Genomic DNA, 1,013,133 nt, shown 5'->3' on the forward strand with positions numbered 1-1,013,133 from the left:
GCTGAAGAATCAGGTTGGTAATGCAACAGAACCAAGGGCAGCCTGGAGTGCTGGGGTGCAGGAATCACAGCATGGTTAGGACCTTGATGGTTGTCAGGAGGGGACCCACCAGGGCCAGTGTCTTCGGCCTTCTGCTCATGAATAAGTTCCTAGGGAAGGAATGCCTAACTGCTGCAGTATTTGGTCACAGGAATACACTGTGAGTGGCAAAGGGTCAAGCTCAGATTATATCTTACAGAGAAGAGGCAAGTTCTCAAAAGGAAGGAGGGTGCTTTGAGAAGACGGAAGAGCATTCTTATAGTCAGAAGGCAGCAAATACCTAAATATATTGCTTTTCAGATCTGGGGGAAAACTTATGTCCCTTACTGATAAGTAGAATAATTGTGGGATGAAATGAAATTGAATTTTACCACAAGGAATCAAGTTGGCCATATTTGCCCTTTAGCCATTTATGAGAAAGAACTGTCTGTTTATCTTGAAATGGTCTTGTATCTCCATATTACCTGACTGTATCAATTCAGTTTCTGCATCTAATGAGGAGGATCATTTACTTAGTTTACATTTTGTCTCTCTGTTCAATGCTAACATAAGCAACATGTGTGTAGATACATACACACAGAATTGTGGGATTTAATGAATAGAATATTCATCTCAGAATTACAGCTCTTTCATTGAGTAACTTGTGAGAGCTTTCGTGACATGCTTTCTAGGTACCTTCTCTGTGTTCTGAGGCCAAGACAAACTTCCCACTATCTCTTCTGAGTTGGTGGCACCCAGATTGGTATTCTAAGGTAGAAGGACCCTCTAAAAGCCCTCTCACTTCATAAGCAGTTGTACTGAAACCTGAAAATGAGCCAAGATTTAAATATAACTCCCCAATTATCAGTTTGTCCAACAAAAATACTTCAGTTGATTATTTAGCATCAAGCAGATAAAGTTTCAGATGTTTAACTCTATTTTTAACTTAATTTTTGATATTTGGAGTGCTAGCTTAAGCTCCTGGAGGTGAGTTTGCTGGGCCACCGGAGCTGCTTTATGCATTGTGGGTAGGCCAGGAGAAGTGGCATGTGGAACCAGAGGGAGACACCAAATGTCAGTGAAGCCAGAAATAGTTTTAGTGGATTTTTCTAAAGAAAAATGATCTAATGGGTCACTGGTATCCAAGGTTAGGTCATATGAGATGTAGTGAAATGAAACCTCACAACCCACACATTGACACGCATCCATATATACCTCAGACAACGGCAAGAGCAAGATAGAACAAAAGTTTCATGAAATAACACTCATGCTGACTATATACAAAACACTCTGCACTTTGTTCCATTGTTTTTTAGTTTATTTAAATTCTGGCCACAACACTCTAGACCCACAGTTTAAAAACACTAACATTGGGGCTGGGGTTGTAGCTCAGTGGTAGAGCACTCGCCTAGCACCGGTGAAGCACTGGGTTCCATCCTCAGCACCACATAAAGATAAATAAATAAATGTATTGTGTACATCCACAACTAAAAACTATTAAAACAACAACAACAACACTAACGTTGATAGTCCAAATTCAAAGCCAGCTTTTTATGCGACATTTGCTATCTATGGAACTGTCCACAGTGCTGATTTCTGCCCACTGAATTGACACATGTATAAGAAAAAGTATCCTAAGGCCTCTTGAATTTGCCAATAGATGATATGTTCTTATATTGCTTTTTTTTTCTTTTTCCCATCCTGAAAAATATTCTCTGATTATAGTGCAGGATTTGTTGATGTGGAATTATGTATAACTAAAGTGGCCCTTGCTAGCTATTAGCCACTTTGAATATATTATCTCTTGATCCTTACAATAACTCTATTCACCAGAGGTAGACAACATTTTTTACTGCTGCACCATAGTTTTATTTGATGAATACAAATGCAAATTCATGAAGTTCACCAGTCTTGCTACAACTATAGAAGTGAAGATGTATTGACAACTTGGTTTTGTGCACATCTCAAGTGAATGTTTAGTGGATTGCTGAACATTAGCTGAAATTGATCTCTTCCTGCAACAGTGCTTTTCACACTAGGTTCCAAAGAGTCCTGTCCTGTCCTTGAAGAGTGGTAAGCAGCATTCTTAACCCCCAGCTTTCTAGATAAGTAATTTGATGCTCAAGGAAATTGTGTTACTTGCTCAAGATGATACAATTGCATAGAGGTGGTTGAGATTTACATCCAGATCTCTTCTGACTTCAAAAACTTTTAATAAAAAATTATCCATCAATGTGTAAGTTTGGGGATTGAATAATTTAGATCAATTCCAGAGCTGTGGGTGGATCATCACAGTACTCAAAATGTGATATTCAGTGCAGATGACTGGGCAACACTGACAGCTAAGTCTTGCTGACAGCCAAACACACATTCCTCTGAACCCCAAGGGCTCTGCCATCTGGAGAAATGCTCCTCTTATGTTTTGAGGTATTGCTAAACCCAACAGACCCTCTACAGCAGCAAACAGACCTTCTGTATCACATAGGTCGGCTTAGAAAAAATCCAGCTAACTCAAGAGAGCAGGAGGAGAGCCCATGTCCGATTGCACCTAAATTCGCAATACCCATAAATACACTCTCTAGTTTAAATCAGAGTTTAACACATCTGCATAATAGTCTATATTATATCAGTGTAAGCATTTGCAAGGTCACTTGGACATTGCGATATTTTACAACCCAGACAACTGACAGGGACTAAATGGCCCCCTTCTTCTTTCATAATAATGTGTTTACTTCTTCTCGTCCTCCATCTGACATTTATGGAGTACCTGGTTATAAGAGCAAAGAAAAACGAGACAAGGCTCATCTGCTATTGAAGCTAACGCAATCTCCTCCTTTCCAGAACTGCCTTGCATAGGCCTTGATGTGTAGGGGGGGGGGGTTCACTTTTCTCTTTCTGTCCTTCTATTTTCTTTCTGTAAACTCCTCCTTGCTCTCCCCAGGGCTAAACCCAAATTAATATGTACAGTGGAGATCAGAGCCTGTTGACATCAGGATTTTAAGGGAGCCAGTGTTCTCTGTGTAGAAATGATAGGTTCAGCTCCCCATGGTTCCTTGACTTCTAATCAAACATGCTAATTAGAGCCTCATAAACAAGTGAAGGCTCAGAAGAGGGTGGTTTCAAGCAGGATAAGTGCTGAATGCTGCTCTGAACTCCACTTGTATTATTGCTTGACATTTCTTATCTTTCCTCATCAATAAGCATTGTTCTGCTCTCCCAACCTGCATTCCCTTACCTACGACATGGGCTAATAATCTACACTTTTTTTTTCCCCTGAGAATATCTGGGCATCTATTAGAGTTGATAATTAACACATCATTTTGGTGTTTGGCCGATTGATACTCCACAAGAGTAAGTATTGACATCTCTATTGATCATCCTTTGACTTTTCCTGGTAGGGGCTAAGTACATGTTTGTTGAATTAGTTTATCTAAAAAAGATTCTGTGGGTAAGTACCCAAGTGATGCCCGGATGTTGAGCAAATCTCAAGTCCATCTAGAAAACTTTCAGTGTTACTAGGTGATATGAGATGGAACATTCTCAAGAGAAAATATTTATGATACCTCTTAGAGCCAACCAACATCTATGGACCAGGGCAAAGTCATATCAGCCAGTTGATCACCACTATCTTTTCTGATAATGCCCTTCTTTATGTCCGGGTTTGTGATCCTGGGGAAAGCTAAACCTAAGAAAGAGCTGAAGATGTTACAGTGAGAGAAGTTTTGGGGACATTTGGGCAAAAATGCATTCTTTTTAGTTATATGGAAGATGATTACAGTCTTGTTGCTATGATCTGGAAAATATTAATTATCAATAACATGTCCTGGAGTTTTACAATTCAGAGCTCTCTCTCATCTCTACATTGGCTCAGGATTCCAAGATGTCCCAAGATTCTTAGAATTGTATAGGTGGAAAAGTTTTTATTTCACCGAATCCAGATTACAATTTAATAAACACATCTTGGGCTAATTGAATTCCTTTGTTTTATTAATTAATTCAACATGTGTGAGTTGAAGATCTATTAGATACCTGGTGCTGAACTCATGTACTACAATACCATGCCTATAAGTCCTCCTAACTATACTCTTTGGTCTCATGAAGTTTGGATTCTGCTTGGATGACCTACAAGATTAAACCAGCCTATAGATGAATGAATGAGACAGTTTCAGATAGTGGTAAATACTGTGAAAAGGAGGTGACAGTGACTGGAGGGGATGGACCCAGAAGCAAGGAAATAAACCTCTATAAAGAATGATATTGGAGTTAAGCTCTGATAAGAGGGAGTCGGTATTGCAAGTTCAAGGTGAAAAACTTTCTGGCTGTTTCTCTAGTAAATACCACAAGGTGGGAATAAGTTGTTACATTGGAGAACAGGAAGAAGGTCAATGTGACTGGATCACAAGGAGGTTGAGTAAGGAGGAAGAGAAAGGTAGGGTGAGAAGGATGAGCAGCCTGATATCAAATGCAGTTTTGTAAGTCATAACAAGTGTTTTGGGCTTCACTTTTTGTGCAATAGGAAACCATTGGAAACATTTAAGGAGGGGAATAAAGTGATATGTTTATTTGTAAAGGACTACTCAAGCTGTCTAAGTAAAAGAGCCTATTGGAGAGTAGCAAGGAGTAAAGGAAATAAAGATTATATGATGATCCAAATTACAGAGAAATCCTCAGACATGTAGTGAGTTAATGGCAGATCCAGGGGCAAAACATCAGGTTTCTTCTAACAACAAGATTCAGTACAGTTGAAAAAAAAAAGTAAAAGTAGTTATCATGTATTAAGCATATTTATTAATATACTACATGCTACATTATTTATAGGCATCATTTCATTTTGTCATCATTATCTGAGATAAGTTCTACTATTCTTTCTGTTTTGCAGATGAGGAAATTGAAGCTTTCAGAATTTAAGTATATTACCTACTTTCACACAGATAGCAAGTGAGAGAGTGGCAGAGTGGCAGAGTTGAGATTAAAACCCAAACTAGACCAACTCCCAGAGCACATAATCTGCAAAAATCAGTCTTGTTACTTGTAGTGAGGGACTGTGTAAGTGGGTTACTTGTAGCTCAGTAGCTGTAAGTGGGTGTTGGAGCCAGGAAGCCTACGTTCAAATCCTAGTTCCCTTGCTTATGGACACTGTGACTTTTGACAAGTCATTCTGTTAATTTCTCATTACCTCCATTTCCTTATCTGTAAAGTGAGAATAATAATAATAGATTCTATTTCATAGGGTTACTGACTTAATGTATGCACCGAGTTTAGAACGGTGCCTGGCATATAGTCAGGCATTTAGATATTATCATTATTATTAGAAACGCCGTGTGAATGTGAACCACATTTTGAACAATACAAAGGCAGGCTCCTGTTTTCGCCTTTTTGAGCCGTGCTCAAGAGGGGCTTGCTGGAAGGTAGACTTTACTCAAAGCCAGATGAACTCTTACTCATTTTAATTCCAAATGAGCCGATAGGCAGAACCCACAGTCAGGCGGGGTTCCCGAGGCATGAGCCTGTCTTCCTGGGAACCTCTGGTTCAGCTAGAAGGCAACTTAGTACCTGCCAGTTTCATTAGAGCAAATGCTGGGGAAAGGAGCCACAAAGGAACAAGTGAGTCCCAGGAAAATGGGCCAAGAGATGGTGGCGGTGGGAGTAGTTTGAAGGGAAAATATTAAAGCACTTTGACTTCCAGGTAATATTTCAGGAGAGTCAGACCTGAGAACCAAGATAAAGACCCAAGGAGTTGAGATTATGTGGCTGCAGTGGTTTTTCGTGTTGTGCACGTTCCCCACCCACATTCCCCCATGGTGATTAGTAATAAAACCCTGAAAAACGTACTTTGGACTTTGTCTTTATAAAGAACATAGAAGCTGGGAGGACGGGACGTGTTACAGCCACGGTTTACAGAATGGATGGTAGCGGTGCCTGAGGGAAAGGAGAAGATGCTAATTATTCTATGGATCCCTGGGAAAAAAGGAAAGGTAACAGGGTGGTGTTGCTGAACTAGGTCTAATAAGCCGTCTTGGGACTGGGCAGGCAGAAAATGCTCACAAAGTCTCTGAAACCCAAGTTCTTTTTACTGGCTCTGCAGCCTCTGTGCTCTTGCACATGACGGTCAGCAGGGGGCAGTGTGGCCAACGTATTACTTAATGAGTGAGGGGCTGTCTGCTTTTCCTGTAAGGGTCTGGGGAAGAGTTTATGCACTGAAAACTGCACCTCTCTGCACAGCTTCTGGGTAGATTACTCCAACTTTTTACTTTTCTCCAGGCTCTTATTCTCTTTCCTCCTGTCTCTTGTTCTAAGTCTGCTTCCTTGCCTCCTCTGCTCTGCCTTGCATCTGCACGTCTCTCACCCATGGGTCCTCTGTGGGTCCTCTCAAATATTTTATGAGAGAGGCAGAGTCAGGTTAAATATCGATAATTTTGCAGATAAAAAAGCAGGGTCCTAGAGAGGTGCCTGGCTCCCCAGCCGCTTTTCTTTCCTCCCACCTGCATACAGTATATACAAGCCAATAGCTGAGGCTTACATTGTTTATCACTGCAGAGGTTAGTACTCCACCAGGGTCCCCACACCCTTTGGAATTACAGCAAAAGCTGTCAAAGCAATAAACCCAGAAGAGGCTGTTCAGAGACCTGGACTCTGGGGTCCCCTCAATTTCATTAGGCCCTCCACTGCAAGAATGAAAAGTCAAAGGGTGAAACCTTTTGAATACACGCCGGGGACCTGGTGGAGATGGATCTTTCTGAATGCTTTTTAAGAGCAGCAGACACCAGTGCTCTGGGCCCAGTTGCCTGAGCCAGAAAAAGGTAAGATGACATTCTTTATTCAAAATTGTCTGATTATGAGCAAGTTTTTTCATCTCATTAAACCTGTTTCCTCTCATGCAAGGGTTGACTGTGACAGCCTGTACCCAATTAAAGCAATCTGTACACAACTAAAACAGACCTTGTTCCAAATTCCTGTCCCACCTTTGGCCACAGCATATTCTGAATTCGAACAATATATTGCTATTGGCATCAAAATAGGAAAATTACTATTTTCATAGCTACTCCTTAGGGAAGACTAATTACACTCGTGGTCCCAATTAATAACACCTTATAGCCACAGCCTTGGTGACAGGAAGTTCTAGTCCCTGCCCACTCTGATTCCAGGCTGATCTTGGATCTTGCTTTAGACAATAAAATGTGGCCAAAGGCTTCTAGGGCTTTGAACTCTTTTGCTCTGACTTTCTTTTGAAATGCTGCAACCATTGTATGGTAAAGCTTGGGTTAGCCTGCCAGAGGATGAGACTCACGTGGAGCAGAGCCCCAGTTTCCTCACTGAGGCCACCAGACCAGGGTCAGCAAGCAGACTCCTGATCATGTGGGAGAGCCCAGCTAAGATCAGCAGAACTTTGAACCTGACCTAGCTGACCTCAGTCCATGAGTAAGTCCATCTAGGACTAGAAGAACTGCTCAGCTGACCCTTAGAGACTCAAGGGCAATTGCAAATACTTATTGTTCAACGTATCTGAGTTTGGCGAGAGTCTATTATGCATCAATAGCTGGCTGCTGCACTACTTCAAGTTTTAGATAGGCTAACTGAGGGAGGGTAGAATAATTTGGAAGGCTACTAATTGTATCACCAAATATTAAGGCAGTAGTGATATTTTTAGAGGCTCAAATTTAGCAATTTGTATGTACATGGTGGTTCATAGTAAACACAACTAAAACAGACCTTGTTCCAAATTCCTGTCCCACCTTTGGCCAAATTCCTTAACTTTTCTATGCATCAACTTCAGTTTCTGTAAAATGGAAATAATAACAGTTGATGGGAGAGGTGTTGTGAGAATAAATGGGATCATATATAGAGAGTATTTAGTATGTTTACACCTCAGGATTGCAAACGGCTGGTGGGAGCACATAGTGAGTGCTCAATAAATGTTAAGCATTCATACTAATAATGATGAATCAAATCTCTGTGTTTGCTACAGTTCTAGTTGGTAATCCAGGACAGCAGTTTGCAGTTAATTAATCCAAAATTTGAAAAGCTAATTACAACAACATATATATTTTCCCTTCTTTCTTTAAATAAAAAAGTAGTATAAATGAATACATTATATCTCAAAGTCTCTCCTATGGCAAAATTCTTCCTTAAAAAGAAAATTGGGGTTTTGAATCATGACTTCTGAGTATTGAACTCTGCTTTGGTGCCTTGGTTTGGCATCATTTCCTAAGAAAGGAAACGTGCACACTGTGCACTCTTGTGATACAGGGGCATAAATCTTTTGTTATGAGTCTTAACAACTTCCCTATATTTTGTTGAACCAGGAAGCAGTGTAGTTGTCCACAATATCTGAGAAAAAAAATAATCTACATAGTTCTCATGCAAAGGTTTAATTCAATAGAAGATCTCAAAAGGAAACCAGGTGCAAGTTCTGTGTTCAGGGGGAAACTTCAAGAATCAGGTCCTCTGGGGCTTCTGGAGTGCACGTACAGGTGTCTGTTTCTAATGGAGGAGTGTTGTGACACAGACTGGAACTCAGGTGGAAACTGTGCCCAGTTTAGAGGGGAATGCTGTATCAGCTCTCTGTTCCCAGATAGAATTGGGCTGTGTGAGCATTCCCTTATTTTGTTGATTCTCAGTTGATTGATTTAAAAAGTAACAAAAATAAACCCGACCCTTTCCCCAAGCAGTGACTTGTAAGCTTTTTGTTTTATCTTGACCACATCATTGGACTATGTGGTGTCAGCTTTATACCTGTTGATGCCCCTAAATCTCTGAACATAATGCCAAATGATTCTCAGGCCACAGGTTCTGCTTTAGAGGAAGTAGCAAGTTTCCCAAATCCCATTACCCAGAAGTGGACTTTCCCAGCCCCTTCTCATGCAGGTTAGATGAAGACTTTTCATCTTTTTCTAGGGTACTGTGTGTGTTCTTCCAGGGATCACAGTGAATGAGCCAGGAAAACCCTGGATGATATCACAAAAACCTCACCTGTGGGTCATCTGCCAGAGATACTGTTCCCCAGTGAACTACAGAAAAAACATCTGTGATGACCTGTGATCATGTAGAGGTGTTTGTGCTAGGCTGCTGCCTTGACCACTCTCACTCTGCGTTCTGAGGTTCTGAGGCCCAGCCCTCTCCCAACCTTACTGCTGGAGGGTAGCAGCATGGTCCAGGACAGTTTGCACACATCTCAGGATTGCAAACATCTGGTGGGAGCCCAGCGTCCTGCAATGGGGCTGCCCCAGCTTTTTATGGGTGGTTCCCTCCGGATTGGTTGGTGTTTTGATCATAGAAGTTGTTAAATATTATTATGAATTTCACTCCTGGTGGCAAGTGACAGAATCCTAATATTTTTATTGTTCCTCTCCAGCCTAGAAGAGGAGCCATAACCAATCTCTGACTCTTTGTTTCTGTCAGTCTCTCTTTCATATCTGACTCTCTCTACTTATCATAGCATAGCAGAAGATGACTCCAATTAATAAATTTCATTTCATTTCAAGCCTAGAGCAGAAATAGACTAGGTTCTCTGAATTGCAATTAAGAATTCTTGAGGGAGAGAATCTATTTGGCCTTGGGTGGATCAGTGTCCATCAGTGTCCAGTTAGCTGTGGCTAGTGGGTGACAGTCACATAATACAAGCATACCATTCAGCCTGCTCTGTGAGTGAGGGGGTGGACAGTTATCTGAGAACAGTATGATGGCAGGTGGCTTCTGAAGTGGCCCTAATGTCCCCTGCTTCCTGATGTTTACACCTCTGTGCCGCCCCCTTCCCTTGCGTAAGGCTGGACCTGTGATTCACTTCCAGTGAACAGACTGTGCCCAAAGTGATGAACTGCCACTTCCAAAATTATCAGACTGTGACTTCCATCCTGCTCAAACTCTTCTTGACTCCCCTTCTTTACTCGGTGTGATAAAGCAAGTTGCCTTGCACGTGAGGTCTGCAGGGCAAGAGGGTGTCCACTGGTCAAGTGCCAGCGAGGAACTAAGTCCTGCCAATAGTCACAGGAGAGAGCTTGGAGTTGAACCCTTCCCTAGTAGAGAGCTGAGATGATGGCAGCCATGGCTGGTACCTTGACTGTAGCCTTGTGAGGGACCTGGAGGTAGAGGCACCCTGCTAAGCTATACGCAGATTCCTGACCCACAGAAACTGCCAGACAGCCAGACAGCAGATACTGTGGTTTTTTTTTTAATATTCTTGTCAATGGACCTTTATTTTATTTATTTATATGTGGTGCTGAGAATCAAACCCAGTGCCTCACACATGCTAGGCAAGCACTCTACCACTGAGCCACAACCCCAGACCAGCAGATGGTGTTTTAAGACACATTTGCTCCATCATTCCCGATAGTCCCACCCCTAACCTACTGAATTTTGGGGTAGTTATGCACCCAGAGAGAGAAAATATAGGCATTTCATGACCAGGGAGGCTGTGCTGATGGATCCCATGTCTTATCTTTATTTTACCATATTCCAGCTGTGTAGTTTTGTGCAAGTTATGGATATTATGCCAGCCACATTCTCATCTGTAAAATAGAAATAATATCTAATACAGTTTTGTGAGGACTAAATGAGTTAATATAAACCCAGTGTCTGCAGTGTTTAGCTTTAAAATTAATCAACTAATTAGCTAATATTAATAAACAAATATTAATATTAACAATATCAATAAGAATTAGGCAGTGTGACTGAGTTTTCCACACCTGTGAACCCTGCCTACTTGGGTAATTGGTATCTCAGTTTCTTCTTGAAAGAAGTCTTGAGAATCTTATACTCTTTGCAGAACTGATATAGAAAGGAACATAAAGTATCAAGAAATCTCCTTGAAATAAATGGCTTCTTAACTACAAAGGAGAGAACTCTTTTCATTTACCTCATTTTGGTCATATAGTAAAGAACAATTTCATATCAAGAAGAAGTCAAATAAAAACAGAATCAGAGCTTTCAGTCAAAAATTTCAAACAATATTTGCATTGACAGAATAGAATTTGTTTTTGCAGTTCTCTTCCACAGACAGGCATCTAACAACCTTCTGCAGCCAATTATTTCGTGCTTGGAAATGCCAGGGCCCTACGCAGGTGGCAATCCATCACAGAGCCTGAAGATGAAGCACACAGGGATAATCATTGATGCTTAAAAGGTGTCTGCCTTCTGAGACCAAAGCCCATGATGTGAAAGGTTTGATGGGATTTGCTTATTAATTCCAAGCACAAATGCTCACTGACTGTCTTCGTTCCTGCCTGGGATGTTTTCCTCCCTCCAGGAGCTGTGGATCAGTGCGGTAATAGGAGATGTTAGATTTGCAGATCTCATATCCCACCTCCTCTCCATCTTTCCTTCTTCCATCCCAAGGCCATAGCTCAAGCCCAGATTTCCTGCCTGTCATTGCTGTGTCTTTATTTCAGGTGCCAGGGGCTCAGCGTATCCACCTTGCTTCTCCATTAATTTGTACCATTGAGTATCATTGTACCATTTGTATCATTTCTCCCTTTCTGCAGACGGGGTGGAGGGGAGAACATCTTCCTGAGCTCCCCCACTTTCACTGTCCTAAAGTCAAGCACAACAGAAGCCCTTTCTGGGGTAACGACACTTACTCCTTGCTGAGGAAACAAACAGCAACAGAAAGAGTAGATGAAAGTTATGGTGTCTGGGTATCATGAAAAAATTCTGGGCATGTTGAGTAAGGCCAGCCACAGTGTGAGGCTGGAGTCATCTGGGGTCACCAAACTTCATCTCCTTCCCAACCCAACTCGCATCCCAAAGAAGAGTAGGGGAAACTACCAATTTCCACATATATATGTGTATATATATTTATGTTATATATATGCATACATATAATATACACATATTATGTATATTAATATAGGGTTATTTGATTTCAAATGCATCCTTTGATGATTTCATCATTGTGTGACCATCATAGAAGTATTTACATAAAGTAAGACAGCTACAACAGTACTAGGCAATATAGCCTTATGTGATCACCATCATATATGTGGTCCAGCACTGTCTGAAGGCTTGTTATGTGGAACCTGACGTGTGTGTGTGTGTGTGTGTGTGTGTGTTGGCTTCCAATCATTCTACTTTCCCAATCCTCAATAAAATAAACCAGACAAAAGAAAATCACTGGTAATAATCAAACAAGAAAAAGAGGTTGTGCCTGTACTGAAAACTACAAAGTATTCAAGAAGAAAACCAAAAGATGTGATTCACTGCAGCTCCTACAACACCTCTTTCCCCAGAAGTGACTCCAAGAAGGAAATGAGTTGTAAAACCTTTAGAATTTTCACCTGTACCCTTGATTTGGATAGAAACAGTTGAGAACTTAGAGAAAAGTCAAGGAAATCTCTCCAAGAGCAGAGCTCCCTACCTATGATTTGAATATCACAGCGGAATCAAGAAAAGCCACCAGGACTCCATGCTGAGTCTGGGGACTGATTTGAAGCCTGTGTACACTCCCCTTAGGAAGAGGAAGTACTGCAAGCAGGATCTTAACAAAATCTTAGAAGCCTATCTCATACCAAAGGCTTCAGGGTGTTTGCAAAGCTTTTTTCTAAGTTCCTGCCTTCAGGTTGTTAGGAAAATGGATGGAATAGAATCACCTGGTCTCAAAATGTAGGGAGAAAAGGTCTTAGGTAAGGTAGGGAAGGTGTCAATACGAACTCATTTCTTTCTGTCAGGGCAAAAAGCACTGAGTGCATCTGTCCAGTCGAAGCAGGAGCAAGATGAAAAGAAGCAACGTGGTAAACAAGTAAGCATTCTGCGGGAGAAGAAAAAGAAAGGGAAGACTTAAACAAGCATCGCAGGCATAAAAGAGATGAAAGACTGTAAGAAAAAATAACCCAAGGAATCTGTGAAGAGCTCCCTGCAATTGCTTCCAGCTACAGAGGAAATTACTAAGAACATGAATGCAGCTAGACAAAACCAAAAGCAAAATGAAACAAACACAAAATACTTCAGTGATAAAATTGAACCAGCCAAAAGATGGATGAAGAGGTCAAGGAAAGATCTCTAATGCAGTATTCACTTCCAGCTGATCATGGAACAGCTCCTATAAACCTATGAGGGAAAGAATGCACTTAATTTTTTGAAAAAAAATTTCAACTAATTATATTAATTGTATTTATTAATGGGGTTTGGTATGATATTTATGATACCATGTATCATAAATACATACCATGGTATGTATTTATACATACCATGTATTATGATACATGCATGCAGTGTGTACTGATCAAATGCACATTTTTGAGCTTGTACAAACTTGGTAACTTTTGAAACAAACAAACAAAAAGTCTTGAAACCATGGTTAAAGAAAAGGCATAAATGGGGAAACTATAATAAAAGGACCCAAAATGTATCCACTTGTGTATAACGATGACAAGGTGTGAGCTATGAAACTGGGAGAGCCAGTTGTCATCTCTTTCTAGTCCCCAGTAGTTGACATGTTGGAGGCTGTGGGTGGAAGAGGTGTGTGTGGCTAACATTTAATTTTAGTTCAATTTGAGATGCCTTGCTAGAATTGGAATATGGTTTGTTTCTACCCAAACTCAAGTTGAGACTCAGTTTTTCTATGCTTCAGTGTCAGGAGATGAGGGCCAAGTGGGAGTTTTGTGGATCACGGGGGTAGAGCCCTTGCAAATGGATTAATGTTTTTCTTTCATGAAGGATTTCTCACTCTTGAGTGGGTTGTTATAAAGCAAGGCTGTCGCTCATGTGCTCTCTTTCTCATTTCCTACCTGCCCTCCTGCTTTCTACCATCAATTGAAGAAATACAAGGCCTCACTAAAAGAAGATCTGGTACTTATGCCATGCTCTTGGAATTCCCACCCTCCAGAATCATGATTTTCAAATTAAACCTCCATTCTTTATAAATTACATGAACTCAGGTATTCTGTTATAGCAGCACAAAACAGAGACAGCATCCTAGAGAAGATACTGAGTAACTGAGTAAACAATTGGGTACTAGATGTTGGAGGACATCTGGAATGAAGATATACATTTTGGGGTCATAGGTGTAAATGTTGTATTTTAGATGAGATCAGTCAGGGAATGAGCATAGAGAAGAAGAGCAGAAAATGAGCCCTCATTTACACCAATATTTAAAAATCAGGGAGAAAAGGCAGACTAAGAAAGTCAGCAAGGCAGGAAGAAAACCAGGAGAAGGTGCTATCTGGGAATCCAGGGGAAAGACTGGTATCTAGAACAACTAAGAGATCAGTGTGTCTAATGTGGCTGAAAGATCTAAATAAGATTAACCCTGAGGATCATCTGCTGTCTTTGGCAGTGCAGACGTCATGGGTACCCTTGTCAAGAACTGTTCAAAGTCTGAGAGGAGGAGGTTTAAGGAAGACAGTTGGAGAGCAAATGTAATAGCAAGAACAAAACTTTCTGGGGTGGTAGCTGGCTGGAGTGGTGGGGTCAAGATTTTGTTTTTAAGATGGGGCTGCATTTGATGAGTAAAGGAGAAGATAGGTGAGTTCTATTTTTGGTGATTTCTAATTCTTCTTCTCTTCCTCCTCCTCTTGCTCCTCCTTATTCAGCCAGTTCTAGGGATTGAACCCAGGGGTGAGCTTCCACTGAGTACATCCCCAGCCCTTTTAATTTTATTTCGAGACAGAGTTTTGCTAAGTTACTCAGGCTGACCTCAAATTTGCAATCCTCCTGCCTCCACCTCCCAAGTAGCTGGGATTATGAGTGTGCAGCACCATGGCTGACTTGATTTTCTAATTCTATCAGGCAATCATCTGGGCTGCTCTAGCCATAGTAGTAAGCTCTGGCTTGGAGAAGTAAATATGGGAATTATCAGTGTATCTTAGCCTAGAGATTAAACAAGATCAGGGGAGCTAGGAGAGTAAGAGTAGGCAGCGTAGTAGAGAACTCCAACGATGCTGATTCTTAATAGAGAGAAGTATTGGAGTCTAAGGAAGCATGGCCATGGGAGGAAAATCAGAGATCACACTGTCACCAAAGCCATGGGAAGAACATGTTGCAAGGAGAATGATCCCAGAGTTGAAAAGTACCAGGGATTCAATGAGGAAATGAGCAAAGAATTAGGTTGGATGATGGAATAAGGAAGGTTACTTTAGGGAATCTTCAGTGAGAGAATTTCAGGGACATAAGGGAGGAGAAATAGATTCATGATTAGTTGAGGAATTACTGGGAGATGATGAAAAGACAGCACACAACCCTTCCAAGAGTATGGGCTGGGCAGGAGGTATAGGGGAGTCAGGGCAACAACTGAGTGAAGATGCTGGTTTAAAAGTCTTATTTTCAAGATCAGGACATACATGTCTAAGTGTTGATGGAACATTTATAAGAAAGAATGAGAGAGAAGAATAGACATATGAAGGATACGGGAGAGATTGACCATTGATACAATCAGGCTCTCTAAGAAGATGAAAACACAGACCTGGAACCCAAATAACAAAAAGTGGGATTAGTCCAAAGCACCTATTCCATTAAGAAAGGAAGAAAAAGGAACAGGTAGAGACACAGTAAGTTGGTGGTGGGTGGAGGAATTCTGAACCCTTCTGATGACGTATTCCTTTATGAAATAAGAGGTGAGGTCATCTCCTGAGAGCAAGTGATAGAATGATGGGACAAGAAACTACCTAGAAGAGTTTCAGATTGTCCTTGTGAAGGAAAATGAAACCAATCATTTGGAGACAGAGGGTTTAGTTATTCTACTTTCTTCTTTATCCATTGCACCCAGGAAATGGACCTTTTTTTTTTTTTTTAATCATTAAGAGGATTCAAAATGAGTGATGGAGGGGGTGTGGATAAACTGGACTTGAATTTTTCTAGACCTCTTAAAAGTCATTGTCGGGGGCTGTGGTTGTGGCTCAGTGGTAGAGCGCTTGCCTAGCATGCATGAGGCCCTGGGTTCGATCCTCAGCACCACATAAATATAAAGGTATTGTGTCCACCTAAAAACCTAGAAAATAAATATTTTTTATAAAAGTCATTGTCAACAAGCTGGTCTTATTTTACAGGCCAGTTCTTTTGTGGCCCCTCAACTCCTGGGCTTCGTGTTATGAAGAAATTTTTTAATTTTAAAATAACAAAGACTAGGGCTGGGGATGTGGCTCAAGCGGTAGCGCGCTCGCCTGGCATGAGTGCGGCCCAGGTTCGATCCTCAGCACCACATACAAACAAAGATGTTGTGTCCGCCGAAAACTGAAAAATAAATATTAAAAATTAAAAAAAAAATAACAAAGACTGTGGAAATATTGGACTCAGGTTCCTCGGGGTTTGGATCAAGGCAGAGAAGATAGTCAATGAAGAAACTGGACATGCAGGAGTGTCTCTTTACCATTCTCTGCTTCAAGAATTAACAAGCTGTGGCCTACAGGCCAAATCCGGCTCACCGCACATTTTCATAGTGATGTTTTATTGTGTTACATCTATACCCCCTTGTTTGTATATTGTCTTTGGCTACTTTCCAGAAAGATCAGAGTTTAAGTGACTGTGACAGAGACTTTATGGCCTGAAAAACTGGAAATATTTACTTTCTTATAATGAAATACCTAAGGCTGGATATTTATAAAGAAAAAACATTATTTAGATCACACTTTAGGAGGCAGAAAGCCTAAACAGGATAGCACTGGTTCTTGCAGGGGCCCCCTGGGCTGCATCCCATCGTGGTGGAAATGCATATGAGAAGGTGAGATCATATGGGGAGGCAGGAAGCCAGAGCAGGAGTCAGGGATTGGACTTGCTATTATAATAAACTAACTCAGGGTCCCATGAGAACTACTGTAATCCCCTCTGATGGCACTTTCCCCAGTGATCTAACGAGCTCCCACTAGCCCTCATCTCTAATATCACCACATTGGGTACCAAGATTCCTACACATCTTGGGGGACAAACCACATCCAAACCATAGCATGGCCCTTTACAAAAAATGCCAAAGGAAAAAAGGAAGGTTTTTGGAGGAAGAGTAGCCTCGAGAACTTCTGGGTCTGTTTCCCTTTCTGCAAGTCAAGGACACCATTTATTCAATCATTCTTTCATTTAACAAACATTTATTGATTGCTTACGATGTGCCAGAATCTGAGAGTGTGAAGATCAATATCATCTAGCCTTGTCCTTTCAAAGCCCACAGTCCAATAGCAGAGATAGATGGATAAACAAATTGTTGGAGTACTTAGAGATAAATGCTATGTCTATGTCCCTGTAGTGGGGATGAAGGGGAGGCATTGCACCTGGCTTGAATGGGGGTGGATGCTCATTAGCATGTCTGAGAGTGAAATCAGTCAGTGATAAGTGAAGGGAGATAGAAAACAAGCAGCAAGAGAGGTAGAAGACTCAGGAACGTGTTGGGAATATTTTTGTGGAACACAGCGGGGGGTACCACTTTACCACCCTGCCTTTGACACTCTTCTGTAGGCAGTCATGGTCCTCCTGCTGAGTCAAGATGTGGTTTTACAATCTGTCTCAGCATTCATCAGCTAGAGTTGGCCCCTGAGATGAAACCTATTGGTTATCCCCTATTTTAATATGTATTCCAGCAATTTATTAACCACAAAGTTCCCCCCAAAGTGTAATATGGTGTTACTAATTGATCATTAATCAGATAATATGAATTGAAACCTAGTAATTCACTCCAGAAGTTTCAAAGTTTTGAAATATATTTTGGTAATGTAAATATAATACAAGTATATAACCCATTTTAAATAGATGCATTATACTTTATTCAAATTGAATCTGAAGCACGTGCTCATTCCTGAAGAGCAGGGGTATGATTTTTAGCTGAGCAAATAAGGAATTTCAAAAATGTGTGGGTGTTTGGATGGATTTAGGACTCCTTTTTTGTTTAAAAATTTTAGGAAATATTTCAAACATTCAGTAAAGAGAAAAATATAACATGTATATCCACCACCTACATTTTAAAAGTACTAACTTTTTTTTCCATTGCTGTAGAGCATAATAAAAAGAATAAAAGCATTATAGATGGAAGTGATGTCCCTTTGTGCCTCTTCCCCATCCCTAATTCCCTCGACTTCCCCAGAGATACACTCTAATATTCTATGTTTGTATCAATGCACATTAAGTAGAACTGTTCCATGGTTTTAAACATTGCATAAATGATAAGGCAGTGGAAAACTGCTCTGCAACTTGCCTTTATCGTTTTGAACTGTTTTTGAAATGTATCCCTTGCCTGTGTTCATTCATTTTTGAAGCCTGTCTAAATTCTACTCTTTGCAACTGGCCCAAATTATTGAAGATATCAGAATCATCTGACAGCTTCTCAGTGCAGATACGAAATCACTGGGCCTCACTTGTCTTTTCCCCCCACTGTCTTCTCCTTTGTCTCCTTTCCTCTGTTCCTTTCTTGCTCTATTAAGAATCTTGATTATAAACAGAGACAGCAGTAGAGAGAAAACCCTGCATGGAAGGTATGAAGTTAGCATGCTATTTTCCAACAAAATGAAAAAAATACTCCCCCAAAATCAAAATCCAAACATTTTTTCAGGAGCAGAAAACATCAGATACCAGTGAAGTATAAAGCAATTGAGAAGCCATTATCCGTCCCAACAGGGCACAGCGTTAAGTGAGCTCTTAAGGGTTAAGAGTCCCTGGGCTAGTGCTTTAACAACTTGGGTGTTGATTTCACTTTGAAATTAAGTATCATAATGGTAGCTAATAATAAGTAATAATAAAGCAGGTATTTAAAAATTCACAGGGTTGAATACTACTTTGGTTTTCTCACCTGATTTTAGCCACCCATTGATTTCCAACTCCCTCCCAGATGTTTCTGTTAGACTACTCCATTGTTGTCCCTAGCTCTGTAAGAACCAAACTTGGCTATGTCTTTCCCTCTTGACCATTTCCTATTGCAGCAGATCTGGTGCCAAAGTCTGGTTTCCATGATCCTACTTACTCCAGCTCCTCACTACCTGCTATGGATTGAATTTTTTCTCTTCACCCCCAAGTTTATATGTGATGGTATTTGAAGATGGAGCCATTTGGAAATTATTCAGGCTTAGATGATTAGACCTCTGTCCTGATGGTGGGATCTTCATGATGGGATTAGTGCCCTTCTAAGAAGAGATCAGAGAGTTTTCTCTCTCTGCCATGTGAAGACACAGTAGAAGATAACCATCTGAAAGCCAGGAAGAGAGTGCTGATCTTGGACTTCTTAACCTTTGGAAGTGTGAGAAAATAAATCTCTGTTGTTAAACCATACTCTACAGTGTTTTGTTATAGCAGCCCAAGCTGACTGAGCATTACACACACACACACACACACAGCATTTTGATCTTGTTAACTTTCCATCCCTTTTGTGAAATCTACCTTAACCTTTCTCTTGCCTGTTTTCTTTTACCCATGTTATTTTCCTGAGCTAAGCTGGTACTTACCCTTCTAAGGTAATAGTATTTTTTTCATATATATATATATATATATATATATATATATATATATGTCAGCAGAATGCATTACAATTAATATTATACATATAGAGCACAATTTTTCATATCTCTGGTTATATGCAAAGTATATTCATACCAATTCGTGTCTTCATACATGTACTTTGGATAATCATGTCTATCACATTCTACCATCATTTCTAACCCCATGCCTCCTCCCTTCCCCTCCCATGCCTCTGCCCTATCTAGAGTTGTCTATTCCTCCCATGCTCTCTCTCCCTACCCCACGATGAGTCAGCCTCCTTATATCAAAGAAAATACTCCACATTGGTTTTTTTGGGGATTGGCTAACATCACTTAGCATTACCTTTTCCAACTTCATCCATTTACCTGAAAATGCCATGATATCATTCTTTTTTATTGCTGAGTAATATTCCATTGCCACATTTATTTTTATTGATTCATCTACTGAAGGGCATCTAGATTGGTTCCACAGTTTAGCTATTGTGAATTGTGCTGCTGGTAATAGCAACCTGTAAGGCAAAATTTAACATTCCCTTTTCCCCTAGTCCTTTTCCATATTTTTCCTACTAATTTTATCTTTGGACTTATATAATACTTAATCTGTACCACACAATATAGAATCAATTGTATGATGTTATTTATTTTTAAACATCTTGCAATGACATGATTAACTCTTTGGAGGTGGGCCGTATCTTGTTTGGAGTTTCCCAGTGTGAGGTTGGAGATAGAGGGCATGGGGAAGGGAACATTCCTTGGGGCTCTCAGCTCCACCCAGGGTCCTCACAAGACTCCACCTGAAGCCACTTCCTGTGAGGAGACACTGGGCCATCTTGCAGTTAAAGGGAAGAAGCTAGAAGACAAGGGGATTTAAGACCATGAAAGGAAAAGCCCCCTTAGGCATGTGCAATAGCTCAAGAGACTGCACTGGGGCTAGGGTTATAGCTCAGTTTGTAGAGCACTCGCCTAGCATGTGTGAGGCACTGGGTTCGATCCTCAGCACCACGTAAAAATGAAATAAAATAAAGGTATTATTTTAAAAAAAGAGACCTGGAGTTATCTTGTTACTAGTTAACATATTATTAGCTTTATGGTTTGCTCCCACTCTGGATTTTTGCGGGGTGGAGGAACTTATGTATAGGTAGTAGAAAAGATATTATTAATATTCAGCTGTCAATCAAGGTGCCAGTCAACTTCAGATCCACCCAGGGGAGAAGGGGGAAAGCTAGCATAGCTCATTTAAAACAAGCTCCACTGTGTAGATGGGCCTTGAGCTACTTCGCAGCTCAGGCCATTCTCCTATCCCAGAGTGTTAAGTTCGTTTTTAATAAACCTCTACCTTGCCTTCCAACCTCTAGAGACTAGCTCAATTCTTTGCTCAGGACAACAAGAACCTGGACCTGGGACCCCCTGGGGACCCTGCCCTTGTGCTAGTAACACCAATATTTTGTTTTTAAACTCCTGAGTCCATCACAGTAACATATATTCTTGTAGTCTTTTATGATTTTTTAGTCACGTTGGTTATTTTTACAAGGAAGAAACTAAAGTAGTGTGTATATAGTAGGCTGCTATAACAACATACAGCAGACTGGGTGGCTTAAATAACAGGACTTTACTGTCACATTTCTGGAGGCTAGAAATCCATGATCAAGGTGCTGGCAGAGTGAGTCCTCTCTTTCTGGCTTGCAGACAGTCGCCATCTCACTGTGTCCTGAAAGGATTTGTGTGTACTGAAAGGATTTATGGTGTCTCTTCCTCTTCTTATAAGAATGTCAGTCCTTTCAGGTTAGAGCCCCAACCTTATGACTTCATTTAACCTTAATTGCTCCCATAAAAGCCAGTCTCCAAATACAGTCACACTGAGGGGACTTCAGCATATGAATTTGGGTGAACACAATTCAGTCCATGACAAAGTTATTTTAATTAAAAGCATTAATTAGATCAGGGAGCTGGGGTTGTGGCTCAGCAGTAAAGCGCTTGCCTAGCAAGTGCGAGGCCCTGGATTCGATCCAGCACCACATAAAAATAAATAAATAAAATAAAGGGATTGTGTCCAACTACAACTAAAAAATAAATATTTAAAAAAATTAGGTTAGCATATTAATGATTATTATAAATCTTATTTTAGGTTAATTTAAAATATAATTTCTAATGATATAACATACAAAACTCATCCTGATTTCTTTCCATTTATTAAGTTACACTATTTAATTAACTTTAAATAACTATGTAGAAAACCATGGATTCCCAAGAAATAAATTTTAAGAAAGCTATTTCATACTGAGTTTTAGTCCCAAATGTTTATTAAAATGCAGAATGAAGTTTAACTAATATTTTATAGCATCAAAATTGACAAAACTGGTTTCATGACCTCATGAAATTCTTAACATTTACGTATCAAACTCAACTTTTGCAATTTTTGTTTCCAAAACAACATGCAAAAAGATTCAGGCTATTGTTTGCAAGCATCACAAACACTTCAACATAAATATTCTACCCAATAATGTAATAGCCAAATTGGTTCTAATCTTAACTATATTCCCTCTTTTTCACACTGTATTTTGACATCATAAAGTGCTGCTTGAATTTTGAAAAGAATGCCATTTAAAAATCTAGTGAAGCTCTTGAGAGAAAATGGAAGAATTATTATCAGGCTTAAAATCCTTGTCAACTTGTGGAATTTTAACATCAGTATTTCCTCAGGTTGCTGCCTTTAAACAAAGATCCTTTCCATATGGAAAAAGGAAAGTAAATGGAACATAGATGACAAAAGAGTAGGAATAGCTTAAGATTGTGTGGTGGTCAAAACCAAGAATAATCAGTGGAACCACTGAATCAGATAAATAGATCTGAAGGGCTGAGCCATGAGAACATTTGCCTTGTCCCCACCAATTCCAATGCTGTTCACTCAAAGCTCACTCAGAGGAGAAATCCTAGATACTCATTGTATGTAGAAATTATATTTTAAATAAAAAATAAATATTTAAGAAAATATGTATTTGTATGTATTCATTATTTTTTTTTAATGGAAGGAGATGCCATTCCCATCTTTCATGGTGTGAATCTGTTTCTTTTCTCCAAAATTTAATTATGAAAAAATGTCAACATGGTGAAAAGCTGAAAGAGATGCACAGTAAACAGTTACATGTCCACACCTAGTGTCTACAATCATGAACGTTTTGCTATTCCTGCTTTACCATAGAAGAATTGATCCATCTTATGTGTGGTGCACATATCCATGTCTTCTAACACTTCAGTGTGCATATCATTATCTAGAGTTCAGTACTAGTTCATGGTTCTTTTTTAGGGGGAAAAGATAATTTATGTAGAGTGAAACATTCAAATCTAAGTTACTATTTCATGAGTTTTAATGAATACATATATAGTACCTGTTAACTCAAATCCCATCAAGATATATATTATATATCTTGTGATATTTGCATCACTCCAGAAAACTATTGGATTTTAGATCCTCAATTTATACAATGCCACCTTAGAATATGTGTCTCAGATGTAACTAAAGATTCAGCAAGGTAATCGATGGTAACTGCAGAAGCAGTTTAGTTTGTTTGCTAATAGAGAAATAGAATCAGAGCAGAGGCTGGGAGCTAGTTGTTTTAATTCTTGTATGCTGTTTATATTCTCATTGTCATACCAGCAAAGCTTAAGGCTTTGTAGCTAGCTGCCAATCAGACACTATCAGTGTATGCTCATTAAAATGTTTGTTAAAATATGTATTTAAGGGGCTGGGGTTGTGGCTCAGTGGTAGAGTGCTCACCTAGTATGTGTGAGGACTGGGTTCAATCCTCAGCACCACATAAATATAAAAAAAAGATATTGTATCAACCTAAAAATATATATTTAAAAATATATTTAATAGTTGATACTAAATGCATTCACCTAACTGTGTATGTTCATCTGAATTTGCGAATCTGTTAGTGTAATGCTTGGTTATTTTCTTCGACTTTTGAAAGTATTGGGTACTAGTGTCATGCATTCATACATTCATCTTTTCCAAAAACATTTTAACAACTTACCCTCTTACTTGTGTGGGGAGAAAAAGAATGAAATTCATCCTTTTTTTGGAAAATTATTGTTGTACTATACACTTTTTGGGCCATGGATATGACATTTTTTAAAATTATTGGAAGTAATTTCTAGGAATTCTCTGCATAATAGATGGACCTTGGTGTCATGCAGACCCGAGTCTACTATGGACTAGATGAACTTCAGGCATTGTTTAGTCACCTTGATCCTTAATTTCTCTTAACAAAATGGGGCAATAAATATATCTGCTAAATGGAATGAAAGAAACTAAAAGTTTTAAAAAGAAGTACAGTTCCCAGCACATATTTTATACCCACTAAATGTTGTGATTATTTTAGTTAGGGCAGACTCACTAAAAGGTTAACTGTTTGCAATATTCACGATAGTATTTATAAACCTCAGGGAACACAACAATTTTAGAACATTACATATCCTTCACCTACTCCTTAGTTCCACAAAAGAACAATATTCACATACTTACCTTTTTATTAATATTTATTAAGAAGCACATTTAAAAAGCAACTGATTCCCACTAATGTCTAAAAGGCCAAAAGTTAACAAGAATGTGAAAGAACCAGAATTGCTTTTTATGCTTTTATCAGTGCATTATAGTTAATACATAACAGCGGGTTCATAATACATGAAATTTAATTTGATCCATTTCAGTCCCCAGTGCTGCTTCATTCCCTTTCCTCCTCCCTCTCACTATTCCCCTTCCTCTTCTTTACTGGTTTTCCTCTGTAAATATTAAATTGGTGCTTTATAGATATCCATGCAGGTAGAATCCACTGTGGTCTATTTATACTTGTACATGGAATAATTTTGTCAAATTTATTCTGCATGTCTCCCCTTTTTCTATCTCTCCTTCCACCTCCCCAATCTCCTTCCTCTACTCCACTGACCTTCCCTCTAATTTCCTGAGCTCCAACCCCCACCCCATTTTTTCCTCTTAATTGGTCTAGCTACCGCATATGAGAGAAAACACTTCTCTGAGTGTGATTATTTAACTTACATGATATTATATATTTCCATCCATTTAACTGAAAATACCATAATTTCATTCTTCTTTATGACTGAGTAAAACTCCATTGTGTAATATACCAAACCTTCTTTATCCATTCATCCATTGATGATGAACCAGCACATTGGCTGGTTCTGTAACTTGGCTATTGTGAGTTGGACTGCTATAAACATTGGTGTGCCTGTATCACTAGAGTATGCTGATTTTAGTTCTTTTGGATATATGCTGAGGAGTGGCAGTGCCATTCCTATTCCTTTTTATTTTTTGGTACTGGGAATTGAACTCAGGGGCACTCAAATACTGAGCCACATCCCCAGCCCTATTTTGTATTTTATTTAGAGACAGGGTCTTACTGAGTTGCTTAGCCCCTCGCCATTGCTGAGGCCGGCATTAACTTGAGATTCTCCTGTCTCAGCCTCCTGAGCTACAGGGATTACAGGTATACCACACGGCGTGTGGCCCATTCCTAATGTTTTGAGGAATCTGCATATTGCTTTCCAAAGTGGTTGTACTAATTTGTAGTCCCATCAACAATGTATGAGTGTACCTTTTCCCCCATATCTTCACTAGCATTTTTAAATATTTGTACTCTTGATAATTGCCATTCTGACTGGAGTTAGATGAAATCTCAGTGTAGTTTTGATTTGCATTTCCCTGCTTGTTAGCAAAGCTGAACATTTTTTTCATGTATTGGTTGGTCATTTGTATTTGTTGGTCATTTCTTCTTTTGAGAAATGTCTGTTCTTCTGCCCATTTAATGATTGGTTATCTGGGGTTTTTTGGTGTTTCTTTGAGTTCTTCTTATATTCTGGACATTAATCCTGTTGGAGGAGTAGCTAGTAAAAATCTTCTCCCATTTCACAGGCTCTCTCTTCATGCTCTCTATCATTTTCTTTGATGTGCCAAAGGTTTTTGATTTGATGCCATCCCACTTACAGATTCTTGGTTTTATTTCTTGAGCTTTAGGAAGTCTTGTTAAGGATGTTAGTGCTTGCACCATTATGTTGGAGTGTTGACCCTATATTTTCTTCTAGCATTTGCAAGGTTTCTGGTCTAATTTCTAAGTCTTTAGTCCACTTTGATTTGTCTTTTGGACAGGGTGAGAGAGAGGGATCTAGTTTTATTCTTGTACATATAGATATCCAATTTCTCTAGTACCATTTGTTAAAAAGGCTATCTTTTCTCCAACGTATATTTTTGGCACCTTTGTCCAGTATCAGATGACTATAAGTATGTGGGTTTGTCTCTGTGTCTACTATTACATTGATCTTCTTGTCTATTTGATGAGCAACCAGATTTAATTTTGTACCATGATATTATCTCATTCCTTGAAAATAATATCTTGGTTGGTGAACAACCAAGTTGAACAATCAGACTTCACTGTGGCTGGGGATGTAAAATCAGTGCAACCATTTTGGAAAACTGGTGGTTTCTTAAAAACTTACACACACCTCTGTCTCACTGATCCTAAAAGTGTTAATTAGGGTTGAGGTTGAGAAACTTTTTAATCTACTCAATGACCTGGCCTCTTCACATCTAGGTTATTTACCCAAGAGTAAAGAAAACAAATGCTTACAAAGATGCATTATACTGGCATGTTCACAGCCAGGATTACTCATAATACACAGCAGGTTTACTCATAATATCACCAAACTGGAAACAACATAGAAATCCATCTACAGGAGAATGGTTAAAGTCCATCCATATAATGTCATACCACTTAGCAATAAAAAGGAACAAACTACAGATACATAAAGCAACATGGTTTTATATATTCTTAAAAATCACATTGAATGGAAAGGGGCTGAAAATAAAAAAAAGTATACACTTTTATATTTTTTAGTTCTGCCTATCCTAGTAGGCCATAAATATGGTGTTAGAAAATAGATCAGTAGTTCAGGTGTGGTAGTATGCATCTGTAGCCCCAGCTACTCAGAGGATCCCTTGGGCTTACCAATTTGAAAGCAGCCAGATTATGTTTGTTTCTTGAGGGTGGGAAACTGGGAAGGAGCTGGATGGCACTTCCTAAAATATTCCATAGGCATTTTGGCAGAAGGGATTGGATAGAACACTTATGATGTGAGCATTTCACTGGACTTAAAAAAACTGAAATACAAAGAAAAAGAAAGGACATAAGGAAGGAGCCACCTGGTAAGTTTGGAAGATCATTTTCTTTCAGTTTTCCATTGACCCATTCTCTCCAACATCTATGTTTTCAGTCTTTTTATTTTACCCATTCTAGTGGATGGGCAATGGTATCTTTTTTTTTTTTGGGGGGGGGGTAATGGTATATTTTTATGGTTTTAATTTGCATTTCCCCCAAAGGTTAATGAAATTGAGCACTTTTTCATATGTTTATTGGCCTCTTAGATATTCTGTTTTGGAATTGTCTGTCAGTTTTTATATTGGGATATCTTGTCCTTATTTATTTGTGGGAGTTTTATATTCTGAAATATCTATCTTTATCTCTATATGTATATAACTTCCCCCACTTTATAGGTTGCTTTTTCACATTGGTGGTATATTTTGATAAACACATTCTTAATTTTTATAGAGTTCAATTTATACATTTTCCCCTGATAGTTGATGCTTTTTGTGTCCTGTTACAAAGTTTTAGTCTACTTCAAGGTCACAAACATGTTCTCATATGCTTTCTTATTCTTTGATTTTTTGATATATATTTTTTATAACTTTATTTTTTTTTAATATGGTGCAAAGGATCAAACCCAGTGCTTTACCCGTGCTAGGAAAGCACTCTACCACTAAGCTACAGCCCCAGCCCCTTATTCTTTGACATTTAAAATATAGATTGATAATCCAAATGAGATGTGTTTTTGTTTATAATGTGAAGAGTCCAAATAAATTTCTTTCCATACTAATATTCAAATGACCTAGCATTGTTTCTTTTTTTTTCAGTGCTAAGGATAGAATCCAGGGCCTCTGCAAGTATTAAATAAAATATATATAGGCAAGTATTATATTAAAAAAGTGCATTTCATATTTATTATGTTTGGCTATATTTATATAAACGGTTCAAACTTTACAAACATTTCTATCCCATTCTATTTTCATGCATACTGTTGTCACATATATAATGGCTGTATGTAATGCACATGGACATTATATGGGTGTATCATAAATAATTTAATTAATTCCCTTAGGCAGAGTGTTTTGTTTTTTATTATTAAAGTGCTGAAATCAACATTCTGTCCAAATTGAGTGTCAACTGTTGTGTTTTTCTTAATGGCAAATTGCTAGAAGTGGTAATTGCTGTGTTAAAGTGCATACTCATTTTAAAAGTCTGCCTTCTGTAAGGTTACTACTAAAAATACTAATTTTTAGTCCCACCCACAGATGTGAACCTATTTCTTCATATTGTCACCGACAGTGGCCACTATCAATCTTTTAAATCTTTGCTAAATGTAGAGTTTTCAATATTTTAATTCCTAATTTTTAATAATAGGTTATACAACTTTGTATGTTTTTACTGGCTATTTGTTTATTGCTTATTAGAATCTTCATACTTTTTTTTTTCTGAGGTTTTTATTTTTCTTACTGGCTTATAAATACACACACACACACACACACTCACACACAATAACAGTATTGTCTAGCAGTTTTCCTAGTTTGGCATTTAAACTCTTGTCTTTCAAGCTCCAGTTATTAAGATCTGTTCTAGGAACTAACATCACAGCGCTAGGAAACCTACGGTCCAGCACGTGGGTGGGCGGAGCCAGAGCGATCTGGGTAAGTCGGCCCCGCCCCATCCCACCCCTTCACTCCTTAGGGGCGGAGCCAAGGGACGCTCCTGCGCGCGCAGCTTCAGTTGCCATAGCGGCCAGAGGGCGGGAGACTGGCCCTTTCCAGTTCAGTACCTCTCGGAGAAACAAAACCTAGGGGGCCCGGGCCTCAGCATTGCCAAAGTCAACGGCGTGCGTAGCATTTACGCACGTGACGCAAGCCTAGCCGAGAAGGCGCGTGCGCAACGTGACTGTCAGGGCCCTCTAGCCGGCCCCGGCCCGTGATTGCCGGGGGCGCGGCCTGGAGGAGAGTTCTGGCTCCCTGTGCCGCGAGGGCGGATCCCGGCCGCCTTCTTGGCCTCAGGGCGCTCTGCCTTGCTGCCCTGTGGCTGAAGGTGTGGCGGATCCAAGGAGTGACCACCCCAGGAAGCAGTCCCTGGAGCGGAAGTGAGAATGGCTCCCACGAGTGAGGAGTGGGAGTGAAGAAGAGCAGCTTCTCCATACCCTGGGGGCCCAGGTGGGCGGTGCGAAGGTAATGCAGGCCGGGTTAGGAGCCTGATCCTCCTTGGACTTTCAGTGGGCGAGGCAGGGGCGGGAACTGCTCGGGAGGGCTTGGGACTCCCTTCCACTAGGCGAAGTGAGATCCTGGGTGCCCCAGACCCAAAGTAAGCGCTGGGTACACCCTTCTGTTTTCACAGTTCCTGGCCAGAGGAGTTGGAGGAAAACACTTGTAAAACTCCCTTGTATCAATTGGAGAGGCAACAGCTGTTGAGATCTTGTGGGGTCTGAGTTAGGTTCACTAGTTTTACGAATTGTGCAAGTGTTCCCTTTGTGATTTTGGGCAGGAAACTACAAATTTTCGTACTCGAGTCTGCAATATAAGAATAGTAATACAGACCCACCTAGCAGAATTATGATGCCACAAAGCTTTATGAAGTGCTTAATGAAAGTGATTGAGGATCACATACTGGAAAATTTTTCCATGCACTCTGGAAACTGCAGAGGTTTTTTTCTTCTCTTTTTTTGGTTGTGCATGGAAGTGCTGGAGTGAAGTTAAAATGCATTATTATGATTCGTAATAAAACGTGATTAGAGCAGTGATTCTTTTGCAAACTGTGTTATCCATTCATTCATTCAGTAATACTTGTTGCTGCTTTACTGTGCCCTAGTTGGCACTGTTCTAATCTCTTGGGATGATATGTAAGTAAACAAAACAAAGATCCTGACCTGTGGAGCTTACATTCTAGTTTGAGAAGGACACACAATAATCAGTAAACATGAATAAGTTAGAGGGAAATAAATGCCATGGAAAAAAGAAAGTAAGGTAAGGGAAATTGGGAATGCAAGGTGCAATTTTAAATAAGTATGTCAAGGGTAGCCTTCATAGAGAAAATTACACTTGAGCAAATAGGAAGGGAAGTAAGGAAATTAGCTGTGCAGATATCTGGGGAAGACCATTCCAGGTAGAGGGACCAGCCACTGCAAAGGTTTTTGGCTTGGAATGTGTCTGTGTCTTCTGTGAACAGCAGGAAGATTTGTGTGGGTGGAGTGGAATGAGTAAGGGGAGGACTAATAAAAATTAGGTGGCCACACCAATAAAGTATAGTCAGAACCGTGGAGGTGTTTGAACTCCTTTACTCCTTCTCAGGCAATTTAATGTAGGTAAGATTTCACACCTTAATTGCAGCTATTAATTAATATTCGAAGTTAATGACTAAAATAAGACTTTTTCTAAAATAGAATACATTTGGTTGTAATTGCCAGTAAGTGCTGTGTGAATTAAGAGAGAAGAGAAGAGCTTGCTGTAATAAAGTTGTATTTGCCCACCTTAGGATTTTAGTAAATGCAGAAATGCCTTCTTTCAGAAAACTGTCTAAATACAATTTAACAGTATAACACGATTGATCTAAGGTAAGTAAAAAATGTTGGTGTGTATTTGTGACTTATTAACCTGTATTTCCATGTGATTTGTGAATACAGTATGGTAAATAAATGACTATGAAGGTTCTTGTTACTTTAAGGCGTTTACAGACTGATGGATTAACTTGTAAAACAAATAAAAAAGAATGAGGGCTGGGGTTATGGCTCAGTGAAGAGCACTTGCCTAGCATGTGTGAGGCCCTGGGTTCAATTCTCAGCACTGCATATAAATAAAGTCCATTGACAACTAAGAAAATAGTGGGAAAAAAAGAGAGAACAATGTAAGAACAAATAGAACAATACAAAACAAATAGAATGAAGCCAACTGGATATTGTATTTATTATGACAGTTCACCTTTATTTCCCATTGTAATCCTTGAACCAGCAGTGTCTTTTGGGATGGTGATTTGGTTGTCAGTTTTTTTTTTTTTTTACGTCTAACAAATTGAGATTAAAAAAAATTGAGATAAAAAAGTTGTAGAATACATTGAATATGCTAAGTAAGTGCAGACTTCAAAAACTAATGTACCTATTAAATTGCACTGACAGGTGCCATATAATACTCATTGTCCTATATATTAAAATTTAGAACTTTTCTAAAACTGCCAATTAAGTCATGCTTCTTTCTCTCATATCCTTTTCCTTCCCTAGAGGCAGACAGTTTTGGTTTCTTAGTGTTATAACACAGGCTATAGATGGACTGTAATTATATTCAGTAAGGATATTTTACAAATTTAAATTTGATGATTTAAAATTCTGCTAAGAAAGTATGTTAAGTTTTATAATGAAATTTTATAATGTAAGTGTGGAGTTGTCTGACTGATCATATGATAGGCAGGAATGTATAATTTATAGAGACATGTCAGAGGGATTATTGGTCATTTCAACATGAAGCGAAGGAAACTAACCATTCAAGTACAACCTAGTTTACAAGCAGTATAATGAGTGTATAGTCAGCTTTCCATTGCTGTGGCAAAATACCTGAGATAAACAACTTAGAAAAGGTTTATTTTGGCTCACAGTTTCAGAGGTTTCTGGCCACAGACCGATGACCCATTGCCTTTGGATCTGTGGTGAGGCAGAATATCATGGCTGGGAGTGCATGGAGAAAAAGAACTTTATAGCTCGTACCCAGGATACAAAATGAGAGGAAGGGACTGGGGTTCCAATAACCCTTCAAGGGCATGCCCTAATAACCTAACTTTCTTCTACATGGCCCCACCTCTTAGAGGTTCCACCGTATTCCATTAGCAGCATGGGCTGGGAAACAAGTCTTTAACACATGTGCCTTTGGGGGACATTTCAGAGTCAAACTAGAGCAATGAATTTTTGTTGTGAATTGTAGAAATGATTGGTGCCACCAAAGTGCATGCGTCGTTGAAATCTGGGCAGAGGATGTATTTAGCAGTAGTAGTTGGTGGTGGCAGAAAGGCTTGATAGAGGGACCAGTACCGGATTCACATGCAGCATCACCTCCTAGGAGGAGGTAAAGTATAATGGGAACTAAAAAAGTCTAAAAGACCCTTGTTAGAGCTTGATCCAAAGTCATGTCCATGGATAAATCTCTTAAGTGTGTGTGTTTGAGGCCATGTGGATGGTGTCACAACCATGGTAGAGAACTCTGGGAAGAAGCTAGATGGCTTATTATGATAATAAGAGTTGACATTCACTGACAAATATTCTTTGGTATATTCTTTTTATATGTTAGTGTGTTTTATTCTCTAAAACAATGATAAGTCCATTTTTTTTGATAAGAAGAAACTGAATCCCAAGAGGTGAAGTACTTTTCCCAGGCCATTTATTAAGCAGTAAATAGCAGAGCAGGAATTTGGACTCTGGTCTGGTGGATAAAGCTTTTATTTATTCCATATTGCCTTGTTTTATAACAGAGTGTTCTGACATTAGCCTTTCCTTATGGGGTTTGTTATAGGTGTGATCAGATTTACTACTGATGAAATTTAACTCACTAATAAATGTGATTGATTTAATTTTGTGTTTCTCTTTCTAGATTTGACTTGAAAATGAGTAAGTGCAGAAAGCCACCAGTTCAGCAGTTAGCAAGTCCTGAGACATTCAGCCCAGATGTTCTTGCTGACATTTTTGAACTCTTTGCCAAGAACTTTTCTTATTGTAAGCCAGTTAATAATGAATGGCAGTTACCAGATCCCAGTGAGATTTTCACCTGTGACCATGCAGAATTAAATGCATTTCTTGATTTGAAGAACTCCCTAAATGAAGTAAAAAACCTCCTAAGTGATAAGAAACTGGATGAGTGGCATGAGCACACTGCTTTCACTAATAAAGCAGGAAAAATAATTTCTCATGTAAGAAAATCTGTGAATGCTGAACTTTGCACTCAAGCATGGTGTAAATTTCATGAGATTTTGTGCAGCTTTCCACTTATTCCACAGGAAGCTTTTCAGAATGGAAAACTGAATTCTCTACACCTTTGTGAAGCTCCCGGAGCTTTTATAGCTAGTCTTAACCATTACTTAAAATCCCATCGGTTCCCTTGTGATTGGAGTTGGGTGGCTAATACCCTGAATCCATACCATGAAGCAAATGACAATCTTATGATGATTATGGATGACCGGCTCATTGCAAATACCTTGAATTGGTGGTACTTTGGTCCAGATAACACTGGTGATATCATGACCATGAAATATCTGACTGGACTTCAGAATTTCGTAAGCAGCATGGCAACCATTCACTTGATCACTGCCGATGGGAGTTTTGATTGCCAAGGAAACCCAGGTGAACAAGAAGCTTTAGTCTCTTCTTTACATTACTGTGAAGTTGTCACTGCTCTGACCACTCTTGGAAATGGTGGCTCTTTTGTTCTGAAAATGTTTACTTTGTTTGAACATTGTTCCATAAACCTGATGTACCTGCTAAACTGTTCCTTTGACCAAGTCCATGTTTTCAAACCTGCTACTAGCAAGGCAGGCAACTCAGAAGTCTATGTGGTGTGTCTCCGCTATAAAGGAAGAGAGGCTATCAATCCCCTGTTATCTAAGATGGTGCTGAATTTTGGGACTGAAATGACCAGAAAAGCACTCTTTCCCCATAATTTGATTCCAGAATCATTTCTTAAAAGACATGAAGAATGTTGTGCATTTTTTCATAAATATCAGCTAGAGACAATTTCTGAGAACATTCGTCTGTTTGAGTGCATGGGAGAAGAGGAACAGGCAAAGCTGAATAATTTAAGGGATTGTGCTGTACAATATTTTATGCAAAAATTTCAACTGAAGCCTCTTTCCAGAAATAACTGGCTAGTAAAAAAATCTAACATTGGTTGTAGTACAAATACAAAATGGTTTGGGCAGAGGAACAGATATTTTAAAACCTATAATGAAAGGAAGATGTTGGAAACCCTTTCATGGAAAGATAAAATAGCCAAAGGATACTTTAATAGTTGGGCTGAAGAACATGCTGTATATCATCCTGGGCAAAATTCTATTTTAGAAGGACCAGCTTCCAATCTTGAGTGTCACTTATGGCAAATTTTAGAAGGAAAGAAATTGCCAAAAGTTAAGTGTTCTCCATTTTGTGATGGTGAAATATTAAAGACTCTGAACGAAGCAATTGAAAAGTCCCTAGGAGAAGCTTTAAATTTGGATTCCAGGCCAACACAGCAATGTTATTGTTCTTGTCACATTTTTTCAGAAGAACTAATATTTTCTGAGTTGTTTAGCCTCACCAAGTGCCTTCAGGATGAACAGGTTTTAGAACCCAGCAACCAGATAAAGTGCCTGCTTGTGGGTTTACCAACACTCCATGATGTAAAAATGAACATACCAGTGGAAGTTCAACTCCTAGAATCAGCTGAACTCATGACTTTTAACTGTTCCTTGCTTCATGATGGAGACCCAACTTACCAGCATTTGTTTTTGAACTGCCTTCTACATTCATTACAGCAGCTTCATGCAGGAGATATGATGATTTTGCCTGTACTTTCTTGCTTAACAAGATTTATGGCTGGCTTGATCTTTGTACTCCACAGTTGTTTTAGATTCATCACGTTTTCTTGTCCCACATCCTCTGAGCCCCTGAGAACCTGTGCAGTCTTGCTATGTGTTGGTTATCAGAATCTTCCAAATCCAGTTTTCCAGTATCTGCAGAATATGAATGAATTGTTGAGTACTTTGCTTAACTCTGATGCACCCCAGCAGGTTTTACAGTTTGTGCCAATGGAGCTGCTCCTTAATGGGTCACTACTTGATTTTTTGTGGGATTTAAATGCTGCTATTGCCAAAAGACATTTACATTTGATTATTCAGGGAGAGAGAGAAGAAATCAGCAGCAGCCTTCATTTATGAAATTGAATTTGTTCTTTCTGAGATTCAATTTTGTGACATTTTCCAATGTTATTGCATCTGTTTGCTCTATCAATTTAATATTTTTCATTTTGGGGAAAGACCAACTTTTACATCATCCAAGGTTTTAATTCTAGAAAAGCATCAGCTAGTTCTGATTTCTAGGATAGATGCATCCATGTAGAGTTGTTCCTTGGCAAAAATCTATTCAGTGATGGTATTCAGCCTCTAAACATGAGGATGTGTGCATTTGGAGAGGATATGCCCATGCTTACACAATGCAATTGATTTGATCTTACTTATCTGCTTAAGATCTGCACCTATGTGCCTTCATTCAGAGTTTTTTCCAACTAACTTCTCATTGGCTAATGATATTAATGAGTTGATAGCAGTCAAAGGAGGAGGCACTCCTCAGCAACAGGACTTCATTTAGCTCTTGACAGTTTCGGATATCAGGGAACTCACTGTGCCAGATTTCTTGGTATATGCCATTCATTGCTTTTAGACCATGGACTGGATTTTCTTTTATGTTTCAAATGAAACTAGTGTGCTATTTTACAAATATTTTACTAAGTACAACCATGCAACTAATAATAAGACAGCTTCAAACCAAAGATCATGTTTAAAACAATGAATAATTGTGTCTAGTACACTCCTGTATCATGAAAACTTCATTTAACAATTTTTAAATGAATTTAAAATTTAAAAATTAGTAGTAATTTTTAACTTCCAGGAAATTATCAGTGAATGAAAAGATTTTTATTTAATTTTAAGGTAATCATTTATAATCTTACAGTCTTATTATATTGGGAATATATGAGTGTTATGAACACAGTACTGAAGAAAAATTTAATACTTTCAGAATGAAGTCTCAATATTTAAATTTATAAAATCTTTACTAGGTTTTTTTTTCAGTCTGAAAATAGCACTTTATGAAAAGATTAGCCATGAAATGGTTATTTCATCAGTTACATTTGATTCTTTTGAATTGTATGTCTTTAACAGCGTGATGAACTTTTTTGGCAAACTGCTTTAAGCAATTCTTCATTATCTTAAAGTTCTACAAACTAGACAATATTTATATTCTCATGTGCATTTTTAGGCATTTTCCGTTATATGAAAAATAGAAGTATTCTCTGATGTATTTGGTTGATAAATACTGATGTGAAAATTTTCTTGTTCTTTGCTATTTTGAGTTCCATTATAGATTCATAAATAAAGTCTTTAGCAGACAGATTTTGTGTTCATCTTTTTTAAAGAGAATCATGGGAAAGTTAAAAATATAATTGGAAACAGACTAAAAGAAGGTTTGAATGAGAGTTAATGTTCCTTCATTTCCTTTGATTTGTATTCATTAAAATTTATTCCTTAATTTTGTAGTATTTATGGAAACTATTGCATGAGAAAGATCGAGTACTTAAGGGGTGGTGGTGAGAAAAGGGAGCATGGAGGCCTGGAAGTAGATTTTTGAAAGAAATCTCATTTCCTACAGGTGGCCTTTTGGAAGCAGTTCAAGTTATATGATTCTGGAAGTCAAATGGAAAATTGGTTACCAAGGGAAAACCCTCTTGGAAAATCATTTTGCACTTAATAGTCTTGATGCCCTGCTTGTAATCAATTTATTTTGCTTATTTTAACCATTTGTTAGAATAAGTTGAAAGCCTGGGTCCAGATTTTGATAATAGAACTTCTAAGCCCTTCAGATAAGTCTTGAATGTTTAGTTGTTTTTTTTTTTTAAACACATTTACCTGTATTGGAATCTAACATTGGAATATATTAGAATATATTTTGTTTCTTAGGGCTTTTGGATCAGTTGTTCATCTGATTTATTCGAGTGAAATTCCTTTAGAGGTGAGTTAATAACTTGAGGGAGGTTCACGTTGAATTGAATATAGATGACAGGTACCAATATTTATAGGAATTTCTTTTGACCAAAGGGGAGAAATAATGCTATCCAAAAAAGGAATGAAAAAGTCTAGTGGATAGTAAGATGTGAGAGATAGTTTATAAAGTATATCAGAGTAATCACAGTTTATTAAAAAATATTTTTCATAGGTCTTGAGATTTCCAATTTAATTGTGATGTTTTTTGAAAAGATTTTTAGCATTCAGAAATTTTTAACTTCACAAATGTGTTTCCTAAAAGCTTGGATGAAAAAAGCTGTTACAAGTTTGATTTTTTCAGTATTTTGTTATCCCTAAGAAAAAAGGTTTTATGTTAGTGGGGGCTTTTAGTGTAATGCCATTTAAATATTTAAATGCATTGAAAATACCTTTTCTGAAGGAAACTTAAAATCCAAATTTGTGGATTTAACTTCTATCTTTAAAACTGTTTTTGAGAGATTTATGTTAAATGCTTTTTTTTCCTTTTAATTTTTTTTTTTTTAGTTGTAGATGGACACAATATCTTTATTTATTTATTTCTATGTGGTGTTGAGGATCGAACCTGGTGCCTCCCACGTTCGAGGCAGGCGTTGTATCACTGAGCTATAGCCCCAGCCCAAATGCTTCTTTTTCTATTCCAAAGACTTGAATGAAAGAAGCAAGGTTAAAATATTAGAAGAGATAAAAAGAAGTGTTTATTCATGATTTGTTATTTTACTTATCTTTGATTAGAGTACCAGGTCTTTAAAATATAGTCATGTGTTGCTTAACAATAGGGATACATTCTGATAAATATAGTTGGGAATTTGTCATGTTAATGTCAGAGGTACTTACATAAAATTATATCGCATGAGTATATGAAATCAGTTAATCCTTACATTTTTGGCAATGAAAGTTGTGATTATAAACTCAAATAAAATTCATGTTCATTGACTTTAGAAAAAGGGTAATACTGAAATTAAGTGTTCATTTTTGCTCTCTAAGATGAAAGTGAGAAATAAAATATTTTAGTTTTGTTTCAGTTTTGAAATTGTTTTAAACAATAAATGATTATAATTTCCCCCCAAACAGTGCATGCTTATAAAGATTTTAAGAAAGCATAAACAGTTTTCTGTTCATTTTTATGTTCTAAAAATAAAGATATGTTTAGGTCTTATTTAAATTTGCTTGGTAATCTTTAATTTGAACAAATTGTAGACAATTAAATACTTCTTATTAAAATGATGACAAATTATTATGTACAAATGATACAGATATACTTAGCTAAAAAATTGTTTATTACATAATTATTGAAAAGAGATGCAATTATTTGGTAACAAGCCTCACCCCTATTGGAGAAAACTCATTTCAGAGGGATCTTAGGAGTGGAACTAAATACAAAATAATTTTATGATATGGAAATGAAATAAAATTACTTTGTATTTAATATTGAAATTGAAGATGAATTTCTATTTGGATGGAAGGCTTTTTTCTTTTGTTTAAAGGGTTGACCTAGTGGAACAAGTAATAAAGTAAAAGCTGGACACCACATATTGTAATTCGTGGTATATAGGTATGTTTTGAAAAGTGATTAAAACAATGATTATATAGTGAGGTATTTCATATTTTGAGTTTCTAATGAATGCATTCTTTTCCCCGCATTCTCTTGTTATTAGGTCTCTTTAATATTTTCCTTTTCTTATTTTTGGCCAATATGAAAAAAGAAGGTAACTTATCTTTGGATAAGTTCAGTTTCATACTGAAAGAGTGGGGAGAGGTGGAGCTCCTTTTTTTAAATTTATTTTTTAGTTGTAGTTGGGCACAACATCTTTATTTGTTTATTTTTATGTGGTGCTGAGGATTGAGCCCAGGGCCTTGTGCATGCTAGGTGAGCACTCTACCACTGAGCCACAACCCCAGCCCCAGGGTGAAGCTTCTTAATGACTATAGATGTGAAGGTGACACCTGTTCTTTACTAGTGAAAAGGTTTAGAAATTATCTGTCACTAAGTATGCTTAGTACTTAATTTTACTCCTTTGAGAATTTTATGTAAAAGTCAACATCTGTTTGTGTTTACATATAGGTTGTATACTCACAAATTGTACCTACAATAATGGGTCTGTAATTTTCTTGAGAATCTTAATCATTCTGTCTTCCACAGTATCTTAATAGGTCAGCCAGGTGTAATTATTCTGTGTTCCTTTAAACCAAGTGCAGCAGCATTAGTTTTGCTTGTTATAGACAAAATAGTTAACTGTAGCCATATTTTTTGATTTATGGCTTTGATTATAGTTTAAGGAAAACATTTGTAAAGATTGTTCTTTTTGTGTTCATCTGTGGAAAAGATTCTACAGGTCTTTGTGGAAAAGGCTATATTTCATGTGCTTCTGTATCTTTTTGCTATTTAAGATTATATTTTAACACCAAGTTATTTTACTGGGGAGGACAGATGCGTTTTTCTGTCTGTACTTTCAAGAACTTATATTTTTAGTGACTCCCAGAATTGGAATATCAGTTTGCATATTAGATTAGCTTAGAAAATTCAAGGTAAGTATAAATATTTCTTTGTATGTTTCTTTTATATAAGAGTAACCATCATCCCTGCATCCCCTATATGATAACTAGTAATATTAATCTCTTCCTTAGCTCTTGTACTTAACTGCTTGAGCAATACTTGAAGTGATCTTACACAGTTTTTTTTTTTTTTTCATTCTTCTGTTTTCTTCCCAGGATTATGAACTCATCAAGAACATGACATATTTATTTTTTTAATTGATTTTATTTTAAAAATACATGACAGTGGAATGCATTACAATTCTTATTACACATATAGAGCACAATTTTTCGTATCTCTGTATATAAAGTATGTTTACACCAATTCATGTCTTCATACATGTACTTTGGATGGTGATGTCAATCACATTCCACCATCATTGCTAACCCCCTGCCCCCCCTCCTTTCCCCTCCCCCCACCCTGCCCTACTAGAGTTTGTCTATTCCTCCCATGTTCCCCCTCCCTACTCCATTATGGGTCAGTCACCTTATATCAGAGAAAACATTTGGCATTTGTTTTTTTGGGATTGGCTAACTTCACTTAGCATTATCTTTTCTAACTCCATCCATTTACCTGCAAATGCCATGATTTTGTTCTCTTTTATTGCTGAGTAATATTCCATTGTGTATATATGCCACATTTTTTTAATCGATTCATCTACTGAAGGGCATCTAGGTTGGTTCCACAGTTTAGCTATTGTGAATTGGGCTGCTGTAAACATTGATGTGGCTATGTCCCTACAGGGATGTAGTATGCTGTTTTTAAGTCCTTTTGGGTATAGACCGAGGAGAGGGATGGCTGGGTCAAATGGTGGTTCCATTTCCATTCCAAGGAATCTACATACTGCTTTCCATATTGGCTGCACCAATTTGCAGTCCTACCAGCAATGTATGAGTGTGCCTTTTCCCCCACATCTTACCAACATTTATTGTTGTTTGTATTCTTAATAGCTGCCATTCTGACTGGAGTGAGATGAAATCATAGAGTAGTTTTGATTTGCATTTCTCTAATTTCAAGAGACAATGAACATTTTTTCATATATTTGTTAATTGATTGTATATCCTCTTCTGAGAAGTGTCTGTTCAAGTCCTTGGCCCATTTATTGATTGGGTTATTTTTTTATTTTTTTTTTTTTTGGTGCTTAGCTTTTTGAGTTCTTTATATACCCTAGAGATTAGTGCTCTATCTGATATGTCAGGTAATAATTTGCTCCCACGATGTAGGCTCTCTATTCACAGATAGTTTGTTTTGCTGAGAAGAAACTTTAGTTTGAATCCATCCCACTTATTGATTCTTGGTTTTAATTCTTGTGCTATAGGAGTCTTATTAAAGAAGTTGAGGTGTAATCCCACATGATGAAGATTAGGGCCTACTTTTTCTTCTATTAGATGCAGAGTCTCTGGTTTAATTCGTAACAGACTGGTAGACCAATGGTAAAGAACAGAGGACACAGAGACTAACCCACAAAATTACAATCATCTTAGACAAAGGCACCAAAAACATGCATTGGAGCAAAGATAGCCTCTTCAACAAATGGTGCTGGGAAAACTGGAAATCCATATGCAACAAAATGAAATTAAACCCCTATCTCTCACCATGCACTAAACTCAACTCAAAGTGGATCAAGGACCATGTATTTATTTTATATGCTATATCATCACTATAAGTTTTACAGGAAGCTACTTGATAATTTTTTTTAGAAAACTTTTAAACATGCCCAAAATAAAGTGATGTAACAAACTCCCATGTATCCTCACTTGGGTTTCATAACTACCAGTGTTTAGCTGAATTTATCTTCCTGTACTTTTTTTCCTCAGAGTATTTTCAATTCATGAAATGCATACCTTAGAGAACAAATAAGGCCTTTATCGCACCTCACAAAATCACTCAGTTATCATTCAGTACCCAGTCCATGTTCAAATTTTCCATGCTGTCTCAAAAAGTGCCTTTTTACAGTTGTTTGGTTCAAATAAGGACTCAGGAAAATTGTATACATTGCATTTACTTGATGTGTTTCTAAGTGAAGAGTTCCCTTCCTCCTGCCCCCCAACACTTTCCATGACGTTTTAGCTGCTGAAGAACTGGCTATTTGACTTCTAGCCTTTTCTACATTGTATATTTGGCTGGTTATTTACTTAGGCTTACTTAAAAAAATTTTTTTGGTACCAGAGATTGAACCCAGGGGTGCTTAACTACTGAGCCACATCCCCAGTACCCCACCACATCACATACCTTCTTTTTAAAATTTTGTGACAGGGTCTCAAAAAGTTGCTTAGGGTCTCACTAAGTTGCTGAGGCTGGCTTTGAACTTGCAATCCTCCTGACTCAGCCTCCTAAATTTCTGGGATTATAGGTGTGTGCTACTGAGCTTGGCCTAGGATTACTTTATAATTGTAACTCTATGCCCCAGATTTTCTATAAATTTGTAGTTGGACCTAGAGAGTTAAGTACTTTTTATCACTTTGAAAAGCACAAAATGGCTAGTGTGGCCCTTTCTAAGTGTCAACTGGATCCACCAATTATTAAGTTTTTTTTCAGTCTTTGATTTAATAGGTATCATATCCATTGAATATTGATAACTAGCTCCATTATTAGGGTTTGCAGAGTAGTGTTTTTCTAAGCATTTTTTTTTTACTGCAGTAACTGACTTTTATGGAGATGTGCTGAAAGTATCAATTATTAGTTTGGGGAAAGCTGGACCGATGTTTATCAATTTCTGGAAAAGTAAATTGGTATATTAGCAACTTTGAAAGGTGACCAATGAGGTTTTTTTGTTTGTTTGTTTGTTTGTTTGTTTGTTTTGATTCCCAGTCAATGAGGTTTTGTGGTTGTGGTTGTTTTAAACTTATCTAGGAACTTCTGGGTTGCTATATATTTGTATTTTAATCCATTACAACTATTGTTCTTGATGCTCAAATTATTCAGTTTTGGCTTAGGTGGGTAGAGGAACGGCTCTTTCATATTGATGACTGTTATTTTTAAAGTATTATTCAGTTTTTGATAACTCCCATACATGCTACCACTTTTTTAAATTTATTTTTTAGTTGTAGGTGGACACAATATCTTTATTTCAGTTTTATGTGGTGCTGAGGATTGAACCCAGGGCCTCACGTGTGCTAGGCAAGCACTATACCACTGAGCTACAACTCCAGTCCCATGCTACCACTTTATATGCTGGTTTCATATTGTATATTTTCTGCCCAGAGCCACCATCATCCTGGCTTTACTGGGAATGTCTGTAGTGCAGTATATCTCAAAACTTTTGGTCTTGGGTTACTTTCACTCTCATAAACTTTGAGGAACCCACAGAGCTTTTGCTTATAGGAACTGATATTTTTCATGTCAGAAATTAACAGAATAATTTTGTTTTATTAGTTAAAAATGATAATGTCAAACCATTACATTATCATAATTAATATTTTTAATGAAAAATAGCTTAAAGATTTTTAGTAAGAAGTGTGGCACTGTTTACATCTTTGCAAATCTTTTTTATGTCTTGATAAAAGCAGATAGCTGGACTCTCATCTGATTTCACACTCAATCTGTGGCATACATTGTTTTGGTTGAAGGGCTTAATAAGATCTGTCCTCACATAGTAAGTAATTGGAAAAGGGAAGAGTAATTTTAATAACCTTTTAAGATAATATGGGTATTCTCTGATACTGTGTCAAAACATGACAGATGATAGCTTCCAAAAAATTGGTTGCAATGAAGAATCTTTATATAAATGAACTTTTTCTGCTCTGCTACACTAAAATCCATTGGTCTGTCTTACACTTTGGATGGGCCGGTCGTTTGTCCAGGCAATTTTTTAATACTACAAATTTGTCATTTTGGAGGTATTGGTTCACTGAGTAATATAGATCTTGCCAATGTTGATTTGCAAATATTTGATTATGCAGTATTAAAAACTCAGATTTTAAACATCACCACCAATCTCAGCAGAAAAACTCTATTGTTCAGGGTGGTGAACACAAGTTTTTTAAAATTTTAATTTTCACTTGAATGCTTAAATTTTATCATGACAACAAGTGCTGACAGTAGGTTTCTTTGACGTGACAGCTCACTTTATTTGTTTTTGAGAAAATGTCTGCCAAATACTCAAGTCTGAATAAATTTGTCTGCCAGTTGTTCTTTTAAGCAGAAATAGTGTTCCATGAAAAATGCACAACTTGAGTTTGGGACTCAGATCACACAACTGCTTTTCCTGGAGGCAGCTGTTTTACTTCAGTATGCAGCAGAAGCTATAGGTGTACTTTCCACTTCTCTCCCAAGAATATTAAAGACATGTCCTAAGGTCAAGACTAGTTGGGGCTCAGGTTGCAACTCAGTTTAGAGTGCTTGCCTAATGTGCACACAGCCCTGGGTTTGATCCCCAGCACTGCAAAATGAAAGACAACAAAAATAAGATTTTTTAAACAAATTCATCAAGCACCTTTTCAAGTAAAAATGCTTATCCCTCATCATGAGTGTGTGTGATGAAACACAGCACACCTACCAGTATAGTTTGGTGCCATGGCTTTGCTTGGACTAAGATATCAGCAGTTTTACCCACCACTGCTTTTGTGTCATTGGTGTTAACCATTAACAAAAGAGGGCTAGGAAGTCCTCAGTGGTAGAACACTTGCCTAGCACACGTGAGACTCTGCGTTAGATTCCCGGCTAGTGGGTGGGAGCGGGAGGGGGAAAATAAAGCACTGTGAAAAAGGAACGAATGATGTCTTGCTTTTATGATGAAAATATTCAGACCCTTGAAAGAATCCATGGGCCATACTCCTAAGAACTGCTGCTTTAGTGTTTTCCCATTACAGCAGCTGCTGATTTTGTTTAAAAGTTTACTTATTTTTTTTTTATTATATTAAAGGGGTATTAATCCTTTGGTTTTTAAAAAGATTTTAAAAATATAAATGGGTATTTAAATTTTTCTATTTTTTTTAGATCTGTAGAGATGAACCTATTTTTCTTTTTATTTCTATTATATTTAATTGTATTAATGGATGTCCTAATATTAAATAAGTAGTACTTGATTGTGATGGGTTATTAGATTCTGTTTGTTAATTTGTGTGTGTGTTACTGGGAATTGAACCTAGGGGGCTCTATCACTTAGTTGTATCCTCAGCCCCTCTTAATTTTGAGATAGGGTCTTGCTAAATTGCTGAGGTTGGACTTGAACTTGGTGAGCCTCCTGCCTCAGCCTCCTGTGTAGCTGGGATTATAATTATACACCACTATACCCAGCCGTGTGCTAATATTTTGTTTACAACTTTTATACCAGTGTTTGTGAGATTGATCTATGTTTTTCATGTATATGTGTGTGCAACCTTTGAGTTTAGAATCAATGTTAAATTTAGAATCAATGTTAAAAAATAATTTTGACTTTTTTTTCCAGTATCCTAAAATAGTTTAGTATTTGCATCATCTGATTTTTAAAGGTTTAGTAGAATTCTATGTGAAAATAGTCTAGCCTGGTTTCTTGTTGGCAAGAGAGCATTTTTGTGATTTCCTGTTATTTCCTTCTATAAAATTCGTCTATTTAGAGATTTTGTCCTTGTTAGTGTCAGTTTTGGCATATATTCTTGGAATATTATTTGTTTAATCTAGATTTTCTTTTCTTTTTGTTTTTTTTCATAGAGTTTTATGAAGTCATCTCATGATTTTAAAAGTAATTTTTCTGTTTGGAGCTTATTTCTTTCGCTTACTGTGTTTGAATTAAGCTTCATTGCTTAATTTTCACAGGATCAGCATTTTGGTTTATTTATTAGTTTTTCTGTTTTCTAACTCACTAATTTTTGCTTTTATTTTATTTATTTTATTCTACTACTTTTAGTTTGCTTGGCTCTCTTTTTCTAGAATTTCCAAGTGAGATACTTAATTCAATTATTTTTACTTTTTGTTAATAAAGTATTTGAACTGCTCCTACAGATTATGATTCATCTTGTATTTATTATTATTTCCAAAGTATTTTGCACCTTTGTCTGGTCAAAGAGGAAAATCCTTGGACCCAAGAATTAGTTTACTCTATTGGAGTGGGGAGAGTGCATGCCATCTGCCCACCTGTAATCCTGGTGACTCTGGAGGATGAGACCGGGGGATTGCAAGTTTGAGGCCAGCCTTAGCAACTTAGGGAGACCTTCTCTAAACATTAAAAATAAAAAGGGTTGGTGATGTTGCTTAGTGGTAAAGTGACCTTTGGGTTCAATCCCAGGTTAAAAATTTTTTTTAAACTTCTTGGTGGGAGGGTCTTTGATTTTTTTTTTTTTATCATCTTGGTTTTGTTGTATGGTGACCTGAGAATCCAGTTTGTAATATCTTTTTCAAGAAGTTCGTAACATTTTTCTTTTGGCATAATAATTTATCTTTTTTTCCTCTGGCCAATGTTCCATGAACATTTGTAATTATACATCTTTAAAATCTATATTGTTTATGTTGCTTTGATCTCCTGTATTTTTTAACCTTTTTTTTTAATCTATTTGACTTGTCTTAGACTGAGAGAGGTGGGTTAAATTCTCATATTTTCACATATGTAGGTCTATTTCTCCTTGCATTAAAGTTCTGCTTTTGAAAGTTATTGGTATAATACTGGATGCATAGATGCTAGTAGCTGTTATTCTTAATCATGAATTATAGTCTTTGGGTGGGGGGCTGTATTGGGGATTGAACTCAGGGGCACTCGATCACTGAGCCATATTCTTAGCCCTATTTTGTATTTTTATTTAGAGGCAGAGCATTCTTTCCAGCTCTTCAGCTCCCGAGTGGAATACAGAAGGCTGATCCTTCTTTTTACCCGTATAATATTGTAATATAGGGTGAGTATTGTCCTGTTTCACACGTAATTATTAATGGCATCCCCTTTGACTCAGTAGTTTTTGTGTTTGAATGGTAGGTCATTTGATCACCCTGTCTACTGATCATTTGTCCTTGAAAATATTGTATAATGAGGTTTAACCAGGAACATTTATCAAATTTGGACAGTTATTTATCTTAGATAAAAAATCAAACATTGGAGATCATTTTTGTAATTTTAAAAGGACATGGGGAGGAAAAGTGTATGTGAAAGACACACCAACCAAATTTAATGTGTAGATTTGGGATCTTTTTTCAATCTGAAAGATTTTGGGGGGGTAACTCAGAACTGATCTCAGGGGTGCTCTACTACTGAACTATATCCCCTTTTTAGTTTTTAATTTGAGACAGACAACTTAATTCTAAGTTGTCTCACTAAATTGCTGAGGCTAGCCTTGAACTTGTGATCTTCCTGCCTCAGCTTCCAAGTTGCTGGAATAACAGGTATGCACCCCCATGACTATATCAAAAGAATGTTTTTAGAATGTCAGAGACATTTGAACATGGGCTAGGAATTAGAAGATATTTAAGAATCATTGTTATTTTGTTAGATATTACAATGGTATTTATTTTAGACACTTTATTTGTTGGAGGTAGTTTTATGTATTTGTAAGTAAAGTGGTATGATGACAGGGATTTATTTTGAAATACTAAAAAGGTGAGGAGAGAGTTGTAATAGATAAAAACAAGAACAGCAAAATGTTGATAATCACTGGAGCAAGATGACAGGTACATGGGGTTTGTTATTTATCATTTTTGTGTGTTTGACAATTTCTATAATAAAGGCATAGAAGATAAGGATATGATCAGAAACCTATGTTTTAAAAAGTAGGTTGATTATTTTATAATCCAAACTGATCAAGTGACTTTTTGTTGTGGCAGAGCAGAAGACAGGCAGCCATGTCTACAAAATTCACTTGAAAACTTCCTGTTTCAGTGATTGTTGGGTAACCCAGATGATCTTTGATATGACAGGACATATCAGGAAGGAAACAAAGAGGTAAAATACCATGGTTTCAATGCAGTTCAGTCCTACAGAGGCACCCTGGATGAGGTTGGGGTACCGCACTTGCAGATGACCCATTCAGCCTGCCTCAGCTTAATGTCTATTTTGTGCAAACATCTTAGAAGGAAGGCACTGTTCTCTTTTCCCTTTGACCCAGGCCCTCACTGTCTCTTCATTTTCTCCTGTTTATAATATGGGAGACAAATGCCTTGAGAAAAAACAAGGTTATAAACCCCCTGGAGAGAGGACTGTTTACTCTTTTGACCTAATACCATTACTGGCACACAAAAGACATTAAATGAATATTGTATGAAGAAATGAATGAAAGCATTCACATTTGTTGCTTGGCAGATAGAAGGAACCTAATGAATGCTCTTTGTTGAATTGAATTATAACAGAATTGAGAAGAGCATTTTATAGTTCATATCCATTTAATGTTGGAGCTCTTCAAAATCTTTGGAAGCCATCCAGATGAACAGAATCAGCAGTGTGAAATCTATGACCAGGAAAGGGAAACCAAAATGAAGTTCAGTTTCATTTAAAGCTGATAGAACAAGACAGAATGACATGCATGTCACCTTTCTTTCAACTATGTCCATGGAAATGATTAGGCCTCTAGAAGTCCTCATCCTATACTTCTGCAAAGAAATTGGAAAATTTTGTAACATCCTGTCTACAAAAAATCTGGGATGACAGGTACCCTTAAATAAACAGGAGTAATTAATCATGGTGCTGCTTGTTTTGATGAGCATGCAAGAGTGACAAGTTCATAATAAATCTCCAGCTTGTACCAGGAAGGTGGTTAAGGAGGTGCTGTGGTTTAATTTACATCTTTGGAAGGCACCAAAGATTTAATAATCTCCCTGCCTCATACATCAAACTAATACCTGTGAGGCAAAATAGCAAAACATTTTAAGCTGTTAATCTGAGAAGTAATAAAATCCTCTCTCAGATCACAAATAAATTGACTTTCTGGTGGTCTCGATAGAACTCTAGTATGTGTGATTTATTCAGATTCTAAAGCCGTTCAGGACCACTGGGAGCCTTTGCTGCCGAGCTGGTCAAACTGGGAATGCCATGGTAATTGCCAATCTAATCAGAGGTCCACTGAGGGCAGTGACTGAGCTTGGATCTACTCAATAATTTATTTTGCCTTTGTGGTCAGCTACAAATAGATTATAGAACACAAACATATGAACCTGAGACTCAGATCTAAATAGTTGGTTTTGGTTGGATTTTAATTATCTTTCTGCTTGTTTTTAAGAGATCTGACGCTGTTTTGAAGTTTCTAATTTTTAAGTTGGGTATGTTAACTACTTAGATAAAGTAGAATACCAGAAGGGGAAATCACCCTTCATGGTATGATGAGCCATTTGTGAAATTTAAACAATGTTCAGATTTCCAGCTCTTTACTTTTTTAAGCAGCTGAGCTTTGGGGTTCATTGTCTTTATTAATTTAGAAAACATTCTCCTTATTAATGCTGATATGAAAAATACCATCTTCCTCATTTAAAGAATGGGCCATGATGATTTCAGAAAAGGAGGCAAATAGAGTTATGTGTATTCACAGTGTGTATATGTGTATTTATTGCTTCAGTTTGTCATGAAATAATTTATATAAGGAAATAGATTGTAAAATGTGGTCTGTGCTCATCTTTTTACTAATGCTACTTATAATTTCAACTGGATCATTAGTGATGCTTAATTTACTTAAATGGTCAAAGATCCTAAGTGGTTGACATAAAAATAGCCAGTTTCCCTTGCCCCATCCCTCCAGCCCCCATGGCTCTGATTCACAGCTGTAAGTTAGGATTGCATTTGGTCATGTCTTCCAGAGGTGTACTGACTGGCCTAGAATAAACCTTAAACCATAACTAGCTCATCCAGCCAATTTAACATTAAGGAAAATACATGTCATTCCAGATTTAACATGGCTGCTTCTGTCTGCTTGCCTTCGTCTGAGGTAGGCTAGATTCTCTTGGTCAAAGGAATTCAAATGGAGCCAAGTGACGGAAGCTCAGAGGAAAATCTCCTCCTTCAGTAATTCATCTAGCAAACATCGCCTGAGTGCTCTGTGTGTCAGGCACTGCCTTAGGTTCCAGGATGTAAAGACTCAGTGTAAACACCATGAAGGATGGAGGCAGCACTGCATAGTTTTCCATTGCTACTGCAACAAATTCCCACTGACTCAATAGCTGAAAAAATACAAATTGAGTATCTTACTGTTCTGAAGACCAGAAATCTGAGGTCAAGGGTTGCCAGGGCTGTCTGTGTTCCCTTCTGGAGGTCTAGGGAGAATCTGCTTCCTTATCCTTTCCAAACTTTAGAAACCATCTGCCTGTCTTGGCTCAGGGCCCTGTTACCATCACTTCAACTCTTGTGTCTTTTGTCATATATCCTCCTACTCAATCTGATCTGCCTCCCTCTTGTACAGATCCACGTGATGATATTGAGCCCACTTGGATAATCCAGAATAATCTTCCCACCTCAAAATCATTAATCTAATTGCATTTTCAAAGATCCATTTTCATATAAGGTAACATTCAGAGGTTCCAGGAATGAGGATGTGGACATTTTTTGGCAGTGAGGGGGGTGGATTTTTATTCACAGATTTAGGCATTGGATTGCTCTAAAACTCTCTAACTTAATATGAATGTTTAAATAAATGTCTTAACCTTTTTGAGTCTTACTCAATCTTATCTGCAATAGAGTAAATAATGCCCATCTCTTAGGGTTGTATAAAGATTAAATGTCTGAAAGCAATTAGCACCATGTCTGACACATGGGACAAGTTCAATGGATGGGAAATTTTTGAATTATTGTTTTTATGATCCAGTGATGAAAGGGTACAATCTCACCTTTTGAGGACTTCTAAATCTAGGGGTGAAGATGAACAGGTAAACAAATAACTAAGTCAGTGGGAGGCAGTGTGATCAGGGCTATATTTGTCTCAGACTACAGCAGTTCTCTTCTTATGACTTCAGTCTTTTATAGATGATTACCTAACTCTTGAGTTTTGAAGGGAAAGAAAGTGACATAAAAGTTTGTCTGAAGCTATGATTGGCATGAAATGCCAAGTACCAGAAGGTTGTGTATTTTAATTTTAATGTCTTCTTTAAGAAACAACAATTTCCTGGGCATGAGATATTAAGTTAACACTCTTGTACTTAAAGCATATGTCATTGAACAAGTTAGGGCCTTGGAGGGCTAAGACAGTACTGATGGTAAAAGGAAAAACAATAATGTAAGAGGGAAGTTGAGAGTTCATCCTGTTCCTCTGTCTTCCTCCTCCTTTCCTCCTTTCTTGACTTACATTCTCTACCTCCTCCCAAGGGAAAAGAGGGCCAATCTGATGGGAAGCATTCCAGGATGTTAGCTGGGCCACATTTACTCATGTCCAGTCTTCCTGTGTATGCAAAAGTCAGCACTTTGGGTGTCATGCAGTGTCTCTCCTGTCCATGTGGCTTGAGAGTTGAGGGGCAGGGTCCACTTTTTCTTTCTGTCAGCAGCTGGCCTGAGCACACATGTTCTCCCTGTTCTTTCTGTCTTTTTTTGCTAATTTGATCCTCACCCTACCTAATTGTAGCAGCATATAACACAGATTCCTCACTTGATGTCTATAACACCACTTTCTCCTCACATCTACTGCTTTGTTATGGCATGGATATGAGGCATCCCTCAAAATCTCCTGTGTTAATGCAGGAATGTTCAGAGGTGAAGTTAGATTATGAGAGCTGTTACCTAATCAGTCCATCCTAGTTTGAACGGACTAACTGGGTGATAACTGTAAGCAGGTGGGGGCCTGGCTAGAGAAAGTAGGTCACTGGGGGTATCTCCTAGAAGAGTTCATCTTCCCTGAAGCCTCTTAGTCCCTCTCTCTTTCTCTCTCTGCCTCTTGGCTACTATGATTGGAGCAGCATGCCTGTACCATGCCCTCCCTCCATGATGTTCTACCTCACCTTGGGCCCAGAGCAATGGAATTGGCTCACCGTGGTCTAAGTCTCTGAAACTATGAGCTCAAAATAAAATCCTCACCTTCCCTAAATTGTTCTTTTTAGGAATATTGGTCACAGTGACAAAGAACTGATTGACATATGCTTCTGAGTTAATTTTGCTGGGTCTTCCCATTTCCCTGACTTAATATTCAAATACCTCAAGCTCCAGTCCCAAGACTTCTGCTGTCTCAAATTTTTATGGATTTAAATATCTCCTATATATTGATGATGCCAGGATTTGTCGTCTTTTGCTGCTGTAACAGATTATTGCAACCTTTAATCACTTAAGAAAATACAACTTTATGACTGAAAGAATGATCAAGGCTTGTCATTGGAGAAAATGCCCGTTTATTGAGGAACAGCTCTGCATATTTATAGAGCTGGGGTGGTTTGACAGTTATGACACAATGGTTTGACAGTTGGCATGGGGTGCTTTCTGATTGGGTGGATAAGGATCATGTGAGCCAGCAGGGCTAGTCTGATTGGTGGCTAAGAATCATGTGAGCCAGCAGGGCTCACCATTGGATGGCTCTTCTCGGGGGAATGGGGAAGTTCTGATTGGTGGGTAAGGATCATGTGAGTTAACAGGGCTCACCATTGGATGGTTCTTCTTGGAGGATGGGGAGGTTAGTCTTTGGAGCTGGGGCTCCAAAGTTCTATAGGTCAGAGGTCCAGCACATATCTCAGTGGGCTAAAATCAACCTGTCAACAGGGCTTTATTTCTTTCTGAATGCTGCTGGGGAAAATAGATTTCCCTGCCTTTTCCAGCTTCTAGAATCAGCCTGCATTCCCCAGCTTGTTACCCCTTCCTCTGTTTTCCAAGCCAGAAAAATCTTCCTCTCTGACCTTCCCTTGACCACAGCTGGGAAAAGTTCTTTGCTTTTAAGGACCCTTCTGATGAGGTTAGGTCCACTCTGACAATCCAGAATAATCTCCCTGTCTCAAATTTCAGACCTTAATCACATCTACAAAGTCCTTCACGTCTGTAATTAATGTATTCACAGGTTCCGAGGATCAGAACACATATATCTTAGGGGACATTATACTACCTATCACAATGCATAAGTATACATCTCCTGCTTAGACCATTCTCCTATATATATTTAACCACATAATTAGCATCTCCATTTGAATGTTTAATAGATATCTCAACCTTTATGGTCCAAAACTGAGGTCCTGAGCAACTTCTCCAAAACGTACTTCTCTCAGAATTCTTTATTATGTCAGTTGATGGAATCTCTGCCCTTAAAGTGGCTCAAAGCCAAACTCTAAGGATTACTCTTGGTTTTTCTCTGATTTTTGCACCTATATCTGAGGAGAGATACCTACTTCTCCATCCTTTGCACCTTTAGCATATCCTGTTGGCACTACTTTTAAATGATACCCATAACCTGATGGCTTTTCATGTGTCACTGCTATCGCCTTGTCAGTAGCTTTCATTACAGTAGCTTTCTAACAGTGCTTGCTCCCTTCATTCTGTATTCACAAAGCATCCAGAACAATTTTGTTAAAATATAAGTTGGATAAAGTAATTTCTCTGTCCCAAACCCAGAAATTATTTACCATATCATCTCAAAGTAAAGTACTGAAAATGTCCTACAAGGCCCTGGGTACTTTGTCTTGAAGGCATTCACCTTATGTCTTTGATCTTCTTTCCTCCCTTCACCTTGCTGATTTTGCTCAGCCACAGTAGCCTTACAATTTCACAAATACTCAAAGCATATTCTCACCTCAGGATCTTCATACAAGCTGTTTCCTCTGCCCAGAAATCTACTCCCCACACCCACCAGAAAACCACATGGCTTCCTCTCTTACCTCCTCCCAAAGTGTTTGCTCAAACAATATCATCTGGCTCTAATTTTATGGTTAAGAGGATTCTGGAAATTGACTCACTTGCCACTTGTAAATGTTTCTACTAGAACAAGTAAACTCACATATCTGTCACTCAGTGCCTACAATAAAAAATATTTGAAATAAAGTTTAATCATTTTCTCATTTCTGATTCAAGGAAGTTAATAAAAGGATTAGATTATCCCTCTTCAACCACCTTGTCCCTACACTAATAAGTGAGCTGTTGTAATGCCAGCAATGTAACTTGGGGTATGCTATATTTGTTTTGCCATTTTTAGGAGTCCATGGATGAGGAGAAGAGACAAATTTCAACAAGAGAGTTGAGGAAACAAGGTATCCTGAATTTTGTTCTGTCTATTTTTAAAAGGAATTAATTTAGTGAGCTGGGAAGGAAAGACTTTTCCTCTGAATTTTTCTTTTTTTTTTTTTTTTTGCTTGCATTCTTTTTTTTTTATTTTTTTATTGTTGGTTGTTCAAAACATTACATAGTTCTTGATATATCATATTTCACACTTTGATTCAAGTGGGTTATGAGCTCCCATTTTTACCCCATATACAGATTGCAGAATCACAACAGTTACACATCCATTGATTTACATATTGCCATACTAGTGTCTGTTGTGTTCTGTTGCCTTTCCTATCCTCTACTATCCCCCCTCCCCTCCCCTCCCCTCCTCTCTTCTCTCTCTGCCCCCTCTACTGACATTCATTTGTCCCCCTTGTATTATTTTCCCTTTCCCCTCACTTCCTCTTGTATGTACTTTTGTATAACTCTGAGGGTCTCCTTCCATTTCCATGCAATTTCCCTTCTCTCTCCCTTTCCCTCCCACCTCTCATCCCTGTTTAATGTTAATCTTCTTCTCATGCTCTTTGACCCTACTCTGTTCTTAGTTACTCTCCTTATATCAAAGAAGACATTTGGCATTTGTTTTTTAGGGATTGGCTAGCTTCACTTAGCATAATCTGCTCTAATGCCATCCATTTCCCTGTAAATTCTATGATTTTGTCATTTTTTAATGCAGAGTAATACTCCATTGTGTATAAATGCCACATTTTTTTTATCCATTCATCTATTGAAGGGCATCTAGGTTGGTTCCACAGTCTTGCTATTGTGAATTGTGCTGCTATGAACATCGATGTAGCAGTGTCCCTGTAGCATGCTCTTTTTAGGTCTTTAGGGAATAGACCGAGAAGGGGAATAGCTGGGTCAAATGGTGGCTCCATTCCCAGCTTTCCAAGAAATCTCCATACTGCTTTCCAAATTGGCTGCACCAATTTGCAGTCCCACCAGCAATGTACAAGTGTACCCTTTTCCCCACATCCTCGCCAGCACTTGTTGTTGTTTGACTTCATAATGGCTGCCAATCTAACTGGAGTGAGATGGTATCTTAGGGTGGTTTTGATTTGCATTTCTCTGACTGCTAGAGATGGTGAGCATTTTTTCATGTACTTGTTGATTGATTGTATGTCCTCCTCTGAGAAGTGTCTGTTCAGGTCCTTGGCCCATTTGTTGATTGGGTTGTTTGTTCTCTTATTGTCTAATTTTTTGAGTTCTTTGTATACTCTGGATATTAGGGCTCTATCTGAAGTGTGAGGAGTAAGATTTGTTCCCAGGATGTAGGCTCTCTATTTACCTCTCTTATTGTTTCTTTTGCTGAGAAAAAACTTTTTAGTTTGAGTAAGTCCCATTTGTTGATTGTAGTTATTAACTTTTGTGCTATGGGTGTCCTACTGAGGAATTTGGAGCCCGACCCCACAGTATGTAGATCGTAGCCAACTTTTTCTTCTATCAGACGGCGTGTCTCTGATTTGATATCAAGCTCCTTGATCCATTTTGAATTAACTTTTGTGCATGGCGAGAGAAAGGGATTCAGTTTCATTTTGTTGCATATGGATTTCCAGTTTTCCCAGCACCATTTGTTGAAGATGCTATCCTTCCTCCATTGCATGCTTTTAGCCGCTTTATCAAATATAAATAGTTGTAGTTTTGTGGATTGGTTTCTGTGTCCTCTATTCTGTACCATTGGTCCACCCGCCTGTTTTGGTACCAGTACCGTGCTGTTTTTGTTACTATTGCTCTGTAGTATAGTTTGAAGTCTGGTATCGCTATACCGCCTGATTCACACTTCCTGCTTAGCATTGTTTTTGCTATTCTGGGTCGTTTATTTTTCCATATGAATTTCATGATTGCTTTCTCTATTTCTACAAGAAATGCCGTTGGGATTTTGATTGGCATTGCATTAAACCTATAGAGAACTTTTGGTAATATCGCCATTTTGATGATGTTAGTTCTGCCTATCCATGAACAGGGTATATTTTTCCATCTTCTAAGATCTTCTTCTATTTCTCTCGTTAGGGTTCTGTAGTTTTCATTGTATAAGTCTTTCACCTCTTTTGTTAGGTTGATTCCCAAGTATTTTATTTTTTTTTGAAGATATTGTGAATGGAGTGGTTGTCCTCATTTCCATATCAGAGGATTTGTTGCTGATATACAGGAATGCCTTTGATTTATGCATGTTGATTTTATATCCTGCCACTTTGCTGAATTCATTTATTAGCTCTAATAGTTTCTTCGTAGACCCTTTTGGGTCTGCTAGGTATAGAATCATGTCATCTGCAAATAATGATAATTTAAGTTCTTCTTTTCCTATTTTGATGCCTTTAATTTCTTTCGTCTAATTGCTCTGGCCAGTGTTTCGAGAACTATTTTGAACAGAAGTGGTGAGAGAGGGCATCCCTGTCTTGTTCCAGATTTTAGAGGGAATGCGTTCAATTTTTCTCCATTCCGAATGATGCTAGCCTGAGGCTTAGCATAGATTGCTTTTACAATTTTGAGGTATGTTCCTGTTATCCCTAGTTTTTCTAGAGTTTTGAACATATTGGGATGCTGTACTTTGTCGAATGCTTTTTCCGCATCTATCGAGATGATCATATGGTTCTTATTTTTAAGTCTATTGATGTGGTGAATAACATTTATTGATTTCCGTATATTGAACCAGCCTTGCATCCCAGGGATGAATCCTACTTGATCATGGTGCACAATTTTTTTGATAAGTTTTTGTATCCGAGTGGCCAGAATTTTATTGAGGATTTTTGCATCTAGGTTCATTAGAGATATTGGTCTGTAGTTTTCTTTCTTTGAAGTGTCTTTGTCTGGTTTAGGTATCAGGGTGATGTTGGCCTCGTAGAATGAATTTGGAAGTTCTCCCTCTTTTTCTATTTCCTGAAGTAGCTTGAAAAGTATTGGTATTAGTTCCTCTTCAAAGGTTTTGTAAAACTCTGCTGTATACCCATCCGGTCCTGGGCTTTTCTTAGTTGGTAGTCTTTTGATGGTTTCTTCAATTTCCTCAATTGATATTGGTCTGTTTAGGTTGTCTATGTCCTCCTGACTCAATCTGGGCAGATCATATGACTTAAGAAATTTATCGATGCCTTCACTATCTTCTAATTTATTGGAGTATAAGGATTCAAAATAATTTTTGATTATCTTCTGTATATCTGAAGTGTCTGTTGTGATATTGCCTTTTTCATCCCGTATGCTAGTAATTTGAGTTCTCTCTCTTCTTCTCTTCGATAGCTTGGCTAAGGGTCTGTTGATTTTGTTTATTTTTTCAAAGAACCAACTTTTAGTTTTGTCAATTTTTTCAATTGTTTCTTTTGTTTCGATTTCATTAATTTCATCTCTGATTTTAATTATTTCTTGCCTTCTACTTCTTTTGCTGTTGTTTTGCTCTTCTTTTTCAAGGATTTTGAGATGAAGTATGAGATCATTTATTTGTTGGTTTTTTCTTTTTTTAAGGAATGAACTCCAAGCAATGAATTTTCCTCTTAGAACTGCTTTCAATGTGTCCCATAGATTCTGATATGTTGTGTCTGTGTTTTCATTAATCTCTAAGAATTTTTTAATTTCCTCCTTGATGTCTTCTATAACCCATTGATCATTCAGTAACCTATTGTTCATTCTCCAAGTGATGTATGCTTTTTCCTTCCTTCTTTTATCGTTGATTTTCAGTTCCATTCCATTATGATCAGATAGGATGCATGGTATTATCTCTACTCCGTTATATTGTCTAAGAGTTGCCCTGTGACATAATATATGATCTATTTTTGAGAAGGATCCATGTGCTGCTGAGAAATAAGTGTAACTGCTTGATGTTGGGTGGTATATTCTATATATGTCAATTAAGTCTAGGTTATTAATTGTGTTATTGAGTTCTATAGTTTCCTTATTCAACTTTTGTTTGGAAGATCTGTCCAGTGGCGAGAGAGGTGTGTTGAAGTCTCCCATGATTATTGTATGGTGGTCTATTAGACTCTTGAACTTGAGAAGAGTTTGTTTGATGAACATAGCTGCACCATTGTTTGGGGCATATATATTTATGATTGTTATGTCTTGTTGGTGTATGGTTCCCTTAAGCAGTATGTAGTGTCCCTCTTTATCCCTTTTGATTAACTTTGGCTTGAAATCTATTTTATTTGATATGAGTATGGACACTCCTGCTTGTTTCCGAAGTCCATATGAGTGATATGATTTTTCCCAACCTTTCACCTTCAGCCTATGTATGTCTTTTCCTATCAAATGTGTCTCCTGTAGGCAGCATATTGTTGGGTCTTGTTTTGTGATCCATTCTACTAGCCTGTGTCTCTTAATTGGTGAGTTTAAGCCATTAACATTTAGGGTTATTATTGAGATATGGGTTGTTCTTCCAGCCATATTTGTTTATTTATGTTACTAAACATGGTTTGTTTTCCTCTTTGATTATTTTTCCCCCCTTTACTGTCCTACCTCCCACTGTTGGTTTTCATTGTTATTTTCCATTTCCTCTTCCTGTAATGTTTTGCCAAGGATGTTTTGAAGAGATGGTTTTCTAGCTGCAAATTCTTTTAACTTTTGTTTATCGTGGAAGGTTTTAATTTCATCTTCCATCCTGAAGCTTAATTTCGCTGGATACACAATTCTTGGTTGGAACCCATTTTCTTTCAGTGTTTGAAGTACGTTATTCCAGGATCTTCTAGCTTTCAGAGTCTGTGTTGAAAGATCAGCTGTTATCCTGATTGGCTTACCCCTAAATGTGATCTGCTTCCTTTCTCTTGTAGCTTTTAAAATTCTCTCCTTATTCTGTATGTTGGGCATCTTCATTATAATGTGTCTAGGTGTGGGTCTCTTATGATTTTGCACATTCGGCGTCCTGTAGGCTTCTAGGATTTGGGATTCTGTCTCGTTCTTCAAGTCTGGGAAGTTTTCTCGTATTATTTCATTGAATAGATTGCTCATTCCTTTGGTTTGAAACTCTGTCCCTTCCTGTATCCCAATGACTCTTAAATTTGGTCTCTTGATGTTATCCCATATTTCTTGGATGTTCTGCTCATGGTTTCTTAACAGTCTTGCTGAGCTGTCTATGTTCTTTAAAGTTGAAATACTTTATCTTCATTGTCTGATGTTCTATCTTCTAAGTGTTCTACTCTGCTGGTAGTATTCTCAATTGAGTTTTTAAGTTGGTTTATTGCTTCCTGCATTTCTAGGATTTCTGTTTGTTTGTTTTTTTATAACCTCTATCTACCTGTATAGTTGATCTTTTGCTTCTTGGATTTGTTTATGTAATTCATTGTTGAAGTGATCTTTCATTGTCTGATTTTGCTGTCTGATGTCTTCCTTGAGACTCCAGATCATCTGAAGCATGTATATCCTGAATTCTTTATCTGACGTTCCATCTGCTGCAGCTATTACCTCTTCTAACGTTGAGTTGACCTGCATTGCTTGTGGTCCTTTCTTTCCTTGTCTCTTCATACTGTTCGCGTTTCTTTCTGCTTGGTGAAACTGTTGCGCTATTGAATTTTCCCCCTATATATTTATATTGGTCTTGTATAGTTGCAAAGTCTCCCTCGCAGGCGCGGGCGGCGGCTCTGCCCCTCCTCCAATTGGGGCAATGTGCCTACCACGCCGGCAGGCCACTGGGCCTGCTCTGCTGGTCGGTAGCAGGTCCGCCTACCTTGCAGGCGCGGGTGGCGGCTCTGTCCCTCTGCGGGCCGCTAGGCTTGTTCTGTCGGTGGTCGCAGTTCTGCCTACTTTGCAGGCGCAGGCAGCGGCACTGCCCCTCTGCAGGCCTCTGGGGCTGTTCTGCCAGTGGGTCGCAGGTCTGCCTACCTTGCAGGCGTGGGGGGGGGCAGCTCTACCCTTCCTCAGGCCACTGGGCCTGTTCTGTCTGTCGGTTGCAGGTCTGGCCTGTTCTGTTGGTGGTCACAGTTCCTTTTACCTTGCAGGCGCGGGGGGAGGGGGCGGCTCTGCCTCTCAGCAGGCTGCTGCGCCTGTTCTGCCGTGGGTCGCAGGCCCGCCTACCTTGCAGGAGTGGTTGGCAGCTCTGCCCCTCCGCGGGCCACTGGGCCTTTTCTGTCGGTGGTCACGGTTCCGACTACCTGGAAGGTGCGGGGGGTGGGGGGCGGCTCTGCCCCTCAGCAGGCTGCTGGGCCTGTTCTGTGGGTGGTCACAGTTCCGTCTACCTTGCCGGCGCAGGGGGAGGGGGCGGCTCTGCCTCTCAGCAGGCCGCTGCTCCTCTTCTGCCGGTGGGACGCAGGCCCACCTTCCTTGCAGGAGTGATTGGAAGCTCTGCCCCTCCGCGGGCCACTGGGCCTTTTCTGTCGGTGGTCACAGTTCCCTCCTCTGAATTTTTCAAGATCCAAAAATTGGTTACAGGTTTTGGAAAAGAAATATAAATAATGAACATGGATCTTTTTTTGTGTGTGTGCAAAGAAAAGGAGGAAGAAAGGAAAGGGGGAAGGGGAGAGAAAAAGAAGGGAAGAAAATTACTGATTACCAGAATTGTGCCAAATGGACACAGAAACAGTGTGGAAATCAAGAGGAAAAAGTCACAACAATTGATTGAAGCACATCAAATATAAAAGTATCTGATATATAATTTCACCATTGGAAATTTCTGTGGCTTCAACTGTTATTCTGAAAATTAATAGCGATTCAGAAGCAAGCTGTTCTTCTCTTTCCTATATAAACTATATAGCAGATGAAGAAAGTTATTCTTTTTATTGTATTTTTTCTTATTTTGAAACAACCTCAAACTTATTGAATGTATCAGGTATAGCAACAGAAACTATATCGCCCCTCCTCTTGAGCCATTGAGAATAAGTTTCCAATCTGAGGTCCCATTGACCTCTATAGACTTTAATGTTAATTTCCTACAAATAAGGAGACTCTCTTAGATAGCCTCAGCAACCATCAAAATTAGGAAATTAACATGGATACTCCAGTTTTACTAATAAATAACATCCTTTATAGTGAAAGGATATTGTTTAGAATTATGTATTTCATTTAGTTAATGTCACAGAACTGAGCTGAGGCCTTTTGCTTCTTATTGTCAAGTGGAACATCATTTCGATGAATCTCATGATGTTCACTTTGATCACTTGATTAAGGTGGTGTCTGCCAGCCTTCTTCATTGTGAAGTTACTTTTTTCTCTTTGTAATTAGTATATCATGAGGAGTTGTTTGAAAATATTCGAATATCCTATTCCTCATCAAACATTCATTTATATCAGTTGGATTCATGGATTCTCATTTTATTCAATGAATTATATATAAACTACTACTATAATTATTTATTTTGGTGCTCAAATTTCTCTGAGCTTCAAAACCTGGGAGCCCTATCAGTCTGGCTTCTGAGTCCATTTGGCATATCCATCTTTTTTTTTGAGTACTTCCTTGCTTTCTGGCTCAATGTTTCAAACACATCTGGTACTCTTCTTTCCCCAACACCTTTTCTTTAAATTTTAAATTTCTTTTTAAATATTTTTTTAGTTGTCAATAGATCCTTATTTTAATTAAGTAATTTATTTATTTATATGTGGTGCTGAGGATTGAACCCAGGGCTCACATGCCAAGCAACTCCAGCCCCTTATCCTGACTCTTGCATAAGCCATTTCTTCAAGGATCCCTGGTTCCTTTTAGTGGAAAAGAGGATTTGGAAATCAAACATGTTTTACCACCATTGGAGTATTATTGTTCCTAGCCCTTTGATGCTCTCAAAGGATAGAAGTAGAGAAAATATGTATGTGTGTGTGTGTCTGCCTATGTATATGTGTAATGCAATATGTGGATCTTATTTGTATTCTGGTTCAAATGAACCAATTATGAAAACACACTTTGAGATAATTGGGAAAAATTGATATGAACTGAGGATTAGATGACATCAAGGACTTGTTAATTTTGTTATGTGTAATAAAGACATTACAGTTATATTTTAGAAACTCCTTTCTGAGAGAGGCAATTGACATATTTATAAATGAATTCTGTCTGCCTAATTTGAAATGAGACTCAAGGTTGGTATCTGGAATGCCAGTTGCCTGCATGCAGTGTTTAGAGCTCATTTAATCCAAAAGCTGCCTTGTTAAGGTTAGCTTCTATCATAAGCCCCCTTTTATAAGACACAAAGATTTTTTTTTTATCACATTTGGAGCATATTTGTCTCCTGACCTTCAGTTTGGTGCCTGGTATACATCTTACCCCAAAGGTAGATCTGATAATTGGGACATTGTAATGTATTCTTGCCATTGGCTCAGTTCATGTGACATCAAAGGGTTATTTAGAACCAAATGCAAAACCTATCCTTCATGGTCCTGTCTATGAACTGCTGCTGGTGTGACTAGAGAAGTTGATACAGACATAAGGCAACCTGTCCCTGACTGGGTAGGGGCCTGGGCCTGCAGTCTCTACAGCTGTTCCCTCCTGGGGCAGACATAGTTCATTGGTGCTTGTTAATATCCTGAGCAGATGCATGGCAAGCTATTTAGTGCAAAATAATCCATCAGTTAATCCCTTTGTTATTGGTCTTTCAGATGCTTTTCTTTGATTGATGCTATAAAGGGATTGGAAAATGGCATGGCACTTGTTACAAAGATCTCTTAACATTATGGCTGTCCTGCCTATCCCTCCAGGGAGCCACAGGAAGCTCCAGAATCCAGAGAAGAGTGACAACATTCGGAGTTGGTGAGACAAATAGTCTGCTGATTACACACAGTTCCTTTAACATCGGCAGTGACTTCGTTTCCCACTCCAGGAAACATACCAGAATGCCAGTGAGGCTAACGTCATGTCCTCTAACTATAAAGAAAAGTAAAATGATTTGAAACCTTCAAAACTTGGAACATTGCTAACAAACCAGTGTCAGGATATCATGGTTCAGAGCTGTTGCTCTAGTGGAATACTTTTAATAAAGAAAAGAAGTGAAAAACAGTATCTGTACACTTCCACGGAATTGTCCAGAGGCTGACTCTTTCCTGACTCTTGCCAAAGCTGAAAAATCCCCTGGAAATCTTCAGCTTTGCACTTAATTACCACCTCCTTTGGCTGTTTCTCTTTTGCTGCTTTTCTCTCTTTCCCCTGTGATTCCTTTCTTGTTGCCAAACACACTTTCTCTTCCAGACACCATCTGCTTTCAGAACATATTTGCATTTTCTTTTTCCTTCCCAAAGTGGCCCTTCTTTGGGGGCTATGTTTCCCCTCACCAGGCTGCTGCTAAGTTACTCCCTGGATTGGTAGGAAGGCAGCCATGGCTTGCAGAATCAAAATAGAGCTGGAACTCAACAGAGACATCTTTCTGAACTTTGATGTATCCTTTGTGTTCTGGTGCATCTGCTCCCTTAAGAACCTCGGAGCCCAGGGATTGGTGTGTAACTGGCCTTTAAAATATCTTTTGTTTGTTATTAAACTTCAGAGAATTCCAAAGTGTATATAAGAGAAACTGATTATCATTCTCCAACACCAATTGCATTCCCCAGAGGTAAGTGAATTCTGCAGCCACACATAGTGACCTGGTGACTACACTCATCAGTGTGGAGTATATTATTCTTATCTTTTTGCTATACCTGTATAAAAATATGTTTATGAATATATAGAAAATTTTAGATAAATTGAATATAAACACACACACACACACACACACACAGTCTGCACCTTGTTTATTATTTAAAGTGAATATCCTGGGCAACAGGACGTCAGTAGGCACACGTTTTATCATTACATTTAGTAACTGGTGGTCCACAGTATGAATGCACCACATGGTTTATTTACCTAATCTGTTACTGGTATATATTACCAATATTTAACATATTTATCTTTTTACTTGTGGGAAGGTTGAAACTGCTGCTTCAAAGGGTATGGTGAGTACATTTTAAACATTGATAGATACTGTGCTAAACTTTATACCTAATAACTAATAGAAACACATGTTTTCTTCCTGCAATTATCATAGAGTATAATGAGATAGAAATGATAATTATGTATAAAGTATTTTATGAAGTATTTTTATTCAACCCACTTAACACTCATAGGTATTCTGTAAGGCAGTGTTATGATCTGAATGTTTGTGCACCCCATTCATATCTGGAGATCCTCAGCCCCAGTGTGATGGTATTAAAAAGTGAAACTTGGAGGGAGGTGAGCAGTGATTAGTCTACGAGGATGAAGCTGTCATAAACTCAACTATGCCTTTATAAAAGGGACTCCAGAGAGCTTCCTTGCTCCAGTTCTGTGAGGATACAATGAGAAAATGGACATCTGTGAACCAGGATGTGTGGGTCCCCACCAGACACTGAATCTGCTGGAGCTTGATCTTCGACTTCCTAGTCTGCATACTGTGGGAAGTAAATGTATGTACCCAGTCCATCGCATTTTTATTTTAACAGCCCAAATAAGCTCAGATAGAGAGGCCGTGTTATCTCTAATACAGATGGAGAAAACTTAGCCTCTTTGAGATTAAATGATCTGTCCAGAGTAACACAGCTTGGAAATGGCACAGCTCAGCCCCCGTCCCTCTTCTGTCTCTGAGTCTGAATTTTTTTGTCCTGTATCTACCACCTCCTCTTGAAGGTGTGCCAAGCCTGCTTCTGTGACAGAGTGATTGAACGTAGGTAGGGGAGGGAACGTTAGCCAGCCAGCTAGCATAGCACTCCTATGGTTATACAGATGATTCTCTCTCTGCTGTCACTCCCCTCGTCATCTCATCTTTACACACCAGCTGTGTGCAGTGACCCCAAACATGTCCCATTGAGAAGACACTCCTTAATATACTGTATACTCAACTGTTGACCTTTTCCCCTAATCCTGTTCTACCTACAACTTTCATCATCTTAGTTGGTTTCTATATCTTCTTAGTTCTTCAGGTCCAATTCTCAGTTCCTTTCTCTCTCATAACCCTCACTCACAGGGAAGATGCCCAAGCCCATATTGCCAATTTCTCCCTAGTGAGGAATTAAAATCTGAGCACATCATGCTCTGAAACACACCTAGATTATACTGCCTTATTCTAAACCTGTTAGCTTGAAAATGTAATTCTGACCTGATCCTTGGAGTGTGTACTCTAATTTAGTAAGGACTGAATGTTTAGAGATGACATCATATTCTTTCCCCCCACTGTGCTGGGGATTGAACTCAGGGCCTTGTGCATGCTTCACAAGTGCTCTACCATTGAGCTAGACCCCCAGCCCATGATCTTTTTTTTTGTTGTTGTTGTTGTTTTGTTTTTTGGACACAACACCTTTACTTTATTCATGTATTTTTATGTGGTGGTGAGGACTGAACCCAGTGCCACACATGTGCTAGGTGAGTGCTGTGCTGCTGAGCCACAACCCCAGCGCGCCATGATCACATTCTTAATACATTTGAAAATTTAATAAATATGAAAATTTATTTTTTCTAAGATATAAAAAAAGTTTGAGATAAATTTATTGAAAACATAATTCAATTCTAGCTGAGGTCAGTGGATCCAGATTCATGATCCAAGTCTTCTTTAGATAGTTCTCCCATGTGACAAGCAAACGGAGGTGGGTTAGGCATCTCAGAGGGAGCCTCTTGATCTGGTGCTTACTCTCTCCCTCTTCAAGGCCCAGGATCAGATTGTGTGTCTTCCAGTGCACAGGCTTCTGAGCTTGGGGGTTTATGTAGCAATTGGCAATGTTGTGGTTTTTCCTCAGTGTGCAAAGGAAAGCAAATTTCAAGTAAACCATGGTGAAAAGCTGAAATTCTTGATGAAGAGGGGGGTTTAACCTGTCAGGAAGCACATAACATTTTAGCATTTGCTTGGGTATGTCTGTGTCTGTGTGTTTGTTTGTGTACGGGAAGCTGAATCGTGTATGTGCTATTTTAATTATAATTTGTATGTCACCTGGGAACTTGCTGGTCCTAGGTAATTTGGGTAAATGTAACTGAAACTCTCCATTGCACAGCCTGGCTGGGGTTTGCCTGGGACAGGGGTTTCCTGAGATGCAAGACTTTGAATACTAACACTGGAAGGTCCAGGACAAGCCATGACAAGTTGATCACCTTGAATTATAGCTGAGTCTAGAGCTCTCAACCACAATTTTTGCTAAATCCAAGAAGCTTGTTTTTTTTCTTTCCCATCTTTTGTATCTCCTGTATTCAGGCATTCTCAGTTCTACTCCAGGAAGACCTGCCTTCAAAGCTTAGATCCATCACAGGTTTTTGGTTTTGTTTTGCCAAAGATGTATTTACATTATGCATTTAATAAGCAGCTTTCTCAAACTCTTAAGGGGTTGCATATTGCAGTGAACAGCCTTTAACCAGCTATTCAGCTTTTAGCACATCCTCACCTGCATTTCTTTCCCCTTCCTTCAATCTCTGTTGCAATAGGCACAATTGTTTCCAAGTCTTATCCAGAGTATTTGTACCCCTCCATGTCCCTGAGGGCAGGGGTCCCATGTGAATATACCAAGAAATTTTCTCAATAGAGTTAGATCTCATCTAAGAATTTCTAACCCAGCTACTTAGAGAATAAAATTATGTCTGTTACATTACATAATGAAAACTATTTTTTTATAAACACAGATGGATACAAATGTTTGACCTGGTTAAGTAATTATTAAACTGCTTCCTTTCCTTCCTTTCCCAAGAAAACCTGTAAGATGCAACTCCAGCCCCAACTATACAATGCCATTTTTTTTCCTCCCCCTGGAGCTAACCTGTAAGAGCCAAACTGGGGTGGAGGGTAGAGCTTAACTGTCTTCTTATTTTGGGGACATCATGGAATTTTCCTCAGAGCTCTGTGGCTTGATGCATTAACAACCCCCTCAGGATACTGGCTTTGCAAGGGGAATGGTGTGTGCATCTTAAAAAAACAAGCAATGCATCTTTCCTAACGGAAGGCATTAAAGATTCAAGTTGGACTCGGACCAGAGGCCGTAATAATGAGAAAATTGTCAAAGCCATTCATCAGGAACAAACCACAGGGAGATGGGGTCAAATGGACGAGACTTAGCGTGATTTAGTACCAGAGTCTAGAGTCTCTGGGAAGTGACACATCTGAGCAGGGGTGGAAACCTGTTTGCGGTGAAGGTCAGAAGTCTCACTTGACTTTCAGTCCCTCTTAATCAGCATGTCTGGACTGTGGGAGACAGAAGCCATGCTATCTATAGGGAAGGTGGCCAAGGGAAGAAGTGGGCTTGGAGAAAAGTACATGTGGAGAGTCTAAAATTTTAGGACTTGGGGTGTAGTTCAATGGTAGAATGCTTTTTAGCATGCTCAAACCTGGGTTTGAACCTAAGCACCACAAAAAATATAAAATCTTGAAAACTCCAAGAATTCTCTGCCTGTGTCCCTACTTGAAAATCATATTTCAGTGACCAGAGAATAATAATGATGATGGCTAACACTTTTTGGAGTGCTTATTACATGCCAGACATTATGTTTAGTACATGTATGGAAAGGTGCTCAACTTTGTTAGACACCAGGGAAATGGAAATGGAAAGCACACTATGATAGTGCTTCTTAGACACTAGAATGGCTAAAAGGAGAACATCAGAAAATACCCAGGACTGGTAAAGATGTGGAGCAACTGAATCCTCCTACACTGCTAGTAGGGGTTTCAATTGGAGCAACCATTTTGGTTAACAGTTATCTATTAAAGTTTTCCCAGAAATTCCACTTGACCCAGAAAATGTGTATATATGTGTTCGCCAAAAGAGATAAGAATTTTTCATAGCAGCACTCTTTGTAATAGCTCCAAATGGAAAAAACCCAACTTTCTATAAACAGTAGAATGGATAAATAAATCATAGTGTATTTGTAACATTGGCTATTATCCAGCATCAAGAATGAATGGACTCCAACTATGGGCAACCCTATTGATAAATCTCATTCACTCCTCACAGTAACCCTCTGAGATAGTTTCTGTTATTACTTCCATTTTACTAATGAGGAAACCAAGCCTAAAGAGGATAAGTTACTTCCCCCAAACCATAAAACAAGGAAGCTCTGAAGCTGGGATTCAAACCTTGACAGTTGAGTTCCAGCACTTGACCACTATGGGTCCCTGTTCCTAACCTCTAGTCATAGGAACAACAGTGTTTGGGGGTGATGTTGTTTTGCTATGATTAAAACTCCCAGAGGCACAGGGTGGAGGCGGTGAAGAAGGCCAGCAAGACAGGCCTACTGGCTAACTTTGATTCCCATGTGCATGTTAACATTACATAAAGTATAATGTTTAATCATCACAGAAGCCCTTTGCAATAGCTACTGTCATTATGCCTGTTTTTACAAATGGGGAAACAGAGAGGCAAAGTCACTTTACCTCCTGTATTATGTGGAGCTAGAATTCAGTCAGTTCTGGGTGCTCCAGAGTCTGTGCCCTTCACCTGCCTCTTCTCCATGCCAACCAAACAAAGCAGCAAAGCCACAGAAGAACTGCTCCTGGTTGCAGAGCCTGCATTCATTTAGTTATGTACCTTGTCAAGAGCAATGAAACTTCAAGACCAAATCCCCTGGGTTTCATGTGGCCAATTGGCTTCTGAGCAAACTATCTGCCATAAGTTGTCTTCACCATTTTCAAAGGAAGAGGGAGCCTATGTGTCCATGGCCTTGACACATCTTCCTGGAAACAAAAAAAGGATAATTAATCAGTAGTATCTGCAGCTTCTCAATTTCAATGTCAGAAACTATGTCACGTTGCTCCCAGAGAGGCTGTGAGCATAGTCTCCTTATAGCAGCTGGAATTGAGTGGACTTGTACTGGGGGAAGAGAGAAAGAGTGTGTGTGTGTGTGTCTGTGTCCTAGTAGATGGTGGATGTGCATGTGGAATTCCCAGTGAGCTCTGAAATGGGCATAAACCAGGACATTAAGGCTGTCTCAGGACAGGAGGCCTCGGCTCTGCCATCCTTTGGCTGCTGTTGCTTCCTGCATTGCTAAGGGCAGAGGACCATGGAAATCCAGTGTTTTGGGTATGAATGTTTTGGTAGAGGAATGAGAAGGTGGGAGACTTGGGGCAGTGCTTAATATTCCCTCATGATTATAGAGCTTCATCATCTACAGCCTGAACCATTACAGCAGCCTCTACCAGCTCCAGCCCTTCTCCTCTTCCATGGACCTTTCTTACAGGTCCCAGGGAATAAGTTCTTGCCTGATCCTCTGGCTGCCAATGCCCCAAGAGCATGGTGCTGCTGAATGTTGCCATATTTTTGCAATTGTTAAATCATCTGCCTGGAGAATCTCTTTCCCACTTAACCGTGGCAAGAAATTACTTATCTTCCATTGGCCAGTTCAAAAAGCTCTTGGCTTGGTGCTACCCTCTCTGACCACCTCCCTAATTGATTGTTCCCTTTCCACTGCTCCCCAAACACTTTTATTCTGTTTTACACTTAATATCCCTGTTGTTACAATGTAATTATTTGCCATTCTGTTTTCAGAGTAGACTGCAAGCTCCTTTATGGGTAGGAGCTGTGACACATTCATTTTCATGTCCCTTGTGTCTAGCCATGCCCAGTCTGTTCAGGTGTTGAGTAAATGTTTTGGGGATGAAATGCAAGAAGCACAGAGGTCTGAGCTCACAGTGTTTTTGCAGTCTCGATATAGTCATTGAAAAGATCATGCTGCCCTTGGGCCAGCCTTCTCTTCCATTGTCCCTTTACTGTCTCACCGATATGTGCCCCTTCTCTGCATCAACATCGGCACCAGAAACTTTAGCTTTTGAGGGTAGGCAATGAGACGCTTTTCTACATATCAGCTTTCTCCTCCAGAAAGGTGGTGGAGAGGAGATGGCATTATCAGTGATGTGCTCTAAGATACAATGGAGTAATTCTGGGGAGGGAACAACAGCTTATTTGTTCTCTGTGCCCTGGTACTTGATCAGTCAGTACATATTAAAAACTTTAGTAAGCAAACTTTTAAAAAACAAGCTTAATTTTTCTGAATAGTTTTAGTTTGCAGAGAAATTGAACAGATAGTACAGAGTTCCCTCTTCCTCTATCTCTACTCCTACCATTTCTCCAATTACTACCATCTTACTTTACTGTGGTACCTTTGTGGTAATTAATGAAACAATATTGATACATTAGTATGCAATTAGTATTAATTAGTATCAATACAATACAATTGTATTAGTATACAATTTCCTTGCTTTTACACAATGTGCATCCTTTTCTATCCTAGGATCTCACATGACAGTTGGTGGTTATGTCTCCTCAGGCTCCTCCTTGATGTGACAGTTTCTCAGACTTTCCTAGTTGACCTTGGCAGTTTTGAGATACAAGTACTAGTCAGGAATATTACAGGATGCCCCTCTCTTGGAATTTGTTTGTTGTCTTTCTCATGATTAGAATGGGGTTATGGGTTTGTGGGAGGAAGATCACATTTTTATCACATTCTATCAGGAGAATAAGCAACTTTTTTTTTTTTTTAATGTAAGAGTGTGACCACTCCTCCATCTTCCTCAAATTTGTGTTTTCTTTTAATTTCATCTCTGGATTAGAGGCTGAAATCACATATACTTTCTTCCCCATCATTCATCCAACTAGTCATCAGTTTCTAAGATGCCATTGCCCTAGCTGCTTTGGTATTTTCTCCCTCTCTCATCTGCACTGCCCCTCGTTAACCTTAGATTATTTTTTCCATAAATAATTATCTTACTCTTCTATCTGGTGTTCCTGATTCTACTTCCCTACCTCTCCTCCTTGTTCTTTCAGTACTATCAGCTAACTATTGGTTTAACGTCAGTTCCATCTTCAAGAATGGCTCCTCATCACCTCCAAAATAAAGTTCAAATTTCTGAGTGTGGAATTCAAGGCTTCTCTGGTGATAACTCCAAATGCCCTCATTTACTGTGGTCAATACTAGTTTCCTTACTCTACATTTAATAGTTTATGGGAATTTGTTTATTTCAAGAATAAATTAGAATTTTCTTACAGAAAACTTTTTTTTTTTCTCCAGAAGTTTCAATGAAACTGTGCATGTGAGTGATGTGAAAACCTCATTAGGATTGTATATCTCTCTGCAGGTAGTGAATTTTGATGGGAAAAAAAGCTACCTATGGCCCAGAGTCTAATGACTAGACCCTGTCTATGTGCTGCAAAGTTTGTGTCAAGTTAGAAAAGAGGAAGAAAGAAGGTAAGGAGAAAATGTACTTGCCTAGAAGTATATGTGGGTGTTCAATAAAATATCTATTCATTTTTCTGTTTTTAGTGGCTTAACACAAGAACATCTTTTATCTCATTGTTTCTGTGGGTCAGGAAACCTGGTGCAGCTTACCTGGTTCCTCCTTATCAAGATGTGGGCTTCTCCATTCATTTATTTTTTAATTTTGATCACAAGTACTTTCAAAAATTTGCCAGCTAAACCTCACCTTCTTTAAACTTTCATAACACCGAGAGCCCCTGTCATACTCCAGGGATGGCATTTAAATGTAAAATTGAATTCTTTCTTGCATGAAGTAGCCAGTTGCCTATTTCATTAGATGTGAAAAGCATCCCTTGTGCTTGATTGTGTAATATGGATGTCCTAAATTTCAATGAACAAAATAAATTGGCTTTCAAATTCCATCTGCCACTTGTTCACATAAGTCCACAATCTTCATTATTAAAGTTTAAAAGTACATGAGAAATTCGTGAAATTCCCGTAGGTAGTCTGCTGAGGAATGCAGGAGCAGTCTACACCAGGGGCCCCTTGTGTTATCTGCTGCTCAATGCTGAACAGAGAAGGGGTAACAGAGGTGGGGAAACAGGAACCGTGGGTTCAAGAGTGCTCACGGGCAAGAGTTTGGATAAGTCACTGGATTAATCAGGAAGTTAATGCTACTTTGCAAATTTATGAATATGGAGCCATTATCTCAGTGAAGCTGGGCTACCATGGGAAAAAGCAGAGACTTCAGAGATAGTCACCACTGATTTTGAAACTTTGTTCTTCCTCTTAGGCTGCCAGTTTTGCCCTGGTTCACAGAACAGCTAAATATTTTGAAATGCTTCTTTTTGGTGTATTATCCATGTCATGACTAGCTAGCTGTATTAGTGCAGGTAGACAATGATTGATTTAAAAGTCTGAAATGTTGCTACTAATTTTAATTTTTTTCTTCCCTATTCCTATAAAGAGGAGTTATTTTTCTTAAATCCAAACATAGTTTTAGATTTACTTTGTTGTTCATGCCCTATCAAAAGTCAGTCCTTCTGTTTTCAAAGTCATAACCATCTCCAGAGGGTCAGCAGCTGGGACCAAATCATATCAGGGTCATCACTGGCTGCCATTAACCCCTCTGATATGTCCATCTGCTTTTCTAATTAGGTCAGGGGCTGAGGACTCTCCAAGGCCTCGGTATTGGTCCAATGGCAAGATGAGGGAAACAGGATGCTTTAAAACTTGACTTTCTGGTTTCCTCATGGTACTCAGCCCAGTCAGCTATGGAAGACTCTTGGCTCAGCTCATCTTCTGGCCCCCTTCCTCTTAAAGTCTTGGCTCCTGCACCATTGTTATCACATTAGATAATGAATCTGTGGACATTCCTCCCCACTTGGTATCAGCATGGGCAAGAGTGCTGGGTGGGAACTCTATAGTTTACAAAGTACTTTCATGCCATGACTTCCCTTCAACTCAAAGGATTTTTGGAATAGGAAAGGTGGGCATTATTAGACCCATTTTATAGATTTCAGAGCACATGGTCAAAGAGGAGAGATGCCTTCTCCAGAATGATTTGGTTAGTAAAGGAGTAGAACAGGGCTTCAAGGTCTAGGGCGGATTCCATTACATCATAGCCCTTGGGGCAGGGCCTCTGTCTTGTTAATCTTTGTGTTTCCAGCACCTTGTATAGTGCTGGGGACTTATAGATACTCCTACAATATTGGGGGAATATGAGTGAATGAACAAAACTTCTGATAACTCAGGGCTCTTCCAGTGCCCTTAACAAAGACTTACAGTTATCAGAACCTACCTTTGTAAACCATAAAGCACCACAGAAAGGCAGTTATGACCACTGATCCTTTTCCTCCAGGCTGAAGGGAGAACAGGCCCTCAGAACACCTCAGAGCACACCCTCCGCAGCAGAATGTGCCCCTCACCATTGTATTTGCCCTGTCAGAGCAGGTTTGGATCCTTTAACTCAGTTGTGGAGAGCAGCTCAGGCACGAGCCTTTCTCTAGAATGCTTTTTGTTCATTGTTTCATCTCAATTCTTGATGACTTTCTCCCTGGGGACTATTTTTGATTCTGTCAATGAGGGAAGGCCATAATTCTTGGGACTCCCATTAGATTCCACTGAGAAGACAGATCTGGTGCTGAACCGCATGTGCAGCAGGGCTGTGTTCAATAAGTTATAAGCAGCTCCATTAATCAGGCTGTTAGAGTCCTCTTGTGGCCTCAAGGCCTTCCTGGACATGAAGTGTTATTTAAAGATAAGGGAACAAGGAGGAGGCTGGTCCTCTGACCCATAGACATCAAATTCCATCCTGAACTCTCTTATTAAATAATGCTGGAATTTGGGCAAATCCATGATCCTCAGTTTCTCCACCTTTACACTGGAACTATCCACACTCACTCTGCATTACTTCTCAAGTGGATTGTAAGGATGACCTACTTTGTGACAGCTATAAATGAGATGAACTTCTCAGGAACCATGGTTACAACCCTGTTACATAGACATTTAGTCTGGCTGGAAAATATATAACTGAGAAATTTCTTCTCTGTTCCTGGCATTTGACACAGTTGATACCATCTTGAATGCCTGGGTGTCTGAGAGGGCTGTGCTTAAATGAACACACAAGTGTTTTCTTACGTATTTCCCTCCATCGCCATGACAGGCATTGAAATCAACAGAGAAAAAAATTGTGCGGACTCAAATCAATCATTTCCTTAATTTTAAGGTCTTCTGGTCTGTGTATTTCACAAATCATTCTTCATTTTTTCCAGAAAAAGAAAAAAGAAGCAGATCCACTGCACCTCTGAACTTAAAGTTGTAGCCCATTTCCATTTTCTCCTTGATGTTCTTAACTTTGTCACCGACTGGTCTTTTATCCCCCAATATCTAAACTTAATTTTTATCTCAGAAATCATCATCTTCATCGTGAGTAAACCAAGATGAGCTGTGTACAGGTATGTTGTGCCCCAAGCTGGAGGCCTGGCCTCTCCTTTTCCTCTCCCTTCTGGAGCTCTAGCGTGCTCACAGGGTCGGCCAAGGAGTAAGTGCTCACTCATTACCTGCTGAATAGGCCAAATAAATAAATGAAGGGGATTGAGGGCTTTCAGTGGCCAGGCAGTGGCTGGCACAATCTTTTCTAGAGGAAGGTTTGAATATAACATTTAATGACTCAGTCAGAGGATTGGAATGTTACTTGTCCTTCATCAATCGCTTTGAGGTCCACTTCCCTAGAAGTCTACCTGATGATTCCAGCCCACCACGTTCTTTCCCTTCCTAACTTCTCCTGTGTTTGTCATATGTTTTTGTGGTTATTGCAGCATTATTTGTTCTATGATATATCACATCAATATTTACATGTGTGTGAATAATTGTAAGCTCTATCTAGTGGCTAAATCTCTATCAAGATTTCATGGGGTTTGAAGCTTATAAGATTTGGGGAAAGAAACCATAGTGTATCTGTAGTTGTTATTCTGCACCATCAAGTATTTTCTTTACAGGAGACAACTTTGCTTTGCCTGGGCACTGACAAAAACCAAATCCTCTTGCTACAGTTGTACGTACTTGATGATTGATTGGGAAGATTTTTCACAGACTAGCCTCTAACTCCACCCACTCTCAGCCTTAGGTCTTTTCTACAACATGCTTCCAGTCCCAGTGCCCTGTGACACCTTCGTGAATCAATCCCTGACCCTGGGTGTTTATGTCTATTGCTCTTTAAATTACACCCACAGCTGTCAGACACAGCAAGCGCCTGGTGTCTCCTCTTGACAAGTGTTTCTCCCTCCTGACAGTTAATCACTGGCAGTGTAGTTCTGTTGGAAGTCCCTGGGTTTGCATTTTTAGGAAGTCTAAAACAGAATAAAATCCACTTTTCAATTCTCTTCCAACCAGGCATATGTAAAGACATATTGATTGATCCTTAGGGTATAAAGTAAGATATATTTTCTCACTACAAGCAAGACATCGGGTAGCTAAACATCATGCCCACAGCTTTTGCTCCTAGGCCCCATAAACGCTTTATAATTGGTCTTTTCATTGTTGGGCTTAAGTCTGATGTCCAGTTGCACAAATTTAGTGGATATAAGTAACTGATAGCGGGGCAGGTGTAGAAGATAGAATGTTGTAAAGAACTAGATGTTGCTGGGGGAAACCGGGAGCAGTGTCATCTTGGTAATGACCTTAGACGCCAGTCAGACCTAAGCCCTGCTGTTTTCTACCTGCATGGTTTTGGGCAAGCCATTTGTGTTTTCTGTGTCTTTGTTCCTCAGTTGTGAAATGAAGAGAGCAGCCCCAAGAGGTTATGAGGATTAATTAACATAAATCTCTTAGCACAGAAACAACGGGGAAGCACTTCAGAAATGCTAGGCATCATTTCTTTTAACATTTTCCTCTCTTCTAGATCTATCTAAATATCTAATACCTTTGACTGTGTTAATCTTTCCCAGAATTCAGTCTCTTTAGCTGTTTTCCAAAGACAATTCTGTTTCATACATGGGACCAGAGCTTCGGCACTTTCTGCTCCATGCCTAAAAGGAGCATTTTGCATATAACAATCCCTCTCAATTATTGAGACTATTTATAAGGTGTTTTTCTATGCTATGTTATTCTTCAAAATGTCCTACAATGGCAGTGTCACTTCATACTGGACTCTGCTTTTATGTCCTTTTCCCCAAGCTCTTGCCCAGCAAGTAACCTCCCCATTGAGGGCTTCCTTGTCTGCAAGCCTTCCCCTTCATAGATGCACAGCTGACCTCTGGCCTCTGGACTTCACCATCGGGGTCACATTAGAGAGGCTTCAGTCTCATCCTTATTATCCTTCTCCATAACAGTATGCTATCTTATGATTTCACAGCACTTCCACTGTCTGATATTTTACTTTATTTACTCACTATACAGATTCTTACTCTAGAATGGAAGCTTTGTCAAGGCAGAGATGCTGTCTACTTTGTCTCCTGTGGGGAGGAGGGAATTGGGTCTTGAGGGTATAAGAACATCTTATAAAAAGCACAGATGGTACATGAACAGGCATAGAATGTATACATGGTAATAAAATTTGGGGGACATGAGAGGATCAAGAATCTCTAAAATGTCTCCTTAGGGAGTGACATTGGAAATACAAAAGGTCAAAACCCTGCCTTGCACTATGAAACAGTACTAAGCATGTAGTAGGCTCACAAATAACGTCTTCTAATGACTGCAGCATACCTTTTAATAGCTACAGAATCTAAAGTTCAGAGAGGTGAAGTAGCTGGCATCAGGGCATAAAGTTAATAAATAGTGAAATAGAATCTCCAGACTGTTCCTTGGGTCTTGTGTTTTTTATCCTAATGCTATCCGTCAAATAAATGCTCAGCACGTGCTTTTTGTATTGACTTGAACATGTTAGACATTTCCACAAGAAGCATCAAAGAACTTATTATCTGTGCAACACAGCAAATTATCTCAGAAAGTCATTCTATTCAGAAGAATCCAGCAAATCTTCCCCAGAGGGCACTAGAGATGTGTTACACATGGCTCCTTTTAAAAGTAAGAGTCAGCTCCATCTCCTACTCTTGGTAAAAATAAGGGTGAAAGGTGAGCAATATTTTTAGTGTCTTAGTAATTGTTTCACAGCATATGAAGGCCAAACAAAATAACAACAGTTCCATTTATTAAATATTCAGTTTCAAATAGCTTATTAATATTTATGTACAATTGTGAACACAGTGGTCATTGCACACCTGCTTGAGCCTTGGACTTTTGTTGGACACCACCACTCTCATTTCTTGTTCTATATTGATTTTTCTTGGGGTACCTCCTTTCATCATAGCAATTGGCAAAATCCCAGTTTTGAACAGAGTTAATGCTGTTGGTAAAAGCATAATAATCTAATATGAACTGTCTTGAGCTAGTGGTTTGAATGGTATCTGACAAATGTTGCTGTGATTCTCTCAGAAATTTGAAAAGTCCTGAGACATACCCGTGAATTCTCTGTAGCACCCTGGGGTGTCTCAGTACACAGTTTGGGAACAGTGATGGTACACCAAGGCAAGAGGCAGTGCTGGCTGGAGGAAGAGCTGTGGCAGGGGAGGTGGAAAGAAGCCGTGCATTTTGAAAAGCATTAGAGTGGAAAATCGGAGATGGAATTGTTCCAAAAATGTTGAAAGAACAGGATATGGATATGGAGGAAAGAGGTTTGGAGAAAAAGAGGTCTGGTCATTTGGGACCTGGGTGATGAGAACTCCTGAATGGTAGCTGGCTTTTGGGGGTCCCTGCCTAGCTCACCTCTACTTTCTTGAGAATAACAAACATCTCCTCTGTAGAAAGAGGACCTGGCAGCATGTCCATCCCACATGACTCATCTCTTTTGCAAAAGATAAGACTAGATGGACCCAGATTACCATTGAACCTGGATTAGCTTAAACCAACCAGATTCTTTCCAAATTATTTGGAATTAAGCCTTGTATGAGTTCTCTGTGGCTGCTGCAATAAATGGCCATAAACTGGTGGCTTAAAACAACAGAAATTAATTCTGTCATGGTTCTGGAGGCCAGAAGTTCAGACTGCAGGTGCCAGTGGGGTTCATTCCTTCCAGAAGCTCCGGGGAATAGCGCTTCCTTGCTGATCCAGCTTCGGGTGGTTGTTTGTGCTCCTCGGCTTCTTTGACTATACCATTCCAATTTTGCCTCCCTAGTCACATTGTCTCCTTCTCTTTACATGACAGTGTCCTCTCCTGTTTCTTACAAGGTCATTGGATTTAAGGTTAACCTTATAGGTAATTCAGGATGATCTCATCTAAGACTCTTAGTTGAATTTCGTCTGCAAATAAGGTAACATTCACAGAGTCTAGATATTAAAACATAGAGGTATGTTTTTTAGAGCCTCTGTTCAACCCTCTGTACGAGACACAGATGCACATAACAGGATGGGTGTGTGAGGGACTGGGATGACTCTTTTGGAGATTCAGGTAGAGAAATAGAGAAAGACAGGTCTAAAGTGAAGGAGAAAAGTGAAGTAGATGTAGAGGGAGACGCAGAAATGAAAGGACATGTGAACCCTTAGAGAGACAGAGATGCACTCTGTTTAGTTTTCTGGTTCTTGATATCCTTCTCCCAAGGAACCTGGCTGCCTTCAGTTTCTACCATTTAGTTTAATTCTTCAGCAGATTCTCATATGTTAGTGTGAACCAGCTTCTCTAATTTGAAGCCAAGAGCCTTGGTTAACATAAAATAGAACAGTTGGAAAAGTAGGGATGTTAGTCTCAATTTTGACAAACTTTGTCTTCTTCAACAATCTTTTATGATAGTTGGCCCTGTTTTAACAGAAGTAGAAACTTCAGCACAAAGAAGTTAAGTTGCAAACGCTACATAGGGAGTAAGTGACAGAACTTGAATCACTTCCTAGCAGTAAGAAAATCAAGGTTGGGAATGTAGCTCAATGGTACAATGCTTGCCTAGCTTGTGCAAGGACCTCTGAGTTCCATCCCCAGCACTGAAAAAAAAAGGTCATTGCTTATGTATTGTGCAACTACTATGTTCTAAGAGTTTTATACACATTGATCTGTAAGATCCTATATAATGATGTGTCTACAATGTCATAATTTCTGGATATTTGCTTCCCTTGTCCTTGCCCAGGACTCTCCTCTGCTTTGGTTAGGTTCAGTGGCATGGGGCTCTCCTAGTAATCAGCCTACTTAACCACTCGGAAGCCATCAAAGATGACTCAGTATTTGTGGTTTCCACTGCTCATTGGTTCAATTATTCACTCACATCTTAGAAAGAACAAGGCCCTGACCTCATGTTTCCTGTCCAATCCAAGTGTGACTTTCCTTAGGAGTCAGGCAGCTCTGGTTAAGAATGGAGAAGTCTTCATCCTTTCCCTTAGGCTCTGGGCTTTAGGGAAAATGCAAGTTAACATAAATGATCCCCATATTTCATCCATTTTTTGGTTCTGTAGTTGGTCTTCAGTGAGCTGTTCCAGCTGAGTGGATTTCTTGTTTCTGTTGTTTTCCCTGGGAAGACCTGCCTGCCTGCTTGCTGTCTGTTGGCACCAAGAACATCACTGTGTTCAGGTTTCCATCCTAGTGCAGCAGCTCAGATGAGCCCTGAGGAGTAGCGGCTGTCATCACCGACTGCTGCTCCCATGAGGGTGGGGGATCTCAGGTCTGAGGCTGAGGTGCTGTGGGACTTTAGATAACCTTAACCCACTTTCTCACCATGATAACGTGCACTTTCGTCTTTAATATTATGCCTCATCGAGGTTCTGTATGCTTCAGGATTAACACCTTTCTGCCCATATTTACAGCCTATCTCATATTTCTTATTTCATCCTTAAGTCAGGCAACTTACTTTTTGTTTTCTCGTTTCTTTAAACTTTCTCTGTGGGGTAATTTTTTTCCCCTGCCCTTGAGTAAACTCAGTCAAATGCCAAGACTTTTATGTGCCCTCTTAATTGTTAAAATGCAGTATCAATGTAGTTATCAAATGTCCTATCCAATCGATATTTTTTATTTAATTTAAAGCTGCAGCTTCTCTCCTCTTTTAGCTGAGCCTACTTCAGGCAGGAGCTCTATTGTTGGGGAATGGAAACATAGTCACCTTCTTCTATTTTTTTCTGTGGTTTCTTCTATTTCTGTGGTTTCTTCAATTTCTCTACACCTGAACCCTCAGCTGGAGAATTGTTTTCTGATCCTTCTGGATTTGGGACATGAGAAGGAGGAGAGGAAAAAGATAGTAAGAAAATTGTTACTGGTCTGATTCTTCTGTGATTAAGTGATGTGTCCTCTCATGGGACACTTTCAAAGAGTCAGAGAACTTACCTTCATCACTGGGACTCTATTCCTCCATGAAAAAACATGGGAGTCAAATATACCTCTCTTTTGGCTGTTCTTTGCTTTTCCTTTGTTCTTGGGACTCTAACAATACCCTCAATGTCTTAGGCTGTTTGTGCTGCTATAACAAAATTCCTGACACTAGGTAATTTACAAAGAACAGAAATTTATTTCTCTCAGTTCCAGTGGCTGGTAAGTCCAAGATCAAGGTGCTGGCAGGTTCGCTGTCTAGGGAGGACCAGAGGGCACCTATGGTTCAGGGGGCAGGTTGGGCTTGTGTCTGAATCCCCACCTGCAAATCCCTTACCAAAGAGGACAAGAAATGAGCCCACTTAATGGCAGCTTGAGTGCTACTTACTATGGAGTAGGGAATACTGTGTCCTCTTGTGATAGAAGACAGAAGGGCAAGCAGGTGACCTCTCTTGGTCAAGCCCTTTAGGAGGGCACCTAATCCCTCTCAGGAGGGAGGAGCTCTCATGACCTAATTACCTCAAACAGGCCTCACGCTGGCCCTTAAGTTTCAACACATGAATCTTGGAGGGGACACGTTTAAACCACAGAGCTTGGCTTCCCGTTGCTGAGCTCTTTGTCTCATCTGTTTTTCCCTCCTAGAAAGGACCTAAGTGATCCTGCAACCTCTCTTGCTTGGCCCACATCTGTGCCACGTAGAACATTCACATGTTTTTTACCTTGATAAATTCTGGGGGAGGAAGGTTCCTAACGAAGAAGTTCAGCCAAGTAATGATTAGTGGACTTATCTCTTGCCCTTATGGGTAAGGGATTTCCCAATGGAGATCGAGACACAAGCCCACTGAACCACTGGTGTCACATTTTAAACTCACCCATTGGCTTCCTCAAAGCCTCTTTCTTTTGTCTGGAAATTTGAGGGAGAGATTCACAGCTTAGCTCTCCTTGAAGAAATCCTCCCTAATCACCCTTTTATACCTTCATTGTGTGAAAGGTTTAAGAGTTGCCTGACTTATTTTCTTGGTAAATTTACTTCTTCTATATAATATGTGCTGTTAAGTACACTAAAACCAAAATGTCTATTTTAGCATCTATAACAAGATTTCATTTGTTTATTCAACTAGCATTAAGCTCCCAGTAGATCAGCACTGTCTAATAGAAATATAAATCATGCCTCATATGTAATTGAACATTTTATCAAAGTCAGGTTAGAAAGAAGGGAAAATTAATTTAAACAATAGATCTTATTTAACAATATGTGTGAAACATTATCATTTCAATATAAAATCAATATTTAAAAATTAGTAATGAGATTTTTTTTCATTCTTCTTTTGCTCTAAGGCTTTGAAGTTCACATTGCAGTTAGGACCAGCTGTGTATCAAGAACTCAAGGGTCACGAGTGACTAGAGGCAACTGTGATGGACAGCTTGGCAGTTGACTAAGTTCCACAGGTAGTTTGTGTCTGTCTTGATTGCTATACATCATTGGTCTACGTAATAGCTTGGCATGTATATATATTAATACTTGTTTCAATACTTGTGAAACTGAACTGAAATATAAATGCAAGATTAAAGAAATGATCAAGGGAATTGTTGAATGGTTCCTTGCAGCACATGCTGTATAAATCATTCAATTCTGCACAGTTTGCCCACATAGCTTGTAATTCACTTTTTCCACAGACATTAAAGCTCCCTAAAGACACCAGTGTTTTGATCTTGTTTGCCAGTGTAACCATTTAGTCTCCTACATGGTTGGTATTGTGATGAATAGATTCATATAGCTCACACATATTTATTTAGTTTCCATCCAGGGTCAGTTATTGTTTTAGCTGCTGGGATACAAATAACATAGTCTCTGTTGTCATAATAAAAAGTAGCAAGGGCTATGAAGGAAATACACTGGGCAACATGATAGGGCATGACAGGGAATAATAGAGAAGCGAGGGAGTATGGAGGAGAAGGAGCCAGTCCTGGAAGGTCCAGGGAAGAACCCTCTGACTGTGTCTTACCATAGTCCTTCCTGCCCTCTCTGTGGCAACCACCCTGGGCTTTCATTTTCTTGAACATACCAAACTCATTTCTGTTTTAAACTTTGTTTGCTTTTCCTGTTGCCCTCTCTAACTGGTGTCTTATCATATCTCAGCTCATAGGCCATCTCCTCAGAGGCCACCCTTGACCACCATGTCTCCAGCTCAGCACCTTGCTACTCTCTGTCATACTGCCACTTTTTACTTATTATCACAATCTGTGGTCTTATGGTCTCTGTTGTTTCCCATACCAGAAGTTAAGCTCTAAGATGTGAAACTGTCTTCACTGTTGCAATCTTCTAGTGCCTTGAAAAATGCTTTTAGGACAAATATATGACCCATACTTACCAAGTAATAGACATGTGTTAAATAAACACACGAAGGAAGATGTCTAAAGGTATGACTTAAATAAAGCCTGGGAAGAACTGGTATTTGTTTTCTGTCTCTGAAAAAGAAGTTGGGATTCACCCATGTGGAACTTATTCTTTTTGGACAGTCTGGGGCACCAGGCCACCTGGGTTTTCTTCCAGCTTCTCTGAGAATCTTCAGGTATGGGACCATCTTACTGGTGAATGGACATAACTTTTGTATCTAACTTGAAAGTGTGCATGGGCCTCCAGAAGAGGTCAAAGGGCCCAAGGTTAAACGTTCCTGTGGAAATGGGGGTCCTTGCAGCAACACAGAGGGCAGGTGTCCAAGGAGATAATACACAAAGTTCCTTTAATGAACTGGGACAGGTTCCTGGTCAAGGGTGGCGTTGGGGTGAGCCGGTGTCACAAGGATCCCTGGAAACTAAATTCCCCTGCTTCTCGCAGCTCTGCCTGGCGGTTGCTAAGGACGCTCGTTTCTCCAATCACCGCTTGGCTTGCTAGGCTGTGCAGCCATCCGCGGTTGCTGTGGCAACGGATAGCAACAGCTCCAGACCCTGCGGTGCCAGAAGAAATCTGGCGGCTTGGAGGGTAGGCAGCCCCTTTGCTGAAGTGTCTGTGAGTTGGATGCTGGTCTCGTCAGGGAATGGGGGTGTGGACTTGACCTGGGATCCAGGGTGCACGGGGGTCGGAGGTCCCGCAGTGACCCTGGGGTCAAAGTGCGCAGGGCATGGGGACTACCTAAGTTGTCACTTCTCGTGCCTGCCCTGCATCCGCATCCGAGGGGCTCCCCAGCCTTTTCAGACCCCTCTCCACCCCTCCTGTGGCCCCTTCTCCTCACCTCCATTAAAGTTACGGGATCTTGGATTTCCATTCCTGGGACTCCCCAGCCAGGAATGTAGCAAGGGGCAGGTTTTTTTTGCACGAGGGACATAAGACCTGGGGGGTTACCATGCTTATAACTTCAAATTGGCTCCGAGACCTTGGGCAAATTGTTTTCTGCTTTTCCTCACACCAGGAAAAATGGGGTGCCACGTCCCCAACCCTCCTTCACCTCCCTCCCAGGTTTCCTTCTGAAAATGAGTGTTAGGATCAGCTGCGTGCCTAGTACATCCTCAGTCGGTCGTACTTTGCCGCAGATGCATAGTCTCCTTTCATAGGCCAGTGGTCCTGTGAAGTGACTAATGATTAACCAACCTATCCAGTTGTGCGGTTTGGGCTCAGCAAACTCCCCATGGTCCGGGCTAGTGAGTGGCCCTTTGCAGGATGGGCTGTGCTCCCTGCAGTGTCCTGTCTTGTATGTGAGCTCTCCTGTTTGTCTTGGGTATCTTGCTCTCTGCTTCTGTGAAGGCTTGTCCTTCTCATTTCAGGATTCTACAGTGTGTAATTTACCTAGATGATTCTTTCCAATTCTTCTTTTAATTACTCCTTAAAGCAACTGAGGTTCTACTTCATGTCGAGTACTAACCTAGGTGTTTTTCAGGAAAAAAAATTACTGTAAGACAAACTCTGTGTCTTTGATGAGCTTATACACTGGATTCATGTTTTACTCTGTGTTAGGTTTAGAAGTCAGAGCTTGATTAAAGTCAAAGATGAATACAGTAGAAAAATTCTGGAAATTAGTAATAATGGTCTTGAAGCTGAACCATTGAAAAATTTTAATCCTGGGAGTATTTCAGCAAATTCTATAAAGTTCTAATGTATAGACTTTCCCCATTTGTCACCATAAATTAGTAGAAGGATATATTGATCAGTTCTATTATATCTTTGTTCTTCTAAGTTTTGCTTTGGTCTTGACCTCACATTTGAGTTTCTTCCCTGAGAATGTTGAGGAGGCTCTACTATTGATGTGGCTGGACATCACTTTTTGCTTGGTGGTGGTTAATCCTTAGAATCATTCCTGTACACCTTCTGAGGAGTCTCCAGTCTGCACAATTGTTCCCATACTAAATTCACCAGCAGGTAAAATGAGGACCATCTTACCTCATTCTATGCCATAGGCCCACCAATTGGAATAGTAACCACCCAACTGTGAAAAGATTATTTTTCTGTCTTCTGATCAAGTCAAGTGGGGAGGTAGTTCAAATTCCATCATCCCCATTTGGGCAACTCATTTGGGTGTTAGTGTAGAGGTGGAGTTTGCCCTGTACACTCATCAATGCTTGATATAAAAGTTTTGTCTTTTTGATGGAAAATGATGGTTATCACTTTGTCATAGTTTGTATTTTCCTGATTACATGTCAGATTGAGCAGTTTGTGATTGTTGACTATTGATAATTGCTATAATGTGAATTGCCTATCTTTATCTTTGCACAATTTTAACTTGGCTGCCCTTTTTGTGTTATTTGTAGGAGTACTGTACACATTATAAAATACAGTTAGTATTTTATAATGAGGTATGATTAATTTTTATATTTTCTTCTAGTAATTTCTTATCTCTTTTTAAAGTCAGGTCTATTGATATATAATTTACATATAATAAAATTCACACCTTTTAGGTGTACAGATATATGCATTGGTTTTAAAAATACAAAGTCGTGTGATTATCACCACAATAAGTACATGATTCTACTGGCTCAAGAAGTTCTCCAATTCCTGATGTCTATTTCCTTACCTCTCACCCATAGCAATCAATGATCTGAATTTTTATTTTATCTTTTCCAGAATGTCATGTAAAGGGAGTCATAAAATACATAAAATATATTGTCTGGCATGTTTTCGTTAGCATTTCCTCTGAGGGGAAATGTTATCGTGTGTAACAGTACTTCATTCCTTTTGATTGCTGAGAAGTATTCCATTGAATAGCTGCATCCCCAGATGATGGACATCAGGGTTGCTACCAGGATTTGGTGGTTATGAATAAATAGGTTTGCTACATTCATGCACAGGTTTTTATATTGACATGTTATCATTTTTTGATAAATAATTGGAAATAGGATTATTAGGTTATATGATAAATATACATTTACTTTTACAAGAAACTGCCATACTGATTTTCAAAGTGATTTGGTGGACTGTGCATTTCTGCCCACATAGTATGAGGGTTTCACTGGCTACAACTTGCCAGTAGATAATAATTTGGTTAATTTTATCTATCCTTGTAGGTGTGTAGTAGTGGTATCAGATTTCTGATCTTAATTTGCATTTCTCTAATGATAAATGACATTAAACAACCTTTGCTTCTTGTATCTTTGGTGAAGAAGTTTGGTGAACTTTTTGATAAAGTTTTGTTTGTATCTATGGCCCATGTTTTATTAAGTTATTTAGTTTTCTTTTTACTAAGTTGTAGATCTAGAATTATCTATTCTAATTATCTATATACATGTATTTTTTTAAAGAGAGAGAGAATTTTTAATATTTATTTTTTAGTTTTTCGGTGGACACAACATCTTTATTTTTTTATTTGTATGTGGTGCTGAGGATCGAACCCAGCACCCCGTGCACGCCAGGTGAGCGTGCTACTGCTTGAGCCACATCCCCAGCCCAATAAATGTAATTTTTATCTAGAATATTTGTGTAGAAAAAATATGTATATATATTTCTGTAACTTTACAGTGAATTTTGAAATCAGGTTGTTCAAGCCCTGTTTTATTCTTATATTTTAAAATTGATTTCGCTCTTCTTGGTTGCTGTACCTTTTCATATAAGTTTTGGAAATACATTATTGATGTCTGTAAAAGGTCCTGTTGGGACATTGATTGGATTTCATCCATCAATAGGTTGTGGATAATTGATGTCTTTAGCAATAGTGAATCTTCCAACACAGTATATCTACTTTTATTCAAGTGTTCTTTAATTATTTTCAACATGTTTTTAGCATACAAATTTGTATATATTTTATTAGCTCTCTACCTATTTCATGTTTTTTGAGGCTTTTGTTTGTGCTATTTTTCAATTTTTGGTTTCTGATTGTTTGTTGCTAGTATATAGAAATGCAGTGTCTTTTGTGTTTTAATATTGTATGTTGAAACCTTGTTCCTTGTTTTATTAGTTTTATTCACTTTTTTCCCAGTGAAATTAAATGATTTTTTTATTCTTACATATAGTCTAGTGTAGGGGTGTATCTTGGTTATTTACATTGGGTACTCAGTTGTTCAGCATTCTTAACCAAAAGGCCTATTCTTTTTTAAAATTTTTTTTTTAGTTGTAGATGGACAAAATATCTTTATTTGTTTATTTGTATGTGGTGCTGAGGATCGAACCCAGGGCCTCACACCTGCAAGGCAAACGTTCTACCACCGAGCTACAGCCCCAGCCCCAAGGTCTATTCTTTCTCCAATGCTTTTTAAAAAATTTTGTTCTAGTTAGTTATACATGACAGCAGAATGCATTTCAACTCATTGTACACAATTGGAGCACAACTTTTTGTTTTTCTGGTTGTCCATGATTTAGAGTCACACCATTCGTGCAATCATACCCATACATAGGGTAATAATAATGTCCATCTCATTTAACCATCTTTTTCACCCCCATACCCTTCCCCTTTCCCTCCCTCCTCTCTGCCCAATCCAAAGTTCCTCCATTCTTTCCTTGCTTCAGGGCTATTACTGTCATGAATCAAATGTCTCCAAATGCATGGCCATGTTTCATGAATTGAATTTTTAATTTATGTGAAAGTAATACATTTGGTTCAGCATAGTCATTGTTGGTAGTACCCTCATATACCTTTCATTTCCCAAGCTCTGCATTCGCTCTTGTAACTTAGTCTTTCCACCTGGCATCACATTTCTTCTATCTGAAATGAATTTTACTAGTTTCATGTTGAGGCATCAGCAAACTAATGATTTCTTTTTCCTTCCATTTTTGTCTTTAAGAAAGCTGCTGAAGGGAGATCAGTAGAAGAAAGAGGGACCAAGGGAAGGGAGGAAGAGAAGGAAAGGGAAATGCTGGGGAATGATAATACTGGCCTAACTCTGTGGTTATTGGGTGTAGGTATGAATATGTGACAACAAATCACACTATTATGTACAAATACAATGCACCAATTAAAAATATATGGGAATAAAATAAGTCTACTGTTGAGCCTAACTCTTCCTACTTTGAAAATAATCAATCTTTTTCTTCCTACTCCCACCTCTCAGTTCTTTTAGGGCTTGTTTTTGATATTCTACAATCTTACTATGATGCATTTAGATGTGTTTCTTTTTATATATTCTGCTTGGTGCTAGATTTTTTCTTTATCTGTGTTTTCTATCAAATCTGGAAAACATAAAGCTGTTATTTCTTTGAGCATTTCAGTGATATATATTTCCCTATAAGCACTGCTTTAACTGTACCCCATAAATTTTAATATGTTGGTTTTTACATTCCTTCAATTCTATAAATTTTCTAATTTCCACGGTAACATCCTTTCTTACAAATGAGTTATTTAGAGATGTATTTTGAAATTCCAAGTTATTTGTGAGTTTCCCAGACATCTTTTGTTTTTGCTATCCAGTTTAATTCTGTATAGCCAGTTGAAAATACTTTGTATGATTTCAGTTCTCTTATGGAAAGAAATGTATATTTTTTTTTCTGTCTGACTTTAGGATTTTTTTTCTTTTTGTTGTTTTTTTTTTTCCGGAGTTTCCCTGGGATGTGGCTAGATGTACCCTGCTTGGAATTCTTGGAGCTTCTTAGATCACTTATTATTCTGTCTTATCTTCCTTATTAATTTATTTTTATATCTATTTTGAATAGTTCTCATTGGAGTTATCCTAAGCTTGGGCTGGTGTCTTTTGTTAGTTTTGGAAAACTCTGCTATTATTTTTCAAATACTGCTTCTGTCACATGGTCTTTCCCCATTCTTTCTGGGATATCAGACCGTTTTGCTGTGTCCTACCCATCTCCTAAGAACCATTTTTTTTTTTTAAATTTTCATCTGCTTCCCCCTTTTGTTTTATTTTAAAACATTTTCTATTGATTTATCTTTAAGTTATCTAACTTTTTTTTTTTGGTCTTCTGTGCCCAATCTGCAAGTAAAACCCATCCAATGTATTCTTCATTTCAGATATTGTATTTTTTGGTTCTAGAATGCTCTAGAATGTTCAGTTCTAGAATCTTTTTCGTAGATTTCATGTCTCTGTTGAAATTATCCATTTTTTCACTTACTTTGTCTATCTTTTCCTATTGCCACATTTAAAATAGCATATTTGAAGACCTACCTCCAGAACTCGCATCATCTATGTGTCCTCTTTTCTTTGATTATCAGTCAGATTTTCTTCTTCTGCTCATCATGTAGATTTTCATTGTGTGCCAGACATTTCACAGGGCCTCTTCAGAGAGGTTTGCCCCTTGCCTGGCCGGACAAATGGGGTACAGAGCTGATACCTGAATTCCTTAGGAATCAACCTCTGTAATTGCTGAGTGATAGTTCTAGTTAGATGGAGTTCACCTCTAGTTGTTCTGGTCCTTAGTTATGGCCTTCTTGGCTTTTTGTTATCAGCTTAGCAAGCCTTTGTCTGCAGAGCCCTTAAATATCACAGAGAGGCTGTTCTTCCCTTGAGTTCCCAGTTTAGTTTAGCTTCCCATTCCATGCTGCTTCAAAAACTGGCAAATATCATTGGAGGCTTCCTCCCTCTCTCCAGCAGGTCTTTGTTTCCTAAGCATGCAAGGTGGATGGCAATCTCACCCACTTTTCCCACCCATTTTTTTGCCTTGGGACTCGCTCTCTCAAGGTTTTCAACTCAGAGTTTTCCAGCTTCATCTCCTTAGCCTTGAAAGTTCTGTTCCTTGAAGTTTTTGAGGTCAGCTCTTTGGCTGCATAGCCTGTCAGTTGTGGAGCGTCTTTCTACTGTTTTGTGGGAGAAAACTGGGTGGTTGTTGCAGATCTCTCCTTCTAGCTGGATCTCAAGTTCTCTGTATCTAGGGATTAGCACATTTGCTTTCCTCATCCAGCTCCAAGGCTTGCATGCTGCCTCACTTCTCAGATAATCACCCATTTGGAAATCTGGCCATAGTTTTCAAGTAAACTTCAATCAGCCAGTCTCACAACCATCAGGTATTTTGTTGGTTCCCTTCTGAACTTAAGAATCTTTCTGATAATGCCAAGCTAGATCCTTTGTCTGTGCCCAGAAATAGCAAATGTCCCAGACAAAAGCAAGGGCAATGACTTCAATTCACTGCTGATGGGCCATTCCTCTTCTGGAACTGTAGTTCTTCTAGTCCGTGCTTGTTCTATAGCTCTCCAACATCTTTAAAAATGGGACTTTTGCTGGAAAATGAGACTATCGTGCTAAGTGAAGTAAACAAGTCCCCCAAAACAAAGGTAGAATGGAATCTCTGATACATGGAAGCTGACCCATAATAAGGTAAGGGGATGAGGGGAAGAATAGAAGTTCAGTAGGCTAGATAATGGGGAATGGAGGGAAGGGAGGTGGGGGATAGGCAAAGGAAAGACAATGAAATGAATCTGACATAATTTGTCCATGTACATATATGAAAACAACACAGTGAATCCCACCATCATGTACATTCATAAGCATGGGACTCTAACTAGAATAAGATATAGTCCAGAGGGAGGGAAGATGGCGGCGAGGGGAGTGCATTACCCCCGTGTGCTGCTTCACTGTGTGGGAGTATGACAAGTCAGGACGGCTAAAGGATATCTTGTTAGGAATTTCCAGCAATAGTGGGGTGCGCCGGAACCTGGAGGAAGGATTTCCATCGCATGAGGATCGGCTACGGGGACTCAAACGCGAGAGGTTTGTCGCACGGAGGGTAACACTGCTTATTCAGCGAATCGCCCCGCGGCTGGAGTCTGCAAGGCGCGCTGGGATAGAGACGCAGGGTTACAGCGCTGCAGTTTCTGCCAGACGCGCAAGCACCGCACTCAGGGCTGAATTCTGGGTTCGAGACGGGGAAGGAAGCGGTCCATCTCGGTTCTCCACACCGGTCAGACCACAGAGGAGGCCAGCAGCCACCATGTTGGTAAACTGACGTCACCACACCTGTTTTTGACTGACCGCAGCTCATTCAGCCATAGAACAGGTAATTTCAGGCTGCAATTCGCCTGCGGCTTGCAGACAGATTGCTAGGGTTCAGCGCCTGGGGGCTTCTTAAAATCTGATCTTATCGGAGTGAACACGGAGCGCGGGGCGGCCAAGTCCCGGCTCCCGGAACCGTCCCGGAACCGCCCTGGCTCCGGGCTGCGGAGCCTGCGGAGGCTGCTTCTTGGACCCTGCTAATATCAGAGCAAACACGAAACACCAAGAAGCCGAATTCCAGCTCCCGGAACTGAGCCCGCGGGGACTGCTTCTTGGAGCTTACACTTATAGGAGCTTACACCGAGCACAGAGCGGCCGAGTTCCGGCTCCCGGAACCGTCCCGGAACCGCCCTGGCTCAGGGCTGCGGAGCCCGCGGAGGCTGCTTCTTGGACCCTGCTACTATCAGAGCATACACCAAACACTAAGCGGCCGAATTCCGGCTCCCGGAACTGAGCCCGCGGGGGTTGCTTCTTGGAGCCTACACTTATAGGAGCTTACACCGAGCACGGAGCGGCCGAGTTCCGGCTCCCGGAACTTCCCTGGACCGGGGCTAGGAGCCCGCGGAAACTGTGTCTCGGTCCGGGTCCTGCTGAGGGCAGGTCAGGACTCACCCATTGCTTGGGTTGCCTGGCAAGGGGAACGAAATGCTGCCATTCGCATAGGATACCAACATGGCAGAGATCTGATGTCAGCAGAAAGCGGTGGAGGAGAGATCTTCATCAATACCAGTGGTGACATAAGCAGTTGGTCTCCTGGTAAGGGGGGTGAGGCTCAGTCACCCGAGTCTCCTCAATTTGTCCTCGAGCCAGAGGGAAGGAGCCAGGCCGCCGCCAGCCCCCGGAGCAGGCCCAGCGGCTCGCCAGCGTGGTGACCGCGTGACCCCAATTGGAGAGGGGGCGGAGCGGAGCCGCCACCCACACCCGACAGGTGGGCAGACCCACGACCCAGTAGTACATGGGCGTGGTAGGAGGGGCAGGGCAGAGCCGCCCTTCGCGCTTGCAAGGTAAACAGACCTGTGACAGCCTGGCGGGTCAGGCCCAGTGGCCTGCCAGTGTGGTACACACGTCACCCCAACTCGAGTAGGGGCAGAGCAGATCCTTATCCCACGCCCGGATCAGGCCCTGCCGGTGTGGTGGTCACGTGACCCCAATTGGAGTGGGGGTGGAGCGGAACCGCCACCCGTGCCCGCAGGGTGAGCAGACCAGTGATCAACCTGCAGATCAGGCCCAGGGGTCCGCAGGCGTGGTAGGAGGGGCAGGGCAGATCCGCCGCCAGCGCCTTCAAGGTAGGCAGACCTACAACAGACCGGCGGATCAGGCCCAGGAGCCTGCCGGCGGGGTACAAACACCACCCTAATTGGAGTAGTGACAGAGCAGAGTCGCCTCCCTTGCCAGGAACAGACCCAGCATCCTGCAGGCGGGGTAGTCACGACACCCCAATTGGAGTAGGGGCAAAGCAGAGCCTCCACTCGTGCCCGAAAGGTGGGCAGATCTGCGACCGACCAGCAGGACAGGCCCAGTGGCCTGCTGGTACGACAGACACGTCACCCCAATTGGAGTAGGGGCAGAACAGAGCCGCCACCAGCTCCCAGAACAGGCCCAGTGACCTGCCGGCGTGGTAGCCACGACACCCCAATTGGAATAAGGAGAGAGCAGAGCCGCCGCCCGCACCTGCAGGAAAGATACGCAAGCAGTATGAAAAGACAAGGAAAGAAAGGACCACAAGCAATGCAGGTCAACGCAACTTTAGAAGAGGTAACAGCTGCAGCAGATGGAATGTCAGATAAAGAATTCAGGATATACATGCTTCAGATGATCTGGAGTATCAAGGAAGACATTAAACAGCAAAATCAGACAATGAAAGATCACTTCGACAACGAATTACGCAAACAAATCCAGGAAGCAAAGGATCAACTATACAGGGAGATAGAGGTTATAAAAAACAAGCAATCAGAAATCCTAGAAATGCAGGAAGCAATAAACCAACTTAAAAACTCAATGGAGAATACTACCAACAGAGTAGAACACTTAGAAGATAGAACATCAGACAATGAAGACAAAGTATTTCAACTGGAAAAGAACATAGACAGCTCAGCAAGACTGTTAAGAAACCATGAGCAGAACATCCAAGAAATATGGGATAACATTAAGAGACCAAACTTAAGAGTCATTGGGATACAGGAAGGTACAGAGCTCCAAACCAAAGGAATGAGCAGTCTATTCAATGAAATAATACAAGAAAACTTCCCAGACTTGAAGAATGAGACAGAATCCCAAATCCTAGAAGCCTACAGGACGCCGAATGTGCAAAATCATAAGAGATCCACACCTAGACACATTATAATGAAGATGCCCAACATACAGAATAAGGAGAGAATTTTAAAAGCTACAAGAGAAAGGAAGCAGATTACATTTAGGGGCAAGCCAATCAGGATAACAGCTGATCTTTCAACACAGACTCTGAAAGCTAGAAGATCCTGGAATAACATATTTCAAACACTGAAAGATAATGGGTTCCAACCAAGAATTGTGTATCCAGCGAAATTAAGCTTCAGGATGGAGAATGAAATTAAAACCTTCCACGATAAACAAAAGTTTAAAGAATTCGCAGCTAGAAAACCATCTCTTCAAAACATCCTATCCAAAGTATTACAGGAAGAGGAAATGGAAAATAACAATGAAAACCAACAGTGGGAGGTAGGACAGTAAAGGGGGGGGGGGAAACAATCAAAGAGGAAAACAAACAATGTTTAGTAACAGAAATAAACAAATATGGCTGGAAGAACAACCCATATCTCAATAATAACCCTAAATGTTAATGGCTTAAACTCACCAATTAAGAGACACAGGCTAGTAGAATGGATCACAAAACAAGACCCAACAATATGCTGCCTACAGGAGACGCATTTGATAGGAAAAGACATACATAGGCTGAAGGTGAAAGGTTGGGAAAAATCATATCACTCATATGGACTTCGGAAACAAGCAGGCGTGTCCATACTCATATCAAATAAAATAGATTTCAAGCCAAAGTTAATCAAAAGAGATAAAGAGGGACACTACATACTGCTTAAGGGAACCATACACCAACAAGACATAACAATCATAAATATTTATGCCCCAAACAATGGTGCAGCTATGTTCGTCAAACAAACTCTTCTCAAGTTCAAGAGTCTAATAGACCACCACACCATAATCATGGGAGACTTCAACACACCTCTCTCGCCACTGGACAGATCTTCCAAACAAAAGTTGAATAAGGAAACTATAGAACTCAATAACACTATTAATAACCTAGACCTAATTGACATATATAGAGTATACCACCCAACATCAAGCAGTTACACTTTTTTCTCAGCAGCACATGGATCCTTCTCAAAAATAGATCATATATTATGTCACAGGGCAACTCTTAGACAATATAAAGGAGTAGAGATATTACCATGCATCTTATCTGATCATAATGGAATGAAACTGAAAATCAACGATAAAAGAAGGAAGGAAAAAGCATACATCAATTGGAGAATGAACAATAGGTTACTGAATGATCAATGGGTTATAGAAGACATCAAGGAGGAAATTAAAAAATTCTTAGAGATAAATGAAAACACAGACACAACATATCGGAATCTATGGGACACATTGAAAGCAGTTCTAAGAGGAAAATTCATTGCTTGGAGTTCATTCCTTAAAAAAAGAAAAAACCAACAAATAAATGATCTCATACTTCATCTCAAAATCCTTGAAAAAGAAGAGCAAAACAACAGCAAAAGAAGTAGAAGGCAAGAAATAATTAAAATCAGAGCTGAAATTAATGAAATCGAAACAAAAGAAACAATTGAAAAAATTGACAAAACTAAAAGTTGGTTCTTTGAAAAAATAAACAAAATCGACAGACCCTTAGCGATGCTAGTGAAGAGAAGAAGAGAGAGAACTCAAATTACTAGCATACGGGATGAAAAAGGCAATATCACAACAGACACTTCAGAAATACAGAAGATAATCAAAAACTATTTTGAATCCTTATACTCCAATAAATTAGAAGATAGTGAAGGCATAGATAAATTTCTTAAGTCATATGATCTGCCCAGATTGAGTCAGGAGGATATAGAAAACCTAAACAGACCAATATCAATTGAGGAGATAGAAGAAACCATCAAAAGACTACCAACTAAGAAAAGCCCAGGTCCCGATGGGTATACAGCAGAATTTTACAAAACCTTTAAAGAAAAACTAATACCAATACTTTTCAAGCTACTTCAGGAAATAGAAAAGGAGGGAGAACTTCCAAATTCATTCTATGAGGCCAACATCACCCTGATACCTAAACCAGACAAAGACACTTCAAAGAAAGAAAACTACAGACCAATATCTCTAATGAACCTAGATGCAAAAATCCTCAATAAAATTCTGGCGAATCGGATACAAAAACATATAAAAAAAATTGTACACCATGATCAAGTAGGATTCATCCCTGGGATGCAAGGCTGGTTCAATATACGGAAATCAATAAATGTTATTCACCACATCAATAGACTTAAAAATAAGAACCATATGATCATCTCGATAGATGCGGAAAAAGCATTTGACAAAGTACAGCATCCCTTTATGTTCAAAACTCTAGAAAAACTAGGGATAACAGGAACATACCTCAATATTGTAAAAGCAATCTATGCTAAGCCTCAGGCTAGCATTATTCTGAATGGAGAAAAACTGAAGGCATTCCCTCTAAAATCTGGAACAAGACAGGGATGCCCTCTCTCTCCACTTCTCTTCAACATAGTTCTCGAAACACTGGCCAGAGCAATTAGACAGACGAAAGAAATTAAAGGCATAAAAATAGGAAAAGAAGAAATTAAATTATCACTATTTGCAGATGATATGATTCTATATCTAGCAGACCCAAAAGGCTCTACAAAGAAACTATTAGAGCTAATAAATGAATTCAGCAAAGTGGCAGGATTTAAAATCAACACGCATAAATCAAAGGCATTCCTGTATATCAGCGACAAATCCTCTGAAATGGAAATGAGGACAACCACTCCATTCAAAATATCTTCAAAAAAAATAAAATACTTGGGAATCAACCTAACAAAAGAGGTGAAAGACTTATACAATGAAAACTACAGAACCCTAAAGAGAGAAATAGAAGAAGATCTTAGAAGATGGAAAAATATACCCTGTTCATGGATAGGCAGAACTAACATCATCAAAATGGCGATATTACCAAAAGTTCTCTATAGGTTTAATGCAATGCCAATCAAAATCCCAATGGCATTTCTTGTAGAAATAGAGAAAGCAATCATGAAATTCATATGGAAAAATAAAAGACCCAGAATAGCAAAAACAATGCTAAGCAAGAAGTGTGAATCAGGCGGTATAGCGATACCAGACTTCAAACTATACTACAGAGCAATAGTAACAAAAACAGCATGGTACTGGTACCAAAACAGGCGTGTGGACCAATGGTACAGAATAGAGGACACAGAAACCAATCCACAAAACTACAACTATCTTATATTTGATAAAGGGGCTAAAAGCATGCAATGGAGGAAGGATAGCATCTTCAACAAATGGTGCTGGGAAAACTGGAAATCCATATGCAACAAAATGAAACTGAATCCCTTTCTCTCGCCATGCACAAAAGTGAATTCAAAATGGATCAAGGAACTTGATATCAAATCAGAGACGCGCCGTCTGATAGAAGAAAAAGTTGGCTACGATCTACAGTCGGTGGGGTCGGGCTCCAAATTCCTCAATAGGACACCCATAGCACAAAAGTTAATAACTACAATCAACAAATGGGACTTACTCAAACTAAGAAGTTTTTTCTCAGCAAAAGAAACAATAAGAGAGGTAAATAGGGAGCCTACATCCTGGGAACAAATCTTTACTCCTCACACTTCAGATAGAGCCCTAATATCCAGAGTATACAAAGAACTCAAAAAATTAGACAATAAGAGAACAAACAACCCAATCAACAAATGGGCCAAGGACCTGAACAGACACTTCACAGAGGAGGACATACAGTCAATCAACAAGTACATGAAAAAATGCTCAACATCTCTAGCTGTCAGAGAAATGCAAATCAAAACCACCCTAAGATACCATCTCACTCCAGTAAGATTGGCAGCCATTAGGAAGTCAAACAACAACAAGTGCTGGCGAGGATGTGGGGAAAAGGGTACACTTGTACATTGCTGGTGGGACTGCAGATTGGTGCAGCCAATTTGGAAAGCAGTATGGAGATTTCTTGGAAAGCTGGGAATGGAGCCACCATTTGACCCAGCTATTCCCCTTCTTGGTCTATTCCCTAAAGACCTAAAAAGAGCATGCTGCAGGGACACTGCTACATCGATGTTCATAGCAGCACAGTTCACAATAGCAAGACTGTGGAACCAACCTAGATGCCCTTCAATAGACGAATGGATAAAAAAAATGTGGCATTTATACACAATGGAGTATTACTCTGCATTAAAAAATGACAAAATCATAGAATTTACAGGGAAATGGATGGCATTAGAGCAGATTATGCTAAGTGAAGCTAGCCAATCCCTAAAGAACAAATGCCAAATGTCTTCTTTGATATAAGGAAAGTAACTAAGAACAGAGTAGGGACGAAGAACAGGAGAAGAAGATTAACATTTAACAGGGATGAGAGGTGGGAGGGAAAGGGAGAGAGAAGGGAAATTGCATGGTAATGGAAGGAGACCCTCAGGGTTATACAGTGGAGGGGGTAGAGAGAGAGGAGGGGAGGGGAGGGGAGAGGTGGGGAGGGGGGAGGGTGGATGATGGGAAGGCAGCGGAGCACAACAGACACTAGTATGGCAATTTGTAAATCAATGGATGTGTAACTGATGTGAATCTGCAATCTGTGTATGGGGTGAAGGTGGGAGTTCATAACCCACTAGAATCAAAGTGTGGAATATGATATGTCAAGAAATTTGTAATGTTTTGAACAACCCACAATAAAAAATTAAAAAAAAAAAAAAAAAAAAAAAAGATATAGTCCATGCTTATATAATTATATCCAAATGGATTCAGTACCAAGTACCTCCAGCCTCAGCTCCTTTCCCTCTACTCTACTGATCTTTCTGCAATTTACCCATAGTTTTTTTTTAAATAAACTAATTCATTGGGGATGTACATGATGGTGAGATTCATTTATTCATATATGTACAGAGGAATGTTATGTCAGATTCATTCTACTGTCTTTCCTTATCCCATATCTCCTCAATTCCCTTTTGTCTACTCCACTTAACTTCTATTCTTTTTTGTTCTCAACTACATCCCATTCATCATGGATTAATTTCCACATATCAGAGAAAACATTTGACCTTTGGCTTTTGGTAACTGGCTGATTTCACTTAGCATGATAGTCTCCAGATCCATCCATTTACTGGCAAATGTCATAAAGTCATTCTTTTTAATGACTGAGTAACAAGTAGGCTGATTTAAATCCTTTGAATATATACCAAGGAGTGGGATAACTCCTTGATCAAATGGTAGTTCCATTCCTAGTTTTTTTAAAAAAAATTTTATTCTAATTTGTTATATATGACAGAAGAATATATTACAATTCATATTACACATATAGAGCACAATTTTTCATCTCTCTGGTTGTATACAAAGTATATTCACACCATTTGTGTCTTCATACATGTACTTTGGATAATAATGTCCATCTCATTCCACCATCATTTCTAACTCCATGCCCGCTTCCTTCCCTTCCCACCCTTTTGCCTTATCTAGAGTTTGTCTATTCCTCCCATGCTCCCCCTCCCTACCCAGTTTGAATCAGCCTCTTTATATCAGAGAAAACATTCGGCATTTGGTTTTGAAGGATTGGCTAACATCACTTAGCATTATCTTTTCCAACTCCATTTATTTACCTGCAAATGCCATGATTTTGTTCTCTTTTATTGCTAAGTGATATTCCATTGTGTATATATGCCACATTTTTTATCCATTCATCTATTGAAGGACATCTAGGTTGGTTCCACAGCTTAGCTATTGTGAATTGTGCTGCTATAAACATTGATGTGGCTGTGTCCCTGTAGTATGCTGTTTTTAAGTCCTTTGGGTATAGACTGAGGAGAGGGATAGCTGAGTCATTCCTAGTTTTTTAGGAAATCTCTATACTACTTTCTAGAATGGTTGTACTGATTTGCAGTCCCATCAACAATGTATGCCTGTACCCTTTCCTCACATCCTTGCCAACATTTATTGTTACTTTAATTGCCATTCTGACTGGAGTGATATAAAATCTCAGTTTAGTTTTAATTTGCATTTTTCTAATAGCTAGAGATGCTGAATATTTTTGCATATATTTGTTGACTGATCATATTTCTTTGTGAAGTATCTGTCTGGTTCCTTTGCCCACTTATTATTTGGGTTACTTGGTTTTTTGATGTCAAGTTTTTGAGTTCTTTGTATATCCTGGATTAATGCCCTATCTGAGGAGCAGATGGCAAAGATTTTCTCCTATTTTGTAGGCTCTCCTATTCATGCTCTTGATTATTTTCTTTGCTGTGAAGAAGTTTTTTAGTTGATGCCATCCCATTTATTGATTTTTAATTTTATTTCTTGCACTGAAGGAATCTTGTTATGGAAGTCATTTCCTGAGCTGATACGTTAAGGTATTGGGCCTACATTTTCTTCTAGCAGGTGCAGGGTTGCTGGTCTAACTAAGTCCTAGGTCTTTGATCTTGAGTTAAGTTTCATGCAGGGTGAGAGATAGGGGTTAAATTTTATTCTACTACATATGAATTTCCAGTTTTCCCAGCATCATTTGTTAAAAAGGCCACCTTTTCTCTAATGTATGTTTTGGCACCTTTGTCAGGTGTGAGATAACTGTACTTATGTGGGTTTGTCTCTGTGTCTTCTATTCTATTCCACTGGTGTTCGTGCCTGTTTTAGTGTCAATACCTTGCTGTTCTTGTCACTGTATCTATGTAGTGTAATTTAAAGTCTGGTATTATGATGCCTCCTGCTTTGCTTTTCTTACTAAGGGTTGCTTTGGCTATTCTGAGTCTCTTTTTTCCAAATGAATTTCATGACTGCATTTTCTATTTCTATGAAGAACATCATTGGAATTTTGATGGAAATTGTATTGAATATTTATAGCACTTTTGGTATATGGCCATTTTGACAATATTAATTCTGTTTATCCAAGAACATGGGAGATCTTTCCATCATCTAAGGTTTTCTTCAGTTTCTTCCTTTAGTGTTCTATAGTTTTTACCGTAGAGTCTCTTTGCCTCTTTTGTTAGATCAGTTCCCAAGTATTTTACTTTTTTAGAGGCTATTGTAAATGGGATAATTTTGCTAATGTCTTTTTCAGCAGTTTCATCATTGGAATATAGAAACATGATTGATTTATGGGTATTGATTTTATATCCTGCTACTTTGCTAAATTCATTTATAAGTTCTAGAAATCTTCTGGTGAAAATTTTTTGGGGTCTTCTAAATATAGGATCATGTCATTTACAAACAGAGATAACTTGAGCTCTTCTTTTCCTATTCATATCCTTTTAATTTCCTTCTTTTGCCTAATTGCTGTTGTTAGAGTTTCAAGGACTACATGGAATAGGAGTGGTGAAAGTTAATTTTCATTTCATGAATTTCTTTTTCTGTAGGAAGTTTTTGCTACTTCTTTTCAAGTTTTTTCCCCCATTCTCTTAGTGTGCATGTTTATTTTGAATTTGAACTGCCTATCTTCCTTGGACAGTTAGTTTTTAGAGGTTCTTTGATGACTAAGATGAACGAGCACCCTTCCCGAGAGGATCTGCCTTTGCCTCTACCTGTCCAGCTTCATTTAAAATAAAATCACACTTAGAGACATTTGGAGCTCACAGATGATGTGAATTTGGGCTGCAAATCTATTAGAGAGTTCGCTTGTGACTTCAATTTTCCAAGTACTCTTTGTTATTTATTTATTTATTTCCCCCAAATCTTTCTTCCCTGTTCAATGCCAAGAAAACTTCTTTTGCATTCAGGTGGAGATAATGGGGTGTAGGAAGGAGCTTTTTTTGGTCAAATATTCATCTTTGGACTGAGGTCTCCTACCAGCCTTCCCATCTTGGGTGGGCCTTGGGCTTTGAAACCTTTCCCTCAACCCCTACAAGGAAGCCACAAGCAGAGCTCACTGTACTCATGTCTAGCTAATTATCTCATAGCAAAATCTATTTCAGTGGCCCACTAACCTGTCTTGGTTATTGTTTTTAGCTTGATGTTGGTTAGTAGTTCCTTATGGTCTTGTTAGCTCTTTGATGATTTTGAGAATATTTTAACCAGTATTTTTAATTGTTTTAGAAAGCAGTGTATTACTTTTAATTTTGATTTCTTTTGCACAGTATCTTACAGATCCCTCTTAAAAAAAAAAACAAAACACAAAAAGATAAAACATGCTTCCTTACTCCACTATCCTCTCTCACTTCCATTCCTCAGAAGTAAACACTTCTAATCATTTTTTTGATGAAAATATTTAAAGTGAAATCATTTATTTTGTTTTATTTTGGAATAAATTTTTAAAAAATATTTATTGGTGTTTTATAGTTAAACATAATAGTGGAATCCATTGCTGTGTATTGCCTTATTTATTGAGAGCTTCAGAATAAATCTTATATGAAATTTGGATGTATTGACTGCTTATATGTGTGACAAAGATGGAAAAATTCAGGTTTAGCAAATGCCAACTGGAGAATGTAGACATTCACAGTAGGAATTTAAATAATTTTTTATGCAATATGGGTATAATAATTTTATTCTGTATGACGTTTGGATATAGGAATATAAATGCTCTTCAATTGCACTTGGACAGTTTTATTTTATTTCACGTCTCATGTATGAGACAAAGGTAGAGTTATTTGGGGGGAAGCACAATAATACCTCCAGCCTGAGTGTGAGAAAATTTTAGGCAGCCACCAAGCAAAGGGAAGTCACCTGGCATTAATGAGTGGTACAGTTTCTCAAGTTTCAGGAACAGTTTTGAGAACATTTCTCTACTTTAGGAGCAAAAACACATAGAACCTGAAAACCCTCCTCAAGTTTGAAAGAAACCCACTTAGCCTGCTGGTATAAAAAGGTGATTTTAACGGATATGCACTTGGGAGGTGTTGAGATTCTGCACCCTGGGTATGTGGATCTTCAGATTCTAACTTTAGGTTCATCTTTGGAGAGCAGGGACATCTTCATGAGATTCCCAGTGGAACTCAGTCTACAGAGGTTAGAGGTCATCAGCTGGGGATAAGCACATTTAGAACACCATAATAAGACCATAATAAGCCCATCGAAGTTACCATCGTGAAGAGTGAAGAAGCAGCAGCCCTTTCCTTTGAGCACTCTTCCTCTCAAACAACACCCTCCAAGACCTGTTTCCTCATTATCACTGCAGAAGCACTTAGCATTTGGCTGTTCTTCATACAAAATGTCTCTCTATGGGGATTGGGGCTTGAAATAAGGCAAAAATAATTGTAAGATCATGGCTGGAAGAATTTCAGTTTGGGCAGAGAAGATAAGTGAGGAATTGATAATTGCAGAATGCCTGTAGTGCACTTTAATTTGAAAAAACTGCTGTCTTTTCATTTCTTTTAGTATATAAAGTGCTTTAGTCCTGTAATTTTTTTTAAAAAAGGTTCATATTTAACAACAACAATAAAAGGTCATATTTATCCTTTTAGGTGGTAGGGAGGAAAGGTGCACTTAAAAAAAAACATTCTGCACTTAATTGAAAAACTTGTCAGAAAGTGTATAATTGTTGACGTGGTGATCTTCACCTTAAAGCAGTACCAAAGTCAACTTGGTTGACTTTAAAGAAAAGTTAGTGTAAAATGATTAAGGAAATCTCTTGTAATTTTACTTGAAGTTCATAAATCCCCCATATTTTATTTTAAAATGGCATCTCCTTGCTTTAATAAGCTACCTAAAATGTCCTGAATGTAAGGTTGCTTTAATGGCATTATAATCTGGCTGCATCTGTGTCTGTTTTTATTTATTTAAACTGTTATTGTAAGCTCAAGTTAAACAACTTTGCTTAATTCCATGTTCTGTACAACTATGTTGTTGATGCTTGTTTTTATTATAAACAATCCACCCAAATTTGCAGTGGTGGCTCTGAAAAAAATCGCTAATTAAAATAGATTTCAAGGTTAAGCTATTTTTATTCATGCCTGAAAACACTTACCAATACTTGTAGCTTTTAAAATAATAACAGTGTGGTAAGCATATTTCAAAACCAGGAAGGCAGAAATTTGTGTTTATGAGAGCCAAAAAATTAGTCTTGCAATGCTTTGGAGTGTGCCTGGTAATTAATTATAGGTGATGGGCATTATATGAAACCTCAAATATTTTGGTGGGAAGTGGAGAGAAAAGGGCCCTTACATATTTCATTTCTAACATAATCCCTTTCACTCCCAGGAGGAATTAAGTTTTAATAAAAAGGCATAACAGGAGGATGTAATCTAAGAATACTAATTAATAATTTTAGCTCTAACAGAATGAGAGTCTGTAATAAATGTTAGGTTGTCAGTTGCTAAATCATGAAATATTGCAGAGAGAGAAATGGCAACATACTCTTTCACAATATGGCTTGCTATGTTAAAGCTGTTGGTGGTAGGGAATTTTGTACTTGTTAATCATCCTGTTTTTACATCGCTGTTTGTAATTACAATTAAACAGATGGTCCCGAAAAAGATAGTGTGTTCTCAGCAATTAAAACCACGGCAAGCAGCTTTTTCTCCTCCCCAACATACAATTAAACTGAACAGAATCACATAACCCAGGGGGTTCTTCAGAAGAAAGGATCTGTGTAGATTTCAATAGATTGGTATTCCGTTTGTCAGCCCTATCATCTTGACCCCTTGCCAAACTGAGAGTTTTGCAGCTGGCAGAGGGCTTCTAAACAAACATGGGTTTTATAAAGTAGTTACCCCTTCTCTGCTTTCTCCCAGAATTCTATTTTTGCCATACAGGGATTAACAGGATATGTTTTAAAATGTGATCTTTGGAAGAGTCTCTCAAAATCATTGAGTATGTTGTATCTAATATGGCTGTCTGAATTATGGGAGTTCAACTAGTAGTGCATTACATTCCTCTCAGGAAAATTGTCTTTTTTTTTTTTTTTTGTCTTATCTTACTCAGAAAACTAATGTTGACAGATTTTCTTGTGAAAAAAGTTCTTTCATTTCAGGGTATGTGAGTCAGCTTTTCATAACTGTATTAAATACCTGAGATAAATCAACTTATAAAGAGGAAAGGTTTGTTTTGGCTCACAGTTTTGGAGTTTTCAGTGCATGACTGGCTGGCCCCATTGCTTTGGGTCTGTGGTGGCACAGTACATCATAGCTGAAACATGTGACAGAGGAGGCCTGATTGCCTCATGGCAAAATGTGCAAGAGAGAAGAGGATACCTGTGTTCCATAATCCCCTTCAAGTGCATATCCCCCACCAGAGTGGGCTCCACCTCCTGAAGCTTCTACCGCCTCCCAGTAGAAGCTTCCATGGGCCGGGGGCTAAGCCTTTATTTAACACATGGGTCTTTGGGAGACATTCAAAAACCCAAACTTTAACCCAGGGTTTTCATTAAAAATATATAGAATTTACTTTGGGTTTTAGGGAAACCAAACCCTCACCTTATTTATTGATTCCTATTGTAACAAATTAGGGTATTATTTTTCAACCAAGATTCAGCACCCTAAGAAGTATTTCACCAGTTGAAAAGTGACTTTGTGACCCATAGTTCCCTTTTTTGAACCAGAGGTCCCTTCCTGACCTCAGCAGTGTGAAGGGCTGTCCCCAGAGCACTGGAGTTGGAGCCTGCTGTGGCCGGCTCACACATGCAACCTTGGAGATGTGTTTTGTTTGCATGAATGTAAACAGGCCCAAGTATACTTTCAATGATTTTAGGTACAGGCTTTTGTGCCCACAAGTAAGCAGTTATTTGCTAGTGCAATTAACCATCTGCACCTTATTATGAGAGTGCAGCTGGCTAATTATGCTCAGTGCCATAGGGCAGGTTCAACTCCTCATCTGCATAGGAACTGTATTTGTAGTAGAGGACACTGATCTTTCAAAATGAGTCTTTAAATTTAACCAGTTCATTTTGAGGTCACCATTTACAGACTTTTGTTTTATTCATAAGAGAAATTCATAGGAGGGTAGTGATATTTCTATGTGGGTAAAGCAATCAATACACAACTGTAGGGCAGACATATTATTATTGGCCAGGAACAAAGGCAGTCCCTGCTTCATTCAAATTATTTTGTTTCCTCATTTTGGAGAGCGGTACATCAATATGGGAGTATGTGTGTTCATGAACTTTTCTGAATGACAACTTAGAGTATCAATGAGACTTAAACTGGGGGGAATGTGTGTATTAACCAGTTTAAAATCATTTTCAGCAATTGTGTATGTATGTGTGTGTGTGTATATATATATACATACATATATATATATATATATATATATATATATATATATATATATATATACACCTGGGACTCAGGGGCACTCGACCACTGAGCCACATCCCCAGCCCTATTTTGTATTTTATTTAGAGACAAGGTCTCACTGAGTTGCTTAGCGCCTTGCCATTGCTGAGGCTGGCTTTGAATTGGTGATCCTCCTGCCTCAGCCTCCCAAGCCCCTGGGATTACAGGCGTGCGCCACTGCATGTAGCAGTTGTGTATTATTCTTGTGCTTTATTCAATGGATTGAGAGAATAACAGAAAATCTTAAATTTTAGTGTGGGTCAAATTAAGGGTCAAGGCTAATCCACTGGACATAAGCATCATCTAACTAGAGATTTACATAAGCCTGTCCAATTAGGTACCTATTGCTATCACTTCATGTGTAAGCCTGATGCCTATAAAACTTTGTAGGACAATAGCTGAGACAAAAGGCAAGGGATATCCAGTCCCAATGGACGTAGGGGAGAGGCCATGGGCTAGGGTTTGAGGAAGCCATGAGCTGGTTCTAGTCCTATCACAGCACACTCCCAGGGAAAATGCCGTAATCTTCCATGAAGTCTAGACTCCAGAGCTTTCCAAACCAGCATACCTATTTGAAAATTGTACTACCTGGGATCTACTAAATTAGGGTGCTCCCGAGGTAAGTCTACTTTGGGAAAAACTGAGTTTCGTAGTTACTAACATGCTTTCTCAGTTTTAAGAAATGTTTTATCTTTAAAATTAACACTCCTTAGAATTTTAATTGTAAAATAAAGCATACATATAAATATATGTCTCTGTCTCATGTGTTCTCTCTCTCTCTCTCTCTCTCTCACACACACACACACACACACAAACACATTCATACCTTTATATATACACCATTTAATAAATAATTACAAATGGAGGTATAACCTATATCTGGGCCAAAATTAAAATGGAAGTATCCCAGAAATCTTTTCCCCTCCTTTCTCAGCCTCAAGAGAAATTGCTATCCTGACTTTTAGTAGTTTTAGCATTTTACTGTTTTGTATGCATTCCTAAAAATATAGTTCAATGTTTCTTGAGTTTGAGGTTTGTACAAATTGAGCCACACTGTATGCACTCATGTTTTGTGTTGCCCATTTCTTCCAACTTAATGTAAAATACTTCCATTGGTTGGTCTGGCTGTACATCATCTTTATTGATTTGTGATTTTCTATATAGGAATACACAATCTATATGTGTTGATGAAAACACAAGATGTTTCTAATATTTCACTATCATGAGTAACACTGGACAAATTTGCTCATGCATCTGTAGCACAAGCATGCTTACATTTCTTTAAACTGTATACAGGGGCAAAACTGCTGACCACAGGACATGCATATCTTTAGGTTGACTAGATAATGAAAAATTGCTTTCTGATATGGTTTTACTCAGGTGCAGCTGTTGTGATTTCTTTTCATAACACAGAAGAGCCTATATTCAGAATTACCAGACTTAGATTTTGCCCATATAGTAGATGTGTGGTTTTCTTCTGATTTTAATTACGTTTTCCCAATTTTTGACAAGTTTTAGCATGTTTCATGTATTTTCTGGCCATTTAGATTATCTCTAGTAAACAGCCTGTTCCTTGTTTACTGTTGTTCCTGTTGTATTTTCTGCTTTTTCACATAGATTTAAGGGAATTCTTTAAACCTATGATGGGTTCTAGAGTTTTGTTACAAAATACTTTCTCCCATTTGAAGCTTTACTTTCATTTTTTTATATCTCATTTGATAAAATGTAATTTTAGTTTTAATACTAATTTCTAATTGAATGTAATCAGAGCTCACTTTTTCTCTGTGGTTAATACTTCTTGTGTTTAAGAGATCCTTTCTTTAATGAATAGATCTTCTTCCAAATCACCTTCTGGTCACTGTTTTGCCTGGAATTATGTGTCTTATGTAAGATAGGACCCTGCCTTTTTCTCTTTTTTTAATAACTTTATTTTGTTTATTTATTTTTATGTGGTGCTGAGGATGGAACCCAGGGTTCCCCGCACAAGCTAGGCAAGCACATGCCACTGAGCCACAAGCTCAGCCCCCTTCTTTTTCTTATATGAATACCTAGTTATCCCAGCATTATTTACTGAAAAGTATATTATTTTCTTACTGTTCTAGTTCCCCTTAATCAAAAACCAAGTATTTATAAATTTTGGGTGTCATTTTCTTTTCATTATTTGTGCATACCTGTGCTGACAGTACACATATATGTATATAGGCCCACACCTGTAATTAGGGAATTGATATTAACAAAAACAGGGAGTGAGGGAGAGAGAATAATGAATGCCCACATAGCCTTGTCATCAATTTGACATTGTGGTTTCATCCTATCCTGCCCTCATCCCTCACCTCTTTTGAAATTTTGCTCAGGCATTTTATGGAAAGTTCCAGATCACCTATTTTATAAGAAAGGATTTTCTAATAATTAAAGTTTCATTTGTACCCTTTCAAAATGAAAAGTAATTTCTTAATAACATCTAATATAACCACATACCATTTTCCTTGATTGTCTCTGAAATTTTTGCCTTTTAAAATTAGTCTTGTTTTGTTCAAAGCAGTATTCAAAAAAGGTCTAAAAATTATTTGGTTGGTATTTCCCTAAAGTTTTCTGTCTTTTCTTTAACTTATGGAAAATGTTAACAATATACTGAGGTAGAAGAGTGTCATAATGTGTTCATATGTCCTGTCACACAACTTTAAAGGTTAAAACAGCTGAAGATCATTTTAAAACACAACCACAAGACCATGAGTACAACTAAAAATGAAAAAATAATTCCTGAGTACTGTCAAATTTCTAGTCACTATTTACATTTCTCAAATTTTGTCTCATATTTTTTCAACAGTTGGTGCTATACAAAGAATGGTCTAAAATAAGGTTGGCATATCTCTTGGTTCATTGGCTTCCGCCCCCCTTTCATTTTTTTTTGTGGTTTTTTTTTCAATTGTAGAAGAAATCAGGTCATTTATCTTGTAGAGTTTCCACATTCTGATTTATATCCTTGTGGTATAATTGGTAATTTAACATTTCTCCATATTTCTTGTAAATTTGAATTATATCTGAAGGCTTTATCAGATTTCAAGTTTGACCTTTTTTCAAAACAATAATTCATAGTGGGTGTGCCTCCTATTCCATCACATGAGGAGGAAGACAATGTCTTGTTTTTCTTTTAGTAATATTAAGATTGTATAGGGTTCAGGTGTTGTCAGCCTCATTGATTGATTATAATTTTCTTCATCAAGGCTTCACCTCATAGTTTTGGCACAGGGCTTTAAATCCTTCTGGTTGTGACCATATGATGATTTCCCAATGCTATCATTTCTTGTGTAATCATCAACTAGACTTTCTCTATATTGAAGCATTTTTTCCTAATATACTATTTTCCTGCTGTTAAATACATTCACACAGGGCCAGAATGATGAATTCCTGGCTTTTCTTTCTTTCTTTCTTCCTTCCTTCCTTCCTTCCTTCCTTCCTTCCTTCGTTTCTTTCTTTCTTTCTTTCTCGCTTTCTCGATTTCTCTCTTTCTTTCTTTCTTATAATGCTTCAATGCTCTACTGACCTAAAAGATGACTAATAAGTTTAGTTTCATTATGAATTAATGGATTTGTATATATTTGATGTTCCTGCCTTTGGTCAATGGCAGAGCTCTTGAAGTTGGTCTCTATGCCTTTTTGTTTTTGCACAGCCTTTGGTAGTTTCCTTATTTTAAGGTCTGACCAGGCATTTCTGGCTTATCTTGCCTATTCCTGACTCACACTTGGCTTTTGTTGATGTCTGAATAGAGCAGGTCTCTCTAATATCTCATCCTGGTTTTTCTAAAGAGACAGAACCCAAGACTAGGACTTGGATGTTGATAATTTATTTTGGGCAATGATTGCAGGGACAAGAATGAGGGACCACAAGAACAAGGAAGGGAAAGAAGAAGACCAATGTAAGGCTATGTTTTTTAGTTGGCTCCCACTGTGGGCCACAGAGGCTTTGTCCCAGTGAAACCCCTGCAGAGGCTATAAGATGTACCTCAAAATTGCCTGAAGAATGGAAGAGTGGGACTTTTATGCACCAGTATCAATCTGTCTCCCACTGGGCAAGAGCTGTGGTCTCCATACTTCTAGGCTGTGGGTATGGGAATATTGGAAGAGTGTAATCCGAGAAACTCCAGAACAGAGAAGTGAAATAATACGGTGTAGCTGAGCTGAGATGCTTCCAGGTTACACTGTAGGAAGCTATGGGCAGACCTGGAGGATGTGAGGTTGGTCATGAAGAGTGCCCAATATTCTTCATTGGTTCTTCAATATAATCTTGGTTTCTTTAGGCCCTTTTTATTCTCTTCAGAATCTTAGACTCAGCTCATCAAATTCCATTAAAAATTTTAGTTTTGGGGGGATCAAGGGGTTTTTATTTTAATTTTTATTTGTTTGAATCTACAGATAAATTTGGGGAAAATTGATATCTTTATAATATCAAATTTTCTAACTAATGAATATGGTATATTTCTCTACCTAGACCATTATTGATCTCTCAGTAATGTATTATCATTTTATCTGCAGCGATTTTGAACACTCTTTATTACAGATAGCCCTGGGAATCTGAATTTTTATGGTATAAAAATGAATTTTTAGGTTGAACTTCTAACTTATTTTATGAGTACAAAGAATGTAATACTGTAGTCCTTTTTCTCTACTAATCTCCCTTCAATTTTCATGAGACCTGGCCCCTCTTCCTTTTTCCTTTCTAGCTTCCACATATGAAATGTTCCTCAAAAGACTAGGAATGGAACCACAATCCAACCTAGCTTACCACTCCTCAGTATTTATCCTAAAGAATTCAAGTCATCATACTATAGCAATATGTGCATACCCATGTTTATAGCAGCACAGTTCACAATAGGCAAACTATGGGCAACCTAGGTGTCTATTAGTGGATAAATGGATAAAGAAAATAAGGTATAGATATACAATGAAATTATGTCATTTGCATGAAATTTGATAGAACATGAGAATATTATTAGGGAAAATAAGCCAAACTCAGAAGGTCATCTACTGATGGACATGTAGGCTGGTTCTATACTGTGGCTATTGTGAATTATGGTGTTATAAACATGGGTATACAGGTATCACTGTAATATGATGTCTTTAATTCTTCAAGATATATACTGAGGAGTGGTATAGCTCAGTTAAATGGTGGTTCCATGCCTAGTCTTTGAGTAGCCTCCATACTAATTTTCATAGTGATGTACTAATTTACAGTCCCATCAACTTGGTAAAAGTTCTCATTATTCTCCATATCCACTGCAGCATTTATTAATATTTGTATTCTTGGTGATTGCCATTCTGACTGGTGTGTGATGAAATCTCAGTGTGGTTTTAATTTGCATCTTTCTAATTGTTAATGAGTTTGAACATTTTTCCTATATTTGTTGACCATTTGTATTTCTTCTTTTGAGAAGTGTCTGCTTAGTTCATTTGCCCATTCATTAACTGGGGATTTCTTTTTAAATTTTTTGAGTTCTTTATATATTCTGGATATTAATCATTTGTCAGAGGAATACCTCATAAAGATTTCCTCCCATTCTGTAGGTTCTCTCTTTATGCTGTTTCCTTTGCTGTGCATAAGCTTTTTAATTTGATACCACTCCATTTATTAATAATATAATTATAAATATATTATAAATATTATAGGGGTCCCATTGAGAAAGTCTTTCCCTGTGCCTATATCTTGATTAATTTGAGGTGACTTTTGTGCGGGGTGAGAGAGAAGGGTCTAGTCTCATTCTTTTATATATGAATAACCAGTTTTCCCAGCACCATTGATTAAAAAGGCTGTTGTTCTTCCCATGTACGTTTTTGGCACCTTTGTCAAGGATTCGAAGACTGTAGATACCCATTTTTAGATTGAACAAGTTACTTCAATTTTTAATTTGCTAAAAGGTTTAAAAACCATGAATGACTATTGAGTTATACTTTTTTATTAATATTTTTATGTGTAATAATCTTTTATTATTAATATGATTTTATTATTAATATGATTTTCCTCCTTCAATATGTCCATGTTGTATACTACATTCAGGAATTTGATGATATAAATCCAACTTTACATTTTTGGGTTGAACCCAACATAGTTCAATATATTTTTATTGTATTAACTATTCCTTTTATTTTTCAATTTTTCCCCTCTTCTAATTTGGTCATTCCTATTCCCATCCTGTTCATTTAGTACTTCCTTATGGATCTAATCTGTATGTACACTTAGCTAAAACTAAAATTAATAAATATTTTTATGCTCTTCCTAGATGAGATTTAATACAAGAGTATATATTATTGAGCAGGCTCTAATCATTGGCATTTACCTCTTTGCCTAGTAAAACCACCAAACCAAAGCCCCGTTTTTTCTGGATTGGCAAGTGCCCCTAAGGCAGAAGCAGCTGTGCTGTTCTAGAGCTTTGCTTACTTATCTGGTGCTTGGTTGCCTTAAGGATTTAATATGGCAATTTCTCACTATCTTGACAGCCCTTTAATGCTTTTAAGATTGGATTTTCTCACTTAGGACTTTTGGTTGCATTCTTATGGATGGTTGGTACAGTGGACTGTTACTTTCCATTCTTGGGGATGGAAGTCATTTAATTTTAGAAGAGTATCTTATTGTCGTGCTTATTAGAGAAGTAGGCTGGACACAGATATTTTTCATGTTTTTAATCATAATCTGTCTAGCTAAACCCTGTGAAAGTGACAAACTAAGAATTTCCTAGTCAGTATTTATCAATATGATAACTGAAAGAAGAAAAATGACCCTGTTATGTGCCAGACAGCTCAAATACAGTGTTATAGTATGTAACCAATCTCTGTCCCTAGCTTTCATTACTGAATTCTGTTATGACAGCCATCCAATACGAATTAAAGGAACTGCATTTGACATTTTAATAAAAGATAGACATGCAGCACTTAACAAGTAGCACTTAACCAGTGATCAGGGTTGAAACCCTTGATTGACGAGGGTCACACGAGCTCGCTGTTCACTTGCTTTGAGGAACTGCCACATCCCTAATGACTTGGTGAAGCAGATAAAAGCACTGGTCCCTTCTTTCTGACGTCAGTGGGCACCATGACAGGGTCAGTGAGTAAATCCAACTTTGCTTTCATGTATACAGCCATCTTTATTAAAGGGATTCTAGATATTTTCTGTGAAAGGAAACCTGATTCCCAGGCACTGTTTTTTTAAATATTTATTTTTTAGTTTTAGGTGGATACAATATCTTTATTTTATGTTGTGCTGAGAATCGAACCCAGTGCCTCACACATGCTAGGTGAGCGTGCTACCACTTGAGCCACATCCCCAGCCCCCACTATTTTTTGATTAACAAATAAGATCACCTTTTAATAATGTTTGCAAATGAAGTTGTTAGTACTTTGAGAAGATGCTTGTAAAATGTATCCATTTCCTGATCTTTGGAATCTGAAAATGAAATATTTCCTTCTAGACACAGATTCTGTGAGTTTGGATTCACACATCCAAATACCAGGAATCTTTGGATCTCTGTGAGCTTCTGCAAAGACTTCCATGTGTTAGTTACATTCAAATATGGGCTTGATAAGAGCTGAATACTTTATGTATGGAATTAACTATCCTGAGTTACCTATTTCAGATATCCAGTGATTTTTTTTTCATAATTTTCAGATTTCAAGGCATTGTGAAACACTCTTGCCATCCTTGGCACAGATTAATTGGTCTGTACATTATTGATTGGTCTGTATACAGGTGCAAAAGCTATAATCTTATTCTCTCTTAATAGAAATGAAGTATTTTCAGTTTGCTTGGAAATAGCAGCTTAACTATTGCATAGTGGTTTTCTGTGATTACATTTCAGATAAATGTGTGCTACCTATAAATATAGTATTTGTTTTATGAAGCACTTGATTGAAAGTGATAACTTACTTCAAAACAGCTTAGTCAAAATAAGGAATTTATTAGTCTATTTAGTTAGGACACCACAATGGCTTGTGGTATCAAGAGGTAAGCCATGGACCCCAGGACCTTAAAGTGGAGAACTGCTCTCAGTGCCTACTATAGTTCACTCATATTAGTCTTTCTTTTGTGGATGTGTCCATTCTGCTTTTGTCTGCTTGACTTTATTCTACAGAGGGCTTCTCCATACATTGGGGAAGATGGCTGACAGTGGCTTTAAATTCACTTTTAGCCCAGCAAGTCTAATGAGAGAACTCTTCCCCAAAGTCCAGCTATCACTCAAGAGAAAGATTCTGACTGGCATTATTAGGGTCATATGTGTGCCTCCAAGGTCATTAGCACAGGGGAGAATAGGACTTCCTGACTGGTCATGTGTGCTTACCTTTCTGGACAGGGCAGTAGTTCTTATCAGAAGGAGAAGGAGGAGAAGGGATTTACACTGGATGGCTTCCAGAAGTCCTTCCCAGGTGTACACTGTTAAATGAGATTAAAAACTGTTAATTGTATTTCTGATTGAGAAGACAGTCTTGCATCCAAGCAGGATAAATAAAGTTGAGAGAATGAGCTACTAACTTTATTCTGGCATAGGAGAAGATATTTCATCATGTAAAAAAAATTCCAAAGATTAGAAGAATTGACACAGCAACTGGATGAAAGAACACTGGAATTGGGCGTTGTTTCAAGTGTTAGGAGAAGAGATGAATATGCCCAAGATTTCTTTTATTTAGACTTCTTGCACAAAGAAGTCAGTAAGAAACAGTAGGCTACAGCTTATTTACTTTTTACTTACTTATTATTACCCTAGCAGGAAAGGGTCATTATATCTTTTGTTTATATAAAATATGAATAAGCCATCATTGATTTGATGGTTGGATCCAAGGTGAGAAATTGTAGTTATCAATGAATGGTGTTTTCAGGATCCCTTCTTTATTGCAGATTTCATTTTCAGTGAAAATAATATGAATTGCCTAGCATTCATAAGAAGCTTATAAAATGGGTTAACCTTAAGTTTTGTGTGTGCGTGTGCGTGTGTGTGTATAAACTGAAGCAAGTACTCCAAATGAGCATTCATAATGTGCAATAGCTGTAGAAACCAGAGCTATTCTCACTGCATGTTTCTGAAAGCCTACCAGTCTTTTAGACTCTGCTGGTGACAGAATCAATAGCATATAAAATAGAAGTTATTATACTTTCGTAAGGCAAACATGGCTTTAAAATAGCCTGTCTACCATGTTTAAATTAGCATATTTGACAAATAGCACAAGAATATCAAAAACTGCTTTTGCAAGTATGGTCTGGATGCCTATTCAAGTTATTCATGCCATGGTAATACACTGCAAATAATAGAAGGACCATAATTATTTATAAAGAATTCATTTTGTCTAGAGACTGTGGTCACAGTAGACAGCTCAGATAACACTTGTGTCAAAAGAACCTTAATTGGCTCAGACAACTCAAAAGTTCATGGCTAGATGTAAGGATTCAGGTGATGTCATCAGAACTCAGTCTCTCAACTCTGCTTGCATTTGTGTACCTTCTTCTTGGACAGGCTTGTCCCTCCTGGGGCAAAAAGGCTGCCCGCAGGTTCAAGTCAAAGACCACATCTCAGCACCCACGTAGAAAGAAAGCATGACTCTTTTACAGCAGTTCCAGTTGAATCTGGATTAAGCTTAATTGGTTTTGACTGGTTTGACTTGGGTCATGTGCTCTGAACCAATCACTGTGGCTAGAATGGGATAGGCCCCTACTGGATTGAAATAAGGGGTGAGATGTTTTCTTAATGAAAATCATAGCATCATTCCCAAAGAGGGGTGGGAAGATGGATGCAGAGCAATGAAAAACAATGAATACCTGCCAAATGGCCTTTTAAAAATAGAAATATCTTTGAGAAGTAAAATGTAATGAAGAGTAATTCAGCTGCCATTTTAATCATTCAACAAACATTTGCTGACTCTGTGCCAATCACTATGCTAGTGATAAACAAGATGGTTGAGATCTGTGACCTCATGAGCTTGCCTTCTATTAAGGAAGGCAGATATAAAATCTACTTGCACACAGAAAAGGAGTAAGTATGTGAAAAGAACATTCTGTGAGAACATGCAGTAATGAAATTTCAGGGATGTCATGAAAGACTTTCTAGATTAAGTGATGTTTCAGCTGAGACCCATCTAAGATCAGGGCCTGCTGAGGACAGAGAGAGCCTGCTGAGGACAGAGAGAGCCTGATGAGTCCCAAAGATTTGAACGTAAAGGGATTGCTCAAAGAAGTAGGGACAAACTGAAATGCAAAAATCAGCTATAAAATAAGCAAAGATATTTACAAAAACACATAACTGACAAGAGGTTTCTACCCAGAATATATAAAGGACTTCTACAAATCAATAAGAAAAGACAATCTAATAGAAAAAAGTCTAGAGAGTTGAACATTTCATAAGAGGAGATATCCAAATAGAAATGTGAAAAATATACCTGGTCTCATTATTAATTAAAGAAATGCAATTAAAAGCATAATTAGTGAGCACAGCTTAGCCCCCAGCTAGCTAAAATTAGGCACTAACAGCCAAGTGTTTGCAAGAGTGAGAGGCAGCTAAATCTCTTAAATACTGCTGGTGGGATTATAAACAGATACAACCACCTTGGAAAACTATTTGATATCATCTATCATAATTTGAGATATGCATACTGTGAAGCAGTTTCTCTGTGTACTGGTTACTAACTGAGCAAGTTATAAGAAGTGAGTTTATTACTTACAGATAGGCATCAAGGTTCAGCAGAAGCCTAGGATTCATAGCAAACCAATTCCTCTAGGCTCAGGAAAACTGCCTGGAGTAGATGAAATCTAATCTTGCATCACAGATGAGGGGCCTGTACAGCAGCCTACCCTGGGTTTTATACACATGATCACACAAGTCTCTGGGCTAAAGCATTGAAGGACATCCTGTTTTAGGAGGTACTAGAACAGAGTGCAGGCTGTTCCAGCCACTCCCTCCCCATCTCAGGACTTCTTTCCCAGCATATACTTCATGGTTATTCTTGAGGACTACAAGTGAAAAAGTGGAGAACTGAGTCAGTCCTAGGCCACCCAGAGAACTGTCCTGCACATATCCTCTGATCTGTCAGTTCCTTTCCAAGATATATGGTCTGCTTGCCTTTGTGCATGGAGAGAGGTACAAAAATGTTTATGGCACCATTATCCAGGATATCCTCAAGTTGGCAACCATCTAAATGTTAATCAATGGTAGAATGGATAAATAAATTGTAGTATGTTCAAACAGTGGACTATTATTCATAATTTGAAATGAACAGATTACAGCTGCATTCAACAAAATAGATGCATAGAGTAATAGAATCTAGACACAGAAGAATATGGACTGTGTGATTTCAGCCTTCTAAATATTAAATACCAGGCAAAACTATAATGTTCAGGGATGCATACTTACATCATGAAAGGGAATCAAGGAAGTGACTTCTATGAAAGTGAGGATAGTGGTTCCCTTCAGTGGGGAGAAAGGGCAGAGTGATAAGAGAGGGCATGAGGGGCTCTCTAGGGTGCTGGCATGTTCTGTTTCTTACCTTGGGCAATTATTATACAGGGGTACACTTTGTAATATTTCATTAAACTATATATTTGTTAGGTACTTTCTGTATGCATATTATATTTCACAGTAAAATCTTTTAAATGTTGTTATTTTATCTTTTATCCATCTCATTGAAATTAGAATCAGAATTTATCACTTGCTCAATCACATTGTAGCAGTGCTTTTTCATTTACATATATGAGCCAAGCCTGAATGTGGGCACATAAGGTCAAAATCCAGTTAAATTTCTGGGTGATTATTACCAATAGTAGTAGCCATATCATCAAGTTTCAACTTCACTTTTCAAAAACAGTATGATTTATGTATAATTAATATAGTGCTTCACATATAGTAAATACCCTACAGTATTAGGGTTGTGTAGGGTGACAGAAACAACAGCATATTTATGTAGCTATACTTATATCTTTATCTAGGAAGAGATTTACTCTAAGGTGTTAACTTATGGGATTATGGAGGCTGAGAAGTCCCACAATCTGTCATCTGCAAGCTAGAGACCCAGGAGGGCTGCATATTGGAAAGTCAATGGTGTAGATCCCAACCCACATCGGAAGGCCTGAAAACCAGGAACACCTATGTATGGCAGGAGAAGACTGAGCAGCTTAGCAGAGAGGGCAAATTATCTCTTCTTCCATCGTTTTACTCTATTCAGGTCCTCAATAAATCAGATGTTGCCCACTCACATTGAGGAGGGCAACACACTCTACATAGTTTACCAGTTCAAATGCTAATCTCGTCCAGAAATATCCACAGACACACTCAGAAATAACATTAAGCCATATATCTGGGCATCCTGTGATCCAGTCAAGTTGACACATAAAATTAACTATGGCATCTATTCTTTATTAAATTGAAAGATAAGATCATAGAATTCCCATGTGAGAAAGTCTGCTTTGGAACTATAATACTGTAATTCTTGATATCTGTCATAAAAGTGATGTGAATTGGGGCTCGCAAACCATAATAAGCACCTTTTGCAGCTGTAGCTCTTGCTGTTCCTGTTGTCACCTTCATCCTACGTGACTCTTAGTTGACTCTCTGTCTTCCCTGTGTCTGTGCCAGGCCCAGAAGTTCCTACAGTTTCAACAAGTTTCTATCACTTGATATTTCCTACAGAGAAGCAGTTCTTTTTTTTAATTTAAGACCTTGGGAAAGTTACTTTTCCTTGTACATCTGAATTTCCTTTTCTTCAACATGGGTCTTCGCTGGGTAGAAAGAGGATTCTTTCTGAAACATGTCCCTTTTTGATCTACCTCAGATATAAGAAGCCACACATCCTGTAGAGACTCATTGTTTCTGAGAAGTGTTTCAAGGGGAAGAGAGCAGAGGCCAATGTGAAACCTATGAAATCTGAAGTAATCCAATACAAAAGAGATCAAACAAATAGAAAGCAAAGGATCATAACAGCTTTAGAGATCATAGTAGAAAGCCAAGAGATGAAGCAGGATTATAAGATGAAAATTAATCTTTTTACTCAGAAAGTGCCTGGAGAATCCTACCATCACCACCGTTGACAACAAAAGTCACATTGCACTGACTTGAGTATTTCCTTATTTTTATTTTGACATTTTCTTGATAAAATGCTGTTCAACATCCCACAGTATAATAGTCCCTGTCCCCACCATAGCAGTAACAGAAGTTGAAGATGTGTGAAGGTTTACATAGTCAACGGTTACTTCCAGCAAGCAAGGATAATTGAGTGGAATTCCCTTCTCTTAATTTCTGTTGTTGTTGGTTGTGGTGGTTTGAACCAGATTTTGTGTTAATGCTAACACCAAAAACAATTTAATACAGATACTATGCAAAGTGAAGTACTTTATAAACGTTGTTTCATTCACTCTTCATGATAAAGGTGTAAGGTCCATGTGGTAGAAGGTTTCCAAAGTGGTCCCCAGTTACCCTCACCTATGGCACTTATGTCCTTATGTGGCCTCTCCCACATTGGATTGGGATGATCTGTGTGACCAATCCATGTTGTGTAAATGACAGTGTGTGATTACTGTGACAAAGGGGACATTGCAACTTCCCCTGTGGTCTCTTGGCTTGCTTACTCTGGAGGTAGCCAGTCTTTATGTTTTGAGGACACTCAAGTAATCCTGTTGAGAGGTTCCTGAGGGGAAGAACTGAGGCCTCCCACCAACAGCCAGGACTAACTTGCTAGCCTTGTGAGTGAGCCACCTTAGAAGTGGATTCTCCAACCCTAGTCAAGCCTTCAGAAACTGCAGCCCTCGCTGCCACCTTTGACTGCAGCCTCATGAGACCCCAAGGCAGAATCACCCAGTCAAGCTTCTTCCAAAGTTTTGAATAACATTTTTTATTATTGTTTAAACATTGCAGTTTTTAGCAAGTAAGTGTTGGGTTAATTTTTTTGTATGGAAATTGGTAACTATTTAGGTAGGCTCTCTATTATTATTACCATCATTCAGATGTGGAAACCAAAGCCCAGGAAGATTAAACCAGGTCTTATGATTCCAAAATCTTTGGTCCCACTTGAAACAAGATGCTTTCTCAGGGTTTTGGTTTATTATTGCTGACAGTTCTTTCTGAAAATAAAAAATTTTTTAAACTGGAGAATAGCATTTCATCAATCAAATTTATATATATATAAGTTAAACGTATTAAAGGTCTATAGGCTCCTGAAATTCATGTGTAATATGAAATACCGTGTTTGGTATTGAAGTTCTCTGAGATTAGTTTACATTTTATATACATTGTTCACTGGGTAGAAAGAATTTTCACTTTTCTGAGCTTTAACTGAAAGCAAATATGCCATTTTGTGTGTGGGGGATGTTGTCTTGGCTTTTCTGCAAAGAAGGGGAGGATTGGGAATGGAAGATAGAAGAAGAAAAATACAAGAAAATAAGTTTAGAGATACTTAGAATGAAAGGAAAGAGTAGAGACATGAATAGGGATATGATTATGGTGCTTATGATAGTTATTACTGTGACATGTGCACATCCCCCTGGCAACATGAAATTTTGCTATAACAGGCATCAGTCCCACTTTGAATTTTAACTCTTTTAGACCCAGTTTTCCCTAATGAGTTCCTAGAGGTGAACAGAATACAACTTCCTACTGACAATGAATTTGTGCCTAAGAGTATGTATTCCCAAACATTCTTTAAAAATTCAGTGGTGCAAATATGTAAAGGCAGAGATTTAATGGAAAATCCCATCCTACCTGGTTATTGTGATTAAGGATTAGTTGATATTTTCCCATCTTTTTAGTGTTCTCTGAAATAATATATTAGGCCATAGATACTTGAGACACTAGAAAATGTTGGAGGTTGACATTTAATATTTGAAAAACAAAGCAAAACAAGGAAACAGTTCCTCTGAGAAATGTTTTGGCCCAGTAAAAATTCTCTTTAATAAGTACAATTTAATAATCATCCAATTCAACAGTTGTTTACTGAGCCCCTTCTGTATGCCAGTGACACATGGTTCCTATTGTCAAGAAGCTTACATTCTGGAGGTAGTGATAGATTCATCAGCAAATAATTGCAACACAGTACAAAATTTAGTGCACTCAATAGAGGTATATGCTGAGGAGTAATTGGTACTCCTTAAATGCACCAGAGAAAATCTTGCTTCTGGAGACTCTTGAAGTGGGTCTTACAGGATGAGAAGAAAGCTTGCTAGGGATATGGGGACAGGCATGTGAGAAAGGAAGAGCCTGTATAGAGATATAAAAGAGCCTGGCACACCTGGGTACCTTGGAAAGTCATTTTATGGATGAAGTAATAAAACACATTTATTAAAGCAGCATATGTATGAGGTCTTACACAGGGTGCTGGGAACACAACAATGGGAAAAACAAAGTTCCTGTCCTCAAGCCACTTCCAGCCTAGTGGGGAGGAGATGAATAAAGAACCACAACAGAGGTAAGAAGATCCCAAAGAAGGGGCAGCTTTGGGGACTTAGGGTAGGCTTTCCACTAGAGGTGACTTCTGAGTCCAGAAATGTTATAGCGGACTTCAGAAAGGCAAGTGAGAATCCGCTGGGGTGTGGTGGGGAGGAGGACTGGTAAAACCTCCCAATTATGTGAGCACATGACACATTCTAGACTCCAGGCTGGGCATAAAGTGCAAGAAGCACAGGTTCCTGAGATAAATGCCATGGTTAGGAGCTCTAAGAAAATTCTGGATTCTAGATATGAGACATGGAAATGACCCCACCAGAGTTGCCCTTTAGAAAGGTCACTGTGGCTGTAGTGTAGAGAATGGGGAGGGTGTTCAGGCTGAGCTGGGAATGGAGGTGCTATTCTGGAGTCAGGGAGGTCAGTTAGGAAGTTGTCACAGTCATCCAGAAAAGGTGTGATAGTGATATCACCAAGGATATCAAGGAGCTAGTATTACAAGGAAGAGAAAAATAATGGGATAAGAGTGTAGACTCTGGAACCAGCTCTTCCCTATCCTAATGTGTGAACTGGGGCACGTTTCTTAACTTCTCTGTGCCACAGTTTCCTTTTAAGTGTCATGGGGGAAAATAATAGCATCTTCATCTAGGACGATGTGGAGATTAATTAACACATATAGTGCTTAGAATGCAACAGGGGTCCCTTTTATGTAAAGGGGGATCCACTTCATGCTTTGAATATAAAACCTGCTGCTCAGCTACTGGTTGACATCTTTTTCCTTCCTCTCCTTCCTCTTCTCCTCCCCAACCTTGGGGGAAGCAAGGTGAATATTCTTCGTGTCCTAAATCTGGTTTTCTGTCCTTCTACTCACTATCTACAAGAATAAAGAAACTCTGGACCTGGAAACTGCAACAGCAGCTCTTGCAAGGATATAATTAATCAGATCTACTTATAATGATCTTGGAACATACCCCTTGTATGCCCTTTCTACATTCCCTGGTTCCCTCTGGCAGCAGGAATGGCATTGTCTGTGATGTCAGTCTATTGATTTTCTCCTCTCCTAGCAAAGCAATAAAAAGTCCTTATTTCCTTTTTCTAAAACAGTTGTCCTCTCTATTGGATTGGCAATAGGGACAAGGACCAAGCTTTTGCTATCAGGAACACTGGTATATTGCAAGTGTTAATGAACATTTAGTCGTTATATGATTAATTGGAGGGGCAAAGTCAGAGAGTCACTAGAGCTCAGGACTGGGCAACTGTGTGGCTCATGATTCCCATTTACAGAGGGAATAGGCTGGGCCACAAAATGGCTGTATGCTGGAGAGGTAAGAGCATGAAGACACCAGAGGGTCGAGAGAGGCAAGACTGGCCAGCAGATGAAGGGGCACCAGGAGGCTGAAGTCAGGTTTGGGAAAGTCCTAGAGAGAAAGTGCTGGGATGTGGAGAGAGGGGAGTGCCCTCCCCAGTCCTCACCACAGTGTGTAATTATGAGCATTTTTAAGTTTAAAAAGTACCACTGATTTTAGTAAAAACTTTAAATGTTTTAGGAAAATCAAATTCACTTTGGAAGTAAAAGTCCCTTGTAATTTTAAGGATTTTATTATTATTTTAAATGTACTGCTAGTAGTTTGGTATATATTCTTCCATATTTTTCTATGCATTATTTCTTAGTACTGCTCAAAAATGAAATCATATCATACATGCTGTTCTGCAATTTGCTTTTTTTCCCCTAATACATATTGGGTCTAAAAATTTCCTGTTACCTTTAAACCTTTGAGAGTAGGATATTTAAAGTAAAGCCTTGATTTATATCCAGAGCAGCATCTGGTGATGCTGAGGCCTAGCAGGCATTGGTGGGTATGCAGGCTGAATTATAATGGTGGTTGAAGTGTTTCAAAGGGATTTCAGCTCCCCAGATGCTGCGGTCACCAGGAGGACTGCAGGAGCTAGAAAGGAAGAGAGCTCTGTGAGCCAGGGGCAGAACCATCCTAAACGTGGGAATGCGAGTGACAGGAGAGAGGAGGGCAGGGAAGAGGGTGGCAAAGGTGGATGGGGAGCCACCTGGAGCAGCATAGCATGTATGAAGCAGATAGGGGAGGGGGCCTGCTGCATCACCAGAAGTGTGACCTTCATCCTACTGGAGGAGGGCATTAAAATAGGAACTTTATCTCACCACCCAGACCTGGGGATTTAACCCAGGGGTGCTTTACCAGTGAGCCACATCCCCAGCCCTTTTTATTTTACATTTTGAGACAGTGTCTAGTTGCTTAGGGCTTCACTAAATTGCTGAGGCTGGCCTTAGAACTAGTGATCCTTCTGCTTCAGCCTCCCAAGTAAGTAGCTGGGATCATAGGTGTGGGCCACCACACTGGCTGAAATTTATGGCTTTTGAAGACTCTTCAGGTAAGAATGTGAAGGACTGGAGGCAGGCAGCCCAGTTGGGAGGCTGTTGTACTAGCTTTAGAAAATCGAGAGAACACTAAGAGGGGTGTTCAAGAGGCCAGCTGGACAGCAGCTCAGGGCTGATGGGGTGAGGTGAGGGAGCAGGAGTGGCTGAGGGTGATTCTCTGGGACTTCTGGCTTGAGAAATGATGGTGTATGAGATGACGAAAAACAGGAAGAGGGAGAGCAAGGAGTGTGTGTGCGCACATGTGTATGTTCAGGTGTGCACAGCGGGAAAGGGACCAGAAAGAATCAGATGGCTATTTAATGAAAACAGAATTCTAGGAATTTGTGGAATTAAGAAAATCAGTAATACAAATGAGTTTTGATCAAAATCATCAGATTTTACTAAGGTAACTGTACTTTGGCTTGATAAAAGGGCATTTTATTGAATTAGACTGTCAATTTAAATTTCAGCATAGCTTGTGAATACACGTTTTCATACTTGGAATGAATACTAGCAAATAATATCTGTGTGTCAAAGGATGTTCAGTTTTAAAAAATTGCCACAAAGTTACTTATTTACATTCTGCCTATTAGTGTATAAGCATGCCTACCTTCACAACATCCTCATCAAAACTTCTAGAACTAATAAATGAATTCAGCAAAGTAGCAGGATATAAAATCAACACCCATAAATCAAAGGCATTTCTGAATATCAGTGAAAAATCCTCTGTAAGAGAAACTAGGAAAACTACCCCATTACAATAGCCTCAAAAACAAACAAACTTGGGAACCAACGAAAGAGGTGAAAGACCTCTATAATGAAAACTACAGAACACTAAAGAAAGAAATTTAAAAAGACCTTAGAAGATGGAAAGATCTCCCTTGTTCTTGGATGGGCAGAATTAATATTGTCAAAATGACCATACTACCCAAAGCACTATACAGATTTAATGCAATTCCAATCAAAATCCCAATGACATTCCTCATAGAAATAGAAAAAGCAGTCATGAGATTCATCTGGAAAAATAAGAGACCCAGAATACACAAAGCAATCCGTAGCAAGAAGAGTGAAGCAGGTGACATCACAATACCAGACTTTGTATTTCAGAACAATAGTAACAAAAACAGCATAGTATTGGCACCAAAATAGACTTGTAGACCAATGGTACAGAAGACACAGAGACAAACCCACATAAATATAGTTATCTCATATTAGACAAAGGCACCAAAAACATATATTGTAGAAAAGATAGCCTCTTTAACAAATGGTGCTGGGAAAATTGGAAATCCATATGCAGCAAAGTGAAATTAAGCCTCTATCTCTCACCATGCACAAAACTCAAAGTGGATCAAGGACCTAGAAATTAGACCAGAGACCTTGCATCTAACAGAGGAAAAAGTAGGCCCAAATCTTCATCATATCGGATTAGGACCTGACTTCCTTAATAAGACTCCTAAATTCAAGAATCAAAAAATGGGATGGATTCAAACTAAAAAGCTTCTTCTTAGCAAAAGAAACAATCAGTGAGGTGAATAGAGAACCTACAAAATGGGAGCAAATTTTTACCACACGCATATCAGATAGAGCACTAATCACTAGGGTATATAAAGAACTCAAAAAACTTAACACCAAAACAAACAAACAAACAAAACCCCCAAATAACCCAATCAGTAAATGGGCCAAGGAACTGAACAGACACTTCTCAGAAGAGGACATACAATCGATCAGCAAATATGTGAAAATGTTCAATATCTCGCTAGCAACAGTCAGAATGGCAGCTATTAAGAATACAAACAACAATAAGTGTTGGCAAGGATGTGGGGAAAAAGATACTCGAACTTTGCTGGTGGGGCTGTAAATTGGTGCAACCAATCTGTAAAGCAGTATGGAAATTCCTTGGAAAACTGGGAATGGAACCACCATTTGACCCAGCTATCCCACTCCTCAGTTTATACTCAAAGGACTTCAAAACAGCACACTCTCAGGGCCACAGTCACATCAATGTTTATAGCAGCACAATTCACAATAGGTAAACTGTGGAACCAACCTAGATGCCCTTCAGTAGTTGAATGGATAAAGAAACTGTGGTATATATACACAATGGAATACTATTCAGCATTAAAAGAGAATAAAATCATGGCATTTGCAGGTAAATGGATAGAATTGGAGAATATTATGCTAAATGAAATTAGCCAGTCCCAAAAAAACAAATGCTTAATGTTTTCTCTAATATAAGGAGGCTGATTCATAATGGGATTAGGGGGGTAGTATGGGAGGAATGGAGGAACTTAAGATAGGGCAAAGGGGAGGGTAGGGAAAGGAGGGGGCAGGGGAGTAGGAAAGATGGTGGAATGAGATGGACATCGTTACCCCAAGTACATGTATGAGGACATGAATGGTGTGACTCTACTTTGTGAACAACCAGAGATATGAAAAATTGTGCTCTATGTGTGTATTGTGAATAAATGCATTCTGCTGTCATGCATAAAAAATTAGAATAAATTAAAAAAATAATGATTTTGCTAATCTTTCTCGAAAAACTGAAAAATTACTTTGAAACAATTATTGCTGCACAGGAAGCAGCAAAGAAAAGTACTGAGAGGTCCCTCATACCTTTGAGCTCCCAATTCTTCCAGTGGTTACATTTTGTATAACTGTAGTACAGTATCAAAACCAGAAAACTGTCATTGGTACAATGTGTGTATATGGTTCTATGTCATTTTATCACAAATATAGATTTGCATAACTACCACCACAATCAAGATATAGGAAATTCCTTTATAAGCTTCAATGATATTACTGGATATGAACTCACGGCTTATAAGAAGTGAAAAACTTAGTATTACTAAAATTTCTCTTATTCACTTCAACTCTGAAGTGAATAAGAGGAATAAGCCTGAAGATTTTGTCTACTATTATATTTCTTTTTTATGCTTCTATTCCATCACCATATATCTACTTGTTGCTACCCCTCTATAATAATGGTCTCCTCTCCTCGCCCATTGTCATCTGTAGCTCCTGGCAACCACTGATTTGTCCTTCATCTCCACACTTTTAATAAATGGAATCACAATATGTGACCTTTTGAGATTGGTCTTTTCATGTTTCAATTGTTTGTTTGTTTGTCCCTGAGAGCCGTTCAACTGGTTGGAGTACTTCATTACAACCTGGGGAGGGTGAAAGTCTAGGTCTTCATTTTGTCTCTGCTGGTGGGGCTGGTGGTGGGGCTGCAATTTTTCTCTGGTGTGTGGCTGGAATAGAGTAGTTTTGTCTAAAGATTTTTCTGAACTGCTCCTTTACTATTCTTTGCTTGTTTTTGCTAGAGAGAGCATGCCTTTCTTGGGACTCCTTTTGGTCATGCATGTCAGCCTTTAATTGCTGGTTTTCCCAGAACCTAGCCTAAGGCCTATGAGGCAAAAGAAAGCTGAGGGAAGTCACTACTCTGGTTCCCTGAGTGAGGTCCCTAGCTGCTCTGCCATCTTACCTGACCTTTCAATCTTCCTTTGGTTATTATATGTATAATGTTCAGAATTGTTAGCTATATTTAGTGGAAGGAATCTGGGGAAGTATTTCTACTCTATTTTTATCAGTAGTGAAAATACCTTTCCAGAATAATAAATAGATTTAGTGTTTAATTTTTAGTTATGAAAATTTTAAAACATACAAAACTCAGAAATATTATAATACAGCTTTGACAGTTCCCAGCATTCTCCCATTCTTATTATTCTGTCTCTTACACACACACACACACACACACACACACACACACATTTTCCTGAAGTATTTTAAAGTAAATCTCAGACATGGTTTTTCATTACCTGTAAATAAATACTCCCCTAAATATCTAACAGATAAGAACTTCCTTTAAAAAAATCATACTTACCATCCCATTTTCCTACTCTACAAAGTGAACAATAGTTTTTGAAGTATTTTAAGTTTATGACATATTTAGCAGAATAATAACAGCACTACTAATCTTTTGGAAGGGATATATATATATATATATATATATATATATATATATATATATATATATATATATATATTTTTTTTTTTTTTTTCCCTAGAGAGAGAGAACAGATTTTATCAACTTCCCACTAGAGCAGGGAGATATAAGGCACGTTTGAACTTGGAAGTCAATCCATGTGCAGCCACATAATTACAGGCAGCCTGCGTCAGGATAGAAGGTGCTGGAGCATGGGCCTGATGGGGGGGTCTTCATAATTCACCCAGCTTCAAGGTGCCCGTGGGCCCAAGGCCTCACTAGACAGGAAATTTTGGAGCAACAGTTGGAATTATGTCAGCATCAGCGAGGCCATGGAGGGAATGAATCACATTTCCCATGATTAAAGCAGATGAGCTATAGGTTTAGCTCCTCTCCATTAAATTACTGTTAAACTTGAGATCTCCCATAGGTATTATCTTATTAATAGGCAGGCCAGTCATTGAGACGTGATGGAAGGAAGAAAGAAATGACTGTAAAAGTCTGAAAATTCAAAAGATTTTGCCTCACGCACAATTGAAAAAGAAACTAAGATTCAACACTTCTTATCAGGGATGGAATGGATATAGTTTGATGATAGTTTAACTTAATGAGTTAAAAAAATAAAAAAAATATTTAATTCAATGAACAATAATTACTTTTATTATTTATTATTCATTTTTTGAATCATAATCTGAACAAGATCCACCCTTGAATTGTTGGGTTAAAGACCATCAATTCATTATTGTTCTCTCTCTCTCACACTGTTGTTAGTTGAATAAACCAGATCATTTTCCTGCAACATTTCCCATATTCTGGATTTGGCTGAATTGTGTTCTTGTAGAATGTACACGTTTTGCCCTTCTGTCTGTCTCCTGCAGCCTGGCTGGTAAGTCCAGAAGCTTAGGTCTAGATTTTTGCTAATAGTACTTCACAGGTGGTGGTGTGTACTGCATTGTGTGAGGAAGCACATTATGTTTGTTTTTTACTCTTGTAATGTTAAGATTGATTTAGAGGGCTCAGGTGTTGTCAGCCTGATTGAGCCATTATAAAGTTCTTCAGCAACATCTTCCCTAATTGTTTTAGCAATGATAATCCTCTGTTTCATTAAAGACTGCAAAATGGTGCTTATTTTTCTGTCATTTTTTCCATGAATTTATTAACTGGAATTCTTTTATGAAGAAAAATTTTTCTTCATCAACTATATGGTTAACTTATAATGCAATTTATACAAAAAAAGTGCAGAATAAATGGTTTCTCTCTGTTATTTCCAAGATATTTAGTTTGATGTCTTAGATTTCCAAAGATAATGTTATTTTGTAGTATCAATTGAGCTAAGATTAAAAAAAAAAAACCTAATTCATTTTAGACTTTTTTTTTTTTTTAAATGATCAGATTGTCTCATTCTGGTGAATGGGAATACTTTCAAGTTGCTTTTGGGTCCTTGACCAGTCCCAATAGCCTTTGATAACTTCCTTATTTTATGATGATAGACTGTTTTCAGTTCATTTTACATATTTTGTGCCCTTGACCTTGAATTACCCATTTCTCCAAGTAACTTGATTTCTTCTAGTGCTAAATGGTATTTGGAGTCCACAGTGGTCTCTGGACTGTCATTGCTACTCTACTAGGCTCCCATTGCTTCTAGGCATTATTTTTTTTTCCCAGTAGGAAGGTTATTTTAAAAGAAAACTGTCATGAACTTGCACTCCTATACTCAATTTAAATTTAAGATTATGGGAATTCCAGAGCTGGGGGTATAGCTCAGTGATACAGCGCACGTTTAGCATGTATAAGACTCTTGAATTGATCCTCAGCAGCAAAGAGAAAAAAGAAAATAAAAAAGATAATAGGGCTGCTTATTTTAAGAAACTCCTCAATTTTATATATATTTTTAAATGCTGAAATGCTTAGTTCCTAACTATTGCTATGACTATTTATTTAAAATATTATTACTAATATTATAACCAACAGCAAAAGACTATTGGGTAAATGACCAGATTTCTCTGCTGTTCCCTGTATCCCACGGAGGATATGCAATTACAATACTGTTCTAAGGTCAGTTGGGATAATTGTTTTCTCTCTGCGGTTATAATACCAACTTGATATAGCAAGGTTCATTTGTTTCAGTTCGTTTTCAATTTTCAAGAATCGATTTTTCCCCCTCTTGGTTCTTTTTGGGTCTTAATATATAAAACATTTACATGGTTCAGAAGTCAACACTATAGTGAGGTACATTCAGAGAAATCTTTCTTTCACTTCTATTTCCTCTCCCTCATTCCTTTACTCCCCCAGTAGATAACCAGTTGTATTGGTTTCTGGATCATCTCATATTTTAGGCAGGATATCACTTGGATAGCTATCCTAAGATAGGGATTCTGAGTCCAATGTACTTTTATATGTAACTTTACTAGATGTTTATACCACGTGGTTATACTTTTAGCTCTTTGTAACTATAATCACATAAGTAGAAATGATCCTTTTTCTTCTTTTCATGGATTTCCCCCCACCCCCACCCCGGTACTGGGAATCAAATCCAAGGCCTTACAAAAGGTAGGCAAACCCTCTGCCACTGAGCTACATCCCCAACTCTTTTATTTTTTATTTTAAGTCTGGGTCTTGCTAAATTGTCCAGGCTGGCCTCAAAATTTACAATCCTTCTGCCTCAGCTTCTTTAGTAGCTGGGGTCACAGTTTACACCACCACACCTGGTCCTTTCATGGATTTTTTAAACTCACGTTTTTCATTAATACAAGGTTGAAGTTTTTCAAGTGAATAGGGCTTTCCAGTTTTTGTTTTGTTTTTAGCTTCTACTTTTAGTGTATTGTGTGTGATGATAAGAATTGTTCGTGATATTTCTAGATCACAGAACCTATAGTACTTTCTTAATTTCCTAACATACGTCCAAATTTTGTGACTGTTCCATTTGCTCTTGAGGAGGTATATTTTACATGATAAGTATTTGAATATATTCCCTAACCCTATTTAATGCATTATATTGCTTTAGTCTTTTGTCCACCTGATGTAATTCTTACTGAGTAGCATATTAAAGCCTCCATTCATTTGTGCATCTATATCTCCACATATCTCCTGTGATTTCTGCTGCATATTAATAAGTTTTATGCTATTTGATGAATAATTATTACTATCCATTACTTCTTTATTTTGAATTATTACTTTTAGCACTATAAAATATTCCTTGTCTCATTTAATCCTTTTTTTTTTTAAAAAAAGTCTGTTTTTAAATCAGGATCTGAATTTCTGCTTTTTGATTATTTCTGTTGTTGTCACCACTCAAAGATAGAACTAGCCCCCTAACCAAAATTTGGCTTCCAGATGTGAAGACTGATGATGCCACTTGTGTACCTGGAAGACAGGGACAGGTCATTACTCACCCCATGGTGCCTTCTAGGAGAGCAGGGCAGCCTTAGGCAGGCTCTAAACTAGTTCCAGACAGCAGGAGAAGATGCTGCTTTGGCCTTTATGGCATTAAAAGAAGCTATAATGAGGGTCCTGTGTAGTCTGAGCCTTGTGTTGTTTGAACTTCCCACAGAGGCCAAAGGAGGAAGCACCCAGGCCACCTTATCAGCTTGCCCAGAGTAGAGCAGAAGGGGAGGGTAGTGGGACTTGAAGCTCTAAGCACTCAAACATCAAAAATGGAATCAGACACTTAGCATTATCTTCTCCAACGCCATCTACTTACCTACAAATGCCATGATTTTATTTTCTTTTATTGCTGAGTAACATTACATTGTGTAATTAATATATATCACTTTTTTTTTATCCATTCATCTACCGAAGGACATCTAGGTTGGTTCCACAGTTTAGCTATTGAGAATTGTGCTGCTATAAACATTGATCCAAATCAAAATGAACAGGAACAGCTAAGATGCTCTCATACAAAACCCTCCATTTACAATGCCATACAACTGTGAAAGAATCCTCAATTCCGACCTTATGGCGTAAGAGTGAATTAGTTGCTTTGCCACCTGTACCTTGGATAAAGCATTAATCTCCAGGATATATAAAGAACTCAAAAAACTTAATACCCCCCCCCCCAAAAAAAAATAACCCAATCAACAAACAGGAAAAGGAACTGAACAGACACTTCACAGAAGAAATAAGATTGGTCAACAAATATGTGAAAAAATGTTCAATATCACTAGCCATTAGAGAAATGCAAATTAAATCTACACCAAGATTTCATCTCAATCCAGTCAGAATGGCAATTATCAAGAATACTAGTAACAATAAATGTTGGCGAGGATGTGGAGGAAATGGTACACTTATACATTGTTGATGGGACTGCAAATTGGTGCAAACACTCTGGAAAGCATTATGGAGATTTCTCAGAAAACTTGAAATGTGATTTCATTTGACCCAGTTATCCCACTCCTCAGCCTATTCCCCAAAGATTTAAAATCAGCATACTATAGTGATGTGGCCACATCAATGTTTATGGCAGCTCAAATCACAATAGCTAAGCTATGGAACCAACCTAGGTGCCCTTCAACAGATGAATGGATAAAGAAAATTTGGTATATATACACTCAGCCATAAAGAAGAATGAAATTATGGCATTTGGTGGTAAATGGATGCAACTGGAGACTATCATGCTAAGTGAAATAAGCCAATCCCCAAAACCAAAGGCAGAATTTTCTCTCTGATATATGGATGTTGACTCACAATAGGTGGGGGTGGGTGGGGTGGTTACCGGATTGGACGGAGCCAAGTGGGGAGAAGGTAGGGGGGATGGGAATGGGAAAAACAGTATAATGTATTGGACATAACCTTCCTGTGTTCCTATATGAATACATAACCAGTGTAACTCCACATCATGTACGACTACAAAAATGGGAAGTTATACTCCATGTATGTGTGATATATCAAAATACATTCTACTTAATGTATAACTAAAAAGAACAAATAAAAAAGAAAAATCAAAGATTTAAAATTAAAAAAATAAAAGAGTAGCTTTTTCTAGAAAGAAAAAAAAATGGAATCAGACACTTCACTTCTGATCACTGTAATTTTTGTGTTTCTATTGTGTATATGATAAAGCTGTATTTTTCTTTATGACTCAATTTGAAATATTTTCCAGCAGACAAGCTCATTTACTTCTGCTGTTGACATGCTTGATATAGTTGATCTCAACTCCATCATGGTATTTTATAATTTTTGTATTACATTTAACCTGTTGTTTGTTTTTCTCTACTTAGTGTGTCTTCTTTGATTTTTCAAGATTTATTTTGGCATTTAGAAAGGTTTCTCTCTCTGTTTCAGTAGTTTTCTTTGTGTATAAGCCCTTTACAATGCCCATATTAGTTATCTCTTGCTGTGTAACCAAGTACCTAAAACAATAGTCTAAAACAATTATTTTCTCACCATTTCTGTGGATCAGGAATTTGGGTGTGATGTAGCTGGGTGCTTCCTACCTAGAGAGTCTCTAATGAAGCTCCAGTCAACTGTTAGCCAGGGTTTAAGTCATTTCAAGGCTCAGCTGGGGCTGGAAAATCTGCATTAAACCCATTTATGTGGCTGTTGGCAGGCCTCAGAAGATTCACTTGCAGACTTGCTCACATTGCTGCTGGCAGGCCTTGGTTCCTCATGACATGCTAGAGGTTTCCTGTGGACCTTCACAATGTGGCAGCTGGAGATCCAAGAGAGAGCAAGAGGATGCCCAAGATGGAAAACTATAGTTTTCAAATAGTGTCTTTAGAACCTAATCTCAGAATAACATCTTAACACTTAACACTGTGTTATATTTGATAGAAGTGAATATTTAAGTGCAGCCCATACTCAAAGGGAGTAGTTTACACAAATACATGAACGCCAGGAAACAGGAATTATCGGCTGCCTCTTTAGAGGCTTCCTATAATAATCCCCTAAATCCTTTGACTCCCAAGGTCTTATTCTACTTTTTGTTTTATTTCTCTGCTTTCCTTTCATTTTAAAATGGCATTCATTCTACTTTCTCAGAAAATATGATGCTTAAATACTATTATCTTCATGTCCTCAACTTCGTTTTATTCTTAGCTATACAATTAAACTCAAGAAATGTTCATTGTCAGTTCTTTGGATGAAATTCCACAGGCATCTTTTGATTGGATGACATCCACCTTCTAATAGATTCCTCAGGAAGGGAACATATTCATAAAATCCCTACACTTTATGCATATCCAACCCTTTTTCTATAGCCCTGATAATTGAAGAAGAGCTTACTATGCATAAAATCCTTGGCTTACATTTTTAAAGTTTTTGGAATGTGCTGCTGTATTATTGTCCCACTTAATAGGTTGCTTTTTAAAAATCCACCTAATTCTTTTTGCCTTTGTAAATAATTTTACCTTTTTGCCTGAAGACTATGAGAATTTTAAAACTTTAAAGTCTGTAAATTCTACTAAGATATGACTCATATTTGATCAGCCTGAGTCAGTTTTCCTGGGAAGTTTCTGGGCCCTTTTGTGTTTTGTTCTATTTCTGGAAAATTTTTCTTGGATTATACTTTAAATATCAATTCTATTCCATTACCTTTCTTCTTCATAAGCTCCTGTTATAGCGCATTGGACCTTCTTTGACTGCCTTTTAGAGTCATGTTTTGCTTCACAACAGGAATACATTTTGAGAAATGCATTGTCTGACAATTGTGTCATTGTGTAAGTGTCATACATACACGAATTAAGATGGCTGCCATATCACTAGGTTTTAGTCTTATAAGACCACCTTTGTAAATGTGGTGCATCATTGACCAAAATATTATACAGTGGATATCTGTGTTGGCATTGGCTGCCACTTAAGAGGCTTTCTACTGAAATTAACCATTTTCCCTTTTGAAAGTTTTATATTCATTTTCTTGGGAGTTTTACTGCTTTATTTCAACATAACTTATTATATTTTTATTCATATGTATTTTCCTTTATGTATCTCTTTCCTCTGTGTTTTGGTCTGGGAATGCCTTATGGTATTATGAGCTTTTTAGTGGTTTTAAGGTTGGTTGTTTCTTTTAAATTTGATATTTTACTAAGAATTTTTAGGGTTTTTGTTTGTTTGTTTAGCCTGCTGTTAATAAAAACAGAAACCTGACCCAATCTGAGATGTGTTCCTAAAGTTGCAAATGTCTTGTCAAAAGTGTGAGGAAGGTTATACAAAAAGGAGATGTCATATCTCTTTAATTTGAAGAGACTGAGTGAGTGCTTAATAGCTTATTTGTGACTATAAACTTTAACTTTGAAATTTACTCTTCCATGTTTATCTCATGCTGATGTTTTTGAATCTCTGCAAAGCTACCAAGGCATATAGACTTGTGTTTGCCTGTTTGAGGGCTTATTGTCATGAAAAATAACTTTAAAATAAGCAGATAAATAGGAAATGATTTAGTATATTTATTGGGCAATATCTGTTTATCTCACTGGGAAGATAAAAGTGGCAACATATAGGAGCAGCTTGTATTTCCGTGTCTGCCTGAGCTTAGTTTAGAATCCCTAAGTCAGCCTAAAATGGATTCTAGACTTTGGGACAAGAATAAATCTAGACCAGCCAAGTGGAGTAAAAACCTTTAGTTAAAATATTTGGTTCAAGCATTGGATGTATTTTTTGAAGATCAGTATTTTCTAAAACCTTCCTGTATTTGAAAATGCTTAAAAAAATTATGACCTACATTCAGGAATTAACTGTATTTTTTTAATAAAATTTCTGTTTTTTGCTCTTAGGTGATCAAAGAAAAGATCTGAAAATGACAAGTAGAAGACTTGAGGAATCGATGGGGGCTGTTCAGATGGGCTTAGTCAAAATGTTAAAAGGGTTCCAAAGCAAGGTTTTGCCACCCCTGAGTCCCAGGGTGGTCACAGAAGAGGAAGTAAACCGCATGGTAATGTATCAGAGAAATTGTATATAAAATACTATTTTTATTGTTAAGTATTTTTTTATTAGTTGCTCATGACACTACAGTGATCTTGACATATCATACATTTGAATCAAATAGGGTATAATTTCTCATTTTTCCAAGTGTACAGGTTGCAGAATCACTTGCCTCTTCAGGTCATGACATCCCTAGAATATCAAACAGAGTTACTGACTGACTAGTATGAATTTAGTTAGAATAGTAGCTTGCTGCGAGCCTAATTACCTGTTAAAATTCAAGAAGTTTTGAAATTGCCTGCACACTTGAAAGTACAGGCTTGAATTGCTTAAATTAATCAGTTGGGGTTAAGACTCTGTGTCTTAGTCCATTTTCTGTTGCTCTAACAGAATATTAGAAAAGGCGTTTATTTCAGCTCATGGTTCTGGAGCCTAGGAAGTCCAAGATTAAGTGGCTGTATCTGGTAAGGGCCTGTGCTACACCCTAGCATGTCAAGAAATTGGAAAAACAGGGCTGGGATGTAGCTCAATGGCAAAGCGTCTGCCTTGCATTGGCAAAGCTCTGGGTTCGACCCCCAGTTCCAAAAAAGACAAAAAAAAAAATAAAAGAACCCCACCAAAAAAAAAAATAATAAGATAAAAAAAAAAGAAATTAGAAAACAGGCAGGCATGTGCAGAAGCAAGAAGAGGGGGCTAGACTCTGAGAAAAGGGTTATTTTATTCATGAGGGCTCTAACACAACAAATTAAGGTTCCAACACATGAATTTGTATTGGAACCATAGCTCGTATATACAAACTTAAGGTTTTCTTAATGTCAGGTATAACTGGATTAAATTGTCTTTTGTTTAGTTCAGAAACAGTCAAATATAAGGATTTCACAGGATTTAAACTAATAATTTATTATTTCTACATTGGCAAGAGTTATTTGGTTTATATATTTGTAGAACACTGCACATTAAAAAATGACTAGTAGATGGTATCTAGGAAAAATGCATGATTTTTCTTTTAAAATAAAAAATAATTATATCTTTAATTATCTGTAATGATATGTTGAGAACTAATTATGAACTACATGGTATAGGAAGTATTAATAAAGACTTAGAGTGCTAGGAATAGCATTCACTGTATTTTAGTTAATTTAATGGGGCTGGGATTGTGGCTCAGCAGTAGAGCTCTCGCCTAGCATGGGTGGGACCTGGGTTTGATCCTCAGCACCACATAAAAATAAAGGCATTGTGTTGTATCCATCTACACCTAAAATAAAATAAAATAAAACAAAGCAAAAAAAAGTTAATTTCAAGTTGTATTCCAATTAGACATGCAAAGTCAACCATTGTCCTTGGTGGTGGCAGTTGGTGCATATTTATAGAAAATTCTGACTTTGCTTTTAAGACTTCATTATTTTAATTTGAATCACAATGTAGCTGAGACCTCAACACTGTATTACTCTAATCTGTGTTCCAATCAAAAAGAATTTTAAAACCAAGTCAAAACCTACATTAGAAATATGCCTTCATTTAAATGGATTCAATCAGAGAATTTAAATTTATAGGAACACAAGCACTCCTGAAGAGCACTGACTTTAACCCAGGGAAAAATTAATCAGCTAAATTATATTCTCCTGAGTGTTTTCAAAACCCTTGGCATATACTTTGGCATTAGGTTGCTGCCAGGGATTGTAAATCTCCTTGCATATCAAGTGGGCCCTGGAACCATGTGAACATTCTAGAACAAAACAACTGAGTAATATTGGTTGGTTCTGAATAACTAATCCTTTGATAAGTTAGTTTTATTAAATGGCAGGTTACTCTTCATTCTCACAATATTAGTATTGTTTTTGGGGTGTGTGAATGTGCCTGGTGTTGGATCTGATGATCAGCTCAGAGCTCTTTCTAATCAGTCCAAATGTGCTCTTGTGATTTCTAAAAAGTTTAAACTCGTTTCTAAGTAGTGGAACCACACTTCAAAATTCTTTTCGTTTTATAAAGTTTCCCTTTATTATGATATAATATGATAGTTAAACACCCCAAAAAAGCTTTGTTTACATGTATCTTCAGTTGAGAAATAGAAGTATTTTAAACTCTTTATCTCTGAAGCCTGTAAGTGATTTTATGCTCAGATGCTTTTTTCTGAGCATAAAATGTTAAGCTCTTTGGACAGGTTCCTGTACAATTTCTTGACTTTTTTTTTCTCGAGGGTTCCTCTGTGCGATTCCTTCAAAATTATAAGAGAAGGGCAACCACATGTCACTTTAAATTATTGTGCAAAGACCTCAAAAGTGCATGGGGCACTCTCTTGTATTATTTAGTTATTTTAAATATTTTATAAGGCAACTTAGTGGCATTCCAGAATTATCCTGAGAGCTGCAAATACAAATTATTCATTGCTGGCACTTATGCAAACATTTCTCCACTGTAACCACTTATGACTCTTTGGCTCTTGTTGTTTTGAATCCTAGCTGACACCCTCGGAGTTCCTGAAGGAGATGTCCCTCACCACAGAGCAGAGACTGGCAAATACCCATGTGATGTACCGGCCACAGATCGTTGAACTCTTAGATATGGGGGAGACCACTCATCAAAAGGTAGATGAGCCTGAAGCTAGATCATGGGAACTTTCCGGAACAGTAACTAAATGAAAATGATCATCTCTGGCTACCCAGTCCTTCCTTGAGTTTGCTTTGTGTGCTCCTTTTCTGCCTCCATTATCCTGAGTTCTATGATTTGGTGTGGTGAGGGCCGCAAGTAATAAGTGAAATAACAAATATCTAAAACTTTTTGACTAGTCTTCTTTAGGTACTTCTAGACACTGTTTGAAACTATTGCTTCCAGGTTAGGAGTTATTCCAAGAACTATATTAGCTAAGCCCAATTAAGTTATCCTTTTAGGATAACAAACAATCCCTTCCTAATGAGCTGTCTAGTAAGAAAGAAGAAGTTGGCCTTGTTTACTGAAGTAGGCATTCATTGTCTATTTTGGCTTATTTCCAAAAACAATTATATCATTTTAGTCTAAAAAGAACAATTTAACTTGTTTTTATATTCTAAGGTAAACCATATGCTCTAGGTTTTAGGAGTTTATGATTATAAAAGAAGGTCTCATTCCCTACTTTTTAATTAATTTCCTAAGCTTAATGCTTCATTTTAAGCATAATTTATGCATGAATTATGGTTGAACTCTATCAGTTGGAGTGCTGCAGATCAGCCTCTTTTGGAAGGATTCCCTAGCTCTTCCTGAGAGTTTTGAGTTATATCCCACATGGGAAGGAGTCCCTGAAGTTCCTTTGCTCTTGCTGCCCCAAGGACTTTGCACATCATCGACTCCCTGTCTAGGATTCACATACAATTTGCTGCTCTGAACTTCACTAGCTTTAATTATTAATTGTGTCATCTCTTCCCTACAACCAGCCTCCACATCTGAGGGGAGGGGAACATGGCCTTGCCCATCTTACAGTTTAGTAGCAAGTGGTATAAACTTTGCCTTTGCAAATATATCTTTAATCAAACCACTTCTCCCTGACTCCTCCACCACCATCATCTAGACCACATAAACACCCTCCCTGCTTATACCCTCCCTGCTTCTAGCCAACACTCCTTTGTCAATTCTCCATGAACAGTCAGAGCGATTTCTAAACATTAAACCAGAACATGTCTAAAAACACCTTGTAACTTCCCATTACTGTCATAAGAAAAATAGTTAAACTTGACTCTCAGGTGCTGTGTCACATAGCCCTGCCTCCTACGTGGGACTCTTTTCCTTCCACTGTTATGTCTGGTTTTTTCTCTACTAACTGTGCTTGCCTCTTGCTGCTCCTTAGACATGGGAAGATAATTACCCTAAGTGAAGGAGAGATGGTTGCTGTTTTAGACAGGTAGCCAAGGGAAGGCCTGCCTCAGGGGTTGACACCTAGCAGAGATCTGAGGGAAGAGCATTGCAGTCAGAAGGAAGAGCAAGTGCAAAGTCCTTGGAGTGAGGACATCAACTCCAGGAGGGTGGGAGCTTTGTTGGCATCGTTCCTAACTTTATGTTTAATTTGGAAAGGAACCTGGCACGTATTGCAAATTCGGTATTTATTGAACGAAAATACGAACTTTCTCTTCTAACTGCTTATATCCTTCCTATATTCTTGAATGTTTGTTTTGTGTTCTTTGATTTTTTTCCCTGTTATGTTCTTTGAATTTATGGTGAAATGGTGCAGTTAAAATTTTCATTGCTTTGTTGCAACAATTTTCTGGCAAATATTCATTTTTCCCCCTTTACCTAGTGCATTATATTTGTACATAATATTTGGGTTCATTTTGACAGCGTCATATGTGCATGGAATTTGTTTGACTACATTTCTGTCCTTGGTGCCACTGCTCCCCCAACCCTACATTCTCCCTCTCCCCCATTCTTCCTCTACTGGTTTTTGGTTCGTTTGTTTGTTTGTTTATTTATTTATTTATTGGTACCAGGGATTGAACTCAGGGGCACTCAAGCACTGAGCCACATCCCCGGCCTTATTTTGTATTCTACTTAGAGACAGGGTCTCACTGGGTTGCTTAGTGCATCACTTTTTGCTGAAGCTGGCTTTGAACTTGTGATCCTCCTACTTTGGCCTCCTGAGCTGCTGGGATTACGGGCTTGTGCCACCACACCCGGCTATTTGTTTATTTTTGATTGACACTTTTTACAAATACATAACAGTGGAATCCACTTTGGTACATTTATACATTCACGTAGTGTGATTTTTATAAATTCATTACACAGTTCCTCCCCATTCCTGTCCTTCCTCCCACCCCTCCACTGATCTTCATTATATATATCTATGATATTCAGTCCCCACTTCATCCCTTGATTTTCTGAATCTGGCTTATTTCACATTTGTGTATATATACCACTTTTCTTTATCCATTTGTCTGTTGAAGGGCACCAACTCTGATTCCATAGTTTGCCTATTGTGAGTTGTGCTGCTTTAAACAATGATGGCTATAACACTGTAGTGTGCTGTTTTTAGTTATTTTGGATAAATACTGAGGAGTGGAATAGCTGGGTCACATGGTGGATCTGTTCCTATTCTTTTTTTTCCAATTTTTTTTAAATTCATAGATGAACACAATATCTTTATTTTATTTATTTATTTTTATGTGGTGCTGAGGAACCCAGTGCTTCACACGTGTGAGGCAAGCACTCTGCCACTGAGCCACAACCCCAGTCCTGTTCCTATTCTTTTGAGGAATCTCAGCATTGCTTTCCAAAGTGGTTGTACTAATTTGCCGTCCCACCAACAGTATATGATTGTCCCATTCCCCCGACATCCTCACTAGCATTTATTATAGTTTGTTTTCTTGGTCATTGCTATTTTGACTGGAGTGAGATGAAATATTAATGTAGTTTTGATTTGCATTTCTCTGAATGCTAGAGAGGTTGAACATTTTTTCATTTACTTATTGATCATTGGGCTGCTTTTTGTGACCTACAATATAGTCTATTTTGGAAAAGGTTCCATGAGCTGCTGAAAAGAAAGAAAATTCAGCTGATTGGGGATGAAATATTATGTAGATGTCTATTAGGTCCATTCGATTTTTACCATAAATCTTTATGTTATAATCTTCATTGTTTTTATATTTAAATGACTGTTGTTGTTTGGAGTGTGTTGAGATTACCCAGTATTATTGTACTGAGGTCTGTCTGGGATTCGATATCAAGAAGTATTTTTTTAATGTAATTAGGTGCACTGGCATTTAGAGCATATATATTTACTATTGTTATATTTTCTTGTTGGATTGGGCATGAGAATAGCTACTCCTGCTTATTTTCAGACTCCTTTTACGTGGAATATTTTTCCATCCTTTTACTCTTAGCCTATAAGTGTTTTGCCTGTTAGATATCTGGGTCTTTTTTAAACAGCATATAGTTGGATATTAATTTTTTTATTGGTTATTCAAAACATTACAAAGCTCATGACATATCATCTTTCATACATTTGATTCAAGTGAGTTATGAATTCCCATTTTTACCCCAAATACAAATTGCAGAATCACATCAGTTACACAATCACAATTTTTACATAATGCCATATTAGTGACTGTTGTATTTTGCTGCCTTTCCTGTTGGATATTATTTTTTAATCCATTCTGCCAATCTGTATCTTTTAGTTGGGGAGTTGAGACCACTTACATTCAGTGTTATCATGGATATATATTTTGTTGTTTCCTGTCATCTTGGTTTGTTTGCTATGCTTAATTCTGTCTTAATTTTCATTTTGTTTGTTGATCTTCTAGTGATCTCCTCTTTGTGTACTTGGGAGTTTGTTTTTAGGTTCCTCTGTGTGCAGTATATATATATGACTATATTCTGTAATGCTGGCTTAGTGGTCATGAATTCTTTTAGTTTATTATTGTCATGGAAAGTTTTGTTCCTTCTTCAATTTTGCAAGATAGCTTTGATGGATATAGCAATCTTGGCTTGCAATTGTTTTCTCTTGGAACATTGAATATCTCATTGTAGAGTCTCCTTGATTTTAGGATCTGGTTTGAGAAGTCAGAAATGAGCCTTATTGGTTTGTCTTTTCTTCTTATTTTTCTTAAGTATTTTAATATATCTTGGCTTTATTTATCATGGTTATTACTATCATTATAATTATTATTACTATTAATACTGCTATTTTTTGAAAGAAGGGAATTCTTCCTGGACTTGCTGGTTCAAAGGCATTTAATGTTGAGTACTGTCCCAGACCAGCAGGGATTCTCCATGATTCATGTAACTCTTTATGAAAGAGGATTGAGTGTATATGTATTTTTTGTGAGGAGGATGACTTTATTTTTTAAAAAATTATTGCATTTGTGTGTAATTGATCAATTTAATAAAATAAATGTGATCGTATATCTATTTTCCAGATTAAGAAAAGTAACATAACATTACTGGCCTACTCATGCATTTCTCTCCCTATTTTCCAAAAGGAGTGCTGATTTATTTATTTTATGAGTTAGTTTTTTCTTTATATAAGGAAAATAATGCTATATATTCTCCTTAATTTTTGGTTCACTTCACCAGATACATGGTTTTGAGATTTATTTATTGTGTTTAGCAGTGATTTGTTCATTCTTTGTTATAAAATATTTCCATGTATGAGAATAACACAACTTGTTTATACATTTTACTTCTGATAAACATTTGGTTGTTTACACCTTTTGACTATTATAAATGATGATGTTATGAGCAGTCTTGTATATACATTTTAATGCACATATACATATTTACATTGGACATATATATAGAAGTGGAGTTTCTAGATCTCAGGTGAAGCATGTTTTGGTTTTTGTAGGTAATTTCCAATTTTCCAAAGTGTGCCAATTTGCACTCTAGCTGTGTTTGAGAATTCCAGTTGCACTAATTCCTTGGTAAAACTTGGTACTGTCAGTCTCTTTACTTTGAATCATTTTATTAGGTCTGTGGTGCTGTTACACTGTGGTTTAATTTGCAGTTTCTTTATAATGAGGTTGAGTATCTTTTCATATGTTTTTAGCCATTTAGATATCATATTTTATAAATTTCTTAATTATGTTTTTTGTACATTTATTACTGATTCATGGAAGTTCTTTATATGTTCTAAAGACTAATCCTATATATGTATTCTAAATAATTTCCCACTTCTTGATTTTCTTTTATTTCCCAGATGGTAACTTTTGATGAACATAAGTTTTATATTTCAATATAACTTAATGTAACAGTCTTTTAGTTTATGTTTTTTATTTTTTGTGCCCCATTAGAGGAAACTTTGTATTCTCCAAGATCATGAGGGTATTCTTCTAGATCTTCTTTAACAATTTTGTTTTTCCTTTTCCTTTTGGGTGCTTTGGTAAACACAGTGCTTTGGTACCCTGGGATGGTGTGAAATAGGAGTTAATTTTTTCATAGGGGTTGTCTAGTTAACACCACTTATTGAAGAGAACATTCCCTTTCCTGATACTTTTTAGTGTTGTTTTTGTCATTAATCAAGTGACCATATATTTAGTAATTGACTTATGAGCTTTTAAATCTATTATATTTGCTTTTATAGTCAATCTGGTCCTAATATCTTATTATCTTAATTACTGTGGTAAGAAATAGTATATGATTTATAGTAACATAATTATAATGTCCTTCTACCTGATGTATTAAGTCCTCCTCTATTGTTCTTTAAATGTATCTCATCTATTTTGATCCTTTTCATTTCTACATAAATTTTGTAATCAGGTTTTCAAAAAGCTCCCCAAAAATTCTTCTGGGGCTTTCTTTTATTGGGTAGCATTGAGTTTTGGGGTTAATTTGGGGAGTATTGGACATCTTGAATAAATTGAGTCTCTTAATTCATAAATATATTATAGTCCTGTATTCTTGTAGGTGTTTTTTAATTTCAATAATATTTTGTCATTCCTTGCACATCTTTTATTGGATTTATTCCTATGTGTTTTGCAGTTTGGAATGCTATTTTAAATGGTACTGTTTATAAATTTTATTTTCTAAATGTTCATTGCTGGTACATAGAAATATAATTGAGTTTTGTATGTTGAATCTTATCACATAAAGAATACATTTTGGTAGTTCCTTTAGAAGTTTTTGACAATAGTTTGCAATTTTTATCTCTTTAAAAATGTCCCTGTTTGAACTTCATTCTTGAAGGAAATTTTTCAGGGTAGACAATAATATTATGTCTGTAGGGTTTCTCCCCCCCACCACCAGGATTTATTTACTCATTTGTTTGTTTGCTTTACAGTTCTAGAAATCAAATTCAGGATCTCATGTATGCCAAGAAGCGCTCTACCACTGAGCTCCACCCTCAGTCCCTTAGAATTTAAAAGATATTCGTCTTCTGATTTGAGTTAATTAAGTTGAAAAGTCAACATTTTATTGGGAATTCTTGTTGTTGTTGTTGTTGTTTGATTTTGTCCTTGAAAGTAAAATGTTTTTTCCTTTAGTTTCTTTTGCACATTTTTGGCCTCTGTTTTCAGTGGTGTAAAAATTATGTACCTGGGTATGCACTTTTTTCTTAATGCTGCTTGAGTTTAGAAGGATCCTGACTCTTTTTTCTCAATCACAGTGAATTCGCTATCATTATTTTATCAATATTGCTCTGCCTTATTCTCTCTTTCTGGGATTCCAATTACACCTCTTTCATGCTTTTTTGCTACATTAAGTCTATATTTTACTCTATCTTCTGGATTTTCTATCATTTAAATCAGTCTTCTTGGTTCTGAATAATCTTCTAACCTATCTCCCCTTTTAGTCTTTCTTGCTTCAGTTGTCCCTGACCTCATAAAACACTTACATTGAAGTCTTACTTTCAGTTGTTATGACTTTAAGTTGTATAATTTACATTTGATTCTTTTTTATCATGTCAAATTCTCTGCCATTTAAAAAAATGTTCTTGTAGCGAATAATCATGAATCATATCTTGTTTCTGTTGTCTCTTATTTCTGCTGGTATTCATTAATGACATCTTACTTCCTCATATTTTTGGTCATTTTATAAGTTGCATTTTTTTGAAGCTGTAAAACATTTCTTTTAAAAATGGAAGCTTTCATAATTGGAAAATTATGGAAATGATTTACTCCCTGTGATAATGTTCTCTTCTTCAGAAAGGACATGTTTGCTTCTTCTAGACAGATACAGCACCAGCAATCCAGAATCACTTCCTTCTGTTTGAGGACTGAGAGACCATAGTTCCCCCTTATTTTATGTTGCATCTCAATGAAGGGAAAGACTATCAGGGTTTCTATCTTGACAAGCCTTAGAATTCTTATCTCTTTCTCTCTAGCCCTGCTACATGTTCTGAAGTGCTGTGCATATATCAGCTGCCCATTCTAATGCAGGAGGAAAAACATAGCCAGATGTTCCCTATTACTCCAATCATTATTTATTTGTTTTCTCCTAGAATATGACCAGTAAATCTTTACTATCTTGTTAGCTGTCCAGTGCCTCTAAATAAATATTTGTTGATATAACTTTTCGGATTATTCTCATAGGGCTGTTCGTTCAAATGATCTCATTCACCACTACTGGACATGGAAATCTAATTCTTAATAGCCTGTTTTTTTTTTTTTTTAACTTTCTTTTGTATCACAGAAGTTGATAACAATAACCTCACAAATTATAACCATGAATGTTTATGGTGGTTACCCCTTTTTTAGTGTTCAGTATGTTATTAGTTTTAGTATCCAAAGGTCTATTTGGTATTTTCTTAACTTTCCCAGTAATTTTTGCCACTATGTGACGATATGAATAATTTATTCTTTCAACTGCAGTTTTCAGGAGTTGATTTGGATCAGACATTATTCCAGCCCTTTCCATCAGAGATTGTATTCCAGAACTATACTCCCTGTGAAGTCTATGAGGTTCCACTGGTACTGAGGAACAATGACAAAGTGAGTATATTTGCTGGGGTACATGAACTTCTCTAGATATATGAATAAGGTTTGAGTAAACTTGGATCCTGTAGGATCTTAGATAAGTTCTTTCATTGGATAGACTTAGGAAAATGTGCCCTTTGGCTTTAGGCTTAACGAAGACACGGCTAGGTCTGTTCAAGTGTTGCTCTACTTTCAGTTCCAGTGCAATGCCAAAAAAGTAGTGAACTCCCAGCGTGTGAACTAACTTGTTAAAAAAAGGATTGATTTGGTGAATGGCTTGGAGTTTTCACATTTGAGAACTCAGTTGGGCTATATTTTTATTTAAGGCAGAGCAGGTACTGTTAGTGTTTATATGTACTCCACATGACAGAACACCATTTTCTCAGTTCAATGTATAGACTCTATGCATAGACACATATGGATGGCAATTATTGAGCGTTTATATTTGTATTCTGTAATGCATTTTTATTCTTTGATTTATACTTCTAAAAAATTTCTTGTATTCTCCCTTCTATTTCAAATAGCCTTCAGAGTTTTGTCTACAGGTAATTTAGGAAGGCTTCTCTTGCTGTCTAGGCCTCATCTCTGTGTGATTATGATGGAGGATTTCTTCTCCAGTCTTATGTCTTTGTCCTCAGAGATACCTTAGGGGTTTATTGCAAGAAAAGGTATGAAATGCCTGGGAATTTCCTTGACATCTGACAATAGTGCAAGAAGGGAGAATGTGGAAGTTCAGCATGAAGCACGGTGAAATGTGAAACAGGATTAGAACAGGAAGAAGGCATCTGAGAGGTGGTTTACTTCAAGTGCAAAGTAGAAACACGTACAGGAGCCCAAGAATATGGAGACCAAAACATTTGAGCAATAAGAAAAAAAGAGAAAATAAGTCTATGTAGGAATCCAAATCAAGTGGGAAGACTTGCAGTTATATTCGATACAGTAGCTCATTAAAGGAATCAGTGATGCCTTTCAGAGCTCAATAGGGTGATTTATCGACAGCAAAGTCAGACTTGGAAGAGAATGGTATATTTAGTTCTTTGCTGCAAGTATTGTTAGCAAGAAAAGCTCATGGGACAGAAACTAAACGTAGGCAAAGAGATGAAAAAGAATCTGAGGTACTTGGGGTTTAGTCCCTAGACCTCAAGAAGAGGCACATTACATAGACACTGAGAATTTTCTTTTCATGTAGGGCTTCCAACCAATTCGGTTTCTCACTTTGACTTTTCTTTTTCCTTTATTACTTTTTAAAATTCTCTGTCAGTTATTCTGAGGCTATTAAAGGCAGAGAGGAGCTAGTTCAAAGGGTCTTTTGGGCAATCCTCCTTGGCCCTAAACAAGAAATGATTATCATGGGGGTATATATAAGCAAGTCAAGGGGAAGGGACTGGGTTAAGTTTTGTCAGCACTCAGTTCTCGTGGATAGTCCAATACTGCTTGGTAAGGTTCAGCGAATGTAGGCCCCATAGAAAGAGGGAAAGTCCAGCTGCCAACAAGCAGCCTTCTCCAGGCTGGGCAGGCTACCTCAGAGCCTTTGTACAGAGTGGCTGATGTTAGCCAGTTTCTCTGCTCCTTCAGTTCATGGTTTTATAAGGAGCCACTGGGAGAGACTTAGGACTCAGAGAAATATGCCCCATTTACCCTTTGCTTTCTCATTGACAGGGAGTATAAAAAACAGAACCTGTTTTACATTATCTCTTTGTTCCATACACATCTGGGTGAGAGTAAGCTGTGAGCACTCTATAAACCACACATGATTATATTTTAGATACAGTTATAAGCACCCAGACTCCAGAGTTGGACGAATCTGAGTTCACATTCCAGCTGTGCACTCTCTAGCTAGAGACCAAGGGCACATCCCCTCACTTCTCCAGGCCACGGGGATGATAACAGTACCCATTTCAGTAGAGTGTTTTGAATATGAAATGAGATAATGAATGCATTTGGCTAAGTGGTTGTCACATAGTTGGTACTAACCCAGTATGGGAATTATTATTGCTAGTGCTGCCGTTGATTGCCTTTCTGATTTTTAACAGGTAATTATGCTCTCACTGAATACACTCTCAGAGAGCTTATCCAGCACCACTCAGCACAGCACAGTGACTGCACGTTCCCATGACTAGCAAAGCCTGTTCTGCTCCTATCAGATATGCACACCTCGTCCTTGTCTTCACACTCTCTGGGCTTATCATCTGAGTTCTTTCTGCATTTCTTCTTGTCTTCCCTGCCTGGATTATAGCTCTGGGAGGTTTTTCACTTGAGACTTACGTCATCCTTTAACTAGTTAACTGAGTTATAGTTAACTGTCTTCTGCCCTTTTGGTCATTTCTTAACAACTCCTCCTCCTTTTTTTTTTTTTTTGTATGTACACACTTCTCACCCTTGACCACCCCATTCTCCTAGGATTGCATTTCTTTTATTGCTGGGCTGCTGAGGTAGAGATGTAGCCCTGGGCCAGGCTGATCAAGTGGAGGAGCAAGCCTCTGAAGAGGCCAGCTGTTTGGAGCTGCTGCACGGGTCTGGGGGCACCACTGTGTTTTCTGCTCTTGCTTCCTAGCAGTGCCTTCCTTGGGACAGTCCCACAGGGAGTCAGGCGAGGACTTGCCCCCCAGCACCGCTGCTTGGTGAAGCTTCATCTGTAGAACGGGAACCATGGGGAAGTGCAAAGGCTATTGTGAGGATGGAGTGGCTGGTCATGTCCCTTGGATGGTCCACAGAAGGAACCCATTAAGGTGGTTTCCTCTGGAGTTGTTCTGCAGTGCTGGGAGATCCAGCTTCCCTCTGCTGTGTGGTGAGGTCTTAACTGATGAAGCACTTTAAATAATCAAGTGAACACAGACTTGCAATAATAATAAAAACAAGTAATGGTAATGTTAATAAAAATTAAAGTTGAAATGTATCAAGGCCTGCTTTGTGGGAGGTATTGGGATAAAGAAGGTACTGTCATCAATCTGTAGTTGAGGAAACAGAAGTTCAGACCTGACCAAGGTCACCTGCCTCGTAAGTAGTGGAGGGAAATTTCAGTCTCAGCTTGACTCCAGGTTTTGTGCCTTTTCTTGTTTTTCACATGCACAATGTCTTTCATCATGTGTTTTTTTTTCTTCAGATTCCAAGGATGGTGAAAATTATTGAGGAAAGTTCACCTTACTTTAAAGTAGTCAGTCCCAAAGATATTTGCCACAAAGTAGCTCCGGGAGTGCCATCTGTATTCCGAATCCTCTTCATTCCAGAGGAGAACAAGGTAAATAGCAATGCTGGCAAGAAAACAGAATTGTCACTAGAAGTTTACAATTCAATTCCAAACACTCATGGAGGTGAGTGCTTGTGTTATTGGTGGACTTGGTAGGACTGGTGTTGGTGTTGGTGGGCATTGGTATAGAGATCTTAGTGTTTGGTGGTGGCCGGTGTTGGTGGTAGTATTTTTGTCATTGATGGTAGTTGCATTAGTCTGTTTTTTGTTACTATAATAAAATACCAGAGGGTGGGTCATATAAGGAAAAGAGGCTTCTTTAGTTCACAGTTTTGGAATTCTAAACAGCATAGCTTTAGCTCTGGTAAGAGCCTCCTTAGCTGAGTTACTTCATGGTGGATGACATTATGGTGAGAGCATGTATGGAAGCTAGAGATGGAATGATGAGATGGGAAGCCAGAGCTTAGGGAGGGTCTACCTCTTGAAGGTCCACACTCTCCCAATGTATGGCAGACCATGCTCCACATGAACTCAGGGGACAAACCACATCCAAACCATCGCAGTGGAGTTAGTGTTGGCAATGGTGGCGTGGATGGAACTGTTGATGGTGGTGATGGTGAGAGGAGGGTGTCTAGTAGCACTGGGAATGAGAAATAATTGTCAATCTCTCATATTCTCTTATACCATTCAATTTATACAATATCACACATGCATTGGGAATCCCCTAATTAAAACATTAATAATTGTGGAATCTGAGTGATGGGTACATTGGGGTTTCTTCCACTCTTCTGTTTTCTTTGTGTATGTTATAAAATTTCCATCTTCACAAAGTTTGAGACCCTAGTTGGTGATAGCTTTCCTCTCCAGATTCTAACTTGACTCAAATGTCAATCACGGTATTGACTTGGCAAAGAATGTGACCGAGAGAGTATTTTCTGCTCCCCAATAACTAGTAGATAACTGATACTCAGTAAAAAGATGATCTACATTTATTCCCACCAAAACACAAACAGACAACCTGCAGCTAAGAGCAGAGACCTGGTCTACTTACCCCTGTTGGCCCATAGGCAGGCTAGAAAGGGTCTGCTTTCAATAGGAGGAGAACCCTACCCCCAGCTGCCAGGAATCAGCTCATGATCAGACTCTCTTCTGGGGTCAGCCTTTCCCCAGTCACAGAAACTCTAGTTCCTCCTAGGAGGGAAGGAGCAGGTAGGCAGGACTGAGCGCATGGGCCTCCTCTTCAGCCCTTCTCCAAAAGCACAGAATTGTTGGCCAAGTTTTCTTTCCTGTGAGTCTAAGTGGAGACTCTTGGGGAGGAGGAAAGGGGTTTTACCAGCACGACTGAAGGAACAAGGACTGAAAACAAGACTTAAGTAGGTGTAACAAAATGTTGGGTTATATGTAATGTTAGCAGCATGCGTGCTTATCTGTATGGCACCACTGTGTTTGGAAATTAATGGAGCCCAGCAGAGTCAGGCAGAACTAGCTCTGAGCCTCTGCTTCTCTACCACTAATACTTATTGTAAATTGCTAATGTCGTTACCAGTATTCCTGCTGCTACTAGGATTATTTCTACTTTTCTGTAGAGGAGGGATAGAAAATTTCATGTGGCCTACCAAGCATTTGCTAGCTGTAGTGAATGGGTCAGAATTCCCCTATGGTAATTGTGCTGTCGCTACTTCACTGCTTTGTAGTGTTACTATTTATTTCATGCATTTTGTTTATGGAGCTATAATTTTTATTTGGGGTGCTATTAAGATAAATGAAAAGAGGACTCCAGATGTAGGACTTTTTGCTATATATTACTGATGTTTGTTTGTTTTTGCTCTGTCTGAATGCTGTCTGTGAAGAGAAGAGAGCCTGGGTTTAGTTTAGTGTCAGCTTCCTGCTCTGGTCACTTCTGCAGGAAGCTGGTTGTAAAAGCCTTTGTGTGGCTTGAAATACAAAGCTTTTCTTAATGGTTTTCATGTTAGATAATGTATGTCTTCTGTTGGGCAAGTGGTATTCCACCTGCATGTTGCTGAGAAGGTGGAATATTCTGTACTGTGTTGGGCATGTGAATTACATGATGATTTCTGTGTCAAATCTGTATATTTGATATTTGTTCTTTCAAAAAAATCTGTGGATTTTACCTTGGAAGCTATATTATAATAATAGAGGGAGTTAGTGGGAGTATGGGTGAAACCAGAGTAACAGAATGTTAATAATCGTGGAATCTGAGTGATGGGTACATTGGGGTTTCCTACACTCTTCTGTTTTCTTTGTGTACATTTAAAAATTTCCATCTTCAGAAACTAAAAGAAATTTTTTTATTGGTTATACTATTTATCTATACAGTAGATAACAGTTGAAACATTTTAGGTTTACTGGTTCTTTATAAATATTGAATGCTAACATTCTCATTGAGTATTAATACACTTGGCTGCATTTGGTTGCTACTTATCTTACTCCTAGCTTTCATATTCTCTTATACCATTTAATTTATCCAATATTACACATGTATTGGGAAACCCCTAATTAAAAAAATCAACAAGTTGAATATTGTTATGCATTTTTTCTTCTAAATATTTAGAAGTTGTCAAGGGCTACGTGCATGCATGAGAAGACATAGTGAGACTAATGGTTACCTGTGAGACATTTAACTATCTACTTTTGGATCCATTGAGATTTTGTGTTGGACTTGGACTCTATGCAATAATATAGTTTACAGAACTCATTTTTCTAAAGACAGAGTTGTTCTCTCCTGTTGCTGGGGCTCAGACTGATGATGTGAATTTAGTACCTCCATCCACCCTCACGGCTGGAAAGCTGACAGGCAGGCGTGCATGGAATGACTGACTAGGTTTAGGGGCACTGTCTTCTAGGCTGTTCCAGAATGCAGCCAAAGAGTAACTAGAGCCAGATTTATTTTAGGAGAGAGTCAGTCATTTCACGAAATGGCACTGTTTCTTCAGCTGGCCACATTGATAGCCAACGTGCATATGTATTTTTCCTCCTTATCCCCTGCTGATCTGCGGCCTCTCCATTCTCATTTGCCCTCCTCACATCTGGAGTGTGAGATATGTAAATTGCAGCATGCCACAGTTAATAAGCCAGTCCCCTTTCAATTGGATTTTCAGTATCCATGTATATTAGCACTTGAAGATGATAATGCAATTTACATTTTTTTCCCTGTCATCTATTAATCTGACTTCCTGGGGATGGAACTTGTTAAGAATGCCAAAAGTCCAGATGACAGGTGCAGCACATTCACTTTGACTTTCCTTGTCTCTTCCCACACAGACTTTAAAAAGCAACAACAACAACAACAACAACAACAAAAAAAAACATTGAATTTGTTATTAGTCTAATATAGAGTATATATCATGTACTGTTAAAATATAATAGTCAATGTTATCATATAATAACACTAAAAAATTCCGGACACTGGCATTTTTTGACCTCTTAAATTTGAATCTTCAGTATTAAAAAAGGTATGAAAAATATTAAGCTTTTGTCAGAAAGCAAAACAGTACTTCCTCAAACTTAAAAAAAAGCATCTTGTTTATACACATGTTATCACGTGGAAATGGCAGCGGTGTTTGAAGAGAATATCCAGTGACACAATTTTCTTATTCAGTTAAATTTTGAGAAAATGTCTAATTTGTTGTCCAAATGGTTTTCCTACTTTGTTATTACGAAATATAAAAACCTTGTCCCGAGGAGAATAGAAATGTTAACATATTTTATGTGTTCTAGGTGTATAATAATCATAAACTATGTTGCCAGCATTTCAAATCAAAGTGTAGTTGTCATCAAATTTTCCACAGCCAATAATTCTTGTTGGCAAAAATAATGGTAGGGAGTCTGTTTCCTTTCTGGGTGGAATGAGCCCTCCCCGGTTCTGTCGGGATCTCCTTATAATCCCAGGGCCTAGCACAGTGCCCAACGCATAGGAAATACACAGTAAGTATTTGTTGAGTGAGATAAGTAAATAAAAAGTTATTCCCAATAAAATATAATGAAACTTCTTCAACTTGGAAGACGGCCTACAGATGATAAAAGCAAAGTATAGGAAAGGACTCATTTTCTTTTTGTGTCCTAAATGTTTTCAAAGTTAACTTTCCCATCATTGCAACAGGAGAAAGACGTCTAAGAAGTCTTCTCTAGGAGGGATGTTTCTATTTTCTTTCATGTCTCAATGAGTCGACTCACTACTTTTTAGCTTTCTGGACTTGATAAATATAATTGGATAATCAGGCTAATGAGGAATTCTCTTTATGAAGAACCCTTGATAGTTTTGTACCCCGATGAAGATATTATGGTTGACTAATGTTCTTTGGCTCACTGTGTGCATTATTTGAGCTACAATCCAACAGTTTGGCCCTCATAGAGCTTATGTTACCTAGTGAGTTGACAAATATATAATTAAATGTCAGTTAGTGACATGATAAATGATACTCTTTGATAAAATGAAGAGTATGATAAATAAAGCTCTTTCCCTGAAATAGGAGGGTCAGGGAAGACTTCTCTGTTGGAGTAGCATCTGGGCAAAAAACTAACTTAAGCCATGCAAACATCTGAGGAAAAAGCTTTCTGGGAGAGGGAACAGCAAGTACAAAGGCCCTGTGGCAGAAACATGCTTGGCTACAGGCTCAGGGGGGTACAAAATGACCAATGGGGCTGAAGCAGAGGAAGCCTCTGGGAAGAGGCAGAGGATAAGGTTGCAGAAGGTAAGATCATGAAGAGTTAGGAGTCATTCAGAGTAGGGGAGGAAGTCACTATAAAGCACTTAAAATATTTTTATTATGAAAGCTTTCACTGATATGTAAAAGTTGAGAGTTTAGTGTGGTGGACTGTCATTGCCCAACCCTTCCCACTATCAGTGCCCAATCAGTCTGGCTTTGTCCACCCTGCAACTATCCTCAAAGGGTTTGGAACCCATACATCAGATTTTTTTCAATTGTAAATACTTCATTATTTGTCTCAAAATCATAAGGAACTTTTTAAAAGTTAACCACAATACCAAAAGTATACCTAAAAAATGACCATTATTCCTTAATAACATCAAATATTCCGTTAGTATTTAGTATTTCACCAATTGAGTCATAATTTTTTTTAAGTTGATTTGTTTAAATTGGGATGCAGGTCAGGTTTGCTAGTTGATCCTCAATGGATTGCTTGCAATCTTTTGACTCCTGTTGCTTATATACTGGTGGCCAGGTATAGAGCCTTGGTTAGATAACTGTTTAATTATTATTATTTTTTTTGGCAAGAATCTTTCATAAGTGATGTGCTACTTCCTATTGTATCACATCAAGAGACACAAAATGTCTGTTATGTTTTGTTTTGGTAATGATACAGTGAAGATCATTACTTAGATCATTGAAGTTTCAGTTCCTAATTCCATAATTGGTTTGCATTTACTGATTGGAATTCTTCTAAAAACAACAACAACAAAACTTTCCCTCATCAAATTTTTAGCTGAAGTGGAGTTGGAGAATATTGTGCTAAGTGAAGTAAGCCAATCCCCAAAACCAAAAGGCTGAATATTCTCTCTCATAAGTTGATGCTGGTCTATAATTGGGAAGGGGGAGGCATGGAAAAATGGAGGAACTTTGATTGAGCAAAGAGGAGGGAGGGTAAAGCAGTGAGAGCAGGAAAGACGGTGGAATGAGATGGACATCATTACCCTGGGTACACGTATAACTGCACAAAGAGTTTGATGCTACATCTTATACAACCAGAGAAATGAAAAATTGTGCTGCAATTGTTTACAATGAATCAAAATGCATACTTCTGTCATATATACCTAATTTAAATAAATAAATAAATAAGTTTCTGAATCTATATGGAACAGAGACAAATCAAAAAAATTCAAAAAAGATATACCATCAATGTATCAATGTTAGTTTTAAACTGATTGGGACTTCAGAAGTGATCATTCTGTTTTGAGGGGTGAATTTCAGATTGAGAAGATACCATATAATAATGACTTGTAACCAACTAATGAATGTAGAACATTTTCCAGGGACACAGCATGTGAAATCCACCAAGACCTGATCAGATCTGGGTCTGCCATGTTGCTATTCCTCTGTTGAGTTTCAGAGTAAAGGCAGAAAGAGGATGAGGGGGCTTAACATGCTGGTCCTGATCTTCACACAGAGAGACATTCACTGTAGTAGAAAATGCCATTTCCCTTTGCTGAAACTTTGAAAGAATTATTGCCACGTTTGCATCCTGTCATGGCACTAATGTAAAATCATGACTCATTTTTTTCACTTCTTGAAAAGTTGTATCTGCCATTTTCGTATTCGGATTTTTTTTTTTTTTTTTAAGTTTGGAGGCTGGGCATGTTGGAAGGAAGACTAACAACAAAAAGTGATTTGGAAGTTTCATCTGGAGAGCATTGACATATAGGATAACACTTTAAGATATAGAGTAATTGTGGCTAAGTCTCTCATAGTAGAGGGGAAAGAGCTCAGAATAAATATTTCTGGCTTTGAATGGTGGCCTGATTGCTCTGGATCTAAGTACAGTGAAAGGGAGTACATCAACTGAAGTAATTGCTTAGCTTGCAGGATGACAGAGCTGCCCAACTCATCATGTCTGAATTAATTCTAAACCAGCAAAGCAATATATAATAGTATATTATGTAATTTAATACAGTCATATTAAATGCACAACTTCAATATTGAAATGTGTTGTAAAGAATTTCTTAAAGAATTTTCTCCATATTCTCTTATGGATATGTGAATTGATTATGAAAAAATAAATAATTCTGATCCAATTTCAAACATTCCTCATTTAGGAACTTGAAAAGATTTAAAAACATTCCCCTTAATATCTCAACCAGCTTCCTAAACCTTTTCCCACTGTCTTTAATTCCTTATGGAATGAGGAAGAAGATACGTGGATATAGAATAAAATAAGACAAAATGCTTTGGGATTTCCTTGAATCCTGCCTTCCACAGCATCTTTTGTTTTTGTTTTTTCGTTTTCTCTCAAAGCCTCAATTAATATTAAAGTTTCCACATGTGCCAGCTGCTCTCCAGTTTATAATTCCCCACAAAACCTTTGCTGGCTGTGGTTTGATCTCCTCAGAAAAAAAAATGAAAACAGTGCTTATCTCTTCAGGATTCTGTTGTAATCAGACTAGACTGTAGCGTTGAATTCCGTGGGGTTTTCTAAAATCAAATATCTTGGTGTAATTTGTACTTCCTTTTATTTGCATGCCATAAATTCCTGGCATTATCATTTAGAAACCAGAATCAATTGTAAAGCAAAGAGTCCAACAACTCAAATTTAATAAATTTCATGAGTCCTGTTCATTAATTTTTATTACTTGCTCCTACCATAGGGCTTTTATGTTTCCAGTTCCCATTGCCAGGAACACTCTGTTCCTGGGTCTCTCCAGGCTGGCTCCATCTCTTCTTCATGTCTCCGTGCAGAGGTTGCCTCCTGAGGAAGGTCATCTTGGTTGTTCTAACCTAAAGCCCCTTCCCGTATGGTCACTTGACCATGTGTTATTTTCCTCAGAGCCCCTTTTCTGAACTCATCTTGTCCTATTATTCCAAGGTTTTAAATACAGGCCACTGGAAGGACAAAGATGCCAGTGTTGAGACCAGGAGGCTGTTCAGGAATGGGTTTGGCATGGAGAGAAGGTCAGAAGATGACCTTGAATGGCTTTGTGGAGCCTTTTGGGTGCTAGACAGAGGTTCCCCCTCTGGGCTGGTACAGTTGGGGTCAGCAGAATGGGCTGGATGTCAGCCTCCAATTCTGCCCCTCAGCAGGACAACTTTATGCACAGTTGCAGACAGAAGCATTAATCGGGAGCTTCGGTTTGAGATATGATATGTTCACAGCCAATGAGATACCTCTGGGTAGCCGGGTATGAGTTTGAAGTCTGGGTTTGCAGAGAGAACATCATGTGTTAGGGTTACAGAGGCTTCACAGGAGACTTTTCTTTACACATATTTATATATGGATTGCATTGGATATAATGTATCCTTTTTTCCCCTACTTGTTCATTGTCTCATCCATCTTCATGTAAGAGGAAGTGGGCTGTGACCATGTCTGTTTCCTAATCAACTATATTCCTCAGCCTGGCAGAGTGGCTGGCACCGGGCACTTAATAAACATAATTAACTGAATAAATTAATTGGGAATACCACTATTTCCTACTGTTCTGTGGCTTCATGAAGCTGTATGTCCATCCATGTCACTTGTTTCCATTTCTACTCTTCTCCCAAAGCCCAAAGAGAATTTCAATTTTGTTTGTCCAGGCTGAGTACATAGCTCAGTGGTACAGTAGTTGCCTAGTGTGCACAAATCCCTGGGTTTAATTCCCAGCACCACAAAACAAACAAACCAGAAAACCCTCCACCAGTTAACACCATTTACACATGATTACTGAAAGGAAATTTAAGTTCAAAATGATTTTACATTTATTAAGATTGCCTTGCTGCTAAAACACACCAACATGATTGGAAAACTGAAAATGAAGAAAAATAAACTTGATTTAGATAATATATTCCTTTCATGATGGACTTCTAAGCTTCTGGCCAATTCTTGGAGGGACTGTTAGTTTTCCTCTTACATTTAGTCTTGCTTATTGCTGAGGGTTCACTTTTAACATTGCTATGTTGCCAACAAGCATTCTGTTTCTAGCTAGTGAGATGACTGAAGAGTTCAGTGTTTCTGTTGCATTTAGACCCAAGACTGGAAGAGATGGGTGCTTAGAGCCTCAGAGTTTTTGTTTGGCTTTGCACTAGAGGGGAGGCTCACACCTGGGTATGCACCAGTTAGTCATTGCTGCATAACAATAGAGCAACCCAAAATTTAGTTGCTTAAGTAATAAGCATTTATTGTTGACCACAAAACTATGGTTAAGCTGGGCGGTTCTTCTTGTACTGATTGGGCATTCTTTTATCTTGGGGCAGCAGCTCTGCTCAACTTGGCTGGGCTTTCTCTGATATCTGGGGATCATCTGGCTGAAGCTAGTCTGGCATGGCCCTCGCTGGAATATCTGGGATTTCCTCCTGCAGTAGGTTATACCAAGCTTGTTCACATGGCAGTGGCAGGGTTTCAGAGCAAGACTAGAAATACCAAAGCCTTTTGAGGCCTCACCTTGAACTTAGTATAGTACAACTTGTGTCTCTGTCTATTGCTCAAAACAGGGAGCAGAGAAATGAACTCCATATCTGGAGGAGAATCTGCAAAGGCACAATGCAGAGTGTGGGTATGAAGAGACCACTCATTAGAATCATCAATCCAACACATGGGCCAGAAGGATATATGGGGGTGAGGGAATTGGTGTGAATCTCCTTTGATTAAAGAAAAATGTGCCGTGAAACCTGAGCTTCTCTACTGGCTTGTAGGCTATAAGGCTTAAACTATACTCCTCTCAGAAAAGAGAATCTCATTGAAAGTCCACCTGTAATTGTCAGGGAGACATTTCTAAGGTAATACACCAAGATGCTCTTTGCACATGACCTGGCATAACCACTGTTTTCCTTGATCATGTTGGTTTTTCCACAAATGATGAATGTTCTCTTCCCTTGTAGGATTATTCCCATATGTTGACCTGTGTTACTGAAAGAGAGAAGTTTATCGTACCCATCAAAGCTATAGGTGCACGGGCCATCCTGGATTTTCCCGATGAGCTGAATTTTTCCAATTGTCCTGTCAAATACAGCACTCAGAAGATTCTACTGGTACGAAACATTGGCAACAAGGATGCTGTGTTTCACATCGTAACTCATAGGTATGCATCCCTTTGGCTCTTGTTTCTGAGCATAGATAAATCAGGTCAGCACAAGTAATTTGCTAGAATAACATTCGGGATGGAATGACTTGTTATAATCTCCAACTGCAAAGCTGGGAAACCTCACTGATACAGATTAGACTTCCTCTTCATCCTACGAGGAACCTAAAGTTCTTATTTTATATCCATTTCTAACCAAATCTCTCACCTGTTGGTTATGAATTTATAAATAAGTTGTTTTGATCGAGAAGTTTTGTAATTGGCTGGATTGTTTCTATTGCTGTTTTAATAAACATCACAAACTTAAAGCAACACAAGATCATTATCTTACATTTCAATAGGGCATATCCCCCATTGGGCTAAAACTAAAATGTCAGCAGGGCTATGATCTTTTGGGCAGTATGGGAGAATCTATTTTCCAGCTTCTAGGGACTGTCCACCTTCCTCAGCTCATGGCCCTCAGTTGTCTCATCTGAAAAATAAGGGAAAGTATAGAGGCCTCATAACATAGGGCTGTTATGAGGACAAAAGTGAGTTAATGAACATAAACTACTGCTACATAGACAGTACTAAATAATAAGTGTTTGCTCTTTATTTATTTTTCTTAAAATGAGCCAAAGCCATTTGGCAGGCAGAATAATAGTTTTCCAACTATGTCAGTGTCCTAATCCCCAGAACCTGTGAGTGTGTAATGTTACATGGTAAAGAGGGGTTAAGGTTACTAATCTGCTGACCTTAGAATGGGGAGATTATACTGGATTTTCTGAGTGATCCCAAAGTAATCACAAGGTTTCTTAAAAACAGAACAAGGAAGAAGAGGATTTCAGAGGGATGAGATTTGAGAAGGATTCAGCCTGCTATTGCTGACTTTGACGATGAGAATACTGTGGGATTGAGAGGGTGTATCAAGAGCACAGGGGTAGTAAGTGATGGACTTGAATAGAGTAGCTGTAGTGTAGACATCTTGGGACAATATAAAGGATGGTGAGGAAATCCCTAATGTAAAGGAACTCTCTTATAAGATGGGAAAGAACCATTTTTCTGGGGTATGAGAATGGTGACTGAATGGTGGGGCCTTAAAAGAGCAACCAGCTTGAGAAAACAGGAGGCAGGGCTCAAATTGTTTTCTTCATCTTTAAAAAAAATAGTGTGTATATTGATCTAGACTATGAGCTCATTTTACAGAAGGTTCTTTTTTGGGGGAAGCCTTTGCTGCTTAAGGACACATTTCTCTAGAAAGGATTAGCATTGTCTTCTTCTGGTTCCCAGAGGTGAGACCCTATAGTGGTCTTTTGGTAATTTCTTGCCTGAGACTTTCCTGGACTGATGGAGTATATTTGAACCTCAAACCTGCATAAGATGCAAAGTCCAAAGTTAAAAATTTCCTAGATAAATTTTGTTTCTCACACCCAAAAGCAAGATAGACATTTTTCTCCTTACTGATAGGAGGATATTTGTGGGTCTTCCTTTCCCAGGTTTATACAAGGATTTGGTACCAGTCCTCTGACTTGAGCATCTCAAAACCTTGTCTCCTGTTCCAGCAGGGCTGTTAAAAACCTAGGCTTTTATGCTTTGGAGAGCCCAGGGCTGACCTCGATTTAGCTTGGTGGCTCCCTGCTCTGATTCTTAGTTTCCTCTTTGTTTTGGAATACTGTGAGTTTTCCTTAATTTTTTGTGCATGTCCAGCTCTACATTTGTATTTTATTTTATCCAATCTTCCTATGTATTTTCTGGTAGAAGAGTTTTCAGGCTAGCCAGTCTGCACATTTAGGTAGTACTGTTGCCATATTGCAGGTCGAGGGCATATCCTTTGGGAGGAAATTTGTATTTATTCTTCCAAGTATCCCAAGAGAATCACTGTCACTGAATCATTTCATGTAAGATATATGTTTCTGCCTGGTATTCCATTTCTCCTGCAATAAAAGCTATCTTTACTATTTCTTGTAGAATAAGTTTACTATGAATTCAGTTTATGTCTATCTGGAAAAAAATCCTATTTTTTCCTTTATTTCTATAAGACATTTTCTCTACTGTATAGAATTTTGGGCCAACATTTATATATACACATATTTTCCCAGTATTTTAAAGATGTCACTCAATTGTCATTTGGCTTACATTTTCCTAATGAGAAGTCTATTGCCATTCTTACCTTTGTTCCTCCTCTTATTGTTATATCTTTCCCTTGGGCTGTTTTCATGATTTTGTCTTTATATTTGGTTTTTAGCAGGGTGAATATGATGTATCTAGGTATAAATTTTGATTTCTTTTGGCTTGTTGTTTTAAGGATTTTGTTTTGCTTTTGTTTTGTTTTACTTTAATCCTCTTGAGGTTCTATGAATTTCCTAGATCTTTCATTATTTTTTGGAAAATCTCATCCATTACCTCTTCAAATATTTCTTCTGCTTCATTGCATCTTACCTTTTCTTCCACATGGAGGCAAGTTCTGTCAGCCACAGGTAAAAGCCACTGGTAAAACCATTTGTACATGTCCCATCTCCCTGGGAGAAGGGGGATTGCCTGTCTTTAGATTTCAGGCAGTTTGCTCTGAAACCTCAGCTCTCTGATAGGTTCAAGAAAAGTTGTGATTTTGTTGTTCTGCCAGTTTTGTTTTGTTTTTTTCATTGTTAGGATGAGAGAAACACTTTTCTCCTTTCTGTATCCTAAAGGGAGGCAAGACTCTCTGAACTACTTTAAATAAATCAAAGCCAAAGTTCTTTTGGAAATTAGTGTCTCCTGACATCATTCATCAACCTAGTAAAGCCTTTGCCATCTCATGGTGTGAGCCTCACATATTTTGATTTAGAAGGAAGGAAGTGGATGTTCAATTGGCTCACCATGACTTAGGAAGAACCCATCTTTTTTCATTAAACAAAATACAACTACCATGCATAATACACATTAAAATTTTCCTATTACATTGATATTTTTATATATGAAAAAGATAATCTACCTAATTTGAAAGAAAAGTGCAGGAAGTATATCTTCCTTAACTGCTTATCTGAATCTTAAAAATTACCCATAGATGGGAATTTCCTGCCTATTAGATTCATGTAAATGTGAAGCAAAATTATATTTAATAATTTGCAGTTGCAAGAAGAGATCTAAAACTGTTCTATCCATTTGACAATGTAAATCATATTTTCTTTTTAAAATTTTTAATTTGTTACATATGACAACAGAATGCATTATAATTCATATTACACATATAGAGCACAATTTTTCATTTCTCTGGTTGTACACATAGTAGAGTCACATTCTTCATGTCTTCATACATGTACTTAGGAGAATGATAACCATCAAATTCCACTGTCTTTCCTACCACTATACTCCTTACCTTCCCCTCCCTCCCCTTTCCCCCTTTTCCCTATCTAGAGTTCATTTAATCCTCCCCCCTACCCTGCATCATGTTATGAATCAGCATCCTTAAATCAGATGAATCAGTCAGCATTTGGTTTTGGGGAACTGGCTAACTTCACTTAGTATTATATTTCTCCAGCTTCATCCATTTGCCTGCAAATGCCATGATTTTATTCTCTTTTAATGCTGAATAGTATTCCATTGTGTGTATGTACCACATTTTCTTTATCCATTCATCTACTGAAGGGCATCTAGGTTGGTTCCACAGTTTAGCAATTGTGAATTGTGCTGCTATTGTGAATTGTGCTGCTAAACATTGATGTGGCTGTGTCCCTGTAGTATGCTGTTGTTAAATCCTTTGGGTATAAACTGAGGAGTGGAATAGCTGGGTCAAATGGTGGTTTCATTCCCAGTTTTCCAAGGATCTTCCATACTGCTTTCCAGATTGGTTGCACCAATTTGCAGTCCCAACCAGCAATGTATGAGTTTGCCTTTTTCCCCACATCCTCACCAACATTTCTTGTTTGTTTTCTTAATAGCTGCCATTCTGACTGGAGTGAGATGAAATCTTAGAGTAGTTTTGATTTGCTTTCTCTAATTGCTAGAGATGTTGAACATGTTTTCATATATTTGTTGATTGATTGTATATCTTCTTCTGAGAAGTGTCTGTGCAGTTTCTTGGCCCATTTATTAATTGGATTATTTGGGCTTTTTTGGTGTTAAGATTTTTGAGTTCTTTATATATTCTAAAGATTAGTGCTCTATCTGACATGTGTGTGGCAAGAATTTGTTCCCAATTAGTAGGCTCTCTATTCACTTCACTGATTATTTCTTTTGCTGAGAAGAAGCTTTTTAGTTTGAATCCATCCCATTTATTGATTCTTGATATTAATTCTTGTGTTTAGGAGTCTTATTAAGGAAGTTGGGGCCTAATCTGACATGATGGAGATTTGGGCCTATTTTTTCTTCTAATAGATGCAGTGTCTCTGGTTTAATTCCTAGGTCCTTGATCGATCCACTTTGAGCTGAATTTTGTGTATGGTGACAGAGAGGGGTTTAATTTCATTTTGTTGCATATGGTCAGTCATATTTTCTTAATATGGGAATAATTCTAAGGTAAATTGGGGAACCAACTCAAGGACTAGCCAGAAACCATGAGGACATCCAAATTTCCATTTTACAGGTGAAGGAAGGAAGGAAGGCAGGAGGACAGAAATGACCTACCCAAGTCTCTCCAAGAAACTAATCTCAAAACCTGGATTAGAACAAACATGGGTCAGTTCTGGGTTCGTTTGTTCTCAGATCCGTTTTTTGTCCTGTCCCTACTTTGGCCCAGTATCATTGTGGGACTGAGTTAGCCTTCCACTACCTCCTGAGGCTGGCTGGATTCCAGCTGAGTTGGATCCGTGGGGGCACTGGAAGGAGATTGGAGAGTAGGAGGAAAGAAGGAAGGAAGGAGCTAAGATATTCTTCTTCTTCCTCCTCCCCCTCCCCCTCCCCCTCCTCTTCCTCCTCCATCTTTAGCAGAGTCCCCAGCAGCAGCTGCAACTTCTCTGTGGTCTTAGATGCTGTCAGACTGGCCTTCCCAGGTTCCAAGTTCTTCCAGGTAACCCTAGAACCCCAGGATGTATAATGCTTCATCCTTTCCTTTCATCTCCAACCTAGGGGTGAAAATGGCTCACTGCAGTTAACTGTCCAAGTGTTACTTCACCATCTTAGGTTAGGCTTCTCATCTCCCCCATTTTCTATGCAACTAAGTCTCTCAAATTGCCTCTTTGCAAATTTTTTTTTTTTTGTTTTCCTGCTTAGATTTTTCATGAAATGGTTTTTTATGCTTTTTCCACAAAATGCATATTTTCCAACCATTTTGTTAGTTCCATGAGCTGCCTCAAACCCTTCCAATCAATTCTTATTCTGAATTAGCCTGTTGTTTGCAACTGAAATCTCTGATAGCTACAATGAGGAAGAATGTGACTGAATTTGTGGTCAGATCATATTGAATCAGAATCTTTGGGAGATCCCCAGGTAATGTTCTAAAAACTGCAGAGGTGATTCTGTTTCCTAGGGAGGGTTCTTGGATTAATGTGATTATTAATACACTTGATAGAGCAGTGGTTGTACTTTGGGAATTTGGAGTCAAAAGCTCAGTTCACTCTTAGTCCTAGCTCTTTTAAGGCTGATATATGACTAGAAGTTTATATATGTATACATATTGTTATTGAAATTATGTTATTTTATGTATATGTTAAATACATATTATTTTGATACATATTCTTATATATATTGTTAATGAAATATTTAATTGATGATTAAGTTTATATGATGGTTAGTTTTATATAAATTGTAAAAGTAAAACTTTCTTTGTACATCTGTTTTCCCCATTAGAATGTGAGCTTCTCAAATGCAAGGATTGTATACCTTTTCATTTGTATTCCCCAACATCTAGCAAAATGTCAAGAATAAATAAGTGTTCAATAAATGTTTATAGGATTCCCATCCAACAATATATCACAAGGGCAAAGTACAACTATAAACCTCTACAATAATTTAAAATAAAAAAGACATGTACTATAAAATGGGCATGATGTTTTTTACACTAATAAAAGGAGCTGCAGTGTTCTATAAAATATACAGAGAACATAAACAATTACCATTCAACTTTATTACAAATTTGACCTAAAACTCTAGTAGGTCCCAGAATAACTTTGACTATTAAAGTAGGATTAATATTGGAAGGTAAGAGAGACAGTGATTATTAAGAAGCAATTTTGAAGCCTAAAGCCTCAAGTTAGAAATTAAAGAAGAAAGGTTACCTGAAGAAAAATACTAATATTTAATATTTAATATAGTAGGACCAATATTTAGACTTCTGTTATAGTATTGAATCATTTGGGTGGAATAGTTTCAGTTCTTAAGAATAACTCATGATGGAACAAAACATATTTCTTGTGACTCATGGTTTTTCACAAAACTGAATTCTGCCATAATTAGGTAATGAAGGCTGATATCAAGACCAAACATTTTGATAGAGCCAGCCTTATGCCCTTGAGGAACGATACTTTTTTTTTTATTGGATACTTTTGACTTCTTTGTAAGAGCCTTTTCTGATACTTGATATTTTCAAGCTGGTTCAGCTCGTCTCTAATAAAAAAAAGTACAAAATCAAATTACAGACAGCGGTTAGGCACGAGAACATAACACACTCCACCAATTAACACTGATTTATTGAGAAAGCTTAGGTAGCTCCAAGTGGCAAAGGGGATCCCAGGTGATTTCCTAACCACTGAAGAAGTGGAGTGTAATCTAAACCTAACAATTAGCACGAAGGAAAGGATCCATTCCTACTCTTCAGAATTTGGACTCCTGCAGGTCCTAGAGGCGTGATATCAAGTGTCACTTTCTTTGTGGAAAATTCACAGAGAATTTTGTGTTCTGCTATGTAATAATATCCAATTCACTTCAAATCTGCTCTTCTGCTACCAAGAAATATTTGAAAAGGAGGTATAATCACAGTGCAGAAAGAAAAGTCCTGGGAAGGAGTGGCAAAGAGAGAGGAAGGGACTGCCATGTTTTCCCCAAGCCAGAAACCGGGCCTGCTCTCAGCTCTTCAGGTTCTCACTGAGGCCAGAGGAAGGACAGAACTTTGACAGTGGAAGACTCACGAGTTCCATGAAGCAGGGATTCTGGAGCTACTAAGAGTTTAGTCCTTTTCTGTTTCACCAAGATGTTATAAAAGTTAAAGAATGAATGAAAATATTTTTATTCCCCTTTAGGATTTGACTGTAATGCAATTCAACAACCTCTCCGAGAGGCTCCTGGGAGTAGAGAACTGTGTGTGGGGTACAATGATGGCTTCCATGTTCAGGGGTGGCTTGGGGCAGAGGGACAGAGCAGGGGACCTGAGGCAGCTTCCCTCCCAGCTCTCCCACCATCTGGCTGGGCAACCTTGGGCATGTTGCCTACCTCTTGGGGTCATCTATATTTTCATATCTAAAACACAAATACCAATACGTACTTTTTAAAGGTATTTTGGAGGATTACAAGAATTGACATATGTAAAATACTCTCCAGAATGGAGTCTGTGCCCATGGATCTGCTCTCCTTCAGAGGCTGTTTCTTTAAACTTCTTTCTGTGTTAGTTTCTTTCTTTTTTTTTTTAATATTTATTTTTCAGTTGCAGTTGGATACAATATCTTAACTAATTAATTTATTTTTATGTGGTGCTGAGGATCGAACCCAGGGCCTCGCGCGTGCTAGGTGAGTGCTCTAGGGCTGAGCCACAACCCCAGCCCTCTGTGTTAGTTTCTAACATTACTTTCCATACCTGCTTCTTGCAATGGCTAGAAACTATTGACAGAAGAGGAGAGAAAACCCAAATTCCATGGGAAGGAACTCTATTGTGTGTACCACACCAGGAGCTTTGCATAAGCAGGTTCTGTTTGAAAAGGGGACTGAGTGTGGAATGTGGTCGGCCACTTTGGAAGGAGGAGGCACCAGGGAAGGGCTGGGTGTTCTGATACGACCCTAGCGGTTCTGGATTGTTACAAGGGGCACAATCTACTTGGAAGGCAGAACAGGTGTAGTGCTGAGGGAGCTTGTGGACGAAGAGACCATGGTTTCCCACTCACCCCACCTGGGAATGTGACAGGTGCAAGGGATATTTGGGCAGAGGTATGTATTCTCAAAATGTGAAACCTGGTTGGGAGCAGATTGTGTGAGACCGTGGATGCCTAGGATTTGAACTTTATTACACTGACCCTGAGGACTACCGAAGGTGTTTGAACACATTGATGTGTTGTGGAAATGTTTTACAGTGTCTCTGGAGCTGTGGGAAGGACGGAGGGGAGAATGATAACAAGGTTGAACTTGTCTTAACACCCAAACTCATCCTCAGGTTTGTCTTCCAGTACCTCAGAACTGCCAGTGAGGGAGATAAAAACAGCAATAACAAACATAATAATAAGCCCTTACACAGCATCTCCTACGTGCCAGCCACTATTCCAAGCACTTTACCTGTCCTGATCCCTTTAGTCTGCAATATAACTCTACGAAGTAGGTGCATCATGGCCCTTGCTCTGTAGATAAGGAAACTGAAGGTCATGGCAGAGCAGGGTTGTGGACTCGCTGCATTGGGACTCGCTCCCACCTGGCCTCTGGAACCTCCATTCCAAGAGGCCTCTACGGCAATGCCTGGTGCTTGCAATAGAATAGGTACAAGGAGTAGAGGGAAGGACAGAAAAAAGAAGGGGGATGTCAAGAAGTGAAAGGAAGGGACATCAGAGTAGAGAGCACCAGAGAAAATTAAAAACTGTCCCCGAGGCACCAGTGCCAAGAGGCTCGAGGGGTCCCGAAGGAAGAATCTTAGGTACCACCCAGCCTTAGCCTGGCCAGAAGCTCTGTACCCTCATAACAGAAAGCTTAGGTTTTCTGGAACTGAGTTCATTATCTAAAGCAAATATTTAAGGAATGATGACTCTGAAAACTGTTGTGATCGAAGTAAATAATCAGAAACAGCTTTGCTGCCAGATAGATTGTACAACACATTACTTTGAAAAACTAGCAATTTAAAGAAGTGAAATGGACCGTGAAAATAATTAAATGGCCCGAGTTTCCTATTTAGAAGGAAGAACTCTGTAAGTTATTTAAGGTACTTCATGATCAGATCCGGCTTCTCTTTTGATAGTACCTCCCAGGACAATTAGGCAAAACCGTTTGCTGTTCCCCAAACCACACTCACTCCCCACAATGCACCCCCATATTCTATTATGAAAGCATAGACCTTATCCTGCTTGTCTTTCCAAATGCACTCTCTGCCTTCCTGCTGCCTCTTCTTGTCCAGGAAGCTGACCTCTGTGCCTGGGTCAACAGGCCCAAGTGCCTTCTGGCTTCTGGATGGCCTCAGCCAAGGACAGTCCCCACAGGCACTTGGGCAGGCTGATTTTACCCCACTGTGTTCACTGTGGGCCCACCTAGGCTGGCCATCTCCTTTGACTAAGGTTCCTTTCCCCTCACAAGGGGGCTTCTCTTAAGGACTCTCATGTGGGTTTCAAAATCATTCCTTCCTCATGGTCCTTTGGGCCTAGAGATGGTGACAGCTCAACTGCTACTAACCCTGGGCTATTGCATCATTTCTGGTAGTTCCCTATACTCCTCCCACCACCCCCTTAAAATAGATCTTTGTTAAACTGTCTTTGGAATTTCTTATACCATCACTTTCCTTTTGGGTATGTTTTTCTACTATGGTACCCTCTGTCCACAGGACTTCATGAAATTTGATGTTTTACCCCTTGGAAGCCACAGCTTTGCATATACGTTTTAAGTCTGTCCCTTAATGAAATCTTAGTCTGGAGGACACAGACTGGACTTTATTTGTTTGCTGTCACCCTAACCCAATGCAAGAGCCCAGCAGGAATACTGCATGAATGTTAAAAGAAGGGATGAACGGCAAGGACACAAACAAGAATATTATCCCATCATTTAAGTTTCTCTCATGTTTGCTGATCTGTTACTGTTATTTTAACATTAAAGCTGAAGTTCTTTCACATTAGGGAGAAGGGCATACTTTCCTACTGGACCCTGAAGCTGCTGTGTCCGACCTGACGTGCGTCTCCTCTCCTCCTCTCACACGGGTTCAAAGTGTGCTCTGATGCTGTATCTCCATACCTGTTGCAGGCCTTTCTCTGTGAAGCCCACGGATGGAATTCTTAACGTGGGGGAGTCCACGCAACTGGAAGTAGAGTTTGAGCCGCAGACCATTGGCAATCACAGTGGGAGGCTTGTCGTGTGTTATGACACAGGTATGGGCTATTCTCCGTTTAGAATTCAACACATTAAGAAAGGTCAGGTGGGAGATGTAATGAAGATCAACTAGAAACAGTGTTTGACTGTATCAGAGTAAGCTAAGATCCACGAGGTAAAGAACAGAAGAACAAATGTCTTCATTGGAAAAGATGTTGAGCCAGATATAAATCTCATCTATTCCCCAGCGCTTGAAAGCCTGAGGAATACTGTGCTCAGGAAAGAAATTAGACCCAAAGTTATACAGGTGGGTGAGGCTAGATCCATGTGAATGAAAACTTGAATTAATGGATACCCCCATGGGTTTTCCATTTGACTTACTGTTGTATTTGTGTAACATTTTTAAAATATATGTCCAAGCTCAAAACGTTTTGTATGTGCCCATTAGTCACCTAGGTAAGATCCAGTTACTTCAGTCTTTAGAACATGCAGACATCTTACTTAATAACTATAGGAATGTAGGATGGTAACCATCACCACTAGCATTTTCTTGGCCACACCTATGTAATCATGAAATCACATTATTTTTGCAATTGTTTAACTTATAAACAGTAGCCTGCATGGGCATTATGCCATCTCAAAAGCTCATTTTCAAATTAATATTTTATCATTCCCTTTTCTTACTTTATGATTTTTCTCATTTGTTTCTCATTTCGTTTTTTAAAATTTGTTTTAATTAGTTATACATGACAGTAGAATGCATTTATGCACTTTGATATATCATACAGAGATGGGTATAATTTCTCATTTTTCTGATTATATATGTTATAGAATCACATGGGTCATGTAGTTATATATATATATACATACATACATACATACATATACATATATACATACATACATAAAATAATAATGTCTGTTTCGTTCTACTATCCTTCCTATCCCAATGTCCCCTCCCCTCCTTTCACTCCCCTCTAACTAATCTAAGGTAACTCTATTTTTCTCTAGTACTCACCCCCTTATTATGAATTAGCATCCACATATTAGATAAAAATCAGACTTTGGTTATTTGGGATTGGCTTATTCCACTTAGCATGATATTCTCCAACTCCATCCATTTACTGGCAAATGCCATAATTTCATTCTTCTTTAAAGCTGAGTAATATTCCATTTAATGAAAAAAAAATATATATATATATATAATCACATTTCCTTATCCATTCATCTATTGAAGTTTTACCCATTTGTTGTTGATTTAACCAGAGAATCTGCTTGTAGGGAGAAAACAGAAGTACACAGCAAAGGAAAGAGTTATAAATGACATCTAGGTGACAGTTCAGAGTTGCTGGCTCTGTGAGTATGCATCTGAACAGGACAACTCAAGCCCCTGCCTCATGATCTGTAGTTTAGTGGTCCTGGCTCCATGTGGCCCAGCATTACAACACATAACCTGTTTTTACCTGTTAGTGTTCGCCATGGTTCATTGGCTACTGGCAAGAGAAGCCCAATTTGAACTAGCTTAGATGAAATAGGACACTTTTGACCCTTGTAGACATATAAAAGCAGAGCTCAGTTTTCCAAGGTACTCGTGTCATTTTGCATTTCCACCAATGAAGTGTGAGCATTCCAATTGCTTCTCATTCTTGCCAATAAATATTGTTTTGGTTTTAATTTTTGTTTTCCTAATGATTAATGATGTTGAATACCTTTCTGCGTGCTTTTGAGCTATTTTGATATCTAAGTGTCCATTTAAGACTTCTGCTCCTTTTTCCCTTCTGTTATTAATTTTTAAGTATCTGGTATAACTGGATACTCTAAATACTAGTCATTTGGTAGATCTATGTATTATTCATCTTTTCCCCCAGTCTATAACTTGCCTTTTCATTTCCTTGGTGATATTTCTTGATGAGCAATAACTTTTTAATTTTGGTGAAATCCACGTTGACTATTTTTTTTTCTTTTCAGAATAATGCTTTTTGCTTCCTTGTTAAAAGGGGTTTGCCTTCTCCACGATCATGAATAGATTCTCTTGTCTTTACTTCTTCAAAGGTTATATATAGTTTTAGTGTCGGTATTTAAGTCAGTGATCCATCTCTGATTGAGCTGTGTGCATGCATGAGGAGGGGCCGTGTGTCTCTTTTTCTTTTCCCTTACACATGTTACTGGCTCTTCTCAGTTCTCACTGTCTTGTTCTGGAAAACTGACTAGAGTTTATTCCAGTTTGATGTTTGATGTTGGGGTTTTTAGTAGATTCAGTGTCAGATTAAGAGCATTCCCTTCACTCCCTAGATTTCAGAATCTTTTAATCTTGAATGGGTAGTAAAAGATGCCCAATACTTTTTGTGTATTTATGACATTGGCATCTATTATTGCACTTCTATTCTTCCAATGCAGTGACTGATTTGAAATGCTAAATTCTTGGATGAACTCAATGTTTTAATACTATTATTTTAATAAATTGCTGGATTATTTGCTAACATTTTGTTTGAGAATGTGACATCCATGAGAAAACTTGGCCTGTAATTTTCTTTTCTTGTAATGACCTTATCAGGTTTTGGTATGACAAAACAAATTGGTCTTATAAAACAAGAAGCTCAGAATTATTATCTGATTTTATTCTCTGGAAAAGCTTGTGTGTGTGTGTGTGTTATTACTTTTTTAAATGATTGAAAAATTCATTGTTCAAATCATCTTTTTTCTTAAGAAGTGCAGGACTTTAGTAATTGATTCAAATTCTTAAACTGTTTTCCCAAAGAAATTTCCATATAATGTGAAATCTTAAATTCATCAGCATAAAATTATTTCAGAATAGCCATTCATAATCTTTGTAATGTAACTGGGATCTTTGAGTCTTTCCACTTTCCATTATATGAGTAATTTGTATCTCCACTTGTCTTTTTTTTATCTTGATCTGTATTGTTATGACTCTATTAGTTTTATTAGTTTATTAAAGAACCAACTTTTAGTTGATTTTTATCTTTTATTTATTTTCAATTTTATTGTTGTCTCTTCTTTGTTATCTCATTCCCTCTATTTTCTTCAGGATTCATTTCTTGTATTTTTTTCTCAACTTGGAAGGGATGATCAGAGCATTGATTTTTAACATTCTTTCTTTTATAATAAGTCAAATTTTTTTTCCTCTTAAGCTAAATTAGTCTTCAACTCATGTACTTTTACATGTTTCATTTTCCTTAACACTTACTTGAAAGTACTTTAGAATTTCTATTTTAATTTTTCTTTGACTCATGGGCTAGTTAGCAATATGTTGATTAAGATTAAAACACTAGGAAACTCTGTAGTTATCTTTTTGTTACTGATTTCTAGTTTATTTCCTCCTGTGTCAGAAGGCAAATTCAATAGGATTTCAGGCCTTGAAGTTAATTAGGACTTACATTATAGCCCAGAATGTGTTCCATTTCGGTCGATATTGTCATGTACTTGAAAAAGGTACAAGTTCTATAAATGTCAATTAGGTCAAGGTTGTTTACAATCATGTCATTTAGTCTATATCTGTACTAAATTTTTGTGTCCGTATTTTACCTGTTATTGTGAGATGCTATTAAAATCTGCACCTATGATTAAGGATCTAGTGTTATTAATTTCCACTTAACATACTTGGAGGCTATGATAATTGTTATGTACACATTTAGGATTAGTAGAACTTCCTGTTGAATTAGCCATTTAACCATTGTGAAATATCTCTTCATCTTCAGTAAGATTTCTGACAGTAAAGTCTACTTGATCTGACATTTATGTAGTGTAGAACTCTCTTTTGATTAGTGTGGACATAGTATATTCTGTTCATCATCTCACTTTCAACTCTTCTATGTCTTCATGTTTAAAATGTGACATTTGGAAGTGTCACCAGGTGGTTTTTTTTTTTTAATCCAGTCTGAAAAATCTTTATCTTATAATTGCACCATTCAAACAATCCTTTTATGTTGAATGAAATTATTTGAGTTTGAAGTTTCTAACAGACTATTAAGGGATTGTTACCTCTCTGGGAACAGTATTAGGTGAGTTCTAACTACAGGCTTTGTGTTATTAGTGTTGATAGTGTATGAAGTTGAAAAATAATGAGTGTTAATAAACTAAGTGATGAAATTTTTCCATCTGGATTTCCACATCTTTGTGAGGGAAAAGTTTTGTTTATGTCAGTCCCTAAAACTAAGTATCAGAAAAAAATGTGAACTTTGAATTACCTCGGGTCATTATATCACAGGTTTTAAACCAGGAGTTTGAAAAAGAATAGTCAATCCTTTTAGAAAATAATTAATTGTTGGCAAATAATGTTAAATCACCTTTAAAATATTATTTATTTCCTCTTTATATCATCCTTTTTAATATTTTCAGTGTGTTTTTAATACATTTGACATAGGGAAAAAAACTCTAGTATATGGATATAATTTATAAATCAATAAATCTTTGTATGCTGGGGATATAATCTCAAAAAAATTATTTGGTTAGGTTTTGAGACCAAATAAATTAGAGCTTAACTTATAAAAACTTGAAAGAGGACTTCAATGATAATTGAATCCAGTCCTTAGATTTTTAGAGATGAAAAACTAAATCCCTATGAAATTGAGTGGCTTGCCCAGGTCTCATGACTAGTAAAAGCACAGTTCGAAATCAGACTCACTCTTAACTCCTGGGCACTGCCTTTTGTACCATCTTGGATGTCTCCCTTGTCTACACTTTTACTCCCTCAATCTGTTATCTTTGAAAAACAGCTGCATTCTCCCGAAGGCCCTGGATCCATACTTTACTTTTAAATAAGTATATGGAATTATGCTCATATTTTTAGTCTTCTGCTAAAGGAGAGGTAGGTTAATGAATATACAATGAATATTTGTATATTAAAGTTTAATTGCTTGCAGAAATTGGTCTCCACACCCTGAGGTTCTTATATTAAGTTTGGTAAATGAATGAAGTTTTTTTTTCTCTGAATATTGAAAACAGAGGTGAAATGTCCTGTAGCATTTTTCCTTACATAAAATTAACTGCTGATAAGAACATACTTTCATCTGTATTGTGGTCATCAATGACCAGAACCTATAACCTTCTATTAATGAAAAACAGTAATGAATGCCTTTACATCATTAATTATGGAGCTTTTCTAAGCAGCTGTGATAATGGGCTTCCCATTTCATTAAATAAGCATTTATTGAACTTTCTGCAGCTATTGGAAGTATGAATTGATTGGAGGAGGGAAATTTAATATGGATTATTGTTAAAAGTCTCTTCTTCACACTTTCTTGATGGTCTCACCAGTGGGAAGTACTCAGTCAAGTCTCAAACAGCTGTGTTTGTTCCATCATGTCCTTTACTGACTATATTCTTGATAAAATCAGCTGGGAGATTACTTTGCTTTTTCTGATAAAGAGTTCAAACCAGTGCCCTAGAACTTAAGGAGTTCACGTATAATGCTTCACTAATATCTGATATTTCTTTCTTTTTTATTGATTTTTCAAAAAGATAAAATGACAGTGGAATGCATTACAATTCTTATTACATGTATATGGCAAAGTTTTTCATATCTCTGGTTGTATATAAAGTATGTTGACACCAATTCGTGTCCTCATACATGGAATTTGGATGATGATGTCTATCATATTCCACCATCCTTAACTTTTCCTGAACTAGAATTCTTCCCTCCTCCTTCCTTCTTTCTCCCTGTGGGGTATTATCAAGTTTATTTAGGCAACTGAGTTTGCCACAGAAATGATTCTATTGCCTTTTAATTATAATTTAAAACCGCGAAAGCACTGAAGGAATGTGGTACCTTTTATAAACCCACCCCTCTCCAAAAGAGATTAAAGATAGGACGACTCCAGGCTACGTTGGTGCCAACACAGTGAAAACAAAAACAGAACTAGTGCACAGCTCTGTCATTCAGAAGGGAAGGTAATTTGACTCTTAAGAAACAAATGGTTAATCGCTTAAATCTTTCAATTTTCAACTGAGTAGTGAGAAACTTTACATAATCTGAAGGATTCATGCAGATATCAGTATTCAGAGCAAGCTTTGAAAATGGCATTCTTCCTGAACATTTGGTGACTTGAATGAGTACTAGAAATAGGAGTGCAGCAGTTTTTTCTTCTTAAGTGCCTGGTGAGGTTACTGTCACCTTAGAGGACATTAACTATTGGCATAGTCAGGAAATAGCGCTGATATGCTTATTCAGCACTTTAAAAAGTGTTATGCCTCTTAATGAAAAGGAGATATTTGAGTTTAGGAGTCAGAAGTTGGCTGGTAGGCTTTTCCCCCCAAAGGTGTGATGATGTTCTATTATTAAATATATAAGCAATCATAATATTAGTACTTCACAGGGCAGTTTTATGGTCATTTATGTATTTTATTTTAGTATACTTTCTAAAACCATAAAGAATTTCTTTTTTTCCTAGTAAAGGCCAATAAAAGGAATAATGAAGTATGATATAGTAAGTAATGGAGTGTGATATACTTTGCAAGTTAAAACTACTAAATAATATCTAAATATATCTGTGCAAAATTGCCTGCACGAACTTTGTTTCAGTTATGTGGTTATCACAATTAAGTATGAATGTGTGCCATTATAATTAGAAAATCTAGCAAAACATAGTTGTTGCAAAAGAAACAAATGTTTTGAGGTGGTTTTAGAGACTATGGAAACCTTCCTTGACCTAGTTTTCTTTTCTTCATTCCTTATTCCATGTCTTAGGGTAGGGACTAGTAGAAGTTAGGACAATCCCTGATTGTCAGACATTGTTTAGGGGGTGGGATGAGGTTTCTCTCAATTGCCTAACAAGGCAAGACTGTCTAATCATTAGGTGTTAGTATTTAGAGGGAAATTAGAGGACAGTTTTTAAACTTCATTTTTTGAGATGAGTATACTGAGTTTAATGACTTTACACCTAAGTAAAGCTGGAATTTGAACCCAGCTTTGGGATTTGGGATCTGCTAAAGTTAATGTACTCCCTACAGATCTATGTTGCCTCTGCAGATTAATAATACCAATTTTGGCTTTGCTGTGTAAGCTCAGTCAAGTTGCTTAATTTCAGTTTCCTGAACAAGGAAAAGGGTATTTCCAAAGAAATTTGGTTCAGCAGTACACTATGGTGGTGAATTTGACCCTGCTGCAACCAAGAGATGGGAAACACTCTTTCCATGAACCTATTCCCTGGAGAATCTATGGCTCCACTCATATATTTTATTTAGTGTCCTCTGTTGTCTGAAAGTCCTGAGACTACAGTATGAGATGTATTGTGTATATAGCTAGCTTCACATTTATTGTTGTAAAATTAGTTTTGTTCATATTTGTTTCTGCTTGATTGATAGTAGCGAAACTGGCAAAAAGGTAATGAGACCTTCCACAAAATATATCTTTACTGGGACATAATAAATGATGCGGCTAACCCCATCTACAATGATTGCAGCATTCAACTCCAGAAACCAAACCAGAGTGGGAACAGCTCTCCAAGGGCACAAAAAATGATCATACTGAGACATGGCAGCCCTCTCTGTTCCCACAGGGGCAACTAAGCCTCCATCCTATTAGTCTTCTAAGTAGCTGGGTGCCCTTCGTAAGGTTGTCTTTATGCAAGTAGGTGTAAAAATCGAGTACCTCAACAGCTTTGAGGACAGAAGAAGAGTTATTGCTTCCTTATCTTGGTGGATCTGATGATTGGGAGGAGAGGAAATAGCAGTGAACAAAAATTAATATTAGATGGTTCTTGAAAAAAATATAATAGCTCTTGCTGTATTTCTGGGAAGGAACATTTTTGCTGTAACCAACTCAAATTGATGATATTAGTCCCCTACCCCTTAGATTTGTGTGAAATAAGCCCTTGGATCTTTTTTGATTAAATTTTAAACAATGAAATATTTCAAATAACCACAAAAGCATAGAGAATAATGAAATCAACACCTGTTTTATTTAGTTCATTTCAACATTTTGCCATATGCAGTTCTTTCAGGGCTTTCATTTTTGGGGGATAATTCAACTGATTATTGGGTTAAAGCTACTGCATTACTCTTTTCTGATCCAATCCCCAAATCTTACTCCTTAGAAGAGCTGCGTTGGGTGCATTTTTATGCTATTCCTACAAATTTACTTATCCATAAACAATGTATAGTGATATCTTGATCGTTTTTAAACTTCACATAAATTGTATTACACTGCAGATACCATTCTCTGATTTGCTTCTTTTATTTTCCACTGAACATGGTGTTTTAAAGATTTAAATACATAGATACACATTGTTCTGATTTAGTTTGATTAAGTGCCACATTTCAGGATGTGAAAGTAATATAATTTATCTGTCTGTTCTCCCTTAAATATTTAGGCTGTTCCTATTTTTGTTTTTGTTTTGTTGTTGTTGTTATGTTTTGTTTTGTTCTCTTACAGACAATGCTGCATTGAGCATCTTTGTACATTAGCCTTCTGCAGTTGTGTGAGAGTTTTTCTTGGGGTAAATACCTACAAGGGCAATTGTTGAGTTATAAGGATAATTTATCCTGAGATACACTGAATACTAAGTTGGTTTGTCAAGTGACTATACCAATTCATGCTTTTATCAGCAGTATATGAAAATTCTTATTTTTACATATCCTTGCTGATATATTGCCAAAACTGTATTGTCAAATTGCTTGATTTTTTGTTTGTTTGTTAAATTGATGGTTATGAGACAGCATATTATTTTATTTTATATTTCTTGCACTGCTAGTGCCATTTAGCAATTTTACATATTTATTGAGGGGTCTTTAAATCCTTTTTCACTTTAGTTTTTTGATGGGTGATGCTCAAACTTAAAGCAATGTTTAAAATTACATGTTGAAAGATCTTGTTTCCACACTGGTACATTCACCAAATCCCACTCTGGTTTCATTAGTTTCGTGGATGTCCTTTCAATGGATTATGCAAATACATGCAAACCTGAATACACACACTTATTTTCCTGATACAAAATAACATTCTATATAAATTGTTCTACACATTGCCTTTTCCACTTAATCATGAGTCCTGGAGATCTTTCCTTACTGTATACCTTTCACACTTGGACAGTATCTGCTTTTAGATGAAGCACAAATTATTTAACCACCTTTTCTTGGTGGATACTTTAGCTTTTTCCATTCTCCTGTTATTAAGAATAATGCTATTCAAAATAATGCTGTTTAAAACTGTGTTTTGAATTTTGTGAAATTCTTTTCCAGCATCAATGAAGATAAATTTTCTAATAGTGAGCCATCATTGCATTCCTAAATAAACTCCACTTGGTTATGAAGTATTATTCTTTTAATGTGGTGATGGATTATGATATCTAACTTTATTTAGAATTTTTACATTGATATTCAGAAGAACAGTTAGCCTTCAGATTGGCCTGCTTGTTTTCTCTTCCTCAGAATTTAATAACAGTGTTATACTGGAAAATATATTGTTGAAAATTAACAGTTAATTGCCGCGTCCGGCCAAGGGAGCCGAGTCCGGCGAGGGACGGCGAGGTTAAAAGACACACAGGACACCAAGGTTCTTCATCCAGGAGTCAATAATCTTTATTGCTAACACACCTTTTTTTATACCCCAAGCAGCAGAAGTGGAAAACTACCCAAAAGCAGGAGGGAGGGGGGAGAAATTTAGTTTCAACATCTATTATTGTCAGGTACCGAAACCTCCCTTAACAATAAGTCCATCAGACCAGAAAAGGTCAAGGCATTCCCGTGGGATACATATGTCTCAGACGGATAAGCAGGAACAGAAAAACCGCAAGTTCGCCATGGCCTTGTGAGCTGGCCACACTGGCATGCAGAACAAACTAGTGGAGGTAGGGCTCCAGGGGCCAAGGTGGACCTGTTGCCAACAAGTCCCCCTCTTTTGTTTTTTGCATGCCAGTGGGAATCAAGTAGCCCCTGTCTTAGGTCGTTCACAGCCCTTGCGATGCTTACCCGTCTCTGGGAAGGCCCCGATTCCCTGTCTTAGGTCGCACAGCAAGCGTGAAAGTTGCCCGTCACTGGGTACTACAAGATCAGCTCAAGGTGTTATGACCTATCAAGACATTATTGCGGTAAACGCTTAACCGTCTCCACCTATGGGACCCACGACCGTCACCGCCGAATGGCAGATGTGATTGGACCGAGAGATTAGACAGCAAAGATCCTAGTACAGGAAAGCAAGAGGGAGAGGTATGCATAGAGAAAAGATATGGCAGGAGTTCTTCTTTTAAGGAGGACACTCATCTTTGGATAGGTCTGAAGTATATCTCAGAGAGGCGATCATCCATCTTCAAGCGTTGATAGTGAACCTGTATTGGCTTAGAGGCTAAGATATTAATTTGATCCTTAATGAATTGTACTATCTTATTTACAATGCAGGGTCCTATTGCCACTACTAGAAGGAGGCCTAACAATGGTCCCAATAAGGGAAGAAGATAAGGCAAAAATCCATTAAGTCCAGTCCAGAGAGGGTTCTCAAATAATTCCCTCCTCCTTTTTTCTAGGTCTTCTTGGAGTTGTTTAATTTTTGTGCGAACTATGCCAGATTTGTTAGCATAAAAACAGCACCTCTCCCCAAGGGCTAAACAAATTCCCCCTTGATTGGCAGTAAGCAAGTCTAAACCCCGCCTGTTCTGAAGAACTACTTCTGCTAGGGAGTCTATCTGGTCTTGTAAGTCTTTAATGGTTCCCGACAGGGTTTGCACATCATCTATAAGCTGTTGAGATAGGCGGCGGTAAGAATGTATAGCCGTACCCAATCCTGCCGTGCCTGTACCCACAGCAGCGGTTATTCCAAGGCCAACAAGGAGTGGTAAGGCCTGCACAGCTCTCTTGTGTCTTCTAACTAAGATGTCTAGGCTAGGAATGGGTAGGGGTTCATCTCCTGAGATAATTGTGATATCAGGAAGCAGTAATGCCAGAACGCAACCACCAGTCCAATTTGCTGGGAGCCTGGGAAAAGCTAAATTTCCACCACACATAAAAACTGTACCATTAGGGGGACAAATGGGCGGAGTAGGTGAGGAGTAATTCTTTACTAATGAGCAGTTTCCAAAGGAAGAGATTCCAACATCAACATCATAGGTATTATTTTGCATCATGCCCAGAAGGCATGACATAAAACCACCTAGAGGCTGCACCTTAAAGGGTAGCCCAGATTGACATGTGTTGTCATCATCAATGGTGTAATTGATGGGAACCGCCAATGGCATGACTGCACCTGCCGTCATGCAGAGCCAGCAATCACCAGCAAGGGTAGGGTTGGAACTGTTAAGTAAAGAAAAGGTAGTTTCTAGGATATCTAATGTATTGGCATCTAAATCAGGAAACTGGGATTTGGGCAATATCAAGGGGTGGTATGTAGGCTTAGGGATCTCCGGCTTTAAAAGCTTAATCACCTGAAGGTGTTTGATAGCATCAGTGGGTCCCCCTCCATCAGAGATTCCAATGGGGGCCTGCATGGGCCAGCAGGAGGGTTTACCCACGACGCCCTCACATCCCGCCTCAGTTAACCGAGTCGTGATGCCTTCCCCTCCCCGGTTACCAAGAAAAGGAATATAATTATAAGTGGTCCCCCATTCTCCACGGGTGTTAGTTAGGATGGCCTCAAAATACTGTTTTCCTTGATTATTAACACAAATTGAGGCCGATGTATAACAGGAGATGTGCATTGCCGGGGTGTAATGACAAGTGGCGGGACAGCTTCCAAGAGTCTCGGTCGGATTAGGGACAACAAGTCCGGGCTTATTAACACATACCCATTTTGGTTGCTTAAATCCTCTGATGTTTTCATTGAGTTCAGCCACCATGTAGGCTACTTTAGTCCCACAATCAATGCTCTGGATATAACCAGAGGGGGCCGAGTGCCGGGGCCCTCCCTTACACTCACAAGGGGCTCCAAAAAGATATTCATGAATATTCCCAGGTGGGGGGTCAAGCCCTCCTTCAGCAAACCTGTCCAGAAGGAATGCCACAAGCGGGGTCCAGCTCATGAGGTGTGTCTCGGCACTCACTTGAAGGGGTGAGAACAACAACGGCAGGATCAGCCATCTTGGGAACTTCATTTTGTCTTGAATTTTCATTCACCGGTCTGGTGCAGCGCTCCGGGATCCAAATGGGCTTCTCAGTTCCTGGGGGAAAAACACATACAGCTCCCCTCACTCTAGCTAAGAGTGGAGCCGGGGGTTGCCACTTTCCGGTGGATAAATCTTTCCACCTTATTTGAGCATCTTGTACAGTGGGAGGGGAAAAGTGGCGTTGTGCAGCCGTGCGCCCTCCAGTGTCAGTGAGTAAAAAATTTAAAGTAAATAAGGTTATGCTTAGAAGTGCTTGTGGTCCCTGACAATTCCGGTATATCTCCCCCTCTTTTGTTTTTTGTAAATAAGTTTTTAAATGTTGATGGGCTCGTTCCACGATAGCTTGTCCCTGTGGATTATAAGGGATTCCAGTCTTATGATTAATTTCCCATTGGGTGCAAAACCGTTGAACCGCCTGGCTTACATATGCGGGACCATTATCGGTTTTGAGGCATCGTGGGGTGCCCATGGAGGAAAAGGCTTTTAGAAGATGACTGATTACGTCCTTAGCCTTCTCTCCAGTATGTAAGGTGGCAAAAATGAAGCCAGAATATGTGTCAGTGGAAACATGTATAAAGGAGAGCTTACCAAAGCTAGGGAAGTGTGTAACATCAGTTTGCCAGACATCATTAGGTTGTAGTCCTCTTGGATTAACCCCAAGGGAAGGAGAATGAATAAATGGTGCACAGGTTGGACATAATGAGACAATCTGTAAAGCTTGGTCTCGTGAACATCCTGTGTGGAAGCGTAAAGACTGTGCATTTAAATGAAATTTGTTATGGAATTGTAAGGCCTTATCATATTCGGTCGTCACACAGGAAAGGCCAACAGCATGAGTAGCAGCGTCTGCTTTTGCGTTGCCCTCTGACAAAGGTCCAGGGAGCCCTGAATGGCTTCGGATGTGGCCAATGTATAAAGGATCTCGTCTAGCCCAAATGAGAAGCTGAACTACCTGTAGTTGTTCTGTGATGGTGGATTGCTTTCCAATATATGATGCTGTTTCTATGACTAGAGCCAGATTGGCTACATACAAGCTGTCAGTATATACATTAAGAGGAATAGAACTATAGACTTTGAGAGCTATGATTAAAGCTTCAACTTCTGCCTTTTGGGCCGACTGACCTGACACAGGTTGTCGGAGAATTTGAGATCCATCAAAAACGACGGCAAATCCATTTTTGGCCCCATCTGTATATACAGTTTGGGCCTTTGGAATAGGTTCCCTTTTCATAATCTTTGGGAAGATAATGGGACACCTTTTAAAGCCCTCCAAAAGTCTATGCTTAGGGAAGTGATTATCAATCTGACCCTTGAAGCTGCACAGGAAAAGACACCAAAGGTCATGTTCTTGTTGTAACTTGTGTATCATATCTTGAGTGTAAGGTTGAATAAGTATGTCAAAGGTTTTTCCAAACAATGCATCACCCAAATATTTAGCCTTCCAAATTAAGTTAATAACTAGCTCATAAAAGGGAGTCAGTACCCAGGGGTTAGAAGCCGGCAAGTGGACCCAATAAATGGGACCCGTTTGCCAGAACACTCCCGTGGGAGTAATTTTAGAAGGTAGAACTATAAATGACAAGGGCAGAGAATAATCTATCTGCGTAATCTGCATGTCCTGCAGAGCCTCTTCTATTAGCCTCAGTGCTCATAAGGCTTCTGGTGTAGGTACTCTACACGACGTAGGAGAAGGATCTCCTCGCAAGAGGTCATACAGGGGTTTGAGCTCTCCAGTTGGAATATGAAAGGATGGGCACAGCCACTGTATTTCTCTGAGGAATGTCTGCCACTGATGTAAAGTTTTGAGCTGATTTATCTGGAACTGGGGTCTCTGGGGAAAGATTCCTATGTTATTAATGATGTATCCCAAATAATTGTAAGGGTGTTGAAACTGCACCTTTTCGGGTGCTATGACCAGCCCTGCCCCTTTTAGAAGGGATTGGAGGACTTCATAAGATTGAAGAAGACTTTTTTTCTTGGGCCCTGCCAGTAAGATGTCATCCATATAATGAATGAGGTAGAGCTGTGGGAACTGCTGTCGAAAGGGTCGCAAAACCTCAGCTACAAAATATTGGCACATTGTAGGACTATTAGTCATCCCTTGAGGTAGGACAGTCCATTCATACCGTTGGTAAGGTTCCCTAAAGTTTGTGGAAGGCAAGGAAAAAGCGAAACGCTTTCGGTCTCGTGGGTCTAAGGGGATAGAGAAGAAACAATCTTTTAAATCTATAACAATAAGATGCCAATCCTTTGGGATCGCAGTATGAAAGGGTAGCCCTGGTTGTAAGGGTCCCATGGGTTGCATAGTTTTATTAATAGCTCGTAGGTCCTGAAGAAGTCTCCACTTCCCAGACCCCTTTTGTATAACAAAAATAGGGGTATTCCAAGGGGAGGTAGAGGGCACCACGTGTCCTAACTCAAGCTGGTCTTGAACTAATAGGGAAGCGGCCTGTAATTTGTCCTTAGTTAGGGGCCACTGTTCTACCCACACAGGGTCATCTGATAACCAAGTAATGGACAGTGGAGGTGGCCGCACTTCAGTGGCCCCTAGGATAAATTTCCCAGTCCTCTCCGGTCTCTTCCCCGCCGGGTAACCTCTTCTGCTGGATCCACGGGTGATATTCTGCCCTCATGTCTCTTTCCTAGTCCCCTTCCAGGGATCCATCCCATGTCTAGCATTGCATCATTAACAAAGTCATTATTTCCTTTCAAAGTCTGGGTAGTGAGAATAGCCCCCATTTGATGAAGCAAGTCCCTCCCCCAAAGGTTTGTGGGGAGTCCAGTCACTACATAGGGCTGGAAATGGCCACTATGTCCTTCGCCATCTCTCCATTTTAAAAAGGAGGTACTTCTTTTTGGTCGGGTCTGTCCTATCCCCTGTAATATGGCCGAGGGACTCTGGAGGGGCCAGGCAGGTGGCCATTGTTTTTCAGAAATGACAGAGACATCCGCCCCCGTATCTAGTATTCCCTTGAAAGCCTTGTCCTGTATCTCAATGGTCAGGTTGGGACGCGAATCCAAATGAGCTACCCAAAAGGCCTGGGGAGTTCCAGTGGAGCCAAAGCTGCCGTCGCCCCGGAACCCACGGAGGGTGTGCCCAGGAATGGAAGCTAAAGGTAGCAGCAGCAATTGAGCTATACGCTCCCCGGGGGGAAGAATAACAATTCCTTGGGTAGCTTCTACTACTATTTTTATTTCTCCCTGATAATCAGCATCAACAACCCCCGTAAGAATCTTCAAGCCCCACTGAGTTGCGCTACCTCGTCCCAACACTAGTCCCACCGTCCTCTCTGGCAGGGGTCCAAAAACCCCAGTAGGCAGCGTCTGAGGTCCCATTTGGGGAGTTAATACCGCTCGGGAGGTGGAACTGAGGTCCAGTCCTGTGCTTCCTGGTGTTCCCCTGGGGAGTTCCCAGATAGAAAGGGGTTGGTCAGTGGGAGGCGGCGGAGACGCCCACTCCCTGGGGCACTGTTCTGTCCCTGCACTGCCCCATACACTTTGGCTTCCGGGGCCCGGGGCGGGCCCCTGCTCCCGTTTCCCGACGGTATTGGGTTACCCTGGATGTCAAATTTTGACCTGCACTCACTGCTCCAATGATTTCCTTTATGACATCTAGGACAAATTCTAGGCATCCCTCTGCCAGCACCCTCGCTCCTTTCCGGGCAGTTTCTCCTTATATGTCCCTCTTTCCCACACTTAAAACACCCCTTAGAGCGGGTTCCCCTGTTATCAGATTTTTGCATTCCAGTCTTAAGGGCAGCAGCCAAAACCTGACTAGTAATATGAGGCCCATCTATATCTTTGCATGCTCGAATCATGTCATCTATACTTTTGGCCCGGGAGGACTTAATAGCATTTTGGCAGTAAGTGTTGGCGTTTTCATATGCCAGTTGTCTAATAAGTGGCATAGCCTGTTCTAGATTAGGGAATATTTTTCCAGCAGCCTGCATTAGGCCGGCTATAAAGTCCGAATAAGGTTCAGAGGGTCCTTGAGAGATCTTGGAAATTTTTGCTTCAGTCTTAGAAATGGGCAGGGCTTTCCAGGCATGGACTGCAGCTGAGGCTATTTGAGCATAAACACCTGGGTCGTAATTAATTTGTTGGCCTATGGTGGCATACTGCCCAGTTCCTGTCAACATTTCAGCATTTCGCCGTTGATGGCCCGCATTCAGGTTAATCTGAGCCAGCTCGCGGCACCTTTCATGATATTCACTTTTCCACAATAAGAAATCCCCTCCAGATAACACAGCCCTGCAAAGTTGCTGCCAATCATTAGGTATCAGTTGACTGGCTGAGAAAGACTCGAAGAGGGTCAATGTGAAAGGGGCATGAGGTCCATAATTAATGACCGCCTCCTTAAGCTGTTTTGTGTCCTTGAAGGCTAGGGGGACATGGGCTCTGGCCGGCTGTCCATCAGCATCGGCGTTTTCAATCATTGGAAAAACCTGAGCCGCTCTAGAACCCCAGTGGACCCCCGCCCGTCTAGTAGGGGCGTCCTCATTCCAATCAGGATTATAGGGAGGAGGTGCGGCAACTGAGGGGGCCCTAGGCACCCTCACATTTGCCCTTTTAAGGCGATGTTCTAATTCCTCTATCTCCCTTTCTAATCCCTCCTCTTCCTCAGAGAGAGAACTGAGGTCCTCAGGATCATTTTTGGGCTTAGAAATCTGGAGGTGTTTCTTACCCCCTGAGCCCGAGTCCTCAAGAGGACCCTCATCCTTTAAGGATTCTGCCATTTGCTCCTCCTGCACCTGATTAAGGGCCTGTTCACATTCAGCAAGCTGATCCTTGATTTTTACTTTATCTGTTAATAAAGCATCCTTTACCAACCTCCATAAGGAAAAGGTGGCAACTGGGACACTGTCCGAGCCCCGGTCCCTCAATAATTTCTGAAGGTCATGCCTCACCAGGTCCCAGTCACTATTATTAAGAAATCCTCCTGTCAGAAACCAAGGACAAGCCTGGGCAATAATTTCAACGAATTCGGTTGCAGTCTTAGTTTTTATTCCTGTTCCTTGTGTATTTAACAGCTCTTTCAGTTCGTTGGCCAGACGAACCTTCGCTGTTGAGTTACCCATGGTACGTACCCTGTCTCTTTAAAATATCTTTAAACCAATCCTCCCCCTTCTTTCTTAGAAGGTGAGCCCCGTCCGCTTACCCCTGCTTTCCGGATCTCGGTGAGAACCTCCAATTGCCGCGTCCGGCCAAGGGAGCCGAGTCCGGCGAGGGACGGCGAGGTTAAAAGACACACAGGACACCAAGGTTCTTCATCCAGGAGTCAATAATCTTTATTGCTAACACACCTTTTTTTATACCCCAAGCAGCAGAAGTGGAAAACTACCCAAAAGCAGGAGGGAGGGGGGAGAAATTTAGTTTCAACATCTATTATTGTCAGGTACTGAAACCTCCCTTAACAATAAGTCCATCAGACCAGAAAAGGTCAAGGCATTCCCGTGGGATACATATGTCTCAGACGGATAAGCAGGAACAGAAAAACCGCAAGTTCGCCATGGCCTTGTGAGCTGGCCACACTGGCATGCAGAACAAACTAGTGGAGGTAGGGCTCCAGGGGCCAAGGTGGACCTGTTGCCAACAGTTAATTATATACATTTAACAGAAGAATAGCTACAGAAGGAAATGATTAGTGAACCTGAAGACAGGTAAATAAATATCCCCAAACTGCAACACACAGAGAGAAACAAATATGAATGGGAAAAAAAAAACAAACAGAAAGCAAAAGCCCCGTGGGACATAGTTAGAGTCAATGTACATATCACTAGTCTCAGAAGTGGAGGAGAGGATGAATGGAACTAAAAGAATATTTTGAGATATTGACTGAGAATTTTCCCCCAAACAACAATGACATTGTTGCACATGTTCACAAAACTGAGCAAACTTGTGATAGTACAAAAACAAAGGAAACCAAACTTCATGTTAATGCTGAAAACTAATGGCAAACTTTTCAGCTGAAATTAGGAAAATCAGAGAACAACAAAATGGAGTTATTCAATGCTGGAAGAAAACAATGCTAATTTAGAATCTTTTATCATTGAAAATATCCTTAAAAAGTGAAGACAAAACCAAGACAATTGTAGACAATAAGGATAGAAATTTTTGTAGAATGGTAGGTTGTCATTGTTTCACCTTCATCAAAGTTAATACAATGTTATTCTGTTGTTTTTGTTTTCATTAAGTTAAAAAGTCAGAAGTAATTCCAACTGTGGATCCTTTCAAGATGATTTGTCTCTTTTCTCTCGCTTTTTTCAAGATTTTCTTTGTCTTTGCTTTTATCTAGTTTTACTGCAGTGTATTTAGGTATGAATTAATTTTTTTTATCTTTTATTTATTTTTTTAAATACCCAACAGCAGTGGAATGCATTACGATTCTTATTACACATATAGAGCACAATTTTTCATATCTCTGTATATAAAATATGTTCATGCCATTTTATGTCTTCATACATGTACTTTTTTGCATTACAATTCTTAATACACATATATACCACAGTTTTTCTTATCTCTGTATATAAAGTATGTTGAGATCCAATTCTAGTCTTCATACATGTACTTTGTATAATGATGTCCATCACATTCTACCATCTGATAGACCCAACCTGATCTTTTCTTAAAATTGGGCATCTCGCCACAAAGCCGTGAAAAGATAATTTCAGCTTTACTATAAATTACTGCAAATTCTGAACCTTCTTGGAATGCCTGCCCATGCCTTGAATTCACCCATGCCTGGCTCTCTGACCAGATAGCAGCCCTCTCTGAAACTTTAGTGACACCTCATAAATATTGGCCTTCCCTGGCCAGACAACGACCCTCTCAGAGGCTCTAATGGTCCTCATAAATTCTGATGTTGGGGCCAGCAAAAAATGTAAACTACCATTAGTGTGATGCTTGTCAGAGTTCTGTTATCTGTAACCCCCCTTTGTGTAACTTTCTGGGCTATAAAGCTGGGCTTCAGGAAAGCTGGGGTGCTGTCTTGTTCCCGCCGTTTTGGGAGGGAGAGGCAGCCCGGCCGGTCAAAATAATAAGCTTGCTTTAATTTGATTTTAATAGGAGTCAGTGGTCTTTCCTTGCGTCCTGGTCTAACACATCCTTGCTAATCCTCTCCCCCTTCCTTTCCCTCCCACCCCTCTTCCCTCTCTAGAATTCATCTAATCCTCCCATGCTCTCCTACTCCACTATACTCTAATTCATCTATTCCTCCCGTGCTCTCCCTCTCTACCCCATTATGAGTCAACCTCCTTATATCAGAGAAAACATTCGGCATTTGTTTTTTGGGGATTGGCTAACTTCACTTAGCATTTTCTCCAATGCCATCATTTAACTGAAAATGCCATGATTGTGTTCTTTATGAATTAAAAATGTATCCCATTGACTTTCATTTGGCCTCTTGAATTCTGGACTGATGTTTTTAGTTGATTCTAAAAAATTCTTAGTCATCTGAAATATTGCCTTTGCTTCCTTCTTAGTTTCCCCCCTCCTTCTTAGTTTCCACTTAAGTACTTTTTAGACATTCTTATGTCATCTTCCTTATCTCTTATCCATTCATGTGTATTTTCCATGTTTTTATTTCTTCATATTTCCTTTTATGTTTTCTGAACCATTTTCCATTTCACTATTTTTTCATTAAGACTAATAAAATTCTCATATTAAGTATGCCTTTGAGTTTTTTCCTTTGTAGTTTTTCCTTTTTTAAGTCTAGAATTTTTTTGTTTTTTTCCTATAAGTCCTGGTTCTCTAAGAATTTTTTAGTTTTTGATTTCCTGTTCTCTGGATATAGCTTCAAGTGCATCCAATTGTTTGTTTAAACACATTCAGCATAACAACAAGTGCATGGTCTATAGCTGATGACTTTGGGTATCTGGTTCTTTGTGAGCCTATTTCTGTTCTTCTTGTGTCACTGATTCTAACACATGTTGTTTTAATTCTTTGCATGTCTCATTATGTTTGGCTGGCTGATTTAAAAAAGAATGTTGATGATTTTGAAACATAGGGTGCAAATATTGCCCTCTGAAGAGAAATTGGTTTCTTCTTCCAAGTATTTTGGGTTAAAAACTAGTCAATTACTGCCAAACTCAGAGCTTGAAGTTCTCTGCAATATATAGGCAATTCCTGCATGATAGTTAACTCTGATATTTAGGGCTAATCTACTTCCAATTCACTCTTTTTTTTTTTCAAAGAGCTATATAAGTTTATTTTTATAAAATCGAAGAAAAATAGAAACAACTTTAATATAAATCAATAAGGAATTGGTGTGATAAATTGTGTATGCAATAGAGTATTATGTAGTCATTAAAAATAACAGTTGAAAATTATAGGGGCTGAGGGTGTACTGCAATGGTAGTGTTTACTTAATTTGTACAATATCCTGGGTTCAATTTTCAATCCCCCCACAAAAAAGGAAAAAAAAATACACTAACAAGGAAAGAAGAGTTCTACGCCAACTACATAATAGCACATGTAATATCTCATTTATGCCACATTGCATATTTTATACATTTCTGCGCATATAAATGTATTATGTGTGGTAGCACTGGGTATTTTTCTTAGTTTTTTTTTTTTTTTGCACTCTAGCCTAAGTTGCTTTTATTTTATTTTATTTTTTTTAAATTTTTTATTGTGGATTGTTCAAAACATTACAAATTTCTTGACATATCATATTCCACACTTTGATTCAAGTGGGTTATGAACTCCCACCTTCACCCCATACACAGATTGCAGAATCACATCAGTTACACATCCATTGATTTACATATTGCCATACTAGTGTCTGTTGTGCTCCGATGCCTTTCCCATCCTCCACCCTCCCCCCTCCCCACCTCTCCCCTCCCCTCCCCTCCTCTCTCTCTACCCCCTCCACTGTATAACCCTGAGGGTCTCCTTCCATTACCATGCAATTTCCCTTCTCTCTCCCTTTCCCTCCCACCTCTCATCCCTGTTAAATGTTAATCTTCTTCTTCTGCTCTTCGTCCCTACTCTGATCTTAGTTACTCTCCTTATATCAAAGAAGACATTTGGCATTTGTTTTTTAGGGATTGGCTAGCTTCACTTAGCATAATCTGCTCTAATGCCATCCATTTCCCTGTAAATTCTATGATTTTGTCATTTTTTAATGCAGAGTAATACTCCATTGTGTATAAATGCCACATTTTTTTTATCCATTCGTCTATTGAAAGGCATCTAGGTTGGTTCCACAGTCTTGCTATTGTGAACTGTGCTGCTATGAACATCGATGTAGCAGTGTCCCTGTAGCATGCTCTTTTTAGGTCTTTAGGGAATAGACCAAGAAGGGGAATAGCTGGGTCAAATGGTGGCTCCATTCCCAGCTTTCCAAGAAATCTCCATACTGCTTTCCAAATTGGCTGCACCAATCTGCAGTCCCACCAGCAATGTACAAGTGTACCCTTTTCCCCACATCCTCGCCAGCACTTGTTGTTGTTTGACTTCATAATGGCTGCCAATCTTACTGGAGTGAGATGGTATCTTAGGGTGGTTTTGATTTGCATTTCTCTGACAGCTAGAGATGTTGAGCATTTTTTCATGTACTTGTTGATTGACTGTATGTCCTCCTCTTCGAAGTGTCTGTTCAGGTCCTTGGCCCATTTGTTGATTGGGTTGTTTGTTCTCTTATTGTCTAATGTTTTGAGTTCTTTGTATACTCTGGATATTAGGGCTCTATCTGAAGTGTGAGGAGTAAAGATTTGTTCCCAGGGTGTAGGCTCCCTATTTACCTCTCTTATTGTTTCTTTTGCTGAGAAAAAACTTTTTAGTTTGAGTAAGTCCCATTTGTTGATTCTCGTTATTAACTTTTGTGCTATGGGTGTCCTATTGAGGAATTTGGAGCCCGACCCCACTGACTGTAGATCGTAGCCAACTTTTTCTTCTATCAGATGGCGTGTCTCTGATTTGATATCAAGCTCCTTGATCCATTTTGAATTAACTTTTGTGCATGGTGAGAGAAAGGGATTCAGTTTCATTTTGTTGCATATGGATTTCCAGTTTTCCCAGCACCATTTGTTGAAGATGCTATCCTTCCTCCATTGCATGCTTTTAGCCCCTTTATCAAATATAAGATAGTTGTAGTTTTGTGGATTGGTTTCTGTGTCCTCTATTCTGTACCATTGGTCCACCTGCCTGTTTTGGTACCAGTACCATGCTGTTTTTGTTACTAATGCTCTGTAGTATAGTTTGAAGTCTGGTATCGCTATACCGCCTGATTCACACTTCCTGCTTAGCATTGTTTTTGCTATTCTGGGTCTTTTATTTTTCCATATGAATTTCATGATTGCTTTCTCTATTTCTACAAGAAATGCCGTTGGGATTTTGATTGGCATTGCATTAAACCTATAGAGAACTTTTGGTAATATCACCATTTTGATGATGTTAGTTCTGCCTATCCATGAACAGGGTATATTTTTCCATCTTCTAAGATCTTCTTCTATTTCTCTCTTTAGGGTTCTGTAGTTTTCATTGTATAAGTCTTTCACCTCTTTTGTTAGGTTGATTCCCAAGTATTTTATTTTTTTTGAAGATATTGTGAATGGAGTGGTTGTCCTCATTTCCATTTCAGAGGATTTGTTGCTGATATACAGGAATGCCTTTGATTTATGCGTGTTGATTTTATATCCTGCCACTTTGCTGAATTCATTTATTAGCTCTAATAGTTTCTTTGTAGAGCCTTTTGGGTCTGCTAGGTATAGAATCATATCATCTGCAAATAGTGATAATTTAAGTTCTTCTTTTCCTATTTTTATGCCTTTAATTTCTTTTGTCTGTCTAATTGCTCTTGCCAGTGTTTCGAGAACTATGTTGAACAGAAGTGGAGAGAGAGGGCATCCTTGTCTTGTTCCAGATTTTAGAGGGAATGCCTTCAGTTTTTCTCCATTCAGAATGATGCTAGCCTGAGGCTTAGCATAGATTGCTTTTACAATATTGAGGTATGTTCCTGTTATCCCTAGTTTTTCTAGAGTTTTGAACATAAAGGGATGCTGTACTTTGTCGAATGCTTTTTCCGCATCTATCGAGATGATCATATGGTTCTTATTTTTAAGTCTATTGATGTGGTGAATAATATTTATTGATTTCCATATATTGAACCAGCCTTGCATCCCAGGGATGAATCCTACTTGATCATGGTGTACAATTTTTTTGATATGTTTTTGTATCTGATTCGCCAGAATTTTGTTGAGGATTTTTGCATCTAGGTTCATTAGAGATATTGGTCTGTAGTTTTCTTTCTTTGAAGTGTCTTTGTCTGGTTTAGGTATCAGGGTGATGTTGGCCTCATAGAATGAATTTGGAAGTTCTCCCTCTTTTTCTATTTCCTGAAGTAGCTTGAAAAGTATTGGTATTAGTTCTTCTTCAAAGGTTTTGTAAAATTCTGCTGTATACCCATCTGGTCCTGGGCTTTTCTTAGTTGGTAGTCTTTTGATGGTTTCTTCTATTTCCTCAATTGATATTGGTCTGTTTAGGTTGTCTATATCCTCCTGACTCAATCTGGGCAGATCATATGACTTAAGAAATTTATCTATGCCTTCACTATCTTCTAATTTATTGGAGTATAAGGATTCAAAATAATTTTTGATTATCTTCTGTATTTCTGAAGTGTCTGTTGTGATATTGCCTTTTTCATCCCGTATGCTAGTAATTTGAGTTCTCTCTCTTCTTCTCTTCGCTAGCATCGCTAAGGGTCTGTCGATTTTGTTTATTTTTTCAAAGAACCAACTTTTAGTTTTGTCAATTTTTTCAATTGTTTCTTTTGTTTCAATTTCATTAATTTCATCTCTGATTTTAATTATTTCTTGCCTTCTACTTCTTTTGCTGTTGTTTTGCTCTTCTTCTTCAAGGATTTTGAGATGAAGTATGAGATCATTTATTTGTTGGTTTTTTCTTTTTTTAAGGAATGAACTCCAAGCAATGAATTTTCCTCTTAGAACTGCTTTCAATGTGTCCCATAGATTCCGATATGTTGTGTCTGTGTTTTCATTTATCTCTAAGAATTTTTTAATTTCCTCCTTGATGTCTTCTATAACCCATTGATCATTCAGTAACCTATTGTTCATTCTCCAAGTGATGTATGCTTTTTCCTTCCTTCTTTTATCGTTGATTTTCAGTTTCATTCCATTATGATCAGATAAGATGCATGATATTATCTCTACTCCTTTATATTGTCTAAGAGTTGCCCTGTGACATAATATATGATCTATTTTTGAGAAGGATCCATGTGCTGCTGAGAAAAAAGTGTAACTGCTTGATGTTGGGTGGTATATTCTATATATGTCAATTAGGTCTAGGTTATTTATAGTGTTATTGAGTTCTATAGTTTCCTTATTCAACTTTTGTTTGGAAGATCTGTCCAGTGGCGAGAGAGGTGTGTTGAAGTCTCCCATGATTATTGTATGGTGGTCTATTAGACTCTTGAACTTGAGAAGAGTTTGTTTGACGAACATAGCTGCACCATTGTTTGGGGCATAAATATTTATGATTGTTATGTCTTGTTGGTGTATGGTTCCCTTAAGCAGTATGTAGTGTCCCTCTTTATCCCTTTTGATTAACTTTGGCTTGAAATCTATTTTATTTGATATGAGTATGGACACTCCTGCTTGTTTCTGAAGTCCATATGAGTGATATGATTTTTCCCAACCTTTCACCTTCAGCCTATGTATGTCTTTTCCTATCAAATGCGTCTCCTGTAGGCAGCATATTGTTGGGTCTTGTTTTGTGATCCATTCTACTAGCCTGTGTCTCTTAATTGGTGAGTTGAAGCCATTAACATTTAGGGTTATTATTGAGATATGGGTTGTTCTTCCAGCCATATTTGTTTATTTCTGTTACTAAACATGGTTTGTTTTCCTCTTTGATTTTTCCCCCCCTTTACTGTCCTACCTCCCACTGTTGATTTTCATTGTTATTTTCCATTTCCTCATCCTGTAATGCTTTGGGGAGGATGTTTTGAAGAGATGGTTTTCTAGCTGCGAATTCTTTAAACTTTTGTTTATCGTGGAAGGTTTTAATTTCATCTTCCATCCTGAAGCTTAATTTCGCTGGATACACAATTCTTGGTTGGAACCCATTTTCTTTCAGTGTTTGAAATATGTTATTCCAGGATCTTCTAGCTTTCAGAGTCTGTGTTGAAAGATCAGCTGTTATCCTGATTGGCTTACCCCTAAATGTAATCTGCTTCCTTTCTCTTGTAGCTTTTAAAATTCTCTCCTTATTCTGTATGTTGGGCATCTTCATTATAATGTGTCTAGGTGTGGATCTCTTATGATTTTGCACATTCGGCGTCCTGTAGGCTTCTAGGATTTGGGATTCTGTCTCATTCTTCAAGTCTGGGAAGTTTTCTTGTATTATTTCATTGAATAGACTGCTCATTCCTTTGGTTTGGAGCTCTGTACCTTCCTGTATCCCAATGACTCTTAAGTTTGGTCTCTTAATGTTATCCCATATTTCTTGGATGTTCTGCTCATGGTTTCTTAACAGTCTTGCTGAGCTGTCTATGTTCTTTTCCAGTTGAAATACTTTGTCTTCATTGTCTTCTAAGTGTTCTACTCTGCTGGTAGTATTCTCCATTGAGTTTTTAAGTTGGTTTATTGCTTCCTGCATTTCTAGGATTTCTGTTTGTTTGTTTTTTATAACCTCTATCTCCCTGTATAGTTGATCCTTTGCTTCCTGAATTTGTTTGCGTAATTCATTGTTGAAGTGATCTTTCATTGTCTGATTTTGCTGTCTAATGTCTTCTTTGATACTCCAGATCATCTGAAGCATGTATATCCTGAATTCTTTATCTGACATTCCATCTGCTGCAGCTGTTACCTCTTCTAAAGTTGCGTTGACCTGCATTGCTTGTGGTCCTTTCTTTCCTTGTCTTTTCATACTGCTTGCGTATCTTTCCTGCAGGAGCGGGCGGTGGCTCTGCTCTCTCCTTATTCCAATTGGGGTGTCGTGGCTACCACGCCAGCAGGTCACTGGGCCTGTTCTGGGCGCTGGCGGCGGCTCTGTTCTGCCCCTACTCCAATTGGGGTGACGAGTGTACCACGCCGGCAGGCCACCGGGCCTGATCCGCCGGTCGGTTGCAGGTTTACCTACACTGCAGGCGCGGGCGGCGGCTCTACTCTGCCCCTACTCCAAATGGGGTGACGTGTCTGTCGTACTGGCAGGCCACTGGGCCTGTCCCGCTGGTCGGTCGCAGATCTGCCCACCTTTCGGGCACGGGTGGAGGCTCTGCTCTGCCCCTACTCCAATTAGGGTGGTGTGTGTACCATGCCGGCAGGCTCCTGGGCCTGATCCGCCGGTCTGTCGCAGGTCTGCCTACCTTGGAGGTGCGGGCGGCGGATCTGCCCTGCCCCTCCTACCACGCCTGCGGACCCCTGGGCCTGATCTGCAGGTTGGTCACAGGTCTGCTCACCCTGCGGGCACGGGTGGCGGTTCCGCTCCGCCCCCACTCCAATTGGGGTCACGTGGCCACCACACCGGCAGGGCCTGATCCGGGCGTGGGAGAAGGATCTGCTCTGCCCCTACTCCAATTGGGGTGACGTGTGTACCACACTGGCAGGCCACTGGGCCTGACCCGCCAGGCTGTCACAGGTCTGTTTACCTTGCAAGCGCGAACGGCGGCTCTGCCCTGCCCCTCCTACCACGCCCATGTACCACTGGGTCGCGGGTCTGCCCACCTTGCGGGTGCGGGTGGCGGCTCCGCTCCGCCCCCTCTCCAATTGGGGTCACGCAGTCACCATGCTGGCGAGCTGCTGGGCCTGCTCCGGGCGCTGGCGGCGGCCCGGCTCCTCCCCTCTGGCTCGACGACAAATTGAGGAGACTCGGGTGTCTGTGCCTCACCCCCCCTACCAGGAGACCAACTGTTTCTGTCGTCGCTGGTATTGATGAAGTTCTCTCCTCCGCCGCTTTCTGATGACATCAGATCTCTGCCATGTTGGTATCCTATGCGAATGGCAGCATTTCGTTCCCCTTGCCGGGCAACCAAAGCAACGGGTGAGTCCTGACCGGCCCTCAGCAGGACCCGGACCGAGAACTCCAATTCACTCTTATCTTTAAGGCATAGCCCTTTGAGTGTCCCTTCATTTGGGGAGGGTCTTTTTTCAGCTCAAGTCATTTATTTTATGAAAAAGGTGTTCAATAACATCCATAATTAAGAGTATGCAAATTAAAGTAACAATGAGTTTTCAGTTATAAGATCATTAAATTTTACTCATTAAAAAGTTTAAAAATTTGTGGGGGAAGGATGTGCATGAAATATTGAGAGCTTTTACCTCTAAACAGTATACCTGAGGTTGAATAAAGGGGAAAAAAGCATTTTTGTCTCACTGTCTGTGCTCTGTAGTATCTGAAATTTAGAATTCATGTATACATTTTTAGAAATAAAAATTTTAAATAATAATAGAAATAGAAATTTAAAAAAATTTTAGCATCAAAGCCTTGATGCTTTCTTTTTCTTTAAACCTTGGGGTAAGTTTTGCCATATCCAAAGTGATAGAATCTAAAGAACTTTAGAATGCACAAAGGGCCACTAAACGGGCATTTGGTTTATACCATAATAAACAAAGCAGAAATGTTTGCTGAAAGTGAAGGTCCAAGTGATTATGCTTTCTAGTTTGAATTAAAACTTTAGCAGCAGAGACCAACAGAACACCCACAGTATTTTATTCCTTTTTCTATTTGACATAGAGTGATGTACTTGCTATCACATTGCAGAGGTCAAACAGAGTGTAGTTTATAGGTTAGTACCTTTTTGAAAGCCCAGGGGTCTGTCTTGTATACTTAGAATCCAGGTGAATGAAGTCAGAGACTTACTGCTGTGCTGAATAAAGGTGATATAATACCTAAAATTTAATAATTTTAAATGTAGCTGTTAATTTTTATTTTCTACATAACCAGTACCAGATATGGCAAGGGTATGTGTATGTTTTTTTATGCATGTATTTAGTTTTCATTGTTGTTGCTTAGGGAGGAGATTCCTCTTAAATATTCGATTTTTTTGTTTCTGAAGTTACGAAATATTCTCTCCTGACCCTGTTTTTGACTGCATTTTAAACCTCTCATGCAGAGTAGTTCTTCCCAGGTGTGCTTGGTGTGATCCCTTTAGAGTCAGAAAGCCAGCTCACACTTGAGCTAAAGATGAGGCATCTGATTATAATTCTGGAACCCAGTTGCCCTCCTGGTCAGGTTGAAAGATTGAAAACCATTTATGAAAAAGAAAATGTCTTGGAACACCCAGGGCAACAATTCATGTTTTATCTATTTCTTACAATAACCAAGAATGATGGTTCGATTTTCTCTAACTGCACCAAGCACAGGTTTGCATTTTCTGATCACGTCTGTTCTCTGGGCTGATGGAGTTGGGTGGGGGTGTATGAGCAGTGTCTAGTGCTTGTGCTATGTCTCCTGACTTTAGCTTCAAAAAAAGGTAAAGGCTAGTAGGGTTATTCTAGAATAAATCTTAGAGTGTGTTTGTGCTTTGTTAATCCTAGGTGAAAGGATATACGTGTCTCTCTATGGAGCTGCTGTAGACATGAATATAAGGCTGGACAAAAACTCCTTGATCATTGAGAAAACCTACATATCTCTGGCCAATCAGAGGACTGTGACCATCCACAACCGCAGTAACATTATTGCCCATTTCCAGTGGAAGGCGTTTGCCACCCAGGAAGAGGAGGACAAAGAAAAGTATAGGTGTGTAGCAAAACTCACCTGTAAGCAGCAGGTGGGGGTGGGGGATGGGTGTAAAACTCAGTCCTGAAAAATCAGTGACTTTTGTAGAAAGTTCCTCACCAACTCAAGCAATGCCAAGTTTTATAAATTGGTTCCAGAGTAAGATGATGTTTTGGAGCTGCTCATTTAAAGAATCTGAGCTGAGCTATGTGGAACAGAACGTTGTCCATTCTCAACTAACCTTCACCTAGTTATAGTTCAGTGGTGATGAAATGCATAGATTTTATAGACCAAATATATCATTCTTCACTCTTTTTTCAAAACTATTGCACTTGGTCTGAATTCCTCTTAAAAACCCTAAGCAGCTGATCAGTTTCCATTAAAGAGTTTCTAAAAATGATGTATTATGTGTTGACATCGATGTCAACTTCTGTTTTCAATGAAAAGATATTTCCAGGAATTGGGAAGATTGAGGAAGAAGAAGGGCTTAGATATAGTAGCTTTGATATTCTTTGTTTTAGTATCATTGCTCAATCCCTGCAAATCATATCATTTAATAATGGTTTCTCGTTGGTCTCCTTAATATTCTGCTTTTAAAAAATGATACTTTGTGTGGCAGAGAATGTTAATACAGTGTACAACCACACTGCTTTGACTAATCTCATCACTGCTAAATTTTGAATATTCCTTTTTTCCTGAATGCATCTTTGCCTCTTTGAGACTGCATTTTCATTTTTATCTCCTTCCAGCCTCTCAGAATTAACACTTTTGCAGCTTTCATCAGAATTTATTTCAGCCTTTTTTTATTTGCCTCTCCATTTTCATTAGAGATTAGCCCTGGGAAGCTCCAAAGCTTTGTTTAAAACCAAGTTAGTATAGGATAAAAATAAAAGTCTTAGGTCCATGGAAACCAGGCAGTAATCCCCCAGTGTGCTGTCCCTAATTGAATCAGAGGAGCTGTGACAATGACAGGACACAGTGGGCCAAAAGCTTTGTCATTCAAACAAAGAACTTTAATCACAGAATCGCCACTGTGCCATCTTTAAAATATGAGAAAAGAAAACTGCCTTTCCTGCCTAAAAACTTCATTTGGCTTAATGGTGTAGAAATGTCAGTGGTTTAAAAATCAAGAGGAAACTGCTCATTTGCTGCTTTCATCAGCAATCAGAATGGCCCAAACATATTTAAAGATGAAGTGGGACAGTGGGTACAAATCAAGAAAGAGACAGAGAGGTGTGAGGGGAAGGGAGGGGGCATGGGGCTTGGAAAGATGGTGGAACGAGACGGACATTGTCACCCTGGGTACACATATGACTGCACAAACGGTGTGACTCTACATCGTGTTCAACCAGAGAAATGAAAAGTCGTGCTCTATTTTTATATGATGAATTGAAATGCATCCTGCTGTCATGCATAACTAATTAGAACAAATTAAAATAAAGAAAAAGAAAACAAAAAAAAAGAAGAAGCAGTAAAAGTAGTGTTTTAATAGCATGCTTGTCCTGTGGCCATAGGCTTCTGGGGAGAATGAGTGTACCTTTTAAGAAAGAAAGCCGGCTTTAATGTCAACCACATTTGACTGTGTGTATAGTATGTGACTGATGCCATGCCAAGGTCTAAGAAGTATTTTTAATGCTTTTATCAGTACATTATAGTTGTACATAATAATTGGATTCATTTTGACATAATAATACGTAATAATAATTTAATTTGCTCCCTTTCAGTCCCTGGTGCCCTCCCTCTTTCCCTCTCCTTCTCCCTTTCCCTATTTCCCTTCCTCTACTCTACTGGTTTCCCTTCTCTTTATTTATCTATTTATTTTTAGAAAAAAAAAAAAAAAAAAAAATATATATATATATATATATATATATGTAAAATTCACTGTGGCATATTTATACATGTACCTAGTGTAATTTTGTCAAATTCATTTCTCATTTCCTCCCCTTTCCCATTTATTGCCCATTTATCTGCTAAATTTTGAATATTCCTTTTTCCTCATCAATCTCCTTCTACTCCACTGATCTTTCCTCTGTCCTTATAATATTCAATTCCCCCTCCACCTTTGCCCCCCTTACTTTGCTCTAGCTTCCACATATGAGAGGAAATATTTGACCTTTGATTTTCTGAGTCTGCCTTATTTTACTTAGCGTGATGTTCTCCATTTTCATCCATTTATCAACATATGCCATTATTTCATTCTTCTTTATGGCTGAGTCAAACTCCTTTATGTATATAGACCACTTTTTCTTTACCTATTCATCTGTTGATGGACACCAAGTCTGGTTTAAAAGTTTGGCTATTGTGAGTCGTGCTGCTATAAACATTGCTATAAACGTGTGGCTGTGTCACTGTAGTGTGCTGTTTTTAGTTCTTTTAGATAAATACTGAGGAGTGGAATAGCTGGGTCATATGGTGGATATGGTCCTATTCTTTTGAGGAATCTCAGCATTGCTTTCCAAAGTGGTTGTACTAATTTGCAGTCCCACCAACAATGTATAAATGTCCCTTCTCCCCTACATCCTCACCAGCATTTATTATAGTTTGTTTTCTTGATCATTGCTATTCTGACTGGAGTGAGATGAAATATTAATGTAGTTTTGATTTGCATTTCTCTGAATGCTAGAGAGGTTGAACATTTTTTCATTTACTTATTGATCATTGGGCTGCTTTTTTAAAAAAAAAATTCTGTTTAATTCTTTTGCCTGTTTATTGATTGGGTTGTTCTTTGGTATTAAGTTTTTTGAGTTCTTTATATATTCTGGATATTAATTCCCTTTCAGAGGACTGGTAAAGATTTTCTCCCTTCTGGTAGGCTCTCTCCCTTTCCTGCACCCCAGTGACCTAAGATCTAACTTTGGTGTAGATGTTCAGAGGAGACTCAAGAGTCTTTCCACTGCTCTACATGTGGCTTAAATATTGTCCTGAGGTATTCATATACAGGTACCAAAACTTGCTCTAAGGTCACTTGGAGCATGCTAGTGGTTTTAATGGACACCCTCAACTTCTTTTCTAACCAGTATAGTTTCTTGTCCATGGGCATCTTGGTGAGCAAAGATTTGGATATCACTTCCTCCAATGGAAGAATTTCAGCCCAAAGAAGCCTGTTCTTTTCTGTCATTTCCATCCTAGCAAGAGTGACCTTCCTCTCTACCCACCTCATTGTGTTGGTACAAACTTTAGGACACGTGTCCAGACTTGGGGGCATGGGACTCTTCTTAGGCTCTAGACTCTGGCAGTGGAGATGTCCCTTCTCTGTAAAGAAGTTCTGGGCTTTAAAATTGCCTTTATTTTTTTCTTAAACTTTGGAGTCAGAAATAGGGACCTTTAAAAATTACCTTTTTGTCCTCTTTCTTTCTCAATGTTTTTCTGGCACTGGCAAAGAAATTAATCTCTTCAGAAATGGAGGCTGCATTCATTCTTCCTTTCTTTTTCAACCTTGTCCTGAGGGATTTTAAAACACTCTGCAAGATTCTTTCACACTCATTCTCATCATTGCTGTATTTCACGACTCAGCATGGGGTTTTTGCTCCCCATTTCTGCAGCAAGGTCACAGCCATTGTTTCAAGAGCAGGTGGCTCTAATTCTAGATTTGTTCTGTACAAGATCCCTGAGAATGAAACCCCCACAAAGTGGTCAGCATGGATTTATTCCACAATATCCAGGAATAGGGAATGGCATTTTTCTCTAATCAGTTTTAATTGGGCTTTGTCTGTTTCCTGGTTCATAGTAAATTCAATCTCAGTTGTGTTTGGAGGCCCTTTCACTTCCCTAGGATTATACAAAAATGTAAAGATCTAACTGATATGTAAATGTAAATAGGAAGGGGAGCTCCAGGCCTGTTTATAACAGTCATCATAGAGTTATTCTTGGTCCAGGCTCACGTCATCCGTTTGAAGGTGAATGGCTTCATTTTTTCCATGCCAAGTATAGACTATTGAGAATATTCTTCCTAGCTCTCACATCTATGGCTCTTAGTTTATAATTGCCTTGACATCCAGTTATCACCTCTTGTGGGTGCTGCAAGGAAGCAGGGTGCATATCTCAAGCACATCCAGGTGAGGGAATACTATTGGTTCAACCCTACTGCACCCAAGACACAAGCATTCTCCATTGATTAGAGTCCAAGGATAAGCCTCTCCTCGATACCTGAAGCTATGGGTATTGGTGGCCACCAAACTTTTTGCAAAATAGTTAAGTTTATGGCTTCACTGCAACATAAGGCTGGTATTTTTAATGCTCTTGATGAGAATTGTCTTCATCAATACCACACGTGAGTGCAAGAAACCATGATTATCAGCCAGACAAGATGGCAAAACCATAGACAGAGGTATGTGGCAACCCTTGTTGGAGTCAAGCCAGTTGAAGGTGTTGCTGCACATCCCCTCTCTACACTCTAGTTGTGGCTCTAATTCTCCATCAGAGGGCAAAGAGGAAGCCATCTTGCATTCCCCTGCCCTCCCTGTCACCTTATACTGGCTGCTCCGGATCCAGTGTTCCAATAGCATGAGAAGAGCAGCAATCATGGAGATGTCTAGTGCTTCAATCTGAAAAGGGGTTAACATTTAATTTTAGAAATAACTTTTGTATTTTAAAAAGAAATACATTGTGAACTGATAAAATATAAAAAATAAAGATAAGCAATATGAAGGTAAAAGTCAATTCTAATCTTACAACCCTATGAATATTTTAGTGTCTCTAACTCTATTCTTTTGCAATATGTCCCTATTTTCTATTATTTGGCTTTTTTATTACAAAATTGGAATTACTTTGTACATTACATTTTATAACCTGCTTTTCATTTTTAATATATTTCCAGCCTATGACATTGCTATTAAAAGTCTTCTTTTTTAAAATTCTTTTTAGTTGTAGATGGACGCAATATCTTTATTTTATTTATTTATTTTTATGTGGTGCTGAGGATCGAACCCCAGTGCCTCACACATGCTAGGCAAGCGCTCTATCACTGAGCCCCAATCCCAGCCCCTAAATAATCTTCTTTAATACTATTTTAACAGTGGCTTACTATTCCATTGATAAAAATGCAGCCCAGGAGGCAGTATAGCTATTGACTAACACAAGGGGATTCAAACTACTAAAGAGTCAGTTTGAACTTCAGGCTCCATCTTTCAGCTGTGTGATGTGAGGCAAAATTCTTAACCTTTCTGAGCCCCAGATTCAACATCTGGGGAATTCTTAACCTTTCTGAGCCCCAGATTCAACAATGGGAATGGTGATTATTGTAGTAATTATCTCATATGGTAATTATGAGTACTAAATTACATGAAATATGTGAAGAGTTTGGCATGTATTCAGTAACAATAATGTTTATGATTCCCATTATTTCTGTTTAACCAATATTTCAGTATCTTACATCAAATTTGTTCATTTTGCTTGGCATTATTCCGGCACTTTAATGAACACCTTTATAGCTATATCCTTGTCTACAGTCATGATTGTTTCTTTGGAATTTATTCCTGAAAGTGGAATTTATTGTTTCAAAGGGTATGTAAATTATGTCTCTTAGATAGGTATCAAATAGCAAAATAAAAGGGAATGGATTCCTGTCTTTGTGAGCTGTCCTTAATTTGCCCTGCTGTGTCCAGCATATGGAAGGACTGCTGCTGGTTGCCCTGGACACTGCTTCCCACCTGGCTCTACAGAGGAAGCACAGAATAGTTTCTTGATTGGAATCAGAACACACTGAACCCATTTCTTTGACTTCTTTATGCTATGCAACCACTCTGAATGCTGAAGTTATTAAACAGGGCTGTTTGACAATACTGGACCTATAGTTTTTATGAATTCATTTAGAAAATGAGTTGGGACTGGGACAGGACTTCAGTGACCCCAGGGACCCACTCAACACTCACGTGCTAAGTATCTGTCTCTGCCACTGGTCGTAGCAGTGCAGTTCTGGGAATATGGTTTCTGTTCTGCAGAATTCTACAGTCTATAGAATTCAGGTGACAGGTGAGGGTGAGTGGAAGGTTGGGGTTGCTTTTCTGACTGACCATGATGGATACTAAGAGCTAGAAGGAAAGAAAAGGAGCTGGCTACAGGTGTAGCTTGAGCATTTTCTAAGCTGAGCAGTGTGGTTTGCCTATGGTGGAGCCAAGGAGAAAACTAAAATTGATGGAGCCCCATCTGCTTTGCCCCAGGAGCCGCACCAGACCCTGCGTTGCATTTAACCCTCATTTCTTTGACAAAAGAGCTCTGCTCTTATTATCTGTAATTTACAGGGGCAGACACCAAGGCTTAGAAAAATTGGATAAATCCCAAAGTCACAGAACTGGTAAATAGATCATAAAATCAGTATCCAAACCTGGTCCTGGCTGGCTCCAGAATTTATTCCCAAGGTAACTAGTAGCTAAGAAGTAAGTAAAGCTAAACAAGTTTAACAGAAACAAAATCATCCTTGCAGTGTGAGAGGCAGGATAGATGTTAAATATTTTAAAAGCAGCTTAGAAAAGAGTTACCTAAAGGAAAGTATTTGTCCAGACATGTGAGGGCTCAGAAGTAAACAAATGGGCACTGGGAAGGAGAGAAATCCCAGGAGGACTTCTTGAAGGAAGTGACTAAAGGCGAGCCAAGTGAGCCTCTGAAAGGTCTGAGGACTGAGAAAAAGGTCATCCAGCCAGTATCTTACAGCCACTATCTTACCCTGGGATGGAGGGACCATCCCAGGGTGACAGATGAGGGACTGGAGGGGAGCCCCATATAAAGTTCTTCCTGGGAGGACCAAATTGCAGCTCGCATTTTCTGTATTTTCTTTAGGGTCTGTGATGACCTGGCCAAAGAGGAAAAGGATGAGACTGACGCATTTATGGAAGAGTTCATCCTCGACCCTTCACTCCGACAGCGTCTTTCCATCATCTCCCACACCTTCAAGCACCAGAGGAGGGCGGTTCAAGTAGACCACATGCTCAATTTTAACAGTGTTTTCACCATCGAGCCCCTGGTGAGTGCATAAATAAAACCTGACTGTCCAGTAAATCTAAATGGGAATCCAGGGCCCATTTTGATGAGGGTCCTCCTGTCATGAGTTCCGAGAAAGTAAACATTCTGCCTGAAGGGACTTTTGAACAGTATGAGACATTGGATGAAGGCTATGGCAAGAATGTTCCTAAGTCTCACCTTCTAGGCACCAGTCACTGCTAAATGTTTCATATGGATTACACAGTTTATCTCATGTGTATGCATGTTATCTTACAACAACCCTACAGTATATCATTGAAACCTCAGTCTACAGACAAGGAAATTAAGACTTGGAGAAATCCCAAAGCTTGTTTAAGGCCAAGCAGCTAGTGTCAACAGTTATAAATTCATCCCAGATTAGCCTGATCATAGAGCAGGAGTTCTCAGCCTCAGCACTATTGACATTTGTGGGTGGATAATTCTTTATCCTATACCTTGGAGAATGTTTAATCACACTCCTTACTTTTACCCGCTAGATGCTAGCGGATAGCCCGAACTGGCTCCAGACCTGTCAAATGTCTCCTGGAGGGCAAAGTCACCAGAATCGAGAATGATATCGTCCTTAATTCACTCAATAAAGGCTTATTGACTGCATGGTCTGTACCAGGCACTTTGTGTGCTGAGAACTAAACATCTTAGAGTAACAAAGTCATCTGTGGGAAATGTCACTGACTTGTTCAGACTCATTTTCCTTACATCCGCATTTCCAAATTGTTATTAAAATATATGATGGGAAAAAGAGGTTCTCTGGCTAAATAAGTTTGAGAAACACTAAGTTCAATATTGTTTAAAAGGTCTCTTTGTTATAAGACTTCAAAAAAGTCTCAAGGATGGTAATGTGTGCTATAAATCTTCAAAAGGGAGCTTTCGCCTCAAAGATGTCATCTAAATCTGATGTTTTATGGAACCCACTGTGTGAATCACTGGTGATGAGAATAAGAATAGTACAGTAGTTCAATGGCTGCAGTCCCTGTTATTGGCTAAGACATTAGAGAAGGCTTCTTGAGAGAAGAACCTTGAACTGGGTCTTGCAGGGCAGGGCAGTACTTTTGGGAGAACAACATTGTAAGTGTGCATCTGAGGCTCTAAGGGTAGATAGGTTTGCTCAAACAAAGGGTTCAAGTAGAGAAATAAGGTTGGAGATGTGGATTGAGGCTGAATCTTTTGTCATGTTGAAGACTCTCCAGGGCTCAGCTGAACAAAGGGATCTCCCAATATAATGAGTCAGTCCAGCAAGAAGTTAAATCAAAATGAGGACTAAAAGTAAAAGTAGGTCAAGTACAAAGATATGGAAAAGATCAGGAAGGAATTACTGGAGCAATCAAGCAAAACGCTGAGCTGGGCAGAGCCTGGGAAGAGCAGCCAGTCATGATAATCTCAGACATGCCAAGGTCCACATAGTCCAAGATTCCTCCCAGCCACTGGTGGAGAGCCAGGCTGACGATTGCTCATCCTGTTTCTTGTTGCCTTCTGGGAGTGGATGGCTGTGTCAGGAGGTCTGCACGTGGGTTCTGTCCCTTTCCAAGTCAGAAGTAGAAAGTCTTGAATCATCTCAGTTTTCTCTCCTCATGCTTCCTCCCATAACCCAAAGCTTTGTGATGGAGATGCATACATATTAAAGCCTGGTCTTCAGTGTGCTTTTGAATTCCACATAGGAACTGAACTGGGCACCCTTATCATAAGGCATCTTTTCCCCATTAGGAAGAAAAACATTTTTTTTTAGTAGTAATACATAGAAATGGTAATTTTTAAATGAATGAAGCTAACTTGTTTATTTTGGGTAGAATAAAGCTTGCCAGAAACAGGAAGGGGTAAGATTCACTTTGAATATTCATAAGTGGTCATTATAGTGTCTATAATGATTTTTGTCTCTTCTCTACATTATTCAGTTTTTTATTCTTGTAATAGTATTTATTCATTCGCTGTTTTTTTTTATCAATTTTTACTAAATGAAAATGAAAATATGAAATTTTCCTACTGTCTTCCTCCTATTATTCTGAAGATTTCAATGTCAGATGTAATGAATTAGTTATTGATGTTAAATCTCCCTTTTTTCCCAACTTAAAGATCCTGATCATTTTATATAAATACCAGTTCTGATTCATGAGTGTTATATAATCTTACCTCATAAATTACTTTTGAAGATGTTTGATGGGGAAATTCTGCTATTTCTCTGGTTTCTCAGCACAATGTATTTTTTTTTATTGTGGAGAGATCTTTTTTTGATAGAGGTAAATAAAAGCTACAGTAGTCTCAGATGAGAGATTTGGGAAAGGATTTATAGGAGGGAGATCTGAACTGAATATTGGAGGAAGGGTAAGATTTAATTAAATGGAAGTGGAAGAGAATGCTTCCAGTAGGGTAAATTATGAAAACAAAGACGACAGGAACTCTTAGGTTTATGTCAGGTTAAATAACAATGAGGAGAACAGTTTTTCTGGCTGGGAAGGAGAGGAGAGGAAGTGCTGGCCACCAGACTCAGTCTACATCTCATCTCCTCCGACCATGTTTTTCTGGAGACACTGGATCTGAGAGGTGGTACAAAAGGGAGTATTTTGGCCAAATAAATTTTGGGAAAAGTATTTCAAGGGAAGGTGACTTTCCCCGTGGCAGAGTACAAGCATTGTTTTGCTATGGCCACAGACCTCTCCTCCACAAAGCATCCATTGGTGTTGGTGTTCTAGATTGGTTGATGATGCTGAGGGTACCTGAGACTCACTGTAGGGTTCAGAACAGGAGCACGATGGGCTCAGGGGATTCTTGAAAGTTTACCTTGGTACTCATGTGTGGATTGAATTGGAGGATGGTGGACAGAGAGTGAGGTGGGTGGTGCCGGTCAAGCAGGGGAAACGCCCAGTACAGGAGGGGCCGTGGAGACTGAACATCTCTGCAGCCAAGATCAGGGGTATATGGGAGGGTGACACTGATCTGGAATGGTCTGAGAGGGGTCCAGAAGGAAAGGAAGTGACAGGTGTAAGAGACATTCAGAAGGAAGACACTGAGCGCTTTTCCCTGACTGGCCATGGAGGATGAGATATAGTGAGGAATTACAACTCCTCAGATGGCAACTCAACAGACTGGGAGAAATCTTGATGTCTTTGGTAGAAATTGGCAAGTCAGGATCCTGGGCTTACCATAGCAAATAAGTCTTAAACCAGCTATTTGAGCTTCCTTGACTTGAAGGAGTCAAAAGTATTGGGAGGAGGTCACTCTTATCTTCCTGGAATAATAAATTCTGATTATTCAATTTGGGTTCAGGTCTAAACTCCTTACAATCAAGGAATGCCTTGTTCTCAACTGTGCCAGTATCTAGCCCAGTGTTAATAAGCAAATGAATGAATGAATGAATGAATAAACAAATATCAATCAATTAATTTTGATGAGCTTGGCTCTGAACATGTTGAATTTGAAATGACTAAAGATGCCCACAAAGCTTTGGAATTGCAGGACTAAAATTTGCAGGAGGGGATTGAAGACCAGAGGCAAGATTTAAGAGTGTCCTACAAAGGTCTTTACTAGAGTCATGAAAAATAGATTGAATTAAAGAGCAGAGCAAGAATGGAAGAGTGTGGAGGGTTGCAAGAGGGCCTCTCAGCACCCACCTTTGGATGCCCAAGGAAAAGAAAAGAGCCTGGTACTTGACCAGAGAGCATGCCGGCTGAGACTCTTCTACGCCTGTGGTGCCTGGTTCTGCACCATTTTGTCCTGAAGGTTTTTTCTGCATCTTGCTCACATATCAGGCTACTTAAGTCAAAATTCAATTCCTTTGAATCAGCTTCTTGCTATGAGTCGAGTTCACAGGAAAAGCAGGGAAGATTACAAGGAAGAAGTGTCACCAACTGGTCAAATAGTCAACTGCAAGTTGAACTCCTCCTCCTAATTGATGCAGAGGCTTAGAGACCACCTTGCTCTCAAATCTCTGCATCTACTGAGGAAGAACATTGTTTTCAAATGAGGTAAACCTAAAAAGAGATACCAACTATTACCTGAGGGTCTGAAAACAAAAAAAGAAATATGTGCTTATTTTCTCAGACCACATCTATGCAGCTCCATTCTTCAAATGCATCAGCTAAAACAAAAAGTTTAGCCTTGGCTATGTTCTCTGAATATTAAGTATTTTATGGGAACATTGTTTCTATGTTAGAGGCCCTTCCAATTTAAAGTAAGGAGATTCAAGATCAAGAGACTAATCCTTTCCCTAAATTACCCAGAGGTAGTGATGGGTTTGAATTTAAATCACATTTTATTGATATTATCCTGTGAGAAGTAATTGGACTCCGTGCTGTAGGAATGACAGACCCCAAGCCCCGAGCTGCAGGTTTTTACTCTGTTTTACCACTGTTTACCACTTGACCACAGGTGACTTCCATTGTCTTAGAGAACTTTCTTAGTACTTCATCATGGAGTGTGGCCATTAAGGTGACCGTTGGGTCTATTGCACACTGGGTGTCTTGAGTACTGATGTGGTCAGTGCCCCGGGGCCTGCTTCTTTCCTCACTTCCTCGTGATCTGAACAGAGGGCAGCTGTCAGCTCTCCACAGGCACAGAGGTGGGAGTTTGTCTTTTGAGAGACCCCAGAAGTGCTCATTGGCAGAGAAGGAAGGAAGCAGGGACCCAGAGTGACCACAGGACACTATAGCTAGAGGGCTGGAAGGAATGTATTTTTCAGATTTACTTAGCAATTTATTGGTATTCTAGAAGGAACACGAATTGTTGTTTAGTCATTAGAGCAGACTATTATATACTATTTATATAAAGTTTCTTTTGTCAATTCTTCTGATAATATCATAGAGTATTAATGTTGTTAGCCTAGGTTTTTCCGTGTACTCCTTACCTAGGGAAGACACTGAATTCTGTAGACTGATCATTTGTCAAGCCACCTGCTTCCGTGCAGGGTTTTCCCCTTTGGGAAAAAACTACAAAATTGAGTCTATTTATGCATGTTTTTGCCTTCCAGAAAAGCAAGTAGAATTGGTGACTTGCAAAAACATAATATTCTATTGTACTAGATGGACCCTGGCTGTACAGAATTTTGACAGTTTCATTCTGTTATTTCCTCTGCTCAGATCTCTTGGGTACCCTGAAAGAAAGAGATTCAAAGACCAAAACATAGTTCTGAAAATTGCCAGGCCAACGAATATCACGGGGCAAAAAGAGAAAATCAAGCTTTTGCTTTCCATGGGCATCTAGGAGCCCTCTGAGAAATCGCAGCACGGATGTACCTGCCTTGTCTCTGAACTCGGGTCCTGCTGGCTCAGGTCACACTTTTAAGATGCAGCAGGTTTCTGAATATTGAACACTTGATGTTTTTCAAAAAGAAAGGTCTGAAAATGTGAAGGCTCAAACTGGCCCTTGCTGATTGGCTAACATCAGTGAGCTGGGAACATATTTCTATTTCTCTTAGGAAGCATCTCCTCCATCAAAGAAAACTTCCTCCACCTTCCCCAGGGAAGCTTAAGCTTCATTTAACTGAGCCTTAGAAAGGGAAGGAAACTTGATCATCTTTTCATTCCCTCGTAAGTAATAGTAAACCATGCTTTGCTGTCATCTAAACCTGCTGGAAACGTGCTGTTATAGCAATTCAGACTTGAACAGCACAGCTCAAATTTAGTTGACTTTATTTTTCCCCAATTGGCACAGCAGGTGAGCTCAGCAGAACCAGGTTGGGTGGAAGCCCAGGCGGCTACCAAAGAAGAAAGATGCAGCTTTTGACTGCAGAGTCCTTCCCCTTGTGGTCCTGAGAGCATGAGTCACGTTGCAAACACATGGGAGCTGACGCTTTGGAAATGGATACCAGGAGGGAGCACGGAGGACATGGATCTGCTGAGACGCAGACTGTCCTTGACAAGTCACAGCCCCTCTATCATCCTCCAGCCTCTGATCGTTAGGACTGTCCTTTCCGGTTTCTGTGCTCAGCCACACTCTTTACAGTTGTGCTGGAACATTCTCCATTGTGAACTGGAGAACAGGTGGAGGTGGAGGGAGGCCTAGAGAAATCTTAGAAATCCCAGGTTCCTCGTGGCTCATTAGATAAGGTCACACCTTTCCTGACTGGTGAAGACACAATTCTCTTGTCCCTAGAGAAAAGCAGGGGCATCAGACACACTGCTACCACTCTATAAAAAACGCCCCGTGGAATTATCCTGTTTGGGTTGGAGAGAGATCAAGATAGAATGTGCCTTTTGTGAGGCTTCCTCTGACAGATGGCCAAAGCTGGGCCCCTTCTGAGAAACTTTATGGTCATTATGTTGAGAATTGTACTTTAATTGACTCACAGTTTCTTCTCCCAGCAGAAGTGTGGAGCAGAAAAATCTCTTTGCATGTCATGGTCAGTTTGATCTCTTATCTCATTCAGTACTGGAGATTGAACCCAGGGCCTTACGCATGCTAGGCAGGCACTCTACCACTGAGCTATACCCCAGCCCAGCTATAGCTTCTTATGTATGGTTCTTTTCTTTTATTAGTAGTAGTAGTACTAGTAGTATATACAAATTTGAGTTTAAGAGCATGTTTCTACTTCCTAAGACAAATTGTCTTTATTTTTCTAATACGTTAAGATAAATAATAAGTTACCTGAAATTTTTGTTTATGTCATCAAGAACATTTCCATTTGGGTGAAACATGATGTAATTTATCAAATACTGTAGCTGCTATTGACATCATTATTCCCCTACCCTGTTCTAAACTGACTGAACCCTGACCTTCACCCCAAAAGGGATAGCTTGGTACAGATCCATCAGTATATTTCTCAGGACCTGCAATTTAGTAATGTTGAGTTTGTTGTCCCAAGGAAGCCCCTGTGAGTTGCCTTCCAGAGGTCCCTGAACATGTGGGCAAGCAGGGACAGGTGTGTCATCAGATCATGCTGGTGTTATCTAAGCCTGAATCTCAGTTGTAGTGATTCTAAATTTCTTCTGGCATTTTTCATGACCTTGTAAGAAAGGTGAGGCCTAATCCATTGCTATAATTGCAATGAGGGAAGAGAAGTTAGATGAAAAACATTTTATAGAATCTTAGCTTTGCCATTGGTTTGGCCTTGGATAAAATATTTAACTTCTTTTTATAAATGATTTTATCATTTATAAAGTGGAGATAATACTACTTCATAAGGTTGTCAAGATGGAATAGTTAATATATATATATATATATATATATATATATATATATATATATACACAACACAATAGTAAGAAAATGAACTTTCAGTAAATACTTGCAGAATTATGATTTGGAACTAGATGCACTAGTCCCTTAGATTAGAAATATAATTGGAAATCATAATATTTGAGAAAAATTTGGATTACTGTTTAAGTGGGAAATTAAAATGTAAGTATTCTATTTTTCAGAGGTAGATATTGAGTCATATTGTAAACTTTAAGCCATATTACTTTCTAGATAAACCAAGTAAATTAAATACATACGTAACTTTCTGTTTTTGCACTCTGGGTGTTGGCAAAATATTCAAGAAATAATCCTTCAAGGGAGAGAAGAAGGGAAGGAAAAGAAATGAAAAATAAGAAAGGAAGAAGACAATTTTTTAAAGAATTCTTTTTATTTAAGAGTTTTTGAAGGAGTTTTTGTAAGCCCCTTGAATTGTTGCCCATATAATTCTTTAAATGCCATTACTTTTAAAAGATATTTTCCCCATGGTTGTATTTATCACCTGTCATGATCCAGTGTCTGTGTATTCATAGGTGGCTTTCAGAAAGCCTCAACTGTGGCCATCAAGCCACACAGTTGATTGTTCTTGTTCAGAAGGGAAAATGAAATTCCAAATCTAGAAGTGTTTGATATTCTGGCAAAAAACATAGAATGGAAATTAGCTTCATGTCTAAAAATTCAAAGTTGAGTCCTTCTAGCAGGTCACTTGATTGATGAGTAAAATGCCATCCTGTTATTCCCTAAAAAATCTGAGGGAAAAGCAAAACATAAATGACATAAGAATCAGCAGGAAGATAATGTAACTGAAGGCCATTTTGACAGTTATTTTGACATCAAGATACTAGTCACAGATTAAATCCTGTACACTCAGGCTCTGGTTGGTAGCAGGAAGTGGGCAGTGATGGGAGAGGGGTCATGCATAGGAGGAGAGCAGGACAGCAGGGAGCTCTGAGTGATGTGGCAGCTTCCCTTCCACAAGGAAGAAGGATATTGATGTCAGAGCCTGTAGGAAAATTTCTGAATGTTTTGATTTTCAGAAACTTTAGAACTGAGCAATAAGGGAAGTAATTTTTTTTCAGAGACATAAATGACAGGGAAGTTAATTTCAACAGGGTTGGAGAAGTAATATGAAATGTTCCAAAGACATATAAATAAAAATGGGGTCATTTTAGGCTTATTGCCTTTTTCTAAGGTTTGTTCTCTCATTTGCTAGAAAATGCTCTATTGAGTTTTTTGATATTGAACTTCTGCTATAAAGAGGTAGAAATTCTCTAACTTTATTTGAATCCCAACTGAAAAGTAGAAGTATCCTCCTACAAGTTCCTAACTCCTTCCAGGGACAACATTGACAGCATCCCTCTGAGAAAGGCAACAGACCCTGCTTCTGTTTTTACAGATACATACAGCCCTCTTAATACACATTACCTCCTCCAACCCTGGAGAGAGCTTTAGAATATCTACCGTTTGTCCTTGAATTAATTATCTCCTGAGCTCAGAAAAGGCTGCAAGTTGCTCATGGACGCCTCAGACATAATAAAACAGCTGCAGCCCTGGGTAAGACAGCACCAAGCTTTCAGCTATGTTCATTCCGTCTGCACCCTGTGGACTCAGATTTCCTGGTGCTGCTCTTCCCTCACCAAGCAGAAGGGCTTCCCTGTCCTGCCTCTGATCCCATCTGAACACCAGTACCCTCGCTCTGGGGAGAGCCCTCTCTTCTGTCTGGAGTGTGTGTCATTTTCCCAGCCCACCAGTTCTGATACTCCTTTAATGATGGCAGGTCCAAGAGCGCTGCAGGGGTAGAACTGATGTGTGTACTGCCTTCTTGCCCACACATTCTCTTGTTCAGATGATGGACTGAAAGGGATCTGGCCCACCCAAGCATAAGCCCCTTGACTTGCTCCCGTGTACTAGGCTTATCTGACTCCCAGTATATCTTTGGGGGCGCTACCTCATTCTATTCTGGTGAGACCTCTCTAGCATGGGCTCTCTCAGAATCCAAGATGGTCACTGGCCATTTGGGTAGCAGCAGCTTAGTTCCATCCCCTTTATACACCTAAGTGGAACAGTCTGTGCCCTCCAGGTTTATAATTGTCTTGTGTATTAGGAAGAAACCCAGACCTTAAGTCGTTTTGAGATGGAAAACCCACAGATGTTCCATTAATTGGTTGATAACCTGAGTGGATGAGCCACCTTATCTGTCTGACCCTTCAGACTGTTTCAGCCATGAGTATATCTAACACTCCATATCATTAAAACTCCACCAATCAAAAGGGTCCTGGTATTTGCCATTTATCAAGAGGGAAAAGATACTTGCTTCAAGGTTTATAAAAGCACCACAGTGAAATGCTTAAATTTATCAGAGTACTTAAAACTTCTCTATTCCTTATCTCAAAGGTCTCTTTTGGCTCTAAGATTTATGATGTTGAGGGTTCCAGAAGAAAATGGAACAGAAGAAATAGGTTGCAGAGAAGAACAGGTGTCTGATAATAACTACACAGTGTACAAACTCAGTACACACAGTTGGCTTAACAAATATCTAACAAACACCTCCCAAGAGCCACCTCTGGTTTAGGGGAAACAGGAGCACCTACCCCAGGGAGCTGTCATTCTCTGGGACCGATCTGGGGATGATAGAGCCCCCAAGACCCACATGACCTTCACAGACCTCACCCAGCTTCTTGGAGCCTCTGTGTCCTTCCTCATTCTAAAGTCAGGACAGATGCTGCCTAGAAGTATACACCAATTGAACTGGTTGTTCTCATAAATAAACTGAAATCAGTTCTAGTTTTCTGTCTTTCCCTCTTGTTTGATATCTTGACTTTTAAACCACTTTATTTTCTTCTCAACTCTTTATTCTAGAAATATGTTCATATAGCCAGACTAAAGAGAGTATGCACTAGGGACAGTCTGAAACTGAAGCCTAATTATTTCTCAACTTGTTTTGACTTGGTTTCTATTGAGCTAGTGGAACTGTTTGTGGATTCGGGGATGTCTTTATCACTTGTGCTCATTCATCCCTATTTATAAAAACCACAGGAAAGCGTTCACACATCTCCCCCATTTTTCAATACTTCATCTTAGTCTTTCTAAGAGGCATACTAATGGCATGGTAATTGATTCTAATAAATGATTGTTTGGGATTCTCTTATTATACACTGAGTGTGGGGCAAAGCATTTGCCTGCAGGACTCCCTCAGACCTTGGGAAACCCTTGGAGGCAGGTGCTATGAACATCTCCTTTTACAGTCCTTAGAAGTTAATGAAGAGTCCCCAGGTTATATGGTTAGTACTAACGTTTTTTAAGCTAATTATACCTAACAGGGAAATTTTGAAATGCAGCTTGTTGCATTACAGTATTGAAACTTGGCTTCCTCATTATGACTAGAGATAAAGAGAGCATATCATACTGGGTCAGAAGCAGGGTATGACCTTGCCATTGTTCTGCCTCAGGCCATTGTTCTGTTCTTGGAAGAAGAGTGTTTCTTTCCTTTTGCTGTCACTTCAGAAGAGGGAGGTGATGCCCCACCAAGGGAGTCTGGTACTTCTTCTCTGTGGCCCCTTAATTTTCATAGGCACTGCACTTGTCAAATATATTATGAACCATTTTTATTCATATTTATCATCATGCCACGTTTATTTTTTCTTTGAAGCCCTGGAGCTGAGCGCTTATGGGGCAGAAACCAAAAATGTTCACTGAATATACATATTTTGAAAATGCTCTGTCCATCCTCATTTCCTTTAGTAGCTCATTATGTATTCATGAACCACTGAAATTATCCTTGAGGCTTGTTCCAAACTTGTACCACATCATAAGTTAACAAAGAGTATAAGTTTACTCCGTGCGAGGTAAAATAGTGCTTTCTTCTATTTGCTCCAAAAGTAGTTCCTACAAGTTACCTGGAATTGAACCTTTGTATGCAGTCAGTGGGAATGTAAATTGGTACAGCCATTATGGAAAACAGCAAACAAGCTTCTCAAAAAGTTACAAATAGAACTGCCATATATTCCAGCAACCCCTCTTATGGGTGTATCCCTAAAGGAAGTGAGATCAGTACCTTGAAGACATATGTGTGCTTCCAAGTTCATTTGCACCACTTTTGAAATAGCCGAGCTACAGAAACAGCCTAGATGTCTGTAAACAGATAAACAGACAAAGAAATCGTAATATGTGCATGCAGTGGAATGTTATCAGCCTAAAAAAGGGTATCCTTGTATTTGCAAAAACTTGGATGAATCTGGAACACATTTAGTGAAATAAAACAGACACAGAAAAAACAATTACTAACCTGCACAACCCCACTTAAATGCAGAATTTAGGAAAGTGAGAAAAAGGTGAGTAGAATGTTGTTTCTCAGGGGACAGGTGCTAAGGGAAACGAGATATTGGTCAAGGGGTGTAAACTTGAAGTTATAAGTTGTGGAGACCTAATGTACAGCACGGGGACTGTAATGACTATTGAATACTGGAAATACGGTAAGGGAGTAGACTTGAGGTGCTCTCATGACACACACAAAAGGGAAACTGTGAGGAGATGGATACGTCCATTTGTTTGACAGTAATAGTCATTTCAATGTCCACATGTTGTGCTCAAGTACAATTTTTATTAAAAAATTTCACAGAATTCTAACATAACAACACTATTAGCCTATCTTTTGTTGTATTGTGGTGTTTTTTTTTGTTGTTGTTGTTTTTTTAATGATTCTTTCATGTTTTTCAGGAAGGTGATGTCTGGCCCAACACATCAGCTGAAATCACTGTGTACTTCAACCCTGTGGAGGCCAAGTGCTATCAACAGACCATTTATTGTGAAATTTCAGGTACAGACTTTCTCTGTATGGAAAACTCATTACCAGGTGCCTGAAGCATGAAGTACTGCAGCTGAATGTGTGTGTGTGTAGGCACGCACACAGGCTGTGAGCACCACACAATATCTATGGAGAAATATTGGAGTCAAGATGTGCCCTGTTCACTTCCTCCTAGAAAAGATCAAACTTTAAAGGGTCTTACAATTGTGGTGGTGGGAGAGGGGAATAGGAAACCCATGGATTTAAGTTTCCCCTTGATACAGTAAGATTATTACTTATGACAGATTCTCACAGTTTTTTTTTTTATTGTTGTTGTTGTTCTTTTCATAGTACCTTGTTACTAATTTTCATCTTTTCAAGTTTTGTGCTAAGTGGGATGAGAGGCAGTCTGGCAGAGGCCAAAGGCCACAAGGAGAGTATTACAAGAAAGGTGGCCATCTGATAGCATCAGTAAATTGGAAAAATGCAGAAGAATTAAGCAGAAGAGTAAATATATGGAGAATGATGGGTGCAATAATTTTCACTCAGGGATACACGGAAAAGAAAGCTAAGATAAATACTTTGCTATTGGGATGGAGGTGGATTTGTCATGTTGTTGATGAGTTTAGACAGATACAGAGTAAGTTCATATGGAAACACATCTTTGCATATGTTCATACATATAGATATTTCCTAGAAATGTCCATTGACTGGTCCTAAAAGTTGCTTGGTTTCAAAATACCACTCTCCACTAATGGAACAGGCTGATTCCAGAACTGGTACAGGGAAAGAACAAGGTGAGCCTGGAACATCCTCTTGTGCCAGAAAGTAAGGAAGTGCTCGAAGAATGTTGGGGACTTGTCAAAATGACACAGAAACCAGCAAAGGGTCCCCACTGCTAAAGCTGGAACAAGTTGAGAATCAAAATAAATGATGCTACTAATAGATCATAGTCCACTGAGTGAATAGGAATCTGGGAATCAATTTAATTAAAATGTACCATTTGGCAACTGTCACAGTAATGACCAATACAGGTGAAACACATGAGTGGACCTTAATGTAGGGGGTGAAATTGGGGTGTGTAAAAGGAATCTATGTAAGCTCAAAATATCTTTCCTTGAAATACTTACCAATTATGGAGAGAGAAAACTCACTTTACAATGAAGAAACCTGGTAGATGTTATCTTAATTAATACCAGTGGTAACAGAACCAATCAATACAATAATATTAGGGCCAAACTACCTAATTTGGATTTGATCAAGAGGAAACCTAGGCTAATCAAATTGACAAACAAAATTAAATGACCAGTCTGTAATCTTCACAAATACCAAGTACATGAAAGTTAAGAAAGGACGGAAGACCTGTTCTAGACTGAGAGAAGCTCAAGGTGGTAACTGGGTGCCACAGACCATCCTGGATTGGATCTTTTGCTATGATGGAAATTAACTGGGCAAAGAATGTAGGAAGTACAATTCCTATTGTACTTCTCTGGAAGTATTTTAAAACTCTTTCTTCTGTATTTAAAAAATGTTTGAGAATTTTTTTTAAAAAGCCAATATCAACAAATAAGTGAAATATGTAGAGGGTAAAATTATTAAGCTAAATAGCAGGCTATTTCTCAGTACTGCTTCCAAGAAGAAACACTTTTAGCTATTTATTGTGATGGTAATTTTCATTATTAACCCTATGCTATTTTATTGATTTATTAACTTCACTCATTTCATTTTAACCTCCAGTATGAAAGATGAGCATTTAGTATACTTATCTCTTCTCTTTCCTGGGTTATTGAGTTATAACTTACATGCAGTGAAATGCACCCTTTCTTGGAGTACAGTTCTATGAATTTTGACAAATCCAAATAGTCATGTAACTGCTGTTAAATTTGAGACACAGAAAATCCCCATCACCCCATAACATTCCCTCAGGCCTCTTTGCAGGCATCCCAATCCCTGGCAACCCAATTATTTTTATCATATTTTCTTTTATAAATTGTTTGCAGCCTTCAATAACATGCTTACACCCCAATTTTTTGTTCTCTCAACTTTGTAGCATCTCTTGATGTATAAGGACGTTAGCACAGCTAACCTGCCGGCCACCATTCCACTACCCTTTTCCCCACTGTCTTCTGTGAGTTGTTCCACTTTTACAATATCATTATTGATACCCATAGCTGCGTCTTCTATATACTGTACTTACACCTTCTGTTTGCTCTACGTAAATATTATTCACTGATGGGCCAAGTTATCTGGTTACATTTTATCCTGTTAGTCCAAAGTTCTGACCCTTCCTCACACAAAGCATATTCCTAAGGTCTGTATCAAACAGATGTTCTTTCTCTTCAATCCTTCAGTTATTCATAATTATGCCTCTTGGTAGTTTGCTTCATAATTGACCTGGCTCTTTTGTACAGCTTTTTGGTTCTTCCCCCATGGGTTTCTAATTCCTTATTTATTTATTTGTTTTTCCTCCTATCTAATTTAGAATCCATTCTCTTCTCTTTGGAGACATTTTTCTCAGAGCCTACCAGCTTCTTATTCTAATTCAGATTCATCATCTCCCAAGTAGTCATTACCGGGAATTAAAAAAAATTCTTTGTATATGTGTTCCATCACATCTTTTGATGCTCACTCTGGTCTAGTAGCTTCCTCAAGGAAGGTTTGTAGAAGTAGGAACTGATCCTCAAATGCCTGAAAATGTCTTCTGTGGTCTTCCTACTTGCCTGAGAGTTCAGCTGATGACAGAGTCCTGAGTTCAAAATAATTTCTCTTTGGAACACCAAAGAAATTGTGCTGTGTTAATTGTAAAAATGCAAAAGCACAAATATCATCTAATTCTCATTTTTGTTAGGTGCCCTGTAATTTCCCTCAGGATGTTTTTAGGTTTCTTTTTGTACTTGGGCCCTGAAATGTGACGAAGCCCTTGCCAGGAGTGGGTTGTTCTCATCCATCCTCCTCTGCTTTCTATGAGCCACGTGAGTCTAATGACTCATGTGTCACTTCAGCTCTGGGGAATTCTATTTCATTTATTTAATATTCTTTCTTCCATTTATTTTTCATTTTTATTTTTTATTGGTACATTTTAATTATACATAATAGTGGCATTCATTGTTATATATTCATACATACATCCAATGTAACAATGTAATTTGGTTAATTTAGTTCCCCAGTACCTCCCATTTTCTCTTTCCTCCTCCCTGCATAAATCCCCTTCCTCTAATCTATTGGTCTCCCTTTTACTTTTTTTTCCATATGTGATTATTTATTTTTTATTCTTTGTACATAAACATGACAGTAGAGTATATTTTGACATATTATACATACATGGAGTATAATTACTCTAATTAGGATCTCATTCTTGTGGTTGAACATGATGTGGAATTTCACTGGTTGTGTATTTATACATGAACACAGGAAAGTGATATCTGTCTGATTCATTCTGCTGTCATTCCTATTCCCATCCCCTCTGCCTTCCCTTCATCCCCTTTGTCTAATAAGGGGGTGGTGGATAGAAGTTCCTTCTATTTTTATGAGATCATTTTTTTCTTCTGAAAAACTTATAATTCAAAGAACAAGATTTTAACTACCAACATTACTGATAAGTGACATTAAATATAATTCAAAGCTGTTTAGAAAGGATGCCTAGAGAGATGCTGATATTCACTAGTCAGGAAATTCCAGGATGGCAGGATACACTGCGTAGCTGTAGCTCTCCTCAGCCCCCAGCAGACCTGCGGCCAGCTCTTGGGTGGAGTCAGTTGTCCAGAGCTTCTTCCCCTAGCTTAAATAGTCCATTTGGTATATTGATTTTCTTTGATTATTCACACTGGCAATTTTTCCCTTTCATACAGATAATACAAACCCATGTTATTCTTCAACTTGATTTTTTTCTCTTTACAGTTGAGGATTTCCTTGCCTGTCTTGAACAGGTTCAAGAAAACATTAAGCCATAGCAGTTTCAGGGCATCTTTCATTTTTTGCAAAAGTACAAGCTTGTGTTACTCAAAACCTTGGAATAGTTCTGGTTTTCTTTTTCTTTATTCCTCAGTCAGATAAAGCAGGGTGTCGAGTGCTAAACTATAGTATTTGCCAATTGCTTTGCAAGAAACTGAGCTCTTATTTTTCTGACATATATCCTAGCCATCTTTTATTTCTGCAGTCATATTGTTAACTCTGTAGATCCCCTTTTGTTCTCTGCTCCTTTTTGAATGCAAAGTATCCTCATTTATCAGAGGATAATAATTTGAACTTTCATTTATCATAAAAAGAATGTTGTATGTTCTGTGGATTGCCTATAATATCAGTTATGTTTGCCCTTTATGCATGCATGGGGTTTCTTCCAATGCCTTCTGGTCTATGGTTGTCAATTTGTATATAAGAATAAGAAAATGAGGTTAATTTCACAAGTAGTACAATGATTCTTACATGTAGGTCTCCCAGTAAAGTATGTGTGCTGTGGTTATTTTAAACCTGGAGGTTGAGTACTAAGAGTGCACAATCACTGAAGTCCCTTCAGTTGCAAAAATTCCACTATTCTTCCATATCATGCATGTTTTTCCAAATTTTTATTGGTGTGTTACAGTTGTACATAGTGGTAGGATTTGTTACATATTCATACATATACACAATATAACAATATAGTTTGATCAATATCATTCCCCAGTATTTCCCCGTTCTCTCTCCTCTTCCTTCCCCCTAATCCCTTCTTCTACGATCTCCCTTTGATTTTCATAAGATTCCTACACTACTTCCTTTTATTTTTTTTTCTGTCTTCGACATATCAGTGAAAACATACCATCCTTTACCTCAGTTTGACTTATTTTTCTTGGATGGTCTCAAGTTCCATACATTTTCCTGCAAATGACATAGTTTAATTTTTCTTTATGGCTGAATAAGACTCCATTGTTTATTTATGCCACATTTTCTTTATCTATTCATTCATTGATGGATATAGGCTGGTTCCATAGTTTGGTTATTGCGAATTGTGCTGCTATAAACATGAGTATGCACATATCACTGTAGTATGATGACTTTAATTCTTTAGGATACCAAGGAGTGATATAGCTGGATCATATGGTGGTTCCATTCCTAGTCTTTTGAGGAACCTCCATACACTGATTTCCATAGCAGTTGTACTAATTTACAGTCTCACCAACAGTGGAACAGTGTTCTTTTTCCCCACATCCTCTCTAGCATTTATTATTGTTTGTGCTCTTCATGACTGCCATTCTATCTGGAGTGAAATGAAATCTCTGTGTAGTTTTTATTTGCATTTCCCTAATTGCTAATAATGTTGAATATTTTTTCATGTATTTGATGGCCATTTGCATTTCTTTCATTGAGAAATGTCTACTTAGTTCTTTTTCCCACTTATTCATTGGGTTATTTGTTTTCTTGGTGTTTTTGATATTCTTAATATATTCTGAATATTAATCCTTTGTCCAAAGAGTAGCTGGCAAAGATTTTCCCATTCTATAGGCTCTCTCTTCACACTCTTGTTTCTTTTGCTGTGTATCAACTCTTGGTATTTTTCCTGAGCTTCAAGGGTCCTATTGACAAAGTTATTGCCTATGCCTACATGTTGGAGTATTGATCCTATTTTTTTCTAGGGCTTGCATATTTTTGGTCTAATTTCTATGTATTTGATTCATGTTGAGTTGATTTTTGTGCAGGGTGAGAGAGAAGGATCTAGTCTCATTCTTCTATATGTGGATAACCAGTTTTCTCAGCCCCATTTGTTAAAAAAGACTGTCTTTTCTCCAGTGTATGTTAGCACCTTTGTCAAGGATTGGATGACTGTATCTGTGTGGCTTTATCTCTGTGTCTTCTATTCTGTACCATTGGTCTATGTATCTCTTTTTATGCCAGTACAATGTCCTGCATTTTTTAATCAATATCTATGTAGTAACTTTTCTCTGTGTAAAAAGGGTCAGGTAGTCTAAGAATGTGCAGAAGGAAGCTGCCTGACCTGAGACTGTGCTACCCTCCCCATCCCAGTATATGTCCCTTCCTATGATGTTTCTCTCACTTTCTCTGGATGTAACTACCATCTTTGGTTTTACAAAAATTATTTTCTTGCTTTCATATATAGTTTTACCACCTATGCATTAATCTTTAAGCAAAGTAGTATAGTTTTTCCTGTTTTTGAAATTTGTCATATAGTATATCTGATATTGTTACCGCCAAGAAAATGAAGCTATTCAGTGATTGATTAAATGAATGAGCAGATAATTGGACAACATGAATAAATGAATCCTAGTTTGATTTTATCTATTGCTTAGCATTAATGTAGGATTCTTAAGACAGCTCCAGGGTGAATGCAAAGTGGACTAGAAGTTTCTGGATTGACATGAGTCTGTACCCATACTTCAGACCAGCGTCCCCTATACCAGACTCCTTAATGGATCTGGAGGAAATGTTGGCACAGTAGTGTTTAGACAGGGGCTGGAAGTGTGCCAGTGGCCCCCATGCTACAGGTGGCAGGACCTGCCTCCCATCTGCAGCTCCCCCAGGGACATCAAGCTTGGCTGTACTCCAGGGGGTTGGCTGCTCTCCAGGAGGTTCCCAAACATTGCTCAACCAGTGCTATTCATCTATTGTGTCCTTTGCAATTCTGAATTCTGCCACACAATTCACATCCTGGGTAAACTGAATAGTGTAATTTTCCATCTGCATGACATTTTTCTTTATTTCATTGGTGGTTTATTAAAAGATACAATTGCCAAAAAAGGGCTTTGTTCACCTAGTAATTCCATATTATCTTTCCTGTAAATTCCATGCAATTCTGCTCATCTTTTCAAGAGCTGGTGATGATTCCTTACTGTTATCTTCAGTGAGTTGGCAAAACCTTCTGTTAAGTCACTAAGAAATACTTCTTAGGCAGATAAAGACCCTCTTTCCCTTCCTTTGTTTCACTCTGCTTTTTGCTTTTTTATATATGGTGTATAGAAGCAAATTCATAGAGATTTGCTTCTCCCTTACAGCATTTTATATAAACGATAGCATATTTTACATAATTGTAACATTGCTTTTTAAGTATTACTTGGAGATTATTTCATAACACTCAATAAAAAGTGTCATTTTTTTTTCTTTTTCATAGTTGTATAGAAATTCTTTGTTTTGATACCAAAATTTAGTTTTTAACCTTATATCATGAAATAGAAGAAAGATTCAGAAATTTTCATAATATATATTGTGAGCCTCCTAAAAATGTCCATGTCCTAATGCTCAGAACCTGTTGATATGTAACTGTGGACATGTTACGTTACATGGCAAAGAGGAATGATGGCAGCAGATGAATTAAGGTTACTAATGGGCTACCCTTAAGGTAGGAGAATTATCCTGGATTGTGTGGGTCACTCCATAAAATCACAAGGGTCCTTAAATAGCCATCACAGAGTCCAAGTGATGTTATATCAGAAAATCTCAACCAGCTATTTCTGTCTTTGAAGAAGAAAGGGACAAGGAGTTTAGCCTGTAGTAACTGAAAAAGACAAGAAAATGGATTTTTCCTTCAAAACATCCAGAAAGAAAGGCAGCCCTGACAATAACTTAATTTTAGCCCAGTGAGACCCACTTTGGACATCCAGAACTTCAGAAAAGTGAATTTGTACAATAAGCCACTACATTTATGGCAACTTGTAGTAGCAACAGTAGGAAACTAATATATATATTAATTACAACAAATCACAGCAGGCACACTGTATGTAATTTCCATACAGATCAATAATAGAATAGTTTTGGTCCTCTAGAAGCCCCTGTGTCCCTTCCCAGTTGCACTGTACACAAACATACCCCAGGTTAATCACTATCCTGTTCTTAAGGACCATAATTTCCTTGGTCTCATGTATGTTTTTATCCATAGGTAGGCACCTCTAAATAATATATTGCATTGCCTGTTTTGAAATGAAATCATTCTACACATCTCATCCCCGTTGTTGCTTTTGCTCTGGGTTGTGTGACATTTTCACTATTGGGCAATGTTCCATTTTTGTGAATATCTTCTGAGACCTGGGAATAGCAGGGAAGGCCCTGGTGTTGAGGGAGTCCTCTTGGGATGCATGAGACTTACCCCACCTCTCCAAATGCAACTCTTTTCTTTCGATAACTTTTTATATCTAGGCATCCTGAGTATAGAGATGTATAGAAGGATAATTCCTGCCCTCAGAAAGCATAAAAATGAGTGGGAGAAACACACCTAAACCAAAAGCTACATTGCAATGCTACATGGCAATTGAATGAATAATAGAAGAACATCCACGGCTGTCTTGGGTGTCAAGGAAGGCTCCCAGAGAGAGTGACCCTTGGAGTATTGACTGACAGTCAAGTGGAAAAGAAACAAACAAAACCCCAAAAGGCATGTCAGGCAGGGAAATAGTATGTGAAACATGAGAGAAACACTTTGAACATAAAATGGCAAAGAATTACAAGTTCTTAGGGGTGTGGCTGCTAGGGAGACCAAGAGGGACCCACCTGGCAGAGGGCTGCCCTTGAACACCAGACCGAACTGCAGGCTTAATGCTGCATGAGGTGCTCAAAGCTGGGGGGTGGCCTGCTGGGCTCTGACCATGGCAAATGTAACATCATTAAAATCTTGTCAGTTCATCTGAAACTGAACAATTTTCTACATTTTAAATCATCAGATTTTCTCAGAAGTTGTTAAATCTGGTCATTAGATATTTCTAAAGACTTGCTCATGGCTTGATCTGAGTCTTGAAACTAATCATTATCTATCCTGACTTTCCAGTGGAAAATCGAAACTCTTAACTTAAACATAATGATCACCACTTTTATGAATCACAAAGGGAGACAACACTTTCTGGGTTTGGATCAGCATATGGGAACTGCAACAGGAAGCAGCACTGTCTGATTTGAACTGTGAAATATTTTGCTAGGTAGTAGGGTCCCTGGTGTTACAGAGTCCAATGCAGAAGACACTGCCTGGCGAGAATAAGTCCAGAAGCACCCACGTCCTTTAAAGACTCAGGCGAGATAAAGCCTCATCATCCACTTTCATTTTGTACATTATAAGAGGGAGGAATGTCTCAATTCAGAGCTTTTGATTGTTATTTTACTTGAAATAAAGAATAGAGATTGAGCTAGATTTAGGAAAGAGAAAACTGAATAACCCCAATCATTCAAAAAAATGGGGTTTTTCAGAGCAATATGTAAGTGACACTGTACATATTGGTAGACTTTCTCAAAACTCATCAGACTTCATAATAAGATGAAGTTTCTCGGTCCTATGAGTAACAAATTGTTTCATCATTATTTACTCTTTTTTTTTAAAGAGAGAGAGAGAGAATTTTTAATATTTATTTTTTTAGTTTTCGGCAGACACAACATCTTTGTTTGTATGTGGTGCTGAGGATCGAACCCGGGCCGCACGCATGCCAGGCGAGCGCGCTACCGCTTGAGCCACATCCCCAGCCCCATTATTTACTCTTTAAGTGGTATTTTTAGCTGCCAAATATTTCAAACAAAGAGAATAAAATTAAAATAGCTATGTATACATAAGCCAGATTTAAGAAGACTTGAACAAATGGAAAGTATGCCTATGTTTTTGGTCAGGAAAATGAACATCATAAATAGGTCAGTTCCCCCCTATAAAGATAATGTATTCTCAGTGATAATATCAATGTTTATTATTTTTAATTAGTCAAGTTGATCTAAAAATATTTTATGAGGGAGATCAATGAACTAGGAAGGCCTAAAAAATTCATAAAACAAGAATAATGTGGAAGGACTAGCCCACCCTGTATTAAAGGTTATTAAAAAGCTGCAGTAAATACAATTGTGTTCATCTTTGTTTTTACCAAATCAGCAGCATCATCATGCCCTAAACCGTATATCCCAATGTCCTTGATATGTGAGTGAAATAAAAACCCTGATTTGTTTGTCACCTTGTTCCATTTATCTAGTGCTGCACAATAAGGCACCCTAAATTTAGTGGCTTAAACCAATCAACAGTCATTGATTTGGATCAAAGCTCTGCAATTTGGTCAGGACTCAGCAAGCGTCCTTCCTCTTGTTCCCTGTGGTGTCATCTGGAGCACGCTAAAGGGAGGTTGACAGTATTGTATAGCTGACCTACTGTGTATCTAGCAATCAATGCTGGCTATTGGCAGGGGCTTCCCCTGGAGCTGTTTGCCAGAACCTTACCGGTGGTCTCTCCTGTGTTTGCTTGCTTCTCACAGTGTGGACAATGGACTGTATTATTGACACGAGCAGTTTACTGCAATCTAATTGTCATTTCTGTGCATTATCTGTCTGTTCTCTCAATTTGATTGTTACTAAGAATATTATTGGGGCTGGGCACAGTGGCACATGCCTGTAATCCCAGCGATTTAGGAGGCAGAAGCAGGAGGATCACAAGTTCAAAGCCAACCTTAGCAATTTAGTGAGGTGCTAAGCAACTCAGTGAGACCCTCTCTCTAAATAAAATAAAAATAGGCTGGGAACATGGCTCAGTGTTCGAGTGCCCTTGAGTCCAATCCCCGGTACACCCCCTAACCCCCCCCCCCACTCCCGGGGCCAAAAGAATATCATTAGGATGGATTCGCCTTTATTTATCCCACTTGGTACTTGACATGCTTCTTCAGACCAAGAATTTTTCATCAAAGTATTTTATTTCCTTAGTTATTTTCTTCTCATTATCTCCATCTTCTCATTTTGGAGTTATCATGTCTCTTAATCTCTTCTTTACCTTTCCAGTCTCCTTGTCTCTCTGTGATACATTCTGGGTATTTTCCAAAGACCTTTTTTCTAGTTGACTAATTAGTTCTTCAGCCATCTCTACTCTTTGATGTATTCATCTATTCAGCTTTTCATTTTATTGACTTCACATTTCATTTTTAGAAATTGCATGTAGTTTGAATATTTCCATATTTTCTTCCTTCATTATGTTTTCTATTTCTTCATTCATTTCCTCAAAGATTTTGAGAATGCTTTGTTAAGAGTTTCTGTAGAAGTTTTCTAATATCTCAAATTCCTGGGGTGCTAACTCACATTTTTGTGGTAATGACTGATTTTCCTCATGCTACATTGTTTCTTCAGATGGTTTAAGATATTCATATTATGAGCTGTTTTTAGCATGGGGATGGATTATGAAAACAGTCCCTCAGAGGGTTTTTTTTTTTTAATGTCATCTGCCACAGGTTCTATGATTTTTATTTTCTCACCTTCTGATTCTTTACACCTATCACATAGTGCAAATTTGAGTTGCAAACCTGTACATAGGAATTTGATTTCCCTAGGAGCCTCTTTTCCCTATTCAGAGTGCTAGCTAGAAGTCAAGCTTTACTTTTGCTTCCCTAGGCCAGTAGTAGAATTTTTATAGTTTCCTTTTTTGGAAATAGATAGCTTTTTCAGGGTCCTGAATTTCTGCTTAGATCTCAGTTCAATTCTCCATTCCCAGGTAGGAACAAGACCACATGTCCTCTCTGTGAGGGAAAGCTGAATCCACTAGACCACTAGATAGGCCTGTATCTACTCTACAAGCCTGGGCCTTCTTTGGGTCACCTGGCTCATTGATTATGCTAGCCAAATTTCCTTTTTATTTCTAACACCTGGTATTTTCCTTCCTTTATTTTGAGCTTGGATAAGCATTAAAAATATATATCATGTTTTAATCAGCATTTTTTTTCTTTTTGTATTGGAGTGGAAGAAGGATTGAGTCAGCTAACCTCTGCCATGTTGTCAGAAGTTAATGTAGTTAACAATTTTAATATGTCTTCAAAGTAATGTCCTTAGAGAATCTGCACCACAATCACCCTGACTGTTCATTAAAAATGTAGGTGCTTGGGTTTCATCTATGTTTTCTTGAATTAAAATCTGTGGAAATGGCGCTGGAGAATATTCATTTTAAATAAGGACTTTAAAAAAGCAAATGTAGCAAAGTTGCAGGATACAAGATCCATATAGAGGAAATCTATTTCTACACACTAACAATGAACACTGGGAAATTGGAATTTTATATATATATATATATATATATATATATATATATATATATATTTATATTTATATATATATTTTTATATTTATATATAATTCCAAATATGTATATTTGATATATGTACATATATATAATTTATATGTATATATTTATATATATAAAATTTTCAATAGCATTAGAAGTATGAAGTGCTTAGAGATAAATGTGACGAGATGTATGCAAAACATACAACACAAAAACTTCAAAGTATTGGTGAGAAAAATTAAAGACCTAAACAGAAAACAGAACGTTGGCCGTTGGTTGGTAAATTCAATATTTCTAAAATGTTGTTTTTTCCCCAAATTTATTATATATTTAATGTGATTAAAATTAAAATCCCAGATGTTTTTTAAAATAGAACATTGTCAAGCTAATTCTAAAATTCCTGTGGAAATGCAGAGAACCTAGATTAGCTAAACAATGTTTGAAAAAAAATGATAAAATTGGAGAGTTACTATTACCTGATTTCAAGACAGTTTTTAAGATACAGCTAATCCAGGATGATATCCCCATCCAAAATTTTTAACTTAATCACCCCTCTTGCTATATAAAGTGGTATTTGCAGATTCAGGTATTAGGATGTACATATCTTTGGGTACCATGATTCAGTCTTTTAAGATCCCATTGAAGAGTTCCAGTTGTTTCACCTCCTTGAATACATACACCACCTTTCCTCATGATATTTAGCATCTGCTGTCATATGTCAAATTCACACATATGAGTACATCTATTCTAAGTTTTCTGTTCTGTTCCCTTTGCCATTTTGCCCTTTCTTCCCCCAAACTATACTACCTTATTGCAATAGCTTTATACTAGACTTTAGCGTATGAAGGGCAAGTCTCCAATGTTTTCTTCTTCAGAAGAGTCTTTATTATTTGACCTTTGATTTTACATTTAAATTTTAGAATGTCCTGGGCTTTTGTCTAGCAGAATAGTGAATTTAAAGATATAGATCATTTGGGAAAAAAATCAGCATCATTATGATATTGAGTCTTCCTTTTCAATGCTGTAAATCTAGTTTTTCATTTATTTAAGTTTTGTGAACATCTTTCTATAAAGTTTTACAATTTTCTTATTAAGGGTCTTAGGTATATTTTGTTGATTTATTCCTAGGTACTTTCTATTTTTGTTGCTATTATAAATAGTATCTTGAAAATTAAATTTTTCTAACTGTTGCTGAGTGTAGAAATGCAGTTGACTTTTGTACACTAATTTGGTAACTCTCAATGTTATTCTGTCTTATTTTTTTTTGAGAGAGAGAGAGAGAGAGAATTTTTTAATATTTATTTTTTAGTTTTTGGTGGACACAACATCTTTTTTTTATTTTTTTTATGTGGTGCTAAGGATCGCACCCAGTGCCCCGCGCATGCCAGGTGAGTGCGCTACCACTTGAGCTATGTCCCAAGCCCAGTCTTATTAATTTTTAAAAAGTGTTTACAGAGTCTTTTGGATTTTTCAAGTAGTCAGTATTAATCTGTGTAAATAATGGCAGTTTGTTCTTCCTGTTGCTACTCTTCACCCCCATTTTTCTTATCTCACTACTCAGGAATAAGTATAATATGGAATAGCTAAGACATCTGTTCAGGCTGCTGTAACAAAATACCATAGACCAGGTGCTTTATGAACAACAGAAATTTGTTTCTCATAGTCCAGGAGGCTGGAAAGTCCAAGATAAGGTGCTACCAGATTTAGCACCTGGTGAGGGTCCATTCCTCATATCACTTGCTATAGTTTGGATTTTAAATGTTCCCCCAAAGGCCTATGTGTTAAAGGCTTGGTTACCAACCTGTGATACCATTAAGAGGTGGTCGAATCTTTAGAAGGCAGGGTCTAGTGAAAGGAAGATTGCCTCTGGCTTGCTCTTAAAGAAGATATTGGGACTCCCACTCCTCTTCCTCCTCCTTTTCCTCCTCCTCCTCCTTCTTTTTCTCCCCCCTCTCTCTGCTTCCCAGACACCATGAGGTAACAGGTGTCCTCTGCCATGTGCTCCACCACACTGTACTGTGCTGCCACAGGCCCAAGCAACAGGGCCAAGCAACCATGGACCAAAACCATCAGCCAAATAAACCCTTTCTCTCTTAAAAGTTGCTTCTGTTCAGATTTGTTACACACCTACTTACTGGTTTCTCTTCGGAGGCCTGATGGAGGGGTTTGGACAAGCTCCTTCCTGTCTCCTTTAGAAGGCTCTAATCCTCCTGTTCATGAGGGCTCCACCCTCATTATAATCACTTTCCAACACCCCGCTTCTTAACACCATCACTTGGAGATGAGGGTTTGAATATGAGAATTCAGCAAGGGGTAGTGGGTAGAACACAAATAGACCACAGCAGACGGCAAATTTTCAAAAGCCCATGGTTTTCATTTTCTGGTATTTACTGCATTAATCTCTATTGCATTCAGCAATTTCAGGCTTATTAAAGGGGTTCTGTAGTGCATTGCTCTCCTTCTCATGTGTGAAACCAGGACACTGTAATCATAGATGAGAAATTGCTTTATTTTAAAAAATACTTTAATATTTGGCTCCTTTAATAAGGAATCTGTCCTTGAAGCCTACTAGCTCCTTCATGTTTATCTCTCTTGCTGCCTTTTGCCAAGACCAAAAAAAAATCTGCTTAAAAAATCTTGTGGAAAAGTAACATTTATAATATGACCCTAAGTTCAGATAAACTTTTAGAAATGCAAGACTGGTTCTTACTTGTACTCCCGTTCCGTGCTGGCTGAGGGAAGAAGCTAGCTACAAATAAGACAAGCTCCTTTGAAGTAATTAATAATTCCCAAAGAAACATTGGCCCACTGCTTTATTATAACACATCTCCACTTTTTAAAGAAAGGCAGTCAAGGTAACAGATGGAGAAGGTTTTGGGCCTGACAGTTATAAATAGTCCTGCAGTTGATTCCATGATATATTTGCAATTTTCTTTCTTTGCCATTCTGAAAGCTGGAGATCTCTCTCTCTCTCTCTCTCTCTCTCTCTCTCTCTCTCTCTCTCCCCCTCTCTCCCTCTCTCGCTCTCGCTCCCACTCTCTCGCTCTCTCATAGTGTTCTTTGTTATTTATTTATTTATTCTCATTTCTTTTTTAAAATTTATTGATTTTTTAAAAAAATAAATGATAGCGGAACACATTACAATTCTTATTACATCTATACAGCACAATTTTTCATATCTCTGGTTGATCTCAACCAAGGAGTACACATTATTGCCATTAGATTAGAACTCTAGCACAGTGGAGTAGGTGACAGTGTTTGGGTCCTCTGGAAACTTTGTTTTTATTCTAGAGTATTGTCACTAACACCAGGAATCTCTTTTCCAGGGAACCCTGTGACTAAGTCAGCTATCCCAAATATTGCTAGGATTCCTCTTGTTTCTTATAATCAAAGCAATACTCACTTAATGACACTATGTTGCCAAGGGACAAAAGGACACTATTCCTGTCTTGGATGTCATGGGTAGAAGATAAACCAGCTAAATAGCAACAGAAGATAGTAGGAGATAAAACACCACCCAGCATTATAATGTTGATAATAAATTAGAAACACCACTTGGTGTTTCTAAGTGTATTTCCCATAATACTGAAAATTATACCTAAGAGAGCATCAAAAGAATTTTGAATGTTCAGAAATTATATACAGAGCAAATATACTCCTTTTCCTTAAATAACTTGAAACTTAAATGGTAGAAATTTAAGGAAAACCATCAAACTATCAAGTATTTTCAAGAAGACTGTTATCTCCACTGCTGGGAAGGATATGGAGACAGGAACCCCTGATGTTGGTGGGCACTTAGTACAACCATTCAGGAGGGCAATACGGCTGTAACTGTCAAAATGTCAAGCATGCATCCCTTTGTTCTAGAAATCCTTTTTCTAATAATGGTGGGCTGGGTTGTTTGGATTAACTGTCTTGCTAAGAACAATGAGGAAATCAAAGCCAAATATTTAAAATCTGTTTTAAAGGCAAAGGATGATAACAAGAATCTTGGGGCCAAGATCCAGAAGAAAATCAAGACAATCAGACTTTGAGGACTTTATTATTAAAGACACTGGGGTAGAAACTTAGAGAGACTGAAAAGTTGGCTTAAGGGAGAAAGTTTAGACATCCAAGGGATGGCCAAGGAGGAAGGACCCTGGGACCCACCCAGTAGGAGCTGAAAATGGTCCAGCCCTCATCAAGACTGAAGCTTGGTTTTGAACCATTTTTCACCTACTGACTTGGTTGATTGAGACAATTCTTCATTGAGCTTCCAAAAAAATAATAAATCCCTAATGTTCTAAGGCATCTACTATTTGTATGGAATTAGGTCCTGTCTTTATATCAAGGATCATATTTGCTATATACCTTTCTTTGGAGAATTAAAAGTCACTCAAATGATATGCTGCATGGATTAATTCTCTAGTAAAATCTTAGTTGAGAACAGTTAAATTAGATTTTCTGGGATTGTAAATGTTTCCTAGTCACCAGTCAGAAACTAGAGGGAGATAGATATCTTGTCAGAGCTTCAAATTATTTCTATAATTTTTATAGACCCTAATTAGCATTCAGTCAATAAATAGACAAGCATATGAGGAGGTAAGATAATGTGATACAAAACTAAGATAAACAATAGGCACAAACCTACAAAGAATAAGATAATATAATTACATATACAGATTTTTAAAAAAAATTATCAGACAAAAGTAGGCACAGACCTGAAAACCATTTTTAAAATCTAATGGAAAGCCTAGAACTAATAAGTTATAATAACAAAATAAGAACTTAGTGGATGAATCTGACAGCCTATTAGGTATAGCCAGAGATAGCTTTCTTTATAAAATAGAAGTCAGAGAAATCAAAAGAAAATATCTAAAATACTAAAGCACGTTGAGACAAAATGCATAAAAGAGAATAAGAGTCTACAGGAATGTGGCCAAAAGGGTGCATGTGTCAGGTGGGATAAGGCAGAGGCAATATTCAAAGAGATAAAGACCAGAAAGTTTCCAAAACTGATGGCAGGCACTTGTCACACAGTCAGGAAGTGCTACAAAGCCTGAGAAGGATGAGTACAACCATACCTGAAAACACGGAAAAACTGCTGAAAACCAAAACCAAAAGTGAGTCACAGGATAGGACACGTTACCCTGGATGAACAATGAAACTATGAGCTGACTTCTCAGCAGAAACAGTAAATGACAGGGTATTTTCAAAATGATTAAAGAAAATGTAGGAAAGGTATTCACAGAGATATGTTCAGGGATGGTAATTACACTGCTGGAAACTATTTATACATCAAATTTTTGCAATCCTGTAGTCAATCGTGTAACTATTAAGAAGGGTAAGATAAGTCTTTAGATAATAGAATATTAAGATGTTCCGAATATATGGTGAGACTGCAAATTGGTGCAGCCAATATGGAAAACAGTATGGAGAGTCCTTAGAAAACTGGGAATGGAATCACCTTTTGACCCAGCTATCCCTCTCCTCAGTCTATACCCAAAGGACTTAAAAACTGCATACTACAGGGACACAGCCAAATCAATGTTCATAGCAGCACAATTCATAATAGCTAAACTGTGGAACAAACCAAGATGCCCTTTAGTAGATGAATGGATAAAGAAAGTGTGATATATATATATATATATATATATATATATATATATATATAAACACACACACACACACACATACATACATACACATACACACACACACACACAATGGAATACTATTCAGCATTAAAAGAGAATAAAATCATAGCATTTTCAGGTAAATGAATGGAGTTGGAGAATGTAATGCCAATCCCCAAAAAACAAATGCTGAATGTTTTCTCTGATATAAGGAGGCTGATTCATAATGGGATTGGGGCGGGGAAGCATGAGAAGATTAGACAATAGAGCAAAGGGGCGGGGAGGGGAAGGGAGGGTGCATGGGGGTAGGAAAGATGGTGGAATGAGATGGACATCGTTACTCTAAGTACATGTATGAAGATATGAATGGTGTGACTCTACTCTGTGTATGACCAAAGACATGAAAAATTGTGCTCTATATGTGTAATATGAATTGTAATGCATTCTGCTGTCATACATAACAAATTAGAATTTAAAAATTTTTAAAAAGAAATAAAATTAGAAATATGTTCCAAATATATATATTTAAGTGAAAAAATCAGGTTATTATTATAATAACCTTTTTATTATTTAAATGTATTTCAAAATATCATACTCTCTATCCTAATTAAACATTTATTTTTTAATTGATAAATATTTAGCCCTTAACAAATATATTTATAAATATATAAAAATTTACAAATATCGAAAAAATTAAAAAGCAGGTTACCAGATAATATATACATAGCATATGCTCTTTTTATTTTGTGTTTTTATTTGATAGAAAGTTTGTTCGGTCACATCCTTTTCCCACCACTTATATAGTACTTTTATATAATTAAGCATAGTAAGCATAGAAGTATAGGCACCAAGATGTTAGTAGTGGTTCTCTTTAGAGGATAGAATTATGAGAAGATTTCCATATACTCTATAATTTGTATAAATAATGAACATGTATTATCTAATCATAAAGTTATTTCCATTTAAAAAAAAAAAGAAAACAAAAATCCACTCAGTTATATGCTTTCTGTTGACCCTGGCTCCATTACAGATGTGTTATAATAGATACTGTTAAGTGCATTCCATTACCTTTGTGTAGAAGAAACTTTGCAAAGTAAGGGTCCAGATGAGACCCTCAGACTCGAGTACCTTGCTTCCAAAATCTAAGGAAGACCAATGTGAGCAGTGTCCCTGGGAGCCCCTTGATGGCTCTCGTTTTATGAGAAGCATTAGTCTGTGGCCACCCTTCTCTGATTTGAACAAATTGCATCTTTTATAAGAAACTTCAGAATCATGTTAAGAATTGGGTTAATTTTTTTAAATTTCATTTTTAATTGACATAATAATTATTCATATGTATGGTTGACAGTGTGACATTTTGGTATGCGTGTACAAGGTGTCGTGATCAAATCTGGGTAATTAGTATATCCATCATTTCAAACATTTATCATTTTTTTGTGTGTTGAGAACATTCAAAATCCTCTCTTCTAGCTATTTTTAAATATACCATAAATTATTGTCAGTTCTAGTCACCCTACTGTGCTACAGAACACTACAATTTAATCCTCCTGCCAAGCTGTATTTTTGTACTGTTAACCAGTCCTTCCCTATCCTCTTCCCCCTGCCTTCTCAGCTTCTGATAATCATTATTCTACTCTCTACTTTTATGAGATCCACTTTTTCTGCTTCTGCACGTGAGTGAAAACCTGTGGTATTTGTCTTGCTGTGCCTGGAGATTAAATTTTTTTAATTGTCTTTTTCCTTCTAAAATGTCAGCCTAAATTGCAATATACGCCGTTCCCTAAAGGTGAGACGCCAGCAGTACTCCTGTTTCCTAAAGATAAACCTTCTGTATTGGTTCAATTTCAGTTCCCTCAATGTAGTGCAGGGAGTCAGGACATGTGATTTTTTTTACCCCAGGTGAGATGTCAAGGGGTAATTTGGGGTGATAAAGCACCATTTGGGGTACCAAGTCTGAATTATTTTTATAGGCCGAGAGATCCGTCTGCCTCTGCGAATCAAAGGGGAAGGAATGGGCCCTAAAATTCACTTCAACTTTGAACTGCTGGATATTGGGAAAGTCTTCATTGGATCTGTACATTGCTATGAGGTGAGCACTACAATCTTTAATGAGACTTCAAATGATACTTAGTTTTAAAAATTTTTTTATTTTGTGTTTTTATTTGATAGAAAGTTTGTTTGGTCACGTCCTTTTCCCACTACTTATTCTCATCCAGACCCCAAAATGCAGACTCCTCTCGCCTCACCCTGTTGAGAGAAGCAACTTTCTCAGCCTCAGCCCCCTTGAACTTCACTAAAAGCTAAAAAGCATCAAGCCATCATTTAATTGGTTTTATCCTCTTCGTTTTGTAGATTTCAAAGGGGGAAACCATAAATACATCTTCCCATCTGTTTAATGCTTGTTCCCTGACAACATAAATCCTCCAGATCAGAGGAGAGAGAACTTTTTACATTTTCTAGAATGTCTTAATGAGGCTAGCTGTTTTCTCAGACAGAATTTTCTCTGAATGCCCTAGTCTCCAATCCATGTTTTAAAAAATAGTCATCATGGTTACTAGAGGAGACCTTCCCTGCTTTGTCTTCCCAACGGAATAGAAAATGGAATTTTATAAGGTGTCGGACTCATGGGTACTTCAGGGTCAAAGTCACTCCAATGTCACCTTATCTTTAAATTTATTTCTAAAGCACATTTTTACACTATATCAAACTATAACCATTGAAATTTCTTTTAGAAATTTCCGAAATCATGTATATTTGTATTTAAAGAGGTTATAAATGTAGTTATTTAATGAATGGCAAGTCATGTTCTGTGTGTGTGTGTGTGTGTGTGTGTGAGATTTCTAAATTTTCCTGACAAAGCTGTGGAAGACAGGCTTTATTCTGCCTATTTTACACTGAGAAATATAAGGCATAAGGTTATGCCCTCAACAACATGGCTAATAATGTGTGTTGAGATAGTTCTAGTGCTTTGACATTTAGTTAGTCCTCAAAAACCCTACAGAGTGGGTTCAATTAGTTCCCACTTTATAGCTGAGTAAGCTGAGGCTTAGGGGGAAGATTTACTAGTTAAGGTAAAGCTGAGTAGATCCAAAACGATGGTTCAGTAGGTGCTCCTCTCCAGTGGATAATCTGGAACCGAGGTTCCTTCCATCTCCTGCTCAGCCATCCCTACTGTGGGCCTACAAGATTCTGGCCTCACCTGTATCGTATCATGCTGGCAGGAGGGGAAAGAGCATACAGGAATGTACATGAGATTTTTATAGGAGGCGACACATGGGACTTTCATTCACATTCCATTATCCATATGTGACTGTAAAGAGGCTGGGGAATGTGGCCAGGCTGTCAGCAAAAACAAGGAAAGGGGATCAGGAAACAGCAAACCTTGCTGCCAGAGGTCTTAAGTAAGTTGGCCAGTCACACCGCTTGTAAATGTTGTGACCCCCATGTTACCAGTGCCCTCAGTCCTGCTCTGGGAATAGAACGCCCTTTGCTGGCCTTTCAATCTATCAGGATCTCAGCCTCCCACTCTCTACCCTGGGCAAAATCCAGCCTACAGCCAGCTCAGCTCTAAACCCTGCCTAACCTGGTGTGGGCACAGTGTCCTTCATCTCTACATTCTCTAGGGTAATTACAGCCTAAATGGGGTGATGCAAAAGGTAAGCAGAGATGTTAATGTCATGAGGAAATGGAGCATACATAAGAATACGATTTGAATGAAGAAGTCGGTCACAGGAGTGTCAAAAAATGAAAAGTGGTACAGCTATATTCTGCATTGTTCTATGTTGCACTTGAGGGAAGAGTCCCTTAGGTAGAGGGAAAAGGGCAATAGTTCTTATTAATTGGTATTCCTCCTGTAACTCATGCAGTGTGATTTTCCCTTTCATCTTTACAGAAGCCACTCCAAAAAAGGACCTTTAGTTTTGATGCAAAATAGTTAGGGTTTCCCTGAGTGTAATAATAATTTCTTACAAATTTAACAGAAGTGTACTTTAGGCCACTTCTCTCCCCTGAGCCCGCCTCCCCACCCCCACCCCCACCCCCACCCACCCTGCCAGATTTTAGCAGTAAAGCAAGTCACAGCCAGCTAAAGTGCTAGGTGAGGAGATGCATCAGATCAGACAGCTCGGAGAGTGGAGCAGTGGCAGGAAAGGACATGGTGAGGTGCGTCTCATGGGAGTGTTTTGCACTCTCTGCGCATTTAATGCTGATGCCTCATTGCGTCTCTCTTTCAATTTATTACATTACCTGCAAGAGACGAATTTGAATAAGTATTGCCCTTAGTCATTGCTGAGCTTAGCAGATATATAAAGAATAAACCGTAACCCCAAGAGAATACACTCTTCCCCAGCGTAATTAAGAAGGAAAACAAATGGGAGATGAAGTTTTATTATAAATGTTCCCTTCTCCCAGGAGTTGGACCCCAAAGGTAAGAGTATCACCAGTAATCAAAAGGCCCCAGAATCATGTTCCAAACTATTTCCTGGATTCTGTGTTTATAAATAGGACCTCCTTTATCAAGAGGTAGGAGAATGACATGCAGATTTTTGAAAATGGAGGAATTGTAAACTGTGACTATATAGAAAATCTGGGTAAAAATAGTACTTTTTTAAAAGCTTTTAACCAAAAAAATAATAATAATAATAATAAAGTAAAAAGAAAAGAAACAAAAAGGCAATTTGTACATTTTCTCAGAGAGAACAGGGAGCCTTCAAGTTACCACTAGCATGTGTCTGTCACTTCTTAAGCACAGGTAAATTCTGTATCCATTCTGCTTAGCACTGGGGACACAAATAATAGCCACTATCACTTGCAAGCATTATTTGTCCGGCACTATTCTACAAATTATGCAAATTAATAAATTTAATTTTCTAGCAGTATGAGAAGTTAATAGCACAGATGCAGAAACTGAGGCTCATAGAAGGTAAGGAGATTGTCCAAAGTTACACAGCCAGTAAGTTAATGGCAAGGTTGGGATTTGAACTCGGGCAGTTTGGCTCCAGAGTCTCTGGCCATAATCACTTTTCTATGTGGTCTCATTAAAAGAGCTAAAGGGTGAAGCACCATCCAGGCTACCAGGGAACTTGGAACAAGGGAGATAGAAAACAAACATAAAAAGATGAGTCAAACAGCAAGCAGCCTTTGTTTATGGATTGCTTTAGTGAACTGGCCATCTTTTCTTGGCAGAAGTGGCCATCTCTCTCTGCAGAGGCCACTGACTTTTTTTCTTTTTTTGGTACCAGGGATTGAACCCAGGGGTACTTAATGACTGAGCCACATCCCCAGCCCTTTTTTATATTTTATTTAGAGACAGGGTCTTACAGAGTTGCTTAGGACCTTGATAAATTGCTGAGGCCAGCTTTGAACTCACAATCCTCCTGCCTCAGCCTCCTGAGCTGCTGGGATTACACGCATGCACCACTGACTCTTTCTAAACTACCACTCTTATTGACACAGCTTGATCCCTGAACTCTTTCTCCTCAGTTTACATCCTTGGTCACATAGCCCCTTTCTCTGCCTTGGTCACATAGCTCCCTTCTCTGCTGACAACAATAGGCCTTACTTGATGGGGGCTTTTTCTGGACTGGTCACTGAGTGTGCATTATCTCATTTAATACAAAAGCATTCCAGCTCCTCTAAAAATATTTTCTCACCACTTTGCCACTCCCATCCTCACTTTTCACCACTCATCTTTCCAAGTAGTAATCCAAACTAGTCAACCACTATTTCCTCTGTCCCTACTCAGTCCATTGCAAATATTGTCTTCTTCAAGATCAGCTTATATTGCTGACCTCTGTCTACATCTGAGAATCCTCCTCCCTGGATTCCAGGTTCCTGACATGCCTCACACTTTCCTGCTAACCTTATTAATGTCTCTGTGCCCTTTGTCCTCCAATGCCTTAAGTGCAGGTTGAGAAGCAGTTCCTGTATAAATCAAGAGAGCATGCTGTTCACCCTTGTAGTTATAAAGACAGCATTGATGTGGTGTCTTTGGAGGCTGAGAATATAATGCTGCAGCTGTAATGAATGGCAGGAGATGAAGGCAAGATGCAGAGGACTCAAAATACCTGGCCTGAGCTCTGGCCACACAAAACCTAGTGTGCAGACAACTATGGGTGGCAGCCTGGTTCCAAGAACAGTATCATAGAAAGATAAAACTTTTCTATAGCAAAGCCATTGTTTGCCTAGGAGTCCAAAACAGTTACTGATGGTGCTACAAAGAGAATCCCTGTCATCTGGAATCCACAAGGTCTAGTGTATGTTCTTAAAGCTACATGATAAGCATAGGCTCAGGTATTTCCTGCCCCTCCATTCTGAGTTGCTTTTGTTCTTCAGTATGCCATTTAACTTCAGCCTTCGCACTTAATGGAAAGTAGCTACCTTCCCTTGATTACTTTGTAGATAATATCAACCAAAAAGTGTATTTTAAGACTCTTCATCAATAAAAGGGATTGTGATCAGACTTGATAGCATGAGTATAAGTGAATAACTTCATTTTAAAGAGGAACTAAAAACATCAAATTACTTTCTGGCCTAAGAATTCTATTTTCAAACATTCGAAACATCAAACTGTTCTTGTCCCCCGAGAGCTTTCTTTTGGTTATAACTCCTGCAACTTTCCCTGTGTAGGTGTTAAATAAATACAGCCACGTTTCTTCCTTGAAAGTTGATCTCAGGTCCCTTGACCTTTTCATCCTTGCCTTTTATTGACACAGGCGATACTGTCCAACAAAGGCAGCATCGATGCCCTCTTCAACGTGACCCCTTCAACTACGCCGTTGGGGGCCTGCTTTGTTTTCTGTCCCAAAGAGGGCATCATTCAACCAAGAGGAGTCCAAGCTATCCAGATAAGCTTCAGTTCTGCCATCCTGGGGCACTTTGAAGAGGAGTTCCTGATCAATGTCCATGGGTCACCAGAGCCTGTGAAACTGACCATTAGGTAAGCTACATTTATAACTAATATGGAAACTAACCAAAGTTTTCACTTACTACCTTCTTGAACTTAAAAACTAGATCACATCTTAGATGCCCATAAATGTCCTTGCCAATGTAAATGCCTCAGCATAATGGAGTGTGTCAGATTTACCCTGATGCTTCTCTAATGAACAAGTGTGATCTATTATACTAGGGATAGAGATCCTATTTGGAGATCTAGTTTTTATGTAAATTTTAACCTTTTAGAATAAGGATTTAAACACTAGTTTCTAGTTACTCTTTGCTTTGGGATGTTTAGATAAAATGAATTATTACAGTAACACCTGATAAAATCATCTTCTCTCCTAAGCTTTAGATGTAATAACAGGTTCTCTAAACCTTCATCTTCATTTTTACTTTAAGGGAAATCTTTAAATGATCTTACCTAGAATGCCTTCAAGCAATGTAAGAGAATCCACTTATAATGTCCTTCAGCCCAGCCTAGACTCTTGCACCTTTTATGCTAGAAGTCTTTTGATGGCTTTCTCAGCTGCTTGTGATAATTGAAAGTCATTAATAGCAGAATTTGTCCTCAGGGGTTTTGAAAAGAAGTTCTCTGTTACCAACCCATTAGGCAGATATACAACTTTGATTCCTGGTACTTTAAAAGGCCATATCTTTCAAATAGAAAGATCATATCTTGGAGACATATTGCTCTGACTCCATTTCAAATCTCCCGGCAACAGGTTGTTAATTACCATGACAGTCTCTTTATTATGGTTGCTGCTAGTCATTTCCTCCACCCCTATGTGCAAACTGAGATCCTTCTTGAAGTGTAACATAGAAAAGAAACAGACACTTGTGGCCTGAAGGATCCTAGGAAAATTTACTGATTTCATGATACCTACTAGTAATTCAGAATCTCAAGATCAGTTCAAAGATGATTTTCATTTATTCTAAAAGTCTACCTAAGTGTCCCTGTTATGGACTGAATTGTGTCCCCTCAAAGTTCAAATATTGAAGTCCTACCATCCAGTATCTTAGACTATGGTGGTTCTTGGAGATAGAGCCTGAAAGTAGGTAATTAAGTGAATATGAGGTCATAAGGTTGGGCTCTGCTCAGGTGACTGATGTCCTTTTGAGATGAGGAAATTGGGACACAGACACACATAGAAAAAGGCCAGATGAGGGGCTGGGGCTGTAGCTCAGTGGTAGAGCACCTGCCTCACATGTGAAAGGCACTGGGTTCGATTCTCAGCATCGTATATAAATAAAAAATAAAGGTCCATTGACAACTAAAGAAAAAAAAGATTTAAAAACAAAAAAAGAGAAAGGCCAGATAAGGACACAAGAGAAGACCTCCACCTACAAGTTCTGTTGTTTAAGCTGCAAGTCTGTGGTATTGTATTATGGCAGCCCTAGTTAACTAATAATGACCCCAATACCCAAGGAGAGTGAATGGATATGTTTCAAGGCTTCTGTAGCATGGCCCAGGCAGCCTGTCACAATCATAATCTGATTTTTCTTTTAAGTCTGAAGTTTTATTTGAAATATCCATAAGACTTTTATAGGCTCTTCTATAAAATACGTTTGTTATTATATTAAAAATTGTTATTATATTAAAAACAGTAGCAAACAAAAATCCAGCAACATATAAAAAGGATTGTACATCATGACCAAGTGGGATTCATCCTAGGAATGCAAGGATGGCTCAACTTATGAAAATCAATCAATGTATTACAACATTAATGTCATGCAGTATTAATGGAATGAAGTAAAAGACTACCTGATTATCTCAATAAATACAAAAACATCATTCCCCCAGATTCAGCAACCATCATGATTTTAAAATATAAAAAGTCCAACAAAGTAGGAATAGGAGGGAATTTCCTCAGCATCAAAGACCTAAATGTAAAAAAACCAAAAAAACTAAACCCTATAAAGTTGTTAGAAGAAAATTTAGGCATACATATGTCTGATTTTGATTTTGAATTAGGCAGTAATTTCTCAAAGCAGGCAAAGTAAAATAGATTAGACTTCATCAAAATATAAAAAGATGTATGCTTCAAAGGTCACTATCAAGAAAGTAAAAAGACAACCTACAGAATGGGAGAAGGATAGCACAGTTCACTAGCAACAGTAATTCCATCTGCCACCTTGATTCCCCTTTGCCACGTAACCTAACATACTCACAGGTTCTGGGGATTTGAACAAAGACATTTTGGGGAACTATTATTCTACCTACCACCTGAAGTAAGCTAGAAATTGCAGGATGTCTCTATTACTAACTTTAGGATAGAACATCTCTCCAAGATGATGAAGCCCTGCTTCTTCATAACTGTGCTATCCTTCTCCCATTCTGTAGGTTGTCTTTTTACTTTCTTAATAGTGACCTTTGACGCACATATCTTTTTATATTTTGATGAAGTCTAATCTATTTTACTTTGGCTGCTTTGAGAAAAAGATCAGCATTTGGAATAAAAGGTCCTTCAAGGTCACCCAGTCTAGTCCTTTCTTTTCTCTGGAGTCAGAGAAACTGAGGCTAATAGAGGTGAAGTGACTGGCCAAGGTCACAGTGAAGTGGTGGTAAGATGGAACTGAAACAGTTTTATGAAGCCTTGGACAGGGATCATGGTCTCCTTGATGTTTACTATATGATGAACCTATAATTTGTATTTCTTGATGAGTTAATCACCTTACATGATATGTGTCTCATCCAGATTAACTTCATTCTGGGCAAGGTTGGGCGATCTGTCTGCTCTGCCTCTGCCCCATTCCCTGTTAGGAATGGGGTTATAAATTAACCCAGCATCATCATAAACCCGTGGTTTGAGTCTTGAAAATAATTTTAGGGCCACTGTGAAAGACTACCATCTCATAGTTTCCTGGATTCCGTAATTGATTTAATGCCTAGTTATGGTTTTGTCTTTGCCCTCTCTGTGGTTCCTCATCATTACTTTGAATTCATTGGATTCCCTCCCTACTCCCCACTTTCAGAGGCTGTGTCATTGGACCCACCTTTCATTTTAATGTTCCTGCTCTGCACTTTGGGGATATTTCCTATGGTGAGTAATTTTCCATTTTAAGTTTAGAAATTAGATAGAATTTCTGTTGTCTCTACACAGGAGGAGGAAGGCTTGCAAATCATCTCTCTTACCATTTTTTTCACTAGGCAATAGTCAAGAAGTTGTAGAATTGATCCTTTCTTCCTCCATGGCAGTGGTATTTTGGTGCCATTTCCCAGCTTATGTGAAAGTAGTAGCTGTGTCCTGGGCACTAAGAGCCTTCAGGCCGCTACTGTCTCCCCTCCTCTAGCAGTGAGACTAGTCCGGCACTAGTGCTCTCCTTATCTGAACACTCTGTGCTCTATTTAAATGCAGATTCTGACTTGCCAGCTGTCCAGCAGCCTTTTTGCGGAGTTGCTTGCAGGTTCAAGGTGAACTCAAGTGTGTTTTGATTCTCGTGTCCTATCACTCCAAGTTGAAGGCTCTGCTGTGTTTTTATGTTATGTCTCACTCAGTTGCCTCGCTGAGCTGTTTCTTCCTAAGCTTCCCTGCTAATAAAAATGATGATAACAGCAGCAGCAGAAGCTCCTCTTACTGGCTGTCTTGAGCTTTAGTCACTGCTAAGTGGATTACATGCGGCAAGGCATTTAAACCTTTTAGCAACCCTGCACAGAGTTACTATTTAATCTCTCTAATTAAGAGGAGGAAGCACTGAGCCTTGAAACAAATAACTTCCTGAGGTCACACAGCAGGAGCAGAATTTGTATTTTAATTGTGATGTGTCTAAATGCATGCACCATCAATAAAAATGAGGCAATTATTGAGCCAAAAATTGGTTCTTTGGTGGTGAAATTTTTAAAAACCCCAAAACTTACATTTAACAATGGTGAAGGATCTTTCAAAGTTCAATTCTATGTCCCCCAAAATTTTATTCCTTAGTGCTTAATTGTTCTTATTGGGGAGAACTTAAATCTAATTCAAATCAAATTTAATTAATTGATTTTCTTTGATTTAGCGATTAATTTACCCTTTTTTTAGGAAGTGATAATTTTAAAAAAGATTGAGCAATGATAGTTTAAGTACAGATCGTAATCTGCCCTGTTTTGCTTTGGTGCCTGCCACTTTGTCTTGCTTCATTTTGAGTGGACCCATCTACTGTGAGAAAAATATATTAAATATTAAAGTTCTATAGAAAAACTTTAATAATAATATCTTTGTCAGTTATTTTACCATTTGAGGGTCATGACAGTTTTCTTTACTCCGAACACATTTATTTATGTATATTATGTACAATGCCCCATGTACATTATATTGCATAAGCTATAGTCTATAGGAAAATCTGTATAAATGAAATAGTATGCCTATTACTATACCATAAAATGGCCAGGTGATTTTTATGAATGTTTATGGTATATTTGAGTGACAGGCTCTTCTGAAGGAAAATGAAAATGATATTCAATTTGAAAATCATCTAGTGGCCAATTAATAGAGGTACAGTCTCTCAGAGGTGACTGTCTGGTACACAGTGTGAGGCATATTCACATTCCCGAAGGCCTGTGCAGCCAGATGAACCCCAAACAGTGCACCCTGTGTTCAGGGAGAGGGCTGGGCAATTGGAGCATGATGCAGCACACCCTTCATAGCACCACGACACCAAGTCCCACGCTAGGACAAGTGGACAACGTGTTCCTATCATGTCACCCTAGTGGAAGAAACAAACCTAAACAAGCAGTTGAAGCCAGTTACTCCAAGAAATCTCACACTGATTCTTTCTCTGCAATCTAGTCTATTGTGCAGCTCTAAAATGTTAGTGTAAGTGCTATATACCAATGGCAAGCCAATTATTGAGCCAAAAGAATATGTGAAGTTCTTTTATCTAGACTTCAAGTACTTAAAAATACCAAGGTCCCTTACCTATTGCATTTCAACAGAAAATGACAAAGTGGAAATATGTGCATATATATATGTATATACACATACATAAACATATATAGGCTCAGCAGGATTATTTTATGGTTAACTGATAAAAATTTTAGCTGTATTTCCTCACTTCTGCTTCTCCAGTGAGGTCTAACAGTATTGATAAAATACAAACACGCACACACACGCGCGCTCACACACACACACACACACAAACACACTGATTTCCTCAAAATGCTACATTTTGCTTCCAAGTCTTTACAATTTCAAGTGAGTATCAAAAACCTTAAATACATCATAAAATAAGTGATTTTTAAAATATATTTTTAGTTGTAGATGGACACAATACCTTTATTTTATTTATTTATTTTTATGTGTTACTGAGGATCAAACCCAGGGCCTCACAAGTGCTAGGCAAGCACTCTACCACTGAGCTACATCCCCAGCCCCAATATAGGTGATTTTTAATGGAGCTACTTCTAACACGAATAGTTAGAATTCTTGTTAGTGTGTTCCAAGTTGAGTGGAGGCCACTAGTGAGTCCCAGGAACAGGTAGCTACAGAAGCTAGACTATCATTGGATAAAGAATGGTAAGGATACGTGAAGCAATATGTTTCTAGCAGAGTGCAGGCATTTTCTTAAATATACCCATGAGACAGATTTTATTTACAAGAAATTATCATCACTGGACAAAAGCTTTTATGGTAGCTTTTTAATTTAAAAATAAATGCATTTATTCAAGACATTCAATAATGTTTCTTTTATTTGAATTCTTAATGCAACATGAGTTGTAGATTCTAGATGCAGCAATTAAACCCCCACCTATCACTTAACTGCATCCACACAGCTTGGAAGCTGGCATGAGAATTACCTGTGAAGTAGATGAACAAAAGAATTTATGGGCTTGTGAACATCAGGTGCAGCTAAGAATAGGAGTATTATATAGATATCTAGGAATTAAGCACAACTCAACTCATTGAATTGTGAGAATCCTCCACCTTTTTCCTTTGCCCTCCACTTGAACTCCTCAAACTCTGGCAGTCAGATGTAAAACTTGTCTATTAACAATTCACTAGTGTTGAGAAATTCATGCAGAATATAGCACTTAAAGCAAAAGAGTTAACATATATGAAAGGGAAACAAGAAAAATAGATTAAAAATTTCCAACATGAATCTAATAGGAGTTTTAGGAAAAGGAATGAAAATAGCCCAAAAGAACTATTTGGAGAAATGATAGCTGAGAAATTTTAAAAACAAATATTTGTACTTATAGTGTATAGCCAGATACAGTAATCCAAACATAGAAACATCATAGTGAAACTAAAGAACATTAAAAATAAAGATAAAAATCTTAAAAACTACTGGAGAGAAAAATTACATATCAAAAAAAAAATCATTTGACAAACAGTGGATATCTTAAAACAGTAATGGTACTGGAAGATAGGGCAATGAGGTTTCCTAGTTATTGAGAGAAACTGAGGGTTGGCCTAGAATTCTGTGCTAATAATTGAGCTTCCCTGAGCAACCTTTTACTCAGAAGGCCACTTCGGACTGCAGGGTCAGTTGTTTGAAAGCTCTAAAGACTTTCATCAGTGTAATGATGTACTGAGCACTTGTTCTTCAGATTGAAAGGGGGAGAGATTCTGAGGGTGGGTGTTTTGGGGGGAAAGCTTCTTGAACTGATAGATGAGTTTGGTGTTTTACAATATTAGTTATGTCTACATGAAGCAAGGTTGCCTCAGATCAATGAAAGATTTGCATTCGAATGGGTCTTGTTATTATTTCATAAAGTGAATAGACCATGAGTTCCAGAGGAGGCTCACTTGATCCAAGGCCCATAGAAGCAAAGGCAGCACTCTTCACCAAGGAGCTCCAAGAGCCTCAGAGGTCCTGGCTAATTTAAAATCCATAATACTATTTTTGTGCTCTACATTTCTCAAAGATTATAGATTCTGAAATGTGGGATCAAATGGTTAGCAAATGGTAAGATTCTTTGCAATTCTAGTACCAGGTGATATTTCTAAGCAGAAAAATTATAACCTACAATTTCTCAGTCACAGTTGTAGCAGTCACGTTTCTGTATAGGAAGGTTCAAATCCATATAAAGTATTTGCAGACACTCAAAAGTGCATATTCTGAACTTTGTGGTTTGGGCACTGTCCATCTCCATTCTCAAAACCCATGTCTCTCTTGCACAGTTTCATAGGGTTCAAGGTAGGAGCTGGTCATTGCCAAGCTTTGTCCCCAGCTACAAAGGAGAAAGTTTCCCATTGATTCTTTTTTAAAATTATGTATATATATATATATATAGATATAGATATATATATAGATATATATATAGATATATATAGCCTATGGAGACTTCTTGAATATATAGACATTCTTTTTTATTTTTTATTTTAGTTATAGATGGACACAATGGCTTTATTTTGTTTATTTGTTTTTATGTAGTATTGAGGATCCAACCCAGTATCTCACTTGTGCCAGGCAAGCACTCTACCAACTGAGCCACAACCTCAGGCCTCCCACTGATTCTTAGTCAGAGATTCTCTCTTTTATGCTGGGATGTTTGATACAACATTTTGACCAAAGACCATCTCAGATTTGGTGGCATAGTTAGTATGCCAGAGACCACAGGAGTAGACAGAAGATCCCCATCATATGCAATGCTGGTTTTCTAAACCCAAGGGTACATCTTATGTGTCCAAAGTGGATTGTGTAGATGTGTTTATTGATTTCTGAAATTCTGAATTATTTCTGTGAACAACTACAAAGTGCCACCTGATTTGCATAATGATCTAACCACACATTTTTCTTTGCTTTGTGGAGATTTTTATTTTGCTAGAAAAATTAGGAATCGTTATCTAAAATACTCCACAGATCCCAAAAGTCTCTACACTGTGATTTAATTTTTCATCTCACAGGTTGCTGCATCAGTTAAATACTCTATTTCAGATAGGGTCCATTCTTCAGTACAAGGCCATATTCCAAATCATTTATTATCTTTTTAAATAATTATTTTTTGTTCTTTTGTGTGTATGTGTGCAGCCTTACAATTTCCATCTGATAAGTTTTTTTAAATTTTATTGCCAGTGGACCTTTATTTTATTTATGTACTTATATGTGGTGCTGAGAATCCAACCCAGTGCCTCATACGTGCTCTGCTGCTGAGCTACAACCCCAGCCCTGCTAGTTTCTTTCAAGAAGTCTTCATAGGGGCCTTTTTAGGTTAGGTAAAATATGTCTGTGGAAGGAGAATTGAACCTCCTGAGAATGCTACCCTCTAATTTATTATTTAAATACTGGGAGGAGTATTTAAATAATACTCCTCTGTGAATCCCTAAATCAGTCATGTTGTTAATTACTCCAAGAAAAGGCAAATACATATTGACTCTTTGTCTACTAGACACTAACTGAAGGGAACATAGATGTCGACAACTGAGGTAGAACTAGAGGTGGAATGGTGTTAGGATTGGGTATAATCAGAAACCTAGAACAGCATTCTTATTAGCAACAATTCAGTCCTTGACAACTAATAGACCCTTTCTTTAGGATTCTTGACAAGTGGGGTATTCCAGATCCTAGTACCAGGAATTATTTTAACTAGGAAGTTATAACTGACTTTATTCTATGAAAAACTTCTGGCTCTAGGGAAATAGTCTGGGTAGTGGTTTGAAGACCCATCTGACTCCTGATAGGACCTTCTTTTCCTAGTCCACCCTATATTTGTAGAACATTTAACCTCTAGCTGGTCAAGTAGCATAGAGTAAGATGTCTAGTTTCAAGAGTCATTACTGGGCATGTTCAGAAAAGTCATATGATAATTACCACTGTGAAACTGACTTCCTATCAGTTCCTCTGGAAGTTCCAAGAGAAGACTCTTCAAGAGACCCATTGTGTGTGTGTGTGTGTATTATATATATAACATATATAATATATATATGTGTGTGTGTGTTTGTGTGTGTGTGTATATATATATATATATATATATTTTTTTTTTTTTTTTTTTTTTTTTTCAGCCAGGTTCAAGGTAGAAGAGCAGGGTTTATATCTGGTAGAGACAAGCACTGTGTTTTCCTGTGATTATAGAAAATTTGTATTGTTCTGAAAGTGATCCACAGATACAGTGGCCACCCAGGGAATCCAAAATCAGAGCTCACTTTATTGCCTGCTGAAAGGAAGATCCATATCTTTTAGGAAAGGAGCATGAGTCTCTGCTAAAAATATATATTCATGCAAAATACACGTCTGCAGCACAACTCAGAAAACAAATAATAGAGGTTGCTTCTTTGGAGAGGCGTGCCAGTCAAGGGGTTTGTTTTGTATCTACTGTTTAACCGGCTACATAGTAAATGCATAATAAATATTCATTGAATGAATGAATGAGTAAATAATGAATGAATGAAATCTGTTGATTATGTGACTGAAAACAATATTTAGGGCAAGGTAGAGGTAAGTAGCTGTGAATTGTGAACAATTCATTGTAGAAGTTGAGCTGCTAGGGGAGGTTGATGGCCAAAGGAGGCTACGAGGGGGTTTTATTTGGCACCTCGTATTTTGTTTTCCAGGATTTCCTCATACTTTGACTTGTTCCCTCAATAACACGTCTTTGATCCCCATGACCTTCAAACTGCGTGTCCCTGGAGATGGCCTTGGCCCCAAAAGTACCGCATTTTCTGAGAAGGATTTAATCAACAGACCATCTAGGGCTGATGAAGAGATACTCACAATGAAACCAAAAGAATTCACCATCACCCCCAACTGTGGCACCATTCGCTCCCAGGGATTTGCTGCTATCAAGGTAAAGTGCACAGCCTTCCAGCACACAGAGCCCAGCAGCCAAACTTCAGCAGCCATCAGGACCTTGCTGAGGGCTCTCTATTGTATCCAGTGGCAGTGGGAGGGTGCATCTGTGAAGTCATATGGAAATCCGGCCCACCGGAAGTAAACCACTGTGGCATGAGAAGCCAGAAACAAACACCCTGGGCAAAGAAATGGGCTTGGCCCAAGTGGATCCGGATTAATCTAGATGCCTCCCCTAGAACAGTGACTTCTAGGTATTTCTAGTGAAACCATTGCTCTAAATAGGTAATATACCATCAGTACTAATGAAAACCTTTGAAGAATTCATCAATAGCTACATTCTCCTTTCCTTCAGACTTGGGTCCTTCCTACCAATAAATATCCAGACTTATGGCATAGATGGTAGCTAGCTTATTCAGATTTGTAATAGGAATCTGGACCTCACAGTGAACGTGGGTGTGATGTTGCTGTCAGTGCTAAAGAAGTAGACCCATGGAGAGCAGTGAGGAGGCTGCTCATTCACCCCTAACTTCCCCTTGAAATCAGGATAGTGCAGTGCCTTGGTTGTGGTCTCACCGTGCCAACAGCAGAATTAATTCACGATCACTGAGAAAGGTTTTAGCTATCTTGACTCACTTTGGCTTCTCCGGTGAGGTCTAGAAATATTGAAGGTGTTAAACTGAAACAATTTTATACTTGCTAGGGAAGAAAAAGATCAAGACTTCACAGCTAAAGATGGTAATTTTCACTTTAGTTCCTACCATTGAATATTTAATCCAGCTATCATTTTATTCCCCAAACTTGTTTTTTAATGCTTCTCAAATATCTCACCTCACATCCACTCATCCTGAATCTTTTCTGGGAGTTTTCAGTTCTTTCATGCGCTTCTCCAGAGGTCGAGTGAGTTTTGACGGTATCACCCATCATTGCAATTTATCAGGATTGCTAACTATGACGCTCCTGGTTTAAAAAAAAAAAAGTACTACTGCAATGGATTGATTTATTTGTTACTTAGTAATGCTCATCCCTCATATTACCTATCTTTCCTTTTGCCTCTGCCAGATGGCACAGGAAGCTTTTTAACTATGCAGCATGTCTCTTGCAGCCTCTGCCACAAGCCCTTGCTCTTCTTCCTTCTCACCCACAGCCTGGAAGTATAAACAAGGGATCACAGCCACCCCCAAGATGCTCTGCTGCTCTCCAAATCCAGCGGGTTCTCTTTGCAAACCATTGACTTCATCTTCACTCTATTTCTCCTTTATGTCCAGAAAAGCTTTCTCTAAGCTTCAATTTTCCTTTCTGATCTGCACTTCAGCCAGCTCTGTGTGGACTCAAATTTGCATCCAGTGATTCCCTCTGCAAGCAAAAGTTTTAATTAACACTCAATACATAATTTATAGATGGAAAAGCCTTTAACCCATGCAAGAAGCTGTCTTCTAGACTTACAAGGATCTCTTCCAGCAAAAATCATTTTAAAGCAATTAGAAGTTGTAACAAGGCTTTCAAAAGCCTAAATATAAAGTTTGATAGCAGCAAATAAGTTTATAGGATAACATGTTCTGGTTAGATACCGTCCTCACATGGACTTTTCTTTGGAGCTTCCCAATTTCTGCTCTGGTAGTGAATATTGCCAGGGGAAAGGGGTTGATTTCTTATGCCAGTTTCTGCAACCCATATGATGATTTTCATTGATTACAATGTAAGAGAAATTTCATTGTATTTTTTTAATCAATGTATTTAATTGTCATAATCCATATAATCGAGAGGTATAAGGAACACTTTTAATTTCTGTGATCAGTTTGTTTGGCATTTCTCATGCTTCATGGTCATCATTTCCCTTGCATGGACAAGTAGTTTCTTTGATAAAACCAGCTCAGAAATGAACAGACCTATTGTACTGAAAGTAAGTTTGGTTTCTAACCTGGCCTTTGAACATAGCCAGGGTCCCCTGACCCAGCAATATTACATTTTCAGCTAAAAATATATAGTTCTATACAGCTATAAAGCACTTAGAATCCCCTCCCACCCTGGTGATGAGCATTGTCCTCCCCCAGCTCCTGTCCCCACTGTGGAGGTCAGCAACTTTTCACCTTTCCTTTCCAGGTGACCTTATGCTCCAACACTGTGAAGAAATATGAGCTGGCGCTGGTGGTGGATGTGGAGGGCATTGGAGAAGAAGTGCTGGCGCTCTTAATTACAGCCAGGTATCACTTACCTGCTTCCTCTCTTCCAGAGAGCCCTCTGAGCTCAGCAAGGGGCTGCCTCCCAGAAGGCAGCTCACCTGCCAGCTAGTGAGCACTGGACTTGTTCTGCCTTCCCAGGAAGGGAAACTGAATCCAAATGACAAAACTTTAGAACAGCAAATGTTTCTAAAGCACCTTTGGTGGGGATGCAAAGGGTTGCATGTGTTCCGCCCTGTTTAACAAAAAAAAAAAAAGTGCTCTCCAATGGTTCTAACTGTCAAAAGAGTGTAAGCAAAAAGGGGTTAGCAGGAAGGGAAGATGAGTTGCTGGTTTCATTGTCACCTTCCAATGAAGTGCTCCAGAATCAGGCAGCTGGAAGGCACTGCTCTCTATCCTGCAGTGGAAGATACCTTTAGCCAACATGTTCCTGCTCCTGGACATCCATAAGCATGACTTGACCTGCAGGCTGTGAGGGAGCCCCACAAATAAGGCTCATCTCTTAGACTCAGAACTCCTCAGGACCATCACCAACTTCTCTCTCTTTTGAGGGAGGCAGCAAGGAGCTCTGGAGTCAGGTTAAAACCCTGGCTCTGCCATTTGTTGACTGTGTCTTCCTGACCCAGCTCCAAGCAGGTAGTGTCACCTACTGATGGTGACATGGTCCTAAATAAACTCATGAGACCTCACTTTACCCAAAGCAAAAGTGTCCAGATTAGGGACTTTTAAAGTATATGGATGAAATGCTGTGTATGCAGAAGAGAGAAATTGACTTAGTAAAACCAATAATGCTAATCTGTCAATCTCTAGAATTTAGGTCTCTCATAAATCTTAGGAAGATATACCATAAAGAAGGTACAGATGACTGGTCGGTGGGGAGAGAATAAGTGGCACCATTTTGTGTGTCTTGGACATAACTGAAGGCAAATTCCAACCCTGAAAGAACTAGAATGAGACTTCCCTCTGGGTAGAAGAAGGAACCCACTGAGGTGCCTTGGCTTACTTGGTATTCTTTCAAGACCTAAACTTTTTTGTTTGATTGATTGAAAACAGCCAAAACCCTTTGATGTGGTCCTTTCTGTATTTGAGTTTGCCTTTTAATCTAGCTTGCACTGGTTTTCTGTGTGGGCTTTTTCTTATACTCTCCAGATCCTTTTCCCTACAGCTCTCAATAGGAAGTCCTGACTTAAAAAAAAAAAAAAAAGCCTAAAGAGGCTATGAATTTCCTACTAACATATACTCTGTGACCCCAGTGAAATATTATCAACCCTCTGAGTCACAGCATTAGGTGCAAAGGATTAGCTTTAAGAGAGTCATTGGGTCAACTGACAACTTCCATTCTAGCTAAAAATGAACACTCGTTTCATGCTAAATCACAAGCTTCGAGGTTAAAGAAAGGCACTTTCATGTCGTTACTTTTGGTGTAATCTGCAGGAACTGCTCTCTGACTCCACCAGAAGAGTTGCTTTTAGAACTCGTTCCCCAAAGTGACTCTCTCAGAGAGCCAGCAGTGGCAGCTTGCCATGCTGTCACCACGGGTGCCCTTCCTCTCACTGTGCACTTACCTGGCACGAGGCTCTGCCCTCCACTCACATGTCCTCCTGTGCTCCCCACGACACCAAAGAAGAGTTAGTAATGCCAGTGTCAGTCCCCAGAATGACCTTCATTTTACCTGTGAGAGAAGTGGGACTCCATGAGAGAGAGCTCCTGGCCCAGAGTGACACAGGTTGCGTTTAGTGAGGTCAGCACTGAACCTGGCTCTGTCTAGTTGAAAAGCCAGTACTCTTCACCATTGCACCATACGTTACAATAATGACATAAGGCATGTCAGACACCGAGAGCTACAGACACAAAATAAACCCAAGTCAACTAATAATAGACCAACTCCAAACACAGGGCTTCGTTTCCTCTCTCTGCTACACACAGCTCTCCCTTCCTCTCCCCCTGCCCAACCCCTCCACATCAGAACCACTGTCACAGAGCCAGTTCTGGGCCAAGCAGCTGCCTGAGCCTACACACCCCAGACAGCTGTTCTGCTAGGAATTAGAATTATCACCATTATTTAGATGATGTGAACTGTTGCTAGTCCTTGGGAGACTTTCTGGCTGGTCCAAAGTTCACAGCTAGTTAGGACCCCATGCTGGTGGCTTTAGTCCTGCTCAACATGGGAACAGACCCTAAGGAACTTGTAGCATGGGGCCCTTTACTAAAGGAAAGCCAGGTCGAAAAGCAATGGAAGCTTGAGTCATTACCCATCAAAGACAGCAGTCTAAGGAGTTCTGCTTCTATTCCTTTTTTGATTAAAAAAAAAAAAATAGTGACTGGGAGCTAGGAGAGAGGGGTGACAGGAGAGAAAATCTGAAAATGATTAATGTATTTATTAAAGAAAAACTTCTATATGACAGTGACAAATGCATTTAACTTAGGACTCTGCATTCTCTGTATGTAAACAAGCTATTTTTGAATTGTTTAATGTGTTTCTTCGAGCAGATGTGTTGTACCTGCGCTCCAATTGGTGAATGCAGAGGTGGACTTTGGGCGCTGCTTCCTGAATTATCCCTACGAGAAAATGATCCAACTTGTCAATCCTGATGACCTTCCAGGATACTATGAGATCCTGCCTCAGGTGAATTATTTTATTCTTCCTTGGTATTCATTTTTCTCTCATTGGATTTCTGGGATGAGAAAACACATCCTTCTGAAGAGCCATCATCCTGAACACATGCCCTTATGTAATTCTGATTTTTAACCCTCGGATAAGTTGGGGATGGGGTTATAAAGCCACAGCTGGATTGCCATCTGCATGAGTGAGCAGCTGCAGGTGTAAACAGTTGTTAATTTCCCAAGGAAATTGCCCTTGATAAAGAAGGGAAAGTGTCAATTAAGCCAACATGCAGAAGTGCACCTGCAAATAATTGCCTTTAAACTAACCAAGCATGGGAAATGAGCTAGAAGTTTTCATTTATGCCCAGGGATGTGGTTTGAACATCATCCCCAAGATAAAGCAATGCAATATTTATAAATGGACTTGTTGAACCAGAAGAACAGAAGTGGAAGAAGAGGAAGGAGGAGGTATTGTCTCTTAATGTCTTAGGAAACATGTCTGTCCATATGCCACTCTACCTGGCCAGGTGAGAGACGAAACAGTTCACATATTGATGAAAGATCTGTACAGATTAGAGTAATGGAAGGTTACTAATGACATACAATTTACCAAGAATGCATTTGGCTTTAAAATTCAGTAGTGTAGCCAGATGCGATGGCACACACCTGCAATTTCATTGGCCTTGGAAGCTGAGGCAGGAGGATCACAAGTTCAAACCCAGCCTCAACAACTTAGCAAGGCCCTAAGCAACTTAGTGAGACCCTGTCTCAAAATAAAAAATAAAAAGGCTGGAGATGTGGCTTAGTGGTTAAGCACCCCTGGGTTCAATTCCTGGCACCCACCTGCCCCTCCCCCCAAAAACTTCATTAATATAAGTACAGTACTCAAATATAAATTCATGCAAAAAGGTCAAGTGGGCTTAATGGCTACAGTTCAATATGAATTAAAAGAGCAGTAGGGGAGCCACAGAACCAGTACAGGTTTGGGCTACAGCTGAAGGAGGCCAGTGGCCCCTGGCCAAACCACAACCAAGAATTTGCCTTTGATCTTATCATTGTATTTTTAATGGGAGATTGAAAAAAAATGTGTCATGTTTGGAGTAACCAAATGTGACCCATATCCTCTGCAAATCTAAGTCATGAGAGGAGCCAACTCAAGTGTTTAGTCTGGAACAGGGAGGATAGGAAGGCTACCTCTCCGTAGTCCTTGGGCTATTATGCAAAAGAGGGAATTAGAATTCTCTTCTGGGCTTCTCTGAGACAAAAACTGAAACCAAAGGGTGGAGTTATAGGACATATCAAAACTGAGATTCTCGACAGCAGAACAGCTGGCCCTGTGCAGTGCAGTCATCTCAAGAACTCAGTACAGCTTGGACCTGAGGTCAAGGGATGCAGTCTCTGCACAGCCGGGCTGAGAATAGGGTAGAACACTGGCTTGGGGATAAAATTTAAGGGGAGCCAAACAGACATCATGTAGATACATCATGTTTTTATGCCATATTCTAAGAAATCAAAATTAATTAAAAAAAAAACCATAAGTGAGCAAAATATCAACATTTGGACCAGTATTGCTGAATTTGCCTTTTGCCCTGGGATCAGTGGGGCTTAGCAGAGGACAGCTACACAGGGAGGTGGGCTGTGATTAGGCTGTGCTAGGCCAGACCAGAGGCAGAAGGACTATGGGAAGCTTCAGAAGATGAAACTGTGCCCCCTCTCCCAGGGAGCTGAAGCCCTCAGAAGTGTTTCTCAGAATCACTCAAACTTGCCTGAGTGTAGGATTTTTAGAGCTTTCTTGTTACATACAAGCTAGTACTTGCTGTTAAAAAGGGCTGTAAGGAATGCATATGGGTGAATATTGGGTGACAGTTATTCATTCCTCATTTTAAAAACACATGCTGAGTATATACTTGGGGTCAGAAAGTATCGAGGCAGAGAGGTCAGGGCCCAGGCCTGCACTAAGAGGTCTCTAGCCCAGGAAGAAGATGGATGTGCAGATGAGGACTGCTGTCCAGTGTAGGCTGTGGAAAAGGACTTTATAGGATGCTCCCTGGAGGCACTCCCACCCTTGAGTGTGGGGGGCACCTGGGGAAATTCAAGAAGAGTATGCCAGATAGGTCAAAGGGTTAGAGGAGGGAAGCAGCATCATGTGTTCAGGAAGTGCCAGAGGTGTGGCCTCAACCACTGGAATGCAGCTGGGAAAGGTTGGGGGGATGAAGCAGGAAAGCCTAGGGAGCCAGGTTAAGGACTTGGCCATGGAAGGCCGCTGTCCTGAGCTCATCCACATTGTGGATGGTTTCTGCATCTCCCTGTGCTGGACACTTTGGATTTGGGGCCGTATTCACACTGCACTCAGCCAAACTTCCTTTTGGCCTGTTTGGGGTGCTTGTGCCCATTGACTTGCCTGAGCAATGAGACATTTCTAAAGAACCTCCATAGACTCAGGACAACATTTGTTTCAAAATAAATTGTTATGCTCTTTGTTCCACGTCCTGCGTGGCTTGCTTATCTCCCTGGCTTGTCTCCCCAGGTGTGTGAGGACCAGCCTCCTGTGCTGCTTTGCAGCCCCACCCCCTATGGGATCATCCCCCCCCACAGCACTGTGCACTTGCCTTTGGGCCTGAGGACCCAGGTCATCGGAGAACACAGGTCCACAGTCTACATCTCTGTCTTTGGGAGCCTGAACCCTCCTATGGTGAGCACCAATTTTCAAAACCAAAATTATCATTCCTGTGCTTCTTGTCAAATATTTCAAGCTTCTTTATTTAGGGCTCACACCACATTTGCATACCCTCTAGGCATTTGTAGTTAGAGTTTTACGTTTTCACTCCACAATGGTACAACACAAACATGGCGTTACTTAGATGCATCAAAAAGAAGCAGTGTTACTTAGATGCATCAAAAAGAAGCAGTGTTCGCTGGGTGTGATGGTGCATGCCTGTAATCCCCGTGACTCAGGAGGCTGAGGAAGAAGCATTGCAAATTCAAGGACAGCCTCAGCATCTTGGCAAGACCCTCAGCCACTTAGTGAGACCCTGTCTCAAAAAAAAAAAAAAAAAAAAAGGACTGGGGATGTAGCTCAGTGTAAAGTATCCTGGGTTTAACCCCCTGTATCCCATACCTCTTACCACACCCAAAGCAGTAGTGTTTCATAGCAGTTGTTTTTAAGCTCCTGAAGTTTTACATAATATGCACACATACACATATGACCCTGCTCTGGGCCAGCACATCTGTGTATTTAACAAGCTCCTCGGTTGTTCCTGGTGAAAAGCTGAGTTCTAGCCTTACGAGTTTGTCACACGTGAGCTGAGAGATCAGTTTCATTCACTGCTCACCAGATCTTTTTCTATATATTGACCGTATGAACCGTAGCCCAGATCAACCTACTGAAGCTGTTAAGAGATGAAGTAGTCTTACCAGGCACAGTGGCACATGCCTGTAATCCCAGCAACTCAGCAGGCTGAGGCAGGAAGATCGCAAATTCAAGACCAGTCTCAGACCCTGTATCAAAATAAATAAAAACAAATACATAAATTTAAAAGAACTGGAGGGAAAAAAAGGACTGGAGACATAGCTCAGTTTAGTGGTAAAGTTCCCTTGGGTTCAAACCCCAGTACAAAAAAGAAATAAGTATTGTGTCTCCAGGGGAGGTAAGAGGGAGACATGGAAATCTCTCTGCTGCTTGGGCTGAACTGAAGGATAAACCTTGAAGAAAGTTGCTCAGGCTCTGTGTCCCTAGGCATTTGGAGTACCTGGGTGCTGGGCAATGTCAGCTTACATTTGCTTGAAGTGGTTCTGATTGCTTCGAGAGTATAATAAGGTAGGATTTTGCTTTTATCTCTTCCATATAAGATGCTGAAAGCAACCTGAGTCATGAAATGGCATTGCAAAGGCAGCCACTCCCAAAACACCAGTCTACGTCCCCTGCTGGGCTCATTGGGACACCCCATCCCTGCACAGATGCAACTCATGAGAGGGCAGCCAGTGCTTTATGAAAGAAAAAGGCACGCCTTCTCTGGCAGACATAGTACAAGTGGATTTCAGCCACTAACCTGCACAGCTGTGTGCAGTGGCCCTTCCCTGTCACTCTGCTACTGATGTGACAGAATTGGACTCAATTAGAGCCACCCCTAGCTCTAAAGAGCCATCCCTGAGCCCCATGCTAAGTGTTTTCGAGGCTGGAGTGCTGCATGGGTCTTAGAGGCCCAAGATTCTGGTTTCCCCTCAGTGCATAGGAATTCTAGGCTGGGACCCACAGGTCCCAGCATGACCATCCCTGTGGCCAGTAGGATGTCAGCTCCCACTAGCACCTTATTATGCTCTCCATTTTATAAAAAGGGGCAGCTGTGAGCTTCCGCTGGCACTGATTTTTAAAGCTAGCCGTTTCAGCTGGCCCTGTTCTTTCTCTCACATGAACACAGGTATGTCATATAAAGAGTATCGGGGAAGGCCCTGTGATCTACGTGCACCCCACTCAAGTTGATTTTGGCAATATCTACGTCCTAAAGGACTCTTCCAGAATTCTCACCCTAGCTAACCAGTCCTTCATTCCTGCATTGTTTCGGGCACGAATGGTGAGTAGGCCCTGGGCCACCGTGTGATGAAAACCCAGCTCTGGCTCGTAGGCAGTGGCCTGGTTTTTGCAACACATCTTTGAAAATGAGCACAGAAACAGATTTGCATGCTTAAGCTGTTTGAACCGTGTCATCCCCATCCCCAATTCCTCTTGGTTATAACCTTTCTGTTGATGAAGAAATACAATATGCAAGTCATTTGGCAAATAAACAAGTACATTTCATATGGTCCTAGCTCAGGAAGATGCTTCAGAGTTCCCAGCTCTCCTAGTGAAGATTCCTAAGCCTGGCTCCAGTTCTAGAAAAACACTTCCGAAAATGTCTCTGTAACTGGAAGCCCTTCCTTTAATTTGAATCCTTTGCTACAAATTTGTTAGTGTGTTTATTCTATTTTTATTCTCCCTTCCTTCTGAGAGTATTTTAAGGTAGTTTATAAGCATGTATGAAATACAAGATGTTATTTCCAAAAATGGAAATTAAAGAAAACAGCAAGACCAAGATGGATACAAAGACAGATATATTTTTAAAATGAGTATATTGTTTCTGTGTATGTCACAATGACATTTTGACCTGCTGGTCTCTTATAAGCTGATTTTTATTTTTTGTACAAGAACAGACATAATATAGTGGGACAGCTTTAGGGGTTTTTTGTTTGTTTGTTTGTTTTGTAGAATTTAGGAATTCTGAACCTAATAATTGAAAGTTTTCTTAGTTTTAGAAATAGTTTTCTCAATTAATTTTTTTCTGGGATAGCCCTCCTCCTACCCCCACATCATTGTCATTTGAATAACCTTTAGTTTCAGCATTTGTCAGATATTTCTTAAGGATCTAATATTACTAATTTTCTAAAAACCACTGTCAGAAGGAATGGGATCATAGTTTGCTGCTGACTCATGACAGACACTGGTCCCCAGTTGGCAGCCACTATCATTACCATTGTTTGTTTTTATTATTATTTTTCCTTACTTCGTGGAGAGGTAGCCATTTCCACCTCCAGTCACTGATCCGTTCAATTTGACATTCTGACACGACCCCAGCCTTGCGCCACAGCCTTATGGAGCTTGTGCAGAGGATATTGCTTAATAAAGGTTAGAGAAAAATCCTGCAGAGAAGACATTTTCTCTGGACTTTATCCAATTGGCTGACTGACGCATTTGGGAGCCATCACAAGTGTTGCTTAGGAAGTGCTGGTTCCTGGTCCAGTACCGAGTGAACAGTGGGAGAGAACCACGAGGGGGAGCAGAGCAGGGCCTGTGTGGGTTGGGGAGGAAGGAGATGGCAACTCCCGAAGCACATACAGCACCATTCCCTCTCATTCTCAAATATCTCCAGATCTCAGTTTTTATGGCAATTTTTGGTACATTTCAAAAAACAAAAAGCTCCATTGTATATATTGAATGGCCCAGTTGGCTTGTATAGGACTTTTTTTCATTTCCTGATGCCATCTTTCAATTCCTTAATGTTTCCTTAAATCAGCGAGCTCTAGTTCCAAGGAGCCAGTCCTATGACACTAATGATCTACTGTAGGATATGTTTCTCCCTCCATTGCTTTGGGAAACTGATGTTTATTGAGTTATAGAACAAAAGTAGTTTCAACTGTAGTTCTCATAGGTGGAAATTACACTCTTCATATTTCAACTGGAAGTTTTGTTGGATTTTCTAATAAATATGTATTAACGTTATAGAAACTGAATTATGCTAACTTAGAAATTAGAGTGGAAAGAAACTGAAATACCATTTATTGAGTTTCGACTTGATGTACAGTAACAATTCTTTCTTTTTTTTTTAAAGAGAGAGAGAGAGAGAGAATCTTTTTTTTTTTTTTTTTGGTAGATGGACACAACACAATGTCTTTATTTTTATGTGGTTCTGAGAATCGAACCCAGGTCCTGCTCGTGCGAGGCAAGCACTCTACTGCTGAGCCACAATCCCAGCCCCTACAGTACCAATTCTTACAGAAACTATTAAGCATTAGGAAAAAGTTTCAGCAGGTAGATGCTTGTTCCCTAAATAAGCCTACCACTGATTCAGATGCTGGATGCTCTTCTCTTTTCTTGCTGGCTACCCTGACATGAGGAGGCTTCCTTTCTCCTCTCTTGGCCATCCGTGCATGTCATGCCTCCTCATACATTAGCAGTCTGCCCTACAGAGCCTCATATGTGCCCACACATCATGGCAACCACTGTGATTAACTTCTCCCTTAGCAAGAAACATCTCTGTGTTATCATCCAGAGGTCAGGAGATGAGACACTGGATGCTTACCTTTAGTGACACAGATCTATTTTGAATTTCTCTGAAATAAATGCTATACCAATAAGAAAAAGATTTTCTTTTAAAAAAAAAGTCCTCTTCATATAGTATGAAGTGAGGAAATAGTGAAAACTATATATAGATATATAATCTATACATATGATTATATAAAAACATTATAAATTTAGATAGAGATTAGGAATGATTATATATAGCTTTTGTATACATTATAAAATCTATCTATATAAGTTAAATATTATATATATTTGTTCCATTAAAGCCTAACTTATCCTTAGTGTAAAAAAATAAAATTGATTAGCACAGGAAAAGAGTTTGGGAATGCCTAGAATACCAGCACATCCTGACTACTCCTAGGGAGAAGTTTAGTAAGTGGGACAGCAGCCTAAATTCCCTCTGGTTTGGAGGGGTAAAAACTCTCACATCCAAACATGGGGTCAGGGCGTGGAGAAGCCCTGTGGTAGAGAGTGGTTTCTGCTTGCACACAGAGGGCTATCTCAGGAAGAGAGATTTCCCTGTCTCTGGTGAGCAGCAGAAATGAGGGTGAGAACATGGCAGGGGCCCTGAGGTCCTTAGTGCTGGGCTGGAAGATGGATCCCTTCTTCTCCTGGGTGTCCCTGGGTAGGCAGAGCACGTGCACCTCTCAGGACCTGTTTGGAAGCATCTGCAGTCCTTTTCCTTGTGCTATTAGTTTGGACTTGGCTTCAGTTAGCTCAAAGCCTTGTGTTCAGATGCCAGTGACACCTTGGGTGTCAGCTGGCACTAAAGCATCTTTGCAGTGGCCTCTGCCTCCGTGATCTCAGCAAGAGGTCATTACAGTTTGGTATGTAGAATCCCTGGACTCTAGAAACAGGAATTCTGATGCCTCAATTAAGTGCTCTTCTTTTAAAACATTGATTTTTCTTGGCCTCTTACCATAACCATACAGTGATGTGGCAGCAAGGGAAACACGGCGCTTCCACATCATCTTCAGACCCTCAGGCAACTGAGTCGTCTCCTCACCTCAGTAGGGACCCTCTTTCTGTATTTATTTGTTTCAATATCTGTTTCCTTTTAATGACAAGAGCTCTGCACTTAATTCTTAGCACCTTTCAGCAAGCTTGGCAATTATGATAATGACAATATGATGAATTGAATTAATTATTACTAACATTTAGTTTTATTGGCCACTTTATATATAGCATTGCATTTAATAAAACTCCATGAGAAAAATACTGTTGTAATCCCATTGTAAGGAGATAGAAACAGGGAGAGACAGATTAAGTAAATTGTAATTTCCAATAGTGTGATGTTGTTCTGGTCCTTCTGGTCTAACCTTAGACTTTAACCTTTTCCACTGAGTTTCTGTACTGCCTGGCTTTACCTAATGAGTGCTTATGAGAATGGACCTGGAAATGGCAAGAAGATTTTGGTTTCATGTTTCTTCCTTTAACAACCTTAGATTTAGAAGTACAGGATTTGCTAAAAAGGGCAGAACAAAAAGTTAAGGATCATCTGAAATAGACAAAAGAACTGGATAAGCTTTGTTTTCATCAGAGATAAGTAGAGATGTCTATATGCAAAGCACTGCCATTATGTCATTCTCCAACCAGCCATAATTCTTCATTATATATCTGAAATGAAGATACATAATCTATCTTTTTCCTTTCATTTTTTTATCCTTTGCAATGTATAATGAAAAACTAGATTCACATATGTAGATGTGTATAAAAATTCTTCACTGTTGTAGTTCTTAAATGAGGTTTAAAATTCAAATTGAGGCCCCTGTTTTAACAAAATAAATAAACAAACCCAGAAGAATGGCAGTTAGGCATTTCAGATCCAGTGAGATCTTTGGTGCGAGACTTTATCCATTTTAAGAGATGGTGAAAATTGTCGATGTTGCCAGAGGGCTTGTTTTAAACTGGTCTATAGAAAACTGTGGCTATGCATGATACACTCCCCCATTGCTGCACACCTGAGCTTGCTCTCTAGACCCAGGACTTAGACCTCTGTGGAACTTACTAGATTAAGAGATTCATGCTAGAGAGATTTTAATGGGCAAACAGCCTTTTGACAGATGATGTCATTAAGATGTTACACCCCATAATGTGTAGAACGAGCTATTTCTCAGCCTTTTAAGAGGTAGATGAGCTTTGCCCTCAACTTGTCTATGGAAGGAAATGGCTCAAGGAAACCAAAAAGAAATCTGTATATGGAAAAAAAAAAGAAAGAAATGTGCATGAATCAGGACCAACCACAGTTATTACACCTCTAAATATCTTTTTTTTTTGTTACAGATGGGTTTTGCAAGATAATAACTTTGTTTACTAAGATTCATATTTTCAATAAAATATGTGTTTTTCAGCTCAGAACTACACTTTTGCATTGTACATGATTTATGCCCTAGATAGCATTTTTCTTTAGTCTCGATACATACCACTGCCTTTAGTTTTTTCGGTGTCCCCATTTAGAAGATCAGACAACTTGAATTCCTCTTGGTTAGGAGATCTGTCCAAGGTTACATGAGGGCTTGTATTTTATGAATTTTAGTCTAGTTTATTTTCACCACAGAATTATTTGATTTTAGAAGGTCAAGAACTATATTCTCAATGCAGAAAAATCCAAGAATTATACTTGACACTAGAACCTCACACATTAGCCTTTTCCCCATTTATCCCCTATTCTTAATAGAAATTAAATATTTATATTAAAGTCCATATATTCCCCTAGTCAGTTCCATTATCTTCCTTTCTGCCCAGAAGCAAACATATCATGAATTTGAGGTATGTCAAAGCCATGTTTTTGTATTTTATTATATAATATGTATTCATAAATACTGTGTTGTAGCATTTTGTTGTTTTAAAGTGTATCTGAATCATAGCACCTCGTTTGACACCTTGAAACTTGCTTTTTAGACTCATGTTGTGTTTCCAGCATCCACCCATGTTAATGCATATAAACTATCCTTTAGCTGCCACATATACTCAGTTTACCAGTATTGTGTTTATTTATTTGCCTACTATTTCACAATTGGGTTATTAAAACAATGCTGCAATGAACAGAATATTTGTCTCTAGAGTAGGCAAATATCAAGAAGTAGAATTGTTGGGTCTTAAGACAAGAAACAAGTAGATTTTTCAGCTTCGTTAGATATGTCCAAATTGCTCTCCAAAGTCATTATATCAGTATGCCCTTTTAGGAGTATTTGAGCTGTTTCTCTAATGGCAAAACTTAGTATGGTCAGATTCTTTAAGTTCTTGCCATTATGAACATGAAATAGTAACTCACTCTGGATTTAATTTGTGTTTCCCTTATTACAATTGAGGTTCAGAATGGTTCATTTGGATATCCTCTCCTGTAATAATTATCTATTATCAATTATGTATTTATAGATGTTCTTTATATATTGAGAATACTAATCTTTTGTTCATAATGATGCTTTGGATATTTCTTAAATATGCTTTTAATCTTGATGCCAGTTTTATGAGTCTTTTCCTTTCCTGTTTCCTATGTATAATTGAAGAAATCTATCCTAATTCTTCTATTTAAATACTTTAGACTCCTGTTTTTCACACATCTTTAGTCCAACTAAATTTGTTTTTATATACAATGCAAATAATGTCTGCTTTTTCCCAGAAAGAAAGTCAGTTGTCCTATAGCAGTTATTGAACAGTCCTTTCTTTTTCTTTTAATGCCTCCCCTGTTAATCCAGATTAGATTCTACAGATCTAACATGTACCTAGGTGTGTTCCTGAGCTTTCTGTTTTATTCAGTTTATCCACCTCAGTGTTGCTACCCCTACTGTCTTAAATGCTAGGACTTAATAATAACAACTAGCCCTTGTTATGTACAAGGCACAAAGTCCTTTATGTGTATTACTTTATGTACTCATCAATAACTTGATTAAATGTGTTTATTTTTACCTCTATTTTACTGAAGAAAATGAGGTACAAGAATAATGAAAAGTAGCCCAAATTTACGCATCTAGAAAATGAACACTGGAGCTAACTGTGAATATGTATTAGGATTTATTTTATGCTCTGTAATAAAATATTATAATTGTTTTCATAAAACATCCTTTTTCATCTCTCCTAAGTTCCTTTGTGTGAAGGGAACCTTTTTTTGCATTGTATTCTCTAATATCATATTAATAACATTAATATTATTAATAACTATTGAATTTTCTTCTATCAGCTTTAAGTCTTGCCACACATCTCTTAATTAGTTCTAATTTTTTGTAGACTCTCAATTGTAGGTTTCCTTTCAAATTCTTATAGCTTGCTGTTTTTTCTCAATTCACTGCATTGGATAGGATTCATATACAGTGTTGAATAAAAGAGGTTAGAATGGATATCTCTGCCTTATTCCCTACCTCAATAAAAAAAAACATTCCAAATGTTTTCATTCTAAGCATAATATCTCCTACAGGAGGTTTTGGTAGCTATTTATGTGACGTTACAGAAGTTTCTATCACCTCCTATTCTATTATCATGGACATGTGCTAAAATATAATGCATTTCTTGCATACATTCAGATGATTATGATTTTTTCATTTAATCTCTTCATATGTTGAATTAAATTAATAGATTTTCTGGTTGTGAGTCACCTGGATTCTTGGGATTAATCCAATCAGTTGTAATGTTATTCAAGCACATTGCTGATAAAATAACCATCGTTTTATTTTAGTTTTGCATCTGTTGTTTTATAATTTTTAGCATTACACTTTTCTGATTTTGATATTAAGAATATTAATTGCAATCTTTTTGTGGGGGGCAGTTATCAAGGATTAAACTCAGGGGCACTCAAGCACTGAGCCACATTGCCAGCCCTATTTTGTATTTTATTTAGAGATAGGGTCTCACTGAGTTGCTTAGCATCTCACTTTTGCTGAGGCTGGTTTTAAATGCATGATCCTCCTCCCTCAGGCTCCTCAGCAACTGGGATTACAGTCATGTACAACCATGCCTGGCTGATTTTCATTCTTATAATGAGTCAGTTTTTACCTTTTTTCTAATTTTTGGAAAAGACCTTTATGTAATCTTTATAGATAGTAGGATCCACTTCTTGATGACAAAATCATTTAATCACAAGTCTGGTGTGTTTATTTTTTGTTGTTGTTCTTTCTAGATATACATAACAGTGAAGTATATTTTAACACACATACATAGAATAAATATAACTTGTTCTAGTTAGGATACCATTATTGTGGTTGTACATGATATGGCATTACATTGTCATATATTCATATATAAGGATAGGAAATATGTGTCTGATTCATTCCACTGTCTTTTTTTTCTATTCCCATCCCCCTCCCTTCCTTTCATTCCCCTTTATCTAGTCCAATGAACTTCTAATCTTCCTCTCCCTTGTTGTGGGTTAGTATCCACATATCATCCACATATTAGAGAGAACATTCTGCCTTTGGTTTTGGGGGACTGGCTTATTTCATGTAGCATGATATTCTCCAGTACCATCCATTTACTGGCAAATGCCATCATTTCATAATTTGTTATGGCTTAATAATATTTCATTGTGTATATATGCCACATTTTCTCTATCCATTCATCTGCTGTAGGGCACCTAGGTTGGTTCCATAGTTTGGCTATTGTGAATTGAGCTGTAAACGTTGAAGTGGCTGTATCACTGTAGTATGCCGATTCTAAGTCATTTGGTGAGTTTTTTGGTAATGGGAGACGATAGTTGTAAGAAAAATTTAAGTATTGATTTGTTTTCTATAATGATTATTCAGAATTATTTTATGTAAGTTTACAAACTATTGACATAAAATTATTTAAAATATTTTCTTATGATTTTAAAATGCCAAAAGACATAGATGAAGCTTGAGTGCATATTAACTATGTGACTGCCTACTGTATGATTCCAACTATATTACATTCTGGAGTAGGCAAAACTATGCAGTCAGTAAAATATAAAAAAAATCAGTGGTTGCCATGGGTGCAGGGGAGGAAAGGGAGACAGAGAATTTTTAGGTCAGTGAAATTATTCTTCATGATATTATAGTGATGGATACATGTCATTTTGCATTTATCAAAACCACAGAATTGTACAACACAAAGAGTAAGCCTTAAGGTTTATGTGACATTACCGAAGTTTTCATCTATTCTTTTTTCTGTTATCATGAACATGTGCTTAAATATAATGCATTTCTTGCATATATTCAGATAATTGTGATTTTTCCTTTAATCTGTTAATATTGTTAATATTGGGCAATAATGACAGCCATTAACATAGGTTCACTGAATGTAGCATATGCATCACTCTGGTGGGGGATGGCAATGACGGGGGAGGTTGAACATGTGTGGCATACAGTATTATATCCAAACACTCCAGACTTTACACTCAATTTTCCTGTGAATCTAAACTATCCTAAAAACAGAGTTGGTGGATCTAAAAAATTTATCTACTAATTTCTGCTTAGTCTTATATTTTTTCTATTTTTTATAACTGTTTTGTTCTTTTTCAAGCACCTTTGTAGTGGCACCCCCTTTCTCCACAGAAAATCTTAACTGGGCTTCTCCAGAAATTTTCACCATGGCTGATTTTAGGACTGACAGCAAAAGAGTCTCTAAGAAAGAATTCAATGTAGATAAGCTTCCTATTTTACTTGGCCACTGGCCGAGAAGATACCAGCACTCCATGTGCTGGACACCCCCTTACTAGTTTTTCACAAACATATCCAGTAGAGTTCTTTGAAGAAGTGTGCAAACAAGGCCTCTGGCCTTGAGCTGGGCTTCACAGAGATGTCTATATTTTTAAGATAAGTTACAGTTGGGCTCCATGGCAACAGCTGGCAAGGGGAGGGAAGAAGGGGAGAAGAAGGTCTTCCTTTCTCAGGTGTTGTCGTTGAAGGGTTAGCTTGCCCAGAACAGTGAAAGAAAAAGCTGCTTTTATGTGAACTTTTGCAGATTGTGAACCTCTGAGCCCCTCCCCTTACATGCTGGGTATAAAACTCTGAAACTCCCTGAACTCAGGGTTCAGGGGATTAATTGATTACAGCAAAAAACTGTGCCCTCTGAACCTGGCTGCAGCCAAATAAAACTGTTTCCTGCTATCTTCAGTGCCTTGCCTTGTCTGTCCCTACAACACCTTCATTAGAACTAACATACTTTCAATCTTAGTTTAGTAGTGCATTCAGTTTATAATTCTTTTCTTTTGAAACACACATTGCACATGCACACATAATGTGTGTAAACCCCCACACATTGTTATTTGCAGTAATTCTGTCTGTATTGTTATAAATATGAGACTATCATGATTTTCTTTTTAATATGTGAATTAAATATGTGTATATAGTTTGATGTATACCATTTTTTGCTTTTATAGCTTTGTAACAAAACTTTTAATCATATTGAAGTTGGAGCACATGATGTGTATGATACATGTTCTGAATTTGGTTTTGGAGAAACACAGCATATGATTGGTTTTTATAAATATTCTACATGACCATAAAAAGATATGTATTCTCTAGCTATGTGGTATAACAGATTAGTCATCTGTATATTGGTATTAAATCAGTCTTATTAATTATATTGTTCAAACTTCTATAACCTAATTACTTCTTGGTATATTATTCCCTTTTTCATAAGATATTATTTATTTTAATCCCTATTTGTGGTTCCTGACTTAGATTCTGTTTTGCCTGACAGTAATATTGCCACATCTGCTTTTTTTTTTTTATTAACATCAACTTGGTATTTTTCATTCCTTTATTTTCAATGTTTTGTGATTTGTTTAGATAAATCTATCTTAAATAGCATAGGGTGAATTTTCCAAAGCTAATGATAAAGTCCATCTTTTAATAAGCAGATTTCCTGATGCTGCTGTGATGAGTTTCTTCACTTATGTTCTGAAGGTCAGAAGTGGAAAGTGTCTAGAAGGCTGCACGAGACTCTGGGGAAGAGCCTGCTTCCCTGCCTTCCCAGCTTTGGGAGGCCACCCGCATTCCTTTCCTATGGCCATTTTCTCTATGCTCAAAGCCAGCAGCATCTTCTCCCTCTCTGACCTTGACTTTCATCTGTGCCTCTTTCATCTTTCTCTGTCTTACTCTTCTGCCTCCCTCTTAAAAGGACCTTTGTGATTACCCTGGGCCCAGACCCATAATCCAGAACAATCTCTTCATCTCAAGATCCTTAATCATGTCTGAAAATCTCTTTGACATGTAAGGCAACATGTTCATGGATATCAGGGATTAAGACATAATTTGTGGAGGGCCATCATTCACCTATCACATCAAAATTTAGCTTTCTAACCCTATTGTGGTTGTGGTGCATGTTGGATTATTTCTGCCATATCATTTTATTTCTCCTGTATACTTTACTGTTTCTCCCCCTTGTTTTTCTTTTTGTATTTCTCTACTTCCTTTTCTTTTATATTTGAGACAGAGTCCCTGTTGCCTAGGCTGGTATGAAACTCATGGCCTTAAATGATCCTCCTGCCTCAGCCTCCTGAGCATGTGCCACCATACCTGGCTTGGTTTGTATTTGTTTGTTTGCTAAATTATATCCTTCTAAGTTCTTTGATAAAGGTCTCATTTCAGTTCAGCGGAATATAAGATCCCACTATTTGAAAGCTACCACTATTTGAAAGGTTGCCTTTTCCTTCCAATTTTCAATTGTTGCTGGTAAATATGCCACTGTGACCTGATTATTGTTCCTACATGGGTAACTTGTCTTTTCTCACTAGTTGCTTTTAAGATTATGTTTTTATCCTTTATTTTCTTAAATTTCTCTTCAATGTATCAGAGGATTTGTGTCTTAAATTCTGGAAAGTGTTTTAGCCATTATCTCTTCAAATGTTTCCTCTTTGCTATCTCTCCTGTTTGCTACATTGGTCCAGCTTCTACATATGATAGAAAACATTTGACCCTTAACTTTCTGAGTCTGGCTTATTTCACTTACCTGATGTTCCCCAGTTCCATCTATTTACTACAAATGCCATAATTTCATTCTTCTTTATGACTGAGTAAAACTTCATTGTGTATATGTACCAGGTTTTCTTTATCCATTGGTCTGTTGACAGACACCAAGGCTGATTCCATGATCTGGCTATTGTGAGTTGCACTTCTATAAACATTGATGTGGTTGTATCACTGTAGTGAGCTGATTTTAGATCTTTTGGATAAATACCAAGGAGTGGGATAGCTGGGTCATATAGTGGTTTTATTCCTATACCGAGGAATCTCCATACTGCTTTTCAGAGTGGTTGTACTAATTGGTAGTCTCACAAACAAAATAAGAGTATTCCCCACGTCTTCCCCAACATTTATTGTTATTTGTGTTCTTGACAATTGCCATTCAGGCTGGAGTAGGATTTTGATTCTTAACTGTCATTGTTTCACAATCTTTGTTTTATATATATTATCCTCTTCTGCATCACTTCAAGGATCTCAGATGGGCTTTCTAATCAACTTCAGTTTGAGCTATTGATTGCTCAAGAAAAAAATCTATTACCTGGTTGTCTGCAGCTTCTGAGCATTTGAAATTTTAAATGATAAATCAGTCTAGCACAGAGTATGTTTTTTTCTCTCATTCTCAGTGTCCACATCTCCCTTTCTATAATTCTAACGTTTGCCTTCACCCTAGACACAATCACTAGTCCAGAATCAAGTCTTAAACCTCCTTGCTCATGGGGATATTGGAGACTCAGGTTTGGTCATTGGAAAGCCCGAGGCTTGGCCTATGGTCTGTCTATCTGACAGTCACTATTTCCCGACCACCATGCCCACCTCGCTGGCATGAGTGCATTTGTCGGAACATTCCGGCTTCCGTAGGTCTTATTCCACATATATAGGAAAGCTGCCTTGGCTCGGGACTGGCCCTCATCCATTGCTTCCTGCAGGATCTTTTGGTTTCCATTTTTATTCCTCAAAACACTTCTACTGATTCAAGAACCTGGCACCTCCTAGATGGTAGCTTCAGTCAGTCCTGTTCTGTTTCACTTATGGGCCGTGTGATACTCATCTTGTTTTTGAATGTAGCCATACCCAGCTCTTCATGTTTTCTGAAATCTTTCTTAATTTTCTGTGTGTCAGAAAAACATGTTCCAAAGCTTAAGCTCGTTGACTTATAGTCTTCTTAACTACTTTATAGTCTTTTATGTATTAATATACAGTCTTTTTGTATTAATATCCTCCTTACAGAAGGAGGGTGTAATGTATTTTCAATTGGCATAAAAGCAGAGTTCTTTTCTCTTTGCCTTCATTGTGAAAAATCTGTAAAAGAAATAGTAATAAGGGAATAAGAACAAAATTCTACTGTGCCATGATGGACATCTTTTGTCACATAAAATTCATGGCCATTCCAAAATGGTTTAGGCTCTTCCTGAGCCATCCCAAAGTGACCTATTTAGTGACAAGAGGATGCCAGTGGCAATAACATCAAGAACCTTCCAGAAGCAAATATTTGTGCTTAACAAAGAACTGAGAGTCTCTCGCCCCCACCTAAGACCTCTTTCACTTTGGAAAATCTAAATATGAAACCCAGAGGATAGATTCTAGCAGGTCGTATTGATTATAAACTATACAGAGAGAAGGAAAGCTATTGATTGAATGTTAGTTAACACGATGGGTCAGCATCTTCCCTGAATTTAGAATGACAGCTCTACCGGTCGAATATGATTAGTTTGAATTTAAGCTAAAGCCAAAATGAAAGGAGGGGGGTTTGGTTCAAATGTCACTAGGGAGCTGTCAAAAACAAAACAAAAAAACGGGAAGTATCTTGGTTTCTTGCATACTTTGCAAGCCTGTCCATCTTTATTCTGTCTCTGATCTTAATTAGTTTTAGAAAATTGGGTTTCTTCTTTTTTTTTTTTTTTTTTTTTTTTTTTTTCACATAAGAGTTTATTTGTCAGAGCTGACAAATAAAGGCCTTCTGTCTATAGGAGAGAGAGGCAAAATGGGCTTGAGTTCTGGGACTTTTATGGGAGAGGCTCAGGAATCAGAGCCAGGAGGGTCCTCACGCAGGCAGTTAAGGGTTGGGTTGTAAGTGGTGAGGCTTTCTCAGAAATGCCCTTGGACCGGGAAAGTGAAACTTTTTCCTTAAAATGGCGGCTGTCACTTAAAATGGCCATCCAGATGCCAAGCAGGGACCTTGTAGCCTGTGATTCAGGAGTCCAGCATTTTCAGGTTTCTTTTTTTTTTTTTTTTTTTTTTTTTTATTGTTGGTTGTTCAAAACATTAGGTTTCTTCTAATTAACTATTATTCAAGTGTACAGTTAATACCTGTCAACACAGAAGGGGTTTAGATAAAACTTCCTCGCTATGGGTCAGATAAGTCTTTTTCCTCAAATCTCATCTTCCTACTTCCATAAAAATGTGTATCTTCTTCCCCACAACCAGCACCATCACCAGCCCAACTCATGTCACTTTTAAGAGTCATTGTCTTTGTCACTGTCAACTAAAGCATGTACTGTGCCCATTTTGTGCACTGACAATAAAAGTCATAATTCAACATTAAACCAGTACAAAACAGAATAACCACTGTTATATAATGAACAAAAGCAAGAAATGCATTAAAGTAGCATGGTACAGAGGTTTTTAAAGGTATGAAACCCCTAACATATATTCATCAATCTTATATGATGCTCACCAGGGAGAAAATCATATTCTTCCTCAGTTCCATTTCCCCTTCTCTATACAAGTAAAATGGCAGAGACATTCATTGCACAGTAGAACTTTCCATAGGATGGCACTTAGGTGTTTCTTTCTTTTCTTTTTAATGTTAGTTGCAATGAAATTTTTGTGTACAACATAAAGTTTTGTGCTTTGGAAGAAAAAAAAATCTCTCTTAGATGTTAGGATATTAAATTGGGATGAATGATCAGGGAGGGAAGGGTAACATCATCTGAGAGAAGACATGGTCTAGGAGTTGTTAAGTATGAGTGTGAAGTAGGGCGCTGTTCCATCAAGAGTACAGGTGTTGTATTCCAGCAGATCTGGGATCAAGTTCTAATTCTGCAAATACTAACAAGTTTCTTAACCTTTGTGGGCCTTGGATTCCTTCTCTTTAAATGTAACTAAAATGGTATCTAGAAGATTAAACATGATGATAATGTAGAAAGTGTCTGTTGAAAATCTAAGCACTCAATAAATTTAAATTATTAATGTTAACAAATAAAAACAACCAGGTCAAATGGCTTATGGAAAGGCATAAATATTTGTGGATCTGTAGCTGAAGGAAAAGAAATGAGGGACCTTGAGAGGGGCCCTAAGCTTCTGAACTAATACATATAGTACAGAGTTCTGTGAAATGGGCTCTCGAACACTCTTTTTTTCACCCTTCACTTGTTTCCCTAAATTTTAGGCAGTGAAGCCATTTTATAAAATACAAAAAAAAAAAAAAAAATCAAAACCGAAACTGTTGATGAATGCCTATGTGTCTTTTAATATGAAAGAAAATAGGTTTTTAAGTTCATTATCTTTTTGATTCTCTTCTTGGAGCTTATTTGCTTGTACAGATCCCCCAACCCCACCCGCCCACCAGGCATTGTGTCCCTCATGCCCACATGCTTAGGTACTTTCCTGTTTCCCTTTATTTAACCATATCTGTGCCTTGTAAACATAAGTGACACCTTTCACTAAATCTGAGAAGGCAGTGACTTTCAGAAAGAACATTATGGTCTTTGTTTGGGGATGGTAACCTATTAACCTAAAAAGACTATTGATATGCATTATTTGAGAGCAACATGAATTACGTATACCAGCTTCCCTGGCGCACAGTCAGTTAGTTGGCTTTACAGTTCTTACAGACTTTTTTCCTCCATAGATAGTAAAATCAAGAAGTGGATCATGTTTGACCAGCAGGGACTCTCAACATATCAGTGACCAACTCTTGCTACTCAATCTATCATTTCAAACTATTTCCTTTTGGGAACAAGGGGAGACTGGGCAAAATGTGAAAATCATGAGTCTGAGGGAATCAGGGAGCAACCAGTCTAGTGAGAAGTCAAGAGCAAAAAGAAACCAAGAGACTTTTGCTCAATATTTGGGACAACTTTTCCTGTGTCACCCCAGAAAAGGTTAAAAAGAAGAAAAGAGCTTTCAAAATACTTAAAGATCTAGAGAGATTTTTAAAAATGAGGCAGGATGAGCTAAGGATATAAAATCGAGAGGAGGATGTGGGGTAAAACTCCCAGACTTTGAGTGAGGACTCCAGAAGGCCACGCACTAAGAACAAGGGTAAACTAGAATAGACCCTCAATTCAAATCATTTCAATCTCTGCCTAGATGCAGGAAATTCAGTATGGCCATTCCTTCACAGCTTTCCCAGAAGCAAACATACATCAACCCTGGAGGAAGAAAACATTCTGGGCCTGAATGTGTCTCCAGAATATGTATGTACAGTGTCCAACAGTAAATCCAACAAACATAAATCAGTTCATATAATTTACCACATAAATAGAGTTAAGGAAAAGAATCACATGGTTATCTCAATAGATACAGAAAAAAATCTTTGACAAAATATAGTACCTATTCATGTTAAAAACACAGGAGAAACTAGGGATAGAAAGAACTTAAGATTATAAAAGCTATATACAACAAACTCAAGACCAATATCATATTGAACAAAGAAAAACTGAAAACATTTTCTCTAAAAATGCTTTCACCTGTCACTTTTCCTATTCAACATAGTTCTTAAAACTCTGGCCAGAATAATTGGGCAAGAAAAAGGAAATTAAAAGGATAATAATAGGAATAAAAGGCCAAAATACCTATTTGCTGATTATATGATCCTGCATCTAGAAGACCCAAAAACTCTACCAGAATATTTCTAGAGTTGATATTAAAAATTTAGGAAAGCAGCAGGATTCAAGAACAACATACATAAATCAATTGCTTTCCTATACTGAAGAACTCTATCCCAGTTTCAATAATCTCAAAAAAATTACTTGGGAATAAATCTAACCAAGGAGGTGAAAGACAACTGTAATGAAAACTATAGAATACTGAAGAAAGAAATTGAAGAAGTCATTAGAATATGGAAAGGCCTCCTATGTTTTTGAATAGGCAGAATTAATATTATAAAAAATGCCATATTATCAAAAGTGTTGCACATATTCAATATAATCCCTATCAAAATACCAATGACATTCTTCACAGAACTAGAAAAATAGCAGTTCTACAATTCATTTGAAAGAATAAAAGATATAGACTAGCCAAAGCAATAATGAGCAAGAAGAATTATACTGAAGACATCATAATACCTGATCTCAAATTATACTACAGAGCTACAGTAACAAAAATAGTGTTGTATTGATATCAAAACAGATATGAAGACCAGTGAAATAGAGTAGAAGACACATAGACAAATCCACAAAAATATTCAACAAAGGTGGCATGTGATATTCAACAAAGGTGGCAAAATGAAAGGTTGATTATTCTCTCTTATATCTGGATGCTAACACATACCCATGGAGGAAAAAGAAATATTCAGTGTATTAGACAAAGAGTAAAGAAAGGAATAGAGGGGTAATAGGAATAGGAAAGACAGTGGAATGAACCTGACACATCTTTCCTATGTACATATATGAATACACCACAGTGAATCTTCACATTATGTATATCCACAAGCCCGGGATCCTAATTAGAATAAGCTATACCCTATGTTTATATAAATATGTCAAAATTGACTCTACTATCATGTATAAATAAAAATACAAAAAAATATGATACTTAAAGGAAGTGCCAAAACTATACATCTGAGAAAAATAGCCTTTTTTAACAAACGGTGCTGGGAAAACTGGATATTCATATGTAGAGGAATGAAACTAGATCCCTATCTTTCACACTGCACAAAAATCAACTCAAAGTGGATCAAAGATGTAAGAATTAACTTTGCAACTATTTGAAGAAAACATGGGTTCAACACTCCAATATTATTGGCTCAGTAATTACTGGCTTCCTTAACAAGATCCCTAAAACTCAAGAAATAAAACCAAGAATCAATAAGTGGGAAGGCATTAAATTTAAAAATACTTCTGCACAGCAAAAGAAACAATTGAGAGTGTAGAGAGAGAGCCTACAGAATGGTAGAAAATATTTGTCAGCAACTCCTCCAACAGGGAATTATTAGCCACAATATATAAAGAACTCAGAAAACTTAACACCAAAGAAAAACAAATAACTCAATCGAAAAATTTAAAGAACTAAACAGACCTTTCTCAAAAGAAGAAATACAAATGGCCAACAAATACATGAAAAATGTTCATCATTCCTATCAATCAGGCAAATGCAAATCACATAGTTAGAATAGCAATCAACAAGAACATAAATACTCATAAATGCTGGTGAGAATGTGAGGAAAAAGGTGTATGCAAACATTATTGGTGGGACTGCCAATTAGTAGAACCACAATAGAAAAGCAATATGGAGATTCCTCATAAAACTAAGAATGGAACCACCATATGACCCAGTTATATCTCATTCCTCAGTATTTATCCCAACAATCTAAAGTCAGCATTCTATAGGAATGCAGCCACATCAATGTTTATAGCAATTCACAATAACCAAACTATGGCTTAGTGCCCTACAACAGAGGAATGGATAAAGAATATTTGGTATATGCACACAATGGAGAGTTTTACTCAGCAATCAACAAAAATGAAATTATAGCATTGACCAACTGGAGAACATCCAGCCGGACTCAGAAGGTCAAGAGTCGAATGATTTTACTCATAGGTGGAAGCTAGAGCAAAATAGGGGGAAATGGGGGAAGACTCCATGAAAATAGAAGGAAGATCAGTGGAATAAAGAGGGGAGGGAACGGGATGGGAAAAGGGAGGAACTACAAAATGAAATGGACAAGATTATGTTATGTACATATATGAATATACCACAGTGAATTTCACCTTTATGTGAATCTATAAAGCACCAATTATAAAACTATAAATAAACGGAAGGAAGATTGGTAGAATAGAGACAGAGAACAGATCGAGGGAAGTGGGCAGGGAAAGAGAAAGTACTGGGGACAAAAGTGGAACAAACTATACTCTGTGCATATGTGATTATGTCAAAATGAGCTCCAATATTATATGTAATTAGAAGGAACTGATAAAAAGCATTTTTAAAAGGAAGACATTTTATTTTATTTTATTTTTTACCCTTAACATTATTTTTATTAAGTCATTTTTATTTTATTTATTTATTTATTTTTGAGCAAGCAATCCTGAAGAAATTCAGTACTGTACAATTATGGTTAAACAACAACTGTTATTTTGAAATATTATAATATGTTATTTTCTTAAGAGCTAAACTTAATTAAAATAAAGATATCAATGAAATTAAGGAAGACATTTTAGACAGGCAAGTTCTCAAGAAAGTTACCATCTACATGTCCTTTCTCAGAAGGCTACTGAAGAAAACTCTACCGCACTGAAAAAGGCACGGGGTACAGGAAACGGGAGTCCCAAGGAGGCAACCCAGAGGAACCCACAGGATGGCCCTGTGTGGCATTCCTGGGTTGCCAGCCATGTCACAGGCCAGAGCGCAGCCTGTCCAGAGGAATTGAGACTCACGGCTCCAGGATAGATTAGTCTCCAAGGAAATGGAACTGATAGAAAGTCTGTATTCCTGAAAATATCAGGAGGAAGTTTGTCCCTTTGGTGGAGTCTCTGGGACTGAGACCACGATAGATTGAAGACCAAGTAAAGATAATAATTGCCGGGAGCATATAAGTTGTGGCGGGAAAAACAGGAAATGTAGCCACAGAACACTTTTTATGGCTCATCCATGAATAGTATTTGCATACTCATAATAATATAAATGCAAATATTTATCTCACCAAAAAGTAAGTTTTAGCTATATTAGGAGAACAGGGAGAAGAAAGTAGAGGAGAAAGAAAGAAAACAGAGAGATATAGAATAGAATTATTATTATCTTCCAAAGATAATGTCCAAACTAAAAAAATTAAAGAATAGAAGCAAGTTAGCTAGCGCAGCCGGTACTAAAAGAAAATGCTCAAAGAGCTGGCAGTGGCTGGCTGTGTTCAGGCCCAAGAATTTGAGTCTTGGCAAGATGGTAGAGTGGGTTCAAAAGACTACTGTTTTCCACAGTGTGCCTTTTCTAGAATTTGACATATTGAATTATGTGTGTATATATACATTTGATAAAGAGTAAAACAAAAAAATTAAAGTCTACCTACTATGCCCCCATTAATGGAGGGACAGGTAAATATGCAGATATCCTTTTTTTTCTTGTAGTCATAAACTGTATCTAGAAAATGACATAGAAAACCATTAACAGTAGCTACCTCTGGGAATGGTGACTAGTGACCATTCACAGGCATGAGAAAGACTCTTCACTCTTGGAATCCACCTGAGTTTCACACCCATGTACATGCATTCTTTACTTTAAAAAGGGCTTCTAAGAAAGACAGAAATTGAATGCTACTGAGGCATGAAGGCAGAGTTAAAATTAAATGGGCTCTAAAGAGACAATATCCTTTTAGGGAGAGTCCTTCATTTGCTAAATTTAAGTGTGTGTATCTTCTTACTACACCAATAATATTATCCTAAACAGTAAATAGGCAAAGAAAAGAGAAATCACTTAGTCAAATTTTGGTGTGCAACTTCTGAAAATTTTCCTGTGAATGAAGTCTCTCTGTGTATTCCTACCCTTTGCTAGCTATTTTCACTCAAGATGTATATTCATCACTTTTAATATGAATTATTAAGGAATGTTCCTCTACAGATCATCTTTACTGACTGATTTTATTGCCTCATATTACTTCAGCACCATTGATTTAACTAACTCTATCTCAGTGTTTCACTGCTATAAACAATGCTTGTCTTAATTACAGCTCACATCCTTAACTGTTTCCTTTGACTAAATTCCTAGAAACACAATTGCTGTTGTCGAACAACACAAACATAACTAAAAGTCTTAGTACATCTTGTGAATTATCTCCCAGAAAATTTGTACCAATTTATATCCTGTCCCACCCCCAGTGTCCCAGTGTTGGGGAACACACCTTTCTCTCTCTCACTCTCCTCTCTGCCCCTTCTCCCTCTCTCCCAGACTGTTGCCAACATTTTTGTTTTTGCCAAATCTAGTAAAAAAATTTTTAAAATTTTATTATTTAAATTTGTGTTTCTTTAGCTTTCTAGTAAAGCTGGGCATTTGCATATATTTGTTGGCCAACAAGTATTATTTTTGAGCCTTGTCCCCATTCCCGGTCCTGTCCTGACCAAGGGGAGAGAAAACCAGTAAATAGAATGGTTTCTTTCTCTGGAGTTCACAATCTCACAAAAGAAATGAGTACATAGACAGGTTGAAATGTGTAAGCACCGAGGAGGAAGTGATTCATTCTTCTGTCAAATGCAAGTTCATCATAGGTGAGAACATTTGAGTGGTGACTTGAAGACTAAGGAGGTCAGAGAAATGGGATACATTCCTGAGAGTAGCATCTTTAGATGCAGTGATGATGTTTGGCACATTTGGGAAGGGTAAATGACCTGGTATCCTAGGAAGCAAGTCTAGAAAAAGCATTGGGGCCCTTTTATGAAGACTGGTACTATATCCTCCAGATCAAGCATATCTGGTATACCAGTCCTGATTGCAGGCTTCCATGTTTGCAGAGGGTCTGAGTGACTTCTCAAAAGGAAGTGAGATCCTCTCCTACCAAGATTCACACAAAATGATGTTTACCTCGACCATTGAATGTGAGCTTATAGATGGATCAAGCAGGAAAAAAATTGTGACAAACGTCCACCACTTTGGGATCCATGAACTGTGGAACTAGTATATAAAGTCTGGAGTGAGTATGTGTGTGCATGCACATAGATGTATGTGTATTTTCCTGTAGAAAGGTTTGTGGCTTTCTCAAAGGGGGTAAAAGATTCAACCACTGATCCGATCTGTGATGCAGGTTGGGGAGGGTGCCAGCAGGAAGTTTGGAAGATACCATGAATGTGCTAAACACCGTGCTAGATGCTTGGTACCTACTTTTTTCATCTTCAAGTAGCACATTTAACAGATAAGGAAACTGAAACCTAGCTCTTTCAGATTAGCTCAAAGTTACTGGACTACAAATGGCAGAGTCCAGAACTGACCACCAAGTCATGTGACTCTAAGACCCACAATTTTAATCGTGACCCTGAACTGCCTCCTTTATTAAGCTCTAGCACCAATTGCTCTGCACCTCAATCTCTGAATTATCAGTTAATTCTTTTAAGCCGTAAAGTGACTCACTTAGAGAACTATATGACAGAAAGGAGACAGGCCTTAGTGACTCTTCATTGTTCTCATTTCACACACAAAAAGTCGATCATCTGCTGAGTTAATAGTATAAATCTGAAGAAATCCCTCACCCTGCATGTTGGTTCCTGTTATTATTTGCTTCCTCTCATTCCATGGGAGGAAATTCTCGCAGATTTCAATTGGCAAATGAATTATTTTGAAGAAAAGTGCACAGTACTACTTTTTCCAGGCTTCATAGCTGCTAGCAATACAGAATAACAGGTCCGTCTGAGGATATTCACACTCTCAGTTATTGTTGATGTGACATGTGCAAACAATAGCCCTCACGTCTACCTTTCATGGTAAATATTAAATACACAATAAGGAAACTCATAAAAGCTCTGGCCTATTTATCTTGGGAGCTGAGCACTGCCTAAGCTGTGCGCTGATGCCCTATTGACAAACAAAAAGCAAATGTTATCTTCAGATACATGAAACCTCAGAGAGAAAGGCTCAGCACTAATCATCAGTGGGCACGAAATTCTAAATTGCCAAAGAACACGAATATTCCATCTTCACAGCATCATGCACCTGCATGCACACGCTTCCTGATGTGTTATTCGTGGTCTGCTGAAATGGTTGGTTTTCCAGCCCCAGTCCACAGAAAAGGCAGAGGCAGCTATTGCTGAATCTTTGATGAAAGACTTGTTTTATCATCTGCCCCAAAAAAATATATAGATAGATAGATAGATAGATAGATAGATAGATAGATAGATATAGTTTTCGATTGCTGGACAACAAATCACCACAAATTTAGGGGCTTGAAACAATCCTAATAATCTGTCTGTATGAGTCAGGAATCCAGGCTTGGGCTGGCTGGATCTTCTCCTTAGGATTATAAAAGGCTCAAATAAGTATGTTGACAAGCTGAATTTCTTACAAGAGGCTTGACTAGGGAAAGGCCGGTGACTAGGCTCTTCAGATTCCTGGAAGAATCCCTTTTCTTGTAGTTGAATGATGGAAACCCCTTTTCTTGATGGCTATCAGCAAGGACTGTTGTCAACTGCTTTGGAGCCACCCACTGCTCCCTGTGTCGTGGCCCCTCCCAAAAGCCCTCTTATGCTTGGCTTAGCCTCACTAGGAAGAGCCCAGTCTGATTAAAGTCAGCATGTTAAAGTCAACTGATTTGGGATCATAACTACGTCTGCAAAATCCCTTCATGGCAGTGCCTAGATTTATGTTTCTGACTGGAAGTCAGTTGTCCTCCCGAGAGATGGACATCTTCAGAGCCATTTTAGAATTCTGCCTACCACAAGCCCCAACATGGTTCTCTTCTGGAGAGTATTGTAATCTTTTATTTTTTAGCAAACACTGTTGAGCCCATCATGAGGTATATGTGGGGCCTTTTGGACTTCGGTGAAATGGTGACAATGCTGTCATTTGTGAGGACCAGATACTATGCCGAATTTCACAAGCCTGACCTCCTTTAGCCATCACCACAACTCACGCAGAAGATACCATCTATATCCTGAGCTACACAGGAAAAAACTGAGACTGGACATGGCTGAGTGACACAGTCCAATCTGGGAAATGGCAGAGCAGGGATCAAACCCACATCCCTTTTCTTTCAGAGCTCTCTCTCCTAAGCTAATTCCATTCGTTGTTATCTTGCTGTACTGTGGTTTTTAAAAGGTTACAAAATGTCCTCCAACACTATGATGACAACCATCTATCTATGTCTTCTTTAGCCTAAAATTTCCTCTGAATAACAGAAAATGTCACGTAGACTAAGTCCTCCCTAAAAGTGAAGGGCACACCTAAAAGTCAAATACCAAATAGACAAATAGATGCTAGAAGTTTATAGTCTGACTTGTAGGGCTGGCCCAAGGCCTTAGCATCGGCATCGTAATGTGCCTTGTTCTTTGGATTCTGTGATGTATTTTTCCGTCTGATTTTGTGCCAATTATTGATTAATAAGCTTCATCAAAAAGGAAACTCACCAATTCAGCCCTGGAAAGCAGCTTCATGTCTTCTTTCCAAAGCGGCTAACCTGTATCAGCATGAACCAGAATAGCAACGGCGCACATCCCCCAAGTTGACATGACACTCATGCCATGACATCCTCAAAGCATCACAAATAGAGGACTGACCTGTGTGACTGGCTGGAGAAAGAAAACAAATGGTTGGAGTGGGGGAAATGACATTGGCAGTACCCTCTTTTAAATGCATCTCACTGTTTGATGTAAAAAAGGACGAAAATGACATTGATTTATGTCTTTTTAAAATTTGTCCTTTTTAGATATAAACAACAGTAGAGTGTATTTTGACATGCTATACGTATGTGGAGTGTAACTTATCCTAATTAGGATCCCATTCTTGTGGTTGTACATGATGTGGAGTTTCACATGAACATAGGAGAGTTATGTCTTAATTGTAAGCTGAATCTTAAAAATGAGCAAAATGTAGAACACTCTAAGGCCACAAATTTGAGGAGAAAGCCCAACGGATTGAACTCTTTTTGCCTAGAACATTCTTATTTGTTCTCCTAGCTATCCTTCCATTTGTCCTAACAACAGATGGATGTGAACTCTGGGCCCAGGACTATCACAAGATTTGAAACACCAAGTTATTCTCCCACTTGAGTCCTTTCGCTTTTCAAAAGCTGATATTTAGGAAAGTTGGAATTGGGAGAATGCCCGAGTTTGTAGTGGTGGACTGAACCAACAAGGTAGTTTTAGCAGAGAGCCAGCTAGCAGCTAACCATGCCCATTTCCCTTTTCTCTGGACCCAGAGTTAGACTACATTTCCCAGCCTCCTTTGAGGTTAGGTGTGGCTACATGACTGAGTTCTGGCCAGTGAAAATGGACACAAGTGATATGCTCCACTTCAAGGTCTGGTCCTTAAAATCCTAGCACATCACCCTCCTTTCTCCTTCTCCACCTGTTGGCCAGCAATGAACCAATGTCCAGAGTATCCTGGAAAGCCACAGAATCTTTTTAGCTGAGGTCCTTGAGTGACTGACTGACTGGAACAGAGGCCCCTCCTCACCCACCAATTGGAATTCATTTTAATGGGCCTTGTTCTTTGGATTCTGTGATTTATTTTACTGTCTGCTTTTGTGCCAAGCTTGAGTAATAAATTACATCAAGAAGGAAATTCACCCACTCAGCCCTGGAAAGCAGCTTCAGGTCTTCTTTCCACAGAAGCTATAAGAAATAAGCTTCCATTATATTAAGCCATTGAGTATCAGAGGTCTTTCTGTTATAGCAGCTATCATTACCTTATCTAAAATAGCTGCTTGGAATATAAAAACTGCAAGTAAGACAGACAAGTAATTCTAAAAAAGGAGAAGGGCTGATTACTCGGGCATGAAAAATCTATTTCCCTGTATTGCTTTGATTGTGTAGGTCAGACTGAATATGTTATAAGTCAAGGACTCCTATCTACTGCAATAAAAAGTTTAGATGAAATGAAGCTAACTTGATCCATTCAAAAATATCAATAGAAGATTGAATTTGCATTTATAGCTCTTTTAGAACTCATTTTAGTGCTTTCACTTTGAGAATGTTAAAAAAAATTGCGGGGAATAAATTAAGAAAACACATTAGAAATTATTTCTTTGAACCTAAATATGAATAGAATATTGTAGCATCAATTCTTGTAGTTTTTTTCCTGCCAATAATAATTGACCTACACACGTGAAAATCAAACTTATAAGGATTATTATCTTTTACTAATATATTAACAAACAGTTATAACAAGAGCATTTTAATGTTCTGAAAGACAGGATTTGCTTACTTCTTAATATTTTAATATTCTGCTAGAGCTAAGTTTGAGTAGGAAAGTTACAGGAGAAATTTTTGAAAAACACATTGAGTCATGCAAGAATTAGCATACTTTCCACAAGTGCCCTTCAAACATGGACAATTATCATACAAGTATCTCCATCTAAATCCTAGTTTATTTAGTGTAGTATTTGATGTTTAATTGTTTCCTTCTATTTTTATATCCCAAAAGATTCAAAGATCATGAGTAATAATAGACTCTTGACTTAAAGTTAAATCTATAATTTCCATTATTATTGAAGTTAAAATAAAATTTCCTCCCATCATTCATCTACATCCTCATTATATACAATTTATAATCTTGAAAATATTCTTCTTTGCTTTACTTAATTCACTTAAATTTTAAAATGCAATTTACTTATTTCCCATGTAGACTTTCAAACCAGGAGGAAATTTAACTAGCATTCTGGCCTAATACAATTTATCCTCCTTTGCAAATTGGAAAATTGGTATTTTGATTTAAGTATTAGATTCTCCTCGAATAAGTACCTGTGAGCCAGTTCCTAAAAGAACGATCCTTGATTGGGCCTCCCTGACCAGATTCAGTTTCTGAATCTGCACTTAAGCCAGATCTGGATTTTGATAATGTTCCAAGGCACTTACTGAATGTCACCCTGTGAGATTCTGCCTGCCTGCAGTCTCTAATACTTAACTGCAATATGCAATGTACATTCACATCAGGTACAGAGATCACTATGCAGCTCTATTCCAACTCCAACCCAAGCCTATCAGGAAGTTTCTGATTTACAGCCTCCGGTGCACCTGAGCCCCATCCAGTTACATGTCGTCTCATGTTTCTCCTTTCGTTCTTTTCAGTAGACATACACCATCGGAATTAAATGGAAGAAAGATGTTTTTAGCCTGGGATGTCCTCCAAAGTCCAGCTTAGAAGTAAATTTTACATTTGGTTTTAAATATGCCATTTTCCTCCATATGCTTTATTTTGAAGGGCTTCTTCTGAGTCACTATGCTTGGGAAAGTATGGGAAGCCAAGGAAGATATACCAGGGAACCATTGAGCTCTTCTCCACTGAACTGGACAGTTTGGCTTTTCCCCTGAGTCATTATCCTGGAAATTTTTAGATGATCTCCACAGCTCCTCTTCTTTAGATTTTTTCCTGATGCAAATTGGAAATCACTAAATATTTTCTATGACGATTAATCCACACATTACTTCTGAGTGGTGTGTTCCCCAAAATAAACAGAACTGTCAGAACTGATTTAGAGGAAACAGCAATCAAAACAGGGAAAGGATGTTTCTTATTAATTTTGAGATAATTGTTTATATATACAATTAGAGTAGAGTAAATTAGAGTTTTTAATCAATAGCATAATGTAATTAGGAACACACCACTTGATAATTAAGTCTAATTTCACATTTGGTGGAAAAATTGAAAATGTGTGTGATATATTTGTCTCAATCCAAGGGTTCCAGCATCCTCTGCTCTGAAAAGCACTGTCGCCCCAGCTCCTTCTGACTTGTATTTTTATTGTCTAGGTGTTGGTCTCCCCGAATGCCATCACTGTCAGCTCCTTAGGGAAAGATAATATGCTTTGGGCATTTTTGTGTTGTGGGAAATACAAAAATGGACCACAGGGTCATTGAATATATATTTGTTATATTTACTTGAAAAGTCCTAAAAACAATTTGCTCATCAAGTTTGCAGAAACCTAGAGGGACTAGGAAGAGCAGCTAGAATGGTGAATATCATAATCATGATTGCAAAATCTCCCAAGGGGATAAAAACCTTAGAAGAAGAAATATAAAATACCAAGACCTGAACCCTAAAATGCAGAAACCAAAATTCAGAACATAATGTGTGTGTTTAACAGCATATTATACACAGCTGAAAAAGGAATTAGTGAACTGGAAAATAGATCAGAAGAAACCATCCAAGATGAAGCACAGAGAGCAAAATGCAGATAGGAGGATAGGAGAGTGTGTAACAGGAAGTCACATGCGTGTATAAATGGAGTCCTCAGGATTGAAGGAAGAGAATGAGTCAGAAGCAATATTTAAACAGACAATGGTTGAGATAATATTTCAGAAATAAAAGATATCAAACCAAAGACTCTGGAAAGATAGCAAATTCCAAGCAGAATATTAAAGTATATTCAGACCTGGATATATTACAGTGAACCTCCACTGTAAGCATTCAAAGACAAGGAAAACGTCCTCAAAACAATCTAAGAGATCATCATCAATGAAGCAGAAATTATGTTTTAAACTTGAATAAACTGCTTCTTTTTGAGAGGACGCTGTTGTGGGTGCAGCGGAGCACTGTCCTGCCCGCTTCTGCTCCTGACTCACCGATCTTCTCTTTTGCCGAGGAACAAGTCAGTCAGGAAGCCATGCTGCAGCCCTGGCATTTAAAGACACTGGAAAGACACCCATGGAACCAGAGGTAGCGATTCCTCAAATTAGAATTACCCTTACCAGCCGTAACATGAAGTCACTTGAAAAAGCGTGTGCTGACTTGATCAGAGGCGCAAAAGGAAAAGAATCTCAAAGTGAAAGGACCTGTTCGCATGCCGACCAAGATTTTGAGAATCACCACAAGAAAAACACCTTGTGATGAAGGTTCCAAGACATGGGATCTTTTCCAGATGAGAATCCACAATCGACTCGTTGACTTGCATAGCCCTTCTGAGATCGTTAAGCAGATTACTTCCTATAGTATTGAGCCAGGAGTGGAGGTTGAAGTCACCATTGCAGATGTCTAAGACCACTGTTTTATTTATTTATTTTTTTTTTTTAAGAATTTTTTTTAATATTTATTTTTTAGTTTTCGGCGGACACAACATCTTTGTTTGTATGTGGTGCTGAGGATCGAACCCGGGCCGCACGCATGCCAGGCGAGCGCGCTACCGCTTGAGCCACATCCCCAGCCCAAGACCACTGTTTTAATAAATTGATTTTCAGTTGTTAAAAAAAATGCTTATGGCATGAGCCATTTTTTTCTGATTTGATACTGTACCTTACTTTGGAGCCTTATTTATGATGTAGAAGGTTTTCTTCCAAAGAGGTAGATTCAACCTACCGTCCAAAGAAGTGCACTAAAACCCAGTGTGTAAAAGGTCCAAAGAAGCACATCTCTACATCATATAAAAAAGATATGTCTAATAATTTGAGTTGTTAGACAAATTAGGAAAGAAGTAAGTTATCTGTCATCAAAGAATTTGATTAAAAAGCTAATATATTATTTCTTTGTCAAATATTTATTAAATACCTACTATATACTTGGCATAGCTATAGATGCTGGGGACATATCTGTGAGCAAGCAAATGCAAACAAAATTCCAAGTTCTTTCTATGTTTGGATTATATTGAAGTGCAAGGAGACAGACAATGCCCATGGTAACTAATTCTCGTTAGAAGATGGTAAGTAAAAAGGAGAAAAACAGAGCGAGGTAAAAGTGGCCAGATTTTCTGAGGGTGGGTGTACACTTTGAAAGGTGATGGTCAGAGTCAGCATTATTGAGAGGAATTGTTTTAACAAAGAGGAGTGAGCTTGGAAGATTTAAGCAGTTAAAGGGAATGAGTTGGTAGAAGTCACTTCCAACTGCATAATTCAGTCACACCATATACTTCAAATTCTTTGGGATTTTAGTCATTGACATTCTATTAAATTATTATGAAGTAGAAGAAATCAAAGTGACTTCCTATATCCTGCTTATTAATAAAAGCTGTCCATCTTCACTATAATACTAGAAGCTTTGCATTTGAAAACATTTCTTTTAAAATTCCAAATTCCATAAAAATCTGTTACTATCCCAGAATTTGGAGATTAGAGCAGATAATTAGTGTAAGCTTGTTAGTGAACTGGGTTGTCATCATGGGAAAGAGATGTAAAGAATCTTCACAGAGCATTCAAAAGTAGAATCGGAGGTTTACTCCTCAGAATCAGATTGCTTTTTGAAAAAAGAAAAGCCAACAAACATACAGCTGCTTTGATTTCAGAAAAAAAAAAATAATGTTTGTCTCTGATGTTGAATTCTGTGGTACCAGCCATTTGAAGTACAGAGGGCTTTGACATGTGCAGAATGAAAAGCCAAGAATATCTTCCCTGTTAACTTGTAGTCTTGTGTTGCAGGCACACGAAAAGTCCCTTTGGACCATTGAACCCAATGAAGGCACAGTTCCTGCAGAAGGAGATTTTCCACTGACATTGACTGCCAACCTGAATGACATTCTGACGTTCAAAGACACAGTCATTTTGGAAGTTGAAAATAGCAACACGTTTCGGATTCCTGTCCAGGCTTCAGGAATTGGTTCTACCATTGTTTCAGATAAGCCCTTTGCTCCAGAACTCGACCTGGGAGCGCACTTTAGGTAGGGAGATATCATGGACCGGTTTTTATAGATATCACATATGTTACGGAAGCTGGACATCACCCCTGCTTTAGAAAACTGGCAAATAGAACTGGCCTCCTCAGTCCCTCTTGTGTACCATCCTCACTTTCCCCCATCCTGTAGGCTACCTCGGCCACAAGAAGGTGTTTCCTAGTCATAGGTTGGTTACACTCTCTAAGCTATGTCACTCTACCCCAGAGAAGGGGATCATTTGGAGGAAGTGCACTTTCTCTCAAACTTACAGGGAACTTCTCTGTGATGAATTGGACTCTCAACCATGATTTCTCCTCTTTGATTCCAATATATCACTAATTCTTCTCCATACAGATGCATCTTAGTGGTAACCTAAATAGAGTATATCTAGGATCTAGGAAGTAAAAAAAAAAGTTATTACAAATATATTGTATCAGGTCTTACAAAGCTAGTAGTTTTTTGGCATTATTTCTACTTGCCTCCCCACTATAGTGCCAACAATTGAGATGGCTACAATTGACTTGAAAAGCTAGAGGGTCTAAATATCTAGATAAAAGATGGTAAAGTGTAGATACCTTCAAGTGTACAATCTAGTATGGGCATAAAAAGTATGAGTTTGAATGCTTAGGACAGAGGGTATGTGTGGGGATTTATTCCTGGTTCCTTGAGGGAAGCATGCGTTTATCAGTACTTGACTCCTGGGGCTGGCACCTGTCTGTTGTATTACTGAGAACACTTTACTGTGAACAGTTATATTTTTTGAGTCAAGTAGATATAAAAATCTCCCTCTCTGCTTATTGTCCATAAGCTAGGGAATTTTGTCACTGCAATCTCGTGCTTCTGTTTTTAAATTCCTTCAAGTACACCCAAATCTAATTACAGAAAACAATGTATTGCAAACTAGATCTAATTACATGTTCTTCTTAATCTACAAATAGTGTCGAATAGCCCCCAAAGGATATTCCAACACTTGCCTGGAATTGGAGGGTTAGCTAACCATTCACTATGAATATACAAGCAAACTGTAGTTGTTAGCTGCTGATTTCCCCTCTGCCCAAACACTATTGTTATTCTTTTTTGACATAAAATCATGCCAGCAATTGCCAAAAGAATCCTCAAAAATAAGAAGGGTAAACTGCAGCCCACTGCCTGCTTCTATAAATAAAGTATATTTATATTTATTGGCACAACCACTATGTCCCTGGCTTTTACACTATAGGAGTTGAGTAGTTGTGACAGAGACCATGTGGTCTCAAAAGCCTAAAATATTATGATTATTATTCAGCCCTTTACAGAAAATGTTGGCCAACCCCTGATCTAATAACATACTCATATGCTCCCCTTTCTAATTGCAATTTTGGGGGAAATTCTCTCAAATTTTCAGATGTTCTATTTCTTTATAAAATAAGAGCTAACATACTTATGAGTCTGTGTTTCTATGATTATTGAAAGATATATTGTAAAAACTAACAGATGCCCTATCTAGTTTATAAACAGTATATATTACATATTATACCATTGTCCACAAAGTTAAACTTCCAGGAAAAGATATTCCATTGGGCATATCCTGTAGATACATATTGAGAGAGAAGTGTTTTTACCTGACAACTGGTAAATATTTCTTCTGATTATTTATTTGCTGCTTCAACTTACTAATTAGACATGATGTCATTCCCTAGGAGCAGACAGGATGAAATCTCCAAGCCTAATAAAAATGTAAAGAATAAAAGCAGTCTTGAGATAAGATTTTTTCCCTGAAAAAAAGAAAAGAAGCCTATACATCAGTTTTTAAAAATCTCAAACAAAACACGTTTGAATCACCACTAAGATTTTAGAAATCCCAGTCTCTACATAGAGCCAGGCAGTCAGGAGATCCTTAAAAAGTATTTGTGGAATAGATAAAGGAAGGAAGGGAGGGAGGGAGGGAGGGAGGGAGGAGAAAGAAGCTTATTGAAAGTGAATTAGTCTGAGGAGAATGCCCAGTCTAGAGGGTGTGCTGGCCCACTTTCATCCATTTCCCCCTGACCTCTGCTAAGGCCTAAGGAATATGCGTTGCTCCTCCTCAAAGTGCTCTCAACATGAGCCACCAGCACAAGACTCTTCACTCACTCAGTGGAAATTTCCCCAGCACATTTTGAAATATGCTTCTCCTTCAGTCAGTATTTCACTTTCCTTTACTCCTCATAACCATTTCTCGTTATTTAGAGTGCTTTCCACATGAACTGTGTCCGCGTGCCCTGTGGTTTGCTTGGCTTGCTATGGAAGACTGGGGGTGGATGGGGCCACTTCCCCACAGCCCCACACCTAATGGTTGCAACTCTGGGACCAGATAAGGTTCCCAACTCGAAATCCGGGGGCCTTTTAGTACATACCACCTTGCTCCATCACTGTGATCGCTCCTAGTAGTGTCCTATATTTAATTTAAAAGGGAGGTCTTATTTTCTTCTTACTTTTTAAGTACTTCTGGAGGAGTTAATCCCAAGGGTATAGAACTGAGCATAAGGTCCCTAAATGGAACCTTCTCAACACCTACCTCTTTTCCAGCCTGGATACCCACTATTACCACTTCAAGTTGACTAATAAGGGACGTCGGATCCAACAGTTGTTCTGGATGAGTGATGATTTCCGTCCCCAGGAGAAGCTGTACAAGAAGGCACAGATTAAGAAGAGACATGCTGGTGGTCGTCCCCAGCCCAAGGACTCCCAGGAGCCCAGGGATCTAGGAAGCCCCGTGTTTCAGATCCACCCTGTCCGGATGGAGCTCTACCCAGGCCAGACAATAGATGTGATACTTGAAGGCTATTCTGCTACTCCCAGGGTAAGGGGACAGAACATTCAGAAGCTATTTTTTCTCCTAAATAAACCTTTGCTGTATTGTATCTATTTCTTAGGAGAGTCCCTTGACATTTATCTGAAAAAGGACATGGTTTCTCAAGGATCGTATATAGCACTGAGTTGCTTACCAAGGCAGCATCCACTGCTTTCAAGGTTTAGCTCTGCTCCATTTTCTGCTTGTTTCTATAGCTACCATGAACCTAAACTCAAAGGACCATTTAAAGCAGGTTCTCCTTCCCAGGTAAACAGTGAAGAGCCAGCAAATCTTTGATACAGGAACATCAGTTTTCAGTCAAGGCAGTTTTTTCCTATTAACACAGCAGTATTAATTTAACATTTATTCAAAAAAGAATATTTTTATAGCTACTCTGGGATGCCTCTTCTATCCAGGTATGACAACACCCCTGGCTTTTTCCCTTCCTGTCTGACTGTAACAGCATCACATTTGAAACATAATAGTTTATATGTCAATGAAACAGCCATGTTTATTTTCAGCAGCTCAGGTGTTTTTACTCTTATTTACATTATCACCATACATTCAGCTTAAAACATTTAAGCAATTCCAAACCATGTGTCTTTTTATTACGTCCCCTCAGGGAGTTTAGAAACCACCAAAAACTTAAAAGAAAGGATTTTGAAGTCACATTAGTGTTTCTCCCAGGCTGGAGATGTAGCTCAATAATAGAGCACTTGCCCAGGATTCACAAGGCCCTGGGTTCATTCCCCAACACTGGGAAAAAAGGTTCTCCTGTCCTACAAATGCAGATTTTATGAGTGAGAAACTATGCTTGCTTAAGTTCCTGCTTGTGTCACCATAGTAGGAGGTGATACTGAATTTTCTCCTAATGAAATAGGAAGCAATAAGAAATTTGTCTCCCAGAGACAAGATGACAAAGCTGGTCTGTGATTGGTCCATTGCTGGGGTCACATGTTTCATTTTATTGCATTTACATTATTTTTTCAGAGAGCATTTTCAGGTAGAATACATCCTCAATGCAAAAAGAAAAAAAAGTTATCTTTCATTACAGAGTCTATAATGTACTCCCTTTCTCTGTCACTTGGGATTCCTGCCAACTTTTAGAATATGTGCCATGTGGCAAACACTGTGCGGGGCACTGAGGATGCAAAACATGAGTAGAACACAGCCGCTTATCTCAAGACACTCACTGTCTATAGCAGGAGCACATTTATAACGGGACTATCAAGAGTTTTTATGCTTTTAAAGGGATTACATCTGAGCTACTGGAGGACTAAATTCAGTTTAAGATTTACTAAGAACTTCCAAATCATGCCATGTAGTTGAATTCACTCTTTGGTACAAACTATTCATGATAGAAATTCAATTTTGTTCCCTTTTACTTTATAAAAATTGGGACACCTTGGTTCCAAAGAAATGTTCATTTCTAAATACATAATTTTTAAATACGTAAGTCTGAAAGGCAAAATTAATCCAACCACAGTTTCCAACTAGTTTGATAAGAAATCTTATAACTACCATTGAACTATAAGCTCTATGAGGGATTTTAATATTTTTTTATTTTTTATTTTTTTGGTACTGGGGATTGAACCCAGAGGTGCTTAACCACTGAGTCACATCCCCAGCCTTTTTAATATTTTTTTTTAGAGATAAGGTCTCACTGAGTTTCTTAGGGCTTCACTAAGTTGCTGCCTATGAAGTATTTTTTTATCTGTTTTAGACACACAGCCCATAAAACATCTCCTGTTGCATAATAATAATATGTATGTATGTAAATTGTGTCCTAAGGGGTAGTCAAAAATAAACAACTCATCAAAGCCATATTTAACCAACCAGAACATAATTGTGTGACAGAGAGCAATCCCTAAAATGCACTATTCAAGGAAATGTGCTCTTCCCTCATGTCCTTGGGCAAGTAATTTGGAATCAGTTTGCTCCTGATGGGTCATTAAGTTTTCTGAGTTAACAGTTCTTTTGAAAATGCTGGTGTATCTCGTCTGCAGATAGTCAAAGAAAAGCTGGTGTGCCATGCCATCATTGGGGCCCAGAAGGGCAAGAGCTTGGTGATGACCGTGACTGTCATCTGTGAATTTATAGCACCTCTTATCCAGCTCTCCACCAAGCAGCTCCTATACCGACTAGAGAAGGTCAGTTGGGCTGTGCTAGGGAGGGTCAGATGCTCTGACTGGGGCATCAACATGTTCACATTTTCATTTTGGAAGCTAAATTAACTGGAATCCTGTCACAGCCATTACCCAGCCAATATTTTTTAAGCTTCAGAAGCCAGTATGTCTTCAACTAAAAATTCTGAATCTAAACCTGCAATGCAATCCTTTGCAATGAAAATTCTATTTCCTTCATTCCTGATGTGGAAGACTAGAGTGAAGGGGCATTCCGGTGCACTGAGAATGCTTTTCTATTGAATGAATGTTCATTTTACTTTAGGTAAAATGAATATCACAGTCGAGAAAGGGTTGGAATATAATTATCCATAATTATAATAATCAGTAAGAATAGATACCACTTATTGATTAGAATGGCTGGGCCTTGAGTCATGTTCATTATTTGCATTTTCCAAATTATCTCTCACAAAACCCCTATGCAGTAGACTCTGTTATTATTCTCATAAAAATTAAACTATGTAGACTACCTAACACTGCTGAAGAACAATCAAATTATATGATTCAGTCTCTTCAATTTATATGGCTATGTGTGTCTGTGACTTTGTATAGCCATTAAGGTCAGGCAATAAATGGGAGAGTCAGGGGCCAGGTGTGTGAGGGGAATGGCTGCTGCCCAGGGCAGGGGTCCAGTTGGTGAAGGAGTGGATGAGTCATCACAGTAGACTTGATCTACTCCTAGATAAGTTTCCATTCTAGAATTATTTACTACTGAAAACAGGCATGTATGAAATGTCGCTTCTGAGTCAGGGACTGCGCTAGTGCTGAAAGTCTGGTGAACAAGACAACATCATCAAAGCTAAGAGACTTGTCAAGGTCATAGACTGTAAATGAATTAGCAAAATGTAATTGTTATAAACATTTCGATGAAGAAGAGTTGTGTGGTGCCATGAGAATAGAGTGGGAGACATGGGCTTATCTGTCCATTATTTGTCCATGTGGGCACAGTGCCTCAAGTTGAGACTTGAAGTAAAACTAGAAGTTCATCTGGTGACGAGGAAGGGGGAAAGAGTTATAGGCAGAGGGGACAAGTCATGAAAAGGGCCTGAGCTAGGAAAAGGCCTGGTGAGATGAGGAACTGAAAGGCCCCCCCATGGACAGAGAAGATGCCAAGAATGGTGGGAGATCTCTGGAGGGAAGGCAGGGGCCAAGTGTGTGTGGCACCTGAGAGGCATGCCATGGGAGGGCTTCGGGGAGGAGAGTGACACGGTGATATTTATTCATTGAGATAGTCATGCTGTCAGCTGAGCAGAATTGTTAACAGGTCTTTCATGTATTGGACTCTTTGTCAGGAGCTAGATAGACAGCAATGAGAATCGTCCTTCCCTTGTGATGCTCACAGACTACTGGGAAGACCAGGCATTAAGGAAGCCATCGACCCCCTGAGTGTCTACACTATCATACAAAAGTGCTGGGGATGGCAGTGCCTAACCAGTCAGTGCCTAACCAAGGTGGAGGAATGCACCTTGGGTTCCTTTCATTACCTGGAGAATTGCAGGAGGGTGTTCAAGACCAGCTATTCTGATAATGGATATATTGTTCATTAAAATAAAAATCTATTGAGCACCACCATGGATAAGGTGCTGTGTTAGGAGATGAAAAGGGGAGCTCATGGTCCAGTAGGAGAGTTGAGATGTAGTAAATCAGTTCAAATCAACAATAGTTTGAGAGTGTACTAGACACTTTCAATGTACAGGGCAGGAAAGACCCAGCAAAGACCCTGGCTTAGCAGACTTGGGAGAAGGTGGGCATTGAGGAAGCAAAATAAGGCTTTCGGTGACAGCCCAGCTACACATGAAGCTAACAATCTCCATGAGCCACGCAGAAAGAAATACTAGGAGAATTCCTACTGCAGTTATTAAGTTTCACTGCTCTGTGTTAAATTCTTCCTTTGTAAATAATCAAGAAAGATATTCATTGGCCACAGCTGCCCTGAATTTGATGGCATCAAATTCTCTCTGAATGCAGCTATTCAGAGAGAATTCAGGGAATATTTATTGAATAACTATTCTGCGTAAGACATTATATGTTAAATATTCAGCTTAGTTTCTTATGAGGTTTTTCTCAGCCCATAAACATAAAAAATGTGAGTAATGCTCCTTTTCTTGATATCCTTATGCCTTTTGGCAGGGGGAAGGGTAGCATATTTTGCTTCATTGTCTATTGTTTGAGTTTTATATTAAAATATGCAAATATTCGGAATACTGCAGTAACTTCTTGTTGAATTAAAAAGGGAATTGAGCCACAGCCCCCTGCTGTTTGTTTTCATCCTTCTCTCCTTCCCCCAACATCAGAAGCTTGAAATTTTTTCCTACCACCATATTTTTCATCGTTCATTTCCTGCTCAGATTTAATCCATATCAGGAATGGGGAAGAAATGCGGCTTCATTACCAGAGTGTGCAAGGGGACCGGTTAGGTCTTGGTATTCTGATTTAATTGTCTAACACCCAATTATCTGTTCTGCCTCTGTGTTGTCAGCTCCAGGCAGGGCATCTGATTTAGAATATAATAATACGTGCCCCGTCTCTGGAAAGGGCTTTTCTGTGACTGCTTCCTCAGGTCTGATCTACTTTATAATGACTGTACCATTCACAAGCCACGGAGACGAGACCACATCTCTGTGGAATTGAAAAGGTCAATTGAAACTTTCAGCCCCGTTTGCTTCATGAAGTTCTAGCAGCAGACTCTGTCGGCTGATCTTCGGGGAGACAAACAGCCCAGAGAGAAGGGGTCATTTTAAAATAGACCAGCTTCTCATGGCTTCAGCTCCTTCTCATCACTAACCTCTGAATGGCCCCTTGCCAAAACCAACCAAGTGTGGCTTCTTCACTTCAAAGCCATCTGCAGTGACACAGCAGCCTTCAGGGAAGGTCACTGGGTAGACAGTTCTCCATGCCGCCTGTTACCTAGTAGGCCCAAATGTGTGGCTTCGTACCCCCTCTAAATGGTGATACACAACCTGCAAATGCAAAGGCAGTCAATGTGCTACCCATGTTACCACCAAAGGGGGAGGAATCAATAGCTGGCCTCACATGGTAAATGCCAGACCGTACTCCTGAAATAACCTGGGGCATACACGAGGAGGTAATGGGGTACTATTGAGAAAGGAGACTTGAGGCAGAATATGCTGGCCACCCAGGCTCACCCAAGGCTGGAGGACCCAAGAACCACAGTGGAAGGAAGACTTTTCTGGACAAACACTGGAAAAGGGAGTCAGATCCCAGCATGAAAACAGGACTTAACTAAAATTAGAACAAGGAGAAAAGGTAAGTCAAATCACAGAGGCCTGGCAAAACAGGCTAGAGTGACAGGAAGAGCCAGGAATGGTTGGAAGCAAGTTCTCTTTGGAGGCCAGATGTTCAGGTTTCTGGTCTCCTCCAGCTGATACTAAAGGACCCCCTTTCCAGTGCACAAGAGAAATAATGTGACCCTAACATCTGAATGAACCAATCCAGTCTGACCAGAAATTTCTAGCTTAAGAACCAGTTCAGATGCTTTCTCTGGCTTAAAATAAAATATCTTATAGACTAACAAAGTGAGGAGATGTTTCTAAATCAACTGTCCTGTTGGTATCAGGAAAAATTTACAGGAAATAGTTATAAGCATTTGTCAATGTAACAAGATAAGTATGTTTGCAGATTGGGTATTTTAAGTATAGAAAAAGTGTTACATAAGGGAAAAATGTTTAGCTGCTACAGTGATATCTAGATTCACAAGATATCACTTGTGTGTTAGACTACTTTATGACGCTATGGAAAGTTCTATGTAATAGTTATATCTGAAGCATAGCTTCTCCAGGTATTTTCAGGTGGGCAGTAAGAGTCAGAAATCTCATTCCTGTTTTCTGGGTTATGCAGGTTCTCTCTTTCAGGAGTCCACTGTGTAACATTCCACATGATTTATCTAAATTTCTGCCAGGGGAAACATAAATACATAAGGGGAGAGCACTAAGCTTGTTAACAATGAATGTGTAACTTTTGTTGCCAAAGGCTTGTTATACTAACCACAACTTGGTTTGCTTCTTTTTTCCTTTTCCAGAAACCTAACAGTGCCTTGGAAGCTGATTACCAGCCCTTGGCCATAAAGAACATTTCCACTCTGCCTGTGAACATGATGCTCTCAATAACTAGACCCTTCTTTATATGTGAGACTGATAAATCCCCGTTGCCCACAACGTCTGAGGTAACGATGGGGTGGGGATGGGGGCTGTGTGTGTGTGAAAAGGAAGAGAATAATAATGATACACTGCCTGACTTGTTCAGAAAAAAATAATTTAAAAGATCTGGGAAACCAATAGGAAAAAAATATGGAAAACAAAATAAATAAATAAACTACAACAGCAGTCAGCAGGAGCGCCATCATTAATGGTGTGAGAACTTCCCCACCTCCCAGAATGAAGCCATTCTACAGAAAGCCATGACTTCCTACTAGTGGTAATAAAGAGCTTTTAGTTCTCCTTCAAATCCAACCAAAACCCCATACTCAAGAAAATGAGGAAACAGCGAGGCCCAGTCTCCAGTCCAGCAAGCCTGTGTCCATACACTGAGAAATCCAAACCAGGCTGATGGAGGAGGCTGTGAGCTCACTGCTGCCACCTCTGGGACAAGAGGTAGCATTCTCTAAACAGCCCTTCAAGACAGTCCCCAGGGTCCTTTGCTGGACAGGGGGACACCAGTGAGAAGGGTTGGCCATGGCCAAGTGACACTGCAGAGCTGTAGGAAAGGAGGACCCAAGGGGAAACAGCCCCCACGCACCATTTTGCTCCACTCTCCCTTCCCAGGAGACAGCTGGTGGAGAATGGACGGGGGGCGGGGGAACAAGGCAGAGCAGGCGGCACTCTGGAGCTCTCAGAAGAGGGAGTTTGAGAGTTTGGGAGATTTTGCAGCAGCCACTCTCAGAGAGATGGATCTTCAGGGAGAGTGAGGACAGGCATTTGGTGAGAGGGTGCTCCAGACAGTGCTCGTGCCAGGCTGTGAGCTGTGCTGCTCTGCACCCTCCTCTGCTCCTCCCCAGGGATTCTTTGAATAAGTGGGTCTTGTTCAAGTATGAGGGGGGAAGCCAGCGAACATCTCTGAAGGAGACAGAAAAGAGGAAATAGTCCTAAGCAAGAGGAGAAGAAAACAACACTTGTGCAGAAACGTGAGGGATTCTGTGTGTACCAGAACCACCCAGAAAGTATGGACAGCTGGCGTTTACTCAAAAGATGAAAATAGTTATTGTTTTGTTTTGTTTTTTTAAGAAATTGATGGGGCTGTGTCCCTGTATTATGCTGTTTTTAAGTCCTGGATAGCTGGGTCAAATGGTGGTTCCATTCCCAGATTTCCAAGGAATCTCCATCCTGCTTTCCGTATTGGCTGCACCAATTTGCAGTCCCACCAGCAGTGTATGAGTGTGCCTTTTCCCCACATCCTTGCCAACACTTATTGTTTGTCTTCATAATAGCTGCCATTCTGACTGGAGTGAGATGATATCTTAGAGTAGTTTTGATTTGCATTTCTCTAATTTTAAGAGATTATGAACATTTTTTCATATATTTGTTGATTGATTGTATATCCTCTTCTGAGAAATGTCTGTTTAAGTCCTTGTCCCATTTATTGATTGGGTTATTTGTTTTTTTTGGTGCTTAGCTTTTTGAGTTCTTTATATACCCTAGAGATTAGTGCTCTATCTGATTGTGAGGGGTAAAAATTTGCTCCTAAGATATTGGCTCTCTATTCACCTCACAGATTGTTTCTTTTGCTGAGAAGAAACTTTTTAGTTTGAGTCCATCCCATTTATTGATTCTTGGTTCAAGCAGCACAATTCACAATAGCTAAACTGTAAGACCAACCTAAATGCCCTTCAGTGGATGAATGGATAAAAAAAAATGTGGAATATATACACAATGGAATATTACTCAGCAATAAAAGAGAATAAAATCATGGCATTTGCAGGTAAATAGTTGGAGTTAGAGAAGATAATGCTAAGTGAAGTAAGCCAATCCCAAAAGACAAATGCCGAATATTTTCTCTGATATAAGGTGACTGACTCATAGTGGGGTAGGGAGGGGGAGCATGGAAGGAACAGACAAACTCTAGATAGGGCAGAGGAGTGGGAGGGGAAGAGAGGGGGCAGGGGGTTAGCAATGATGGTGGAATGTGATGGACTTTATTATCCAAAGTACATGTATGAAGACACAAATTGGTGTAAACCATATTTTAAACAGAGATATGAAAAATTGTGCTCTATATGTGTAATAAGAATTAAAATGCATTCTGCTGTCATGTTTTTAAAAAATAAATCAATTAAGAATGAAATTTTAAAAAAAGAAATTGATGGAAATGTTTGAGGAAGTCTCATGCCTCTGGTGTTGTCAGTGTTGGTACCCCAGAGGAAGACCCCTCATTCCCCATTTTGGTATCCGGGGTATATACCCACAGCCTGATCATCTCCTCTCTGTCCAAGGAAACTGTTCAGGAGACCAACTTGATGACATAATTAATAAGTTGGAGCCTCTGGCTTGTTGAGATGTCAGGGTGGATCAGGACCTAGTTTCTTATAATACAATTTCACCTTTTATATTATTTGTACATATAACCTTAATAAAAGCACATGTGTACTTTAAAAAAAAAGAGCTTTCACAAATCAATAAGAAAAAAAAAACATCAATTCATCAGAAAAATAGGCAAAGGAAATGAGCATAGGATTCACAGAAAGAAAAATAAAGTGGCTTTTTTTTTTCTTTTTGGCACTAGAGATTGAACCCCAGGGTGTTTAACAAATGAGCCACATCCCTAGCCCTTTTTTATTTTTTTAATTTGAGATAAGGTCTCACAAAGTTGATTAGAGCCTCACTAAGTTGCTAAGGCTGGCTTTAACTTTCAATCCTCCTGCCTTGGCCTACTGAGTTGCTGGGATTACAGACATGCACTACTGTGCTCAGCTCTAAAAAGACTTTTCTAAAAAAATATTTTTTAATAATGTTGTTGTATTTTTTATACCTTTATTTGTTTGTATGTGGTGCTGAGGATTGAACTCAGGGCCTTAAACATGCTAGGCAAGCACTCTACCACTGAACTACAGCCCTAGTCCCCTAGTCCCTCTAAAATGACTTTTAAGCATGTAAAATATGCTCAAATTTATTCATATTTGAGGAAATATAAATTAAAATTCCATAAATACATTTATAACCCATCAGATTGGCAAAGAACAAAACTTGGGTAGTACTCAGTGTTAGGGAAAGCATGTGGAAACAGACGTTCTCATACAGTGTGGGGCAGTGTACCCTGGACGGTAATATGGCAGTAGGTATCAAGATTTTAAATGTCCATGCCTTTGATCTGGTAATTCCACACTTAGGAATGTACACTACAGACACTACATATGAGATGACATGTATTTATTTATTGCAACATTGATCATAAAGGTAAAAGATTAGGAGCCAACATCCTTCAGTGGGAGATTAGCTAACTAAGTGACAGCAGAATTATGTGATGGAATTAAATGCAGCTACTAGAAAGAATGAAGCAGCTCCCTTCTCTCCCAGTGAGAGAAGTAAAATACAGAACAATGTATCTAATATATTCTCATATGTGTAAAAGATAAGAGGAAACATGTAAATGTGATTTTTATGTCCCTAGAATATGTCTACAAAGATAGACAAGACATTTGTAAGCTTGGTAACCTCACAGGAGGGTAAAGGTAGAGTAATGATTTGCTTTTCATTGTTCTTATTCAAAATATAACTGAAATGTGTTTTAAAGATTTTTAAAACCAATGCCTGGGGCAAAATAACATAGAACATTCAAGAGTGAAAAATATCTTAATAGAGTCACAGGACTCATTGGTAACCAAGGAATTCTGTGGCATCAAAACAGAAAACAACACATCAAAGAGATGTTTTATACTAACCTCAGACTTCAATAACTCAATGCAAAATGACAATGAAGCAATGACTGAAGAATTTTGAGGGAAAGTTTGGCCCATGAGTTAAGAGAATCCTTTAAGAATACTCAACAAACAGGCACTCTCAGGATGCAAGGAATCATCGAACAAGCATTCATATTGAGGAATAGCCAATTTGATGAAGAAACAATTTGCCAATGAAACACAATCATCCAGAAGAATTAAATAAGGTCTTGAGGGATGATTTAAAAAAAAAAAAAAAAAAAAAACTATGAGGAAGACTGATAGGAAGCTCTCAGTCCATTTAACTGAAATTACACAACTTGGGCAGCTGGCATTTGAGGGCAGAAGGTTTTCAACCCCAGCTTTTTAAAACTCACTGTAACAACAACAAAAAAAATTGAGTTAGACAAAGCATAAGTGTGCTGATTCCCTCCCCTTTTATAGCCAGGAGTCAATAAAAACTACTTAACATTGAGCCATCTTTTTCTTGATTGTAAAAGGATAATAGTAATAACTAAAAGTTACGTATCATTTGCACTGTAGCTGAATCACCTCACATCTATATTGACTCCTCCTATCCTCTTAAAAAGTGGTGGGTACTATTGTTACCCCCGTCTTACAGACAGAGAAACTAAGACCCAATACTTTGCCTACACAGCTAGTAAGTAGCAGGATCTGGATTTGGATGCAAGCAGTTTGGTTCTGGAGTCCTTGATCTTGGAAATTAATATTCCTTGAATAAGAAAAAGATATTTCGTTTTTTTAAAATTCAAACATATATTTTTAATAAAAATATCACAGTATAATGCCATTTGTATAAAATTCTATTATTCATATGTCATGTATGGATTAACGTTTTACAAATATTAACTCTGAGAAACAATATATGGTGAACTTTTGGATGAATTTCTAATTTAATTTTTGTTTTTTTATATATAAAATGTAAATTTTACAGATGTTTCTATAAAACAACAAAATCATTCCATTGGGTAAAAAATTTTAGTTTCCATCTTCCAAAGATATTTAAACACTGAACATTATTACATTACCAAGTGTATAGATGTCACAGTTTACAAGGATGGGTTCAAAAGTGTGCCCAGCCATGTATGTCAGTGGTAAAATCAAAGGACAGGTGTCCAGTGTGACTTTCATTTGGGATTGGGCCTCTCTCTCATTGTTGGATCAGGTGATTGACTTTATCAATTGGAAACCATCTAATCATGTCACTAAAGTGCACAGTTAAGTACCTGAACCATTTGAGCCCAGTGGAGAGGTGAGGGGTACTGGACACGTTCATTCTTCCCAATGCCTTGGGCCCTTGATGCCCAATCATGAGGTGGTTCTTGTGACAATTAAATGTGGAAATTGAGCAATACCTTGAAAAAGCCAACTCTGGGCCAGCCTTTCTGTGGGAAAGTGTTACTGCAGACAGGAACATTAAGGAACACTTGGGGATCTGAATCAAAAAGAGAAAAGAAAAATAAAACCTACCAAACAAACTCTGTGCTTCTCCAATACAGAATAGAAAACTAGTATTGAATAGAAAACATCGGACAGTGGATAACACTGTGCTTAAGAGTCAGGATTGCACACATTGGAAAGGAATTAAATTAGCTAATCTGACAGTTTCTGGGTCACTCTGTACAGAACCTCCACTCAAGTCCTTTCAAAGGCCTTTTTAAAATTTCTTAAGAGAAGAACTTTCCCACTTGTCTAGGAAGAGCATTTCACAATTGAATTTATTTTCAGTTAAGAATATTTCACAATAGTTATTCTTTGCAGACTTGGCCCTTTACAATCCCTCAATTCTTATAATCCCACAACTCTTATCAAAATCTTTTCCTCCAAATAATCCCTCTCCAAATTTTCTCTGCTTTCATTTTTAACTGATGTGTATGTGCAGGTATGTAACTCTACTAGCTGTCTTAGTCTGTGTTCCGTTGGTATAACAGAATTAGGTGAAAGTGGGTGATTGATAAAGAATAAAGATTCATTGCATTTATTTGGGCACACTGCTCTGGAATCTGGGGAGTCCAAATGCAAGATACCCGTGAGGGCCCTGTGTTGCTTCAATTCGTGGTGCTAAGCAGAAGGGCAAGAAGGTGTGTATGGAAGAGAGGATTCAAGAGGCAATCTCACTTTATCACAGTGCACTCTCCCAGTAATGGATCCAATCCTGGGACAGCAGGACTCTCTCTTGCAAGAAAGGTATTAATCTATACTGAGTGCTCCACTCCCAGGAACTGAACTCCACCCCCTAGGTACCACCTCCTGGCACTGCCCCAATGGCAATCAAACCTCAACATGAGTTTTGGAGGGAACCATAGAACTGGCTATTTAATTACATACTGAGTGTGTGTGTGTAAATACACTAATATGTATGTATGTGTATATCTGTGTAAATATATAAATGACCTTGGTTGTTCTGTTTCATGTATTATATTGGAAATTCATAGTACAAAAGTTGGTCATTCCCCATTATCTTGATTTTAGCCTATTACACTGGACATTGATGAAGAAAAACATCTGCTGGTCAAATTCGATCCCACCTACAGAAATGATTTCAACAACTGGGTTGCAGAAGAAGTGCTGGCAATTAGGTATCTGGAACACCCTCAGGTGGACAGCCTGAACCTGCGTGGAGAAGTGCATTACCCCAACCTCAGCTTCGAGACCATGGAGGTGGATTTTGGCTGTATCCTGAATGACACTGAGGTCATCCGCTACATTACAGTCACCAACTACAGCCCCTTGGTTGTGAAGTTCCGCTGGTTCTTCCTTGTGGACGATGAGGAAAATAAGATAAGGTACAGAAATCCCAGAGCTCTACTGTCGGTTCATTTTCTCTTTCAGGCTCCTCACTGGGTTTCCTGTGTTCTTCAAACTGGTCTTTCATGGATATTTTTAGCTCTGACAACTGATTACTGAAAGAAGTGTCAAAGAGTCTGAAGTCAGGGTCCATCCTAGATTTCCAAACAGGAAAAGCAGACACAACATCTTTGAAGGCCCCAGTCACCACCATATTAGCAAAGCAATATCCATATGCCTGTTTTCATTTTGAGTCTAGTGGTTAGATCATGAGAAATTTATCACTAAAAATAAAGTCTGTATAGAGTTTTTTAAACTTATTATTTGGTTGGGATAAGAACACTTAACATGAGATATACCCCTTAACATATTTTAAGTGTACAATACAGTTTTATTTACTTATAGGTACAACGTTATGCAGAAGATCTGTAGAACTTATTTCTCTTGCTTAACTGAAGCCTTCTGCTTATTGAGGCCCATTTTCCTCTCCCCTCAGCCTCTGCAACCATCATTCTTCCACTCTTTCATTTATGGATTTGACTATTTTAAATAACTCAAATAAGTAGAATCATTCAATATCTGCCTTTGTGGAACTGGCTTATTTCTCCGAACATGGCATCCTCTAGGTTTACCCCTATTGCCATATATTGCAGAAATTCCTTCACTTTAAAGACTGAATGATATTCTATCCTATTGTATCTAAATGCCACATTTCATGTGGCCATGTGTTTGTTGATGGGCATTTAGGTTGTTTCAACATCTTGGCTATTGTGAATATTGCTATAATAAACAGGCGAGTGTGAATATCCCTTTGAGATCCTGATTTCTGTTCTTTTGCATAAATATCCAGAGGGGAGTTGCAGGATCTTATGTTATATTTTTATTTTTTTGAGAAAGCTCTATACCACTTTCCCTAGTGACTTCCCTCTTTTGCCTCCCAGCAATAGTATACACTAGTATACAAGTATGTTCTCTTTTTTTCCCAGTGGATAATACCACTCTAACAGGTATGAGGTATAGCTCATCCTGTTTTTGATTTGCATTTTCCTGATGATTAGTGACACTGCATTTCTTAATATATACCTATTGTCTAATATATTCCTATTGTCTGTGTACGTATCTTCCTAAAGAAATGTCTATTTCAGTTCTTAGGTTTTTTTTAATTGGGTAATTAGTTTTTTAGATTTGGGTTTGGATTTGAGTTGCCTATTGAGTTGTAGGAGTTCCTTACATATTTTTTGGAGATTAACCCCTTGCCAGGTTTATAGTTTGTAAATGTTTGTTTCCACTCTATAGGTTGCCTTTTCGCTCTGTAGATATTTTCCTTTGCTTTAAAGAATCTTTTTCATTTGATATAGTTCTGATTGTGTGTTTGTTTGTTTGCCTTTAGAATTGTCATAAGCATTTCAAACACAAAATACAGATTGAGTAGGACCATACATTAAGTATGTGCCCCACTGAGCTCCATATGGCCTGTTCTGAATATTTCAGTGGATTTCTGTTCTGGTTCCTAGTTGTTATATGTGTAGACACATAAGGGTCATAAAATAATGGGAGGTGGTGAGTCTTGCTTTTCTTCTTAGTTGGGAACCAGGACTGATGGGCTTCATATATTTCCATACTGCATTTTTTTGACAGCTCACTGTTTTGCATGTGGATGTTGCTTGGCTATTACTGAGGAGACCCTGTACTGTTTCCTTGGTGGCTTGTCAGTGTTTCCTGTACATAATCCTCATCTCATATATGACAGTCTCCCTTTTCTTTCCTGTGCTTGTTACCACGGTAACGCCGGCTTACTCTGAATATCTTCCGTAGACATCTAATGATGACCCACTGTAGCATTGAAGCTGGCAGCCAGTCCTGGGCCTGAGCATCTGAGCCTGCTCATTAAATGCCATGGACTGTTTAGGGTTGGAATGAAATTCTGTAGACGGCAAACATTTTAAATAATTATGGAAAAAAAATCAGCCAACCTGACCTAATGCACTTCAAATATCAGATTTCATGAAATTATTCTGATGTAACACTGCTAAATGAGTTTATTACATCTGGGAGCAAGAAGATCCTTTATTTATTTTTTTCATTTTTTGAGAGACCATTTCCATAATTAAAATAATGATATTTTGAAGTTTACTTGGCCAGTACTGAAGATGATATACTTGTTTTTTTCATCGATTTAAGGAACTATTTTTTCTTTTCTTCAGTATCTTCCTATCTCTTAATATTGAGTCTCTGCTTATAATTCACTTGTTCATTCACTCAGAGAGTCACTTAGAAAATATTTGATAAGTAGCTCTTATGGACTAATATTGTGTGAGGCATCAGGGATGTAAAAGGTGAACAACACATGATCCCTGTCCTGAGGCTAGTGAGGGAAGCAGATGTGGAGACCATGGTAGACCCATTGCAATGCCAGGCTCTGAGGAAGGTGGTGACCCTGCCAAGCAGAGTCAGTAAAGGGTGTGCTTAGGAGTCATGGTCACATATTTCAGAGGGGAAGGAAAGCATTCTAAGGAACAGAACTGCAGGTGCATGTTATATAGAATTCATGGATTCATTTTGTTTCAAATCACAGAAAACCTGACCCTAAGTGAAAATTAAAAGGAGAGAGTCATTGATTCCCAAACTCAAAAGCCCAGCTTCATCCTGGCTTCTGGCCTGGCCTAAAACACATTCTGACAATATCATCATCAGAGCCAGGTTCTCTGTCTCTCAGCTCTACTTGCTTTGGTGGGTGGTTGATCTCATTCTCAGACTCGCTTTCCTCTCATAGACACCAAATGACTGCTGGCACTCTTAGGGCCATGTCTTTCCAAACCCTGAACCACTAGAAAGAACATAAGTAATTTGTCCCAGAACTTCTAGGCGATTCACTTTGATCAGACCAACTTAATCACATTTCCTGTCCCCACCCCTAATTGGAAGGGTGATGCACTAATCCTTGTTGTCCTGGCCACGTGCTCCACACCAGGGGCTACAGATGATGACCCCTGGAGCTCTGAGACTGCAGCAGGTGTGAGGGAGTAGATCTCTAACCAACACTGACAGACAAGAGAATGGATGCTAGAGAGCAAATTCCAGGTACCTAACCACAATGCCACAAGCACCATTCACATGGTGGGACCTCAGACTCCCTTGTCTGGAAGACATCGTGGGAGAGGAGTGTGGAAAGGAGGTGTGTTAGCAGTACTGTGTGAGAGCCCTGGAATTCCAAGAGGAACTTAGATTGTTCATTGGAGGCAGTGGTGAGTCTTGTAATCAAGAGAATAAGAGTCAGGTTTTGGGGGGGGGTGGGTTTCAACAAGATAACTCTCAGCAGCATTCAGCACAGTTGACCCACAGATTCCTTTCTTGACTTGTAGAATGCCATCTTCTCTGCTTTTCCTCTTATCCATTTGACTTCTCCCTCTCAGCTCTCTGTCAGTAACAACTGCACCGAAGTCACAGGACTAGGCCTCTTCTCTTCCAAGTGATTGACTGGCCCCCGTAGCTTTAGTCAGTCTCTTCCTGAGGCTTCCAAATGTGTATCTAACCTCCACCCCATGCTAGAGTTCCAAGTCCACTACATTCCCAAAGTCTTCTGTTGGATGCCTCCCAGGTGATTCATGGCCAATGTGTTCCACATAAACATCAAGTGACAAGCATGTGGCTGCCCTGATTTAAGTCTTTAATGAGTACCCAGGCTTCTTAGAATCGGGTACAGAACAGCATGCTATTCCACCAGGCTTTGCAGGTGCTGGTGCCTGAGTTCCTCTCGGGTTCCTTCCCACTTGGCTCTCTCCTCACCACATGCCACATTCGTCTTCTTTCTGTTCATCTAACATGCCACCTCTGTCCCACCCAGTGTTGTTTCTGTCCAACTGCGCCTTCTGGAAGAAGCTCTTCCCCACTCCCACCCAGACACCTCCTGCTTCCCCCTCAAGTCTCAGCTTCCACATCCTTCCCCCAGGGAAGCCTCTCTGAGGCCTTGCCCAGGCCAGACCCCGGCCTTGGCAGCCTCACCTCCTTGGAGATGTGCGTCACTCACACCTGTATTTACTGCTCAATGTCCATCTTCCCAGAGGGCTCTTAACTCCTGTAAGGACAGGAGCACATCTGTCCTGTCACCCCTGGAGTTCCAGAGCCCCAGAGCCTACCACCATCATTAGAAAGACTAGATCCTCCCAGAGTATTTTTTAGTTCATCAACTGCTCCTTTCTGGGAATTTATAAAAAGAAAAGAAAGGGATGACTTCATAACCAGTTTAAGATTCTTTTCTGTCAGTTTTCTGGCACCTGCCAATAGGAAAGGCTCCAAGGGATAAATGTCACCCAGAACAGACACCTGCCCTCCAGACTCCTCCTGTGTGGACTATTAGAAAAACACTGGCAGAAGGTCACTTTTATCAGCTATATCAACACTAACTTTTTTTTTTCCAGTTAGAAATCTTCTAAGCCTTACAGTCAGTTAAAAAAAAAAAAAAAAGCATGAGAGGTTTATTTTTCTTCTATTAGGCAGGTGAAAGGATGCCTAGGCATTTTGAGTACTCCTGTCACAACATATATACCTGTCATGCGTATGTGTGTGTGTGTGCATGTGTGCACATCTGTGCACGTGTGTATGTGATTTTGCAGGCCATTCTGACTCATTTAAAGCATCTTTGAGTACATTTTTCCCATTGGCCCTCATATCACATATAAGAGCAGAGAACGTAGTAAAATGGACAAGCATGCTAAGTAAGTACTCAGAAGGGGGAGAGCCTTAAAGACGTGCTGATCCATGTTGGTTCACATCCAAGATAAGATTCTAGACTGGCTGTGCTCGGATGACTGTCAGTCCCCCTCACACATGCACATGTGATGAGGACACTGGCGTGAACAGTGAGGGTTGGCTGTGCCTGCAGCTGGAGCTGTCACTATAGGACTGAGCCCCCATGGGGTTGATCTCTTCAGTGTAGCTGGGAAGCTTGACCAGAACATGATGCTTCACGGCACCTTTGTAAGAGAGGAGCACAAGGAAATGCCTGGACTTGAACCAGCCTTTACCTTTAAGAGGCCAGACGGGAGGCCCAGCCCTCGGGGAGCCCTAGCTGGGCTGGCTTCTCTACCTAGTCTCAGAGCCGCAAGGCCAAGAAGGTGCTACAACTCAGAACACGGGGCCCAAAAAATCCCCACAGACTGCTTCAGCTCCTCATTTCCAAATCAAAGTATAAATAAATTAAATATGAAGGCCTAAGGGAGCCAAAGCCTGCAACAAAGGAACTTGCTTTCACATTGATTTTTCTATGATGAGCACCAGTTGCCTGTGTTGATTGGGAGAAGAGGTGGCAGGGCTGCGGGGAGGGTGGAGGGACCCTCATTCTCTGGTGCTTCAGTCAGTATCTTCATCATCCCTAGGTCTGTTGCTCTGCTAGTGGAACTTTTCTAACAGGTGATATGTTCGTGGGAATTGAGATCCAGGGCTGTGGAGTCGGACCTAGAAAGTTGAAATCCGAGCTCTGTCCTCCTAGCCACGTGACCTTGTGCCCATGGTTTACTCACCTCCATTCTCTGTGGACACTGGAAACCTAAGAGTTGTCAGGGTTAGGTGAGGTGTGACTAGAAGTTCAGCTGTCCCCAGGATATGCTGAACAGTCCCAAATTGGAAGCTCTTTCTAAGTTCTCCAGGGGGCCTGTCCTCTCCTTCATTCCAAAAATGAGAATGAGAGTTGCAGAATCCTAAAGTATTGGAACTACAGAGTGTTTGGACACCAAGATGAGCAACCCAGACTCCCCTTCCTTCTGACAAAATATAGAAAATCCCTTTCTTATACTAGGCCAAAGGCTGGCCAAGGCCAGGAAGATGGATTTCACAGCCCAAAGAATGAGCCCATTAGGAACAGGAACTACCGCATCTCCCATCTCTTCCATTTCTGTAGGTCAGAAGTACGGACCCGGTCTTACTGGACTGCTGCCAGGGTATTCACAGGGCCACCACCAGTGCTCCCTCCGAAGCTCTAGGGAAAATCCCTCTTCTTGCCTTTTCCAATTCCTAGAGCTACTACATTCCTTGGCCCATGGCCTCTTCTCCGTCTTCAAAGCCCAAAGCCTGAAGTCTTCTGATCTTACATTGTCTCTCCTCCATTCTCTGGAGTGTTGTCATCCTCTGCTTCTTTCTGTTAAGGACATCTGTTATTTTTATCAGTGGGCTCACCCAGAGAGTCCAGGACAATCTCCACTTCTCTGGAGCTTTCCTGTAGTCTCGTCTATAATGTCCCTTCTGCCATACAAGGTCACATTCACAGGTCCCAGAGATTATAACTAGGTTCACTTTATAACTGTAAAATAAGGAATCTTTTCATTGTAAGCAATTATGAGCCTGATTCTAACAGAAAAGCAGAATTGTTGATTCATGTAACTAAGAAGTCTGGGTTTCCACTTCAGGCACAGCTTAATCCAGGGCTAGGACAATGTCTCCTGCACGTGGTGTCTCCTCCACTGCCTCTTGGCTCTGTCCTCTGCCATGCTGGCTCTATTCTCAGCCAGGTCCTGCACACATAGTTCAGGGTGACTCAGCAGCCCCAGCTCTCCATATGCTAAGTCTAGAGAAGAGGTAGAGACTCTTTTCAGAAGTGCTGGTGAACGGTTTGCTGTAGCTCATTGGCTCTGATGGACTCCTGTGCCTCTCAGCTTTGACCTGGGGAAATCACTGTTAGCCCTAAGCCAGGGTGAAAGTTAGAGACAGACTGGCTCCTGGTGGGACATGGAAGGTACCTGACCAGAGAAAGAGAGGATGGATGCCAGGCAGCAAAGAACAAAGATGCCCACCATAGTGACTGATAAGGCCCATGGTATCTCCCTCTCTAGTCTTAAGCCAAAGAGTTGGGCCTCTCATTATGAAATGGGTTTAAGCTGCTTAGAAGGTTATTTGAGGGGCAAGACCCCCTTAGCAGTATCCCAGAGACTTGACAAACCTGCTCTATCCCTCAGACACTGGAGAAGCATCCCATGATGAGACTTCACTCCCAGCACAGCCCTGTCACCATGGAGCCCTGAGCACCAGCTGTGCAGGTGCCTTTACATTTCCTGGTTCTGCAGTTTTGATCTTTGGTATGAAAGGTAGCATGCCTGCCTTTGAGGCCTTAGGCCAAGACCACCAGTACAGTACGAACAAATTCACATCTTTATTATGAGAAAAGCTCTTTTAACTGCTTTCCAGAGCACAAAGAAAAATCTCTCAAGCAGGAAGTCTTTTCTGTAGATAGCTGGGCAATGCCAAATCCTCAATATGGAGATACTGGGAGCAATGAGAGGAAAGCTCTGCAGTTGACCATCAGCAATAACAATAACTGAGTGCATACCACGTGCCCAGCACCACTCTAACTCTAGAGAGTGAGGGTGAGCAGCATCCCCCTTTGAAACTGAGGTCCCGATGCCTGAGCCCACACAATGGCTCCCACACCATTTCTGCACTGACTGCAGAGCCTCCACCTTAACCATTGCCTTCTGACAGATCATAGCACATTTGTCTGTTTTATTACTATATGCCCATTTTTTGCTTAAATGAACCTTCTGTGAATACAGACCTTGTGCTTGGTGCTGTGGTGTTGACAGAGACAATTGAGACCCATCCTGGTCTATTGGAGTTGAGGAACCAACAGAGATAAGCATGGAAACTATTCATGGGGCACAAGGTAGACAGATAAGCCCTTGGTATACACTAGGCATTTCCGAAGATGGCCTTGTTTCATCTTCCCCAGGCCTTGTACACAGCAATTATTTAGAAAACTATTATTGTTGTGACTTTACAAGTAGGGGAAGGGAGACAGAGAAATATCCAGAATAAGCCCAAAGGACAGGAAGAAAAGAGGGAAGGAGAGGGAGGGAAGAAGAGAGAGTTTAAGTAGGAAGCAGTCTTTGCCCATGAAGAACTTCTGAACTAGATGGGAAACAACAGACTCATAAAAACCCACGGCTAGTTCACGACACAATTTAAAAACATGCTGCCCTCTGCTTCTCCATATTTCAAATATTGCACCGTGGAGAAATCTGGAGGGAATGCTCACAGTGTCTCCTGGGGTGGGGAAGAAGTTGGTCAGTTGGCGCTAGCAGGGTAAGGAGACCCCTGCTGCCCCTGGCAGGCCAAGTGCCCAGTGGAGAGAAGGAGCCCCTGGATGAAGGTTCCCAGACTGATCCTGAGCCCCTGGCTCAGTGGCTGAGAGCTCCAAGTGCTAAGAGTGTGTCACTTTTTAGTGACAACCACACCCCAACTGACTGTGAAAGGCAGGTGGTTCCTTCAGGCAGGAACTGAGGATTTCCTTGACCTGACTGTGCAGAGTCAGAAACCTTGGGTGTCCCTTCAGCTCTTGTACCACATTGGGCCCCCAGGGAGCACGTTGGCAGCAGAGCCAGCTTCCTGATCCCCTTGGCTCTCTCCTCACTATGATGCCATCACAGGAAGGCCACGGGTTCTAGAGTTGCAGCCATGGCCTGGGTAGAGCGTCACCGTGGGGCTATAGTCTTGCCTTGCATCCTGCCCGCAGTACCACTGCCCCATCCTTGGAAGTGGGTGGGAGGAGCTCTAGGGAAAGCCACCTTGTACCCACTCAGAAGGGCATGAATCTCTGGCACCATCCTGCTCTTAACAGGTTTAGAAATTCAAGTTTTGCCTCACGCCACAGAGGCTGAATTGCTTTTCCTCTGGGTATCATTCCTACAGCTTGGTTCCTTGCCACAAGGGAAGTAACAATGTCTAACTGAAGGGAGGGGCGACACACAAGACCTAAGATCTAAGGGGTTATTTTGCTTCTCAAGAGCACCATTTATTTAATTAGGCTTGAAGTGCATGTAGAATATAACTATAATTAAATATAATATTTGTGACATGATTTATTAAAGTTTGTTATATAGTAAATGTCTTTAAATAAGTATAATTTATACACCTGCATATTATTTCACTTGGCGTGTTCAGACTCTACAGCAGAACCCTTCTTTATGTAAATCACCTGAGAGCAGAGATGCTGAGTGAAAGAGGGGACAGAGGAGTCCTCCCCCCTCCTCTCTTCCTCCCCGCAGTTCCTGGGCTTTCTCTGGGAACCCATGGGGGTGGGGCTGAGTTGGCTAATCCTGAATTACCATTTGAGTTACATTAAGTCTGTTTAAGCTTACAAAGCAGTGTTGAAAGAAATTCCTACACTAGCACACACTATGTTAGTCAGCACCAGCACAAGCTGCCATAACAAAATATCATAGACAGGGTGGCTTAAACAATAGGCATTTATTTTCTCATTTCTGAAGGCTGCAAGTCTGGGGTCTGGGCATCAGCATGATTGGGTTCTGGCGAGGGCTGTCTGCTTCTCACCTTGTGCTCACATAGCAAAGAAAGAGAAAGCACACTGTTGTCTTTTCTCCTAAGGGCACCCTCATGACCTCATCTAAACCCAATTATCTCCCAAAGCCCCACCTGGGAAGACCAGGGTACTGGGGATTAGGGCTTCAACATATGAATGGAGGGCTGGGGCACACACTAAATTAAAAATTGTGTCGGTAAGTCTTTGCCTGACTCTCAATTCCCAGGAAAAGTCTTGTCATTATTTCATCTACCACACTCTGGGCACTGACAATCCTGGGCTCCTACATCATCTTATAGTTCTCAAGGTAGGAAGTCCAGAATGAGCTTCACTGGGCCGAGATCAGGGTGTAGCCAGGGTTTGCCTTCCTTTCTGAAGACTTGAGAGAATCCTTTCTCTTGCCGGCATTTGGGGGGCTATCAACATTCCTCAGCCTCAGAGCCAGCAACATAGCATCTGTCTGACCCTGCTTCTGTCATCCTGTCTTTCTCTGACTCTCTTCTTCTGCCTGCCTTTGCCACTTTTAAGGACCCTTTGATTACACTGGGCCTCCCTGAACAGTCCAGGATAATGTCCCCATCCAAATTCTCTTAACTTAATCACATCTGTCAAAAACTCCGCCACATAAGTTAACATAGTCACAGGTTCTGGGCATGTGGACATGGACATCTTTGGAGTGCCATTTTCTGCCCACCATGGTTATTAATGCAGGTTGTTGGAGTTGTTGGAAACACAGACACCAGAACATGTGTGCTTTTCACAGAGTTGTCAAATTAAATGCCCATTACATAATAAATAGTCAAAGATGGTACTAAAGCTTGTGGTGATGGTGGTGGCCTAAGTATTTCTCCAGTTATCTTGTGTATTCTCATCCCTATTCACCATCAAAGGCTCTGAAAGAACATGTATGAATAAAACATGTTCTGTGAGCTGAGAAATAGAGAGGCAGACTACATGGCCCCGCTACTTCCCTGAGCTTGGAAAGTGAGGCCCCACACAGAGGTGGGAGGTACCTTGAATTCCTTCTGTAATTTCATGTGGGTCAACCACAGTGTTGACCAGAGAATTACTGCAGAACCTCACTTTTAATCCCGTCATTTTGAACTTCCCAACACTGGAAGAAAACCATATTGGCCTCGTTAAGAATCATGTGAGCCTGAGCAAGAACAAGCAAGCTGGCCTAGCCCTTGAGCTCACTTCAGGAAGACTGTGAAGGAGAAATCAACAAGTAATGATGATCCTGAAGTTGGGCTGAATTTACAAGGCTCTGGACCACCGAGGACCTTGTTAACTTAAGAAAATTGTTGTGGTTTATGGCCAGCTGGGAGGTATTGTAGAGGAGGAATGGGTGGGACTTCTCGAGGAGCTGGAGGTGGGTTAGGAATGGGTGCATCAAGGTTGGTGCCTGTGTTTTGGTGGAAAGAACTAGGTAGGTGATGGTTGAGGGGGGGGCAGTCTAAGACTGGTGGTAGATGGAGAACAAGGGTCTGTGACTGGAAAAGATCACGCTAAAGCACCACAAATAGCTGCCACTCCCCCTCCCCAGAGTAAGAATCAATGTAGAAAATAGAAACTTGGGCTCCTTCGGCATGAGGCATGGTGTGTAGGAAGGTGCCGTGTGACACCAGATTAACAATAGAAATCGTCCCCAGCAAACAGGACTTCAGGGATGCATTCGATTATTTTTTACATAGATCTTCAAGTCCCCATTGTACAACTTAGCTCCTCCTGTCACATTATAGCCCATGGCCCTGAGCCCCACCTGTTCATTTAAGATCTTCTGAAAGGTTCAGAAAGTGACAACAATGAGGATGAAGATCTGAGTCCTGCTTGGTCCAGTGAGGACATGGGAGACGTTGAGTGGCTGTGAGGTCTTGGCTTCTTCGGTCCCGGTCCTTTTCACTTTGCAGAGGAGGAGTTAGGGGTGTCAGGATACTGTGGTTTCTCGTGTTAACATTCTGTGATTCTAAGAAGAGGATTAAGAATGGAACTTCTATTTAAAGGGTAGGCAAAATTAGAGGACTCAGCCAAGGAGGCCAAGAAAAAAGACATGGTAAGAGAATCAGAAGAAAGCAGCCACATAACTGAGAAGAAAGAATTTTTCAAGAGAGGGAGCATCATTTCCAGTAATATGATGGTCCAAAATACAAAAAAAAAAAAAAAAAAAATATATATATATATATATATATATATATATTTTTTTTTTTCACATTTTAAGGCATGGATGGGCTGCCAGATTTCTCACAGAAAAGTTCCTAAGGAGTCTGAGTGTTTGGATTCATTTGCTCAGGATGCCATGACAAGGCATCACAGATTCAATGGCTTAAACCACAGAATTTTGTTTTCTCACAGCTCAGGAGGCTGGGAGCCTGAGTCCAAGGTGTGGCAGGGCTGGCATCTTCCAAGGGCTAGGCAGCAGGATCTGTTCCAGGCCCATATCTTGGCTGTAGAGAAGCATCTTCTCCCTGGATCCACACATACTGGATTAGGGTCCACTCTGATGGCCTCATTGGAACTTAATTACCTCTTAATATTAACTACCACCAAATATAGTTGGATTCTGAGTTACTGAGGGTTGGAACTGAAGCTATCATATCATGATTATCTACATAGAAAACCCCAAATGATCTACAAATTATTAGAACTAGTAAAATGATTCAGTAAGGAGGATGGATTGATATTAAGTTTTTAAAAATCAGGGTTGGGGAGGATCCAGCACAGTAGCAGAGTGCTTGCCTAGCATGTGCAAAGCCCTGGAGTTGATCCTCAGCACCAAAAAATTAAAGTTATAAAAATCTATTGCATTTCTGTATAGCAAAAAATAAGAGATATAATGCAATAAAAAAAGGAGTACTTAGGAATATATCTGACCAAAAAACATTCATATGTAAAATAATTTCATCAAGCCACTAAAGAACTCCTTAATAAATAGTGGGACATACTTTTTCACTGATTTTAAAAGACTCAATTTAGTAAAAATGTCATTTCTTCCCAAAATGATTTATAGCTTCAATGTAATTCCAATCAAAATCCTGACAGGTTGATCCTGAAATTTATATGAAAGAAGAAAGGGATGAGATGAGCTGAATCCCTCCAAAATGTAAAACCATAATGTTAAAAGTGCATTTGTGCACAGGTAGGCAAACAAAACAAAAGAACAGAACCAAGAACCCAGAAACAGACCCGTAATGTATAGAAACCTGACAAAAATTGAAAATGTTAAAAGAAGGAGATAGAATTGCCAATTCAGTAAGTAATCTTAGGAATAGTCCATTTTCTATATAGAGCAGGGCCTGAATGGATCCCTAAACTTGAACTATACAAAATAATTAATTCCATATGGGTTAAAGATATAAATGTGAAAGTCAAATTTTTTTTTAATTTGGAGAAAATGTAGGATAACTCGCTGACAATTTCTGAGTAAGGAAGAATCTCTTAAATAAGACACAAAAAAGCACAAAAGCACAATGAAACTATTCATAACTTCTGCATTAAATCAGAGAGCTTTTATTCATCAAAAGATACCGGAAAGAGGGTGAAAAGACGAGTCACAAACCAAGAGAAATTTTTAGCATATTCATTATCTTCAAATGATTAGTGTGCATAGTATATAAAGAGCTCCTTTGAAAGAAAAGACATAATTGAATTTAAAAATGAGAGAACATGATGCACAGTTATGTCACAGAAGAAGAAATATGAGTGACCAATAAAGAATAAAGAGATGTTCCACCTCATTAGTAATCTTGAAAGTGGAAATTAAAACAACCACCAGACACGATTACATACCCACCAGATGGGATAAAATTAGATGATGGTACCAAGTGCTGTTAGGCACAGGAGGAATAGCAGCTCTGACGCTGCTGATGGGAGTTCAGACACAGTGGCTCTGGAAAGCAACTGGCAAAGCTGATGGGGACATTCCCCTGGCCCAGCCCCGCCTCCCAGCCTTTCTGGGTTCTGGCTTCCCTCCTCCAGCAGCTCTTCCTGGATTGACCCTTCCTCCCGGCTCTCCCCACCCTTGTCCTGCCCGGGAACCTCCCTGCAGGGTTCCTCCCACACTGAGCTGGGCTGCTCTTCCCCCGGGCCTCCCTGGGGGGCTGCAGCCCAGGCCAGAGATGGCTTCTTTCCGCTGGGCTTTCATCAGCTCATTTCTTTCCCTCTGACTCAAGAGGAAGATGAGCCCTTCACTTTTTTTTTTTTTTTTTGTAAAATGTATGAATGTTTTGACAGAAAATAGCATCTTACTAGTTTGCAAACTTCCTGTCTGCTTCTCTCTATCAGTATCTCCTCTCTCTCCTGATAGGGTCATGCTGCCTGTCCTTATAACTTCAGCACAAATGCACCGTCTCAGTCCTCTTGCTCTGTTAATCACAGCTCTGTAGCAGGCAACTCTTAAGAAAACCTCTGCTAACTCCCCAACCCAATTTGAGCTGGCTTTTGACCCGACTTAACTGGAACTGCTTCTCCTCAAGGTCAGTGATGATTTCATTGACCTAGGAGGCGCCTTTCTTACTCCACATGTTCCTTGACCCCACTCCCATTTTAGTGAGAAATCTCATGATGAATGCAGAAGTTCCCGTAACAGGTGTTTAGTTTAATAATAAAATGAATGTTGATACCTCATCACCCCTGTTACAAATATGCAGTGATTATTAGTAAGTTGAAGTCCCCTGTGAGAACAGTAGGCTGTCTGAGGGAGCCTCCTCAGGTACCTCCAGGCCTCCTATAGCCCAACCACCAAGAATCTCCGCTCTTGCTGTGATAGATTTGCTAGTTTATCTGACCAGGAGGTCAGATCAGCCTCAGAGGCTAATGAGAGAGCTGTAAGCCACCTCTCAAACAGAACTTCATGGTCCACCTGTAAGTGACTCAAGGCAAAGCACAGGGGGACCTACAGAGTAGATAGGACTTTAGACCCTTTATATTGAACTTGAAAATCATCATCATATTGTGGTCTATGTGGTCCGATTCTATTTGCAATTCAGTTTAGTCCAGTTTCCTGAGATAGCACATCAGTTATTCCATAGATAAATGAGGTAACTCATTTCAATTTTGAGTGTTATGAAAATTTTTGTTCTGCTTTTATAGAAGAAATCTAGTCACTTTATTACAGATTATTTCTCTTTAAAGCATTCCCCCCACTGTCTTTAACATCAGTGGAGGACATAAGCCATTTAGAGACTCACCAGGAGCTAAACTGGCTTCTGAGGAAAGCATCCGTGCCCATCGGAACCCTTTGAGTCAGGGTTGTCTGCTGGGTTCGCTTAGTGATGTGATTCGTAAAGAATCTGTTGGATTTATCTACAAGTTCATATTAATTAAAATTCCCTCAAAGCAAACTACATCTATGGGAGGCCAGACATTAAAAGAAATTGACTTTTTAACCCACCCTGTTTTGAAAGTATTTCTCAAGAGCTTTGAAGCTGATCAGATTAGAAGGGCGATTTCACAGCCTACCTGCTTGGTGGCCTCTCCAAGAGCATGTAGCAGTGGGGACACCTTCTGGAGCTTTGTAGAAGTGGCCATTTCACACAGAAATCCCACCTGAGAGCCTTGAGGTAGATTCTGGCCACAGTCCTCTGCCTCACAGCAGCGCTCCTGGGAAATCCCTTCAAGGCAAGGGTGACAGTGTCTTGTCACATCTGGACTCTGCAACCGGGATGGGTCCCTCTTCAAGGAAAGGCTCTAGAGGATGCATCGCACATTCCTTGTGTTGTGGGTCCCAGGTGCTTTTGCTATGAAGTGGCCTGATTTATGAGTTGCTGCCATGTGCACGAAGCAACCCAGGAGAGCCGCCACCAGGTAGAGTCCAGGTAGAGTTGACCAGTAGAGTCCAGCACATTTGCTAAGAGTGTGAGCTTTGGTGTCAGTCTAACTTGGCTCAGCCACTGATTTGCTCTCTGAGCCCCAGATTTGTCACTGGAGATGTGGATTGTTAAGGTGATAATGTGCTTACAAAGTGCCTGGGTGGTACCTGCTGAGGAGTGATTGATGAATACATTGGCTGCAGGCACTTAATGAGCACTCCTACTCGGCACACTTGCTTATCACCGTTTTCCTTGTGGCCTTCTCACCACCATCTTCTGGCCACTGCTTCTCAGGCTTGAGGGCACCTTGGAATCATGTCATATTTGAAACAGATGGATGCCGTGTAAATCAGGACCTCTGTAGTTGGGTCCCAGGCACCCATCTTTCTTGAGGTTCCACTCATGATCCCAGTGGACAGCCAACAGCAAGGACCACTGTTCTAGAAGCTTCAATTGCAGTTTTTTTCTGAGAACCTTCAGAAATGTGGTTTTCATCCCCTCAGTTCTGAGTAACTTGAATTTCAGCTACTCAGCTGTCTTTCACCAACTCCACCTTAGCACAGGTGGCCAACAAAGAGTTGTGCTCATAGGAATTGGAAAGCTTATTGAACTTCCCTTCCCCTTGTTTGAATTCCAAAAATGACTGTAATCCTTACCAACCCCAAGGACAAGAACAGCTCACCTTCATTTGACATTGGCCATGACCTAGGCACCACCATGCTGAGTTTTTTTTACATGAACTAAGTCTTGCAACAAGCAGATGAGGAAGGATGTATCACTAACATGGTACCCAGGTCACATAGGGTACAAGTGGAGAAACCAGAACTCAAACCCAGGCCCCGTGAGCCCTCGCCTTGCTCTGGCCCACCATGCAATCTGCATGTCTCACTATTAGAGTACTTGAACCCTGAATTATAAGCTTCTGAGTCCCTCATCTTTGGAGTCATATAGTGCTATAATGGAGTCCCTCAAGGCAGGGCCTGAGCTGATGGCCCTCCAGGAGCCTTGTCAAGGGAGGGCTCTCAGGAGAAACTGTAGGAGAGTAAGGGAAGCAAGAGAGGGCAGGGGGAGCTGGAGGAGACGTGATTTCCTCACAAGTCCAACCTCTGCCTGATCCCGTGGGGAGCTCTGAAGAGTGGATTGCCTCACAGAGTTCCTCCACTTGGACAAGGAGGCTGGACCCTCAGGAGCACCACCCCCACCTGCCAGTCCTTTGCTCACAAGGCAGGCCTTAACGGGAGGAAGATGTAACCTGCCAGGCAGCTCAGGGCAGGTGAAGCCAGCTCCCATCAGGACGGGGTGATGCTCCAGATACAGGTGCAGCCAACACCCACAGCACCCAGGTGAGGGCGTGTCCTCCTAGTAAAGATGATTTAGACACCACACTAATAGCATCTGCTGCACTTATTAATTTGAAAAATAGGAATGTAGATCCTCTTTATTCAGCCAAACAAAGCATATCTGCAAGCTGTTTTTATACAGCCAGTAACCATTTTCACCCTTGGTAGGGGACATTCGTAATATCCACGTCTAAGGAATCAGGCAACCAGCATGTCCCCCTACAAGGCTGCCCATCCCCTGCCACCATTTATTCCCAAAACCTGGACCATTCTGCACAGACTTCATTAGATGTCCCACATATACTTTCCATCTGCAAACTTCATGTGACACTGACCCAGAATATTAACTGAAACACAAGCTTGTTCTTTGGGGTTTTATTTTGGTACAATACTGATTGCAGCAAAGGAAGAACAAGAAATAAGTGTGGCAGTTGTTTGGGGGTTTTTTTGCTTTTTTTTTTTTTTTTAGTTTGCAACACAAAAAGATTACATTGATCCTTACCCAAGAGCTCAAAATAAAACATGAAGAGGGAAACTGCTGAGCCCAAACCAGTGTTGCTGATCAGCATATGTTTGACATTCACGCGATTCTGTCGCAGCCAAAGTGACAAAGGAAAGGTGTTCCTTTCCTGTTCCATTCCCAGCTCCTCCACTGATTCTGATAGGCGTAGCTGTGGAATTGGAGCAATATTGATTTTCCTTGTTTACTACACTCTCTCTTTTAAAAATAACTGAATCTACCCCTGTTGGGTCAGCATAGTGGGGCCCAATCATTTATATCTTAGGGTAAAGTGAAATCCTATCCAAAAAACTCTATCAATGTTTTGTTTCAATTTTTTTGGAGCAAGTTTTCTGATTTTAATAAGTTAAAGGATTCATTCTGTTAAAGGTTTCACTGTCTCCTGTGGCTCAGCCTACCAGCAAGAAGAGCTGTGTTAGCTCTCTTCTGTTTCCAAAGAGACCTCTCACTTCCCACTCGTCTAGGTATCATTGTCAAATGAAGTGTTGTTTTTCCTCAGGTATGCAGACTCTATAGTTTCATACTTTTTCCTTTACAGGTATTCCCACACATTCTCTTTTCATTGAGCTCAACATCCCAGGGGTTGCAAATGTTGGATGAAAGAGTGCTATTATGTGCACAACAATCTGGCAAAGGGTCCCTCCTCAGGTACCTCTGCTGACCTGACCTGGGGTGATTTAATAAGTGCTCAGAATTGTCCTTGCTGATTTGCACTGTCCCTAGCTGTTAAGGCTACAGTGCTAACCCCACATTAATTATCAGCTACATCCTGAGCTGTCATGTTGCTGTTCCCACCTATGGTGGCTCTTCAATCTGGCTGTCCATTAGGAGAACCTGGGGAGACTCAAAAATGTAACTCTTGAGCCCCACCGAGACCTATCAAATCAGAATAGAATCTACCCAAGGATGAGGCACAAGAATATTGTAACAAGTTTCCCAGGAGATTTTCCAGCACCAAGGCTACATGGGTCCTCTGCCCAGGATGATACATCAGCTTAAGGTAAAGTCAACTAGAGACATCTGGTCTACAGCAAGCCAAATGGAAGCTCATGAAAGGAGATGAAAAGACCTTTACCACGCTTCTCCAAGGCCATCCCAGATGGAGGAGTGGGTGCGCAATAGCCAAATGACCCCACATGCTGTTCAGCTGCTCTCATGCAACCACCCACCCACCCTTCCATCCATCCATTCTATCAAACATCTGTTGAGCTCAGGCAGTGTGTACCAGACCATGTGCAATGGGTCTGTAAAAAGGAAACACCCCAGATCCTGCCTTTCAAGAGCTCATAGTTCTGCAGAGTAAGAAGCCCAGCCATTGATGGTGCTAGCCCCATGTTTTCCCAAAGGGAGAGTAAACTAATCATCCTTCTTAAACGAGTAAGCAAGGCTCAGCTCAGAGCCTTCACCAGGCAAGAAAATAGCATGGATTTTTTTTCCCCATTGATTTTTCAATGGGAGGTTATTCTAGGGTTTCATTTACAGTAATTAAATAAAATTTTCCTTTAAAATAAGCCTATTTTTAAGGTGATTAAATAAAATAAGCCTATTAATGAGCATGATAGTGTGCTATCACTATACAGTCATTGGATGGCTAAAATTAAGAAGACTGAATACCAAGTATGGATGAGGATGTGGACTAAGCAGAACTCTCAGACACTATGCATAGTAGTATAAAATGTTACATCCTCTTTGGAAAACCATTTGGCAGTTTTCTCTAATGTTAAACGTGCATATATCATACAATTCAGCAATGCTCTCTCCCTATGAGTTTAACCAAGAAGAATGGGTTAGTCATCTTTCCATTACATAACAAATGCCTGACATAGTCAACTTATAAAAAGAAAAGGTTTATTTGACTCACTTTAGAGATTTTAGTCCAGGATCCATTGTCCCCTTTTTTGGGTTGATCTGGTGATGAGACAGCACATGGCAGGGGTGTGTTGCAGAGGAAAACCACTCATCTCTAGATATAGAAGGGTTCTAGCACAACATAATAAAGACTGTATATAACAAACTTACAGCCAATATCATACTGAATGAGAAAAACATGAAAGCCTTTTCCCTAAAATGAGAAATAAGTCAGGGTTTCCACTCATATCATTTTTATTCAATCTATACTTCAAAATTTTAGCCACAGCAATCAGACAGGAAAAATAAAAGTGATATAAACAAGGAAGGAAGAAATAAGATTATCTGTTTACAGATTATATCATTCTATACTAGAAGACTCTAAAGACTCCACAAAAAGACTCTTAGAACTCATAAACAAATTCAGCAAAGGAGCAATATACAAAATCAACATACAAAAATTAGTATTTTTTCTACACATCAGTAACAAATTTGCTGAGAAAGAAATCAGAAAAACAATCTCATTCACAATATCCTCAGAAAAGGAGACCTAGAAATAGTCCTAGCCAAGGAAGTAAAAGATCTCTACAGTAAAAATTATAGAACACTAAGGAAAGAAATTGAAGATTGTTCATGGATTGGGAGAACCACACTGTTAAAATGGCCATGCTGCCAAATGTGATCTACAGATTCAATGCAATCTCCATCAAAATACCATTGTCCATTTTTCACAGAACTAGAAAGAAACAATTCTAAAATTTTATTTGGAGCCACAAAGGACCCCAGATAGCTAAAGCAATCCTGAGCCAAAAGAGCAATGTTAGAGGCATTCCAATACCTGATTTCAAAATATACTGTGGAGCCATAATAACAAAAATAGCATGGTATTGACATAAAAACAGACACAACCAGAGGAATAGAATAGAAGACCCAGATATAAATCCATGCATTTACAGCCATCTGATTCCTGACAAAGGTGCCAAAAACATACATTGGAGAAAAGACAGCCTCTTCAACAAATGGTGCTTCAAAAGCTGAACATCTGCCTGTAGAAGATTGAAACTACATCCTTATCTCTCACCCTGAATAAAAATTAACTAAACTGGATCATTTAATATAAGAACTGAAACTTTGAAACTATTAGAGGAAAAGATAGGGATAACACTTTAAGATATAGACACAGGCAACAATTTCCCAAATAGAATTACAGTAGCTCAGGAAATAAAAGCAAGAACTGACAAATGGGATTACCACTAAGTAGAAAGTTTCTGTACCAGAAAGAAAACAATTAACAAAGTGAAGAGACAATCTACAGAATGGGAAGGAGAGAATCTTTGCTAATAATTCATCTGGCTGAGGATTAAATTCCAGAATATATAAAGAACTCAAAAAAACTTAACATCCAAAGAGGAAGTAATCCAATCAAAAAATGCACAAGTGATCTGAATATCCACTTCTCAAAAGAAGAAGTACAAATGGTCAATAAACACATGAGCAAGTGCACAACATTTTAGCCATCAGGGAAATGCAAATTAAAACTACATTGAGCTTCTTTCTCATCACAGTCATAAAGGCTGCTATAAGGAAAAAAAATTCAAATGCTGGCTGGTGAGGATATGGAGAAAAAGGAACCCTTATAGACTGTTAATAGGAATGTAAAATTGTATAGCCACTATGGAAAGCAGTATGGAGGTTCCTCAGAAAACTTCAACTAGAACTACCAAATGATCCAACCATACCCAAAGGAAATGAAGGCAGCATACAGAAGAGATACCTGCATATTGCAGCATTGTTCACAATAGCCAGTTAATGGAATTGGTCCAGGTGCCTACCAACAGATGAATGGATAGATGTAGTTTATATACACAATGGAATGTTCTCCAGCCAGAAAGATTGAAATCATATCACTTGCAGAAAAAATGGATGGAACTTGGGATCATCATGTTAGACGAAATAAGTCAGACATGGAAAAACAAGTATCACATGTTTTCTCTCATATGTAGAAACTAAAAAAACATGGTGGGGAGAGAGAGAACTTAAAAGTAAAATAGGAGCTATTAGGGAAGGGGAAGGGAGTGGGATCAGGTGGGAGGAGGGAAAGAAGTAAAAGCAAGAGAGGGAAGGTGGATATGATTAAAACACAATATATGCATTATGGAAATGTCACAATGAAACCCATTAATATGCACAATTAATATGAGTTAATATTTGTAATGAAAAATAAGTAAATAGTTTTTTAAAAACCACTCACTTCATCATGAGCCAGGATGCAGAGAGGAAGAAGGAGGAGCCAGGGTCCCAGGATCCCTTTTGAGGACATACCTACCATAACCTTAAGACCTCCCACTTAGGTCCCACCTCCCAAAAGTTTAATCACCTCCCATAGCAACAACCTGGAATCCAAGTCTTTAACCCATGGATCTTTGAGGGACATTCCAGATCCCAATTGTAGCAAAAAAAATGAAAACATATGTCCACATTTTAGACTTATACATAAATATCTATAGCAGCTTCACTAATAGTATCCAAAGCTGGAAACAGTCTAGGTGTCCATCAACAAGATGGACAAGAATCCATATTCCAGAATGCTATTCAGTTGGAGAAAAACTGTTGCTTCATGTGACGTGATGATTCTGGTAAACATTATGCTGAACAAAAGAAGTCAGGCATGGAAGAATGCATTTTGGCTCCATTTCTCTGAAACTGTAGGCAAAGCTAATCCACAGAGAATATAAAGTTGATGAGTTTACACCAGGGTACTTTCTAGGATGATTGGCATTTTTTCTGTTGATGTGGCAGTAGTTACTCAGGTACATATCTTTGTAAAAAAAAAAAAAAAAAAAAGTTCATCAAACTGTGTGCTTGTGAGCGTAATTTGTGTGTAAGTTTTCTTCAATAAATTGCTTTATTAGGTAATAACCCATATGGCAAAAATTATGAAGGTGGCATAGAGTGCCTGAAAATTTGGAAATGGTACTCCAGGACATGGTAGACAGTGGACAGCACCCTACAAGAAGTGACAATGAAATGCTGTGGCACTTCCAAGGCAAAATGGGACAGTGTTGGGAGCTTCAGATATTAAATGACATCTCTACTGAACCTCTGAGTGCACATGAGGCCAAAATGAACATATAAGTGAAATTGGGTTGAAATTAATATTAAGGGCTTGAGATGGGTGAGGAAGGAGAAGGGAAGAGTCCAGAAAAAGTCACATGCACCCTGAGAGGAAGGAAGAATAGGGGTGGTCCCACCACCGTGGCTTTTGTGACATCTAAAGGTCTTTCTAATCAGTGGAACCTAGACATACAGGTGCAGCACCAGCTGAGTAGCCACCAATTTGCCCCTTACTCAGACAATTTGAATGGCCGCAAAGCTCACCAGTGGGACCAGGACTGGGGTGTGGCAAGCAAGGCACCAGAGACACCACATTATAGGAAGCAAGGTCATGCAAAAAGGCTGAGCCTGCACTTCCAGGACCCTGAAGAGGAGTTCCTTGCATGCCTCACCCTAGTCCTACCCTGCTTTCTAGTTATCTGGGAGCAGATACCCCACTCATTCACAGCCAGACCTGCCTGTGTACTCCAGGCCAGGCACTGTATCAGGTACCCTGTTTGAGACAAGTCCTCAGAAAGCTAAAGGCAAGTATGAGAGCAGAAGCCCAGAGGCCTGTGGACACTTCGAGTAGAGATACTGGACTGAGATTGGAATAGAAGGTCAGAAGACTTTAGGAGCAAATGAAACCTTAGCCAAGACTTGAAGAAGGCAAGTCCATGGGAGGGTACAGGGTGGTCCTTCTAGATCTGCCTGGTCTAGGATTTGGCCACAGGGCACCAATTTTCAAAAGCCCTCCCACTCCTATGCCTTTGTAGGTTTGTGACATGGGCAAAGAAGCCCAATAGTACCCCTGTGTCCCAGATGGAGTCTATTCCAGCAACCTCAGCATCTGCCAGCTCACCAGCAGTCCCTCCTACTGTAGAGTCACCCGAGGTGGAAAATAGTGATTCCATTAGGTAAGTACAAATGCAAAACCAGCATGGACTGGTCTTTAACAGCATTCTTATCTCTAATCTGACTTTCATTCTCTATACTCATTCCTTATTCATTCAGTCATTCACTAATCAACAGTTTAGTGAGTGCCTTCTGTGTGCTAGACCCTGGATTAGACCTCTAGAATCAGGAGCTGAGAGTTATCTCTGCTCTCAGACATCCATTAAGTCCTGAGCCCTGGGAGACTGAGTCCTTCTATAGGACCAAGGCTTGCAGCCAGGATTGGGTCCAGGATAGCAAAAGGATATGAGACTATACCAAACATTATATCCTCATAATAAAATGCTCCAACAATTATGAAGTTGAACATTGAATACTCAGGACACATTCATATTGTCTGAAGAATTGCTACAGCTTCCTAGGACTTTCCATAAGGCATGGGTTCCGGGCTCCAGGAAAGATAAGTTGGGACCTAGGAAAAACTGACCAGTTTAGTGGCTTAGCTGCATATTTGGGGACAGAGGGCAGCTAAGCACTGCTCGCTGACTTCTTGAGACCCTTGAGTGAGAACTTCCCCTTACTTTCTGGGGTGTGACAAAGGGAAAGAGGAAGACAGTAGAAGAAGATGCCAGTGACACTATGTGATGATGACTACAAACTGAATGATTCCCTCCATTTTATTAATCTTCCCAGGACTATCATTATGGATGAAGAGATGGGGTACGAAGACCAAGAAATCAAAAAAATGACAGCATCTACTGTGATCTCAGATGTAAGGTTCCTTTGCCCTGGAGAGAGCTGACAAATAGAAGGTCTTTCCCATAAAACAAAGGCAGGACCAGGGGTCAAGCTGGGATGAGGCTTTGTGGCTTCATCCAGATCACTCTCCAATCACACTCCAGAGCCAACACCCCACGGCAAGCCCAGGATCCCCCAGGACAGAGAGCTCTGAACTGGAAAAGCCAGTTACTTCCACACCTGAGGATCTTATGCTCTTCCTCCCCGATAGCAGAGGCTCCCAAAGGAGCGATATTCTCAATAGTTTCATAGCAAAAACAAAGGGAAGATTGAGAGATTTGAAAGATGCATATACCTAGCCAGATACAACCTCACACACCTGTAACCCAGCAATTTAGGACACTGAGACAGGAGGACTGCAAGTTCTAGGCCAGCCTCAGCAACTTAGCAAGGCCTTAAGCAACTCGGCAAGATCCTGTTTCAAAATTTTAAAAAACAAAATATTTTAAGGGGGTGGGGATGGGGCTCAGTAGTCAAGCACCCCTGGGTTAAAAAATATTTATATATGCATATAAGGGCTGGGCCTATAGCTCAGTGGTAGAGCACTTGCCTCACACGTTTGAGGCACTGGGTTTGAGCCTCAGCACCACATAAAAAATAAATTAATTAGTAAACAATGATATTGTGCCCATTTACAACTAAAAACATCTTTTAAATATATATATATGTGTGTGTGTGTGTGTGTGTGTGAACACACACACACACACACATACACCCTTAAATACTCCTTCTAGAATTATGGCCAAAGAAAGCCATCAGACACACAAAGATTTGCATACAAAAATTTTCACCATAGTACTTTAGAAGTAGCAAAACATTGAAAAACAAAAGACTGTGTGTCCAGGATGATATACAATCTATTAAAATAGTGCTTGTAGCATTCATGGTGAAGAGTGGCCAGGGGCAGGCATTTTCATACTTGGCCAATAGGAATTTGAACTGGCACATCCTCTACAACATGCAGCTTGGCAAGTATATCAAAATTTAAATTGTATAGTTCCTTGTCTAAAAATTTCATAGCAGAATTCATATTGTCAAAATGGTCATACTACCAACAGTGCTATACATATTTGAAGCAATTCCTATTAAAATTCCAATGATATTCTTTATAGAAATAAAAAAACAGTCATTAAATTCATTTAAAAAAAATAAGAGGCCTGGAATAGCTATTTTTTAATATTTTAAATGATCCTTGTGAAGAATATTCAGTCACACAGGAAGGTGACACTCATAATTTCAACTAAAAAAATCAGAATATAAATATATATATATAGAAAGAGAGATACAGATACATATAGAATATAAACACACATACACCTGTACTTATAGTATAACCTATTGATTGATTTTTTTTCCCCCTTGGAGTTTTCTGTATTTTTCAAAATTTTCAGTGTGAGTATATAGAACACTTGTCTTTTAATTTTTTTTTCTATTTTCAAAGGTGTTTGTCATAGGAAATTTAAAAATACAAAAAAATTTAAAATTCTCAAAATTCCATCATTTATGGAAAAATACTACTGAAATTTTTAGCAAACAAACTCCCAGATATCTGTTTGCATATGCAAATCTCAAAATGCCAGTGTTTTAAGAACTATGTTGAATAGAAGTGGTGTCTTATTCATTTACACCCACTCACACCTTCAGGCCCACAGGGCCTATGTAATTTTATATGAATGGAACTGATTTTCCACTCCATCATTCTTGGTCTGTAAATATATATTGTACCCTCTCCATAGAAAGAGGGACCACATACACTTTATTTAAGATGAACTTTTATTGATGGGCAGCTGGTTTGCTTCCAGAATTTTGTGATTATAAATAACACTGAAGTAAACATCAGTGTTACGTACATTGTGCACATTTTGGACATTGTCCAATTATCTCCCTGGGGAAAACATACTATTTTTATAATTATATACCACATGCTTCCTTTCTATGTCAGTGATGGGGAGGTGCATATCTATGCTCCATTATGATTGCTTATAGATTTTCCCATATCTTTAATTTATAGGGAATAAAAAGTAACTCTACTGAAACAGAAAGAAGTCAGAGTCAGGTGGAGTTTCAAGAATCCCCATGGATCTTTGAACAGGAGGAGATGCTTACCATTGGGATAGAAGAAGTAAGTCCTACTGAAAACGGATTTTGGGATAAAACTAGTTTCTCTGCTTGTGCTGGCAGGTGGGGTCTGTGTAAGCTGCAAGTCTTTGCAGCAGAGAAAGCCCATTTTAGTACAGCTAGTCAAGGAAGGGAATGCCTGCTGATGTTAGATCCGAGGATTGCATTTGGCAAAGCTGGAGAGTGGCATGTTGCAGTTCTTAATGGTGGGCCATTCCCTCCAGTCACAGCAAACCCAGCATTCACCACCAATTTCTTCATTCTGGGTCCTTGCCTTGCAAATTCAAAGAATGAAATCCACAGGCCAGGAAGAGTAAGAGCAAAAGAGTGAGATTTATTCCCATGGGAAAAGAGACAAGAGCTCTAATAGTGGAGAGGGGACCCAATAGGAGTTGCCACTTCAGTGTGCTAGTCTAGGAGTTTATATAGCACTTGGATCAACCACAATTGGTCTAAATTTATGCTAATCAGGGCTTGGAAAAGTACCAACACTATTGGATCAAATTTATTTTAATCTCCATTTGGGTCTACCTGACTTCCATTTTCCCACACTCGTGTCAGTGGATCATGGATGCTCTGAGGCTTGGGGCCACGCATTGTGTGGAGTGGGCATTTGCAGTGGGCCCAGGTTGGGACAGATCAGTGCACCCTGGCTCACCACACCTCAGGCCTGCCAGCTTGGTGGGTTTCACGTGGATGCACCCACACTCCAGCCCATCCAGTCTTGCTCCAGGACAAGGACTTGGCTTTGCTACTTCCTGGGTCTCACAAGAGCACTGTTCCCACCATGACTATCATATGGGTTCAGGATGCTGCCTTAGTCACCTCTCATAGAGTCAAACAAGTGAAAAGTTGGGGATTTGTCTGTCCAGTTGGCAGGACTTTAACTTCCATTCAGGCTCATCATCCTGATCTCTGTTCTCAGGTAGTGTGACTTTCTCTGCAGGTGTTTGACATTCTGCCCCTCTATGGAGTTCTGCAGCCACACAGTCACCACCAGGTATCTTTCACCTTCTTTGGACATGCTGACATCGTTGCCCAAGCCAAAGCTCTGTGTGAAGTGGAAGGAGGGCCCACCTATGAAATAATACTGAAGGGAGAGGCTTCCCTGGTCAACTATTCCTTTGACACCAAGGATATTAACTATGGATTACAGGTACTACGATGCCCAAGGTGGAGATTTCTGGGTTTTCCTCAAACATGAACCATAGTTCTTGTCCTTGAATCTCCCAAACTCCTGATCGTCGTAGCTTTACCATCATCCCTGTCCTGGGTCCCTAATCTGCTTCTCTGACCCCAATCATTCTCCTGTTCCCAACTGTGTGCCTGACATTTTCACTTACTTTTCTCACAGTCTCCTGAAACTCGGTATGCTGGACGCCTGTTGGAATCCACAAGTCTGTTCCAATCTGTTTACTACCATTTTCTCACACCCCTTGGTTTACAATCTCTAAGGCTTACAACCACCTCCACACCCCATATCCTTTCATTGTCCAGAGTTTGCTACTTCATTCCCCAGGGTCCTGCTCTGAGTCCCTTTTCCTGTCCCCCTGCCACTGCAATCACTCTACAAGACCTCATCAAGCCAAGCCTAAATGACCACAGCTGCTCCTCCCTCACTGCCTTCTGCATACACATCCATCAGATTCTGATTCAGGAGGTCTGGAGGTGACCTGAGATTTGCATGACTAACAAGTTCCCGGGTGATGCCAACCCTACTGGTCTACATAGTCACTGCAAGCAAGGGGTTACTGGAACATTCTTGGCTTCTATCACTAAACTTCTATCCCACCTAAACATCTTGCCAGATAAATTTCCCTTTTATCCCCTCAGTCTCTGACCAGTTAATCTCAGCAGTATTTGGAAAATCAGTATTTGAGAAAAGAGCATGGTTTTATATCCTGTTGTTGCTTCTTCCTGACTCTGTTACCATAGGCCCTCCACCCAACCTCTCCAGGCCTCAGTATTCCTGATCTATAAGATGGGAGTGAGCTAGCAAGTGCCTGTCTCACAGGAGACTGTGGTTACACAGGTGGAGTCTGGTCAATGTGGTACATGGGTCAGAGTAGAACCTCAGCCATCATGAGCTTCTATCTGTGTCCCCCAGTCAGTCAGGGCTGGGGTCCTGTTCCTGGGGAGGATATAGTGAGCCCCTCTACTAATGTGCTCCTTTCACAGGAGTTTCCCTGTCCATGTTCCCCTTTATAGTCCACTCATATAATTGTGGCCAAGCTGGTTTCCCCAATGGCCCCAGTGCACCCCAGCCCTTCTGGCCTCCACATCTTCCCACATATTGTACCCCCATCCTCCACTCTGAGAACCTCAAACCATGCATCCTGCAAGACCCAGCTCAGCTCCATCCCAGTTACCTTCTCTTACTTGATATTCCCTTGGCACTTAGGTATAGTCTTTGCTAGAAAATAATGTACTTTCTAATTTTTGTTTTGGGATAATTATTAGTTAATTCTGTTCTTTCCCCAATTAGATTCTGTGTTACACACTCAGAGACCATATATCTTCAACCAAATTTTAATGATTGGACCCTCATTAGCTTCTGCATGTGTAACTACTGAATTGTGTGTTTATAGATTAAACATTGTGTCTAAAATCAGATCATCTGGCACTCAGACTTACTCCATTATGTTGACCAAATAGAATTCCCTTTCCTTCTTTATCTTTGGGGTCCTCTGGGCAATTGGTTTCTGCTCATCTCCAAATGTATTCTTTGAAGCAGGTGGACCTTGTCCTAGCTTGTCCTAGCTTGTCCTAGGGACCCCCAAAGTGACTTCAGTTTGCAGTTATTAGGCTTACTATATCAACTGGTGAAGAACTGGCTGATCCATTATAGCCATGGTTCCCTAAATAAATGGAAAAAATTATTCCAGAATATTCTGAATTCAAATCTTACATTTTTCTTATGAGACAGAATCCAGAAGGCAAATCTTCTTTGTATAGAAAGCTTACTTCAAGATTTGCTAATTTTAGTTCCTGTGATAAAGAAACTGAGGCACAGAGATTGGATGCTGAACCAAGCTATTAATAAGAAGAAGTAAGCCAGGTATCCAAAGGGTCGCAGTCCTACCCCAAGAGGCACTGTATTATGGGTTGAGCAGTGTCTATCTCAGGCAGAGTAGAGACCGGATCTGAGGCAAGTTTTGCTGATTCCCCTTCCTCAGGGTGAGGGCAGCACCCAGTGGATGGGGATGGAGGGCCACTCTTCCTTCTTCTCTCAAGCTGTTCAACTATGTCACGGAGCGTGAAATCACACTGAAGAACACTGGGAAAGTTGGCTTCGAGTTCAAGGTCCTGGCTGGCCACCAGACTTCATCGGAAAACTTTCGTCCTGGGGTACCACTGATTGTGCCTCTCTCGGTGAGCAAATGGTGGGAGGGACCCATATTCCAACCCCCTGGGCCACACCCCAGATACAGGTTAGCATTTCCTGCCAGGATTGGGGAGGGGTGACTTCTTTTTGTAAAATTAAAACTAAAGAACTCTCAGAATGAAGAAAGATAAATAAATCCAGGTCATCTGTTTATTAAATGAGTATTTATGGAGTCCAATCCTAGCCAGTTTCCAGGCATTCAGAGGTAGCTGTGAACCAGACAGTTACAACCTATGGAACTACTTCTTCGTGATAATAAAATCAACTTTATTTCCATGGAAGTCTTCACACTCCCCCCAATAACTGCCAGGGGCTTCCTCTCCACTTACTACACCAAATAAAGGCAGTTTCTCACTAGCAGATGTGAAAACACCTGTAGACGGTAATGAGCCATGTAGGTTCTAGAATAAAAGCAAATGGGGGTGTGGTTCCTTGTCTATGTTATGTTGATCTTCCAGTGGTAAGGAATTTTGAATGTTTCACATTATGAAAATGCACAGCATTGCTATAAAAATTATAAAATACTAAACAGCATAAGTGATAAATTAACAAGCTTACAGTCCACAGATAATGAGTACTGTCATCTTGTCCTTCCCCTAAATTACTTAGGTTATTGCTAGTCTTCATAGATCTATTTGTCTGTTTTTATTAATATTAATTATTATATTATTTATATATTAATATTATATTATTTCAATAATTATTTCTTTAAAATAAATCTTAGGATCTGTTAGATCAACCCTATTTTCTTTTTTTTCCAATTTATCTTACCTATTATTTTGAATTTATTCTTACATTTTGTTTCTCTAACTTCTCTTTTTGTACTGGGGATTGAACCCAGGGCGCTTAACCACTGAGCCACATCCCCCATCCTTTTTTATATTTTATTTAGAGATAGGGTCTCACTAGTTGCTTAGGGCCTCGCTAAGTTTCTGAGGCTGACTTTGAACTTGTGATCTTCCTGCCTCAGCCTCCTGAGCCGCTGGGATTACAGGGTGTGTGCCACCACACCAGGCTCTCTAACTTCTTAAGATGAATGGCCACTTTTCTTTCTAATTAATAGTGTAAAATGTAAGGCTATTTATTTGCCTGAGTACACCTTTAGCCTTACCCCATAAATATTAAGAAAATGACAGATTAAAAAGTAGAAGTCAATTTTGTATATTTCATACAAGTGAATATCATGATTTTCATCATTTTCTGAGTTCTCTAAAATTACAGTTTTATTTACAAGTATAATTTTAAAATATATTTTTATTTTCAAATGACTAAGATTTTTGCTTTTGTCATTTAAACTCTTATTAACATTCATATTGAGGTATTTGTATCATGGCCAGATAATATGGCTGTCTCAGTTTCTACTGAGTGAATTTATTCATGTGATTTACTGGCTAAAATGACTTTCAGTGCTTGCCAATGCTTGAAAATAATGTCTCCAAGGCTCCAGATTATTATGAAAGTCTATTAAACTGCCCAAATAATTATAGCATTCAAATCTTCTATATCTTTTTCTGTTTAGTTTTTCTTAGGAGTGGCATATAAAGCCCCGTGCATTACTCTATCTATTGTTTTCTACAATATGTAAAAATTGTGTTTTATGCATTCTCTATGTTGACACCAAGGACTTTATGACTATTGGGTGTTTGTTGTGGACTGCATAGTTTCCTATTTTAAATTGTCTTTTTGTTCTCTCTTAATGCCTTTTGCTCTGAACTCCATTTTGATCTCAGGGTCCTGATTCCAGCTTCCCTCTGCCTTACATCTATTTGACTTTGTTTTAGGTTTATCATTCTTGAAACATTTATGGTTGAATTTTATTTTTTAAACTTACCAGAATGTCTGAGGTTTTGATACGGAGATTTGGTGAAGCCTTATCATCAGTAGACTTGAAGTAATTGGTTATTATTTTCTCTATTAGAAAAGTTTCTGTAATGATTTCTTTTTATTCTTTTTATCACAATTGCTACATTTTCCTTGCCTTTTCTCCTCTGTTTTTCTTTTTAAGCATTCACATATATACTGCTGCTATTAGTATCAATTTATACAACTCTGTAGAGAACAATTTGGCAATATCTCTTAAAATTACTCTTTGAATCAGAAATTTTATTTCATTTCTAATTATCATACATACATTTTCCTACATTTGCACAATGTTATTTTAATGGCAATATCGAAAGACCAGAAACAAACTAAATGTCTACCAGGTGGGAACTAGTTTTAAAAATGTATTAAAACTTTGTACTGGAATAACATACAGCAGTTAAAAAGAATACAGCTGTTCTAGATGTATCAATATTCACTTTATTCTAAGATATATTCTAAAGTAAGAAGGAAAGAAAATATGAAAAACACTGTGTATTGTTTGCTATCAATCTGAATTTTAAATTTTTGTGTGTGTATGAAATCTGGATTCAGTTAACTAATATTTTATTTGCTGTTTTTTGCATCTTTGTTAATAAGTGATAAATGGCCCATAAATTACTCTTTCATACTGTGCTTGACCAGTTTGGATACAGTAAGAAGAAATGAGAAATTCTGAAATGGTTTGTAAACTAACGTGGTTATTTATTTTTTGAAAGATCAGCAGAGCTTGTCCTAATGTCATATGTCCCTTTTTCTCCAGGAGGATTCGTGGGACTCAGCAATAAGTTGTATTCACAGCTATGATTTATTACAGCAAAAGGACACAAAGGGAAAGGCACTTGGGGCAAAGTCCAGAGGAAACCAGGCACAAGCTACCAAGGGTCCCCTCCTGGGGGCTCCCACAGGGCACTCTGAAGTCTTCCCATGAGTTGTGACAACATTGTGAGGGCAGCTCCTCAGGAACTCAGTGCCCTGGATTCTCCCTGGAGGTGATCATAGTAGGCATGACACCTGGCGCATACAGAATTCCAGACGCAGCTATTCAACATAAACCATATTGTTTGCAGTTTCAGCACAGTGAGTCTCATCAGGGGACTGTAAAGACACTCCCAAAATCTCAGATGCCAGATGCCAACCCAGGGTCCACCTTGCTAGCAGGCCTTCCTAAGAACAGCAGTCCAGGGCCGCTGTGTTAACCCTTGTCTGTAGTCTCCTGCTTTTGAACTGGGTCTTCTTTTTTTATGAGTCTAAATTCGGGTTTTTTTCCTCAGTATTCTTTTCCTCTTCTATATACCCACTTTCCTGTTGTGAAGTCAAATTCTTCTAATGAAAACAAACATTTACAGAGCTCAACAGTATATAGGACATAGAAAAATGGGGGGAGGGAGGTCTCCCCACCAGAATTCCATGACAGAACTGGTTATTTTGGAAAAATTCATTGCAAAGTGCTTGACATAAAGCTGAGACACCTCCTCACCCCAGGTCACTGAGCTCAGGAAGAATTGTTTCGTGGGAAACAACAGAATTCTGTGCATTGCCCAAGGATGGGTGAGAAGAAGAGAGAATGGGGATGCAAAGATGAATCTTGGAGATACAAAACATGGCCCACTTTGCAACTTGCCTACATACTGTGTTCCCTTACATACACAGATGCATACATATGCATCACACACACACAAACACAATGTTCCATAAAATCTGAGAGGGGAGAAGCACATTTTTCCCCCAACAATTTGCTATTAAAAATGATCCTACCATGAATTTCCCCCCTGTGTCTCCTGGTCCAGAGGTGGAAGAGTTTCCCTAGGGAATTTTCTCAGAGGTGGAATTGCTGGGTCATGGCCTGTGTGTGTGTCCAACTTTATAAGATGGTGTTAGAGTGGTTTTCTCCATGCTTATCCCCATTGATCTCCCCACCACAGGTATATAAAGTAAGTTTTCTTTGATGCATATTCTCATCAAGACTTGGTAAATTTTACCAGTCTAGTTTAAGATTTTTTTTAATTCTGATTTTTGCTGGAATTTCCTTAATGAATGAGGAGGGTGAGAGTTTTTTTTTCTTTGCTGCTTTTATTCACTCTTTGTGTTTCCTCTCCATAACACGTCTGTTCATGTGTGTTGCCTGTTTTGCTTTTGCTTTCTTGTCGATTCCTTAGGGCATTCCAGGAACAGATCTCAGGGGAAGTATGTGAGCGCAGAATAACTGGTACAGTCGGCCTCTCGGACTCTCCAGTACCTCACACCTCCAGAAACAAAAGTCTTCTTGTATGTCTGAGTGTTCCCTCTGCTCTTTCTACTACACAGGGTTTTATCAGTTCATGTAAGGAGCAGGTGTTGAAGGTTTACTACTTACCTGGCATACCTGAGATCTTTGAAAGGAGCTTCCAGATACAGATCGCTCACCTGGTCCCAGAAAACATTACTCTGAATGGAGAAGGCTTCTTTCCCCGGATCCGCCTGGATCTCCCCAGGAATATTCGAGGTACTACTGCCCATTATGGTATTTCCCCCACAGTGGGGACAAAAGGTACATATCAGCTCTGCTTCCTGGAAGGTTGGTGACTGCTCGCTTTATTTGCATGACAATCCCCTCTAGTTCCCGTATCAATTGCCAAGGGAGGGGGTGGGGCATGAAAGTTGAATTTGACTTGGTGACCTGAGTTTAATGAGACAAGATATAGCCTATGGCAGATCCAAACTAAGACCCCTGGACAATCTTGCCATCATTGAATTACCAGGAAATTGAAGGACCAGGAAATTTCACCTTCAAAGGCCTGGCAGTCTGGTGTGTGTTCCTTCCAGCCCTGACCTCTCCCTGAATTTCCTTTCCCAGTAGCATGTGCACAGATGTCCTCTGGATTGAAGGGGGTGGCTGATGTACCTCCAGGCATAGAAACCTCAAAACATAAAGAGCACAGGAAGACAGCAGCCATGGCCCTATTTTGACAATATATGGTTTGAAGACTAAATTAGACATTATTAGTTATTTGCCACCTGCCTAGCCTGGGCTTTTCTGGTCATATGTGGCCCCCAGAGCTATCCTTCTGTAAGAAGACTGACACTTCACTCTGTCAGCTGAACAGTTCTTTCATCTTCCTGATACCAGATACAGGACCAAGGGACAAGAGAAGCCTCTCACTGCCGTGAGCTGTGAGAATCCACCTTCCCCGTACAGCTTCAGGCTAAGTCCTCATTCCCCAGCCTTCCTCCTACCCCAGGCCCTAAAGTCTCTAGTGCACCTGTTTATGATCATCCATTGAATTCTAAATGTCTGCTCTCTGAAAACATCAACATAAATGTTAATAAAGCTAAGACCACATTCCTCTCTAATATCTAGAGTTCCAGCTAGAGGAACATAGCTACAGCAACATACATATGGTTATCCCTCTGTATCCAGGGGGCATTGGCTCCAGGACTCCTTTGAATGCCAAAATCCATGGTGCCTTATATAAAAAGGCATAGTAATTACTCTAAATAGGGCAAAGAGGAGGCAGGGGAACAGAGGAGGCATGAGGGTAGGAAAGACAGTGGAATAGGACGGATATCATTACCCTAAGTACATGTATGAAGACATGAATGGTGTGACTCTACTTTGTGTACAACCAGAGACATGAAAAAATTGTGCTCTATATGTGTAATATGAATTGAAATGCATTCTGCTGTCATATATAACAAATTAGAATAAATAAATTTTTTAAAGGCATAGTAATTACATATAACCCATGCACATCTTCCCATATGCTTTAAATTATCTCTAGATTTCTTTTAATTCCTAATATAGTGCACATGCCATGTAAGTGGCTATTGAACTGTGTCATCTAAGGGATAATGACAAGAAGAAAGGGCTTTCTGTACATGTTCAGTACAGATGCAATTTTTTTTCAAATATTTTTGGTCCATAGTTTTTTTAATCTGCAGGTGCAGAGCCTTCAAATGCAGAGGACAAACTGTAATTGTCAGGAAAGAAAGCCTTTGCCACATGGTTGAAGACTGGGCACCCAGCCATATTTACCACGGCAGCAGACATGGTTTGACCAGTAAGGGCTTTAAAATAGTTTAAATCTGAATATGATTAGTTGTGCTACAGTTCTCTAGTCTCAGCATCTCCTGTTCTCTTACGGTAGGCACCTTAATTATTCTGCTGCCTTTGCCCTTCAGAGCATTTGAATTTTCACTGGCTTAATAGTGAATTTGGGAGCCTGCAATCTCTCCACCAGTTGCCTACCCTCCCTTATTCAGGATATTGTGACTTATTTAGATTTAGTTACAGCAACCTGACCTAAATATATTCTTCTTCTGAACTGAAGATTTAATCAACATGAAAATCGACTTAAGTGACCAGCTGTCCCAGCCCTGCAGGGGCTCCAGAGTGTAGGGGTTTCAGTGCCAGAACTGGCAAAGTTCCTCCAAATTCTTGAAAACCAGCTAGTAGCTCACCTCGTCCAGTCTCATTAAACTCAGGGAAATCAGGTACAAGTTCAACTCACTCACAAATTACCTCACCCTCTGACGTAGGGAAAAACCTGGCAGGTGCAGTGTCAGGAAGTTCACTTCCCTTATGGCTTCACCCTGAGCCAAGAGTCTGTGTTGGGGGGCATAAGTCATGTTTTTCTCAGCATCCTGATTCTCTTCCCCTTCCAATCTCCACAGGCAATGAAAAGTATGAAATCTTCTTGAACCAGGCTAGAAAAAACCTGGAAAAAGAGTTCAACAAATATGAAACTCTGGATCACTTTGAGATCATAACTGAGGAAATACCTGAGGACGAATCTGCTGAGGTGAGGCTGGCTTCCCCATGCACAGGACATGGGAAGAAAGGAGAGTGCGTATGTCCACTGGTCCAGTGGCAAGAAGGACATGGCAGCTCGGAGAACAGAGAGAAGAAAGATAGAGCCAAGGCAAAGCGGGTGGGGAGGGAAGGTGGGATGAGCCCAGGGAGGTGAGCAGCCTCCTGGAGAACGTGGTAAGGGTTTGGACTTTATCCTGAGGGCCCCAGGAAGCCAATGAAGTGAGATGCTGGCGTAGTTGGATGTGCGTATTTAGAGGATACCTCTGGCTGCCTTGTGGAGCTCTGAAGGTGGGGCTTGAGAGGAGGAGAGCAGCTACGGGAGGCAGCTTTGAAAAAGTTGGCACTTTGAGGTAAGAAATGGTGGTGATGGGATCAGGGGTACGGAGAAACGAGTGAGTTCCAGGAATATTCCAGAATAGTCAGGGATTAGGAACTAATTGGATATGGAGTGAGGTGAGCATGACGTCCAGATATCTCATTTGGATGACAAGGTAAGGAGAGAGACGATGAGACAGGAAACACAGGTAGAAAAACATGTTTTTCTGGGATGTGGAGGGGACAATTGAGGTCAGATGGTCCATTACTGAGCATGGGATTTCTCTTCATCATCCAGTAGGGAGTCGGAACCACTGCTGGGGTCCTGGGGCAGAGAAAGAGGTTGGAGAAAGTGATTTGAGAGTCATCATTGGTCATCGTCATCACAGGAAGTAGTGGAATTCCCTAGGAAATGTTCAGAATGAGCAGGGAAATGGGTAGATTCAGAAAGGAGCCCTCCTAAAACAGACAAGTGGAATTACAAAGTGAGAGATTATATCCCATCTATGTGTGATATATCAAAGTGTATAAATGCATTCTACTGTCATGTATAACTAATTAAAACAAATTTAAAAACTTTTTAAAAAGATTAAACCTGCAATCCAAGGGGAGCTAAATTCAAAGCCAGCCTGGGGAACTTGGCAAGACCCTGTCTCAAAATTTAAAATAGAATAAAAAAGGACTGGGAGTATAGCTCATTGGTAGAGCACCACTGGGTTGCATCTGTAATGCCACAGAAAATTGAAAGAATGCACACCAACTCCTGAGTTGGGGAGAAGGGCAGCCAGAGGTCCTGGAAAAGTCAGCAGTGCATAAGTGTCACAGAATGGGAGCTAAGACAAGAGGTGGCCTCTGAAGGAGGAAGTAGCCCAGCTTGTCAACAGAGGCTGCAAAATCCCAAAAAGTCCTCCCTCACCATCTCCTGAAATTCCTCTCCTAGTCAGGAGGGCTGCTTTCTCCCTGTCCTCGTCTTTGAAAATGTAAACACACATGGGATTTTGGTCCATGGAAGAATTATATATGTTGTCTCAGAAGCCCTTAGACTGATTGAAAGCAATTCTAAAATACAGAAGAGGGGTGTTGTGGGGAAATTCAGGTACCCCAAAGGCCACCAGGGATGACCTGTTTTGCAGAATCCTGTTCAGTACAGGATGCCAAAAGTGAACCTTGGCACCAGGGATGATCATAATTTATAACACTTCTAGCATTTACTGAACTCTTATATGAGGCCTGTGCCACGCTGTTAACCTGCATTAGTATCTCATTCAATCCTCTCCCAGCAAAGGTGGGGGGGTAGGCTACCATCATCATCTAACTTGACAGCTATCTGGAGTTCGCAGAAGTGAAGTCCCAGTCCTAAGGGAAGCTCAGAGCTAGGACTTGAATCCAGCCTACCCAGCTGCCAAGATAGGGCTCTTAGCTTCTGCCCTCCCCTGCCAGACTCCTGGCTGATCCCAAGGGGCAGCAGCAGTGTCTCTCCACCTGCTAATCTCCGTCCTGGCTACTCCCTACCAAAGCCCAGGACAGTTGTCTCTGGCAGTCTCTCCCATGGCGGGCTTTCTGTAAATCTGATGGCATCTGTAGAGCTACGTTAGTCCTCCTGAGCGGGGCAGGGCTGGGCTACTCCTGGCTCTTGAGCAGCACAGAGTGGACCTTGCTGTTCTAGAATCCAGACAACTGGGAACGCTGCCCTCTGTCATGCTGCTCTCCACCCTCCATCTCTGTTGTCTTGTTTTGGGTCCAGTCGCAGGTTACCCTTCCTGCTGGGCTCTTCTCAGACAGAAGTTATCAACCTTTATCACTATCACCCCCACAAAAACCACTCTTAGAATTTTTTTCCTAATGTTCCCCCAATGAAATATTTTTATTATATGTAAAATGAAATCCTCTTTGAATAGTTTGATTTTTTTAGCTCTTAAAAATATAATTATAGATTATAGAGAGTTGCCAAAAAAATTGGTAACAAACTCACATAACTAACATAAAATATCTAAACCAGGAAATTGACATTGGTACAGGTCACAGAGCTTATTCAGACTTCACCAGTTTCACATGTTTGTGTTTGTGTGTGTGTATGTGTGTGTGTGTGTGATTGTATGCCATTATATCACCTGCATAGATTTATTTAACCACTGTGACAATTAAAGTTCAGAATTATTCCTTCACCACAAGGATTCCTTGTGCTTCTTGGAGAAAGTCTTCCAACTTAGAAAGTCTCTCCACAAAGACAAAACAATTTTATTGTTCAATGAGGAAAGCCAGAATGAAATTTGTATCGCAGGCAATCTGCTGAGAGATCACACGGAGAGGAAAAGGTGGAAACCCCTTTTATATAACCCATCAGATTCAACCCACCACATAGGTGTCCTTGTACATTCCACGTAGTTTACTCTAAACTCACATGGTGATTGCGGTAACCATCTGTGTTAGCTAGTTGGCTTTACCCAAAAGAGATGCTGACTTCTGTTATCTTGGCCCCACCAAAGCTAGGCTCCCATCCTCCTACAGAAGCTGGGAAGTAAGGCTTCCGTCTTCCTGATGATGGCATCTCAAAGATGTGGCTCCCTGGTGTTCAAGAAAGTCACAGAGAAAGATATTTCAGAGTCTGGCAAAACGGTTACTTAGCTTCTTTAGAAATTTATATACATTTCAAAGAGATAGAAAGAACTTAAAATCACAACTTTGTAATGCCTACAAAGCTGGCTGGGAGGAAGTCTCTGCATTTATTTTTTTCAACAGGTAGATCTAAGCCTCATGTTTATAATTCATGCTTGCCCATTACATGCCCTACCTCTATGACCACACCCACTCTCCTCTCCCCACATCCCTCACCCCTGGCCTTACAGTCTGTTCTCCATTGCTATACTGTTATTATTTCAAGAATGTCGTGTGAGTGGAATCACATAGCGTGTAATCTTGTGAGACTGGCTCTGGAGATTCATCTGAGTTGTGTGCATTGATAGTTCATTCCTTTTGATGCCTGAGTAGTAGTCCAGGATATAGACGAACCAGTTTGTAATTTTCCCCAACCACCTGCATGAAAATTTGAATACCCTAGGTTTACTACATATCTGTGCACTATAGCCCTTTGGGGGACCATAACCCATTGTAATAGCTAAGATCTTCCAACTCCCACAAGAACCACTTTTAATCTCTATTTTGTTCCCCATTAAGAATGCATGTTCCAGGGCTGGAGATGTAGCTCAGTGGTAGAGTGCTGGCTAGCATCAGGCCCCAGAACCACCAGAGAGAGAGAGAGAGAGAGAGAATGTATGCATGTTGTAGAAGAACTTTCTGAATTGCTCTTCTCTCTTGCTCCAGTTAAGTGCTCATCTCCAGATGGAAGTAGAGCGACTTATAGTCCAAAACTATGCCTTAGAACATCAGAAAACAGTTAGCCCTGATGCAGCAGATGACACCGGCTTCATCCACTGGAGTTGCCGCAGACTATCCAAGTGAGTGCCCTTCTGTGTTTCATTTGATGGAAAGTGTGGCAGAGAAAGCATGCAGTGTCCCCTGAAATAATGGTTGATCATTTGGGAATGAAACCCACTCGCCTTGTGTTATCTGCAGTCCTTTTGCACCCAGCCAATCTAGCAGGGTCCCACCGCCTCAAGTCAGAAGACTCCAGCTGTGTCTAATAGACAGGCCCATTTCAGGCTCCCTGGAGGAGCCATGCCACACACCTTCTGAGATGATGGCTAAATAGTGCGGGCTTTGGGGGAACTATGCTGTTTCTAGTCTCCATTCTAGTGGCCTTCAGTTGTTCTCCACCCTGGAAAACAAAATTGAGCACAGGAGGCAGGAGAGACCCTCACACTCTCTTACTTTGAAAGTGTCTGGTAAGGACAGCGTGTTAACTGTTTCAGAGTCCACCTGCCTGAGTACATCCTGGACTTTGGCTACATTGTCGTTGGTGAAGTCCGAACCCACATCATCAAGATTACCAACACCAGTCATTTACCAGTGTCCTTCCAAGCAGATAAGCGTGTCCTTCATGACACAGGTAACCAGGCGGGGAGACCCTTTCCTGTTGCACTTTGTCATTTCCAACAAGGACCCCACCTATCTGCCCTCTCCTTCTGGAGCAGCATCTGTGCTTCTGCTGGGATCAGCAGATGGACTGGCTGGGTCACTCTGTGATAGTTGGAGCAGTCCTTCTGCCCCAGAGCGGGTCTCTAGAGCAGTGCCTGTTGTTGTTTTCCTTTCCCCCAAAGAAATTCTGTTTGTGTTGGTCCAGGCTTCAGTACTCAGCTAGATCGCATTAAAAATCTGCCTTATTGTGAGACGGAAACATTTGAAGTGAGATTTGACCCACAAGGGGCTAATCTTCCTGTGGGAAACAAAGAGGTCCTTCTGCCCATCAAGGTAAGATGGGCCCACCTGACCCTCCGCACTTCCTGCTCTTCTCATCCCTGGGATGATCCAGTTATGATAACAAAGCTGGGATTCTCTCCCCAACCCCATGCCACATGGTAAACAGCAACCTTTTGTCTACTCCAGGTGGTTGGAGGGCCAACCGTTCACATCTGTCTCAAAGCCAACGTGACAATCCCAGCTATGACACTGTCTTGTGGAAAAGTGGAGTTTGCCACAGTTCAGTGTGGACAGTGCATAATAGAAACTATTCAGCTTTCCAATCATCTCCAAGTCCCTTGTGAATGGTTTGTCCAGAGCCAATGTCCTGTAAGCAAGGTAAATGAGTTGTGACCATTGGTCTCCTTTTCTCCATCTCCATTGTAGCCAGATTTGTAATTCTCAGCCCTTCTATTGATCATTTCAATCTCCTGCTCAAAGACCTTTTATGGTAGCCAGTGTCTGGGCCCTAAGCCCTGCATTGAAGGCTCTATCAGACCGTGATATCAGGTCAAATGTTCTGTTCATCTTTGCCCTTCTAGAATCTACACATTCTCTGACACCTGGGAGGTACTCGGGAACTGTAGGGTGAGTGAGTGGATAATAGAATGAGTCCATTTTCCATGGAAGATTATCTAATTGTCTAATATTTATAAACCAGCTGGATAAACACATTCCAAAGTATTTAAGAAGGAAACTTCGTGCTGAATTAAAGCCAAAGTCCCGGACCTTTGAAATACAACCCACCTCTGGAGTCTTGGAACCTGGTGAGAGGTCCAATGTGCAGGTGAAATTCATACCAAAAGAAGAGGTGAGTTTGAAAGAAATGTGCCTTCACTGAGATTTTTCTGGATCTCTTTGAGCTTTGCTCAGAGTCTGTGCTTGCTTGAGTCTTAAGGGAAACTTTGACCTCACTTTCTGAATAGGGCATTTCAGGTATTTCTGGTTCACATAGGAGCTGAATGGCCTGGTGTTCTGGAATTGGCAGATCTTTTTTCATTACTATTATTTATTTATTATAATTTGTTATACACGATGGCAGAATGCAATTAATTTCTTATTACACATATAGAACACAATTTTCCAAGTCACTGTGCACAAAGTATTTTCATACCATTCGTGTCTTCATACATGTACTTAGGGTAATGATGTCTAACTCATTCCACCATCATTCCTACCCCCTTTCCCCCCTCTCTTTCTCTCTCTCCCCTTTGCCCCATCTAAAGTGCCTCAATTCCTCCCATGCTCCCCCTGCATCACCATTATGAGTTGGCATCCTCATATCAAAGAAAATGTTCAGCCTTTGGTTTTTTGGGATTGGCTAACTTCACTTAGCATTGTTTTCTCCAACTCCATCCATTTACCTGAAAATGCCATGATTTTATTCTCTTTTAATCCTGAGTAGTGTTCCATGGTGTATATATACCAAAGTTTCCCTATTATCTACTGAAGGGCATCTGGGTTGGTTCCACAACTTAGCTATTGTGAATGGTGCTGCTATAAATATTGATATGGCTGTGTCCCTGTAGTATGCTGTTTTTAAGTCCTTTGTGTTTAAGCCAAGGAATGGGATAGCTGGGTCAGATGGTGGTTCCATTCCAAGTTTTCTAAGGAATCTCCACACTGCTTCTGGAATTGGCAGATCTAACCAACACATCAACTTTTATCAGCAGGCCTGGCTAGTGGATTTCTGCCCTTATAGGCTGTGAATCTTTGAGCCAATCACTGAGCCTTACTAAGCCTCAGTTTGTGTATAGACAAAATAAAAAATAGTATTATCATATATCCAAAAATTCTTTATTGCTGCTGGACACTGTGGCACATACCTATAATCCCAGTGACTCGGGAGGCTGAGGCAGGAGAATTGTTAAGTTTGAGGTCAGCCTCAGCAACTTAATGAGGTTCTTAAAAATTAAGTGAGAACCACTTAATTGTTACATTATATATTCCCAGCTCTTTTTATTTTTTGCTTTAAGATAATTAGAGCTGGGAATGTAGCTCAGTGGTTTAAAAAAACTCATTACAATTTTGAAATTCAGTAAGCTCCAAAAAGCAAGGTGGGGGTATAGTTTCATTAGTTGTATATCAAAACTTACTTTGGCAAAAAAAAAAAAACTCATTTGACAGAAGACTATTTTGATTTTATTTTATTTTTCCCATTTAGTTTTCAGAGTCAAACATTGCAACTGCAGAACTGTTACTGTTTGATTATAGAAGACCTTCCTGGCACTCTTCTGAGGGCACTGAGTGACACAGTGCACTATGCACTGCATTTAACTTTTTAAAAGCTAAACCTGAAAGCATCTGGCCCCTGGGGTTCCCAATAAATTATTACTGACCTGCAACAGCCACCTCTTAGGTTCAATTCAAAGATTAACAGATTGAATAAAATAGGCATCATACTGCTCTATATCCAGTTGTTAGAGTTTAGATGAGGTTTCCCTAAAGCAACAGTAAAAGTCTCCACAACTATAAAGTCTTACCATCAGTAGTCATGATAGGAAGAACTTCCTGGTGAACAGTCTCCCTGAGCCTCACAGACATTTGTTTTATAAAGACCATCAGCATGAAACTACTCCTAACCAAGAATAAAGAAAAATAATGAAACCCTAAAACCAGAAATATTCTCAAGAAGTTACACCAGAAAGACTTATTTAAAGCCTAAGGCATTTGAGAGATGTTTTCCTCTATTCTATTCTTTTCAAAGACAAATCAGTGTGAACACCTAAGTGAACTCCCATTTTCCTGGTAGTGGCTTTAAGGAAATGCTTAATAATGTATAGTGAGAAAGAAGAAAAGGATGTGACTTCATATTTCACTCTAAAATGAGGCCCATATTCCTACCATTATCAAAATCTTCCTAACCCTTTTAGAAAATAATGAATAATATGCTTATTATTCCTAGGGAGTCTTAAAACTGTAAATGGATTTACTCAAGATTTGGGAGGTTTTTTTCTCATTACCAAATGAGGGAAATATCAGTAAATGTTTTTAAAAATAGATTTATTTAGGCATTTTCATAAATATTGAATTGGAATTGGTCAAAGTTAATAAAATATTTCTATCAATTGGGAGACCTGGCTGGGTGTAGTCAAGGAATCAGTTTGCCTTGAAACCAGCATAATCCGAATCTGCATCTTCATCACCACCAAAAGCACAGAGAAATCATTTGGTGTCCACACTAGCAACTCTGTGGCATTATACCATGTATTCAGAATACTCCATGTTAGGAAGTGAATGAAAGATTGTCCAAAACTGCAATTAAAATATGGAATTTTGGGTCATAAGGCACTAAGTCCATAACTACATAGAAAACCCCCTTAGCCAACAACTGGATTTTCCCCCCAATTTATAGGTAAGTCCATACATATTCCTTCCTTCCATCTCATGTCTGCCCGGTAAGCTAACATAGTTAAGTGTTCTTCACATTGTGAAGCCACTCACAGCCCCACACCCAACCCATGAGCCCAGATATATCAGAATGTCCTGTTATCTGTTTTAAAATGCAGAATCTTTAGCCCAGCTCTCCCCCCGTGGAGTCAGGATCTTTAGGGATGGGCCTATGAATCTGAATTGTTAATAATGTAATAAGATTAGAAATTACTGAATGGAAAGTAGATTTTTGTGCCATTTTGAGAAAATGTGAGTAGGTATGTATCACTGTCACCTGGCATCTGATTGTAATTCTATCAGATGGACTGAGTGCCATAGCTCTGCCATTCCACCAAATTCTGGGGTGAACTACAAAGTACACACTTGAGAATCATCCCTCCATAGGAGCAAGGGTCCCAGGATGCTTACACAGGACTTCTGAGAATCACTGCTAGTGGCATGCTCTCAGCAGGTGTTACTTTCTGAGCACTTCTTCCATGCCAAGCAGGGTCACAAAATGAGAGCCTTCGGGCCCAGAGGCGAAAATGGTGGCAAGTGCAAGTCTGAGCACCCAGGAAGTTCTGAGGGAAATGAGGATAAAACTCAGAGGGCCTGCTACAAGTGGTGAAGTTCTCAGTGCTGTGCCTGGCAGGTTAGATACCCAACATATAAATACCCAGTGATATAAATGCCACTTTATAAGAAAATTTCTAAATAGGATAAGTTTTGTCCCCTTAGCAGTTTTTCAGTTATACATAACATATAACAGATTTTTAAAAATCAGATGTTTGTTTTGTTTTTGTTTTGCAGAAATTCTACAGCCAAACCCAATTGTTCCATATTGGTCAGAGCCCTCAAAAGCTCTCCTTGCTGACATCTGGGCAGGGTCTGGAGCCACGCCTGGAATTTAGTCCTTCCGTTCTGGAACTGGGACCACTGCTGCCTTATACCTCTGGAGATGAGGCTGAGGTGATAGTCAAGAATCCCTGCAGCTTTCCAATTGAGTTTTACTCCTTAGAATTTGACCAGCAATATCTCTTTGAAGAAAAAGTAAGTACAGGCCACAACCAAACTCAATTTCCCAGCAAATGCTGGGCTCTGCGGTGTACTTGTGTTCTCTCTGTGTGGAATAACTTGGGTCTTTCCCCTCTCATTCCCTTGAAGCCTTCTTGTGAGTTTATTCATCACTTTGCTGTGGCCTTTCCTGACCTGTTTCCTTGCCTGAGCAGAATCCATTGCTTCTTTGTAATTCCAATATATATTTTTTAAAAAATAATTGAAAAACTAATGCATATTGATTGTTCAGATTCAAACAGTAAAAAAAAAAATTATATACAACAACTTTCCTGTGTCAGTATATTTGAAGTGAGTTACTTGTAGGCAACCTGTATTGGGGATGTTTTAAAAATGTATTCTGCCATCTCTGTCTTTAGTTGGTTTATTTAGACCATTTACATTTAATGTGATTATTGATATCTTAGAACTTAAGTCTGCCCTTTTGTTTTGGGGGTTTTTTGTTCTAGGTTTACTTTTTCCTGCCTTCCTATCAGTAAAATTCCATTTTTATTTACCTGGAGTGTTTTTGAGTGTATCTCTTTATGTAACTTCTTTAGTTGTTGTTCTACATTCATACATATGTGTATACATATATATGTTGTTGTACATATTACTATATATATAATATATGTGGCCTATAACCAACTGGTATTGACATTTTATCAGTCTAAATTATACTAGAAACCTTTTCTCCCTTTATCTCCTTTTACCTTCCTTACATTTTAATATAACTGTCTTAAATATTTCCTTATATCAGACAGCATTATCATTTTTGTTTCAACTCTCAAACATAAATTAGAAAAATTCAAAGGAGAAGAAAATGTATTTATCTTTATACTCTTTCCATTGTTCTTTCTTTTTTCTCCTGGTATTTCAAGATTTCTTCTTTCTTCATATCCTTTCCATTTAGAGACCCACCTTTAGCTATTATTTTAATGTAGTATGCTGGTAAAATAAAAAATTCTTAGTTTTCCTTCCTTGAATCTACAGATTCAAGAAAGGAAAAATTCTTAGTTTTCCTTCATCTAAAAATGTCTTGATTTTCCCCTTGTTCTTGAAGGATTTTTTTCCCACAGGATATAGATTTCTGGAACAGTGGTTCTGCCGGTCCTTGAAAAATATGCCAGTTCCTCCTGGCCTGGTCTAATGAGAAATCCAACGTCATTTGAATTATTTTCTCTCTCCATGGATAAATGTGTGTATGCATATGCATTTGTGTGTGTGTGTGTGTGTGTGTAAAGTTTTCTCTCTCATTGCCTTCAAGAAATTTTCTGTGCCTTAATTTATAGAAATCGGACTTTAATGTGTCTTGGCATATATTTCTTTTGGTTTATTCAGTTTGGGACTTGTATATTTTCTTGAATCTGTAGATTGTTATTTTCCCAATTTGGAAATTTTAGCCATTACTTCTCGCCAGCTGCCCGCACTGACAAGATGATCTGGGTTCAAAGGAGCTGGCTGCAATATTAAACTAAGAAAACGGCGAAAAAAATCACACAACACAAAAGTAGTTTTCATGTCGAGGGTAGGACGGCTCTGCAACCTTAAGGGTTAGCTGGAAAAGAGAGCGTGCACCCGGAATCTTTTTATTTTTATAGGGGGGACACACAAAAAGAAACTTTGATGGAATGTTCTTCACCAAATAAGGCAGGGGATAAGGTTTCAAAGGTGGAGTCTTGCTAAGTGATGTCTTATGGTCAGCAGATTGACTGACATCTTGGCAAGTCACACCCATCTCAGGTGCTGTGTAGGATCACAGGCAGAGTGAGAGGAGAGGTGCACACACGTCACGCAGCGCAATCAGCGTGCAATGCCAGACCTGTCCCTCATATAGCTACAATGCATGTAACTCACACACACAGCCCATGAATGGCTCACAATTACTTATTTGAGTACTTTTTCAGCGCTATCCTCCTTCTACTCTCCTTCCAGGACTTCCGCAGTACTAATGTCAGGTCTTTTGTTAGAGGTCACAGTTGAAGCTCAGTTTGATTGTATACAGCACCCTTAGCTCACATTTTCTTCACATGAGTATCTTAAACGTGCTACTACATCATTTGCTGGTAAGATGTGACTGCACATGAAGTCTGATACTGTACTAGTTATCTTTGCTGTATGTTACATTAGCCTAAAACTCAGAAACTTAAAACAATAAGCATTTGTTATCTCATGATTTCAGTGGGTCAGTATTTGGAGATGGTTTAGTTAAGGGGATTGTGTTTCCTCTAGACCCTCCCCCACTCAGCCTTTGAATCTTCTGTTGCCTTGTTGCCAATGTTTACACCCTGCCTAATGCTCATTCTGCCCCCAGGAGTGTTCTCAGAAACAGAATCTGCCCCTCTAGAAGGGAATCTTTTCATTAGATATGAGATCCTCAGCGGCTTAGGTGGGCACAGCACCCTCTGTGGTGCGTCAGGTTCCATGGAAAGCACAATCTAAGACTCTGAGGTTTATCTTTGGAAGATGTAGTAGATGTACTCTCAGGAGCAACACCTATTCAGGGAGACTAGGAAATGAGAATTGGACAGACAGAGAAGATGAGCGATGAGGAGACTGCAGTGAAGAACTTAGATCTAACTGCACAAGGAGCTTTGGAGCTGGGTTAGCCCTTCCACGGTCCCCAACTAATGCAAGTTGGCCACCTTCGTACCCCAACATCCACCAGTCTGGTATGTTCCTTCCCTTTCCCACTAGAAAATGCCACCTCTGTCCTATATAAATTTCCAATTTGGATGGAGCTCATTCTTCATTCTCATTGCTCACTTTTCAGCCCCAACATAGTACCACTCTGTCTTTTACTGTAGCTTCATAATAAGGTCTGGTGCCAGGCAGGGCAAGCCTTCCCTTTATTCTTCTTCACCAGTGTTCAAACTCTTCTCGGTCCTTTGTTCTTCTTTAAAAGTTTTAGAATGAACTTATTATCAGGGGCTTTCAAACAAGTAAAAATGATGATCTTAGAGAAGGGTTACATAACAAAACAAACTCTCACACCAATAAATCAGGTAGGGGAGGAAGTACATGTTTTTTAACTTCATTTTACTGTGTTTTATACATATACATATGTCTTTTCCTTCTCAAATATTTATAAGAAAAAAAACAGGCTCCCCAATTAAATTTTAATTTTAAATAAATAACAAATGTTTTTTCAAAGTATAAGAATATTCAAATATCACATAGAATATATTTACACTAAAGTAAAGTATTTGTGGTTTATCTGAAATATAACTTTAACTGGGCATCATGCGTTTTATCTGGCAGCCCTAATATATATTCACACACACACACACACACCATTTAATACCATTTTACCTTATTTCCCCTGGATCCTCTATTTATGAGAACTCTAGTGTAATATGTGTCATGCGCCACATAAGGTCATTTTAGACAGCAGTCTCCTAAGGTTGTATTGCCTAATGATATCTTAGTTTGTGAGTCCACTGTATGGTATTAGTACAACAAAATTCCCTAACATATTTCTCATGTCTTATTCTTAAGCAGTGCATGACATTTTTTTAATGAATGTGTCCCTGTAGATTTCTGTACATTTGTCATTGAAAAAAAAAAGTAAAACAGTTTACGTTATTTTCAAAGCAAAAAGAAAATTCTTTGCCACATGAGAAATGTCCAGGCTCACATGGAGCAAAATAAGGATCTTGAACCCCCATAAGTTCAGGGTTCAGCCCTACTTTTTAGATCTCTCCAAAGCAACCCCCCCCCGTGAAATCCAGGAAGTATTTCTACAAATTTCAAGCCTCAGGTTGGAGCAGAGGTTTCACAAGATCAAAGAACAAAAAGAAATTTCAGTGTGACCAACAGCAGTTCTCGTTCTCCCCTTGAGCAGATCTTGCGACAACTGAAGGGCTATGACTCCTACAACACCCTGCTGCTGCCACCCCGCAGTCCCGGGGAGAAGCTGCCCCCAGAACTGTATGAATATTTTAAGGAGGTGAAGAAGTCAAAGGAAGAGCAGTTGAAGGCACAGGAGAATGGTGAGCACTTACCATGGCGAACCCTTGGCCCCAGCCACTGCCCTGGCCCTTCTGAATTACCCCTGAATTACTCCATAATTACTAACAAATTACAGAGTACCTGCCTGATGCCAGGTGCCTTCTGTAACAGGACCCTTCCAAAATGGGTCCTGCTATCCCCAGGTCATGGATACAAAGACTGGGGCAAATTCTGCTCTCACTAGAGTTCAGTGTGGTATTGAGATTTAAAAAGAGCAAATAGAAGGGCTGAGGCTGTGGCTCAGTAGTAGCACACTTGCCTAGCATGTGTGAGGCACTGGTTCATTTCTCAGCACCATATATAAATAAATAAATAAAGTCTGTCAACAACTAAGTTCACACACACACACACACACACACACACATACACACACACACACACTCACGAGCTAATAGAGATAGAAGAATATTTGCTAGACATTTCATTCAGGGCTTTACATCTACAGATGAGAAACTAAAGAACAGAAAGTCTAAGTCCACAGTGTTAAGTGGCAGAACCAGTCCCATCTTTTTGACTCGCAGAGTCCATAACTGATAGCAACTCCACTGCCCCCTAGGGGTATTTCTTGGTAATGCAAAGTAATGTGTTGAGTAATGTAGACATTCGTGCCCTAAAAGAAGTAGCAGAGAAATTCATACAAGAAATTTCATACAGCAAGCCCATCCCTGTGCTCAAAAGCCAACCCTAGAGCTGGTCTGCTCTCTTAATAATCTTGTCTTTTCTGGCCCAGCACCCCTGAGTCATCCCATCATCTGCTTGGGTCCTCTCATGTACTCGAGCAGCCATCACTTGGGTAATTATTTTCTTCTTACCCTCATATCACCTCCTCTAGATAAGAAACCCTTATATGAGCCAGGCGTGGTGGTGGGAGGCTGAGGCAGGAGGATCTTGAGTTTAAAGCCAGCCTTAGCAAAAGTGAGGCCCTAAGCAACTCAGTGAGACCCTGGCTCTAAATAAATATAAAAGAGGGCTGGGGATGTGGCCCAGTGGTTAAGTGCCTCTGGGTTCAATCCCTGGTGCCAAAAATAAGCACCCATATGGGCAGAGATGTGTCCCTCACTTATAAACCCATGACATGGAACGGCAAATGTTACCCTACAGCACCCAACAAATTTGTGCTGTTTGAGGGAATGAGCTGTCCTCTGCTCTGCCTCGTGGTCCCTCAGGAAAGCAAGGCTAGTAAATGCTCATGTGGCCGAGAAGAGGGCTGGCCCAGCCAGTCATGTTTGTTGAGCACTGTGGTAGTTTGCTAGAGCTACCCTAAGAAATGCCAGCCGGGTGAGTTAGCCAACAGGAATTGACTTTCTCATGATCCTGGAGGCTAGAAGTCCAGGGTCAAGGTATCAATAGTTTTGGTTTCAATAGTTTCCTCCTGTCCTCCCACTGTCTTCCCACTGTGGGTTTTTGAATCCTAATGTCCTCTTCTTTTGCTGACACCAGTGGACCAGGGCCCACCCGTATGACCTTGTTCTGCCTTAATTGCCTGTCTGAAGGCCTTATCTTCAAATACAGCCACATTCTGAGGTGTTGAGGCTGAGGAGTTAGGACTTCAGCATATGACTCTGAAGGCACCCATAACAGGCACCCTCCGTGTTGCAAACACTGAGTTGAAATGCTGGGGGAGAAAAATCAGAGGTGAACAGCCCCTGACTTTGACAGCTCACAGTCAGGAAGGGGACAGAGGAGAGAGTTAAATTTAGAGGGACTGTCCCACGGCCTGAGGCAGAAGGCTACAAGGGGCTGCCATGTACAAAGGACGTCATGAGGGCAGAGAAGGACCTTGTTTTCATGATCTCTAAAGACCACAGTTATAGGTGCAGTTTTCCATTTGGCCCAGTGGAAAGTGGTCTGGAGCTAAGGCTGAGGAGTGTGTCGTGACACTAGCAAGGGGCACTCTCTGCGCTTCTCCCCGCATCCGTTCACTGTGCACTCTGCTGTAGACCGTCCTTGTCTGCTTCCCGGGCCCCTCCATGGAAGGCCATCTGCCTCATTCACAAGAAGCCTGAGGCTCAACTCTCAGCTCTAAACAAAAACGATATCTTGCCCCAGGTGAAGGGACCCACCTTTATACAATCCTAGCCCACAGAGACACTGTGAACAAGGCACAGAGGAGGGTGCTGGTCTGACAAAATGGCAGGTGTGCTTAATAGTGACATGGGAAATGCTCAGGAGAAGTTAGGGGGAGAAAGCGGGCTACAGACTGAAATGTACCATTTGATCCCAAGTAGAGTTCTGAAAATTAAGAATTCAAAATCCAAGAGGCTGCAGCCCTCCTGTGCTGGTACTATAAGACTCAGCTATGATTCCTGTCACCATTTCTTTGTCTCTCCCAGTATCTTTATAGGGCTAAACTTTATAACTTTTGACTCTTCTGGATTTTCCAAATTTTCTGAGCAAGTGTATAATTTGGGTATCTCAACAAATGTTAAAATATAGAAACCCTATGCACAGAGAAGCTTCACAGTCCAGGATGATGGTGGCCTATCCAGCAATTCTCCCCATTGTCAACTCCCTGGACTCCCATTGCCCCTGTGCCCCTCCCAGCTCCTCCTCCTGTGTTTGCATCTTTTTTCCCCCTTGCAGAAGACGAAGATATAACCATTTCCGACCAGGGAACCTCCACCAGCACAAAGCGAACATCACTCAGCCGAGGGATCTCTGTCACATCCAACCTGGAAGAGCGGCACTACCCTGACCTCAAAATCTACCCAGATGACGAAGAGGATGAGGACAGCCTGGAAAAGATAGTGTTTCAAAGTAATAGAGCATTTTAATGGTTGGGGGCCAGTTCTCTCTAAGCAGAAATGAGGAGATAGTTCAGTGCCCTGTCACCTTTCTCCATGGATATCCCCTCTGGGCCCCCTAGTACTGGCTCCCTGCCTTCTGGAGAGGCCCCAGTCCACCCTCACATCATGCCCCAAGCACAGACGTCTGCTGGGGAGCTCAGCATATGGCCCATTCTTCTTGCCACGGTTAATTGCATTTTAACTAGGCTAAATATTAATCTGAATCTTTAATGCTAGAATTTCAGCAGACAGGAGGGTGGCTGGAGAGCTATTCTGGGAGACTGGAGAGCATTCTCTCCAGTGTCCCTCTAACTGGAGTCCTCCTCTTGACCTCCCAGTTTTGCAGTCGCATCGTCTGGCATGTATTTTCCCCAAAGTACACAAGACACTGAACTTACATTTAGAAAATTAGTTTCAGCAAAACTGGGTTTATGAGGGCTGTTTGTTGCCTGTCAGGATGAAGCACACACTGCCTTGCCAGGTGCTCAGAGAATAGGAATCCTGAGCAAGGCTAACAAGATCTTGAAAGAGTTAAGTTGTCATTCTGGGCCCTTGTCAGATTTGCCAGGTGAATAAATTAAAGTGGAAGAATGCAGTGGGAAAACAGACCAAGACAGAAGTTCTTGGCTTCCATGCCTCATGATTAATCCCACCAAGATCAACCCCTCAGTGGCTCTTGGCCACCCCTGGCAGCCTTTCTCCACCCCACACATCCTGGCTGTGCCCCCATCTTCCACATCTGGGCAATGCCAGACACCTTGTGAAGACAGAAGCACACCCCAGTGTTCAGGGTGGAAAACCTGGGAACCATCTAGATGCTCGTCAGTAGGGGAATAGTTAAATTATGACAAATCTTTACAATGGAATTTATTTAGAGGCTATTTAAAAAAATAAAATCTGTATTTTAATAAAAGCTACTAAAAATATATTATGTGAAAAAGCAAGCTGCAGACAAAATTTAGGATATCATCCCAATTGTCACTAAAACACTGAACGTGTTTGGGTGACTGTAAGTATTTGGCCACATACTGCCCTGAATACCATATGTATCACTCTGCCGCTTGCTTTTCTCCATTAGAGACATCCCTCCAGACCAATGTTTTTGATCTAAATCAAGGTTTGGTCCTACTGTAACATCCTGGGCTCTGTAGGCCACGCTGTCTCTGCTGCAGCTACTCAGCTCTGTCCCCGAGCATGGATGGAAGCAGCCAGGGACAGCACAAGCCAGAGGGCCATGGCCGTGTTCCAAGGGAACTTTATTTACAAAAACAAGGAGCAGGACAGATTTGGCCTATGGGCTGAAGTTGACCAGCCTCTGCTATCTAGGTCATTATTTCTATAGCTACTCTGTATGAATCCTATACTGTGACTATGCTATCATTTAATTTCCTATGATGTTAGAAATTTAGCTGATCACTAATATTTTGTCACTATAAGCAGTCCCTCTTTTCGTACAAATTCGCTGTTTATTTTTCAGCAGGGGAGATTCCAGATATAGAATTCAAATCAGAGTGCCTATTTTTTTTTTTTTAAATTTCAAACGATATGGACAAATCACTGGCCAGAAAGAATGTTCTCATACACTCTAGGTGGGGACGGCTGTAGCGTGTGCCATTTAACCACAGCATTTAAAAAGAAAAATTTATCCCCACTGCCACCAGCCCCCACATCAATACATTCTGGGTGTATTACACATGCATACACACATGCAGATATGCATGCATATTTTTGTTTTGCAGGTGAGAAGATTCACAGCATTGACAGCCGTTCCGCAGAAGAAGTTGGAGAGGTGGAAAACAACCCAGTGAACAAGGCTATCGCTCGTCACCTGGGCATTGACATTTTTTCAGAAAGCCACTTGGCCAAGAACCAGAAAGGCATCGCCATTATCATCCATGGGACACCCTTGTCTGGTATGTGACAACTCTGAAGGGAGGTTAAGATCAAGGAAGCCATGTCTCCTCCATAAACCTGGTGGCTTCCAGGGTAGTGACATCCACCGTGTGGTCAGGGCAGATACTAACAATTTCATTTGAGAAACAACATACCAGAGTAATTACTAGATGTACCCCAGAGCCAAACGGCCCTACGTATGTCCAATCCTAGCACTGCCATTTATAGCTGTGTGCCTTTGGGAAAGTTACTGAAGTTCTCTGTGCTCAGTGTCCTCATCTATAAAATGGCATTAATAGTATTTCTTTTATGGGATGGTTGGGAGAAGCAAAGGAGAACATTTGTATAAAATGCTTATGTCAGTATTTGGCACATTGTAAATACTGAAAGAAATTACCATTACTATTACTACAGTGACAGTTATCATCCATCATTGTCACCATATCTGGAGTTTAAATCACCACTGAAAAAACACTCCAATCACATACTAAAGAATTTCAAAGAATATTTTGCTAATCATAGTCCCATCAAGAAGAAGAATCTTTCACAAGGATCCTTTTTTGCCCCCAAGTTACACATGACAACTTCACCATAAACTCAAGTGAGCAAAATCACCTACGTTGCACAGGATCTTAAACTTGTGTAGTGGATTCCAGTTTGCAGAGCTCCTTCCCATTCATTTCTCTGTATAAACTCCCCAACCACCTGGAGAAGAGAGTCCGATTGCCTCTACCTCACCTGAAATTAATGTTCAAAGAAACTTTAGAACATCCTCCCAAGGTCCCCCAGGTAGTAAGTGGCAGAGCAGCAGGACCTTGGGAGGATGTCCTGGGGGCTCTCTTAGCTTCAGCTTCCTTGAAGAAGAGCAAGGAGACCTTTCAGATCCAATTATTGTCACTCAAACTGCGTTTCTGGAACATCTTTGTTCTCATCACTGAGAAGCTCCAGGAATCTTTAGAAGAGTAACAGTCCATTATCCTTTCCTTTGAAGAACCTTCCCTTGAGGAGTCACAACCCAGAGCTTAAAAATTCTGAGGCCAGATTTTGGGAACAGCAGGTAGAAATCAAATAAGACACTTAAGAATGTGATGGAAAGTGTTTTGAAGACCCCACTGCCCAGAGCCACTCATGGCCATTTTGTGTTGCACTGGAAGGAGTGTCGGAGAGACGATGAAGCAATCAAGACAGCTGGAGAGTTGACCCTGCAAATGCTCAGACCTGGAGGGGGTCATTAGCCCTGCTCTAAAGGAGGGTCCAGACACACCTCCATCTGAAGACGACAAGCACTGTTAGGGAGAAATGTCAACCTCAGCAACAATTCTCACATTTTTTAATGGAGCTTTCCAGTTTGCAAAGACTCTTCAAGCAAAATAGTTTGAGTCTCAGATTGTTCAGCATTGAGGATTTTGCCCCTTTGGGGTGTATGGTGAAGTTAGCAAATTTAATTTTTGAAGGCAATAAAAGACTCTTCAGCTTATCATTTAAGTGCCAAAGAATTAACCCCAAACTGTTAAATTGCTGGCCTCAGAGATATAAGGTTAAGAAGGAGAGCATAAACACCCCATTTCAAATTGAATTGTTTGAGCCTTTATCCTTACAATAATTTTAAAATATTAGAGAAAACTCCAGGACATTGTTTTATAAGAGGGGGAAGAATAAGTGTAAACCCTTTAGCGATGTTACTTTTAGGCATTTCTTAGGAAAACAGTTATCAACGTGGACAAAGGTTAACTGCATCAGTATTCACTGCAGCACTGTGTACCATAATAAAAATTGGGGTCAGTTGAATCACTCACTATGGGGTTCTGGTTAATTAAGCCATGGTACATTGATGCAGGGAACTGTCTTGCCATTAAAAACAATGTCTTGGGGCTGGGAATATGGCTCAAGTAGTAACGTGCTCACCTGGCATGCGTGAGGCACTGGGTTCGATCCTCAGCATCACATAAAAATAAAAAATAAAATAAAGATATTGTGTCCACCTAAAGCTAAAAAATAAATATTAAAAAAAACAATGTCTTGGGGCTGGGGTTGTGGTTCAGTGGTAGAGCGCTCGGCTAGCACATGCCTCAGCACCACATAAAAATAAATAAATAAAATAAAGATATTATGTCCAACTACTATATATATATATATATATATATATATATATATATATATATGAGACTAATCATATATATATATGCACTTAAAATGGTTAAAAAGATGTTTTGTTGTGTTTATTTCACCACACTTTTTAAAAATGGTGTTGTACAGGTGTATTGAATGAATAGAAATAGAATAGTATTATGTCCAACTACAGTGTATATATATATATATATATATATATATATATATATATATATCTCCAATGTCTTTTACATCTCTGTTCACGATAGCCAAAAGGTGGAAATAATCCAAAAGTCATTGATAAATGCGCAAATAAATAAAATATGGGATATTATTCACCTTAAAAAGAAATGAAATTCTGACATATCCCCCAACATGAATAAACCCGGAAGACCTTATGCTAAGTGAAATAAACCACACACAAATGAACAAATATTATGCTTCCACTTATGTGAAGTACCAGCTGTGGTCAAATCCATAGAAATAGGAAGCAAAGTGGGAACTGCCAGGGGACTGGGGGTGGAGAGTTGGGGGGTTAGTAGGTGCAGTTTCACTCTGGAAACATGAAAAAGTCCTGGAGATGAATGGGGGTGGTGGTTGCACCACAGAGTGAACACACTCTGCATTGAGACATGGTTAACGAACTGTGCACTTAAAATGGTTAAAAGGATGTTTTATTGTGTTTATTTCACCACAATTTTAAAAAATGGTGTTGTACAGGTGTATTGAATGAATAGAAATGGATATTCATGATGTATCATTTTATATAAGAAGAAATGTTTTGCTTATGATTTATAATTTATATTCATTTGCTGTATCTTCTGTAATAAATAGCCACGAACTTAGTGACTTTTTAAAAAACCATAAATTTACACTCTTACAGTCCTGGAGGTCATAGGGCTAAAATGGGTTGGCAGGGCCACTTTCCTTCTGGAGGCTCTCGGTGACAATCCATTCCCTTGTCTTTTGCAATTTCTAGAAATGTCACCTGCATTTATGGGACCAGGGACCTCTCATCCATCTTCACAGCATAGCATCATTCAGTCTCTACTTCTGTCGCCACATCACCTGCTCCAAATCCAACTCTCCTGTTTTCTTATAAGGAGTCTTGTGATTAGATTGAGCCCACCCCAATAATCCAGGATAATATTAAGATCTATAAACTGATCACATTTGCAAAATCTCTTTTGCCATGTTAGATAACATATTTGCAGGTTCCAGGGATTAGAACACGGACATCTTTGGTGGTAGGGGGGTTATTATTCAGGCTCCTGTGTAACATATTTCTTTTTTATAAGAAATACTAAAAACATAGTTAACTATGCAAATTTAGCAACCATAGGTTAACTATAATCTCTCCAGATGATTGAATTGTGGATTTTTTTGCTTTGCTCTTGTCTCTTATTTCTGAATTTTCTGCTAGCTTTTTAAGAAAATTACCTAGAAATCGGAAAAAAAATAATCAACACAGGTTATTCTTTATAAGAAAAAGGAAAGGAGAGAGGGAGGGTGGGAGAAGGACGGAAGGAAAGAAAGAGTCCTCCTGTTAGATAGTAGGAACTATAAGTATTGTAAAGATCATCTGGTAGAAAGGGGAATCCCTGGTGAGGACATGGGTTGCCATGAACACATGCCTCAGTCACAGGATTAGGACTAGATCCACGGCCCTTATGCCTGGCTCAGATCTCCCTTCTTTTTGCTGCTGCCCACCAGGCCACCCAAAAGACTAGAATACTCAGATCACTTTACAGAGGGGTCTAGGATGCAGAACAAATGAGAACCATGAAATCCAGTGTCCTGACTTTTTTTTTTCTTTTTTTAATAGGAAAGACAGCCAATGCTGTCAACATAGCCAAATACTACAGCGCAGCCTACTTGAACATCGACTCGATCGTGCTGGAAGCCATATCCGATGGCAACAGCATCCCAGGCATCCGGGCCCGGGAGCTCTGTATCAGGGCTGCCATCGAACAGTCCATGAAGGAAGGAGAGGACACTGGTAAGACCCCTTCTCCCTGGACGAGGTCCAGGGGCTGGCACCTACAGGTAGAGCCTGTCTTCACTGTGCTTTCCTCCCACAGCTGGCACATCAGCCCAGAGGAGAATCCTCTCTGCCAAGCACATAAGGTCCAGGTCTCCTGGCCTGCCCAACACAGCTGTGCTCTTGGCATTGTAGGGAAGAGAACAATACCTGGGAGGGAAGCACACATGACAGAGGAAATAATGTTGCAACAGAAGCTTCAGCTTCTTTGGAGGACCAAGTTTGGGTTCCAACATGGGTGATTTGGGGACATTTTCATGGAAATGGGCATTGAAGAAATAAGAAATTATTAGTAGACAAAAATAGGGACAGGCACATTCCAGACACGAAAACAGGGGAAGTGGTCAATCGAAGGTGGGGAGGCAGGTTGAGACTAATCATAATTGACCCTGATTAGGAATTTGGACTTTACTGAAGGAAAAGAAGAATCAGGGAGGTTTTTGCACTGTCGTCTCCCAGCGATCAGAAAGTCACAAAGGAAAGTCGCTCTTATAATGTCTTTAAAGGAGGCAATAGTGAAGCTGAAGATGAGTGGGCCCGGGCAGCTGGCCTGATGTCTAGCTGCCCGGTGGAGAATCCAAGGAGTGGGAGGCAAGGTGGTGACACCTAGACTTGTAGCCATAAGAACTGGCAGGACAGTGATATCATTTGCCAAGTCAGGGAACACAGGAGGAAGAGGAATTTCGCTAGTGAGTACATGAATGGAGTTTTTGGATCCCAGAGTAGTAAGGCCTGGTGTATCAGGTCATCTGAGGGACCTACAGGGCAGGAAAGCAGCTTCCCAATGGGAAAATATATTGAATATGAAGCAAGAGTACCTGCTAGGTGGTGGACCCTTTCATATAGTCATAACAACATGACGTGGTTCCTAATAGTGCTGCGGTGCCTGCTGGTCGGGAAAAACATGAAAAATGTGACTATTTCCATAGGTGAACAGTGTGTCCCAATGTGCCCCAGCCCCTGGCTGGGCTTTCAGTTGTGTCTTCTCCCACAGTATCTCTGCTTGGGATGCTCATGGCAATGGAAGGTTCTTTGCTGAGAAGCTAAAATAAGAAACTCTTAGTGAGAATCCCCAGCTATGTCATCATTCTAGTTTGATTTTTGTTTCCTTTCCCATGAAATAAACTGCACTTTGTCATGATCTGTGGGGCTGTGTGAATGTCTGGGGCCAAATAGTAAATTTGAGCTCCTGATCTGAGAAAGTAATGTCAAGTTAGAGACAGAGGTGAGGGAGTCTCCTAAGGGAGAGAAGAGGCACAACCACTGGAGTAGATGAAATCAACCCAGAATGATTTCATCTACTAGGGAAGAGGCCATTTTAGGAGGAGCTGGTGGAGGAAAACCCAGGAAAGGAAGAGACGGCAGCGTGAGGGCAAGCCGCGGGGGTCTCTGGAGCACACCAGGGAAGTGAAGGAGACTTCAGGAAGTGGGGAGCAGAGGGGCTTCTACATCTTCCTGTTTCATTGTTCTCACAACCCTTATCTCTAGTAACTTATAATTTATTTTACTTATTTTATTTTATTGTATTTTTCACTGCCCCCCCCCTGCAAAAAAAAAAAGAGTCCACTTTGGGGGCAGGCGTTTGTGTTCATTTTCCTCACTACTGTGTTCCCAGCACCGGGACCAGGGCCAGGCACACAATCAACATGAAACTAAGATTTATGAGAAGCTATTGAATCAGTAAGCAGAGTCAGAGACCCCTGAAGGCTCCAACTCAAGGAACCCAGAGTGGGACGCCACTGGACTCCACAGTCTTGAAACCATGGCTGCCTTTGGGAGTCCCTGCAATGGAGAGGTTGAGCTCTAATCTCCAATCGCTGTCTGCTCTAGAGTCAACAGGTCATGCTGAAGTGCTAAGTCCCAAACCTGCCTGTGACAAACAAGCCATCAGCCCCAGGGGCTGCTGAGCACTTGAAAGAGGCTAGTCCAAACCCAGGTGTGCAGCACGCACTGGAACTCTGAAGAAGTCGTGTGAAATGACACCGTAATAGTTTTTACATGTTGTTCACACATTGAAATAGTCACATCTTTTTCACATATTGAGTTAAATAAAAGCATATCATTAAAATTAATTTTACTCTTACCGTAGCTACTAGAAAATTTTAATCACCTTAAAAAATACATATGTGGCTCCTATTATGTCTATTAAACAGAGCTGGTCTAGACGGCTGTTTTGAGAAATTGAGGAGTGAAGGAAAAAGAGGTGGAAGATGATGGTTTGAAAGAAATAGTGTCAAATGAGAACTTTTGTTAGAATTATATCTAGAACTGCTTTCTGTCCTGAAGGATGCTGTGGACAGGGGAAGGCAAAAGGCATGTGGAGACCATAGAAGCGATTCCACAGCAGTCAGTGAAAGGCAGGGGGTGAGCAGGGAGGAGCAGAAAACACAGTGAAGTGGGCAGGTACCAGGAAGCAGGAGGGTAGTCATTGCAAGGCAAGATCACTGGTGGCACTGCTTCTGAAGGAGGCAGGCAGAGCCTGGAGGAATTGGGGGCAACAGGACATGGGTACACATGGGACCTGCCACTTCTACACTTAGAGCAGGATTTGGGTGCAACTTCTTCAATGGGGGCTTCAGCCTCTTTAGTCCCCACCCCCACCCCAGATGCAACATAGAGTCCTTGTACCTGTGATCAGTTCCCTGGGGGAGGAATGGAGAGGGTGGCACAAAAAGAAAAAGCAGAGTTAATTGCAGTGACAACTCTCAAGGGAACTCTGGAGACTTATTTGCTGAAATGGTCAACAGCAGCAGTGAATCTTAACGTGTCTCCTGGGAGCTTCTGAAGCACAGATGCTCCCGGGCACACAGCTCCATCACCCCATCTAGGGAGGTCAAAAGCATCTGCTGTACTCCTGTTCTCCCTCAGGGACAGGTGGCCCATCCTGAAGTTGGAAGCTCAAGGGACACAATGAGACAAGACCAGGGTATTGGCAGGTGAAGGGCGTCTGGAGACTTGGAGGCTCAGAGGTGACGAGCTTATCAAGGGTCAAAGATACCCCAGCAAGAGTTTTTCCAAATAGCTTTTTAAACATTGGAATGTGGCAAGGGAGCTTCTCGGTGGGTGGAGCTTTGGAAGGGTGGCAGTCTGATTGGAAGGGGGGTTCTGGAGTAACAAGAAGAAATTAATCTTGAAGCCATGGCTGCCAACAGGCACATGCTTGTTGTTTTATTATTGTTCATTTGGGTGGCTCTGCTTGGAAAGGAGGTCAGAGAAGGCCTCACCCTAGCTATCGGTAACATCACCATTGCCTAAAACCTCAAAAAGTCAGGTGCCACGTTTCCTGGGCAGCACTGAAGCATATCAGCAGTTTCAGAAATTGTTACCCTCTGGGCTGGAAGGGGGAGTGGGCACAGACCTATCCCCAGGATGAGCAGTAAAGAGCGTGGATCCCAAGACCAGCTTTCCATTCACTCATCCTCTGGTCCTTGGTGGGCAGAGCCTCTTCTCCCAGCCTGGTTGGCTGCATACAGGGATGGCTTTGTAATCCTAAGAGAACGCAGATTCCAGGGTGCCAACCCCACTGTCAATTTATCCTTACCCTCAGGTGGCTTTTAATAAAAACTCACCCTCTCCTTATAGCCCAGGAGGCTGCTGTAAACCAAAATATCTTAGCAACACGACTGAGCAGTGAGAACTTGGGGAAGCTTACGTCCGATATAACCCTGGTGAACCCAGAATTTAAACCTGCCAAGAGCGTGCGTGGAAGTCTGCTGTTCCCCAAAAGCAAGGCAGAAAGCCACGGCTCAGGGTCGCAGAAGCAGCATCACCAGCACCAGTCGGAAACACCACAGGTACAAATCAGGGCTCTCTGGAAGGAGGGTTGGGATCCTTCCTCCTCCTCCTCCTCAGCATCCTGCATCTAGACTGCCACCCTTCATTTCCATGGGTGTCCTCAGCAGGCCAGCCTGAACACTGGCCCTGCACCACCTCTTCCACAATAGGAATAGTGCTCAGCAAGGGCCATTTATGTTAGAGGCACTGGATCAGGTGTTGGTGAAGGTAAAGCAAAGTCCCTGCACTGAGGTTGCACTGATGAAGAGTCTGATGAGGGAGGGAGCCATTCATGCAAATATTTGCAATAAATTGAGATTAATGACAAATGAGGCATATAAAAGGAATCAGGTTGAACCATAAGAAATGGCTAATACTCAACGATTGTTGAACCCCATAATAGCCATTCCCTATGGGTCAACCTAGTACCAAAGAAATGTTAAGGATGAAACCATTGAAGTGATGGGATTGCTGCAGAAGGAGTCTTGGAGTCACAAAGAAGTCACAGAGTTTGATCAACATGGCAAAAGACTTAGAGAACAATCTTGACAACCTAGCAGGTGCCAAAGCCAGTTACAGTGGGATGAGGTGAGCTAACAAGTCATAGATAAAGTGAAGTCAAGTGGGTACAGACTTCTAGGATGTTTGAAAGAAAGGAGAAAAAGAGTCGTCATTACAAGAGGAGCAAACTCAGGGTCAGTAAAGAAGTCGAGGCACAACAGTCCCTAAAGAGCTTCTGGAGAGCTATGAGATGTTCACCCACCAATAGGGAATGGGATTCCAGGAGAAGGGAGGAGGGCCAGAATAAGCAGTGAAGGGGAAGGGAGCTAGCCTCCCCTGGAGCCACAAGGGTAAAAACAGACACAGCTAAGGACAGGAGAGGCAAGGTGAAGGTTGGAGGTTGGAGGTTGGAGAAGTCTGTCGAATGTGTCTGCTATTTGCGCAGGAGGTGAAGTCTTTTGCAGGAAGCACTGAGGAGGTCAGGGTTGCAGAGCATGCTGGAGGTGGGTGGCAAAGCTCCAGTGTCTCTTCTGTGGTGAGCAGAACCAGAAATTGGTGGTGGACAAAAAGAAAAGTAGTTGAGAATGATAATGGCCCCACCAAGACTGGAAAGTGTAACTTCACAGTTGTAACATTTCTCTAAGTTCCCCCGGCAGCCCTCATTCAGAGGCAGAGAGAGGAGGCTGAATATTAGATGGGGTGGGGATGGAGCACGAGGGGAGGTCTCCATGGGAGACACCTGCAGGTTGGGTGAGCATCCCCCAGGGCTGAATTCATGCCAGACCGTGCCTCTGATCTTTACTTCCATCTCACCTTCTTCTAACACCTTAAAAGCCGAAACCGTTTTCTCATTTTCTTTTCCAGCACCATCTCTTTAACACTCTATTCCAGGATCTAAAACTCATATATTTGTTGCAAACAGGGTGATACGGAGAGTCATTTTTCTTTGGTTTTGTTCTGTCTATCTAGAAGTAAAATAAGCCTTTTTAGAAAACTTCAAAGGTAGCAGAAAATCCCAATTCTGACTCCAACCACCTTTCAATAAATAGGAAACTTAAAGGCCAGGATAGAAATCCCTGCCCCCAGCCCCAGAAAAATGACTGCCTTCGTTGCTCCAGTGTGACAGGCCTCAAAACAGTTTGGACGACAAAATTCCCCCATCAGAGTGCTTTACCCAGAGATGTGGCTGCTTGGTCTGTTTGAAGCTCTCATAAATCACAAACCCCCCGGCAGCTGCACGTTCAGTCCTGTCACAGATGTGAAGAAAGGTGTAACATGGTATTTAATGACAATATGGCCTTCATTTATAAATCCCCTTTTTTTTCCAGGAAAGTACCAGTTAGAAATCCTGAGCTTTTGAACCATATTCAATCCACCATTCTTGCCTCTCAATTCCCTGGCCTCCTCTGCTACTCACCACCATGATCACATTCCTAGATATGAGTCATGGACACCCATGAACCCCAAGCTCCCTCTATTGCACACCCTACTTTCTGATAACCATCTTCTAACTAACTTTCCAGCTGATTTGCTCTGGTAAGTAATTTGCCCCATCAAATCCTCCAATCCACATTCTCTCTGCTTACCACCCACCTCACAGACTTCCTGCCCCCATTCGGATGCCAAGTGCCCTGTGGGCACTCCCTGTGCCTTCCCCTTCATCACATTACCCAAGCAAAACCCCCATCCCTGGTAAACCCATTTCTCCTACTCTCTGCACAGCAGCTGAATGTGGATGGAGAAAATGCCTTCCCTAAATGGTCTAATTTACATTTAAGACCACAAATCTCAAGTGGCCTCTTTGGTCTGCCCTAGTCAATTTGTCCTCCATTCAAGATGACTCATCCATGGCTGTCCTCACTCCCCTGACTTCTCAGACACTCTTCCTCTTCCTCCTTCCCAGTTTGTGGTCTCTGCTGATTTCCTGGGGAAAGCAGCAAGCGCAGGACTAACACCTCACCCACCACCACCCACCTCCCAGCCCGCCTCCTGCCTCACCCAGCACTGCACTGCCCTGCGGCTCTGTGCTGCCTCTGCTCTCATCCAGGGCTGGTCCCCTCCTCCCTTATCAAGGGCTAAGTTCCGGCAGCTGTCCTCTCACTCCCATGAGAACGGCAGCACCATTGCCAGCCTGGCTTCCTATTGGATCTCTGGTTCCTGAGAAGGGTCTGGTGCATGATGGGTGCTCAGGAAATATCTGTTGAGTGAATGAACAAGTGGATGCAGTCCAGGACGTACCTAAGAACCTCTCAAAATATTCCCATTCGAATCTCCCAGCAATTCTTTAAGGAAGACAGGAGTCTACAAAGATTGTGATTTTTATTATTAAGGTCACATGGCTTGCCAAGACACCTAGCTGGATTCTCACTCCTGCTCCTCTACCCCTCGACAGATTTCCTACAGCCCTCTCCTCGGGCCCACCCAGCGCCGGCTCAGCGTCAGCGCCAGCATCGGAGGTGAGTCCGGGCTGATGAGCTGTGTGCTCCCTGAAGAGCTTCTCACGCAGATCCTGGCCGAACGGATACAGGTGCGTCCATGTCCACCTGCATCACACTGTAGGACTCGCCACTCACACACTGTCCCTAGGAGCTGAGATTCTGGGCTACCAGACACTTGCAGCAGCTCAGAACCCAGGGGCCTTGAAGAGGAAAGATGAGTTTCTTCACCCCCAACAGTCATTCATCAGACCTTCTGACAGGTCTCGCCAGTCCCTGACCACAGCCCAGGCTATAGCCTGAAACCCCTCCCCTTTAGAACCAGAGAGCAGAAAATTACACATTTTAGAGTGATGAGTTACAATTGCAATGTGCATCATTATAATGTGATGCCCTTAAAAGTTAGAATTTGGAGCTATGTTAATTGCTCTGAAAATATTAAGTGAAAAAAGTAGATTATGAGATAGTATGTAAACCCAAACCACATTTCTGTGTAAGTATTTATAAATGTGTATCTTGTACATAGTAAAAACTTTTGAAGTACATGGTAAATGGTTATCTTTGGGTAGGAGAATTCCAGATTTTCAGTCTTTCACATTTATGAATTGTTTTATGATGATATGTTGCTTTTAAAATCAGGAAACCAGCACTGTTTCATTTTTAAAAAATGATTCCCATAAGTATTTGCAGTTAAGAGAAAACAAGATCATTAGGATTTGAGAGGGCATCACTTCAGCTGGTTCTGCTGCTCACAGTGTTTAAGCAGGGAGCTAAATTGCTCACCAGGCCCTGGAGTTGTGTTTTTTTGTTTTTGTTTTGTTTTTTTTTTTTTTTGACTTCTCAACTGGGCCACTGTATTAACTGCACATTTAAATATAACAGAAAAAGAACATCATAAACCAGAAATGGTTGATGTCAAGGTTTGGGCTGCTACTGCCTTCAGGTTGCTATCACTCTCCACTGATTTGAGCAAAGTGCTCTAATAGTTCTTCAAGTACTTTGTGCACCCAGATTAGGGGTAAGAAATGGTGAAACCCAAAGTGGCACTGAACTGCTCAGAGAGCTGGTCTTTGATAAGATATGGAGCTTACACCTCATCTACAGAGTCTTGCCAGCTGAGCTAGTGTGTTCAGTGATATAATTGGTTTACATTGTGACACAAGCTTCTTGTCTCATCAAAAGCATAAAGTTCAGTTCCTAGTCAGTGGTGGCCAGTCTCTGGGCCACATTTTGAGTACTACTGCAGTGCAGTGGAGGCTAGTATGCCATGGGGCATGGTGGTGACTGTCTGTAATCCCAGTGGCTCAGGAGGCTGAGGCAGGAGGATCGCAAGTTTGAGGCCAGCCTCAGCAACTTAGCAAGTCCCTAAGCAACTTAATGAGACCCTGTCTCCGAAAATTAAAAGGGGCTAGGAATATGGCTCAGTGGTTAAGCACCTCTGGGTTCAACCCCTGATACAAAAAAAAAAAATAGTGTTACAAAAATCATTGCACCCAAAGCAGTGAGACCACTGAGAAAAACAGGAACAGCCCACCTGCTGCTGCTCTTGCTGGCTGTCATTCGTTGGGTGCGTGGGGACATCTGTCCTTTGCATGTTGTTTTCGTATACCTCGTGGATCTTCCCAGACCATCACTTTAACATTTTGTTTGCTCCTTTATTCTAGAGAGACAGAATAAATCTTTTGCTCTCTACAATAATGTGCCAGAAAGATCTTTTGTAGCTGATTAGATATTTTTATTTTTTTCTTCTGTTTCATGACAGCACCTTGGGTTTAGCAAGCAGAGGGTGGTTCTGGTTTTTTCCTCGGGGCCTAGCAGGTCTGTAGAACCATGAGGCACCAGAAAAGAACAACAGAAGAACAGCAGCTTTCTCCACGTGCAGGGGGCCATCTCGAGGCCATGGTAACTGTCTTGTCCCCTCTGGTTTCAGCTAAATGACTGCTTCCGCGGGGTGGTGTTCGATGGCCTGGACACCCTCTTTGCCCGCAGCGCGCCTGCCGCCCTCCTCTGCCTGCTGAAGGCCCTCGGCAGCCGGGAGCACATATACGTCCTCAACATGGCCCAGGACTACACAGCCATGAAGGCCCAGGAGAAGGCCAAAAAGGAGCAGGAAGGCAAGACCCCCAGCCTCCTGCGGCCACCCTTCCCCCTCCCAGTGGGTCTTTCCTTTCCAGAGGGCCTGAGGCTCTGCCAGCCTTTTCCCTGATCTTTTGTAGCTGATTAGATACACTTGCTGTCTCACAGGGGCACCTCACCTCTGTCCTGGGTGGTGGCTTGGGGCTCATATGTCCCCAATATAAGGGGACGGAGGCAGAAGCAGCCTGCTGGAGGGTATGCAAAGAAGGCTGAACCCACTCCCTGACTGCAGTGCCTTTCTCTCTCCTCCATATCACCCCACACCCCATCACCTTCTCTCTAATTACAAACAGCCAGGGGAGAGCACCCCTGGGCCATCCGGTGGTGATTTACTTGCTGGTTTGATCAAAACCAATTGTACCTTTCCTGTAAAACTGGGAGGGGGTGCTAATTTTTACAAAACAACCTCTATATTTTAGCCCTCTGTGTGCCCAACACTATGAAGTCACATTGCATATTAATAGGAAATCCAGGTCAGGTAACTCCACTTTTTCCTCTCATTATGCCCATGACACCTCTCTGTCTCTCTCTCTGTCTCTCTCTCTGTCTCTCTCTCTCTCTGTCTCTCTCTCACACACACACACAGAGTAAAGTTAGCTTAAATTCCCAGTTTAGTCAGAAGAAGACCCAGCAAAGCTTTGCCGTGTGGAAAGGGCTTAGGGACAGCTGCTACAACACAGTCCCTGGGAGGCAGAACCCTCCAGAATTCTCACTTCCTGACACACTACTGCCACTTCACTTGGGCTTTCCACTTTCTTCTGGCACAATCTACACAAATCATAATGCTTTTCTGATTTGAGAAATATTTACAAACACTGGGTTGTCTTCAAAAAGAACTCAGAAGTCTGTTCCTTGTACTTCATCAGAGAAAAATCAGGAAAGTGACGAGGCATCCGTGAACAGCATTTCAACCTAATCCTCTCCCTGCAGTACTGACATTTGAAAAGTCCTAAGGCAGCTTACATAACAATATTATTAAAATCGCATGTTTATCAAACACTTATGAATGGGCGAGGCACTAGACTACCTTATTTAATCCTCCACAGCCTTAGGAAAGAGAAAATATTATTATTACATGTTTTTATCCCTTGGGTAAGTTGCAGAGAAAAAAACTTAAATGCAGATCTCTGGGTCCAAAGCTCCAAACTGCACAGCCCTAAGGTGAAATCCTGTGCTAGGGAAGGGTGACAGGAGCCAAGTGCCTTTCCACACCCTGTGGAGTCCTGAGCCTGGCTCTTGGTTTGCAAATAGCCGTATCATTCTGGGCACTTTGGTGGCATATGCTCATAAATAGGTGCAGTCAATGGGGCACTTATTAGTTTCCTACCCCTGCTGTGATAGATGAGCACTGTCTTAGTCCATTCAGGCCGCGATGACAAAATACCGTAGACTGGGTAGCTTATTTTTTACATTTCTCGAGTCTGAGAAGTCCAGCATGGAGGTGCTGGCAGATTCAGCATCTATCGAAGGCCATCTTCTGATCACAGAAGGCATCTTCTTGCTGAGTCCTCACATGGTAGCTGGACAAACGAGCTCCCTCGGGCCTCTATTATAAGGATGCTGATTGCATTTGTTAGGGTTCTACTCTCATGACCTCATGACCTCCTAAACATGACCTCATCACCTCCTAAACATGACCTCATCACCTCCTTAAGACCCCGTGTCTTAACACTGTCCTGTTGGGGACTAGCTTTTCGTACCCAATCATAACGGAATACAAACATCAGGCCACAGCAACTACAAACTTGGTGACATAAAATAACACAGATTTATTACCTTACAGTTCTGGGGTCAAAAGTGCTATAGTCAAGGTGTTAGCAGGACTGTGTTCCTTCAGAGGCTGTGGTAGGGCAGAACTTTTCTCTGCCTAGCTTCTAGAAGCCACTGGCATTACTTGGGTGAAGGTCCCTTCCTTGTAGCCCTCTGACCATTGCCTCCATTGTCACATCTCACTCTGCCTCTGCTGTCATGTCACCTCCAGCTCTGGAGATGCTGTGACCCTTGCAAATAGTTTGGGCCCATCCAGATAAACAAGATAACTCTCCCATCTCAAGATCCTTAATTTAATCACATCTGCGAAATCCCTTCTGCCACAGAAAGCAGGTTCCTAGAACAGGGACGTGGCATCTTTGGAGGCCACTATTCCACCCACCACAGGTGGAACCTAAATTTGACACTGTGGGAATGAAGTCCCAGCAGGGGTTGGGAGTGCCAGCCACGGCACCTGCCACCTGTCACTGTCACCGCCTGTGCAGAATGGGAGCTGAGCTACTGGAGAACTTGACCTCCTTCCTTTCTCTGTCCCCTCCCCCCCAGAAAGCAAACACAGGGAAGCTCTTGAGAAAGAGAAGGACCGTCTCCAAAACATGGATGAGGAAGAATATGACGCTTTGACAGAGGAGGAGAAAATCATGTTTGACCGAGAGATACAGAATGCACTCCGGGAGAGAAAGAAGAGGTGGGAATCAGGGCTGGCCAGAGCAGAAGCTGTCCCCCGGGATGAACTCATAGGGAGACTGGGGCTACTGTGGTCCCAGTTCTGGGTCATCTTCTGGGAGGATAGAAGCTGCCGCAGAAGACCCAGGGGGAGAACAGGAGAGTTCATCTGGCCCTTGGGGACATGGTTGCTGCAGGTTTGGGGAGTATCTCCCACTCTCCTTTCTTTCCTTCTTCCTGGGTGTGTTTGGGGTCAGCAGAAAGTTTCTGTAATATCATGGCCACCCTGTGCTATCCCAGGGCCCTGCTGGCTTCCCTGACAGTGCACCCTGGGTGTGGTTTATCAGCCCTGTGCCTAGGTACCCACAGCAGCTGACCCAGGATTCTCTTGTGAATACAGTGGCTGCTCCCTAGAACCCAGTCATTTCTCCTGCTTCCTACACCCCGTCTTGGCCTACGGTGCTGCCCATCCCTGAGGTCTGGCTGCCTCCCCATGTGATCCTCGGCCTGGCAGCTCCCAGCAGGCTCACAGCCAGTGAGCTCAGCAACCTTGTGTGCCTCTCACTGGGGACCACAGGGGAATAACTAGATCCCTGCATCCCACCTGTGAGACTTAGGGCTGCCAGCTCACACTAGCCCAGAGATTCAGGGGGACACTGGGACACACATTATTTCTGCCCTCAGAACTTCAAACACTTCAAGGCTAAGAGTCCACCCACTCTCGGGGGTTTCTAACGATGGAAAGGGGAAGAGCCTAAGGTCCATATAACTCTCCTTTCCTCTCCCTCCATCTCCTCCCCCACTAACTTCCAAAGAGCTTTTATGGGCTCCCTGCCCCTTCAGTGTACCCTTCTCCTTTCTCTCACATGGTCCACTGTAGAATGCCAGTCCTCCCAATATGACAAGCCCACTCCAAAGGAAACTGTGCTCACCAGGGCTGCTGCTTTCAGATAGTCATCTTATGGGGGACTTAGGAAATGCAAATTTGATCTGCAAAGCTCAACAATGAGTTTCCCCTCGCTCCCCCTCCCCTGCCTTTCTCTCTCTCTCTCACACATGTAAACACACACACACACCATGGAGGATGTTGAGTTAGCCTCAGTGGGCAGAAAGCTATAGCAACCAGGAACACCTAGAGATTCCTGGAGATGAAAAGAGAAGGGTTAGATAGTGTCTGAAGTGCTGTTCCCTCACTTGTGTGAGTGTGCTGCCCTCTCTGCTGTTAGCTGGGGCAGGCGAGATGGAACACAGGATGCATGGCAGGAAGGCAAAGAAAGAGGAGAGCAATGTGCCTTTCAGACCCAGTAGCATGGCTCCAAGTCAGCCATGGCAGGGACTGCCATTAAAAACATCATACCTGTTGTCTCAGCACCAAATGCAACAGTACAAGAGGCAGGGTCACGCCTGTACTAATGCCAGAGCAATCCTGGAAAGCTGTTTTTCAAAGACCAAGCTCACCAGGTGCAATGGAGGGCACCCGGTAATCCCAGCTACTCAGGAGGCTAAAGCAGGAGAATCGTGAGTTTGAGGCCAACATGGGCCACTAAGTAAGGCCCTGTCTCAAAATTTAAAACATAATAATGTCCAGCTTAATTCAGCTCTTGTCTCGCTCTCCTGTGAAAGGAGATCGAAATAGAAATAGATTCATTGAAAATTCCTCCAATTGTGTTTAATTAATCAGAGATTCACTGCATGAACTTTCAAAGATAGATGTGAGCCCTTCCTTCCCTCCTCCCTCCCTGACCCTCCTTTCCTTCCTATTTTCCCCTCTTTCTTTTGTCCATTCTTTCTTCTCATGCCCAAGGCAGCTCTGGCCAGGGCCCCTCCTCCGGGCAGTGTAGGTGGGCAGAGCCTGGCGGGTGGCCCTGACCTCTGTTCCTCTGCCTGGTTCCATGAAGGGAAATGGAGAGACTGGCCAAGGAGATGCAGGAGAAGAAGCTACAGCAGGAGCTCGGGAGACAAAAGGAGGAGGATGAGCTGAAGCGAAGGGTCAAAAAGCTCAAGCCAGGCCTCCCCGGGAAGGAGGAGCCCCCCGTGAAGAAGCCTCCAGTGCCAAACAAGCAGGTAGCCGTCCTCGGAGCAGCACATAACCCCCCACCCGGCCCAGAACATTTCCTCCTCTGGAAAGCAGCCCAACATGTCTGGTTTTGGCGGGGGCAGAGGCTGGAGGACCTTGTCTCTCCATTTTGGCATCCCTCCCGCCCTGCAAGGGTCAGAGAGGTGAACTCCATCCCCAGTTCAGAGGTGAAGTCCCAGTCCAGGACCTGCAGTTTTGTCTGACCACAGCCCTGCTCTTTCCTCTGCCCGCTGCAGGACCCCAAGTGGGGCTAAATAGGCTGCATTAAAGATCTGCCTCGAGGAACCCCAGGAGGCCCATGTGTTCCTTGACAACAGTGAGGCTAAAGCCAGACTTTGAGACAAGGTGCAGACAGGTCCAAGTGGGTGACTGTGAGACAGTGACCGCAGCCCAGTAGACCCAGGGCAGGAGAGTCAGCAACCAGGGAGGCCCTCTCTGCTGTTAGCCGCAGGGGCAGTCATGGCTGAACACACAGAATGCACAGCAGAAAGGGGAAGAGAGAGGAGGAGAGGAATTTGGCTTTCAGACCCAGAGCTGAGGAGGAAGCAGGGTCTGAGTACACAGAAGTGGACACAGGTCAAGGATGCCTGATGCCACTGACATGAGAGAAGTATATGACCTCTCAGGGTACCCAGGAGAGAATTCCAGGGACTGACTCCTACCTCTCTTGCATGATGTTACTCATGAAGCCAGGAGGGAGAATTTAGTCACTGTGTGTATGTCAGGCATTCTTTTTTGCAATTAACAGTGTCCATTTCTTACTTGGAAAAAGGTGGGAATAATCTGTGCAGAAGTTGTCTTCCTAAACTTGCTTTTGAAAGACAGCATTTAATTCACTATTAAAAGAAAGACTATCTGGAAAACCGTCAACTGCAAATTATGCCCACTAACTTCATCGCCAGAGTCTCCACCTGGAATCTGTTGGAACTTCAGTGAGGGTTTCCCATCATCCTCTCAGCTCAAGTGACTGCGTCTTGAGCACCCCCACCCCTGGCAAGTCCCCTCTACCACGAACAGGGCACATCCCTTCACATATGCTTTGTGGACCTTGGGTGGGGTGGGAGGGGCAACAGCCATCCATTTGGGGGCAAGCGAGGGTATCATCTGAGCTTAGCCTGAAACAATCAATCATACTCCCCGGGGAAATTCTCAAGGCCCCCCTTGGACTAAGCAGTAGCCTGTCGAGTAAACACTAGCTCAGGAAAATCTGCTGAGACTAGATATATCTTCCAGAAGTGAAAGAAGATCCAGGTGGGAGGGAAGAACTGAAGACGTTCCTGCTTCCTCATCCAAAGGACTGCTCCAGGTCTTGGGTCTTTAGCACCATCCATTTCCCTCTCTCTGCTCTGGCCTCAGTCTTTCTTCTCATCGGCCTCTTTATTTTAAGATTTCTCATGTTCAAGAATCACCCTTTAAAAAAGAAAAAAAAATCTTCAACCTGGTAGCCCCCTGACCCAGCACTCTGTTCCTCTCCTTCCTCCACAATTCAGAATTTCCAAGAATTACCCTACCTGCAGGCTCCACAGGCTGGCTTCCCATTCATGCCCGGCCTTTCCTACTCTGACTGGGGTGGCCATGATTCCCTCCCGTCAAAGGGTCTGGCAGCCTCTTCATGTCCAGATCAACAGCTCCAGCGTTGGCCTGCTCAGCTTCCTTCTCTGAGGGACTTACAAGGTTGACTCCTATTCTTTGAGCTCTTGTTTCTAGTGAAAGCCCTGTTCTTTTTTTATTATTATTAATTTATTTATTTATTCTAATTAGGTATATATGACAGCAGAATTCATTTTGATTCATTTTAGACAATTGCAGCACAACTTTTCATTTCTTTGATTGTACATGATATAACATTGTACCATATGTGCACTCGTACATGTACCTAGGGTAATGAAGTCCATCTCATTCCACCATCTTTCCTCCCCCACACCCCCTCCCCTCCTTCCCCTCCCTCCCCTTTGCCCAAAGTTCCTCCATTCTTCCCATGCCTCCCCCATTATGAATCAGCATTCACTTATCAGAGAGAAGTTTAGCCTTTGGTTTGTTGGTATTGGGTTACTTTGCTCAGCATGGTATTCTCCAACTCCATCCATTTACCTGCAAATGTCATGATTTTATTCTCTTTTCATGCTGAGTAATATTCCATTGTGTATATACACCACGTTTTCTTTATCCATTCATGTATTGATGGGCATCTAGGCTGGTTCCACAGTTTAGCTATTGTGAATTGAGCTGCTATAAACATTGACATGGCTGTGTCACTACAGTGTGCTGATTTTAAGTCCTTTAGGTATAGACCAAGGAGTAGGATAACTGAGTCAAATGGTGGTAACTGGGAAGGGGGACACTCGGTTATACTGTAGGTAGTGACCAGTAGACTGGACGAGACAGGACATCACCAAATAATGACCCAAAAAGTAATGGAACCTACCTGAGGATTTCAGGGGAGGTAGAAAATCAGAGCCTACAAAACAAATTTGAAAGGGAAGGAAGAAAAAGATTAAATGTGGTTTCTATATGCCCAGTTCATTGAATAAATAAATGTTTTCTAAAAGCCTAGGGTAGAGCCAGATTCTAAACTCCCATTTGTTCCCAACAATACACAACATACACAAAACTTGTGTAATTTTAATAACTTCATGCTAAATAGAATCCTTACTCCACGGCAGTCACTCACAAGCTGCTTATATGTATCCACACTTTTAGTCTTCAACAGTCTCTGGCATAGTTATTAATGTCAGTACCAGTACTACTCTCCCCCATTATACAGATGGGGCAGAGAGAAGTGAAGTCCTTGCCCAGGAGTACAGCTGGGACTGAACACAGCCAGCAGGCAGTGCAACTAAGACTCAACACTTGGCCTATTCCAGAGCACCTGAGAGCAGGTGCAGAAGGCTTGATTTGCAGGACTTTTCCTGTTGACCCTTCAGAACAGCAGCTGTCAGCCAGGAGCACACATCCAGGGCATCACACAGCTTTCTCAGAATGCACAGGACCAGATCCCAGCCCAGTCTACAGCAGGGAAAGAACCACGGGATGGTTATTTTAGATAAAAGCCCCCCAATGTGGTTCCTAGGCACGACTGTGCCTGGATCCTATGAGGCCACCTTTTGAAACAAAAATGTCTGTCCTCTTACTGTTTTTTACATAGTCTCCTCACCCTTAGTAAACTGTATAAAACCTCGTTTCTGTGTTTTACCTTCTAGATTATTACTTCCAGCAAACCAGATCTCAAGATGGAGCCACTAGAAAGGAAGATTTCTGTCCGGGAGCAACTAACGGTGGAGAAGGAAGAACAAAGCAAGAAAAAAAAAACCATGACCGATGTCAACTCGTGTGGGGCTCCTCTTGTCCCGGAACAAGAGGAGAGTGAAGGGGACTTCCCAAAGGACTCTGAAAAGCAATTGGCCCAGAAGTTCAAGGCCTATGAGTTGAGCCTGAAGGATATCCAGGCCATGCTGGTGTTCTGGGACCGCAAGCAAGGAGTTCAGCTGCCCCACGGAGGGATGGAGGAGGTGCCCCACGAGCCCGATGACCAGCGCCAGGCTCCCTCGGGGCGGCGGGGCCGCAAGGACCGGGACCGGGAGCGCCTGGAGAGGGAGAAGGCCGAGAGGGAGAGGCTGGAGAGGGAGAAGGCCGAGAGGGAGCGGCTGGAGAAGCTGCGGGCCCTGGAGGAGCGCAGCAATGGGGAGGGGGAGGGGGAAGAAGACCACGAGGGCAAGAAGGACCTGGGGGTGCCCTTCATCAACATCCAGACTCCGGACCCCGAAGGCTTGAACTGGAAGCAGGCCCTGGAGAACGACAGGCTTCCCAAGGCCGAACAGGTAGGAGTGGTAACAAATGAGGTAGCAGGTACCGCCATGCCCCGTCCAAACGGTCCTTCCTGTCGAAGATCCTCATCCCTTAATTTGATTCATCTCTGGTGCTCCCGGGGTAAAAGACAATAATGACTTAGAGGGACCTTTGGGCATTGGCAAAATAAAATCCATAGAAAGTCCCACCAGTCTTAGTATTCTATCAAACCTCACAGCCACCCGTACAGCTCATCTTTGATGTTTTCATCACTGTATTATGGGATGGCAAGGCAAGTGACTCCTCTACTCCAAAATCTCTTCCCCCAAAGCCTCCCACAGTGACAGAAACCATCCTATTAGATACCCTTCTCCGCCTGCATTTGTGAAAACCACCCTGGCCAGTGGAGGCATAGGGGGTATATTATACCTTTTATCCATGTGTCCTGGGAGAAGAGATGTCTCTGGAGAAGGGTCTGAGGAGTTCCCAGAGGGGCAGGAAAACTCAAGTCAGGATCAGCAGGCTTCTTGACATATGTGACGGAAAAGAATTTCAGCATAAGCCAGACAAGGGCATAGACAGAGGTTTATTTAGGAATGTAGATGCCTTGGGCTGGGGATCCAATATTTATAGCAGGGCTGTATCAGGAGCCAGACTGGAAGTGAGGCCAGGATGGAGCTGCACAATTTCACGTCCATTTTCCCTGCACGTACGTGTTTCCCTTGTTTTAGAGCATGGGCCAAGGGCCTGTTGCTCAAGATTTCCACCTGTGCTTTCTGCATCTCAATGGCTCATGGGCGCTTCCTTTAAGATTCAGTGTATCTCTCTGTTTATCCTAAATACCTATGTCATAGGAACAGGTTTCCTTCTGGAAAGGACCAGAAAGTACAATTTTAGGTTGTAGTTCATACACTCTGTATCACATCCATTCGTCTCAGTCTTGGGATGGTGAAAACAGCCTTCAATAATATGTAAGCAGATGAATATGGCTATGTTCCAATAAAACTTTATTTACAAAAAACAAGTAGCAGGCCAGAGTTGGCAGGGGAGAGGAGGAGCTTATGTTCTCTGACCTCTGATTAGTTTATCAGAAACTAGGTACAATGTTTCAAAGTAGAGAATGGAGCCTGAGAAGGTTACACATACTCAAGTGTTAGTGGAGAGTAATCCCCAAAGGGGCAGACTTCAAATGATGTGGCCTCACAACAAGTCTTCCCATAGTGGTCCAAGGTGGGGCCATAGGAGAAGTCTGTGGAGGACAAACCCCAGCAGCTCAGTTCACAGTTTTGCCTCAATACAAAAGAAATTGTGATTTTTTTTTTCCAAAAATACACCTTTTGAAAAAGACCGACAGCCAAGAACATCTCCTTGTATTGCTTTATACCCTTCACATCCGAAGTCATAGGTTAGACTTGCTTGGAGAACCTCCTGGCTCTGGTAGTTTAATAACTGGTACCAGCAGTTCAATGCTTTCCTCACAGACATTCTAAATACTGGGACGGTGTGTGGAGGGGGAAGTCCAGCTCCTGGCCCCTGGGATGAGAGGCACAGGGTGATTACATAACAGTGGTTACTTGCTAGACCTAACAGGCTACTTGGTCCATAGATTGAGCACTCAATAGCATTTATTTTTGTGATGAAAACAATTAGTATGGGTGTAGCCTGCTTATTCTGATGATATTTGCATGCTGGGAAGTCAATTTTCAACTCATCTGTTCTGGAAATTGCTCGTGCATTATGTATCAGAGATGACTGGGATGCTGTAGGAGTACATTTTCTCTCTCAAGGTTCTTCTTGACCTCTCTCCATTCCCATCCTTTATTGCATTCCTAGAATCCTTGGCGGATTTTTTGTTTTATGCTCTATTTGACCTGCTCCCATCCTAACTTTCTTTCACCTTTGAAAGGAAAGAGCATTTAAAGTGAAAGAAAATAGAAGCATGAAATATGAACATGGATGAAGCAACTCTACACTGTCGGCGTCAGAACCTTACTTACCAGCTGGTCTTTTCATGCAGATTGGTGCTAGGTTTTGGGCCATGTCAACCTGGTTTTTGTCCTAATGGGGTTTACAGTCAAGTTGCAAAGACAGATCATCAACCAGTCACAATACAGCATGGCAAAGACTACAGAAAATATAGGGAGCCCACAGTCTGTCTAGGGTACAGAGGTCTTTCTAGACCTCCCTTCAGAGCTGTTCAGAAGTCCTTGATGCCTGTTCTTGAACCATTCTTATTGCAGGTGTGTCCGTCAAGAATGTTGAGGGATGGGGGGTAGGGGTGAGCCACTCCTGCTCTCTCAAGGAGGTGGTTGAGATTTGCCTGGCCTCTGCATAGGAAAGTAATCAGGCCTTTCTTTTAGATCCTGGACATCTTGGGTCTGGGGTCCTCTGGACCACCCATCCCACCTCCCGCCTTGTTCTCTGTCATCTCCTACCCTGTGAAGCGGCAACCCATCGCCACCATTGACATCTTGAAACACTTTGTGTTTGTGACTCCACCAACGGATGAGGTCTCCCTGGTAGAAGAAAAGAAAGAACCAGACGCAGAATTTGAACTTGGCACCAACACTATCTCTCCAAAGGTAAAGCATCTGCTGCTGGTTCTCCTGACCTTGGCAGGACTTCAGAGGGCAGAAGGAAGGTCACCACCCCAAAGTGGCCAAATCCTGACCCTCCCTCTCCCCTCTGCCATCCTGTGCAAGCCTCTCCAGGCTGCACCTTCCCTGCATATGACTCGCCCTGCTTCCCAAGAGGTGGCTGAAAATAATGGCGATTGACCTTCCAACCTTTCCAGTCCCCAGGGGAGGGTCTAAGGAACTGGTTACATTACTCTGAAGCTCAACTGCAAGAAAAAAGTAAGCAAAACTAGCTCCTTTAAAAAGATACCCAAAAAATGTATTATGAAGCTAAGGTGCTTTACACAGTGCCTAAAAATACAAGGATCCACAGATTCCAATTCAGGGAACACAGCCAGGAAAAGAATCAGTTATTAAAGAGATTAAGATGGAAAGATTGGATATTTTGAGTAAAGTCACTTTTTATCTCCTTACCTGATACTAGAGTAAAATAAATTCTAGTTGGAATAAAAATAGATATAATCAAAATAGAATCATGTAAAAATAGAAGAAAATTATACAGAATTAGTAGAATAAATCACAAAGGGAAATAGATATGATAGCAATAATATGATATTAAAATTATAGAGGTATTTTTTTATCCCCGGAAAACACTGGCCCAAAAGTTTAATCTCTCCACACATGCTCCCACGAACTATGTACCTCTGCAGAGAGAAAATAAAATTACCTGTACTCTGCGGCACTGTCCTAGCATCTGTAACCTAGTGTTGAAGCATAAAGTGCCCAGTACCACCTATGAGTCAAATCAAGCTTTTAAGCCGAATTTACAGGAAATAGAGGGAGAAAAGGAGTAAGTTCAATGGCACTGTGAGAAGAGTCAGAACAATTGAAAGTATGAAATATACTGTAAGAACATAGATATGGTCTCTCCAAAGAGTCAGGACAATTGGGACAAGGTAGGAGGCTGGAGATTAAAGATACTAAACTCTAGGTTCAATCTATAGCACAAAAACAAACAGAAAAAAAAAGATACTAAATAGATTTCATGATAACCAATATAGGAGCAAATGGTTATAAAAAGAAATGCCTGGGACAAATAGGAAAATTTTAACATGGACTATATGCCAAATGATAGCCTGGAATTATTGTTCAGTTTCTTAGATGCTGTAACAGTATTATGGTAGTCAAGGTAGTCCTTGATCTCAGGCACAGGCTGAAGTACTTAGAGGCAAAGAGTTACCATCTGCAACTCACCTTCAATGGTTCCAAAGGAAAAACAATGGATGAAATAAATAAATATTACCAGCCGGGCCTGGTGGCACATGCCTGTAATCCCAGCAGCTGGGGAGACTAGGGCAGGAAGATCACAAGTTCAAAGCCAGCCTCAGCAAAAGCAAGGTGCTAAGCAACTCAGTGAGACCCTGTCTTAAATAAAATACAAAATAGGGCTGGGGATGTGGCTCAGTGATCAAGTGCCCCTGAGTTCAATCCCCGGTACCAAAAATAAATAAACAAATATTACCCACTGTTAAAACTAGTTATGACTGTACTAGGCCTTCAACTTTGCAAGTTTTCTAAAATAAAAAGTTAGAAGTGATAAATAAATTAAAAGAAAAAAATTAGTCAAGAAACATGAAAATACCCCTAGAAAAATGGAACCTTCTTACTAAAAGTGACATACTAAATATATGTTTATTCTACTACTTCAATAGTAGTAGAATAAACATATAATAGAAAGAGATTTTTTTAAACAGCATAAATCCTAAAAACAAAGAGAAGGAGAGAGGAGATGACCGGGAATAAAATATGCCAACAGAATATTGGAGTTGAGTGAACAAGATAGCTGGTCTCGCAATGCCAAAGAAGTTGGAAGCCCTGTTGCTATGGGTGGGCTGAGTACTGTCAAGGGCTGAAATCCTGGTCCCACAGCCTCCCTGCCGACTTCAGGTTTTCTCTGGGATTTCAGCCTCCTCTTCGGGGAGCAAGGTCTTATCATTGGCAGGCAGGCTGGACCCCACCTGTCACGCAGCAGCACCCACAGTACCCCCACCCCAGACTGCAGACGAGTCAGGGGAATCTCCATCTTTGCTGGTGTGTGCCTAAGATGAGTATTTAAGATCCTGTGTTCATTTTTAATGAAGGTCCAAGAGGAACAGCCCACCTCATCTAAGGGGGGAAGACAGAAAACAAAAGAAAAACCAGAACAAACCCGTGAGACTCAGAAGGAAAAACGTCGCATGGCCTTCAACAGGAAGGGCCTTGCTGGGGGGCCTGCTGGGATCATCACGCTCCTGACCGACATGGACCAGAACAACTTCAGCGGGCAGCACTCTCAGGAGAAATTCATCAGGTGGGCCTCCCGGCTGCCCAAGGGAGGGGGACGCAGAAGCCCCACACTGAGCTATCACAGCACCAGAGGGGAACAGGGCTGGGCTACTTGTGGGGCCCTGTGACCCGCAGTGCTAACCCCAGCAGGGCAGGGCCTCTCCCAGGCAGCTCTCCTACCCTCTCTTGCCAGAAGGAAACACTCTCACTTTAAAAGCCTGTGTGTTGCCAGGCCCGGCACCACATCTATAATCTGAGCAGCTCCGGAGGCTGAGGCAGGAGGATCAATAGTTCAAAGCCAGCCTCAGCAATTTAGCGAGGCACTAGCAACTCAGTAAGACCCTGTCTCTAAACAAAACACAAAATAGGGCTGGGGATGTGACTCAGTAGTTGAGTGCCCCTGAGTTCAGTTCCCAGTAACCAAAGTGGGGGAAAAAAAAAAAGTCTGTGTGGTCATTTCAGGCTGAATCACTTCCGATGGATCGTGCCAGCCAATGGAGAGGTGACACTCCGAGTACACTTCTCTTCTAATAGTCTGGGGAACTTTGATCAAACCTTTAACTTTGAGATACTCGGAACTCGCCGCCAGTACCAGCTTTATTGCCGAGGTGTCTGCACTTACCCGTACATTTGCCAAGACCCAAAGTAAGTGTATTTTATTTCAAAAGAAAAGGTTATCGTTTTCCTCCATGGTACTTTAAACAAGGCTGCTGTTAATAATAACATAGAACTGGTACAGCATTCCTGACCCTTTTGTTGTACAAGGCCTCAGTGTCTCAGACATTGACCAAGAGCCTCAGAGATGGCACGGTGCCACAAGTGAGTTCTAGACTCAGTTAGATCAAGTGTAAAAGGGGAGGGCAAGATAATTTGCTTATTTAATTGTTATGCAAATTTAAACCAATTTCATATTTGCTCTAGGATTTTTTCATCTTATAATGCAAATATGCATGCGAATCTCCATGGGTGGGCTTTTTTCTGAGCTGAACACCCCTGTGCAGTTTATGCACCACATAGAGATTCCTGGCTGAGCAAGCTAGCAGGGCTAATTCCCTGGAGGAGGGGGCCTTTTATACATGTCTATCCAGAGGAGCCTTTTGCAATTCTCACCAAAGGGCCCCATTGAACCAAGAACTAGTTTTCCATAGAGATTCTTGGAAATTTTTCTAGCTGGGCTCACTGGAACAGAATGCCCAGTTCAGCTCTATTATCAGCCCTTGTTGTGGCAGATACCCCTGGAATCTTTTCTCTGAAGTGCAAACCTTACTGTCCTCCCTTGGGGTGGGAAAGCCTTGACAAAGTTCCTCCAATTACTAGTAACTGTCTTCAGACACTTGGCCCCTTTGCAGAACAGGGAGCGCTAGGTTCTACACACATCAAGTGCTGTTGTTGAACTTCCATTCAAGCAGCTCACCTCACCTCTTCCTCCCCTGGGTTCAGAGTGGTATTCCCTCAGCGGAAGAAGGACATGAAGCCAAATGAGGTCATCTTTAAGCAGTATATTATGAGCTTGGAGAAGTTTTCCTTTGGACCACTCCTTTGTGGAAAATCAAGAGATAAGTAAGTGTTCCCTTATTTTAAAACAGTTTTCAAATGCCTGGGTTGGGCTTATGAATAGTACAAGATTTTTTTTTTTTTTTTTATGTAGACATAGCTTTAGCTGATTCGGTGTCAGTTAGAACCAAATCACAAATCAGGATAACTAGGTTATGCTTAAACACCCAGATGAATTGAAGACCACCAAATGAGAAACCCTGGGAGAGGGCCAGGTTTTGAAGAGTAGGATCAAGAGGTCGCTTTGGGATCTGTTAAGTTTGAGATGCTTGAAAGATATCTCTAAAAGCCACCGAAAGTGGAGAATAGGATATATGATTTGGATTCTCAAAGGAGAGCTCTGTCTTCAAGACTGCAAAAGCCATAGGCACAGATGAGATGGGCTAAGAGGAAAGCATTTTAGAAGAGAAGGACCAAAGATGGAGCCCCAGAGAACCTCACCATGCACAGGAGGAACCACAAAGGAGATGAGAAAGAGGGCCAGAGCTATTAAGAGAGACCAGGAAAGGGTGGTGTCATGGATCCAGGAGAAGAAAGAAGGATCATTTTTGTTGAATGCACTGAGAGGACAGAAGGATGAAGGCATAGACATTCACAGGGTTTAACAACATGGAGATCATGCCCTTCGATAGATGAATGGATTAAAAAACTGTGGCATTTATACACAATGGAGTATTACGCAGCACTAAAAAAACGACAAAATCATGGATTTTGCAGGGAAATGGATGGCATTAGAGCAGATTATGCTAAGTGAAGCTAGCCAATCCCTAAAAAACAAATGCCAAATGTCTTCTTTGATATAAGGAGAGTAACTAAGAACAGAGTAGGGACGAAGAGCATGAGAAGAAGATTAACATTAAACTGGGATGAGAGGTGGGAGGGAAAGGGAGAGAGAAGGGAAATTGCATGGAAATGGAAGGAGACCCTCAGGGTTATACAAAATTTCATACAAGAGGAAGTGAGGGGAAAGGGGAAAATAATACAAGGGGAAGAAATGAATGACAGTAGAGGGGGTAGAGAGAGAAGAGGGGAGGGGAGGGGAGGGGAGGGGAGTGGGAATAGTAGAGGATAGGAAAGGCAGCAGAATACAACAGACACTAGTATGGCAATATGTAAATCAATGGATGTGTAACTGATGTGATTCTGCAATTTGTATACGGGGTAAAAATGGGAGTTCATAACCCACTTGAGTCAAAGTGTGAAATATGATATATCAAGAACTATGTAATGTTTTGAACAACCAACAATAAAAAAAATTTTAAAAAAAAACTGTGGCATTTATACACAATGGAGTATTACGCAGCACTAAAAAACGACAAAATCATGGATTTTGCAGGGAAATGGATGGCATTAGAGCAGATTATGCTAAGTGAAGCTAGCCAATCCTTAAAAAACAAATGCCAAATGTCTTCTTTGATATAAAGAGAGCAACTAAGATCAGAACAGGGAAGAAGAGCATGAGGAAAAGATTAACATTAAACAGAGATGAGTGGGGGGAGAGAAAGGGAGAGAGAAGGGAAACTGTATGGAAATGGAAGGAGACCCTCATTGTTACACAAAATTACATTTAAGAGTTTGTGAGGGGAAAGGGGAAAAAAAAAACAAGGGAGAGAATTAAACAACAGCAGATGGGGTAGAGAGAGAAGATGGGAGGGGAGGGAGGGGGGATAGTAGGGGATAGGAAAGGTAGCAGAATACAACAGTCACTAATATGGTATTATGTAAAAATGTGGATGTGTAACCGATGTGATTCTGCAACTTGTATTTGGGGTAAAAAATGGGAGTTCATAACCCACTTGAATCAAATGTATGGAAGATGATATGTCATGAGCTTTGTAATGTTTTGAACAACCAATTAAAAAAAAAACAACATGGAGATCACCAGGGCCTTTAGTAAGAGTCCTTTTGGGGCACTCCTGAGAGTGAATCCCAAGTTTAGTAGGATGAGGAATCAATGAACAGTGAAAGAATGAAGACATGGTGTGAAGAAAACTCTTTGGAAAAGCTTGTCTAGGAGGAGAGATGGGCTAGAGTCAAGGTGGAGAGAGAGAGATGAGGCTGGGGAAGTCTGGTTATGAACTTTTGTTCTCCTGGTGGCTGTCTGCCGAGGGTAGGTAGGAAGAAATACCCTGGAGTCTCAGGAAAAGTCGGGTCCCCCAATGGCATAGCTCCCTGAGACAGCACACAGAATAGGGGCTGCTGGCCTTTGCCAGGAGGAAGCACCATCATCTCACAGTAGGAGCATGGCTTTGGGAGACAGTATGATCACAGCTTTGGTTAGAATGGTGAGGAGCTCCCTATGCAACTGTGTCTACTTACAATGTGTGAGGTCACCCTCCCAGGAGTGAAGAAAGTGGAGGAAGTTTAAAAATGTTGAGGAGGGGCTGGGGATGTGGCTCAAGAAGGGGCTGGGGATGTGGCTCAAGCGGTAGCACGCTCGCCTGGCATGCGTGCGGCCCGGGTTCAATCTTAGCACCACATTACAAACAAAGATGTTGTATCTGCCGAAAACTAAGAAAAAATAAATGTTAAAAAATGTTGAGGAAATGGAGAAGATATGAAAAGCATTTTTTGTGGGGAAAAAAGAGCATATTAGAGAAATAGATTAAAATTATCAGGCAAATTGGAGGCCTAGTAATCATAAATTTGTAATGCTACTAGTTTTTTCAGTTTATACAAATTTCTTATTGTATAGGAAGGAGATGAGATGGGAAATGGAACTTAACTCTCCATTCAGTCTCTTATTTGCTGTGATAAATAGAGAGCATTGGTTTTGTGCTTTCTTGGTAGAGCTGATGGGCCATTTTTGTCCTCCCTTATTACCTCTGGTTTATTTCCTGAGATGCTGGACTAGGAAGTGAAGGCACAGAGGTTTTACTGACATTCAAGACCCAGTGGCAGGACTTGGAAGGAAGACTGAAGGTTGATGTGCAGGATATACAGAGAAATCCAGGAGTGGGAATCAGGGAAATTCTAACTATTCAGAGAGGCATGTGTTTGGGGCAGCATTGACATTGGCCAGGATGTTGTGCCAGACAACAATAATCTAGGAAGAATGTGATTACAGTGGTCTAAAACAAAGCCCATTCAAATTGTTCAATAATACCGCAATGTCCTTCTCTGCAAAATGAGAATATAATAGTGCCCACCTCACAGATTTGGGGAGACCGAACTGGTTAATGCATATGAAACCTGTTAGCACAGTGCTGGGTAGCAGTGATGATCAGTCAGATGTAGGCCACAGGCCCTTTTGCAGTTATTCACACACAAAGTTCTCTGTCTCTCTGACATTGATTCGGTTTCTGTCATTCTCTCCAGCTGTCCTCCATGATAGCCTGCCCAAAGATTTTTATAGCTGTTTTTGTTTTCCTGGTCTATGCTCTGGTCTGATGATGTACATGTTTACTCCTTGAACCTTCTCTTATGGTTCCTTTTCTGCTACTTACCATTAGCATAGCATCTTCCAGTGGCCATGGCATTCAACTCTTTGGATCTCTCCTTAAGCACTAAGAAACAGAAACAGCCTAGTAACAGTGAACAAGATCAGATGAATCCATGCCAAGAGGTAAATGAGGTCACCTCCAAGACAGAAGTGAAATAGCAAGTGACTCAAAAGATAATCTCTCCTGGGGATATAAGCACATGGAAGGGCAGATCTGCATATTTCTCAGAATTCTTTGCAATAATAATAACTCTTCATTGGGCATTTGATATCTCCAGCTCTCCTAAAAGCTTAAGGTATATGATCTCACTTAATATTCAGCAATCTTAAGAGGCATTATCATCCCTCTCAGAGATCAGGATTCCAAGGCTTAGGGGGCACCCAGTGACAGTATAGTGTTCTTGAAACAAGTGTGCACAATAGATCCTATGTTCTTAGCCACCATCCCACTGCCTTGTCCTTTTGAATGGTGTTGCACTACAGAGGTTCCTTTGCCACCTGAATTCTCCTTCCATCCTCACAAACTCATCCCCATTCCTGTTTGTCTCCAGGTACAAGTCATCCTTGTTCCCAGGCAACATGGAGACGCTGACCATCCTGAACAGTTCCCCAATGGTGGTGGAGGCATTCTTCTGTTTTCAGAATGATATCAAAGCAAGTACCTACTTTCTGGAGCCTGTCAACATGACTCTGAAACCCAATGAGAAACAGGTAGAATTGCCTGGAAAAAAAGTCCAACATGGCCAGGGTTTCTTGGGAAATTTGAGGCCTTGGCATCCTCTATATAAACGACCTTTCTTTTGATTCTTCCATCAGATGCTAACCGTGTGGGCTTACCCTACTACAGTTGGCGTCATTGAAGACAGCATTGTCTGCTGCATCAAGGAGAACCCAGAGCCAGCTATCTTCAAATTAACCTGCCAGGGGATCCGTCCAGAACTCGAGCTAGAGCCCAAACAAATACATTTTGACCGGCTCTTGCTCCACAGGTCAGAGTTCTAAATGATGCCCAGGACTGGAATGGAATTTTTAAAACATTTGGTTCTAGAGTGGCCAACTCATCCTAATTTGCTCTGGACTTTCCCAGCTTCAGCAATGAAAGTCCTGTATCCTGGGAAACTCCTTAGTCCTGTGCAAACCAGGATGCCTAGAAGCCCTATTTAGGTCACAGAGTAGCTTGGGTTCAGTGGATAGATTTCAACAGAATCCCCCCTAAGATGAACTGGACTCCCTTAAGATCAACTAACAAAGTATATAAATATTTTCATTTTTCTCAGAATGACTAGCTTTTTCCCACCTTCTCAAAGTGGTCCATTACCTAAATGTTAAGAATCTGCTCAAGAAGTTAGGGCTCAAACAAAGAACTCTAGGCCAAATCAGAACTTACATGTTCATTCACTGGGATTGTATTATTCTAAGTAAAGAATGTTTATTCCTAGGAAAGATAATATTGTCATGTATATGCTGCATTCCTTGGTGAAGACCAACGAATACTAGTGAAGTATTCCTGATTAAATACTTCATCTGCCTAATAAATACTGACTATTGAACTAAATAAGAACTGAAGCAACAAGAACTACTTTTCTGACCCTCATGGAGAAATCCATATTAAAGGCAACTCTGACTATGGTCCAAGATTGGCAGTATAGCTGTGATTGTGAGGCCATCAATTAATTTCTCTAAGCTTCAATTTCTTCATAGGTCATGTTAGATTAATAATATCAAATTCTATTATTGAACACACTTTAGTAATATGACATATTATCAGGTCATTGCATCCAACTACTTTAGTGTCTCCCTCTTTAAAAGGATGATTATTAGGTCATATTCAGAAACCAATAACAATCTTAATTATGGCAACCCTGAGTCCATGGATAAAGTTTTTTGCCAGCCACCTAAAGAGCCTAGTGCAGCATCCCACCTGGAACTCCACTGTCAGTGGTTTTAGTTTTTCACATTGCAAAGCCCCTGCCCTTTTAAATCATATTGCCCTTTTGCAGCATTAAATTTTACCTTTAGCAGGAGTGCATGGCTGCTGAGAGTGAAGCTTCAAGAGAAAGGCAAGCAGGTAGGACAGACGGTCAAGATAGGGCCCTATCTTCAAAGAGGAATGAGGAAAGAGAAGGCTGCCTTTTCTGGATAAAATCAGAAATGCTTGGCTTTGATTCAGTCCTTTGATTCAGGTCCTCAAAGATGACCAAAATTTTGTAGTTAGCAGACACAATGACATTAAATCAATTATTATAAATATGTTCAAGGTCACAGTGAAACATGGGCTCAAGATGAATAAATAGATTGAGAATCTCATCAGAGGAATGGAAACTATTGTTAAAAAGCACACAGTGACTATTTCAGATTTGAAAAGTACAATGTGTGAACTGAAAAGTGCACAGAATGAGCTAATCAGCTAATGGTACAGCAGAAGAAAGAATTGATAAATCTGAAAACAGATTTGATATAATTATTCAATTAAAGATAGAGAGAAAAATAGAAAACATGACCAGGATCCTAGTAAATGATGAGACAATGTCAAGCAATCTGAATTTTTGTAATTGGAATCTCAGAAGGAAAAGAAATAGATAATGAGGCAGAAAAAAAGAAAACTGTATGAGTCTTCCTCATATTTTTTGTGAAAAAGCATAAACCTAACAGTTCTAAGAAACTTAGCCAACCTTAAGATGGGTAAATACAGTTATAGCCAAGTCTTGCCTCTAAATCTGTCACTTTGGAGCCATCAACTAACCTAAGCTTCAGTTTCTTTATAGGTCACTTGGGATTAATAATATCAACTCCATCTACTTTACATGATAGATTAATAACCAGGAAATAAAACCAAACTGTGGCAAAGTATAGAACAGCTACTTAAGATCAGAGATAAAGATAAGATCTTAAAAGCAGCCAGGGGAAAATAAGATACATTATGACTGTCTTCTCATTTTAACAATAGAAGCTGGAAGACAATGGAATAGCATTTTTTAAAAATGTTATTTTAAAAAGAAAATATTATCAAACCAAAAATCTAGAACAAGAGTATCCTTCAGAAATGAAAAGTAAATACATTTCTGGGTAAATAAAATTGAGATCATTTATTGCCACCATTTCTGTATTACAAGAAGCTCTAAAGGAAGTTTTTCAAGTTGGAAGAAAAATGACATCAGATAGAAACTTAGAGCTAAAGGAAGTAATGAAGAATACTGAAAATTTTAAATATATGGCTAAAAATAAAATGTTTAACTTTCCTTGATTTAATTAAAAGGCAATTTAATGACTAAAACAAAAATATTAATACTATGTTGTCAGACTTAAAAAGCACGTAGATAAAAACATGTATGTAGATATAGATGTGCATCAATAATACCACATTAAAATGTGTGGTGGAGATTAAAGAAATTTATACTATTGAAGGGATCTTCATTTCATATTAAAATGTACAATATTAATTCCAGTAAACTCTGAAGATTAAGAAAATATATATGTATTTATATATAAATAATATATACATTTATATATATTAATATATATATATATATATATGATAATCATAAGAGCAACCAGTAAAAAATAATGCAAAGCAGTTTAGGTTACACAAAGGATTGGATTAATAAATCAGACCCACAGAAATAAGAGATCTTATCTGGTTATCAAGCTTTTCTAGCAATATCAAGGATTCAAGCAATCCAAAGGCACCAGTGAAGAATAAGGATGTCGGGGACCTCTCTTATCACTCCCCAGGTCTTTCCTTTCCACATCAGCCATGTTCTTTCTGGCCCAAATTAACAACTCAGACTCTAAGTGAGGTTTTTGAATAACTTCTCTCAGCAGGGATAACTGATTATAAAACATGTAATAGTGCTAGGTGGTCACCTAGCTTATGTGATATCATCCAGGGAGTCCATTTCCATAAATACAGATTCCAAATTTATCTACATGAGCAATCCTAAAGCAGGAACATCTGCTAACATTCCAAATCTAGGGATTATTTTCCTAGGAAATGTTACTGGCCTATTTACCATGGGATCCAGCTAACATCACTTTTACAAGGAGATTAGAGCTGGTCAACTATCTTCTTTCTTATCCCAGGATCATCTCCCCAAGAAAGAAATGGGTCAGAAACCAGATTCATCCACCCCAGCTGTGTACCTTAAAGTCAATTAAAATATTATATTAAACCAAAGAAATGAAACAAAAAATACAGGCAAAAAGAAAGAAATGAAAGACAAAGGGACAAAAGAAAATGCTAGAACATTTTTGAGACATTGAGAAATGTTGCCACTGATAAACAGGGATAGCGAGTTCAAAGCCAGCCTCAGCAATGCTGAGGCACTAAGCAACTCAGTGAGACCCTGTGTCTAAATAAAATACAAAATAGGGCTAGGGATGTGGCTCAGTGGTCGAGTGCCCCTGAGTTTAATCCCTGGTACCAAAAAAAAGAAAAAGCAGGAGATACATTTAACAATGGTAAAAGGAAAATTTCATAAGGAAGACACAATTATCAAGAATGTATATGTATGGGGCTGGGGTTGTAGAGCACTTGCCTAGCACATGTGAAGCTAGGCACTGGATTTGATCCTCAGCACCACATGAAAATAAATAAATAAAATAGAGGTATTATGTCCATCTACAACTAAAACAAATATATTAAAAAGAAGTATGTGTACCTAAGAACAGAGCTTCAAAATACTTGAAGCAAAACCCAGTAGAACTAAGGGGACAATTAGATAAATCCATAATCATGATTGGAAACATAAATACCCTTTTATGAAAGAGGAAAAACTAGTCAAAAGATCAGCACAGAAAAAAATATCTAAATAACACTATTAATTACCTTGATCTAATTAAAATTTAGGTAACACTACACCCATCAACTACAATGTTTGTTTCAAGCATACCTACACCATATGCAATAGAGTACTGAGCCATAAAACATATCTCATTAAATTTCAATTGATCAAAGTCTTATATGTTTTCTGACCACAATATATTTAAATTATAATCAGGAGGAGCTACAAATAGAGAAAGGGAGATTAAAATGTGTCTTGTGATATTAATTTAGAATTGAAGTTCTCACTATGAAGTCATGATTTTTAATACACAGACGCACACACTTCCTACCTCTGTCAGTGGAAGGGCCTGGAAGCAATGAAAACCAGTAGCAAGGGGCACACTAACATCCAGATCTGGTTTCTAGTATCATTCTCTCCCCCAAATAGGGACTCCAAGGGAAAAGATGTCTTCAAGGCTAGGGCAGGGAAAGCACAAGAAGCACCAGATGAGTGGAGACTTTTTTTGCACCAGAAAGTAACGAAGCACTTAACAAATCATAGAGATACAGCAGAAGGGCAGAGGAGCTAACTCAAAGGGACTCCAACCAGCTAACTATGAGACAATTTGATTGTCAAGACAAATAATGATGGTAATGGAATATAGCATATCAAATAATAATCATGAAGCTACTGCTATAAATAAGTAGATTAGTAAATAAATACAGAGAATGGGATGTTCTTCTTGACAGCAGAACACCAACTAATAAACATGGGAAGATTGCTCAAATTAGATAATGATCAATGAATGCTAAAACTAGTGGGTGGACCTTTGACCAGGAATAGGATGTTTGCATAGTCTCAAAGTGTCTCCCCACAAACTACCTATTACTTATAAAGGAAAAAAATAATAAATTGACAATGGAGAAATCTGGTGGGCATTATCTTAACCAAGTCATCAAAACTAACATCACTAATATTGGGACAAATTGACATCGTGGGACTCCTGATAAGATGCCCTGAGGACACACATTAGCAACTTTACAGTACTGCCAAAAATTAGTATCTTAGATCCAAACATGAAGAAGCATCAGACAAACTCAAATTAAGAAACAGCCTACAAGGTCCAGTTGAGGTGGCACATGCCTGTAACCCTAGAGACTCAGGAGGCTGAGGCAGGGGAAAATGCAAGTTTGAGGCCAGCCTCAGCAACTTAGTGAGACCCTGTCTCAAAATGAAAAATGAAAAGGGCTTAGGGATGTCGCTCAGTGGTGAATCACCCCAGGGTTCAATCCCTGGTTCCAAAGAGAGAGAGAGAGAGAGAGAGAATATCAATCTACAAATTAACTGGCTCTTTGCTCTTCAAAATGTCCATGTCAAAAAACACAAAGAAAGGCAAAAGAAATTTTCCAAATTAAAGGAATCTAAGGAGATGTGACAAGTAAATGCAATACCTGATCCTGGATTGAATCCTTGACTGGGAAAAATATAAACAGCTTTAAAAAATTATTAGAATTAAACTTGAGTATTAGGATTAAAATTATTAGGATGAAATTTGAATCTAGACTGTGGATTAAGTAACCACGTTATATCAGTGTCAGATCCTCTTGGTTTAATAAGTGTTCTTGTCCTTAGGAAACATATACCAAAATGTACAAAGGTAAAGGAGCACATTTATCTGCAATTTAATTTCAAAGGGTTCTGACAAAAATAATATGGATATGCAAGTGAGAATGTGAATGAAAGAGCATAAATGAAAACTGGTGGATCTGGGTGAAGGGGAGAGAGCAGTTCATACAGCGTTCTCTGTGAGTTTTGACTTGGGATAATTTGGGCTGATTTATATGTGAGGAAAAAATTTAAAACCATGCAGATTAGCCCAGCCCCATAAGCTAAGAGACCTAAGTAAAACAAGCAGGAAATAGGGGTTATGGACAATTTTTAAACACCCACACACAAAAAAAGAGAAACTTTGATTTTTAAAAATTCGGTTAAAATTGACATTCCTTTTGGTCTCTGCAGAAAAGAATCCAAGATAGTTCTCCTCCACAATGTCACGCCCCTGACTGTGGCCTGGCGGGTTACCAGCCTGGAGCACCTGGGCGAAGACTTCTCCATGTCCATGATGCAGGGCACCATCCCGCCCAAGGGGAAGTACAGCCTGAACATACACTTCCAGCCCTCCAAACCCATCAACCTCAAGAAGGCCATTCGGTTGGAGGTGAGGCGTCACACCACCGTGTGCTCATGTACCAAAATATGCGCACATTGGGTGCACAAAAGTCGGGTCTTCCTATTGCATGCTCCCATTTGATCCTTGACTTGTATCCCCAGCCCACAATATCTTGCTCTGCACACAACTACAAGCTCCAAAAATGCAGTATTTCTCAGAGCTGATTTCTTACTACCAAGAGCAGAGTACTCAATCAATGTGGAATGAATGAGTGAATGGAGTTACTATTCCTAGGTAAGCATTAGATACCTGATTCCAAACCTCAAGCCGAGTCACTTGTCAGATTCCTATTTTAGTAAATACCTGGGAATCATCCTTAATCCCCATTTCTCTTGACAGGCTCCCCTCTAACCCAGACTTTGCCCCTCAGTGTATCTTCTCCCCACTCACTTCTCTGTCTACACTGCTGCCACCACCCTCATCCAGGCCACTTATGGGATCTCTCACCTAGACTACAGCAGAGGCTTCCTAACTTATCTCTGTCTTAGAATTCTAAAGTGCCCAGAGGTATCTTTACAATGTCCTTTAAATCTGGTTACCTGCCCCTGCCTTCCTAAAGCACCTCGCTGCCTTCCCACTGTAGTAAAATAAAGCCCCGTGTCCTTCCCTGCTCCCGAGACCCTCCCTGACTTGGGCGATACCTTGCTCCACCCTTGCCCTTGCTCATTGGCTCCCATCTTGCTGTCTGAGTTTTTTCCTGCCTCAGACCCTGCCTTCTTGGCCCCTTGCTGGGACTCTGTCCCTGTGCTCTGCTGGAAGTTGACACCTGCTCTGTATTGAACATGCTGCTTCAACTGGGCTTCCCTAATCATCCCCCCCCCCACCCCGAGGGAATCCCCAGCATGGATGGTCACTCACCATCTTCTGTCCTTCAGAGAACTGTCCCTTTCTGACATCATTCCATTTCTTTCTCTGTTTTCCTATATGAACTCCATCACGGCAGAATCTCCCCTGCCTTATCCGCCATCTATATTGATTTTCAAAGGCTCCTGTAACATTTTGCTGCAAACTGAGTGGCTTGAAAGAACAGACCCTACTCTCTCACAGTTCTGGAGACTGGAAATCGGAAATGAAGACTTGGGCACGGTGGTGCTCCCTCCCACTGAAGGGTCTAGTGAAGAATCCTTCCTCACCCCTCTGGCCTCTGGTGTCTGCTGGTGCTTCTCAGCTGTGACTGTGTGGCTCTAATCTTGCCCCCACTTCACAGGGCCTTCTCCTGTCTGTCTGCTCCTATTCCCTCTTATAACCCTCTGTATCCGTGGGTTCTGCATCCTTGGATTCAACCAACCATGTGTGGAAAAATTGGGAGATAAATTTGCGTATGTACTGAACACAGACAAACCTTTTTTTGGTCATTATTCCCTCAGCACTGTAGTATAACAACTATTTATACTGCATTTATACCATATTAGGTATTATCAGTAATTTCAGATGATTTAAAGTATATGGGAGAATTTTTAGGCTTTATGCAAATACTTCAGCCTTTTATATAAGGGACATGAACATTCATAGATTTCGTCATCCAGGAGAGGTGGAGAGTGGTCCTGATACTAATCTTCTATGGATACCAAGGGGCACTGTTACTGAATTTAAGGCCTAGATAATTCAGCTGTGAACCTCATCTTGAGTTCTTTGACTTAATTGCATGTGCAAAGACCTCCCCTTTAAGGTCATGTTCACAAGTCCCAGGATTAAGAAGTAGACATATCTTTGAGGAAGTCCTCCTTCATCAGTGTCTCACACAGGCCTGGGAGAATGAATGAATGAGTGTCATTGACTTTTAATGCTAAGTTTATTCTGCAGCTTTCAAGGGGTCACTTCTCTATGAATACCTCCAGGGATGGAAAACCTCCTGCCATTCCAACTGCCTGGTCTCCCTTTAAATAGATGTGCTAATTCTTCTTTAAGTTGAGCTCCAGTTTCTCTATATAACTTACATTAATTCTCTTTCTACCTTTTGGGGGCCAGTCAGTGGATCTACTCTTACTCTCCTAACCCTTTCCTGTGATAGTCTTTCAGATCACTGAGAACAGGCATTGAGAGATTTCATTCAGTCCACAGAAATATATAAGGCCCAGCAGTGGTTTTCAACATTTTTAGCAGGTCTCTGGCAGGCCACATGGCCAGTGTAGGAACCTAGAGTCCCCTGGCTGTGCCAGCTTTATCCTGTAATTGCTGGGTCATGGGGAGTCCAGGGATTCCCATGATCAGCGGGTGCAGGAGACAGCAGTGAAAAGTCCTTGGACTGTTGTGTCCATCCCTGTAGTATCCCAGCCAGACAGTAGCTGAATTCCAGCCCAGGGAAAGGCAGAGTGGGTCTCCTTGACACCCCGCAAGGTGGACTATGGCTTCTCTTCCTCAGATTACACTTCTACAACTTCTAGAGGAGGAAATGCCTTACTTTCTCATCCCTTTGGAAAATATTCCAGCAGACTGGCTTTACTCATTTGTATATCTCTTAAATTGTCCTTCCTATTGTTCTCAATTGAAAAATTTAATCTTACCTCCCCTGTGGAGGAGCAAAGCAAACAGAATGCTCAGGGCACTGGATATCTACAGTCGGCAGGTCTGAGGGCACCTCGTCCGCTGTCCTCCTCACAGCTCCATCAGAGGGCGAGCAGTGAAAGGAAGAAAGCAAAACTCAGGGCAATCCAATTTGCTCTGTGGAATGTCGACAAATGTGTGTTGAAAAAGACGGAAATTCTGAATTAAAACCTGAGTTTGGTGACAGCCACTGACTTCCCCTTAGCACCAAAAGCACACATGATGGAAAGCTAGCCACTTAGTTTTCCAATTGGAGGCCTCCGCAGGGAGCAGGTGGTCTCCACGCAGATGGGGGAGCTCTGTGCCCACCACCCAGCAGCTCTTCTTCTGGCAGCCAGACCCTTGTTCACCTCCTGGTTAGTCTCTGGGGTCAGCGGCAGGTGGAGCCGACAGCCTGCCACAGCTCAGAGGCTCCTCAGGACAGTGGGAGAGGGATCCCAACAGGTAAGGCAACCGCAGGGTCAGTGAGCAACTGGAGCCTGTGGGTGTATTGGTGACCATGTTCACATAAATAAAACACTTGAAGTTTCCAATAGAGAAACATCAAACACTCTTATTTGCTACAAAAATCTAGCACTTTTCCATATTTTGAAAGCAGAATAGTTCTTTTTTTTTTTTTTTTTTTTTGGTACCAGGAATTGAATGAATCCAGGGGCATTTAACCATTGAGCTACATCCCTAGTCCATTTTTTATATTTTATTTTGAGACAGGGCCTCACTAAGTTGCTGAGGCTGAGGCTAGATTTGAACTTGTGATCCTCCTGCCTCACCCTCCAAACTGCTGGGATTACATGCATGCACCACTGTGCCCAGCATAATTCAGATTTCTAAGTGACAGGAAGACAGAATATAAAGGTTTTCCATAGCAAATGTTGGGAGATGCTCTTCTGGTTTATTTGATTTAAAAGTTCCAGAAAACACCTTCCTGCAATGTCTACTCAGCCCAAACGTCAGTATGTAGCAATGATAATCCAGTTAGTTAAACCTCACAAAAGGGTTTAAATCCCATCCCAACATAGCCCAGAGGGTGTTTTGAAGAGCAATCTACCAAATGCCTAAGGATAATGAAAGATCTCTAGCTAGATACATCTCAAAAACATTCCCGCCCATCTATCTCCCCTTCAGGATTCTCACTTGCATGGTTCATATTTCAGACTGCCAGCACCTTGTGGGTTTTGCTTTTACTGAAAAATGTCTCTTATCTGACAGGTTTTAGATGCAGAAAATCTTGTTGGTGTTGTTCAGATTGAAAACATCCTGGTTTTTGCAGAAGCATATGACATTGCCTTGGACATCACCTTCCCCAAAGGTCTGTTGAGCCCTTCGAGAAAAAGGTGTCTGGAAGTTGTCTCTTTCTATGTGGTGTAGTCCCGCATAGAGGAAAGCTGATGTGTTGTCAGTAACATGGTGGTCGTTGGTGAAGGAGAGGACAGTTTGGGCAATTGGTAATGTGTGTCCTGAGGAATGTTAGTAATATTAGTACAAATTCTAATTTCTCCAACTTATGATTAGCAAGGGGTAATCAAAAAGGTGAAATTTGCAGACCTCTTTTCTGAGCATTAGTTTTCTATCACTGCCGCAACAGATTGACACAAACTCCTGGTTTAAGGCAACACAAATTAATTATCTTACAGTTCTGAAGTCAGAAGTTCAAAATGGGTCTCAGTAAGTTGTCATCAAGGTGTCCGCAGAGCTGTGCTCCTGGAAGCTCTAGAGAGAATCCACTTCCTCAGCTTTTGCAGGTTCCAGAGGCTGCCCACATTCCTCAGCTCCTGTCCCCTTCTTAAATCTTCAAACCCAGCAATGTCCTTCTCAGGCTGCCACCTCTCTTGTTCCCCCACTTCTGCAGTCCTCTTCCACTTTTAAGGACCTTTGTGATTACATTGAGCCATCATGTTAATCTCCATGTTCTAAAGACAGTGGCCTTAATTCTATCTGCCACCTTATCCCCTTTACCATGGAACGTAGCATGTTCCCAGATTCTAGGGATCAAGATGCATATCTTAAGGGAAAGGAGTATTGTTCTGCCCGCCATGCTGTCCTAATGCCTGAGTTATGTCTCTCCCGAGCATGCAATTCTCTGTTGTCCCTCCTTTCCCTGATAGGTCTCTTATCAAGATTCAGAGAATATGATAGAATACCGGAACTACATCTTACCTAGTTGTCATTAGTCCTGTGTGCCAAGATCTTTCCTGCAGCATTATTTATAATCATGAAAAGTTTCAGAGGATCTAAATGCCTGTGAATAATAGAATGATGTTACTGTAGGACTAAGATTGTTAATTACTAAGCAGCCATGACAGAGAAGTTTTCATGCTCCCTCTAAGATCACACCTGAGGAGTTTTACTAATTTGGGAAAATGCTTATGATGTAATGCTAAGTAAAACAACACAAATGTATATCACAACTCTGTAAATTGCACAAAATTTTTAAAATACTGTAAGTTTTAACTAATGGTAGACAAGAAAAGACAGTGAATTGGGGTGGAAAACAGAAGGAGGGGCCCAAATGAACTGAGGGCGAGAACAGTAGCTGTTGCTTATTTGCCAAGACTCGTCACTATAGTTTTCCATGTGAACTTCAGCAGGAAGTTCCTCTGCTCTGGCTCCCATGCCCGCTCACCCGGGTCCCTGCCTCTACAGGTGCTGAAGGAGGCCTCGACTTTGGGACTGTGAGGGTCATGGAGGAAACAAAGCAGCCCCTTCAACTGAAGAACCGAGGGAAATATGAGATCATGTTCAGGTAACCTGAGCCATATTAGGTGTGGCCATCCATGTGCCCGCATGGCAAGAAGGGTGTTGTCTAGGAGATTTTTTTTAAGTGAATCAAGGAAATTAGAAGAACCTTCTCTGCTTTTTGCCTCCTCTGGTTTCAAATGAATGGAATTCCAACCACTGAGAGCAGAGACTTTTACACTGTTCTTAACTCTGCCATTTAACAGAGACCTTCAGGGCCTCTGAGTTCACCTGGATCCACAGGGGTCTGGGATGGAGGGAGGAAGAGAATGGGAGAGGGAGGTCTGGGCAGGAGGAGTCCTGAGGGTGGAGACTAGAGCCTGGCTTCATCCCCTGAGATTGACAGGGGGAGGTTCTTCAGAGAAGAAAGGGTGGCTTGGGGTAGAGGAGAGGAAAGAGGTTGCTCAGGCAGGTCACGCCATCCTCCTTGGCAGTGCCAGACTGCAGCCCAGGCAATGGCTATGGAAAGTTATCCTTCTCCCAGGGGAATTCACATCTGACAAAGGGACTTCATCTTGCAGAGATGGGAGCAATTCAGCATGTTGGTGATCATTACAATCATTTCTTTTCAACTAAAATAACACTAAAAGTAGAGAGGTCCAACCCCAATGCACCGTCCATCAGAAGCAATGAAACTGCAAATTGGATTCAATGAGTATAAATCAAAGCCAAACCAACCTAGAGGAAAGCCTTTGTCACTTTGGAATTAGTGAAGGATGACTCTTGCCTGGTTATGAGTTCCAGATTAGATCATGTTTGGGACTTTATCTCTGCTTTTTTTTATATTTATTCTCAAGTTTTAGGTGGACACAATATCCCCATTTTACATTCATGTGGTGCTGAGGATCGAACCCAGTGCCTTGTGCATGCCAGGCGAGAGCTCTGCCACTGAGCCACAACCCCAGCCCCTAGCTCTGCTTTTTTATATTGCATGTAATAGAGTCACCCTTTGATTGGAAAGATGAGCAGGGTTTGTTGAATATGCAAGGAATAGAAAGCAGAGGCACAATGCATGTAGCAGTTGAGCCAGCTGGTCTCCTGAAGCATGGAGTGACAGTCAGACCCCCACAGCAACTCTAGGCGTCCCACTTCCACCTAAGTTCCTGTGTCTGTCCAGACTCTGCACCACTGTCCTGAGTCAGCTCCTCTCTCTGGTTCTTACCTTATCCCATTGGGCCAGGGACTTCACTATTCCTCTGTTGCATGACTTCTGCCCCTGACTTCTCCCCTTAGGACTCCTGGTTTCCCTCTGTGTGTACCGCATCCAGTCTCAGAGAGAGAGGAACAGAGACAAAGACAGAGAAAGAGAGGGAGACAGGAAGGAGAAGAGAAGAGTTAATTTAGCTGATATTTTTTGGTAGCAAGCGTACCTATTGAACATAGATGCCCTGCAAGGGCACCTCTTGACCATGGGAGAGAGGATAGCACTCTGCCTCATGCATCAATCCCTGGTCCAGTTGATCCTGTAATCTACTGCACAAAGCACAGTTGACATTCCTGACATAGCAGTTAAACAGGGCCAGAGACATGGTAGGGTCCTTAACAGTCTAGATTCTCCTCTCTAGTATCTTCAGTTCCCTGGGTAATGACTTAAACTAACTCTTTGTTCTGTCTTCCAGCTTTTCCGTGGACTCCTTGGGGATTTCAGCCATAAATATGAGTTCCTTGATCACAGTCCTACCCAAAAAGGGCTCACTGACTGCAACAGAAAAGCCCACAAACGTCCAGGTGTTCTTTAGGGCCAGAAAGGAAGTGAAGGTCGAGCACCAGCCCATTCTGCGCTGTCAGGTGAGAGGGCTTAAAGCGACGGGCTGCTCAGTGGCAAGATGGTAGGTGTCTCGCTGCAAACATGGGTCCATGGATGGTGTAATCGATGCCCCAGAGGCAAAGGGAGAGTGGTCTGGGTGGCAACCAGGTGGGATGCAACAAAGTTTGGTTCCAAACAGCAGGCAGGGGGCAGGGGGCAGGGGGCAGCCAGGAGATGTACAAAGTCATCATAAATAGAACGAGAGAAAATGGGTCCCCAGGTCTTAGGGGAGCATCAGAGTCAAGGAAGCTGCATTCTGTCCTCAAGCACAAGAGTGAGGAATTGAACATAGGAGGCACAGTTGCTCCCTGTCGATCTCTGGCTGACACACGGCAGGCTCTATGCTAGTGTCTGCTGATATTACTGTCGACACAGTATTACAGAGTGAAATGCCAAGATTGAGGAATGAAGAAGACAACATAGGGGGTTCTGTAGCTATGCAACTGGCTGATCTCTTCCCAACCCTCCTTCCCTTTGCAGATTATTGAGCCCAATCTTGCAGAAGGAAGTGAGATCATTGCCAGCATCCCAATTAAATGTTCTGTGAATGCAGTGCATTCCAAATTCAACATCAGCCCCTCCTCCATCATCAACTTTGGGGCTTTGATCTGTGGCACTCGCAGGAGCACCACCTTCACCATAGAAAACCAAGGCATTATCGACTTCAAGTTCGCCCTCTACAGGCTGACACGGGAGAGCCACATGCACCAAAAGAAAGTGTAAGACAAGTGTCCACTAAACTGCAGCCATTCTGGTAGAGAGTGCTTTGTATTTTACAAAGTGCTATCACGTATCTTACCTGAAACCACCCAATGCCAAATTTCTTACATGTTCCAACTACTGTCAAATATTGGATAAATTTTAGTTTAATAAATATGAAGTATCTGTTTTTAGCTTCTTCTCTGCTGTGACTAAAGGACCCAACCAGAACGATTATAGAGGAAGAAAGGTTTATTTGAGGGCTCACTGTTTCAGAGGTCTCAATCCACAGACACTAGGCTCCATTCCTTGAGGCTCAAAGTGAGGCAGAACATCATGATAGAGGAGTGTGACAGACAGAAGCTGCTCACATGACGATCAGAAAGCAGAGAGAGACTCCACTTGCCAGATACAAATATATACCCAAGCCATGCCCCAATTCCCACCTCCTCCAGCCACACTCCACCACTTCAGTTACCACTCAGTTAATCCCCATCAAGGAATTAAATCAATGATTGGGTTAAGATTCTTACAACCCAATCATTTCTCCTCTGAACCTGTCTCACATGTGAGCTCTTGGGGGACACCTCACATCCAAACTGTAACAGTATCCCATGTGGGATTTGTTGTCCTGGTGTTTCTGGTGTGCTGAAAGACTTACTAGTAAGTTATTGTCTTATCATTCTGTAGGATATCCAGGGCCTACTATAAGCAAGCTGTATCAAAAGAAATTGTAACTGTGCTTCATAATGGGGGGAGCATTTCAAAGCTTTTAGTTATACTCAACCTTACAGACATTGAAATGTGAAGAAAAGAGACAAAACTTAATCTATTTGTCCCTTCGTTTTTTTGTTCTAATTAGTTATACGTGACAATAGAATGCATTTTGACACATCATACTTAAATGGAGTATAACTTCTCATTCTTCTAGTGTACACTGGTCATGTAATCACATATGCACATAGGGTAATAATGTCTTATTCATTCTACTATCCTTTCTACCCTCATACCCCTCCCCTCCCTTAACTCTCCTCTATCTAATCCAAAGTACCTCTAGTCTTCCCTATATGCCCCCCTTATTGTGAATTAGCATTCAGATATCAGAGAAAACACTGGACTTTTGATTCTTTGGTATTGGCTTATTTCACTTAGCATAATATTCTCTAGCTCTATTCATTTACCAGCAAATGCCATAATTTCATTCTTTAAGGCTGAATAATATTCCTTTGGGTATATATACCACATTTTCTATATCTGTTTATCTATTGAAGGGCACCTAGGTTGGCTCCACAGTTTAGCTATTGTGAATTGAGCTGCTATAAATATTGATGTGGCTGTGTCACTGTAGTATGTTGATTTTAAGTCCTTTGGATATAAACTAAGGAGTAGCATAACTGGGTCAAATGGTTGTTCCATTCTAAGTTTTCTGAGAAATCTTCATACTGCTTTCCAGAGTGGTTGCACCAATTTGCAGTCCCACCAACAATGTATGAGTGTGCCTTTTCCCCATATCCTCACCAACATTTATTATTGCTTATATTCTTGATAATTGCCATTCTGACTGAAGTGAGATGGAATCTCAGTGTAGTATTGATTTGCTTTTCTCTAATTGCTAGAGATGTTGAACATTTTTTCATATATTAATATCGCCTGTATCTCTTCTTCTGTGAAGTGTCTGTTCAGTTCCTTAGCCCATGTATCGATTGGGTTATTTACTTTTTTGTGTGTCAAGTTTTTTGAGTTCTTTATATATGTCTCTTCATTTTAAAATTATATTTTTAATGAGATCAGGTAAAATATTTGATGTGTACCAATAATTTCCCACATACTGCTTTTCAGTGAATTCAAGCATTTTTAAAAATTATTCATTTTTTATTAGCTCTCCGTCACTATGACAAAGTACCTTAGATGATAAAATTATTAAAAGAAAAAGTTCCTTTTGACTCACAGGTTTGTAGGTTCCCATAGGATCATTTGGCCCTGTGGCTTTGGCCCTGAGGTAATATTTCATGGCCAGTGCATATGATAGAACAAAACCGCTGCCCCTGTGGTCAGGAAGCAAGAGAGAGAGGAAGAGAAAGAGTCCTGGGTCCCACGATCCCCTTCAAGGGCACATTTCCAATGACCTAGATACCTCCCAAAAGCACCACCCTGGGACCCAGATCTTTAACACATGGACCTTTAGGGGACATTTATCCTAGCACTTTTCTTACAGTAATTTCCAGTGTTCTTATGAATAAGTGGGATTACTACATCGTTTCCTTAAAATTGTCTATGAGTTTAGTCAGTGATGACCAAGCTACCTGTGTCACTCTGCCACCCTCTTGGGCAAAGAAACACCACCCTGCAATGCCTAAGAGAAAAGACCTAACAAATGCCACCCCCAAACCTAAGAGTGCACTCTTCCCCCTCCATCAGAGCTGGCCACAATCGACACACCAGAACCCGGGAAAGTGAGACCTTCTTCAAGACTGGCACTTCCAAAACAGCCAAGTTCTCAGACTCAATTCAGAAAGATGTGACCATCACAAGCCAGGTGAGTGCCCCTCCGCATCCACAGAAACCCAGGAAGGCCTCCTGTCAACCAGCTCTTGCCTCAGAACACCTGCCTAGGAGAACAGGATTTGAATCCACCATGGCAGGAATATGAAGTACTAAAATCTCACTTTCATCTTAAACAGCCATGAGACGGCCTTCGTTTGGATATCCTCATTTGCTCTAAAACCTTCATTGGCTTGCCAGTATCCTAAAATTGGCTCCAAACTCTTCTTGGGTATTTTAATCAATAATCATTTGTTTTTAAGAAATGGAACCCTGCAAAGAAGTGAGATGGAATCTCAGCTTCTCTGGCGATCCCCAGCACACAGCCCAGGTTCAAGATAGTGACCAAGTCAGGCCAACAGCAGCCTCCATGTATCACGGGGTAGTCCCCCTTCTCCATACCAGGGGCCTCATCCCTACAGACACCCTGTGTGAAGAGCACCCACTAAAGGAGTGCCATGTGCCAGCCTGCCCAGCTGCCAGGCTGAGGGGCCCCCAAAGCATTCTGCTCTGGGTCATTACCCTGGAGAAACTTGGATCTCTGAGCTAACACATTGCTGGGCATCCTCTTCCAGGAGGGATGAGCTGCCCGAGACAGCCCTCCTTATCTCAGGCCACTGTAGTAGTCTCAGCACATTCTACAGTTATCCTGAGAACTGTGAAGGGAGAGGGGAGGGCTGGGGACTCCAAGATCATCCAGGGACAACTCCTGAATGAACATCCCCCACTCTTTTTGAATACTAACTCTAGCCAGATGCTATGCTGTTTACTTCAAATATATTCTTTTCGCTTATACCTACAGTGATCCCTGGAGCTGGGGGATTTTGCCCCATTTCATAGATAAATAAACTGAAAACCAAAGAAGTCATTTGTCCAAGGTCAAATGATTAGTACATAGCACAGCTGAGGTTCTGGCCTAGGTGTATCTGACTCAAATCTTAACCAGTGCTCCACCCTGCACCCCTCTGCTCTGAGACCCCCACCCAGATAAGTGTTACATGATGGGAACATGATCTGCTTTATTAAGCCTTTGATTCAGTCATGATTGCTCAGAGGAATGTGCAGGGAAGGAAGTACTAAGAAAGCTCGTCTGTGAGGAACCCCTGGGCCCTCCATTCCTCCAGGAGGAGAGGGATGGGGACCAAGAATTGCCTGTAGGGAGAGATGAGGCCCTTCACCCCTCGTGACTCTGGTGGAAGGTCTCAGACTCCGTTACCCCTCTGCCTTCATCCCTCCCACCCCGTCCAGCAGGCCCGCTTCTCTCATGGTATGTTCACCGTGTACCCTGGGTTCGGCTCCATTCCTCCTGGAGGACAGCAGGTCATCACGGTGGATTGCGTGGCTGACCCCGTGGGAAGGTGTGAGGAGTTCATAGCCATCGATATCACCGACCGAGACCCTAGAGAATATCCTGCTGGCATTTCTTACACTCTGCTTGCTGAAGCATGTATGCCAGGTACTGCCCCTTTTATTGGACAACCCCCCTCCCTCTTCAGGCAGATTCCTTTAAGATGTCCAGCAGATGAGACAGGGCCACTTTCTTTGGGACCTTGGAGCTTCCTCTACTACCTTCAGCCATACTTTCCCTTAAAGCCTCACAAGCATGTGCATACCTGAGAGAACGTGATGCTTCAACTCTTGCCTTCTTGAGTCCAGCCCTGGATTTTCAGATGAGTATCATTATCTGAGAATCATGGTGACAAGAGACATGGCCCACAGGAACACAAGTGCCATTCTGCTCGGGCCACTCCCTGAGGGCAACATGCCCATAGAACAATGCTCAGTAACTGCACGTGCTAAAATTCCAACCCAGCAAGAGCTCAGGTTAAGCACAGAGAGAACTCCTCTTGCTTCTGCTCAAGGCTTACTGAAGGGGGCCCAAGTGCCTCCTTCTTCCTAGGTCCACCCCAGATCTTGGTCTCACCCCTCCTTGCCATTGGCAGAAAAAGGCAGATCAAGATGTGTCAGTCCAAAAGAGAAAAAGACGACAGAATTTACCCCATCACTTATCTCCTTATACGAATTTCCCTACCTCTTCTCTGCAACTAGCCTTTGTCAGAAGCAGAACATCCAAGTTAGGCATGAGAGCCAGGAATCTGCATGCAGGCATCATCTAACGCTCTTCCTCCCCTCCCCAGCCTTTGTGACGGACAACAATGCTTTGATATTTGAAGAGCACCAGATCTGTTCCAGCCCCAACCTACACTACATCTTGCAGACCACAAAGACTGGGGGACTCTTTGTGGAGGATGAGAACAAGTTCATTTTCTGCAATGTCCTGGTGGGCCATCAGGCCAAGGCTCGGTTCAAGATCAGCAACCTGGGAAAGATCGCCTGTGATGTCAACATCGCAGTTAAGCCCATCTCCAATAAGGTAAGGGGCTCCAAAGGCCCTGGCCCACTGTGGTTGGCAGAGGTCCGGGAATAGGCTCTGGGAAGCTTCTGCTCTGAGTCTTTGTATCTGAATGAGAATTATCTGGCTCTTAGCCCTGCTGGAAGTTCTGTGAGGTCACAGGGTCACCTCCCCTTGGCCAAAAGCCATACTTTTGTCCCAGAAGGTGTGTGTCCACTTGGCACCTCTAGGATCAACCAGTCCCTACTCATGAGCAGCTCATTCATCCATCACTCACTCACTATGTGCCTAAGATAATAGACAAAGCATTAAGAGGAGTCCCAGCTTCAGAGAGGTCTGCCTCAAACTGCATGTTGTCCTGGACAGGGAGATTTGGAGGGTGCCCATCCTTAAGGAGAAGGTAAAATGGCAAACCTTTCTGAGCCCGCGTCCCCCAGCACCATGTGACAGGAACTGTGCTGAATGATTTACATCTATTGCCTCATTTCACCTTCACTGTGACTCTTTCAGACTTTGTGTTGTTATTCCTTATTTAGTTAGGGAAATTGAGGCTCAGAAAAACTAAATTATTCCCTGGCCCCAGGGCCTGGAAATACATAGCCAGACTTAAAGCCCAGCTTTACCTGTGTTCAAGTAAATAATTGCCCATCTCAGGGTCTGTTAGACTCTAAACTGCCTGCTCTCTCTGAGTGGGAGCATACTAAGATCATGCATGCATGAAAAAGGACTTCAGCAAGGGGTTTCTGTCACTGCTAATTTCCAATCCCATGTACTGCAAATACTGCCTACGCTTATCTAGGATACTTCAGTTTTCTGCCCAAAAGTGGACTTTGAGCCCAAGTGGTCTTCTTGCCCCAGAACTAGCACTGTTTGTGGCTAATGGGGGTGGGGAGATCTCCAAGGAGTCTCTACTTGGAGCCTCCTAGAGAGTGTGCATTCCCAGAAGACTCTCTCAGGAGAGTCAAGGAGACCATCTAATCCCTTTTATGACCTCCTTCAGGCACTGGTGACATCCAGCCTTTATTCTCTGGTCTTATTTGGACCCCTAAGGGGCAGTTCTCTCCCTATCTGTACTAAAAACATAAAAAGCAGGCAAGCCTGATTTCTAACCAGAGACTATAACAGGGGATGTGCAGGAGGAGGAGACTGTTCTCCTCCTCCCTGGTGTGCAGATCTGAAGGGAATCCCTGCAAAGGCCAAAGAAACCTTAATGCCCGCCCGCAGCTTAAGAATAAGAGGGAGTAGTCAGTCTGTTCCCATCTGCTTCTCATAAGAATGAAAATTTTGTTCAAAGTCATGCCAGAAGTCCCCGCAGTCTCCAAACACTTCCACTGGTTGAGAATAGGTGAAATGCCTTGGGGGTTTTCTCTAGCCAAGGCCCTTGGAGCTACAAGGAGCAGAACCTCACTCAAGTTAGCCCAAATAATACTAGATTGACAACAGTGAATCCAAGACCTCAGACATGGGTTAGAACATGTAATATAGCCATCACTCATTACGACTAGAACTGGCATTCGAAATCCACCCTTCAGATCAGCAGGTACTCCATCCATCTTTTAAGGCCACGTGTCTCTCTGGTTGTTTCCATTGCTCCTTTCTGTAATATGGCTTCCTCATCGTGTATGTGGTCCCAGCTCAGCTCCACAGTAGCCACCAAAAACAATCTTTAGGCATCTTGATTTAGGTGACAGAGGATGGGATAGTGGGGAAAATATCTGGCCGACTGACTTGCTTCATTCATTGGAGTCAAAACTCAAATGCAACTAGATATTACTTAGGAGAGGATCCCAGTGTCTAGGCAGCTCCTTCCAGGGCCCATGACTCTGTAGGTGATAGAGCTTGTCTATCACAGAGCTTTGATGGGAGGGAAGTGCAAAGCAGGGCAGGTGAAATGAGCAGCAAGCCCCAGTGTAAATGCAGAGTAGATAACACACCCTGGCCTCTACTTCCCCTCACTAGGTCATCGCACGCATCACGGACATCTTTGAAGTGGAACCCAACAAGATGTGTGTCGCCAGCCGCTCACATGCCTTTGCCACGGTGTCCTTCACCCCACAAACCATGCAGACCTACCAGTGCATCTTTGAGGCTACCTTAGATGGCTTGCCCAGGTATTGCTCCCAGATCCCTTCCAGCCGCAGAACCGTAGCCCACATGCACCGTGGGGTAGTTATTCCTTCCAGTCCTGGCTGACAGCTCTTGATCTTCCTGTTCTCTGCAGCAGTCTGGCCAGGAACCGAGGCCTCATATTTGATATTGTTGGTGAGGGGACCCTCCCTCGAGTGACCGTTGTGCGGCCCGTTCTGTATGACCAGTATGGAAACCCCTTGCTCCTCTTTAAGAGGCTTCTGCTGGGGCATTCAGAGAAACTGCCTGTCATCCTCAAGAACAATGGCACCGTCCCTGCCCAGGTAATATTGAGGGTGAAGTGAGGGGTAGAAAAGGGAACAGTCATTCAAAAGTTAGACTTTAGACATTGGGGTCTCTGCCATCCCTACTGCATGAGGACTTCTTTGACAGTCCCCAAGCATTAGCCTGTGTTTGAGACATGGGGCATACAGAGGGGAATCTGGCATGTTCTCTGCCCTCATGAAATATAGGAAATCAGATTACACCTAACACTAATAACTACTGGGTAAGGAAGTACATGAGGATGTCCACCAAGTTGAAGAGGTAGGAGTGTATGTTTTCTTATTGTCTTCTTTATGTTTTCATCTTTTTCCTGTAGGTAATATTATATTTGTAATGAGAAAACAAGGTGGGGAACTTTATAAGTGTAAGAGGTGCCAAATCTAAAGGACTTTGGGGATTTCTTTAGGAATTGAACCCAGAGGCACTTTACCACTGAGCTACATCCCCAGCCTTTTTTGTTTTCTCATTTGAGACAGGGTCTCTCTTAAGTTGCTCAGGCTTGACTTGAACTTGAGATCCTCCTGCCTCCACCTGCCTAGTTGTTGGGATTACAGATGTGCACCACCTCTGCCAGTTTCTTTCACTTTTAATGTAATTTTTTCGACTAGGGAATTTTGGTTTGGTCATTGTAGTCTTTCAACAAGTGGGAGAGATTTTTGAAACATATTCTGGCTTCTGATGTGTGTGCTAAAAGGTCCACCAAGAGTTTAAAATGTTCTTTTAAGACAATCTTTTCCAACTGCCTTTCAAATTTTCACCTTCCATTTGTTTTCTTCAGTTCTGCTATGATATGTCTAGCTATGCATTTCTCTTAATTTAGCCATCTTGAAATTCATCGGGCCTTTTGATTCTGAGAATTGATGTCAAATTAACATGGGAAAATTCTTGGACATGTCTTCAAATAGTGTTTCTAATCCATTCTCTCTCATCTCTCCTCCTGGGATGTGAGTTGACTGTATTGAAGACCTTCTAGCTATATCCTCTATGTCTCTCATCCTTATTGAATTTTCATCTAGTTTTCATTCTGCATAATTTCTTTTGATTTGTTGCTGTGGTTGGATATATAAAGGTTTGGTCCCCCCAGAGTGGTGGTAGAGGGAGGTGCTATGGAACTTTAAGAGGTGGAGCCTAGTGGGAGGTCCTCAGGTCATTGGGGACTCAGGTCAAAAGGGATTGTGAGATCCTTCCAGTCCTCCCCCACCCCTCTCTCACTCTCTTCTGACTTGAGATGTGACTGCCTGCTCTGTCACGCTCTCTGATCGTGATGTGCTCCCTGTCTCCACAGGCCCAAACCAATGGGGCCATCTAATCTTGGACTTGAACCTTCAGAACTGTGAGTCAAAATAAACCTCTCTTTTCCTCTCTTTTCTTCACCTGTGTCAGGTATTATATATATGCAGTGATGAAAAGCTGGCTAGCACATCTATATTCCATTCATTAACTCTCCCTTAGGCTCTTTTGAATCTGCTTTACATTAAGTTCTTTAATGATTACATATTTCAGCTCTAGAATTTCTATGGGGGGTTCAAATCTGTATAATCAGCTGTCATGATTTCTAGTTTCATGTTGAAATTGTCAGAGTTGGCTTTTATTTCTTGAATATAGTAATCATAGGCATTCTGCAGTCTATGCCTGATACTTCCAAATTCAAAGTCCCTATGCATGTTTCTCAGCCTGCTATTTCTGCTCATTCTTGCCCATGCTGTCCTGTCTCATATACCTGCTTATCTTTTGAATGGATATATTGGGTATTATATTTATAAAAATATTTTGAAATAACTAAACTAAGAATCATGTTCTGTTCTGTTCTGTTCTTCTTCAAAGACAATTTTTATTTGCTTCCGCCTAACAGTTTGGGGCACTAAAAATTAAGGATTACCTAAAACAAGTTTTAGGACTTGAGATTTTTTTCAGATTACCCAGAAGACTCACAACAGGATTGCTATTATTAGGAGAGCTGGTTTATACCCAGCTCATCTTTCATCTTATAGTGAAGACCTTTAAAGTTCCAGCCCAGAGAAAACACCCCAACCTTTCACAGGCTTTGGACCTTTGCCCTCTTTGCACCAACAGACTGTCAAAAGTGCAGATAAGCGCCCCCACCCATCTACCCCTTCCAGAATGACATATGCCTCTCAGTCAAAAACAGCCCAGGAAGTTAGGTAGACCTTTCTGGATTCTCATTTGCCACAGATATTTTTTTTAATTTGTTATATATGACAGCAGAATGCATTACAATTCATATTACACATATAGAGCACAATTTTTCATGTGTCTGGTTGCACACAAAGTAGAGTCACACCCTTTATATCTTCATACATGTACTTAGGGTAATGATGTCCATCTCATTCCACCATCTTTCCTACCCTCTTGCCCCCTCCCTTCCCCTACCTCCCTTTTGCCCTTTCTAAAGTTCATCTAATCCTCCCATGCCCCCCAACCCCATTATGAATCAGTCTCCTTAAATCAGAGAAAACATTCTTGCCACAGATCTTCATCTGGCTCTCTTCATTGTCTTCTTAGCTCTCTGATGCTTTTCAATTTTTTTTATATTTAGTCTAGGATTTTTTTTATTGCCTTGAGTTTATTCTACCGAGTTTACCATCACCCTGCATTGTTTCCATTACTGTGGCTTTATAAAAGGTGCTAGCATCTAGTTCAGGGTCTTCTTGTCCACCCACTCCCTGTTTTTGTAATTTTTCCACATTAATCCCCCAGATAAACTTTGGGAAGAATTTCTACTTCACAGTATTTAGACTGTCCACCAGGAGCAACATTTAGGATTGCCATCCATTTAGTCAAGTCTTTTATGTCATTATTTTTCCATACCATTCCTCCATATACTTTCTTGGTAATATTATTTCTAAATATAGACTCTTTCATCCCAGAAGCTTCCTAGATCATGTCACTATCTCTCACTTCTTTGTGCCACATTTTTTTCTAGCACTCAATCTTGCTTGTAATGGTGTATTACTGTCTTCTAAAAATATCTGCTGTTTTCTCATACCCAATATCAGATATGTGGCTTTCCTGTTATTTTGTTCCCACTGGACTGGAAACCACTTCTTTTCTCAGAGTAGGTCAGAGGCCTGCCTCGTCTTCCTCTAGCAGGATGTTCACCATGACTCTAGGCAATAAATTCATAATGCCTAGAGGTGCTGGCTTTTAGGAATTCACATTCATGCAAGCCCTCATAGAATTATGAGTGCTCATTTCCATTTTATCAGTCTGGCTTAGACCTTACAACTGCGTCTCCCTGGAACACTGGTGTGAGCAACCCACTGATACCATCTAACCATGTGATCTGAAGGTCACGTATACTCTTTGGGTCTGTAGTTCCTCACTCACCCAATAACGACTGACCTGACTGAATTTCTTTTGTCTTCTCTAGATCTAACATTTATTATAGTTCTTAATAAGAAACTCAAAAAAAAGTGAATATGAGGCACAGTGACCTTTTGGGGTACTTCCCCATGCACAGCATAGTATCACACCTCAGATTCCAAACTCATGAATGGACTTATTATAAGTTGAGCACTCAACGCTGCTTTCCTCCTTCCAGCTGCATGTGGACCTGCAAGATCAACTAGGAATCTTCTCCCTGAAAAAGAGACCCAACACCTCCTTCATCTACATCATAGAGGAAAACAAACCAAATGAAAAGGGTAAGTTGGGTACGGTGCCTCCGGAAGGCAAAGATTTCAGTGGCAGGTTTGTTGGGGACTTCTCAGGACCCATCCAGAGTTGGATGCATCGTCTTGTCACCAGTAGCCTCTGGCTGAAGCTCATTCCCATCACATGATTGCTTTCCCCTCAGCCAGGGTCTTCATGGATACATATTTCTCTAAACAGACTCTAAATTGTATCTTCTTTCTAATCTTTGCAGCAAAAAAACCCCACATGGCTTCCCTGGTTGTTTCTCCTGGAGACGCCGCTGAATTTGATGTCGTTTTCCACTCCCAGAAGGCTGGGAGGATGACTGGCTTCATCCACTTGTCAGTCATCAACAACCAGTACGAGGAGACCCTCATCCACTTGGTGGGAGAAGGCTATGAAGATGACATCACCTTGGACAACATCCATGGGCTGGTGCCTTCCGCTGGCCAGGAGACCTCGCCCATCTCAGAGGTCTTAGAGATAGCCGAGAACAATGCCGTGGAAGACATGGTGGCAGGTGGGAGCCGAAACAGTGAGGCGTTGAGAATTGTCGACTTGGTCATTTTTAAACAAGAGTGACATTTAAACAACTGATTGAGAATTTAGGAATGAAGCTCTTCTCTGTTACCATGTGTTCTTTCATGCCTATTTCAGTCACTACCTCTGGCCTTTCCTGTATTCACGTTCAATCAATGAACATTTACCAAGCGTCCATGTGCATATGCCGGGCACCATGCTGAGCCCTGGTGTTGCAAAGATTCGTAGGAAAGCCTCTGGCTTTTAGGGAGCTTATAGTTTGATATTCGAATTCCAGTTCAACAATTAGTGAACAAATGCCTCCCTGTGGTCTTCCCTGTCTCTGTCTCTCAGCTGGCTTGTGTTGGCATTGTCTATTCCTTCTGAAACATGGATCCTAGACACCCCAAGAGAAATGAAGGGGGCATAGGTTTGCACCACCTCTAGAACCCCATTCTCCACAGCCTCACTCCTCAGTGAGCAGCCCGAGAAGCTATAGCATCAACATCACTAGAAATGGGATTTTCAGGCCCACCTTGGCCTACTGAATCAGAATCTGTACTTTAGCCAAATCCCCAGGGGATTTATGAGTATGTTAAAGCTTTAGGTCACTCTAAAGCCATGTACTGAACCTTCCATTTAGTGACCATATTCTTTGGGGTAGGGAGAAAATACCTCGTCATAATTACCAAAAAGCATTTGTTCAGCACCCTCATTATGTGATTGGTGGCTGTAGAGAGAGTTATAGGCACAGTTTTCCCAGGAACTTAATTATTCCTGGAATGTATGATTAGGGAGTCTCTACAATATGTGTTGAAATCGACACTCCATACGTACTTGGCCTTTGACCCTTCTTTGAAGCTACATGATAGCCTCTGGCTTCTCAGGGGTCAAACAGGAGCAGCAGTAAACCCAAGTTTAGAAATTAAATTTTGTACCTATTGTAGGGTTGCCAGATTTAACAAATCAGAATGCAGGCACTGCCAATAAATTTAAATTTCAGATAATAAGTAAATAATTTTTAGTATGAGTGTGCCCTAAAATATTGCATGGGGCATATTAATCTTAGAAATTACTCACTGTTTATCTGTAATTCAAATTTAACTGGGTCTCCCTATTTTATATGGCAATCCAACCCTGAATTGTATTGTCTCACCAAAGAAATGGAGTTGGGGACTTGTGTTTTCTCTTATATCCATAGAGGTGAGAGTCATTGTGGGTAGGTGGATGGATAGATGGATGCATTCCCCTGGGAGGGGGGATCTTACTACCCAGGGATTCCCAATTTCTCAAATATAACTATCCAAGGAGGGAAGAGTTGCCTGAGAGGGAAGCAGGCCCTCTAGGAGGACTCACTACTTTCTGCTTCTAACCCCTAGCTGCGTTGATGGACCACATCCAGTTTGGGGACTGTCACATTGGAAACAGCTATAATGTGAATTTCACAATCACTAATCACAGCCAAGTGAATGTGATACGGTTTGAATGGCCTCTTTTAGCTACAATAGCTTTCTCCCCACAGGTAAGTGCAAGCAATTCATTGTGTTCTGGACCATCTTAGGCCTAAGCCAACCCCAGTCTGATAGTCAGACCATTTCCATGGATACATGGAATGGGGTGAAGGCATTTCAACCTGTGAGAGAGCTCACTAGCCATGCTACACTGAGACCTGGTCCCATAGGACACTGTTCACATCCACCACAGTCTTAAGAGAGGAAGAGCAGAGATGCAGTCTAGACTGTTGTTAAAGATGAAGAATCTATGGAGGCTTGAATGGATGGATACAGGTCACAGCCTTCCTTTCCCATCCCACAGTGTGGACCTATGTCCCCCCTATGTGTGTGTTCTTTAGAGCATTAGTCCTTCAGTAGTGGTTCATCAAAAGCTGAGTGGATCCTGTGAACAACTGAGATTTAGAAAATGATGCTGGGGGTATAGCTTAGTTGGTAGAGTGCTTGCCTTGCATGCACAAGGCCCTGGGTTCAATCCCCAGCACCTCAAAAAAAAAAAAAAAAAAAGAAAGAAAAGAAAATGTTCCAAGTTACATCTTTCTCTTAAACATTCCCAGGGTCCATCAGCATATTAAAATCTAGTTAACTTTATTTTACTTGGAATTTTATAAATTCTTTTACCATCTTATGGTACACATTTTGTGAAATGCTGACCAAAGCTCGACATTGAATAAGGCTCAGGACAGTACTGTAGCAGGTTCTTGCCTCTGGCCAGTAGTTGCTTTTCATAGACAGTTCACTTCTCAGTTCCCAGGAGACTGGGACACCCAGATGTATTCACTGCAACCTCTGCTCAAGCCTATAACTTGAAAAGGACAGAGCTGGGAGGGTTAGAGACTCTTCTTTATCACCTTTAAATCTTTGAGTGCTATCAAGAATAAGTTTTGTCTCCCAGAGGGACATAAAGTTTAAATTAATTCCCCTAACAGATCCTAGCCCCAGCACGGCCCAGATCTAACCCTAAATAAACTGAGTACATACTATACTCCAGTCTCATTTCCAAGACCCTGGTTAATTTATTTAATCCTCGCCATGACACTATAAGGTAAATGCTACTCTTATCTGCATTTGACTCATGAGGAAATGGACACAGTATAATCTAATATGGAGCATTATCTGTGTTATCAATGGGTTAGTCAAAGAAGGCAGAGATAAGCTAATAGTTCATTTATGTATACACTCACACATACACGGGCACACACACATGCCTGAGAAAGTACTAAGCCTTCTCCCTTCACTCTCCAGAGGCAGGAGAATGTTTTACCTGGCAGAAACATGATAGAACTGTCACATATGCCAGAACTGTCATATATGTGTGTGCTTGTGTATGATAATTCATAATGTGTATGATAATTCATAAAGTATTTTGTTTTAGACAACATTGGATTTCCCTTATAAATAGTACACTTCAGCAATCCAGTTTCTTGGTCTCAGGACTTCTTTATATTATTAAATATTATTGAGAACTCCCAAAAGAATTTTTATTTATTGGGTTATGTCTATCAATATTTACTATATTAGAAATTAAAACAGAGTATTTTGAAAAAAAGTATTTTTTTCATTTTAAAATATAATAATAAACCTACATGTTAATATAAATACCATGTTTTTATGAAAATATTTGTATTCTTTTTTCTTGAGTGAGAAGGGTGGCATTATTTAAATTTTTATTAATTTGTTTAATATCTGGCTTACAATAAGTCATCTGGATTCTCATATCTGCTTTTGCAGTCAATCTGGTATAATACTACCATATGTAGTCTTTAGAAAGTTCCATTGTACACTCATAAGAAAACGACAGTGAAAAAGTCAAATAACATCTTTGTGCTATGATGAAATGGTTACAGCATAGACTCCCTGAAAAGGTTTTGGGGATCCCAAAGGTCACTAGACCACATTCTGAGAACTGCTAGCACACTGAATTCATCACTCCATATTTGTATGGATCATATTGATTGAAAGTATAAGGTGGCTTGCATGTAGTATTTGAAACCATACTCCCTGGGTTTGAACCAGCTCTTCCATTATCAATGACCTTAAGCAATTTGCAAATTTTGTTGTTGGTAAAATGGGAAGAAGAGCTATACCTCTCATAGGGTTATTATGAGGCTTAGTAGAATTGTGCAAGAGTTTAGAATAGCACTGGAAGCAAGTAGCAGTTAGATAAATACTGGTTGCTTTGTTATTGTGATTGCATTCCTAAGAGCCTCTTGTGCATATTTAAGTCAATCTACCTATGCAGGTTTGGATGATGCACTTTTTTATTTTTTAGTTATAGATAGACATAATAACTGTATTTTATTTATTTTTTTATTTTTTTATGTGATGTGAAGATTGAACCAGTGTCTCACACATGCTAGGCAAGTGCTCTACCACTGAGCCACAATCCCAGCCCTGGATAATGCATTTTTTTTTATGAATTAGATTCACATTATATTCATAAAATTTTTGTACTTTCAAAACAAGGGACTGTTTTATATTCTAATTAGTTCATTTAATCATCTTTTATTTATTTTATGTTTTTTACTTGTAGAGGTAGACTCCCTTTTTAACATTTTCCTGACTCAGCTTATTTTTCAGATGAACTGAACATTAATAGTCACAAAAAAACCAGTTTCTACTATGATTGATATTTCATACTAATGTGCTATATTTTTGAAACTGATGAACAAGTACTTTAATAAGAATTGCAGTATACTTACAAAGTAATTTGCCAAGTCCTGTGGCTTTACCACTTCTCTAGAATGTCACCACATGGTTATCAAGAGTCTTCAAGTTTGAGTTCCCAAAAAACACTAATGCCAGGCTCTTCCCTAGTTGGGCCACCTCCACCCTGGTTGTACCAAGGACATAGTGGTGACCATGAAATCAGATGTGCCAATCCACCTGAAAAAGATGGGGGTCAAGTGCAAGCTCTCCAGGATCGTGTTCCAGCTCCCTGCAGAGCAGGTTCCCGACTGGGATGACCGCATGCACACTATCAAGTGGGTGGATGCATCTAGAAATGCTCCTGGAACTTTGCCTACAAAGCGAAAGGTAAGCAGGGACATTAAGCTCATATCTGACCTGGCCTGCTAGGCTTGGGGGCCTGATGTTCTCGAGCTCAGTGTCTCGTCATTTCTTTCTTTCATAGAGGCAGAGAAGTTTTCCATTCTACTTTGCCTTGATTTCAGGAGACAAACTGAACTTCCACACATGCCCCCTGCCATCCATACTATGCACTCCACACGACTTCATTGCTAAAGTTATAGCTTAAGTCTTGACAAGTTGAGCAAGTTCACCCATCTTTTTCTTCTTCAAAAATGTAATCACTGTTTTTTTAGTTGTTTTCCTCTTCTTCTTCAGGTGTCCAGAATTAAAGTAGTCATAATCTCTCCCTAATGGCAGAATCTCATCTTTGGTCTGTAAATGCCTCTCTTTTATTTATTTTTGACAATTTTTTTCAATAATGTCATTATCACAGACAAACACTTACCCCATAAGGGAAGTAGAACCTGACCACTTGTGTGGTTGTAGTCATTCTCTCTCTCTACCTACCTTCCAGAGCTAATCACTATCTTGAAACTTGTTTGGTTCATTCAAAGAGGTCTTAAGGATCCACATCTTCTCCTACACTTGACCTTATCAGACATTTTTATGTGTATCATTTGGATGAGTGGGAAATAGCCTAAGTATGAACCTAACTTGCATTTCCCTAGTCATAATAAGGCTGAGGATTTCTTCATGTGATTATTGACCATGCAAGTTCTCTGTTACATGAATGCCTTCTCGTGTCTTTTGCCTGTCTTTCAATTATGATGCTTGTCCTTTGTCTGAGCTATTTTTATTTTAATAAATTCTTCCTTATATATCATTTGTCTGCAAAATCCTCACCAGATTTATAACTTAATTTTTACTTTATCTTTTGATGAATAAAAATGTTCTTGACTTGAAAAGTCAAATGTATTAGTCTTTTATATTACTTGTGTCTTATTTTTAATAACCCTTCCCTCCCAGAAAGATATTAACTCTCTCTCTCTCTCCCTCTCTCTCTCTCTCTCTCTCTCTCTCTCTCTCTCTCTCTCGTGCATGTATGTTTAAGATCCTTTGGCTCACTTGGATTTTTATGTATGATGTGAGGCAAGGATCCAATTTCATAATCTAGATAACGGTGTTGCCCACTTCTTGTTTTTACCCTAGTGATCTCCCAGGAAAAACTGACAATTTTGTATTAATTTGTCCTTTCCATTAGCAAGGTATATTTCTCTATTTATTTAGGTGTTTTAAAACATTTTTTACTACTATTCAGTTCTTTATAGTAATAAGGCTCTTCAGATTTTCAACACCTGTTTTATTGCTATTCCATTTTTTAATATTAACAGGATTCTTTAGGATTTTTTAATCTGTCCTTGCATTGATTTTATTAAATCATTTTTCTAGACATTTACCATCTAACTATGTTTTCTTTGTAATCTCATGGAATTATTTACAATATTTCCTCACCATATTTAAATATGTAGGCTTGGTGGTAATGCCTTTTTTTTAATTTCTGATACTAGTTATTCATATTTTTCTCTTTTGTTCTTGACCTGTCTCACCAAAGATTTTTAAAATATTTTCAAATAAATAATTTTGTTGGTCTCCATTTTAGATTTGTTTCCTATTTCATCAAGATATGTTCCTATCATTATAATCCTTTTTCTTCTACTTTATTTGGAATCCATCTGATCCTTACACTCATTCCCCTGCACCTCTGATGTTTTCAGTAATTCCTTATTATTCAGTTTCTTCCTTTTTCATTTACAATCCTTTATAGGTGTGCCTTATCATTTACTCTAGAACCCGAGTTTGTGGGTTGGTGTTAACTCAGGTGGGTGGAATACAGTACTGTGCTATCCCCTCATTATTCCTGCAGGGCATCTGGCTTTGTATCACTAAGGACACAGCTGCCTTTATTACAGGTGATAGAGACGGATCCTGAACCTGCCCACTCAGTCCTAGAAGAAAACTACCAAGAACTGCAGATTCAGATCAGTGCCACTGTGGATTATGCTTCATACCAGTGCCAAATGAATGATGTGAACTTTAAGGATACGCTGGTTTACCAGACCAGAGTGTTTGAGTGAGTCATCAAAAGCTTCATAACACCGCGTAGAGAAAGTCTTTCATTCCATCATCCACCAACCCATTCATCATACTTTCACGCAGCATCTGCAACACTTGATACCAGGCCTCCCATCTGTGTAGCATGCACCAGAGCACCATCCAAGGCCCAGTGAAATGTTCAGACATACAAAGCTGTTGAATTTCACACATGAAATCAAAATATAGCCAGAAAACAGTCTACCAGCAAGGTGGCATCCAGCAATCCACTCCAGTGGGAATTGTCCTTGTAGAAGTCTACACAGACACCCTGGATTGATACGCTTCCTGACCCCTCAGGTGACACCTCAGACAATATCCACACTAGTGGGGATGGGGTTCATCCCAGTTTAGAAGCCCCATGCCTAACAGAGGCCAACTTTTCTCAAACTAAAATTAGCTTCTAGCATCCCCGCAGGGAAGATGCCCTGTTTCAATTGAGAGCCACTTCACTCAGAGAACCCTGAAGCAATGGCTTCCTTCCCATCATGGCTTTTCTTAGTCCCTATGTGATTTACCAACTTGACATCACTTCTGTGGAAAACAATGTTGCTGCGTAGTACAGTTAATCTCTCTCTTTTACCAGGCTTATAGGGGAGCCGAGCTAGAAAGCTCATTCAGAATCACATTTGTCTTTCAGAAAGAGAAATGGTTATTTGAACTCTCACCCACACTCAGCTACAAGGATCCAAGGGCAGCATCTGCCCTGCCCTCCAAGAGCTCACACTCTGGAGGGGGGTGAGGGGAAGCTAGAACCAGGTGAATTATCTTTTGCAGCATAGTGTCATGTGCATGTAGCAAGAAAGCACCCCAAGTCTCAAGGTCAAGACATGAGAGAGAGAGAGAGAGAGAGAATGCCAGGGAAGGTCCCCAGGTGAAGTGGTGCCCAGCTTAAATTTGGAGGACAAACAGGAGGTAGCCAGGTGAAGAAGAAGGAATGAAAGGTCTTCTAAGCAAAGAGATCAACATGTACAGAGACCAAAACGTGAACTGCTGGCATTCCTACTTTGTAGAAATTAGCAACTACCTCATTCAACTCATTTTGCATTTATTGTTCTTTAAATGTCTTCTCAAATCATTATAGATCCAAAAACGTAGAAAGCAGGAAGTATAATCATCTGATGACCATTTCACCTAAACCAGAGTTAGCAAACAATGGCCCTGTGCCTATTTTTATTTTTTAAAAAATGTTTTTTTCTGGCACACAATCATGCCCATTCATTTATGTATTGACTGCAGCTGTTTCTTCATTACAAACGCAGTGTTCAGTAGTTGCTGCAGAGACCACGTGGTACACACTGCAAAAATCTTACTATCTAGCCCACTGTGAAAATGGTTGTCAACCCAACCTAAAGCAAGCTTGCTCTCTCTTTTTTTTTTTTTTACAGTATCTTTATTTTGTTTATTTACTTTTGTGTGGTTCTGAGGATGGAACCCAGTGCCTCACATGTACAAGGCAAGCATTCTGCCACTGAGCCACAACCCCAGCCTAGCAAGGTCTCTTTTTATGAAAAATTCTCTGTGCCCTGAGATTTCTCTACTATATAAAAATTATCTTTAGGATAAAAACTAATGTTCATAAATTTACACAATAAACACAGGCCCTTGGAGTCAACTTGATTTCAGGCACGCCTGCATGGTCTACTTGGGTTGGATGATGGAAATCGAATCTCTGCACCCCACCCCAGACTTACTACTCCCATTCAAACTCCTACTCTTACTATGCCCCTAAAACCAGGAAAATCATGTGTATTTTATTTCTCAGACACCATTGTTTCCTTGTGTCAAAGTCTTCCAACTGTGGCTGTAATCAAATTTAATAGTGATTCCAGAAAAAGGCTTTTGTCTCTCTGATTTTGTCTTAGATCAGGGAAACTGAGACAAGAAAAGCCTCAGCTGACTCAGAATTTGAGTTCAAAACCACTAAAATTCAAGTTTGTATCTCAGTCAGGGAAGGTGTCACAGGCAGGGGTCAAGGACAAATGGTGTCTGCCCACGGGACATTATTTCTAGGGGGAGATGATGGACAAAGGAGGGTATATGGTATTTGTTCCTGAAAGAGATACTGTCCTGTGAGGTAAATTTTGTTTCCTCTCTCATGGGAATTTTTCATTAATATGATGGAAGCTAAAAGAAGTTTAGCTCAAAGTAGAAGACAGTAAAATAGTGATCACTTTTTTAGCTTTCACATATAAGAGGGAACATGCGTTATTTGCCTAAGTTCGACTTCTTTCACTTAACATATGTCCTCCAGTTGCATCCATTTTGCCACAAATGATGGGATTGTGGAGTCCTCAGAACCTTGATCATTGTGGAGATTCCTCAAAAACCCAAAAAATGGATCCAGTTGTCCCACTTCTAGACATTTATCCAAAGGAAATGAAATCAGTATATTAAAGAGATACTTGCATTTCCATGTTTATTCATGTGTTATTCACAGTAGCCTAGATATGGAATCAACCTAGGTGTTCACAAACAGATGAATGGATAAAGAAAATGTGGTAAATATGCACAATGGAATACTATTCTGCCATTAACAATACTTAAGAAATAGAGTCTTTTGCCTTCAAGAAGCAGTACAGATGATATGAAGGCAGAACAAAAATCATCTGCAGCACATTTCCGAAATCTGTCCCCGATCAATTCACAGACTCGACCTGGTCAATTCAGGACGTGTACAGCTTGAATTCAGCTGGACCTCAGAAGATACTGCAAAAGCAGTCAGCTTCGTGATGCCAGGAGTGCAAGGTAAATACGATGACAGGCCAAACCCAGGGCCTAACCTGAGTCACTAGTTAGTAAAACATTGCACAGGGAGACTAGCACTATTCAGACATTCTCTTAATAGCTAAGGAAAATTGAACCAAAAGCAAATTGTCCTGAGACCCTGAAGAGCTGACCTCTGCCTTCCTGGACTCCTCCCTGACCCCTCCCTAGGACAATGCCCCATCTCATAGCTCACTTGGACTCTTGTCTCTAAGTACTTGTCCTTCTGGGAGATTACACACCCCTCAGAGAAACTGATGAAAGCTGCAAACTGTTTTCCCAGGAAAACACACACCCATGCCCGAGTTTATAGTTGTTATATGTGAAACACTTGAAAAGGCCCCAGAAAAAAATAAAAAGAAAAGAAAGAAAAGGCCCCAGCTCTTTGTAGGCAAATACAGTATTCATTATTATTTTGGAGATTAACAGACATTTCAAATGGGCCCCTAGATTGTAAACCTCTACTTTAGAAGTGGGACAACTGGATCCATTTTTTAGGTTTTTAGGTCTAATCCCCCCCCACCCAATTATGTTCACAGTCCATTATTCTAGGGCAAAATATCCACAGTCACCTTCTTGACCCACCCCCTTGTACTCAAAGGAAAATTTGAAAACGTTATGGAATTCATAGAAATATTTTTCATGTGTGCCCTGTGAGATATGTGAGCCTATTCCTTACCTTTAGGGCTCAAGATTAAGTAAAACTGCTACAAGAGGTGGATCCCACAGACCCCACAGAGGGTCCCTCAGGACCTGTGAGTGAGCTGCCTCTCTCTGCAACTGAGGACTCTTGCCCACCCTCTCTGCCCCCAGGTTCTGCTCTAAAAGATCAGCTTAGTCAGGGCACGGGCAGCACCCCGGACAGTGGAATGGACCACTGGAACGAAGCTTCCCCCTCGGCCTTCTCTGTGGAGCCCTCCTCCGGCATCGTGCCCGTGGGAAAGACTCAGAAGCTCAAAGTGAAATTCTCCCCACTGGACATCGGAGAGTTCGAAAGCAACCTTTTCTGCCAGTAAGGAAATGTGCTCCCCAGAACTTCCATCTTTGCAGGGGTAGACCTCTGTGGCTCTCTGGCTTTCGTCCCACCCCCTTGTATCCCACTACTGCCACCATTCTTTCCAACCCCAGACCCCTTCACAGCTCCACATTACCACTTTTCCTTCTGGAAGAATTGAGAGGGACCAGCATTTGGAGAACAAGGAGAATTTGGTCTTGATCCTGATCATCAACCCTCTCCAGATGCTTCCCTCTATCCACTTCCCCCTTCCCAGACACATAGAGCATTCCACTAAGCAACAGAATGATTGGCAGCCAGGTGGGTTCCAGTCTTTGGGCAACCATGAACTGGGCAAGTTTTCTTGCCCCTTCTCTGAGACTCAATTCCCTCATATATAACATGCAAATAATAATGTCCACCTTGTAGAATGGTTGGGAAGATTAAATGAGTTGATTGAAGCAAAGAACTTAGAACAGTGCCTGGCACACAATGAATACTAGGTGGTGAAAGGGGGTCATGCCATCGTCGGTGGTCCTGTTACATTGTAGTTGAGGAAAACATGGTGCCCAGATGCAGTAAGAAAAAACCTGATCAAATGAATCTGACAATTACAGTCCCTGGTGTGGTGCCATATCTAGAAAAGCTCCATGGAGAACCCCTGCCTTACAGAGGAAGTCTATGAACGGTGGCCTAGAGTGGCAGAGACTCGTGTGAGCCACTAGAGCCTCCTGAACCCCTGCAGTCACACCACAGAGACCCTGCCCACACCAAGGCCACCTCAGCTTGGTCCTGGGCTAAGAGTCTGTTCACATTTATTTACCTTCTTCAAGGAGCTCAAGATACTTTTTAATAAGTTCCAGGTCCCTCTTTGTACCCCATTAAATGTCTGTGAGAGGGCCCAGAGGGTAAGAGGGCTCTTATTTTTCAGCAGGAAGATTTCTTACCACTTTTGGAGTAATAACTTATAGCGATACCTAAGTACACAGAAGGAACTCAAAATCAGGCTCCTTATATTCAGCCCATTCATCCATTTACATTTAATGAATGAATACCTACTATGTGTCATGTACTAATAAAGTCACTAAAGTGGCAGTATTGACCAAAACCTACCTACCCTCTGCTTTCACAGAGCTCACATTCTGATATAATATTCATTTCCAACAACTAAGAAAGCAACGACTAATTTCAAAATAAAACATAAATAAAAATAACCTTATCCTCTTAGGATTCCCAACCTGCCGCCTGGAGAGCAAGCTCCAGTCCTGGTAGCGAAAGGACGGAGCTTCTTGCCCCTCTGCCATTTTGACCTGAAAGATTCGGACTACATCACTGGTCATCGGCGCAACGCAGAGCTCCGAGGGTCTGATTCAGGACCTCTGGATGCAAACACCCGGGTGATTGAGTTCACCAGTGTGGGCGTAGGAGAAAAGAATCTCCAGTGAGTTGCTTTGGTTTGCATTGGTTGAATTTATATCTGTCTTTCCTTCTAAAGAACTCAGAAAAAGAATTAAGAGAAACTAGCTAGACTTGGCTCTTGGAACAATCCTGATATTCTGGGGGTTGACCTGAGTTTTAGAAGTTTGAATTTAGAGAACTGTTATATGAAGGTGGATTCCAGTGTCTCCTTAGCTTGGACAGAGAAGAAAAGTTGATATATTTATATATCAGCACACACACACACTTATATATGTATATGTATACATATATATATATATATATGCCTATACATATATGTCATATATATATATATATATATATATATATATATATATATATATTCCCTGACCACCACCTTGACCACACAGCATCACAGATGGTGGCCTTGGCAGCAATTTTACTCCAAGTCCAGAAACCTAGCCACACTTTGGATCTCCAGATGAGATGGAGTTTTTAATTTCTATGATAATCAAGTGCTCAGAACAGTTAGGATTCCCAGTAGAGACTGTACTAGGGCCAGGTTCTAGGAAAGTTCTCTTACTTTTCAATTCTCTCCCTCACTTTCTGCTGTCAATTTTTCGCTTTGATCAGGACCTTTACAATCCTGAACCCAACCAATAGTGCCTACTCCTTCCGCTGGATGTCTGAAGAAACTGAAAGTCTCCAGAACCCTCCAGCCTTCACATGCCTCACAGAGAAGGGCTGTATCCACCCTGAAAAGAAAGCTGAGGTCTGTGTGGATGGGGACCCCCTCAACAAAGAGCTTAGATCATTGCAGCCATCTGTGAATGGCAAGTTGCCTACAGCGTAGGTAGTGATAGGGAGAACCACCTAAAGATGGGTCAATCAACACATGTTTATTGAGTGGCTACCATGCATGTTGGGCCTGTTGAACAAAACAAAGCTGAACTCTTGTCTGACCATAGTGAAAGAAAGAGCTCTAGTTATTTATTTATAGTTTGTTGCTGTTGTTGTTTAATTGAGACTATTAAAGCAGCAAAAGAGAACCAGACACAAATATCGGGGGACTCCATAACTCATACAATAGCAGGAAGAAAAGTTATCACTGGCCAACCGGCTGATAATAGTGAAAGGACAATGATGTGTTTTTACTAAGTTAGGTCAAAGGACAAAACAGAAAAGTGGAGGCATGTCCTGCAGCTTATTCCTAAATGTCTCAGTGATGTAGGGCAGGAGTCAGATATAAATATGAACTTACTATGGGTTCCCTATCCAAGAAGTTCTGTAAAGAGTCTTAGAGGTAGAAATAAACCTGTAGAACAAACATTACAAGTTAAAATGCCTTCAGGAAGGTCACTCAAATGAATGAAGACGGTCAGGTAGACAATGATAGGGAATGCCAGTCACCAATGCCTACTGGCTCCAGCTCTTCTCTGGCAGATGACCACCACATAGACAAGCAGACCTAGGGTGGCCTAGTCTCCAAGAATTTTTCTGGGGAAGCCAGAATTTTCCACATTTCTATGTAAGTCTCCCTGTTCTACCTGTTGGTCGCTAGTTCAATATTTTTAACACTTTCCAAATTAAATGAAATGTATTTTGTTGACTCTGATATTGACCTCTGCATATTGCCAATACCTAGCCATCAGCATGACAGGATCCAGGAGCTGGGTCTGCCTTGGACATGGTCCTACTTGGATAGCCCCCACTACAGCCCAGAAATATGTCAAAGATGCTGCCCAATTCCTGGAGAGGCAAGTTGTAGAATCCATCATACAGAGTCATTCTGGCCTCTGGATGACAGTAGTGTCATTGAAGTGACCCATCTCTAGAACACTTCCCCGTGTCACCCTGGCATGGGCACAGGACCTCTCTGTTTCCTTTCTGGCCACATTCCATGGTTCTCCCATTTGGTCCTGACTGATAAATTGCAAAGAGACTCACTCGAGTTAAAGAATAAAAGGACTTGGGTCAGGTTTTGAGATTGAACTTTCCTTCCAGGTCTTTTTCTTCTCCTCTTCCATCTCATCCATTCTCTCCCCACCAGCCAGTTTCTTCCCCTGTGGCATGCCACGGCCCACCTCACTCTCACAGCATCTTTTACCATCAACTCCATTGCCAGCTAGCCTCGCCACTTGTTTTCTAATTCTGAACTTCTCAGTGAAACATATGGTTATCCCTGCTAATCTGAGTCGGGCTGTGTGGCAGGCTATTGACAGACAGGTATATTCTCTTTCTTTGAAATGGGTGCCAGCTCTATGGTCCAGTCAACCAAGGTACGACCATGCCATCCAAAGACAGGGCAAAATATAACAACCAGAAGAGGCTGTAGGTGGGATACATTCCCTTAAAGGACACGTGGGTAGGGAAGAGACACTGATGTTGCTGGTACAGCCAGACCTACAAGCCCTCACAGAGACTGGAAAGGCAGCAATAACTTGAGGATGTTAGCTGTCATGACTCTGGAACCAACAAACCTCTTAAGGACATAAGGAATAAGCAAACAGAAGTGCCTTTCACCACTGTGTTCCCAATTGTCTTCTTAGATTGTGTTCCAGTTCACACCTTCCCATCTGGACATCACGGAAGCATTCTGGACCTTCTTAATCCCTGAACATAATATCTCAGTCCCTTTCCTTCTGGTGGGCAAAGCCATTGACCCTCTCATCTCTCTGGACAAGTCACACATCAACTTTAGTTCTCTCCTTATTGGTAAGGATGCCTGGTTGAAAATAAATGCTAATCCAATCAAATTCTACTTAGAATCGCAACTTGAGCTGCCAGATAAAATACAGGATGCAGTTAAATTTTAATTTCAGATAATAAGTGTCTTAGTGTAAGTATATCCCGTGCAATATTTGGGACCCACTTATACTAACTCTGACAGTTTAGCCCCAAAAAGATTGAGGAGGGAAGGAAATCAGATAAATTAGTCCTGAAATTTATGTAGGAAAATAAATTTTCAACAACAGCCAAGGGGCAAAAGAAATGAGAGGGGATGTATTAGTGCCCTGGAAAGGAAACTCCTGCCATACCTAAGGTCTAATTCAAAATAATTCAATTCAGGGAATATTTACAGAGATATGGGCAGTTAAAGGTCGGATCAGAGAGAGTCAAGCCCCATTAGCACATTCAAGAAGGCATCACAACTCCTGGGATCTAGGGAGCAAGGGAAGACAATGTTGTTGCCAGAATCCCAGGAGAGCTTCAACCAGGGCAGCTGAGCCACCCAACAGGAGCAGGGGATTAGTGAAGTGAAGTTCTAGAAGGAAAATCCCCCAAGATAGAGAAGTCACCTGAAGAGCAAAAGGAAAGAAAAAAATTAGTCCGAGGCCAAGGAATTGAGACTGGGAGGGAACAACACTTGGAGAGTCCTTCTAAGAAGACTCCATCCTGCCTGCAGGGCAGAGTCTGCTGAGGTACTTCAGCAAGCAGACAGGAGGCCTCCACTGGGGTCTGTCATTTCTTCTCCAGGCAGAGAAGCCCGGGAGACTGTGCAGATCATCAACAAGGAGGACCTGGGCTTCAACTTTGCCTTTCAGGACAACTCCCGATATTCTGAAGGCTTCAGCAATAGCCTGGTGGTTTGTCCCATGGAAGGCTGGATTCCACCACTGTCCAGGTAAAGGAAAAGGAAGACCTCAGGATGCACCCTCCCAGCATGGCAGGGATTCAAGGCCTGACAGCCAGGAGGATGCATTAGAGTTTCCCATTTATAAAACCTCTTCCAACTCTAAGATTTAGATATTAGCAATTCCATCTGTGTCCTACCTACTCCCTGGCATTCATTTTCTTGATGAATGAAAGAGCACTGAGGATTTTAAATCCTCGTCCTTATTATTTTCACTCATGTTTGTAAATTGTTTCCTTGCTGTCTCATATGTGTGAATCCACAGAGAAAAGTCTAGCCTTGCCTGGCAGATCTTAAAACTCCGTCATGATTTGGAGTGCCTTCTTGGTGCCTTTTACTCATACTGTATCTGCTAATTCACTGGGCTTATATTTTTTTAACAAGTTTTAACTGGTTGGCTCAGTTGACAAATCTACTGTCTTATTTTCCATCCAGGGTATCAGTTGATATTTTCTTCACACCAAAGCATGAAGGAGACGTGAACTTTAATTTGATCTGCAATGTGAACAAGAAAGTCCACCCTCTGACATTAAATGTCAAAGCTGAGGGATACACTATGAATGCAGAGGTCAAGTGCAAGGACAGGATTGGCTCCGTCACTCTCTTGACACCCAACCAGACCAACATCATCAACTTCTATGAGGTAAAGGTGTGAGAGGGCCTTACTATCTCTCTCAGTCTCCACAATTAACTGAGGAAGGTGGTGGTACAAGAGAATATGAGCTGACAATTCACAAAAACTAAATTATGGAACCAGCTTAGGTCCCCATATGTGATATATATATATATATATATATATATATATATATATATATATATATATATATATATATACATACATACATACACAATGGAATATTACTCAGCCATAAATAAGAATGAAATGATGACATTTGCTGGTAAATGGATGGAACTGGAGACTATTATGCTAAGTGAAATAAACCAATCCCAAAAACCAAAAGCCAAATGTTGTCTCTGATATGCAGATGCTAACTCACAATAAGGGGTGGCAGGGAAGAATAGAAGTGCTTTAGATTAGACAAAGGGAAATGAAGGGAAAAGAGAGGAACAGGAATAGGAAAGACAGTAGAATGGATCAGACATTTCTTTCCTATATTCACATATGGATACACAACCAATATAATTCCACATCACATACAACCAGAAGAATGGGAAGTTGTACTCCATATTTGTATAACATGTCAAAATATATATTCTACTGTCATATATAACTAAAAAGAACAAATAAAATAAAAACAAATTTTAAAAAGAGAATATGAGCTGAGCCTGGTCTGTCTCAAATGCCAAGAGACCAAAAGAACAGAAACAGCTCCATCCTCAGAATGTACTTAGTTATTATGAGAATGCTTTGTCTCTTCAGAATGCTTTTCTTTTTCAGGCAGTGGGGAGGGATACAAAGGAAGGATGCTTAAGTACCAAGAGACAATTAAATTGACAACATACATTTGATAAGATATTAAGAATTTGGCACATGCCTATAATCCCAGATACTTGGGAGAATGAACCGTGAGGACTACAAATTTGAGGCAAGCCTAAGCAACTTAACAAGACTCTGTCTCAAAATTTAAAAAAAAAAATTTAAGTATATAGCTCAATGGTAAAGTGCTTGCCTAGCATGTATGAGGCCCTGAGTTCCATCTCTAGCAGTACTGGGAAAAAAAAAAAAAAAAAAACAAGGAACCCAATACTTAGTAGCTCTTACCAAAATACTCAACTATATTAACTAATAGCAGTCAGCTCAGCAATATCATCTGCCATCCTTATTTCCAAAAGGATGTTTTTCTCAGAGATGGGAACTGTGATTTTCATTTATTGCTCTGGTTTCTGTCTTGCAGGCGGAATTAAATGAATGTGTACAGTGTGAATTCAGTTTTACCAACGCTGGGAAGTTCAACTTCAACTTCCAGGGAGAGCTTGCCGGGCCCAAAACCCTATTGAAGTACTTTGAATTTTCACCTACCAACGGCACTGTGAATGTGGGGCAGAGTGAACACGCCACCCTGTCTTTCCACCCAAATCAGAAGTGTGTCTTGAATGGCCTGGAACTCATAATTAAGGTGAGAATATTTAATACTATCCATATTCTGAAAGCACTCACAAACCATAAACTTGCAGCGATCCTAGGAGCACTCACTCAAGAAAAATGGCTGAATATCCATAAGAATAGTGAGCATTGAGGTATTTTTGCCCTATTCCTAGTCCCCCCCACCCACCCTATGCTCAGCAGGAGCCTTGAAGAACAACAGTTCTGAAATCAAAGTGTGCAAACCACCAACCTGTCAGCCACTGAAGACAGCAGACCAACCACCCTGAACGCGCCCGATCTCGTCTGAAGACAGCAGACCAGCCTCAGAATTCTTCAAAGGTCCCATTATAAAAGAATTGTCATTATTTTCCCTGTCTAGAATTTCAGTGGAAACTTCCACTCAAGCAAACCCACTCACAGAGTTTTCTTTTCTTTGACCCGACTCAGAGCTTGCTCAATGTGAGCAGCCTTTTCTCATGAGGCATTTGTCCAAAATAATCGGTGGCAATTGTTTAACATTGCAGCTACCTGAGCAAACAACAAGTTAACCCCAAAAATATAAAAGGAAAGCTAGGGAAGGAGATATTCATAGGGGACTTGAAAAGTTCTAATATATTCCCCAGAATCTAGACAGCCATGTATTGCATGTGCAACACATGTGTATCTCAGGGTTGTGATACTGTTGAGAAGGCCTTAAGTTCTTACCTCTAGCTAACATTTAGGCTGTGAAAGCAAAAAGTGAAATATAAAGTAGAATTGGCAGCTGCCTACCTGAGTGTCACAGCCCCTGGTGAATGCATTTAAGGAAATCTCTATCCAACCACTGTCTTACCACTAAGATAACTGAGCAGAGAATTCAGTGGCCATGTATAAATACAAATACGGCAGCACCACCCCCCCCCCCCGCTTTATTTGCAATTCAGTTTTCATGGTTTTAGTTACACATGGTCAACCACAGCCTGGAAATACTTAATGGAAATTTCCAGAAATAAACAATAATAAGTTTTAAATGATGTGTTGTTTTAAGTAGTGTGAAGAAATCTCATGTTATCTCACTTCATCTTTCCCAGGCAATGAATCCACACTTTGTCTGGTATATCCACCCAATCGTTAGTCACTTAGTTGCTTTCTCCATTATCAGATCCACTGTTGAGTCATGCAGTGTTTGTATTTAAGTAGTTCTTATTTTACTCAATAATGGCCCCAAAACACAAAAGTAGTAATATTGGCAACTCAGGCATACCAATGAAAAGCCACAAAGTGCTTCGTTTAAGTCTCATCTCAGACACCACAAGAAGATTGAAAAGTACAGTGCAGAAAAGTACCTTGAAAGAGACCTCTCACATAAGATTATTATAGTGTATTGTTAAAATTGTTCTATTTCATTATGAATTGTTGTTGTTAATTTGTTGTGCCTGATTTTTAAATTAAACATTATCATAGGTGTGTATGTATGTGTGTATATGAAGAAACAGGGTATAAATAGTGTTCAGTACTGTCTGTGGTTTCGACATCCTCAGGGTCTCTTAAAACATATCATCCACACATATCGACTACTGTATAGATTGTACTGAAAAAGTTACTAAACAAAGAGTAATAACAAATCTACTGAAAAAGAAACTAGAAAACTATCCTATTCACAAAACCAAAAAAAAATCTTGGGAATCAACCTAACAAAAGAGATGAAAGATTTCTATGATGAAAACTACAAAACACTGAAAAAGAAATTAAGAAGAACTTAGAAGATGGAAAGATCTCCCATGCTCCTGGATACGCAGAATTAATATTGTCAAAATGATCATATTACCAAAAATGTTATATAGATTTAATGCAATTCCTATTAAAATCCCAATGATCTTCTTCATAGAACTGGAAAAAGCAACCATGAAATTCATTTAGAAAAATAAGAGACCCAGAATAGCCAAAGCAACCCTTAGCAAGAAGAGTAAAGCAGGAGGCATCACAATACTAGACCTTAAACTATTCCGCAGAGCCATAATAACAAAAATGGCATGGTATTGGCACCAAAACAGACACATAGACCAATGGTACAGAATAGAAGACACAGATACAAACTCTCATAGATACAGTTATCTCATACCAGACAAAGGTGCCAAAAACATTCATTGGAGAAAAGATAGCCTCTTCAACAAATGGTGCAGGGAAAACTGGAAATCCATATGCAGCAAAATGAAATTAAATCCCTATCTCTCACCCAGCATGAAATTCAACTCAAAGTAGATCAAAGACTTAGGCACTAGAACAGAGAATCTGCACCTTATAGAAAAAGTAGACCTGAATCTTCACCATATCAGCTCAGGATCTGATTTCCTTAACAAAACTCCTAAAACACAAGAAATAAAATCAAGAATCAATAAATAGTATGGATTCAAACTAAAAAGCTTCTTCTCAGCAAAGGAAACAATCAATAATGTGAAGAAAGAGCCTGCAGAATGGAAGAAATCTTTACCACATGCATCTCAGATATATAAAGAACTCAAAAAAATTAACACCAAAAAAAAAAAAACCCAATCAATAAATGGGCAAAGAAACCGAACACACTTCACAGAAGAAGAAATACAATTATTGATCAACAAATATATGAAAAAAAATATTCTACATCTCTAATAATTAGAAAAATGTGAATGAAAACTACTCACTTCATCTCACTCCAATCAGAATGGCAATTATCAAAAATACAAACAATAAATGTTGGTGAGGACGTGGGGGGAAAAGGTACACACATACATTGCTGGTGGGACTGAAAATTGTTGAAAAGCAGTATGGAGATTCCTCAGTAAACTTGGAATGGAACCACCACTTGACCCAGTTATCATCCCACTACTCAGTTTATACCCAAAGGAGTTAAAATCAGAATACTATAGTGACACAATCACATCAGTGTTTATAACAGCTCAATTAACAATAGCTAAACTATGGAACCAACCTAGGTGACCTTCCACAGATGAATGGATACAGAAAATGTGGTATACATACACAATAGGATATTACTCAGCCTTAAAGAAGAATGAAATTATGGCATTTACCAGTAAATGGATGGAGCTGGAGAATACCATGTTAAGGGAAGTAAGCCAATCCCCAGAATGCAAAGGTCAAATGTTTTCTCTGATATGCAGATGCCAACTTACAAAAGGGAATAGGGCTATAGATTAATAAAGGTACTTTGGATTAGGCAGTGGAGAGTGAAGGGAAGGGAGGAGGGAAAGAGTAGGAAGGACAGTAAAATGAATTTGACATTATTTCCCTATGTGCATATGACTACATGACCAGTGTGAATCTATATCATGTACAACCAGAAAAAGAAGTTATACTCCATTTATGTTTGATGTGTCAAAATGCATTCTTTTTTAATATTTATTTTTTAGGTATAGATGGACACAACACAATGCCTTTATTTTTATGTGGTGCTGAGGATGGAACCCCGTCCAGTCCAGGCTAGGCGAGGCTCCACCGCTGAGTCACAATCCCAGCCCCAAAATGCATTCTATTATCATGTAAAACTAATGAGAACAAATTTTTAAAAAGTGTAACAACAGCAACAAAACCAGGATGGGGGCTGTGAGATCTGATTTCCAGAGTAGCTACATTATTTTAAATGTCCAATTTCCAACAAAGAATATGAGACACACACCAAAAAAAGGAAAGCATTATTTAGATCTGGGGGGAAAACCAATTAACAGAAACTTTTCCCAAGATGTTGAACTTGGAGATAAATTCCTGAAATCAGCTGCTCTGGGTAGAACATATGCTTAGCATGCATGAGGCCCTGGATTTCAATCCCCAGCATAAAAAATCAATAAAATATGTCCAAAAGAAAGCCAGGCACAATGGCGCACACCTCTAATCCCAGTAGCTGCTGGGTGGGGGCGGGGCTGAGGCTGAAGGATTGAGAGTTCAAAGCCAGCCTCAGCAAAAGCGAGGCACTAAGCCATTCCATGAGACCCTGTCTTTAAATAAAATACAAAATAGGGTTGGGGATGTGGCTCAGTGGTCAAGTGCCCCTGAGTTCAATCCCCAGTGCCACCCCCCTCAAAAAATTTTTCAAAGGACTAGAGGAAAATGTCTAAATAACTCAAATAGGAGAACAGTGTCTCACCAAATAGAGAATTTCAATAAAGGAATAAAAATTATAAGAATATAAATTCCAGAGTTGAGATGTATAGTTGCTAAAATCAAAAATTTACAAGAGGGGCTCAACAGATTTGTTGTGGCGAAAGAATCAGCAAACTTGAAGATAGAGCAATTGAGATTACCCAGTATGAAGAATAGAAAGAAAAAAGTGGAGAAAAATGAATGGAACCTCAGAAATCAATGGGATACCATCAAGTGTTCCAATGGGAGTCCCCCTGTCCCCACTCCACCAATCCCTCTTCAATCCATTTACAGTTTACTTTTTTTCTTAAATTTGCATCATGCAGACACACCCAATGCTGGGACCCACTGTGCCTCATCCACGCCAAACAAAAGTTTGGTCAGACTCATTCCACGGTTTGTCCCCTTTCCCAATCCTTTCTTCCTCCTCCTCAGTCCCCTTTATCTTCTCTACAGATCTTTCTTCTATTTTGATGAAATTCTCTCTCCCCTTTTTTCTCTCTCTCTCTCTCTTTTATTATTCTCTTTCCCATCCCCTTATTTTCAATTAGTTTCTGCATATCAGAGAAAGTATTTAACCTTTGTGGTGTTGGGGATTAAATCTAAGGCCTTGTGCATGCAAGGCAAGCACTCTACCAATTGAGCTATATCCCCAACCCTAACCTTTGACTTTTTGAGACTGACATTTCACTTAGCATGATAGTCTCCAGTTCCATCCATTTACTGACAAATGCCATCATGTCATTCTTTATGGCTGAGTAATACTTCATTGCGCGCGTGTGTGTGTGTGTGTGTGTGTATACATACATATATATACACACACACACACACACACATATATATATATATATATATATATATATATATATATATACCACATTTTCTTTATCCATCTGTCGAAATGCATCTAGGTTGGCTCCATAGTTTGACTATTGTGAATTGTGTTGCTATAAACATTGATGTGGGTGCATCATTGTAATATGCTGATTTTAAATCTTTTGGTTATATACTAAGGAGTGGAATATCTGGGTCATACAGTAGTGAAAAGCACAAGGGTTTTTGAGGACAATCATCCAAGCCATGGAATTCAAAGTGGAGCCTCTGGCCACTAGGTGCTCAGCTGTTCTCCTGGCCTGGAACCCAGTGGTAGAGCTACAGACATCATCCATGAGAAATGCCAGGCTGTGGTTCAGAACACTTCTGAGAAGTGTCTTTTCCAGAACTTTCATTTCTTACAGCAAAAAGAAAGCTCATGTATCATAAGATCTTCCTACCCTAATTAATAGAAAAGTTGATAATCTAAGGTAATAAGTCTAAGCACTTGTCAGAGAATCAACCACAAAGTATTGACATTCAAAATCTTGAATAAAAAAATGTTTTTAAATTGATAAAGTTGCTTATGCAAACTTATACCAAGGAGTGTTGACTTACTCTATGATGTTTAGAATGTTTCTTCTAGTATTTATTTTAGTAATATATATTCTAATGATATACAGAATGAATAGTGGATATTTCATTTTAAATCAATTATCAATTTATGAAATTTTGTACTATAGAGTTTGTGAAGAACAAACTAAGTTCATGTACCAAGGAGTCACATATTACCTTATGGTTGCGTTCTCAAGGACTTGGACATGTTGGCCTTTGACCTCATTCTTGTCATCTCCTTGTCACCAATGACCTTTCTACCTAAGACCTGTGTCTGCATTCCAGAGGGGAAGAGTGTGAAGACCAAGAACATTCCCAAGCAAGACTCTGCCTCTGGTCAAGATGGGAGACCCTCCTGTCCTCTTTTGTTCACATCCCCATGATGAGCGGCACAAGAGAATGGGAAATCAATTATCCATCTACCCACATTTGCAGCCAGTCAGTCCCACTAGAAAAGAAGCCATGGGGAGAGTGGCAGCCACCATGCTGGGTGGTGACCAGCAGTGTCTGCCACACCCCTCCACCTTCAAGCTGAATCGTTGCTGTGGGAGCAAAGCAAGAGTCAGCGTAGCGTCTGGTTACAGTGGAGCTTTTGTAAATACAACTCTAACTTACTGAGTCAGAATCTCTGCAGTTGGAGCCCTGAGAATATTGCTTCAAAACACCAACTACTTTCCTCCTTACCTTGAGGATATAAGTACCCTCTCTTCCTGTTTCTCCTAACCATGGTCCCCCTCTCATTCCCTCTCCACAGATCATCCATGGCCCGACATTTATATGTAGCATCTCAGGCTGTGCTGTGAGTCCAGCCATCCATTTCTCCTTTACCAGCTACAACTTTGGGACTTGCTTCATCTACCAAGCTGGGATGCCCCTATACAAACAAATCCTGGTTGTCACCAACAGGGAAGAAACATCCATGAGGTAAGTAAGGCTTCTCAGAGCATCCAAATGGTTCCTAAGCTCCTTTTGGGTCCTACAGACTCCATATAGATCTAGTCCTGCCAAGACCAAAAAGGAAGCATTATGGGAAAAGTCAAACCCTTTCAGGTAGACGTGAATCCTGGGCCCCTATCCCCACCACTAGTGGGGATCCCTGGGTAGCTGTGAGCCACTCTGCTTAAAACCCTCTTCCTGTGCAGAGGTCAATGCCAAAGACCCAATGGGAAGTTGGTGACATCTGTTTATTTTCTTCATGTAATAGATGTGGAATAAAGTTTAGAGAGTTAAATGGTGAATTTATCTGCAGAAAAGAGCAGATATGTACTCAGCCTAAGTCTTTCTGATTCAAATTTAGCCTCTGCACCATCCCAGTGGAACATTCTGGTGAAGATTTCTAGGCCCCATTTCAGACCTAAACAGAATCTCATCATGCCCAGAGACCTGTGTTCACTCAGAGCCCTCTATATCAGTACTGTAGAGAACTTTACACAACGAAGAAGATACTGCTTATCTGCACCATCCAGTGTGACCTAGAGCTAGATGTGGCTCTAAAGCACTTTAAATGTGGCTAGTGTAACATTTATAAATTAAATAAAACTGAATGTTATTTAATTGAATTTTAATGAATTTTAATTTCAGTAGTCATATGTGTCTAGAGGCTACCAAATTGAATAGCACAGATATAAGTTCAAGTTTCAGCTCTTCCTTAGCTGTGTGACTTTGACCACATTTTTTTTTCTTTTTATGGTTCTGGAATTGATCCCAGGACCTTGCACATGCTCAGCAAGTACTTTATCACTGAGCTATACCACCATCCCAAGGCCAAATTTTTTTTAACTCTTTGTGTCTCTGTCTTCTTGCCTGAAATGGGGTAATCAGTACTGACCATATAAGAGTACTAGGAAGACTAAATTAATCCTTCTTGAGACAGTACTTAGAACAGTGCCCAAAATATAGAAAGTATTCAATTATTATTAGTTGCTGCTGCCATAGCTGTTGCTGCTGCTGCTATTATTTTAATACCCAAAATATTAAATTATAGAAATTTCCATTAGGGTTAAATTTAAATTTAATAGGGTTTACTTAAATATCAATTTTTAAACTTACTACTTATATGCTTCTAAAATGATTTCATGTAATCTCACTCTTCCTTTGTTTAAAGCATCAAGCTCTATACATTGGCCTCACCAGACCCTTCTCTAAATGCCAGTCAGGAAGATGAAGGGTGCTACAATGGAGAGGTCTAAGTGCCTTCGTACCCACAGGTGAAATGGCAGATATGATCTCTCAGGATCCCTTCAAGTTGAGCAATGAGCCATAATAATAATATCTCATCTTTATGGCATATATTAGTAGACTGCTTTAGCCACATCATCTCATTTAATCCTCATGACAGTCCTATGAAATAGCTATCACCTCTCCCATTGTACAGATAAGGAAACAGAAATCCAAGTAACTTAGATCCTAGAAATCTAAGTACCTTTTCCTAGGTCACGTGGCTAGCTAGAGCCAGATCCAAACTCCTATCTGACTCTAGAACTGTATATTCCTGTCCAGTCTTGAGATGCATCATCACCAAGCAGGGGCTCAGTAGAGTTAAAGAGCGCTGGGAAAGGGGTTGTGAGCCTCTGAGTTAGAGGCCTGGTTCTGCTAGTATCACAGAATGCCACATCCAGAGTGTGGGCTGGTCACTGGTGTGGTCACTTCCAGTTCTTTAATGACTTCTCTGACTCTAGGACAGCAGGGCAGAAAACCTATCAGCATCTAACCCAGAGAGTCAGAAACATGCCAATCCCTCTAGGTCAGCATTCTCAGAGTTTGCACTCCTTCCTCTTGGTTTCCCCCAGCATAGACTGTTTGTACACCAACACCCCACACCTGGAGGTGAACTTCCGTGTGGATGTGGTGAAGCCAGGAAATTCTCTGGAGATTCCAATTATCTTTTATCCTCAAGAAACTATCAGCTATCAAGAACTCATCCCCTTCGAGATCAATGGGCTTTCCCAGCAAATTGTGGAAATCAAAGGGAAAGGCACTGAAATGAAGGTGAGAGATGTTGAGGGAGGTCCTTGGGCTCAACCCCTCCTTCCCACCCCCCACAGCCTCCTTTGCCCACCGGAGCCCACACAGCTCTCCTTCCCTTCCACATCTTGCCCCCCCCACCGGGTTGCTCTTTCAGAGGTCCGCCTCTCCCACTGAAACAATGTCTCTAATCACACAAAGAGGGAAATCGTCAAATCAGACTCAAGAGAATGGTAGCTCCTACTCAATTCCAAACTTCACTGTGCAAAGGATTCTGGTAATCACAGGCACTAGAGAAACTTTCTTTGTTTTCTTAGAGATTATCAGATGCACCTTCCCAAGCATATCTTTCTCCCGCCTTGGGGTGTGTTTTCTTTTAGGCTTAATAGACAACATTTTTAGGTGACATATGCAGACATAGATTTCAGCTATGAAACATCTTTCTTTAACACCCCCATTGATTAAAATTCTCCAGCCAACCATGGGTCCCAGGATTACATTTGGTCAAGGATTTCTTCTACCCAGGCACCCCAGATAGAAAGGAAATGATCTGTCCTGCTGCCCATTCATTTCTCCTCAGTGTCTTGGTAAAGTTTAAGGTGCTTGTCTGATGGGATGTTTGTATGTCACAGAAGGTCTGGGAAGATTGAAACCTTCCAAGAGTCTTAAGAATGCATGATATATATCATCAACCAAAAATAATTGGGAGGGGATATGTTCCAGGTAGCCTTGCCCTAAAGCCATAGGAGAAGCAGCACATGGTCATCTGGTGTGTCTAGACCCAGGACAGAGACAGGGCCTGTCCCCATGGCCAGGCTCCTTCATTCACTTGTTCTTCCATTGGCTCATCCTGCACCCATGGGATGCTGGTGACTTAAACATGTTCTCAGGCCTCCAGGTTCTCACTGGCCAGTCAGGGGGGTCCTTTTCAGGCGCAATGGAAACATGTGGACTGAAAGATACAGATAGTTGGAGGGAGGAGTACAGTTTAGTAACTGATCAAAGGAGAGTGGTCAGTGGTTGCTACTTATTTTGGTTCAAGTCCTCCTGGAGGGCAAGGCTCGGCCTGATCCAGATCAACATTTTGATCAATGCCTTGTGTCGGCTTTTCTCCAACTCTAGCCAAACCGCCATCCCCTCTCCTCCTTGGGCTTTCTCTCTTCCCTTCTTAGTCCATTCTCCCCCGAGGAGCAAGCCAGAGCACTCTCACAAACACACTGGGTCGGGTCACCACATGCTTCTCTGTCTTCCCATTTCTCCCAGCATAGAGACCACCCTCCCTCTCACCACCTACAATAGCCTACAAGACCTTGCAAGACCTGACCGCTTCTCCAGCCTGCTCTAGTCTGCTAGCTCCACAGGCCTCGGTAGGCCACCTTCTCAGGCCCAGGGCCATGCACAGCCCATCTCCTCCCGCTGCATGCTCCCCAGCCCATGCCATGCCTATTAGGCCCTGCCCTGCTTTAGCACCCAGTGCCCACTGCAGGAAGGCCTCCCTCAGCCCCAGTCTAGTGTCAGCTCCCTGCATTGTGCTTTTTCCTTCATCTCTCTGAACCCAGTTTACATTATGTAATTTTGTGAAGAGTTGAGTGGGCATTTTATGCTCATCAGTGTTGAGGAAGTGAATGAATGCCTCACCCATATGAAGAAGTTAGAGCGCTAAAAGAGAGAGAGCCACCCTTGGCCTCGCCAGGATAGGTGTATCATAATACATATTTTTCCCATTAACTAATGAGCCCTTATTCCTATCCTCTTGCTCATTTCTTCTACAGATTTCAGTCCTAGATCCAGCCAACAGGATTGTGAAGTTAGGAGCTGTCTCACCAGGAAACGTTGTGACGAAAATGGTTTCCATCAAGAACAACAGCCTTGCCCAGCTCACATTTAACCAGTCAGTCCTGTTCTCTGTTCCAGAACTCCAGGAACCCAAGGTAGGTGCTCAGGGGACTTCCAGGGACCTCTCCATGCTTCCTGATGATCAGAACGACCTATAGCACCAACAGCTCACATTTCTTGTGCACCTAGAATGTGCCAGACCATTCAAAGAGTTTTCCACGTGCTATCTCTGATCATGTCCCCAAAACAGTGTGGGGTTAGCACCCTAATATTATTACTCTCATTTTACATTTTCATATCATTTTCCATGTCATTCAGTGTCATTTGTTCATTTGTGCCTCTACCAGGTAGATGAACCAATTCTCTCTTTCTGTTCATTAGAGGTGTTTCAGCTTTTTTATATTATAAACATTGAAATACCTACGTACCTAGGACTTTGCGTGCAGTCGTGATTTTCTGCTTACAACAAGTTCCTAGAAATGGGCTTGTTGGGCGAAAAGGAAAAGTGTGTTTGAATAAGCATTGCCGATCTGCTCCCTGAAAGGCTGTCCAGCTCTCCTCAGTGGTGGGAGAAGGGCATGCTTGTAATTAAATCCATGCCCACAAGGTCCCTGGATAGAGGAGCTTCCAGTCCAGGATGCCTGCTACCCAGGTTACCATCACCAGTATTTGGATGGCCCTTCAAAAAGAGGCCACATGTTTTTCATTCTAAGGATGGACTACATTCATTCCTTCATTCAATTCATTCTTCCATTTGCTCAGTGAATACATGCTAGGTGTGGGGAACATAAAGGTGACTATGAAAGACCTCGGTCTGGTGAAATTCACAGTCTTCGGGGGTCACAGACACATAGACAATACCAGGACATCATGGAAACTGCAGAAGCAAAGTGGGAGTTGGGAACAGGGCTACTCAGAGAAGGGTTCAGGGGACTAGGAAGGCCTCAGAGTTCAGGAGTCTGAAGTTATTTTTATAGGATGAACAGGTGTCTCCCAGACAGACGGATTGAGGAGGGGTGGCCATAGGAGGGCTAAGGTATATATGCTCCAAAGGGGCCTTCCTTCACAATAAAACAGATGTGAATCAGTGTAGAACAAGTGCCACAGACTACCCAGGGATTTCAGGACACAGAAAAATGAGCTGTGAGAGGCCAGTCAGAGGAAGAGACGCAGCGGGCTGATCCCCTTTGCCCACTACTACACTACTCCAAATTAAAGTCCCAATGGGTTGGGGCCCCTAACAGTTTGGCCATCCCAATTCTGCCTCATAGGTGGTCAGACCAAAGCTGTCAGATGACCTGTGCTGGCTCCATCACCCTGAGCCTAGCTCCCAACACCATTTTTTTTTTTTTTTGAGAAATCTCTAGGATTACTTTCTGGTTGTAGCTTCTCCATCTTTCACCTCACTCCCTGTGGCCACAGTCCCTTTGTGGGTGAGTGCCCAATACCCTGTACCAAAGAGAGCTTAAGTATCCAAAGGGAATTGACTTCCTTAAGGCTGGTTTGGATTTGCTTTTTACTAGGACTGAAGGGAAAGTCATCCAAACTTGTGCAGTGGCTCTTGAACTTTAGAATACAGGAGGTACCCAGAGGGCACTTTTGGAAATGCAGGTTTCAAGCCCTCCCAGGGATACTGATTTTGTTGACCTGGGCAGAATGTGCGTCTTAATAATCCCAGAGAGTACAAGGCATAGTGGTACATGCCTATAATTCCAGCATCTTGGGAGACTGAGACAGAAAGATCACAAGTTCAAGTCCAGCTGGAGCAACTTAGCAAGACCTTGGCTAAAAAAAAAAAAAAAAAAAAAAAAAATTAAAAGGACTAAGGATGTAGCTCAGTGGTAAAGCACCCCTGGGTTCAATCCCCAGTACCAATAATAATAATAATAATCCCAGGGAACATCAGGAAACATCAGAGTACTATTTCCTCTTTCCCAGTACTATTTGTTCTTTTCCTCCTCCCCATGGAGAAGAAAGAATGAAGTGCCCAAGATAAGTTGGAAAGGGAACTGGCGTTCATTGGATGCCTATTATGTACCACACATTTTATATACATGATCTTAACCTTCACCAGAGCACATGTCACAGAAGGTTTAAGTCATTTACCGGATTACACTGCTGGTAAGAGCAGATGTGACATTTGACGCCTGGGCTGGGACCTCAGGAAATGGAGGCCTCAGGAGCTTCCCTGACACCTTCAGCTACTGAGTCCAAGTGTCGCTTTGTCCAGGTCATCACCTTGAAGCCCTTCCAGAACATCACTCTGAAGCCCAAAGAAGTCTGTAAAGTGGAAGTCACCTTTGCCCCAAAGAAGCGTGTCCCTGCCTTCTCCGAAGAAGTGTTCATGGAATGCATGGGACTCCTGCGCCCCCTCTTCCTCATCAACGGGTGCTGCCAGGCCCTGGAGATCTCCCTGGACCAGGAACATGTTGCCTTTGGACCAGTTGTGTATCAGACTCAAGCCACCCGCCGCATCCTCATGTTGAACTCGGGTGATGTGGGTGCAAGGTAGGGAACAGCGCCCCCCACCCGGGGCTGCAGCAGACAGCTCTTGCCTGGATTGCCATTGTCTTGCAAGGACAGCGACTTCTCATTTCTGTCCTCTCCCTTCTGTACATATACTCTCACCTCAGGATGTGACAGCAGTGGCCTCACCAGAGTGGCTGCTACCGCCATGAATACTGAAATCGATGTGATAGAGAACATCTGCTCTGTCTTGTTAAATGCCCTTTTACCTGGCTCATCTCATTTAATCCCAACAAGCCTAGGAGACCAATCCCACAACTAATCTGTTTCACAGATGAGGAAACTGAGGGACAAAGAAATCAAGTAAAATAACGCATGTAGCAAAAATTTATCAAGTCCAGGTGCAAGGCTGAATGCTGAGCATTCTTGCATATAATCTCCCGTTTAATTATCCCAGGATCCTCAAAGATAGGTTACTACAGTGTCTCCATTTCACAGATGAAGTGAAGCCTAAAATGGTTAGTGACTTGCCCTCGATCACACAGCCAGGAGGGGAATCCAAGTGTATCTCTGACAGCTTTTCTTTCCACGCTGTTTCCTCTTGTCTCTTGCCATTCTGATGTAGCAGTACAAGCTTCATGCCACACTTCCCGCCACACTTCCCACCACACTTCCTGCCACACTTCATGCCACACACCACATGGGCACTCATCACAGAAAGACTCAGTCCTGGCACTGGAGGCACTAATCTGCACCATCCGTCCTGGCTCCTGCCTGGACCAAGCACCCGACCACACAGGGCCATCAGAACCCCAGTGCCACCAAGAACAGGCCTGACTCTCATATGAAGAGATGGTCACCCCCTGATGGCTCTAAACTGAGAGGCAGTGCAGGGAATGGCAAAGACTGTAGCCTTGGGAGGGCTTCAGTCCTCACCTAGCCACTTGCCAGCTCTGTGACCTTGGAAACGCCTGTGTACACACAATCATGCATTTGACTCCTGATGTGTCACGCGTGGGTACTAGGATTAGATGTGGCCACTTTCCACCCTGGCTCAGCTCAGAAGGAGCCCATCACCTTACCCAGGGCATGACCTTGTCCTGTGTCCCACAACTGCCTCTGCTCTGTCTAGCAGATCTTTCGCCTCCTAGGTCCCAAGGAACAGACAAGAGAAGGAAACCCAGCCACCAAAAGCCCAGGAAAAGTCCATAGTCTCAGGGGCACTGAGAATACCCTTGGAGTACTAGCAAACTGTCTTCCTTGTCTTCTTTTGCTTCAAAGGTTTAAATGGGATACCAAAAAAACTGAGCCTCATTTCAACATCACCCCAGAAGAAGGCTATATCACCTCAGGCATGGAAGTCTCTTTCGAAGTGACCTACTGTCCCACAGAGGTGGGAAAGGAGAGTCTCTGTAAAAACGTGCCTTGCTTCATCCAGGGAGGTAATCCTCTATGCCTCACCCTGTCTGGAGTCTGCGTAGGACCACCTGCAGTAAAAGAGGTGAGTGGGGTAGAAGTGAGCCCCACGAGGGAACTCAGTCCTCAGCACCCATGTCAACCCTTCAGACCTGTTCCCTCACCACCAGAGGGACTTTGATCAAGCCATGCCCTCTACTAGGATATTCTTTTCTTCCCTTCCATCTAGTTAACTCCTGTTCACCCCTCAGCTCTAGACTCAAGACTTACATTCTCAAGGAAGCATGCCCCTTCTGGATCAAATTCTATTATAACACCTTCTCTGTGGTTTAAACAATGGCCTTGGGTGAACCCAAGTGCTTTCAACTCTATTTCTGACAATATTGCTTTCAGTAAAAATGACATGACCTCCTCCCTGAAATTTTGTTATTTCAAGAATGTTATATGGATGGAATCGTACAGAATGCTATAAACAAGTCTCAGCAAGAACCAATTCTTTTTTTTTTTCTCTTGGGTAAACACCTAGCTGTGGAATGGCTCAGTCCCTATTCACCTTCTAAGAAGCTGTCAGATTGGTTTCCCTTTCATATCCTTTTTCTGTTCCAGTTTTCCTCTTGTGACCTGTTATGTTCCCACTAGCAATGTCTGACATGGCCACTTGCTCAATGTCCTTGTCAACATTTGATATGCTCAGTTTTTAAAGTTTTGGCCACTCTACTAGGTATGTATGTAGTAGTATCTCATTAAGGCTTTGATTTTCATTTCCCTAATGACCGAGGATGTGGAACATCTTTTCAGGTACTCACCATCCATGTACCTTCTTTGTTGAAGTGTCTTCAAATCTTCTATTTTTAATTAGGTCGTGGTTCTCAAAGTTTTGAGAGCTCTTTATATAGTCCGGGCACAAGTCTTACATTTAGGTCTTCAATCTGTTTGGAGTTAATTTTTGTACCTAGTGCAAGATATGGATCAAATTCATTTTTGTATGCAAATATCCAATTATTCCACCACCATTTGTTGAGAATATTTCCCTTTCTCCACTGAATTGCCTTGACACCTTTAACAAAAATCAGTTGACCAGGTGTGTGTAGGTCTGTTGCTGAACTCTATACTTGTCCATTGATCTATTTGGCCAACTTTATGCCTGTACCACACTGACCTTGTTGATAAACTCAATGGCTGCTTCTTACCCATTGTCTTACTTGACCTGTGATAGCACGTGACACCATAAACCAGTCCCTCATCCTTCAAACACCCCTTCCCTTAAGTCCAGGACACCGCCCCCTCCTGGTTTCTTCCCACCTTACTGGCTGCTACGTCACATTTTCTCTGATTCTTCCTAACCTTGGAGTGTGTCCATCAGGAATCAAGGTCCTCAGATTCCTTCTTTCTTCTAAAGATATTCCTTCCTCTTTGATCTCATCCAGTTTCTTGGTCTTAAAATAGCATTGCCACATGGAAAACTCCCAGATCTATATCCCCCACCTGGACTTTTTTCCCTTTCACTCAGTTTGTAAATTCCACTTCCTGCTTGACTGATATTCTTCCCAAATGTAACTTGGACAGAACTGAGTTCCTGAATCTCTCCCCCAACCTGCTCCTCTCACAGTCAACATCGCCATCCTTCTTGTCGCTCGATCTAAACACACGAGGGTCATTCTTGAACCTTCTTCCACTTACACCAAAGATCCCATACATCAGAAAATCCTAGCTGGGCTTGCTGGCTCACTCCTGTAATCCCAGCCACTAGGTGGGCTGAGGTAGGAAGATTACAAGTTCAAAGCCAGCCTAGGCAACTGAGACCATGCTTCAAAATAAAATACTACTTCAACAGAAGGAAAGGCCTCTTCCAGGATTCCCAGGTCCTACATGCCTTTCTTCCCTGTCCATTATCTCCCCGTCACCCATTTACTAGAAAGGTTCCCTCGTCATTTATCAAATTTAGGACCTTTACAATCAATGTTTCTTCTGCATGGAGGCTCTTTTCCCTCAGGTCTCCCCTGATTTTGTCCTTGTTGGTCTTTAATCCGGCACAGGATTCCCTATGCCCTTGCCTGGCTTCATCCCAGCCCTCTACCCCGAACTCCCACCCCCATGTCCTTCCCCTACCTACATGCTGTGTCTGTCTCTCCCCACTAGAGTGTAATCTCTTCCAGGACAGAGATTTTTTTGTGACTTTGTTCATTGCTGTAACTCCACAACCAAAAACAGTGCCTGGCACACTTTGTGCAACAAGATAAATATTTGTTGAAAAAAAAATGAAAGAAAAAAATTACCCATTGGAACTCACGATAGGAAGTGCTGTTAAAATGAGTCTTCCCTGCATTCATTCTGCTCCTCTGGCACCTGCACACAGACCAGGGGCAAGTGCCATGGAAGGTGACGTGACTGCTTTCTTCCAGGTGGTGAATTTCAACTGCCAGGTACGCTCCAAGCACACGCAGACCATCCTGCTGTCAAACCGCACCAACCAGACCTGGAATCTGCGCCCCATCTTTGAGGGCGAGCATTGGGAGGGGCCTGAGTTCGTCACCCTGGAGGCCCATCAGCAGAACAAGCCCTATGAGATCACCTACCGGCCCCGCACCATGAACGTGGAGAATCGCAAGCACCAGGTAGGCTGAGGTCCCCCCATCAGATCCCTGGCATAGTCGAAGGAAGGCGAGATGTTAGAAGTCAGATTTGGAGCTCAGAGACTGAGATGAGAGTCTCCAGATCATGATGGAACAGTGGGGAGTCATGCAGATTGTCAAGCTTTGGCTTCTCTTTGGGTCCCTGTTTCATTGTAGGGGATGCTCTTAGAGCCAAGGGCTCAGTTCTGAAATGAAGTCCTAAACCAAGCATTGAGCAGTAAATATTTAGCTTGATTGCACAAACAGCATTGTGATGATTGTAATAAAAATCAGAAAAAGAAAAGGAGAGTAACCACAATCTTCTACACTATAAAAAGTGAAAATTTTTTTTCTGTCTTTGCTACCAGGACTTATTCAGATGCAGCCATAAGGTCACCATAGCATACCTGATCTTGTTTTCCATTTATTTTCACTTAAAGCATTTTTTTCTATTTAACTATGCAGTTTTGTTATAACCATTTTAATGGATGCCTAGTATTTCATTGAATGAGAATCCCATAATTTATTTAGCATTTCCCTTTTGTTGAACATTTATCTCTATATTTTCATCAATATTTTAGGTGTCTGGTGTGTGTGTGTGTGTGTGTGTGTGTGTATGCGCATGCGTGTGCCTGGAGTAGGACTCCTGGTTCAAATTCATATGAACATTTTTGTAATTCTTTGAGCACATTGCCAAGCGGCTTTCCACAAGTGTGATGTTTATTTGCAAGGCCTCCATTAATCCTGTGTTCCCACCATGCCTGACAGAGCTTTAATAAAGGACGCTCTGTGCCATTCTGATCCACTTCTGCTTCTCCTCAGGGCACTCTCTTCTTTCCCCTCCCGGATGGGACTGGCTGGCTGTATGCTTTGCTTGGGACTTCTGACGTTCCCAAAGCTGTAGCCAATATCAGCCGTGAAGTGCCATGTAAGACCCCCTACACTGAGCTCCTGCCAGTCACCAACTGGCTGAACAAGCCCCAGAGGTAAGGGGGTCAGGATGGGAAGATGGAGGGACAACTTCCACCATCCAGCTTGGTCCTTCCCCTGCTCAGTGCCTGTAGAGAATGGGTGGGACCCCAGGAATCAAAGACAAAGTAGTCTGATGTGGCCAGGCACCCTGAACTCTAAGCCTCTGGAGAGATTCTCCTGTTCAGTGCTATTTCTCATAAATCTCCTAGAATAATGCCTGGCACAAAATAAATTCCCATCAATGTTAGCTGTTGCTCGCATCATGATAATCACCTTTGTTATTCTTGACTGCTCTGTGTTATTACCTAAGCCACGGCCAGAGAATGAAGTCCCTTGGATCTTGGCCTGCAGTAGGAGTAGAATGGAATGCAAGGCCTAGAGGCACTCAAGTCACCCAGCGTGGTCCCCTTTTACAGAGAAGAACTAAAGACTGGAAGAAGAGGTGTAACTTGCTGGAGGTCACCTGCTTTGCATAGGCATAAATGCCCAGGTCTAAGTTTGAACCCCCAACTTGCCAATAACTAGTCATGTTACCTGAGCATGTTGTCTTGCTTCTTTTGAGTTCTATTTCTGCTTTAGTAAAGTGGAGATGTTAGTGACATGCCCCTTCTGTAGACAGTACAAGGTGTAAATGCCTGTAACACATGACTCAGTATCTGGCACACATAATAGATAGTCAATAAATGGTGGTTACTGATACTGTTGGTGACAGAATAAGACCGGAACCCTAGACCCACATGCTCTCCATAAAACCAAGAGCAGGCATAGCACCTTCCCTTCTTTCCTTTGGACAAGCAGTCTCATTCTCTCCTCTCCTCCCGTGCTCTTCTGCCCCAGATTCCGGGTCATTGTGGAAATGCTGAAGCCAGAGAAGCCAGACCTCAGTGTCACTATGAAGGGCCTTGATTACATCGACGTACTCTCTGGCTCCAAGAAGGACTACAAGCTCAACTTCTTCTCCCACAAGGAGGGGCTGTACAATGCAAAGGTATCTGTGTACTGAAGGCACCACCCTGAAACCCTGGAGGCTTGACCCTGAGGTTGGCAATCCTGGTATTAGGAAATAACAGGTGTCCTCCCATAGTCACTAATCCAAGACCTTGCGAGGCCTTTCACACATGAGCTATTTTGCCTAATTCGTTCATTTGTTTAATGAGTGTCTATTGAACATGGAGTGTACTAGGTGTGGCAACCCAGCAATGGTCAAATACAGGCACAGTTCTGTTCTCATGGAACGCACTGTCTAGTGGGAAGACACAGACACTATATAAAATTGCACCATGAATGTATTGTCTCAGAATGAGATATGTGCTTCTAGGAAAAAGCATGGATCATGGGAGAGGTCAGGGAAGAAGGTAATATTTGGGAGTTGTCCATTTATATATAGTAGTCAAAGCTATGATACGTGTTGGAATCACCAAGAGAAGGATTTTTAAAGTGAAATGATAGACATCATCATCCAAAGTATACGCATGAAGACACAAATTGGTGTCAACATACTTTATATACAACCAGAGATATGAAAAATTGTGCTTTATACATGTAATAAGAATTGTAATGCATTCTGCTGACATTTATTTTTTTTAAAAAAATTGATTAAAAAGGATTTTAAGAGAACATATATAAAATATAGATTATATAATAACTAATGTCTCCAAATGATAATAAGATAAACAACCCAATGTATTAAAATGGGCAAATGATTTGACAAAAGGAGCTATGTGAATGACCAATAAGCACACAAGGTCAACATCCTCATTCACCTGGAGAAAGAAGTTTAAATGGTGATCATATCAGCATATTGACAAGTCAGTCTCAGGAGTAAGGGGACAGCTCAGTGCAGTGACAAGTGTGAGCTCTCCAGCCAGCACTGGACAAGCTGCTCTGGCCTCTTCTAAAGCAAGCTCAGGCTAGTTAAGACCAGAGTGCTTTAAGAGAAAGGTAGGCTGGCAAGGATCCAGTCAGGCTGCAGGGCAGTGCCCCCTGCACCCCCTGTGCCCAGGCCAGGCTAACAATGAGCAGGAGCCCCTCTCTCTAGGACCTTCGGCTAACCCCCTCTGCCCTGCTTCCTCCCTGTGAATGCAGGTGATCTTCAGAAATGAGTCCACCAATGAGTTCTTGTACTACGTAGTGAGCTTCAAGGTCATCCCTTCAGGCGTCATCAAAACCATCGACATGACTAGCTTGGTCCGGCAGAGTACGTCAGCCTCCATCAAGGTGGAAAACCCCTTGCCCTACTCGGTGACCTTCTCCACAGACTGCAGGGTGCCGGACATCATCCTGCCCTCCCAGTTTATCGTGCCTGCCAACTCTGAGGTACAGTCCTGGCTGCCAGGGACCCCCAAGGGCTGTCACAGAAGCTTCTGCCCACAGGGGTTCTGGGTTCATGTTCTGCATGCCCTGAGGGTGGGCCAGCCCTAGCAGTGTTCAGGAAGGCAGGGGACTTGATTGTCCCTGCCTTCCTGACCTCAAGTTCCTTTCCTCTACTGCCAAAGTCCTTACTTAGCTTTGGTTTAGATAGGTAAAATGGACTTCTGTGTTGTGACCCTCACCTCTATCATTTGTTGTGACCCTCACCTCTATCATTGCCTTGTCCAGGATAAATATTTTTTAGGTATTTATTTAGTGAATTACAAAAGTAGTATAGAGCTGAAGTGTGACTCAGTGGTAGAGTGCCCAGCATGATGTGTAAGGGTTTGCTCTCCAGCACTGCAAAGAAGGAGGAGGGGTAGAGGAGCTCAGTAACATGGACTATCTGTGCTGAAAAGCAAGATACGTAATGACACAGCAACAGTCGCACTTTTTTTTTTTTTGTAATACCAGCATTTGAACCCATGGCTCTGCACATGCTAGGCAAGTGCTCTACCACTGAGCTACACTCCCAGCCCAACATAGATGGAGATAGACAGATAGATAGATACATACATACATATATATACATACATACACACAGAGACAGACAGACCACTGCAGGATGGAGGCCCAAGAACCTTTAACAGGGATTGGGAGGACATGGCCTAGAATTATGACCCAGCAGGGAGACCAACTTTCATTTTTATTCTTCTTGTAAATGTATCACCCTGAACTCTTAAACTGCCCAGAATTCATCAAAATCCCTTCACTCCAATTTGAGCTCTTCCTTCACGTGCAGAATCTAGAGGCCAGATTTGTTTTCTCTGCTCTCCCATTTTTATCGGGGCTTTACCTTTCCTTTGCCTTTAATGTCTCTTAAATGATCAAGTAGATTCTACTCTCTCAGATTTCTCTCAGCACCAGATTTCATCTTAGCAAGGCACTTCATCACTTTGCTTTGAACATTTAAAGGGCCGATAACAATAAAGCAGAGCCCAAAGTCACCCCCCACCCCCAACCCCCGCCACAGCTTAGGCTACTGTTGTCAGATCGCCCATCAAGTTTTCCAGGTCACGTGGGATTCTTCAACTCAGGGGCGATTTCTGGATCCTCTGGCTCTCAGAACTGATGTTCTCTTCCCTTCCTCCACTACTTCTCATATAGGGCTAATTACTATACCAGTCTCATGGCTATTAGTAGCTTGACCAGCCGTTTAGGGCTTACCTTTCCACTTAGTTTTGCTATAGATGTTGATCATGGGTTCTTCTTGTTAGCTGAGGTGGTCTTTGTGTTTCATGAGGGTCGAGGGAGTTTTTAACCATGCTGTAGCTGCTACTATCATCTTACCCAAAGCCTGGAATTGTTTTTTATGTATAGTGTAAGAAATCAAGTTCTTCTATTCTGAATCAATAAAAATCATCTCAGATTACTAAAAAAAAAAGTTCATCTTTTTCTCACTGCTCTGCAGGATTATTTATGAAATATGTCAAATTCATATAAGTATAGGTCTGTTCTAGCTTTTCTGTGATATAATAATGATCTAATTTCTGACCTTGTACCAATACCACAGTATCCTAACATATTTAGACTTGTAGTGAGGATTGGAATCTGATAAAGGAAACAATCACTCTAGCTTTACATTAAGACCTAATAACCTCTTTTGCTTGTTTATTTGTTTGTTTGGTTGGTTGGGTTTTGGTACCAGGGATTGAACTCGGGGGCTCTTAACCACTGAGCCACATCCCCGGACCTTTTTTATTATTATTATTTTGACATGGGGTCTCACTAAGTTGCTTAGGGCCTCACTGAGTTGATGAGGCTGGCTTTGAACTCAGTCTTCCTGCCTCAGCCTCCTAAGTTGCTGGGATTGCTCCTACATCTAGCTAACCTCTTATATTTTTGCTCTTCAAAAGTATCTTGGCTATGTAGAAACTTATTCATCTTTCACTAGACTTATTTTTATGTTTCATACATTTGAAACCTCAAATGCTAAGTATTCAGGCTACCCATCACCGGAGGACCAATATTCCAAAGACAGATGTTGATAGGAAGGAAATCAGGTTTATTCAAGGCCAATCCCGAAGAAGATAAGAGGGGACAGACTCAAAGCTTCATCTTCTGGACTCAAAGTTCTTAGGCTACTGGGAAGAGTTAGGGTAGCTAGTGAATAGCTAGTGAGACTACAGCCTGGATGAGTTCTTCCTCTGCAAGGACATGTGTCATTTTCTAGAATATCACAATGGATTCCCACTTCCTGCTATTAGTTACTAAGGGAAGGTTTTACAAAGGCCATCTGGATTCTTGTGAACCTAAACAAAAATTTAGCAGTTAATATCTAAGTGAGGCTTCTCTTTAGCTAAAGAATTAGGGAGAGGTAAGGAGAATGAATAGTGAAGGCCAATTTCAAGGGAGCCCCTGTTAAATGTTATTATAAATTGTATCTTTACAAATTTCACTATTTATCACAAGCATATAGAAATACAGTTTGTATATACTACTCAAAATCCAATCATCTTATAAATTTAACTCATTAATAATGATTTCAAGCATAGATGTTTTAAATTTTCTGTACATGTAATAATATAATCTGAAAATAATTATAATTTTATTTCTTCCTTTCTAAACCTTTCCCTTCAATTTCTTTTTCACACTTTGTAGCACTATCTAGGATGTTCAGAACAATGCTGAACAGGATGGTGATAGAGAGTATCTTTCCTCTGTTACGGATCTTGAAAGCAACACTTTCAAAGTGTCATTGTTATTTGTTTTAGATTTTTTTTTTATAGATACTCCATATCAGATTAAGAATTTCCCCTTCATTCCTAGTTTTCTAGAGTTTTTAATACATGAATGGATATTGAGTTTTATCAAATCCTTTTTCTGCACCAATTAAGATGCCTATGTGATTGTTCTCCTTTTAATCTGATTGATTGGTTTTTCTGAAGTTAAACCACCTTTCTGTTCATGGAATAAACCCAACTTCATGCTATTGTATGCCCTTTTTAATCCTGTTAGACTCAGATTTTACCAGGCATTTTATATCTATGTTTAGGAGAGAGTCTATCATTCAGTTTCTCTTTTTTCTTCTTGTCCCTGCTGAACTTTGGTATCAGTGTTATACTTGTTTGCATGGGTATTTTTCTTTGTGTTTTCTCCTGAAAAATTTGTGTAATACTACTAGGGTTCTTTCATCCTTGATTTTTTTGGTATAACTTACAAGGAAAACTTTATGATCCTGAAATTTCTTTAAGGAAAAAGAATTTCTTACTATTGATTCAATTTCTTTGATGGTTACAGGACTATGGAGGTTTTCTGTGTCTTCTTTGGGACTTTTTTTTAAAGTTATATTTGTACATTTGTATATCTCATCTAATTTTATTGAAAAACCATATAAATTTTTATATCATGATCTTTTCTGTTTAACATCTACAACTTCAGTAATATCCTCTTTTATCCTATTTTTTTCATTTAAAGCTCATTTTTTAAAAAAAAATACCTACTCATGATAAAACAAAATTTCAATTCTACAGATGTATAGGAAATAGTAAAAGTTTGCACAATCCCATTTCTCCCACCCGTACATAACCACCAGTGACAATTGAGTATATATCCACACAACCTCTTTTCTATACCCACTAGACATATTATTCTCCACAAAAATGAATTTAAACTTTGTATGCATGTTTGGAACTTCCTTGGTTCCACTTACAATATCACCAGCACCTTTCATTTCAATGCCTATAGCGCTACTTCATCCTTTTTATGGCAACCTGATATGCCACTGAAGTGGGGAAAACTATAAGTTATTTAACCAACCTCCTAACTGCTGGTGCCTTTGAATTATTCTCCCTGTTTTGCTATTACAAGCAATACTCTTCGCTTCTTGTTTTGTTTTGCTATGGGTAACCATGAAGGAAGAGAAAGCCAGTCAAGGCAGAACACAGGGAGCTGTTCTGAGTTGACTGTACAAAGAAGGAGCCACCTGACCTCACACTCTGGCTTGTGCCATGGTCTCCATAAATGTCCTTCTGCAGAGAAGATCCAACACTTATTTTTTAGACTCAAAGATATTTCAGATATAGAAATACTAGGGCTTGGGGTAAAAATGGGAGCTCATAACCCACTTGAATCAAAGTGTGAAATATGATATATCAAGAATTATGTAATGTTTTGAACAGCCAACAATAAAAAATTTAAAAAATAAATAAAAAATAAATAAATACTAGGGCTAAAGAAAGCTAGAAAGGGGTACAGAGGAGGGCGAATGAGCTACGCAAATTCTGGCATTCGATTGCTCTTTCTCAACTTACTCCTGTTGAACTTTGGTATGAGAGTTCTGCTGGTTGGCATGGACTCAGTATTACCCTGGACTCAGGATCAGTGTGGACATTTTCATGTGAAGCACCATTTCTGCCACCAGCCTGCTGTGAGGACTTGGGCAGGTCCCAGGGTGTCAGGGAGTAGGTCAGACTTCCTGCAGGACAAGAGCCTCCATCTTCTCTTCCAGGGCACGTTCTCATTCGAATTCCAGCCCCTGAAAGCTGGAGAAACCATTGGAAGACTAACTTTGCACCACTATGATCTGGGCTATTATCAATATGAGCTCAATTTGAAGGCCGTCCCAGCACCTCCTGAAAAACCTGTCCATTTCCAGACTGTTCTTGGCAGCAATCAAAGCATGTTCGTGAAGTTCACCAACTATACCCGGCTGAAAACAGAGTACTTCTGCAGGGTGAGCAGACCCTTCTCTTGCCAGAAGTCTGGTTTCAAAAATAATGGTACTGTGCTATCATAGCAACCCCCACCTTGGAGGCCTGAATCTAGGCTGGAAAGTCCCAGCTTAGAAACAAATAGCACCAGGTTAGGCGCTTCCTTTACAGACTTCCTATCTTAACAAGCTGGGCTTATGGCAGGGTAGTCGATTCCTGTATCATGCTCAGGGGTCAATAAAGGGAGACAGTATCACTTGGTGGTCAGAAGTCTAGGGTGTAGACTAACAGACATGGATTTGAATCCTGACTTCACCACTTACTCATTGTATAAATCATTTACTTAAGCTCTCTAAGTCATAAATTGAGAGGACACCCCCTTAGTACATTTTTTTATTGCTGCAAGTGAATAGCTCTGGGTAATTATTTTTTAGAACTAAGATTAAACCCAGGGGTCCAGGGGTGATGCTTTACCACTGAGCTACCTCCCCAGTCCTTTTTATTTTTTATTTTGAGGCAGAGTCTCAGTAGGTTGCTTAGGGCCCTGCTAAGTTGCTTAGGCTGGCGTTGAACTTGCGATCCTCCTGCCTCAGCCTCCTGAGTCGCTAGGATCACAGGCATGTGCCACCAGGCCCAGCAAGACTGAGTAATTTCTAAATATAGGTTTATTCATCCCATGATTCTGGGGACTGAGTGCTCCAGGTCAAGGGCCTGGGGCTGGTGAGGGCCTCTTGCTGGTGAGTACTCTGCAGTCAGTCTGGAATTGGCATCCATGGTGAGAGAAGTGTGTCTAAGGGAAAGAGTCAAACTGGCTTTTCTAACAGTCTGTTGATCCATGATTGATCTAATCATCCATGAGAGCTGCCCTCAAGACCCATGTCCCACCTGGTCCCAAATCTTCCTATCTCTTAATGAGAATTAAATCTCAACATGAGTTTTGGTGGGACATTCAAACCATAGCAAACCCCAACTTCACAGGACTGCTATAAGTACTTTCAAATATGTATATAAAGCCATTTTCTTAGTGCCTACCCTTCAGTAAGGACTCCACATATATTAGCTATTATAGCAATTGGAATATAGGTCCAAAGACTGAAACTCCAAATACAGCAAAATTGACGCTTTTTCCTTGCATAAATAACAGTCCAGGCATTAATAGTATGAGACAGAAGAATGGCAGTCCCATGACAACAGGTACCTAGACTCCTTCTGTGCTGATATTCCATATTCTGCAGAGAGTTGCTTTGATCCATATGGGCCAATGTAGCTTACCAGGACATCAACATTCTAGTCAGCAACAAGGATACAGAAGGGGAGTTGCATACATAACTTCCACTAATATTCAATTGAACAAACCTTTACAGGACCACTCCTACCAACAAGAGGAACTAGGAAAAATGGGCTTTTTGTGAAAATCAGAGGTTCTGTGGCTATTGTCAACATGTATTTGATCAATTGTATCAGTCAAGAAAAGCTAGGCTATGCTGTAATAACCCTGAGATTTCAATCGCTTAAAAGAACAGATTTGGGTTGAGGATATAGCTTAGTTGATAGAGTGCTTGCCTTGCATGCACAAGGCCTTGAGTTCAATCCACAGTACCACAAAAAAAAAAAGGAATAAAAAGGAACAGTTTCTTACTTATATTGACTTATACTATCATCCCATGAGTGTCTACAGGGGCTTTGGGGACCTAACCGAAAAACAACCACACTCTCAAATGTTTCCAGTTACAGAACCAGAGAGGTGAAAGACCCTGACAGGATTTGGGAGAGCAATTAAATGCTCTAGAGTGGAAGTGACACCTTTCACTTCCGCTCACAGATAATAGTCCAGAAGCAGTCCCACCCATTCACAAGGAACCAGAATGTATCATCTTCCATGTACATGGAAGGAAAGAAAAACCAGATATGGGGGAACAGCCACATCTGTTACCGGAGATGGAGACTTCTGAATCAGTAGTGGTAGGAATGGAATTGAGCCGAGTGAGCACAGACAGACACACAGGCAAGGCTTTCATTGGGGATGCAGCTGGAGGGAGACAGCCGTGATGGAGAGAGGGAAATCAGGCTGCTCTCCCAACAAAGAGAGATGTAAGCTTTTATTAATTTGGGGGGTGGACTAAAGTCCAGTAATTTTCTGCTGGCCAGGGGCAAGTTCCAAAAGATGTTTCTTCTTGCACAAGTCTTGGCCCACCAAGTGGTCATGGTCAACTTGTCCTGGGACCTGCTCAGTTACTCTTGGTGCTGGCACCATCACCCTGTGCTGAAGTATTTTAGGTGCTTGAACCGCTGCAGCTGCTGAAAGCACAGTGGTGCAGTAGGAAAAACAGCTCCCACGGGCGACCAAGGTGTCAACATGCAGAGCTGAGTAGAATCTGACCCAAAAGTTCAGGCTGCACAGATGCCGAGCCTTTTCATCCTATTCCAGTCACCCATCAGATACCTGCAGGTCCAAGGGAAAAGTCAGTGTTTTCAGCAAAAACAGCCTTCAAGTCCCTGGAAAGTAACCTAGGCAACCGTTATCATCATAACCCACACATCAGAGACGGTATCTACAGTGAAGCTAGTGAGGAACTGATAACATATTGCCCATGTGTGACCTCCAGAATTAATGATTTTTAAGTTGACTAAGCACATTTAAAACTACAGGGTTTTGTAGAGTTTTCCTCATAACAGTTTCATCTTGTATAAACATTCTGCTTCTGTGGTTTTCTCAGGGTCTCATGAAAGGCCTTTTGAGAAGAGCACAAGGGTAGAGAAGCAGCTTGCCACGCTACAAAGGGTCAGAGTTTATCAGACCCCATGGGGGGGGCTGTGTAACTAGGTTTTCACTGCTGCAAGCCAAAGACCTGACAAGAACAACTTAGAGGAGGAAAAGTTTATTAGGGGCTCATAACTTCAGAGGTCTCAGTCCATAGATGGCCAACACCTTTGCTCTGGGCCCAAGGTAAAGCAGGACATCATGGTTGGAGGACATGGAGAAGGAAAGCAGCCCAGGACATGGTCACCAGGAAGCAAAAAAAGCAACTCTGCTCATCAGGAACAAAATATGTACCCCAAAGGCAGGTTCCCAGGGACTCACCCTGTCCAGCCACACCCTACCTGCCTACAGTTACCATCCAGTTAATCTATTCAAGGAGATTAATGCACTGATTAGGTTAAGACTCTTATAACCCAATAATTTCATCTCTGAATTGTCTTGCATTGTCTCATGTATAAGATTTGGGGACCCCTAATATCTAAACCAAAATAGTTTCATTGTCCCAGCCCTTTGTCCCAAAACATCCTGACTATCTCAGTGACTGCACCACCAACATGATCTAGTGTGTGTGTTAGAGCATGTCACTAAAGTCTCTTTACCTCCATTTTTTGGTAGCAAATAGGAATAATAATGGATATACCTACCCTGCAAAGATCTCTGCTCTATAGATTCTGAGGACACTGTTTTAGAGCCTGCCCATCGTCACACAAGCACTGTTTGTGAATGGAGGGGTGGGGTGGACTGGAGTCCTGGGATGCTCTGTAGGATTCTCTGTGAGATGAGTTTGTTTGTTCCCCTTTCAGACAGACTGTTCAGACTTCCACACAGAGAGAGTTATCACCGCACCTCCAGGAGCCCAGGGGGGCACTGAAGTCAACGTGGAAGTCTTCTTTGAGCCCAGCCACCTGGGTGAGACCAAGTGCACCCTGATGCTGACATCACTTATGGGCGGGGAATATACCATCCCCCTCTTTGGAAAGGCCCTGTACCCCAAGCCCCAAGGCCCCTTCCTGATCCGAGCTGGCTATAGCATAATCATCCCCTTCAAGAATGTCTTCTTCCACACGGTGTTCTTCTCCTACTCCCTGGACAGCCCAGCCTTCCTCGTCCGGGCTCTGGATTCTGTGCGGCCCAAGAAGATCAACAACATCACAGTTTTCTTTGAAGGAAACCCATCAGGCAGCAAAATCCCCATCACCACCAAGCTCACTGTGACCTGCCCTCCCAGCGAAGGCAATGAAACTGGAATTAAATGGGTCTATTATCTGAAGGGGATCACCCCTTAGTGACAGCCAGGATTCCCTGCATCAACCAAAAGCTATCTTCTCAGCCTGAAGAGTCACACATTGTTTTAGCATAATACAAAAAAAGAGAAGAAAACAGGAACTCTGAAGAGATTGTTCTCTTCATTTAATTATAGGGGCAGTTATTTCTGTATCTTATGTTTTCCAAATACAGACATGAAATAGATATTCCATATTAAACTCTATAGCCATATACTTGAAATAAGTAAATCCTTGCAATTCCCTGAATTTTGTTTCTTGGCATGTCCCACAGCTTAAACACTGTGTAATGATCTCCCTTTTAACAAGAAGACACTGTGTCACACTCACGACCTTCTCTACATAGCACTTTGAAACGTCTGGCACCAGGACACTGCAGTTTCTTCTTAAAATGTAAAAGTCCATAGATTTGACTCTATTCTGATGTGATATTTTATTCTGCTTTCACATAAAAGTCAAAGAAACAACTCTTTTCAAAATGATGAGCAGACATCAGGAAGGCAACCCAGGAATGCTCTCATTCACTTTTTCTCTTAGATTCCTCCAAATGCCACATCTGTGGCCTGCAGAAAGTTCTTGCTGGAAGTCAGGTCCTGGAGGATGGCTAACAGAGACCCAGTTTCCACACCCTTCCCCAGCCCTGGACACAGCAGCTAGCTCGAGGGCAGTGATTCTTCACCCATCTGCACATCAAGTCACTTAATTCTCACCCAGAATCCAATGCTCCCCAGATTCCAATTTAATTGGTCTGGGGAGACCCATGGGCATCTCTTTAAATATATGTAATTTGTACTGCAGAGTTGAGTGCCAGGGCTATAGAGAAAACATGCCCCCAACCATTTGTGCTACAACTGAGTCAGGAATCCCATCCAGGGGAAGGACCACATCCCAGTTAGATGTGTTGAAACTGAACTTATTTTGTATGCAAATAAAGGGTAACCATCTAGACCAGTGCCTTTCTCCAGCAATACTCTGGAAGCTCCACTTCCACCAAGCCCCAGAACACCTGCCTCAATCCAGAGACCTGGCTCCACAGCCACCTCTTCCCCAGGGCCTTGCATATGTTTTCCGGGGACCACCTACCTGTCAGTGTGCCATGTGTCAAAATAAAGATGGTTAGAGCCTGGCCCTGGACCATTCTTACTACTCCAGACACACACCTTTGACTAAGGGCCCTCTGCCTCCACCTCCTCCCCCTTCTCATTCCCTGCAGCCCACCTGCAAGAGAGGGTGGAGGTGTGAAAGCAGATGGCCACTTGGGGATGAATGCTCAAAAGAAGTGGGTCTCTAAAATGTCGCTGGACCACCACTAGCAGCACCTGGGAATTTATTAAAGATCCAAATTCTCGGTCCCCACCCCAGACTGACTTGAGTTATAAACTGAGGGGGTGCAGCCCAGCAATCTGTCTTATAATAAGCCCCTCTGCCTGTTGGAGATGGTATTTAGTGGGTGGACACTCTAATACTTTTATTTCACCTCCCCACAAGCCTAAGCCCAGCACATAATATGTGCAGCTAGTACCTATTAAGCATTTTCTAGAGTGCTTATAAACTTAGACCTATATACTTAATAAACAATTTATTGTTATAACCTCTAAATACACTATTAATAGGTCTAAAGACAAAGACCTAAATGACAGATTTTTCCCAGTGGTTAAGTAAGCAAAGACTACACTAACAAATAATCTGTATTTGCTAGTGAAAGAAGCATCATGACCAGCAAATACAGAGTTTGTAAAAAAAAAAAAAAAAAAAAAAAACAGTGGTTCTCCAGTTTCAATATTTATCAGAAGCATCTGGGCCTCACTCTCAGAGGGTCTAATTGGATAGGGCTAGAGAATTTGCATTCCTAACCAGTTCCTGATGATACTATTCCTGCTTCTTGGAGAAGCAAACTGATCATCACAGCGCCAAAGCCCTGAGCCTCCTCATCACTTAGAATGGCCCATAGATGTGCTGCATAGTATCACCTGGAGACTTTCAGGAAGGCAAGACCTCAGGCCCCTCCCCAGGTCTACTGAGCTAAAAATCTGAATTTGGAGGGGGTCTTGTAGCTGAGAACCCTAATATAAGGTCACTTTGCCCAATCCACAGCCCTCTCTTTTCACTAGACCCCTAGAGAGTGGCCTTACCAACTCTGCTTATGGGCTACTTTGTGAAAGCAGCCCTCCCCAGAATGGCCCTCCCACCAGTACCCATTCACCAGAGGTACTGAGGGATAATTGGCCTAGCACCGCATTCTTCAAAAGGGGCACCTTTCAACAACTTCAAATGCAATACACTAACAGTTGCTGAAACTGAAGAAAAGATGGAGGCAGTTGTGTGAACACTGAGGAGGCAAAGCCTGGTGACCTCCTCTGGCTTTTTTGACATGCTCCTTTGAGGCCGGAGGGCTCTCGACCACTACCCCAATCACTGGCTGCTACAGAAACTAGCTACTTCTGGTGTCACTGGCTCAGTGATAAAGCTTTCTGGTTTCAATCCCCAGTACCCCAATTTTTTTTAAATGGCAGTCTGCCTTCCAGTGGGCGAGGGGCAAAGCTCCCTCCCCACAGCCCTCAGCCGAGTGCATGATACATACTTCCCTACATACTTCCCAAACCTGCGTCAGCTCTCCCCAAACCATGGAGTCCGGAGTCCAAATCTTTCTCAGAGAGAGGAAGAAATCCTCTCTCCCTGGAATCTAGAGCCCTACTCTGATCCCACATCAGCAAGAACCCCTTCCTGGCAGACTTGAGAATCAGTGCATTTCTCATACTTCCTTTGCCTCAAAAAAATAAAATAAAACAGTTTTATATTGACAAAATAGCTCAACAGTGACCTGAGTAGAGCTTGGGGAAAATAAGCAATCTGACACAGCATGTAAAAGTTACATTTGACAGAGTATATATTCAGCAAAGCAGACCAGGAGGCTTCTAACTGGGAGACGATCAAAAGATGAAGGCAGGCAGGGTCAGGGTGCACTGTGCACAGAATACCTTGTAAAGGAGACCCCCTGGCACTGCTCCACAGAGCCCCTGGTAAGTGTGACATGCTGTCTAGCCACTTCTTTTGAAGATATATGCCTAAAGTCAGAGGTGATAATATTATGACATTGGCAATGGCTGTGAGATCTCAAGAAATTAGATCACATTTCTTAGACTTTCAACTATGTTGCCCTGAAACTCTTGCTAAAATTACAGTGCTGTTGGAAAAACTGCTTTGATTAGGGTACCACTGAATGACACCACCACTACCATTTTATTACAAGTTATGTAATAACTTTTACATAACTTGGTAATAGCTGTTATTAATAGTTGTTAGAGAACTGTTACAGAGTCCATAATAATGACCAGGCCCCTCACAGATGCAGATGAGTCATGGTTGTGAGATGATGGTCAGCACATGGCCAGGCATGTCAGTATCCACAAATCCAGAAGAGACTGAGCACAGGAGGGCTAGCCAAAAGCCTCAGAGAAGGGAAAGACATGTATAGAAAACGAGGATGGGTTTTGGGCTTTATCCTCAATACCACTGTCAGTGCAGTATGCATACATAACCTTAATTAGCTGGCCTCTCTAAGATATCAGAGAAAAGAAATCACTTCTTTTTAGGAACTTCTGACCTCGGTAGGACAAAGCATTGGTTTAGGTTTTGAATAAGAAACTGGTTTCTTAGCAACCTGACCCAGAATGTAATTTCAGAAGAGTTCCTTCTCGTTAAAAAAAAAAAATAAAGGAAAAAATCCATACCACTTCAGTTATTAAGACTCATATCACAGTATGACCCTTGGGGAATTCAGTTTACCTTTAATAAAAAGCCAAACCTAAATGCAAAGAAACAGATGAAATATTGTATGAGGTATGGGTCCAATGGGAATGAGACCATGTTGGAGAACAAACCCAAATCATCATCACTGATTTAAATTGTTTTCATTGTTTTGCATCAACATCATCAAGTCCTAAGGACACAAACTCTGCAAGACATTAGATGTCCCCAGCAGTACTGCTGGATATCAAGGTAAGAGGAGGAGACTACCAAGCAATACATTAACTGTGGAGATGAATCTATATAGGGGGGCAGTTTTCATATTGTTGATGCACCTACCTCCATTCATCAGATTGTGTTGGAAAAGTTTTGACACCTGTGAAAACCCCAACAGTAAGAGAAAACACATTTTCACAGGTTTTTCTAGATAAAATTTCCCCATCCATGACTTACTGAGTTTCATATTAGCCCCCATGTTCATTTTTTATGGCCACATAATAAATTACCATCAACTTAGCAGCTTAAAACAACACAGATTTGGGGCTGGGGCTGGGGCTCAGCAGTAGAGCTGAGTGAATACCTAGCATGTTCGAGGCGCTGGGTTCGAGCCTCAACACCACATAAAAATAAATAAATAAAATTTTTAAAAAAAACACACAGATTCCATGACTTAGGAGTCCAAATGGACTAAAACAGGTTCTCAGTTCAGGAACACACAAGACTATAATCTAGGGACAGCTGGACCCTCATCTAAAGGCTCAGCCAGGGAAAGTTCTGGTTTCTAAGCTCCTTTAGAATGTTGGCAAATTCATTTCCTTGCTTTTACATGAAAGAAGTTCCCATTTTACCAGAAGAAAGAAATGGGGGTAGGGGAGAAAGGGAAGAAGGAAGGAAGGAAAGTAAGTTAATTAATTCCCATTTTCTTGGCAACTGATGAAAGAGGACTGCTCTCTGCAACTAGAGACCATTGTCCTTACCATCATAGGCAGTTCACAGCATGAGTGTTCACTCTCGAGGTTGGCAGGAGAACTTCTCTCCTACATCGATTTAACTCCTATAAGGACTCACCAAATTAGGTCAGGCCCACCCAAGATTATCAACCCCTTTAACAATACCAACTAACTAGGGACCTCAATTACATCTGAAAAACCCGCTCTGCTAAAGAACATAATTATGTGAGTGATATTTCACTGTATTTGCAAGACTTGTTCGCACTTAAGGGGGGGATTATTCAGGGAGTTTGATTATTTCAGGGAATTTGAATTCTGCCTATCATGGCCCCTCACTCATTGTGTTTCTGATCTATGAGTGGAAGGTAAAGCTCCATTTTCAAGATTGTCATAAAGCTTCATTGTATGTGCTTTTCACTGATTAAAGAGTACCAACATGCATCTAAAACTATTCATATTTAATACACATTGAGCTCCATGGTGATCCATGGTGTCCACTTGTATTACTTAGTATTTTCTCTCAAATCAATTCAGCTGTTGGCCAGCTGTTGCTCTGTGGTGATCTAGTTTTTGTCCCCTCTGGAAGGCTACATTAAGAAATTTTGATGCATTTCCCCTATTACTGCATCTTTAATCACATCGTGGCCACAAATAGTAGGGTGTTTGGGGGAGGTTGTTTTTTTTTTTTCTATTTGTTTTTTAACTTCATCACATCGATGCAATTTCATTTCCACCATTTAGTGTAAAAGGACCTGCTCTCCAGGGGATCCATCTACACAGCTGCACTCAGTGGCTGCTGTCTGTAACCCAGCCCTCCTGGTTCCCAAAGCATGTGAAATACAGTCTTGACTCCCAGATTGTGGGATGACAGCCGCTGGCGACACCTGAGATTTAAAGTTGGGAATCAAACCTAGGGCTCCACACATGCTAGGCAAGCACTCTGCCTCTGAGCTACATTCCCAGCCCTAGGTAGGTACCCTTTTTAATTAGGAAATTATTTTAATGTCTTGGGGTGGGGAACTATTCAAACCCAAGATTTTGGGGCACAGGGAAGTCTCAAATGGAGAATTCAAGGTTTTCTTTAAGACGAATTGATTTGAGAGAAAATATTAAGTAACACAAGTGGACAGGATATGGGCAAAAAGACGATGGTGGGAAACGCTGGTGTCTGAGAAATTGACTGGTAAGTACTGAACAAACTACTGAATTCAACATGAATTATCCTAAGTCAGACTCGTTCGGTCTTACTAAGGTCTGCAGAAGCCCACTACGTGCCAAGCCCACTACGTGCGGGTAGTCAAACCTGTGCGATCTACGGTGGGAAAGCGCCTCTCAAACCACACAGGGTCCCGCGGGAGGCGTGGGCGGGGGGGAGGGTGGCGCCTGAGGGGCGTGGCCAATCCACCTGCGACCCGCGCGTGGGGGCGTGGCCGGAGAGGGGCGGGTCCTCGCGGCGGAAGGCGGATGTTGCTGCGGAGTCATGTGACCCGAGTAACATGGCCGCTGCCCGGTGAACGCTGCCGGTGCCTGGCGGGAGCTAGTCGCGTGAGCAGTTAGGCGGCCCGGGTCGGGTGTGGAAAAGTGGGCAGCGCGCGGCGGCTGAGCGAGGCAGACGGGCCCAGAGTGGTTGTGGTCCATGAGCCGGTGCCGGGGGCAGCGCGGAACCGCAGACTCCCCTGTCCCTGGTGCTGTGCCGGCAGCCACGGGCTAAGGAGTCTCGAGGCTTCGGAGCTCATCCCAAGCTTCCACTATGAATCCCGAGAAAGACTTCGCGCCGCTCACGCCCAACATCGTGCGTGCCCTCAATGACAAGCTGTACGAAAAGCGGAAGGTGGCTGCGCTGGAGATTGAAAAGTAAGAGCTATTGGGACCCCGCCCTGGCTATGCAGCCTCTGCTGCTCTGTTCCCCGGGGCTACTTCCCGCGCCTCTCAGCCAGTGATGCTTTCCCAGGTCTCAGGCTCGTAGCGCAGTGCTAAAGAGCTGGAGATCTGAAGTCATGTCTGGGAATCCCAGCTTTGATCCTGAAAGGCTGTGAAGAACTTGGGCCAAGTTCTTTAACCTCTTGGTGCCCAAAGGGCTTCTGTGAGAAGGATATGACATAATATGTAGTGCCTAGCACACTGCCTGGCACTTGGTGAGTCCTCAGTGTGGTCTCCATCAAAACCAGCCCATCTGAGTGGCCTCTGATCTGATGGGAGAAAAGGCAGATGTTGACCAGCCTGGTTTCTTACCTAGCTTCTAAGAAGTGAAGGGGACTGTTAAGTGCCCCAGTGAAGAAATCAGGTGGAAATCGCAGAGGATTGTTTATCTTCTGTCATATCACCTTTCTCTGCAGGTGGAAGTAGGGATAATTGTCCTTTCTTGCTTCTGCAGTTTTATTACATGTATGTGGAACCCTGACCTGACAATTTGCTTGTATGCCCATGTTCAAGGTGGGAAATGTTTAAGTAGAAATGTCTTCTTGTTTTTATTTTTGTATTTTTTTCCAAGCCATATTTTAATGACAAAGTCAGGTGGGTGGCTGATTTCAGAACAGTGAAAAGAAACAGGCTGTGAAACTGGAAGAACATCAGTCTTAGAATTAGCAAAGATGGATTATAGTTTCGTCCTTTCCAGTAGGTAGCCACTGATCATGTGTAGCTATTCAAATTTAAATTATTAAAGATTAAATAAAAATTTTAAATTTATTTTTTCAATCATACTACCCACATCTGAAGTGTGCAGTAGCCACATGTAGCTATTGGCTACGGTATTGGACAGTGCAGATTAGAAAGCTCTTTCATCACTGCACAGTGCTACACTGGACAGCCTCAATCTAATATGTGGTTTGACACACATTCTTTGGCCTGGGACAGATTCCTCAACTCAGGGTATCTTGACCTCGGCACTGTGACATCTTGGGACAAGTAATTGTTGGTTGTAGGCTGTCCTGTGCTTTGTGGGATTTTTAGCAGTATCTCTGTCCTTTACCCACTAGATGCCAGTAGCACTCCATCAGTTGTAACAACCAAAATGGACTTAAGCCATTGCCAGATATTCCCTGAAGGTGCAAATTTGCCTCATTTGAGAACCACTGCCTTAATTCTTTAGATTTTAGTTTTCTCCTAAAGGGTTTGAATTCTGATTTAAAAAAAAAAAAAAGACCCTCCCATTCAACTCTACTATGTTCACTCTTGCTACTTCTCTCATCAGCTACCACTTTCTTGACTGCTTTCTTTTCTCCAGCTTTCTGTTTATCTCCTGGCTTTTCAATGCTACTAAGTCTTAATCAGAATTGCCATACTAAGTAGATGGACCCAATTATGATATATAGACATGATTCTGTGTCCATGGGCTTTGTTGACTTTTACATTGTACTATGTGTTAGCCAGCTTTGCATTACAGAATTAAATACCTGAAGGTTTATTTTTATCTCACAGTTTTGGAGGCTTCATTCCTTGGTCATTTGGCACTCATACTTTTGGACCTGTGGTGAAGCAGCACATGACATCAGGGTGCATTTAATGGATCAGCATCATTTACCTCATGGCCAGGGCTTGATGAGGAAAAGGAGGGGCTAAATCCCACTGTCCCTTTCAAAGGCACACTTCAATGACTGGAAGATGTCCTAACAGGTCCCACTTCCTGAAGGTTCCACCACCTTCCAATAAAGCTAACCTGGAGACTGAATCTTAGTATGTGGGCCTTGAGACACTTAAGATTCAAATTGTAGCACACTGGCACCCGGTTTTGTCTATCACCCACTCAGCTTTTCAGGAATATCTGGTTTTATCCTAGCTTAAGCCATCCGTTAGGTCCCTGAATAGAGGTATTCATCTCAGCATTATTGCTGCTTCCAGCACAACCTACGTAAGTGCTCTCATTCCACAAGTGGTTCTTTAAAGGGTTTGTCTTTAATGGGGTTAATTTTGTATTAGACATTGCCCTCAATTTGTGGAATTCAGAGAAATTCTCTACAGGCCTAGCTGGACTGTGAACTTCTTTAAGAGAAAGGACCTGTTTTATTTATCCTCAATGCTTAGCATGTGCCTAGTGGCATTTGATATTTGGTGTTCAAATGAATGACCAGCCACACATTTTGGGTAGAGAAATAGCACTGCAGCCAAAGGACCTTGGCACTCAGGAGTGTGGCCTGCAGACGACAGCATCAGCAGCTTGTTAGGAAAAAACTCTAGTTTCCCTCCATCTAGACTTACAGAATCAGACTCCACACTTAAACAGGATCCCTAGGTGATTATTGCACATATGAAAGTTTGAGAAGCACTGTCCTCAAAGATCGGCTGTTCTTTACATAGAATATTACATATTTGAATGTATTCCTCACTTGGCCTGGTCAAAGTGATCCTCTGCAAACACCCCATAAAAGAAAAGGCAGAATATTGGCAGTTGCTTGTGTAGTGTAGACAAGTCAGCTCACATGCTGCAGAAATTAAAGTGCTTAGTCTTGTTCTTAGGTAAGTGGCCCCTCTTAAGACACCTGTTTTCTTAAGAGGCTACATGGTATTGTGGTTAAGATCCGCCTGGAGCCCAACTCCTGGGAATAACCCTAAGCAAACAATTCACTTCTGCCTCAATGTCCTCCTCTGTAAAATGAGAATAATAATATTCATATTTGATTATATCAGCTAATGCTGTAAAGTGCTTAATGCAGTACTAGGCACATTATAATTATTATGTAATCGTTTTAATCATTCATAGCATATATTATGTAATCATTTTCCATCAGTACTGCTCTTATCTGTCTTTAGATGGCATAATAATGGCCCCCCCAAAAAATGTCCTAATCCCCAAAACCTACGAATATGTGGTTTAAGATGGCAGGAGGAATTAAGGTTCCTAAAGAGATGACCTTAAAATATGGAGAGTACGCTGGATTACACAGGTGGACCCACTGTAACCCTAAACCTCCATCAGCATGGGAGAGGGAAACAGGAGAGTGAAAGACTCAACCAGCCATCACTAGCTTGAAGATGGAAGGGGCCACCAGCCAGGGAATACAGACAGCTTTTAGAAGCTGGCAAGAAGGTGTGTTTTCTTGCAAAGCTTGTAGAAAGTAAAGCAGCCCAACCCACACCTATTTTTAGCTCATCAAGACTCGTAGTAAATTTGTATCCTAAACCACTAAGTTTGAGGTAATTGATCATAGTTGTGAACAGAAAACTAGTAAAACTCTACGGTCATTCTTTCTGGTAAATCTGTTCTGTAACCTTCACATCATCTCAGTGCTTGTCATCTCACAGCAAGATTAATAGAAGGCTAAAGGCCAGGCTGCCCATCAGTATTGCCCCTGGCTTTCCCAGAGCAAGTAATAAGCCTACAGCTTCTTTGGCAGCCTGAGCCTAACAGTCAAAGTAAGTGTGATTTTTAAAGGAAAGCCCCAGGGAAAAGGATACGAATTCCAAAGGCAAAAATTGAGATTGGTTTATGATTTACAAGGAAGTGGAGTTCTCAGTCATAGTACAGTCATAGTCTATCTCACATTGTCCCCTTCAGTGGAGAGTAGGTGAGGGGAAATAAGGAAAGTTGAAAGGTGTTAAGCATGCTTTGACTTCTCTCAGAAAGCCCCACCAAAGTGCACAAATGTGCTTGTATTAGGCTGCCACAACAAAATCCCTCAGACTGGGTGGCTTCAACAGTAACAGTTTATTTCTCACAGTTCTGGAAGCTGGGAAATCCAAGATTGAGGTAGTGTTCATTCTGAGGCCCCTTTTCTTGGCTAGTAGGTGGCTGCCATCTTACATGTGCTCACACGACCACTTCTTTTTTGGCAGGGAAGGAGGGCTGGCACTGATGATTTTATAAGGATAGTAATCATCTGAGATCAGAGGCCCCACCTTTATAATCTCACTTTATGTCTTTATAAACCCCCTCTCCAAATCCAGTCACATTGGGAATTAGAGCTTCAGCATATGAATTCGGAGTTGAGGGGGCAATTCAGTCCATACAGTGATGACAGTGAAACCTAGGAGCCCATGTGTATGAAGCACTGTGTGCCCCATTGTGGGGGGCAGGTGATAGGGAAGATTCCCTTTGATGGCCATTGGATACCCCTCATCTCACTTCCTCATGGCTGTCCTTTGAGCTAGGAGGTCTTGCCCCATTTAACAGATGAGAAAATAGAGATTCCTTCAGGTTACATCACTTTCCTGAGGTTTCACAGCTATACCTGGATAGAAAACCCAGGTTCATTTCTCTCAGAGGCTTCCCCACTACCATAAATGGTTTTCCCTGCCAAAAGGGGGACATAGAAGAAATTTCATACTTGGTCATCTTCATGGCAGTTTTAATTGCCACTCTAGATTCTCCAGAGCCTATCTGCTCAGATGACAGAGCCAGTACTGCTTATGGTGTTCCAGTGAGGGGTTGTGTTTTATCATGATGACAGGCCTCCCAGAGGCTAAAAATGCAAAGGGATGGATATCCGGCTCACCTTTGGTAGTGTGATGTTGTGACCAGTATCTAATGGCAAAGGTTATGAGCCTATTGTACACAAGGCCACACAATTTTCAGTTAAGGTTGTAGAATGGCTGCTTTGGGTTTTGTGGCCTCTCACTCTCAAGGGACATAGTCATTGATCAGTCCTATGAAAAGGTTGGTAAGACCCTGGGTTGTCCTCTCATGGAGAGTCTGGCATGAGGGAGAAAGGCCAACAGGCACTCTGATTAGCATGGGTACTTGCTCTTCTGAGGGTGCCACACCAGGCACTGTGGACACAGGGCCCCCTCCTCTTGCACTCCTAGCTGGAGATGATACCCTGTGTGGTCAAGTTTCTGCTATTTCTAAGCTTTGAATTACATCTCTAGCCATATCACCTAAATACATGCAGTCTTGTCTGAATTTTGAGTCTGCAGAGATTGATGCCCTTTGAGGAGCCCCAGGGAGATTTAGGGGATCAGAGATTCTGAATGATGCCTTTATGCCTGCTAGAGGTTGGGGGCAGTATTCCTGAAGCCCTGGGATCAAAGTTTGAACTGTCCTATTTGACCTGGCTTTTTGGAGTCTGCTAAATCTATAAGGGAAGACACTGTTACTCAGTGACTCAAGACAAGTTTTGGAGTTTATGTCAGAATTCCACTCAGCTCTGCTAGTTATCGGCAGTGGAACCCTGAGCAAATTTCTTAATCTAGTGGTCAGAGGCTGGCAGCCAAGGGCTGTCCTGCCCACACACTATTTGATTTGGCCTGGATGACATTATTTTAAATTGAGAAATTTCACAGTGAAATTAGAAGCCTGGCTTTCCTTAAGCAATTGGGAGCTGTGGCTGTGGGACCCACACTCCTACACAGCAGATCAGTGGGAACCAGCCCCTGCCCCATGTTGGCTAGTTCTCCAGAACCTGCCATGCCTCCCTTGGCCTCACTCATGGCTGGCCCCTGTGAGTGTTCATGTTTGTGAACTCTGGTTTAACTGTTCTGGGCCTCAGTTTTCTCATCTTAAAAAATGTACCTTGAAAACATTGGACTAAAAGAAGCCAGTCAGTCACAAAAGGCCACAAGTTCTGTGATTCCTTTTATATAAGATTCCAGAAGAAGCAGATCTATAGAGACAGAAAGCAGATTGTAGTTGCCAAGAGCTGAGGGGAAGAGGTGGGGAAATGAGGAGTGACAGACAGCTAAGGGATTCAAGGTTTCTTGAGGGAATGGTTAAAAAAAAAAAAAAAAGAAGTCCTTAAATTGGTTGTGGTGATGGTTACACAACTTTGTAAATATACTAAAAACCACTGAATTGTACTCTTCAAAAGAGGAGGTTTGTGAATCTGTCTCAGTTTCTGAAGGTAAGAAGGTCAGTGGGGCATTGATACAGGGTGAGGAAAGCACTCATTACATGGTCCTCGCTCTCATCAGCGAGATAGAGGTGGACCCCCTGCTTCATCTCTGGCTCCTGTGTCTCTGCTGGTTGCATCCGGTAGATGCTGCGTAGGTTTGGTCAGCAGAGTCTCAGTCCCTCCTCAGAGGCACATGTTCACTTTTCCCCTTCCTCTATTTGGAGACTCATGAGCCAATGGAAACCAATTACTGCAACACTTAGCAAAGCAAATGGAGATGTTTCCCCAGAGTCTCTTTGGGAAATCACTGCCTGATGTCATCTGAATACATATAATCACGTTGAAATATGTCGCGTAGAGGCTAAGACCCATGATTGGACTTGCCACAGCGGGGGAAGGGGGAAAGCAGCCCCAAGGCCATGCTGAAAGTTTATTAACACAGGAATAAATGTCAACTCTGGGTCTTTATCTCAGAAACAAATAAATCCAATACCATAAATTCATATACCATAAATCTTCTAAAATGTACAATTCGGTGGTTTTTAGTATATTCACAAAGTTGTGCAATCATCACAATCAGTTTAAGGATATGTTTACCATTCCCTCAAAGAAACCCTGTACCCCTTAGCTGTCTGTCTCTCCTCATTTTTTTCATCCTCCTTGGAGCCTCTGGAAAATCAGGTGCTCAGTCAACATTTGTTGAATGAACACAATCTTGGGTGGTTATATAGATCACACAGTTTGTCTGCCTCATTCTGACTTGGCCCCAGTACAGTTATTTGAACATGTGCAATGCAGAGCACCTGATGTGCATTGTCTAGTTTAATCTCTTTTTAAAAACTGTGAAGTCCTTATGATTAATAATCCTCCTTAGGAGTAAGAATATCTCCTCTGAACAAGGAGAATCGGAGGCAATGGCTAAAACCTCTGCCACCTAGAACAGAGTTTGGGGCATGTGGGCATCACCAAATGAAATAAGATTAGAGTTCCATGAAATCATTAATGTAAGGTGCTTGGCACTTAGTGGGCATCCAGCAGGTGGTAGCACTGATGTTTGTTGGGGAGGTAGTGTAGCATAGCAGGTAAGATTTCAGACCTTAGGCTCTGAAAAACTTAGAGGTGTTTAGTGGTTGCTCAGAGCCTCTATTTGCTACTGGTCAGAGGTGTTGCTGGTTAATTGATTTGTGTATATATGTGTGTGGAGGGGTACTAGGGATTGAACCCAGGGTGCTCTACCACTGAGCTATATCCCTAGTCCTTTTTTATTTTATTTATTTATTTTTAGACAGGTTCTCTCTAAGTTGCCCAGGCTGGCCTTGAACTTGCAGTCCTACTGCCTCACCTTCCTGAGTCACTGGGGTTACAGGCATGTACCACCACACCCAGCTTGGATAATTGGTTTTTTTGGACCCACCGTCCACAAGTTCTATAACCTTGTATAGGTTTCTTAGCTTCTCTGTTCCTCAGTTTCCCTCAGCTATGAAATGGGTATAATACTACCTAACTGGATGACTTGTTTAAAATTTAAATTAGAAAGTGCATATGAAGCATCCAACACATTGCCTGGCATATGGTAAGTGTTCAGCCATGGTTACTCATTTTCTGCCTCTGCAGGAAATGGCCAGCTCTGGAGCTCCATTTGAAAATATCTGAAGTAAGCTCATCCATACGCACTGTGTGTGGAGGAGTGCTCTGAACACTGAACAGCAGGGGACATATATGGAATGAGTGACACGTCCCCTGAGGGCTTTGGTTCCCCACGAGGGAATTGCCATTGTAATTGGGTGTGTTCAGTTTGCAGCTGCAGTGGCTTCAGAAGGTATCAGGGAGAAATGGTGATACAGTTGAAAGGACATAGGGTTTGTAGATGTCAAGCGTTCAGACCCTTAGTGACTTGGAAAGGGACTTGGTTTTTCTGAGGTTGTTTCATATCTGGAACATGAAAATAGCTCTGGAAGGGAGCTGTCCTGAGGAATAACTAACCCCTGAAATATTTAGCATAGAATGAGTGCTTAGGAACTGGTCCACCCTTGTGTAGCCTGTCACTGTCCCCGTGCTGTTACAGAAGCCAAGGAATCCTGTGCAGGGCTGTGACTGTGTTGCTCGGACCATGGCCCCAGGTTTTCTCTTGACTGATCACAGTCCAGATGCATCCTGCCCTGTCCCAGGTACCTTCTCTCAAGGAGATGGAGTTAGTGTGGCAGTCTTGGTGACATCACAGGTGGTGTTGAGAGCTTGCTGCTGTCCTGTATTGGGGTTCCTGTCTTCTGAGGGAATAGGTGTTTCTGCCAGATCTTGGAGCTGTTGCAAATGGAGACCCTGACCTCTAGAAGGCACCTCACCACTAGAGGCCTGCCTCAGCAACACTTTTGTGGGGAGATTGGAAGAAGCAAATTCTCTTCTTTGGTGTACAGAGTGGTAAAATATGTGACCTTTGTGTCGTGAAGGACCTCAGGGTCTCCCAGTCCTGAGTTTCTGGGACAGATGCAGACTTCAAAAAGAGCTCCTCCTCAGATCTCCCACCTCTGCGCCCAAGCAGTGGATGAAAGAAAAGACAACATGGAGTCTTTGAAGAGTCCCTAGGCCTGGAGCTGGGGGTGCCTGTGTTAAACTTCACGACTCTGCTTCTCCTGCAGTGTTTTTCTTCTCTCTGCATGGCCGCTGTGAAGCCAGGCCACAGTCTGGCGAGAAGGCGGTCGTGGAGCACCCTGCCAGGAGGCCACGCATACCTCTGCCCCCGGCAGGTGCTCCTCAGGTCTCATCCCAGCATATGCGTCTTTCCCCAGCCACTGGCCATAGCTGTGGTGAGCTGGGCCCTTCTTAGTGTGCTTTTGGGGTCCCAGGAAGGTGCCCTTTGCTCCTGCTAACTTGCATGATAAGACTAGGGGCTCAGCCCTATCCAAATCCTATACTGATGAACCCATTAGGATATCCCAATGCCACTAATGTGACATTGTGGGACTTTGCCCACATTTGCCCTATAGCTTGTGCCATCCATTAGCTCTGTTGGCCTTCACAGAGTCAATCTACTGTCAGGTATTTGCTGATTCCCCACCCGCTGTATACATGGCACTAGACAGGGACAGGGCTAGAACAGGTACAGATAAGTGTGGCACAGTTCTCAAGGACTCCGTCGAAGTGTTGTGGAGATAGAGGAATTTAATGGGTGACATCTGCCAGCACATTGCTGGGCACAGAATGAAGGGTCAAAAAGAAGAGAAGTGCTCACTTCTTGGGGGAGTTAGGGAAAGCAGGGGGCTGCACCTGAGCTGGTCTTTGCAGGCTGAGTGGAGTAGGGAAGGGAATGGAAGTTGGTCCCAGAAGATGGGCAGATAGGAAATAAAGGTGGGCCTGGCTGGAGAGTTCACCTCATCTTGTTTTGATTGCCCCCTATGACAGCTAAGAAGAGTGGGCTTGATTCGTGGGATAGATTCTTCCTGCTTGTGCCCCAGGGAATGACCCCAAGGCAGGCCTGGTGCTCTCTGGGATGGTGATACTGATAAGAACATCTCTCATAGTTTCCCCTGTCGAAAGAACCATTGTTTATATGATGTTTATTTTCCTGAAAATCAAAAATATTCTGTGCTGGCCAGACTTAGATCGTGTACGCCTATTATCCTAGCAACTCAGAAGGCTGAGGTAGGAGGATTGCAAGTTCAAGGCCAGCCTCTGCAAACTATCAAGACCCTGTCTCAAAAGTTTAAAAAGTATTGAGGATGTATCTCAGTGGGAAATGTCTCTGAGTTCCATCCCCAGTACCACAAGAAAAAAAAATCTACCTTAAATGCAGGAATACAAACATTAGAGACTTGGGATGCTCGTGGCTGTGGGGCTTGAATGAGCTGCCATTTTTGTAGTGGCCTGCGGTGCCAGAATTATCTTGATAATGTTTGGGCAGAGGAGGCCTCAAGGCTGGTGTCCCACAGGGAGAAAGGTGCTCCTGGGCTTACAAAGGGTGCTGAGCCCAAATATCCCCACTTCCCATATGCTGCCTTCTGGAGGCCTGTCACTCTTGTAGGTGTCCCCGTGACACCAAAGCCACATTCCTTCTTCCTACATCCGTGCACTCTGGGCCATTGTTGTCTTCAGAGCACCCTGAGCACCATTCAAATCCACTGCCTGCCATGGCAGGAACTCCTGAAGTTCACATCCATCCCCTGTTCACCACTCTCCGTGGCTTCTCACTGCCACCAGAGTTAACATGCTAGTTCTTTGTCAAGCATTCAGGGTCCTGCGCTGCTTAAGGAACTACTTCTCCATGCCTGCCACTTACTTCTCCTCTACCTGTGGCCTCCGCTTGTACCAAACCAAATGCCTATCCCTCTTGCCCCCAGCCTTGCTTCAACCTCATCCTGAATGGCCCCAGAACAAACACCTACTCATCCTTCAGAACCCTCCCAGTGCTGACCCTCGTGAGACCACACTACATTCTCTCCTGCAGATTCCAGCCGCTCTCCTTCTGGCCTGCCTCACTTCCCTGCACTCTGCTGAGCAGGTTTGCACCATAGTTCTGGAGAATTCTTCTGGGTCCTCTCTTTCCCCAGCAAGAACCCCTCAAGGGCAGGAAATGCGTCTCATGTGTGGCCCCAGTTGCTCTGTGAATGTTTGTAACCTGAAAGGGGAGACAGGAGAGGACTGGTTCCAGGGATGCCTGTGCTGCAGGGAGGCTGGGCTTCCTCTTAGATCTTTGCTGGTGCCTGGAGGGTGTCCTCACTCCCACTCTGGGTGCTGCTGTGACTTGTGCCACACAGAAACAGGGCCTGGCTTTCCAGGTGGGCTGTCTGGACAGGAGTGCAGGGGCGTAGCTTCTCACGGCATTGCTGTGATGTAGCCCCCTGTCCTGGATTCTTCAAGAACAAGGACACACAGGTTCTGAATTGTCGTAGAATTTAGGACACTGTTTTTTGTCAAAAACATTTAAAACTCAAGCTAGAAACAAGTTATTCCATTTTCTCCAACTATATTTGCAAATTCTTTGGGCAGTATAAAAGTTCAAGTTCAGTGTCTCCGGATTTAAAAAAGCATTCAGCTGTTGCATTGGCCGGGAATCGAACCCGGGCCTCCCGCGTGGCAGGCGAGAATTCTACCACTGAACCACCAATGCTCCTGCTGTCAACAGCTGTGAGGCACCTCCCTTTAACTCCCTTCAACCTCCTTGAGTATATGCTGAGTCACACACAGACTGAGACCAGTCTCTGGTGCTGCCACATCAGCACAGCTGTAAGAACAGAAAGCATAGGCTTCAAAGCAAGAGGGAGCAGGAACCAGGGTGTGCGTGAAGTTGACCTGTTGTCAGGCCTCCAGACAGAAGCTAGAGCTCTAGCAAAAGCACGCTGAGATTCTGGGTGGCTCTCCCCTCTGATGGTCGGGTCTTCCCATTCCCTCCCCTCCTGTGTTGAGCCATTTTACTGCTCTCAGGTTTCACACCATCTTCCTGCTGGTGACTGGCCAGGGCTGAGGGCAGCACTGTGGGTGTCCCTCTCCAGCTGGATACATGGAAATGGCTCCTGCAGCTTCTCTGGAGAGCCCAGAGGCTCTGCCTGGGCTCACTGGGTAGGGACATGTGAGCCCAGATAAATAGGCGCCTTTGGGCTGCTGCAGGCCTGCTATGCTTGAGGAGCCTGGCTTTTCTCACAGCATCTCTGTGTGAGGAAACTGGCCAGGAAGAGCAAAAAAGAAACACTGCACTGCATTGGCCGGGAATCGAACCCGGGCCTCCCACGTGGCAGGCGAGAATTCTACCACTGAACCACCAATGCTCCAGCTGTTCTCTGGGACATCTGCAGAGGCCTCCTCACTGGGCTGTCTGTAACACTCAGAAGCTCTGGCAAATCACTGGCCCTCATGGGGCTGGTTTGTCAAGTTTGGGTGACCAGACAGGTTTATGTGGATCCATTCTTGCCAGTCATAAGGAGTTACCCTGCTTCTTCAGAAGTTGGGACCTGTGAACTCTAGTGTTCAGCTTCCATTCAAGGTTCTCCTTGGCTCACAGATAACCCTTAGCCCCAGAAACATCAGAGCAGGAGACACCTCACAGGTTATGTGTGCAACTCATTCCTGAAGCACCTCTGCTCCACCATCCAGCAGCCCAGGACCTGGCACCCAGAAGGTGTTGCATATGACTTGCTGGATTAAATCTTTAAACCCTTGTCCAGTCTGTCTGTGAAAAGCCTTGTTGCAGGAGTGGTCACTGTCCCACAAAATAGCATACATATGTTTGAACAGCTCTAATTTCTAGGAAGTTCCTGGCTTAGAGCTGGAACCACAGAAATAGATCTACCTTTTGGACAAAATTCTTTAAGGTAACTAGAGATTCTCATTTATGCAACAGGCAGGCAGTGTACCCACTGAGCCTGTAATGCAAAGCAACCAGAGAAGGAGTCTGAGCAGTTACTTTTTAAAGTTCCTGAGGTCTGGCTGCCCTCTGCCCTCTACTAGTTGCTCCTCACACTACCCCCACCCACCACACATCCTCCCAAGCATCTGCAGGCTTCTTAAGACAGATGCTTAAGGCTTCTCCCCAAAACCCAAAGGAAACTTTCCCTTTACCATGATGTGAAATCCATTCTCGCTAATTGGATGTGCTAGACCCACCCAGCCAGCCCTCTGGTATGTCCCTCTGCTCTTTTGTCCACTGAGGTCGTTTAGCTGCTTGCCCCTCACCACCTTTGCTCACACAGTTCCTTCTGTTTCCACCTCCTTCAAGATGGGCTCAAATCCCACTTCTAGGACAATTGTTCTGACCTCTTGAGCCATGGCTCCCATGTTAGCATCTGGTGTCTCATACATGATTATCCCATGTGAGGCTTCCCACTGCAGAGGTACTGTGAGCTTCTGAAGGACACAGGCTTGGCCTTCATGTTCCTGGGACTCTGAGGACAGAGACATCAGCTCTTCTCCACGTATCTTGAGAGGCATCCCCTGTTCTCCTGCAGACACACGCTCCTACCTGCTCTTCCTCCCCATCAGCAGCCCAACCCAGTTCCACACCTTAAAGGCACCATCTGTCCTTCCTCCCCTTCCCTATATTACAGAGGCTACTAATGCTTTTCTGTTTAATTCTAGGAACAATCCTATGCTCTCTCTCTTGCTGCCCTGACCATATTCCAGACCCTGTTTATCCTGAGAGATGCACTGTTCTGAAAGGTCTCCTACTGTCAAACCAACCCCAGCCCATCTTCTCCTAACTGCAGCCAGTGGTAGCTAATGAAAGCCTAGGTCGAGGATGGCACGCCTTTGCAGGAAAGCTGCTAGGGGTCCTCTTTTCCTTACCTGTCTCCTTCCATCCCCCCAGGCACCTCATCCTCCTCTGTCATCTTGTACCTTCTCAGCACTCCCAGCCTTTGTTCAGGCTCCCTCTGTGCTCGAGATGCCCCTGGTAAGGTTTGGATGTCGTGTGTCCCCCGAAAAGTCCATGCATTAGGAGGAGTGTAGAGAGGTGGACACTTTTAGAGGTGGGGCCTAGTGGGAGATCCCTAAGACAGTGGGGGCACTAGCCCTCCAAGCGATTAAAGGTGCTGACCCACTACTCCTTGGTCGTTCTCACCAGAGGGTAGTTCAAGGATGAGCCTGGCTCTGCCCAGCTCTGACTTCCTCTGTGAAGATGTGATCCCTTCCTCCCAGATGTGTTCCTACTGTTGCCATTCATGAGGTGACACATCCAAAGAGGGCCTTCACTAGAACTAAGCTGATGCAGATGCCATCCCTTTGAGCCTCCTGAACTGTGAGCATTTTTCTTCATAAGTAGCCTGCCTTGGTTATTTTGTTATAGCAATGAAAAACTAATAAGCCTGCCTTCCTCTCTTTAACTTCAATATACCTGTTAATGTTTTTAAAATGGGACTCAAATGGGACCTCCCTGTCAGCCCTCCTTGACACCCAAGGAGAGTTAGCCCATTGCATGTTCTTGCTTCTCTGGTAGTATGCACATCACTTTGCCGCAACTACTTGTTTGTACCTGGATCTTGCCCATTAGATTGAGGCCTGATTCCCCAGCACCATCTTTGGTGTAATGGCACTGATGCAGGGGACTTCTTGGACGAATGACTATGAAGTTGAACAAGTATTCAGTCAACATGGTTGATCAACTGATAGTGCATTATATTTTTGGTCCCAAGGAGACATTGATTTGCGTTCTCTCAGATTCCTGGAAGCGAGACAGTGCTTCTGTTCCTCATTCCTTTGTACTCAAAGGGAAACAGAATAGGGAAACAGCCCGCAGCAGAACTGAGAGGTTGTGTCCTGACAGCTGACTCCCAATTCCGCTTTCTAAACAGGTCATCTCCCCTTCCTTGTCCCAGCCCAGAGTCCACCACAGCAGGTAGCCTGGTCCCACCAATCCCACAGCCCCGTCTCCTCTCTCTCCAGGCTGGTGCGGGAGTTCGTGGCCCAGAACAACACCGTTCAAATCAAGCATGTGATCCAGACCCTGTCTCAGGAGTTTGCCCTGTCCCAGCACCCTCACAGCCGGAAAGGGGGCCTCATTGGCCTGGCTGCCTGCTCCATCGCCCTGGGCAAGGTAGGCCTTCCCTGAGGGACATAATGCCAGTGATGGCCTTCCCACTGAAACGCAGACAGCTTTCTTCCCAAGACCAGCGGGGCACTTCGTGCTTCAGACCAGCAAGGCTGCTTTGTGACCTTGTAGCCATGTCCCCAGGCATGGCGCCACTCCTGAGAGGCTGGCTTGGGAAGGGTCTTTGAGCCCATCCCTTGCACAGAGGCTAAGCATCTCCAGACTGCAGGCATGTCAGCTGGCACCACAGGCACAGGCCTGGGGCCTGTCCCTTTCTGAACTGTCTTCTCTTCCTCCTGCCCCATCACAGGACTCAGGGCTCTACCTGAAGGAGCTGATCGAGCCTGTGTTGACATGCTTTAACGACGCAGACAGCAGGCTGCGCTACTATGCCTGCGAGGCCCTCTACAATATCGTCAAGGTGGCCCGTGGCGCTGTGCTGCCCCACTTCAACGTGCTCTTTGATGGGCTGAGTAAGGTAACCACTCCTCTTCCTCCATCACCTGCCTTACTTACCTTCAGGGACCTTGGTACTTGGGGCCCTCTTCCCAAATGCAAGCAGAGCAAACTAGCATGTTGCGAGGGACACACTCAGTGGCCTCAAATTTTTTTAATGGGCTTATGTTTACAGAACTTTTCATTTTTCTGTTTATTCATTTTTATTGTACTTTACGAAAGTATCAGTGTTGAACATGCAGGAGGAGAAAAGCTGGTTGAGAAACACACCACCCCCACCTCCCCGACCCCCCCACCTCCCACCCAGCAGAAGGTGAGAAGGGGGACCCCGACATCCAGGCTGGACTTCCCCTGCGAGGAGGCCATGATTATCTGGCTCACAAGTGCTCTAGAAAGAGCTGTCCTGCTGCTCTCCTGGGGGCCTCCTTCAGCCCTCCCCAGAGCCCAGAGTGACTGCAGCCCTGCTGCCCTGCGGAATGGATGCCACAGGCACATCTCAGTACCAGCATCACAGCCACCCCACTCCCAGCTCCAGGAGTGAAGTGGGGCCTGGCATTTTAAGATGGGGAAGGCTTGGGACAGCCTTCCAACCAAAAGTGACCTTCTGGGCCAGACACAGCAGGGCCTGGGAGAGGGGATCTGGTGCCCCTGTTCCTCAGCCACGTTCTGTTTTGCCGCCCCTCCCCCTCCCCCAGATGTACTCGAAGAGAGAGGTGCCCACAGGTGTAAGCTGCACCACAGCCTTGGCTGTGGCTTTGCAGTGGCTCCTTGGCTTCCATTTGACTGACCATTGCCTCTGTTTCTCTTCCATTTCTGTGCCTCATAGTTGGCTGCTGACCCAGACCCCAATGTGAAAAGTGGATCTGAGCTCCTAGACCGCCTTTTGAAGGTATCTGTACTTTGTCTCCACTTTTAGTTTTGGAATCCATTCCTTCTATCTGTCTGTACAGCTTAGAAATTCTGTCACTGGGAGTGTTCTTTCTAAACTTAAAACATTTTTTAAATGTACATACAGTGAAGCTTACCAGTCAGTGTGCACTTCTAGGACATGTGTATAGAGTCCTGTCACCCCCACAATTTAAACACAGAACTGTGACTTTCTCCTGAATGTCCCCTTGTTTTATTGCCCCCACTCAGAGCAAAGGAGTTCACATTCCACACCACCCTTCCCAGACAATGGGGGCTGGTATTGAATCCATACTACAGGGAGCAGGGTTTTGCCATTCATTTAGTTCTCTTGACCTTGATTCCTACTGTTAGTGTCCTTGTTTTGCTGTCCTTTGCACCTCTCTTACCTAGCTCAGGCTCTGTCATTTCCTTCATGGTTCCCTGACCCCTGGAGCCAGCCCAGGGCCAGTAAGGCCTTGTCTGTGGCTCTCAACAGCTCATGATGCTTTGATCCACAGGACATTGTGACTGAGAGCAACAAGTTCGACCTGGTGGGCTTCATCCCTTTGCTGCGGGAGAGGATTTACTCAAACAACCAGTACGCCCGGCAGTTCATCATCTCCTGGGTAAAGCTGGGCCCTGGCACACTTCCTCCAGCCACAGAGAGCCTCTGGTGGAGTCACTTCAGATCTTTGTCACACAATTGTCAGTACCTTTGGCTACAAGAAGCCTCTTTATGATCCCTCTAATAGCCACAGGCCACCTGATAATCCAATAATACTTTATCCAGCTTACCCCCAAAGCCCAACTTATGTGCCCCCAAAGGGATATAGTTCGTTCCTTGTCCTGGAAAACACCCAGACTTCTGAAGCCAGTAGTGCTGCCTTCAGCTATCACACCTTGTCCAGCCTTGTCTGTCCTTCCCCATTCATTCCCTTCTTCCCAGGCATCTGAATCTTCTTGGGGTCCAACTGCCATTCCCCTGCGCATTAAACAAAAAGATCACTCTCCCGTGAACATCTAGCAGGGCCCTGACTCGCCGCCTCTGCAGGATCTCCTTACTGCCCAGGTCCCAGGGCCATGGCAAGGAGGAGAAGAGGCGCTCATCCTGGGCCAACTCTTCCTTCTCCTTCTTCCCTTGGTCAGATCCTGGTTCTGGAGTCTGTGCCAGACATTAACCTGCTTGATTACCTACCAGAGATCCTGGATGGACTCTTCCAGATTCTGGGTGACAATGGCAAGGAGATTCGGAAAATGTGAGTGGAGGGCAGGGCAGGCAACAGCCTGCTGGACCCCTGAGGGTGCCCATGGACCCCACACCCTACTGACAGCAGCAGGAGAGCCCAAAACTTGCCCTTTTCTTCCTGTGTGTGTGCTTCCCTCACCTCCAAACAGTGTCTGTCCAACAAGGGTGGTGAACCCAGAGCAGAAACAGGCCCTGGTTGAGGCTCTTCCAGCCCCAGCTGACACACGCTATTTTCTTCCTCCTTTCTCACGGGTAGGTGTGAGGTGGTCCTTGGAGAATTCTTGAAAGAAATTAAGAAAAATCCTTCCAGTGTTAAGTTTGCTGAGATGGCCAACATATTGGTGATCCACTGCCAGACCACAGGTGAGTGCAAGAAGTTCCTACGGTCACCACCACCTCTTCAGAAGCCCCTTCTCTCACTTCTCAACTTCAGTGAGCAGGTACGAAGGAGCCCTGGTAAGACAGGTAACCAGTGTGACACTGGATCCCAGGAGCATTGGAGTGGTAGGTCTTTATAAGGGAGAGATCCAGGTTTCTTATTGATCTAGAAGTCATGTCATTTGGTCTGGGCTGGCATGTAAGATTTGGAGACCTTCTTGCTCTCAGGCTTGGCCTCCTCAGGGAGAACTAGAATGCTTAGAGGTCTGGATTGTGAATCCATTAGATTCAGTTGGGCATCAAACCTTAATTGGTAAAAAAAAAAAAAAAAAAAAAAAGTTGCTGGTTATTGGTCATCAAGTCAGCTGGATGGTTTTTCTCCCCTCCGCCAGGCCTGATGGTGCACCTAGAGTCAGCTTAAGGTTGGCTGGAGCTGGGTGGTCTGGGATGGCCTCACTCATCTCAGGGGTTTAGCTAGCTATCAGCTGGGACAGTGGGGGCATTTGGTCAGGTTGTCTCATCCAGCAGGCTAGGCCAGGTGTGTTCATATGGTCTCAGTAGGGTTCCAGGAGGGGCAGAAGTGGGCAAGGTCTCTTGAGGCCTAACTTGAACCAGTCACACCTCCACTGCCATCATATGCTCTTGGCCAGAGTAGCAAGGCCAGTCCAGATGAAGGGTAGGGAGATAGATGAACTGTACTTCTTGCTGAGAGGAGATACAAACTTGCATTACAGAGAGGCAGGAAAGGAAGGGGAGAGAACCCTGGCTACTTTGACAGGCTAGGCTCAGGATTGTCACTCCCCCAACCTTCCATACAGGTGGGCCTTTAGAAGGTGGGGCACATGCGTTAGGAAATAGTGGCAAGAACAGAGGCAGTGAAGCCCCTGCATTCCCCTGTCCCATCCTGCACTTGGGGTGGGAGGGAGCCACCCAGCTCTTTGTGCTGACCCTTTTGGAACCCACCAATTCCCTTTTCAGATGACCTCATCCAGCTAACAGCCATGTGCTGGATGCGGGAGTTCATCCAGCTGGCCGGCCGGGTAATGCTGCCCTACTCCTCTGGGATCCTGACTGCTGTCTTACCCTGCCTGGCCTACGATGACCGCAAAAAAAGTATCCTTCACCCTGGAGAGAAGAAATGCCGATAGCCCCAAAGGAGACTGTGAAGTGCAGGGTCCCTCGAGTGGGGAAGAAGATAGATCCCTTAGGATTCATCACATCTCCAGATAGTCCCTAGCTTCTAGGGAGCAAGAGATAGAGCTGCATGTGGATTAGGAAAGCCAGGCACGCAGAGTTAGTGATGGCTATTTCCAGTCCTCTCCTGGTCACTTAGAGATCTAGACCAGCTCTCCTGTTGCTGTACTGCAGGTGGGGGAAATCCTGTTAGTGGGAGAGCCACCAGGGTGGGATGGTATGAGAAAAAAAGATGAGCATCTCACAAGGGCACTGGTGCAGCAAGGAGAACAGGAACTTAGGTCACACTGCTGGTCTGCTCTCTGACACAGTCCTGACACAGTCTCTGGGGCGCACTGAGCCCCTGAATAGGAAGACCAGTGGCCTCGGGTTGAAGGAGGACTCCTGCATGTGGCTGCTCCTTACATCAGTGGACACAGGCATTAAGGAGGTGGCCAATGTGTGCAACCAGAGCCTGATGAAGCTGGTCACTCCCGAGGACGATGAGCCAGATGAGCCGAAGTCAGCAGTACAAAGGCAGACAGAACCCAACCCTGAGGACTCCCTGGCAAAGCAGGAGGGGACATCCAGTGGTGAGTGGACTGCTCCCCACCCCTCACCTTCCATGGAGGGCTCTGGAGACAACTTGCAGAGGTCCTGGGTCTTGCCTTGTGACTTCGCTTACATTTGTTAACTCCTTTAACTCTGATAACAGCCCAATGAAGTAGGACTGTTACTATCTCCATTCCTCAGGCTCTGGCAGCTCGTAAGTGGTGGAATTGGAGTAGGAGCCCATGCTCTTCACCCTTACTGCCTCAAAGACCATTGCATCTTGCATTTTATCTTTTTCTGGGTTTAGCCAAAGCGAGTTGTTGATGTTTTGGAGCATGGCAGGAGTACCAGGCTACCCAGTGTATTTGATTCTTGGCCATCGACAGCCAGCCGTTCAGCTGCCTCTACCATATGAGTCATTCTCCGGGAAGGAGTGACAAGAGAACTGGTTTATTCAGTGCTTGGGAATTCTGCCCAAGTCAATGCCTTTAAAAAATACATTACTCTTGTCAGACTCTTCCAGCATTGTTTTCTTGTTTATCCATAACATAAAACCATTTTCATGCTGATTGGGGTCTGGAGTTTGACTCTAAGTGTAATCTATCACTCTGCCATCTTCGTATCTCGGACTCTGCCCTCACTGAGCAGTCACAGTCAACTTTTGGGTGATTTCTTCCCTTGCAGAATCAGGCAGAGAGTAAGTTGCTACACACCCTACTCAAGTCTTTAAGGTAACAAGGCCTGGAACCTGGCCTAGGAGCCAAAGAGCTACTAAAGCATTTTCTCCCATTGTCTTTCATGGGCTTCTCTTAAACATCTGAACTTATCTTGAACATCTGAGCCGAGTGTGAGACACATATGCTGCTGGGGTTTGGCTGGTAGAATTGAGCAACATTTCTTGCTGGACCTGTCTCCAGTGTCAAGTTACAACTCTGCCACACTGTTGTGAACCAGAGCTGCAAAACAGCTGGAAGCAGAGCAATAAGCAGCTGGAGCATTGGTGGTTCAGTGGTAGAATTCTCGCCTGCCACGCGGGAGGCCCGGGTTCGATTCCCGGCCAATGCAACTTCTTTATTAACCCTTTTAAGTAGTTTTTCTAAGCATTCTTCAAACAGCTGCCTGCTCAGGAAAACATTACCCTAAACCACAATACATTCTAGCTCTGGGTTTTACTTCCCCTTAAACAGCATTCAGCAGATGAAAAGTACACTTTATAGTAGTTATCAGGAATGGCAACAGCAAATTTGACAGCTTCTCATCCACCCTTAGCCTTGCTCAGCTCATAACTAGTCACCCATCTTTTACCAAGATGAGCAGGAGAAAGTCTCAGCAAGCCAAGAGACAGTGATGGGCAAGCTCATCCCAGCCTCCCCTACTTAGTTTTCCCTTTTCTTTTCTCACTCTTTGGGCCCTTCTCCACCTGGCTGCAACAGGATCCTCCTGCCTGGTCTTCCTCTTTTAGTGTTTGTCTTCCAAGCTCAGTCTGTGCTGATGCAGCCACAGCAAGTGCTCTTCAGACAAGCCCCCCCACCCCCCGCACACACACACACAGGCGACTAGTTATGAGCTAAGCAGGGGTAAGGGTGAATGAGAAGCTGTCAAATTTGCCGTTGCCATTCCTGGGAACTACTATAAAGTATGCTTTTCACAACCTCCAGTCTCTTCCTCCTTCCCTAACCACAGGGCAACCTCTCCTTTGTGCCCCATGCTACATCTCTCACCTGGCCCTGCCACTGGTGGTAGGGCGCAGGCCCAGCCCAGAGTCCTTTCCCTACTTCTGAGTTCTTGTAGCACTTTCTATATTCAGCCTGTCATTCTTCTGACCCCCGACATTCCCTCATTATCTCAGATGTCACAGCAAATATTCTGGAGTTCAGATAACCTGCCTGTGAGTCCTGGATCTGCTCACTACATACCTCTTCCCCTTGAGCAGCTGCTTAGCCTTTCTAAGGCTTAGGTTCCTTATTTGTTAATTAGGGTGTTAATGATAATACCTTACCATAATGTGGTTGTGAGTTTCAAACAGAATTTTTGCGTGTATGGCATGTGGCTGACAGGATCAGATGCTTTAGCATTGTTGCTCCTCAGCTTGTGATAGGGTTGTGTCCCAATAAACCCATCGTGAGTTGAAAATATCATAAGTCAAAACTATATTTAATACTTCTCACCTCCCAGACATCCAGCCTAGCCTATTTTAAACATGCTTAGAACACTTACATCAGCCTACAGTTCAGCAGAATCAACTCACACAAAGCCTATTTTATAACAACGTGTTGAATGGCTCGTGTAATTTATCGAATACTTTACTGAAGGTGGAAAACAGAATGGCAGTGTGTGGGTATGCTTTCACACCATCATAAAGTTGAAACACCATTAAGTGGAACCCTGGTAAGCCAGGGACTGTCTGTTAGTACAGTAAGGTGCTCGGCTGGCTTTTACTCTCTTGTTTCTTATCAGCAGCATCACCCAGCTAGTAATGGGCTCATGGTGGGTTCTGAATGAAGTCCATAGAGGGTCAGGGATAGAAGTTCATATGGCAAGTGAGGAACAGGGCTGTAAATAGGATTTCCAGTGGAGGCTGTGACCTTCATGGTGTACATATAATGAAATCTATCTATTTGCAAAGCCGAGACTGGACTGGGTTTGTCAGTACCTTTTGTGGACACTGCAAGCACAGGTGGATCAGACCCCAGACCTGCCTGCAAGGAACTCGGGGACAGATACAGACAAGTAATTGTGACACTGGGCACAGTCACCAAGGACCAAGGGCTCAGGGGAGGGAGTGTCAGTGTTGCTTGGGGTGACCAGGCCCAGCTTCAGAGGGTTTTCAAAACAAACCTTTTCTTTCTCCTTAGCTTCAACCCCCCCCACCCCCATTTTAAAAATTCTGATTATAACAGAAATACATGTTCCCTGCAGAGGTTTTGGGAAGAACAGAACTCAAAGGAGAGTGCTCACTGTACCCTCACACAGAAATAATGACTGCCAACTTTGGGGGATATTTATTTTCAGTTTTTTAAAATGCATTTGCATATTGTTTGTGGCTTTTTACATTGCACTTTTTTTTACAGTGTAAGACTTAGTGACTTTAGCATATTCTCAAGTTTGTACAGTCATCAGTGATATCCAATTCCAAACCATTTCCATCATCCCAAAAAGAAACTCCATGCTGCCATTCCTCATTCCCCTCTCCCAGTTCCTGACAACTCTATTCTGCTTTCTATTCCTATGGATTTACCTTCTGGACATTTCATAATAGAATCATGCAAAAGGTACCCTTTTGTATTTGGCTTCCTTCACTGAACATAACATTTTCAAGGTTAATTCATGATGTAAATTATTTCAACAATTTGTTCTTTTTTTATGGCTGAATAATATAATCCATTGTATGGATAGATCACATTTTGTTATCTGTTCATCAGTTGATGGACATTGGGGTTATTTCTACTACATTTTGTGGAAGTCACAAGCAATGTGTATTGACAAAATTGGTCTCTGGAATAGATAATGCAAATATTCCTTTTGTCTTCAGGATGCAATATATAATTTCCTTGTTTACTCAAATAAGTTTGCTTTCCTGTTAACCTAAAATACTTAAATCATTCCTTAAGATAGATGCCATAATTCATTTAACTAACCTTCTATTATAAATCATTTAGCCACTTTTGATTTTATCTCAATCTTATAATCCTTGCTAAAAAGAGCATTTATGTAGCAAAATCTTACAAATATCCATAATTATTTTCTAAGGATAAATTCTTAAATTTTTAAGGCTTTTGATATATGCTGCCAAATGCCTTTCAGCTTGTTTAAGCCATTTTCCAATCCCGTCCAGCCTGACATGGGCCTCAGTGGTTCCCTGGAAGAGAAACCAGGTAGAGGAGCCCTGTGTCCTGGGACATGGAATCACATGGGAAGTTTTAGGGCAGGAGGGGAACACACAGTGGAATTCAGTAAGGGTACTGGACAGGGCGAGATCCAGCGGACAGACAGGCCTGCCCTCTCAGAGCTGGCTTTTCCACTGGGGGAAGGCACACAGTGAACAAGTTAATAGCCTGGTAAGTACATTTGACAGTGTGTATCAAGAACCCTCAGTATTTGTCCTTAGGAATTTGTCCTGAAGAAATAACTATGGATGTAGGCAATTCTTTTCTCTCTGAGAGTTTTTAAGACAGTAAATACCATAGGAAACCCCAAGCATGGAGCAGAAGGCTGCAGTATGGAGGGTGTAATTTTAAAAAGGGTTGTCATGGAAGGATGTGATATTTGAGCAAAAACTGGAGGAGCCAGGGAGTGGACCATGGATGGCAGGTGTTCCAAGGGTGGGGTGTACCTGGCAGGACCACAGAAGAGCAGAATAAATAGTCATGTACAGAGCAGAGAAGGGGCTCAGTGACACCAGAGAGGAACGGGGGACCTGTTAAGCAGGCCTCTGTGGCACTGAAAAAACTCTGGCTTTTACTTTGGCACGTATGACGTCATGTTGGGGTTTTGAGCTAAGGAACGCAGGGCCAGAACCACACTTACAAATGGTAAAGTAACTTACCAGGAAGCCCAGGCACAAGCCATGCAGCAATGTAGACAGGATACCATGGTCCTTTGCAGGGAGTAACCTTCTCAAAGGGGAAAGGTCCTCTGCTAGAGGGTTCCCCATGCAGAGTCAGGAGAAGGAGACAGGATGACTAGAGGATGGAGTCGCCATTTACTGAGGAGGGAGGAAGAGCAAGGAGCAGGTTAGTGGGAGAAGAGTGTGCTGCGTTTGTGACGCCTGTTAGACAGGTGAAGGAGGCCCTGGAGCAGGCAGTCTGGTGTGCATGGGAAGGGGCTGGGCTGCTCACCAGAATTCACAGCATAGAGGCGTGCAGAGCCGGGAGGATGCCGAAGGAGCGAGTGTGGGGAGGGCAAGGAGGGCCAGGCCTGGCTAGGGCCAGGCCTGGCTAGGGCCATGCCAGCCTAGAGAATGGGGCGCTGAGGAGGAACCAGCTGAGTAGATGGGAGGACATGGCCCTGGGGCAGGAGGAAGCCAAGCGCAGATTTTCCTGGAGAAGGCAGTAATCGGCTGTCGGTCGGCCCTGGCGGATGAGGAGGGTGAGGACTCGAGGGTGTTGGGCCAGGCATGTAGAGCTTTAGTGACTGGACCGGCTTCAGTGGAGCCATGGGAGAAGAGGGTGACACGAGTGCGGGGAGAGGAGTGGGCACAGCGAGGGCCAAAGTCCTTCAGAGGATTGACCTGCCAAGGGGGGCAGAGGAGGGAGTGATAGCTGAGGGGAGATGGTGAGGTCAAGAGAGAATTTTTTTCTTTTCTTTCTTTCAGACAGGATCTTGCTGTGTTGCTCAGGCTAGCCTTGGGCTCCTGGGCCCAAGCAGTCCTCCCGCCTCAGTTTCCTGAGTAGCTGAGACTAAGGTGCCCACCACTGCGCCCAGCTCAGGTTTTTCATTTTTTAATTGGAGAGATTAGGGCAGATACGTTATTTCCGGTTTCTGCTGTTACAAAATACCACAAGCTTATTTGTCCTCCCACTGTTCAGAAGGTCAGCATCCTAACATGGGTCAACAGGACTATGTTCCTTCTGCATCCTCTTGGAAAGAGTCCATTTCCCTGCCCTTTCCAGTTTCTAAAGTCTACCTGCATTCCTGGGTTCATGGCCTCACCCTACATTGTCATTAAAACCTAAATGGAAGAGGCTGGCCGATGTACTGTGAGTGTAAGATCTGGATCTGTTGCCAGTGGTTCACCATTTACCAGCTGTGTGACATTCAGCCAGTTGCTTAATCTCCATGCCTTGGTGTCCCTACCTGTGAAATGGAGATAATACTACAACTTACTGGAAGGTGATTAAAAGAACTAAAGTAGTTTGCAAATAGCCTAGAAAACTGCCTATTACATAGGAAGTGACAGTAACAGCGGTGGATAGGCCAGTTCTTCTCCCACCTTGCCCAGTCCTGGTACTTCTGTCCTCCCATCCATTATCCCACCTTGATTCGTTTGAAGCACAGTTTTGACACCATTATATTTCATCTCTGTGTATGTTTCTGATGTGTGTTTCTATTGGTGGGGGGACATTTGAGGAAAAAGCAGGGCATTTGTCTAATTTCAATTATCTTACCCAAGATACTTACTAATTGTAAAGAAAAAATGCTCCTTTTATAAAAATTGTCACAGTATCATCGTCACACTTCAGGAAATTAAAAATAAGTCCTAAATATTATCAGATATCCATTCAAGGTTCTTGTTCCCTGTGGACTCCAGTTTGAGTCAGGAACTTGCTGCATACATGGCAGCTGGTTGATATGTCCCTTACATCACCTATTCTCCCCCTTCCTCAAAATTTGCTTTTTCAGAAACTGGATTATTTGTCCTACAGTTTTTCCCACTGTTTTTGTCATGATCAACTGTCCCCTGTATTCCTGTTCCCCGTAAATTGTCAGAATTATTCATTCATGCTCAAGTTCAAAATTTCTTGGCAAAAATGCTTGGTAAGAAATGCTTGGGGCTGGGGCTCTAGCTCAATGGTAGAGCACTTACCTAGCACATGTGAGGCCCTGGGTTCGATCCTCAACACCACAAAAAAACAAATAAAGGCATTGTGACAATATACAACTACAAAATATATATTTAAATGTGTTTTAAAAAAATAAGTTCTTGAACAAGACTCACAAGCAAAAGTTTTCAGCATATTTAAACATATATAACCCTAAAAAGCTGCAGCTCAGGAGAATATGTTGGCAATGCACTTCACTGTCGGGGTCAATCTCCAACACAAGAAATAGCTCCTCTAAATCACAAAAGAGCAAACGCAGTGGGAGAGGAATGTGAAAGCCCATGCCAAGCCCACCTTTCCTTCATGTAACAATTGCTTCCTAGCTTTTAGGATGTGCGGGAACCATTTTAAACACCTGACAGATGTTGGCTCGTTTATTGTCATAACAAGCCCATGGTATGGGTACTGTCATTGTCCTTATTGTCAGGGGAAGAAGGGGAGGCAGGGTCAGGCAGCTTGCCCAGGATCACGGCTGTCTTCACGCAGCCAGGGCCCAAACCCAGGCAGAGGGGCTCAGGAGTCCCTCCTCGTAAGCACAGTGTCATTCTGCAGCTCTCTGAGGCAGGGATTAATACAGAAGGGCAACAGGAGATGCTCCGTGGGAGTGGGAATGAGGACTCCAAAGGGAAGCAAGGTTTCCTTCTTACTCCTCAAGTTGTCAACATTGAAAAGATGGCTGGTATCTCAGGGTGAGGCTTGGAGGGAGTGACTGCTCTTTCCTTTCTGGGAGCCCATATGAGTTGGTAGCAGCGTGACAATAGCTGTTCAAATACAGTGACTGAGCCTTGCCCTCAGCAGTCCCATTCAACAGGGAGACCTCGTGTGGAAAGAACCATGGAGAGCTGAATGAGCAAAATGCCCAGGCAGTCCGAGTGGATCAGGGCTCGGCTCTGACATCCTGGGACTTCCCCTGTGAATGTGGGTGTTTCTGTAAGACCGGGCGAGCCTGCAGGGGCTGAGAGCCCCGGCTGCTGTTTTACCTTCCCCAGGCCCTGGTCCAGCAGATCAGGCCCCTTCCACCCGTGCCACATCCCCAGAGTGCCTCTGGGCAGGTGGCAGTGCAGACCTCTTCTATTTTAAAAATAAAGGCCTCTTTACTAAAGAAGAAGAACCATGGCCCACTCCTAGAGTGGCATTGCTTAGAGCTTTGATTTGTTTGGACTTTTTAGAATATATTTTGTGTTATTTTAAGAGGCCAAGGCTCGTCATTTCAACAACAATATAAAGATAGTTTTTCCTTATAATTGAACTGAATAAATATCAGTGAATCCATAATGATATAAATAAATAAGTGAATGGATGAATGGTAGAGAAGGGATCTTCCTAACAGAAGAATTCCACTTAATAAAAGGAAAAGGAAAACAGAAACCACATTAGGCAATGCTACACTAGTATTTGTTATAGGCAGGCTCCACCAATTGATGCTACAATCGATTGGTGGAAGGATGTGTGAGGGAAAAGCAGGGCATTTGTCTAATTTCAATTATCTTCCCCAAGATACTTACTAATTATAAAGAAAGTGACTTCACAGGGAGAACCCCAGCAGACACTGCCTCCATCCAGTGATAAAGTCAGCCTCAACAGTAAAATAGGCCAGATAGACACCATGTGGCCCCTGATAGGCTGCACTGTAGGTCCAGAATTTCCATAGCATTCTTTAGAAGAAATGACTAACTTTAGTCCACTCAGGAAACATGAGAAAAAAGCAAGCAGAGAGACATTCTGCAAATAACTGACCCATACCTCAAAGGTGTCGATGTGAGAAAAGTGGTTATATTCAAGTTAGGTGTGTAGTGGAGTCTGCTACCAAAATTCCCCAATTAGGAAAATAGATAATAGGATCTAGATCAGGCAGTGTAGATGGTATCAGTCCCACTTTATTGATGCCTATTCTGGACATTTCCTTTAAATGGAATCATAGGGTGTGACCTTTCACTTAGAATAGTGTTTTCCAAGTTCATCCATGTTATGACATGTATCAATAACTTCATTCCTTTTTACTACTGAGTAATACTTCATTTTATTTATCCATTCATCAGTTGATAGGCATTTGGGTTGTTCCCATTCTTTGACTATTGTAGATAATGCTGCAGTGAACATAAAGTACAACTTCTGTGTCTTGGAGTATATGTAGGAGTGAAATTGCTGGTTCACATGGCAACTCTATGTTTAGCCTTTTGAGGAACTGCCAGGCTGTTTCCCGAAGTGACTGCATCATTCTCTAGCCTCTCCAGCAATGTGTAAGGGTTTCTAGTTCTCCACATTCTCACCAACACTTGTTATTATTATCTTTCTTTTTTATTTTAGCAATACTAGTGAGAGTAAAGTGGTATCTCATTGTGAACTTGATTTGAATTCTCTGATGGCTAGGAATGTGAAGTATCCAAAAGTAATTTAACATCCATTGCTCTCAGGCCAGCACTCCCTTCTAAAATACTGTGTTCAGCCCTGGTTTCCCCTCCTTGTGAGTTCTCTGTTCCTCGAAGCTTACAGGTCTGGGTACTATCCCAAGAGCTGTGGGGAGTGAGTAGGCTTGGGTCTTCATCACTCCAGAGCCCTGCTCCCTTTCAGGAGCCTGAATCAGTATGTGGGGCTAGAGAGGAACATCTTGAGTGTCCCTGTAACCAAGATCTAATTTCTTCAAAAGAACAAACAGCCTTTCATGTCATCTTGTTCCTCTTCCTGTCCCAGGAGGTCCAGATAGTTCCTGTGACTCCAGCTTCAGTAGCAGCATCAGTGTCTTCCCTTCAGCCTGGTAAGTGACCTGTTCCAGCCAGAAGTGTTTGTGGAAAGCAAGAGGCCTACATCTTTCCTGGGTGCAAGAGACTGTAGTGAAGACCCAAGGCAAAATGCCTAAGGCCAGTATTTTGGGGGCACCATGTCCACACAGGAGCTAGTCAGTGAGGGAAGCTGAAGGACACTGGGCGAGCCCACCCTACCCAATTCCTATGGACAGATAGTCTTCAGTGAGGAATTTGAAGCTATTTGGTGTCAATAAAAGTACAGCTTATGCATATGGTGCCAGCAGTGGGACACTTGCAGTTGCCTTTTCCCAGCACCTTTTGCTTTTCCAGAAGTTGACAAGACCAATGAGCGGAAATCTTGGATGACAATCTGGGCACAGGCAGATGTGGGCCCCAAGGCTACTGGTTAGACTGTAGGCCAAGAACTGTCCTCAGAGCTCCCAGGGTGCTGTCATAGCCCAGCCTTCCACAAGGGGGCAGTGCATCCAAGCAGCAAAATATTTGCCTTCTTGCCAATTCTACTTCTCCCTATAGGCTATGAGATCCTCTGTGGAAGGAACTATCACTGTTTTGTCCTGATCTTGGTCTCCTGGACCTGCCCCCATCACTGTTTCTTTGGGTGGCTGGACTGGGTATGCGTTTCTTCCTCTGAATGTGGTGTTGAATCTGGTCTGGGGAGTGAGTCACTCATAAAGAGAAAATAGGCACTTAACCCCAAGATCCTTTGAATTTTTCCTTCTTTTATTTTATTTTTTAATTTATTTTGATCTCTGAGGACCTGAGCGTGTTTTCCAAGTACACACGTACTGATTATAAACTTGCACCCCTAGGGCCTCTCCCACAGTGGACAGCAGGTTGGGAAATACTGGTCATTCACTCGATTCTAGTTGTCATGGATTTCCAGAGCACCTGCCTATGCTCAACCCCACAAATAGATAAAGAAAGGCCACTGGAGGTGCCCCTGACCTTGAGGCAAACAAGTAGCCAGGAAGTTACCAGAAAAGGGAGCAAATGCAGATGGTGTTGGGAAGACAAGTCATGCTAAGGCATGAGAAGGCTCATGGCAGTGAACCCAGCAAGTGCTTCTGACACCCAGCCCTGTGCTTTATCCCATGTTGGATCACTTTGATTTTGCTTATATTTCGATTCCAGGGTCAGCAACATTATCTCTATTTTAAGGACAGGAAGGAGTGGGCAAATAGGAGCTACAATGTAGAGAATGGACTTTAGGTAGGGTTCAGGCGGGCATAGATGGGCTGCGGAACCACCACATTCACATGAATGTGAAGGAGCAGTGGCTTAGACTGAGAAGAGGCCAGTATTTGAAGGTGGAATTTCCAGAATTTGCTGATGGATGAAATGGAATAGAAGGAGAGTGGTGAGGGAAGAATAATTTCTAGGTGTTTAGCTTGGACCAAACTCAGGATATCCTAGTTTACTTCCAAGTTGGGCTGGGAGAGCAGGTGTGAGTGGGGTGGTCCAGTACTCTGTTCTAGGTGGCTCTGAGCATCCCCAGGAGAGGTTGGAAAGGTGGGCTGGATTTTGGAGCTCAGGGTAGAGGTATGGGCAAAGATGTAGGAGACCCAAGAGTCCTGCAGAGGGTTCGGCTTTGTTCTTAGAGGCTGTGAGAGGCAGTGTTGTAAGTTGGAGTGACAGGTTCAGATCTAGGATTTAGAAGCTCACTCTAGCATTAGAAAAGCCTATTGTAGGCTTGTCACTTTAATCTGGGCTACACAGATTTTCACATTTTGAGGGAGTGGTGGTAAGATGTAGGGGGAGGGGAGGGAGAGGCAGAGGTGGCATAACTGATGGACTGTGAAGGTGGCATGACCCTCTGCAGCCTCACATGGGAACCCGTGTTGCCCTCGCTGGGACAAGCCCACAGGAGGCCTTCGCTCCTGTGCTTAGGCAGGAACCACCTAATTGGAGCCCTATTTGGGTTTATACCTGTCATTCAGGAGCCAGTGCTGAATCCTACCCCTTTAACATAAAAAACGGACCAAGAATTAGTCATTTAGGGACTGGGGCTGGGGCTCAGTGACAGAGCGCTTGCCTCAAACGAACACATGAGGCCCTAGGTTCAATCCTCAGCACCACATAAAAATAAATAAATAAAAATAAAGGTATTGTGTCCAACTACAACTAAAAAAAATAAATAAATAAAACAAAACAAAAAAGAATAAGTCATCTGGCACTTCTGACTCCTGTGGTGGCAGCAGAGCTCTCTGAGCCACCGGCCATGCTAGGAGGAGAGCAACCCTGCTAGTTGTGAAACCAGAGCTGGGGGCTGAGGCCCACCACCTGCTTCCCCCAGTGACACTGCCAAAGGAGACCAAGCTTGGGCAGGATGGCACCGCCCAGAGTGACACAAAACAGAACCCACACTGCCACTGTCCAGGTGCGTCGCCAGCCAAGGGCAGCAGCCCAAGTGCAGACTCCTCCAGGAGCAGAAGGCATTTCTGCCTGGCAAAAAACTGCCAGCAATGTGGTGGTCCTCAGTCTTCGTGGTTTGGGGCCCTAGGAGAGTCCAATGAAGGTTGTGGATCCCCTTCCTTTAAAAATGTACATCCAAAACTGAACCCTCTTTCAGGGGCTCAGGAATCTCCTTGAAGACAGTCCCTATACCCCAGATTAGAAAAGAAAAAAGGGATTCCTCGCTTGGACTAAAACACAGAGAGAAATCACCAAATCAACTTGAGACCATGAGCCTCCTCCCTTGTCCTCATCTGCCCTCTCTCCTGGGATGCTGCAAAAGCCCTGGAGTCCCAAGCCTAGTCACCTGGGAAAAGTGGTGGGTGATGGAGTCGCTTTCGGTCTGGGGAAACAGCCGCAGTATCTCCAGTTAGAGGATTCAGATCCTCCATCCTCCAAAGCGAGGGAAGTTCACAGAAAGTTGAAAACTGACCTCCCTGGGGAGGGTCGGAAGAGAAGAAACAAGATGGAGGAAGCATGCTTGAAGCGAAGGCAAGGGTAGAGAGAGGGGTTGCCCGCCACTGCCTTTCTGCACGCTGAGCACACTCCTCCTGGGAGAGCTCGGGGTGGTGAGCCGCAGGAGTGTGAGGTATAAATGAGTTGAAGTCAGTGAGAAGCAAGGAGCAGCATCTGGCACACAAAAAAATCTAGAACCAGTTCTCTAACACTTTCTGACCCTGGTGGAGGGAGATCTTGTGGCAGCAACACTGTCTGAGCCATGGTAGAGAGTCTTGGCTACACTTTTATCCCCTTTGTACAAATGAGGAGACAGACCAGAGAGACTGACTTCTTGCCCAAAGCCAATCAGCTAGTTAGTGACCAAGTTGAAATGCTAGCCAGGTTTGTCTAGTTCCAAATTCCCTGCAGTTAGCTTTGTTAGTGTTTCAAGTTTGCCTTCCTGACTTGACAGGGACTCTTGAACAGGTGTTGCCGTGTGAACAGTATTCCCTCTAGCAGCCAGGGTTTGCCAAGGGCCATGGTGTCATCAGTGACATTCAATACAGTTCTCCTGGTAGAGCTGACTGCCCTATGTGTAAGCAACCAGAAAGACCTAGAAGTCCGTGCTTCTCAACGTTAAGTAGCTACTGATTGAAAAAATTACATGATGATCGTGTATTTAAAAAAGGCAACTTTGAATTCAGAAACAACTCTGTTTTTAGATTTGTCTGTTTTCTAATTTGATTAGAGATGTAACACATGTACCATAAAAAGTGAGCCATTACAGAGATAAAGTGGTGTCTCCCATGAGAACCATGGGGACAGATTATTATTCATTGGTACTATCAGAAGCATTATTTGGGAAGTCTGTATTTTAAGCAGCACCATGTGCTTGGAAATCGTAGTGCATATGTGTGTAAGACACTCGTTATGAGATGCTTTATGAGAAAATGCTTGGTGAAAATGGGGTTTTGCAGACACCTTGAAATAACTCAGAAGCCCCCAGGAGTGGCTTGTCTAGACTTTTTGGAACCGATGTAGAGATGTATTTTAAACCTTGCCTGAGCTCCCTTCTGTTCTTGATGGGTAAGGTTAGCCAGGGCGGAGGGTGCCACATCTGACTTCAGCCGAGCAGAGAGGAGCTGAGCACAGTACCCTGTGTTCCCCGCTGAGTTTGCACAGAGCTCAGGAGCCAGCCCCGCCCAGTGGAGCAGCTGCCTGCTCAAGGGCATTTGGGATCCTGATCACCCTTTCCCCACTGCTCAGCCCAGTCACTCACCTGCTTCTCCTGACCTTCATCTTTAATTAGCCAAGGGAAGAGACCCAGGGAGGATGTCTCTAGCCACGGGAATGAGCTCTTAGTACTTAGCCTTTTGGCCTTGGCCAGTCTCTGGCCTCTGCACCCAGGTTTGCTCATCTGTGCACTGAAGGATTGAGTTGCATTAACTATGAGGTCCCTTTTAGTTATAAAGTTCTTGTGGAGTGAGGACAACACCTGTCTCACTATCAGTCCAAAGACACCCATACCCAGGGAGGTGTGCTGTGGTCGGCATTTGCTGTGGGGAAAGTCCTAGAATGTCAGTATATACAATGCTGCCAGTTTACACATGGCTCCATGAAGTCCTTCCTTTATTAGGTGGCCCTGACACAATGCCACCTGAAAGAGATGCCACCATGGCTGGCCAGAAGCATCTCAGGTCTACCAGTAGTTGGAGCTCTGCCTTTCTCCCCACATGGAACCTTTGACTGCCCTTCCAGCAAGAAATTACACTGGAAAGTGTGAGATGAACTTCTTCCCCCAACACCAGGTGCTACCAGGCCTGGCCTGGCCAAAGAAGGACTGTGTGCACTGGAGCTGCTTTTATATCTGTCCCTCTCTAGATATGGTTGGGGGTGATGGTGCCATGATCTCCTGAGCCTGCCACCCCTGCTAGAAGATAGTGCCATGTGGTGGGAAGGTCCACTCTGGAGTCAGACTACTAAGATTCAAATTGCTGGCACCACCATTTCTTGGCTATGTAACCTTGGCCAGGTCACCTAATGTCTGTGCTTCAGTTCCCTTATCCCCAGAGTGGAAGTAACATGACTTAGCCATAGGGCTGCAAAGAGAGCAACATGGGGCTTGTAGGTAAAGTGCTGCACAGAATGTTGGTCATTACTATGCCTGTTGCCAAAGCCCTTACTCCCCCAGCTCCAAGGTTATACAACCACTGACCTGCCCGGGGGTGGGGGTGGGAGTTGGAGCCTGGCCTTGTCCCCACCAGCAGCTCTAGGGCAAGGCCATTGCTAGACCCCTGCAGTTCTGAATACCCCAGGTAAATAAAACTTCCTCCAGGCCTTCCTCCAGGGGGCCAGTTCTGCTGAGATGTGGCAGTGGTCTTCCAGGAACAGGGTACTCCTGACACCTGGACACCAAGTAGCAGCAACCTTCAATGGCTCCTGCTAGAAAGCCACTAGCCTTGCCTCAGGGCGCAGGATCCAGAAAGGAAAGGCTAAGAGCTAAGCCCAAGGGGACACACGGGAAGGAGCTCTGTAGGACACCAGCCCAGCTAGGGAAAGAGAGACCTGGAGATAAGACAGGGAGTGCTGGCCATAAGCAAAGGGAGAGGGGCTGACCATCAGGAACTTATCAGAGCTGATAAGGAAATGCTGAGGAAGCCCTGGTGGGATTGCTGTGCTGGCCAGGGTGGTGGCCACATGGCTGCAGAGCACCTGATATGTAGCTGGTCCAATCTGGGACGTGTTGTGAGCAGAAAATGCCACTGGATGTCAAAGATGAGGACACCAAGAACAACCTGAAGTGTCTCATTCGTAATCTTTATGTTCATTATATTGATTGTATGTTGAAATGCAAATAATTTGGATATATTGGGTTAGTTAAAATTAGTTTCACCTGTTTCTTTTTCCTTTTATATTTATTGTTTTGTTTTGGGTACAAAGGATTGAACCCAGGGGTGCTTAACCATAGCCACATCCCCAGCGCATCCCCCTGCCCCCGCTTTATTTTTATTTTTATTTTTTTGGTATGGGGCCTTTCTCTTAAATTTTTACGAGTTTTCTCTGAAGCTGGCTTTGAACTTGTGATCCTCCTGCCTCACCCTCCCAGGCTGCTGGGATTACAGGTGTGTGCCACCATGCCCAGCTCCTTTTCAATTTAAAACTAAAAAAGTGTAGAACCACGTCTGTGGCTCACCTTGTGGTCTTGGACAGTGAGCACAAGAGATCGAGTACGGGCCTGCGCCTGCTGCCCTGACCCGTCTGCACTTTGCTTTCCCTGTGTCTTAGGCTGCCACAGCATTTAGATGTTTTGATATCCTCAGATGACACTAGGAATTTCCAGCCACATGACTCCTGAGGAAATCACAGAGGCTGCTCCCCTCCTCACAGAGGCTCCATTCTGGGCTCTGTCACTATGTCACACGCCCAGATTTCCTGGCCCCCTGAGTATGGACATGCCCATTCTCACCCCTGAAACGGGCTCTGGGGGGCCATCAGGTTGTATTAAGTAGCAATTCTGCCCAGCCATTGCAGAGCTCAGAATCCTACCCTGTAGGAGCTCACATCACATGAGCTTCGGAGAGGCTGCAGGCAAATGAGGAAAGCACAGCCATCAAGTTCCCGGTGCAAATGAATAATTGAGCAGCCTGGAAATGCCACGAAAGACCATTTTGTACAGATGGGCACTGGAACTGCCTGGCCCCAGTCCCCAGGAAACGGCCAGCATTGTCATGTCACTTTTGGTAAACGTGGTACACGGCATCAGGAGGAGGGGAGCCCCCTTGCCCCTAAGGTTTCCTGCCTATGCTGTGCCCACCCTGAAAACCCACCCTCTGCCAGGGAGCCGTGCTTTGGGCAGAGCTAACTCTGCCTCCCAGCAGTGCTCGGCCACCTCTTGGGTGCTTGGTAGGACTTTTCTTTAAGTGGAGACCAGCAAGGATTCGGTCCATGGGAGCCAGGGGGCTTCCTGTACCTGAATGGACACATTCTGAGAGCTCTGGTATCTTAGATAGAGACTCTGTCACCTCTTCCCCTCTCAAAAGAGAGCATTTCCATTTCAGAGGCAACTCAAGGCTTCTGCACCAGGCAGATCTGTGCCAGGTGCAGTTGTGGTAAGAGGACGAGCCACAGTCCCTGTACTCAATCAGGAAACCGTGTTCCCAGTGAAGGGCCTGTTGGATGTCAAGGGGCGTTATGGGGTCCTCCCTTGTACCGTCTGGACACGGGGGTTTTGTGTCATCAGCAAAACATCTGACTTAATGATCTGAGGTGCCAAACAGGTCAGGTCATTAACCGGCCTCTCAGCCAGAATCCAATGGGCGCCAGCTTCATGTACAAGCCAGGCTAGAACTAGAAAATGGAAGGGAAGGTGAGCCGGAGCCCAGGAGGCCAGCCTCCCTTCCCACATGTGGGTAGCAGAGCTCCAGCGAGCCATAAGCTCCATACTCCTCAGAAACAGAAGGAAGTGGAAAGAAAAAAGCAAGGCCCCTAGGAGCCCCCATCACCAAGGCAAGTGATGGTGTCTTGGTTTCTGCTTGGGTCTGCCTTCTGTGTCCCAGGCAGTGGGGTAGGAGCATGTGGTCCTGACTCTGCAGGCCCAGGGAATGCTATGACACAGGAGTATAAGACAACATGAGCTTCACTTGGTTTTCTCTCCTGGTTTTTGCCCACAGCACTGACAGGGCCCCAGTGACCCTGCACCTTGATGGGATTGTACAGGTTCTGAACTGCCACCTTAGTGACATGGCCATTGGGATGATGACCAGGATTGCTGTTCTAAAGTGGCTCTACCATCTCTACATCAAGACCCCCCGCAAGGTGAGCCCAGCCAGCCCTCCAGGAGGCAGCTCCCTACCAAGGAGTTTCTTCCAAGTCCACCTTGGTTTTCAAGAGCCTCCCCATGCTTGGGAGGGTTTGGGTCATTGCACTTCTGGAAAAACCCTGGTGAACACAAGAGTGAAAGATGGCATGAGGAACCCTCGGTGACTTGGGTGGAGGGAGGTGGTCTCTGCAGACCCCAGGATGCTATCTGAACCAAGCTCAGTTCTGGAGCAAAGGGATACCTCACCAGTGACCCCTTTTTGCTCTCCAGATGTTTCGACACACAGACAGCCTCTTCCCCATCCTACTTCAGACGTTATCGGATGAGTCTGATGAGGTAAGTCACAAACACCAGCTTTCTTTTTTGATGACTTGTGGGGTCAAACAGCTATGTTGTTCTTGTTTGGTTGATGTTGTGCTCTCAAATCAACACCAAAAAATTGACTTAGAGTGCTGTGCTTAGTGCGCTGGGCTTTGTCAGTAAGGACGCTTCTGTAGGCCTTTCTGGAGTACTCTGGGGCAGATTTCAGGGAGAAGGTGAGTTTGCATACTCTTAGGAGTTGATATGTCTTCTCTGGGAGGTGATTAGTGGCAAGGACCCTGGCTGTGGGGTCAGGCTCCCTGGGGGCAAGGTCTGGCCCTGCTTTGCTGCCCACACTTGAGCCATAGTTAACATCTGTGAGCCTTCTTATCAGTGTCCAGTGAGGGTAGTGACAGTACCTGCTGTATGAGAAAAAAGTGACCTGTGTAAGATGCCACATGCTGAGTGTGCGCTTTACTTGTTCAGCTGCACTCTACTTTGACTCCAGTTTTAATTGGTCCCTTAAGCCTTGCTTTGTTGGGGACACCAGGTGCTGCTGGTGTGATAGGGAAAGGCTAGCCCCAATTCCAGGCTGCAGGAGCAACCCCCTGGTCTCTGAAAGGACCAGCAAGCAGAGGCTGGCCCGGGGAACAGGGTGCCCCAGGGTCCTCTGTCATCTGTAGCTCTCCAGCTGCTTAACATTACCCCACTCACCGTTTTCTACAGTGCTGCCCGTGGAGTCAGGACAGAGTAATTCTTTTCAGGGCTCCCCTGCCTCCCAGCCAAGGGGCAGGACTTGTAGCTGGACACCCGTTTGCACAAGCAGCAGCCCATTCTTCCATATCAGCTCTTCAGGATGCTGAGGTCTGAGCTGACTTTTCCCTGTCTTTTCCTCTTCTGGGCTCTAAGTTGCTGTGGGCAATAGGAAGCACCATGTCTCCATGCAGCAATAAATGCATGCACCAATAGACCTGCCCACACTGCCCAGTAAGAATGTGGGAGTGGACAGGTTGGGGCTGGGGTTGGAAGGAAGAAGGGCATTGCCACAGATACTTGCAGTGAGGCAGCTCAGGTTTCCTTGGGCTGGTACAGGCTTGCGTGTGGCTGGTACAGGCTTGCATGGGGCCTGGCAGCTGTCCTGCAGCCTGAATTTACTTTCCTGAATCTAGACCAAAGAAAGAAGCAGACAGGCAGGTATCACCCTATAGGTCCTCTGAGGTTCTCTGCATTTCCAGAAAAATCCCAAACAGATGGTCTGTGAGTGCCCCTGGCCTTTCCTGCTTGCCCACCCCGACACACATCCTTTGCTCTCCCCCCTGCACTGCCGCCCTGCAGTACCCGGCCCAGATGGACACGGCCCAGTTCTGCCTGCAAACTAGGATTGACTCACTGCAGAGCCAGGCCCTCCTTTCAGTAAGAAAAGATGAGGAGAGCTGCTGATTGGTGCTTTCCTGGGACTTCACTGGAAGCAGCTGAGTTTTCAGTCCTTTAAATTGAGTTGTTTAATCCCATCCAGCTTTCTTTGCTTGAAATTGGCTTTCGTGTGCTTGTGCATTCAGAGGCGGGGAGAGAGGCTGGGGGGGTGGATGCAGCCCATTAAACTGCTCTGTTCAGGTTGCGGCAATGGAAAGTGGATTTGCTGAAGTGCCAAACGTTTTCAGGGCTTTGGGGCACATCTTGTGGGCCTCATGGGAGGAGGATTGAAGCTGCTCTTGGGGACAGTTGAGGAGATGCTGTGACAGGAAGGAAGAGTCTCTCTTTCCTATCTCTGGAGGACAGATTTGGGGATCTTGATAATCATTGGTGAGTCATGATTTTGCCACATCCTGGTTCTTCTCCAGAATACCTTTCCTAAATATCCCCCAGCCTCACTGACTGTGGACCCTTGGCAATGGGAGTACAGCCACAGATAAGACAAAGTCCTCTTCTCCTAGGACTTCCCTTGAAGGATATATGGAAAGTGTTCTCTGGTGGGTTTTTCCAAATGTCTTCACGCACAGCTCTTATCTCAAATTGGAGCTCCTTGAGGTTCAAGAACCATGTCAGACCCTTGTGTTGTAGTAGCTCAAGAGCCCTCACAAAAATCCTGTGGGAGTTCTGTTATTTCCATTGGACAGGTCAAAAAACTAAGGCCTGGGGCTGGGGTTGTGGCTCAGCGGTAGAGCACTCGTCTAGCACATGCGAGGCCCTGGATCCCATCCTTAGCACCACATGAAAATAAGTAAATAAAGGTTTTGTATCCAACTATAACTTTAAAATAAACAAAAAAGTAAATAAAACTAAGGCTTGGAGCTGGGGTTATAGCTCAGTGGTAGAGCTCTAGCACATGTGAGGCTTTGAGTTCCATCCTCAGCACCACATAAAAATAAATAAAATAAAGGTACATAAAAAACAAAAACAACCAGGCATGCCTATAATCACAGCAGCTCAGGAGGATCACAAGTTCAAAGCCAGCCTCAACAACAGCAAGGTGCTGAGCAACATATTGACCCTGTCTCTAAATAAAATACAAAAAAAAAATGGGGCTGGGGTTGTGGCTTAGTGGTCAAGTGCCCCTGAGTTCAATCCCCTTACCCGCTCCCCCCCCCAAAAAAAAAAAAAAAAAAAACAACTAAGGCCTAGGAAGGGTAAATAACTTACACAGGAAGTTCTTGAAGCCAAGCTCAAAGCCAGGTCTGTTTGACTCCAAAGCCTGTCCTCTTTGATTGCTTATGACCAGGACTAGTCAGTGCAAAACCAGCTGGGGAGATGGGGAGCCTGGATGGAGTTGTAGCATCCCCATTTCCTCTAGATTTCTCCAGGAGGTTTTCTGGCTTTTTTCTCTTGTCCTATAAGTTCTTAAGAAAAGGTCCCAACTTGGTGAGGAGGGGTGGATGTGTGTGTGTGTAAACAAAAACGCCAGGCGCCGTGGCACACACCTGTAAGGGAAGCTGAGACGGGAGGCTCACAAGTTCAAAGCCAGCCTCAGCAACAGTGAGGCACTAAGCAACTCAGTGAGATCCTGTCTCTAAATAAAATACAAAATAGGGCTGGGGATGTGGCTTGGCAGTTGAATGCCCCTGAGTTCAATCCCCAGCACCCAAAAAATAAAATAACCCCCCCCCTTTAGCCCTCAAATCTTTTGTTCACTTTTCCTATTGATTATAGAAGCTGTATATTTAGGACCTTCCATTTGTTACCTCTGTTGCAAAGGTCTTTCTCTCATACGATGGCTGTGATTAGCCCACATACTCCTCACTCTGGCTGAGAGTCACTGGTCTCAGGGGATAGGATATACCCAGGTGTTAATGATGCAAGAGCCAGGCATGGAGAAGGCCGAGTTCAGAGGCCTACCTCTGCCTCCACTGTGTTCCACAGCCCCACTGGCACATGGCCTAGCTGGCATGTCTCATCTGCCATGGTTCCTCAGTTCTGCCCAAGTGACAGCTCAGTAGGCCACACCCTTTGGCATCTTCCATTGTCTCCGCTCTCCGTTTCTCAGGATAAGTGGCTGTTTCCTTAGTACCACCTGCTCCTGTAGACATTATCATTCTATCATTGTCAGAAAGAATTTGCAGGTGTCAAATTAATATTCTTGGCACTGGAATAGAAATCATCCTATTAGCTAGAGATCCAATTTTTTAAGTGAAAACGTGACCCTGATTTCCCCAGCATGGAATTCAGGGCGCATGCTCAGAGCTTCCTTTTGGACCCCAGTGGTGGGGGTGCTGCTGCATCCCCTGCCCAAAAGATGCCGTTTGTCAGCTGCCTCTCATGTTAGGCAGCTGCTGCCTGAGAGTGAGCACCCACAGGATGGAGCATTCTTCACATTCCCAGTGGTGGGGCTGGCCTGAGAGGGCCATAGGTGACCCTTTATTCCCAAGCATAAGTGCCTCCTAACCTGCATTTAAAACTCTCAGGGTGATCACAGTCTCAAAAGAGACCTGGAAGGATATTTGTCCTCTTTGAGTGAATGTGGACACCCTGGACAGAATCTTTGCTCTGGCCCTTCCTTACCAGGATCTTGGGTGAAAAGTTAACCTTGCTGGACCCTGAAGTAGAAATACTGATGTCTAACCTGCCCTATAGGCTACTTACTGGTCACATAGGAAATATAAAGCACCCAGCAGATCCTGCCTGCCGCATCCACCCAACTGTCCTCACAAGTTCACCTAGGGAGTAATTGGCCTCTCACCACATCCCAGTAAGCCTCAGGTCTTTTCTGTGGGTCTCACTCACTGGTTATGAAGGTAACTCTCAGTATTTGCATTTCCACTATGATTTAGGATAATCCCTTTCTGATGGTGCTCTTTCCCCAGGTAGTAGTATAGCCTGGTGGCTGAGAACATGAGTTTGGGGCTGGCTGGTCCAGAAGTTCAGTCCCGGCTCTGCCACTTAATGATAGGTTGACCTCAAGCAAGTGACCTAGCCTCTCTGAGCCTCAGTTTCCTTATCCATAACAGGAGACTACTAAAGGGCCCTCCCTCTCAGGTTGGTTGGAATAATTAGGTGAGATTGTAGACATCAAATGCTCAGCCAGCAGGCATAAACTAGGGTAGGAGAGGGCTCCTCTGATGCTGGCAGTCATCTCTGTAGAGGGCTAGGAGCCACATACTGCAACTAGCAAGATGGCCCCATGTCTGCCCAAAGTTTAGCAGTGAAATCCAGGATAGAGGCCACTCTCTCCTGTCTTGAAAGGCCTAAGGAGCACAGTGGTGTTTGAGGGACTTGAATTTCATCTCCAGGTCTTAGAAAGCCAAGCAGGGGACAAAGTGGGCATCTGGGCTAGTGCCCCTCCATGTCCTTCCCACCCTCCCCCAGAGCAAGAGCGAGGCGGCGCCAGCCTACTTCTTCGGATCCCTGTGTTCAGCATCTTCACAGCGACTCTCCCCTGACTCACAGGGGGACGGGCTCCAGCTGGCTGCCCTGGTCCAGGGGGAGGAGGAGAAAGGGCATCATCAGCAGAGGCTGCTTCAGGGCCTCTGCAGCCACAGCCTCTTGTTCAGAAACAAAATTCAGACCAGGAGACAGGTCCCGCTGGGCCCAGTTGTCACTGGAAACCAGCCCCTCAGCATCCTCTCAGCATCTCAGAGCTGGGGTGTCCCTAACACTTTTAGAGAAGAGATTTCAACCCAAGTGGAGCCAGTGTCCTTGCCCCCTCCCTGAGCTTCAAAATCACTATGAAGAGAAATTGCTGATGAGGACTATGGCTGATGAGACTGATGCAGAAGCAGCAAAAAAGAATGAGAACTACCTTTCTGGAAACTCTGGAAGGCAGGATTTTGAGGGCAATATTCACAACTAGCCATGTGAAGAACATAGGCCAACTGTCACACCCAGTATGGCACAGGACCCAGGAGGAAAGGGACAGTGGAACATAGGTCTAGGGAGTGACTTAAGGTCATCTGAAAAAGGACTTTTTTTTTTTTCTTATGATGCTTAAAACATCCTATGGGTACAGTGAAGGACCACAGTCCAGGGCAGACCACAACTTTCTCAATCCTCCATCCAGTGGGGTGTCTCAGAAGTGCTCAGGGAACCCTGAGGCTGCTCAAGCTTTGGCCAAGTTCTAAGGGAAGTGAAACTGGGCGTCTTGGGCCATCAGCTCTTCTCCTTGGTGCAAATCTTGGCCTATCCAGCTGGTCTCTTCCCTGGTCTCTTGGCTCCTCACCCACAGGATGGGTGGTCAGGGGGCAATCGTGCTGCACCTGAGGCCATACTTAAGAGATGGTTTGATCCAGGGGCTGCAGCAGAGAATTTCATCTGTTCCAGTGGTCCAGGTCCCAGGAGAAATAGAGTGGAAAAACTGAAGGGGTTCTCAGCCCTCAGGAGAGGGGGCGCACCAGGCCAAGCAAGTTGCCTGAAGGAAACTGGTCAGGGGTCATTTAAGAGAAGCAGCTCTGGCATCATGCTATGATGGCCACTTGTGCTACCGCTCCAGGTGGGCAGCCCAGGGCCCTAAGCTGATCTGGGGCGAGGCTGCCTTCAGCTTTCCCTATTTCAGGGGAGGAGCAGCTCTGTCTTCCCATTGTGTCCTTCCCTTCTCATCCTTATCCTGCCCAGTCCACCTGAGTGCTCCCTCGACTTTCCTTTCGGTCTCATAAGTCACCCACCTGGGCTGGGGGCTTGTCTTCCTGCTTTAAAGGAATTTATTTAGTGCCAACAGGGACTTCGACGTGAATCTCCCCGGGGGAAGCCCAGACCTGAGAGCCTGCTGGGAGGAATGGTGTAAAAGGCTCTGGTCCTCTGAGGTTCCAGAGCAACCTCAGCTGCTCTTGCCCGTTTCCAGAGGGAGGGCCTTCCGTTGGAAATTGGCCATCCTAGTGTCTCTCCCAAAATTGGGGGCTTCCAATTAGTTAGAGGCCCCTTCTGGCAGCACCCCTCCAGGGTTCAGGCCAGAGGCTCTCTCCCTGCAGCCAGGGCTAGGCCAGTGGCTGGACCACGAGGGGTGGGGAGGAGGAGGAGGGAGGCTTCTGGGCCCACGCCATCCACTCCCTGTGGGCCCAGGCAGGTTACATCTCCCCTCAGTTTTCTTCCCTGAGATGCTGGGGTTGAACTGGGTTGTCGGTGCTCCCTTCCAGCTCAGAATTTGTGTGGTCCCGACTCCACTGCCTAGAATGCTAATGCTGCCTGCTGAAAAGTGGGTAGTCTTCCTAAGAATGGGACTTGTTTTTTCCTTCTCAGTTCCCTGCCTCAGTTTTTATTTCACTCCAATTTTCATTCCATCCACTCTTCAAAACAAACAAGAACGACCCCTTCACTACCGCCTCAGTTCTGCAGATTTCTTTAAAATCAGATCACTCGGTAAGGTGAAACCTCCACCCCAAGGACTAAAGGGTGATGTGTTAGCAGCCAAGAACTTGATTCTCTTTGCAAGGAGGCTCCCCATGTGAGAAGGTGTGCAGGGCCTGTCCGGACAGCCCTGGCCTTCTCCTGCCGTAGCTCCAGAGACCTGCCAGGGCACTGGACCCTGTTTTCCCTCAGCTGACCCTGCAAGGAGAGAGTGCTGAGCAGGGAGAGGAGTCACCTGCCTGCAAGGCCAAGATGCTGGACACAGTCACGATCCCTAGGCCTTCCTCCTTGGATCCAGCCAGGCCCGAGCCGTCAACATCTGCACCCCCACAGCCACTGCTAGGGGCAATGGAGGATTTGGGTCTTCTGAAATAAATCGTCAGCAGTGTTGCCAGAGAGAGGAACAGGAAGGTGACAGGCCCAGATTGTACCTGCCAAGAGGGCCTCTGCTGCTTCTCATTCTTCACACGTTTTTCTCAGTCTCCCGTCAGCCACCCCAGAGTAGAGGAGGGACTTGTAATAACTGTGGTCAGTCCCTCATAATAACTGAGGGACTCATAATAACTCATAAGAACTATCAACACCCTCTTCATTAAGACATGTTTGTGTGCCAGGAGGGTTTTTAAGTTTATGTCTGTCTGGATTCTTCCCAGGCTGTGCATAGTAACTGGTATGAGTGGGGTAGGGGCCGTGGACTACTGCCTAGTTCCTCGTGGAGGCAGAGGTTGGGCTTAGAAGACAACAGAAAGGGAGCCTTCTTTTCCAGGGCTGGGGCTGCAGGCAGGAAAACCTAAAAGGGGAGCCTGTTAATGATGGCCTTCCCCTGGGACTGGGGGTGGGGGTTTTCACAGAGCCAGGCTCTAGAGCCAAGTTACCTGCAGGGCTGAGCATGCTACCTGGCCCTGGTCCCACCCACACAGCCCATCTGGCCTTGAACTCAGGAAGTGATATCACCTAGAGGGGCCTATCCAACAACCTGGAGCTAAAGCCCACTGTACCAGAGTCCTCTGTAGCTTTGAAAAGCTATCTGCGTGGGTCTTACCCCGGACTTCCTGACTTGCCCCCTCAAGCCAGGCCAATGTGCTGGGTGCTGACATTTACCAACTCCCAGGAGAATGGGGTGCACACCTCTGATTGATAGCCACAGCTGTGGATTAGCATGAGCTCTAATTTGGAAGCTAAAAGCCATACCCCCCAGCTCTCCACCCTGATGCCCTCTGCCCATCACCCTAGGTGTGGTGGCCAGGCCAGGGCCCCCTGAGTTCACACACTGCTGCTGGCATCTTCAGAAGTCTAAATGTCTTCCAAGTTATATGTTGGTTTCTCCTCTGGCTCTGGAGATGGCCAAAGCTGAATCACCTGCATTTCCCTGGCAGCTCCCTGTGGGCAGTTCACAGGGCACACGGGCCAGGCCAGAATGTGTGTGAGGACAGGGACTGCTAACAGTCCTAGCTGCTAACAGAGAAAGCTACCGCTTCACGCTCGCTGTATCCCAGCCCTGGCTCAGCACGCTGTGTGCGCAGCCTTCCTCCGTCTTCACAGCAGCCCTGGCAAGGTGGGCTCTGTGCTTTTCCCCATTTCACTTAAGAAGAAGCTGAGACCCAGAGAAGTTTCAGAACTTGGTCAAGATCTCCACTAAGCTGTTCCATTCAGAGCCTTGTTTCTTTCTCTCAGTCCCCTTCCCCTGCTCCCCCACCCCCACCACATACACGCGCATACACCTCCTCCTGCACCTCAGGGCTGGACCACAACCCTTCTGTCTTTATGCCCAGCCCACCCTGTCCATTCAGACCCTGGTCACCCTTTATGATGGCACCTTAGGCTGTGCTCTGAGAAGACGGTCTGTCCAGCCTATAGTAGGTGCCCAGAAACATTTTATGAGAAGGTGAACAAGTAGGAGGTTGGCTGGTCAGTGAGCTGAGCCCACTCAGACTGCCCCACGTCTCTTGGGCTCTCCCCTACCACAGGAGATAGGCATCTGGTTTCCGAAGCTTTAGGGCAGCAGGAACATGCCTCCTCAGGATCTGGCTCCCCTTTGTTGGGGAAGGTGGGGTTGCTGTGAAGTCATTATGGAGCAGTTTTTCTCAGAATGCCTCCCCTTTTCCAGGTCAGGGCTGGGCCTGTTGCTGCTTTCTCCGGCTCATGTTTACTGAGCCAGGGCAGGTGCCTCTGGATGTTCACTTCTTGGCTTTCCAGGGGCCCCTGTGGCCTTCCACCTGGCTTCCTAGGGTGAGCACTCTGGCTTGTTTCCCAAGCCCCAGGGCAGCAGGAACCATTCTGTATGTGCTTAGGGGCCCAGGAGGCCTGGCCCCCTGGGCAGTACCCTCATGAAGGACACAGCAGGCTTCTGTGTGGGAGGAGGCAAAAAGCCCCAAGGCTTTCTGGGAATGGTTGGCCTTGCCTGTGCACTTCATATCAGCTCCATTTCACAGCCTAAGGAGCAGCCTGGCCTGACCCTCATCTCAGGCAAGGCCCTGTGACCTCGCCACAGTGGACAGAGGCATCAGATAGCCCTTGGCAGTGGCCACACCAGAGCTTCCAGGGCCTGGAGCCTAAATTTACCTTTCCCACAAGCACCACCAGCACATTCCTCCTCCTGGACCAGGATTGAATTGGGCGGAGCTTGCAGGTTTCCTCTGTGGGAGCTGGAAGGCTGAGCCAATCGACATCTAAGGCCTCACCAGCCAGTGGAGGATTGTGCAAAAGCTCCCTAAGCATGTCCTCAAGCTAGGGCGTACCTTGAAGTAGGAGGCTTCTTTCTCCACCCATCCTTTGGCAGAAGTTATTCACAACCATTCATCTTTCATTTCCTGCCCCATGGGGCAGGTCAGAGTGCCTTGCCCGGGACTTCAGGTCGAGGAGTCTTGGTAGGAGACAGGATGGAATTCTGAGCCTGGGGACTTAGCCTTGCAAAACTGGCCTCTAGCCTCCAGCTAGGCCCAGTATGGCAGATGAATAAGCCACAGCACCTCTGGGTGAGGGAGGGGAGGGCAGGGAGCCTCTAGTCCCCAGTGGTTTTCCAGGGCCTGGCTGGGGGCAGGCAGGTGTTGGGAGGTGGATGCCAGCTGGACCAGTGCAAAAGGGGAAAGCACTGTCCTAAAGAATTGTCCTTGACTGTTGGCACACAGGAGGGGGACAGTCTGCCACAGCCCCACCTAGATGTTGATTCCACTTATGGAAAAATTTGCCCTCTTTATTGGCATAAAGTCTCAGGAACTCCCTGGCTTCTCCTTTTTGCTGCCTGCCCCCTGGAGAGTAAGAAGCCCTCTCCCCTGAGACTTCCCCTCAGAGCCACTGTCAGAAGCTCTCCACCCAGCTGCCCCTGACCTTGACCCCTGCAGTCCAGTGAGGAGTCAATGCCAGCCCATTGCACTCCAGAACCAGGGACCAGCTGATGGGCCGTCCTTACCACCCCCCTCCCCGCTCCGCACTGCCATGGAAACGGCAGGCACTCCTGCTCCTGCAGAATATTGCTTTCTTCTAACCTCCCTCCCTCCCTCTCTTTTCCCCTCTTCTTTCTCTTACACAAAAAGAAAGCGCAAGTGTTTTATATTCATTTTGCAAAAAAACGCTGTGTAGTGCATACTAATTGGTGCAGCTTCCTCTTGCTTTCTTTGAGCCATTCCCTATCCTCAGAGCCAGGACTCCAGGCCAGCCACGGGCAGGGGCCCAGCCAGCCTGCTCACTGGAAGACTGGATCTGTTTTTCCAGAGGCCGAAGCAGGACAGGCCACAGAGTGTCTGTAGTTCCTGGGGCCTTTTCTCCTTCCTGGAAGGGGTGCCCAGTAAGCAAGGCCACCAGGATCACCTAGTGGTGATCACTCATCCCAGAGTATTCTACCTATACTTCAAGCTTTGCAAGGTCTCCAGATGGATGGAGCACCAAAGTTCTGTCCTGGGCAGAGACTCAAATCCAGATCCAGAGGGAAGGGTGGCTCCCCATAGTAGTCTCTGTTGCTTTTCCCAGAACCCCTACTGTTGAGGCCTTCCTCTCACCTGGGCCTCTTCTCCTGTCCTGGGGTAGGTCTGCATTTGTTTGCATCAAAACCTCAAGGTGTGAGTCAGGTTTGTGTATCAGCTGGGAATGGGCCAGCAGCTGGACTTGATTGGTGCCAGAGCTGGATGTCAAAACTACCACGTAGCCTCTGTGTGGCTCCCCACTGCCCACCTTAAGCTGTTCCTTGCTCCTCTGTTTAGGCAGCCTCTTCCTTCCTGTCAGCTCTAGCAGACTGAAGGAGATGGTGACACTGTTCTGATCCTGCTTTATTTAAAGGACAGGAAGGGCGCTGTGTGTGCAGGTGTATGTGTTGCCCCAGGCAGAGGTATGGGCTTTTGCCAGGCCCCAGGGACCAGAGAAAACCATTTGATATGTAAGCACAAGAGGAGTGGCTGGAATTACTGAAGGAACCTGTAGACAACATTTCCGGCTTTAATTGTGCAATTGAAGTGTAATTTGCATTCATTTGCCATTTGGTGTTAAACTTTTTAAGATAAAAGAATTCAAAATGTAAAGGATGCAGCTTTGCTAGCTGGGCTCTCCGGTGGGGAGGGAGGATGGGCCTGGAGGCTGAGGTACAGAGGTGGTGCTTTCTCTTCTGAAGCCTCCATGTTTACACTGCACTCCTGCCCAGTCACCAACCAGGGCCACTGAGCTGCTTGGCTGTAGGACCAAAACTCGTATAATAGAAGTGGTAAGCCAGCCTTTCTTTGTGCCTGCTCTTTGTGCTTTGCAGTCATCCCTCAGTATCCACAGGGGACAAGTTCCAGGGTCTCCATGGACACCTAAATCCAAGGATGTTCAAACCCCTTATATGAAGTAGCGTATTAGTTGCCTATAACCTGTATACCTTGTCCATATACTCAAAATCATCTCTAGATTACTTGTAATACCTAATACTATGTAGATGGTCACCATACTGTATTATTTAGGGAATAACTACAAGGAAAAAGTCTACTTGTTCAGTGTAGACACATTTTTCCCCCTAATATTTTCAATCCACAGGTGGTTGGCTCCTCAGACACAGGGGCAACTGTGTCTGCTATAATCTTCAGGATGCCTTGCAAGGTCAGACCTCCATTTGCCCATATGGGGAAACTGAGATTCTCCATTACCAGCAAAAAGAAGTCCAGGCTTCTTTGTCTGGATCCTAATAAACTCATGACAGTCTCCCCTAGCCAACCACCGGTTGGCCTGGTTTCCACCCATACCCCGTACTCCAGCCCTATGGCCGACTCTGGAGATAGACCACAGGCTTATTTTCCTGGAATATGCCATGTTGTTCCCTGCACTCATGAGTGGCTTAGAGAATGTTTCAAATACCTTTCTCCCTGCCCTCATTCCAAGCTCAAATGCTTCCAAAGCTCCTAGTTCCCCTCAGGCTGAGTTGCTGGCTCCCGTCCATTGGCTATATGATCAGTAAATGCTTAACCCCTTTCTCTGCAGCCAGCACAGAACTGGCCCACAGTAGCTGCTCAGTAGATGTTGGGAAGAGAAGGACTGGGTGATGGAGTTCACTGGTCCAGGGTCGGGAGGCTAAGTGGCGGGGTCAGGACTGGACGTTAGGACTGTCTTGGCCACAAAGCCCTGCGTAGCAGTATTAATGGGCTCAGGTTTGGGAACCAGCGCTGAATTTGAAGACTCCACTGTTGCCTCAAGCTGATGACTCTCCAAGCCTCAGGTTCCTCATGTGCAGTGCATCGGGTGACACAGATAATGAGTAAGAACGTTAATTTTGGCCAAGAACCAGACCTCCCTGTCTCTTGCAGCCTGGCTCCAGAGCCACTCAGGATGGTCACAGTCTCACAAAGGCCAGTCCTCTCAGGTGCTGCTGGTTCTTCCCAGGCATCATTTCTGATGGAAATAAGCCCCTGCAGGACATCTCTTGTGAGTCAGTATGTCCATCATGATACTGGGGATCTTGTGAGGGCCCCAGTGGCTGGCTCACACCTTTCCCCCTTGGTGCATTTGACCACAAGTGTTTGCTGCCCAGAAACCATGTGCCCCTGTCCACCTGCACAGACCTCAAAGTGTGGTGTCAGCAAAACCTACCACTTTGGGCAGGTGGGAAGACCAAGAGTAAATTGTTTTATATGTACCATTGGATTAGGAACTAGGATGCCAGTTTAGGGATTTGGCTTGATTTTTATTTTTTTCATACCAAATTTTGTAGTATTTCCACACGGTTGTACAACTATCACTACTATTTAATTCCAGAACATCTTTATTGCCCCAAAAGAAACCCTGTACCCGTTAGCACTCATTCCGCAGACTTCCTTCTCCCAGCCACTGGCAACCACCAATGATGCACTTTCTGTCTTCTTGGATTAGCCTATTCTGGATTTTTCATATAAATGGAATCATCATGCAGTTTGTGGCCTTTTCTGTCTGGCTTCTTTCACTTAGCAAATGTTTGCAGAGTTCCTCCTTGTTATAGTATATGTCAATGCCATTCCTTTTTATGGCCAAATAATATTCTGCGGGATGGATATGCCACATTCCATTTATCTGTTTATCGGTAGATGGACCTTTCAATTGTTCTACTGCCTGGCTCTTAAGGATAACATCTACTGTGAATGTTTATATGGAATTTTCTGTGTGAATATGTGCAGTTCTCTTGGTAACTACCTAGGAGTTGGTAGTACACCTGTGCAACTCTGTTTAACTTTGGGGAGAACTCTTGGCTTGATTCTTGCCTCACTGTTTAATTTTGTGTGAGTCATTTCCCCCCCTCCCCCTTGTCCCCCTTGCCTGAGTCCCTGATCTCACTTCTCCTCCCTGACCTTTGGGGAGCAACTTGCTTGGGAAATTGGACATCAGGGTACATGACCTCTGCCCAGCCTGCCAGGGTGCATGTTCCAAGTCTGCTCGTCTTGCCGGGCTGCACATCACTGCTGTTCTGTCTGCTTCCTTCACCCCACCGTGTTCCCTCTGTCTCTCTGAGGCTCCTTTCTCCATGGGAGCAGAGACCCTGGGCCTGGGCAGAGAGGCAGCCCTCGCTCCTGCCATCTGACTTTGCTGTGTAGCAGCCACATTTTTCAGCCATCATGGGTCCATTTTCCACAGGCCCAGTGAAGAAAAATGTTCTGAGAGCAGCTAAAATCCCATATTCTGATGCTTGGAAGGGCAGGTAAGGACAGCACTTGTGAGTGCTGTCTGCTAGTGATCGGTCTAGCCGTCGTCCACCTGCCAAAGGCAGAGGGCTCAGATGCAGGAATGCAGTACAGCCCTGACGCAGAGCAGTGGTAGGGCTGCAGACATCTCCCACCCCAGCCTAGGAAGGGACACTTTTAAGGTAGCTTGTCTGAACGTTAGAAAGTCCCCAGTCCTGAGTCCATAGTCATGCCCCAAATGTGGAGGGCCCTTGGCATCTGTGTGGCCCAGTGACACCTCTGCAGTAACAGTGTTCTGTGGGTAGGGGTAGGCAGGTCTGAGGCTGCTGTGTCAGCAGAACATGGCCTGGAGGGCGCTATCAGCCCCCTACACAGCCCAGCCGAGACACACTGTGCAAACTGCACCCTAGTGAGGCCTGCATCTCCTGGGGACCCAAGGCAAGGGCTCTTGGGAAAGGTACTCACCAGCCTCAGATTCCTCCAGAGTCCTCATTCACTGCCATCATGGTCTGTTCAGTCCGTTCCTTCATTACTTTTCTGAGTGCTTTCTTAGTCGTGGTCTTGGTGGCTTTCACAATGGCAGGAAGCCCAGTTGTCGTTGGCCCTTTCTCATACGTCTTCCAGGGGCTCTCTCTGACTTCTCCTCCACCATAGCAGCTCAGCTTATAGAAGAGAGCTCACCCCTCATCTTCCACTTGTTTTCCCAGGTTGTCCTGAAGGATCTGGAGGTGTTGGCAGAAATTGCTTCCTCCCCCGCAGGCCAGACAGATGACCCAGGCCAACCCGATGGCCCTGACCTCCAGATCAACCACTCAGAGCTTCAGGTGCCCACCTCCAGCAAAACCAGCCTGCTAAATACTCCCAGTAAGTATTTCCTTGGGGATTCCAGCCTCAGAAACCCATGAAATGCTATTGCTGGGTCTCCTCCTGGACTAAATGGGCCTTTGGGCTGTCATTCTTGAGCCCCCAAGCTCTGCCGATGTGCAAGGTTTCCTACCTGTGACCCATTTCCTCCAAAGGCAGACAGACCTCACCCTGTTGCTGCCTTCTGGCTCACATTCCAGCAACACCAAGAAACCCTCGCAACCCCTTTCTCTCATTTCCCTACACCTTTGATGCTTTTGAGCCACTGACTAAGCACAAAACCATTTGAGGCAACTGAACATCTCTACCTGGGCAGGAGTCTCCCCGAGCAGGAGTCGGGCCCTTGATCTTGGGTCTCGCAGGCAGAAGACTAGGCAGGCATTTTCCCTTCACAGGGAAGCTCAGAACAGCTCTTGACATGGCAGGCAGCCCAGGGAAGACACAGGATAATCCCAACTGGCTGTTTCCTGGCCATCCTCAGAAATGGAGGTGACCTGGGTATTCTAGTGCTCACCCTTCCTGTCCTTTCAGACAGCAGGTATCTCTTCTCTCTGTGCCACTCAGTACCCAGCTCCTTCCCCCACACACAGAAGACACCTCCCTTCAGCCACACTATCTGGAAACGCCCCAGGGATACAAGATGAGAAGAAAGTACCTAGTGAATCTTGGGAGTCTGCCTTGGTGTATCTTTGTTCTTGAGTCACTCTTGACATCCATACATCAGGTCCTGACATCCATGCATCAGGCACCAACAGCTTCCGGAGCATTTCAGTGGCAGCTACCCTCCTGCAGCCCAACATACTGGTCCCAGACCCAGAGAATACCTGCCCCACCTAGTGCCAACTGGCCCAGCCCTGTTGGGTACAAAGACCAGGCCCCAGTGCCAGAGAAGTTTAGGGTGTCACCAAAGCTCCACGTGCCTCATTGCACCCCAGGACATGCCAGGTCAGATCACAGAAGGCCAAAGACTCCTCCCTGTGACACAGAAAGCCATGGGTTCCCTGAGTGCTACAGCACAAGGCATGTAGGAGCCCAGGCTTCAAGCTGCCTGAAGCTAGAAGAGGAGTGAGGATCTCCAGCAGCAGCCCAGCTTCGCTCTCCCACTTCCGCCGGATGCCGTCATTTCCTTGCTCATGAGCCTGGTTTCCTCTGGGTAGTCAGCTGCCATGGTCAAGGAAACAGCTCCCTCGTGCTGACCCCGGAACCCCTGCGGGGGCTCCCACCCCCTGTCCCTCGTCATAGGAATTGATGCTCGATCCTGTGTCCCAGGTCAGCCAGTGGGAGCCAACCTGGAGGCCCTGGGATAGATGGCAAGGATGCTAGAGGTCAAGTGTGAGAACACAGAGCAGGGAGTAGGGAGACACTGAGACAGGGAGGGGAACAGGAGGCTCTTGCCTAGAGAGAGGATCGCAGCAAGGGCAGGATGGTAGTTGCTATATCAGCCCTCAGCCTTCCCCCTCCAGGAGACAGGTGCCCCGCCATCTTCTCCCCTCCTCAGTGTGGCAGCAGCAGAAACCTGTGTGAGGCAACATAGCCTCAAACAAAGGCAGGACACCTAGATCTCCCAGGAGCCTCGGTGAGCTGTTCCCTCATCTGTAAGGTGTGTTTTCTCTTTCTCCTGGTCACAGAGAGGTTGAGATATGGGTTTCTACCAGTGGAGAAATGGTCCAGGAACCGCTAAGGCCCCTGGGCTGGGGTTGAGTGTTGAGGGCAACACAACTGACCCTGCAGCAATGTGGGAACAAGAGCTGAGGGGACTTTTGTAGCCAAGAGACCTGAACCCCAGCTCCTGGCCCTGCCAAGATCAGAGAGAGGGCTTCTTAGAAGCCTGAGGTAGTGGACTCGCCCTGGGCCGCCAAGGCCGTCAGACTGGCTCACATCAGCCAGGCACACACTTGGAATTTATAGAAAAACAACTAAGTATGCCAGATGGGAGGAAGTTCCATTCTGGAAAGAACACCAGGGAAGTGCTGCAGCCAAGAATGCACAGCACTCGAGCCACCAGCCCTGACCCTGTACCCCACGTGTGGGCTTCAAGGCTGTGAGAGCCTCCAGGCAGATACACATGTGAGCCCACGGCTGGCATCAGAGATTACAAGCAGGTCCATGATTTTAAAAAGTCAGGGTCAAACCAGTAATAAAAGAATGTAGAAAGCTAGCATGCCCTTTCCCCTCTCTCACCTCAGCTGCCCTGGGAGGCGCACACCCGGCGCCAAGGATGTGTGGGGTGGTGTTTGAGTCAGAAAGCATGCCGGCAATGTACACTCATGCCTCTGCTGACTACTCTTACCAGAGTGCTTCTCCCACATGCACAGCGTCCTTCTGTCTGTTTCCATGTGGACATGCACGTGGACAGAGGCTGCAGGGCCATCCTATCTTCCTGTCTAAATTCTGCTTTCCTCTGACTCTCCAGGATACCACTCTGAGAACTTACAGAATGCAGGGCTGTGTCTCATAAGGGGAAATCACCCCACTTTCCACAAAGGGACTTTCTGGAAGGCAAAGTAGGCAGGAGCCTAGCAAAGATGAAGTCAGGGCATCTGCAAGGAACCAAATGGCCTGCCTGCACACTGGTCTGTAAACTCAAATGGCGCAGATCGCATGCAGTGGTAGGGAAGCAGGACCCATTACACGCCTGGGCAGCTGCTGTGTTGGCCTAAATTCACTGTAGCAGTGGTCCCCAGGGCCCTGGAGGCAGAGTCACTCCCCTGGGATTTTCCTCTTGCCTGACCTAGCATTAGCATCTCTCCCTCCAGTGCAGAGGCCCGGGTCTGAGCTCTCCCACCCCACTTCCCTCATTCCTCACCAGCAAAAAGCTACCTCAAGAGTGATAGGGGGGCTGCCTGGGTGGCCAGCCCTAAGAAAAGATAGTGGAGGGACACCATGTTTGCCTGTCTCTCAACCCTTGGTTTTCTGTGGCTCAGGCTCCTTCTCTGTCCCATCTCCTTTTAGGGGGAGTTCACAGAGACCCTATAAGGCTCTGGGGAGGTGGAATAATGACCAGGCCTGCAGGCCCACCCTGGTCATGAGCCTGCACAGAAAGCTCAGCAGGACCAAAGAGGCAACTGGGATAAGTGTCGTCTTTGTCCTCCAGGGCTAGGACAGCCCTGCTGCCGGGGGGGACAGCTGGGCCTGGGAAGACCGAGACAGCCTCAGGATCTGTGAGCAAGGACAGCAGTAGTGTGGCAATCTGGGGCTGAAGGTCACCCCAGGACCGATGTTTGCCCTGAAACCCCTGATTGTCCTGCCTGCCATGGTGCCAGTCTTGGTCAGATAAAACCACACCCATGGCAGTGTACTGGCCTAGGCAGTTCCACCTCTGGTTTTAAAAATGGGTAAAAATTAAATGTTCTGCTTTCAGTTTCATCTCTTGTAGCCCAGGCCAGTGTTGCCAGTTGTCAGTAGCATCTTCTTGTTACCAAGCAGGAATAAGTTCTGGAAGAAATTCAGAAAGTCATCTTGGGGGCATTTCCCCCCATAGCAGTAGTAACAGTAACAGCAGTGGTCCCCAGTGCTGGTGTGCTCTCACTGGGACCTAACTGTGTTCCAAACACTTCACACGGGTGGCTCCTCTGGGTGAGCACCTGACTCGCAACAGCACTCTTCTCATTCCCTCAGTTGAGGATTGTGACAGTCGTTGGTGCTAGTCCGGGAGCCTGGCCTGAGAATCTGGCCTCCTAACCCCATGCTCAGAGGAGAATCGGAAGCCCACCCTTGCCAGCTGTGGAGACTTCCACTGCCTGAGGGGAGGAGCACTAGGGCCTGGGCCAGTGGTCTGGGGCTAGGCTGGGTGCCAGCCCATGGTCCCAGCCTGGCAGTTAATTCCTTGGGGAGTCACTCCTCTCCTCACAGCCACTTCAGGGACCTCCCCCCATCCTGGTCTTAGACTGTGCAGCACCTCATTTCCTCTTCTGCTGTCCCTGTGGCCACAGCACATCATCTCCCAGACTTGCCTTTGCTCTTCGAGCCTCAGAGGCCCTCTGCCCATACAACCTTTCAGCCCCAGCAGGGGGGGCGTGGGTGCAGGGACCTAGCTGTATTCCAGATCTCCCACCTGTGCCCTGTGAACTCAGGCGAGTGTCCTCCCCAACACCACCTCCCCAGCAGTGGGTTGCTTTAGGGCTCTGGGAACATCCACATAGACAGGGCTAGGTAAGCACTCTGCGCCGAGAGGCAGCTTTGGCTTCTGCCCTGTGTGTTATGAGATCTCCCGAGTGCTTGGGCCAGCTCCAGTGGTCCGCCCACAAAGGCTGTGTACCAACTCGCTCTTCTTGCTTGCCTGGGTGGGTGGTAGAGTTGGCACCTGTCTCCTCCTGGCTGTGACCTCTTACACCCCTGCTTCTCAGTTGCTCCCCAGTGGTCCGGACTCTTCAGAAATGCGAACAGTCCGGCCATCCCTGCTTCCCAGAGGCTTATTTTACCAGGCTCACCAGGTGATGTGGGTGCCCTACTCAAGTCACAGGTGCTCCGCACAGCTCAGCACCCTCTTTTTGGAGTCCATTAAAATGAGGGAAGGCAGACACCTCACCAGCTACGAGAGGAGGTTCCCCAGCACCGCTGCCCAGGAAGGTGTCCCCTCATGCCCTGGCTGCCAAGCCTGTGACCCAGGCCCCTTCCTGTTGATTGGTCTGAGGCTTCCCTAGCTGTGCCCTCGCCCTCCATCCAGTGCTACCCTTGGCCCCAGCCCTCGATCTGTAGCAGTAGCAGCCATTTCCTGGTGGCAGACAGCTATATAGGCACTCCACTGCCCTTTAACTAGAAACCTCTCCCTGGCCCACTGTGTTTCCCATCTTACTCTGAGCCAAACAGCTGGAAGACCTTGAACGTGAGTGAGGCCCCCCATGCTCCTGTCCTCACTGGCCTCAGCAGAGCTAGTCCACAGAGAAGAAAGTGATCACCTTCTAGATCAAGTCCCTGGAGTCCTATTGGTGCTACATCTTTTGTCTATGCAGACAGCAAATGCCACACACGCCCAAGACCCCACTTGGCCTCCCTTTCCCCCAGCCACTTGATCTTTGGGGAAGCTGCCCCTTCTCTGCCCTGTCCCTCACAATCCATACCAGTCTCCCGGTCGTGCTGTGCTCCCCTGTCCCTTTGATGGCTCACAGATGAGAAAGCGGCCTCAGAGAAGGTGTCACGGCTTCTGCCACCCTGCTGGTCAGTGACAGGACCTGGATCTGGTCTGATCCCTTGAACTCCCAGGTGCTCCAAGCAGCCACTGGCCCTTCCTCTGCAGTCTCAGGGCAACAGATCCTGATGCCCACTCACTGGGGCTGCCCAGGCACATGGCCCTGACCCCAAGCAGGGAGGGAGGGTGGAGAATGGAGCAGGGACCTTGCTGAGGCTGAGCCGGGCGACTAATGTGTATGCATCTGGTTCTGTTGAACTGTGGCTCGTGTTGTGTATTGAGGCCAGAGCTATTTTTATCCTGACATGTGAGGTTCCTTCACGTCATAGCCACAAAACTCAATCCAAAACATCCCAGGAAAGGTTGTTTGTGAGACGTTCTGCAGATTCTAATGTCGCCACATCAGGTTTCACTTAGCAGCATCTGCAGGGCTGACTCCCCAGCCACCACCCCACCAGCCTGGTTGTGTATACTGAGGGCTCCCAACAGCATCTGTGTGCCCCTGGGCAGCCAGCCGGTCACGTGAACTTCCTGCCAGAGCCCAGCAGGCTCCTTGCTTGCCCACACCAGAAATTGAAGGCAGATCTGTTCAGCTGAGGGGCTGTGCACTTCTTCACAACCCCATCCTCCACAGGATCAGGGAATGGAAACCCCACTCTCCTTCTCTGCCTGCTGGTCCCACCAGGGCAACTCACTCACTCTCCCATGTGCCTACAAGACTGTGCTGTCACTTATGCCACCTAAGCACAGCCTCTTAGATTCTTGGACTCGGCAATCAAAGGCACGCTCTGAATTGGGAACCTGAGCCGCTGTCCCTGATCCTGAGCTCTCCCTTTCCTCAAGCACGTGCAGCACCTAGCCCTGAAGGAGCACTGTGAGCCATGTGTCTGGATGAGCAAGAGCCAGAGGTGGGCGGGAGGGGCCGGTAAAGGCGTTTGAGCTCCCCCAGGAGGAGCAGGCTGCAGTGAGGCGGAAATCAGCATAGTCAGAGGCCTAGCGTTCCTAGAATAACAGTCCTGGATGAGTTCGAGCTCTCTCCACCTCAGCCCCTCCTCCCCAGCCTGCAGCCCTGGCTGAGAAACTCTTTCTCAGGTTCCATCTAAAGTCAGCCAGGCCTGGAGGACCACTGAGGCCAGAGGAACTGCTGGGCAAAGGGGAACTGGGGCTGGGAGCAATCTCCCAGCCCCTCACCCTGACCCTGATGGGCACTGAAATCACTTCCCTCCTTGTCCAGCCATACAGACCCCACCCCTTCCCACGGCAGAAGGACCCCCAGCCTTGTCTTGGGCCACTCCTTCTCTCCAGGCAGTGGTCTTTCCAGCAGGTGGAATCCTAGATTGCAAAAGGCCATGCAGACTACGCCCTGGGCATCACCCCTACAGCTCCCACCACACCCTGGCCTGTCAGCTGAGGCTCACTCATGGCCCTGGTCAGGGTGCGCTCAGCTGCTTGCTATTCTTAGTCTTGACAGTGGGAGCACCACAAGGGCTGAGTCTCACATGCTTCCCCAGTGGCCTCTGCTCTGGGAAAACATGAAGGCTTGGGGGCCTTCCTCCATGTGGCTGCAGTGCTCCTCCTCCAGCTAAGGGCCACCGTGAGTCTAGATATTGAAAGTATGTTTTGGGCCCAGAGTGGGAGCTGTGGTAAGGAGAGCAAAGATGTGTCCACAGCAGCCCAGGCCTTCTTTCCTGGCAACTGTAGCCAATCTGTCAGCGGTGGGTAGAGGGGTTTACTGATCTCCTTCCCTGGGTGTAGAGTTGGGAGGTCACAGGTGACTCCTGTCTTACTCCTTGCAACATCACAACAGAGCACCATGAATTTGTCCCAGATCTGAAGTTTCCCCACTCAGACATTTCCAGACTATCCCCCCCACCTCCAGTCCTCCATGGTGAGGATCAGGGAATGAAAGCAGTCTGCCCCGTGGAGTACTCTAAGAGAGGAGATATTTGCTAATAAAAGCAACTACCATTTATTTGGAAGGCCCCAGGCCCAGTGCATTGCATGTTTTGTCTCATTGAATAGGGGCTCTTAATTGCCAGCACTTATAAATAAGGAGACCAGGGTCATTCCTGATTCTTCCTGCTGCCCCTGTGAGGCTGCAACAGGCGGGCACCTCTCCCTAGGGCCTGCCCTGGGCACCCAGCTCCTTAGGAATAGAGATTCTGGCCCCAGGTGCCCCCATCCGGGAGTTCTTTCTTTACTCCCTACATTGGTCCCTTTGTCCTTTAAAATTCTTGGGAGCCTTAAGTGGCCATAGAAATGGGATGGGCCAGGGGGTGCACATAGAAAACCAGGAAGGGGACAGGGACAAGAGGCGTTCACAGGTGTTCATCTGAGTGAAGCCTGCTATTACTTGGGTTTCAGTCCACAGGTACCTGCTGCAACACATGGGGCATACAGCGTGCTCTCCAGCAGCCATCATGGTCCTTCAAATTCATCTCCTGTACAGAGAATGGTGTGGGGCTGCCTCAACAGCTGGGCCCACAACCACCTCTTCAGGGATCAGCCCCAGCTGGGCCTAGGGTAACTCGATCTATAAGAATGTGACACATGATTCTGCCAACAGCCCCTCTGGGCCAGGGAGCAGAGACTGTTTGCCATTCCAGAATCACTCAGGACCTTCCCAGCCAGGCTGCCCCAAGCAGGGACCCAGAACAAAGCAGTCCAAACAGCAGGAAGTTACACAAAACCTGCCCTTGAGCTGGGCTCCCCACTCAGGGCGAGTCTGTGACACAGCTCAGGGGATTGCCTGGGAGGGGCGGTCAGATTTGGAGGTGTGGCCCCTCGTGAGAAATCCTCATAGAGTAATCCACAGCTGGGAAACACTGAACAGAAAAAGGTCTTTTCTAGTTCCCAGCTGCTTCCCTGTAAGGCAAGTGTGAGCTCAACAGCAAGACACAACTCCTGGGAGGAGTGTTTTTACTGCCACTCTCTGGCCACTGTACCTAACAGTCAGCCATAGAGAGAGGCACCTCTGTGTGACTCACCTGTAATGCTCTGGATGGTTCTGCACCTGGCTCTATTGTATCTTGGGTCAATGCTTCTGGGAGCTGTTCCACAGAGACCCCACATCTGACAACCTGTGCCGATACATGGTCACCCCTTCCCTGGTGCAGGGAGAGCCTTGTGATTCCCACAGGGCTCCTGGACCAGGGAGGCCACCTGAGAGAGCGATGACATGCTTTGGGCAACAAAGCATGAGCAACCAAAGAAAAAAAGACACACTGGGGGCCTGGGGTGGTGGCTCAGTGGTAGAGCACTTGCCTAGCATGTGTGAGGCACTGGGTGATTCTCAGCACCACATATAAATACATAAAATAAAGGTCCACTGACAACTAAAAAATATATTTTTAAAAAATACACTGGACTTAACCAAAATTTAAAATTTTGTGGGAATGTGGTTCAGTAGTAGAGCACTTGCCTAATATACACAAGGCCTTGGGTTCAGTTCCTAGTGCCACCAAAAAAAAAAAAAAAAAAAATTGTTTTTAATTTCATGTACTTCCAAAGGACACTATCAAGAAAATTAAAAAGACAGTCCCCAAAATAGGAGAAAATGTTTATAAATCATAATTGATAAGTGACTCAACTTGTATCCAGTGCATGAAGAACTCTTGAAACTCAACAATAAAAAGACAAATAGCCCAACTTAAAAATGAGCAAAGGAATTGAGTAGACATTTCTCCAGACAAGATAGTCACATGGACAATAAACACACAAACATTATTAGTTATTAGACGAATGCAAATCAAAACCACAATGAGATCCCACTTCCCGACACCAAGATGGCTGTTGGTAAGGAGAAACGACACACCTCCTGCATGGCTGGTGGGGGTATAAAATAGGACAGCCCTCAGGAAGTTAAACAGAGTGACTGTGTGACCTAGCAGTTCCATTGCTAGATATATACCCAAGAAATTAAAATATGCTCAAGCAAAAGCTTGAAAATGAATGTTCATAGCAGCATCATAAGAGCCAAAAAATAGAAAGAATCCAACGTCCACCAACTTATGAGTGGGCCAACAATATGGTGTGTCCATACAATGGACTATCATTTGGCCATAAAAATGAATGAGGAACATGCTACAGTAAAGGTGAACCTTGAAAATATGCTGCATGAAAGAAGCCACATACTGTAGGGTTCCATTTAAATGGGCAAAATCCAGAAGAGGCAAGTTTATAGAGAGAGAAAGTAGTGCTTTCCAGGACCTGGAGGAGGAGAAACGGGAAACTGCTACTGGGTACAAGGTTTCTTTGGGGAGTGATTAAAAATGTCCTGGAATTATTAGTGCAGATTAAAATACTTTGCACTGTTGGCTGTCTTTAATCTCCTGGCATGTACACCACTTATTTTTTCTCAAGTATCACTGGGAAGGGAGTTTGGGTTTTGCCTCTTTGTGTTTATTTTAATTAGGATATATGACAGCAGGATGCATTTGATTCCTTAGACACAGTTGCAGCACAACTTTTCATTTCTCTGTACATGATGTATGTAGCCTCGCACCGTATGTGCAGTCATACATGTACCTAGGGTAATAATGTCCATCACATTCCACCATCTTTCCTGCCCCCATACCCCCTGCCTCTTAGTTTTGCTAGGTTTGTTGACCACTAAGATTATGTACCTGCCTTACTCCTCCATTCTCTTGTCATTGTCCTTGACTGAGCATAGTAAACCCTAAGTGTATCTAACTTATTAGGATGATGAGTAGATATTTGCTTTTTAAAAAGTCATAGTACCTGGTAGGGCCTTACACATTAGGAAGTTGACTACAGGGCCTGGGGTTGTAGCTCAGCAGTACAGTGCTTGCCTAGCAGGTGTGAGGCACTGGGTTCCATTCTCAGCACCACATAAAAATAAATAAAACAAAGGCAATGTGTCCATCTACAACTAAGAAAAAAAATTTTTTTAAAGTTAACTACGTGGTTTGAGATTGGATAGAGGAGTGGAGAGTAAATGGGTACATTTTGCAGGAAGCAAAGGTATGTCTTATTCAAAATCCTTTGGTCCTTTCCTTTTTCTGACAATCTGTGGCCCCTTGATTGGAGATTTTCTCTCATCTTGTTACACACAGACAGCCCCCCATCCACTCCCTTTGGGGCATTTGCAATTATTTGTATTCTGTATGAGACTCATCACCCTGTGAACACATTATCAGAATAAACCCTGGCTCTGTCCCTTTCTCTACAGGTACCAAAGGCTTAGAATGTTCTCCTTCCACTCCCACCATGAACTCCTACTTTTATAAGTTCATGATCAACCTTCTCCAGAGGTTCAGCAGTGAACGGAGGCTCCTGGAGGTCAGAGGCCCTTTCATCATCAGGTCAGCCCCGCCTGCCTTCTCCTCCCCGCAGGCTTTGCATTTTGAGATGTCAAAGCAGCCACCTCTTCCTTCTCGCTCCTTCCTTTCCTGACCTTTATGTGTGTTCTTAAAAGAAACAAAGGTCTCCTTTATGCTGTGTTACTGGTACCACTGACAGTCAGGCAGGTCATCACTGACATTTCTTTAAAAAAAAAAAGAAAAGAAAACAAATTAAGTTTTTGCTTGTCAAGATGCTGTTTTCTCTTTAAGTTAAATACCTTCTCCCTCAATGCCGTTGTCAGTCTTTGGAAAGGAAAATAGGTGGGCCAGATGGAACATGACACACGGCTGTGCTGGCAGCCCAGCCACCAATATGGGATTTGGCCGGATTGGTGGAGCCAGGTTCTTGAGTCATCTGATCCTAGCCCAGGACAGTCAGGGTTCCAGCCCCAGGGGCTCAGGCCTTGAGAACTGTTGTCACTAGCCAAGAACTGTCATCACTGGCTGCATGACTGGGATTCCCTTCGTCTCACATTCAGCTTCAAAGAGCAGGGTCACAAGAAGTGACCCAGTGAACTTCAGGCTATTGAAAGCTAAATTAGGGGCACAAATTGCTCCAGGCTCTCCAACCAAACCAGGTAGAGAACAGTCCAAATGTCCCTGGATGCTCTGTAGCAGTGGTTCTCAGCCCTGCATGTCAGAACACTGAAGAATCTTTAAAAAGATTCCTGGGCTTTCCTCCTGACCAACACCCAGAACCCTGGTATGGTGGAGTTATTAAAATGTAAAATGGTCCAGGACACTTGGGGAGCAGACTACACTAATACAGTCCCAAGGGTAAGGGAGTTTGGTCAGGGCTAACAGAAGCCCAGCCTGCACAGGAAGTGCACAAGGGAGCTCATTTTGCTGTAAGCCAGACAGCAAGGGGGATGGGGACCTAGCCTTGTAGGCCATACCAAGGATTAGGGATGTCACCCAAACATCAGTGGGAAGCCAGGGAAAGGACAGAGGAGAGATGCGACCAGCTCTCTGACTTGAAAGATTGCCTTGTTGCTGGGGAGAAGGGTCTGGAAGGACCAAGATGGATGGAAACCACTTGGGAAGCTATTGTCCAAATGAGACTGTAACAACTTGTCAGGCAACAGAAAGCAGTAGGCAATGCAGTAAGGAGCATATGTGATTGACTGGGGACTGATTGCAGGAGGGAGCAAGGGCAAAGTGTCAGGACTAACATGCAGGTCCCTGGTGTGAACCGCTGGATGGCACTGCCAGTGTCTGAGGTGGGAGCCTCAGGAGAGTACCAGTGAGCAAGGAGGGTCATGACATGTTTGAGTTTGAATTGCTTTGGGAACATCAAAAGAAAGATATTGAAGAAGCAATTTAATGCACCTGGTTCTCCAAAGGGAGACCTAGACCCAAGGTCGACTGGAAATTGATGACATAGTCAGCAGATATTTCCTGAATACCAACCCTGTGCAAAGTACTGTTCTAGATGGTTCTGGCTTTGTGGAGCTTTTACTTGCAGGAGTAAGAGGAGGCCAAGTGAGAAGGGAAGGAGTCTGAGACTGAGCCCTAAGAAGCTTCAGTATGTAATGGCGGGGAAAGGAGGAGAAACCAGAACCAGAAGCTGAGAGGAAGGGCCAGAAGGGCAGCAGGAAGCAGGGGAAAGAGGGGGCTGATGAGGCAGGAAGGGAAGATGAGGCCCAAAGAGCATCTTCCGGGAGCTGGCCCAGGAGCCTCCTCGGCTATGGATGAGCTAAGGAGTGGGAGACAAGAAATGGAGGGGCCAGGAGAAACCTGATGGAGAAGTTTGCCTGCCGGGAGAAGGAGAACCTCAGGCTAGTCAGGGACCTCGTGTGGAGCTGAGGGCACCCTGGGGATGGAGCCAAAGAAGTGATTCCTGAAGGGGACTAAAAGAAGAATGGTAGGACCACAGCAGGAGGAAGGGGCTTCTGATGGTCTCCACCCCACACAAAGGATGTCCCTGTCATCGCCCTTTGTTCTCTGAGCTCTTCTAAAGCAGGGATTCTCAACCTCAGCACTGTGGGCATTTGGAGCCAGGTAGTTCTTTGTGGTAGGGGCCATCCTGTGTACTGTATGACATTTAGCAGCATCCCTGACCTCTATCCACTGGAAGCTGGTAGCACCTGCCCCCACCCAGTTGGGATGATTAAAAATGTCCAAAAGGTGGGGGTATAGCCCAATGGTAGAGTACTTGCCTAGCATGCTCAAGGCCCTGGGTTCAATCCACAGCACTGCCCCCTCAAAAACTAGTCTCCAAACATTGCCAAATATCCCCTGGGGAATAAAATCACCCTGATCAAGAACCATTGTTACAGAGAGACAGAAATGTATTCTTAACCTTCTTGGCCAAAAGAAGAAGTCCACAGTTATTCTATCCCCACATTTGGATGGGGATATCATATCACTTTAGATGTGATATGAAAGATCCTGCCACCAAAAAACGGCTGTCTGTTCCCACATAAGTGACAGTTAATTTTCTGTGGTTTTCCACACTGCAGAGTGTCTGGCAGACTTTCAGGGAACCAAGTAAGAGAGAGAGACCTTTGAAGAAGGCAGGTGCAGCCAGCTTCCTCTTTGGGGACAGGGCTGGTCTGGGTTTTTCCACCCATCCTAGCCTCATATACCATCAGAAGTGTGTGAATGGGGAGCTCAGGGTGGTAACCAGCACCCCAAAACCACAAGAGCAGAGCTGCAGGTAATATGGACATTACTGGGCATCCTCCCCCACACACACACTTGGGGCCCCAGGCTCCATGAAGCTAATGGCCAGACCACTGCCATGTTCCCATTTGCAGATTCCAAGGCAACGAGGTTTGGGGGCTAATGGGAATCCTCTTTGCAAAAGGGAAAAGGAGAGAAGCCAGTGTGTCAACTGGGCTCGCTTGGAGCTGGGCTGCAAACTCCTGCACTCTGCTAAGAATTCAGCAACCACCACTTTGTCCCTCTGTGGGAGATGGCAGAGTCTGGTGCCTCAGGGGGCCCTGAACAGCTGCATGCCAGGACTCCCTGGGACCAAGGCCAATGGGCCCTTCCTCCTTGTTCTTCTAGGGGCTCGGTGTATCCAGCATGGCCGTCACTGACTGTTCATGGCTCAGACCCCTCAGGGACTATGTTCAGAAGGCATCAACACTGATCTCCAGTCAGGCCTCACTGACACTCTAGCACAAGCACAGAGGGTCTCTTAGCCCTGGCACTTTAGCACAAAGAATCCAGTGGTCCAAGACAGGTGGAACCTTGCAGCTGAGTCCCTCACAAAGGACTGGGTCTCTCCTAGGCCTTTACCCCAGCTGTCTAGTTTGCCATCCCCCAAAAGCAGCCCCCAGCAGTCAGTATGTGTTACTGCTGACAGCCACCTGCCTCACATTCCTTAGAGGGCCAGGCTGGCCCGGGGACTGCTACCTGCTAAGCCAGCATGCCTGCCACTGATGACCAGCTCCTGGATTCTGTCTTGGGCACCCAGTGTGGACTCCCAGGGCACACAGTCCAGCATTGGAGGCAGAGGAAGCCTCACAGACATGAGCCCCCTGTCTCCTCTTTTTGTGGTCCTCCAGGGGCTAGGCCCTTCGGTGAGGTTGAGGCAGGTAGAGCTCTGGAGGTGTCAGCCTGCTGTCTTGCTTCTCCGTTTCATGTCCTTTGCTGATGGCTTTAAAAGGGGGTATACTGACGGTACAGGCCAAGTGCTTCAGTGAAGCCACAGGCATGATAAAGAATGAAGTAAATAGTTTCTCAACCCTCTCCTATAGCTGTTAGTTTGCTCCACTCACCCACCAAGATTGAACAGAGAAAGAGCAGAGTAATTTTCCAGCAAACAAGTTAGAAGCTGTTACTTGCGCAGTAATGTGTTTAGCACAGGGCCCAGGAGTGGCTGCCATCTGCAGAAGGATAAATGTCCACAGCTCTTGGAAGACCAATATCTGGGGAGGTTCTTGGCATTGAGAGAGTTGTATGATTTCCCTCAGGAACTGAGAGCATCTCCTCTCCCCACACAGCTTTCCCAGGCTATACCTCAGTGTGGAGCCAGGGATAGGACACCCAAACCCCCTAGACCTTAGTGAGCTAGACATCCCTCTGTCCATATGGCCTCTTTATTTAGCTGTCACAACAGTTTAGATGCATGTAAAAAAAAAAAAAAAAAAGCCCATACCTCTGAGACCCTGGAAACCTGCTCCAGTTCCAGGCCCTCCCTGGGCTGCATACAGGTAGTTGAGGCCATGCCCACGATTGGGGGAAGATGGGACATGTGGAACAGAGTACTGTGAGGAGGCTGGTGCTGCACCCCCACTCCTGCCCAAGAGCCCCTCGTAGCCTGAGGAAGAAAGTGTATGGTTTCCAGAGTCAAACCCCAGTTCCTCCCTTCTGTAGCCATGTGACCTATTTCCAAGGCCTTCCTGCTGTGTTCAAGAAATAGAGATGATAATGGTGGCTACCTTGTTATTTTGCAGGAGGCTTAAGTAAGATCAGTGCGGTTCCAGCCCCAGTGCTGGCAGTGTTTGATGAAGGGCGGGCGCTGTTGTCCAGCCTCTGACACACCATGGCCTCTACCTCCCCTTGTGGTCTGTAGGGAGAGAAAACCAGACCCATATGAGAGAGTAAGATTATTGGACCTTCTGCACTGAGAGTCAGCTCTGCTGCCCCAGGACCCAGGCACCCACCAGCACCCTTCCCAGCCCTGCTAAACCAACTCTGCCCAAAGTAGGTGTTGGTGTGCATTGCCCTCCTCCAGCCTCTTCCCACCCTCCATGCTAATGCCGGCAGAACAAGCCCAGGCCTTGTCTGCCTGTGAACCACCCCACTTATACCCAGGAGAAAAGGAGAGGAGGGAGAAAACCCAGCCTCTTTGATAAGCTGTGATATGAACTCCGGCGTAACCCAGCAGCTGTGATCTTTACAAGCCTGCTTCTGTGCGGGGAAGTAGTGAGTCTGAAGACACTCCACTCTGCCTGCCAACGCGGCCCTCTGGCCAGCGTCCCTTGGCTTCATCAAGTGTGCATTCTTCCCCTCCTCTTCCTCCCTGCTGCCTTGCAGAGAGCACTTTGCCAGAGAATGCTTTCATTTTTAACAAGCACTGTGTGCTGTGAATGCGAGGGCTGCGACCCTCCTGGCCCAGTTGATGGTAGATGAGTCCCGAGCACGCTCCCAGGGAAAGGTGCACTCCTAAAATGAGGCAGGCATCCGGAGAGGGAGAGCTGGGGCCCAAGTGGGAAAGAGGAGGAGGTCATGGGACTTCCTTCCTGAAACCCCAACCCAGAGAAACCCAGAGATAAGGCTTCTGGTTCATTCAGGTCCTGCTGTCTCCCCTCTGGTGCAGATAGGCATGGCAGCCTCTCCCATTCCACAAGTATTCACACAATCCTTAATACATGGTTGTACTCATACTAGCCTGCCAATGTCCTGGGTTCGCATAAGAGCCCTTGTGTTGGGAAGAAGAGGACAAGGAGGAGCAGGGAGTTGCCTGGCCACTGAGGTGGGTGGCGAGCAGGGCAGCCAGTAGGAACTGGTCTTATTTGTAATTGCAGGGACTAGGAAGGAGGGCCTCAGAGAAGCAGCCCTTTCATGCCATAATTGGGAAGTTCCACTTTGCTGGCCTTGGACCCTCTGCAGCCCATGTGGGCTGACGTCCTCCTCACACCCTGGAATCCTCCCAGGCTTTCCAGGCTCTGGAGTCCCTTTTCCTGGGGACACCGCCTTCAGCCTGTGAGTCTTTGAACGCTCCACCTCACCTGACCAGGGCATTGGCCAGCCCACCTAAAACCTATTGTGCTAATACTAATGGAAGGCAAAATGGAGTTAAGTGTCCAGACCTGGGGCCTGGTTAAATCAGCCTTTCAGAAAAGCTTGCTTTGCCCCTGGGCCCCAGCTCACAAAGAGTGTCTGAGAGGTCCAGCTCTCTTCCTCTGCATTCATTGCTCAGAGTAAATTGCTGTGGCAAACACACACTAACCTGAATTTGCCTGCTAGAAGAAGCCCTGATTTCTACCCAGAATGCATCTGGGTTTTTGATCTTTTATTAGTTTGCAGCCTTATTGATTGGGTCCCCAGCTAAGGAAAGGAAACAGGACATTGACTGGAGCTAGAGGAATTCTTCCTAGGAATGTCTTACTTCCCTCTTGGAAGAAACCTCTCTTCCTGCCGGTTTTAATTAAGGTGTCTGCCCAGCTTCTTGCATGAATCTTCTGGAACTTTCCCCAGCCTTGCCCCCACCCCAGACGCAAGGGCTGGGGGCTTTTGTTTCGATGCAAGGCAGCAAGGGGGAACATGAGCAGTAGCCATTTTACAACCAGCCCTGGGCTTCCTGTCTGCTAATTGGAGGCAACGCTGTGGGAATGTGAATGGCAGGAGGCCCTGAAGGCCCTGATGACATGCTGGAAGGACTTCCCAGGAGAACAGGGCCTGCCCTCCAAGGTAAAAGATACAAGGGGTGAAATAAAGGGACCCTGACCCAGTCTGCATGGCCATTATCTCCAATCCAGAGGACTAACATCTATCACTTCGCCATGCCATCTGAGATGGGGCCCTCCTGCTCTTCATTGACCAGGGAGGGCTGAGGGCCCTGGGCAGGTCGCTGGCTTTGCTCTGCCTCCTCCAAGCAGTCCCCACATCAGTGCACACACTGGCACTCCCTGTCTTTTCTTCTGGAAAATAGAAACCACATGTGATGGGCCTCGTTAGGCCAGGCTGGGATTAATTAGGTCCTCCTGGGGCCTCATGGGAGGAGTGGAGTGCTAGCCAGAGGGAGTCCTGCACAGTGTGCTTTGGAAGCCTGGGAGCTTCAAAGGGCAGCGTCCTGTGTTTCAAGCATTCATTTACTTTGAGCAGGACTGTGGGATGTTAGAGACCAAGGTGAGCGTGGCAGGGAAAGGCCATGTCCTTCAGAGTGACCCCTGTCACCACAGCCCAAGCAGCCAAGCTCCGCCTAAGCCAGCTGTTTTCCTGTTTGCAGGAGCTCCTGTGCATTGAGGGGAGGGCTTGGCTTTGGGTTAGTGGGAGAGTGCTCAATGTGGACCCCACACACACCCCATGGATATGCAGTATTGGATTCTTCGCAACATGGATGCTGGCACCTGCTTGGCCTCTTTCCAGCCTCCCACTTAGAGCACTTACTTTGTAGTCTACACATCTAAGAGGCATCAGTCCCCCCAGCCCATAGCTCAGGCTGCTGGCAGGGCCAGGGGGGTGATTGTCAGGAGCTGAGAACTTGATAACAAATTTCTTTATGAAGCTTGGAGTTTGTTTCCAGATGGAACCTGCAGCACTCCCTGGATATGACTGTTTATACTATACTTTACCTAAGGATGCCAGGAAACTTGGAAAGTTTTAACATTGGTAACTCAGACAGCTTGAGGAATTAGCAAGTAGCTAAAGTGTATCATAATGTAGTCTCTTTTTAAGAAACTAGCAGCAGGTTTGGAATTGGCCTCTAGAAGTTGTTTTCCATCCTTCTGCCTCCTTGGGATAGGGCTGCGTCTGTCAGAGCCAAGAAGACAAATGGGTGTCCTGAGTTTCCAAGTGCTTGATACCTCCTTCTGGAAGGACAGCTGCAGAGAGTATCCTGTCCATCCATTGTACAGTGTATTTCTCAGGAAGCTCTTTCTTCAATTCTGGTATCATGTCAGCATAGTTTTCTCAGCAATGCCCATAGAGACCCCCCCATGAGGTCCTCCCTTCTCACCCCTCAAGTGGTTGCTTTCAGCAGATAGTCACAGAGGTCACAAAACCCCCACACCCTGGCCCCTGACTTCAGAAAAATACAAGGGTTTCTGTCACATGCATTTGTGGAAAGCCCTCCAGACCAACTGCCCCTTCTACATTCAAGGAGGGTTCCTATCTTGGAGCACTGGTGATAGTGACCTGTGGAGGGGCCTGGCTTGGGTGAACCAGAGTGCTGAATTCTACCTCAGATGGCAACTACAGTGGAAGTCACAGGGAAGGGTACTGGATAGGCCAAATGCCTCTTCATAACCCAGGATGGGATGGCCCACCAAGGAGGCGCTTGGGATCTGGAGTAGACAGTGGAACTTTCTATAGAAATTTTCTGCTTCAGCACTCAGGAGAACGGAGGCTTTGCTCTGTGACTTTTGTCACTATTGTCACGTCTTTTGAATGCCCTGGTACCGATGGAGCATTTGCTTCCACCTCCCTCACCCTAGTCTTGGGATCTGTAGCAGTTCTCTGTAGCCATACAGAGAACCCAGAGCTGAGGTTTCCTCTGTCAGGACCTTAGCCTTGGGTGTGAGAAGGGAGCAGGACAGATATAGTGGGAAGCATCTGCTGTGAGTGCATAGGGTTGGGGATATGGCTCAGTGGTTGAGCGTCCCTGAGTTCAATCCCCAGTACCAAAAAAAAACTGAGAGGAAGAAAAGTTTATTTTGTCTCATGGTTTCAGAGGTTCACATAATAAGCCACTGCACTGTCTGAGCCCAAGGCAAGGCCTCCATGTTGGCCAAAGGGCATGGTGGAGGAGCATTGTTGCTTTTATGGTGGCCAAGAAGCAGAAAGAGAAAGGGGAAGAGGCTGCAGGGACACTGAACCCTCCCAGAATACACCCCCAGTGACCCACCTCTTCCAAACTAGCATGGACTGATTAGGTTACAGCTCTCATAACCTAATTGTTTCACCTCTGAACATTCCTACATTGACACCAGAGCTTCTGGGGAACACCTCATATCCAAACTGTAACACCTGTCCTGCTGAGAAGCAGTACCAGGGTCCACCTGCCCAGAATCCAGGCTGAAAGACCCTGCAAGTTCATGTTGTCCTTCTCAGAGAGGTACAGTGGCTGTTGCCCTCTCTGAGACGAGAGCCCATGTCTCCAGGTTTCCATACTGGAGCAGGGCCCCACATCTGGCAGCCAGGACCCTCGTTCAGAAAGAAACTGCTCTCTTTTGACAGTCCCCACAGAGACCTCTTCTCCCTGCTGCCCATGGCTGCCATTGGCTGCCACCCTTTCAGGCAGTAGGAATGCTGAGTGCCTCTCTTTGCTCTTCCTGTCTTCCATCGAAGCCCTGAACTCCTCCATACTCTGGCCCATCCACTGTCCCAGCCCATTTCCGGTCTCTGTTTAGCCAGCATAATCTTGGACCTCCCTTGTAAATTGACAGTGAGTGCTCTCTCCGTTTGACTGCTGCTCAGGAGGACAGGCCTCACCCCCTCCTTCCTCCAGAATGATTTGTTTCCTCCTGGCTCAGCACAGCTGCTCCTGTCCTCCACGTTGTCAGCTCTCATTTTTCTCTTGTCCTCCATCAAGGGTCCTGTGAGGCATGTTTTGAGCCTGACCTTTCACTCCTGCCTTTCAGGAACTGCTTCCTCAGGGGCTAAGCTTTGTCTCTTTCTCCTCTCCCTCAGAAGGAGCACCACGGGCCCCAGCCCCACTGTGTCTCCATTTCACCTTCAGCCTTCTCAAGTAAACTCAGGGCCTGCGGCAGGCCCTTCTGACTCCATACTGCTGTTTGCATACCCAATCTTTCCCCTGGGAAGGAAGAGCCGTTGTCCACACTCAAGGACTCTCAGCCCTTCCTGCTGCCACCATGCTCCCAGAAGTTCTGGTTTGATGTCAGTGTGGTTTTGCCGTATCTCTGGTAAAAGCCACCTCCCTTTCTTTTACCATTCTGCATCAGTGCTGCCAATCAACCTTATCTCTTCTGGTCAGGGTGGGGTAGCAACCTTACTCTCTGTGCCCTGAGCCTTTTATGAATAAAAATTTAAAGAACAATGTACTGTTAGAAGTGTGCACATCCCAAGTGCCCTACAGCTCCACTAATTTCTCCTGTTAACACCCATGGAGTAGGCTCAGACCAAGAAATGGAGCATTCCCAGCACCAAGAGGTATCACGTCTCCAGGTATCAGCCTCCTGCTGCTCCCCAAATAGCTCCATCCTGACTTCCAGGACTTCTGGGTTTGTTGGTACCTGGTTTTGAACTTAACATAAATGGAATCAGTTTGTGCTCTTTGGCAAAGCCTGCCTTCTTTTGATACCCATTAGGTCTCTGAGATTCCTGTGTGTTGACAAAGCAGTAGTTCACGTTTCCGTAGAGGATTTCACTGTGTGAAGAAGATGCCAGGGTTTAGCTACCTGTTCCAGTATTGATGGACATGGGGGTTATTTTTAGTCTGGCACCATAATGCTATGATCTTGCATCTCTTGGTGTAAATATGTACACATTTCTGCTAGTTATATACCTAGGAATTGCAGAAATGATGAGTAGACATAATTTGTGACTTTGGGAGATACTACCCAGAGTGCTTGTCCCAATTTCAGTCCCATCAGCAGTGTAGCAGGGCTCCAGCTGCTTCTTGTCCTTGCAAGTAGTTGGCACATCAGTCTTTGATTGTAGCTTTTCCATTAGGCAGATAGTTTTAATTCACATTTTCCTGAAGGTTAATGAAGTTGCACAACTTTTCATAGCTGATTTGCCTTTTGGATAGCCTCTTATGACAAACCTGTTGCCCGTGGGGTTTTTCATGTTTTTCTTACTGATTTGTGTATTTTGGGTTTGAGTTTTTTCTGGCTGCACATACTGCTCTTATCTTTTCCTACCCTGTGGCGGGCCTTCCCACTCCCACTTAATGGTGTCCTTTGTTGTTTGTTTGCTTTTGAGTCAGTGTCCCACTCTGTTGCCCAGGTTGGTCACAAACTCCTAGGCTCAGGTGATCATCCAGCCTCAGCCTCCAGAGTAGCATGAGCCACCATGCCAGCAAAGGCAAGCTGTCCTTTGATTTTTTAGTGCAGTCTGAGGTCTGGTGAGTGTTTACTATGCATTCCCAGTGGTTGCACACTGAGGATGATCTGCCTAAAACTCAGAGGTGTTATTTCTTAGCTCTGGATAAGGCCTTAAAAACCACCTAATGTGTCTCTTCAGAATCACAGAGACATGGCCACCATATCACTTGGCCATCACATCTCTGTAGGTCATATTCCAGGAGGAGGCTCTGATTGACCCAGACAGGGTCATGTGTCCCTGGTGGGAACAGCAGTGACAGGGACAGGACTGCAGAACTCAAGTGGCAGCTTTAACAGTTCCCAAACCTGGTAGGGACCAACAGCTCTCTGAATCAAAGAGGCTGCTCTTGCCATGAGATGCTAAGCAGAAGAGGCCCCCAACATGGCTGCTTTCCTGAGCACAGTTTTCTTTCTACACACTTTTTGGGGTCAAACTCAGGGCCTTGTATATGTTAAACACACACTGTAGCTTCTTTTGTGGCAGTGCTGGGGATCAAACCCAGGGCCTTGTGCATGCTGGCAGCCAGTTGGCCACTGAGCCAAACCCCCACCACCCCTGAGAACAAACCCTGCTCAAGTGCAAAATGAAGCAGTCACTACCTTGCCCTGCTCTCTGCAAGGATTAAGTGACATGACATGGGAAATGCCTAGCGGAGAGGCTGGTGCAGGGTAACTGGGAAGTGTCAGGGGCAGCCACCACGATGGTGACTGCAGTAGGAGCATAAGTGACAAGCTGAGAGGGGGCCCAGAGATGGATATGGTCACAGAACTGAGCTTGGCATCCTCGCTGCCTCGGCTGCCAGGAAGCAGGCGTTCAGGGCTGACACACCTTCTTCTGTTTTAACAGAGAGAGAGAGAGCTCTTGAGCCACTGAGTCCTCATTAAATGGAGTCTGAACCCTGGCATGCTCCCATCCTCTGTACCTGCTCCCCACTTAACTAACTCTGCCCTTGGGCAGAGCTGACCAGTTCTGAGTGGTGCATGACAGAAAACCAATTATCAGTGTCACATTAAAAAAATAATAAAGGTAGTATACGGACAGAGGCAGGCATGGCCCATTAAAAACTCCCAAGTCCAAGCAAGGCTAGAGTTCACCTCCTGTCCTCACGACTGGGTCTCCCTTTCCCCACTCCACAGCTGGCTCCTCTTCCTCTTGTGTCAGCCACATTCTTGCTCAGGCCACCCACTGTGTGGCAGGATGGCTCACTCCTGTTCTCTCAACATCCCAACTCCAGGCCTATCACGGTGGCTATAGGAGGATAGAGAAGGGTGAAGTGGTACAGATGGCCCAGCGACCTTCCCAGAGACCACATGAGAGCAGACAGGGAGGACATGGCCAGTGGGTATGGGCAGCATGAGAGGAATCCCATGGTCCTCCTAGCTAATCCCCCCCATAGGCTGCTTCCGTGCTTGGCAGGATGGTCCAAGCATCTTCCCTTGTCATGTGTGGAGTTAGGGGTGGATGCAGCCAGCACCTCCCAGCAGGACCCATTCTATGTCCCCTCTCCACATGTGTGCACCCAGATGGTAACCATGGGGCCATCACTGAAGAGAGACCAGGAGAGTTTTTCAGACAGACAGACAGTGGCCAAAAGGGTCCTTCGGGATCAGGTCCTTAAGCATAGGAGGAAATTGAGGCTCTTTTTCCAGTAACTACTCTCCATTTCCACCTTTGCATGGAGTCATGGCCTGGACCAACCCGGGCCTAGCCTCCACAATCCTGAGAGGAGGTCTTTTGAGTGTGGTGGGAGCATCTTAGAGGCAGGTGGAGTGCCAGGGAGTTTATATGAAGGAGCTCACCTAGCCAGGGGGCAGATATTCCCTAGACACAGCTGTCCATTCCGTGAATGCTCTGGAGGCCTGGGATGGGCTGGGCCCCACGCCAGCCAGGACACACAGAGGGACTGAGAGCGGTGGCTCCTGCTGGCACAAAGGTGGCAGTTCAGTGGGATAGGCGGACAGGTGACAAGTAAAAAAGAAACATGTGACCCAGTGTTGTGATTCCTGCCCTGAAGGAAATGCCAGTCTGGGAGTGAGGGGTGCTCAGGTTCAGGCTGTGGAAAGGGGTGCCCCACAGCTCAGTGGAGCCAGGAAGCTGTGACCTGGATCTGATGTTTTCTCAAAGCATAAAAGTGCCCTAGTTTTCCCTCTCCTCAGGCTCTGCTGAAGCTACGCCAAGAACTGGCTCTTAAAGGCTGCCTGAAATGTGGTTTGGAGCCAAAAATCTATAGAGCCAGTGCATTTGTGACCTTGTCGAAAATGCTTACCGAGGAAAAGCAAGGGGTGGGATTTGGGGTGTTGTTTGTTGTGGTTTAATTTAAGAAAAAAAAATAATAACATTTGGTTCCTCCACGTTCCCATGCCTACCCTCACCCCTTTCCTGCCTGGCACATTCCACACCACACAGCCTGCCCTGGCCCCACAGCATTTGTGTCTTCCTCTCGTATACACCCTCCCCCACCTCCAGTCCCTTACCATCCCCCATGCGTCAGCAATGAAAAATACCAAGTGGGTAAAAATAAGGAGCCCGGTGATAGCCCTGGAAATTAGGCCACAGCTGTCAGGCCGGGCAAGAGCCTCGCATCTGAGAGTAGAACGCCAGGAGCAAGAGCTCAGCCCCCTCCCCTATAAGCGTGGAGAAGAGTCTCGCCCTGGCACCCAGGACAGCCCTGCTACTGTGCTGGCCTAGAGAGCCCCAAGTGGCTATTTGTCACTGAGCAGATCTGTCCCGTGTGACTGACAGTGTCAAACCCAGTGGCCACCAGTGGGGACACCACAGTGGGCAGAGCTAGGTCCTGCCCTCCAGGCTTAGTTGGTAACATTGCAGTGTGTTGATGCTCTGTAGAAGCAGATGGGGTGGGGGTGAGGTGCCCAGTCCAATAGAGGGGTCCAAGAAAGCTTCTGGAAAGAGATGGATGTCTAAGCTGAGCCATGAAAGAGCAGTAAGCGCTAGCTAGGGGCAAGGAAAAGGAAGTGTTTGTGGTCCTGCTAGCCATCTGCTCAGGAGTCCAGAGGCTGGTTCCCAAGTCTGTGGGACTTGAGTATCTGGAAGGCAAGGGAGCCCAGCAGTCGGGGACAGATCAGGCCCTTAGCTGCCTCAGGAGCAGCTCTGTGGTACCCAGTGAGCCACTGAAGGACCTGAGCAGGTTCACAAAACCCCACTCGTGGGGTGCCCAAGTCCCTGACAGAAGCTGCTAGTGTGCAGCCATGCCAGAGCCTTGGGGGTGGCGTGGTGTGCACAAGGCCATGCCTGAGGTGACTGGCTCCTAAGCTCAGTGCCCTATGGGCTCCCAGAACTTCCAGTTTGTGTAAGTGAAAGAGGGCCAGGGCCCACCAGGAGAGGGTCGCAGGGAAGAGGGAAGGTGAGACCACTCATTCTCTGTGATAGCTGCGGCCATGCACCCCTTGCCCTGCCATTAGCCTCGTACAACAGCAAAGGTTCTTTAAGGAGCTTGCTCAAGCAGCTCGCTTGACAAGGGATCTTGCCACCACATCATTCTGGAACATTCATGCTCCTGGGACAGACAGTATAAGCAAATTATCTGAACTAACTTTAAAACCTCCTCTATGCCCCGGACGTCCCTGACCTGGACACATACTCTTGGCTCTTCATGGGATGCTGGCTTTAGTCAGTTTACTCCCAGGGCCTGTGAATCCAGCCAGCCTTCCTCATCCACTCATTTGTCCTGAGAGGAGTCAGTTTTTCCTTCCTATGAGATGAGCCCTTCTTTTCCTGATGGACAAAGGCCAGCCTCCCCTTTTCCTGCAGGAGACCCCCACCCACCTCTGTTGGAAGCCCTGGCCACAATAGTTGGCAGGACCTGGAGTTCCCCTCCTTCCTTCCTGCCCTTGCAGCCTGAGTGACTGCCCCAGTCCAGCTCCTTCTGCTTCTCGCAGGCCCCCCAGTAGCACGGTAATTGCTTTCTCAGATCTTCAGCTGTGCACCCCGTCTGCAAGCATTTCCTGGTTTCCTGACCCTCTGCAGGAAGACCTATCTGTGTTCTTTCCTCTGGAGGGAGCACTGAGGGGGAGAGGTGATGGAGAAATGACTGGTCCTTCCAGTCTCTTCTCATTCCTGCCAGATATACTTAAAATAGAAGGCAACCGCCACTCTCTGCTCCCAGCACCCCACAGCCCCAACCCCTGTGGCAAGCCCCCTTAGTATGGTGCCCCTGACCTGGTGTGACAGGCAAAAGGAAGGCTTGTGGAACAGCTGCCGGGTGTTATCTGTCTCCACTGCTACCGGGAGATGAGTATCTGCAGTTACAGTCTTGGAAGGTCGCACCTTTGTTTCATTCATGTGGTGTTGTGAGGAGAGTCCGTGCCTCTCTTCGTATGCGCACGACCCCAAGTCCTTCCCAGCCAGCTGACAGTGTCCAGGCAGGAAACAGCAACCATCAAAAGATGCTCCCACAGGCCAAGCATGCAGCCAGGAGAGGAGAGGCCTGGCCGGCTGGTGGGAGTGCCTGCAGCAGCTCTGAGGGGCAGCACCATCCTTCCCACAGTAATATGACCTTGGAGGTGAAATCTCCCTGGGATGTCACCACCTATGACCGCATCCTGTAATTGCCCCCACCTGCTGTCTATCCCTCCTGCTTACCCTTGACTTGGCCCTGTCCTACCCCTCAGAGAGGACTTCTGTACAGGCAGCCCAAGACCCTTTGGAAGAGGACAGTTGCATGAGACAAAGGTGATATTTAAATGGCACCCGGAAGGGCAGCCTTCCAGGGTAGAGCTGTGGTCATTGAGACCCTCAGATCCCACTGTATGCAAGTGGCAGCTGCATTTGCAGTAGCCAGGCCAGCGTGTAAGGCAGTGTTTCTGCTCCAAGTGAAGCTTCATCTCCATTGATAAGACGTTCCTCATCTGGCGGTTCTATTTCAAGAGAAGGCCTCCCTGTAGTAGGCACTCCTGCCTCCGAGTGGAGCCAGGCCTTCTTTCCTACTCGTATTATGCTAATCACTCCTTGCAAACAGGCAGACTTTGTAGGAGGTTTGCCTGGTTCTAGATGAAACATACGCCTTTGAAGCAAAGAGCCACAGTAGCTAAAAATATCATTTCCCGGCTGTTGATCCTCTCATTTGTAAAATGCATGTTTCCATTGTTAAATCCGCAGCAGCCCCTCTCTGGAGAGGGAAGAGCTGCTAGAGTCCCACCGCCCTCTCAGGGCTCTCTCAAGTGGCACCACTTTCTCCAGGCCCTGCTCTGGGGCTGTGCCACTGACAGTTTCCACTAAGGAGTCCAGGACAGTCTCAAACATATAGGATTCTAAATACTTTCTTTTTAATGCTTAAAAGTATTGAAAACATATAAAATAAGAATTGAAGTAATAGAAAAATACGGCATAGCTTGCGAAAGACCCTTTACTACCATCTCCTCTCCAAAAGGAGCCTCTGTCATTGGCTTCATGAATTTCCCTCCAAAACTTTCTCTGTGCATTTACAAACCTGGGGCTTGGTTCGGTTGTGGTTTTCCATAGTGGATTCTGGTCTCAGGGTTGCTCGACAGTCTGCCTTGCCTGCACTCTTTCCTGGCTTGTGGATCCTGACCTCACCTGGTCCCTGCGCTCTGCTCTCTGGGCTGGAGTACAGTGGCACAGTGGCTCAGGAGCACTGTCCCCCCTCATGTAGATCATCACTAAGCCTGATGGTTCCAGTGCCCCATGTTTCTCTGTGTGTGACTGCCCAGGCTGCTCAGGGGGGCAAAGGCAAAGTCCTAGGTAGAGGGCAGCCAGTCCCTGTCCTCTGCTGGGGGGTCTGGTCTATAACCAAGTCCTGGGACTTTTCCTCTGTGGAGACTTCCAAGGACGCTGCACGCCTGGGGCTTTTTCTCATTCTCACACGTTTAATCCCGTGAAGATTTCCTGGGCTGGCAAGGAACATGTGGACGAAAAGCCTATTTCATGCATCTTAAAATTCCCTGAAAATGAGTGATCACAAAAGGAATTTTTCCGTCTTCTGGCAGGCAGTGGGGGAGGGTACAAATAAGAATACCTGAAGCCGCTGCGAATACTTGAAAGGGTCCCCTCCGTGCTGCATTTGTCCCTGCACATCTGCTGTGGCTCTGCCGTCCTCCCAGCCCTGCCAGACCCTGTGCGTTTTACCAGTGTTCCAGGAGACTGCAGAGCCGCCACTCCGGGAGCCGCTGTTTGTTGCCGGTGGTGGGCATTAGTGTTAACTAGCCCTTCTGTTTTCTGCTCTTATCTCTGTGCCCTTTAAGCAGGCACTTGTAAAGAGCTGCAGAAAACCATCTCAGTTCATAAAATTTCACAAAACCTCAGACTAAAATGTGAGGACCAGAAAAGCCCCATCATTCTAGCTTCTAATCCGGTGCCTGTCGTGTTGTGTGTATGTGCTGTGTGACCAAGGAAGCAGGATGGCAGGTGCCTGGCGCAGCAGCAGGCAAGCCAAGCTTCCTTCCCCAGGGAGGCTGTTGCTGTGAGAGGTGAGACCAGTTCTGAGGCCACCAAAGGAAGCCACTGCCTGCATGTGGGTGCCAGAAAGAGTCCTGGACACAACGTGGGTCTTGTCTGCGAGTTGGTCTGGTTTTCTTTGTGTGTGGAGGAGCAGGGCTGTGCTCAGCAGGCAGGGACAGGAGGGAAGCAGAGGGTGCAGTGGCAGGCGGAAACCAGGACAGCAGGTCCAGGGAGGTAAGGATAAGGCGGGATGAGAAGGCGGGCATCCGGGGTCTCCCACTGCCCCAGGGCCGAGCCCAGGCTTTGTTGCTACACAGCCTCTGAAACTGCTCGTAAAATCCCCTCGTTTCCACCCAGAGTGACACTGCCAGCACGTGGAGCTCTCGGCTCTGGTGAGGCAATTTGTGGCAGCAGTTCTCAGACCTATCCCAGAAGCTTAAGAACGCGGAGCACCCACACCTAGAGGTGGGGCCTCTGTGCAGTCCTGGTGTCTCCAGGAGTCCTTAGGTGATTCACAAACCCCAGGTTCAGCGGTCCCTCAACTAAGGAATGACCCTGGCTTGAGGGGCCCTCCTGATCCTGGAGGGTAAGTGTGCAGCTTTCTGGGTAGATGAGGACACTGATAGGACCAGAGATGGTGACTCCGCTGGGAGGTATCACCAGAATCAAAATGACAGCCCCTGCTTGGAACCACTTCTGAGCACATTAAATCCTAAAAGGTCGCCATGGAATATGAGCTATCAGAGGATCCCTGTGATCAGCCAGGACCCACAGCCATCAGGACACAATTGGGCTCATGCTGTAAGGGCAGAGGGAAAGGAGGGTGCCCCGACAAGGCCTCCGCATGGGGCTCCACTCTGACTGCAGTGGAAGGGATACCGCCCGTCTGTTTGTGGTTGTATAAACAGCAGCAGGGGGTGATCCCTTGGCCTGGAAGAAAGAGACTAATGTGGGAATAATTGGGTGAAATAAAGGAAAATGTGAACAGAACAGTGTGTTAACAGGAAGACTGTGGGGCTGGGGATACCCAGCATTCGAGAGTATAATGGTGCAGCCCTTCGGCACTCTCTGAACTCTGGGCACTCACTTGCCTCCTGTCCCAGAAGGCCACCCCTGTAGTTTGAAGAGGGGAGCAGCAGAGTTACAAATGTGCTTCTTTCTTCCCTGTCCTAAGACAGAATTTAACTGAGGAGCCATCGTGAGGTCACATGCAGGGGTGGGGAGGCATCTCTGCCCCTGGACCTTCAAGCTTAGTTATGGGGGCCCTTGGATGGATAGAAGGAGGGATTAGCCTAGGGAGGGGATATCTGTGACCCTCTGCAGATAGGTCTCCATGTGGGACCATCTGACCTAATAGGAACATGAATTCTGAGTCGGGGACCTGAGCTCTGACCCCACAATGTCCCTAACTGTGTGTTCTCAGACCAGTCCTAGGCTTCAGGTTCTTCTGTCCCATGAGGGGGTGGAGCACATGAGCCTGGCTGGAAGGTGGCAGGGGCATGGATGGTGGGCACGTCTGGGGCCAGGAAGCAGCATACCAGGCTGTGGCGGCCTCTTCACAGGCAGGGCCACCTCCGCAGGGGAGGCTTAGTACATCCTCAGGAGGAAATCCTGCTTAGGCGGGCCGGAGCCCAGAGGGTTTCAGAGGGAGAGAGCAATTACATCAGTGGCTCTCTAACAGTCACCAAGGAGACTCCAGGCAGTTGGGGCTCAGGGGTGCTGTTTCCCTGGCAGTATCAGCCCTGGATTCACAGCAACAGCTTTAACATGTCTCCCTGGGCACCAGGAGTCATTATATTAAAATCCCCCCTGCCCTGGACTTTGGGAGGCAGCTGACCTGGGACCCACACTCAGAAGCTGCCACCGTAATAGAGGTTTCTGAGAAGCTGCTGGTGGGAGGGTTTTTGTGTGTATTTGTGGTGCTGTGAATGGAACACAGAGCCCTGTGCGTGCTAGGCAAGTGCTCTACTGCTGAGCTACATCCCAGTCCCTCTGGGAACCTGCTGTTGAAGTCATGCCCATTGACTCCTCCCCCAAGTCTGAATTTAGGTCCTGGCTGTGAGTTGTGGATGCATTTTCCAGGCCCTGCTTCCCTCTCGTTCCCTTGGAGACAAGCCATCACCCCAGCAGGACAGAACTAAGTGTGAATAACAGGCCAGCACTGTCCTGGCCAGGTGTGGTCAGTGCCTGTCACTTACAGACGTGGCCCCAAGGTGGAGGGTGGGGTAGGAATTGGTTTGCAGATATGCCGCCCGGGGAGCCCTAGCGAGCTTCTGAAAGAACAGGCTCTGATAGATCAGAAGGCCCTGGTGGGCCTGGGGATGTAGATCAGTTGTGGAGCTCTTGCCTAGAATGTACCAGGTCCTGGATTGGATACTGCAAAAACAAAGAAAAGAAAGAAAGAAAGAGGGTCCCAGTGATACCGATGGAAAGTTGCCCCTAACTGGGTTAGAGTCTCAACGTGGAGATGTGCTGAAGCTTTAGCAGCTAAGAAATGAAGTGCTGGGGCAGAGACCTGATGTGGCCTGGACAAGGCCCCTGATCTACGCTTTGGTCACATTCCCATTGAAAGGATTTAACATACACAATGTATCTAATGTAGAGAACCTGCCCCACAACTGTCTCATCTGTGGGCACTGTTAGGAAGGAAGTGGTGATTCCAGCAAAGGAAATCCCTGGGCATCGAAGGCAGGAGCTGTCCTGTCCCAGACCCTGGCCATCTCAGCGCTTCTTGGAGTTGATCAGCGTGAAGACAACAGGGTTTCCGGTAGTGGCCCATTTCTTTGTTTTCATTTGCTCTGAGGGTTCAAAAAATGAAACTTAAACACAGAGAGGCCATACCAAGGGTTTTCAGCCTGGGGGACAGTGGCCCCCGCCCACACTGTCTGCTCACCAGCCTTGTCCTCCCTGCATCGTCTCTTTCTCTAGCACCAAGACCATATCTGGGCTGAGCCACAGGGTCCTCTGGCCCAGCTTTAGCGCCTCCAGCACAGGGCTATGCTCTGATTCCACAATCGGGCTGTCTTACTGCACCCAGCCGTATTCTGGAGTATCTGAATGTGGGGTCGAACCAAGTCACACTCACTCAGGGAAGACTCCTGCCAAGTTCCCTCCAAGGACCTCCTTGCAGCTTCTGAAAGTACATCAACCAAAACCTCACGGAATCCCCGATTATCATTTTCAGAATTCACCTGACTTCCTAGGTCCCTTTGCCTACAGCTCTGCATATAAGCCAAATTCCATGTCTAAGGTAACCAAGCCACCTTGTCCCTTCCTGGCCATTAATTTTCTGTTCCACAAGTGCACATCTCCCCACTTGCACGGGGGTCCAGCTCCTGTGGAAGATCACTGTATAAGCCAAGGATGGGCCAGGGTGAGGGGCAGTTACAACTTTCAGAAGGGGATGATGGGCACCAGCTACCAGGAGGCAGGAAAGGGCGAGGTTTCTCCCAAGAAGGATGTGTGCAGGTCCCGTGGGGGCTCGAGAAGTGCCTGTCTATGGACAGGCAGCAGGGAACGGGCCAGGTCAAGTAATAAGAGCACATGGAAAATACAGCCCAGCAAGTCCCTGGGCCAGAGAGAAGACGAATTCTGTCCTGGAGAGGGGAGCCCTACCCATGTCAGGGAGAGCTGCCAGCTGCCCCCCTGGGCGGTAGAGGAGGCAGAAGTCACCTCTCATGCTCTTCCCTGTTCTCAGCTTAGTCCCTAGAGCAAAGCCCAAGCCCAGAATGACCTGGCCATCTCAGTGAGGGCATCTGGTTTTCTACAGCATTCCTGCCCTGATGGGACCTTCCCTGAAAGTCTCTATATGATCCCTCCCAGGTACTGTGATATCACCACCCCAAGCCTGGCAGTAGCTGCTCTTGAACAGAGGGACAGACAGCTGAGAGGACAAAAGGCCCCTTTCTTCCTCGCCTCTTCCCAATCATCCATCCCATTCCACCAACCAGAAAAACAAGCCCTCGTGTCTCCTCTTCCTCCCCCTCCACCCACCGCCGCCCCCAAGAAACTTTTAAGTGTATCAGACACATCGACTGCATTAAACACGATGAATTTTTAAGGCATGAGTTGGCAGGTTACCATGGCTGCCTTTGCCCTGAGGGGCACACTGCCGAGGATTGATTGAAATAAATAAAACAGATTTACAATTTTCATAGTTGGGAAGCAGAGAGTTGGAAGGGAAGGGAGCAAGGAGGAGGGGCAGGACACATTGAAACTCGAGGGCTTTCGGAACCTCATAGGGGAAGCCTCTCCTTCCTCTCCCACCCTAGGGTTCTGCTAACCCAAAAGCTACTTGCTCTTTAAATTCCTGAAGGAGCCCACCTGTTGGGCCGGACATTGCAGACAGCATGCCTTCTGTGGTGGGAAGGGCTGTGGGCTTCTGCATTCTCTCCCCTCCATGTTAGGTTGCACACTGGGATTGGTGGGAGACCCCCAGCATCTCCTAGAACTCCCATGCCCCCTTGGGGTTGTGCAAGGGACCTGGATATCCACTGCTAGCCAGTATAGAAAGGAAATGAGCCGTCCACTGGTGGGAGTGGCTGAGGATAGAAGTGAAGGGAGGAAGCCCAGGCCAGAGGGAAAAGGAAAGAGGGGAGATGGAATGACATGACCAGCCCCAAGGCCACTTGTGGGTGTGGGGAAGAGTCTACACCAACCACTGAGAGCATTACCTGTCCAGTCATGTGCTAGGGCCCCCCTGTCCAGGGCTGGCACTGACCAGCATGGGAGCACAGGCCTGACCCACCAAGGAGCTGAGTTTGCAGCAGGACCTGTCCAGCCTCTGGTGCAGGAGAATCAGTCCTGCCTAAGTAGGAGACAGAGGTTCCAATGCCAGACAGCAGAGAAGCAGAGGCACAAAGAGCTAGATAGGGCAGCATTGGGGCCCCCCAGACCCCAAATCGAGAGTTTAGAGCAGTTTGAGGAGGCAGAAGACATCACTGGCAGTCTAACAGGAGGCTGCCAGTGCAGTCATCCAGACCCTGCTTCTCATGTACCACTAACAAGACACCTCTCAGGGACTGGTTCCATTGATTGCACCAGGGACAGTGGGAGAGGGTCAGGGAGAACTAAAGAGCTGGGACATACCCACCCTGCCTGGGACATGCCCTCCCTCCTGGCTGAGTTGTCCTCCTCCAGCTGAGGCTTGCAGGTTCTGTTTGTTGTGGGCCGGTTGGTGCTGAGAGGCAAGCGAGGGCTGGAGCAGACCTGGACGGTATTAATAGCAACTGGAAAGGTCGCAGCAGGAGGTGGCCACTCCCAGCTCAGCACCGCCAGCTCCGCTCAGGAGACTTGAGTCGAGTCTCTCCCCCACAGGCCAGCTGTTCTGTGCTCTGCTAGGGGATTTCTTAGTGTGGTGACATTGTTTGGGACAGTAGAGAATGTCAGATGTCCAGGGGAAGATGATCACTCACCTCCGTTTCCCCTTCAACTCGGGTCCCTCTGGTGCCCTTCCCACACCTTGCTCTGTAATAGCCTGGGGTTGGCTTGCCAGAGGAGTAGGCCGTGCCCGGCACCCTGCAGGCCCACACTGTGTGGCCAGCTGGCACCCAGGCATTCCTGAGCTTAAGCCTCTCCCGTCCGCCCAGGCTGAATGCTCACCCAGCATCCCCTCCATGGGTCAGAGGCCTCATCTGCTTCTGCCTCTTGTCATTCCCTAAAAAAAAGCCAGGCCTGAGGAAGGAGGGAGTGCAGGAGGGAGCGGGCAGCAGCAGGCACTGCCCTGTGCGTGGAATGGCTCCCTCCCCGGCCACCCTCAGGTCCTCGTGCAGTGTTGTAGCAATCGCAGTGTAGGCAGGGGTGGTGGGGTGTCAGCATACCTTTATTGGGTGACAAAGCCAGAGGAGTCACAAATGGGAGTCAGCATGAGTGTCACGAGCAAATGGCCAAGGGACCAGGGAATTATTTGTTGACAGTGTGGCTGGGGGAGGCCATGTTTGATCTTGGCGGTTTTGCTCATCCTGTTCTCGGAGCAGAGGAGTAGGGTCATGGGAAAAAGTCTCCCCTGAAGCCACATGGCAAAGTTGAGATTCCCCAGGCAAAGCCTGGTGGAATTCTTACCCTTCAAGGGTCCTGTGAACTTGGGCCTCTTCCCTTTAGGGCCCTCATTGCAGTTTGGGGCCCCTGCTCCTTGCAGATAGTGCTGTGAAGGAGGCCCTTCCCAGCTTCTCCCACTGGGGGCTCCAGTTGTTCCCAGCACCTATACCTTCACACCTTGCCCTGCCCTACTTCCAGGCACCCAGGGTGGTTCCACTGTGAAAGGACCTGTCCACAATCCTCCCACTACCATATGGACTTCTTCATGCTCCACACAGGCCCCCAGGATGACCCCTCAGCCTCAGGAGCCAAATGGCCAAGAGAAGCCCTTGGCTGCAGAAGCAGCCCTTGCTCCTATGGAGAGTGGTGTCCATGTGGTAGCTCTTCTGCTCTGTGCAGAACCCCAGAAGTTGAGGGTTAAAGCCACCAGGAGGTCTTATCCTCCAAACCAAGGTTTGACTTATGCTGAGTTGGCCTGTCAGGTCCCTGGAGGAGAAGCAGCATGTGGCCCCTTTCCTACAACCTGGGACAGAACAGAGAAGAGCAGTCCCTCTGCTGATTTACAGCCATGTGGCTACAGGGTGACTGTCTAGTCTAGGGCCATCCAGAGGCATGAGGCCCCACAAGGCCAAAGAGTACTTGGCAAAGCAGCTTTTGTCCTGGGCTGTCGCCAAGGCAAGCAGCAGTCCGGGCCTAGAGCTTGGTGCGTGGTGATGCTTAACCAGTGTCAGTGGTTGAAGACAGTGATAGAGGATCACAGCAGCTGGCAGGTGTGGGACAGCCACTTCCAGGCAGACACTGCCTCAGAGTGCTGTGCCTGTCCCAGTAACATCCAGGCCTTGGTCTTCTGAGACTGCCCCAAAGAAAGACATTTCTATGAGCAAGACAGCACTGTCTCAGCTGGTAAGGGAAAGCGACGACCCCTCTCCTGGGTCCTAGAGAGTTCAGGGTGGGCACATTGTTCCTCTGAGAACTCCTGGTATGTGGCAGAGGAAGCAATGAGAAGCTGCTGCTCCCAGCTTGAAACCACACCTGGGAGGAGGGGAACAACGGTCCAGGCTACAGCAGGCGGCCCAAAGGGAGAGGCAGCGCCATGACCATCGGGGCTCCAGTCTGTGTGCAAGAGCCACGGCCCCCCGGCGCAGCCCGGACGAAGGCCCACGGCTTCACTGCCAAGTGGGGAGCCCTTCCTGATGGTCGTGCCTCCTCCCTCCTGGCCACGGCTGTCCTCCTCCCCACCCCACTCCCTGGTCAGGCTGCACACCAGAGGTCTCTTACCAACTCAGCACATATGGATGTGCATCCTGTCCACCTCCAAGATGGCGCAAGAGGTGCCCTGTGTCCTCATTCAGGATCCCTCCCACCCCACCTCTCTGCCTTGTCCCCAAGCACTTTCCAGGCCATTGTCTCATGATGAATAGCACTTTAATGTGGGTATGAAAAAATATGGGCAAATGTATAATACTTGCAAGCTGTGTTCCATTATTGACACTATGCTTGAGAGCCAGGCAGGCTGCTCAAGCCGGGCTGGGGCTCAACAGAGAAGTGATGACGCAGCAGCCCTGCGAGGCAGCCATCTGCCAGGCCTCTACCCAGCAGGGATGGGCACCAGAGAAACAGAGTGTTGAAGAGAAACTTGGGCTCTGAAGCTGACTCTTCCAGCTCTGAATCTCCATTCCCCCTCCCCTGGTTAGCTGTGTGAGTGATGGTGTGGGTCCTTTCTGAACCTCAGACTCCTCTTCAGGGGGGTATTAATCCTATAACCTCTGTGCCTGCCCGGGTTGTGTGAGGAGTCAGCAAGAAGCCACAGGAGGGTAAAAATGGGAGTTCGTAACCCACTTGAATCAAATATATGAAATATGATATGTCAAGAGCTTTGTAATGCTTTGAACAACCAATAATAAAAATTAAAAAAAAAAAGAAGAAGAAGCCACAGGAGGGGCTCAGAAGCCAGGGCCAGGCACGTGGAAACTGAGGCTGCCTGTGCAGATCCCGTCATGGATTGCGGTTGCAATGAAAAGTGGACCCCCCTTCTTCCTTCCCCACTTCTTGATCCCAGAGTAGATACTGGCATCCTGCTGTGACCTCAGAGCTCTCCAAGACAGGGTCCAGCTGAAGGACCCAGACTCAGCCTCCCCTCCACCTCCCCTCTGCCCTGGGCACCCAGGACAGGGCCGTGTACCTGGTGATGACCCAGAACAGAATAGGAGCTGCTGTTCCCGGCCATCACTGCCTGGCTGGATCCCGGGAGGTTCACATGGCACGTGTCGTCTATTCAGGGTGCCCTGACTTAGCTAAAACCGTCACTATTATTCCTCTCCTTGAGGTTTTGTGACCTGCATCCTGGGAGATTCCATGTCCCCAAACCAAGAATGTCTTGGGGTGAAGCAAGTTTGGCCCTCATCTCTGCTCTCTTCCCCTTGCCACAGCCACAGGACTGGCACTGCCAGGAACATAGCCCTGGGAGCCACTGACCCCCGAGGAGCCCTTCCTGGTTCTGCCCAGTACCCTCCTGGGGCCAGGGAAGCAGCGAATGTCCAGAGCATGCTGGAAGGCTCCCCAACACTGTGCGCTCTGGTGCCTGTTCCTAGCTCTCCCTCCCCTCTGCAGTCTTGTCTCCAGCGGGGAACTCCTGACAAGGAGGTGCTGATTTGAGTGTGAATAGTGTGCCCCAAAGGGCCACATGTTAAAGACTTGGTCCTCGGAGTGGTGCTGCTGGGAGTTGCTATGAGCCTTCAGGAGGTAGGGCCTTGTGGGAGGGTCTTAGGTCACTGGGGACATGACCTTGAAGGGGATTGTGAGACTTCTCTCCTCAGTGCCTCTGCTTTCTGCCTTCTCATGTAAGTGGTTTGCTCCACTATGTGCTCCCACCATGATGTGCCCCCCTCACCAGAGGCCCTGGCCTGGTGGGCATGAGGGCGAAAGTGTAATGTCAGGGCAGTGTGCAGGAACTTGACTGAGGTGAGCAGAGAGAACGTGCTGGAATGGAGTCTAGCATGAAGACTCTAAGATAAGCAAGGTCCCTTTGTTCAGTGACACCTAACAGTGATGATGGAGAGGCTGTCGGACACCAGGCCCTCTTGGTTTGAGGCTCACGCGGGTCACAGACAAGGCCCTGCCTTTGCAACTCATATTCTAGTGAGTGAGACAGGAACCCAGCAAACAAGGACACAACGTGACATAGTGACTGACACTCTGAAAGACATTGGTCCCATTCTTAGAAAGGGCTGGTGGGAGGAGAGCGCACATCAGAGTGGCCTCCCCAGGACTCAGGGTGGAGCTGAGACCTTGGTCACAGTAGGGAGCCAGCCATGGGCCAGGCCATGGCAGAGCCTTTAGGCACAGCAGGCAAAGTGAGACCCAGAACAGAAGAAAAGCCCGAGAGGCTGGGACATCCCCAGTGAAGGACAGGACAAGCCGGGCTCTGTGTTAGATCCAGGAAGAATCCCCTGACGAGGCTAGATCAAGGGCTGGCCGTGCATTCCATAGGATGGCCCCAGCTTGTGTGGGGAGGGTGAGAGAAATAGCAGGAGAGAGACCCAGCAAGACGTGGCTGGCACTTGCCCTGGTGCAATGGTAGCTAAGATGGGACCAGGAGGCCGAGGCAGGAGGTGCTCTGAAGGTGAGGCTCCTGGACCTAATGGCCTGATGGCAGGGCCGAGTGATGGAGGAGGGCTCCTTGGGTTGGGCTTGAGCAACTGAGTGAGCAGTGACGTCGTTACTGAGACAGGAAGGGAGTCTCCAGGGACACCAAGAATGGGGTTGTGGTCCTACAAAGTTTGAAATGCCTTGTAGATGGCTGAGCAGGGCCATCCACCTGACAAGTGCTGTCCCACCCAGAGCTCAGCAGGGCTGGGGCCAGGGCAGCCCCTGATCACCAGGCAACTCCGAACATATCCAGAATCCCATCAGGACCACTGGGAGATGCAGACCAGAGATGAGCAGAGGGACACCCCACCCTCAGAGGAAGGGGCGCAGTCAGGCGAGAGGAAAACCAGGAGAGGGTCGTGTCACCAGCAACAAAAGAAAAGTGTTTCCAGAAAACATCCCTGATCTGTAACGTGTCCCTTTCCCTAGGTTCTCTGGGACACCAGGAGACCTTGGCACCCGCCTCTCCTCACCAATCCTCTTGTCCCTCCTCCCCTCAGAAACTGACGACTCATCCTCACGAGAGGCCACCCCTGCCCTCCAGCTGCTGCAGGTCCCTGCTGGGCTGGGCCAGCCTGAGGTTCCTGGAGAGCGCTGCCTGGCAGCAGCTCAGCTGCTGGCCTCTGTCATGGAGACGGCAGCAGCTGCAGGCGACGGGCATTTGCGACCATTTGTCAGAACACTCCCCTTCCACCCCGGCCTGCCCTTCTGGAACATTTCTGTCCCACAGCCTTGGAGACAGGACTCATCTAGGGGTGGGAGCATGAAGAGGGGACAGGAAGTACTGTCCCAAGTCGTAAGGAAGGAGGCCGGCTGTCACCTCCACACTGGGGGCCCTGGCCCCTGTGTGCTCATGCTGAACACTGGCATCTCACATGACATGTCTGACCACTAAGTATTTCCCCCACTTTACAGGCAAGCATTGCCCCACTTAAAAGTTGACGACATTGCTGCGCAGAGACATTGAGGTCACACAGCTGGCGGCCTGAGCCATCAGGCTCCAAAGCCTGTACCCACCCCCTAGTGCTGGGAGAGCCACCCAGGCCAGTATGTGAGTCAGAGATGAAGTGGCCCCTTGTCCATTTGTCCACTTCCCCCCACCCCCACACCACCCAGCTCCTCTGTGCCTCGGCCTTGGTTGGGTTTCTCTCGTGGTCTCTTGCCCAAGCCTGTGGCTTCCAGCTGGGGCTAGGCTGCCGACGGCCTGCCCACTGTTTGCTCTCCGTGCTTTGTCCTCTCCATTACCAAATGCTCGGGGACTTTTCCCGGTTTGGGGGTGGGGCTGAATCTTCTCCAGCCTGGTCCCAAAGCCATGGCTGGTATTCAAAGGGAACAGGAAACCAGTTCCTGATAATGCTCCCAGAGTTCCAGATGAGTTGACTGCCTGGGAGGAAGTGGACATGTTTCAGGCATGTTGCCTCAAAATGTGGTTCTTGTTGTTCGGCACGCAGGACCCTGAGGCCTTAACCCCTTGTCTGGTGTCTGGTGTCTGGTGTGTGGTGTTGCTATCCTGGGGCAGTGACTAGGAGTCAGGCAGATGATGACAGCCCCAGATGGGAGACTGTAAGGGCAAGGTGCCATGGGCCATCAGCCCACACCAACAAAAATACCATGCCACCTACCCACCCTCTCACCAGTCCTGTCCTCTTCCCAGTCCTGCCTCCCCACCCAACTGGGAAGCTGTTGCCCAGGTAACCTTGAAGTGCTCTTCCCTCAAGGCTGGGCCTCTGAGAGCACGTGGCCCAATGAACAGGTCAACAGGCTTCCTCTGAGTCTGTCCTCAAGACCCCCTTGTCCACTGTTGACATCCCCTTGCCTCAGGACCTGGAGAACCTGCTTTCCTTCACTCCCTGGGTTCTTCTTTTATAGCATGGAGGCTGTTTTCCACCAAGCCCAGTCCCACCCCCAGGACTCAGAGAAGAAACATGGCCTGTGGCACCAGTGGAGCCAGGGCTGGTCCCCCTCATGCTGCCACCCTGGCAAAGCCACTTCACTTCCCTGTTCCAGGTTCTTCATCTATACTCTGAGGATAAAGCTGTCATAAGGGCCATTCAGCCCACAGGTGCCTACCAAGCCCCTGCGTCTGCAGCTGTCCCCCCAGCAGAGGATGCACATGAGCAACACAGACCCCTGACCTCAGAGGCTTTTGTGAGGGGACAGTAACAGTGACCCATGTGAGAAGAAGTTCTCAGATGAAGAGGAGATCTGCCCAGGCAGAAAAGGAGGCTTAGGGCTTAGGGTGTAGCTCAGTGGTAGAGCACTTGCCTAGCATGTGCAAGGTGCTGGGCTCAATCCCCAGCACTGCAAAAACAAGAATAAGAATGCTAGCAGGCATGGTGGCACACGCCTGTGATCCCAGAGGCTCAGGAGGCTGAAGCAAGAGGATCACAAGTTCAAAGCCAGCCTGGGCAACCTAGTGAAACTGTCTCAAAGTTTTTAAAAGGCTGGGAATGTGGCTAAGGGGTAGTAGCACCCCTAGGAGGAGGCTCCCCAGGTCGAGGCCCAGAGGCATCCAGGGTGACCTAAGCATAAGTGCCGCTCTCCCTGTTTTCCAGGCAGCTCTGTCTCCTGTTGAACGCAGAAAACATCTTCCACTCAATGGCGGACATCCTACTCCGGGAGGAGGATCTCAAGTTTGCCTCTACCATGGTGCACACCCTCAACACCATCCTGCTCACCTCTACCGAACTCTTCCAGCTAAGAAATCAGCTCAAGGACCTGAAGACTCTGGTACTCCACGCCCATGGGCTCTGACCCCTGGTTTAGGCCATGTGCAAACAGGCACCCAGTGTCCCCTCAGCCTGGCCCAAGAGGAAACAGAGATGAAGTCAAGGTCTTCCCTGGTCCAGGGTAGAATGTGGAGGGTAAACAGCCAGCTATGGAGTGAGTCACACACTGCTGAGGTTTCTGCCCGCAGAAGGCTCCATGCCCTGTGCAAGGTCCATGTGCCCTGCCTGACCCACCAGCAGCCCTGACTTCTCTACTCACTGACCCGACTCCACCTGGTACCACAGCTCTCCTGGCTCAGGGCCCACCTGCTGGGCAAGGCCACCTCTTAGGTCAGGCTTCTGGATCAGAGACCTGCGGGGGAACTAGGGCTTAATTGTTCTTCCCCTTCTCCTTGCCCTGGCCCCTCTCCCAAAGCTGGACACATTCTGTCTCATAAAAGACCTTTACAGGGTGTTATGTTGCTGCCTGCACAGTCCTTTGGTTGAGGACACCCAAGGGCTAGTCAGAGAAAATAGGGAGGTACTTGTGCAAGACAGGGAGAGACAGCCATCAGGCCCCTCTTATCCCAGCTGAGGGAGGGAGTAGGCTGCAGAGGCCACCAGGGGCTGGCACCGTCCTTGATGCAGGAGCTCCAGGGGTTTATTCCCCGATCTGGGCTTTGGTCACCTCCCCTCTGCTCCTCTGCCCAGCTCAGTCCCTGTGGATCCTGCCTTTACCCACCTCCCAGGAGTCGCAAGGACATCTAAGCCCATATCTGAGGGCGTCTGGGGCCAAGGAGCTCAGAATGATCCAGGCCACAGCCCTGCCTTCCTCCTGTGGTTCCTTCCATACATATACAGAGGGCTTAAGAATTTTTCTTAGCGGTAGGGACTCCTCCGAGTGTGGGCTTCTGGGCTGGTGTCCGATGAAGGCCAAACATACAAGGTGGGCTGCCAGCGGGGAGGAAATGGCATTGGTGACAGAGAGGAGGACCCAGCCAGCATCTCCTAGCCCCAGGGGAAACTTCTTGGCCCACACCACCCAGCCTCCCAGACTCCAGGACCACAGAGTTCTGGGGAGGACAATGACTGTTATTTTGCCAGGGGCAGAAACGCCAGCACAAAGGGTAGGCTCGCTCCGACCAGGCCCTCATGCCACCACGTGGCTCTGTGGGGCTGGGAGGTAATGACAGGGTCTGAGGAGGAGCTGTCAGCGTTTCCTTTGTGACAGCTTGTTCCCAGCTGGGCTGCCAAACAGCTAGGGTGCTGAGTTGGCACCCTGGCTGCTCCCAAGGGCCCCCAGTTCTCAGGCCCTTCCAGGTCCTTCTCTCTGCAGGTCCACCTGGAGTGGAAGGGCAGGACCTCCTAACTGCTGCAGCTCTCTCCCCAGGAGAGCCAGAACCTCTTCTGCTGCCTGTACCGCTCCTGGTGCCACAACCCAGTCACCACGGTGTCCCTCTGCTTCCTTACCCAGAACTACCGGCACGCCTATGACCTCATCCAGAAGTTGTATCCTTTCTCACACTTCCGTTTGGTAACCGGCTGAGAGTTAGGAGGGGGCCTGCCATACTCCTGCCCCGCCCTCCCCTCTGACTCCAGGGCTGTGCCACCTGGGCCACCCCACCAGGGGCACCGTGAGGGGCGTGTTGGAGAATGCTGTTTGCAGCGAACGGCCATCTCAGAGCCGCCTTCACATCACAGTTTGCACCATTTTTGTGCAGGCTGAGAGGATGGGCAAGGCCTGGGAGTAAGACCACGCCGGGCTGCTGCAGGAGAGCCTAGGTGGGGTCTTTAAGTTGAGCTCTGCTGTTGGGACCTTCCAAGGCCACAGAGCCAGGGCCTGGGAAGCTCTGCGGATGACCCAGTGAGAGAAAACAGGCTGGACAGGAAGCTTCAAGAGGGGGAGCCGGCGCACACCTCAGTACCTACCTTACTGAAGACCTCCATGGCCGCGGCCAGATTTTCTTTAATGCTGAAAAGCAAACTAACCTCTAGTACGAGCCTGAGGTGTGACTGTGGATCAGAGCTTTATTTAGGAGGCAAAAGTGGCCACCTTCCTCATGGGCCAGGAGCTAGGGGAGGAAGGAGGGACGTGAGGTGCTTCAGCGGAAGTCAGATGTGGCTGTGACTGGCTCCCTTCAGGGTGTCTTCTCTCCTTCCACAACCTGAACTTGCTCCTCTTGGCCACTTGTGTGACCTAGAGACCGGGAAGCCACTGCCCAGCTTCACTGCTTGCTACAGCCCTGACATTGGCCTGTGGTGGGCTGTCCTCTCAGAAACATGGGCCTTTCCTGCCCAGCCCTCCCTCTGCAGACTGCAGGACCATGATAAAGAGCCTCTCCAGGCCCAGTACCACTCCTGGTGCCTCAACCCAGTCACAGGGGCAAAGAGAAGAGAGCTGCCAGAGAGGAACCCGAGCACCCACACAGGAGGAACAGACAGGAAAAGAGGAGAATAGAAGTGTCCTTTGTATGCCAGATTATGGCTAGCAAGAGCCAGGCTCTGCCCAGGAAACCAGGGCCAAGTGGGAGGGATGTATGGAGCTCTGAGCTGGGGCTCAAGCCCCTGCAGTCCAGCCTCTGCCGGCTCTTGGGAAGGTATGGCCAGCCTGGCCCAACTCTACAGCTATGCTGGCCCACTGGGGAGACTTTTCCTTGACTGTCCACCCAGTGGGGACCTGGAGGTCACAGTGGACTTCCTCACCGAGGTGGACAAACTGGTGCAGCTGATTGAGTGTCCCATCTTCACATGTAAGGCTCCTCACTCTGTCACTTTTGTTAGCTGGCCTGGAGTAGGTGGGGTGGAGCCAAGCCCAGAGACAGACTCTTGGCTTAGTCTGCACAGGGAGGATCATCCCAGGGATGCTTCTGGAATGTCAAGAATGTAAGGCTGGGGATGACCAGGCTGAAAGGCCAGCTGGAGCAGGACTGGGGCACATGGAATTAGAATTTGGTCCTGCCTCTCTTCAAGGTGGGTCTCTTGGACATGGTCCAGTGCTTACACAAACCCACCTGAAGGTTAATATCAGGCCGTGACCCAAGGCTGTCCCCAGCCACCTATCCCTAGCATGCTGCCCTCCGCCCTGCATTTCTGTAGTTGTGGGGTACCCAGGCAACCCTGCCAGTTTTCCTCTTTGCCCAGGAGACATGCCCTCCTCTCTGAAAGAAGAGATGGCTGTAGTAGGAGCCAACGGGCAGGAGCTGCCTGCCGAGTAACACCCCGGCTAGATGTGCTAAAGTGGCAGCGGGCGGGGTAAGCACAGCTCTTGGCACCTCGACACAGGCATTGCCTACTCCCCGAAGCAGGCCACACTCTGAGTGACACACATGGGGTAGAGAAGCTAAGGGCAGCCCTGCTAGTGGCCACCTTCCAGGCCAGGCCGCCTGGGCCCCCAGCACTCTGGCAGCACCTCTGGTCCACCCAGCCTAAGCCATCAGCCCTCATTCTGGAGCCCAAAGCAAATGCAGGGGCTCAGGGCTTCCTCTTTTCCATTCAGAGAGCCAGCTTCTCAAAGCAGCAGGTCCAGTGACCCAGGTCCTAGAACAAGAAGGAGACCTGTTGTCAGCAGAGTGCCCTGCAGCTGTGTCCCAAGGGGGCCCTGGCCTGACTTCTCACTTCCTGAGGGTTCCTTGTGGCAGGACTGCATCTGAGGTCAGGTCCAGGCTAACCTTGGAGAAGCCACCAGCTCCTGCTCCTCAGCCAAGGACCTCTGTGGGCAAGGCATTGACAGCAGAGACGCAAGCCTGGCTTTGACCCGCACCCATCCCAGCTGAGTGGCCTGGACCCTGCTGGTGGGTGGCTGGCTCTGACACAAGGCAGTCCCAGCTTCCCCAACTCCCAATGGAGGAAATGACTCAAAACTGTCCCTTGCTTCTCTAAAGCCATGTGGATAGTAAACAGGTTTCCTCTGTTGATCACCAGTCAACACAGAGGACTTCTACAACTCTGACAGGTGTGGGAATTCCTCCCCACCAGCAAGCAAGCAACATGAAGCAGACACCAGCCAGACATCCAACCAATCCAATTCAGTTCTGAAACTGCCTGAAGACAGCATCAGATCTCAGATTCCCAAAAATGCTCCCCTTCACTTCAGATGCCAGTCACAAGCCCCAGGTTGCTTTCATTGTGCTTCTGACCAACTGGCTACAGTGCAGCCTTGGGTTCGGTTAATTTGTTGGAGCATCTCACAGAACTTGGGGAAACATGTTTGCCAGTTACTCCTAAAGGGTATTCCAAGAGACACAGATGAGGAGCCATGTGGGGTGAGGTGTAGGAAGGCCGTGCCACCCTGCAGATACTTTTGTACATCCCACTATCCAGAAGCTCTTGGAACCCAGTCCTTTGGGATTTTATGGAGGTTTCATCACTTAGCCATGCTTGATTAAATCACTGGCTGCTAGTGATCGGCTCAACCCTTAGTCCTCTCCACTCCTGCCTTTCAAGTGATCAGCCCCATCCTAAAGCTACCAAGGGCCTGTCTGCCATCAGGTGCCTCATTAGCATTCAGAAGGAAGTGTGTGCCAGGACACTGGGATGAGTACCAAATGTGTATTTCACAATATCAATAGACCAGGCCTGGGGACAATTGTCAGGTCACCATTTGTGACTTCTTCCTGGAAGGACTGTGGGAGGCCTCTCCCCTACTTCCTGGCTCCAAGGACTGACGGTTTAGTCTCCCAGCGTCCCACCGGCCTGCTGCTGGGTAGGCATGGCCACTCCAAAAAGGTGTGGCTTGTCCACAGAGGGTGCCTGAGATGGAGCCCAGAGACACAGAAAGGAGAAGCCAGTGATCCTCCTGCACAGGCTCAGAGGAGAGCAGTAAAGGCCTGCTTCCAGGCCAGTCTCCCCTTTGGGCCTTAGAGAAGCTGGAACTGCCTTGGAATGCAGCAGGCCACCGGTGGACACCCCAGGTCAGAATGGGTGCTGGGCAGGGACCTCTGGGAGGTCGTAGCAGCCTGTTTCTGAGTTAGATATCCAGAAGCACCTCCCAGACACTGCAGGCTTGGCATGTGCCTTGCTACACACAAAAGCTTTTTCCCATCCTGCCCTCCCTTAAAGCTGTCCTAATCCACTGTCTTTCTTTCCAGCTCGCCCTATTTATAGCTCACGTGCTGGCACGTGCAGAACTGACTGGGGAATCTGTTACTCTGCAAGCCCCCAACCTCTTATTACCAGGGAGGCAGCTGAGCACAGGGACAGGGGGAACAAGCAGCAGGTTTGGGGGTCCTCAGACCAAGGGGAATGCTGAAAAGATGAGACCGGCAGGTGGCCAGGTAGGAAGAGAAATGAAATCACAGAAATGGCTAAGGCACTTCCGGAGGAGGGGGCAGGCCTGGCTGGCTGTGGAGGAGCCCCTGTCTAGATCTAAGCCACAACCGCTCAGCCAGCCCCTGCAGGCTGAGTCCATAGTACCCAGGGTGGCCCTCTCCCAGCCAGGCTGGGCAGGGGATCTGGGCTGCATGTATTTCAGTTTCACAGTAGCTCCGGGATCTCTCACCTCTGACCCCTGGCCTCTGCCCTCTTCCCTGCCACAGATCTGCGCCTGCAGCTGCTGGACGTGAAGAACAACCCATACCTGATCAAGGCTCTATATGGCCTGCTCATGCTGCTGCCCCAGAGCAGTGCCTTCCAGTTGCTTTCTCATCGGCTCCAGTGTGTGCCCAACCCTGAGCTGCTGCAGACCGAGTGAGTGCTGGGCCAGGGGCACTGCCCTCAGCATCCATGATCGCTCGGGGTGGGGGGGGGGTACACAAGGGACCACCTAGTCTCCCTGCCTCAACACCCACCCCTTTGTCACTATGGCCCCATCCACCCACAGCCACTTGCCCTTAGCCCTTAGGTCCTGCAGAGCCCCAGGCTGGGGGTTTCTGGCACTATTCACAAGGTGAACAAGCAGCAGGGTCTTCTCCATGCAGGGGTGGGGGCACTTAGTGAGACCAGGACTCAGTCTAGGAACTGAGAGTCACCGAGTAGAGGCCCCTGGAGAGAGCTCCAGGGTAGGGGAATGAGACAGATAGTGCAGATGGCAATCAGACCAGGAAGCCAGAGAGAGCCCAGGGGTGGGCACCCCCCCTGGCCTCAGACAGTCATGCCAACCCATCTGCAACACAGACTCAGACCTGGGACACAGAGACCCCAGCATCACTGGGACCTTCCCGGCAACATACCTGGTGGGACGGGAAGCGAGGATGCACCCATGGCTACCCTGCTGGGGTCCTGCCTGCAGGAAGAGTAGGTCTCTGAGAGGCCCAGAATGGCATCCTCTGGGCAGGGGGGTCCACGCTCCCACCCTGAACCCACTGCTGGCCCTGGCCCCAGAGCCTCTTGGGCTGTGTCTATATTTGGTAACCCTTGGAGGCTTTGCCTCATCCACAGGCATTTGGCATCCGAGATGGAAAATTTCACTTGTCAGGTCACCATGGAAACAAGCAGAGCCACTGAGAAGATTTACGCTGACTGGATCGCACCCAGCTTGCATCAGATGCCCTGTGTGTCTAGAATCCCCCTCGGCTGTGCAAGCCACTCGGCAGGCCCGGCGCCTTGCTCCAGCAAAAGACTTCGGGCATTTGCCCTTGGGGTGGACGTAGGCAGCCTTGGGGTGGACCTGCCAGATTCAGACCTTGACCAAAGTCCTTATGCCCTCAGGACCACTGGGCTTAGTTTCCTGCCACCTTGCCCCAGAGCCTGGCCTCCGCAGAAGCCACGGTCTGATAGGTCTCCCAGATGAGGCCCAGATCCTGCCTTCCTGCCCCTTTCTCCATACAGCAGCTTTCTAGGTGACAGGCTAGGCCTTCTGCTGCTGCCATCTCGTAGCTCAGGGTACCACCCAGGTAATCCCCAAGAGCCAACATTCAGTGTTCTGAGTGTCCCAGGGGAACAGGGACACTGGTGGGTTGGATTTGCATGCAGATCCCCCCGGCCAGAGCACCTCCAGCCCAGGGACTTGGAGAGAGGCCCAGAAGCCACATAGCACCTCGCCAGCCTGGCCTCTGCATTGCCTTTTTAATGTCCTGTAGGTGTTAGGGGCTCCCTAGAAGGCACCTAGGAGGGGAAGGAATAGCATGAAGGAAGGAAGAAGGAGGGAGAGCTCCTTCCTGTGACCACGGGTTTCCCCTGGGGGAATCTGCCTTCCTGGTGGCCCCTGGGCCAGGCTATAAGCCCTGCACTACCCACAGCCACTCCAAGAGCTCTGCACGTTGCCTCTTGTCTTGGGAGGAGAGTGAAGGTTCTCAGTGCTCAGACCCTTCCCCATTCTCCCCAATCCAGGTAGAACAAGTTTGCAGAGGGAAGCTGGAAAAAAAAAAATGAGTAGTTCTTCAAACTCTCCTATGGTCTGAGTCAAGAAAGTCTTGAGCAAAGGGGTTGAATTCTCTGATTCTGCGAGTCAGTAGATGACACAGTCCTCAACTAGGATCCCGTCTGAGCTCTGGCATAGAATGTGTCTCTGTGGCCTCAGACAAGCCCCATACCCTTTTTGGAATACTGGTTTCTTTATAAGTAAATGAACGTTTGTAATAAATAGGTATGTGGTTGAGAAGAGGGCTCTTCCCAGCCTTTCAGACCTTAAATTCCCAGCCATTCTTTGAAAGGGCCTGAGAAGAACCATCCAGAAGGCTGAGAAAGGAGGATTGCAAGTTGAAGGCCAGCCTCAGCAACTCAGCGAAGCCCTAAGCAACTTAGGAAGACCCTGTCACAAAATAAAAAAATAAAAAGGACTAGGAAGGTAGCTCAGTGGTAAAGCACCCTGGGTTCTATCCCCAGCACCAAAGGTGTAGGGATGGACTGGGAAAAGAGAACATAGTCACAGGCAGTGGATGAGGAAGAGGCCTCAGAGAGAGCTGGGGGAGAGGGTTGCAGGGTTGGGCACTAAAGAACAGCTCACACTCTGGAAAGGGGGCTAAGGACAGACCCAGCCCAGGGTGGGGCGGGCAGCTGGCAGGCATGTGGAGTTGCCCAACAGGCCTGTGCTGGGAACAGCTGAGGAAGTTTCTCTGCTCCTCACCCACCCATGCATTTTGCCCCCACCCCCTCCAGGCTTCCAGGCCACTCTCAGGGGTCCTCAGTGAGGCAAGAGGGAACCCCTGAAAGCTGGTGACAGGTACACGGGTAGTGACAGGAGAAAGGGCCAGCTCTGGGTTCTGGAATCCTGGCTCTGTGATGCTGTCAGTGTCCCCATCACCCAGTACCTGCAGGTGGTTGGAAACAGAAAATGTAGGGCCTGAGCAGTGATCATGCCCATAACAGGCAAGGGGAAAAGCCTTGCCCTCCATGTTCAGAGGTCCTAGGCAGTGTCCTCCACTCCCAAGGGGACACACCCTACCCTGCACTCAAGACCTCAGGCCAGGAAAGGTCCACCTATCACTTGCCAAAGTCTCATGCAGCCCACTCCTCCCAGCCCCCTACTCCTGTCTCTTCGGTGCTCATCATCCTGAGGTTTGCCTTCCATTGCCAGCATCTCATTAAGAAGCCCTCATCACCGGGTGCAGTGGCACACACCTGTAATCCTAGCTGCTCAAGAGGCTAAGAGGACCACAAGTTCAAAGCCAGCCTCAGCAAAAGCACAAGGCGCTAAGCAACTCAGTGAGACCCTGTCTCTAAATAAAATACAAAATAGGGCTGGGGATGTGGCTCAGTGGTCAAGTGCCCCTAGAGATGTGGCTCAGTGTTCAATCCCCAGTACCCCCAAAAAAGAACCCTTCATTTCAGTCCCTGCCTTGGACCTTAGGCCTCGGGTTTACTGGGGATATTGTTGGGAGCAGCTTGCAGATCCCTGGTCCCCCCGCCCCCCCATCAGATGATCCCTGTGGCCTCGTTCTCCAGGTCTGCACACCTTTTCCCTGATCCAGCCTAAGTGGGTTAGGGAGCAGCTGGACACATCCTGGATTTAGAGCTTCAGTGTCCCTCAGCCTCCTCAGAATCCCATGTTGCTGCTCTCTTGGGGCACTGGCACCTTGGCCACAGGGTACTGTGCCAGGAAGATCCCTCCCTATTCCCAGGAAAGGCACAGGCAGCAGCAGTATGCACAGTCAGGCCACCTAGAGTGAACCCCAGCCTGGCTGCTTCAGATCTATATTGAGCCCTGACCCAGGAAGCAAGGGTTTGATACCATCCAAGAGGCTTCAGGTGGTATATCTTTCACAGAAGGGTAGGAGGAACAGTTGTAGGGCAGGGCATAGGAGGCCAGCTCCAGACAGTATCTCGGCTATGGGGAGTAGTCCCCTGCCCACATCCTGGTGAGCTTCAGATGCCATCAGACTTCTGGCCATTGGTTTCCTGTGCTGAGCCAAGCTCATTGGTGAGGGTGTGTTGGGTGGAGCTCCATTGCAATTCCCCCAAAATGGACTGAACAGCCAGTGTGCACAGCCTTGGACTGCTAGCCTGGCCAGCCTCACCCCAGAGGTACAGAGTTGTAGACACAGCAGCCACCCCTCAGAGCTGGATGGGATCTGGGCACCAAGCTAAGCTCCTGGTTGTCCTGTCTGGAGAAATTCTTATCATCCCAGTGCTCTTATGGCAATTCCCACTTACAGATGAGACACTGGCATGCCCAGTTGGCCAGAAAGTGATCCTATTGAGGTGGGTCCAGGCCTCTCACTCCTGCTTGCAGCGGCTGCCTGCACACACACGCACGCGCGCAAACACACACACACACACACCTCTATATTGGGGGTCTCATCATGAACTCAGGACCCAGAAACTTTCTGCTTAGCTGTGCAGCCCACAGTCTTTATGAGACTTTTAGCCAAGGCCACCAGATCACAAGGCGCCATAGATCTACTTCTGCAAGCCAGTGAGGCCAAAGGAGACAGCAGCAGAACATTTCACGAGTCACTGCTGGAGGGATGGTTAGGAATGAGACAGGTCCAAAGGGATCCGGTCCCCACTTGTAAGCTAAGCACCAGGCTTGAGCAGGGCAGCGGGGCTACTTACCACACTGTACAATCAGGGAGCACTGTGTGCACTGTAGCTATGCAGCCCACAACCCGTGCTGCTGTACAGAACAACAGGAGGGTGGTAGCAACAGCCATCAGCATATCTAGTGGTGAGACCAGCTCTTCTTCCTCAGGGACAAGGAGTAATTGCAGGCCTCAAGGCCCAAAAACTCAAAAACAAATGTCCTGCCAAGTGAGGGCCCATCAGAGACTTCAGTGATCCCAGTTGTCCCCAGCCCTAGCCTTGCCCTAGAGAAAGAGCCAGGCTGTCCTCCCCCTTCTCCCCAGACCCTGTTCCAGGCCCCAGCTGGCTTCCTGGCTGGCTGCTAGCCCTGGCTTTCACCCCAAAGGGAGCCACTCATAAACAGGAAATGCTTCCCCATGCAATGCCTGCTCTGGGCGCCATTGCCAACCCACAGCCTGGGAGTGATATCCAAGTTCCCACCAACTGCAGAGGGGGGTGTGCCTGGGGCTCCCCAGCTTTGGGGGACTGGCTGTTAGAGAGGGGTTACTGGGCAGGGGGCAGACAGACTCCCAGGGGCTGAGCCCCACCACCCTGCAGCTCTGCCCATTCTCACTGCCTACCACCAGGAGCCCCCATGTATTGCAGACGCTGATTCAGTCCTCCACTCCTCCTCAGAGACAGTCTGAAGGCAGCCCCCAAGTCCCAGAAATGCGACTCGCCCAGCATCGACTACGCAGAGCTACTGCAGCACTTTGAGAAGGTCCAAAACCAGCATCTGGAAGTGAGGCACCAGCGGAGTGGGCGTGGGGACCACCTGGACCGGAGAGTTGTCCTCTGACACACCTGGCATGGAGAAGAGCCCAACCAACCAGGGGCCCGTGAAGCACTCAGGGTCTTCAGGATACCCTCCCAAGGAGCCTGAGGACCTGTCTCAGGAGCAGGGCTGGGCCTGACCACCAGCCCAAGGCAGGGAGTGGGTGAGGCTGCAGCACCCCAGCTCCTCTCCGTGCTGTCAGCTGCACGCTGGCTTCAGACAGCTGGCATTCCACCAGGGTAGAGCCACAGCCTCAGAGACCACCCATCCTCTGGAATCCGTCTCGGAACTTCTAATACCCCCTTGTGAAAAGAGCTTGACCTCAGCCCCGAGAGCTTTGGTCTCATGTGCCTGTGTATACATACATGAACGTGTGTGTACGTATGCATGTGCACACAGGGGTCAGCACAAAGGTCTCTACTGAATGATGTGCACCCTCCCCACTCCCACCCCAATAAAGATATGACAGAAACCTTAACTCGAACCTGTCTACTCCTTCCCTGCTGGCACTTGTGCCCCACCTGTTACTGCAGCTGCCCCAGGCCCTCATCTGTCCAGAAGATCTGGTCTCTTGCTGGCCCCAGAGTGTGTTGTCTGTACCCCCAGGACTGGGCCTGCACACTCACCTGACCTGAGCTATGTCCTTGGGGCCCAGCTCTCCACTTCTAGGACCCACACCTTTCTGGCCTGCCCTAGAACCCTGAACCCTGCCTTTCTTCATATCCTGATCTGACTTCCATTATGAGTCCCTTGGGCAATGGAACATGTCCCCATCAGGCCCAAGGGAGCTGAGCCTCAGGGTTTTCTGGATGAAGGGGACTCTGCTGAACACTCTGCAGATCACTGGGGAATGAGAGGAAAGGCCAGAGCACTCGGGGGAAGAGGAACAGGTGCCCCAACACTTAGTTTGGCTGAAAGAACTTTTCCACTCCTGTAGGCCAGGGTTCACCTATCCCCAGGCTTTGGGAAGCGTTGCCTTGGCCTGACCAGCTCCCAGTGGCTCCTGGAATAGGGGCTTATACCTGCTCTTCCAGAACCCCAGCCTAGGATAACCCATGAGTGTTTACTTGCCTGGAGTCTCTAGGAAGACAGACTACTTGCTGCTACTTATGGCCCACGTACAAATATATGCCTCCCTATGCACTACCCAGGCATCAGGGATCCCCACCAGTGAGGAAGGAGGTTGTCCCAGGGCCAGGAGATAGATAATCGCCACCCCGCAAAGTCCTGGCCTCGGGCACCCCACCTGGGTGGCATCGATACCGCTTGGAAAAGAAGCCCAATAACTGGAGGGTCTGTCCCAGGAGTGAACCACCCAAAGGCGGGGGGGGGGGGGTACCCGTGACTCCCTGCGCCCGAGGTCCCGAGTATCCGTCTGGCGGGAGGCAACCAGGGACTCCATCCCGCCATGGTGTTCTTTGAAGACCAAGACCAAAGGCGAAAAGGTGTGGTCTGGGGGCCAAGAACCAACCGCCCATCCACAGCCTTGGGGAGCTGGGCGAGCCCCGCCCCAGCGCCGCCCCGACCCGCGGTGGCGCCCGCGCCCGCGCCCGCCGGCCCCGCTCGCCCGACCAGTCTGGCAGCGCCGGGGCTCGGATTTCAAAGCCCTGGTTTCTGGCCGTGAATGGGCCTGCGCCCGCCCGGCCTTTCCCACAGCCCCCTCCCGCGCGCCCGCCCTCCCCGCGGTCCTCCCCTCCGCCGCGCCCACGTGACGCCCGAGCCTCGGCGGCTCGGATTACCGCCGCCGCTCCAGTCCCCGCGCCGAGGCTGCGCCGCGAGCTGCCCGCGCCGCGCCGCGCCCCCAGCGCCGCCCGCCTGCCCCGCCGCGACATGGCCCGCGCCGCCCGCCGGCGGCCCGCGACCCCAGAGCGCGGCGCGGCCGGCCGCTGAGCGCGGCCCGGAGGCGGAGGCCCGGCGCGGCCTCGGAGCGAGCGCCCGCCGCGGCCCGGCCCCCTCCCCTGCGCGGCTCCCCGAGCCCCTGCGCGGCCCGCCGCCGCGGCCCGCCCGGCCCGAGCATGGAGACCGCGGAGAAGGAGTGCGGCGCCCTGGGCGGGCTCTTCCAGGCCATCGTCAACGACATGAAGGTAATCGGGACGCGGCGGGGCTGGCCACCCGGGTGGGCGCGCGGGTGCGGGTGCGTGTCCCCTCTGGGGACGCGTGGCGGCGGGCAGCCGTGCCCTGCTGTGACCGTGCGCGGTGGGGTCTGTGTCCTTGTCTGAGAGTGCCCTGCCTGCATCTGCCTTGCGCCCGGGTCTCCAGGTGCCTGTCTGCGGGAGTGTGGGTGCTCAAGTATTGGGGGAGCCGTGCAGCGCCCCGGGTCTCCCTGCGCCGTCGCGACCCGAGCCTGCGCACACGCGGGCTCTCTGTGCCTCAGACCCCCAACCATGATTGGGGTTTAGCTAGAGGACTGACTCTTTGGCCCTTTAACCAGTCCAGGGTCTTGCCGGCCTCCGCCCCCTTCCAGCACAATGTCCCCCCATCCCGACGGCCCCGGAGCCCAGACAATGCTGTCACAGCCCAAGCAGGAAAAATAATAAAGCAAAGAATCCTTAACTCCTTCCCCGCCAGAGGCCCGACCCTGCTACTGCCGCCCCAGCCCCGCCCCCCATCAGCAACCCCAGCGAGCCCCAGGACTCCAGGTCTCCGAGCTGAATGTCCCTGCATCCCAAGGATAGGCCTTTATCATCACTTTGAGAGGAGGAGGGGAGAAGATTGGGGTTGGTGGAGCAACCCCAAGGGAGCGCTTTTCCTACCCCACTACCACTCAGCGCCAACCTCCCACTCCCCGTGATTACCCAAGGTCAGGCTGGAGCAGGTCACTAATTCTTGCCCAGCCCACCAAGTGGGGAAACTGAGGCCTGGCAATGGCTCAAGGTCATTAACCCTGCCCCTGATCTCAGCCTTCATTGTTTATCTGAGAGGGGTAGGAGGGATCCTGTCCCGGAAAGAGGCCAAAGTATAATAGGACTGCCCCAGACTGAGTAGGCAGAGGGCCCAGCTCCAGTGACAGGGTGGGCCAAGAAACAGCGTTCCTGCCCTTCTCCTCTGTCCCCATGGTCTAGGATGAAGAGGCAGGATTGCAGGCAGGAGGAAGAACCTGGCTCCCCACAGGCGCTCCCGAGGGCCCCTTCACAGCCCCACACACACTGGCCTAATACACAACACAAAGTGCTACCAGGCCCCAGCCTGGGGAATGGTGGGGACACCACAAACCACATGCAACCTACCCAAGAGTTCCAGGCAGGCGCTTTGGGAAGTAGAGGGTGATAGGCAGGCAAAAGGTTGGGACTCCTTTCCTGTGCTGCCAGGGAAACAGCCCCAGAGGCAGCTGCCAGATCTCTGTCCCCTAGGATGGGGACTGAAGCCACTCTGGCCTGGGACTGCGCAATTAGCAGCATGTCCATGTCTCCCCCCGCCTCCCCCACCCCCGGCCACCATAGTGCTTTCCCCCCTGGGACCTCCATCCCTGGCAGCTCCACCTGTGGGCCTCTCTGCTGGCCCTGAGCAGCCTCCACCCACCCTGCAGACATCAGAGCCCTGGCACGAAGGCCCTTTCCTGGGACTGGGCAGCCTAGACCACTTCCCCTGGCCGCTTCTGGGGCTGGTTGAGGGTGGGAGCTGCCTGCACCTCCTCCCACTGGCAGCCACACAGCAAACACTGCAGCAAGCAGCAGCTTTAGCCCAGAGGAGAGGAGCAGGACTGTGTCCCTCCCTCTTGGCCAATTGCAAGGAAGTTAGAGATGACACCAAAGGTAATGGGCCCAGATCGCAGCAAGAGGTTCAGACTGGCTGGTGGCAGGATTTGCAGATATGTGGAGTCAAAAGGGAGAGGTTTCACCAACTGTGGTGACACCATGAAAAGATTTGCCCCTAGCCATGACACATGAATGTGTTCAAGGACCCTGGCCAGGGACAGAGGAGGGGGCTGGGCCATCTGGAGGCTGATAACTAGATTTGGGGGGCAGCTTCTGACTGACTCCAAGCCTACTGACTTGCTGGGTCTGGGAGAAATCTTGCCCCTTGGAGCTGCCCCCCAGTGAGCCCACAGCAGATCTCCCTCAAACCACTAGGAGGCTGGACCCGTGGCTAAAGGCAATAGCAGGGAGCCTAGAGAGCTGGAGGAAGGTCTGAGCTCAGGGGGGGAAGAGTCTTCAGGAGCTTGCCCTGCCTTCCCTGTCTCACACAGCTCAGGCCACAAGCCCACTGAATCCAGAGAGGGGCAAGAACTTATTTGGGGTGTTAGGCCCGGGCACAGCACCCTCAGAGAGCAAATGGGGCCACCACCTCACATTGGTCTGTTCAGATAATGGGGTCGTAATCATTGCCTCCCCATCCAGAGTAGAGTGTCATCCGGACACACAGACCCTGGGCAGGTGGGAGGGCTCTCCTAGCAGAGACAGGGCTTATGTGCTCCTGGCCAACAGTGATGAGCCCTTGCTAGCTGCCCAGACCCTTTCCAAGCAGTCCCTTCAGTGAGTACCCCCTGGAGTCTACACACTGACCCCAGGGAGGTGCAAGTCCCTCTCCTGATTTTACTGGTGGGCAAACAGATTCAGATTGCCCCAAGGTCACCTGGAAAACCTCTGGGGCTGAAGCCTAGGTTGCTCCCTCTCATGCAGCCACAGCCGTCTGCTCGTCAGACTCATCCTGTCCCCTTGGGCACCTCACCTCCTCACTCTGGAGCAGCCCAGATGACTGGGGCAGAGCTGGGGGTTTCCCCCATCCTTTCAGTCCCTGGAGCTCAGGTGCTCACATCCCTGCACCCCTGAAGCAGGATCCCTCTACCCTGACATGCAGTCATTCGCCTGTCAGACATGGGATCAGACTCTGATGCCACACCCTGTGGCTTTGGAAAAATCACTTCACCTTGTTTCCTCATCACTAAAAGGGGAAATAGTAGGAATCTTCTCACGGGGCTGCTGTGAAGACCGACGCACACTTTGCAAGTGCCAGCCAGGCCCTGCATAGAACACAGTGCAGTTACTGTGACCAGGGAAGATAAACCAGGGTCTCAGAACCTGACAGGCAGGGCCTGGGCCAGATAAAGCCTGGGGCACTGGCCACTCCGGCCCTTCCTCCTAGTCTCTGGGCTCATTCGGGAACCATGAGTGGGGGAGGGGAGAGAATGCTAAGCCCTTGAGGACTGAAGTACCTGGGTCCATCTGCTGAGGAGAAACTAGGCCTGCCTCCCTCATGCCCTGTCCTGTCCCCCTCCCCTGGGACGGCCCTCTCTCTGAGACTACCCACGGACTGCTGAGAGAGCTGAGAAGGTGATCAGGGAGGAGGGGGGCAGAACAGCTGGCTGTGGACCACCTGCACCCCAGCAGGGAGGTCTTCAAGAATATCCAGGCTGGGTGGGGTGAAGGTGGTAGAAAGGTATGCCTTTCAAAAGACCCCAAGGCATGGGTCAGCTCCTCGGGACTGCTAGGGAAAACCTCCCAGGCTCCTTTTCCCTGAGCTGTATGGGGACAGCCAACCCACATCCCCTGTCTCTTGTCCCAGCCTCAGTGTACTTCGTAAATATTTGCTTTCCCTGGTCACTGGTTTGGCTGGGCTGGGAAGGAGGGGGTTTCTGAGGTTCCCTGATGCCTCTCAGCTCCTTTCTAGCCCCTGTGGGTACTTCTGGCCTGGGGAGGCCAGCTAGAACCTGTCCTGGGGCTACAGCCAAGGAGAGCCTTCTCTAGGGCCTTGGGGGACTGGGGTCTCTGTTTCCCCTCCTTTCCTAGGGCAAAGCCTGAACCCCCAGTGCTTATTATACATGGAGGAGAAAGACCTTTGGAGCTGGGGCTTTGCTCACCCAGGGCTGTCCTTCAAAAAGCAAGGCCTCCACAGGGCCCTGAAGCCAAGGCTGAGCTTTCTCAAGGCCTGCAGCCATGGGGAGAGCACATTAGCCAGAAAAGCCCCTTAATCAGACTGGACAAGTCGGTCGCCAGGAGCTCGACCTCCCTACTGGGAAACCCCCTCCCAACATGGAGCCATGGGCCAGGCGGGGATAAAGGCCACACTGTTTCCCCTGGAGGGGAGGGGAGCGAGGGGTGGAAAAAGGTGGCTCTGTTGGCCGCACAAGGCCCCATTCAGCCTGGGGCCTGGTTGTCCTGGGCAGACTGTCCAGGCCCTGAGCAGCCACAGCCTCCTCAGAAGCCCAGGAGCCACTACTGCTGGCCTAGTGTGTCCTGCCAGCAGCAGCTCCCAGGGCCTCGCTATACCTGGAATGCCTTGACCCTGCCAGCCTCCCCACCCGACACTGCCCCAGCCCTAAGCCAGGCGGCAGGTCAGGGCCCACCATCCCAGGCCCAGGGAACATGGGTCCCTATTTGGACTCAGCTGAGATCCCTGCCAGGCCCCTGAGGAGCCCAGAGGAGACAGGATCTGCCATCTACTGCCTCCACCTCCACCTCTACACAGTAGGAACAGGGTGGGAAGGAAGAGCCAAGGCACTGGTTCCCAGGGGCAAGCCCTTCTCATGCCTGCTGCCCTGTCCTCAGCCCTGTCCCCTCCCAGAGGGCGGGAGCCTGCTCTCCTCAGGGGCAAAGCTGCTCTCAAGAAAGTGACAAGTCTGGGTAGCATATGGGGGATCCAGACCAGGCTGAGCCCTACAGCCCCCTCCCACAGGGTCTCATGTCCTCTCCCACCTCTCTCACAGAGCTCCTACCCCATCTGGGAGGACTTCAACTCCAAGGCCACGAAGCTGCATTCCCAGCTGAGGTGAGGCTGCCTGGGGTGCTCTAGCTAGGGAGGGATGGACGGAAGACCCCCGCCGACCTTCCATCTCACTGTCCGTCTCCCCAGGACCACCGTGCTGGCTGCTGTGGCCTTCCTGGACGCCTTCCAGAAAGTGGCCGACATGGCCACCAACACTCGAGGTGGGAAGGATCATGGCTGGAGGTCAGGGATGCCCCAGGGTGGGCTTGGGGTGGGAAAGCCCGAAGGAAATGACACAAGCCCGGGAGCTGAGGTTTTGCTCCCTCACGGAATGGGCTGGTTGTGGAGAGACTGAGCCCCTTGCCACAAGAGGCACAAGCAGGAGTGGGTGAGTGGCAACAGGGATGTTCCAGGGGATCCCTTCTTGCTGTGGGCAGCTCAGTTGACCCCTCTGCCAGCCATTTGCCCTTCTGCACAGAGCGTCTCTGGCTTCTCGCCTATTCCCAGCGCCCTTCAGTGCGCTTACGGGGCACGTGAGCACTCCCTGGGGTCCTGGTCTAGAGCAAGCACCTCGGCTCCTGTTCCTTTCAGCACTGAGAACATAGGCCCGGCGTGTGCCCTCCTCTGTCCCTTCACTCCACACCTGGACGGGCTCCCCGGGGACTGGAGAATTTCACTGACTCCTCCTTGGGCTGTCTGGCACTGGCCTCCCTCAGCTGGATGAGAGGGGAGGCCCCTGGCCTTGGCAGCAGAGTACCTGCAGCTGTCCGAGGCTGGGATGGCCAGCATGCGGGACCGGGGTCCTGGCCTGAGGAGGATCTGGGTCAACGCCCAGCACCCGCTCCCTACCCCACTCCACGGATCAGAGAGCGAGGGCGGGGCGCAGGCGGCAGGCCTGGCCTTCGCGGGCCGGCGCGCCCCCTTGTGGCCCCAGGCCGGCATTGCAAAGACCCAAGTGGGCCCCTTCCCACGCCGCGCTTGTCTCGCCAGGGGCCACACGGGACATCGGCTCGGCGCTCACACGCATGTGCATGCGCCACCGCAGCATAGAGACCAAGCTGCGACAGTTCACCAAGTGAGTGGGCGCGGTGGGCAGGGCTAAGGTGTTTGGTCCGCGGGAGACCCTGCTCCCTGTGATCCTGACCCCCAGCTCCCACCCACAGTGCGCTGCTGGAGAGCCTGATCAACCCGCTGCAGGAGCGCATCGAGGACTGGAAGAAGTCGGCCAACCAACTGGACAAGGACCACGCGAAAGGTGGGGTGGGGCTTTGTGGGGGTGCCCACACCCTCTCCGCAGGGATCCCTATTATAGCCTCCCATCTCACCCTGCCTCCGCAGAGTACAAACGAGCCCGGCACGAGATCAAGAAGAAGTCATCAGACACACTGAAGCTGCAGAAGAAAGCGCGAAAAGGTAGGACCTAGAGTCAGCTGCGGAGGCCCAGCCCCTAGGTCCCACTCCATAGCCCCACTGCCCTATGGGGCACCCCAGGGCGTCATCCTGGCCAGAGGGGTCCTATCCCTGACACAGGACCCTCCAACCTGTCGGGTGGGACAGAGGGAGCTGCCCTGTGTACCAGACAGGCCCAGGCCCTCCCTCTTGGGAGAAAGTAAGAGGCCCCACAGGCCCAGGCCCCCACCCCACCCCAGGAGTGGCTCTGTCCATCCGGCTGTCTTTCACACATTCTTTCTTTCTCTGTCTCTCCTCTTCCTCCTCCCACATCCTTCCTGTAGAGCTACTTGGTAAGTCAAATGTCAGTCCCTCCAGCTGCTCCTCCCGTCCTTGTCGCATTTGTCTGTCTCCCCCAGCTCAGGGCCATTGGAAGGAACCTCTTCAGGCCAAGGAGGAGCGAGGAAGGCGGTCGGTCCACCGAGGGAGGGGCCTGGGGCACAGTCCCCCTGGGGCCCTGGGGCCCCTGGCCAGGGATGAGTCCAGGGCCACTGCTGGGTCAGTCTGCCAGGCCAGGAGGGGTTGGCTGGTGGGGCGGGGTGGGGGGCATAGGCCCTGGCTGCCCCGGCCCCACCAGGCCAGCCCTGTTCTTACCTGTTGCCTCCCTGCTTCCTGTCTCAACGTCTCCTCCATATCATCCTCTCGCCTCTCTCTGTCTCTCTTGCTGCTTTTTGTGTCACCGTCGCTGTCCTTGTGTATTGTTTTCTTATCTGAGTGGGGGCCCACCCTGAGACACCCCTCTCCCTGCTCCCCAGGTCCAGCCCCTAGGTCTCCTGATCCTGGCACCTTGGGTGGCTTGGCCTACAGCTGAGCCCCCTACCCGGGTCTACTTTGTCCTGCTCCACACCACCTGCCTGTATCCTGTGTGGTGATGGGGTGCCCTCCCCAGGCAGTGAGGGGATCCCATGCAGTGAAGGCCCCCACTGGCCTCCATATGGTCAGCCCTGCCTACCTGGGTCCTGGGTGGCTTTGCAGCTTTGGTGTCTTTCCTGTGCGTGTGTATCTGCCTGTCCTCTCTGCCTGCTCTGGGGGGACCATCCCTTCCACAAACCCCACAGTCTGCCCTCCCCACTCCCCTTGTAGTGCCCAGCTCCACGGCCAGGGATGCCACCCCAGGGGCCTAAGCCATGGGTGCAGCAAACCAGGCCAGCGTCCCCAGCGCGGCCTCTCCTCCCAACCCCTCCAGGGAAAGGAGACCTGCAGCCCCAGCTGGATAGTGCCCTGCAGGACGTCAATGACATGTACCTCCTGCTGGAGGAGACGGAGAAGCAGGCAGTGCGCCGGGCCCTGATCGAGGAGCGAGGCCGCTTCTGCACCTTCATCACTTTCCTGCAGCCCGTGGTGGTGGGTCTCATGGTGACTCAGAGGCCAGTGGGGTGGGTGGGTGGGTGGGACCCAGGGTGGACTTGTTGACCTCCTAGATCACTTCTAAGTGATCCCTGGCAGAATACATTTAGAGCCACATGCTCCTGGACCAGAAGCAGGTCTCGTGGCTCTTCGTGTCCTGATTTGGTCTGGACAGATGGTCATGTCAGCCACCCAGACTGTGCTGGCCCAGCCTCCACCAGTCCCAAACGGACTGGTTAGCAGGGAAGGGTGAGACAGGAGAGGCCGAAAAGGCCTGTTTCTCCAGGGTGGATTGGAGGGCGGTGGGACCATCAGGTCTTATCACTGCTTCCTCAGAACGGCGAGCTGACCATGCTGGGGGAGATCACCCACCTGCAGGGCATCATTGACGACCTGGTGGTGTTGACTGCAGAACCCCACAAGCTGCCTCCCGCCAGTGAGCAGGTGCGGTGAGCCCTGGGGCCCAGGGACAGGGACAGGGACAGGGAGGAAACGGCCGTGTCCTCCATTGGAGACAGTTGAGAAAAGGAGACAGCATTTGGGGAAGGCATCTGGGAAAAGACCAGAGAACTTCCAGCAGCCACCAGGGGGCATCCAGTAGAACCTGCCCAGGTGATATGCTTAGGTCCCAAGTAGGGGGGGTCTCAGACTGAGAGCAGGTGGGAAAAATCTCAGATCCCTGGAGCTTGGCCCTTTCCAACCTGCTGATGCTTGGCTGCCATCCACACAGAGAACACCAGTCACCTCCCCTAGACCCAGGCATATGTGTCCACCGTGTCCCCCCCTGCTCCCACTGCCCTCCCCAGGCACATCCTGTGTGCCCAACACTCTGATAAACACCCTCTACAGGTTGTTTCCTTAGCGCTCTTGATGGTGCTCTAAGACAGGAACAGTGGCCCCAATTCATGGAGAAAGCTGAGACTCGGGTCCAACCATGATTTGCACCCCTGTTATCCTGGGCAATCTAGCCCGGTTCCTCTGCCAGTTCTTGGGAGCACCTGCTTCTCCCATGTCCCCACCCAGGCCTGGCTGGGCTCAGAGTCCCAAATCTGTGCTGTGTAAGCTGAAGGGGTGCAGAGAGAGCTGAATGTTCCCATATCTCTCTGCTTCCCACCCCAGTAAGAATCGTGCATTGGGAGAAGGCTGGGGGATGGGAGGGTTAGCTTCTTGGGGTCTTCTCCTAAAGCATGGTCCACAGCTGGGAAGAGAGTAGAAGGCTTCTGGCCCCGCCAGCTCTTTGAGGAGCATGACGAGCCTCTCTGTAGGTTAGGGTCTGCCTCCAGTGACCCCCATGTATGTCCCTGCCCAGGTGATCAAGGACCTGAAGGGCTCAGACTACAGCTGGTCTTACCAGACCCCGCCATCGTCACCCAGCAGCTCCAGTTCCCGGAAATCCAGCATGTGCAGGTTGGTGGGGTGGGACTCATGGAGGTACCCCAGGAAGGAATGTGGAAGCTCCCCCCAAAGCTCCATCAAGAACTGCTTCAGAGGCTGGAGAGGTGGCTTGGTGATAGAGCACGTCCCTGGCAGGTGTGAGGCCCTGAGTTCAGTCCCCAGAATTATGGGGTGGTGGGGTGGCCAGGGGGATTCTTCAGAGCCTCAGAATTCATATGACCTCGGCGTCATCCAAGGGATTTTCAGGTGTAGAGGAAAACATGCCCAGTAGTCCCAGGACTGCTGCCCCAGGCGTTTGTTGGCAGGGAGGGGCAGTAGCTTCGTTTACAGGGCGTTGACTGTGTGCCAGGTGCCAAGCATTTTCCTCATTGAATCCTAACACCACTGTGTCAGGCCTGGTCTTGTCTCCATTTCATAGAAGGGGAAACTGAGGCACGGGGTCTTAGCATTTAACCACTCACGGGACTCTGCCAGGCCTAGGACAGTGTGGGGCGGAAGTAAGAATCTGTGATCAGGGAAGGGGACAGGGCTTTCTGAGGACATATGCTGAACGGTCCAGCCTGACTGGTTCCTAAAGCTGGTGCCCAGGCAGCTGCCAATGGATCAAGCTCTGACCCAGGTTGGGCCCTGGGGTCTCAGAGCCAGGGAGGGGCCAAGAATCTCACTCAACACCAGGTTGGCTCAGCATCAGGGGCCCTTCCCTGATGGCACTGGGGCCAGATCTAGAGGAGACTGATGATTGAAGTGGGGTGGGGAGGGCACTGAGCACAGAGATGATTATTGAGGGAGGCCCCTCTGTCCGGGCACCCAGGGCTTGAGAGAAGCCAGGCCCAGTGATCAGCTGCTCCTTCCGGCTGCTGGAACCTCTTTAGACCTTGGATGAGCACCTGTCCAAAGAGGGGTAGACGGCAGGGGAGACCAGGAGCCAGGTGGGGGTGCTTCAAGGTCATGCTCAGAGCAGGGCAGCCTTCCTTGCCAGGGGCACTGCTGGGGGTTCAGTGGCTGTGCAGAGGGCATGAGCCATGGCCGGCTGGACACCCTCCGGCAGAGAGGCGATGAGATGATGGGAGGCTTAAGACCCTCCCTGGAGGGCAGCCTCATGTGCTGTCCAGACACGCCACCTCGTGCAAGATGGCACTCTGTGACTGGACGGCAACATCAGGCCTTGAGAAGGCAGTTTAGAAACATCTGATTGTTCGATGCTTTGTGACTCAGTTTCCCCATCATTAACCTGAGGACAACTGTTCTAATGGCAGAAGGGGAGGCATAGCGCTCACCTCGCCCTTGGCATGCCCTGACCGTGGCTTCCGACACTGAGGAGCTCCAGGGGCAAGGGCCTGGTCCCCCCTGCTCCAGCCCTGCCCTGCCTGCCACGTCACCCCGGGACCCAGCTCCTCCGTAGTACCCGGGTCTCAGGACCTCAGAGTCTGACAATCTCTTTTCCTTCCTTTGCCTTCATCTCTCTCCCCCTCATCTGTCACCCCCTCACACTCCCCCGCCTCCCTGTCTGGCTGCTGTGCCGTCCTCCTTCACTCCCTCAGTGCCCCCAGCAGCAGTAGCAGTGCCAAGGGTGGCGGAGCCCCATGGCCTGGGGGTGCCCAAACATACTCACCCAGTTCCACCTGTCGCTACCGCAGCCTGGCGCAGCCAGCCACCGCCACCACCCGCCTCTCCAGCGTCTCCTCCCACGACTCTGGCTTCATCTCCCAGGACGCCACCTACTCCAAGCCCCCCTCGCCCATGCCTTCAGACATCACCAGCCAGGTGAGGGGCACCAGAGGACCCCCCGGGTGGGGTGCGGCCGCCTCGGGTAGGCTCAGGCCTGACTACACGTGGGGCCACTGTAGCCATTGGGAGTGATCCCAGGGCCTTCATTCTGTTCCATGTTTGTATTATCAATTTTCATCTCTTGGCTTTAAAACTCACTATATCATTGTGTTTTAGATAAGTCTCTTGTAAACAGCATATGCCTAGATTTTCTTGTTTTATCCAGTCTGACAACATCTCTCTTTTTTTTCTTTTTTCTTTTCCTTTTCTCCTTTTTTTTTTTTTCCTGTGCTGCTGGGGATCGAACCCAGGGCCGCGCACATGCCAGGCAAGCACTCTACCACTGAGCTGCACCCCCAGCCTCAGCCATCATCTTTTTTATCCCCACTTTCATTCTCTCCTACTGGGACTCCAGTTAAATGTATGTCACACCTTGTCATTCTTTCTGTGTCTCTTAATTCATGTATTTCACCTGGTGTGGTGGTGCACACCCTGTGATCCCAGCAACTCAGGAGGCCGAGGCAGGAGGATCACAAGTTCAAGGCTAGCCTCAGCAACTTAGGGAGACCCTATCTCAAAATAAAGCATAAAGAGGACTAGGGCTGTAGCTCAGTGTTAAAGTGCCCCTGGGGGGACTGGGGATGTGGCTCAAGCGGTAGCGTGCTCGCCTGGCATGCGTGCGGCCCGGGTTCAATCCTCAGCACCACATACAAAGATGTTGTGTCCAGCGAAAACTAAAAAATAAACATTAAAAAAATATATATAAATATAAAGTGCCCCTGGGCTCAATCCCCAGTACCAAAAAAAATCCCATATTTCATTTCTTTGTTGTTTATACTATAATCTGGATAATTTCTTTAGGTCCATTTTCCAGTCTGTTTTTCCTCTAATGTACTGTCAAGGCCAGCCTCAGCAACTTAGCTTATTTATACCAGCACGGACTCATGAATATTCTCTGGGTTATAATTCACTACTACTGGGGCCAGATATGGTGGCCCATGCCCTTTAATGCCAGCAACTCTGGAGGCTGAGGCTGGAGGATTATAATCTCCAGGCCAGCCTCAGCAACTTAGCAAGCCCTGTCTCAAAAATAAAAAGGACTGGGGATGTGGCTCAGTGGTGAAGTGCCCCTGGGTTCAATCCCTGGTACCAAAAAATAATAATAAGCCATTACCACTGAGTCTTTTAGGAACTTTTTTACTGATGTATTCATTCCATATATGCAAAGAATCAAATATATCCTAAAGGTACAGTTCAATAAATCTGTACTAACAGAATACACCCATATCACCAGCATCAAGAGCAAGACAGCATGACCATCAGCCAAAGGTTGCCACTCTCATCCAAGGACAGCCACTGTCCTCACTAGCTTTTGCCTTTTTTATAATATACATGAGTCATTGGTCTGGGGATGTAGCCCAGTAGTAGAGCACTTGACTAGCATGAGTGAGGCCCTGGATTTGATCCCCAGCACTACGGATGGGTGGATGGATGGATGGATACATAGATGGATGATTGATAGATGGGCAGAGAATCATACATTTTGTATCCGTTAGAGGACAAAAGGTCCTTTTGCTCAGTGATTATGTTCACCAGATTCATCTGTCTTATATGAGACCTGTATCATTCCCATCTCTGTAGAACATTTCATCACATGAATATGTAATTAGCCATTCTATATTTGAAGGACCTTTGGATATTTTCTAGTGTTTTGGCTGTGGCGCAGCTAAAAGTGCTGCTATGAACCTTCTAGTTGGTGTGCGGTTCTGTGGGGGTGCTGAGCTAGGAGTGCACTTACTGTGTCATGATGTACGCACGTGTTCGAATTTGACAGGTGCTACTGAATGGTTTTCCAAAGTGGTTGTACAGATTTACACCCCTGATAGCAAGATTATGGAAGTTCATTGCTACACCACATCCTCAGCAGCCCTTAGTATTTTGTATCTTGTTTATTTTAACCATTCTGTCAAGTGTGCAATAATAGTTAGTACCTGGTGTTTGTCATTTGCATGGCCCTAATGATAATGAGGTAGGACACCTTCTTTCTTCTTTCAAAGTGCATTTGATTATCTTCTTTTGGGAAGGACTTGTTCAAATCTTTTCCCCATTCTTCTCCTAGGTTGTTTGTGTTTTTCTCTTTGATTTATAGAACTTTTTATATATTATAGATACAAGTCCTTCATCAGATATCTTCTCTCATTTTATGGGTATGTTTTTTTTACCCTTTCCATGGGGTCTTTTAATAACCAGAAATTTTTAAGTTTATATAGTCCAATTTTTCCATTTTAAAAAATTGTTATCAGGAGGCTAGGAAAAAAAAAATTGTTAGTGCCTTTTGTGTCCTGCTTGAGATATTGTCTCACACTCCCACTCACAAAGATGTTTTCCTTTAAAAGTTTTTTTTGTTTTTACCTTTTTCATTTAGATGCACAACTTACCTGGAATTTTTCGTTTGTGTGCATGTACGTGTGTGTGTGTGTGTGTGTGTGATGAAGCGGAGATCCTTTTTTCCATGTGGGCATCTAATTGACCTAGGACAATCTGTTGAAAAGACCATCTGTCTAAGCCCATTTGAGGTTCTGTAACAAAATAACCATAAGTTGACATAATACCATAAACAACAGAAATTTATTTTTCAGAGTTCCAGAGGCTGTGAAATCCAGGATTGAGGGAGCAGCAGACCCAGTGTCTGGTGAGGGCCCACTTCCTGGCTCACAGAAGGCCCTTCTGACTGTCTCTTTACATGGTGGAAGGGTCCAGCGAGCTCCATCAGGCTTCATTTATGATGACACTAGTCCCATTTGCTCAGACTCTACCCTCATGGTCTGATCACCTTCCCCAAACCTCACCTTTTCTTCATTCTTTTTTTTTTAACTACCAGGGATTGAACCCAGGGGTGCTTTACCACTGAGCCACATCCTCAGCCATTTTTACTTTTCATTTTGAGACAGGGTCTCACTAAGTTGCTGAGGGTCTCACTGAGTTGCTGAGGGCCTCACTGAGTTGCTGAGGCTGGCCTTGAACATGTGATCCTCCTGCCTCCTTCTCCTAGGTCTCTGGGATTGCAGGCCTGCGCCACCATGCCTACCTCAAAAACCTCACCCCTTGATGCCATCTCCATAGGGGTCAGGATCTCAACACATGAATTTTGAGGGAACACAAACATTGAGACCACAGCAGCCTCATTTCCCTACTGTGCTTCATGTCGTGAATCAGGTGTCTGTGTGGGGCTCTTTCTTGACCTTATGTTCTGTGCCACGGGTGACTTGTCTGTTCCTTGGGCCAACTGGTTGTCTGTTCCTTGGGCCAGTACCAACCCATCTTAATTATCGTAACTTTGTAGAAGATCTTGATATCTGATAATGAAAGTCCTCTGTCTTCATTTCTCTTCACAGTCTCCTCATCTATTTTTGATCCTTCGTATTTCCTTATAAATTTCAAGATCACCTTGTCAGTTTCTACCAAAAAAACGAAACCAAAATCAAACAACAACATTCCTCAGATTTTGACTGGGGTTGTGTCTTTCCTTGTATTTGGGATTTAAGTTTCCTCAATAGCGTTTTCTAATTTTTATGTAAAGATCTTGCATATCTATCATTGGATATTTTTTCTAGGTATTTGATTTCTGTTAGTATTATTATATATTACATTTTTGTTTGTTAGCTGTTGGTATTTAGAAATACAATAGGTTTTTTCCTAACCTTGTATCTAATAAACTTGTCCATTTATTTATTTTTTTATATTTTTTATTGATTTTATTTTTAAATACATGACAGTGGAATGCATTACAATTCTTATTGTAATTTTTCATATCTCAGTAGATAAAGTATGTTCACACCAATTCATGTCTTCATACATGTCTTCATACATACGTATTTTGGATAATGATGTCCATCACATTCCACCATCATTGCTAACCCCCTGCCCCCTCCCTTCCCCTCCCACCTTGTGTTCCGTGCAACTGGTGATTTGTCTGTTCCTTGGGCCCTATCTAGAGTTTGTCTATTTCTCCTATGCTCCCTTCCCGACTATGAGTCAGTCACCTTATATCAGAGAAAACATTCGCCATTTGTTTTTTGGGACTGGCTAACTTCACTTAGCATTATCTTCTCCAACTCCATTCATCCATTTACCTGCAAATGCCATGATTTTATTCTCTTTTATTGCTGAGTAATATTCCACTGTGTATATATGCCACATTTTTTTAATCCATTCATCTACTGAAGGGCATCTAGGTTGGTTCCACAGTTTAGTTATTGTGAATTGTGCTGCTATAAACACTGATGTGGCTGTGTCCCTGTAGAATGCTGTTTTTAGGTCCTTTGGGTATAGTCCAAGGAGAGGGATAGCTGGGTCAAATGGTGGTTCCATTCCCAGATTCCAAGGAATCTCCATACTGCTTTCCATGTTGGCTGCACCAATTTGCAGTCCTACCAGCAATGTATGAGTGTGCCTTTTCCCCCACATCCTTACCAACATTTATTGTGGTTTGTCTTCATAATAGCTGCCATTCTGACTGGAGTGAGATGGTATCTTAGAGTAGTTTTGATTTGCATTTCTCTAATTGCTAGAGATGATGAACATTTTTTCATATATTTGTTGATTGATTGTATGTCCTCTTCTGAGAAGTGTCTGTTCAGGTCCCTGGCCCTTTATTGATTGTGTTATTTGGGTTTTTGGTGTTTAGCTTTTTGAGTTCTTTATATACCCTAGAGATTAGTGCTATATTTCTTTTGCTAAGAAGAAACCTCTCTCTCTCTCTCTCTCTCTCTCTCTCTCTCTCTCTCTCTCTCTCTCTCTCTCTCTCTTTATCTATCTATCTCTATATCTCTCTATCTCTATTTATTTATTTTGGCAGTAGAGATTGAACCCAGGGCACTTAACCACTAAGCCACACTCCTAGCCCTCTTAATATTTTATTTTGAGACAGGACCTCACTAAGTTGCTGAGGCTGGCTTTGAACTTGCCATCCTCCTGCCTCAGCCTCCCAAGTCACTGGGATTACAGGCATGTGCCACTGCGGCTGGCCAGTAAACTTGTGTAAATTGCTTATTGATTCCAACAATTTATAGTTTCTGATATAGATTCTTTGTTATCATGTCATTGCAAACCATGATCATCTTATTTCTTCCTTATTTTCCTTTTCTTGTTTTATTGCACTGGCTAAGACTTCCAGTGCTGATAGTGGGTATCCTTGTCTTTTTCCCAACCTTAGAGGGAAAAATATCAATATTTTTGTGGATATTCTCTATCAGATTAGGTTTCTTTCTATTCTTTGTTGTCATTTTTTTCACCAATGGGTGTTGAATTTTTTCAGTGACTCTGCCAAATACTTCTGCATTGAGTCTTTTATTTAATATATTTAACAGTCATTGCTGAAAGTCTGAGTGTGTTACTTCCTCTGAGTCCTCCCTTTTGGTTGCTTTGTTCTCCTTTGTTTTAGTGATCTTGGCTCATCAGAGTCTTTAGGAAACCTGGGAATCTAAACTGAGGTTGATGTGGGGATTGTGGCAGGGACGGGGGTCCCTCCCAGCTGCCCTGGCTTGGTTTGCTCATCTTGAATTTTGCTTGTCACGAGCACTTCACTTGGCTTCACCTTTGACTGCAGTGCCAAAGTCAGCATCTGCCCCAGGAACCCATCACCTATGCGGAGGGTCCTGTTTCTACCCCTTGTTTCACTTTCCTTTAGGGAGAGCCTCAGGGGTACCTCATCTATTCTAATGCCCGCAAGCATTTCCCATTCACGCCCAAGGTCCCCTCCTGCCTGATAGGGCAGGAGTTACTTTCCCTCTAGCACAGCCGTTCCCCTCCCCCCTTCAGAGCAGGTCCTCTGTCTTCCAAGGCTCCTCCCACTTCTGGCAGCTCCTGGCCCAATCTCCTTTGTTGGACTGTCCTCCTCTTTCCAATCACTAAATGTCTGCACCCCTGAGGGCATGGTCCCAGCCTCGGGCCTCTAACTGTGCCCCCAGCTTGGATGGCCACCTCCTGCCCTGAGACAGCTGGATGTGTGACTCCAGCCCTGACTCTTAATCCAGGCTTGTAAATACATTTGCCAACATTGCATCTGGGTTTCGATTCCTAATGGGCACCCGGCTTCACATGTGCAGGATGACACTTTGGACTCCATATGCCCCTTGCCCTGCTGGCATCCCCTGAGAGAACCGTGTAAGGCAGCAGGTCCTCTGGTGAATCCTCAAAGAGTGGGTTCTTGGGCTGGGCTCTTGGTGGCTCAGTCCCCGGGGTGTGTGCCTGGGCCGCCACCTTCTGCTGCAGGTGCTCTTGGTGGCCGTGACCCTAGAGGGACATGGGGTGAGGTGCTGAATCAAACCGCCCCTGCATGCGGCACTGTAATCAGAACTGTTCTCTCCTCTTGCTCTGCCTGCCGCCCTGTCTGCTGCCGGCCCCTGTCTGCAACCACCCACTCGCTGCGTGGCAGAAGTCCTCCAGCTCCGCGTCCTCCGAGGCCTCGGAAACATGCCAGTCTGTTAGCGAGTGCAGCTCCCCCACCTCGGTCAGTGCCCCCAGCCCCGTCCCAGGAAAATCACCAGCTGTTCAAGCTGTGCCCTCCCAACGTGGGGCCAGCACCCCAGAGAGGCCCAGGTTCAGCCAGAGGACCCCCCAGCCACTCCCTTCACAGCCACATCTCTCCCTCCTGGGGCTCCCTGCTCTGCCCCTGGGCCTGGTGGGGCAGCAGCCATACCCACCCTCCAGGCTCTGGCCTGGGCCTTTGCGCTGAGGGCCCCTCACAGATCTGGACAACTTGAGCCTCAACCCCAGTGAAGGGCCCCATTGGCTGTGGGCAGCAAGGCCATGAGTCCCCCTGACCTGCCTGCCACACCCTGCAGGACTGGACCAAGGCTGGCCCCCACGAGCAGCCCTCAGGCGCCACGCTGCAGCGGAGGAAGGACCGAGTGGAGCTTCTCCGAGACAATGAGCCAGGCCCCGCTAGTGGAGGCACCCTGGGCCCCAGTGGAGAAGAGGTGCCACGACCTCGGATGTCCCCTGCCACCATCGCAGCCAAGGTAGGCGGGCAGCTGCCCAGGCGGCCTAGCCAGGACCCCCTGAACTCCCAGCTCAATGCCAGGAGGCCCAGCAGGGGGTCTCCAGGGCCAGCTTCAGCCGCCTCAGTGGGGCTGCCTGGAGTCCAGGCAGAGGGTAGAAAGGAAGAGAGACTTCAGTCTGCAATTTTACCTCCCCCAGCATGGCGAGGAGGTATCCCCTGCGGCCAGCGACCTGGCCATGGTGCTGACCCGCGGCCTGAGCCTGGAGCACCAGAAGAGCAGCAGGGATTCGCTGCAGTACTCGAGCGGCTACAGCACGCAGACCACCACGCCCTCGTGCTCCGAGGACACCATCCCCTCCCAAGGTGGGTCTGCGGGAGGCCATCCCTGGCCGAAAGTGTGTGTGAGGCCTTCACAGCCTGTGGCCCCACCCCACAGGGACAGCTGGGATTGGGCCGCACACGAGGGCCCCGTTCTTCCCTCTCCGTGTCCATCCTGGGTGGGCTGGGGCTCAGGGGACACCTGGACCCTAGGCTCACTGCATCTTGTGTCCCCAGGCTCCGACTATGACTGCTACTCTGTGAATGGGGACGCGGACAGCGAGGGCCCCCCCGAGTTTGACAAGTCGTCCACCATCCCGCGCAACAGCAACATCGCCCAGAACTACCGCCGCCTGATCCAGACCAAGCGCCCAGCCTCCACCGCGGGGCTGCCCACCGCCGGGCTGCCCACAGCCACGGGCCTGCCCTCCGGCGCCCCACCCGGCGTGGCCACCATCCGCCGCACACCCTCCACCAAGCCCACTGTACGCCGTGCTCTGTCTAGCGCCGGCCCCATCCCCATCCGGCCACCCATCGTCCCTGTGAAGACACCCACGGTACCCGACTCCCCTGGCTACGTGGGACCCACGCGGGCAGGCAGCGAGGAGTGTGTCTTCTACACGGATGAGGCCGCCTCGCCCCTGGCACCGGACCTCGCCAAGGCCTCCCCGAAGAGGCTCAGCCTGCCCAACACAGCCTGGGGCAGCCCGTCGCCGGAGGTGGCCAGCTACTCCACAGCGGGGGCCGGGCTGGCGGCTGAGGATGACGAGGAGCAGCAGCTGGCCGCCAACAGGCACAGCCTGGTGGAGAAGCTTGGGGAGCTGGTGGCAGGTGCCCACGCCCTGGGCGAGGGCCAGTTCCCCTTCCCCACCGGCCTGTCTGCCACCCCAGCAGAGGAGACGCCTACCCCACCCCCTGCTGCAACCAGCGACCCCCCAGCCGAAGACATGCTGGTGGCCATTCGACGCGGGGTCCGGCTCCGCAGGACCGTCACCAATGACAGGTCTGCGCCCCGCATCTTATGATGGCGCCACCCTCCCCACCCTGTCTGGCCCCAGCACAAGCAGGTGGCCTGGTCTGTGAGCAGCAGCCACTCAGCACAGGCACAGTCAGGAGAAAGAACAGCGCCAGGGACAAAGCAAAGCCACTTTATGGAAGAGACACCCAGGCTGGACCACAGCGTTTAATGGGATGTGACTTCTTTAACCAACCTCGCAGGACAGGTGGAGCCTGCAGGCCTCGAACTGGTTTTGGAGCCTGTTTTCTACTTCCCTTGCCCACTCTGTCCCTCCTCTCAGGCCCTGCCTTTTCCAAACCCCCAGAGCCCAGCCTGCCTCGTGCCAACCCTGGCCCACCTGGCCTGGGGTCCAGAGCTGCTCCCCAGAGTCACGGTGCCCTGGCTGACTCTTGAATGCCGGCCCTTCCTGTCCCTTCATGAGCCCCCTACACCTCTCCCCTCTACCTCTGCCTCTTCCAGGTCCCTCTCCACCTGGGTGGCAGGGTGGCTGTGGAGGGGCCAGTGTCCAATCAGCTGGGGTATCTTAATTTGTGGCTAGAATTAGGGGAGCAGGTTGGAGTTTGGAGACCAGGCCAACCCATGGGGAAGGGAGTCCAAGTGGAGTCACGGGGTGGAAGGACATGGAGTGGGCCTGCATGTGGAAGGCTCAGGGGACCCTCCCACCTCCTCTCCCATGTGAGGGGTGGCAGGAAGGGGACCCAGTAGGGCAGCAGGAAAAGGAAGGCAGAGGTCCTGGGGGTTGCCTGGCCAGCCACACAGGAGCTGCCTCAGATACCCCGTTCTCATCTGGCACATCAAGACTTAACTAGTGGCACTTTGGGGTCACAGTTGCAGCCTCCTTTGGGGTCGGGGGCTGGAGCAGTAGACGGTATAGAGGGTTATTTTATAAATATAATAAATTGGAGCTGACCCCAGACAAGGACTGTGTGGGGGGCGAGCTGGTGGTACAGGGTGTGTGTCTTCGAGTGCCTGAGAGGGGGAGGTCACAGGGTGGCCTGATGGGCCTATGGCAGGAGAAGGGCAGAATCAACTCCCCTGAAGCCGGGGGAAGCTGTTCTCTCCAGCGCCTCCAGTGTAGCCAAAATGAGCCTGGAGAGGGCAGGGCCAGGGTGTCTCTGGGCCTGTCTGCTGGGGTTTGAGGGAGCTACAGGCCTGGGGTGGGGGAGCAGGTGCAGGGTGATGGGCTGTGACTCTCTGTTGCCAGCGGAGATGCCATCCCAGGATGGCCCTGTGCAGGCCTGGGCCTGGGCTGGCAGCAGGGCTGGGCAGAGGAGTGGGGCACCCTCCTCTGTGAGGCCAAGTCTGAGCGGGTAAAAGCACGTGAGCCTAGGGCGAGTGGAGGGAATCAGGGTGGACTGTGGGTGGTAAAGAGAGCAGCAGAGCCCCAAGGGGGGCATCTCGCTGGGCGTCAGGAGAGCACTTTGCCTTGGTGTGGATGGAATGGTGTTGGGGCTGGTCCAGGCTTGAGCTCCTGGGAGTTCTTGGGCCGTGAACTGGGATCTCAGCAGGGTTGAACCCGTGTGAGTGAGTCCCGCTGGGCTCCCTGGGGACTGCTGGAGAAGGGTCCCTGCAGGTCCCTAGATCTGAGAACTGCCTGGTGGAGCCCATGACCCACCGAGCTCCCAGCCGTGGGAACCTAGAGAGCAGGTGATGAGTTTGGGGTCCCTGGGGTGGAATTTCTGCTGCACCTTCCCCACTCAGGGCTGCGTCGGGTTTGCCCAGGTGACCTGATGGGGTGGGAAGCAGCATGTGTGAGGGGACAGTCAGGAGCAGCAGGAGGGCAGGCATGGCCTCTGCGCCAGGAGTGTGGCTGGTCACAGGGGTCCCCGGAGGAAGAGCTCACCGCCTCCTGGGGGCTCCACAGGCCCTGATGGGCAGTGGGGGCTGGGGCTTCCCAGGAGAAGGTGGGGGCCACTGCCTCCCCTCCCCTGAGCCCCCAGGGCTGTACATACTCCATCCCCTCGTCTGTTCCCTGACCACCCCCTGCTTCCCTCGTCATTTAGCAACCACCTCATAGCGCCCCCCTTTCCGGGATCCGAGCCAACAATCCCGCGTCATAAACTTTGGTTTGGGGGGGGCTTCTTTACATTTGTTTATTTTTCATTTTGTACAGAGAACTGTTCTTTTCAAAAGCGTCTTTTGACTGCAGTAACTTTTCTGGTGCTGTTAACTTGTTCCTTTTTTTAATTTATTTTCCCTCCCCAAGGCCCCCCCACCCCGTTCCTGTTCACCCTTCCCCCACACACACCCCTCGCCACCCCTTCATCCCCCCTGAACCGTCTCGTTCCTTTTCTTTCCGTTGGCTTTTGGATAAATCCTCCTCTCCTCCTGCCCCCTCCACTCCATCCGCCCCTTGATTTAAATAGTCACTGCTACAAGTAACAAATGCACTGTGAGGATCCAGTATTAATAAAGTCGTACTGTAATTAACACCCCTGCCTCTGCCTGGGTTCCCTGGGCTGCAGCGGCTCACCTGCCTTCCCCTCCTGCCCCTGCACCCTGACCTAGGTCACCCCAGGCCCCAGGGGCTGCGAGCCACGTGGGTCTCCCTGAGGCAGGGGCAGGAATGGCCTGGGATCTTGGAGGTGCCTCACTCTGCCCCTGCTGGGAGCAGCCCAAGGGAAGGAAGAAGGAAAGATGGCCCAGCAGACACTCCTCAGGGCCACCAAGGCGCCACAGGCTAGGAAAGGGCTGGAAGGAAGTCCGTCCTCAGCTGTCCCCGGGTAAGGCTTCGCCCACTCCAGATGCAGCCCTCCCCCGGAGCCTGGTTGGCCCAGCCCTCCTCCACCTCCTGCACTAGGCCGGCCCCCAGCCCCTCAGGCTCACTCTCCCAGATGAAAACAAAACCAAACAAAATGGGTATTTAATAGAAAAAAAAGGATCTGGAAGAGCATCCACTGTGGCAAGATGTGGCATGTGGCTCTGCCCTTGGACAGCCCTCCCCATCAGTCCAGTTGGAAAGCCTCTGTGTGAGTCCCAGAGTCCCACGTGGGCCCCGTCCCTGCCCAGGGATGCGCTGGCTGCTGTGGCCCCAGGAGACTGCAGCACCACCTGCAGGCAGGGGAGGCCACGAGGGTGGCACCAGGTCTCCCTGACCCCCAGCCCTCCAAGTGAGAGCAAGTAAGGTATGAAAGGTGGGAAGCTGAGCCCAACGGTGGCACAGAATCCCCCAGAGGGGAAAAACACCTTCCCCCAGGGCCTCTCTCAAGGCGGGGACCCCCATCACACAGCAAAGTCTCGGGCCTAGTCCAGCTCCCGGAAGTCCTCAGGTGTCCCCACCCAGGGTCAGCACACAGGCCGATCAGGGCAAGGGGCCCTCGCCCTGGGCCCTGACCTGGGGTCCAGTGCTTGAGCCAGGGGAGTGGGACAGGGAGGTGGGGGTCTGCTGGGGAGGGGGGTACAGCTGGGTGGCCTCACACTGCAAGGCATGGGGCTGAGGACTTGGCACCTCGCACTCCTGCCATTTCAGGATGGAGCTGTGTTTACCTGTAAGGGACAGAAAAGAAAAAGAGGGAAATTGCAGGACACATCAAGACCTCCCTCCCCTCAAGCTAAGGGCCCATCTGTGTTTGCAAAAGTGAACTATCACTTGGAGCACAGGGCATGCCCGGGAGTGTGCCAACTCTTCCTGCTGACCCCAACGCAGATGCTTGGCCTCTCGTCCCTCAGCCCCACGCACAGGGAGCTCCTTACAGCAAGAGCAGTACAGCAGCTCCATGACCCGGAAGCAGTTGTCCATCAGGGCTTTGGGCCGCACCAGCTTCAGGCTCCGACCCGGCACATTCAGGAGGGACAACACCTCTTCCACCTTGGGGCTGATCTCCACATCCTGGAGGGAGGAACCGGTCAGAACCATGACAGATGGGGACACACTGAACAAGAGAACCGTGGGGGCTACCTGACTTGGTGCCACCCCAAGTCACGAAAGGCAGGCAAGACTTTCTGGGACCAGGAACCTGTGCGTTATATCTCACCTTCTTCCCGCAAATACAGAGAGGGTCCCAGCTCTCACCTCTATACAAGCACAACACAGAGGCTCCTGTTTCTCCATCATGGGAAAAACGAACACAGGGCCCAGGCCAGGACAGGGAGGAAGGAAGCCGCTGTTCTAGACCATGCCTGGCTGCCCGCCCCCAAGCTGGGAAAGCTGCCCTCCATCAACTGTAAGAACAAGAGAAAGCCCTCACGGGAGACACGGAGGTGAAAGTCATAGACAGGGCCGGGTGTCAGACTCCAAACTCAGCTTGCCTTCATGAGGCTTAACAAAAGGGAACACGCAGGCAACATGATGGGTAGCCGAAGTCCCTGAAGAGGGACCACAGCCATTGTGGAGGCATCTAGGAAAATGTGGGGCCTGAGCTGGGGGCAGCAGCGGCCCACACAAAAACTCTGAACTGCATTATGTCTCCCAGCACCCCATATCCCAGTCCTTCCCTCAGTACCTGTGACTGTGACTCTTTCTAAATGGGGATATAATTGAGGATCTGGAAGAAGGACATCATCCCAGATTTGGGGAGGGCTCTAGATCCAGTGACAGGTGTCCACATGAGAGAAAGATCACAGAGACAGGTGATCACATGGCAGAGGCCACCGAAGACTGAGATAGAGGTTGGGTAATGTGGCTGGAAGCAAGAGAAGACCCTCCCTAGAGCCTTCAGAGGGAGTGTCGCCCTGCCGACACCTTGATCTGGGACTTCCGGCCTCCAGAACTATGAAAGAATAAATTTCTGTTTTAAGGCATTCGTTTTGTACTAATTTGTTACAGCAGTCCTGGAAAACTGATATACAGAGGTGGGGTGAGAATGAATCTGGGGAGAACCCAGCCACCTAGTAGATGTATCCCCTTGCCCTGGTGAGAGTACAGAGCCCCAGGAGCCACTGGGCCATCTAGAGAAGCTCAAAGTTGAGGACAGATGGACAGATGTCACCTTCCTAAAGCCTCTTATAGGAAAAGAGTCCAGAAGGTCTTCAAAAAGCTACACCTAGAGACACAAGTTGACTCCCAGGTGTAAACCCCAAAGAATTGAAAAGACTCAGACCCATGTTGTACACCCATGTTCACAGAAGCATTATTCATAAGAGCCAAAAGGTAGAAACAGCCCAAGACAAATGGAGGCACAGATATAATATCTGCACAAAATGGGATATCATTCAGCCATGAAAAGGAAGGGTCTGCTATGACATGGATGGACTTTGAAAACATTATGCAGCCAGCTGTGGTGACACATGCCTGTAGTCCCAGCAATTTGGGAGGCTGAGGCAGAAGGATCTGAAGTTCAAAGCCCAGTCTCAGCAATTTAGGGAGACCCTCAGCAAACTAGTGAGAACATGTCTCAAAATTTAAAAAAAAAATAAAATGGGCTGGGAATGTGGCTTAGTGGTAAAGTGCCCCCAGATTCAATCCCAGTACTGGGGTGCGGGGAGAAAGTAGGAAAGAAACAATTCAGAGCCGGGGGTGGGGGTAGGCCATGCCTGAAATCCCAGCAGCTTCAGAAGCTGAGGCAGGAGGATTGTGAGTTCAAAGCCAGCCTCAGCAATTTAGCGACACACTAAGCAACTCAGTGAGACCCTGTCTCTAAATAAAATATGAAAAAGGGCTGGGGGTGTGGCTCAGTGGTTGAGTGCTCCTGGGTTCAATCCCCAGGTCTAAAAAAAAAAAAAAACAATGTAGAAACCAGACTCCAGGTACCTCCAAGTAGAGAAGGAGGTAGAATAGAATCAGCTTTACAGCCAGATACAATTTCAGGTTCCTCCCAATCCCTCTTCTTTGCAGGTGATGAATCTAAAGTCCAGAGGTGAACAACCTGTTCAAGGCTGCTGGTGGCCCACCCCCAGATGGGATCTCCAAATTACAGGACCACTGGGAGTTTTAAAAGCTAAGAAAATCTGAAAGGTGGTTTTCCCTAAGTCCATCTTAAAGGCAAGGTCCTAGCCGACCAGCAGAGTTGGAGAAAAGAGAGACTGAAAATCTGGCTGCAGGGATGGGTGGATTTTAATCAGGAGAGGCCAAGGAAGGTGGGCGGGGCTGAGGGTCCATCAGCCTCCAATCAGAAATGCTTCCCAGGAAAAATGAGGGCAGGAGGGGTCTCTTCCCCAGGTCAGCTCATCTTGCCCGAGGACACCCATCTGGCCCATGGGCACAAAACAGCCACCAAGGAAATCGCTGGACCTCCTGACCTCCTTCCAGCCCTGTCCCAGGACCGGTTCCAGACAGCTGCAAAAACAATGGCTGGTCCCTAGCCCTTTCATCGTTGGAAGCTCACAGTTGGTGTGGGATGTTCTGGCCCTGGACAGGGCCTCCTGGGCAGATGAGACCAGGCAGCTGGCTGAGTGGGATGGCAGGTGCATCCTTAGGGGCAGGTGTGCTCTGGGGCCTGAGGGATCCCAGGCACACGCACGGCCTGTGTGGTTCCATGATGATCCCCTGGCCTCCCTCTTTCAGATGGCTCATGCATTATAGAGGACATCCCCCTGAGGCCTCAACCCTGCCGAGCCAGAAGGAGTCTCTTTTTTTTTAAATTAATTTTCTTAATTAACTCAAATCGTGGCCCATTAGGACTCCCGTTCTGCGTGGCACAGTTCTGTGGGTTGACAAATGCATGATGTCACACACCCACCATCAGTGAATTACCCAGAACAGTTTCTTCACCCTAAAAATCTCCTGCACTCCACCTTTTCTTCCTTCCTACACTCCCAAAAAAGCCTCATTTCTCAGACTCAGAGATAGAGAATCCCATGGCCTGTCCGGGATCCACAGCAAGAGAAGCAGGGCCTGGAACAGGGTCTCCACACCTCTTCCTTCCTCGAACTTCTTTTCCTGTATGCCTCCCCCATCCCTCCCACACCCCACTCCTCAATGTGCCGGAACTTTCCCCTGGCTCCACAGCCCTTGACCCCACCTCTCGGACACACACGCTCACACACGCAGGCCCAGCTCACCGGGAGGCCCTGTTTGATGTTGAGCAGCAGTGTCTGAACCTCCTGCATGTACTTCCAGGACGGGTGGCCCTCAAGCAGCACGTCCTGCACCGACTCGGTGGCACTGAGACTCACCAAGACCCACAGATACCGCTGCTCCTGCTCGCTCACCTGCGCCTTCTGCTGCAGGGACAGGAGAAAACTCTGGAACCCCCCATTGTGGGCTGCTCCACTGTGACCCTTTTCCAAGGACTTGTCCCTGCATGAAACTGACCACCGGGGTCTACAGTGGACATCGGGCAACCTCGGGCCTGGGTCAAGGGTGGGCTCACTTGAGGGACTGATGAAAGGCCCCTGGACCTGCCAAGACCAAAGTGCCTCTCAGGCTGGGGTCCACAGGGGATCGCAGGTGGTGGGGGTCTCCGCAGCCCAGGAAGGGATCCTCACCAGCCTGGTGATGTTGGCGATCCTGAGCACCCCCTCGTAAGGCACGCCGATCCTGTAGTTGATGGGGAAGTAGTGTTTCTGGAGAGGGACGAACCAGGAGGTCAGAGGCAGAAACTGCACAGACAGGCTGCCCCAGCCCAGGTGCATGCCAGCGCCAGGGAGGCCCGCACCAGAGGGCCCCCTGCCGTCACAGGAGTCCTCTGAAGAGGACACATCCCTGCTCCCAACAGCACTAACACCAGCTCACTTTCCTCTGGGACGCAGGGAGAGTGAAACTAAATACATAGTTCCTGCTCAAGCAGAAGTTCTGGGCTCAGTGTAAGGACCTCCTACTTCAAGAAAGACATGTATCTTCGGGGTGAGAGGGATGTTCTACAACTTGCTGTGGTGGTGGTCGCCCAACTCTGTGAACACACTAAAAACCAAGGGAGTTATACCCTCCAAATGAGTGAATGGTAGGGCACGTCAACATTGCCTTCATAAGCTCTTTTTAAAAACAGAGTGGGCATCTCCACTCCCCCAAAAGAACCAAACATCCCAATTGGCAAGTCTTTGTCTCCCCTGCTAATAAGTGCTGGGAGGGGGGTTCCCCCTCCCGGATTCCATTCCTGAGTCCCAGGGGAAATGCCCTGTGGAGGGGGAATCAAAGGTCAGGAGGGGGGGAAGCCCTGGGAGATGGCGGGAGGAGGCGGGCAAAGACCCCAGACACGTTGGTTGTGTGTTAGAGAAGGGAGCCATGGCAACTCTGGGGCTGCCTCAGGTCCTAGGAGGGTCCCTGACTATCCAGAGCCCTGTGCCAGGTGCGCCATGGGGCTGGGGACAGGGGTGCTGGTGGTGCCCATGTGGTTACCATGTACTGAAGCCGGTTCCTGTACTGCAGCTTGTCCCGAAGGAAGCCCGTGACGGTGCACTCCTTATTCTGGGTCAAGGGCCACACCTCCAAACCCTCATTCCCCAAGGCCACACCAAGGAGGATCCCAAGATCTGTGGACCACAGCCAACAAGAGCACGTCAGCGCCAGGTACCACGTCCACACTGTCCCCAGGGTCCAGGTGTGCACAACTGTCATCCAAGAGGTGGTGGTGACAGGTGCACAGACCCTGTCACCTGAGGAGGACTTCCCACCCAGAACCCGCATGGTTTCCCTGGGTCTGGACCTCAGAAGAGCAAGGACAGGTAGGTGCAAGCAGTCCAGAAGGTGATCCACCTCCACCCCAACCCTGGCCAGCAGACCCCCCAGGAGGCACTTAATTAAGGCCAGTCCCCAACTCCTGCCCCATGGGGTAAGCCTAAACTTCCTTAGAGGGCAACCTCAGCCCCTTGTGTAGGGGTGACACGTTTTCAAAGCCCATCGCTGGATTTCCATTCAGATGTGGATTCCAGTTCCAACTCTAAAAATCACGTGACCCAAGCTACTTTTCCCCCTCCTCTATCTGACCTTGGCATCCCTCATCATTAAATGTACCAGTGGTCTCTGGCGTCTTCCATTTTGGTGACTCTGGGATCTCACTCAGGCTGTTAGCTACAATGATTTACCAACATTACCAGCCTTTACCACTAGGGGACACTGCAACCTCAAAAATAATAGCCTTTGTGATTTCTACCTAACTGAACAGACCCAATACCTGAGAGAATTTGCAATAAATAGGAGGGTAATTAGAGCAAAAAGAAAAAAGAACATAAAAGGGCAAGATGTATCCAAAAGTTCAACCTCACAAATAAAATAAACAATTAGATTACGGTGGCACACACCTGTAATGCCAGTGGCCTGGGGGGCTGAGGCAGGAGGATCACAAGTTCAAAGCCAGCCTCAGCAACTTAGGGAGGCCCTAAGGAAATCAGTGAGAACCTGTCTCTAAATAAAATATTAAAAGGGTTGGGGATGTGGCTCAGTGTTTAAGCTCCCCTGGGTTCAATCCCCAGTACAAAAAAAAAATAGATGCCATTTTTCATCCATCAAAATAGAAAAATGAATGGTAACACACACCTATGACAATCCTAGTGACTTGGGAGGCTGAGGCAGGAAGATTATAAGTTTGAGGCCAGCCTTGACAAATTAACCAGACCCTGTCTCAAAATATTAAATACATAAGGGCTGGGGGTGTAGCTCAGTAGGTAAGTCTGAAGCCTTGGGTTGGTTCCCAGCATCACAAAAAAAAAAGAAAAAGAAAAAGAAATGAAACAAAAAGATTTCTGTGTATTGATTTTCTTTTAATAATATTTGATGCTGCCAAAGTAGTGAAGAAGGTGCTCTCATCCTGAAAGCAATTTGGCAAATGGTATTATTAATGAATTCAATAAAGTCCACACCCTTTGACCCACTAAACTCAAAAATCAGAAGAACTAAAACAAGAAAAAGAGACATAGACCAAAAAGATTTATGGGCTGCAGTATTATTTTATAATAGTGAAAATCTGTAAACGACCAGGACATTCCACCATAATGAATGTTTCCAGTAAAAATCACATTGTTAAGGAATTATTATGATGTGTGATGAGAAAAATAAGATATGGATGGTGATGTTTTTGAAAAACATGACCCAACACTATCTGCATTCCCAGCAGGACTTGAATTTTATTTATACGTGTGTTTACAATTGTTTACATATGTGTTTGGAAAACGTGGTGGAAAGAAATGTACCAAATCTCTATGGGAGATTTTTGTGTTCTATATATTTTGTGGAACATTTTGCATGTTCTACAATCCATATCTATTATTATTAGAATCAGAAGCAAAAATTTCTCCCTCTCCTCCTGCGCTCCCCACTGTGAAGATAGCCAGGCTGAGTCACTGCCCTGACCCACCTGTTATGAGTAGGAATTACTGATTGGACTTTCCCCACTCACTTACTTCCTGGTACTTGGAAGACTTTTGTCCTTACATCCCCACTGGCCTGGGCCACTCTACCTGTTGGATCACTTCTCCCTCCTCCCTTTCCAGTCCCACCCTGCTGGGTCCTGCTCCAGGACTTTGCTCTTGTTGGACCCCTCACCAAGGGCACCTTCCCTCGGCTTGGCTCCTCAGGCCTGCTTATGGCCTGGGCCACATAGGGGTTGCAGTTGCCTCCCCTTCCCCTCCAGGAAAAGTTGCCAGTGTGAAGTAATCCAACCAGCGCGCTTGCTCTCTTCCATCTCCCTGACATGGTATTGGGCCAAAGCAAGAGCTAAATACAAACCTAGCCAGTGTTCATGCCTTTAGATAGCAGCTTGCTTTGTGTCTTGTCTCTTAAGTCCTAAAAGCCTCTCAGCCTTGCACTGACTCCTGAAGGTCAAGATCTTGTGTCCCAGTTTTTGCTCCTGCTCTGCCTTGCTCTAGAGATCCCCTCACACTGCAGATCTCTTTAAAAGTCTCCCTGGGCTTCTTACCCCACCCTAGGGTCTGCCCTGCCTATACCAGCCCCACCAGCCTCTGACTCCAGCACCACCTGCCTGATTCACTCACTCCCTGACCACAGCACTTCACCCTTGGTATGTGAATCACCAGTGCTGTGGTCTTGTTGACTGAGAGCCTTATGCCTAAGTTTGGGGATTGGTCTCCTGCAGTGGAAATGGGAGGGTGCATCTGAATCCCCTGGGGAGCCAGCCAAGGCAAGGAGAGCTCAGCAGCCTCCGCCCCAATCCAGCAGGCTTGGGGTGGGGCCAGAGAATTTGCCCTTGTAACCAGCCCTCAGGTGAGGCTTCGGCCTTTGATCTGGGCATGCACCTTAAGAACCATGGACCTAGAGCAACAGGTGCAGGGTGGTGGCCCAAGGACCACATCTAGCCCACAGGGATTGCCCGTTAAAATCCGTATTGCCACCTTTCCTTTAAAAAACAGTGTTTCTGCAGGGTAGAGTGGCACACTTTTGTAATCCCAGTCACTCAGGAGGCTGAGGCAAGAGGATTGCAAGTTTGAGGCCAGCCTGGAAAACTTAGTGAGACCCTGTTCCAAAATAAAAATAAAAAAGGCTGGAGGTACCAGTACCGCAATAAGAAAGAAAGAAAGAAATTAGTGTTTCTAGCCTGACATAGTGGCATCTACCTGAGATCCCAGCAGCTCAGGAGGCTGTAGCAGGAGGATCTCAAGTTCAAGGCCAGTCTGGGCAACTTAGTGAGGTCCTAAGCAACTTAGGAAGACCCTATCTCAAAATTAAAAAAAAAAAAAAGTGCGAGGGATGTGGCTCAGTGGTTAAGCGTCCCTGGGCTCAAATCCCAGTACCAAAATAGTGTTTCTGTCTACACTGCTTCTTCTTTCCCATGTGGCTGTCACTATGGGGAGTCCACTCCATTCCCAGGTCCTGCCCTGGAGCCTTCTGGCTCTGCTAACAGTGGCCTCAAAGCAGGGACTGGGTCTCAGAGGGCCACAGCAGCTCAGCCTGGCACAGCCGGGCACATGGGCCGCCCTGGAAACCTATCCGTGGACCACCTCCCTGCAGCCTGGGCAGCTTCTCCTTAGTCTTCAGGGAGCCCCATTTCTCATTTTAAACTTATTTTCTGTTGCCTCCACCCAGAGAAACAGGAAACCAAGCAGGGTTGGCACAGCCAAAACCTCAAGATCACTTGTCACCCCCACACTTTGTGCCCCAGGAACCACACAGCCAGGGTAGGCCTGACCCTGGTCAAGAGGCCCTTCTGCCTCCTCCTCCCCCCAGAGGTAAGGACCAGGGAGATAAGCAGAAGCTGAAGGAGATGGGTAGAAGGAGCTTTCTCCTGGCTCCCTGGCCTGGGAGGTGGCAGGGGAGTAGGGGTCCCTGACCCAATCTGAGCCTAGGCAATGGGTTGAGTAGCATTCCCCCCAAAATTCATATTCACCTGGAACCTCAGAATGTAACCTTATTTGGAAACAGCATCTTTAGAACTCATCCTGGATTTAGGGAAGGCCCCTGGTGTCCTGGTCAGAAGGAGAGGACACGGACACACCCAGAGGGAAAGTCCACGCGCAGACAGAGATGAACTGGAGTGAAGCTGCCACAGAGAGGGAGCCCCAGGGGCCCCCAGAAGCCAGAAGAGGCGGGAAGGCTCCTCCCTGAGTCCTCAGAGGTAGCATGGCCCTGCTGACATCCTCACTTCGGATTCTGGTCTCCAGAATTGTGAGAGAGTAACACTTGCTGCTGCCCGGTTTGTGGTCACATCACAGCATCCCAGCATCCCAGCCCCTCCACTGGGCAGCCGCTCCCCCTGCCCCTGCCTCCCCCCCCCCCCCCCCCCCCCCCCCCCCCCCCCCCCCGTCGTCACCACCCACCAGCCCCCACCACGCCCGAGATCTACAGTCGCTACCTGCTCCCCATAAGGCTGCAACAGTGACTCCAGATTCCTCAAAAGCAGGGGACTCCAACCGTGACCCCCTCTGCCACCTTCCAAGGCTCCGTGTGGTTTGGTGAAGTGGGTGCTCTTCACCTGGCTTTCAAGGCCAAGGCCACCTAGGCCCAAACCAGCTTTACGGCCCAGACTCTCCAGCCCCTCCACTGAGCTACTGCCTGGAACTCGGTCCTCACCACCCCGTCTGCCTTGTGGATGTCACCCAGCCTTCAAGACCACCTCAAGTGGCACCTCACCAAGCAGCTTCCTCTGCACCCCAAGACCTGGAAGCTTCCCTAACCTGGGGCCTGGCTGGGTCCTTCACCCATTCTGAATCTCCTGACGCTTTCCAGTGTCCCTCCGCCAGGAACAGGGTACACCCAGCTCTTCTCTGAACCCCTGTGGGCTCCAGCCCCTGCCCCCATTTATTTGGCACACAGTCCCTGGCCACCTAACTCTGAACTGGGTGACAGAGGCTGAGGGGCACAAAGCAAATGAGGTCCTGTTGTCATGGCAAGTCACTCTCCAGTGGGCTCGTGGGCGTCACCAGAGAAATGTGCCGAATCAGAGTGAGTGACGCTGAGCCTAGGGTCTGGAGGGCTCCGTCTGGCCTCCACCCACAGGCCTGAGCGTCCTCCAGGCCCTTCCTTTTCTTCTGTCCTCATTTCAACTTATTTTTTCTTTTTACCAACCGCACCGTTATCGGCCTGCCTTTTAATCTTGGTGTTATAGAGTGAGGGGCAGAGGAGGGCAAGCTGCCTTCTCCAGGTGCTGGACACACAAGTCCCATCTGTCTTGGGTCCCTGGTCCCCACCCCACCCCTGCTGGCCACACCCAGGGAGGACAGCCATCCTCTCTCCACACCCTCTGCCCCTGCCATGTTCCCTAGCACCCATGAGTCAGTCCATAGAGATGCTGCCACCCACCCCAGCGCCTGCCCCATCGTCTAGCCACTCACTGTGCCACCCAGTGCCCACCCTACCTGGGACTCCCGCCCAGCTTGCCTGCCTGAGCCTGGGGTCAGCGACAGGCAGGGTGGCTGTGGAGTCCCTGAGACTACCTGCAGCTAAGCTGGGAAGCATCTCAACTTCTCCCCAGCAGGGACGCGCTGTGGCTGAGCCCTCTCTGGGTCAAGGCCTCCCGGAGTGGGTCCCTGGGTACTCACAGCGCAGCCAGGTGAATCCCCGGGGCATGGTGGTGCACTGGCTTCCCCAAGAGCAGAGGTGCTGTCCCCAGCGGTGTGTCCACAGGAGCCTGAGCAGGACCTACATGGCCACGTGTCAGAAAAGGTGGCCACTGAGTCAGGAAAGGGCTGTCCCCAAAGGAGGTGCCAGGCAGCAGGGATCAGGCAGGTGCTCCTGGGGCAGCAGCCACCCTATCTGCCTGGCAGTGGGGAGGACAGCTGGGGGGCGGTGGCTGCTAGTCCCATGGCAGCCCAGGAGCTGGTGTGAGATAGCAGTCTCCCTCGGGGTCTTCCTTCCCGAAGAGGAGGAGGAGAGGAGGAGGAGGAGGAGGAGGGGGAGGAGAGTCCCCAGCAGGCCCCTTGGAATCTGGGGCTGGGTGGCGCTTTCTGGCGCTTTCTCTGATTCCTCCGACTGCAGCTGCTCAGTGTGAGATCCGGCTCTGGAAAAAGAAGGAGGAGAGAAAGTGATTATGTAAGAGCAGGGCTGCCACTCAGCCACAGGCAGGCACAGAAGACCCACCGCGAGCGCAGCACCGGCCCAAGCCACCGGGACTCCCTGCCCTGGGTCGCACACAAGAAACGACTTCAGGACTCCCGAGCAGCGGCCCCAGCCCAGGAGTGAGTTACGATGACACCAGCTGGCAGCCTTGGGCAGGAACAAAAGCAGACCTCAGAATGCATGGGCAGTGTGGGCCGGCCCCCAGGAGAGGGGGCTGCCCGGAGGAGGAGGTGAGACTCCTGGTGAAGCTGGGGGTGACCCGGCTGCAGGGGGGGCTGAAGAACACATGGCTCAAATCACCCTCCTCACCTTCTGACCGAGCCCCTCCTACATCACTCCCATCTCCTCCCCCTGCCCGGCAAAATTCGATTATCCAGTTAAATCTGAATATCAGATAAGCAAATACTTTTCCCAGTCTGATTGTGTCATGCACCATTTTTTAGCATGAGTATGTCCCAAATATTGCCTGGGACATACTTGTGTTAAAAAGTATTCATTGTTAGCCGGGTGTGGTGGCTCACACCTGTGATCCCAGAAACTCCCGGAGGATGGAGCAGGAGAATTGCCAAGTTTGAAGCCAGCCTCAGCAACTTAGGGAGGTTGTAAGCAACTTAGCAAGACTTTGTCTCAAAATCAAAATAATAAAAAGGGCTGGGAATGTGACTTAGTAGCTAAGCGCCCTTGGGTTCAATCCCTGGTACCAAAAAAAACCCCCACACAAAAAAAGTATTCACTATCTATCAAAAAAGAAAGTATTCACTATCTATCAGCAATTGCAATTTCAAATTAATTGGAAGTCATATATATGTGGTGTGGTGTGTGCGTAACTAGATTTGGCATCCCTATGATAACACCAGAGCCCTAGAGCTCTCTTCTTGAGAACTCACTGTGTGTGTGAGCTAGACCCAGAGCTAAGGACATTTTTCATCAAATCTTCAACACCACTTAATGAAACCATAAAATCTTATTTTACCAATGAGGAAATTGAGTTCCAGAAAGGTTAGGGCATTTCCCCAAGGCCACACAGCCTGTAGAAAGTGACAGGAATTCAAACCTGGCCCACTGGTAGTCATTCTCAGAACTCAGCACCCACAGCGTTCTCATAGAGTTACCTGTCCGTCCCTCACTGGGCTCCATAAGACATGGTCTGGGTCTCCATGTTGTAGATGAGGCTGAGGTGCCCAGTAGCTGGGCTGGCTCTCCAGTTCAGTCTCTGACCAGGTTCTATTCCATCCCCATGTTCTTCCCTGTTTCCCCTCTGGTCAGGGGAAAGGGCCACAGGGTGAGGGCTTGGGGGGGAAGATGGTATGATTCAGGGGTCTTTTCCACTGTGGCATCTATGGTGTCTCTACAGCATGGACCAGAAATGCTGGCCTTGGGTTGGGGCTGGGGCTCAGTAGGAAGCCCTGGCCTAGCAGGCACCAGGCCCTGGGGTCGATCCCCAGCCCTGAAGAAACAAACCAAAGAAAACAAAGAGCCAGCCCTTGCCCTTGTGGCTGCCCAACTGGGAGGACCGTCCTTTTGTAGAGCACGGACCCTCCACCCATCTCTCCCCTCCACCTCACCCTGGTGCTCTCCCTGCTATCACAGTGTCCCTGCCAACTAGACTTTCAGTTGACATTTTTCCAGGTTTATGGAGGTATGACTTACATCCGTAAAATCTGCCTTTTTTTAGTGTATGAGTTGAGAGAGAGAGAGAGAGAGAGAGAGAACGAGAGCGTGCACGCAGCGCCAGGGACTGAACCCAGGGTCTCACACATTCTAGACAAGCGCCCTACGCTGAGCTACACCCCCCAGCCCTTTTTCTTTTTTATTTTGAGACAGGGCCTCACTAAGTTGCCCAGTCCAGACTTACACTTTCAATCCTCCTGCCTCGGCCTCCTGTGTAGCTGGGATTACAGGCCTGCACCACGCACCCGGCTAAGAGTTTATAGCCACCACAGTCACAAAGTAGAAAACACTTCCATCCCTGCAGAAGCCCCTCCGACTGTCCTGCAGGGAGCCCTCCCACCTCAGCACTGGGCAGGGACCCATTTGTTTCCTGCAGGCACTTTTCCCACAGGATGTCACACAGTTACAGTTCTGGGGTGCGACCTTCTGCATGTCACTTCTCTCTTGTGGCATGCTGCACTTGGGGTTCTCTATGTTTTTGTTGTTGTTTTTTGGTACCAGGGATTGAGCCCAAGGGCACTTAACCACTAAGCCACACCCCCAGCCCTTTATATTTTTTATTTGGAGACAGGGTCTTGCTGAGTTGCTTAGGGCCTCACTAAGTTGCTGAGACTGGCTTTGAATTTGCGATCCTCCTGCCTCAGCCTCCCAAGTCACTGGGATTATACAGGTGTGTGCCACCGCGCCTGGCTGCCATGTTGTTACCCGCATTAGAAATCCTCTTTTGGGGGGCTGGGGTGGTGGCTCAGGGCTACCACTTGTGCTTGCCTAACATATGTGAGGCACTGGGTTCAATTCTCAGCACTACATATAAATTAAAAAAATAAAGATCCATTGACAATTAAAAAATATTTTTATAAAAGGAGGCTGGGGTTGTAGCTCAGTGGTAGAGCGCTTGCCTAGCACAGGTGAGGCACTGAGTTCAATTCCAGCACCACGTGAAAAAAAAAATGAATAAAATAAAGTTATAAAAATGTATATATTTTAAAATACATATATTTTTAAAAAGAGAAATCTCCTTTTTCCTTGCTGAGCAGTTTGTACATTGTGTAGCTGGATCACTGTTTGCTTCCCCTCCATGGAAGGGCATCTGGGTTATTCCCAGTTTTGGTGACAGGGAATAAGAGCCTCCGCATGCAGGTTTCTGTGTGGATGGCCGCGTCTGTCTCTCTTAGGTCTACCTGTCATTTCAAGTCGTGCACCACGGCCCTTCAGAACACCTGCAATCCGCGTGCCACTCAGGGGCCTGGGCCACTCATCACCTCTGAGCACCCCTCAGCTCTGCTGTGCCCAGGACGGTGGATCCCAGAGCCCAGACCTCCCCACACCCAGGCACTCACCACTATCAGGATTTGCCCTGTCCTTGTCCTGCAAACTCTTTGGGCAGACTCCCCACTCAGAAAGGCTCCAACGTGGAACCCTGCCTGCGTCCTGGCTGAGAAATCAAGCAAATGAGAAATGGAGCCATGGTCAGCTTCATGGCACAGCTGTATCAGCTCCTGAGTCTGAGCATCATCTGTTTTCCCACCCGTGTGCCCCCGGACATGGAGGGGGCGAGTGGGAGAGCCCAATGAGGCCACCAAGTAGGAGTTACGAATGACAGAAGCCAGACCCAGGCTGAGGGGCACAGCGGGAACCTAGGCCGCTGGGAGAGGCTGGAACAGGTATGGCCCAATGGCTTGGGGCTCCTCCCTGGCAAATGAGGCCTAACCAAGGGCCTGGGAGCTTGACTGTGGCCTTCCCCACACTTGGGAGGGCCCAAGCCTGCCCTTTGTCTCTCTGTCTCTTTCTTTTTCTTACTCTCTCTCCCTGTGTCCCTCCTTCCGTGTCTGTCTGTATGTCTCTCTCTCTCTCTCTCTGGGGTGGGGAGGGGAGTGGGTGAGGAGTTTGGAAACACTGCGCCTCTCCTACCCCTCCCCACTCTACCCCTGGGGCCTGTAGCATCATTCAGAAGCTCATGCAGGGAAAAGTTGTGCTCGAAAGTAAATGAGGACATAGTATTCTTCATAGTTCAGCCATGACGAGCATTTTCAAAGTTGCAGAAGCAAGTACAAAGTGAATATTCATTTCGCCCACTTATGACTTAAGGACGCTGGGAGAGCCGGGGTCAGAGAGAGGGAAGGTATGTGGGGAAGGAAGGGTGACAAGAACTAAATCTTCCATGGCAGAAAGTCAACAGATAAGGGCTCAGATGAAGAAGCAGTGGCGAAAGACTGCTTTCTAGAAGAAGGATAGATGATTGATAGATGACGATGATAGATGATTGATAGATAGATAGATAGATAGATAGATATTTTTTAAAGTTTCCTGTGTCTGGAAGCAGAAAGAGGCCTGCTGTTGTTTATAATCACACTGAACTATTTTATTCTTTTGCTTGGGGGGATTGTTTTTTTGTTTGTTTTTATTTGTTTGATTGATACTGAGGCTTGAACTTAGAGGTGCTTTCCCAGTGATCTGAATCCCCAGTCCTTTATTTATTACTTTTTAATTTTATTTTGAGACAGGATCTCACTAAGTTGCTTAGGGACTTGCTCAATTGCTCAGGCTGGCCTCAAACTTATGATCCTTCTGCTTCAGCCTCCTGAGTCACTAGGGCTACAGGCATGAGCCACTGGGCCCAGCTATTTCTTCTTTAATTCAGGTGCAGATATAACTTGGATTTAAATTTTTTTTTCAACTAAATTTAAAACAGTGAATTTCTGTGCTGGACCTGTGTTGTGAAGTCCAGCCAGGTTGGGCCACAAGGACCTGTTCACCTTGGGACATCATTGCCCGTTCTTTCCATAGCCACCTGCTTTGGTTCTTCTGTCCCCTGCCTGAGAACCAAGACCACCCCCAGAGAGGGAGCAGTGGAACCCCATGTGGAGTTGCGAGTTTAACTCTAAAGCCTAGTCCCCAACCCAGAAGAGAAGAGGACACACAGCCAGCGAGAGACCCCAAGTACCCATTCTATCGGCTGTGGGACACATCACTCCAAAATAAAGAGGCAGAAAACCATCTTTTTTTTTTCATGAACTATAGGTTGGCTGGAACTTAGCTGACCCAGGCTGGGCTCTGCTGGTCCAGGCTGGACTTGGGCTCTGCCCACAACTAATCTATTACACCCACCCAGAACATTCTTCTCTCAAAGAGGCCAGCCCTGGCCTAAGAGTCCTAGGGGACAGAGTATTGAGTCACTTGCCCAGTCTGACTACTTTCCTCTAAGTAGGACAGGGCCAAAAGGGCCTCCGAGTCATTCCAAACAGCCCCACATTCTAGAGATGAGCAAATGGAGATCTGGTGGGGGTGGGAGCTGGCCCCAGGGCACAGGGCCTCCAAGTCTCCCCATCTATCTCCTTCAATGAATCAAACGGTGCCCCCATCAGAATGTGGGAGGCACAGGAAGTCATCACAAGGAGTGAGTCACAGATGTTCTAGACAGGAGGGAAGGCAAGAAAACAGGACTGAGTTTAGGCCTCAGGAAAAGGGAGAGAAAAACAGACATAGGAACCATTAATTCCAGTTAATTTCATTAGCCCAGGGTCCCTTATGTCTTTTGTTCCTTTCTTTTGTTTAAAGATAGAATTCGCATGCCATGATTAATTTCATTAGTTAATTTCATATTTCTGAGTAATATTTTAAGCACCACCCCTGTTCTACCAGTGGAAATAAGATTTCAACTCTGGGGCATAAGATTTAACACAAGACCTACTCCCAACCACACATAAGATGTCAGTCGCATTCTGAGAAGTGGCCTGGGTCAGACTCTGGCTCCTATTCAGTACAAGTCCAATCTTCAAACAAATTTCTATGCCTCCATGTGACTTACTTTGACCAATGGGATAGATACTTGTGCAGAGTTTGACTCCTCTCTCTGCGGGGAAGGCTTTGCATTGTGTAAATAATCCAGGTAGCCCCCTAAAGGAGACCCTACTGAGGCCCCAGACATTTGAGTGAGGCCATCTTAGACCAGCTGGCCACAGCCAAGTCAGCCCAGAGTCAGTCAACCCACAGAATTGTGAGAAATAAACCACTATTATTTTAAGCCACTAAGTTGGGGGCTGTTTTTTTTAATGCAGCAAACGTTGACTGATACAGCATGAAGGTGCGTCATCTCTGCAGAATGTTCAGTAAAAGGCCTGATCCATCTCAACCCAAAGCATCTTGTGGGAGTTCAGAGGCTTGTCTTCTTAGAATGAAGCTCAGTTCTAGGTCAGGAGGCCTTTGGGGACAAAGGTATCCTGAAATTGTCCTAACACACAGTTCAGAATCTTCTGTAGGAGATGAACTTTCTAGAATTTAGGACTAATCAAGACTTCTTATTTGCTCTGGCATTTTTTATTTTTTTGCAACTTGTTTTTATGGAAATTATCAAACAAACCCAACAAGATAGACTAGTATAATGGACGTCCGTATAGCCATGACTCAGCTTCCAAAATTATCAATACCTGTTATTTCAATTTTACCCACATCCCTCTTTTTTTTTCTTTTTCTTGGACTATTTTAAAGCACTCACTAATATGTAAGGATTTTAAGAATTTTAAATAAATATAGACACAATGTAATTATTGTGCCCCACCAAATTAATAACTGCTTAGTATAATTCAATACAAAATCCATATTAAATTTTCTCTATTTTTTTAAATGTCTTTTTTTAGTTCCTTTGTTTGAATCAAGAGCCCACAGGGTGGTCCATACCGTGCACTGAACAGATGTGTCCCTTATGTCTTTTGTTCCTTTCTTTTGTTTAAAGATAGAATTTGCATGCCATAAGACTCACCACTTTAAAGTGTTCAATTCAATATTTTTGCTTTTTCGTGTATGTGCACTCATATAGTGCAACAATCACACTTACCTAATTCCAGAACATTTTCATCACTCCAAAAATAAAAAAAATCATCAGTAATCGCTCCCCATTCCCCTCCCCCAAGCCCCTGGCAACCACTAATATTCTTTCTGTGTCATTGGATATTCCTGCTCTAAACATTTCGGAATTGCACACTATGTGGACCTTGTTAACTAGCTTCTTCCACTTAGCATAATGATGTCAGAGTCCACTCATCAGTAGTGGGCTATGGACTAAAAGGTTGTGTCCCTCCAAAATTCATATGCCGAAGCCCATCATCTGAAGAGGTGTTACTGGAGATGGAAATTTGGGGAGGAAGTTAGGGTTTTGACTACAACTCATCCCACACTGTGTAGTGTGGTATTTTCCACTTAGGGCATCTTATTAGCACTCAAAGAGTTTCAGATTTTAGTTGGGTACAGTGGCACAAGCCTGTAATCCCAGCAACTCAGGAGACTGAGGCAGGAGGATTGCCAAATTTGAGGCCAGACTTAGCAACTTGTGAGACTCTGAGCAATTTAGCAATACCCTATCTCAAAATAAAAAATAAAAAGGCCTGGGGATATAACTCAGTGTTAAAGCACCCGTGGGTTTAATCACCAGTACCAAAAAAAAAAAAAGTTTCAGATTTCAAAACATTTTGGATTTGGAATTTTCCGATTAGGGATGCTCAACCTGTACTCCATTTCTTTTTTATTGCCAAATAATACTCCATTGTATAAATATACACATTTTCTTTTACATTCATCAGTTGGTGGACATTGGGTTGTTTCTGCTTTTTGACTATTATGGAAAATACTGCTGAGAATATTCGTGTATAAGCTTTTATGTGGACATCACTTCATGTCTTCTCTTGGGTATAGTAGTTCCCTCATATCCTCAGGGGATATGATCCGGGATCCCCAGAAGATGTCTCACACTGTTCCTGCCACCAAGCCCTATATACACTGTGTCTTTCCCCCATATATCTTTATTTTATTTTTATGTGGTGCTGAGGATCGAACCCAGTGCCTCACACATGATAGTCGAGCACTCTACCTCTGAGCCACAGCCCCAGCCCTACAGTAGATCTTAACACCCTCGTCATAGTATTTTTTTTTTTTTGGAGGGGAGGGTACTAGAGATTGAACTCAGGCACACTCAACCACTGAGACACATCCCCAGGCCTATTTTGTATTCTATTTAGAGACAGGGTCTCATTGAGTTGCTTAGCACCTCGCTTCTGCTGAGGCTGTCTTTGAACTGTAATTCTCCTGCCTCAGCCTCCGGAGCTGCTGGGATTACAGGTGTGCACCACCCTGGCCTGCTTTTCTTTTCTTATTAAGTAGAGATCTTCACCTTTTCACTGAAAGGAAGCACTTTACAGTCTCTCTTCGGCCTATTCAAGTAGCCAGGATCATTACTCTTATGTTTGGGAACCTTAGTAGGTGAAATAAGGGTCATTTAAACACAGGCCCTGCCAGACCACAACAGTCAATCTGATCATCAAGATACTACTAATTAATGCAGGGGCAGGTGGTGTATACAGTGTGGGAACACCAGACAAAGGAATGACTGACATCTCAGGTGGGATGGAGCAGGATGATGGGAGGTTTCGTCATGCTACCCAGTTTAGCATGCAATTTAAAACTTACAAATTATTTACTTCTGGAATTTTCAATTTAATTTTTTTGGACCAAGGTTGACCACAGGTAACTAAAACCACAAGAAGGAAAATTGCAGATAAAGGGAACGACTGTATACCTAGAAATGCAATTGTTAGGTCATCTGCTAACTGTTTAAATTTTTGAGGAGCTGCCAGCCTGCTTTTAAAAGTTCTTTTTATTTTTTATTTTGAGACAAGGTCTTGCTAAGTTGCTGACTCTGACCTTGAACTTGTGACTCTCCTGCCTCAGACTCTGGAGTAGCTGGGATTACAGTCATCTGGCATGGTACCCAGCCTGGCGACACTTTTTTTCGCCCCTCTTAACTTTGAGGTCCAATTAATCTTTCTTTTTTCTTTTTTGATTGTTTGTGCTTTTGGTACAAGGTAATGAAGATTTACATCTTGGTTTTATTTTAAGAGTTTTACAGATTTATCTCTTACATTTAGGTCTTTGATCCATTTTGAGCTCATTTTTACATATGGTGTGATAAAAGACTTCAACCTCACTCATGAATTTGTCTATTCAATTGTCCCAACACCATTTTTTTTAAAGACTGTAAGTTCCCCCATTGAAAGTTCCTTGTTCTCTTGTTAAAATCAGTTGACCATAAACACAAGGATTTATTTCTAAACTCTTATCTCCACCCCTTGATCTATATGTTTATTCTTATGCCAGTACCACACTGTCTTGATTTCTATAGCTTTGTAGCAGGTTTTGAACTCCTAAGACCTTATAAGCCCATAACAATTGACTTCTTCTTTTTTTATCCCGTGCATGTGTTGAAAAAAATGGATCACTTTTCCCACGTTCTGAATTTGGCTGAATGCATCCTTGGAATGTCACTTATTTTTTTTTTTTTAATACTGGAGATTGGACCAATTTACCACTGAGCAACATTCCCAGCCCTTTGTAATTTTTTATTTTGAGACAGGGTCTCACTGAGTTGCTCAGGCTGGCCTCGAACTTTCTATCTTTCTGCCTCAGCCTCCTAAGTAGCTGGGATTACAGGTGTGTGCCACCACACCTGCCTCTCTCAAGGTTTTAAAATCTCTATTTTGGGGGGCTGGGGTTATGGCTCAGCGGTAGAGCATTCATCTTGCACGTGCAAGGCCCTAGGTTCGATCCTCAGCACCACATAAAAATAAATAAAATAAAGTTATTTTTAAAAAGTTCATTGGTAAAAAAAATCTCTATTTTTAATATTTAGGTTAAGAGGCATCTTTGGACTCAAGCATAATTTTTATAGGTGTTGAGTACTCCCTCTGGTCACAGCAAGAGGTACATAGTGTCTGCTTGTCCCCCTTATTGAACCAATGTCTCTTTCTCTCTTATCTTATCCATTATAAATTTCCCACAATTTTTATCTTTCATCAGACACTGATGATTAAAACCTTGACCCAGTATTTCATTAGATGGTAACTCCTGATTCTATCTTTCTGTCTACATTTATTACCGTGATTCTTCTAGAAAGTAGAACTTTCCTTCCTCGTCTATTTTCTTATCTTCAAGCTTAGCCTGCACACACACACACACACACTCAAAAAATAAAAAATACCAGGACAAAGCTTGATTCATTCCCTCTTCCAGTTTTCAGAATGAGTTGTTCCCTCCAGAGATAATGATTTTTTAGCACCATTTAAAAACGTTTTACAGCTTGTTAATCGTCTCGTGAAAAACCCATCTAACCACCACAGATGAATCACTGCAGAAGCCGGGCATGGTGGTGCAGCCTGTGATCCCAGCAACTCAGGAAGCTGAGGCAGGAGGATCACAAGTTCACAGCCGGCTTCAGAACCCGGTGAGACCCTGTCTCAAAATTATAAAGAAATAAATAAAAAATTAAAAGGGCTGTAGCTGTAGCTCAGTGATAGAGCATCCCTGGGTTCAATTCCGGCACTAGGGGGAAGAAATCACGGCTGAAATTTTACTTCTCTTTGCCTGCCTCAGCGGGGGTCTTTGCAGTCCCACTGACTCTTGGTTCCATTTGGATGTTCCATTCACTGTTTTCTTAAAGTCTTCTTCTCACAGGCCATGACTTGTGAATCTATGTGTGGGTTCATCTTCCCTTCCATAATCTAAGGAATCATAAATCCTGCCAAAGTGAGTTGTCTTGCAACACCCAAATAGGTTCTGAATCCAAATGCACAGATAACATCAGCCTGGTCTTGTACCTGTTGGCTAGTTTTCCCCAAATTTCTGCCTTAGGTAATGTTGCCTTCCCAGAGTGAAGGATTTGTTTGATCCCACATAACCCAAAGGTGGTTATGTTGATGGATCATGAACTTTCTGGTCTGGATAGAAACTGTGTTGTTCACACATTGTTCCTTCATTATTTGTTTGTTTATATATATTTCAATCTATTGAAGTTATTTTTAAGTCAGGCTTTTCAAGTTCAAGGTAGAATGGATGCACAGTAAAGCTCACCCTCTGAGCACACGGTTGGACACATTTCAACAAACAATACACCAATACCCCCTTCAAGGTATAAAACATCTCTGTCACCCCCAGAAGTTCCCTTGTGCCCCTCTGCAGCCAGTCCCCTTCTTCACTTCCCACTGCCCCTAGAGTTTGACTTTTTCCAGAATAGTACATAAATGGAAGTATATAGCATGTTGCCATTCATCTGTTGATGGACGGCATTAGAGCTGCTCCCAGGTTTTTTATGAACGAAGCTGCCACGTACATTTGCATACAGGTTGCTATGGTTTGGATATGATTTGAGTTTCGGTGCTGGCTCATGTGTTGGAAGCTTGGTCCTCGGTGTGGCAAAACTGGGAGATAGTGGAACCTTTAAGTAGTGGAGCCTACTGAAGGTAACTAGGTCATGGGGGTGCTACCCTTGGAAGTTTATGCAGTTCTCATGGGATCCCACTTTGGAGAGAGGATTGTTGGAAAAGAGCGAGAGGGACCCCTCCCAGCTCTCTGGCAACCTCTACTGCCATGTGACTTCTCCCTTCCTCACATGCGCCTGCTCTCATTATGCCATCTACAGTGAGGTCCTCCCCAGAGCCCAGCAGACACTAGCACCAGGCCCTTGAACCTGGTGTATTTGAGTAAAATAACCTGTGTCTTTATACATAACCCAGCCTCAGGTATTTTGTTATAATAACGGAAAATGGGCTAATACACAGGTCTGGGAACATTTGGTTTTATTTTTCTTGGGTAAATACCTAGGAGTGAGTTATCAGGTAAGATAGCTGGAGATGATAAGAAATTTCCAAGCTATTTTCTAAAGTGTCTATTTACTCTTCTTTTTGATATTCAAATTATTCAGTAGGCTAATGAGAACTTCTTCTGGCAGGTTTCTGCCCTATTGGCATGACTCCAGTCGTTTTCAACAGTTTCTTTTCTTTGGGGCCTTACAGGAGTTTCCAGTCTCATACATTTTCTGTCCTTTTTCAAGGACCATTTCTAGAGATAAATGGTACTTAGATACTACAGCCTGGGCACCAGGGTGCTCATTACTACAGGGCTGCCATTGTTTATAGGCCTTTCAGGTGGAAAGATATAGGAATTTATATTATTTTTTATTTTTGGAGCTAGGGATTGAACCCAGGAACCTCTCCACTGAACTATATCCCCAGTCCTTTTTATTTTTGTTCTGTGACAGGGTCTCACAATTGCTTTCAACTTGTAATCCTCCTGCCTCTGTCTCCCAAATAGCTGGATTACAGTGTGTGTATCACTGTGCCCAGTGGAAATTCAATTTTTAAAGAAAGATAAAAATATGTAATTAATTCATAGATATTTAGCATTATAACGTCTTCAACTTGTTATTGGCATTTTTTGTAGTGAAAATCTTGCTTCCTAGTGACACAAGATAACTATGTTTTAGCTATCTATCTATCTCTCTATCTGAAAATAGTATCACCAATAAAACAGTCTATGTAATTTAAGATTTCTATGTGATTCTTTTATCTTAGGATCTATTCCACTAGAAATGTACAGTCAGAAAGACCATGTGTTTCAATTTATTTTTGATTTTTAGGGATTTAAATATATTTGTGGTTTCAGTTACATAAAACAATTACATCATTACAAAGTGACAAATACCAATGGTCTATCAGAAAGGTCTAGCCTCCAATCTCTCCTTTGCTCCACTTCACCCTTTCCTGACAGATTACCATTTTGGTCAGCTTTTGGCTTGACCTTGCATTACTTATGTTTTAAAATAAAAGCATAATTTTCCTATTTCCTCTCTTTTTGCTCCCCGAAGGGAACATACTACACATATTCTTTTGCACCTTACTTTTAAGAAAACTATTTAAAGATATGGGCTGGGGTTGTAGCTCAGTGGCAGTGTGCTTGCCTAGCATGTATGAGGCACTGGGTTCAATTCTCAGCACCACATATAAATAAATAAAATACAGATCCATTGAAAACTAAAAAAAAATTTTTAAATATATACAGAAGACATAGAGCAAATGTATAGTGGAACATTATAAGATAATCACATCTTCTATCTACGACCCAATTGAAAAACAGAATCTGGCCAACCATCCCAGAAGTTCACCATGTGCCCCATCCCAATCCCAGCTACCCCTAGAAGTAATCACCACCATCCTGACAATGATCCCACCCTCCCTTTTGGGTTTCTGGGTGGTTTTGTTAACCAACTGCACTGCCAGGACATTAAGTTTAGTTTTTTTGGCTGTATTCATTTAAAACATTGATGTCTCTTTTAGTTTGAGGTTTTCCCCTCCATTCCATTCTTCCCCTTACAATTCTTCTGTTGAAGAAAGTGGAGAGATTTCACATGTAGAATATGTTTACTTCATCTACAGCTTTAGGGTCCTACATAAGCAAACTACAATGCAGGAGCTGGGGCTGTAGCTCAGTGGTAGAGCACTTGACTCTCACGTGTGAGGCACTGGGTTCGATCTTCAGCACCACATAAAAATAAAGCTATTATATCCATCTACAACTTAAAAAGTTAAAAAAAAAAAACTACAGTGCAATGTCAAGGTCAAAGCAAAACTAGAGACTTTTCCAACCAGAAACCGCCAACTAACTTCCACCTAGACACTTTTCCAATCAGACGCCACCAATTAACCTCTAACTAGATTCTTTTCACTCTAACCCGTCAAATACAGCTTCTTTGGCTTCCTTCTGAGTTCAGCCTATAAAATCTGGCTGTCCACCTGCTCCAGTGAAGCTCTCTGAACCTCTTCTGGTTCTGATTCAAAAATCACAGTTTGCTCAAATCAACTTGGTTAAATCTACATTGCCTAAAGCTTTTCTTTTAACAAGCATCCCCAGTCTAGGCTTTGCTGAGGACAAAATCATGGTGCAGGTCTAGCTGTTCCTGTTTCCGATTTACTTCTGCCTGCGGGGGTGGGATCAGATTCAAGCTAAAGATGGGATGGTGCTCCCCAGGAAGTGTTCGGTATCTGGTTTCACTCTTTACTGATGTTGGTAGCTACTGATGCTGCATGCTTAGCACCATAAATCATCAAGGGTGACTAAATGTGATATTCTAACTCATGATTTCTGATAAGATCTTTTCCCATGAGACAAGAGGAGGCAGATCAACAGCTTTGCCAAGACGTGTGATATGAATGAAATATTGTGCTTTCCTTCTTCAGCTGGTCTTCTCTGAAATCAGATAGGATCCAGGCAGGCATGATTTGTTTTCAAATGTCTGCTTCCCAAACCAGGATCAACTGAGTTCTAGACAGGCTCAGCTTTTACCCATGTGACCCAAAGTCACCTGCATGATCTTTATCATGATGTTTATCACTGCTGGGTTCAAGGACCAAAAAAAGTTAAAGAAATGTTTAAAACATATGAGCACCAGGCTGACTATTTTTCCTAGAGTAGTAATTCTCAACTCAGGATGATTCTGTCCTCTAAGGAACATTAGACAATTGGACAATTTGAAGTCACAATTAGGAGTGAGGGTGCTACTGGCATCTAGTGGGTAGAGGCTAAGGATGCTACCAAATATCCTACAATGCACAAGACAACCCCCAACAACCAAAAAATTTTCTAGCCCCAAATGACAAGAGTGCTTAAATTGAGAAACCAAGTCCCAGAGAATCAAGAAAAGTTGAAAAAGAACCAAAAAGTAACTTCCTTCCTCTGAGATTGAATGTATGTACTGCAAGGTCCAGGTACCATGGAACAAGGTCCAACATTGACCATGGAAATTAACACATACTTAGAGAAAATTGCCTAAACGCTTACTCCACATGGAACCCAAGGGTGACACACCAGCCACAGGTGCTAAAAGAACATTGTTGTCTGGGGACACATCTGAGGGGTCCCCAGACCCAGTGGCAGTGCTATGCTGAACATGGTCCCTATGGTTTACCCCTACAGTTTGCCCTAACTAAGCATCTACTATGTATAGACACTGTGCTGGGATTTCCTGATTCCAAATAGAGGCACACAGGCCAGGAGGCAGGAAAGTTTCCCTGTTGGGTTGTTGGATTTTCTTTTCTTTTCTTTCTTTTCTTTTTTTTATGATACCTAGGATTGAACCCAGGGTCTTGCCCATGCTAAGCAAGCACTCAAAACTGAGCTACATCCTCAGGATTCCAGTTCTCAAAGCTCCCAGGGAGCTAGCTCCCTCTGGCTGGAAGCAGAGCCAATTTAAAGCAACCCACAGTTTAGTGCACAGATCAAACACTTTTTTTTAATCAAACATTTTTAATATGAATGTGCAGTATGAATGAAGAGCCAGAAGTATTTATTGCATTGCTGTTGATACTTGAAATAAAATAACAACAAAACCCCTGGAAACAACCTAACTGCCAGACCACGGGAAAGCAGGTGGTAAACTGGAGCTTATGAAGCGCTGACCATGTGCCAGCTGCTCTGTATACTGTGTGGCTTTTTATCCCTGTAGCAATTGTGAGTTTTAATCCTCCCCGTCTTTGAGAAGAGCCAGACTCAGAGGAGACAGGGAACAGAGTCCTTTCAATCAATGTTGTGGAAACTAGTGGACATCCTTATACAAAAGAGTAAAATCAAAATAAGTGTAATCCTCACCTCACACCATGTACAAAAAGTAACTCGCGTGGATTATAGACTTAATTGTAAAACCTCAAACTGTAAAACTTCTAGAAGAAAACCTAGGGAAAAAATCTTGGTGACTTTGAGTTGGGCAAAATTTCCTAGATGTGACAACCAAAGCGCAAACCATTTAAAAAGGGAGGTGGGAGGGGCAGAGATAGCAGCACAATTCACAAGAGCCTAACTGTGTGGAACCAGCCTAGGTGTCCATCAATGGATGAATGGATAATGAATGTGGTGTATTCACCCAACGGAGCTTTATTCAGCCACTAAGATGAATAAAATTAGGCCACTTGCATGAAAATTGATGGAGCTTGAAAACATAATGTTAAGTGAAATAAGCTAAACTCAGAAAGTCAAAGGTCAGCTGTTTTCTCTCACATGTGGAAGTTACAGAGGAAAGGGAAAAGGTGGCAGAGGGTCTCATGAAAATATAAGGGAGATAAGTAGAGTAGAGGGAAGGGACCGGGGGAAGGAGGGAGAGAGGGAGGGAAAGGGGGATACCAGGGAGCAAAATTGACCAAATTATAATGTCATATTGTTGCATGGATGAATATGCAATAACAAATCCCACCATCATGTAAAATTATAATGCACCAATAAAAACATGGAAAAGGAGGGGGGAGAACAACAGGCACTATTTAGAATAAACTTAAGTGGTCATCAGAGTCTTCATTTCTGTGGCTATCATCTATTTATGGTAAGTAATTTGAATACTCCACTTATGGTAGTGGTCTAAAGTCTTCTTTGAAAATAAATGTGGTTCGGTTTCTAAAATAGGAATTATCCTAAGGAAACATGTATTGGTAACATTCAGACTCTGAGGCTGGACTGCCTGGCTCTACCTTGCCTCAGGCTCCCTCCTCATCTGTACAAACTTCTGACCCCAAAGGGCTACATAAGGATTCACTTGGTTTCCATATACAGAGAGCTAAGAACATGAGCATTTACCTTCAGTAATCGCTATCTCAGTATTTACTATTGTTATTGTTGCTCACTGCTATTAACAGTAAAGATGGATTTTGGGAAACTCAAGCTTTTAAACAATTTTTTTAAATTTTTTGTAGTTATAGATGGATGGAATGCCTTTATTTTATTTGTTTACTTTTATGTGATGCTGAGGATCAAACCTAGGAGCACTTGCTAGGCAAGTGCTCCACCACTGAGCTACAGACCCAGACCTCAAGCTTTTTAAAATTTATTCATTCTTTTATTTACTACTGTTTTTGTATTATCAATAGGGCTCTCTGAGGAAAATACTTGATTGTGGAAGAAAAAGAAAGAAAGAAGAGAGAGGGGTGCTGGGAGGGAGAGGGGAGGAAGGAGCCCAATATGGGACTAATTGAGGGGACCCTTGAATGCTCTGGACAGCTCCTACTTCAGGGAAGCTGCTCGTGCCCTTCTGAAGGCCCCCAGCTTCTAACCTCTGACCTCCAACATCTGACCTGTGACAAGGGGACTCAGAATGGAAAAGGAGAGTCTGGAGGATGCGCACTGGTGCTATTCTCTGAAAAGGGGGACAGTAGTGAGGGGACTCCAGCAGGTCCTTGTGCCCCAAGGCTTCATGGGTACAGCAGGATAGAAAGGAAAACAAAACTAAGCAGAAAGGACCAAGTCTCCTGCTGGAGGGTCTTGAGCTCAACAGCTCCGTGGAGAGGCCTCTGCAGAGGGGTTATCCTCCCTGTGCATCAAAAAAAAAAAAACTATCAACAAAATAATGGAGCTCAAAAGGATGAAACTCTGATATGTTGAAAAGAGAATACATATGGGTATAAATATTCTGGAAGACCATTGAGCAATTCTAATAAAGTTAAACCTGCACCTACTCTATGACTCAGCAATTGCACTCCTAGAAAAATATAGGTATCCACATAAGGAATGAACAAGCATATGTATTGCTGCTGTCTTCATATTATCAGTAATATCTAGTTCACAAAATAGAAAACAATCTGACTATCCATCCATAGAAGACCAGATATGAAAACCAATATAGCCATACTGGGGACTACTATTCAACAACAAAAGGGAAAGAACTATTGATCCATGCAACAGCACCAACAATGCTCAAAATGTATTTTAAGGAAAAGAAGTCAGACACAAAAGATCACACTACATACTTCCATTTATTTGAGTGCAAGAACAGGTAAAAAAAATTAGCTATGATGAGATAGAAATCAACCATGGTTGTTCAGGGTGGGCAGTGGTGGTGGAAATGTCTGGAAAAGGGCATGAGAGAACTTTCTGGGGAATTAGAAATGTTCCATCTCTTGCTTGGAATGTTGGTCACATGGGTATACACATTAGTCAAAAGCCAACTACCCTGGATTAAATAGTGCCCCTCTCCAAGTTCACATCCATTTGGAATCTCAGAACATGAGATTATTAGAATCAGAGTCTTATTTGGAAACATGGTCTTTGAGGTATAATAAATGAAACAATATCATTTTGGGTTGAGGTAAGTCCTAATCCCATGACTGGTGTTTTTTTTTTTTTTAGTTTTCGGCGGACACAACATCTTTGTTTGTATGTGGTGCTGAGGATCCAACCCGGGCCGCACGCATGCCAGGCGAGCGCGCTACCGCTTGAGCCACATCCCCAGCCCTGGTGTTCTTATAAGAAGAGAAGAGACTGGTGTTCTTATAAGAAGAGAAAATAGAGTCACATAGGAGACTGCCACATGGGAAACTACCACGTGACAATTGAGCCAGAGATTGAATGATTTCTCTACAAGTCAAGAAGCGTCCTTAGAAGCTGGGAGGAGACAGAGAAAGATCCTCTGGTGGCACCTTCCCAGAGATCACAACGCTGCCAGCATTTTGATTTATCTCTTGCCTCTAGACCTCTGAGAACCCAGTTCTGTTGTAATAAAGCATCAAGTTTGTGGTACTTTGTTATAGTAACCCTGGGACACTAACATCCCACCACGTTGAACATTAAAGATCCATGCATTTTAAGTGAACTGTACTCTATTTATTTATTTTTTCGAAGGTCTCTATGGAAACAGCAAGCTGATGATAAAGGAGGTGACCTGGCCCATACTTCACCCAATTGTACAGAACACCTGAGGGAGCACAGCCCAGGGCAGATCAGTGTTCTCAGAGTGTGGGCGAACCTGGGCACTGCCCAGCCAGACCCCTCCCAGTGGCTCCCCCTTCACGCTCATTCAGCATGCAAAACTGTCCCCTCCGCCCACAGCAAAAATATCCCCTGATCCTCTGGCAAGCAAGCACCACATTGTCCATGGGCAGCACTACCCAAGAGATTGATGTGGATGTTCTATTAAAAAGTGAACTGGGGGCTGGGGATATAGCTCAGTTGGTAGAGCGCTTGCCTCTCATGCACAAGGCCCTGGGTTCAATCCCCAGCATCACAAAAAAAAAAAAAGTAAACTGACCTAATTTTGAGGAAGGTTAATTACCCACAATTAAAGACTGCAGAAAAGCCAGGAAGCCAGGTTAGGAGCCAAGAGCATTGGCCCAACTATTCCCCGATGAGACCCGCTTCCTTGCTGGTCTGTCGTCTGAAATGCCAACCTACAGGAATCTTCAGTTCCATTCATTTGCTTTCTGCATTCTAGGAAATTTTTTTAAATGTCTTTATTTTGCATCATGGTACAAGCCCCTGACCTTGAGAACTGGCCCACCAACTAAGCACACCCTACAGATGTGTGCACAAGGATCAGGGTCAACCAAGGTCCAGAATAGACACTGAATGCAGAGACCACCTGGCCCAATCCTACTGGATGCTCGGTCCCCCACGGAGGCTTCACCACATGCCTAGGAATTTTCTGCGCATTAACTCGCTGAAGGTAGAAACTGTTATTATCTTCTCTTTCTGATGGGGAAATTGAGGACCAGGGGGGTGAGGTGACTTGTCCAAGGTCACACAAGAAGTAAGGTGCTGAGCAAGGATTTCAGCCCAGCCAGTCTGGCCCACTGCCTTAACCAGTGGGCTACCCTGGTGAGTGGACATCACATCCTCCATTGGCCAAGAGCCCAAAGCCTTTTCTTTGTTTCTGACCTAGTCCCTTGTAACTTTTTTTCCCTTGACTGTTCTTGAGAAACATAAGGCAATGAGTCACGAGTTCGGTTTTAGGATAGCCCAGAGACTCTCAAACCCTCTTGGGACATCCTCCAAAACATTCCATAAACAAAACTGAGTGTGACAGGATGAAGCTTCCGTGGTTATGTTTGGGGGTTTTTAATAGGTTTTGTTTTGAAATGAAAGTTAACAAGAGAACGAATTGGAAAAGACACATCAGAAGCATACAGTTTTCCCCAACTGAGTGGAAAACCTCAGCTCCTAGGAAGGAGGACTGTGAACTGGGATTACTGGGAGTAACTACTGGTTCCTTACTTCAGGAAAGGAGATGTAAGCCTTTAGGTACCAACCCTGCACATGTCCACAGACCCTGCCCAGAGAAGTCCACAGTAGCTATTGGTTCTGTCAAAGAATATTCTCCAGTTAAGTGGCACAGAACAATGGAAAACCTAAGGGAGTGGTTGTAGTTTAGTGGTTGAGCGCTTGTCTTGCATGCGTGAGGCATTGGATTCGATCCTCAGCACCACATAAAATAAATACAAAAACAAAGATTTGGGCTGGGGTTATAGCTCAGCAGTAGAGCACTTACTTGCCTAGTATGTGTAAGGCACTGGGTTCGTTTCTCAGCACCACATAAAATTAATTAATTAAATAAAGGTCCATCAACATCTAAAAATATTTTTTTTTAAAAAAAGAGAACCAAAGGGAATTTATTAAGGCAATATTAGGAGATTTCTTATTATAACATAACATAATAATAGACCCTAGGAGATCTGCAAATGCTAACTAAACATTTGATGAAATTCAACATCCTTTTCTGATAAAAATCTTTATTAGAGTGGAAATTGATGGGTGATTCCTTAACACAAAGAAATATAAAGTCCAGCACTTTATTGGAATAACTAGGAGCATTCCTACTAACGACAGAAACATTATGAGTGTATTGTTCCATTGTACAGGCAGCACTAGCCAATGCATTCAGAAATTAGAGATATAAAAATTCCTTAGGAGGAAGTAAAATTATTTTCATTTTCGATGATATGATTATCACCACAGAACATCCAAGACAATCAACTATGAAAGTACCATGAACAATATCCAGTTAGAAAAACTCCACTTATAATTGGTTCAAATACCTACAAAAACCTTATCAGGAAATATGCAAGATATATACTTACAAAGATAATACTGAAAGACACACAAGATATAACAAATGGAAAGACATTCTATGTTCTTGGATAGGAATATTTAACATCAGAAATATGTACATTCTCTGAATTTAATGTATAAGTGTAAAGCAATCCCAATACATTTTACAAAAGAAGATAATTAAATGGCCAATACACAAAATGCAAAAGGTGCTCAACCTCATTAGTCATTAGAGAAGTGAAAACTAAAAACCACAATTAATTACTAAACACACACTGAAATGAACAAAATTTAAAAGACAAATCCAAGCGTTGGAAGAGTGTAGGATAACTGGAGCACCCAGACATTTCTTTGAAAGAGGGTGTTGCAATCTCTTGGGAAAACAGTTTGGCAGTATTTCTGAAGTTGAACATATTCATAGCCCATGGCCCAGCCATTCTGCTGTAAGCATAGAGATGTGTGTGTCTGTCACTGAACATCATGTGTTACAACGTTCATGGCAATGCTACAATGAGAGCCAACAACTGGGAACAACAAAATCAGAATGAATAGATAAACCTGGCATGAGCTGGGCCATGGAGATGCACCCCTGTGATCTCAGTTACTCCGGAGGCTGAGGCAGGAGGATCACATGTTCAAGGCCAGCTTCAGCAATTTAGCAAGACCCTGTCTCAAAATAAATAAATAAATAGGGCTGAGGATGTCTCTCAGTGGTAGAGCACCCCTTGGTTCAATCCCCCCCTCAAAAAAATAAAAATAAAAGATAAGCAAAAAAATCCAGATACCAAAAAGGTATATAAAGTTTTGTTGTTGTTGTTTAAACACATCAAAACCAGTCTACGGGCATAAGAAATGAGGGTATTGGGCTGGGGTTGTAGCTCAGTGGTACAGTGCTTGCCTCACAAGTGTGAAACTCTGGGTTTGATCCTCAGCATCACATAAAAATAAAATAAATAAAATAAAGGTATTAAAAAAGTAAATGAGGGTATTGATTGCCTCTTGGGAGTGTGGGATAGTGATGTCTGGAGGTCTTAGCAGGGTCTACACTTTGGTAATGCTCTATTTTCAAGCGTGAGTAATAGTTACAAGGAGGGTGTGTTCACTTCATGGTAACCCATCAAGCTATCCATTTATAATTTCTTCTCTTTTCTGTATGTGCGGGATACTTGAATTTTCATTAAAGCCATCCCAATAAAAACACCTGTGTGTGTGTGTGTGTGTGTATAATTATATTTTTAACACTCAAATGAAAAATAAGAAAGCAAGAGGAACTTCAAATAGCTCAAAATAAGGGGAAATGCCCTTCTAAATATTAAAATATATTTTAAAATATTTAAACCTTAGTATTCAAAACAGTGGGAACGTGAATGAACAGGACGAGAGAAACAAAAGGAAGGGGGAGCAAGGTGTGAAACAGATCTAGATATATGTGGAGAAAAGAGCTTATGCTAAATAAATAGCTTATGACAAAATAACTTCTCAGTTTAACAGAGAAAAGAGGGCCATCTGGAAAAAATATGGGAGGGGTGAATCAATTCCACCCAGAGTGCACCAAATGGATAAAAATTTGAATGTAAAATGACAGAAGAAAACACAGGACACATTCTGTTACCTCAGAGTGAGGAAGGTTTTTGTACCCATGTTCCAATGCTCTGAAGTCATGAACAGAAAGCGTGACTCGACTGCATAAAAATAAAAATCTATACGCTTCTCTCCCAAATCAGCAAAATGAAAGAGAAACACTAAACTACATGCAATCCCATCCAAGGCAAAATGCTCATCCCTCATACATAAACGACTCCTAGAAATAAAATAGAAAAAGTCAACGATCCAATTTTGGATTGGAGAAGGATACAAGGCTATAAATTTAAATAGGCTATAAATTTTTAACTTTTCATAACACATTTAAATTAAGACTGCATTGAAGCCGGGTGCAGAGGCATGCGCTTGTAACCTCAACTACTGGAGAGGCTGAGGCAGGAATTTTTTTAAAATTAAAAGGGCTGGGGATGTAACTCAGTGGTAGAGCACCCCAGGATTCAATCCTCAGTACTGAAACAAACAACTACTATGAGTCACTGTTTTTCACTTATCAGATTGGTAAAAATTCAATGATCTGACAATTTCATGCGTTTGGTGATAAAGTAGGAAAATAGTAATTTCTCATCCAAAAGCTTGATGCAGGTGCAAATTGGCACTAACTTCATGGAGAGGAAATTAACAGTTTATCTCAAAATTACCAATGCAGATACCTAGCAATCTCACTTCTGGGAATCCATCCTGCATATAAAGTACGCACCTGCAAAATGCCACATTACAAGGTTATTCATCTTGCAGCGTCTATGATAACATATTGAAACAACCTGAATGTTCACCACACAATGGCGTGACAGTAAGTGAAACAAGCAAGGCTCAGAACAGTGTTCATTCTATTTTGTAAACTGTGTTGAGCAGAGGTAGCAAAGCACTTTATATATGGTTGTATTTGCATAACAAGAGTCTGTGTTAGAATAATTCACACTAAAATGTAAAAGACTGGCAGCTCAGAACTCTCTCAGAGATGGTACCTCTTTAAAAGAAGATGATACTGGCTAAACCAAATGAACCTACAATTTGGTGGACTTTTATCAGGGTAATAAATTTGGAAAATGCATAGATCACAAGTGAAGAGATTTGCGGGGGTGGGGGGGGGTTCACAAGAGCCGTAGAAGAGGGGACTCCTCAGCTTCTCAGCTTTATCAAGGATCGGCTTTAATTAGATTAGACACAATAAGCTAAAACCAGTTACCTGGGGAGGCACTGGACAGTTCTGGGATATGCATGGGAAGAAAACTTCTCATTATAGTTCTTTATTACATGATGTTTATACCACATGAATATATTATCTAATCAAACTACTGAACAGTAAAAGAGAGGAGTTTCAGTTCGTAGGCTCCTAAGCCTTGATCAAAACCTGTAACACCTACCCCAGCTCCTGTTCCAACAAAGCCTGTCATTTGCCATCAGGTAAACATTCATGAGCAGTTTTATTACCCGTAATAGCTCACTGACATTTGCCAGAAACAACTTACATCAATATTGCTATTGCAAGCCATGGTGAGATAGAAAGCTCTTAGGCAACTCACTTACCCTCCCATGAGCTTCTGATTTCTCTTAAGCAGAGCAAAGGTAAGAACAGAATGATGTTGGAGAATTGCTGGGAAATTCAGGTATGACAGCGCTTCGGAGATGGGTGCAAAACCTGCTCTGCCTCCAACCACTGCAGCAGCCACATCTCAGCTGAAATGGATGTCAGTGCAGATTGTGGCTGCCAAGCTTTGTAAACCTCAGTGTACTTTAGGAGCCCCAGAGAGGTCCCCAGTCTTTGCCCTCAGAGATGCGCTTCAGCAGGGCTCAGATCCAGCCACTTGCTTTTCTAATAAACATCTCCCAGGTGATGCTGCTGTGGCTGGTTTACTAGTTCTCTGGTCCAGACTAGGGCTCTTCAGGTGATGTGAACGCAAATCACCTAGCATCTTGTTACGTTTTCACTGTGAAGGTTCTGGTTTAGCGGACTCCCTTTACAGATGAGGAAAGTGTGCCTTGAAAAGATGGAACAACTCGCCCAAGGACACTTGGGCCGTAAGGGCAGAGACAGGGTGAAGCCCCATGCAGGTGGCCACCATCCCTCAGGAACACCTGTCTCCCCTCTCCAGATCTGTGCTAAGTCCCACAAGGGCCAGTAAGCAAGGCCACACCTCTGGACAACGGCCTGTCAATTTACTACATCAGACAAAGCCCTCCACGCTGAACTTAGTTCAGATCACCAGGCTCTTTTCCTCTGTTTTGTTTTGTTTTGTTGCAGTACTGGAAAAAGAACCCAGGGGTGTTTAGCCACTGAGCCACCTCTTTAGTCCTTTTTATTTTTTTATTTTGAGATAGGGTCTCACTAAGTCACTGAGGCTGGCCTCAAACTTGCCATCCTCCTGCCTCAGCCTTCTGAGTAGCTGGGCTTACAGGTGTGCACCTCCACTCCCAGTTTGGATTGCTCTTTTTAAAAATGCAATTTTGGTAAAATGGTTCCTTTAGCTGAGTCACCTTCCCTTCCAGGGACTCACACTTTGACAGGCCCTTCTGTGAGAGTCCCAGGAAGACAGGGAGAATTGTTCAACCTGGGTACCCTGATTATGACCATGTGGGGGAGGGGCCTTGGCCTCTGGACTCACCAGCAGGCCTCCAACTCCCCAACCCTCAGTCCCTGGTGTCTTCAGACTGTGACTGGTTTGTGAACCTCCTCTGCCATGAACTTTCTGTGTCACTAGAAGAAATCAGTTTTGGAGATTCTCAGAGCTGAAAGGAGGAACCCTAGGAGATCAGCTGGTTCTGTGATCACAGAACCTCAATTTCTATGCCCCGGAACACAGGACCCCTGTCTCTGGCTGGCTTCCCCAGAGGCCAGGGGTGAGACGCGGAGCAGCTCCCCATGATTTACAGAGGGAGGTCCTCAGTGAAAGAACCAGGAAAGCGGGTCAGGTAGGGTTATTTTAAAAATGTTTTGATTGATTTATTTTGCAGTGCTGAGGACGGAATCCAGGGCCTCCCGCATGCTCAGCAAGAGCTCTTCCACTTAGCTCCACGGCCATCCCCAGAAGGGTACCACCTGAGGCAAGGATGGGGTGCGGTGGGGATTCACACCCCTGATCAGTCAGTGGCCCCCCGGGGTGGGGGAGGGCACAGAGTGGGGTAACCTCCCGTCAGAGAGGGGCCAGCAGCCCTTTGCAGCTAGATGGAGGCAACACTCTGAGGAGCTTTTGCTTCCTTCCTTGCGGTTCTGAGAGCTTCTCAAATGTGCTTATTCACAAGAGGCCCCAAAAATCAAAAGGAGAAAAGGAGAGAGAAGACTACAGGCATTTTTCCATTTCCCGAAGACTCCTGGAATCCGCACTTGGAATAACCCCTGACGCCCCCGCCCGGTGACTTCCCGGCAGGCTGTGACGGCCCCTCCCCCCGCCCCCCCCCCAGTTCCACCCGCTGTCCCTGCACTGACCCAGTCCTCCTCAAGGACTTTGCCCTTTGCCTTCCCTCGGCCTAGAGTCTTCCACCCAGGTTTGCCCAGCTGGCTCCTCTTGTCAGATCAAACATCCCCCCGTGGAGATCCCTCCTCCCCAGGCATCCCAGGCCATTCCCAGGGCCACATGCTGGGCCGCACTTTCTGCACTGGCCACAGACGTTATCTCAACCCCCTAGGTGTTGTGCATCTCCCAGCTAGAATGGCCTCCAGGGGACACAACCTGGTTCTGGTCTAATCACCAGGTCCCTAGGGCCCGGCTGTGGCTGGGCACTGAGCAGTCTGTGCCACCCAGGAATTGATACCTGAGTGAATGAATCAGACACTAGGACCAGCACAGGAGGACCAGGCTGGCTAACCCCCGGCAGCCTCAGCAACCAGAGGGAACTGGAACTGGCCACGGGGAGAAAGGAGAGAGCCCCCAGGAGACTGCTTGGCTGCCGAGTCCCTCTCCCCTCCAGCTCCTTGTCTCAGCGCCCACCCCTCAACTTGGAGGCAGGCTTGGCATCAACGGGGGGGGGGGTGCTCACCTCCTGGAAGCGTGTGACCCTCTCCTGATGTCCAGGGGCCCCCCGTTTCCAATCCAAGTTCCAGATCTAAACTTCTCTGTCCCCCAGGTCCCTGAAAGTGCCACAGTGCTGACGTCAGCCTTGCAGGGCTGCTGGGAACACCAGCCTTGGGGCAACCGGGCTCAGACTCGCCCCACTGCAAACTGCCACCAGGGCAGGGGAAATCTCCACTTTGGGTGCCCATTCCCTCCCGGCTGCTGCCGGGGCTGGTGGCTCCTCCGGTTCCAGGACAGTCTCCACCTCAGCTGCACAGCCTCAGGTCACCTGGGAGATCCCCCAGTGTTACCCAACAGCTCCCAGGAGCCGGCTCCACACCTGCTTGCTCATGAACCCACATCCCCAGGGAACCTCGTCTCCAGGGATCACCATCTCTGTCTTACCAAGGAGGAAACAAGGCTGAGGGATTAGGTCACTGGCCCGAAGACACAGAGCTAGTGAGCAGCGGCATCTGGGTTCTAACTCTGCCCTCTGATGGTTCAGGTCGTTTATTAGGTGACTCGCCGCTCTTGGCTCCTTTCAGGCAGCAGTCCTAGAAGGAGGGCACTGTGACTTCCATTTTACTGAGAATGGGAGTGTGATTGCAACAAGGTTCACTGGGTGCCCCTGGCCTCGCAGGCTCTTCCCTCTCTACTTGAGGACCCTTCATGGGGTGAAGGGTGTGACACTAGTTGGTGGTCCCTGGCACCAGCTTTGTTTCTCAGATAGGGAGACCAAGTCTCCATCAGATGTAAGGACTATGTACCAGACCCACAATGAGCCCCAGGTGCTTCCCTCAGCAAAAGTACATGACAGTGAAGGCCACCCCACAGGGTACATGCTTTGGGGACTGGCTGCCTGCCCTTCCGAGTTGGCCTGAGCTCACCTGGGGTGGCTCACCTCGAACCTGGCAGGCAGGGCCTGTGAGTGTGTTGTTCTTCGTTCTTCCCACCCTCCACCTTTGCCTCATCCCTCTCTCTTCCAGGATGATTGGGCCCCAAGCCCAGACTTGTCAGAAAACCAGCCCTAGGATGTGCTGGAGGCACTCCCCCAACATCCTGATATGAAGGGGTGGTTTAAGATTTGAAAAATACTTCTGAAATCCCAGCGACTTGGGAAGCTGAGGCAGGAGGATTGCAAATCTGAGGCCAGCCTCTGAAATTCATCTAGACCCTGTCTCAAAATAACAAAATAGGAAAGGTTTGGTTATTTAGCTAAGTGGTAAAGAGCCCCTTGGTTCAATCCCCAGTATGGGGAGGCGAAGGGGATGGGAATCAATCATAATCCGTAAAAAAGAAAAATCACATAGTCATATTAGTAGATGAAGAAAATGTCTGACAAAATCCAACATCTATTCCTGATTAAAACTCTCAGTGGGGGACTGGGGATGTACGTCAGTAGTAGGGCACTTGTCCAGCATGTATAAGGCCCCCTGGGTTTTGCCAAAAAAAAAAAGCCTTCAGTCAATTACTAATAGAAAGGAACTTCCTCAACCTGAAAGAGGGAATCTTTGAAAAAGTAGCAGCTAAACGGTGAAAGACTAAATGCTTTCACTCTAAGGCTGGGGGAGACAGGGATGTCTGCACTTATTTCCACTCGGACACTGAAGATTCCAGCCCGTGCACTGAGCAAGAAAACCAGAGGCCTGCATAGGAAAAGGAAGCAGAGAAGCTGTCTTCGCTCCCAGATGAGAGGTTCATCTCTGTGGAAAGTCCAGAGGATGCATAAAACTATAAAGCTTAAAAAATACATGAGTACAGCAAGGTTGCTGGTCAGAAAACCAACATACAAAAATCAGCTGTATTTTTATGATCTAGCACCAAAATCTGGAAACCAACTAAATGTCCAGCAGCAGATGAATGATTGATTATGTTATCCACACCCCAAACTGAGCAGATCGAACACTTCTGTGCATACTTCGGCAGGTCCACTTCACCTTGGCGTTGTTTTCTTTGAATTGCATATGAACTGGGCGTCTAGAATAGGCCAATTCATAAAGACAGAAAGTACAATAAAGTTACCAGGGACGGGGTGAGACCAGAATGGGAAGTTGTTGTTTAATGGGTAGAGTTTCTGTTTGGGAGGATGAAAAAGTTCTGAAATAGATAGTGGTGATGGTGACACACACAGAATATGCTAATAGGGATGAAACATCCACTTAAAAATGGCTAGGGGGTAAATTCTATATTATGTATATTTTACCACAATAAAAAAAGTTTTTAAAGAATCCCAAATAAGTCACACATAAGTGGAGACTTGCATTTCAGAGGGGAGGCTGCTACACATTGAACCTGGGGCCTCGTGCATGCTAAATACCTGCATTTGTTCCTCTCACTCTCCCAAAGGGTGTCTGTTTGCAATGAGGCTCAAACAGCCTTTCTTCCCTTAGAGAGCCAGCCCTCCATGGAACCAGAATCCCCACAGGGTCATGTCCCCATCTCTGCAGCCACCCTTCATGATAACAGCAGACTGGCCTCAACTCCTTGGCACCTGCTATATTTGATAAGCAGAATATCCTTCCCCCTCCCTCACCAGCAGCAGAACTTACACAAAGGTGTATGCACACGCATGCGCACATGCACACACACACACTCTGGCTCTCTCATTTTGGCCTATGAGCCCCTGGAGGCTGTCAGCCTCTTGTTTCTCCTGCTGTGCCACTTTTCCAAGACGGCAGCCCCTTCTCTGTGGCCCCCTAGCCTTAGTCTCCCTCCTCCTTTAACCTGTCCAGAGGGTCCTGCACATCCACTCTGAATCTCCAGCCAGACTGGAAGCTCACTAACTACTCCGGCTTTGCCTGGCTCCCTCTGCCTCCCGCCCTTTTTGAGTCAGGCCTAGCAGCAAGCGGATCAGCTGCCAGGGACTTGGGCTGATCCAGTCACTTTTTCACTGATTCAGGAATGTTCCTAGTGGAGAACAATGAAGAAATGGAATTGTTGGTGAACAGAGCGGCTTTTGTTTTAGATTTTTTTGGCATGCAGGGGGTCTGTCCAAGAGTTTGGCCCCACATATGTTGACTTTGGGTTCTTCCATGGATGTTGGCAGGGTCATCCCTGCCCCTCCCAGCCCTGGCTCTCTTATTCTGGCTCCTGGTCAGGTTTGCTCGGCTATATCTTCCAAAGCAATGGAACCGATCTTTCATTCAGTTTCACATCTCCCTCCCTTGCTGGAGGGAGCCTCAGTAAATTCCAGGCATTTAGATCAGAGTCTCATTGTATTAAATAATTAATGGGGGAATGCGTTATCAGTATTGGCAGTTTTCAAAGGAGTGAAAGGCAGCCTCTGGTCCCCAAGCTACTTGGGGAGTCATCAGCCTCCCTGCAGGCCCAGCCCTCCTCCTTCCTCTGGCTCAGGCCTTGCCCTGGCTATACCCAGCCCCCATCCCACCTGCCTTCTAAGACATTTTTTAAGTGAGTTGTGAAGTCTCCACATCAGAGTTCAATGCTATTCTACATGCTTTTTTTTTTTTTTTTTAGCAGAGCCTCTCTTGTGTGCCCAGAGTTTGACACACAAAGATGGAAAGCTTCAAGCCAGCTGGCATGGTGGGGAGGCCAGGTCACAGTGAGCAGCCAAGGGGGAGAGAGCCACACCCACTGACCTGAGCCTGCACTGGGGGGCAAGGAGGTGAGGGGTCCTGCCCACTCTTCTAACAAACGATAAGAAGTGAGGTCTCACCTCCATCCTTCTGCAGGAATCTGTGAGAAGATGGAGAAATCCAAAACTAGTTTTCCCAGGGGGTGGTGGAGGGTGAGTTCCTCAATCTAGGACTCAGCCTGGGAAAAACGGTTGTTCCAGAAGCATTTGTCAGTAGAGCTGGGGGCCTGCAGGCCAGCTGTGGGATCCAGCCCTCGCCAGCTGGGAGGCCGAGGCTGTGGGCAGCCGGGTTTCACCACTCTCAGCCTCCTTGCTCCTCAGCCTGCCCACACCAGCCTCCCTCTACAGACCAGTGTCAGCTCTTCCCTCCATTCCCTGTCAGAGGACTCTGGTGTCGCTTCTTCCAGAGACTCCTCACATTTACACTTCCTGCCAGCCTCCTGCTATGGCTCCAGAGCACCCAGGCACCTTTCTCTCTCCCCCTCCACGCTGCTCTGTTTTTAATCTCAGTGGTAGCACACCACATATGCTTAGAGTAAACTGATTATTCAATAGTATCCCTTAAAATTCATATCCATCTGGAACCTTGGAATGTGACCTCACTTGAAAAAAAGTCTTTGCAGATGTCATTAGTCAAGGTGAGGTCATACTGGATTAAGGTGGGCTCTAAATCCAATGACCAGTGTCCTTATAAGAGGAGAAACATACAGAGAAAAGGCAACATGATGGCAGAGACAAAGATGGAGAGGTGCTCTGCGAGCCCAGGGATGGGAAGGAATGGCCAAGGATGGCAGGAGCTCCCAGAGGAAGACAAGGGAAGATCCTCCCTGTAGCCTTCAGAGGAGCATGATCCTTCTGACACCTTGATTTCAGACTTCTGGCTTCCAAAATTGTGAGAGAGAAAATCTCTGCTGTTCAAAGCCACCCACAGCAGCGCTGGGAAGTGAAGAGAACGCTGCTCCCACCTTGCTCTTCTCACCTCAGCTATCTTGAAAGCTGTGGCTTTGCCTCGTTATTTTCCACCAGCTGCTGAGCACTTCATCGTGCAGGGAGCCTTGTGAGCATTTAGCACTTGCCATCTTTACTTTGTACAGTCTGTGCTCCGTGACTGTCCTGGCTTTCCTGGTTTGGGCCACCCTGGGCTCCTAGGTAGAAGCATAATCCCTGGGTCGGGGAATAGGAGGTCCATTGGGTTCACTTAAATGTTTGAAGGCTGTTGCAAAAGGGCCCTCCGAGGAGCCCAGCACGGTTTGTGCTCTTACAAGCAATGCAGAGCATTGCTTTCATGGGATGGCTTGTTTGTTTCTCATTGGCTTTATTTATGTTTTCCATGTTCCAAGTAAGTGTAAGTACGTTGTCACAAGTGAAATGATACATGGGTGTCTCCTGCGCAATACTTTTCTTAATATGAGTAATACCCAGATTTGTGTCTCTGTCTCTCCTCTTCTGTCCTGGCCTCTCCTTTACAGTACCATGGGGGTCACCAGCTGTCCTTCTATACCTCCCCTGCTCTCTTTCGTGTATATGTGTGTGTTTGTGTGTGAGAGAGAGAGAAAGAGAGAGAGAGAGAGACTGGAGTTTGAGCCCAGGGCTGCTTTACCACAGCTACATCCCCAGCCCTTTTTATTTATTTTTTTTTTATTTTGAGATACAGTCTTGCTAAGTTGTTGAGGGTCTCTCTAAGTTGCTAAGGCTAGCCTTGAACTTGTGATCCCCCTGCCTCAGCCTCCTGAGTTGCTGGGATTGCAGGAATGCACCACCACGCTCAGTTGCATCTTTCTCTTTGCTCATGATAACACATGTGTGCTAACACATAAAGGGGAAGTTGGCATGCTTGCTCCAGTAAAATTGAATCACCAGATCCTGCCCCCACACTTTACAGTCAGTCCTGGGCATATTTGTAAGTCAGGACCATATAGACAAACATGCAGAGACTGGGGTTAGAGTGGGCATACTAGGTTGTAGTTCTATCTCTCTGCTTCACATAAGCTCAAAACTGTGTCCCCTGTCCCTGTGGGCCATTAAAATCTAGATCTCAGCTGGGTGCTGTGATACATGCCTGTAATCCCAGTGACTCAGGAGGCTGAGGCAGGAGGATCACAGGTTCAAAGACGGCCTCAGCCCTGAGCAATTTAGCAAGACCCTTTCTCAAAATAAAAAATAAAAAGGGCTGAAGATGTGGCTCAGTGGTTGAATGGCCCCTGGGTCCAATCCTGGGTGCAAAAAAAAAAAAAAAAATCTTGGGCTGGGGTTGTGGCTCAGAGGCAGAGTGCTCGCCTAGCATGCTTGAGGCACTGGGTTCAATACTCAGCACCACATAAATGTAAAATAAAGATAAAACAAAACAAAACCCTAGATCTATGGGTTATCCAGGCAGGCAAAGGGACCTCAAGGTAGAACCATGGCCCCCTAGTCCAGCCATTCTCGTTCTTGATTTCTTTTATGCTTCTGGCCCTGGGACTTCTCTTATTTCCATGCAGCAGGTTAGCTGTGTGTGTATATGTTCCCCCACACGATCATCTCAATAGACGCAGAAAAAGCATGTGACAAAATACAGCACCCCTTCATGTTCAAACCACTAGAAAAACTAAGGATAACAGGAACAAATCACAACATCATAAAGGCTATCTACGCTACGTCTCAGGCCAACGTCATTCTAAATGGAGAAAAGTTGAAGGCAAACCTCTAAAAACTGGAACAAGACAGGGATGCCCTCTTTCGCCACTTCTATTTAACATAGTTCTTGAAACGCTGGCCAGAGCAATTAGACAAAAGAAACTAAAGGGATACACATAGGAAAAGAAGAACTCAAATTAGCACTATTTGGTGATGATATGATTCTATACCTAGAAGACGCAAAAAGTTCCACCAGAAAACTTGTAGTATTAGTAAATGAATTCAGCAATGTAGCAGGATATAAAATCAACACCCATAAGTCAAATGCATCTCTGTATATAAGTGACAAATCCTCAGAAAGAGAAACAAGGAAAACTACCCCATTTACACTAGCCTCAAAAAAATAAAATACTTGGGAATCAACTTAATGAAAGAGGTGAAAGATCTAGATAATGAAAACCCTAAAGAAAGAAATCAAAGAAGACCTTAGAAGATGGAAAAATCTACCTTGCTCCTGGATAGGCAGAATTAATATTGTCAAAATGACCACACTACCAAAAGCAATATACAGAATTAATGCAATTCTGATCAAAATCCCAATGACCATTCCTCATAGAAATAGAAAAAGCAGTCATGAAATTCATCTGGAAAAAAATAAGACACACACACACACACACACACACATATAAGATACAACTTCATATATACATATGAAGTTGTATCTTAAATTTCTAAGGTGGCTTTGGAGTTTTTCTACCCAAACTATCCAATCTTCCACCTTCTGAAAAGAAATATCCCTTACATTGCTTTTTCCTTGTACTGACTCTTGGCCTTAATAATTTCATGTGCTCTTATTTCTGCAATTGAACTAGAACTCTGGGGTCATTCATAGGGCACAGCCCCACTGTGGACACAAAGGAGAGGTGGTTACTGGAAACTAGAAGAATGAGAGGAAAGCAGCCCAGGCTCCCCGTCAGGAGCCATGTAGATGTGGTCACCTCATTTCACCTCATTTGGAGCCCATAAAAGGTGGATCATTAGGGCTGGAGATGTGGTTCAGTGGTAGAGCACTTACCTAGCATGTGCGAGGCCCTGGGTCCAATTCCCAGAACCACAAAAAGAAAAGAGAGAGAGAGAAAAAAAAACCTGGACTGTGATGTTGGCAATTGTCCATAGGATGGAGCTGGGACTGCTTTGGCTGGAATAAAACAACTACAGGGGCAAATGGTAATAAGATTAATAGCAGGACTGGGGTTGTGGCTCAGTGGTAGAGCTCTTGCCTAGCATGCATGAGGCACTGGGTTCGATCCCCAGCACCACATAAATAAACAAAATAAAGGTATTATGTCCATCTACAACTAAAAAAAATTTTAAAAAAGAATAACAGCAAAGCTAATGTTAATGACTGTACATAACTAATATTAATGACTGTATGTCATTCAATCCCCCCCAACATGCATATATACCAGTTCTAGAAATTCTCACCCCCATTTTGATGATGAGAAAACCAAGGCTTAAAATGTTAGGTGACTTGCCCCAAGTCACACAGCAGCAAGTGGGCAAGCAAGTATTAAATCTAAGTTTCTCTAACCATGAAGCTCTTGCTGTTGACTACATTAGAGTGACAATCTAAAGGCAAGAGAAAAGGGTCACATTCCCCCAATCTGGCAATTTCTACAGCTAAAAAGCCAGATTGTGGCTCATGGTAGTGAGTTTGCCAAGCTTAATTGATCCCCAGCACCACAAAAATTTAAAAAAAAAAAAAAACTGATTATGAGGCCACAGGAGGAGGCATGGCCTAGGGGAAGCCCTGAGGATCCCGGGTGACCTAAGCATCCAAGTTCGGCATCTGAACACAGAGACTGTGAGTCTGACCTTGAGCTGGTCAGGTCTGGGCCCCTCTGGCTGGAGCCCAGAGCCATTGGGCCTAGAGAAGAGCTATTCCACTTCACCACGGAGGCAGAGTCTGTGCCCTTTGCCCATTGGACTCCCCCAGCCCTCCTGATTGGGCTCATGCTGGTGCTGGGAGCTCAGTTTCCTCATCCTGTCAGCTGGGCAGCCAGTTGGTCAGAGCAGCCTTGGCTCTGCTGGCCATGAGAAGGCTCCTCACAGGTGAGGGAACACGGCCTCTAATCCCCACACCCCGCCCCACCTGGGGCTGTCGATGTGAGGTGCATGGGGGACAACTGGAATCTGTCTACCAAGGAACCAGCTCCTGAGGGGGGAAAACACAGAAGACAGGAGAATAGGGGGGAGGAACACTGAAGCAAGACAGGATGATTCCAGAAGCTTCTGGACACAGTAGGACATTCCTCCTTTCCCTGCATCCCCTACTTCTCCTGCACCCTTCCTCTTTTTTGGAGGAGATGCTGGGATGGAACCCAGGGCCTCATGCCTACTGGCCCAGCTGTCTACCACTGAGCCACACCCTGAGCCCCAGCAGTCCTCCTCTCTCCCAGCATCCTCCAGTTCTCCCAGCATTCCTCATCTGTCTCATTATCCCTTTATCTTTGCCAGAATCTCCTCATTACTTCCAAAGGCTTTTTTCCAGGTCGGAGTCAAAAAACAATCACCAACAGATTTTTACATTAACCAGTTATACTTCATTTTGTCAAATGTAATGCATGACGGACTATAAAATACACCATTATTTTATGTGCCACTGAGAAAGACAAGGTAAACTGCTAAATAAATTATGATGCTATCAATCCAATTCAGAGAAGATATCAAAATGTGCAAGAGCAGGGTGCTTTAAAATTGGTAGAATATGGTCACACTAAAAGAACTGATGTGGATTTGGGGTCTTGCCTAAGGGTTACAAAAGATTTCCATGTGCAGCATCTTGCTCTGCTAATGGCCCAGACTCTGGTGGATCCTTTCTCTGCCCTGGTGGAAATCACAGGTTAGTTGGTGATCTTAAAGACAGATTCAGAAAACATGTACAGAGCAGTTCCAGACAGTCTCTATGGTGTGGATTATAAATGTGCTAGGTGTTCAGAGAAGGGATGGATTGGGGTTGGCCAAAGCGAACAAACAAGGCTTCATGGCAGGAAGAAGGGTAGGAATCTGTGGTGGGGCAGGGAGGGGAGGCAAGGATGGAGAATGGGGACAAGAGAAGACACTGGGGAGGGAGAAGTGTGGATAAAGTGAACAAGGAATAAAGATGAAGCCCATATGCCAGATGCTTGGGACAACAAAGAGAAGGTTCAGTTTGTTTGGAACAAAAAAGTTGTGTTCAGGAATTACAGGAATCTATGAGACAGGCAGGGCAAGGCCACAAACATCCTTGAAAGCCAGGCAGTTTATTTATTTTAATTAGGTATATATGACAGCAAAATCTTCTTTCTTTTTTCTTTTCTTTTCTTTCTTTTTTTTTTTTTTTTTTTTTTTTGATACTAGGGATTAAACCCAGGAGGCTTTAACACTGAGCTACATCCCCAGACTTTTTTTTTAGACAGGGTCTTACTAAATTATTTAGGGCTTCCCAGTCTCTGAGACTGGCCTCAAACTTTCAATTCTCCTACCTCAGCCTCCTGAGTCTCTAGGATTACAGGTAAACTCCACAGCACCCATCTGCCTGGCAGTTCTTAATGTGGCAGGAAGCAGGGAGCTAGTGCAGGTTCTTGAGTAGGAACTTGATCTGATAAACACTAATTTAGGGAACACTGATGTCCAAGAAGAGCTGGAGGCTAAGACATCACCTCTCCCTCCAAGATCTGTGACCAAAGAAGATGATCTCCAAAGGGTCTCTAATGGAGGTTCACATGTCTACAAAGGGCCTGGGGCAGTTCTATAAGGCAGTTCTAACCATGCTGAGATGAAGAAGGGTCCTGACCCTTTAAAGGACTTTTCCTTCAAGGTCTGGGCCACCCACTCTGGGAAAGGACAGCTGTATAAAAACCATCTCCCTGACTCTGTAAAACGGGCATCACTTAACAGATGCAGGGGCTGAAACACTGCTTACATCTGTTTGATAGCCCCTTCTTTCAGGTTTGGTCCTACTTGGCCATTTGTAACAAAAATCGTAAAACTGCCTAAACCCTGTCAGGGGGTAGCTACACTTTAGGAGGTGGGCCACTAAGAAGTAATCAAGTCCAAAATGGCCCAAAACATTGCCACTTGGGAATGTAAGAGTCAAAGAACTACCCAAGAACCCCACAAGGATGAAGGGATTCTGCTCACCAGGAAGGGTCAGTATCAAGCACTCAGCTGAGCTGTTTTATTCATTTAGAAACATGTTGAACTGGGGAGCAGCACCCCAACTACATATGTGTCTGTACGTTGGATGCTGCAGAAGGCAGTGTGTGGCACAAGCACAGGTTTGGCTTCAGAGCCCCACTTTCCTCATCTGAAAAATGAGAATGAAATCTGCAGTCATTAGCCCTGGCCTGGCCATGGTAGCTATAATTACTAGGTGCATGACACAAACAGACAATAATAGCCCACGCTCACTGCACCTGGACACAAGTATTTTTGGCAAGGCTGGGTGATAGATGGACAGAGCCATCTAACGACAGCAGGGGCCACTGGCTCCAGTGTCTGGAGTGGAGACAGGAAATGGTATGCCAGCGAGCCCAGTGCCATGTCTGGGAGAGTCACTTCCGGTGGGAAGAAGACCCAGGTGGGGAAAGCTGAGTGAGCCCTGATCTGCCACTCAGATGTTGGGGTGCAGCAACTTCCTTCCTCTTCTGACCACAATCCCCTCTGGGCCTCTGGGAACAATGGCCATGCCACCTCCCCAGGCAGTCTTGATATCAGGGTGAATAAATTCTGCTATGGCCACCATTCCTCCGTTGAAATCCTAACCCCCTAGGAGATGGTGTTAGGAAGCAGGGCGTTTTGGTGGTGATTAGGTCATGAGTGAGGAGCCCTCATGGATGGGATTCGTGTCCTTGTAAAAGAAACCCAGAGAGCTCCCTCATCCCTTGTGCTCTGTGAGCTTACAGAAGAAGGACAGTTGTCTAGGAGGTGGGCCCTCCCCAGATACCAAATCTGCTGGAGGCTTGATCTTGCTCTTCTGGCCTTCATAACAATACATTTCTATAATTCATTAACCCCCCCAATCAATAGTATTTGGGTATGGCAGCTCGAACAGACTAAGACAAATCCAACTCCTATGGTCAGTCAGGCAAAGTTAGCCTCTCACCCAGAAGAACATCCAAGGAAACCAGAGAGGAAGCCAGGTGCAGTGGTGCATACCTGTAATCCCAGCGACTCAGGGGGCTGAGGCAGGAGGATGGCGGGCTCAAAGCCAGCCTCAGCAACAGGGAGGCACTAAGCAACTCAGTGAGACCCTATCTCTAAATAAAATACAAAATAGGGCAGGGGATGTGGCTCAATGGTTGAGGGTCCCTGAGTTAAAAAAAAAAAATAGAAAGAAACCAGAGAGGAAACAAAAGGAAGGAATTAAAATGCAGCCAACTGTCAGGAGGGATTCCAGGGCCTGGAGTCCTTATTCTAATATGAATCTGCCCCTACCTGGATGAGCAGCCTCCTCCCACTCTTCCTCACCTCCATCCGTTTGCCTTGGCAAGAATACCTTCCCTCCAGAGCTTGCTTCCTCTGCCTTGGCGGCATCCGCCCCGTCCCCAGCTCTTGGCAGGACCAGCCCGTTCTGCCCAAGCTCCTGGAGAGTCCTCCCCAGAGAGGGTTCTTTGGCCCATGGGCCTCCCATGGGGACTATCATGGACTCATGCTGGGCAGAGTTCTTGTGAGAAGTAGATATGACAGTTGGTGACACCCACTGCAACAAATGTCAGCTTGGAAGAGCAACACTTCATTTTGTTCTCTGTCCCTTCTCCTTCGCCCAGCTCATAATAAATGCTCGTGATGCTTGTTGAATGAACAAGAAACAAGAATATAAGCTGAGTGCATTCACAAGTCTCCAGGAGGACCCACAAGAACCTGGCATAAGTGAATGTCTTTAGATAGATGTCAGTGGCGGCCTAGGGAACGGGCTATGCAGAGGAGGGTACTTTTCACTATAAGCCAAACTATGTTTTGAACTTTTTTTTTACTGTGTTCATGTATTATTATTTGAGATTAAAAACACAACACCATTTACATTATCACCCTCAATTATTATATTTTTAAATATAAATCTAGCAGGATACTTACAGTATCTAAGGAAAAACTATGCAACACAGGTTCAATGTAATTCCAATCAAAATCCCAGAAACTTATCTTTTGGATATCTACAAACAAACTGATTCTGTAGTTTATGTGGAGGGTCAAAAGACCCAGAAGAGCCAACACAACACTGAAGAAGAACAAAGTTGGAAGACTGGTGTTACCTGACTACAAGACTTCCTATCAGCTACAGCAATCAAGACAGTGAGGTTTCAGTGAAAGGACAAATCAATGGAACACAGGGAGCCCAGAAATGGACCCAAATACAGCCGACTGACCTTTGACAAAGACAATTCAATGTAGAAAGGACAGTCTTTTTAATAAATAGTATGCTCAAACCACTGGACATCCACATGCAAAAAATTAAGCTAGACAGAGACCTTACACAAAAATTAATTCAAAATGGATCTTAGAGGATGTGAGGGTAATCTGGTTGCGAGATCTGTCACCCCATTGATTGCCAGTGTTGATTCGGCTGACCTGGCTGGCTAGGCAGGTGTGCCCTTTCTCCCTCACGTATGTCCTTCTCAAAGCTGCAAGTTCAGTCAAAGTGGACGACCTTCTCTGATAGAGGAGGACCATGTGCTCCCCTGCTAGAACCTCCAAACAAGCTCTCAACATGGATCTTAGAGGCTGGGATTGTAGCTCAGTGGTAGAGCATTTGCCTAGCATTCCTGAGGCCCTGGGTTTAATTCCAAGCACTGCAAAAATTAAAAATAAAAAATAAAAAAGTCTTAGACCTAAATGTAAAACTATACAATTTCCAGAAGATCACAGAGGAGAAAGTCCAGGTGATCTTGGACTTTCATATTAACAATGAGGGAAATTTTGTGCTAAGTGGAACTCTAGATGCTCAATTTTTATGAGGTTTTAGATACACTAAGGGCATAATCCATAAAAGAAAATTTAGGTTAGACTTTATTAAAATTAAAAAGTTCTTCTCTGAAAGACATTGCTGAGGAAATGAAGAGAAAATATTTGAAACAGATACATCAATAAAGTACTTGTATCTAAGATATACAGAGAACTCTTGAACTCAACAATAAGAAAACAAACCCCAATTAAAACAGACAACAGAGATGAACAGACACACCTCACCAGAAACATTGGGAGGTGCTCATCAGACATCATTAGGGAAATGCAAATTAAAATAACACTGAGCTACCGTGAAGCACCTCTTAGAATAGCTAAAGTCCAAAAGCTGTTGCTAAAAAGTGCTGGAAAAATGGCAGGACAGGGGAGCTCTCATTCTCTGCTGCGAGAATGGGCAGTAGTAGAGACACTTTGAAAAAGCTTGTCAGTTTCCTACAAAGCTGTACACTCTTCCCACACAACCCAGCAGTCTTGTTCCTAAGTACTTACCAGATCAAGCTGAAAACTTATGTCCACACAAAAGCTTACTCATGAATGTTTATAGCAACTTTATTCATAATCACCCCAAAGTAGAAGAAAGTTAGCAATGTTGGTCTATAGTCCCAGCTACTTGGGGATGTTAGGGTGGGGGAGCACTTGTGCCCAGGAGCATTTGAGCCCAGGAGCTTGAGGCCAGGGCAGGCAACATAGTGAGACCCCCCCATCTCAAAAAAAAAACAAAAACAAAAACAAAAACTAGTGGCAATCAGTAAATAGATGAAGGAATAAATAAACTGTGGTATAGCCATACATTGGAACATTACTCAACAACAAAAAGAAAAGGCTATCGAGCCACCAAAAGACATACAGGAACATATATCTGTATGAAAGAAACCCATCTGAAAAGGCCACCTACTGTGTGAGTTCTGCTATGTGACATTCTGGAAAAGGCAAAACTAGGGAGACAGTTAAAAGATCAGTGGTTGCAGGCGTGAGGAGGACTGAACAGCTGGGACACAGGGGAGCCATAGGGCAGAGGAACAGTTCTGTGTGATACCTGTCACTATACATTTGTCAAAATCCATAGAACTGTACAACAGGAAAAGTGAAGCCCCAGCGGAAACTATGGACTTTAAATTATTTAGTCCATATTATGTGTTATTATCAGACCAAAGGTATGAGGACACAAATGCAACATGCTAACAATGAGGGAGATTTTGTGCTGGGGTTGGGGCAGCTAAATGGAACTCTAGATGCTCAATTTTTCTGTAAATCTAAGACTATACAATTGATTTTTTATAATTTTAAATGTATTTTTGCAGCACTGGGGATGGAGGCCCGGGCTTTGTACATACCCTATTGCTGAGGTGCAACCCCAGCCTTGATAATTTTTTAAAGAATTTTTTTTTATTTTTCAGTGGACACAACATCTTTTTTTTAATTTTTATTTTTATGTGGTGCTGAGGATCGAACCCAGCGCCCCACACATGCCAGGCGAGCGCGCGACCGCTTGAGCCACATCCCCAGCCCTAAAGAAATTTTTAAAAAAGAGTTTTAAACATTAGCTGTTCAGCAAATGTTAGCAGGCAGATGGCTCAGGGTTCAAGTCCTCATGTGCCTAACATCCTCCTCCAGGGTGACACCCATGCTCTACGAGTCCAGGTTAAGGATTCCAGAACTCTCACTGTAATTTAGAGAATCAAAGCTCATTCGGCCTGCATGATTTCCATGGACAAAGAGGAGTGGCTCTCTTGTTCCCTCAGAAAGTGACAGGGGGTGGACCAGGGAAAGGAGTGGGGATGAGGACGACCAGGTGGCCTTCTTTCCAGATAAGAAGCCCATGAAAGAAGCCTTCCTTCCTGTGGGAAGACAGTGGAAAGTACCTGGCCCTGGCCCAACCTCAGCTGGTCCAGCTGGCCTGCTGGCCTCTGCATCACCAGCGTCACTGAGGTCTGGGACATCCCCTCCAAGGAGATCATGGAGAGGGTTATGAAGCCTGCATCCCAGCATAGATGTGGGAAGGAGCCTGGAGAGTAGGGGCTACCAGTGGACCACCACTCTGCCCCAGTGTACCCCTTCCTACTGTGGGATTTGGGGGGAGTCCCTAAGAGACTTTTCTATCTATAAAATAGCACTACCAGAGCCTTCACCTAGGACGAGGGTGCACAGAAGGAGTAGAAGAGAAAGTTTAAGTAAATGTGGCACCAGCAAGCTGTGAGGGACACTAATGTTGCTATCATCAGACCCAGCAACTGACACAAGCTTCAAGGGGCACAATGAGGCAAAGGAAAACTCTGGGGTCCTGAGCATGGCTTAACCTCTCAGAGCCTCTGTTTCCTCATCTGCAATATGGACATAACAACAGCACTTCCTTAACTGGGCTCTGTGTGATCCCACAAGAGAGTGCTTGTCCAGGGCCCACGCTTCCAGGCACAGGTCAAGGATAGCTCCCCTGCACCTTAACACCAAGCAACTGTCACCCAAGCTAACTGATGACATTCTAGATTAACTGCTGTCACTGCCGGGGCTTCCTTCACTGCAGCTATAAACATGGTAGAATTCTGTCTCAGATTGGAGGCCAGAGGAGGCCACCATATCTTCCCCATTAGTGATGGCATTTACTACCTGTTGGGCGCTAAGCTGGAACTGGATCGACTGGGTCATGTGGACAAGGTCTTGGCATCCAGAGAGCTGGGTTAGAAAACACACAATTATCAAAAAGTCCAAATGAACTCAAAACCATAGGAAAGACTTGGAGTTCTGGGAGAAGTTTTTAAGGAGGGTCCCACTTAATGGAAGGAGAAGGGAGGCATTGAGTGACATGGCCTGGCTTCCAGTCAAGGCCGGTGGTATGCTCAGATCCTGGAGAACGAAACAGGTTGGGCCTGACTCTCAGAGGAGCAAGGCTGAGGTGTGACATGTGATGCCAGCCAGAGGTGGGGCAGTGCTGAGTCACTGGTCAGGGAGGCGTGGAAGCTAGAGCCGCACCTGGGAGAGTGTTGGTCCCTGGGGATGCACTGCCAGGAACAGGGGTGGAGCATTCATCTTGGGGGAGTTGAGCAGGGAGACTTCTGCCCAGCATAGAGGGCTCCAGTGAGACTGCTTGGGTTTATCCCACCCACCACATATTAGCTGTCCTTGGGCAGAGACTTCAGTCCCAGCCTTGGCTCCTAGGTGTGAACAGCACCTGCTGTACACAGGTGAGGACTGAATCCAGCCTGTTGAGCATTTAACACAGTGAGTGACCCAGTGTGAGTATGGGTGGCAGCAATTGTCATCACTGTTATGAGGGGAGGGCTGGGAGCAATTCTCCCTCCTCCCATCTGCCGCCTCCCTCTGAGCTGGGTCCCAACTTCACACACACCAGGACTGATCACATCAGAAAGGCACAGAACCTGGGAAACCCCTGGTTCCACCCCTACCTCAAACAGGAGTCTTCTCTGCATCTCGCCCAGCCTCTTCTTACATGCCTCCACGGAGAGAGGACTCACACTCTATGAGGCAGCCTGCTCCACATTCAGACAGCTCTGAACACAAGTTCACTAGGCTAAGCCAAAATCTGCACCCTGTAAGCTGCCCCTTAATGGAAGCAAGTTTCCTGCCAGGGACTTTCCAATGTCTGCAATCCACCCATCCCACAAATGCTAGGGATCTCCTGAGCTGGGCCCCTGCCACTGCTCCAGCAAGCCTCCCCTGAACCTCAGCCTCTCCCAGATGGAGCAATTCCTTCCACAGGGACACAGACACCCCTCCAACACCCAGGCCTGTTGCTCTCTTCAGCAATACCCGCTTGGAGGCAGAAAGCTTTGGATTTCCATAGCCCTCCTGCTAATAATAGTTCACAGGCAAGGCCTCACACAAGCCCCACAGAATCCCTGGGAGACATCTCTTTATTGTGGTTTTAAAAAACCCCACATAACATAAAATGTATCACACTAAATATTTTTCTGTGGCATTGAGAACATTCATACTGTTGTATAACCATCACCACCATCATCTCCAGAACTATTTCATCTTGCAAAACAAACTCATACCCATTCTCCCCTCCTTCCACCATTCCACTTTCTATTTCTATGAATTTGATCACTCTGAGAAACTTAGGTAAGTGAGATCGTACAGTATTTGTCTTTTTGTGCCTGGTTCATTTCACTTAGCAGAATATCCTCAAGGTTCATTCAGGTTGTAGCCTGTGACAGGATTTCCTTCCTTTTAAAGGCTGAATTAAACTCCATCATATGGAGTTTGACTTGCACATTCTTCTGTGGATGATGAGTTGCTTCCACTTCTTGGCTATTTATGAATAATGAACATACGTGTACAAATGTCTCATTTTCCTAGGACCTCGCTTTTAGTTCTTTTCAGTATACAGCCAGAAGTGGGGCTACTGCTGAATCATGTGGGGATTCTCTTTTTAGTTTTTTGAGGAACAGCCGTGCTGCTTTCCTCAGGGCCTACAACTGATTTGCATTCACAATACTGTGTGAGTTTCCAATTTCTCCATGTTCTCACCAACACTGGTTTTCTGATTTTGCTTTTGTTTGGATAGTAGCCATCCTGATAGATGCAAGGTAGTTTAAGAAGATACCATTTTTATCCCCGTTTTATGGCAGAGGACAGGGGACTGGTGAAGATTGGTGACTTGCCAAAGGTCCCATGGGCAGCAGATGGCAGGGCTGGGATTCAAGCTCAGGCCTGTCTGTGACCTCCAACATTGAGCTTCTTGCAGGTCCTGGCCAAGGAAGAGCCCGTGATGCTGAAGAAGACTACCCCTGTGAGATGTAAGACTTCCCCCAGACCCTGTGTTCCCCCAACCTAGGCAACCCTGGAACCAGCACTTCAGGCCAGGCTTCCCTCTTGGACAGGCAGCTGCCAGATAGATCATGGAGCATTGGTGAGAAAGCAAGGGGGCAACATGGATTTTAGAATCTGGTGGAGCCATTGAGGCCACCTAAACAATGAGACACCTAGAGGTAGACCTGGCACACTCCATCCTGACCCACATCTCAACACTGTCATTTTCCATTTGCATGACTATGGGCAAACTAGGAGACTTCCCTGGACCTCAATCTCTTCATCTGTGAAATGGGGGGAGAATAAACGGAAGCTTGCAGGGAGTTGTATGTAAGCATTAAGTGAGTACTGGTCATACTGTACCAGGTTGAAGGGTGGACAGCAAACAGTGCCTGCCACCACTGCCTTCTCCCATACCATCCATCCCTATCCCACACTGCTATCCACTCTGCCCTCCCCTGGGAGGGGTTGGCGGAGCCTTGAGATTAAGAAGTCAGCCTCTCAGGTGACTCCTTTAAGGAGTAACATATTTGAGGGCATTTGTTTTGGTTTTTGTTTGGTTTGCTACTAGAGATTGAATCTAGGGTTGCTTTACCACCAAGCTATATCCCCAGTCTTTTTAAATTATGAGACAGGGTCTTGCTTAGTTGCTGAGGCTGGTCTTGAAATTGCAATCCTCCTGTCTTAGCCTCCAGAGTTGCTGAGATTATAGGCAAGCCCACCATGCCCAGCCACTGTTCTGGTCTTTTTAGAAAAACAAATAAACAAAATAACAGTAATTCTTTTGGTGAAATTAATATAGGAACACAAATATATTTGCTGCCATATTATTTGTAATAATGATAACTTGGCAGCACCTTGAATGTACTCAAGAGGGACTCATTGATAAGCCTTACTTATTAATGGGATTGTTAAGTCGCTAAAAAGAATGATGGAGATTTATACTTATTGGTATTCCATGACATACTGTTGAGTAGGGAAATAAACAAATAAGAAAAGTCATACATAGATGATCCTATGTGTGTTTATATAGACAGACTCACTACTCCAGGGATGGCTTCCTGATCAGTAGCAGTAGCAAGCATCACCCAAGAACCTGTTAGAAACAGATTTTGGGGCCCCACCCCAGTTCTTCGGGGAATCAGAACCTGTATTTCAACTCCCCAGTGATGATTCATGTGTGCGTTATACTTTAGAAGGTGATAAAGTGGGGCACTGTCTGGATAGTTGCCCCATCAAATATCATTAGAGGTTGAGGACCTCTGCTGGGAAAGCAAGGATTTTTTTCTTATTCTCTTCTGAATTGTGTATTTTTTATAATATACACATAATAAAAACAATAAAGCTACAAAAATGCTTGCAAAGATATGAGACTAAAAACTCTAGAACTCCTAGAAGAAAGCAAGAGGAAAAGCTTCATGATTTGGGACATGGCCATTATTTCTCAGTATGACCCCAAAAACTCAGGCAGCAAAAGCAAAGGTTGATAAATGAGACTACATCAAAATAGAAGTCTGTGCAGACAGGACGTGATCAACAGAATGAAAAGGTGACCTATAGGTAGGAGCAAATGCTTGCAAATTAGATAATTATAAGGAGTTAATATCAAGAATTTATATAGAACTCCTACAACTCAATAACCAAAAATCAAATAACCCAATAAAAACATGGCAAAGGACTTGAATAGACACTTTGCCAAAGATGATATACAAATGGATAACAAGTGTATGAAAATATTGTTGGTCATTAGGTTAACAACAACAACAAAAAAACCTCAATAAGATACCTCTTTGCACTCATATCAACAAGAACAGCAACTACTACTACTGTTACCAGAAAATAAGAAGTCTTGATCAGGATGTAGAGTCATACGAATCATTGTGCATTGTATAGCGGTTCCTCAAAAAAATAAATAAAAATAGAATTACCATATGATCCAGCTAATTTACTTTGGGGTATATATTGAAAATAATTGAAAGCAGACACTCAACATGATACCTGTACACTCACCTTATAAACATATTATTCACAATAGCCAAGAGATGGAAGCAAAGTAAGTGTTGACAGATTGGATAAGCAAAATATAATGTGTATGTATAAGATGAAGTGTCATTCAATCTTAAAAAGTAAGGAGATCCTGACACATGATACAACATGAATGAACCTTGAAGATGCTCTACTAATTGAAATAAGCCAGTCTCAAAATTATTGAGCGGGGTGCGGTGGTACACTCCTATAATCCCAGCTACTGAGGGGGGCTGCTTCAGGAGGATCCTAAGTTCCAGACTAACCATAATAACCTAGCAAGAGCCTGTCTCAAAATAAAATAAAAAGGGGTGGGGATACAGCTCAGTCATAGAGCCTCCTGGGTTTGATCCCAGTACTGTGGGGGGGAAACGCTGTGATTTCGCTTACACAGTGAATCTAGAGCAGACAAAATCATATAGATAGAAAGTAGAAAGATATTTACCAGGGGCCAGAGAGAGGAGAAAGGGAATTATTTAGTGAATTATTTAGTGGAATTATTTAGTGGATACAACAGTACACATGTACTTAACACAACTGAACTGTATACTCAAATAATATTAAAATGGTAAGAAATGCTTGCAAAGAGATTTTAATGACATAAGAAAATTGGAAGATAAAGCAGGAAACACCAGTTCTTAGTCTGAATGTGGACTTTCTCATGCTGCCAGAGACAATGGGAAGCCCAGAAAGCTTTGAAACAGGGGCCTGATCTTTCCTAACAGTTGCCAGAGCTGGGTGTGCTTGGCACATACCTATAAACCCAGGAGGCTGAGGCAGGAGGACCACAAGTTTGAGGCCAGCCTAGGCAACTTAGCAAGATCCTATCTCAAAGTTTAAAAAGAAAAGTTGGAGTGTAGTTAATGGAATAGTGAATGCCTAGTAAGCTCACGTGTGAGCCCCTGGGTTCAGGGTTGGGGAGGAGCCAAGGCCAGGTCATATCATCCTCAATTCAAAATCCTCTCTGGCTTCTCTTACTAAGATGAAAATCAAAATCCTAACCATGGCCTCCAGGACCTGGTATGTTCTTGCTCTGCCCTGAACACTTATTATCTACCATTCTCCTCTTTTATCACTGCTTGGCTTCAGTTTCTCCAAACTTCAGCCTAAAAATTCTGGGGGGTCCACATCTTCTTGTCTTTTTAAATTCATCACCTAAACCTTTCTAACTGTAGCCAAGACTCAACACATACACATCCCTGGCCTGAAGAGGCTCAAGGGGCAGACTGGCTGGTCCTCCAGGCAGGGTCAGTGACCTTCCAGGCTGCCATGCATGGACACATCTCTCCCTGCAGTCCCTGGGAAACTCAGGAGGTAGTTCTCAGGCCAACCTCAGCGAAGGTCTCAGAAGAAAGACACCACTCCACAATTGTGGGACATGATTCTCAAACTCAAGCACAGAGGACAACCACAGCCTAGAACCCCCTTGGGATTGTCCCAGGCCTGGAGACCACAGTTCTCCAATCTCCATGGAGTCTCTTTTAGGCTCAAAGGGACAGACTGCCCATTTCAGACAAGTGGTCTCTTCCTCCCAAGTCTGAGTCAGGGCAGCTACAGGACAGTATTGTCTTAGGATCAGGGGCAGAGGATGGGAGTGGGGACAGCCTAATTGTCCTGAGCCCTAATCTGAGACTGTAGAAGAAATCCACATTCTCTGGTGGTGGTGGCTGGGATCAGAGCCCCAGAAACCAGGGCCCCAAGTCCCCAGCTAGGCTTCCCTGCACTAGGCCTAACCTGAAGTTTCCATTCTTGGCACTTAATTTTTCTGGGTGCCACCAAAGTCCCTGAGATGGAGTAGAAGGCTGGGGGCATGCCAGACACCCAATACCATGCCCCCTGAAATTGCCAGCACAGAATCTCAAATCTGCTTAAACCCTTAAGTCATTGAGATCAAGTTTAAATTCCCACTTGACCTTCCAGGCTCTTCACAGCTTGGTCCCAACTGACCATCTGATCTCATGCCAATGCCCCCTTTCCCTATACCCAGCTAACTCTGCAGTCCCCAGAGCTTCCCATCCCTCTCCAAATTCCACTTGGCTTTGGCACTTACTTTTCCCCTTCCTCTCAGTCCCTGCCTAACAGGCTACTCTTTGTCCTTCAGCTTAGGGCCATTTCCTGAGTGCCCAGACTGAAGTGATCATTGTCCCTGCTTTCTCAACACTGGGTGCTATTTCAAGAGCAGGGAGGCTGTCTTATGCAGTTGTCACCTGGTTTCCAGCGCCCAGCCAGCCAGTCAGATTAATGTTTATTGACAGAGATAATGAACACATTACTTTTCTGTATATCTTTATGTTTAATTTGGCTACATTTCGCAAAGGTCTTGGACCAGAACCTTAATCTTTCATAATAATGGGCCCCTAAGTGCCAGATGTTTACCTGTGCTGTCTCATATAATACTATGGCACAAGTTTTCAGATTTCCATTTCACAGATGAGGACACAAAGGCTCAGAGGAGGCCAATAACAGCCCACAGGTGGGGAGTGGCACTGTTAGGATTGGAATCCAGTCTCACTGGATCCAGAGCCTGAGCTCATTGTGCTGTGCGGCATCTGTGGCACCCAGCAACCTACCATAGTGGCAGCTGGGAGAGGAATAGACGGTGCACCCACAGACTTCCTGGGAATTCTTATTCTGTCCAAGCCCGAGTTGTAAGGAAGGTGGCTGAGAGCCAGGAAGGGTGGCATCCTCATCTCATAGCAGGGGTAGCTGAGAGCCTGGGATCCTTTGAAGGAGGAGGCCTGACCCTAATGCCCAGCCCTCCATCCTAGGGACACATGGCATTATAATCAAAAAGTTCTCTCGCCGGGTGCAGTGGCTCACACCTGTAATCCCCACCTCTTAGAAGGCTGAGACAGGAGGATCACGAATTCAAAGCCAGGCTCAGCAAAAGCAAGGTGCTAAGCAACTCTGTGAGACCCTGTCTTTAAATAAAATACAAAATAGGGAATGTGGCTCAGTGGTCAAGTGCCCCTGAGTTCAATCCATGGTACCAAATACAAACACACACACACATATACACACACACATACACACATACACACACACACACACACATACACACACATATCTAAAGAGTGAGGAAACTTTTCATTCCAGGTACAATGGGGCTGAAGAAGAAGATGACTTGACTTTCTCCTGCCTAGCTTATAAAATGGCTCAGGGAGAGCTCCAGCTTGGAAGCACCCTCTGGAGTGCTTCCTGAGTAGCAGACATTATGCTTCACATACACTGTCTCTGTCTTCCAACATCCCTAAGAAGTTTTATAATCTGTACTTTACACATGAACTGAGACGCAATGAAGTTACTAGGTGAGAGTTCTCAGTCAGCCAACTACTGTATACAAACCAAGCTCTTAACAACTATACTAGACTGCTTCCATTCACCTTCCTTAAAAATCCCCAGAGAACACAAGTTCCCCACCAACCTCATCATGCCACCAGGGTCCTAGAAATTAGTAAATGAGTCCTATAATTCTTCTGAGTGAGCTGACCCCAATATACAAAATGTTTTTGCCCTTTGTCCCAAGTATTCATCCTGGATGGAGAATAAACTGCAGGAAGTGGGGTGGTGGGGGAAACCTCAGCAAAACTAAAAAGACCCAAAAAAGTTATTTTCACAGAGTTGTCCATAAAAGATGAATTATTAATTACAAAAACACCTGGAAGCAATCCACCTTCCTCATCAAGAGGCAAAGGCATCCTAGGATGGGTTGTTATTGTGGCAAATACCACATGGACCTTAAGTGTCATAGTTTCTGTGCATTTAAAACAAGTTCAAAGTGTAAAAGCAGAACACTTTGTTTTAATTTCAGAAACACTGTCTGGGGCTAGAGTTGTGGCTCAGTGGTACAGCACTTGCCTGGCATGTGTGAGACCCTGCGCCACATATAAATAAATAAATAAAATAAAAGATCCATTGACAACAACAAAAAAATAATTAAAAAAAGAAACACTGAACGAGGAAGGCTTACTAATGCTATTTTTCCTTTCTTTTAAAGAATTTTACATCAATTAACTTTTGATAAGGTAATTCATGCAAGTGATAATTCATGCAACATGATACATTAAGGGTCTAAAGATCCAAAACAATAAATACATACTGGAGTAGCCCCCAGGAACCCAGAACAACCTTTTCGGAATGTGGGTTTGAAGACTGATAAAACTCAGAAGGGGTAACTTGTTTTATGGATTTATGTATCTGCTTTTTTCCTGCAAGGCTGTGAAGGCAAACATTAAAAAACAAAACCCAGAGCAGACAGTTCACACCATTTCTGAGATGTATTCTGGAGTTTCTTGGCTGGGACTGTTTTTGTCAATTTTAGTTCATGTTCCTCTTGCTGTGATGGGTGAAGCAGCAGCAGCAGCTAAATAATGAGGTTTAGCCAGTCATAAGTAACAGAGAGAGAGCAATCCTATGAAAAACAACAACAACAACTCTGCTTCTTACCTGCTTGAGTGCCAGGCTGTGGTCTTCTAAGGCTTGCTTTCAGCTTTAAGGGGTTCTAAGTCCTGGAGCAGATGCCTAGGGACTGTGGGCAGTGGGCACCAGATGGGAAAAGCTGTGGCTGCCCCCAGCCCACAAACTAGGCTTCCCATCTGATGAGAAGGGCGGGGAATGTAAGCCACTGCAGCTCCAACTTCACTCTGGAAGTTGGAACTGGAGCCAAGCAAGGGTGGGGCAGGGCCACATGGCCCCAGCCTGCCTTGAAGTGCAGTGTAAGGAGACTCAAACACAGAGGATCAGTCAGGGGACAGTTCTGACCAAGGGCAAGTATGGTGTGAGTCCCTAGAAATCAAACCATGGCTTTCAGGCAGGTTGGAGTGTTTTAAGAGATCCCCTCCAGAACATGGGGATCTTGACAAAAAACTTATCCTTCTCAGTGACTCAGAAGGTTGAAGCAGGAGGATTGCAAGTTCAAGACGAGCCTCAGCAATGTAGGCCCTAAGCAACTTAGACTCTGTCTAAAATAAAAAAATGAAAAGGGCTGGGGATGTAGCTCAGTCATTAAGAACCCTGGGTTCAATCCTCAGTACCAACAACAAGAAAAACAAAACCAAAAAACCCCAAAACCTCATCACAAAACTGAATATAGCTGGTGATGCTGTAATCACTGAAGCTTGTACATATAGGGACATTAGTTCTAGAAAAGGCCTTTCTCTGATGCATAATACCACTGCTGGAGACAGAAAAATGACCAAGTCTACCAGTCTTCAGATAGGGACCTGAGTTTAGGGAGGTGGAAAATTCCACAGCTGGTTACTGAGTCTAACCCCAAAGCCTCAGACCCAGCACTGTGGTTACTCCTGGAAAAAGAAGAGCCTCTCCCTCAGTCTATCTGCAAAGGCATGGGAAGTCTTGTTTTACCTGGATCACAGTGACTGGTCTGAGGGTGGCCCTCTCTAGCAGAGTTCTGTGGGTCTTCAGGGACAGCACCATAACCTTTCCAGAGTAGTTTTCAAATCAAGTTCCCTGATTTTACTAGACTGTATTTGGAGTAGTTGGGGGTGGCCAACTCCCTCCCTGAAAGGCATCCTTCAGCTCTCCCACCACCGGACATCACAATGGATGTTGTTGTTCAAAGAAGTGAACTACCGAGGAGGGGAGTTTGCGGTGCTTCCCAGAATGTGAGCACAGAACCCTTCATTAAGGGCCCCTTGTTAACATCTAGGATTCCACTGCATCTAGTCTGGGAAGGCCGGCCTGGACATGAGAGCAGGGCTTATTCTAAATGGGAATTGATTTGGCAGTTAAAGAAATGCTTCCTTAGTTGACTGGAGAAAGCTGGATTCCCTGAACTTGCAATGTGCCCACACTGGAATGTACACAGCTACTGCCCCACCTCTACTCCCTGGCAGTGGCTACCCTGGCTACACCCTCTGCAAGGCCATGCTGAAGAGCTCTGCTGAGGCTTGATTCACAGGCAGTCCCTGGGAGGCAGAGGGGGGCAAAGATGATGGAGACACAGTCACAGGACCTCACTGGGGACTCTTGGCTTAGAAGGATGCCCTCCTTCCCAAGTGTCCCTATATAACACAAAAGGTTCACAATGGAGGTGGCTTGGGGTCTTCCAGGGCCACGGCTCTTCAGACCCTGGATGCTCAGCATGTCCCTGTAACCACAGTCATAGGTCAGTCAGTCTTGCTTTTATCGTTTTATAGCCAGGAAACCCAGAAGGAGCTTAGAGGTAGTGAACCACAAGTCATCTGATGCCATGTCCAATGTTTTCGCCATAGACTTCTTTCCTGCTTGGCATCTGACAGATGGAGCCTTGCTTCTGATGCTTTTGTGAGGCAAAGTTGCCTTTCTTCAGTTACATCAGATCCTTAAAGGAGAGCCCGCAGCATGTCTAACAGCTTTGGGGCCCAATAACCCAGTTATTAATACCTGTCTTGACTATCATGTCACTAGCTTACACACACATGTTCATGGCCTGAAAGATGGCAACTCCCCAACCAACCTCATCAAAAGCAACATTTTTTTTTTTTCCTTGAAGTACTAGGGATTGAACCCAGGGCTGCACTATCTCAGAGCTGCATCGCTAACCCCATTTTTTTGGACACAGGGTCTTGCTAAATTGCTCAGGCTAGGCTCCAACTTGAGATCCTACTCACCTCAGCCTCCAGAGTAGCTGCAGAGACTCTCCTTTCATTAAGGAGAGATTTTGTTTGCAGTCAGAGAAGTGGGGAAAGTTCTGTTGGGTGACTCTTTGAAGACCAGGTTCTGGCAGATAAGAGGCCAGAACTGATGTAGGCTTGCCTTTGACTGGGTATGACAGAGCAGCTGGATTCAGGGGTGGGCAAGGTACAGTGATGTTGAACACAGTCCTTCAGCTATTTCCAGAGCCCTCTCCCTATCTCTTTTTCATAACTGCAAGTTCTAAACTAAATTTTCTTTGATAACATTTTTTTTGTTGTTTTGAGTAAGTAGCAACATTCCCTCCTTCCCTATCATAGCTAGTGATTTCCAGATCTGATCATTTATATCAGATTGTGATATATTCAGCCCAGGCATTACGAGACTCTTGAGTCTTTTCTGACATAGAGAGAATTCTAATGTCCAGCAAAGGTCACTAGAAGTTACCATTTTCTGTCCTAAAACCCTTAGCTGCCCACCCCCTTTTTTGGGGTACTGGCAATTGAATCCAGGATCTCATGCATAAGTGCTATACCTCTTAACTACAACTTCAATCCTTTTGTTTCAAGACAGGGTCTCACCAATTTGCTTAGGCTGGCCTTGAACATGTGATCCTCCTGCATCAGTAGGCCAAGTTGCTAGGATTACAGGTGTGAACCACTGTACCTGGCACCACCTCCTCATTTTTTAGACTTGCAAACTTCCAAGTTTTCCCAATAGTCTCTAGGTTGTGCATTTGTTTTGAGGAAATGGAGCATGGGTGTTAGGCTATTCTGAAGGGCAGACTGCCAAATTATCAACACTCTCCTCCAACCTCTGGAGGACGTAGGAGCAGACTTAGGAGAAAGGGTAGAGTAGGTGCTAAGTAAACACACTCTTCTAGGGGCTGGCAGTATCCTGATGGTGGCTTTCCAAGCTTCTCATGAAAAAGATCTTGCTTTTATTGGTTCAGACTGGTGATAGGGATGCTTCCAACACTATGATCTATACCTGATTTCAGTTCACCCAAACATCACATGACCCCTACAAAGTTGAGCTTTCAGGTCTCCAAAACAACCACAGCCAAGCAGGTGTTTAATGAGTCTCTACCATGTTCCCCAAAGTGAGCCATCTATTTCCCCACATTCTTTTTTTGGGTAGGCTTTGATTTTTGCAGGAGTTCTGAGTTCTGAATATAGCCAGCCCTTGAAAATTAATTTTAAGAGTGCAATAAACTTAAAATATGCACACATATTTCATGTGAAAATGAGAAAATGGATGACTCACGCAAACACACAGCATTTCTACTTTGAATAGAGAACAGAATTTAGGAGCTGGGCATGGTAGTGTACCCCTATAAACCCAGAGACTAGGGAGGCTGAGGCAGGAGGAATGCAAGTTCAAAGCAGACTCAGTAACTCTGTGAGACCCTGTTTCCAAAAAGAAAAACAGAATTTAGGTTGGTCACAGTGACAATGCCTTGTAATCTCAATTACTTGGGAGGCTGAGGCATGAGAATGACAAATTCAAGGCTCTGCTTCAAAGATAAAATAATAAAAAGGGGGTCTGGGCACACAAATACAGTTACACTATGTAAAGGATCCATAATCATACATTAGAGAAAAGATAGCCTCTTCAACAAGTGGTGCTGGGAAAACTGGAAATCTGTGTGTAGCAAAAGGAAATTAGACCCCTCTCACTCTGCCCAAATCTCAACTCAAAGTGGATCAAGGACCTAGCCATTAGAGCAGAAACCCTGCACCTACTAGCAGAAAAAGTAGGCTCAAATCTCCATTATGGTGCTTTAGGAAACAAATTCTTCAACAAGATTCCTAAAGTGCAAGAGGTAAAATCAAGAATCAATAAATGGGATGGTATCAAACTAAAAAGCTTCTTCACAGCAAAGGAAACAATCAAGAATGTGATGAGAGTCTACAGAATGGGAGAATATCTTTGCCACCTGCACATCAGATAGAGCATTAATCTCCAGGAGATACAAAGAACTCAAAAAACGAAACAACAAAAACAAACATCACATGAGCCCTACAAAGTTGGGCTTTCAGGTCTCCAAAACCACCACAGCCAAGCAGGTGTTTAATGAATCCCTACCATGTTCCAATCAATAAATGGAACCGCCCAATCAATAAATGGGCAAAGGAACTGGACACTTCAAAGAAGAAGAAATATGACCTGTCAACAAATATGATGAAAAAGTATTCAACATCATTAGTAACTAGATACATCAAAATTAAAACTACACTGAGATTTCATCTCACTCCAGTCTGAATGGCAATTATCAAGAATACAAGTAACAATGTTGGCAAGGATGTGGGGGAAAAGATATACTCATACATTGCTGGTGGGACTGCAAATTGGTGCAACCACTCTGGAAAGCAGTATGGAGATTCCTCAGAAAACCTAGGATGGGGGCTGAGGTTGTGGCTCAGCTGTAGAGCACTCACCTAGCACGTAGGAGGTGCTGAGTTCGAGCCTCACCACCACATAAAAATAAAAATAAAGGTATTGTGTCCAACTACAAGTTAAAAAAGAAAAAGAAAACTTAGAATAAAACCACCACTTGACCCAGTTATTCCACTCCTTGGACTATACCCAAAGGACTTAAAAAATCAAAATACTACAATGACACAGCCACATCAATGTTTATAGAAGCTTAATTCACAACAGCTAAGCTATGGGAATCAACCTAGGTGCACTTCAACAGATGAATGGATAAAGAAAATGTGGTTTGTATATACAATGTAATATTACTTAGCCATAAAGAATGAAGTTATGGCATTTGCCAATAAATGGATGGAACTGGAGACTCAAGATTAAGTGAAATAAGCCAATCCTCAATAACCAAAGGCTGAATGTTCTGATATGTAGATGCTGACTCACAACAGGCAACCCCCACTCATTGCCCTAAGGAGGTTGGGGGTCATCAGATTGGAGCGGGGAATGAGAATGGGAGACAGGAGAATGAATTGGACACAACTTTCCTATGTTCACATATGAATACAAATTCTTCAACAAGACTCCTAAAGTGCAAGAGGTGACCAGTGTATGTATACATACATGTACAACCATAAGAATGGGAAGTTATACTCCATGTATGTGTGATATGCCTATATCATGTAGAACTAAAAAGAATAAAAGGGACAGTCTAGGGCTGTACCTCATTGGTAGCATTTGCATAGTATGTACAAAACCCTGGTTTCAATCCTCAGTAACTCTGAGTAAACTCTCACACACACACACAAATTTAGGAACTGAAGAGATTTGAAAGCCATTGAAGAATGACTCAGCATTTCAGGTTCCCCTCTGAAGAGCTCCAGAAAAGCTGCAGTCATGAAAGCCACCCATATCCTGGCGTCTAGCACTCCCGCTGTGAGATGGGGAACCCTGAGCGCCTTTCCCAGTCCCAACAGCTGTTTTGCCAGCAATACATTTACACAAACCAAGAAAAGCAACATTCCAGACACAGTCCAACTTGAACCCCCTCCCCAAAAGGAATGCTATTCTTGGCCAGAGATTTTCCGAAGGAAACATCTGCACAACCTCTGGCCCCAGAGGTCTGGGGAAAGCTGCTGAAAACTTTTTGGTCCTCTTAGATCCAAGTCACAGGGGCTTAACAGAAGAGCAGGATGGGAACAAACCCAATAACCAAGTGCAGATGACAGTTTTGACAATATTCCTCCTTTCCAAGTTCCCCAGCAGTCTCTTGATTTTTGCAAGGCTGCAGACAGCTCTGTTTACCTGGTTGTTGTTCAACCAAACCCAATTAGCCACTTAGGTCCCCTTAACAACTAGAGAAGGGACTTGCGATTCAGCCTCATATAATTGCTAAATATTTGTCAGACACCTTTTATAGGATGTGAGGTAGTAGCTATGAACAAGGCAAAATTCCTCATCTCAGCAAATTCAAGCCTGAACACTTGCACTGGCACTCCAGAAATTCTGCTTGCCCAAGCCCTTCCTGTGGCAGAGAACAAGCAAACTGATGAGCAGATTACAGAGGAAGCTCAGAGGGAAAAATTCCTGATTTTATACATGTACCTAGGGCTGGGGTTGTGGCTCAGTGTAGAGCACTTGCCTAGCATGTGTGAGGCACTGGGTTCGATCCCTGGAACCACATACCTTTCACATAACTTTCCAAGCTTTATATTTGTATACATGACCAAGGTAACCCCACATCATGTATGACCACAAGAGTGGGAACCTAAATAAAATGTCATACTTTATATGTATTTATATTCATATATAAATATGCATTCTACTGTCATGTATTACTAAAAATGAAAAATAAAAATATTTTTAAAGTAGAGTATGCACCTATGAAACCCGAGTTAGGAGGTTAGAACAAGGAGCCACTGCTCATCTATCTATGCTGTGTATTTGACAGAATGGATTTATGGCCATAGGAAAAAATGAGTCCTGGAATAATGCTTCCTAAATGCAATTCAGAAGTACATCTCCTATGCAATCTATACATTAAGGGAAAAAAAGATGGATTAGGAATCCTCTCTACATTGGACTGCTCAAAGGCCACGTATAATCACCTCCATTTTGGATTCTTACCAAATACCATTTGTAGATGACAGAAAAGTTACTCAATGTTTTACTTTATGACATTCTGAAAGCAAGTGAGCTCAGGTTTCTTTGGGTCCAATGCTCAGAAGGATTGCCTGAAAGATTAGGGCTTCCCACATAGGCAAGCGGAGGAATTTCCAACTGGGGGACTGGAACATTTTTGAAACTGGGCCACTTCTGGCTGATGGGCTCTCAGTGATCCTTCCTTTTATTCCCAAGGCCCTCTGAAATCTACCCAAGATATGCACTGTAGACAGCCCACCCCATGTGCTTAAGGGTGCAACACACACTGACGGGTCCCAAGGGAAGGCTAGTATTGGGATCATCTATTTTCGTTGACCCTTCATAGTAGTCAAGGACTTTCTCAAGAAGTGAAGGAAGCTTTGTTTAATGAGACTGCCCAGATGGGAGCCATGCTAAATCCAATCATTCTAAGACTTCAAGAGTACAAGGGAACTTAGACTGGGAAAAGACATCAACCACCACTCCTCAGTATCCAATGGGAACAGTGGGTAGACATCCACCTGCAGAGCAAAGAATCAGGAAAACTAAAAGAAATCACAGGGGAGCCTGTGACAGGAGGCCACAGGTTATCAGAAATCCAGATAGAAACCTGAGAGGAAGGAGTGGACTCAGTTTTTTCTCCAATTCACACTCAAATCTCCCACCTGAATTCTCATTCATAGAAAAAGAAACACAGATGCCAGCCACCTTAAAAACTAGGTTTGCATTTCTGGGCAGGTTCCAAGTGACAGAATTTAGGAGTCATATTGTATCCAACCTGACCCCACCTTAACTTATCTTCCTCCCTCCCACAAATAACATTGTACAAAACTGTATTTACAGGAAAACAAGTTAAAAATTAAGGGTGTGTACAAAAGTAGAAGAGAGCCAAATATCAATGCAGAGATGGTTTCAGGAATAGAGCATTGGGTTGGGACAATGTATCATGTGCTGGGCAGGGAGAAGTGAGTGAATCTGTGCCAATTTTAGGGGGAACCAGTCATTCCAAGGGAAGAGTTGAGGGGAGAGAGCTACTGGCTTTAATATTATAGCCTTAAATATCCAGTCACCTTTCTCCTGCCATATAGCAGAAGACAGGTGGTAATGATGGTAGTAAGGGTCAAAAACAGTGTCTCTGGCAAGCCCACAGGTACAGTAAGGGCTCAGAAGGCATAACGGGTCCGGATATCCTCAAGCTTCTTGGACACCTCAGGTGGGGTTCGGTCCAGTTCTTCAGAGACATTCTTTTGCTTATTGGGCTCCATGGAGTTGAACTGCTCACAGAGGTCTCCATCAATCACATTCTGAGACATGCAAGAGTAAGAGAAAGAAAAAGGTTTGATACTCAAAGAAAAAGGCATATGCTAAAGCAGCAGCTGCAGAGAGAGCTTTTTCTTCTCCCCCAGATACCTGAGTAGCTGGAGTTCAGACTGACAAAACCCAGTACAGCTTCTTCTCTGGCTATGGCCTGCCCTGTGAGAAGAGGGCTCAGAATATCACTAACCATGAATCCCCATCATTGCCTCCTCTATCAATCCACTCACTCACTGCTCCACTCAGGACTACTCTCTTAAGAAGCAGAAGCCCAGAGAAAAGACCAGGTGAATAGGCTGAGAAACCTACCTTAACAGGGAAATAATAGGAACGAAAGCTAAGGTGGTCCCGCCCACAAAGCGGGGGATGCTCAGACCTCAGGTGCATTTCTACGTGTTGGAAGAAGTCATGGTCCTGGTGGAAGAAACAAAGAATCTGTCACTGAGAAAAAAAAATGATTTCAACTGCTAGTCTATAGTTTCCACAAGCACAATGAACAAATGAGCCACTGATTTTTACCATATGAACAGACAGTAAACATCTCACCACTCTTCTGATGGTCACAGGTTTTTCTGTTATAACAAGAGAGCTAAAGTCCAAAACAGACCTCATTGTATTTGTAATACAAGAGAGACTGTCATTTGCTAACAGTGGCCTGTGAGGTCAGATTCCTGGCTAGAATGACATGAACCAAACTTAGCCAATTCCATAAGACAATGAGTCCCCCAAAGGACAACATTCCATCATTTCTAGTCTGTAGAAGTCCATTTCTGGGGCTTTAGCCTGAGAATAACCTATACCCAAATCAGAATTAGTATTATATAAATTAAATGATTTTGCTCAGGGGGTAAAATTTCAGGATTCCTATTCTCCCAGGCACTTGTAACTCCTAATTACAAATAAGGATACATAAATGGACTTTCCCTCTTAGGCAGATTCAACACTAGAAAGGCCAAGGCCAAGGCCAAAACCATGTGGGGGAATCTCACCTCATGGGATGTGAATGGGACAAGGATGCCAATTCCACCTGACAAGGTGGTATAGACAAGTGATTCTGAACCTCCAGGGATCAACGTAGTCTTCTGTAATGACAGCACTGTCTCCCCAACATGGTAGTTCATGATCACCTCTGCCTGCAAGTCAAAAACAAACTATTAACTATATGTGCTCTCTGGAGCCTGTTCAGGCTTCCTGTGGGCAAGCAGTGCCTCCAGGAACATTTAACCACCTTTTTCTGGGACAGAACTAGGGATTACACCCAGGGATGCCCTACTACTAAGCAAAATCCCCAGCCCTTTCCATTTTAAAATTCTGAAACGGGGTCTTGCTAAGTTGTTTAAACCTGCAATCCTTAGATGGCCTTAAACTTGCAATCTTCTGCCTTAGCCTCCCAGAGTTAGCTGAGATTCCAGTTATGCCACTCTACCTAGCACATTTCATTATCTTTTAAAATTGAAAAATTGCCAAGTGCAATGGCACCTGCCTGTAATATCAGCGACTTGGAGGCTAAAGCAGGAGGATCAAAGTTCGAGACCAGCCTCAGCAACTTAGTGAGGCCCTAAGTAACTTAGTGAGACCCTGTCTCAAAATAAAAAAAAAAAAAAAAAGTTTAAAAATATAGTTCAGTGGCTAAGCATCCCTGGTTTAGTCGCCAGTACCAAAACTAGTTAATTAATTAATTTAATCCAAAAATTACTGAAATCTAAAAACACCTTTTTACATTCCTTCATTATTTTAAACCTTGGTGCCGCAAAACATACTGAGGTTAGATAATTTCTCGTAAACAATTATCATGTACAAACCTTTTGGTTAAATTATCAAGTTTACAATTGAAAAAAAGAAGGGGCTAGGGTTGTGGCTCAGCAGTAGAGCACTCACTTTGCATGTGTAAGACCCTGGTTCGATTCTCAGCACCACAAAAAAAATAAATAAGTGAAATAAAAGTATTGTGTCCAACTACTACTAAAAAAAAAAAAAAGAAAGAAAGAAAACCACATAACAATTATAAACAACAGCTATCACTAGGTTGTTCTCTAAAACAGATCCGTCTTCAAAAAGTCCAGCGATTCTCTATTAAAGTATATGCCTACAGAAGATGAGCAAAGTTCAAGACCCAGAGAAGAGGTGGCTAATACTGGGAATGAACCTTATGTCCATATTTTTCAAGGACCTCACTGTTCTCCAAATAGATTTTTACTGATTGACATTCTGACAGAATGTCTCAGAAAATTCTTATTTTAAACTTATAAAGAACATGCAAGAGAACATTCAGCAGTCAGGTGCATCATGGATAATCCAATCAAGACTCTTTCTTCAGTGAGGGCAAGAGGGAAGGTAGTGAACTTATCTTTCACTTGGGCCCTTTGTGCAATCTTACCTTTTGTGAGGCCCCGTTGAGCAAGCCCCGGTCCCATAGGGCTTTGTTTCCTGTGGGATCCTCATCCACTTCATCATTGGTGTTAGGTGGGAGCCTCACCTATAAGGAAGTGACACAAATCATAGGGATGGGACCTAAACCTGCTCCCCTGGATCAAAAAGCAATATGCTTGCCTGGGTCCTTTTAAGCAAGAAACTACCTAGGAAAACTATCTAGACAGATGCTGGAGCCCAAACATCCTATACCTGCTCTGGGAGCTGTGTCTGAGGTGTGAGAAATCCAAGAGAACCAAGCTTTAAGAAAGGTTCAGCACAAAAAGAACAAAACTAGACTACAGATTACAGACAAAAGAAGTCAGGCCTGGGCAAGCTAAGATTCTACCAAAAGGTAAAAATAAATATTATCCATTAGTTCAAACAAAACCTATCAATATTAAATTATGTTCTATGGAAAGGAAGGAGGTGACGATGGGGTTTGGAGTGGATATCAAAAGACTGGTAAGAAGATCAGAAAGATTTCTGTTTTTTAGAATTAGCCTTAGCAGGACTGAATCTTATACCCATGTTTACTTCCCGTATTAGAGATCATAATCCTGGCTCTTTGGCTTTACCAACACCACAAACCAAACTTAACTTTCCTACACATCACAGTAACCAAAGTAAATAACAACTCACCACACAAATGTTACCAAACTTGTCTGCTCCAGCCACAGTGTCATAGTCTAGGAGGCTAGCTGTAGTGACCCACCGGGGGTAGGTGTCATCAGCAAAAATGATGAGCTGGTTCTCATTACGCTTGTAGCGAACCCAGATGAAACTTTCTTGGACATCAGACACAATTACTCTATGTCCAATAGTCTGGATTCCAGATATATAATTGGCAATATGCTGGGGGGGGGAAAAAAACAAGATCAGAAATGAATTCTGGAATTCGAACCTACAGAAAATTGAGGCTGGGGTTGTGGCTCAGAGATAGAATGCTTGCCTAGCTATGTGAGAGGCACTGGGTTCAATCCTCAGCACCACATAAAAATAAATATATTGTGTCCAACTATAATTAAAAAATACATTTTTTAAAAAAATATTTTTTAGTTGTTGATGGACCTTTATTTTATTTGCTTGTTTATATGCGGTGCTGGGAATCGAACGCAGTGCCTCACATGTATGAGGCAAGCACTCTATTGCTGAGCCACAACTCCAGCCCAAAAAATAATTAAAAAAAAAAAAAAAAAAAAAAGAACCTACAGAAAAATCCAGCTTTCTCTGACTAGAACATACATAGGGTATGCAGAAAAGTACACATCAAAAGAATAGCAGCCAGCGATAAATGCCTAGAAGGTAGGGAAAAGAATGAGTCTTTTGTTAAAAATTGTTTTTAGTTGTAGATGGACACAATACCTTTGTTTTATTTATTTTTTATGTGGTACTGAGGATCAAACTTAGTGCCTTACACACATTCTAGGCAGGCGCTCTACCACTGAGCCACAACCCCAGCCCAATAATAGTGAAAATACATGTCTAAATTCTTTATAAGAAATAAGAATAAAAAGCTGGTTCTTGGTTTGAATGAGATCATCTACTTCTGCCCTTCTCAAGACTTAAGAAGTCTAATTCTGAGGGTGGAATAGGGGGAATATAATATGGTTCTAATAAAGTCACATGACTTCAAGAATCAGTGTCCATTACCCCAACAATGCTCCCTCTTGCCTCATAGCTAGGTCCTAGCCTCCACATCAGAATATTTACCTTATTCTCACATTTTCGGAGTAACTTCTTTTTCCCCAGGTCGTAAACTCGCAAAAGCTTCCCCACACCAATCAACACCCTCCCTTGAAATGGAGCAATGGCAGCAGGAACTTCTTCCACTGGAGTCTTTTGAGAGAAAAAAACAGGTCATACACCTGTCAGAACACACAGCCACAAGCTAGTTTCACCCCTTCAACCCAGAACTGCCTGCTTCTATGGGCACCTGTCAGGAAGATAGACAGCAAGTGACTCTATGTATCTTTGCTCATGAGAGAAATAAACCATATATGCAGGAGTCTCCATGAAACAGCATCCTTGGGTAAACAGATCCTATACAATGCATTTCACCTAGCAAGTGGCTCAATGCCACAAATGTGAAGTCTGGTGCCTGATGAGTGCTGCCCTCAGCCTATGCTAGGTTTAACTGCCACCATGAAATTTAACAGTTAAGTTTCAACATCTGAGAAGTGACTGAGGTTTATGGAGGGATGGAAAAGGAATGCTAGTGAAAAGTGACAGTTATGAGAGAGAGACAGTAAGTTTAACACAAAGAATGGTCTGTGAAGTGATTAACTTCAAGAAGACACTCCTCATGGTAGGACTGAGGGAGTAATTTATCCTTTATATTTTAAGACATGTCTATACAGTTCAGAGGCATTAACTATATTTATACTGTTATGCAACTATCACCACATCATCTCCAGATTTTTTATCCTCCCAAACAGAAACTCTGTTTCTATTAAATGGTAACTTCCCAGAATATTAATTGTTTAAAACTGCTAAATTTTGGTCATGAACTGCTGCTTGCTGAGTGAGACAGTAAACAAGGAGGTGATTCAGTGTGCATCTATCTTCCCACTGTGGGTGGTTAGCACCCAGGCTTCTTCTTGGAGCTAGGCACTGGTGCATCACTAAAGCATGACCTCAGCATTATCTCTGTGCTGCCAAGAGATGGATTAGAATCAATGAGCTGATCCCCAAAAGATCTGACTCATAAGTTCAGCAAAAGTGGAGAATCTAAGAGTCAGGGAATCACTGGCTGATTCGTACCTTGTGCAAAAACTCCAGTTTTTCCCCATTGTTCACAAGCTTGTAAGTATAGACAAAGCCTCCTGCCACAGATCGAGGGTTGAGTATCAGGTCCTTAGCCACACCCACCAGCACATACCAGTCTTCACCAGTGTTGGAGAACCTACACACAGCCACACTACAAAAAGAGAAAAAAGCAAGAGTCAGGCATTAGTCAAAACCCAAAGAATTCTGGTACCTGCCTAACAAATCCTGAACTGTCCTAAGCTCCTTACCTAAAAGCTGCCTCATTCTGTTCCAGCTGGACAAGATCCAGGGTGTTACCCTGAATAGGATTCATCACCCGGATCACAGAAGCCCATTGCCCATTGCCAGCCTTGGGAGCTCCAAAAATGGATTCAGGGAGGTTTTCATTGAGGAATGCTGCTGCCATTTCTGCAGCTAGCTCACGTTCATCCTCTCCTGCTGCTTCCACCATTTCCTAAATCCAAAAAGAAAAGAGTCAGTGTGTTCAGAGGTGAGAAGTGCGTAAGCAGCAAGAACATTAGAGGGGAAGCTTAACACATAAAATAGCAAAGACTGCTGTTATCTAAAACCTGGATTTCCCAAAGTAAAGATTCAAGGGAAACATGCACTGATGAAAGGAAGTACAAAGATCACTACCTGGATCACTACCACCAAGTTAAATTTGAGAAGAAAATGCCAAAAGAATATACCAGTTGTAGCAAATATTAGTGGTCTGAGAAATGTGAAAATGAAAACCTCCATTTTTATACCTAGATTACTTCATATCCCTTGCTAAGACTATTAATCTCCTCTCTTTCAGGCTGGATCCAGTTCTACATGGTTATGATTATTTGGTTTTTGCTAGGAAATGGTTTCTGGAAAGAGCTGGTATTGTGGGGAAATCTGAAAGCTGTTTCCTCTGGGTTCAAATCCAGGAAACATTTAACACAACCTATTTTGGAAGTTCAAGGACTGAAGAACTCTTCCTTAGTGGAAGTGGAATCCTGAATAATCCAGGTTAGTATTTTAATACTCAGCCACAAGACTGACTTTCCTATATAAGTACCCAGGCACGCCTTTAAACTGAACCACGGAAGTCAGACACATCACCTCTGCCATCTGCTGCTTTCTCTGAGCTTTTGTAGCCTCAGTATAGGCATTGTGGTCTGTCTCAATAATGATAAGGTTGTTACTCTCAGGGTGGATGACAAATTTCCTGGGTGTGTACTGAAGTGGAAAGGCTACTTGATTGAAGACAGCACCAAGCTTCTCCAATGCCAAAATCCTAAGATGAAAAGCAAAGGATTAACAGGTTATTCACTCAGGACCTAGAAACTGATGCTGAAATGGACCATGATCAGTGATAGTAAACACAACCCCTGAAGCTTTAATGTTGCCATTACAAAATACAAAAAGACAGCAAGCTAGAAGATTCCACATAGTGAATAAGGAAATCCAGAAGGGCCATCCCCTTCAGCAATTTTACACTGATTTTGGTATCTACCATTGCAACACACGTTATGATCATCAAAGATATTTATCACTCCAGTGATAATATGATAGTGAAAGGCAGAATCTCTTCTTTTACTGACAAATTCAGAAATAAGGAGCACTAAAATTCTAAATTTGTTGTAAAGCACTGCAATTACCTAATGTGGTATTAGGCTGATCATTTTTTTTTTTTTTTGAAAATTTTAAATTGTAGCTGGAGACATACCTTTATTTTATTTATTTAAAATATTTATTTTTTAGTTGTATTTGGATGCAATATCTTTAATATATTTTTTTTTATGTGGTGCTGAGGATTGAACCCAGGGCCTTACACATGCTATGCGAGTGCTTTACCGTTGAGCCACAATCCCAGCTCCTATTTATTTATTTTTGTGTGGTGCTAAGGTTCGAACCCAGTGCTTCACATGTGCTAGGCAAGCGCTCTATCACTGAGCTATAACCCCAGCCCGCTGATCATGTTTTTAAAAATAGATGGTACTATTCTGAATGAAAATCATCATACCTTTAAGAAACTCATGGACAATCCAAGAGATAGCAAGTAAGGGAATACAAACTTCTGTCCAACAGGACATAGAAACACAAATCCAAGCCAAACTATGTGTAAAAACAAGGAGAACGTAGGCACTCTTAAAAAATAGTGACTAGATTTCTAATGATGTACTTATAGTCACAGTTTAAATATTTTCTGCATTAAAACATAAAAACCTACAAAGGATAAAATAGTAGATTATAGTAGATATGAAATGCCAAATAAAATTCTAGTAGTTGAAAAGAGGTACAGAGTTAAACTACAAATTGACTGAGCCCTCAAACCTGAGAAAGGTTTAAGAATTAGAAAGACAAGAATCTCAGAAGATCTTAGACGATATGGCACAGGGAGTAGTTTTCTAAAATGTCAAGTGAGGGCTGGGGATGTGGCTCAAGCGGTAGCGCGCTCGCCTGGCATGCGTGCGGCCCGGGTTCGATTTTCAGCACCACATACAAAGAGGTTGTGTCCGCCAAAAACTGAAAAATAAATGTTAAAATTCATTCTCTCATAGCAAAAACAATGCTAAGCAGGAAGTGTGAATCAGGCGGTATAGTGATACCAGACTTCAAACTATACTACAGAGCAATAGTAACAAAAACAGCATGGTACTGGTACCAAAACAGGTGGGTGGACCAATGGTACAGAACAGAGGACACAGAAACCAATCCACAAAACTACAACTATCTTATATTTGATAAAGGGGCTAAAAGCATGCAATGGAGGAAGGATAGCATCTTCAACAAATGGTGTTGGGAAAACTGGAAATCCATATGCAACAAAATGAAAGTGAATCCCTTTCTCTCGCCATGCACAAAAGTTAATTCAAAATGGATCAAGGAGCTTGATATCAAATCAGAGACGCGCCGTCTGATAGAAGAAAAAGTTGGCTACGATCTACAGTCGGTGGGGTCGGACTCCAAATTCCTCAATAGGACACCCATAGCACAAAAGTTAATAACTAGAATCAACAAATGGGACTTACTCAAACTAAAAAGTTTTTTCTCAGCAAAAGAAACAATAAGAGAGGTAAATAGGGAGCCTACATCCTGGGAACAAATATTTACTCCTCACACTTCAGATAGAGCCCTAATATCTAGAGTATACAAAGAACTCAAAAAATTAGACAATAAGATAACAAATAACCCAATCAACAAATGGGCCAAGGACCTGAACAGACACTTCTCAGAGGGGGACATACAATCAATCAACAAGTACATGAAAAAATGCTCACCATCTCTAGCAGTCAGAGAAATGCAAATCAAAACCACCCTAAGATACCATCTCACTCCAGTAAGATTGGCAGCCATTATGAAGTCAAACAACAAGTGCTGTCGAGGATGTGGGGAAAAGGGTACACTTGTACATTGCTGGTGGGACTGCAAATTGGTGCAGCCAATTTGGAAAGCAGTATGGAGATTTCTTGGAAAGCTGGGAATGGAACCACCATTTGACCCAGCTATTCCCCTTCTACATCGATGTTCATAGCAGCACAATTCACAATAGCAAGACTGTGGAACCAACCTAGATGCCCTTCAATAGATGAATGGATTAAAAAAATGTGGCATTTATACACAATGGAGTATTACTCTGCATTAAAAAATGACAAAATCATAGAATTTGCAGGGAAATGGATGGCATTAGAGCAGATTATGCTAAGTGAAGCTAGCCAATCACTAAAAAACAAATGCCAAATGTCTTCTTTGATATAAGGAGAGTAACTAAGAACAGAGTAGGGACGAAGAGCATGAGAAGAAAATTAACATTAAACTGGGATGAGAGGTGGGAGGGAAAGGGAGAGAGAAGGGAAATTGCATGGAAATGGAAGGAGACCCTCAGGGTTATACAAAATTTCATACAAGAGGAAGTGAGGGGAAAGGGGAAAATAATACAAGGGGGAGAAATGAATGACAGTAGAGGGGGTAGAGAGAGAAGAGGGGAGGGGAGGGGAGGGGAGGGGGGATAGTAGAGGATAGGAAAGGCAGCAGAATACAACAGACACTAGTATGGCAATATGTAAATCAATGGATGTGTAACTGATGTGATTCTGCAATTTGTATACGGGGTAAAAATGGGAGTTCATAACCCACTTGAATCAAAGTGTGAAATATGATATATCAAAAACTATGTAATGTTTTGAACAACCAACAATAAAAAATTTAAAAAAAAATTCATTCTCTCCCTCCCTCTCTTAAAATAAATAAATAAATAAATAAAAATGTCAAGTGAACATAACCTTTGATCCAGTAACTCCACTTCTAAGAATGATATTACACTCTAGCAATAAAACAATATGGAAGTCATATAATATTTACATTGATTTCCAAGATGTACTATAAAATGAGGAAAAACGTGGTGTGAATAGTGGATGTAGTAAGCTCTCTACGAAAGCAAGAGAAAAAAAGAACACATACACATATTCATTAGCATATGCTTAAAACTCCGGTATGAAGACAACACACAAGAACCAGTAATACAGTCACCTGAGAGGAGAGGACTAACTAACGACATGCTTGGAAAGAAGACATCCATTTTTCAAATGATGAAGCTGGGGACAGTGGCACTTGCCAGTAATTCCAGCTGAGGCTGAGGAAGAAGGATCACATGTTAAAGGCCAGCCTGGGTAACTAACTTAAGATTCAGTCTCAATATAAAATTGAAGGGGGGCTGGCGATGGAGCTCAGTGATAGAACACTTGCCTAGCATGTGTTAGGCTCTGGAAATATTGTGAATAAATAAATAAATAGGGCTGGGAATGTAGCTCAGAGATAGAGCACCCCTGGGTTTAATCTCCAGAAACACACACACACCAGAAACAAAAACTAACAATACCTCCCCTCCAAGCTAAGGCCTTCAGAGTCATCTAAAACCTCACTCAAATCCCTTTCTTTCCATTTCTTCACTGAATCTCTCTATGAGGGCTAAAAATAATGGTATTGCTATCTATGTACTTAGGGTAATTCAACGATGTATAGAACTGCTAATTCTCAAGAAGGTAAGCAGTGTTTAAAAGTTATATACCTTTTGTAAAAGGTTTTAATAGAAATGAGAATGGGTACTCTATAACTGGCATTCTTTCTAAACTCAATTACCCATTCGATTATATACCCTCTCCCTCAGTCCCCACCCTCACATATACACTGGGACTATCCTGTGTGGCCATGACTATAAGCTACAGACCACTGGATGATGTGATGAACAAATTATAAGACTTGCCTCTAGGGAATTCACATCTCAATCAGTCACCAGTACACCAGAAATCAAACGGTAACTAAAAATCAAAGGCCAAAAGACTTTTTATTTTTGGCTAGATATGGTGACACACGCATGCCTGTAATCCCAGAGGTTCAGGAGGCTGAGACAGACAAAGTTCAAGGCCAGCCTAATAAAAACAAGAGATTATGTTTTACATGTAAACAGAAATACACACATACATACACAGACACCCACCCCCAAATAAATCCTCCAAAACTCTGAGGAAGAGCCAGTATCAAGCAGGATCTGGTCATATAATTGAAGAATTATCCAGAATGCAGCAGAATCAGAGATAGAATATGAAAGGGGATGGGGCCTGAAAGACAAAGAAGGACAGAATGAGAAGACTTCAAACATCTAATCCGAATTCCAAAAGAACAGAAATGAGAAAATTAAAACTTTTCAGGTAAAACAAAACAAAACCAACAGAGAAAAAATATAAGCCAATCTAGATAAAGTCCCTAAGAACTACAGAAAACATCAAAAAACAATAACAACATACCACATCCGGTCTGACCATAGTCCTAAAATCCAACAATGGAAGATAGCAGGAAACTCCCAAAGTGCTAAGACAGCCAACCCAGAAGCACAGAACATAAAACAAAATAAAAACATTTTCTTATTCACATTAATATTGATGGTATTTCCACTCTGTGCACACCCAAGTTCTCTGAGTAGTAATTACCATGTTCCTTTATTTGTGGAGAAACAAATTCAAGTATTTCACAAATACCTAATTATAAAATGAACCATCTAAATATCAAAAATTATCATTCTATCAAGAAAAAAATTAAGTATGCCATAAAGAAAAAAAAAAAAATCACAATTTTTGATCCCATTGTTCTCATTTTCCTGTGATCTAACTCACAACTACAAGGCCTATAGAGCACAGACTCTAAGCAGAAAGGAAACCTGTCCTCAAAAAGACACATACAGGGCTGGGGATGTGGCTCAAGCGGTAGCGCGCTCGCCTGGCATGCATGCGGCATGGGTTCGATCCTCAGCACCACATACAACCAAAGATGTCGTGTCCACCAATAACTAAAAAAATAAATATTAAAAAAATTCTCTCTCTCTCTTTAAAAAAAAAAAAAAAAAAAGACACATACAAAACTAGTCCACAGATGTTGTCATGCTATATTGCTTCTTGGAAAATACAAAGTTACCCAGCATTTGTCTAAGAGGAGGCATGAGCTATTGGTGATAATCAATACTTTGGGTAGTTTTCAGATACACTTTTAAACAATTATTTAAAAAATAATTAGCCTTCAGTGTTACAAAGGACACCATCAAGAAAATGAAAGAAAACTCCAGAGAATAGGAAAAAACACTCAAAACATGTATTTGATAGGAGTCTTATATCTAAAATATATAAGAACTCACAATTTGCTTTGGTTTGGATGTTGAATGTCCCCCAAAGGCTCATATGATAAAAGCCTGGTTCTAGGGTGGTGCTTTTGGGAAGTGGTAGAATCTTTAGGAGGTGGAACCTGGTAGGAGATCTTTAGGTCACTAGGTTGTGAACCAGAAGGGGATTATGAGACCCTGGACTCCTCCTTGCTCTTTTTCCTTCCAGGCTTACAATGTAAGCAGTTTTGCTCTGCCACATGATTCCACAACAATATGCTGCCTCACCACAAGCCCAAATCAATGGGGCCAACCAATTACAGACTAGAACTTATAAAAGGACAACAACCCAATTTAAAAAATGGCCAATAGACGTGAATAGACATTAAGAAAAATAGCCAAAAAACATGAAAATATGCTTGCTATTAGTCATCAGAAACATACAAATATAAATCATGATACACTTCACACTCAGCAAGATGGCTAGACTCAAAAGTCATAATGCAAGTGTGTGTTTGCAAGAATATGGAGAAATTGGAACCCTCATACCTTGGCTAGTAGAAATGTAAAATAGTTCAGCCACTTTGAAAAGCCATTTGGCAGTTCCTCAAAAAGTTTTTAAAAGAGTTTTCATATTACCTACCAATTCCACTTTTGCATTTCAGAGAAAAATAAAAAACCTATGTCCACACAAAAATTCATGTCAATGTTTATAGCAGTGGCCTTCTCTTAAAGAAGTTAAGGGAAGTGGGGGGGTGGGGGGCGAAGTTCCTGTTAGGAGAAAGTCTGGAGATTATCTAAATCTAGGGCAATTCAGGAGTTAGGGACTACATATGAGACCCAGGTGGAACCATGACAGGCAGAGACATAAAGGAGAAGTATTCCAAGTGCAAGTGCAGAGATTTAAAATAAACAAATAATAATAAGGAATGCAGGAAGATTAAGTCTGCTGGAAAAGGTATATAAAAATGCCAAAAGATAAGACAATAGCTATGAATAAATACTAAAAGCTGTTGCAAAAGAGCAAGTTCACTTAAAGAGTAACAGTTTTATCTTTTTTTTTTAATCAAGAGGGCTACACTAGTTTCATTGTGAACAACCAAGAGTAATAATCAGGACATGAACAACTTCAATGTCTTAAAAACTTATAGCTGGGTGCAGTGGTACACATTTGTAATCCCAGGTACGGAGGAAGCCAAAGCAGGAGAATCACAACCTCAGCAACTTGGCAAGACCTTGTCTTAAAATAAAAATATAAAGAGCTAGAAATGTAGCTCTGTGGTACAGAGTCCCTGAGTTCCCAGGGGGGAAAAAAAGCTTAAAAAAATAAAAATTAAAAATTAAAAACCCTGAGAAAGTCAAATTGACCAGGTTATTTTCTATCTTAATAAGAATAGAATATATTTGACTCTTAAAAGTCAATGCTGTTGGGCTGCGGTTGTAGCTCATTGGTAGAGTGCTTGCCTAACACCCCTGAGGCACTGGGTTCGATCCTAGCACACTAAAAAACAAAACAAACTTAATAAACAAAATAAAGGTATTGTGTCTATCTACAACTAAAAAAAAGTCAATGCTGTAAGAACAATAGCTTCCAAATTGCTTGCAAAAGGCCTAAATAACTTACACTGAGTTCAAACTTTCAGATATAATACTGCAAATGACAAGAGTCCAAAATAGTTAACAATAATCGGACCCTGCTGGGGTTGTGGCTTAGTGGTAGAGTGTTTCCCAAGCATGTGAGACATTGGGTTCGATCCTCAGCACCACATAAAAACAAAGAAAGAAGAAATAAATAAAGAAAGAAAGTCTAAAAAAAATAAACTAATCCAATGGCATTGCCTGTCCCTTTTGCTGGAAAACAAAAATCTTAATCTGAAGACTGGACAGTAGCGCTAAGTATTATAACTTGGCCCTGAAAGTTTAAACAGAAGCTAAAACTCCCAACATTGACACTTGGCTTCCAGGTACTTAAATTCTGAGCCAAAAGAAGGTTTCACTTGCAACACACTAGTCTCACGGTGAAGAGCTGGCTCTCTGCCATCTCTTCACAACTTCCTCCAACACCAGCAAAAAGGCTTTCTGCTAGGCTGGGGCTATAAACCAGTGGTACAGCAATCGCCTAGCACATGTGAGACACTGTGTTCAATCCTCAGCACCACATAAAAATAAATAAATAAATAAAAGTATTGGGTCCATCTACAATTAAAAATATTTAAAACAACAACAACAAAAAAAATGCTTTCTGCTGGCCTCCAAACCTGGAATGCACTCACCTCAGGGTATTGGTGGAGATGGCCACAATGCCCTCAGGACACTGTTCAGAGGCAAAACCAGATGCAAATTCCAGGGTCTCATAAGACAGGGGAGTGAGATGAAAGCGAGACTGGTAAGAATAGCTTAACCAAGAGCGGCTTGACATGGCCAATACCTGAGGAGAGAAAAACATTTTCATTGAGCTTGGGAAAAATTCACACATGGTAGGCTGACCAAATATCCTAACCTAAATTTCAGCCCACAGAATATTGAGACCTAAAAGGAAATTTTTTAAAAAGGAAGTAGAAATGATGCTATATGATAAATCCATGGGCTACCAGCTGCATGACCTAAGCTAATTATTACTACATCTCACTGAGCCTGTTTTCATAGGAATAGGAATACTATTATAGTTTAAAAAAAAAAAAAGTAATTCTTAACAGTGTTGGGATTGAACCCAGAGCCTCATCCATGCAAGGCAAGCACTCTTCCACTGAGCTACATCCCCAGCCCCAGCTGTAAGAATAAAATGAGATAACATTTAAGAACTGGCAGAGCGGGCTGGGGATGTGGCTCAAGCGGTAGCGCGCTCGCTTGGCATGTGTGCGGCCTGGGTTCGATCCTCAGCACCACATACAAACGAAGATGTTGTGTCTGCCGAAAAGTCAAAAATAAATATTAAAAAATTCTCTCTCTTAAAAAAAAAAAAAAAAAAGAACTGGCAGAGCTTCAGCAAACTACTACTCTTAACTACAAAGGATACATTTTCCAATCTCTTTAACATTAGGTAGTAAATCATGCTACTATGAGCCTGGGGTAAATTAGACAATTCATGGCTAATGGTGACATGGGTGGGAGGTTTCCAACTATCCCCAGCCAAGGGCAAAAGGGATCAATATTCCAATTTCCCTAAAACCAGATGCCATAGTGCCATGGAATCCCTGTTAGGAAGTTCTAGGTTAAGGGTCCCAAGAATTTTTACATCAATTTTTACATCTAATCAAGATAGAATTGATATCATATCAATTATATACTGGTGAATTAGTGAAAGAGGGATTTTTTTTTCAGCTGGTGTCACTAATAACATCTGTATATGCTGCCTGCCCCACTTTATTACTTACTGCCTCCTGGCCTTGCATCCGGACTCGGAAGAGTTTCACAGGACGGGACCCCAGGTACCTAGTGCGAGTATCAGACAGGTCTCCAGTGACAGGGTCTAGGACAGTTCTCAGCAGCACACCGTTCTAATCAAAAGAAGGAGTGGGTGAGCCTACTTACAATGCAAGCTTATCAGATATGATGAGGAAATCTCCCTCTTAGCTACTTTCAGAGCAGACAAAAGGAAAATGGCTTAGTGGTTTAAAAAAAAAAAAAACAAACCTAAGCATCAGTCATTCATTATTCTTTCAATAAATCACTCATTCAAATAAAATCTACTAAATGAAAAATATACTTATTCTTCACTATATACCCTGTACTTTTTTTTTTTTAAATCGTGAATGTTAAAATCTCTTTTATAATTTTAAAATAGATCCAGAGTTTAAAAATCCCAGGCCCACGGAGTATGGTCTTTATACACCATTTTCTCTAAAATGAACAAGGTTCCTAAAAGAAATGACTGATTCAAGACTGGGGCAAGAATGTTCCAGATGCGTGTGGGACATCTTATTGTGCAAGAAGGCAAAACAGTGGGGTCGTGTTAAAAGAACAAAGGAAAAAACTTCAAAGGGGAACTTCCAGTTGTCTAAAATTAGACAATTTAACAACAAAACGATAGCATAGTTTGAAGAACAAATATACAAATATACAAATATATACAAATATACAAAATCACGTTACTTTAAAAAGGAAAAACCAGAATACCCACTTCATCAGTCCCCTCTGGAGACAGACTGTTATGGCCCTAACTCCTTAACTCTGGATACAAATGAACAAAGAGAAAAAATAAAGTACTGATCTTTTCCTGCATAGACTACATTTAGGATAAGCAAATGAATCTCATTTTGTCTTTAGAGAAGAATTCCATCCAATTAAATACAGAAAGAAATTAGAAAATCATTTTCCAACCCCCCAACGAAATAATCAATATAGGCAATATGTATCAATAACTATTAAGTTTAAAAGCTAAAGGGAAGCTTTAAAACATAATACAAACATTTCAACATCAATAGAATTGGGACAACTAGATATTCCTGTATCTAATGTGATGCAATAGGAAATAAATAGCACCATTGCTGAACTATTCTTATCACCTCAAATTAAATCTGAATTAAACAAATATTGTTATCTGTACTAGCCAGTCCTACAGCCATTAAACATCAAAAGTGTGGCTAGTCAGAACTGATATACGCTGTTAAGTTTAAAGTATCAAATACCAGAGTGCTTGCCTCCCATGCACAAGGCCATGGGTTCAATCCCTAGCACCACAAAAACAAAAACAAAAACAAACAAACAAACAAAAAGGACTGGAGATGTGGCTTACTGGTTAACTGCCATTACCTCTAAATTAAATCCCCAATACAAAAAAAAAAAAAAAAAAAAAGTATCAAATACCAGATTTCAAAAGACTTAGTTCAGGGGTCGGGGTTGTGGCTTGGCACTGGGTTCAATCCTTAGCACCACATAAAAATAAAGGTTAAAAAAAAAAAAAAGTAAATTCTACAAGAAATATTATCTGGTCTCTTAAAAAAAAGAATGGGGGTGGGACAGTTATTATGAGACGTTAAAAGACAGGAAACAGCTGGGTGTGGTGGCATGTCTGTAATCCCAGAAACTTGGGAGGCTGAGGTAGGAGGATCATGAGTTCAAAGCCAGCCTCAGCAATTTAGCACAGCCCTAACAACTTAGTGGGACCCTCTCAAAACAAAAAATTTTAAAAGGTGGAGGTGCTAGGGTTGTGGTTCAGTGGCAAAGTGCCCCTTGATGTAATCCCAGGTACTGGAAAAAAAAAAAGACAGAAAGCAAATGCAAATTATGAACTGTTCTATTGAAATCTTGAGTAGATCCAATTATATGGCCACTCTTTTATGGCAAAAACTATAACAGAGACAAAGTATCACATGATAGTAAGGAATACAAGATTTTTGCTGGGTGTGAGAATATTAGTGCTTTAAGAAAACATCTGTTAAAGGTACTTTCATCAAGTATTTGAAAATGAAAAATGACTCATTATCTTGGATTTGTTTTAAAATACTCCAGGAAAAAGAGGGAAAGGAGGCGTATTACACTAGTCTTAAGTTCTGTTTATGCTTGAAAACTTCTAAAAAAAAAAAAAAGTAAATTTAAGGGGCTGGGATTGTGGCTCATCGATACAGTGCTCGCCTAGCATGTGTGAGATACTGGGTTCCATCCTCAGCACCACAAATTAAATAAAATAAAGGTACTGTGTCCAACAATAGCTTAAATTTTTTTTTTTTTAAGTAAATTGAAAAAGCAAAAATACGGGCTGGGGCTGAGCGTAGAGTACTCACCTAGCACATGCAAGGACCTAGGGGTTCAAGCCTTAGCACCATATGTAAATAAATAAAATAAAGGTATTGTGTCCAACTACCACTAAAAAATACAAAAAAAAAAAAAAAAAGCAAAAATATGCTCTGTGCAGTGGTGTAAACCTGTAATCTAAGCGGCTCGGGAGGCCAAGGCAGGATGACTGCAACCTCGAGGCCAGCCTCAGCAAAAGCGAGGTGCTAAGCAACTCAGAGAAATCCTGTCTCTAAATAAAATACAAAATAGGGTTGGGGATGTGGCTCAGTGCCCGAGTTCAATCTCTGCTATTAAAAAAAAAAAAAAAAAAAAAAAAGCAAAAATATCTAGGTTAAATTAATTAATGTGTTCATGTAAATAATAGTCAAGGAAAATAAAAAGTACATAATCAAGAGCCCCAACACTCTCGTATCCTTAGGTTCCTACTTTTAATATGACATGAAGAGCTCAGATCCTTTGAGAACAAGGAACATGTAGGGATCCTTTATCGCGAGAGAAGTCAATTAGGAACTCTAAGGTATTGATTTCAAAAAGCTGAATATTGTGGGGACTGCATGTGACTCAAAGATCCCCCCCTGAAGTATGCTGCTATAATAATCAAGAGAAGCAGTAAGTACAGGGCTGGGGGTATAGTTCAGTGGTACAGAGCTTGCCTAGCATGCATGAGGCCTGGGTTCAATCCCTAGCAACACACACACACACACACATCAAAAAAAAAAAAAAAAAGAGAGAGAAGCAGCAAATGTAGATTTTAGGGGCCAGGTGTTCAGATTCCAACCAGAAGATCCTTGAAATTGAGTGTGTCACTCACTGAGGGGTCCAGGGAGATGATTCTGACAGTATTGTCCACCAGTCCCACAGCCAGGAAGCGAGACTGCTGCTCTCCAGGGAGCACATTAGCCAGTTCTGACCCAGAACAGGGAAAGCAAGGTGTTTTTATCAAATGTAAAAATACTTTTTTCCAGAGCTGATATGTTCTAATCAAAGTGCTGAGAAAAGTAGAGCCCAGAACATTGTTCATTTCTCATAAGTTGGCATCTGAAATTCTGGGCACAAAAATGCCTTTATTGGACAAAGGAGTGTGTAAAACCTACATAAGTCCTGACAACAACAACGTCAACCTCTGGATCTCTTACCTGCAGTCCAATGTTTAGGTAGAGGAAGCCAATAGAGCCCCTCTCACCCAGTTCGTCCTGCTTCTCGGTCCCACCCATTTCCACAATACACAAGGACTCAGGCTGAGCTGGGAGAGCTTGCATGCTCAGAGGTTGCAAACAGTCCTGGGGTTGGAGGTAGGGAGGACAGAAAAATCATTCAAAACAGGAAATGACCAATTTGGAAAAAAACATTCAGAAAAATCTAATGCTAGCATTGCAGGAAGAACCTTCTTGTGGGCAGAGAAAACTCCAGGAATGAGAGGATAGTGCATTGTTAATTTTAACTAAATCTCAGAATTAAGTTCTGAAAAATATTGTTTTTCTCCTTTTATCAAAACAGAAAATGTAAGAGCAAATAAGTAATGGGTACCTCTCTGAAAGTTACCTAAGGCCTGGAAGCAAGTAAAATTCCTTCCATATATAGTCTTGGGGTTTGGGGTTTTTAGTACAAAAGAGACTCAAGGATTAGCTAAAAGAAACATTCAGTAGTTTCAGATCAACATTCTCAACCACAGCACAAGACTCCTAAAGTATGCTGCTATGATAATCAAGAGAAGCAGCAGGTACAGGGCTAGGGGTATAGTTCAGTGGTACAGAGCTTGCCTAGCATGCATGAGGCCCTGGGTTCAATCCCCAGCACCACATACACCCCCACCCCCCAAAAAAAGAGTAGCAGCAAATATAGATTTTAGGACCCAGGTGTTCAGATTCCAACCAGAAGATCCTTGAAATTGAGGGTGTCACTCACTGAGGGGTCCAGGGAGATGATTCTGACAGTATTGTCCACCAGTCCCACAGCCAGGAAGCGAGAACGCTGCTCTCCAGGGGGCACATTAGCCAGACTCATGCACACCACATCTGCTGACATCTCCTTCCGTTCAGTGTACTCATTCAGCTGTCCCGACTACATAAGGGAAAACATAGTGTGTTCAGAAGATGTGTCTAGATGCTCCAATTCACACCAAAATCCTCATCCAGGGAAGGAAGACAGGTGTTAGGTTTCTTTCTGGCTCTTCCCACTCCCCTTATATATTCAGTGACCAACAATTTCTCAACCTAAGAACCCAAGACAATATTTAACAAGCTAACAGCAAGCAAAATTAATGTGTCTGAGTAAGAAAAGAAACGAGAACTTTAACAAACTTAATGTGCCACCACAGTCCTCAGGAAACAGAAATAAAAATGTTTAAGCTGTTCATGAAAATACTTTGGGAGAAAGGGAATTCAAATATGATGATTAAAAACAAAAAAATCTCAGGGTGGGGATATAGCTCAGTTGACAGAGTGCTTGCCACACACAAGGCCCTGGGTTCGATCCCAGCACCACTAAATAAATAAATAAATAGAAATCTCAACCACACTAGAAACTCCTTAAGAGCAAGATAGTTTAGTATTGCCAGACTTCCATACAGAAGAGGAAAAGAAAATTTCCCTAATGGATTAAGATGGTAGAAAACAAAGCTCTGCCAAATATTTGTTGGAAAAGTAGGTGTAAAATGCAGAGGGATCAAGTGTTTTACTCCTAGGAGGTAATCTTCCAACTCCAATAGAATCAAACATCAATTTCCTCCTTTTTTCTCCCTTAGAAAGGGCAAGATTGGTTTGTGGACAATTACATTCCCTCATTGTCTTTGTTGTGAATGCACTCTAGATGCCTGGATGACAATTCTCCACTTTACCTCTGGACCATATACTAAGTCCCACATTAATTGTAAAATAACATACGGGATCCATCTCAAAATAGACCAGCTCTCCTCCTGTCAGGGCAATCACCACTTGTCGCTGGTTCACTGCACACTTCACAATTGTTTTCTTTCCAGGGGTCTTCCATTCATTGACTCTCTTATCTGCTCGAATGTGCCGAATACCATCTGGATAAACCTGGAGTCAGGAAAGGAAGGAAACCTGACCTTAGTGATTTGACTCATCACTCAGAATGATCCCTAGACCTGTCAGATCTGTCATCCCTGGTAGATCTAGAGCCACTGCATTTGAGGCACCAACTGGAGTTGGTAAGTCCAGAGAAGGATAACTTTTTAAAGTTTATGTTTTGCAATGTCCACTTTGAAGAAGTTCAAAACTTATCAACAAAATAAGTATTAAAATCTTTAATAGCTGGGAAAAGTGGGGCATGCCTGTAATCTCACTAACTTGGGAGCCTGAGATAAGACCGCAAATTCAAGGCAGTCTCAGCAAATCAGTGAGACTGTCTCAAAAAAAAAAAAAAAAAAAAAAAAGTAGTGGGGAGATGGTTGGGGATGTAGCTCAATGGCAGAGTACCCCTGGATTCGCGTGAAAAAAATAAATGAAAACTTTATAGAGATGGAGCTCTGAAGCAACTATAGAAATGGCAAAGAGGAATATTATGTTTCAAAATTCTCTAAATGAATAGTTAAGTTGGTAAAAATCTGAAAAATCCAATTCTTGGTGTAGTTCTATATTTTGATAAAATAGCAAGCCCCTCCCTAAGGCTTTCGGTGGAGAGAGACCTGAATGCAGCTGCCTATATAGCACAACAAAGGCAAAGAAATGAGAAAACAAGCTAAGCAAGTAAGCTCTGAGAATTCTCACCTGTACCAAGGCATCATCTCCTAACAAGGAGCAGGACAAGGTTGGGGTGGTACCCAGGAACCCAGAGTCAGTCACTTCTTCTACAGTCTCTCCAATAGACAGTACAAGGGTGGCATTCACGAAAGACACAATGATGTAGGCATCAAACTCATCTGGAAAAAGAAAGAAAGGAGTTGGTCAGCTAAGAACTCCTCAGAATTAAAAAGTCAAATGACACATAAGAGTTTTAAGAATTCTTCCAAGGCATTTCTATGTATGGTCAGCATAGACACAAAGCACAAAATGATCCAAAAGATAACTGAGCACCATAGAGGCTACATATAAATGCCTCAATGCGTTGAATACAAATATTTTCCTCAGCATCTTTGAAAATTAATACTCTGAGACATTTTCTAGAGAAATGAGAGAGGACAATGTAAGGGAATCAAAGGCATGAAGAAATCTTTACTACTAGTACTATATATGTCGAGCTACAGCATGTTTTGACAGTTGCCAATAGCTAGAAGAAATATTCCTTAAAACTAGGAAAGATCCCTAACTTTTCCCAGAAGCAGCTAATGTAGGAATATAAGCTCTAATGAATGAAACAGATTACTAAACCTCCATGTGATTAAGTTATTCTAGCACTGGAAATTGAGAGAGTCCTAGTCCCATTGGGAATGATGTAAGAACACCAAATAACCAGGAAATGGGGGAGGGGATATGTTTATATTATCATTCTTTGACCCCTCTGGTTTTTCACTATTTAAAAATACAACCCAGTGATCATGACCAATCCTATTAGGGTTTGTTTTTCAAAATGAAATGTAGTTGGATAAACAAACACTAATGAGATTCTCAAGGAGGTCAGAGACCTGAAGTATACAGGCAACCCCAAAAGTTTCCTCTGCAGATTCCATAGTTAAAGGCCATCTATTTCCCATATTACAACATAAAACAGCTTCTGTGTCTCCCACATCCAACAATGTTTGTGGCATAAAACTTCATAAATGTTGAATAAAGGCACATCTTTTTTTAAAAGAAGAGTTGAGATTAGCAATCAGATGAACAAAGGACAGAACAAGACAAGGGACTAAATCGGACTGGCTATCTCACTCTTAAGAATGGCAGCTATGGGACCTTGTTTGCCTGAGTATTGTAAGAACTCAGTACCATTGGGCTGGCTGATTCCATAACACATTTTTGGTTTTGACTGCTCTAAGTTGAGTTCCAGATAAACTAAAGTTACTAGATTAGTTCAGCAGAATCAGCATTCTTTATAGGAGGGGTCAGGTAAAGATACATCATTTATATAGCCCACAGTAGTGTTCTGACCTATTAGCAGGACATAAAATCAATCTAGGGGCTGGCAAACACCACATTATAACAGAAATAATTTTGAGGCTGCTTCACATTGTAAGGGCAAGTACTTTTTGGCAAAACTTCTGTTTCAGCTAATAACAGTATGTGTACTATAGTAGCTAAAAACCAGGGATCAAAAACCCTTCCCAATGCATGTTTTACTGCCTAGACCAAGAATCCACAGGGTACAGGCTCAATTTCCAAATCATGAATACTAGTGAAGAAGTCACTTGGTTTTTTTGTTGTTGTTGTTTTGTTTTTCCCCATACTGGGGATTGAACCCCAGTATGGGAAAAATTTATATTTCTCATACATGCTAGGCAAGTGCTCTACCACTCAACTACAATGCCACCCCCTATTTAAAATTTTATTTTGAGGAGCTAGGTTGTAGCTCAGTGGTAGAGTGTTTACCACATATAGATAAATTAATAAATAATAAAATGAAAGCCTCATTGACAACTAAAAATAAATAAATAATATTTTTTAAAAACTTATATAATTTTTTTTTTTTTAAATTTTGAGTCAGGGTCTCAATAAGTTGCCCAGGCTGTCTTCAAACTTGCAACCCTCTTGCATCAGTCTCCCAAGTAGCTGGGATTATAGGTGTGTGCCACTGCACACAGCTGATACTTGGTTTTTGGTTATTTTGATATTATTATCAACATATATCAAAAGCTTTGGGAACATCTTATAAAACAGTTTTAAAAGACTAGGCACTATTCATGATCATAAAACGAAAAAGGTTAGAGGTGTTCCTGAAGTAGAGGTCTTAATTGTTTTCAACAAAACCAAACCAATCTCCACATGACTCTAAGCTTGGAAATTTTAATACAGCTCTTAGTTTTGACTGAAAATTTCTGTCATGTAATTACTAAAACATAATATCTTAAAAGCTATGTCAGAGGAAATTAAAGCCAACAACAGGGGGCTCTAACAGGCAATAATTTGCAGTCTTTTGCTTGAACAAAGGGGAAAAAATAGGATTCCAGAAGCTAGACCATACAACTTTTGACTCACATGCAAAAGAATGGGAGGTAAGGAGGAGAAGGCATGCCTGGGTTTGTACTTTTACCTCTAACCAAAGTACCAGATTGCTCGGACTTAAGAAGATGCTCAGTCAATTTAAACAGGGTCATACTTTGGCTTGACAGTTCAGATAGAAAAGCAATGACTAGATGTCTAAAAGATGCTTTTCATCACAAATTTCCTCAAAATATCTATTATCCTGTGAATACCAAGTACACTGTTACTCCTACCCTTTCCAATCTCCAGCTTAGAAAGACCTGCAGCATAGCAGATACTCTTTTATGTCCTAGGGAGATTACAAAGCCAACCTTTTAATTATAAGTTAAATGACTTAGAAACTATAAATATCCACGTTGCCTTTTTCTAGGGGTTTCAAATTTCATGAAGAACGTTATTTCATATCTCAGTGAAGAATGTCCTAGGATATGAAAACATGTCTTTAGGTCTCAGTTCAGTAGGACTTCTATCTTAATACTGCTGAAACATCCTACAGAAGGAAATGCTTCATTCTACTCCCTTGCCTTAAGGATTTAAAGGTTGACAAGCAGTTCACTCTCAAGGATAAAGAGAGAGCCATCCAGATGATTTCAATTTCACTATACTCAAAGTACCTGGTATTTATCTTGTCTTAGCACAGTCCTGAATATACTCTCCAGATCCTAATTTTTCAGTGTACATCTGAAATGGTCAACTCCAAGACAGAGTGTGAAGCTACAATTTGCTAGCTACAGCCTTAGTCAGTTTACCAAATGACAAATTAGTTAAGTTTTCCAAAATCTGTGGGGGGAAGTGAAGAAATTGATTCCTGCCTCAAACCAGCTGATACACAAGCAAATGGGTGTACATCATTATAATGCACATCAACACCCAACTGCAAAGTTACACTGAGAGACATCATTAGGGCAGCCTCAATATTTTATGCAGGTCCCTCTCCCTAGTTAAACTATAAGGCCCCAGAGTAGACCCTAGCAGTAGGTACACACCTGTGGTGATCAGCACCTTCACCAGCCACCTGTGGAAGAGAAAAAAAGGCTTGGTATTGGTAGTATGCATCACCAAGTACCAGCCAAGGTTAGTATTTGCCTGAAGACTGCAGCATGTGTGGACAGAGGAATGCTCAATAGTAAGTTGGGATATCTGGAAAGAAAATGAAGAAAGAGAACCTGACCTATTTCTGTGGGTGATTATCCAAATTATAGTATCTAAAGAGCAAAATTTAGCAGAAAATAGTCTTTCCCAGGGCTTTGAGATTTAATAGAAGAGGAAATTCAAGTTCCATCATACAATATACTACTTATCACTAACTTAGCAAATGTTTTCTCTTCACAAACTTTTCATAATCTCAAACACACAACCATTCCCTCTCCTCTAACCCCTTCTGGCAACACCGCTGTGCCTATCATAAATCAAAGCATACAATGGTTTTGCTTACTTGTTTTCTTTTATATTTTATTTTTTGTAGTGCTGGATATTGAACCTAGGGTATTGCAGATGCTACCACTGAGCTACCCCAGCTCCTTCATTGTCAGTTGTAGACAGAAAGTCCTTTGAGGCAGGAATTATAGGATCTTAAATGACCATAGGATAAAACTACAGAACTTATCCTAAAAGAACTAGCAAGATCCACATACTCGGCAGGGTGTGGAGGCGCATGCCTGTAATCCCAGCGGCTCAGGAGGCTGAGACTGGAGGACCTGGATTCAAAGCCAGCCTCAGCAATGACGAGGCACTAAGCAACTCAGTGAGACCCTGTCTCTAAATAAAACACAAAATAGGGCTGGGGATGTGGCCCAGTGGCTGAGTGCCCCTGAATTCAATCCCTAGTACCAAAATCATCATCATCACCATCCATATACTCCCACCAGTGTTGATCAAAATGAGAACTGGTCTAGAATTCAGGACCCATTTCTGCTCCTATTACTTGTTATCTTGAGAGTTAACCCTTGGGACTTTCTGTCTCCTTCATAAAATGAGAAGTAACTTTTCTATAAACCTAAATCTGGTTTAAAAATTCATCCAAAAAGTTTAAGGAAAATATGAAGGGGCATACTAGGTTATCTAAAAGTATCTTTCTAATTCAAAGAGTCTAGACAATTTTAAAGAGCCATGATATCAACAAGCCACCAAACAAAGGGACATCAATACCAACCAACTTCTTCATATAAACATCTATAAAACACAGAAATCTTTTAAAAACAATTATCCAGTAATTATTTTCCCAGCTAAAATGGGCCTAGAATCCCCCCATCTTTTATTTCCCCTTTCAACTCAACGTGATTCCAACAGATATAATGAAAACAAAATCTACAAAAGTGTGCAGTAATCTAACAGAAAGAGATTTACCTCCTACACATTTCCCAGCTCTCTTAAACTTATTCCATACAACTAGAACATCTAACTTGAAGCAGAATTACAGCTGTTTTCTAGAAAAAGCTCTGTCTGCTGGCCAGGGTGATCTTACTCACCAGCCCCACATTCCTGAGGGAAAAGAGGAAAATGAGGTCTCAGAACAGAAATGACCCAGAGCTCCAAAGTGAACCAAAGGGAAAAATAAGTGGGTTCTACTTCTGTGGGGCTGAAATCCAGTTGTGATGAGACTTCCCTGCTACTGGAGTTCCATGCATTTTCACATTACTTTTAAGGTTTTAGGATGAGGTAACCACTTTAACCTAGGAACTCAACTTCCTCTCCTTCCCTATTCCTTCTTTTCCACTCACTCTAATGTTCTGATTTTAATCAACCAATCTTTGCTTTCCTTAAGCACAAGTAGAACTAACCAACTAATAACTTCCCCAAATATCTCAATTTCTAGAATACCACCTTGAATTTCACTGTGGTTTCAGCACAATAAGATAGCACAGCTGACGAAAAATTAATAAGCAACAACTTTTCCTCAACTCACACCTCTTATAGAGATGGAACCAATGCCTTTATTAAAAAAAAAAAAAAAAACTCATGAAAACTATGATACTAAAATGTTTACATAACTAAAACCAACAGCTGCCCTACGTCCCCTTACCCACTTGCACAAACAGTAGTAGTAGATGAAGGCAAACTGATTGAAAGAGCTTCAAAAATATGGTATTGGGTCAAAAGTTTCTGGTATAAGATTCTAAATGAGATTATATATAGAAATATTATAAATGAAGTCTCTTAAGTCTTCTATGTCAGTTCCTCCCAGGCCCTAATTTTGACTACTGAGAAAGGGATGCTTACCTTCAATGTGCCGACGTACTGTCCAGACAGCATTGGGGTTACCAGGTAGCTCAGAAACAGCCATTTCCGACACCTGACAGGAAAGGAGGCAAATACAGATCCAGTGAGCATGGAACTCAGCTACTTGCTTACAATGCTAGATAATAAGGTCCTAAAAGCAAAAGAAGTGTTCACACTGCGCACTAGAGTAAAAGGATGGGAACATCCAGTGAAGAAAAGAATCTAAGGTCAAAAAGGTTAGAAATGCTAGTAGTCAGCTGGGCACAGTGGTATACAACTGTAATCCCTGCAACTCAGGAGGTTGAGGTAGGAGGATCACAGGTTCAAAACCAGTCTCAGAAATTTAGTGAGGCCCCTTATAAGCAGCTTAGTGAGATCCTATCTCTTAATAAAATATACAAAAGGGCTGGGGATGTGGCTCAGTGTTTAAGCATTACTGGGTTCATTCAATCCCTGGTACAAAAAAAAAAAAAAAAAAACCACTAAAATAGCAGTCCCAATGACATACTTTAGCAAAAAGTCACAGAATGTCTTAGAGAATACAGTTGTTACAGCCAAAACAACATGCTTCCTTTGGAATGGCAATAACCATTGGGAATGAAAGAGGCCAAGGCCACCTAAATTAGCACCTCTTTTCTTTCCCTAGCTCCCATAAGGCCAAATACCATCTCTCTATGAACCCATTCAAATACTACTTCTTTAGAGAAATTATTCCCTTACCTTCTTATCTGGCAATCATCTCTCCCTCATAGAAATCAATCACCACCTTAGGGCAGTAACTGTTTTGTCTTTCATAATAGACTCAAATGTCATATACATTCTCAAACATGATGAAATATCCCAGATAAACTAAAATGATGTAGAGGGGAAACTGGCTATAATATCCTTGCAATTTATATGTAAAAGTAAAATCATTCTAAAATAAGTTTATTGTTTTTAAATGATCCAGAGACAATAAAGTAGACTTCAGAATTTCATCATCAATAAAAATAAGTACCCAAGGGTGCAGGGATAGAATTTCAGTGGAGTAACAAAGGGGAATGAAGGAAGGGAGGGAGAATGGGAAAAGGAATAACAGTGGATTAAATCTGACTTTCCTATGTACATACATGTATGTACACATAGGAATATGACAGTGAATCTCACCATCATGTATGACCACAAGAAATTAATTTTTTAAATATTGTGGTTGTAGACAGACATAATATCTTTATTCATTTATTTTTATGTGGTGTTGAGGTTCCTCACACATGCGAGGCAAGCACTTTAAAACTGAGCTACGGGGCTGGGGATGTGGCTCAAGCGGTAGCGCGCTCGCCTGGCATGCGTGCGGCCCGGGTTCGATTCTCAGCACCACATACAAACAAAGATGTTGTGTCCGCCGAGAAATAAAAAAAAAATAATAAAATATTAAAAAAAAAATTTAAAAAAAAAAAAAAAAAAAAAAAAAAAACACTGAGCTACAGCTACAGCCCCAAGAAAGTAATTTTTAAAAAATAAATAACTGTGGTAAATGGCAGAAATAGAATGAAGGGAGCGGGGAGTGAGGAAGGGAAGAGGAAGGAAAGATACTGGGGACTAAATTACAACAAGATATATTCCATGCTTTTAGAAGTATGTCAAAATTGATTCTACTATCATGTATAACTAAAAATAACCAATAAAAAAATGTTAAGTATGCTATACTGAATACCAAATGTAAAACTGGTAGGTCACCTTACTCAATTGAGTTCCTAATCTATTCACAGAATAAGGCTTAACAAAGACACAGGAACAAAGCAATGTTCAACAATTTAAAAATATTTTTATATGTAACAAAGATCTGCATATAAAGTCAAAGTGTGAGAGGCAAGAAATTAAAAAACAAATTTTAATTGAGTCCTTAATTTCTTTTTCTTTTTTTTAAAGATAGAGTGAGAGAGGGAGGGAGGGAGGGAGGGAGAGAGAGAGAGAGAGAGAGAATTTTTAATATTTATTTTTTAGTTTTCGGCGGACACAACATCTTTGTTTGTATGTGGTGCTGAGGATCAATCCCAGGCCGCACGCATGCCAGGCGAGCGCGCTACCGCTTGAGCCACATCCCCAGCCCCGAGTCCTTAATTTCTTAAACAATACACAAAAATTCCTGTTAATGCATATGTGCCATTTTTGTGGAAAGTGCTAGTTTTCATCGGTGGCTCACGAGGATTCAGTGAACAGTGAGTAGGTAATCAAGAAATATGGCTCTAAATTGGGTCAAGGTCATTGAAAATGGTGGACTGATGAACATTTTGGCAGTCAAAAAAGATTTTCAAATTTAGCATGCCTGTAATCCCAACTATTCAGCAAGCTGGGACAGGAGGATCTCAAGTTCAAGGCCAACTTGAGCAACTTGATGAGACTCTGTCACAAAATAACAAAAAAAGGTGGGTTGGGGTGGGGGTGGGGTTAGGGGGGTGGCTAGATTGGTGATAGAGAGCTTTCCTAGCATCTAGCATGTATGAGGCCCTGGGTTCAACTACCCACTACCAAACAAACAAACAAAAACCTGAAATAGCATTGCTAATAGCTAACATTTTCTATAGGATACTGTCTTAAACTAAGTGCTTTGCATGCATCATCTCATTTAATTCACAAGAATCCTTTAAAGTAAGTACCATTATTAATCCCCTTTACAGAAAATACAAAAGCTTAATTATAATTACAGCCATTAAGTGAAAGAGCCAGAAGTCAAAACCAAAGTTATCTCAGTTGCATTGCAATAAAAATGTATAAAAGGCAGGAGACCCCTTGAGAGCAGTAGTTCACTGACTACATGCTCTGAAATCAAACTGTCATAAGAAAGTTTATTTTTCTTCAAACAAGAGCAATTCCAGGGCTCTTGCTAGAATTAACACCAGGACAATAAGACATGGGATTTGAGAAGTTAATTCTCAGAATCCATATCACCTAAAGATCCATCAATAAATAACTTATTTTTAAAAATTCTAATCTATTCACTTTGGTGAAATACTGCAGAAACATAAAAAAACAATATAACTTAAGAGCATACAGTAACAAGGAATAAATTTAATGATACCAGGGGTTAACGATGCAGCTCACTGATGATGAGTGTTCAAATCCAGCACAATCCCCCCCCCAAAATCAAAATTAAAACTTTGAATAAAAGCCAGGCATGGTGGCACATGCCTATAATCCCAGGTTTGGGAGGCTGAAGCAGGAGGATCTCAAGTTCAAAGCCAGCCTCAGCAATTTAATGAGGCCCTAAGCAAGTTAGCAAGACCCTGTCTCAAAATAAACAAGGGCTGGGGATATGGTTCAGTGCCCCTGGGTTGAATCCCTAGTACCAACAAAGACAAAAGAAAAAGCACAAAACAAAACAAAACCTTTTAATAAAAACTAGAAGAAAAAAATTCCATGCAGTTTTTCTAGTCTCTACTACCCAGTCTAAGAACTAGGTAATGTAGACACTCTAAACTTTAGGAAAATATGGAAAAACATTTTTCCCCCATACAAACATCATATGTATTTATGACTTCATCAAAGTAATCCCATAAACTGCTTTGCCCATGCTTTCCTTCAAACACTGCTGAGAATCTAGAAATTGCCATCTTACCTCAAGTCCATGCCTTAAGACCCTTAGAGATGACCGAGGTCCTCTACCACAGGCCACATACAACTGTGGAGTATCTTCATTGGCCAGATCAGCTATCTGCAGAGAACAAGGGAAAAAATGTCTACTTATGCTAAGTTTTCAAACACAATTGTCATTCTTAGAGGGACAAACTTCTACTGACCCCGGAATATAGAGAGAAAAAAAGCCCCCATGTTCCAAAAAGTAAACTATTTTTAAGCAGCAAATTTTTCCAAAACTAAAAAAGGGTTACATCAATTCACAAGTTAAAAAGGGGACTTGGCAGGGGCTGGGGTTGCAGCTCAGTGGTAGAGTGCTTGCCTAGCATGTGTGAGGCACTGGGTTTGCTACTCAGCACCACATAAAAATAAATAAATGAAACAAAGGTATTGTGTCCATCTACAACTAGACAAAAATATTTTTTAAAGGGGAGGGAGGGGAGGGGCTGGGGATGTGGCTCAAGCGGTAGCGCGCTCGCCTGGCATGCGTGCGGCCTGGGTTCGATCCTCAACAACACATACAAACAAAGATGTTGTGTCCACCGAAAACTAAAAAATAAATATTAAAAAAAAAGAGGGGGGAGGGAGGGGACTTGGCGCTTAGTGAAATATAGTATAATCTCCATTCTGAAATGGTTTTCTTCCAATTAAAAATATAGGTAACAAACTATAATGTAATCAAGATGCAACACTGTCACCAATAGAAGCTACATTTATTAAAGTTAATACTCAGAAATGTTATCCCCATCACAACAAAATTGTATTTTTCAGACCTGGTGTCAGACTGATATAATCAGTCATAGTACCTACAGGTATTCCTCTGATGTAGCTGACCAGCTATTAGATAATTCTACACCCAATAGCTGCTAGTATTCAGCCACCACATAGGGAAGTCATGTGTTCTCATATTAATATCCGAGACATCTGGCTGCTTTCCAGTACAACTGATTCTTGATTAATATGTGAAAACAGGTGAACCATTTGTATTACAGTTTTGCCCAACTGGACAATTCAAATGAAAATTCCTGAACTTTGAACAGCAGGAGAGTTTATTGTAATAGATGATCATGTAGGTTCTGAGTACATATACAACCATCATTTTGTTCTCTGAAAAAATAAATAACTTAGAAGTATGTATTTTTTTCTTTTTGCTGTACTGGGAATCAAACCCAGGGACTCATGTATCCTAGGCACTACACCCCCAGGTCCTAGCTCACCTATTTAAAATGCATCATATTGCTATTTATTTATAAAGCCTTTTTAAAAAAAAGGCATATATATTACTTTTCACAACTTAAAACTCCAACAGTGGGCGGCCAGGTATAGTGGTACACACCTATAATCCCGGTGGCTGAGGAGACTGAGTTGTAAAGATCCCAATTTCAAGGACAGTTAACAATTTATTGAGGCCCTAAGCAACTTAGTGACACCCTGTCTCAAAATAAAATTTTTTTAAAAAGGGCTGGTTCCTAAAGGTCACACAAACTAGCGATCTAGGGCACAACAACATGGTAAGATTCCCAGGTGCTACACCTGAGGTCAGTAGTGGGAGACACAATCTCCATCCTGAGCCTCTTCACTTTTTTCCTCAAAGATATGATTAAAAATTTGTAAAAATACGAAAAAGGGCTGGGGATGTGGCTTAGTGGTTAAGTGAACCTGAGTTCAATCCTGTTGTGCCCTAGATCGCAGGAGTTTATGTGACCTTTAGGAACCAGCCCTTTTTAAAATAATTTTTGAGACAGGGTGTCACTAAGTTGCTGGATACAGTGGCACACACCTGTGATCCCAGAGAAGCTGAGGCAGGAGGATTGCAAGTTCTAGGCAGCCTCAGCAGCTTAGCAAGGCCCAAAGCAACTAAGCAAAATCCTGTCTCAAAATAAAAGGTAAAATGGGCTTGGGGGACTGAGATTGTGGCTCAGTAGTAGAGCGCTAGCCTAGCACGTGTGAGGCACCGGGTTCAATTTTCAGCACCACATAAAGATAAAATAAAGATATTGTTTCCAACTACAACTAAAAAAATATTTTTTTAAAAAATGGGCTTGAGGATGTGATTCAATGATTAAGTGCCACTGGGTTCAATCCCTGACCCCCACCAAAAAATACAAACAAAACCCTGTTGCTGAATGATTCCAGTGTCTAGTTCTTTTAAAGAGAAACTATATTAAAATTAGGTATGTACAGCTATAAGCAGACTTCTATGTGAAAAAAGGTCAAGTCAGAAATACTGTGTAGCACATAAACCCATTCACTTCAAAAACAAAAAAGATGTAACCACACAACATATATATAATTGCAGATGCAGACAAAATACTTGGAAGCCACCACAAGAAGTTGCTAATAGTAATGGGCTCCATAGAGTTCCAGTTTGAGAAGACTTGGAGGGGCAGGACTTTAAAACCTTTTATATAGTTTGAATATGTACACTGAAAAAGATTTACTAAAAAATAAAGCTGGGAGTGGTGGCGCACTACTATGATCCCAGCAACTCGGGAGGCTGAGGCAGGAGAATGAGGAGTTCAAAGCCCACCTCAGCAACTTATCGAGACCCAAATTAACTCAGTGAGACCCTGTCTCTAAATACAATACAAAAAAGGGCTGGAGATGTAGCTTAGTGGTTAAGTGACCCTGAGTTCAATCCCCAGTACCCAAAAACAAACAAACAACAACAACAACAAAAAAAAAACCCGAAGATTTATTAGTAGTTTTCAGTTCCTAAAACTATCGTTAACTGCTTCACCTTTATATATTGATTCCATAGTTATATGGTTCTTAGACTACACCTTAATTTAACTTAAGAAAAACTTTAAACTTATTACACTTGATATTCAAATCAGCTGGCTAGCATTGTGCATCATGGAGGTAATTGGAAAGGCCCACACCTGGCAAAATAGAATGGGAGAAAGGCTGTCCAGTTCATCCACCAATACAAGGTTTTTGAGTGGTCTTGGCTGAAAGAAGAATGTATCTCCTTCTTCCAGAGGCATAGCAGATGAAAACTCAGGTTCTTCATCATCATCTCCAAGATGTGCAATTTGATATAAGTAACTAGGAAGATGCAAAGAAAGACTTTAGTTAAAAGACTCAAGACAATGTCTGATTATCATATCAACAATAATGCTAGTGCTATTTAATTATACTAAAAAAAAATTCCTGTTATTGCTTGTAGGTGTAATGTGTTTTTTTTAAATATTTTTTTAGTTGTAGATGGACACAATATCTTTATTTATATTTGTATGTGGTGCTGAGGATCGAACCCAAGGCCTCATGCACGTGAGGCGAGCGCTCAGCCACTGAACTACAGCCCCAGCCTCAGGTGTGATGTTAAAGTATGCTATCTGGAATTCATTTCAAAGCTAAAGAATAGAATTTCCCCAAGGTATAAATAAAACAAGACTGGTCAAGAATCTGGGCTGAAACTGAGTGATGGGCACAATAGGTTCATTATACTACTCTCTCCTGTTAAGAAAATTTCTGTAATATACAAAAAATGAAAACTTTAAGTGAAAAAAGAATGAGACCATTCTTTAAAATTAAATCAAAAATATGCAAATAAATATAGCAAAATGTTAAACTGTTCTGGGATAATACAATAGTGAGTTATTTGCTTTTTTAATCATTTTCCAAAACTTTCCACATTACTAGAATAAATTAACAGGTATGGTAATAATCAATATTTACTAAATGGTTACAACACAAAAGTACTTAGCGCTAGCTGGGTGAGGTGGTATGCACCTATAATTCCAGAGCTGGGGAGGCTGAGGCAGAAAGATTGAGAGTTTGAGGCCAGCCTCAGCAATTTAACGAGGCTCTAAGCAACCCTGTCTCAAAAATAAAAAACAAAAAGGGTTGGGGATGTAGCTCAGTCATAAAATGGCTCTGGGTTTAATCCCTAGTAATCCCCCACATCACCAAATACTTAAGTGCTTGGCAGAAGTATTCTTATTAAATACCTGCAAAACCCAATAAGAGGGCTGTGGTTGTGGCTCAGTGGTAGAGCGCTTGCCTAGCATGAGGGTTCAATCCTCATCACCATATAAAAAAATAAATAAATAAAATAAAGGTATTGTGTCCATCTACAACTAAAAAAAAAAAAAAAGTTACCAGGGGTTGGAGGAAGGGGAACATGAACTTATTGGTTAACAGGCACAGAATTTCTGTCTTGGGTGATAAGAAAATGTTGGAAAGAAAATAAAGGTTGCACAGCATTATAAAATAAAATTAATATCGGTGAATTTGAACAATTAAAAATGATTAGCTGGACATGATGTGCACACTTATAATCCAAGCTACTCATGAGTCAGGAGGATTTCAAATTTGAGGCCAGCTTGGGCAACTCAGCAAGACTCTGTCTCAAAATAAAAATGCCTGAGGATGTAGTTAGTCCAGTGGTAGAAAGCTTGCCTGCATTTGCAAGGCCGTGGTTCAATCCTCAGTACCACCAGGGGACAGGGAAAAAGCTATAAAATGGTACATAATACGTGGTGACATTATGTAAAAATATCTAAATTGAACACACACAGAGGATATAGAAAAATGTTATCTGTGGATTAAAGGATTAAAAGCAATGTTTGTATACTCATCCTCACTTCTACAATAAATATTTCTTGCACAAAAAGTAAAACCTTGGGCTGGAGTTGTGGCTCAGTGATAGAGCACTTGCCTAGCATGTGCGAGGCACTGGGTTCAATCTCAGCACCACAAATAAATAAAATAAAGATATTGTGTCTATCTACAGCTAAAATATATATATAAAAAAGTAAAAACTTGGAAATGGATGAAAACATTAACAGGCCAAATGTGAAAAGTGAAATGGTACAGTTAACCCCTCCATCCATGGGTTCCCTGCATCTTTAGAGTCAACCAACAGATCAAAAATATCCAAATGAGGGGGCTAGGGTTAAAGCTTAGTGGAAGTGAGCTTGCCTGGCATGGGTAAGGCCCTGGATTTGATCCTCAGCACCACGTAAACATAAATAAAGTTTAAATTCTTAAAAAAGAAAAAGAATTCCAAATGAAAGGTTAAACCCTCAGTAACAGTGAGCCCATGACTCAAAATAAAACATTAAAAGGATCAGGGATAGATCTCAATGGTAAAGCACCCCTGAGTTCAATCTCTAGTACTCTCCCCAACAAAATCCCTTACTTAGTTAAGTAATTCAAATAAACATTCAATGTAATACACAACAAAAAGCTCAGAAAAGATGTGACTTTTACAGATATTTCTGTAGACATTGATTAAGTACTGATTGAAGCCATCAAAGTAAAGAAGCAAACAGAATAAATGTAAAGAGGAAAGGAGGGCAATCCTTAGGTGTGGTGGTGCACAACTGTAATCCCAGAGGCTCAGGAGGCTGGGGCAGGAGGATCAAAAGTTCAAAGTCAGCCCCTGTAACTTACCGAGACCCTATCTCAAAATAAAAAATGAAAAAAGGCAGGGGATGTGGATCCACACACAGTAGTTACACACTCTGGGGTTCAATCCCTTGCACACACACACACACACAAAAAAAAAAAAAAAAAAAAACCTCAAATATTCTAATAAAACCAAATAAAATAAAAATACTCTTGTGAAAAGCTCCACAACCTAGAAATACACCTCCCTCCTGCCAATTTTTATAGTAACCAAGGCAAACCAAGTTAATAAAAGGATTACTCACTGGTTTCCAAATTCTGATGCTACAAAAAGGAAGCCTGTTTTCAACACACACATGGCAGCAGCAACAGGCACAGTATCAAAATATTTCAGCCGGATCTCAGTTACCTGGAGTGAAAAGAAAAGATTCTAGTGTATAGGCAAGTGAAGTTTGGCATAGAAGTCCAATACTAGTATAAAACAGCATAAGCTGAGTAGCAAATAAAATACCGTCCCCAGTATCTAACCAGGAATGAACAAGCTACAGCTCAAAAGCCAGCCATGATTTTTGTTTAAAGTGACACTGCCCAATCTCATTACACACTAGACCAGGTACTTACTAACTAGAGTAGGAAAACATTCAGATACAAGCCTAAGGTATCCTAAATTTCCAACTTTCTAACTTGTAAAATATTAACTATCTTACCCACCTCATTTCAAGAGAGCAGCTACAATGAATAAATGGTTTGTAAAGCTTTATAAACCTTAAATATATATACATAGGATTTTTTAATGTAATTACATTAAATTAAAATATTTAATTATATTAAAATAAAATGTACAAACTTTCATCAAAAAAATTACAAGTGTATTTATTGTTTTGTTTCATTTTCCCCCCTCTATCAATGGTCTACTCACCATATCTTCATCTGTTTCCAAAGTGATCTTGAAGATATCACCCTGCTCAGTTTGGGCCAAAAAGAAGAACATTGATTTGGTCTTATGGGTGGCAGAACAAACGAAAATCATTCCTCTTTCAGGGTCATCCAGGTCATTCTAGCAAAGTCAAGCACACAATACGTTAGAAATGGCTACTTCTTATTTTTGGAACTCAGCACCCTACTCTTACCAAGTGTGGCTAAGTTGCTGAGGTCGGTCTCAAACTTACAGTCCTCCAGCCTGAGCCTCCCAGGTAGCTAGGATTATAGGCCTATGACCCCATGCACAGCTGGGTTTTTTGTTTTGATTTGCTTTATTTATGTCTCCAACATTTTGTATTTCTTAGAATAAACTCTTTGTGAAGTTTTACACTTCTTTGTTGCCTCAAAGCAAGTATAGTGTCCGAGATAGGCAGGTGCTCACTAAATGTAAGAGCAACTAACTTTCCATGACTGATGAAGATTAAATTTCTTTTCAGGGGTAAGGAGAGAGAATTTAATAACTGATCCAGGACAAAGATCAATAACAAAATTACAGGATGAAAAGATAAAAAGGTTGAGGAAGGAGGATTGAAAAGATCATAAGTTCAAGATCAAAACTCCAGCAACTTAGCAAGACCCTGTCTCGACATTAAAAATAAAAAGAACTGGGGATGTAGCTCAGTGGTAGAGCACCCTGGGTTTTCCCCACAGGGAAAAGATCTCAAAGACCACCACCAGATTCCATATTAATTACAGGAAAAAAAAGGTACCGTTAGGAAGAGAGTGGGTGGATACCACCTTAATTAAGTGATCAATTTGGCATGAACAATGAGACAATCCAATATTATTTAAGCATAATGTGACACAGTGAGAAATAAACATCACCATCTATATAATAACCCTAGCAAAAATATTAGCCTGAATATAATCATTTAAAAAAAATAGAATAAGGGACAAACTTTAAGAAAAATTAGCCAATTTGAGTTCTTCTTTTCCTATGTGTATCCCTTATAGAAGAAAAAGTACCCTAATCTCCATCATGTGAGATTAGGCCCCAACTTCCTTAGTAAGACTCCTGTGGTGCAAGAATTAAAATCAACAATCAATAAATGAAATGGACTCAAACTAAAAAGTTCTTAGCAAAAGAAACAATCTGTGAGGTGAATAGAGAGCCTACATCTTGGGAGCAAATTTTTACCCCTCACACATCAGATACAGCACTAATCTCTAGGGTATATAAAGAACTCAAATAGCTAAGCACCAAAAAAACAAATAACCAAATCAATAAATGGACCAAGGACCTGAACAGACACTCCTCAGAAGAGGATATACAATCAGTCAACAAATATATGAAAAAATGTTCATCATCACCAGCAGTTAGAGAAATGCAAATCAAAACCACTCTAAGATTTCATCTCATTCCAGTCAAAATGGCCGCTACTATGAAGACAAACAACAGTAAGTGTTGGTGAGGATGGGGGGGGGGAAGGTACACTCATAGACTGCTGGTGGGACTGCAAATTGGTGCAGCCAATATGGAAAGCAGTATGAAGATTTCTTGGAAAACTGGGAATGGAACCACCATTTGACCCAGCTATCCCTCTCCTCGGTCTATACCCAAAGGACTTAACTACACGTCAATGTTTATAGCAGCACAATTCACAATAGCTAAACTGTGGAACCAACCTAGATGCCCTTCAGTAGAAGAATGGATAAAAAAAAAAAATGTGGTATATATACACAATGGAATATTACTCAGCAATAAAAGAGAATAAAATCATGGCATTAGCAGGTAAATGGATGGAATTAGAGAAGATAATGCTAAGTGAAGTTAGCCAATCCCAAAAAACCAAATGCTGAATGTTTTCTTTGATATAAGGAAGCTGATTCATAGTGGGATAGTGGGATAGGGAGAGGGAGCATGGAAGGAATAAATGCACTCTAGGTAGGGCAGAGGGGCTGGAGGGGAATGGAGGGGGCATGAGGTTATTAATGATGGTGGAATGTGAGGATCATTATTATCCAAAGAACAGGTATGAAGACACAAATTGCTGTGAATATACTTTGCATACAACCAGAAATATGAAAAATTATGTAATAAGAATTGTAATACATTCCGATGTCATATATAAATAAAAAAATAATAAAAAAGAAAATTAGCCAAGATTCACAAAAATGTAATTATCATAAAAAAACCAAAACAAAGGTGAGAGAAAATGTCCTAAGTTTAAAAAGAGTAAAGGCAAATTATGAAGGGGACATTTTAGAACAAAGGAAATCTGAATATGTACTATATCTAAGCTAACTGTATTACACGAAAATATTAAAATTTCTTGGATGTGATATTAGCACTGTGGTTATATAAGACAATGTCTGTTTTCAGAAGACACATCCTAGAAGACTATATTTGGAATTAATTGTCATGACACCTGCAACTTATTTTCAAATAGGTTAGCCTGGAAAAAGTATACATATCATAAGAAAAGGTAAATGTAGTTAAGGTATTAGTAACTAGTGAATCTAATGAAGGTCTATGGGAATTCACTGTTCTTTTGGTTTTTGTTTTGTGTTTTGTTTTTTGGTTTTTCGGTACATTAAACCCATGGGCACTTAACATTGGGTCGTATCCCAAGCCCTCTTTATTTATTTTTCTTCTGAGACAGGGCCTCATTAAGTTATTTAGGAGGCTGACTTGCAACACCTCAGAAGTCATTGGGATTACAGGCATATGCTACTGCATCTGGTTGTTCTATTGTTTTAAAATATTCTATATGTTGGGAGTTTTTCAAAATAAAATGTTGGGGCGGGGGGGGACAGAAACAGAATAAAAGATAATCTATTTCCAACAAATGTTTGGATTTTTCAAACTAGAAATTTTCAGGAATTTCAAATTTACAATTACCTACAGATTCCTCTGAAATAAACATTTAATTTTTTCCTAACCTTCAAATAATATTTTGCTTTTACTGAAACTTGTTACCAGCTTTATTAAAAATAACATTTACAAGGGCTGGGATTGTGGCTCAGCAGTAGAGCACTCGCCTAGAATGTGCAAGGCCCTGAGTTCGATCCTCAGCACCACATAAAAATAAATAAAGATATCATGTCCAACTAAAAATATTAAAAAAAAAAAAACTTAAAACTTGATAGGAGATAAACTAAGAGACTACACTGCAGTCTTAAAAGCTGAATTCATTTCACAAATAATCTTTCTTCTTATGGTAAACAAAGGCCTTACCCGTCTCCTGGGAATTGGACACCGTATATCCGGTTGGTCACCAAAGTTCTTGTAGGTGATATAGTTTTCAGAGCAGATCAACACTCCACTTGGACCATCTGATCCTCCTGGAACTGTCAAGAAAAAAATAAAACTTAGCAGTTATTTGATTTACCCATGAATTACTTTCACTTTCAACTGTTTCTCTCCTTCACAGCTTGATGATGACAGTATACCTGAAGCAGAGAAACGTTCCAAGAGTTTCTCCCTTATGAACATACTAGATAAGGATGGAGCAGTTTGTGTTTATGTGAAAGATTTGGTTGATCTTAGCCTTAATAATGCATCTAAATTTCTATATTCAAATCTAGAATTCAGTACTCATATTCAGATCTATAATATAATTAACTACTGGATATGGAAATCCCACAGTACTTCAAAAGTACAGCATGCTCATAAATAAACTTAATTTCCTACCCAAACCTATTTCACCTCCTGGGTTCTCTACCTGAGATTGCCACCACTGAACAACAGACTATTCCAGAAACCTGGGTGTCATCCTGTAGTTCTCTTCCCTTTCACAGCCTTACTGATTCTACCTCCTTAGTAGCTCTCATGCTGCTAATATCTGTTAGTGAAAGAACTCCCTCGTCAGTTTTCGGGCTTACAGTGTTAATATCCTCTATTCTATTAGGCAAAATGTAAGCAGTTATCTTTCTAAACTGTCCATCTTTATTAGATGTCCTCCTGAGCTTGAAATATTATTCCCCTGCTTGAAATACTTCAGAAAATACCATTTCACGACTATCCCTCTCCCAGCCCTTTAACTCTAATAACCCAATCCCAATAAGCTTTCCATTCTTAAAGTGTATTCTTGGTGAATGCTGCAACAGAAACTCCCTCAGATCTCAGTTCAGACCTACTCTTCAGGTCTTAGCTCAAGTTTTTCAGAAAGCTTTCTCTTACACATTCCCTCCCATTCCCTAGGTCCCTCCTCTACGTTATCATGATAATAGGCACAAAATCTGGCAATTTTTTGTTGTTGTTGTTGATGTTTTATTTACCACTAGACTCAATCCTGTAGGAAGGGAAATACCACATCCAATTTTCACCACTACAGTCCCAGGACCCAGTAATCTGACTTGGCATATACTGACTGATTAAGCTCAATAAAAACTTGTTGAATGGAGCTTGGGGTATAGCTCAGTGGTAGAGTGTTTGCCTGGCATGCTAGAGGTACTGGGTTTCTGGGTTCAACCCCCAGCACCAAACAACAACAACAACAAAGTTCTCATAAGTGAAAGATGTGGTAATATGCTACAGCAAGTGATAAAAGTAGAAATATATAACTTTCTACAAGGTACTAAGAGTTCCCTGAAATTTTTTAAAGGAAATATTCCTGACAATAGCTCTAATTTTATTAATGGATGTTAGTCTTTTCTTTCTTTGGATCAGTTTTGTAACTGATTTTAGTTTCAAAATCTTCCTATGCATTTAGTTTTCAAATTCAGACATAGAGCTTTGCCTTGTTGAGTTTGTTCATTTTATCTGTCCTTTCAAAATACGTTTGGGTGAAAAGGAAAAACTGACTACAATCAAATTATCACAGCAACTAGTAGTAATCAATATTTCAAGCTGTGTCCTTTCCTCCCCACTCCCATTAGATTATGAAAGCTACTAAGGAGCTAGATACTTCTCTCCAACAATACTTTTTCTTTTTATCACTGTACTAATTTCTACCCTCAATGAAACATAGAAAAGGTACTCAAGTTTACTACAAATAAATTACTTTTCAAACCTCACTAAGTTTGGGCATCAAATGGATCAAATAAAAGGGACAGAGCAGCTCTGCAAGAAAAGTACCTGTTATAAGGAAGTTGCCATGTTCCTCCAAAGGTTCACTGTATTTTCGGACCACATGATTTAAACCAAGGTCTAGTTCATAGAAAGTAAGTGTCTGCTGAGTATTTGCTGCTGCTTCCCCTGTTGGATCATTGTCTGCTTCCTACAGAGAAGTACAGTAGCATAAAACCAATCAATTAGAATCATAAAACCAAAGAATTTGTAAGTAGACTAGGAAAAGACATTAGATCTCCTCATTTTACATGAGAAAACAGAGGGCCACGGTTACAAAGTTCACACTACTATATAATGATAGAGCTAGAACAAGGACCCATATCTCCAAATTCTGGGTCTCTATGTCTACCTTCCATTCAAGGCAAAGATGGATATGCTCTGCCTTTCACCATCTTCCTTTGGGAAAAATATCCCAAACAGGGATTCACCTTTTTCATCCAGCTTTCCCCAACAAATACTTTAGCCCATAGGGAGATTGTTTAAATCAGAGCAAAGGCTACTATGTATACAGTCAACTGGTTAAGCTCTGAAACCTTCCAGAGAATTTCAGTAAGGTATTTGGAATATGGATATCTGCTAGCAAGACAGATTTACAATGTGAATAAACAAAACAATTGTAGGAAGACAATGAGGAGACTGGAAGAAATTCAAAGAAGACAAAGAGAAAAACACAGTCCTCATTACCTCATAATCCATTTCCAGACAAGCAAACATTGGATTTTCAAATCCTACATCTACTCCAACCACATGATATACTAAAGTGTTTGCTTTGTGAGCCTCCAAGGGAGATGAAATGGTAAGTCGGGCTGCAGCATCTCTGTTCAAGATATATACCAACTTCTGTTTCTCAATGGCACCTACAGTTCAAGGAGACAAAACATACCAGATTTCCACATAATGAGTCACACAACAGCTCAATTCACACCATGATTACTTTTTAACAGCCAGCATTAAGTCAACAAGTATAGTAACTCAAGATTCTGCATCCCTTCCTAAGAGAATCTTAATATCTGAATAACTCTTCAAAAATATGCCCTATATTTAAGGATACTGGGAAACTAAATAATAACAAAATCATTTTTTTAAAATTAGACCTCATGATTTTTGTGACTGCTCAGAGAGGGTTGCCCTCTAGAGGCCTGATCAGATACACAGAATTTCCTTCAAAAATTTATCAGAGAAGAGACATGAATGTGAATCATCACTTCAGGCTGATGAGGAAAGCAACCATATTCACTTTCTAAAAACATGTAAGATTTCTTTACAGTCTTTGCCACAAATAAATTGAAAAACAACTATTACCAACAGGTGAGAAGTAAAACAGGTACCTTAAGACTTTTCCTATCATTTAACAACTTAAAAAAAGGGAAATGTAACTGAATTCAAATAAAATGCCCAACTTCACCCAGGTTAAACAACTTGACTGGCACACTGCCAAGATCACAGCATCATTATCCTAAACTGAGCATTTATAAGAATCAAAAGATGCACTCTTTTGAGTAAATAAAGCAAGTCACTCACTAATCATAACAGCTCGCCCTTTGGGATCCACAGCTAAAAACTGGCCAGGAACAATTCGGCGACATCCACTTTTGCCAAAAGTTTCTTGGTGAATTTTCTCAAACATATTCTTAGATGGCTGGTATTCCAAGATAACAATCCGACCTGAGTCACTGCCAACTACAATGTAGTCCTTGGTGCCACCTGTCAACCTAAAGGCCATGAGTGACCGGATAACACCAAATACTTCCACAGTGAGGAGGGTATGTACTTTTCCAGTGTTAGGGTCTGGGCGAAGTAGCTCCAAGATCTTCCCACGAGAAACAACAATTTCCTGTTGTTTGGTTCCTAGATCACCAAAAATTAAAGATCATAAACAACCAGAGATAGCCCAATAACAACCTAGCTAAATCGAAATGCCACTGAAGATAAACAAGTTGGGGGGCCCACTGTTTTTGTTTTATTTTTTGTTTGGTACTGGGGATTGATCCCCAAAGTGCCTTACTACTGAGCTACACTCTGAGTCTTTCTATTTTTTATTCTGAGACAAAGTCTTGCTAAGCTGCTGAGATTGGCCTCAAACTTGTGATCCTTTTGACTCAGCCTCCCAAGTCACTGGGATTACAGTGGTGTGTACCACCAAGTCCAGCCACAAGTTACTTTAAGAACTTGAATCTCAAAAAATTGTCTACACACTCATGAACTTCCTGCATTACTTATGAATTAACTTACAAATGTTCAAATGTAAGCTGGGTATAGTTGCATACACATCCGTGATCCCAGCCACTCGGGAGGCTGAGGCAGGATTCCAAGTTCAAAGCCAGCCTCAGCAATCTGTGAGGCCTTAAGCAATTTAGTAAGCCCCCCACCCCCCATCTCAAAAAAAGGGGGGGCCTAGGGTTGTAGCTCAGTGGTTCAAGTGCCCAGTACCAAAAAAAAAAAAGTTCAAATCTACAATGGCAAGGTTTTATTTTTATACATATTAGTAGCTTATTTTCTGTAATTCTACTATCTGATATTTCTTTTTTTAAATCTGATATTCAAAATGTCACACAATTGGCCAGGAGTGGTGGCACACAACTATAATCCCCACAACTTGGGAGGCTGAGGCAGGGATGTTCAAGGCCAGCCTCAGCAAAAGAACCTGCCTCAAAATAAAAACTAAAAAAGGTTGGGGATGCAGCTCAGTGGCTAAGTGCCCCTGGGTTCATTTCCTGGTAAAAAAGAAAAAAAGACTTTTTCCCCCACATAATTTGTTTTTAATTTATCTCTCCAAAATTATCCCCCAAGAGTTCAGCTCACTATGTGTGACACAATTTAGGTTGTGAGTAACATCAGCAAATGAGCTGGGTACAGTGGCACATGTCTACAATCCCAGCAACTTGGGAGGCTAAGGACAGGAGGATTGTTTTAAGTTTAGGCCAGCCTCAAAAACACAGCAAAGGCCCTTAGCAACTTATAGCCAGACCCTGTCTCAAAAAAGTAAAAAACGCTGGGGATGTGGCTCCATGGTAAAGCACCCATGGGTTCAATCCCCAGTACCAAAAACAAAACATCAGTAAATGTTGTTTCTACACACATAGCAATTTCTATCTAAATTGCACTTCCCCTTCTCTTACACAAAAATTTTAATATACCAAGATAAGGTACAACCTTCCTTTAAAAAGTAAGAATAAAAAAACCTTTTGAATTAACTATTCTCTCTGGTAACACCTTTTGGGGCGGGGGGGGGGAACCAGGATTGAATCAGGGGCACTTAACCATGGAGCCACGTCCCCAGTCCTTTTTTTTATGTTTTTATTAGAGACGGGATGAGTGAGACCTAAATTGCTGAGGCTGGCTTTGAGCTTGCAACCCTCCTGCCTCTGCCTCCCAAGACCCTGAGATTATAGGCGTGTGCCACTGCGCCCAGTTAGACATTCTTTTTATCCAATCTGATATCAAATTTAGGATCAAGGATCAAGACTTACACATCTTGTTATGTCTTACAGCAAAATACAATTAACCTGGCACCAAGTAAATAGCACAAGAAATGTGCACTTCTGGAAAAATCATCATACACAGAGCTAAGAAATCTGTCTGGAATTAAGTAACAAATGATACACTTCAATTTAATAGAAATTTCATGGATTACAAGCCACATTTGGATTGTTCACATTTACCAACAATTACCTTCTTATAAGTGGAAAACATTTCCTCCACAAAATATAAGCAAAATATGTAATGACTCGTTTCAATTCACAAAAATAGTAACTGGCTGGAGAACTTACCAGAGAAATTGCCATGAATGGCAAAGCTGATGCCAGTGGCTCGCTGCAAGGTCAAATTGTACAGGAACATGATGGCAACAAAACTAAGCCACTCAGTACTCTAGGACTTGGTAATACCAACAGTCAAGTCAAAGCAAGCTAAGGACACATAAAAACAAAAAAGTAGCTGGGAAATTATTATTTTAACAGATATTTTTGTACAGGAATTTCTGATTGAAGGTAGCAGAACGAGTAGAATAAGGCCTATTAAAAAACAACACTGGTAATTAAGAGTGCCTTCTACATACCAGGCACCACTATATACTTCACTTGCAATCTCACAAGAATCCTAAAAAGTATGCAGTTTTATACTAATTTTATAGATAAGGACACTGGGGCTCAGAAATTAAATCAACTGCCTAAGATCATAAAGCCAAGTGGTGAAAGGGAGGAAGCTGGGATATATTCCATCAATGCAACTTTGTTTACTTTTTTGTCAATGTTTATGTAGGTCTATGTTTAATTGTATTCTAATAGGCTTACATTCAAATGGTTAAATTCAAAAAGCACAGCAAAAAACTCCCTCTAATCCATTCCCTAATCATCCAGTTCTCCCTGGGGGAATCAATTTTATCAAATCATATTGTATCCTTCCATATATACAGATATATTTATACTGTTCTACCTTCTCTTGATTAACATAAGGTTGAGAACTATATTTTATATACTCACACTATAGTACAACTGATTTCTTATTATTTAACTACTTTGAGATAGCAATAAAGGGCTTTCTCATTTTTATCTGATAGTGGCAAGTATTCCATTTAATGGTTATAATTCATTTAGCCAATACTCCACTAATTAACATTGAGCTTGTTTCAACCTCTTAACTATTACAATCACTGTCACACAGAAAATACTTCATGTTTCATTTATGCATGAGTACATCCCTAAGATTAATTCCTAAAAGTCATAGATTGAAAGGTTCATACATATAAATTTTGATAGATACTACCAAACTGCCTTTCCAAATAGACCCAACCAATTTACTAGTCCAGCAACACATGAGTTCATCTTCCCCCTTAATTGGCCAAAGTGATGTTAACATTTCAACCTTTGCTAATCTAAGAGATGAAAATTGGTGTCTTGGTGTAGTTTTCATTTTCATCTCTTACATAGCTCTATACATGAGAAGCATTCCCTTTTGTGTTTGTGTGTGTGTGTGGGGGGGGGGGGTAATGGTGGTGATTTGGGGATAGAACCCATACTAACTATATAAAAGGAAACATTAACAGCCAAACAAACATGCTACCACTGAGCTACATCCCCAGCCTGATGAGAAGTTATAATTTAACATCTGAACCTAATCACCATCAAACACTGAAAGCAAATTTAATTCCTGCAACACCAGAAGTAGGCCTCCCTAAAGTGATATAGTTATAAAGAAGGGATTCCTTCTCAGCAGATGACACTGAAAATGGCACAAACTGAGGTATCTCTGCCACACAGAATTACCTAAAACTACACGCATGCATGGAGATCACTAAAAAAATAAACTGAATTATCTTTCCCCTATGTAATTATTTATAAGCAAAAGCAAGGGGTCTTTAGAAATCCAGACATTGGTGTTTAATATAAATTTGCTTTTTGTTGTTAAACCATAATACTAAGCGTCCTTGTATTTCTGGGCTGCACAAAAGCAAGGTGACAAGCTCAATCCTCCAGATTAGAAATGGGTACTGAGAGATAAATCTTCCTAAAGAAATATAATGTTCTTCCAGGATAACAGGAAAAGAAAAAGAGAAGACTACCACGAACCACTTCTGAAACCCTGAGCAGCTCCCGCCAGGCTTGCTTGCTTTCTTTGTAGCTGATCAGGAGAATCTAGCCAATTTCCCCCATTTCCTTTTAACAGATGCCATCCACTACAAACGTAGTTGGATCGAAGTTCTCCAGCTACATTTTCATCTTGGGTAACAGAGGAAGGCACTTTCTGGAGGCAGATCAGCCCAGTAGTACAGGAACTACATAACAGGAAACATAAACGGCCCAAACCTGGGAAGCTCAGCAACCCTCCCCATGCCTATCTCCTCTCTGCGATCACTAAAAGAAGCCAGTGTGGTGGCTCACTCCATCCTCCTCCGCGTTTCAAGGGAACATCGCCGCATTTGGGCTCCCAAGTCTCCAAGATACTGACTATAGTCCCTCATTTTGCACACGACAAACAGGCTGAGAGGACGAAACAAGTTGCCTAACTACCAAAACGCACTAAAACCAGAGAACTAGTTCCAACGACTGTTTCCATTATTTTTGCTTTTAACAAGCTTAGCCTTCGTAGGTGCCATCTACTCTCCAGAGGGCGGGTGACGTGCCGCTCCTTCTCAAATCTCTCGAGTCTCAAAGGAGAAAATTTCTACAAGCCTTATTATGAGCCGGCAGTCGTTCCCACTCCGGACTAAATCAGAAGATCCCAAGAAGTCGTTTTCGCAGCCCAGGCATTCCCCTAACACTCCCGGTCCCCTGCCCAAACCACTGAGGCCTAGACTGTCCGAGACTCCCGCCAAAGTGTCGGGGAACCCTCCTACGTGGTCGCTCTTCAATTACCCAGGGCCAGGGAAGTCGTGAGGCCACTTCTTTACCCTACGGAGGGAAGGATGGCGCAGGTATTCGATGGATACTAAGTCCCTTGAAGGCCTAAGCCAAGGCCATCACCAATCCGCCGGCGTCCGCCATTAGCCTCAAGACTAGGACCTTCCGGCAGCGCGCGACGGAAAAAGGTACCCAACCCGCGCCTGAAGAATCTATCTTTAGGATAGGCTCTTTAAAATACTTTCGTCTTGCTTCCACATGGCATTTAAAATTATTTAAACACATCATACGACTGTAACTTTCAGTAGAAGAGAAAACTAATAAATTTCTTTTAAGTAGTCTAAAAAAAATCAGGATTTAGTCGGGCACTTCTGTAGGCAGCCCCAAAGGCCCCGCGCGCCAACGAGGACGGGACCTTAAGGACCCGGAAGCATCAAACGGGGACCAAGATGGCAGACGTCGATTCCCCTCAGAAGTTGTCAGGGGACCCGCCGCCGTCGGAGGGGGTGGGAGGAAGTCACTGCTCCGAAATCTCCACCGAGCTCATTCGCTCCCTGACAGAGCTGCAGGAGCTGGAGACTGTGTACGAACGGCTTTGCGACGAGGAGGTGGGGGGCTAAGCCTCCTCTTTTTCCGGGAGAATCCAGGGGTAGTGGGCATAAGAGCCATAGGTTTGCGGGAAACCGGGCTGTGGGAAGCTCTTTCCTTGCTGGGGGAAACAGCAACAACAACAAAGCACCTACCCAAATTAGTGTAATTGGGCATTTAGGGAAACTGTCGAGTCTATTCCTTCGTTCGGATGCCCTCAAACGTGTTTTGTTTCCTGATAGATGGGTGTTCCCTTCCCGTGACCCACCTCGTTGATTTCCCTGGCCCAGAGCCACTGTAGTGTTTTTCCACCGGGGTAAAGTTAGAATGAGAGTATATGCCAAATCGTTTTTTGGTTCTCATAATACGAATTGCATTAGCTAGCAATTAAAAAATTGTGAAACACCACCTGTTATCTCATTTAAGCGAGAAGTCATTGCAAATTAACTTGTGGAGTTTTAAAACTTCCTCTCCTACAGAATGATTTAGAAGTGTAATTTTAGCATTTCAGTTAAATGCACAGCTCATTAGGAGTTTGGATTTTTTTTTCTTTCTTTCTTTCTTTTTTTTTTCTTTAGATTAGGTCTCACAGTTAACCCAGGCGGACTTCAAATTCACATGCTCCTGGGTCGGGGTTGTAGCTCAGAGTGCTTATATAGTATAGTATGCCCAGGCCCTGGGTTCAAGAGCTCAGCACAGCAAAATAATAATAATATCACATGCCTCAGCCTCCCAAATAGCTGGGACTATAGCCATGTGTCACCGTCTCAGATTAGTGAGCACACACCTGTAAACTTTTGAGGCTCAGTCACAATTGTCTAGACTTGGACAAGTCGTTTCATCTCTTATATCTCTGATGCTCTAGCAAATGAGGGTGTGGACTAAGGTTCTTTTTAGTTGATAATGTTCTGTCTCCTGCCATTCTCCTTCACTTTTCTGTGACAACTTAATGCTGTCAGTTCACTTCCCAATATCATTTGGTTTCTTGACAGAAAAAAAGAAATCTAATCTCTGATCTAAAATTCTAGCAGGTGTTTTTCTTAAACCAAACTTGTAAGTAAGGTTGAGCACAAAAGTCAGTTTCAGGGGCTGGGGTTGTGGCTCAGCGGTTGCGCACTTGCCTGGCATGTGTGAGGCACTGGGTTCAGCACTATGGATAAACAAATAAAATAAAGGTTTAACAACTAAAAAAAAAAAGTCAGTTTGAGCCTGGGGAAGGGAAGTCCTGGATATCTTCAAATATTTTCAAATATTAACTTGTACCAACTCTAGCAATTTCTAATGCTTTTTTCAACAAGATATATTTTAAAATTAAGTGCTCTTAACATTCCAAAGCTTGCATTCATTGAGTTAACCAATACTTTGGGGAAAAAATTAAGGAGATCTTAGAGACATAACAATATTAGTTCTGTATTTGTTGATTGTTGGGGAGAAGTGTCCCTCTAAATTCTACTGGGTTGTTAAAATGTAGAGCTAATATTAAAGGCTGTTGTTAAACTGTATACTACTCACCATGTTAAGCACTTTGTGTGTTATCCTGTCTGATTTGCCCAACAGTTTGACGGAGAATGTATTGATAGTCCTATTTTATAGATGAAAAAAACTGATATATAAGTTTATATAAATTGAGGTAGCACAGTAAATGGCCTGACTGAGATAAACTTGTATTTATCTTTTCTGGCTATTTAACTATGTGCCAAGAAAAGATTTTTGTGTGTAAGATTTTGGAAATCTTGTTTAACCATGTGAGGCAGTGTCCTAATAATATTGAATAAAAGTTAATTTCCTTCCATTGTAGTGCTAATTTGCTAGATGGAATAAGATATGCATAAGGTAACAGTCATTATGCAGTGTGGTAACTGCAAAAACAGAGTTGTTTAAGTCCAAGGAGAGCATAGTGGAAGAAAAGAAGAAATTTGAAATGGAATTTACCTATCAATTAAATAATTGGGTTAAGTAACTCTTAAGGTTCTTTCTGACCATCCTGATAACACAGTTTCTCTTTGTTTCAGAAAGTGGTGGAGAGAGAGCTAGATGCTCTTTTGGAACAGCAAAATACCATTGAAAGTAAGATGGTCACTCTCCACCGAATGGGGTGAGTCTGTGCATCACGGCAAGAGCTATTATGAATTCCAACAGGGTCCACTGCATAAGTTACCATTTTTCTTAACTTTCTGTTATAAACTGCCAGTTGAGTTTGAAGTGGAGAGCATTAACTCAAGATAAAGTGAACTACCAAAGGGTATATACATAGTTTATTGATTATCAGAGAGTCCTTGGAACAGGTGAAAACTTGTTAGAGATACAGATTCTAGGACCCTAGCCCAAACTTATTGAATCTGAAACTCCGAGAGCATGGTCCAGGAATATGTATTTTAACAAGGCTTCCAGTGATTCTGATCCAGTGTAGCTCACATTTGAGAACCACTGCTTTTATAGGGATTGTATGTTTGCTGGTCAAAAAGATATTTTTCATTGATCGCAGCATTTTCTCAGATTATTGGTTAGTACATTTTAGGCTACTTAGCAATTGGCAGAATCTGTTTGATGTTAATCTATTTAGGGGCAAATCTAGTAGTTTTTAAAACTAATTTTGTATTAAGTATAGAACAGTAAAATACTCTTTGAGAAAAAGCTGTGTGTAAACTGAGGTAAAAGTTATGGGGAAGTTAAAAAAAAAAAAAAAAAAGACAGTCTCCATTTGCAAAAAAATGTTTCCATCTCTTACTCCTACTTTCTGCCCTTTGAATATGTGTGCTAACAATGTGTGTTTCTAGCCCCAACCTGCAATTGATTGAGGGAGATGCAAAGCAGTTGGCTGGAATGATCACTTTTACCTGCAACCTTGCTGAGAATGTGTCCAGCAAAGTTCGTCAGCTTGACCTAGCCAAGGTAATCCCTTTGAGTTTTGGATGTTTCAGTTAATTGGGGGCAGGAAAGAAGCTACATTACAGATTAGAGCAACACCATCCAGTAGAAATCTAATATGAAATATCAGAACCAAAGAAACAACATGAAAACTATAAACTACTACTTGAGTGTATATATAAAAATGCTCAACAAGACACTAACAGAAAAAAATCATGCAATGTATAAAAATGATTTTATGCTGGGCATGGTGGTGCACACCTCTAATCCCAGCAACCTCAGAGGCTGAGGCAGGAGGATCTCAAGTTCAAAGCCAGCCTCAGCAATTTAGCGAGGCTCTAAGCCACTTCAAGACCCTATTTCAAAGTAAAAAAGGCTGAGGATGTGGCTCAGTGATTAAGTGCACCTGGATTCAATTCCTGGTACAAATAAATAAATAAATAATAAAATAAAAAAGATTTATACTGGATGTAATGGTGCATGTCTATAATCCCACCCCTATTTGGGAGGCTGAGGCAAGAGGATCACAAGTTCAAGGCCATCGTGGACAATTTCTCAAGACTGTCTCTCCAAAATAAAAAATAAACAGAGCTGGGAATATAGCGTGGTGGTAGAGTACTTTCCAAGCATAGGTGAGGAGGCCCTGGTCCAATCCCCAGTACTGCCAGGAAAAAAGGATTATGTACCAACACCAAATGGAATTTATCCTAGGAATACCAGATTGGTTTAACATGCCAGAGGCTGAGGCAAAAGGATTACAGGTTCAAAGCCAGCCTCAGCAACTTAGGCCCAAAGCAACTTAGCAAAACAAAAAAAGGGGTGGGGAGGGGTCCTGGAGATGTTGTTCAGGGGTTAAGTGCCCCTGGGTTCGGTCCGGTCCCCAGGACAGAAAAACAGAAACACATGATCCCCTCAGACTCAGATAAAGCATTTGAAAAATTCACTGTCTCTTTAACATAAAAACATTTAACCAATTTGGGTCAGAAGGGAATATCCTTAGCCTGATAAAAGGCAACTGTGAAAAATCCACCTCTAAGCCAGGCATGGTGGCACACGACTGTAATCCCAGCAGCTCCAGAAGCTAGACAGGAGGATTGCGAGTTCAGGCCAGCCTCAGCAAAAAATTGAGATGCTAAGCTACTCAGTGAAACCCTATGTCTCAAAAAAATGAAACCCTGTGGTTCCGGGGTCAAGGGCCCCTGAGTTCAATTCCCAGTACCAAAAAAAAGGAAAAATCCACCACTAACACTAACATCATTTCTCACTGGTGAAAGAAAGGCAAAATAAAGAGCAAAACAAGGATGTCTATTCTATCACCATGCCCACTGCCCGGAATTGTGGATTTAACCCAAGGGCATTTTACCTCTGAGCTACATCCCCAGAATCCGCACACATACTTTTTTTGAAACAGGGTCTCACTAAGTTGCTTAGGGCCTCACTAAATTGCTGAGGCTGGATTTAAACTTGTGATGCTCCTCAGCCCAGCCTAAGATGTCTGCTCTTACTAATGTATTCTAACCAGGGCAGTTAGACAAGGAATTAAATAAGAATCACCAAAGCTGAGAAAGAAGGAATTTAATATGAACCACCTATATAGTTTTACATTTTCTAGTAGCCATTTATAGAAAGTAAACAGAATTAGTGAAAATAATTTCAATAACATAATTTATTTAACCCACTATATCTAAAATACATTTATCATGTAATTACTATCATGTGTGTGGTAGAGGGTGGGGTATACTAGGGACTGAACCCAGGGATACTTTACCATTGAGCTACATTCCAAACACATTTTTATTTTAAGACAGAGTCTACCTAAGTTGCCAAGGTTGACCTCAAATTTACAATCTTGCTCCCTCAGCCTTCCCAGTAACTGGGATTACAGGCAATCACCACCATACCAACTATGTGATGATATTAGTGGGATTTTTTTACCTTCTTTATTTTTGTACTCGGTATTTAAAATTTGGTGTGTATTTTACATATACATATATTAACTGGGGCCAGCCACATTTCAAGTGTCATTATGGTTAATGGCCTTGAAATAGCGTAATTCTTCCTGATTTTTGTGTTCAGATTCTGAGGCAATCTTTTTTTTTTTTTAATATTTATTTTTTAGTTTTCGGCAGACACAACATCTTTATTTTATTTTTATGTAGTGCTGAGGATAAAACCCAGCACCCCACGCATGCCAGGCGAACACGTTACCGCTTGAGCCACATTCCCAGCCCAGAGAGGCAATATCTTCACAAAACAGTATAGCCACACAGCCACTGACTCATGTATGAAAGTTTTGGTTTTTAATTCTTGCTTATTCTAAAAGAAATGTGCCTTCTGCATATTTCACTAATTTTTTTACTTACTTTACAATGTTCCCAAAATATCACATAATTTTGATTCAACTATAAATAAAGTTAAGAAAACAAGCCAAATTATAAATATTGATTATCCCTTTCTTCCATTGAAATGAATTATTTGACCACATTAATAAGATTTTGTGAGACCTGTCAGCTGGCCTTGATCATCAATAACAGTTTTGTGGGGCTGGGGTTGTGGCTAAGTAGCAGAGTGCTTGCCTCCAGCATGTAAGGCACTGTATTCAATCCTCAGCACCACATAAAAATAAATTAAAAAAATAAAGATATTGTGTCCATCTATAACTAACAAAATTAAAAAAAAAAATAACAGTTTTGTGAGTGGTGGTGGAAGAGTTTGTAAGTTTGCCAGTTAAAGGCAAAAAGGTTAACCAGATTCAGACCCTGAATCACCCTATCTTTTGGATGGGTGTTTTTGAAAAAAAATACATTACTTCTAGCCATGCATTACTAGCACATACCTATAATCCCAGATATTGAAGAGGCTGAGGCAGAAAGATCATAGGTTCAAGGCCAGCCTGAGAAACCTAGTAAGACCCTGTCAAAATAAAAAGAGCTGGGAGGTAGCTCAGTGGTGAAGTGCTTGCCTAATATGTGATACCCTACATTCAATCCCCTGTACCACAAAAGAAAGGCGGGGGGAGAAAAAGAAATAGGACTTTTTATTTCTAAGCGCAAAGTCTTTTTCAGAATCGCCTCTATCAGGCCATTCAGAGAGCTGATGACATCTTGGACCTGAAATTCTGTATGGATGGAGTTCACACTGCTTTGAGGAATGAAGATTATGAGCAGGCTGCAGCCCACATTCATCGTTACTTGTGCTTGGACAAATCAGTCATTGAACTCAGCCGACAGGGCAAAGAAGGTCAGCATCCCAGACTTGATTTCTAGTTTGGTTACAAGCACTGTAATCTGAACTAGGTACACTCAACCAGGAAAAAGTCATGTATTGTTAGGAAGTTCCCTTATCTCGTTGTAAGCCCTATGTATGTCCTGTACCATCCCAGGGCAGATATTGCTATTCTCAGTTTATGGAAAAGGAGACTGAATCCAAATCTTCTGATTCTCTGGCTGGTGTATTCTTTTCACTTGACCTTATTGCCTACTTACAAAATGAAATTATTAGCTTTCTATTCTACACTTTCCTGTCTCTCTAGGAGTGTTCACTTGTGCATCCATTTATTGTGCAAATATTTGTTGAGTTCCTCTTTATGTCAGGATATGTACTATTTATAATATGCAAAAATACTTTTCATCTTTCCACTCCTATTCCTTTGCTTATTTCATTCCCTTCTCCTGGAATTTATGTCTTTCTTATTCAGGCATCAAAATCCTGCCTATCTTTGAGAGATTGGATGTCACCTTCTCTAAGAAGCCTTTTTCATTACTTCAACCAGAAATGTGATTTGGGGGCACCTTTCTTAGGACACTTAAAATGACTGAATTTTATATAGTTATTTGGGCACATTCTCTTTTACTTAATTGTAACTCCTGTGACAGTAGAATCATGGCAAATTCATCTTGTAATCATCAGTATTACTATTATAGTGTCTTTGTTTTGTTTTGTTTCTGGTTTTTTTTTTTTTTTTTTTTTTTTTGGTTTTTGGTACCAGGGATTTAATCCAGGGGCATTTAACCATTGAACCACATCCCCAATCCCACCTTTTTTTTTTTTTTTAAAGATAAGGCCACACTGAGTTATTAAGTCTGGTCTCAAACTTGGGATCCTCCCGTCAGCCTCAGTTGCTGGGATTACAGGTGTGTGCTTAGTATAGTATCTTGCACACAGTCTTTTGTACATACTTGTCAAATGGATAGTGGTGCACAGAGTGGCATGGACCCAACAAAGAATTTTTTAAAACTAATTCTCATTTTCTCCCCATGAGCAGGAAGTATGATTGATGCCAACCTGAAATTACTGCAGGAAGCTGAACAGCGTCTCAAAGCCATTGTAGCAGAGAAGTTTGCCATGGCCACCAAAGAAGGGGATTTACCCCAAGTAGAGCGCTTCTTCAAGATTTTCCCACTGCTGGGTTTGCATGAGGAGGGATTAAGCAAGTTCTCAGAATACCTTTGTAAGCAGGTATGGACCCTGATGGCTTGGTAGGATAATGGTTTGGTTCTTGGCTATTACTGTATACCAGGCATGGTCTAGACAACTACTGATGCACATTTTTTTTCAACAGACCAAGTGAAAATATAGGTAAATTAAAATGGAAATTCTCTGACAAGTTGAATCACCCCTTTTAAGCTATCAGTCAAAAACTGGCTTCTAGTGCTCACTTTGGTAGCACACATACTAAAATTGGAATGATACAAAGAAGATTAGCATGGCCCCAGTACAAGGATGACATGCAAATTTGTGAAGCATTCCATATTTTTTGCTGAATGTTTTCTTTGATATAAGGAGGCCGATTCATAGTGGGATAGGGAGAGGAAGCAGGGGAGGAATAGATGAACTCTAGATAGGGCATAAGGGCTGGAGGGGAAGGGAGCAGATGCATGGGGTTATTGATGGTGGAATGTGAGGATCATTATTAACCAAAATACAGACATGAAAACACGAATTGGTGTGAATATACTTTGTATACAACCAGAGATATGAAAAATTGTGCTCTATATATGTAATTAGAATTGTAATGCATTCTGCTGTCATATATAAATTTTTTTTAAAAAGGCTCCTAGGGGGCTAGGATTGTGGCTCAGTGGCGAAGTGCTTGCCTAGCACATGTGAGGCCCTGGGTTCAATCCTCAGCACCACATAAAAAAGAAGAAGAAACAAATAAAATAAAGTTATTAAAAAAAAAAAAAAAAAACTGGCTTCTATTAAAAGCTGTTGGATCTTAGGTAATGAAGTCTCAAGACTTCATAACCAGGCTTGGGTCTCAAAATAAGCCATACTGACATGAAAGAGGTTAGGTCCCTTAAAGTTAAATCCTGAGAAGGAAACAGGGTTCAGTTCAAATCTCAGGGCTTTAGTGCTTTTCTTCCCTTTGAAAATAGGAACTGTCACTAGCCAAAGGAGGGTCCCCTGTTCTGTGGAATTTTTGTTGTTTTTTATTTTTGGTGCTTATTTGTTTTTGGATTGGTTGCTAAGGAATCCAGCCCGGGGCCTTTCATTTACTAGGCAGGTGCTCAACCACTGAGCTACATCCCCAACTCTATGATACTTTTTAAAATCAGTACTTTGCCACCAAGGCCCTAGAAATGGCTTCTAATTTTAATCTTTTAAAAGACCCTTTACACAGTGCACAAGTAGCCAAATTTCTTGTCCTGGCTCAACAAAGTACTGTTTATTTTTTGTTTGTTTTGTTTTAAATATTTATTTTTTAGTTGTAGTTGGACACAATGCTTTTATTTGTTTATTTTTATGTGGTGCTTAGGATCAAACCCAGGACCTCTCACGTGCTAGGCAAGTGCTTTACTGCTGAGCTACAGCCCCGGCCCCCACAAAGTACTGTTAATAATAATAATCTACACGTAGAGAAGAAAATGAAACTGAGGGCTCAGTTTGTTGGCCAATGGCAGTCCATATTTTCAAAGACAAGAATGTCCTGCCTGAGCTCAGAAAGCCAAGAACCCTCCAAAGGAGGTTCCTCTGTGCTGCCTGAGCCTCCAAGCATTAAGGGAAACATGGGAATAAACAAGTCAATGGGAGGTCTTTTTTGGAAAACTGAGACAAACCTAGTTGAGACTGGTCTTTGTTCAGAAATATATGTGGATTTTCTGGGTTTTTGTTTTTTTTTCAGGTGGCCAGTAAAGCTGAGGAGAACCTACTCTTGGTTCTAGGGTCAGATATGAGTGATCGAAGAGCTGCAGTCATCTTCGCCGACACACTTACTCTACTATTTGAAGGCAAGCCTCTTTCTCCACCCTATGGAGGCCAGAGAGATTTCTCTCTGACACCTGCATGCTAGCCTTTCTTCTGTCCCCTCTAATCCGATGCTTTAATCTAATCCTGCAGTTTACTGTGTGTTGATTTATTGGAGAATTTACTTCCAGATTTAATATCTGATTAGCAAGACTAATTAAGAGCCACTACAATATTTTGATCCTCCCTAGTCCCCAAGACCCACATTCTATGAGTAAATTTCTTTTCTTTTTTTTAATTTTTTATTTATTTATATGTGGTGCTGAGAATTAAACCCAGTGCCTCACACATGCCAGGCAAGTGCACTACCGCTGAGCCCAGCCTCCCTTTTTTTTATTTTTTGGTTGGTTGGTACTGATTAAACCCAGGGGCACTTTACCACTGAGCTACATTCCTGGCCTTTTGAATGTTTTATTTTTAAATAGAGTCTCACTAAGTTGCTTAAGGCCTTGCTTAGTTGCTGAGGCTAGATTCAAACTTGCAATCCTTTTGCCTCAGCCTCCCTAGTTGCCAGCATTACAGGCATGGACCATTGCACCTAGCTCTGAGTAAATTTAACCCCAGGATAAATTACTGGAAAGAGAGTGATCCTGATTTCTAGAGATACAACTAGGAAAAAAAAGTATTTTTAATTTAACTTATCAATATAAATTCTCAAATGCTGGTTAGTATATCAGTCACTGTGCATATTAACAAATTTGCTTAACAACTCTCAGCACCAGCTACAACTATGTGTGTTCATTTTGTGTGGTGCAGCAACCCAAAAGGATTGAATTAGACCTGGATTAGTTCAGGATGGGAGAAAGGAGTTTATTTTATGAAACAACTATTTGCAGTTCAACCTTTTCACTTCCTTCTAGGGATTGCCCGCATTGTGGAGACCCACCAGCCCATAGTGGAGACCTATTATGGACCAGGGAGACTTTATACCTTGATCAAATATCTTCAGGTGGAATGTGACAGACAGGTAGAGAAGGTGGTAGACAAGTTCATCAAACAGAGGGACTACCACCAGCAGGTGAGCTGGGGAAGCTATCAACAGTTTAAAGCATTTTTAGTCAGGAATATAGAGTAGAGTACACTAGAGGAGAAAAAATTTAAAATGATGCATAGAATAAACAAATTTTAAATGCAGACTGGCATGCATTTTCCCATTACCACCTTGTTTTCAACTTGAGATATTGTCAAGATGGTGATGGATAGGAAATAGAACTTCCTAAAGAACACAACATATATGTTAGACCATTTCTTTAGTACAGAATGTACAACAGTGCCCTCTGGTGACAATATGAGGATTTTTTTCCTAAGTTCCTATTGAGTGATATGTAATTAGTCTTGAATTTCCCCTTAGTTCTTTCATTGCAAACATAACTTTGCTTATTCAGAATTTTATTTTTTACATTCCTTTGATCAGACAATGGAAAAGTAGTATATAGAAATAGGAGTAGCCTCATACAATTGTGTTTCCAGAACTCTAGACTAGGAGACTCTAGACAGTAATGCATTGGAACACCACTAGTATTACTTGTAAGTACAATAACAAAGGCAAGTGTTAGCATCTAAGCCAAAAGTTACTCTTTGACCCATTATGTTGGAAGCTTACCTCTGGCTTGAAGGAAAGGTATACCTGACAAGCTTACCTTTTTGTCGGGGAGGGGATGCTGGAAACTGAACTCAGGGGCACTTGACCACTGAGCCACATCCCCAGCCCTATTTTGTATTTTATATAGAGACAAGGGTCTTACTGAGTTGCTTAGAACCTTGCCATTGCTGAGGCTGGCTTTGAACTCCTAGCTAGCTTACCTTTATGCTTACATGCTAGAAGTTTGGAATAACAGAGGCAGATAGTTGGTGGGTGGGAAGAGTGTCCTCATTTTTGTGGTGTATTACAGTTCCGGCTTGTCCAGAGCAACTTGATGAGAAATTCTGCAACAGAAAAAATTGAGCCAAGGTAATCATCCTGTTTTCTTCAGCCCAAAGGAGTTTGAATTGATAGTCATATCTAATTCAGAGATTATGCTGCTATAATGTGGTCTGTGATTTTAAAATATTGTTTTGTAATGGAAGCTAGCATAAAAACAAATGTCTGTATAATATATAATATATATGTGGATCATAAAGAATAACAGATCATTGCAGTACTTTTGAAGCCTCGAAAATGATTCTCTTCATCCTTTCTCCCAAAGGTAACTATTACCCTAAAATTTTTAACTTTTATATAGTAGAGTTGCTCACCTAGCACATGTGAGGCACTGGGTTTGATCCTCAGCACTGTAAAAATAAGATAAAGGTGTTGTGTCTACCTACAACTATATATATATATAATTTTTTTTTTTTAAAGACAATCCAGGCTTGCGGGTGTGGTTCAGTGGTAGAATGTGTCCTTAGCATATACAAAGCCCTAGGTTTAATCCCCAGTACTGCCTCATGCACACACAAAAAAGAAAAAAAAGTAAGTTACATTATAAAATGTGTTCATTCAATCAAATTTTTACTGATTACATATAATATGCCAGATACTGGTCCTTGTATGGCAGAAAGCAAAGTGAACAAAACAGTTAAAATTCTTTTCTTTGTGGCACCTACAGTCTAACAAGTGAACAATAATAATAGCTAACGCATATGATGCTTATTATATGCCAGACGTTGTTCTAAGGACTTAACAAATACTAAGCCATTTAGTCTGATGGGGGGTGGGGGGCGTATTTCGTTTTCTAGTTTTTTTCTTTCAGCACTGGGGATCAATCCTGGCATGCTAGGCACACAGTGCCACTGATTTAATCTTTCTTTAAATGTTTACAAATGAGGAAGCTATAACATGGGGAGGCTAATTGTCATGCCCAGGGTCATACAGTGGCAGGACCAGAAATAGAATCCAAGCAATTTGGCTACAGAGTTTATGCTGTTAACCAATATTATATAATGAATACAGGTTATAGGAGAGCATGTAATAAAAGGATGCAACCTAATCTGAGGAAGTTTCAGGAAGAATTCCTGAGGAAATGGCCTTAGATCTGAGATCTGGAGAGTGAATAGGAATATAAAGTGAGAGTGTCCCAGATAGAGTAAGAAAAATGTGTAAAAGTCCTATGAACTTAAGAAAACCAGTATAGCTGAACTGCAAAGTGTGGGGGAGCACCTGATATGAAGAAGTCCTTAAGAGTCAGGCTATTCAGTGTCTTATATCCTTTGAGCTATGGACACCATATTCTATGACCAGATTTTTGCTTTGGAAAGTTCTCTTCAGTGTGCAAAAGAAGTTGGCTTTTGTCTGTAACATGAGGTAGAGACTCAACTTCATTCTGTTTCATGTAATATCAGTTGTCCCCCCACACAATTTGTGGAAAAGACCATTCTTTCCCTATTGAATTGTCTTAGCAGTCTCATTCAAAATCAATTGACCATCTGGACGCTCAATTCCCTTACATTTACATGTCTATCATTATGCCAGTACCACACAGTCTTGATTGCTGTAGCTTTGTAAAAAGTTTTGAAATTGAGAAGTGAGTCCTCTAATTTTGTTTTTTCAGGATTGTTTTGGCTATTCACTGGGCTAAATGCATGGGTGTGGGACACATTTTAATAGTGTATTCTAAAATCCTACCAAGGCTGAATTAGAGGTTGGAGAAGTATATTTTCTTTCACATAAGGGATAATTTTTTTCAAACCACAAAAGAAAACCCACTTTCCTAGCCTCATATTTATCATTTATTCTTAAGCATAAATGATTCAGGTGAAACATATAAGGGGAAAATGTGGTTGACAGCTGTCTTTTATAGACAGGCAGCAGAGCCAGGATGACCATCTGGCAGGGCTGATCCTTATGGTCCCAGTGGGGAGGGGGATCTGAGGACCATGTTTGCTCTGTAGCTATTCTATTTGAGGGAATCCAGTATCCTCTTTATTCTTTCTGCCTTGTGTGTCTCAGGGAACTGGACCCCATTCTGACTGAGGTCACTTTAATGAATGCCCGTAGTGAGCTGTACTTACGCTTCCTCAGGAATAGGATCAGCTCGGATTTTGAGGTGGGGGACTCCATGGCCTCAGAAGAAGTAAAGCAAGGTAAAACATGTTTCCCATAACCTTTGAGCAGGCTGGCTTAAATAGTTGACACTGTCTTCTCATAGTTAAGCCACAGATCTCCTATTAAGGAAATAACTGGAGCTTTTTAGTTTCTAGGGGTCTCAGGCCAAATTGGCTCTCAAGAAGAAATTTCAGTGCACCATGGCTTAGAAATGGACTGGACCTCTGAGGGCCATTTAAATATTTTATAGGCAAGGAAAACTGATACTCAGTTTTAAATGATTTGCCCCTGTTCTTTTCACTACACGCTGCTTTATGCCAGCTCTGGTTTAGTTTTGTTGTCAGATTTTTGGAGATGTGTACATGATAGATAGTTTAAATATAACAAAAGAACTTATGTAACTGCACTAGGGAACTTTGGGGAATGATAGAAATGTTATAAAACTATGGCCAGAGATGTGGCTTAGTGACAGGGCACTTACATGTCATATGTGAGGTCTTGGGTTTGATCCCCAACACTAAAAAGAAAAGAACAAGAAATATTACAAAACTGATTATGGAAATTGTTGCACAAATCTATAAAGTTACTAAAAATTATTGAATTGTACACATACAGTGGATAAATTTGTGAAATAAATTATACCTCAATAAGAAATTTTTAAAATATATGATGCAGAGGAAGTTTTTATCCCCTTCCCAGCCTTCCAGTTCCACTACTCACATTTTTTTTTTTTTCGCCAGGGAGTGTATCAGGGATTGAACCCAGTGGCACTTTGCCACTGAGCTAAATCCCCTGCCCTTTTTTATTTTTTGAGACAGGTTCCTCCTATGTTGCTTAGGGCCTTAACCTCCTGAGTGTGCTACCATGCCCAGCTCCATCACTCACACTTATTTGAAGGGATAATGACAATTGAAGGAAAGGTGGGGGGGCACAGTCTAACTTCAATTACAGATTGACTCTCCAGTATTTGACATGAGATGGGGTCTCACTATGTTGCCAAGGCTGGTCTCCAACTTCTAGGCTCAAGGGATCTTCCCTCCTTAGCCTCCTGAATAGCTGGGACTAGAGGCACACACCAGTGTGCCCACCTGACTTTCCAGGTTTTTAAGATGACCATTTTCCCAGTGCAGTGGTGCATGCCTATAGTCCCAGATATACAGGACATTGAGGCTTGAGCCTGGGTATTCAAGCCAGCCTGGGCCTCCTTTGAAACACTGTCTTTAAAAAAAAAAAAAAAAAAAAAAAAAAACTCAAATTCCTGCTGGACAAGTACCTACAGAATTCCTGAACTGGGGATTTGAGACCCATCCAGTGTCTGTGGCATGCTACTTGGATTGTACCAATGAGACACAGCAAGGGATTTACTGATTTGACATTTAAAGAAAAATGTATTCTGATTAGGAGTTTGGTGCTCATCAGTGTACATACGGTTTAAAGCTATGTTGTCAGTATAGTAGCCAGCAGCCACATGTAACCATTGAAATTCAGATTTCATTAAAATTATATTTTAAACTTTAGGTCCTCAATCCCACTAGCTACATTTGAAGTGTTTAGTAGCTGCCATGGCTGTTGGCTAGGATAGTGGACAACACAGATATAGAATATTTCTATCATCACAGAAACTCCTATTGAATACTGCTAGTTTAGAAAATGAAATGTTCTGTATCCACTATATTTCAGTCTTTGCCCTGGAAAGCTATATCTTTTGACTCTTAGTATTAATCCTAAGAAAATGATAAAAATAGAGTAAAAAGTTGTTTGTACCAAAGTCTACATTGTTACCTCCAATTATGAGGCTATCTTCTTATCTCCAATAGTGGCAAAACACTTGGAAATAACCCAGATGTCTAAAAATAGGAAATTAGCTAAAATAATATGGATTTTTTATAGCCATTAAAAATAAGTAATAGCCAGCACAGTGGTATAAGTGTTCAAAGCCAGCTTCAGCAATTTAGTAAGACCCTGTCCCAAAATAAAGACTTAAAAGGGCTGGGGATGTGGCTCAGTGGTTGAGTGCCCCTGAATTCAAGCCCTGATACCAAAAAATAAATAAGTAAGCTAAGAGCTGGGGATATAGTCTCAGTGGTAGAGTACTTGCCTAGCATATGTGAAGCCCTGGGTGCAATTCATAATACCACACACACACAAAAAAAAAGTAACCTATGCCAGGCACAATGGCATGCTCCTGACTAGTCCAATGACTCCGGAAGCTGAAGCAAGAAGATCACAAATTGAGCCAGCCTTGGCAAGTTTAAGGCCAACCTGGGCAACTTAGCAAGGCCCCATCTCAAAATAAAAAGGGTTAGGGAGATAGCTCAGTGGTAAAGCTCTCCTGGTTCAATCCCCAGTACTAAAAAAAAGTAAGCTACACTGGGAAAATGAATAAATAAACATATAGAAACATGGAAACGATTTGTGATATAATTTTAAAGCAAAATAGAAATTGCATTTGTGCTATGATTATAACCATGTAAAGCCAGGTACTTATTTGGAACAAAAAAGAACCTTTAAAAAAAAAATGAAAAAAGTTGTTCCCATACCCTTGGGGGAAAAAAATGAATATTCCTATCTTTGCTATCCCCTAGAGCACCAGAAGTGCCTGGACAAACTCCTCAATAACTGCCTACTGAGCTGTACCATGCAGGAGCTAATTGGATTGTATATTACGATGGAGGAGTACTTCATGAGGGAGACTGTCAATAAGGTAGGACAAAGGACAAATCTATGGGGCTGCTTGTCCCAAGAAGCCAAGCTAAAGGAAGTAGCTGAGGCCTGTCATATTTTTTGGTCCTTTTTTTTTTTTTTTTTTGGTACCAGGGATTGAAGTCAGGGGCACTTAACCACTAAGCCACACATCCTCAGTCTTTTTTTTTTTTTTTTTTTGTATTTTGTTTAGAGACAGAGTCTTGCTGAGTTGCTGAGGCTGGCTTTGAACTTGCAATCCTCCTGCCTTAGTCTCCTGAGCCACTAGATTACAGGCGTGCGCCATGGCACCCAGCTTGGTCCTGCTTTAAGAATAATTTTACATGTGGACTGAGTGTCACTACTTTATATGATAAGAAGTATTTTTGGATACTCTTGTTTTTGTTTTTGTTTTGTGGTGCTGGGGCTTGAACCCAGGGCCTGGTGCGTGCAAGGCAAGCACTGTACCAACTGAGCTATCTCCCCAGCCCTTTGGATACTCTTACCATAACTTTTGTCATAACTGTTCATATACCAAATTGGGATTTCTTTTCCAAAGAATACAAAAGAACAGCTCCGCTCCCCAGGGAGCCTACTTGTTCCCAACCTTCCTGGAGGTATATAGGTGAGGAGCCTTGAGGAAGTACAGTCTCCTATGTCTGAAATCCTAGGTGATGGATGTTTCCAAGACAAAGGCCATCAACATAAAATTTCATGATGTAGTAATCAATATAGAGAAGCTAGCTATTTTGGCAAGCTTGTGAGAAGAATATGCCATATTACACGGGGTGTGGTGACACATGCCTATAATCCCAGTGGCTTGGGAGGAGCCTGAGATGAGGATCTTGAGTTCAAAGCCAAATAAAAATACCAAAAAAAAGGCTGGGGATGTGGTTCAGTGGTTAAGGGCCCCTGAGTTCAATCCCTAATACCAAAAAAAAAGAATATGCCATATTGTGAAAAACATGGGTAAGATATAGAAAAGGGAGCAAAGCCAGAACTATATAACCCCCATGACATGCAGAACTGGGATACTCACTGGGTACTTTGTCTTTTGGGTAGGCTGTGGCTCTTGACACCTATGAGAAGGGTCAGTTGACATCCAGCATGGTAGATGACGTCTTCTACATTGTTAAGAAGTGCATTGGGCGAGCTCTGTCCAGCTCCAGCATCGACTGTCTCTGTGCCATGATCAACCTTGCTACCACAGAACTAGAGGCTGACTTCAGGTACACTTGACTGCCTTTCTGCTTCTCAGGTACAAAGGTCCTAGTAGTGGTTGATTCCCAAGCCCATTTGTTTCTTAATTTTCTTTATGATTCCAGTTCAGGTCTGTATAAAATAAAAACTTCTATCCTTAACACAACATCCTTGGCTCCCAGCAGATACCCATCAGTGAGGTACCTTAAGTACAAATTTCTGTTCCCTCCATTGGGATGAAGGGGTCTTTGGTCTCAAACCTAGGAAGAAAAAGAGGTGATTCAGATGAAAACAGTAGTTATAATAATGATCATAGTTACTATTTCTGCGAGCCAGGCACTGCTAATTCCTTACTCTTTTAGTTCTAGTAACAACCCTATGAGGTAAGAGCTATTAGCTGTATTTTGTAGATGTAGAAACTGGGGCTTAGCAGATTCTATACCTTGTCAAAGATCACTCACCCCATAAGTGATGTAGTAGAGTCCAGAACTGATTCGAAACCTTTCCTCTCAACTCCTACATGGTACTGCCTTTCACTAAGCTGTACTGCCTCCTCTTTGTTAGAGCTCGTATTAATAACTAAAAGCCTCATAAGAAGTACATTGGCTAAAGGCACAACTAAAATGACATCATCAATACCATTGTAGAATAGACAGTGTAGAAACTGAATCCTTCCCCCAACTCTGCTATGTATCAATTAAAAAAAAAAAGTTCAATCTCCTCTGTAAATTTTTGTATCCTTGAGGGAGTGTTGATTACTGTCATACCCTGAGTCCTAAGGTCTCCTATAGTGGTCTACAGGATTTAGTTATCTCCCCAGAAGAGTAGATGGTGTTGCTGGGTTAGGGTTATGGACACTTCAATCATACCGTCCTAGAGGCCAGGTTGAGCACTGTCACTCCCCATATGCCATTCTGCCCCCTAGGGATGTTCTGTGTAACAAGCTGCGGATGGGCTTCCCAGCAACCACCTTACAGGATATCCAGCGTGGGGTGACAAGTGCCGTGAACATCATGCACAGCAGCCTCCAACAGGGCAAATTTGACACAAAAGGCATCGAGAGCACTGATGAGGCCAAGCTGTCCTTTCTGGTAGGTGACCCAAAGATTGGGACCTGGGTCAGTTTTTCTTGAGAGGTTAAACTGTGACCTCTAAGCCATAGTATAAAAAGCCTCAAGGTGAAGACTTTGCCTTCATTATCTGTACAGAAAAAAGTCTCTATGAGGCTCTTATGCAGGGACCTATTCTGAGCAGCCTGAGCCCAAGATATGCTTTTTGGGGGGGTGGGGGATGCTGGAGATTGAACCCAAGGCCTCACACATGCTGGGCAAGCACCCTACCACTGAGCCACACCCACAGCCTAAATATGCACTTTTTCCTGCTGGAAGACTGGGTTCCTCAACTCTCCTGAATGCTCATTCCCAAGACCTCTGCCTGGCTCTTCAGTGGTCCCACAGGGTATCCAGCTTGGTGTGCATCTGCCAGGTCTCCAGACTGCTTCTCTGAGGAGAGGCTCACAGAAGGGGTAGGTGCTAATGCCTACCAAGACTGCTTTTCTAGCAACTTCCTTTGGAAAGGTGACCCTGTTATAGCCCTTAGCTGCTTAGAATAAATGACAGGTACAATTGAAGCAATGAGTCTTACAGGGCAAATTTTTGTGACAGTTGAAAATGGAGAAGCATGGAAGAATGAAAGGTCTTATAGAAAGTAACATCCAGTTCATGATGAGTCACTGGGAACACAGGACTCTGAAGTTCATTATCAGGCCTCTCTGGCCCATGCCTCTTGGCCCGAGTGGGAATAGCACTGTCACAAGTCCATTATGCTCCATCCTTTATATTGGCTAGATTCTGAGTCTTGGCTTCTGAGGCTCAGACACTGAAGGAAACATCCAGTAACAGAGCTCTCCTTCACCAGTCCATAGATGGGGATGGATGCAAAATTGTATATATACATTTTTCTAGAACTAAGGTCCTTAGTCTGTCGGATTATTAAAGAGGTCTGTAACCCCAAGAGTTCAAAGTGTTGTTTTTAGAGACAGAAGTCCTAACTTACTAAAATCTACCTTGTCCCTGTGCAGGGGAACCACATTAACCAGTCTGTCAGACTGGTTAGTGTGAAGACTATTTAAGCAGCCCCACTCACTCTTGTCACTAAGTATTTTCCCTGGGCATGAGTTCCTTTAATCTGGGATGTTGCAATTGTTGCCAGAAAAGAGGATCAGCTCCGAGAAATTGTTACCTGTGAAATGTGGTACCTTTGGAGAACTTTGCCAAAATTTCTAGCAACCAGCATCATGAACTGACTTAAAGATTCATTCATTTCTGTGTGCAGAAGCTTTCATTGGCTTTGCTGCCTACCCCATAAAAGCTAGATATCTTTACCTGGTCATCTATTTAAGTCCTCCCAAATCTTTCCAGTCCTGTTTTCCACTTGACTCCACACTTCCTCAAGGCTGGCCAGTATGCCTTCAACTCACTCCTTGCTTTATGAGGACCTCCCATTCAGAAAGCTTCATTGTTGGAGGATCCAAAAGAAAGGTGGTGCTAAATGCTTGGTGACAAATTTCTAGTTTTCCTTATGCCAAGCACTTAAAAATATCATCATTCCCACCATAGAGCCTACCTTTTATGACACTTTTGATTCATTTGCCTGTTAGAATGAATTTCCCAACTGTACTGACATATCATTTTTCATGAGCAGGATAAGCCCTGTGAATCCATGCTTACAAGGATTGTCAGTACAAGGGAAACTTTGAAATCAATACCATCTGAATTCAAATCCATTTTCCCCTTATGGCAGTTATTTTTGGTGTCCTTAAATGCCTTGGAAACATTCTTGTTGTGGCCTTCATCCTTCAGCTGTCAAGACAGTGCAGTTATTTCTCTGGAAACTTATTAAATAAGCATGTTTGTGTTGTGGCCTTTAGCCTTTTCCCTCCATACTCAGAGTGGCCTAAGCAGCACTGTCAACAGTGTGATTCTTCAGTATAGACTGCAGGAAGCCAGCAAGGGAAGCAGTCAGAGGAAGGACTTCCCAGTCTCAATCCCTGGAGTTCTGGGATTCTCCTTATATCTTGAGGTCCTTAAATTCCTGACTTATGGCTCTTCCCTACTCTGCCCTCCTGGCCATGCCACCAGCACACCATGCCACTCTAGAGACACTGAGACCTCTCAAATTGCTCCCACTCACAACCTATAGAATAGTATTTGTACACTACAGCAGTGCTCATGTGGCATTCAGCTTTCTGTCTCCCCTTCCTTCTGTCCTTACTTTCTCTTTCTTATAGTACTGGGGATTGATCCAGGGTCTTACACATACTAGGCAAGTAAGTCTGAGCTACTTCCCTACCCCTTTTTGTTTTATTTTGAGACAAAGTCCTGCTAAGTTCCCTAGGCTGACCTTAAACTTTTGATCCTCCTGCTGTAGCCTCCCAAGTAACTGGGATTACACCCAGCTGTATAAAACTTTTCTCTGAAGAGTCCTCAGTGCCATTCCACTGACCACAGAACAAAGGGCCAGCTATTCAGCACAGCACTGAAAGTCTACTCAGACCTCACCTACCCCTGTAGATCTGTGTCACTGTCACTCCCTCTGTGTGTTTGTGAGCTCTGTTGGTCTCCCAAACATTTCAGAGTTTTTCTGCCATTCTGCATTTTCTTACATTATCCCTTTTCTAGAGTTCATTCTTTAATTTACTCATTCAACAAATACTGATTGATAAGCTTCTGTATGTCAGGCACCGTCCTAGGTTCTATAGGTGAGCTGTCCAACATATAGCTACTAGCCACAGTGGCTATTTAAATTTACATTTAATCCAGGCGTGATGGCACACGCTTGTAATCCCAGTGGCCTCGGAGACTGAGGCAGGAGGATCACAAGTTCAAAGCCAGCCTCAGCAAAAGCAAGGCATTAAGCAACTCAGTGAGACCTTGTCTCTAAATAAAATACAAAATAGGGCTGGGGATGTGGCTCAGTGGTCGAGTGCCCCTGAGTTCAATCTCTGGTATCAAAAAATAAATAAATAAATAAATTTAAATTTAGAACTAAAAATAAACAAATTTATATTTAATCTGAGTGTAGTGGCAGATGCCTGTGATCCTGGTGACTCAGACCAAGGCAGAATGATTGCAAGTTCAAAACCATTCTGAGCAACTGTCTCAAAAGATAAAAAGGTCTGGGGATATACCTAAGTGGTAGAGCTCCCTGGGTTTGATCCTCAGTACTGCAAAAATTAGTAAGTAAATTTAAAAAAATCTTTTAAAAACTTAAAGTTATATTTAAAAATCCAGTCCCCGAGTCATGCAACGCACATTTCAGGTGCTCAGTAACCATAGATAGCTAGGGGCTGGTATACTAGACAGTTCAGATTTAGAATCTTTGCATTATCAAGAAGTCAAATAGTACTGTACTAGAGATATAGTGGTGGTGAAAACAGGCTAGGTCCTGCCTTCACGGATCTCATTCTAATGGAAAAAGCAGACAAGAAACATGTATTCCAGATAATGTCAGGAAACTATGTACCCCTGAGAAAATATCAGTGGGCTGGTGAGTGTTGCTCAGTGGTAGAGAGCTTGTCTAGCATGTATGAGACCCTGGTTTCAAAACCTAGCAATATACACACATCCCAAATAGAATAGTGAGCTGGAGAGGCTGATGGGGTGCAGAAGTGTACTCACCCTCATCTCCTCTCAGAACCATTTCAGCCTTACAAGTTCAACTCAGCCACCAACTCTGCCACACAGCCTCCCTTGCATTCTGCAGAATCAAAGCAGTTTTGCTTTCCTCTACGTAGCTGTAGGAGTTTGTGCCTTGATAATCACTTTTGTCACATGCTGCTTCTAGTCTCTAAGGAAGTAATGAAAGAAGGAGCTGTTGGCCAAGTGGGGACCCCCCTGAATTCTAATCCTGGTTTCAACCATGTGGCCTTGTCACTAGCTTTGGGTTTTGGTTTTGGTTTGGGGTTTGTTTTTTTGTTTGTTTTTTGGTACCAGGGGTTGAATGCAGGGGCACTTAACCATGAGCCACATCCCCAGCCCTTTTTTTGTATTTTTATTTAGAGACAGGGTCTCACTGAGTTGCTTAGGGCCTCACTAAGTTGCTGAGGCTTTGAACTTGTGATCCTCCTGCCTCAGCCTCCCGAGCCACTAGGATTATGCGTATGCACCACTGTTCCCAGCCAGCCTTATCACTTTTTTGAGTTTCTGTCCCCGTACCTGTTTTATTTTCTTCATAGTATTTATCACCACCTGACATTATATAATATATATATTTGTTTACTATCAGATTTCCCTTCAAGTATGTCAACTCTATTGTAACAGATGGTATTGTGCCATGTGTGTGCATTGTGCACACTGGAAATTGAACCTAGGCCTCACACATTCTGAACATACACTCTACCACTGAGCTATTCCCCTGCCCTGAGCGGGTGGATTTTGTCTGTTTGGTGAACTGCTTTCTCCCAGATGTCTGGAACAGTGCATGGCCCATAGCAAGTACTCAGTAAATATTTAGTCAGTCAGTGTCGGCCGACCTTGGTGAACCATTTTACCGGCTAAAGAGTATCATTTCCTACTCCTATAAACAGGACCTGATAATACTTTTAGGCAGGTATTCAGTAGAGGTAGTGAGAATATAGTTGAGAAAATGCCTACTGGGTGGCAGGCTCTCTGGAAGCTCTTGGTTAGTAAACATCAGACCTTATATCCCTAGCCCAGGATTGCCAATTTGGAGGCCAGGACTTATCCTTGACCTGTGTGCCTGAGTCATTTCTGTTCTGTAAGTAACATGGAGCAAAAAAACCTGGAAACTAGGCTCTCCCTGTGCAGTCCTGATGCTTTGCTGTCTTGGCATCAGGCACAGAAGAAAAGGTGAGCCTTGTTCACCATTCTCCCCAGTCCAAGACCTAAGTATCCCACCTGATGACGGTGATGCAGGCTTTCCTTAGCATCTTAGAGCCCTCTCTGAGCCTCATGGAGTACAACTGTCAGCCAGTCTGGCATTGGAGTAGGCAGCAAGCCCAGTGAACAGGACCTCACATTTTTCCTTCTTCATCTCACAGGTGACTCTGAACAATGTGGAAGTCTGCAGTGAAAACATCTCCACTCTGAAGAAGACTCTGGAGGTACAAGGGAAATTGCCTATCAGCTTTTAGCAGCTATAGCTTGCCATTTTGAGAAACAGCCCTATACTCATTATGGTGGGGACTGGAGCATTCTCTCATTTGAGCCATACTCAGGGGGATTCATTAGTGATTGTCATGATAACAAGACATCTGTGGACCATGGGGAAAGCTCTGGCCATGAGTAGGAAGACTAGAATTCAAATTAGATCTTCCAGCTCATATTTGACATAGAACCTTAGCCAAGTCCCTTAACTCTGAGCCTTAGTTCTCTGAGCCTTAGTTTTGTCATCTGTAAAATGAGGGACAGATCTCTACCCTGCCCTGGGTTTGTTGGGTAACCTAATGAAAAACAGGGTGAAAACACTTTACAAAAAAGTATACTATTTTTATGACAAAACTCTGGATATGACATTAAATAAGGATCCCCAAACCCTGTTCAAGCTAGTAGCTGGGTTCTTGTTGGTTTGTTTACTTTTTTAGTTGCTGTTATTTTAAAGGAAGGCAGCAGAGTTGAGGAGAAATTGCATGGACTATGAAGTCAGATACTATGGAGTTCAAATCTCCACTTGATCTCTGTGGCTTTAAGCAAGTTCCATAACCTTCCTGAGCCTCGGTCTCCTCACTTTTTTGTTTGTTTGTTTGTTTGTTTATTTAGTAGTTGTAGATGGACGGTATGCCTTTATTTCATTTGTTTATTTTTATGTTGGGCTAAGGATCAAACCCAGTGCCGCACACATGCTAGGCAAATGCTCTACCACTGAGCTACAGCCCCAGCCTCCTCACTTTTAAAGCAGGAATTGTAACCTCTTCCCCAAGGAAGTTATAGTCAAATGAATACAATAATATAAAACACCTGATACAGAAGAGGAATTCAGTGGTACTTTTTTTTATATATATATTTATTTTTTAATTTCGGCGGACACAACATCTTTTGTTTTGTATGTGGTGCTGAGGATCGATCCCAGGCCACACGCATGCCAGGCGAGCATGCTACCGCTTGAGCCACATCCCCAGCCCCTCAATGGTACTTATTAATTATAATAGTTAAATAACAGCATGGCTGGTGTATGCTATAATCCTAGTCCCTTGAGAGGCTGAGGAAAGAGGATTGAAAGTTGAAGGCCAGCCTCAGTAACTAACTGAGCAATTTGAGAGACCCTGTCTCAAAATAAAAAGGGTTGGGGATGTGGCTCAGAGATAAAGCACCTCTGGGTTCAATTCCTGGTATTAAAAAACAAAACAAAAAGAATAGCATGGATCAATCATTTTGCTAAATATTAGGAAATGAGGTGCCCAATTCTTCTCCACTCCTAGACTCAGCCTCTGGGATACGAAGGAGGCTAGCCTCCAGTGGGTACTACTATAGAGGCAGAGGCTTTGCAGCAGAGGCAAAGGGCTGCTTGCACAAGCTGTTGTGAAGTGGGCACTGTGAAGACCAAGGAAGAGGCTGGAATCAGCACACAGGCCTAGTAGCTAACAGAGTTCCTGAGCTCAGGATATGGAGATATGGACTAACTTAGGAATTTACCCCAAGGAGGCTCTCAAATAGAATAAAATAAGGTGATGCTCACAATGTATCAATAACGTGTCTCTTGTGTCGTGTGTTTAACAAGGAGGCTTTCATCATTGTTTTTAAGTCATGGCACTTGAGATTGTATTCCTAGCATCATCCTGTTTGAGTATTTTGTTTGTTTTTGGCAATGGAGATTTAACCCAGGGGCACTTTTCTGCTGAACTACATCCCCAGCCCCCCCCCCTTTTTTTTTTGAGACAGCGTCTCACTAAGATGCTGAGGCTGGCCTTCAGCTTGCAATCCTCCTGCCTCAGCCTCCCCAGCCACTGGGATTATAGGCGTACACCAAAGCACTCTGCATGGCTTCATCCTTGTCAATCTGTTGTATTTTTAAGTAAAATTTTAGGAAATGTTAGACATTCATAACTAAGCCAGTAGAATTAGCCAAATAAAAGGTGGGTAGCAAAAAAAAACAGAGAAATTCCCATAAATTAGACTTGCATTTCAAGGATACTCTTTCTCAGCCTCATCAGCAGCTCTTTGTGATAAGCAGATTCAGGGAGCTGATACCCATTTCCAAATGAGGTGAACAGGCTGAGTGTGGGACCTGGGTCTGCTGCCCAATAAACCAGTTCATTTGCATCTCTCCACACTGCTTCTGCTGTATCCAAAACAGCACAGACTTTATAAGGACTACTACAAGAAATGTGGGCAGCTCCTGGCAACCCAAATTACCATGAGCTTCAGGCGGGACCCCTATGAAGTTCTCTACACCTGGGCTGTAGTGCAGTGATCAGGAACAAACACCCTGAAGCTGCAATTCCTGAGGTACAATCCCAGTTCCACAACCTACTGCTATGGCTTTAGTAAGTTATTAAATTCTCTGTGCCTTAGTTAAATCTCAGTAATGACTGTGATAATTTCCCTTTGATAGTCAGTCCTAAATATTGAAGAGGTAAAAAGTACAGCAATAATAGTGTCAGCCAGGTATGGTAACACGATGGTAACCACTCAGGAGGCTGAGACAGGAGGATCAAAAGTTTGAGGCCAGCCTCAGCAACTTAGCAAGACCCTTGCTGGGGTTATAGCTTAATGGTAGAGCACTTGCCTAACACACACAAGGCACTGGGTTCAATCCTCAGCACTACATAAAAATAAATAAAATAAAGGTTTTATGTCTATCTGTAAGTAAGAAATAATATTAAATAACAACAACAAAAACTGTCAAAAGAAAAAAGGGCTGGAAATGTCACTCAGGGGTAAAGGGTTCCAGTACCACAAAATGATAATGATGAGTATCTCCGTAGTGCTTACAATGCACCAGGCATTTTGTGTATTATCTCATACAATTCGCAAGCACCAAAGGAACAGGAATCTGTGTTCCTGTTTTATGGATAGGGAAATTAAATCTCAGAAACTTTAAATCATTTGCCCAAGGTCACTCAACAAATACATGGCTGATCCAGGACTTGAACCTCAAAATGTCTGGCTCTAAAGGTACAAAAAAATTTCTGGCATGTTTTTTCTTCACCTCCCCTCTCCCTATATTACAGTAGGAAGTAGGAGCCAACTGAAGAGCCACAAGAATAGAATTCAGGTTTTTTGAAGGCCATAAGGACTCTTGCATACGATAGGTCAAAGCTGCTCATAGAGAAGGCTGGAGGCAGGGGCAACTTGGGAGGCTGAGGCAGGAGGATCACAAGTTCAAGACAAGCCTCAGTAACTTAGTGAGACCCTGAGCAACTTGGTAAGACCCTGTCTCAGAATTTTAAAAAGGGATGGGGATATAGCTCAGAGGTAAAGTGTCCCCGAGTTAAATCCACAGTACCTGCCCTCCCCCAAAAAAGGGCTGGAGGAGAAGAAGAGATGGCTGGTGTCATATTGGCCGCCTCTGCACCTCCTCACCATTCCCATTCCCATGGCATAGGTGTGCTTAGTAGTCTAAAGCTGTGTTCTCTCCTAGAGTGACTGCACCAAGCTGTTCAGCCAGGGCATTGGAGGTGAGCAGGCCCAGGCCAAGTTTGACAGCTGCCTTTCTGACTTGGCTGCTGTATCAAACAAATTCCGAGACCTTTTGCAGGTAAGCCCCAGAATCTCCATGTGGTACCTCAGACAGATACTCAAAGTAACCTGCTGGTTACTCTGACTTGCTGTTGGCCCTTAGTCACAGGTGCTGCTAAGAACTAGGCACTATAAAATCTCCTTTTGAGAGTTTACTAAAACAACCTCAGGACTTCATTCTGGACCTGAATCTGCACAGATCTGGGAAAGGACCTTTTGTTTCTGGATCCTTTTATGAGCATGATCTCCATTCTGCTTTCCATAGGGTTTGTAGAGGGCCTCAGAGCTGCAAGAGTACCCTGCACTTGAGGGAGGGATAGAAAAAAATGGAAAGGGTGGGGTATGTGTGACTGATGTGTCTCTGCCCTGTCATTGCATAGGAAGGGCTGACGGAGCTCAACAGCACAGCAGTCAAACCACAGGTGCAGCCTTGGATCAACACCTTTCTCTCTGTCTCCCACAACATCGAGGAGGTCAGCCTGACCACTGCAGTCCACAAGCCCAGGCTTACCCTTCCCCCACCCCAGCAAGAGGACTGTGGAGCCATCTGATCACACTAGACCTTAGCGTACTGCTCAGCTGCCTCCCTCTCAAAGACTAGTTTCCTCCCGAGAAACAGCTTGTTGCTGTATCAGAGAAACATGTGAAGGGAATTTGCCTAGACCTATCTCTTTTTACTGAGGCTTTTTTTGCCCCACATCTTGTAGACTCAGGAATTTTTTTCCCTTAGCCTAGTGATTTCGCTCCTATAAAACATGAGCTGCAGGAAAAACATGCAGCCAGGTGCCTTGCCATAGTCTGTCATGGCTCCACAGCCCAGGGCTCTTTCATGGCTAGAGGTGTGATGCAGCAGTTCTGCCATCCTGGAAGACTAGCTGGTTCTGAACTGGAGGAGTCAGAGGCTACAGAGAGGAAGGGCCTCTTAAATTTTTTTTCATAGAGGGGTAAAGAAGGGGTGGGAGTAAGTGGTACTTCTTAGAGGCCCATGTTGACCCCCGCCTTGCTTCATGACAATAGGAAGAATTCAATGACTATGAGGCCAATGACCCTTGGGTACAACAGTTCATCCTTAACCTGGAACAGCAAATGGCAGAGTTCAAGGTGAGTGGGGGCTTAGGGAACTACCCATCTCTGTCCACACCAGCAGCTTGTGTCTTATCACACCTGCCGCAAACTCTGAAAGCCCTTCTGAGCCCCAGCCTTGGAAATACTCCCCCATGGTCTTATGTAATTGTCCCCTTCTCCTGAAGACTCCAGTGAGAGACAGAGGGGCTAGGCAGGACTCCACTGATACCACGCCTCTGTGCAGGCCAGCCTGTCCCCAGTCATCTATGACAGCCTGACCGGCCTCATGACCAGCCTTGTTGCCGTCGAGTTGGAGAAAGTGGTGCTGAAATCCACCTTTAACCGGGTAAGGTCAAGGGAGCCCAGATTCACACCTCTTTCGTCTGAAGAAAACAAGTCATGCCTTCCCAAGACTTCAGTGCTCTGCCACCTGCAGACCCTGCGTTTGTGGGCCCAATCCTGCCCTGTCTTCTAATGCCCTAGAGCAAATAAGCCACTTGGCACTGCCTGAGGCCCAGCTGGCCTTGTCTCTCAGTTCTGAGGGCAGTTGGAGACTAGTGCTGCTTGTCCCCACCTTGTGTTCTCTTCAGCTGGGTGGTCTCCAGTTTGACAAGGAGCTGAGGTCACTCATTGCCTACCTTACCACCGTGACAACCTGGACCATAAGAGACAAGTTTGCCCGGCTCTCCCAGATGGCCACAATCCTCAATCTGGAGCGGGTATGTAGAGCTTCCTCAGCCTAGCCAGTAAAAGAGACTGGAAAGAGGCAAAAACAAAATTTTGGATCCCTGTCACTTTCTCATGTCTATCAGCAGCCCAACCCTGTGGGGTACCTTCCCCTTCCTAGGTACCCTGCTTTGCCCTTGGTGGAACCCAGGGCCTTCCCTCAGGATAGCCCCCCACCTTGCTGAGTGGTTTCTCTTTTTACCCACAGGTGACTGAGATCCTAGATTACTGGGGTGCCAACTCTGGCCCACTGACATGGCGCCTCACCCCTGCTGAAGTGCGTCAGGTGCTGGCTCTGCGCATAGACTTCCGCAGTGAGGACATCAAAAGGTTGCGCCTATAGCTGCCAGAGTGAGCCCAACCAGCCCATCACCCTTCAAGGACTGGTTCCTCAGTAGCCATAGCCAAGGAGCAATGCGAGGCTGGTTGGCTTCGGGGAGCTCCGACAGCTCAGGACCATTCAACTACGGACAACAGGAAAACAAGGCCTGGACTTACTCCATCCTTGGCCCTCAGACCTAGCTGGGTGGTGCTTTGGGAACAGCCTTCCCCCACCAAGAGAGATGGGAGGGCCAAGGCAGGCAGCATGTGACCCAGGCCAGCCTTTTGCATGGGTGGTCATTCTCTTACCCACAAACACTGTAGCGAACATGCTGCCCCTGCCAGCACCTTAGAGGACTTGGGTGCATCTGGGGACTTGGGAATTAGGTTTGACTAGAGGCTGTGATGTTTACAAATAAACATCCGAATAAAGACACTACTAAGATGCCACAGTGTGCTGGTTCCAGGCAGGGCAGGTCTGCCAGTTGTACTGAAATGTGAAGTTAAATGCCTAAGACCTCAGCCTCCTCCCACACTTAAGGCAGTACCCAGCCACCTCCAGGACCCACATGTCCACAGGCGCCCTCATTCAATCCTATATTCTCACCCCCATCTTGGACCCTCACTTCCAGAAGCTGGATCACACCAGGGCCGTTTTCCTACAGTGCCAAGAGAAGTGGGAATTGCTCCCAGCGGGAACAAGAAAGCTTTCTGAGAACCATGAAGGGCAAAGTGAATTTATTCCAAGATGTCCTTCTTGAGAAGCCACTGCCCACAGGCACTGGGTCCTTTAGCACTATCTGTAGTGTTTCTGGTTAAGGCCTGGGTGGGTAGAAAATTGCTGCAGGACCCCCATGGAGCCCCACCCTCAACCCACTCCCCCAGAAGAGCTGAGGAATGAGGGTTACGCATGTCTCCAACACTAAAACAGGCCACAGGAAATGACTCAAAGGGCCTCTCCAGGGTTGGCCTCACCAAAGGATTCCTTAGCCACCTGGTGTGGCTGGTTGTCATTCCCTTCCTCCAGGGTCCTAGTGGAGAAAAAGCCAAGGCCTACACTGGGATACAGAATTTGTAAAGGCCACATAGGACACAGCTTAGAACATTCCTGAGTTCAGATGGAGCAGAAGCCAAGCCTCAGCTACTGTCAGCCAGGATGTACAGTCTGTCCCTAAGCATTGCCTCACTTGCCCAAGTCTTGCTTCCTTTGGAAGCAGATTCAAAGAAATAAATGGGGCATAGCAGGCTGAGATCTCCCACAGGGGAAAGAGGAAAAGGAAAGACAGCTCCAGGTGTTGCCCAGCTTCATTGCAAAGCATCAGGAGGAGGCCTCATTCCTTAGAAGTTGCAGGCTCAAGCCCTGAGTATCCACTTCCACCAGGTGGACGCTGTAGTTGCCAAGGCCCTGGATAAGAGAGAAGGTACTTAGAGGGCTCTGAGCAACTCTCAGGCCTTCTAGAGGCTGGACTAAGGCAGCAGGACCAGGGGGACTTGTAGATGCAGCCCCTGGTGAGTTGGTAGGCTCCAGTGAGGTGTCTCACCCCCACCAGCTACCGACCCTGACACCTTGTTGTACCTCAGTCTTGGCCAGCACAGCTTCCAAAGCCTCCTTCTGCCGTGGCTCCTTGGTCAACAGATAGAGAAAGCCCCCACCACCTGCCCCTGCCAGGCTCTGGCCATGTACATGGGGAGCCAGGACATCCATCATTCGCCGCACAGCCAGGGGCTCACAGCCTGGAGCCATGAGCTTCTTCTGTTCCCAGTATGAGGTCAGGTACTGTCCCAGTAGAGGCAGGCTTCCTGGAGTTGAGGCAAAGAAGGGAGTGGCATGCCTGGGCCAAGACACTCAACACCCACTGGTAGAGGAAATGCAGTGCAAAGAGGCACTATACCGGTGTCCCGATTATCCCACTGCTGCACTGGCAGGAAAGAGGAATAATAAAGCTCACTACACAGGGCTGAGGACTAATCCACACAAAGCAACTGACATGGTGCCCACCCAGCATAGTCAGTATTCAGAAAACACTGTAGCCACACACTTGGAGCCCTGCTTAGCTCTGACTTCCATGCAACAGGATGAGCCTCTTTCCTCATCTGCTTCCTGTTATGTGGGACTGAAGGGCCTTTCTCATGAGTCAAGTTTTGTCCACATGGTTCCTATCTTACGTGTGAGATCCTGGAGGGGACAGACGGAATGCTTCCATCCCCGGAGGCCTTCATACCTTGGGCCTATGCCAAACCTAGAAAGGCCCCTAGCCTCTAAGATCCATAGTGTCAAGGCTCCTGCTCTTCATGCCCCAACCTCCCTTAGAAGGAACACCTCACCTTGGCGGAAGGCTTCTGCGCACTCCTTGGTCTGCTGCACCAGACTGTGGGCATTCTGTACCACAGCAGGCAGTCGGGCATACCAACTCCTCAGCACATCCTGCAGATGGAGCAGAAGAGGTGTGATGAAGACCCAGGCCCCGCTGTGCCACTGCCTCCCTCATCCTAGGCTTGGGCTCACCTGCAGTAGATTCCGTGCCAGGCGGGTTTTGCCAGTGTACACCAGGAGCAGGTGGTCATTGAGCTTCTGGACAAAGCCCTCAGGCACAGTTATCTCTTCGACCTCCACCTTCAGTGGCAGCTGGGCCCGGGAGTGCCCCATCTTGATGCCAGGCATTAGGCCACCCACCTGGTCCTGCCAGCCACCTCCTGCAATCGCAGGGCCCTATCATTGTTGGAGCCTAACTGGCCCAACTTCACTATTCCAGCACAAGCTCCTGACCCTGCATCCATGGCTGAGACCAATATGGGAAGACAGTTCCCCCAACTCCAGCTGGGACAGGTAAGCTATTCAGCTTCTGTCCCCAAACCTGGGAGCAGCCCAGTCCCAGCAAGGGAGAAGGCTGCAGTCCAGGGCCAAGTTTGGTATTCACAGGCCTCAGTTTGGAATTCGCGTAAACCATATCAAAGAACAACTGTAACTAACCCTCCCTTCCAGGGAAGTTACAGCCAGAAGAGAGGGGATAGTAATTCCCGTAGCTAATGGTCCCCTCTCATCTTGTCTTCTCAGTTTATGTTGGAAATAAGCTTTTCAGCATCTCTCATTTTTTTAATTTAACTTCAAAGATGAATACATCTTGCTTTAGTAATAAAAGTTATGAATTTCTTCCCTTTGAAGCTATATAAGTGACAAAGTTGGGCAAAGTAGCACATGCCTATAGTCCCAACTACTTAGGCTAAGGCAGGAGGATCAACATCATTTATTTAAAAATAAATAAAAGTAACTGAGCACAGTGATGCACACCTGTAATCATAGCAGCTTGGGAAGCTAAAGCAGGAGGATTACAAAATCAAGGCCAGCCTCACGAACTTAGAAAGACCCTGTGAGATTCTCAAAATAAAAAATAAAAAGGGCTGGGGATGAAGCTCAGTGATAAAGTGCCCCTGGGTGTAATTCCCAGTACCAAAAAAACAAACAAACAAAAGTGGCCACATGCCATGGCACACACCTGTAATCCCAGCAACTCAGGAGGCTGAGGTGAAAGGATCACAAGTTCAAGGCCAGCTTCAGCAATTTAGTGAGGCCCAAATCAACCTAGCAAGACCCTGTCTCAAAGTGAAAAATTTAAAAAGGACTAGGGATGTAGCTCAGTGGTAAAGTGCCCCTGGGTTCAATCCCTGGTACCAACAAAAAATTTTAAAATACTGACAGAACTTGAGTTGCTTCTGAGACAGGCTTTTGATAACTGAGAAAGGGCCTGAAAGGATTTAAAGTACAGGATGCAAATGGTAAGAGGCAACTGGAACTTTCTAGCTAAAACACAGTGATAGGATACAACTCAAAATGTTAAAAACCCCTTGAAATGTGCCCCTCTCCTTCAGAGCACTTAGTGCGGTTTAACATGATACACTCATTAAAGTGGTTATTGATTAATGTCCATCTTCTTTATACACTATGACTTTTAAAAGCAAGGACCATGTTTTTCCTCATTTGATCCCCAGTAGATTCTCAATAAATAGCTGTCAGTTGACCAAATGAAGAACTTGAATAGCACATCCCGAAGGAAACTGAAAAGAACTCTCTATCTAACCCTTTCACTAATGACTACCTATTATGGGCTATGAGTCATTTCAATGAAAGCAGAGGGCTGGCTGCAGAGGAAGAGGAGTATGGCTGCCATAATCCAGCATCTGTGGCAGTTTTATTCCAGAGCCATGCTGGAGACCAGGCCTGGGTGAACAGAACAGCCTAGGATCTGGAATCAGACAAGTCCCTGACCGCTCTATTGATGCATGATTCCAAGGCAACACAGCAGCCAGGAGGAGAGAAGCCTGGTGCCAGGAACATCCGATTAGATCATATCCTTGGTTGGCCCTTGCTGCTCCTCCATATGGCTGGGGAGCAGCAGGGGTACAGATGACCAAGAAAAAGGCACACTGCCAGAAGGGCAGGCTGAAGTCTCTCCTTCACTCCATACTGTTTTCCCCACTGACCCTGAAGGACAGTCTGGAAGCGGGAAGAGTAAGAGAAACTAGTGACTGGTGCCCACAGATACCCAACATACATGAAAAGCGCAACAGATTCTGGCACTCAGTAGGTGGTTATAAGACATCAGCTCCTTCAAGGTAGAAATTTCAAGTTGAAAACCACTAGAGAACATCAAAGTGATAAACTACAACCATTTTAAGGAGCAGTACAGTTATGTGGCTGCTGGAAAATTCCATGTAAACTCAGGGGATCTCCCCAAGGCCTTGGGAAAGATGGCCCCACCCTGGGCCATCTCATACCTGTGGTGAGCACCTGCTCCAGGTGTAGAACTGCATGTATCAGGGCCTCCATGCCCACCACCCGGCCTGCAGCCCGTTGCAAGGCAGCCAAGGCAGCACCTGCCAGGATGCTGCTGGTACCTGCAGGGCACAAAGGAAGGCACTAGGCATGAACCACCTCTGCCGGGCCAATCCTGCCCCACTCTTTGGCTGTGCAGAGGTTAGGGAGGTGGGTTTGCAAGCCAAGCTAGAGAGCTGTGATAGGGCAGGTGGGCAGCAGGAAGCCAGGGCCCACTCACCAAGGCCAGAACCATGGGGCAGCTCAGACCAGGTGTGCAGCTCAAAGCCACCCCCAAAGGTATGCAGCAGTTGTTCACGCAGTGGGCGCTCAGAGTGGACGTGCACAATCCCCGCACAGATAAAGGCTGCCTTCAGGAGGGCCCCTGTGGAGGAATAGGCACAAAGTAAATAATTTGGTTTCTTGTGACACAAATCAGACATCCCACCAAACCTTGCAACTTCCCAGTCTGGGATAGGGTTCATCTGGTGGAACAAAAGTCCAGCAGCAGCACAGGCCCCATCCTCAAGCCACAATAGGGCCTCTAACATGGGCAAAAGTGTCATCTCTATTTCTTTTTTTTCTTTTTCCCCAGTTGCAAATGGACACAATACCTTTATTTTATTTGTTTATTTTTATGTGGTGCTGAGGATGGAACCCAGAGCCTCACGCATGCTAGGCAAGTGCTCTACCGCTGAGCCACAACCACAGCCCCTCATTCTATTTCTTGTGCCTGTATGTGCCTAGGCAGAGTGACTTCCAGCCCTTTCCTTTCCTTTGGGGGCTCTTCAACCATACTGGCTAGGTCCCAGGAGCCTGCAGTCCTATCTGGAGAGAGCTCCAGGTTCTGCCCCGACCCTGGCTGGCTGCATATGCCATCCCCATCCACAGATGTCCTGACCTGGGGCATGGGGCTGGCAGTAATCCTTCAGGTCATCCAGGCTCCGGCACACTATCTTCACAGCCATCTGATCCTGCCGAGGCCCCACGGCCAGCCACAACTCAGGTTCTGGGATGCGACGTGCCCTGGCCCCAATAGGCCGGCGGCCATCTACTCGCACAGCCAGGCCCAGCACTGCCCCACCATGCTCATAGGCAAGCGGTGGTGTGTCACTCCAGCCCCCTGTAGAAGTTTGACAAGCTGGTCATGGAGCCTGCCAGCCTGGCCCTGTGTGATTACTGTCACCCCTAACCCCAAAAGGAGCTCACCAGAGAAATCCACACGGGCTGGACACTCAGCTATCACCCACTGCCCAAGTGCTGGCAGCTCCACTGGCTCCATGGAGACAAAGTGCTGGGCTGTCATCACAGCCTGGCGGATCAGGATCTGCCCAGCCCCCTCATAGTGGCGGGCAGCTCGCACCAATAAGGCTGGCCTGCCCAGAGGGAAGGAAGATAGCAACATGGCACCTCAAGCTGGGGGAAGTTACCTGGATGACCCACCTGTCTCTGGGCTTCCACCATCAAGAGCTATTTCCCTGGATGGCCAGGAGCTTCTCAAAGGGTTGTGACTTTCATTAGTACCCACCTGCTCAGCCATTTGTCCCTCTCCTGGGCAAGTGCCTCCACACCCGCTGCCAGGTCTCCGCACTCCAGGTATGAGAAGGGCCGCATCCATTCAGGATTCGCAGCTGGCCCACTCCGTAAGCCTCCCTGACCCTCTGCCATGCAGCTCAGTACATCCGCCACACAGGCCAGAGCACGTGCTACCACACCAGGATCTCCTGCCCTCGCTGCAACTGGGGGTTAGGAGTTAGAGATGACAGGGAAGGAACTTATCTCCAACACCCTTTGCTCCCAAAGACTACTCAATAGTCCCCAAACACTCTGGATCCCTCACCCCTGCCTATGAATGTACCCTAATCTCTGCCCGGCAAAAAGTTCTCATCTTGACAGCTCCAGCCCAAATGTGCTTCTTCACTCTGACCCAGGACACCCACAGCAGTTAAGAGCTCAGGTTCAGCAGTCAAACCACCCAGGTTCAAGCTCAATCTCCCCAGCAACTAGCTGTGTGGGAGAGTGACTTAAACAGGGACCATTAATGTTTCACAGTTCCAGTGCTTTGTGGAACTATGAATGAGGCACTACCTCCAAAGTAAAGGCTCTAAGCCCCCAGAAAATATGTCTGGGGCCTCAGACATACACCCTGGCACCCAGCATAGAACATGCAAGTTTGCTCATGTTTCTAGGACCCAGAGACTGAGCAACCAGGCCATAACCCTGACCAAACTCCGCACTGACAGAGATGAAGTTTCCCAAAAAGCTAAGTAAACTCCATTGGGTGTCTTCACTGCTGTGGAGTCACATGGCTCCTAGTCATGGTAATTGGCGCATAGGGCATGCAGGACCAGCGACCCTGGGCTGACTCACCCTGGTCCAGTGTGGCCAGCAGTAGCCCAGAACAGCCCTCGTGGACAGCAGCCCGGATTAACGGGCACAGGCTGAGGTCCTGCCGGGTCTCCAGCACATGCTGTGCCTTATGCAGAGCCTGGCGGAAGAACAGGTCCCGGCGGGAGGCCAGTGTGGCTGCCCGGTCCAGGTGCGGCTGCAACTGCTCCCAGGACAGGCGCCAAGAGGCTCGCCAGGCCCTCAGGGCTTCACCCCCATCCTCTGGGGGATCCAGCATCCATAGCATGTCCCAGGGCCCCAGAGCCCTCAAAGGATGGAGCACAGGAAAAAGGCGGGCACTGAGAAGACAACGCTCTGCAGGGGGTGTGTCTGGGTCCCACAGGTCCCAATCTCTGAGGTGGGGAGAATCACATTAGTAAGAGGGAAGCCAAGGGTGCCTCCTCCCGAAACCCTGACCTGCCTGCCAATTCATGGGGACAGTATAAACTCCCAGGGGCAGCACAGAGGACAGTTCAGAAAGCAAGGCCATGCTCCACAGGTCACTGAACAAAAATCTAAAAGTCGGAGCATACCCAGGGATTTGGAGTTGCCCAGAGGGAAAAGTACTGGCAAGGATCCAGCTGCCCCAAACTACTCCAGGCCTGGAGGGATGGTAAGGGGAATGGTAAGGGGGATGGCAAGGGGAATGGTAAGGGGGATGGGGCTACTGTAGGGCAAAGAAAGGAATAAGCCACAAAGAGGCCACCCTAGTTGCCTGGGCCCACAGAGCATGACAAGGCATCAGCTTACCGAATGCCTGTCTTCTTGAAGAATTCATTCCAGGACATGTTGAGATATGTGCCTTCCCCCTGTCTCTGGGGAAAGAGGAGGAAGCAGTCAAGGCTGTGGGGGCCCCAGAAAAGGATTAGGGATTCTAGGCCAGAGGGCAGACAGCTGCTCCAGCAAGGACTAGAAGAGATGTGGGCACACACCCAAGCAAATTCTGAAAAGACCTCGATATCTGCTTGGGTGCCTAGAATTTGAAGCAAAATCTGGGGTTCCATGTCGGATCTTTCACAGCTGACTCTGTCTCTCTGAATCTAAGTCTCCAGCCTGCAAAATGGGGGGAAAAAATCACCCAACCCACTCACAAGGCAGACAAGCAAGAGGCAAAGGCCTGTTGAGACCTCCTGGCCATAAGCACCCACAGGCTACCGCTAAGGCCAAGCCTCAGAGGGCCCAGGGTGGGCTGGGGCCCTCAAAGCCTGAAGATGGGGGTGAGGAGATATAAGGCAAATACCTACTTCCCAGCTGTCCAGGCGGCCAATCAGGGTGAAGGCACAGCCTAGGGAGCCAGGGAGCCGCACATGGTGTCCCTGCAGGACAAGGTCACGCAGCTCCAGGCCATGCAGTGCCTTGGACTGTGCTACATCCAAGCCACTCACAAAGCAGCCAGCACCAATGTGAATGGGTCCCTGGTGGGGAAAAGGAGAGGCATCTAGGCATCCTAGATAAGCACACAGGCAAGCCCCCAACATGTAGGACACTGGCCACTCTCAACCCGCCCCTACCCATGCTTGCAGGCCTCACCCGCAAGTGGCAGTGCTGCAAGACACTCCCAGGCCCCAAGTGAATGGCACCCTCCAGCAGGCAGCTGACCACAGAGCTCCTGGCCCCCAGGAGCTGTAGTTCCTGTGAAGCCAAGAGAGAGGTCTTAAGATTGAGGACCCAGGGCTGGCCTGACCCTCCCCAACAACAAAGCATCTGGGTATTGAACACAAGGCCCACTGTTCCCATGTCCTTTGGCCAGCCAGACCCCTCTCTGGACCTGCCCTGGCCCCAGCCTGAGGCCTTTCCCATCTCACCTACCCAACATCCTCCAACCCCAAGGCCACCTCTGAATTAGCCTGCCCCTTTCCTGAGCATCATGGCACTAACCTAGGTCCATATCTTCATATGTACCTCTCTCCCCAAGCAGACCCCACAGAAAGGTTGTCATTAGTTTCTCAATCAGGCAAACCATAATGTAAAATCCTGACTTGGTCACTTAGCAGTTCTGTGGCCTTGGGTAAGTTACTCAGCCTCTCTGAGTCTCCCATGCCTCACGAATAATAGAGATGAAAACACCTACACTCCAAAGTAATTTGTTCAAGGGGTATTGGTCCCTCCCTGAAGCCCACATCCCACGCGACCCCAGGCACCCAGCAGGTACCTCTAAGGAGTAGGTAGGTCTCACCTCCACCTGGGAGTGAATGATCTGGGGCCCAGAGACCCCAGGCAGTGTGAATATGTGCAGGAATTCACTGGCTGAGGTGGTCATGTAGCTATAACTGCCGTCAGGGATATACACTGTAAAGACAAAAGTATGACCCCAACCCCATGCCTGCTGTGGGTCAGGAGCCAGACTGGGTCTCCTGCCAGCAGAGACACCTTCATCAGACACCTCTCCCACCTCCCTCTACATATGCTGCAGCTCTGGCAGGGCAGCTGTGGTGATGAGCCCATTGGGCTAAGGGGAACTTGAAGTCCAGAGATTCCACAACCTGCCCAAAGCCCCACAGCTAACAAGTGGACACAGCAGGATTGTAGTCCAGGAAAGAAGAAAAGCAAAGATGGGAGAAGAGGTATTTCAGGGAAAGGGCTCTGGATGGGAAGGGTGTGATTATCTAGTCTATGAGACAGGCTGCCTGGTCCAGAAAGCAGGGGACAGCCTCATTCTGGGGGTCTTCCCTCCCAGGATCTCTCCAACTCAGAGCCAATGGACAGTACCCACCCATGGTGAGAGGCTGGTCACGCAGCTCCCTCCACAGTTGAGCCCGGGCACCCTGCAGGTAACCTGCTATCTCCATGTCACCCTGCCCCATTTCTGGGGGCCTCCCAGCCAAGAAGTCCTCCCTCTTCACGTTTCGAGCCATGCAGAACAGGATGTCGAAAAACAGGGACAACTAGAGCAAGGGTAAGAAGCATAGCTATTGGTGGGGCAGGGGTTGGGACCCACAATCCCAAGGTTGAGCTAGGATGGTCCCATCAGCAGAGATGCTGATCCAGAGAGGGTAAGGAGCTGAGGTCATGCATCACCTTGTCCCCATCCAGGGACCCCTAGCTGCCCTCCCCTAGTTACCTGAACAGGCCGGGCTCCAGAGTCCAAGCCCATATAGGTGCAGGCATCTAGAGGTGGGCTCACATGGGTGGCCAAGAGGTGTTCAGCAGTCTCCACAGAGAAGAAGACAACCCCAGAGACCTGGACAGGCCCCCAAAAGGGTCAGGTGGCACAGGTGCTGAGACCAGGCTCAGGGATGAGAGGCTGGGCCCAGGGAGGACAGATGCCACACTAGTCCCAGTCTTCTGAGCCGCCCCAACACCCAGACTCCAGGCATACTTGGGGCAGCTCCCACCAAGGCACCTTTCAGTACTCCTCCCAAGCCTAGTTCTCCACCTTCCCCACAGTCCAGTCCCCAACACTTCCCCACTACTCCCATCTTGTCCTTTATTCTGGAAAAATCCTGAGTTTGCTTCTCTACGTCCTGCCAACTGCATTCCCTGACTTCCTCACATTCTGGTTCTAGGCTTTCTGGTTCAGGACAAACCCCAAATTCCAAGGCTACCCCTTCCTCAGATTCTGGCTACAGCTGCTCCCCTAAAAGCCAGTTCTAGATCATCCTCAGATTCTGGTTCTAGCCTGCTCTGGAAGCTTCCAGAATGAGTGTGGTTTTTCCCCAGAGAGGAAAGCAAATTCTCCCTCCCATCCCAAAATGTCCTCAAAGACCCCCATCCGGAGCCCAGCAGCCATACCAGTGGCACATGCCCATCAGGCTGGATACACCGCCGTATCTCTGCATCAGTGCCCTGGTAGTAAATGTCCAAAACGAAGCCCTATGTGGAGGGATGTTCAGAGTTGGAGAAGGGAGCAAGAGAGGACACAGAAGGCAATATTGCCGTAGGTGTCAACAAGTGTTCTCCAAGTGAAAACTTATCATGCAAGTCTGGCAGACAGCAGCACACTCAGGGGACACAAGCACCTAAGAGTTCTATCCACAGAGGGTGAGAACCAGCTTTAATCGTGGGTACTGCCTGGGAGCCCTACCTGAGCCTGGCAAGCAGTCAGACTGAAATGCATCTGTGGCAAAAGGTAAGTGAGCCCAGAGTTGTGGCCATGGAAAAGCACGGCAGGCTCAAGACCATGCTGGGACCAAGGACCAGATCAAGACCAGGACAAGGGGTTTCCTAATGCATGGGACTCGAAGGCCATCCCAGCCAGCTCAGCTTTCCCAGAGGCAGTACCTGGGAGTCAGTGAAGTAGACACCATGATTCAGAGCATAAGCTGGGCTCCCAGGAAGGGCGATCACTCTGGCTCCCCGAAAACCGTCCCAGCTGATCCCTGTGGAATAGCACATACAGGAGGCTCCCAGGGGCCCCAACCCAAGGCAAGGAACCCCCAGTTACAGAGAAGCAAGAGCCCAGGGCTGGGTATCTGGGCACCTCTAAAGGGAATATGGATATAAATAAAAGGGAACATGGTTTCCAAAACCAAATGGACACTCCTCTAGAGAATAACAACCCTTGTCGCCCAAAGTACTTCCACAAAGCCCTGTGGGGTGGAAGGGGCAGCAGCACTGTTGTGTCCATTCTATAGACAGGCATACTGAGTCGTAGCAAGGGAAAGCCTGCCTCCCGGGCTTCATCTCTATATCCTAAGCCTCCCTTCTGAAGGCCCAGAGACAGAATGGGCTAGAAAGGTAAAGCCTGCCTTAGCTGTGGCAAGGGAAGGTGATCCCAGGCCCTTTCAGACTTACCAGGGTTTGAAGGAACAGACAGCAACATGTCAGTGCTGCAGACCCACACACCTGGGGGACAGCCTGGGCCCAGCTTCAGGGGACAGGAAAAAAAGAAAAAGAGAGAAAGCAGCTGGATGGCCTGACCCAGCCCTTTCTCTACTCCCTCACAGGCATGTTGGCCTGTTTCACATGCCCCAGCAGCAACCTCATCCCAGGGGAGTCTACTCCTTAAGTAACAGGGGCCTCTCAAGACCTATGGTACCAATGATCACCACCCTCTGTCCCACCTAGTGCACACCTTCCCCCAAGGTGGCCAAGACCAAATTGAGGCTATAACAAATTAAGTACCTGAACTTTCTGGGGTCTCCTATCTGAACTGGCACAGACCTTATCTGGTGGCACAGTATGGGAGAGGTGGCGCTAGTCGGGAAAAGGACCCTGGGCCACTATGTGGCTTACCCGCTGGGTCATGATATCCAGCAAGCAGTCCAGGTTGCAGACCAAGGCCTCCACAGGGGCCTGGGGGTTCTCCACAGGGAGGCAGGTAAAGGCCCGGCCACAGTCATCAAAGGGAAAGTCTCGACCCTGGGTGGGAGCAGGGATTGGTGAAGGAGCTCTGGGAGCAGAAAAACTGGGACACCTCATCAGCTGTGCAAGGGTGGCAGGCATCGAGTATAAGATGTATAAAAAATGTTATCTTAGCAATTTCCCTTACAATTTTTTATAATGAACATGATTACTGTAAAAAAAATTAGAAAATTCAAATATGCAAAAAGGAAAACTATCCCTCAGATACTAACTACTGCCCTAATTTGAGGTACATTCTATCAGACTTTAATTTATACTTTAAATGATTTTTTTTTACAAGAATGAGATGATTCTCTGGGCTGGGGTTGTGGCTCAGCAGCAGAGCGCTCACTTAGTACGTGTGAGGCATGGGTTCGATCTTTAGCACCACATAAAAAATAATAAATAAAATAAAGGTATTGTGACCAACTACAACTAAAAAAACATTAAAAAAAGAAGAAGAAGAAGAAGAAGAATGAGATGATTCTGATAAGGCTGAGGCAGGAAGATCACAAAGTTCAAGGCCGATCTCGGCAACTTTTGAGACCCTGTCTCAAAATAAAATAAGGGCTGGGGACATAGTTCAGTGTAAGAAGACCTGGGTTTGGCCCAGTATCACCGAAAGAAAAAAAAAAAAAAAACTGAGATCATTCCACACAAACTTCTGTCACAGGACTTTTTCACTGAGCACTTGGAGTAAGCCAGACCCTGTTTTAAGCATTCATGTGGGTCATCTCAGCACGTCCATAACCACGTTCACATCTACATGAAGGAGGAGCTGTTGCTGTTCTTGCTTTATATATGAAGACACCAGGATGTAGCTTAGTAGCACAATACCTGCCTAGCATGCACAAAGCCCTGCGTTCAAACCCAGCACCATACACACATACAACAGATGAAACCAAAACCTATAGTCTAACAGAGTTGGTAGGTCTCATTCTAGCTGAGCATGGTGGTGCACACCTGTAATCCCAGTAGCTCAGAATGCTGAGACAGGAGGACAGCAAGTTCAGCCTCATCAATTTAGTGAGGCCCTAAGTCACTTAGCAATACCTTATCTCAAAATTAAAAAAATAAAAAGGGCTGAGAATGTAGCTCAGTGGTTAAGTGACCCTGAGTTCAATTCCTGGCACCAAAAAAAAAAAAAAAAAAAAAAGTCTCATTCTAGGTCAATGCATAAAGATAGACCTTTTAATCTGTCTGAAGGACATACTGTATATATTTAGCCAGTTTCCGATTTTTGGACATTTTGATTGATTCTGATTCTTTGGGATTTGCAAAATGAACACCCTGCACATGCACAATGGTAGACAGTTCCTCAAGTTCCACCCAACCCTGAGAATCAGGGTTCTGATCCTTTACATTGCCCATGCCCATAATTCCACTTACCATGTGCAGGATGAGGATCCAGGATGAATGCAAGACATCAGATGTGACCACCTGTCAGGAGAGAGAGAGCCCGGTGGACAGAGACCTTGAGCAAATGGCACCTGGAGGAAGACCTGTCTAAGGAGGGACTCCGACACAAGTCCACTCAGGTACCAAAAGGACAAAGACCAGGTCAAGACCAATGGCCCCAAACAGGGGAGAGGCAGCCCTGGCCTGGGTAAGGGAGCCAGCAGCTCTCTACCTAGGCCACCTCCCTGCCCTCGGTTTGGATAGGCAGCTGTAGGCAATGACTTGAGGCCATACAGCTGGGTGACTCAGGGAATGTCAGCTACTCAGCAACCAGTGTCCCCATCCCCTACCCATGCCATCTCTGTGACCACCCTCACTCTCCATGCTATGCAGACAAGGTGACCAAAAGTGGCTGGGTGTGTGTGATGACACTGACTCACATGTCCAAAGGAGGGCCACATCTCAGTTCCAAACAAGTATGACTGACAACCCAGGATAGCAAGATCTTTGAACCCTGCTTCTTGTTTGTTGAGTTTTTTTGTTGTTGTTCTTTGTTTTCCATTACTAGGGACTGAACCCAGGGATACTCTTCCACTAAGCTATATGCCCAGCCCTTTTTATTCTGAGACACAGTCTTGCTAAGTAGCCAGGGCTGGCTTCAAACTGGCAATTCTCTGCCTCAGCCTCCCAAGTAGCTGGGAATCTTCAAACTTTTAAAAAGCCAGAAAACCTCCCATTGAGATATTGGTTCCAACTTTCTAAAAACACTACAAAGGCAGACCCTGCCTTCTGCTCTCACCTGGACGGCATGGCAGGGATGAGTAGCCAAAGTACAGATTCTAAAACACAAGCCAAATGCTGACCTGGCCAGGGCAACGGAGCCAGAGAGGTGGAAATCTTGGAAATTATCTGATTCCAACAAGAACAGGGCCAGAGGGGCAGCAGCAGGGAATCACTCACAGTGAAGCCTGCACGGGCACTCAGGTGCTCAGCAGCCACCAGCAGCGCATTGAGGGTAGCTCCTCCACTGCCCACGCGTGTCTCAGGGTCCTCCACAGCCAGTAACAGTGTCCCAGTGGGGATCTGCTCCCGCTTCTGCCTCACTTCCAGCTCTGTGGTCAAAAAGTATGCTGAGACCTGTCCCCCAACCTTCCGGTCCAGGTCCAAAGCACCTGAGCAAGCCTAGAAATAGTCATTGATTTCTTTGACTTAGGTTTTCATATGGTTGCTTATCAGATAAGTAAGAGTAACCTCTTACTCCCATTTTACAGGTGAGAAAACAAGCACAATGAAGGGCCAGGTCAGATATGAGATCAGTTCCTGGGGCTGTAGGGATCTGGCAAGGGAGAGGATGGGGAAGGTTTACCTTGAGGGCAAGGTGGGGAGGGGGAGTCACCTACCTCTCTGGAAGACCTGCACACTGTCCTTGTACTGGCATGTCAGGATGATGACTGTCCAATCAACCCTCTTTGGCTGCTCCATTCTGGCCAAAGTAGAAGAACTTCCTGAAGCAGCAATAAATTGTTGTGTATGATTTTAATTGTTATACACTAAAATTCTTTCTGATATATAGTCCTACAAATTTTAATACAAGTATAGATTATTGTGCTCACCATCACAAAAACTCCCTCACCCTATTACTTTTTGGTCATACCCTCCTCCCTCCCTAACCCCTGATAACTATTCATCTGTTCTCCATAGCTATAGTTTTGTCTTTTCAAAAATGTCAGATAAACAGAATATAAACTTTTGAGATTAGCTTCTTTCCTTCAACATAATGCCTATGAGACACAGATTGACAGCTGATCCTTATCTTTTTTTCTGCCAAGTAGCATCCCTGGAGTGCAGGTACCACAGTCTATTCATTTGTTCACTCACTGAAAGATAGTTCAACTGTCTCCAGCTTTTGGCAATCATGAATAAAGTTCTTTCTTTCTCTTTCTTTTTTTTGATACTGGGGATTGAACCCAGGGGTGTTTAACCACCGAGCCACATCCCTCCCTAACCTCCCTCCTTGCCTTTTTAATTTGGAGACAGGGTCTCACTAAATTGCTTAGGGCCTTGCTAAATTGCTGAGGCTGGCCTCAAACTTGCAATCCTCCTGCTTCATCCTCCCAAGTCACTAAGATTATAGGTATGCACCACCATGACTGGCTAAAATGAAGTTCTTATTTAACCTTCAGGTACAGATCTGTGTGAGTACCATAATTCATTTCTCTAGGTGGACATGGGAAGTGGAATTGCCAGATCATGTGGCAAGCATGTTTTGACTTTCTAAAATGTGAGTGAGTCAGGCATGGTGGTACCTGTAATCCCAGCAACTGGGGGGATGCAGAAGGAGGACTGCAAGTTCAAGGTCAGCCTTAGCAATGTAGTAAGACCCTGTCTCAAAATAAAAAGGGCTTGGATATAACTCAGTGGTAAAGAGACCCTGGGTTCAATCCCCTAATACAATAATATAAAAAAATGCAGGTATGTAGCATTTCCTGTGAAAGCACACTTAGGAGATAGGAAGTGAGGCAAGTGGGACAGGGTTGATCTCTGGTCCCATCTTAAGCAAGGGGCTGCCTTTTCTGTAACAGGAGCCCCTCATCACTCAGTCACCAGCTTCGAGCTGGGGAAGGGATGGAAAGGAGCACCTAACCTCCCAGGTTCCTTAGGCTGGGGAGATTGCCTGGAAAGGGGGCAGCCAACACAAACACTGACTTGTGGGAGGTGTGCAAAACCTGTTGGAGGGGGCTGGGGATGTGGCTCAAGCGGTAGCGCGCTTGCCTGGCATGCATGCGGCCCGGGTTCGATCCTCAGCACCACATACAAACAAAGATGTTGTGTCCACCGAAAAAAAACTAAAAAATAAATATTAAAAAATTATCTCTCTCTCTTTAAAAAAAAAAAAAAACTGTTGGAGGAAATCCAAACACTCAGGGACCTCCTCTCCCAGAGGCTCTGAGGCAAAAGGGATTGCACCCTACCCATCAGTCATCTTCCTCCAAGGTACTGATAAGTGGTGGGAAAGTCCAGCCAAAGCTATGGCCTCACCCGTACCCCCAGGCCAGCCAACACTCTAACCCATGGGAAACCAAACTGACTCCAGAGCCTCTGCACTCCCACAACCATCTGTAGCTGGATCCTTAGATGTGCCCCAGTATTTGACTCTGGCAGGGATCTGCTACTGTCCTACAAAGCAGCATACCTGTCACCTCTTCCCTCCAGCTCCTAAAGCTCAGTGTGAGAAAGGTCAAAGCAAGCCACATGCCACTGTCCAAGATGTGCCCTATGTATGCATCCAGTGGTTAGCCCACACCCCAGCCAAAAGCCAACTTGACACCTGAATCTCAGCAACCAGTCTCTTCTTATACCCGACTCAGCTGCCACCAAGCCCATAGTTATGGCTGATTTAGCAACTCCCACGCTTCTCCCGACTTTCAGGAAAAGCCTCTGTCTACTGAAAGAAATTGCTCTGCTCCCTGCTAAGCCCCAGGGGGGTAATCCAAAGAAATCTGACCTAGAAAATTTAGCCAGGCACCTGAGGGCAAACACATTCCCTAGGATGCCCACGTGGCTCTCCCTGTGAAGGGAACAGCAAGGAACTCCACTGTGGCCACAGTTCACTGTGTGGCCTAAGGCACCTTGAACCCTCTAGGTCTCCTGAGGCAGAGAGTATAACTGACAGACACACTCCCACCCCCCACACCCTCTGTAGTCTGAATCTACCTTCTTGTCTACATGGAGGCTAAACTGCTCCCCACAAATTCCTCAGGGCAGACCCAGACTCCTCTGACAGCCTGACACAATGGCACATGCCTAGAATCCCAGCAACTCAGGAGGCTGAGGCAGAAGCAGCGCAAGTTCAAAGACAACCTTGGCAACTTAGTGAGACCCTGCCTCTAAACAAAAAATAAAAAGGGCTGGAGATTTAAAAGAGCCCCTGGACTCAATCCCCAGTACTATAAAAATAAAATATAAAGGGCTGGGGATATAGCTCAGTTGGTAGAGTACTTGCCTAGCATGCACAAGGCCTATATATAGGCACTACCTCCCCAGCTTGCTCCCCTTTTTCTTTCCCCAATAAAAGCTCATAAATCTAACCCCAACTTACTCTGTTTTTCCAAGGATCCAAACTAACATGAAGAAGATAATGTCATCTCCTCTTAGAAACCTAAGGGAAAAATCAATGTAAGAACCTCTAATTTGGGTCTGGGTGCAGTAGCACAAGCCTGTAATCCCAGACACTTGGGAGGCTGAGGCAAGAGGATCACAAGTTCAAGGCTATCCTTAACAGCTTAACAAGGCCCTGTCTCAAAATAAAAAAGTAGGGGGCTGGGGATGTGGCTCAAGCGGTAGCGCGCTCGCCTGGCATGCGTGCGGCCCGGGTTCGATCCTCAGCACCACATACAAACAAAGATGTTGTGTCCGCCAAATACCAAAAAATAAATATTAAAAAAAAAATTCTTTAAAAAATAAAAAAGTAGGACTGGGGTTGTGACTCCATGGTAGAACACTTGCGTAGCATGTGTGAGGCACTGGGTTCGATTCTCAGCACCACATACAAATAAATAAAATAAAGGTCATCAACAACTAAAAAGTATGTTTAATAAAAATTAAAAAGTAATAATAATAATAATAAAAAGGGCTGGGGATGCAGCTCAGTAGTTAAGCACCACTGGGTTCAATCCCCTGTACCAAAAAGAAAAAGGAAAGTTATCTCTTATACCAAAAAAAAAGGAAAGTGTGGCTTAACGATGAAAACACTCACCTGGCAATGTGGTGCAGGCCTGTAATCCCAGCAACTAGGGAGGCTGAGACAGGAGGATCTCAAGTTCAAAGCCAGCCTCAGCAAAACGGAGGTGCTACACAACTCAGTGAGACCCTGTCTGTAAATAAAATATAAAATAGGGCCAGGGATGTAGCTCAGTGGTCAAGTGCCCCTGAGTTCAATCCCAGCAAGGGATTGAAAAAAAAAAAAAAAACAGGTGAAAACACCCTGCCTTGCCTAAGGTCATACAGAGCTAGTAGAGGCAGGCAGGAGTTTCAAACTCCAGTATTTTTGCTCAGAACCATACCGTAAATACAGAAATCTTAGAACCCACATCATAATTATTCCAATACTCTGCCCACTTTCTTTTTTTTTTTTTTAAATATTTTTTAGTTGTCAGTGGACCTTTATTTATTTATATGTGATGCTGAGAACAGAACCCATTGTCTCACACCTGCTAGGCAAGCGGTCTACCACTGAGCCACAACCCCAGCTCCCTCCCTCTGCCCACTTTAAATAAAACTTCATCTGCTGAAGCTAAAACTTTTTTTTTTTTTTTTTTTTTTTTGGTGCTGGGGATTGAACCCAGGGCCTTGGGCTTGAGAGACAAGCACTCTTCCAACTGAGCTATATCCCAGCACCAAAGATAAAACATTTTTTAATGTCCTCGGCAACACACTGATAGAGTGGGGGAGCCAGGGAGAGATTAAAATAATAAGGCCTTCTCATATATAGTGAAATGGGCCAGGCAAGGACTTCGCACATTTTAGCACCACGAAGGGGAAAAAAAACAGGCTTAGAGAGGGCTCTAATTTGTTGCCTTCTGGAAAGCAGGCAGAAAAGAAGCAATTATGTAAATTACACAAACGGCATGCCTTGGAGATTTGTGCATAATGATGAGACCTGATGGGGTAAACCGAGGCAGGAGGTGGCCTCAAAGTAAAATCAGAGCGGCGTCTGCATTCAGCGCCCCACCTGCCTCAGGGGTGGGGGGGCGTGTCCCTCCGTGTCCTAGGCGTCCACAGTCCCCTAAACTTCCGCTGAAAGACCCAGGCCATAGGGAAGTAGGACAGCGGAAGTCCCCTGGTGTAGGTGAGCGCCCGAGGGTGCCAGCAGAGCTCTCGAGACTCTTCCCTGGGGAGACATGGGCGTGCGGCGGGTCGCAGAGGGCGGTGGGAGCCCGCGGGAGGACGTCGGAGCCCGCGGGAGGACTGGAGAGCCGCGAGGAGTCGCGCGCACCACGTACCTGCGGCCGCCGGGCGCTCGCGGAGCCAGCTCTTTAACGCGGGGCTGGCGTCCTCTCGCGGAGCACCCTGGGAAATGTAGTTCCGCCCTGCGCCACTAGGATAGGTTCCCGCCGCCCGAGACGCGGCCCTGAGCCTGGGCTTCGGCCAGCGTGCAACTCCGCGCCGCTCTTTGCTAAAGGTGGCGTCTTCAGATCCCCGGGGAGCTGGCGTTCTCAGCTCCTCCCCAAGGAGCCTGTGCTTCTGAAACACGGAGGCCCGTTTTCTGTGACTCGAGGTTGCACTCTTGGGTGTATTGGGCTTTTTTTTTTTTTTTCTCTCAACTCCCCTGGCCGAATCCTTAGACTGCGGTTCGAGCGGAGGTGGTGGGTGGGAATCACAGTTCTTGAGGGAGCTTAAGCAGTTACAGTTAGATTGATTAGCAGTTAGCAATGCTGCTCCTGATTTCGTCACTTGGATTCTTTCGGAAAAAACTTTCCAAATCTACAGTGGAAAGAGAAACCTCCGGAGCTTTTGCAAAAGTTGTGAATGGAAACATCCCAGAGTGTCAATTTCTAGGGTCCTGGAAACTAAAGTAGGCGCATCCATATAATGAAATACAATGCAGCAGTTAGCTAGAAAGGCAGGGAACGATGTTCAAGACATCTTGTTAAGGAAAAAGAAGCAAGTTGTAGAACAGACAGTATGTACAGGAAGCCACTTGCGTAGAAAGTAATGCGTATGAACACAGCATACATATGTACAAGAGCAGGACTGAGGGGGCTGGGTGTGTAGCTCAGCGGCAGAGCGCTTGCCTCGGACTCGTGAGGCACTGGGTTTGATCATCAGCACCACATAAAAATAAATAAAGTAATGTGTCCATCTACAACCTAATTAAAAAGCAGAACAGGACTAAAAGGAAAGCATCAAGACAGAGGCTGCTACAGTTGGGGATGGGCAAGGAGGACTTGAGCTTTATCTGTATTATTTTGCTTTCCAAATCTGGTGCCCTTAATAAATAGCCTAGCATGCCTGTGTCCCTGAATTCCAGCCGACGCACCCCGAATTAAAAAAAAAAGTAGCCCAAGGGGCTCCCAAGGTCAATCTTTTTTTGTACTGGGGATTGAGTTTAGGCCACTCTCACTGAGCCACATTCCCAGTCCTATTTTGAATTTTATTTAGAGACAGGGTCCCACCACTGAGTTGCTTAGCGCCTCAATTTTGCTGAGGCTGACTTTGAACTCCGTCCTCCTGTCTCAGCCCCCCCCCCCCCCGCATCCACTGGGATTACAGGACGAGGTCAGTCTTTTTTTTTTTTTTTTTTGGTATCAGGGATTGAATTCAGGGGGACTGGACCACTGAGCCATATTCCCAGACCCTTTTTGAATTTTATTTAGAGACAGGATCTCACTGAGTTGCTAAGCGCCTCCCTGTTGCTGTGGCTGGCTTTGAATTTAAGGATCCTCCTGTCCCAGCCTCTCAGTCATTGGGATTATAGGCATGGGCCACAATGCCGGGCTGAGCCTGAGGTCAGTCTTAATGGAAGTAGAGAACCCTGCTGTCACTCAATGTAACTTTGGCCAGTCACTTAGCTACTGTATCTCCCTGTCTCCATTTGTAAAATGAGTTAAACAGTATCAAATGACCGCAATTCTTGTGTTTGCTTTACTCCATACTAAATACTACCAAAATTTTTTTTTATTATTTCTGCCATCATTATACCCATCCTGCTCCATTAACACAGAATTTTTGGTTTGTTCACTATTGTATCCTCAAGCCCTAAGACAGTGCCTAGGATGTTATAGTTAGAAACAATTTGTTTACTGAAGAGCAGACTTGAGTTTAGTTCCACCTTGAGTCATGTCCCCTTTTTTCTTGGCCCAAGCCTCATATCATTCCCTGACTTCAGTGCCTGCTCACTCTTCTGTGAATCCATGAGGCCTCCAGCAAGCAAAGTGCTACCTCCCTAGTTACTGTTCTCAGCAATGCAGATCCCCAGCTCTGCAGCAGAGCGGCAGGCAGAGATGCCTGCTGCTGCAGCTTTGGCAGCACCTCAAGAACACAGATTGTGTCCCCAAGGAGCTCAGAAGCAAAGGGCTTCACTTCATCTCGAAGGGCAGACCTGGGTGTGGGGGAGGGTCGGCTCCAGGGCTGTTCTAGCACTTCCTCACCTGAGAAACAAAGATATAAGGAAGCTTTATTTAAATGAAGTCCCCCTACTCTGGGTCTGGGTGGGTAGCTCAGTAGGTTTATCCACAAACACTGCAGAAACAAAATAAGAAAAAGCAAGATTCAATCCCCAGTGCCAAGAAAATAAAACGAAGCCCTCAGTGCAATCTGTAACCAGTAGACAGACTCAAAAACATGTAACTTTTTGTATGTGGTCGCACTGTCTGGGATCTACAGAGTGCAAAAGTACACTCTACTGGGCTGAGGAGGTAGGTGGAATCTGTTCATTAAATCGGAGGGTGTGAAGTTGAGAATCTTCAGAGTTTCCAATCCTTCCTTCCTCTTGAATGCTCAAGTCACTCAACCTCTTCGAGCCTCCGTTTCTTTGTCTGTAAGATTCCAATAGTATTTGCTTGATCAGGTGATTGGGAGGACTCGATAATCTAATGCACATAAAGTGTTTATGGGTCTGGCACACAGTAGGTATTATGGTTTAGATGTGAAGTGTTCCTTCAGAAGCTTAGGTGAGACAACGCAAGAAAGTTCAGAGGTGAAGTGATTAGATTAGGAGAGTTGTAACATAATCAGTGGATAGTCCTATGATATGCATTAATTTGTCAGTAACTGTAGGCAGGTAGAGTGTGGTTGGAAGAAGTAGGTCACTGGGGGCTTGCCTTTGGGTCTTCTCAGCCGCAGGGCAATGAAGTGGATTGTCTATGGACTTAGACCTCTGAAACCGTGAGTGCCAAATAAACTTTCCCTTCCTCTAAAATAATTCTTGTAAAGTCTTTTGGTCTCAGCAGTGAAAAGGCTGACTAAAACAATAGGTTTCCAGGGGCTGGGGATGTGGCTCAAGCGATAGCGCGCTCACCTGGCATGCGTGTGGTCTGGGTTCGATCCTCAGTACCACATACAAACAAAGATGTTGTGTCCACCTAAAACTAAAAAATAAATAAAAAGAACAGAGATTTACTCTGGTTCAGAGGAATCTCTTTAAAAAAAAAAACAATAGGTATCCAACTCCTATTTATTTTTATTTCTTTATTTTCTTTTATTTATTTAGTTTTGACACAGTTCTCCCAGGGCAACTCTCACTGTGCCATACCCCAGATTTTTTTTTTCTTTTGTGACAGGATCTCACTAAGTTGCTGAGGCTAGCCTCAAACTTGTGATTCTCCTGCCTCAGCCTCCTGAATTACCAGGATAACAAATGTCTCAACCTCACCCACACTCCTTAATCTTTTTTTTTTTTTTTTGGGGGGGGTGGTGTACCAGGGATTGAATTCAGGGAAACTCAACCACTGAGCCACATCCCCAGCCCTATTTTATATTTTATTTAGAGAGAGGGTCTTCCTGAGTTGCTTAGCACCTCACTGTTACTGAGGCTGGCTTTGAACTCACAATCCTCCTGCCTCAGCCTCCCAAGACACTGGGATTACAGGCTCACACTCATTAATCTTAAGCAAACAAGCTTCCTGAGTGACAGAGTCCAGTAGCAGGAAATCTTTCTGAAAGCCACAAGTGCCAACAGAGATATCTTAGGTTGAGGTCCTAGATGAGGGCCAGAGACAGAGATTCTTATGCAAGTGACTTATTGAGCCAGGGAGAACGCAGGACAGGGCAGAGGAAGAAACCAGCAAAGATACAGGTTCACCCAGGTCTAGCCCCAGTTTGATCTTCAAGGCTAATCTCTCTCAAAAAGCAAGGAGATAGACTTTGTACCCCACATCAGCCATTCATGGACCTTGAGCCACTGGGGAGTAGGGGAAGAAAGCATACTTCACAGGCATCTTTGGGCAAAGCAGCTCATGTAGGCTGAAAACAGTTCCCCAGAGGAGGGTGAAGCTGTGACAAGCACTGAGGATGGGAGACCACTGGAGTGAAGGGTTGACCCAACTCTCCTATACCTGGGGGACCAGTGAAGAGATGGAAACAGAGAAAAGAAAATGAGAAGATACTCAACTCTTCTAGGTCTTTTTTTTTAAAGATCACTCTTTTTAAATACACACACACACACACACACATATATATATATATATTTTAGTTGTAGTTGGACACAACATCTTTCTTTTGTTTTTATGTGGTACTGAGGATCGAACCCCAGGGCCTCAAATGTTCTAGGCGAATGCTCTACCGCTGAGCCACAATCCCAGACCTCTTCTAGCTCTTTCAAGGAGAAAATGGAAAAAAAAAAAGGTATAGATTTTGTCTTTTTATTGTGGTTATAATAACACCTAACGTGAGATCTTCCCTCTTAGCAGGTTTTAAGTGTATGCTACAGCACAATGTTGTACAGCCTGATGTGGTTTCAAATAATTGAAACTCAGACTTGAAAGAATAACCAATCATCCAGCCTTTCCTGAGAGCTATTAAATGTACTTCATCATTAAGTGGTCCCTTTCCCCAAGGCCTGGGCATTGCCAATGCCAAACATCCTGTGCAGTATTTTCCAGAGGGATATTCTGTGGGATGTTAATAAGTGTTGCCACAGAAGTGCTGCCAATCAGCGGGGTGCAGTGACGCACGACTGTAATCCCAGCAGCTCCGGAGGCTGAAGCAGGAGGATCGCAAGTTCAAAGCCAGCCTCAGCAACAGCAAGGCATTAAGCAACTCAGTGAGACCCTGTCTCTAAATAAAATACAAAATAGGGCTGGGGATGTGGCTCAGTAGTTGAGTACCCCTGAGTTCAATCCCTGGTTTAAAAAAAAAAAAGTGCTGCTGATCTACTCAAGCCAAGGTAGGCATGTTTAGTTTTTTCGTCTACCTTTTATAGATCAATGTGTTAAATAAATAAAATGTGAGATATTCATTCAATGGAATGTTATTCAGTCATTAAAAAAAATACCAGTGTATGCTACAACGTGAGTGAGTCTGAGAAACTTGCTTAGGCTGGGCATGGTGGTACCCCCCCAAAAAATAATTTTATTTTATTTTTTAATTTTTTTTTAGAGAGAGAGAGAGAGAGAGAGAGAGAGAGAGAGAGAGAATTTTAATTTTTTTTTTAGTTTTCGGCGGACACAACATCTTTGTTTGTATGTGGTGATGAGGATCGAACCCGGGCCGCATGCATGCCAGGCGAGAGCGCTACCGCTTGAGCCACATCCCCAGCCCCCAAAAAATAATTTTAAATTTAAAAATGCAAATGCAAATGAACACATGTCATGTGACTCCATTTATATGAAATATCTGGAACAGGTAAATCCATTAGATACAGAAAGCAAATTTGTGGTTGCCCTGGGCTGAGGGTGGAGAGAAGGGAAATAATGCTTAATGAGTACAAGGTTTCTTTTAGGGATAATAAAAACGTTTGGGAACTAGATAGAGGTATTGGTTGCAAAACATTGCGCACTGTGAATATATTAAATTCACTGAAACTGTATGCTTTTAAGTGGTTACTATTATGTTGTATGAATTTCACCTCAATTTAAAAAAAAAAAGATCGAGATACTAGTTGTGGTAATTACTAATGGGATATCATTGTTTTCAGGCCTTCTCTGTGGACAGAGTTAGGGGAAAAAATACCAATATGCATGGGGAGCCATCAGGCTAATATAAAACATTTCATAAATGTGTGAAGTTAGGAACCCTTCTCTTCCTTCTTTCTTTCTTTCCATCCTTCTTCTTTCTTTCTTTCTTTAGAAAAGGCATAAAGGGGGCTGGGGCTGTAGCTCAGTGGTAGAGCGCTTGCCAAATGTGTGAGGCACTGGGTTCGATTCTCAGCACCACATATAAATAAAATAAATAAATAAAAGTCCCTTGACAACTAAAGAAAAAAAAATTTAAAAGAAAGAAAGAAAAGGCATAAAGGTTTATTTAGTGAAATCAAAGTACATTCAGGGTACATGGAACACTTAGGCCATCCTAAGAGAACAAGTGGCTTAGAACCCATTTTTAAGAATGGCAGAGAGTCCATAATATAATGCACTTTGTCAAATGCTAATCCGGTGCAAGTAACATGGATGAGAAATGGGTCTCTTAAATTGAGGCCTCCAAGCCAGAGACTATGGCTCATACTTGCAATCCTAGCGAAGTGATGTAGGAGGCTAAAGCAGGAGGATCACAAATTTGAGGTCAGCCTCAGCAATTTGGCAAGACCCTATCTCAAAAAGGAGGTGGATCTGGGAATGTAGCTTAGAGGTAAAGTGCCTCAGCCAAGTGCCTGAAACAGTTAGTTCCCTAATTTCTAATTCTTTAATGATTAACAAAAGACATCAGCAATTGAAGCTTTCCCAATCCAGTCATTTTCATTTTTATTCTTCCTTCCTTCCTTCTTTTCTTTATTTTTGTGGTGCTAGGCAAGCACTCTACCACTGAGTGATAGACCCAGACCTCATTTCATGTTTCATTTGAATCTTCAATGTTTAGGGTTTTTGTTTGTTTGTTTGTTTTTGTACTGGCAATTGAACACAGAAAGTGCTTTACCACTGAGCTACATTCCCAGTCCTTATTTTTATTTTTATTTTTAAGACAGGGTCTCACCAAATTGCCCAGGCTGGACTTGAATTCACAATTGTCCTGCCTTAGACTCCTGAGTCTCTTGGATGCCGGGTGTGTGCCATAACGCACAGCAACACTGAGATCATTTTAAATATTCTCTCACAGTTGCAACAAAATCATCCTTTATATGTAACTTTGAACACATGCACATAGGGTACTTTGTTAAAAGAGGAATCACTAAATCAAATGGTTTACACATTTGCAATTTTGAAGAGATTATCAAGTCATTCTTCCTAGAGTTTGCACAGATTTCCAGTTACACTGGCAGCGTACTCCCCACATTGCTGCCAAGATAGTTATCAAGCTTTTTGCTCTTTGCCAATCTGATAGGTGAAAAATGATATTTGAGTGTGGTTTTAATTTCCATTTCTTTTATTAAGAGTGAAGCTGTCTGGGCTGGGATTGTGGCTCAGTGGTAGAGCACATGCCTCGCACATGTGAGGCACTGGGTTCTATCCTTAGCACCATATAAAAATAAACAAAGTAAAGATATTGTGTCCATGTATAATTAAAAAAAATATTTAAAACGAAAGAGTGAAGCTCTAGGGGCTGGGAATATAGTCAGTGATAGAGCGCTTGCCTGGCTTGTGCAAGGCCGTGGGTTCAATCCCCAGCACTAGGGGGTGGGGGGAAGTGAAGCTCTGAGAAATTAATAAGCGGATTTAGAGAAATTAGAACACTTGTGCATCATTAATGAGAATATAAAATGGTGCAGCAACTATGGAAAACACTACGGCAGTTCCTCAATAATTAAAAATAGAATTACCACATGATCCAGCAATTCTACTTCTGAGTACACAACCAAATGAATCGAAAGCAGGAACTCAAAGAGATGTTTGTACACCCATGTTCATAGCAGTATTACTCACAATAGCCAAGAGGTGGAAGCAACCCATCATTGACAGATGAATGGATAAAGAAAATGTAGTATGCACTAGATACAATAGGGCATTATTCAGTCTTAAAAAGGAAGGAAATTCTGACATATGCTCCAACATGGATGAAGCTTGAGGACATTATGCCAGTCATGAAAGAGCAAATACTGTATAATCCTACTTAAATGAGGCATTCAGAACAGTTAAATTCGTAGAAACAGAAAGTAGAATGGTGGTTGTCAGGGGCTGGGGAGAGGACAGAATGGGAGTTAATGTTTCACAGATACAATGGTGTACAATGGTTTGCAAGATGACAAGAGTTACAGAGATGCATGGTGCTACTCTTCCATTGAGCCTTATCCCCAGCCTTCTGGACCCAAGGAATACTCCTAGGCCTCCCTAGTAGCTCAGACTATGGTTGTGTACCACCATGACTGTCTTTAGCTAGTCTTCCAAATGAATGACTAAAATAGTAGTGCCACACAGGGGCAATGTTCACAGGGGGCGGAGGCAGCCAGGGAGAACCCTCTGAAAGGAAACTCAAAATGGACTTGGGACTGCCAGGCAGAATTGAGATGAGTGGATAAGATTGGGTGGAAAGCACAACTGGCAAGCGGAAGTTGGTGAATCAAGTCAATGTAATTGGGAGGTGGTGAGGGTGGTGATGGGGGGCTCTTATGACTGAAGGATAGAGGGTCTCTGTCTTGCCTAGGAAAAAGCATTTACATTTATCCTGAATGGCAGGCACGCTGTCCCATGCCTGTGGTCCCAGCCACATAGGAGGTGAACTGGGAGACTCTTTTGAGCCTAGGAGTTTAAGGCCAGCCTGGGCAACATAATGAGATCCCCATCTCATCCATCAGTCAATCAATTCTCCCTGAATAATCTGCTAGCAGAAATTTGAGAGATGGATATAAACTTAACAAGATTCATTTATTTCTTTTTTCTTCAACAGTGCTTCAACCCAGTGGTCCCTTTACCATTGAGCTACATCCCCAGCCCTTTTTAATTTAATTTTTTTTATTTATTTATTTTGGTACCAGTGATGGAACCCAGGGGTGCTTAACCACTGAGCCGCGTCCCCAGCCCTTTTTATTTATATTTTATTTTGAGACAAGGTCTTGTTAAGGTGCTTAGGACCTCACTAAGTTGCTGAGGCTGGCCTTGAACTTGTGATCCTCTGAGATTACAGATGTGCACCACCGTGCCTGGCTTTAATTTTATCTTGAGAGGGGGTTTTGCTGAATTGCTGAGATTAGCCTCAAATTTGCAATCTTCTTGTCTCAGGCTCCTGAACCACAGGAATTAGAGGCGGTTGCCACTGTGCCAATTCTTTTAACATCTGCCTGGGAGAAACAGTGCCATTGCCCATGCCAGGAGTGCAGAGGCAAAATATGGGACTGCCTACTACCTATTCTCTGTGGTGGGGACACAAAACTAAAGGAAACCTTCAGAACTTAGTCAGGATTCAATGTCTACGGAAGCCACTGGGCTGCTTGCTCAAGGATGTAGGGAAAACTCACCTTTTTAGTCCTGGGTAAATGGGGCAGGTGTGGGGGTGGGGCAGAGGCTAGAGTAGAGACCCCTAGGATTCAAATTAGATAACTACCTTCTCAAAAATAAAGTCAGACACTAGTTAAAATGGTAAGGATGGTTTTTAATCAGTAATACACTGTTGCAATAGGGATGAGTCTAGCATGAACTGAATTCATCTTGCTTTGTTTGTTTTTGTTTTGTTGTTTTTGCAATGCTGGGGATCCCAAGGCCTCCTGCACGCTAAGTAAGTTTTCTACCACTGAGCTATATCCCCAGATCTTTTTGTTGTGGTGGTGCTGGTTTTATTTGTTTGTTGTCGTGCTGGGCATCAAACTCAGGACCTCAAGAGAGCTCTACCATTGAGCAACATCCTCAGCCCTGAACTTGGCTTGGATTTGTACAGAGGTGATTGGATGTTTCAAAGGGAGAAAGAAAGAGTAGGGAAGGTGGCAAGCAGGGGCTCAGCTGTGTCTATTAGCCGCCAATTAATGAAGAGAAGATTTTATCCTTCCAGGGAGACCAGGAGATAGAGGCCCTATCCTTCCTGAAGGTTACATTTTTAAAGGAATGAATTTCAGGTCCTTGAGATAGACACTCCAAAGTGTAGGAGATTTAAATAACTTGTATACATCTCTACAGGACAAAGGAAGGATTCACAAAGGTAAGACCTTTTAGGAAATGTTCTAAGAGAGGATGGACTGGGCCCTAAGGTTAGGTATTGTCAGCAACAAACAGAAAATCCTTTACACAGCCTTGAGCTTTCTCAGACAGGCACTTGAAGGCTTAGAGTCCTTCCAGGATTGTGCCCTTGGGCAGTTAGAAACTGTAAGTGTTTAAGGCTTTTAATGTGAAGGGAGGAGGAAGCCAAAATAATTTATATCAAGAGTCTGTTAAAAAAAAAAAGTCTATATCATTTTTATAGGACAAGGCTGAGATCTAGTTGAGAAGAGGGTTCAGTGGAAGCTCCCAAAAATATGGTGGATAGAGGATCTTGGTCATCTTAGAGCTGGAAGAATCTAGAATTGGCTGGGGATGCAGTTATGTGATAGAGGGCTTGCCTAGCATGAGTGAGGCCCTGGATTCCACCCCCAGCACCACCTGGGGGGGGCGGTAAAGAGTCTAAGATTATTCCTGGGGGTGGTGTTATAGAAGCTTCCCCTTCAGCAGCACGCAGCTCCAGGAACAGCAAGATAAAATAGGTGGTGAACTTTTGCCCAACAGCACCATTGCATGCCTTTAATTCCAGCAACTTGGGAGGCTGAGGGAGGAGGATGGAAAGTTTGAGGACAGGTAGAGCCGAGTGACAAAGGCCACAAATGAGATGCCGGTGGCCGTGGGTCCCTACGGGCAGTCCCAGCCAAGCTGCTTTGGCCGCGTGAAGATGGGCATTGTCATGGTTGTGCCATGGGCATGGCGGCCAGCACGCTTTTTGGCACCTTTTCCTGTCTCAGGATCGGAATGCGGAGTCGGGAGCTGATGGGCGGCATTGGGAAAACTATGATGCAGAGTGGTGGCACATTTGGCACATTCATGGTCATCAGAATGGACATACGATGCTAACCAGGACAGTGGTTGCCCACTCCATCTACATCTTCCTATCCACCCAGGGCCTTGTACCATAATAAAACAAAGTCTTTTCTCAAAAAAAAAAAAAAAAGAAAAAGAAAAAAAGAAAGAAAGAAAGAAAGAAAAAAAAGAAAAAGAAAAAAAGAAAGTTTGAGGACAGCCTAGTCAATTTAGTCAAAAGGAGCACCTCTGCTGCCCCTTGTGCAACAGAAAAACCTTCCCAGCTTTAAGAGCAATATCAAAGACAGGAACATATTTCAGATGGATGGCTCACATGCTTTCTTTCTTTCTGTCTTTCTTTTTTATTTTAAGACAGGGTCTATTTGCCCAGGTTGGCCTAGAACTCATGATCTTTCCTGCTTCAGCCTCTCAAGTAGCTGGGGATTATAGGCTTGTGCCACCACACTGGCCTCCTTTTTTGTAATTAAAAAGAATATTCCAGCAGGGTGCCGAGATGCACACCTAGTGACTGTGGAAGCTGAGGCAGGAGGATCGCAAGCCCTAGGCAATTTAGTGAGACCCTGTCTCAAAATGAATGAACCCTTTAAGAAAAAAGGGCTGGGGGTGTAACTCAGTGGTCCAGCGCCCCTGGGTTCAATGTCCAGTATGGGGTGGAAGACACATTCCAGTCATGCTCACCGGCTGTAATCCTAGCCAGTAGGAGGCTGAGTCAGAAGGATTGCAAATTGGAAGCCAGTCTTGGCAATTTAGCAAGACCCTGTCTCAAGATTTAAAAAAAAAAAAAAAAAAAAAAGTGAAAAAGGGCTGGGGATGAATGTAGCTCAGTGGTAGTATCCCTGGGGGTGGAAATAGGGAGCGTTCCTGTGGACCAGTACCCTGCCTTCCCTGGCCTGGCTTTCCAGATGTTATTACTATCCCTTAAAAAACAGTGCCAGAACTGTAGTCATCAAACACCAACAGCAAGGTTCTCAAAGTAGTTCCCCAGGCCGGCAGGATCCGCATCCCCTGAAACTTATCAGAACTGCATATTCTGAAGATTGCCCTAGAACGAATAAACCAGAAACTGCGAGTGGGGCCCAGTAATCTGTGTTTGAACAGGTTCTCCAGGGGGATTCCATACACATCAAAAATTGAAAATCACTGATCTAGCAGTTTTCCTTGGGAAAGAAGCTTTGGAGGGCGAAACTGGGGTCAATTAGGAGCTTCATAAACGTTTGGAGCTAGGTTTGAAAGTTGTGGAAAGCTAAGAAAAGACAGGGGAAAAGGCGTGTACTTAACCCTAAACAGTAGGAAGCACAGGGTATCTAAGATAATGAGAAAGAAATGAGAAGGTGTCCCAGCAAGAGGGCTCTAGGGAACCCACACCCTGTTTGCAGTTGGGGATCACGAAGTCTGGAGATTTCGTCCTCATCATTGCCAGGGGCCTTCTCTCCTCTGGCCTGGGCGCAGCGGCCCTACTCAACTCCCACTCGCAGGGCCAGGGCATGAACCCAGGCGGCTCAGGTCGTGGCTCTTAGCCAGAGCAAGTGGGCACAGTTCCCTCCAGCCAGAGTCGGCCGCAGCTCAAGATAGCCGCGTCTGAGAGTATCCTCGGCTAGTTTGCACCCCTCTGAAAACCCAGGTATGCAACCCGAGCCCGCAGCACCGCAGACTCGACGGCCTCTGCTTTAATCGCTGGGAGCCCGGCCTTCGGGGAACAGAGACTCCCCGACTCCTGCGCTGTAGCCCCCTGAGCCCCGACCGAACTACAAAGCCCACAATCCCTGGGGCGGGCGCGCGCTGCCTTCTAGGAGCGGTAGTCCAGCATGCGGGGCGCCCCTGGCGGCTGGGCGCCCGCAGGACTGCATATCCCAGCATGCTTGGCCGCACAAGGGGGGGGAGCGGGAGGGGAGAGCCCCAGAGGATGTGAATGGGGAGGGGGCACCCGCCCCCTTCCCCCACCCTTCCCTTCTGCTGGGCAGGGGTGGGGGGAGGGGCCGGGCTGAGGCGGCGGCGGCGGCGCTCGGGGAGGGCAGGGCCGGGCAAGGGCGGGACTGGCCCGCGATCGGCGGACGGGAGAGCCGCGGAGGTAACGGGTCCGGACGCGGGCGGCGGCGGCGGCGGCAGCAGCAGCGGCTTTCTGCACGGGCGGAGGCGGCGGCAGGAGCGGCGAGCATGGCCCGCGCAGCGCCCAGCGCTGATTGAGGTGCGCGGGCGGGATGAGGGCGGGCGGGATGCGGGGCGCCCGGGGCTCCTAGCTGCCCCAGGCCACCTCTTTGCAGTCAACGGGCTTGGCTCAGCGGCCCAGATCGGCCCGATCCACCCGGGCAACTTCCCCCGGGTCGGGGCGCCGTGTGGGCGGGGGTCCCCTTGCCTTGGCCTCGATCCCTGTCCCCGCCTTCTGCTTCTGCACATCCAGCCGCTCCCAGCCTTCCAGTCACTCCTGTTCCACTCCTTGCCGGCTTCCCCCAGCCCCAGCCCTTGAAGAGCTGCCTGCCCCAGTCCCCACTTTCAGTCCACTTATACCCCCAGCCCCCCGCGTGCTGGCCATTGCTCTATCTGGAGACCCCTGCCTCATTCCTTTGGGCCACAGATTGTCTGCACCATCAGCCTTTCCCCTACCTGGCACAGACCCCCAGCCCTACGCTCTGTGGCCCAGTTCTCTTAGATAAGACTTGGCAGCTTGACCTCCTTCCTACTTTGGAGGAATTGAGGCATGGGTGCAAGCCAGAAAGTTGACCCACCTGCCAGACCTGTGGACTCTGGCCTGAACCCGTCTTTTGTCTCTTCTGTCCATTCTGTGACTTGAAATGGAAGATTCATTTCTTCTCTCCAGTCATTCCCCTGTGACTGGACCAAACTTCCTGACCCTGCTGCAGGTCTGGGCTGAGCTCACTTTAGTCTCCCCTGTGGCTCTTCTACCACTTCTGTTGCCGCCGCCCACCCCTTTCTTTGCATAGCCCACTCTGGCCCTCTCTGCCTGGAGAGGAGTCCCTACCCGTTGCTGCTTCCTTTGGGTTTGTATCTCTTGCCAACTGCACCCATCTAGCTTTTTGCTTTCCAGTTGCCTTCAAAAGGACTGGAGAACAGAGTTTTAAGGTGGTGTTGGGAGAAAGGAGAGAGGTGCTGGTGGCTGAAAGAGATCTGCAGGCTCTTTTAGCCAGAGCTGCGGAGGGGAGTTCAGGGCGCCCTGGGGAACAGTCATTCCTAGCCAGCAACCCACACTTCTGATGTCTAGAATCTCGTTGGTCGTCCCTTTCTCTTCTTATGCCTGATGGACTTGGAAGTCCCTCTGAGATGGAAGGGACTGCTACTTTTAGGGAGATGGTGGCATAATATGACTCTGGGAGACCACACCTCACAGCTTTCTCTGGCTTCTGCTGCTAACTTTGGAGGGGGTTGCCCTTTCAGGAAAGGATTCCTGCTAGGTGGAGGAAGGCATGGTGTCTGTATGTGGGGATCAGAAGCTTAGTCCCGGTGTTCAGAATTTGAAGGGAAGAGGGAACAAGGGTTCAGAGAGGCGCCACAGACTTGTTTGTACAATTCAGTTTTTTGTTTTGTCATTTTTTTTTTTTTCCTGGCAAATTTTCCTCTGGGTCTTCCCTTTCTACTCCAATCCCCAGTTTCCCAGCAGGAAGAAGGGAAAGGAGGGTGGGAAACCTGTGAGCCATCAGGAAAGGTGGGGATGCTCTGGGTGTTTGGAGGGGTCCCAAGTGAGCAGTCTTGATCTGAACCAGATGGTTCCCTGCTTCAGCACCCCCTCCTCCTATGCTTCCCCACTTGGCTGTGAATAGGATGCTTTTAACCTTGTAACTTGAGAATGGAGGAAGAGAGGCCAGGGGGCCAACTGTCTGTGCAGTGTTTATGTCTGCATGTGTACATACCAACAGACTTGCCCGGGGCCTGTGGGAGTGACCCTGCCCGGGAGTATTTTGCTGTAATGTGCTGTCATGTGCTGTGGCATGCTTTAGGCCCCTAGGCAAGTTCTGAGCCCAAGCCTCAGGTACAGCCAATTTTGAAGTCCCTAAGAACCACTAGGTGTGGCCTCATAGGAGCATTTTCCTCAAGCCAAGCCTCAGGTTGAGGACCCCTGTTCTTGAGAAGGCTGGCTGGGATTAGGGACATTGAAACAGCAGGATTGGCAGAGTCAGGAGGTCAGGCAGTCCTGGAACTGGTTTCTCTTCATGGCATGAGAAAACCTGGGGTATTAGGGTCTGGGGTGAGGGGACGGAAACAAATTTCTTTGCATTGTTCTATTTCACATTTTGCTTTGTTTCGATGATATCTGCGTACTTGACTTTGGTCCCCAGTAGACAGATGTTCTTTAAATGTGTCCTCATTCCTGAAATACCCTTATCTAGTCAGTCCTTGGCACATAATAGGTGCTCAGTAAATGCTTGAGTCAAAGTAGAGGGTCTCAGGAATCTAGACTACACTACCAGAATTTTCTGACCCAGTTCGTTTGGGTGGGTCTAAAATTTGCATTTCTACCCAGCTTTTGGGGGCTAATATTTTAAAAACAAATGTTTCGGGGCCATTAAAGTTGTGTGGCAAAATAATCTAGGCAAGTGTAAAATCTTCTTTATATATATTTTATTTTTTAGTTGTACACAGTACCTTCATTTTGTTTATTTGTTTTTATGTGGTGCTGAGGATGGAACCCAGGGTCTCACACGTGCTAGGGGAGAGCTCTCCAGCTGAGCCACAACCCCAGCCTTAAAAGAGACTTCCTTACTCTTTACTTCCTCACCTCGCCTTTTTTGGCAGCTGCATTCTTTCATTCTAATGACCTAGGGTTGGCTAGGTTAATAAGAGGGGTGACTTGTGGTGCCTGAACTGCTAGTCCTACTCTAACCATAGCCCTATTGTCATTTGAAAGCAAGTCCCATGACCAACCAGGACATTTAGGACTCGGGGCTTTGTAAAAGGGTGGCTTTATGGACACAGTGAAGTGACACAGAAGCTGAGCCAGGCCCTCATGTGCTTTATGCCCATCTCCCAGAACAAGTGCATCCATGTACCTGCCAGGTGAGGTACTGCCACAGCTGCACACTGGTCAGAATGCTGGGAATCTGAAATTTATTTATTTAATTTATTTTTTCGTATTGTGGATTAAACCCAGGAGCACTTAACCACTGAGCCACATCCACAGTTCTTCATCTTTTTTATTTTGAGACAGAGTCTCACTAAGTTGCTTAGGCCATACTAAATTGCTAAGGCTGGTCTTGAACTTGTGGTCTTCCTTTCTCAGCCTCCCAAATCTCTGGGATTACAGACGTGTGCCACCATGCCCGGTGAAATCTGAAATTTACACAAGCAGGAAAAATCACATGGTGATTTATAAAACATTTTATATCTGCTGTTCACAGGACAGTGAGAGGTAGACATATAGATAGAAGGCAGCTATAGATCTAGATAGGATTACGGAGGAACAGAGAAATATACTGTGGGTCACACAGCAGTCAAGACTCCTGGTTCTGACCCTCTGTCTGAATATTTGCTAGACCATTTTCTACTAATAGCTCCAACAATGGGCTGCTGTTCATTGAGCACTTCCGATAGCTAGGCATTGTGCTAGATGTGCTCATGTGTTAGTGAATCCTCCCAGTTAACATTGTGTGCAATTGGCATCATTGTCACTATTTCATAGGTGAAGGACTGAGATTTACACATTGTGTGAGACTTATTCAAATACAGACAGCTAGGAGCAGGATCTGGGATTCAAACTTACGACTTTCTGACAGCACATCCCATGCTTTTAGTCACTTAGCTATCGTGGTCAGCAAACCTGTAATTGTCCTTTGAGGTTGTCTGTCCCAAAAAGTCTGATGCATTTTTGGGGACCTGGAACTGTGTTGGGCATGATAAAGAGACAACAACAATCAAGTCACAGTGGGAGGAGGATAAGACAAGAATATAAGTTTATCTACAGTGGAAGGCAGATGGTAGAGCCAGTGGCTTGTAAGAGATAGAACTGATTCATATAGAGGGCTCAGAAGAAGCACTGGGGACAGTCCTTGATGTGTAGTGCCTATGGGCTGGAGAGTATGTAGGCTACCAAGTGCAGAGAGGTCATCACAGGGCACATTTAGAGAGTTGTCCCTTCCTACTAGAGCATAGGGAAGATTTTCTTTGTTATTTGCAGATGTAAGGGCAAGAAAGGGGGTGATCCCCTTCCTGCCCATTAAAAAGGCTCTGGGCACCCTTTGCCAAAAAGTTCATAAACTATACTAAAAAGTTAACAAGATAAAAACATAATTTATTTGACCATAATTTTATATGACATGGGAGCCTGCAGATTGAAGACCCAAAGACCCTGGGAACTATCTGTTTTTATGCTTAGGTTGAATGAAGCTTGGATAGGCATGTAGAAGTGTGATTGCACAAGTTGAATGTGGTGGTGCATGCCTGTAATTCCAGCAACTCAGGAGGCTGAGGCAGGAGAATCACACAAGTTTGAGGCCAGTCTGGACAACTAGTAAGACCCTGTCTCAAGATTTTAAAAAGGAGTCAGAGGCAGTGGTGCATGCCTGTAATCCCAGAGGCTGTAGTTTCCTTCTAGAGGCTCAGGAGTTAAGCCGGGAGGATAGAGTTCAAAACTAGCCTCAGCAATTTAGTGAGGACTTAAGCAACTCAGCAAGACCCTTTCTCTAAATAAAAAAATATATATATAAAGAGCTGGAAAGCTGGGCGTGGTGGGACATGCTTATAATTTCAGCAGCTCAGGAGGCTGAGGCAGGAGGATCTCGAGTTCAAAGCCAGCCTCTGCTTACGCGCCCCTGGGTTCAATCCCCGGTACAAAAAAAGATTTTAAAAAGGGCTGGGGGGCTGGGGTTGTGGCTCAGCTGTAGAGCGCTTGCCTAGCATGGACAAGGCCCTGGGTTCAATCCTCAGCACCACATAAAAATAAATAAGTAAAATAAAGGTATTGTGTCCAACTACAGCTAAAAAATAAATATTAAAACAATTTTAAAAGGGCTGGGGATGTAACTCAATGGTTATAGAACTTGCCTGGCATGTATGAGGCCCTGGGTTTGATCCCCAATGCTGGAAAAAAGAAGAAATATGATTAAACAAAAGGATATGACTAATTCTAATATACTGAGTGTAAAAGCCCAGCAGGACTTGTCCATTCAGATGCTTCTTGGCCTCTCTGTGTAGGGTTCCTTCCTCCTGGGCATGGGGCAAGACCGCTTTGGAAATGGAGGTATTATGATCTACTATCAGACAAGATAGGTCAGAGAATTTCTTTATGGCCAACTCAGTGACAGAAAAGCAGGCAGGGGAAGGTTAAAATAATATTTTTAGGCTTTATGACTTGCTTTGGAGAAAAGGGGATCTAGTTTCTATGACCTGCTTTGGGGATGAGAAATTCTGATTTTTATGGCTTGCCTTGGGGGTAGACAGGGAAACAGGAGAGATCAGAGAGAAACTTTGCTTCTGAGGCCTTTGGGGTATTTCTGAGCCCCAGCACAGGAAAAGTGTTAGGGCTCAGACTTTAGCAGGAAAGGGCTTTCCTGGAAGGCTGTGAGAACTACCAGAATTAGTAGGACGACTAATCAACCCTCATCCCCTTCAGGGTCTCAGAGTGGGTGTGGCAGGAAGCAATGACTAGTTTTGTGAGGGTACCACTGCTGCCAGGAAAAAAAAAATCTGTTGTATTGTTTTGTTTTTGTTTGTTTTTACCAGGATAAATCTGTACCAGCTGTGCCCAGTAATTTTATCACCACAGCTTGAGTTTCACATTCCAGAGAGGAAGTGTTTGGTTGGCCCAGCGCAGGCCTTGTGCCCTCCCTTAGTGAAAGAAGGACTCGGGGCATGATAGGCAGTCCTTCCACACTGTCTTCAAAAAGGAAAGTCCCAGGGCTGGGGATATGGCTCAGGGGTAGAGTGTTTGCCTAGCATGCATGAGACTCTGGGTTCCATCCCCAGTACCCACCCCTCCCCCAAAAAAATGTCCCTAGAAGAAGAGAAAATGGACATTGTAGACACAGCAAGAGATCAGTCCAGAAGGATGCTAGACAAGAACTTGAGTTGGCAGGTGGCGGAGGGGTTACTTAATGTGACAAGTTTCTGAGCAGGCCCAGGGCAGACTGATGTGCAGCAAGGGACGGCTGGGTTATCAGGGAGAAGGGAGGGACGATACAGAAAGCTCAGATAGGGTGCAGGTGAAATGTAATGAAGGCTGGAACTTGGCCATAGAAATGGAAGAGAGGGGACTGGTTCAAGAGAGGCTGTGAAACTCGGTATCATCTCCTGGAACAGACACTTGATTGGCTGGAATTTGACGGTTCAGTGCCTAGGTGATGAAGGTTGACTTCTTTAGCTGAAATGGGCAGTCAGGAGGAGGAAGGGTTTGCGGTGATGTGCCTTTGATTTCATGCGGATGCTAACTGCATACCCAGAATCCTAGAGCTCATTATTTCTGACCTGGAGCTTCCTGAGGTTTGGGGACTCACTCTGAGGAGGTGGGGCCACAGACCCTAGAGGCCCTCTACATCCTGAAAGCAGCTGGAGCCTTGTGGCCAGCTCAGCCCTGTCACGTCTCTTCCCTCCACACCTCAGCCCAGGATGGGCTTCTGCCTTCCCTGTCAAGCCTCTCAGCTCCCCCGCCCCCCTGTTCCCTTGTACCTGACCCCTTACTAAGGAAAGGGCCTGGCCCAACTCTCTGGGGACTACTGTTTTCCTCTCTCTATATTCAGAAGCTTGTTAACAACAAGTGTTTGCTAACTATCAGGACAGACAGCTATCTCCATGTGACATTTCACAAGGAGAGAATCTGAACTTTCTCTGCATCTGGGGAAAACAGGCTTTTTTTCCTCCAGTTATGCTGAACTCACCAGGGACAGCTGCCTGTGTCCCCGACCAGCCGTTCTCAAGTACTTCTTCTTGTTTATTTGTAAATCATTATTGTAATTGCAACATGTTGTCAATCGAGCCTTCATGTTGCCACTGCAGATCTTGCCTAGGACACAGACTGGGCTTTCCGCCACATTAGCCTTCCCTAGCTGAGCCCTGGGGGAGTTTCCTCCTACAGAACTGGGCAGGAAGGAGAGAACAGGGTCCACTCAGGAGGAGTGATGTGGAAGGACATGTTATCCCCGTGGTTCCCAGAGCAGAAGGTCATCTTCCTGGAGTGAGAAGTGCTGTTTCCCACAATTCTAATCTCTGTGATATCATTCCATCTACTAATGCAAGGTGTACTACCAAGAAAGACAAGAGATGAGGGAAATCTAGAGAAAAAAAATATCATTTCTGTATATTTTAATATGGATGCTAACTTTTTACTTGTATAATACTAATATTATTACAACACGACACACATAGTTCTGGCATCTGATGTTGAAAAATTTAAGAGGGGCCTCAGCCCAGCCTCTTTGGGCAGGCAGATAAGACCCTCTTCACCAATGGACTTGGGTCTCTTGCCTTCAAGGCATTGTTAGCTACCCAGGAGGCCTCTGTTTCTCAACTCTGCCTAGGTTAGGAGCTGTGTCCTTAGCATCTTTTTTTCTTTTCTACCTTCCTATTTAAGATAGGGTATGGATGTGCAGGAGGGACACAGAAGGCAGCCTCACCGCTGTGTGAGTTGGGGCTCAAGAATGAGGCCATCCTCAAATGAAGTCACCTCTCCTCTTTAGCCTTGCAGGGCTCCAGGGCCCTGGAGGTATGGACTGGCCCTGGGACCCCAGGAGGCAGCCCTCACACTGCTCTGCCTCTTCTCTCCTGAATTCTTCAGGTGTCACTCCTGACGCCATGGTAGGCAGCATCCCCAGCCTTTGCAGGTCAGCAGCCTTCAGAGGAAGAAGCCAGCAGCAACTGCAGATAGCTAATTGGTCTAGAGGGAACTGCTCTGGTGAGGAAAAAGTCAACCAGTTATTTGTTTTCGTGGTTAAAGAGAATTTGGAGGGGAACGGGGTTGTGGAGAGGGGAAGGTGAGAGGAAGAGTGTGGGGAGAGGCATAGGGAAGGGAATTGCAGCGATGAGGTGACCGTCTTCTCGCCCCTGTCACCACCCACCATGCTGCCTTTCCCACTCCAATCCCTCTTGCTGTCTTTGCCAGGTTCCTTTGAGTTTGAAAGGGACATTAGTAGAATGTTGAGTCTCTCCTGTCCTGTAGGTGGCCCCCATTCTCATCCAAGTCCAGTTAAAGACAAAGTACCTGTTATTTGATGGAGAAGGTGACTTGGAACCAGCGTCAGGAGGAAATGAACGTTTCTGTGGGTCGGTGTTTGAGTCCTTAGGCTGCACAGGAAAACAGACAGCAACCAAAGACTGTGAGGCCGGGTGGAAAGGCAAGAGGGGGCTCCTGAGAGCCTCGGGCCCTCCTTCCAGCCCTATTAGGTTCTCTAGGGAGCTGTGTGAGGTCCAGCCGAGGTTGGGTTGCCGCCCCCAAGGGAGTTTCTGGTGGTTGGCCTTCTCTGTTCCTTCCTGTCCCAGAAGGTTTGGTATTTCCTTGGATTCATGCTTATTTAACCTTTGGCTGATTCCTGGGGCCTCCAGCGTAGCTCAGGAGAAGTTCTCGGGTGCCATGGTAGGGGAGATGGTGCTGGAGACATAAAACCTAAAGAGGGTGAGGAGAGGAATGGGGACCCTGTTCGGACTTTTCCAGTGGAGAGGGTACTTCATTAGGAAGATGCTGTGAAATGTCAAGCAGATAAATAGTGTCGAAGGGTTCAGCCTAAGACCAAAATGGCAGCTGTTTGAGGAAGGAATTTCCTTAGTGGCTGAAAAGCAATCCATACTTGACCTTAAAGCAACAGTGGCAAAACTCTAAGATGAAAGTGAGTTTTAATCTCTCAAGAGGCATTTCCTGTGCTTTGCACAGACGGTAACAGCTGTCTGTGTTCTTCACGCCCTTCCAACCTGGGCGAGGGGCTTTGGAGGGCATTTTCTATGCACATTGTTTCCTAGCAATTCCTGACCATCCCAGATCTGCAGGCTGACCCTGCCATTCACCTTATATAGAATGGGGAGAGGAGCCAGCAGCCCCCAAAGCAGCCCTGGGAGCCTCAGGGCAGGGCTGTTAGATTCTTCCAAAGGGGCAACAGCCTGTTTGCCTGGGTGGTTCAAGGGGGCTCAGTTTTCATGGTTCATGGCTTAGTCTGGTCAGGTACATGTAGGCTATGGAGAGCCTTAGCTACCCACAGGGGATTCAGTGCTCCGCGACCCAAGACAAGTCACTGCCCTCTCTGGGTTTCAAGAGTCTTCATTTTTGAAAAAAAATTAAGAGGACTGGGGATGTAAATCCGTGATAGCCTTATGAGGCCCTGGGTTCAATTTCCAGCAAGAAGAAACGAGGCTCAGTGGCACACTTCTGTAATCTCAGCAACTTGAGAGGCTGAGGCACAAATTCAAGGCCAGCCTGGGCAATTTAGGGAGATCTTGTCTCAGAATAATTTTTAAAAATTTTTTTTGGTCCTGGAGATTTAACCTAGGGGTGCTTTACCAATGAGCTATGTCCCCAGCCCTTTTTAATTTTTCATTTTGAGGCAGGGTCTCCCTAAGTTGCTTAGGGCCTCATTAAATTGATGAGACTGGCATCAAACTTGTGATCCTCCTGCCTCAGACTCCCAAGTCACTAGAATCACAGGTGTGAGCCATGGGATTATGGGTGTGTACCACAGTGCCCCACTCAAAATAAAATTTTATTTATTTATTTATTTTTAAATATTTATTTTTCAGTTTTAGGTGGACACAATATCTTCATTTTTTAAAATTTTTATGTGGTGCTGAGAATCGAACCCAGTGCCTCATGCATGCTAGGCGAGCACACTACCACTTGAGCCACATCCCCAACCCCTATTTATTTTTTTAAATTAATTAATTAATTAATTTTTAGTTGTGGTTGGAAACGATAGCTTTTACTTATTTATTTTTATGTGGTACTGAGGATCGAACCCAGGGTCTTGAATGTGCTAGGCGAGCATTCTACCACTGAGCCACAACCCCAGTCCCTCAAAATAAAATTTTAAAAGAGGGCTGGGGATGTAGCTCAGAGGTAGTGCACTTGTCTAGCGTATGTGAGGACAGGATTCAATCCCCAGTACTGCAAAAAAAGAGAATTTTACAGAATGGCTTAGGAATTTGCTCTCAAATTACCTGGTCTGCCTGACAGAGGAGTGCCACATCCTGAGTGCAGAGGTAGAGCTGGGGGCCCAGGATGCTACTGTGGTGTTCGACATCTGGAAATTGGCTTGACCTTTCTTCTTAGCCGCTTGGATGCATTGAGCAGCAGCCAGCGGGCCCTGGCACTTCTGAAGAACCTAGACTCCTGCAGCTAGTAGCCATTCCCTTTGTCAGGATTTCCTCATCCCCCTCCCAGTCCTTGCTCCCGCTCTGTCCTAGGTTCAGGCAGAAAAACCTGTCTGGTTTCTTATTATTCTTCCCTTCTTACACTGGCCACAATTAGGCCCTGGGGAGATGGCTAATAGGGTTCCTGTTTTTTCTATCCCAAATTCCCCTCCTCCTTACACACTAAGCTCTGCTCTAGCCAGGTTTTCCCAAGGACAGGGTGGGAGGTGGGGTCTCAGGCTGATCATACCAGGTGGTACATTTGCTAGGAGTTGAGAACCTACCTGGGAGGACAGGGTAGGGTCTCACAGTAGACAGGGAAGGTGGTAAGGAAAGGGCCACACATACCACTGTGCAGAAAAGTCATGGGTATTTGGGGACCCTGAGGAGGTAAGTTTGAGCAGAGCATAAGATATCTTGGATCATTGCCCAGGACGGGGGGGGGGGGGGGGGGGGGGTCTGACCAGAGATAAGCCCCAGGCTACACCCTGGCAGGGAAGAAGGGCAGGCTTTCTGGCAAGAGATACCAGGCTGGGCCTGTCACATAGAATTGTGTCTGGAGAGGTGTGTGTGTGTGTGTGGGCTGGTGGGAGGTTGTTAATGATGGTTTGTTCTCCACAGACTGCCAGGTGGCCAGGGGTCAGTGTGATAAGAGGGAAGAGATAGACTTGGGTTTTCTACTTAGACAGCTGCCTGCTCTGGGAGGTCTCACAGCTCCTGCCAGCCTATTGTGAGGCTCTTGTTTGATCTGCTGTTCTTGAAATAAGCAGCCCCTGGCCTCAGCCCAGCTGGGTTTCCCCTGCCTGGTACCACTCCCTTTTCCCTCTGGGGTCAGAGGAGATCTGTACTGGGGGAGGGGGGCAATCCTGGTGAGACTGAGTCCATTCAGAGCCTGACCCAGGAATTTGAAGCCATCCAAGGAGAGGGGTCAAGGCTCTGGGCTAAGCAGGGATTCTCAGACCTCTCTATGTCATTTTGGTCTCAAGTTGTCCCTACTACTCAGCCAGGCAGACCTGGGCTCTGTGGGTATTTAGGGAGTCTCACCTTTGTCCCAGAGCATTGGGGGGGCTGTCGGCTTTGCTGGAAGGAGTTGGAGGTGGGAATCTGAAGGGGTTTGCATTGGTGAAGATTACTTGGGCTTTCCTGGGGAGAGAAACATGGTGGGGATCTCTTTTGTAGATTCTGGGGTTTAATAGCGGGGGGCGGGGGGGCTACTGCAGATGAAGGATGACAATTTCTTGGATAGAATGGGTGGTTGTAGTTGTGGAGAGAAATTGGAAGATTAGAGATTCAGATGGTTAAAAAAAAAAAAAAAACCTGGGTTTTATAATAGATTGGCTGTGGGAAGTCACGGAAAGGGAGGGTCCCAGATGACTATTATGTTTCAGGGCTAAATGGATGGTGTGGTTCCCTTCCCAGAAATTGGGAATATAGAAGTAGGACTGGGTTTGAAATTCTTAATATGTGTGAGTTTGGTTGGGGCAGTTTTTTCAAGTTTGGGGATTCTAAGATACATCATCCAGGCAAGGAGCATGCCTGTAATCCCAGTGGCTCAAGAGACTGAGGCAGGAAGATCACAAGTTCAAAGCCTGCCTCAGTAACTTAGCAAGGTCCTGAGCAATTTAGCAAGACCCTGTCTCAAAATAAGACAAGCTGAGGATGTGGCTAAGTGCTCCTGAATTTAATCATTCAATCGCTGGTACCAAAAACCAAAACAAAAAGAAACCTCATCTAAGGAGTCGTGTTCAGGGAGTGTGACTGGCATCATTTGAAAAGTCAGAGATGATACTTAGAGGTTGAGCAGCAGTATTGGAGAGACAACCCTCCATGTCCAGGATTGTATTCTGTTTTCAGCTGGTTTAGGGCATGGCTAGGCAACAAAAGGTACAAATGAGTCTTTCCTGTGGTTGGGGGACTCTGGCAGTGGGCAGTGCTGACCATAGGCCACCCTGGAAATCCATGCATATCAAAGGCTCCTTTATTGATTGTACATAGGGGTAGTGTCCCTGGCCAATGAAGGATTTTAGTCTTGCCCAGAATGAGCTACTGCTGGGAATTCCAGAGTATTGTTTCCCAGGCCCCTTCTGCTCTTGTGGCCCTCTGAGCTGGGTTGACCTGTCAAGGATGGGAGTTTCAAGTACAAGTCTAGGTCAGCCCTTTTGTGTCAGATGGCAAAGTGATTCAATCAGGGACTTTTAAAAACTCTTTTTAAGTGGAATGGAAAATGGTAGTACGTATGTGCAAGATTCTGTCAGTTGAACTTCTTCAATTATAAAGGTCAAAAATCCAACTCAGAGTGCCCTTTGATAAAGGGGGATCTATGGCCTCATGTGTCTGTGGGTGTGGCTGGCTGGCTGCAGGGAAAATGCTACCACCCCCAGTTTTCACCTGGTAGGAGGCCCCTGCCCTCCATCCTCCCAGCCCTCTCCTGGGATTCCTGCAGGGAATCCTGAACTGGAGCCTTGGCCAGGCCAAGGGTACCTGGTACAGAGATGGCAGTCTGGGGAGAGACAGTTCCCTAAAGGAAAATAAACTTGTTGTTTGCTTTGAAGACATGATATGTTGAAGTCGGGGTAAGAATTTGGGCCCATGGAGACCTTGCGGAGGCTCCATGGCCTGCCTTACATGTCAGAAGCACCATTGTGAACAAACTAATAAGGGTTTACTGCACTTTATTAATTTCGCCTGTTAAAAACTAAATGCTAGAATGTAGGATGAACTTAGAATCATTGAGTCATTCCGTTTACATGTCTCGAAGTGGAGGTTGAGGAGTGTGCCTGAGATCCCCAAACTAGAAGGCACAAGAATTGAGACAAGTACCTAGATGGTCTGCCTCACCGGCCAGGGGTCTGGCTGCCCAGAACAGGAGTGATTTACTCCCTGGACTGCAGGATAAAGAGTGGACATAGGCAGGTTGTAGCAAATGGCTCCTTCTTCCTGTGGCCCAGGGCTATCTGTATGTAGCTGGTGTTATGAAGGGATCTGAGATGAGAGCCCCTTGCAGTGGCTTCAGTGAGGTCCCTGTAAGCAATGACTTGGCCTAAGTCTGTGAATTCTGCCCTGGCTTTCAGGATGCTAACTCTGCTGCTGTGGTTTTTCCTTCCTTTGGGGCTATCTCTAGGGCTGCTGAGCTTTCTGGATTATACTGGGAATTTCCTGCTTGGGAAGCTTTGGGCTTCTCTGACTTCTTCAGAAGTGAATGCACAGGACAGTGGTTCTGGTTTCAGTTCCAGACAGACAAAACCAGCTCTCTTAGACCTCTGTTCCCCATAGCCTCTAATTTGGGAGGGTATAGATATTTCACCCAGGGTGGCCAAACCAAGGAATGGGTGTGGTAGTAAGATCTTAGCAGTGTGCTCTGGGCTTTGAGCCTCAGATTAGTAGGAGGAGACCTCAGATTCAATCATGCACAGGCGTCTTGCCTTGTGTGGCTCACTTCACTGGGGCCTCTGGTTCAGAAAGGGAAGGATGCATATGAGGGGTTGGGGGCTGTTGAAGAGTGTGAAGTTTTATACCAATATAGTGCTGCTGGAGGTCTAGGGAGCTCTGGGCAATTCTCATGCACTCCTAAATTCTCAGGCATGAGGTGGCTTTTCTGAGTTTGGGAAGAAAGCCCCCTTTTATTCTGCTCATCCCCTTTCCTCCTTTAGATATTTGCTGACAGTCAGTTCTTCCCTCCTGAACTGTCTACCAGCCTGGACTGACAGGTGTGCTCTGCCTGCCCCTCCTGCTTGGCATCCAGAGGCCCCTCATCTGCCTGTTTCTGCCTGAGCTAGCTTCTAAGTGGTCTTCCAGCCTGGCTCAGAGCCCCCTATCCTCCTTTGGCTTAGCTGTAGCATCTCCTGTCATCCCTGGCTCTTCCTCTCTGTGAGACAAACTTGATGATAGCCAGCAAGCACTTCCCAGCCTACAGTCATAACATATTTCATCTTTGCAGGGAGTACATGAGGTCAGCAGGGCAGACATTATCATGTTTATTTTACGGATAGAGGACCTGAGGCCCAGAGAGGTATGATTTGCTCAAAGACACGTAACTGTTGACTAGCAGAGCCAGTTCTGGAATCAAGGTCCTCAGGCTTATTTCATCATCATCATTGAAAACTGTCAGCTTCTGGGTACATGATGGGGTGGGGACACCCCAGCCTCACAAAGGAATGCAAAGGATTTGAAAGCAGGCCCACTCCTTATGGCCCCCAGGTCACCCCTGCATAGTCTCTGAAAGCACCGTCATGTTGGGAATCTCTGGAAATCCTGTGTAACTCTGAGGTAGATAACAAGCCAGAAAACTAAGCCTGCTCCCCGGGGGGGCCATTGTAATAGACCAAGGTCTGTGTACTCCTTCCCTCCACATCCCCCCAAGTTGGCAACATTGATGCATGTTGTGTTGGGTATCATGTTGGCAGGGGGCTTAGAACTCAGGCCAGACCCAAGAGGATGAGTCATCCTTGAAGATGGGCAGCAGGGTCAGGGAGGGCCCCTGGCTGTCCTGGCTGTCCCTCCTCTCCTAGAGGGAGGGCCAGAGGCAGTGCAAGGAGAGGGCCCCCTTTGCACCTACTCATAGCAGCTCATGTTGCCACTTTCCAGAGGTGGTAAAGTGATCACCTAGCAACCAGGGCCCTTTCTGCGTAGGGCACAGCGTATCATCAGCTCCTCACTGAAGAGGAAGATTGCTCAAGTAGAAGCAGAGAGAAGGGAAAGCAGGTGTGTACTACTGGGCTCCCCAATTCACCATCCATCTCCCACCGCTGTTTCCTGGGGATGAACTTTGTGATGGAAAAGTGGGGATGCAGGGCAGGGGTGCTTCCCAAACCTACCAGCAGTATTGAGGCCAGAGGTTACCAAATGGTACCAGGCTGGCCGTGGGCTCATTACTACTCTCTTCCTAATTGGAACTTTCAAGGTCTCAGTCAGAAAGAAATTCAGAAAGATATAGTGACCAGTGCAGGGATCCAGCTCTGGTTTCCTCTATTCTTTTTTTCTACCTTTCTCTACCTCCACTCCTGGAGGAGTGGGGGACCCTGATTGATGGATGGTACTGGGGATTGAACCTGGGGCACTTTATCACTTGATTTTATTTGTTTATTTTTTTTTTAATTTTGGGACAAGATCTCATGAAGTTTGTTTGGTTGTTTTGGGTACCAAGGATTGAAATCAGGGGCACTTAACCAATGAGCCACAGTCCTATATTTGTCTTTTATTTAGAGACAGGGTAACACTGAGTTGCTTGTGGCCTTGCTAAGTTGCTGAGGCGGGCTTTGAATTCATGATCCTCCTGCCTCAGCCTCCCGAGTCACAAGGATTCCAGGCTTTGCCATCATGCCTGGTTCATTGCTTCCCTTTAATCTTCTGGTCCAGGTATAGATGAAAACATCTTTAGGTTTCTATTCGCATAGCTGCCACAGGCTGACCTTTCCAAAAGACATTGCTAAGTATAAAAGGAGTGCAAAATAAAGCTAAAGAGAGGGTGTGTGAAGAATAAAAACAGCCTGGCTCAAAAAGTACAGGCTACTTGTTTGTTTCCTGGGCTTTTGGACCCTGCTGTTCTCTGCCATTTCCTAGACATCATCAAATCTGGGATCAGCAAACCTTCACATGACCTTTTGCCATACTCTTTGACTTCCTATGCTGGCCTGTCTCCCTGTCCAGGAACCCTTTAGGACCCATGTCACTATGAGGCCTCACCTTTGCCCTATCTTTCTTTCCCCTCAGAGTTCATTGACTGTGTGTGAGGAATGCCTCCTTCCTTTATCTCCCCCAGGGGGTTGACATCTATATGCCTCTTAAGAGTGTGGTCTGATTCTAAGTACACCTTGTAATATACCTATCTCTTTCTCTCTCTCCCTCTCTCTCTGTTTTGTTATTGGAGATTGAACCCCAAGGATGCTTTTTACCACTGAGCTACATCCCCAGCCCTTTTTATTTTATTTTGAGACAGGGTCTCACTAAGTTGCCCAGTCTGGCCTTGAATTTGAAATCCTCCTGCCTCAGCTTCCTGAGTTGCTGAGATTATACGTGCATGCCATTGCAACCAGCTGTAATATTTCTATTCTAGACAAAGTGCTCAGGCCCAGTTTAGCCCATAAGGTGCTAAAGGACTGGTGGTTCTCCAACCTCTGATCTTGGCAGGAACTATAGAAGTCTGCCCACCTGGTTCCTTCTTCCCACTGGGGCACAAGAATAGAAACTGATAAGACGTTGGCCTTTGGCTGATAGAAGTTTATTGGGTAAATTAGGGGAAAGATTGTTCTGGGTTTGGAACAAAAAGCACCACTGAAACTATGTGGTCTTAATGAAGGAAATAGATAAAATCCTGGCCACAAAGCTGAGTTTCCAGACTGCAGCAACAGCTCTGTGTCCTGCCTGGCACTGGGTGGGGCCCAGGAGCCAGACAGGTCTCTAGACTTTCAGGCTACTGCTTGCCAGTGCGCACAGTACTCCCACTGCATGCCAGATGTTCAGATGAAGTCACAGAAATCCAGAGAACCACCACCTCAGGGGAATGTGGGAGCAGGAATGATTAAAAAGGGAGGTTAACTTGTCAGTTATAGCTGGCTCTCCTCACCTTCTTGCCAACATTGTGGCCCTTTAGAGAAACTTGCCCTGTGCAATCTACCTCCATGCCTGCAGCCTAGACTGTCACCTTCATGATATTGCCTGGTCTTAGAGGCAGTACATTCCACCTGGCCAGCATTCCCCAGGGCAGCATGGCCTGGCCAAGGGAATTGAAAAGTAATAGCCAGAGGCCGTTACCAGCCCAGTGATGGAAGTGTGGCACATATCTGGGCCTGATAAAGGGGAACCTTTTTCTCACCTGCTCCTTCGAGTGTGACTTTAGCACTAGATGAGTAAGCTGGTCCTGGATTGGAGGAACATTTCACTTGGGCCCTTGTGTCCCAGAAGCTTTCCCAGCATTTTCAGGGGCTGTATCTTATTCTGTTAGAGCTTTGGGCCAAGTCTGCCCCAATGTGCCAGTCACAATATTCTGCCACCGCACTCTGGTTTGCTGAGGACCTGGAATCCTATTGCAGAGACTTCATGGACCCTGCCCAGAGCTTTCCTTTGTGACAAAGCAGTCTGGTCAGTCACAGTGGCGCATTCCTGTAATCCCAGCATCCGGAGGCTGAAATAGGCAGGAAGATCCTAAGTTTGAGGCCAACCTCAGTAAGTTAGCAAGCCCTTATATCAAAAAATAAAAAAATAAAATAAAAAGGGCTAGAGATGTAGCTCAGTGGTAATTCAATACCCAGTGGTTCAATACCCAGTACTAAAAAAACAAAAAACAAAAAAATAAAAAAACTTCCAATGAAGCAGTCTGTTGCCTGTCTTCCTGTGCCTGTCTTTTCAGGCTTAGCACTGGCTGTCGGGTTGATTCTCTTCCCTATTCTCCCCATTCCACAGAGGATGTGGGGATCCGTATTTTAATTAATTAATTGATTGACTTTTGTGTTGGGGATTGTACCCAGGGGCACTCTATCACTGAGATTTTTTTTTATTTTTATTTTTTATTTTGAGATAGGGTCTCACTAAGTTGCCCAGGCTGGCCTTGAATTTGTGACCCTCCTGCCTCAGCCTCTTGAGTCACTGGGATTACAGACTTATGTCACCAAATCTGGTTAGATGCTGGATTTTCAGTTGGGTCCTTCAACTCCAGGCCAAATCTTTCTGTAGAGACTGTTCTAGAGGCTTCCAGAGGCATAGCTTTTCCTTCCTGTATGTATGTTTTAGGACTTGAATTATCCAAGCTCAGCCCTTTTCCATCAGCCTCTGCTGGGATCAAGCAGGCCTGAGTCTTCTCCAGGGTGGCCAGCCTTCCAGTGCTCCCAGGTAGAGGGAGGGGCAGAATCCAGGCTAGAGCCCCTGGCCATGTCCCAAGCTTGGGAAGAGCCAAGTGAGCAGAAAGCAAAGGCACCAATCCCACTCCTTTCTCCCAAGTTCAGAAACTTAGTGTTGATAGCCACGGGCTGGAAACTAGGGAAGGAACATGCCCCCTTTCCACCATGTTGTGTGAATCACCCTGGCTCAGTTCCTTTGGGAAAGCAATTTTTCTTTGTCCCCAGCCACTGGAGCTTCCTTCCCAGGCTGTATGTTCTTGCCCAGGATTGTTCCAGGGAACCTATCTGGCGTCGTGGGCTCTGTTATCCTTCACTGATTTCCAGCCCTGTGGGTGCCTGAGTTGGGGAAGAGAGGTTGAAATTTATTTATTTATTTATTTTGTTTGTTTGTTCTAAATTTGTTATACATGACAGCAGAATGCATTTAAATTCATAGTAAACATATAGAGCACAATTTTTCATTTCTCTGGTTGTACCCAAAGTAGAGTCACACCATTCGTGTCTTCATACATGTACCTAGGGTAATGATATCCATCTCATTGAGAGGTTGAAATTTATCTGGAGAAAGCTCTTGCTCTACTTCCTTTTCACCCCTCTTCTGGAGTGGATCTTGATGGAACAGATGGGACTCTGAAATTTCTCTTAGTCCTCTGACACCAGGCCAAGAGAGTGTTATTTGTTTGGGGAAGTGGGAGGGAGTAGTTGGGGAGGATGGGACAGACCAGTATTTTTATTTGGTTGGTACTGGGAATTGAACCCAGGGGTGCTTTACCATTGAGCTACATCCCTACCCCTTTTTTTCACCACATTTTTAATTGATGCATTATAGTTGTACATAATGATGGAATTTGTTATTACATATTTGTCTGTGCACACAATATAACAATATAATTGGTCACCAGCACTTCCCCTCCATTCCCACCTCCCACCCTTTGGTCCCTTTCTTCTACTGATTTCCCTTTGATTTTTAAGAGCTCCACCCCACCTTTCTTTTCCTTTTTCCTCTCAACCTTCCAAATACAAAAGAAAATGTATGACCCTTGATCTTCTGAGCTTGACTTATTTCACTTAGCAGTGATAGTCTCTAGTTCCATCTATTTTCCTGCAAATGGCCATAATTTCATTTTTCTTTTTGGTTGAATAAAACTCCATTCTATGTATATACCAGTTTTTTAAATCCATTCATTCGTTGATGGACACCTAGGCTGGTTCCATAGTTTGGCTATTATGAATTGTCCCAGCCCTTTTTATTTTTTATTTTGAAACAGGGTCTTGCTAAGTTACTGACACTGGCCTTGCACTTGATTCTCCTGCCTTGGCCTCCCTAGATGCTCTTTTTCTTTAAGGAGAGTGAGACCTGGAGTACCAGTCTTGGAGGTTGGTTCCTCCTTGGCATCCTTCATAGAAGGCCAGCTCTCCTGGAGGAAGGCTGTTCTCATAGCTAAGGAACACTGTGTGGTGAGGAAGTTGGAAGGGTTGCAAGGAGCCCTAAAACCCCACTGCTCTGCTCCTGGACAACAGGAAGCTGTCCTGATTGTTACCAGAGAGGAGCCACATCCTTTGGTGATGTGGCCCAACAAGAAAGGAAGGGCCAGGACTCTTCCCATGCTTGTTACCACTCCCCCCATGTGGATCATTAAATATTTGTTGAATGAAAACATCTGCTTTTCTTTTGCCATTCAAAGTATTATCTAGACAGTAGACAAGCACAGAAGGAAAGAAAGATCTTGAAGTTTCTTGGTGGATCTTTATTAAACATTTGTGATATGACAAGTCAGTCATAAGCAGTGATGAGCAGCCATAGCATGTGCCACTTTGAACCCTGTCTTCAAAGGAAATCAATCAGCACCCAAGTCCCTTCACCCTGGGCATGGGTGCTTTCAGATCCCATTGGAGATGTCAGAGGGCAGAAATGGAGTCCAGACTCCTAGCTGTGCAGACTCTGCTCTGGCTTCCCCTAGGTCACTAATTATCCATCCCAGTCTGCTCCCTTCAGAAGTCTCCAAAGGACCTTAGATCAATATCTATCTATCTATCCCCTATTCTTTAGGTTTTTCTGTCTCAGGCTTTCAGCCCTGTGGAGAAACCCCTTGTTTTCCCTAGAATCTTGGTGCTGACCTGGGACTCGAGAACCCCAGGCATGGCCACTGTGGATGGGCCTCACAGAGCTATTTAGAACCAGCTCAGGTCAGGCCTCTGTTCTGTGTGGTTTGATGAAGTGGCAGCTGGGGAAGAGGTGACAGGCTCCATGACCCACAAATTCTGACACAGCACCCTTCTCTGCTCAGCCTGGAAGCAAGGGTCAACCAAGCAGAGCCATCTGTGAGATCTCATCCTTCCTGAAAGCTGGTGTCTGCCTCTGTGGGTGGGGCGGGCAGTGCCTGTGGTTAGCCAGAAAGGAAAGGCTGAAGCAAGACAAGGATGGGCCTGGGGAGGCTGGAGGTGTTGACAGGCCAGAGCCAACTCTGTATAGAAGGGGCTATGCCTCTGGATGCCAATCCAGGGCTATGGGTCTCCAGCCCAGAAATTACCCAGGGTGGAGTGGGAATCACCAGAACTGGGGCCTCAACATGTCCAACCCAAGATGACATCCACTGAGCAAGGAGCTTTTGGCCTCTGATTCATTCAGAACCCCTTCAGGAGGGTGACATTCCCATTTTGCAGAGAAGGACACAGATCGGAGAGGGTAAATTGTTAATAGCTGACAGGGGCAAAGCCAGAATGTGAATCCAAGTTTTTCTAGATACTTTCATTTGGGAGGCTTTGAGCTGAGTGTGAACGTATGAGCAATCCAAAAGCCCTCGCTAGGATGGTCTACAGCCAGTGGCCCGCAGTTCTTAGGGTAGTGAACAGAGTTGCATCATAGGAACCTGATGTGTGTCTGCAGACAGAAACTTAAGACAGGCACTGCCACTGGTCCCACTGTTCAAGCAACTTCTTCAGCTTGGACACACCCACTATTTCCCATCTCATTTGTACCTGAGGCTTCATGTTTCTCGGTGGTTCAAGAGAAGTCAAAGAAAATGCTCACTTCTAGATGTCAGTGATGGAAGAGTAGGGACAGAATATAATTAACACTTCATCTGCTTCCTTATATAATTATAAAAATGGTTTCAAGGCATTTTTTTCATAACCAGTATTTGTTTTGATCCTTATAACCCTGAGGTTATATGATGATACTCAGCTGAATAAACATTTATTGGTGTCAACTATATGTAGGATGGTGCTAGATTCTATAGTGGGACAGATAATGAATTAAATATTAGGGTCTCGGTACTCCTAGAGTTTATATTTTAAGTGAGGGAGGTAGACACATTCAAATCATCTTAGTTTCAGTGTAGGATCTTAATAAATATGGGCCATATTTTGCTTTTGATCCAAATTAGTTTGTAAGCCCCAGAGGATAGGACATTATGAGAGAAGAGGCTTGGGAGGAGAGCCTGGGTTGTGGATCTCCAAATGCTATTTATGTTAAGGACTTTACCTTGACCTCATGAATGAGGGCACATCCATGAGCACATTTTTTAAAAAATTCTTGAGAAATGAGCTCACTAAGTTGCCAAGGTTGGCCTTGAATCCTCCTACCTCAGTAGTAGCTGGGATCACAGGCATGCACCACCTACCGTGCCCAGCTCATGAGTGTTTTAATGCAGGAAGATGATCAGTCTGTGATACACTTGTGCAGAAGGCAGGTTTATTTTATTTAGCTTTTTTTGGAGGGATGGGAATGCTGGGTATTGAACCCAGAGGCATTTTGCCACTGAGCTACATCCCCATTTCTGTTGTTTGTTTGAAGGAAGGGTCTAGTTAATTGCTGAAAGTTTCCCCCAAGTTGCTGAGTGCTACTGTTGAACTTGTGATCCTCCTGCCTCAGCCTCCTGAGTCACTAGATTACAGGCATGTGCTACAATGCCTGGCAGAAGACAGGTTTAGAACTCAAGGGAGAAGAGCAGCAGGCTCTTAGATTTGAGAGATGATGTACAGTACAGCAGCAAAGACCAGAAAGGGCTGAGGGAACTGGGAATGTTGCTGAGTGGTAGAGTGCACATCTAGCAATCCCTGGTCTCTGTCTCTGTCTCTGTCTCTCTCTCTCTCTCTCTCACACACACACACACACACACACAAATCCTTAGTAGTTAGATTGTTTACTAAACTCTGCTGGCCAAAGTGGCACACATCTGTAATCTCAGCTACTTGGAAGGTAGGAACAAGAGGATCAGTTCAATGCAGGAGTTTGACCCAAAACTGGGCAACATAGATCCCATCTCAAAATAAAGAATCCTGGCTAATCCTCAGTATCCAGGATTACAGGAGCTGCTGCATGCAATGACATGCTCCTATAATCCTGGCTATTGAGACAGGAGGATCACAAGTTCAAGGCCAGTCTCAGCAATTTAGCCTGGCAGTGTAGGAAGACACTGTCTCAAAATAGAAAGCGCTGGGGATGAAGCTGAGTGGTAAAGCATCCTGGGTTCAATCTCCAGTACTGAAAACAAACAAAATAAATAAATAAATAAAAGTGAATTATTGCTTGGTAGCAGCCTGGACTAGAATTTGGCTCCTGAATCTACTGCTCTTCTGATGAACAGTAAAACGTCAGGCTGGACCCGCTGCAGGTGGGATGGGGACTAAAAGAGCCAGAGGGGACTTTGCATTAAGGGTTTCCATATGGCCAATATGCATTTTTCATTAGCCAGAAGAAAGATTTAAATGGTCAGGTACTATGGAATTTGCCCTCTTCAGTGAAGGCCTGCTCTGTCCACATCTGAAAGATCCAGTGGTCAGTAGCATACTTGGCTCCCATCCCTGTGTGAACTGGAATGAGGGTGGGGGTGGGAATGGGAGCTCATCAGGACTTTTGATCAGCTTTACCCCAGAGTATCATATCAGTCTGAGTCCGTCAGTGTGCTGGCCAGAGTTCTATCAATCTTGTTAGAGATGGTTTGATATTCCTTCCCCAGAGACAGACATTGGCAGGGATCCCTACTTCCCTGGTACAAATAGTTTAGTTCAATCCATCCCATCGAGATGGCACTGTAAATTTATACTCTTAAACACAATAGTTACGCATAAAAAGATAAAATTCTAAAAACGTCATGCTCTTCCCCTCTTCCCAATCCCTGCCACAAACAGCATTGGACAGACATCCCTGTGGATGAGAACTGGAACAGGAACACACAAGAAAGCAGGGCTGAAGCCACAGGCCTGCTGGTCTCTGAGTCTTGAAGCAGAAATTTGGGCTACAGCAATAAAGTGATTTCATATGGAACATTGAATTGGTGCTAGCACACTGCTAGAATCCAAGGGCTAAGTAAACGAGTTGAAAAAAAAATTGCTACTGACCCTTCCCTTGGGCTGTGATTAATTTTTTTATTTTCATACTGTTTCTTCAAATCTGGAATTCTTAGCCATTATTCCTTCAGCTATTATTATTTCTTTTGTCATTTCCTTTATTCATATTTGAAATTCCTATTAGATATATGCTAAAGGCTCACCATCTGTCTTCCATGTGTGTGCTCCATCCTAGATGAATTTCTTAGTATTGTCTCCCAATTCCATGATTTCTTTTTTTTTATTATTATTATTTATTTTTTTTTAGTTGCAGTTGGACACAATATGTTTATTTTATTTATTTTTATGTGGTGCTGAAGATCGAACCCAGGGCTTCACATGTGCTAGGCAAGTGCTCTGCTGCTGAGCCACAACCCCAGCCCCAATTCCATGATTTCTTCATGTCCAATCTGAAGTAATCTACCGTTTCAAATTCTAACACCACTTTTTTTTCTTCCTTTATTTTTTTTTCTTTTCAGATAGAATATTGCTACGGTATCTATGTTGCTCAAGCTGGCCTTGAATTTGGGATCCCCCCCCCCCCTTCAGCCTTCTGAATAGCTTGGAGTAAGGAGCAGTAGAAACAGTATGGAAATCAAACAGAAAAAGTCATGTTACTAGACATAGTAAAACTGCAGAGTAAAGAGAGGATGGTAAAAACTTCCAGAGGACAGGCTCAGTTGTATGGTGCTTGCCCCCGCAAAAGAAGTCGGACACAATGGTACATGCCTGTAATCCCAGTGATTTGGGAAGCTGATGTAGGAGGATCACAAGTTCAAGGCCAGCCTTGGCAATTTAGTGAAACCCCCATCTCAAAAAGCCTGGAAGGCTGGGGATCTAGCTCAGTTGGTAGAGCGCTTGCCTTGGGTTTAATCTCCAGCCCACAAAAAAAAAAAAAAAAGAGCAAAAGATAAAGAAAGCTTGGGGATGTAGCTCAGTGGTAAAGCACTACTGGGTTCAATCCCCAGTACCAAAAAAAAAAAAAAAAAGAGAGAGAGAGCGAGAGAGCAAGAAAGAATTTCTAGATATCTTAAGACAATTTTATTGCCAAAAAATCCTTGCTGAAAGAAAAGTAAATCCATCCGGGAAGAAGCAGGTTGTTGGTGCCAATGGTGACCACAGAAATTGTCACATTGAGCCAGGTACATGCCCTGTAGTTTCAGCTACTTGGGAGGCTGAGGCAGGAGGATCACTGGAGCCCAGGAGTATGAAAGACTGTTAAGCAAGAAAGGGATAGAAGCAGGCAGGGAGGGAGGGAGGGAGAAAGGAAAAGAAATTGACACTTTATGTTGTACATTTAATTACCTTTTGAGGCATAGCAGGATACTTTCTGCTACAAGGACAGAATAACCCATAATGACTTAAACTATAAAAAATGTTGCCAGGCTCGTGGTGGCACACGCCTGTAATCCCAGCCGCTCAGGAGGCTGAGGCAAGAGGATCCCGAGTTCAAAGCCAGCCTCAGCAAAAAGTAAGGTGCTAAGCAACTCAGTGAGACCCTGACTCTAAATAAAATACAAAAAGTAGGGCTGTGGATGTGACTCAGTGGTCAAGTGCCCCTGAGTTAAATCCCCGGTACCCTCCTCAAAAAAAAAAATGTTGAGAATGGGGGTGTACTACACTGATAAACTTCTCAGCATGCTTGAAGTCCAAGGTTCAATCCCAGAGCCAAAAATTAAAAAAAAAAAAAAAAAAGATTAAATAGATTAACTGACCCGTGTAGAGGTAGCAGAGTTCTAGGGCTGGGACACAGTCCAGAATTGACATGAAGGACTCTGGATCTTCTCTGCCATCCTTTGTTTGTAAGATGTCTCTCCTTGTGGTTATAAGATGACCCTGGACATCACCCTTTAACACCTCAAGCAGGATGACAGGGAGATGCTAAGAGAAAGGAGGCTTCCTTTCGTGTGTCTCTTTTTCAGGAAGAATTTTTCCAAGACAGCTCTAGTTGATACCTTCTTAGGTCTGCTTGCCTTAAGTTGGATCATCTTCAAACCAGTTCCTGGCAAAAGCAAGCAAACAGGCTGGCTGTGGTTGGCTTTGACTGGTCTTGCCTCATCTCCTGGGACTGGGTCTTTAGCTGCCTGAACAAGTCAGGATTTTGTTGGCACAAAAAGAGAGTGACTGCTGGTGGGCAACCAACATTGTCTGCTACAGATGGCAAAACACAAGTGAAGAGCCAGCATCTAATTGGGTTTTTAATTTAAAAAAGGAAAACTAAAATTGTTAACTACATTATCAAGGAAGAATAGGGTAAAATAAAGTAGGGAACTCCATTGTTAAATCATATCAGAATTTTGCCTTGTTCAAGGGAATGACACTATTGGAAAACTAGACTTCATTGGCAAAAATATATGTGTGCTAACAATTTAAGATAATCACTAAAAGAAGAGCAATATCATTTCTAAACCAGGGAGAAAAAAAAAGTGGTAGGATTGGGGATAATGTGTCAATCCACTGAAAGTCAGGAAAAGAAAAGAAGCTAAAGAAATAATAGAGAAAGTAAGATAGTAACATAAGTGCAAAGCCAGAAATCTGTTGGATTCAAAAAAAGATGATGCAGTGGTGCATTCCTGTAATCCCAACTACTCTGGTGGCTGAGGCAAGAGAATTGAAAGTTGGAGACCAACCTCAGCAATTTAAGAATCTGTCTTAAAAAATGGCTGGGGATGTGGCTCAGTGTAGAGTGCTTACCTAGCCTGTGCAAGGCTTCAGTGCCACCAAAACAAAAACCAAACAAACAAAAAACCAGTAAATAAGAAGTGATCTATCATGAAATGGGGAGGAGACATAGTCAGCAGGAAATGAACCCTGTGGTACTGGGGATGAGAACCAGGAGCAGTCAGTCTATCACTGAACTACATCCCCAGCCCCTTTGGCTTTTTTTAAATTTTGAGACAGGGTCTTGCTAAATTGTCTGGGCTGGACTCAAATTTGTCATCCTCCTACCTCAGCCTCCTGAGTAGCTGGGATTACAGGGATGCACCACCATGCCTGGATCTCCCTAATTCTTTATATCTGGCTTGCCTGCCAGCTATTGAGATAACTTTGTTCTTTTAGATTTCACTTCTGACTTTATATATATATATATATATATATATATATATATATATATATATACTTCCACCCCCCCACAACCACATTGGGGCTCTCTCCTGAGGAAGCAGGCCTGGGACACAGCAGGTAGCTGATCTAAAGGGACCCTGCATCCCAACTCTCCCCATCCCACCTCCCTCTGCCTCAGCGCCTGGTGGTCCTCCCTTTAGAGGATACTTGTTTAGGGGCAACATTAGTCCTCTTACAGCGCAGACTGATGGTTTATTTCTCCAGGATTTAACTGATGGTTAGGCAAGGTCCAATCTTTGATTTGAAGAGATGTGTTAGCTCTTACCTTCAGAAAACCAGAAGGCAGTTTTCTGGCTGCTAACTCTAGATAGCATCTGAGGTACGAGAGCTGAGCATTCAGACTGGATATCAAGGTTAGGGGTCCTGCAAGAAGACAGGGCTGGGGAAGGCACAGGCTGTCCGAGGAGTTGTAACAAGGGACTAGAAAGTGCCTGAGTCACTAGGCTAGCTAGGAGGGAGGACTCTGTGCCAGAGGCTGGTGCCAGGATGTTGCAACGCAGTGACTTCAGTTAACCAAGCATTCCAAGTGAAGCAACCAGTACACCCCGGTCAAGGACGTGCCTTGCTGGGTTTGAGTGGCAAGTAAGGGATGGGCATTCTGTCTCTTCCTCAAAATAATGGCTTACCTCCCAGGGCACCTTCTGCCAGGACTGGTGATTGCCTCATCTAGGAGTCCGTCCGGGAGTTTGCTAGGTGGTCAGAGATGAGGGTATGGGGAACCTTTTGGTGTTTGAACCCTAGTTGGTGGGAAAATCCTGGATAGAAGGCAACAGGGAAGAAGTCCTTGTCTTGGAGTCTTCCCTTCTGCCTGGCTGACCTTGTCCAGCTGGTCCTGGGACTCCGGAGAATATTAAATGAGAGGCTATCCCCGAAAATGCCTGGAGACTCATAAAGCATCGTGGCACTTGAGTAATAATCTGTGGTTTGCTGACTTTAGAATGAGGCTTTGGGACTTACCTCAGGCCGTGTGTGAGTGGATGGGAAGAAGTGCTTCATCAGCTTGGGTTCGGCTTTTTTCCTTCCCCCCAACCCTCCAAGAGGCAAGCTGCCCCACCCCCCACCCTCAGCGCCTTATTTTGATGTTTCTTTTCTCTGCCTGCCAGGAAGGTTGTGTTCAGCTGTGCTGCTCTGAGGCCCTGCTATCCAGGGCTTCATTAGGTTAATTCGAAAGCTGGTCTCCTGGGATCTGACAGAGACTGACTCTAAAGCCACCACAGCTTCCGAAACAGCTCCTGCGGCTCTCCTTTTGGGCACCCTTTTTTCCTCAATCCAGTGCTTCTGTTTTTCCTTCCCATCACCTGCCAGCTTGTGAAGTCTCCTTAGAGCTTCCATTGTTTCCTTGAAGAGCGGGAGCCACCCAGACAGGCATCGCTGATTGGTGGAAGTCTGGGGGAGGAGGAGAGAGAGCCCCATCCACTCCTCAAGGCCCCAGCTGCCCCTGACCTTTACCCTGGCTGCCATTTCCTCTGATCAGCCTCAGCAGCTCCAGATTAACCAGCCCTTCAGGGGAATATTGTTATGTGAGCTCCCCAAATTTGCCAAATCCGTGAGCATAAACTTCTTATGAGGTCCTGGGTCCATCCCTAGCACCACTAATAATAATAATAATAATAATAATAATAATAATAATAATAATAATAAATAGAAAGGGGAAGAGAAACCTTTTTATGTTTGTTTTGAGACGGGGTCTTAACAATGTTCAGCCCAAAATTGGCTTTGAATCCCTGGGCTCAAGGGATCCCCCTGCCTCAGCCTCCCAGTAGCTGAGACTGAAGGTGTGTGACCACCATGCCCAGCTTAGAAGATCTCTCTCTCTCTCTCTCTCTCTCTCTCTCTCTCTCTCTCTCTCTCTCTCCCCTAAATTGCCACCTACTAAATTTCCCTGGTTTTCTCCTTTCTCTCTTAGGGGACTATTTCACATCTGATCTCTGTAAATCTTCAACTCCAACAATAAAAATAAACCTTCCTTGTTATCTAAGCTTCTCTGATCTACTTTGCTTCCCATTCCTGGGGTAGTCCCTCCACAGATAAGTCCATCCTAGTCCCCTCTTGCTTCGCAAAGACTTTACTCCTCAATTAGCCTTCTTCCTGCATCATGAACTTTTTTGCTAATTCATTCTCATACATTCAGTAATTCCTCCCATCTCAAACTCTGATTCTAAGTGCTTATATCATATATACATACATATATACACACACACACATATATATTTATTTATTTATTTTATCTGTTGATGAACCTTTATTTAATTTATTTATATGTGGTGCTGAGAATCAGACCCAGTATCTCACACATACTAGTCAAGTTCTTTACCACTGAGCTACAACCCCAGCCCTCCTTTTATTTTTATTTTTTAATTTGAAAAAAAAAATTTAGTTGTAGTTGGACACAATATCTTTATTTTATTTATTTATTTTTATGTGGTGCTGAGGATTGAACCCAGCGCCTCATACGTGCTGGCAAGTGCTCTATCGTTGAGCCAGAACCCCAGCCCCTCCTTTTATTTTTTTTATAACACCTTTATTGGTATATAATTCATATCCCATACAGTTTACTCATTTGAAGTGTGTACTAGTCAGCTGGGAATGTAGCTCAGTGGTAGGATGCTTGTGTAGCATGTGCAAGGCCCTGGGTTCAGTCCACAGTAACACACACACGTGCACAAATGAAGTGTCCAAGTCTGTTCACTTGAGTGTATAACCATCATCACAAGTTTAGATATTTTATCACCTCAAAAGGAAACTCTAATTCACTAGCAGTCATTTCCTATCCTCCCTCCCAGTCCTAGCCCTTGAAAACCAATAATCTACTTTCTGACTCTATGGATAGTCTATTCTGGACATTTCATAGAAATCATTCAATATAGGGTCTTCTCTGACTGACTTCTTTCACTTAGCACAATGTTTTCAAGGTTCATCTATGATGTGGAATGTATCAGAGGGCTGGGGCTGGGGCTCAGTGGTAGTGCACTTGCCTATCTCACACTTGGTGTGTGTGAGGTAATGGGTTCGATTCTCAGCACCACATATAAATAAATAAAATAAAGGTCTATCAACAACTTAAAAAAAGAATACATTCCTTTTTTTGAGATGAATTCCATTGTAGGGACAGACCACATTTTGTTGCTTCATTTATCAGTTAATAGAACCTTTGATTGTTCCTGCTCTGGAGCTATTATGGATAAGGCTCTAAATCACTTGTCTAGGTTTTTATGTGGACACATGCTTTCATTTCATATGAGTGTATACCTCGGAGTAGAATCACTGAGTCATATGATAACTCTGCAGTTAACGTTTTGAGGAACTGCCAGGCTGTTTTTCAAAGCAACCACACCATTTCAGCATTCCCACTAGCAACATATAAGGGTTATGATTTCTCCACATCCTCACTAATATTTGTTATTATCTGTCTTTTTTTAGTACATTCTGGTAGGTGGGAAGTACTATCTGATTGAGGTTTTGATTTGATTTTTGAGGACTAATGAATGACCTAGAGCATCTTTTCATGTTCTTAAAGACATTTCATCCCCACTCTCCCCCAGCCACTCTCATGGGCCACCAGGTGCTATCCTGGGCTGCCTCCTCTCATCTACCTCAGGCTCTCCAGACATTATTTATTCCAGTTGTGTAGCTTAAAAAAATGAACTCTGAGGGCCAGGTGCAATGGCACACCCATAATCCCAGTGGTTTGAGAGGCAGAGGCAGGAGGATCATGAGTTCAAAGCCAGCTCAGCAATTCAGTGAGGGCACTAAGCAACTCAGTGACTCTGTCTCTAATAAAATACAAAATAGGACTCAGTGGTCGAGTGCCCCTGAGTTCAATGCCCAGTATCTCCCCCTGAAAAAAATGAACTATTTTTTACAACTCTGGGTTGTAGCTCAGTGGTTGAGCACTTGCCTCGAATGCATGAGGCACTGGATTCCATCTTCAGCACCACATTAAAAATAAATAAATAACATAAAAATATTGTGTCCATCTACAATTAAAAAAATTATATATATATATATATATATACACACACACACACACACACACACACACACACACACACACATATAATGACCTCTCCCTGGGCATGGTACAAACCTGTAGTTCCAGGGGACTCAGGAGGCTGTGGCAGGAGGATCACAAATTCAAGGCTAGCCTCAGTGACATCGTGAGACCTTCAGCAACTTTAGATCCTAAGAAACCTATCTCAAAATTTAAAAATAAATGAATAAATAAAAAGGTCTGGGGATGTAGCTTAGTGGTGAAGTATCCCTGGGTTCAATCCTTAGTAGCAAAAAAAGAAAAGAAAAGAAAACTTCTCAAATGTATTCCTCCAGCTCTGATCTCACCCAGGAGCTTCAGATGTATGTGTTCAACTGCTTGTTACGCATGGGCATCTAAAAAGCATCTTAAATGTAACCTGTCACAGATAGAATTCTTATTTTTTAACCACCCAAACCCATCAACTTCCTATCTTCTTTGTGAATGGCACTCCATCCACCATGTTGCTCAGGCCACAGCCACCGTATCTCCCTGGTTCCTTCTTTCTCTCCCACCACCGACCTTCCAAACCCCTTTCTCACCCATATCAGGTTAAGTCCTTCAGGAAATACTCAGCCTCTTCTCACCACCTCCACAGCCTGCAGTTTAGCACAGTTCTTGTCTGGTCTCCTTACTAGTCTCACACAGCAGCGGAGTTGTCCTTTAATAAAGCATGTTTTAACCACAACAACAAATTAGGGGCTGGGGTGTAGCTCAGGGGTAGGGGCCCTGGGGCTGAACTCCAGCATCAGGAAAAAAAAAAAAAAGAAAACATACTGAATTTTGTGCTTCTTGAAGTTTCTCTCTCTCTCTCTCTTTTATTTTATTTATTTATTTTTTTGGTACCAGGGATTGAACCAAGGGACACTTACCACTGAACCATATCCCCAGCCCTTTTTTATATTTTATTTAGAGACAGGGTTTGCTGAGGTGCTTAAGTCCTCCCTAACTGCTGAGGCTGGCTTTGAACTCATACTCCTCTTGCCTCAGCTTCTGGAGCCACTGGGATTACAGGTATGTGCCACCACACCCTGCCCTAGCCTTTTTAAAGTTTATTTGAGAGAGGGTCTGGCAGAATTGCTGAAGTTGGCTTCAAACTTCAGTCTTCCTGCCTCAGCCTCCCAAGTTGCTGATTATAGTAGGAATCCACTGTTGAGAGAGAGAGGTGTAAATGGTGTCTTGCTTGGCTTTGCATGTTTTGAACTTTTTGTGGACTCATGCAGTGGGCAGTCATCCACGATTTATTCTTTTTGCTCAGCACAGTAGTTATTCCTCCCTGTTGATGTTTGCAACTGGATTTCAATCATTTTTTTATGGTACAGCAGGAACATATCACAGTTTATCCCTTCTATTTTGAGGGCATTTGGGTTGTTTGTAGTTTTCTGATACACAGTACTGTTGAAAGCATTCTGATGCATGTCTCTTGGTGCACCTGTTCTTCTGTACCTAGTAGAAATACTAGAGAAAAACACCCACCAGAATGCCTAAAATTAAAGATTGAAACTATCAAGGCTATGGAACAAATGGAACTGTCATGCATAACTGGTGGGAATGTAAAATGCTACAACCACTTTGGAAAACTACTTGATAATTTCTAGCAAAGTTAAACATACACCCACCCTATGACTCAGCAATTCCACTCCCAGATATTTATCCAAGAGAAATGAGTATGTCCATAAAAAAAAAAGATAAAAACTTGTAAAAGAAGTTCAGTTTTGTTAATAATAGCCAAAAACTAGAAATAACTCAGTGTCCAAACATGGAAAAGAAGAAACTACTGGTACATACAACAGCATGAATGAATCTCTGGAACATTACACTGAGCAGAAGGACAAGTGCAAATGAATATATAATGAATGTGTGTTTATGTGAAGTTCAAGAGCAGGTACAGTTCACCTCTGGTGACAGAATTCAGAAAAGTGGTAGAGCATCAGCTGTTGACTGGTAAAGGGACAAAGAGAACTTCTGGGATGCTGGAAATGTTCTATATTCTAACACTTTTTTTTTTTGTCTCCATGCTGGGGATTAAACCCAGAGCCTCCAGCATGCTAATCAAGTGCTCCCGTAACTGAGCTGCACCCCTAGCACAGTGCAGCTCACATAGGTAAAAGTTCATGAAGCTTTACATTGGACAGCTTCTGTGTTTTAGTATATATGAATTAGTCCTCAAAAAGACAATTAAAAAAACAGGCGTAGGGGCTGGGGATGTGGCTCAAGCAGTAGCGTGCTCGCCTGGCATGCGTGCAGCCCGGGTTCGATCCTCAGCATCACATACAAACAAAGATGTTGTGTCCGCCGAAAACTAAAAAATAAATATTAAAAAAAATCTCTCTCACACAATCTCTTAAAAAAAAAACAAAACAGGTGCAGTGTCGAATATTGGTAATCCCAGTGGTTTGGGAGGCTGAGGCAGGAGGATCGTGTGTTCAAAGCCAGGCTCAGCAACTCAGTGAGATCCTGTCTCTAAATAAAATACAAAACAGGGCTGGGGATGTGGCTCAGTGGCTGGGTACCCCTGAGTTCAATCCCCAGTACTGAAAAAAACAAAAATAAGAACATATGAGTGAGCCTTCCAGCAACCAGGTGGCCCAAGAGTACTGCCTCTCTCCACTGGCAGCAGAGATGGAGACCAGGGACTGATGCCAAAGTGTACATCCTCCCCCCTAATTTCTTTATACTGGGGTGTTCGTGGGCTTATGAATGATCAGAGAAGCTGAGAAGGGGAGAGATCACAATTAGGCCCTGGGCCACCTAAGGGACGTCAGAGTTCACAGGTGGAAATGAGACAGGTGAAGGCCAGCATGAGTGATTTCTGGGGTTGTTAGTGCCCATCCAGAGGCCTATGATGTTTTTTGCTCCTCCCAGTGCCTCCTTTTACCCTCAACATAAGTTGAGCAGTTTAAGCTCCTGGTAACCGTCTGAATGTGAAGTTCTCAAAACAAGGGCTTTTGCCAGCGGCTCCATTCATTCCTTTGCTCTTCCCAGGTATGTCGTTGAACTAGGGATTTTCCTTTTCCCAACAGAGCAGGTTACTTCAGGAGCCCCCTGGGTTGATTTAGAATCCCCGGGAGTTGGGGCATGGCCCTATCTGAGCTCTTTCCTTGGGAAGCCTCCTGTGCAGGTTTTTGCCCAGCCCCCGCCTTTGGTGTCACAGTGGGGCTACCCATCCACAAATGGGTCTCCTTATCTGTCACTTGTCCAGTCTGCAAACTCACTGCCTCCATGACCACCTGCTCCATGAATGACTCTTCTCAGGTCACAGGGAGCTAGGAGGGGGACCCTCTAAAGCCAAGTTCTTTTTCTTAGATATTGGGCATGGAAATGGGAAAAGGGAGAACTGAAAGAGACAGTGACCCGGTTTCCTGTTTACAGGATGTCTAGCCACAGGCTGTGTTGTGAGCTAGCTATGCCATTAACATAGACCAACATGTTCGTGTCTTCCCACAATGTCAGAATTTATTGAATAACAATAAATTCACAAGCTACACCACTTGCAGCAGTGGTGATTCATGGAATATTTGTAGGTCATCTGATAGAGATAAGTCAGGCAATCACAAGTTCTTTTATTCCATTCCAGTCTTAATTTCTAGTATCTATAACACATCATACTTTCTCTCTCTCTCTCTCTCTCTCTCTCTCTCTCTCACACACACACACACACACACACATACACACACACACACAAAGAATGAGAAAGAGTTAAGGTGGCCACAGGGTTACAGGATGCTATGCCAAAAGCACAGGTGAGAGTGATAAGAATGCAGAGTCAAAGAACCATTGTAGATGGTCAGATAAGGGTTTTCTGCAGTTATCAAGGCAGAGCTGGACAGATGGCAGTTTCAGTTTCAGAGTATCAGCTTGAAGTGTCAGCTCAAGGTGTTAGCTTGGAGTGGGCCCTGTGTAGTGACCATGGGCAGGAGAAACCATGCTGTGCCAAAACATAAAGGGACAGGAAATTAGAGGTGCATCACTGTGGCATTCTTCCCTGGCAAGGCTTGTGATGAGTGACCAGGTGAGAGGTCAGGGTGCTGCCATATCCAAGTACTTAGGTATTTTTTTTTTTTTGGAGGGGTGGTTCCTGGGATTGAACTCAGGGGCACTTGACCACTGAGCTACATTCGCAGCCCTATTTTATTTGTTTATTTATTTATTTAAATATTTATTTTTTTAGTTTTAGGTGGACACAATATCTTTATTTTATTTTTATGTGGTGCTGAGAATCGAACCCAGTGCCTCACGCATGCCAGGCAAGCGCGCTACTACTTGAGCCATATCCCCAGCCTCCCCAGCCCTATTTTATATTTTATTAGAGACAGGGTCTCACTGGGTTGCTTAGCACCTTGCTGTTTCTGAGGCTGGCTTTGAACTTACGGCCCTCCTCCCTCAGCCTCCCAAACTGCTGGGATTACAGGCATATACCACTGTGCCCGGCAATTACTTAGTTTTGGTGCATACAAGTTATCAGTTTGTGCTTTATAGTTGTGCCACGCAGGTAGTGGTTGTTTACCTCTACAAACAAGGTGTAGATTCAGTCTACCTTGGCACTTACTCTCAAAATGGAGTAGCTCATGGCAAACTACTACTTTACAACATGGACTAACTCAGTGTTAGGCAGTTTGAAAATTCAGAGCAGGGCCCAACCTGTTCTCCACATAATCTGCTAAATGAGTTCAGTGGAGGAACTTTGGAAAAGGCACATTTGAACCAGTACTGCTGTTGCCAAAAGCTTGGTCCTTGTCCCTGATGCCAATCTAATAACAAGGACATGGTTTTGAGAAAAAGGAAAAAGAAGGTTTATTGCTTTGTTAGCAAAGGAGAAACTGGGGCCTTTTGACCCAGAGGCTGTGATTCTGCCCATCAGCAGGAACAGGGGCCTTTTAAAGAGGAGACTCAAAGGGTACATTCCTGTGTTCTCTGTTGGAGTTGTAATTACTTGTAAATTTGGGAGTTGGTCATTTCTGAGATCTTCTAGTACCAACTCCAAAGTCTGGATTATTTCATTCCTATGGTGGGTGTATACTCAGGGGCAGATAAATCTGCCTGAAGTGGGAAAGAAAGGTAATTCTGTTTTCCCTGAGATTAAGAGGGAGAGAGATTAAGGAGGAGCAGAGAGAGAGAGGAAGAGAAAAAAAAATGTCCATTTAAAAAATAAGTTGCAAGCTGGGCGAGGTGGCACACGCCTGTAATACCAGCGGCTCGGGAGGCTAAGGCAGGAGGATCTCGAGTTCAAAGCCAACCTCAGCAAAAGCAAGGCACTAAGCAACTCAGTGAGACCCTGTGTCTAAATAAAATACAAAATAGAGCTGGGGATATAGCTCAGTGGTCGAGTGCCCCTGAGTTCAATCCCCGATACGTACTAAATAAATAAATAAATAAAAAGTTGCAGTGGCAGAGCAGCAAGGGCTACATTTATAAAGTGGACCACGGTTACACTATTGAGTGTCTCTGTGGATTCAAGCCAGGAGGCCTGGGTGAGGCATATGGGTAAAGCTTCACTCTTAACCCTGGGAAGCCAGTCTCTGTGTCTCTCCTTCCCTCTTGTCCCTGTGGAGCTCAAGAAACTCATGAGCTCCTTTCTTTCTTTCTTCTTCTTTTTTTTAAAATATTTTTTTAGTTGTAGTTGGACACAATACCTTTATTTTATTCATTTTTATGTGGTGCTGAGGATCGAACCCAGCGCCTTGCATGAGCTCTACCATTGAGCCACAACCCTGGCCCTCCATGAGCTCCTTTCTGTGCCCTGGTTTCAGCCTAGGCTTTGGAATCAGACAGGGGCTCAAAGCTCACTCCCATTCATGAGGTCACGACATTAAGCATTCTCCTTTACTTCTGTGAGCATTATTTTCCCACTCAGAGTAATATCCTCCCTCTCTATTGCAATAGGCTGGTTCCGTTCCCTGATGGCTTTGTGGTTTGGCTTGGACCCAGAAATTTGAGCTACCATGAGGGCAGCTAGATTTCTCTTAAACATGGAACCTAAGACATCTTCTCTACAGCGGCCAGGGCAGCCAGAGGACCCTGGAAGGGCAGGCTGGAGCTTTCAACAAGGGTAGGGCTGTCAGAACTAGCACTGGCCAGATTTGGAGAGGAGATGGTTTAAGAGATTCCCATGCCACGGACTCAAGCTCCTTTCCTGAGGGCCAGAATCCACACTACTCTACACTTGGCCTCTGCCCATTTTTGTGTGCCAGAACAGCATGGGCCTCATACTTTCAGCTCTACCAGAGACCCTGGCGCTCTTTTCACCTATAATATACAGCTAAAGGCAGGTGTCCAGAGGGAGGCCGGTCAGTGGGGGTCTTGTGCCCAGCAACTCCATTTCCTGATGCAGTCACATTCTCCCCTCATACCAGAGCAGGAAGGATTGTTCCATTACCCACACCAAGAGAGGAGAGGGGCAAGTTGAATGGTCTGGGCCCAGTCCTTCCTTCTTGCTGGAGGGCTTTCCCTGGGCATTGAGAGGGCCCTGGGTGATCTGTGTCCGAGAGTTAGCATTCGAAGACCCTGGGATCTTCTCTGGATTGTTTTCTCTAAGTTTTACCTGAAAGTAACTATGCGAAGCTGGACTAGGGGCTGGGCACTATGGCGCACGCCTGTAATCCCAGTGACTGGGGAGGCTCTGGCAGGAGGATCACAAATTCAAGGCCAGTCTGGGCAATTTAGTGAGACCCTGTTTCAAAATAATATATATATATGGTATGGGCTAGGGATGTGGCAGAGTGCCTGAGTCTGAGCCCCAGTACAAGGGGAAAAAACTAAATGAAGCTAGACTAAAGGCTTTCTAAACCTACTAATTCCAGTAACTTGCCATGTGACTCTAGGGAAATCAAGTTAACTGCTCCTTGTTTACCTTCTGGCTAATAAGTGAAGTTTCTGGCTAATCTAGTCCCCTGAGGGGGAGATATGCAGAGCTATGCTATCTGTGGATGGTTAGGGAGGAGAGCCCTTTCTTTTGTCTACCCTTTGGTTAAGTGGGTATCTCCTCTGCTGCTAGCTTTGTCCCCTCTGGAACTTGGGGGTGGAGTTGGGGAAGAGCCTGTGTGTGTGCAATTTATCTGCACATTCTTTTTCCTCTCTGCAATTTCAGGGTCATGCTGCGGCAGCCTGGCGCCTGACAAGTGTGGGGGGGAACCTGCCCGGGGATTACTGCTACTGTGAACTAACAGCAGGACAGCCTGGCCTCAGGAGAGCAGGGATGGACAGAGCAGCCACCGAGCCCAGGCCAGCAGCTCCAGGAAGGAGGCCTGGACCCTGGTGGGGAGCTCTGCGCACATTCTGCTGACCTGGACGGCTTGGATGCAGCACCCCACTGAGCAGCAACTGTTACCAGCCCCAGAGGACTCCATAGCAAGAATAGGTGCTTGGTGACCCCTGTGCAACTGCAGTTGGAGCTGTGACTACTAAGAAAAGGGACCAGCACCTCGGATGGGAAGCAGTTGGGGACTAATTCGAGGAGAATCTTGGTCTTTGCAGCAATTTCCTGACACCACCCAGGGAGCTTCCTGCTTTTTTTCTTTCAGGGCTGGGATCCGGTCCCTGCCCCTGGCAGAAGGGTTAAACGGGAGTGCCAGCCAAGGTGGGGAGGACTCTTGCATGGAATGCAGGCCCCCTGAAGCTTGTGTCCTCTCTGTTTTAATCAGAGTTCCAGGGCTTCCCCGCTGCAGGGGACGAGGGGCTGCCTCGGTGTCTGCTCATGAGCCACAAAGACCCCGACTGCTCCAAACTGGACCTTTTCAAGCCGCCAAAGAGGGGGGCCCCCAGAGCTGGCAGCCAGCAATCCCAAGGGACTAGAGGGCTGGGATGGACTGACCTCCTCCTCTCTGGGGCAGCAGGAGAGGCAGAGCCTTTGTGGCCCAGCTAGTGACAGAGATAACCAATGAAGCCCTAAGCTGGGACCCAAGTGGCTCAGGGACAGGGGAGCCACTCCTTACATTGAGGGAGGGTGTGGCGAGGATCCCCTGCCATATCACATGCCCCTATGCCCTTTGCACTTGCTGCCGGAATAGACAGGCTGCGCCGTGGCTGGCCCCTCAGTGGGCTGGGAAAGAAGTGGCCACGGTGACAGCTGCCTGCCTGCTAGCACCATGAAGTGCTCTCTGCGGGTGTGGTTCCTCTCTGTGGCCTTCCTGCTGGTGTTCATCATGTCCCTGCTCTTCACCTACTCGCACCATAGCATGGCCACCTTGCCCTACCTGGATTCGGGGGCCCTGGGTGGGACACACCGGGTGAAGCTGGTGCCCGGCTACGCTGGCCTGCAGCGCCTCAGCAAAGAGGGGCTCTCAGGCAAGAGCTGTGCCTGCCGCCGCTGCATGGGTGATACAGGCGCCTCTGATTGGTTCGACAGCCACTTTGACAGCAACATCTCACCTGTCTGGACCAGAGAGAACATGGATCTTCCCCCGGATGTCCAAAGGTGGTGGATGGTGAGAGCTCTGGCCCCTTCTGCCTCCCCTTTGCTGCCCTCTCGCCCAGGGCTCGTCCTCCCTGTTTCGGAGTCACCCTTAGGATCCCCCTCTTGGTTTGGGGCTTCTTCTGGCCTCCCGTGCCTTGACAAAGTGGGAGGCCCATTTGATGGGAGCCATATACGAGGATTGCAGATAACTGAAGGTCAGATCAAGATTTCACCTGGAAGGAGAGAGAGCTAGTATTTTTGATGCCTGTTGAAGCCCAGCATAGACTAGAAATGGTTATTGGTCCAGGAAAGTTGCACAGACAGGAGGATCAGCCCATGTGAGATGGTGGGGATAAATGGAAGACGTGAAGATAGGGGAGCCTGTCCATTGTGCAAGAGGCAGCCACCCCTCAGCCCCAGTGAGTGTTGCCTAGCCAGGGTGTGGCTTGTGCTGCTGCATCTTCCAGAACTCTTATGAGACCCACACATCCAGATTTTTTTTTCTTTTTAAGCACTGGGCCTCAGGCATGCTAGAAAATCACTCTACCATTGACCTACATCCCTAGCCCTTTAAAAATATTCTTTTATTTTGAGACAGGGTCTCACTCAGTTGACCAGGCTGGAACTTGGAATCCTCCTGCTTCAGCCTCCAGAGTAGCTGGGATTATAGGCCTGGGTCCCCCTTATCGGCTACTCTTGGTTCTTTATAATTGCTGGAAAAAGACTTTTCTCTGGGCTCACCTAGAAAGCATTGTAAATTACCCTCAGGGGCTGAGGAAAGTCAAGAGGAGGGATGAGGGACCTGTGCAGCAGGACCCTCCTGCCCTTTTAGATCCTGCCCCCTTTCTGCTTCTCTCACCGCCTTCTGCCTTGCTCCCGTTATCTCTGGAGCAATGCCTCCCAGGCTTCGCGGGGCCATCTGGGTGCTGCCTGTGCCAAGGGTGGAATGGTATCTTTGGGCTCACAGGCTTCCTGCACACCCAACAGGAGGCCTCAAGAGCCCCCGGTTTCCCCAGTTGGAAAATGGTAGCAGATGCCCACCCTTTCTCTCACATTCAGGGAAGATGTGAGGATGAGCTTGTGTGACCAGCTTATCAGAGCAACTCCCCAGACTTGTGGCCCAGACTCTCAGAGTGCCCCAGGATTGGGGTCTGAGAGCAAGGGTGCCTAGGAACCCCGTAGGCCCTTCCATGGCATCCTGGAGCCCTTCCTGTCTATTAGTCATACTCACAGCCTTCATTTAATGGAAAATAAAGATTCAGGGAATGCATGGTGCCCAAGACCATACTCTCTCAGTAGTGGTCATATAGAGCCAAATCAGTATTCTAGACAAGGGTGAAATGCCAGGGGACAGCACAGGCCTCCTGCCCACAGGGATAGAATTCAGTGACTGTTTAAGCAGCAAGTGTGTTCCTCAATTGAGAGGCTTCTCTGTTCCCCTCTTTTGCCACAGAGTCGGGAATTCTTGTCTGAGGACCAGGATACCTTTCCAGAAAGATCTCTGGTTTTCTGAGCAGCTCCTGCTTATCCACAAACCCCATAGGTTATGGTCCATTTCACGGTCTCCCCCACCCCCAACCCCTCCTGCAGTGCCAGGGATGGAACCCAGGGGCTCACAAATGCTAGGCAAGTGCTCTTTCACTGACCTGAGTCTCAATGGGCTGATTGGGAAGGATTCCTGAAGGAATTTACTCTGCCTTGTACCCTCAGTCCACAGCATTTTAAAGCCCCAGTTTTAGCATTATCAGTTGGTGGCCATGCCATGGGCCAGGTCTAGCCCACTAAGTATTATTCCAGTATTTACATTTACATAGTTACCAATATTTAGAAATCACATTATTTCACATGAAACCTATATTTTTTGCTTCTCTTGAAAAATTGGGGAATTTGGCCCCATTGGGCTTATAAATCCATGTGTTAAGAATTGGTTTGGGGCTGGGGATGTGCTCAAGTGGTAACGCACTCGCCTGGCATGCGCGGGGGCGCTGGTTTCGATCCTCAGCACCACATAAAAATAAAATAAAGATGTTGTGTCCACCAAAAACTGAAAAATAAATATTAAAAAAATATCTCTTTCTCCTCTCTCTCTTAAAAAAAAAAAAAGAATTGGTTGAATTTTTTTTTTTTTGAGGTACTGAGATTGAACTCAGAGGCACTCTACCACTAAGCTACATCTCCAACCCTTTTAAAAAAATTTAATTTTTTAAAATATTTTTTATAAATTGTTGATGAATTTTTAAATTTTATTTATTTGTATGTGGTGCTGAGAATCGAACCTAGTGCCTCACACATGCTAGGCAAGCGCTCTACCACTAAGCCACAATCCCAGCCCTTAAAATTTTTACTTTGAAACATGGTCTTTCTAAGTTACAGAGGCTGGTCTTGAACTTGTGATCTTCCCAGTCACTGGGATTACAGACATGTACCACTGTGCTGGACTGAATTTGCTCTTTCTGATGGGGCATATGGTCTGTGGACCCCACCTGTTGCTTCACTCTCGTGTGACACCTTTCTGGGCCAGAAAGCACTAGACTGCTGTCCTGCCTTATTTTACAATCTTTATCTATCAATAGCTTGGATTCCAGCTTGTAGTTGGGGGCGACTGAGGGTGAGGTGAGGGAATGGCTTCAGGTATCCCATGAATGTGACCCTGGATGGGGCATCTATAACCCCAGCCATCAGGCTGAGTCTCAGGAGTTCCCAAGGTGGGCCGATTGGGAAGGACTCCTGAAGGAAGTTGCTCTGCCTTGTGACTGCAGGTCCCCCAGGAGCACGGTGAATAGCAGCTTGATCCTCCAGTCCTCTATGGCATGTCAGAGAAACCCAATGATTGTCAGGGCACTGGTTTCTGAACAGGAGGCCCACTGGAACCAGGACTTTGCTGCTTTTGAGAAATGGAGGGGTCCTCCCGGGCAAGGAGGTCTATGTGGCTCCAACTCAAAGGGAGGGCTCAGAGGGGTGGCCAGAGGCCCTCCCTCCATTTAGCCCTCCCTCCCCACCCACAGATGTTGCAGCCCCAGTTCAAGTCGCACAACACCAATGAGGTACTGGAGAAGCTGTTCCAGATTGTGCCAGGCGAGAACCCCTACCGCTTCCGGGACCCCCACCAGTGCAGGCGCTGTGCTGTGGTGGGGAACTCTGGCAACTTGAGGGGCTCTGGCTACGGGCAGGACGTGGATAGGCACAATTTCATCATGAGGTGAGCCCCCGTGGAACCGAGGGTGGGTGAGGACAAGCCTCCAGGAAGGGGTCCCTGCCTCCTTGGCCTTATCTGGCAGGGGATGAGTTGCCTGGGTGCTAAGGGATGCTGACACCTATAGGCTTCCAGGACAGGCTTGGGTTGTGTCCCTTGTCTGTTTAGGGTGGGTGGGAGGTTGCATTCCAAATCTCACTTTGCTAGAGGACCACATTCACTTTCCAATTCCTCTGAAAAGGGCTGAAGCTAGACCCCTGGCTGGTGTTTGGTGGAAACTCATCAGAAGCCCTTATTACTCACCTGGTCCCCTCAGCATAAGCTAGAAGTGAGCTCCTCAAGGCAAACTTGCATCTTGCTTTATAGCAACAGGTGATTCTTTCTAGCAGACTAACTGAAGACAGATGTCGTAGGCAGAAAAAGCTGTCTCGATGACTGCCTGTTCTCTTCATCCTCATAAGACTTCCAGAGACATCTCTGCCTAGCCCTGAGGAAGGGAGAAGAGTAGAGAGAGTGTTCAGTGAAGACAGACACAGCGTGATGAAGGGTGTGTCAGGGAACACAGGGTGGACTCAGGTTCCAGCATGGGCTGCTCTCAGCTCTTAACCCATCTCTTCTGCCTTCCTCCCTTGGCTTGGCTAGGGATAGGATATGCCACACGGGGATCCTTCCACCCCTGTCCTTGGTATTGCCTGGTTTTTACCAAATATCTCAGGATGAGCATTACAAAAAGGCCAGATTTCCCAGGAGGCAGAAGGAAGGGCTTTGTCTTCGACACTGTTGCTGTCTCCATAGCAACACCAGGCAGCAATATGTCTCTGAGACTTTCCACATTCTTTGCAAGACCTTCCTCCTATTGAGAAATGGTGATGGGCCGGGGAGAGAGAAGGGTGCTTTACCCCACCCAGCACCCCAGAACCACCTCAGTTTACCTCATCCCCTAATTACCGGCACCTCAAATAGGAGGGAGGTGAGATGGAAGCCAGGGAGGGACCTCTCTCTCTTCACCCAGAAACAATGGGTTGAAATTAGAAAATGAGGTGCTGTTGCAGTGTGGCCATCAAGCACTTGGGAAGCCCAGTGAAATGCTCTCAGATGCCTGAGCACCTGCCTTCCCAGCCACCTGTAACAAGTGGGAGCTTTGATGAGACACCTCAGGATAATTGATGAGCTCCAGGGTTGAAATCCTGCAAAACCAAAAGTCTTGGCCACTTATGACATGTAGGTGACACCTAGTCAGGCCAGGCTGAGACAAATCCACCAGTACTCCTTCTCAGGAGGCATGCTCAAGATATGTTTTGGATCAAACCCCAAACTTTCCTTCTGGAAGGGATGATCAGATGGTAATTGACTATCTGCTGATCTGTATGAGGAACCAGATAGCAGTGGAGGCCTATCTTGATTTAGAACCAACAGGGAGACCCCTCATCTTAGAACCAGTGTGAGACTCTACTGGGAGAGCCAAACTGAGTTACATTGACATGATGGCTCTACTCTCCTGTCTCCCTACCAGCTGCCTCCTCCAGGAGGATAAGTCCTCCAAGCCCTGCTGACAACTCAAAATAGAATTGAGCTATTCCCATCTCGGATGGCCAGCAGCTACATCCACAACTCCTAGTGCAGTTCCCGGTAGATAGAAGGCATGCTGTGAATATATGAAGGAAAAGGAGTAGGCAACCAGACACCGGACCGTAAATAAGAGTGTCCATCCACCCTGCCTGTGTTCCATCCCAAGGCATTTTTGGCTGCTGGAGATAGCCACGGACAGATAAAAGTTTCTAGAATGCTTTGCCCCCAAATCCCAGAGAGCCAGCTCATCCTATGGCCCCTTTCCAGGGGTTGGCTTCTCCAAAATGAATCAGAACCTCAAAACAACATCTTGACTCCAGAAGACTGCCACGTTCTTTCCTTTTCCCTCAGAGGCTAGAAATATCTTTGGGGCTTCTTGCTTCATTTGTTCCCAGCTTTGTGGGCTGGTGCTTGGACAGAGCATAGAGGAGAGTAGGGCGAGAGCAGGCTCTGCAGCAGGCCTGCCTGCAGGGGTGGGAGGTGGGTGGCCTCACTGCCAGGTCTAGGAGGGACTTCTCAAAAGCTCTAGCTGCCAGCACATGGAGAAGGCAAAAGCAGGTCTTCAGAAGCCAGGCCTGAGGCAACCTCAGCCCCTTGATCAGCAGGGTCTGCTTGGCCTCTTGTGAAATGAAGTTTGCTTCTTAGGTTCTCACAAGTATGAGACCCCTTGCTCCTGCTCAGCCAGTGTCCCCAACCCACATTTTTCCACTTCCTGCTTGCCCCTTTGCATCCTTCAGGCAACCGAGAGATGGTTCGTTACCTACTTTGATACCATCCCCTGTTAAGGCTTCTCTCCAACCTACTTTGTTCTCCACAGGGTCCAGGATGACTTGGCAGAAGGCAGACAGCAGACACAGACTAGCTATGGTGACCACAGGACATCAGTGCCTGTGTGTATAACTGTAGCAGCCCCAAACCTGTTAAGCATTACTCATGAGAGGGAAAAGATAATTCTGGGCTTCTCTAGGAGACAGTAGCTCTGAACCCTAAAGACTAGGAGACCAGAGGGAGACAGCCAGGAGACAGAGGGAGTTTCTCTGAAGACATGGGTCTGGGGCATGGGGGCAGGATCTAGATCTCTGTTCTGGGCATAGGGCACAATAGGTTCTATAGAGAAGATTCCAGAAGTCTGCTTGAACCCAGACTAGAATTAGGATGGTTCAGAACAAAGACTGCTAGAAGTGGTAGTGCACTCCTGTAATCTCAGGCTGATGCAGGAGGATTCAAATTCAAGGTCAGTCTTGTAATTTAGCAAGACCCTGACTCAAAAATTTAAAAAAAAAAAAAAAAAAAAAAAAAAAAACAAGGGCTGAGGATGTAGCTCAATGGTAGAGCACTTTGGGGTACAATGATCAGTAATGGAAGAAAAACAAAAAGAGAGACTCATTATCCAGACTTTATGGCCTCCCATTCCAAGGCACCTTCTGGTCCCTGAAGGGAAGGAAAAGAGAAACAGAAGGTAGAGATGATTGGCAGGGGTGGAGCATTCTGGACAGCACAACCCTTGTCTCAGCTCTACCAGGTGAGGGGCAGGAGGAAGACAGTGTGGACACCCCTACAGCCCAGAAAATCTGCACCCAGCTTGGCTAATGGTGTCAGCCACTGTGAGGGCAGGGAATATTTGTACTGATTTTACAGAACTGGTATAAAAAGCTAGAGGCACGTGATGACTCTGCTCCATCCTTATTGGATCCCTGTGGCCAATAGAAGACCAGGTTATGGTCATCCGACCTTGGTAGTCATGATTCTGCAAGGTGGTCCTCAGGAGACAGTAGTGTCGTCAGCAAAAGACAAGACCAACAGATTTGTGTTTAGAGCTGGTTCACATGGGATGTAAGTTGATCACGAGAAAAGGGAGCATTGATTGTAATTATCCTGTATTTTGCAGAAATTGAAAGGATAGGATGCCTTCTTGGTTTATTACACTCAGGGCCATGGGAAGTCTACCTTCATGACCTTCATTTTCTTTTCTTTTTTTTTCCTTTCAGTACTGAGGATTGAACCCAAGGGCACTCTATCACTGAGCTATACATCCTCAGCTCTTTTTTAAACTTTGAGATTGAGTCTTGCTAAATTGTCCAGGCTGACCTCAAATTTGCAATCCTGCCTTAGCCTCTCAAATTGCTAGAATTAAAGATGTGCACCACCCTGTCTAGCATTTGGATTTGTTTATTTGTGTATTCATTTACTTATTTTTTTAAATGCATTCTCAGCAAGTGCTATACCACTGAGCTACATCTCAGCTCCAGAAGGAAGGCTTTTTTCCTCTTTCCTTTCTGAGTTGTAATTCCCTCCTGCTGCATATAGTAGATACTAAAATACATATATTAGAAAAAGTGGGATACTTCTTACCACTTGATTCCTTCACTGATTAGCTGTCTTGGATTTATTTCTTACCAGTACATATAAATTTCCTTCATTTCCTCTGATGGCTGTATTTCATTATCTGAAGGTGAAAAATGCATATACCAGTTTATTGTTTGATTGATTAAATAGCCATGTGCATGTCTTTGCACACATATGTAACCATTTTTATAGATTTATGGAAATAGAATTGCTGGGTCAAAGTGTACATCCATTTATGTTTTTGATGGTTAGCACCAAATCGTCCTCTAAAAATCGCCTACCAGTTTCCATGGCAGTTTTTTTCTCATGTCACCCTCTTTTCCCTGCAGGATGAATCAAGCACCAACTGTGGGCTTTGAGCAGGATGTTGGCAGCCGAACCACCCACCATTTCATGTACCCTGAGAGTGCCAAGAACCTGCCTGCCAACGTCAGCTTTGTGTTGGTGCCCTTCAAGGCCCTGGACCTGCTGTGGATTGCCAGCGCCCTGTCCACAGGGCAGATCCGATTGTGAGCTTCTTTGCTGGCTGGGAATGAAATATGGGTGACAGGACCACCATGGGAAGAGTCTCCCCCAGGAGTGGATGATAGAATCCCTTGAAGTTAACATTTTGGTCAAGAAGGGCTAGTGAGCTGGGTGCTTTGGCGCATGCCTATAATCCTAGCAGCTCGGGAAGCTGAGGCAGGAGGATCACGAGTTCAAAGGTCCTGAGCAACTCAGTGAGACTATTTCTAAATAAATATAAAAAAGGGCTGTGGATATGGCTCAGTGGTTAAACACCCCTGGGTTTAATTCCTGGCACCAAAACCAAAGAGGGGCTACTAAGGATGGAAGGCCCACAACCGTGGGTTAGCTGAGAGTACCACATGTTCTATGTCACTTCTTTCATGCTGCTGATTAGCATTCTAGTTGGTAAAGAGGTGAGGAAAAGCAGTCTGGTTTTGGTCTCCTTTCCAGGTGGTGGCTCTTGACTCTGGGAGCTCTGCCTTCTGAGAACTTTCTTCGGGGCAATTGTCCCATCACAGCTGGGAACCAAGGGAGATTCAATCCACCAGTATTTTTTTAAAAGAGCATTATCACGACTTGCCCATTTAAAGTATACAATCCAGTGATTTTTGGTATATTAAAAGGGCAGTATAACCATTTCCACAATTTTAGAATATTTTCATATTTTAAAGATCTTTATTTAAAGATCTAACGAATATTCCTTAGCCATCACCCCCACTCCACCCACCCCCACCTTAGGCAACCACCAATCTATTCTCTTATCTTGTATTTTGTTGTGACTAAATATACATAGTATGAAATTACCATTTTAACTATTTGTAAGTTCAGTAACATTTTCACATTGTTATGCTCCGGTCACTACTGTCCACCTTCAGAACTCTTCCATCATCCTGAATGGAAATCATGTACCCATTAAACAATAACCCTGATCCCTGGTAACCTCTGTTTTACTCTCCATCTCTATGGCTTGATTATTCTAGTGCATCAAGTAAGTGGAATCATATCCTATTTGTCCTTTCGTGTCTGACTTATTTCATTCAGCATGATATTCTTCGGGTTCGTCCATGTTGTAGCATTTGTCAGAATTTCATTCTCTTAAGGCTGTATGCATATGCCACATTCTGTTTATCCATTTATCCCTCAATGGACATTTGAGTTGTTTCTACCTTTTGACTGTGGTTATCATGTATTTTTTTATGCATTTTTTTTTTTTTTTTTTGCAATTCTTTGGATTGAACCCAGGGGTGCTCTACCACTGAGCTACATTCCTATCTCCTTTTTTTTTTTTGAGACACAATCATGTATTTTTTAAACAACAACAACAACAAAAATTAGTTGAGTTGGGCACAGTGGCACATGCCTGTAATACCAGTGACTAGAGAGGCTGAGGCAGAATTGCAAATTCAAAGATGGCCAGCCTGAGCAACTTAATGAGGCCCTAAGCAACTTAGTAAGATCCTGTTTTGAGAAATTAAAAAAGGGGGTTGGGGGAGGCTAAGAAATAAAAAAAAAGGGGGTTAGGATGTAGCTCAGTGGCAAGGTGCCCGAGTCCAATCCCCAGTATATATATAAAAAAAAATTGGTATAAATTATACTTTCCTGACTTAAGATGTTCAACATGTAATGTTTTGGAAACCTGAGGGCTAAAATCAGTGATATAGAGTTGAGGAGCTATAAGAACTCAGAGAATGAAGTGTGGATTACAGGAGCCATGCTGGCTAAGAGGTGTTTGTGCCAAGCCTGAAGGAAGCAGAGAGAAGGTCATTCTGGGCCGAAGGAAGTACACAAACACGGTAGGTGTGAAATGATCAGCTAAACTGAAGTGGAGGGTTCCCAGAAGACAGCTGAGGGAGAAGGGTTGTGGCTGGGTTATCGAAGGCATCAGGGCTTCTCTAAAACATCTCTACTCTATCTCGAATGGCATGGGAGCCCCTGAAGGTTTCTGATCAAGTTACTGTCACAGATGAACATGCCACAGAAGAGCACTTTGGAAGCAGCCTGGAGGTTGTGAGGCTGTCATCACTCCTGAGGGGGAAAAGAGGGATCTCTGGGTCCCACAAGCCATCTGAAATGTTACCTTTCTGTCCTCATGCAGCACTTATGCCCCAGTGAAGTCTTTCCTTCGAGTGGACAAAGAAAAGGTAATTTCTCCCTCTCTTCCCTTTTTTGTGGAAACAGTGCTGACCTTACTGTGGTTCAGGTTTGCCCCAGTGCTCTTACAGAACCTTCAGAATTCCCATCTGCTGACCTCTTAAGAGGCCACAGGGACCAAGGAGCACTCAGGCTCAGGTCTCCTGACAAGCACAGTAGAACTGGTAGTAGCTGCTCAGAGGCTGGTCCCTACAACCTCTCATATGCCTGTTACTTTTTCCCAGGTCCAGATCTACAACCCAGCCTTCTTCAAGTACATCCATGACAGGTGGACAGAGCATCATGGGCGGTACCCTTCCACAGGGATGCTGGTGCTCTTCTTTGCCCTGCATGTGTGTGATGAGGTGGGTAGGTCCCAGTCTAGGGAGGTAGAAGGGACAGCAGGACTCACAAACAGGGAATCAGACCTTCTCAGGTCTTAACAGTGCCTCCACAGGGAATCACTTTTTTTAAAATATTTTTTTTAGTTGAGATGGACACAATACCTTTATTTTATTTTATTTATTTTTATGTGTTGCTAAGGATCGAACCCAGTGCTTCATATGTGCAAGGCAAGCGCTCTGCCGCTGAGCCACAGTCCCAGCCCAAGGAAAGCATTTTTGTAGCAGAAACCATGTGAGTTAGCCAAGAACATACTTATAATTCCAGATATTCAGGAGACTGAGGCAGGAGAATCACAAAGTTTGAGGGCAGCCTGGGCAACTTTTAATAAGACTCTGTCTCTAAATTGAAAGGGCTAAGGATATAGCTCAGTGGTAGTGTTGCCCACGGGCCCTAGGTTCAACTCTCAGTACAGTGTATGTGCACACACACATGCACACACATACACACACAATCATAGAGCTGAGCATGGTGGCCTCTGTAATCCCAGCTACTGGTGAGGTTGGGAGAGGAGGATCCCTTGAGTCCAGGGGTTTGAGGCCAGCCTGGATAATTTTTAAGACTTGTCTCTTAAAAAGCAAAAAGTTCCCAGTGACTTGCAGTCTGACTTGGGAAAAGCCCAAGTTTAAACCTGGGATGGCTGTGTCTCACAGCCCTGAGCCTAGGCCTATTCTGTTAAAAATGCAGGTTAGGCTGGATGTGGTAATCTAAAATGGAGGTAGAGGCAGAAAAATTTCGAGTTTAGGGCCAGCCTGGGCAATTTAGCAAAACCCTGTTTCAAAATAAAAACATTTTTTAAAAGGGCTGGGGATGTAATTCAGTTGTAGAGCTCTTGCCTGGCATGCTTGAGGCACTGGATTGGATTTCAAGTAACACACACACATACACACACACACAAAATTACTCAAAAGAACCACATTTCACTATGCCATCAAGGGCAGTGCTCATGCCTGGCACACCCACTTTTGCCAGTAAGTTCAATGTATGGTATTGAGTATCTGACGAGCTTTCAAAGAAAAGTAGTGTTTCAAAAAATGTAAGGCTGGGGCTGTAGCTCAGGTTCAAACCCCAGCACACAACCACTACCACCACCACCACCACACACACACACACACACACTCACACACACAGAAAAAAAAAATCTTAAAAAAGAGGAAGGTAAAAAAGAGGAAGTTAGCAAGGGTTGGAGGGGAGGCAGAACTGAAAAGGGAAGAGCCATCCCCTGCAACCCCAAGTCTGTCCATAATGTCCCTCCTGGGTGTTTCCTACGTCTGGGTGCCTTCTCACTGGGAAAAGATAAGCTGTCAGCCTCAAGGAGCTGTCTTGTCGCGGTGCCCCCTTCTCCTTCCTTACCGTGGTCCCTGACCTACTGTGACCCTGCGCCGCCCTTCCCCGCAGGTGAACGTGTACGGGTTCGGGGCCGACAGCCGGGGCAACTGGCACCACTACTGGGAGAATAACCGGTACGCGGGCGAATTCCGGAAGACGGGCGTACACGACGCGGACTTCGAAGCCCACATCATCGACATGCTGGCCAAAGCCAGCAAGATCGAGGTCTACCGAGGCAATTGAGCCGGGCCTTGCCGCAACCCTGCCTGCCCCGCCGCTGGGTGCCGAGGCGCGCTCCCTCTTTGGGCGTCAACCAGGCAATCGGGAACAACGCCAGGCCAAGTGTGGACCAATCATACTGCAGCCCAGCGAGTGCCTGCTGTCCTCCGCCAATCATGAGACTGGAGGGCCGGCTAAGGCCTGGTACCAATCAGCTCTGCAACTGGGCGGAATTTCTGTTTCTCCCAGCCAATCATGCGACTCAAGGAGAATTTCCGTCGCTGGGACCCGTCTCCTCCAATCAATGGCCTTCGGAGGCGGGCGGGCGGCCGCTCAATCTCCCATCCCTTCTGCTTTTGGATAAGGTTTTATTTTCCTCTTTTTAAGTAGAGGCTCCTTGGAGCCTCGATGGAGTACTGTTCTCAGGCGCGACCAGAGAAAGGCCTGTCGCTGACAGGCCTAGCTACCCCTGGGGCGCCGAGGAGGAAATGGCGGGAAGGGGCTGCAGGCCTGGGCGTGTCCGGGGACGTGGGTCGTCAGCCGAGGCTGGCTGGTGGTCAGGAGAGAGTGTGCCTCACCCCTGGAAAAAAGCTATGTCCCCAAATCCGAGAGCATTTTAGACTGCACATGTCCTTTCTCCATCAGGCCCAGATGGGTGAGTGCAAACCCACCAAAGAAAATTCGGTCATGGTGAAAACCCAGCGGGCGCGTGGGGCCCTCCTCCACCTCCTCCCTCCCTGCCTCTGGCCGCCCTTTGCTATGTCCTCTGACCAGGGCATTTTGTGTCTCACCAGAAACTAGGAAATTGTATTCGCCTCTTGTCGGGGTGGACCTTGCCTAGGGCTTAACTCCGTAACAGAGATGTCAGGGACTGGATAGGGAACCAGGAAGCCCTGTCAGGTCACATGTAAGGTGCTTCTTTCTCACGCGTGCCCTCGCTTCTACTGTTCACCAACAACCTTTTTAGTGGCTCTCCTTAAGCCCCTGGCCTCCTCACCAGCCAACCTGTTGCTCTGGAAAAATACCAGAAAACTTGCCCTAGTATTGGGGCCCTGCTTCTCTCTCTGGGTCCACTTCCTCTCTCCCTTTCCCTCCCCGCACCCCCAACATGCCCAGGTCTTTGGCCTTGGGAGAGAGAACAGCCCCGTGGGGAAGGAGGCTGGAGAGCCCAGCTGCCTGTGCATGCGCCTTCTTTCACCTATCACCCCAAAGAGGAGCAGGAAGCAAGCCTCTTGCTTGGGGGTGGAATTTGCTTTGGGCTCATACTTTAGTTAACCTAAAGCTGCCGGATATGGCCACCCAACCAAGATTCCTTCACAATTCTAAGCAGACCTTGCAGACATCCCAGAGCGTCCCTGGGGAGGGGTGGACCTGCTGCTGTCCTCATGCCTCCCCACTGCCCGCACTCCTGGCCTGCTGCCTCCGGCCTCCTCTCTCTAACCCACTTTCCTTTCCAGCTCTAGAAGGGCTAGAAGCCAACAACCAGGGGTTACAACTAGAAATCTACTTACATGACTGGCCCCATCTCAAGTCCCTAGTAGTTGAAGCTATTGATGGTTTTCTCACCTTCAGGGTTGGGGATGTTTAGCAGGGAGAAAGGGCTTCTGTGAAGCCCTCACAGCATAGAAAGGATCCCTCTTCCCAAAAGTAACGTCAGGAATACCACCCTTTTCTTAGTGAGTGGACACAAACTAGCAGCCTTTGGCCATTGGTACAGTTGCTTTAGTTGACTGGGGAACAGTCATCCATTGGAAAGAATGGAGGTTGGGACAGGGTAATGGGCATTGAACCTAAAAATTAATATTTTAAGAACTTTCATTGAGTCAGTTCCTTTGCAGTTCCAAAAGCAGGAGGCATAGAGAGTGGGTGTGGTGGGGTGAACTGGGGCGAGGGCTGTGGTAGAATGCCTGTCAGGGTGCCCTCACCATTTGGGAGAGTCAAGGTACCAGCTGTTCTTGCAAGTCTCATTTTAGTGCTTCCTCAAGAGGCTGTTTTGAGTGTTGAGAAGAGGAAAAACAATGCAATTATGCCAAACAGTATTGAGCAGAATAATTTATTTTTTTTTGTTGTTTTTCTTTTGTTTAAATCATTAATCCTCATTTGGAAGAGGTAGGTCCCAGCACCCAGCCCAGATCTCCTTTTCTGCAATAGTTAAACTTTTTTTTTTATTTCCTTCCCTTTCTCTTTCTGAATTAAAAAGAACCAAAAAAACAAAAACAAAAAACCTGTAGTCATCTGTTCTGTGTATGATCATAGGTTTATCTGGGAGTGAGGAGCTGTGACCAAATAATGACTAAAGATGTTGAAGATATGAAGGGAAAGCAAAATGGCTCCCAGATATCCACCTCTTACATGTGAGCCTGGTTTCATGAACCACACTCTTTCAAGTCCCCAAGACACTTAAATCTGAGTGTTTTGGTTAAAAATGAACCCATTGCCACCGCTTCAGTTTTCTCCAAAAGAGAAATCTGTTAGAATTCCTGGCAGGAACTTTCATAAATGCAGAGTATCCATGAGAGGCTCAGTGCATCTGGACATACCAAAGCTGGGCCATCTCCATCTCTCTGGGATGAATTCATCTCTCGGGGGTTTTCCTCCTTGCTCTGGCATGGCTCATCAATCTGTAGCCTGCTCTTCCCACCATACCACAGGGGCCTGCATTTCACTGCAGGTTCTACACAGGGCACACACAGCCTACCTGCCATTGGGAGAGCATCAGGAGGCAGAGTACCTCCCCCAGCCTAGAAGGTTGCTAAGGAAAAGATAAATGCTTAGATAAATTTCCACGTAATAACTGGGTAACCATTGGGAAAAGACAAAATTAGATCTATACTTTAAACCATTCATCAAAATAAATGTTAAGTGGATCATAGGACTAAATGTAAAAATTCCTAATAGTAGTAGCTTTTTGATGTATTCAAACAGATTTTATATTTTCTATAACTTTGTAGTTTGTTTTTAGATGATTTTTTTTCATAATTTCTAGCTCCCCTTATTGTTAAAGATATTTTTTTCACCTATTTGTATATGTGTGTGTTCCCAACATTTTTGTTAAATACCTCATCTAAGGCTGTAATTATTCCTATTTTGAGTTTTTTATCCTCTTACCTTAGGTTGTGAGAAGTGTGATATTTCATCATCTACATAGCAGATGCCATTTTCTTCCTCAATTCCCTGGTTTCTAAAAGTTTTGGTTTTGTATTTCTCCATCTAGTTTATTTAACCCCCCCTCTGTCATGATTAAGACTTTTAAAATTTGGAAATGAAAGACTGTCACTGTTCACTCTTCTGAAGTAGTGGATCAATGGGAGGAGCTCCTTGGGAATTTTGCATACAATGGGGCCTGTCAATTGTGAGGACTAGTATTAGGGTGGCCAGAGGATCAGGCATTTCCTGGGGTTGAGGGTTATGGGTGTGCTGTGGCACCATCTAGAATGGATCTCAAGAGCAAGAAAAAGGGAACCTCCAGAACCACACTTGCCTCTTTACAGCTTCTGCCAAGTTCACATTTCCTTGGTGCCAAATAAGTCCCATGGCTATACCTCAGTTTCTCAGGGGTATGTGCTGTTCATCTGGAAGAGGTGCCATATTTGGGTAAGCAATATACAATCTAAAACAGTAGGTAGGTCTTTGGAGAGCAGGTGTTAGCTTTATGGCCTGGGGTGGGGTGGGTAATACACACCTGCAGGTATGATGGCTATATTTCAAAGGGAAGCAATTAAGTATTTTACCTGCCGAAGGAACCGTAGCAGACTACCATTCAGCAGGCAAGGAGCTATCTCCTGTGATTTGTTCAGTGAAATAAGAAAGCATCATTCTATTAACTGAGGGGAAGGATAAAGTCCTAAAACTATATTTTCAAAAATCAAATTATTCTTTTTTGAATGTGAATTAAAAAGCAATGTTCCTTCTCATTCTTTCAGAAAAAAAAAAAAAAAAAACAGCTTCTGCAGTGAGTCTATGCCTGGGTAACAACCAACACACAAAAATGCAAGAGGATCCCTCTCTGCCCCTGAAGCTTGCTGAACCATTGGTATCAAGACCAACATGGCCCTCAGGATACAGAATGAATACCTTTCCTGTTTCTGCTCCTGAGAATAATGCAGGCAGTTTCTGGCAGGATGGTTTCTCTACAGGAAAGAGCTTGTGAAGTAGAAAAATCATTTGGTAACTGCACTTGGAAGGGTCTGAGTGTCATGCTTTTTATTTTTTACTTTATTTTATTTTTATGTGGTGCTGAGGATTGAACCCAGTGAGTGCCTCATGTGAACTGGGTGAACACTCTACTACTGAGCCACAACCCCAGCCCTACCTTTTCTTTTTATACATTAAAATTGTAATGCATCTTCATTACAAAAATGACTCAAATAAATACATAAAGTAAATAAGGCATGGGTGGACTCCTGAACAGGGGCAGGAAAGTACTGTGTACTGAGTTGACTCCAAGCAGTGGGGCTGCTCGGATTTGGCCTTCAGAGCAGTTATCTGACAGCCTAGTCCACTTCTCTACTGGGCCCAGCAAGTGTTCAGCTTCAGACCTGCCCACCACTTGGCATTTCTGCTCCATTGCTCATCCACAGAAACACTCAACTTGTTTTTGAGTCAGATGGTAGTTTTGTTTTCGCACTCTGTATACCACTGCTCTGTGGCTCAGAGCAGACCTGTTGCTCCACTGTCTGGCTTCCTGTCTTCTCCGCCGCCCCCCACTTCTTCCCATGCAGGCCTGGCCCCCATCACCACACCACTTCCCCTTGCCTGTTGCTGTAACCTTGCTCCTCCCTCACCCCTTCTTGAAGTTCTCCCAGATGCCCAGCTGTGCTGTGCACTTGCATCCTCTCTCCTACACTACATTCCCATAAGGCCCTCAGTCTTTCACAACCTCACACACATCCATTCTCACGGATACCTTTTCTGTTCTTGTCCATTCATGCAGGGGCCATGAAGCTCTGGCCATGCACCAACAGCAACAGCTTTGCCACACACTCACCCTCTATGGAACAAAAATCTCCCACAGCCAAACAGTGGACAAAACAATGACTTTTTTTTTTTTTTTTTGGTACCAGGGATTGAGCACAGGAGCACTGAGTCACATCCCCAGTCCTACAATGACTTGTTTCTAAGTTGAGTTCTCACTATGTTGCTCAGGCTGATCCCTGGAAGGGGATCAATCCTCCTGCCTTAGCCTTCAGAATAGCTGAGACTGCAACTCACACCACATGTCTGCCTAAATTTATTTTTTGCATCCTGGGGATGGAACTGTGGGCTTTGCATATGCTAAGCAAGCACTCTACCACTAAGCTACTTTTTAAACTTTTTTGAGACAGGGTCTTGCTAAATTGCCCAGCTTGGCCTTAACTTGTAATCCTCCTGCCTCAGCTTCCTGAATAGCTGGGATTACAAGCTTGTGGCCACTGTGCCTGGTCCAGCTAATGACATTTTAAGGTCAACAGAACTAAAAAAAAAAATGTATTGCTCAACAATTGTCTATACAGGAAATATGAGTAAATTTTTTATAGTATGAAGAAAATTTTTCTAGTCATAACATAAAATCCAAATTTCTCAAAAATATGGAATCTTAACATTGAAATTTTACTTTTGGACTGGGGATAGCTCAGTGGTAGAGCACTTGCCTAGCATGTACAGTGGGTTCCATCCCTACCCACTTAAAAATAAACTTTTGTGTGGCATGTTTAAAAAAATGAACTTGTAAAGAAACATGAAGAAGGGGATGGGATTGTAACTCAGTGATAGAGCACTTGCTTATCATGTGTGAGGCACTGGGTTCCATTCTCAGCAACACATAAAAATAAATAAAGGTTCATCAACAACTAAAAAAAATTAACAAAACAAAACAACACTAAGAAAACAAACATCCATCACTTAAACAAAGTCTAATTGCCCCAGCATGAACAGGGAGCTAAAACCCACTAAGGACTTATACCCCAATAGTAAAGCAAGAATGGGCAGCTTCAAAAAGAGAAAATAAAATTATCCAATAAACTATAAATTTGCCAAGGCTCAGTAAATTAAAAAAAAAAATAGCAATGACATTTTGCTACTCCGACTGGCATTTTAAAAATAAAGTTGGCAAGTAGGTAAGAGTAAATAAGTATTTTTGTATTACTGTAATAACAAATAGGAAAAAGCTTTTTGGCAGGAATAACTGGCAATGTATTAGGAATTTAAATATTTCCATTCTTTGACCCAGCAGTTCTTCTTCCAGGAATATATCCTAGAGCAATTCTTACCAGTGCTTCAAGACAAGGACAAAGTATTCACTGTGGCACTGTGGGTAACCTTGCACGCTGGAAACTTCCAGTGCCTATCATTGGAGCCACCAGGATATAAATGCCAGGACTGCTTACACGCTGGAGTGATGCCATTTTCCAGAGTGAAGTAGATGTATGCTAGATGGGTCAACATGTCTAAGACATGGTGACCAGTAAAAAAGCAGACTGCATAATTGCACAAAGAGCACAATCATACTTCTGCAAAAGAAAGTTGGGTTGCTCTTGCATAGAAGGCAATATGACCCCCTACTGAAGGGCAGGGAGCATTTTCACATTATATATAGATGCACATATTTTTAATGAGCATATATTAGTCTAATAAGCAGAAAAATACAAATAAATCATGATTAGTAAAGCCTTTCTCATAATTACTTTAAAATTTCTTATAATGAATGATGCATATAATTTATCTGTCCTTATTCATACATATAATGTATGAATTAAGTACCCAAAAAAGTCCACTATTATGGATAACAGCATAATTAGAGTTTCACTTGGTCACAACTTCCTTTCCAAACTCTGCTCAGCTCCAGGCACCGCATGACACCCCATGGATAAGAACTAGCTAACTGGGCCAAGTCTCCTGGTGGCCACAACCAGGACCCACAGTATTTGGAGAAATAGAAAGGGGAAAGCAGGCCCAGATCCTCAAAGAATTTGACCACTCGTGCCAAAACAATCTCACTGACTTCCATGCTTCTTCCCAAATCTCAAGTTCATAAAAGGAGCCATGGTGTTCATCAGGGAGAAAGAGGGAAGCTTCCAATGCAGACAGACAGCAAAGGTAAAGCAACCAGCAGGATGATATTTGAGGGTAGGAGAAACATTCACAACAAGTACAGGAGAGGGGCAGTGCAGAAGCCTCCGGCTTCACTCCACCCATGGTGTGGGACAATACTCATGTCTTGCCCTGCCTCTCCTGAGGACATCTACCTGTCATTTCTTAAGGGCTGTAGGCTGGTCCTAAGCCCCCCTGCCAGAAAGACGGTAGGTAGGGAGGCCCTGGATAAGTGATTACCATCAGCAACCAGATTACTATAAAGATAGGGAAAATCATATTTTAAAAGGGGGGAATTTAGGACTATTTCCAAAATGCAAAATTTCAATTGTCTCCCATTATTTGCACACATTTTTGTCAAGTCCAAACATAATTTAAAATGAGGTAGGTAGCTTCTCTCCTCATGCCTTTGTCTTTGTGGTGACAGTTGAGGCCTGTGCCATGAAAGCACTCGTCTCCTGGGCAGGGGCAGCCCCGAGGGCGGGCACCAGCGGCTGGTAGAGCTTCTCAGTTGGCTATTTTCTCAATCTCGTCCAAATCGTCTGTGTCCAATCTTTCTATCTTCTTATCTGGGGGGAAAAGAAAGATGTGAAGAGAGATCAAAATGGGGTTGCCATGGAGACACAGCTGAAGTCACCCACAAGGACAGTGTGGTAGGAAAAGGGAAGATACAAGACCCTGCCCAAGAATGGGCCGCTCTTTGGGCCACTACAATGCTCCTTCCTCTTAACCCCAAAGGCTTCCAGAGCCTGAGCAGGGAGCTCTGACCAACATCCAAAAGCCCAGGCCCTTCAGCCTGGCCACAGGGGAATCGTCATTAGAGCCCCTAAGCCCCCAGCGTTATGTTTGTTCCTTGAGAACACCCATCCAGCCAATGGTAGAAGGGAAGGGAGGGAGCATGTGTAGGAACAAAGGCCTCTCTCAGGGCCACAGGAAAACTTCCCCTTTCCCCACATCCACCACAAAGGGGGTGCCTGCAGGAGACCCTCTGGGGACTCACTAAAATGTTCCTGGATTCTGTTCAGGATGTTCATGCTGTGCTTGCTGTCAACCATGTTCACGGCCAGGCCTCTCTTGCCAAAGCGGCCAGTGCGCCCAATCCGGTGCAGGTAGGTCTCGTTGTCTGGGTTCCCGTCCTTGTCCACAGGAAGATCGAAGTTGATGACGACAGAAACTTGTTCAACATCGATGCCTGCACAAAGGAGGGACACAGAGGAGTCAGGGCCAAAGACATGGTCAGCCATGCACCCACTCTGGTGGAGGGAGAGTCTGCAGCAGGTCACCTCTGGGGTGCAGGCACAAGAGAGGATACATATTGGACTACGTACCAGAACCTTACAGGTACTAAAACCATGAAATCACAAAGCAAGTCTTTGCTACACACGCAAGAGTCTGAAGACACAGCCACAGCCAAACACCTAGAGATGCCCTGGAAAGAGCTGACTCTGTTTTGAGTGTCTCCTTGTACCTAGGCATGACTGCTGGCTTCTATAAATTCCCATCACCCGAAGGGAAATCCCATCTCTCCTGAAAAGGATTATCCCCACCAACCCCAGAGGGCTCCTAGAGACCATCCAAGTCTCCTGGATATAAGGACTTCCTCTTGCTAACAGGGCTGGATGCCTGAGCCTAGGATTCCAGGACAGTCTCTGCTTACCACGAGCACACACATTGGTGGTCACCAGAACCTTCTCTTTGCCCTCTCGGAAGCGCTCAATCACAGCAGCCCTCTGCTCCACCATCATTTCTCCACTCAGCAGAGCCACCTGGTGGCCTTCTTTTGAGAGCTCTGCTGCCAACCAACTAGCTGTTTTGCGGGTCTGGAAGGAAAATTATTTGAGAAATGAAGGTACCTAAAGAGACTGTTTTTGATCTGGAAGACTCTACCTGAAGGGTTAAATTTCCTAAAACTGCCAATCTGATGTGGTACAATAGGAAGTAACTATGTCACCTGAGTAGTAATTTTACAAAAACATTCATACTACAAAAATATTTTTATATAGATTTTCAGATTGACACATCTTTTTTTTTTTTTTTTGTGGGCAGAGGATCGAACCCAGTGCCTCACACATGCAAGGCAAGCACTCTACCACTGAGCTACAATCTCAGCTCCATACTACTATAAAAATATTTAACTTATATAGATCACAAGGGAGAAAGTCAGACACAGAAGCCCATGTCTATAATCCCAGCTATTTAGGAGGCTGAGGCAGGAGGATCATAAGTTCAAGGCCAGCCTCAGCAATGTAGCAAGAGGCTATCACAAAAAGTAAAAGGGCTGGGGATATAGCTCAATGGCAGAGTAGCTGGCTAGACCTTGGATTCAATCCCCAGCACTGCAAATAAAACCCCCCCACAGAAAACAGAAGCCAACCCACCAAAACAACAAAACAAGAGAGAAAATCAAACAAATTATGATTATGAGCCTAGACTCTTAAGATGTCCATGTGATGAAAGGCATTCAGAAAGGTCAGGGGATGGTTCTGGATTAAGGGAGTCTCAAGAGATATGACAATTAAATGTAAGCAATCCTGGGTTGACTTATAGGTTTAATACAACAAAAAGCAATGAAGAACATTTCTGAAGAAGGTAGAATATGAACTGTATTTGAGAAAATGTTATTGTATCATTGTTAAGGGTATGAAGGTGGTACCGTGGTCAAGTGGGAGAATATCTCATTCTTAGTAAACATTTTGAGTATATGATGTCTACAACTAACTTTAAATGATTCAGCAAAAAGAAAAAACACCCCAGGTTCAGTGGCTAACATCTGTAATCCCAGCAATTTTGGAGGCTGAGGCAGAAACATACCAAGCTGAAGGCCAGTGACTTAGAAGAGCCTGTCTCAAAATTAAAATAAAAATAAACAGGGGGCTGGGTATATAGTTCAGTTGGTGGAGTGCTTGCCTCGCGTGCACAAGGCCCTGGGTTCAATCCCCAGCACCACCCAAAAAAAAAAAAAAAAAAAAGGACATAAAGACAGAGAAAAGTAGATGTTGACCAGTGTGGGGTATGAAAGTACTTCTTAAATTTTTTCCACTTTTTTTTTTTTTCAAAATGTTTTAATCTGAAGTGGAGATGGGGAGAGGTTTTACTGCTTTAAAAAAAAAAAAAAAGGCAAAGCTAATCAGAGTTACAGATCTTTCAATAAGAGAATGACTTGTCTTAGTCTTATATTCTCATATCCATGGCATTTGTACCATTTTCTTTTTTCAAGGTAACAGGGATTAAACCCAGTGGCACTGAGTCATATTTCCAGCTCTTTATTTTTTGAGATAGGGTCCTGCTACAATGTTCAGGGCCTCACTAAATTGCTCCGGCTGGTCTCGAACTTGCAATCCTCCTGTCTTTACCTCCCAAGTCACTGGGATTACAGGTGTATGCCACTGCACCCAGCCTCTAGTATCATCTTGAAGTGTTCTTCAGAGATCTTAAATATTTTTTTAAATATTTATTTTTAGTTATAGGTGGATATAATATCTTCATTTTATTTTTATGTGGTGCGAGGATCGAACCCAGTGCCTCTCGCATGGTAGGCGAGCGCTCTACCTCTGAGCCACAGCCCCAGCCCCCAGAGATCTTAAATATTTACTCCTAATTTGTTCATTTTGCTTTATGTGTGTGATTTATTCTTCCATTTTTCAAATGTTTCTTGTTTACAGTTGGGAAACTGTGTATATTAATTTTATAACCACCCATCTTGTTAAATTTCTTATTTTTCCACAAATATCAGCTTATTCTCACGTTTTCCAATAACATATCACGTACAAATAAGATATACAGTACAGGGAGCTCTGTTTACCCTATGTATCTCAGAAACTGTCTCCTTATTTCTTCAAAAACTACTTCCTTTCTTGGCACACACTGGAACCTGCTCCTCCTCAGCATAGAGGTGCAGCTGTGCATTCTATTTGTGTAGCTTATTTTCCTAAAGGGGAAGGGGGCGGGGCAGCCCTGCAGGTGCTACTCACATGGCAGAAGATCATGGCTTGTGCGATGGTGATGGCCCCATACAGGTTGCACAAGGCCTGGAACTTCTCGTCTCTGTTATTGCACAGGACATAATACTGCTTAATGGTGTCCAATGTCTCCTCCTCACGCTTCAGTTTGATAATGTTAGGGTCTGGGACCACTTTCTGGGCAAACTTCCACACAGAGTCTTCAAAGGTGGCAGAGAAAAGCAACATCTGGCAGTTCCTGGGCAGCATCCTGCAAGGTTAGACCCAGGCACTTTATACAGCATCCCTGGGATAGAGAGAAGAAGCAGGTCCAGGGTGGCATAGGGGTGGGTTAGGGTCCCAGATCTCCTTTCCCAACCCAGGCTGGGAGGATGGTCAGTGCTGACGTGAAAATGGCCCACCAAACAATTGCTTTTTCAAATATCAGAGTAAAAAATGCAACAGCGGGCTGGAGTTAATGGCTTAGTAGTAGAGCACCTGCCTAACGTGTGTGAGGCCCTGGGTTCAATCCTCAGCACCACATAAAAATAAATAAATAAAACAATAAATAATTTGAAAATAAATAAATAAAATTGTACACAATACAACTTAAAAAATATTAAAAAAAAAAAGAAAAAGATAAAGAAAGAAAGAAAGAATGCAACAGAAGCAAGAGGGGCATCTGAATTTCCTCCTCACTCTAGTTCTTACCTCTGGATGCGGATGCTCTGATCTTGGTGGCCTTGAGTGGCTATCATCACGTCGGCCTCATCCAGAACAAATACCTTGATCCTCTTAGGGTCAATGAACCTGAGCTTGGAGCACCAGTCCAGGACAGTCCCAGGGGTACCAATGACAATCTGCTCACTGATCTTCTGACCCCTTTCCACTGTGGAGATGAAATGTTTTCTGTGGGTATTTCTTTTCTTTTTTTTTAATATGTATTTTTTAGCTTTAGGTGGACACAATATCTTTATTTTATTTTTATGTGGTGCTGAGGATAGAACCCAGCACCCCATGCGTGCGAGGCGAGCGCGCTACCACTTGAGCCATATCCCCAGTCCTTTCTGTGGGTATTTAATAGGCAAAGCCAGCTCTGGAAATCAAAGTCTTGCCTATCCTTCCAGGACTAGTAGAAAAAATTAATTTCAGATTTCAAAACACACCTGAGTGTTGTCTCAAATCTTAGTTTCTTCTACTGTGAAACGAGTAGAATGGCATTGTGATCATGATTAAATTCCATGCTATGGACCCTCAATAAATGTTGTACATTCTCCTATAACTTAACATCATACAATTCTCTTTATGATTACTCTTCTTCCTTTTCTATCATCCATTCACCCATAACTCACTTAGTTCCTCCTTTATTGGTAGTTGTGACAAAATTTATTTGTCAACTGGCAAAATTTATTGCTCTATTCTCTGGTCTCTGGACATTCTATTTGTGTAGCTTATTTTCCTAAAATATGGAGCTCTTAAATTAACAAAATACTACATTATCCTAAACTATAGCTGGTTAGAATTGAAACTGTTACAATCATTTATCTTATTTTCTAATTTATGTGCCCACTGACCAACACTTCCACTATTAGAAATTAATCCTGCAAGTACAGTTTATGTGTGAAGTAACATGTGCAAGAATACACACAAGGGCTGGGGTTGTGGCTCAGCAGTAGAGCACTTGTCTAGCACATGCAAGGCCATGGGTTTGATCCTCAGAACTACATAAAAATAAATAAAGGTATTGTGTCCAACTAAAACTAAAAAATAAATAAATAAACAGAATACACACAAAACATGATGAGTAAGATAAGATACACCCAATGTATGACACCAATGATACTTAGGAACTGAGATGAAATAATCTCCAAAACATATTATTAAAAGTGAAAAAAGCCAGGTGTGAAGCACTTGCCTTTGGTCCCAGCTACTTGAAAGGCTGAGGCAGGAGGATCAAAGCCAGCCTTAGCAAGTTAGCAAGACCCTGTCCCAAAATAAAATAAAAGGGAAGGGTGATGTAGTTCAGTAGTAGAACACCCATGGGTTCAATCCCCAATACCACACACACACACACAAAAATTTTTTTAAATTAGCTGGGTATGGTGGCACATGCCTGTAATCCCAGCTACCCAGGTCTCTGAGAAGGAGAATCATATGTTTGAAGCCAGCCTGGGCAACAGAGTGAGACTGTCTTAAAAAGAAAAAGAAGAGCCAGGATAGCAAGTTCAAAGCCAGCCTCAACAATAGCGAGGTGCTTATTAGCAACTCAGTGAGAGCCGATCTCTAAATAAAATACCCCTGAGTTCAAGCCCCAGTACCAAAAAAAAAGAAAAAAAAGGGCTGGGCGTGTAGCTCAGTGGTAGAGCAGCCCTGGGCTTAATTTCCTAGCACTGCAAAAATAAACAGATAGATAAATAAATTTAAAAACAAATACATGAGCAAATATAAGAAGATTTGCTAAAAGATGTAAAATAAGAATGTCAGGGCTGGGGTTGTGGCTCAGTGGTAGAGCACTCACCTAGCACGTGCAAGGCCCCAGGGTTCGATCCTCAGCACCATATAAAAATAAATAAAATAAAGATATTGTGTCCAATCAACTACAACTAAAAGTAAATATTAAAAAAAAAAAGAATGTCATTCTTATTAATTTTGTATTGGCAATATACTTCTTATAGTGCTGGGGTTTTGGCTCAGTGGTAGAGCACTTGCCTAATATGTGTGGGGCACTGGGTTTGATGCTCAGTAACTGCATATGAATAAATAAAATAAAGGTCCACTGACAACTAAAAAGTATTTAAGAAAAAATTATTTACATTATATGTAGTGAGTTTGTTGCTGTTATTTTTAAATTAATAAGTACTTCTAAAATTTCTCAGTTTTAGCTTCTACTATGGTTAATAGCAATAAATATAACCTACAAAAATAAAAAATGCTTTCCTCAATAATATTGAATGTAAGAGAATACTAAACCAAAAAACTTGAGAACTGCTGCTCTATATAAGCAATTATAAACTGCTGGGGACAAGGGAATATCTCTCTTTTCAATTTTTGTTTTCTTTTTTTTAATTTTTATTTTTTAATATATACATATTTTTAGTTGTTGATGGGCCTTTATTTATTAATTTACATGTGGTGCTGAGAATCGAACCTAGTGCCTCACACATGCTAGGCAAGCGCTCTACCACTGAGCCACAACCTCAGCCCCAAGGTTTTTTTATTTTTGGTACTGGGGATTGATCTGGAGGTGCTAAACCATGAGCCACATCCTCAGCCCCTTTTTATTTTATATTTTGAGGCTGGCTTTGAACTTGTGATCCTCCTGCCTCAGCCTCCCCAATTGCTGGGGATTTTGTAATGCCAAACTATTTCCTAAAACGACTATACCAATGTATACTCCCTTCCAGGAGTGTGCGTGCACTTCAGTTCTGTCTTCACAAATATTTAGTATTATCAGATATTTTAATTTTTTCTCAGCTTAGAGGGGCATAAGGTTTCCATTTCTTTGTTTCTCAGAAGCCCAATTAGGCTCATCATCTTTTCATGTCTATTAGACATCTGAATTCCTTTTTGTGCAGTGGGTGTTCAATTGGGCCTCTTCTGTCCATTTTCCTAGTAGATTGATTGTTTTCTTATTGATTTGTAGAAGTTCTACATATTCTGATACTTTCTTTTCTTATTTATTTATTTATTTATTTGGTGGACACAATATCTTTATTTTACATGTATGTGGTGCTGAGGATCAAACCCAGTACCTCGTGCATGCTAGGCAAGCATTCTACCACTGAGCCACAACCCCATCCCCTATTCTGATACTTTCTAATGACCCATTTCCTAAGGAATCTTTCAAATCCTCCCATGCTCCCCTCTTCACTTTAACCCATACTTTCTACAGCACACATAGAAGAATTGAAGGAGGGATTTCTGATTTGAGTATGAAAGTATTAACTATACATGCTCTCAGTTTCCTCTTATTAGGGCTGATTCATACAGTTAATGGAAGGGATCTGACCCCAACCTACCATCCCCAGTCCTGCTAATTCAATACCTCTTTACTAGGTAGATCCAGAACTATGGATGCCAAACTCAAAATTCCATCTTGTCAATGAAGAACTGAAGACTCTAGGAACTTCATGAGCTTTTGTTTAACAACTGAAATTTTTTTTAAAACTAGAGAGGAGGAACAGGGATGTAGCTTAATGGTACAGCACTTGCCTAGCATGTGCAAGGCCCTAGGTTTGATCCCCAGGACTGAGGCAGGGGAGTGGAAAGTACAGCTTACACATCAGCAAGTATTTAAACAGACACAGTAAAAGCACTAGGGTGAGACTGATCTAAAAAGCTGAATATGAGCTGGAGATGTGGCTCAGGGGTAGAATACATGCCTGGCATGAGCAAGGCCCTGTTTTTTGTTTTTCTTTTGTTGTTGTTGTTTTAATATTTATTTTTAGTTATAGTTGGAAACAATACTTTTATTTTGTTTACTTATTTTTATGTGGTGCTGAGAATCGAACCCAGGGCCTCACACATGCTAGGCGAGTGTGCTGCTGCTGCTGCTGAGCCACAACCCCAGCCCAAGGCCCTGGTTTTGATCTCTGGTGCAAAAAGAAAAGAAAAGAAAGAAAAAGAAAAAATTCTTTGTACCCTCAAAAGCTGAATATGTTCTCAGCTTCAAAATCCAAATATGCAGCTATCTTCCCCCACTGCTCACTGTTTGGATCTCATTCCCCATACTCACATTTATTGCCTCGAACAGCATAAGCAAGCTTTAGTTCTGGATGAAATTTGCCCATCTGCTCAATCACTTTTCCTGTTTGAAGTGCCAATTCATATGTAGGGGAGAGGCAGAGACACTGACAGAAAAATCATACAGGATGAGTTTAGTAACAGAAAATAGGTTCTAACACAAGTATGTAGTTATTATGACTTGAACAATGCAGGGAGTCACAACCTCCTACTTTCCAATAGTGGACTGAAGTTTTCAGTAGGGAGCCCTAGCTTGATGGGATCCATGGCATGGTGGAGGCCTTTGTAAGATGCTGCTTTCAAATGAATTCTACTAGGTTGAGGCCTTGTATGTTAATCTGTTCTGCCTGAGCCATGGCCTAGGCTGTCAGTAAAGGTCAGGGTTCTCATTAATCCTCCCACCAAATGGCTCCTTCCCAGGGCAGGCAAACCCCCACCCCCAGGCTTCCAAGCCCTCACCTGAGGGTATCTGTCTGCTGGTTCTACTCTGCTAAGCATGGCCAGGACAAAGGCAGCTGTTTTTCCAGTGCCAGACTGAGACTGGGCAATCAGGTTCTGTGGGCTGGATTGACAAAGAGCAAAAAAGAAATAAATATTGGTTGAACATAAAATATCAAAATGTTCTTTCTGGGTAGAAGGAATATGTCCCTCTTTATGCTTCTCTGTATTATCTAGATCTTCTGCATTGAATGCAAATTACTTTAACATATTTTTATATGTTATTTAAAAATTTAAATAGTCAAGGAAATAATGATTGTTTTAGATGGGTTGACACACACACACACACAAACACACGCAAATCCTCATTCTTGACTCTAGCATAACTAAAGTGCCCTAGTTTTATATCCCAAGGGCTCCAGGGAAATCAAAAGTACAGAGCAGATCTGTGCCAGACAAGTCCCCATTTTCTGCTGAGCCATAATGTGTCTTGGATCTTGGCTCCTTTTGCACTTTCCCTTTTCACATCTTGTTAATTTTTTTTTTTTGGGGGGGGTGGGTGGGTGGGTAATGCAGCACCGAGGATAAACCAGGGCCTTCCACATACTAGGCAAGCACTTTTTTTTTTAAATATTCATTTTTTTAGTTATAGGCAGACACAATATCTTTATTTTATTTTTACGTGGTGCTGAGGATCGGACCCAGTGCCTCACGCATGGTAGGTGAGCCCTCTACAGCTGAGCCACAACCCTAGCCCTAGGCAAGCACTCTTAACTTGAGCTCATTCACAGTCCTTTCATTCAAATTTTACTGAGACAGAATCTCACTAAATTGTCCTATCTGGCCTCAAACTTTCAATCCTCCTGCCTCAGCCTTTCAAGTCATTGGGATTATAAATATGCCTGTCTATTCTTTCTTAATGGGGGTGGGGGAAAGCAACTTAATGAAGTCTTAAACAACATAGTATAACCTTGTTTCAAAATAAAAAATAAGGGGCTGGGGTTATAGCTCAGTGGTAGAGCACTTTCCTAGCACGTGATGAGGCACTAGGTTCAATCCTCAGCACCACATAAAAGTACATAAATAAAACAGCTGGGCGCAGTGGTGCACACCTGTAATCCCAGCAGCTCAGGAGGCTGAGACAGGAGAATTTTGAGTTCAAAGCCAGCTTCAGCAACGGCAAGGCGCTAAGCAACTCAGTGAGACCCTGTCTCTAAATAAAATACAAAATAGGGCTGGGGATGTGGCTCAGTGGTCCAGTGCCCCTGAGTTCAATCCCTGATACCTCCCCGCCCCCCAAAAAGTAAATAAATAAAATAAAGGTATTGTGTTCATCTATAACTAAAATATTATTTTTAAGTAAATAAAAGAGCTGGAGATGTGGCTCAGTGTAAAATATCCCTGGGTTCAATCCCCAGTAGCCACCCACCCCAAGAACAACCAAAGAAAGAAAAAAAGAAAACTAAAATGTTCAGCTATAATGTTGAAAAAACATTATACTGCATAAACTATGACACCATTTAAACTTTAATAATGTGCAAACTATTCCTCAGAGTTTAGCGACATATACATATCTAGTGAAAGTATAAAGAAACCTGAGGGATAATGATGCACTTCAGGATGGAGCTCACTTTGGAGGGGGTGGGAGAGGACATGAAGGGACAGTTAAGACAGGAGCACTGACTATCAACTGGAGTCTTTTTTTTTTTTTTTAAATAAACATCTTTATTTTTAATTATTATTTTCTTATGTGGTGCTGAGGATCGAACCCAGAGCCTCCCATGTGCAAGGCAAGCGCTCTGCCACTGAGCTTCAACCCCAGGCCTGGAGCCTTGTTTTATTACTTGGCAAGGTAAGTAATATTACTTGTATTAAAGTATTTAGTAGGATAAGGCTCTTCGTACTCTAGCTAATTCAATTTTTAAAAACCCAAGTTTAGCTGGGCATGGTGGCACATATCTGTAATCCCAGCAACTCAGGAGGCTGAGGCAAAAGGATCACAAGTTCAAGGTCAGCCTCAGCAAATTAGAAAGAACCTTTCTCAAAATAAAAAATTTTAAAAAAGAGCTGGGGGTATAGCTTAGAGGTAGAGCACCTCTGGGTTCAATTCCCTGTAACAACAACCACTACTCCCCCAACTTTTAAAACTGTATAAAATAATGCACTCTTAGTCTTTAGTGCTAAACGGGAAAGACAGTAACTATGCCTAAATCCATGTTCTCAGTACTTGCCCAAGCTCTTTTCCAGAAGAAACATGTTGCCCCAAACTACCCATTTTGTACTCAGATAATAAAAGCTAAATTTAATTTCAGTTAAATCAGATTGGGAAGAGGGGTCTTGGGTCTGCACTCACGGTTCAGCAAGCATCATGGGTAACGCATTCTCTTGTATCTTGGATGGTCGATTGAAGCCCATGGCATAGACTCCCTGGAGAAGCTGTGGCTTCCTAGGAGGAAAAGCAAAGACAAGATGGGTTTCAAATAGTTGAAACTAGTTTAAAGGCCTCTAATCTTACCTTTTCCTACATCTAGCAAGGAATGATGAATGATGCCTTAAAAAATACTATTTAAAATCAACTCAAACCACCATCTTTACCTACTAAGATATATATATATATATATATATATATATATATATGTGTGTGTGTGTGTGTGTGTGTGTATTTTTAAAAATATTTTTTAGTTGCCAATGGATTTTTTACTTTGTTAATTTAAATGTGGTGCTGATGATTGAACCCAGGGCCTCACACATGCTAGGCAAGCACTCTACTACTGAGCCACAACCCCAGTCCAATACATTTTTTTAATTTGTTCTAACCCTACTAAATTTTAATCTGCAAGTATTATACAATTCATAAAATAAAAACTGGTTTCCTTTTTTGGAGAAATTCATGCTTTTAGCAGACCCACAAATTGGCTGGTCTTGGATGACAAGTGTTCCCTGTGTACAGCAGAGCAGTATTTACTAATTCATAGCATAATAAATTATAAAAGAAATATCTAAAAATAAATAGTTCTTGCAATACTGCTAAGACGTAGAAATCTTCTTAGAGAATGGATTTCAGTTTTTATTTCTTGGTGCACATGTTAAAACTTGAGCCTCAAAGGCTGGGGATATAGCTCACTGGTAGGGTGCTTGCTCAGCAAGTGTGAGGCCCTGGGTTCAATCCCCAACACTACACAAAAATTTAAAATTGAATCACAGTCCTTTTGTGTTCCACACTCCTTCTAAAGCCAGCTCTGCAAATACACTAGACAACCAAGAGGTAAGAATATTGATTAAGCCAGTTTCTAATAGCTAATGTAGAATAGATGACTTTAATTATGTTTAATCAAAGTAAAAAATAAAAAAGTACCAAATTCTTATATAAGTAGCTGCATAAAAGAATATCAATTAAACTACCCTTATATTCCATTTACAATGAGCTCTTTGTTATCTCTAGACTGACAGGACATTTGACAAAAACCACACCAGATTGTTTCTAAAGAAAAGCCAAACTGCATCAAGACTTCTGTTTTCGAAGCCTTCACTGGAGGCTAACAGGTTCTCTAAAAGGCAAATGCTGCCACATGTTTCTCAGATATGCAGAACTTAAAAAAAAAAAACAAAAAAAACCCCAATGCTTGGTATTTTTTCTTGGGAAAATAAAGCAGCTTCTTATTTAGTTATCAAGGAACAAAGTCATACCTAATTGGGATTCATATAATCTGATAGCTTTCACTGGATTATTATATTTCTTTTATTTTTCAGATTATTTCAAATCTTTTAAATAAACAGCCCAAATGCTGGGAATGGTGCCACCCATCTGTAATCCCAGGAACTCAGGAGGCTGAGGCAGGAGGATCACAAGTTGGAGGCGAGTCTCAGCAACTTATCAGGGACCTAAGTAAATCATCAATGAGACCCTGTCTCAAAAAATTAAAAAGGCTAAGGATGTAGCTCAGTGGTAAAGCCCCCATGCGTTCAATCCCAAGTACCAAGACAAAACAACTGACCCAAGGACATTAGGTGACCTACTTCCTGTTCTTTGCTTCTTCTGACTTCCAACAATTGAATTAGAAAGAACTTGCCTTTTTTGGTACTGGGGATTGAATTCAGGAGTGCTTTACTACTGAGCTACATCTCCAGCTGTGGGAAGCCATTCTCCCACGTGATTTGAGTTACCTCCCTGGCTGGGTGAGAGGCGCTTAGACACCATGTCAGAGCCTTCCCCACCCTGTCTCAGGTGCGAGGGCTGTCCGTGTGGGGGTGTGCCTGACCACTGACCTGAAGACCAATCACTGACCCTGACCTTGGAATGCTGCCCCCCTCGACCTTCATTGGATGGAATTTTCCCTTGAATTTTTTGTTCCCCAATAAAAGCTCACTCCCTGGCGTGCTCCCTCTCTCGCTGGCCTCTTGTGTTAACCTCGCTACCACATTAGGTGGCTGGAGGCAGGAGCTAGGAGGAGCCATCTCTGAGCTGGGCAAATAAGGTAACGAAAGTTATGTCTCTTTAATTTTAAAACTCACTAGTTAATTTTTATGCTTTCGAACCTCTATTATGAAGCTAGCGTGCTGGTCGCGTGGCTGATCCAGCCCTTTTTTAAATTTTGAGACGAGGTCTCACGAACTTGCTGAGGCTAGGAAAAGTTTATTTCTTGAAAACCTTAAAAGTTACACTTTAAAAAAAACATGTTCTTCACAATTACTTTGTGTTATGATCTAGATCTGAAATGTCCTGAGTCTTGTATTTTGAAAGCTTGGTCTCAAATGCAGCAAAATCCAGGGATAGGGCTATTTTAAGAAACTGTTGAATCAAGAGGGCTCTAACCTCATTGGGGGATTAGTACATTTGATGGATTAACTATGTGAATGAACTATTGGGAGGTGATGGAAACTGTTGGCAGGTGGGACATGGTGGGAAGGAGTAACTCACTGAGGGGCATGTCCTTGGGAAATATATTTTATCAGTGATTCCTTCCATTCTCCCCTTCTCTCTGCTTCCTGGCTGCCCTGAGCTGAGCAGGTTTCCTCCTCCACACCCTTTTACCATGAGGCTCTGTCTTACTCAGGCCCAAAGCAATGAAGCCAGCCAAACACGGACTAAAATCTCTGAAAATGTAAGCCAAAGTAAAAATTTTCTTCCTCTAGGTTATTTTTCTCAGATATTTGTCACAGTGACAAAAAACAGACAAACACATTTCACTAACAACTAGTTAGCTCTTATTTTCAATGTGTCTTACTCAGTGGTATTAGGCAGCAGGAATTTAGCCTCTATTTGCCCAGAGGGGCACACTAGATTTTTCTAAACAAAGGCAAATAATCCATTTATTCCACCACATTCTTATTCACCAGCTATCTTCTGTCTATGATTTGGATCCTGGCAGACAGCAAGAATGGTAGGTATGTGATGTACTCCTAGAAAAAACCTGCACAGCGGCTTATACATGAAGCAATCATCCATAAATACCATTCTACTAATTTACTGAAGAAAACAAAGCATGCGGAATGACTCATAATTTTCTACCTTTTTTTTTTTTTTAAAGATAGAGGGAGAGAGAGAGAATTTTAATTTTTTTTTTTTTTTCCAGTTTTTGGCGGACACAACATCTTTGTTTGTATGTGGTGCTGAGGATCGAACTCAGGCAGCACGCATGCCAGGCGAGCGTGCTACTGCTTGAGCCACATCCCCAGCCCTAATTCTCTACCTTTCAAAATAATATTAAAAGGCTTTCTTAGCACACCAGGAAGAGGCTACCTAAGGCTTGATTCTGGGTTTTTCTTAAAATTTAGAAACAATAAAATTTGCTTTCCACTCTAATATTGAGAATCCAGGCTCTTTTCACAGACTTTCTATACACAGATAAACTGTTCTTAAGACTGTATACCCTACAATCTAACAAAAGGGCTTACCTAATAAGAAATGTTCCTGATATCCAGAAATCACCTGTCAGCCAATATTTTATTGAAAGTTCTAAGAGCATAAAAGAAAAGAGACTTTCAGCTATGATGAATAAATCTGTGGCATTAAAAATCTCTACCAAGAAAGTCAGGCCCAGAGGTGCACACCTTTAATACCAGTTTCCCAGGAGGCTGAGATGGGAAGCTCCCTTGAGCCCAGGAGTTAGAGGCCAGCCTGGGCCACAAAGAGAGAAAGAGTCTCAAAAAAATCTCAACCAGGAGAACTGGATAGCCAAGAAAGGGGTAGGAGACCATCACTGTAAACTTGTTCATTCGTTTTGACTTCTGAATTGTGCATTATTACCTACTCAGAGAAGTAAATACATTAAAAAATTTAAAGCAAATTAAAAAGTAAAATCCCCACAAGAATTCCTTAGGTACTAGTTTTATAGGGGCGTAGTTGGGAAGAAAAAAGTTGTTCAAAGCCATGGATACTCACAGTCGAAGCTCTTCAAAAGACTTCACTGAGTAGAGCGGGGAGTTCGGATCCCGCTGCAGGACTTCCACTTGGTTAGTGTTATCCACAAGGTTGCTTCGGATCAGCTTGTTGAGTAAAGACTGGGCAGCTCTGTCCTCTGTCAGGAAGAAACTAGCAGATTTTCTCCATACTCACCAGGCAAACCCCACCCTTGTAAGAGCCCACTCTTCCCCTCTGCACCTCTGCACCAGCACCCAGGCAACCAAGCATGGCTGGAGAAAAACATGATCACACTGACAAGCCTCCTTTTTTTTTGTTTTTAGTACTAGGGATTGAACACAAAGGCACTTAATCACTGAGCCACATCCCCAGTCCTTTTTTATTTTGAGACAAGGTCTCGCTAAGTTGTTTAGGGTCTTGTTAAATTGCTAAGCCTGGCTTTGAAGTTGTGATCTTCCTGCCTCAGCCTCTTGAGTTGCTGGATCACAGGTGTGCAACACCATGCCCGCTCTCCCTTTAAATTCTTCACCACTAGATTCAAATGGGCTGAGCTGCCCAGCAAGTCTTTGTCTTCATAGTCCACTCGTTTATCCTTCTTCTCAAACCTCCAGCTATAACTCCTCTTTTCTCAACTTTTTAACTTCTCCACATTCCCATTCATGACCACAACTACACATCTACCCACATCTGCATAACTATCCTCCACCTCCCATCTAGTACCTAGATAAACAGCTTGTGCTCTTAAGGCTAAGCCTCTGCTTATCTGAAAGTTCTCATTCTTTCCTGCCCACAAGGGTATGTCTCCTCATTTTCTCATGCATTTCACTTTCCCCCTTTACTGGACCATTCCTAGGAGCATGTGAGCCTGTTTTAACATCTGTATTCATAAATGTGTTTCCTCCTTTACCTCACAATCCCCATTCCGCTACTGTTAGAGTTCACTACTCCAGTTTCTGGAACATTCCATAAAAGAGCTGTCTATATTCATTTTGCTTTCTTTCCCTCCTTTCTATTGTACAATGAATGAGCTTTTTTCTTTTTTTAAACCTCGCCATTTGACCTCAATAGTCCCTGGAAAGCTCAACAATGATTTCCACACCACAAAATCAGTTTAATGGTCAATTTCTAGTTTCTCTTTTTTGAGACAGGGTCTCACCATATGGCCCAGGCTGTCCTCAAACTCCCAGGCTCAAGTGATCCTTCTGTCTCAGCCTCCCTAGTAGCTGGGACTATAGAAAAGTACTACCACAGCCAGCTCCAGTTCTTCTCTTAATCAACTTTTTACCCATAGCTGACACCCTACTTTTGTAATACTTCCTCTGGCTTCTAGGACATCATGCTCTTGATTTTCACTCTATCTCACTGACTGCTACTTCTCAATCTCCTTTGCTGAGTCTTCCTCTTCAACTTGATCTCATAACTCAGCCTCTGGGTCCAGGAAGGCAAGCGCCAGGTCATATTCCATCTCTTGCCATGGGGCTTCAAAAAGTAGTTACCTTTCTCTTCTTCATCTGTCTTCTCTGCAGTGGTACTGGTTTTGATAACACCTACACAAGAAAACACATGTCACTAAACAGGCAAATATTAAACTTAAAAGGTGGGACAATATGGGCCGGGGATGTGGCTCAAGCAGTAGTGCGCTCGCCTGTGGCCCGGGTTCGATCCTCAGCACCACATACGAACAAAGATGTTGTGTCTGCCAAGAACTAAAAAATAAATATTAAAATTCTCTCTCTCAAAAAAAAAAAAAAATTAAGAGTTGCTGTTTAAAAAAAAAAAAAAAGGTGGGACAATAGCTGGGCAAAGTGGCACACACCTATAATCCCCAGTGGCTAGGGAGGCTAAGACAGGAAGATCACAAGTTCAAAGCCAGCCTCAGCAACAGCTGGGCGCTAAACAACTCAGTGAGACCTGTCTCTAAATTAAATAAAATACAAAATAGGGCTAGGGATGTGGCTCAGTGCTTGAGAGCCCGAGTTTAATCCCCGGTACCCCATCCCCTGCCAAAAAAAAAAAAAGTAGAACAACAGAAACACTAAAACTTATTTAAGTGACCCAAATATAAATAGTTGGCATTTCTTTATGTTTAATGGATTTTATATCTAGCAATTCTTTGTGTATAGAAATTCAAGTAACTTAGTGACCAGAGTATATCACTTCTGAATTATCCTAAATTAAAATACAGCATTATGTTAGCAAACACAATCCAACAATTTTTACCTTTTAGACTGGCAAAATTCTAAAAGTTTGGAGCTGAGGATGTGGCTCAGGTGGTAGCATGCGCATCTGGCATGTGTGAGGAACTGGGTTTGATCCTCAGTACTACATAAAAATAAAATAAAGATATTGTGTCCACCTAAAACTAAAAAATAAACTAAAAAAAATTCTAAGTTTGATTAAACACCATGATGGTGACAGGAGAAAAAAGGGAGAATTTATATTTGTATTTGCTTTGCTCAAAAAACCGGTGAAGACTACTGAAAATCCAGGAACAGTGGTTACTTATGGGATGGTATATGTTATGGGTACAATTGTGTCCTCTCAAAATTCATATGTTCAGGTCCTAACCCCTAGTGCCTCATAATGTGACTTTATTTGGAGATGGGGGTCACTGAGAATATAAAAATTTAAGCTAAGATCAGAGTGTGCCCTGCTCCAATAAGAATGAGTCCTTATAAAAGAGAAACTTAGGGACACAGCTCAGTGACAGAGCACTTGCTGAGCCTGCTTGTGGTTCTGGATTCAATCTTCAGCACTGCCAAAAGAGGAAAAAAAGGAGGGGGGATGGCACTTGGACATCAGACACAAAGAGAATGCCAGGTAAAGATAAAAGGAGAGATGGGGTGATGCTGGAACATCAAAGACTACAAGCACACCACAAGAATGCTGGGGAGAGGCAACAGAATAGAGTCTTCCTCATAATCCTCAGCAGAGACCAACCCTGCTGATACCTTGATATTGGAATTCCAGCTTCCCAAACTGTGAGACAATAAACTGCTGTGGTTTAAGCCACCCAGCTCTGTGATACCTTGTTAGAGCAGGCCCAGCAAATAAACACACGTGGCAGTAGGAACAGGGTAAACACTGGAGCAACATGGGAAGGAAGCCTTGTATATTTTTATATATTTTGAGTTTTAAACCTAGACATACTTTCAAAAAGTTAAAAACTGATATATTCCCCTTTAGTAATGAATTCTAATTTAGGACTCTCAATTCCAGCTCCGGCATTTGCCAAATATTACACTGAAGAAAAGAGTCATGGCTTGCTGCAGCTGTGAGTGCAAAGCAGACACACGTGTCATTTGTACCTAGCCTGTGGTTTCTAGTGACTCACCATTGGTATCTGGTTTGACCTTCTCTTCCTTGATCTGCAAACTGCTCATCTGAATAGGAATAAAAAGAAACAGAGTAAGCAAATGACCTAAGCAAAGGAAGGCCTCTGAGCAAAACAGAAGCTCCCTAGTGAAAGTCTGACAAGAACTACTGCAGAACTATATTCAGAGAGCTGGTCTGTTCTGCTCAAAGCAGAAGTGCTAAAAGCATGAGCAAAAATGTTTCCTGTATCTTCAACAACCTAAGAAAAGGAATGATAGCTGGGCATGGTGGTGCATGCAAATATTCCTAGAAACTTGAGAGGCTGAGGCAGGAGGATCATTAGTTCAAGGCCAACCTGGGTAACTTAATGAGACCCTGGCTCAAAATAAAAAATAAAAGGGCTGGTGATGTAGGTCAGTGGTAGAACACTTGCCTAGTATGCGTGAGTATCTGGGTCCATTCCCTAGGACCGCGATAAAGAATAAACATAGAAAGGAAAAGGAAAGAAAAAAATTAAAAAGAAAACCTTAAGCACTGAGTCTACAACAGGCATGCATGACACCACTTCATCTGTGTTGTTACTATTTGTTGCTGGAGGAATTAAGCACATCCTACAGACTTCACTGGCAGAGCACTCTTAGAAGGTTGTACCTGATTTCCTCTGAACTTTGCCTCTGGAACCTTTTCCTTTTGCTAATTTTGCTTTCTATCTTTTCACTGTAATAAATCATAGCTGTGAGCACAAGTATATACTGAGTCTCTATGAGTCATCCTAACAAATCATCAAACCTGTAAACTTCAAGAAAGTCTTAAGAGATGTTTACCAAGATGTTGCCTTTTCTCAAATTCAGAACATCCAAATATGAATTCACCACTCTCCATATCAAAATTATCCTTCCTCCTACTTCCCCATTCCTGTTACTAGCACTTTATTAACAATGCCTATCAGATCCAGCTTGAACATAGTAAGCTTTGGTATTATTTCCCTTCTCTCTCTCTCTCTCTTTTTTTTCTATTATGTTAGCATATCCTGCTTAACTCACCTCAACGGTATTTCTTGATTCCATCACCTCATCTTCATTTCCATTGCTCAACATATGCCCTCTACTTGTAAGATAACAGAATAACTTCCCCACTGATCTCCTTTCCTTTACACATCATTCCTTCTACCACATTCTGTTCCCTGCAATCCAATATATCTCGCCAACCTTCAGATATAATTTGTCAATATCCCTTGTAAAACATCCCCAAATCTACCAAATAAAGCTTTTTTCCTCTTCAAATTCTTCATTAAAGTCCAAGCCCCTACCCCTATCTAATAACCTAAGCTACAGCAAAAATGAGTTCTGATTCTTGTTCTGTAAGGGAATCCAACACTTTGGTGCATTTTCTCCTCCTAAAATGCCCCCCCCCCTTTTTTTGGTACCAGGGATTGAAACCAGGGGCACTTAACCACCAAGCCACATCTCCAGTCGTTTTTTATGTTTTATTAGAGACAGGGTTTTCACTGAGTTGCTTGGGGCCTCGCTAAATTGCTGAGGCTGGCTTTGAACTCACGATCCTCCTGCCTCAGCCTCCTGAGTCACTGGGATCATAGGTGTGCGATACTGTGCCCAGCCTAAAATGCCTTTTACCTCCACCTCCGTCAAATCTGATTTATTTTCTAATATCTAGCTCACCAAATCATACCTGATTTTCCTACTCATAATGCCCTCTTACTGCTCAGAGCTCATTTATCATATTATCCTTGGCACTTTCACATCATTTCCCTCATTCTAGACGATGAAGATGCTTCCTATACTCCACTGGGCTTACTCCATTTCAAATACCTGCTGATAAACTGATAATTCTCCCACAACAATAAAGGTGGCTGGAGAAAAAACATGCAATTTAAACATTAAAAAGTTATATATGGCTTTTCAGGTGTGCCTACAATCCCAGCAACTCAGGAGACTCAGGCAGAAGGACAGCAAGTTCAAGGCTAGCCTCAGTACCTTAGCAAGGCCCTAAGCAACTTAGCCTTACCCTATCTCAAACAAATAAATAAATAAAAATAAAAAAGGATGTTAGATGTGGCACAGTGGTTAAGCACCCCTGGTACTACTACTAATAATAGTAAATAAAAATTGTAAAAGGCTGAGGATGGGCCAGGTGCGGTGGGGCATGTCTGTAATCCCAAGAACTCAGGCGGCTGAGGCAAAGGATCCTGAGTTCAAAGTAAGCCTCAGAAATTTAGCAAGGCCCTAAACAACTCAGCAAGATCCTGTCTCTAAATAAAATATGAAAAAGGGCTGTGGATGTGACTCAGTGGTTAAGCACCCCTGGGTTCAATCCCTGGTAACACACACACACACACACACACACACAAAGGCTGAGGATATAGCTCTGTGGTGGAGCACCCATGGGTTCTATCCTCAGTACCAAAAAAAAAAAAAAAAAAAAAAAAAGTTACACAAGGCTTAAGACTACCAAAAAAACCTACATTCTCAAAATCAGCAGTCCATTATTAATGAACAAATCTAAACTTCAGGTATCAGGTATGTAAGAACTGAAAACCACAATTTACAGCACACTTACACTCCAGTTCAATGAATCTTCATTAATTAGAAAAAAATGACTAATATATGAAACTAAATGTCACTTTAGACATCAGAGAAACAATTTGTAAGTCCCTCTCTCCAACATTTGCAGTTGACTGAAACATTAAATCTAAACTTGAATCTGTTATTCTGCTACAAACTGCAAACCATGTTAAACATGGATCCAAGAATTGTTAAATATAAAGTAGCCCGAGAACACTTAAAAAAATGAGGGGGGGAGGGAGGGGGAGAGAGAGAGACCTGTCACTTAATAAGGAAAAAAAAATCAGCATCTGTATCTGCCTTTCCTTACAATCGTCAAGACAAAGAGGTGCCGTATAGGAAACCAGACCATACAGCAAGGATAGATTTACCAAAAGACAAAGTCTTTAGCCCAAATAAAGATAAAAACTCGACACCGGTTTCTTTCTAGGAGCAAACAGGACTAAGAGACTGCCCATGGCAAACTCAAGGAGCGTGCTGGGGAGAGGCCTGCCCAACTCCGGCGCTCCCTGAGCCCGAAACAGTCTACAGGGGCCCGAGGTGCTGTCCCGCCGCCTGAAGCCACTGACCGATTTGACAGCCGCCTCCTGTTCGTCCACCGCCAGGGCCCACGAGTCGGTGGCCATGGTCCTGGTAATGGTAGGGTAACTCGCGAAAACCTGCACAACACAGCGCGCCGATATCAGTCCCCGGCCCGCAACCGGCGCAAGACGCCACTCACGCGGGCCGGAAGTGGCGGAGCGCGAACTCACTGACGTCAGTTCCTTCGAGGCCGCAGGCGTCACCCTTCCGCGCCAGGCCTTCATCTGTAAGCCGACCCAGGTGTTTCGATTTTCTCAGGTGCGTTAAAATTCTTGAGCGCGACAAAGTGAAAAACGGCCCTCCCTTCATTATTGCCTTACTTCACACGGAAATAGCTCAAAATTTATTTTAAAAACTGCCGCAACTCAAATAAGTTTCTGAACTGTAAAGCTTTATATAAAGTCTCATGAAAAATATATTGACTGTGGGGTGGCTCAGTGGAGCACATGTCTGTCATGCACGAGGCCCTGGGTTCCATCCCCAGCTCTGCGAAAAGAAAGATAAAACTATAAGATACCAGATGTGGTTGTGCATGCCTGTAATCCCAGTGATTCAGGAAGGTAAGGCTAGAGGATTGCAAGTTCAAAGCCAGCCTTAGCAACTTAGCGAGGCCCTAAGCAACCTAGCAAGACCCTGCCTCAAAATAAAAAATAAAAAGGGCTGGAGATGTGGCTCAGTGGTTATGCACCCTTGGGTTCAATCTCCAGTACCCACGCCCTCTTCCCCCGAAAAGAGCGACTTGCTTAGTAGCAGCCTGGACCAAAAACTGGCTCCTGAATCCACTGTTCTGATGAACTGCTCAACGTCACGCTGGGCCTGCTGCAAGTGGGTTTGGGACTCAGCCATATGGGCCTTTGCACCAAGGGTTTCCATATGGCTAATATGCATTTTTCATTAGCCAGGAAAAAAACTGAAATGGTCAGGTACTCTGAAAGTTACTCTCTTCAGTGAAGGCCTGCTCAACACACATCAGAAATTAGGTATGTTTTTTGTGAGCTGGATATTAATCAGATTTGACAGAGGTGAAGGAAAAAGGTATTTTAGGAGGAGAAAATGCACGGAAGTTTTGGACTCCCTTACAGAACAAGAATCAGAACCTATTTTTGCTGCATCTTAGGTTAGTAGATTGGGGTAGGGGCAGTATAGAAAATATTGCAGAGGATCTTATTTGGATCTTAATGAAAAACTTGAAGGGGGAAAAAAGGTTTTATTTGGTAGATTTGGGGATGTTTTACAAGGGATACTGACAAATTATATCTGAGGGTTGGCAAGATATATTGGATTGCAAGGAACAGAATGTGGTAGAAGCAATGATGTGTAGAGGAAAGGAGATCAGTGGGGAAGTTATTCTGATATCTTAGAAGTACAGGGCATATGTTGAGCAACGGAAGTGAAGATGAGGTGATGGAATCAAGAAATACAGTGGAGGTAAGCTAAGTAAGACTTGCTAACGTAATAGGAAAAGATTACACCTGTAATTCCAGTGACTCAAGAGGGTGAGGCAGGAAGATCACAAGTTCAAAGACAGCCTCAGCAACTTAATAAGGCCCTAAGCAACTTAGTGTGACCCTGTCTCAAAATAAAAAGGGTGGGGATGTGGCTCAGTGGTAAAGCAACCCCAGCTTAAATCCCCAGTACCAAAAAGAAAAAAAAAAAGAAATTTGGGCAACAGCAATAAAGTACTTCCATATGGAGCATGGAATTAGAGCTGGCGTACTGCTAGAATCCTAGGGCTAAGAAAATGATCTGAAAAAGTAGCTTCTGACCTTTCACTTGGCCTGTGACTTATTTTAATAATTCTTACCTAGGGAGATATAGCCTTACAGCCTGGACCAAAACTGAGCTGCTACTGCAAGATTTGATTAAACTGGGGGATGCAGGTCCTAGGGAGGCAAATGTGAAAAACCTAGACTGAGAAGGACACGTAAAATATAAGAGATAGCCAGCTATGGTGGTGCACCTGCAATCCCAGAGGCTTGGGAGCCTGAGGCAGGAGGCTTGAAAGTTCAAAGCCAGCCTCAGCAATGTAGTGAGATGCTGTCTCAAAATTAAAAATGAAAAGGCTGGGGATGTGATTGAGTGTTATAAAGGAGTCTGCCAAGGAGCCTGACAAATGCTTAAGAGAAGATAGGCCAGCAAATGGGGCGTGTCACATTAGTTACCGTAAGAGTGGTTCAAGGGATTGTCCAGTGCTGAGAAGTCAACTATGGACTAGATTATAGTTGGCCAGTGTTCTTGGTGCAGCTATTTCAGGGGAGACATGGGGCAGAAGTCAAACTGCAGAAGGATGAAGAGAGTGCCTCAGCACATAGAAACAACTCTTAGACTTATTCAAGGAGAAATGTAAGGCTTAGGATAGAGAATTGAGGGACAATACAATATTAGTCATCAAGTATCAGCACATTAAATAGCACCAAGGAGGACCTAATAGGGAGGAAGAGGTTGAAAATATGGACAATCAATGGAGCCTTAAACAGCCAAAAGAGGATTGGATGCCATGGTGTATGTCTGTTATCCCAGTGAAGCTGAAGGCTGAAGCAGGAGGATCACAAGTTCAAGACCAGCCTGGGCAATTTAGCAAAACCTTGTCTCAAAATCAAAAGGGCTGGGGATGTTAACTCGGTGGAAAAAGTGCCCCTGGGTTCAATCCCTGGTACAGGAGGAAAAGAAAAAAAAAGTCCAGAAGGAATCTGTTGGGATGGTAAAAAAATTAAGAATGGGGGGCTGGGGCTCAGTGGTAGAGGCTTGCCTAGCACATGTGAAGCACTGGGTTGGATCCTCAGCACCACATAAAAATAAAAAGAGGGCTGGGGATGTGGCTCAAGTGGTAGCGCGCTCGCCTGGTGTGCGTGCAGCCCGGGTTCGATCCTCAGCACCACATACAAACAAAGATGTTGTGTCTGCCTAAAAACTAAAATAAATAAATAAATAAAGATGAAGCCTGGTATTTGGACCATGCTTTAAAAAAAAAAAAAAAAAAAAAAAAAAAAAAATAAAAAGACATTGGGTCCAAATACAACTAAAAAAAATTAAAAAAAAAAAAAAAAAAAGAACAGGGATAATGGAGCCTGGGGTTGTGGCTTAGTGGTAGCATGCTTGCCAAGCATGCATGAAGCACTGGGTTCAATTCTCAGCACCACAAATAAATAAAGGTCCATTAACAACTATGCACACACACACACAAAGGGATAATTATCCCATTAGAACAGGAGTGGGGTTGCTATGTGGAGAAAGGTCTGGTAGGAGGTTGAGGGAATTTCCTCATATTGGCCAGTTTCTTGGAATAGGGGATTTGCTCACAGCTGAGAGAGTTGATTGGGCTGGAAATCACAGGTGTGTGAAAGTCGTGAAATAGTCATTGTGGTGTGTGTGTGTGTGTGTGTGTGTGTGTGTTGGCAGGGGTTAATCAGAAAGATCTATTGCATAGAGGAATTAGAGCTCTTCTAGAAGTTGTTCCCTCATGCCTGTAATCCCAGTGATTTGGGAAGATGATGTAGAAGGATCCCAAATTCAAGGCCGGTTCCAGCAACTTAGTGAGGCCCTAAGCAACTTAATGTGACCCTGTCTCAAAAATAAAAAGGGCTGGGAATGTGGCTCAGTAGTAGAGCACCACTGGGTTCAACCCCCAGGACCTAAAAAAAAAAAAAAAAAAAAAAGTATAAAATCAGTTGAATAGATTAATATTTAATTTCTCCCAAAATTTTGGAATTTAACAGGGCTTGGATGTAGTGGAGCAATTGTCTAGCATGTGCAGGGCCTGGGTTCCAGCCACATCACCTCCCACCCCACCCCCCACCCCCAAATTAACAAAGCAATGCCTAAATATTGAGACATTCCTGTTAAACCTGGATTCAAATAGCATTGGTTTATCTGTATAATTTCAATGTAAATTTGGCAGCTACTAGTGTCTGAGAGGAAAATAAACAGACGAGAGCAACAATAAACCTGGAGGTTGCCGGGTGCAGTGACGCGCACCTGTAATCTCAGTGACTAGGGAAGCTGAGGCAGGAGGATCGAAAGTTCAAAGCCAGCCTCAACAAATGAGTGAAGCCCTAAGTAACTCAGTGAAACCCTGTTTCTAAATAAAATATTTTTAAAAGAGCTAAGGATGTAGCTTAATGGTTAAGCACCCCTAGGTTCTATCCCTGGTACCGAAACAAATAAATAAATAAACCTAGAGGTTGACTACACAACCAACCAGGGCTGAGTCATCCTTTCAGGTTGTTTAAGCAAGGGGAGGTATGCGCTCAGATATAATAAGCTAAAGCACCTAAAACCATTTGACTATTATCCAATTGGGGAATTCCAAGGATGCTGGAAACTTTTTTTTTGGTACCAGGGATTGAACCCAGGGGTGCTTAACCACTGAGCAACATCCCCACCAACCACCTTTTTATATTTTACTTAGGGCCTCACTAAATTTCTGAGGCTGGCTTTGAACTTATGATCCTCCTGCCTCAGCTTTCCAAGCCACTGGGATTACAGGTGTGCACACTGTGCCCAGATATTGGAAACTTATAAATGAACAGAACAGTTGTAAAGACTCCAAAATGAGCCAGGCATGGTGGCACAAGCCTGTGTTCCAGCAACTTTAGAGGCTGAGATAGGAGGATCACAAGCTTGATGCCAGCCTCAGCAACTTAGCAAGACCCTATCTCAAAATAAAAAAATACAAAAACTGGAGTTATAGACACTCCCCCTCCCCCCGCCCAAAAAAAACCTTACAAAATCAGAGTAGTCCTATAGGAGATTTCCACCCTGGCAAGTTATACTCCTGGGCAATAGAGCCATAAGGAATGAGTGTCTCAACTGAGCAAATGACCTCCCAGCCAGCCACTGTCAGGCTTCATCTAACATTCTTTTCCCCATAGACTACTCCTATCCCCCATTTCACAACTAGAACAACTATGAAATAGGCCCTTGCCCTGCTAAATACTAATGCCAGAATAGTTTAACAAGAAACACCCACAATCTTCACTGGTCTCCAACTTCACAGTAGGTGTTTGAAGCTATTCTGGGAAGCTCTGCCTCAAATTTGGGATAAGGAAAGCAGGGTCTTAGCATCAGCACCTCAGAATGCACTCACCTCCTGTGTTACTTTTGGAGGCTATTGCAATAGGCAATAGGAGTCGGACAACAGAATAAGGAATATTTATTCTCAAGCAAAAAAAAACATTCATGTAAAAAACTACAAGGGGTTCCCAAGCACCTGGTGTCTGTGTCCAAGACCAAGAGAAACCTGAAGAGGGCCCCTGAAATCTACCACACATTGAGTGGTGTGGTGAAGGAGGATCAGCCCTCTTATAAAGGTGGAAGGCCTGGCATCATACATGACAGGGATTCAATTCTAATGCAATCTGTTCTTTCCACACTCTCATTGTGGGTTTCTTCAGATTGTTTTTTGCAGTGAATTTTTTACAAACCACAGATCCTTCTTGCAATAACAAGGTGTTAAGGCCTACCATTCTTCTTCAATTTCCCCAGTGCATTCCTTCTTTTGTTTTCCACACAGCCAAATGACATCTCAGCACTGGGGGTATGATGGGACAGATGCAATAAAATCTGGCTTAGCTGTCAGCATTTTCTACCTCCAATATATTCAATATCCTATGTATTTCTGCTAGACAAATTCTTCTCAAAAAAAATTTCATCATTTCCCTTTTATAATTTAAGAATCTATGGAAATTTACCACTAAGTTCAAACACCATTTACTATGGTTTAAATGATGGTGCCCTCTCCAAAATTCAGGTTGAAACTTAATTTCCAAATACAACAGTATTAAGAAGTTGTGACCTTGAGAGGGACAGTGGTGCACATCTGTAATCCTAGTCACTCTGGAGACAGAGGCCGGAAGATTCCAAATTTAACGTCAGCCTCTGCAATTTAGCAAGACTGTCTCAAAAAATAAAAAGGGCTGGAGATGTAGCTGAGTGGTAAAGTGCCCTGGGTTCAATCCCATTAGAGGGGGTGTGTGTAGGTGTGACCTTTGGGAGAGTCAAAGCATCCTTACAGAAGAGCTCAAGGCTAAAGTGAACACTTGCTTGCCCTTCCATACTTTCTACCATGTGAGGACACAGTGTCCTTCCCTCAAGAGTAGCAACAAGGTACCATCTTGGAGGAAGAGAGCAGTCCTCATCAGAGGTCAGTCAGCCCTGCTGGCTCCTTGATCTTGGATTTTCCAGCCTCCAGAACTGTGAGAAATACATTTCTGTTCTTTATAAATTACAGTCAGGTATTTTGGTGTAGCAGCACAAAGGACTAAGACACTGTTTAAAGAATCAATCTTCATTTTCTATCTGAAGAGACTTTTCTCTACGCACATAGCTAGGCTGCTCATCTCCCTGCCTCTCCAGTGTACTTCTATCATCATCCTGGTGAATTTGCTTTAGTCTTTTTTTTTTTTTTAGTTGATGGACATAATACCTTTGTTTATTTTTATGTGGTCCTGAGGATTGAACCCAGGGCCTCACACCTGCAAGGCAAGCGCTCTATCACTGAGCTATAGCCCCATCCTGCGTTAGTCTTAATATTCCCTTCCCCTACCTAGGGCACTCTTCTTGTCACTTGGAATCTTGCTTTTCTCTCATATGCAAGCTCCATTTCTTTACAAAACTTTCTCTATCCTCAGAAATCCTTACCTTCTGGTCATCATTGATATTTATATGGAATATTCTACATGTTAAATAAGAAACAAGATGGGAATGACAAAGAGAAGACCTATCTCCAAGCCCATAATACCAGGCTATAACTAGCTTAAGAAATACCATGTGAGTCTTCGCTTAGTACTAATAACAGTAACCAAAAACATGCTGTTTCCTTTGCACACTCATGAATGAGAACACATCTTAGTTAACACCAATAAAGAATATATCAACAAGTGATTTGTTCTTATGCCAATAAGAACACAGCCAATAAATGACACAAAAAAAAATCCTAATAAAATCCATTGTTTATGGATAATGAACATCCAGTATTTTCTACTGGACCAAAATTTTCTTTCCTGAGTTTCTCTCTTTTAGGGTACAGCTTATCATTCCATAAATAAAACCAGTAAAAGAATCCCTGGGGACCAAAATTAACTAAATTCAATACATTTTTTACATCACTGAAGTCTCCAGGCTGCACTAGGTCACAGAAGCAGCTGTGGACCACTGAGCCCTGGAGACAGGCACTGGCAGGAATGAATATGGACTGTGAAGCGATATGATCCACAGTGACACTGGGATGACATTCCAGAACCATCTACAATAGGGGGTGTCTAGGCTTTTTAAAAGATGCATAATCCTTTGGGAGTCTCCCCAAGAAAATGCATTTAAACTCAAACTAATGCATATATTTCATAGACTCCATGAAACCCATCCAGTGAATTCTCAGAGGTCTAAGACCCCAAATTAAGAACTATTGATCTACACTTCCACCAGAAATTCATTTACTCCTACTATTGAAGAATCAGCAGTACACCATTTCCCATTTTCCTTCTCAGATTTGGGACTGCAATAGTAGATGAGTCATACCTATTGTGAGGAGTGGAGTCGGCCTGCAGCCTAGTGAGCAGTTTATATATTTCTTTATTGTCCTTGTTTTTAGTTATTTCAAAGTTGGTCCACAGAACTTCAGGAGACTATAACATTTCTTTTCTTCTTACGAGACTCCTATGATGGGTCAACGTTGACCAGGAGTACACAGAAAACTACACCATCAAGTACCCACAGGAGAATGTGTCAGAATTGACAGTCTGTCACAGTTTTTCCACAATGTCAGATTAAGGAAAGCACCGGGAGGCTGATATTGGGCCCATTCCCTTTCCAGGTGACAGCCTGGCCTTAAAACAGAGATGCCTCAAAGATGATCTGGGATTAGAATGGTTCTAATCATATAAAAGTCTTCTACCACAGCCAAGGGTATAGCTCAGTGGTTGAGCGCTTGCCTAGCATGTATAGGCCTTGGGTTTGATCCCCAGAACCATACACAAAATAATAATAATTGTAAAATTCCTCTTCCAGGTCCTAGATAAAGTACATTCCATATCAAGGCCAAAGAGCTGAAGAGGACTCCTTTTGGTTGGGGGTCTGAGACTGCTCTTGCACCTGAGTTTCATCTCATCTCTGCTCTGTCACTCTGGGTACCAAGAACCTTGGCCAGGTGTGAGAAAGTTTCCATTTCTATTCTTTGTTCTAACTGTCCTATGCATAGATGCCAAGTAAGGATGGAGCATAGGCCTTGGCAGTTACTCGTGCCTTGGATAGATGAATGGCTGTAGTCCATCTAGTCCCTCGGTTGCACCTGTTTGTATATTCCAGGCCCTGGGAACACAGATGTTCAGAACCTCTTTACAATCAAGATGCCAAATATCTGTAATCATTCCCCAGATCTGACAAAACTTCTGGGATCTGGAGGCAAAAAAAGATTTGTGACTATTGCTGAAGCTGCCTTGAGGCTGGCCATTAGAAACCTGAACCACAATTTTCACTGAGAATCCAAATCCCAGACCACCTTTTATTTGCTTGGGCTAGGAACAAGGCAACACAAAAAATATGCTGCAAGTGCCAGTGAAACCAAATTTTGTGGCAAGCTACGTCTACCACCATTTCTCCACGATGACTTCTCCACAGGACTTGCCCAAGCACAAGCAAAGGACCCACCAATAATCCAATGTACACCATACACAGATCAAACCTGCTGAAAAGGGCTGGTGATGGTCCTGAGACACAAGCCTGCATACAAAGGCCCAGAGGCTGGCATTTTTATCCATCACAGCAAATACCTTCCTAGTGTGGGCATCAGGACAGAGGGGCTGGCAATATGCAGATAAGCTATTTGACACCAAGTCAGTCCAAAGTAGCAGCTCACAGGCCGCCTCTGCTGCCTCATGGCAGCCTCCAGATACCATGTCAAGGCATAACTCCTATCTACTGTGGGCGTCCTCTCCTTCTGTAATCCCTCTTCACTTCTATTGTGTCATTTCCACAGATGCTGGAGGCTGGCCCCCACACTCCAAGCCAGAGAACAGGCGGGGATTTCTCTGCAGGGGATCCTGGATTTAGCCACAATATCTAGATTAGGTAATGATGAGAAAAATGCTGGCCAAAACACTGACGAAATTTCCAAAAGGTAAATTTCTGTGTATTCACGCCTAATCTTCCACAGTGGTGTAAATAATTTTTCTACCATCCCTCATCATTTGCAAAATTTTTTGTCAAGTCCAAACGTAATTTAAAATGAGGTAGGTAGCTCCTCTCCTCATGCCTTTGTCTTTGTGGTGACAGTTGAGGCCTGTGCCATGAAAGCACTCGTCTCCTGGGCAGGGGCAGCCCCGAGGGCGGGCACCAGTGGCTGGTAGAGCTTCTCAGTTGGCTATTTTCTCAATCTCGTCCAAATCGTCTGTGTCCAATCTTTCTATCTTCTTATCTGAGGGGAGGGGGGGGGAAGAAAGATGTGAAGAGAGATCAAAATGGGGTTGCCATGGAGACACAGCTGAAGTCACCCACAAGGATAGTGTGGTAGGAAAAGGGAAGATACAAGACCCTGCCCAAGAATGGGCCGCTCTTTGGGCCACTACAATGCTCCTTCCTCTTAACCCCAAAGGCTTCCAGAGCCTGAGCAGGGAGCTCTGACCAACATCCAAAAGCCCAGGCCCTTCAGCCTGGCCACAGGGGAATCGTCATTAGAGCCCCTAAGCCCCCAGCGTTATGTTTGTTCCTTGAGAACACCCATCCAGCCAATGGTAGAAGGGAAGGGAGGGAGCATGTGTAGGAACAAAGGCCTCTCTCAGGGCCACAGGAAAACTTCCCCTTTCCCCACATCCACCACAAAGGGGGTGCCTGCAGGAGACCCTCTGGGGACTCACTAAAATGTTCCTGGATTCTGTTCAGGATGTTCATGCTGTGCTTGCTGTCAACCATGTTCACGGCCAGGCCTCTCTTGCCAAAGCGGCCAGTGCGCCCAATCCGGTGCAGGTAGGTCTCGTTGTCTGGGTTCCCGTCCTTGTCCACAGGAAGATCGAAGTTGATGACGACAGAAACTTGTTCAACATCGATGCCTGCACAAAGGAGGGACACAGAGGAGTCAGGGCCAAAGACATGGTCAGCCATGCACCCACTCTGGTGGAGGGAGAGTCTGCAGCAGGTCACCTCTGAGCTATTTGACACCAAGTCAGTCCAAAGTCCTGGGGTGCAGGCACAAGAGAGGACACATATTGGCGTACGTACCAGAACCTTGCAGGTACTAAAACCATGAAACCACAAAGCAAGTCTTTGCTACACACGCAAGAGTGGAGATGCTCTGGGAAGAGCTGGCTCTGTTTTGAGTGTCTCCTTGTACCTGGGCATGACTGTTGGCTTCTATAAATTCCCATCACCCGAAGGGAAATCCCATCTCTCCTGAAAAGGATCCCCGCCAACCCCAGAGGGCTCCTAGAGACCATCCAAGTCTCCTGGATATAAGGACTTCTCTCGCTAACAGGGCTGGGTGCCTGAGCCTAGGATTCCAGGACAGTCTCTGCGTACCACGAGCACACACATTGGTGGTCACCAGAACCTTCTCTTTGCCCTCTCGGAAGCGCTCAATCACAGCAGCCCTCTGCTCCACCATCATTTCTCCACTCAGCAGAGCCACCTGGTGGCCTTCTTTTGAGAGCTCTGCTGCCAACCAACTAGCTGTTTTGCGGGTCTGGAAGGAAAAATAATTGTTTAAACTGAAATGGCTTACTGCCATTAAAAACACAGAAGCCCTGATGAGAGTAAGCAGAAACAGTATGATTCTGTTTTCCATACTTTTATTGATGCAGTCTAACATAATAGTGGGATTCATTGTTATATATTCCTACATGCCCGTGATATAACAATTTGGTCAGTTGTATAATTTTGGGGGGATGATTTTTTTGTGTGTACTGGGAATTGAACCCAGGGCCTCACAACTGGCTAGAAAAGTGCTCTATCACTGAGCTATGTCCCCAGCCCTTTATAATTTAAATAAACAAATAAATAAATTTCCCAGACTGGTCTGTGATTTGTGATCCTCTCCTGCCCCAGGTTCTAAATTAGCTGGGATTACAGGTGTGCACCATGGCACTTTTATTTTTTCATCCAGGGAGAGTGTGAATTGAGCCAAAGATCTTCATTTCTAAATAGTCGATATCCTTAATGTTTAAAGTTATTTCATCGGATTTTATTTGGTTTTTTTTTCAAACAACTTCTAAGAAGTAGGATCAAAGAAGATTCAGCCGTTCACAAAGTCTTCCCCTTAGAATTCAAGAACCTGAGGAGACTATGTCGGGGGATGGTACAGGTGATTGTTATATCCTTCCTTTTCAATTTCACAGTGTGAACCAGGTCCTCCTCAGCACAGAGATGCAGCTGGCTGGGAAGGGGGCGGGGCAGCCCTGCAGGTGCTACTCACATGGCAGAAGATCATGGCTTGTGCGATGGTGATGGCCCCATACAAGTTGCACAAGGCCTGGAACTTCTCATCTCTGTTATTGCACAGGACATAATACTGCTTGATGGTGTCCAACGTCTCCTCCTCACGCTTCAGTTTGATAATGTTGGGGTCTGGGACCACTTTCTGGGCAAACTTCCACACAGAGTCTTCAAAGGTGGCAGAGAAAAGCAACATCTGGCAGTTCTTGGGTAGCATCCTGCAAGGTGAGGCCCATGCACTTTACATGACCCCAAGATTTTCATTGGAAGGTAGAGAAGAAACAGCCTCCCCAGCTTGGATGGGCTATAGCCCCAGGCTGCAAGGTGTACAGAGCATCCCAGGGCCAGGGTAGAGGAAGAGCAGACCCAGGGTGGCACAGGAGTAGGTTAGGGTCCCATGTCTCCTTTCTCAACCCTGGCTGAGAGATGGTCAGTGCTGGCATGAAAATGGCCCATCAAAGAAATGCTGCTCCAAGTACCAAAGAACGGGTAGAAGCAAGAAGAGGCATCTGAACTTCCTTCCTGACTCCAGTTCTTACCTCTGGATACGGATGCTCTGATCTTGGTGGCCCTGGGTGGCTATCATCACGTCAGCCTCATCCAGAACAAACACCTTGATCCTTCTGGGGTCAATGAACCTGAGCTTGGAGCACCAGTCCAGGACGGTCCCTGGGGTACCAATGACAATCTGCTCACTGATCTTCTGACCTCTTTCCACTGTGGAGACGAGATGTTTTCTGTGGGTATTTCAAAGGCAAAGCCAGCTCTCCTCTCTGATATACCCTCAAACTCTTTGAATTTAATTCTAATGTCTTTTGCAGCACTGAGGACTGAACCCAATAACTTATACAGTTTAGACAAGCACTCTACCACTGAGCTGCATCTCCACAGTCATGTTGAAAATTTTTAAATTTGAGATAGGATCTTCCTGAGTTGCCCAGGGTGGACTTGCACTTGTGATCCTCCAACTCAGCTCCTGGATAGGTGGGATTACAGGCATGTGCCACTGTGCCCTTCTGCATTAATATTTCAAGGGAAAATTAGGATATCACAACATTATTTAATGGATACATAGAGAAACATAACAAAAAAAACACATACTAAGGAGGATATAATAATAACATAAAAATATCTTCAGTGGCATTTTTTTTTTCTTTTTTCTTTTGTTTTTTCAGTGTTGGAGATTGAATCCAGGGCCTCACATATATTAGGCAAGTGCTCTACCCTGAGCTTCATCCCCAGACCTTCAATGACATTCTATTCATTTTCTAGAATCATCCAAGTCTCTTTCAAGTATTTGATGTCTTTTGTTTTTTAACTCTGTCAACATCTTTTTCCTTGCGGCTGGGGTTGTAGCTCAGCGGTAGAGTGCTCACCTAGCACGTGCAAGGCCCTGGGTTCGATCCTCCGCACCACATAAAAATAAATAAAATAAAGGCATCGTGTCCAACTACGCTTAAAAAATAAATAAATAAATAAATAAATAAATATGGGGGGGGGGGGGCGACAAAAAAAACACATCTTTTTCCTAGGCCAGAGCTTCCTCATTAGACTGAACTTTCAAAGAAAGTTCTTATCTTTTCTATGCACTCTGCCTTGTCAGCTATCTGGACATCTACTTCAAATAAGTCAGTTGCTTTTATGTTTCTCCTGCCTAAGTCAGTAAATAGGGTTTATTATACAGAGTTTTATCTTCTGAAAGACACACAAACACTCTTTCTGAGAAAGTATACTTCCCTAACTTGGCATGACAGATTACGGTGTACTTCTCATCCCTGTGGTTGAGAAGAATTTGGTTCTTCATTTTGAATTAGAAGCGAGTTCAAGATTCACCTTTTAGTTTTTTAAGAATTATAACCTTGTTGGGTACAATGGTATACACCTATAATCCTGAGTATTTGTGGGGGCTAAAGCAGGAGGATCAAAACTTTGAGGCCAGCTTTAGCAACTTAGCGAGACCCTCAGTAACTTGGCAAGACCTTGTCTCAAAATAAACAAAAAAGACTGGGGATATATCTCAGGGATAAAGCTCTATTGGGTTAAATCCCCAGTACACTCATGGATTCAATCCCAGTATAAAAAAATAAAATATCATTAGTTGTAAATAAGTGAATAAAAAAGGATGAATATACAGAAAAGAATAACAACAAGCCCCCATAGTCAATTGCCATGAATATTTTAGATTTTTGTGCTTCTAATAACATGAGAAAGAAATCAGGAAATTTAAAAAATCCAGAATGTGAAACATTTTATAAGCAAATGCACTGATCAACCTAACAGGTCAAATGTAATTGAGGGGGAAGGTATAGGGACAATTACACATTGAAAGAATCAAAGACATACAACAACGAAACTGCAACACATAAACACTGACTTAATTTTGTTAAAAAAAAAAAAAAAAAAACCATAAAGAAACAGTTTTAGGATAAATGGGAAAGAGTGAAAAATGGATATTAATTATCCCAGGGAATTTATTAGTTTTCTTGGTTGTGATAAGGACATCATGGGTATGCAAAAATGTCCATATGAAAAGTACAATATCTCAATATCTGCAACTTACTTTCAAATGGTTCAACAAAAATGCAGGCACACATATACAAATAAAGGAAATATGGCAGAATGTTAAGTTTTTTAATCTAGACAGATAGCATACATGTGTTTATTACATTATTTTAACTACTGGGTGTGTTTCAAAACTTTTCAAAATGAAAATAATTCATTAGGTTAACAACTCAGGATCACATACTCATACTCACATTTATTGCCTCGAACAGCATAAGCTAGCTTCAATTCAGGGTAAAATTTGCCCATTTGTTCAATCACTTTTCCTGTTTGAAGGGCGAGCTCATATGTGGGGGAGAGGCACAGACACTGAAAGAGTAGGAAAGAGTGTAGAATGGAAGATCAAGAGAAAATCTCTTTTATCAAGGGAATTCCCATTAAAAACTGGTCATTCCCCCAGGTGAGGCTGAAGGAAATAATATGTAAGTTAAACTGTATACCCTTTGATTCTTTAAGGTACAGTCATAAGCTAAAATTCTTTGGAATCAGAATTCTGGCTGAGTAATGACACTTGAAAACAGCTATTGACTACAAGAATCCATTTATGAGTAAGGATCTGAAATTGCAATCAAACATTAGCCTCTTTTTAACTTACTCAATAAGTTCTCAGAAATCCCAGCAACTTGGGAAGAAGAGACAAGATTGCAATTTCAAGGCCAGCCTCAGCAACTTAGCAAGGCCCTAAGCAACTTAGTGAGACACTGTCTTAAAATAATAAAAAGGATGGGGGATGTAGCTCAGTGGTAAAACACTCTTAGGTTAACCCCAGGACCCTCTCCCCACAAAATTTGTTAGAACTTTCTAGCAGATGAGATTTTTTTTTTCTGCAAGAATGAAGTCTAACAGAATATCCCAGAACTTTCAAACCATGGATTTTTGTTACCACTGAAAGATCAACCATAATGTTTGTGCTTGAGTTCTAGTTTATGCAAATAATGGTAATATCAGCAGGTGATATAGTTCAGTGGTAGAGTACTTTGCCTAGCACAGATGAGTCCCTGGGTTCAATCCCAACCCCCCAAAAAAAGTAGCATAGTTTGACTTTTAATCCATCAAATGGAATTCCCCTTTTAGCTATGCATTAGAAGAACATCCAAATTCACCAAGTCCTTACCTGGGGATATTTGTTTGCAGGTTCTATTTGGCTGAGCATAGCCAACACAAAAGCAGCTGTTTTACCAGTACCAGACTGAGACTGGGCAATTAAGTTCTGTGGGCTGCACAAGAAAACAAACCATTTAGGAGCTTATATGTCAAGATACATTTTTAGTTAATAAAAACAAAGAATAAAGCTTAAAAAAATTGATATTTAAATTTCATTTATAGGAGACCTTGGATTCTGTTACAGTTATATATGCCAGTTTCACAACTACAAAGCACTCTAGAGAAAAGACTTTATGACTGAATTTGAAACACTCTACATCTTTTATCTATTCTCAATTCAGCAGCCAATGATTCTTTACTTCATTCCTTCCCCCCTCCCCGCCCCCAGTACTGGGGATTGAACCCAGGGACACTCTACCACTGCACTGCATCCCCAGCCCTTTTTATTTTTTTATTTTGTGATGGGGTCTTGATAAGTTGCCTGGGGTCAAGTTTCTTCTGCTCCTCTTTTTGTTTCTACTTGAAAGCTCATCTTCCTCATGTAGCTCTTTGACCCACCTTCTTGGGTTGCTTCAGGGGGTTCTTTTTGCCACCTTCAAGGTGCTATATATGGCTCACGCCACCTCATTTCCAGATCCTGCCACTGGAAGCATATATCTGGTTTTTTAAAAAGCATTTCAAAGTAGATTCAACTTTTATCAAGTGGTTAGGGTAGGACCTCAAGTAGATGATATCTGAGCAAAGACATGAAAGAGAGGAGAGAATTGGCATGTTGTTGTCTGGGACAACTGTCCCAGGTAGAATATAGCCAGTGCCAGAAGCTCTAAGATGGGAGTGTAGCTGGCATCTTGTCAGAGCAGTATTGGGACACTGATGGATTAGAATAAGGGACAGAGTAGGAGATGTTAGCTGAGAGGTAACAGGGAACCAGAGCAGGTCTCACACTCTGAATGAAAGGCGAAGCAATCAGAAGGATTTTGAGCACAGAAGGGATATATGCTGACTCATACTTTTAAAAAAAATCACTAGTGGGGGCTAGTGGTAGAGTGCCTGCCTTGCACATGTGAGGCACTGGGTTCAATCCTCAGCACCACATAAAAATAAAGATATTTTTAAAAAATTAAAAAATCACTGGCTATCAAAACCAAAAATTGACCCCCTCCGAAACAAAAACAAGCAAAAAATAATGACAAAAAAGATGTACTCCATGGGTGGATATGTGAAAAAGCATAGTAAAATGTTTATGGTAGGATCTAGATAGACGGTATAAAGGTATTCACATTAAAATCCTTTCAATGTTGCTGTGTGACTGAAAACTGTCATAACAAATTCTGAGGGTAAAAACCGCAAACAGGTCCTTATGTCTCAATTTCCTTGAGTTATTTTCCTCCAGAGCACTTGTCACCTTTTAAAACAGCTTTACTGAGATGATCCATATACCATACAATTTTCCCATTTAAAATGTACAATTCAGTAGTTCTGGTATATTATTGTTTGTTTGTCTTTTTATACCAAGGATTAAACCCAGGGGCACTTAACCACTGAGCCACCTTTTTTAATATTTATTTTTTAGTTTTCGGCGGACACAACATCTTTGTTTGTATGTGGTGCTGAGGATCGAACCCGGGCTGCACGCATGCCAGGCGAGCGCGCTACCGCTTGAGCCACATGCCCAGCCCCCACCTTTTAATTTTTTTACATTTAATTTAATTTAATTTTTTTGAGACAGGGTCTCACTGAGGTGTGCTTAGGGCCTTGTTAAGTTGCTGAGGCTGGCTTTGAACTTATTATCCTCCTTCTTCAGTCTCTCAAATTGCTGAGATTACAAGCATGTGCCACTGTGCCCAGCTATATTATTGTTTTTTGGTTTTTTTTTTAATTTTTTGAGAGAGAGAGAGAGAGAATTTTTTAATATTTATTTTTTAGTTTTTGGCGGACACAACATCTTTGTATGTGCTGCTGAGGATCGAACCCGGGCCGCACGCATATATTATTGTTTTTTAACTTTAGTTAAAATATATACTAGATAAATTGTCATTTTAACCACTTTTAAATTCGGTAGCATTAATTTATATTTATAATTTACCACCTCTTAATATATGTTGGGGTACTGGGGACGATTTAACTCAAGGCCTTATGCATGCCAGGCAAGAGCTCTAACTGAGCTGCAACCTCAGTCCTTTTTAAAATTTTTATTATGAGACAGGTCTCACTAAGTTGCTGAGGCTGGCTTTGAACTTGCAATCCTCCCTCCTCAGCCTTCTGAATCACTGCAATTACAGGTGCATGCCACCACTCCTGGCCATAGGAATCAATTTCTTTATAAAAGGGTCTTCATGCCCTAGAGCCTTGTTAAAAATGTGATCTGGGCTGGGTACAGTGGTACTCGCCTGTAATCCCAGTGGCTTGGAAGGTTGAGATAGAATCTTGAGTTCAAAGCCAGCCTTAGCAGCTTGTCTCTAAATAAAATACAAAATAGGGCTGGTGATGTGGCTCAGTGGGCCAAATGCTCCTGAGTTCAATCCCCAGTATCAAAAAAAAAAAAAAGTGATGTGAAGGCTGGAAATGTAGCTCAGTGGTAGAGCGCTTGGCCTCAAATCCAAGCAAGACTTTGGATTTGATCCTTAGGTACCACCACAAAAATAAAATATAAAAAGGGATCTAATATATCCTGTATTAGCATTACCTGAAAGTTTATTAGAAATATTGAATCCTTGTCCCAACCTCAGACCTACTAAAATCAAAATGTGCTTTTTAATAAATTGCCATGAGATTCAAATGCCTATGAAAGTGGAAAAACACTGCAACAGAAAATAACCTTAGTGCATAACTAATTAGAATAAAAAGAAAGAAAGAAAGAAAGAAAATAACCTTAGTAATTATACTATTCGGGTGTAGAAACCTGGTTTCTTTTCCTGATTCTACAGATGGAACCCAGGAATACTACATCTCCATCCATTTTTTTTGAGATAGGGTCTTGCTAAATTGCTGAGGCTGGTCTGGAACTTTAGATCCTCTTGCTTCAATCTCTCTAATAGCTGGGATTACAGTGTGTTCCATCACGCCTGGCTCTCTGTTTGTTTTTTGCCTAGTATAGTTGATACAATTATATATCTCCATATAATGAAATCACGGTATCTATGAATGATATAAATATATTTACTAACATAGAAAGATGATCATTTGGGGGCTGGGGATGTGGCTCAGCAGTAGAGCGCTCGCTTCTCACATGTGGGACCCTGGTTCAATCCTCAGCACCACACATAAAAATATATAAACAAAATAAAGATATTGTGCCCATGTGTAACTAAAAAAAAAATATTTAAAAAAAAAAAAAATATATATATATATATATATTAAAAAAAAAAAGAAAGAAAGAGGGCTGGGGATGTGGTTCAAGCGGTAGCGCGCTCGCCTGGCATGTGTGCGGCCCGGTTCGATCCTCAGCACCACATACAAACAAAGACGTTGTGTCCGCCGAAAACTAAAAAATAAATATTAAAAAAAAAAAATGCGTGCTCGGGCTGGGGACATAGCTCAGTTGGTAGAGTGCTTACCTTTCATGCACAAGGCCCTGGGTTCAATCCCCAGCACCACAAAAAAAAATAAAAATAAAAAATGCGTGCTCTCTCTCTCTCTCTCTTTAAAAAAAGAAAGAAAGAAAGATGATCTTTTGGGGCTGGAGTTGTGGCTCAGGGGCAGACTGCTTGCCTAGCATGCTTGAGGCACTGGGTTTGCTCCTCAGCACCACATAAAAATAAATTTTAAAAAATAAAGGTATTGTGTCCATTTACAACTTTAAAAAATATTTTTTAAAAAAGATAATCATTCAATTAAGTTAAAAAACATAGCATATAAAATGTTACATATGGTTCCACTTTTTTAAAAAACTACATTTAACAATTTACATAGAAAAAAAGTCTAGAAGTCTCTACTCCATAATATCAATAATGCAAGGGGAGAGAGATTACAGATAATTTCTTTTTTCCTCATTGTTTTCTAGCTTTTCTACAAGGAGTATATATTATTAGTATAAGTTTTTAAAATAAGTTTTTGAAACTAGAACGTTAAAAATGGAATAGAATTGTATCAGTATACATACGGTTCAGCAAGCATCAAAGGCAATGCATTCTCTTGGATTTTGGATGGACGGTTGAAACCCATGGCATAGACTCCTTGGAGAAGCTGTGGTTTCCTAGAAAAACCATTGAAGGTAACAGTCATATAGTCTCTGACTGAGGAACACAGCAAAATACTTGGTAGATTTTTCTTCTCTTTTTCACTGTTAACACATAGTTTTTAAACAACAATAATTGAGTTGAACACAATGTGACAGTGCAGCTAAAGCTTTTACAGATTAACTGGAAATATTCCTTAATAACCAAAGCAGATAAATCTGATTATTGACTTGTGTTAGCTAAAAATATTCTTCTGTATGAAAAAATATGTACAACAGGTCTAGGATCTCTACCTAAGTGCAAAAGAAGTAAACAAAATACAGTCGAAAGTAAACAAGTACTCACAGTCGAAGCTCTTCAAAAGACTTCACTGAGTAGAGTGGGGAGTTCGGATCTCGCTGTAGGACTTCCACTTGGTTAGTGTTATCCACAAGGTTGCTTCGGATCAGCTTGTTGAGTAAAGACTGGGCAGCTCTATCCTCTGTCAGGGAAAAAAGATCAAAGATTTTTTAAAGTCCATGAAATCCAGAATGAGTCCATTTAAATTCAATAATATGTTTGTACTGGGCTTTCTAATTTAGGGTACATCATAGTTTTGATTTATAAATATAATTAAAATAGTTCTATTTATTTATTTAGGAAGTGCTAGGGATTGAACAAAGGGCCTTCTGCATGCTAGGCAAGTGTTCTACCACTGAGCCACATCCTAGCCCATCTTACTTTATCAAAAAGAAAGGCTATAATACCTACATTGCCTCTTGGGGCCTCATATTCTTCAGTGATACTGGGGATTTAATCCAGGGGCACTTTACCACTAAGCCACATCCCAAGCCCCCCACCCCCACTTATTTTAGTACCAAGGATTAAACTCAGGGGCACTTAACCACTGAGCCACATCCCAAGCCCTTTTTTATATTTTATTTAGAGACAAGGTCTTGCTGAATTGCTTAGGACCTCAAAAAATTGCTGAGGCTGACTATGAATCACAATCCTCCTGCCTCAGCCTCCCCAGCTGCTAGGATTACAGGCATGTACCACCATGACCGGCTCCTAGCCCTTTTTATGTTTTAATTTGAGACAGGGTTTTTAAGTAGCTGAGGCTGGCTTTGAACTCACAATCCTCCTGCCTCAGCCTTCCAACTTGCTGGGATTACAGGCAAGTGTCATGGCACCCAGTTTTAGAACTCTATTCTAACAATCCTTTTTGGGGGGGTTATCTGTTCTTCCAAATATTTACTTCTCATGTGCATTCAATATAAACTTAAAAATTAGCTTAACAGATCCATCACAACAACAACAAAAGGAACTAACAAAGTCTCAATTTTTATGTGGCATAAGTTGTTCACATCTTGTCACCTGTACCAAAATATAATTAAGTTATTTTATTAAACAATGGGGATACAATTTAAAATTCTTTTTATAATACCCTGTATAAGATAATCATTAAGGGAATATTTCCGGCTGCTGCTTAAGTTTATTAGTTGTTCAATGTAAACTTTCTCTAAAAAGTAATCATTAGAATTCCTTCACCTATTAACTATTTAAGTTGAACTTAAACTAGCACTGGGACCCCTTTTAAAGTCAAGCCAAGTTGGGTATAAAAATGAAGCCTCATAACAACACATTTTCTTGGAATATAGAATTTCACTTATAGAGCTTTAAGGCTACATCACCTTTCTCTTCTTCATCTGTCTTCTCTGCATTAGCATTGGTCTTGACAACAGCACCTTTATCAAACACAAAGTGGCTGTCATTTAAAGTCACATCCCAAATCCAATAGCCAAGACAATTCAAATTCTAGGATACTAGAAAAGTAAAGTCCTGAGAGCAAAAAGATAAATGAGAACAAAGCCACTACTAAAAACATTTTATTATCCCCAAATAAAGTATTAAGAGACTGCTGCTTATATTCAGTTCTCTCTCCTTCCAGGTTCACTTACCCTATATCTCAAAAAATAATGCTATTTCCCTCATAGCATCAATAATGCTGAAATAGTATAGAAAGATACTATTACAATAGCTATGATCAGAAAACACCCAATGTTCAACAAAAGAATATCTGTGTACATGATATTCTGTCAGCTTGTGAAAAAAAATGTTACTAAAGATCTATGCATACAAATTTATTAATAGAACAGAAATAGTCAAACAATTTGTACCTATGTAAAAATATACAGAAAAAGATTCACAGTGAGGTAAATATTACATTGCACCCTCCCTGCTTTTCGGGTCTTGTTTTTTTTTTTGTGACAGTGCTGGGAATTCAAACCCAGGCAATGCAAGCCATACCAGGCAAGCACTCTACCACTGAGCTAAGCCCTCTACCCATCTCCACTTAGATTACTGATAGATCTAAGTCCAGAATAATTACAATAGATGAACTTTCAGATTGCTCATACTTTATCCACCTCATCCCAAATTGAGGAACAGTTAAAAAATAATAATAATAATAATATACTCATTCTTAAACATACTTTGATTCTATGATCTAATTCATTGATTCTCAAATCAAAAGAATGACAATATCTGCTAGCCCCCTGTCCAGAACAAATATAATTTTTTCCAAATAATTATTATGCCAAAATAAAAATACTAAAGGAAATGACATTTGTTTTCAAACTAGCTTTTAATTACTCACCATTGACATCTGGTTTGATTTTCTCTTCCTTAAGATGCAAGTTGCTCAACTAAATGAAGAATATGGGGGAGGGGAAAGTGTCAGGAAAATCACTTAAAAGATTTTGAATCAACAGAGCCTCCCTCATGAAGGTGGGGAGAAAAAGCCACTCCCAAGACCTTCTCACTAGGTGTACTCATTGGGAAGGATTCAGCAGGCTGTTCTGCTGGGTTCATTTTACTTAATGTTTGAATAAGAATAAACAAAATTTCCCATAAATACAGTAATAGAAAAAAATAAAGGTTACACAGGAGTAAAATCAATAGTTTCCAATTACAATTTTTAAAGAATTTAATTTGTGAGTTTGCTTAATGCCCCGATTACAAAGATTTTCTCAGAGGAATATCATTAGAATTGTCATTCTCTCACATTCTTTTCTTCTTCTTCTTTTTCTTCTTCATTTTTGCAGGGAGAGTACTGGGGATTGATCCCAAGAATGCTTTACTACTGAGCTACATCCCCAGCCTTTTTTTTTTTTTTTTTTTTGATCTTTTTTATTTTGATACAGAGTCTCAGTAAGTTGCTGAGGCTAGCCTCAAACTTGCAATCCTTCTGCCTCAGTTTCCTGAGTTGTGGGATTATAGGCATACACACACTCTCATGTTCTACCCAACAAATCTAAAGAGAAATTAGAAGAGAACAGGAAGGACTACAAGGCAAAGCATCTGTGGATAAGACTATGCATGCTGCAGGATATGTTCTAGCCACAGCACTACAGCCACTGATAGCAGCCTCATATCAAAGCCTCATTGTACTGGGTGTCTGACATTTTAACTGGAACAGACTGAAGCACGGCGGCATACTGTATAATTGGAATACCCACTAGGCTGAAGTGGAATACAAAGACACCAGGCATAACACAGAAACATTTCAATGAAAGAATTACTAAGACTTTTATTAAAAAATTGCAAATTTAGCAAGATATGGCGGTATATACCTATAATCCCAGTTATTCAGGAGGCTGAGGCAGGAAGAGTACAAATTTAAAGCCAGTATAGGCCACTCAGTGAGACCCTAGTCTCAAAAATAAAGGGTTAAGGATGTAACTCAATGTTAGCACATGTGCCCTGGGTCCCCAGCACTGTAAAAACAAACAAACAAAAAAAAAAAAAAAACAGGGAAATTTAGGGATAACCTGGTAGGATTACCATCCCTAGTAGAATGTAAATACCTTAATGACAAAATATTTCAAAATTTGGATCTAGTACATAACAGGTACACTAATAAAATATTAAGTGGCATCTAAGATATCATTTAGTAAAAGATAAGAATATAAAAATCACTACAATGATACGGTTATTTCTTAAATCACAATCAAGTTCTTTATGTCCTGAGGTTCATTTCTGTCTTTTCCAAGGGACCAAGGGGAAAAGGAAGGAAGGTGGGGAGATAGAAATGAAAATAAAAACTTTGTTGAATAGGTATTTAGATGACAATGGAAGAGGCTCACTTCTAATCCTTAACTATGAAGGAAAACAAACTAACAGACAATAACAATGGAATCACCAGCACAGTACATGATATGTAGTAGGTGCCCAATATTTTTCAGTCTGCTAAAGCACTACCTACATTCTACCAGCTTAAGTCTGGTACTCAACTTTTCAGAGAGACAGGCAGATACACAGATTGGCAGTATTTACAAGAGAAAGGCTAGTAGTAGTCATTTCTAGGGTGATAACTATTACCTAACTAAATGGCAGGGCTGAGGTATAAACAAGTTGACGAAGTATAAGTGAGTCAGAAATATCCATTACTATAAAGCATTTTAATTCAATCATAAAAGGACATTCAATGATAGAAGAATCATTCTTTGTTGATATATTGTTCAAATTGAAGTTAACAGGGTAAAATGTGTAGAAAAAGTTGCCACTTCAAATGTAAAGGACACCAACAGATGTCTTTTATTACAATGTATTAGAATTCTGATACACACTGCAGATTCCTACAGAATGGAGAAAGACTACTCAGCCCTGGGTAGGCTCTAAGGGTCTTGAAGCCTAAATAGACCTGCTGTAATGGCAGCAAACTGAATGCTAGCACTTAGGTTGAAAGCACGATTAGTTCAGATACCCTTCTTTGCTCTATTTATTTGGACCAAAATCATTTTGAAACCCAGGAACTAGTCAAAAGGCAAAACAAACCACCCACCTTTTCCAAATTGCCCAAAGCCCTACTTTTATTTATTTTCAGAGGACACAACATCTTTGTTTGTATGTGGTGCTGAGGATCGAACCCGGGCCGCACGCATGCCAGGCGAGCGTGCTACTGCTTGAGCCACAACCCCAGCCCCATCCCTACTTTTATAATAGCCACTTTTTTTTTCACTGCCTTTAATATTTTAGTTTTTAAGATATCTGACTAATTGGACATTATATAGTTACACTTCATTTTATTCAAAAGTACTTTAGAAACAATTCTTGAGGCATAAGAAGAGACATTTAAGTAGTACATGACCTGTATTGAACAGGGGTTACCTTGGGCAAAATTGTGAAGTAGAAGACTTAGAAAGCCTTAGCAGGTTTTGAAACCCTTCACCCTCTAAATTGACAAAGAGGGGCTGGGGATGTGGCTCAAGCGGTAGCGCGCTCGCCTGGCATGCGTGTGGCCCGGGTTCGATCCTCAGCACCACATACAAACAAAGTTGTGTCCGCCGAAAACTATTAAAAAATTTTCTCTTTCAATAAATAAATAAATAGATTAACAAAGAGATCTCCAATGGAACAAAGAGGAGAAATTGTAAATAGAATCTAATATTCTCTTATCTACAGTGAGTATGAAATGAAGCTTGATGGATATTTAAAAATACAGGTGTTCTCTTACTCTTACTCTCCCTCTCTCTCTTACTTTACACCTCTCTTCCTCTCCCCCTCTCTCCCTCCCTCCCTCTCCCTCTCCCTCTCCTCTCTCTCTCTCTCTCTCTCCCCCCCCTTCTCTTCTGCAACTGGCTACTATGGTCCTGCTAATGAAATCTTGGACAGGTAAACGGTTGTTTTGGCTTGTTGAGTGTACGGAGCTTTTCCACCGTTCCTTACATTGGTGCTGAAACCCAGGATGGGGATCCCCGTCACTCAAGGTGGAATCCCATTCCCAAACTCTGAGTGCAACAGTTCCTGTAGTAGTCCACTCCTCTGATCACCTGCCTGACATCCACCACCAGCCTGCAGATTGTTGTAGGGCATGTTCATGGACTTCTCCTTGGAGGAAATCCATGCCTTTAGTGCATGGATATGGGGCCTCCTGGCCCTTCTCCAAACAACTGACCACCCTCCCTCCCTCCCTCCCTCTAAATGACACCCCTACTCAGCAGGAAGTAGCCAGATCGAGGAGGACGCCCCCAAACCAAAGCAAAAAAGGGAGGAATGTTGGTAAAGATGGCGCCCGGAGCGCTTCTCTTCCAGGAGCTGAGATCTATGACACACTGAATGGCGAGTAAACCATCACCTCCAATCCCTGTGAAAGGCTAGAACTTTGAATGGTGCACCTCCAATCCCTGAAGTGGCGTGAACTCTCGGCCAATGAAGAAGTAACAGCCCACTCACCTTGCTCCTCCTCATCCTGTGTTAAGCCCATAAATATCAACACCCTGTTCGTGCTCACTCTCTTACTCTCCCTCTCTCTTACTTTACCTCTCTTCCTCTCCCCCTCTCTTCCTCTCTCTCTCCCTCTCTTCTCTCTCTCTCTCTCAACCCCCTTCTCTTCTGCGACTGGCCACTATGGTCCTGCTAATAAAATCTCAAACAGGTAAAAAAAAAATAAAATAAATAAAAATTTAAAAATAAAATACAGGTGGAATAATTAATGTTGCTCTGTATGCGTTGCAGTCACATGCATGCAACTCCTGGGAGCAGCCTCAGTGGGAGTTCCAAAAGACAGAGGAGGGTAACAGGCATCTTATTTGTTCAGCTTTTGAATACTGTGACTTATTATAATTGACCTGTTTTTTTTGCATGGTTAAATATCAAATCTTACCCATGATTCAACTAACTGATCTATACAATATGGACAAAAAAACAGATTCCTTCAAAAAAAATTCTGTGAGCCAGGCACAGTGGAACACACCTGTAATCCCAGCAGCTCGGGAGACTAAGACAGGAGGATCACAAGTTCAGCAATTGCGAGGCACTAAGCAAATCGATGAGACCCTATCTCTAAATAAAATACAAAATAGGCCTGGGAATATGGCTCAGTGGCCAAGTACCCCTGAATTCAATTCCCAGTACCAAAAAACAAAACAACAACAAAAAAGCCCACCTATGTGAATTATAGATAACAACAATAATAGCCATCACTCATATCAGGCATGTCCATAATTCAATGAGGTAGATACTATGATTATTCTCAATTTACAGATGAAGAAACTAAGGCACAGAGAGGTTAAGCAACTTGCCCAAGGTCATATAACTAGTTAGTTATGGAACCAGAATACAAATCAAAGTCCACCAAAGGTATTAATCCCTATATAAAAGTGATTCTCAGAGCTGAGGTTATGGGTCAGTTGGTAGAGCACTTGCCTAGCATGTGCTGAGGCACTGTGTTTGATCCTCAGCACCACATAAATAAATAAACAATATAAAGGTCCATTGACAACTAAAAAATATTTTAAGAAATAGTGCTTCTCATAGATAATCTGATAATCTAAAAAATACTAATTTTAAACAGGGTACAAAGGTGCATACTTGTAATCCCAGCTACCTGAGAAGCTGAGGCATTAGGAACTCAAATTCAAAGCCAAACTGAGTAACTTAACAACACCCTGTCTCAAAATAAAAAGGGCTGGGGATATATCTCAGTGGTACAGCATTCCTGGGTTCAATCGCCAGAACCAAAAAAGAAAAAAAATCTTAAATTTAACATAATGGTGCAGCTGCTTTGGAAAACATTCTGGCAGTTCTTTAAAAGCTAAACACAGAGTTACCATATAATCTTGAAATTCTACTTCTAGATTTATTTTTTTATTTATATATGACAGCGGAATGCATTACAATTCTTATTACACATATAGAGCACAATTTTTCATATCTCTGGTTGTATACAAAGTATATTCACACCAATTTGTGTCTTCATACATGTACTCTGGATAATAATAATCAATCACATTCCACCATCATTTCTAACCCCATGCCCCCTCCCTTCCCCTCCAATCCCTCTGCCCTATCCAGAGTTCGTCTATCCCTCCCAAGTTCCCTCTCCCTACCCCACTATGAATCAGCCTCTTTATATCAAAGAAAACATTCAGCATTTGGTTTTTTGGGATTGGCTAACTTCACTTAGCATTATCTTCTCTAACTCCATCCATTTACCTGCAAATGCCATGATTTTATTCTCTTTTATTGCTGAGTAATATTCCATTGTGTATGTATGCCACATTTTTTTAATCCATTCATCTATTGAAGGGCATCTAGGTTGGTTCCACAGTTTAGCTATTGTGAATTGTGCTGCTATAAATATTGGTGTGGCTGTGTCCCTGTAGTATGCTGTTTTTAGGTCCTTTGGGTTTAGACCGAGAAGGGCAATAGCTGGGTCAAATGGTGGTTCCATTCCCAATTTTCCAAGAAATCTCCATACTGCTTTCCATATTGGCTGCACCAATGGCTAGGGAGGCTGAGGCAGGAGGATCACAAGTTGAAAGCCAGCCTCAGCATTGAGGCACTAAACAACTCAGTGAGATCTTGTCTCTAAATAAAATACAAAATAGGGCTGGGGATATGGCTCAGTGGTTGAGTGCCCCTGAGTTCAATCCCCACTATCAAAAAAAAAAAGAAAGTTGAAGAAAGGGAATATGGAAAGAAAGGGATCCAACACAACAGAAGGAGGAAGGAATCCCTAGAATGAGGTTGAAAGCAAATCTCTTCCTTTCTCCTCCATCTCTTAAAATGAATTATGTTCCAAACATAGGGGTGTCTAATCCAATTAAATCAGAGTAAAGGCCTGGAAGAGATCGAATTGACAGAATGCTTGATGTACCTATCTGAACAACCTGGGATCAACTTAAGTGGCAGAGAGTTTGGGTTTGAAATGGTAATAATACAAAAAACATAAAGCCAAAAATACAGCAATTAAAAATTCCAAGAAAAATAAGTTTTACAGAAATGTGAAAGTATAGCCAAGCAGAGGTGGAGCATGCCTGTAATCCAAGCTACTTGCTTGGAGGTGGAAGGTTGAATCAGGATGATCAATATTTGAGGCCAGCCTTGGCAACTGGGCAAGACCTATTTAAAAATAAAAATAGCTGGGTGAGGTGGCACACGTATGTAATCCCAGTGGCTTGGAGGCTGATGCAGGAAGATCCCAAGTTCAAAGCCAGCCTCAGCAATGGCGAGGCACTAAGCAATTCAGTGAGACCCTGTCTCTAAATTTAAAAAAATACAAAATAGGGCTGGGGATATGGCTCAGTGATTGAATGCCCCTGAGTTCAATCTCCAGTATCAAAAACAAAGTAATTTATTTTTAAAAAATGTGTGTGTATATATAGAGAGAGAGGGAGGGCGGGGCTAGGGATGCAGCTTAGTGATAGAGAGCCCTTGGATTCAATCCCTAGTTTAAAAAAAAAAAAAAAAAAAAAAGGAAGGGCTGGGGGTTGTGGCTCAGCAGTAGAACGCTCCTCTAGCACATGTGAGGCCCTGGGTTAGATCCTCAGCCCCACATAAAAATAAATAAATAAAATAAAGGTATTGTGTCCAACTACTTCTAAATACGTATTTTATATAAAAAAGGAAAAGTATTCATTAGTTAATAATATAAACATAAGACTACTGAACTAAAGTTACAATATTAAAATGAAAAATGGGGTGTGGGGGGGCCAGGGTTGTGGCTCAGTGGTAGAGCGCTTGTCTAGCATGCTGAGGCACTGGGTTCAATCCCTGGCATCACATTAAAATAAACAAAATTAAGATATTGTGTCAATCTACAACTAAAAAAAGAAAAAAGGGGTGTGGAAAGGCATGCATATGTGATGGGGGAAGAAGATGGAGGGGAAAAGAGTCTAAATATCTAAAACTGATAACTCAATAAGTAGCAAAATAATCATATTGTTTAGGAAACACAGTGGTAAAACTATCAATGAGTTTCAAGGAAAATGTATTTGCCTCTGGGGAAGAAAATATTGGTAGAAACCACTGTTTTTGAAACTATTTCTGTGCATGCATTCATAACTTTATCAGTTATAAAAAAATAAATAAATAAAAAGTCAAAACAAGCCGTGGGCCAAAATAAACCTTTTCTCTTTATAAGTTAAAAAGACAAACAAATAAAACACAAAGAAACAAGGTCCTTGCTCTGGAGGAATTATCAGAAACAAACATTAACAGAAGTAGGTGCAAAGCACTGCCAGAACTTAGAATGTTCAGGAGGGAGAAATTAATCATACACAGTAATGTTTAACTTTCATTTTGTTTACTATGTATCAGGTTCAGAAAAAAGAACAAAGTTAAGCAGATTAGGAGATTGACTGCCAAAACCACCGTGTCATCATTTATCACCTAGCAAGCTGGAGGAGGTACACAAACAGGAGTAGGACATGGCTCCAGAACCCGAGCAGCTCAGAACTTGAAGGTGGAGATTGACACCTAAAACGGTGATTACAACCCAGGATCAGGAGTGCAATCTAGGACAGACCCTGATCCCAAGAAGACAGGCAGGTGGCTGGGCGCCTGGGCCCCGGAGCAACCACCTGCGACTACGTGACGCTGGAGGAGAGCGGGTAGACAAAGCCAGCTCAGGGTCAGGCTCCACTCATCTTCTCCCCGCACCCCCTCACCCCCACCTACCTAGTGTCCTTTCCCAGCGACCAAGATTCCGGCCAGAACTCATCCCCCCGACACCCGACCCTTTCTTTCACGGCTGAAGCCAACTCACCGACTCAGCCGCCGCTTCCTGCTCGTCCACCGCCAGGGCCCACGAGTCGGTGGCCATGGTCCCCAGCGCGGGCGGGACGCAGCCGCTGGAAGGCGCGCCGGCGGGCGCGGCGCAATCGCGAGCTCCGGGGGGTCGCAGCAGCCCGGGCCCAGCCCCTCCGAGGGGGAAGTCATTCGCTGCCCCGCTGGGCACCGGAAGCGACGCGCCGCACTGACGTCGAGCCGGCGCCTGCCGGCCGCCTTCGCCCCTTCGGGCAGTGGCTTCAATTGCCCCCAGATGCCCACCCAGAACTTCAGTGCTGTGCACCGTCCCCGGCCCAACAGAGGTAGCCCTGCTCGGGTCAGCTGCCCCTCCAGCCAAAGAACAAGATCACATTCCCGCCCAGCACTGCAGCAGGGAAAGGTTGATGCAGACTGAGTATATCGAAACGAAAACAGTCCAAATGCATAAAAGCAGTTTCACTTTTCAGGCTGCTCATTTTAAATGACCAGGTGCTGTCAATAGGCTTTGTGAGATTTACCGGTATCCTAGCGAGCTCGCCAGATTTGAAACACACTGCATTTGCCCCCACCCCTCCACTGAATCACGAGAGTGGGCACTGAAGGCCTACAGCCACCACCCTGACAAGCGCAGCGGACTCTAAGAGCAGAGATGCACCGGACACCAGCCGTCCGTTATAGAAACAATCTGCATACATACATTTCCTGCCGCTTCTTTAAAAAGTTCTGCTCGCCATTAGAGATTTAGAAGATAGGAACTTTCAAACTAAGTTTTTTATGTCTTCTTTCAAAGTTGGCTTTGAATAGAACCTATTTTCCTATCAATTTGACTCCAAATATTTCCGGAGTAGCGAGTGATGTAACCTACCCCCAGAGGTATTAGAGCCGCTGTATAACAAAATATTCCCGTAGGTTAAAACGTTGCCCCACAGACAATGTGACAACACCACTTACAGGAATTTAGCATTGAAAATATTTAAGGAAAGTGATAGGGAAAAGTGTTGTAGGTAGAGGGTCAGAGACAGGAAAGAGCAATGGGGTTTTGGGAACTTAACAGATAAACTATTCTGTCAGTTCTGCCAGGAAGTTAATGATCAAACATAGGAACTTTTGACATTAGCTGTGCCTGGGTTAGAAGCCAACCTCTCGGACAGAAGGGTTGTGTAATTGGGATTATTTTATTTTGGGGGACAAAAATTTTGTGTGTGTACCAGGGGTTAACCCAGGTTTCCTTATGTTTATAGCCTCACTAAGTTGCTGAGGCTGGCTTCAAACCTACGATCCTCCTGTCTCAGCTTCCCAAACCACTTGAATTACAGCCATGCAGCACCATGCCCAGTTTGGGGGACATTTTTTTGAAAGGAGGAAATACCTTAGGTTTTTAGAAGAGGTAAAATAAGGATTGAGACATTTGTTTTCCCCAACTGAAATCTAATAGGCTTCTCCATTTTTTCCTAGAAAGAAGTTAGGCATTTTCCTGCAACCTGAAAAAAAAAATGAATTCTAACTTCTCTCATTTGCCACTATTCCACTTCTACAAGTTAACCTCAGGTAATGGTGGGTAGGTAAGGTTGTGCACAAAAGAAAAAGGCAAACAACCTGGGAGCCATGACCTTTATCTCATCAAGGGAGAAGCCACCCAAGGAAAATTCAGAGAAATTATGTTAAATTTTTAACAGGGTTGAAGAAGGAATTCCCCACACACACACAAAAAAAAAGTTTAATAAAAGTTAAAAATCAGATTACCTGAGGTACAGGTATATAACAGGTTCCACTTGTGCAACAACAACAACAACAACAAAAAACCCTCAACTCACGTATATGCTTTGTATACAAAATGGAAAATGCATAAGGTACACACAAAATTGAAGCTCCTCTCTGGGGTGAGGGGTGTTAAGATAGGGTGGGAGACTTCTTTTTGGCACTTCATCCTCTGAAATTATTTTCATTGCTTTTCCTTTTACAATTCTATCTCAAAAAGGAAAAGGAATAACAATTACCCAGATTCCCACCACAAGGCTGAAGAAATAAAACAGTCTGGGTGTGGTAGCTCACCTGTAATCCTAGCAACTTGGGATGCTGAGGCAGGAGGATCACAAATTCAAAGACAGTTTCAGCAATTTAGCAGGGCCCTAAACAATTTCAATTTTTATCAAAATATGAGATAAAAATGGGCTGTGGATGTGACTTAGTGGTTAAGTCCCCTTGCATTCAATCCAAAACAATAAAAATAAAACAATCAAGAGGGTCTCTGTGGCCTAGACTTGTAATCCCAGCAAATGGGCAGCTGAAGCAGAATTGTGAGTTTAAGCCCAGCCTTGGCAATTTTGCAAGACCTTGTCTCAAAATAAAAATTAAAAAAAAAAAAAAATTAAAAGGGATGGGGATTATCTCAGTGGTAATGTGCCCCTGGGTTCTTTCCCCAGTATCAAGAAAAGAATTTTTTTTTCATTAAAAAAAGAAAGGTGGTTATTGGGGATGTCACTCAGTATAGAGAGTTTGCCTAGCACGTGCTAGGCCCTAGGTTTAATCACCAGCATTGAAAAACAAAACAAATGAATAAAAAACTTCAACTGAAGTCCCCCTCCATACCCATATCAAGACAACAGCTATTCTGGAATTGACACTTGTTCTTCCTGTATACACTTTTAGCATGTATTACTTTTTCTATTAAAACAAACAAAAAGGGCTGGAGTTGTGGCTCAGTCATAGAGTACTCGCCTCACACATGCGAGGCCCTGGGTTCAATCCTCAACACCACATAAAAATAAATTTTAAAAAATCTATATAAAAATATATATTAAAAAAATAACACCCCCCCCCAAAAAAAAACACTAAAAGCCAGGTATGGTGGCCAACACCTATAATCCCAGCGACTCAGGAGGTTGAGGTTGGAAGATAGCAAGTTCAAAGCCAGCTTCAGCAATTTAACAGGACTTAAGCAACTCAGGGAGACCCTGCTTCAAAAGAAAAAATAAAAAGGGCTGAGGTTGTAGCTCAGTGGTATAGACTTTCCTAGTTCACCCCCAACATATATATGAGCATGGCGAGACTCCTGCCAAGGAAGAACCTGATTTCCAAAGTGGAGTGTGGAGAGAGGTTTTAAGGGAATAAGAACACCTGGATTTGCGTCTGCTCCCACGTGGTCTTGGGCAGCCTTACTTTCCTCTAAAATCATAGGTATATAACACACGGCAAAGGAATCTACCAGATCACAAAGCAAAGGCCTTGAGGTCTAGTGCCTGGCTTATGATGAAGCCTGAATAAATTCTATTATGCCCCTGCCCCCAGAGGTAGGGGCAAGGAAGACGCTGAAATGCGGGAAAACAGGGACTGTTTCTACCCTCCCATATACTCACACGACTCACAGCCAGGGCGAGTGAAAACCTCCCCCGGCCTCGGCCACAGCTGGCAGCCCAAGCCATCACGGCTCAGCATGGCGGTTACACTCCCCCAACTGCCACTCATTGCCCAGGATAAGCCTCAGCCTCATTGGCGGAGGCCTGGAAGCCAGCCGCCCAGCCAATCCCCTGACAGAATGGGACAGGCCTGTCTGGTGCAAGACCAGGGACTTTGGGGGAGCGAGGGGGGAACGACGGGCAAAGACCAGCACTAGCGTCCGGCAGAGGACGTGTTTTTGATATCCAGCTTTGTCATTTGTCGCTGAATGTCTGTCTCTGTGACCTGGAACTCCATGAGAGTAGGGCAGTGTCTGCCTTTTTTAAAATGTTGATCCTTAGGGACTAACACATGGTAGTTACTTATTTGAGGAATTAATGGTTGAGGAATACACATCCCTTCAGGTCCATCAAACTTTCTAAAGCTTTGCTTCTGGGGCTGGTTGTGAGGATCAAAAGCTTAGATCAGTACCTGATGTATACTAAGTACTCAACAATTGTTAGTATGATTACTCTTAGTGCCTTGTTGTGAAGTGGGGAATTAATCAAGCAATTTATTTTTACTGGCTTAGGAGCTTTACATATTTGTATAGGATGCTATTTTACTTTAAAAACTATATTCTTCTGCACTGTCTGTAGCCAAGTTATGAACAGTACAATTTTCCTCCGTGTATTTGGATATACAGATGATGTATGTAATAAAGAAGTGATTAAAGAGACAAAAGTTTGTATTCTGACTTTGCGACTTAATGTTCAATATGGAGTTGGACAAATTCATTTGCTCATTGCTCATCTGTAAAAAAGGGATGCCAACACCTACTACACAGTTTATTTACTGGTACTGAGTATTGAAAGGGCACTTTATCACTGAGCTACATTCTTTTTTTTTTTTTTTTTTTTTTTTTAAGCTAGAGATTGAACGCAGGGGAGCTCTATTATTGAGCCATACCGCCAGCCCTTTTTATTTTTGAGACAGGGTCTTGCCAAGTTGCTGAGGCTGGGCTCCAATTTGCAATTCTTATGTCTCAGCTTCCCGAGTCACTGGATTACAGGCCTGTGCCACGATGCCCGGCTTAGTTTTCAAAGACAAATGGAGGGCCAGGTGTCTTTTACTGTTAGATCATTTCTTCCACATGAAATTGAAGGTCTGAAGAACAAGTGTATACATGAGCACAATAAGAACCGTTGAGTTCTGCACATAATTCTATAACTAGAACTAAGAGAAGTATACCAAAGACCTCTACTACACACGCTACAGCTGTTGTTAACTATGTGAACTGTTAGTAATTCCCATGAGGAAATCAAAATGTCGGTCTCCAGGAGCCAGCCTCCATCCCCGTCACGTGACATACTCTGCCCATCTTTCTCAGCCATTGCATCAGCCAAGCTAGAGCCGCCTTTCCAGAAGTCGATTAATAAGCTGATTCGTGATCAAGTTGATTGGCATATATGTTGACCAATAATATTTCCTAGGAGTAGATCGTAGCGGAGCACTTTCCTTTGGCACGCACTGATTGGATAGGGCGATGCGGGTTGCGGCGGGTTGTAGCCCGGGGCGGGTACTGCTGTGCTTTTGCTCCTCTTAGAGAGCAGGTAACCTCGGGCCTCCGGTGGGCTCTGAGGGAGGAGTTAGGAACGGGACCCTAGTGGGTGGCAGGCAAATTTCAGATCTCTGCGGCTCTGGGAGGGACCCGGGCCTAGGGGAAAAGGAGCACTGCGGGGGTGCCCGGGCCAGCTCCCGCGTGGCCACGGGAAGCCGGGCCTGGGCTGGAGCGGGGCCCGAGTCCGGGCGGGAGCGCGAGAGCGGCCCTTGCCAGCCCCTTGGCGCCCTGGAGGTGGAGCCGTCTCGGGTGGAGTTGCTGAGGACCCAGGCCTTGCGAGGATCACGGTGGCCATCGAGTTCCCAATTTTAGTCTCCTAGCGGTGAGTGGGGGTTCAGAGAAGCGTGACCAGAATGGTCGGAGTCCTTCTGGGAGCTATTCCCTCAATTCCTCAACTAATAAAAAATAAGTTAATTAATTAACGGAATAGTTGATACCAGCCCAGGCTTACCCGGAGAATCATGTTCTGCTATTACTCTTTCAGACAATCTGAGTTTCCTATTGTGCTTTAAAATATGCGAGTTTGTTGTCAAAGGATTGGTATAAATGATCATGAAATAGGCATTTAGCAACCAGTGTATTAGATACCGGGGATAAACTGTAATAGCCAAAAACAGCCCCGGTACCCACTGAGATGTAACTTACATCCCGATGAGAGACGGGTCTTAAACAGCCATCAAATGCATTTGGAAATTACGAAGGGAGACACTTGGGGCTATGAGTCTAATGTCGGAAGCGAAGGCTTCCTTAAATAAGTTTCTTTGGAATTCAGATATCAAAATGGAAAATTTAACTAGGAAAAGGGAAAGAAGTAGGGGTGGGTAGGGAGCTTACCTGGCACATGGAGAGAGAGCTTGTTACAAGGTCCTGTGCCTGGAGCCACAGTGTGATTTAATCTAGCCAAAATCTTTACAGTTCCTGCTGGAAAGCGGAATTTGAAGTCCTGTCTTTGTGCTACCTCTGTATCCCATGTAGATTTTCTATTGAAAAAAAATGAATGAGTTGTAGTGAGACACAGCTTTTGATAGTCCCAGACTCCTTAGGGCTTATAGCCAACATATTAGATCATTTTGTACAACACTGTAATTATTTCTGTATATGATGGTCTCCCCATGAAGGACATATACTGTAGTTCCTCTTGATTCCCTGCACATAGTATGCATTCATTATGTTGAATGAGTAAGCAAAAATGGGAAATTCAAATGTCTTTTGGAATGTAATTGCTTATCTACCTCAAGTGGTCCATTTAAATAAAGAAATGGTGAACTTTTTTTTTTTTTTTTTGGTACTGGGGATTGGATTCAGGGTCACTTGACCACTGAGCCACATCCCTAGCTCTATTTTGTATTTTATTTATCCACAGGGTCTCACTGAGTTGCTTAGCGCCTCCCAGTTGCTGAGGCTGGCTTTGAACTCATGATCCTCTTGTCTCAGCCTCCCAAGCTGCTGGGTTATAGGCATTTGCCACCTCACCCAGCATGGTGAACATTTTCAAATGGCCATGTAATGCTACAAAGGAAGAATTACTGCCATCAATTCATTTTTGCCACCATAGTTAAGATTCTTTGAGAGCCATGACAGGGAGGGATGAGAAAGAATGTGGTAGGAGAAAGTTTCTGAAAATTCAAGGCTTGACTCTTAGCATGGACAGCCAGTTCCTATGTGTGAGATTTATAGTCCACTCTTTGGTTTTCAGCCTGTTTTACTCTTTTTGCCAGAAGGGTTTTGAGTAATGTGTTGATTAAGTGGTGAATAAATCAATTGAAATTGTAGTTAAACATAACTCTTGAGAGTCAAGGTATCATGTTTTACTGTGAGCATCTTTATTGGTTCCTCCTCATGAAAATATTTTATGCTAAATGACATAAAGTATTAGCTATCTTGTTCCTTCAGAACTTACAGTTTACAAATTACTTCCAATCAAATAGGTTATTTTTTTGGTGTGGGGGGCGATCCTCACAAAACCCTGGTTGAATAAATAGGTAGATACTACTTTAAAAAGAAAAACAAAACAAAACAAAAAAGGAACCAAACTCCAGCCAAAATAACTTATTTCAGGTAGAGTTGTGTCTAGAAAGAGTTCTAGAGACTTTTAGATAATGTTATAAATAAGGTGGTTCCATTTTTCTATTTATTTTTGTGGTACTGGGGATTGAACCCAGAAATGCTCTACCACTGAATTATATCCCCTGTTCTTTTATTTTTTTATATTGAGACAGAGTCTAAGTTACTGAGGTGGCCCTCAAACTTGGGATCCTCCTACTCTAGTTGGTGTGTTGATGTATTGAGCTTATTGAGACTGGCATGAAAAAAAGAATGGATGGGGTTGCTGTTTGTTGGTGTAGCCAAGTTTCGCTTTGATGATGTTTTTAGCCTTGGACATTACAACATAGAGGTTTTAAGATTAAATAGCTTACCTATGTCTTGCTTTGACTTGGCTTGAGAAATGGGAATCTTATGTAATGCCTATTTTTAGTTCCAGTTCCCTTGATTTTTCTTTTTCTTTTTTTTCCTTTGGTAAGTTCTTTGGGTTGACTTTCAAGATGGATTCAACCCTAACAGCAAGTGAAATCCGGGCACGATTTATAGATTTCTTCAAGAGAAATGAGCACACCTATGTTCATTCATCTGCCACTATCCCATTGGATGATCCCACATTGCTCTTTGCCAATGCAGGCATGAACCAGGTAAGGATTTCTTTCTCCTTGACTATCCACATAGGAGGCAGCAGAGCAGTGATAAAAATACAGTTCTTGGAGTGAGACAGAATCCCAGTTCTGTTACTTCTCATGTGATCTTTTATTTTTTTTAGTTGTAAAAGGAAAATAAATAAACCTTATTTATTTTTATGTGGTGCTGAGGATTGAACCAAGTTACCTCACAAGTGCTAGGCAAAGTGCTCTACCACTGCCCTCACATGTGATCTTGCAGAACATTCTAGTCATGAACCTTAGTTTCTTTGTGAAACAAAGAATAATATTGCCTGCTCATAGATTTCAGTGAAAAATGAAAAAGAAAGCTGGGTATGGTGATGCAGGCCTGTAATGTCTCGGGCGGGAGACTGAGGCAAGAGGATCGAAAGTTCAAAGCCAGCCTCAGCAACTTAGTGAGGCCCTAAGCAACTTAGTGAGACCCTGTCTCAAAATAAAAATAAAAAGGTCTGGGGATGTGGCTCAGTGGTTAAGTGTTCCTGGGTTCAGTCCCTGGTACCAGAGTACCAAAAAAAAAGAGAGAGAGAGAATGCATAGTGCATACAAAATGTTTAACATGGCATTTGGCACATAGTAAGTACTCAGACCTTAACTATTTTTACTTATGATGATAAGAGACCTTCAGGGGCTGGGGGGGTTATAGCTAAGTGGTAGAGTGCTTGCCTCACACATGTGAGGCACTGGATTCAATCCTCAGCACCACATAGAAATAAATAAAATAAATATATTTTAAAAAGAGAAAAGAGAGAGAGAGAGATGTGATTTATCTCTCTAAAGAAAAATAATAGTGTGGGTCTGGGGTTGTGTCTTAGTGATAGAGCACTTCCCTAGCAAGCTTATGGCCCTGAGTTCAACCCCTAGCACTTCAATAAAACAGAAAAAGTAAGAAAATATAGTCTGCCATCTAGTCTATAAAATTTTGTCTTTTTTTTTTTTTGTAATGAATAAATTCAGCATTTTGTTCAAAAATTTTTTTAATAATTTTTTTTTCTTTTCTTTTTTTTACACTGTTGGCGATCAAACCTCAGGACCTCACACATGCTAGGCTGTTTAGGGGACAGATGAGGCAGAACACCAAAGACAGCAGGAAGCAGTTTTATTTGGCTGCAGCCAAGTTCAGAGGGTAAAGCTCTCAGTATAATCAATTAATCCCTCTGAACCCTGAGTTCAGGCAGTTTCAGAACTTTATGCCCAGTGTGTAGGGGGAGGGGCTCAGAAGTTCACACAAAAGCAGCTTTTTCTTTCACTGTTCTGGGCAAGTTAACCCTTCAAGGACAGCACCTGAGAAGGGGAGAGCTTCTTCTCTCCTTTCTTTCTTCCCCCTGCCAGCTGTTACCATGGAGCCCAATTAGTAACATCTTCTCTTGAATTTGAAATGTAAACATCTCTGTGAAGCTGGCCTCCTTAAAAGAATCTGTTTTTCTTATCACACTTTGCATTTATAGACACACTTCCCTTGAAAACCTTTACAAATTATTATATATATTTTGTTACCAGAAAGTCGATAAATGGGGCTGGGGATATAGCTCAGTTGGAAGAGTGCTTGCCTTGCATGCATAAGGCCCTGGATTCAATCACCAGCACCAAAAGAAAAAAAAAGGAAAGTTGATAAATGTTTGTGAAAAGTAGTAAAGAGCATCTGGAGTGCTGTTCTCTTTCAGGACTGTGGCCAAATTTAATTATTGTAAGATAGAGCAACAGAAAATAGGAATCTTAACTACATTGAACTCTTTTGTAGAGATTTTTTTGCTGATAGTCTTAAGATCAATTATGATGAAGATTTCTAGAGAAGCTTAATTAAGATTTTCTATGGAGGAGGGGGTGCTACTGCAAGGCAAGTGATCTACCATTGAGTCACATCCCCATTCCTCCAGTTTTTCCTTTATTGCTCCCCTCTGCAGACAGGGAGGGTCTCAATGTTGCCCATGGTAGCTCTGAACTCCTGGATTCAAGTCTTCTGTCTGAGCTTCCTGGGTAGCTGGAATTACAGGTGTGCCCCTGGATATCTGACTTGTTTTTTGGTACCAGGGATTGAACTCAAGGGCACTCAACCACTGAGCCACATCCCCAGCCCATTTGGTATTTTATTTAAAGACAGGGTCCCACTGAGTTGCTTTGGTTCTTAATAAGTTTCTGAGGCTGGCTTTGAACTCATGATCCTTATGCCTCAACTTCCTGAGTCGCTGGGATTACAGGCGTGCACCACTGCACTTGGCTTGTTTTTTTTTTTGTTTGTTGTTTGTTTGTTTGTTTGTTTTTACTCTACTTATTTATTTATTTATATGTGGTGCTGAGAATCGAACCCAGTGCCTCACGCATGCCAGGCAAGTGTGCTACCGCTGAGCCATAGCCCCAGCCCCCTTTTTTTAAAAAATATCTATTTTTTTAGTTGTAGTTGAACACAATACCTTTATATTATTTATTTATTTTTATGTAGTGCTGAGGATTGAACCTAGGGCCTTGCACGTGCTAAGCGAGCACTGTACCACTCAGCCACAACCCCAGGCCCCTTGTTTTTGTTTTTATAAAATAAATTGGTTCTTCAGGATTCTTTCAGAGGTTTGCTTTCATTTATAGACCATACATTATTTGTTTGGTTTTTTTGTGGGGGTATTGGGGGACGAACCCAGGGGCACTTAACAATTGAGCCATATCCCCAGCCTTTTTTATTTTTTATTTTGAGAGAGGGGACTCACTGAGTTGCTTAGGGTTTTGCTAAGTTCTGAGACTAGCTTTAAACTCATGATCCTACTGCCTCAGCCTCCTGAGTTGCCTGGCTTTTTGACACCTTTCCTGAAACTGGTGGCCACCAATGCCAGATTACATCCATTGCTGAAGAAACTGTTAGTTTTTGTGTTTGGGGGCAAACACAAAATATTTGAAGTTTTATTGCTAGAGAAAAGAAATCATAAAGGAGTTTGTTTTATTTGTTTTCATTTTTGGTGCCAGGGATGAAACCTAGAGTCTAGCACATGCTACCACTGCACTATGCCTCAAGCCTCATAAAGGAGTTTATTTTTATTTATTTATTTATTTTGGTAGTTGTAGATGGACAGGATTTCTTTATTTTATTTGTTTATTTTTATGTGGTGCTGAGGATCTAACCCAGTGCCTCATGCAGGCTAGGCAAGCACTTTACCACTGAGCCCCAGCCCCAGCCCCAAGGAGTTTAGTTTTTAATTTAGTTTCAGTGCTGCGAATTGAACTTGGGGACAAGCTCTCAATGAGCTACATTTCAGCCTTTTTTTTCTTTTTTCTTTTGAGACATGGGTCCCTAATTTGCCCAGGTTAGCCTTAAACTTGTGATTTTTTTTATCTCAGCTTCCTAAGTCACTGGGATTGCAGGAGTGCACCACAACACCCAGCTTAAAGGAATTTAAAGGAAGTTTTTCGGTTAGTCTGTGGCATTGAGAAATGTTTACTAGGGTGATCCTTGCTTGGAAGTGGATGCAGGTTAGGTAGTGCTCTCAGGGCTTTCTACTATGATTCCCCTGCAGCCCAGGCCCAGGGATCCACCAGCCATTTGGATGCTCTCTGGGATAAATTAACATTTTATTTTCTCTCAGATGTATTTGGTATGGAAACTTGGAAGCAGTGGGAACATTTTCTTCCTTTTATATCATTAACTATAAAATTATGAAACATGCTTTCAGTTATATAGGAGTCTTCTGCATACATCTGGAAATGGGACATGATTTCAGGTGGACTCTTTCAAGGGGGTGGGTTTTCTGGAACACTGGAAAGGTTCTGTTCTATTCAGGCATACCAGGGCACAAACTGTCTTCTCGCAAATGAGCTGCTTCTGTAAGAACCACAGAGGTCCAGTGTTTGGAAATATTCTCCTAATAATAGGAACTGTTAACCTGTGTGTAGTACTTGCTGTGTGCTAGTACTGTTGTCTCCCACATAGTTGACTCATTTAACTTTCACTGTTGTCATCCCTACGGGAGTGCTAAAAGCTCTAAATCAGTAGCCTCTGCTTACATAGCTGGTAAATGCCAGATTGTGGATTTGAATCTAGGCAGTCATTTCCTAAACTTTTTTTGTGCTACTTTGCCTCAAGATCATAAATAGCTTAACCTTCTTTTTTTCTTTAAGCAATTTAAAATGGTATTTTTTGGACTTCTACTTTTTTTTAGGGATTATGCCAGTCTCAGGATGTATAGAGATGGGTGAGGTAATTTTTATATTTAAGGAGTTCATAATCTAGCACAGGACTATTCAGTAGACTTTTTACAATGATGGAAATGTTCATATCTTTGTGGCCCAATATGGTAGCAACCAAACACATGGAATTACCAAGTTAGTGTGACGAAGAAACTGGGTTTTTTTTTTGTTGTTGTTATTGTTATTTGTTTGTTTTTTGGTACCAGGGATTGAACTCAGGGGCATTTAACCACTGAACCACATCTGTAGCCCTTTTTTATATTTTATTTAGAGACAGGGTCTTTCTGAGTTGCTTAGGACCTCCCTAAGTTGCTGAGACTGGCTTTGAACTTGAGATCTTCCTGCCTCAGCCTCCTGAGCTGCTGGGATTATAGGTGTGCACCACCTATAATAAGAAACAGAATTTTTAATTTTTTAAATTATTAATTAAGGCTGGGGCCATAGCTCAGTGATGGAGAACATGCTTAGCATATCTGAGGCCTGGATGTGATCCCCAACACTCAAAAATAATAGTAATAATCATAATTACTAATTATTTGATTTTAATTAACTTATTACATGGTTACATGTAATGGTGCTTAAATGGACATTTCCTACTGGGAAGAGTAAGACAAAGCTAATAGCAGTGATACATCTAAGTATGATTGGAAAAGTCCTCAGCAAGGAAATACTATTTCTACACATTAAGTTATTCACCAAGCTGTGCAAATTTCACTCCATTAATATGTCTCAAATTTTCTTTCTCACTTTTATTCCTAAACAAGCATATCAATTTTTAGAATAAATTCTTCCAGGAGGATTACATAAACCCTGAACATTGGAGACTTGTGAAGAAGAAAAACCCTTGGCCACTTCCATCTGGCAGGTCTTCCCTAGCATAGGTGGTATCTTTGGCAGTGGTGGAAATCCTTAGGGAATTAGTTTTGGGAAGAAGCTGCTCACTTCTGCCTTGTTCCATCAAGCTACCTGCTTCTAAGTGCTTATGTTCTAGGCTCACTAAATCCAAAGCACAATTTGTGTGTGTTCTTTTCCTGCCAGGTTGTGGCCACCTGACATAATCTGCAGCTCAAAAGTCATACTGTCCTGTTCTCTTTTTTTAGTTCAAACCTATCTTCTTGAACACTATTGATCCATCTCACCCTATGGCAAAACTGAGCAGAGCAGCCAATACCCAGAAATGCATCAGGGCTGGAGGCAAACATAATGACCTGGATGATGTGGGCAAGGATGTTTACCATCACACCTTCTTTGAGATGCTGGGCTCCTGGTCTTTTGGAGATTACTTCAAGGTAAGCTCAGTGCAGAAGAACCTTTGGAGTTTATTAAATAAAGGGATCATTTCCAGTAAGGAAACAAGTTTGTTTGTTTTAAAGCATGAAATATTATCATCTAGAAGATTAATAGTGAAGGACATTTGTTAATTCTAATACCCCTAGAAATAATATCTGTGATTTGATGATTTCAGTTTGTATTTCTTACATAAATTCATCCTGAATTTGGTTGAGTTTATAGTGAAGATATTATAGTTTTCATGTTCTCAGGATATTTTGGTTTGGCCATGTTCTTTATCTTTCATTTTGTTATTTTTGTAGGAATTGGCCTGTAAAATGGCTCTGGAACTTCTCACCCAAGAATTTGGCATTCCAGTTGAAAGACTGTATGTTACATACTTTGGTGGAGATGAAGCAGCTGGCTTAGAACCAGATCTGGAGTGCAAACAGATCTGGCAAAATTTGGGGTAAGAATGCGACTCATTTGCAGAGAGTAGAGAGGAATAAGTGATTACTAAAGTCAGTGCCAGAGTTTATGATTTTGATTTCAAAATCTTATGGTTTTAAGTACATTGCCATTTCTCATTTTGGGATGTTTGTTTGTGATGTACGTTAGGGTGACTGAGAGTAATTATTCTTTTTTTATTTTTCCTCCTCTGCTGGGGTTCCAAAACCAGAGCTTTGCTAGGCACATGTTCTACACTGGACATATCTCTAGCCCCAGGAGTAAATATCTTTTGATGTATTCATTGCTTTGGGGGGGGGGGGTACTGGGGATTGAACTTAGGGACACTCCACCACTGAGCCATATCCCCAGCCCTATTTTGTATTTTATTTAGAGACAGGGTCTCACTGAGTTGCTTAGTGCCTCACTGTTGCTGAGGCTGGCTTTAAACTCACAATCTTCCTGTCTCAGCCTCCCAAGCCCCTGGGATTACAGGCATGTGTCATCACACCCGGCTTCATTGCTTCTTAGTATGTTCAGTCATTCTATTGTTGAAAGCTGACACAAGAGTCCCTCATTTTTTGTGTTTTATAAATTTTTAAAAATTGTGTATATAGGGGCTGGGGTTGTGGTTCAGTGGTAGCATTGCCTAGCATGCGTGACACACTGGGTTCAATTCTCAGTACCATATACAAATAAATAAAATAAAGGTTCATCAACAACTAAAAAATATTTTTTAAAAAAATTGTGTATCTGAGGCTAGGGTTGTGGCTCAGCAGTAGAGCGCTCACCTAGGATGTGTGAGGCCTTGGGTTTGATCCTCAGCATCACATAAAATAAATAAATAAATAAAATAAAGGTATTATGTCCAACTACAACTAAAAAAAATTAAATATAAAAAAAATTGTGTATCTAGCCAGGAGCAGTGTTGCCTGTCTATAATCTCTGGAGGCTGAGGCAGGAGGATCTCACGTTTGAGGGCAGCTTCTGCAACTTAGCAAGATCTGTCACAAAATAAAAAGGGCTGTTGATGTAGTTCAGTGATAAAGTGTCGCAGGTTCAATTCCCATTACCTTTCCCACCCCCCCCCCCAAAAAAAAATTGTGTTTCTAATGCATGTGTTGTAAACATTTAAATGCTATTGAAATGTTGAAAATAGGAAATGAAAGTCTCTAATATTAATCATTTTTCAGTAATTGTATACTCTGTATGTAGTCTTCCAGCCCTTTTTCATATTTTTGTAGACTAGTTTTTTTCAAAAGTGGTGTTCTTTATATGAAATAGTTTATTTCTTATGAAAATGTAATGGTATCAAACAGGATTAGAAAAAAGAAAAATTTTTAAAGTTTAATGTATAATGTATTATAAAAGTGAACACAATGGATGAGTTATATGTGTTTGTGTTTGAACACTTAAAATAATATTGAAATCTTAATAGTATTTGTGCGGTATCAAGGAGAATCTGAATATAGGGGACTGGGGTGTCCATGTTGTCATTGTCTTATTTTCTTATTAACTCTCTTGTTATACTTGGACGCAGTATTGTATCATTTGTTCTTTTTTTTTATAATTTTTTTTTAGTTGTTGTTGGACACGTGCCTTTATTTTTATTTATTTTCATGTGTTGCTGAGGATCGAACCCAGAGCCTTGCACATGCTAGGCGAGTGCTCTACCGCGGAACCACAACCATAGCCCTGTCTTTTCTTAATTGATTTTTTTTTTTTTGTAATGCAGATGGAACCAACTTAGCCATGCCCCCTACCCTGCTTTGCTTTTTGAGACAAACAAGTCTCACTAAGTTTCCCAGGCTGTCCTAAACTTGAGATCCTCCTGCCTTAGCCTCACAAGTAGCTGGGGTTATAGGCATGTGCCACTGTGGCTGACTTTTAAAAAAAAAAAATTACTTTCACTGTACTTAAATCTTGTTTTACTTGACTTTATATATATCCTGTACTTTGTTTATCAAATGAGCAAGATCTCTTTTGAGTGCTTTATTATTTAGCAACTTTCAACAAAGCAAATGGTTTTTAATTCTTTTAATTCTTTTTTTTTTGAGCTGGGAGTGTTGCTTAGTGGTAAAGTGTGTACTTAGCAAGCATGTGGCCCTGAGTTTGATGCCCAGCCTCATACACTCACAGAACTCTGCTCTCAATATTACTAACGCCCTCTCCCTCCTTCCCCACCCCCCTCTTTTTTTGGTACCTGGATTAAACCTAGAAGTACTTAACCACTGACCCATATCCATACCCAGAGGCACTTAACTAATGAGCCACATCCCCAGCCCTCTTTATGTTTTTGAGACATGGTCTCACTGAGTTACTTAGAGCCTAAGTTGCTGAGGCTGACTTTGAACTTGCTATCCTGTCTCAGCCTCCAAAGCCACAGTGCAACTGTGTCCAGCTTAACTAACCCCATCTTGCAGGAGCTATATTAATCTCTTCTTGAAGGTTAAGTCTTCATGACCAAATTACCTCTAAAAGTCCCACCACCTCTCAACACTATTACATTAACTATTAAATTTTCCTTCCTTTTTTCCTTTTTTTTTTTTTTGGAGGGGGGAGCTGGGGTTTAAACCCAGGGCCTCATGCTAAGCATTCATATAGCCACTGAGCTATGCCCCCAGGCCCTAAGCAGTTGAATTTGATGAGTTTTGTTATGAACAGACCACCTCCACTTACAAAGCATAACAGTCATTTTGAAAGATGAAGGATCATTTGCAAAGAAAACATTTGTTAGCTGGGCATGGTGGTGCAGGTTTATAATCCCAGTGGTTGGGGTGGCTTAGGCAGGAGGATCTCTAGTTCATAGCCAGCCTGAGCAACTTAGTGAGGCCTTAAGCAACTTAGTGAGACCCTGTCTCAAAGTAAAAAAATAAAATAAAATAAACTTTATTAGGATTTGTGTGTAGGCTAGGCTTAATATTAGTAATTGCAAAGAGCAGGCCTTCTTTAGGAGAAATCATAAGGATCTCTTTTTGTGGTGGAAGCAAGTCTTGGCAGGATTCTTGTCAGTGACTGTAACTGGGCTTATCTTTCCTGTTGTGTGTAGGCTGGATGACACCAAAATTCTCCCTGGCAACATGAAGGATAACTTCTGGGAGATGGGTGACACAGGCCCATGTGGTCCCTGCAGTGAGATCCATTATGACCGGATTGGTGGTCGGGATGCTGCACACCTCGTCAATCAGGATGACCCCAATGTGCTAGAGATCTGGAACCTTGTGTTCATCCAGTATAACAGGTAGCAATGGGATCCTGCTTCAATCCTGCTAAGAGGAGAACCTTTCCTTGAGTCAAGCAGAGAAAGAGGAATCAGCTACGTGACCGTCTTTGTGGCTGAAGGTTTCTTTTCAGACCCTAATCTTTAGGGACAGTGGAGCAATACTCATGTCACCTCTAGAGACGTGAGATCTTATGGCAGTTCTTTAAATTTTATTCTCAGGTTTCTCCACTGATCTCTGTGGTAGAGCTAAGCCTATTCTTTTATAAACTAATTTTATCCCTTATAGTACCTTGAGGGCTACTCCTGTAATGGTGTTCCTGTTGACATTTGAGCTGCTATTTTAAAGCTCATTTCTCTGAAGCGTTCCTCATTCTAAAATGGACCCCAAAGTACTACCCTTTCTTTTGCCTTTCTCTCCTCCCCTCCCCTGTCACCAAACCAGACAAAAGCAAGTGACAAATAGTCACAGGCTATAAACTGCATTGTGAGTTTTGACCAGCAGGACCTGAAGAGGTGACAACCTGAGTCCTTGCTTCAGCTTCTTCCTTTCTCTGGATTATACAGGGAGACCGATGGCATTCTGAAACCTCTTCCCAAGAAAAGCATTGACACAGGGATGGGGCTGGAGCGACTGGTGTCTGTGCTGCAGAACAAGATGTCTAACTATGACACTGACCTTTTTGTTCCTTACTTTGAAGCCATTCAGAAGGTATTGGTCCTGTTGCAAAGATTGAAACTTCCATGGAGGTTTCTAGGCTTTGCAGTGCTGATGATCTTTGCAGCACTCAAAGATAAATCTCAAAGATAAATCACTATATGCTTTGTCAGCCATTGGTACCTTTTACCATATGCTTATTTCATTGCCAGTAGCATGAGACTCTAGGCACAAGACAGTACAATTTGTTGAGTGTAAGGGGCTGGCAGGAGGGTTTTTGCTTTTCCTAGGGTCGCCTTTCCTGGGGTTATGGGATCTGGCAAGATGGTCATCCTTTCTCCCAATGCTCCTCAATCCTTTAAGACCCTCCTTGGCCAAGGCAGCACCAGAAGGGCTGTCTGCTAATGGGCTTGTCTGGGTGTTTACCTGTAGGGCACAGGTGCCCGGCCGTACACTGGGAAAGTTGGTGCTGAGGATGCTGATGGGATTGACATGGCCTACAGGGTGCTGGCTGATCATGCTCGGACCATTACTGTGGCATTGGCTGATGGCGGCCGGCCTGACAACACAGGGCGGGGGTGAGTATATACATACTGGGCAGTATTTGGACAGATACCATGAGTTTTATGACTCTTTGAAACTTAATACCAGACTTTATTATTGGTTTTTGTCTTCTGGGTAGGTGGAAGGATTTTTTTCTTTTTAAGGAATAAAGGGAATTTCTGCTTATGTTAAAGAGATGCCACTCTATCACTATCTTGAGTCTTTTATTTAAGGTTTTATGATAGAAATTTGGCAGGGGTGGATAGGTTCAGATATTAACTATCCCCAGGAAATTTTATTACTGACAGGAAGGGCCTGAGATCACATGCATCTGGTTTGTTCTTGCCTCTCTCTGGGTAGCCAAACATGGAAAGACAACAAACTAGGGTTTAGCCTAGCTAATCTTTGACATGCAGTTGGGGGTGTATTACTGAGTTTATGCTGGAATTAATCTTAGTGACTTTGGGAAAAACAAAAAGAAGCAGGATTAGGATAGAATCTATGCAGGAGCAAGTCAAAGGGCTGGGGATGTGGCTCAGTAGTAGAGCACCTGCCTAGCACACATGAGGCCCTATGTTCTGTCTCTAGCACCGCAAAAAAAAAAAAAAAAAGCAAGACAGAAAGTTGGTCATGTTGTCTTGGGTGGAATTATAAAGGTGCTATGACAGGACCCTCAGCTGGGAATGTTGTCTGCCAGGGCACTAGATTTTGCCTCTTACAGGTACGTGTTGCGACGGATTCTCCGCCGGGCTGTTCGATACTCCCACGAGAAACTCAATGCCAGCAGGGGTTTCTTTGCTACATTAGTGGATGTTGTTGTCCAGTCCCTGGTAGGTTCATTTCTCTGGTACCTCTTTTGTGCTAAAGCCATATTCTAAGAGGGATAGAGTGGGAGGCAGCATGTTATTAATGGGCATTTGTAAGAAGGGTCCTGGAATGGTCTCTGGCTTGAGCACCCCCCTTCTTTGTCAGGGAGATGCATTTCCCGAGCTAAAGAAAGACCCAGACATGGTGAAGGACATCATTAATGAAGAAGAAGTTCAGTTTCTCAAGACTCTCAGCAGAGGACGTCGCATCCTGGACCGGAAAATTCAGAGCCTGGGAGACTGTAAGACCATTCCTGGTGAGGCACAGTTTGTGGCTTCCTCCATACTGGCTGTGGCATCTTTCTAGGAAAGGCAAAGCCCTCATTCACAGGCCTACAATGGGGCTCCCATGTGTGCCGAGGCTGAGCATAGCTGGGTCAAACTGCTTTTGGTGTAAAATGGGATTAAGAGTAAAATTATAAATGTTATACTTTATTATGGTAAGGTATTCAAACAATACAGAAGTAAAAAGTGAAAATCCTTTCCCCAAATTATCTTTCAGAGGTAATAGAGTTTGGTGTATTCAGGATTTTTCTCTAAATGCTTGAAATGCACATAGGTATTTGTATATATGTGTATGCTTTTCAGCAAAAGTGGGAACATTTGGCATATACCATTTTGCAACTTGCTTTATTTTTCACCAAGTGGATAATTAATTTCAAAGGATTTTTGTTTTTGGTTTTGTTTTTTTGGTACTGGGGATTGAACCCAGTGATGCTTAGCCACTGAGCCACATCCCCAGCCATATTTTTTGTATTTTATTTAGAGAGAGGGTCGCTGAGTTGCTAAGTGCCTTGCTGAAATGCTGAGACTGGCTTTAAACTCCCGATCCTCACGCCTCAGCCTCCCAAGCCATTGGAATTACAAGCCCAGTTTTTTTTGTTTTTTTTTTTTTAATTGAAGTATTATGTATAAAGGGAAGAATCTGAATTTTCTCAAACTGAACACACTAATTCAAATCAAGAAATGAACTTTACCAAGAACCCTGTACTTCCTCCAGGTCACTTCCAATAGATTTATGGGTATTCTGACAAGTCCAAGGACTAATATTGACTTGCCTTGACTTTAATCCCTTTGGTCATTCCCAGCATCCTCTTGGGAGGATTCCACATGGAAAATAAGGGGGCTGTCCATGTTATTCTGATGCAACTCCCTTGTGCTATATAGGGGACACTGCTTGGCTCCTGTATGACACCTATGGGTTCCCAGTGGATCTCACTGGACTGATTGCTGAAGAGAAGGGCATGGTGGTAGATATGGATGGCTTTGAAGAAGAGAGGAAACTAGCCCAGGTAAGGAATGTGAGAGTGATCAGGAAACCCAATACCTTGAAACCCAGGCAAGACTTGGCTACAAAGCAACCATGACTTTCCTTCCATTGAGGTCTTTGAAATTTTTTCCCTAGACTAGAGGATCTCAAATGGGAGTAAATTTGCACCTTTTGGGGCCATTTGGCAATAATACATGAAGATATCTCTGATTTTCACAACTAGGGGCGAGATGCTCTTGTCATCTCGTTAGTATAGGCCAGGGATGCTACTCTACATTCTCTGATGCAAGAGACCATGTCCACAAAAAATAATGAACTGGCCGAAAATGTCAGTAGAGTGCCAAGATTGGAAAATGCTGTTCTAGAGCTTTACCTTGGGTATAGTTTTGCAACTATACCCAAGGTATGTATGTATGTATATATATATGGTCCAGGCTTTAAGGCTCTCTTCCCCTACACACTTTAAGGTAACTAACGCTTGTCTCTTATTGACAGCTGAAGTCACAGGGCAAAGGAGCAGGTGGGGAAGACCTCATTATGCTGGACATTTATGCTATTGAAGAGCTTCGGGCAACGGGTCTGGAGGCCACAGACGATTCTCCAAAGTATAACTACTATTCAGATTCCAATGGTAGCTATGGTATGTTGCTGGGCTCCTTCTTCTGAGCTGTCTGCCCCTTATCTAGAGTGTTTTGAGAGATCAGGTGCCCTGCAGCAGATCTCCCAAAAGCCTTTCCCTTAATGCTATACAGTTGTGTCAGGCTATTTCTTTTTTTTTTTTTTTTTTTCTTTCTTAAAGATGGGGTCTTGCTTTGTTATCCAGGCACCTCTCAAACTCTTGGACTCAAGAAGCAATTCTGTCTAGGCTTCTAAGTAGCTGGTACTATAGACTTGCACCACCACACCTGGATGTGCTGCACTTTTATTCGCAAAAGCATCCTGGGCTGGTGGTTTCATTTTTATTAACTTTATTCTAGAATTACAGTTAGAGGACGTTGTAAAAAATAGAATTGCAGGGAGGTTCTGTGTATCCTTTACCAGTTTCCTCAATTTGTAACCACCTTCAAGGAATCAGGCAGTTGACCCTGAAACAGTGGCAATTGAATTTTGCATCAGTATATAGCATTTTAAAGTTAAGAAACAAAAGAAATAAATAAGCAATACAAGCTTTTGCATTTTTGCCCTATCAGAGAGCAGTCTTAGACCAAAGTCTATCCAAGTGATCACACAAATTGAATATATTCTTTTTTTGGTACTGGGGATTGAATCCAGGGGTACTACTTAACCACTGAGCCACATCCCCAGTCCTTTTTATATTTTATTTAGCTGAAGTTGGCCTCAAACTTGCAATCCTCCTGTCTCAGCCTCTTAAGTAGCTGGGATTACAGGCGTGTGCCAGTGCACCCACCTTTGTTACTAAAAGATTTAATCAGATTTATCAAGTTTCTATTCAGTGTCTATGAGTTAGAGTGACCAACTGTCTAGTTTGCCCAGAGTTATCCCAGGGTTAACACTGAAAGCTTGCATCTCAGGAAACTCCTCAGTCCTAGAAACCGGGACAATTAGTCCCCCTATTGAGTGTTGCATCATGTGGTGTAAAACCAGCCTGCTAATTCTTTTTTGCCTAGTAAGCAAAAGGCCCTGGGTTCAATCCCCAATACTGAGAGGAAAAAAAATTCTACCTTTACATATATAAATTGTACACATACATGTATTCTCTTAAGACACTCTTGGGGCTGGGGATATAGCTCAGTTTGTAGAGTGCTTGCCTTACATGCACAAAGCATGTAATGGGCTTGCTTTTTAATAAAATTGGACAATCAGGACCTAAGAAGGATTTGAAAAATCAAAACCAACAAAAGCCATCTAGGAATGTGTGAATGGAGCTGGGGACATAGCTCAGTGGTAGTGTTTGCCTAGCAATGGGTGAAGTCCTGGATTTGATTCCCCAACACCAAAAAAGAAAGAAAACAAAGTGCACGAGAGTCATTGATCTTGTCTTCTCCCATCTTTGCATTTCCACCGAGCAGTGTTTGAGAGTGCAGTGGCCACGGTGTTGGCTCTGCGCAGGGAGAAGATGTTTGTGGAAGAGGTGTCTACGGGCCAGGAGTGTGGAGTGGTGCTGGACAAGACCTGTTTCTATGCTGAACAAGGAGGGCAGATCTACGATGAAGGCTACCTGGTGAAGGTTGATGACTGCAGCGAGGATGTAAGCCAGCAGTTCTTCCATGTTAGCTAGGGAGGCATGACTATGAAGCCCAGAACCTTCTTTTGCTCCTCAGCACTCCAGGCCTTGAGGAGCACACCTAATAGATATATTTTTTTTAATTAAAATGTTTTTTAACTTATATATAACAGCAGAATGCATTACAATTCTTTTTTTTTTAAGAGAGAGAGAGAGAGAGAATTTTTTAATATTTATTTTTTAGTTTTCGGCGGACACAACATCTTTGTTTGTATGTGGTGCTGAGGCTCGAACCCGGGCCGCACGCATGCCAGGAGAGCGTACTACCGCTTGAGCCACATCCCCAGCCCCATTACAATTCTTATTACACATGTAGAGTACATTTTTTCATATCTCTGGGTGTATACAAAGTATATTAACACCAATTCATTCAATAGATCTTTGAGTTGGGTTTCGTTGTCGGTGTTTCTACAACCAACAGAGGTGCTGCTTATACTTGTTGCTTTCCTGACCATTAGGTATCCTTGTAAGGAAGATCCTTGGAAACAGGGTACATGGGTCATCCCTAGTTCTTGCATTCTTTCCTCATGAATAAGGAGAGGTAGTTCTCTGAATGGCAAGCATCCTTGTAGGAAACTCGGCCCTTAGCTTAGCCACTGCTGAGTTTGGCTTCTGTTTTTTTTTCCTACCTGCTTCCCACCCCAGTACTGGGGTTTGAACCTATAGGTGCTTTATCACTGAGCTACATCCCTAGCCATTTTTATTTTGAGACAGGGTCTCAGTTTCTGAAACTGTCCTCGAACTTATTATCCTGCTCCCTCAGCCTCCCAAGTAGCTGGGATTACAGTCATGTGCCACCACACTCTGCCAGGTTTGGCCTGGATGAAACACTGTCTGGTTACTTATAATGGCTTTCAAATTCTTGAAGATGCTTCTCAATCTTGTGTATATGTATGTATATTTAACACATGTAATGGTATTATATATATGTATATAGATAGAAACCACTAAAGAGGGCTTTTTTTTTTTTTTTTTTTTTTTTTTTTTTTTGTAGTGCTGGGGTTTGAACCCAGGACTTTGTGCATGTAAGGCAAGCACTCTACAAACTGAGTTATATCCCCAGCCCCAAGATTGTCTTAAGAGAATACATGTATGTGTCCAATTTATATATGTAAAGGTAGAATTTTTTTTCCTCTCAGTATTGGGGATTGAACCCACAGCCTTTTGCTTAGTAGGCAAGCATTCTGTCACTGAGATACATCCCCAGCCCCTGAAGAGAGAATTTTTATACATGTTAATTTTAATTTTAATATTTAACATATATGAATTTAATTTTAATGTGAATTTATACACACACACACTTAGATTTTTTTTGTTTTGTTTTTGTTGGGTACCATGGATTGAATCTAGGGCAATATACCACTAAGCGACATCTCCAGATCTTTTTATTTTTATTTTTTAAAAATATTTATTTTTTATTTGCAGTTGGATACAATATCTTTATTTTACTTATTTATTTTTATGTGGGGCTGAGGATCAAACCCAGGGCCTCGCTTATGCTAGGCAAGCGCTCTACCACTGAGCCACAACCCCAGCCCCGACCTTTTTATATTTTGAGATGGGGTTGCCCTAAGTTGTTTAGGGCCTTGCTAAGTTGCTGACGCTGGTTTTGAACTTGTAGTCTTCCTGCCTCATCCTCCTGAGTCATGGGGATCACAGGTATACACCACCACACTAGGCTCACACATAAATTTAGAGAGAGAATTGATGTTTCTTGAAAAAATAATTTGTTGGTTTCTTGCTTGACTCCCCTTAGAAAACTGAGTTCACAGTGAAGAATGCTCAGGTGCGAGGAGGGTATGTGCTCCACATAGGAACAATCTACGGCAACTTGAAAGTAGGGGATCAGGTCCGGCTATTTATTGATGAGGTGAGTTGCATAATATTGGCCCCTATGGATCTTGTTAGTAATCATCTCCTTCAGTTTTATATTGTCCCATCATTGTCCTTCCTAAGTGAAATTATAAGTAGGGTGCAGGAGTAAATTTTGGTACATTTTATGGCTTGTGAGGAATGTGACTGAGTAAAACCTGCATGTTCCTTCGACAGTGGTTTTACCACTACTTTCTGTTGAGATCCTATGGACTTGTTTCATGGATTTCTCTTCTAACATTAAGCACTTCTTCAGAAGCTTAAATTAGTTAAGAACTAGGCTCTACTGCATGTGATAGCAGAGCTCCAAAACCATAGTTTAAAGTGAGATAGCAATGTATATTTCACACCTAGAAGTCCAAGGTAACATAAGACTCTGCTCCACAGAATTACAGAGCTCAGCCTCTCCTCACTTGGTGCTCCATCATTCCTGGGGTTTGCCCAAGACTTCATGGTCTGTAATGATAACTATCAGACCCATGGTCTACACTAGAGGTTAGCAAATTATTTTTCATGAAGGGGCAGATGGTAACTATTTTGGCATTGTGGACCACATGCTATCTATCACAATTACTCAGTTCTGCTCTAGCAGTGCACAGGCAGCTGTAGACAGTATGTGAATGAATGAGTTTAACTGTTTTCCAAAAAAACTATTTATAAAAATAGACAATAGGCCAGATTTGGCCCATAGGCCATAGTTGACTATTCTGGTTTGTGAAAGTGAAAGGTGCACACCCCTTCTCTTAAGGGTACTAATCACTTCTGCTCACATCCTCTTTGCCAGAACTTAGTCATATGCCAGAACTTACTGCCTTCAAGGGAAGCTAGAAAATGAAGTTTTTACTCTGGACAGCCATGTATCTAACTGAAAATTCTAGTATTGGGGGATGACTGGCCATTTGTTATAGCTATCCAATCATTCCCCAAATATCAGCCACCTCTCCCCTTTACAGCCCCGGCGGAGACCTGTCATGAGCAACCACACAGCTACGCACATTCTGAACTTTGCCCTGCGCTCAGTGCTTGGGGAAGCTGATCAGAAAGGCTCACTGGTTGCTCCTGATCGTCTTCGATTTGACTTCACTGCTAAGGGAGCTATGTCCACCCAACAGATCAAGAAGGCCGAAGAGATTGCTAATGAGATGATTGAGGCAGCCAAGGTAGGTTGGACTTGTCTAAGTTCATGACCGTCACCCTTTCCCATTTATCATGGAGGCTCAGCAGTTCAAGTGCTTTCATTCTATTATACCATATTGTGTCTTGCACATAGCTTTGCTTAAAACAGGTAATTTTCCAAACTGCTTTTGTAGTGGGCAAAGGTGGTGTTTGGTGGTGGGAAAGAGCAGTCTTTAACCTGTTCCCTCCTTAGGACAACCAGACCTCTTCTAGTTATCTGTTTCTATGTGTGTAGATTCTCTCTGTGTTGTTCAGGCTGGTCTCAAACGTCTTGTCTGAAGTGATCCCCCCATTTCAGCCTCCAAAGTATCTGGGACTACAAGCATGTATCACTGTGCCCAGCTATATTTCTGTTTAATGTCTATTTACCTACATGCATCCACATGTGAATTGGCTTACAGTTTAACAAAATGTTGGAAATTCCCATCTTGATCCCTTTGTCTTGTACTGGTACATTATTTCAGGAGGCTTGGGGCACATGCCAGGCAGAGCTAGGGTTAGAGCCTTGGAGTCCTGCCAATAGGTCCACACCACTGAACCCAATAAGATGCAAAGGCTGGCCTTGAACTTGTGATCCTCCTGCCTCAGCCTCTCGTGTAGCTGTTCTCTGTGCCTCTTGGTTCATCTTCAGGAAATATTTTTTCCCAGTTTTTTTTTTTTTTTTTTCTTCTTTCTTGGCAGCCTGTCTACACCCAAGATTGTCCCCTGGCAGCAGCAAAAGCCATCCAGGGCTTGCGGGCTGTGTTTGATGAAACTTATCCCGATCCTGTGCGAGTTGTCTCCATTGGGGTCCCAGTGTCTGAGCTGTTGGATGACCCCTCTGGGCCTGCTGGTTCCCTCACTTCAGTTGAATTCTGTGGTGGAACGTGAGTACTGTGGGAGGAGCAGCAATAGATGTGGCACCTGCCTTTTGTTAAATTGGCAATACCTTTGAGGTAATAAGCTAGCTAGATTAGCTCATGTCTTCTTTCCTTTCTCACTTCTTCCTCCTTCTCTCCTTAGGCTGTATCCCTAGCTCATTTTATTTTGAGATAGGGTCTCACTAAGTTGCTCAGACCGACCTCATATTTATGATCCTCTTGCCTCCAGTCTCCCAGATAGTTGAGATTCAGGCTTGTGCCATTGTGCCTGGCTGGCTTCCTTTCTTGCTTGCTTGCTTATTATTTATTTATTTGTTTGTTTGTTTGTTTTACTATGCTGGAGATGGAACCCAGAGTCTTGCACATATTAGGCAAGCAGTATACCAATGAACTACATTTCCAGCCCCCAACTCTGGTTTTTCCAAGGTTGAAATGAAGTCCACAGATATACGCTTGCTAAATAGTATTGTCAAGAATCCCAGTGCTCTAATCAGAGCCTTCAGTGTCTGACATTAACATTTCCTGGGTTTGTGATGAAATACTTTTCCTGGAAGAGGAGGTAAAAAGCATTGTGTACACACTTAGCCTAAATTCCCTGGGCTGACCCTAACAAGAATGCTGGTGTGAATTCAGGATTCAGCAAGGCCATGAAGTGCTCGTGGAGCTCTTGGTCTGGTCTCAGCCCCATTCATTCCTGGCACCTCACCTCATTTCCTTTGCTAGCTTTAGCAGCATCTGAGGAATTAAGCCTGTTGTCTCAGAGCCCCTGAGCAGGCTATGAGGTAGACCTGGCTTAGACAGCCTGGGAGAGCCACTTGTTTCTATCAACTTATATTCCCTCAGAGCTAGTGGGGTCTTTTAGGGAAGGTCTTGGTGGTTTGGAAAGTTTCAGAGTAAGCCTGGTGGAAAGAACATTCTTAAGGCGATAGCCAAGCCTAGCCAGGGTTTCCTACAGGCCTTAGGCTGTGAACAGGTGGGGTGTATGGAGGGCAAGTGATGGACCTAAGGGAGCAAGTCCTAGGCCTCTGCCAACTGAATTGGGCCTTCAAGTAAATGCCACTTCTTCCCGAAAACCTGAAACAACTTTCAAAGACTTCATACCACCCTCACAGAATGACTGTGAGAATTATTGAGGAATAAGACCCTATTTGTTTAAGGGGTTGTGGAAAGATGTCAAAACTAATCCTCCAATATTCTCACCTTGTGAGCAGGAATATAAAAATATAGCTTACATTCCACCAAAGGACCAAAAACGTCATGTAGAGCCTATGTCATGTAGAGCCTGTCAGCCCTAATATTGGATGTTAGGGATTATAGAGCACCTTCATGTTTATTTTATTTGATTTCACAACAGCCATGTGGGGGAGAATTATCCCCGTTTTATACATGAAAAGACTGAAACCCAGAGGGATGGTGTCTACCCAGTGTCAGAACACTCTTAAGCCCAGGCCTTCTCTCTCTTTCCCTTACAGCTTCTACTGTTCTTATTTAGCCAGAGCTGTGTTCTGAAATTTCCTTAAATACGAGGGAATTACCCACTGTTCTCTGAGGGATGATGACCTCATGGGGTTCAGCCTAGCAGCTATGGGCTCCCCAGGGGTAGGGAGGTGGCTAGGGATCCTGGGCTTCCTTTCTTTTCATCTGGGCTTCCTTTCACTCCTGATTTTGTGTTCTGCCATTCAGGCATCTGCGGAATTCAAGTCACGCAGGAGCTTTTGTGATTGTGACTGAAGAAGCTATTGCCAAGGGTATCAGGAGGATTGTTGCTGTCACAGGTGCTGAAGCTCAGAAGGTGAGCACAGCAGGCAGGTGTGTAGTTTATTTGAACAAGGCAGGGGGAGCCCATTTTGGGAATCCATGGAGCAAACAGTTCTGTAGCTGCTATAGTCAGAAGGAAAATCCAGATTGCTACCCCCACCTGTCCTCCAGTTAACTCTACCTGGCAGAAGAAAGCCACCACCACATTGTCATGTTTAACTCCCAGCTGTTATGATTAATCTTTTAAATGTATGTAAATTCTGTCTCAGTACATCCATGTCTAGGAGGGTAAGCCAAAGTTTTGCTGTGGCTTCAAGGGTTCCCTCTCTTCTCCACCTATCCTAAGGATGTTTACCTAGTGTGAGGTGCAGGACATAGAGGTGCATGTTCGGAGAGTAGGAACTATAGTTTGTGCCAAATCCCGAGGACTATTCATTTCACAGTTTGAAAAGGGCTCCTGATTTATGATTTCTTGGACATCCTGAGCCTGACGTAGCAGACAACTTTTGCTGACTGGGCATGTGAAGAAAGTGTTCCTTTCTGGGGCAGGAGGCTGTCAGCATTTGCTTCCCGGAGGAAAAAAAATTCTGGTCTCTTAGAGCATGTGCTCCACACGTGCTGTTGGTGCTTCTGTAGCTATTTATAGACAGAGCTGTGAGACCAGTGGGGGATGACTCAGATTTATAGATCTGACTGTCCCCTTCCCAGGCCCTCAGGAAGGCAGAGAGCTTGAAGAAATCTCTGTCTGTTATGGAGGCCAAAGTGAAGGCCCAGACCGCACCAAACAAGGATGTACAGAGGGAGATTGCTGACCTTGGTGAGGTAAGGACAGCCTTACTCCCTCCTTGGCCTGCTCATTGCTTGTGTGCCTATGGAGCAAGGCCCTCCCTGTTCTTAAGGAACTCTCACTGTAGCCTCTGGGCTGACTTGTTATCCAGTGGCCTTGCAAAGGGGACTTTTTTGATGCTGGCCTACAAATCTCTGGACCCTGCCTACTGCTTCCAGTACAGCTGGCAGGAGAGCCCTTTCTAAGCATGAGTGGGGGTGAGGGAGGTGTGGAGGGAGAGTGTCCACTGTTTCCAGGCCTGCCTGATGATTCTTAACATCTGGAACTTCCCCTAAGCCTTCTCAGCTGTGCTCATGGACTGGTAAGGACCAGGTCTTACATGAGAGCTGAGCCCTCTTTATAGTGCCCCTTTCTCTCTAGCCCTGCTTGTGACAACTGCTACAATTGCTACAGTGACTGGTCTCAAGACCAGCAGATATCTTTTCCTAGACACAAGCTGGAGAGGACTTTTGTTTAAAAGAAGGGTGGGGTAGGCTGGAGCTTCATATCCTAGCACCATGTAGCCCAGAGCCAGTTAGTCTTCTGGTTCCTGTTCCAGGCACTGGCCACTGCAGTCATCCCCCAGTGGCAGAAGGACGAATTGCGAGAGACTCTGAAATCCCTGAAGAAGATCATGGATGACCTAGACCGCGCTAGCAAAGCTGACGTCCAAAAGCGAGTGAGTCCTGGCTGTGCTGGTGGCAGGAAGGGAGCCAAGAGGATTTCCTGGACAAAGTCTGGGGTGACTGCTGCCTGGGTTTCGGGGTCTGGGCCTTTGGCCTGACACTCTGCTGGACTTCCTTCTTGTAGGTGTTGGAGAGGACAAAGCAGCTCATCGACAGCAACCCCAACCAGCCTCTGGTTATCCTGGAGATGGAGAGCGGCGCCTCAGCCAAGGCAATCAGGGGCTAGGGTCTGGGCACTTCCCGGCCTGTCCACTGCATGTCCCCTTCCTTCTAGGCCTCATCAGCCTTCTGGTGGCAGATGGGTGGGCTTTGAGTCTCTGAGCCATGTGGTCAACTGAGGGCTCGCTGTCTAGGATTAAGGTTAGACTAAGCCATGGAGAAATATGAGCTGGAAGAAGGAGCAGCTCCCTGGAGTTATAAGGCAAACTTCAGAGCTAGAATGTGGGCAGGGCTCTGGGATTGGTCCTTCTTCATACAGGCTCCCAGGGACAGCACCTGCTCTTGGAAGGAATTGGGGTGGTGGCTTGAGGGCTGAGCTCTGTAAACTCCCTGATTTAGAGCAGGGCCTCCTGCCCCAGGGCCCTAGCCTAACACTAGGTTCCCCCTGTAGGCTCTGAATGAAGCCTTGAAGCTTTTCAAGACGCATTCCCCACAGACGTCTGCCATGCTCTTCACAGTGGACAATGAGGCTGGCAAGATCACCTGCTTGTGTCAAGTCACCCAGGTCAGAACTCCCTGCAACCTTATTCCAAAGCCTGTAAACCTCTGCACCTCTGGGAAGCACAATCTGGCTTCTCAGAGTTTGGTTCTTCTGTTGTTTGCTGAGACCCATTTATGTTTGTGCAGCCCTTGTAAAAAACTGCCAACCTCCTGCCCACCTGTGTGTCACCTTTTTCAGTACCACTTACCCTCAGGCCTTTTCATTTGTGACTATGTGTGACTGTACTGGCTGACTTCTGGCTTAGCCACTCTTCTTCATCCTGGCAGTGGCCACTGACTAATCCTCTACCATTTGTAGAGTATGTCTCGGCCTCTGGCAGCAACACCCAGGGCAGGGGGCGGGTAACAGTGGCTTTCCCTCCATGCCCCTTTAATCCTATCCTCTGACCTGACTCCCACTTCCCCTTCCTGTCTTTCAGAATGCAGCCAACCGGGGCTTAAAAGCCAGTGAGTGGGTACAGCAGGTGTCAGGCCTGATGGATGGCAAAGGTGGTGGCAAGGACGTGTCTGCCCAGGCCACAGGCAAGAATGTGGGCTGCCTGCAGGAGGCACTACAGCTGGCCACTTCCTTTGCCCAGCTCCGCCTAGGAGATTTGAAGAACTGAGGGGAGGGGGGCTCTCACTGGCAGGTGTCTCCCTCACCCGGATACATCAGTCCAGCTGGGAGCTCTCCATCTGCCACAAGGACATTAGAATCTTGGAACTTTATAAACAGAGCCATCCGTCCTAACCCAGCAGTAACTGGAACACACCTGAGAGCCATCCTGTGACTCAGTGCCCCATTACATTACTGCCCTTTATATCAATGCCATCTGTTTAGAACTACTACCCCAGGATTGCTATTTAACAACTTCATGCTCGTGTCTGTAGATAACAGTTCTCTGCCAACCAGAGAGTTCTGGGTCTGCAGGTAGGAAAACTTTTTGCTGCAGAGAATAAAAGGACCATGTGCAATAACTTGATGCTGCCATGTGATCTGTGTCCCTGCTTCTCCTGAGGGACTCCTGTAAAATTTATGCTGTGTTCCAGCTGGTTCCTGGTTGCAGTCCTTACTGAGTCAGGCCCCTGAGTCCCCAGAAATTACCTCAAGACATTTGTGGAGGTAGAGGCAAACTAGGTAGGGTGAGATGAAGAGAGGTATTAATAATTCAATAGAAATGAGCCAGATGTGATGGCACACATCTGTAATCCCAGCTACTTAGAAAGTGAAGCAGGAGAATTGCAAATTTGAGACCAGCCTCAGCCACTCAGCAAGACCCTGTCTAAAAATAAAAAGGACGGGGAATGTAGCTCAGTGGTAGAGTGCCCCAGGTTTGATCCTCAGTGCAGCAAAAAATAATAAAAACAATAAACACGACTTAGGGCTATGGATGTAGCTCTGTGGTAGAGCACTTGCCTAGTATATAAAGGCCCTGGGTTCCATCCGCAGCACTGAAAAAAAGAAAAAAAAAATCTACCAAGAGTTACAGAAAGCAAAGAAATGCTTTTCTTAGCGCTTCTCTTGGGGAGAACATCTCCATGTCTTAGACCCTCCGCTGGCGACATTGTGTGCCCCGCCCTCCCTTTGAGGCAGCTGCTGTGAAGTCAGGTGGCTTATGAGAAGAATTCAGATATAGCATTGCCCCCCCATCCTCACTCCAGTAACTGCCCCATTCCCACTTGCTTGACCCAAACACGGTCAGTGAGGATAAAGACCCAGGTCTAGCTCTGAATTCAATTGATCTAAGTCTAAAACTGCAGTTCGGAATCAGTATGTGGGAAGTAAAGATATAGCTTGCCTGTGTTAGATACCCGATACAGCTAACTGGTCCTGGGGCCAAGGCACTCTTGGCCCTGCCGTCAGAGTTGAAGGGGGAGCAGGTCTATGCTGCAAGAAAGGGGCCCTCCTCCCATAGGGTATGAGAAAGAGGGAGGGTGCTGGGACCCTGGGTTAAAGCCTCAGGTGCCAGAAGTGCTAGAGATTGACTACATTGTCTAGTGCCCAGTGCAGCAAGAGAGACATTCCATCCATTCATTAAAACAAGTATATCAACTAGGGCCCGGAGTACAGGAATTCAGAAACAAAAAGTCCTTGCCTTGGACAAATCCATAGAAGAGCTGCACACGTGCAAAATTAAGATAACTGCAACCTTCACAGGAAAAGAAGATTAACATCCTGACCTGGGAGACGCGATCAGCTGGATTCGGCCTTGCTCCCCCTGGCAGGCCTGGGCTTCCTTGTCCCTTGCAAGCGGTGGCGCTCGCTGTTCTTCCTCCAGGCCGGCAAGGGGCAGTGTGGGCTCCCCGCCTGCTGCTATCCCGACAGCCCTCACCCGGGCGCGCGTCTTTAAGCTGGCGGAAGAGCCGCGCGCGAGGCAGGGCTGGGGGCGGAAGCGGCTCGTACTCCGGGTGCTGCCATGCCAGGAGACCACCGTCGCATCCGCGGGCCCGAGGAGTCCCAACCACCTCAACTGTACGCGGCGGACGAGGACGAGCCGCCTGCCCCCCGCGACCCAACACGGCTGCGGCCTGTGTACGCTCGCGCCGGGCTTCTGAGCCAGGCCAAGGGGTCGGCCTACCTGGAGGCGGGCGGTACCAAGGTGCTGTGCGCCGTGTCTGGCCCACGCCAGGCCGAGGGCGGCGAGCGCGGCAGTGGCCCTGCTGGAGTGGGCGGCGAGGCCCCGGCCGCGCTGCGCGGTCGCCTGCTCTGCGACTTTCGCCGCGCACCCTTCTCGGGCCGCAGACGCCGCGCGCCCCCGGGCGGCGGCGAGGAGCGCGAGTTGGCCCTGGCGCTGCAGGAGGCGCTGGAGCCGGCTGTGCGCCTGGGGCGCTATCCGCGCGCGCAGCTCGAGGTGTCGGCGCTGCTGCTGGAGGACGGCGGCTCGGCGCTGGCCGCCGCGCTCACGGCCGCGGCGCTTGCCCTGGCCGACGCGGGAATTGAGATGTACGACCTAGTGGTGGGCTGTGGCCTGAGTCTCTCGCCGGGACCCGCGCCCACCTGGCTGCTGGACCCCACGCGGCTCGAGGAGGAGCGCGCCGCCGCCGGTTTCACCGTGGCGCTTATGCCGGTGCTCAATCAGGTGGCCGGGCTGCTGGGCAGCGGGGAGGGCGGCCAGACCGAGAGCTGGGCCGAGGCCTTGCGCTTGGGCCTCGAAGGCTGCCAGCGCCTCTACCCCGTATTACAGCAGTGCCTGGTGCGGGCAGCCCGCCGGAGGGGAGCGGCCTCCGCGTCCTGAGTTCCAAGCCTGAGCATCAACAAATGGAGTGCTGCTGCTGCTGCTGTCCTTAAAGGACCTGTGCGGTCGGTCTCCTGCCTCCACCCAGCTAAGAATCTGGAGCACAGGAGAGGAGGTCGAGGCATACACACACGAACCAATGCACTGGACAGCTATGTTTGAATGACTTTTTTACAAACTGTTCTATTAAAGGGACTTTCTATTTGAGCTGGCACCCAGTTACTACGATCCAACTGAAGAAACCTATGGAAGCAGCCTTACTCCCAAGTTGAAAAGGACTTAAGCTGGACTTATCTGAAAAATGAGATCTGGAGCTATGGCCTTTTAAGAGATGAACCCTATATAGGCCAGCTATTGACTCTTTCCAATATAACTGGGCTACTCTTAAGAGGATGAACAAGGGGGCAGTGCCTCAATATCTAAGCTAAAACATAACAAAAAAACTTTTTTTTTTATGTCGTACAAACGTCTTCTGTTGTGGTTCTTTAAGTACCAGAGTAGGGGCAGCTGCTGAAATGTAATAAGAATAGGGAAAGTTGAATGGCCCTGGGTACACCCCTACTCAGGTTTAGAGCCAGATAAGACACAAATCAGGGTTGGGTGTTTGGGAAGGATTGTACTTTGGATGGAAGCAAGATCTCCTCAGCATAACCAGAGGCCTCCATTGCTGATGAGAAGTGGGGTCCTGGGCTGCCTTCATCTGGTACCCCTGGGAGCAAGACCCTGAGCAGTGTGGCCTGGGGAGATGGCAGATGCACTGCCAAGAGTGAGAGTTCCTAGATAAAAATGCCTCCTGCCAGACAGCCTCACCTTCAGATACAGCCCCGCTATTCTATAGGGCAGTGCTAGCTTAACTGACCATGAAGGTGGAGTCTTCACTCTACTCAGACCTGGATTAAAGGAAGCTAGGAGACTTGTTCCGGAGGCAGCACAGCCTTTTCCCCTCTACCCTAGTTTGTTATGAGCTTTGAAATTTGAGGGTCTCAAGGACCTGTTCAGCCTCTCTCCTGACTGCCTAGGACAGCCCAAGGATCAGAATAAAGTTGAGACCACAATAAGAATCTCCAACCAGGAAGGAGATATACAAATTTTAATGTTTCCCTTCTGATGTAATACATTTTGTGAGGCAAACCTGAAATATGTGGTGTCATACTAGCAAGAAACTATGAAGCTGGACACAAAAATTATACCCCTATTCTGAAGCATGGCTTTATAGAGTAGATGGGGAGTCTGGAACTAAAAGGGGTTAGGTGGGGCACACACAGGGTCTTACAACTTAGTGTCAGACTGGAGGCACACATGTGTTTCAACACTTGCTGGAGAAAGCTGGGCTGGCTGCTGCATGTGTTCCATAGTACTGCGACTTGTGGCTCATGGGGAGGTGGCACCTGAGCCATATCTGCATCCAGGGAGGCCTGATGCTGCTCCATACAGTACCCTGTCAACTGCCTCCTCCCAGACAGCCTCACCTTCATAAGAATGGTGAGCAGCAGCTGGGCTGTCCAGGAGCTCATCTGAAAACCCTCTCCAAAGCTAAACCCACCACTATGGGGAGACTCAGCTGGCCTGCCTGACCTGTTCCTCTTCTTCCATTACCCAGAATGGGTGCCTCAGGTTGCCTGGATGCACCCAGGAGGCCTTCGGAAAAACAGGCAAGGAAGGGAGTCACCCAAGAAGGTGCATGAAACTGATGAGCCTGGAAGGGTTCCCACCTACTGGCTTCCCTCTTGGTAGGGTGCTTGATTCTTCATCTGTAGAAAAAAATAAAATGATGGGTCTGGGGTTGTGGCTCAGTGGTAGAGTGCTTGCCTAGCGTGCGTGAGGCGCTGGGTTTGATTCTAGGCACCACGTACAAATAAATAAATGTTCATCAACAACTAAAAAATATATTTTTAAAAACATTTATTTTTAGTTGTAGGTGGACACAATATGTTTATTTTAATTTTTTAAAATAACTTTGTTTATTCTTTCTTTTGTGTGGTGCCGAGGATTGAACCCAAGGCCACATGCATGCCAGGTGAGCGCTCTACCACTGAGCCACAACCACAGCCCCCTAAAATATATTTTTAAAAAATAAAAGAGTGGGGCTGGGAATGTGGCTCAAGCAGTAATGTGCTTGCCTGGCATGCACGGGGCGCTGAGTTCGATCCTCAGCACCACCTAAAATAAAATAAAGATGTTGTGTCTACCGAAAACTGAAAAATAAATATTAAAAAAAATTCTCTCTCTCTCAAAAAAAAAAAAAAAGTAGCTGATAAGACAGGGAGGCAGAGTAGAACTAGGAAAAAGGGCCAACATGTAGTCCCTTTGCTACCTTCCCCCCACCCCTGTGTCTTTGGAGCTTTAGCAACTCCAGGGCAACTCTGGGGGGGGGGTACATCTGGAATTGGACCCAGAAGTTGCACATGTTAAGCACACCCTCTATTACTAAGCTATATTCTCAGTCCCTCTTCAGGCTTCTTGAGACCTGGGAACTCAAAACCAGCAGGCAAAAGAAAGCATTTTCTCCTTCTAACCCATTCTTTTCTCAGGTCCTAGGCAGTAGTGAAGGCTCTCCTAAGCTCAGAAGGCCAAGGGTGGAACTGAGGAGGTGGAGGAAGGAAGCTCATTATGCCCAATTCCGTGGCAGCACTGGCCTTGCTAAAAGGGCCGAAGAGGCAGTGTGGGCTTGGCCCATCTTAAGGACCACCATTAGTAGAAGAGAGTGTGGGAGAACCTGTAATATTCAGGACCTTTAATACTGAAAAAATGGCATCTTCTCCAGTCAGGAATGTCACTGTACCATAGCTTCCCAGGGAGCTTGGTGCCATGCAGACAGCTCAAAGGCCCTGGGGGAGTAGGACCAGGGAGAAGGCAGAATTTGGTTCTTATGCAAGGGATCTGGGACCATGGGACACATTTGTGACATTTCCTCTATAGTCTATAGCTCAAATCTCTCCTGCCTTCCAGATGGAGATGATATTTCAGCCCACAACAGATCCAAGTGCCCAACTGCTTGGCAGTAGTCCCTGGTATAGCATAGCTGACCAAGCCCAGAGCTGCGAGGATAAAATGCAGGGCCAGGCCCATCCTTTACTTGGGCTCCTCTCAAGTTGAAGTCATATGCTTTCCCCTACCCCACTATTGTGTGCTGCACAAACCCAAGTCCCTCCCTTGCTCTGAAGGCCACAAGGACCCAAATACAAGGGGGAGAAGAGAGGTAGACCACTCACTGCCTGCTGGGTGTCTGTGCTTCCCTCGGAGCTGTCTGCCTCCAGATGGAACCTCTGGTCCCTGGGCTCCTGCTGGGGCTCCGGAGTTCTGCATGAGGACCCCTCACTACCAGGGTTCCTGTGCTCTTCAATGTCCTTTGTCCCTGTGCAGAGTTGCCAGTCAATGGCCAAGTTTGGAGGCTCCAGCTGACCCCATCAGGGTCCGGCATTGATTTAGGATATCTAGGGCTTGGGAGGGCAAGAAGCAGATGGGCCAGGATACTGCTCAGGCTCCAGATAGCTGCTGAATAGGAGGGGGTGACAGAACAACCCAGAAGCCACAAGCATCCTCCAGTCACAAGAATAGCCAGAGGGAATAGACGGGAAGTGCATTCCAGGGAAGGGAGGCCTGCAGACAGGGAAAACCCCAGGCGGAACCCTGGGCATCCTGGCATCTTCAGAAGCAGGAAAAGCTGGGGCTGAGAGCATGGCCTGGGGTCCACCCTGGGTGCCTGACCTGCAGGATGGTCCCTCTGTTGGTCCATGTGTTCCAGACTCTCCAACAGGCTGTCCACTTGGGCTTTGATCTGGCTCAGCTCCCCCCTGATGGAGCGCAGCTCCTCAGTCCTGACTGCTGGGAGAGGGCCAGTGATGGACCTCAACTCCTGGGCACAGAGGCCACGGTAGATGAGGGCAACGTTGCCAGGGCTCTGGGGCCTGTTCTTATTGTAGGTACAGCCATACAGTTCCTCCCAAGCTCTGCAGGAGAAATCTATGTCCCCTTACTTACGCTTTATCTGCCTGGGGGACAGGTGGTTATTCCTGGAACCTTTGTAGGGGCTGCAACTGTTCTTGACTCCCATGCCCAAGTGGGTCCTTCTCATCTTGGAAGACATCTGGCTGATGAGTGGAGGGATCCTCTGGTATTCATACATTCTATAGGGACAGGAGAGAGGAGAAGTCAAGCCAATCAGCACCATCATCTCCCCCAGAGGACCCAGGAGTAGGACCCACTCACCTGTAGGGGACTTCTTCTCTGTGCAGCTCAAAGTTCAGGTTGTAGTTACTGCTGCTGCTGCAGAGACAAATGGGAAGTTGGGGAGGGCGGTGGTCACTGTCTAGGGCCAGAATTTCTACCTGGTCCCTAACTGAATTTGGGGAAGTGGAAATAACGCAGCTGTTCCTTAGAGCCCCAGGATTCTCCACCTGAAGAACCCCCTGGGACTTGCTCAAGGTCACTTTGAGAGACCACAGCAAACCAGCTTTCCCCTGGATGCACTCTGATGAGGAGCTAATGGTTCCAGGTGGCAGGAAGGGACAATCGCCTTCAGGCTTCTGGCCCTCCAAAGGCTTTTCTGCCTAAGCAGGGCACTGTTGATGTTCTGGATCTTAATCTGGCAAAGGATGAAAAGGAAGAATTAAGTCAGAGCTCAAAGCCACTGTGGGGGTGTGAGAGTCTTTAATCCTCCTGTGGCAATTGCCAGGATGCAGGGACTAGCACAGGCAGGGCCAGCAGGCAAGGACAGAGCTGTGGCCAGACCACCTGCCCCTTTGCTGCAGGCCTTGGAAAAGGACAAGCTCCAGAAAGAACCCAAAGCTCACATTGTCTGACTTCAGCCTTCTCACACCTGCTCAGGGGTGCAGGTGCCAGGAGGGTGGGGGACTCGTTCAGCGAGACAACTGGGTCTCTTCTGCCTCGGCAGGAAGGGTCTGTGGGGACACCCGGCAGGAGCTTCAGGTACCATGGCGCTAGGCCTGGGGAAGGTGAGGAATTGGGGATAGTGTAGAGGGGCATAAGTTCTGGAAGAACTTTCTGGTACCGCTCAGGGCCAGCCCAAGATAGGCCAGGTGTGTGGGGTTCCCTAGGGCGGTCTCTGAGCGGGGCCGCCCTTCCCTTTCATCCTCAGGGTCCCCAGAACTGCAGCCCGCCCCGTTTTCTGGATTCAGGAGGCCGGGAAGCACAGGGCTGCTGACGATTCCGGTGGATGGGAGGAGGAGGAAGAGAAAGGACCTAAGGGCCGGCGCAGATTCCTCCTCCTCCTCCCCGCTTCCCCCAGGTGTTGTGGGTTTGGGATGGGAGGAGCGCTGTGATCAGGTCCCAGCTCCAGGTGACCAGTTTCTGGAGTCCAGAAAGTTGGGCAGACACCCGATCTCAAAGGACGTCTGCCTTTGACCACCTGGGCCTCAATGTTGGCCCCTCTCGCAGCACAGCATTGGTGGTTCAGTGGTAGAATTCTCGCCTGCCACGCGGGAGGCCCGGGTTCGATTCCCGGCCAATGCACAGCTTACCTTTTTTTTCCTTTTGTTGTTTTTAACTTCTTCCTTAACCTTACTCCTGTTTTCCAAAATGACCGTTTTAAATGTATTAAGCCAGGGATGAGTCTTGTGAAAGAACAGAATTTTACTAACTACTGCTCAAGTTGAGACAAGCCGGGGTTTGGGCGCATGCGCTCGTGCAGCGGAGCCTGTTTCAGGGAGAGGTCCCTCTCCTCCCGGGGGCCTCCCTACTCCCGCTTCCTCTGCGAGCGCTGACCCGTTCCCCAGGCGGATGGCCCTGCCTATTTCTCCCCCAGGGGAGCGTCCTGGTTGTACCTGGGCAGCGGCCTCCGCTGCCTCTGGTCTGGAAATGGTTACAGTCTGCAAGCCTGGACCTTCCAACGACAAGAGAGAAAACACAGTCGGAATGGCTGTGTGCGGGCAGTGGTCAGGCCACCTCCTCACGTGTTCTCAGGCCGAGGAGCAAGAGGGACCCGTGTGGGTCAGTCCTTCATACCACAACTTTCCCTGCGCTTGATAAATTCCATTTTTCAGACTGGAAAATGTAATCTGAAATCCCCCAGTAAGTACTCATGGAGGGGCCCTCAAGCAGCACCTGGGGTAGCACTGGGTTGCTCTCACCTGAGTCCCTGGGCACAATGAGGCCTTAAGGAGGACACCTCTGTCCACCTCTGCCTCAGGTCTTGAAAGCCCAGAGGCCCCTCGAAATGAAGACCGAGTCCCTTTAGGACAGGCAGGATCACTCACTCCCCATGGCTTCCAGTCTCCCGCCCCCACTACCACCCCAAAGTGACCCAGGGTGGGAAATGGATCCAAGTCGGCTGCGAGAGGGGTTGGAGCAGAAAATATGAAACTGGAACTGAAAAACTGAGGAGCCACTAATCTTCCATCAGACAGCCTCAAAAAATGGTCATAAACGGGCATGGTGGTGCACACCTGTAATCCCAGCAGCTCAGGAGGCTGAGGCAGGAGGATTGGGAGTTCAAAGGCAGCCTCAGCAAAAGCGAGGTTCTAAGCAACTCAGTGAGACCCTGTCTCTAAATAAAATTCAACATAGGGCTAGGGATGTGGCTCAGTGGTCAAGTGCTCCTGAGTTCAATCCCTGGTACCACAAAAAAAAAAAAAAAAAAGAAAGAAAAAGAAAAGAAAAGAAAGAAAGAAATGGTCATGATGGCAGGTGCAGTGCACGCCTGTAATCCCAGTGGCTCTGAGGCTGAGGTTGGAGGATCACAAGTTCAAAGCCACTCTCAGCAATGCAGTGAGGCCCTAATCAATTTAGTGAGACCTTGTCTCTAAATAAAGTACAAAATAGGGCCAGGGGTGTGGCTCAGTAGTTAAAAGCCCCTGGGTTCAATCCCCAGTTCAAAAAAAAAAAAAAAAAAAAAAAAAAAAACTGGTGTGAGCCAGGAACAGTGGTGCATGCCTGTAATCCCAGCTACTCAGTACTCAGGAGGCTGAGACAGGAGGATCGAAAGTTGAAGGTCAGCCTCAGTAACTTAGCGAGACCCTGTCTCACTTTTTTTTTTAATATTTATTTTTTAGTTGTAGTTGGACACAATACATTTTAGTTATTCATTTTTATGTGGTGCTGATGATTGAACCCAGGGTCTTGTATGTGTGAGTCGAGTGCTCTACCACTGAGCCACAACCCCAGCCCCCACTGTCTCACATTTAAAAATAAAAATAAAAAGGGCTGGGGATGTGGCTCTGTTGCACAGGGCCTGTGGGTTCAATCTCCAGAACAACAACAACAAAAAAATAAATAAAATAAAGTAAAATAACAAAATACATCACATGTGATAACTAGGAGAACCACTCTTCCATCAGACAGAAGATTATAAAGTCTTATCAACAGACTCCCCTAGTTGAGAGTCTTGCTCACAAACCAACACACAGCATTTACAGATCTACATCACCAAAGAATGTAAGGTTAAAAACAAAACAGAAGTACACCTCTACTCTGCAGCCCCCAAAACAAGAACAGTGAGAAGCTGCTCACACGGTTACACTGCAGGTGACACAGACTCAGACTGCTGCTAGCAGGGAGAGATTTGGCCTAATTCCTCTTGAGGTCAACCTGGAGGTACAGAGGCATCTCAGAGCAGCCCACGCCCAGCCCTGCCACCCCACTTCTGGGGAGATGAGCAGAAATGAATGCCAAAAGTAACTGGAACCATAGTACCGGGGTGTTTGCAGCTGCGCTGTTCCTAGCAACAATCACCTGTCCTCAGAGCAAGGCCGAAATCTCCCAAGTGCCACATCAAGGCCAGATGCTGACTGCAGCCATTGCAAATGCCCAGTTAAGGAGACAGAGAGGCCAATGGGGGTTCAATATACCCTCCTCACACCAGTGAAAATGGCGTGTTTGCTAGAAAACGTTGGCGAGTTCCTTTATGAAAATGTTTAAAGAGTATAAAAATTGCTTTAAGGGCTGCAGGGAGCTCAGTGATAGAACACACTTACCAAGCATGTGGGAAGTGCTGGCTGCATTTGATTCCTGCACCAGAAAAAAATATATATATATATTGCTTTAAGTTTCCCAAGTGAGGGGCAAGGTGTCATCCAGAGAGGTTCCCATTTACTACTTCTCAATGTCTATACCTGGAAAAAGCCCTCAACTCCCACAGGTCGAGGTGAGAAGGTTCCCCTCAGAGGACCCAGGCCTGGCTCCAGAACAGAGAAGGGACACCAGCAAGATGGTGACCGGGTTCGTTGGCTACAAAAGTACTGGAAAGTGCTGGGTCAGTTTCCTGAGGCGAGGGACAAGGAAACTTCTCGCCAGAATGAGCAGCCTGAGCATGGAGTGGGCAGTGTACTGACGGACCCACTTGGAGTTCTTGTCCTGTCCCAGGAGAACCCAAACAAGCCAGCAACCATTCTCCCTCCTCAGCCAGCCAAGGGACAGACTCACCAGAAGATGGCGGTTCCCAGCTGCCTCTTCTGGCTTGACCGGGCAGGACCGGGCCTGGGCTCTCGAGCCATGTCCAAATCTAAAGAGAGAGCAGGAGAGTGGGGCAGAGGTGAAGGGATGAAGGGGTGCAGTGGGAGGGGAGTGGGAGCACCTGCGCACAGGGCCCTGCTCTTCAGCTCTGGAGGGAAGGAACCCAGACCCCCTACCCAGGCCTGGCATCAGGCCCCAGGAGTTTATCCTAGAGGTGCCCCTAGACAAAGAGACAGGCTCTTGGGCACACTTTAAAACAAAAATAGTTAGAAACTTCCAGAGTTTGGGAAAATAAAGCGATTGCTTCCTTCAAACCCACACCCACAGCCAATTGACCCCATTGCTCAGTTCCCATACCTGGGAGTGGTCCTGTCAAAAGGCAGGAGAGGGTTTGCCTGTGATCCTTGTGTCCTCTGAGGAGACACTCAGCCCTGGTCTGGGATAATTCTTAAGAGTCCTCCCGCTGCCGGCCCAGGATATGGCCCCTCTGTCTGCCTGGCTGCCTGTGCACTGCCTGCTCGCGGCCGGGCCCACGCCCCACACCTGCCTCTGTGCTAAGCCCCTTGCCAGCTGTCACTGAAAGAGCCAGAGTGGCTCAGAGTGACAAGCAAGTCTCAAATTCACAAAAGTGTTGCCCTCAGACAAACAAATTTCCCAGCCCCAAACCCAGATGGTTTACCTTGAACTCAAAAGCATCACAGAAAGGCAGGGGGCCCAGCACAAGATGTGGAAGGCTCACCAGGTACCCAGCTTGGGATGAGCTCTGGAACTTGAATGCTCATGGGAAGAGGAAGTCCCGGGTATTAGAGGGGCCAGTAATCTTTATGAAATTCTACTAAAGTTAATTTAACAGATTTGAAATTCTAATTTTTTTTAAAAAATTTTTTTTTAGTTATAGAGGGACATAATACTTTTATTTTATTTATCTATTCTTATGTGGTGCTGAGGGCTGAACCCAGTGCTTCACACGTGCCAAGCAAGGGCTCTACCATTGAGCTACAACTCCAGCCCCCCTCCCCAACATTTTTTAAAAAAGAGGTTTATGTAGTATTTTATGGTTGCCAATTGAGTGTGTCAGCTAAATTGTAGCAGGATACATTTAAGTATTTAAGAAGAAAATATAGCTGGGTGTTATGGCAGATGCCTGTAATCCCAGTGACATGGGAGTCTGAGGTAAGAGGATGGCAAGTTCAAAGCCAGCCTCAGCAACTTAGTGAGGCCCTAGCAATTTAGCAAGACCTTGTCTCAAAAAAAAAAAAAAATTAAAGGGCTGGGGATTTGGCTCAGCAGTAAAGTACCCCCGGGGTTCAATCCCCAGTACAAGAAGAAGAAGAAGGAGAAGGAGAAGAAGAAAAAGGAGAAGGAGAAGAAAATACAAAGGAGTCCTAAATTCTTCAGGCAACTTCCTAATGGATGCCTTGGACCCAAGGAAGCAGGGAGCAGGGATCCCTGAGGGCCATTGCACTGGCTCTCGGTGTTGCTGGCCAATGGGCCACATCCACTTAGAAGGGTCGGGTAAGGCTCCCCCTGGGACTTGTGTGGGGCTGGCTGAGTTCAATGGACTGAGTGTAAGCTGAAGCAAGGAATTTGGGCAGCCTTGGGAGGAGGGTGCTGAGGACCCTGGATTCCCCCTTCCCATCTGGACAGAGAGGCCTGGAGGGTGTGCTTGGCCTATGATCAGCCCCAGATTCTCTTGTGACTCAGTAGGCAGCTGGCTGGCCATAATATTACTTAGGGAATGGGTTTCTGCAGCAATGTTTGAGGTCATATCTGGGGCAAGGAACCTGCTGATTGCTAGTAGAACCATGGACAACCATGAGTCAGGACCCTCCAGCCCCAGGGGGCTCCTCTGCCCCAGCCCCCTTGATATGCAGTGACGGCAACAACAGGGAGGACCTCATTCCCATATTTCCAAATGCAGGGAGGGCTTTGCAGGTGTGTAAGCTGTGCAGTCACATGGGGTCCTCATTCAGAAGGACCTTATGCTTACTATATGCTCTGCTGTTGCCATCTTGAAATTCTTAATAATTTTTGAACTTGAATTTTCATTCTGTATGAGATCCTACAAATCACATAGCTGGGCCTATGCCTCAGCCTCAACCAAAGGTTGACCTGAGGGGCTGGGGATGTGGCTCTAGCGGTAGCTCGCTCACCTGGCATGTATGCGGCCCGGGTTCGATCCTCAGCACCACATACAAACAAAGATGTTGTGTCCGCCGAAAACTAAAAGATAAATATTAAAAAATTCTCTCTCTCTCTCTCTCTCTCTCTCTCTCTCTCTTTAAAAAAAAAAAAAAAAAGAACAAAGGTTGACCTGAAGTTTCAGTGGGCAAATACAGCAACATATCAATCACCTTCCGATCTTCCACTCTAGCACAGGACCTCACACACAGAGCTCAGCAAATATTCTGCCGAGTGATCAGGTTATAGAGCCTGGATTCTGTTTCATCATCCCTAGGAGAGATTTTTTTTTTTTTTAAGTGCTCAGGACAGGGAGACCCAAGCCTCATATTTGGGACAAGAGGCTTTTGGGCCAACCAGGTGAGAGTCTTTCTCAAGCCTTCTCCTGGGTGCAGGAGGGACAACCCTGGTGGGTTCTAAGGCAGCTACTGACCTCTTTTCTCCAAGACATTCTGGATGCTCAGAGCAAATTTGGAATGGATGTTGACAGGATGAAGCTGTGCCCCAGCCAGCACCCTCTACCAGCCTTCTGTCCTTCTGCATGTGTGACATTGTTTGTAGAACTATCTGTACCACCAACGTACCTTCCTCTTCACTTCCAGAATCCAACATTCAGAGGAGGCTGTCTGGAACTACGTTTGAATCTCCTTGTCCCTGCCCAAGGCACAGAAGCAGAGATTGAGGGAAGAACTGCAAGTCCTAGAGCTGCTTTGGCTCTGTAGCATTCACCTCCAAAGACAGAGTAGGAAAAGCAGAGTCCAGGAAGTGCATTCAAACTTCTTCCCCACCCAGTGCTCACCCAGAGCCCTCTGTGGTCTCCTCTCCTCACTCATTTGCTTTTTCATTTTCTTTTTTTGTACTGGGTATTGAACTCAGGGGCACTTAACCACTGAGCCATATCCCCAGCCTGTTTTATTTTTTATTTAGAGACAGGGTCTCGCTAAATTGCTGAGGCTGACTTTGAACTTTTGATCTTCCTGTCTCAGCCTCCCGAGCCCCTGGGATTTCAGGCAAGCTCCACCACACCTGGCTCACATCATTCTTTTGTTGTTGTTCTTGTTCTCCTTAGTTCCACATGACAGCAGGATGCATTTCAGTTCATTGTACACAAATGGAACACAGCTTTTCATTTCTCTGGTAGTATACGATTTAGAGTTGTACCATATGTGCAGTCATACATGTACCTAAATCCTGGATGTACCAGGTACCAGGGGCTTTTTGCAATGAATATGGGTCATTCTTTGAGCTACCTCATATCCCAGCCCTCTTCCTGTTCAGTGGTATTCCCAAACAGAGCCTGTCTCTCCTGAAAGAAGCTGAAAATGCCCTTTCTGCTTTGCTTTCCCAGTCTTCCTTGCAGCTACGGCCTGGGAACGTGGCTTAGCTCCTTCAGACAGCTCCAGGCCCAACTTGGTACTACAGCTGCTGATGTGCCCAGCAGAGGCAGTAGGGTCTTCACCAGTCAGTTCTACCGTGTGACCTCTCTAGAACTGATTCCCCTCCCCTTCCAGAGCTCCTGGGAACTAACAAGTATTTCCCACAAAACTCATTTCTTTCTACTTAGAGTTGCCAGATTTAGTTTCTGTGGTTTAAAACTGAGAACTTTAATTAAAACCAAAACAGCACCAGGAGTGAATGAAGCAAGAAGGCCTGAAGGAAGTAGGAGGACTCTCAGGCTGGTAAGTGGCCAGAGGACTGTGGAACTCCAGCTAGTAATAAGGGACAGGACGCCAGCAGCCCATGCCATGCCATGGCAAGACAGTTAATCCCATAGTCCCCGAGAACAAAGCTCTCATCTCAGGCAAGGCTTTGAGGGAGCTAGTGCTCCTGTCATAGAAGAGAACAAAGATCACACTGAAGTCAAGATCTGTTGGGCAGGTAGTTGTGCCAATGGCCATAGGAAAGCGATGCCCAATGGCTGCCTCCACCTTCAGGTACCTAGCCTGTGAAGCCTAGATTTCCTAGGTCTCCAGAGAGCACACCATGTGGCAGTCTCTCTGGGTACACAATGAGAATATTGGATATTTACATTCATTTTAATTTTTAAAATTTTTAAAATTGTAGACAGACACAATATCTTTTTTTTTTTTTTTAATGTGATGATGAGGATCGAACCCAGTGCCTCACACATGCTGGGCAGGTGCCCTACCACGGAGCTACAACTCCAGCCCTACACTCATCAATACCCTTTAAAGTATTCATTTGTGTCTCTTTCATAATGTGCATAGTATTTTAGTATTGCAGTACTCGGAGACAATTCATAAGTGAATACAGAATGGAAACACTTTTTAATTAATTAATTAATTAATTTATTTATTTATTTATTTTTGGTACCAGGGATTAAACTCACCCACTGAGCCACATCCCCGCCCTATTTTTATTTTTATTTTTTAAATATTATTTTTTAGTTATAAGTGGACACAATATCTTTATTTTATTTTTTATATGGTGCTGAGGATGGAACCCAGTGCTTCACACACGGTAGGTGAGCGCTTTACCTCTGAGCCACAACCCCAGCCCCCTATTTTTATTTTTAATTTAGAGACAAAGTCTCACTGAGTTGCTTAGCACCTTGCTGTTGCTGAGGCTGGCTTTGAACTTGTGATCCTCTTGCCTCAGCCTCCTGAGCTGATGGGATTACAGGCATGGCCATTGTGCCTGGCTTTAAGTTGCTTTTTTGTTTTGGTACCAGGGATTGAACCCAGGGTTGCTTACCCACTGAACAAAATCCCCAGCCCTTATTTTATATTTTATTTAGAGACAGGGTCTCACTAAGTTGCTGAGGCTGGCTTCACAATCCTCCTGCCTCAGCCTCCTGAGCTGCTGGGATAACAGGCTTGTGCCACCATGTCAGCCATGTTTTAACTTTCACAACTAAATTATACACAAAGCACCAGTTTGATGAGAGAGAGAGAGAGAGAGAGAGAGAGAGAGAGAGAGAGAGAGAGAGAGAGAGAGAGAGAGAGAGAAAGCGGCAAGTGCTATGCCATCTAGAACTATCTTTAGAACACCAATTTGAGCCAGAAGGCATTGCAAGGGGTTCGCTGTCCTGTTCTGGGCAGAACCTCAGGAAAGGGCTTCCTTTCTCTTGGAAAGCCCAGCAGCTTGTTCCATATTCTCTCTCTCTCTGGAGGCCAGCTGGTTCTCACTCTGAGTTATGGTCATATTCATCCACTCAGCCAACTTTGCTTTCCTGTTCCCCGCTGGGGAAGGTAAACACAGGTTGGAACTTTTTTTTTTTTTTTTTTGGTGGTGGGGATACTAGAGATTGAACCCTTTCTACTATCACACTGTATCCCCAGTTCTTTTTATTTTTTATTTTGGGACAGGGTCTTGTTAAATTACTGAGGCTGCCTCAAACTTGTAATCCTCTTGCTTCAGCTTCCGGAGTCACTGGAATTACAGGTGACTGCCACCACACCCCGGCTAGGCTGGGACTTTTAAAGAACTAGCTCCAGGGCTGGAGGTGTAGCTCTATGGCAAAGCACTTGCCTAGCAGGTAGGCGGGGCCTGGGCTCCATCTCCAGCACTGCAAAAATAAACCACCAGAGAGATGGCAGATACCTGGTAGATCAGGCCATGCAAAATTTCCAGAATATACTTCTGTATCACTATCTGATCATGTAACCAATATCTGTTGATTGCATAAAACTGTGTTTTGTCCTCGGATTGTTGGCCATGCCGAGATATAAGGGCCAGCAAAGCCAGACACAACCACTGAAAACCTGAGGGAGGAAGCACGGAGCGAGCGGCCTGCCCAGGATACGTGCCTTCGATGGCACCGCCTCCTCACACCTTGGGCTGATCTCCAGGGCGTCCCAGCTCAGAGCCTTGAGGACCTCGGAGGTGACTGGTCGCGCCCCTCCGTTTCCAGCGGTGAAGCCTGTGGACCACCAAGCGAGCCGCAGGCAGGTCTTTCCACACCGGCGTCTACACCTGCTGGGAGCCCACTGGACTTCGGGTCACACAGCCCACCCAGTACCACTCTTCCCACCGCCCACTGCGTGGTGTTGGGGTGGGAGGGTCTGGGACCTGCCGCCCCGCCTGTCCTGTAGCGGGTCGCCCCCGCAGGGCGCGCCCAGGCCAGCCCCCTGCCCCGTGGGCGCGCGCAGGACGCACCCTTCTGGGACACGCCTCAGGATGCAAAAAACACCATGCCTCCCAGGAAGGCCAGGTGACAAACGAGCGTCTCAGCTGGAGGAGTATGGGCCGTGTCCCCGGAGAGCCGAGGACCCGGAGGTAGGCGGGGTCGCCCGCAGTGGGGCTCCCTCCCGGGTCTCGGGGGACGGACGGGATCGCCCGGCGGGACTTGGAACCGTGCGACTACGCTGGCGCGGGCGAGGCTCCCAGGGCCACAAGTTGCCTTTGTGGGCAGTGTGTCCGCCGATCCTGAGGCGAAGTGGTCTTCCACGACCCGGGTAGAGAGTTGCGACGGATGGGTGACTACCTGGCAGGACCATGGCGGGGGAGCAGGGCCCCTCCTGTCTCCCGTGAGGCAGAGGAGGCGTTGGGCAAGCTGACCCGCAGGCGTCCTTGGGCAGAATTTTGGGGTTTATGGCCTGGGCTCTCTGAACCGAGCAATTGCAAGACCAGCCTCCCCCTTTGTGAGTGGATGATATTGTTAGAGACATCTGTGTGAATGCCCAGCGCCCAGCGTGTGCCCGCGCTCTGAGTTAGGGCACGACAAAACTTCTCCCATGCCCCCTGGATTAAACCCACCGGACCAACCCCCCAACCAAAAAAAAAAAAAAAAAATATATATATATATTTAGATGAGATGATCGGACTGACCAGGTTTGATTCCCAATGCACCACTGCCTCGGGTAAATTTCTGAACCTCTCTGTGCCTACATTTCTTCAACTGTAAAATGAGGATAGCAATACTCACTTCTCAGTGAGGATGTCTGTTTAAATGAGTTAATAGACATCAGGTGTTGATTACAGAGTCTGACACACAGTACTTAAGTGCATGCTCCAATATTTGAGGAGCTGGATGGAGGAGTGTAACTCTCCAGGTTCTTACTATACCATCAGCCCTGATATGTGAAAACACTACATCATGGGAAACAAGAGACAGACTCACACACACACTGTGTCCCAGGTGTGCAGGGCAGTGTCTACCCTGCCTGCTTGAGGCCCTGTCCTGGGAGTTGCTGGAGAAAAGACCCCCTACTGAGGCAGAGTTTGGTTTTCCATGTTACTGGAGAGCCTGAAAACATCCAAAGGGTAGCCTGGGTCACAAGACTGAGCAGGAAAGGAACAAGGTGAATAGTGGGAAAGTGAGATGACAAGCCCCCTCTGTCTTTTGAGGATCATCCTAGGGCATCTGAATTCTCCAAGCTGAGCAATTGCAAGTCCAGCCGATTCATAAATTAGTTTAATCCTTCCTGGGAGGCATCTGGTGGTGAAAGCTCCAGCTGCCCCAGGGGTTGGCCCAGGGGGAGGATGGTAGCCTCTTCTGACTTCTAGCTCTGGCTTCTGTTTCAGTGCCTCACAGAAGCCCATCATCCCAATCAAAAGTCAGCTGAGGGACCCAGGCTCTCCTCTTCCCATGCCAAGCTTCTCCACCACCCTCCCCACTCCCCACCTGCTTCACTGCCACCCTCTGCCCAACTTCCTGCATCATGCAAGGTCTGAGACCTCATTTTGGACTTTGGGCCTAGTTCTTGTTCCACACAGGTGAGTAGACAGGCCTGCAGGGCTAGTGCACTCAGGGGCTGGCAGGAGAGCTGCCTGGTCAGGCTTCAGGGCCCTGGGTCCCACCGAGAAATGTGTTCTTGGGCTGGAAAGGAAGTAGAACAGGGTGGGACTTTGTGGCAGCACAGGCAGTCCTGGGATGGAGAGCCTGCTTTACTAGGTCTGGAAGTGCCCATGGCCATGGTCCCACATGGAGCTCCCATGTTGGACGTGTTGCTGGGAGCTGGTGCAGGGCCAGGTTTCACCTCTGCCCTTCACTATAGTTCACTGGACTTTAGGGAATCAGAGAACACTGAGGGACCCAACAGGACCCCAGGTGGCAACTTTCACGGTAGAAGGAGAGGGACCTTGGAGAAGTTCCTTGAAAATGTTCTAGTCCTATGTCTGCATGGACTTGCCATGTGATGCTGGGCCTACTGAAGGTCCTGAGCAGGACATCCTCTCTGACCTGGTGTGCTCAGACACTCTATGTGGGTGACTTGGATATCCTAGCAGCCTAGAGTGGGCCATCAGTACCCAGGGGACAGGAACCAAAGGAGGGGAACTGAGGGCAGACCCTCACCAAACTGGCAGATGTAACGGTTTCGAGTTTTGCAGCGTTGGTCGTTCCAGTTGAAGGCAGCAGATGCCTGCAGCTCCACACAATTGCCAAACCTGCCAGACCAGAATATGGGGTGCTCAGAGTGGAGGAATGAAATCAGGGTCTTCCCTGCATTAGGCCATCTGGGCCCAGGTGCCCCAACCACAGATGGGGCTACTGGGAGCCAGACCAACCCTCAAGCTCCCATTATGCTTCCAGAGCACGAATGCTCTTCTCAGGGAAGCCAGGAGGTCTCAGGAGACCCATCACTGCAGCACTCAGCCACACCAGCCAGTGGGATGAACGTGGAACAGAGAGCCCAGGTCCTTCCCTTCCATCAAGGAGACGTGTCTGGAGCCTGATCAGGCCTGGCTGCTGGCAAGGAGGGCTGGGGATGATATTTGGAGCTCTTACTGGCCACACAGCCTCACCACCTTCACCTCTGCTGCCCCTGCCCTGGGCGTTCCTGGGCCTGAAGGCATAGAACTAGAAGGTCTTTGGTAGGGGGGTCAGGACAGCTAGGGGGTCAGCTGGGGAGTGGATGTGTGCATGAAGGATGCAGGTGGGTGGACAGCTGGAGAATTGGTGTATTGATACAAGCAGAGGGTAGATGGGCCAGTGGAGGGAGGGGCAAGTGAATAATAAATAGAGGGGCAACTGAGGGGACAATGGGGATGGACAGATGCACTAAACTTTCTTGGGTTTCCTCTTTTTGGGGGGAGCAGTACTTGGGATTGAACTCAGGGGCGCTTTGCCACTGAGCGATGGCTCTTCCTTTTTATTTTTAATTTTGAGACAGGGTCTGGCTAAATTGCTGAGGCTGGCCTCAAACTTGCAATCCTCCTGTATTAGCCCCGCAAGTTGCAGGGGTTACAGGTATACACCACTGTGCCTGGGCTTGGGGTCCCTCTCTTTTATATCATGCACCTTCTGATTTATACCTCCCTCACCTCAGGCCTGTGCCTGCACCAGCTGTGCCCAGACTTCCCTGGCACCAGGTCAGGCCCAGAGCCTCAAAGGGCTGGACCAAGCAGCAGGCTGGGTAGAGGTTCTTCAGTGGAGTCCAAAGACTCAACCAAGGAGGCCCAGGCGACACCCTTGGCCCAGGGGAGTGCGGGCACCCCAGACTCACCCCTGGTTGTCAGGCTGCCCAAAGGCAAAACTGGTGAAGGAATGGTGTTCCCCAGTAGTCCAGCGGAAGGAGTCCTTTGCCATCTTGTAGGTGAGCCCTGGGCCAGGGTAGCCAAGGTTGCCTATCATCTGAGAGCCCAGGGGCCCTGAGAGGAGTATCTGAGCCCAGGAGCCTGGTGCCTCATACCTTTTGGGCCCCCAGCTCTTAAACTCTTCCCAGTGCCTCCAGCCCTTGCCTCTGCACTGTGGTTCACCCCTCCTGCAGCCCTCTCCCCAGGGAAGGGGGTTGGAAGCCTGTCTACCCTCCCTGTTCTGGACTCTAAGCCCTCAACATACCCTTGCTATCTGCTAGGGAGTACTCTGGGTTGCCATAGCCCAAGCACAGGATTCCTGGAGCTCTGTAGAACATTCAGCCCCACGTTTCCCATTCACCACACCCCAACCAGCCAGGCACTCACCGATCCAGAAGTTCCTGGTCTCAAAGTCACTGTCAGTCACCTCGTTGGTGGTCTCCAGGCGACTCAGGTAGAAGGCAAGGATATCCTGTACTTTCTGGCTCTCAATTTGGGCTAGTGTCCCTCCCTTTTCCTGAAATCCCAACCCTGGGTCTCAGTGGCAGGGCTCCAAGAGCTTAGGCCAACCCTTTCTCCCATCCTGCCACCCCACCATGGCCCTGGATCCCAAATGTGTGTGCTGGTCAGGCCTCATCACATACCCCTTAATGATCTCTTGCCTCTGAGAATAGAGGTACCATTCCCTTCCCTGACAGCTTTTCCTCTGTTTGTACACAGGTCACAGGCCAGGCAGGGTCCTGCCCTCAGGAGGGTTTTGTCTTAACTGCACAGTACCTTAAATATATTCACATTGCATATTGGCAACATTAATTAGTCAAGAATTACGGATGAAGATGTGGATTTCTGACTTTGAAAAACCCTGAGTCCTGACAACCTGACCTGCCATTCTGTTTGGAAATCAGCATCTGGAGCCGGGTCAGGACAGTGCCTAAGACAGAAGTTGGGGGTGGGGGCTTTGTCTCTGGGTTGCTCACTTAATGACCTCCTGGCTTCCTGAGCCTCTGGGTCTGTGACCTCTGTTTTATATTAGGTCAGGAGAAGGCAAAGGAACCATCATTTAGTCCAGGGTCATCTCATTCCAACTCTCATTTGAGAACCTGAGGGGTTCCTGGGAAGGTAGAGGTTACCATCACCTGGCATTTCATCTTGGCTCCATAATAGGTGTCTGCCTCCGAAGACACCATGAAGCAGTCTCCATCGATCCTCAGGTCACAGGTGTGGAAAGGAAAGTGCACCTTGGCTGGTGGGGTGGAGGGGACTGAGTTTGTGAACCCTCCTTAGAATCATGACCCTCTCCCACCCTGCCAGAGATCTAAGCTCAAGATGCTCCTTCCTGTGGCCACCTGCTCCAAACTGGAAGCAGGTGGGCTCAGTGGTGTGCTGATAAACGTATAACAATGAGCTCTCGCTCTTAAATATGTATGAAACCCATGAATACTTGTCGATTTCAGTGGTGTAAATACCCCCACTGTGGGTATTTGCTAGGGAGTACTCTGGGTTGCCATAGCCCAAGCACTGCAGACTACAAATATGATGTCATGGAGGGAGGAGCTGGGAAGAGATGCATACAATGGGATTCTGGAGCTGATAGAACCCAATCCAGTACCCCACCAAAGGGAGTCCTGGGAGGGGTCTTAGGGCAGGACTCACTGGCACACTGGGCTCCCCCATAGCCAACGTCGCAGACGCAGGAACACTCCTCTTCCCGGAACCTGCCATGAAGGCACTGCACACTGCACCGCACTGCCAGGACAGGGCAGGAGGGCAGAGCACTCAGCCTCCAGCTTCCCGACACCCAACCTGCCCTCCATGTTGCTCCCCACAGACCTTGAACATTCAGCTACAACAGCAAGAGCATCCCTCTTGGGGACAGAGAGCACCTGGGCTTCCAACTGCCACTACACTTGGCTTCTTTGGTTTGATCCTCATTATAGAAAGAAGCAAACTGGGGTTTGGGAGGTGACCTGCCCAGGGTTGTAGGGTTGGGGGGCAGTGGAACAAGAACCCATTTCTTTTTCCTAATTCTGTCTTCCTCCCTGTCCCATAGCCTCAGGGCCATTTTGAGTCCCCTGCATAGCACAGGGTCTGGCAAACTGTTGGTGCTCAATGAATGGCTTGTTGAATGAATGCATGCAGTGTGCAGACCCCAGCAAGTACTCCCAAGTAATCCACTCAGAGACTCCCTCAAAATGCTCTCAGCCTCCAGCCACCCCACAGCCACACCATAGAGCAGGGGTTGACACAACAGGGTCACCTCCCTCCTCACCCCTTGGGACTGCCTGCATGGGCACTAGGTCCTCACCTTGACAGTATCTGCCTGTGTAGCCAGGGGGACAGTGGCATTGGCAGGTGCTAATGTTGAGATGTCCATGGTTCCGGCAGCTCATGCGACATGGGTTCCTGGGGACCTCTGGTCAGGCACGGAGGGAACTCTAAGAAGGGGCCTCCCCTCCGCAGTCAGGAAGGTGCCTCCCTGGGTGGTGAGGGGTCAGGGCTTCTGGGATAGTCCCTCAGGCTGCTGTCACTCATGCCAGAGCCACCTACTGTCCCAGGAGGAGGTAAGAAGGGTGGGGCACTCACCACAGAGCCCCCCTGCATGGTCCCAGGCCTTGAAGCAACCAGAAACACTGGCTGTGCAGAGCGAACACCAGGCGCCCTTCTTATAGGGGGTGATTGTCTTTCCGTTTACCTTCCAGTTGCCTCTGTGAGAACAAGGGTCAGAGGATCTGGAAGGGGCCAGCCTTGGGCAGAGCAGGAATGGGGCCTTGCTGCCTACCCACAGGCCCCTTCAGCTCTTTCAGCATGCCCACAGAGTCAGGGAGCTGGGTGAGACAGGGAGATTTTCAAGGAAGAAACAGATGACCTCCAAACAAATCCCCTGAAACCAGGCATGCTTTCAGGAAGGGACATCACGGATAAGCCTCAGTCTGCACGTCCAGAATCTTCCACAAGCTCTCCTTTCCCTCCTCTTCCCTCTCCCACACAGGGTGCAGACCAAGGGGTAAAGGCCATTTGGGTGGACAGGCATCTCACCCTGGATGAAAGTATCCCACTTAGCCCTCCCCGTAGCCCATGTTGTGGGCACTTACCCAGGAGAGTAGGCACAGACAAAGGCTTCCATCGCCACCTGGCCCACAGAGCACCGGTGTCGCCCACAGCCCAGCTGACTCGAGGTAGCCCACACGAGCTGCAGGGAACACAGTGGCTCAGAAACACTATCATAGACTCCCTCCTCTCTAGCATGCACAGGCAGTGCATGCTTGGCAGGGGGGGCAGAGTTTGGCTCACAATCCACATAAAAAGAAAGCTCCCTTACTTCCCCGGGGGCCTCGGGAGCAGCTGTTCTGGGCAGAGCTCTGAGGATGGTGGGAATCATGTAGGAAGCCTTTCTGAGTGGGGTGGGGAGTGGGGGCAGTTAGCAGATGTTTGAAGGGAGGGGAAATTTGGGGGTGGATGGAGAAGAGTGGCAAAAGAAAGTCTTGGACATCAAGGGCCTTGTGATAGATTGCAAAAATGTACATGACCTTTCACTTCTTGCTATAGTCCACTTTTTTTGGGGGGGGGCAGGTAGTAGGGATTGAACCTGTGGGCACTTTACCACTAAGCTACATCCCCAGAATTTTTATTTTATTTTATTTTTAAATTTTGAGATGGGAATTCATTAAGTTGCTGAGTCTCGTTAAGGTGCTGAGGCTGACCTGGAACTTGAGATCCTCCTGCCTCGGACTCCCAAGGCCCTGGGATTATAGGAGTACACCATGGTGCCTGTCTAGCTCATTGCTTATTTTTAAATTTTTAAAATTTTTTTATTTTTCTGTAGTTGCAGATGAATAGCATGCTTTTATTTTGTTTGTTAATTTTTCTGTGGTGCTAAGGATCAAACTCGGTGCCTCACATATGCCAGACCAGTGCTCTGCCACTGAGCTACAGCCCCAGTCCTTCTGAGGTGAGCCAGCTGACCTCAGTTGGCCTCACCTGCAACACTCACCTGAGTATAGTGTGTACAGGTGGCATTGTGGGTACACTCGGCTGCTGCATGGCTGTATTGCTGCCCCTCTGCATACCAGAGACTGACCACTTCAACAAAGGAGGCCAAGCCTGCAGGCAGCAACTGCACATTCCAGCCCACTTGGGGAACCCGCCGTGGGTCAGAAGTCAGGATTGGGGTTGGGGCGCCACAGAGAGCTGCCCTGGCATAAGCCAGTTGGGCCAGGCTCTCGCTCCAGTCCTGGGGGCAGAACAAACAGATATCCACAGAAGACCTTTGTGCAAAGGAGAGGACCACTGGGCAATGGCTTAACTCCCCCATTGTCTCTGAGTATCCACGTCGAGAGCCGTCCAGGGGCTGCGTGTGGACTCATTGGCAAGGTAGCCAGTGACGGGGGTAGATCTGGCACTGGGAACTTCCTGTGGCAGTCCCTCTGGAATAGATCCCCTGAATGCAAGTAAACTCTCCCTCAGCTCTGCTAAGAGGTCTCATACAGCACCAGCAATGGGGGGACCTGCTGCAGCCACACAGCCTCTCAGAGATGGGTGTGACCTGCCAAGGTGCCAATCAACCTGCTGACAGCAAGACATCACGAAACAAGACTCTACCCCTGAAACCTTAGTCACCGAGTCTCACAGAGACTGAGTGACTGCTGGAGGTCATGCTGGAGGTCATGCAGGAGAAATGAAGTGGCTGGGTTAGAGAGGAGTGGAGTGGGAAGAGGTCAGCTGGTGCTGGTGGGAATGTGCAGGTGAGCACCTACAGAGCACTCTACTCACTGGGGCCCAAATGCCCAAGCCCAGGGGACCTCTCACCCTTTTTTTTTCGCCTGGGCCTGGGCATTTGGGCAGTCACTCAATCCCTGTGAGACTCAACATCCTTATCTATAAGGTGCCTATTGGAAAGGGTTGTGGGGACCGAATAAATACAGGGAGGAAGGTACCCTGCTCAGGCAGACCCACAGAAAGCTTCAGTTTGGGCTCGTGTTCATTATGATTTTACCTCTGATGAGGGCTGGAGGTAGGTAGAGGGTTCTCCCCAGGGCTCCTCAGAAGCCACAACCACCCCAATGGCTTCATCTTCACCATGTGCAAAGAACAGGTGTCCTAGAACCTCAGAGGCCCACAGGGATACATGGGGCAGAATGGGAGTGGGCTGCTGGTGGGCCTCCACTTGTGTCCTTTTTAGGAAGGTGAGTTTCTAGGGCTTTGCCAAGGGCCCTGGAAAAGTTATAAACTGCCAGCCAACTGATCATAGCTCTTCCCTGCCTGCAGGGTCTTGGGAGAGAGCACTCACAAGATGCTGGGAGCATCTTGGCTACACAGAACTCACTCAGGGCAGGAAAAGGGGAAGAAGCAACCTGCCCTCCTCCGGCCTGCCCCACCCCCACCTCCTGGGAAACTGACCCCTGAGCTCTCAAGGTCGCCACCCACACACTGTAGCTGCCAGCCTCACAGGAGTTCATGGGAGGCAGCCATGAGGAACCGCTGCTGGGCCCCTAGCCATTCTCCCCTGCCCTTCCTCCCTGACCTGTTAACATGGGCTGGAGCTGCTGGGTTTCAGGCCATGGGGACATAATTTTTGAACTCCAGGATGACAGTTCCAACCCTGCAGTCTCAACGAAATTGGTGGGAAAACTTCCATATGCTCCCCCCACACCCTGTACCTCACTCCTGCTGTGAAATTATGAACTGCGAATGTGTGAATAGGCCAGGAAATTGAGAGGCCCCTCCTAGTTTCCCAGAAAGATCCTGGTCACACACAAGCCCCTCCACAGCTCAGCAGGCCACTTGTCCCTCCCGTTCCCCACTCCTCCCTTCCCACTGGACTCTGTGCAGAGCTCCTGTTCCCTGGGGGAGGAGATCCCAGCTCCTAGCATGTCTCCTGGTCTCCGTGGCAACGGGATACCAGGGAAGACCCAAGGTCTGCCTTTTAGGCAAGCGTGAGCCAGGGGCATGGCCTCATATACTGAGGGTCCTTCTGGGGAGGAGTAAGCCACAGAGCCCCCTCAGCAACTAGGGCCATGGATCCTCAGCAGGCAAGGTGACTGACTGTCCCCACCAGCCCTTCCCAGGCAGAAGGGCACCTGGCACTGGCATGGCCTGGTGAGCCCCTGACAGGTCTCTGTCTCTTCAGCTACCCTCCCACTCTGGTGGAGCTGGAGTTGGGGGCACTCACCATTCTCCGCATGTTGGCTGCAGGAGGTTGAACCCGACTGCGCAGGCGGTTGTGTAGAGACAGGAGCAAGAAACTCTCCTTCCTGTTCAGGGCTAGGGACAAGGACAGAAGGCCAGGTCACTGAACAGTGAGCAGTGGGACTGGGTCAGTCCTCATGGCAAGGTAAGAGTGCAGCCTCACCCCTAGGATACAAGGCCTGAGACAGAGAAGAGCAATGGGTGGGTATGGGGGAGAGGGAGGGAGATGGAGACAGGAGTAGGAGTGAGAAGAGAAAGACCGGATATAAAGTAGTGCCATGACTGAGGAGTGGGGGACAATGGAGGGAATGAGGGACTGGGACCAGGCATGTGGGGACTCAAAACCCACCCTCCTCTCAGCGATTGCATCTCTCTGGGTCATCAGCTCCAGCCTTCAGCTGGTACTCCACTTTGACCCCAACGTGGGCCCATCCCCTTGTCCTTCTTCCCAGCCCCAGTATCCATCCATCATGCCCCCTGGACTGTCCTTTTGGGTCCCTCCTCAAATCACACCAACACCACCCAGGGCTTAGGCCAGAGATCTGGCTTCCAGAAATCTCCTGGTACCCCCTCCTCAAAGCTCACAATGGCTCCTCTACCTCTGTCCTTCCCCTCCTTCCCTTACCTCTGGGCATTTGAGCCTGCTCTGGTGGTTGGGGTGGCTGCACCTCTGCCCAGGCGATGCCAATGAGAGTCAGGAGCACGGGCAGGAGGCCAGGCCAGTGGCCCTGGCCTCCCGGCCCCAGGGAGGGCTCTGGCTGCAGCATGGGCCAGTCGGTGCTGCAGGCACAGTCTGGCTTCACCAGCCAACTCACTTCCCAGGAGAGATGGAGCTCTTCACAATCTCAAGGAGTCGGGTGGGCTGGCAGACAAAAGGGGGAGGCCCCGTGAGTAATCAGTGTGTCCAAACAGCCTCCTGTTGTTGCTGGCATGAAAAGAGACAGACAGCTCCCCTGGATGCCTCCAGGCTCCAGCCTCTGTGGCCTGGCCAGCCTGCCCCACCGACAACAGGCAGAACAGTGTGCACTGACCTCGTGGCCCCTGCTAATCATTGCAGGATTATTAGCGCCCTCGGGGAGCCCCCAGAGACCCCGCTGATTGGCCCACAGACATTCCAGAACAGTGGATTAGTGACTGATGGCTGTTCCCTGGCTGGGACAGTATCCTCCAAGCCCATCAGCAGTTTCTGTTCCCCAGCCCCAGACCCAGGGAGGAGGCTGGGGCTTCAGCTTTGTTCCCTGTGGGGCAGGCAGGAACTGGGCAAGACCCCAAGGGAGTTCTTTCCTTTCTTGGGAAACTCATCCCAACTCCCTGCCATGAATTAAACATAGGCAGGAGGTAACCGCACACCAGACAGGTGCCACCAATGAGCTCAAAGGGGAGTGGGCTGGGCTGTGCTTTTGGGAGGAAAGGGGAGCATTACTGAAGTCTGTCTGGGCAGCGTGTGGGTAGGGTGAGCCCAGCCCTGGTACCTGCCATCCTCACCCATGTGATTGTGAGCCAGGAGGGGACAAGGCAGGCAGGGAGGAGAGTGCATGACGTATTCCCTTGGCTGACTGCAGCCCTGCTGGGAACAAGTCGGCTTCTAGGCCATCAGGCCACAAGGTAGCCACAAGGCACACATGGCCATATGACTGGGGCCTGGCTAAGCCTACACAATAGCACCAGAATTACTGCAGCGGGTCTCACAAGGCCACACCCCAGTGCCCACATTCCTCTCAGGGCTGATCAAAGGTTATTCAGCCATCCCCAAGCACAGTGGCAGCCCCTGACCCCTGAGCCAGCACCATCTCAGGGTGAGGTGTCAACTCCATGGAAACTCTGCTGAGATGCAAGGGCTTGGCTTTCTGGGAAGCACTGATGGAATGTGGGTATCATTATGAGTGTGTCCCTGCACAGTACCTAGGGCCTCAGAGTTTCTTTGCCCTCAGATGGAGACCTGGCAACCTCCAGCTCGTCATCTCCAGGTCCCAGCAATGCTTAAGCAATAGCCAAGTCTAAATAAAGCCCCCAAAGCACAGTCACATGTGAGTCATTTTGTTGTCACAAACCAGTGCAGTAGCAAATGTGATACCAAGGAGTATTTATAGATGAGGAAACTGGGGCTCAGTAAGTACAGGGACTTGTCCATGGTCACCCAGAAAGTACCTGGTGCATCACAGCTAACTCAGGGCCTCCACTTTTACTTTTCTAGTGCTTTAATTCATATTGTGGATTTTTCTGAGTTCTATTTTTCACACCCCTGCTCTAAGCTGTATGATAAATGACTTAGTTCGTGCTCCTGGGCTTCAGTGATATGTGTGGCTTGTTGTCTCATGTAGTTTGATACCAGGCACCTGAGTCAGGTGGGAGGAAAATAAATTCTAGGGGTTGGGGTAGAATAACTATCAAAGGGTCCTACTGGTCCTAGGCCAAGGCTCACTGAAAGAGGAGGCCAGGGTGAGCCCAGTCTTAGGAGCTGGAAGAGGAAAGGCTGTGAATACACCATTAGACAGATCCCGGAAGGCCTGGGCTGTGACCAAGACACTGTGTGTGACCCGGGTCTTGCACCCCTAGGCCTCAGTATCCAATGGCAAAAATTAGGGATGACAACCCTGGCTGGACTCCTTTACCAAAGCTTCACACCTTGTTTTACATGATATTTCTTCTTGAGTCTAGACTTTTTACATTGTTTGCTCAGTGATTGGGGTAGGTTTTTGAGAATGGGCCTGTTCTTGCAAAATGGCTTTCTCCAGATGAGGTTATTACAGCTTTTGTTACAATAAACAGGTGTTGTAATTCACATTTCATTGTTTGCTTTGTCACATGTCTCTACCTATTCACCTGCTATAATTTGGATCTGGAATGCCCCTCTGGGCCTGTATTTTAAAGCCTTGGTGTTATTGGAAGGTGGTAGAGCCTCTAAGAGGTGGGACTTAGTTGGAGGAAGTTAGGTCACAGGGTCATGCTCTTGAAGGGGATGTCAGACCCCGGCCCCTTCCAGTCTCTTTGCCTCCTGGCTGCCTTGAGATGAGCAGCTTTGCTCCATCACGTGCTCCTGCCATGACATTCTGCCTTATTACAGGCCCCAAAGCAACTGAGCCAACCTATGCTTTAATGAAACCTCTGAATTTGAGAGCCAAAATAAACCTTTATTTCTTTTACATCAATGAGCTAAGGTATTTCGTTTCAGTGGCAGAAAGGTGACTAACTCAGTAGCCCTCTCCTGCTCGTCACCTCTTTTCTCAATTTGTATTCTTTCTCAGAAAACTGTATTTGTGTTTAAGCTATTGTTTCTCTTCCTGAAGAAGTTCACGTTTCCACAGCCATTGAATCATATTGATGTTCTCCAAAAAATTCTCTTTCAGATTTGCATTCAACTCCAGATCTGTGGTCATGTCTCTTCTAGAAATTGTATGTTGTTGTCATTATTATTATTATTATTATTATTCATTAATAAATTTATTTGTTTTTTGGTACCGTGGATTGAACTCAGGGGCAGTTGACCACTGAGCCACATCCCAAGCCCTATTTTGTATTTTTTTTAGAGACAGGATCTCACTGAGTTGCTTAGCATCTCACTTTTGCTGATGCTGGCTTTGAATTTGTGATCCTAGTGCCTCAGCTTTCTGAGTCACTGGGATTACAGGTATGCGCCACCATGCCTGGCAGTCCATATTGTTTTATTTTTAATTTTTTAAAACTTTATTTTGTAGCCAGGTGCAGTGGCATATGCCTGTCCATCCTGGCTACTTAAAAGACTGAGACAGAAGGGATTGCAAGTTTGAGGCCCAGACTCAGCAAGTTAGCAAGGCCCTGTATCAAAATAAAAAAATAGAAAAAGGGCTGGGGGTGTAGCTCAGTGGTGAAACACCGTGGGTTCCATTCCTGGTACCAAAAATAAATACTTTCATTTTTGATACAGGGTCTTGCTAAGTTGCAAAGGCTACCCTTCAATTTGCAATTCTTCTGCTTCAGCCTCCTCAGTGACTGGAACTACAGGCATCAGCCACCTTGCCCAGCTAAGTTACCAGTAACTCTACATGGGTAAATTTCTTTTTCTTTTTTCTTTAATTTTTTTTTTTTTAGTTGTAGTTGGACACTTATTTACTTATTTTTATGTGATGCTGAGGATCAAACCCAGTGCCTCGTGCGTGGTAGACAAATGCTCTGCCATCGAGCCACAATCCCTCTTTTTCCTCTTTCTTTTTTGATGTTGGGGGTTGAACCTAAGCTCTTGTGCATCCTAGGTCGTCCTACTGCTTGCTACATCCCTAAAACTTATATGGCTATGGTACCCGATGTTTGGTTAAATGCCAGTCTGGACACTGTTGTAAAAATATTTTATAGATGTGATTAATATTTAAATCAATAGACTTTGAGTAGGGAAGATTACTCTCAATGCTATGGGTGGGCCCTATCCAAACAGTGGAAGGCCCTAAGAGAAAGACAAAAATTCCCTAAAGAAAGGCATTCTGTCTCCAATTCTTTGAACTTGAGATGGCAAAGTCAGATCTTTCCGGACTTTCCAGCCTGATGGTCTGTTCTACAGATTTCAGGTTCACCAGCTTCCATAATTAATTGAACTGATTCCTTAAAATAAACCTTTCTTTTTTCTTTCTCTGTTATATATTTCTCTTTGGTTCCGTTTCTCAGAAGAACAGTGACTGATGCGAAGGTCTAGGAAAGGCAACTGCCCAAGGTCATACACCAACGGGGAGGCAACGCTGGCATTCAGGCCAACAGGTCCAACCCAAGGTCATGGTCACCAACCAGCACAAGCTGGGACGCTGAGCGTGCTGAGTTACAGCATGCCTCAGAACTCCTGCAGGGTCTGAGCGTCCTTGACTCTAGAGCCTTTCATGGGAACATACAGCTAGAGAAAGGGCGCATCCCTCTTTTCAAGGCTGCCCCAAAGGCCTGAGGCACTCTCTACCATAGAGGTCACAATGAATTAGCCTTCGGAGGGAGATTTTATTAGTCTGATTTGGGTTTCTAATTAAATGCGACAGAGTCCGCTAAATGGAAGGGGCTGTGTGAACCCGGGAATTCTCAATCCACAGACCACAGCGCCACCTACTGGTCTATGCACGTGGACAAACGCAGTAAACGCATCCCCACTCCGTCTGAGGCAACTCTGGCATGATTCTCATTTTAAAGATCGGCAAACTTTTTTTTTTTTTTTAATTTATTTTTTTTTAGTTCTTGGCGGACACAACATCTTTGTTTGTATGTGGTGCTGAGGATCGAACCCCAGCCGCACGCATGCCAGGCGAGCGCGCTACCGCTTGAGCCACATCCCCAGCCCAAGATCGGCAAACTTTTATTTTTATTTTTTATTTTTTAATAGGGGTTGAACCCAGAGACGATTAACCATTCCCAGTCCTTTTTATTTTTATTTTTGAGTTGTAGATGGACACAATACCTTTATTTGTTTATATGGTGCCTAGGATGGAAGCCAGTTCCTCGCACGTGCAAAGCAAGTGCTCTCACTGAGCTACATCCCCAGCCCTTTTTATTTTTTACTTACAGACAGGGTCTACTAAGTTGCTTAGGGCCTTGCTGAATTGCTGAGGCTGGCTTTGAACTTCCATCCTCCTGCCTCAGCCTCCTGAGCCTTTGGGATTACAGAGGTGCGCCTCTGCGCCTGTCAGCAAACATTTAAAAATTTTTAAAACGTTTTAAATAAAATTTCTTTCTCCCTCTCCCCATTTCTTTCATTATCTATGAAATGTAGGCATAGTGCTAGTGTTGGGGTTTCCATGAAACCCTATGCTCCTGGGGCGGGCTAGAGAAAAGGGCGCATCCCTTTACAAGGCTGCCCCGAGGCCTGTGGCACTCTCTACCATAGAGATCACAAGGAAGATTTTATCGGGCCAGAAACAGAAGAAGAGAGGTATCCAATGGCTTCAAAAAAAAAAAAAAGCAAGTTTCTATAAATCTCTTTGGAAATAGTTTGTCCTTCAGTCTTGTTGATTTTCATTCATTCAGAGGCTATTGTTATTGTGCTGCCTGAAACCTCAGGTGCTTCTAAGGAAGCACCCCTGATTCATTACTTAGCTCTTACTTGAATCAGTCTTTCAGTTATTAAATCTAAGCCTCACTTTCTTCATATGCAAAGCAGGACTACTCTCATCTATTGTTCACAATTTAAGTGAAGTTTCGTTAGGGTAGCTGGCGCAAATATCCATGAGAGACACAAGTCCGAGTTCAAGCAAAGGTTTATTGACAGAGAATATCTGCCAGGCTGCCCTTCTGCAAGGTGCAGCAGCCTGCTGGAAAAAAAAAACTTCTGTATAGTCATGTACAATAGATTAGTTAAAAGACAACCCATCTGGTCCTGTGATTGTTATTTGGTGTTTTTTGCTGTGGTTTCAGTAGTTATGGACTCTTTGGGGGCAGGCCTAATGGGAAGGTCATGCTTGGGTGGGGAGGTGCTGATTTTCAAAATGAAGTTACTTTGGTTTAAAAACCTAACAGTTTCAATGAGACGACAAAGTTCAGGACTTGTGCACAGTCCTGTATCTTCTATATCTTAGTTTCCAATTTGTCTTTTACACTTTGGTATTACAGACATAAATGGTTTTGTGTACATTGTTTGGCCATAATGATGGTAAATAATATATCATAGTGAGTGACTGTGTGGATGATGGATATTTCACAAGTGGGCATGGAAAGAGGAATTGAAATGTCTGTTCATTCATTTATACACCTAGTAACATTAAAAAGACAATATCCACTGAAACTCAGCTGGCTACAAATACAGTGCACAATGTTAATACTCTGTTCAGGGATGACAGAAATGCTCAGTGACCCTATGTATTCAATGTCACCCAGGAGCTAGAGATAAGATCTCATTTACCAAAGTGCCGAGAATGTCTTTAGGATGACATGTCAACTCTGCATAGGAACAGAAGGGGCCTGAGCAGAATTGCACACTTACAAACACAAAGAATGTTACAGGACATTGTGATAATTAAAATGCTGTTTTAGGGCTGGGGATGTGGCTCAAGTGGTAGCGTGCTCGCCTGGCATGCATGCGGCCCGGGTTCGATCCTCAGCACCACATACAAACAAAGATGTTGTGTCCGCCGAAAACTAAAAGAATAAAATAAATATTAAAAAACTCTCTCTCTCTCTCTCTTTAAAACAAAAAAAAAAAAAAATAAAATAAAATGCTGTTTTATACATCCCAAGAATTGACCAGAGAGTGAGAACTAGGAAATCCTTCACTGAAAAGAGCTGCAGAGATTCCCACCCTACATTCACTTTTTCTGAGAAAGGAGAGACTATGGTGGGGTGGTGGGAACTCACAGACTGAAACAAACTTTCCTTCTTTCTCATTTTCCCCTAATCCATCTGCCATTTGACATTGTGAAGTGTAAGACACAGAACTGGGCATAAAGAAAGAGTTTCAGCAAGATCCAATATTTGGTTTACAAAGTAACCCTGGTAAAGATCTTTTGAAACAGATGCTAAAAATATCTTCCCCTCCTTTTATAAATTCTATCCTTCACAGAAAAACAAGGATGCAGAATAGGTTTGTGAAGAGTAAAAAGTTAATTGCTTCCTCAACCTAGATGTTCTTCAGTAGATGAATGGATAAAGAAAATGTGGTATACATACACAATGGGATTTTATTCAGCATTGAAAGAGAATAAAATCATGGCATTTGCAGGAAAATGGATGGAGTTGGAGAATACGCTAAGTGAAGTTAGCCAATCCCAAAAAACCAAATGCCAAATGTTTTCTCTGATATAAGGATGTTGATTCGTGATGGGGTTGGGGGGGGCATGGGAGGATTAGATGAACACTAGATAGGGCAAATGGGGTGGGAAGGAAAAGGAGGGGGCATAGGGGTAGGAAGGACAATGGAATGAGAGGGACATCATTACCATAAGTAAATGTATGAAGACATGAGTGGTGTAACTCTACTTTGGGTACAACCAGAGATATTATGTGTAATATGGATTGAACTGCGTTCTGCTGTCATATATAACAAATTAGGATACATAAAAAATTAAAAAATTATTGCTTCCAAATCTCATAAGTAACATCATTAACATTGTTAGATTCTTCAAAGGACACTCAGCACCCAGAAGTCAGGATCATTCAAGAACAACTCAGATATTGTATAAAAAAAAATAAGCCAAAAACATAAGAATAACCCAATTGAATACACCCAATAGGGTACTACTAGCTATGAAAACTATAAGGGACAAAACTTACTGACAAGGTAAAGGGCTTTGGATGTAGCATTTAGTTATTTATTTTTAGTATTATTTTTAATTTTCGAATTAACGAAAGTTCATTCCCTTACAATGCTGGAGGACAAAGTCTGAAATCAGAGTGTTGGCAGGGTCACTGGGTGTAGCATTTAAAAGGGGAGAACCAATAATGGTGATGGGGGAGGGAAGTAGGAATGGTCTATTCAGCTCTGCACTACTTACTGCATGTAGACAGAAGGGAATCAATGTATTACTCTTACTTCATCCATTCTCCCTGCGGACACCACGTTTTTCCCAAATCATATGCCTGGAAATGGCAAGAGCCATTTCCATTCACTTTTTCTAAGAAAGGAGAGACTTTCATGAAGAAAACTTGTGAAGTTTTTCTCCCAAAAATTCCTCAGGGCATCAGAAATGGCTTCTCCAATGTTTCTGATGGATCCATCTCTTTGTTTTCGGACAAGTTGTGTTAAACCCTTAACTAGCATATGAAATGACTCATCAAGCACAGGAGTCCAGGTGCCTAGAATTTTCATTTATCAGAAGATCGAGGGCAGAGTTTGAGTCCTCCAGCAGTCCTCATCGGGTGGGTTGATGTGATGTGGTATAAGTTATGGAGCCTGTGGAATGGCATGGTTGACACCGGGTCCCTGCAGCTTTATTGCCACTTTCTAAGGTCAGTAGGACTTCTTCCTTGTGCTCTGCTGCACCCCAGCAACTAGCACAGTGCCTGGTTATGGCCAGGAAGCAAAACCCCCTCTGATTGGCTTGTGTGGTGAAAAGGGCTGGAATTCAAAGAATAGGAACTAGGGATCATGCGAGGCCCGAGGTGCGGTGGAGATTGCACCATTCCTTGTCGAAGCATTTCTAGAAAGCCGTACTGGACGATGCGAGGCGCTGGTCGAGATGCCCAGAACACAGCTGTGCGTGAGACTCCGGTTTTGTCGTCAGAAGTCAGAGAGCCCGGCTGACACCGTGGGAAAGGCAGTCAGCAAACACTTACATACTTGAGAGTGATGAGTTCTATGAAGTAATGGACCTGGGTGATGGGACGGGGGTGGTGGCAGTAGTGGACAGGGGACTTGTCTGAGGCTCGAGTGACTGAGCGGCTCTTCCTCAGAGCCCGGACAAGCTCTGAGGAAGGAGCCACGAGTGGGGTCAGCAGGGAACTCTGGTCCGCTAATCGTGCCTCCGAGGCCTGGCCAGGCCAGCACATCGGCTCTGGGGTCCGCTCTGCCAGAGCCTCGCCTGAAAGGCCAGAGGCAGCGGCGCGACCACCAGTCCTGGGCCTTCTAAGCTCTGGACTGGACGCTGCTCTAGGCAGCGGACCCGCGGGGGAAGGACCAGGACACAGGCCTCGAGGTACAAAGAGCCCCCAAACCGCTCACGCTCCAGCAGGACCTGCAGTCTCGACATCGCAAACCCATTAGGAGAAACCCACATGGGCCCGGCGCCCAAGTTCTAAACCCGGGGCGGAGCCTCGCGAGACCCAAACAAGCCCACGTGGCAGGGGCGGGACCGCCGCGGTGACGTCATTGCGCGCTCGTGCGCAGCCGAGGTCGCGCTCCCGTCATACCCTTGCTGGGGGCCGTAAAGCGCGGAAGGTCGCGGGCCCCGTCTTCCCCGGAACTTTTTATTCCTCAGGCCCGCCCCTCTTCCCCTACCCGCTTGCCGCTCTCCGGCCCGCGGCGACCCCCGCAACCGCCGTGCCGCGCCTCGCTTCGGCGGCCGTGTTGTTGAGCGCGGAGCGCGTGAGGCCGCTGAGGTAAGGACAGCCGTGGGGTCGCTCTGGCTCTCGCGGCCCTCGCGCCCCGGGACCCCCGTTGTTGCCCGCTTCGCGCTTGCATCTGTCCCAGAAGCGGTCCCTTGGTCCCCCGCTGCCCGTCGGCTTCACCTTGTTCTCCTGGGAAGACGCGTCCTGGCTTCAGGACTCGGTCCACCCGCGTTGTTCGTGCCTCGGGGGCCCGCGCCGGCTGCCCGGGCCTTCGCGCTGGCTCTTCCAGGTGCGCGCGTTTCAGCCGAACGCCCGCGGCGGCCCGCGGACCCCGCTGCGGCTGGGAAGCGCACGCCCCTGCAGCGCAGTCTGCTCCGGCGCGGCTAGCCCGGTCCCGGGTCTCTGCAGGTGAAATCGTTTTCCCGCCTTCACGCGCGTGGTCCACTTGTGCTTTGCTCACACAGACTGCTGCAGCGTCTGGCAGAAATTATCTGACGGTCTAGGCCAGGGCGGTGGGATTTCCTCCTAACGCGTGGCACTTTGGGACTGTTGTGTGTGATAGTCGGTTGAGTCGGGAATCTGCAAGCCTCTTTTGCGCGTGCATTGAAAGCACAGTGTGCAGGGCTGGGGTGGAGAGTGGGAGAGGCTGAACGGTCCGTTTTCCGTGGTAGGGATTTGTGACTGACAAACTCTTGATCACCAGGTGCACTTGTTTAAAACTATAGCACCCTGGACCAAGGGATCAGAATCTCCAGAAGTGGAGCCTGGGGCTTTTGCTTTTAAATCGGTGTCTCTGGCAGTTCTGCTGAGACTCGTGTGGCAAATGTTGTGTTAGTCCACCTGTACTCACCAAAGTTTCCTTGTGACCAGCAGCCCACCTGTGCCTAATGCTGTAACTCGGGAGCTAGCTCCTCACCTTGCTGCTGTTGGTATAAGCAGATCTGAGCAGAACCAGGCTGTTCAGCAGGAGCTCCTGTCTGTATTACAGTCGTTTTCAAGAACTTTAAAACAAACTCTCTAAACCAGATGGTGTTTCATTTCTTTGTCATCTTCAGTATCTTTCTCACTGACTTTACCTCCTTTGCTGTCAAGCTGTTTTTTTTTTTCTTCTTCCCATTTCTCTGCCAAACCTGCTGGAGGTTTTCTCTGGTGTCTTCTCTGTTTATTTTAAACTCTTCTTCCCTCACCTTTTCAGTCTCTTGAAGGTCATGATAAGCACAAGGTCAGCAGTCTCTTGGTTCTTATCACCTTAAGCTTTTAACATGGTTTATTCCAATTTGAAACTCCTCTCTTGTCATGTTTCTTCTGCTACCTTTGCAATTTCATTTTTCCTCCTTGGGGATGGACCTTGGGTTCTGTCCTCATAGCTGCCCTGGCTCATCTCCTTTTATTGGAAAGGTAGCAGGGAAGTGGTGATAAACAACAGGTTCTGTTGCCAGACTGGCAGGGTTTGAATCCTGGCTGTGCCCTCACCATGATACAGGAGGTTGGGTGAATCACTGCACATAATGTGTATCTCAGTTTCCTCAAAAGTAGAATAGAAATGATGATGATATCTACCTCGCAGGGTTGTGAAGATTCAGTACTTCTGTAGTGTCTGGCATATTGTAGCTAGCCATAAAAATACTTAAAAACAATTCAAGTATCTCCATATCCCCCCAAATCTGGAAACCTAATCTTGAGATCTCCAGTCATCAATGATATTTTTCTTATTTTCTTTGTGTATAGCAGGTGGATGCATAGTGGTGAACATGTTGGAAGTTGAGGGAGGTGGATTTTATCTATCTGATCAAATGGTGATGGTCATTCTGTACTCCATAAGTACATCTGAAGTTCAGGATGTGGTGGGTTAGGCCATCAGTCATGGTGAAACTGAAATCACCCTGGGTGAGTGTATGGAAGGAGAGAAATTGTCTTCATAAAGTTCTGAGGACCAGGGCAGAGGAGAGGGATCAGCAAAGAGGTGTTTAGAAAAGAAGTCATAGAGGACCTTGTATGTGGGTAGGAAGAAATGATCGGCTGTTAATTACTGTTGAGAGGTCAAGTGTTACAGTGCCAGGAGAATGTCCTTGGAAACCAGCAACTAGAGTGTTATTGGCAAGAGCAGTGTCAGTGTTATGGTGGGACAGATGCCTGAATGCTGTAAGTTAAGGAGAGATCTAAGTATAAAACAGTATATGCAGTCCTTTCTGTTTACTAATTTATTGTCAAGTGAAAATGACAGGTTGCTAGGGTTTTGCATATATGTGTTTGGCTTGGCGATTGAACCCAGGGCCTTTGGCATGCAAGGTAAGCACTCTACCACTTAGCTACATCCCCAGCTCAAGAATGAATTTCTGTTTAAAAATTGCCTGGCAGATTGCCCAGGTACTCAGGAATGAGTAAATTAAGACTGAAGATCCATGTGGTATCAGTGTCATCAGGGCAGCCATTGCTGTAGAAACAAAAATTGTGTTAAAATACCATTAGCACCAGTGTTGGTGATCATTGTGTGGTGGGAAATCTTAATTCCTTCCTGTTTTTGAGTTTTTGCAAAGACTATACTTTGTGATTTAGATTTTTTTTTTTTTTTTTTTTTTTTGTGGTATTGGAGAATGAAGTCTACCACTGAGTTACATCACCAGCCCTCTTTAGTTTGAGACAGGGTCTCAATAAGTTGCTAAGGCTGGCCTTGAACTTACAATCTAGCTCAATTAGCATCTTTTAATTTAAAAAATTCTAAATCACTCCAGGTGCAGTGGTACATGCCTATAATCTCAGGGAGGATAAGGCAGGAACCTCGTGAGACCCTGTCTTCAAAAAATAAAAAGGAATTGTAATGAAAATAAATAAATAAATAAAATCATAAAAAAATAAAATGAAAAGGGATGGAGATTTGGCTTTGTTATAGAGTGCCCTTGGGTTTAATCCCCAGTATCACAAAGAGGAAAAAGAAAAGCTAATTGAAGAAAGTTGTGGAGTTTTTATTTCATGTCTTAAATCACCTGAGAGAGACTTGAGCATATTAAAATGCTGAGAAAGAGCCAGGTGGCACAGAAACAACACAGGTACGTGAAGTGAAGAGAGGACAGTTGATGGGGTTGGGGTGCAGAAAAGGAAGGCGGAGGTGGATGGGACTCTAGTGGAGAGATGCACTGTGAACCAGCAGAGAGTTGCAGGTAAAGGTAGGAAGGAGCTGAGACAGGCTCTTAGAGGGAGGGAAGAAAGGAGGTGGGTGGAAAGTGACAGAGGAGCATGCTATGGATTCAGAACCTGTCTGTGGGGGAGCCTTGACCTGTTGGGGTGCCTGCTAGCCTTAGTCTGAAGGAGTGGGGGCTTTTTGAGCATGACTAGATGGTAATGGTTGGGAATTTAGGAGGATAGCCAGTTAGGTGGGTGGCCCAGGGTTGTGTGGCGTGGCAGTTCCCCTATGAAGGCTGCATTTCCCTTGGGAAGGGTGGGTATTTGTTGTGGGAATGGTAGTCTGTAGGGTACAGTAGAGAAGTCTGCAGGGGGCGTGGGCCATGAAGAGAAATTGGCTACATTTATATGAGATTATAGAAAGACTAGTTGTGTGGAGAAGCTTATAGATACCAACGACCAGGAAGGTGAGGCATGGTGGCAACCACAAGGTGGCCATGATAATCAGTCTCCACTTGTATGAGGTTTCTCTTGCCATGCAGTTTGCGCCTGCATTGATTGCAGATCTGAATCCTCTCTGATGACAGCATGGACTTATGGGGAGCCACCTGTGGGTCATTATGCTGATAGTGGAGGTGGTAGTGGCTTTATTGTCAATGTGCTGCCCTGATGCCCATGTTTACTACTCCCGGTGTCTTCAGCCTCAATCTTCTTGTACTTTAATGCTAGTATAGTCTGCTAGTAGATCGGTCTTATGTTTCTTAAAGCCGTCCTCTGTTTTGCTGCTAAATTTTATTAAAATCCCGTCTTTGTCACATTCAGCCTATAGTAACTCATTGTATAACTGACCACATCAGACCAAGTATTAGTCTCTATGGTCTGGCTCTACTTCAGTTCCTACTTCCCAGCGTTCATTATAGATTTTTTTTGGCTTTGTGCCGGGTTCCTTACTGTGCTCCCAAGCAGATATCATGGTCATATTTATTTTATCCTTTCTCTTTTGTGTTTCCCATCACTTTGTCTCTGTCCAAAATTTACTCCCCCCCCCCCCCCCCCCCAAGACTCAGCTCACCTCTTACCTTCCTAGTCTAGTTTCTATTTCGGCTAGTGCTGCTAGCCTATACCTTTTTCCTTTTCTAACCTATTATATTTGTTGTCTTGTAGAAATGTTTGCTTGCTTACCAACTGTGACTTGGGTGTGTAAATGATAAGCCTACATGACTGACAATCCTCTCCTTCCCAGGGAAAGATATCTGATACTTAAATCTCCACCAGACCACCTATGGAAGCTTGAGGCCTGCTATCCTTCTCTTGGACTCTGGGGCTCGTCTCTTCTTTCCTTCTGAAGGATTCCATTCTTTGATATTGGCCCCTTTCCCTTCTGCTGGGCCATTCCTACCAGAAGAAAACATTCTTTTAATATCTCCCATCTTTTAAAAAGCAAACAACTTTGCTTTACCCCACATTTTTCTCTGCTGTCTCATTTTTCTACTCCCTTTCAGAGTAAAATGTAATGGAGTTGTCTACTCCCTTGTCTTGTCTACTCTTCAATTTGCTCTATTTTGTTTTATCCCTAATACTTGAAGATGTTTCCTTTTTGAGGATATCAAAGCCTTTATGTTTTCGCATCCCTTTGGACACGTGGTTGTCTTGCCAGATTGTTCAACACCATCTGCAGTTAACACCACCTCACCTCCCCTTTTTTTTGTGGCATTGGGGATCAAACCCAGGGCCTCATGCATGCCAGGCAAGTGCTGTACCACTGAGCTATATCCCCAGCCTCTGCAGTTAACCTCTTCTTGAAACACTTTCTTCTCTTGGCATCTGTGACATGCCTCTGCCTGGCTTTTCTCTGTGCACTGACTACTCTTTCTCCATCTCTGTAGCCAGTTCTCTTTTTATCTGGATGCTCTCTTTAAGTCCACCACAGTATTCTGTTCTTATCGCTTGTCCTTCCCTTCTTGTTCCAGTCTGTAAATACTGGGGAACCTCGGGTGCTCTTCTCCTTCCTCTCTAAATGACAGGGTTTTAAGCATTGTATTTAAGGGTAAGGACACCCCTAACTCTTTACCATGTTGCCATCTTATATATCCAGCTGTTGCTTGGCATTTCTAAGTGAGTAACATTTAGTTGTCCATTCCTCTATGCCTACCCTTTCGCTCATTGTCTTTCCTCACTTCTTTCCTTCCTTCCTTCCTCATTCCTAGTCTTTCACACTAACTGGCACTAGTTGATTATCCCAGAATCTTAGCTATCATCCCTTTTTACTCCTTTTTCCAACTTTGATATTCACTTCGTTAGCACATAAGTTCTCTCATTTCAGAAACTTTCTCTGACTGCCACTATGTAGTGTAAGCCATGCTACCTACCCTTCTTTGGACTACTGCAGTAGCTTCCTAATTCTCTACTTTTCTCATTCTACCATCCACCCTACCATGGAGCCAGACTGACCTGTGAAAAATGTAGCAGGTTATTCCACTCCCCTCGTTCAGTGAGTTTTCTTTACACTTAGAATAAAATTCTATCTCCTCATGATGGTTGTTTCTGCCTTTATCTCCAGATTTATCTGGATTGTTTTCCTTTTAACATGCTGCAGACATGCTGACTTCTGTTATTGGTCTCATCCAAGTCTGTCTTACCTCAGGACCTTTTTTTAAATTATTTTTATTTTTTTATTTGCATACTTTTTTTTTTTAGAGAGAGAGAAAATTTTTTAAATATTTATTTATTTTTTTAGTTTTTGGCAGACACAACATCTTTGTTTGTATGTGGTGCTGAGGATCGAACCCGGGCCACATGCATGCCAGGCAAGCGTGCTACCGCTTGAGCCACATCCCCAGCCCCATTTGCATACTTTTTTATTGGTTCTTTTTAGTTATACATGACGGTAGAGTCCATTTTGATAAAATTATACAAGCATGGAGTGTATTTTATTCTAATTAGGAATATTATTTACATTTCTTAAACTGATATTCATGATAATATATACAAAACAGCAGCAATAAATTTCTTTTTCCCCAATTACTTCATTTTTTAAATATATGACAGCAGAATGCATTACAATTCTTATTACACATATAGAGCACAATTTTTCATATCTCTGGTTGTATACAAAATATATTCATACCAATTTGTGTCTTTATACATGTACTTTGGATAATAATGATCTTCACATTCTACCATCATTTATAACTCCATACCCCCTCCCTTCCCCACCTCAGGACCTTTATACATGCTTGTTTTTCTGTGTAAACACTCATATGGTTGGTTCCTTCTCATCTGTCAGGTCTCTTTTCAAATGTCACTTCTTTGAAGACCTTTTCTAACCATCCTACTTTAAATATGCCCCTAGTTATTACTCTATTACATTAACGTTTTTTACTTTTTTTTGTATATTGGTTGCCTCTCACTAATTCACACAAACTCTCAAATATAACTTTTTTAAAAAATATATTTTTAATTGTAGATGGACACAATACCTTTATTTTTATGTGGTGCTGAGGATTGAACCCAGTGCCTCACACTTGCTAGGCAAGCTCTCTACCACTGAGCCACAGCCCTAGCCCCTCAAATGTAACTTTTATAAAGGCAGAGGCTTCCTTATTCTTGTTCACTTCTATATCTATACTTAGCAAAGTGTCTGAAACTCAGGTCCTCAAATATGTCAAATGAATTATTACTATTCTTTGTTAAATAATTTTCTCATTTGTTCTATGCATTGAGTTAAATGTAATGAAATATGCTTGCTTTTCTCTCTGTCTAGTTTGAATTCCTGGGATTGCCTTAGCTAGCAAGAACATAGTTCCTGGTTGGTGACAGACATAATGTTTTACCGGTTGTTATCAATTGCCCGAAGACGAAGAACCAGCCCAGGATGGCAGAACTGGTCCTTGGCGAGAAGCAACACATCAACTGCTGAGGCACATTCTATCACCCTGCCTGCCCAGGCCCAGGTTGTCATCTGTGGGGGTGGAATCATGGGCACATCTGTGGCCTATCACCTCTCCAAGATGGGGTGGACAGATATTGTCCTTTTGGAGCAGGGCAGGTAAGGATCAAATGGGACTCAGCTTGTGGCTGTGCTGTACTAATGGTAAGGGACTCCCTCATTCCCTTTCTTCTCCACAATAATGTCCCACCAATAGTTAACCCAAACATTGCTCAGTGTCATGAGAAGAACTGAGGTGAAATCTTCTGCACTTTGTTTAGTGATACTAATGTTTGGGTTTTTAGAAAGGTAGTAGATTTCAACAAAACAAGTATCTTAAAAGGATTTATATAGAGATTACACGTGCATACCTGTAATCTCAGTTACTTGGTAGTATGAGACAGAAGGATTGCAAGTTGGAGTTCTGAGATACTGTCTCAGAAACAAATAACAAAAAGGGCTGGGGATGTAGTCAGTGGTAGAGCACCCTGGGCTTAGTCCCTAGTACTGAAAAAAAAAAAAAAAAAAAAAAGGATGTATGTGTTTACAACACATTTTATCTCATTCTCTTTGTTGTCACCCAGTAGTTTAAGTCCTGTGACTTTGAACTGAGATAAAAGTGATTGCATTCTGCCTATATCTCCATTATTGATTTTCTTTTATTTATTTATTTATTTATATCATGCAAGGCAGATGCTTTGCCACTGAGCTACATCCCAGCCCTTATTTTTTGAAAATATATATATTTTTAATTACAGATGGACATGGGCTGGGGTTGTGGCTCAGCAGTAGAGCACTCGCCTCGCACGTGTGAGGCCCTGGGTTTGATCCTCAGCACCACATAAAAATAAATACATAAATAAAATAAAGGTATTGTATTCAACTACAACTGGAAAATAAATATTTAGAAAAATCATAGATGGACACAATACCCTTATTTATTTATTTTTATGTGGTGCTAAGGATTGAACCCAGTGCTTTACACATGCTAGGCAAATGCTCTACCACTGAGCCCCAGTCCTAATTAGCTTACTTTTGAACAGCTTTAGATGTACAGAAAAACTGACGGTTATTAGAAAATTCCCATATACCCTGTGCACTTTCTTTAATTATTTTTAATTTTTTTAAAAAAATATTTAATTTATAGTTGGACACAATACCTTTATTTCACTCATTTATTTTTTACATGGTGCTGAGGATCGAACCCAGGTCCCATGCGTGTGAGACGAGCACTCTACTGCTGAGCCATAACCCCAGCCCTTAATTTTTAAATTTATTTATTATTTTTAATTATTTAGTTGTCAATGGACTTTTAATTGATGTATTTATGTGTGGTGCTGAGAGTTGAACTCAGTCTCATACATGCTAGGCAAACCCTCTACCACTGAGCTATAACCCCATCCTCCCTACATCCATTCTCACCTAACATCTTACGTTATTACAATTACCAAATCAGAACTCATGCATTAGTATTAACAAAAGCTCATTCTTTATTTATTTTTGTTCACTTTTCTCCTAATATCCTTTTTCTATTCTAGGATCCCACCCAGGATCCATTTCTCCCAGTCATCATGTCTTCTCAGACTCCTAAGAGCTGTGACAGTTTCTTGGACTTTCCTTGTTTTTGGTGACCTTGACAGTTTTGAGTTTTCTGTAACATTTTAGACTTCAACAAAAATTTGTGCTTGTAAAATAGTGTAAATTACATTAGGTAAACAGTTATCTTTTAGCTAGATTTTTATTGCTTTCTTCCCCCAAAATAAATATGCTTTCTTTATGGGCTTTGCCTCTTTTTCAGTTTTTGCCTTCCTTTAGATGAATCACATATTTTTAGTATTCTATTTTATCTCTGTGGACTTTTTTTTTTTCAATAGTTTTTTAGTTGTCAATGGACCTTTACTTTATTTTTTTGTGGTGCCGAGAATTGAAGCCAGTGCCTCATACATACCTGTTAAGTGCTTTACCACTGAGCCACACCCCCAGCCCCTATCTTTGTGGACTTTTAAGCTACTCTGTATCATCATCATCATCATCATCATCATTGTTATTGTTATTGACAGGTATCACTATATTGACCAGGCTGCTATTGAACTTGTAACCCTCCTGCCTTTGTATTATTTTTTAATGATTATAGAGATCAGAATATGTATTCTTTTTTCCTCCTTTTGTGGTGTTGGTGATTTAACACAGGGCCTTCTGCATGGTAGGCAAGTGCTGTACCACTGATCTACACCCACAGCCCCATGTATTCTGTTTTTTGTTTTGTTTTGTTTTTAGTAGCATTTTAAAAAAATATTTATTTTTTAGGTGTAGATGGACACAACACAATGCCTTTATTTTTATGTGGTGCTGAGGATCGAACCCGGGTCCCGCCCGTGTAAGGCAAGCGCTTTACCGCTGACCCACAGTCCCAGCTCTAGTAGCATTTTTTAATCATAAAATTCTTAGTTTCAACAGAGAAACATTACAGCCCTATGTATTCTTAATTTATTTGTCCATTATGAAGTACTACTATACCACTACTTGAGTATTGTTGGACATAACAGTATAATTGTTTACCTCCTTTTGCCCTTTGTGTTATTGTATATTTTAATTCTATATATTTTATAAATTCTGTAATAATTGGCATATTTGCATTAAATAATAATATTTTCTAGCAAATTTATTTTGAAATGACTTAATTCACTAAAAAGCTTCAGGAACAGTACAGAGAATATCCATATCTTTTTTACCAAAGTTCCCCCATTGTCAACATTCTAATGTACCTGTTGTATCACCTGTTCTGTTCTTTGTAGATGGGTATACACATAGCCATGAGAGAGAGAGAGAGAGAGTGTGTGTATATATTCCCTTTTTTATAACTATCTCAGCATAAGTTGCAGACCTGATAACCCAGCACCTCTAAGCATTTCAGGGTGTTTTTTTCCTCAAAAAACAAGTACAACCTCCTACATACCTGAATATCAGGAAAATATGAATACAACACTACTATCAGATTCATCAGCCTCACTCAGATTTTGCAAACCATTCCAATAAGGTCTCTCTGTCCTTTCTGGTCCAGTATTTTCTCCAGGAACTTGTGTTCAGTTGTCATGTCTCTTCTGCTGGCACAGTTCTTCAGCCCTTCCCTGTTCCCGTGTCCTTGACAGTTTTAAGGAGTACAGGCCTTTCTCTCTGTGGGATAATTCTCAGTTTGGGTTCAACTAATGTTTTCTTGTGATCAAACTCGGGTCACACAGTTTTTCAAGAACAATGTATTGCATTCCGTACCAGTCATCCTTGTCAAGTGCATAGGTCATTGGCTGTTAGTCTGTTAACAGAGTTGTACATCTGTCACCACAATGAGACCAAAAATTTTAGGTGGGAAGACCACAGAAATGGTGCTAGGCTTTTTGCAGTGTACCACACCAGGAGGTGCATGGCTGGCATGTACTACTGGTGGGAATAATCCTGATCACCCAGTTTTGTTAGTGTCCTCTGAGTATCTCTGTCGGAGCCACTTTTTTTTTTTTTTTTTTTTTTTTTTTTTGGAGTTGGAGATTGAATCAGACTAGGCAAGCACTCTTACCATGGAGCTACCTCCCCACCTCCCCCACCTTCCAGTTTTTCAGATAATCTCACAAAATTGCCTAGGCTAGCTTTGAACTTTGAATAGCTGGGATTACAAATGTGCCCTGCCCCTTCTGCCCTCTTATAATGGGCTAGCAACCTTTGGGGAGATGGATTCTGAGATTTTGCCAATATCTTAATGTCATACCTCCACTTACCAGGCTTAACTTCCATTGGCAGTTGACTGCACCCACCACCATGATGCTTGCCAAATGGTGAGGTTTCTTTCCTCATCCTTCTTCTTTTAGTTGGCATTCTACTGTCGGAAAGTTTTTCCTCTACCTTGTTTACTTATTTGCTTAAATGCACACACATATCAGTTTAGAGTGCTTGCCTAGCACATGTGAGGTGCTGGATTTGATCCTTAGCACCACATAAAAAATATCTTTTTAAAAAAACCCTTTTCATTCTTTTTGTAGTTGTAGATGGACACAATGCCTTTATTTTTATTTATTTATATGTGGTGCTAAGGATCGAACCCAGGGACTCTCACATGCTAGGCATTCTCTCTACTGCTGAACCACAGTCCCAGTCCACTCTCTTTTTTAATTGTATATATTTTTGTTGTTGATGGCTCTTTATTTTATTCACTTGTTTATATGTGGTGCTGAGAAAAAAAAACATGCTAGGCAAGTGCTGTGCTGAGCCACAACCCCACTGAGCCACCAGCCTATCCCTTATTCTTAAAATTATATTTCTGACATTCTCCCTAAGGCGAGAGCGATTATCAGGGGTACTCAAGGAGTTCTATCTTGGGAGAGATGGAACTCCCACCCCAGATAGATTTGGTGATCTCCAAAATTTTAAACCGTATTTGCATTTTTTGATATTACAAACAATATTATAATGAGGGTTCTCGAACATACTCCGATACGTGAGTCTGCCTAATAGCATTTTGCATCCGTCTTGCAGGTTGGCTGCTGGCTCCACCAGGTTCTGTGCTGGCATCCTGAGCACTGCCAGGCAGTTGACCATTGAACAGAAGATGGCAGACTATTCAAACAGACTCTACCATCAGTTAGAGCAAGAAACAGGGATTCAAACAGGTAAGCAGGTAATTTGCCATTTACTGGTCTGTCTCTAGACTAAAAGTCTTTACTGTATCTGATCCTATACCAGGTTTGCTTGGTGATTTGGTAATTAAGACTAGGGTTTTAGTCCACAGTCTGCCACCAGCTGGAATGTTACCATGGGCAAGTCACATAACTTGTTGAGCTGCTAGATTACAAGTGTGTGCCTCCACGCCTGGCTTTAAACTGAAATTTAAAAAAACAAAAAAAAAATTTTTTAAGCTGTAGGAGGGACACAACACCTTTATTTTATTTATTTATGTTTTATGTGGTGCTGAGAATCGAACCCAGTGCTTTACATGTGCTAGGTGAGCACAATAACACTGAGCCACAACCCCAACCCAAACTGAAAAATTTTTTTATACTTATGTTTTTAGTTGTTGATGGACCTTTATTTTATTTATTTATGCAATGCTGAGAATCAAATCCAGTACCCCACACATGCTGGGCAAGTGCTCTACCACTGAGCCACAACCCCAGCCCTCAAACTGAAATTTAACTGACAAGTTATAGTCTTTATCTGTAAGGGTTGTCCCCCCACACATGGCCTAATATATTGGTTTATGTCTTTAAAATTAACAAGTAAGTGCCCATCAACTTTTCTCAGTCTATTCAAATCCTACTTACTGAAAAATCCGGATGTATCAGTAATTTATGAAGTGTCTATTTCAGACACCATTCACCTTACCTAGACCTCATCTCTCTAAAAACTTTTATATTACATTTTTTAAATATTTTTTTCATTTATAGATGGACACAATACCTTTATTGTATTTGTTTATTTTTATATGGTGTTGAAGATTGAACCCAGTGCCTCACACATGCTAGGCAAGTGCTCTACCACTGAGCCACAACCCCAGCCTCTTATGTGACATTTTGTTAATACATGTATTTAACAATTCATCATGTGCTCTCTGTACCATATTTTTTTAAAAAATATTTTTTTAGTTGTAGATGGACAAAATACCTTTATTTATTTATTTTTATGTGGTACTGAGGATCGAACCCAGTGCCTTACACGTGCAAGGCAAGCACTCTACCACTGAGCCACAACCCCAGTCCCTCTCTGTACTTACTTTATATCTGAAATTGTTTCTCTTATTTCCTCAAATATGGTAACTTTTTTTTATGTACAAGGGATTGAACCCAGGGGCGCTTGACCATTGAGCTACATCCCAAGCCCTTTTTATGATTTTGAGACAGGATCTTGCTGAGTTGCTCAGGGCCTCACTAAGTTTCTGAGTCTGGCTTTGAACTTCAGATCTTTGTACCTCAGCCTCCCAATCCACTGGGATTACAGGTGTGCACCACTGCGCCCAGCCACTTTTTTTTTTTTTAATAATTTTTATTTTATTTTTTAGGTTAGATGGACACAACACAATGCCTTTATTTTTATGTGGTGCTGAGGATCAAAACCAGGTCCTGCCCGTGCTAGGCGAGCGCTCCACTGCTGAGCCACAATCCCAGCCCCCAGCCACTTTTAATAATAGTTAAATAAAAGTACATTTTAGGCTGTTTTCCAGATTAACACATAATCCTATTTCATTTTTTAACTGCAGAGCAGTGTTCCATAGCACCTGCCATTCAAAGCTTGTCATCTATTTATAGGTCCCCCCACATTTTTTTTTTAAATAAATATTTTTTTAGTGTAGTTGGACACAATACCTTTTTATTTTTTTATTTTATTTTTTTAAAATATTTGTTTTTTAGTTTTGGGTGGACACAATATCTATTTTATTTTTATGTGGTGCTGAGGATCAAACCCAGTGCCTCGCGTGTACTAGGCAAGCACTCTAACCCCTCAGCCACAACACCAGCCCCTCCTACCTACTTTTTTGCCACTGTGCATAATGGTTCAGTTAAGATTTTTGTCCAAATACCTTTATTTTCTCCTAATTCTAAAGAATAGATTCCTTCTAGAAAAGACATAAGTTGGACAAAGGATATAGGTACTTTATATTTGGATGGTTATTGCCTAATCATTCTCCTAAAGGGTTATACCCTCACCAACAGTGTATGAGAGTGCTTATTTCTTTTTCTTTCCACACTTTTTATTGGTGCATTATAGTTGTGCATAGTGATGGGAGTTGTTAAATATTTGTATGTGCATATAATGTAACAATATAATTTGGCCAGTTTCACTCCCCAGCATTTCCCACTTCCCACCCTTTGGTCCCTTTCTCTACTGATCTCCCTTTGATTTTTAGAAGAGAGAGTGCTTATTTCTTTACAGTCTTCTCAACATTGGGTATTTATTTTTGCTAATCCTGAGGGGTGGAAAAAAAACTTTCAGGATTCTTATTTACATCTCTTTGAGTTAAAAATCATTTCATAGGTTTACTGACCATTTATAATTCTTCTTTGAATTGCCTTTTAATATTATATGTCTCCTTTGTTTCCTTTTTTTTTTAAGAGAGAGTTTTTTAATATTTATTTTTCAGTTTTTTGTGGACACAACATCTTTATTTTATTTTTATGTGGTGCTGAGGATTGAACCCAGCGCCCCGTGCATGCCAGGCGAGTACATTACCGCTTGAGCCATATCCCCAGCCCTCCTTTGTTTCTTTATTGATCTATAAGAATTCTATTTTATGACTCTTAACATTTTTTAAATATTTATTTTTAGTTATAACATTTTTTTATTTTTATGTGGTGCTGAGGATCAAACTCAGTGTCTCATGCATGGTAGGCAAGTGCTCTACCTCTGAGCCACAACCCCAGCCCGTGACTTTTATTTTATTTTATTTTTTTTAAAAAATTTTATTTTATTTTTAGTTCTCGGCGGACACAACATCTTTGTTGGTGTGTGGTGCTGAGTATCGAACCCGGGCCGCACGCATGCCAGGCGAGCGCGCTACCGCTTGAGCCACATCCCCAGCCCCAGCCCGTGACTTTTAACATCTAACAACACAAATTATATGTCAGAATTCCTTTAGTCAAAATCTTTAAAGTCTTCTGTAGGAAAATAATGAAATTTTAATCTTATTAATGGGTGGAGTAAAATGTAATTTTTGGGAATGTGATTTAACATAGTATAACATGCTTTATTGTGCATATTCAGTAAGTAGTACCTTCCTCTAAATAATCTTTCATAATGATTACAAAATAGTTGCTGACCCCTTCATCTGTCTTAAAGTGAAATCCAGCGTGTGATTAGCCCACAGATCACTGGCCAAGATCACTGCACAAAGCTGGTATATCTACTATTTTTAATCACCAGGCTCTGAAATGTCAGATCCTTTAAACTGGGATCTTCTTGTCATGTCAGTGTAGGGCATATTTATCTGATGATATCAAGAGATTTTGAACTATTTAAATTATCCTGACTATACATTCTATTTAAAAAAATTTTTTTTTGTAGTTAGACAGAATACCTTTATTTTAATTTATTTTTATGTGGTACAGAGAATCGAACCCAGCACCTCACACGTGCTAGGCGAGCATTTTGCCGCTGTGCCACAACCTCAGCCCCCTATACATCCTAATTTTGAAGATACCTGACTGATCATTGTTTCCTTCACAAGAACTGAAAGTGTTTTAGGATTTTCATTGACTCAAGTGTAATAGTAGTAATATATCATGTGTATTGATTCCAAAATGACTGTTAAACTTGAGGAAAAAATGGAGCTTGTTGGAAGGATGTTGGGCACTTGTAGAGTTGGCAGGAGGTTGCCAGCTGGAGGCAACCGGGGGGCCAGGATGTGAGGAATAGGAATGGCTAGGACACTGCTGCCCCTAAAATGAGAGCTCTCCAGTCATTAACCCACTTGCTACAAACTGAGGGTCCAGTTGACTGAGCTTAAGTGACAAGCCCATTGTTTGTTTGTACTAGGGAAGGAGAGGGAGGACCTGCCCTCTGATAGCTAATGTTATGTGTGGCTTTTGCCAAGTATTATACTCTGACCAAGACTAGGAAGAGGAAAGGTGAAATTGCCTAGGAGTGAAAAAAAAAAAAAAGGATGGATTCTAAGTCACATCTTGCCTAAAAAAGATTCTTGAGCCATTATTTTTTTGTACTGGGTATCGAACTTAGGGGCACTTAACCACTGAGCCACATACACAGCCCTTCTTGTATTTTATGTAGAGACAGGGTCTCACTGAGTTGCTTAGGCCTTGCTAAGTTGCTGATACTGTCTTTGAACTCAAGATCTTCCTGCCTTAGCCTCCTGAGCCACTGGGATTACAGGCATGCCCCACCATCCCGGCCTATTATGAGCAATCTTATGTACATCAGGACCTCGTTTGTTTCTCAGAAGATGATGAGCTGAGAATATTTATACATCTGGTGTATTTTAAATTTTCACTAAAAGTTCAAAGGAAGCTAATTGGCTTACCCAGGGATGTTGAGTGACATTGTTAGGATTTGGGACACATCTAACCTATAATGCAGTGAAGCCCTCTTTACATTTGGTCTGGTCTGTCTCAGTTTGACTGATGTTTCCTTACAGGTTACATAAGGACAGGCTCAATCTTTCTGGCTCAAACACAGGACCGGCTCATTTCCTTGAAGCGCATCAACTCAAGTTTGAAGTACGTAAGAGGCTAGAAGCCTGTCCTGACTTTGCCAAACTGACCTCTGCAAAGAGCCCATGAATGTCATTGTCCCCTTGTGTTCATTGGCAGTGTTACAGGCATCCCTTCAGAGATCATCTCCCCAAAGAAAGTGGCTGAACTTTACCCTCTCCTCAATGTGCACGACCTGGTGGGGGCCATGCATGTTCCTGAGGATGCTGTGGTGTCCTCTGCTGATGTGGCTCTTGCCCTGGCAAGTGCTGCCTCCCAAAATGGTGAGCAGGTTTTTGTGTTTTCTTAACATGGGTTTGGGAGAAAGAAGTTACCTGAGAAGTGTCTTATGGTAGGAGGCAATGATTCCAATTCACATTTGGAAAAAGTGTCCTCATTGGGTATTCATCTTCCTGCCTTTGAATAGTGGATCTCAAGAGTTTTAAAAATATAGTAATTTTTTTTTTTTTTTTTTTTTTTTAGTATCCGTTGATAAGTATTTTTTCTCAGGGTCATATCGAGCTCCCACTCACCCACCACCCTTGGTAATGGGGATTAAACCCAGGGCCTTGCACATCCTGGATAAGCATTCTACTACTACTGAACTACTCACCCAGCCTGGGCCACATTTTTCATGTTAAAAATTTCAAGTAACTACTGTTTTGGTTTTTTTTTATTATTATTATTTTTATGAGGTGGTGAGAATTGATCCCAGTACCTCACATATGCCAGGAGAGCACGCTACCACTTGAGCCACATCCCCAGCCCCAAATAACTGCTTTTTATTGCTGATGAGTGCATTTCAGACTTAGGGGAATTCCCCTTCCTCCAGGACTTAAGAAGCTCTAAGGTTAGCCTTGGAAATTGGATGCACAGCTTAAATCATGATCTGGAGTTCAGATGTATGATGGGAAGAGTAGTATCCAGGGTGTTATATACTTTAGGTGAACTGATCATGATGTGGGTAGATTGGGATTTAAGATGCCCTATTTGGGCTGGAGTTGTGGCTCAGTGGTAGAGTGCTCGCCTTGCATGTGTGAGACCCTGGGTTTGATCCTCAGCACCACATAAAAATAAATAAAGATATAAAAAAATCATAACTTAAAAAAAAAAAAAAAGATGCCCTATTTGAACTCTTTCATCCCTGCTCCATATTTTCAACTAATATGTACTAGACTCTGTTTTTAAATTGATCAGCTATTTTCAGTCTTGAGCAAGGCCCATTACATAGTCTCAAGATGTCGTTCCTAAGGGTTTTTATTTCTTATATTAGAGCACTGACCTACTTATTCAGTTATTCTTTGGGGTGGAGAATCTGCTGCAGATGTTACATTCTGGAACATCAGATGATATACCAGCTCTTTCTTTATTTTGGCACAGGTGTTCAGATTTATGACCGGACAACTATTCTTCATATAATGGTCAAAAAAGGCCAAGTTACTGGTGTGGAAACAGATAAAGGACAGATTGAATGCCAGTATTTTGTCAACTGTGCTGGTCAGGTAGGTTAGCAACAATATTGAGCAGATGATTTTCTTATTTAATTTGGATATTTTTGGTGTAGAGCATTAAGATTAATACTGTGAATGACTAAAGAGAAGTTAGGTACTATACTATTTCTTGTTTGGACTGAAAAAATCAGAATTCTTTTATCTGAATCAGAAAATTATACTTATTCCTCAAATAGAAGCATCTGTGACCTTTTCCTCCTTCTGCACCAGGTTATTTGGTGCCATCTGGTCAGGAATGCCAGCAAATAGTTAGACATTGACATGAATCCTTGTTTTTGGGTATTTCCATAATGTTAAATTTCATTCTACAACCTAGCAGATAAAATATTAGGCTATTTTATTGTATTAGGACCATGTTTGAACACTAAGCTCCTTCTACTTCTGAGGCAAATTGGTACCTTTCCTTCTACTCTGCAGTCTTAAGGTGATCTAGGAAATACTCCTTGCTTTATGAAGTTTACTTAATGATTGGTATCTGGAGTTATTAGTTGAGGCCAGGCATTTTATTAAAAGGGCTTCTGCTGTCTTGATTGGTAAATCCATTGTCCTTTGATTAAAAGGTTATTTTTATGTTTAAAAAATATAATAGTGTTGCTCCCCATCCAAATACTTGAACTAATTAAAGCAGGCTGAAACTTGGCTTCCCACACCTGTCACTCTAGCAAGAGCACACAGAAGCCACTTGAAATTAATTTCTTTTCAAGAGGCTTAACTTGCTCATTTGTGTTTCTGTTCCTCTTCCCACCAACAAATAAATCTGTCCATTTGTAGTGGGCATACGAGCTGGGTCTGTCCAACGAGGAGCCGGTTAGTATCCCGTTACATGCCTGCGAACACTTCTACCTTCTGACTCGCCCCTTGGAGACCCCTCTGCAGAGCAACACACCAAGTGAGGACTTGTACTTTTTTACAATCTTATCTACTTGCCAGTATCCTGTCCTCTGAAAAGGAAGACTTTCTGAAAAGGACAGATTGTACCTGAGTCTTTTATCTTCTGCAGCATGTTACAGGGAGGTAGACTCAATTCTAACTTTTCTGTGGTATTTCTTTATGAAAGGATAGTCAAATGGGCATGTCATCAAGCAATTTTTTGTTTTTGCAAGCTTAACTTTAGTCCCAAAAAGAGGTAATTGAGAATATTTGGAATGTAACTTTCAGTTTTTAATTTGAATGCTACCAATTGTAGAAATGTTACAGGTAAACCATAAACTTGGGTGGTATATTGGCTCCAGGTACTCTAGGAGAGGGTTTCGATATTGTTTTCAAGCTCTGCAGTCCCCTTTCTGTTAGACTTTTGCTTGGCACATGGCAGTCATGTAGTTTGATTGTGAGACTTTGCAAAGCTTCTAGACTTTTCCTGCTAAAGTTAGGGATAATCAGAGAAACCGTCTCCTCTGTAAATCTGCTGGGAAGATCCTCCCCCATGAACTCCAAAGGTATTTTTAAGCTGACTGATGCCTATGTGTATTGGATGCCATTTCCTTAATAAATCCATTCATGGGTATTTTGTTTCTTTTATGTCCATTTAGAAAGCTGACTTGCCTCTAAAATCTTGTTTGTTTGTTTGTTTTTCCTACTCCCCACTCCCTTGTCATTTTCCTTCCCAGCTATTGTTGATGCTGATGGAAGAATTTATATTCGGAACTGGCAGGGTGGCATCTTGTCTGGGGGCTTTGAAAAGAACCCAAAACCTATTTTCACTGAGGGCAAGAACCAGCTGGAAATTCAGAATCTGCAGGAAGATTGGGATCATTTTGGTGTGTGAATTACATTGTATTGATAATACCATCTATTTGTCTAAGATGTTCTACTTTTATTTTTTTTCCAAAGGTGTTATATTTCTCAAAGCATTTCAGGAATAGTACAATAGTAGTCACCAAAACATTCTCCATAGTTTGCCTAGTGTAGGGATGCAGTTACTGGTTAGGAAGTTTAGGGAACTAACATCTTGGTTAACAAATTTGGTTTATTATTTTTTCCCCTAAATCATTGCAGAAATTTTGGGCTAGGAGACTGCCTTTTGGTCATATTTTATATAAAACTGAAGAACTTTTTAAAAAGCAGAATTGTTTTATTATGTGGTCTCTTAATTTTATTTATTCAATAATTAATAGTTACATGGTTCCAAATTCAAGAAATAGGAAAGTATATCTGATGCATTTCCCTTTCATTCTTTTTTTTTTTTTTAATATTTATTTTTTAGTTTTTCGGCAGACACAACATCTTTGTTTGTATGTGGTGCTGAGGATTGAACCTGGGCCGCACGCATGCCAGGCGAGCACGCTACTGCTTAAGCCACATCCCCAGCCCCGCTTTCATTCTTGAAGGCCTTTTTTTTTTTAATGGGTGGTGGATTGGACTCGGGGCCTTGAACATACTTGGTATACACTCTCCCAGCACTGTGTGAACTTTCTTTTAAAAATAAACTTCTTATGGGAAGTTTGAAACTTTTCAAAGTATTTAAAGTAATATGACGAACACTGCCCCCCCACCACCACCCCCACGAACCCAAGCAACTCTACCCTGGATTCATCTATTACCATTGTCCCAAGGAATTATGGCCAGATGACAGATTCATTATTAAAAATGGGTAAGGATCTGTCTTGGAGCTATTCCAACAAAGGAAAACATTGTCTTTCATTGAAATCTCTTTGGGCACCACTTAAAGAGTTTTTCCACTCAATACTGGCTCATTCCATTACTCTCTGTGGCCACATGTATTATGCCATTCAGTAGCTCTCTTCCTTTCTAGAGTGTGTTTTTTCTGTCTTTATGCCAAGCATTTTGCAGGTGTGTCCTGTAATTCCACCAAGCTTTCTGATTTCTGATAAATAGCCCGCTTGGCTCTTAGAAAAATCCCTCCTGAGAAGTTTTCTGAAAGGAGTAGTAGTTTAAAAAAATCTCCCTATATATATTGGAGCTGGGGCTATAGCTCAGTGGTAAGCACTTGCCTAGCATGTGTGAGGCACTGGTTTGATTCTCAGTATCACATATAAATAAATGAACAAAATAAAGGTTGTCTAAAATTTTTTTTAAAAATATATGTATTTGTATATGTATATGTATATATAAGATTTGAAAGTTTTTAGATTCCCTAAAGGTAAACTCTATTTGGGTTTGTTTTTATTGCTCAGAGCCCCTGTTGAGTTCCCTCCTGCGCAGAATGCCAGAATTGGAGACTCTGGAGATCATGAAGTTGGTGAACTGCCCTGAGACCTTCACACCAGACATGAGGTGCATCATGGGCGAGTCTCCTGTAGTACAGGGCTACTTTGTCCTGGCAGGGATGAACTCTGCTGGCCTGTCGTTTGGTGGAGGAGCTGGAAAGTAAGTCTTCACGCAGAGTCAGTTATGAATACATGTCAGCTTGCTGGGCTTTTTCCCTTCTAGGATTACTTGCTAGGATGTTATGTAATATTTTTAATCTGAGATGCTAAAGATAATGATAAGATTAACATACATATAATTGGAGAATTGTCTCCTACAAAGAATTCACCATGGGAGGCTCTCCCCATATTCTAGAAGTGTCATTTTGAAAAATATTTTGCGAACTTCTTTTTTGAAGTTAGCCATAGAACTTGTGTGGGTTTTTTTTTTTTTTTGTACTTTTTCCAGTCATAACAAGTATGGCCCTTCAAAGTGTATATTTGAGTTTAGAAGTAGCCAAGTGTGTTGTGAGTGTGGTAGGTGATCAAGCTGTGTGACATGTTATTATTTAAAAAGTAGGTATTAGTAAAAATCAGTAAATTACAAAGGGATGTAAATACTGTACAATTCCACTTATGTGAGGAACCTGGAATGGTCACATCTGTAGACAAACAGCACAGTAGTGGTTGCAAGGGTAGAGGAAGTTACTGTTTAACAGGTATAGTGTTCAGGTCTGCACGATGAAGAGTGAGTTCTAGAGATGGATGATGTGCATGTACTTAATACTACACACGTAAAAGTAGTTTAAGGTGATAATTTTTATTTGTATAGTTGACCCTTGAACAATTTAGAGGTTAACTGCATAGTTGAAACATCTGCTTATAACTTATTCATTCAATTATTTTACAGTACTGGGGACTGAACCCAGGACCTCATGCATGTTACATAAGTGCTCTGTCTCTGAGCTACATCCCCAATCCTTTTTTAAATTTTAGTTTTCATTTATTTATTTATTTATTTTTGCAGCACTGGGGACCAAACCAAGGGCCTCACACATGCTAGGCAAGTGCTCTACCACAACCACATCCCCGTCCCCAAAATTTTATTTTTGAGACAGAGTCTCACTGAGTTGCCCAGGCTGGCCTTGACTTTTTAAGATCCTTCTACTGCTGAATAGCTGGGATTTATAGGAATGTGTCAGTGTACTCAGCTTCCTTATAAATTTTGTTTTAAAGTGATTTAAGACCTTTATTAATAGGTGCTTGCAAGTATTAGCTTTTTTTTTTTTTTTTTTTAAAGAAATATCAGTTCATAAGGGACTGGGTGTATCCTTAGTATGAGACCCTGAGTTCAATCTCTAGCACCAAAAAAAAAAAAAATTCTGTAAATTGTTTATTATAAATTATAAATGGAGTTCTTAAAAATTTCAACCTGACCAGATACAAAAGCATTTAAAAGCTTATACAGGTGTATTGAGAACAAACAGGCTTTTTAAAAAACAAAAAAATCTCAAATTTGTTATCAGCAGAGAGTATCAATTATTAAAAATAACAAAAACTCCCATGCTGCATAGATAATGCACATGGTTCTAATTATCTCATTAGTGGATAAAAAAGCAAGCACTTCAGGTCTTCACTTCTGAACTTCTGTTCATTTCGTATTTATTTTTTCTTTTTGGATGACTAGATGGTGAAGATGGTAAGGTGGCATTTACCTAGCCCTACCCTGCTCAGCCTTGGGAGCCCATGAAGTCTAAGCTGATGGAGAGGCTGCCTCTGGCACTGTGCTATCCTATGGTTTAGGTTTTTCTGGGCATCTGCAGGGTAACTGAAGTTGCGGCTCTACTAAGATTGAGATGGCTGCTGACCTCAAGTCTCTTTGATTTTATCTTTGTTGCCATCTTCTCTAGGAATCATGGTCTTTAAGCCCATACACATCATTTCTCACTGGTCCACCTTCCCTGCACCATGGTTGTCAGCATCAGCACCCTGTATCACATCTCCCTGCACGGTTGGTTCTGTGGTTCACATCTGTGGTGTCTCCGCAGTAGGTAGGGGAGGGGGTGCTTTTTCTCTTTGGAGATCAGTTCTGACCCCTCAGCCTTTCCCCCAGTCTATTCTGGTAATTTTGGTGACTGCATGGATGATCCCCTATGATGTAAATCACATCTAAAGTGATTATGGTCTATTGCATATTTTCTGCCTTGAACTGGAACTCTACCAGATCCTGACACATTTGCTGCTTCTACCTCCTTTTCTTTTTCTACATCAAACTCCAGTCTTTCTATCCTCTTTATCATTAAAGGACTTCTGGGGTTTTTACATGACAAGCTGGCCTTCAAATATATCTCCCTTGGTATCATTCCCACTGATGAAACCATATCCATTTATTTTATTTTATTCTATCTTATTTATTTATTTTTTGTGGTGCTGGGGATTGAACCCAGGGTCTTGTGCATGCTAGGCAAGCACTCTACCAACTGAGCTATATCCCCAGCCCCATATCCTTTTCTTAAATTGAACTGTTCTACTGCTCCAAAAATTTTGTGATGATCTTTTTAGTTTCTACCCACAGGCAATAAATGTGAGGCCACCCCGGCCATTGCTCCCAGCACTGGGCTTGGCGTGAGCAGCAAGTGGCTAATGAATCTCAGTCTCCTGCTCACTAGTACAGTGATGGCCTGCTGTGGCAGCTCCCCTTGAGTGAGGATGACTAGGCTAGTGGTAGCAGGATGCTCAGGGCATGCTAGGCTCCACTTTCTGCTTCCACTACTAATCAAACTCTGGATACAACTTTTGAACTCCCCCAAAACTTAACTCTAACAATCTGCTGTGGACTGAAAGCCTTGATAACATAATCAGTCAATTAACACTTACTTTCCATGTTGTATGTATCATAAACAGTGAAAAATGCAAGAGAACTATAAGATCATGTTACTGTGGTAGATGAGCTGCTTATGGGGAGATGAACAGCACTCAATGGTTGTTTAAATGAATGCTCACAACGCTTGAGCTCACTGAAATAGCAACAGGAGGTGGCTACAAAATTATCACAATAGTATAGTCTATACTATAGTTAACTTTATGCAATTACAGTTAAATACTCCATCTTTAGATCTGTTTACATCTCCAGTGCAGATGGCACCATGTATGGTTAGAGAGTATACGTTTTGATAAATTTTAATTCTGTAATAGATTTGTATATATATTTGTATATATTTTGTAAATGATAAAATAGACTCATCATATATTTTATACATGACGTAATTCTTTCTTATTTTTTTAATGTAGCTAGACTACCTGATTCAACTGTTTTTCTGAAGTTATTGCAAATCCCCCCTGCCCCGCCAAAAAAAAGCATATAAATGTGGAACTTTACAATTCAAACCCGTGTTGTTCAAGGATCAAAATATAGCTTTTATCATACTTTAATTTTTTTTTAAATAATGAGGCCAGTTTTCTCCAGTGGTTGTAGAATGGCTCTGAAAACCACAGAAGAGGAATTACCAAAAACATTTGGAGCAAAAGAGATGCATGTGGTCAGAGAGCTATATAATTTCACTAGGTGACTGTTTTACAGAAAGACTACATTTTATGTATGTTTTAATCTTATTTCTTCATTGATGTGGCTTATGTCAAAAACTTTCTAGGGACTCTTCTTACAGCTAAAATTCTCAGTGTTTTTCTGAGATACTTTGGGTCCATGTTTTTTTATTATAAAAAAGTTAAGAAAATTGCCCCAAATTGCTCAACTGTTGGTGACATTGTAGGATCTTTTGATTCCACTAGTTCTTGATTTGTAGAATATTGCTTTAATTCTCTTGTGTATCACATCTGAGACCCAACAACTTTTTGTCCCCCACCTAAGATACCTGTCCCCACAGGTATCTTGCTGAATGGATGGTACATGGTTATCCCTCAGAAAACGTCTGGGACTTGGACTTGAAACGCTTTGGAGCACTCCAGAGCAGCCGTACCTTTCTGCGTCACCGGGTCATGGAAGTCATGCGTAAGTGAAGCTTTATCCTAATTGCACCTAGTTGCAGATATCTGTCTGGTGGCATGTTTTGTCATTTGAATGGGGCAGAGTTTTCTTCATTCCTTTATTAACTGCTTGAGCTGGGCTTCTAATGTGTGTTTCAGGCCTAGGTTTGAGGCCTTATGCCCCTTGTGATATTTATGGAACATTTTTAGTATATCGTACATTAATTTTGGGAACAGGAAAATAGAAAAAGGTTTTCAGGTGATATGCAGTTGCTTCCTCTATATTGCCAGCAAGTGCCTCCTTGCCTTCTTTCCTGCCTTGTGAGATCCTATGTCAAATGTTTTGCTCCTCATTTGGTTGGTTTGTTTTTTTCAGTACTGGGAATCAAACCCTGGGCATGCTGGGTAAACTTAGCACATACTAAGCCAGTGCTCTACCAGTACTGGGAATCAAACCCTGGGCATGCTAGGTAAACTTAGCACATACTAAGCCAGTGCTCTACCACTGAGCTACACCCTTATCCCCATTTGGTTTTTGAGATCATTTTTTTCTTTCCAAGGCAGAAGTTTTACCAAGGTACTCTCAGAATTTCAGGGTTCTCTGATGACTTTATTCATCCCATGCTAGCAAGATAAGAAACCACTTCTCCCATAAACACAAAGTATGCATTCCTAATCTTATTTTCCTTATCCTTGCTTCTTTAACGATATTGAAAGATTGACTTCTTTATTTTTATGTGGTGCTAAGGATTGAGCCCAGTGAATGCCTCACAAGTGCTAGGCAAGCACTCTACCACTAAGGTACAACCCCAGCCCTTGGTTTCTTCATTTTGACTTGTTATTCTACCTTGTCCAGTAAACTTGTAGAGACAGCTTTTTTTTTTCCCCTTTGGAGGGGGGTGGGTAGTACTAGGGGTTTAACCTGGGCAATTAACCACTGAGCCACATCTCAGCACCTGCTTTTATAAAATGTATTTTTTAAATTTTGAGACAGGGTCTTACTAGGTTGCTTACAGTCTTGCCAACCTGTCGAGACTGGCTTTGAATCTGTGATCCTCCTGTCTCAACCTCTCATTCTGCTGGGATTACAGGTGTGTATAATAGCTTTTGTTTCAGGAACTTAACCAAATTATATAGGTTCTGACAAGTAATAATTTAGTTTCTCAGTATAGGAAAATTATTGACTTTACTAAATCATGTCTAAATATTTTGGGCATATTTATGCTTAGGAATAAATTTCTGAGCCAGGTGTGGTGATGCACACCTGTAATTCCAGTGACTTAGGAGGCTGAGGCAGGAGGATTGCAAGTTCAAGTTCAGCCTCAGCAACTTAGTGAGACAATGCCTCAAAATAAAAAACAACAAAAAAAGAACTGAGGATGCTCAGTGGTAAAGCATCCCTGGGTTTAATCCCTAGTGTCCCCCTCCTTGACAAAAAGGAATAAAGTTTCTAGATTACTGTGACCACCATTTTTGGTCAAAATTGCATTGTTCGCTTAGTAGCTCGATGATATTCATGGTAAGACTTTTGGATGGCCTTTGATGCCTGAGTGCTCACTTTTGGCTATGGCAGACAACTTACATTCTTAGGAGATGAAGGACCTAGAAGCAGTATATTTAACTGATAAGGTTAATTTTAGTAAATGTTTTAGTAAAAAATGTTAAACTGTTCAAGTCTAGATTTTCCTGCCTGTTGTTATTTTATTTGGTTTTTGCGGTGCTGGGGCCTCATGTATGCTAGGCAAGACTCTATCACTGAACAACGTTTCTAGCCCTCCTGCCCATAGTTACTTTAGAACCTGTGTAAATTATAATTAAGCTTGAGCTTCTCCTTGGTGATGAGACACTTTTGGTGTCCTTCTGTGATTCTCATAATAAAAATTGGAGGCATGACAGAAAATGGGGAAGGAAAAAGTAAAACCTATGATATCAGAGGTTGACAAATTGTCAACATGCAGGGAACTCTGTGGCTTCTTCCTCTTTAAACTCCCAACATCCCTTCCATCCCCATCCCAGTGTACCTTTCATCTGGAGTATAGTCAGGTCTTCTCTCTGGAAGAGATTAGAGATCACACTCTTCTGGTTGTTTTTACTTAATGCTGTTGCAGATTGGCCATGAAGAAAAATGAATTCTGACCCTAGCTTATTATGTGAATTATGTTACTGGGACAGTACAGTGCAACCTCTCAAATTACAGAGCCACCAAATGGAGGCAAACTGTGTACCCTTTCACTTTAGAAATTGATTAAATCTTAATGGAGAAAGAAATACCTGTAATGGTATTGAGATCCCGACAACACAAGCAAAGAATCAAGTACCATTTTTCACATTGTTATTATCCACCTGGGTCCTTAGACATAATCTTCTCCTCTGTTGTGGAACTGAGCAAAGTTTAGAACTATGACTTTCCTTTCATTGTTTCTGCCTACTAAAGTGGAAATATGATTGTGAACAGAGACCATGAGTCGCTGGTAGATAGCTTTATATGGTCTTACAGTGTTGTCCTTTCTTTTGGATCATGCCTGTTAATACTAGGTAATACCTGACAAATTAGGCTGCATCAGCCTGCAAATTATTCTCTCATGAATAGAAATGATTCAAGTTTAGTAGATATTGGATATTCAGCTCCAGAATCTGTGACTTGAACTTTGATAAACTCTCTTGTCTCTTTTAGCTCTGATATACGATCTGAAGGTTCCCCGTTGGGACTTCCAGACAGGTAGGCAGTTGCGCACATCTCCTCTGTATGACCGGCTAGATGCACAAGGAGCCAGATGGATGGAGAAACATGGATTTGAGAGGCCAAAGTACTTTGTTCCACCTGACAAAGGCAAGAAGTCAAATTTTTGTTAAGTTTTACTGGTTGCCAATTGGGAAAAAAAAAAAAAAATTATTATTTGTAGCCAGGCATGGTGGTGCATGCCTGTAATCTCAGTGACTTGGGAGGCTGAGACAGGAAGATTACAAGTTCAAAGCCAGCCTCAGCAACTTAGCAAAGCCCTGTCTCAAAATAAGACACAAAAAGTACTGGGAAAGTGATGCACTGGTTAAGCACCCCTGGGTTCAATCTCTGTTACTCCACCCCACCCCCCAATCTAATTTATTTGTAAATGTATAAACCTACAATGTGTTCTTGTAAGAATAAATAATGAATTTCTGCTAGGCTACACCAAACTATAAAGGAACAGTCCCCAGTGTAAATCCCCTCCTTTTCTCTCCACCTTTTGTTTTTTCTGATCCACAGACCTCCTTGCATTGGAGCAGAGCAAGACTTTCTATAAGCCAGATTGGTTTGACATTGTGGAGGCTGAAGTCAAGTGCTGTAAGGAAGCTGTGTGTGTCATCGACATGTCCTCTTTCACAAAGTTTGAGATAACAGTAAGTATTTATGAACCAAAATAAGATTGGGAAACTTGTCATATTCATCTGTTACTTCAAAACTGATTCTGAAAGAATCCGCGTAAACTGCAATGTCACATCTATATTATCACATTTTTATGACTCTTCAGCTCCTTATGTCCATTTTTTTTGTTGTTGTTTTATTTAGAGTTTTTAATCTGCCTAGAGTGGCTCATTTAATAGCAAGCTTTCTCTGGAGCTATCACACGGGTGCTGGCTCATTGAATTTTCTCAGCAAGGTGCAGTGCTAGTTGGCCATGCTACCAGCCAGGTGCTCTCAGGGGCACTCAATCACTGAGCCACATGCCCAGTCCTATTTTGTATTTTATATAGAGATGGGGTCTCACTGAGTTGCTTAACTCCTCACTTTTGCTAAGGCTGGCTTTGAACTGGCAATCCTCCTGCCTCAGGCTCCCGAGCCACTGGGATTACAGGCCTGTGCTACCACACCCCGCCACTAGCCAGCCAGGTGCTCTTGCTCTTGAATTAACTTTCCCTGCTTCATTCTATGCCCTGCAGTCCACTGGGGATCAGGCACTAGAAATTCTACAATACCTCTTTTCCAATGATCTGGATGTGCCTGTGGGCCACATTGTACATACTGGCATGCTCAACGAGGGCGGAGGATATGAAAATGACTGTAGCATCGCACGCCTTAGCAAACGCAGGTGAGATTACTTACCATTCCACCCTGTTCTTCCAACAGGCTGATCCCTTAAGGTTTCTGTAGCAGGAGTACTTGATGTACTTTTCCTGGGACTAAAAAACCATTTCATTGCTGGGAGTGGTGGCACAGTCTTGTAATCCTGGAGGCCCACGAGGCTAAGGGAGGAGGATCACAAGTTCAAAACCAGCCTCAGCAACTTAGTGAGGCCCTAAGCAACTTATCAAGACCCTGTCTCAAAAAGAGCTAAAAAATAAAAAGGGCTGGGGATGTGGCTCAGGGCTTGAGTGGCCCTGGGTTCAATCCCCAGTAACAAATAAAAATAAAAACCAATTTCATAAACTTACGGTCAATTCACAAATTTTCTGTAATTTGGTGTCCCCCCCCCCCCTACTGATTTTTCAATTTAGGCTTGAAATGGTTTATGAAATAGTAGTGCAGTCCCTCCTCTTCTGTCACTCCAGTCCAGGTTTTAACCCTTCTCTGTGACATTGTTTACTCTCCCAGACCGTCTTCATCAGTTTTTGTCAGTAGTAGCAAATGTGATGAAATTCTTACTACGAGGTTGGTAAACTACCATTTCATAAAGTCATTGTCAGCCCTAAACAGAAAGAATTCAGGCTGGGGGGAACCCACCAGATTACAGAAAATAATTATAGAAATTAGCCTACTGAGCACATGCCTAATGTAGGAAAGTTTGTATAACTTATTGGCACTAACAAGAAGCTAGAATTTTCTGTTTTGTCATTTTTTTGTTTATTCCATAATGATGCTGCAGACCCTTCAACAAAGTTAAAGCATCATTTCCCAGTATACTCAATGGGCCTTTGAAACTAGAGAACTTAATGCTTCCTGATGCTTTCTCTGCTACCTAAATTTGATCATTTTGGGGTCTCATTTTCAGTTTCTTCATGATCTCTCCAACCGATCAACAGGTCCACTGTTGGGCCTGGCTTAAGAAACACATGCCGAAGGACAACAACCTGCTGCTGGAGGATGTCACCTGGAAATACACTGGTAACAGGGTTTTATTGGGTCAGCCAAATGAAAAAAAGCCAACTGATCCAAAAGTGTCTTCCACATTTTCCTTTTTTTTGGATTCTTAAAAGTGAATGTCAGAGCTGGAGCTCAGTGGTAGAGCACTTACCTAGCATGTGTGAGGCACTGGGTTCAATCCTTAGCACCTCATAAAAACAAATAAAATAAAGGTATTGTGTCCATCTACAACTTAAAAAAAAAAAAAAAAAAAAAAAAACATCAGAGAGATTCTGTGGTCATAGAAAGTTGATCTGATACCTCCCCTACTTTATTCGTTTCCATTTAAATATTTGTTAAATGAGTAACTTTTAAAGGAATTTTTATATTTATTAATATATAATGTTCTTCAGATTTTCATCTTACCTTTTTTTTCAAATGGGTAGTTTTTTAAGGGTGACTTAATTTCCTGATTCTCTCTTCTTCAGCAGCTTCTGTTGGGGAACCAGCCCTTCCTTTTATTATCTCATTTTAGGTTTAACTCCTCCTTCCTTGCCTCCCATGTGACTCCTGCCCCTCTTCCTGCCAGTATTTACTCTCCCAGGCCTTCATTCTCAATTTGTCATTAGTAGAAAATGTGATTAACTTCTTGCTGCTATGAGGTTGGCAAACTCCAGACTCTTAGAAAACAGAAGTTGTGTTCTAGCATGTACTAGGTTAGCTGATGTGTAATTAGCATAAGGTAAGCCTAGGATGGGTGGGCAGCTCCCTTCCAGGTACTTATTTGGAACTGGGGCTTTTTCCATCTTGTAGCTTCACTGGGAAGACAAAGAGAATGAGAATTGTGCAGAGGGGGAAGTGTCCCTTTGGTTAGACTTGGTCTCATGACCTGATGTCAATGTAGAGGCTAGAATGTTGTCTTCCTGTAAAACAGGGATTAAAAAAACCTACTGACCAGGCTTTCATGCTAGCACTGTCACATTTCCAGAATGGGAGTGCTTTACATCCATTCCTGGATTGCCTAAGCAAAGGAACACTTTTGTGATTTTACCAGCCAGGCCAGGCCACAGTTGGCAGTTTCAGAACAAGCTTTTTGCATTGGCTCAGCTGTTCACCTGGAGAGGCTGGACATCTCTCTCTCTTTTCTGTACAGCCCTCAATCTAATTGGTCCTCGAGCTGTAGATGTGCTGTCCGAGTTGTCCTATGCCCCCATGACTCCAGACCACTTCCCAACTCTCTTTTGCAAGGTATGTGCAAATAGTTTTGTTTTCACATGAGCAGAGAATATTTCTTTTATAGTGGTGACAGATAACATTCTTATTATAATATTAACACAAAGTGTTCTGTCCTTTATTAAGTAAACAAAATGACCATGTCTTTATTTTTTTTTTGTGGTACTGGGGATTACACCCAGGGGCACTTTACTAATGAACTATTCCCAGTCCTCTTTCTTTAAATTTTGCAATATGGGTAGGCCTTGAACTTGCAAACTTCCTGCCTCAGCCTCCCAAGTTGCTAGGATTACAGGTGTGCATCACCATGTTGGCTACATTTTATGTGTCATCCACTTTCCTATTATTCTAGTTTTCCTTCCTTTGCAAGGTAGTAAAAACAATAGAATCTGCTGCTAGAAGGAATAATCCATGTGCCTGTGCCTGGTAAGTGCTGAATCATGGCAGGCTTCCTATGGAAGTGTTTGCATCAATGCTGAGATGTTGCACATTCCTTTATTGGGTAGTGATTGAATTGGTGACCCCTCCTAGGTAACTAAGCTGACCTAGCATGTTTTGAAAATTAGAAGCATAGACTCTGATCCCAGGGTAGCAGATGCAATGTGTTCTGTAGGGCTCAAGCTTTTTTTTTTTTTTTTTTGCAGGGGTGTGGGTGGATGGGTGAGAAATTGGGAATTGAACTCAGGGGCACTCAACCACTGAGCCACATTCCCATTTTTTATTTTATTTAGAGACAGGGTCTCATTGAGTTGCTTGGAATCTTGCTTTTGCTGAGGCTTTGAACTTAAGATTCCCTTGCCTCAGTTCCTGAGCTGTGGGGATTACAGGCATGCGCCACCACACATGGCAGGCGCCAGAGTCCCCAAGAAAAGACACTTGTCTAGCCTTCAGATCCTCCTGACTACCCCAAGTCTTTTTCTTTTTTTGGTACCAGGGATTGAACCCAGGAGCCTTAACCACTGAGCTACATTCCCAGCCCTTTCTTATATTTTTATTTAGAGACAGGGTCTTGCTGAGTTGCTTAGGACCTCAATGAATTGCTGAGGCTGGCTTTGATTGAACTCACAATCCTTCTGCCTCAGCCTCCCAAGCCACTGGGATTATAGTCATGTGCCATCATGCCTGGTAAAGAGAAATATTTCATGCTTATCAAAGACTGCTGTCACTTCCCTAAATGCTAAAACTCCAGAAATTGTGATATTCATAAGAAGAGATGTTGTAAAGGCTGTGCTTTATTTTCAGGATGAAATGCTTTCCTTGATTGTGTCTGCTTAGTTAAAGCAAAGGGTACAGTGCTAATGAAAGTATTCCCTTGAGCCATTCACTCCCTTGTCAAGCCTACATGGTGTCCACTTATGCCGATTGCTGCCTTTTCCTCTGCAGGAGATGAGTGTGGGCTACGCAAATGGGATCCGGGTGATGAGCATGACTCACACAGGAGAGCCAGGATTCATGCTTTATATCCCCATAGAGGTAAGAGAGCTCAGCCTTCTTTTCTAGGGACCACTGTGAGGAATGCTGGCTTTCCCAAAGTCCCTAAGCATTAGCAGGTTTGAAAAGCTGTATCTGATTGGGAGTTTGAAATTCCATGAGGTCAGCTGCATGGAAGAGATTTCATAATTTCCAAGTTAGTTAAATTAATAGGTAATACACTTACACGGTTTAAAAATTCAAATGTGTGTGAAATATATAAAACTGGTGCTGTCTGACCAGTTCTTACCAACCACAACCAATGTATTAGTATGTACTATCAAGAGATTTTTTTGTATATGCAAGCAACTTTAAAGATGGAGTTCTTAGCCCTCTCTCCCCCATTTTTTGTTAATTTGTTTTTGGTGGTGCTGGGAATCAAACTCAGGGTCTCATACATGCTACCAACCACTCTAGCACTTTTTTTTTTTTCCCCCTCTTTAAGACAGGGTCTTGCTAAGATGTTGAGGCTGGCCTCAAACCTCCTGCTTTAGCCTCCCCAATAGCTGGGATTATAGACATGCACTGCCCCAGCCAGCTCTTAGTCCCCTTTTAAAAACACAAATGAAAGCATAATGTTCATTTTGCTTTTTTCTACTTAATAATTTATCTTCTAGATTTTTCTATATTAGCGCTTAAAGAGAAAGCTTTTGTTTAAGCAGTGACACAATATATTAAGGCTGAATCATAATTAACTAGACTAGCACTAATAAACATTTGTAGTATTTCCAGTCTTTAGCTATTAAAATTCTGTGGTATGTAAGAGTGTCTTTTTTCCTTGTTATCTGTTGTCAGACCTGAGGCTTTTGCCAGTTTGTTAGGGGCAAAATAATTCTCATCAGTATATTTCTTTTTTTTTTTTTTGGTAGTGCTGGGGATTGAACCCAGGGCCTTGTGCATACAAGGCAAGCACTCTACCAACTGAGCTACAACCCCAGCCCCCCTCATCAGTATATTTCTAATTTCCCTTTGGCTTTTCAAATTCCATCTCCATCCAAGTAAAAGCCAGTCTGTGGGGCCCAACGTGTCCTCCATCCTGTTGCATGGCCTTGGACTGTCTTCTCTGCTTCTTTTCCTCTTTCTAGTCTTGGAACCTCCCAGATTTTACACTTAACTCCTCCCTCCTTTGGCATATCTTGCCCTGGATAGAAAACCTCAAGCTCACAGCCTCCCCTCCTTCAGGTCTTACTCACATGTCACCTCTCACTGAGACCTTACTGCAAGTTGCTGTTCTCCCTGTCCTTCCCTTTTTTCTCCATAGCATTTTTCACTGTCTAATTTGATTTGGTTCATCAGATTGTCCTGTTAACTTTTCTGTTCCTGTCACCTAAGGGAGTACTTACCCCACAGTAAGTACTCACTGAATTCTTCTGCTTATGTCCTGTCCATATTTCTATTGTATTATTGTTCTTTTTAATCAGTTTCCAGGCATTCTTTCTGTGTTAAATAGCCCTTGGTGTCCACTTGCAAATTTTTTTCCAGTTTATTTGATTTATGGTGTTCTGGCAGTACTGGGTAACAAATCTGGGATCTTACACATGCTAGGCAAGCAATCTTCCACTGAGCTATATACCTCCAGCCCTCCATTTTGCCAAATAGGAACGTTTTTAAAAAATTTTATTACAGAAAAAGTTTCATTTAAATTTCAAAAAATTAAAATTTATTTACTTGAATTCTTCAATATTTTCTTTCTGGACTTTTTTTTTTTAATATTTATTTTTTTTTAGTATTTGGCGGACACAACATCTTTGTCTGTATGTGGTGCTGAGGATCGAACCCGGGCCACACGCATACCAGGCGAGCGCGCTACCGCTTGAGCCACATCCCCAACCCTCTTTCTGGACTTTTGATTCATTTTAGAAGGGACCTTCCTACTCTAAGGTTATATATATTTTTGTTATTTATGATTTGGGCTTTAAAAAAATACTTAAGATGCTTGATCCTTTTAGTCTCTTAGTGCATATTATGAGTTTTGAATTTTTTTGAATCAGACTTTTTCCACATGGCTCCCTTTATCATATATTAAATCCTATTTGGGTTTGGTTCTGACTTTTCTATTCTATTGGTATATCTGTTTATATGATTTTTATATTTGTTAATGCTTACCTTTTCTTGCAGTGGAAAACTCTGGAGAAAAAAAAAATGCTGGGGATATACCTCAGTTGGTAGAGTGCTTGCCTTGCATGTACAAGGCCCTAGGTTCAATCCCCAGCACCAAAAAAAAAAAAAAATTCTGTTTTCCTTTGGCGTACTATGTGTGAAGCCCCCAGTACTACAAAAAGAGCCAGGAATGTACCTGTAATTCCAGCTGCGTGAGAGGCTGAGGGAGAAGGATTGTTAAGTTTGAAGCCAGCCTAGGCAACTTAGACTGTCTCAAAAACAAGAAACACTATTGGCATTTTGGGGGGGGGTTGTATTATGTTTCTCAAGTGAGAATTGACATTCATGTGATGTAGTGAATCTGGCAATCCAAGACTTGGATCTTGTATTTTTTATTCAGTTCTTTAATATTTTGTTGCTACTGTGAATTGGGGGGGGGGGTTCTCTAAGTGATCAATTCATAAAAACTATGTTTTCATGAATTGATCACTTAAGCTGTGCATTATTTCCCTACTAAATTATCTTGTTTTAGTTTTTGAGACTGGGATTTCCAGGGTTAAGTCTTACTATTTGGAGGTAACAGTTTTTCTTCCTCCTGAAATATGCCATAATCTATGAAAAATTAGATGTGTGCATGCACATCTAGAATTATGGGTAAAAGCCTGTTTTTTCACAGCTTTGGGCCAGTGCATGAGGGAATGGCAAAAGAGAAAAAGGTAGAAAAACCGTAGAGGGTAACTGGACTATTTTAGAAACAATTATAAAATTCGTTATTTACCAAATGGTGAGAGTGCTTTAATAACTGTTATATATTGAAATCACCTTGCACTTTTGAGAAGTGAAAGATCAGGGTCCTGCCTTTGTGGAAACTACATTGTAGGGTGGAGTGGCCCCAGCTCATTACTGCTGGGCTCTAGTGCCATGCTTTGTTGAGGGCAAGATATCCTAGGAGCTTTCTATGATCCCTCTCTTGTCCACTGCTGCAACCTGTGCAGCATCAACAAAGGATTCTCACGTAGGGGTGACTGGAGGAAAAAAAGAGGCACTATCACATAAAGGTGGGACATTGCACTCTGATGGAGGAACAGTGACCCAGAACTAGCTCTGTAAATTTATTGTATAGTCTCATCGTCAGGAAGTTAAACTATAGGGGCATTATAAATTGTTTAAGGCTTGTGAGTTGTCAGAGGTTGCTTTGTGCACTAGAAAGTTAGAGTTAGAAACATTTTTTTGCAGCTATCCTAGAATAGCAGTGCTAGGAACTTTCTGCTGTGCCCAGGAAACCCACTATACTGAGACATCTGATAACACTTAGCTCTGATGCTAACAGTCAACATCCTCGGCTTTGGCAAAGAAATATTTTCCAGGATCAAAGGGCTCAATCTGCTCTCCAGAGTCCACATTAGTGTTGGAATACATCTGGAAGTGGTGATATCTATGTTTAATTCTGAAGATCTGCTGGTTACTAACCTTTCCTTTCTTTGAATAGTATGCTCTGCACGTATACAATGAAGTGATGAATGTTGGACAGAAATATGGAATCCGGAATGCTGGGTATTATGCTCTTCGCAGTCTCCGAATTGAGAAGTTCTTCGCCTTCTGGGGTCAGGATTTGAATACCCTCACCACGCCCCTGGAATGTGGACGGGAATCCTGGGTGAAATTAGAGAAGGTACGGTATTAATCCAGACTGTCCTGTAATTTTGTCAATAGACCTTTATTTTATTAACTTACATGTGGTGCTGAGAATCAAATCCAATGCCTCACACATACTTGGCAAGTGCTCTACCACTGAGCCACAACCCCAGCCCCACCACTCAGCTTCTTGAGCACTGAAGAAGAGCTGATGTGGCTGACCTGTATTTTTACACTTCTTCAATCAGGATGTATCCTCAGGGCAGAAGACTTGCCTATAGGATAAACATCTTTTAGAACAATACTCAGATAACATGCCCCTGAATGCACTAAAGGACTAGGCGCTCTGGGGGAAGTTTTTCTGAGTTGATTGGTGATTAGGTAATGTACTATAAGATGACTATAGTCTTTTTTTTCTTGGAAAACCATAGTTTCAGAAGGTTCTTTGAAAAATTAGTCTTTTACCTCTTAAGCCCACTCAATCTCTGATCCCCTTTGCCAAAAGAAGCAGTTTCTTGTTTACTCTTAAGAGAGTGACAGTGCAAGAATGCCTGGGTGTAATTTCCTGTCCCAACCTTAATCTAGGTACGTGTTCCCTAATAGTGCATGATCTATTGTATTCTTTTTGAGCAATTAATGTTTCTTGATGAAAAAATATTATAAAGGTATGCATTGATGTAGACATGCACGGACTTTAAAACAACTCTAGCAAGTATTTGTTTTTTAATATTTTTTAGTGGTAGACACAATACCTTTCTTTTTATTTATTTTTATGTGGTGCTGAGGATCAAACCCAGTGCCTCACATGTGCTAGGCCAAGCATTCTATCACTGAGCCACAACTCCAGACCCCTCCAGCATGTATTTTTGTTCTGTGTGGTTTTGCAATATAAATTGCTTATAAAAAAAAAATTGTATGCTTTTGTTACAAAAATTCTGTAACTTCTGTATTATGAATGCAGCTTTTCATATAGTTGTAATCATGCCATTTCCCAAAACCCAACAGGGGTGAGGGTGCTATATTCCAAGGGTCAGATAATAGAGAGGAGTCTTAGCTTTTCTTTTCTTTTCCAGGGCATGGATTTCATTGGTCGGGAAGCTCTGCTGCAGCAGAAACAAAATGGGGTGTATAAACGCTTCACCATGTTCATTCTGGATGACCATGACACAGACCTGGACCTCTGGCCTTGGTGGGGAGAGCCTATTTTCCGGAACGGGCAGTATGTTGGCAAAACCACCAGCAGTGCCTATAGCTATACTTTGGAGCGCCATGTGTGCCTCGGCTTTGTGCACAATTTTTCAGAAGACAGCGTTGAAGAGGAGGTGGTAACCACTGATTTCATTAACCGGGGAGAATATGAAATTGACATTGCAGGCCACCGGTTCCAGGCTAAGGCTAAACTCTACCCTGTCACCTCCCTCTTTGCTCACAAGCGCCGAAAGGATGATGTGGAGCTGAGTGACTTACAGGGGAAGTAATGGCAGGACAATCTCACCTCTTGTCATCTCATTGTAAGGAACATCATCTCAGAAGCTTCTTCCTTTCCTCTCACCCTGTCCCTGCTTACTAAACCTTTGCGTCCCATCTCTTACCTCCTTGATATAATTTTAAACTTGACCTACTTTTAAACTTTTGCTTTGGAACCCCTCTTTTCGTCCTGGTTGCAGTCTTCCCTCCTGTTCAGATTCCCATGGTGGCAGGAAGTTTATCGGACAGAGGCCAGGCTCCACTTGTGGAATTGTAAGGTGAAAAATTCTGTGTCTTAAAACAAGGCAAGCTGGTATTTTACAGGCCTTAGGACAAGAGTCCATCTCCCTTGGGCTAAGATTTCTTGGAGTAACTTGTTTATTTCGGTGGGGCACCTATGTGTATCTCATATGGCTCCTGGAATAGCTTATGCCTTTTAGGCAGATCATGCTGTCCCACTGCGCTATGGGTTAGTACCCAATACCTCTAGCAGGAAGATGATCATCTACCTCACTGGTGAGAAGTATTGCATGGACATCGTCTTGTTTGTAGTACAGACGAACAGTTAACCTTGCGCCATCCTCATCTTCCCTCCAGAATGAATTCTCAGATCTTTGGGCCACGGCAGCCTATTGTTTTCTTTATCTCTTGTACTCTATGGTGAGCTTGTTTTTTCTTTCTTAGCAAACAAATATGCCAGTGTTAGAGAAAAACCTTGTTGCCTTTTGTGTTGCTTTTCCCAACTGAAAGGGTCTGACTTCAGGAGGTATACAATCCTCTAAAATATTGCCTTTCTTTTATTAAAGTGACTCCTAGCTCAGCCTCACCTCTGCCCTATGCAATCAGCTCACAAACTCAGCATACACTGCTCTCCCTTTAGAGCAGGGAGGGAAAGTTTAGATGGGTTGTCCCAGGTGAGTAACCAAACTTTGCTATTCATGCTGAGTGCCAGAGCGCTACTAGAACCCAAGCTGTATATCTCCCTGGTGTGGAACAGAGCTGACCACATGGATCCATTGAGAGTTCTGAGTACAGTGGGTGTAGGTTACCTGGAGCATTGTTTTCCAACTTTTCCTTCTACACAGCTGTCCATCTCTGGCTTTTGGAATGCAGATGGCTAAGAGTACCCTGCACATTTTCAATCTGATGATATCTCTATTTTCTAAAGGTGGAACTTAGATGTCAGACTATATAATATAGCCCCAAAATGTCACTTCCCCTTTCATGTGAACAAACTGCTATTAGAAATTTTAATTCAGCTGTAGCCTCGCTGTCTTGACATCTTGGAAGCATGCATTTTGTTAATTCTATATTAAAGGAGATCTTTTCATTTCTTTAGAGCAACTTAAAATTCTCAGGTGTCCACTTGCTCTGCTATTTCTGTGGGATCTGTTACCCACGCAGACCAGTTTGACAATTCCTACTTGATGACAGACTTCACTGTCCCATCTTTTTTGGGTGGAAGGGGTCTTAATTGATTTACTAAGGCTGCATATGATTAGAATTGTTTGGGACCTTCCCTATTTTAGAACAAATGTGTATTTAGCCAAGACATGCTGCTTCGAGGAACAGGAGCAAGAAGTGTTTCTGTGCTGGAAAACTAAGCAGGGAAACAGCAGCTATTGGACTTAGGAGAGCAGAAAGAGACCTTTAGCAAAGGAGCTGGCTGACCTACTTTCCACCCTCCTCTTTGTAAATGAAAACTTACTTGGGATTAAATCAAAAAGAAATTCTTGGTTTATACACAGACAGTATGTGAAGATAAATTTGCTCTTTAACTGTTACATATAGAAAGTGTTTGTTAACCATGTATGATGTTCCAAATTGGAAAAAAGCAAATCCTTTAGTTTAAAATTGGGGAATGCTATTCTGTCATTCAAATAGAAATATTATCAGAAGTGTATTCACTGTAGTCTTTAGGACTTGATTTCTAGCTAATTATTAAATTAATTTGCTTCCTCCTTAAGTAGGAGGGAATATCTGATGATGTATCCAAAACAGTCACTGCATGATTTAACTAGGGAAATCCTTCCCTTTTGAGCCAACAGGCAGTACTAATCTTGCTGGGAGGGGATGATGGAACAGGACAAGTACTTTGAAAAACCTCCTCCATAAGTAGCAGCCATACTCCTAGGACTCTGGTGAGGTGCTGATCTTCTGAGCCTTCAATGCCCACATGGAAAATTGTCTTTGTCACTTTAAGTACATCCTCTCGGTTCAAACATAGGTATTATAAATCTAAATTTTTAAAAAATTTGGTCCTACTGTGAGTGCTCTGAACAGACTCTTCCCTAGCATAACTACTTTGCCTCTGTGTCATAAGCATAATAGATGTTACAAGCATTCTGGGCTCTTAAATAGTCAGTAGAAGCATTAGATCTTGAGGCATGGCTGTAGGAAACAGGCCCAACAACCAAAACATCATTTAGTATATCACCTTCTCCTTGGATGGTGGTGCTATATAGATTTGCCTGGAGTGACACCTCACCCTAGGAAGCCAGTTAGTTTGAGGAATTGTAGACTTTAGCTTTAGGTGGTTGCATACTTTTTTCTTTCTGTGGTGGTGGGGGGCTTTTATCTTGTCAGCAAATTATTGTTGAATCCAGGAACGAAAAGTATGTTGCCCTCAAAAGAGATCACCCAGTGTTGCAAGGTTTTTGAATCCTTGTCCTTGAAATATCTTTAAGTACTTCCTCCGGCTCTTTCTGTTAGTATTGTGTCCATCCACAACAATATATATTTTTTAACATGGTGCTGAGGATCGAAACCAGTGCCTCACACATGCTAGGCAAGAGTTCTACCACTGAGCTACAACCCCACCCCCTTCCCCTGGCTCCTTGTGCCAGAGGAAATCCTGTTTCTTAGCACTGCCGCAGTCACACTTGAAGCTGCATTGGAAAGATTTCTCTGCCATGACATGGGCGCTGAAGTCAAAACTTTCTGAAATAGAGGTGTTCTAAGAGCAAAAAGGGATAAGAGCTAACTGTTTTGTCTACTTGATATCATTTAATTTTGTATGACAGTCACATAGCAACTTCTCATGGGCAGAACAGGCTCCAAAATGAACAATTACCACTATATTTCTAGTATTCTTCCAGGGGTCTCTCCACCCGCCCTAATGTGGAAGATTCACATCAGGCCATGAACACAGGGATCATTTAGCTCATTGGTTAAACCTCAGCTTCATTTCTGCAGCAGTGGAGCCCAGCCACTTCAGCTTGGCTCTCACCTGGAGGGGTGCCATTCCTGGTTCTCTCTCCTGTACTCACCAAGAATTTTACCTGCTTGCTTGCTTTTAAGCCTTTTGCTTCCAAGAAAGTAAAACATGAAAAATAAAGCTTGAGCTCTCACAGTATACTCCATGCTGTGCATGCATTTGAAATGTTAGCCTCTTTCCTCATGGTTGACAGTGGCAATATAGGAATGAATGGTAGGAGCTTCCTGAAAGTGTGCTTTGTTTCCTGAGATGGCCCTGATTTCTGGTTCTGTTTATCCTCTGGCATATAAACAAATTTGCTGACATTTGAATATACCCTCATCATCCTTAAGAGAATCTGAGACAGAAGGGAATCTTTTACAGTGTTAGTACCAGGCCTGGGGGTCTATCCTAGTAGAACAATTGCATCAGACTGCTTTCAGAAGTGAGTTACAAGGTTTATTTCCATATCTACTACTTCTAGGCCAGGATAGTTAACAGGGGTCCTTTATGATATCTAAAAGCTCTGGTCACCAGGTTTCCTTCTGCATTCCATTCCCAACATGCCTCTCACAAATACTGAGTAGCATTTTATTAAGTTCAAAATGAACATCTTCACCTTTATCAGCAGGCATATGAATTAAGGAGAAGCAGGTGAATAGATGGAAATGGTAGATGAAGTAGTTTGCTCTTGGACTTCTAACCACACTATGTGTACATGCAGGAAGTGGTGAGCGAGTTCTGGGTCTGATGGGCAGCACCACATTCCATCCACCACCTCTTTTTTTTGCCTCCACTTCAAGGTGCTGAGTTGTAAGGCCCCCGATTCATGTCAGAGTGGGACTTGCTATTACAGTCCCTTATAACTACCAATGCACTGTTTTTCATAAGATCGATTTTTGTCTTTGCCTTCTCATTGTCCATCAGACATCAGAGTTGTTCCCTGTATAAGATTCTTGATTTTCCTGAGCATAGTGTCTGCATCTCTTTAAGAATTATGCATTTCTTCACAGGCTATTTTTCCTCACATTTAGGTGCACCTGTTTTTAATCCTTTGCAAACATCTTCTGCCTTCTTGTTTTCCTGTCCATGAAGGACAGAAACTATAAGAGGAGAAGAGAATATTTTTAGCATCTGTTTCAGATCTATACCAGGATTTCCTTTGCACACCAAGAACTGGAGTTTTGAGCTCCTCTTTCTCTGAGCCCAGTTCTAGTGCCTTACACTCCAGAATGTCAAGTGGCAGATGAAGGTAAGGAAGAATGGGAGAAGGAAGGTTCATTTCAGTCTGTGGGTTTCCATCACCCCCCCGTCTCTCATTCCTCAGAAAGAAATGGGCGTGATGTAGGTAGTTCTACAGCTCATTTCTGCAAAGAATTTTCTAGCCATGTAGTTCACAATTACTCTGGTCAACTCTTGGGATGTCTAACACCACTGTTAAGTGTGCAGTTCAGATCAGCCCTCTCTGTTCCTATGAAGAGTTAGCACATCATCCTGAAGACACTCTAGGTGCTTGAGTAAAGGGCTCTTTTCTCAAGAGCCCAGGTGACTTTGGGTACATAGGGTGACGAGCATTTCTGCCCTCCATGAATGTGGCATAAATAATGTGCTCTTTGTAACCAGCTGGATTTCAACCGATTTTCTTTTCATGGTACTAGGTATGTAAATGAATAAAGACATTTTAATTTCTCTTGCCATGTCCTTGTGTTTTCCATCATAAGGGACGAGCACTGTATATAAAGCCACTAGCTAAGAGCTTCTGTTGGTGTGGAAGACAAGGGTGTATTCTTACTTACCCCCAGGAGAAGAATCACCTTATCCAACCATTTTTTGCATTTCTACATATGAGCATCCATAGGACCTAAAGATTTTCTTTCTTACATGACACCTGCAGGCCACACACAGCTCAGAGAGCTGGTAGCTTTTCTGCTGCTGCATTCCTTTCTGCTACTGCAACTTGTCCCCTAACCCGAGGGGGCAACATGGATCAAATCTCTGGGCACCTGGACCATCCTGAGCATGGAACCAAATCTTAATAAAATGATTATGCTGGCAAATACTGATCCTGGGCCCACAGAGATCAACAGGGACACCCTGTAAGGGAAGTGGCTGCCTGCTATACACCAAGGTTATTCCCCAACTTTTCCAGTAACAATTCATAAGGTAAAAATAAAACTACTCAGGGGACTGGGTGGTGGCTCTGCTAAAGTGCTTGCTCAACATGTGTGAGGCACTCGGTTTGATTCTCAGCACTGCATATGAATAAATGAATAAAATAAAACCCTTCAACAACTACAAATACTTTAAAGTCAACATTAAAAATAACAACACTACTCAGAACTACCAGGAACTTTTCAGGTATACATCCAAAGAGAAAAGAGCACAAAATGTTTCTAGCCATTTGAAAGATCAGCCATTCTAAAGACTGTGTAAATTAAAAAAAAGGACTAATTATCCTGAGAGGTGGGGGGAGCCCCAGAGATAGACTACCATTTGGAGGCACTGGGCCTCTTCCCTCTCCCTCCTATCAACCAACCAACCGGACAAAAAAAACTTTGGCTTCAGGGAGCTAAAAGCTTTTAAAAAAGAGAAACTGCCACTTTTGGAGACTACCAAATCAAGGAGTCGGGGCGGGGGGGGGAAATCCACTAAATTCAAACACTCTGCCCCTAATCTTGAGAAAGTAAATATATTTTTTCAAATGAATATACCTCACTATTTTATTTATATATATATATATATATATATATATATATAGTATTGTGTGTGTGTGTACACACACTATACAATACTACACTATATATACTATAGCCTTGCTTAATTCCCCAGTCACATATCCATTGCTATAAAATATTCTATACTGGACTATAGATGCTCTTAGAAAAAAATTTGGGCACTTAAAATTGGCTTAATAACTTAAGTACCTAAGTCCCCAGATAAGACAGACAAGACAGACAGTATAGCCCAATGTAAGTAGAAATGGGACATTCAAGGATTAAAACCTATTAATCAACTCTTTAAAGATTATTCCCACTACTTTTCCTCAACTGCAACCCACTAGAGCCCCACATCTGATACATAACACTAAAAGGACTGATTCTATTCAGTCAACAACTGGTGAACACTGTGCCCTCACAGAACTGGCTAACCTGTTCTGTTAGTGGCTATTTCAACAGTCTCTCAATTGCAGTTTGCCTCCACCTCTGAAGGGGCACAATACAACTGGCTGGTTTACCCACAGGAGACCTCTACAGCTTTGCCATCACATGCAAACTAGACCAGATCTTGATGACATCTAACTCCTCAAGGAGCTCAGGTACAATATTACAATGAGGATATCCTTCTTGAAGGAGATTAATTTGATACGTGAATTAAGGATATTGCAGTTCAATGCTTCTTAGTACTTTTTGAGTTTTGGTAACAACATTCCTCATTTATGAATTTTCTAAATTAAAACTGACAGGCATTCCTATGAGTGTCCTCTAAAATGCATGCATGGGGCTGGGGTTGTGGCTCAGTGGTAGAGCGCTTGCCTAGCATGCATGAGGCACTGGGTTCAAGTCTCACACCACATACAAATAAATAAAGATCCATCAACAAATTAAAAATTTTAAAAAAAAGTGCATGCTTATAATACCAGCAACTCAAGAGACTGAGACAGGAGGATCACAAGTACAAGGGCTTAGGCAATTTAGTGAGACTCTCAAAAAGAGTTGGGGAAGTAGCTCAGTGGTAAAAGTGCCCCAGGGTTAAATTCCCAGTACCCCCCCCCCCCAAATAACAGTTTCTTTATGATAGACTCATTGGTTGCTTTGTGTAATGCCTCTTACAGAGTGATGGCCATTAATGTCCCAGGGCTTCTAATGCAAGATACCATTCTCTTGGCCTAATGCTGTACCTATTAAAACATATGATTGGCACCAACTGGCTCTCTTGGAAAGAGGCTCCCATAGATCCTAAGCCTGTGAGCATGTCCAGCTGTTTTGTTTTAGGTCATTGAAACAGCACTCCAGAGGCTCAACAAGGCCTCTTTACAAGATAGAAGCAAACCTGGGCATTATTCTCCCTGCAGAAGTGGATGCTTTCCCATGTTCAGTCCCTTGCTAGGGGGATGGAGATCAGCTCTGCCTCATACCTTCTGGCAATGTGGAAAACACCTTGGTATTAAGTGAGAGAATAGCAATGGGAGTTCATGGACTCTGCTAACAGTACTGCCAATCATCGTACATGATGGAGCTTAATGGACTTCATCCTTTAGTCAGGATGTCCCTAATAAAGAAAAAAACATACTTAGCCTAACTTCGGACAGCTGTCATAGCACTGGATGCTCCCATTGGCACATTTATGATAAAAAGTATTAGGACAGTACCTCAAAACTGTCCCCTTCAAGATTTAAACAACAACAACAAAAAAACCCTCCTGGGGCTGGGGTTGTGGCTCAGAGGTAGAGCGCTTGCCTAGCACATGAGAAGCTCTGGGTTCAATCCCCGGCACCACATAAAATAAAGATATTGTGTCCACCTATAACTAAAAATTAAACATTTTTTAAAAATTAAAAATAAAGGTACTGTGTCCAACTACAACTAAAAAAATAAATATTAAAAAAAACCCTCTTGGAATCATGCCTCACAGACACCAAAGTATAAAATAAAATCACAGATAACTAGGTGTGGTAGCACATGCCTGCAGTCTCATTGACTCTGGAGACTGAGGCAGAAGGATTACTAAATTTGACACCAGCCTCAGCAACTTAGACTCTGTTTCAAAATAAAGGATAAAAAGGGCTGGGGATGTAGCTCAGTGGCAAAGCACCACTAGATTTAAATATCAGTACCATGGGGGGAAAAATCACATAAAACCTAATTCCTCAATGCAAAACCTTGGTAGATCACTCCTTAATCCCATTAGTTACAGACATTACTAATAGTAAGCAAGGCACACATTTCACTTACAATACACCATGCTGCACTTCCGATAGAGGCATTCAATAGAATTTTTATGTCTTTGATAGGACCCAAATAGTTAAAGTAGAAAAAAAACTATGTCCTCAAATAACTTTCCAAATTCCAATACAATAAACTCAAAAGTTTGTGCCCAGACTTAACCTAATTATTAAATTATCCATCTCAATCCCATCTGACCTGAGGTTAGAGGCCAGATTAAGGGCATACCTACTCATGGGTCTCATTGTGCCACATATCAGGCAGCTGCTCATGTTAGGGAACCCATTTGAAGAAAAACTTGTACCAAAAAACAAACCCACACAATTCTCTTGACCACTGGTCTAATTACTAGCTTGGATGCTTCCAATGATCTATATCCAGTGCCCACACTCTCCAGGAGACCATAGTTTCAACCAATTATGATAAATGCTAGAGCCCACATCAACTGAAGTGGGTACCTGCTTGAAAGGGACACCCCAATTCCTAGATGACATCACACTGACCCAAAATCTTACCACTGGAGATGACATCACCCCAGACAACATTGCTTCAACCAAAGTCCTCGAGGTTGGAGATGATTTCACGCCATATACTAAACTGCCACTCCACTGATATCCAGGGGTTGCCTGTCCTACAACAATTTGGACACAGGACATTTTGGGTAGGTGGTATTGGGGACTGAACTCAGGGGCACTCAACCACTGAGCCACATCCCCAGCTTTATTTTATATTTTATTTAGAGACAGGGTCTCACTGAGTTGCTTAGCACTTCACTTTTGCTGAGGCTGGCTTTGAACTCGAGCTCTTCCTGTCTCGGCTTCCCTAGCCACTGGGATTACAGGTATGTGTCACCACGCTTGGTGACATAGAACATTTTTGCTTTTCTTTCTGAACTATCTGCTTAGCCCATAACCCTGTTATACTTTTTGGTTTCTGCTCAAATGTACACCAACACTTCCAATGTAGAGTTCCTAAAGGGAACTCTACATTGCTAAAAATAATCAATGTTATTGCTTTTTCTAGGAGACACTAGCCCCAAATAGACCAACCACCACCTCTGTGAAAAAAGCACCCACTCCCTGATCTTTTTTTCTATCTCTCTCTAGCTTTTCAAAATCTCTCACTTTGCATCTCTGAATATAACCACCAAACCACTCTTGCCCCTTACAGCTAACAGATCACCATGCAAGTTACATCTGCCTTTCATTAAAAGTATGAGAGCAAGGGCTGGGATTGTGGCTTAGTGGCAGAGTGCTTGCCTCACATGTGTGAAGCACTGGGTTCAATCTTCATCTTCAGCACCACATAAAAATAAATAAATGAATGTATTATGTTAAAAAAAAGTATTGAGAGCAAGCCTATAATCCCAGAGGCTCAGGAGGCTGAGGCAGGAGGATTACAAGTTCAAAGCCAGCCTCAGCAATTTAGCAAGACCTTGTCTCCAAAAAAAAACAAAAAACAAAAAAAAAGATGAGCCCTTTCCTCCAGCTGGCTGTTCTCATTAAAGGCTTTACGGAGTCAAGAATCCTCAGACCCTGAGATCTGGGTGTCTTCCAACTTACGCTCCTCAGAATCACAAGTGAAACAGCCATAGGGATGGTTAAGAACATGACCTTGGAGTTGCCCTGGCATGGGTCTGAATGCCAGCATTACTTCTTCCTTTCTTCAAGTTTAATTTGTACTTAGTTTATCCACATGGACTCACAAATTCCTATTTTATATGATGGAGTCTTTCCCTGCTCAAGGAAAGTCAGGCATGGTGGCATATATCTGTAATCCCAGTTACTGGGAGGCTGAGGCAGGAGGATTGCTAGCTCAAGGCCAGTCTTGGCAACTTAGTTAGACCTTATTACAAAACAAAAATAAAAAGGGATGGGATGCAGTTCAGTGGTAGAGCTTTTGCCAAACATATGCAGGCCCCAAGTTCAATCCCCAGTGTCTCAAAAAAATTATATATAAAAATTCAAGATTTGGCCAGGAGTCCTTTTAAACTCATTCCTGTGTATTTTTGGCATGTCCCATCACTTAGGGACCACTTCTTACTTCCCTGTAAAATCAGATGCTCCAGGCTCACTAATCTATACCTTCCTAGTCTCAACCCAGAATCAGTCATTTCTTCAAGAAGCTCTGATTCTTTTCAGGTAAGAATGTCTTCAAAAACCAAGATCTGGGAACTGAGTGCTCACCCTATTGAGGTGGATTATCTGAGTCTTCTCAGCAGACAGAGCTGGAAAATAACCCCTTCCACCCTCACACACTCAAAAACAATGATTTAATACTGAAACTTTCAATTCCAATGAACCACTTCAGGTGCTCCAGTTATCCCCCTCCATATTGTAACACTTTTCTCTGAACACTGAAAATCCAAGCTCCCTTTATCCTCGTAAAGTTACTCATTTGCTCAATCCTAGAATACCCAGAAAATAGAACTGTCATGTCCCTGTGGAAAACAAACTTTCTAATCAGGGTTCAATGCTTGTTCACATTTCTTTCTGACTTTGGACTGAGGGCAAAACTTAAACACTGGACAAAAGCTCCCTAGACTTGTTCTTTTTTCATTTTAGCATGGCTTTTAATTATCTGAAATAATTAAAAGTATCACAGTGGGGAATCCAGCCTCTAGAGGCAGAAAGTTAAGTGAGAAAATTTCCCAACCTCTCATTAGCATGAATTTGAGCAATTTACTGAATCCTTTTGGAGTGTTCTCAGCTGCTACCTGGACTAGAAATATCTACCTCACTTGGTTGCCACAAAAACTAAATCACAATGCAGAAAAAATGGGCAATTGGTGGCTAAGAAGCACTCTACTTGGTAGCTACTATTCCCCATCTAAAATGACCTCTCTCAAGGCAGGGACAAACTAACTTCACCTAGGGACCAGTGTTAAATGCTGGGAATTCAACACCAGCAGCTGGGAAACAGGCTTGTGAGTAAGTCAGAACAGAGATCAAAGGAGACAGGAAAAATATCATTGATGACTGGAGAGTTCAAGATTAGGTTCCCATATTTGGGGGGATATGGAGATAATTGAATTTTTTTAAAGTATTTTTACAGGAAGCTACAATATGCCAGACACTACAGAAGTACTGAATCTTCACAACCCTGCGAGGTAGATATCATCATCATTTCTATTCTACTTTTGAGGAAACTGAGATACACATTATGTGCAGTGATTCACCCAACCTCCTGTATCATGGTGAGGGCACAGCCAGGATTCAAACCCTGCCAGTCTGGCAACAGAACCTGTTGTTTATCACCACTTCCCTGCTACCTTTCCAATAAAAGGAGATGAGCCAGGACAGGGCAGCTATGAGGACAGAACCCAAGGTCCATCCCCAAGGAGGAAAAATGGAATTGCAAAGGTAGCAGAAGAAACATGACAAGAGAGGAGTTTCAAATTGGAATAAACCATGTTAAAAGCTTAAGGTGATAAGAACCAAGAGACTGCTGACCTTGTGCTTATCATGACCTTCAAGAGACTGAAAAGGTGAGGGAAGAAGAGTTTAAAATAAACAGAGAAGACACCAGAGAAAACCTCCAGCAGGTTTGGCAGAGAAATGGGAAGAAGAAAAAAAAAAACAGCTTGACAGCAAAGGAGGTAAAGTCAGTGAGAAAGATACTGAAGATGACAAAGAAATGAAACACCATCTGGTTTAGAGAGTTTGTTTTAAAGTTCTTGAAAACGACTGTAATACAGACAGGAGCTCCTGCTGAACAGCCTGGTTCTGCTCAGATCTGCTTATACCAACAGCAGCAAGGTGAGGAGCTAGCTCCCGAGTTACAGCATTAGGCACAGGTGGGCTGCTGGTCACAAGGAAACTTTGGTGAGTACAGGTGGACTAACACAACATTTGCCACACGAGTCTCAGCAGAACTGCCAGAGACACCGATTTAAAAGCAAAAGCCCCAGGCTCCACTTCTGGAGATTCTGATCCCTTGGTCCAGGGTGCTATAGTTTTAAACAAGTGCACCTGGTGATCAAGAGTTTGTCAGTCACAAATCCCTACCACGGAAAACGGACCGTTCAGCCTCTCCCACTCTCCACCCCAGCCCTGCACACTGTGCTTTCAATGCACGCGCAAAAGAGGCTTGCAGATTCCCGACTCAACCGACTATCACACACAACAGTCCCAAAGTGCCACGCGTTAGGAGGAAATCCCACCGCCCTGGCCTAGACCGTCAGATAATTTCTGCCAGACGCTGCAGCAGTCTGTGTGAGCAAAGCACAAGTGGACCACGCGCGTGAAGGCGGGAAAACGATTTCACCTGCAGAGACCCGGGACCGGGCTAGCCGCGCCGGAGCAGACTGCGCTGCAGGGGCGTGCGCTTCCCAGCCGCAGCGGGGTCCGCGGGCCGCCGCGGGCGTTCGGCTGAAACGCGCGCACCTGGAAGAGCCAGCGCGAAGGCCCGGGCAGCCGGCGCGGGCCCCCGAGGCACGAACAACGCGGGTGGACCGAGTCCTGAAGCCAGGACGCGTCTTCCCAGGAGAACAAGGCGAAGCCGACGGGCAGCGGGGGACCAAGGGACCGCTTCTGGGACAGATGCAAGCGCGAAGCGGGCAACACGGGGGTCCCGGGGTGCGAGGGCCGCGAGAGCCAGAGCGACTCCACGGCTGTCTCCTTACCTCAGCTGCCGCTCAAGCTCCGCGCTCAACAACACGGCTGCCGAAGCGAGGCGCGGCACGGCGGTTGCGGGGGTCGCCGCGGGCCGGAGAGCGGCAAGCGGGTAGGGGAAGAGGGGCGGGCCTGAGGAATAAAAAGTTCCGGGGAAGACGGGGCCCGCGACCTTCCGCGCTTTACGGCCCCCAGCAAGGTGGCGGGCGCGCGACCTCGGCTGCGCACGAGCGCGCAGTGACGTCACTGCTGTGGCCCCGCCCCTGCCACGTGGGCTTGTTTGGGTCTCGCGAGGCTCCGCCCCGGGTTTAGAACTTGGGCGCCGGGCCCGTGTGGGTTTCTCCAAGTGGGTTTGCGACCTCGGGACTGCAGGTCCCGCTGGAACCTGAGCGGTTCGGGGGCTCTTTTTACCTCGAAGCCTGTGTATGGTCCTGCCCGTGGGTCCGCTGCCTAGAGCAGCGTCCAGTCCAGCGCTTAGAAGGCCCAGGACTGGTGGTCGCGCCGCTGCCTCGGGCCTTCCAGGCGAGGCTCTGGCAGAGCGGACCCCAGAGCCGATGTGCTGGCCTGGCCAGGCCTCGGAGGCACGATTAGCGGACCAGAGTTCCCTGCTGACCCCACTCGTGGCTCCTTCCTCAGAGCTTGTCCGGGCTCTGAGGAAGAGCCGCTCAGTCACTTGGACTGCGTACCGCAGAATGGTGCGGTCCCCACCGACCGCACCTTGGGCCTAGCATGATCCCTAGTTCCTATTCTTTGAATTCCAGCCCTTTTCACCACACAAGCCAGTAAGAGGGGGTTTTGCTTCCCGACCGTGACCAGGCACTGTGCTGGTTCCTGGGGTGCAGCAGAGCACAAGGAAGAGGGGGCTACTGTCCTTAGAAAGTGACAATAAAGCTGCAGGGACCCGGTGTCAACCATGCCATTCCACAGGCTCCATAACTTATACCACATCACATCAACCCACCCGATGAGGACTGCTGGAGGACTCAAACTCTGCCCTCGATCTTCTGATAAATGAAAATTCTAGGCACCTGGACTCCTGTGCTTGATGAGTCATTTCATATGCTAGGGTTTAACACAACTTGTCCAAAAAAGAAGAGACGGACCCATCAGAAACACTGGGGAAGCCATTTCTGATGCCCTGAGGAACTTTTGGGAGAAAAACTTCACAAGTTTTCTTCATGAAAGTCTCTCCTTTCTTAGAAAAAGTGAATGGAAATGGCTCTTGCCATTTTCAGGCATATGATTTGGGAAAAAACATGGTGTCCTTAGGGACAGTGGATGAAGTAAGAGTAATACGTTGATTGCCTTCTGTTTACATGCAGTACGTAGTGCAGAGCTGAATAGACCATTCCTACTTCCCTCCCCCATCACCATTATTGGTTCTGCACCTTAAAATGCAAAGTCCAAATTGGTTTTCTTTCATTGTAGATGTTGAGTCTTCTATGTTCTCTCATAACCATTTTTTATGGATATATATATGGAGATTGACTCCAGGTGCACTTTACTTACATCCCCAGGGTCTTGACAGGGTCTTGACAGGGTCTTGCTAAGTAGCCTAGGGCCTTGCTAAATTGCTCAAATTGGTCTTGAACGTTTGATATCTTGCCTTAGCCTCCCATATTGCTGGGATTACAGGTGTGTGCCATGGTGCATGGATATGGATAATTTTTCTTAAGAAATTTGGATGCACCTAATATGTGTGTGTGTGTTTGGCTATTGAACCTGGGGTCTTGTGCATGCAGGAAAAGTACTATAATTCTGAGCCATGTTTCCCTCCGCTAGAGCATTTAACTTTTCTCCTTTGCAAAATATTCTGCCTTCTTGTTTTCCTGTGAAGGCCTGAGATTATAAGAGGAAGGGAAGGTATATTTTTATCATCTGTTTCAAAAGATACATGCCAGGATTTCCTTTGCACACTAAGAACTGGAGCTTGGAGCACTATTCTTGGGATGTAAAAAACAGCATTGTAATTATTGTAATTTACTGTGACTCATTCCTTGTGTTTGAAAGTGTGCAGTTTGGCTCAGGCCCCTTCTGTTCCTGCAGAGTTAGCATGTCCATTCTGAAGGCATTCTAGTCACTTCATTAAATGGAACCTGACTCTAGAGCCTTGGTGATATTGGACACACGGGATCAGAACACTTCTGCCTTTTGTGAACACAGTATCAACACTGTGTGCTATATTTCTAGCCAGCTGGGTTTCAATCAGTGTTTTCTATTATGTTATTAGGTGTGAAAATGAATAAACACTTCCTCATGCTTTGTCCAATTGTGAAATGTTCTTCCACCACATTAACTTGGTACAGTGTATTTGTAATCTCAAAGTGTAAATTATGTATATAAAACCATTTGTACCTGTGAAACCAAAGTGTAAGAAAGAATTTGAAGCCAGGCATAGTGATGCACACCTGTAATCCCAGTGGCTTGGGAGGCTGAGGCGGGAGAATCACAAGTTCAAAGCCAGCCTCAGCAACTTAGCGAGAACCTAAGCAACTTAGTGAAACCCTGTCTCTAAATAAAACATAAAAAGGGCTGGGGAAGGCTGGAGTTGTGGCTCAGCAGTAGAGCGCTCACCTAGCATGTGCGAGGCCCTTGGTTCGATCCTAAGCACCACATAAAAATAAATAAAGGTATTGTGTCCAACTACAACTAAAAAAAATATATATTTTTTAAAAAGGACTGAGGATATGGCTCAGTGGTTAAGCACCCCTGGGTTCCATCCCTGGTACCAAAAACAAAAACAAAAATAATTTAGAAACTGAGGTAAGAAGATGCAGGCATTAATTTGATACTCCTTGCAGTGCTGCTGTGAATGGGATAGGAGCACCTCCACCCTCTTTCTGTAGTTATTATTGCTGTCACTACACTTGACAACCTGCCTACTGTTGATTCACAGTACCAATGTGACATGACCCACCGCTCATGTATATCTGAGTCCATGTTTGTGTGGAAAATGCTCATACCTGTGGGAAGAGAAGCAGCGAGTGCCTTTTCACTATCCCCACCTCCACCAAGCGGCCTGCGCAATGGTTTCATTAATGAGGTTCTTGGCATAAAGTTAGTTAGAAGAGATCGAAATAAAACACACAGACTCAGTTACCTTATTTCTATTGCCAGGTCCGAGACGGCTCCCCTCTCTGGCTCCGACCTCTAACCGCCCAGCAGGGCAGCAAGGATTACTCAGGGCTAGCAGGAGAGAGAGAGAGTGAACACGCCAGGGAGTAGCCTTTTATTGGGGAACAAGAAATTCAGGGGATAATTCCATCCAATGAAGGTTGAGGGGGGACTGCACTCCAAGGTCAGGGTCAGTGATTGGGCCCCCGGGGTCAGTGGTCAGTCACACCCCCACACGGAGGGGTTCTCTCATCAGGAAAGGGCTGGGAAAATTCCGACACAGCCAGAAGCCTCAGACCCTTAACGGGAGCCGCCCAGTCACGTGTCAGGATGGCTTCCCACACCCACCTTCCCTGCCGCAACCACAGTGCACTTGTAGCTGCCCTGCTGGGTGTCATGCAGCTATTAGAGTCTGGATCAAGCAAAATGATAGTACAGTGTGCTTCCTGGCCAGGCTGTGTGCCAGAACTAAGCCCAAGGCTTGTAAGTGACAGTGTCCCTACTTCACCAAGGAAAGTGAGGCTTAGAAAAGTATATTCTCAATGTACTTTTGAGAAATAATGACCCAGGCTTAGTGACTCATGCCTATAATACCAGTGACTTAGGAGGCTGAAGCAGGAGGATTCCAAGTTCAAGGCCAGCCTCAGTAACCAAGCTGGACCTTAAGCAACTAAGGACACCCTAACTCAAAATAAAAAAAATAAAAAGAACTGAGATGTAGCTCAGTAGTAAAGTGCTCCTGCATTCAATCCCCAGTTACAAGAAAAATGGAAAAAATGATGAAAAGCAGGACTCACCTGCAAGTTTTTATTTTTATTTTTTGGTACTGGAGATTGAACCCAGGAGTGCTTAACCACTGAGCCGCATTCCCAGCCCTTTTTCTTTTTCCTTTTTTTTTTTTTTTGAGACAGGAACTCACGAAATTGCTAGGCTGGCCTCAAACTTGTAATCCTCCTGCCTCAGCCTTCTGAGTTACTGGGATTACAGGTGAGCCATGCCCAGCTCCTGTAAGTGTTTTAACATGTGAAAGAGTGACCTATTCAAGTAAGAGCTAAATATCATGGTACAGACCAAGGATGCTGCCTTAGAATTGTCTGAGGAATCTAAAACAATATCCTTTGAGTGAATTGGAATCAATAAGACTGAAGAACAAAATATTTCTTTCTTTCTTTTTTCTTTTTTTGGTATCAGGAATTAAACACAGGGGCATTTAACCACTAAGCCACATTCCCAGCCTTTTTAAAAATTTTCTATTTTAAGACAGTCTTGCTGAGTAGCTCAGGACCTCACTAAATTGCTGAGGCTGGCTTTGAACTTAAGATACTCCTGCTTCAGTCTCCTGAGCTGCTGGGATTATAGGCATGTGCCACTGCACTTGGCCTATTTAATTTTTTTAATATTTATTTTTTAGTTGTAATTGGACACAACACCTTTATTTCACTTATTATTTTTTTATGTGGTGCTGAGGATCGAACCCAGGGTCTTGCACGTGCGAGGTGAGCGCTCTACTGCTGAGCCACAACCCCAGCCCCTGGCCTATTTAATTTTTATGACAATCCTAGAAGATAGCTTTGGGCAGACAATGTAGTCTCAGATGCAGCTTGACCCTCCTGGGCCACACAGCTAGTAAGGAAGAACTGAGAACAGAATTCTCAAAAGTCGTACAGGCCAAGGCTGCCCAGCTGAATCATGATCATTGCATTATACCGTAAGTCAGATGACCAGGAGGGAATCTGAGGCTGGAGTGACCCAATGACTGGAAACAGAGTGGCAAAAAAGAGCTGATGATGTAACAGGAAACAGCCGACTGGCCTGGATGATTGGATATTGTCTTCAGTTTCTCATTCCCTCTGCAGGTGACCTTGCAGTGCATGACACGGTGAAGCATATTTCCAGTCGTGCTGACAGTTGGTAGCATGGCTTCCGCCATCCACGTGACCATTTTCCTTAAGGTGGGCAGAAGCCACAGTGGGTGAGTCTGCAGGCACTGTGCATTTTCATAACTCTTGCCAGTCATCTCAAAAACATTCCGAGTAGCCACTGAATCAGAGGTTGAGAGCTGCATGAAACAGACCTGCACTCTGCCTAGAGCCAACCTGATGATCCAAGTCAGAGACAGAAGGAGGCAGGCCACATGCAGTCACTCACAGATCCGCAAGTGTGACACCCAATGCTAAGTTTCAGACTTCTGGCACTGACTTCTGGGCTGGTTTATTATGTAGACATTTTTGCAGTTCAAATAAAGGAATTCTTTATTTGTTTCAAGTTTTGAACTCAGTGGTCTTTATTCTGTTTCTCCAAATAATTGTTGAGCTGCTTCACTGAGAATCCTGTAGGCTAACACGTCTGCAACCATCTCTTCATCCTGTTTTCCGAATCTCCTTTCAGTTTCATGAACAGTGAATCAAGCCAGAAACATGGGAATCTCCTGGCATCTCCTGTCTCACCTCTGCCTCCACCTCCAATTTCCTCACCATCTCATGTCTATTCTGCCAAGATGTCCCTGCTCCCACTTCTGTAGTTGGGATTTGTCATGCCTTACTCCGATGGTAATCTCTTTCATGTTTATCCTTCTCAGATCATCTCATCATGTGGCTGGCACTGGTGCTTCAGGGTATGCAGACAACCCTGGGTATGATGCCGGGCTGAATCCAGGTCATTCTCCCCCATTGGGGGCTGGATCTCATCTGGCATCCTGCTCTGGAGCCTCACAGAGATGTCTGCCATATCCAGTATGCTCACCAGTATGCCCTCCTGGCACCTATCCTGCTGTGCTACGGAAACTTCTCAATTTTTTTTTTTGTGTGTGTTCATGTGCATGTGTGGTACCGGAATTTGAACCCATTTTAAATTTTAAGACAGGATCTTACCAAGTTGCTGTAATCCTCCTGTTTCAGCCTCCTAAATTGCTGGGGAGACAGGCATTTGCCACTGGGAAAGTTCCCAATTTAGAATTATAGAACCCCCAACTTGTCCTCTGTCAGGCAAAAACTCAGCCCCGGACCCTTTTGTCTCCTCAGTGGAGTTTTTCCTGTCCCAGGAGAACAGGCCTCCTCTGGTGTCCCTCTGTACTCTTTCCTAATGTGTCTTTCCTACTGGCTGGGTCTCTTTGAAACCGGAACACCTAGCATTGTGCCTGCATTTCACAGATGATGAAATAAAAGAGGGGGTGGGTAAAAGAGAGACAAAAAATCTTTGAAATTTTTCAAGGTTGAAAAAAATTTTAATGGCTTTAAGGTTTTTAAATGTTTGCCAATCTTTAAAACGAAGATCATGCTGGAATTGCTTCACAGACCAAATGGGATTTGCTGAGTACATTTGCCCACATGTATTGACCAGTAGGTGGCGCTGGGGCCTATGACTTGAGGTTTCCCAGGTTCACAGTCCCTCCCATTGAATTGACTGGTTTAATTAGAAACCCAAGTCTGACTAATAAAATCTCCCTCCAAGGGTTGAAAACCCCATGTGGTTTCTAAAACATAGGAGGCAATGAGATGAGACTCCTTTGGGCAGCCTTGACAAGAGGGCTGTACTCTTTTTCTAGCTGCAGGTTCCCATGAAAGGCTCTGCTAAGTCAGGGATCCTAAGACCCTGTAGGAGTTCTGAGGCATCATCTGACTCAGGCCCTCAGCGTCCTGGTTGGTGAAGAGCATGACCTTGGGCTCGACTTGGCCTGGACCTGAATGCCACTGTTGCCTCTCTGTTGGTCTATGACCTTGTGCAGTTGCCTTTCTTAAATCTCCATATTAGAATTTTTTTTGAGAAACAGAATCAAAAAAGAAATATATACACAGAGAAAAGTGAGATTTATTTTAAGGAAATGTGATCGTAGAAGTTGGCAAATCTGAAATCTGTAGGGAAGGCTAGGAGCCTGGAAAGTCCGGGAAGAGCTGAATTTACCACCTCAAGTTCAAAGACAGTGCAGAGGCAGAATTCCTTCATTTCAGGGGATCTTTGTCTTTTCTCTTTAGACCTTGAACATGTGATGGAGAGTAATCTGCCCTATTCAAAGTCTATTGATTTAAATGTTAATCACATCCAAAAAATACCTTCACAACAAACAGTGTCTTGACTGGAGTTTGAAAACTAAAAAATAAATATTAAAATTCTCCCTAAAAAAAATAAATAAAAAATAAAATATTTTTGACACATAAAATTAACCATCATGACATCCACCTACTTGCTTGAAAATGGGAAATAACAGGTTTTTGTTTTGTTTTGTTTGTTTTTGTGAGACTCAATATGTGACAACATTGTTCTGCTCTTATGTTGCTCTGACATGGTTAACTGTGTGACCTGGCCTCTGAGATTTCCAGATTGTGGGATATGGTAAGGAATGGGCAAAACTGACCCAACATGAGTTCAACAAACTCCATGTAAGATAAATGGCATGTCTGAATGCATCAAAGACAAGCTGTCAATAGGCAAAGTGAAAGTTGGGCAAACAGGAAAAGAACTTCCTCATCATATGCTGGGGGCTCAAGATTCATAGCTGAATCCTCATCAGAAACAGTGGGGTAAGAAGGCAATAGGAGCTGGGTGTGGTGGGGCACACCTGTAATCCCAGTGGCTTGGGAGACTGAGACAGGAGGATCCCTAGTTCAAAGCCAGCCTCATCAGCTTAGTGAGGCCCTAAGCAACTCAGTGAGACCCTGTCTCTAAATAAAATACAAAATAGGGCTGGGGATGTGGCTCAGTGGTTGAGTGCCCCTGAGTTCAATCCCCTGTATTCCCCCAAAGAAAGAAGAAGGCAAGGAGTGGCATGACTAAAGTGCTGGAAGAAAAAAAAATCAACTAAGAATTCTATACTCAGCAAACCATCCTTAAAATGAAGATGAGCCAGGTGTGATGGTGCACCCCTGTGATCCCAGCACCTCGGGAGGCTGAGACAGAAGGATGGTGAGTTCAAAGCCAGCCTCAGCAACTTAGTAAACCTTAGCAACTTAGCAAAATCCTGTTTCAAAAAATAAAAAGGGGGGGCTGGGGATGTGGCTCAAGTGGTAGCGCGCTCGCCTGGCGTGCAGGCCCGGGTTCGATCCTCAGCACCACATACAAACAAAGATGTTGTGTCCGCCGAAAACTAAAAAATAAATATTAAAATTCTCTCTAAAAAAAAATAAATAAAAAATAAAATAAAAAGGGGGCTGGGGTTGTGGCTCAGCGGTAGAGCACTCGCCTCTCACTTGTGAGACCCTGGGTTCGATCCTCAGCACCACATAAAAATAAATAAACAAAGACTAAAAAAAGAGGCTTTTGCAAAATGTATCTTTAAAAAAAATAGATAAATAATAAAAAGGGCTGGGGAGGGACTGAAGTTATAGCTCAATGATAGAGCACTTGCCTAGCACATGTGAGGCACTGGGTTCAATCCTCAACACCACATAAAAATAAATAAAATAAAGGTATGTGTTCATCTACAACTAAAAAAGAAAAAGGCTGGGGATATGGCTTAGTGGTTAATCACCCCTGGGTTTAATCACTGGTACCAAAAAAAAAAAAAAAAAGTCAATCTGGAAGATGCAATTTATATAATTGTATAATTTATATAATATATATATATATAATTTATAGTTATATAATTTATAGTTATATAATTTACATATAGTTGTACAATTTATATAATTGTATAATGATATAATTTACAATTATAAATGTATATTAACCTAAAAATAGAGCCCCCCGCCAAAAAAAAAATGACAATTGAAGGGACAAGTAAACAGTTCAGAATTATAGTTGGAAACTTCTCTTAAATACTACCTCATTCTCAAGCCTAAAGTAGGAGGATTGCAAATTCAAGGACAGCCTGGGCATATAGCAAGACTGTTGCCAAATGGGTATGTGGCTTAGTGGAAGACCATTTGTCTAACAGGTGCAAGGTCCTGGGTTCAATCCCCAGTACTGAGGGAAAAAAAATCAATAAAAATATAGGTTGGAATATCTCGGCCAACCAGCTTGCCCTTACTGACATCTGTAGAACACCCTCCTGAACCACAGCAGGCTGCTCATTCTGTTCAACACATGTGGAGCATTGTCCAGGGCATGCTGTGTGCCACGACACAATACAAGTCCAAATAAATTGTAAAGGACTGAAATTATGCAAAGTGTGTTCTCCAACAACAAGGGAATTCAATTATAAATCAAAATTGGAAGGAAATAAGCAGATTACACAAATACTTGAAAATTTGCCTATTTTAAGTAGCCAACAAGTCAAAGACAATAATTAGGAAAATTCATGTTTGGAAGGAAATGAAAATGAAATGTAGTGTGTCAAAAGTGTGTGGAGATGCAACTAAAAAAATTACATATATATATATATATATATATATATATATATATATATATATATATATGTATTTTTTTTTTCCCTCCTGAGATAGGGTCTCATGCTGTCCAGGCCAGTTTCAAACTCATGGCCTCAAGTGATCTTTATGCCTCTGCCTCCCAAGTAGCTGGGATTACAGGTGTGATACCACTCCCAGCTTTATTTATTTATTTGTTTTAGTTGCAGATGGATGCAATATCTTTCTTTCTTTCTTTCTTTATGCTGTGGATGGAACCCAGTGCCTCACATGAGCGAGGCAAGAGCTCTACCGCTGAGCTATAACCCCAGCCCCTTATTTATTTATTTATTTATTTATTTAGAGGGAGAGAGAGAGAGAGTGTTTTAATATATTTTTTTAAAGTTTTCGGTGGACACAACAACTTTATTTTATTTTTATGTGGTGCTGAGGATCGAACCCAGTGACCCATGCATGCCAGGCGAGCGCACTACCGCTTGAGCCACATCTCCAGCGCCCCTTTATTTATTTTTTGATACTGCGGATTGAACCCAGGGTGCCCAGACTTTTTATTTATTTATTTATTTATTTATTTGGGACAGAGTCTCACTAAGTGGCTTAGAGCCTTGGTAAGTTGCTGAGGCTGGCTTTGAACTTGAGATTCCCCTGCCTCTGCCTCCTGAGCTGCTGGAATCACAGGTGTGCACCACCACACCTGGCACTACTCCTGACTTTAAAGGAAAATCTATAGCTTTAAAAAACCATGAGGCTGGCCTCTCTCCGCTGTACAGAGATGGCCCTTATTTGTCAGCTCTGACAAACTCTCGTGTGTGGGGAAACAAAAAAATATTATGAGGCTGTGAGGGTGGAGTTCTGTGGTAGAGCCCTTGCCTATCATGCACTGGGCCTCAGGTTTGATCCCCAGCACCGCAAAAACAAACAAATGTAGAGTTCCCCTCCCTTCTCCAAAGTCAGTAAATTCCAGAACTATGGACCTGACAACACACTTGCTTGTTTTAGACGACACTGGTGGCAAACACCAGTAATCCCAGTGACGCAGGAGCCTCGAGGTTACACTCAGCAATTAGCGAGGCCCTAAGCAATTTAGGGAGACCCTGTCTCAAAATAAAAAAGGCCTGGGGATGTGTCTCAGTGGTTAAGCACCCCTGTGTTCAATCCCTAGTACCGAAAACTTACCTTGTTTTAATGGTCTAAATGTCAGTTGAGCCATGCAGGCCATGGGGTGTACTATAATTTTATTTGTTACGTTTCCTTTTCCTGAAAATATCTTTATTTCACCTTCACATTTGAAGAACACATTTGGCCTATATAGAATTTTGGACCAATGTGGTTCCCCCCCACCCCCGCCGCCTTTCAGCACCCAAAAATCTTCTTCTGGCCTCCAGAATCTGGGGAGTACAAGACAAGTACAAGTCCTTGTTGCCTGAGTGAAGTTTGTTCTTTTTCTGTTTTCAAGATTTTCCATAGTGGGACAGTGTTTTCTTCCAGTGTCTCTTGTTGGGGTTAACTGTACTTCTTTCTTTCTCTCTTCATCAAGTTACTTCTCTCTCTCTTATTCACATTTGGTGATTTCTATTTATCCATCACCATCTTCACTGTTTCCTTCCTCATTTCTATTTTATTAGAAATAACACTGGTGATTTTTTTTTCTTTTCAGATGAATCCTATTTGTTCTAAGATGTCCCTTTTTCTCTTTCTCTTCTGAAATTTCCTAGTTTCATTCTCCTCCTCCTCCTCCTCCTCCTCCTCCTTTTATTTAGCAAAAGCACATTTCCCCGGGCTTCATGGCACACACCTATAATTCCAGCAACTCAGGAGGCTGAGGCAAGAAAATCACAAGTTCAAGGCCAGTCTGGGCAACTTACTCTAGCAACTTAATTTTGTCTCAAATTTTTTTTTTGTCTCAACAAGTTTTGTCTCAAAATAAAAAATCAAAATGGCTTGCAGTGCAGCTCAATGGTAAAGAGTTCCTGGTTTCAATCTCTAGTACAAAAAAAAAAAAAGAGCATACTTTCCTTTACTTCATTGAGTGCATATTCGAGAGTAGCTGCTTTAATGTTCTCATCTGCTAATGTCACTAGTTGGACCACCCTGGAGCTGACATCACTTGATTGTCTTTTCTTTTCTTTAAAATATTTATTTTTTAGTTTTCGGCAGACACAACATCTTTGTTTGTATGTGGTGCTGAGGATCGAACCCAGGCCGCACGCATGCCAGGCGAGCGCGCTACCACTTGAGCCACATCCCCAGCCTCTGATTGTCTTTTCCCTTGAGAGTGTGTCATATTTTCCCTGGCTCTTTGTGTCTTAAATCCTGGACATTGTGAATATTACATGTGTAGTGTCTAAGTTCTCTTATATTGCTCTAAAGAGTATTGATGTTTTGGTTTTAGCAAATGATAAATTTTGTTACATTTAAGGTGCAGGTTTTCATGCTTGTGATCTTTAGTGGCTCTGACCTCAATTCAGTGAAAATGCATATGCATTTTCCAGGGGCAGCCAGAGGCTTGGGGAAGTTTTTACATCGAATTAGGAGTTCCCCCTTTTTAGTTCTCTGTCAGCCCACTTACCCTGAGCTGCCATCCCTGTTACCAAAAACACTTGGGATTTACTATGGGAGTTCAGCTGCCATGTCTCATGTCAGTTTGCTCCAAATAATCTTGATTTTCTTCAAAAACTGCCTGCCTGTGAGAGTCTTCCAGGGCTCCCAGGAAGTTGCCATTTGAATAGCATCCAGAGGGCACCATTGGGTGATTTGGGGAATTTATATATATATTTAGTTGTTGATGAATCTTTTCTTTTTTTTTTTTTTAGTTGTAGATGGACACAATATCTTTATTAATTTATTTGGTTTTATGTGGTACTGAGGATCAAACTCAGGGTCTCACGCATGCAAGGCAAGTGCTCTACCACTGAGCCACAACCCCAGTCCGGGAATGTTGGTTTTTAAAGAGTTTTCTCTTCTCCAACGGAAGTTGACATCCCACCTCTCAAACACTTTAGCTTTCATGTCATTAACTAGAATTTGGTCTTTATTTAGAGTTTTGTTTTTTAGTAAAAGTCACTTTCAATGAAAGCACAAGTGTACTATTTCCCTTTTTGTCTATTTCTTTGGACAAATTGAAGTACGTGTGCCTCTTATTCTTTTAAGCAATATCTCTCTTTAAATGGACTTACTTAAAAACTTACCTATGTAAATCGCTCTCCTTGCCTCCGAGGCCTGGCTTGAGGCTGTCTGAGGGGCCCCTCGGGTTTTATCTGCCCACCCATCAGTTATGACAGCCCTG

General features: G+C 43.2%; 16 protein-coding genes, 2 long non-coding RNA genes, 10 other non-coding genes and 2 pseudogenes across 64 annotated transcripts; 18 read left to right on the top strand and 12 right to left on the bottom strand.

Moving 5' to 3' along the window:
- The first annotated feature begins 15,830 nt into the window (after positions 1 to 15,830).
- On the top strand, positions 15,831 to 15,903 carry Trnaa-agc (transfer RNA alanine (anticodon AGC)). The gene has a single exon. It is a non-coding gene; the product is annotated as a tRNA-Ala (tRNA).
- Positions 15,904 to 28,317: 12,414 nt separating this feature from the next.
- Cmtr2 (cap methyltransferase 2) lies at positions 28,318 to 35,672 on the top strand. The gene is made up of 2 exons (XM_046435140.2): positions 28,318 to 28,731; positions 32,128 to 35,672. The coding sequence occupies exon 2, from the start codon at positions 32,141 to 32,143 to the stop codon at positions 34,439 to 34,441; it is 2,301 nt and encodes a 766-aa protein (XP_046291096.1). The 5' UTR covers positions 28,318 to 28,731; positions 32,128 to 32,140; the 3' UTR covers positions 34,442 to 35,672.
- Positions 35,673 to 62,835: 27,163 nt separating this feature from the next.
- Hydin (HYDIN axonemal central pair apparatus protein) lies at positions 62,836 to 461,644 on the top strand. Of its 8 annotated transcripts, XM_058575799.1 has the most exons (88): positions 62,836 to 63,206; positions 69,839 to 69,948; positions 80,078 to 80,188; positions 133,062 to 133,219; positions 135,669 to 135,794; positions 143,475 to 143,594; positions 146,683 to 146,817; positions 156,312 to 156,511; positions 166,541 to 166,665; positions 195,150 to 195,351; positions 202,105 to 202,288; positions 214,183 to 214,282; positions 233,812 to 233,930; positions 238,555 to 238,778; positions 241,751 to 241,818; positions 248,248 to 248,480; positions 250,586 to 250,686; positions 253,153 to 253,288; positions 255,794 to 255,958; positions 257,685 to 257,837; positions 287,217 to 287,455; positions 289,994 to 290,267; positions 292,265 to 292,408; positions 296,481 to 296,624; positions 302,823 to 303,136; positions 325,829 to 325,969; positions 326,640 to 326,718; positions 328,756 to 328,866; positions 329,809 to 330,018; positions 332,097 to 332,234; positions 336,415 to 336,592; positions 338,761 to 338,888; positions 342,536 to 342,669; positions 343,084 to 343,220; positions 343,455 to 343,582; positions 343,718 to 343,909; positions 344,232 to 344,381; positions 347,753 to 347,992; positions 351,840 to 351,987; positions 354,590 to 354,763; positions 356,532 to 356,705; positions 360,620 to 360,793; positions 364,418 to 364,629; positions 367,503 to 367,637; positions 369,476 to 369,659; positions 371,998 to 372,139; positions 374,016 to 374,181; positions 377,395 to 378,012; positions 380,341 to 380,562; positions 382,698 to 382,906; positions 383,344 to 383,526; positions 384,322 to 384,441; positions 388,429 to 388,588; positions 388,694 to 388,866; positions 394,660 to 394,858; positions 398,624 to 398,723; positions 400,058 to 400,157; positions 401,770 to 401,938; positions 402,438 to 402,676; positions 405,075 to 405,192; positions 406,446 to 406,653; positions 407,336 to 407,571; positions 409,510 to 409,661; positions 409,772 to 409,961; positions 413,525 to 413,627; positions 413,849 to 414,136; positions 415,515 to 415,657; positions 418,464 to 418,682; positions 420,587 to 420,747; positions 423,418 to 423,515; positions 424,347 to 424,545; positions 425,756 to 425,968; positions 426,559 to 426,697; positions 428,475 to 428,640; positions 429,403 to 429,550; positions 429,995 to 430,202; positions 431,416 to 431,637; positions 437,902 to 438,071; positions 439,937 to 440,135; positions 441,884 to 442,042; positions 444,178 to 444,455; positions 445,695 to 445,914; positions 448,232 to 448,444; positions 449,264 to 449,427; positions 450,251 to 450,401; positions 451,499 to 451,729; positions 456,273 to 456,497; positions 460,039 to 461,644. In XM_058575799.1, exons 4-88 carry the CDS (start codon positions 133,085 to 133,087, stop codon positions 460,519 to 460,521), a joined length of 15,312 nt encoding a protein of 5,103 aa, XP_058431782.1. In that variant the 5' UTR covers positions 62,836 to 63,206; positions 69,839 to 69,948; positions 80,078 to 80,188; positions 133,062 to 133,084; the 3' UTR covers positions 460,522 to 461,644. The 8 variants fall into 8 exon arrangements, 6 of the variants coding, with proteins under 6 accessions (XP_058431782.1, XP_046291098.1, XP_058431783.1 ...); XM_046435142.2 differs by lacking the exons at positions 62,836 to 63,206; positions 69,839 to 69,948; positions 80,078 to 80,188 and adding an exon at positions 81,569 to 81,722; XM_058575800.1 differs by lacking the exons at positions 62,836 to 63,206; positions 69,839 to 69,948; positions 80,078 to 80,188 and adding an exon at positions 81,569 to 81,722 and having other exon boundaries at positions 406,449 to 406,653.
- On the top strand, positions 266,886 to 286,005 carry LOC131423824 (small ribosomal subunit protein uS10-like; annotated as a pseudogene).
- Positions 461,645 to 466,685: 5,041 nt separating the features above from the next.
- Positions 466,686 to 569,414, top strand: Vac14 (VAC14 component of PIKFYVE complex). 4 transcript variants are annotated; one of them, XM_046434628.2, is made up of 19 exons: positions 466,686 to 467,069; positions 481,349 to 481,499; positions 481,804 to 481,971; positions 482,776 to 482,838; positions 483,356 to 483,463; positions 483,984 to 484,093; positions 484,340 to 484,446; positions 485,440 to 485,574; positions 486,075 to 486,227; positions 495,420 to 495,483; positions 503,053 to 503,197; positions 503,472 to 503,537; positions 518,089 to 518,245; positions 528,565 to 528,697; positions 558,073 to 558,247; positions 559,604 to 559,734; positions 560,896 to 560,975; positions 563,760 to 563,910; positions 568,749 to 569,414. In XM_046434628.2, exons 1-19 carry the CDS (start codon positions 466,966 to 466,968, stop codon positions 568,876 to 568,878), a joined length of 2,331 nt encoding a protein of 776 aa, XP_046290584.1. In that variant the 5' UTR covers positions 466,686 to 466,965; the 3' UTR covers positions 568,879 to 569,414. The 4 variants fall into 4 exon arrangements, with proteins under 4 accessions (XP_046290584.1, XP_046290585.1, XP_046290582.1 ...); XM_046434629.2 differs by having other exon boundaries at positions 466,687 to 467,069; positions 568,768 to 568,895; XM_046434626.2 differs by having other exon boundaries at positions 466,688 to 467,069; positions 568,798 to 569,414.
- On the bottom strand, positions 478,015 to 478,085 carry Trnag-gcc (transfer RNA glycine (anticodon GCC)). The gene has a single exon. It is a non-coding gene; the product is annotated as a tRNA-Gly (tRNA).
- Positions 478,670 to 478,740, bottom strand: Trnag-gcc (transfer RNA glycine (anticodon GCC)). The gene has a single exon. It is a non-coding gene; the product is annotated as a tRNA-Gly (tRNA).
- Trnag-gcc (transfer RNA glycine (anticodon GCC)) lies at positions 487,181 to 487,251 on the top strand. The gene has a single exon. It is a non-coding gene; the product is annotated as a tRNA-Gly (tRNA).
- A 1,466-nt stretch (positions 569,415 to 570,880) lies between the features above and the next one.
- On the top strand, positions 570,881 to 592,307 carry Mtss2 (MTSS I-BAR domain containing 2). Of its 2 annotated transcripts, none has more exons than XM_046434429.2 (14): positions 570,881 to 571,020; positions 575,580 to 575,641; positions 575,726 to 575,799; positions 576,569 to 576,653; positions 576,742 to 576,833; positions 576,917 to 576,991; positions 578,214 to 578,371; positions 578,711 to 578,818; positions 579,684 to 579,781; positions 581,311 to 581,533; positions 587,973 to 588,047; positions 588,382 to 588,558; positions 588,737 to 588,902; positions 589,095 to 592,307. In XM_046434429.2, exons 1-14 carry the CDS (start codon positions 570,952 to 570,954, stop codon positions 589,880 to 589,882), a joined length of 2,250 nt encoding a protein of 749 aa, XP_046290385.1. In that variant the 5' UTR covers positions 570,881 to 570,951; the 3' UTR covers positions 589,883 to 592,307. The 2 variants fall into 2 exon arrangements, with proteins under 2 accessions (XP_046290385.1, XP_046290388.1); XM_046434432.2 differs by having other exon boundaries at positions 581,407 to 581,533.
- Positions 592,308 to 592,722: 415 nt separating this feature from the next.
- Il34 (interleukin 34) lies at positions 592,723 to 655,006 on the bottom strand. 6 transcript variants are annotated; one of them, XM_046434437.2, is made up of 8 exons: positions 646,753 to 646,864; positions 645,956 to 646,021; positions 603,682 to 604,139; positions 598,091 to 598,224; positions 597,241 to 597,318; positions 596,815 to 596,976; positions 593,569 to 593,704; positions 592,723 to 593,361 (listed from the first exon to the last, which is right to left on the bottom strand). In XM_046434437.2, the coding sequence occupies exons 3-8, from the start codon at positions 603,707 to 603,709 to the stop codon at positions 593,177 to 593,179; spliced, it is 723 nt and encodes a 240-aa protein (XP_046290393.1). In that variant the 5' UTR covers positions 603,710 to 604,139; positions 645,956 to 646,021; positions 646,753 to 646,864; the 3' UTR covers positions 592,723 to 593,176. The 6 variants fall into 6 exon arrangements, with proteins under 6 accessions (XP_046290393.1, XP_058431944.1, XP_046290391.1 ...); XM_058575961.1 differs by lacking the exons at positions 645,956 to 646,021; positions 646,753 to 646,864 and adding an exon at positions 654,593 to 655,006 and having other exon boundaries at positions 596,815 to 596,973; XM_046434435.2 differs by lacking the exons at positions 645,956 to 646,021; positions 646,753 to 646,864 and adding an exon at positions 654,593 to 654,971.
- On the top strand, positions 622,657 to 622,730 carry Trnae-cuc (transfer RNA glutamic acid (anticodon CUC)). The gene has a single exon. It is a non-coding gene; the product is annotated as a tRNA-Glu (tRNA).
- Trnaa-agc (transfer RNA alanine (anticodon AGC)) lies at positions 637,599 to 637,671 on the top strand. Its single transcript has one exon. It is a non-coding gene; the product is annotated as a tRNA-Ala (tRNA).
- Positions 655,007 to 662,056: 7,050 nt separating the features above from the next.
- On the bottom strand, positions 662,057 to 710,980 carry Sf3b3 (splicing factor 3b subunit 3). Of its 2 annotated transcripts, none has more exons than XM_046434841.2 (26): positions 710,825 to 710,980; positions 708,242 to 708,379; positions 705,993 to 706,319; positions 705,156 to 705,328; positions 704,478 to 704,619; positions 702,636 to 702,748; positions 699,396 to 699,533; positions 698,782 to 698,885; positions 696,004 to 696,169; positions 693,105 to 693,200; positions 689,510 to 689,582; positions 683,927 to 684,078; positions 683,081 to 683,236; positions 682,104 to 682,259; positions 681,335 to 681,478; positions 677,837 to 677,959; positions 676,736 to 676,890; positions 668,933 to 669,107; positions 668,092 to 668,297; positions 667,838 to 667,994; positions 666,788 to 666,913; positions 665,717 to 665,929; positions 665,043 to 665,141; positions 663,655 to 663,798; positions 662,975 to 663,079; positions 662,057 to 662,655 (listed from the first exon to the last, which is right to left on the bottom strand). In XM_046434841.2, the coding sequence occupies exons 2-26, from the start codon at positions 708,309 to 708,311 to the stop codon at positions 662,515 to 662,517; spliced, it is 3,654 nt and encodes a 1,217-aa protein (XP_046290797.1). In that variant the 5' UTR covers positions 708,312 to 708,379; positions 710,825 to 710,980; the 3' UTR covers positions 662,057 to 662,514. The 2 variants fall into 2 exon arrangements, with proteins under 2 accessions (XP_046290797.1, XP_046290798.1); XM_046434842.2 differs by having other exon boundaries at positions 710,860 to 710,949.
- On the bottom strand, positions 705,607 to 705,685 carry LOC124086817 (small nucleolar RNA SNORD111). The gene has a single exon (XR_006849939.1). It is a non-coding gene; the product is annotated as a small nucleolar RNA SNORD111 (small nucleolar RNA).
- A 258-nt stretch (positions 710,981 to 711,238) lies between the features above and the next one.
- On the top strand, positions 711,239 to 740,666 carry Cog4 (component of oligomeric golgi complex 4). 5 transcript variants are annotated; one of them, XM_046434729.2, is made up of 19 exons: positions 711,239 to 711,417; positions 713,410 to 713,492; positions 714,175 to 714,289; positions 717,331 to 717,505; positions 718,530 to 718,723; positions 720,390 to 720,495; positions 721,372 to 721,529; positions 722,404 to 722,462; positions 724,440 to 724,573; positions 727,121 to 727,239; positions 728,280 to 728,446; positions 729,343 to 729,508; positions 734,479 to 734,541; positions 738,018 to 738,134; positions 738,496 to 738,588; positions 739,133 to 739,216; positions 739,425 to 739,526; positions 739,771 to 739,899; positions 740,115 to 740,666. In XM_046434729.2, the coding sequence occupies exons 1-19, from the start codon at positions 711,259 to 711,261 to the stop codon at positions 740,247 to 740,249; spliced, it is 2,358 nt and encodes a 785-aa protein (XP_046290685.1). In that variant the 5' UTR covers positions 711,239 to 711,258; the 3' UTR covers positions 740,250 to 740,666. The 5 variants fall into 5 exon arrangements, 4 of the variants coding, with proteins under 4 accessions (XP_046290685.1, XP_046290686.1, XP_046290687.1 ...); XM_046434730.2 differs by having other exon boundaries at positions 724,512 to 724,573; XM_046434731.2 differs by having other exon boundaries at positions 711,254 to 711,392; positions 713,414 to 713,492.
- On the top strand, positions 718,916 to 719,022 carry LOC124086803 (U6 spliceosomal RNA). Its single transcript, XR_006849927.1, has one exon. It is a non-coding gene; the product is annotated as a U6 spliceosomal RNA (small nuclear RNA).
- Positions 740,667 to 740,948: 282 nt separating the features above from the next.
- Fcsk (fucose kinase) lies at positions 740,949 to 773,546 on the bottom strand. 8 transcript variants are annotated; one of them, XM_058576040.1, is made up of 27 exons: positions 760,109 to 760,125; positions 759,838 to 759,996; positions 758,863 to 758,980; positions 758,206 to 758,265; positions 755,507 to 755,611; positions 755,067 to 755,218; positions 754,098 to 754,148; positions 752,601 to 752,726; positions 752,160 to 752,232; positions 751,647 to 751,744; positions 751,158 to 751,238; positions 750,487 to 750,606; positions 750,139 to 750,310; positions 749,602 to 749,714; positions 748,956 to 749,057; positions 748,670 to 748,840; positions 748,176 to 748,240; positions 747,408 to 747,778; positions 746,566 to 746,776; positions 746,247 to 746,413; positions 745,939 to 746,160; positions 745,279 to 745,422; positions 745,001 to 745,120; positions 742,734 to 742,921; positions 742,553 to 742,652; positions 741,804 to 742,027; positions 740,949 to 741,632 (listed from the first exon to the last, which is right to left on the bottom strand). In XM_058576040.1, exons 5-27 carry the CDS (start codon positions 755,586 to 755,588, stop codon positions 741,546 to 741,548), a joined length of 3,240 nt encoding a protein of 1,079 aa, XP_058432023.1. In that variant the 5' UTR covers positions 755,589 to 755,611; positions 758,206 to 758,265; positions 758,863 to 758,980; positions 759,838 to 759,996; positions 760,109 to 760,125; the 3' UTR covers positions 740,949 to 741,545. The 8 variants fall into 8 exon arrangements, with proteins under 8 accessions (XP_058432023.1, XP_058432022.1, XP_046290681.1 ...); XM_058576039.1 differs by lacking the exon at positions 759,838 to 759,996 and having other exon boundaries at positions 760,109 to 760,136; XM_046434725.2 differs by lacking the exons at positions 758,863 to 758,980; positions 759,838 to 759,996 and having other exon boundaries at positions 760,109 to 760,143.
- LOC124086476 (reactive oxygen species modulator 1-like) lies at positions 770,484 to 770,793 on the top strand (annotated as a pseudogene).
- Positions 772,741 to 826,648, top strand: St3gal2 (ST3 beta-galactoside alpha-2,3-sialyltransferase 2). The gene is made up of 7 exons (XM_046434733.2): positions 772,741 to 772,874; positions 810,366 to 811,701; positions 814,676 to 814,869; positions 819,108 to 819,287; positions 821,381 to 821,426; positions 821,661 to 821,780; positions 823,216 to 826,648. The coding sequence occupies exons 2-7, from the start codon at positions 811,363 to 811,365 to the stop codon at positions 823,387 to 823,389; spliced, it is 1,053 nt and encodes a 350-aa protein (XP_046290689.1). The 5' UTR covers positions 772,741 to 772,874; positions 810,366 to 811,362; the 3' UTR covers positions 823,390 to 826,648.
- A 1,934-nt stretch (positions 826,649 to 828,582) lies between these two features.
- Positions 828,583 to 852,540, bottom strand: LOC124086496 (ATP-dependent RNA helicase DDX19A). Of its 2 annotated transcripts, XM_046434768.2 has the most exons (12): positions 852,380 to 852,540; positions 849,248 to 849,296; positions 847,410 to 847,460; positions 845,935 to 846,070; positions 841,906 to 841,998; positions 839,574 to 839,676; positions 839,107 to 839,221; positions 835,083 to 835,260; positions 834,405 to 834,642; positions 832,091 to 832,253; positions 831,434 to 831,625; positions 828,583 to 831,002 (listed from the first exon to the last, which is right to left on the bottom strand). In XM_046434768.2, the coding sequence occupies exons 1-12, from the start codon at positions 852,434 to 852,436 to the stop codon at positions 830,941 to 830,943; spliced, it is 1,437 nt and encodes a 478-aa protein (XP_046290724.1). In that variant the 5' UTR covers positions 852,437 to 852,540; the 3' UTR covers positions 828,583 to 830,940. The 2 variants fall into 2 exon arrangements, with proteins under 2 accessions (XP_046290724.1, XP_046290725.1); XM_046434769.2 differs by lacking the exons at positions 847,410 to 847,460; positions 849,248 to 849,296; positions 852,380 to 852,540 and adding an exon at positions 845,448 to 845,508 and having other exon boundaries at positions 845,935 to 846,081.
- Positions 852,541 to 852,566: 26 nt separating this feature from the next.
- On the top strand, positions 852,567 to 863,387 carry LOC124086501 (uncharacterized). Its single transcript, XR_006849817.2, has 3 exons — positions 852,567 to 852,650; positions 860,397 to 860,535; positions 861,364 to 863,387. It is a non-coding gene; the product is annotated as an uncharacterized LOC124086501 (long non-coding RNA).
- On the bottom strand, positions 857,528 to 888,096 carry LOC124086498 (ATP-dependent RNA helicase DDX19B). Of its 3 annotated transcripts, none has more exons than XM_046434774.2 (12): positions 888,018 to 888,096; positions 874,293 to 874,341; positions 873,328 to 873,381; positions 872,000 to 872,135; positions 871,579 to 871,671; positions 867,487 to 867,589; positions 866,567 to 866,681; positions 864,350 to 864,527; positions 863,791 to 864,028; positions 862,899 to 863,061; positions 862,241 to 862,432; positions 857,528 to 861,801 (listed from the first exon to the last, which is right to left on the bottom strand). In XM_046434774.2, the coding sequence occupies exons 1-12, from the start codon at positions 888,024 to 888,026 to the stop codon at positions 861,740 to 861,742; spliced, it is 1,392 nt and encodes a 463-aa protein (XP_046290730.1). In that variant the 5' UTR covers positions 888,027 to 888,096; the 3' UTR covers positions 857,528 to 861,739. The 3 variants fall into 3 exon arrangements, with proteins under 3 accessions (XP_046290730.1, XP_046290729.1, XP_058432024.1); XM_046434773.2 differs by lacking the exon at positions 888,018 to 888,096 and adding an exon at positions 882,186 to 883,113; XM_058576041.1 differs by lacking the exons at positions 873,328 to 873,381; positions 874,293 to 874,341; positions 888,018 to 888,096 and adding an exon at positions 882,186 to 883,094.
- Positions 887,113 to 913,434, top strand: Aars1 (alanyl-tRNA synthetase 1). 2 transcript variants are annotated; one of them, XM_046434772.2, is made up of 21 exons: positions 887,113 to 887,175; positions 889,706 to 889,870; positions 895,162 to 895,350; positions 895,654 to 895,799; positions 898,827 to 899,018; positions 899,565 to 899,709; positions 900,088 to 900,233; positions 900,920 to 901,028; positions 901,171 to 901,321; positions 902,232 to 902,356; positions 902,830 to 902,974; positions 904,365 to 904,543; positions 906,336 to 906,449; positions 907,405 to 907,611; positions 908,309 to 908,493; positions 910,171 to 910,279; positions 910,954 to 911,067; positions 911,631 to 911,750; positions 911,882 to 911,968; positions 912,368 to 912,481; positions 912,897 to 913,434. In XM_046434772.2, exons 2-21 carry the CDS (start codon positions 889,727 to 889,729, stop codon positions 913,080 to 913,082), a joined length of 2,907 nt encoding a protein of 968 aa, XP_046290728.1. In that variant the 5' UTR covers positions 887,113 to 887,175; positions 889,706 to 889,726; the 3' UTR covers positions 913,083 to 913,434. The 2 variants fall into 2 exon arrangements, with proteins under 2 accessions (XP_046290728.1, XP_046290727.1); XM_046434771.1 differs by having other exon boundaries at positions 887,133 to 887,505.
- Positions 913,435 to 914,798: 1,364 nt separating this feature from the next.
- Positions 914,799 to 916,158, top strand: Exosc6 (exosome component 6). The gene has a single exon (XM_046434775.2). The coding sequence runs from the start codon at positions 914,874 to 914,876 to the stop codon at positions 915,690 to 915,692; it is 819 nt and encodes a 272-aa protein (XP_046290731.1). The 5' UTR covers positions 914,799 to 914,873; the 3' UTR covers positions 915,693 to 916,158.
- Positions 916,159 to 916,795: 637 nt separating this feature from the next.
- Positions 916,796 to 921,072, bottom strand: LOC124086500 (RNA-binding Raly-like protein). Its single transcript, XM_046434776.2, has 5 exons — positions 919,902 to 921,072; positions 919,674 to 919,819; positions 919,401 to 919,514; positions 918,905 to 919,047; positions 916,796 to 917,443 (listed from the first exon to the last, which is right to left on the bottom strand). The coding sequence occupies exons 2-5, from the start codon at positions 919,816 to 919,818 to the stop codon at positions 917,405 to 917,407; spliced, it is 441 nt and encodes a 146-aa protein (XP_046290732.1). The 5' UTR covers position 919,819; positions 919,902 to 921,072; the 3' UTR covers positions 916,796 to 917,404.
- A 21-nt stretch (positions 921,073 to 921,093) lies between these two features.
- Trnag-gcc (transfer RNA glycine (anticodon GCC)) lies at positions 921,094 to 921,164 on the top strand. Its single transcript has one exon. It is a non-coding gene; the product is annotated as a tRNA-Gly (tRNA).
- Positions 921,165 to 929,842: 8,678 nt separating this feature from the next.
- Positions 929,843 to 992,568, top strand: Pdpr (pyruvate dehydrogenase phosphatase regulatory subunit). 4 transcript variants are annotated; one of them, XM_046434925.2, is made up of 18 exons: positions 929,843 to 930,521; positions 956,752 to 957,036; positions 961,438 to 961,571; positions 966,044 to 966,125; positions 966,219 to 966,382; positions 967,479 to 967,600; positions 968,381 to 968,498; positions 969,217 to 969,366; positions 970,744 to 970,936; positions 974,640 to 974,764; positions 977,414 to 977,569; positions 977,984 to 978,117; positions 978,658 to 978,806; positions 979,707 to 979,819; positions 980,931 to 981,025; positions 982,394 to 982,483; positions 986,070 to 986,252; positions 987,289 to 992,568. In XM_046434925.2, the coding sequence occupies exons 2-18, from the start codon at positions 956,813 to 956,815 to the stop codon at positions 987,691 to 987,693; spliced, it is 2,637 nt and encodes an 878-aa protein (XP_046290881.1). In that variant the 5' UTR covers positions 929,843 to 930,521; positions 956,752 to 956,812; the 3' UTR covers positions 987,694 to 992,568. The 4 variants fall into 4 exon arrangements, with proteins under 4 accessions (XP_046290881.1, XP_046290879.1, XP_046290880.1 ...); XM_046434923.2 differs by lacking the exon at positions 929,843 to 930,521 and adding an exon at positions 949,720 to 949,919; XM_046434924.2 differs by lacking the exon at positions 929,843 to 930,521 and having other exon boundaries at positions 956,729 to 957,036.
- LOC124086575 (C-type lectin domain family 18 member A-like) lies at positions 931,638 to 940,963 on the bottom strand. 2 transcript variants are annotated; one of them, XM_046434927.1, is made up of 12 exons: positions 940,573 to 940,963; positions 939,931 to 940,022; positions 937,753 to 937,992; positions 936,854 to 936,951; positions 936,345 to 936,466; positions 936,067 to 936,174; positions 935,415 to 935,507; positions 934,898 to 935,004; positions 934,149 to 934,278; positions 933,692 to 933,788; positions 932,542 to 932,633; positions 931,638 to 932,064 (listed from the first exon to the last, which is right to left on the bottom strand). In XM_046434927.1, exons 1-12 carry the CDS (start codon positions 940,712 to 940,714, stop codon positions 932,027 to 932,029), a joined length of 1,359 nt encoding a protein of 452 aa, XP_046290883.1. In that variant the 5' UTR covers positions 940,715 to 940,963; the 3' UTR covers positions 931,638 to 932,026. The 2 variants fall into 2 exon arrangements, with proteins under 2 accessions (XP_046290883.1, XP_046290884.1); XM_046434928.1 differs by lacking the exon at positions 937,753 to 937,992.
- Positions 977,205 to 1,000,649, bottom strand: LOC124086576 (uncharacterized). Its single transcript, XR_006849838.2, has 4 exons — positions 1,000,446 to 1,000,649; positions 986,051 to 986,233; positions 978,821 to 978,960; positions 977,205 to 977,560 (listed from the first exon to the last, which is right to left on the bottom strand). It is a non-coding gene; the product is annotated as an uncharacterized LOC124086576 (long non-coding RNA).
- On the bottom strand, positions 983,344 to 983,416 carry Trnat-ugu (transfer RNA threonine (anticodon UGU)). The gene has a single exon. It is a non-coding gene; the product is annotated as a tRNA-Thr (tRNA).
- Positions 1,000,650 to 1,013,133: the final 12,484 nt, after the last annotated feature.

This window comes from Marmota monax, unplaced genomic scaffold (assembly GCF_021218885.2).
Source record: "Marmota monax isolate L192 unplaced genomic scaffold, Marmota_monax_Labrador192_F-V1.1 WCK01_AAM20220418_F8-fsc00024, whole genome shotgun sequence".
Lineage (NCBI taxonomy): Eukaryota > Metazoa > Chordata > Mammalia > Rodentia > Sciuridae > Marmota > Marmota monax.

What these genes read in the sequence shown, in the direction of transcription:
- Cog4 (XM_046434729.2), top strand. Translation starts at nt 711,259, where the DNA reads ATGGCAGACGTCGATTCCCCTCAGAAGTTGTCAGGGGACCCGCCGCCG. An exon ending in GTCACTCTCCACCGAATGGG is followed by an intron (nt 713,493 to 714,174) that starts GTGAGTCTGTGC and finishes GTGTGTTTCTAG; the next exon opens with CCCCAACCTGCAATTGATTG. An exon ending in ACAGAAAAAATTGAGCCAAG is followed by an intron (nt 722,463 to 724,439) that starts GTAATCATCCTG and finishes TGTGTGTCTCAG; the next exon opens with GGAACTGGACCCCATTCTGA.
- Mtss2 (XM_046434429.2), top strand. Translation starts at nt 570,952, where the DNA reads ATGGAGACCGCGGAGAAGGAGTGCGGCGCCCTGGGCGGGCTCTTCCAG. An exon ending in GGACAAGGACCACGCGAAAG is followed by an intron (nt 576,834 to 576,916) that starts GTGGGGTGGGGC and finishes CTGCCTCCGCAG; the next exon opens with AGTACAAACGAGCCCGGCAC. An exon ending in CTTTCCTGCAGCCCGTGGTG is followed by an intron (nt 578,372 to 578,710) that starts GTGGGTCTCATG and finishes CTGCTTCCTCAG; the next exon opens with AACGGCGAGCTGACCATGCT.
- St3gal2 (XM_046434733.2), top strand. Translation starts at nt 811,363, where the DNA reads ATGAAGTGCTCTCTGCGGGTGTGGTTCCTCTCTGTGGCCTTCCTGCTG. An exon ending in AGGCACAATTTCATCATGAG is followed by an intron (nt 814,870 to 819,107) that starts GTGAGCCCCCGT and finishes TTTTCCCTGCAG; the next exon opens with GATGAATCAAGCACCAACTG. An exon ending in TCCACAGGGCAGATCCGATT is followed by an intron (nt 819,288 to 821,380) that starts GTGAGCTTCTTT and finishes GTCCTCATGCAG; the next exon opens with CACTTATGCCCCAGTGAAGT.
- Vac14 (XM_046434626.2), top strand. Translation starts at nt 466,966, where the DNA reads ATGAATCCCGAGAAAGACTTCGCGCCGCTCACGCCCAACATCGTGCGT. An exon ending in GCTCCATCGCCCTGGGCAAG is followed by an intron (nt 481,500 to 481,803) that starts GTAGGCCTTCCC and finishes GCCCCATCACAG; the next exon opens with GACTCAGGGCTCTACCTGAA. An exon ending in GGCAAGGAGATTCGGAAAAT is followed by an intron (nt 484,094 to 484,339) that starts GTGAGTGGAGGG and finishes TCTCACGGGTAG; the next exon opens with GTGTGAGGTGGTCCTTGGAG.
- Pdpr (XM_046434925.2), top strand. Translation starts at nt 956,813, where the DNA reads ATGTTTTACCGGTTGTTATCAATTGCCCGAAGACGAAGAACCAGCCCA. An exon ending in AGAAACAGGGATTCAAACAG is followed by an intron (nt 961,572 to 966,043) that starts GTAAGCAGGTAA and finishes GTTTCCTTACAG; the next exon opens with GTTACATAAGGACAGGCTCA. An exon ending in CGCATCAACTCAAGTTTGAA is followed by an intron (nt 966,126 to 966,218) that starts GTACGTAAGAGG and finishes GTTCATTGGCAG; the next exon opens with TGTTACAGGCATCCCTTCAG.
- Il34 (XM_046434435.2), bottom strand. Translation starts at nt 603,709, where the DNA reads ATGCCCCGGGGATTCACCTGGCTGCGCT. An exon ending in GGAACCGGCTTCAGTACATG is followed by an intron (nt 597,319 to 598,090) that starts GTAACCACATGG and finishes GTCCCTCTCCAG; the next exon opens with AAACACTACTTCCCCATCAA. An exon ending in ACATCAAACAGGGCCTCCCG is followed by an intron (nt 593,705 to 596,814) that starts GTGAGCTGGGCC and finishes TCCTCCCTCCAG; the next exon opens with GATGTGGAGATCAGCCCCAA.
- Cmtr2 (XM_046435140.2), top strand. Translation starts at nt 32,141, where the DNA reads ATGAGTAAGTGCAGAAAGCCACCAGTTCAGCAGTTAGCAAGTCCTGAG.
- LOC124086500 (XM_046434776.2), bottom strand. Translation starts at nt 919,818, where the DNA reads ATGTATGAATACCAGAGGATCCCTCCACTCATCAGCCAGATGTCTTCC. An exon ending in GTCCCCCAGGCAGATAAAGC is followed by an intron (nt 919,515 to 919,673) that starts GTAAGTAAGGGG and finishes CTCTCCCAGCAG; the next exon opens with TCAGGACTGAGGAGCTGCGC. An exon ending in GCACAGACACCCAGCAGGCA is followed by an intron (nt 917,444 to 918,904) that starts GTGAGTGGTCTA and finishes TTTTTTCTACAG; the next exon opens with ATGAAGAATCAAGCACCCTA.
- LOC124086496 (XM_046434768.2), bottom strand. Translation starts at nt 852,436, where the DNA reads ATGGCCACCGACTCGTGGGCCCTGGCGGTGGACGAACAGGAGGCGGCT. An exon ending in CAGAGCATCCGCATCCAGAG is followed by an intron (nt 834,643 to 835,082) that starts GTAAGAACTAGA and finishes CTAACCTTGCAG; the next exon opens with GATGCTGCCCAGGAACTGCC. An exon ending in AAGCCATGATCTTCTGCCAT is followed by an intron (nt 832,254 to 834,404) that starts GTGAGTAGCACC and finishes TTTTCCTTCCAG; the next exon opens with ACCCGCAAAACAGCTAGTTG.
- LOC124086498 (XM_046434773.2), bottom strand. Translation starts at nt 882,242, where the DNA reads ATGGCCACCGACTCGTGGGCCCTGGCGGTGGACGAGCAGGAAGCGGCG. An exon ending in GACAGATGAAGAAGAGAAAG is followed by an intron (nt 872,136 to 873,327) that starts GTGATGTAGCCT and finishes TTTCCCTGACAG; the next exon opens with AGGATAGAGCTGCCCAGTCT. An exon ending in CTGCAAACAAATATCCCCAG is followed by an intron (nt 866,682 to 867,486) that starts GTAAGGACTTGG and finishes CTACTCTTTCAG; the next exon opens with TGTCTGTGCCTCTCCCCCAC.
- Hydin (XM_058575799.1), top strand. Translation starts at nt 133,085, where the DNA reads ATGACAAGTAGAAGACTTGAGGAATCGATGGGGGCTGTTCAGATGGGC. An exon ending in GGAGCCTGAACCCTCCTATG is followed by an intron (nt 255,959 to 257,684) that starts GTGAGCACCAAT and finishes ACATGAACACAG; the next exon opens with GTATGTCATATAAAGAGTAT. An exon ending in TCTCAGGAGAAATTCATCAG is followed by an intron (nt 382,907 to 383,343) that starts GTGGGCCTCCCG and finishes TGGTCATTTCAG; the next exon opens with GCTGAATCACTTCCGATGGA.
- Fcsk (XM_046434720.2), bottom strand. Translation starts at nt 773,491, where the DNA reads ATGAATCTTCCATTTCAAGTCACAGAATGGACAGAAGAGACAAAAGAC. An exon ending in TGGATATCATGACCCAGCGG is followed by an intron (nt 752,233 to 752,600) that starts GTAAGCCACATA and finishes TGTCCCCTGAAG; the next exon opens with CTGGGCCCAGGCTGTCCCCC. An exon ending in CTGTGCTGGCCAAGACTGAG is followed by an intron (nt 741,633 to 741,803) that starts GTACAACAAGGT and finishes TCTCTTATCCAG; the next exon opens with GGCCTTGGCAACTACAGCGT.
- LOC124086575 (XM_046434927.1), bottom strand. Translation starts at nt 940,714, where the DNA reads ATGCTGCAGCCAGAGCCCTCCCTGGGGCCGGGAGGCCAGGGCCACTGG. An exon ending in GTCTGTGCCTACTCTCCTGG is followed by an intron (nt 936,467 to 936,853) that starts GTAAGTGCCCAC and finishes TTGTTCTCACAG; the next exon opens with AGGCAACTGGAAGGTAAACG. An exon ending in CCATGCAGGGGGGCTCTGTG is followed by an intron (nt 936,175 to 936,344) that starts GTGAGTGCCCCA and finishes GTGCCTGACCAG; the next exon opens with AGGTCCCCAGGAACCCATGT.
- Aars1 (XM_046434772.2), top strand. Translation starts at nt 889,727, where the DNA reads ATGGATTCAACCCTAACAGCAAGTGAAATCCGGGCACGATTTATAGAT. An exon ending in AGATGATTGAGGCAGCCAAG is followed by an intron (nt 907,612 to 908,308) that starts GTAGGTTGGACT and finishes CTTTCTTGGCAG; the next exon opens with CCTGTCTACACCCAAGATTG. An exon ending in GCTTGTGTCAAGTCACCCAG is followed by an intron (nt 912,482 to 912,896) that starts GTCAGAACTCCC and finishes CCTGTCTTTCAG; the next exon opens with AATGCAGCCAACCGGGGCTT.
- Exosc6 (XM_046434775.2), top strand. Translation starts at nt 914,874, where the DNA reads ATGCCAGGAGACCACCGTCGCATCCGCGGGCCCGAGGAGTCCCAACCA.
- Sf3b3 (XM_046434841.2), bottom strand. Translation starts at nt 708,311, where the DNA reads ATGTTCCTGTACAATTTGACCTTGCAGCGAGCCACTGGCATCAGCTTT. An exon ending in TCTATTTTGAGATGGATCCC is followed by an intron (nt 682,260 to 683,080) that starts GTATGTTATTTT and finishes TCCCTTATGTAG; the next exon opens with TCGGGACAGCTGAATGAGTA. An exon ending in AGTTTGGTAACATTTGTGTG is followed by an intron (nt 665,142 to 665,716) that starts GTGAGTTGTTAT and finishes ACTTCCTTATAG; the next exon opens with GTGAGGCTCCCACCTAACAC.